The following is a 1153433-nucleotide window of genomic DNA, read 5'->3' as shown; positions in this document are numbered from 1 at the left end:
GGAAATAGGGATAAATTGGAGAGACAATGGTTGATTTTCATTATGAGACTATGGTATTTGATTTTTAAAATATGCATATGTATTATTTTGAAAAATAGTGCACAATATATATTATAAGGCAAACTTTCTTTCTTTCTTTATCTATAGGAAGGAAAGAGTACTAGAAAATTAGAAACTAATTCCACTTATATTGTGAAGAATGTATAAAATAAGTATACAAAAAAATGACTTAAAATGTTTGTAATGCATAATGACATGTAATAGACAACTGAATCTCTCATTGGCCCTTTAATCAATGCCTTTAGGTTTCTTGTCCAAGAGAGTAAATTGACTACACATATCTATCTTTTCTCTTTCTAATAACAATAATAATAAAAAATAATATTGGTAATAGCTAACACATATAATCTAAGTTATGTTCCTTAATTATAATAATTCTCACAATTACTCAATAAGGTATGTACAGTTCTTATCTTCATTTTACAGATGAGAAAATCAAGGCACAGAGAGGCAAACTCTCTTGCTCAAGTCCTAAAGAATGGTTAGTGGTATAGCCAATAATCTAGTTCTAAAGTCCATTGTCTTAATGACTGCACTATACTGCCTCTCAGATTAAAATTCTACTAAAATGATCATGAAGGAATAAAAGACAATATAAAAGAAAAAGTCAAGTTGCACCATTTCTTGAGCAAAATTCTCCAATGGTCTTCCTTTACATTTACAATAAAATACAAACTTCTTACCATGGTTTCAGGACCATCTGCTTCTATCTCAAATCTCATCTCCTGCTCTTCTCTTATTTCTTCATTGATCTGCAGTCATTTGGCTTTCATTTTAGTCCCTCGGATTTGACAGTTGCTTTCCTGCCTTACAGAGGTTCCCTTTGCCTGGAGTGTTGTTTCCCAGACTTTACCCAAGTTGGCTTCTTCTTATCACTCTCTTTGCTCAAATCAGAATGATCTTCTCTGACATAAGATCCTATGATCTTAGGGTCAAATTACACTCCTTCTCTGACCAGCTTATATAAAACTTCTCACCAGACTCCTATATCACATTACTCTATTTTCTTTATACAATTTAATACTTTCTGAGATTACTTTGTTTATTTACTGCCTTTTTAATTACTACATGTCTGTCCTTTCTCTATTGTGTCCTCAATACCTGTCTCTTCCACTTTTTCTTTTCTCTATCATGTCTTTAGTTCTTAGAATAGTACCTGGTGCAGAATCCTCTAAGTGCTCAAAAACTGCTTGTTGAGGAAAGGTCGAATGGAATTGGTTGCAGACTTCCACAAATTTCTGGAAGGTAAAAAAAACAGATAAAAGAATGTGTGGTCATTTGTAAAAGTCCTAGGATAGACACAGTGCAGTAACCCATAATAAAAAAAATAGAAGATAGAAATCTGGGAAAGTGGTTGCTAACATTGGTGTACGAAGGGCCATGACAGTAAGAGTAATTTAAACTAGGTGTAGGCAGTAAGAGGATACATTTATTTTTACATAAAGAATTTTAAAACTAATATAAAACTGAGTAGAAAAGAGGAGGCCACAGCTTAGAAAACACTTGGTGGAGAACTATAGTGATACAGTTGGGCAATATTTCCAAGAAAACCTTAGAATGGGAGTAACAAATGAGCTGAAGATGAAAGATTGTATATGGAAATATTGACCTCCTCCTCTAACATTTCCCATTTCTCAGCATAAGAATGACATGAAGCTGAGCATTTATCCCCAGACAAATACTATCTGGAAAGAACCTAAAGAGCTAGTGTAAGAGTTGGTGTCTCAGAAAGAAAAATCTCCTTATTCTGGAAACTAGTCCCACCAAATACTACCCAATTCACTGCTTGTTATCAAAGCAAAGTCTGTCAAACCATAATCTATACTCACATATACAATGCTCCTAGTCAAACTTTCTATTTTCTCATTCATAAATATGGATGAATAAGCACTGACCACAAAACAACTGACAAAAAACCTCTAACTAAAAGAAAAAGAACAATTAATAAAAAAATATTTATGTGGATATAGAATGTATGAAAATGAAGATAACTCTAAAACAAAAATCACAGTCATGAAATTCAAAAACACCAAAATAAAAAGAACCTAAGAATTTTTAGTGAAAAATCCAACTTACCCTCCAATGGAAAAGAATCAGATTGACATAGAATTAATCCATACCAGATGTTATAAGATGACAGCACAATACATACAAAGTTCTGAAAGATAATTATTTTGAGCCCATAATTTTAAATCAAGCAAATATAACAACTAAGATGATAAAGTAATGACATTTTCATATATAAAAAGACTGAGAAAATTGACCTCTTGGCATGATTTCTTAGACGTTACTTGAGAACTGTTACAGCAAAATGAAAAATCAAAGATAAAGGATGTTGTAGGAGTCAAGAAGAAGTAGACCTCAAACAGAATAGTAAGAAACAAAAGTCCTAGAACAGTCACAGTGCAGTAACCCATAATGGAAAATAGAAGATAGAAGAGGACTCTAGGAAATTGGTCACTAAAATTGGTATACTAAGGGGCAGGGCAGTAAGATTCATGTTATCTAGGTGTATACAATAAGAGAATATATCTTTTTAAATAAAGGATTTAAAGACTATAATAAAATAGTAAAAATTACTCAGTTTTATTTATGTATTTGCTTTTGTTTTGGGGTGGGATTTTTTTGGTATTTTCTGAAGTGAGAAGCAGGGAGGCAGAGAGACAGACTCTCACATGTGCCTGACTGGGATCCACCCAGCAAGCCCACTAGGGGACAATGCTGTGCCCATCTTGGGCATTGGTTGTTGCAACTAGAGCCATTCTCATGCCTGAGGCAGAGGACATGGAGCCATCCTCAGCACCCAGGCCAACTTTGCTCCAATGGAGCCTTGGCTGCAGGAGGGGAAGAGAGAGATAGAGAGAAAAAAGAGGTGGAAGGGTAGAGAAGCAGATGGGTGCTTCTCCTGTGTGTCCTGGCCCAGAATTGAACCCAGGACATCCACACATTGAGCTGATGCTCTACCACTGAGCCAGCCAGCCAGCCAGGGCCATTAGTTATTTTTAGTACCACTATATACTAGTAATTTTTAAAAAAAATGTCAGTGATTAGCCTGATCAGGTGGTGGCTCAGTGGATAGAGCTTCGGACTGGGATGCAGTGGACTCAAGTTCGAAACCTGAAGTTGCGAGCTTGAGTGCGGGCTCATCTGGTTTGAGCACAGGCTCACCAGCTTGAGTGAGGGGTTGCTGGCTTGTGCGTGGGATCATAGACATGAACTCATGGTCGCTGGCTGGAGCCCAAAAAGTCACTGGCTTGAGCAAGCGGTCAATCACTCCATTGTAACTCGCCATTCAAGTCACATATGAGAAAGCAATTAATTAACAACTAAGGAGCTGCAATGAAGAACTGATGCTTCTCATCTCTCTCCCTTCCTGTCTGTCTGTTCTTATCTGTCCTTCTCTCTGTATCTTTCTCTCTGTCAAAAAAAAAAAATTACAGTGATAAAGTATTCTTCCCTCCCAAAATATTTTGTTGGTTTATATTTTAAATAGTCATTGCAGTTACTGTTCAGCCATTGTGACTGTTCTCATTACTCTGACTTTGATATGACAATATTGCTCAGCAAAAACAGTAAGGGCATTGATATTATGACTGAATTTTTAAAACAACTTGAGAATATGATCAAGGCAGTTTGTGGATCATAAAAATAAGAGAATGTATTTTAATTTTATCTTCAGAATAGCATTCTCTGTTGTATGGTAGAAGAACATAACACTGGCCCTGTAGTAAAGCAATTATAATTCCAGCACAAAATGTGGCTATACACTAAACACTATAGTTATAATCATATAAATACTGCTTATTGATATTCAACTTTTAGAATTAATCAACCTGACAAATTACAGGACACTTAAATATGGTTGACTGCCTGCTCTGTTGTGATGCAGCGGATAAGTCGTCGACCTGGAATGCTGAGGTCACCAGTTGAACACCCTGGGCTTGCCTGGTCAAGGCATATATGGTAGTTGATGCTTCCTGTTCCTTCTCCTCTTCTCTTTCTCTTTCTCCTCTCTCTCTAAAAGTAAATAAATACAATCTTTAAAAATAATTTTAAAATATGGTTGCCTAACAGAATGCAAATGTTATCAACCTTAACAATGTAAAAATAAAGATATAGCTGACAGTGGTTAAAAGGTAAGAGATGATGACAATCAGTGAAAAAAGAGTAGGGGTTTTAAGGTATTCATCTTACAAAGTGGAAACTCAAAATACATGGTACCAGAGATGGAGTGGAGTTTAACTTCAGTTAACATTTCTGAGGGAATCAGTGGTAGACCTGATGATAAGGATGTATATAACATTAGGGGAAAGAAAGTTGGGCAGAAATTTATATAAACTTACCACATTCTCATCTAGAATAGCAGGATGAACTTAGCCAATGCCTAAAGTCAATTAAGAAATGGCAGCATAAATATATAACTTAAGAGAAATGGAGATAAGACCAGAAAAATTTAAATGGTTGAAAAGTTTAAAAGTGATTTCTCTGGGGAGCACGATTAAAGTAAACAGGGGATAATTACCTTTTCCTTATATACACCCTTTGTGCTATTTTACTGTTTAACCATATTAACATACTAAATTTTTCTAATGTTTTAAAAAGAAGTAACTTGGAAAGATTTGACAATAAACTCTCTACATAGAGACAGCACACTCAAATGCTCTATATTTCTTTTTCTTTTCTTTTGACAGAGAGAGAGAGAGAGAGAGAGAGTCAGAGAAAGGGACAGATAGGGACATACAGACAAGAAGGGAGAGAAAAGAGAAGCATCAATTCTTTATTGCAGCTCCTTAGTTGTTCATTGATTGCTTTCTCATATGTACCTTGACGTGGAAGCTACAGCAGAGTGAGTGACCCCTTGCTCAAGACCTTGGGTTCAAGCCAGCGACCTTTGGGTTCAAGCCAGTGACCTTGGGGTCATGTCTATAATCCCACACTCAAGTCAGCAACCCTGCGCTCAAGTTGGTGAGTCTGTGCTCAAGCCGGATGAGCCCACGCTCAAGCCTGTGACCTTAGGGATTGTACCTGGGTCCTCCACATCCCATTCCGATGCTCTATCCACTGCGCCACTGCCAGTCAGACTGCTCTATATTTCTTAAGAATTTTTCAAAATTGTCTTGTTAAGGGAGATAGTATAACTCTGCAAACTAAAGTGACAAAACCTGCACCTGCACCAGACTATTAATTCTGTTTGTTTCAGTCACTCAACAATGATTGATGCTGAAGAGCAGTCAGTTCTCCATAGCTTTACAAATATATTCTATGGCTTCATTCCATGTCATTGATACAAGGAATTACAACAAACAAGGATAGCAATGGCAGTAACATGCTATGTCACCATCAATGTTTAGAATAATGCCATGTTTTTCTTATGCTTTGGGAAAATAAATGTATCTTAGCATATGAATCGTAGGGAGCATGCTGCTTAACTTTGAACTCTTTAAGTTAATTCTTATCAGAAACTTTATGTAAATGATTCTTTACATTACAAGAGTATTTTCTATTCTTATTAAAGAATAGGTTTATGCAACATACTTATGCCCAGATTAAAAAAAAAACACAATGCTCTCCTCACAACTATAAAAATATTGGTATTAAATACTACTAAGCCAGACAATGTACAAACTGTTAAGGAAAAAACAGTGTGTGTATTAAAAAGCTTTGGTACATATATACTATGGAATACTACTCAGCCATAAGAAATGATGACATCGGATCATTTACAATAACATGGATGGATCTTGATAACATTATACTGAGTGAAATGAGTAAATCATAAAAAACTTAGAACTATATGAACCCATACATAGATGGGACATAAAAATGAGACTCAGAGACATGGACAAGAATGTGATGGTAACAGAGGGTGGGGGGAGGGGTGGGGAGGGGGCAAGGAAGGAGAGGGAGGGGGTAGGGGGAGGGGAGGGGCACTAAGAAAACTAGATAGAAGGTGACAGAAGACAATTTGACTTTGGGTGAGGGGTATGCAGCATAATCAAATGTCAAAATAATCTGGAGATGTTTTCTTAGAACATATGTACCCTGATTTATCAATCTCACTGCATTAAAATTAATAAAAATAAGATTAAAAAATGAACAGTGTGTATAGCTATCAAACTATTCTGAAACAAACTTTATTCTCATCACTCTATTATATAACCACAGTCATTAAAAGAAATGAAAGCAATTACAATGCATTTAACCATTTTATGAATAAGAGTTTTACTCCTAGAATATCTGAAATCTGAACTGGTTTATAAACAGTGCTTTTACTTTATCCCTTATGTCTGAAACTTTAATTCAGGCTAATTCATGGTCCTACCATTACAGGATGATATCAGAAGAATTGCTGCTGGCTATTATCTCTTTATGTATTTCTCTTTTGTTTCTTTTTTTCCATCTTCTTTTGTTTTCAGCTGTCCTCTTGTTTTCTTTCTCTTCTCTTCTTTTCTTCTACCAAAACCTTAGGCCTCGCACTGGCACCCAGTGGCACCCCAAGGCATTGCTGATAGCAGTCAACTATTTTCAGTGGTTGCTGACCACTATCCTTATTTCTTTGCTAAGAAACGAGCTTTGGCTATTTCAGTTGGACAATTAAAATATTTCCTTAATTTTCAGATTTAATATCTTCTCTACTATAACACTTGTTTCTAGATTTCACTGCTTTATTGTCTCTTTTATTAGCACATTTTCCAGTACATAATTACAAACCTACCTTCATTCAAAATTTATTTAAGAGGGTTAAAAACCACAGTTCACTTAACCTTTCCCCTGGAGTCAAAGTCACCAATGTCTTTGGCTGCATTTCAAAATACTTATCTTCTCACTAACTTAATTTTTAAGCATGAGATGTGAAAAATAATGCAGTGCTTAAGAAAATAAACTCAAAAGTCTAGCCATGCCTTGGCAAACAAACTTCAAATGAAATGCTTATTAAGAAAGCCCAGTTCTTCAAACATGAGCTGCCAATGAGGCGAGAAAATGGGTCTGAGCTGAAGGAGGCTGCTAATGGAAGTCAATGCTAGTTTCCAGTTTCTGTTTGTAGAGGCAAGTCAGAGAGATACCTTAAAAACTTCCACTCTGGTGTGTACTTAGTACGCTTCTGAAAGGATACTGGACATTTTCAGCCAGTTTTCCAAAAAGATAACTTGTAGACAGATTCCCAAGTACACCAGTGTTTTATATGCAAAGTTACCCAAGCCCCTTTCATTTTCTATCTGGCCCCAAAATTGTCCATATTTTTGTCATTCTAAGTACACACTGGCATTTATTTTATTTTTTAAAACTCAATCATTCAGATAATTTTAAAATAAGATTGGTCCTACTATTACTGTATTAGTACTTATTTCTCTTATACTGAATGCTATCCTCAGAGAAATGTTTCCCAGGCAGATAAATATAAAGAGGTAACACAATACCCTTTCAGAAAAGACACCTCTGTCAGCAAAGAATGTTGTGCAGTGCAGTTGGTTCTTAATTAACCAGGGTTGTGAGGAATAGGCAAAGTATGGATTAAGTGTAATTCTACAAAGTAAGTCCTACAGTTCATTTTTATCCATTAATTTCAACCTCTTTCCTAATCACAGGTTTTATCAGAGCTCTTGATAATTAAGTAAATGTGGAGATTTGTATTTTACTTCCTTATGTATCCTTGTCTAATGAGCACGGAAATAAAAAGCGGGAGACAAAGGGAAGAGGTATTATCTAGTACTATAATAATCAGTCACTGGATCAGAATGACTATTCTATGTTTTCTCATTATATAGCTTTGGTTTCTCCTTGATGTGGTTGTTTTTTGTTGTTGTTTTTTAAGATTGAACTACAAAGCAAGAATCAATAGAACAAAGCATACATCAGGGTTTTTTTGTTAATCCAGAGTTGTATCAGATGTGTGAAATACAGTCCCTAGATGTATAGTTCTGAAGTCTAGAAATACAAAGTAGGCTATTTCAATCCTAGTACTGCTTTTGGCTACCAGAAAAATCGTTTTTTACTCTCAGGCTCTGATTTCTCATTTGTGAAACAAGGATTTCTCCAGACTACTGTAGGATTAGTGTGAAGAAAAACAAAAACAACAACAAAAAACTTATGCTGACTAAAGACAGACAAAGAGAGAAAAGAAAATAATGCATAATTATGTGATTGCCATGAGTTGTGTTTTACAGCAGGCGACCTTAGGAGAGTGGCTAGCTTAGGATTCATAGAGTCTATGAATCTCATTTGTATTTATATAAATGTGAGCAAAGTTCACTCTGTAGTCTTTTGTGGGGGTTGTGAATGATTGAATGATCCCCGGCTTGCATGTAAGTCCTTCCATTCTGGCACAAACAAAAAGTTAAAGCAATTGTATATGTGAACTGTGTGCTAATAAATAAGATAGCTCAAAATAAGAGTATTTTTCCTATTTCTTCTCTCTCTCTCACACACACTCTCACACACAAACATCCTTACTTAGATTGAAATTTCCCTTTCTCATGACTTTATTCACTTCTTATGTGTAAAATAATGAGGTTGGACTAGATGGTTTCTAGGATACCATCTAGCTCTATGAGTCTGTGATGCTGTTTTGAAAAACTTGCAAATTTACCTTTTATCTTTTTTATTTTGAGAATTACCTTCAACAGAAAATCAAAAAGTCAAAAGTCAGTTAAAGCCATACTGCCTATAGACAAAAAATAAGAAACATAATTTTTTCTCCTTTCTTTGAGTACTTTATTATACTTTGAAAACCAAAATAAGTACTTAAATTAATGTAGGTAAAAACTATAATTTCTATACTCCAGTTTAATTTTTATAGTTGGTAATCTAACACAGGCTACCAAGGTGAGTCTATGTATTTAATAAAACTGAAAAGAATAAAATACTATTTTATAGTGATGGCTCAGTCTGGTCTTGATTACAAATAAATAACATACTTTCAGTAATATATTTATGTTATCTATGTTTAAGAAGAGGTTACATGTTTGAAAAGACTTGATTACTATAACCTTTTTTTTGACAGAGACAGAGAGAGATTAGTTTGAGAGAGGGACAGATAGGGACAGAAGTAAGGAAAGAAAAGAGATGAGAAGCATCAATTCTTTGTTGCAGCACCTTAGTTGTTCATCAATTGCTTTCACATATGTGTCTGACCATGGGGCTACAGCAGACCGAGTGACCCTTTGCTCAAGGCAGCGAATGACCTCGGAGTCATATCTGTGATCCCATGCTCAAATCAGTGACCTTGTGCTCAAGCTGATGAGCTTGTGCTCAAGCCAGATGAGCCCATGCTTAAGCCGGTGACTTCGGAGTTTCAAACCTGAGTCCTCTGAGTCCCAGTCCGTTGTTCTATCCTCTGCATGACCACCTTGTCAGGCTGGATTGTTATAATCTAATATTCCATATAACATTGCCAATCAGTAATGCTTTTCTTAAGCCAGTTTAGTAGGGACAAAGAAACCATGTGAACAGGTTAAGTGCAAAAAATGTCTTTATGTAGCATAAAGGGAATAATGAAAGAATAAGTGATCTGTTTGAACTAAAGGCAGAAGAGGTACCAGAATAGAGAGTGTGAATGAGGACCCAAGGAGAAGATGGAAAAGTAAGGTTCAAAGGCCATATCATAAAGACCTTATACATTCCAATAAAAACTTTAACTTGATGCTATAGGCCAATGTGTTCCAAAGTGTGCTATACATATGAGCAATATTTTATGGATAAATGTTGTTATTCATAATAGTTTGGTATTTATTTTAATGTGTATTAAAAAATAGACCTTCAAACCCTAGGTTCACTCAAGGCAAAACTAAATAATTGTTAAAAGAATACATTTAAAAAATATTACCTAAATAGTAGTACAGATAATATAGCAGTATGACAAAAGTTATGAGGATAATGTACAAATGACTGATAATTGAGAAATGGTTCTATATGGGAGTTATTGAAGGCTTTTAGGCAATGGGGTAAAATTATTAGATTTATTATCTACAAAGATCAATCTGCCATCAGTATGCAGGACAAATAAAAGGGAGGATATTTAGGAGACTTTTGCAGCAAAGACTGCAAAACTAAGACTATAGCAGTGAGACTAGGAAGTACAGGCAAATATAAATGATGTTAGCCTGACCAAGCAGTTGCACAGTGGATAAAGCATCGGACTGGGACACGGAGGACCAAAGTTCAAAACCCCAAGGTCACTAGCTTGAGTGCGGCTAATCTGGTTTAAGCAGGGCTCACCACCTTCATCCCAAGGTCACTGGCTTGAGAAAAGGGTCACTCAGTCTGCTGTAGCCCCCCAGTCAAGGCACATATGAGAAATCAATCAATAGCCTGACCAGGCAGTGGTGCAGTCGAATAGAGCATTGAACTGGTATGCAGAAGACCCAGGTTCAAAACATCGAGGTCACGGTCTTGAGCACGGGCTCATCTGGTTTGCGCAAGGCTCACCAGCTTGAGCCCAACATCACTGGCTTGAGCAAGGGGTCACTCAATCTGCTGAAATCCCCCCGATCAAGGCACATATGAAAAAGCAATCAATGAACAACTAAGATGTCGCTTTTCATCTCTCTCCCTTCCTGTTTGTCCGTCCCTATCTGTCCCTCTGTTTGTCTCTCTCTGTGTCTATCACACACACAAAAACGAATAATGTTAAATAGACAATATCTATAATGTTTAGTGAATGGGCGCATTAATCTATGGTTCAAACAGGAAAATAGAAACCTCTTTAAGTATTTAATACATAGGGACTAAATACAATAATTGATTACATTAATTATGAAAAAATTGAGATGACACACAAGGAATGTTGAAGCTACCTCGGAGACTTACAACAGCAGAAAGCCTGTAACTCCCAAGACTGAAAATACAACAGAAAGAGATGTTACCAGACACCAAGAGCAGAAATTATCCCATGGAAGCTAGAATTATAATAAGTCTATCTATCTAGCGTTCTCTGAAGACACAAAGGAGACACAGCTGATGCCAAGAGACACTGGATTACCCTTTCCTCTCATCCTCCAATTTTCTATTGGTTGAATCCAATCAAAGCTTCCTGATACAAAGGCTTAGAAAATGTTGCCTGCAAGAATCAACCCCTGTGCAAAAAAAGAGTAAAGCAAAGAAGGGTGAAGAATGGACCTAAGGACAAACAAGCCTATGATTGTCACATTATGAGTTGAAGGTGAGGGGAAAAAAGAAACATCTAGGACAAAACTTATGTTTATGGTTTGAGTAATGATTGGTTAGTGTTGTCTCTCCTTTAAATAAGAAATGCTGTAGTAGAAACAGGTATAGGGGTAAGATTAGTTTATTTATTAACTTTTGAGTTACATTTGAGGTATATGTATAACATCTAACTGGAGATTAGTAGGAAGTTGAAACAGAGTAGAGTAGGGGTCGGAAACCTATGGCTCGCGAGCCAGATATGGCTCTTTTGACGGCTGCATCTGACTCGAGGCAAATCTTTAATAAAAAATAGTAACATTAAAAATATAAAACATTCTCATGTATTACAATTCATTCATTTACTACCACTCATGTTTATGGTTGCGGGTGGCTGGAGCCAATAACAGCTGTCCTCCGGGACAACACCAAATTTTTATTGGATAATGTGTAACGTACATGGGTTGTTGTATGGCTCTCACGAAATTACATTTTAAAATATGTGGCGTTCCTGGCTCTCTCAGCCAAAAAGATTTCTGACCCCTAGAGTAGAGGAAACTGGCCAGTGATAAAGATCTAATCATTTAATAAGTTGCAATTAAAAACATAAAAATAAATTGCTTAATTTTAGATTAAGAAGACAGGAGAATGAAGATGATGTTTTAAAGAAAATTAACATTCTGAGAACAGGCTGAGGAAGAGAAGCCATCGATGGAGCCTGAAAAGGAACACTCAAGGAGGAAAAACTAACAGTAGTGCCAAAGTAGGACATAGTAAGACAGAGCTTTATGAAGGGAGACTTCAACAGAGCCAAATTCACCTAGAAGAATCAAGTAATATGAGATTTCAAAATAAGTTCATTGGTTCTAGCTATTACAAGATCATCAATGTCTTTTTACAAGAGCATTGTTAATGGAGATTTAAGGGAAAATAGCAATTTATAATGGTCTGATGGAGATAGTGGTATGCATCACTTTTCTTTTCTTTTAATTTTATTTAGAAAATTAAATTTAATGGGGTGACAATACATAGGTGCCAGGTAAAACATCTCTATAGCATTTGAACTGTTGATTGTGTTGTGTGCCCATCACCCAAAGTCAAATCATTTTCCATCACCATATATGTGTCCCTCTTGATTTTGCTCCCCCCATCCCATCCAGCCCAACCCCCTTACCCTGGTAACCATTTCAGTTTTATCTATGTTCATGAGTCTTATTTTTATATTCCACCTACGTGTGAAATCATATAGTTGTTAGCATTTTCTGATTTACTTGTTTCACTTAGTATAATGTTCTCAAGGTCCACCCATGTTTTCATAAAAGGTAATATGTCATCATTTTTCAAGAAGGTTGTGAAAGAAGAAAAAATGAAAGAGACAATATTAGCTTGAGGGGGATGCAGAATCCTAAGAAGATTACTAAATTTTAAGCATGAGAGCTACTTGGAATTGTTTATATGTTGATGGAAAAGGCTAAAATAAAAAAAGGCTAAGATATACAAAGGAGAGAATGAATATCTAATATATTGAAGTTCTTGAAGAAATGTTTAAAGATAGGCATCAGAGCCAGGTGCAGAAGGGAAACTTCTTCTGAGGCTATATATAAGGAAGGAAATGAGGGTAAGTACAGATAAAAATAATTTTCAGATGTGGTTAACTGAGAGAGTATACCCATAAAGCTTCCATTTTTTTGTGTGAAACTAAAGTAAAATAAGCATCTAAATAGAGTGCAGTGATGGTGGAGTAAGAAAGTTTGCAATTGTTACCCTAGGGTTTGAACAAGTGCAATGAAGAGAGACATAAAGCTAAAATTGGAGAACACAGATTTGCTGCAACACCAATTAACTGTGCGATTTCCTCAGCAGACTCAGAATTATTGATTATAGAAGTTGGTAAACTAATAATTGGAATAACTCAAGACTGGAATTCAGCAAGGTACTTATGTCAGAAAACAAGAAAAACAGTATACAGTGTGTCCGTAAAGTCATGGTGCACTTTTGACCGGTCACAGGAAAGCAACAAAAGACAATAGAAATGTGAAATCTGCACCAAATAAAAGGAAAACTCTCCCAGTTTCATATCTATTCAGTGCAGTTTGATGTGGGCTCATGCACAGATATTTTTAGGGCTCCTTAGGTAGCTATCCCGTATAGCCTCTATAGACTTGTCACTGACTGATGGCCTTCCAGAACAGGGTTTCTCCACCAAACTGCCGGTTTCCTTCAACTGCTTATCCCACCAAGTAATGTTATTCCTATGTGGTGGTGCTTCTTTATAAATGTTCCGATATTCATGTTGCACTTTGGTTACGAATTCGAATTTAGCAAGCCACAGAACACACTGAACTTTCCTCTGTACCATCCACATCTCGACTGGCATGGCCGTGGGCTGCTCCACTGTATACACGGTGTTACATCATCATCTGCGCATGCGCACATGCTGCTGCATCATCCTACAGAAACTGGGAGGGTTTTCCTTTTATTTGGTGCAGATTTCACATTTCTATCATCCTTTGTTGCTTTCCTGTGACCAGTGAAAAGTGCACCATGACTTTACGGACACACTGTATTAACAAAGTAGTTTCAGAAGCACTATGAGGTCCAAACTCAAGACTGAAAGGGCTGGTGTGGGAAAAGAGTCCCTACCCTGACTGGGTAGCTCAGTTTGTTAGAGTGTTGTCCCAGTGTGACAAGGTGGTGGTTTCAATACCCAATCAGGACACATATAAGAATCAACCAATGAATGCAGAAATAAGTGGAACAACAAATCTATGTCTCTCTCTTTCTCTCTCTCTCTTTCCTTTTCAGTCCCTCTCTAAAATCAATAAGTAAAAAATAAAAAAGAGCCCAGGAAACCCAGTACTGGACAAATTTTTTTTCTAAAATTTATAAATGTGACATTGATGTATTATTGGCCTTTTCTTGGTTTATTCCACTTTAGTCTTATGGCTTATAAAAAGGAAGAAAAAAATAAATTAGAAGGTTATCTGTATTGTGTCCTAACAACATAGAATACATTATTATAATTAACTTTCACACTATCCTATAGAATAAATATATCTATTATACAGAAGACACAATTTAAGGTCAGAGAAGTTCAGAAAACTTATTGAAGTTAACCCCAGCTTGTTATTAACACAGAAAGGGTTCAAATTTCGATTTGCCCAGTTGAAATTCAGTGCTCTTTTCATTATTCTTTTCTGTCTCTCTAACAAAAAGAAAGAGAAGAAAATTTATAAGTAAATTTACTGTATGATAAAATGAGCATAAAGTACTCTTCTTGGAAGACAACACTTCCCAAAATGAAGTCTCCAAATGAGACTACTAGTGATCTCCAAAGGTTATCCTGACTAGGTCCATAGACTGACCTCTAGTATGAGTTAACATTTGCTGTATGGCAAGGCCTATAATTTGGTTTCTGGCATGAATAAATAATTAATTCACTTGTGACATTTAAAACAGACATCATCTCATTGGTGTCTCATTTAAAGTAGTGCCAGGCTTTCCATTCATTTTAAGGAGTTTTGGTTTTGTTTTTTACCTGTGGCTAAAGAAAGTTGGAGGTGCAGGTGATTCACAGAGATTTTTCTACTGGAAGATGTCCACAGCCTGAAAAAGATGGAGAGTACTGCATCAATGTCCTGGAAGCTGTGGCCTGTCCTCAGGACTGAGTGAAAGAAATTATTGTGTATTTAAGTGAGGTAATGTTTGACAATGAGAATTTTGACCATAGTCAGTAAAGGCCTAGAGTCATGAGCAGATTAAATCAGCATAATAATAAAAAATCGAGAATGAGAATCCAGCATACTCTCCCTAGAAATCCTCCTGGTTCCCAGCCTTGAGCTGGGGTGAAAATAAGGCAGCTGACTCCACTAGGCTTCAGTAATTGGTACTGAAAACAAAAAAAAATTATCACTTTCATTTCAGACTTAGAGACAACCCCCTGGGGGGGAAAAACTTAATAATTATAATATGATGAGTTTAGTCACTTGACACTCTGGAATGGGTCAATGATTGTTCTCTTCCATTGAGTACTGAAATAAAAGGAAGTAAATATTTATTGAGTACCTAACACAAGCCAGGCACTTTTTTAAATCTCATCATAAAACCTTTTAGGGCACCCGATATTTTTCTTTCTCTGCCTGGCTTATTTCACTCAACATAATAGTTTCCAGGTCCCTCCATATTGTTGCAAAAGGTAATATTTCCTTCTTTTTCATAGCCCCATAGTATTCCATTGTAGACAGAGAAGTGATCAAAGGGACCAGAGGAAAAGAGGACAGAGGGAAAGAGGATGATAAGATGGGATAAACCTGAAGGGAAGGGGGGAGGGAGTTGTAGGGAGGGGGGCAAGGGAGATGTGGAGGGGAATAGGGGGGATGCATTCGGGGTGACCCTGGAATCTACGTAAACACAATTAATTAAATTAAAAAAAACCTTTTAGGACAAGTGTTAGTTATTATCCCTGTGTTACAGTTGAAAAAATGTGACACAGAAATTCAACTTAAGTTTCTCAAATTCATGCAATCAATAAAGAACAGAACTGGAACTAGGACTTACATGTATATGACTTCAAAACTGTATACTACAAGGCATTAAGTAAGAAGGAGGTAAACATTTCTGACAGTGATCTATGCAAAGAAACTAGCCTGTCCATCTTGGAAGCTATTTATAAACGGAAATGTTACCCATCCCTCTGGAATATTTTGCAAGACTTTCAATTATATTTTATGCCACAGACCTTTTTAGTATATAGAAAAGGCCTGTAACACCATTTATTTATTTATTTATTTATTTATTTATTTATTTATTTTATTTTTCTGACAGAAACAGAGAAAGACAGAGAGAGGGACAGATAGGGACAAACAGACAGGAAGGGAGAAAGATGATAAGCATTAATTCTTCGTTGCAGCACATTCGTTGTTCATTGGTTTTTTTCCCTTATCTGCCTTGACTGGGGCTACAGCAAACCAAGTGGCCCCTTGCTCAAGCCAGCGACCTTGGGATCAAGCTGGTGAACCTTGCTCAAACCCAATAAGACTGTGCTCAAGCTAGTGACTTTGGGGTTTCAAACTTGGGTCTTTCGTGTCCCAATCCAAAACTCTATTCATTGTGCCATCGCCTGGTCAGGCTGTAAAGCCCTTTTACAATGCATAAAATATGACATGTAGTATTACAATGTAAACCTATTGAACAGAATGCAGTTACTAAAAATTTTAAAACATCCATCTCAAATACATGTGCATATTATAAAGGTTTTAAATATAAGATCCTACCAGTGGGTCTATCTAAAGTACATTAATAATCAAAGAAAATGGTAAATTTCACATAGAGGTGAATAAAAATAAAGATGCATTTTTTCTTAATGAAAGTAAAAAACAAACAAAAACACCCTGAATGTTAACCATAGATTATTAATGTATTCCATGAAGGTTCTATGTAGTGGTGTGTTAGAAATGGAATAAAGTAGCTTGCAAGAGATGATTGCTACATTTATAGACAGTTTTCAAGTTAGTAGCTAAACAGTTAATGTTAGTAAGTAAAATATAAATTTTAAATTCTATAAGTTATATTAAAAACAAAGTAAATAAAACTTAAAACTCATCACTTCACAGCTTCACTACATCATATTATTGTATATGTCCCAAAGTTTATTTATTTTTATTTATTTATTTTTTCATTTTTCTGAAGCTGGAAATGGGGAGAGACATTCAGACAGACTCCCGCATGCGCCCAACCAAGATCCACCCGGCACGCCCACCAGGGTGCGATGCTCTGCCCATCCTGGGTGTCGCCATGTTGCAACCAGAGCCACTCTAGCGCCTGAGGCAGAGGCCACAGAGCCATCCCCAGCGCCCAGGCCATCTTTGCTCCAATGGAGCCTTGGCTGCAGGAGGGGAAGAGAGAGACAGAGAGGAAAGCACGACGGAGGTGTGGAGAAGCAAATGGGCGCTTCTCCTGTGTGCCCTGGCCGGGAATCGAACCCGGGTCCTCCACACGCTAGGCCGACGCTCTACCGCTGAGCCAACCAGCCAGGGCAGTTTATTTATTTTTATGTATTTATCTATATGATGAAAATGTTATAAAATGTCATGCTACCATGTCGTCTCATCCTAACCCTATGTTCAGTGATATCAGGTTGGTAACTTAAAATCAACCACCAAAACCAGAAAATGCTAAAACTAGGGCTTTTTATCCTGCAGAGCTATCAAATTTTTAACAGCACACTACTGTGTCTATGAGTTCCAAGTTTAGGAACATCTGTTAAGACAAGTAACACATCTGATCATTTCTAGGAAACTTTTTCAAATCAATGACTCTAGGGTAGAGGTAACAAAGATATTTTAGATGCAACACCAAAAGTCTAATCCACTAAAAAGAAGAGAAAATATTGAAGTTTATCCAAATAGAAAATGTCTGTTGTTCAAAGATGCTTTTAGGAGAATAAAAAGAAAAGCCATAGAAACAGAGAATATACTTGTAAGTCATATATCAAATAATGGACTTATATCTGAAATATATAAAGAACTCTCAAATCTCAATAATAAGAAAACAATCAAATAGCAAAATGAACAAAGGATTTAAACAGACACTTCACCAATGAAGCTATATGGATGGCAAATAAGCTCATGAAAAGGCCCAATTTATTAGGGAGACAAAAATCAAAACCTCAATGAAATAGCACATACTAAACTGGCAAAAATTTAAAATATTGACTGTAACAAGTGTTGATAAACATATGGAGCAATTGTAATTCTCTACATTGATGGTGGGGATGTAAAATGGTATAACCACTTTGGAAAAGATTTTGGCAGCTTCTTACAAAGATAAACTTACACTTACCATGTGACCCATTCAGTCCAGTCTTAGGCAGCTACAGAAGAGAAATAAGAGTATATGTCTATACAAAGAGTTCTACATAAACGTTTATAGCAACATTATTTGTCCAAGCACAAAACTGGAAAAAAAATTCCATCAACAAAAGAATGAATAAACAAATTGTGGTATAATCTTACAATTGAATAGCTACAAACAAGTGGAAACAAATACTGTGTTCATAGATAGGAAAAAATTAACATCATTAAAATATCTAAATTGTCCCAAAGCAATATTTAGATTCAATTCAATTCCTAACAAGATGCCAATGATATATTTTACAGAACTAGAATAAAATTTCCAAAAACTTATATGGAAACACAAAAGACTGAATAACCACAGCAATCCTGAAAAAGAAGAACAAAGTTGGAGGAATCATGCTACCTGATATCAAAGTATAACACAAAGCCATAGTAATCAAAACAGGGTGGTACTGGAAAAAAAATATATATATATATATATTGTTATAAGTGGAACAAAATAGAGACCCCAGAAATAAACCCATGCCTTTATGGTCAGTTAATATTTGAAAAAGGAGGCAAGAAAATACAATGAGGATTCCAAGACGGTGATGGAGTAGGCGGACATTTCAATTGCCACCTTCCAGGATCAAATTTGATTATAACTTAATTTAAGAACAATCATTTTGAGAAACCAGCTTTGGACTAAATAAAGAGAAGTCTATAACCAACGATCACAGGAGAAGCCACACCAAGATTGGTAGGAAGAGCAGAGACATGGAAAGGGCTGCCTCGCTTCCAGGAGTAAATGGCAGCAGAGAGTGCAGATGGACTCTCACTGTGGGGAAGTTTGCCATGAGAGGTGAGGTTCCTAAGCCCTAGACCAGGCATGCATCCTAGAGCCCTGGAGCCTAAAAACAGTGCTCACACAGAATTTGGTGATGAAAAGAGCCGTGGTTTCTGTCTGCGAGAAAGAGACAGAGCTCTGTGAGATGCAAGCTCCTTCTTAAAAGGCCAGCACAGAAAATATCATTCACAGCTGCTTACCTGGGGTTCTAATTCTACCTGAGAGAATTAGAGTTGCAGGAAGAGAGTGTAAAGTTGGATGCCCAGGGAGAGATACTGTGGGGGACAGCCACCAGAACCCCTACACTGAGTTATTTTCCAATACTGCAGTCACTATCTTTCTTGGGTGGAGCAATTCCCTCCTTGCAACATCAGCCTGGGAGAAAGCAACTGCTCTGCCTTTGAGATTCTCTCATGCCACACCCTATGGACACTGGGCCCTTTGGAGAAATGAGCTAAGGAGGGGGGCACATCAGTGACTTAGCTTTCTGGTGTTGAGGTCGGAGCTTTTACCCTACACTCTCCTGAGTCTATGATTAATGCTTCCGCCTGATGATAGACTCAGTAGAAACTGTTGAGACTGCAGGCAGACCACATCTCTGAGTGTCAGATGGCATACCTACTGGACTCCTGAGACCACATCTAACAGAAGTCTGTGAAAAAAAGTCTAGACAGACTGACAACTGGGGCTCAGCCACAACCACAACCCTTCCTAATCCTTGAATTTCCACAGGCTCTAGAATTTACCAAAGTTTTTTTTAATGGTAGAGCCAAACAAGCAGCCAGCAGTCAGAGCGGAAAGGAGGCAAGGCACAGGCCTTTTGTAGATCTTCCCCCAGGCCCAGTGTGGGTAAAAACCAGCTTAGAAGAGTGGCTTGGTATTTCCATGTGCACCTGGGCCCAGCGGAAGCAGCCACAAACTCTGAATTGCTTGTAGCTCCAAGAAGGTTGGTGAGGGCTAGTCACAGACAGTGTCTCCCACTGGTCTGTACCGGGTGTCTGCCAGGGAGGCCCAGAGCTGGCACATCGAGTGGCCAGCTATGGAGAGCATCAGTTCACGAGCAATCAACTCTTGCTAGAGTGGTATCCTAAGGAAGGGCTCCTCACACCTGGCCCAGCTGAGGTGAGTTCTGCTCTCTGTGATCACCACCAGCACAGTGGCTCATGTGCATTGGATAGGGTGTAACTTCAAAGTCAGCCAGCCTGGGTGGTGGATATCCTGCCCTACTAGGTTAGATTCCAATGGGAGAAGGGAGAAAGGCTTGGAGCACAGAAATTTAAAGTGTGGGTTTCTGTGAGCCTATTGTTGGGTCTGGTCAAGGATCTTAGCCCCTTTCTTGGGGGGCACAGTCAGCCCCTGGAGAGGCCTTTCACTCTTCCACCCTGGGATGAGGGTCTCAGCAGCTGGAAGAACTACTGTACAGGGGAATGTTGGTCCTACTCAACCTGAACCTGCTGCTCACTTTGTTGAGGAGAAATAAAATTTGAGTATCCAGCAGTGGCTGAGGGATTAGGCTCTGGAGTAGGGGCTACAATCCCTGTAATGACCTACTGCCCAAGAAACCCCTGAAGTAGGTGGTCTCACTAACATTGTATTCCAAATCTCAGCTGCCCTAACCCAACAAGCTTGCAACCTGTAGAGGGGTTGGTGGGGTGAAGCCAGTCTGGGCCCAAATTACAGTCTTTCTACAGAAAACTCTGGGAAGAGCTGCAAGAGGAGGCAGAGCATCTGAAAAGTGGAGGCAAATATTACGGAGCTTGGGGTTTTTATGGAACTGCTCTCACCTCTAAGCAGGAGGAAGCTGATCCTTATACACAGGTCAGATTCTCCCACACTACCTAGGCACAGAAAACACAGACACAAACAGCAAAAACAGAAGTAGTGGCAAACAAGTAGCCCACAAAAAGTTACAAACAACAGCTGATGCCAACCTAAGAAGATCTAGAACCAACACAACTGGTAACTGGTGGTTGACTGCACCAACTCTAGACTCAGCTAGCTACACAAGAAGCATGCCCAAAGAAGAAATCTATACATAAGCAAAATGGGTAGACAAAGAAATGTGACCTAAATGAATCAACAAGAGAAATCCCCAGAAAAAGAAGTGAATGAAATGGAAGTAACCAAACTTCCAGATGCAGAGTTTAAAATAATGATTTCTAAGATGCTCAAAGATCTTAGTGCAACAATGGATGGGTATAATAAGCACCTAAATAAAGAGATAGCAAGCATCAAAAAAGACATTGAAATCATAAAAAAGAACCAGTCAGAAATGGCAAATACAATATCAGAAATGAATATTGCACTAGAAGGAATCAAGAGCAGGCTGGATAAAGCAGAGGATCGAATCAGCTATTTAGAAGACAAGATAAACATCAGCACAGAAGTAGAACAGCAAAATGAAAAGAGGCTCAAAAAGACCAAAGAAACTCTAAGAGACCTCTGTGACAACATCAAGAGAAACAGTATCCACATCATAGGGGTTCCTGAAGGAGAAGAGAATGAACAAGGGATACAGAACCTGTTTGAAGAAATCATAGCTAAAAATTTCTCTAAATTGATGAAGGAAAAAGTCACACAACTTCAAGAAGCACAGAAAGTCCCATTAAAGAGGAAATCAAAGAGGCCTACTACAAGACACATCATAATTAAAATGCCCAAGTTAAGAGACAAAGAAAGAATACTAAAAGGTGGAAGAAAAAAGCAGTTAATTACCTACAGAGGAGCACCCATAAGGATGAAATTCGACTTTTTAACAGAAACACCTGAGGCCAGAGGGGATTGGCAAGAAATATTCAAAGTGATGCAAAACAAGGACCTACAATGAAGACTACTTTATCCAGCAAGGCTATCATTTAAAATTGAAGGGGTAATAAAGTTTCCCAGACAAAAAAAGACTCAAGGAATTCCTTATAACCAAACCAGTGCTGCTAAAAATATGAAGGGGCGAGCTGTAAAAAAAGCAAAGAAAAAAAAATGAAATCTTGAAAAAGAAGAATGTAGATTTAAAGAATAAAATAGCAATAAGTAAGTACATGTCAGTAATAACCTTAAATGTAAATGGAATAAATGCTCTAATTAAAAGACATAGAGTAGCTACAGGAATAAGAAAACAGAATCTGTACATATGCTGTCTACAAGGGACCCACCTCAAAACAAAACATACACATAGACTAAAAGAGAAAGGATAAAAAAAAAGCACTTCGTCTAAATGGAAATGAAAAAGAAAGCTGGGGTAGCAATACTTATATCTTAAAAATAATGACCTTTAAAACAGAAGCTATAGTAAGAAATAAAGAAGATCATCGCATAATGATGAAGGGAGCAATCCAAAAGGAGGATATAACCATTGTAAATATTTATGCAATTAATATATGAGCACGTAAATATATAAAGTAGATTTGGATGAACATAAAGGGTGAGATTGACAAAAATACTATAATAGTAGGAAATTTTAATACACCACTGACACCAATGGATAGATCCTTCAGACATAAAATTTAAAAAGAAATAGCAACCTTAAATGACACAATAGATCAACTGGATTTAATTGATATCTTCAGAACCTGTCACCACAAAGCAGCAAAATATACATTCTTTTCAAGAGCTCATGGTGCATTCTCTAGGACAGATCAGTGTTAGAACACAAAACAAGACTCAATAAATTTAAGAAGATTGAAATAATGTCAAGTATCTTCTCTGATCACAGTGGCATGAAACTAGAAATCAACTACAATAGAAAAACTGAAAAACACACTTGGAGGCTAAATAACATGATATTAAATAATAATTGAGTTAACAATTAGATCAAGAAGGAACTCAAAACTTCCTTGAAACAAATGAAATGAACATACAACAACATAAAATCTATGGGACACAGCAAAAGCAGACCTGAGAGGGAAGTTCATATGATTAAAGGCATACCTTAAGAAGCAAGAAAAAGCTCCAATATACAACCTAACCCTGCTCCTAAAAGAACTAGAAAAAGAACAACAGATAAAACCCAGCAGAAGTAGAAAGAAGGAAATAATAAAGATTAGAGTGGAAATAAATAAAATAGAGGTTAAAAAAACAATGAAAAAGATTAAAAAAAAAAACCCAAGAGCTGTTTCTTTGAAAAGGTTGATGAATCTTTAATCAGACTAATTGAGAAAAAAGAGAGAACCCAAATAAATAAAATTAGAAATGAAAGTTGAGAAATAAAAACTGACACCACAGAAAAACAAAGGATTGTAAGAAAATAAAATGAAGATCTATAAATATATAGTAATAAATTGGGTAACCTCAATGAAATGGATAAATTCCTAGAAAACTACAATCTTCCATAACTCAGTTTGGAAGAATTAGAAAACCTTAACAGACTTATTACAACAAATGAAATTTAAACCGTTATAAAAATTTTTCCAGAAGTTCTGAAATGCATGGTTTCACAGGCAAATTTTACCAAACATCCAAAAAAGAACTAACACCTATCCTTCTCAAGCTATTCTAAAAAATTCAAGAGGAGGAAAGACTTCCAAGCTTCTTTTATGAGAAAAGCATTATTCTTATTCTAAAACCAGTCAAAGACACTACAAAGAAGGAAAACCATAGTCTAATATCCCTGATGAACAAAGTTGTTAAGATTCTCAACAAAATATTAGCAAACCGGATCCAGCAATACATTAAAAAAATCATACATCATGATCAAGTGGACTTTATATTGGGAAGGCAAGGCTGGTACAATATTTGCAAACCAATTAATGTGATTCATCACATAAACAAAAGAAATAATAAGAGTCTCATGATTTTATCAATAGATGCATAAAAAGCATTTGATAAAATCAAGCACCCATTTATGATCAAAACTCTCAGCAAAGTGTAAATATAGGGAACATATCTTAACATAATAAAGGTCATCTATGACAAACTGATAGCCAACATCATACTCAATGGGCAAAAATTAAAAGCAATCCCCTTAAGATCAGGAACAAGGTAGGGGTGTTTCCTTTCGCCACTCTTATTCAACATAGTTATGGAAGTCCTAGCCACAGCAGTCAGATAAGAAGAAGAAACAAAAGACATCCAAATAGGAAAAGAAGAAGTAAAACTATCATTATTAGCTGATGTCATGATACTGGATACTGTAAATAGAAAACCCTAAAGTCTCAGTATAAAAACTACTAGACCTGATAAATCAATTCTTCAAGGTGGCAGGATACAAAATTAATATTCAGAAGTCTTGGCATTTTTATACAATAATAATAAACTGTCTGAAAGAGAAAATAAGGAAACAATCCACTTTACTCCTGCTACAAAAAAAATAAAGTACCTAACAGTAAATTTGACCAAAGAGGTAAAAGACTTGTACTCAGAAAATTATAAGACATTGAAAAAAGAAATCACGGAAGATACAAACAAATGGAAGCATATACCCTGTTCATGGACAGGAAGAATAAACATCATTAAAATGTCTATACTATCCAAAGCAATCTATAAATTCACTGCAATTCCTGTTACAATACCAATGACCTACTTTAAAGATATAGAACAAATATTCCAAAACTTTATATGGAACAAAAAAAAAAAAAACCCAGAAAAATAGCCTCAGCAATCTTGAAAATGAAGAATAAAGGGGAGATAGCACACTTCCAGATATCAAGCTATACTACAAGGCCATTGTAATCTAAACAGTTTGGTACTGGCATAAGAATAGGCATACAGATCAATGGAACAGTACAGGGAACCCAGGCATAAATCCATGTCTTTATGGTCAGTTAATATTTGACAGAGTAGGGAATAATATACAAAGGAGTAAAGACAGTCTCTTTAATAAATGGTATTGGGAAAATTGGACAGATACTTGCCAAAAGAAAATGATACTAGGCAACCATTTACACCATTCACATCAATAAATTCAAAATGGATAATATACTTAAATATAAGTCATGAAACCATAAACATCTTGGGAAAAATAATGAAATCTCCAATATTTCTCATAGTAATATTTTTGCTGATATATCTCCACAGGCAATTGAAATAAAAAAATAAACAAATAAGACTGTATCAAACTAAAAAGCTTTTGCACAGCAGAAGGGGTTAATAACCAGAATTTATAAAGAACTTCCAAAATTCAACACCAGGAAGGTAAACAATCCAATTATAAAATGGACAAAAGTACTGAATAGACACTTCTCCAAAGAAGACATACAGAGGGCCAATAGACATAGGAAAAAATGTTCAATGTCATAAATCTTCAGAGAAATGCTAGTTGAAACCACAATGCAATACCACCTCAGAACTTTCTGAATGGCTCTCATTAACAAATCAACACACATCAAGTGCTGGTGAGGGTGTGGAGAAAAAGGAACCCTCCTGTACTGCTGCTGAGTATGCAGACTTGTGCAGCCACTGTGGAAAACAGTACTATCTTTCCTCAGAAAATTAAAAATGGGACTGTTTTTGGACCCAGCTATTCCACTTTTAGTAATATATCCTAAGAAACCACAAACACTGACTCAAAAGAAGATATGCACTCCCATGTTTATTGCAGCATTATTTACAATAGCCAAGATCTGTAAACAGTCCGAATGTCCATCATTGGGCAAATGGATTAAAAGATTATAGTACATATACATAATGGAATACTACATGGCTGTGAAAAAGGAAATCTTACTGTTTGAGATGGCATGGATGGACCTAGAGACTATTATGCTAAGTGAAATAAGCAAGGCAGAGGAAGACAAATATCATATGATCTCAGTTACATGTGGAATCTAATGAACAAAGTGAACTGAAGAATAGAATAGAGGAAGAGGAAGGGTCACAGGGAGAAGTAGGACAGCTGTCAGAGTGAAGGGGGATGAAGGGATGGGGTCATAGAAGATGAAGAAATTAGTGAATTTATATATGCATATAACATAGATACAGATAACAAGACAGCAAGTGCCAGGTTGATAGAAATGAGGGAGCCAGGGAGGGGGCAAAGAAGATGCAACAGGGAGAACGTTGTTTGTGGGTGAGGTTGTTATATTGAGTGGGACACTTGAATCCATGTAATAATGAATTAAAAATCTAAGAAAGAAATCTTTCAATGGTAAAAAAAAATGTAAAAGAAAATACAATGAGGTAAGGATAGTCTCTTCAATAAATGGTGTTAAGAAAACAAGACAGATATATGCAACAAAAAAAAAAAAAAAGTGAAACTAGATCACCTTCTTACACCAAAAAGAGAATAAACTCAAAATGAAGTAAAGACTTAATATTAGACTTGAAACCATAAAACTGCTAAAATAAAACATAAGAATAAAATCTCAAACATTTCTAGTAGCAATATGTTTTCTGATATATCACCTTTGGCATGGAAAACAAAAATAAATAAACAAATAGAACTACACCAAGCTAAAAAGTTTTTGAAAAGCAAAGAAAACCATTAACAAAATGAAAAGATAACCCAATGACTGGGAGGATATATTCACCAATGATATATCTGATAAGGGGTTATTATCCAAAATTTATAAACAACTCTTAAATCTCAATACCAAAAATAAAATCAACAACAAGCCCCCACAAACTATCCAATTTTAAAAAATGAGCAAATAAGGGAAATAAATGGTGATGGATGAAGACTTGATTTGGGGGGGTTATACATGCAATACAGTGTATAGAGTATGTGTGTAGAATTATACACTTGAAACCTATATAATTTTAATAACCAATGTCATACAGTAAACTGAAGTAAAACTAAAATATATAAAATAAAAGATGCTACCAGGAAAAAAAAATAAACAAAGGACCTGAACAGACACTTCTTCCAAGAGGAAATACAAATGGCCAATAGTCATATGAAAAGATGCTCCCCATCACTAATCATCAGAGAAATGCAAATTAAAACCACCATGGGATGTCACCTCACACCTGTCAAAATGGCTATAATCAGGAAATCAATAAAAACAAGTGTTGGTGAGAATGTGGAGAAAAGAGAACTTTTGTGCAGTATTGATGGAAACGCATATTGGTGCAGCCACTATGGAAAGTAGTATAGAATTATCTCAAAAAATTAAAAATGAAACCACTTTATGACCCAGCAATTCCACTCTGGGAATATATCTGAAGAAGCTTGAAACACTAATTTGAAAGAATATATGCCTATGTTCATTGAAGCATTATTTACAATAGCCAAGATCTGGAAGCAGCCCAAGTGTCCATCAGTAAATGAGTTGATAAAAAAGCTGTGGTAACGTCACAGAATGGAATATTACTGAGCTGTAAAAGAGAAGGAAATCTTACCCTTTGTGATAGTATGGGTAGAACTGGAGAGTATTATATTCAGTGAAATAAGCCAGTCAGATAAAAATAAGTATGTACCATACAATTTCATTTATATGTGGAATATAATGAACAAATTAAAAACACACTCTGAGAGACAGAGAACAGACTGACAGTTGTCAGAGGGGAGAGAGGTTGGGGTTGGTTAAAAAGGGGTGACCGGATTAAGCAAAAAGTCTCATAGACACAGACAGCAGTATCGTGATTATGAGAGGGAAAGGATGGTGAGGAAGAGGTGGAGGAGGGTACAAGGGGGATAAATGGAGATGGAAGGAGACTTGACTTGGTGTAGTGAACACACAATACAGTGTACAATGGTGTATTACAGAATTGTACACCTGAAACCTATATAATTTTATTAACTAATGTCACCCCAATAAATTCAATTTAAAATAAAAGTGTAAGCTATTAATACATATAAAAAATAATTGTATCTTTTAAAATATAGCAACTTAAAGAGACCAATCATAAAAGAGTATATACTGTATAATTTTATTTATTTTAAAAATTATAGAAAGTACAAACTAATTTCTTGTAGCATAAAGCAGATTGGTGATTTTTAGGAGATGAAGAAAAATGGGGAAAGGCATAAAGGAAAGATTACAAAAGGACAAGAAGAAACTTAGGAGTGGTGAACATATTAATTATCTTGATTGTGATGATCATTTCATGAGTGTGTACATATGTAAAAACTTATCAAAGTGTACACTTGAAATATATACAATATATTGTGTATCAATTATATGCCAAAATAAAGTTACTTTATAAGAATAAGATTTATTCTGTTAAGAAAACATTTAAACAGTTCAGCAAATGTATTTAAATGACAAATATGACTATGAAACAAGATTATTTTCCTTAATGGTTTTGAGGCCCTTTCATTATTTCAAGCCTCTGGGAGGTAATTATTTGAGGAGATTACTATTTCAGGTTTGCTAAGTAAGTGGTATCCTCATAAAAATCTACAATGTTCCCTGCAATGTGAATCACATATTTTCTGCATACTCCCCTCTTATTATGTGAATATATGTGGAAGGAGCAGGCAGAGAGAGTTTTTCTTTCTTCATTGAGAAGGTGAAATAGAGATATTAAGCAACATGTCTTAGGTAGAAAGGGGAGTAGAATCCAGATTTTCATCTTCTCAGTCAAATGATTAGGGAGAGGTTTCTGTTGGAAGAAAGAGTTTTCTGTGTGGTTACACAGAGTGATCAGATATTCACGGCCAGTTACTGAAAGGTAAGTCTGTCTGTTGGAAGAATCTGTGTCCTGTTCAATTTTAACACACCCTTGGGAGAGATTTCAGGATAATCAAATAAACTGGGTGCTCTGAAATGTTTAAAGCATGTTTTAAGTTAGGTAGCATTTTCCATTCTTAATCAAAAGGTATCTTATCAATATGCTGTAGTTTGATACTGATAATTCTTCCATTTAGTACATAGAAGACACATTCATCCACATATCCAAGAAATATTTCTGAGCCAACATTGCATTAGCTTGTATATTTTTTCCCAAACCAATGGTTGGTTTTGTATTACACCTCCGCACCTCACCCCTTTTCCCTTTAGATGTTGCTGGAGAGGTTCTGTCACAGCCTTGATAAAGGAGGGAAATAAGTTAGAAAAGGGAGAGTTAAAGGGTGAGTTACCAGGGGCCACTTCTATCAAAACAGGCGAGAGAGAGAGAGAGAGAGAGAGAGAGAGAGAGAGAGAGAGAGAGAAACAGAAACACAAGAGTGGGAAAAATCTAAGCTTCTGTAACCTTCTCTCAGAGTCGGGGCCTCCTTACATGGGGAATCCTGCCAAAAAATTTAAGGTAGGCCTGAGAAAGAAAGCAACAGGGATTGAGGATGTTCTTACATTTGTGTTTAAAGACCATTTACAGAGTACAGGCAGCCTATTCTACACCCCTATTCTTCAGTGGGAGACACACACACTAACCCACCCATGCATACACAGTGGTAAACAGAGACTTTGGCAGCTACAAAGACATGTGCATGCTCTTGGGTGGAAACAAAGGAACAACAGGTCACGTCCAGAAAAAACATATATTTTTTAAGCCCTCAAAAGATTAGGCAGAGGAGAGTTATGGGACAAAAGGTACGAAAAGCCATAGGTGATGGGAGAGATAGGGGTGGAGGTAAAAGACTAGATTAGCAGTTCAGTGTGAAAGAAAGAGGGTAAATGAGTAAATCTGATTACATAGAAACTCCACCTACGGGTGTGTTGGAAACAAATTAGACACAAATTTTCTCAAATACTAGTATTTCAAAGCTGGAATTTTCTGTTAAGCCTTTGAATTCCCCACTCTAAAATATATTCTAATTACTTTTTTCACATTCTCTAGTAGATTAACTTCCTAACACAATTGTGCAAGTGCAAAAATGATCATATTAGTATACATGTAGATTAATTTTCTTTAAATAATACAGACTTGTAGGAAATATATTTCTAAGGAAATGAACATGTGCCTCAGGTGATAGAAAGGCAAAAAAGACAAATGCAAGAATAACTACAGCTATTTAAGCAGGAAAAAAAAGTCCCCTACAAACTGAGAGCATCTTATAACCATTTAAAATCAGAAATTAGACAAAAGGAATTAAAATAAAAACACCTCTTTTTCTTTTATTTCTGAATTGCTTTCAGTTTGGGCACGCAATGAAGACACATATAGACTGCTAAATCAATGCTCAATGTAATCTCACGGTGTGAGTCACTCAAGACAGGGCTAGACTGAAGCAGTGGAAAATCTGAAATACACAATATTTCTAAAGACATGCATTTTTATTACTTTCAAGTGCAAATAGCTACTCCATCTATGTTAAGACAATTTTGTCAGGTAAAAAAAACTTACCTCCCACAGAGTTCAGAATGGATTGTTTAGTACAATTACAATTACCTTGGACCAAGATATGAGTGTTCAAATGAAGCAGATTCTACCTGGACATTCCATCTTTCAGAGAAATAACGATAGCTAATGTTTACTTCATGAATACCTTTCACGTACCAGGTAAGCACTGTTCTAAAGAGTTTTACAGAGAGAGGGAGAGGGGGGAGGGGAGGGGCACAAAGAAAACCCAGAGGACAATTTGACTTTGGGTGACGGGTATGCAACACAATTGAATGACAAGATAACCTGAAGATGTTTTCTTTGAACATATGTACCCTGATTTATTAATGTCACCCCATTAGAATGAATAAAAATTTATAATAAATAAACAAATAAAAGAGTTTTAGATGGATTGTTACATTCGTTATCCACAATTTATTTAAAGTAGGTTTGATGATTTTCCCACTTTACTGATAAGAAAACTGAGATTTAGGGGGATTTAATAATACTTGCTCAAAATCGTACTGTTTGGTGAAGAGTAAGAGCCCAGATTTGACCCCAAATTAGTTGACCCCAGAACCTGAGTTATTGACTGGAGTACTGTTGCCTCAAATAAACAACCTTTTGCCTCAGTTAAAAAAAAAGCTGATATCAGGAATTTATTTTCAAAATGAAAGAAACCTTCAGAGTGTGTTCTGGTATCAGCACACTGTGAAATTTCTCTTCTACACTGTCCAGTCTCTGTAGCTGCAAATGTAATTCCAAACAAAGATCCCCGACTTCTAGTCATCAGCCTCAAAGACTGCAGGGTCCTCTGGCATCAAAGAAAGAGGCAGTTATCTTTAGTAGATTATATTGCTAAAGCAAGAACGTAAAGTAACATTTTTCAGAGAAAATTGTAACACTGGTTGAAATTAAAGGTTTTCTGATTAACTTTTAGTTATCCATGTAAGTCAATAAATTACAACTTCCTATCCCTGAACAGTGCAAATAATCAAGACTGCTGCAAGGAACCCCACAAATATTTACATGTATATTGTATATGAACACAATTTTAAAATTGTACCTCCAATTCTATGTGTTCAACAAGCTTTATTTCTTTAGCTAGTACATAGACAAGCTTTAGATCAGGCTTGCCTCATTACCACACTGAAGATCATTAATTAGTGGAGTCAAGATTATGAAGATTTATGTATTTATCTCTGATAAAAATACTAGTGACAATCTAATGTGATCATTTAACATTCTTATTGTGTAGTGAGAAATAACACCATGTGGACCAGGAATGATTATGACTATGGACCTGAAAAGGAGAGGAATAATATCGAAGGAAAACAAAAAAAAATCATCTTTTGATCGGTTGCAAAGTTAAAAAGCTGCTGGGCAAGTTGCCATGGATACCATGTCCTGAATATAATATAGGTCTTTTCCTCACAGTTAAACATGAAAGGCCTGACTTTTCAGCTGCACACCTTTTTTTATGCACTTACAATAGCAACTACTTAAAATGGAAATTCTTCATTTTGATGAATGATATGCAATGGGAAATTTTCTGTGCAAAAATTTTAACCTGTTGAAAAAATAGTCGAATAGGGTTAATTCAAAAAAATTTTTTATCTCATTTCTATATCACCCAAGACTTCTAAATCATACTGCACAGCAACCTTTATACATCTATCATAAATAATTAGAAATCAGAAACTAGTCATAACAACAATAGACCTATATGGGCCTTTTCTTATCACTAATACTTGCTACCCAATGGCACACATGTTTATGTCCTATTTATTTGAATTTCATGGAGTCTGGACAGAATAAGTAATACAGCTAATTGGGGATCTCCTTTGTAGATCAAAAACACTAAACTAGAAACATATACCAAACTAAGTTACTGTATCAAGAGGTCACTGCCCTCTTCACATTCATTAGATTTAACAAAACAACTAAGCTATTTCTGTCAAATTACAGAAGAAAAATTGAACACATAAGAAGGCTCATAGAAAAAAGCAAAGGAGCAGAAGAAGCCCTATGTGTAACACATAGACTATAGTGAAAACCAGACCCACAGTTAGAGTCAAACAGGCCCAAATCCTAACTTTTCTTTTAATCAAGGCAACATTGGTTAATAACATCATATAAGTTTCAGGTGTATTATAATTCGATATCTGTATGCATTATAGTGTCTTCACTACCAAAAGTCTAGTTTTTATCCTTCACCATAAATTAAACTTCTTTTTTTAGGTCTTTTATTTATTTATTTATTTATTTATTTATTTATTTAAAAATTAATTTTAATGGGTAGACATTGATAAATCAGGGTACATATGTTCAGAGAAAACATCTCTACGTTATTTTGACATTTGATTATGCTGCATTCCCATCACCCAAAGTCCAATTGTCTTCCGTCACCTTCTGACTGGTTTTCTTTGTGCCCCTCCCCTCCCCCAACCCCCTCCCTCTCCTCCCCCCCACACCATAACCCCCACACTCTTGTCCATGTCTCTGAGTCTCATTTTTATGTCCCACATCTGTATGGAATCATACAGTTCTTAGTTTTTTCTGATTTACTTATTTCACTTTATATAATGTTATCAAGGTTCATCCATGTTATTGTAAATGATCTGATGTTATCATTTCTTATGGCTGAGTAGTATTCCATAGTATATATTTACCAAAGCTTTTTAATCCACTCGTCCACTGACGGACACTTGGGCTGTTTCCAGATCTTCGCTATTTTGAACAATGCCGCCATAAACATGGGGGTGCATTTCTTCTTTAAAACAGTGCTATGGTGTTCTTGGGGTATGTTCCTAAAAGTGGGATAACTGGAAAAGCAGTTCTATTTTTAATTTCTTGAGAAATCTCCATACTGTTTTCCACAGTGGCTGCACCAGTCTGCATTCCCACTAGCAGTGCAGGAGGGTTCCCTTTTCTCCACATCCTCGCCAGCACTTATTCTGTGCTGTTTTGTTGATGAGTGCCATTCTGACTGGTGTGAGGTGATATCTCATTGTGGTTTTAATTTGCATTTCTCTAATGATTAGTGATGTTGAGCACTTTTTCATATGCCTATTGGCCATCTGTATGTCCTCTTTGGAGAAGTGTCTATTCATTTCTTTCACCCATTATTTCATTGGATTATTTGTCTTTCTGGTATTGAGTTTTACAAGTTCTTTATAAATTTTGGTTATTAACCCCTTATCAGACATATTGTCAAATATACTCTCCCATTGTGTAGTTTGTCTTTTTATTCTGTTCTTATTGTCTTTAGCTGTGCAGAAGCTTTTTAGTTTGATATAGTCCCATTTGTTTATCCTGTCTTTTATTTCACTTGCCCGTGGAGATAAATCAGCAAAAATTTATATATTGCTGCGAGAGATGTCAGAGAGCTTACTGCCTATGTTTTCTTCTAAGATACTTAAGGTTTCACGGCTTACATTTAAGTCTTTTATCAATTTTGAGTTTATTTTTGTGAATGGTGTAAGTTGGTGGTCTAGTTTCATTTTTATGCAGGTAGCTGTCCAATTTTCCCAACACCATTTATTAAAGAGGCTGTCTTTACTCTATTGTATGCTCTTACCTCCTTTGTCAAATATCAGTTGTCCATAGGGCTGTGGGTTTATTCCTGGGTTCTCTGTTCTGTTCCATTGATCTATATGCCTGTTCTTATGCCAGTACCAGGCTGTTTTGAGTACAATGGCCTTGTAGTATAACTTGATATCAGGAAGTGTGATACCTCCCACTTTATTCTCCTTTTCAAGATTGCTGAAGCTATTTGTATTCTCTTTTGGTTCCATATAAAGTTTTGGAATATGTGATCTATATCTTTGAAGTAAGTCATTGGTATTTTAATCGGTATTGCATTGAATTTATAAATTGCTTTGGGTAATATAGACATTTTAATGATGTTTATTCTTCCTAACCATGAGCACGGTATATGTTTCCACTTGTTTGTATCTTCCCTGATTTCTTTTATCAATATTTTATAATTTTCCCAGTACAAGTCTTTAATCTTCCTGGTACAATTTATTCCTAGGTAATTTATTTTTTTGGTTGAAATAGAAAAGGGTATTGCTTCCTTAATTTCTCTTTCTGACAGTTCATTATTAGTGTATAAAAATGCCTCTGATTTCTGAGTATTAATTTTATATCCTGCCACCTCACTGAATTCATTTATCAGGTTTAGTAGTTTTTTGACTGTGACTTTAGGGCTTTCTATATACAATATCATATCATCTGCAAATAATGATAGTTTTACTTCTTCTTTTCCAATTTGGATGCATTTTATTTCTTTTTCTTGTCTGATTGCTGTGGCTAGGACTTCCAGAACTATGTTGAATAAGAGTGGTGAAAGGGGGCACCCCTGCCTTGTTTCTGATCTTAAGGGTATTGCTTTCAATTTTTGTCCATTGAGTATGATGTTGGCTGTGGGTTTGTCATAGGTGGCCTTTATCATGTTGAGGTATATTCCCTGTATTCCCACTTTGCTGAGAGTTTTGATCATGAATGGGTGCTGGATTTTATCAAATGCTTTTTCTGCATCTATTGAAATTATCATGTGGTTTTTCTCCTTCCTTTTATTATGTGATGAATCACATTGATTGATTTGTGAATGTTGTACCAGCCTTGCCTCCCAAGAATAAATCTCACTTGATACTAGTGTATGATTATTTTCATGTATTGCTGGATCTGGTTTGCTAATATTTTGTTGAGGATTTTAGCATCTAAATTCATCATGGATAATGGCCTATAATTTTCTTTCTTTGTGCTGTCTTTGCCTGGTTTTGGAATCAGAATTATACTCGCCTCATAAAAGAGTTTGGAAGTCTTCCTTCCTCTTGAATGTTTTAGAATAGCTTGAGAAGGATAGGAGTTAGTTCTTCTTTGAATATTTGGTAGAATTCACTTGTGAAGCCATCAGGCCCAGGACTTTTCTTTTTGGGGAGTTTTTTGATAACTGTTTCAATCTCATTTCTTGTAATTGGTCTGTTTAAGTTTTCTGATTCTTCCAGATTAATTTTTGGAAGATGATATGGGCATTGCTGGTGCCTTCCCACTGGGGCTGTTGCTGTGGTTTCTGCCTCTCCTTCACGGAAGTGGCTGTGATCACGTGCTTGGGTAAACAAGCCTAGGTGGATTTGGCCTTCGCCTTGCTCCCACGGGTGGCATTATGCTCGGCCTTGAGGGCATGGGTGAGCACCTTTGCTCAGCTGAGGGTCCTCCTGATTCCAGGCTTTTGCCCCGCCTTTGCAGGAGGAGCCCACTCGTGGGACAGCTACAAGCCTTGGCTCCACAGGCCAGGTGAGACTGCTTGCCCATGCTCATTAATGAGAGTCCGCCTGTTCTGGGCCTTTGGCTCCACCCCTGTGGGAGGAGCTAGCTACCAAGTCAGGCCACAAGCCTAGGTTCTGCAGGTGGGGCAAGGCTGTGCTTCTGCACCCTTGCTCAAGTGTGAGTCTCCGCCTCTTCCAGGCCTCCTGTCCTTCCTCCGCAGGCTGTATTGCAGGCGGCCTGCAGCTGGGCTTGACCTCTTTTGCATGTCCCTTCCTCCCCAGCCAGGCAAGACTGAGCTTACACCTGGGCCTCAGTGGTGGCCAGCTGGCTTCCGCCCTTGCTGACAGAACCACGCTTCCTCATCCTGCCACCGCCCACCCTCCAGCGAGCCCTCAGCCATGTGGGTAGGGGCGCTGCAGCTCAGACCCTAACACTCACTACTGTAGCCCCAAAAGCTCCCTCCTTCTAAGAAACTCTGCTCTGAGTGCCACGGGAGAGCTTGTTTGGCAGCTGTCCTGCTTCCTTTTGCTGGTATTGCTGTTTCCAGGGGAAATATTCACTTCAGATTTGGGTAGTGACTCATCCCAGGGGTTAGGGTGGCTGTCCCTCAAAGTGTTTTTCCCTGTGCCTCTTAGATTACACTTTCTTCCTGCTACTCCGGTCCTCTCCTCTCTCCCCATCCCTTGGATCCCCAGGTGAGTGGTTGTGAGAGAGGTTTTCTGCACGGTCCCTTTAAGAAGAATCCTGGGTCTGAGAAATCAGTCTCTTTCTCACAAACAGTGTCCTGTCATGTTTCCAGCTAAATACTGTCCATATGCCTCTTCTAGGCTCTGGAGCTGCAGGCTGGGGCTTTGTTCCTGGGACTCAGGACCCTCCCCTCTCTGCTAAACTCACTTCCCACCACGCGAGTCTCTCCCGGCTGCCATTCACTCTGGAGAGCTGGGAAGCCCTCTCCGTGTTTCCGTTTTTCCTACCAGTCTCGGTGTGCCTTCTTCAATGTTCCTTGGTTGAAGAGGCCCCTTAGTTTAGTCCAAAGTTGGTTTTTCCAGATGATGGTTCTTAAAATTAGTTTGTAATCCACTTTGGTTCTGGGAGGTGGAAGTTGGTACGTCCGCCTACTCCATCGCCATCTTGTCTCTCCTAAATTTAACTTCTTAACCCATGTAATCTCAATCCCCTTCTCCTTGAACACCCACAATTTTTAAATTCTTTTATTATTATTATTCAGTGAGAGAAAGGGAGGCAAAGATAAAGACTCCTTCATGTGCCTCGACCAGGATCCACCTGGCAAACCCACTAGAAGGCGATGCTCTGCTTATCTGGAGAATTGCTCCATTTCTCAGCAATCAACTTTCTTAGCCTGTGGCAGAGGCCATGGAGCCATCTTCAGCACCCAGGGCCAACTCGCTCCAATTGAGCCATGGCTGCAGGAGGGGAAGAGAGAGTGAAGCAAGAAGGTGAGGAGTGGAGAAGCAGATGGTTACTTCTTCTATGTGCCCTGACCAAGAATCAAACCCAAGACATCCACATGCCAGGACAATGCTTTACTACTGAGCCAACAGGCCAGGGCTGATACCCACCATTTTGTTGTATGCATCTATGAGTTTTTGTTTTGTTTGTTCATTTATTTCTTTTTTGTTTTATATTCCACATATGTGTGAAAGCATATATTTTTGTCCTTTTCTGTTTGACTTATTTCTCTTAGCTTAATACCATCAAGATCCATTCATTTTGTTGTAAGTGGCAATATTTCATCTTTTTTTGGCTTAGTAGTATTCTCTAGGTCTTTCTCTTTACTAGCACGATGACCTTAGGTAAATTACTTAATTTCACTAAGATTTACCTTAATAATTTATAACATATAGATGTAATACTTCCTACTCAGTACAGTTGCTATGAGGACAAAATGAGTCATATATGTAAAACATTTACAACAGTGTTAATCCTTCACCAAGTGGTGTTTATTATTATTCTACTAAACCTCCAAGTCCCTGATTTCACTCTGTTTATGACAAAAAATACAAGCTTATAGTAGCACTAAATTCCACTTTTCATATTCTAGAAAAGCACTGGCATAATCTTATTACCTACCTGATTCTGTATGTACTTTCTAAGTTACCTTCCCCTCACCTCAATTTATCCATTAACTTAAAATTCTCTAAATTTTCTACCTTCCCACCATACAATCACTGATTCTTCCAGCAATAACCTTTATATAACTCATGTTCTTCACTGTTTTCCTCTGCACCCTGAGAAATAGAACATTCCCTGCATGTCTTCTCATCTACTAAGTTATATGACAGTGATTTTTCACAGCTTTTGAGAATTTATGTAGTTCCCAAAATCTTGACTCACAAAATTCTTTATTTTTATTTTGCAAGACCTCTAAAAACAATTTATCCTCTCTATCTTTTGGAGATATTCCTGTTTTTGTTTATCCATTCTCCTGTGCTTCTTTATGAATTAAATATATATGAAATTATACAAGTATAAGTTAATAATATAATATATATCACTTTATATAAGTTAATTTGAAAGGCTAGATAATATATATATAATATATAAATATAATATATATATAATATAATATATATAATATAATATATATATAATATATATAATATATATAATATAAAATATATATATAAAATATATATAATATATATTATATATAATATATATTATGACTCAAATCAGTCCAGAAGAAATAAAAAATGTTAATAGGCCAATACCTACAAAATAAATTTAAACAGTAGTCAAACATATATCTCTTGAAAAACACATGAGGCTCAGGATTTTCAGGTGGTATTATGAGCAACATTCAAGGAAGAGGTAATTTCCAATTAATACAAATCATTCTAGAGTATTGAAAAAACAAACAAACAGTGCCTTGGCTGTTCGGCTTAGTGGTAGAGCATCAGCCAGGCATGTGGAAGTCACAGGTTTGATTTCCAGTGAGAGCACACAGGAAAAACTACCATATACTTCTCCATCCATACCCCTTTGCATTCTCTTTCTCTCTCTCTCTCTCTTCCCCTTCTACAGCTATGGCTAAAGCAGTTTGAGCGAGTTGGCTCTGGGCATTGAGGATGGCTCCATGACCTCTGCCTCAGGCTCTAAAATGGCTCTGTTGCAAGCATGGAGCAATGCCCCAGATGAGCAGAACATTACCTCCTGGTGGGCTTGCCTGGTGGATGGATCCCAGTCGGGGTGTATGCAAGAGTCTGTCTCTACCTCCCTGCCTCTCACATAAAAAAATAAAAGAAAAAGAAAAATATGAACACTATTCAACTTGGTTTTTTCTCATTTTATATACCTGGAAAAAATAGCACAAAGGAAGAGAGATACAGGTTAATATTATTTATGAATTTAGATTGGAAAATACCTAATAAAATAGTGATACCTAGAATTTAAAATAATAGCATATCCAAAAAATTGTGACTATATAAGGAGATAGATGTGTTAACTAACCTTATTGTGACAATCATTTCACAATATATATTATACATATATAATGCTATACGTTAAATATGTCTTAATAAAGGATGCAGAGAACCCAAGTTTGAAACCCCAAGGTCACTGGCTTGAGCACGGGGTCACTGGCTTGAATGCAGGAGCAGAGACATGATCCCATGGTAGCTGGTTTGAGCCCAAAGGTGGCTGGCTTGAGCAAGGGGTCACTGGCTTGGGTGGAGCCCCCCCCCCAATCTGTCAGGGTGCGTATGAGAAAGCAATCAATGAACAAATAAGATGACACAACAAAGAATTGATGCTTCTCATCTCTCTCCCTTTCTGTCTGTCTCTCCCTATCTGTCCCTCTTTCTGTCTCTGTTTCCATCTCTCTTGTGAAAAATAAATAAATAAAATAAAATAAAAAGTGTAAGTATACATATTGAGTGTGAGAAAAGGGTTTCTACCTATGACTCAAAACAACTGTGTTGTTTTGCCATATTCCAGAAATAAAATAAACAACAAGGATGAGAAATATACTAAAACAGAATCAAGCAGAAATAACTTAACTGTTTATTAAATTGATATCATCATCACACAAAGGAAAAAATAAAGTGCTAGTCCATGAAACTTTTGGACATAAAACTGTGACTATGTATTTTCATTCTAAAGACAAAACTGCAACACTATTTTGAATTTTACTTCGTATATTTATTCTGTCCAGGAATTGGGAAAACTTTGTGTGTGTTTGTGTATTAAATATATACATATAAATATATGTAAATATATTAATGTAGCCATAATTCTGGTAGCAAATCTTGTCAATCTGAGAGAGGGAAATATAAATATGTAAATATGTAAGAATGGAATAAGTAAGGACAAACCCCGTGTTGTTGGGCTAAAACTAGAGGTATTAGTTGAACTCAGATTATATATACAAATTAGGGCAAAAATGGGTAAATAGTTGTGAGTACACAAAACAGAGTTTATTCTTGCATTATTTATTAAGAATTTTATTATTTTCCATATGAACAACTGTAAATTACTTTTCCCCAATCTTGTCTATACACACACACACACACACACACACACACACATACATATACATACATATTAAATATTTTGGGAAAGATCTTAGCCAGCCTAACAGTGTATTATGAGAGAAATTAGAATGTTTAATGATTAGAAAGGAAAAAAGAAGTTATTATTTTCTCATGATATGATTCTGTACACAGAAAATTCAAAGAACACACTATTAAAATTAACAAATCAAGTCATGTTGTAGAAATCAAGGTTAATATACAAAAATGTACTCTATTTCTGTATATTATCAACAAAATTCGGGGAAACATTTTTAAAACTATGACTACAGAGCATGAAAAAATAGACATATGATAGACATGGTTGATGATTCTTAAAAGTATTTTTATTTCTATGTAATTTCTATACATTAAAAAAAAAACACTAGTGGTAAATACCTGAAAATGATAAGCTATTAATTTTAAGTGTTGAGGATATGACGAATTTTTCATTTCTCACTATACATTTTTGTTATTTTTTCCCAAAAATACAAATGCATTACATATTTCAAAGAAAAAATTGCATTATTTGGGGAAAAGTTACCTTCTCCTATAAGAAAAAAATATATATAAGTAAACAAATCTTACTCTTAAACTTTAAGAACATTCTGGAACTATTTAATTAAGACATCAAGTAATCTATAGAGGCAGAGTGACATAATGGACTACACTGGCAAGTTGAAGAATTCTAGATACCTAGATACTGGATTCAACATCTCTCTTGGTTTTAGTTTCCTTTCTTTAAAATATGAGGATCCAACAAGAAGATATTTAAGGTCTTTTCTAGTTATATAAAAATCTACTATTTTACCCATGCAGTAGTATTTACCAATAAAAAGCAGAATATTACTAGATGTGAGTTAGTTGGCAGTTATCTCTATGCAAATGAAGCTGTGGGGGGAAGAAAATAAAGGAGATTGACCTGGTCATTCAAGAAAGGGTGTTAATCACGGTTTTTAATTTCTAGACAGATAAACTGGTTGTAATGATCTTAAAAGGGGGAATTTGTTAGATATCAAGAGCTAAGAGAAATGACTAGCTGGAAGATCCAGGTTGGAAAATTATCTGGAAACAAGGAGGCAGGACCCAAGGACAAGCCACAAAATAGAAACTTCAGGGAGTACTACAATAAAGCTTTTTTCACTTGCTCAAAGATAAGTCTTAAGAGAGAGTTTCTGTTGTATTGAATCTAAGTCATAATCACTTTTCTTTAGTAGGAAGAGGGAAAATATTCATTCAATAACTATTTCATTCAATAACTTTTTCATCCAATAACTATTTAGTGCCAACTATATACTTGGTGACAGAGCTGGAATAACACAGACACTTATTACTCTGAGATTTGGAGTTTATCAAGAGATAATTTCTTTGCTTTTGGTGTTTGCATTTTTTACAGTGAGTGTATATTTATGTATTACTTTTGTAATAACCACACAAATTTAATTAAAGAAAATAATTATTGGTAAAACAATGAAGTCAAGTTGTTGCAAAAGAATAAACATTTGGGGGGAATTCTATGTACCCGGTGTTATGTCTTTAAGGACAGCCTCAGATTATAAACTTCATTAAAAGACACCTAACTTTGGGATGCTAAAGAAGACTGTGAACTCCATGCTGAAGTAAATTAAGGTGAAAGAAGGTCCTGCAACATACACTCAAAGTGTTTCAATGCCAGATTTTAAAGATTAACAAATTAAGCCTGACAGAGTGGGGAGAATGGAATGTATGTTAAGAAGAGAGAACACAGATAGAAAAGCATGGCACTGGGCCCTGGCCGGTTGGCTCAGCAGTAGAGCGTCGGCCTAGCGTGCGGAGGACCCGGGTTCGATTCCCGGCCAGGGCACACAGGAGAAGCGCCCATTTGCTTCTCCACCCCTCTGCCGCGCTTTCCTCTCTGTCTCTCTCTTCCCCTCCCGCAGCCAAGGCTCCATTGGAGCAAAGATGGCCCGGGCGCTGGGGATGGCTCCTCGGCCTCTGCCCCAGGCGCTAGAGTGGCTCTGGTCGCAATATGGCGACGCCCAGGATGGGCAGAGCATCGCCCCCTGGTGGGCAGAGCGCCACCCCATGGTGGGCGTGCCGGGTGGATCCGGGTAGGGCGCATGCGGGAGTCTGTCTGACTGTCTCTCCCTGTTTCCAGCTTCAGAAAAATGAAAAAAATAAATAAATAAATAAATAAAAGCATGGCACCATGAATAAGTAACCTGGTGCGGGAATACAAATGAGAGAAATCAGTAAAATTAATAAATAATAATTAATAATAATAATAATAATAATGGGTGAACAAAGAGTCTTAGTTGCCAACAACAATACCAAACTCACTCCAGCTATTTAAAGCAATAAAGACATTTATTAACAAACATTAGGTTGCTCATGGAAGGGCTGAAAGAAAACAGGCTGAAGGCTAAACTTTCAGGAATAATACCCAAACCACACCAAAAGACTGACCTGATGAGGAAGAAATTGCTGTTTTTACCACAGCCAAATACTATGTTACAGAAGCTCAATTTTACTGCAAATGTTACTGCCTCGTAACTATGCCACAGCTGTGATGCTACTTCTCCTGAAAGTCGGATGCCTTTGCCACCACATGTGCCAGCAAATTTGAGAGCTCCTCAAAGAGTCAATTTCTTCATGTTACTTACTTGCGAATGTAACATCTCACATGCTTGTTTGGCTAGATTAAATGCCTGCTTCTTAGTTGCAAAGGAGACTAGAAATTTGAGGTTTGACATCTATTGTAAAAAAAAGTGAGCTTAATTCCATTGAGATTTTTCTACACTTTGAAAACCTATTCAGAAAATGCTTTATAAGCAACCAGAACTATCAGTGATGAGTACTGCAAATAGGTTGGGGTCAGACTTTGAAAAGCCTTGAATGTCTTTGCTAAAAGTTGGACTTTTTGTGAAACTAAGAGACATTGATAAGAGTGTGGTGGTTACGGGGGGGGGGGAGGGGGGAATGGGAGAGGGAAAGGGGGAGGGGGAGGGGCACAAAGAAAACAAGATAGAAGGTGACAGAGGACAATCTGACTTTGGGTGATGGGTATGCAACATAATTGAACGACAAGATAACCTGGACTTGTTACCTTTGAATATATGTATCCTGATTTATTGATGTCACCCCATTAAAAAAATAAAATTATTAAAAAAAAAAGTTGGACTTTTTATCTAGGTAAGCAATGGGGAGCAGGCAAAGGTTTTACATAGGGGTAATCCTTAATGTGTCAGCTGCTCTTAAAGCATTTGTAAATTTTAGTAAAACTGAAGGTACTGAGAATAGTAGGCAATTTGTAATGATAAAGATAAAAGAAAATTCAGGACCTAGACAGTAGGAGTGCATAGGAAGGGACATGATACAAGAAACTTCAGAGATACAATATGAAGGAATGAAGAAATAAAAATTCATGAGTTTTGGTTTTCATCTTAGACAACTTTACAAGATTAGATACCCTGTATTTTGTTTTGTTTTATTAGATTGGTTACAAATGTTTCTTTCCACAAATAAGATTCTTCCTCATAAGCCATTTTTTACTTGATAAATATTTATGCTTTATACTTAAAAGAATATTTCAGTTGAGAATTTCAGATAGCATTGCAAACTTCATTTGCCCTTTTGGTATTTGGGTCACAGTCTGTAGGGGGGCAATCATTCAGTCATCCATCCATACATTTATTCTTTTTTTATTAATTTATTGTGTTTACATAGATTTTAATGTCACCTGTGTTCCCCAGTACATCCCCCCGTCTCCCTCCCCATACCATCCTCCCCCCTTCCCTCCAGGATTTGCTTTCTGCTCTATTTTTATTTTTTTATATAAATTTTTATTAATTTTAATGGGGTGACATCAATAAATCAGGGTACATATATTCAAAGAAAACATCTCCAGGTTATCTTGTCATTCAATTATGTTGCATACCCATCACCCAAAGTCAGATTGTCCTCTGTCACCTTCTATCTGGTTTTCTTTGTGCCCCTCCCCCTCCATCTACCGCTCTCCCTACCTCTCCCCCCCCCATAACCACCACACTCTTGTCCATGTCTCTTAGTCTAGTTTTTATGTCCCACCTATGTATGGAATCATGCAGTTCTTGTTTTTTTCTGATTTACTTATTTCACTCCATATAATGTTATCAAGATCCCACCATTTTGTTGTAAATGATCCGATGTCAACATTTCTTATGGCTGAGAAGTATTCCATAGTGTATGTTTGCCACATCTTCTTTACCCAGTCATCTATTGAAGGCTTTTTGGTTGTTTCCATGTCTTGGCCACTCTGAACAATGCTGCAATGAACATAGGGTTACATGTGTCTTTACGTATCAATGTCTCTGAAAATTAATTCAAAATGGATCAAAGATCTAAGTATAAGACCTGAAACAATAAAGCACATAGAAGAAAACATAGGTACTAAACTCATGGACCTTAGTTTTAAAGAGCATTTTATGAATTTGACTCCAATGGCAAGAGAAGTGAAGGCAAAGATAAATGAATGGGACTACATCAGAATAAAAAGTTTTTGCTCAGCAAGAGAAACTGACAACAAAATAAACAGACAGCCAAGTAAATGGGAAATGATATTTTCAAACAACAACTCAGATAAGGGCTTAATATCCAAAATATACAAAGAACTCATAAAACTCAACAGCAAACAAACAAACAATCCAATAAAAAAATGGGAAGAGGACATGAACAGACACTTCTCCCAGGAAGAAATACAAATGGCCAACAGATATATGAAAAGATGCTCATCTGCTTTTCTGCTCTAGTCTCATCCTATCACCATATCATCCCCTTTCCTTCTGTCCACTTTCCTTCTGGATCCATTGATCCCACCTCTGTCTCTATTCCGCTTTTCAGTTCATATCGTTTGTCAGATTCCTCATATAAGTAAGTCATATGATATTTTTCTTTCTCAACCTGGCTTATTTCACTTAACATAATAGTTTCCAGTTCCATCCATGTTGTCGCAAAAAAATAATATTTCCTTCTTTTTCATGACCCCATAATATTCCATTGTGTATATGTACCACTGCTCTTTAATTCAATCATCCACTGAAGGATACTTGGACTGTTTCTAGATCTTCGCTATTGTGAACAATGTTGCCAAAAACATGGAGGTGCATTTCTTCTTTTCAAATTGTGCTAAGGTATTCTTGGGGTATATTCTTAAAAGTGGGATGGCTGGGTCAAAAGGCAGTTCTATTTTTAATTTTTTGAGGAATCTCCATACTGTTTTCCACAGTGGCTGCACCAGTCTGCATTCCCACCAGCAGTGCAGGAGGGTTCCCTTTTCTCCACATCCTCGCCAGCACCTATCATGTGTTGTTTTGTTGGTGAGCGTCATTCTGACTGGTGTGAGGTGGTATCTCATTGTGGTTTTAATTTGCATTTCTCTAATGATTAGTGTTGTTGAGCATTTTTTCATATGCCTATTGGCCATCGGTATGTCCTTTTTGGAGAAGTGTCTATTTATCTCTTTTGCTCATTTTTTGATTGGACTGTTTTTCTTCCTGATGTTGAGTTTTACAAGTTCTTTATTAATTTTGGTTATTAACCCCTTATCAGATGTATTGTTGAATATGTTCTCCCATTGTGTGGTTTGCTTTTCTATTTTGTTCATATTGTCTTTAGCTGTGCAGAAGCTTTTTAGTTTGATATAGTCCCATTTGTTTATCCTGTCCTATATTTCCCTTGCTCATGGAAATAAATCAGGAAATATATTGCTGCAAGTGATGTTGGAGAGCTTACTGCCCATGTTTTCTTCTAAGATGCTTATAGTTTCATGACTTACATTTAAGTCTTTTATCTATTTTGAGTTTATTTTTGTGGATGGTGTAAGTTCGTGGTCTAGTTTCATATTTTGCTAGTAGCTGACCAATTTTCCCAACACCATTTATTAAAGAAGCTGTCTGTATTCCATTGTATGCTCTTACTTCCTTTGTCAAATATCAATTGTCCATATAGGTGCGGGTTTATTTCTGGGTTCTCTGTTCTGTTCCATTGATCTATATGCCTGTTCTTATGCCAGTACCAAGCTGTTTTGAGTATAATGGCCTTGTAGTATAACTTGATGTCTGCAAGTGTGATATAACCACTTTATTATTCTTTTTCAAGATTGCTGAGGTTATTCATGTTCTTTTTTGGTTCCATATGAATTTGTGGAATATGCGTTCTATATCTTTGAAGTATGTCCTTGGTATTTTAATAGGAATTGCATTGAATTTATAAATTGCTTTGGGTAATATGAACATTTTAATGATGTTTATTCTTCCTAGCCATGAACATGGTGTTATCCATCCATTTATTCTTTCTTTCAACATTTTTAGCACATTAAATAAACCAAGATGGTTTTCAAATCTCTGAAAGTATATTATTATAACTGTTATCCTTAATTATAAGAGTATACTTATTTTATAACTATAAAACAGTGCAAATGACAAAGGTATAGTGAAAAAAATTATTTAAAAATGGATAGATAAATAAGTAAGATGTGATCAAATAAAATGTTTGGAATTTTAGAGGACTGAGAAATTATTTTCATTTTCAACTTTGAAGAGTTGAAGAAAGGCTTCATGAGATGGCCGATAGGCATATGAAAACTTTCTCAACATCACTAATTATCAAAGCAGTATAAATCAAAACCACAATAAGATATCCTTTGATATCTGACAGAATGGTTATCATTAATAAATCAAAAAATAAGAAATGATGGCAAGAATGTGGAAAAAAGGGATCCTTAGTGTACTATTGGTGGGAATGCAGATTGGAGCTATCTCAAAAAATTAGAAGTGGATCTGTCTTAAGGCCTAACAATTCCACTTCTGAGAATATATTCAAAGAAACTTGTAATACTAATTCCAAAAATAAATATGGACCTTTATGTTCACTGCAGCATAATTTACAATAGCCAAGATTTTGAACAGCACAAGCATTCATCAGTAGATGAGTGAGTAAAACAACCTATGCAACATTTACATAATGGAATAGTACTTGGCCGTAAAAAGGAAAGAAATGTTACCTTTTGTGACAGCATGGATGAACCTGGAGAGCATTATACTTAATGAAATAAGCCAATTAGAAAAAAGACAAGTACCATATGATTTCACTCATATGTGGAACTTAATGAATATAAGAAACAGCAAACGAAATACTGTAGAAACATACTCACAGACAGAGGATAAACTGACAGCTTTTAGAGAGCAGGTAGGTTAAGGAGCTGTATGAAAAAGGTAAAGAAGGGATTAAGAAGTATAAATTGGTAGTTATAGAACAGTCACACTGATCTAAGTTACAGCATAGGGAATATAGTTAATAATATCCTAATAACTATGTATAGGCCAGGTAAATACTTGAAATAATGGAGGGACCACTCTTTAAAGTACATGATTTTTTAACTAGAATGCTGTATATCTGAAACTAGTATAGAATAATACAGAACAAAAACTGTAATTGAAAATAATAAAAAATAAATTTGAAGACAGAGACAATGTACACACACAAACACATGCATTCTTAATGACTGAGGGCAATTAAAAGATGTTAGTATAAAGCAAAAACAGACTCTGGAGTCAGATGATTAGGGTTCACATTCTTAATTTGTTATTATCCACCTGTGTGAATCCAAGATTCCGCATTCTTCACCAATTAGTTATACATTAAATGTTATTACAGGCCTGACTTGTGGTAGTGCAGTGGATAAAGCATTGACATGGAATGCTGAGGTCGCCAGTTTGAACCCTGGGCTTGCCAGGTCAAGGCACATACTGAAAATAACTACTATGAACTGATGCTTCCTACTTCTCCCACCTCTCTCTGTCTCTCCTCTCTCTAAAATTTATAAATAAAATCTAAAAAAAAAGATGTGATTTAAAAATGGTACTACAATAGAATGTTTAAGCTTTAGGAAGACAGGAATTTTGCCAGGATTGTTTACTGTGATAACTTATGCACATAGAGCTGTGCTTGCCTCATAGTAGTTAGTCAATAGATATATGTTGAGTTAATAACTATTTATAAGCAAGCAGATAATTTTATTCTAATCTCACATCTAATGCCATCTATGGTTATATTGCTCTAATGGGTAGGATCTCTGAATCCAACAGAGAAAATACACAACAATGAAATTATAGGGTTACAGATTAATACAAAAGAAGGAGGAACAGCTGTTTCTGTTCTGCTATTTTTGAGCAGCAGAACCTATTTCTGTTGGGTGAAAATAATTACTGCCCCAAAAGAACAGCATAAATAGTATCAGACCTAAGCAGGGCCAGCTACATAATTTTCAGGAATCAGAGCAAAATGAAAATGTGGGGTTGATTGTTTCAAAAATTTATTAGTTATTAAACTATCAAGTTTTCCATTCTTTTATGACCTGCCCATCTCCCTGTTTCTCTCTGTCTCCATTTTAGTAGTGTTTCATATTTAACATTTAATATTATTCTAAATAATAAAGAAAATATTAGTATAAATATCATCATTCATATTTTTAACCTATATATGCCTATGAATTTTTTTCCTTCCTAGAACAGTGAAAACATGGGGCAAAACTAGCTCAACTGTTTTTATTTCATTTATTGTCACACTCATTCTACCAACACTCTCTACCTTCATTTTCTCAATGAGTATGGAAGCACTAGAAGAAAAAGGAACAATGGTATGTTCTATTTTTCCTTTTCTCATATGCATTGTTTTCAGCTTACATAGATAAAAATTTGGGAGAAGAAAAAGATATTACAAAAGTTCCATGATAGTCCATGTTTTGTAGAACACTATTGGCTTTTGTTTTTGTGTTTGTGTTTTTATCTCTGTTAGAAGCAATTTATTGTTGAAATGAAAAGTGAGCATGACCTGTGGTGGCGCAGTGGATGGGGCTTCGACCTGGAATGCTGAGGTCGCTAGTTTAAGGCCCTGGACTCGGCTGATCAAGCCACATATAGGAGTTGATGTTTCCTGCTTCAATTTGTACTTCTTAATCTCTTCTTTACCTTTTTCATACAGCCCCTTAACCTACCTGCTCTTTGAAAGCTGTGAGTTTATCCTCTATGAGTATGTTTCTACAGTATTTTGTTTGCTAGTTTCTTATTTCATTAAGTTCTACATATGAGTGAAATCATATGGTACTTGTCTTTTTTCTAATTGGCTTATTTCACTAAGTATAATGCTTTCCAGGTTCATCCATGCTGACACAAAAGGTAACATTTCTTTCCTTTTTATGGCCAAGTAATATTCCATTATGTAAATGCTGCATAGGTTGTTTTACTCACTCATCTACTAATCAATGCTTGTGCTCCTCCCCCCTTCTATCTCTCTCTCCTCTCTAAAATAAATACATAAATAAAATTAAAAAAATAAAAGTGAGGCTTCTCTGGCTGGTAGTATCTCCCTTTTTCACTATGAGGCACATTGCACTCCCACATAGAGTGAGTCCACTATAATTTGTGCTTTGGGACATCATGAATGCATATACAAATATGGTGGCAAAGAATAAAGACAGACATACACATTCATATATTTCCTTTGCTCAGATACATTCCTCATTATCCCACTGGACTACACACACAAAACACAAATTCAATGGTAAAACTCTTAAAAATAAAAAAGACAGCAATAACAGAGCAATAAATTAAGAGGGCAATGCTTCTGTACAAAGCCCTATGTGACACCACAGGCCACATGCCCATGAACCTTAACCTTGACTTTATCTTCTTCATTTCATATCCTACATTGTACTCCCAAAAATTAAAAAAAAAAAAAACACAAAAAACAGAATAATTGTGTTTGTTTACAAAGGACATGGGTGGTGACATCAGAGTAAGGAAGTAGCAAACTTTATTCTGTTCTGGTCATCTAGATACATTGAAAACTATAAAAAAAACCTCAAAAGCACTTTGGTAAGAAAAAGATAAGGGATTAACATTATTTTCTTCACAGATACTAGTTGGAGCATCTATGAAGGTCCTTATTCTCATATATACAAGCATTATTATTTGATATTACACACAGGTCCTCCAAACTCAGACAAACACAGTTAGTCACAAAATCCAATAACTCTTACATGCACACAAAGAACACATACAGGAATGACAAAGACCAACAATAGGATGTCTATTATCAAAAAGAGAAAAGCTATGAAGAACGCAAAAGAAAGGACAGAATGAAAGAAGGAACAGAGAAAGAGAAGGAGGGAAATATGGAAGGAGAAAGGAAGAAGATAAGAAGGTGAAGGAAGAATGAAGGCTGGATGTTGAATAAGGATAAATAGAGTGGGCTGGGCGAATTAGACCACAGTCAAAGAAACCACTTGCTGGCATCCATTATTGACAGAAAACAAATTTGAGAGATTCAAAACTATGAATGATATGATTACAGATAAAGACTTTTTTTCTAGAGAGTAAGGTCAAGAGATGGCAGAATAAGCCCTGGACCCATCTCACCCACCCTCCTGAACACACACTGACTCAACAACATGTCATGGACAAATCATCTTTGTGGGAATCAGAAACTAATTGAAAACTAATTGAAAGGCTTCTCTATCTTGAGTGAATATAAAACTGCACTTACCAAAGCTAGTATGGAGATTCAGGACACCCTCTCACCAAATCCCTGCTCCAGTTGTGGCACCATACAGTCAGGAAGAGTTCTTCTAGTTTCTAGCACCTCAATATTTTAAGGGAAATTCTCGGAGGATAGGCTTCTGTCTTGCCAATTTCGGAACTGTGTTGAGACCAGCACACTTTATCCTCTTATGGAAAAGAGAAGTGGTAGTCTGGGCTAGTAAACACGATAGCTCCTCATTCCCAACCTCAGTACAGAGCAAGGAGATAAAAATTACAATTTCTTGATTTTTTTTTCTGGAGACATGAGTTGGTAGAGGCCTCCAAAATCCCTGGCAGTGCTCTGTGGTGAGTTATCTTCTTTACAAGCTTAGTACATGAACATATGGATCTTCCTCCAGGATAGATCACATATTAGGTCACAAAACAAGTATTCACAAATTTAAGAAGATTGATATCATATCAAGTATCCTTTCTGACCAAAATGGCATGAAACCAGAAATCAATAATAGAAGGAAAATTAGAAGAATCAGAAATATTTGGAAATTAAACCAAACACTCTATTTTTTTTAAGAGAGACAGAGACAAACAGACAAGGAACGACAGACAGGAAGGGAGAGATGAGAAGCATTAATTCTTTGTTGTGACATCTTTATTGTTCATTGATTGCTTTCTCATATGTGCTTTGAACAGGGGCCTCTAGCTGAGTCAGCTACTCTGCACTCAAGCTGGTGAACCCGCACTCAAGCCAGCGACCTTGGGAATTCTAAACTTCATCCTCCGTATCCCAGGCTGATTCTCTATCCACTGTACACTACCTGGTCAGGCAAACCACTCTTGAGAAAACATTTGGTCAAAGAAGAAAAAAAAGGAAATTAAATATTACCTTTAGACAAGTAAACAGACAATATACCAAACTTAATGGGATGCAAGAGAAGCATTTGATAAAAATCCAGCTATAATTTATGATAAAAAACTTTCAGCAAAGTGAGAATAGAAGAAAGATACCTCAACATAATAAAAGCCATATATGACAGACCCATAGCTAATATCATACTCAATGGGCAAAAAGTACAAGCATTTCCTTTAAGATCAGGAATAAGACAAGGATTTCCACTATTACCATTCTTATTTAATAAACTACTGAAAAGCTTAGCCACAGCAATGAGGCAAAAATAAGATATAAAGAGCATCCAAATTGAAAAAAAAGTAAAACTGTCATTATTTCCAGATGATATGATACTGTATATATAAAGAATCCTAAAGAGTCCACCAAAAACCTACTAGAACTGATAAATGAATTCAGTAAAGTAACAGGGTACAAAATAAATTTCCAGAAATTACTTGCATTTTTATACACCAATAATGACCTGCCAGAAATGGACACTAAAGAAACAATTTCATTCACAGTTGCTTCAAAGAGAATAAAATACCTAGGAATAAATTCAACCAATTATGTAAAAGACCTGTACTCAGAAAATTATAAGAACTGAAGAAAGAAATTGAAGGTCATATAAATAAGTGGGAGCATGTACCATGTTCATGGATAGGAAGAATTAACATAATTAAAATGGCAATATTACCCAAAGTAATTAATAGATTCAATGCTATTCCTATCAAGATACCAATGGTGTATTTCACAGAACTACAACAAATACTTAAAAATTTTATATAAAACTAGAAAAGACCCCAAATAGCCACAGCAACCTTGAAAAATAAAAAGAATTTTGGGGAAATCACACTATTGGATATCAAACTATACTACTAGACCATAGTAATCGAAACAGCATAAAAACACACTTATATGGTAGATCAATGGCACAGGATAGAGAGCCTAGAAATCAACTAACAGTTATATGGTCAATTAATATTTCATAAAGAAGGCAAAATATATAATGGGGTAAAACAATCTATTCAATAAATGGTGCTGGAAAATTGGACAGATATGTGCATAAAAATTAAACTAGGCCACCTTCTTACACACTATACACAAGAATAAATTCAAAATGAATTAAATATTGAAATGTTAGGCTTGAAACCATAAAAGTCATAGAAGAAAACATAAGCAGTAAAATCTGACTTTTTTGTAGCAATATTTTTTGATATATCTCCTCAACCAAGGGAAACAAACAAAGAAAAAGAAACAAGTTGAACTACATCAAACTGAAAAATTTTCGCACAGCAAAGAAAACCATCAAAAAAATGAAAAGAGCCTGACCTGTGGTGGTGCAGTGGATAAAGCGTCGACCTGAAAATGCTGAGGTCGCCGGTTCGAAACCCTGGGCTTGCCTGGTCAAGGCACATATAGGAGTTGATGCTTCCAGCTCCTCCCCACCTTCTCTCTCTCTGTCTCTCCTCTCTCTCTCTCTGTCTCTCCTTCTCCTCTCTAAAAAAATGAATAAATAAAAATAAATAAAAAAATAAAATAAAATATGACTTACCAAGTATTTAAAAAAAAAAAGAAAGTGTATAAAAAAAAATGAAAAGACAACCCACTGAATAGAATATATTTGCCACTATATTTGATAAGGAATTAATATTCAAAATTTATAAAGAACTTATAAAACTCAATACTAGGAAAACAAACAGACCAATTAGAAAATGGGCAAAGAACCTGAACAGACACTTTTCTAAAGAAGACATACAGATAGCCAACATATGAAAAAAAGCTCAGTGTAACTAATAATAACAGAAATGCAGATTAAAACCACAATGATAAATCACCTCACAATTGTCAGAAAGACTACTATCAATAATGCAACAAACAAGTGTTGATGAGGGTGTTGTAAAAGGGAATCCTTGTGCACTATTGGTGGGAATGCATATTGGTACAGGCCCCGTGGAAAGCAGTATAATGTACCTCAAAAAAATTAAAAATGCTCTAGATTGTTGGCTCAGCGGTAGAGTGTCGACCTGGTGTGTGGATGTCCCAGGTTTGATTCCCAGTCAGGGCACACAGGAGAAGTGACCATCTGCTTCTTCACCCCTCCCTTACCCCCTTCTGTCTCTCACATACACACTCTCTCTCTTCCCCTTCCTCAGCCATGGCTTGATTGATACAAGCATGTCAACCTCAGGCACTGAGGATGGCTCCATGGAGCCCCTACCTCGGGTGCTAAAAAAAAGAGCTAAGTTGTGAGCTTGGTCCCAGATGGGAGTTTGTCTCTGTATCTCCCCTACTCTCAGTTAAAAATAAATTAAAAATGGAACTTTCTTTTGATCCAGTGATTACACTTCTGGGAATATATCCTAACTCCCGAAACACTAATTTGAAACAATATATGCACCACTATTTCTATTGCAGCATTATTTACAATAGCCAAGTTCTGAAAATAGCCCAAGTGCTTATCAATAGATGAGTGGTCAAAACAATCTGTGTTGTATTTACATAATGGAATACTACAGAGGCATTAAAAAGAAGGAAATTTAACCTTTTGAGACAGCATGGAGAGCATTATGCTAAGTGAAATAAACCACTCAGAGAAAGACAACTACCATATGATTTCACTCATATGTGAAGTCTAATGAACAAAACGAACTAACAAGCAAAATAAAGGCAGACTAATACATAGGGAGTCAGCTGACAGTGGTCGGTCAGGCAGGAATGCTGAGTGATTGGGTAGGAGGGGTTAAGCAAAAAAAATAATCAAAAAAGAAGAAAAAACTTGTGATATGAACAACAATGTGGTGACTGCTGGGGTGTGGGGAGGTGGAGGATGTTGTGGGGGGAAATGCTGATGGACCAAGACTTGAGTTGGAAGGGGTGAACACACAATATGGTATACAGAGATGTATTATAGAATTGAGCACCTAAAACTTGCATAATTATGTTAACGAGTGTCATCCCAATAAGTTAAACTAAAAAATTAAAATGGTAGCTATCATATGATTCACTAATTCCACTTCTAGGTATTAATCTAAAATAATGGAAATCACAATCTTGACTAGATATTAGCACACCTAAATTTACTTCAGCACTATTCGTAATAGTCAAAGTAAAGAAACAATCTAAGTGTTTATGGACAAATAAGTAAATAAAGAAAATATAGTACATAAATAAAATGGAGTAACTTTCCCTCTTAAAAATAAAAGGAAATTTTTCAATATATGACAACATGGATGAAGCTGAAGGACATTATGGACATTATGTTAAGTAAAATAAGCCAGACACAAGAGGATTAATAGTTCAGGTATCCACTTATGAGAGGTATTTAAAATAGTCAAAATTATAGAATCAAAGAGTGAAATGATGGTTTCCAAGGGTAGCAGGAAGATTAAAATGGGAAGTGACTACTCAATGGGCATAAAGTCCAAGTCAATCAGAACGAAAAACCTCTAGAGAAGTGCATTGTATTTACAGTCAATAATAGTATTGTACACTTTAAGTTTTGTTTAAAGGGTAGATCTCATGTTATACATTCTTTCCAAAATAAAATACAATTTTTGTAAATATAGAAAAACCATTTTATTGCATAGATAAGTAGCTAGTTGAGATATTATGAAAGAGTTAAAACTAATAACAGAATCAAATAAGGTTTATATTCTGTTTCACTATCTTATGGAGTAGAAGTTATTTAGATCTGTCTCTCATAGGATTTGCTGAATGATTAAAAAATGAGTTTCTTACTTCATTTGCTATAACTAGGTAAAGCTCATTTGATTTAAATTTATTAAAATTCCTGAGATGTCTACTACTGTTAGATGTAACTTGGCCTCTTCAAATACAAGGACACAGTCAACAAGACTTTGAGTTTCTCCTCTTATGAGGAGTATGAGGTCTCCAAGGAAACAACACAGAGCAATTGTACCAGCTATTATTTGGGTTCTTGAATTGATATTCAAAATTAATTATTTTAAAATTGAAACCTTATTAAACTTTATTGTACATTTTCCTCGAAGGACATCTGTACGAGCAGCATTTTGTTAACAAATCATTATCTGATAGTAGATCAAAAGCACTGTGCGTTTATTTGGTTTAATTTTAGTGCTCATCCTCTACCCACCTATCTTTTCCTTTACTTATTTTCCTCAAGCGTAGCTGTGGTCTTTTGTCCATGTATGGCAAGACATGTTTACTAAATTTTAAATAAGTGATACTTCATAATGCTGTAGAACTTTTTATGAAAGCAATCAATGTGGTTTCCAGGAAAAATTACTGATGTTACAGTTCTCAAAAGAAATTGTAGCCCTGCTTGACCAGGTGGTGGCAGAGTGGATAGAGTGTCGGACTGGGAAGCAAAGGATCAAAACCTCAAGGTCGCCAGCTTGAGCATTGGCTCATCTAGTTTGAGCACAGCTCACCAGCTTGAACTCAAGGTCACTGGCTTGAGCAAAGGGTCACTTGGTCTTCTGTAGCCCCCTGGTCAAGGCACATATGAGAAAGCAATCAATGAACAACTAAGGTGTCGCAACGAAGAATGCCTATCTCTCTCTCTCATTCTTTCTCTCTGTCACTCTCTCTCTCTCTCTCTCTCTCACACACACACACACACACACACACACACACACACACACACACACACACAGAAATTGTAGCCCTGACTATGTAGCTCAGTCTGTTGGAGTGTTGTCTTAATATGCCAGAGTACTATGCCAATGGATTGGATTCCTGGTCAGGGCACATAGCAAACAATAAGAAATGCCAATATTCCTAAATGGAAAATTATGAGAATAGTTGGAAAGGTCTCTAGGTTAAATGCCTAATTCTAATGGGGAAAGGGAATACTATGGGATAAGATGATATTTCTTAAAACACTTCAATGAATAACTTTCTCTAGATAAGCTTCTTTCACTAACTGCCTTAACTGAATTGATTAATTCATTCATTAAACCTCATGGATTCTTACAAGGTAGAGGAAGTATTAACTTATTTTTAGAGGAGTAGAAACAGAGATTAAATTATTTTCTTGTTAGCACATGAAAAAAGTATACCAGAACCAACAAGGATTCTCAGATCCCTAATAAAATATGTCAGTGATTCTTTTTAACGTTTTATTATAGTATAACACACATGTAGAGAAGTAAAGAGAACCTAACTTTTGCATTTAATGAATTTTCACAAATTGGATGTCCATGTGTAACCAGTGTCTAGATCAAAAAACAGAACAAAAGAAACATCCCCCACCCTCTAGTCTCCTTCCAGTCACTCTCATAAAGGGTAGCTACTATCCTGACTCATAGCATCATGTATTATTTTTGCCTATTTTTTGTAATTCACATAATGGACGTATTCTTTTGTGTACTCTTATGGCATATTATAATGCATTTATTCATAATGTTGATGATAATTTGAATCTAGTGTTTACCTGCTGTAAAGAATGCTGCAATGAGCATTCTTGTATCTGTCTTATTTTGATCACATAACAGCATTTATGTTGGTTTTATACCTAAGAGTGCACTTGTTAATTTATGCATATACATATATCAAGTTTTAAAAGATATTATGAAAGTTTTCCAGAATAATTGTCACAACTTATGTAACTGCCAGAGTGGATGAGTTCAAATTGTTCAAAATATTTACTGTTTTTCTCATTTTAACAATTCTGGGTTTTGTGCTTGTATATAATTGTGGTTTTAATTTGCATTTCCCTGATGACTAATGAGAAGAAGCATTTTTATATATTTATTGCCTGTTCAGATGTCATCTCTGTAAAAGTGCCTATTTAAATCTGTTATCATTTTTCCTACTGGGCATAATTTTTTTTTCTGGAAAGGCCCTAGTGTCTTATAGGGGTTCAGCAGGATACATTGATTTACTTCATAATAAAGAACAATTATTTAAACTTTGACAGAACTGTCTGTTAGAGTGAGAAAAAAATGTATATCATCACAAGGAAGTGAACCCAATATCCCGATGATGTCTGTGTCCTTCATCTAATGCAAGGCTAGTAAAACTCACATATGGACTGGAAAGCAGAAGTTACAATGGAGATATTTTGCAGAGCTAAGGAAGTTCCTTTACCCCTTACCTAGGTATTTCTGCAGCATCATCATCTGGTTGAAAATACAAACAGAACTTTATTTTTTACTTTATGGTTTTGAACTCTATTAAAGTTAAATTTGGGTTTGTGGGCACATGGTATAAGAAATATTCTTTACAATCCTGATGCTTTCTTGAGAATAAATTTGGATAAGGGAAAGTGAATATAACATATTCAGAGAATGTAACATTTATTAGAGACCTTTAAGATATCAGAACTTAAACTGAAGAAAGAGATTTGAGTTGATCTTTTGGTCTAAATGAAACTCATTTTGGATCTATATTCTTTCTGAGCAAACTGTGGCCCAAGTTCAAATCTACACTCTTTTGCAACTTTCAGTTCTTTCCCCTATTCTCATTACCCTCAAATACATATTGTAATTCAATGCAGACTAACAAAATACTGTATCCTAAAAGAAGTCTTTAAGGAAATCTGCTTTAATGAAAATGTACAAGAGTGATTGTTAATTCAGATATCAATTATTTTATATAAAAAACTTTAAAATTTGTTGCAGGTCCTTGGATATAGTTTTTTACTATTTTGAAAGAATGAAGAGAATAATATCTAACTAAAGTAACTTTGAGGCTGGGCCATCTGGATTATCTCAATTTCTGTATTTGTATAATCTGTATTTATGAGGTTTTAAGTGTCTAGATCATATGTGTACCTCATGTCTGACTAGCTCATAATGTATTTTATACAATATTATATTGCAGAGGGCACTTAATAAAAATGATTTACAGTAAGGTGAACATGCTTATTAATAGATTTTGCAATTATTGGTTTATAACATAATGTATTCATATATTAAATAACGAGCTAAATACCTATGTCATGAACTCTTCTCATTATTCTTGCATGTGGAAGCTGACAATCTACTGTGAAAGACATTCACATAAGTAAATCACTGGATTATAGATTGAGAAATGCTGTAGATTTAGCAAAGCATTAGAATATAACAAAAGAAAAATCCACTGTTTGGGGTCAGGAACAAAGTCTCTATCCCTTGTTCTTTTTCTTCTTCTTCAGGAACCCCTATGATCCAGATGTTATTTCTCTTCATGTTGTCACAGAGCTCTCTAAGAGTTTCCTCTGACTTTTTGAGTCTTTTTTCTCTTTTCTTCTCTGCTTTCATGCCTTCATTCCAGTTGTCCTCTAACTCACTGATTCGATCCTCTGCTCTATCTATCCTGTTTTTAATTCCTTCCATTGTGGTCTTTATTTCTGATATTGTGTTTGTCGTCTCCAACTGATTCTTTTTTATACTTGCTATTTCTTTATTTAGGTTTTCAAACTGCCCCTCCATTGTTGTTCTAAGATCCCTAAGCATCCTTACAATCATTATTTTGAACTCCTCATCTGGAAGTTTGATTATTTCCATATCACTCAGTTCATCTCTCGAAGGTGTCTCTTGTGGTTTCATTTGGATTGCACTCCTTTGTCTTCTCATCCTCTTTTTTTTTGTTTTATTTGTAGAGTTGGTTGAGTCTAGGCTTGTTGTTGTCTGCCTCCAGTTTTCAGTTGTGTTATTTCTATGTCTTCTTGGGTTGGTATCAGCTGTTATCTGTAATCCACTTTCGGATTTGGGCAGCTTTGAAGTCTTGATTTGTTTGTTTTCTTAACAGGTGATAGTCTTGTTTGCTGATCTCAGCAGGGGGCTTCCTTGTAACTGTATCCAGGAATGCGGTGGGTGTAACCTGAGACTCTGAAGGCCTCTTTAGCCAGCTAGACTCACTGGGGGCAGGGTGTTTTCTCAGCTTCAGTAGGGGGAGGTGTATCTCAGATCTCCATGGAGACCTTAGTTACTGCCCCTCCTCCCCACTTCTTGTTTTCAGCTGTGTCTTGTTGCGCTGATTGGAGCTGGAGAGATGTCCAGAGGTCTCTGATCCGGAAGCACTTCAGCTCTGTTTTGTGAAAGGTTCAGTCCCTCCCCCAGCTATGGCTGCCTCCAGCACGAATGAGTCAGCCCTTTTAGCTCCTCTCCTGCATTCCTTATCCCCTCACAGTCTGTCCCTCTCCCTGTCCTCTCCACCTGGGAGACAAGCTGGTCCTTTCAACGCACCTCACTCCCTGGTCACCAGGCAAGTGGCTGTGAGCAGTAGTTTCTGCTCCCCTCCCTCCGAGATCCTCTCTGGGCTCTCAGCCCCACCCCACCCCCTCCGTTCCGGCAAGCAGAGGAGGTTCAGGGGCTCCCTACCAGTACTTCTGTGATTTCCTCTTTGCTCCTTGGTTTTTGAGAGCCGTTCTTGCAGTTCAGAGTTGGTTATTCATGCTGATTTTTCCTAAATTGATTTGTATTCCAGTTTGATGGTGAGAGCAGGGCATCTGTGCATCTGCCTACTCCGCTGCCATCTTTTTTCTCCTAGGCTAATTTTCTAAAGCCTGTTCACATGCGTTCCTTTGTGTCTGCACAAAAGTCACTCCCACCATTTCTTGATGTTTGTATCCAAGAGACATTTACTCAGGGCTTTTAACTAAAGTTCCAGATCCAAGAGGGTTCAAAGTTAGATGGGTGATTCCCTACAGTAAGGTGACCAAATCTTTTACAATGAAAAGGAGGACAAAAATAAATGTAAGAAAACAACATCATAAATAAAAGAAATATTTTATTCATTGCAACAATCATACACTATAATATGATAAATACATAATAAAACATTTTAAATATTTTATATTGTAATTATGCTTCCATGCCTATTAATTTTTACTAATTGTAAGAAAAAAGTACTCCTTTAGTAAAACTAAATATCAAAAAACCCCACTAATTTGGAGTGATATTCGAGTGTATTTATCATTTTCTAATTAAAAAATGTCTGCTTTATGCACCTATTTAATCAAAATGCGTTATTAATAGATACAGTTTGAGGTTGGATTTCCACTTTAAACTCAAATTTTGGGAAAATACTTGTAAATAAAATTATACATATTTGAAAATTATTAAATAGATAATGAATTAATAAAACGTGAATTGTACTTACCTGTCTATGATTCAACTAGAAAGCCCAGTGGTCATACGAAATGACCGCTGTTCTAGATATTATAAATTGTAATTAAAATGATTTGTGCAAAGGTGTCTGCTAATTCAAAATGAATTACCCAGGGCAGGCAGCGAGGACACCCCTTTGCTTAGTGCCCCACGGGGTTTCCCCCTTCTACTTGCTTAATTGCTTAAAGTAGAGTGCAATGAAGGAAACCACTGGTGGTACATTTCTTAAGAGCCACCGCTAGCTCAATAAATAAAGGTGATTTAAATAATAAAATGTTAATTCACATGTCAAAGATCTCTTTGTACACAACATTTCTTGTGTAGATCTTTCCATCATTTTTAAGCTCACCTTGCAGAAGACCATCAATTATTTTTAATTTTACGTCCGTTCTTTCAAGAACTCTTGAACAGGCAACATAAAGTTGACCATGTCCAAATGCAGGTTCAGGTAAAAAAATGCCAACACGCTTAAGCGTTTGGCCCTGAGACTTATTGGCGGTCATAGCAAAGGCAAGTTTTACAGGAAATTGTCTACGTCTCAATTGAAATGGCAACCCTGTTTGAGATGTAGCCAAATCAATTCTTTTTGCGTTTCGGTCGGCATTACTCTGTCGTTTTTTTGCATTTCTCTCCTGCCTTTGTTCAAGGGACTCATTTTGTTGAGACAGGCTTTTTTGTCTTACATCTGAGGCAAGCCTTGTTTCTCTATGCTCATCAGTCTCATTTTGCTGAGAAAGACACATTTGCTCTGCGACTGAAGCAAGCCTTGTCTTTCTCTGCTCAGTGGTTTCTTTTTGTCGAGAAGGCCGTTTTTGTGCAGCTTTGGCTCCTTTTCTCTCCTCTTCAGTGCTGTATTTTCTAGGAGGCATTCTTAAGAGAAATTACGTTAAGACATAGTTTTTATGTAAAACAGATTATTGCCAATGCAAACAAATGTTCACCTTCCCCCTGACACGCTCAATTTGAGTTCAGCCTTAAATTGTTTCAAAAGCAGATGATTGCCAATGCAAACAAATGTTCACCTTCCCCCTGACCCACTCAATTTGCATTCAGCCGTGGCAACTTCACCCCACTGGCTTGTACAGTTATGCAAGCAACCAATAAGCTATTGGCGACAAACAGACACTTAAGCTGCATATAATAAAGATATTCCCTGAGAAAGAAATAACCATGAGTCTACAATGTCGTATGTGCCCTGTCATGTTTCAGTAAGAAGTACACAAAACCATTTACACACTTGATATATTGTGCGCTCTCACATGGTCTCCCGTGCGAAGTGCATGCTTCTCATAATCGTGTCTCACAGCACTGTACTGATTCGTGAAGAATCGTCATGTCAAATGCAAATACATCACATCACACGCAATGGATCAACTCTGCACTGATCAAATACGAACATTTACAGATTAGCCTCCTAATATCAGAAAAGAGAATATATAGGAAGACACTTTTCAAGGGAGGATGGAACTTACAAAATAAGGAATGTCCTCCCTAAAGGAGGACTATTGGTCAGCTTACTGCAGTCAAGGTCACTGAAAACCTCAGTTCCACATCAAAAGATAGTTTTTATTTATCACTTCTACTTCCCTATTGCTGTTGATACCATGAAACACTAAATAATCCTAAACACAATCCTCAGTCTGAGCCTCAGAAATATTAGTGTTCATCTGGTTTGCATTTCATATCTTTGGTTTCTTCTGTAGTTCCTGTTTCTATACTTCCACATCAAAGCATTTCATACCACCTTAAGACTCCCACTTGGACTTTTATTTTATTACTATACAAATGAAGCTCTGTCTGTTCTTGGAGGAACTGTTGGAGATCCCCCAAATCAAGCAGACTTGTGGACATTTTCACTATGTGAAGAGGACATTTTCACTATGTGAAGAGAATATCTTTTAGATATTCTAAAAGATGTAGACAAGAGAGATGGAGGTACCTCTCTCTTGACTGAATTAATAAATCAGCCAACTAAAAGTTTTAAGAGAGATTAGCAGCTACATGGTGACTGCCCATAGCATTGGCTTCTGTTGAAATTATGAAGCCATCAAGTTGCATAATTTTGAACTTGCTGGGTTCAATGAACCAGGGTCAATTCCATCTGTCTCTTGGATTCAATTGTCTTTTTTGGATGATACACAAATTCACTTGTTTGCATTGAGCTTAATTCTTGGGTTCATTTTTTTTTAACTAAGGCAACCATATTTTCTGCACTAAAAATTAGGAGACACATGCATGGCCTGACAAAGAATCTTTTTTTCCTGATCTGTGAATTATTCATAGGAAGACTTACAAAGATACAACAACTTAATTACATTTAATTGTACCTTTAATGATTTTACTTTACTGAAAAGATATCTAAGCAGATGTCTATCAGTGTCACCATCAGCATGAATATACATTTATCCTTTGTAGCTTCCTGCAGTCTAAATTTTCTTTTCTTAAATGGGAAATTTAATCATTTTTGTTACATCCCAAGGGAGGTAACTTAGGATAATGTTCAACTCATCTAGCCCCTTGCTGCACACATTTAATTAATTTTTAAATTATAATTTTTTGAGGAAAAAAATACTTTTTCTCACTATTTATTGTCCTTAATCTGCAGTCACCATCATCACATCGTTAATGGTTCATAATCACAGTTGATGGTTCATCAACTGATATGAGTGCACTGGAAACAACTGGGGAAGCTGATTTAAATGACAGAATCCTGAGCTCCACCTCCACAGAGGTTGATTTGATGGAACTGAGTGAGGTAAGGACAAAAGATTTGCAGGTTTGTTGTTTTTACAAGCTTCCAGTTATTTCTGCTACAGATGGTCCAAATATAAGACTTTGGTATTGTCTTTCTGTGAGAACTATCTACACTATAATGTATGATTAAATTCAACTGTTTTGGCAGAGCTTATTTTATTTTTACCATAAAAGGATATTGAGGGGAAACTAATGTCTGTGTTTCAACTTGAAGATAAAACATATTCCTTGTAGATTTAATCATGATACTGTATGAACTGAGACACTTACAGGCCTCATTATAATACCACTGTGATCCATTTGTGAGCAAAGTACCCGATGAAGAAAAACTAGCCCCTTGAAGGCTAAAATGGCGTATCAAGAATCACAGCATAATAAAGATAATAGAACACACGCACACACACACACACACACACACACACACACATACAATTTACCAAATGGACACTTTTTAAGCTTGATTGCAACTTCTTTTCTTTTTTGTTTCAATCTTATATGAGACTTTTTTATATGATTAACAAACTGCCTATGTTCAACTATTAGTAAACTTAGGTACTTGTGAATGTCTATCTTAGTATGCACAATTACAGAGAAGCCACAATCTGACTTAAATATATTTTTATTAAGTTTATTGAAGTGCCTTTAGTTAATAAAATTATATAGATTTCAGGAGTACAGTTCTATAATCCATCATTTATATATTGTATTATGTGCTCACCACTACAAGTCAGTTTCTTTCAGTCACTATTTATCCTCCCTTTCTCTCTCTTACATTCTGGCATCCCTCTTTTTCTCTGGTAATCACCATACTGTTGGCAGTCTATAAGTCTTTCCCTTTGGTTTGTTTTGTTTTGCTTAATCCCTTCACCTTTTTCACTCAGCCCCACAATCCTTTCCCCTCTGACAGCTGTCAATCTGTTCTCTGATAGTTATTGATCTTTATCTATTTGTTAGTTTATTTTGTTCATTAGATTCCACACATAAATGAAATCATGATTTTTGTCTTTCTCTAAATGGATTTCATTTATCATAATATTCTGCAGGTTCATTCATGCTGTCACAAAAGGTAAGATTTCATTCTTTTTATAGTTGAGTAGTTTTCCATTGTGTAAGTGTACCACAGCTTTTTTTATTCATTCATCTACTGATGGATACTTGGGCTTTTTTTCAAATCTTGGCTCTTGTATTTAAGGCTGCAATGAACATAAGGGTTGCATATATGCTTTTGAATTTGTTTTTCTGGCTTCTTCAGATATATTCTCAGAGTGGAATCACTGGCTTACAAGGCAGTTCTATTTTTAATTTTTTGAGGTAACTTTATACTGTTTTCCACAGTAGTTGAACCAATCTGCGTTACTATCAAGATTTTACAAGGGTTTACTTTTCTCCACATCCTTGCCAATACTTGTTTTTTGTTGATTTGTTGATGATAGCCATTCTGACAGGTGTAAGGTGATATCTCATTATGGTTTTAATTTGCAACTCTCTGAGGATTAGTGACATTGAGCATTTTTTCATATGTATATTGGTCAAGTGAATATGTTCTCCCATTCAGTGGGTTGTCTTTTCATTTGTCAGTAGTTTCCTTTGCTGTGCAAAATCATTTAGTTTGATATAATCCCATTTGTGTATTTTTTTCTTTTGTTATTCTTGCCCAAAGAGATATATAAGAAAAAAATAATGTTATGTGAAATGTCAGAGATTATACTGCCTATGTTTTTGTCTAAGATATTTACGGTTTCAAGATTAACATTTAAGTCTTTAATTCATTTTGAGTTTATTCTTGTGTATCATGTAGGAAGATGGTCTAATTTCGATTTGTTTATCTTTTCTGCACATATCTGTCCAATTTTCTTAACACCATTTATCGAATAGACTATCTTTTCCCCTTTATATGTTCTTGACATCTTTGTCAAATATTAATTGACCACGAACATGTGTGTTTATTTCTGGGCTCTCTATTGTTCCATTGATATATATTCTGTTTTTATGCCAGTGCTATGCTGTTTTGACTACTATGGCCTTGTATTGCCGTTTGATATCAGGTAACTTGATTTCTCCAACTTCGTTTGTCTTTCTTAATTTACTGTGATTATCTGGAGGTTAATAAAAATTTTGTTTTCTCTACACTGGTTGATAACTGATATATATATATATATATATATATATATATATATATATATATATATATATATGCACACAGGCTACCTATTTATTGAGAGTTAGGAGGCTCTACTCTTTTGAGCTGAGCTGAGGACCTAACTACTGAAACAGTAACCATTTTGAATATTGACAGCCTCCATGGCTGAAGGAGAGAGGGTTTTCAGATTTTCCCAATTGTCATGGAAGTAACAACTCATTGAACAGAACTAAACACATAGTCCTAAACAACTGCAAAAGAGCCACTGAATTTAATCCAACTGTGTGCCCAAGAGAGCACTAAATAACAGAGCATAACACTATAAAATTGATTACTTACAGAGAATATACATTTTTGTTTTATTAATTATTTTTAAATTTCATTTAACAGTTACATTTAAAGAGATGACATTGATTAATAAGAGTACATAGGTTTCATGTAAAGATAATATACAGTCCCAAATTATACTCCAAAGTATAATTAATTTTCATTCCCAGTACCAGAGTGTGAGCATATTTATCTTCCCATATTCTTTTCCACACTTATTACCTTGTTTTACCTGACTTCAAATTACATTATAAAGCCACAATAATCAAAACAGCATGATATTGGCAAAAAAAGAGACATACAGACTAATGGAACAGAATCAAGAGCCTACAAATAAAACTACATATGTATGGACAGATAATCTTCAACAAAGGAGCCCAAAACACACAATGGAGAAAAAAAAAGCCTCTGTAATAAATGGTGCTGAGAAAATTGGAAAGCCACATGCAAAAGAGTAAAACTTGACTACACTGTGCCCCAGTGGAAAAAATTAATTCAAAATGGATCAAAGACCTACATATAAGATCTGAAACAATAAATTACATTGAAGAAAACATAGTTATGAAACTTTGCTGCAGAGAACAATATATACATTTGACCTCAAAGGCAAGGGAAATAAAGGCAAAAATAAATGAATGGGATTATATCAAACTAAAAAGCTTCTACATAACAAAATAAACTGACAACAAAACAAATAGTAGCCAAAAATGGGAGATGATATTTGCAAATAACAACTTTGATAAGAAGTTAATAATCAAAATATATAGAGAACTCAAAAAATTCAGCAACAAACAAAAAAACAATCTAATAAAAAAATGGGGAGAGAACATGAATAGACACTTCTCCCAAAAAGAAATACAGATGGGCAATAGATATATGAAAAGAAGCTCATCTTCACTAGTTATTAGAAAAATGCCAATCAAAACTATGATGAGATATCACTTCACACCTGTTAAATTAACTATTATCAATAAGACAGGTAATAACAAGTGTTGGGAAGGCTTTGGAGAAAAAGGAACCCTCATTCATTCTTGGTGGGAATGTAAAGTAGTACAACCACAATGGAAGAAAATATGGTGGTTCTTAAAAAATATAAGAATAGAACTACCATATGACCCAGCAATCCCTCTACTGGGTATATAACCAAAAGAATCGAAAACATGGGTACATAAAGACACATGCACCCTCACGTTCATTGTAGAATTATTCACAGTGGCCAAGACATGGAAACAACCAAAGTGTCCTTCAATAGACGATTGGATAAAAAAGGATGTGGTACATATATACGATGGAATACTACTCAGCCGTAAGAAAAGATGACATAGTATCATTTACGACAATATGAATGGACCTTGAGAAAATCATACTGAGTGAATTAAGTAAATTAGAAAAAAACCAAGAATTATATGATTTCACACATAAGTGGGATATAAAACTGAGACTCATGGCATAGATAAAAGTTAAGTGGTTACCACGGGGCAGGGTATGCAGAGAAGTGAGTTGGGGGAACGGAGTAAAGGGGAACAAATATACGGTGATTAATAATTATTTGACTTGACAGACTAACAGAAAATTTAAGGGAGAACAGAATTTCATCCTTTTTCTTTGGACCTAAAGTGCCTTGAAAAGCTATTGCTAGGTGACATATTCTTAGTAAGCCATTTCAGTGGGGTGGGAACATGCAAAACAAGAAGTGGTGAATCAGTGAAAGCAAAAAAACAGAACTTAAAAATATTTAGAAGACAAAGTTATAAATGAGATTTCAAGATGGCAACTGAGTAGGCAGACATTTCATCTGCAACTTCTCAGGACCAAATTGGATTACAACTTAATTTAAGAACAATAATATTGAAAAAAAAAAACTTTGGATGAAACAAAGAGCAGTCTATAATCAAGGATCACAGAAGAAGTCACATCAAGACTGGTAGGAAGTGCAGAGACATGGAAAGAGATGCTTTGCTCCCAGGAGTGAGCAACAGCTGAGGGTCCAGAGGAACTGTCACTGTGGAGATGGTCACCCTTAGAGGTGTGGGTGCTCAGCACCAGGCCTGGAGCCCCAACCTAGAGCCCCAGATTCTAGGAGAAGTATCCACACAACATTTGGAGGTGAAAAGAGCTGAGGTTTCTGTCCGTGAGAAAGAGATGGAGCTCTCAGAGGCACAGGCTTCACCTTAAAGGGCCAGCACAAAAAACACCTTGGTCACAACCACTTACCAGAGGCTCTGGTGGGTTAGAGCTGAGAGGACTAGAGTTGCTTGAGGAGAGTGTAAAGTTGGAGGATCAGGAAGAGACACTGTGGGGGAAAGCAACAAGAACTCCTGTGCTAAGTCATTCTCTAATACTGCAGTTGCTCTCTTTCTTGGGTGGAGCAGTCCCCTCTGAGATGCATCAGCCAGAGGAAAAGTAACTGCTCTGCCCTTGGGAGTTTTTCCCACCCCAGTCATGGTGATGAGTCATTCTGAGAGCAGGAAGCAGGGGGCGCTGGAGTGACTCTGTTTTATGGCATCGAGGCCAAAGCTTTCCCTCATATGCTCCCAACTCTAAGACTGGTGCTTCCAACTCACAGAAGACCCAGTGGAAACTGTCCCTACTGCAGACAGACCACATGGGTCTCAGAAGCCATATCCACTGAAATTCTGGGGCCACACCTTACTGAGATCTGTGAAAAAGAGTCTGAACAGACTGATGCCTGGGGCCATGGGGCAAAGTCACACACACCATCCTTTCTAATCCCTGAATTGCTATAAGCTCTAGACTCTACTAGAAGTTTTTTCAGTAGCTGAGCCCATCAAGCAGCCAGTAAAAAGAAGCTGCAGGAGGCGGGACTCAGCAAACCTTGCCGTTTTGTTTTGTTTTGTTTTACAGTGACAGAGAGAGTGTCAGAGAGAAGGATAGTGACCTTAGGTCCAAGCTGGTGAACCTTGCTCAAACCAGATGAACCCATGCTGGAGCCCGCGCTCAAGCTGATGACCTGGGGGTCTCGAACCTGGGTCCTCCACATTCCAGTCTGATGCTCTATCCACTATGCCACCGCCCAGTCAGGCAAACCTTGCCCTTTTAAGCAGATCTTCCCCCAGGCCCAGAGTGGGTAAAAGCCAGCCTAGGTGTGAAGCTGGCATTTTCATGTGCACATGGGCCTAACAGAGGCAGCCACAAACTCTGGATTGCTTGTAGGTCCAAGAAGGTTGCCAAGGGCCAGTCACAGGCAATGTTTCCTACTGGTCTCTGCTGGGTTCCTGCCAGGGAGATCCAAGGCTGTCACATTCAGTGGTCAGCTATGGAAAGCATCAGTTCAGGACCTAACAACCCTTGTTAGAGTAGTATCCTAAAGAAAGGCTCCTCATACCTGGCCAAGCTGAGGTGAATTCTGCTCACTGTGATCAGCATGGCACAGTGGCTCATGTGCACTGGATATGGTGAATATTCACAGTCAGCCAGCCTGGGTGCTGGATACCCAGCCCTACTAAGCTAGATTCCACAGGGGGAAGGGAATCTAGGGGATCCCACGGGGGGAAGGGGAGAGGCTTGGAGCATGGACATTTAACACGTGAGTCCCTGTAGCCATACTGTTGGATCTGATTGAGAGGCATAGCCACTTTTGGCAGGGACACAGTCAGCCCCAGAAGAGGACTCTCTCCATCTTCCTCCCTGAGACCAGGGTCTCCCCAGCTGTAAGAACATCTGCAGAGTGGGCTGTTGACCTCACTCAATCTGAAACTTCTGCTCACCTTGTTAGGAAGAAATAAAATTTGAAGGTCAAGCAGTGGCTGAGGGATTAGGCTCTGGAGTAAGGGCCACATTCCCTGTACTGGGCTCCTGACCAAGACACCCCTAAAGTAGGGGGTCACACTAAAGTTGTATTCCCAACTTCAGCAGCCCTAACCATCCAAGCATACAATCTGTAGAGGGGTTGGTTGGGTGAGGCCAGTCTGAGCTCACACCACAGTATTTCTACAGAAGACTCTGTAGAAAGATTAGGAAGCAGGAAGGAAAGGAGAAGCAGCTGAAAAGTGGAGACAAATGACATAGAGTTTGAGACTTTTACGGAGCTGCTCTCATCTCTAAGCAGGAGGAACCTAATTCTTATACAAAAGTTAGACCCTTCTACACTACACAGGCATAGAAAATGCAGACACAAACAGCAAAAAGTACAGTATCTGCAAACAAGGTAACCCACAGAAGGTTACAAACAACAGCTGACACCAACCCCAGAAGACCTAGAGCCAACACAACTGGCAGTGAGTGGCAAATAGCACCAACTCTAGACTCAGCTAGATACAGAAGCAGTATGCCCAAAGGCAGAGTCGAGTAGGCACTAGACACAGCAGAGCAAAAATATACCCAGCCTGACCAGGTGGTGGCACAGTGGATAGAGCGTCGGACTGGGATGCAGAGGACCCAAGTTCGAGACCCTGAGGTCGCCAGCTTGAGCATGGGCTCATATGGTTTGAGCAAAAGCCCACCAGCTTGAACCCAAGGTCACTTGCTCCAGCAAGGGGTTACTCGGTCTGCTGAAGGCCCACGGGCAAGGCACATATGAGAAAGCAATCAATGAACAACTAAAGTGTTGCAACGCACAACAAAAAACTAATGATTGATGCTTCTCATCTCTCTCCGTTCCTGTCTATCTGTCCCTGTCTATCCTTCTCTCTGACTCTCTCTCTCTCTGTCTCTGTAAAAAATAAATAATAAAATATTATAATATACCTTTGGGTATACTGCTTCTGTATCTAGCTGAGTCTAGAGTTGGTGCTGTTTGCCACTCACTGCCAGTTGTGTTGGCTCTAGGTCTTCTGGGGTTGGTGTCAGCTGTTGTTTGTAACCTTCTGTGGGTTACCTTGTTCGCAGATACTGTACTTTTTGCATAATCATATATATCCAACAGGACAGACATTGCACAGTGTGGAATACACATGTTCAAGGTTGACCTTTAAAACCAGCCAATCTGAAGGGATAACCGTACTCACAAAAAGACCAACTGCATTCAATATTAAAATACAACAAGAGGGAAACTGGTACCCTCAAGAAGCATTAACGGAAACACAACAACAAAAACAACAGATGGCCTCAAGAACAGTACCACTAAGCCCATCTTTCTCATACAGACTCACAAACACTTCATAGTCAGACAGCATAACATAATACACAGACAAGATGGGCAGACAGAGAAATGTGACCCAAATAAATCAACAAGAGAAATCCCCAGAAAGAGAACTAAATGAAATGAAAGTAACCAAACTCCCAGATGCAGAGTTTAAAATAATGATTTTTAGTATGCTCAAGGATCTTAGAGCAACAGTGAATGGACATAATGAGCACCTAAATAAAGAGATAGCAAAAAGGACTTTGAAATCATAAAAAATAACCAGTCAGAAATGACAAATATAATAAGAGAAATGAAGACTGCACTAGAAGGAATTAACAGAAGGATGGATAAAGCAGAGGATTGAATCAATGATGTAGAGGACAAGATAAATGAAAGCAGAGAAGCAGAGCAGCAAAATAAAAAAGATCCAAAAAGACTGAGGAAACTCTTAGAGACATGAAGAGAAACAACATCCACATCATAAGGATTCATCTAGGAGAAGAGTATGAACAAGGGATAGAGAACCTGTTTGAAGAAATCATAGCTGAAAATTTTCCTAAATTGATGAAGGAAAAATTCAAACAATTTTAAGAAGCATATACAGTCCCATTAAAGTGGAATCCAAAGAGGCCTACACCACCACACATCTTAATTAAAATGCCTAAGTGAAGAAACAAAGAAAGAATATTAAAAGCTGCAAGTGAAAAGCAGTCAATTACCTACAGAGAAGCCCCATAAGGATGACATCAGACTTCTAAACAGAAACACTGAAAGCCAAAAGAAATAGGCAAAAAATATTCAGTGATGCAAAACAAGAACTTACAATCAACACTTTTTTATCCAGCAAGGCTATTATTTAAAATTGAAAGAAAAATAAAAAGCTTCCCAAACAAAAAACAAAACAAAAGAAAAACAAACAAACAAACAGAAAAAGCTCAAGGCATTTCTTACAACCAAATTGGTACTGCAAAAAATGTGAAGGGACCAGGTGTAAAAAGAGGAAAGGAAAAAAAAGAAATCAAGAAAAAGAGGAGTGTAGATTTAAAAAAGAAAATGGCAATAAATAAGTACATGTGAATAATAAACTTAAATGTAAATGGATGCTCCAATCTAAAGCCGTAGGGTAGCTGCATAGATAAGAAAATAGGACCCATACATATGCTGTCACAAGAGACTCACCTCAGAACAGAATATATACATAGACTAAAAGTGAAGTAATGGAAAAAAGTATTTCATGCATATAGATATGAATAAAAAGCTGGGGTAGCAATATGTATATCTGACAAAATAGACTTTAAAACAAAGGCTATAGTAAGGGATAAAGTAGGTCACTACATATTGATAAAAGGAGCAATCCAACAAGAGGATGTAACTATTGTAAATATTTATGTACCTAATATAGGAGCACCTAAATATATAAAGCAGATTTTGATGGATATAAAGGGCAAAATCAGCAGCAATACTATAATAGCAGGAGATTTTAAAACCCACTAACATCAATGGATAGATCCTTCAGACAGAAAATTAATAAAGAAACAGCAGCCTTAAAAGACACACTAAATTAACTGGATTTAATTGATAGCTTAAGAATCTTGCACCCCAAAGCAGCAGAATATACATTCTACTCAAGTGCTCATGGTACTTTCTTTAGGATAGACCACATGTTACGACACATAACAAGTCTCAATAAATTTAAGAAAATGAAATCATATCAAGCATCTTCTCTGATCACAATGCCATGAAACTAGAAAACAACTACAATAGAAAAACTAAAAATATTCAAACACTGGGAGGCTAAATAGCATGTTTTTAAATAACGAATGTATTAACAACTATATCAAAGAATAAATAAAAGATTTTCTTGAAGCAAATGAAAATGATCATACAACAACTCAAAATTTATGAGTCAGAGCAAAAGCAGTCCTGAGAGAGAAGTTTATAGCATGATAGGCATACTTTAAGAGGCAAAAAAAAGCTCAAATAAACAACTTAACCCTGCATCTAATAGTACTAGAAAAACAAAAAACAAATAAAGCCCAGAGTATGTAGAAGGAAGTAAATAATAAAGAACAGAGCAGAAATAAATGACATAGAGGCTAAAAAAAAAATACAGAAGATAATTGAAACCAAGAGATGGTTCTTTGAAAAGGTAAAAAAGATTAGTAATCCTTTAACCAGACTCATCAAGAAAAAAAAAAGAGGGGACTCAAATAAATAAAATTATAATGATAGTGGAGAAGTAACAACTGACACCACAGAAATACAAACAATTGTAAGAAAATAATATGAAGATGTATATACCAAAAATTTGGGCAACCTACATGAAATGGATAAGTTCCTAGAAACATACAATCTTCCAAAACTCAACCTGGAAGAATCAGAAAACCTAAACAAAACAATTACAACAAATGAAATTGAAACAGTTATATATAAAAAAAAAACCTTCTAGCAAACAAAAGTCCTAGAACAGATGGCTTCACAGGCGAATTTTACCAACTATTCAAAGAAGAACTGAAACCTATTCTTCTCAAGCTATTCTAAAAAATTTAAGAGGAGAGAAGACTTCCAAGCTCCTTTTATGAGGCAAGTATTATCCTCATTCTAAAACCAGGTAAAGACACTACAAAGAAAGAGAACTATAGGCCAATATCCCTGATGAACTTAGATGCTAAGATTCTCAACAAAATATTAGCAAACAGGATCCAGCAATACATTTAAAAAATTATACACAATAATCAAGTGGGGCTTATTTTGGGGAGGCAAGACTGGTACAATATTCGCAAATCAATTAATGTGATTCATCATATAAACCAAAGGAAGAATAAAAATAACATAATAATATCAATAGATGCAGAAAAAAGCATTTGATAAAATCCAGCACCCATTTATGATCAAAACTCTCAGCCCAGTGGAAATAAAAAAATGATCCCTCAACATAATAAAGGCTATCTATGACGAACTGACAGCCAATATCATACTCAATGGGAAAAAATTTAAAACAATCCCCTTAAAATTAGAACAAGGCAGGGTGCCCCCTTTTACCACTCTTATTCAACATAGTTCTGGAAGTTCTAGACACAGAAATCAGACAAGAAGAAGAAATAAAAGGCATCCATACTAGAAAAGAAGAGTTAAAACTATCATTATTTGCTGATGACATGCTAGTGTACATGGAAAACACTAAAGTCTCAGTCAAAAACCTACTAGACCTGATAAATAAATTTGGCAAGGTGGCGGAATATAAAATTAATATTCAGAAATCAAAGGCATTTTTATGCACCAACAATGAACTGTCTGAAAAAGAAATTAAAGAAGCAATCCTTTTCACTACTGCAAGAAAAAAAATAAAGTACCTAGGTGTAAAATTAACCAAGGAAGTAACAAACTTGTACACAAATTACTATAAAACATTGAAAAAAGAAATCTAGAAAAATACAAACAAGTGGAAGCATATAACGTGTTCATGTACAGGAAAAATAATCATTAAAATGTCTATATTACCTAAATCAATCTATAAATTCAATGCCACTCCTATCAAAATATTAGTGGCATACTTCAAAGATATAGAACAAATATTCCAAAAATGTATATGGAACCAAAAAATAAACACAAATAGCCTCAGCAGTCTTGAAAATGAAGAATATATATCAAGTTATATTACCAGGCCATTGTACTCAAAACAGCTTGGTACTGGGATAAGAACAGGCATATAGATCAATGGAACAGAACAGGGAACCCAGAAATAAACCCATACCTTTATGAACAATTGATACTTGACAAAGGAGGTAAGAGCATACAACATAAGAAATATAGTCTCTTTAATAAATGGTGCTGGGAAAATTGGACAGATACATGCAAAAAAAAAATGAAACTAGACCACCAACTTACACCATTTACAAAAATAAACTCAAAATGGATAAAAGACTTAAATATAAGTTGTGAAACCATAAAATCTTGGAAGAAAACATATGCAGTAAACTCTATATCTCTGGTAGCAATATTTTTGCCGATATGTCTATACAGGCAAGTGAAATAAAGGACAAAATAAACAAATGGGACTATATCAAACTAAAAAGCTTTTGCACAACAAAAGACACCATGAACAAAATAAAAAGACAACCAACAAAATGGGAGAATATATTTGCCAATATGTCTGATAATGGGTTAATAACCAAAATTTATAGAGTACTTCTAAAACTCAGCACCAGGAAGGTGAACTATTCTATTATAAAATGGGTAAAAGATTTGAATAAGCAGTTTTCCAAAGAGGACATACAGATAGCCAATAAGCATATGAAAAAATGTTCAATGTTACTAATCATCTGAGAAATGCTAATTGAAACCACAATTAGATACCACCTCACACCTGTCAAAATGGTGCTGGTTAACAAACCAACACACACTAAGCCCTGGTGAGGGAGTGGAGAAAATGGAGCCCTCCTGCACTGCTGGTGGGAATGCAGACTTGTGCAACCACTGTGGAAAATATTGTGGTGTTTCTTCAAAAAATTAAAAAAATTGAATTGCTTTTTGAAAGAGCTATTCCACTTTTAGGAATATATACTAAGAATACTAAATCACTGATTCAAAAGAAGGTATGCACCCCCCATGTTTATTGTAGCATTGTTACAATAGCTAAGATCTGGAAACAACCCTAGTGTCTGTCTGTCGATGAGTGGAATTAAAAAACAGTGGTACATATATACAATGGAATACTATGCAGCAATGAAAAAGAAGGAAATTTTACATTTTGTGACTTAATGGATGGGTCTAGAGATTATTATGCTAAGTGAAATAAGCCAGGCAAAGTAAGACAAATATCAGATGATTTCACTTATATTTGGAATTTAATGAAGAAAGTGAACTAAGGAATGGAATAGAGGCAGAGGAGAAGTTACAAGGAGAAGAGGGACAGCTGTCAGAGTGAAGGAGGATGAGGGGATGGGATCAGAGAAGGTAAAGGGACTAGTGAAATTATATACACATAACACATAGGTACAGATAACAGGACAGCAAATCTCAGAGGGAAACGGAGAGGGACTTAGTGGAAGGGGAGGAAAGGGGATATAACGAGGGCACTAAAGTGTGGGGTGAAGGAGTTATATTGAGTGGAACACTTAAATGTATGTTAACACAATAAATTAAAATTAATAAAATTTTAGAAAATGATAAAAATCAAAAGATTAAAGAATGATTTGACTTTGTGTGATGGCTATATAATATAATCAACAGTTATAGAAAATCAAAGAATGAGAAGAATATTATAGAAATGTTTACCTGAATCTTATGTACTATTATGATCAATGTCACCCTGTTAAATTTAAGTTTTTTAATAAAATTTAAATATATGCCCAGAAGTGGAATTACTTGGTCATATGGTAGTTCGATTTTTAATTTTTGAGAACCTTCTATACTGTTTTCTACATTTGCTGTACCAATTTACATTTCCAAAAGTGCACAAGGGTTCCCTTTTGTCCGCATGCTACTCATATGCTCATATGCTGCCAATGTGCTGTCTACATGCTATGCTATTGCATAATTCCTTCAAAGACTTCCTATGTTGCCACAAATGGTAGAATTTCTTTGTTGTTGTTTGATTTATGGCTTAATAATATTGCTGAAAAAAATAATATTGCTGTATGTGCATATTGATAGAGAGATGATGATGATGATGATGATGGTGATGATAGATGATATAGATAGATGATGATGATGATAGATAGATAGATAGATAGATAGATATAGGTGATCACAATTTCTTTATTTATCCATCCATCAATGAACATTTAGGTTGTTTCCTTGCCATTTGCCCATTTTTAATGTAGGTTATTTGTTTGTTTGTTTGGTTTTTATATTGAGTTGCATGAGTTTCTTGTATTTTTTATAATTAAATCCTTCCCAAATACACAGTTTGCCAATTCTTTAAGTTGCTTTTTATTTTGTTGATGTTTTGCTTTGTTGAGCAACAAGATTTTTTAATTTAATATTGTTCCACATTTTATTTTTTGCTTTTTTTGTCTTTGATTTATTATCAAATCTTTAAAAAATAATTCCCAAGACTGATGTTGTGAAACTTATCCCTCTGTTTACTTCTAAGAGTTTGTGTTTTCAGGTGTGTCATTCAAGTTGTTGATCCATTTTGAGTTGATACTTATATATGGTGTAAGTCAGGGGTTCACTTTTGTTCTTTGTATGACTTTTAGTTAGGTAAAGTTTACACACCATAAGTTACACAAATAATAGGGGTATCATTTAATGGAGTTTAACAAATGTATTCAACCATGCAACAGAAGCCCTACTGAGATAGACACATCACTTCTTAAAGTTCTTGCTTCATGCTCTTTTTAGTGCATTCCTTTTGCAGTTAAAATCATATTGTGATCATCATTTGTTGCCAATTAATGTACATCTTGTTTATCTTTTGACAATGTAGATTAAAAATACATCAATGCTAAAAATTCATATGCTATTTTTCTCCCAAGTGGTGAGATCATATAAACAATACCATTCTGCTCCTTGCTTTTAATTTTAACACCTTACAATATACATTGGTAATGTTTTCATACACTCTGAGCTACTAAAGTATTTTAACAGATATTTAATATTCAATAATATGAATTCAATGTAATTTGTATAATCATCCCCTTATTGATAAACATTTTGAGCTGTTCAGTAAAACACTAAGGCAAACAAGGTTACAATGAAAACTATGTAGATATTTATCTCCACACTTGATTTATTATATTATTAGTATGATGTTTCAGAAATGGCATAATAAGACTTTTAAGCAGAATTTACTCCCACACACATTCTGCACACACAGAAAACAGTGTGTGATTTCTACTACTTAAATGTGTATTTTCCAGGTTTCCAGGGCTGGCAAGATAAAGCTTTACTGCATTATGATAATGGGGCAAAGTAAGTAATCAAAAAATAAAAAAAATATCCTGGGGCTTCTGGGCTGGGAATTCAAACATCACAAAGCACAGGGACAAAAGAAGCTGAGATCATCTTAATAATAGTAATAATTACAATTATAGTGATAATAATAATCATCTGAAAATAATATGTCATTATCAGCACCATAAAGGAGAAAATGGGATGGAAGTTATGTGATTATACAGGGAATTCATGAAGTCTAGAAACCAAGAGTAGTGGTTCTCAGACATGAATTCATATCAGAATCACCTGCAGGGTTGTTAAAATACAGATTACTAGGCCCCACTCCAAGAGTTTCTGATTCATCAGGTCTTTGGTGGGACCTGAGAATTTGAGTTTCTAACAAGTTTTCGGGTGATGCTGATGTTTCTGGAGAAAAGATTATACTAAAAAGTACTTACCTAGAGAAAATAGACTAGAAAGATAATTCTCACATTTCAGCCTATATTGGCCAAAGTATCATTCTAATATTTTTCCTTAGTCTATGTGGAAAATTCATGTAGACAAAGATACAGTGATAACTATTTCTTTCCATTTTTGTTTGTTTTTTTTTCTATGTGTTTATAAAACCATGCTAATTTCTCTTTAATCTCTGCTCCCTTAATGTTCCATATTTTTTAATTTCCATTATAAGACTGATATTAGAAATTTAAAGTGTACTGAAAAACATCTTCATAAATTGAATTTATCATGTGAAATGTAAGTACAGATCTTTGCCACATATGCCTTCATAAAGCCTATTTAGACAAAATGCACAGATTTAATATGTGCACTAAAAATTTGAATTAACTACCTTTCTCTAGGTGCTATGTGTATTAATGTTGTTAATTTACAAGGCTGCATGCCAAAATCACAAACATGCTGAATCGAAAAAAGAGAATTACAAGTATGAATGTTTGTGTATGCATACACACAGTATTCCTCTGGGTTATTTAACTTTTGAGACATCAAATTTACAAGCCTTTCAGGAACACACCACCCGCATATGTCACAAAATTTCTTGTAATCTATCTATTTATCTACCTATCACTTTATCTATCTGTCTATACACATGTATATATTTATATATATATGTATATATATGTGTGTGTATGTGTATATATTTATAAATCTCTAAGGATAGAAGCCTAATTTTGCTCTTTATCTTATTTTTACATGACTGATGCTTAAAAAACCCCTAAACTTCATTTATAAATAAAATAGCCAAAATAATATCAGATTGTGTAGTTCAAAAGCACATGTTTCTAAAAAAAAACCATTTACTAAACACCCATCATCTATTCAATAGGTACTAAGAGACAAAAAATTTTGCCCTTGAGTATTTCACAGACTAGTGGGAAAAACAAATGTAAATAAATAATTAAAGGGTAATATGTAAAGGGTTATTATAGAAGCATAAAGAAAATATGGAATCACAAAGAAATAAACTGCTGCATTTCCCCTCCCTCAGGAATCAGAAAAGTTCTTATAAAAATTGGGATATTTAAATCGAGTCTTGAAAGAGTTGCCTAATGCAAATAAGAAAGGTCATTTCAGGCAAAGAGACTATGCACTAGGACAATTTTGGAGATAAAAAAGAGCTACTATGTTCAGAGAAGAATGAGAGATTTGGTGTGGCTGGGTTCTAGGTGACAAGTATGAAAACAGTGAGAGACGAAGGAGGAAATGTAGTCAGGAGCTAGATTGTGAAGAATTTTGGAACTTAAGCTAAAGGATTGCAACATTTTAGTGAGTGGTGAAACTTTAAAGAGAACAGATGGTGTTTGCCTGTTAGAACTAAAACATTTCATTCCACTTGCATGCTCTTCATTTATATATTTATTAATTTAACAAACATATATTGAGAACTTACTATGTGAAAAGCACTATACCAAATCACTTTGAGAACTACAAAAATGAATTAGAAACAGTCAACTAACAAACTCCCTAATCTTATATATTAGTAAATTGATCTTGTCACTCTCTCTTACACATATGCACAGAAAATAAAGAAAGAAAAATTCTCAAGCAGGAACAAAAGTAAATGCTATAAACTGAATTTTGCCCTCAAAAGTTCATGTTTTGAAGCCTCAAACTTCAATGTGATTGTATATGGAGATAGAGCTTATAGGAGGTTAAACAATTCATAAGAGTTACATATTAATCCCATAGGACTGGTGACCTTATAAGAAGAGAAAAGGAAAGAATAGAAACCTCTCTCCCTCTCTTTCTCTCTCTCTCTTTCTGAACCTGAACTGAGGAAAGGCTGTGTGAAGATACAGTGAAGAGGTGGCATCTGCAAATCAGGAAGAGAGCTCTCATCAGAATCTGACAATGCTGGCATCCTGATCTTAGACTTCCAGACCTTAGGCCTTTGAGAAAATACATCTCTGTTGTTTAAGCCACCAATGGTATTTTGTTAAAGAAGCCTTAGCAAACTAAGCTGGAGATAGAATGTATTGCTGAATTAACTTTGCAGAAGTCATAACAAAACCTTGGAGTAAATCAAGATTTCTGAGCTCACCTTGTCCAAGTGCTGACTGAGTGCAAGAATCAATTCTATAATATTCTTTGGCATAAAGCCAACCCAGTGATAAAGGACTCACTACCCAATGAGGAAGCTCATACCATAATGGATAACTTTGATAGTTTAAAAAGTCTTAAACCAACATGCAATCTGTCGGCCTCTAATCTCCATTGCTCTTGCATTTTGTTCTCCAAAGTACAGATTGGTAACTCTAAAATTGCTAGCTGTATGAAGCAACAAGCATTCATTAAAAAGCTGAAAATCCTGTTAACTTTACACTTATAAATTGCTATAAAGATGAAGATTTATGCGAGTTCTAGGAACCATCTTTGGAAAACATATACTGACTATGTATTCCTGTCAGAAAACTTAACTTAATTCATGTCTCCTCCAATTGTAACCTATCGATTGTAAGCTGGGTTGAGGTTACTCCAGCTCTTTACAATCTCTCAGTGTTGCCACAGCATGTTGTAGCATGCGTGCATTCTATTGTAACACAAAGTATTTTCTTTGTACATAAAAGACTGGAAATTTACTGGATTATAAAGTATTATCTAATAAAATTACTCTTGGTTATTGATCAGAAAATCTGGACTCTTACTGTATTCACTTAAAAATCACTACTTAGTATGTGGAACTGCCTAACATGTTTTATGGCTCAAATTCATTATCTGTAATTCATAAATATTATTTCTCATTCTATTATGTGTATGTGATAAGAATTAAATGAAAATTTCTTTAAAAAGAGTTTACACAGACTTATTCTAAAACTTCTTTAGATACTTGTTTTCCTGAGGATATGTAGTAAATACACTTTTCTCAATTCCTTCCACTATGCCTAACTTTATATATGGAATGCATATGTGTGTGTGTGTGTGTGTGTGTGTACATATATAACACACACATATGGGCCCAAAATGAAAAAAAAAAAGTCTTTCTTTCTTTCTATAGCCAAAGAAAGGACCAGGAAGGAGCTTAGCAATACAGAAAACTTTTAGACAATAAACACTCTATGCCAGCAAAAAAAAACAAAAAACAAAAAAAAACCCCACAGGAAAAAGATGTGGTCACATACACATCAGCAAAGGTCAAGTAGAAATCCAAGTAATCTATGCTAACCAGGTTGTAATGAGGTGTCCAAAACACCCTGATAAGGAGTTGCCTATGAAAGCCAAGTAAAGAGCTGAGATTCCATCCATCATTCCTGGATGGTAATGAGGTTCCTCCTTTCTCTGCTTCACCACCCCAAACTTGTGGACCCACCTCTTCACCCTGTGATTGAAGACCATGTGGGAAGCCTAGACTTTTACCCCCATCTGGCAGAACCAAGGCACCACTCTTCCTCCTCACTAGGGTGATATTTAAAAAAGGCTTAAAGAAGGGTCAGTTACTTCACCATCACACAGTGGTATATGAAGGCCATCATCTGGTGTTGTCAGTGGATGCCAATTGGGGAACAGTAGTAAGGAATACCTAATCCTCCCATTCAGGGAGGTATCACTGTAGGTCTAGTGAGGAGCTGGAATTCCTATTCTCTTTCAACAGTAATGAAAATCCCCATCTTGAGTATCAACAGAGGCCAAGTAGAGAAACTGAACTTGTACTTTTACCTGGCAGTAATGTGGTGGCACTACCACTTCCTCTGATGAAGTAGTCTTAGGGGAGGACAGCTGAACTAGAAAGTTTATATAGGAATTAGAGTCTCATAATACTACAAATCCAGGTTTCAATAAAAAAAAATCATTTGTAACAAGAATCAGAAAAATGTCTAATTGAATGAGAAAAGATAATGAATAGATGACAACACCAAAATAGCAGAGCTATCAGAGTTATCTGATGAGGATGTCAAAGTAGCCATCATATAAATGTTTCAACAAACAATTATGAAAACATTTAAAACAAATGGCAAATAGAAATCCTCTGGGAAAAAAAAGATCTCAGCAAAATAATAGAAGATAAAGAACCAAATGGAATTCAACGAAGTTGTAAGATCAATATATAAATATCATTTGCATATCTATATCCTAGTGATGAACAATCTGAACAAGATATTAAAAAAACATTATATTTAAAGCACATCACAAAGAATAAAATACATAGGAATAAATTTAAAGAAAGAAATACAAGATTTATACAACTGGAGATTACAAAACATTGCTAAAATATATTAGAGAAGACCTAAATAAATAGAAAGGCAACCTGAGTTCATGAATTGGAAGATTTAATATTGTGAAATGTCTTGAAGGATAATATTAAAATTGCAATATTCCTCACAGCATTTCACAGATTAAATGAAATACCTGTCAATATACTAACAGCCCTTTTTCACAGAAATGGAAAAGCTTATCCTAAAATTCATATAAAGTTTCCAGGTACCCAAACAGTCAAAGTTACTGCAAAGAACAAAGTTCTCTGAAAAAGACACAAAGTTACTGAAAAAGAACAAAGTTACTGCAGAGCTACACTGATCAGAACAGTGTGTTGCTGGCATACGGCTAGATATGTAAGTCAATAAAATAGAATATATAGTCCAGAAATAAACCCTCAAATTTATGGTCAATTGATTTTCAACAAGAACACCAAGACTGTTCAATAAGGAAAGAATATTATTTTCAAATAAATGATGCTGGGACAACTGGAAGAACACATGCAAGAGAATGAAGTTGCATACACTTTACACTATATAAAAAATTAATTCAACATTAATCAAGGATCTAAACATACTAGCTAAAATCATAAAAATCCTTAGTATGAACAATAGGGTTAAATATTCCTGATCTTAGATTTGGCAATCATTTCTTAAGTAGGACATCAAGAAGAGCACAAGTAACAAAAGAAAAATAGATAAATTAAACTTCAAAATTAAAAACACTGTGTATCAAATGACACTATCACCTGACCTGTGGTGGCACAGTGGATAAAGCATTGGTCTGGAACACTGAGGTCACTTGTTGGAAACCCTGGGCTTGCCTGGTCAAGGCACATATGGGAGTTGATGCTTGCTACTCCTTCTTCTCTCTCCTTCTCTCTCTCCTTTCTAAAATGAAAACATAAAATCTTTTAAAAATAAAAGAAAAAGACACTATCAAGAAAGTATAAAAGACAACCAATAGAGTGAGAGAAAATATTTATAAATGATTTATCTGATGAGGGTCTAGTCTCCAGAATATATAAATAAAGACTAAAATTCAACAGCAGAAACACAAACACCCTAAATAAAAATGGGGAAAAGTAATTAAAGAGATATTTCTCTAAAGATCTACAAATAGCCAATAAACACAAAAAAGATGCTCAACATCATTCATCATTAGGGATATGCAAATCAAAATCATAATGAGGTATCACTTTACCCCAAGGATGGCTAATATAATAATATTAATGATAAAACAACAAAAGATTATAAATGTCTGTAACAATGCAGAGATATTAGAACTCTCATACATTTCCTGGGAAGAAAATGAATCTGTTGGCCGGACCTATGTTGACTCAGTGGATAAAGTGTAGACCTGGAACAACAGAGGTCACCACTTTGAAACCCCAGGCTTAAGACATGGAAACAACCAAAGTGCAAAGTGTCCCTCAAAAGAGGATTGGATAAAGAAGATGTGGTACATATATACAATGGAATACTGCTCAACCATAAGAAATGATAATATAGTGACATTTATGACAACATGGATGAACCTTGAGAACATTATACTGAGTGAAAGATGTAAATCAGAAAAAGCTAAGCACTGTATAACTTCACACATAAGTGGGGTATAAAACTAAGATTCATGTACATTGATAAAAATGAAGTGGTTATCAGGGGTAAAAGGATATGGGGGAGAGGAATGAAGGAGGAAGTGGAGGAAGGGTGTAAAGAAGGACAAATATAAGATGACAGAAAATTATTTGATTTTGGGTGATGGGTATACAACATAATCAACAGTTCAAATGCTATGGAAATTTTACCTGAAACCTATGTACTCTTATTGATCAATGTCATCCTAGTAAAGTTAATTTTCTAAATAAAGTTTAAAAATTACATAAAATAAAAAGAAACCCCGGGCTTGCTTGGTCAAAGAACATATGGGAGTTGATGCTTCCTGCTCTTTCTCTTCTCTCTCTCCTCTCTTTCTAAAACTGAATAAATAAAGTCTAAAAGAAAAGTTTAAAAGAAAATGAATCTTTTGTGGAAAAGTGGCGATTTCTTAGGAAATTAAATATAGAATTAGTGTATGATCCAGCAACTCCACTCTTGGATATGTACCCAAAATAACTGAAAACAAATGTTTAAAAAAAATTTATACACGAATACTCACAGTGACATTATTCACAGTAGTCAAAAGATAGAAAGAATACATGTGTTTATAAAGTGATGAATGGATAAACAAAATGTGGCATACCTGTACATTGGACTACTCTTGAACTATTAAAAGAAATGAAGTACTGATATGTGCTACAACATGGATGAAGCTCAAAACATTACTCTAGGTGTGAGAAGACACACAAATGATTAAAAATTGTGTTATTCCAATTATTTGATATATCCGGAATAAGTAAATAAATAGAGACAAAAAGTGTATTAGTGGTTGTGAGGGACATGGTGGAGAGAGAGGATTGGGGTGTGACTACTTAATGAGTACAAGATTTCTACTTGAAATAGTAAATGTTGTAGAATTAGATAATGATGATAGCTGCGCAACTTGTGAACATATTAAATTTCACTAATGGTAGATTTTCTGTTATGTGTATTTTATCACAATTCTTTAATTTTTTAATTGTGATAAAATAACAAAATTGAAGTTTTAGAACTAAAAAAACCCACAATCAACAAAATTTAAAACACAATGGATAGGTTCCTAAACAGAATGGATAGAACAAATAAAAAGTAATGAAATTGAAGTTAGCAGAATAGATTACACAATTAGAGTACTGGAGAGAGAATAAATTTTAAAATTGAACAGAACCTTAAGCATTGGTGGGACAATAACAAAATATTTATTATTCAATAAACCATGTGACATATATTGCAAAGAATGACAGAAAAGTTTAAGATTCAGACTCTACTTTTAAGCAGTTTACTATCTAGACGTACACAAGAAATGATGCAATTTATACAACACATTTTATCAATTCTAATATATATTTTTTTGTTAATACTTTTGAAGTCAGAATGACATCTTGAAGACAATGGCATGCAGTAAAACAGAAGACAATATATGATATATGTCAAAGGAGTGTGAATAGGCAAATGGTCCTCATAATAGTTCAGAAGACAAATCATTGTAATATGAAGTAGAACACTTGAAAAGAATATGTAGTCTTCTGTTGTTGGGCACAATGTTCTATAAATGTTGATTAGAACCTTTTGTTGATGATCTTGTTGAGGTCTTATATATAAGTGTTGAATTTTCCTTGTTGGGCTGCTTCCAAACCTTGGTTATTATAAATAGTGCTACAAAGAACATAGGGATGCATATATACTTTCAAATAAGTGTTTTGGGTTCCTTTGTATATATTCCCAGAAGTGGAATTATTAGGAATTATTATTAGGTCATTCCATTTTTAATTTCTTGAGGCAACTCCATAATATTTTCCATGGTGGCTGCTGCAATCTGCATATCCACCAACAATGTACAAGATTCTCTTTCTTTTACATCTTTCTCAACTCTTGTTTGTTGATTTGTTGAAGATAAGCCTTCTGATAGGTATGAGATGATATTTCATTTTAGTTTTAATTTGCATTTCTCTGATGATCAGTGATGTTGAACATCTTTTTTTATGTCTATTGTTCATCTGTATGTTATCTTGTATATTCAGAACTGTATATTCAGTTCATATGCCTGTATGGCAAGGGGTCACCATACTGGCCATACACATGAAAGTTCTTATTGAATTCTGGAAGATGGTAAAGAAATGGCAGAGTTGGAGGATGGTGGGCCATTCTGTTTATTGGTGTCAAACCAAGACAGGCAAGCCACAAGAAAACCAAGGGAAAAGCTTTTCCCATAGAGGGCAGGGGATCAGGAAAGCCTCTGCAATGCTGATAGCAGAAACCGAGAGAGAGAGAGAGAGAGAGAGAGAGAGAGAGAGAGAGCGCCCATGGTCTGCTTCATTTTATAGTGTAGAAAATTAAAGCCTTTAAGTCAATATACAAATAAGGACGTCTCTGATACAAAGCCACTTATCTGAGGTATAAATGGGATTCCTCATAAGAGTGCACCACCCCCTATCATGCAATAGTCAAGGGTGTGGGGAAAATCTTACTTTTGAGAAGACCTTAGTATTAGAAGGGAGGGAAAGGCTTAGTCTTAAAATTAAGCCTTAGACTATAATGACTTTGCCAGCTTACAGTCTGTATCCCACACCCAAAGTGAGCAAACATATACATCATATTTACAAACTTATTTGACCAACAATGCCCATCTTTGAATTGGATTGGTTGTTTTTCGGGTGTTGAATTGTATAAGATCTACTTATATGTTTCTTTTTCTTTTTTTAAATTTTTATTAATTTTAATTTATTGCGTTAGCATGGATTCAAGTATCCCACTCAATATCCCACTCAAGTATCCCATCCTCACCACTCCACCCCCATGTCCCCCATTACACCACCTTTGCCCACTCCCCCTAACTACCTCCCCTCAACTCCCTCCCCCCTTCCCTCTGGGATTTGTTGTCCTGTTATCTGTATATATATGTTACATATTTATAATTTCACTAATCCCTTCACCTTCTCTGATTCCATTTCCTCATCCCCGTTCCCTCTGATTGCTGTCCCTCTGCTCCCTGTGACTCTGCCTCTGCCTCTACTCCATTCCTCAGTTCACTTTGTTCTTTAGGTTCCACATATAAGTGAAAGCATATGATATTTGTCTTTCTCTTCTTGGCTTATTTCACTTAGCATAATAATCTCCAGGTCCATTCATGTTATCTCAAAAGGTAAAAATTTTCTTCTTTTTCAGGGCCACATAGTATTCCATTATGTATATGTACCACAGCTTTTTAATCCACTGTCCACTGACGGACACTTGGGCTGTTTCCAGATCTCAGCTATTGTAAACAATGCTGCAATAAACATGAGAATGCATATCTTCTCTTGAATCAGTGATTTGGTATTCTTAGGATATATTCCTAAAAGTGGGATTGCTGGGTCAAAAGGCAGTTCCATTTTTAATTTTTTGAGGAAACACCATACGGTTTTCCACAGTGGCTACACAAGTCTGCATTCCCACCAGCAGTGCAGGGAGGGTTCCCTTTTCTTCCCACCCTCTCTAGCATTTATTGTGGATTGATTTGTTAATGAGCGCCATTCTGACAGGTGTGAGGTGGTATCTCATTTTGGTTTTAATTTGCATCTTTCTGATGATTAGTGACGTCGAACATTTTTTTCATATGCCTACTGGCCACCTGTATGACCTCTTTGGAGAAGTGTCTCTTCAGTTCTTTTGCCAATTTTTAATTAGATTTTTTACCTTCCTGGTGTTGAGTTTTAGAAGTTCCTTATAAATTTTGGTTATTAACCCCTTATCAGATATATTGGCAAATATGTTCTCCTATTGTGTGGGTTGTCTTTTTATTTTGTTAATGGTGTCTTTTGCTGTGCAAAAGCTTTTTAGTTTGATATAGTCTTACTTGGTTATCTTGTCCTTTATTTCACTTGCCTGTGGAGATGTATTGGCAAAAATATTGCTACAAGAGATATCAGAGAGTTTACTGCCTATGTTTCCTTCCAAGATGTTAATGGTTTCACAACTTACATTTAAATCTTTTATCTATTTTGAGTTTATTTTTGTAAATGGTGTAAATTGGTGGCCTAGTTTCATTTTTTTGCATGTACTTGTCCAATCTTTCCAGCACCATTTATTTAAGAGACTGTCTTTACTCTGATAAGGGGTTAATACACAAACTATACATAGATGTTATTCAAAATCTTATTCCAGATATATATATATATATATATATATATATATATATATATATATATATATATATATATATATATATATATATATTGTATATGATCCCCTTATCAGATGTATCATTGACAAAAATGTGTTCTCATTCACTGGATGATGCTTTTATGTTGTTGTTTTACTTTGCGATAAAAAACTTTTTAATTTGATGTAGTTCTAATTGTTTATTTATTTTTGTTTCCCTTATTTAAGAATAGATATCAGAAAAATATTGCTACAAATAATCTCTCAGATTTTTACTACCTTTGTTTCCTTTTAAGACAATTTGTGGGTTTAAGTCTTACATTTCATTATTGGATCAATTTTATTTATTCTTGTGTAGGGTATAAGAAATTGGCTTAGCTTCATTTCTGCCCTTATTTGTCCAATTTCCCAGTATTATTTATTAAATAGACAAATTTTGTCCCATTGTAAGTTCTTGCATTTTTGATCAAATATTAACTGATGATAAAGTTGTGGGTTTATTTCATGGCTCTCTATTCTGTTGCATTAATCTATACTTCTGTTTTTATGCCACTACCATGTTGTTTGATTATTATAGCTATGTAATATACTTTATTATCAGGTTGCATAAATCTTTTAACTTTTTTCTTCTTTTTCAAGATTATTGTGGTTATTCAGAGATTTTTGTTGTTCTATATAATTTTTTAATTGTTCTAGTTTTGTGAAATTTATTATTTGGCACCTTGATAGGAATTGCATTGAATCTAAAGATTTTTTAGACAGTATGAACATTTTAATAACATTAATTATTCCTATCTATAAACATGGTATATACTTCCTCTTGTTTGTAGGACTTTCCATTTTTTCTTCAGTTCTAGTAATTTTCTGAGTGCAGGTCTTTTACATCCTCAGTTAAATTTATTCCAGGGAATAATTTTTGATGCAATTATTGCTTACTTCTGATAGTTTATTATTGATGTATATAAATATAACTAATTTCTAGATATTTATTTTGTATCCCGCTTCCTTACTGAATTCATTTATGAGTTCTAGCAATTGCTTTATGGAACTTTTAGGATTCTCTACATAGAACATTATGCCATCTGCAAATAATAAGTTTTATTTCTTTCTTTCCCATTTGAATGTCTTTTATTTCTTCTTTTTTACTGACTGTTGTGGGTAAAACTTCCAGCATAATATTGAATAATTATAGTGAGAACTGATATCCTTTTCTTGTTCCTGCTCTTAAGGGAAAAGCCTTTATTTTTTGCCAATTAAGTATGATGTTAGTTGTGGTTTTGTCCTATGTCCTTTGTTACATTCAGGTGTGTTTCTTCTATTCCCACTTTGCTGAGAGTTTCTATTACAAATGTGTGCTAGATTTTATCCAGTAGTTTTTTTGTTTGTTTGTTTGTTTGTTTTTTTGCATCTGTTAAAGTGATTTTGTGATTTTTATCCTTTTTTTGTTTGTTTTTGCAGTGTATCATGCTTATTGATTTTTGGGTATTAGTTGCATCCCCAGAATAAATCCCAATTCATGATGCTGCATGATCTTTTTAGTAGATTGTTGATCTTATTTGCTAATGTTTTGTGAAGATTTAAGCCCTGACAGGTTGGCTCAATGGTAGAGTGTTGGCCTATCATGTGGATGTCCCAGGTTTGATGCCTGGTCAGGGCACACAGGAGAAGCAACCACCTGCTTCTCCACCTCTCCCCTTTTTATCTCTCTCTCTCCCCACCTCCTTCAGCCATGGATCAGTTGGAGCAAGTTGGCCCCAGGAGCTGAGAATGACTCCATGGCTTCACCTCAGGTGCTGAAATAGCTCGATTGCTGAGCAACAGAGCAGCGACCTCAGATGGGCATAGCATCGCCCTGTAGGGGGCTTGCCAGTGGAGCCCAGTTGGGGTGCATATGAGAGTCTGTCTCTGCCTGCCTGCCCTCCGCCTCTCACTTGATAAAAAAAGAAAAAAAAATATTTTAGCATCTATGTTTATCAGGAACATTGGTCTGTAATTTTTTCTTTCTTTTTATTGGCTTTATCTGGTTTGGGAATTAGGATAATTGCTGCCTTGTAAAATGAACTTAAGAATCTTCCTTCCTCTGGAATTTTTTGGAATAGTTTGAGAAGGGTAAGTGTTAGTTCTTCATCAAAGGTTTGGTAAAATTCACCTGTGAACCTATCCAACTCAGAACTTTTTTTTATTTGAAGTTTTTTTGTTGCTGTTGTTTGTTTTTTTATTACTACCTCAGTTTCATTAGTTGTAAAAGATATTCAGATATTTTGATTCTTCCTGATTCAGATTTGTAAGAGTGTACTTTTATAAATGTCTATCCATTACTGTACAATTTGTTGGCATGAAATCATTCATTATATTTTCTTACAATCCTTTGTATTTCTCTAGTGTCAGTTGTTAATTCTCTTCTTTCTTTTATGATTTTATTTATTTGGGTCCTTTCCCTTTTTTCATTGGTTCTGGATTGAGGTTTATCAATGTAGTTTATCTTTTCAAAGAACCAGCTCTTGGTTTTATTGATCTACTGCATTTTTTTTAGAATATATTTTCTCTATTTCTGCTCTGATCTTTATTATCTCCTTTCTCCTACTCTCTTTAGGCTTTGAATATTCTTTTGCTATTGTTCTTTTAAGTGTATGGTCAAATAGTTGTTGTTTTTCATTTTTTATTTTTCTTGTTTCTTGAGGTAGGCCTGTATTGTTTTGAATTTCCTTCTTAAGACTGCTTTCAGGCCCTGGCTGGTTGGCTCAGTGGTGGAGCGCCGGCCTGGCATGTAGAGGTCCCGGGTTTGATTCCCGGCCAGGGCACACAGGAGAAGCGCCCATCTGCTTCTCCACCCCTCCCCCTCTCCTTCCTCTCTGTCTCTTTCTTCCCCTCCCGCAGCCGAGGCTCCATTGGAGCAAAGATGGCCCGGGCACTGGGGATGGCTCTTTGGCCTCTGCCCCAGGCGCTAGAGTGGCTCTGGTCGCAGCAGAGCGACGCCCCGCAGGGGCAGAGCGTCACCCCCTGGTGGGCAGAGCCTCGCCCCTGGTGGGCGTGCCTGGTGGATCCCAGTCGGGCGCATGCGGGAGTCTGTCTGACTGTCTCTCCCGGTTTCTAGCTTCAGAAAAATACAAAAAAAAAAAAAAGACTACTTTCACAGTTTTCTATTGGTTTTGTGTTGCTGTGCTCTTAGTTTCATTTGTTTCAAAGTATTTTTAAATTTCTTCCTTGATCTTATTGTTAACCCACTCATTGTTTAGTAACATGACTTTTACCCTCCATGTCTTGGTGTAATTTTGTTTTGTTTTATTTTAATTGGAATTGATTTCTAGTTTCAAACCATTATGGTCATAGAAGATGCTTGATATGATTTGAGTCCTGTAAATATTATTGAGAATTGTTTTATGACCTAACATGTAGTCTATTTTATAAACTGTTCTACATGAACTTGAATGTATATTTTGCTGGTCTGAGAGGAAAATGCTCTGAATATATCAATTAAAACCCATCTGATTTTGTCTGTTATTTAAGGCTACTGTATCCTTGTTGAATTTCTGTCTGAAAAATTTATGGATTGATGTCAATAGAGTGTTAAAATTTCTTACCATAACTGTATTACTGTCAATCTTTCCTTTTATGTCCATCAAGATTTGCTTTATATACAGGAGTCCACAGGTTACAACAGGTTTGACATATGATGTTTCGAGTTTAAAATGCTTACTCTCATAAAAACTTTAAAAAATTAATACATGAGTGTTTCCATTTATGCCATCTGTGTCATACTTATGGACTACATGAGTGAACTATCAATAGTTTGGTTGCATGTGGCAGAAGAATACACAGTATAACAGTGAGGGAGTTGGCATCATCAAGTACGCTTATCTGTGCCTTTTTGGACTGTTAAAAGTACAAGTATTCTGTTTGTGTTACTTTATTTGGTGACTTTTTGGCCCTTATCATGGCTCGTAAGTGAGAGCTACTGGCATCACATGGAGAGGAGCTGTCTGCTGAGGGCCTCATTCAGCTAGAGAAGCAGCTGATTAAAGAGGAAGAGATAGAAACTGCAGAACCCAAGAGATTTACCACCAAGGGTTTGGTAGAAAGTTTTTCTATGGTAGAGGACGGGTTGGCAAAATTTTAGGCTGAGGACTCTAAAAATGACAGATTCAGTAAGGTCTACTGAGTTGTTATGGATGCCCTGCAATGGTATAGGCAGGTTCTGGAATAGAAGAAGTCATCTACCTTCCAGACTAGCCTGGAACAATTCTGTAAGATGGTAGACCTGCAATGGATCCTGTACACTCTACATCAGCTGCTTCTCAAGATGAAACACCTGTAGTACAGGTAGAATCATCTGCAACATCTCCTGCATGTTCCTTAGGCAATCCCGACTCGCCTGACCCAGTATCTCCAGCACCTTCTGCAGGTTCTCCTGCCTTTTCAGCTTCCTCTTCCCAATAGCTCACTCTCTCCCACCTTGAAATGCCCCTTCCAGTGTGCAAGCCAGCCACAGGAATAAATGCAAGGAATTTTTTTACACTCATTTGTTGTCATTTTTTTCTGTTACTACAGTACAGTGTACAGTACAGTATATTTATGTCCTATTCCTTTTTCTGTGGCTTAGTTGTATTTTTATGTTCTAGATAATGATTTTACAACTGTATTAGGAAAGGTAAGTGACTTGGGTTTGGGTATGTTTCCTCTTACATCAAAATTCGGGTTACATCAGTGTCGTAAGGAAGGAACTGTGTCATAACCCAAAGGACCCTTATAGTCAGATGCTCCTATGTTGGGTGCATAAATGGTTACAAGAGTTATATATTCATGTTAGATTGTTTCCTTTATCAATCCATAGTGTGTTTTTTTGTCTCTTTTTATAGTTTTTGTTTTAAAGTCTTTTTGTTGATTTAAATATTGCTACCCCAGCTTTATTTTTCATTTTTACTTGCATGAAATATCTTTTTCTAACCCTTTACTTTTGGTTTCTGTGTATTTTTCCTTTTGAGATGAGAGACACATATATATGGGTCTTCGTTTCTTATCCACTCATTTACCCTATGTATTTTTATTTTTATTTTTTGTATTTTTCTGAAGTGAGAAGCGGGGAAGCAGACAGACAGACTCCCACATGCACCCGACCAGGATCCACCCGGCATGCCCACCAGGGGGCGATACTCTGCTCATGTGGGGCTTTGCCCCATTGCAACCAGAGCCATTCCAGCACCTGAGGTGGCTATGGAGCCATTCTCAGTGCCTGGGCCAACTTTTGCTCTAATGGAGCCTTGGCTGCGGGAGAGGAAGAGAGAGAGAGAGAGGAAGGAGAAGAGGAAAGGCGGAGAAGCAGATGGGCGTTTCTCATGTGTGCCCTGGCCTCCCGGGAATCAAACCCAGGACTACCACACGGCAGGCCAACACTCTACCACTGAGCCAACCAGCCAGAGCCTACCCTATGTATTTTGATTGGAGCATTTAAACCACTTACATTTAAAGTTCTTGATAGGTATGCATTTATTGTCATTTTATTCTTTATAACTATGTTCCGTTTTTTCTACTTCTTCTCAAAGAAGACCTTTAACATATCTTGTAACACTTATTTGGTGGTAAAAAACTCCTTTAACTTTTTCATGTTTGTTTATTTCTCCTTCCATTTTTTTTTTAGGAGAAAGGAGGGGAGATAGTGAGGCAGACTCTCGCATGCACCCTGATCAGTATTTACCTGGCAACCCTATATGGACCAATGCTTGAATAACCTGGATATACTCAGTGTCTTGGCTGATGTTTCAACCAATCAATCCACTGGTTGCTAGAAGGGGAGACAGGGGAAAGGGAGGAAGCAAATGGTCGCTTCTCCTGTGTGCCCTGACCAGGAATCAAACCCAGAATTTTCATACACTGGGCTGATGCTCTATTCACTGAACCATCAGCCAGGGACAAAAGAATGGATTTAAAAATAGGAAAAATGTATAAAAATGTATATATTCTAGAAATTATTACTCACCTTATTATATATATGATAATTTGTTCATAGATAGTAATTTGTTCACAATATTCTCATTGATTTGAGGTCACTGGACACACAAAAAGGTCTTGATAAGAATGTGTTGGTGGATATTACATTCATTATTTCTAAAATAAAGGCAGATAGGATCAGATGTATTTGTTTTTATATAAACCAACATATTAGGAATGAAGATCCTCTTTTATTGTACGCCAGTTTTTCAACATGACAACCAAATTAGCAAAGAAATCACATTCTGTATGATTTTGTAAATGAGTATGTTTGATTATACTACCTAGGAAGGAAAGGTTAATAGCTTATAGATGCAGGGATGCATGAATTGAGAGTGATTTAGATAATATAGATAATAATTAGACTTCTATTCCTGGGAGGCCCAGGTAAAGAATGGATGCAAAGAAAAACTTGAGACCATGTGGGAGAGCAAAAGTGATTTGGTGCATACCAAAAAAGTCTGTCAAGGACCAATGAATTAGTGCAAAAGTCAGTAGATTTCTCTCACACTGCTTTTTATATGTGTGTTTTTGAATTCTCTGTCTCTGGCTTCTCCAATTATCCTTCTTCCTTCCATTTATTCCCTCTGGCTGTGTCTCAAAATGTAATTCTCACCCCCTATCCATTCCCCTTTGGAATCATCCCTTTAGGAGAGTTTATCTATTTTGATTTTTTTTGCAACTCCTTGTATTCAAATAAATGTTTTATGTCTAACATCCAACATTGACTACTTTTTGTATCTTATTTTCTTTTCTGTATTTTAGTTCCAGTTTCCCAAAAGGAAGTTATTCCCTTGGGTTTCCTACTGTCCCCTGATATTTAATATGCCAAGATATTAATTATTCTCACTTTCCTGAGCCTTTCCAAATACAAATTCATCTTAAGCTCACCATTACCACCAGTGACATCAATAGTTTTCTAGTGTATCATCCTTGAAATTGTAGAATGTTTTCTTATCACACCTTTATACCATATCCAAATAAGTTGCCAAGTCTTCCTGATCCTTTTTCTGAAAAATTCCTTGGGTTTTATTTTAATTTTTCTTTCTAAAATCACATCAAATAATATCTTTTTAAATGGTTATTTAACTCCACTTTCTCTTTGCTCTAGTGCATCCACCATAGATGCTAAGTTCAAATCATGTTGCTCAGCACTTTCGAGCCCTTCTGTCTATTGTATCAAGTTAAACTCTTTAACTTAAGAGTAAGTATCTCACCTTGTCTGTCTCTCTGTCCATACCTCTCCCAAACTCTGCTCTCATTTATCCATGAAGAATAATCAACGTATATATTGGAAGATATCTTTAAGTTGAAAGTGCAAGTCAGACATTTAGGAGAGGAACCTAGAATTGCATGTAAAAGTCATCCAAATATCTATATTAGCTGAAGAGGTGGCAGTAGATAAGATACTGGGAAAATATAGTATGATGAGGAAAGAGACACAAGTGCAAAATCTGGTGGCACGGAATTTTTTTTTAAGGAAATGGAGAAAGACCCAGCAAAAATGATTTTAAAAATAATTTTTAAAGAAGGTAGAGATAAATCACTGAATTAGTGTTTACTATAAACTAATACTTTACATCCATTGTCTCAAATTCTCGCAAACTCCTGTCAAACTACATATTATGAACCCAGAGTATTTGTTGAGTTAATGAATGAATAAATTAATGCATAAGTGTTTATAATGAAAAGACCGAAACTCAGAGTTTGGGGCAATTGTGAAAGCTGAAAAGCTGTGAGCAGTAACAAAGCCTAAAATAGTAACCTCTGTAAGGGCTAAGGAAGTAGTGAGCAGGATCACTGAGACTAAAGCAACTAGTCACTGTAGTGTCAGAGTATTTACAGGGACATTAAAAAAACTGTGTGAGCATTATTTGAGGAATATTATACCCAAAAAATTATGGATTCACCAAGGAGACTACTCTCTACCTATTGTCACCCTTATAAGACCTTTGTGCAGGCTTCCCCCACCTTTCTCAAAACTCAGTAGGTATTAGGCACATTTCTAAATGTGGTTATGAATTAATTATGAGTGAATGTTCTTAGAAAAATTGCCAATGCAGAATTAAGAGGAAAGGCAGAATTAAGGTAAGAATAACTGGCTGAACCTTGAGGAGATTTTATTTTGAAATTACAGAGCAGGAGAAAAATAAGGAGGAGGAAGAAGGCCAAGGAAAGGGAGAAAGGAAACTGAAAGAGAAAATAATGGTAAGGGAGAACTCAAGGGATCTGCATTAGAGGAGACATAAGGCATGAGAAGGCTCTCACAATCTTGTTTTGCAAATTATTAATGGACAGAGAACATATTATTTCTTTTTCTCACACATACATACTAATTATGCACAGCTATACACACTCATAGAATTAAATCACAATTTTCACAAACTTTGCCCTTCACAGAATTGTTTATACAAGTTGTCTCACATATGTTCATATCCATAAAAATACATAGATCTCAGAAACACAATATGTTAAATACATACTTACTGACCTAAACATATCTAGGTATGTACCATGAGTTTATATATGTAGATACACAGACAGACTCCCTTATACATGCTACTATATACACAATCCCCTTAAATTCTTCTCCTTCCTTGTGTACATGCTCACAAATAGCAATATGCTTGTGCACAGATACACAAATACATACATATGTGTGGCTTAACTCCAACATAACTCAACTACACTCCCCTCTGTTTACCATTGCATTGGAAAGAGCTCACAATCTTTATGGATAATAACTATTAAGTAGATAGCAGTCGGAAGTAAGGGATTTGTTGAACATTATTATTATCAGTACTTTTGGTAACCAGATCAACGATACACTGTTGTGACATAGAAATCAGGGTTATAAAGAAACTTTGTAGTTTGTCCAGTGGGTTTGCAGTGGTCAGAGCGTCGACATGGAATGTTGAGGTCCCTGGTTCGAAACCGCAGGCTTGCCCGGTCAGGGAACATTTGAGAAGCAACTACAAGTTGATGCTTCCCATTCCTCTGCCCTGCCTTTCTCTCTCTCTCTCCTCTCTCTAAAATCAATAAATAAAATCTTTTTAAAAAGAGCCCTGGAAATAAGATTTTACCTGAATCTCTGAAAAGTGGTTTACTAACACATTTAGAGTATAAATAAGGAAGATATAATCCTATTTAAGAATGAGAGCCCCTACAGCTGCATAATAATAAGTATACATGATTATTATCCCTGTAAAAACACTTACATGACTTCCTTTGATTCTATTTCAATTAGCAATATTACTGGATGTATTTAAAATGATACAATTACAGTTTTTTCAAAATGTTCTATTACTTAGATTTTTAATTAATTCAGACTGACCTTAATTTATCCTTCTCTCCCACTCTCAAATTTCATTTCACAATTAGAATAAATTAAGGCAGTTTCAGCGGGTGTCAAGACTTAAGATTTGTATCCTTTTCTGCCTTGTACTAAAAGAAAGTAAGGAAGAAAGCAGAATGTCAACCCTGAGGCCCCAGCAGGGCAAAATCTGGGAGGTCTGAGCAGATGGAACAAAAGGAAGAAAAACAGGAGATGGATTAAAAAGAAAAGGAGCAGAGTGGGAGAGGGGTACAGAGAAGAGGAGTACAGAGAACACGACAAAAGAAGTGAGAGCAGCAAGAAGAAATACGTTTAAAGAGAAAAGTGCTAGTGACCTGAAGTGGAGGGAATCAGGGAACCAAAGAGGGACAAGTGGAGCTGAGGGAACAAGAAACCCAATATGAGAGGTAGTGAGAAAGGGCTGCAGGAGGTGAGGCCTGGGAAGGAAGTCATGAAGATCATTCAAAGTCAGTCTGTATGCTAAATACTGTGCGCCTCTAAGAGTTCTTTACACACATGCACGTTTCACTCAGATTTGTTTGGTTAGATTAAATATGTACAGACCAAAGATAAATTGTGCCTCCCTCATCTTTTTATCCAACTTGAACTGTGCACATTAATACAATACGCAAACCTTTTCTTAAGAGGGTCTGCAATTACTGTTACGTTGAGCAGACTTGAAACCTTCCTGGCATGAGTGCCTAAGACCTATATACTCCACTTTCTTTTCCCAAGATTATTGTGATTACTTGGGCACCACCTCACTGATTGATTTGTTTTTCTCATTTCTCTCTCACAACCCCCCTGCAACCTCCCCTCCAAATTCTTCCAAACCACCCAATCCTCTGAAGCAGCCAGATGACACCCTGCCCCCACCTTGACCTCACAGCAGGAGTGACTGCTGTATAGGCCACTTGTGTATGTCAAGCCTCAGCTGTGGAGCTGCTGCAAATGTGGCATATCCTTGGGGTCACTGTATAGTCAGCCGAGAAAGGCAACAGACTTGAATCATTGTCACTGCTCCTGGGTTGAAGTTGGACAGCTACTCACCTCATTAATATTTGCAATTTTTCTTAAGGCTCCCAGTGTGTAATTTTGGCATTTCCAGTCCACAGTCCCCTGTGCTGAAGACCTTCAGACAAACTGTCTGGAGCTGGGGTGGACAGCATTTTATGTACGTACTTACTCTATATCTTACTTAAAAGTGCTCTTACTGAAAATGAAATACTGAGCAGGATATAATTTAAAGCTCTCAATATTTATCCACCTCTGGGTAAAATTCCTTCTCACTCTTGACACTATGACTCCTGACTCCTTTCCCCAGGAGGTGGGAGTAAGAGACATCTTTTTGTCTTCTCTTTGATCAGTAATATTAATCTTATGTTCCTAAAGCCTGACCATTTAGGGATTATCTCTACCATTTACTCCCAAAATGTCAGGTAGTCCTCAAACAATACCCTACTAACAACAATTGGTCATGAAGGAAGTAAAGATAGGCTTACTAGATGAATACCTCCCTATCTGGATGCTAACTCAGACTCACACTATATTCCTTTTTTGGGCTCCATGCAATCTTCCAGACAGACATAAGGGAAAATAAGGACAGCCCTGGCCTTTTAGCTCAGTGGTAGCATGTTGGCCCAGAATGTAAATGTCCTGGGTTTGATTCCCAGTCAGGGCACACAGGAGAAAGGGCCATCTGCTTCTACACCCTTCACCCTCTCATTTCTCTCTCTCTCTCTCTCTCTCTCTCTCTCTCTCTCTCTCTCTCTCTCTCTCTCTCTCTCTTCCCCTCCTACAACCATGGCTCAATTGGAGAAAGTTGGCCCTGGGCGCTGAGTATGGTTCCATGACCTCTGCCTCAGGTTGCTAAAAAGGGCTCTATTGCCCACTACAGATGGGCAGATTCTAGTCAAAGTACATGCAGAGTCAGTTTCTCTGCCTCCACTTCTCTCATTGAGTAAAAAAATTTAACAATAAGGAAATGAGTAGTATTCTAAGTAAGACAACACAATAACTCAAAGACTTGGTTCTCAGGATGGAGCAGGCTTCCACATGTTAAGCACTTCAGACTGTGTGGGTACCTGGTACACTATCTGTAACTTCTTCTTGAAGAGATCCTTTGTTTAGCTCTCTAGTTTCTTTGAGTCCTGCTAAAGATATTCTGGGTAAGACTCTTTCAGAACCTGGATGTTCCTACCCTAGACCCCAAGTGCCTAGACAAAGGAGCCAAATAATTCAGTATTGCATCTTCAGTTACAGGTTAAGTATAACTGGTCACAAAACTTAAGGGATATTTCAAAATGAATATGAAACTATAAAATATCCTCTAAGCCTGACCAGGCAGTGGTGCAGAGGATAGAGCATCAGACTGGGATGCGGAGGACCCAGGTTCAGGACCCCGAGGTCACCAGCTTGAGTACACGCTCATCTGGTTTGAGCAAAGCTCACCAGCTTGGACCCAAGGTCGCTGGCTCAAGCAAGGGGTTACTCAGTCTGCTGAAGGCTCACGGTCACGGCACATATGAGAAAGCAATCAATGAACAATTAAGGTGTTGCAACAAAAAACTGATGATTGATGCTTTTCATCTCTCTCTGTTCCTGTCTGTCTGTCCCTATCTATCCCTCTCTCTGACTCTCTCTCTGTCTCTGTAAAAAAAAATCCCCTAAGTTTTGTAAGCAGTGTAAAAGGGGTAGGGAAGAAAGATTTATTAGAATGAATAAGGAGGTGAAAACTGTGAAGTCCTAGATTAGAAGTAGTATCTCTTCTGACAGACACAAATGTGCACATATTTTTAAGGCGAGACAAAAGCCATAAACATGACTTTTTTAAAAAAGTTATCTATTTCAGGGAGTGTTTCCCTGGAGATTTCCTTGGTACTGTGAGTTTTTACCAGGTGCAGAATGTTGTGCACTCCATATCCTGTCAGCGTTGGCACCTGAGCAGCAGATGAACGTGGTGGAATTTCCTGGAAATAAGAGATGCCTCTAGCTCATCAATCCCCTGGGGGGAAAAAAAACAGATTCAGAGTGTTATAACTGACAAAAAAGATACTTGAATCAAGAATGTTGATTCACTACTGTTTGGAAAAACTCCTAACAAATCCATTCCTTAGTGTCCTAACATCTAAACAGAGCCATAACGAAGATGAGGCAAGAGTAATGTTTACAGTACAAAATGTAAAGGGGTACTCTTACAATCATGCGCTTGCCAACCACACACTTGCATGACCCTGAGAATAAGTGCCTCCTTAAATTTTGCACCCTTAGTGTTCTCTTGCCTGACCCTATTCTACGATCTGTATTTTAGTTTTAAAAGGAAACTCCATTAGGCCACATCTGGAGTGGGAAAACCAGAAGGAAGACCATTGCCTTGTCTATATCTAATTGCACTATGCAGCTTGCACAAGTAAAGGCACTTTAACAAAAAACTGGGGTCATGCAACTGAAAATTAAAAGAAACATGTATTTGTCAAGATGCTATTTACCCTCTGCTTTATTTTTTATTTTATTTTTTTTGACAGAGACAGGAGAGAGTCAGAAAGAGGGACAGATAGGGACAGATAGAGACAGAGAGACAGGAAGGGAGAGAGATGAGAAGCATCAGTTCTTTGTTAGAGCTCCTTAGTTGTTCATTTATTGCTTTTCCATATGTGCCTTGACCGAGTGGCTACAGCAGAACAAGTGACCACTTGCTCAAGCCAGCAGCCTTGGACTTCAAGCCAGCCACCTTTTGGATCAAGCCAGCAACCATGGGGTCATGTCTATGATCCCATGCTCAAGCCAGCAACCCCACGCTCAAGCCTGCGCTCAAGCCGGACGAGCCCGCACTCAAGCAGGTGACCTTGGGATTTTGAACCTGGGTCCTTCACATCCCAGTTTGACACTCTATCTGCTGCACCACTGCCTAGTGAGGCTGCCATCTACTTTATTACTGATCACAATGGGAAACATTTAAACTGATGAATCAACTCGTATCTTTGGTCTGTTCTATGAGAAAAATCTTCCCTTTATGAGTAATAATTTGACCCTCCTTGAGTTTTCTATCCATAGTTCATAGTTATAGCATACAGAAAAACCGAGTTCATCTTCCATAGGTCATTCTTATGAATAATTGAAGTAAAACATTTATGTATCCTTACATGTACACGTACACAGAATTACAGTTCATGACACACCTAGTAAGTCCCAGCACTGTACACTGGGCCAAATTTTCCACATGTATCATGCATCATCTTATTTAATCTTCACAATATTCTTATATGGCAGGTTCTACTATTATCATCATTTCACTGGTGAAAAAAACTAAAACTCTATAAGGCTAAGGACCATGCTTTTTTATGTCACCATTATAGACACAATACCTGACACAGTGCCTGACACATGACAGGAAATAAAATAAACATCCATTGATTTGAATAAGTGAGACTCAATGCCCAAGTCACACAGCCAACAAATAATGGAGCTGGGGTTCTGATTTCAAGTTCGAAGCTTGTTTTCCTTTTGTTATTCCTGCATTCTTAGTTCCCTCATCTGACCTTCACAAGGCATTCGTTTGAGTTCCTTCAAACAGTGGACCTCTTCAAGCACAGGTCTGTATCTACTTTAAGAATGACTGGTGAAGCCCTGGCTGGATAGCTTTGTTGGTTAGAGCATAGTCCCGAAGCACAGAGGTTGCCGGTTCTATTCCCAGTCAAGCACATACAGGAACAGATGTTCTTGTCTGTCGCCTGCTCTCTCTTTTCCCTTCTAAAATCAATAAAACAAACTTTAAAATAAAAAAATGACTAGTGGCACTGATCAGAGATTTCCAGCATGCTCTCCCTTATAATACACATTTAATTAATTTTCAAACAGGTGTGCATAGTATTGATATAATTGTGCTCTAAGTCCTGTCATAATAGGTCTTCTTATTACCCATCCACTACAATTTCCATCCAGAAGGCCCATGCTGTCAGGTCTCAGTGATAATGATGAGTTCACGTTTAATGTCTTGAGTTCTAACAAATTTTGCTTTATTACACATACTGTCTTCTGGGTGTTAGCATAAAAACATTTTTGGACACAAGTATTGTGACTACTAGCACTCTCTCCAACTGCTTTCTCGTATTAATCACAAGGTAATTCCTAAACTTTCAATTTTCCTCTTTTTGGCATATGTACTATTTTCCATTGTAACTGAATTTAGAAGTTTATCTGGGCATTCTTCTCTGTTATTTGGCACATTCTGCATAAACTGACAGACACCTTCCAGATCTTGCTTACTCTTCTTCCAAAGACCCAATCTTCAAAAAGAAAACATAGTGCCCCTCCCCAAAATATATATCTTGTGCTCCTAGGTTTCCAGATCATTTAATTTACTGCCCAAAACTTCATAATATACTGCTCACAAAAATCAGAAGATATTTTATCACTTCATATTCATTTTGAAATATCCCCTTATTTTTGTGAGCAGTATATTTAAAGATATCTCTTTGATTTTCTGATGGTATCATAAGAATCAGTAAGAATCTGTAATAATCAACAGTTTTGATAAGTCTTCACTGGCTCTATGGCAAATGCTGGATAATGGCTCCTGGGAGATGGTACACTTTCAAGTTGGCCATATTTGAACTACTTCCTCAATATCTTCAACAGGGAATCCTAGTGACCAAGACTTAGCTCCACTGAAGTTCTGTAGTGCATTCCCTTAGTTCCAATAGTGCTCAGATATCCTTTATGTCAGGGGTCCCCAAACTACGGACTGTGGGCCACATGCAGCCCTCTGAGGCCATTTATACACCCCCCACCGCACTTCCAGAAGGGGCACTTTTTTTATTGGTGCTCCTGGAGTACTGTATAAGGCAGCGCCGCAAAGCACGGCATCGCTCACGTACAGCACTACTTCCAGTGACGCGGGACGCAGGCATCACAGCTCTGGAAGTGCGTCATATCACTTGTTACGGCTAGCAGTGACAAATATGGAACTGGACATTGACCATCTCATTAGCCAAAAGCAGGCCCATAGTTCCCATTGAAATACTGGTCAGTTTGTTGATTTAAATTTACTTGTTCTTTATTTTAAATACTGTATTTTGTTCCCATTTTGTTTTTTTACTTTAAAGTAAGATATGTGCAGTGTGCATAGGGATTTGTTCATAGTTTTTTTTTATAGTCCAGCCCTCCAATAGTCTGAGCGACAGTGAACTGGCCCCCTGTGTAAAACTTTGGGGACCCCTGCTTTATGTAATTTATACTTTTCAAGATGGTCTGTTTCACTGTGTTGTGATTAGAGTCACATATCTACTATTATCTATTTTATGCATTTATTTCTATATCTATTTATTTACAGTAGTACAGTAATTACATTCTTATTTTTCCTTTTCTGTGAATATTCCTCCCACTGTCCCTCATGACATTCTGTTTGGTAACTGTAGCCATGATATTTTTGTCCCATGGATCTCAGGATATTGTTGCTGCTTTAAAAAATCAAGCCTGATCCCCAGGGTAAAAGGCCTTACATCTATTGGACACATTACATACCTCACTGGTCAGGTAGTTTATTTTTCTTTCTATTCCTCATCTGCAATGCTTTCAACCAAAATTCTATATAAGCAGGGCATTGTTTTAGGGACACTAGATAAAAAAAAATCCTAGTTAATAAAGTAGAGAAATGCAATCTTGCCTTAGCTTGAATTCTTTCTAGGTTATTAAAGTATAAAATTTCTTTGTTTCCTTTTAATAACATTTTCTCAGTTTTTGTGGAATATGATATTCCTTGATAATATGGAATCTAGATAGATGTTTTGTACAATTGCTTGCTTTGAAAACATGGCAGCTAGATGGCTTTTGGTAACCACACAGCCAGTGCTTAACTCTAGCAAGAAGTACACTTGCTGCAAGTTAGCAGAGAAGCCCCTAAAATTTTTACCTTCTTATTTTGAGTTGAGACTGTATTTGGATCCTCACTTTTTGTAGGCATCATTAGTAACCAACTGGTTCAACAACCATAATACACCACATTATGTGTTGACCTGGTAATATGAACTTCTGCTCCGTACTTTGTAAAATATATATATATAAACATAAATTACATATATAAATACACACACAACATGTAATGCAAAAGTTTATAAACATATAATACATTGTTTAGGATATTAATTTATGATCATTGGGGACTTTGAAAGTTGAAAACAGTATAACTTACCTATAATTCTGAATATTGTACTGAAAATTCATATACTGAAAATTCATATACTGAATTGAAGGCTAGTCTAGATAATATCTAAGGGTCTTTTTAATCTAGGTATCAAGTTCAAAAACTAACCATCAGAGGGTATACCTCATGCTATATGACTTATAGCTGAAGTCTTAGGCCCTAGGAGCCATCTGCATATATTGTGAATGTCTGGCGTGTGTGGCATTCCTGGTGCACACTGAATCCTGAGAGAGCTTGAAGAAAAATTCAGAACTGTGATTGAACACCCTGCCCTAGGTAAGTAATATCTTTAAATTCCACACTATAGGATGACGTCAGAGTAATGGCGGGGTAGGAAGCGATACCGGAAAATCTCCCCCAAAACTCAACAAGATCTTCAACCAGAAACAGAAAAACCTATACTTGGAGCTTCCAGATGCTTCGCAATACACCCAAAGGTATGATTGAGTGAAAAATTGGCTAAATATATAACCAAACCCCGAAGGAAATAGGGAGTAAGAAATGCTCCGCCTTCCTCACTAACCTAAACAGGGCGGCTTTCTCTGGTAACTGTGAATATAGAAACTGAGGCGGGCAAAGGGGGTGAATACATCCAGGCCGTGAAACAAACGGCCGAACCAGGCTGTGGCACGGAGATCCAAGCCGAGGAAAATCTGATCCTGTGGCAACCCGGGCAATACAAGCTAACACTCGCGCCAAACCCAAACAAAGAAAGACAAGCGGCGCGGCCATTTTACCCGGTCTCCTGGCTGGTGCGCAGTTAGTGGGCGAGAGATTTCTTCCTAGGCCCCGGGAGTCAGTGCCCGTGTTGCCTCACGGAGAGGCAGGGTCAGAGGCCTTTCTGTGGGCTGAGGGCAGAGTCTCTGGGCAGCCCCAGCGCCCTGGGAAAGCCACGCACGAGAGGGAGTGAGAACTAATTCCAACGGTGGAGATTTTCCGTGCCAGAGGGTGTTTCATATCCTGGTTTGCGAGCGCAGATAAGGAGTGAGCGATTCCTCCGAGTGCCCCGGCAGTGCGCGCTCGTGTTATCGCATAGAGGAGCAGAGTCAGGGGCCTTTGTGTGGGCCGAAAGCGGAATCTCGGGCCGCCCCAGCGCCTTGCAAAAGCCGCGCACGGGGACGGAGCGAGACTCAATTCCAACGCTGCAACTTTTCCCTGCGGTTGGGGGTTTCACTCAGAGCGTGAGACTGCTGGCCGGATATCCTGGTCTGCGCGCGCAGCCAGTGAGTGAGAGTTTCCTCCAAGCGCCCCGGAAGTGGGCACCCGCTTGTGTTACCGGACAGAGTGGCAGAGCCAGAGGTCTTTGAATGGCCGGAAAGCCCGCCTGATTATGCTAGCAGCTCTGACTGACTGAGCCTTACCCAGAGCCCTGTGCTGAGTGGAAATAGAGTGGGGAGTTGCCAGCTCTTTGAGCCTCTTACTATCCAGGCAGAGGCAGCAGCAACCCCATAGCTGGATTATCAGGCTACTAATTGAGGAAGGAAAGACTAGGAGAAAGGCTCTAGGAACACGGACTCTCTCACTGTCGGAGCCTATAAATGCTAATAGCCTAGACTGCCAACGAGACTAAAGCACAATACATGACATTGCCATAGAGACTTATCAACTGCAAACCTCCACCTGAGCGTGGCAAAGGGGCAAAACCCGGGGTACAGAGTCACCGACCAGGAAGAGGGAGAGAAAAGAAAAAGCAAGAAGATAACCTCTCAAAATCAAGAATAATCTGCAGACTTTATAACCTATCCCATTTTATTATATTTGTTCGTTTGTTTCTCTTATCTTCATTCTTGATACTTTTTCTTTCCTCCTCCAATTTGGCCGATTAACTCTCTACCGGTCTTACTCTCTCCTCTCCTTGAACTACACTACCCATAAGTGTTACATCTCCCATTATCTTTTCTCTTCTCTTCCTTTCTCTCTATGAGGGTTGCACTCCAAAACCCTTAACTCTCTCTCTCTCTCCCCTTTCTTTTTTCTTCTTTTAGTGGTTCCCTCTTTTTTTTCTCTCTCTCTCTCTTTCTTTTCTCCCTCTATATTAGTTTCTTCCTTTCTCCTTTACATCTCCTCTCACTCAAACCTCAATAACAAACAAATTATCTTATCTGGGACTCAAACTTATGTTTGTGGCATTCTGGGGGGTTTTTACTTCACCTTTTTAACTCACTAGCAGTGCTCCCATCCCTGGCTCTCCATATTATCTAGTTCTTGTTCCACTAAATACAATAGTAATTTTTTAATTTTTCCCCCCATTTTTCCGTTTTCCTCTTAATCCTCTCATCATAACTCTTAGACAACCAACACCTAAAAGCAAATCATTTTATTCTTGACCCAAATTTTTTCCTTATTTGCTTTTTGTGGGTCCATACGCTCTTTTTTTTTTTTTTTTTCTTTCTTCTTTTTTCTTTTTTTTTTTTTTTTTTTTTTTTTTTTGTTTTGTTTGCCCCTTTATTACTTTACCCCAATTCAGGCCCTCCATCACAGGCATTGTTTGTTATAATTCACAGTCCACCACAAGATTTTAACAAGAAAGAGGGGAGAGGAGAGGAGAGGAAAAAAGGAGGGGGGAAATAATTTCCTTTTTTTTTTTTTTTTTTAATTTTTATTTTATTTTATTTTTCTTTATTTCATTCTTAATTTTTTTTTAAAAAAAACAACTTTTTTCGATTTTTTTTATTATTTTTTTTTAAACTTTTCATTCTTTATTAAATCTCATTAATACTATCAACAAAACCACCCTCAGATGCCATTAAGGAAGAGAAAATCGAATATCATGGATACAAAAGAAAGAGAGAGAACACAGCTAGATGAGGAAAAATCTATGGAGAAAAAATTTAATATATTGGAAACCTTGGAGCTAAATGACAGAGAATTCAAGATAGAAATCCTAAAAATCCTCCGAGATATACAAGAAAACACAGAAAGGCAATTTAGGGAGCTCAGAAAACAACTCAATGAACACAAAGAATATATGTCCAAGGAAATTGAAACTATAAAAACAAATCAAACAGAGATGAAAAACTCAATTCACGAGCTGAAAAACGAAGTAACAAGCTTAGCTAATAGAACAGGTCAGATAGAAGAGAGGATTAGTGAAATAGAAGACAAGCAACTTGAGGCACAACAGAGAGAAGAAGAAAGAGACTCAAAAATTAAAAAAAATGAGATAGCCCTACAAGAATTATCTGACTCCATCAAAAAGAATAACATAAGAATAATAGGTATATCAGAGGGAGAAGAGAGAGAAAATGGAATGGAGAACATACTCAAACAAATAATAGATGAGAACTTCCCAAGCCTGTGGAAAGAACTAAAGCCTCAAGTTCAAGAAGCAAACAGAACTCCAAGTTTTCTTAACCCCAACAAACCTACTCCAAGGCATATCATAATGAAATTGACACAAACCAACAGCAAAGAAAAAATTCTCAAGGCAGCCAGGGAAAAGAAGAATACAACATATAAAGGAAGGCCCATTAGATTATCATCAGATTTCTCAGCAGAAACTCTACAAGCTAGAAGAGAATGGACCCCAATATTTAAAGTCCTGAAAGAGAGGAACTTTCAGCCACGAATACTATACCCATCAAAGCTATCCTTCAAATATGAAGGAGAAATAAAAACATTCACAGATACAGAAAAGATGAGGGAATTTATCATCAGAAAACCCCCACTCCAGGAATTACTAAAGGGGGTTCTCCAATCAGATACAAAGAACAAAAAAAAACAGAGCCACAAGTAAAAGCTCCAAGAAGAACACAATAAAACCAAATTTAAACTGTGACAACAACAAAAAGAAAGAGGGGGAGAAGATGGAGATTAACAGTAGCAAAGGACGATGGAGTGCAAAAGTACTCACAAAATAGTTCGCTACAATGAACAGGGTAGGGACCCTTTTCATTATTCAAAGGTAACCACCATTGAAAAAACCACCACAGAAGCACATGAGATAAAAAAGATAGCAACAGTGGAAAGATGTATGGAATACAACCAAATAAAAACAAAAGATAGAAAAACAAAAGAGAAGGATCAAACAAGACACAAAACTAACAGAAAGCAAGATATAAAATGGCAATAGGGAACCCACAAGTATCAATAATTACACTAAATGTAAACGGATTAAACTCACCAATAAAAAGGCACAGAGTAGCAGAATGGATTAAAAAAGAAAATCCAACTGTATGCTGCCTACAGGAAACTCATCTAAGTAACAAGGATAAAAACAAATTCAAAGTGAAAGGCTGGAAAACAATACTCCAAGCAAATAACATCCAAAAAAAAGCAGGTGTAGCAATACTCATATCGGATAATGCTGACTACAAGGCAGGAAAAGTACTCAGAGACAAAAATGGCCATTTCATAATGGCTAAGGGGACACTGAATCAAGAAGACATAACAATTCTTAATATATATGCACCAAACCAAGGAGCACCAAAATATATAAGACAGCTACTTATTGATCTTAAAACAAAAACTGACAAAAACACAATCATACTTGGAGACCTCAATACACCGCTGACGGCTCTAGATCGGTCATCCAAACAGAGAATCAACAAAGACATAGTGGCCTTAAACAAAACACTAGAGCACCTGGATATGATAGACATCTACAGGACATTTCATCCCAAAGTGACTGAGTATACATTTTTCTCCAGTGTACATGGATCATTCTCAAGAATTGACCATATGTTGGGCCACAAAAACAACATCAGCAAATTCAGAAAAATTGAAGTTGTACCAAGCATATTTTCTGATCATAAAGCCTTGAAACTAGAATTCAACTGCAAAAAAGAGGAAAAAAATCCCACAAAAATGTGGAAACTAAACAACATACTTTTAAAAAATGAATGGGTCAAAGAAGAAATAAGTGCAGAGATCAAAAGATATATACAGACTAATGAAAATGACAATACGACATATCAGAATCTATGGGATGCAGCAAAAGCAGTGATAAGAGGGAAGTTCATATCACTTCAGGCATATATGAACAAACAAGAGAGAGCCCAAGTGAACCACTTAACTTCACACCTTAAGGAACTAGAAAAAGAAGAACAAAGACAACCCAAAACCAGCCGAAGAAAGGAGATAATAAAAATCAGAGCAGAAATAAATGAATTAGAGAACAGAAAAACTATAGAAAAAATTAATAGAACAAGGAGCTGGTTCTTTGAAAAGATCAACAAAATTGACAAACCCTTGGCAAGACTTACCAAGGAAAAAAGAGAAAGAACTCATATAAACAAAATCCAAAATGAAAGAGGAGAAATCACCACGGACACCGTAGATATACAAAGAATTATTGTAGAATACTATGAAAAACTTTATGCCACTAAATTCAACAACCTAGAAGAAATGGATATATTCCTAGAAAAATACAACCTTCCTAGACTGAGTCAAGAAGAAGCAGAAAGCCTAAACAGACCTATCAGTAGAGAAGAAATAGAAAAAACCATTAAAAACCTCCCCAAAAATAAAAGTCCAGGCCCAGACGGCTATACCAGCGAATTTTATCAAACATTCAAAGAAGACTTGGTTCCTATTCTACTCAAAGTCTTCCAAAAAATTGAAGAAGAAGCAATACTTCCAAACACATTTTACGAAGCCAACATAACCCTCATACCAAAACCAGGCAAGGATGGCACAAAAAAAGAAAACTACAGACCAATATCTCTAATGAATACAGATGCTAAAATACTAAACAAAATACTAGCAAATCGAATACAACAACATATTAAAAAAATAATACATCATGATCAAGTGGGATTCATCCCAGAATCTCAAGGATGGTTCAACATACGTAAAACGGTTAATGTAATACACCATATCAACAAAACAAAGAACAAAAACCACATGATCTTATCAATAGACGCAGAAAAGGCTTTTGATAAAATACAGCACAATTTTATGTTTAAGACTCTCAACAAAATGGGTATAGAAGGAAAATATCTCAACATGATAAAGGCCATATATGATAAACCATCAGCTAACATCATATTAAATGGCACTAAACTGAAGGCTTTCCCCCTTAAATCAGGAACAAGACAGGGTTGTCCACTCTCTCCACTCTTATTTAATGTGGTACTAGAGGTTCTAGCCAGAGCAATCAGACAAGACAAAGAAATAAAAGGCATCCATATCGGAAAAGAAGAAGTAAAGGTATCACTTTTTGCAGATGATATGATACTATACATCGAAAACCCCAAAGAATCCACAAAAAGACTACTAGAAACAATAAGCCAATACAGTAAGGTCGCAGGATACCAAATTAACATACAGAAGTCAATAGCCTTTCTATATGCCAACAATGAAACAACTGAGAAGGAACTCAAAAGAACAATCCCCTTCACGATTGCAACAAAAAAAATAAAATACTTAGGAATAAACATAACAAAGAATGTAAAGGACTTATATAATGAAAACTATAAACCATTGTTAAGGGAAATCGAAAAAGATATAATGAGATGGAAGAATATACCTTGTTCTTGGCTAGGAAGAATAAATATAATCAAGATGGCTATATTACCCAAAGCAATATACAAATTTAATGCAATTCCCATCAAACTTCCAATGACATTTTTTAAAGAAATAGAGCAAAAAATCATCAGATTTATATGGAACTATAAAAAACCCCGAATAGCCAAAGCAATCCTAAAGAAAAAGAATGAAGCTGGGGGCATTTCAATACCTGACTTCAAACTCTATTATAGGGCCACGACAATCAAAACAGCATGGTATTGGCAGAAAAATAGACACTCAGACCAATGGAACAGAATAGAAAGTCCAGAAATAAAACCACATATATATAGTCAAATAATTTTTGATAAAGGGGCCAACAACACACAATGGAGAAAAGAAAGCCTCTTCAATAAATGGTGCTGGGAAAACTGGAAAGCCACATGCAAAAGAATGAAACTGGACTACAGTCTCTCCCCCTGTACAAAAATTAACTCAAAATGGATCAAAGATCTAAACATAAGACCTGAAACAATTAAGTACATAGAAGAAGACATAGGTACTCAACTCAGGGACCTGGGTTTTAAAGAGCATTTTATGAATTTGACTCCAATGGCAAGAGAAGTGAAGGCAAAAATTAATGAATGGGACTACATCAGACTAAGAAGTTTTTGCTCAGCAAGAGAAACTGATAACAAAATAAACAGAAAGCCAACTAAATGGGAAATGATTTTTTCAAACGACAGCTCAGATAAGGGCCTAATATCCAAAATATACAAAGAACTCATAAAACTCAACAACAAACAAACAAACAATCCAATAAAAAAATGGGAAGAGGATATGAATAGACACTTCTCCCAGGAAGAAATACAAATGGCCAACAGATATATGAAAAGATGCTCATCTTCTTTAGCTATTAGAGAAATGCAAATCAAAACGGCAATGAGATACCACCTCACACCTGTTCGATTAGCTGTTATTAGCAAGTCAGGTAACAGCAAATGTTGGAGAGGCTGTGGAGAAAAAGGAACCCTCATACACTGTTGGTGGGAATGTAAAGTAGTACAACCATTATGGAAGAAAGTATGGTGGTTCCTCAAAAAACTGAAAATAGAACTACCTTATGACCCAGCAATCCCTCTACTGGGTATATATCCCAAAAACTCAGAAACATTGATACGTAAAGACACATGCAGCCCCATGTTTATTGCAGCATTGTTCACAGTGGCCAGGACATGGAAACAACCAAAAAGCCCATCAATAGATGACTGGATAAAGAAGATGTGGCACATATACACTATGGAATACTACTCAGCCATAAGAAATGATGACATCGGAACATTTACAGCAAAATGGTGGGATCTTGATAACATGATACGAAGCGAAATAAGTAAATCAGAAAAAAACAGGAACTGTATTATTCCATACGTAGGTGGGACATAATAGTGAAACTAAGAGACATTTATAAGAGTGTGGTGGTTACGGGGGGGGAGGGGGGAATGGGAGAGGGATAGGGGGTGGGGAGGGGCACAAAGAAAACAAGATAGAAGGTGACAGAGGACAATCTGACTTTGGGTGGTGGGTATGCAACATAATTGAACGACAAGATAACCTGGACTTGTTATCTTTGAATATATGTATCCTGATTTATTGATGTCACCCCATTAAAAAAATAAAATTATATAAAAAGAAAAAAAAAAAAATTCCACACTATACTTAGCACAGTTATGCCCATGCTAGGAACAGAAAGAATGCTTGTTGTATTTGAATGTTCAGAACCAAAATTGTAACCAAATATCAGCTTTCTGCCACCCTTGAAATTCATGGCAACATAGTGATGAAACTTTGGCCAGGTTATATCCACTGATCTGGACAATTTGCATGTATGTATCCCTCCATCATGACACTCTTTAGTGTGGTATGAACCTAGTGTCATCCACAAAAAAAAAAAAAATCAGTAATGAAATCACAACATGTGTTTCCACCCAATCTCTTTTCATTTTCTTAAGCCTGCTAAGAATAAAATATCATTCCAATGTACATTGAAGATAAATTCAATGAAGAAATAAAGTTACAAGGAAATATATTGGAAATGAGAAGTAGCCCAGTTACTTTACATCAAAAATAAATGAAGATTTTGTCAGATCGGGTAGAAGTCTCAAATCATTTCAGTGTTTAAAAAGGCAATCACTTCTTCTCCTTTACTAACTACCCCTTTGGACAAGGAGACCTGGACAATTTTGAGTTCAGAGTGCCCTAGGGAAAACTTTGCCTCAATTTCATTATTGATTTTTTTTATTTTTATTTAGCTGCTATGATGTTGACTTTTCTTCCTAGGTAAGATCCAAGTTACATCACTTATAAGTAAACATAGTCATAACTGCAGTTCTTTCAGATGGTATATGATTTGGTGGGTAGGTAAGTAGAAAAAGAATGGAACAGATAAATGGACAGGAAAATAGGAGAATAGGTAGCTCTGGAAAGAATGGCTCAGTAGGTAGATGATGGAGATTGGTATTGGCATCTTAGAAAATTTACCCTTTCCTTGCCTAAATTCTGAAGCTATTGTGAAATAAGATAAAAACAATAAGCCTTTATTACTGATAAGAGACAATCTGGAAGATGTAGATTATAATATTGGTCATAAGGTTTCCTGATATTGCACTTCAACAGTAAGAGATATCCACCATGACACAGGCAATGCTTTTTAGGCTCAAACCTCTCCTCAAAGGTGTGCAGAGCATCATTTTCGTATAAGAGCAATAGAGGAACAAAAGAGGACTTAGCTCATTTCCATGAAGTTGCAAGGAGGCTATTCGAATCCAATTTTTGCTTCCAAACTCATTAACCATGTCACGCCATCTCTCACGAGAAAGAACAGTAAAAGGTGGAGAAAGGCCACGTGCATTATAGTGTTAGTCATACCTCCTTGTGTTAGGAAATAACAGGAGTAGAGAAGACTTTCACTCTCTTTTCACTTCAAAATGGGCTTTTAGGAAGAAAATAAATGTTAAGAAAAGTACCTAACCTCACCTGTGGTGGCGCAGTGGATAAAGTGTTGACCTGGAAACACTGAGGTCGCCGGTTCAAAACCCTGGGCTTGCCTGGTCAAGGCACATATGGGAGTTGATGCTTCCTGCTCCTCCCCCCTTCTCTCTCTCTGTCTCTGTCTCTCTCTCTCCTCTCTAAAATAAATAAATAAAAAATAAAAAAAGAAAAGTACCTATAAAATATTAACAATTTTTATTTGCCATGTGAAAAACACTTTTAACAAGATCCAAAGTGTGCTGTTACTTTAACTTACAGTTATCTGAGTTCAATTAGCTAAGTAATTTAGAGTTATATAATATGGCTATCAAAAAAGAACGTCCTGCTCACATTTAAATGATCTTTATAATATAGAAACCACTTTACCCTGGGTAGTTTAGTATATTACCTGCAATGACTTCTTTTGCCCATCTTGATAAGAGATACAAGGCCCAGACTGGAAATAACACATCAATATGCATAGAAAATGACTTTGAGTGATGATGGATTCCAAATATCTAAGAAACTTGAATTATAGCTGAAATTTTCTGAAACAGATCTTTTATTGACAAACACATGAGTAGGGCATGTTGTCCCTTAGATTTTATAACAACAGAATCTACCCTAGAGTTGGATAGAAAATTAATCATTTTTAGTATTCTAGGATGGCCACACTGAAAGCAAAACTTAATAACCTTGTCTATCAATAATTATTGATAGATGGAGAAACTCAGTATTGGCTTAGAGATATAGAAGAGGAAGTTAGAGAAGATTGCAAACAACACAACAAAGATTTAATAATATTGCCTGAATTATGAATCAATCTCCATCAGCATTTTCAGGATGAGTTCTAGCTCAAAGACATTACTTTTAACATGGTTATTTTTCAATTCTAAATTAAAACATATTTCTTTAAGAAAAACACATAAGCGTCATTTGCATTTTTCCTCTGCACCTTTAAAAACTGCATTCAGTGTAAACATAATTTTGCTAGAGACAAAACTGTTATTGATATCAGGCAGAGACTAGTTAATAACAGAACACACATATTAGGTGCCATGCTCTGAATTTGATCCTCTCCACAATGACTAAATCTCTTCCCTCTTAAATCAGATCAAACTTCCAAATGAAACTAATGGAAAAGATAATTAGGAGATTTACTTTGATTACTACAGAAGTTACAATGAAGACAAATCATTGATGAGAGAAGTAATTAACAACATCACTAAATTAAAATGGAGTTACATACTTTTTTACCTCTCCAAGAGCATAGAAATAAATAATATATCAAAAATACTCATTTTGTTTGCTTTTGAATTACTGACTTTATTTTCTGCTCTTTTCTTACTTCTTATTCTTGTTCAATTAATCTGGCTTTTTAAAATTATATTTTTAAATTACAGTATGCATTTAATATTATTTTGTATTAGTTTCATGTGGAGGCGATTGGGGGCTTGGTGATACAGGTAACAAATTAAGAATTACGAGTTGGCAGTTACAAAATAGTCATGAGGATGTACAATACAGCACAGGGAATATAGTCAATAATATTGTAATTCATATGTATGATGCCTGGTGGGTACTGGAAATATTGGTGAGAATACTTTGTAAAATATATTATTATCTAAAAAGTATTCATTTTTGGTGGTAGTCATTAACAGCTGATTTTAACATTTTAAAAGAATAATTACCCTCTAGAGATTTTAGAATAGTCAAATCATAACTGAATGTAAAGAGCATTTACATAAAAACAAATGTTACTGTCTTTCCACACAGTTAGATGTGCAGTGTTCTGGGTGTTGTTATTTGTTAGGGTTCATAAATATATTCCTTTTGCTGATGATGGAAATTTAACTATTTCTTTGATTTTTAAGAACTCTTTTTGTCTTTTGACTTTCCCTTAGTCTATAAAGGCAACCAATATATATTGAACACTGACTGTTCCAGTGTATATAGGTTACTGCTGTTACAAAGATGAATAAGAGCCATTCTCCACCCTCAAGTAGTAAAAATACTCCTCAGAAGAGTATCATTAAATCCCTAACATGTAAGTGAGAATTAGTTTTATTGATCCTTTCCTGCAAGAGACACTGAGGAATAAAAAGGTAGTTGGAAGGTATTTGTGCTTTGGATTTGAAATGACAGGGAAAGAAAGAATTTCTAAAGCGTTCAGCATGCATTTCTACTAGCATTAATATATGCCTTTCTTCAGTCGTTAATCCCTTTTAATTTTATCAGAAATGAATTTTAAACACATGAAATAAAACAGTAATTATGTAAAAACCTCTAGTTGCTCCAATAATATAAAATTCTATTTCTTTCAACTACTGAATGGAAGCAGGTTCTATGACCACACTTCAATTAACAGTTAAAATGGAATTGCAGTACAATGAAGAAAGACTCTGCTTTAAAGGCAAAAAGTCCTAGGTTTTGTTTGTTAGTTTTTGTATTTTTCTGAAGAGAGCAGCAGAGGGAGAGAGACTCCCGCATGCACCGGACCAGGATCCACCCAGAATGCCCACCAGGGGACGATGCTCTGCCCATCTGGAGCGTTTCTCTTTTGCAACCGGAGCCATTCAAGCACCTGAGGCAGAGGCCATGGAGCCATCCTCAGCGCCCGGGCCAACTTCATTCCAATGGAGCTTTGGCTGCGGGAGGAGAAGAGAGAGACAGAGAGAAAGGAGAGGGAGAGGGGTGGAGAAGCAGATGAGTACTTCTCCTGTGTGTCCTGGCTGGGAATCAAACCCGGGACATTCACACACCAGGCCAATGCTCTACCTGTGAGCCAACCAGCCAGGACCAAAAAGTCCTAGGTTTTAATCCTAATTCTGTTATTTACTACTGGTGTGATCTGAACCTGTTAATGTTCTTCAACATCTGTCCTCACCTACAAAATGGGGATAATAATAACTAATGTTAAACAAAGTACCTGGCTTATAGTAGGTATTTCATAAATATTGTGTCCTTTTTCTTACACCAATAATATTAAACTGCTGTTCTCAAATAGCAATCTGGGGACTCCTGTGGGTCTTCAACACCTTTAGAAAGGGTCAAGAGAAAAGTATTTTCATAATCATACCAAAATGTTATTTGGATTTTTCACTCTTATCCTCTTATAAGTTTACACTGATATGAGGTATCACAACAGATTTGATGAGAAGCAGATATAAGAATCCAGTTTTCTTCTAGTAAAGAGAATTGCAAAAAATGTAAAATTGTGTCTCACTTTGAATTTTTTCTATTTAGAAATTAAATTTAATGGGCTGACATTGATCAATAAGATTACATAGGTTTCAGTTAAACATTTCTATAACATTTGAACTGTTACCTGCACTGTACCAATTACCCAAAGTCAAATCATTTTTTGTCACCTTATATTTGTCCCTCTTTACTCTCCTGCCCCCCACCCATCAACCCTGGTAACCACTTAACTTTCATCTATCTTCATGAGTCTAAGTTTTATATCCCACCTACGTGTGAAGTTGTATAGTTCTTCATTTTTTCAGATTTACTTATTTCACTTACTATAATATTCTCAAGATTCATCCATATTGTCATAAATGGCAATAGTCATCATTTTTATGGCTGACTAGTATTCCAGTGTATATATGTACCACTTCTTTATCCAATCCTCTATTGAAGGACACTTTGGTTGTTTCCATGTCTTGGCCATTGTGAATAATGTTGAAATGAACATGGAGGAGCATGTGCCTTTGCTTACCAATGTTGTTAAATGTTTCTGATAGATACCTAGTAGGGGGATTGCTGGGTCATATAGTAGCTCTATATTTAATTTTTTGAGGAACTGCTATATTGTCTGCAGTAATGGCTGTACCAGGTTACATTTCCACCATCAATGAATGCGAGTTTTTCTCCACAGTGTCTCCAACACTTGTTATTATCTGTCTTGTTGATAACAACCAAACTAATAAGTGTGAAGTAGTATCTTATTGTAGTTTTGATTTGCATTTCTCTAATAGCTAGAAGATGAGTGTCTTTTCATGTATTTATTGTTTGTATGTTTTCATGAGAGAAATATCTCTTTAGGTCTTCTCCCCATTTTTTAATTGGATTGTTTGCTTGTTTGTTGTTGAGCTTTGTGGGTTTTTTATATATTTTGAATATTAATCCCTTGCCACAGCTGTTTTTTGTGAATATCAACTCCCATTTGGTTGGCTGGAGGTTTTTTTGCTTTGTTTTCAATTTCTTTTACTATGCAGAAGCTTTTTAGTTTAATATAGTCCCATTCATTTATTTTTGCCTTTACTTTCCTTGCCTTTGGAAACAAATTCATAGAATGTTCTTTAAGATCAAGATTCATAAGTTTAGTACCTATGTTTTCTGCTATGTAATTTAGTGTTTCAAATCTTATATTTAGGTCTTTGATCAATTTTGAATTAATTTTTATGCAAGGGGACAAACTGTAGTCAAGTTTCATTCTTTTGCATGTGACCTTCCAATTTTCCCAGCACCATTTAGTGAAGAGGCTTTCTTTTTCTCCATTGCGTGTTTTTGGTTCTTTGTCAAAGATTATTTGTTCTTATGTATGTGGTTTCATTTGTGGGCTTTAAATTCTGTTCCGTTGGTCTGTATGCTTGTTTTTCTGCCAATACTGTGCTGTATGGATTATTGTGCCTCTGTAGTATAAATTGAAGTCAGGTAGTGTGACACCTCCAGCTTCATTCTTTTTTCACAGGAATGCTTTGGTTATTTAGGTCTTTTATGGTTTCATGTTGGGGACCCAAAGCCAACAGGGTCTTTGCAGTTTAGATTTTTGGGGCATAGAGGTGTGCAGAATTGGCAGTAAGCTGACAGTCTGCCCAACCCTCCACCTCACTTGTTCTGTGAAGTTGCTAAGGGCTATTTTTTTTCCACACCTTCATGTTAGCTATGGCGCTGGCTTGTTTATACATGTCCTGTCCCCCATGCCCCTCAGAAAGACTGGAGGCAATACTCTGTTTTGTGAAGTTAAGATGTTATGCATGGTGGGGGGTTTTTGCACTTGGGAGAATTCTTGGGTTGCCTTGGAAATGTGATCAATGATCTCTTTGATTTGCTAATGGATTACTTTGCCTATAAATAAAGCAGGTAAGGGGGGTGGAGGCGCTCTTTTTGCAAGCTAACTCTTGCTTTAGAAAGAGACCACCCGAGCCCATCCTTTTTCTTTTTAAGCCTATTTTTCTTAATTCTGCACTGCTCCCACTCAGGACCTGGAATTATTAGCCTCGCTGGTTCACGGCAGTTCCATAAAAATGACATTGGGATTTTAATAGGGATTGCATTAAATTTTTATATTGCTTTGGGTAATATGGCCATTTTAACTATGTTGATTCTCCTGATTAATAAACATGAAATATTTTTTCATTTTATTGTGTCTTTTCAAATTTTTTGTTGCTGTTGTTTTGTTAGTAATGCTTTGTCGTTTTCAGTATATGGCTCCTTCACATTTTTTGGTTAAGCTTATCCCTAGGTACTTTTTTGTTGTTGCAATTGTAAAGGAATTATTTTAAAGATTTTTTTTTAATTTTATTGTTGGCATATAAGAAATCAGTAGACTTTTAAATATTGATTTTTTGTGTGTACTGAGACTTTACTGTATTTGTATATTATTTCTAATAATATTGTGGTAGAATCTTTGGGGTTTTCTATTATATATACTGGATCGTGTCATCTGGAAAAAGTGATATGTTTACTTCTTTTTTTCCAATATAGATACATTTTATTTCTTTTTCTTACATGACTGCTCAGGCTAAAACTTCCAGTACTTTGTTGCAAATAACAGTGGAGAGAGTGGGAATTCTTATCTTGTTTCTAATTTTAGAGGCAAAGCCTTCAATTTCCACCATTAAGTATGATATTGGCTGATGGTTTGTCATATATGGCTTTTATTATGCTGAGGTACTTTCTTTCTATACCTATACCATTGAGTGTTTTAAACATAATTGGATGTTGTATCTTATCAAATACCTTTTCTGCACTTATTGATAGGATCATATCATTTTTTTTGTTTTGATCATGTGGTGTATTACTTTGATCAATTTGTACATGTTGAACCATCCTTGTCCTCCTACAATGAATCATTGTTGATCGTATGTATTATTTTTTAATGTATTGTTGTGTTTGATTTGCTAATATTTTGTTTAGGGTTTTTGCATCTATATTCATTAGAATTATTGGTCTTTAGTTTATTTGTTTGTTCGGTTTTTTGTGTTGTCTTTGCCAGGATTTGGTATCAGTGTTATGCTGGCCTCATAAAATGTGTTAGTGAATATGGCTCCTCTATTTTTTGAAGACTTTGAAAAGGATAGGTACCAAATCTTCTTTGGATATTTGGAAGAACTCACTAGAGTACCCATATGGTTCTGAACTTTTATTTTTAGGGAGGTTTTTGATAGTTGTTTCTATTTCCTCCATGCTTATAGGTCTACTTAGATTTTCTATTTCTTTGTAATTCAATCTAGGAAGATTATATAGTTCTAGCAACTTATTCATTTCTTCTAGATTGTTGAACTTGGTAGCATATAATTTTTCATAGTATTCTAGTATAATCTTTAATATATCTATAAGGTTTATGGTAATTTCTTCTCTTTCATTTCTGATTTTGTTTATATGAGTCCTTTCCTTTTTTTTCCTTTGTGAGTGTAGCCAGGTTATTGTTCTTTTCAAAGAAACAGCTCTTTGTTGTGTCAATTTTTCTATAGTTTTCTTTTTGTTCTCTATTTCATTTAGTTTTGCTCTAATTTTTATTATTTCCTTCTGCTGACTTTTTCTTTTTCTAGTTCTTTAAGACCTCATGTTAAGTTGTTTATTTAGATCTCTCTTGTTTCTTGATATAAGCCTGTAATGATTTAAATGTCCCTCTTATTACTGCTTTCACTACATTACAGAAGTTTTGATATGTCATGTTGTCATTCTTTAATTTTTTTTTTTGTATTTTTCCACAGTGAGAAGCAGGGAGAGGCAGAGAGACAGACTCCTGAATGTGCCCGACTGGGATACACTCAGCATGCCCACCAGGGGGCGATGATCAGCCCATCTGGGGCATTGCTCCACTGCAACTGGAGCCATTCTAGCACCTGAGGTGGAGGCCATGGAGCCTACCTCAGTGCCTGGGCCAACTTTGCTCCAATGGAGCCTTGGCTGTGGGAAAGCAAGAGAGAGATACAGAAAAAGGAGACAGGGAAGGGTGGAGAAGCAAATGGGTGCTTCTGCTTGGTGCCCTGACCAGGAATTGAACCAGAGACTTCCAAACGCCAGGCCGATGCTCTACCGCTGAACCAACCAGCCAGGACCTCATTCTCTTTTGTTTGTATATATCTTTTGATTTCTGCTTTTATTTCTTCTTTGACTCAGTTTTTTTTTTTAGAAGTATGTTATTTAATTTCCACCTTTTTTCGGTTTCTTTACTTCATTTTTTCAGTTGAATTCTAATTTTAGGCCTTATGGTCACATAGGTAGAGCGCAGAGCACATTCCTAGCAGCTGTGTCTGATGCAATGCTGTGAGAATATTCCAGCACCTGAAACCCTCCTAGACACACCCAGGAGGGAGCTTGCCCACTGTAAGAAAGTGGCTCAGTGCCAACCAGGCAATTCCCTGACCTTTTCAGCTATTGCCTGTGAAGGACATACTGTAACACCCTATAGGCTGAACCTGTGTATATAAGCTAGCTTACTCCCTTAGTAAATCAGATCTGCATCACTAAACCTGGTCTCTGGAGTTGGGTCTTTGCATCTCCATCATCCTCACGCCCAGTGGGCCTTGTCCACGACTGGCACCTGAGCAGGGATCCCACCGGCATCCAAGGGACGGGTGAGTGACCCTCTGCAATAGGAAACCTTCTCCCCCACTCCCAAGCCCCTCAAGCTCGAGCCCTCCATGCCCTATTGCAGAGTAGGCAAGTTAAAGTTAATGAAAAGGATCTTTATACCTACTAGGAAATCCTCTCAGCTTTCAACCCTTGGCTTTGGGATGTGCCTCTTTAGGACCCTGATACTTGGGCCCGAGCTCTCCAGGGTGTCCGTTCAGCAGAAGTACATGAAGGGCAAACCTTCCACCTCGGTCTCACTCCTGCCCTACTAGCCATCTCCCACTGAGGACCCTCCACCATCCCAAAAATATTACAGGCTACCCCTCTCCCTGAGGAGCCCCTACCTCCCTATTTGCCCCCTCCACTGAGGAGGAAAGTGGCTTAGCCTCTGAGTTTAACACACTTGCAGCTGAGTGTGCAAAAATGAAACCAATCGAATTGCTAGCTGCGCCGTGAGCTCCGCCAGCCGAAGAAGAGGAAGTTGCCACTCCTGAACCCGTTTACTGTAGGTAAGTTGGAAGGACCCAGCTACAGCAAATCGCAGAGGGAAAGGGGAAAGGAGTTAGAGGGAGGGAGCAAAAGAGGGGTAATGGGGAACACGCAGGTGGAGGATGAGGGAGTTATATTGAGTCAAATCTTGAATCCAGGTTAATGCAATAAATTAAAATTAATGATTTTTAAATTCCCTTTGTAGTCAATTATTCCCCTTCTCCCAGCACTGGCAATCACTGGTTTGAGTTATGTTCACATAGTTTTGCCTTTTCCAGAATGTCATATAAATTGAATCATGCAGTATGTAACCTTTTGTGTGTGGTTTCTTTCACATAGCAATACAAATATGATGTTTATCCATGTTGTTGATCTTATTAGTGGTGATTTGTATTCCATTGTATGAATGGATGAATCAGAGTCTGTTTCTCATTTCACTTGTTATAGGCATTTGGATTATTTTCAATTTTGGCAATTATTAATAGAGTTGCTATAAACAGACACATACATAAGTTTTTTTATGGACAGAAGTTTCTTTTTTCTTAGGTAAACACTTACTAGGAAATACCTAAACTATTTTTCTAAAATGGCTGTTACAGTGACTTATTTATCAAGCATGTCAAAGATAATGATTTTAAGATTTCAGTAATCAGTGAGCATATCTCTTACTGCAGAGCTGTTGGTAAACAACAAACAGACGGGAAAATACCAATGCATTTTGCTTCTCATTTTAAAATTAATTCTAAAAAATGGAGTTAAAAGTCCCATATATTGTTCTGGCTTTCAGCTTTTGTTGATTACTGACGGGTTGTTTACATTTGATTATTCATTTTGTCTGCCATTTACCAATAAAAAAACATTCCCTTTCACCTCCAAAAGGTGAACACAAAATTAGTTTTATTTCAAATCATGAACCAAATAAATAAATAAATAAAACATTAACCTAACAATGTGGCTTTATTTATGGTTTTCAGTAAAAAAATTAATTAGATTGTAAGAAACAATGTTTAGATAGTGGAATTGTAATTTTCTTTGCTCTTCCAACCACACAGAGCCATAGGAGATTATTTTTAAGGTAGAAGACCTGAGCTATGAAAAAAGCTAACAGTTTTGGAATTCAGATTTCTTTTTATCACTAACTAGAACTTGTGCCTTTTTACATACTATTAGAGGAGAGATACTCAAAAACTGATAAGCTGCCTTAAATTGCAGGTACCTCTTTCACATGCTTATAGACATTTGGTTTCTGTATTAAAATATTTGCTTTTGGAAAGTACTACAGGATATAGAGCAGCAAGTCATTTGACTCTTTTGGTTAATGATTGTTATTAATGTGACTTTGGAATCACATAATGATGATTTATATCTATAAGAGAAATTATCTTTGAATAACTATAATAATGTGATCACCACTTGGTTTTAAGACAACTATCAGTATTTAAGTGAATACATTTAGGTATACTGAATGATATCAGAGCTCTGATAATATGCATGTAAAGGAAATTCCTGCTTTAAAACATTTAATTATAAATATATTATTGTTAGTTGCTTTGGCAGATGCAAGCATATCTTTCCAAATTTGGCATTAGTTATTCCTAAGATAACTGCTAAGCATTGAACCAAGATTCAAATGGGTCTCTTGGCTCATTTTGTATGGCATATCAGTTTAGGTGTCAGAGAAAATAAGGCAGGGAAGTTTTGATGACCACTAAGGCTAAAGGCAAAACCACAGAATATGGCAAGTTGGTTTAGACCCTTCTTATTTTTTTTTGTAATCCCAGTTTCACTTCCTCTTACCAGGCCATTGTATTACCCACCCTGGACTTTGTATATTCAAAGCAACCTAGGATGCCTTCTTCAAAAGTGATTTGCTAAAAATAATCTTCCTTTTCACTCTTCTCTCTCCTCAAGGTATTTTTATTTCAGCTAACTAGCCAAAAGGAAATAATTCTGGTAACTTGAATAAAATAATTCATATTAATTAGGGTACAAGTGTCTCATAGAGTCAAACTTCCTATTAGCAATTTTCCATTGTCTCTCCAGATCCATTTCTACCATTCTCCATCCTGCTCTGTGGCCTGGAAAACTGGGCCTTGTAGGCTGCCATCAACAGGTTATTTTATCTTCTGTCTTCCTGTTCAGTTTGGCCAGTGGGAGATAGTGGCAGATGACCAAAGGACAGGTAATAAAAGCAGAAAAAGTGTTTCCCAAGTTTCTTCTCTGCTGCATCACTATGGATTGTTTAAGTCAGCAGAACTACATCCATATGTTGTTCAAGAAAGCCATCTTATATAGTTTTTATTTAATGAATTCTGGCAACTGCAGTCTTCTCACCCCTTTGGGTCCATAGACTCCTCACTGTTTACTGTCCTAGGAACTTGTACCATCCTTTGTTGGATATCTCTAAACTGGCCCACACTTTGTTAATAGTGTCTTTAACACATTTTCCTCAATTACACCATTTAAGTATGGCATCTTTTACCTATGAGGACCTGACTGGCTCCCCAGGTTATTTATCTTGCATTGCTACAGTGGCGAGGCCCCTCTGCCTGTGTGTGCTGCCTCAGTATTTCTCAGAGAAGGAATATAATGTCAGGCCCAATCTCAGGAAGGAAAACACTTCACTTGGCTCTTACTGTCATAGCTACAAGACTGCCAATCAATCAGTCCTCATTGACTTGGCTTCTCAGCTTGTCTGGTCTTGTCATTGGGAATTCTGTTTAATAGGAGAATAAAACGAACCTATTTGCTAGGGTGGGTGGGTCAGGAAATCTTGGGCCTGGATCATTTTCTGCTGTTGGATGGTTTTATGCACTGCCAATATGTTATTTTTCTAGTCCTCAGGTCTGAAACCAGTTCATCTTCTTCTTACCACTATTTAGAATTATCTTTTTGTATTATTCCTTGTATTTAAATTTGTACTTAGAGTGGAGGAGCAGGGAAAAATAAGAGTGTGCCATCTTATTCATACTATAAATCTTTATTGAAATTTTACATATGAGGGAACTGTATCAAAGAAAGATTAAGGTATTTTTCAAAGGTTATACATCTAATAAATGGCAGAGTTAGAACTCAGTTTCAGGCAGCTTCCCCTTAATGTCCATTTTCTCACCTTCAAGATTTGGGAACATGCATCAAATATCCAATACACAAAAGCTAAATATATCTATATATTTCTCTTTTTTAACTCTTTGAAATTCATCAATGTCTTTGTTTGTTTATTTATTTTTTAGATTGTATTTATTCTTTTTTTTTTACAGAGACAGAGACAGGGATAGACAGGGACAGACAGACAGGAATGGAGAGATAAGAAGCATCAATCATCAGCCCTTCATTGCGCATTGCGACACTTTAGTTGTTCATTGACTGCCCTCCCATATGCGCCTGACCGCAGGCCTTCAGCAGACTGAATAACCCCCTGCTGGAGCCAGCAACCTTGATTCCAAGCTGGTGAGCTTTTGCTCAAACCATATGAGCCCGCACAAGCTGGTGACCTTGGGGTCTCGAACCTGGGTCCTCCACATCCCAGTCCGACATTCCATCCACTGCGCCACCGCCTGGTCAGGCTGTATTTATTCATTTTTATTGGAGAAAGAGAGATAGAGAGGAGAGAGAGAGAGAGGAAATAGGTAGAGAGAACAGAGGGAGGAACAGGAAGCATCAACTCCCCTATGTGCCTTGACTAGGCAAGCTCAGGGTTTCGAACCGGCAACCTCAGCATTCCAGGTCAATGCTTTATCCACTGTGCCACTACAGGTCAGGCTCTATATATCTCTTTTATTATACATGGACGGAGTGAGCCCTGTATATAATTGCTTATTCTAGAGTATGATATCTGCGGTGGTTTTATTTAATTCCAAGGGTATGGTTCATATAAGAGAAAATTTAAAAGCAAGGAGTTGAAAATTACTGACCTTTATTTAACTGAACTATTTCTTCCCCTTCCAACATGCTCTTTGCTTGAAACAAAGTAAAAATTGGACCATTTGATAACTAAGGTCACAGTAACTGGAAAACTAATTCTGAATGAACACTATGACCTATCTTTGCCATCTGAGAATCTGGGAAGATAATTTTTTATTAGGTCTTCTCATTTCTGAACCAGAGAGAATTTTGTTTGAGAGCTACTGGGTGTTGAGACAGACTACTTCTTATATCAGGACATATTTATTGGTATTCACTAAAATCCATCAGGAAAAATGGTCAGATACACTACACAACAGTATGGCTATTTATTCCCATTTCTTTTTACAATTTATTAAATAAGTTGCATACCAAGGAAGTGAGTTGTTTTATCTCAGCCCTATTCACAAAATGAAATTCACTTTATATAAGTGTAAATTGCCAATGATGTTATATATCATGTGATCAAGTTCATATCCACTGACTTTTATCCATGTGCATATCGTGTACTTCCTCCTTCTTAACTGGTTTTAAGGTTATTAGCTCTTTCATTTCCTGCTTATTGTGCTGGTGTTTACTGGAAAAGGGATCAAGGAGAAAAACAAGTCCTTGGACCCAATGAGTTTTTCAAACCTCAAAGGATCAGGATATTTTAAAATACAGGCACACAACTTTACAAATAAATAGATTCCATGACTTTCAGATTATGGGCAGTTATACCATAATTTCAACCTGATGATAATATTCTTGTTTTGGAAAATACAAAAAAAAAAGTGTCCTTATGATCCTTTCACCTTCCGGCTGCTACCACATAAAGTGGCCTTCTCTAATCAAATATGAAATCTACATTGACTTATCATTTCTTCTCTTTTTTCCTCTTTGATGGTACAGAAATGTGGGGCCACAAAATTTCAATTTAGCTCTGTGATGATTATGTATAACATTTGTCAAATACATACATACACCTATCCATTATTTTTATCTTCTGTCTCTCACCACCTTAGTCTACAAAAATCTTTCATTTGGCAACAAACCAAAACTTTTTAAATGGAAATGTAAACCAACACATGCAAATAACTACCCTCAAAGGTGTTTGGTCTTACAAACATTGGTTTTGTAACTTTGGTCTTACAAACCATTTTAGATACAAATAGAATACCCATCTGCATTTATAATAATGAGAAACTTTGAAACAACCTAAATTGTCCACCATAGAGGAAAGTTTAAATAAATTATGTTTATATAGTTGAATACTATACAACCTTTGAAAAGAAAATAGTATTTAAAGAAAACAAGAAAAACAGCTAACTTCAGAGATGGGGCAGGGTAAATTCAAAAGGATTCTGGTGTACATTCCTATGCCAAAAAGTAAGGAAATGCTTTTTTTTAAAATGATGGGAACATGTCAAAACTACATAAGGAGCCAACTTGAAGGGTTAACATTGGCCAAATCTGGAGCAAGATGTAGACTGGAGGGAAAGAGAGTGATTAATTATAAAATATTTAAAAGTAAGAATTCATTGCCTGGCCAGGCACTGGCACAGTGGATAGAGCATCAGACTGGGATGCAAAAGAACCAGGTTTGAAACCCCGAGGTCTCTAGCTTGAGCATGGGCTCACCAGCTTCAGCGCTGGGTCACTGGCTTGAAGCTCAAGGTCACTGGCTTGAGCAAAGGGTTACTGAGTCTTCTGTAGCCACCCCATCAAAGCACATATGAGAAAGCAATCAGAGAACAACTAAGATGCCGCAATGAAGAATTGATGTTTCTCATCTCTCTCCCTTCCTGTCTGTCTGTCCCTATTGGTCCCTCCATCTGACTTTCTCTCTCTGTCTCTGTCCAAGAAAAAAGGAATTCATTAATCCATACTGATAACCAGTAGATAAATAAATTTAAGAGCAGAGAATTCTTTTGCTTACCTAGAACAGTGAGTACCAAAGTTAGAAAATTATAATTTTGCAATCATTATGGAAAAGATTGGTCCAAGCAGGAATCATCAATGGATGCAAATTCTAGAAAAAAAATTTGATGAGAACATTTTTGTGTTCTGAAAGTGTCTCCATATAGATTGCTTATTATTTCTAACAGAAAAATACTAATGACACAGTGGAGAAATCACATAACACCTTGACTGGATGACCACAAGTAATATCACTAAGGAAGAACAGATGGGTATTTTGTACCTACAGATAGGTTACTCTGAGGACAAATTACCACTTAAGTACTATTCTAGCCAGGAATGGGTAAACTAAAATTAATTATGAGAATATACTAGAAAAAAACTGAGAAACATTATATTAAAGAAAGAGAGAAGGAGACTTCTTCAAAATTATTGTCATGATGGACTAAAAGACAAAAAGAGCATGATATCTAATTGCAATACCAAACCCTGGACTGAAACCTCTGCTGGAAAAAAAATTCTATAAAGGACATTTTGGGTCAATTAATAGAAATGTAATATGGATGAAAGTTCCAAAAAAATGTTTATTTATTTGTTTGTTTGTTTGTTTGTTTCAGTTGGATTTATTGTATTACTTTGGTTTGCCAAAGCATACAGGTTTCAAGTGTACAACTCAAGAAAACCTCATCTGCACATGGCATCTTGTGCTGATCACCCCAAGCAAAGTCTTTTACTGTCCCCAGTTCTCCCCACCTCTGCCCACCTCTTTCCAGTCTTCATTCCCCTTTCCTTCAGGTTATCATCACACTGTTGTCTGTGTCTATGTGTTCATATATATATATATATATATATATATATATATATATATATATATATATATATATATATATATATAGTCTATATATTAGTGAGATCATGGGGTATTTGTTTTTCTCTGACTGCCTTATTTCACTTACCATAACAGTCTCCAGGTCCATCCATTTTGTGGCAAAAGGTAAGATTTCTCACTTTTTTACGACTATGGAGTATTCCATTGCACAAATGTACCACAGCTTTATTGTATTTACTGAAGTTTGCAATTCTACTGTTATGTAAGAGAATATACTTATTCTTAAGAAACACACACTGGATTGTTTCATTAGTAAAATGCTGTGATGCAACTTATTCTAAAGTAATGCAGGTAAAAAAAAACAAGTAAAAAATAGAAAAAGTTTGCACAAATGATAGAGTAAGAAGATTCATTGTTAATGATAAGTGAATCTTTACTTAGTTAAAGAAAAAGAAAAAGTACTAGGCTTGACCTGTGGTGACACAGTCTGGATAAAGTGTCAACCTGAAATGCTAAAGTTGCCAGTTCAAAACCCCAGGCTTGCCCAATCAAGGTACATACGATTAGCTGCAAATTGATACTCCCACTCCTCACCCTCATCTCTCTCTGTCCTCTCTCTCAAATCAATTAATAAAGTTTTTTTAAAATACCTAAAAAGTAAAAGTAATTAGTTAAAACTATGTATTGCCTTAGAAAACTGTTTTAAGGAAAGAAAAGCAGTTTGCACTATATAAATAGTATTTTATTTTATCAGGAAAGAAACATATGTATATTAAGTTTTGTATACATGGAAAAATATGCGGAAGTATTAACACAAAACAATTAACAAAGTTTTTCTTTGAAAGGTGGTAATACTAGAGACTTTCATTTTTATCTCAACATATTTCTGCATTGCTTGTATTTTTATAATGACCATAATATACTTTCATGAATATTAAAAATATTTTCCATGTAAAGAAATTCAAATGGGTAGAAAATTGAATTCCAATAGAAAGTGCAACTCATTTAAAATGAAGTTTGACTAGAAATGGAGCCAAAATCAATTAAAAAATACACACACCATATCGAAAAGTATAACAGATATTCAAGTAATTAATTTTAAAATAGTAAGTTTTAAGTTGCAGCTGGATTTTTTAGCAAAATAAATCAAAACAAAGTCTAAAGTGAGTCACTTTTTTACTCAGAGCAAAACTAAATATTTTGTGAGTGTGTTAAGGACCTCTGTGTTGAAAACCACAAAATTCACTGAGAAATAGAAAACTCATAAAATAAGACTTAAATGAATGGAGAGACATACCATGTTTCTCAAAGGGAAGACTTGATAGTGTAAAAGATGTGGACACTTTCTCCTTGAAAACCATTCTTCTCTTGGCTTTTGTGCTACAAAATTCTCTTGTTTTTATTTTACATAACTGTCTGCTTCTTTTCAGTTTTCTGCCAGTCACCTTTGAAAGATTTAGTTCTTAACTGTCTTCTTTTCTGTATTTACATTCTCCTTAAGTGAGCTCACCCTCTTCTGTGATATCAATTACTATCTGTATGTTTCTGTCTTCAGCCCTGGCTTCTTCATTTAAATGCAAAAAATCAAATAATGAATAATTATCAGAGTGTAATACAATTCTGCTGAAGAATTAGAGTAGTAGATGCATAGAAGGGAATAAATAATTCTGACAAAAGCCAAGTATATATAAATATATGAACATAATGGAGTATAGAGATGTCATATTATAAAGTTGCACACCTGAAATTTATATCATGTTATTAACCAATGATACCCCAATAAATTTAATTAAAATGCATAAAAACCTGCTAAAACTTTAAAAAATAAACAAAGGCATTTAATATGTGACAAAGACAACATCTTCCAGAGATCACTGCCTGTAGCAAAAGGTAGACTATTCAATAAATACAGTAGAAATAACTAGCTAAATCTCCCTTTCTTCTATGTACTAGAGCAGGGGTCCCCAAACTACAGCCCGCGGGCCGCATGCGGCCCCCTGAAGCCATTTATCCAGCCCCCGCCGCACACCCTGAAGGGGCACCTCTTTCATTGGTGGTCAGTGAGAGGAGCATAGTTCCCATTGAAATACTGGTCAGTTTGTTGATTTAAATTTACTTGTTCTCTATTTTAAATATTGTATTCGTTCCCATTTTGTTTTTTTACTTTAAAATAAGATATATGTAGTGTGCATAGGAATTTGTTCATAGTTTTTTTATAGTCCGGCCCTCCAACGGTCTGAGGGACAGTGAACTGGCCCCCTGTGTAAAAAGTTTGGGGACCCCTGTACTAGAGCCTCCCTGGAGTGTTACCCTGCATGTCTTGCCAGAGTTAATCCCTGTACTTTCAAAGATTTTATGTTTCTCTCCCCTCAAATGGTAGCATATCATGTTGTCTGCACCTTGTTTTCTTTTTACTTAAAAATATCTTGTTATCTTCCTATATAACTACATATTGAGCCACTGTGTTCTTTTTAATAACTGCATAATATTCCATTACACAAATGTACCATAATTTAACTAGCTCTCTGTGACATTGTTTCCAACATGTTCAATGTAAAACAAGGCTGCAATAATTATTTCACTCAAATATGACTATATTTGAAGGATAAGTACTTAAGAGTGGAATTTTAAATCATTTTGTCCCTTCTTATTTTTAACAGAATTACAAAATGCCATCAATGGGTATATCAAAGTGTTTTCCAGTTATATTAAGATATTACTGGCACAACATATTGTATAAGCTTAAGGTTACAACATAATGATTTGAGATATATATGTAGTGAAACATATTTTTTGAAATTGTATATATACACACATATCATATAAATGATTACCACAATAAGTTTAGTTAACACCCATCAACTCAAATAGTTACACTTTTTTCTTTCTTTTTTTAGATTTTATTTATTCATTTTTAGAGAGGGGGGAGAGAGAGAGAAAGATGAGAATCATCAACTAGTTGTGGCACTTAGTTATTCATTGATTGCTTCTCATACATGCCTTGACTGGAGGTGTTCAAACTGAGCCAGTGACCCCTTGCTCAAGTCAGCAACCCTTGTGCTCAAGCTAGTGACCTTGGCATCATGTTGGTGATCCCTCACTTAAGCTAGTGAGCCTGCACTCAGGCTGGCAAACCTGTGCTCAAGCCAAATAAGCCCACGCTCAGGGGATCTCAGGATTTCAAACCTGGGTCCTCAGCATCCCAGGTCAATGCTCTATCTACTACACCACCATCTTCTATCAAGCTATGTTTTGTTGTTATTTTTACTTAGTTTGTTTTGTTTTTTAAATGTTTCCATTGATTTGAGAGAGAAGAAAGAGGAAGAGAGTGAAGGGAGAGATAGAGAAGTATTAACACATTTTACTACATAGTTGTTTGATTTAGTTGTGCACTCATTGGTTGCTTCTCATACGTGCCCTGATGGAGGATCAAACCCATGACCTCCTCACACCAGGACCATGCTCTATCCACAGAGCCACTCAGCCAGGGTAAACATTTCTGTGTGTTGCTTTAATATAAAAATCCAGAGGGAAAGGGGTTTTGAGCAGGTAGAAAGTAAACAGGAGATCAATGGTGATGGAAGAAGACTAGGCTTTGGACGGTCAACACACAATAATTATACAAATGATGTGTTCTAAAATTGTACACCTGAAATCTATGTTATTTTATTAAACAATGTAACCCCAAGAAATTAAATAAAATAGGTATCTACAAAATCTTAAAATTATTTAACAGATAAATATGCATGACCTTCTTAGTTTCAAAATAGATGTAGAATTTATAATACTTGAAAATAGTACTTCTATCACTGCAAATTAAAATTAGGTATAGCTAAAAGTAAATAATGTATAACTAATTCAGGCAGTCAAAAATATTTACTGAACACCTAATATAGCAGTGGACAAAACAGACTTGATCTCTGTTTTCATAAAAAAATGAAACTTCACTTGAGACTGGGAAAATGGGAAAGAATAATAATAGGTGAAAAATGGGGTGATAAACTACTCCAGGAAAAGCAACTAACTTCTGCAAATTTCCAGTTGCAGGAAAAGGCATAAAACGCTTCAAGACATAACTAATAGTGAGCGAGGAAAAACAAAGCTAGAGTGAAGGGAGGAGATGAAGATGAAGAGGCTGCAGCCAGATCATGCAGGACCTTGTAGGCATAATAACACTATTAAACTCAATAAGGAGTCATTGCAGAGGATGATATAATCAATTGTGCCCTTTAAAAAGATCACTTTCCAAAATTTTTTTACTATAATTATCACCATTAAGTTTTGTGGCAGTACTTGAAAGTTTCCAAGGCCTATCCACACACATTATCTTTCCACATCTTGTTAGGTAAATACCTTCCCTACCCCCACATTTTACTTAGAAAGAAACCTAAGTTCACAAAATAAGTGAACTCATTAATATCATGTAGTTAAGGGGCACAATCAGAAGACTAGTTGAGATGTTCTGACTCCAAATCTTATACTCTCTATTACCCTACTTTTTATACCAATCATATTGCTGGTATTCAACTATCCACATCATCTTTCCATTAGCATTTTAAACTTAATTTTGAATCTTGGGTTGCAGGGCTGGGCAAAAAAGGTGATGACATTAAACCAACCAGCAAACAAAAAAACTAATAGACACAGAAAACAGTATGATAATCAATTACCAGAGGAAAATGGGGGTAAGGGTGGTAGTAGAGTATAAGGAGGATAAGTGGTGATGGAAGGAGACTTGGTTTGGTATGGTGAACACTGATACAATATACAGATGATATATTATAGAATTGTAAACCTGAGGCCTATATAATTTTATTATGCAATGTCACCACAATAAATTCAATACAATATAAAAATACATAGAAATAAAAAAAATAAAATAAAACATTAACCTTGAAAAGACAAGACAACATAATTTTTTGGGAGCCACTTAATTTTTTTAATAAGAAAATAAAAATCCCATGGATTTGGAGAAAAATTGGAATGTTCTACTTAGGGGAAGTCAGGGTAATAGCAAATTATTTGTACAAGATGACCTGCACTCAATATAGCTAATGCTATTTTCCAGAAGTATGATTATGGGACATGAAAAAGATAATAAAACCAGATGGAAAAAGGTTAAGCTAGATGCACACCAAATAGGGTACAATACTTAATGCAAGTAAACACTGCAAAATGGAAAGCATTTGCCAGTAAGCTCAGATGAAACCAATTATTAGAGAATGTTTTCCATAGAAATGGTTTTAATAGTAGCTATAGCTAAACAAAAAGATATGCTTCAAAAACATACACAAAACTATGGAGCATGACTTGGGTACATACAGATAAGTACTGCTTATCATCAGCAAGGCTATATCTATCTCTAAGTGTACAATGAATGCACTGAAGCCGAGACAATCCATTTATTTTAGTTATCTTTACGATTGATGTGGAAACCCAAATGATTGAGTGAACCAGAGCAATCGGCAGCAATCCTGACGATGCCCAAAATGAATAAAGTGACTGTATCTAACTCAAGAAGTTAATAAGTCAAGTGAACATGTATTTGAATCCACTGGCTCTATGCCCAAAATTGTTCTAAATGTTGTGGGGACTATATTGGAAGACATAGTCTGTGCCCTAAATAAACTTACAATTTTGTTGAGGGGGTCACACGTTGTAGATATATAAACTATCAAAACAGTATAAACCCAAGTATAGAATACATGATATGGTATATGCTGTATGGCTGCAGAGATTGGTATGAGCTAGAATCAGCAAAATTAAGCTAACCATTAAAAAAATACTTGAATTATTGAAAATAAAGAGATAAAAACTACCACACATTTGCTGAGTGTTTCCAAAAAAGAAAATCTATATATTCCTTCTGGCAATAGCACTGAATTCTTGTTTGGGAAATTATTCCATCCACAACTCTCAGCCAAGTACTTCAGTCAAAGTTAACTCTAGCTCCAGGTGTGAATCATAATTCTATTCTCCTGGCACTAGAGACTGCCTTAGGAATAGGCATGTAACCGAAGCTTATGTGAATTACTGCATCTTATCTTTCTGGGCCCAATAATTAATTTAAAGTAGATACTGAAAGGACCCTATCTGAGTAAACTTCTGTGCATTTTCTGGGAATGCTAGGACACAAATTTTCTCCTCTATTGAAAGGTATATTTTGAAGGTCCAAAGTTTCTAGCCATTTAAAACCAAATAATGTCGTGAGGGAAGAATCCTGGAGTTGCCAAAGATCTACTATGTGAACCTTGATAGTTGGTATGGACACCATTGAAAGCATAGTGGAAAAGATTCAGAGTAATCTTAGATCCTTGGTAAACTCACTAAACTGTTATATTAATCCTTGCCTGAAGCCAGCCAGAATTTTCTCTGGATATTTTTTTCCACTTATATGAGCTAGTAAATTACCTTTATTTGAATGCAACAAGGTGTTGGTTTGTTTTTTTAATCATTCACCTGACTACAACAAAGGGCTGATGTTGGAGAATAGTGGACAATTGTATTAGAAAATGAAGAATGCTTATATTCTAGAGGAACTTTAGTAACAGGGATAGGATTATGACTTAACTTGATATGCAATTAAGAATCAAATGCTATAGAAATGTTCACCTGAAACCTAGGTACTCTTATTTATCAATAGCACTCTGTTAAAGTTAATTTTTTAAATAAAATAAAAAAGGAATCATGACTTGTTCCCAAAAAAGAAAATGAGGTAAGTAAAATGGTGACCTGTTCATAAGATATCAGATCAAAGTGAAAAGAATGTATTACAGGGCAAAGAACAAGAAGAAAGCAGGGAATTCCTTTAGGAAGAATTATGGGCCTGACTATGTTGATGATGATGAAAATATAGAGAAAATGATAGAGGAGAGGCAATAAAGTATGTTGGTTTGTATCATGAGTTTTGAAGGTAGACTTCATTTATTCAACTATTCACATAATTTCATTAGCTTTTGACACTTTAAACTTAGGAAGATTTAAAAAAAAATAACTTAGGAAGATTTACACATCTTTTGGTAAATTACTTAATCTTTTCTGACCCTCAATTTTTTATATGCAAAATGGAGATAAAAAATAACACATTTTGAGGTTATAGTTATGATTTTATGTTGAAATATGTGTAATATACTTAGGAAATTATGTAGCACATAGTAATATTTTAAAACGTTAGCTATTATTGAAAAACTTTTTCAAGGCAGACTCTATAGTACTTGGTGACTGACTGGAGCAAATGGAAAAATCAAAGAGGACAATATATTAGGACATTTCTGTCCTAGCTCCAGGTCTGCCATACTAGTTGTACTAAAGTTGAGCAATTTTCTTAGAGTCTTAGAGAATATGACTAGTCATCTGTAAAGATATGCATTTAGATTATATGATCTCTAGGGTTGTATCCAAGTCTAAGATTTTATGAGTCTATAAAATCTATATTGTAAAAATATATAGTATTATATGTATATTATATTTTATAATATACTAATATACTTAATATTTATTTTATATACAGTAAATCTATTATATCAACATATATCTATAGTTATAAAGTAAAAATTATATAACACATTGAATGCACTAATTAATTTAATCATTTAAACAACTCTGTAAGGGATACTATTTTACAGATAATGAAACTAAAGTTCAGAGGGTTTAAATAACTTCTTAAAGGATGTATAGTTGAAGCTAGGACTCAAAGTCAGTGCTTTAGCCTCTAAATACCACTGTATTTATTGTGGCAAGCTACCCTCAATTTAAAATTTCAGGATTAGCATAGGACCTATAACACCTCTAAAAACTGTGGCATATCAACACTGAGTTTAAAGAACTCTTGGCCTTCACAAAACAGTCTTATTTTCTGTTGGTAAATAAAGGAGAAGTAGCAGATACAAACAGCATCAAGGAGCTTATAGAATATTGTAGAATATTCCCATTTCCTTGAGGGCAGTTTAATGCGGTGTTCAGGATAAAAAGAGTCTTAAAGAAGGTGGGCATAAATAAGAAAAAGCCCTTAGATAATATTGTGACCTATATATTGAGAGTATGTCTCCAAGATAGGTCAGTAAGGAATGGTGTTTGTAGCCTGACCAGGCAGTGGCACAGTGAATAGAGCATCAGCCTGGGACCCAGAGGACCCAGGTACAATCCCCTGAGGTCAACAGCTTGAGCATAGGCTCACTAATTTGAGCACAGAATCATAAACATGACTCCGTGGTCACTGGCTTGAGTAAGGAGTCACTGACTCAGCTGGAGCCCCCCTGGTCAAGGTACATATGAGAAGGCAATCAATAAACAACTAAGGTGCTGCAATGAAAAACTGATGCTTCACATCTCTCTCCCTTCCTGTTTGTCTGTCCCTATCTGTCTCTCTCTCTCTTTCAAAAAGAAATGGTGTTTGTAAATTAGAATGCATAGATAGCCATGCTTACGATAATAATGAAGGTTATGTAACATTACAAAGCCATGTTAACCACATAAGTAACACAAAGGTAAAATATGCCAGACCAATCTCAATTAATGGTGTCAAGGATAGCTAATGGTCATTGCATGTTTAAATATGAAGACTTTAGAAAATGCAATCTTGGAGGTCAACTTTAAACCTTAGACAAGAAACTCAAAGCCAAAATAACTATGACTTTTGAAAAGCACCAGTTCCATGCAGTAGAGTAAAAGAAACAAAATAAAGGTGTAAAAAATGGGTCAAGGTTATAACAATAACAAAAAAAAAAATTGAAGGCAACCTAGTATGTCAACTTATTTTTTTATTGAATTTATTGCTGGAACATTGATTCACAAAACCATACATGTTTCAAGTGTATAACTCAATAAAACACCATCTGCATCCCACATTGTGCACCCTCCACTCTAAGCCGTCTCTCTTGTCCCCGTTCTCTCCACTTTGCCTAGCTGCACCTACCCCTATACCTTTTCCCTTTGGTTATCACCACATTGTTGCCTGTGTCTATGTGATACATATATACATACAAGCATTTTTGCTTAATCCTTCACCTTATTTACCAGGCCCCCCAAATGCCCTTCCCCCTGACAGCTGTCAGTCTGCTCCATGTGTCTAAGCCTCTGTTTCTATTTTCTTCATCAGTTTATGTTGTACATTAGATTAAACTTATAAGTGAGATAATATAGTATGTGCCTTTCCCTAACTGGCTTATTTTACTTAGCATAATAAATCCAGGTCCTTCCATGCTGTCACAAAAGATAAGATTTTCTTCTTTTTTATGGCTTAGTATTCTATTGTGCAAATGTACCACAGTTTTTTTATCCAGTCATCTACTGATGGGCACTTGGGTTGTTGCTAGATCTTGGTTATTGTAAATAATACTGCAATGAACATAGAGATGATTATATTCTTTCAAATTAGTGTTTATTGGGATAAATTTACAGAAATAGGATCACTGGATCAAAAAAGTAGTTCTATTTTATTTTATTTTTTTAGAAAACTCTTGTTTTCCATAATGGCTACACTTATCTGCCTTCCCACCAACAGTGAATGAGGGTTACACTTTCTCCACATTCTCACCAGCACTTGTTCTTTGTTGATTTAATGCTGATCGCCATTATGACACATGTGAGGTGATATCTCATTGTAGTTTTAATTGGCACTTCTCTGATGATTAGAGACATTGAAAATTTTCTCATATATCTATTTGGTCATTTGTATGTCCTCTTTGAAAAAGTGTCTATTTAAGATGCCAACTTTTCAAATGCTCAATTGATATGCATAGGAAGTGATTAAAATTAAGAACAAAATATACATACACATATTTTATACTTTTTCTAGAAACTTAAAAAAGAAAAATAGCTGAATTGAAATTTAAGCTAGCATGTAAAGTTATATAACTAGCCTTTCAGCAGTTTGGTAGAAGAAGATAAAAAAATTATTTACAATACTATGTTACACATAGACTACAGGAAGGCCCAGCCTAGGATGAGAGTTAAGTATGTTGGTTTGTATAAAAGAATCAACATACAAAGTATCGACACAAAATATTTAGACAAGAAAAGTCAATACAAACTGTGTGTATACAATGATATTTTTTTAAATGTCAAATGTGTTTACAAATTTAGTATTCTTTCTATTTTACAGAAGACTTAATCAAAATAACACAATTTTCCCCCCAATAGAATTTAGTCAGTGTTATAATTTCGGAGGATTTTAGTTATCCACAAATAAATTCATGAAACTTCTTATTGTGATGAAATATAGAATTGAGTTTTGCATAAAACAAATGACCACTTTCTATAATGAGAAATATATGACTCTAAGTAAAAGAATAAAAATTTAAGAAGACGATTCCTGGCTGGTTTATTGAATAGAGTCTTGTCCTGGCATGCAGACGTCCCAGGTTCAATCCCCAGTCAGGGCAAATATGAAAACCGACCATCTGATTGCTTTTCTTCCCCTCCTTCTTTCCCTTCTCTCTGTCTTCCTTTCTCACAGCCAGTAGTTAGATTGGTTTGAGCATTGGCCCCAAGCTCTGGGAGTAGCTCAGTTGATTTGAGCATAGGCCACAAATAGTGTTGCCAGATGGATCCCCCTGGTCAGGGCACATGGGACAGTCTGTCTCTCTATTTCTCCCTTCTCACTAAAAAACAATAGAAGACTTTTAGAAGACATAAATATCCAAAGGAACTACTGCTTAATAGTAATTAAGCTTTGCATACTAGTTGAAGCAAGAAAACAAGAATTAACAATGACTTGTTTACTGAATTTTAGGAGAGGGAGTGATAACAAAATGTACGTATTGCTATATTTTAAAACATAAAAGCTCACAAGAATACTTTTATAAAATCATTTTAAATGACCAAAACATCAATAAAAAAAAACTTTGTTGTAAAAAATCAAAGAAGAAAAAAAAAATGGAAGGAAATCACATGTTCATAGATTGGAAGAGCTAATATTGTTAAACTATCTGTCCTACTCAAAGCAATCTATAAATTCAATGGAATTTCTATAAAAATTCCAATCGCATTTTTCACAATAATAATTTTTAAAAACCCTAAAATTTGCATGGAATCAGAAAATGACCTGAGTAACCAAAGTCAACATGAGAAAGAACAAAACTGGAAGCAACACACAAAGTATATTACAAAACCACAGTGATCAAAATAATGGGGTACTGACATAAAAAACAGACACTTGGACCAACAAAACAAGAGAAGCCAAAATTAAACCCTTGTATATACAGTCAACTAATATTTGATAAGGGAGCCAAGAACACCCAAAGGGAAAAAGAGAGTTTCCTCAACAAATGGTGCTGGGGAAACTGAATAACTATATAATAAATAAATAAATAAATAAATAAATAAATAAATAAATAAATAAATAAATAAATAAAATTAGAACCCTTTCTGACACCAGTCACAAAGATTAGCTACAAATGGATCAAAGACTTAAACATAAGACCTGACACTATAAAACTTTTGTTTATAGGGGGAAAGCTCTTTAACACTGGAATTGGTAATGATTTTTCTGGATATGACACCAAAAGCACAAACAACAAAATAACAATGTCACCAAGAAGAGCTCCATCAATCTTAAAAATTTCTGCATGTCAAAAACAACAACAACAAAATGAAAATGCAACCAATGGAATGGTATTTACAGGTAAGGAGTTATCCAAAATTTACAGGTAAGAAGTTAACCAAAATTTATACAGAACTCATATAAAACAATAACAAAAACAAAACAAAACACAAAAACACTACCACATTTAAAAAGGGGCAGAGGAATTAAATAAACATGTTTTCCCAAAATACATCCAAATGGCTACCATTTAAATGAAAGATATTTAACCTGACTGATCATCAAGAAAATGCAAATTAAAATTATGATGATATATCACCATATACTTCCAATAATGTCTTCTTCATTTAGAAGATAAGTGATAACAAGTGTTAGCAAGGATGTGGAGAAAAAGGAACTCTTGTGAAATATTGGTGGGATTACAAATTGGTGGAGCATCTATGGAGAACAGTATGGAGGTTTGTCAAAGAATTAAAAATGAAAATCCCATACATGCCCAGATATTCTACTCCTTGGTATATATTTAAAGTAAATGAAAACAGGTTATCAAAGAGATATGTGTACCCTCGTGTTTATTGCAGTATTATTCACAATAGGCAAGCTATGTTAATAACTGTCCATCATTGGATTGATAAAGAAGATGTAATATACAAATATACCATAGAATATTATTCAACCATGATAAAAAAGAAATCCTGCTATTTGTAACAATATGGATGAAACTTGAGTACATTATGCTGAGAGATTAAGTCAGAGAGAGAATTGGCAATGATTTTTCTGGATATGACACCATATCCAGAGAGAGAAAAATACTGTATTATCCCACTTATATGTGGAATGTATTGAATATAAAAAATTAACTAAGAAAAGAAGAGAATGATCCCTGGCCGGTTGGCTCAGTGGTAGAGCATCGGCCTGGCGTGTGGAAGTCCTGGGTTTGATTCCCGGCCAGGGCACACAGGAGAGGCACCCATCTGCTTCTCCACACCTCCCCCTCTCCTTCCTCTCTGTCTCTCTCTTCCCCTCCCGCAGCCGAGGCTCCATTGGAGCAAAAGATGGCCCGGGCGCTGGGGATGGCTCCTTGGCCTCTGCCCCAGGCGCTAGAGTGGCTCTGGTTGCGACAGAGCGACACCCCAGATGGGCAGAGCATCGCCCCCTGGTGGGCATGCCGGGTGGATCCCGGTCGGGTGCATGCGGGAGTCTGTCTGACTGCCTCCCCGTTTCCAGCTTCAGAAAAATACAAAAAAAGAAAAAGAAAAAAAAAAGAAAAGAAGAGAATGAAATGGTGGGAACTAGAGGCTGGGAGTAGAGAACTGTGAGAAATGTTGTTTAGAAGTATATACTTGTAAAAAATAGTTAAACAAGTCCTAGACATCTAATACACAGTTCAGTGATTATGGACAACAAAACTGTATTTTAAACATTAAACTTCCTAAGATACTAAATCTTAATTGTCCCAATCACTAGAAGATATTATAGTTATGTGACATGATAGAGGTGTTAGTTAATGCTACAATGGCAGTCATATTGCAATATTAATGCATCAAATCAATATGTTATGTACCTTAAATTTATGCAATGTTATATATCAATTATACCTCAATAAAGCAAAAGACTAAAAAAGTGTGCAGTGGATAAAAATAATTTAACAATCAAAAACACAAAGATCTCTATGGCTATATGATAAAATAAAAGTGGCCTGGACATGTGATAGGGAGAAGGGTAAATATATTTTTCTAAAATGAAAGAAAAAAGCCTACCTATGTGTAGAGACCATGGTATCTCGGCTGGATTGTGAAGTAAAAAAAAATTATAATATTTCAAGGATCACCCTAAAAGACATTCTTAAATTAATGTCAAATATTTTAAAGACATCATAAACAGGAAATGAGCTAGAAAATCAGTGGGGCCACTTTATGATCACACAAAAGTTACACTCAGACATGAAAAAGGAGTAGTAGCAGAGCCACAGAGTGAGGTGTTATTTTTGTTTGTTTGTTTTTTCTTTTTTTACTGAGAAAGTCACAAAAGAGAATCATAAATCTAAATGACATTTAATGTAACAAAATTAGAATCTTAGCTCATAAACAGTTAAGAAGGCAGAATATATGCGTAATAGTAAAATATATACCTTCAGGTGCTATTTACTCAACTTTTTGAAGAAACTCAAGGGTGAAATAGTAGAATGGCAGCGTTAAGTCATAGTATATTGCCAAAACAGAGCTGGAAGATTGACCTGAAAGATGACCTACATTTACCAAACCAAACAAGAAAAAAAACCTTCAAAAATACCTTCTTTGGGGGATTTACTTCTATCACTAGCCACCTGACAGAATAAATATCATAGGTAGAGCCCTGAAGTAAACATGATATTTTGAGGAAAGAGAAAAAAAGTTGGCATGTATGTTTCAGACTTTATGAAAGTGAAACATGTCCTCCTTCTCTTCCCAGATTCCTTTACCCCTGCCCTAAACCTGGTGATGTCTCTCAGAATGTATTCATCTAATAGATCTGATACCCTCTGATAAACTTCAAAAGACAAAGTATTCTGAAGAATTAAAATAATCCCTATCAAGATGAAAAACTTTGTCAGCTTTTTAACTTTTGCAATATATTTTTCTGAAGAAAAAATTTCCCTGAAGAGGAAAGTATTCGTACACAGACAGAAGGGTTTTGAATTAGGCAGGAATCATGGCCCCCAAAGAAGACTGATATACCAAAGCAAAGAAGGTCAACACAGATTCGGAAATTCCTCAGGGATTTAGAAATCTGCATCTTTCTGTTACTTTACTCAGCTGCTAGTATTACTTCATCAGATAAATGGAAGAGCAAAATATTAGTAACATTATTGTTATAATTGTAAGAAGTAAATTCAACACTACTTTCAAAAAGGAAAGGAAGAAGAAAGGAAGGAAGGAAGGAAGGAAGGAAGGAAGGAAGGAAGGAAGGAAGGAAGGAGGGAGGGAGGGAGGGAGGGAGGGAGGGAGGGAGGGAGGGAGGGAGGGAGGGAGGGAAGGAAGGAGGGAAGGAAGGAAAGAAAGAAGGAAGGAAGGAAGGAAGGAAGGAAGGAAGGAAGGAAGGAAGGAAGGAAGGAGGGAGGGAGGGAGGGACAGAGGGAAGGAAGGAAGGAAGGAGGGAGGGAGGGAGGGAGGGAGGGAGGGAGAGAGAGAGAGAGAAAGAAAGAAAGAAAGAAAGAAAGAAAGAAAGAAAGAAAGAAAGAAAGAGAAAGAAAGAGAAAGAAAGAAAGAAGAAAGAAAGAAAGAAAGAAAGAAAGAAAGAAAGAAAGAAAGAAAGAAAGAAAGAAAGAAAGAAAGAAAGAAAGAAAGAAAGAAAGAAAGAAGGAAAGAAGGAAAGAAAGGGAAAGAAATGCTGTTGCCATGGATATCTATATTTTTATTTTTTTCCTTTAATGCACAGTTAAAAAATAGAACTATTATCCTTAAAGAGTACTTCTCATAATTCTGCTTTCCATTTTGGCTACCAAAATGCAGCATTATTAGATAGCATCTCTCTTATGAATTTTTAAAATTATTTCTAATATATTTAACCAGCTTACAACTCTTTACATGCTAATACCACTTTTGTAAAGTCCATCTTTGGAATCATTTTAAGTATACTATACAAATTGAATCATACAGTATGTAACCTTTGGGAATTGACCATCCAGCATATTTTCCTAAATATTTTTCCAGATTGTTGCATGTATCGATAATTTGTTTATTTTTATTGCTAAGTATTATTCTATGGTATAGATGCAGCACAGTTCACTTAATCATCCACCTTTTGAAGATCATCTGAGTCATTTCTAGTTTGGTGATATTAGAAAGAAAGCTTTTATCAACATCTGTATGCTGACACTTGGTTTGATGAGACACTTAGCCTCCAAAACTGTGAGAGAAAAATCTTCCATTGTTTTAAGCCACCCAGTTTGAGGTATTTTATGGCAGCCTTAGGAAACTAATTTTTGTGTATGCTCTTTATCAATATGAGAAAGTTATTTTTCTGTTTCTACTTACAGAAATGTTTTAAATCATGAGTGTTCAATTTGTCAAATTATATTTCTGCAGCTGATGATATGATAATTTGATTTTTCTTTTTTAGTCTGTTAATTATGTTCAAAGATTTATAGATGTTGGGCTGTCTTGCATATATGGGATAAATCTCACTTGATCATAAGGTTTAATTATTTTATAAATTGTTCAATTCTATTTCCTAATTTGTTAAATAATTTTATGTCTACAATCATGAAAAATATTAGTCTCTATATTTCTATGTACTCTGTCTAGTTTTGATGTCAAGGTAATACCTCTTAAAACAAGTTGAATAGTGTCCCCTCTTCTGTTTTCTAAAATAACAGTGTATACAATTGTTGTTAATTCTTTAATTTGGGTCTGGGAATTTCTTTTTCAGGTGCTCTTCAATTACAAAGTCAATTCTTTAATTTTTATATAACTACATAGGTTAACTTTCATCTTGGTTCAGTTTTAGTATTTCAAATAATTGGACCATTTCCTCTAAGTTGTATTTATGAGTATAAGGTTGCTCAAAATATTCCCTTTGGATGCTTTCTGGCCATGTGACCACTTTCAATCTTGATACTGATGATTGATTTCTTCTTTCTCTTTTTGTTGTTCTTTGTAGAAGTTTGTCAAACTGTATTGACTTTACAGAAGAACCAATTTTATACTCACTGATATTCTTGTTTTCCTATTCACAATTTTATTGACCTCTGCTCTTTTTTTTATTTCTTTCCTTCTGTTTACTTTGGGTTTATTTTCCTCTTTTTTTTTTTTTTTTTTTTTTTTTTTTTTTTTTTTTTAGTATACTGTAACTTGTTTTACTAACTCGAGAATTTTCCTCTCCGTTTTGTAACGTTTAGTTCTGCAAACTTTCTTCTCAGCATTGCTTTATCTGTATGCCATTTATTTTGATGTCTTATGGTTTTATTGCATTCACTTAGAAATTTCCTTTCAGTCTTATTTTTTCATCCATGGACTGTATATAAATGTGTTGTTTAATTATTAATATTTGAAGATTTTCTTATTAGTGTTCTGTTACTAATTCCAGTTATGTTTAAAACAGCATACTTTATATGATTTCAAATCTTTTCTATTTGTTTTATAATCCTGAATATGGTTTGTTATGGACCATTTGTAGCCCCTCAAACTTCATTTGTTGAAGCCCTAATACCTGATGTGTTTTATTGGTTGATGGGAGTTCTAAGGAAGAATGAATGTCCTTATAAAAATTGATAACAGAAAGCTCACTCTCCCTCTCTCCTTCCATTCATGCATGGAGAAAAGACCATGTGAAGATAGGGAGAAAATGTCTGTTCTATTTGAAAGGCAGAGGATGCTGCTGCTACAGAACCAGAATACAATTGTTGTAATATCAATATTCATTCTATAATTTATGCATACATTCATTTAATAAGTATGCACTAAATCCTGTGATAGGTAAGAGGAGACACTGGCACACAGAAACATTTAATAAGCATTTATTGAAGTAATGAATTATGAATACTGACAAAGCCCCGGTTCTCAAGAAATGCACAGTTTAGGATGGGGTTACTGAAGAAGATAAATATAGAAAGATAATTGCATTAAAATTGGAAATGCATTTAAGTAATGCTATGGAAAACTCTAAGAGAATATGGCAGAAATCACAGCTTTAAAAAATATTTTTTTCTTTCTTAGACACACAACTAGACCACAACCTAGTGTCTAATGTAGTTATGTGTGGCTAAGTAAATATGTTACTTCAAATGAAATGCGAACAGAAGTGACATATCACATTTCCAAATCTAGATTCTAAAACTTCCCATGCATTTTTTTCTGTGCTCTTTCTCCCTTCTGGCAGCTTAGGATGTTGACATTCAGGGCAAAAACAATCCATTTATTGATGATTTGAGTATTTTCTCAACCTAGGTCTTGAACGACAACATAGATAATTATTTCACATACATGAAAATTCTCTCACAACTGTTAAACAAGATAATGTGATAAAATTTATGGGTCTATTTGTTACTGCAGCCTGGTAAACCAAAAGTACAAATAAGGAATAATTTAACTTTGTCTAGAGAATTAATAAGGATTCACAAAGGAAGTAATGTTTGAGCTGGGACTTAAAAAATGAATGATTGTCCTTGTGTCAATGAAGGAAATGGATATTCTAGGCAGAAGAAATAGCATGTCCAAATGCATACAGGCACAAAGTGATATGAGAATGGCACCATGTGGATAGCTGGAGCATGGAGAACTGAAAAAATCACAGAGAGAATATTATAAGAAAGGGGGCTGGATCCTGACCAGTTGGTGGTGCAGTGGATAGAGCATCAGATTGGGATGTGGATGACCCAGGCTTGAAACCCCGAGTTCACTGGCTTGAGCATATGCTCATCTGGCTTGAGCACAGGCTCACTAGCTTGAGCACAGGGTTGCTGGCTTGAGCGTGAGATCATAGAGATGACCCCAAAGTCCCTGGCTTCAGCCCAAGGTCGCTGAATTAAAGCCCAAGGACACTGGCTTGAGCCCAATGTTGTTGGCTTGAGCAAGGGGTCACCTGGTCTCCTGAAGCCCCCGGTCAAGTCACATATGAGAAAGCAATCAATGAACAACTAAGATGCTGCAACAAAGAATCGATGTTTCTCATCTCTCTCCCTTCTTGTCTGTTTGTCCCTATCTGTCCCTCTCTCAGTATCTCTCTCTGTCTCTGTCACACACAAAAAAAAGAAAGAGAGGGAGCTGGAAAGCAGATTAGGTGCAACTGTGTAGGGTATTTTATGTATGGAAGGAGTTTAACTTTATCCTTTTAGTACTTGAGAAGACAGCAAAGGTTTTTTAGACTGAGAAGTAAAACAATCAAGGTAGTAGTTGAGAAATGTAATTGGAGTCATCAATGGTGATAGATTAGACTTCGGTGGCACCAAAAATAAAACTTTTGTCACTACTCTGTTTTTCAGTTCCAATGCCATAATTGAGATTAAAGTTTTATTTTAGAATTATACCCACTACTGAAAAATATGCATATTCAAGAAACTCTCAAATTTAATATTTAGCCTAGAATTAGTGGAATTAGAAACTTCAGCTCAAAGTCCACAGGTAGAGATGATTATATTAATCTGAATATGCCTTTTTTTAAAAAAAAAATTCTTAGTCTTTTCTAAATTCAATAATTATTGAGTATTATGGTTTTAACTCTTAGGAGTATTAAAAACCTAAGCATTGTAGATACAAAGAAGCTGACAGAAAGGGATAAAAGTATATTTTACCTTTTACATTGCTTAAATTGAGATATTAAATAACAATAGGGTCTGTTTAAGATTTGGAAATCCAAACACTGATATATGGATCTTTCATTACATTAAAGTATTTTTCTTTGAAAATTACTTATTTAAATGCTTATAATATAGCATTTAAAAGAATAGAGTAAGATTTATTTGCTAGCCAACAAATGTGAAAAAATATTGTTACCTAACTATATATAACAACCATTTGTTTGTAACATAAATAGCAAAAATTTTAGATTACAACTGTACATAAATATTTTCTACAGTATAAGGACATAATGGACATTTTTATTAAGATACAGGAAACTCAGTATAAATGCAAAAGCAGGGAAATTTCATAAATTTAAAAATGGCGAAGATTAACTGAAGGTAACTTTTTCCACTTCAAATTATGTCCTTGATTGAAAAGCTCAGGTCAAATTAATTCTTTGATGCAGAAATTAAGGGCTTTTAAAATTATTATATGACTAAAGAATACTGTACCATCAAAGTAAGTATATAAAATACAAGGCATTCCATATTTTCACATTACCATTGCCCCCAAAATGATAGTTCTCCCATAAACACAAAGGCAGGGAAATTTCTAAAGGAGTGACAGATAGCTATTACTCAACATATTACACCTCATTTTGAAAGACTGAGCCCTATAATCAGTAAAAATTTTCAAAATGTTTTAATATGGCTTTTATTCAAATTTATCACAGCTCTAAAGGAAAACAACACTAAAGGTTTTGATAACATTATCTTCAAGTACAGTAGTAAAAGAAGATGCCTTGAAAAAAATGAAGCAATGAATGATATCAAGAGATTTCAAAGTTATTTATCTCTTATCATGTATTCTTCAGATAGAAAGGAAAGAAAGCTGATAGTAAAAATTATCTTATTTATCTGGTTTTCATTATCGATATGTCATCTTTAGTCCTTCTGGAACAACTATATTATTAATTATGACTAACCAAAAATAAAAAAAAAAATATGTTTTCAGATTAAAGCATAGTAGAATATATTTTTTATTTTACATAAAATATAGGAAAAAATGAAGTTATTTTCTTTTCTATCTTCTAAAAATTTTTAGACTACATGACCAGAATTATCCTCTATTTGAAAACAACAAGAAATAATGAGTCAAATACTTATTGATTTTTTTTTTAGAGAGAGAGGATAGAGAGAAAGAGAGAGAGAGAGAGAAGGGGGAGGAGCAGGAAGCATCAACTCCCATATGTGCCTTGACCAGGCAAGCCCAGGGTTTTGAACCGGCAACCTCAGTGTTTTAGGTCAACGCTTTATCCCACTGCGCCACCACAGGTCAGGCATATGAGAAAATACTTAAAAATAATTTTAATGCCTTTTAGGGTCTGATAAAAAGTGTGAAAAAGTTGCCTTGACATTAAAAATATGACCTTCCAGCCTGACCAGGTGGTGGCACAGTGGATAGAGCGTCGGCCTGGGATGCAGAGGACCCAGGTTCGAGACCCTGAGGTCGCCAGCTTGAGTGCAGGCTCATCTGGTTTGAGCAAAGCGCACAAGCTTCGACCCAAGGTTGCTGGCTTGAGCAAGGGTTTACTCAGTCTGCTAAAGGCCCACGGTCAAGGGACAGATGAGAAAGCAATCAATGAACAACTAAGGTGTCACCACAAAAAACTGATGATTGATGCTTCTCATCTCTCTCCCTCTCTCCATTCTTGTCTGTCTGTCCCTATCTATCCCTCTCTCTGACTCTCTCTCTGTCTCTTCTGTCTCTGTAAAAAAAAAATATATATATATATATATATATATATATATATATATATATATATATATGGCTTCCCAGAAAGTTAAGTAGAACAGTGAAAATTTCACCTTGATAACATTAGTTAAGCTAGTTGTAATTAAGCATTATTTTTGTAGATTTAAAGGATAGAAGGAACTCTTAGGGTGATGGGTACATGATACAGTATGTAGATGATATTTTGTTGAGTTGTACATCTGAAACCTCTATGTTTTGTAATCAATGTCACTCCAATAAATTCAATTAAAAATGATTCAGAAAGCCTGAGCAGGCAGTGATGCAGTGAATAGAGTGGCAGCCTTAATCGCAGAGGACTTAAGTTCAAAACCCTGACGTCACCAGCTTGAGCGCAGGCTCACCAGCTTGAGTGTGAGGTTGCTGGCTTGAGCATGGGGTAATAGACATGACCTCATGGTCACTAGCTTGTGCCTAAGGTCACGGGCTTGAGCAAGTGGTCACTGGCTTGACTGGAGCCCCTGGTCAAGGCACATATGAGAAAGCAGTCAATGAACAACTAAGGTGCCACAAATGAAGAATCAGTGCTTCTCATTTCTCTCCCTTTGTGTCTGTCTGTCCCTGTCTATCCCCACCCTCTCTCTCTCCATTTCTCTTGTTAAAAAAAAAAAGTGAAAGAGACATAATCTCCAGGTTCATCCATGCTGTCACAAAAGGTAAGATTTCCTCCTTTTTATGGCCACATAGTATTCCATCGTGTAAATGTACCACAAATTGCTTGCTTGTTTGTTTGTTTGTTTGTTATGTGACAGAGATAGAGAGACAGAGAGGGACAGATGGTTCTTTTGTTGCGCAAAAGCTTTTCGGTTTGATGTAATCACATTTGTTTATTTTGTCCTTTGTATTTCTTGTTTGAGGAGATACATCAACAAAAATATTGCTATAAAAGATGTCTGAGATTGTAATTCCTATGTTTTCTTTTAGGATTTTTATGGTTTCACAACTTGTATTTAATTATATTATCCATTTTATGTTTATTATTTTGTATGATGTAAGTTGGTGGTCTAGTTTCTTTTTTCTTTTTTCTTTTTGTATTATATGTACCTTTCCAATTTTCCCAACACCATTTATTGAAAAGACTGTTTTTATTCCATTGTATACTCTTGCCTTCTTTGTCAAATATTAATTGACCATAGAAGCATGGGTTTGTTTCTGGTTAACTTTTCTGTTTCATTGATCTATATACCTGTTTTTATGCCATTACCAGGCAATTTTGATTACAGTGTCTTGTAACATAGTTTGATATCAGATAGTGTGGTACCTCTCACCTTATTCTTCTATCTCAAGATTGCTGAGGCTATTTGGGTTGTTTTTTTGTTGTTGTTGTTTTTTTTTTGGTTCCAAATAAATTTTTGCAATATTTTTTCTAGAACTGTGAAAAAATCAATTAATATCTACGACACAGTGGGCTAAATTTTAAAAAATTATGTGATCATTTGAATAAATACATAAAATGCATTTAACAAAATTCAACACTATTCATGATTTAAAAAAAATAACTCTTAGCAGCATAAGAAGAGACAAAAACTCCTTTAATTTGGCAAAAAATATCCCAAAACAACCAGCAGTTGACATCCTCCTTAATGGTAAGAATCTAGATACTTAAAATCAGGAACAAGGCAAGGAAGGCCATTTCTCCACTCCTATTAAGCATCATACTAGAAGTACTAGATAATGCAATATGACATAAAGAGGAAATAACAGGCATACAAGTTGGGACAGAAGAAATAAAACTGTCTTTGCTCATAAATGACATCATTATCTACATAGAAAAACCCAAATGACCAAAAATCTCCTGGAACTAAGAAGTGACTATATCAAGGCTACAAAATCCAAGTTTAATATACAAAAGTCAGTTGTTTTCTTTTATACCAGCAATGAAAATTTGAAAATTTAAATTAAAAACACAATTTATTGCTGTAGAATATAGTATTTATAGTTAACAATATGGTATATGCACTTTGAAATATGTTAAAAGAATATATCCCATGTTAAATGTTCTAACCAGCCTGACCAGGCAGTGGCGCAGTGGATAGAGCATCGGACTGGGATGCCAAGGACCCAGGTTCGAGACCTCGAGGTCACCAGCTTGAGCACACGCTCATCTGGTTTGAGCAAAAAGCCCACCTGCTTGGACCCAAGGTCGCTGGCTCGAGCAAGGGGTTACTCAGTCTGCTGAAGGCCCATTGTCAAGGCACATATGAGAAAGCAATCAATGAACAACTAAGGTGTCGCAACGAAAAACTAATGATTAATGCTTCTCATCTCTCTTCATTCCTGTCTGTCTGTCCCTATCTATCCCTCTCTCTGACTCTCTGTCTCTGTAAAAACTAACTAAATATATATATATAAATTAAACTTCAATAAAGCTAAAATAAGTTTCTTAAATACAATATCATTTATATTAGTACCAAGGAAATGAAATACTAAGGTATAAAACTAACAAAATGTATACAAGACCTATATGTGGAAAACTACAAAACTGATAAAAATCAGAGTACCTAAATAAAACAAAAGATATTCCATGTACACAGATAGGAAGAAACCATATTATGAAGATATTTATTCTCTCCAACTTTACAGATTTGATGTAATCTCAACGAAAATTCCAGTAGTTATTTTGGGCATAATAAAAGAAAAAATAGATTCTAAAATTTATTTGAAGAGGCAAATGTCACAGAATAGCCAATACAGCACAAAGCCAGAGGTCTGATAATACTTTACTCCCAAGACTCACTTTAAACCTATAGTACTTCATCAAGACACTGTAATGTTGATGAAAGAAAAATGTAAAACTTAATAGAACAGAATAATAGATTGGCTAGACATAAAGTTACACAAATACTACCAACTGATCTGTGATAAAGAAACAAAGGCAATTCAATGAGAAAAGAAAATCTTTTCAACAAATGATTCTGAAACAACTGGACATTTACACACACAAGAAGTAATCCAGAGGCCTACCTTATACTTTTCACAAAAAAATTAACTCAAAATGGATCATAGATGTAAAAGTAAAATACAAAACTATAAATTCCTAAAAGATGCCCTGGCCAGATAGCCCAGCTGCTTAGAGCTTTGTCACAAAATGCAAAGGTTGCCAGTTCGATCTCCAATCAAGTCACATACTAGAACAGATCTATGTTCTTCTGCCCTTCTCTCTCCCTTTCTCTCTTTCCAAAATCAATAAATAAAAAAGTTTAAAACTCCTAGAACATAACAGGAGAAAACATATGTTGTTGCCAAATTCAAGTTTGGCAATAACTTCTTAGATACAATACCAAAAACATAATCCATAAAGGAAAAAAATATTGTTAGTTTATTAAAATTTTTCTGCTCTACAATAGTCACTGTTATTAGGTAAGCTACACATTGGGAGAAAATCTTTGCAAAACATCTGTCAGAAAAATATTGGAGCTATATATATATAGCTCTACCAATATAATTAGCTTATATATATAGCTTATATATAATTCAATTCAATTCTTATATATATAGCTCTATATATAATTCAACAGCATAAAAACCAACAACACAATTTTAAAATGAGTAGAAGATCTGAACAAACACTTGACTAAAGAATATATATAGATACCAATAAGCTATAAAATGATGCTCAACATATTACATCATCAGGGAACTGACAATTAAACAACAATGATATAACACTACACACTTATTAGAATAGCCCAAATACAAGAAATTACAGATCTAGCAATTCTGGATGAGTATTAGTCATAAAATTTTAAAGCTGGGAAGATCCTATGAAAACAGCCAGTCATTTTAGAGGTGATTTTAATCAATGAACCTTCTAATATTGAAGACAATATTGATAGTAAATTTTATAGAATACTCTGGTATACTTATTTACAAATCTTTCTAAAACTATTTAAACTTCATTAATTTATGTTTCATTTTCAAATACTGACAAACTCTAAGCTGAAATGAATTTGAAGCATAATTTATTCCATTTTCATATTTTTAAATTTTTATTAATTTTTAATTTATTGTGTTTACATGGAGTCAAGTTTCCCACTAAATATAACTCCCTCACCCCCACCCATGTCCCTTTTTATACCCTCTTTGCCCCCCTCCCCCTAACTCCCTCCCTCATTCCCTCTAGGAATTGCTGTCCTGTTATCTATATCTCTGTGTTATGTATATATAGTTTCACTAATCCCTTTACCTTCTCTGATCCCATCATCTCTTCCCCCTTCCCTCTGACTGCTGTCCCTCTGCTCCCTGTGACTCTGCCTCTGCTTCTATTCCATTTCTCAGTTCACTTTGTTCATTATATTCCACATATATGTGAGTTCATATGATATTTTTCTTTCTTTTCCTGGCTTATTTCACTTAGCATAATAATCTCCAGGTCCATCCATGCTGTCACAAAAGATAAGATTTCCTTCTTCCTCATGGCCGCAAAGCATTCCATTATGTATATGTACCTCTGCTTTTTAATCCACTGTCCACTGACAGACACTTGGATTGTTTCCAGATCTTGGCTATTGTAAACAATGCTGCAATAAACATAGGGGTGCATATCTTCTTTTGAATCAGTGCTTTGGTATTCTTAGGATATATTCCTAAAAGTGGCAGAGCTGGGTCAAAAAAAAGGCAATTCCATTTTTAATTTTTTGAGAAACCCCATGCAGTTCTCCACAGTGACTGCACAAATTTGCATTCCCACCAGCAGTGCAGGAGGGTTCCCTTTTCTCCACATCCTCACCAGCACTTATTGTGTGTTGTTTTGTTAATGAGTGCCATTCTGACACGTGTGAAGTGATATCTCATTGTGGTTTTAATTTGTATTTCTCTGAGGATTATTGACCTTGCACATTTTTTCATATGCCTATTGGCCATCTGGATGTCCTCTTTGGAGAAGTGTCTATTCAGTACTTTTGCCTATTTTTTGATTGGATTGTTTACCTTCCTGGTTTTGAGTTTTAGAAGTTCTTTGGTTATTAACCCCTTATCAGATGTATTGGCAAATATATTTTCCCATTGTTTGGTTTGTCTTTTTATTTTGTACATGGTGTCTTTTGCTGTGCAAAAGCCTTTTAGTTTGATATTGTCCCATTTGTTCATCCCATTCTTTATTTGACATACCCGTGGAGACAAATCAGTAAAAATATTGTTACGAGAGATATCGGAGGTTACTGCTGATGTTTTTTTCCTAATTTACACCATTTTTATATTGTTAATTTTCTTTTAACAAAAGTAAGTATTTTTAAGAAATAAGAAAGGGAAAATTATGTTTTTCAGGAGAATATTAGAGGAATCTACATGAATACTTCTTAAATGCTTGCAAAGTATGCCAGTTTGCATGTCATATTCATCGTAGTGTCTTGTGCTTGATTCCTTAGCACAGTCCATGTCCTTAGATGCTAATTGGAATAAAAAAACAGTCTCTGAGGATATTTGAGCAGTCTTGGCAGGTAGAGGTGGAATTCATCACAGCCCTACAGCCCCATTTTATAGGGGGATCTGGTCATTTTTGCCATGTCTCTGAGACACGTAACCCAGTAGGACTAACATATTTTTTAAAAATCTGTGACATGAGCCTGACCAGGTGGTGGTGCAGTGGATTGAGCATCAGACTGGGATGTGGAGGACCCAGGTTCAAGACCCTGAGGTTGCCAGCTTGAGCATGGGCTCATCTGGTTTGAGCAAGGCTCAGCAGCTTGAGCCCAAGGTCACTGGCTTGAGCAAGGGGTCACTCGGTCTTCTGTAGCCCCCCAGTCAAGACACATATGAGAAATCAATCAAGGGACAACTAATGAACCAAAACGAAGAATTGGTGCTTCTCATCTCTCTCCCTTCCTGTCTGTCTATCCTTATCTGTCCCTCTCTCTGACTCTCTCTGTCTCTGCCACAAAAAAAAAAAAAAAATCTGTGATGTGATAAGATGACCTTTATTTATTTATTTTTATTTTTATTTTTTTGAAACATTTAATTATGGTTGGGAAACAAGTGGTGAATTATTTTTTATGTTTACATTTTAATAAGTAAAATAGAAAATTTAAAAGCTAATTCTTATTCATGGTATTAAACTTGAAGTGTGATATATTCTTTCCTGGCCAATCAGTGGTGCAGTGCATAGAGCATCAACCTGGGATGCAGAGGAGCCAGGTTCGAAACCCTGAGGTCACTGGCTTGAGCTTGATCTCATCCTGCTTGAGTGTAGGGTTGCTGGTTTGAATATGGGATCATAGAGATGACCCCATGGTCACTGGCTTGAGCCCAAGGTTGCTGGCTTAAGCAAGGGGTCACTTGCTCTACTGTAGTCCCCTGGTCAAGGCACATATGAGAAAGCAATCAGTGAACTACTAAGAGGCTGCAACAAGGAATTGATATTTCTCATCTCTCTTGTTTCCTGTCTATCTGTGTCCCTATCTGCCCTTCGCTCTGTTTCTCTCTCTCTCTTTCTCACTGTTGCTAAAAAAGTTATATATTCCTTTTAAAAAAGCACAAACAAGAGGGAAAGAGGATGACAGGATGGGATAAACCTGAAGGGAAGGGGGGGGAGGGTGCTGTGGGGAGGAGGGCAAGGGAGATATTGAGGGGAATACAGGGAGGGGGGATGCATTTGGGGCTACATTAGAATCTATATAAACACAATAAATTGAAATCAATTTTAAAAATTGGCCCCTAAGTATGTTCAGGGCTGTACTGATATGCATGACTTAGATTTTTGTGCAGTCACCAACTTTAAATAAAGACTCCTCAGTTTGCCTACTTAAAAAAAAAACTTTAATAAAAATAATAACTATAAATAGTTAGTATAAGAATGGTAAAAATAACCCAAGATAAGATAGAAAGAAGGAAATGATAATGAATAAAAACATAAATTAATCAACTAGACAAAAGCAAACAATACAGATAATGAATAAAGACCAAAGATGATTCCTTGAAATGACTGGTAAAACTAATGAAATTTTGATCAAAGAAAAATAATATAGAAGACAGAAATCAAGAATATAAAGAATTAAATAGGATACCTAATTATAGACACTGAAGATAACAAAACAAATATAAAATATATAACAAACAAAATATACCAATAAATTTTATGAACTTGTGTAATCCAAACTAATTATATTAGTTATATATATATATATATATATATATATATTCACTCACTCTTAAGTGAGTGAATAATTATTTTAAAACTGTGTCAATAATGAAAATTACAGTTCAAAAGATTTACCAGTGAGCAATATCTCACATTCAAAAAACAAGAAATTCCAATATCACATAAAATATCGTAAGTCAATCTCATTCATAAACTGAAATACAAAAGTCATTTAAAATTAGCAAATAAAATCTAGAAGTTTATAAAATAGCACAGCATGACAAAATGAATTTATTAGTAGAAAATAAAATTTAGACATTTTAATATCATATAATATTCACTACATTGAACATTTTTTAAAACAATGATCATCTCAATAGATATAAAAGATATGATAAAATTCAACACACATTCTAAAAAAAAAATTCTTAGAAAGCTAAATGTAGAAGGAGTTTTCTTAAACCAATAAAGTGTATCTGCAAATCAAATTTGAAAAGAGTATATTAATTCATAATAAAGAAAGATTCTCCTTTTAAGATCATGAATAAGATAAAAGTTGGCCATTACTAACACTTGTATTTACCACTGTAATGAAAAACTTAACCATAAACATAAACAAAAATAAATACAATAAAATACATTAAGATTGAAATGGAAAAGACAAAAGTGTCATTCACAGATTATATAGTCTACCAAGAATATGCAAAATGAAATATAGATAAATCATTAGAATAAAAAAGATAGTTGAAGTTGAGAAGACAAGATGGCGCTGGAGTAGGGGGACGTACCAACATCCACCTCCCAGAACCAAAGTGTATTATAAACTAATTTTAAGAACTATCATCTGGAAAAACCAACTTTGGACTAAACTAAGACGACCCTTCAACCAAGGAACACTAAAGAAGCCACACCGAGACTGGTAGGAAAAGTGGAAAGGCAGAGAGGGCTGCCCAGCGCCATGGAGTGAACAGCAGCCGGGAGAGACTCGCGTGGCGGGAAGTGAGTTTAGCAGAGAGGGGAGGGTTCTGAATCCCAAGAACAAAGCCCCAGCCTGCAGCCTCAGAGCCTAGAAGAGGCATATGGACAGTATTTAGCTGGAAACAAGTCAGGATACTGTTTGTGAGAAAGAGACTGATTTCTCAGACCCAGGATTCTTCTTAAAGGGACCGTGCAGAACACCTCTCCACAACCACTAACCCGGGTCTTGGGGGGATGGAGAGAGAGGAAAGTACCAGAGTGGCGAAAAGAGAGTGTAATCTAGGAAGCACAGGGAGAAACATTTTGGTAGACAGCCACCCTAACCCCTGGGACAAGTCACTGCCTAAATCTGAAGTGAATATTTCCCCTGAAAAACAGCAATACCAGCAAAGGGAAGCAGGACACCAGCCAAATAAGCTCTCCCGAGGCACTCAGAGCAGAGTTGCTTAGAAGGAGGGAGCTTTCAGGACTACAGTAGTGAATGTTAGGGTCTGAGCTACAGTGCCCCCACTCACACGGCTGAGGGCTCACGGAGGGTGGGCAGCAGAGGAACGCAGAGGCACGGTTCTGTTGGCAAGGGTGGAAGCTGGCTGGCCACCACTGGGCCCGGGTGTGAGCTCAGTCTTGCCTGGCTGGGGAAGAGGGGGCATGCAAAAGCAGTCAAGCCCAGCTGCGGGCAGCCTGCAATCCAGCCTGTGGGAGAAGGGCGGAAACCCCAGAAGGGGTGGAGACCAGCCCTTGAGCAAGGGTGCAGGAGCACAGCCTTGCCCCACTTGCAGAACTGAGGCTTGTGGCCTGACCTGGGAGCTGACTTGTCCCACAAGGGTGGAGCCAAAAACCCAGAAGAGGGGGAGTCCCACTACTGAGCATGGGCATGCAGTCCCACCCAGCCTGTGGAGCAAAGGCTTCCAGACAGTCCACGAGCTATCTCCTCCTGCAAGGATGGGGCAAAAGCCCAGATACAGGGGGAGACCACAGCTGAGCAAAGGTGCTCGCCACTGCCCTCAGGGCCAAGCATAATGCCACCCACGGGGGTGGCGCAAAGGCCAAAGCCACCAAGGCTTGTACACCCGAACACATGATCACAGCCACTCCCATGAAGGAGAGGTGGAAACCACAGCAACGGCCCCAGTGGGCAGGCACCAGCAACACCCATACCCAAACGCCCTAGGCAGCAACAGCAGAGGGGGTGGCGGGCCTGCAGACAGACCATACCTAGGGAACTGAGGCCACACCCAGTGGACTCCAGTGGCCAAGACCTTCTTTTATACAGAGAAGATGAGAAGGCAGAGAAATGCAACACAAATGAATTAAGAGAAATCCTCAGAAAAGGACGTGAATGAAACAGATATAACCAAATCACCAGATGCGGAATTTAAAATAACGATTGCTAGGATGATCAAAGATATTAGAACAACAATAGATGGTCATTATGAACACCTAAATAAGAAATAGCAAATATAAAAAAGGACATTGAAATAGTAAAAAAGAATCAGTCAGAAATGACAAATACAATATCAGAAATGAAGAACACAATGGAAGGAATTAAAAGCAAGATAGAGGAAGCTGAGAATCGAATCAGAAAGTTAGAGGACAAGAAAAATAAAGGCACAGAATCAGAGCAGAAAAAAGAAAAAAGAGACTCAAAAAGTCTGAGGAAAATATAAGAGAGCTCCGTGACAACATGAAGTGAAATAACATCCACATCACAGGGGTTCTTGAAGAAGACGAGAAAGAACAAGGGATAGAGACTTTGTTCAAGTATATCATAGCTGAAAACTTTCCTGTATTAAGGCAGGAAAACATCTCACATGTTCAAGAAGCACAGAGAACTCCATTAAAGAGAAACACAAAGAAATCAACACCAAGACACATCATAATTAAAATACCAAAGCTAAGTGATAAAGAGAAAATATTAAAAGTTGCCAGAGAAAAAAAGACTATCACCTACAAAGGAGCCCCCATAAGGATGACTTCCAACTTCTCAACAGAAACACTTGAGGCCAGAAGGGAATGGCAAGAAATATTCTAAGTAATGCAGAACAAGAGCCTAAAACCAAGACTACTTTATCCAGCAAGGCTATCGTTTAAAATCGAAGGAGAAATAAAAAGCTTCCCAGACAAAAAAAAAAAAACTCAAGGAATTCACTACAACAAAACCAAGGCTGCAAGAAATGCTAAGGGGCCTTTTGTAAACAGATCAAAGGAGATAAAGAATATAGCAAAAGAGGAATACAGTTTTAAAGAATAAAATGTCAATAAACTATTACATATCAATAATAACCTTAAATGTAAATGGATTAAATGATCTGATCAAAGGACAGGGTAGCCGCGTGGATAAGAACACAGGACCCATACATATGCTGTATACAAGAGACACACCTTAAACAAAAGATGCACATAGACTGAAGATAAAAGGATGGAAAAAATATTTCATGCAAGTGGAAATGAAAAAAAGCTGGGGTAGCAATACTTATATCAGACAAAGACTATAGTTAGAGATAAATAAGGTCACTACATAATGATAAAGGGAGCAATGCAACAGGAAGATATAACCGTTATAAATATCTACGCACCTAATATAGGAGCAACTAAATATATAAAGCAGACGTTGATGGATTTAAAGGGCGAGAGCAACAGCAAGACTATAATAGTAGGGGATTTTAATACCCCACTAACATCACTAGATGGATCCTCAAGAATGAAAATTAACAAAGAAAGAGCAGACTTAAAGGACATACTAGATCAACTTGATTTAATAGATATCTTCAGAACCTTTCACCCTAAAAGAGAAGAATATACATTCTCTTCAAGTGCTCATGGTACATTCCTAGAACAGACCACATGTTAGAGCACAAAAGCTGTCTCAACAAATTTAAGAAGATTAAAATCATATCAAGCACTTTCTCTGATCACAATGGTATGAAACTAGAAATCAACCACAACAGAAAAATTGAAAAATACACAAACAATTGGAAACTAAATAGCATATTATTTAATAACAAATGGGTAAACAAAGAGATCAAAGAAGAAATTTAAAAATTCCTAGAAACAAACGATAATGAGGATACATCAACTCAAAATTTATGGGACACAGCAAAAGCAGTCCTGAGAGGGAAGTTCATAGCATTACAGGCATACCTCAAGAAGCTAGAAAAAGCTCAAATAAACAATTTGACCCTACATCTAAAAGAACTAGGAAAAGAACAGCAAGTAAAGCCCAGAGCTAGTAGAAGGAAGGAAATAATAAAGACCAGAGCAGAAATAAATGACATAGAGGCTAAAGAAACAATAGAGAGGATCAATGAAACCAGGAGCTGGTTCTTTGAAAAGGTAAACAAGATTGATGAACCTTTAACCAGACTCATCAAAGAAAAGAGAGAGGACTCAAATAAATAAAATTAGAAATGAGAGTGGAGAAATAACAACTGACACAACAGAAATACAAAATATTGTAAGAAAATACTATGAAGAACAGTACGCCAAAAAACTAGACAACCTAGATGAAATGGACAAATTCCTTGAAACATATAATCTTCTAAAAATTAATCTGGAAAAATCAGAAAACCTAAACAGACCAATTACAACAAATAAGATTGAAACAGTTATCAAAAAACTCCCAAAAATAAAAGTCTTGGGCCTGATGGCTTCACAAGTGAATTCTACCAAATATTCAAAGAAGAACTAACTCCTATCCTTCTCAATCTATTTCAAAAAATTCAAGAGGAAGGAAGACTTCCAAGCTCCTTTTATGAGGCGAGTATAATTCTGATTCCAAAACCAGGCAAAGACAACACAAAGAAAACTATAGGCCAATATTCCTGATGAATTTATATGCTAAAATCCTCAACAGAATATCAGCAAACCGGATCGAGCAATATATGAAAAAAATCATACACCATGATCAAGTGGGATTTATTCTCGGGAGGGAAGGCTGGTACAATATTTGCAAATCGATCAATGTGATTCATCACATAAACAAAAGGAAAGAGAAAAACCACATGATAATTTCAATAGATGCAGAAAAAGCATTTGATAAAATCCAGCACCCATTCATGATCAAAACTCTCAGCAAAGTGGGAATACAGCGAACATACCTCAACATGATAAATGCCATCTATGACAAACGCACAGCCAACATCATACTCAATGGGCAAAAATTAAAAGCACTCCCCTTTAGAACAGGAACAAGGCAGAGGTGCCCCCTTTAATCACTCTTATTTAACATAGTTCTGAAAGTCCTAGCCACAGCAATCAGACAAGAAAAAGAAATAAAAGGCATCCAAATTGGAAAAGAAGTAAAACTATCATTATTTGCAGATGATATGATATTGTATTATATATAGAAAACCCTAAAGTCTCAGTCAAAAAACTACTAGACCTGATAATTGAATTCAGCAATGTGGCAGGATATAAAATTAATATTCAGAAATTAGAGGCATTTTTATACATTAACAGTGAACTGTCAGAAAGAGAAATTAAGGAATCAATCCCCTTTACCATTGCAATAAAAAAAAATAAAGTACCTAGAAATAAATTTAACCAGGGAGATTAAAGACTTGTACTCATTAAATTATAAAACATTGATAAAAGAAATCAGGGAAGAAAAAAACAAGTGGAAGCATATACCGTGCTCATGGTTAGGAAGAATAAACATCATTAAAATGTCTATATTACCCAAAGCAATTTATAAATTCAATGCAATACCGATTAAAATACCAATGACTTACTTCAAAAATATAGAACACATATTCGAAAAATTTATATGGAACCAAAAGAGAACACAAATAGCCACAGCAATTTTGAAAAGGAAGAATAAAGTTGGAGGTATCACACTTCCGGATATCAAGTTATATTATAAGGCCATTGTACTCAAAACAGACTGGGACATAAGAACAGGCATATAGATCAGTGGAAGATAACTAAGAACCCAGAAATAAACCCACACTTTTATGGACAACTGATATTTGACAAAGGAGGTAAGAGCATACATTGGAGTAAAGACAGCCTCTTTAACAAATGGTGTTGGGAAAATTGGACAGCTACCTGCAAAAAAATGAAACTAGACCACGAACTTACACCATTCACAAAAATTAACTCAAAATAGATAAAAGACTTAAATGTAAGCCATAAAACCATAAGCATCTTAGAAGAAAACATAGGCAGTAAGCTCTCTGACATCTCTTGCAGCAATATATTTGCCGATTTGTCTCCACAGGAAGTGAATTAAAAGAAAGGGTAAACAAATGGGACTTTATCAAACTAAAAAGCTTCTGCACAGCTAAAGACAATAAGAACAGAATAAAAAGACAAACTACACAGTGGGAGAATATATTTGACAATGCATCTGATAAGGGGTTAATAACCAAAATGTATAAAGAACTTGTAAAACTTAATACCAGGAAGACAATCCAATCCAAAAATGGGCAAAAGAAATGAATAGACACTTCTGCAAAGAGGATATACAGATGGCCAATAGGCATATGAAAAAATGTTCAACATCACTAATCATTAGAGCAATGCAAATTAAAACCACAATGAGATATCACCTCACACTAGTCAGAATGGCGCTCATCAACAAAGCAACACAGAATAAGTGCTGGAGAGGATGTGGAGAAAAGGGAACCCTCCTGCACTGCTGGTGGGAATGCAGGCTGGTGCAGCCACTGTGGAAAATAGTATGGAGATTCCTCAAGAAATTAAAAATCGAACTGCCTTTTGACCCAGCTATCCCACTGTTAGGAACATACCCCAAGAACACCATAGCACTGTTTGAAAAGAAGAAATGCACCCCCATGTTTATGGCAGCATTGTTCACAATAGCGAAGATCTGGAAACAGCCCAAGTGTCCGTCAGTGGACGAGTGGATTAAAAAGCTTTGGTACATATATACTATGGAATACTACTCAGCCATAAGAAATGATGACATCGGAACCTTTACAACAATATGGATGGACCTTGATAACATTATACTGAGCGAAATAAGTAAATCAGAAAAAACTAAGAACTATATGGTTCCATACACAGGTGGGACATGAAAATGAGACTCAGATACATGGACAAGAGTGTGGGGGTTACAGGGTGGAGAAAGGGGAGGGAGGGGTTTCGGGGAGGGGAGGAGCACAAAAAAAACAGTTAGAAGGTGACAGAAGACAATTGGACTTTGGGTGATGGGAATGCAGCATAATCAAATGTCAAAATAACCTAGAGATGTTTTCTCCGAACCTATGTACCCTGATTTATCAATGTCACCCCATTAAAATTAATCAAAAAAAAAAAAAAAGAATTTGTCTCACGGCTAATTCAGGCAATTAGAAGAATAGTATAAGGATGCTAATTCTGCTTTTCAGGCCACATCCTGCAATAGGGGCCCCAAGAAAATTGGTGATTTGGCTCCTCTGATTTTGCCAATTGGATTTAAAAAAATAGGTCAGGAACGCCCTGAAATGGAACTAACAATACACGGGCATAAATTTAAAGGACTTTTAAATACTGGAGCTGATGTATCTGTTATTGCTTAGCTACATTGGCCTCCTTCCTGGCCCACTCAAGCAGCAGCCACAGAATTACAAGGTATAGGGCAGAGTAAATCCCCTCAACAAAGTTCTAGTTTTTTACATTGGGAAGATTAAGAAGGTCATTCTGGATTTTTTTAAGCCTTATGTGCTCCCTGGATGGCCAGTTAATTTGTGGGGTAGAGATGTTTTTAAAAATACAGGAGCATTGCTTGTCAGTCCTAATGGTTTAGTCAGTACTCAGATGCTTGTTCGGGGATTTTTGCACACTAAGGTACTAGGGAAAGAACAGCGAGGAATTCTCATCCCCATAGAAGTGGCACCCAATACCAGAAGTTGTGGATTAGGATATCCAAATTTAGCATAGGGGCCTTGGTAGCTCCTGCTACCCCAATAATGCATTGTGCAGACCCAATTACTTGGAAATCAGATAATCCTGTATGGGTATACCAATGGCCCCTTTCTCAGGAGAAACTTAGGGCAGCTGCTCAATTGGTACAAGAGAAGCTACAGCTTGGGCACGTTGAACCAATCTAATAGCCCATGGAATTCACTTCCATATTTTGATCTTGTTGCCTCCTGGATTATCAAGGGGCATAGGCAGCCCTTACAGCTTACAGGTTTTGAGCCTCAAAATTGTTGTTGTTCCCTTTTTCAAAGGATCAACAACAATGGCTCTGGGAAACTTCCACTAAATGGCAAATCGCTCTTGCAAATCAATGGAAAACTTTATACTGTAACAGTCAACTTAAAATCAGCTCAAAGACTAGAATTATATGCCATTATCATGGCTTTTCAGCATTTGCCATATTCCTACTTTAATCTATATACAGACAACAAATATTTACTTATGGTTGTTTCCACTATAAAGACTGCTGTCTTAGGGACACTGCTGATGAACTATTTCAGCAGTTCTTCCTTCTCCAAAGACTTGTATATCCACATAGAGTTCCATATTTTATAGGACATACTCTAGCTCACTCCATGCTCCCTGGAGCTTTAGCACAAGGGAATGCCCTTGTTGATCAAGCTACCCAAAAGAAAATTATTTGGAGCAACCATGACAGATCGAGCAATTCAGTCTCATACTATTCATCACCAGAACGCTGCAGCCCTGTGTAAACAGTTTCAACTTTCTCGAGAAGCAGCATGGCAGACTGGGAAACCCTGTCCAAGGGGTCCTATACTACAATCTGTCCCTTCATTTGGAGTTAACCCTCAAGGACTCCTACCAGGACAACTTTGGCAAATGGATGTTACTCATATACCTTCATTTGGCAAACAGTCCTATGTCCACATTACATTGAATACCTATTCTGGATTTATAATAATCTCTGTCAGAACAGGAGAGGCTGCTAAGCATGTTATAGCTCATTGTCTGAATGCATTTTTCTATTATTGGATTTCCTAAACTGGTTAAACTGACAATGCTCCTGTATATGTAGCAAAAGTATTTACTGTACTTTGTCAAACCTTTCTTACAATGGGTATTTCTTACAATCTTTAAAGTCAAAGTATTATCAAAGTGTACCCAGCAAATATTTTAAGGTCAATTTAAAAAAAATTAAAAGGGGGGAGCCATATCCTGGAGCTCCTACGGGTCTACCATATCATGATTTTTACTTAAAAAAATTAATTTTTTTTTGAATGCTGATGAACAGGAGACGCCAAATCTTTTTTTCTCCTGTAAACTTCTACCTTCTTTTATTTGATCCAGCTAATAACACTGTTTTGTCTTTTTCCAAATAGCTCCAGTTATATGGAAAAGGTTTATATAGGCCGATGGGGATCCTCCAAACCCCTCAGCGAGATCTTCTGAGCATGGCTTTTAAGGTACCAAGAGGCAGAAAAAGCCCAATAGAGATCAGGTGAACTACCAGCTTTTAGGATATGCTCTTAAAGGCTCCAATGCCCCAAAGGCATCTCATAGGATTCCATCTGGGTCCTGCTTCAATAATAAATAGGAATGTCATTGAGCTAAAGCCTGCCAGGCTTACATGCCTTTGCTGTGAGGAAAAAGGGACACTGGAAGGTAGGCTTCCCCCCCTCGCTCCTCTAAGGGAGGGTTCAGTATCTTCTAGCCACCTATGACCTAACCTTGCCCAGAATGCTGGGGTTTGCCACTAAAGGCTGAAGGTGCCCAGGGCTGTTGGCCCCATCTATGACACTGTGGAGGAGCCTAGGGTATTTCTTCCAAGAAGCAGGTAAACTGATCTCATTTGCACAAGGGCCATTTAACTATGTCTTGCCTGAATAGTCAGGTTTTTTATTCTTCCCTTGAAGATCTCTTTTGTGGGTGTTGATAGTCCTATTTTCTGCTGCTTTGTTTAATATATAGTGTTTCCTTTATTCCTCCTACCTCAATGCCCCACTCATATTTCAGGCTGGGACCTATTCCTAATTTAGAGCTCTCTTCCCCCCGTTTGCCAACTTCTATTATGAATTTACCTTTGCCACCCAGCTTAGTGTATCCCAAGGTTCTCTTTACCACACCACAGTCGCAGAGCTCCAGGGAAAAGCACCCTGGTCTCATCTCTCTAGGCAGAGGAGAACAGAAGCTCCATCTCCACACATGCTGCAGATGGCTTTTCCAGTCTACCTGAATCATTACCAGCTAGAAGCAGTGGTTATTGGGACTTGGACGTGAGCTGCAAAGTATAGTATTGTGACAATAATTCCAGTGCCATGTGGACTTTTCCTGGATGTGGACTTTTCCTGGACTCCTGCTCCTTTTGACAGCTCTTAACGGACTGAACTGTGTTTGGGTTGCATTTGCAGGGATTTGGAATGGTGTTGGTGCCTACTTGGACTTGGTGAACATGTTAAGGGCACTACTCTTTTATGGATTCTTGCTGTATTGGCCAAGAGTTTGCTTAAAGGCTTTAATCACTTTAAAAAAAATAGAAGACTGGATAAAGAAGATGTGGCACATATACACTATGGTATACTACTCAGCTATAAGAAATGATGACATCGGATCATTTACTACAAAACGGTGGGATCTTGATAACATTATATGAAGTGAAATAAGTAAATCAGAAAAAAACAAGAACTGCATGATTCCATACATTGGTGGGACATTAAAACGAGACTAAGAGACATGGACAAGAGTGTGGTGGTTATGGGGGGGAGGGAAGGAGGGAGAGGGGGGAAGGGTGAGGGGCACAAAGAAATCTAGATAGAAGGTGACAGAGGACAATCTGTCTTTGAGTGATGGGTATGCAATATAATTGAATGACAAGATAACCTGGACATGTTTTCTTTGAATATATGTACCCTGATTTATTGATGTCACCCCATTAAAATTAATAAAAATTTATTTATAAAAAATAATAAAAAGTAAATTTTGTTTGCCACATAAAAAAAGGAAAAGATAGTTGAAGTTTAGCAAGTTGGCTAAGTGTAAAATCAACCTATATAAATAAATTCTATAAAGTGGAAACAACAATTAGAAAATGTTTTTTAAATGCTATTTCTAATTAATACAACCAAAATATCAAGTAACTGGAACTCAATTTAATAAAAGATGTACAAGAACTTTCTGATGAGGCCCTGGCCGGTTTGCTCAGTGGTAGAGCATCAGCCCAGCATGTGGATTTCCTGGGTTCAATTCCATTCCGGGCACACAGGAGAAGCAACCATCTGCTTCTCTACCCCTCCCTCTCCTTCTCCTCTTCTCTTCCTTTCTCTCTCTCTCTTTCTCTCCTGCAGCCATGGCTTGATTGATTCAAGCGCACCTGGGGCGCTGAGGGTGGTTCTTTTGAGCCTCCTCCTCAAGCACTAAAAATAACTCAGTTGCGAGCATGACCCCAGATCACCAGTGCATTGGCCCCAGAAGAGGGTTCCCAGGTGGATCCTGGTGGGGACACATGCAGGAGTCTGTCTCTCTATCTCCCCTCCTTTCACTTGGAAAATAAGGAAAAATAAAGAGCTATCTGATGAAAACTGTAAAACATTGCTGAGAATAGACAAATGAATTGAGTATTATATCATGTCCATGATTTGGAATTTTCAACATTGTTAAGATAACAATTTTTAAAAATTGAACTATAGACTCATTTTAATCCACATCAAACTCCCAGGAAATTGATAAGCTAATTTTAAATATATACATAAATGCAAGTAATCTAACTGAGCCAATCTTGAAGAACAAAGTTGGAGACTGTATACTACTAGTTTTCAAGTCTCACAATAAAGCTACGGTAATTGAAACAATGTGTTACTGGCAGAAAGACAAATAGATGAATGAAATGGAGTAGAATCCAGAAATAGACTACCTTGATAACTATCTTACACCATAGAGAAAATTAATTCAAATTGGATAATATTTCTAAATATAAATTGAAGTAAAAAGTTATAAAACACATAAAGGAATGTCTTCATGACATTTGGATAGATAAAGATACCTTAAAACACAAAATTCAGCAGTAATTTAAAAGTTACACATTACTTTATTGACATTAAAAACTCCTGTCTTGTTTATCAAACTTCATCATTAAAATAATAAAAAATAAAAAACTTTTGTGCAATAAGGGACATCATGAAGAAAGCAAAAAGACAATTCACAAGATTAGATAAATTAGTCACATACATATATCTGACAATAGACTTATACACAGAATGTATAAACAATCCTTACCACTCAATTATAAAAATAAAAGCAAACTAAATATGGGCAAAGGACTTGAATATACATCTCTTCAAGGAAGATATACAAATGGTCAATCACATGAAAAGATGCTAACATCATTAGCCATCTGAGATAAACACATCTAAACCTAAATGAGATGCCACTTCTCACCCACTAGGATGGCTATAGTAAAAAACAAAGACAATAACAAGTGTTAGTGAAAATACAGAGCCATCGGAATCCATATATATTGTTAGTGGGGCTGTAAAATGCTGCAGTCACTTTAAAAAATGGTGTGGCAGTTCCTCAAACAGTTCAATATAGAGTTAAAATATGACTCAACAATTTCACTCCTAACTATATTCCAAAGTGAAATTAAAACCTTCCCAAGCAAAATCATGTACATGAATGTTGATAAAAACATCAATCATAATAGCTGAAGACTCCAAAGGCCCATCAAGAGATGAATAGATAACAAAATGTGGTATATTCATACAAGAGAATATTATTCAGTCATAATAAGAAATCAAATACTGATATATGCTACAACATAGACAGAATTTGAAAACATTATTTTAAATGAAAGAAGCCAGTCACAAAAGATCACATATTGTATGAACACATTTATATGAAATATCTACAATACGTGAATCTACTGAAACAGGAAGCAGATTAGTGTTTGTTGGAGTTTAGGGGTGTTGAGAGATAGTGGAGAATGACCGCTAATATATAAGGGATTTATGTGTGGGGTGATAAAATATGCTAAAATTCATTATGTTGATGGTTACACAACTCTAAAAGATACTGAACTGCTCATTTTAATTGAGTAAATTGTGCGGTCTGTGAATTATGTTTCAATAAGGCTGCTTAAAAATACATTATTATTAAAATGAAGAAGCAAGCTAGAGAATTGCAAAAGATATTTGCAATGAATATAGCTGACAAATGACTCATATCAAGTATATATAAATTAAATCTACAAATTAGTAAGTGAAAGAAAAGCATCAAGACATGACAGCAAACTTGAAAAGACATATTACAAAGAAGATATATTAATTATCACTTAGCATATGAAAAGGTGTTCATTATTAGTACTCAGTGATATCAAAATCATGCCACAATCAGACACCAACAGCCAGATTTGCTGTAATTAAAATATAAACAACACTAACAGTTTCCAAATATGTGGAACAATTTGAATTTGTATACACTCTAGAAATGTAAGCTCTATAGCCACTTTGGAAAACTATTTGGGGATATTTACTAAAGGTAATCATATGCCTACTTTATGACATGTGACCTAGCAATGTTACTCTGGGCATATATTCTAATGTAATGAATGGCTATATACACAAAAAGCCACATACAGTATTACTCATAATAGCTTTTTTATAACAGTAAAAAAACTGAAGGGAAGCTAAGTACACATTTTCAAAATATTGTATCATACTCATATCATGCAATACTACTCAATAATAATAATAATAATAATAATAATACACACTAATAGTATCACATCCACACGAATGACTTTCAAATACATAACTTTAAGCAAAATAAGTCAGACTCCAAAAGATCACATACTGTATGACTGCATTAAGATGAACTTTTAATAGTCAAAATGAACCACTAATGACAGAAATCAGAATAGTAGTTTCCTCTAAGAGGGTTACAGACAGGAAAACTTACACATGAATCTTATAGAGTACTGAGAAGTCTTTATTTTTATCAGAGTGATGGCTATCTGGGTGTATACATAAATTTTAAAAAACACAGTGATGTACAATAGAAATTAGTGTGCTTTATGTACTTTACTGTATGTATGTTATCCCTCAATATAAAATGATAACATTATCAATAACAAAACATTTTAATGGAAAGAAACTAGACAGAAAAAAGTAGGTACTTATGATTTTATGTATATAAAGTTCAAAAACAGGCAGAAATAAACAATGTATTTGTTAAACACACATATTTAAGTATTAAAAACTTGATAGAGAACAAGAAATTATTAATACAAAATTTAAATGTTTATCTGTTGGGGAATGGGAAGGAAATATGACAGTCATGAGTGAGGCATTTGGGGATAAGTAGTATTCTATATCTTTGACTCTGTGGTACATACATGGATGTTGATTTTTACTTTTTCCATAACTTGCTTATTGTAAATAACATGGCAATCAGCCTCACCAAGTGGTGGCACAGTAGATAGGACCTGGGAAACTTAGGATCCAGGTTCAAAACCCCAAGGTAGCCAGTTTGAATGTGGGCTCATCCCACTTAAGCATGGAATCATAGACATGACTCCTCTGTTGCTGGCTTCAGCCCAAGGTGGCTGGCTTGAGCAAGGGGTCACTAGCTCACCTATAGCCCTTCCCCCCGGTCAAGGCACATAAAGAAAACAATCAATAAACAATTAAAGTGCCACAACTACAAGTTGATGCTTCTCATCTCTCTCCCTTCCTGTCTGTATATCTCTTTCTCTCCAAAAATAAAACAAACAAAAAACACTGTAGTCATCATAAGAATGAATATATACTTTTAAATTTGTGTTTTTGGTTGTTTTGAATACGATATTTCCCCATGTATCTTTTTTTGAAAAATTTGGGATCTAAAAATTGGGACCGTTTTATACAATGGTTGTGGCATTTCAAATGCCATAGATGGAACTGAGGGATGAGACAATATATGAAGACAGTGATTTGTCATCAGACACAAATGAGGACATGCTAATGGGTGGGAGTTTTGACAGTGATGAGGAGTTGTATGAATTATATGATGAATAAAACTTGGGTTTAATACCTTTATGTAATACATTTTTTTTTCAAAATTTGTGCACCAAAATTAAGGTGCATCTTATACATGAGAGTGTCTTATACATGGGGAAATACGGTGTATACCCAGAACTGGAATCACTGGGTCATAAGGCAGTTCCATTTTCAATTTCTTGAGGAATCTCCATACTGTTTTCCTTAGTGACTGCACCAATCTACACTCCCACCAACAGTGCATGAATGCAAAAGGACCTGAATAGACACTTCTCCAAAAAGGACAAATTAATAGATATATAAAAAGATGTTCAATGTCACTAATCATCAGAGAAATGTAAATTAAAACAAAAATTAAATATCACTTTACACAATGAAGAGTAAATGTTGGCAAGAATGTAGAGAAAAACGAATCACATGATATTTACTTTTTTATCTACTGTACAAACATTTTTCCATACATTCTTTTGCATGTATGATAATTTTCAATATTAAGAAAAAATGCGAAATAAAATAAAACTGTCTTACAAAGGAACAAATACATTAAAGTATATCACAAAAAGTTGATTCTCGGCCTGACCTGTGGTGGCGCAGTGGATGGAGCATCGACCTGGAAATGCTGAGGTCGCCGGTTCGAAACCCTGGGCTTGCCTGGTCAGGGCACATATGGGAGTTGATGCTTCCAGCTCCTTCCCCCTGTCTCTCTCTGTCTCTCTCTCTCTCCTCTCTAAAATGAATAAATAAAAATAAAAAAAAAATTTTAAAAAATAAAAAAAAAAAAGTTGATTCTCTTGAGAATTTTACTAATATTTTAAGACTGGATAATTTTCTAAATTATCCATTCCTTACCATCAAAAAGGAGAGAGTGCTTTACATTGTATGGAATAAAAATATTACATACAGTTGTGGTAAAGAACTAGTGTTGTAAAATGTATGTGCATATTAAGAAAATTTTCCAAAAGAAAATACTCAAAATGTTAAAGTTATGGAACATTTATCAAAGTACAGCAAAATAGTTCCATAATTTAATAATGAGAGTAATCAAATAAATTATCTGTAGCAGTGGCAAAAGAGTATGAACTAATAATACACCAGAATAGTGACCTAGCTCAATACATTTTCCACAAATTTTTTTCTTTGCAGGATTGATTGAAGTGTTGTTTATAATAGCAAAAACTGTAAGTATCTTATGTCCACCAGTTCAATATTAGCTAAACAAGTTACAGTGCATCCATACAACAAAATACTCTGCAAACTTTTAATATTAGTATGTAAGTATTCTATAGCTGTGCTGTCCGCTACAGTAGCCACAATCTATATATGGTTGTCTAAATTTAAATAAATTAAAATTAAATATAATTTAAAATTCAGTTACTCAGTATAACTGACTCCTGTGATTAGTGCCTATGTTTGGGACAGTGTGAAACAGCACATTTTCATCATTCTGAAAAGTTCTACTGGACAGTGGTGTACAGATGTCTTCAGCAGGTTGTTAAGCAAGAACTATAAATTATGCAGTTAGAAGATGAATAAGTTCTGGAGAGCTAATGAGAAACATTGTGATTATACAATACTGTATTGTATAATTCAAAGTAGCTAAGAGACAAGATATTAAATGTGCTTACTACAGAAAAAGAAATAATAAAATTATGTGACAGACATGATAGAGGTGTTAGATAACACTATCAGGGAAATCATATTGCAAATATATATATAAATGTATCAAATCAACATGTTGTATACTTTAAACTTACACAATGTTATATGTCAGTTATATTGCAATTATTTAAAAGTATAATAACAGATTATTTTTAATCTATATTTGCATTTGTGCATACTTATGGAAGGATATGCCAAAATGTTAGCAGGACTAGCTTGTGGGATTGTGGGTGACTTTATATTTTTTTTAATTGTGGGTGACTTTTGCTCACTTTCTTTTACTTTTCTCTACTTTCTGAAAAATTTTACAAGCATGTATTCTATAACTAGGAAGACATCAACAAATTATTCCAATTTTTTGGAAAAAAAACAGATACTTAGTGTTCTTTGATATATTTCTTGAAATGTTTCTCAAGGGAATAATCAGAAATTCAGACAAAGTTTAATCATAAAGTTATTATTTATTACAATATTACTCAAAAAAGGAAAATTGGGTTGGGATAACCCTTTAAATCCAATAATAATAAGGTAGTTAAACAAATTTCAAATTTGTCTTTGTAATAAAGATAAAATAATTTGATACTTTAATTTTATAAATTGGCAAATAAAAATTATATACATTTAAGTTACACAATGTAACAATTTAATATATATTAAATATAAACATATATTTTATATATTATATATTTACATATTACATATATAGTGAAATAATTACCACAATCACCTTAACACATCTATCACCTTACAGAGTTATATTTTGTGTGTCTGGTGAGAACACTTAGGATCTACTCCAGGCATGGCCAACAGTTTTTTGCCCCCAGGCCAGATTAGAAAGAAAACTTTTTTCACAGGCCAGACAAAATATTAAAATTAAAAATGTTAAATACAAAAATGATTTGTTTAAGTAAACAAAATTTTATTATCTAATTTGTTTATGAATAAATGAAAGTGAGTGACAAAAAATTTAATATACAATTTTAATAAAAATATATTTTAATAAAAATATAATTATATGCCATATAAATATCCAAACTGTATTACAATCAATTGAAACAATATTTAATTAATTGAATGAGCTTGAAGGGATTATATCACAAATAAAACAGTTATTTCATTTTATAAACAGCCTGGACACATTTTCAGTTAACAACTGTAGCTATTGTCTATGCTACAGTGCTACTTGATTCAGCACACTTGACCACAAAAATAATGAATTGTTTGACCTTGGGTGCGCACTGGCAAACTCCACCTAAGAGAATGTGGGTTTCACATCGCCGCTAAACGTCAAACAGTTCATATTGAGTACAGACGAGTACAAAAGTTGCAAATCTTTATAATGGAATTTTTTTAAAAAATAAATAAGTATCGCAAATCCATTCCACCAATTATTGGAAGTTAACCCTAGATTAGTCACATGCGGAATTCTTTACCGCATATCACTATCTTCTTAAATATCTCGATTTCCAATAATCAAAGACGCTTCCGTTTCTAAGTAGCTGAGATTTTAAAGTAGCGGAGAATATTAAAAATTTAATCACTGGCTGCATAAACTTATTACGCGGGCCAGATGCGGCCCGTGGGCCATATGTTGGCCATGCTTGATCTACTCTCTTGGCAAATATTAAGTATACAATACATTATTAACTATAATCATCATTAGATTCCTAGAATTTACTCATTTTATAACTGGGAGTTTGTAAATTTTCAACAATATCTCTCCATTTCATCCACCTCCAAGCCAGGACCAACCACCGTTCTACTCTCTGATTCTATAAGTTTGATGTTCTTCAATTTTGCATATGAATGAGATCATACAGTTCTTTCTTTCTGGCTTATTTCACTTATTGTCCTCCAGGTTCATAGGTGTTGCGGCAAATGGTAGAATTTCTTTCTGTTAATGTCTGAATCATATTCCATTGTGTGTGGAATATGATTATATATCCATTTTATATATATATATATATATATATATATATATATATATATATATATATATAATGTACCACACATATACATATACCACATCTTTGTGGTTGCTTTATATTTAATAAAGCACTGAAAGTAATGAGGTTTTTTCTTTTGTATGGGTTGCAGTGTCATTTAAGTTATCTTCAGTTTTTTCTCTCAAATCATCAGTGCTATCATTTTGTTTTGTTAATATTTTTTGTTCTTCTCTTCCAAGTGAGAGGAAGGAAGATAGACAGACTCCTCCTACATGTTCCCCAATGGGGATCTACCTGGCAATGCCCCTCTGGGGCTGATGCTCTGCCCATCTGAGGCCATGCTCGCAACCAAGCTATTTTCAATGCCTGAAGCCAGGTTGCATGGAGCCATCCTTAGAGCCCTGGCCTATGTGCTCAAACCAATCTAACCATGGCTGTGGGAGATGAAGAGAAATACAGGGAGAGAGAGGAAAGGAGAGGAGTGGAGTAGATGGTCACTTCTCCTGTGTGCCCTAACAAGGAATTGAACCCAGTACATCCACATGTCGGGCTGATGTTCTATCACAGAGCCAAACAGCCAGGGCCAGTGCTATCATTTTTTTTTTTAATTTAGAAAATTAACTTTAACATAGTGACATTGATCAATATGAATACATAGGTTTCAGGTCAACATTTCTATAGCATTTGAATTGTTGATTATGTTGTATACCCATCCCCCAAAGCAGAGGTGATTTAATGGTGGGCACAACGAGTGCATGTTCTGGGCCCCTCTTCTTTTTTTTTGTTTGTTTGTTTGTTTTTTGGGGGGTTTTTTATTTTTATTTTTTGTACTTTTCTGAAGTTGGAAACAGGGAGGCAGTCAGACAGACTCCCGCATGCGCCCGGCCGGGATCCACCTGGCATGCCCACCAGGGGGCAATGCTCTGCCCATCTGGGGCTTCACTCTGCTGCAACCAGAGCCATTCCAGTGCCTGAGGCAGAGGCCACAGAGCCATCCTCAGCATCCGGGCCAACCCTGTTCCAATGGAGCCCTGGCTGCGGGGGGGGAAGAGAGAGACAGAGAGGAAGGAGAGGGGGAGGGGTGGAGAAGCAGATGGGCACTTCTCCTGTGTGCCCTGGCCGGTAATCGAACCCAGGACTTCTGCACGCCAGGCCAACGCTCTACCACTGAGCCAGCTGGGCAGTGGGCCCCACTTCTAAAGGGCAGCGCAAAACCCCAACTTTACACTTTTTCTAATGACACCAAGTTTGGTGTCATATGTGCAATTTTAACATTAATAGTACATAATATTTTGATCCATTTAAAAATATGGTTAATAGTATTTTTATTTTCCCTGTCTTTCTCTTTTTTTTAAGGGGTCCAATATTTCTTCTGCACCCTGGGCCTCAACCGACCTTAATCTGCCTCTGCCCAAAAGTCAAATCATTTTTCCATCATGGTATATTTGTCACTCTTTACTCACTTCTCCCCAACCCCTTCCACACATTCCATTCTCCCTGGTAACCACTGCACTTTTATCTATGTCTATGAGTCTCAGTTTTATATGTGTGAAATAATACAGTTCTGTGGACAGGTCCTGTCAGGGGGTGAGGATGATGGAGATGCAAAGACCCAACTCCAGGGATCAGGTTCAGTGACACAGACCCACTTTATTCAGGAAGTAAGCTAGCTTATATAGATGGGTTCAGCCTATAGGGTGTTACAGTGTGTTCCTCAAAGCCAATGGCTGAAAAGATCAGGGAGCTGCATGGTTGGTGCTAAGTCACTTCCTTATAGCAGGCGAGCTTCCTTCCTGGGTGTGCCCAGTAGGCTTCTGGGAGCTGGAGAATTCTCACAGCATTGCATCAGCCGCAGCTGCTAGGAATGTGCTCTGTGCTCCACCCACATCTCCTCCTTCTCTTTTAATTAAGGCCAATTGGACTTGATGAATGACAGCTTGCTGTTGTAGCTTCTGAATGCTACACATTATGCAACGGAACCCTAGTAGAATTAAAACAACTATAATTAAACAATGAGGCAAGCTTCTGTAATGTTTGAGTAGTTAGGAAATAGAATGGGGTCTTAAATAGGGGATTCCTTCTAGCGGTTGGGATGTCATTTCCGTCCCATTATGTTACAGATACCTTCTAGGTAACACAGTTCCGTTAAACACAGTTCCATTTTGATTGTAAAAAATGGATGTAGGTCCATGCACACCCCCTTCCCACAAAGGTCCCAGAGTCTAAACATGAAACAAATGGCTTGCCACGGGCTGCATACTGCATAGAGTTGCGAGGCACATTACACAAATTACAACAACATGACAAATCATACAATTTCAACAATTACAAAGGTACATTTCACCAGTCTCTGAGCACTTTTCCAAAAGCACAAAATGTCCTTGGCCTTCTTTCTAGCCATGGGAAAAGTTTCCCAGGTCAGGGGAAGGGCCTCCAGCAAAGCCACCCCCCAACCCCATCAGAGTATTTCACATTGTCCAAAATCCGTAAGTCCATCCAGCAAAAGAGCCAGTGCTCACCGGGGTCATGGTCTAGGAAATCAGTCCATGCACATGAGGCCTCAGCCACCCCCTTCATCCCTGCTGTCTTGGCAGGTCTTACACTGTCTCAAAGAGGAGCATGTGGCAATGACAGTCAGCACTTCCATTTCTGCTCTGGAGAGCATGATGGCATTCACCCCTATATCCCAAAATGTCAGTGAACCCACCAGCAGCTTAGCAGTCACTCCCTGCCATTTCAGTGGCCACTCGGCAATGCAAGCCTGGCTTTAATTCATCCTCCCGCCACAGCTGCTGCTGTTTACCTTCTGGAGTCTGCAAATCACAACTCCAGCCCAATTCTCCTCATCCTCCAAAGATAAACTGAAAACACCAGCTCGCGCTGCCGGGCTGCCGCTGCCTGTGTCTGGGAGTCAGCGGTTACTATAGCACACATAAGCAAGAACAGAGCACCAGGGCCTGGGGGCCCATCAGGGGCAATTCTCTGGGCCCGCCCTGCCAAAGCCTCCACATCCCCCCAGGTGATGGGGTGTGCACGCTAGCCGAGAGGTCTTCTTCGGGAGCACTGTGGACCTCTTCTCCTCAGGCGTAGTTGGTGTGGAGAAGGCCAGGGCTGTGGCTTTGGATGGGTGAAGACTGTACCATTTAGTGGGTGCCCAAGAAACCCTGTCAAGCAGGTTGGGGGGTTCCTGGGATCCAAATTCGCTGAAAACACAAGCATTACCTCTTCCTTGTGTTAGAAGAGGGTGTGATCCCCGCTACTGTGCTGTGGCTGGGTCCTTCCAGCGTCATTTCAGAGAGATGGGCGGGGGAGAGAGAAAGCGAAAGATACAAGACAGACAGACGGAAAGAAAAAGGACACATTAGGACATATAGGCTGGCCCATGGGTCTGCAACAGGAACACATGTTGGAGAAAATGGCGTCTGAGAGGCTGGGGTGGGGCACTGAGCCCTGGCAGGGAATGCGGAAGTAGCAACTTTTGCTTTTTCTGGCAGCAGAGCTGATGGTGCAGTTAGCAATTCTGTTGGTTTCGTTTCTGCACGCTCAGCCACGATTTTGCCAAACTCGGAGGCTAAACTACTTTCCTCCTCAGTGGAGAGGGGTGAATAGGAAGGTAGGGGTTCCTCTGAAAGAGGAGTAGCCTGTGGGACCTTAGGGACCGGCGGAGGGTCCCCAGCAGGAGCACCGGCCAAGCAGGCCTGTATTGCCAATAAGGCAGGAGTGAGCCCAAGAGGGAAAACCCGTCCCTCATGTACCTCGGCCGAACGAACATGTCGGGGAGAGCTCGGGCCCAAGTATCCAGGTCCCAGAGGGGCACGCCCTCACTCCAGGGATTGAGACCAGAGACAATCTCCCAGTAAGTACAGAGATCCTTTTCACAAACTTCAACTCACCTACTCTGCAATAGGGCGTGCAGGGCTCGAGCCTGTGGGTCTCGAGAGTGGGGGAGAAGGTTTCCCATTGCAGAGGGTCACTCACCCGTCCCTTGGATGCTGGTTAGGTCCCTGCCCAATGTTGGGCACCAGTTGTGGACAAGTCCTGCTAGGGGTGAGGACGACGGAGACACAAAGACCCGACTCCGGGGACCAGGTTCAGTGACGCAGATCCACTTTATTCAGTAAGTAGGCTAGCTTATATACATGGGTTCAGCCTATAGGGTGTTACTGTGTGTTCCTCAAAGCCAATGGCTGAAAAGATCAGGGAGCTGCGTGGTTGGCACTAAGTCACTTCCTCATAGCGGGCGAGCTTTCTTCCTGGGTATGCCCAGGAGGCTTCTGGGAGGTGGAGTATTCTCACAGCATTGCATCAGCCGCAGCTGCTAGAAATGTGTTCTGCAGTCCATCCACACAGTTCTTAACTTTTTCTGATTTACTTATTTCACTCAGTATAATGTTATCAAAGTCCATCCATGTTGTCATAAATGGCAATATGTCATCATTTCTTATGGCTGAGTAGTATTCCTTGTGTTTATGTATCACATATTCTTTATCCAATCCTCTATTGAGGGATGCTTTGTTTATTTTCATGTGTGGCCACTGTGAATAATGCTGCAATGAACAAGGTGGTGCATGTGTCTTTAAGTGTAATGTTTTCAAGTTTTGGGGTGTAAATATCCAGTAGAAGGATTGCTGGGTCATTGCAATGGGAGAAGCTTTCCCATTGCAGAGGGTCATTCCCCTGTCCCTTGGATGCTGGTTAGGTCCCTGCCTGATGTTGGGCACCAATTGTGGACAAGTCCTGCTAGGGGTGAGGACGACGGAGACACAAAGACCCGACTCCGGGGAGTCAATAATGGTTGCACTAAATTGCATTTTTACCAGCAGTGAATGAGGGTTACTTTTTCTCCATACACAGGCATCCCCAAAATATGGCCCGTGGGCTGCATGTGGCCCCCTGAGGCCATTTATCTGGCCCTCCTCTGCACTTCTGGGACACCTCTTTCATTGGTGGTCAGTTAGAGGAGCACTGTATGTGCCAGCCCTCCAACAGTCTGAGGGATAGTGAACTGGCCCCCTGTGTAAAAAGTTTGGGGACCCCTGCTCCATAGCCTCTTCAACACCTGTTATTACCTGTCTTGTTGATAATAGCCAATCTAACAGCTGTGAGATGGAATCTCATTGTAGTTTTGATTTGCATTACTCAAATAGCTAGTGAAGATGTGCATCTTCTCATATATCTGTTGGCCATTTTTATGTCTTCTTGGGAGAAGTGTCTGTTCAGTGTTCAGGTCCTGTCCCCATTTTTTTTAAATTTTAATTTATTTTAATTTATTTATTTTTTTTACAGAGACAGAGAGAGAGTCAGAGTGAGGGATAGACAGGGACAGACAAACAGGAACAGAGAGATGAGAAGCATCAATCATTAGTTTTTCGTTGTGCATTGCGACACCTTAGTTGGTCATTGATTGCTTTCTCATATGTGCCTTGACCATGGGCCTTCAGCAGACCGAGTAACCCCTTGCTTGAGCCAGCGACCTTGGGTCCAAGCTGGTGAATTTTTGCTCAAGCCAGATGAGCCCACACTCAAGCTGGTGACCTCGGGGTCTCGAACCTGGGTCTTCCGCATCCCAGTCCGGCGCTCTATCCACTGCGCAACCGCCTGGTCAGGCCTCTCCCCATTTTTTAATTGGATTGTTTGTTTGTTTGTTGCTGATCTTTGTGAGTTCTTTATATATTTTGAATATTAACCTCTTATTGGAGCTGTTGTTTGCAAATATCATCTCCCACTTAATAGGCTGTCTATTTGTTTTTTTTATTGGTTTCTTTTGCTGTGCAGATGCTTTTCAGTTTGATATAGTCCTGTTCATTCATTTTTGCTTTTACTTCCCTCTCTTTTGGAGTCAAATTCATAAATTGTTCTCTATGGCCAAGGTCTATGAGTTTAGAACCTATTTTCTTCTATGTAATTTGTTGTTTCAGATCTTATGTTTAGGTTTTTGATCCATTTTGAGTTAATTTTTGTGCAGGGGGACAAACTGTAATCAAGTTTCTTTCTTTTGCATGTGGCTTTCTAATTTTCCAGCATCATTTATTGCAGAGGCTTTCTTTCTTTTCTTTTCTTTTCTTTTCTTTTCTTTTCTTTTCTTTTTTTTTTTGTGGCAGAGACAGAGAGACTGAGAGAGGGACAGATAGAGGCAGACAGACAAGAAGGGAGATAGATGAGGAGCATTAGTGCTTTGTTGCAGCACCATAGTTGCTCATTGATTGCTTTCTCATATGTGCCTTGACCAGGGGGCTACAGCAGACTGAGTGACCCCTTGCTCAAGCCACCAGCCTTGGGTTCAAGCCAGTGAGCTCTGCTCAAACCAGATAAGCCTGTGCTCAAGCTGGCGACCTCAGGGTTTTGAACCTGGGTCCTCCGCATCCCAGTCTGACGCTCTATATACTGCATTACCACCTAGTCAGGCACAGAGGCTCTTTTCTCCATTTTGTGTTTTTGGCTCCTTTGTCGAAAATTATTTGCCCATATATATGTGGTTATTTGTGGGCTGTCGATTCTGTTCCATTTTCTGTATGTCTGTTTTTCTGCCAGTATCATGTTGTTTTGATTATCGTGCCTCTGTAGTATAATTTGAAGTCAGATTGTGTTTTATCTCTGGCTTCATCCTTTTTCCTCAAGATTGCTTTGGCAATTCAGGGTTTTTCATAATTCCATACAAGCCTGGTGATTTTTTTGTTCTATTTCTTTAAAAAATGACATAGGGATTTTTGATAGGGATTGCATTTAATTTGTAAATTGTTTTGTACATTATGGCCATTTTAACTATGTTGATTCTTCCAATCCATGAAAATGGAATATTTTTCCATTTCATTATGTCTTTCAATTTCTTTCAATAATGCTTTGTAGTTTTCAGTATATAGGTCCTTCACATCTTTTGTTAAGTTTATTCCTAGGTTTTGTTGTTGTTGTAATTGTAAAAGAATTGTTGCTCTTGTTGTTGTTTTTAGTTCATTTTCCAAAGTTTCATCGTTATCATATGGGAAAGCAATAGACTTTTGTATATTGACTTTGTATTCTGCAACCTTACTGTATTGGCTTATTTTTTCTCATAGTTTTTTGGTGAAATCTTTGGGGTATACAAAATCATGGCATCTGCAAAAGGTGATACCATTACTTCTATTTTCCAGATATGGATGCTTTATTTCTTTCTCTTGATGATTTCTCTAGCTAAAACTTCAAGAACTGTGTTGAGTAAGAGTGAGGAGAGTGAGCAACCTCTTATCGTTCCTTGATTTTAGACAAAAAGCCTTCATTTTTTCACCATTCAGTATGATATTAGCTGACAGGTTGTCATATATGGCCTTTATTATGTTGAGGTACTTTTTTTCTGTTCTGATTACATTGAGTGTTTTAAACACAAAGGGATGTTGTATCTTATCAATTGCCTTTTCTACATCTGTTAATAGGTTCATATGATTTTTGTTCTTTGTTTAGTTGAAGTGGTATACTATGTTGATCAATTTACATATGTTGAATCATCCTTGTGCTCCTGGCATAAATCCCACTTGATCGTGATATATTTTTTAATGTGTTGTTGTTTTCGATTTGCTACTATTTTGTGTAGATACATTTTTAAAGGATTTTTTTTTATTTTATTTTTTTACAGAGACAGAAAGAGAGTCAGAGAGAAGGATAGATAGGGACAGACAGACAGGAATGGAGCGAGATGAGAAGCATCAATCATCAGTTTTTTGTTGCGACACCTTAGATGTTCATTGATTGCTTTCTCATATGTGCCTTGACCGCGGGCCTTCAGCAAACCCTGTAACCCCTTGCTCGAGCCAGCAACCTTGGGTCCAAAGTGGTGAGCTTTGCTCAAACCAGATGAGCCCACGCCCAAGCTGGCGACCTTGGGATCTTGAACCTGGGTCCTCCACATCCCAGTCCGACACTCTATCTGCTGCGCCACCGCCTAGTCAGGTTAGATACATTTTTAAATTGGCAAAATCCAGCAGCTTACAGCAAGAGTTACCCAGGCACAGAGGCTTTCTTTTGTTAACAAATTACATTAAAACTAATTTTCTTTTGGTTTGAAATTAGGTTTATTTGGGGAAATCATCAAAGCCATAGCATGAATGATTTTTCTCCCTAGGTGACAAATTGAATATTTTAAATTTTCACTTGAGCTTAGAACAGCAATAACAAAAACGATCAGCATTTAATTTTATACCATTAAATAGACTATGCCTTTGGCTTTGCCAATAGAACACCTTTCTGTGAATTTTTTCTTTTAAATATTTTTTCTTTTAAATAAGCACGATTAACTGCTTTGGAAACAAGCACATTAAATTTCTTGTTAGAAAGGAAATATAGTTATATATATATGTTATTTCTGTGTTTAGTAAGAAAAACTCCATTTATATATATTTTTTTATTTTTCCCTTGTGAAGTATTACAAGACTGATTATAACTTTTTTACTTTTTATTGAATTTGTTTTGGTGAAATTAGTTAATAAAATTATATAGGTTTTGGATGTACAATTCTATAATACATCATCTGTATATTATATTGTGTGTTCACTACCCCAAGTCATATTTTTCCATCACCATTTATCCTCCCCATAACCTCTTCTACCATTTTGTTTATCCATTTATTCATAGATACTTAGTTTGTTTCTGTATCTTGGCTATTGTGAATAATGCTGTAACAACATGGGATTGCAATTATCTTTTCAAAATAATGACTGCATTACCTTTTGATATATACTCAGAAGTAGGGTTGCTGGATCATATGGTAGTTATATTTTTTAAATTTTGAGGAACTGTCACACTGTTTTTTATAGTGGCTATACCAATATATTCCCACCAACAGTGATCAAGAGTTCCCTTTTTGCCTCATCTGTGGTGGTACAGTAGATAAAATGTCAACCTGGAATACTGAGGTCTCTAGTTTGAAATTTAGGCTTGCCTGGTCAAGGCACATAAGACAACTACTTACAAGTTTATGCTTCCCACTCCTCCCTTCCACCTTTTTGTATGTCTCTCCTCTCCTTAAAAATCAATAAATAAAATCTTAAAAAAAAAAAAGAGTTCCCTTTTCTTCACATCTTGGCAAACATTTATTAATTCTTGTCTTTTTGATAGCAGTCATCCTAAGAAGTATGAGATGACATTTCATTATGGTTTTAATTTTCTGTTCCCTGATGATTACTGGTGTTGAACATCTTTTCATATAACTGTTCATCATTTTTATGTCTTCTTTCGAAGAATGTGTATTCAGCTACTCTGCCCATGTTTAAAATAAGATTAGTTATTTTATTTGCCATTGAGTTGTATGAGTTCCTTATAGTTTTTGGGTATTAATCACTTATCAATATATGTTTTGCATATATTCTCTCCTATTTTCTAGGCTGACTTTCTGTTTTGTTGATTGTTTCATGTGCTGTACAGAAGCTGTCTTAGTTCATTCTGGTTGCTATAATAAAATACCTCAGACTGGATTTATAAACAACAGAAATTTATTTCTCACAGTTCCCAAAGATGAAAGTCTGAAGATGACAACATGATGAAGTTGTGGTCAAGGCCTTCTTCTGGGTTGGAGACTACAAACCTTGTTCTGTCCTCACATAATGGAAAGGTACCCACTTGCTCCCTAAATTATCCTTAGGAGGCAGGAATTCTCCTAAGTGGAGGAAGAGCTGGTTCACTGGACTGTTGATTGGTTTGTTTGTTTTGTTTTGTTTTTTACTGAATGAGACAGGGACAAAGAAAAGGATAGATAGGGACAGACAGGCAAGAAGAGAGAGAGATGAGAAACATCAACTTTTTGTTATGGCATCTTAATTATTTATTAATTGCTTTCTCATATGTGCCTTCATCTGTGATGGGGAAGGACTCCAGCAGAGCCAGTGACACCTTGCTCAAGCCAGCAACTTTGGGCTCAAGCCAGCGACCATGGGGTCATGTCTATGATCACACTCTCAAGCCAGCGACCCTGCACTCAAGCCAGGTGAGCCTGTGCTCAAGCTGGATAAGCCTGCACTCAAGCCAGCAACCTTGAGGCTTCAAATCTGGGTCCTTAACATCCCAGGTTGATGTTCTATCCACTGCACCACTTCCTTGTCAAGTTCACTGGGCTGCTTTAAGATATGCATTCAGACTCAGGTTGGTGGGCCTGCTTCTGGAGACATTGACAATTGTGTCTCCTGGTGGGCAGGACTATTCTTGGATCATAGCTGAGAGGCAATGGAGCTAGTTTACAGTACTGCTTTAAGGTACAAATTTGGACTGAGCTCTGTGTACCTACCTCTAGAAACACAAATGGATGTGTTTCCCAGTTGATTTCTAGATGAGTAGGACTGCTCCCTGATCATAGCTCAGAGAGGTCAGCATTGAGTTACTAACTGCTTCAGGGTCTACAACCAGGACCAAAGATGGTGATCCTGTTACCTAAATAAGCAGATGACTCTTGCCAGATCCTTTGGAAGACAGTGCCACTTAGTGGCAGGACTGAGTTTAAATTGGGCTGTGTCTGAGTCCACAAGGGGACAAGGATGTTGCTGCCTAGTCGATATCCAGGACAACCATGGGAGAGTCTGCTACTTGGGCATGGGACAGCCTTATCAAAATGGTCTCCACAAGGGTGTCACAGTACACTACCTGGATTTCAAAGCTCCCACAAAAGATCTTTGGTCTGTGAAAGGATGCCAATTTATTGTTGCTGAGGGTGTATAAGCAAAGGGAACCTCCTATTCTGTCATCTTGCTGACTTCACTCTCTTATAATTTAAATAGCATAAGAAAATACACAGTTGACAGAAAGTTAAATGAAAAATGAGAAATAATTATAGGTACAGTATGTTATCAAGAAAAATATGAAAAAAGACTAAATTAATTTTTAATTTCTTATTTATATATTTTTTCCAGTGGGAATGAATGCATTGCTGTTATAATACAGTTAAATTATAAGCACAAGAAAAAGAGCATTTTCTTAGGAAGTTTTCTAGCATGTCAAATAAAGTCTTAATGATAAAAGACTTTCAAGCAAAGATAGGAAATTGAATACATATTTAATTATTTTTCTCCTGAATCCAGACTAAAGCAACAGTAAGGGGAATTATGTGTAGGCATAAATACAGAGACCAAATAAATGACAGAAGAAGAGATAAAAGCAAAATATTTTAGGTCACCAGATGGACAAGCGGTCGACTGTGAGAAAAGCCCTCTCTCTCCCGGCTCAGTCTTCAGAAACTCAAAGACAAGTTTGAGCTTCCCAGGCAAGAGCTTTAAAGATTCTTCTTAGAAATCTAACCAGTCTCTAACAATTTTAGGGGGTAAAGAAGTGAGTTTCTCCTCAAAATTACCTAGAACTTCTAACAATCTTATTAGAAATCATTGCAATATATATATATATATATATATATATATATATATATATATATATATATATATATATATATATATATTAGCTATAACAATTACAGTATATTAGAAAAGCAAACTAAAAAGAATAGCTAAGCAAATTATCATAAACAACAGTTGAATAACCACCATTCAGATGAAGGAAACTTGCCATCAGCCCCAGAACAACAGCCAAAACCTTTTCCAATCTCTACTTACTCTTTCCTTACCTAAAAGTAACTGTTATGCTGATTTTTATAGTAAACATTTTCTTTCTTGTTTTACTACATTGGAATGAATCCCGAAACATTATTGTTAAGTTTTGTCTGATGTTTACAGACTTTATATAAATGAAATCATATAGTATCTACTGTGTATGGCTTCTTATACTCAAAATTATATTTGTGAGATTTATCTGTGTCATTGCATATTGCTGTAGTTCATTCATTTTTACCACTGTACATCAGTGGCTCTCAAACTTAAGAATGTGTTAGAATCATCCAGAAGCCTTGTTAAAACACTGATTTATGGGTTCATACCCCCAGAGTTTCTGATTCCGTATGTCTAGGATGGGACTTAAGAATTTGCATTTCTTTTTTTTTTTTCTTTCATTTTTTCGAAGCTGAAAATGGGGAGGCAGTCAGACAGACTCCTGCATGCGTCTGACCGGGATCCACCTGCCATGCCCACCAGGGGGCGATGCTCTGCCCATCTGGGGTGTTGCTCTGTTGCAACCAGAGCCATTCTAGCACCTGAGGCAGGGGCCGCAGAGCCATCCTCAGCGCCCAGGCCATCTTTGCTCCAATGGAGCCTTGGCTGCGGGAGGGGAAGAGAGAGACAGAGAAGAAGAAGAGGGGGAGGGGTGGAGAAGCAGATGGGCGTTTCTCCTGTGTGCCCTGGCCGGGAATCGAACCCGGGACTCCCGCACGTCGGGCCAATGCTCTACAGCTGAGCCAACTGGCCAGGGCCAAGAATTTGCATTTCTAACCAGTTACCAGATGATACTAATGCTGCTGTTCCAGAAGCCACACTTTGAGAATCACTAATATATAATATTCCAGTGTATGAATCTTCCATTAATTATTTATCAAATCTACTGTTAATGAACATTTGAATTGTTTCCAATTTGGAACTATATAGATAATGCTGCCATGAATAGTCTTTCACATGCTCTTTTATACAGAAATGTACACGTTATCTACTAGGAATACACACTTGTTTGATTATATAGGCTAAGGATATTGTAAAATTAGTGAAATATTTGTGGTTTTACAAAATATTTGTACTGTAATACCCTCCCCCTAGCATTAGCAGAGAATTTTGGGTAAACCATATCCTTGCTAACACTCGGCATTAGCCATTTTGTTGATGAATTGTATTATCACATTGTAGTTTTCACTTTTTCCTCAAAACAACAGAGGTTGGGTAATTTCTCATGTATATTGGCTACTTGGATGTCCTGTCATTGGAAGCGTGTGATCATGCCCATATTCCTACAGATGTGTCGGCACTCTGAATATGAGGTCTTTCTCCTATAGTTTGCAAATATGTTCCATAACTTCATTTTTCTTTTTCCAAATGTTTTGCTGTATAGATATTTTAAATTTTGTCATTTTTTTGTCCATTCAGTGCTTTTTTAAAGCAGCTTTAAGTAATATGTTCTTAAGATTATGAAAATATTATCTTCTGGAAGCTTTATTGTCTTTCTAGAAGATTTCTTTGCCTTTCATATGTAGATCAACAAACACTCTTGTGAAACTAATGTTTTACATATGGTATAAACTGATGGGTATGCAACAGAACTAAATGACAAGATAACCTGGAAATGTTTTCTTTGAATGTATGTGCCCTGATTTATTGATGTCACCTCATTAAAATAAAAATTTATTTAAAAAAATTTTCATTTTTTAAATTGCTATCCAATTGTTTTTGCACTGTTTATTGAAACAAAAGTCCTTATCTCCACAGATATTACTTCTGTTCTATTTTTTCTCTATTCTAATTTTGAAATTGAAGAAAAATTTATAGACCATCAGCATGCATCCTCTGTAGTTTTATCTTCATGTTTGTTTAGCATTTGCTAATGTTTTATTATGCCTATTTTCTTCTAACCTATCTTTCAGTTCACCAAATTACTCTTCAGTGAGGTTTAACCTGATGTTAAAACACATCCACCAAATTTCTAATTTCAGTTACAATAGTTTTTCAATTATAAAATATTCATCTTGTCATTTTTCAAATCTCTACATCTTTTTTTTAAAGTTTTTAGTCTTCTGATAAAATTCTCAATCTTGTCTTATAGTCCCTTGAGTTATGTTTAAATTGGTGTGTGGTTTTTCATATTTCTGCCTCCTCTGTGGATATGTTGCTGTTGCCTAAATTTCTCTGCTGATTCTTGTTCATATTGTTTTGTTTCCTGGTATAATTTATTATATAATAAACACTTATTAAAATTTAATTATAGGAATAATTTGGAATTTAAGATTATGCTACATTCCTCCAGAGAAAATTAGCATTAGCTTTTACCAAGAACCTGTGAAAAATAACAATATGAAATCAGTATACTTGGGGAGACAGTAGGGAAGGGGAGAAAAGAGAGAGAAATATATAGTGATGGAAAATGATTTGACTTTGGGTGGTGAGCCCCCAATGCAATCAAGTTTAACTGCTATAGAGATATTTACCAACATCTTATGTACTCTTGTTGATCAATGCCATGCCATTAAATTTAACTTCAAAATGAAACAATTATTTAAAAAAAGAAATGACTATACTATAATTTCAAGAATTGATATAATTTGAAGCTAGGCTGCAATCCATGCTAAAGTTAATCTAGTTAATAGTTACTCTTCTATGGTGGAGCCTTCAGAGCCCCAACCCTAAACATATCAGATTACCCATGCCTCATACCTATTAGCAGGTTTTGGAATCTTTGGCCGTCTGTCTAGATGTCTAAATTTTGTATCTTTGACATCAAGGCCTTGTAGAATATTAACGGTCAAGAGGAAGAGCAGCCCTAAAAGGGCAGCTCATATTTCTGGATTTCCATCTTCTCATTTGATCTAAATTTTGTTTTTCTTTACTGCCTTGTTGATCCTCTGATTCACTGAAGATTTTAAGAAACATTATGTAACTTTTTGTGATTGTTCTCAGTAGCAGAATCAATCTGTCTTACCAAATCTACAATTACCAGAAGCAGAAGTCCACAATAAAAAAAAAAAGTATTCTTTGGCCCTGGCCAGTTGGCTAAGTGGTAGAGCATCGGCCTGGCATGGGGAAGTCCTAGGTTCGATTCCCGGCCAGGGCACACAGGAGAGGCGCCCATCTGCTTCTCCACCCCTCCCCCTCTCCTTCCTCTCTGTCTCTCTCTTCCCCTCCCGCAGCTGAGGCTCAATTGGAGCAAAGGATGGCCCGGGCACTGGGGATGGCTCCATGGCCTCTGCCCCAGGCGTTAGAGTGGCTCTGGTCGCAACAGAGCGGTGCCCTGGATAGGTGGAGCATTGCCACCTGATGGGCGTGCCGGGTGGATCACCCTCGGGCGCATGCAGGAGTCTGTCTGACTGCCTCCCTGTTTCCAGCTTCAGAAAAATACAAAAAATTAAAAAATTAAAAAATTAAAATATTAAAAAAGTGTTGTTTTTTTTTTCAACTTTGAAAATTCTATAAATTATAGGAATTTTTTTTTCATTTTTTTCTGAAGCTGGAAACAGGGAGAGACAGTCAGACAGACTCCCGCATGTGCCCGACCGGGATCCACCCGGCACGCCCACCAGGGGCGACGCTCTGCCCACCAGGGGGCGATGCTCTGCCCATCCTGGGCGTCGCCATGTTGCGACCAGAGCCACTCTAGCGCCTGAGGCAGAGGCCACAGAGCCATGACCAGCGCCCGGGCCATCTTTGCTCCAATGGAGCCTTGGCTGCGGGAGGGGAAGAGAGAGACAGAGAGGAAAGCGCGGCGGAGGGGTGGAGAAGCAAATGGGCGCTTCTCCTGTGTGCCCTGGCCAGGAATCGAACCCGGGTCCTCCGCACGCTAGGCCGACGCTCTACCGCTGAGCCAACCGGCCAGGGCAAATTATAGGAATTTTAATAAAATTAAATTGTAAATCACAAGCATCCCTTTGGCAATCTCTGGACTGTATTTTGTCCTTTGTTAAGACAACTCAGTAGCTAAAAAGGCACAAAGCCAAAGATATACTGATATTCTGAATTTTAAAAAGCATTTCTGTAATACTTCAGGCTCAGTCAGCAGCACACGATATGACTTCGAAGATATCCTAGGTGACTGTTTTATCTTTAACAAAAGTCCACCATGTTTCTGGTCTGAATAACCTGCTCTTGCCACCTGCCACCTAGACATTTCCACATTTACAAGATGTAAGGAGGCAAGGAATTTTCTTTATCACATGCAGAGAAAATAATTATTACCATAATCATATTCCCAGTATTATGACAAAAGATATTGAAACTACAAAAAAAAATAATGAAATGCTATTGTTAAAGGATCATTTTGAGAATGAAAAAAGAGCTTTTGGAAAATAAGGAAAATATGAAATAAATAATAGAAAACTTAATAAAAACAGAGTAAAAATATAGCTAATAGAATATGAAAGAAAAAAACACAAGGATATCTTGTATCCAAATGAATTGAAAGCATATTTTAAAAGCAGGTGAAGAATACATGGGTGAATTAATGACTATAACCAAAATAATTTTTAAAAAATATTATTAATTCCAAAGAATCTGCAAAGTTGTAGAAGAATTGAAAATATCATAGTATAGGAACTGTCTCACCTGTTAATTGCATTTATATAGGCAAAGCACTATAAACACAGTATACTTATAATAGGAAAATGAAAGGATGGGAAGAATCTATGTGTATGGTGTGGGCATGAATGTGTATTTCAAAAAGAGCAAAATCCTCATATGCCATAGTGAGGTGCTAAAAGATGTCTAAAACTAAAAAATCAAAGCATGATAATATAAATATTTAGTTTAGGAATAATGAGAGAAGTATCAAAATATAATGATATAAAAGTTAAATATGGCTGCCTCTGGAGAGAAGAAAATGAGTAAAGAGGACTGCTGTTTTATAACAAGTGATTGAGATATTTAATTTTTTTTTACAGAGACAGAGAGAGGGTCAGAGAGAGGGATAGATAGGGACAGACAGACAAGAACGGACAGAGATGAGAAACATCAATTATCAGTTTTTCATTGCGACACCTTAGTTGTTCATTGATTGCTTTCTCATATGTGCCTTGACCATGGGCCTTCAGCAGACCGAGTAATCCCTTGCTCAAGCCAGCTCATCTGGCTGGTGAGCTTTTGCTCAAACCAGATGAGCCCGCGCTAAAGCTGGCGACCTTGGGGTCTCGAACCTGGATCCTCTGCATCCCAGTCTGACACTCTATCCGCTGCGTAACCACCTGGTCAGGTAAGAGAAATATTTATTTTTTAAACCATGTACTCAAATACAGTGAAAGCAATAACATATATATATATATATATATATATATATATATATATATATATATATATATATATGACTCTGCCAGGACTCTACAATTTATGTATAGTTCAAGATTAAACAGAATCTTTGTAATTTGTCATCTCATCTTTTTTATGACTTATCAATCATAGCCTACTATAGAAGGCCTAATAGCTTTTTGGAATTTTTCATTAATGTCTTCTATGAGTCCCACTTAACTTTAAATGGCAAGATAGATCTTAGAAAGTAAATGAAAAGGATGGATGAAAACAGACATAGTGATCTTCAGAGAGGAAATGAACAAGGAGAGCAAAAACAGAATTTCTAAGACTTTCTGATTTTTTTTTAAGTCTTAATGTTGCATTCCATGATCAGCTGAGAAATAACAACAGCAGGAGGCACAAATGTTTTATTTGGGTAGCTATCAAAGACTGAATGTTTTCAAACAAAGATTCCTGGATAACATCATAATCTGAAAAAAAAGAGTATCATAAAGCTTTATACTTCTTCATATGTGTATTGGTTTTGTGCAGCAACCCCATAGTTATAGACAATTATGAAGATAGGTACAAACCATTAGTTAATTCATTAATCATAAAGTAGCTTAATATTGTATTTGAAACTCAATCAGACAAAACTTCCTCAATGCTTTTAGGTGTTCCATGCATCTAACTTTATCTAACATTACCTCTAAGTTTGCACAAGATTAAAAAAATTAATAAAAGGATGTGGCTAATACTTAGTAGGTAAAAGTTTTAATAAATATTTGATAAAGATGAAAAACAGACCTCAGAAAGTCGTGTAGAATTGCCTGAAAATTTAAAGTGATAGTTTTTTAATTACAAATTTTAAATTGAGATGATAAGAATAATAACAGAAGAATGTATAACAATGATAAAGTCATGCTGAAACAGGTAAGGATTAGACATTATGTTGTTATATAGACTTATTTGTGTAAAATAATGTTAAGAAAATCAAACTCTTCAAGTATTCTGTTTCAGTAATTAGTTACACAAAATCATGAGCCTATACTAAATGATGGGAAAAGAAATGAAGTTCTTTAGAGTTTAATGTTCAATGGTATCTATATTCTTTAAAAATATTAAGTTAATATCTCCACTAAACCTGTTCATGCAAACACCTAGGAATTTTCTTTGATTCATTTCTGTCCCTCATACCCTAAATCCAATCCCTATGAAACTTCTGTAGATTTTACTTCCCAAATCCTAACTTTTTCCACTTACGTCTACCTCTGTAACAGTCACTGTCGTCTAAACTACCTTTATCTAGAAGAATGAGATTGTCTCCTAGCTGGTCTCTCAGTTTACAATTTTGCCCACTATTAATCCAAGAGGCAATTGTATATATACTTTTTAAATTTATTGACATGGTTTCGCCAAACCATTCAGGTTTCAAGGGTACAGTGTGCTTTTCAAATCATAAATCGATTCATGTCACTCTCCAACTGAAACCTCTTCAGTGGAGACTCTTTACCCTGCCTGACAAACCTTTAGCTGTTGTGGACCCTGGCTCCAAGACCCCACTATGCTTCAGTACTCTGCTTTATTTCTGTTTCTCTAACACTCCAAGCTCACACCTGTTGTTATGCCCTGTACTTCTTCTTTCTCTCTCTGGAATTCTTCCTTTGATCTTTGCATGGCTAGCTCCTTTTTAGCATTTGCATCTGAGAACAAACATCTTCTACTTAGAGAGAAACCTTCTCTGATCACCCAACACAGTTATATTCTCTATTATATCACCAAATTCCATTCTTAAAACAGCCCTTTTCACTAACTGACATTGTCATATGCATTTATTTATTTATTTATTTGGCTACCCCCTACTAGAATGTAAAATCCATGAAAGTAAAAACATATAAAGCATTATATAGAACATATTTGATTTGTGATATTTTTACATAAATGAAGAAGGAAAGGATAAAAACAAATCCATATTTAATAATTTAAGTTAATGTTCAATTGTTAAGATTTTTTTGCGCTGAGGTCACAGTAAAGCTTTCTCTCTGTAAATGATTCAAAAGAAGGAACAAGCGAATATAGAAACTGGAATGTATATGTCTGTCCTCTTTCTCCCTGTCTCAGAAACATTAGAAATCACTTTTCCCCAACCTCTTTTCAAAATACTGAACAAAAATAAATAGGATTAAATAATCAGACAGAGGTAAATTTCAGAAATAAGACTAAATATCCACCTCTTCTAAGTTTCAGTATGGTTTTCTTTCCACACATTACTTATTACAATATTCTGATCATTATCAAATACTGGTTCTGTTATGGTATAACAAATCTTAAAGTAGGGTTTACTAGTGAGTGAGGAAACCTAATGAATTAAAGAACGACATGTGACTTATTAGTATTTGTTCTATCATGTGAGTACTTAAGACTATAAAACTAAGATAAACCACACATATACAATCCTCATGAAATAGTAACATTTAGCCAAAGCTGAATGATGACACCAAGAAGTTAGTCATGCTTTGCAGTACAGTTGCCATAAGTAATTTGAAAATGTCACAAATGATGATTAATTTTAACATATCAGACTTCCAATTGACAGAAAAACTTTTTATAGTATATCAGTTTCAACTTCAAATAATAAAAATTTAAAGAAATATTTCTCCTCTGTTAGGTCATGTTTTAATTTTAAGCATAAGCTTATTGTTCTAGTAAGTTGAGTGAGCTTTTCTTTTTGTTGTTTTAACTTAGGGTCAGACTACCAAAAAGTCAGGTTAACCTGGATGTCTGAAAGCTCCCAAAATTGATTTGTAGAATTAATTATAGTTTAAAAGATTTTCAGATCACACAATGGGTTCACATTTATATTTCATTCTTTTTAATTATACAAACACCCTAAAACATGCAATTAAGGGTTATAACTGCCTCTAGATCATATACATTGCAAAATAGGAGACTGTGATCCTTGTATCCTTTGGGTATAAAATGGATGAAACAAAGAAGTCACAAGCTATCAGAATATGACAAGCATTCATTTACAAATCAAGCTGAAGTATTAAGTAACTAACACAGAAGTAGGCCATGCAAGGTGCATAAAGACAAGATATTATTTTTCTATTCAAATTTTACAGTCTCGATGAGAAAAAATTTACATTACAAGCCACAATTATATTTTGCACACATATACTAAGACGGTAAAATCATAGAAAACAAATAAACTTTAAGAGAAAAATAAATCTTCTCTGATACATATCAGCTTGAAAGCTAAGATACTGTGAATAAGGTTTCTCAATTTACACATCTTACTTTTTGGAGTGCTCTCTCAACTTTGATTCTATAACACCTCAAAGATTCCAAAAGGCTGCTGAACCATGTGACAAAAGTCTTCAGGTGGACCTTGAAGCTATCTTTAAAGAAATCTTTTTTTAGTAGGCAAAACATTTTGTTCGGTTTGGATTTTGTTTTTTAATTCTGAAAGCACCAATTTCATTTTCCTAGGGACACCTCTTTTCAGATGTAAATGTAACTATTTCTTAAACACTCTATTCAAATGTTAACGTATTCCTTTCTGAATGTTAATTAACAAAAGGAAGGAATGGTTGACACTTGGTTCCAGATTCTGAATCAGTGTGAAATATTGATGTTTTCTTCTTTGGACCAGATTTTCCTTTAAGGTATCTTTTATTTGATTGTAAAATGTATCATATATACAGAAGACTATATAAAAAGCAATGTGCTGTTCAAATAAAAACTACAAACTGAAAACCCATATAACCATCACTCCGATTAAGAAATAAGATCTCAGGTATTTTTAACACATTGAGAAAGAAGGAAGAGAGCACTTAACTATGAGACAGTGTCTAAATTTCTTTGTTGTTCCTCAATCCAAAACTCTAAGTTTTCTTTCTTTATTTCTTTATTGATTCCTTAGTCCCAACTTTAGAAAAAGGTCCTGAGTAAATAAGTATAAACGTCTTACTTCTTAACTCCTGAACCCAAATTATTTTTTTTACATAATAGTTCATAATGCACCCAATGAGGTATTTAAAGAGAAAAAAGAACATATACTTAATGAAGACTAAACATTTAAAACTTATTACTGCTGATGTTTTCATAACTAAAATTTATTGTTGCTGTTTTTAATAAACTTCATGTGAAAAAGTTTGACAAGTGGGAATGTTTAACAAGCCTAAACAAAATCTTGTCTCTACCATGACTCTCAAGTACAATGGCCCTAAATAATGAAGAAAGGCATTAAATAGCATGGTTTTTTGTTTGTTTTTTTTTAAAAAAATAATACATTGTCTTCCAGCTCATCACCTTAGGTAGTATTTTGCATTTGGTAAAATTCTTCATTCAAAAAGGAGTTAGTGAATTCAATGCAGTATTAGGCACCATGAAAGGGTGAGAAAAAGGAGAAAAAACATAATCCCTGCCTTCAGGGAGGCTGACAGAACAATGAGGAGGATAAAGCACCTAGTAATGAGGCAACTGAAAAGTACTTACAATCCATAAACAATTGTCTATCTGATAGTAAAGTATAAACAGAACACAGAAAGTTATAAAACTAAAAATGGTTAAATTGTGAAAGCAGTTTGTAAGGTAGCTGTTTTGAACTTAGAACACACCTTACTGACAGAAACATTGTAAATAAATGTTAACTGAATTAATAAATTTGCTAAAAACTCATTTAATTCATAATATATGAAAAATGTATATTTGCTAAAGTATAGAAAGCAAAAGTGTTATAATAGTAACAATTAGACAAAATTGGACGTTAAAATGATTATTAAATAGGTTTATAAATATGTCTGGACATATTTAGAATGTTGATGCTTGAGAAAAATCATGTTTAATTAAAGCAAGTAGCTGAAGATTTCTGTGAAGATTCTGAAAAGGACCCCTATGAAGAGTACTTTTGATCCATGAGGTGTCTTTAATTTAACTTTGGAAGATATATTTTTCATTTTCATTCACTTGTTCAACAAGTATTTATTGAGGATCTTTACTATGTGTCAGGCTTGGTTTTAGACACTAAGCATACTTGTTGAGAGAGAGTCATGAAGAACACACCAGAACCCATGAAGCTTACATTCTAGTGGGAGGAAACAAAATGTCGTCAATAAGTAATGTGTTCTTTCTTGATAAAGGTTTATCGTCAACATTATGTTTATGGCTAGAATTAATTTTATGTTTATCACCTGACATTATCACGGTTGAAATGTCTCTGTTTCTAAATGGAACTAAAAGAGGGAGGGGAAAACTAGGGTACAGACATTTCCAAAGGTTTTTGACAACCACCACAAGATGAGGAAGGGATATGTATGGGAAAAGATTAGCTCAGCTATGATGAATGAGTGAATAAAATGAGAATGAGTCTTTTGAGGACAAAGTAGGTATCAGGCAGAAACCACCAAGTCTCGCAGTCATGGAGAGCTTGAGTACCATTAAATTTAATGTGGAGGAAGAAGTAGTCTGCAATGGCCATTTCCATTTAAATCTGTCTTGGACATTTTTTTTCCTCCTCTTTCCCTACTTTCCTCCTTCCATTCTAATCTGCTTGCTTTACTTTCCTTTTCTATTCTCTCCTCCCCTCCCATCCCCTCTCCTCTTTTCCCCTCCTCCTTTCCTTTCCATTCTTTTTCTTTCTTTCTCTTTTCTTCCCTTCCTTCCTTTCTTCCTTTAAGCAAACATGCATTGGTGATTTTCAGGCACTGTACTATATGCATTAGTGATACAAAAATGAATATAACACAGTCCCAGTCCTGGTCCTCTGTATGGCCAGTATCCACAGCTGCCATCAAAGCCGCCTGGCCAACACAGGTTCAGGTTTGATTCGGATACACGGTAAAGAGGCAACAGAGCCAAAAACTGATGATCCATTGTCTTTTTTTTTTTTTTTAATTAATTTTTTAATTTATTTATTTTAGAGAGATGGCAGGAGAGAGAGAGAGAGAGAGAAGAGGGAGGAGCAGGAACCATCAACTCCCATATGTGCCTTGACCAGGCAAGCCCAGGGTTTCGAACCCGCGACCTCAGCATTCCAGGTTAACACTTTATCCACTGCGCCACCACAGGCCAGGCCGATCCATTGTCTTTTATTCTAGACACGCACCCAGCAAGGGAGTAAAAAACACACACTGGGCTCCAAAACCCACTCATTCAGCACTCACAAAGCTACTGATTCATTCAAGTTCTCCTAGAATCAAAGGCTTCTACCTCACCAGTTTTATTCACCTCTGTTCCCCATCTCCTTCTCCTCCAGGAACTGGCTTCTACTTCCCCCATTCCGCCATTTAGGCAGCCTCGTCCATGTGGCTTCCCTGCCCTGCCTCCATGGGCTCTTCCTCTCTACAAGGACGTAATCATTCCCTTCAGGAACAATGTGATCTCTCCTCAAATGGCCTCTTAACTCCTCCTTTTAAAGCCTTTTAGTGTGGGCCCTGGCCGGTTGGCTCATTGGTAGAGCGTCGGCCTGGCGTGGGGGAGTCCTGGGTTCTATTCCCAGCCAGGGCACACAGGAGAAACACCCATCTGCTTCTCCACCCCTCCCCCTCTCCTTCCTCTCTGTCTCTATCTTCCCCTCCCACAGCCAAGGCTCCATTGGAGCAAGGTTTGCCCGAGCGCTGAGAATGGCTCTGTGGCCTCTGCCTCAGGCGCTAGAATGGCTCTGGTTGCAACAGAGCAATGCCCCAGATGGGCAGAGCATCACCCCCTGGTGGGCATGCTGGGTGGATCCTGGTTGGGCGCATGCAGGAGTCTGTCTGACTACCTCCCCGTTTCCAACTTCAGAAAAATACAAAAAAAAAAAAAAAAAGCCTGACCTGTGGTGGCGCAGTGGATAAAGCGTCGATCTGGAAATGCTGAGGTCGCTGGTTTGAAATCCTGGGCTTGCCTAGTCAAGGCACATATGGGAGTTGATGCTTCCAGCTCCTCCCCCTCTTCTCTCTCTCTGTCTCTCCTCTCTCTCTCTCTCTCTGTCTCTCCTTCTCCTCTCTAAAATGAATAAATAAAAAATAAAAAAAATTGGCCGTGGCCGGTTGGCTCAGTGGTAGAGCATTGGCCTGGCGTACAGGAGTCCTGGGTTCGATTCCCAGCCAGGGCACATAGGAGAGGTGCCCATCTGCTTCTCCACCCCTCCCCCTCTCCTTCCTCTCTGTCTCTCTCTTCCCCTCCCGCAGCCGAGGCTCCATTGGAGCAAAAGATGGCCCGGGCACTGGGGATGGCTCCTTGGCCTCTGCCCCAGGTGCTAGAGTGGCTCTGGTCGCGACAGAGCGACGCCCCGGATGGGCAGAGCATCGCCCCCTGGTGGGCGTGCCGGGTGGATCCCGGTCAGGTGCATGCGGGAGTCTGTCTGACTGCCTCCCCGTTTCCAGCTTCAAAAAAAATACAAAAAAATAAAAAATTTAAAAAAATTAAAAAAACACAAAAAAAACTCTTTTAGTGTGAAAGCCCTCCTCCAACACACGTTAGCATAACCACGCCCCTTCCAAGCAAGAAGGGCAATTAATATTATCACCTAGGAGATGGCCATCCACATGGGCATCACCATCTTTAACAATAAGTGTGAGAAAAAAGAACTTTATCTGCCCAACAGTCCTCAAAGTATTTATATTCTGCAACAGTACTCCCAACTCATGAATTATTCTCCAGGAGTAGCCCTTTCAAGTACTTAACCTGTGCAATACAGGCTTACCAGTCAGAATGTATGTCAGTCAAGGTTCTAGAGTAGGGTCCTGGAAATTCACATCTGGGCCTGTAGTTAACCTTGTAGTGGCTTGACAATGGACAGGTGCGAGATCCTGCAGGAAGGGCTAAAGTAGCCAGGACAATTTAGATGACATTGGGAGAGTAGGAGAGAGAAATTTCAGGGCACCAACTTTTTACCAAGTGTTAGAAAAGTATTAGTCATTCTAAAAATAGTTCTCATTTAATAATGATATGAACTTATCAATGAGTTACAACTAAGTCCTTAGCTCTATGTACATGCAATGTTTAGGAAAATCAGGCAGTGGTTGTGGTGAGACTATGTGAGTGAGGGAAGCCTAGTCTTGAGGAAGATGATTGGCAGTAATCAATGATTGGGAAGGAGAGGACATTCAGTCATGAAAAATGGCCTAAGTAACAGTGGAAATAGTCATGTGCAGGATGCCCTGAAGAGAGTAAGCTAAATGGAAGTATGAGCATTGAGACTGTATTAGAAAAAGGAGTGAATTTGGAAAATGGTTAGTGTGTAGGAAAGGAGTAAGAAAGTGTTGCTTGTGGTGTCAATGGGGAAGAGGAAAACTTAGATGCCATGGGTAAGATTTTGGTTGTGACAGACCAGAAAATCGAGAAGGGGTACACTTTCTATAACCTTGAAGAGAGAGCGGCATAATGCAAGTGAAATACAAAGGGAAATAATCTATTGACTATATAGATCAGGGGTCCCCAAACTTTTTACACAGGGGGCCAGTTCACTGTCCCTCAGACCATTGGAGGGCCGGACTATAAAAAAAACTATGAACAAATCCCTATGCACACTGCACATATCTTATTTTAAAGTAAAAAACAAAACAAAACGGGAACAAATACAATATTTAAAATAAAGAACAAGTAAATTTAAATCAACAAACTGACCAGTATTTCAATGATAACTATGCTCCTCTCACTGACCACCAATGAAAGAGGTGTCCCTTCTGGAAGTGCGGCAGGGCTGGATAAATGGCCTCAGGGGGCCGTAGTTTGGGGACCCCTGATATAGATAGAAGGGTAAGGCCAATTTAAGAGGTTACTTCAGCAATTCCGGTAGAGTTGGTTAGGGTATGAACCTGGGTAGTGATTGTGGAAATGAAAGAAAGAGTTAAAACTCACAGATATTGAAGGGTCAGGTGAGGAGTGAAGAATATTAGCATAATAATGATAAGTATAATACATATTACATCTTAAATGTGATAGCTGGTTTTGTAACCATCCAGAGGAGACTTCAAGTCTCTAATACTAATTTCTTCAAAATACCAAATTAAGCTTTGTAATGATCTTATTTAATTTACAAAATAAAGATTCTCATTTATGAAGACAAAGCAGTATGAACTGATTATCTTTTAGACACTAAGAACAAGACTGCTGTATATCAACAAGAAAGAGAATAAAGCTAATTTTTTATTGTTCATTTATATTAACAGACAATGTAAATAATGTGAAATCATGTGAAAAATGTTACATTTCATTGTTCTGATGTCTAGTTTACTTATTAAAAGCCATTTCAAAATGAAAGTTTTATCTTTTGAAGGTGGGAAGAAATGCTTGATTTTTAACTAAGCTAATTTTCAGTTGACTCCTGAGATAACAGGGAAGTTTTAGGAGCCTAATTAAAACATACATTTGCTCTAATTAATTTAGCTGCAGAGAGCATGGAAACAAAAGCAGCAAACAGACCTGTTTTGAATGCAGCAGTCAAGCATTTGACTGTATTTTTCTCCAGCAGAGGTTTTGAGTAGCACAGAAAGAAAGAAGCTGAGATGCAAAGCTATCACCTGCAAGCGGTGGCTGGAGCCACAAATTACAGGGCTGCCCTTATTCCTGCATAGTGTAGAAAACCCTTCTCATCATCTGTGATTTTATTAACGTCCAAGTGCAAAGTAAGCAATCATCATCACTACCATCATTATTGAATATCAAGGATAGCACATTTTCTTCAATATAATTGGGTGTTAGCTCACAAAAACTATAGGTATTACTGAAAGGACAATTTACATATTGGCAAGAATAATAGTGCTTTTCTATCTTTACTTTTTCCTTTTAGGCTTTATTATTTTGAATAATATCCATATATAATGCAACAGTTTAATTTTCAAGCTAAATAAATCCATACTTCTATTATCTATTTTGATTTTAATAAAAGAGAGTTTAGAATAATAATGATCATGTATGTTAGGAAAAAAGATGATTTTTGTTAATACTGATTATTCAATTTCTTAAAACAGTATTCACAGGAAACATTTAAAAGCAAGCACCTGTAAGGCATATTTTTTTCATTAGATAGAAATGGTTTAAAGTACTGTGGCTGTGTTTATCTATTTACCTTAATTTTAAGGTGTGAAATACCAGCTGAAATTCTTTTCTCCTCCCCCTCAGCTAAAATGGTAAACAAATAAGAAACATTGCAAGTTTTATTATGTTTAATCTGTTGTTTTGAAAATGTGTGCTTGAGATCCTTGGTTCAGAGTCCAAACTTTACAAATATTATACCTAGATAGGAAAAAGAACTTTAGCTTTCTGAGGTAATTTGTCCTAAATATTAAAAAAAAAAGTTAAGAGACAGAACTCTATAACCAAAGATAAACAGAGCATTAAAGCAACCACCTGGTGAATTCAGGCCAGATACAAAATCTCTATCTTTTGCCTAAACCATCTAGATGTCTGTACCAATTTAATTTGCCAAGGAAACCTGACCAAAACTAAGCAACTATTCTATATCATTAAGTTGTCCAGGAAGATGAAAGTTGAAATATATGTCAGATAAGCTGTAGCATCTGGTGCCATTCAGTAATGATGGTCTCTTCTAGAGAGCTTCAGTGTTGGAAAGATTTTACAACTAAGGTTTGGTTAACCTATGTAAAGAAAATAATGTTATTCTACCCACCCATTTCACCTATTTACAATACAAATATCTGCCCAATTATTTTCTATCATAGAAGACATACAAAGTAAAATCCCTCTATGTAACATCTCCTTATATCGCTAATTCTATTTTATTACAGCAAAATAATACACTTTGGGTATGAATGATATGGTTCATCTTTTGCTGTAATTGTTTAAAAATTATTTTCACACATCTTTCTTTTTTAGCACATTGATTAATCCACGAGGTTTCACCCTAAAGTAGAGGTCTTGCAAAGTATTCCTGAAGAGTGCTATATAAAATGAACAAGTTTAGATGCACTCTTATAGTTTGTTGAGATGAGAACAAAGTTCTCCCTTTACAAAAGCATATGAGCTTAGATATATGCTAGTTTAAAAGAAGGTTCCAAGTGATCATAATGAAATATGTGTTTGTCAATTGCTCCTCATAAACTGCACTGCAAACCTCATTCTGCCAAATTTGCACACCTTTCAAAATAAAAGAGAACTGAGTTTAACTGTGATGTTTTCATCAATAGACTGGGAAAAAACTTGCAACAAATATAACGAAGTTGTAACATCTTTATTATGTAAACAAGTCACATATATTAAGAAAAGCACTAAGAATTTAATACATATGGTAAAAAACATAGGACACAATGTAATCTATTTTCAGCAAATATACATAAAACCTTTTTTTAACTCACTAGTAAACAAAAATGCAACTTAAAAAAAAAAGGTGAATACTATTTGGTCCATCTTATCAATGCTTTTTCTTTTTTCCTCCTCCTTCCTTCCTCCTCCTTCCTCCTTCCTTCCCCCTTCCTCCCCCCTTCCTTCCCCCTTCCTCCCCCCTTCCTTCCCCCTTCCTCCCCCCTTCCTCCCCCCTTCCTTCCCCCTTCTTCCCCCCTTCCTTTTCCCCCTTCCTTCCCCTCCTTCCCCTCCTCCTCCTCCTCCTCCTCCTCCTTCTTCTTCTTCTTCATCTATTTTTTTTTAAGTAAGACTGCCTAATTCTGGTAATTAGTGTGGAGACAGTTGATACAATATATTTGTATGCAATACAAATTGATACAATATATATTTTTAAATGCATCAAATGTTCATACCTTTCAACTCAGTAATTCCACTGCTCAGTTTCCACCCCAAAACAATATCAAGCATTAAAAAAAAAGCTATAGGTACAAGATGTTCACCACAACATTATTTATTATTGAAAATAATGAAAACAACCTAAAGACCTCAAAGCAGAGGGATAATTAAGTGCAATAATACACAGATGTCTGAAATATTTTACTGCATTTTAAATGATGTTTAAGCTCATCCGTAATAATATGGGGACATGTTATTACATAATGTTAAGGGAAATGAAGAAGATACATTATATACATTGTAAACCTACCACTCTATGTGAAAAAATCTATAAAGACATGAAATTTTTTCAATCTGCTATTTCCAGAATTTTCCAAATTTTATTTCCATGCAGTTTAACGTTTCTGAGTACATTTTCAAATGTCATGTTTTTACTTCACAGCCCTTGCAAATGCAGTGTCTTGTTTTCAAAAACATATCTAAAGCAAAACCCTGCGTTTGGAAATACTTGTGAAATATCATACCTGTTATAAAAATCTCAAATTATTTTGTTCATTATAATTTTGGTTGTAAGTGTAGGGAATCTTCTTTATATATGACAACGCAGCTGAAACATGTAGGTAGTAGCCCAGTCAGGGCTGTCTCAGCATCTACACTTATTCTGCCTCTAGCCCCTTGCAGAAATCATGGCTGCTCCTAGAACCTGTAAATGCTGCCCTTATAAACCTGTGGCAGCAGAGGGAATGTTATGATAGTTTCTAGTATTTTGGGGATGACCAAAACAAATTTGTTTTTTCCCCCTCCAAATGGGAACATCAAAAGGGAGCCATTCATCGAAATATGTTTATTCAGTTTCCAACAGAGAACAATTCTTAATTGCTTCGTCTTAATTACCTTAGTACATTGCCTAGTTTACTGTTACACTTTATAAATAACATCCTTTGCAGCATAAGCCCTAAGGCAAAAGTGAACCAACATTTTATTCCTTTAGAAAGAAATACCACATATTTCCCTCTTTCCCCCAGCCCAGCTCGGTCTTACAATTGTGGTCATTCCTTTGACATTTTAATGTAGTATCGACCCATTTCCTAAAATCCTAGTTAAAGCCAAACAGAGGGGGAGAAGAGAGAGAAAAGAGAAGAAAGAGAAAGAGAGAGGGGGAGAGAAAGGGGAGAGGAGTGACTGAGAAACCCTTCCGGAGGTCGCACTTACACTCGAGCAGTTTCTTCCAGAAATGAGGGATGCAGTAATTCTTATTTTTTGTGGCATCAAGCTGTAGAGTGAAATTCAGTAAATATTTTTTTCTTGACGCGAGGGACGCGAATATGTATTCGGTATGATCCTTTGTTCTAGGTAGGAGCTAGTCTTTTTCTAAAGTTTTTCAGTTTGGCTCAAGGAAAGGGAAAATTAATATTATTTTTAAATTCTCTTAAAGGCGCCTTTCAACACATCTCCCACGGGAAAATACCACGACAGCTCAATACTGGTGTTTTTCAGTAAGACTCGAGTATTTTTTCTTTTCTTTTTTTCTTTTTGTCAACATGGCTGTATAGTTGCAGGCTCCCAAGTTTGTGCTTTCAGCTACCATAAATCAAATAGCCAGTAACATCATCTTTAGCCAGCCTGAGTTTCCTGGGCTAGAGATACGCTCTGATTAAAGATTATGTTCATTTCGAAGGCACCGCTGGTACTCCTGCGCCTTACAGCCGCGGGCTTTTGTCAGAGCTGGAGCAGGCTCAGGAGTGCTCGCAGCGCGTTGGAGGTCTGACAGCCCTGGTCGTTAACACGTTTCCGGGGGGATGCCCACACTTTCTCCCAAGACGCCAAACTCACCGTGTGCGGCGAGAGCGAGGGGACCAGACTGAGACAAGAATAGAGAATTTACGTGCGGGACAGGGAGAAATAGAGGGCGCTTGGCTCGTCTCTGCATCACCGTGGCTCAGGGATTTGCATGTGTTTATCACGACCATTAACAGCAATTTGGAAAGGGTTGTTTACTGCCTGAAGGCGCGACAACCAGAAGCGGAGCCCACTCAGCGCCCCAAGCCACGCCCCTTGGCCCCTCAATTCCCCGCCCTGCCCCCCCAACTAATTAATTTTGGGCTGCCTTTCTGCCAGACACTCCCATTGGCTCCCATCCCGTCCAATGAGAACTTTGCAACAGTTTCACCTGGCTCCCATTTCCCAAATAAACAAACCGCTCGGCGGCTGTGCCAGCTTTCCTCTCGGGCGCTGCCTGACAGTGTTGCGCTTCGCTTCCTCCCTTCACAGTTAGCACCCTCCAGCCAATAAAGCCTGGGCTGTGGCGCCCCCGCCCGGGCCGATCCCGGGGCACTTTCTCCTCTGCTCTTCCTAGCGTTCTCCTGCCCTTCTGTGCCTTCGTGAACTCTTCGTTAGGACCACTGCGGCCAGAGGGCCCCCCCTCCCCCCTCGTCGGAACCCCCGGCTATCCACTGGCCAGCAAAGTCACCTAGAGGGTGTAGGGGTTGGAGGTGGCCCCGTCTCCCTAGCCTGCCTCCCCCTCCCTTGCACACCTCTGCGTTCTGCAGCTCGGCGCCCCTCCACTGCACTGAGAGCTGAAGCCAGAGCGGCCGCCGCGTGAGGCTGCGGTCACGTGTTGTTTTGCCTGCCGCCAAGCTGTCGGAGTGAAGTGGGCGGGGGCGAGCAGATGTGGGTAGTCGGCCTCTTCCCCGAACCCTCCCCTCTTGCAGCCCCCCTTCCTCCTCGTTCACCTTAAAACCGTCGTGCATCACCATGGCGAGTTGCTCCTTCGCCCGCGACCGAGCGGCAAGGAGTCTGAGCGCTGCACCAGCGGCTACAGCGGCTGCTCTACCTGCGGTGGCGACCACGCCACTTCTTTCTTCCGAACCCTCAACCGCACTCATTGGGACCGGGTCTTCTTGTCCGGGAGTCATGTGGCTCTCTACCGCCACGGGCTCCCGGTCACACTCCGACTCCGATGAGGAGGACCTTCCCGTCGGCAACGAAGTCTGCAAACGCGGCTACCTGCGGAAGCAGAAGCATGGGCACCGACGCTACTTCGTGCTCAAACTCGAGACGGCCGACGCCCCAGCTCGGCTAGAATACTATGAAAACGCCAGGAAGTTCCGGCACAGTGTCCGCGCCGCGGCTGCTGCAGCAGAGGCGGCCACTTCGGGAGCCGTGGTCCCCGCGCTCATCCCACCGCGGCGCGTGATCACCCTGTGCCAGTGTTTCTCCGTGAGCCAGCGAGCCGACGCAAGGTACCGCCACCTCATTGCTCTTTTCACCCAGGACGAGTACTTTGCTATGGTGGCCGAGGACGAGTCGGAGCAAGAGAGCTGGTACTTGCTGCTCAGCCGCCTCATCGTGGAGAGCAAACGCCGCCGCTACAGCGCGCTGAGCGCGCAGCTGGGTGGAGAGCTGGCGGCGCTGGGGGCCCCGGAGCCACCCTTCTACAAAGATGTGTGGCAGGTAATAGTCAAACCCAGGGGACTGGGACATAGAAAAGAGCTGAGCGGCGTGTTCCGTCTCTGTCTCACCGACGAGGAAGTTGTGTTTGTGAGGCTGAATACCGAAGTGGCCAGCGTGGTCGTTCAGCTTCTGAGCATCCGTCGCTGCGGGCACTCGGAGCAGTATTTCTTCTTGGAAGTCGGCAGGTCCACCGTCATCGGTCCGGGGGAGCTCTGGATGCAGGTCGATGACTGTGTGGTGGCCCAAAACATGCATGAGCTCTTTTTGGAGAAGATGAGAGCTTTGTGCGCAGACGAATACAGAGCCCGCTGCCGCGGCTACAGCATCAGCATCGGGGACCACCTGTTAACCCTGCTGTCCACTAGGAGGCACCTGGACATGTTGCCGCTAGAGCCCAGCGGCTGGCTGAGAAGGTCCCGCTTTGAGCAGTTTTGCCGCCTCAGGGCCATCGGTGACGGAGAGGACGAAATGCTTTTCACCAGGCGCTACAGAACACCCCGCGACCTTCTGCCCCGCTCCAGGCGAGGAAGACTGCACCTGCCCAGAGCGCGCAAGTCCAAGAGAGCGATTTCAGTGCCAGCCAGCATTTTTCGCCGCCTAACACCGAGCCTAATGCGTGCCTCTCAACCTGCAGAAGCCCCCAGCGACAGAGTCTGCCTGTTTTCTGAAGCATTGGATTCCGGTTCTGGCAACTCTGGGAAAGAAGGTAATCTTCAAGGCCAAGAGGGTCAGGAAGGAAACGAAGGCGACTACATGCCCATGAACAGTTGGGGTTCAGGAGGTGGCCGGAGCTCAGGAGATGGCCAGGGCTCAAGTGGCCAAGGCTCCAGTAGCCAGAGCTCAGGAGGAAACCAGTGCTCAGGCAGAGGGCAGGGCTCCGGAGGTGGCCAGGGCGCAAGTGGTGGCCAGGGTTCAGGTGGCCAGGGCTCAGGAGGCCAGAATGCAGGAGGAAACCAGTGTTCAGGAGATGGCCAGGACCCCCCAGGTGGACAAGGTTCAGGAGGTGGCCAGGGAGCCAGTGGTGGGCACGGCTCGGGAAGTGGCCAGGGGCCAGGAGATGGCCATGGCTCAGGCAGCGGCAGGAGCTCTGGAGGGGGCCAAGGCTCAGGAAGTAAGAAAGCCTCCAACGGCAATGGTGAACGGGGGAAATCTCTGAAGAAAAAATCTTACTTTGGCAAATTAGTTCAAAGCAAGCAACAGCAAATGCCTCCACGGCCACCAGCTCCACCTCCACTCCCACCGGCTGGAGCAACTGGTGGAAAAGGGAAGTCTGGGGGAAAGTTCCGACTTTATTTTTGTGCTGACAAAGCAGGCACAAAAGAATGCAAAGAAATCAAAGAAGTCAAAGATCCAGAGATCCTGGAAGGTGCAGCCGGGGGTCCCTCCAGATCCAGAGCTTTTGATGAAGATGAGGACGATCCGTACGTGCCAATGAGGCCAGGAGTGGCTGCCCCCCGGGAAAGCTCCAGTGATTACATGCCAATGGCTCCTCACAATGTTTCTGCTTTTAGAAAGTTCCATCCTCGATCTCCTTTTGAAAATTCAAAAGGTTACATGATGATGTTTCCCAGAGAGAGCACACCACCTGCCCCAAGTCCTCCAAAGGCACCTGACTCTGATAAAGAGGATGGCTCTAAGGACAATGACAGTGACAGTGATTACATGTTTATGGCTCCTGGAGCTGGTGCAATTCCAAAAAACCCTGAAAATCCTGAGGGAGGCTCCTTTTCCAAAAGTTGGAGCTCCTACTTCTCTCTGCCGAATCCTTTCCGCAGTTCCTCTTTGGGACAGGATGAGGACAGTGAGTATGTACCAATGTTATCTGGAGAAGCCCTGGAGAAGGGCCTAGACAAAGAAGAATCGCCTATCAGGGGCCCCAACTCTGCAGCTTCAAGTCCTTCCATTGAGGGCTCTGAAGCTGCCCTCCCGTCATGCTCAAAGCCTGGAGATGGGGGGTCATCTGCAAAGCCTTCAGATGACTGGCCCCCCAAGGACAAGTCAGTTAAGAGACCTAACCGTCTTTCTTTTATTTCAAAAGGAAATAAAATCAAGCCAACACCACAAAACCCCACACTTGAGCAGAGAGAGAGAGAGGCTGACAGCGCCAGCGACTTAGTCGCCGGCGCACCAGCCCCCGTTATTCAAGAACCGCCAAATTCGTGGGGCGTAATTGCTAATCCCAGGCTGTCCGCCTTTTCTCATTATATGAATCTTGAATTCAGAGTGCCATTTCGAAGTGCAGCGAACATCCTCTCAAATATTTTAAGAGCTATTCCGGGTGCCAACCGCTTGTCTCTGGACGGTGCTCGGTGGCCACTTCTGCCTATTCTTGCCAATGCTACAGGTGACAGTGCTAATGAAGAAGGCTGTGAGTACATTGAAGTGATGCTCAACCCAGCAGTGACTCCAGCCGTGCCTTTTGCTGACCGTGCCATTCGTTATGATGCTGAAACAGGTCGAATGTATGTGGTCGACCCATTTTCTGAGTGCTGTATGGACATTTCTCTCTCTCCTAGCCGCTGCTCCGAGCCATCACCTGTAGCGAGGCTGCTGCAGGAAGACGAGCAAGAGAGAAGAAGGCGCCCACAAAGCCGTGCGCAAAGTTTCTTAGCATCCGCCAGAGCGGCTGTGTCAGCTTTCCCAACTGACAACCTGGACAGAGACCTCTACGCCTCCTTACCCTCGGCCTCTGTAGTCGTTGCGCCAGCCGTGGGCCGGGCTATAGCCGCAGCCTCCGCCCTGGCCGCGGCCCCGGGCATGGGCGCAGCCGCCTGGGGCTTCCAGGCAGCCGCTGGACTGAACTCCGCCTCGGTCCGCTGCTTCCAACCTGTTGCTAATGCTGCGGGTGCCGAAGCTGGAGGCGGTGCCGTTGGCCCAAACCCTAGAGCCCCAAACCCATCTGCAGATCTTGAGAACCTGGCCGGTGGGGCTGCCGCTGCCGCTCCACCCCCCCCACCTCGTCGCCGGGTGCCGAGACCCCCCGAGCGAGAAGATTCTGACAACGACGACGACACTTACGTGAGAATGGACTTTGCCAGACTTAACAACAAGAAGTTCGACTCTCCCCCAAGAGGTTGGTAATTTTAGAATTAATTTCCCTAAAGTTAGTGGTTATTGCTTAATGAATCGATGCGCTACTGTGTTTAAGGTGTTAGGGGAAAGTGAGTTAATATTTCATTAGCTGGCGACTAACATGGAAAATAGAATTTTAATTATGAATGCAATACCTTTGCAAAAAAACTTAAATTTCAATTCAGTCATCGTGTCTTTATTTGGCAAGGACCGATTATCCTTTAAGGAGAGCGTGAGGATGCTTTCAAATATCTTTCCCTAACACTTAATGATTGATGCAAACAGGACACCTTGAATTGAATTCCGGGAACTCCTTTTCAAATCAACAAGTGAAAGGTGTTTTTCTACAAATGTTCATACTTAATTGCAGGAATGTTAGTAACAACACGGAATATCAAGCAGTGATAATCAACTGTTAGCATTTAGGATAGGATGACTTCTCTGAAAGCTACTTTTTAAAAAAGCATTTATCTTTTATGTTATTTTGCTATAATTTACCAAAAACGGTTAAATCTCAGTTGTTATCATGAATGTCTGCAAGGAACAAAGCATAAATAATCCAACACAACAGGTGATTAAAAGAAGAGACGATTTGGCTCTGGAATGTGTTTTTATGTTGATTTATTTTGTTTTTACACACAGGACAAATTGCCAGAAATTGTGAGTGTTCCTTTTCTCTGTCACTGCTAGTGTCAGGCAAGTCACCTTTACTGTGCCTCATTTTCTTCATGTAACTCTCCCCAAAGAGGGTATGGTGACAGCTTGATAATGGGTATGAATATTGTTCCAAAGGTTTAAAAAGCAATTCAAATATCTAATTGATGTGTTTTCTGGGAAATCCAGGAAAGCAAGATAATAAAGCTGGAAGAAGACCTGACCTTAGGGGCATCCTACCCTGCAGTGGTGGAAGATTTTTAAATGGTTACTTTTCCAAAGGAAGAAATTGTAAGGGTAGGAGCTGTCAGAGTTGAAAATAAACCTTTGAGTAAATCTGCTGTGTACATTGTGCCATGTTGTTATCTGTGTGCCTTGCCTCTTGAGTACCATGTGCTTCTTTCCCAGTGAAGGGAAGTGATGGACCCCAGCATTTTTCATTCCAGTAGTCAGTTTAGTGAAGATTTTTGCTTTGCTTGCTTTCTGGAATGCTTTTGTGATTGGATCTCTGCCCACTGTGCTTGATCAGGCAGAACAAGGCGGGGACTGATCACAACAGCCACCTAACAAGCTTCCTATTTAGTGCAGGTGTAGCCCTCCCCCTTCCCCTTTATCCTCCTGCTTTAGAAAACTTGCCATACAGAAACTCACATTTGCAGCACGGACACATTAAAGAGTGATCATTCAAAAGACAAAAGGATGCTTTGGCTTGCCAAAGGATTCCATTTAAAGCTCCTTAAAAGTGTGAGCTTCCCAACACACACACATGCACATGCACATACTTGATTATCACTACTACTCAAACCGTGCAGTTAAAATATATAATTCTGTTTTCAAAGATTTAACTAATAACCAGCGTTTCAGGAATATATAAGTTTTATTTTATAAAGTACACCTGTAATTGGGCTCAAGGTATTGTTTGAGCCTAACTGTTGAAAACACCCACTATGATATTGATGTAGGTGTTCCATAGCTGCTATGTCCCTGTGATGTCTTGGAAAAAACAAGTTTTCATGGAGGTTGATCTATACTTTCCAATAAGTTTTGTCTCAGCAAAGATTTAAATTAGTTCAATAAATAAGCCGTGACTTCCCAGGAATTATCCACATTCAATTATTATTATTTAATCACAACTTACTAATTTAGAAATAACTTTAATTGACTTTGCAGCAACTTTAAAGATTTTAATCTTTTCTAAATGTATTGTTCATTGAGGAAATTCCTAATTTTTTGGACTGACTACAGCAAGGAGGATCTATTCCACAGTCTCTAAAACCAGAGACTGTATCTGGAAGTGCTTTGGAATTTAAAGCACTTTACAAATATATTTTTATTTTGTTGTTGCAGTAACACTGAAGTGAAATTTAAACAGTTTAAATTAATGATTTAATTTCTTGCAAAAATGTTTGGTCCTGAGGATAATTCAGGGACATAATTCATTGAACTATATAAAAGAAAGCATATATCAAAAGAACTCACTACAGGAATTGACTTGCTAACCATTTTAATGTAAATTGACATGGTAGAATGTTGTCTGTGAAGTGCTAAGAACAGGTTAGTGAAATCTGATGTGTTTTGACTATAAAACTACAAAATAAATTTCACTAATTTTGCTCTCTCTTCACTTTCCTATCAAACATTAAAAATATATTTTATGTTTGAAAACAAAAAATATGCTTTGACAAAGGATTAAAGGCATAGTCTTTATTAGCAGTTGTATATCTCAGAGGGTGATTTTAATTTATGGCCAGGACAAGGAACAGTGCCTGGCACGTTGCAATCATTGTACATGAATTATTACACAACTATTATTATTGTTGTTGCTGTCATTACCTTTAGAAACACAAAGCTAAATTAACATTATCTGTTCTCAAAACCCACTTTTCAGTTAGTCTTTACTACTCTCATTTAAAGTGGTTTATATGGTTGTTCAGAGTTGGGACCTGTTTAGAACTTAAGTTAAATGAAGTGAGACTAAAAGGCAATGAGATAACTTTGTTCATTTAACACAAAATTAATATATAATCTCAGTATTAATTCTTTTTTAATAACATGAGACTAAACAAACTAATACAAATAATTATAATAAAATGTAATCTTATTTTCATTAATTAATCTTTATATGCACAGTCACATTGCATATAAAATAAGTACTTTAAAGTCATTTGTTCAAGACAATTAGAAAGAAGTACCCAGAACTATAACCTGGACTTGACCATTTTGTAAGTGAAATACTTTTAAAAAGTGTGAGATGTTCACATTTTATACACATAGGTTACAAGCATTAGTATTTAGGAGGAGAATGTAGTTTCTTATAGGATTTTAGTCTAACTCTTGACTCACATATATGCATTTTTGCCTTTTTTGTTGCTGGGTCTGGTATAGAATTTGAAATGACTTAAGGTGAAAAATTCACAGATTTTTTTTTTTTTTTTTTTTTTACTCCAGGGATTGGTGGATAAGGGCAGGTGTAGGAGGGGTGAGTGAATTGGTCAGCCAAATTGGCAGTGTTATGATAGCACTTTGTAATCAAAAGCAAGGAAAAATTAGTAATGATTACCTTTTGAAATTTTGGACAGTGTTGTTTACATGAAAGAGTCTATGCCTCTTTTCAGTGTACTACGGCCAGATCCTCCTGTCATAAATTATATGTGCTGAGAGCAAATTGTTTTTGATATATTGGACTTATTATAAATTACTACAGTAAAGTCTCCGTATAGCAGAGATTTCTCAGTCAGCATTGATGGGTCACTTAGGCAACATTCACCTTCACACCAAAAAAATTGGACAGTTGTTTGTTGTAGGGAAACTTGACCTATAACAATTAAAGAATAATTCATTCAATTAAAGTTGTTGGCAATTATTATTTATTCTTGTTTACTTTAAGAGTGATACTTGTAGGGTAGAAATGTGTTCTACTAGCAAAATGTCTTTGGACTAAGATTTCAGTTGAGCACAGCAGAATAACAAACATAAATAAAAACTTATACAGAAGATCTTGCTTTTTTTTCCCTTTCTTTAATTGTCAAACATGAACTAAAATACTCGAGTCATTAATTAGGAGCTGTTGTGGGAACAAACTTGGGTTTCTTGCAGTGATCCCACAAGTATATATGTTGGAATAGATGAGGGTAACCAGTATAGGGAGAAATACAGACCATTGTGTGTGATTTAAAAGAGACTGTTGTTAAATGGTCAACTTGTTGATTGAGGGAATTCTTTACAGTTGCATACCGTCTTATAATTAGCAAAGTGCATTCACATTCCTTATTTTACTGGGGGACAGCAGGTACTGGAACTGAAGCTGCTGTCAACAATTTTCAATGGTCAAAGAGGTAAGTGGCAGAGCTGAAAATTAAACCCATACATCTGATTTCAAGCCCATTGGTCCACACAGCAAATCACAATGCTCTTCAATTTGATGTTCAATTTATTCTTTTCTTCTTGATGAAAGATGATTATATAGTCAAGCACTAGAAAATCTTACAAGTTTTCTTGAATTTGGTTGTTGTAATTTTGTTTGTTTGTTTAACTAAATCAGAACATTATAACTGTGAACTATCTGCCAGAGCTTGGGTAGTTTTCATTACATTGAATGGTTGCCCATGGCTCTCAAAATAAAATAATTTGATCTGTAGCGAAATTCAGTGTTTAAAATCTAGTCTGAATAGTGGTTTGTTAATCTTTACCTCTGAAACACAGATAGTGTGTATTGATTTGCATCCCATGGAAACACTTAAAGGATGAAAAATACAATGAAGATACATTCAGTAAATTTCCATTCATGATCATTTTCTGACTTGAAATTGGGTGTCTTTGGTTTTCCTAATACATACTTTATTGACATTGCCAGTTATAACAAAAGTCTTTTAACTTCATTTTTCTATATGTATAAAATCTTATATGCTAATCTAAACCATCACAGTGAGTAAAACAGGATAGAGTGAGACAGGTGGAAGAAAAAGTTCTGTAGAAAGAATTAATCCTTATTTGTTTAAAGTATAAATTTGCTTTGCAGCCAGACAAGTAGATTTTAGAAGCCTTGAAAATTAAATCCTCTCCTTGGGACATAAAACTTCTTGTTTATAATTAATTTCATTTTGTTTAACAATTTTTTAATGCTTTAAGACTATGTAAAAATAGCTCAGACTTTTTATTGGCAGTTTTGGAAAGTAGCTTTTGTCAAATGCTTAATTAAAGCCTACGGTATATGTTGGCTAAGAGGTGCTGCCAGGCTCTTAGATAGTGAGGCTCATTTATTGGAAAACATTGCTTGGTCCTGAGTGAGAAATGAGAGATTAAAAAAGCTACCTTTTACAATGATGAAATGACATATTACAATGCGCTCAGGCTTTACCACAGTATCAGATTGTTAATTTTAAAGCCACTGATAACATTGAGAAGATAATGTGCTTCTCGTATGAATTTAAAATATATTCTCTAATAATTCTGCATTGGTTACTGGCTATGCAGTTACAGGTATCTTTACATCTTCTTTTGACAATGAAGGCAGAACACTTGAGAAATAGGAATTTTTAAAGATTTTAAAAAATATATAGACATGTATCCTGTTTTAGATTTGTTTTCTTTTAAAGGGTACCTTACAATTTCTGGCTGAAGACTTAATTCCTTCTAGAATTAATGGAAAATATGTACTTAGATATTTATTTGGTGAAATGAGAAAGTTATTGCTTTTTTCCCCCTAGCTTCCTCATACCTCTTTCTTATTAGTGAGATTGGCATTGGCTATATTTTACTGTACTCTCACATGTACTTGTGTCCCTAATTACAGGAAAACAGGTCCTTCCTTGGTCTCTCTCTGGCTGAAAGCATGATGTCCACGCCGGGAGTCTTATGGGGTCCACAGAACTCTCATTCCCCCTGATATTGCTTGCACTTAGTTCACAGCCTGCTTATGCTCAGCTTGCAGGAACAACCTTCTTTGCAGGGCTCCTTGTGCAGGTCCGAGGCTGTGATTCCTGCTCTGCTCTTCTTTGCTGTCATCCAGGCAGGTGGGCCAGTGTATAAAGTTAGTTTCATGGTTGGATTGACCACAATATGTTTAATGCTAGCCTGACCTTTCAGTTTTACTGAATATTTTTAACTCCTGCTTTTTCAATAAGTTGTGCCTCCAGACTTGAAGGCATAACAACACTGTTTTCACCCTTAAAGCCCAGTTCCCGACCCCATGAAGAAGTCTTTATTGTGGTTGAAGCTCTTTATATAGTTTCTTTTCAATTGCCACCGTGTCCCCAATTATTTCAGCAGCTTAAGTTTCAGGGACACTATTCTTATTGCTATGGCTAGAAGAGATATTTTTCTGGAGTCCGAAATTGAAACCTCAAACACATCTTCCCAGAAAAATAATGTTATAAATGTTGGTTAGGCGTAGTCGAAGTACATAGTCCCTCTTCTTAGTTCAGGAACTGCATAGATTTAATAGGCATGTGTAGATGAACCGGTGAACTCATCCACCATTTATTTATAACATTGTTTCTGTGGGATAATTTATTCTGAGTTTTAACTAAACAATGAGGTTTAGAATATGTCTCTTTTGTATATTGGAGACTGCCCATATTAGAATTCTAGTAACTTGCATTCTTTAAGTCTGCAGTAACTAGGCAGCAGTGTGAAGTAGCCCAAGTGTGTGTGTTGGGAAGTAGTGGAAAAGCTGACCTGGGATGAAAATTCTGTAGCTGATCCTCAACTAGTTTGTATTCATATAATCAAGACTGGAATGAACATGCATACATGGTCCAGGGCTTGCTATTGGAGGGCAGGTGTGAAACAATTGAGCTGACCTTTGAGGAGATGGAAGTTTACAAGTGTCATCCATTTCTCTTACAGATTCTTTTGACTAATCTGTCACGAAACTGTCGCTACATTGAGAGAAGCATATTTGATGTTCTGATCTATGAAAGGAGACAATAGTCTGGTATGACTGGCATTGGAAAAAACTAGCAGCAATTATTGCCAGTATTCATTCTTGAAAGACAGCACTTAAATTTTTATCAAGCCTTAGAGAATCATCCTCCTATAAAAGGCACAGAAAAGTATGATGATCTGTTCTTATTGGAAGGAAAAAAGAAACTATATATAAGCCAGAGGCTTATATGCTGAGCTAAATAATATAATTATATTATTATATATTCATCTTTGGGGTATATACTTTCATTTTTCTCTTCATTTCCTTTTGCTTATAGGCCTGCTGACACTTTATTTGGTTGTCCCTGCTTGTGTAATCACCAGTTGTTTCCAACAATAATGTGTGGACTAATAAACAGTGAGGAATTTTTAAAAGAACTTGAAATAAAATATTTTTTGAGTTCTAGGTGGTTGGATTTGAAAAGTAACTAAAGCAATCATATTGGAAAGAAGATGAATCATTATAGTTTTGGCTTTCTATGGGCAGAGGAACTGCTGCTGTTTTGGACTTCAAATTAATAGAAGAATATTTATGATTTATATAAAGAGGTCTGGAATGCCTTGGAGAAACTGCCTTCTTGGCTCACATTACAAATTTCCAGGGATATTGAAGTTATGTGTGCTTTATTACTACATTGAAGATTAACATTCAGGTTTTTGTCATTATACCAATTGAAACAGAAAAGTTTACTTAACTTGTTTTTGAGAAGAAAATGATACCTGCCAGGTGCTGAGAGGCAAAAATAAGAAAATGTTTTAACCATTCAAAATTTACTGAGATTTTCTCTCCTATAGAGGGAAATTACTTGAAAAATATACCTCCAATTAAAAGAGATGCAATTCACTTGTCATTAAAAAGATATTGGATGAATCAGAAAGTAAAAATACCAATAAGGTCATTATTTGTAATCTGTCAATATCAAGTGGAAATAAAATATCAAAACAGACCAGATTATTAAAAGTATCTCCATTTACCTATCAGTGGTGAAATGATATCAAATTGAACAGAAGGCAAAACTAAGATGTGATTGTCAGCCCTTTCATTATTCATTTTGCATAGTGTGCCTGAATTACTTACCTTTGTCACCTAGCAAGCTTCTGGGTTACTTCCTTACTCTGTTCCTTGGCATGTGCTCAAGGAATGTTCCTTGGAATGGTCTCAGTAAAGCAGATTATAAAGGTAAATCTGTGGCTCAGGTTCTCATAATACATTTCAAAGCAAATTAAATTATTTTTGGATTATCTTGTTTTGGATAACATTATGCCTTTCTACTAGCATGGTTAATCAAGAATTGACAAATATGTTTTGTAAAGTAAACGTGAAATCACACCATTATTTGTTAGATTTTAGTATGTTATCAAGCATTCACTCAGTGCTGGTATAGCTATTATTGGAAAACAATTGAAATATGCATCAAATTTTCAGTAGAGCCTTCGTCATTACAAAAAAAAAAATTCAAGGAAGGAAGGAAAACAACTTTGAAAACAACAAATGCCCCTAATTGCAAGATTAGTATAATGCTGATGGGTAGTAATATGGGGCTTATTCTGCATGTTTTTGGAAAAAACATATATGAAATGTAGTGTATCATATAAGTTAGTGAGAAATTCCCTTTAAAGCACATGCAGTGTGCTATGTATGTGAAAATATTTCTGTATTAAAGCAAAGTAGCAAACTAAATTAGGTAAGATACATTTCTAATCTTAATTTTTTGTTAAAAACATATAGCTGATAGTAGCTGCAAAATTCTGTGATGCTAGTCTTGTCCAGTTTTGAAGCAGATATTTGAGTTGCTAATGCACTCTCAAGGTTAACCTGTGGCTATCACAGGTAAACTTGGTTGATACATAGACTCTACTATTTCCTAAACCCTCTGATGACAAGAAAGCTTAAAATCTTTACTAATCTAGGATGTTTCTTTTTTAAACGTTGTAATATGGAGCAATGTCCCTATACAATGAATTCTGACTAATAACCACAAGTAAGTGGGAGGAAGGGAAATGGAAACTTGATGTTTTATCCATTTGAAAGTCTGTTACATGTTTAAAATCTCTGATGGAAAAAGAATAGTTGAAATGGATACTGGTGGTTTAATATAAGATCTTATACTCAAAGCCTACTCCACGGGAGGCTTTCCATGGATCCTGTTAGGTTGGATGTATTGAAGTAAAATACTTGGTACTTTAATGCGATCTAATCTTAAAGTAACAGTAGCATCCCACAATCACTTTGCTGACCATTTATCTCATGTCTTCTCCAGTTCAGTGCCTTCTTCAATGTACCTGATCCTCTTCCTCTTCCCTCTTCCTATTAGACACCCTGTCAATAAGAAGTTCATGCAAGTAATAATGGAACACCTTTTTATTAGACAGATGGACAAGGCTTTGCTTAAATTCTTTGCCATGTGCCACATAATTTGGTGAAGGCATAATCAAGCATGTAGGAGAAGAAATAATTATCTTTGTCCAATGCCTGGCTCACTTGCAGACTCAACTGAAAGGAAATAGAACAGTGCAAGCATGTATGTACAAAGCTGCAGTCCACCAGAAATGTCAGAGTGGAAGTCTGGGGGTAAAGGTAGTAACTGCCTTCATGTGTTTGCTGGGCTTTTGCTGGTATTTATCACAGGCAGAGTAAGGCAAGTCCATACCAAGGCAGTTTGGTCAATAAGGCTCTCAAAAACTATTCTTCAATTTTGATTTTGTTTCCTCTTGCTTTGGAACAAGGTAGGTGAATATGTTCCACACTTTAATTCTGCAACTAACTTTTGTTTTTCTCATCTTTTTTTTCCCTAGAGTGATTCCATTGCTACAAAAACACATTTTAGAAAAAAAGTGATGGTTATGGCGTTTCGTCTTTGTCTACTCCAGATCTGCCTAAAAGAAAGAAAATTCAGAGGCTTCTGAATAGAAAGCAACCTGAATTTCTAAAAGTCTGCAAGTTGTTGCTGGCAGTTGAATGATCATAACAGATCATTTATACCACTGCCTTATGGATCCAGTGTTTTTTGAAGTGATATTTAGAATGTACTGTTTTTGTTTTCTGGTTTCCTTCACCAGTCTGTCTCTTTGAAAGAAAGTGAATATTGTAAAAGTGAGCATCTCATAACTCTTTCATTTCTTCACTAAAATATTTACATATGTGTGAATGTGGCCAATATTGATTTTACTGATGTATAGTACTTAGATTTAATTTTGAAGTTGAACATTCTTTAAATAAGAACATATAAAGAAGTCATGTTCATGAGAAGGTAGGAATAATGAGTGGTTGTTTTTTTTTCTGTGTAGTACATGTGGAAAATATTTCTTGATCAAAGAATTAAATGTTAACTGAACTGTTCTCTTAATTGGACATTTCCAATATTTTAAAGACAGTATCAAGGGGCAGATTATCTCAGCTTTTGCCCATTAAGAAAAATGCAACATTCTGTCCACACTAACTGTCAACAAAACTGATACCTTGTTTTAGCATTTCCAACATTGTAAAGGCAGAACTGAGGAGCAGATTATCTATTTGTTCACATACTTGATGATGTTCTGCTGCAAATTAATTGAGCATTTCCAAAAACATTTTTTTTTCTATTTTTAAACCTACACTTGCCCCCTGAAAGAAGCAGAGTTGTTCAAAAGTCTTCTCACAAAGCCCCTCTCTGCTTCTCTGGGCCTACCTACTTTCCCCTTCCATTCTCTCCCCTTCTAGCTCTCTCCTCAGCACATGCTCTCCCTCTTATGCCCGAGGCTCCTTTAAGTAGATCGGTTTCCCATATTCAAGAAATTAGTGTATACGTATCAAAAATATTCTGACTAAAACTTAAGCCAAAAGGAACCTCTTACAGGGCTTTGTTTCTCTTAGCCTCTGTAAGATGTATCAAATTGAAAAACAAAATCAGAGCAAGCTTCCCCTTACTGTTTTTGCTTGTCTCTGATGGAAACTGAATTAAGATTTTAGGAACCTGGACCTTTGCGAGCAGGATACTAACAGGTGGTGATCACAGAGGATAAGTACAAAGGTCTTGAAGCTTGCTTAAAACTTTGTTAGCTGGTGGCACACAAGTCATGACTTGTGCCCTCACTGGCAAACGTCATCATCCCACAGGTGGGTATGAGTGTCTGTAGAAGTGTACAAGTGCTAGTGTGTGTGTGCACATATCTGTGTGTATGCACACCCTTGTGTACCTGTGTACATGTGATTGTAGGTGTACCTGTTGTGTAATTCTGTTAAAACAATTGCTTTGCATTTCATGCGCAACTCTGAAGTAGTGTGTGATATTTCCCTAAAGTTTTTCACCACTCGATTTTGATGTGTTTGAATGTGTACTTCTCTTTAAGCAGGCTTATAGTACAGTGTTGCTAAACTACCCTGAAGAACCCAGTAGACGTCTATTATCTTTCCTTGCTATCAAACAAAGGGATGGTGGGGAGGGGGGAGGGGCTCGTTGTATTTCCCTTGTGAGGAAGCTGAGGAGAGGAAGTGGTTTCAGTACCAATCACTATTCTAGTTACTGGTCACTGCTAAGGCATCAATTTCCTCAGTTGCTTCAGACTCTTCTCTTTTTCCAGCCTAATCAAATAATGCAGTGTAGCTTTTGTTCATTATGATAATAGTGAAGTCTTGTAGGCAGCCGTTTTTCAAGCCTTCTATCACTATTTTATTTTCAAGTTAAGTTATAATCGTTCAGAATTGTGGAAAGAAAAATTTGGGGGAAATGCTATATCGCTTTATTTGCATATTAGGTTCAGGGGCTGCCAGCAGACAAGGTGCTGCAAAAGTGTAACACTTGCTGAATAAAGGAATGGGAAACCTCATACACAACAGTACATACAAATAGAAACAGGTACAAATAGTCACAGGTACAGCATGACGAATATGCAATGTTTTGGACACTACTTCTTAGTTTACAGGCACAACTAATTTATTCAGTATTGTGCTGGAAGAATCTTTTCAGAATACGAGTACCAACATACCACTGACCTTCCAGGTACAAGTTTATGCTGCTGTTAAGAAAAATCAATGATGGAACGATTTTCTTTCTGTGACCTCTAGATTTACTTTGGTATAGACACTAGGTCAGTAAAACCTAAAACTTTACAGTTCCAGTTGTTAATTTCATTTGCTAGTTCTGCTTCACAGATCTGCTCTGAGTTGCTTTGGCTTTGTCTTCTGTGTAAATACTGTGAAACTCTTTTCTTTGTGAACATCTGGTTTGCAGTTTTGGGAGACAACTTTGCAACTCTGTATAGTGTTTATATATATATATTAGACTTGCCTTTCCATAGAGCTACTCGCAATAAATGTGTTCTTGAAAGTTACCTGTGTGTAGACTCATTATTTTTTTCTTAATAGTGTTGTTTTTACTTCTTTATAAATATATTTTCTGCTCTGTGTTGGAATTGACTGCATTTTTAAAGAATAAACACTTTGGATAATTTACGTTTTAGGGTAGTCACTATGCCTAGAAACAAGGCTTTTAAATAGAATTAATACATCAACTCTTTTTAAAAAAATATTTTATTTATTGATTCTACAGAGAGAGGAGACGGGTGGGAGAGCAGGAAATACTGACTTATAGTTGCTTCACTTTAGTTGTTCATTGATTGCTTGTTGTATGTGCCTTGACTGAGCAAGCCCAGAGTTTCAAACTAGTGACCTGAACACTGTAAGTTGATGCTTTATTCACTGCATGACCATAGGTCAGGCAACACATCAACTCTTGATTCTCCAAGTGTGGAGGTGATACTAGTAGAACTTACCTGAAATATTGTCAGTCATGATAACATGTGAATCCTTTATTGAATTGACTACTCTATGAAGTTGAGGTAATAATTTACAATTTTATTTTGTCTACACCCCTTGCCACTTGCTGTTTATATAACAAACTTTTCATTAATTTATTTTTAACCACTGGGAAGGCAATTATGAGTATGTGGAAAATATGCCAATAAACAGGGGAAAATGCACTGATAGAATAGAGAAGGGTGGATGCATTGGATATCAAAAATACATTAATAAATTGTATTTTCAGTCTTACCAGAAACTAAGAATTCAAAAGAACACTAAAATAAATTGTTTCCATGATTCTTTTACCATCATTCCTACGTAGAAAGGCAGCAAAAGTAAATAAAATTTTGTGTCCAATGATTGTCCTATGATCAATGGGTGGAAGGGATATGTGAAGTCAGAAGAGCCACATGATAAGGAGGCAGTTCTTATATCACATGCATAATCCACAAACTGGATTGTGTATTTGCAGACGAGTTTATTGTGCAGTTTGAACTTATTTGATGTGCCCAAGAAGTTGTGTATAAAATATAACAAGGACGTGTGACTAGACTATCTTTATCATAAACTGTTCACAGCAACAAAGATCATCTTAGAACCTATCTGTATATCTGTATGTGTATATATGCATACCTATATGTATATATGCATATTATGTGCACACACACACATAACTGACATGTGAACAACATGAATTAGGGGCACCAACCCATGTTGAAGTTGAAAATGCACGTATATTCCCACAAAACTTAACTACTACTGACCAAAAGTTTTACCAATAAACCATAGATTAACACACCTTTTCTTTCTTTTATGTATTATATACTGTATTTTTACAATAAAGCAAATTAAAATGTTAATAAAATAAGAGAAAATATGTTTACAGTATTTATTGAAAAAATATGTATTTTTGGATACATAGACTGTCCAAGTCAAATTCGGTTTATTTAATGCTCAAATGATATATAACTCATCCTACTTCAAGGGAGGCAATCTATATTTGTCAGGGCTTAGTCCAAATATATTTTATTCATTTCAATCAGTCTCTCAAAGACAGGCACATTTGTGCTTATCAATCTATATGCTCTTTTATATACATTTACTGATTCTTATCTTAATGGGATTTGAGTTCCTGGAACAATATGGGAAGTAAGTGTGGCTCTTTCAATAATTGGCAGAACTCACTAGCTGTCAAGATCTACATAGCAGAGTGCATGAACAGAATTTCACCTTCTCCACTCCCCTAGTCTTTTATATAGAACCACATGTTCTTTTTGGGATAGTGTTCTTTTAAAGCATAAAAACTATACAGAAGACTTCTCAGATAAAACATGCCTAAATACACACTAGTTAAGCACCTCCAGTGACTGCTTAGATATTACTAGGTATAAATTGACTCCAAAAAGCATCTTGGAAATGTATTAAAATGAATTAAAAATATTTTGATGAAAGAGGGTGAAAGGATTAGTCAAAAAAAGCATATATACATAACACATAGACACCGACAACAGTGTGAAGATAACTAGAGGGAAAGGGGGGTGGGGGCTACATGGAAGTGGGCAAAGGGCAGGGGGAAATGGTAATGGAAAGAGACCTTGCTTGGGGCAGAGGGTGCATGATGCAGTATACAGATGGTGTAATGTTGAGTTAAAAAAATATTTTGGAAACAAAACTGCCCAAGGCAGAACATGGAAAATATGAGTATGAAAATTTGTGTAAGACAAATCAGGGCTCCTAATTTATAAAATATGCCAAAGTAAATTATGCAAAATTAACACACAGAATGAGGTTGAACTGTATTCTGCTTTAAAGGAAAAAGGCAAACCTAATTCATTTTTCCTCCAAGGAGCGTGTTCATGGATGTTGATTTTCAGGCAGCAACCTGAAGTCCCAGTTTGCTGCTTAAGTGTGCTTCATAGATAAGAAATGCATCTAAGCTGTATGAAATAAGGCAACTTACCCAGTCTCTTGAGCATGATAAATGCTAAAGTAATTAGGAGCCACTGTTGCATGCTACAGTGGAATTTGTCAGTAACATCAGTGCTGTGCTACATAAATGGGGGAAACTCATTTAGAATAAAGTCCCGATAATATAGGAAGAGACCACTTGTTTAACTCAATATTAAATATTTGGGTCTATAAAACTGAACTAGAAGGAATCCCCTTCTTGATTTTTCAACCTCAGAATATCTATTATAAGGCCTTATATTTCACTGGCAATAATCTGAATTAGCAATTCAATAAAAAGAGCAAGGAAATGTTGAGACGGAAAGTAGATTATATGTCTGCAGAAAAAATGTGAAGCTTATGCTATATTCTGTATTTCCAAACTTGCAAACTCCAAGAAAAGTTTTCAACATTTTTGCAGTTTCTGTAACCTTTTCAGGCACCACGTGTTTGACCTTGCTTATTTATTATATTTTTCCTGTTTCAATTAAGATTATGCTCATTCCAGAAAAACAGGCTGCATTGGTGGTGTTCCTTAGACAGTGCTTAGCATTATAGCTAAATATATCACATTAATTAGACAGTAGCTATAACTCATGGTAGATACAGAGAATGTAAAAAACTTTTTTTGCAAGACTACCATGTCTTTTTATAGGGAGGAGACAAAGACACTTGGGTCAACATTTTAGTTGTCAAGGGTTCTAGATTGGTTTCTTAATACCTTAAAAACTATAGTTGACTCTTGGTTTGTGTAGAGTTGATATTCTGGAATTGGGTTCAAAAGTATAGGATAGGGGCTCTTTTTTTTTTTTTTTTTCTGTATTTTTCTGAAGCCGGAAACAGGGAGAGACAGTCAGACAGACTCCCGCATGCATGTGCCCGACCGGGATCCACCCGGCACACCCACCAGGGGGCGACGCTCTGCCCACCAGGGGGCGATGCTCTGCCCCTCTGGGGCGTCGCTCTGTTGCGACCAGCGCCACTCTAGCGCCTGGGGCAGAGGCCAAGGAGCCATCCCCAGCGCCTGGGCCATCTTTGCTCCCGTGGAGCCTCGGCTGCGGGAGGGGAAGAGAGAGACAGAGAGGAAAGAAAGGGGGAGGGGTGGAGAAGCAGATGGGCGCTTTTCCTGTGTGCCCTGGCCGGGAATTGAACCCAGGACTTCTGCACACCAGGCCGACGCTCTACCACTGAACCAACTGGCCAGGGCCTTTAGAGGCTCTTAGACACAGTGTAGATCATGCCCTGTCACCCTTCCAACTACACTGCTCACAAAAATTAGGGGATATTTTATCACTTCATATTCATTTTGAAATATTTCCTAATTTTTGTGAGCAGTATACTTCTGTATTCATCCACTTCTCTTCCTTGAAGAGGTTATTTTAATAATTTTTTCTAGCTATTAATATCTTGATAAGATGTTTGGTAAAAGAATAAGTGGAAATAATTAAAAATATTATTTCTTAGTCTCGATTTTTATGACCAATAATACTCCATTAAAAAGGAATTTACCATATAATATTTGAAAGTAAGATCTTCCCTTCTCTCTCTCTCTCTCTGTTTTGATACTCTCTACCACTACCTATAAATGTCTTCATTATACCAATGGTGCTCACAATATTTTCTTTTCTGAATTCAGAGTCTAAAAGCATTTTTCTATTTTCCCCAATTATGATAAAGTAAAATTGTGTCTTGCTGGAATTAACCAAAAACATATTTTATCTGAAACACCAATTGCTAAATCACAACTGAGGCAACACCCTAGGCTATCTAAATACAAATATTCATATTATTATGGACATACCAGATGATCTTACATTGCAAGTCATGGATGTGTTGCATAGTAGACAATATCCTCTAGAATGATTTTGATCTACTGTTATAATGAATATATACACTATGCAAGCATCAAGTGACTATAAATGATAAGATTTCCATTTCTGCCCAAGATAGATGAAATTTACCCTCCAACCTGAACAACCAAAAAGAAAAGCCATCAATATATAAAACAAGATTCTCAAGCCACTATACATTACATAATAAAGGATAGTGATCCCTAAGAGATGACAAAGAAACCTGGTAATCCCTACAATTTCCCTGTTTTACTGCAGAGAGTAATTTCAGGCCATGGTGCAGATTCAGGGAATCCAAATAAACTTCTGGAATTAAAAGACAGACTTCTAAGTCCAAGGAGAACAAAGTGTCAAGAATTCATGGGACAGAATACCATAGATCTGTAGAGAGTCCTCCTTGAATGTTCAGCAGAATACTGGCCATCCAAGTATGTGAGGATATTATCAAAGGAATAGACAGATCCACCTGAAATGATTAGGTGTAACAGTCCTTGACAATCACAGACCCCAAAATGGGGCATGTTTCTTCCAGCTTCAATATTCATGGGAAGTTGGATTAAGCATTCATAAGGATCCTGTCTCAGTATTAGGAAGAATGAGTCCTAGGCTGAGCAGTGTTCCAGACATACCTAAAAAACCTTATAAGCAAGATCTGAAAGGAACAAACAATTTCCAAATAACTTAATTGTATTCTAACTTTTTCAGACATATAATAGCTGAAGGAACTTACCACCAGCAGACTGCTTTTAAAGAAAGAGTTTCATATTCATGGAAAATGACACCAGATGGAAATATGGAATGAAAGACACTGAAACTGGACACTCAATAGATTTATGTTATTTTTTCATATTATTTAAATGTTTTTAAAAGATACTTGATGACATCAGTGGAAATATAAGGGTCTCTGAAAAGTCCCTGCTCAACAAAAGTCAGAGGATTTTGACAAAAATTGTTAGGAACAACTTTTTTCAGAACTCTGGAAATTGACATTAAGTTTGAAGCAATCCAGTAAGTGTTTACTCAAAAAAATTATTGAATTGCAGTAAGAATAGTGACCTTCATGTTATTCTACTTTGCCTAATTTCATCTATTTCCAGCTTTGTGTCAGCCTAGAAAACTAACAGCCCTCAACCATTGTGAAAGCCAACTAACAGGAAGTCAATGGAGGGGGAAGAACAGGCTAGGAGCTCCTTCAGAGCCGCATTCCCAGCAGCTACCATTATTAACCTGTTTGATGGTTGCCAAGATGAACCCACTCAAAAAGCTTGTCTTTATTTGACCAAGTACAAGTTTTTCCAGTGCAAACAAACCTTTCCCTGGAAGCATTTGTCAAAACCAGTAAGTATTAGTTGCTTAATATTACAACTGCTTAAGGCTGTGGATAAAAGCAGGGGTAAACCAAGGGTTACTACAAATCTTTAAAAAAATCTGGGGGATGAGATGTTCAAAGCAGGCTTTGAAAAGCTCTGAAATATTTTTGTGAACCTAGTAGAAAAAGAATAGGTGTAGTGATATGAGTATGCCCAAGACTGTGCACATGTTCATGAGACACTTGAAAGGACCCAAAGCTGTCACCACTGCTTAACCTTTCGGCTTATATGCAAGCACAATGTAAAAGCTAATAGAGAAATGTTAACTTTCTGAATGAGTGTTAAAAATTTGCCCCAATGAGTGCATAGAGCCACTTCTCAATGGCAGAGAGATTTATTGCTTGCAGAAATTCAAGGAAATCTCCCTAAAGTAATTATCTAAACACTAATCTAACTGAGCATAGACTTTAGTGGTAACACTTGACAAAGAATACACATTTTTACAGAATTAGTACAGAAACATCATTAAATCAACAAATAAGGAACAACAAATAGCTATAACAACACACACTTCTGTGAGGCATCTGATATCCAAAGTCAGCACATTATTTTAAAAGTCTAATTAAAAAATGAGGCATGCAAATAAGCAAGACTGTATAACCCATATACAGAAAAATAAGTAGTCAACAGAAACTGTCCCTGAGAAAGTCTTGACTTTAGACTCACTAGAAAAAGAATTTAAATCCTCAATTTTGGTGTTCAAAGAACTAAAGGTAACCAAAACTAAAAAAATAAAGAAAAATATGAGATTTATGCCTCACTAGTAAATTTCCTTACAGAGACAGAAATTAGATATAAAAAAGAACCACACAGAAATTCTGGAGTTCAAAATTACAAAAACAGAAATGACAAATTCAATAGAAGAGCTCAATAATACACTTGAACTGGCAGAAGAAAGAATCAGCAAAGTGGAAGATTGGTCAAATGAGTTTAAACTGAGAAATAGAAAAAAGAATGAAGAAAAATGAACAGAGCCTCTGAAAACTATGGGACACCATCAAGTGAATCAACATGCATAATAACAAAAGTCTCTGAAGCTAAACAAAGAGACAGAAAAAGAGGAAAAATATTTGAATAATGAATGGCCCAAAGCCACCAAAACTTTAAAAAATACATTAATCTGTACATCAGAAAACACAATGAACTCCAAGTAGAAATAATTCAAAGGGAAGCTCACAAGATATACTAGAATCAAACTGTCAAAAGTCAAAGATTACGAGAATATTAAAAGCCAAACGATAGAAATAACTCATCATGAATAAGGGATCCTCCATAATATTGCCTTCCAATTACCCACAAAAAGCCAAAGAGACTAGAAGGATTGGGATAGTATATTCAATTATTTTAAAACTATTACACAAGTATCGTATTTTGAAAAAACTATCTTTCAAAATGAATGAGAAATTAAGACATCATCAGATCAAGAATCACTGAGATAATTCATAATAAACAGACTATCATATTAGAAATACTAAAGGAGCCTGACCAGGCGGTGTTGCAGTAGATAAAACGTTGGCCTGGGATACTGAGGACCCATGTTCAAAGTCACGAGGTTGCCTGCTTGAGTGCTGGCTCATCCAGCTTGAGCGCAGGCTCACCAGCTTGAATGTGGGGTCACCACCTTGAGCGTGTGATCATAGATATGACCCCATGGTTGGGGACTTGAGCCCAAGGACACTGTTTTGAGCTAGGGGTCACTAGCTTGGCTAGAGCCCCACCGTGAAGGCACATATGAGGAAGCAATCAATGAACAACTAAGGTGCCACAACAAAGAATTGATGCTTCTCATCTATCTCCCTTCTTATCTCTCTCTGTTCCTCTTTCTCTCTCCCTTAAAAAAACAAACAAACAATATTCTATATAGATGAATTGTTGCTGTTTTTTAAAAAAAGTTTCTAATATCACCCAATAATGAATCCATATTCAGTCTTCTCTATTGAATCCTATGTATTCAAATTTCCATACATTCTCCAAGTTTTTTACTTTATATTTATTCAGATTAAGATTCGAATAAGGTCAAGACCTGCATATGAATTTGCCTTTTATTTGTTAGTCACTTGTTTCACTCTATTCTTATGACACGAATCTGTTGGAAACTCTGGTACTTTACCTATCAGATAACATATTCAGCGTTTGACTGATTGCTTTCTAGTCTCAGTGTTTAACTTCATCCTTCTGTTTCTGGTAAAGTACTGGTCAGATCTAAAAGGTAGATTCGATTTAATTTCACTTTTATTTTGACACAACACTTTGAAGGTTTTGTGTATTTTTATTACATCATGTTATGAAGCATATAATGCCTGTATGTCTCACTTTTTGTTTTTCATAAAGCTAAATTGATTCAATTTAAATGCTTACTCCTTATTCTGAAATTATGTTCTTTCTACTTTTGTATGCTAAAATGTCTTTTATATAATGATGGTAATTTCGTTTTTTCTGTTTTGTTTCATGTCCTTAGCTGACAAAATTAAAAACCAGAAACACCTGAGCACCTTTTCTAAAAAATCTTTTTGCAACCCTGGCTGGTTTGGTCAGTAGATAAGAGTGTTAGCCAGGCATATGGATGTCTTGGGTTCAATTCCTGGTCAGGGCACATGGGAGAAGTGACCATCTGCTTCTCTCCCCTTCCTCTTACCCCTTCTCTCCCTTTTCCTTACCTGCTCCATTAGTCCAAGTGTTGCCCTGGATGCTGAGGATAGCTCGTTGGTCCAAGCATCAGCCTAAAAATAAATTTTTCTTTTTTGTTAATTTACTGGTGCTTAAAACTCAGTTTCAGAACCACAGCCTAGGTAAAGATCTACTTTCTAGTTTGCATGTTTCACAGTATTGAATTAGTACTTGACAATTTCTCCAAACAAGTTGTGTAGCAGGGTAAAAGTACGTTATATTAAGCCAATGTAAAAGTGACTTTAATTTCAAGCACCAAAGAAATATATTTTCAATTAACATCATGGTTATATATTATTCATTAAAGCGAATTATATCAATATCTACAGGGTACCAATTTAAAAGTGTAACACCACTTCTCTGATGTCATTACTGTTCTAGAAGTAGCCTGTTGTCACATATGTAAACACTATTGGAGCAGTGCAGAAAAAAAGGCAGCTTAGGTCCAAGCAGGCCACTTCCATGGGTCAGGGTTTAGTGGCACCATAGGTGGCTGCCAGTTTCCACGTACATTTTGGCCTGTTTACCTTTATAAATCATACCACATTCATTCAGTATTTGCATACATTTAAACTCAGAAGAAATACATATTAGAGGAAAGCATATTTTATAGGTTTCATGTATCAAGAAAACTCCATATTTTATGAATTATTTTTATGTTATTGACTATCTTTGAAAAAAAGATTAATTCTGTCTGACCAGGTGGTGGTACAGTGGATAGAGCATTGACTTTGGACACTTAGGACCCAGGTTCAAAACTGCGAGGTCACTAGCTTGAGTGCGGGCTCACCCGGCCTGAGCACAGGCTCACCAGCTTGAGCACAGGGTCGCTGGCTTGAGTAAGGGTTCACTGGTTCAGCTGTAGTCCCCCCGCCCCATCAAGGCCCATATGATAAAGCAATCAGTGAACAACTAATGTGTCACAACTATGAACTGATGCTTCTCATCTCTCTTTCTTCCTGTTTATCACTCTCTCTCTCTAAAAAAAAGAAAGAAAAAAGAAAAAAAAACACTAAAAAGAGTCAATCAGGATGAAAGAAAAAGACACTAGACATTAACTTGAATCCACATGAATAAAGAACACTAGTACAGGTACTGTATAAGTAAATATAAAATACAGTATTAATGTATTATTTGTTTGTAACTTTTTTCTCCTAATTTAAAGAACAGTTGCATAAAACAATAATTATAATTATGTTGTGATAACTATATAATATATAAAGATTTCACTTGTATGACAATACATTACAAAGGAAGAGACAGATAACGGAACTATACAGGAGTAAACTTTTTGTATAATTTTGAAATCGAATTTCTCTTTATCTGAAGTAGATGGTTATAATTTAAGATTTTAATTATAATCCACTGGCAAACAATAAGAACATAAGTGAATAAAATAGAGCAAAAAATGAAAAAGAAAGAACATGTTATTTAACACAAAATATTGAAATGATGGAGGAATAGAGGAATAAGAAAGACATAGAATATATAAAAAACAAATAATAACATGGCAGTCACAAAGCCTGCATTATCAGCAATTGCATTAAATGCAAATGAGTTTAACAAGACAAACAAAAAAAAGAGATTGGCCGAATGGACATAAAATTATGGTCCATCTAATATATATACTGCCTACAATAAACACAATTTAGATTCAAATTCATGAGTAGACTGAAAGTAAAGGGGTGGCCCAGGCCAGTTGTCTCAGTGGTAGAACATTGGCCCAGCATGTGGATGTGCCAGCTTCGATTCCCAGTCAGGGCACACAGAAGTGATCATCTGCTTCTCCACGCATCCTCCCCCCTCTTCCTTTCCTGCAGCCATGGCTCAATTGGTTAAAGCATATTGGTTCGGGGTTGAGATTGGATTTGTGGTCCCTCCACCTCAGGTGCTAAAAATAGCTTGGTTGCAATCACGGCCCCAGATGGGTAGAACATTGGCTCCAGATGGGGGTTGCTGGGTGGATCCCAGTCAGGGCACATGTGGGAATCTGTCTCTTTATCTCCCCTCCTCTCACATGGAAAAAGAAGGAAAAAAGGAAAAAGAAAATAAAGGAATGGAAAAAATATACACCATGCAAACATTTAGTAACAAAGAGACGGAGTGGCTATAGCAATATCAAACAAAATAAACTTTTTTTTTTGTATTTCTCTGAAGCTGGAAACGGGGAGAGACAGGCAGACTCCCGCATGCGCCGGACCGGGATCCACCCGGCACGCCCACCAGGGTGCGACGCTCTGCCCACCAGGGGGCGATGCTCTGTCCCTCCAGGGGAGCCACTCTAGCGCCTGGGGCAGAGGCCAAGGAGCCATCCCTAGTGCCTGGGCCATCTTTGCTCCAATGGAGCCTCGGCTGCAGGAGGGGAAGAGAGAGACAGAGAGGAAGGAGAGGGGGAGGGGTGGAGAAGCAGATGGGCGCCCCTCCTGTGTGCCCTGGCCGGGAATCGAATCCGGGACCTCCGCACGCCAGGCTGACGCTCTACCACTGAGCCAACCGGCCAGGGCCTCAAACAAAATAAACTTTTAAGAAATAATTTGTTATTATGATACAGAGAAATATTTTATCAGGATAAAAGGGTGGATTTATAAAAAGATCTAACAATTATATATATTTGTGTATGCATATATAAAATCTATTTATATATAACATCAGTGTCCCCAAATACATGAAGCAAAATATGATAAAATTGATGTGATGGATAGACAATTCAATAATGGTAGTTGGAGACTGGAAGACTGGAATACCCTATTTTTTTCCCGAAGTTGGAAGCGGGGAGGCACAAAGACAGACTCCTGCATGTGCCTGAGTGGGAGATGCTCTGCCCATCTGAGGCATTGCTCCATTGCAGCCAGAGCCATTCTAGTGCCTGAGGCGGAGGCCATGAAGCCATTCCCAGTGCCCAGGACAGCTTTGCTCCAATGGAGCCCTGGCTGCAGGAGGGGAAGAGAGAGATAGAGAGGAAGGAGAGGGGGAAGGGTGGAGAAGCAGATGGGTGCTTCTCCTGTGTGCTCTGACCAGGAATCGAACCTGGGACTTCCACATGCCGGGCCGATGCTCTACCTCTGAGTCAACCGGCCAGGGCCAGAATACCCTATTTTTAATAAGGGATAGAACAACTGAAGATTACCAAGAAAATTGAAGACCTGAAGAACACTATAAATCAACTAGACCCAATAGACTTCTACAGAATGCTCTCCTCGACACAGAATAGACATTGTTCTAAAGAGCACATGGAACATTATCCAGGATAGATCATATGTTGGTCAATTAAAAGTTTAATAAATTTTAAACGACTGAAATCATGTAAAGTCTGTTCTCTGACCACATCAGAAAAAAATTATTGGAAGGAAAGTTAGGAAATTAACAATTAACAGTCACAAATAACAATGTGAAATTAAGACAGACATCCCTAAATAACCAATAGGTAAGTGAATAAGGTAAATTAGAAAATAGTTCAAAATGAATGAAAACAAAATCACAACATATTGACTCTTATCAAGCTCTGAGGAAAACACAGTTGCAGCTGCAGATGAGTTCGATACCAACAGCTCCTGCTACTGACTCACCGAGAAAGAAGTCGGTTTGCTCTTGCCGAGGAAGAAGTCGGTCAGGAAGCCATGCCATAGCCATGGCTTCTAAAGATACCAGAAACACACTCGTGGAACCATAGTGGCGATTCACTGAATTAGAATTACTCTAACCAGCCGCAATGTAAAGTTTTGTAGGTGTGTGCTAACTTGATCAGAAGAGTAAAGGAAAATAATCTAGAAGTAAAAAGACTACTTGGAATACCTACCAAGACTCTGAGTATCATTACAAAATATTCCCTGTGGAGAGAGTTTTAAGATTTGAGATCGGTTTCAGATGAAAATCCACAAGCAATTCACTGACTTGCACAGTCTTTATGGGATTGTTAAGCAGATTACTTCCATTAGTATTGATCCACTAGTCGAGGTTGAAGTCACCATTGCAATCTGAACTATGGTGGCACAGTAGTTAAAGCATTGACCTGGAATGCTGAGATCGCTTGTTCAACCCCCCGGGTTTACCCAGCGAAGGCACATGGAGAAGCAACTACTACCATGAGTTGATGCTTCGGGCTCCTCTTCTCCCACCTTACTCTCTTTCCTCTCTCTAAAAATCAATAAATATAATCTTTAAAAAAAAAAAACCTCACTATTCCAGATGCTTAAATTAACCTTTTTAATAAATTGAATATCAGTTGTTATTTTTTAAAAAATATACTTACAGAGTATAGCTAAAGCAGTGTTTAGAGAGGAATTTATAGTTGTAAATGTGCATATTTTTAAAAAAATAAAAGTCTCAGAATTGATAACTAATCTACTCATTTAAAAAAATTTACACAAAGCCCTGGCTGGATAGCTCACGTGCTTCGAGCATCTGCCCAAAGCACAGAGGTTGCTGGTTTAATCTCCGGTCAGGGCACATAAAGGAACAGATCAATGTTTCTGTCTGTCTGTCTGTCTCTCTCCCTTCCTCTTTGGCTAAAAATCAATAAATAAAATTAAAAAAAAATAACATTTTAAAAATAGTAAACTAAAAATTTTTTAAAAAACATACACAAAGAACAAATGAAATTCAAAACAATCAGGAGGGAAATAATAAAGATTAGAGTGGAAATCAATGAAACAGAAAGTAGAAAAAACAATATAGAAAATCAACAAAACCAAAAGCTGGTTCTTTAAAAATAAATAACAAAATCGATAAACCAAGATAATAGAGAAGATGCAAAATTTAAAGATCAGGTAAGAGGGGGTGTTACTACTGACATTTCATAAATAAAATGAACTATATAAGAATACTATGAATAATTTTATGCAGGCAAATTAGACATACTACATAGAATAGAGAGATTTCTGTGACACAAACTACCAAAACAGACAAGAATAGAAAAAATAGATATTACAAATAAAGAGAATAATTTTTTTACTACTATAAATAAAAGCCTAGGACCAAATAACTTAACTGGTGAATTCCACCAAATGTTTAAAAAAACAACACTAATAATTCACAAAATTTTTCACAAAAAAAAGGCAGAGAAATCAAAACTTCCCAACTCATTCATTGAGGCAAAAACCTCATAAATACCAACATCTTGGCAGCAAAGCTAGAGAGATACCACAAGAAAACTACAGACCATGATTCATTATTAATATAGACACAAAATCTTAAAAACCATAAAAAACCTAGAAAATCTGATTAAGCAACATACAAAAAGCACAGGACAATATATAGTTTCACTGGTATATTCCACTAAACATTTTAAGAAAAATTAACACCATTCTAGTTCAAACTCTTCCAAAAAACTAAAGAGAAAAAGCTACTTCACAAATGATTTTATGATGCCTGTAATAAGCTGATAGTAAAGCTGAACAAAGACAGTACAAGAAAATTCAAGATCTATATCTCACAAATATTGATACATAAAATTCTCAGCAAAATACTTTAAAAAAAGTAAATGCAAAAACACATTAAAAGGATTATGCACCATGATTAAGTGGGATTTATATTAAAATGTAAAGTTCCTTCAACATATTTAAATCCATCAGTATTATACACCTAATTGATAGAATGAAGAAAAAACCCACACAATTATCTCAATTGATATATCAAAAGCTTTTTACAATATCAAAACCCCTTCATAATAAAAATACTCAACAACTAAGAATAGAAGTTCCTCAAACTGATAAATAACATCTATGAAAAATGACAGCTGCCTGACCCGGTGGTGGTGCAGTGGATAGAGTGTCGGACTGGGATGCAGATGACTCAGGTTTGAAACTTCGAGGTCGCTGGTTTGAGCGTGGGCTCATGAGGCTTGAGCGCAGGCTCACTGGCTTGAGAGTGTGATCATAGACATGACCCCATGCTCACTGGCTTGAGTCCAAAGGTCCCTGGCTTGAGCCCAAAGTCTCTGGCTTGAGCAATGGGCACTAGCTCTACTGTGGCCCCCTCCCCCCAAGTCAAGGCACTTATGAGAAAGCAACTGATGAACAACTAAGGTGCCACAACGAAGAATTGATGTTTCTCATATGTCCCCTTCCTGTCTGTCTGTCCCTATCTGTCCCTCTGTCTCTCTCTCTCCGTCTGTCACACACAAAAAAAGAGAAAAGAAAAACCACAGTTAACATTATAGTTAATGGTGAAAGACTGAAAGTTTTCACACTTGGATTAAAAACAGAAAAAAATGTGTACTCTCATTATTTCTATGTAATATTGTACTGGAGTTTCTATCCTGATCAATTAGCCAAAAATAAATAAATAAATAAATAAAAATAAAATGAATAAAGATCGGAAGGGAAAGCAGTAAAATTATTTCTTTTTACTTCATATATAGAAAATCTTAAGAAACCTACTAAAAACTATTAGAGCTAATCAATGCATTCAGCATAGTAGTAGGGTAAAAAAATTAATACATAAACAATATTTGTATTTCTATACATTAGTGAACAACTCAAAAGAAAATTAAGGCAACAATTCCATTTATAGTAGCATATAAAAGAAAATATTTAGAAATAAACAGAAGTAGTATAAGATATGTACAGTAAAAAATACAAAACAATTAAAAAAAACAAACTTAAAGACCTGTTTAAAGACATCCTATGTACATGAGTTGGAAAATTTACTATTAAAACACAATATTCCCCAAAGTGATGTACAGATTCACTCCAATCTATCAAAATGCCAGCTGGCCTTTTCCCCCTTGAATTGACAAATTAATCCTAAAATTCATATAGAATCACAGGGGAGCCTGAATAGACAAAAACATTCTGAAAAAAACAAAGTTGGAAGATCACAACTGACAATTTCAAAACTCACTAAAAACTTACAGTAATCAAGACTTAGCGGTACTGGCATAAGGACAGACATATAAATCAATGGAATGAAATTGAGAATCCAAAAATAAACCCATACACTTATGGTCAATTGATTTTTCAAAGGATGCCAGCACAATTCAATGGGGGAAAGAATGGTCTTTACAACTAATAGTGCTAGAACAACTGGATAACAATGCAAAGAAATAAAGATGGACCCTTACCTCACACCATGTATAAAAATTAACTCAAAATAAATCAAATATTTAAATATAAGAGCTGAAACTATAAAACTCTCAGGAGAAAAAAAACAGTGGCAAATCTTCATGACCTTGAATTAGCCAGTGTTTCTGTTTGTTTGTTTACATATGACACAAACAACAAAATTAACAAATAAAAACTAGATAAAAAATGGGATATAAACCTGACCAAGCAGTGGTGCAGTGGATGGAGTATCGACCTGGGACACTGAGGACCCAGGATGGAAACTCCAAGTTGCTGGCTTGAGTGCTGGCTCACCAGGTTGAGCACTGGGTTGCCAGCTTGAGCGTGGAATCAGACATGACCCCTTGGTCACTGGCTCACCTGGACCTTCCAGGTCAAAGCACATATATGAGGAAGCCATCAATGAAAAACTAAAGTGCTGCAACCATGAGTTGATGCTTTTCATCTCTCCCTTCCTGTCTGTCCTTGTCTGTCTATTTATCTAGCTAAAAATTTTTTTTTTAAAAAGTGTGATATAAAACTGAGACTCATGGACATATATAAGAGTGAAGTGGTTACCAGGTTTCCTGGGGAAGGTAGTTGGGGGGGGGCAAGAGGGACAAATACACAATGACAGAAAATGATTTGACTTTGGGTGATGGGCACACAACGTAATCAACAGTTCAAATGTTAGAGAAATAGTTACCTGAAACCTATGTACTCTTATTGATCAATGTCACCCAATTAAATTCAATTTTCTAAATAGAAATTTAAAAAAAGAAATAAACCAGATTTAAAAAGGTCATATATTGTACAATTCCATTTATACAAAAACATCTAGAAAAGGCAAATTCATAGAGACAGAAAGCAGATTATTAGCTGACAGGGACTTCAGCAAGTAGGGAGTGACTACGTCATGGATATTAGGTTTAATTTCAGGATGAAAAAATGTTTTGGTACTAGATAGAGGTGGTGGTTGCACACATTGTGAATGTACTAAATGCCACTTGAATTTTTGCTTTAAACTAATTTAATGTTATGTGAATTTCACTGCAATTAAAAAGATAAAGGACTGAAATACTAACAATGCTATAATGTGAATAAGTCTTGAAAATATGTTAAGTGAAAGAAACCAGTCACAAAAAGTCAAACTTGTATGATTTCATTTATATAAAATGTTCTCGTGTGCTAACCTTTAGAGGGAGAAATGGGGAGGGTAGAATGTCTTTGCTAATGGGTATCGAGTTTTCTTTCTAGGATGATGGAAATGCTCTGATATTTGATAATGATGATGCTTGTGCAACTTTGTAAATATACTAAAAACATTGAATTGTATAGGTTGAGAGTGAATTTTATAATATATGAGATAATATAAAATAAAAGAGAATGCACTATTTAAACAAAAATAAGGATGTAGGATGATGTTCATAACATTAAAGCTATAGTGTATGAAAATATAGCACAAACATTAGGATGGGAGAACTGAATGTATACTATTTTAACATTTTTAAAACATATATGAAGTGGTATTATATAACTTGAGTGTAGACCTTGATATGTTAAATATGTATACCTAAACCTTAAAGCAATCATTAATCAGTGTTATAGTTGATATGCTGCGAAGATAAAATGGAATCAGAAAAATACTCAGTCCAAAACAAGTCATTAAAAAGTGAACAAATTACAAATGACACAAATAAAAAATAGCACGATGATAGATGTAAAGCAAACCACATCAGTAACCACATTAAATTCAGTATACTGGCCCTGGCCAGTTGGCTCAGTGGTAGAGCCTGGCATGCAGGAGTCCCGGGTTCTATTCCCAGCCAGGGCACACAGGAGAAGCGCCCATCTGCTTCTCCAACCCTCCCCCTCTCCTTCCTCTCTGTCTCTATCTTCCCTTCCCACAGCCAAGGCTCCATTGGAGCAGGGTTGGCCCGGGCGCTGGGGATGCCTCTATGGCCTCTGCCTCAGGTGCTAGAATGGCTCTGGTTGCAACAGAACAACGCCCCAGATGGGCAGAGCATTGCCCCCTGGTGAGCGTGCTGTGTGGACCCCGGTCGGGTGCATGTGGGAGTCTGTCTGACTGCCTCCCCGTTTCCAACTACAGAAAAATACAAAAAAAAAGAAATTCAGTATACTAAAAAGCAAAGATTGTTAGCTTAAGAAAGTGAGATACGATTATATACTGATTACAAGAAATATACTTCAAATATAAAGACAGAAATAGGTTAAAAGTAAAATAATGGAAAAAATATACCATACAAACACTAAAGTAAAGAAAACTGGATGGCTCTATTGCTATCCATGTCGATATCAGAGCAAGGAATATTAACATTTTCTTTACCATTTTTGTATTATATTAATGGTAATGAGATCATTTTATCAAGAGTCATGAATGTTCATGTCATAAATTTAATGCACCTAATAACAGATGTTCAAAATAGATTAAGCAAAACTAATAGCTCTGCAAGAAGGAAAGCCTTAGCACATTGTCCTGTTCCCATGGCTGCTAATGCTTGCTCAGAGAGGACGGAGGAAAATACTGGTTTCTCAGAGCAAGAGAATTACATATTTGTAAAAAAATGGCTTTAGGCTGTTACCTCTTTCAGCTCCATGGGGGAGGGGAGTTTTCTGTGCTGCTGCTGGCCTTAAAGGTGTGCAAGAGCAACCACATATGAAAGTACACAGTCAATTTAGGAATATATTTAAACCCAGTCATCTCAAAGTCTGCTTTCTAACTAACTATACAGATTACTATAAGCTACACAGAGCCTTATTTTAGCTTAAATGTTTACCAACTAGTCTAACTTTTCCTGCCTCTCTGAACTGATAAATAACCACATACTTCTTGGCCCAGTTGGCTTGATGTTTGCTCATCTGATTCCCAGCCCAAATTTATGTTGAAGGGAGCCAAATAAGGAAAGTTAATGTATGTGAAATATGACTAATGGAAGTTATAGTTAGAAAACTCAAGTTGCTTCTCTGTGTGTTTATGTATATTAATGTAAATGAAATATAACTCCTAGAAGGGTGTACTTGTTGATGTCAGACATGTAGTCTATCCATAAATGAACAGATTTCTGTACACAGGCTGAAGACATACACAACAAACCATCCTTACAACATATGATATCTTTAATTAAAATGATATTGGTGATTTAACATTTAGTGAGAAGATGACTGCTAGGGAAATGAAGTATTTTATGACTATCTATAATAAAATGTTTAGAATAAAAAACAGTAAGAAACATCAATTGACTTTGTAATTGAAGACAGCAGGCTAACCAAATATTGTTTTCCCACTTCTTGTACAGAGACCACAAAAAATAATTCTTAAGAAACACAGAGGCCCTGGCCGGTTGGCTCAGTGGTAGAGCATTGGCCTGATGTGTGGATGCCCTGGGTTTGATTCCCAGTCAGGGCACACAAGAGAAGTGACCATCTGCTTCTCCATCCTCCCCCTCTTCTCTCTCTCTCTCTCTTTTCTCCTCCCATAGCCATGGCTCAATTAGTACAAGTGAATGAGCTCTGGGCGTTGAGGATGGCTCTGTGGAGCCTCTACCTCAGGAACTAAAATTAGCTCATTGCAAGCATGGCCCCAGATGGGTAGAGCATCGGCCCCAGATGGGAGTTGCCAGGCAAATTCTGTTCAGAAAGCATGTGAGATTTTGTCTCTCTATCTCCCATCCTCTCACTTGGAAAAGAAAGAAAAAAAAAGCACAGGGAAAATAATTACCGTTTTTGTATATTTTTGTTTCTCAAAATTATTTGGGATAATTTTTCTTAGTCAGGGATAAGCAAAAATAAGATGTAAGAAATATTAAAATGGGGAAAATCCTGTATTGTGTCGGAGAATATAGCAAAAGAAAAATTCCTCCATTAGGTATTGTAATTTAGTGTGTGACAAAAATGTTTAAAATTATAATTAAAGTGACTTAAAATGACCTATGTATTTAAAAAGTCAAGTAAGAACTTGAGGGATAAAACTCAAAATAAATTTGCTCTCAGTAGTAACTTGATGCAATATAAATTCTCTCATTTTGATAGTCATTGATATAAAATCCGGCTCTCTGTACTCTAGTATTGCCTACATTTTCTATAAAGAGTGACTTATGTCAGGTCACATCTAAATGACTCAATATTTTGAACTAAAATGTTGTTTATACAATATACACATTCTTTACTTACAAAGCAAAATAAGCTTAACACTTTTATATTAAAAAAACCTGGGATACAGTAGGATTAGTAGCACCATGAAAAATAATTCTTTCTCCAAACTGCAGTCTTTTATTTTACTCAGTGTGATTCTTCTAATGGAATTTTTAACGTGCCTGTTTTACTCACTGGGCAAAATATATAATCTTCATCTTATAATCCTTAGAGAAAGTCATTCTGGGCCCAAAAAGTAAATTCATTTCCTCATTTCTTTTGTAGAAAAATAATAGCAACCTTGTTCTGGCATATTGCTGAGGTACATTTGAATCTTCATGGTTACTATTCAGCATGTTCTCTTGGTCATATATAGTAGCACCATTGGTGGCAGCACTGGTAAAGTTCGGGAGAGTGAGAAATTGCATCTGAAAATTTATATATCTCACATTTAAAAGCACACAAAGAATTCTTCAAAATGTTATGTCCTCTTCATGCACACTTGACATCGGCTAATACGTGTCCTCAAGTCTCCTGTCTTCAGCGTTTCTGATTGAGGTTTGCTGGGAAATAAGAAACAAGTTAATCAGATTAGTCTCTTTGGTATTGCCATTCTATTATTAGTTCAAATTCACATGCAAACATTAGTTTTGTGTTTAAGAAGCTCTCCTGATGACTGCACGGTTAACTTTTGAGCAATAGGATCAAGTGCAGTGACCAGTACGGCCTAAGACCATTACTGGTAGATAGTTTTGTGACTCTTCTCCACACTACTAATATCTTTGTCTATTTGTCTCTCTTTTTTTGGATATCATTTTTTAATTAATTGTATTGGGGTGACACTGGTTAACAATATTACACAGGTTTCAGGTGCACAATTATACAACATATATGAGTACACCGTTGTCTCTCCCTCTTACACATTTTTTTTCTAGTAGTCCTAGAATTAGGGAGATCTGGACAACTAATGATAGAATAATTGATAATAAATGCCTAAAGATAACACATAAGAAAATATTAAGTGATAACAATTCAAAAGAAGCAATAAATTATATTTAAACCAAAAATGTTCTATAAATCAAAGTATCCTGAAGTACCTGTGTTATATGTGATCTCCCTAGTTTCAACTCCTGGATGAGAGCCCTGAAAACATCCTGGGAAAAGTGTTCACTTGACTGGGAGAGGAAAGTCAGATTATAGCTTCAGTTTTTGAGATGGCCTCAATCTAGTTGAACATTTCCTTACTTGTTACTGAGCAGGTCACATGACCTTTCCTTGCTTTGTCTGTTTTGCTATTGAAGAACTGCTACCAAGCCATCTCAAACCACAGGTACTTACTATTAGCTAAGTTTGTTTTTCTCATCTGTGCCAGGTACATGAAGAGGACGAGAAAGAATAAAGGACACAGTCCACTAAATTTTTGACATTTGTTGGGTATAAACCATCCATGAGTTGTCTCTCTTTTCGCTAGCATCTTTGAATGAAGCTAAGGACATAAATAAAACTAAAGCCATAGCACCTTACCTAAACATGTCTGACACATCTACAGTGGCCAGCCAAAAGCTGTAGGAATTGGCATAGTAGTTGCAGGTGCCCCGCCCATGGCATTCAATGAAGGGAGCTGAACGAAACTCTTCCAAGCAGGAACCAGGGGAAGCTAGGGCTTGACCTGAGCCCTCCGCCCCAGCACTTGTATGCTAGAAAAGACAAGGAAAAATGTACCACAACACCCATGTGCATAGCTTAGTGAATACTCAAAATTATGTGCTGAATTTGGCCCCAAAATTCAAATATAGTGAAGGAACTAGAACCACAGGTAAGAGAACAGTACCCACACCAAGAACACAACAAAAGCAGCATGCAGCTCATAAAAATATGTTCTAGAATATGTGTGATGAGGAACACAGAACTTGAATAGAAGCTATTTGAGATCAAGCTTCTTACTCTACAAATGATAGGGATTCTGCATATTGGGAAGAAATGTTGATATGATAGTCAGCTAGGATGACAAAGAGAAGAAAGAGTGCTTCATACCATCATGAAGGAATAACCAATCCAGAGAGAATCCCATCCCTGAGGACAGCGGGGAATCTGGATGGTCTGACTGTGAACTGCAATCACCACAGCCGGAGCTTCACACACGGCACATCTAGTGAGAGGAAGGGCGAGGAAACACAATCTAGAGCACGATGTGGGAATAGCAGTCCCTCTTCTTTGGAAGTTATCCTGGTATAGAAGCCCACTAAAGTGTCTTCAATGCTCAGAAAAAGAAGATAAAATGCACTTCGAGAACTACTTTTCCATGTCTTGTCTCTTGGTTTACATAACAAACATAAATAAAAACTGAACCTTTTTCAAGAAACTAAAGAATCATGGCTATAGCATTCTCATTTTCCATTCTGTCCTAAATTCATACGTGCTATAGGCAATGCCATAACTGCTATAAGAGTGCAGCTTAGTGTATTGCACATACTGCTTGCTGTCAGAGTGCCCAGCTAGAAGTAGACAATTAATAATGCTGAAACTGTGGAAAGAACAATGTCTGCTAAACTGTAAAAAGACACAGATAATTTTTCAACTCCCACCCATTATCTTTGGTCCAAAGGTATTCATTAACCATAATGGTATTTATAAACCTATCTGGATAAGAAGTACATATCCAGAACACTGGGTAGGTACCCAGGAACTTGGAGATGTGGCTTAAATCTACAAAAGCAAGTAAAACAGCAACAGAGTAAACATAGCTGAGTCTACCAAATCTTTTTTTTACAGAAACAGAGAGAGGGACAGATAGGGACAAACAGACAGGAAGGGAGAGAGATGAGACGCATCAATTCTTCATTGCAGCATGTTAGTTGCTCATTGATTGATTTACCGTATGTGTCTTGACCAGGGGGCTACAGCAGAACGATTGATCCCTTGCTCAAACTAGTGAACTTGGGCTTCAAGCCAGCAACCTTTGGGCTCAAGTCTACGATTCCATGCTCAAGCCAGCAGCCTCGCACTCAAGCTGGTGAGCCTGCTCTCAAGCCATATGAACCCATACTCAAGCTAGCGACCTTGGGGTCTCAGACCTGGGTCTTATGTATCCCAGTCCAATGCCCTATCCACTACACCAATACCTGGTCAGGCTACCAAATCTTTAATAAAGAACATGAGCTGACCTTTTGAAATACTGAACTGACTTGGGAAAGTTTATCTACAAAACAAGGAATACTTTAGGGGAACTTTTACTCCCAAGAGTTGGGATGGACAAAAATAACAAAAAAGTCAATTCCGAAAGGATTTAGACAAATGTATTTAAAAAGGGTACCCTGGCCTGACCAGGTGGTCTCACAGTGGTTAGAGCATTGACCTGGAATGCTGAGGACCCAGCTTCAAAACCCTAAGGTCACTAGCTTGAGCGTGGGTTCATCCGGCTTGATTGCGGGGTTACTGGCTTGAGCATGGGATTACAGACATGACCCCATGGTCGCTGGTTTGAGTCCAAAGGTTGTTGGCTTGCGCCCATGGCCTCTGGCTTGAAGCCCAAGGTCACTGGTTTAAGCCCAAGGCCATTGACTTGAGCAAAGTGTCACTGGCTCGGCTGGACCCCCCAGGTCAGGGCACATATGAGAAAGCAATCAATGAACCACTAAGGTGCTGCAACAAATAATTGATGCTTCCCATCTCTCTCCTTTCTCGTCTGTCTGTCCATGTCTGTCTCTGTCTCTAAAACAAAAAACAAAATGAGCACCCTGAATTTGCTACTAAAATAGGCTGGACTAGTTTTAGCCTTTATATTCAAGGTAAAACACACACACACACACACATGCACACACACACACAAAACGACTTTCCAATGATTCACCCTCTATTATGGCATTCTCAGATAAATTGGGTTATGATCAGAATGAAAATGCAGTCTCTACTATGCCTAAGAGATCAAATTAAACTAGGGTTCTAGCCTGACAAAACTCTAGGAAATCTCTGTGAATAGTACCACTCTCTTCTTCGTTACCCATGCCCCAAACTTCTGTTATCAGTTCATCTTTCTCATAGCTAATCAACTGCAAAATCTTATCTTATTCTATTAAAATGATACATGTCCCCCATTGAGAGTTCCAATCCAGTTCTACCAGGATTATTACAATACCTTCAATCTAACTGATCTCTCTACCTCAGGACTATCCCCTCTGTAATCTATGTTACACACCAATGTTTTTGTATTCTTCCCTGAAATGAAGGTCAAAAACTTTTTAGGGCTCCCCATTATATAGCAAAGAAATCCCAAACTAAAATCTGAAACTGTGTACAAGCTTACAACCCAATCTTCCTTCTCACAATGTAACCTTTACAAAGTACATTCTAAATCAGGGGTCCCCAAACTTTTTACACAGGGGGCCAGTTCACTGTCCCTCAGACCGTTGGAGGGCCAGACTATAAAAAAAACTATGAACAAATCCCTATGCACACTGCACATATCTTATTTTAAAGTAAAAAACAAAACAGGAACAAATACAATATTTAAAATAAAGAACAAGTAAATTTAAATCAACAAACTGACCAGTATTTCAATGGGAACTATGGGCCTGCTTTTGGCTAATGAGATGGTCAATGTCCGGTTCCATATTTGTCACTGCTAGCCGTAACAAGTGATATGACGTGCTTCCGGAGCCGTGACGCGTGCATCCCGCGTCACTGGAAGTAGTACTGTACGTGAGCGATGCTGCCAATGACCACCAATGAAAGAGGTGCCCCTTCCGGAAGTGCGGCGGGGGCCGGATAAGTGGCCTCAGGGGGCCGCATGTGGCCCGCGGGCCGTAGTTTGGGGACCCCTGTTCTAAATACATCAATCTACTACCTATTCCCATGTTCTCTACCTTGTATGTTCTTCTCCCTTATAACTGCCTGTGTCTCAATTGTTCCCTATCCTTCAAGGACTAACCAGTTCAAAATATATTTCTTCTGTATAGTCATCCCGGATTTCTCCAATTAGATTTAAATATAAACTGCTCACAAAAATTAGGGGATATTTTATAGCTTCATACTCATTTTGAAATATCCCCTAATTTTTTATAGCAGCATATGACTAGACTGTAAGCTCTTCATATATTACACTATGTCTATCTTGGGGCCTGGATAAAAAAGATCACCAATAAATATAAATTAAAGTAAATACTAAATCGAATATTATAAAGACACCTCTATTCTACCTAACCTGAGAGAAGTATGGTCCGATTATTAGTTTTGGACTCATTTCTGAGGTGCTAATCTAACTGGGGACTGCAACAAGTCAAAGCTTTATCAATGTCTCACCGACTAATGAATGGCTGAATGCTCTGGCCCTTCAGGGGCTCCATGTTCATTGGCATGGGCTCTGGGGTGGAGAGCCAGTAAGAATAGTCATTTCTTGAAGCAAAGTTACAAACATTGTTAATGTTGCAGAACATGAAAGGCATGGTACTGAAGCGACGGAGGCAGCTGCCGGCTGTCCCTAGAAAGAATCAGGGAGAAAAAGACGAGGGACTGCATCAGGATGATACTTTCATTTCTCCTAAAACAGTAACAAACAACATTTCAAAGACAAACGTGGCCACATTTCTTAGATAATAAATATACAGTGGTGGCCAAAAGTAGATTTACAGTTGTGATTACATAAAACAGTTTATTCTTGTATTCTTATTTATTAGATATTGTATTAGTTTCCATATGAACAAATGTAAAGCTACTTTTGCCAACCCCTGTACTTTATTTATTCAATTTTAAGATGCCTATTCACTTAGATTTGAACATTTTTGAGATCAGAATATATTTTGCAATTTATGTAGACATTTATTGTGGAAGCTCATTATATATGTTTCCCGACACAGTTTTTAAAATGGTGTTGTCTTGTGAAGAATACTGGGTGATTTCTTGTGGATGTGTGAGGAGCAGAAGCCAAATCCTTATAATATCATATCACATCTATATTTCCTCTCCAAGCTTTCCTCTCTTCTTACAAGTCATCCCCAGTATCTATCTTGTGTGGGTTTGTAATTTCTTTAAGCCTAGGGACAATTGGAGTGCTGACCAATATGTACAGCAACCACGGACAGGTTTGCAAGTGAATAATAAAAAAAAAAAAGTAAAGAAGAGATAAGGGAAGAATGTCAGTGAAAAGTAAAAGAAATCGAATATCCGGCCTGGTAGGAGCAATAGAGATTATCTCTATCAGTGATCAAGCCTTTCTATTCTCATTTACTCACAAAAGAAGCATGAAAAATGATGTACCCTTCACACATTTTTAAGTTGATACATAAAATTTTCATCAGAAGTTTAAGTTGATACTGCACCAGTTATTAAAGTTAGTAGTTATTGGCTCTGGGCTCCAAACTCACCCTTGTACACTCTGCTTTGTAATACTGGAGGCTACGGACATTTCAACATTGTCAGTTATCATTTCTAGGGTTTTGTGAATATTTATATATATTTTAAAAAACCTTTATATCACTGTTTTAACTGTATCCAGTGTAATAATTTAAACTTAACAATAAACATTTTTAAAAGTACATAAGCTGGGTTTTAGCAATTGGAAATTATTTTACGCTACTTTTGCATTTAAAAATTGTATTTCCATTCCACTTCTCACACAGTTTTATTCTAATGCATTTCTTACTTTTGAAAGTCTTTTAATGATCATCCTGTCATATTTCTCTGAAACAAAAATTTACAGTAACTTTTAATAACTTACTGCGACCATGAAGCTTTACATGTCAAATATTTTACTTTGAGTTGTCATCATTACAGTTATTAATTCACAAGTGGTAAAAAAATACAGATATAATTACTAAACATAAAATGTAAACTTTTATTGTAAATATACTTATTAATGAGATGAATTCGAAGGGAATTATAGAGCCTCTGTTAATAGATATTTTAAGAAAACTATTATTTTTAATTGCCCTTTTGAATTTGTCTCCGAAAGCCTTTCACACTTCAAGGCAATGTGCTGCAGCATAATTATTTTCATAAAAAGTGGAAGATGGCTGATAGTGAAAAGGGATACTATTTCTCCAAAGCATATACCCAGGCAGTTCAACATTAGGAGAAAAAAACATGAAAGTGTAGGATTTGAATTGATTCCTTTAAAATTATGTCTGTATATCTCTTGGTAATTACTCATTTATTCAAAGGGGTATGCTTATTTCAGACTGGAAATGGCTGAATGTGGCAGTGAATAACAAATTGGCATGATTAAAAAAATGAATGGATTCAGAATTCGTAACTGTTGTAGTCAACTCTTATCTCCATCAGATTCTGAATGTGTGGCTTTGAGTAAATCACTTAATCTCTTAGCCAATTTATTTGTGTATAAAATGAAAAAAAAAAAACACCTGACCTATATATTTCTTGATCTTAGTTGTAAAGATGAAATTGTCTGATAAATATAAAAGTCCTTTTGAAATATAAAATAATTTAAATATACAAGTAACATCACTACCTAATTAAGAACAGAGCTGGAAATATCCTTTCAAGAATCCAACACCAAGTATTTATTTGACTAAGTAATTGTTTCTTTAACATCAAAGCTATAACTACCTTTATGCTTTGTTGAGCCACCAAGATATCTATAATTTATACTTCTGTTAGTTTTAGCAGATATTCTGCAATAAGGATCACCCTTGGGATACTGGACCCTATGTGGGCCTCTGAATGCATACTATGACAGCCCTTGTTTGACTTAGTGAATGTATTTTGACAAGTTATAGTGACATACTGGATAGCAGGTTCCTAAATTCTTTTTGTGTTTCTCTTATATTTTTAATTCCATGGTGCTCAAACACTTCTAATAGTTCGTACTGACTTTATAGGTCAAATATTTTAAGTATGCAAGATCGATTATGGGTATAAGGTAGACTCTAATGGTGAAGAATAGATTAAAAGGAAAATACTTTTATGAAAAAAGAATATAGAGGTTGTCTAAAATAGAAGAGTACTTTCACAACAAAGGTTTGTTGATAGTAAAATTAGAAAAAAACAACAATATATAATGGAAGCAAAAATAGCGGAGGAAAGATGAAAAGTAGAAGAGGGAGAAGAAAGTTGTTGAGAATATTACTAATTTACTTGGCTTGAAAAAATAACCTGTGACTACTGTCTTCCACATAAGTGGATGTGCTTACTCTAGTGGCCCAGACCTGCCCAATAGGTATGGCCATAAGCACTGGGAACAGAGTAAGCCGAGCAGACCCCTGGAGGTCTGTGTTGCTACAGAACCATTTTTCACAGACTGGCACAGCTAAAGAGACCTCAGTAGGCTTCTTAGTGCAGAGATCTCAGAAACTAGGAACACAAAATATCACCTTAAATGTTTTTATGGAGGCAAAGGTGATAGTGATCCTTAAAATAGGCAGTCCCAGGTCAACCTATGTGACCCCAAAATCTAATGTCAAAATTCTGTACAATGAAATCTTGAGGACTGGAAAAGGGAGAGTTATCCAGTCCAGCTGCATCCGTCAACCAACCTCACACTAGGCTAATCAGTGCTTTGAGTTTAAAGTTAAATATCATTTATTTTAAACTCATAGTAAATATATTCAGCTGCCCTTGACATGGTCTTCAATTTGGAAATCCCGCAAGAATAGAGAGATGTACTTTGGTCAAAGCTACTCTAGAACACAATATGATTTTCAAATAAAAAAAAATCAGACATAGTAAGAAATAAGATATCAAATATCTCACCCAAGTCTTGACCGTGAGCTCTTTTATTTCCTTGTACATACAGGAGAGAAAAACCTTCATAAACCTGGACAGTTCCCTGTGGGCATTGTGGTGCATCTGTTGTCTGGCTGTGCCGTGTGATGAGGAATCCATGGACCATAGAGGAATCTCCAGGGGGACCTGGGGGACCTTGCAGTCCATCTGGCCCAGGGGGACCATCCAAACCACGGGTACCTATTTCCATGGAATCATCAGTATACAAGATTAAATGAGCTATAAACCACTATTATGTCTGTTGACAAAAGATTATGACCTCATTTGATTAGTTAATTTAGTCAATATTTATAGGGTTTCTATAAGACCATTGTCAAATATCATTTGTTTGGAAATAAATAAAATATGGTCCCTACCTTCAAATATATATATATATTCTGTCTAGATTTGGTTGAACACATGAAGCACTAAATAAATATGGGGTACTTGGAACCTTAGATGGGTAGAAGTGATGTTTATTTGGGATGTCTGCATGTTATCTAGTCTCTTGCTGTATCAAAGAAGTCCAAACTCTATTATAAAATTTCATCATGCTGTTTTGTTCATCAATAAGTAAGAAAGGGTGTGGTTGTCATCAGTCTGCCAGCTTCAGTGCTGAAAAACATTTCCCTTAGAATCTGTCTAGGGAATTAGTCTCAGGCATACCTTTTGTTTAGAGTATAGGTAGGACACTCTAGAGAAGCCTTTTAAAAATGTCTATTTTCAATCTACGACTGGTTCCCTTTTTCCATATATCCTCTTGATTTGAGTTACTTTTTAAAATTTCTTTATATACAAGCTTTGGACCACTGTGTGTACAAATTTTCATTTTGGGGAAATGTCACAGCAATACCCATGTGATAAAGATGACATTCTATGGTCTCTTCCCTAGAAAGACAGTTAATGAAATGGCAGGGTATTGGTTCTAGGAAGGCCATAAGTATCAGCATTCTGCCTTATTGCTATGACATCTTTTTGCCAGTACAAACTCTTCATGTTTACATTATTTAGAGTTAATTTATATTTTCTAGAGTTTTTAACACACGTGAAAAATGTTGAATTTATAACATTTTCTTTTTTAGATATCTTTAGTGTATTTTTATTGTAAATTGAATCAAATTATTTTTGGAAGTAAGTTGAGTACAGATTAGAAATCTAATAGATACCAATATGCCTAACCTGTAGTGGTGCAGTAGATAAAGTATCGACCTGGAATGCTGAGGTCACTGGTTTGAAACCCTAGGCTTGCCCAATCAAGACACATATGGGAGTTGATGCTTCCTGCTTTTCCCCCCTTCACTCTCTCTCTCTTTCTCTCTCTCTCTCCTCACTAAAATAAATAAATAAATAAATAAATAAAATTTAAAAAAGACCAATACAATATTATGAGGAGCACCTATTAATAAGTTGCCTCAAAAATCAATTTATCATCTTAGTATAAAAAAATACTATAACTCTCAAAGTTTTATGTAGAGCACTTAAACTTTGCAGATATATTTACTGAAATTTATAATGGAAATTGTATTCTTTTGTGATATTTTCATTTTTTATTTCATTTTTAATTTTTTTTTATTTTTTCAAGTGAGAGGAGGGGAGATAGAAAGACAGACTCCCGCATGTACCTCGATCGGGATCCACCTGGTAATCCCCAGCTTTGGGCCAACGCTTAGCCCAACCAAGCTATCTTCAGCACCTGGGGCAGATACTCAAACCAATCAAGTCATTGGCTGTCAGAGGAGAAGAGAGAGAAAAAGGAGACAGGATGGGCAAGAGAAGCAGATGGTCACTTCTCATGTGTGCCCTGATTGGGGATCGAATCCGGGATGTCTGCACACTGGGCCAATGGCCAGGGCCATGATAGCTTCAAATGTGGAAGGATTCACAATAGTTTCAGGATGGTCATGGGACACATACTAAAAATTATCAGAACAGGAAAATACAGCTTGTACCTGTAAAATCCCCATTTTGAGAAAGTTCTGGGTTTTCCAGTGCTCCAAACACATAAATAAAAACAGTATTTCTATACTTCTCTTATACTTACAAATCTCCTTGTATCTGTTCTCCAACAACAGATTTACCAGAAAGCCTTACTATCTCAAGAGGAGGCTCTCACAGCCCCAGTTGGAGGCCATATGTCCAGACATAATCAATACTTAAATGTCAGCAGCAGCAATGTTTTAGTTGTCGCACCTGGCTGGCCGGGCAGACCTGGGTCTCCTTTGCGCCCTACTGCACCATCAAAGCCAGGGAGTCCATTGCGTCCAGGATCTCCTGGAGTGCCAATTGGACCTACAGGAAAGAAGAAATAAGGTTTCCAAATGTAAGCACCATAATTCAACACCCAGACATATCTAGGAGTCTTCAGGTCTTTGATTGTCACTGAATTTAAAATCTAGTTTTGTGTTTAATACAAAAGGAATAGCTCAAACTCAGGAAAAAGGATGCAGACAAGGAATTAGTATTCATTTTTTTATAAAAATTTTTTTATTTTAATGGGGTGACATAAATAAATCAGGGTACATATATTTACATATATTCAAAGAAAACATGTCCAGGTTATCTTGTCATTCAATTATGTTGCATACCCATCACCCAAAGTCAGATTGTCCTCTGTCACCTTCTATCTAGTTTTCTTTGTGCCCCTCCCCCACCCCTTCCCCCTCTCCCTCCTTCCTTCCCCCCACCCCCCCGTAACCACCACACTCTTGTCCATGTCTCTTAGTCTCGTTTTTATGTCCCACCAATGTATGGAATCATGCAGTTCTTGTTTTTTTTCTGATTTACTTATTTCACTCCGTATAATGTTATCAAGATCCCACCATTTTGTTGTAAGTGAACCGATGTCATCATTTCTTATGGCTGAATAATATACCATGGTGTATATGTGCCACATCTTCTTTATCTAGTCTTCTATTTTTTTTACAGTGATTAAAGCCTTTAAGCAAACTCTTGGCCAATACAGCAAGAATCCATAATAGAGTAGTATTCATTTTAAACAATCTATTTGTCTCTGTGGAGATTCCTATATGATGACAGTTGTGTTCTCATTGTCTTCAAAACAAGATAGGAGTATGAGTCCCAACTTTTGTTATCTATCCCACCATAAGTAAGGTTGCTACTGCCTGGTACCTTTTATTTATGGAAAGACTGCCACTCAGTCACTTAATGAGAGACAGTGAGATTCGTTTCTAGATATATTTTTAATAATCAAAGTTGGCTTCAAGCATAGACTCAAATGGCCAACTAAACAAGGTTTAGTTCTAAAATCATGAGGCTTCACTGTGGGGAAATAATGGTGCACCAAATCAGCTTCCTATCCTTCTAGTAGCTGAGATAAAGAAAGCAGCAGATTCTTAAATGAAAATTAATTTAATTATAGCCTTTTAAACAACACTAACTTAATCATTCAAATTAGAATACCCAGAGGAGCTAGAAGAAATTGGACTGGGACTAAAAGAAGTTAAGACATTAGAAACTGAAAAAGAAAGAAGTTAGGAAAGGGAAGGGAAGGGAAGGGAAGGGAAGGGAAGGGAAGGGAAGGGAAGGGAAGGGAAGGGAAAGGAAAAGGAAAAGGAAAAGGAAAAGGAAAAGGAAAAGGAAAAGGCAAGGCAAGGCAAGGCAAGGCAAGGCAAGGAAAGGAAAGGAAAGGAAAGGAAAAGAGTGGAGTGGAGTGGAGTGGAAAGGAGGAAGGAAGGAAGGAAGGAAGGAAGGAAGGAAGGAAGGAAGGAAGGAAGGAAGGAAGGAAGGAAGGAAGGAAAGAAGGAAATGGAACTTGTGGTAGTCTGGTGTCCTACCAGTTGCTAAGGCTCCTACTGTCAGAAACAAACTCTGACAAGTGAAAGGAGAATTAGAAAAATGTTCTTAAATAGATAAGGCTTAAAAACACGATCTGCAAAGGTACCTGGTAATCCTTGAGGTCCTGGGAGTCCTGGTAAACCTTTAAATCCAGGCTGGCCTGGGACCCCTGGTGGACCAGCATCTCCTTTGATTATAATGGTCTGTCCTGAAGGACCAGGTAATCCAGGGGGACCTAAATGTCAAAACACATACATTTAAAGGTAGGGAAGAGAAAAGTTAGAAGGAATGAATGTCAAAGTGACCTAAAGTCAGAATAAGAACTGGTATGAGAGAAACAAGTTATGTGTATGGGAATGTTGTCATGTTGAACAGAAATATGTTTGGGAAAATTATTATTATCTACCCAGAAGATTGATGAAACAACATTTTCTTAAGGCCAATGAAAAAATTAGTCATATTGTCCTTATTTTCAAGCTTGGAAGCATGACTTGATTAGTATATTATCTAATTCGTGTCAAATCTGTGAACACTGGTGTCAGGGGAAGACAAGTCTACTTCCTGACAGGTCCATTATAATTCTAACATCATTTGCAGTTCGTGTTTGTTGTGCTTGTCAAGGGACCTATTGAACAAATAAGGGAATTTAGCAGATGCCTTATTTCACAGTTTATAGGAAACCTTTATAAGTCAGCTAAAAAACAAACAATAAAAAAACTATTTTTATATCAAAACATATCTATGTGACTTCCTCTTGTGATGTGTTCAATTGAATGTGGAAAAGTCAGTATACTAGGCAATAAAAAAAAATCTAAGTGCAACATTCTTGTTAGTCCTTCATCTATTTTAAACATAAAAGGTCTGGTCCCGATATGACATTAATAAAATAGCTTGAGAGATTAGTAAGTAGAGAGAGAGTCTTGTCTATTTTGCTTCAGTTGTTAGGGGTTAAGACTGAAAGTTTGGTTGAAAGAAGAAATGCAAACTTTCAAACTCTTTGATTTATTTAAGTATCAGGTGTAAGTAGTTACAAAAATAATTCTTACCTGGGGGACCAATAAGTCCTGGAACCCCCTCAGGGCCAGTTGAACCAGGAACTCCACTGGGACCTTTCATGCCTGCAAAGAAGGTGTATATAATTGTTCAGCAGAGCACCAGGACCACAGCCTTTGCCCAGTCAAGTCAGAAAATGGGTAGCTTGTCCTAAATGTGTTTAATAGAAAGGGGAACCACAAAACATCCTTTCAAATACCTGGAAATCCTGGAACACCAGGGAGACCAGGATCTCCTTTCATTCCATTGAGACCTGGCCGGCCAGGATTACCCTGAATAAATAAAATCATTAATTTTAGAGAAAAAAATGGAGGGGGAGAGTAAGATTATAAGTGGTACTGCATATTGATATATAACACTGGTTCTAGAGTTAAACTTCCAGGATTCAAATCCCAGTTTTGCCTCTTATTAGCTGGTGTGAGCTGGAGTTGATTATGTAACCTCTTTGATCCATGGTTTTCTCACTCACAGAGAAAATAATAATATCTACTTTATGAGATTGTTGCAAGTATTAAATGAGATGGTTCATATTAAGTATTTAGAAAAATGATTAGCACTGTATGCTTAATAAATGATAGACATTCTTTTACTACAATTAGCAAAAACACTACTTTTTTTAAAATGTAGCTCTGAGGTGATAAGTACTTGGATTAGAATTCCATGTGCAGAAATGATAACATCTGAAAGACTTAGGAAAAATTATATATTAGGACCTATTAATTAACTGGGTTTGAAGGTCAAGAAAACTATGTGAAGAAGAAAAGTTGAAAATATCTTTAGAATGAGCCTAAAAGGATAAGTGTAAGACAATAAAACTATTATTAGTAGAAAAGAAAAGGGGACTTGGAACACCACATCATGCTAAAAATGCTAGAAAATGGTTAAAAAACAAAAAGGAGAAACATGTATGTCAGAAAGAGATAGGATCCAGTTTGAAGGGATTCCCAAATCTAAGACAATTTGAACATCAAAATAAGTAGTGATAGTTCAAGAACTAGAAATCATTAAAAACAATTTATGAGCCCATACTGATAATAAATAGACAATAAATGGAAGAAATCAGAGTCTATCTTACAGTAGGGCCAACTGTTATATAAGTACGTAGTGCTAAAGGTTGGAAAATCATTTGCCCCTGTAATATTACTGACTGGTAAAGGAAAAAATTTAAAGGGAGATTTTGATGAGAAGCAGTACACTGGAAGACCTTTTTATTTTTTTTAAAATGAGGGGAGAGGAGATAGACAGACAGACTCCCGCATGCGCTATGATTGAGATCCACCCAACAACCCTCATCTGGGGCTGATGCTCGAATCAACCGAGTTATCCGCAGTGCCCAGGGTTGACTCATGAACCAATCAAGCCACTGGCTGCAGAAATGGAAGGGCAGAAGGGAGAGAAGCAGATGGACGCTTCTTCTGTGTGCCCTGATCAGGGATTGAACCGGTACATCTCCATGTCAGGCTGATACTCTATCCAGGACCAAACTGGCCAGTGCCTTACATGATTTTAATGCATGCCTTTCTGTAGTTTTGTTTCTTGGTTACAAGGAAGAAAATTATAAGCATATAATGGAGAAACCAGATAACTTGAGTCTCCATATCTGAGGATGACACAAAATCGCTCATGTAGTATTCCAGCTGGGATGCAAAACCTAAAGAAAAAATAAACCAAAAAAAAATAAATCTATTTTTTTTTAAATGGGAAGGGGTTGCATTTTTCCAAAAATATCAAGATCGGGAAAGAAAGAAAGAAGTTTAGAAATTGTTTCATGTTAAAAGATAATAAAGAGTTATGACAGCTAAATGCAATGCATGATTTGGTCTGGGATCTTTTATCAGGGGAAACGCTAGAAAGAGCATTGACACAATTGGAATAGGTAGTGTATTATATTGATATTTAATTTCCAGGAGTTGAAAATTATAATGTGGTTATATAAAAAATCCTTTAATCTTACAAATTTTATGCACTGAAGTATTTAGTGGTAAAAGGCCATGATAGATACAACTAGTTCTCAAATGTTTTAGATATATATTTGCACAACACATAAGTATAGAAAACAAATGAGAAAATACGTTAACAATTGGTTCATCTGGGTAAATGATACGTGGAAGGTTTTTCACCATGTTTTCAATTTTTCTATACATTTAACATTATTTCCAAATAAAAAAAAATAGAAAAGTACAAATACATATAAGAACTTGCAAAAAAAGAAAATGAATAGAACTTGATAATACTATATTGATAAAATATTGATATCAAGCAATCTTGAATCAGGTATAACAGCATGTGAACTAGAACTCCATGGGAAATGAATGAGGTAGGGAGCACGTATGAATAAAGACAGAGCTACAATTTTAAGTGTCGGTGTCCAGAAAAATAGCAATGCCGTGAGAAATACAGGTTAGTTGTTAAAAAATTGTTAAGGGTCGCTTCTTCAGATTGTTTCCCCCTGTTACATAAAACAGCCCCATAAGGAAAAAACTTAGCCCAGACTGTGTTGGCTGCCAAATATAACAACAACCTTCCTGAAAGAATGGAAGAAGCTTTGAGGATCTATAAAAAATAATGAACTTTCTGGGTCCCTCGGAACAAGTGGAAAGTGCATGAAAATAGATGTAGAAATATACTATTCCTCTCTTTTTACAGGTGAGGAAAGAAATACAAAATATCAATCTGCCTTTCCCATAAACACAGCAGAAGTATGCAGTGGAGCTAAAATTTGACCCTAATACTTACTATCAAATTTCAAAGTCTAAAATATCTCCATTCACCATAATTACTTCCCCTTGAGTGTACTCTTCTAGATGCAATACTCTTATATATATATATATATGTCTCCTTTTATAAATTTGCTTTCACTGACATGAAGTTTCTTATATCTAAATACTACATGTGCCCTGGCCAGATAGCTCAGTTGGTTAGAGCATCGTCCTGAAGTGCAGAGGTTGCTGGTTTGATCCCCACTCAGGGCACATACAGGAACAGATGTTCCTGTCTCTTTCCTGCTCTCTTCCTTCCTCTATCTAAGATCAATAAAATAAGCATTAAAAAATACCAAAGACTCCAGGTAAAGTAACTTTTGAAGAGTTCTTTACCTAAAAGGTAGCAAAGTCTCTTCAGTTGGAAGAAGATAAGCAAGTTGCCTTTTTCTTTTTTGTCATTCACTACTAAACCATGCATAGAGGCTTGACCAGTAAATGCAAATTAAAATAAGACAGCTTGGAATTCTCATTTTGCTTGCAAACACCTACATCCCTTTCTCATCAAATATCTACTATCATTTCTTACCTGTAGTCCTGGTGGTCCTTGATCTCCTTTCAAACCAGGTGAGCCAGGTTGCCCAGGTTGCCCTGGGTTCCCTCTCTCTCCTTTAATACCTCCATTTCCAGGGAGACCCCGGGGACCTTCTGGACCTGGTAGACCTTGATAATGCACAACAAATGATCACATGTCAGGATAGCATACAAATAGCATAAAAGTTAGCTTTTAAAATATCAGTCAACTAAATACTATTAGTTCGTAGAATCAAATTCAGGCTACATTAAAATACTTTAAATATGGGCCTATGCTAACTCCTTAAGCTGTTTTTTCTTTGTTTTTTTTTTTGTTTGTTTGTTTTGGTTATTAACACTGGTTTGCAGATAGCTTCAATTTGCACTTTATTATATTATATATTAAATACAGTACACTCATATGTAAAGAAAGAACTCAGAACATTATAATCAATATTGCTTCTATAACATTGGTTTAATTTGAGTCAAAGGAAATGGACACCATAGGGCACTATTCTCATATTGAAACATACATCAGGGCCTCCCAGTGCTTACCGCAGGCTGTGTTCTTACACTGACTGTACAGAAAGAGGAGGCAGAGTAAACCCACCCGTCTACACCTCAGCCCAGACCCTTTGCCTGGTCTGTATTGTGAATGGGGGGACATGGGGGGAAAAAAAACTAAAAAAAAAAAAAAAGAAACATACATCAGAATCCCCAGGAAAGCTTGTTAAAACAGATTCTTGGACCTACCCTAAGCATTTTGGATTCAGGAAGGCTGGGGAAAGGCCCAAGAATTTGTATTCTAGCAAATGCCCTGTAGTTAAAGCTGTTGGTTCTTCTGGACCACACTTTCAGAATCACTGCTACAGAGCAAGGCAACTCTGGAATCAAGTTATTTGTCTCAATGTGATTAAAATCAAATTATTTTACCTGTAAGTAGTTACTTTTATTCAGCTTGTATTACCATGCAATTAAGATAGTTATTTAAGTAAACTGTTCAAGTTCACTACAGTGACTGCTTAATACATGGGGATATTTTAAAGTATAAGAAGTTAATTGATTTAATATACTACTTTTATATTTAGTTTAACAATATTTTCATATTCTTTACATTTTAAAAGTTTCTGAAAAAAGAATTCTGCATATATCCTGCAGATAGATAAAATAATTAAAAATGGAATTTTGTTAAGCTCTTTTCTTTATGTTTTAATTTTCCTTTCTAAATAAAGATATGGCTATTAAGCAACCAAGGAAATTATATCAATGGTCACATCTTTTGTCACTAGTTGAGAACTGTTACTTGCTTGCCGAGTGCTAAACAGTGACTGAGGCTGAGACTAAGTAGTCTTGCCTTAATAAAATAATCATGAAGCCCTAAATAACAGCCAATAGTTATCACTTATACAACTTCTCTCTCCTCTAGTAATATTCATTTTTCATTGGCTTCAACAACAAAAAGGAGATACATAAGAAATATCACAGGCATGTGAACTTAGAATAAGGAGTTCATGCTTCCATATGCATAAAGGGTTATCTTTTTTATTGAAGCAAAGTTGCTATTTAATATTATATAAACTTTAGGTGTACAACATTGTAACTTGACATCTGTATGCACTACTAAGTGATCAACAACAAAAGTCTAGTTGGCATCTTCACAAAGAGTCATTTTTTTAATCGCAAATAAAATTTGGACTTTAGTTCCCTTTCCAATACTCTTAAAACACAGAATTATTGGCTAGGTGCTAACAAGGCAGCATGGCATCCAGATTAAGAATGCCAGACATTGGAGCTAGACTCTGGGTTGCATTCCCCTCTCCATTAATCATTAGTAAGTCTATTAATTTCCTTGGCCTCAATTTTTTTTCTTTAAAATGGAAATTCCATATATATATATATATATATATATATATATATATATATATATATATATACATATATATATATATATATATATAAAACATCTTCATGGATGAGCCTTGAGAATATTATGCTTAGTGAAATAAGTCTATCAGAAAAAGCTAAGAACAATATGATTTCACTAATATTTGGGATAAACTGAAACTCATAGACAGACAAAAGTACAGTGTTTTACAGAAAAAAGGGGGTGGGAGGGTAATAAAGTGTAAAGGGGCCAAATATAAGACAATGGGAGATGATTTAACTTTGGGTGGTGGACACACAGTGCAGTATATAGCTCATGTATCATAGAAATGTATACTTGAAACCTATACAATCTTATTAACTGATGTCACCCTAATAAATTCAATTTAAAAAAAATGGAAATTTTTACTTTTACAGTAGGGACAACCTATTTTATCAGGTTGTTTGAAGGATTAAATAAGAGAATATGTATCAAATGATTAACACAGTGCCTGGCACAGAGAATTATTGTAAGAGGCTTTTAAAAATTGTTATTATTACTATAAATATATCTTTAAAATATGAGCCCACTTTTAATCTTTCAGCTATTTCTAGATGATTTCACAATATAATACTATCTGACACATAAGAAAGAAACAGGTCTACAACAATACAATTGTTTTATCTTTAAATAATTTAAGTCATATAGTCATTCTAGCCCAGTAAACAGACAGACACACTCAGGAGTTCCCTTCAAAATCTAAGCAAAATTTTTATTTTCACCCATAATGTATAATTTGGACTGGATATCAGGTAGAAAATCAGTTTATTAGGAGAAAACAAACTGTTTGTGAATCAGCCTAACAAGCACATGATAAAATTAAGATAGGAAAATATGAATCTTTTATGATCCTCTTCCCTAACCTGAAAAGTAACCAGAACTTTGTTATTTGTAAAAAAACAAAACAAAACAAAACAAAAAACAAAAAAAACCCCAAAAACACAACTATACATGTTATGGGCATTGCTCTATTTTGCAATTACAACTAAGTACTAGAAAATTTATATGCTCTTTATTCAGACCTGCCATTTTAGAGTCCATCAAATTTAATTTAACGATTTGCTAATGACATAGGGGATAGATACATTTTATTTTTAACAGTCATCAATAGTTCAATAGTTACCTTCTTCTCTTACTGTAAATAGTCATGAAAATACAGATCAGAGTAATCTCAGGCAAAAAAATTTAAGAAAATAAAGCAATGTACTGAGATTACAAATGAGGCATATGCCTCCCTAAATATCTTAATGCAGTTTTATAGATAAAAATAAGTGTATATCGACTTAAAATGAACATGTATTTTATACATGGATTGCCTATTTTTTATATATATGTGTGTGTATGTGTATATATATATATAATTGAAACAACAAAGTCCCAATATCATTTCATCTTGATTATAAACAAGGCACATTACCTTCACCAAAGTGTTAAATACCAGAACAGGTAGTATTTTAGGATAACAGCACTCTTCAAGGATTTCTGAGTTACAGCAAGGGTGAATTTTTCTTATTATATATAAAAAGCATTAAAAAAATTGACTAGTGAAGAGTCTAACCTTGAAAACCTGGGAAGATCAGAGTTCACCAAAGCCCAAAGATCGATGTTAGCAGTATCAGACATCACACAGTACAAAATAAGATTATGAGTTAGAAATGGTTCACATTATAGCACAACTTAAACAACAATCTTCTTTGTCAGCATTTATTATTCTTACAGTGTATTCAGTATGCAAACAGAACCATACTGGAGTATAAAAATCCAAACATTTTAAAATAGAGCTTATTCAAAGAAATAAGCTACTAGTATTTATTAATTCCCCAAATGGAAAATTCTACTAAAGACATCATGTTAATACTGCTACTGTGGCTTTCCAAAAGTTAGTCTCAAAATATTAAAATTGGCAAAATAATACCCTTTCACTGATAGCTTTTTATTCCTTTCAAAAAGGGATAATTTTGGATAAATGTTTATCTTGGCCTCTGCTATTTTTTAACAAAAATACAAGGTGCAAATTTCTTGATATGTTCAGACAGTCCCAAGGAGATATAATTAATTTAAAGGCTTAATTAATCTAAAACACAAAGATCATAGGTGACTAAATATATTATAACATTAGTATACAATGACCATTACCAGCTCTATTTCTGTTTGTCTTTTTTGAAAATCATTCAATGAGCCACATTCTGATCTTTTCTCAAATTCATCAAGAGGCTTTCTTCTGTGCATTGTTACATGTAATAAGTTACTCAAAGAGAAAAACCAAAATATATATGTTCACCACTGCACTTGAAAATAGAGTCAAATTATCGAAAGATGTGAAGATCATCAGTGAAGGGGTACTTTTAAATATTTTGGCATGCAATATCCCACCCCAAGCCACATAAAATATCACATTTACTTTATTATTATTTAATGCACATATTAAATAAAGCTATTAACTATTAAAAGAAGGTCTCTAAGTAAAAAGATAAAAGAAATACAAATAGGACAATTTGGGGTTAATGTTAATTGACTATAAACATAACTTCCTTTTCTTAAAAGTCTTGCTATGATTTTAAACACCAATGTTAGCAGAGAGAACAAAGTGTGCTACAGCACGGAATCCTAGGATTAGAAGACCTAGGATTTATTCTTGGCTCTACTCCCTAAATCTATGAAATTTTCAGAACCTCAATCTCTCTAAGCTTGCTTTCTCAGCCACAAAATGGGAATAGTAATGTCTGCCCTAAACTCTCTTGCAGAGTTGATTTAAAGTTCATATTCAATTTTTAAAATATTGACCTGATATCTGTCATGTGCAAGGTGATGCAGGGAACACAAAGACTAGCCAGACCCAAACTCTGTCCTCTAAGAGCTCAAAATAAAAGTACATTATATGATATAAATGATGGCATGTTATATAGATATAAAACATTACCATTACTGTTTAGAAATAAAACTTTTAAAGCATTTTATGATTTGAAGTTCAGAAGGCTAAAGATTGACTTCTGTTTGGTTAAAAGGTTTCTATACCACATACAGCAAACTGACTCAAGACGACATTTTGGGCAAGTCTAGGCAAATAATTAATTAAATAAACAATAGCTACCTACGATAATTCAGAGTTTGAGTAATGACATTTTGTATATGTGTTCCATATAGAAGAACCATTAATAACATGTTTTAGAAAAACATATCATTGAAATATATTTCGTTCTGAGTAAGTATTAAGGCACTCTTCAGATTATATCACAGCAAAACTTTTAAGACTCTAATATCTAAAAAGTAACATTTTAATGAGTTATATGCCAAATCAATTTTCTACATGAGGCTCTTAATCCATTAATTCTCAATGGTCAAACAAAGTTTAACTGAAAAACAAAATCCAACAACAAAAACTTGTAACAAGTTGTAATATGTAAAGATAAGTTGATGAATTGATTGGTAAATGTTAAACCCAGACTCTATTTAAGGTCACATTATTTTTCAGCTATTGCAAAGAGAATACTGCTGATACCAGGTTACAACTATGTAATTTAGAGTACATCTGGTAAATCAGTTGTCAAATCAGTTTAAAGTAATGAGGTTATTTTTCCTCTTTCTTCTTTGAAAATATTCTACTGCTTCACAAGAAAGCAATCTTGTTCTAGTTGATAGAAAAGTCTGGAAGTGATTAAGGCAGCTGACTTTTATGCAGGTTAGACAATGGAGGACTCAAAATTACTTCAAATTATACATAATGAAATACTACTCTGCCATAAGAAATTATGACATACTGCCATTTATGACATGAATGGGCCTTGATAACATTATACTCAGTCAACTAAGTAAATCAGACAAAGCTAAGAAATACGTGTTTTCACACATAGGTGGGATTTAAAAATAAGACTAATGGACATAGATAAATAAAGTGGTCACACCAGGGTGAGGGAGTGGTGGGGGAGTAGGTGGGGGGAGGGGAGTAAAGAGGGACAAATATATAGATATGGAAAATGATTTGACTTTGGGTGATGGGCATACAATACAATCGACAGTTCAAATGTTATAGAAATATATATTTTTTGTATTTCCCCATGTATAACACACCTTTTTTCAAAAAATTTGGGGTCTAAAAACCAGGTGCGTATATACAGTGGTTGTAGCTTTTTGTAATTGCATTTCCTGCTTTTTCGTGCTTGTTTTTGAGCTCATTGTTGAAGACAGTGATTTGTCATCAGACTCAGATGAGGCCAAGCTAATGAATGGGAGCTTTGACAGTGATGAGGAGTTGTATGAACTTCATGACGAATAAAACTTAAGTTCAATAACTTCATGTAATATATAATTTTTTCAAATTTCAGGCCCTGAAATTAAGGTGCATCTTATACATGGGGAAATATGGTACTTAAAACCTATGTGCTCTTATTGATCAATGTCACCCCATTAAGTTTAATTTTACAAATAAAATAATATATATATTATTATATATATTATATATAAAATTTTATACACACACACACACACACACCCTAGTCAAAGTGGAAGCAGGGTCTAGTCTGCTATGTTAAAGAGTCTTTTCATCACTTTCATTTATAACTAAAATAAGAAGCCAGATCAGAAGCATTATGCCATACAATTGCCTTTGTGGAAGGATGATACATGTTACTAGTAGAATAGACAATTAACTGAGCACTGAGGAGCTCTAAGTCAGATTCCCAGTTATAACACTAAGCAAGCTATTTAACATCTTTGGTCCTTTTTAAATTTTTTCCATACGTAACAACAGCTCCTTCCTTGGCTAAACATCTATGAGCCCTCTTCTCTAGGCCTCATTCTTGGGCCCTGTCCTTGGTCTGCTGAGTCCAGTATCAGCAAGAATCCTGCTCAGTCAGTTTAGGAAAAGTTCCCCAACCCTTGATATCTGATCAAGTTCCTCATCCCCCATCCTTAATTTCTTAGTCTTGTTCTGTCTTTAGCAAGAATTCTGTTAGGCTTCTTTAGCAAGAACCTGCTTACCCTTGCTGTCTCCTCTCAGTAGTTTTTCATTCACTGATAAACTCAGTCTGCTAGTTGACTATAAATCCTCACTTGTCCTTGTAGTATTCGGCATTGAGCTCAGTCTCTCTGCCCTGTTGCAAGAGTCTTGAATAAATTATGTGTTCTCATATTTAACAATTGTCTGGGGAATAATTTCTCTTTGACAGATGTAAAAAGTTAGGTCCCTTCAAGCTAGAATACTCTATTGCTCTATAAAATAATGCTATTTTTTGGGGGGGAATATGAAACTAGGAAACTAATTTAGATAGAGATAGATGGGTTCTTTAAAAAATATTTTAAAAATTATGAATTTTAGCCCTGGTCAGATAGCTCAGTTGGTTAGAGAGCATCACCCTGATATACAGAGGTTGCTAGATCAATCTCAGTCAGGGCACATACAAAAACAAATGGATGTTTTTGTCTGTCTCTTTATTCCTCTCTTTCTAAATTCAATAAATAATTTTATAAATTATAAATTTAAAATTCATAAAATAATTTTCTGTCATCCTTAATAGCTAGAACTTAGGAGGATACTTGTCTGCCTTTTAGTTCCTCCTTAGCATTTTGAAAAAAAAGAAAAGGCGAACATCTTTAACTATGAATTAGTTATTGTCCATTGGATAGTTCTTGGTAATTGTTTCTTTTTGTGTACTGCGTATATGTGTATTTTGAAAATAAGATTAAGAAGCTTCTAATTTATGCATATCACATTGATTAATTTTTTTACTCTGTGCCTATTAGTTCATTTTCCTAACATTAGAATTTAAAATCTTGTGAAAACCAAAATATGAAGATGGAACGGTTTGAGAAATTTAAGAATTACATATTTTCAAGACCTTTGATATATTATTAGTGCAGGGGTCCCCAAACTTTTTACACAGGGGGCCAGTTCATTGTCCCTCAGACCGTTGGAGGTCCGGACTATAAAAAAAAAACAAAAAGCTATGAACAAATCCCTCTGCACACTGCACATATCTTATTTTAAAGTAAAAAAACAAAACAGGAACAAATACAATATTTAAAATAAAGAACAAGTAAATTTAAATCAACAAACTGACCAGTATTTCAATGGGAACTATGCTCCTCTCACTGACCACCAATGAAAGAGGTATCCCTTCTGGAAGTGCAGCAGGGGCCAGATAAATGGCCTCAGGGGGCCGCATGCAGCCCGCGGGCCATAGTTTGGGAACCCCTGTAATAGTGTTTAAAAAAATCCCTTTTTGAAGGACAGTTCAATTTCATTTACATGAACAGATATAAGGCAAGAATTAGAAATACACACTAAAGGTAAGGCTAACATATTATAAAATACACTTTTGGGTACTAGAAATTTTCATCTCAAATGACAGATGCTGAACTAGTTATATAATTAAGTAATTCTGGGTTCTGCCAATAGATATAAACAGTGGACACTTCACATTCTTGACAACTTTCACAGATAGATCAACATGTGAGAACTGAATTGGCATATATACTCTTAAAATATATTCATATACTTGAAAATATTAGGTACAGATGTATACACAAACATCTATATTTCTGTGTATATAAATATGCATACACATACATATAAGTGTATATATAAATACAAAAAGATTTCAAACTTCATGCAGTTACTAATTTAGAGGTAAGGAGCTAACCTGGAGGACCTGAATAGGGGATCAAAGTTCACCAAGGCCCAATATCATCATTAATAGAAAGGAAAAACATCAAAATTGTTAGAAATATCAAGAAACTACAACATTACACTTCTTTCAAGTTAAACTTTAATTCAATAAAAGAACACTGTGAAAGATCATTTTCATGCATCTGTATATAAACCAAATTATCACCACTAGAATAAAAGTAGCACATGTGACATATTTTGAAAGGCTATACATCATTTTTTAAATAATCAATACTATGAGATCAGAAAAAAAAATCACTTCTGAGAGCAACTGATTTTAAAACTCAGTTTTAGTTTGTAGTTTACGAAAAGTCATACTCAGGTGTGTGTTCTTCGTCCAGTTACTCCTGTTATTTTTTCTTTAGAAACAGTACTTTTTAAAAAAACATTTTTGTAACTAATGTCTTTGTGTTGACATATTTCAAAGCAGTGTTCAACAGTAAGCTCTTTTACTACTAAAAACAATAATCACAGTGCTTATTAAAATATAAAACAGGATAATAGTTTGGTTCATTTGAATTTGCATGCATAATCAACTAAGGTGTTTGTGTTAATACTTTACATTACATGCAAGAGTTAACATGGCTGAGGAGAGTTTCACTGGTTCCCTCTAATAATAAGCTAAGGTAGAACTTTAATGCCTTCTATAAACATCCAAGTTGGATCAGATAAAATCTGGTTTTAAAAATGATCCTCACACAGTTAACATTTTTTTGTGAGGTGATGGATGTGTTAAGTAACTACTCTGATAATCATTTTGAGTTTTGTGTATATATCAAATAATTAAATTGTACACTTTAAACTTACACAATGCTGTATGTCAATTATATTGCAATAAAGCTCATATAAAAATAGGAAAAAGGAATAAAATGATCCTTTGGATAAAGTATGTGATCCTATTAAATTTATGTTTTCAGAGCAAATTGTATTAAAATGAACTCCAATTACTTTAGACTTTTTGGCAACTTAAATAAAAATTTTCATTTTTAAATACAGGAAAAAGAAGTCAAATCTTTCAAAGGAAAAAAAAATTTGTTTCTTAGATTTCTCCTATTTTTAATATCAGTGAAAGCCAAGTTCTTAACAGAAATAGATAAACAGAATATCAAGTCTCAAGTATCTGTTAATAATCTATCACCAGTGATTAAGCTCAGCAACATTAATTCAGGATGAAAATGAGCATTTCCAAACTTAGTAAGATGAAATGACACAGCACAGACACAAAATGAAAAGTGAGCACTGGATGCAAATTGAAACTACTAGAGCAGTTAACACAAGGCGAATGAAGTGCAGACATGAAGCTGGTACGAGGAGATCACTGTTAAATTTAATCATGCTGCAATGCCAAAGGTATATTTGATTGCCTAGTTTTGAGAGAAGATAAAGTCTTTTAATTGTGCTTGGTGACATAAGCTAATCAGATGAAAGAACCATAGCAACATTTTGGTGTGGACCACAAGGATCTATTGTGTGATCACTGCAGTGATTTTTGTGATGACATGCTGAGCTCACATTAAAAATGCAGATGGCATTTTGCTGTCAGGTTATCAGTATAGTTTTACGTTTAATCAAAAGGCTAATAAATCCACTATTTCCTTTTTCCTCTAAATTGGTTTGTTTTAGTTCAACTTTAAGAAAATGAAAAGAATTACTGAAGAGAATTATTAGATGTCACAGAAATGGATGAAACAAAGTATAAACCAAGTTGTTTCCTTATAAGAAGTATTTGATTATAGATTCTGAAGTCCTAAATACTGAATAACCTGCCAGCAAAATGAAATAAATGGGCTAATGAATAGACCATTCCTCTAGTACTCTCATACATACCCGGTCTCCCAGGAGGACCTTGGGGTCCAGGGTTGCCTTTAGGGCCTTCTAGAGCTGGACCTGGAGAACCTGGAGGGCCTGGGGGACCCTGCACACCAGGGAAACCGTGAAAACCTGGTTCACCTTTTGGACCCGGAAGACCAGGGTCTCCTGGAATTCCAGATAATCCTCCATCACCCTTTTGACCTATAAAAGCAAAGTAACATTAGAGAACACATTCAATGGTACTGCTAGGTTTGCCTATAAGGCAAAGCTATTCACCCTTATTAGAACAAGTAGTGGAAATTTTTAGGGTTATTTCTTTCACCAAATCCCCAACACATCCCAAAAATCCATTCTTTCTATTAAATATATACATACATATCTGTTATCAGAAGTGTTTACTAAAGTATGCATAGAAATATGGAAACAATAATAGCTTCCATCCTGAAAGATAAGCTTTGTATTAGGACATAGAGCAATTATCACATGACCAGTAGCTGTGAGGCAAAAAAGAGAAAAATAAGAAAAGTATAAAGAATCTGCTAGAATAAGTTAGAAATGGCTGGAATAAATTCCTAAAACAAATGTTCTGAGACTAATTTTGAGACTAATGGAAGATATTCATCTTCAGTGGAATCTATGTGCCCTCCAAGGCCATTCTATCAAAGATTTAAAATCAGTCTAGACATACTGTTCTCAACATTTTTTCTACACCACCAAATTGCCTGAGACTGACATTTCGGTAGCACAATAAGTAATAAGTTTTTATGTTGAGATCAGGGGAAGGATATCAAAATTTCTAGGAGATATATATGTGGTTTGAAAAAAGCCTACACGGACTAAGAAATGGTCATTTGAGAATGTAAATATACATATCTGTACACACATTCAATTACTCAATAATTGGTGCTTACAGTGAGAGTAAGAACATGTGAGTGAAGGTTAATGTGTGCACACACATCCATATAAAATGCAAAATATATATTAACGTGGAGTTTTCAAGAGACTTTTTTTTTTTTTTTTTGCTATTTTCTGAAGCTGGAAACAGGGAGAGACAGTCAGACAGACTCCCGCATGCGCCAGACCGGGATCCACCAGGCACGCCCACCAGGGGCGACGCTCTGCCCACCAGGGGGTGATGCTCTGCCCATCCTGGGCGTCGCCATGTTGCGACCAGAGCCACTCTAGCGCCTGGGGCAGAGGCCAAGGAGCCATCCCCAGCGCCCGGGCCATCTTTGCTCCAGTGGAGCCTTGGCTGTGGGAGGGGAAGAGAGAGACAGAGAGGAAGGCGCGGCGGAGGGGTGGAGAAGCAAATGGGCGCTTCTCCTGTGTGCCCTGGCCGGGAATCGAACCCGGGTCCTCCGCACGCTAGGCCGACGCTCTACTGCTGAGCCAACCGGCCAGGGCCTCAAGAGACTTTCTTATTATTTGAATGTCATTCTACAGTTTCTTCTATTACCTTGGTTTTGTTTCCATGGGATTAAAGAGTGTTTTCTTTCCTGGCTAAAAGAGTTTCAAAGATTTAGTGAAATCTACCTCTTCCTACAAGCTAGCTTCCTTTCTTTATAATTTCCTCAGCATTTATTTATGCAGTTAACGAATAGTAGAGATCTACAGTAAATTTCCTTAATGATGCATTTTCTATAGCACAACTCTTCAAACTAAATTGCTAATTAAAAATTGCTTTCAGATGTAAGTTTGGCTTTGAATTTTCTGGGGTTGTATGTGCATTTTATAGCAATAACTGTACAGATCAAAAAATAAGTGTGCTGAAGAATATACTCTATTTATGGACTTATTTAGCACGTTTTGTTAAAGTTTACCAGGAAGTCCTGGGAGTCCAGGTGGTCCTGGGATTCCAAAGCCTGGTTGACCTGTCAGAGGATAAACCAAAAACACTCAAATATAATAACTGAAACAAGACAAATTATCTCTCAATTATTTAGGTTTTTATTAAGTGCTACAATGTTTATTATATGAAACATGTAGAAGATTTTTTTTCCCAACATGGAACTATAATTCTAACATGAAAAATCTATATACACATATATTCTACTTGTAAAGAATGTTAAATATGTCTTTATATACTTATATCATATGAATACATACATAAATGGAACATACATAGATTACACCATAAAAGGAGGTCATCCAGAGAACTGGATAAAGTTAGGTAGTTCCTTGACATGAAAAATTGGGCAAGAAGGGGTATGGAGTTTTTCATAAGAGGGAAGCAATCTGAATGATAAATGTGAGGTCAAATTCTCAGGATAGATGGAATGTAATCAGAATGGAAAAGTATGCGGTAGCTTAGAGGGTAAGAAAGAAGATAGAATTTCACTGCAGGTATAAAAGGGATAAAATGTAAAGTAAAGAAGGAGAAAATTAGAAAATTAAAAACAATGAAAAATTACAGTACCTGGTTCACCCTTCTGTCCAGCTGGTCCAGGAATACCATCTTGACCGGGTCTGCCTTTTTCACCTGGAGGCCCTGGTGGTCCAGGAAGACCTCCCCTACCTAAATAGCAGAGTTTGGAGGTTACCTATCTTCCCAATTTCCTTTTCCTTCCATATTCTCCATTTTTTCCATACTAAATTCCAATGGTTGTATTCAAAAGACAAAAGGTGCCTCTGAGACACTCCTTTAAATTATAAAATATTATGAAAAAAAGCTTAAAAGATATAAAAGGTAATGTGGATAAGCAACAGCTTTATCATTGTCATTATCCAAAATGTTTCAGTTTCTCATTTTAATCTGGTTTTAGACTATTCAAGAAAGGAAGGTATGGGGGTAGAGTGCGTTATAAGCCTCATATGGGGCCAAGATAACTGATTAGCTTTATAATTCATTAACAAATAATACTGCTACTCTTTGCCATTCTAAAAAAATAAGACTTTCTATATATTATAGGATACTTGAAATGACTCTCCCTGGAAAAAATAAGCCCGAAAAATATGGGTCTACACAATAATTTTATGTAACTTTTACTGAGTTGTTCATTTTGTGCCTAACAACTAGTGCTAAGTGAACAATCACCGTGTCCTTGTCTTGAAAATATTCACAGCTCCCTGAAATGATTTTCCCAAAATGAACATAAGACTTAGTTTAACAGATTAGCAAACCTTATTCTCCATGCTTACCTACAGGACCAGGTTCTCCTGGAAGTCCAGGATTCCCAGGGGGACCATCAATACCTTTTGGTCCAGGAAGACCAGGGTTACCTAGAAAAAAAAGTTAAGTTTAATCTAAAAAGAAAAACTGCATTGCTTTGGGAGTTACAATCAAATGCACAATTTATAGTGTTAGCATAAAAAGAAAGAAGAATGGAAAGAAAACCCAAAGAGATGCTAGTGTTTGCTGGTTATTTTAAGATTTTAAAGTTTAAAATTTATTTATCAAGAGGCTGTAATTATTATATATTCACAATGAAATAATCACCACCATATTATACTAGTAGAACTGACAGAGTTCCATTATTTAGAGATATCAAAAAATTTAATCCATTCATCTATTGTTGAACATTTGGTCACATTTTAGTTATTATGGATATCCTATTTTTGGAAACTTAGTCTACTTCCAGTTTTTGGCCATTATAAATAATGGTGCCATGGATATTTTTGCATTGATATTTTTCTGGGCACACATCATTATTTATCTTAGGTGAATATCTAGATAAGAGTGGAATAGTTGAGTCAGACAGTAGATGTGTGTTGCCATATATATATTTATATATATGCGCCAAATCATTTTACATTCACACAGCATGTGGGAGTTCCAGTTGCTCCAGATCCTTGTACAACATATGGTGATATCAGTTGTTTAAGTAATAATCATTCTGCTAGGAAGGTAGTGCTAATTCACTGTGGTCACTTCTCATGTATGCCCTGACCAAGGATCGAACCTGGGGTGTTCACATGCCTGGCTGACGTGCTATCCACTCAGTCAACCGGACAGGGCCCTCCTTGTGGTTTTAATTTGCATTTCTGTGATGGTTAACGATACTGATCAAGTTTTCATGCATTTATTGGCCATCCATATATCTTCTTTGTAAACCATCTGTTCAAAATTGTCTTCATTTAAAAATACTGAACTGTATATATTTCTATTACTGAGTTTTAGAAGTTCTTTATATATCCCAGAAATCAGTCATTTGTCAGATACATGTTTTGTAAGTATTTTCTCCTACTCTGTGGCTTCCCTATTTATTTTCTTAATGGTATCCTTTAATAAGGAGTACAGAGGACTCAACTTCTTTAGAAGAAAGAACAAAAATGTGGTGTACTGGATACCTGTATGGAAAAAACTATCCTTGATCCTTACTTCATACCATAAAAATATTTTTATTTGAGACAGACCATAAACCTAAATTTAAAATCTTAAACTTTAAAATTTGGAAAGAAAATTGAAGGATATTTTTATAAACTTGAGTAAATATTTATTGAATAAGACACAAAAGCACTAACTATGCAAACATATTGATGAATTGGACTTTATTAAAATTAACAATATTTGTTTATTACACAACAGCATTAGGAGAGTAAAAAAGCAAATTTGAGACAGAAAGCATGTATCTGTAATATATGTATTTGACACAGGACTCATGCTCAAAATATACATTTACAAAAGCCACTCTGAATCAATAAAATGAAAAGAAAACAACCTAGTAAAATATGAGCCAAAACACTTCAAAAAGGTGCTGTATAAATGGGCAATAAGTATTTTAAAAAATGTTTAAAATTTTAATTCATTAGACAACTTTGAATTAAAACATCAGTGAGATACCTCTATCTAACCAGAATATCTAAAATTAAAAATGCTGACAATACCAAGTCAGGTAAGGATATGGTCAACTGGACATTTCCCAACACAAAATAGTAACCACAATATTATCATGGCAAACCACCAGAAGCCATCTGTGGCCATTTCATACATTGCAAGTGGGGCTGTAATTTATAAAACCATTTTGGGAAACTGACACTATCTACTAAATTCAAATGTACATAGACCTTATATTTCAGTAATTCTACTACTAAGTTTTTGTCTAAGAGAAATGAGTACATATGTCCACCAAAAGCCATGTCAAAGGATGTTAATATAATCATCCTACTTCATGGTTTGTGGGGAAGGAATTTCCTTTGCCCTTCTATGTTCTTTCAGTTGATTTAATAATCTGTCCCAACATGAGACAGAATAAAAATAGAAAATAACCAGCCCTGGCCGGTTGGCTCAGTGGTAGAGCATCAGCCTGGCATGCAGGAGTCCCGGGTTCGATTCCCAGCCAGGGCACACAGGAGAAGCGCCCATCCGCTTCTCCACCCCTCCTCCTCTCCTTCCTCTCTGTCTCTCTCTCTTCCCCTCCCGCAGCCAAGGCTCCACTGGAGCAAAGTTTGCCCGGGCGCTGAGGATGGCTCTGTGGCCTCTGCCTCAGGCGCTAGGATGGCTCTGATTGCGGCAGAGTGACGCCCCAAGATGGGCAGAGCATCGCCCTCTGGTGGGCGTGCTGAGTGTATTCCGGTCGGGCGCATGTGGGAGTCTATCTAACTGCCTCCCCGTTTCCAGCTTCAGAAAAATGAAAAAAAAAAAAAAAAAAAGAAAATAACCAAATTTAGTTATATACATGCATATGGGAAACCCACACACATGAGAGGTTCAGAGACAGAAAGGTAAAATGATGTTATACGACCTCCTGAGCTAAGGAATGAGATAAGGCACCTGAGGTTTTAGAAAGGAGGAGGGCAATTTGCAGGATGACAATAAGAGCAGGTGCTCAATAATTAGATGTTTGTCCTGCCCTATATATAGATCATAAGAAGTTTATTTCTGGTAATGATTCTTATTATGGGTAAGGTCCCCAATTTAAATATTTTGAGAAGTAAAAGTTTCTCTTGACCATGCAGGGTCTCAACTGCCTTTAGCTCAAAATAATCTACAGCCCAAAGCAGCACATTTTGGGGAGAACTGTTCTGAACCCATTCAACTCCCAAACTGAAAACAACCCAAAAATCCACCAACAGGAGAATGGGTAACTGATTATGGTATATTCTTCAATGGAATATTGAAGAACATTGATAAAAAAAAACAAACTACTGAAACATGTAATAAGATACATGAATCTTACAAACATAATGATGAGTGAAAGAAGCCAGGCATAAGGATATAAACTGATACTGTATGATTGCAGTTATGTGAATTTCCAAAATAGGCAAAATTAGCTGATGGTGATAGAAGTCACAGTAGTGGTTACCTGGGGGTGTAGGTTCACTGGGAAGAAGAATGTGTAAACTTTATGGTGTGAAGAAATTATTTCATATCTCGGTATGTATGGTGGGTGCATGGATATATACATAAGTAAAATTCAGCTATAGTCTTGTATACTTGATTATATTTATGTTATATTTCAATAAAAAGGACAAGGAAGAGAGAAGTAAAGGCCCACGCCATCCGTGCCACTCTCAATCCAAATTAAACAAAGGAAAAAAATAAATACAAGCATAAACAGAGAAAGGATTAGAACAATCTAGTTCAGGCTACTTTATTATCTGTACTACTAGGTCCCTTTACTCCTACAAAACAGGCCTTATTATTTGTATGAACATATGATTGTTCTACCAACAGCTGCCCACTGTGTGCCTGAGCACGCGTTCTAAGAGAATCAGCAGCAGGCTAGCAGTAGGCAAAGTAAATTATCACCTACAAAAAGGGTAAGGCCTCTTAATTGATTTGTGGCTAGCAGTTAAAGATTGAAAAATGCTCCATCAAATAGTCTCTCTGTCCACAGAATATTGTCCTGCTGAGTCGGTAATACTCATTATCATTTTATACAGAAAGAAATTGGGGCAAAGAAAAGTTAAAGAGCTAGTTCAAGATTATGTTGCTAGTCAATATCCAATTGGGGAATAGAATAAAAGTCTGCCAAATAAGAATTTGCTCTGTGAGATGTTAGAGCAGATAAGAAAGGAGAGAAGGAAGCATTTAAGAAAAAGAATATTACCAGGGAATCCAGGAAGGCCTGGTTGTCCTTTTGCTCCAGGGGTCCCTGGTAATCCAGGCAAACCAGTATCTCCCACAGAACCTTTGATACCAGGATTCCCTGGGTATCCAGGCAGACCAGGTTCACCCTAAAAATTATGAATGAAAAGATAAAACTGAAGTCTCTCCAAAACTTAGAATATATTACATAATATTATTTAAAAGAGCTTTTACTGTGGGCCAGGCTCTCTGTTGAGTGCTTTATATAAATTGTTTCATTTAACCATATCAATAGCCCTTTGAGTTAGGCTTTATCATCTCCATTTATACAGAAGAAAACTGAACCTTGGAGAATTCAAGTGCCTAAGGTCGCTACTAAGTAGCAGAACTGGAATTTGTACCAAAATGTGTCAGACTACAGAGCTCTTCCAATTCCCCTGATACACAGATGCATTATTCTCATTAATCCTTAATAACACTATAAGAAAGATACTGTTATTATCCTCAAATTTACAGTAATTGAGCTGGTAAGTGGTGGAATTAGATTTGGATCCAAACAGACCAATTTCATAACCTGTTATCACCATCCATAGTATGCTACAAAAAATTAATTGCTTAGAAGAAGCAGGCCAAACAATAGCTACAGTAGGTTCTACTGCAAAAGGTTAATTTCATCTTGACATAAAGAAGTCTATTTATTTAGCGGATATCTCAAATCCCCTCCTCCGTGAAACCTAACAGGACAAAGAGCTTACTCTAAGAATTTAGTGTCAGTTCTTATCCTGTCATGTGTATAATGGTTTTACGTATGCGTGTCTTCACTCAACTACATTTAAGATTTCTTTGGGGTCAGAGACAATTAATATATAATCATTTTTGTTCAATGAACATTTTCATTAAGTTTTCTTCTAATAGAGCCTTATAAAACTTCATACCCACTCTAACAAGTTAAAACAGGCTTTTCCCAATAGCAATGAGAATGCATGTTATAACTTTATATCTATCATAGTGTTCACTGCTCTGCTCATTGAGAATCATGACCTATCCAACAAAGTGTTAATGTTCAACATCATCTACTGAATACTTCCCTCTTCATTTAGCACTTATGCTTGTCTAGGTAAAGAATATCTATTAGTTATTCAATTGTTTCTGCATTACAGTCAAAGTTTTTTAAACTAATGCCTTTTACATCTCATTTAAAAACAATTAAGAGTATTGGGTTATAAATATATAATGTTTTTGTCTAAACCTTTATAAATCTAATATCAGCACATTTTTACATACATAAAAAGTATACAATTATATTCTGGATTGAATTGGTTCCAGCTTAGTTATTTACACAGAAAAGCTTTGACTAAAATATCATGGTTCTTCTTATTTAGGAAAACAGTGACATTTACATATACCTTACCCAAAAAAGTTCAGATATTCTGCTAATGATAAACCTGAAAGGCAGTATATAAACTACGATAAAGTCTGTTAAGTGCTACAAGTAACCCCAATCTATAATTTAAACCAGTACTTGTTCTTTAATATATTTCTTCTGACTAACTTATGCCCTTAATCCTTCAAACCAAGTAAACTGGAAAAGAAAAATAAATATCTTACCAAGGTTTCTGTAAAGGACTAAAATGTGCTAGTTCAAGTTTATCTAAAGTTTTTATTATTCATATGTACTTTCAAAGAAAACAATCAGCTTCTAAAATGATGAGCAAGAAGAGATAAACAAGAGGACAGTATTCAGAAATTAACAAAGTGGCCGGGAATCCAGTAAACCGCTCTTAGAGAGGGAAATTATGGACTATTTATACTTCTAGAAAGAGCTAAACATGATTTGAATACACTTAAACTACAAATATGTGCATTTCTTCTGCCAGGCTTTGATATTTTTTTAAAACTGAGATATAATTGGCATATAAAATTGAGATATGATCAGCATATAATGTTACATGCTGTTTCAGAGCTACAACATAATGATTCCTTATTTGTATATATTTGCAAAGTAATCACCACAATAAATCTAGTTAACATCTATCAACTTACACAGTTACAAAATTGTTCTTGTGATGAAACTGTTTAAGATTAGATTCACTCTTATTAACTTTCAATACACAAAACAGTACTATTAACTATAGTCACCATGCTCTATTAATTATTTTATATCTAGAAGTTTGTAATTTTGAAATTTTATTTTGCGATTATAGTTTACATTCAATATTACTTTGTTTTAGTTTCCGATAAACAGTAGAGTGATTAGAGCAACATATACTTTACAAATTGATTTCCCCCAACATTTCAAGTACCCACCTGGCACCATGTGTAGTTATTATAATATTATTGACTATATTCCTTATGCTGTAGTTTATATCATCATAACTATTTTCTTAACTATCAATTTTGTACTTCTTAAACCTTTCAGTTTTTTACTGGGTCCCCCAAACCCTTCCCCTCTGGTAACCATAAGTCTGTTGTCTGTATCGGAGCCTGTTTGTTCTTTTTAATTCCCTTTGCCCCGCTTGCCCATCCCCAATGCACTCCCCCCTTTTGGCACCTGCTAATATTTTTCTGTATCCATGAGCTAATTTTTTCTTATTGCTTTTACTTTGTTTATTTGTTTATTCTTTTTTGGCATAATGCATAAGTGAGATCATATGGTGTTTGTCTTTCTCTGACATATTTCACTTAAAATAATCACCTGAATGTCCATCTATGTTGTCTCAAAGGGCAAGATTTCCTTCTTTTTTATGACTGTGTTGTGTGATACACACACACACATACACACACAGAGTTATATCATTTCCTTGATCCATTCATCCATCAATGGGCATTTAGTTTGTTTTCATATCTTGGCTATTGTAAATAATGCTATGAACATGGGATGCATTGATCATTTAAAGTTAGTATTTTTAATATATATATGGAAGTTCTATTAATTTTTTGAGGGCCTTCCATTCTGTTTTCCATGCAGTCAGTAAATACTTCGTTCTGTTCAAAGCATCCACCAAGATATCTTTCTATGTAAAATGGTCCTTGATATTTGGTCTTAAGCAAAATGTACATGGAAACATTTTGTCCATGACAAAAGGTCCTTGAAATGTGCAAACTTGGAAAACATCCTTGGGTTTAAATAGCCCAAGTTTATTTCTACTTTGGGTTTACAGAATCAATACATAAAAATACTATCATATTTTATTGGTTCAATAATTATGCTGTGGTTGTATTTCTAATAATAACCCTTCTTGCCTTAATAGCCTAGCTGATAAAGGGACACGAGTCAGGTAGACGGGTCTGGTTTCAAATCTTGCTGAAGACCAAGGTTTATATTAACCATGGTCCAAAAGTCTACATGGATGTTTTTGAACATGAACAAATTTCAGTGATAACTTTATTTTCTTGCATAACTGCTCTGGTTAAGACTTCTGGCACTATGCTTAATAGGAGTGACTAGATTGTGCACCCTTGCTTTGTACCTGATATTAGAGTAAAAGCTTTCACTCACCATTGGGTATATCAGTTCTGTGGTTTTCACACACAGTCTTTATTATGTACAGGTAGTTTCCTACTGTTGCTAGTTTGGTGAATTTTTTATTATTATTATTATCATAAAAAGGGTACTGAATTATTTTGAAATGAGTTTTCTGCTTCAACTGTAAGGACCATGTGGGTTTTTCCTTTCCTTGGCTTAGTGATATACTGCATTAATGATTTTTGTATGTTGACTCATCTTTGCATTCCAGCAATATATCTCACTTGATCATAGTATACAATTTTTTAATATGCTGTTGAATTTGATTTACTAGTATTTCACTAAAAAATACATCAATATACATAAAGGATATTGATCTGTAGTTTTCTTATAATATTTTTGAACAGTTTTGGAATCAGGAAAATGCAAGCATTATAGGATAGGTTTGGAAGCATTCCCACCTCTTAAATATTTGTAAAAGCTTGGCTTAACATGTGGGCAATTCTGGGGAATATTTCATATTCCCTAAATAACGTATATTCTTCTGTTGTAGGATGGAATGTCCTATATAAGTCTGTTAGATGCAACTAAAATTGTTCATTTTAAGAATTGGTTTATTTGCTTTCTTATTGAATATGGGTACTTTATATATTCTGAATACAAATCTCTGATATATGATTTGCAAATATTTTCTTTCTGTGGGTTGTCCTATTACATCCTTGATGTTATCATTTGCAACACTTTAAAAATATATATAATATATTCCAGCCTGACCAGGAGGTGGCACAGTGGATAGAGCACTGAACTGGGATGTGGAGGACCCAGGTTCAAAATCCTGAGGTCATCAGCTTGAGCGCAGGCTCATCTGGTTTGAGCAAGGCTCACCAGCTTGACCCCAAGGTCGCTGGCTTGAGCAAGGTCACTCAGTTTGCTGAAGCCCCCTGTTCAAGACACATATGAGAAAGCAATCAATGAACAATTAAGGTGCTGCGACTAAGAATTCATGCTTCTCATCTCTGTCCCTTTCTGTCTGTCTGTCCCTATCTTTCCCTCTCTCTGTCTCTTTCTGTCTCTGTCACAAAAAAACACAATATATTCCGATTTATATTTTCTTTGGGGTTATTGTGTATGCGTATCATATCTAACAAACCAGTAAGCTAACCCAAGATCATGAAGATTCAGTCATGTTTTCTTTTTTCGTATTTTTTTAAGTTGGAATCAGTCATGTTTTCTTATAAGATTTTAATAGTTTTAGCTCTCACATTTAGGTCAATTACCTACTAGGGGTTAATTTTGGTATATGATCTGAATAAGGTGGTGCAAATTCACTCATTTACATATAGATATTCTCTTATTACTGCATTATTAGTTAAAAATATTTTTTCTTTCCTCTTCTAATTGCCTTAACACCTTTGTTGAGAATCAGCTGACCAAAACTGTAAAGGTTTATTTCTGGATTCTAATTCTGTGGTTTTCAAAAGCCAGTCTGAAGACTTTTGTTGATCTGCCATAAATGATAAATTATAGTGTCTATAATCATCTTCACAAAACATCAGGGTGGTTAACTCTGTCTCAGAAGAGCATAAAATTTCTGGCAGACTAGCAGTTGAAAACTGCTGTTATCTATTGCATTTATCCCTATGCATATTCTATGCCAGTGTTACAGTCTGGATTGCTGTAGTTTTATAGTAAGTTTTGAAACCTAGAAGGGTGAGTCCTCTAAATTCATTATTTAATTTTCAAGATTGTTTTGATTATTCTGTGTCCTATATATTTTCGTATGAAAGTTAGGATCTGCTTGTCAATGTCAGCAAAAAAAAAAAAAAATCTCAGATTATAATAGAGATTGCTTAGAGTCTGTAGTATGATTATATTTAGAGGGAAATTAATGGAGATTAGAAACATTTATGCCATATTAAAAGAATGTCATAGGCTTCAGGTCAAGATGGAAGCATAGATAAACACAATACTCACCTCTTTCCCAAACACACTAAAATTACAATTACATTACAGAACAATCATCCTTCAGAACTGCCTGAAATCTAGCTGAATAGAAGTCTTACAACTAGGGAATAAAAGAAGCCACACTGAGACTGGTAACAGGGGCAGGAATGCAGAATGGGCTGTTTCCGCACCAATATGTGGCAGATAAAAATCAGAAGAGATATCTCAGCTGCGGAGGTCCCCCATGAAAAGTAAGGGTTCTGGAGCCCCATACCAGGCCTGGCATCCCAGGGTTTCTGTGCCAGGAAGAGAAGTCACTTAACTGTAAAAACCAGTGGGTATATCTGACCAGGCAGTGGCGCAGTGGATAGAGTGTCGGACTGGGATGTGGAAGGACCCAGGTTCGAGACCCCGAGGTTGCCAGCTTGAGCACGGGCTCATCTGGCTTGAGCAAAAAGCTTGCCAGCTTAGACCCAAGGTCACTGGCTCGAGCAAGGGGTTACTCAGTCTGCTGAAAGCCCATGGTCAAGGCACATATGAGAAAGCAATCAATGAACAACTAAGGTGTCACAATGAAAAACTGATGATTGATGCTTCTCATCTCTCCGTTCCTGTCTGTCTGTCCCTATCTATCCCTCTCTCTGACTCTGTAAAAAATAATAAATTAATAAATAAATAAATAAATAAATAAATAAATAAATAAAATCTAAAAAAAAACAACAACAGCAGGGGTTGAGACTGAGAGAGAAAGAAGGCTGCTGGAATCTCAGGCAATTCTTCTTTAAGGGCCTATTCATAGACTCACTCATACTCCTTCTAAGCTTCAAGAGTCAGGCAGCAGATTGAAAGGGACCAGGGACATACAGAGAGAAACTGAATAGTCTAGCATCAGAACAAGGACTGGGGGATAGCTTCCTCCCCCAAAAAGAGCTGGTAGAGGCCACTGTTCCTTTGACAAGCTCTCCCTTCAGAAAGCCAGGAGACAGGTACCGTATCTGAATCTCCACCAACCTGTCCTGCCTTAGTGATTCCTTGAGACCCTGCCACACTCAGTTTTCAGGTCCACCCAAGCTGTTTCCAGTGGCTTTTCCATATGAATGGCCTGTCTTCGTTCATGCTTCAGATTTTCCTAAAGTCTCTCAAAAAAGCAGCATCTGGCCTCAGTGAGCCCTGTAAATCTTGCTAAGTGGCTCCAGGCCCAGCACTAGGAGTAGCTGACCTTGGTTCACAGCTTGGCCTTGCCTGGACACCTCCAAGCCCAACACAAGTAGCGGCTATCTGCACACTGCTTTATAGCTAATGCCAGGTTGTCTTGAGCAGAACACAAGTAGCTGCTGACCTTGGCCTGCACCTCCCAGGAGGCCCCAGAGCCAGCACATCTATTAGAAAGCTTCAGACCATGTAGAAGCATCACCACCCAATCAAATTCAAAAATGACCCACTCAAGGGGCAGACTCAGTGGGCACCAGAGCTGTGCTGAAGTAAGTCCTGTTCTATGGAGTAGCCTCTGCACAGCTGGTCCTCTATGGTGGTCGGAAGTAGTTCAGTGGTGCATGGTCACAGCCATTCCTTGCAGCAGATCAACCCGAGGAAAATTCCCTCCTACTGATGTGCTAAGAGCAATCAGGAGGGTGTACACAGCCCACACCAGTAGTACACTTAAGAGTGTCCAGTTTGGATGATCAGGGAAGGTGTGCCTTTGGACCATACATAACACCTATTACATTAGGCAACTCTAACAAGGCTGGGAGATGTAGCAGCCCTACTTAATACATAGAAGCAAACACAGGGAGGCTGACAAATGAGAAGACAAAGAAACATGTCCCAAATGAAAGAACAGAACAAAACCACACACACACACACACACACACACACACACACACACACACACACACACACACATATCCTTAATCAAAATGGAGCCAAGCAATCTATTAGATACAAAGTTAAAAACACTGGTTATCTTTATAATGCTCAGTGAACTTACTGAGAACCTCAACAGCATAAAAAAATGACCAGTTAGAAATAAAGGACACACTAACTAAAATGAAGAATAATTTTCAAGGAATCAACAGTAGAGTAGATGAAGTTGAGAATAAAAATAGTGATGTAAAATACAAGGAAGCAAAAACACCCAATAAGAAAAGCAAAAAGAAAAAAAATACAAAGAAATCAGGTTAGTGTAAGGAGCCTCTGGAACAATCTCAGTCATGCCAACATTTCCTTCATGAGGGGTGCTGGAAGAAAAAGAAATACAGCAAGAAATTGAAAAGCTATTTGAAACAATGACAGAAAACTTCTTTATCTTAGTGAAGAAAATAGACACACAAGTCCACAAAGTACATTGAGTCCCAAACAAGATGAACCCAAAGAGGTCCATAGCAGGAAACATCATTAATTAAAATGGCAAAGGTTAAAGACAAAGAGAGAATCTTAAAAGCAGCAAGAGAAAAGCAGTTAGTTATATTACATACAAGGGAGCTCCCATAATACTGCTGGTTGATTTCATAAAGGAAACTTTGCATGCTAGAGGGTATTATCATAAAATTTTTAAAGTGATGAAAAGCAAGGATCTACAACTAAGATTACTTTACCTGCAAAGCTATCATTTAGAATAAAAAAACAGATAAAGAACTTCCCAGACAAGAAAAGCTAAAGGAGTTCATCACCATCAAAACACCAATAAAATGTTTAAAGTGTCTTCTTTAAGAATAAGAAAAAAGATAAAAATATGAAAAAAATGACAATGAATACATATATATATATATCAACAATTGAATAAAAAACACAAAATAAACAAACAAGCAAAACATAACCAGACTGTTAGATACAGAGAACATTTTGATGGCTGCTCAATGGGAGGGGATTTGGGGGAATAGGTGAAAAAAACGAAGAAATTAAGAAGCACAAATCAGTTGTTACAGAATAGTCATAAGGATATAAAGTTCAGCATAAAGAATACAGTCATAATATTCTAATAAATATATATGGTGTCAAATGAATGTGAGAGTTATTGGGATGATCTCTTATTTAGTTATGTAATGTATAATCACTAGGATGTACACTTGAAACTAATATAATAATGTATGTGAACTGTAACTAAAAATAAAAAATAATTTAAAAATTAAATTAAAAAATATAGATTCATATAGTTCCACAGAGTCATTAAATTTGAGAGTTTTAGAAATCTTAGATACAATCCAGTCCAGCCCTCTCATTTCAGAGATAAATGCTATATAAGAGTGCTTTATAATTTACAAAGTGTTTTTTTAATCTAATTGAAGCTTCACAATAGCTCTGCACATAGGTACAATAATTATTTTATTTTACTGACAAAGTAATGGAAATACAAAATAGATAACTGACTTACAAGGTCAAGTAGACAAGACTTAGGACTCAAATTTCTGCCTACTGATTTATTGTCTAAGGGGTTTTTTTCTGTACTATATTAATTATACTTTTTGACTAACAAGAATATGCTCTCATAAATTGTGACATTTATAAAATAAAATCTTCATCTGACTTTTACCATTATATTTATTTAACAACTCAATAATTAGATTTTTTTTTCTTGTGCTTGCCATCCGCCAATCACAACATTATGTTTTCTGAAAATTTTATTCTATTCCTCTTTTATAATATAGGCACTTCTTGTTTTGCACACTAGGATAGCTCTAAAAAAATGAAAATATAAAAAGATATTAACAGTGGGAAAATATGATTCATCCATGACCTTTAAAAGGTTTTCCCAATATATTAAATTGCTGTTGACTTCAGTTATAACTGCACAGAGAAGTCATATATATATATATATATATATATATATATACACACACACACACACACACACACACACACACACACACACACACATCTTGGTGATAAGTTTGACTTTATTAACTTCCTTGATTGCACACCTAAGTCCCTCAAATAGTGGCAGGGTCAATATTCCTGTGGTTGGCTATTTCATCTATAGCTGCATTTATATTCGATTTAAATTTCACTTCCAGTGAAACCATTTTTTTTTTTTTGCGGCACTTTTATCTTTATACATCAATTTCCCCTTTGATTACTCATTGTTGTTAAATGTCACGTAGGTTTACCAATGCAAGACAAAGAGGCAATGCAAGTACATGCTTTTTTGTTAGTGCATGAAGAGAGTAACAGATTTATAGTGACTATCCTTTGAAAAATTTGAAAGAAGCAAAACAACTGTTCACTGATCATGATGCACAGCTGTTATTTACATAGTGACTTAAAGATTGAAGAGCTAATATACCATGGTAACTAAAAGTTGAAACATGTTTTTGTGGACTGATGTTATTTAACTAAAGTGTGGTAATGATTTTGTGCATATCATAATGTGCAAAGCAAGGACTGCCTGTGCCTAATATAACTGAGCTATTACATCTTATTTTTTCAATGTGTCACCATTCTAAGATAAAATAATACCATCTGAAAGAAACATCAGTCTATTTCAAATAGGTGATTTCTTTGTTTTATCAGTTTTCCAAGTATTAAAATTTAGTGTAGAATTTGCTTATTGAAATATACTTGTCTGCTGCATAGAAAATCTAAAATGTAGCCTCTTGGTTCAATTGTTGAATACACTGAGGGCTTCTGACAATTAAAGCTTTTTCTGCTGCCATCCATTATAATTTTAGAAGAGAGTTATTATGGTAATTTGGTCTCCATTATGTAAATGTTAAAATTCATTCAGTTCAGAAAAATAATGTATGAACAAATTTAGAAATGTTTTTAAATGTCACTTCAAATGAATGAGTCAAGAACAAATTTTCACCTCACACAACATACAGAAAAGGTCAGCTGTATCAAAGATGTAAATATAAAAAACATAATGATGCAAGTACTGGAAAAATATGTCTATTTTTATAATTTTAGGATACAGACGTCTTCATAACAATCAGAAAACTATGTTCCTAACTTTCTCACCAAATCTGCTTCTCCCAAAATCTTTCTTATAGTACTACGCAGCAACTCCATTCTTCCAGTTGCTCAAGATAAAATTTTAAGATTCCTCCTTGGTATCTTTTTCTCAAATTCTATAAGTAAATCATTTTGACTTGATTTAAAAAAATATTCAGATTCTGACTACTTTTTATTTCCATTACTACCACCCTGACCCATGCCATCAACATTTCTATTCTATATTAGTTAAATAGTGCCATGCTGGTCTTACTTTTTTCATCCATCTTCCTCTATAATCTATTTCTTAAACAGGAGCTGTGATTTTTTTAAAAATTTTTTTATTTTTTTACTTTTTTAGATTTTTATTCATTTTTATTAGAGAGAGGGGGGAGAGAGAGAGAGAGGGAGAGATAGAGAGAGAACAGGGGGAGGAGCAGGAAGCATCAACTCCCATATGTGCCTTGACCAGGCAAGCCCAAGGTTTTGAACTGGCAACCTCAGCATTCCAGGTCGACGCTTTATCCACTGCGTCACCACAGGTCAGGCCAATTTTTTTTTAATCAAAGTACAGTTATGTTACTCTTTCTAGTCGCTCCACATGTCATTTAGTGGCAGAAGCCCTTGCTATAATCTACAAGGTCCTTGTATCTTTGCCCCTTTACCAAACTGATCTCCTGCCATCACTCACTCTGTGTAATCCACACTAGCCTCCCCTAGGCTCTTCAAAAGTGTCAAGTGTACTCCCACCCAGAGTCTTTGAATGACTCCCTCACTAAGTAGAACAGATGTTATCAGGGACGCTTTCCCTTCCTACCTTGTATCAAAATGTAACAATTCTCAGCAATTCCTATTCCCATGTCTCACATTACTTTCGTTATACCTTCAAACATACTATAAACTTATTTTGTTTATTGATTAGATGTAAGCTCCATGCTGGCAGTGAGTTTATTTCATCATGCTTTATCTCCAGCACCTAAAACAATACCTGCCACATTGTACATACTCAGGAGACATAAATTTTTTTTCAATAGATGAATGAGTAAAAAATTCACCTAAACAAAAATTTTAAAGTTCTACATAATGAAATGCACAGTAAGCGATGTTATAAGACAAGCAATTTGCTGGGAGAAAATATTTACAACACATGTAATAGATAATAAATACATCTTTGTTACTTATAAAGTATTTCTACAAATAAGTAAGACATATATAGCCAAATCCCCTCCCGAAAAGTGAGGCAAAGAACGAACAATTTGCCAAGAAGATATAAACATAAGAAATCTTATGAATAGTAAGAGTTATTACCATTTTACATGGAATTAAGCAGCTATCAAATATTTATTTCTTAAATGCATGATTCTAAAACAAGTCTTATATCTGAATGCTTGAGAGACACTACCAAAGTTTTCTCACTGACTAAGGGACATAGAGGGCTAAAAAAGAAGGTGTTTCCCAAGAACTATCTCACACATGCAGTTAAGAATACTACTGTACTTTTTGTTGTTGTTGTTGTTATTGTGACAGAGACAGAGAGAGGAACAGATAGAGACAGACAGACAGGAACGAGAGAGATGAGAAGCATCAATTCTTCATTGTGGCACCTTAGTTGTTCAATGATTGCTTTCTCATAGGTGCCTTGACTAGGGAGCTCCAGCAGATTGAGTGACCCCTTGCTCAAGCCAGTGATCTTGGGCTCAAGCTGGTGAGCTTTGCTAAACCAGATGAGCCTGTGCTCAAGCTGGCGACCTCAGGTCTGCCGTGTGCCACTGCCTGGTCAGGCTGGAATACTACTGTAATTTTATTAATTGCCTAAATTACTTTGTTTTTAAGTCTCTTCAGCTTCGTTAATAATGATAATTAGACAAAGACCAACAACTTTATCACTAAAAAAGGAAAAGAAAACCAAAACCAGGCAGAAATATGCTTTTGATTTACTAAATTATGCAAATAAAGTAAGATTAAGATAGAGGGAATAATAAGTAATCAGAAGTTTTCCCTTTTCATGGACTAGCCAAAAACCCTAAAATATACTTTTACAATATAGGAGAAAAAGAGAAGGAATATATTTCTTGCCCAAAGTAGACCATGTGAGTTCACAGTTTATTAAATGAAGCATTAGGAATGAGCACAATATTAAAGAAAAATCACATCTGTTCAGGCATATGTGCAGAGTAGGATTACCTTTGGGCCAGGAAGACCTGGAAGACCAATGCCTGAAACACCAGGATCGCCTTTTTCTCCTTTCTGCCCAGGTAATCCTGGGAAGCCAGGCTGTCCATGGACTCCAGGAGAACCAGGGGAACCTTTCACACCCTGAGGGCCTGTTGAAAACATGTAACATGCAATATTTCATAAAATACCTTTCGCTTGCAGAATATCTATAATGCAAGTGACCAAACAAAAAGATTTTTCAGAAGTTCTCTGAAAATAAAAACAAACAAACAAAAAACTCTGCAAATTCTAAATTATAGAATAATAAGCTTTCCAACATTGATTATATAAAAGCCTATTTTACAGGAAGTTTAAGTGAAAGGGGTATAGGTGGGAAAAGCATACAAATTTGTGAATTTTTACTTTTAAAAAGGTGTTTAGGCCTGACCTGTGGTGGTGCAGTAGATAAAGCCTTGACCTAGAAATGCTGAGGTTGCCAGTTCGAAACCCTGGGCTTGCCTGGTCAAGGCACATATGGGAGTTGATGCTTCCAGCTCCTCCCCCCTTCTCTCTGTCTCTCCCTCTCCTCTCTAAAATGAATAAATAAATAAATAAACTACGTTTTATAAAAAAAAGGTGTTTAAAGCTCTGTCTCTTAATTTCCAGTTCAAATTGATTTCTCTTTTTTGGTTAGAGAGAGACAAACAGACAGGAAGGGAGAGAGATGAGAAGCATCAATTCATAGTTGTGGCACCTTAGTTGTTCATCGATTGCTTTCTGCTATGTGCCTTGACCACAGGGCTCCAGCCAATCCAGTGGACCCCTGCTCAAGCCAGTGACCTTGGGCTTCAAGTCAGTGACTTTTGGGCTTCAAGTCAGCAACCTTTGGGGTCAAACCAGCTACCATGGGCTTCAAGCCAGCGATCTTTGGGCTTAAGCCAGTGAACATGGGGTCATGTCTATGATCCAACGCTCAAGCCAGGAACTCTGTGCTCAAGCTGCTGAGCCTGCACACAAGCCAAGAACCTCAGAGTTTTAAACCTGCGTCTTCTGCATCCCAGGCCTACGGTCTATTCATTACACCACCGCCTGGCCAGGTAGTTCGAATATTTGTGTAATGAGACAGCTTTATCTAGTAATTTGCTTATATATTGTCTCAGTTTGACACCAGTCATTTTTCTGATAACAAAGATAGTGAACTGTCTTCCATTAGTAGATCTAAATATTTGGGAGATGTCAAAACTCACCTGGAAAACCCATATCACCTATGTTTCCTTTAAGTCCAGGGGGTCCCGTAAGTCCCATCTTCCCAGGGAGACCAGGGTTACCTTTGGGACCTAGAAAAGTCAAATTGGTAAAATTAAGACAAGTTGGCAATAGTGAGGTTTCCTGGAATGTGTCGTAATTAAAATGTAATCATGGAATTGGGTGGATCAAATCTTAATACATGATTAAGTTCCACAAATGTAACTCAGCATAAAACAGGCAAGAGGTACCTAAGAAATCTACTTAGGAATGTATTATGATATAATCATGGTAACAGGGGTCCCCTAAAACACACTCATTTCTTAAATGCAACATTCTTACCAGGACAACTTGTTTTTTGTCCTAAAACTATTCCAAACACCCTGTCTTATTTGTTGCATGTATATAACTACCTATACTGTCTTAATCACAGATGAATCCAATAAAATGGGTCTGTCTTTTACAATATTCAGAAGTGGATTTCCCTAAAGATTCTGATTATGTGAGAACAAGAAGAAGAAAGTGGTAACCTGTCATGATAAACCCCTAGTACATTGGGCCAGGAATAGATAAGTGTTGATGGGGAGGTTCTAGCCCATCACCGCTAACAGTCATGGTTGCTATGTGTATCTATTCTTCCTGGAGCTTAGGTGCTTGGGGTCTTTGCTAGTTTTCAAGGACCCTGATGTTGCCTTAAAATATTTTTCTTTGATTTTTTTCTTTTACACTTCCAACATGGGGAAGAGAAAACAAAAGATGTGAAGGAGAGAAAGGGAGATAGTTTCTCCTTTCAAGTGCATCAAGGCAGTGGAGTGCAGAGTCTGAAGCAGAATAACTGACCTAAAAGGTTCTTATGGAGATGGGGACCAGCTCCTCTTCATTCACTAGGAGCCCAACTACAAGAAAATGGCTTAAGAATCAGCCAAGAAGAAGTGTTATTAGAAATAAGAAAAAAAAATCCAGCCCTGACTGGTTGACTCAGTGGTAGAGCGTCGGCTGTGCATGTGGAAGTCCTGGGTTCAATTCCTAGTCAGGGCACACAGGAGAAGTGCCCATCTGCTTCTCCACCCCTCCTCCTCTTGCATCTCTTTTTCCTCCTTTCCTTTCCCTTCCTTCCTTCCTTCCTTCCTTCCTTCCTTCCTTCCTTCCTTCCTTCCTTCCTTCCTTCCTTCCTTCCTTCCTTCCTTCCTTCCTTCCTCTCTCTCCCTCTCTCTCCCTCTCTCTCTCTCTCTCTCTTCTCCCTCCTGCAGCCAAGGATTGGTTACAGTAAGTTGGTCCCTGGCGCAGAGGATGGCTCCATGGCCTCCGCCTCAGGCGCTCAAAAATGTCTTCTGTTTCAATGGAGCAACATCCCAGATGGGCAGAGCATCGCCTGGTAGGGGGTTTGCCAGGTGGATTCCTGTCCAAGTGCATGCGAGAGTCTGTCTCTGCCTCCCCTCCTCTCATGAAATAAAAAAAAAAGAAAAAAGAAAATCCATAGAAGAGGGTGATTAATGCTGTAACAGACTACATACACCAAGGTAGGTTGCGAAATTTTCATGTCTTGAAATTTTAAAAATTAGGATCAGCACCTATTTTAAATAATCTGTTTAACATGGTTTAATAACTGACCTGTCTGAAGGCAAAAAAAAACAAACAAACAAAAAAACCCAAAAAAACAAAAACAAATTAAAGGTGAATTCTTCAGGCTCCTACTAGATAATTATCTTATTTACATATGTTGCAATTTATGTAAATAAATCCTATAACCTTAGATAAGCTTCTGATTCTGTGTAAATTCTGCTACCACTAAAAGAAAAACAATAAGCAAAGCAAAATATCTTACAAGTCATATGTCTTGATACTTGAGCCCAATGGCAACATTTTTTGCTCAAGGAGAACTCCCTATCTCAGTAGCTACTCAAGCATATTGCCATGACCAGATCTAAAACATCATTAACACATGACAAACACATAATTGAGTTTTCAGGGTTCAGTATTAGCTATCCAGTTGCTAAAGTTGGTATATCATACCTACCTGGTAGTCCCGGTAATCCAGGTTGTCCACTCAGCCCAGGTTGCCCTGGGTTTCCAGGCAAACCCTGGTAACCTTTTGGCCCTGCAACTCCAGGAATACCTTCCAAGTAGGAGTATAAAAGAGACAAGTTAGGCTGATATCATTAATCCATTAAATTAATTTGGCAAGGTAAACTACCCATATTCTGAACTGTGAGTAAAACACAGGAATCAGTGATATTCAGACATATATAGTATGAACCAATAGCACTAAACTCATACTGAATTCCTCCATTTTTTATTTAGCTACCATTAAGAATTCAGACCACTTAACAATTAAGTCACTCTCCTCTTTGGGCTTCATTTTTTACACTTTAAAATGAAGAATTTGAGGCAGATTCTCTCTGGGCTTTCTTTTATATTCTATAACTATTTTTAATAATGCTATGTAAGAGGTAAGAATAGAGTCTCTTCTATTTGACAGAAGACATAAAATGAAAGAGAAGTCTTAGGAGGAATAATTCAAGAAATTATATGATTTTAGCAATAATAAAAAATTAGGTGACCCTGCATCTTTTGTGACTATATACAAAACTACAGTAATACTTTAGATACATTTTTGAAGGGAAAAAATCACCAAGAGCTGCTCATAAGGAAATTTATAACATCTGAGAACACATATACCCAAATATACACTCACATGTTCACATGAACTGACAATATTAATGGTTACAACACAAAAATACCCACAAACTTCACTACAAGCTGTAAATAAACAAAGCTTGTTTTAAAGTTCCATTTTTTTAAGTTCCATGTTGTATGAAAGTCTCTTATATAGAGATTGGATTGTGTTTTATTGATTTGTGCTTATGTATATTTTCTGATGCTTTGCTATGAATGTGATATTGTTATAAAAAGAGGAAAGAACATTTTATGTAACAAATAAATGTATACTTCATACTTTATTTGGTTCTAATAAAATAACTATAAAAACACAGTTATCCCTAGATCTACTTTCAGAGACTTCCCCCAGGGATGAACTTGGTTGGCATAGTCCAAACACTTGTTTATTTTGTCAAGGTATAATAGAATAACAATGAACTATATTTAAAAGCCAAGTATGATACAGACAAAGTACTGCACAGTAACAATGTAGCCTTCACCTCCATCTGGTTTCAGGGGAGAAAAATTAAAGGAATCGGAAGTTTCTCAAATCACTTTCCAAGTGATTTCTGGCTATTTATCATTTTTCCCCTCAACTATACCCTATACTTCTTTCTAGAAGGTCTGAAGGTGACTGCCTAAACCTATTTTAAAATATCCCATTTTGTGACAGATAAACTAAAAAGAAAATACTCAAAGGATTAATGGAAAAAAAAAGTCACATAGATACAGACAAGTGTGGTGATAGAGGGAAAGGGGAGGTAAGTAGCGGTGGGCAAAGGGGAGAAATGGGTACTGAAAGAGACTTTGCTTGGGGCAGAGAGCACACAATGAGAGCTGCAGATGGTGTTTTATTGTGTTGTACACTTGAAATCTGCATGGATTTTTGAATCAGTATTAATTACCCTAATAAATTTAATAAAATAAGAAATGCTCAAACAGAAGTAGAACAGTGAAATAGAAAAAATCGGGTGAAAATTAATTTTCACTATAAAAATTTGATGCATCTTAGTACCGTTTGTTGGTGATTCCAGGACTACAAGTTACTTTTCATGATATTAAAAATTAAGCTTCAGGTATACCTGGAAATGTGTTAATGAATACATCACTCACCTGGTAAACCAGGGTCCCCCTTCTCGCCTTTTGAGCCCAGCTGATCTGGATCTATCGGCCCAGGCGGACCAGGAAGACCAGGTTCGCCCTTACTGCCTTTTTCTCCTGTGGGGCCAGGAGGCCCTGGCTGACCCTGCAAACCATCATCACCTAAAACCGACGTGTGTGGGGGAAACACACCAGATCAGATGTATCCATCCAGAATTAAAGCATATAAATATTATTCATATGTCCCACAGTTCAGTAGGCCACCAGTTACCCAAAACACTTATGTACCTTGGCTATTATGTACAAATAACTTGAGCTCACACAAATTTTTACCCTCAAATAATGATTCCTGTTTCTTCTGTGATTATTTGACATTACAGAGATGGTAAATAAAAATTTAATTCCTACCTTTCATTATTTACCATGTTTCATAATGTCCAAACTATGCCACTGAAATGAAAATGGGACCTATTCAAAAGCCATTATCACATATAAACAAAATATAGGTAACTGCTGGTCATTTTTATTTATTTTTTTATTGATTGATTGATTTTAGAGAGAGAAGAAGGGAGACAGAAACATCAGTCTGTTTCTGTATGTGTCCTGACCAGGGATCAAACCAGCAACCCCTGCCTATTGGAACGATGCTATAACCAACAAAGCTATCTGGCCAAGGTACTATTGCTTTTTTAAAAGTAGTAAAATAAAAAATATTCTGTATTCAAAAAAGACAATGATTAATTTTCTCTCTTATATGCATCTTCTAGCAAACTCAGAATATTACCTTTGAGACCAGGAACACCACTCCTGCCAGGAATTCCCAAAGGTCCTGGTGGGCCGGGAGGTCCCATCATACCCATTTCACCTTTGGTACCTTTGAAGAATATCAATAAGTAACTTTTACCTTTCCTTGACCTTGGAAAGATAAAAGATAGGTTGTAAGATGTCAATTGGAAAACTTTTGAGATTTGGAATGAAAGCACTTTTATTCCTTTTCAACTGTTGTAACCTTAGTGACCAGTACTGTCAATACCCATGAATAAAAAGACTCAGTGTGGTAGCGAATCTCCCAAGATAGTCCTCCAATGAACCACACGTCCCAGTATACATGCCATTGTGCAACCTTCTCCCCTTGAATTTGGGCTGACTGTCTGAATTGCCTTTAACTAAGTGTCACTGTATGACTTTCAAGGTTATAGCATAAGAAGCCTTGCAGCTTCAGCTTCCACCTGGGGGGGTCTTGAAACATTCAATTTTGCTTTTGGGAATTCTCTTTGTTGAAAATCAGCTGCCCTAAAAGGAGGGTAACTACCCTGACACTGCTGTAATATGATGAGCCTAAGCAACACTTGGGTGTGAAAGAATTGCCATCTTGGAAGTAGATCTCTCACCCCCAGACACTCCAGCTGGTGCCACGGGGATCAGGGTTAAATGACTTTATTAAGTCATCTCATAATTCGTGACTCACAACATCTGTAGCAAAAGAAAATGGTTGATTTAAACCATTAACTTTTGGGGTCATTTCTTATAGACCAATATATAACTGGAATTTTCACAGAGAAAGTATCATGCAAATAGCAAAGTCAGTTTCCTGCTATCAAAGACATTTAACACTCTTCCTTAAGGAATAGTGTCAATCCATGAAAGTAGAAGAGAATAATATATGATACCACAGTCATATCTGTCTTAATTTCCTGTATCCAAAGCCAGAGAAAACTTTAAATAAATTACCTGGAAATCCAGGGGCACCTGCTTTTCCTGGAAGCCCTGGTGTTCCCGGGGGTCCCACAGGACCAAGTGCTCCAGGGACTCCTGGACTTCCTCTCTCACCAGGGGGTCCAGGAACATCAAGCCCAGGAGGCCCTGGATCCCCCTTCTCTCCTGGTATTCCATGCAAGCCTAATTAATACAACAATGTTAAAAAAGTATTAAAACTATTTTAAGAGAGTTATCTGGATATAGTATTCCTAGCAAGCAAGTGATAGAATCTGGTGAACAACAAACCTGACAGTGAATTAGAGATATTTTTGACATTATGTATATAAAATGACCTAACAATCAAACTTTAGGTTTTTCAAGTATATTTCTCTAAGAAAGTACCTCTCAAATTATTACTGGTGAAAGTTCAATCTTTTCTTAACTCCTAGTCCATCATATACTAAAATTTTTCATAAAATACAATAAAATTACTAAAAAAATAAAATAAGAATTCAAGGACAAACAAAATACAAGTTTACCTTTTGGTTATTATATTCAACAAATAGAATTAAACTGTCAAATTGTTATAAAAGCTTCTAAATGCTTACTTTTAATTTCTTCTAATTCCAATGTAGACCGGTAAAAAACAGTTTGCAACTGAACACTGGTCTTTGCATTTACATCACTCTATGGCAGTATAAAGCATTGGAATGTATTACTATAATCCATTAAAGTGATGACTGAGTAAATCAGTTACACAGACCCTTTATTTTTTCTGTTTAGCTGTTGTTTTAATAGTTATTATTAGCTTTTGTTATTTTGCTTCTCAGTATTGCAGCCAGGATTTTAAAAAATATATATAACACTGCAAAGATAGTTAATCTTTGTAAGTTTCTGAAAGACTGAAATAGTCCAAACAACAGGTGGTTAAAAATAATATGTATAAGTAAAATATTATACTATAAACACAGTATAAGTTCCCACTCCAATATCTATCAGCTTAGCGAGTTCTACAACATTGTTGGTCCTTGTCTGTTAAACTGGGATATGTCATCACTGACTGGGAGTTGAGGGAGGAGCAGGTGGCCATATCAATTCTATTGTTGAAGGTTCATAAACAATTATTTTGATAAGAGAACAAGATGTTGGAATTTTCAGATCTATATGCTGTCATGTACCAGCATGCCCTTAAACTGATAAAATTCATTTTGAAGATTAGAAAATTCCTTTTAATGGCACAGCAGTGATGATTCCAATATTGCTATTTTATTGTATAATACTATAAAAAGAATAAAGACATTATTATATTAGTATATTTGTGAAATATGATGAGACATCTAATAATGAGCACTATTTTCGCTCTATATGGATATCACTGTTTTTTGCTACATTATAGGCTGAGTAGTTTTTTTTTTTGATAACTACGTTTTCATGATCACTTATTTGTCCTTTGAAATGTGTTCCAAGAGAACAATTCAACAAAATAATGATAAGAAAACAAAGATGTAAGTCTGCAGAAATCTTGTTTGCTTTTTATGTTTAAATTTTGATTTTTAAAATAAGGCTTTTGAGAAACAACTACAATACCTGGTAGACCTGAAGTTCAAGAGGCAGGGTGTTACAGTTCAGCAGCGAGATGAACAACCAGAGAAGGAGCAAGTTGCAAAAGATTATTGAGTTAGGAAACAAAACTAAGCAGGTAAAGATTAGAGCAAATATATTTCCAAATATAAGTTATTAGATATTGATTTGCTACTATCATATATTAGTAATGGATAAAGAAATATATTTTAGATATTAGCTCAGATATTCATATAATATATTCTAAAACTATTTTTTTTTTACCAATAGGGTCACAATAAAATATTTACATTCACAAAAAGAAATACTCCTTGATGATGATCACCTTTACACTTTTGCTTATCTCTGATCTTTTATTGCTTTGAATCATTATTTTGGAATTTGAGCTTCTAAGGTTAGAATTTAAAAATTAATTTGGTTTTATACTGTAACAGGTTAGGTACAGAGAACTCAATAATTATTAGTGGATGACTCTGATTAAACAACCTACATGTACAAGACAATATTTATTTCTTTATTATTATTACTAGCAATAAAAAATAGCATACTATACTTTCAACAGCATTGAACTCTTCTATGAATATTGCCAAGAATAGTGATTCTGGTAATAACCAAGATGAAGAAAAGTCAGTTAAATTCATAAGCTTGACTGAATCTCCTTATACACCAAGAATTATGTGAATGTATCTATAAAGTTTAAGTACATTAGAGTTGTATAGTTGCTCTAAATTTATTGGCGACCAAATAGAACTAGTTAATGGAATAAAAGGAAAATTTCAAAAGCATGTATTATCTGTGAGAAGTTTAGAAGCACACACACACACACACACACACAGCCTAGGGGTTTTATAGCCAATAAAATTTAAAAACTATAATGTAATCTCCCTCATTTACAAAAACAACATTAATAAATCTTTTTTTTCTTTGATTCACATTAGTTGTGATGAACTTGAGCCATTCAACCATGTACTATTTCCTGAGACGAGGCACTGTAACAAATTTGTAGACATGGAATTGAGTATATTTAAGCGACCTCTAGAAAGATTCATTAAAGCAGTAATCTAGCTAATGGCCAAGTCAAATAACAAGAATCAAAAATTTCTATTTCTGCACTAGATGAAAAAGCACTTTGCTTTTTATCCCTTGGCATTTTTTTCCTATTATTTGCCTGCTGTCAGAGGAACCAATATTCAACAGATCCTTAATTCATAAACACATATTAAACTGTATAGTCTGCCTTGAAAAAGAGAATAGTAAAACTGAATTAAATAATAGCAGAAAACAAGTCAAAAGAAAAGACTAAAAAGCATAATGTGAACATTTTACACTGGAGAGGTGACAATATAAAATACTTTCCATTAAGTTTATTACAAAATAAAACAAAATAAGCATATTAAATAAACTTATTTTTTTAAATTGATGTTTCTTTTTTCTTTTTTAATTTTATTTATTCATTTTTAGAGAAGAGAGAGAGAAGGGGGGAGGAGCTGGAAGCATCAACTCCCATATGTGCCTTGACCAGGCAAGCCCAGGGTTTCGAACCGGCGACTTCAGCATTTCCAGGTTGACGCTTTATCCACTGTGCCACCATAGGTCAGGCCTAAATAAACTTATTTTTAAAAGTAGTACTTAGGCCCTGGATGGTTGGCTCAGCAGTAGAGTTTCAGCCTGGCATCTGGAAGTCTTGGGTTCGATTCCCGGTCAGGGCACACAGGAGAAGTGCCCATCTCCTTCTCCACCCTTCCCCCTCTCCTTCCTCTCTATCGCTCTTTCCTTCCTGCAGCCAACACTCCATTGGAGCAAAGTTGGCCCAGGTGCTGAGGATGGCTACATGGCCTCTGCCTCAGGTGCTAAAATGGCTCTGGCTGCAAAGGAGCATCGCCCCCTGGTGGGCATGCCAGGTGAAACCCGATCAGGCACATGTGGGGAGTCTGTCTGACTGCCTCCCTGCTTCTCACTTCTCAAAAATACAACCCCCCCCCCCAAAAAAAAAACAAAAAAAAAAAAACAAACAACAAAAAACCCAAAACTGGTAGTTAGAATTCCCATGCAGTATAAGCCAGCATATCAAGATATTAGTAACAGCCTTGTTGATCACCCTGCTATTGGGATGCATGAATAGATGAAAATAAATTATGATCTTTTTGAAATGAGTTAAAATAATATTAGGCTTTGTTGACTTCATAAAATTTATTTTAAAAATTAACAATATATGGTTAGTATCAAATGTAAGATGTGGCAAAAAACATTTTGACTTGAGACAATTTCTATATTAATAAGATTACATTGGATATATTTTAGTGCCAGTTGCTGTTAACTTCATTTGTTTGTTGAACAATACTAGTTAAGATCTTGAATTTCATGGCAAAATATATATATCAGGGGTAGACAAACGTAAGTTGATAATAAATAATATAATAAAGAATAAATAAATAAATAATACAGAAAAAACTGTTTTGCATATTCACAACTGTAAACCTAGTTTTATCCAGCCCTGTATTCACAGAATAATGACAAGAGATTAAACGCAGTACCATTAATTTCTTCCTGCCCGTCCTTTCTAGACTTTATTAATCAATGTAGCTGTACGGCCATCGGTTAAAAAGAGAACGAGAGAACTTTAGAAAAATTAAACATTGTAGAGTATTAGCCAAATTTGTAAAAGCATAAAAAAATTATTTTTATTTTGTTCAGACTGGTGTTAATATTGGTGTCTTTATTCTTGTGTAGGTGTGATTTAAGAATTCAAAATGTTTTCAAAACCTTGTGTAATTTGGGGAAATAAAAGAAATGTCAAAAACCATATTTCATTCATCTGTGGAATATAAAATTAAAAGCAACAAATAAACAAGACCAACAAATAAACAAAAAAAACACAAAATACCCTCAGAGACAGAGACAACAGTATGGTACTTACCCGATGGAAGAGGAGCAGGAGAGGGAGAGGAGGGTAAAGGGGATCAAATATATGGTGACGGAAGATTTGACTTAGGGTGGCAAATAGGTACATATATAATACAAATACAAATGATGTATTATAGAATTGTACACTTGAAACCTATTTAATTTCATTAACCAGTGCTACCCCAATAAATTTAACAAAAAATTTTTAAAAAGAAGTGACAACACACACAAAAAATGATAAACCCATTTTATCAATCTTTGTGAAACTTCATGGAGAGACTATAATGGACTAATCTAAAAATTAATTGGTTTTTCTCAAGAGCTCTCTGTTATGCTAGAGTATTTTTTTCATGATTGTTGAAGCAGCTACTTTTTAGCATCCTGCATCAAAGTAACATTATGAATTTTCTCATTTTTAAATCAGCAGTGTCATGTTAGGGGCCATAAAAAAGGCATAATTTGCCACAAAATATATTTTTTAAATAGAGCATAAGCAAAAGTAACCTTTATTTTCTAGGTTACTTATATTGTTAATTGTTGTTTCTAGATTTTAGCATTTTAACTAACAAACAAAAGAGCTATTGGCATTTAAAGTCAGAAAATATATTTCCTTTGTTCAAAGTCAACATATGTATATTTGAACTGTGTATTTAAGTCATCTGATTTATTCAAGTAAATGAATGATTAAATGTTCCATACTTTTTTAATTTAATGAATTATTACAGCGCTTTGCAATATAACATTGGATCCAAAGTGACCTGATTGCCTACATGAAAGTAAAATGAATTCACATCACCAGCTGGCTCAAAATCCACAATCTCGAGTTAGCAAACTCTCATACAAATGTAGAGGAACCATATGTTTCTCTAGTAGGTTACAAGCTGACAAAAGTTTTTTTTTTAATTGAATTTATTGGGTTTACATAAGCATACAGGTTTCAGGTGCCCAATTCTACAACAAATCTCTATACACCGTATTGTGTGTTCACTCACCCAAGTCAAGTCTTCATTTATCACCACTTGCCCCCACCCTATACCATCCACCATCTCTAGACTAGCCTGTCCCTCAACCCCAGCAATCACCACACTGTTGTCTGTGTCCATGAGGTTTTTTTTTCTTTTTTTGCTCAATCCCTCCAAGCTCTTTGGATATCCATATAAAAAGAGTTTAGAATGTTTATGAGTTGTAAAGTGATTGCCCACTTAGGGGTACAAGAGGAGGAAATTAAAATAATTTTATTTAAAAAAAAAGAAATGAGAATGACAAAAAATATTTTAAACAGAATGTGAACTCTAGTTCTCATGAACTGTTAAACAGGTTCCACAGACAAAGGTCTATGCTGTACATCTAGCTACTCAGGTCTGAAATAACCAACACTAGACATTCTTAGTTCTGTGATTCCAAGACTATAACTCACTCAACAACTATATGCCAGGATGGGATACTAAAGTTATTAAATGACATTATTAATGTCATCATTAAAACATTAATAGATCACTTTTAAATACGGGGGGGATATCAGGGATTAATTACACAAGTAGACATTATCACTTAAAAAAATTTTTATGTGTACACAGGTTACACTTTTATTTTTATTTTTTTACAGAGACAGAGAGAGAGTCAGAGAGAGGGATAGACAGGGACAGACAGACAGGAATGGAGAGATGAGAAGCATCAATCATCAGTTTTTCATTGTGAAACCTTAGTTGTTCATTGATTGCTTTCTCATATGTTTCTTGACCGCGGGCCTTCAGCAGACCGAGTAACCCCTTGCTCAAGCCAGCGACCTTGGGTCCAAGCTGGTGAGCTTTGCTCAAACCAGATGAGTCCACACTCAAGCTGGCGACCTCGGGGTCTCGAACCTGGGTCCTCGACATCCCAGTCCGACACTCTATCCACTATGCCACTGCCTGCTCAGGCAGGTTACACTTTATTGATGAGTTGAACAACATCTGAATAATGAGTGCTACTACAAAATATACATTTACCCCAATCTTACCAGGTTGACCTATTGGTCCAGGAATCCCTGGTGGCCCTGGTGGTCCCTGAACACCTATTCCTGGTAGCCCAGGAGGTCCAACTGGCCCAGGTTGTCCACTTGGTCCAACATCACCTTTAAAAAATGAATACAATTTTATTTTGCATGTAGATGTCCGACTGATTTAACATCTTTCATTGAAAACACTTATTTTTCTATTGAAATTGGCTTTGCAACTTTGTCAAAAATCAAATTGTGAAGCTCTATTGTTGGATTTTATTTGCTAATATTTTCTTGAGGATTTTTACATCTATGTTTATGACAGACATTGGTTTATAGCTCTTTTTCCTTATAATGTCTTCACCTGGCTTTGATATTAATAATAACACTGGACTCATACAATGGGAAGCAATCTATCCACTTCTATTTTAAGAAAGAAATATTGTGTAACTGGTGTTACTGCTTCTTTAAATGTTTGTTAGACTTTATTAGCAATACCACCTGGAACGGTAGTTTTCCTTGATGGGAGAATTTATCTAAAAATAAATTTCTTAAATAAATATCTGAATTCTCTATCTCTTTTTCAGTGAGCTTCACTAATTTGTAACTTTCAAGAAATTCATCCACTTCATTTAAGTTGTCAAATGTATGGGTATACAGTTCTCTATTATACTCACTTATTACTCCTTTAATGTCTCTAGTATCTGTAATGATGCTCCCTCTTTCATATTTTTTCATTTTAAACAAGAAGTTTATTTAAACAACACGACACTTGACGTGAAGGGAAAACTATCTAGGACTCATTTCTTTTAGAGTAATTTATTCCTACTTAAAGACAGATTGTCCTACATGTAACAGCTATGTACAAAAAAGTTATAAAATTGTGCTTGGTTTTACAATGATAAATGAAAAACATTAAAATTCTCCAAACAAGGTATGCAAAGATTCTTATGTTGTTCTTTTCTTTTGTTAACAGTGAAAGCAAAATAACTTATTGAAATATAAAAATAAGAGCTGAATGAGCATGCCACTAATGAAGAAAGAGCGTGTTTTCGCAGAACCAGTATTTTTCCCCGTTCCATCTCCATTTGATGTCAATCAAAACATACCATTGGCCATTTAGTTTTTTAAAAAATGCAAATGCTTGTGCACATACATCAGTTACTTTATGTACAATAAAGGAATGGGGATGGGGCGAATGAAATAATAGAGAAAACTATATGGTAGCAGTCAGGATGTGGTGGAACCAAACTGCAGTTTTCTAATTGAGAATGTCTTGGTCTGGAGAAACAGTTCTGAAGTAATGCAGCAGGTTCCCTTTTTAGTAGACACCTCCTGTCTGCTACTGGAACCCATCAATTGTATCTTCATCCTCCATTTCCAACTGTGCAGGTGTGTCTGTTTCATTGATTTGCTGTCCATCAAATCAGAATCTGATCTGCCTCACTGACAAACTCTGTTGTTCACAATAGGCTTTCATTAGTTTACTGAGTGATGTATGCTTCTTTTATTATTATTGTTATTTTACAGAGACAGAGAGAGAGTCAGAGAGAGGGATAGACAGGGACAGACAGACAGGAATGGAGAGATGAGAAGCATCAATCATCAGTTTTTCATTGTGAAACCTTAGTTGTTCATTGATTGCTTTCTCATATGTTCCTTGACCGCGGGCCTTCAGCAGACCGAGTAACCCCTTCCTCAAGCTAGCGACCTTGGGTCCAAGCTGGTGAACTTTTTGCTCAAGCCAGATGAGCCTGCACTCAAGCTGGCAACCTCGGGTCTCGAACCTGAGTCCTCCGCATCCCAGTCCGATGCTCTATCCACTGCGCCACCACCTGGTCAGGCGATGTATGCCTCTTAATCTTAAACTGCACCACAGAACCATCCTGCCCCTCCACCTTCAAATTAATATGATTGTCATTCTCAGTCTTGACTCCTTCCTTGGGCTTTTCATCTGCCATTTCGAGTGCCAGAGTCTCTTCAGCTGCTGCTTCACAAAAGAGGTACCAGGTTCACACGGAACAAGTCCCTCTGTCATTTTTAATATTAGTAATGTATCTTCTTTTTTTTCTTGGCTGTCTTGGTTAGAAGTGTATCTATTTTATTGATCTTTTCAAAGAACCTCATTTAGTCTTATACAATTTTTCTAGTATTTTTCCGTTTTTAATATAATTAGTTTCTGCTCTTATTGTTATTTTGCTCTATGTTCTGTCTGTCTTCTTTTAATTTGCTTTACTCATCTAATTTCTTAAAAGAAAAAGTTAGATAATTTATTTAATATTGTTCTTTTTTCAAATAAAAGCTTTACAAATATGTTTTCCTGATCACTTCTTTATCTGCATTCTACAAATTTTGACATGTTTTGTTTTTATTTTAATCCAACTCAAAATAGTCTCTAGCTATCCCTTTTGATCAATGAATAATTTGGAAGCATTTTAGATATTTTCTAAATATTCAGTTATTTTCTAATGATCCAAGTAGTAACTGGCACAGAATAAGAATATAATAAATGTTTGAGGATAAAGGAAATACATTGCAGAACATCTCATATTCTTTATTCTTCTAGAATCTTAGGACCTATACTGGGCTTTAATATTTGAGAATAATTCCTATTGGGATATGGGGATCCTATACTCCTTGATTTTTCTATATTTCTTTTCAAAGATCAGCCAAATGCCTATTAAAACGTTGTTTAAAATAGGCTTCAATTATTTCTTCCCAACCCTTGTCTCAAGGAGATTTTTTATAAACAAAATACAGTGAATGAGAAATTTCCATAGACACTACTTACCACAAACCTTATCATTTGGAATGTCTCTATCTGCAATTTTTATGGTCAGAGGTCTGTGCTGGAGAAAGTAATTGGTGAATTACATTACCTTAACTTTGAGTGTTACCATTTACTGCTGGCCATAATTTTTTGCTCAAAGAAGGAGCTCTTCTCTAACGATAATTTGTACTAGATTGGTTTTAAAATTTTGCTGGCAGAATCTACTATCGTTAAATTGGATGTTCCTGCTTTAATGGGAGTCAATTCAACATGTTTCAGGAGCATGAAGCTGTTCAGATCATTCTCTGGAAACCAAAACATTGGCCAGGAGAGTACAATTCCTTGCAAATCCAAAAGAAAAAACAGCTAGGCTAATTCTATTCCTATGTAATTAGGGGGGTCAGAATCAAGAGGGTAGAAGAAACTAATAGAGAAATGAGCAAAGAATGTGAGCAGTTTACAAGAAAAATATCTGTGTCCTTTAAACCTATGCAAAGGTGGTCAATTTTACTCACAATAATGGAAATAAAAATTTAAGTTACCCTGAGATTAAAAGCAAAGGACCTAGTATACCTAAAGAAATTTTTAAAAAAGAAGATTATATACCTGATATTTAGTCTTACTGTAAAGCCATTGTAATTGTAATATAAAATGTTGGTACTGACTGAAGGATAGTAAAACAGATAAGTTAAAATGGCAGCACAGAAATAGACCTACACATAGTTATTTGATTTCTGACACAAATACCAAAGTAATCCATTGGGGAGGAGGACTTTTAAGCAAATGATGCTCAATGAAAGTTATTTGAGGTGGATGATAGTCTTAAACATATATGCTAAAACTATAAAACATACAAAATAAAATATAGACTATCCTTGCAACTTTGGGACAAAAAGAGGCATCAAATAAAATGGTACACCATTTTGAAAAAAATGTCAGTAGTTTCTTATTCAACTAACATACACTTATCTTATGACCCAACAATTCTACTCTCAGGAATTTGCCCAAGCAAAATGAAAGCACATACAGCTATTGCTCAACTTACGACCACGATTGGTTCTGGCAGACCAGTCGTAAAATGATTTGTTCATAAGCTGAGTAGGCTATATGTACAGTACTGTGAAATGATGTTATAAAAATCTTTAAGTCATATTTTATCATAATTTTCTTTCATTACTGTTATATATCATAATTTTCTTTGTTCATTTTATGCCATTTGTATCATCTCTACACCATTTTGTTTCTTATTTTTACATTCATCAGGTTTAAGTAAAAACACTGCATTACCAGTACAACTGGTTTAATATTTGCAAAGACAATTTCCTCTTGGTAGACATCTTGGGAGGGGTTTGATGAAAAATATCCAAGACACAAAACACAAATTGCTGTACTGAGTCTGGGATAACAGTTGAAATTGTGCACGCGGAGATGGTAGTGCTGCCGGAAGCTGATCCACACTGTCGTATGCCCAGCTGGGCAATGCTTGCGCTGCCAGATGCAGAGCAGTCGTGGCTAGCTATTGTGGTCACGAAGTCAAATGGTCGTAAGTTGCATAGGTTGTAAGTCGATCAATATATTTGTATTCATAAAAAGACTTGGAAAATAATGTTTATATTATTTTTTAGAGTGAGAGATAGACAGACACAGACAGGAAGGAAGAGAGCTGAAAAGCAGCAACTCATAGTTGTGTTACTTTAGTTGTTCATTGATTGTTTCTCATATGTGCCTTGAACCGGGGAGGCTCCGGCAGAGCCAGTGACCCCATGCTCAAGCCGATGAGCCCACACTCAAGCCAGCAACCTCTGGGTTTTGAACCTGGATCCTCAGTGTCCTAGGATGACACTCTATCCTCTGCACCACCACCTGGTCAGGCTAAAATAATATGCTTAACAACTTTATTCGTAATAGTCAAAAACTTGACACAGTCTTGTGTCCATCAACAGAGAATGGATATAGGAAATTTGTTATAATTATAAATAAAATATTTAATAATAAAAATACAGAACTACTGATAAATACAATAACATGAACAGATCTCAAAAACAATATTGAGCAAAATAAACACAGAAAATACATATTGACTCCATATGGATTTCTAGAACAGGTAGAATTAATATTTGATTTTAGAAAAGTCATTATAATACAACTGGCACTGTGGATGTTGGGGCAGGGACTGAAGAAAGGACAAAAGGGAAACTTCTGGGGCTTTATATTGATGGGGGCTTTGTTATGCAAGTGTCTGTCAAAATCCAGCAAATGTACTCTTTAAGATTTGTGTAACTCATTTAATGTGAATTTTGTATTAAACGAGAAAGAACAACAGTAGAATTACACTTATGATATACATGCTGAAATACTTAGGAAGAAGTATGTTTCTATTTCAATTTATATTGAAATGCATCAAAAACTAAGTAATTAACGGAAAAAATAATGGATATATATGTGACAAATCATGTACAGTAAAATGTTCACAGCATAAAATTAATGATAGGTACACAGTAATTACTGTAAAATTACTTTTACATTGCCATGTATTGAAATAAAAAAAATGTTGGCAAAGAGATAAAATGTTAATTGTAGAATCTAGGTGGTGGATAAACAAACGGGCATTGTACAATTCTTTCTTCAGTGTTTAAAAGTTTTCACAATGAAATGTTTGATAGACTATACTGGGAAACCAACTCATTTCCATCAGGTTGGCCAAAATCCAAGAGTTTGTCACATGCTTTTTCAAAGCTGTGGGGAACAAGCACGTTCATACACAGCTGCTGGGAGTGTTAAGCAGTGCAAATGGAGAGGAATATAACAATATCTAGAGATGCATTTACCCTTCAATTCAAAAAGTTCTTTTTATTTACTCTATTCTACTATCACACCAATATTTATATGAAATAATATGTATGCTAGTTTATTCATTGTGGCATTAATTCTAAAAGAAAAAAATGTCAAGAAACGCAATCTAACAACTAGTAACTGATAAGATAAACTATAGTATACATAAGCAATTGAACGTTAGATATTTTCAAAAACTCAAGATCTCTATGTACTGATATGGAATGATATTTAGTATATAATTTAAATGAAACAAGTAAAATGCAAAAATAGGTTAGAAAGTAGTACAATACCTTTTGAGAAAGGTAGGAAATAAAATATGAATAGTAATTGCTTCATATTTGTCTGAAGTAACACTAGAAATAAATAAGTAAAAATGGCTACATATGGAATGAGGAAATATAGAGTGGATGGAGATAGGGTAAAAGGAAGATTTCTCAGTGTTACTTATACACATATATGAATGTGTCATCTATGATGAAACAAAACATAAAAGGTATCAATGGCCTGATCAGGCAGTGGTGCAGTGGTTAGAGCATAGAACTGGATGCTGAGGATCCAGGTTCAAAACCCCAAGGTGGCCGGCTTGATTGCAGGCTCAAAGAGTTGAGTGTGGGATCATAGACATGACCTCATGATCACTGGTTTGAGCCCAAGGTCGCTGGCTTGAGCAAGGGGTCACTGAATCAGCTGGAGTTCTCAGGTCAAGGCATGTATTTGAAAGGAATTGATGAACTAAAGTGCCACAAGGATTTGACTGTAAATGATGGGTTTACAATATAATTAACATTTCAAATGTTATAGAAATGTACACCTGAATCCTATGTACTCTTATTGATCACTGTCACACTGTTAATTTTCTAAATAAAATTTAAAAATTAAAATAAATAAACAAAAATAAAGTGGCTTAACAAAGAACTGATGTTCTCATCTCTCTCTCTTTCTATCTCTTTGCTCCTGTCGATCCCATTCTCTCTTGCTTAAAAAAAAAAAAAAAAAGATATCAATGAAGGATGAAAAAAAGCAGTCGACAGTGTGGCAGCATAGAATTTCCAGTTAATTAGACTTACCACACATAAACTTTCCCCATAATTTCAATATCTATACAAGTTAAAGGCAAATTGAAAAGTAGCAACAGCCTCCATACCTTTTGGGCCAGGTAGCCCGTCCAATCCTGTGTGTCCTGGAAGACCTGGAAGTCCTGGGAAACCACGGTCCCCTTTTGGACCAAGTGTTCCTTTGAAACCTGGGAGTCCTGGAGGCCCAGGTGGCCCAGGCAGCCCAAATCCTGGTTCTCCCTAGGGCACACACATGGTAAAAATACAATAAAAACTCCTATAAGTTTCTTGGTATCAATTTTTTACTATAAGGAATTTAAAGCAGAAAATATCCCCATGGGTGAGGGAGTAGAGTAATTAAATAAAAAGTAATTAATTGGCATGTTGGAGACAACATCTAGAAAATGGGAAACAAGGCTTAGTAAAATAATTAAATGATCTGGACTGGTTTCAGGATAAGAAAGACATAACCGAGAGAGCATGAGATTAAATCCAAGTGAGGAATTGTGATTACAGACTGAGTATAGATGATTATTTTTATATTATTAAGTATGATAATGATATTGTAGTTTTTGTATAAAGTAGTTACTTACTTAGAGATAAATACTGAAACATTTTAGGTGAAATAACACAATTTTGATATTTGGGTTAAACCACTTGAGCAAAGAAAGAAGGAACAGATGAAACAAATATGATAAAATCTTGATAATTTAGAATGTGAGTGATGGATATGTGAAAGTTAATTGTGTTATTCTTTTGACTTTTGTGTTAAATTGAAAAGGTTAATAATAAAATAAAAACAATCAATAAAGAAGTGGTTTGTCATTAGGGATGTGGTCATGGTCCATTGTTCTTCCCATGGAATAAAAGTTGTAATGATGAACACATAAGAAGTATAAATTAAATTATGCAGAGAAAATGGAGGGTCAGTCAGGATAATTACATACCACAGGAGTTTGCTGAAGGTTGACTGAAAAAAAGTTTTTAATTGGCTAAGATATAATGAAAGGAATTGAAAGCAACTTGAACACATTTATCATCATCATCATCATCAAGTCAATAGCAGTGATTTGTAGCATGTGTTTGGGAGAAAATTGGGACAGAGGGATAGAATGGGAAGTTCTTAATATAATATTTAAGAGCATTTCAATCATCACAAACAGGTGTAGACAGACATTAAATGGGATGGTGATACCATAGAGAAACATAGGATGAGCTGAGGATTGTATTGTTTCATTTAAAATCTTTCATGTCATTTAATAATGAGTCACTCTAAAATGCATTCAAAAACTTCGTTGTTTCAAATAAGACCTCATGGATTATTGGAGGCTGTTTTGGGTTAAATATTTTTTGTAATGAACATAATAAAGTGAGAAACAAAATAGACACAGAGGCCGGGTCACAAGGAACAACAGATGGACAGCTGTCAGATGGAAGGGGGAAGAAGGGATGGAATCAAAGGTGAAAGGATTAGCCAAAAGCATATATACATAGCACAGAGATACAGACCACAGGGTAGCAATAGGCAGAGGGAAAGGCGGGTGAAGATAGGGGGAATGGGGCAAGGGCAGGGAAATAGGGATGGAAAGAGACTGCATGGGGCATGGGGAGGGCATGATACAGTAAGTAGAGGGTGTTATATTGAGTAGGGCACTTGAAATCATGTCAACACAATAAATTTAAAATAAAAATTAAAAAATAATCAGTGAAGTTTATTTATATAATGAAGACTAGGGATGATATGTAAATCAAAATAGAAAGCTAAAGTTAAGAAAGGTGTGGGAAATGGGAAAGGGGTCAAATAAATTAAAATATCCCATACCTTTGGTCCTGGAAAGCCCGGTGGTCCAGGAGGGCCTTCTGGACCCATTCTTCCAGGTGTTCCAGGTGCTCCTGGCAGTCCTGGAATTCCACGAAAACCTGTAAAATGATAAATCATGTTTAATTTTCAAATAGAAGATACTTTAAGAAAGATAACCAAACTCCAAAACCAAAATTTTTACCCTATCCAATCATGCTTAGTGACTACAGTTAAATGTTAAAACCACAACATTTTAGATGACTACTTAGGTCAAGCCTTACAAATACTCGATATTCCATCTCAATCACCTTATGGTCTTGTCATCTTCATATAGGGCTTATGTTTGTGGATATGCTCTTCTAAAATGGAATGAGGGCTATTATGATGTAAAATTGAACAAAAGAAATGAATCTCAGACAAAAAAATTATTTTCTTCAGCTTATATCTGGGTATAATACAATAAAAGGCCTAAATATAATTCTGGAAATGAGCTAAAACTATTGCAAATATTACACACATATATTCAAAAAATATCAAATTTGCTCTGTGTAATCTATTTTCAATGAGTAAGGACATGTTTGCCACTGGTATTTGCAGACCAATGCATAATCTCACCATTGAGGAGAATAAATTTTGTGAAAAATAAAGGAGAGCTAAAGCAACAGCTCTTTAAAACTTTCAAGAAATTAGGAGAATATGATTTAGAATAAAAAATTTTTGGGTTTCATGGGTACAATAAATATGTTTTCTGTTTAATGCAATCCATTCATTGAATATGTATTGAATACTTATATGTTCCAGGAAGTGTTTTAAGCCCTGAAAATACAACAGTGAACACAAACATAGTAATTCTCTGATTTTTAAAGCTTATATATATTTTTTGCATATATATTATTTAGATATTTTCTTTTATTTTACCACTGATTAAAGACTTTTCCTTTTAATATAGTCTATAGTATTACTATTGAAATAATTAAAGGATAATGTATCTTTTTAAATGTTTTATTTATTGTGTTGAAGTGGTTTCAAGTGTCCTACTGAATATAACACCCTCTATGTACCACATCATGTCCCCCATGCCCCATGCAAAGTGTCTCTCCACACCCATTTCTGATTTTCTTGTCTGGACTATTGTAGATAAAGAATGTATGGTGTCACTTTTCATTTATATTCTTTAAAGAACATAGAAAAAAGGTACAATTAATATATTTTATTTGTTGAGTAAACTATATCAAAGAATAATGTCATACTAACCAGCTAACCTACTCTGCCCGCTATACAGCCCTACATACCTTTGGGACCAGGTGGTCCAGGAAGCCCGATTCCAGGGGTACCTGGGTCTCCTTTGCTACCAGGTATTCCTGGCAAGCCTGGCTGGCCTGGGAGTCCAGGGTCACCTAAGGAGCGAAACAACAGTTTTTGGTTTTTTTTTTAAAAGGAAACTTACAAATAAAAGAGGATAATAAATGTTGAAGATGTAGTCAAATAAACATACCTGGAAGACCTATTTCACCATCTCGGCCTGGGACTCCGGGCAGGCCAGGTTTCCCTGGCTGGGTTATGGTCTGCCCTGGATCACCTTTAGGACCTAATGACAAAGTGGAATCCATACTGAATAAGTGTTTTCTTGACCAAAATTTTATTTTAATTAAAAGCAGAAAATAAAGTATAAGCTTTTGAAAGTGAAATCCAACAAAAATCAACAACTAAAAGAATCCTGTTTTATATATCCAAGGAAGATACCAAACAAAAGGATGGAGTCAGAAACAGAAAAATAGATGACAGCTTTAAAAGCTTCCATGATTGAAGATGATATTTATAAAAAAAAAGTATTTTTGAATGTAGATAAAAGAAAAAACCTTAAAATACCAAACTGTAGTGGGGAGTGGAGGCAGGGGGTGGAGGGCAAAGGTAGGAGGAGAAGGATGGAAAAAGGCTTTGCCTGGGGAGGAGCGGGCACTATCGAGCGGGTAGTTGGTGCTGTACTGAGTTGTACACTTGAAGCCTGAATGGTTTGGTGAACAATGTCATCTCAATAAATTAAAAATAAATTTAAAAAATTAAACTGTAGCATAACCAGGTGGTGGCACAGTGGATAGAGCATCAGAATGGAATATGGAGGACCCAGGTTTGAAACCCCGAGATCGCCAGCTTTAGCCCAAGGTCCCTAGCTTGTGCAAGAGGTCAGTTGCTTTGCTGTAGCCCTCCGGTCAAGGCACATATGAGAAAGCAATCAATGAACAACTAAGGTGCCTCAGTGAAGAATTGATGCTTCTCATCTCTCTCTCTTCCTGTCTGTCTGTCCCTATCTGTCCCTATTTCTGTTCTCTGTCTCTCTCTGTCTCTGTCACATGCAAAAAATCAAAGTGTAGTAAACATGGAAAATTTGGTAAACTTTTTGGTAAAGTAATGGTACCTTAAGGTTTTACGTGTGCAAAATCGAAATATACCCACTTCTCGTGAATTGAAATAAGGACTTAAAATATGTTCGGGACAAAGAATTTCTTAATCATGAAATAAAAACCAAAAACTATGACAGAAAAGGCTGATAAATTTGACTACATTCAAATTTGTTTCTGTCCATTAAAGATGCCATACAAAGAGAAAAAATGGCAAGCCATACTGAGTGAAAAATTTGTAAAACTAATAGCTAGCAAAGAACTAATGCACAGAATATACAGGGTAGAACAAAAGTAAGAGTACGTGAACCAGTTTAATACCATACTATTATTTATTAATTACTGTATTATTTTCCATATGAATAACTGTACACCTACTTTTGCTTCACCCTGTATATTTGTGTGTATGTGTGTGTGTATATTATATATATATAATGCTCTAAGTCAATAAGAAAAAAATATAATAGAAAAATGGTTAAACATTTAAATAGGCATTTCAAAAAAGGAAATTTAAATGGTCAGTAAACATATGAAAAGGTGCTAAACTTTAATGTAATTAGAGAAATGTAAAATAAAGCTGACATGAGATATATCACATCAACTGATTAACAAAAATATTAATGTCTAAAAATACAAAATATTTCTGAGGTTGCAGAGCGGTAAGAAATCTCCAATACTTCGAATGGAAGCATACAGAAATTGGTACAAGTGCTGTGAATCAAGTTTGGCATTATCTAGTAAAACTTAAAATGTATTTATTCTATGCTTGAAAATGCTAATCTTAAATATGTATCTTAGTCCAGGGACTGGAAATTTTTTTCTATAAAGGAACAGACAGTAAATACTTTATGTTCTGTGGGTCACATGGTCTCTGTCACAACACAACCGCTCAGCACTGTGGCTGCAGTTCAAAACCAAACACAGTCAACAGTGAGTGGCTGTGTGCAATTTAAACTTTATTCATGACAAAACGTGCTTGACCAGATTTAGTCAATGGGCTTTAGTTTGCTGATATTTGCTCAGGAGAAGTGTGTGCATATGCACACCAGGGTATATATACAAGAACGTACATAGAAGCATTATTTATAATAAGTCTGAACTATAAAATACCTAATTGTGCATTAACAATAGAACAGATAAATTAACTGTCACACACACAAACACATACACACACACACACACACAAAGGGATACGAAACAGCAATGAAAACGAGGACAGTATAGCTATACACAGAGCAAACATGTAGAACACTTATCATATGATTGAATTAATATGAAGTTCAAAAAGAATCTAGAATACTTTGTTTAGGAATGCATAACTAGGGGATAACTCTAGAGGGTAAAAAGAAGGAAATGAATCAAAATTCAGCACAGTGGTTGCTCTCAGACAAATAGAAGGGGATTATGATTGGGAAAAAAAAGAGGAAGATGGGGCTATCTAAGATGATGGCAATGTTCTGATTCTTAATGTGTGTGGTAGTTACATGTGTGTCTTCAATATAATTATTTGTTAAACTTTGCACTATGTATCATGTACTTCAAAACAACAACAGCAAAAACAATCAAATTGAAGATATTCAGAAAAAAATTAAACAGGATTCCCTCTGTAAAAAATGCACATATCGTGTTTCCTTGCTAAGGAACTCGGAAAAGCCTAAATATAAATATTCAAGGAAACACATCTCTTATGAAGGGTAGCTAAGAATGGCCAAAGATAATATACTGCTCACAAAAATTAGGAGATATTTCAAAATGAATATGAAGCAATAAAATATCCCCTAATTTTTGTGAGTGCTATACATTTCTGCTTTTAAGAACCAAATTAAAAACAAAACAATTGTAGGCCCTGGCCAGTTGGCTCAACAGTAGAGCATGGGCCCGGTGTGTGGAAGTCACAGGTTCCATTCCCGGCCAGGCCACACAGGAGAAGTGCCCATCTGCTTCTTCCCCCTTCCCCCTCTCCTTTCTCTCTGTCTTTCTCTTTTCTTCCCACAGCCAAGGCTCCATTGGAGCAAAGTTGGTCTGGGTTCTGAGGATGGCTCCATGGCCTCTGCCTCAGGCGCTAGAAAGGCTCTGGTTGCAACAGAGCAATGCCCCAGATGGGCAGAGCATCGCCCCCTGGTGGGCATGCCGGGTAGATCCTGGTCGGGCGCATGCGGGAGTCTGTCTGCCTGCCCCCCCAACCCCCGCTTCTCACTTCAGAAAAATACAAAACCAAAACAAAACAACTGTAGTAAACTCACCCGGTATTCCTGGCAGGCCTGGATTTCCCGCCACACCTTGTACGCCTTTTTCACCTACTGGGCCTGGAAGGCCAATGCCAGGAGGGCCCACAGGTCCTTTATTCCCTGGGAGACCTGGCAAGCCTGGGTCCCCCGGAGGACCTCTTTCACCCTTGAAAGTAATTCCACCCTGGAAAAGGAAAAATTTTAATACAGAAACAGATATAACAACTCTTTGTAGGTTGGTATTATTGAATACAGCTAGATAAATGATACAGTCATAGATTATTCTTAAAAGTTGTATAAGTTTGTATTATAGAATAGTATATGTGATCACTCTACTTATTCATTCCTTCAACAAATATTTTTCAATTCTTACTATGTGCCATGTACTAGTGATACAGATAAAAAATAAAAATAGACAAAAAAACTCACCCTAATGAAATTTATATTTAATCTGGTCAAGAAGTTTACAGAAAAGTTAATATTTTATATAACTGTCACTTTCCACCTAAAATTTCTGGTCTGTGTATTGTACACAAAATATAACACTGTTCATTTATCTTCAACCTTTAGGCTCCATGGCACATTTAACATGGCCATTTACTCTCACTGATCTCCAAGCTTACTATATATAAAAACCAAATTAAATTTCAGCAGTTATATCTAAATAAACCCAGACAACAATATGTAGGGTAAAAGAAGGGGAACCTCACATTGATCCATAAACATCTTAACCTTCTTCCCAGCTATTCCTAGGCAATATTACTAGTACAGAAATGGGTTTAAAGAAGGAATTTATAAAACAACTGAGACTAAAGAGTGGCAAAGAAACCCTACACAGTTAGTAATAATGTACCATTTTTATATATTAATTATTTCCTTTTAAGCATTGATTAGATGTTCACATCAGCAACAGGCACATCCCAGGTAGCATCCTTATGTAACAATTTGACATCAGAAAACCAAGAATGCCAGTCCAACTCACGGGTTCTCCTTTGGGGCCAGGTAGTCCTGGCAATCCATCCTGTCCTGGGGTGCCAGGTAAACCAGGGAGACCTGGAGATCCAGGGAAACCCATCTCTCCTTTGTTTCCCTTCAATCCTGGAAAAGTGAGGATGTCACCAGGTTCACCTTTAGGTCCAGGAAAGCCTGGAGCACCTGGAGTTCCTGGTATGCCCTCAAAGGGGGAAAAAAAAGAAGCGGTGGGGGGGGGAGAAAAATCACTTTTCACTTTTTTTTCTAAAACTTTCTGCTGTCCAGTTTACCCCACCAACCCACTCAGTAACATTTAGTGTAAAAAACTATAGATCAAGAGAGTTATGTGAGTCACAGAGAGTCAAGGAATCAAATAAATCACAATGTAATGAAAACTTATATTTCTTTAATATATCCACAAATGAAAATCAACTTGTTTGGCTAGATAATATACTCAAAACTTACTGTTATTCCTTTGGGTCCAGTGGCACCAGTGTGTCCTTTTTCACCCTTCTGTCCAGGAAAACCAAGAGATCCTAAGACACACACACACATACACAATAATATAATCTTTGAAGTTAAAACCCCAACAAATCATATAAAAATAAGTCAGAAAGTCAAGTTTTAAAATAAGAACATCATTCAATCCAATGTAACAGGTCATATTTTTGTTTTCTGATTTTATGTTCTCAGAGTGAAGAAACTGTCCTTCCTTTTTGGTAAATCTAGCATTTCATGTTACATACAGTATTTTACTCTCAGGTATTTCCAAATGCAAATCCTTTCAAGAGCTCACAGCTACCAAGTACTATATGCACAGTGGCTCCCTTATCTTATTACCAAGAGAATAAGGAGATAAAGACAAAGTCTGCATATCTTTCTTTGTTCCAACTTAAACAATTTTCCTAGATCCTTACTGGCTGTTTCTCTGGTTTGTCACTCCCTAAAATATTGTTTACAAGAAATGTTTTATACTCAATCACTAGAAGAAATATCACTAAAGAGTCATTTCCTAAATGAGTTCCTGAACCAACTTCATCAGCATCACTTCGGTACTGGTTAGAAATGCTAATTCTTGGGCTCTCACCCCAAATCTACTGATTCTGAAAATGTCGGTGTGGGACCTAGCAATCTGGGTTTTAACAAGTCTTCCAGGTTTGAGAACCTCTAGTCTGGAGGTATAAGGATAGATTATTGGCTACCAGTGACAGCTAGAAAACTTGCTAAAAATCTATTTCCAAATGTCAAATTAATTGTTTTCTCTGGCAGACACACTAGAGAGAAACATAAGAGATCTGATGTCTATTCTAAGTCTTGACACAGACATAAAGTGTAATTTCAAGGTAATATAATATTGATATATTCCAAGAGACAGTTGAGTAAAAGACTTATCAGTCTGACCGATACCAACTATTGTTTTTATTGGAAACAGGGAAGAAGAAATTAATACAGAAAGAGGAATATTGGCAGTTTGTTACCAGCTCTAGTAGCAGTCCCATTCCTTAAGGAAAATATGTGATACATCCCCAAAGACTAGAAACCCCGCTGTTGGAAAACATACTAAAGGACAAGACATTATAAACTTTACACCTAATTTTCTGGAAGAAAATGGTCTGATGCCATATGTATAAGTTATTTACCTTACCATATAGAAAATAAAGAGAGATATTTTTTTCTGGACTAATATTGTCAAAATGTTTAACAGAAACTGCTGGTAGCTTCAAGTATTAGGAACAAGAGCATAAGTTATTTCATAGCAGATAGAGGCATTTCATATTTACTTATAAATATGAGTGACTAGCTATAAAATGAGAAACTGGCATTCTTCTAAAGCTTCATGCTAACTAAAAGTTAGTCAAGAAATATTTTTTCAGCCAAAAAAATATTTTTAAAGGTTGCCATGAAGCCAGATATTTTACCTGGAGGACCGGGAAGACCTGGCAAACCAGGTTGACCTGGAGGCCCTGAAATACCAGTTCCAATACAGTTGAAGCAGGTGTCACCTTTGTCACCTAGAAGAAACCATAACAAAAATAATTACTTATCCACCTTCTTTAAATTGGCTTCAAGGAGGTCAGCACTAAGGGTCAATATTGCTACCTAAAAGTGTAGTGAGAGAAACCTATATCTAGAATTAATTTATTTGATAAATATTTACTGAGTGCCTACTGTGTGCCAAGCAGTGGTCTAGGTGTTTGTGATACATCAGCAAACAAATCAGAGAAAAATCCATGTATTCATGGTGCTCACAATCCACCAGTGGAAAGGGATAATAAACAATGAAGGTAACAAATTATCTAAAATATACATATACAATATACATATATATGTATATGTATATTTTAGATGTATATTTATAATATATATATATATATATATATATATATATATATATAAGTTATGTTTATAGACAAAATATAAGGCTGGATAAATGGAACTGGACATACTAAGGATGCGTGGCAGGTTGCAATTTTATATAAGGTAGTCAGGATAGACCTTATTGAAAAGATGATGCATAATAAAAAAAAAAACTTAATGTGTGGCACAGGCACAAACAGTATTGAATATTCCAGGCAAAAACAATAAACATGTTTAGCATGTACAAGAACATCAATGAGACAAGATTTCTGGAGTAGAGTGAGAAAGGGAACCAGGTAAGACTAATGAACAGTTTCTAACAAATGGCATAACATAATTTTTTTAAGCGAGAGAGAGACAGTCAGAGACAGACAGACAGGAAGGGAGAGAGATGAGAAGCATCAACTCATAGTTGTGGTACCATATGTTGTTCATTGACTGTTTTCTCATACGACCAGTGGGCTCCAGCCAATCCAGTGACCCCTTGTTCAAGCCAGTAACCTTGGGCTCAAGCCAACGATCTTGGGCTCAAGCTGGTGACCATGGCATCATGTCTGTGATCCCACGCTCAAGCCCGTGAACCTGTGCACAAGTTGGTGAGCCCATGCTCAAGCCTACAACTTTAGGATTCAAATCTTGGACCTCAGCGTCCCAGGCCAATGCTCTACCCACTGCGCCATTGCCTTTTCAGGCACAAAGGGCATACCAAAAAACCCCACATAGGCCACCATAAAGACTCTGTCTTTTACAATGAGTGAAATGAGAATATTATAAAATTTAAACAGAAAAGCAGCATGACATACCTTAACTTTAAAAGAATGACTCTAGCTGCTATGTGAAGAATAGAATATAAGTGCAAGGATGGAAACAAGGTAACCATTTAAGTGGCTACTGCTGCAGTAATCTAGGAGATATGGCAGGTCTTCCCAGAGTGACAGCAATGAAGATAATGAGAATTGGTTGGATTCTGAACATATTTTAAAATAAAACCAATGAGATTTTGTCACTGATCACATATAGACTACAGAAGAAGACAAGAATCAAGAATGACCTGAAGGTTTTTTAGATCAAGAAACCAGAAGGCTAGAGTGGCCTGCTTTTAAGGAAGAAAGAAAAGATGTTACTGGAAAAATTATTTGGGAGGAGGTGGTACAGATAAGAGTTCAACTTAATCAGGACGTAAAGTTCAAAACGTTAAGTAGACAGTTAGACATGCTAATCCAGAAGAAGAAACCTGTATCTTGACAAGAGACATAAAATTATAAGGCACTGGCAAGTAGATAGTGTTTAAAATCTTGAGACTTAATGAATGAGTTTAAAACAGAAAAGCAGAACAAGGACTGAACTCAGTACTATCCTAAATTAAAAGTTGGTTAGATAATTCTAAAATGAATATAAAAATGCAAAGTAAACCAAGATTTACTATACAGCTATAAACCCATACAGTTTGGCATTGGTATAAGGAGGAAAACATAAAACAATGGGACAAAATACAGAAGTCAGAAACAGACACACACATATATAGTTATAAGTTTTGCAACAAAAGTGCTAATGTTAGTAAGTGCAAAAATGATGGTCTTTTATATAATGGTATTGACATTTGGATGCACATATGGGCAAAATGAACTTTGATCCCTGCTTGAAAATATACACAAAACTTAACCGAAGATAGACCAAAGATCAAAACAAAAAGGCAAACTGGTTAAGAGTTCTAGAAAAAAATAAAAGACACAGAAAAAATTGTCAGGTCCTTGGGGTAAACAAATATTCTAAAAGAGGATAAACAGCACTAACAATAAAAAAGAATGTTAAGCCTGACCAGTGATGCTGAAGTGGATAGAGTGTGAACCTGCAACATTAAGGACCCAGTTTCAAAACCCAGAGGTCACTGGCTCGACCATGGGATCACTTGAGCTCAAAGGTCACTAGAATAAGGTCAAGGTCGCTGGCTTGAGCAAGGGGTCACTGGCTCTTGACAGGAGCCCTCCCAGTCAAGCACATATGAAAAGTAATCAATGAACAACTAAAGAGATGTAACTATGAATTGATGTTTCTCATCTCTCTCCCTTCCCGTCTGTCTGTCCCTTCTCTCTGTCTTTTTATCTCTGTCACAAAAAAGTCACAGAACCCGAGAATACTGTTCTAATATATACATACATATATATGTGTACATCCAACAACCCAATTAAAAATAAGAAAAAGCACTTTGCAAAGAGAATACAGTATACAAACTCTAAGAAAACAGATTTAGCACCAATGACTCTTCAGGGAAATAGAAACTAAAGCCGCTTTGGAAAATTGTTTGTTTGATGTTATCTATATAAACAAAACTTACACTTATCTATAACCCAGAAATTTTATTTCCAGGTATATACACAGCAGAAATAAATGCATATATTCTATTAAAACAGTGTGTATAAGAATGTTCACAGCAGCTGCATTCATAAGATCCCCAAACCAAATGTATGTTAATATTAGAATGGATATTTAGAAATATTTATACAAAAAAATACTCAAGAGCAGTGTAAAAAAACCTGCTATAAACAAAAACATAAATGCATCTCACAAATATTATATTGAGAAAAAGAGATACAAAAAAGCTCATACTGTATGATTCCATTTATACAAAGTTCAAGATTAGGCAAACTAATTATGATAGAAGGTAAAATCATGGTTATATTTTAGAGTGTTGACTAAGCATCACAAGACAGTCTTCTAAAGTCCTGGAAAAGTTATATATTTTGACTTAGATGGTAGTTACATTGGAGATTATATATAAATATAGATAGATAGAAAGACAGACAAATGGACAGATAGGAAACAAATTATATATTTCATACAGACACACATACACACACACATACAGCAGGTCCTTAAATAATGTCAGTCTACTGAACATCATTTCATTATAATGTTGATGACATGTCAAAGCAAATCAATCTTGTTTATATCAATTAGCTTATGGTAAAACTCATTTCATTATACATTGTTTCACTTAAACTCACAGAACCTTTCCACAATGTTAAGTGAAGCCTTATTGTATAAATATATATATGCCAGAGAGGTATGAAGAAAAATAGGTCATGTAATGTACTGAAAACCAAGTAAAAAAGTGTTTAAAGAATAAAAAAAATTTAGAAAAGACTGAGAATTCACATTTGGATTAGCACGTGATAGGGTGTTGGTGACTTCCACAAAGCAGTATTTATGGTGTGCTGATGGAAGGCAGTAAAATCCTGACTGCAATACACGTAAGAGAAAATTAGAGGCAAGTATCTAGAGATGGTGAGAAATTACTTGAGGAGTTTTGTTGTAAACAGAAGCAGAAGAATAGAGTAGTATCTGGCAGGGGAAGTGGTATTATGATAATGTATTGTTTTAGACTGGTGAGAAAAAAATAACTGTATACCGCTAGGAATGATCCAGCAGAAATGAAAAAAATGATGATGGAGGAGAGGCAAGGATTTCTAGAACAAAATCCTTGGGAAAATAAAAGGAAATGGAATCTATTTTACAGATAGAAGAATTGGCTTTGGATAGGAGTATTTTTTTTTATTTTTACTGAATTAATTGGGGTGACATTGCCTAATAAAATTATACAGGTTTCAGGTGCACAATTCTACAACAAATCATTGTGTGTTCACCACTCTAAGTCAAGTCTCCGTACATTACCATGTATCCCCACTTCACCCCTTCTATCTCCCCCGTCCCTCTTTCCCTCTGGCAATCACCATGTTGTTGTCTGTGTCTATTCTTTTTCTTGATCTCTTCACCTTTTTCACCCAGCCATGCACCCCCACCCCCGCTCCCTGACAGCTGTCAGTCTGTTTTCTATATTTGGCTGTTTCTATTTTGTTTGTTAGTTTATTTTGTTCACTAGAGTCCACATATGAGTAAACTCATATGGTACTTGTCTTTCTCTGATTGGCTTATTTCACTTAGCATAATGCTCTCCAGGGCCATCCATGTTGTCACAGAAGGTAAATTAACAATAATAGGTAGGAAAGCAGAATATATGGCACAAATACAAATAAGTGGGTAAATATAGTGGCAATCTATGAAAGTTCCCTTGTTAGTGAGCAGTGAAGGAAGAAGCAAAGTCAGAATCTTAAAATAAGAATGGAAGAAGAGAGGTTAAAAGCATGAAGAAAGAAGCTACAGACTCAGAAGAGGTGGTAATTTGGACTCACCAGGGCTATGTTTTGGTTCCAATGCACAACAAAGTGAGTGGAGGGTAAAGGAGTCAAGAGTTTATGCATGAAGTTGATTAGAATGGTTGATCATGGAATTTAAGTCAGGTTAAGGAAGAAGATAAAACACCATGTCATTGAGGGTTAGTCAAAACTGGTAAGTATCACTGAGGTTGAAGTAATGTTGGAGTCAGGTTATTAGAGTTAGTAAGCTAAAAAGATATGAGACGGTGGTCAGAAAACGAGGTTTGTAAAATCAAGGTTCTGAAAATATGCACTATTGGAAATCAAATGGTCATAGGCACGCTCGCAGAAATCAGAGGCTGCAGTAAGCTGGAGGATAGAGGGGATTTTGGTGATGATTTGAAAGAATGCAGGAAATAATACGGGGACCAAACCTTTCACTCCTTGCTCTCCTGGGAGTCCTCTGTCACCTGGAGATCCGGGAGGGCCTGGGGGGCCTGCCTCACAGACATCACCTGAGATGAGTTAAAGAAAGGATAGCACATTAATTGTTGTGAAAGGGGCATATATACGGAGACGGAAAATGATTTGCCTTTGGGTGATGGGCATACAACACAATCAACGGTTCAAACGCTATGGAGAGGTTTACCTGAAATCTATGTACTCTTATTGACCAATGTCAACCCATTCCACTCAGTTTTTTTTTTTTTTTTTGTATTTTTCCGAAGTTGGAAATGGGGAGGCAGTCAGACAGACTCCCGCATGCGCCTGACTGGGATCCACCCGGCACGCTCACCAGGGAGCGATGCTCTGCTCATCTGGGGCATCGCTCTGTTGCAACCAGAGCCATTCTAGCGCCTGAGGCAGAGGCCACAGAACCATCCTCAGCGCCCGGGCCACCTTTGCTCCAATGGAGCCTTGGCTGCGGGAGGGAAAGAGAGAGACAGAGAGGAAGGAGAGGGAGAGGGGTGGAGAAGCAGATGGGCCCTCTCCTGTGTGCCCTGGCTGGGAATCGAACCCGGGACTCCTGCACGCCAGGCCGACGCTCTACCACTGAGACAACCGGGCAGGGCCTCCACTCAGTTTTATAAATAAAATTTAAAAAATAGAAATGTTCAGAAAACTAAACAAAAGGAAGCCTGATGGGCTAGAAAAAAAGACCTTTTTTTTTTTTTCAGTTACTTCCCTGTAGTTACACACCTACCTATAAGCAAAAGAAAGATATAATATTGGTCAGAATTTGAAGAGCAGTGTTAAAAATCAAAGAATCACCAAAAATCAAAAGTAGAAGCTGCTGTAGAATTTCTTAGATATCAGACACAGAAAGAATGATGCCAAATTCCAGCTAGCTTTGCTTATAAATGAAAACAATAATAGAAATTAGGAGAAAGAAATAACTTACTGGGAGGAAAGTGAGGACCCGGAGGGCCAGGAGGCCCTGGGGGGCCAGGAGCTCCAGGCTGTCCATCAGGTCCAGGAGATCCGGGAATGGAAATTCCGGGTGGACCTTCATCACCTTTCTGTCCCCTTTCTCCAGGAAAGCCGGGGGGACCAGGAGGACCCATAACTGCAGTCCCTAAGGTGAAAAATATATATCCATAGCAATGCTCAAAATGAACTTATTTTGGGGATATTATTTTGGTTCTCCAGGAGGCATTAAGTAATGATAAGATATTCCTTTAATGTGTAATGCCTGCTACGTACTTACTGTTTTCTATGAGAATTGATATTTGGAAAAAGGATGAAAAGATTCAAATAGCATCAGTCTGAGTGTAAGAAAGAATAATTTAATGTAGCTTTATTACCTTTGGAAGTGTACTAATAACTCTACATACTCCTCATTCACACTGTGATCTTTTCATTGTAGAAATACTAGAAAGCCTTTTGCAAGAGAAAAAGAAAAAATTTCGAAGTTCCCGTGTATCTACTTCTGGACATTTTCCTCTTCCACTCTCTATTCCTGAATCACTGACACACTTTTTCATTACTACACTTTGACAATGTTTTAAAAACTGGTAAGGAAGATATACACATCTCTGTTCTTTTTAAAAACCATCTTCACTACACTTACAAATTTTCTAAATGAATCTTACAGTCAGCTTGTTAGTCTCATTGTAAAAAAAAATCACTGAAATTTTATGAGAATAATTTGAATTTAAAGATTAAATTCTGGTAAAATCATCTGTTTATAATGCTGAGTTCTCACATCAAGTAATAATTAAGTATATCTCTCCAGCTACTTATTCATTTTATATTATTTAATAATATTTTACAAAATTCTGCAAAGAGATCTTACACATCTTTAGTTGGGTTTATTCATGAGTTAATTTATTACTATTGTGAATTTTACTGCTATTACTATTGTTGACCTTTCTTTTCTGTTATATGTTTAATTTTTATATAGCTGGTATAGAAGCAAATTATTTATTTGTATGGGTATGCAACTCATATCTGGCTACCTTGCAAACCTTCTGAGTTCTGTTAATTTGCCATTTGATTATTTTAGGCTTCCTGGGTAGATAATGATATGGTTTGTGGATAACCAACATTTATCATTTCTGTTCCATCTTTACACTTCCTTTTTCTTCCCGACTCAGTGCACTGGCTGTAATCACCAGTATAAGGACGAACAGGTTCTGGGTATCTTTGTCTTATTTTTTATTTGAATGAAAATGCTCCTGATATTTCACTGTAAAGTATAACATTTCCTGTACAGTTCTGAAGTACATACGGTAGTTTCATCAAATTAAAGTAGTTATTTCCCTTTTAAGAATGTTTTTCCTTTTAAAAATGATTGGATATTGAATTGTAATGACTGTTTTCTCTTTGTCTATTGGACTATTCTCTTAATCTATCAGTGTTGTCAATTATGTTAATGTTGAACCATCTTAGGTTATAATATTATTTAATATACATCTGAACTGATCTGATAATATTTGACTTAGAACTGTTGCTTTCATGTTCTTAAATAAGATTAATTCGTAGTTATTTAAAGTGTCATTTCGTTGGTGCTTTGGTATCAATGTTATTTTACTGAATTCTCTTTATTAAAAATACTCTGAAACAGTTTGTAAAATATGAAAATTATCTGCTCAACAAATGGTACAATTCATCAACAAAACTGTATAAAACCCTTTTAAAACCAATGCTTTTTAAAAGGGATCTTTAACATTGCAAAATCTTCCATGATAATTTATCTCTATTTAGATTTCCTACTTTCTTAGGACAATTTTGATAATTTATGTTTTTTGCTTTATGAGGAATGTATATTTCATTGAGAATTTCAAATACATTTATATAGTTTTATAGTTCTCTTGTAATTAAAATTTTTTATTGTATTTATGGCAATAATAATTTTTCTTTACTGATTTTATTTGTGCCTTCCTTCCTTATGTATTAGTCATATTTTATTTTTACTTTTATCAAAAATTTCCTTCTATTTTGTTTATGTTTGTTTTATTTCTTGTTATTTTCAATTTAGCTTGTTTAGTTTTAGAATCCCTAATTTTGTGATAAATTAAGAATATCACTTTGCTTCTATTTAATGAGTTTTAATAGGAGGTATTTTAGCATTCAGTAGTTTGTTGTTTCCATTTCTGTTTCCTCTTAACCTCTAGAATTATTTACAAATGTGCATTTTACTATACAAATATAACAAAATTTGAGGATTTTTCTTGTTAATTTTTAACTTTATTTCACTGGAATTATAGAACATGACCTGCACATTACTGCATTTTTTTCTGATCTCAAAGAGTCCATTTTTATAAATGTTTTATGCATGCTTGAAAAGAATGTAAATTCTCTGCTACAGTTTTTTCTCTCCCCGTATCTACAGCTTAATTTGTTCAAATCATCTGAACATATGTACCTTGATTTATCAATGTCACTGCATTAAAATTAAAAAAAAACAACAAAAAAATAATTTTGTATCCTTATTTTTCACCTACTTGATATGTGAGGGATTTTACAATTTATCTCTTATAGTTTATCAATTTTTACATTATATGTTCAAAGCTATATTGTTAGATACATAAAGTTCCATGTTTGTGTTATAATTTGTCTATCCACATGAAATGTGTTTGTCTCTTTAATGCATTTGTACATTGATTCTATTTCATGCTATACTACTGATTGCTAAACCATCCAACTTTCTTTCTGATAGCACTTAGTATCTTTCTATTGCTTTATTTTCATATTTTCTATGTCCTTTTTCTTCAGGTACATCTATTGTATACAGTATAAATGCACTGCTCACAAAAATTAGGGGATCAGGGCACGTGCAGATACTCCAGGACTTTCAGCCTTTTGTATAGTTATAGTGCATTTTCACCAATGAAACAAAAGTTGGTTTTGCATCTCATTTGCATAATCAAAAAACTTTCTTTGACTTGTTGTTTGCTTGTCTGATATTCTTATTTCATAAAAAAATAAAATGCTTCCTTTGTTATCGCTTCATATTCATTTTGAAATATCCCCTAATTTTTGTGAGCAGTATATTCTTAGTCCAATTTTATTTTATTTTTTCTTTTAATCAGTGTTTGGTCTTTTCCCATGTATTGTAATTACTGATTTATTTTTAACTTTTTCTTTCCATCTTATATGTTATTTTCTACCAGCTTTAGGTTTATTCTGTGTCTGTTTTGCCCCAATACTAATTTGTATTACATAAGTAAAATTTTGGGGGTATTTTTTCCACTTAACTAATGTGTATATCATGCATTTTATTTCTATTCTTCTTTAAAGGTTACTACTAAAATTTTAACCTACGCAATTAAATGTTTTATTTTTCTTCTAAAAACCTACATTTATGCGATTGAGGAGCTGGGTGAAAAAGGTGAAGGAATTAAGCAAAGAAAAAAAACACACTTCATATACACAGACAACAGCATGGTGATTACCAGAGGGAATGGGGGTGAAGGGAGGTTGAAGAGAGTCAAGATGGATAAATGGTGATGGAAGGAGACTTGACTTGGGGTGGTGAACACACAATACAACATATCGATGATGTATTATACAACTGTACATCTGAAACTTATCTTTAATTAACCAATATCACCCAGTAAATCCAATAAAAATTTTGAAAATAACTGCTCTTATGATCAGTGCTTAGATTTAATATACTTAAAAATAATATCTTTCCTAACCATTGTTTCTTACATCTTACCCACCCAACCCCAAATTTTATCCTGAATTCATGTCCTTTTTTCTGTAATAAAATATCCAGTAACTACTTCAGAGAAGTTCTGGACATGGTGACCTTTCTAAGTATCCAATCTTCACACTACTATCATAATTTGATGTAATATAGAAGCCCAAATTTATAGTTATTTTTCTTATCCCTTTGAAAATGTGCTACAGTATGTTCCTCTGACTCATCACTTTGTAGGTGATCTGACTTTTCTCTCAGTTTTTAAGAGTTTCTTTTTATCCTTAAATTCTAAAATGTCCCTATAGTGTGTCTAGTTATATATTTTTGTATTATTATTATTTTACTCTTACTTATTAATTCCTAAGCCTATTCACAGGGACTTGTATATTTTTTGATATGTAAAAGTTCTCAGTTATTAATTTTCCAAATATTGCCTCATGTCCCATTTTATCCTTTCTGACCTCCTCCATGGTGCATTTTATAACTTTTAGGTTTATTCTTTATGTTTCTTAATTTTTCTTTCATACTGTCTAACTCTTTAACTTTTTGCAGCATCCTAAGAGAATTCCTTATCTCAAATTTTCCAGACACAGTATGTGTTTAGCCCACTATCTTGAAATAAGGTAATTAGTTAAACCAAAATGCGACCTACATGTATTCTCTTTCTTTTGGGGAGGATCACTGAATCTCTCTCATCATGTTAATTTTTCATTAACCTAATATTTTCGGAGGGAAAGAAATTATAACTTTTTAAACATATATGTGTGTCAGATGCTTTCAAATTTTACATAATTGTCACTATCACTTCATTTCACAGAAAACCCAAATAAACATGCTGAACCAATTCAATTTGTGGTCAAATGAAAAATGCTCTATTATTCTGTGCTTCTTCAAAAGGGGAATGATACAAAACTCAGTTTGAACTCCAAGATTTTATTGCACAGCAAAATCACCATGGAGATTTCTAGGTAGATGTTTCTGGACTTCTAAGTGAATGAGGCTGTTTTCTATTTTTCTACAGGAAATATGACAAAACTAGGCATTAGCAGAACAGCATGCCCTTCTACAATAATAGACTGAAAAGTGTAATGACTAATTTTTGAATCACAGAAATGTTAGCTATAATTATTAAGAAAAAAGTAGAAATGAGATTTTTAAAGTAAAAGGGCACTGTTCAACTGATTTGGCTTTTTTTTAAGTAAAAGTAAGGAATGTGTTGAGAAAGGTTATAATAAGAGTGGAGAAGTTTATTGAATTAAAAAATACTCATGTCTTCTACTGCCATGTCCGCCCTGGAACTAGCATGATGATGTTGTATATGTGGTTAGTGATGAAACTATAAACACAAACACATCAGTACAGTGCTTTTACCTGGAGTTCCAGGAAGGCCAGGTGGACCCTGTATTCCAGGAAATCCTCGCTCTCCTTTTTCTCCAGGCAAGCCAGGTAACCCCATGTTTCCTTTCTCTCCTACAGTGACACCAGTCCCGGGCCTAGGGATTATCTTTATTATGAAAGAAAAAAAAAATAAAAGTATTCAAAGAGGAAGAAGCTTGTTTCCTAAAGATAACCTAGCAGGTACATATAATTACAATGTCATCATTTTCATAAAGTGCTCAGATGCAATTACATTGACTATTACATAGACTAGGAATCACATTCTCTGTCACTTCTTCAACTGATTAGAAATTGTCCCGAACCAGTAATACATAATATTACCATTCTGTTGACCTTCTAGATTATAGAGTTGGAATTATTTTAAATGTCTCTTTTTTTATAATTCATATTCAATTCATTCTAATTACCTAAGCCTGATCATTCTCTTTTTCTTCTCAGACAATTTGCTCTCTTGATCTTAAAATTCTTAATAACTTGTATTTACTTATTCATTTTTGAAATTTTGTATTTGAATTTATTAGGGTGATACTAGTTACAAGTGGGGCAAATGCTAGGAGGTGGATGAAGTATGGGGGGACAGCGGGGGGTAGACGAGGACCTGACTTGGGGGGGTGCTGAACACACAATATGGTGTATAATTATGTTCACTAGGCTGATCATTCTTTGATACAAATGTCTCTCGAATCTGCCCTCTTCTTTCCTGTTGCCACAGCTACCATCCTTACCTCACATTTAGACTGGCAGAAGTACCTTTGAACTTTTCCTCTTCAATCAAAATCTACGGCTAGGATGTACTTCTTCAAAAACCAATTATTCTGTGTTTGAGGATTTAAAATTGTTCACTACTTCCTACCACATCTGATGTTAGTTTTAACTCGGGATTCTGTCAAGTCACTTTTCATTTTCAGTACCATTTTCACCTTTCTCATTTCCTGCTATTTCTAATGATGGATTTCTAGTAGAGTGAGTTCTATTATAATCAGTTCATGCATCTTGCATATTCTGTCTTTTCTTTTGAATATGCCACTTTAAATATCAAAAATGCTTTCCTCCAACCTTTCCCTTTATCAACCCACATTTCTTTCTTCCTCTTAAAAAAGAAGAAAAAGAAAACTCATCTCTTCCCGGAAGGTTTTAAAAATTAAAATCAACTATCTGATTATTCATTTTCCCTCTGTTTCCTTAGAACCTCAGTGCCTAAAGGATTTCATATTAAATGGCTTAAATACAAAGAAATTAAATATACAGTTATGAAACTGAATAACTTTTAAATTTAAGAAAGTGTCAATGCAAGGTACAAATAACACCTATTGGCTAAGTGTGATATTTCACTGGACATAACAAATATTCAAAAAAGAGAAGAATACTGGAAACTGTGGGACCCAGAACTAGGGAAAAAATTCAAAGGACAAAGTGAGATGCTGGATGGAACTGCACTCTCCAAATATCCATTTCTTCTGATAGTCATTAAAATTTTATCATCTCATTTGATAAAAGTATTTCTTAAATAATTAAAAACTGAATTTAGATTAAAATGCATAAAACTATATAATATTTTAAAATATATCTTCGTTAGATTTAGTAATGTACTAATATCAACATTTGAGACTCACTATGGGCAAAAAAATTAATATCTGAACATATAAGTTTTGTGGCACTTGCACCTGGCAGTTTTAAGGCAGTTTAAAGTCAAGAGTCTTAACAAATTTCAGCCAAAGGAAAACCAATCTGTCGAATTGCAGCAATAATATTTTATTCTTAATAAGATCGGAAATATATTTGATTGAAATTTCACAGTGAATGCAAACATGACAGGAACTCTTTAAACCCTCTAATTATTCTATCATAGAGCAGTTTTCTACATTTGTTATTAAAAGCCCCTAAAAGCACAGAATCAGGGAAAAAAAGAGGTGTGACTTAAAAAATTTCAAATTGAGAAAACCTATTAAGACCAAAGACCAAATCTTTCTTTCCCATGAGCTCTGTAGGAGAAAGGATCAATTCCTAATTCTCCAACTTCCTTTCATTGAAACTTTGTAAGCAACACTTGCACCACCTGCTGGTTACTTGAGAAATGATTTGGCACTATGATGCAAAACAACACAATTGTCATAATTTTGGAACTTCACTAGGGATACATAATACACAGACAGACTTTGAGGTCAATATCACTGCAAGTTTTAGATGTAAATATTTTTAAGAAAGTAGAAGTTGATAATGACTTGGAATTTTGTGGTCTACCAGAAAAATGTACAGGGTATATAATTAATGCACAAAAATGAAAATGTATAAGTAAACTTGATAAATGAAAACTAAAACAAAAACAAACTTACAAGTCCAGGAGGGCCAGGTGGGCCAATGTCACCTTTTTGGCCCTGTTCAATACAAATTTAAAATAGATTAGTAATGAAAACATCCACTTCTTCAAAAGCATAATAGACAGTTAAGTTTCATAAAGACCCACTAACCCATAATAAAACATATAAAAATATAACATAAGGTAAACAGAACAGTAGTAAGTTAAGCCTAAGAAGACCTGTGATATTGTTTCACATTTACTAGCTACACAATCTTGACCAAATCAATTGATTTATCTGCCTTATCTACAGGGCAAGATTTTAAGATATTTCTGTCTCTAATACCCTTTGATTTTAAGACTCTTATTTTATAAGAAAATATGAATCTTTTATAAGAAGATGATGAATTAAAAATTGGTACCACTTGAATCAGTTAAAATCTTTACATTTTTCTACATTTAGCCATGTTCCTTTTCATAAGACTTGCCAAGGGAATAAATTCAGTGTAATTTCCATTATAGACAGCTGTGTTAAAGCTGCTGGACTTAAGTATCATAAGTAACAGCTAATGAATCATAACTGCTGGGCCCTGGACAGTTGGTTCAGTTGATTTTACATTAGCCCAGCATGTGGCTGTCCCAGGTTTGATCCCCAGTCATGGCACATATGAGAAGCAACCATCTGCTTCTTTTCTCCCTCTCTCTCTCTTCTCTCACAGGTAGTGGCTTGATCTGTTAAGAGTGTTGGCCTGGAGCACTGAAGATAGCTCAGTTGGTCTATGCATTGGCCTCAGGCACTGAAGATAGCTTGGTTGATTTGAGTGAGCATCAGTCCCAGACGAGGGTTGCCAGGTGGATCCCAGTCAGGGTACATGTGGAGTCTGGCTCTCTATTTCCCATCCTCTCACTTAAAAGATTAACAATAATTGCTTTTGTGAGTTTGCTCTTAGAAGTGAATGAAAGACAAATTCAGACAAAACTGTTACTCTTAACCAGTAGCTACAATAGCATGAAGAACATAGTATTCCACAGTTATTCTACTGGTCAACACACAAAGATAAATGTCTCTCTTACGCCTGTTTTCTCCTTCTGGACTTGTTCATGGAAAGTTTTCATCTATCTATAAGCTCCTTTTAGTTTAAAAAGTTATTCTGTCATATATAACTTTACTTAATACTTGAAAAACAATCTTATTCTCTGAGTATTTATACCAGGGGTCGGGAAACTTTTTGGCTGAGAGAGCCATGAACGCCACATATTATAAAATGTTATTCCGTGATAGCCATACAACGACCCGTGTATGTTACACATTATCCAATAAAAATTTGGTGTTGTCCCAGAGGACAGCTGTGATTGGCTCCAGCCACCCGCAACCATGAACATGAGCAGTAGGAAATGAATGGATTGTAATACATGAGAATGTTTTATATTTTTAACGTTATTATTTTTTTATTAAAGATTTGTCTGCGAGCCAGGTGCAGCCATCAAAAGAGCCACATCTGGTTTGCAAGCCATAGGTTCCTGACCACTGATTTATACTTTCCTTTATTCTAGTTGTGCCTCTTTATGCCGAGATAGAACTAGACCTAGTATAGACCATCATTACAATATGCACAATTGGAATACATTCAAGTTTGTAACACCTTGCCTCCAAAACAAAACTTTTCAATTTTGTTCAGAACAAAACAACTAGAGGGCATAGAGATTGGAAAACTGGACATTTTGTGATCTGCTATATATAGCAGAATTTTGGGCTCCATACATTCTTTAAAGTCACTTTTAAAATAGGCAACTAAATAAATTACTTCAGTCAGTCTGCATAGCCAAATGAAAGAAAAAACAGCAAAGAATTAGCAACAGACTTCAAAACCATAATGGCCTAGAGGATGGAAATGTTTAGTGAAGACATTTTAAATTCACAGCTATAAGCCTTTAGTAGGAGGGAGCTTCACAAAATGGTGCTGAATCTTCTTTCTGGAGAATAAAAAATTTTAACAATAAATGTCCAAAATGAAGGCATCAACTTTTCATAATGGAAATGCTAAATTTAAACAATTTTTCATGTAATTTCACCACAGGGACTATGATTTAGTACAATAGATAAAAATTCAGAAGAAGTGGTATTTAAAAGAGGGGACAATATCAAAAGATGGATAAAGAAGATATCTTTTAAATATAAAAGCTAGTTATTTATAAGTTTTTCTTTTAGAAAATAATTATGTTAACTAGAATAAAACCAGCCACTTCAAAGTATTATAGTTCTTACTTTTTCTCCAACTCTTCCTGGTTCACCAGGGTAACCAGGATCACCAGGGAAACCCTTTAAAACATAGAAGAGGGAATGACATCAGCAAAAATGGTAGAATAAGGGCCTCCCCAAATCCTTTCCTCCAAAATATGGCCAGAGTCAACATTTTTAGAACTCTAGCAATTAACCAAAGGCTTGCAGCAATCCAGGAAGCATTTAATTTAAAAACAAGTGGAATTTTAACTTGTTCTATTTCCATCACCCATCCTGAGCTCCACAGTAGCCTGGAAAACAAACAGCACTTAATCAAGTTAAAAACGGTAGCCTGGCAGCAACAGGAAGGAAAAAATAATGGGGTGGAGCTTCTTCAAAGCTCCTTTCCCAGAGATGTGTCATTATTACAGTTGTTTGGTGGTTCCCCAAAAGATACCACTAGCAAGACTCCTTTTGTTTAAACTAACCTGAGTTCTCCCAATACAGAGAACACCCTTTTCCCTAGGAATATCTGTAGAAAACAGTCAAATTGTTTGATAACATGGCTACCTAATCATGCAACAAAGACCAAATGTTCCAAAAGCAACCGGGAACTGGAGCCCTGAGTTTACCTCCTCTTATACCACTTTATATGTTTTAGCCATTTGTGAATCTGGAGTTTATAAACTGAGGACCACCCGTTTAGAAAAATCACCTGTAAATAAATTTATGTAATTTTATTACCTCCAACTTCCAGTCTTGTTAAGAATAATCCCTTTCCTTTGAAATTCTCTCCAAATGTCATTAAATTCCCTGTCCTTGAACATTTCTTTTAATGTCTACTGTGGATATTCTAAGGCTGCTTGAAATAATCTTGGGCGCACATTTTTTAAACTTTCCTCTTTTTTTTAGTAATTAGAATTGTCTGTCAAAACTTTTACAGAAAATACTTACATTCACACAAAAATCTGTATGTGAATGCTTTTAGCAATTTTATTCATAATAGCCAAACCAGGAACAACCAAAATATGCTCCAATGTGTAAATAGATAAACAAACTTTGGCACACTCATACAAACAAATACTACTTAACAATAATAATGATTGAACTACTGATATACAGTAAAATGTATTATGCTATGCAAATGAACACTGATTCAAAAGGCTATATATACGTAAGTGAAATTATCTGGTATTTGTATTTTTCTGACTTATTTCACTCTGCATAATACCCTCTAGGCCCATATGTGGAATCTAAAGAGCAAAATCAACGAACAAACAAAACAGAAACAGACTCAGAGATACAGAAAGCAGACCAATGGTTGCCAGAAGACAGGGGGTTAGGGAGCCGGGTGAATAAAGTGGAAGGATTGAGAAGTAGATTGGTAGCCACAAAATAGTCATGGAGATGTAAAGTACAGCAGCATAGGAAGTATAGTCAATTATATTGTAATAACTGTACGATACAGGTGGGAAAATAAAGTACCGGGTAACCAGTTTGTAAAGTATATGACTGTGTAACCACAATGCGGAATGCTTAAAAACAATACAAAATAATACTGAATGTAAAGTGCAATTGAAAAATAAAATTAAGAAAAGGCTATACACAATGTAACTTATATGACACTTTGGAATAAGCAGTATTATAGGGAAAAAAGAAAAGATCAATTTTTGTTGGAGGTTTTGGGTGGAGAGGCAAGGATGACTACAAGTAAAAGTGTGAGATAACTTTTAAGAATGATAAATTGTTTTTGATTAAAGAGTTGGTTACACAACTGTGTGCTATTGTCAAAACACACAGAACTGTATGTTCATAATGGTTCCTTGTACTGTACATATTATATCTCAATAAATCTGAATTAAACATATATATACATACAATGGAATACTACTCAGCCATATGAAAAGATAAAATTAAAATACTGTCATCTACAACAACATGGATGGATCTTGAGAATATCATGCTAAGTGAAATAAGTCAGAAAAAGTCAAGATCCATATGATCTCACTCATAAGTGGGATATAAAACTGAAAGTAATAAATGAACAAACAAGACAAAGAAACAAAGACTCTACACACAGACAACAGCCCGGTGGTTACCAGAGAGAAGGGTGGATAGGGACAGTAAAGGGTAAAGGGGATGAACTATTGTACATGGCGGTGGAAGGAGACTTGACTTGGGATGGTGAACACAAATACAGTGTACAGATGATGGCTTAGGGAACTGTACACCTGAAACCTATATAATTTTATTAGCCAATGTTACAGCAATAAATTTAAGTAAAAAATACATAATCAGATTTTGGTTTCTGACTTAAAAAGAAGAATTTCAAATTCATATTCAAAAAAGAAATAAAAAGTAATTTTCATTCACTTAAAATATTTCTAAATATAAATATCTTTGTCATTCTGCTTCCTGACCTTGCCATTTTTTTTTTTTTTTTTTTTGTAGGGGGAATGGACTTTACTCACTGGATTTCCTGGTTGGCCAGTCTCTCCATCTTTGCCTGGTTTACCCTATAAGATTCAAAGAAGTGCAAAAATATCAATTTTTTATTTAAAAGGTATGAAGTTAAAGAGTACAACAACATTTCTTCCTGACTTTGAGTACACTAAGTGGACTTTTTAGACTTCAATATTATAATAAAATATTTTATTTATGCAAATGTGACATGTTAAAACAATGAAAACTGGTTTTAAGCCTGACCAGGTGGTGGCGCAGTGGATAGTGTCGGACTGGGACAAAGAGGACCCAGGTTCAAAACCCTGAGGTCGCCAGCATAAGTGCAGGTTCATCTGGTTTGAACAAGGCTCACCAGCTTGAGCCTAAGGTCACTGGCTTGAGCAATGGTTCACTTGGTCTGCTCTAGTCCCCCACTCAAGGCACATATGAGAAAGCAATCAATGAACAACTAGGGTGCTGCAACAAAGAATTGATGCTCCTCATCTCTCTCCCTTCCTGTCTGTCAGTCTCTATCTGTCCCTCTCTCTGTTTCTCTCCCTGTCTCTGTCACACAAAAAAGAAAGTTGGATTTAAGAGGAAGGAATAAAATTACACATACCCACATATTTAAAATTATTTGCAAAGTGTATTAGTGATTATAACACTTACTCTTTTGCCAGGCTCTCCTTGCTCACCCTTCTCACCTTTCATACCACCTGGAGGACCCTGTACACACAAAAATAGTTTTACATTGGTTCGTGGAATACTATATATAAAGAATAACTTGCATTACATGATGTTATAGAATTTTAGGTTACTTACTGGAGGACCACGCATCCCTGGAGGTCCAGGAGGCCCTGGGTCACCAGGAAGTCCCTATGCAGTAGTAGGGGAAAATAAAAGTACTATTAATACTGTTATTTACTACAGCAAGCTAGAAATGCTTTTATAAACTGAACTATAGACTCATGCAGTATAACCAAAAATAATAAGATGTTTCTAATTCAAAGTCGAAATTTGTTAGGCAGAGAGGCCTGGCGTGATCTTCGCTCAATTTATTTAATTTCTAGTGTATGTTCAAGCCAAATTTTAAGGTAAATAACAGACAACACTTAAAGTGAAAATAGTAATGATATTTTGTTTTTTAAAATATTTTATGCAAAGCAAAAGTATCTAAAAGTAGGAGATTTGGGAGCTATATATGACACGCATTTGGGCAGAGAAATGAATGATTCAATCCATATTGACCGTAGAGTTTCAGGACACTTTGTCCTTTATTCTTAACTTCCTCATTAGCATTTAAGTGAAACAGAAATGCATGCACTCTGTTCAAAGGTGGACCAGTATACTATACAAGATATGTTTGATCCCCTTATGAACTCCAGTTGAAGATAATTGCTTGTAAACACAACAAAGGTTTACAGAGTGACACCATCTTTCTCCTTGCATATCAATGAAATGTAAAGAACACAGTCATCTAAGACAAGATGATCTACCTTACCATGACCTAATCTGTACATGAATGCATTACTCATGAGAGACAAAGATGGAAATAATTCAAATGTCCATTGAATAGATAAACAAAATGTGGAATATGTACACGAAAGAAGATTGTTCAGCCATAAAAAGAAATGAAGTAGTGAGACATGCTATGACATGGATGAACTTGAAAACATTATACTAAATAAAGGAAGCCAGGCACAGAAGATCACATATATCAATAGTATGATTCCAGCTATATTAAATGTCCAGAATAGGCAAATGTACAGAAACATAAAATAAATTAGCAGTTGCCTATGGCTGAAGTGTCTGGGGAGAAATAGAGAGTGACAACTAAAAGGTACAGGATTCTGGTGAGGGGCAGGTGACAAGAATGTTCTAAAATTGAATTGTGATGATGGTTTCACTACCATGTAAATATACTAAAAAGGTAATTTTAAGTAAGTGAATTATAATATGGACATTATATAACAATAAAACTCTTTAAAATGTAATTATCTAAAATCTTTGTTATTTTGAAAATACCTTCACATAACTATATTCCAGCTTAAAATTCATTTTAATGGAATGCCACTTTTACAGCAAGATGTTCACTGATTTCCCTCTACATACTCACCTGGTCTCCTTTCTGAAACTCTACATCAATTGGCCTTTTCTGTTCACTGATCTGCCCTGGTGGCCCAGGAGGGCCCTGAAGACCTTGCTCACCCTATCCGCAAGATAAAATAAGAAAGTAATATTTCATAATTTACACTGACAATACAACATGTAAGCAAAATCAATGGCAGAAGGTAAAATGACAAGTTCAAAAGACTATGGAAAGAGGACACTTGGGGATAAATAATCCATTTCTTTCGTTACTAACCTTTTCACCCTTGGGTCCTTGGAAATTTAAGCCCATATTCCCCTGAAGAGAGAGGTTTCGATTTATAATCTCATTGACAATATCAAAAAGAATTCACCCAAATAAAAACTGTAAAGAAAAAAATACCTTTGATCCTGGAAGTCCTGGTGGACCAGGAGGGCCCTAAAAATAGAAGACACAGAGGAAAAAACAATTATATTAATAAGCTTATTAAAAATTACTTGGTTTCATAAAAAGTGAGGACTGAAAAAGCCCTTCAAAATAATATTTCCTGTTTTCTTTTTCTTATTGCTTTCTAGTCAGAGACGCATGTTTAAAATGATTTAAACTAGATGAATGTGGAGATTTCTCAGAAAAGGATACGCATGGGCAGGGTGACATGTAAGCATGAGTAGAAGCAGAGGGGGCACCAGTGCCAAAAATAAGCATAAAACTTAATGTTAACAACCATCAAATATCTCCTATCAGAATTACAGGTTAATTTAAGTAACATAAGGCAATTAACATTCTAATTCTAAAAAACATGTGTTTAGGGGATTTATCCCTATTTGATTGAATACTGAGTACAATTTTTGATGTGGTTGTTCGCATGATAATGTATTTGTTTTACAGTGGTACCTTGAGATACGAGTTTAATTCATTCTGTAACCAGGCTCGTAAGTCAGTCAACTCGGATATCAAAACAAATTTCTCCCATATAAAATAACTGAAATAGATTTAATCCATTTCAGCCCTGTAAAACTGCTTCGTGGTGACTGAGAATACAAATCTAACCCTTTGAGAGTTTTGGAAAGATCACTACAATATCATATGTTTACGCATTATATCCCCAAACTATCCTAAATTATAAAAAAGACATGTTTTTAATTAAGAAACACACATGTATACTTTACCAATGCATAACAAAATATATGAAATAAAAGAAAAAGGTGTTATTTAGTACTGTATTCTTACCTGGGAGACAGACGAGTGCAGCTAACGGAGGTGAATAGTGGAGGAGGAGGGAGGGAGGAAGGGATGCAGGCACTATAGACACGTAAACTAAAACTGCACTTTCTTAACACTAAATGTAAACTAAAACTGCATTTTCTTTACTTTAAACAAAATTAAAACTGCACTTTCTTTACTTAAAATGAAACCACAAAAACTTAATTGTAAAAAAATGCACTTTCTTAACTTTAAACTTAACCTAAGCTTAACATTGCGTATTTTTCATTTAATCATCATCTGTTTTTGCCTTTTTGGCTGCACTTTTGGCACGTTCACTTGCAGGACTTTTGAATAAAAATCCATGCAAAGAGGTTTGCTTTTGCCTGCCTTTTAAAATGTTACAGAAATATGAGAAACAAGTGTCATTAAAAAGTGCTGAAGCGGCCTGACCTGTGGTGGCACAGTGGATAAAACATCCACCTGGAAATGCTGAGGTCGCCGGTTCGAAACCCTGGGCTTTCCTGGTCAAGGCACATATGGGAGTTGATGCTTCCAGCTCCTCCTCCCTGTCTCTCTCTCCTCTCTCTCTCACCCTCTCTCTCACACTCACTCTCTCTCTCCCTCTCTGTCTCTCTCTCTCCCTCTCCCTCTCTCTCCTATCTAAAATGAATAAATAAAATAAAAATATAAAAAAAAGTGCTGAAGTGGCCCTGGCCGGTTGGCTCAGTGGTAGAGCATTGGCCTGGCGTGCAGGAGTCCCAGGTTCAATTCCCGGCCAGGGCACAAAGGAGAAGCGCCCATCTGCTTCTCCACCCCTCCCCTTCTCCTTCCTCTCTGTCTCTCTCTTTACCTCCCACAGCCAAGGCTCCATTGGAACAAAGTTGGCCCGGGTGCTGGGGATGGTTCTATGGCCTCTGTCTCAGGAGCTGGTATGGCTCTGGTTACAACAGAGCAATGCCGCAGATGGGCAGAGCATCACCCCCTGGTGGGCATGCTGGGTGGATCCTGGTCGGGCACATGCGGGAGTCGGTCTGACTGCCTCCTCATTTCCAACTTCAGAAAAATACAACAACAACAAAAAAGTGCTGAAGCATGACCATTTGAAACTTTGGGTGTTTCTTTTCAATGAAACTGGAAAGCTCCCACATTGCCAGCATGTATTTAATTTCACTTGTAGAAATCACTCCCTCTGACTCTACCTCCTCCTCACTACTAATCTCTTGCAGAAGCTCTGTATGTTGTATCATCTGTAGTTCCTTCAACTCCTCAGTTGAGAGTTCCTCCTCATGTTCCTTGGCAAGCTCGTTTACGTCATCCTCATCTACCTCCAGACCCATCGACTTTCCGAGGGACACAATCTCCTCCAACGCTTCTACCTTGGTTTTGGTCTCTGGTTCGAATCCTTAGAAGTCCTTGTCTGCAACAACATCAGGCCATAATTTTTTCCATGCCGAGTTCAAGGTTCTTCTTGTAACCTCTTGCCATGTCAAGTCAATAATGTGTAAACATATCATGATGTTGTAATAATCTTTCCAAAGCTCTCGAAGGATTTGTATTCTCAGTCACCACAAAGCAGTGGTAGAACAAGTGCTTTGTGTAAAGCTTTCTAAGTTGGAAATGACCTGCTGATCCATAGGTTGCAAGACTGAAGTCGTGTTGGGTGGGAGGTTAGAGAACTTTCATGAATTTGAACTTATCAAGAATGTCATCTTCAAGATCAGGTGGGTGAGCTGGAGCATTATCAAGGATTAATAATGCTTTCACCAGGAGTTTATTTTCTTGAAGATATTTCTTCACTGCAGGACCAAAGATGAGATTTACCTATTCAATAAAAAACTGCTGCGTAACCCATGCCCTAGCATTGGTGCGCCAAATAACCTGAAGTTTTCTTTTAGAATATTGTGAGTCTTAAAGGCTCGAGGATTTTCAGAATGATACACTAGCAGTGGCTTTACTTTACAGTCACCATTAGCATTTGCACACAATGCAAGGGTCAGACGGTCCTTTATGGGTTTATGGCCTGGCAGCTTCTTCTCCTCTGCAGTGATGAAAGTCCTCTGGGGCATTTTTTCCCCCCAAACAATCCTGTTTCATCACAGTTGAACACTTGTTGGGGGATGTAGCCTTCCTTTGCGATAAGCACAGCAAAACGTGTGATGTACTCCTCAGCTGCCTTAACGTCAGCACTCGCAGCTTCACCATGCTTCACCACCGAGTGCATGCCAGATCTCTTCTTGAAATTTTCAAACCAGAGTGACTTGCCTTAAACGTATCTTCTGCTGCCTCTTTTGAGGTTGATGGTTCTTTCTTCTTCAAGTTGCCATAAATAATATGTTCCTTTTTGCATATTACAGTCTCCATCACTGTATCTCCTGCCAGCTCTTTCTCTTTCACCCTCACCAGCAGAAGCTTCTCCATTTCTTCATGGATATTTGTCCTTAATTGGGACAGAATTGTAATTCCTTTCACTGGATTTGCGCTTTTGATGGCATCCTTTTGTCTAAGGATGGTACAAATTGTAGATGTATTGTGGTCGTACAGCCTTGCCAGTTCAACCACTCATACAGCACGCTCATGTTTTTTCTATTATTTCTTGCTTTACTTCTATCGACATTCTTTTCTTCTTTTCACCCCTGTCCTTTACACTCACTTTCTTTGGCCCCATGATAGCACACAGAAAAAGTTAGTAAAAAATGCAAAAATGATGCAAGAACAAGTAAAGCACACGAGATTTGACTTGATTCTACAGGTAACACGTGAGAAAGAACGAGATGCTGGTGTTGTGCTGCCAATACTGGACCCATACGCCAGTGCACCAACTAGCGGCAGCTTCCCGAATCACACCTCGTATCTTGGAATTTTGCTCGGATCTCGAACAAAAATACAGACCAAGTCGCAGCTCGTATCTTAAAAAATTCGTATGTTGGTCTGCTCATATCTCAAGGTACCACTGTATTTTGGTTTTAATTTTTTGTTCTCCTGACTGTATGCTTAGTTCTTGAGCACCTATATTTGGGACCACAAAAACTTTTTTTTTTGGATGTAATATAACTTAACATTGTGCTGCTTGCTGTCTGTTTTACCAAAAGTATTTTTTGCTTTATACCACAGTTCTTAATTTGTTTAGAGTTTTATGAATCATGGTATATTTAGGTAGATAGACAGTTATGAAGCAGAAAAAAAGGAGGGAAGAAAGAAAGGGGGTATCTCTCGTCTATTGAAAGAGGGAGTCAGCAGTCTTAAGGCCTCCCAAAACAAAATTACCAAATTTTGTTAACAGATTTTTAAAACAACCTTGGAACCCTGTATGTTAGTTCCAGTATCAGGGAAGGTGAGCCTTAAAATTTATAAGCTAAAAAGTATATCATTTCTAAGAGCCCAACAAGTAGCAGCACTCAGGCTAGCTGAGTTGTCTGCCCGCTTGTGCCCTTCACCAAGTGTATAGCTTTGCTTAATAAACTGCTTGCTTTACTTGAACGATGCACCTTTTTTCTTACCTAAATTCTTTCTCACGAGTGTGACAAGAATTGAGCAGGGTAGGCTCCCTTGGATTTGGGCCTACCCAAATTATACTGCTGACAGTATAGTTTTTATTGACAAAAGCAAAGACATTTTTCAACTATGTGTATACAAAAGCAATATAATTTGTGACTAAATATTTTATATTAAAATTTACATTAGCAACTGTCTTGAGAATTCAAGGAAGTAGAGTGAAATTTAAATCTTCAATAGTTTTGTTAAACCTAGAACTATGAAATTACTATTCCAAAGATAATCTAAAACTATATCTTGAAAAATGATGGTACCTTAAATCAAAATTGAGGACAGATGACTCATGAATAACATATTTCATTTTGAATAATAAAAAAACTGAAGAGTAAGAGAAAAATAAAAATAAATATATAAAAAGCATGTGTTTGCATTTTTAGTCTAGTTTTACTTTTATGCAATCTGACTTGCTGTATTTGAGAATGTTTCAAGGTTTTAAGAATTGAACTACCATATGACCCAGCGATCCCTCTAGTGGGTATCTATCCAAAAAACTTGAAAACATTGGTACATAGAGATACATTCACCCCCAGGTTCATCACAGCATTATTCACAGTGGCCAAGACATGGAAACAACCAAAATGTCCTTTGACAGAGGATTGGATAAAGAAGATGTGGTACATATATACAATGGAATACTACTCAGCCATAAGAAATGATGACATAATGACATTTACAACAACATGGATGGACCTTGAGAACATTATACTGAGTGAAATAAATAAACCTGAGTATTTCAGGGTTAAGAATACTTAGAATTTTTTAAAGTAAAAAAATGTGAGCAAACACAGAGGTAGTAAGTTAAAGGTCTGGTTGCACATTCAGTCTTTAGAAGTTTTCCTTTCCTTCCCAGAGTTCACAAATCGTTATCCCACGGCAGAGTGATTCATTAATTTAACCAATCCTACTATTTTGTCATGGGCTCCCAAGAAATGGGAGCTGATATATTTTTTGTGGAGGCCTATTTCTGTTCTTCTTAAACAGAAAACTTCAGTTTGAAAAAAAATATATCAAGTAACTACAGAACTGCCTTAGAAGACCTTATCAGATGGCCAGAATCAACTTCAACATTGACACATCAAGAAGTAAACAACAAAATATTTTAAATGTTTCATTTAGTTACCCTTATTTTTTTCATTTATAAAATAGAGCTATTACTTAGCATATATTGTCCATGATAACATTGTAAAATATTTCATAAATAAGAATACTATAGATTGTGAATATTGATAATGCATTATACTTAAAGTTACATATATCAAATATTAATATTTGAGAAGAAAATCAAAATAAAAAAAGAAGAAATAGAGTTACACAAGTAAGCTTACCATCAAACCTGGCAGTCCTGGAGGACCAATTGGCCCTGGTAAACCAATGGGACCAGCTGGGCCCTGTTATAAAGAAAGTAAAGGATCAAAGCATTAGAGAGAGAATTTAAGGCACATTGGAACAATACTGAAAAAAGATTTCTTGGTATTAATTGGCCAATCTAAAAATAGAAAAAATTACATCGTAGCACTTTAATTTAGAATGCATTGATTGTTGCCAATTACTTCCACTAAAATCCTACAAATCAAACCTCACAACTATTGACTCTTTCCACTAATAGGACATTTGAAAAATTTTAAATAAATTATGCTTAAAATTGCACCGTTCATAGAAAAGAGAACCAAAAGCACACAGTAGGAGATGCCGGAGCTTGCGTGCTCAACGGATATTAACATATCACAACGCACTGAAATCATGAATACGGTTGAGGATTGACAAGGTTTCCAGGACATTCTTGCTTTAACCATTTTTGCTTATGCTGAAATATCTTTAAAATGTCCACTTCTTAGACTCTGTTTTGTTTTCTGTTCATCCATAATATAGAGAAAGTGTCCTTCATGATATAACTTGCAAAAATTCTGTGATGTCTAAAGCATGTTAAAATAAACCAGTCAATGCTTTAAAAAAAAAGAAAGTAAAGGATCAGAAAAAAAACACACCCCTCACTGTGTTGTACAAAGAACTAAACGGTTGAAATTTAAACTTAAGCAGTAGCCAGCATTCTGTTCTACAATTCTATAATTCTCTCATATAATAGTCAGACAATTAAAATGTATAAAAATAATAGAGTTGAATAACTGTAAAATATCCAAATAGACAAAATGGATGCAGTTTGTAGAAACCTTGTTTACGGTGGTAGAAAACAGATGTGGGACAACCACATTGTAAGGAAGTTTTAGAAAATAAAGTAATAAAGATGGTCATTAACTGGAGCTTTTATGCTAGAACTGGGGAAGGAAAGGCTATTAGTTTCAAGGTGGCTTCTATAATTTTAAAATAAAAAAATAAGATTAAAGACGATTAGGGAAGTGAAAATAACTAGGACAAAAAGAAAAGAAAAGAAAAGAAAAGAAAAGAATGCAACTGTTGTGGAACACAATTTAGCATCTTAAAAACCTGAAAATTTGACTGCCTTGAAGTCTAGCAAGTTTATGTCCAGGTACAAATCCTGGATTGTTTTCTAATTTTAAAAAAATCCTGAAACAACTCCAATATTCAACAATAGGAGATTGGAGAAATAAATTGTATATGTTCACATAATGAGATGTTTTATGGAGGTGAAACTGAACAAACCAGAGCCGCATACAATCATATGGATGAATCTTAACATATTAAATTAAAAAATGTAGAAAACTACATAAATATAATAATATTTTAAAAGCAAAACTAAGTATTCTGTTGTTTAGAGATATATGATTATGTAGTATATCTTTTTTAAGAGGCAATCTAAAAGTCAGGATTATAGTTATGTCTTGAGAAAAGGGAGAAACGACACACTGATTGAAAATTATTTGTAATATTGTAGTTCTTACATGCTGTGCTGGGTTCACAGATGTTTGGTCATTTGGTAGTTATGCTTCACAACATACAAATATTTTGCATGCATTTTGCTGTATTTTCAAACAATACAAAAAAATTTATAAAATATAAAGGGTAAGACTAAGAGTACTTAAGAGTATATGGATGGGTGATAAGTATGATATGAAAAGGTAGTTAAAAAAGTCACTGACACTGTATCTTAGTGATCAAATATTAGAAAATATTGATATTTATTTTTGGCAAAAAGATCAATCCTCATGAAATATAAACCTCAAGAAATTGACTTCCTAATCTATAAATACTCCAAAATTATTGCTGTTTCTATGAATGTTTGTTATCTGTAGGCAAGCATAACGTTTTTTAAGATTAAAGTTGATACATAAATTGTATTTCATCAGCCTAAAATATGTTCATATATTGTGCATAAATGATAGTGTTATAAATATGTCTTCTAATATCTTAAATGGAAGACCTATGATTTTTATTTTTATTCAGACCATGTACAATTATCAGGACTATTCCTGCAATGTTACTACTTCCCACAGCACAAGAATAAGAATATAGAAGCCTATTTCTGCTGCCAAACACCAAAACAAGGATTTCCATGGAAACTGTGTAGAACAGTAAAAGAACAAAACTGCTTCTGAAAATTCTCCCTGGTCCAGATTGCTTTTATTTTCAAGTAGAATGTACATGCAATGTCTATCAAACTTCAGATGATAATTTCTATAACTACTGGCTGAAAAAGAAAAGAATAGTGGTGTTGCGATTTGATTCAATTGATAATGCAAAGAGAAGAATTGCTGGATGCTTGCCTGTGCTCCAGGAGGACCTGGATATCCGGGGTCACCCTTTGATCCTGGTAGTGATGACACAATAATGCTACCTGGTTCTCCCTGAAAGAAACCATCAACCAAAGTTTTAAGTAACCATTATGATACCTGAAAATGGGTAAAAACACAAAAAATGACCTGAGAATTCAGTTTGTCACATAAATGTCCTGGGAGTTTAGATAAACTCAATAATTAACATGAATAAAATTACAGGGAAGTGAGAGTGAGGAAATGACCAGAGTACACTGAAGTACTGTCAATTTATTAAGAGCCTATGGTACTTTCAGTTACTCATTCATTAAAATTTTCATTAAATACTAATATTTGCCAAGAATCGTGTTAGGCTCTGAGTACTCAGCAGTGAAAAATATAAACAAGACTTCTGTTCTCACAGGGCTAACAATATACTGGGGAAATGCAGACCATAAAAGGAAAACAAATAAGCTGATAAATGCTCTGTTAAGGGCAATAAAGAAAAAATAACATGGTACATGATAAAGAAATAGTGGAGGAATAAAAAGAAATAATAATTATATGATATGACAGAGCTGTATAATTATAATGCAAATGAATATACGTATATAAATGTATCAAATTAAAATGCTGTACATCAAAGTTATATGTGAAATATACACATTTTAAACAAAAATAAATAGTGAAGGAAATTAATTTAGTTTGGGTGGTGATAGAAGGGCAGTCTGTGGTGCCCTGGCTGGTGGCTCAGTGGACAGTACATTGGCATGGCGTGCAAATGTCCCAGGCTCAATCCTGATCAGGGCACACAAGAGAAACAACCATCTGCTTCTCTCCCCTTCCCTCTCGCCCTTCACTCTCTCTTCTGCTCTTGGAGCCACTGTCTTGAGTGCTTTCAGCGTCGACCCTGGGCCCTGAAGATAGCTTGGTTGATTGGAGTGTTGTCAACTTCAGGAGCTAAAAATAGCTCGGTTGCAGAATCAGCCCCAGACCCCCGGACAGTGTTGCCAGGTGGGTCCTTGCTGAGGTGCACACAGGAGTCTGTCTCACTATCTCCCCTCTTCTAACTTAAAAAGAAAAGAAAGAAAGAAAAAAAGGGCAATCTGTAAAGGTAACATTCGTGCTGAGATCTGAAGGATAAAGAAGGAGTCAGCCAGGTAAAAATGGGGTAAATGTTAGGTACTGTAAATAGTATATACAAAAGACCCTAAAAGGGAAGAGTATGGAATATTCATATAACTTCAGGAAGAGTAGTGTGGTCAGTGAGCCAAGGGAAAGGGGTTTAAAGATAGAGCTGAAAACATAGGCAGCGACCAAGACCATGTCGGGACACAGGCCATGACAAAGAATGCTAGATGGGCTTTGTTAGCTACAGTGTGAAGTCCTTGAAAGTTTATAAGCAGGAAGATTAAATTATTGATTTACATTTTTAAAAGATCATTGTTGGCTGTTTTGTAGAGATTAAATCAGGTTGGAAAGAAACAAGAGAGAGAGAGAGACTGGTTAGGGAGATATTACAATAGATGAAGCATTATGGTTAGTGAGGCAGCAGTTGAGATGGAGAAATGTGGGTGAATTTAAGACAGATTTTACAGGCAAAATGCACAGTATTTCATGATATAGTAGATGAGGAGGTATGCGCAGGAGTAAGAAATGTAAAAACTAACACTCAGATTTGGGGCTCATGTAATAGCATACATAATATATAGTGATGCAAATTGTAGAGATGGAGAAGTCATAGTTAATAACAGGTTTATTTTAGAGTCTGAGTTAACTTTGAACCTGTTAATTTGAATGCCTGGGAAATACTTAAGTAGAGATGTCAGGGAGGCACTTAGGTCAGAAGAAAAGTCTGTTTTAGAGATATGAATGTATAGGTATTCAATAAGTAAATATAGTAAACAATACTGTGGGCATGAGTGATACTGCTAGGCATAGAGGGGAAGAGGCAGCCTGTGCCCTAATACCTGCTGGAAATAATATACATATGTAGTATAAGCTGCATCCAAAACTACAGAGTAACCAGAGATGCAGAAGAAGAATCAGGAAAAGATAAGTGTCACAGAATGCAGGGGAAAAGTGTTTCTAGAGGGAGCAGGTGGTCAACTGTATCAAAATATAATGAGGACTGAAGGTATCAGAAAAGAAATTTGAGTCTGTATTACACGTTTATCAAGTGAATCACTACGTAGGAGGTACTGAAAGCCACAGAAACAAAAGGGATTACTTGTGGAAAGCTTGTTAGTGTCAAATTGCACAGCCTCTAGACGCATCCGACTTGAGAGAGAAGTCAGAGGCATTATCTAATTGAAGTTGTAGGCTTTCCAAATATTTTCTTCAGAATGTGCACCTTACCAGAATAAGATGTTTACCTTCAAACCTGGAATCCCAGGGGGTCCCTATTATTAAAAAGAAAAAAATGTATTTATATATATAGAGAGTAGAGCAAGCAAAAGAATGCAATCTTTTCCAAAAGGAGTGAAAATTGAATAGATCATGGTAGGGTCATTCTGCGTACAATGTACACGTCTTAAGGCCTTAGAAATGACATTTATATATTAAGTAACATCAAATCCTTGTTTTTACCCAATACAGACCTATACTACAAACTTCTTTTAAAAAAACAAAAACTTTTCTAGTTTACCACTTTAAAATTTTCTATTTTGTTTCACATGAATACATCGAGCTCACTTTCTACATTTCTATTTCTGTCAATTCCTGTGTTCATTATAATCCCAAATTGTATGACTTACTGGAGGACCCTGTAAACCAGGAAAACCGGGACTGCCTGGAATTCCACGTTCTCCCTAGAAGGAGTTAAAAAGAAATATCATGGAGGAACAAGAAACAAAGCATAACTATACCAAGAAACAATTTATTGAAGGCTTCTGTAAAAGCCATTTTGAAACATGCCAGATTGCCAAAAATTCATTAGCCTTCACTTTCCAATTACTTCAGTATCAAATATCTGTATCATGTCAAACTTTTAAGATGCGTTTATCCCTATTCATCAATCTGTAGCAGAAATAGAGGAAAAAACATTTTACATCAGCCAATTTCTTCTGACAAATCCATTTTGAGACAACCACCCACAGATTCCTGGCCATAATCACCTTTAATAATTACTGATTTCCCTCAATTTCCTGCCCATGTATTATATAGTTTCTTATTTTAACTGCCTTATTAAAATTTTCTTTTACTGTGAACTACTTTAAATTATTTTTGTTAAGAGAAAAAGATGGTAAGAAAGAATGTCATTAGTATGGCCAAGAGGACAATAATAGCAATAGTTATAGCAATTTCAGGTAATTATATTTCCAAGGAACACATTTTTTCTCACTCATTACTGTAAAGTATTAATATGAACACTTGGTTTAGAAAACAAAAGCTAAAATTGCTCTGGAAGAACCCTAATGCAACCTCCTTTCAAATATCTGCATGTCACCGTAACCTTAGAAGCATCCTTATCAGAGGCTTAAAAGAGGAAATGATTACATCTCTAAGTCTAGTTATTGTGCAATTCCCCCTCTCTCCATTACTTTTACACACAAAAAGGTAGGCCCAGAGAGAAAGACAGTGGCCTGGACATCCAGCTTAGAAGACAGAAAACAAATGAACCCATATTTGCCTTCCATGTCTGAGGTCCATCCTATTAGTTACATAGTAAGAAATATAATAAATAATTTTCTCTAAAAGTATACATAATAAATCCAATTAAATAATTTTTTGCTCATACAATTGGGGGCCTCAAACATAAATTAATTATGAAGTCTGCTAAGGTGTTGCTTTTCTAAAATGAAGAAAAATATCCCTTTATTCATCTAGCATACTATACTCATTGTAACTAATATTTTGTCTTCAAATTTAAAACTTTGCCCAATGGTCTGTTTATTGCTGAAGGCATGACTAAATACAAGACAAGCGGGTCATGAAAAAATGTTTGTCATATGTAATGTTTTCTTCTTTTTGAACTAAAATTCATAGTTTTTATTGACAGAGAAAAGTTTCGTGTTTCATACTAATAATTTATAGTAAAAACTGTTGTATTATATATAGATTTTTAGATTTTTTTCTTAAGAAAGTATTAAGCAAGGCAAAAAAATAAAAAATGAAATATTTGAGAACTTAAATTGTACCTAGACTTTTAAAAAGCAAAACTAATGAATGATATTCACAAGTATTTCTTTTAACAATTGATATACTATTTTAAACTTTCTTACCCTAATTGCTTATTGCTTTCTAACTCATCCAACTTTACATTAAATTCGAAGAAAAATTTGGTAAATAATCTTCAACCTAAAGCAGTATCTCAGCTACTCATACATGAAACATTACTAATGTTTCAAAATATTGAAAATGCTAACTCAAGACATACTCCTATGTTTATCCTAAATATGATGATACTAAATCTCTTCTTCATTCTTTATATTAATTAATTTAGACCTTTAATCTATTTTCAAACATAATGCCTAAACTTAAGTTGAGATCTCACCTTGGTTCCATTGCATCCAGGGATACCTTGAGGTCCTGGGGCACCATCATGGCCTGGCATTCCCTTTGAAAAGGGTAACACACACACACATATGAAATCTATAATATTTCTTAAATTACTTTTTAAAAATATTCTATTGGATTTATTAAGGTTACATTGGTTAATAAAATTATATAAATTTCAAGTATACAATTCTATAATACATCATCTGTATATTGTATTGTATGTTTACCAACCAAAATCCAGGCTCCTTCCATCACCATTTATCCCCCCTTTACCTTTGTCTACCTGTGCACATTGTACTTTTCCTCTGTCCCCCTGGTAATAACAATACTGTTGTCTTTGAGAGAGATTTTTTTCCCTTAATTCATTCAGTTATTTCACCCAGCCTGCCAAACCCCCTCCCTTGTGACAGTTGTCAGCCTGTTCTCTGTATCTCTGAGTCTATTTTTATTTTGATTGTTTATTTTGTTCATTAGATTTCACACACAAGTGAAATCATATGATATTTATCTTCCTCTGACTTAGTCGGTGAGGATGTGGAGAAAAGAGAACCCTCATGCACTGTTGGTGGGAATGCAGATTGATTCAACCTCTGTAGAAAATAGTATGGAGTTTAGAAAGTTTAAAAATGGAACTGACTTATGATCCAGTGAATCCACTTCTGGGACTACATCAGAAGAAACACAAAAGACTGATTTGAAAGAATATAAGCACCCTTATTATGTTCACTGCAGTGCTATTTACAATAGCCCAGATTTGGAAGCAGCCCAAGTATTCATCAGTTAAAAAAAGCTGTGGAATCTACACAATGGAATACTACTCAGACACACACACACACAAAAAAAACAACAACTTAGTCCCTGACTGGTTGGCTCAGTGGTAGAGCATCGGCCTAGTATGTGGATGTCCTGGGTACAACTCCCAGTCAGAGCACACAGGAGAAGTGACCATCTGCTTCTCCTCCCCATTTTTACCTTCTGTCTCTTTCTCTCTCTCTCTCCCCCTCCTGAAGCCATGGCTTGATTGATTCGAGCACATTGGCCCAAATGCTGAGGATGGCTCCATGGAGTCTCCACATTAGGCACTAAATATAGCTTGGTTGATTTGAGCATCAGCCCAAGATGGGGGGGGCGGGTGTTTGCCAGTGGATCCCGGTGGGGGTGCATGCAGGAGTCTCTCTCTCTATCTCCCCTCCTCTTACTTGAACAAGATGCAAAAAATTTAAAAAAGAAAATCTTATATTATTTTTATGGTATTTAAAAATAAGACAAATCATACTTACTGGAAGACCTGGTGTCCCCGGAAATCCAGGAAGTCCAGGAGGACCCTATAAAAAGAAATAAATTCCTTGAATCAAATAATAACCTACCTAAGCAATGAAGAAAATTACATCTAGAAATGCAATTACATGTAGAAATGTGTTTCAGTGATTATTACCACTCACTGTTCTTTTAATCATAGAAAAAACTACTATACATGTTAAAAGTCTCTATAGAAAGCTATAGAAGAAATTCCTATTTGAGGGAGCATTATCTTCATTGTACTTACTCAGAGCAGGCAAATTAGTGAATGAAATATCTTTTCTAAAAGATAAAGTGGTTCTCCCATATTTATGATGAATATTGGATTCAGCAGGGGGTGTATAAGTATAGTATTCCTGCTCTAGAGAACATCAATGTGATCACTCCAAAAATTCTTTAATTCCTTATATTAGCAAAAATACATACTTGATAATATTCTCTGTAAGTGAGGGTATGGGAAAAAGTTTCTCTCATACACTGCTAATGGGATTCAAATGTCATGGAGAGAAATTTGGAAGTATCTAGGCAAAAATACACATGCATTTATCCTATGAAGCAACTCATTTCTAAGTATCCAGCAGCCATACTAGAAATTATGAAACAAACTATGAAAATCAAGGTTATTCATTGCAGCATTATAATAGCTAAAGTTTAGAAATGACCATATAACCATAGGTATAGCTAAACATTTTTAACCATAGTGATATATATGCCTAAATAAATTATGGTAAATCTACATATTGTAAAATCATGCAGTTGTTAAAAAGAATAAGGAAGATTTATATATATTGAAATAGATAGTGGTTTCCAGGATATAATGTTAATAAAATAAACAAAGTGTAAGAATACTGCTTACAAAAATCAGGGAATATTTTTAAATTAATATGAAGTAATAAAAAAAAGCATTTGATTTTTTTATTAAGCAAGAACATCAGAAAAGCAAATGACATGTTAAAGAAAGTTGTTTGATTATGCACATGAGATGCTAAACCAATTTTTATTTCATTGGTGAAAATGCACTAAACAAAAGGCTGAAAGTACTGGAGTATCTGCACGTTCCCTGATTCCTTAATTTTTTGAGCAGACATATGTATATAATATGTTACCATTTTATAAGAAAGGTAATGATAAACAATGAAAGATAAAAAAAATAATAAAAATGATTATTTCTAAGGGGAAGGAGGAAACAGAATGGAGGGTGGCAAAGGATGGATGAGAAACATCTCTGACTATACTTTTAATCTTATAGGATAATGTAAATGTTTTATAGAATTAAAAATAAAAATTAAAAAGAGGACATCATTAAAAATTAAAAACAAACTGGAACCAATGAACTTGATATATCAATAGATAAAAGAATTACTTCAAGTGCCTTTAAACCATGATATTTTAACTATAATTTCATTGTTAAATTAGTTGATTCAAAAGGGAAAAGAGAACAACAAAGAAATAATTAGTGGCATTTAAGGAATCTATTATTACTATTAAAATTATTATTTTGTCAATTTGTAAATTGTTATTTTGAAACTCAGGTATATTAGAGGATAAAGTAAATAATAAATTATATTAATGTCATCTAGAATAAAAATTTTCACCTTAGGGCGAGAGAAGCGGCAAGGAGAGAGAATATATATACAAAAAACTTTTTATCTTAAATTTTAGTTGGAAGTAATAATATGAACACAGGATATTTTTCTTTTACAAATACATATTTCCTAACTCTGTACACTGAAAAGACATCAAAACAATGACAAATTCAGTAGCAATGAAAGCCCCTACCATTCAGACTGTGGTATCTAAATCACATTTTCCACTAAAAAGAACCTGGAAGCAGAGACATGGACAAGTACAGATGCAGAGAGGAAACACTCAGAATAAGCCTGAGGGTCTCATATCAGAAAGCAAGGAAATTATCAAAGTTCACTTGGACACAGGACAGCGCCAACTTGGAGGGACATCCTCAGATCAAACATGGGATAATTTGGATTTCAAAAAGAAGAATAAGCACAATTGACCGAAACTAGTAAATTCCATGTGTTTATAAGGATAACAAATTTAAAAATATTTTTCTTTGATCATCACTAGAAGTTGTTGGTACACCAACTCATTACTGTTAGAATTCCAGCTGATAAATTAGAATTCTAACTAATAAAAGAAAGATTAACAGAATTTTTAAGGTCATAATTTTGCAACTCCGAACAGAAAATAAAGTGGATTTAGGAATAATCATCAATGGATGCTAAACCATTAAGTGAAAGTTGATGAGGAAATTTTTGTTGTCAGAGTCAGACTCATAATCCTGAGAGAGCTAATCAAACCTAGTGTCAAAAAGGAGGACAGAAAGATATTTGGGCCATAGGATAGAATTCATTAGTAAGTACACGGCACTACCTATAAAGTGTTATTTTCTTTTTCAGGAACCACAAAGTTTATTGAAGTGATCAATACGTATATCCTTATGAGAAATATTTTGAACCATCCACTTGATGGTTACAAACACATCAGGATTTTTTTTTATTGGTATATTTTTTATTTTCATTGTCTTTTCTTTAATTTTTGCAGTATAATTTACATACAGTAAAATGCACAAATCTTAAGTGTACTGCTCTTTCTGTATCCCCAGAAAGTTCTATAGTGCCTCTTTCAAAACAACCTTCAATTTGCAGGAAATATGGGGCAACAGAGGAACAATTTAAATGACATCATGAGTAAACAATCAGCCAATTTCGGAATGTAGAGCATAGTACAATACAAATGACCCAGTTTCACCAATGGCATAATAAAAGAAGCTTAAGAAACATAGCAACCAATTGCAATATGTGTAACTTGCTTCCATCCTGGTTTGAACAAATCAATGGTAAAAAGACAACTTTGAGACAATTGAGAAAATCTGAATATAGACTGAGTTTTAAAATATACTGAAAAATCATTGCTAAGCTTTTGAATGGTCAGAAGGGTATAATGTTCTGTGGTTATCAGTTAGAGATACATACTGAAGTATTCATTGGTGGAATGAATGATATGAGAGATATATTTTACTTTAAAATAACCTAAAAATAGTAGTAGGGTATAGATAAAACATAGTCAAAATATTGATAACTTTCTAAGCTGACTGGTAGGTATATGGAGGTTTACTGTACTATAGTCTTTGCACATTTGTGTATGCTTAATATTTACATAATAGAAAGTCTTTTTTTTTTTTTTTTTTTTTTTTTTTTTTCATTTTTCTGAAGCTGGAAACAGGGAGAGACAGTCAGACAGACTCCCGCATGCGCCCGACCGGGATCCACCCGGCACGCCCACCATGGGGCGACGCTCTGCCCACCAGGGGGCGATGCTCTGCCCATCCTGGACGTCGCCATGTTGCGACCAGAGCCACTCTAGCGCCTGAGGCAGAGGCCACAGAGCCATCCCCAGAGCCCGTGCCATCTTTGCTCCAGTGGAGCCTTGGCTGCAGGAGGGGGAGAGAGAGACAGAGAGGAAAGCGCGGCGGAGGGGTGGAGAAGCAAATGGGCGCTTCTCCTGTGTGCCCTGGCCGGGAATCGAACCCGGGTCCTCCACACGCTAGGCCGACGCTCTACCGCTGAGCCAACCGGCCAGGGCTAGAAAGTCTTACAAGCCCTGGCCGGTTGGGTCAGTGGTAGAGCGTCAGCCCAATGTAGTAAAGTCCCGGGTTCAATTCTGGGTCAGGGTACACAGGAGAAGTGACCATCTGCCTCTCAACCCCTCCCCTTCTCTCTCTCTTTCTTCATCTCTCTCTGTCTCCCTCTCCCACAGCCATGATTCAAACGAGATGACTCTGGGTGCTGAGGATGGTTAGGTGTACTCTGCCTCAGGTGCTAAAAATAGCTCAGTTGGATAGCAATGGAGAAACACCCGGTAGGGGACTTGTCGGGTGGATCCTGGTCGAGGCACATGTGGGATTCTGTCTCTCTGCCTCCCCTGCTCTCACTTAAAAAAAAAGTCTTACAAAATCAGCATGTCAACAGTTGCTTCTAAGCTGGGACTCGAGGACATAGGACTTATCTGGCCACCTATTCATAAGCACTTCTGAAGTTCTAGCTGAGGGACATGAACTATTCAGGCACTCCCAGATATTTGGAAATGGGAATTAATAGAAGAGACAGTTCTTATTAGTCTCAGCAATTCTCAGGACATAGTTAACAGTAGCCAGAGCTATTATGAGATGTGTTATGATTATTATGAAGAGCTTTAATATGATATTTATATCCATTTTTTTACAGAAAAAAATGAATATGTCAAGTAAAATAAACTAAGGGTTTTGAGTTTCTTCCTTGCTTTTCCAGTTTATACCCACACTAGTCATAGTTAGCACATAAGGCAAACTACTTGTTAAAAAGTAGACAGTAAACAGAATATTTTAATGTTTATGTGAAATTTGTACATCCACTAAATTTTCAAATTACAAAGGATCAGAATATTTAATAACCTTTGTCACACACAAAAACATATTGTATCATCAATCTTGTATTTTATATTCAAATCGAGGGCCCTCATCAGTCTATGAACATAGAATTTCAAAGTGAAAAGGGATGTTTGGAGATAGCATTGTTTGAGTCACCAGTTTAACAAATAAAGACACCGAGGCTCTAAAAAGTTATTTATGATTTTCCAAAACCCAATACTACTTTTAAACTTGTTTCCTTCCAAGTCCAGAACACATTGAAAGATACTTATTTTACTAAAAATCTTGTCAAAAAGAGTACACTCAATGTGCACTTCAAAGTTGAGAGACATAGTGATCTCCAGAATTTAAAACTTGAAACATCATACATCTTAGAATTGAGGAGATGTTGTAGTCTTCCAAAAGTAATTACTCTTTAACACAGTGGTTTAAACCATTGCTTCCCAGTCTTAGTCTCTTCAAGGTGCACAGAGAAAATTATAATATGTGTACATGGTGCACTGGGAGGGTATACAGCCTGAGGGACCAGCCCTCTGAACCCAAAGGACTGAGATGGTGACAATAGGGAAGTTCTGATTTAAACACTTGCATGATATATATTTTTAATCAATTTTCAATATGTTAAAATTTGTCACTTTGTGAATTTTTAACCATAAGATATTTTAAAATCTTCCTACATTAGTTTATATAGATAAATGGATATGTAAAAATAATTATCAAAATACTAATTGTAGAAATATATAAAGTCTTATATTAAACTTTTTAAAGACTGAATTTTGTTGTATTTCAATGAGTCCTCTCCTGTCATCTCATAACACTTCATTTGCTTTTTTCTGTTTTGACCAATAATGCATTTGATATACAAGCAAGTATCACTTACTCTGATCCCTTTTGGTCCTGGCGGCCCTGGAATTCCATCGTCACCCTGAAAAATACAGAATATTTAGTTCTCTTTCCTTCAGAATAGCCCTAAAATAACACATTTTAGATTATAAAATGAGAGAATTAAATTTTTGTGAACTTTGGTGAAGATTAGTAAGAAATTTATAACTACAAGGAAGGAGAATTTAGTACTGAAACTCACAGCACTGAGGTAAGCTATTACCGTAGTTTTCGCTCCATAAGACGCACCTGACCATAAGACACACCTAGGGTTTTAAGGAGGAAAATAAGAAAAAAAATATTCTGAATGAAATGGTGTGTTAAAATATTTTATAAAATTCCGTATTTTTCACTCCATAAGACGCACAAGCATTTTCCCCTCCACTTTGGGGGGGGGGAGGAAGTGCATCTTATGGAGTGAAAAATACGGTATATGATAAAAAAAAATGAGAAAGGCCTTATTTACTGATGAGGAAACTGTAACATGTAGAAAAAAAACTTTATACTTGTAAAGCGAATTATAAAAAACAAAAATGAAATAGTGGTGTTGGCCCTGGCCAGTTGGCTCAGTGGTAGAGCGTTGGCCTGGCGTGCAGAAGTCCCGGATTCGATTCCCGGCCAGGGCACACAGGAGAAGCGCCCATCTGCTTCTCCACCCCTCCCCCTCTCCTTCCTCTCTGTCTCTCTCTCTTCCGCTCCCGCAGCCGAGGCTCCATTGGAGCAAAGATGGCCAGGGCGCTGGGGATGGCTCCTTGGCCTCTGCCCCAGGCACTAGAGTGGCTCTGGTCGCAACAGAGCGACGCCCCGGAGGGGCAGAGCATCGCCCCTGGTGAGCAGAGCATCGCCCCTGATGGGCGTGCCGGGTGGATCCCAGTCAGGCGCATGTGGGAGTCTGTCTGACTGTCTCTCCCCATTTCCAGCTTCAGAAAAATAAAATAAATAAATAAATAAATAAATAAAAGAAATAGTGGTGTAGATATTCCTCAAATCATTTCTGCCTAAACAAAATAAGTGCTAAAAATCTAGGTAATTTTTATATTATGTTAATCTGTCTGCCATGCTGGTAATAAGCAGCAGCATCTCTGAACCCAAAAATGTGCTGTTCTCCAGTTTTCTATTTTAAACCTCTGCTTTGTTTTATAAGCACTTTCAATTGGCAGATCTTAAGAAGAAGAAAGAAAGAACCATAGACTTTCCCTTCGAGCTTCTGCTATAGACTCCGTGCAGAAGACGCTGCCCACATGTGTTAATTTAATTTACCCATTTCTAGTTAGAAGTGCATTGTTTAAAACATAAAATCTTGTCTAAGTTTTTATTAATTAATTTCTTTAAAAATTAAATAAAGAAAGGCTTATTCTGCTCCAAAGGCAGGAATTTCAGTGGAATAGTTAGTAGGTCACTGCTTAATAAAATTTTACTTTACAAAAATGGTTTCCACACTACTCATCTCATAGCCCTAGAGGTTCCACTGGAGGCTCCCCCATGATTATGCCATAGCTCTCATTCAATCAGCACAACTCTGTTTTTTATCTGTTTTATGTTGGGCTCACGCAAAAAGTTTCATTTTGAGAGAAGGTCATCTGGTATATTAGTTTCCTATTTTGCTGCTACATATTTTTACAATAATGCAGCTTAAAACAATACAACTTTACATTTCAGGAAGTCAGAAGTATGACAGTTGTTTCACTGGCAAAGCTGTGTTACTTTTGGAAGGTTTTATGGGAAGAATCTTATTTCCTGTCTTCTCCCAGTTTCTAGAGCCCTCAGCATTCCTCATCTCTAGGCTCTCTTAAATCTTCAAAGCCAGTAATATCTGAATGAGTCTAACTTGAGTCACTCTGACACTTACCCTTTTGTCTCTCTCTTTAAAATGTAAAGGACCCTTGTGATTATGCTGGGGACACCCAGACAATCCAGAATAATCTCCCTTCTTTAAGAACAGCTGATGAGCAACTTTAATTCCATCTACAATCTTAATTTCACTTGTCTATGTAACCTAACTATTCACAGGTTCTGGGAATTACTTTGTAGACATCTTTAGGGGGTGGGTACAATCTGCCTACCAAATCTTTTTTATGAAAAAGTTTAATATTCTACTCTTCCACAATAGATGCATCTCTAAGGAGAGTAAAGAAAATTTAATTCTATTTTAAAACAACTAGAAGACCATTTGCACAATGAACCTTTTTGTGTCTTTCCATAAAGACAGAAATAAGACAAGGATATCTTCATGTTCCACTGGTTGTGTTAACCAACATGGTTATATAAGAAAGAAATCACAGGTATAAAAATTGGAAAGGATGAAGCAAAACCATAGCTATTTGCAAATAATATGATTTTATGCTTGGGGAAAAAAGCAAGAAAATTAAATGAAAATATATAATAGTCAATGAGATAATTCTGTAAGATAACTATTTTTAAAGTTAATATGAATACATCAATAGCTTTCTTATATACAAACAACTACTATTTGAAAAATGTAATGGAAGAAAATAAGTAATTTGCAATAGCAAAAACAAGATAAAATAGTTAGGAATGAACTTAACAAGAAATGTACATGATTCATAGAAAGAACATTTTAAAACACTTCTGAAGTCCATAATGAAGACTTGAACAAATCGAAAGGCAACATGTTCTTAGACAACTAGATTGAATATAAAAATGTCAACCAGTTTAGTTACAAACTTGATACAACAAAAATAAAAATAACATAAGATATTTTTAACTAGATAAGGTGATTCTAAACTTTGTTTAGAAAAACATACAAGCAAGAGCACTGAGAATAATTCTGAAGAAGAAAAAAAGACCAATGAGGAAACACCAGCCCTGTCAGCTTGGCAATGGCTGGGGCTCATGGTTACACTCAATTCCCCAGGTATATATGGAATGATTTTTTTCTTTCTGAAGAGAGAAGCAGGGAGGCAGAGACAGACTCCCGCGTGAGCCCAACTGGGATCAACCTGGCAAGCCTACTAGAGGGCTATGCTCTGCCCTTCTGGGGTGTTGCTCATTGCAACCAGAGCCATTCTAGCGCCTGAGGCAGAGGCCATGGAGCCATCCTCAGTGCTCTGGCCAACTTTTGTTCCAATGGAGCCTTGGCTTCGGGAGGGGAAGAGAGAAATAGAGAGAGGGGAAGGGGGAAGGGTGGAGAAGCAGATGGTTGCTTCTCCTGTGTGCCCTGGCTGGGAATTGAACCTGAGACTTCCACAAGCCGAGTTGATGCTCTACCACTGAGCCAACCGGACAGGGCCATTTGGAGTGATTTTAGTCATGATCATGATCTACTGTGGCCTCAGACTAATTACCCAGTTTTTGACATAGCCCCTCAACGTCCAACCCATTCAGGTCCATGATGGTGTAACCTGTTTTTCACTTAGGTCTTGAAATATCAAGGGATGGATTTGAGAAGTTTGACTCCTGGCTCAAAACATATGTGTGATTTTTGGGCCCAACCATAGGCAATTACAAAGGCCTTAAGGTAGGCCTCACAGGGGAAGCTGTCCATCCCATACAGACTCAGTGCACAGCTAACGCGTAACAGTTGTAGCAGTCACTGAGGACGTTGGAGTCAAGGACTGCGGTCCCCTGCCTAGTCATGCTCTTATGCATATCCATAATGAAAGGCTTCTGGAGGCCGCATGAAAAACCACGGGAAGTGGGGAGGGAGGATCCTTGAGGACACTTTTTCTGTACTCTGACTTAGTAGTTTTCCACTCTTAGTTCTTTCCTCTTTCACTTCCCTTATCCTAATTCTAGGTCCATAAAAAAACAGAAGGAGTTTTTTGCTCCAAGCTCTCTCAGCAGGGAAACAATTTCCCATGTCTGTGCTGATCCAGCTAATCCTCACTGATGCGGAAGACAGGCACTTCCTCTGCTTTAACTTTTTGCTTACACTGTCACAGTAAGTGACTAAATGCTTGACTGTTACTTTCATTTTAGCTTTCTTAATCAGCTACTGACACCTGGCAGTTCAGCTCTCTTCCGTTCAGCTACGATCCTGACAGAACTTAAATTTTATTAAGAATCCCAATAACCACATCAAATTAATAGCATCCTTCAAAAGCATTTGAATATGACAGTAATATAAAGCATTGACTCTCAGCCACTCTGCTATTTTATTTAAATATTAGTTTCTGGCAATAATTTAGTAAATTTTTAATTGATTTGACACTTCTTTCCACATTTGAGATGGCTTAACTCCTCTGGCCTTGCTGATTGGTGACTGAGCACATACCTTTTGACCTCGAGGCCCTGGAGGCCCTTCTGGACCTGGAAATCCAGGCAAACCTGGATGACCTTCCAAACCTGGAAATCCTCTCTCCCCCTACGATTGAACAAGAAGGAAAGGTAAGGTCATTTATGAATTTTCAAGCACAAGAACAGTTGAGATTCAAAAGAATCAAACAACTATTAAAACAAAACTAATTTAACAATACAAAATTCCCAGTATCCACTAACATGGGGAAGCCTTTAAGATGTGAGTAAAAAAATGCAAATCACTCTGAATTTATGTCACATATGGTAATAAAATCTCATGCTTTTTTGTAAAAGTAAAAAACATATCAGTGATGAAGTGAGGTTTAAACATATTGACATCAAGAGCTTAACAGGGATGATAGTAATAAATCCGGGAAACTAGGTCTGTGGAGGTTAAAGGAAGCAAGTATGGTGCAGGGATAAAAAGGGGTTAAAAAAACACGTCACAGAAGCTTTCAGATTTGTTGTAGACTAGAGTAGCTGCAGGATTATCCATAATGGAAATTCATTAGCTAATTGGAGACAAAATATCCACACAAAAAGACTCTATCTCGAACATGAAAAGCTTTATCTTTTTTTTTCTGATTGTAAAATCAATACAAAAAAAGAAGTATATGCTTATAGTAAAAAAAAAGAAAAGAAAGAAAGAAAAAAAGAAAACCAACAGTAATTATTTTACTGAGAATTACTATTTGAATTGTGACCAAAGTCTCAGTTCAGACAATAGCATTTATCAACAAAGGATGGCTGGCAGCCTACTCACCAGTGAGGGTCCAATCCTTAGTACCTTATCTGCATCTAATACAGTAAGGTTGACTAATGTGTACATCTGTACAGCCAGATAGATGGACGTAGCAGACCGTCCATGTGTGTTAATATACTATTAGATTAACACATTAGGGTTACTTAGTCTGCATACAGGTGACCATAGTAAGAGTGTGAACCCCAAAAGAGAGCAAATTCACCACTTCTAAACTTAAGAACCCCAAGGGTTCATAGTTTCAAGGCACATGCTCCCAACTGGAAGGCTACAAGCAGTTCCTCTGATTTCTTAAAGCGGAAAGGCTGAGTCTCTGCGCAGAGATTCTGGGCTTCATCTGTGAACCCTATCACTAGGTCCTACCCAGAGTGACAAGCCTAGGCAGCATCTAAGAAAGAGAAAGCATCCATATCTAAAAGACAATTAACTAATGGCCATTGGGGGCACATTCTGCTAAAGGTAAAGATACAGTAGACTTTCATTCATATCCCCAGTGTGTATGTGTGAGTGTGTGTGCGTGCGCATATGTGAGTGGTAAGTACTAAGTTCAGTCGACGTAGCTTAGATAATTTAGTACTGAATAAATTCCTTGTTATGTTGAATCACAGTATAATAAATGTAAATGCTTTGAAAAAGGTTAATCTGGTCAGTTTCCACTTACTATTTCAAAGCCAAAAAAGCAAATGTTAGCCAATTAGAGGTAAGTCTAACATTTCTGTAGCTTTGACAACAATTATTACTGATGTATCACTACATTTTCTATAAACACATCTTTTTATATTTTAATCAGTCATAAAATTATAATAACTTAGAATTCATCAAACTACCTCAACTTAATTATTTTGAAGGAAATAGAGGAAGAGAGGAGAAACAACAGATTTAAAAAATTTAGTTCTGGATTGCCTCAAATCATAGCATAGCCCATTCTTGGTAGAACTGGTAGTAGAAATCTGATCACACATATAGTCAGAAAGGAAACTATAAGGAAAAAATTATCTAGTTCTAGTAGTTTTCTATATGTAGAGAAACATAGCTACATTTCGGGATCTCCACTAGTATTTAGAACCTATCTCTGCCAAAACGTGAGAATAATGCTTGAGGAGAGCTATATTTTCTCAGAAGCAAAACTGCCTCCTAGGTTATAGATAAAAGAATAAAATAGAAATGGAAAGTAGAGGGTGCTAAAATTTTTAATTGTGTTGGTATTAATAAAACCATACACCTATAAATTATATATCCTGAAATCTCCTCACACTTCAGTCAAATAATATGGTCCTATGTACTAACTGAGTAATATTATACCAAGGAAGATAGACAGGCAGCTACTGGAGAGTAGCAAAAATAATTTTTCTTTTTTAATTTAAAAAATAAAATTTAACAGGATGATATTAATTAATAAAAGTACATAGGTTTCAGATAAACATCTCTGTAACATTTTAGCTGTTGATTGTGTTGTGTACCCATCACCCAAAGTCAAATTTAGAAACGTAGAAAGTTTCCTGCAGTAGAAACTGTAGAAGACTTCCAGGGTTTGGGGGTGGGATGTCTTTTACCTAATTCCTAACACAGATAGTAAGCAGATATTTGTTGTGTGCCTACCCTTTGCTATCAGCTGCCAAACAATAGTTTAATCCTTAAAACTAATCTAGATTTTACTGTAATTTTCTAGTGAAAACAAAGAAGATAATGTTGTGTGTCTTATATCTGAAGTTCAAACTTAAAAAAAAATTGGTTTTGCTGCCTGCCTATATTTGGATAAAAATCATTTTTACTCACCTATTATTATTATTATTATTATTATTTCATGTGTGGAATAATCTTCTCTCTCTGCCTATCCCTTAACTGTTGGTACTACTTGGATTCTTTCTTCGGTCCTTTCTCTCTCTTTCCCTGGGAAATCTCAAATATCACCACTTTTTTCCCTCAGCGCTCATCTTGCAGGGCCAACTGTCTCTTGCATCTTCACTTGAATATCACACATATACCTACAACTCAACACCAATAATAATAGCAGCAAAAATGTATTGAGTTTCTAATTGCCAGAGTTTATTCTAAGTAGTTCCAATGTTTTATATTATTTAATGCTTCCAATGACAATATGAGGTAAATGCTACTATTTCCATTTTATAGATGACAAGTTAAGGCAAAGAGAAGTCTGTATAATTTTCCGGAGAGCAAACATAAACAATCAAATTCACTAACTTCTTACCATCTCCCCTATTCCAAGAAATAGCACCAACCCAGCTATCTCAGCCAGAAATTTGTAATAATCTTGACTCCAATATCTTTATTACCACTTCAACTAATCAATCATGCTCTTTTCATCAATGTAGTGTTAGCATCCAACAGAACAAATACTCAGTAAATGTTCATTCAATGAATGAACTTCCTTAATAGAATATATAAAATGTATAGCACATGTTTTTGTCAAAAATTCAGAAAAAATCAGAGTAGGGTTAGGGAGGTACGTAAACAGGTGCAGAAATTATACAAAGAATGATATTTTGTGATAAAGCTAGTTTATATACCAGGAGCTAGTATTAAAAAGAAGGATAAGAGACTAATTTACTTAGAAGTAAAACCTAATCAAAGACACTCATAATAATGTTATGATTTCACAGAAAGAGCACTTTATAATAAGAATGTATATGATCATGAAAATGAAAAAATATTTTAAGAATAGTTTCTCAAAGACTATGCAAAATTAACAGAAAAATATTGGATTTCTGAGCATAAGAAAATTAAAATTAGGACAAACTGGTATAAGGACAACTGAGATTAAAATTACTTTGGATTATAATAAAATATGAATTATATAATACAATATTGTAAAATGTAAACATTATATAAACCTATGGGCAAGAAAATACTTTAATGAACAAATGAAAACAATTGAATTTGATAGCACAATTACAGTCTTTTTGTGTAACTTTTATTTTGTTTTTGTAATTATATACCACAAATACATATGCGATATAATATAATTAGAACAAGAATGTGGCTCTTTGGTAACTGTCAAAATGAAGATAATCTAAGTCCAGAAGATCTCAAACTTTAACTTCCATCAGAACCACTTGGACAGTTTCTTAAAAAAGAGATTATCTGGCTTTACCTCCAGAGTCAGATTGAGTAGGTCTGCTATGAAGCCCAAGAATCTGCATTTTTAAAGTGAGAGGAGGGGAGGTAGTGAGACAGACTCCTGCATGCACCCCAACTGGGATCCACTCAGCATACCCCATCTGGGGCCAATGCTCTAATCAACCGAGCTATTCTTAGAGACCAGGGCCAATGCTTGACCAAATTAAGCCACTGGCTGAGAGAGGGGAAGAGAGAAAGAAGGGTGGGGGGGGGAGAGAAGCAGATGGTCACTTCTCCTGTGTGCCTTAACCAGGGATCGAACCCGGGATGTCCGCACTCTGAGCCATTGCTCAATCCACTGAGCAAACTAGCCAGGGACAGAATCTCCATTTCAACAAGCTCACAGTAAATACTGATTCCACTGTTAGAGGGGCAAACTTTGTTTTGAGGATGTTTGACTGTGACATAAACTTAAGCTGTCAACTGGTTAATTTCTTGTTCTCATTAGGTGTCTGTCTTGTTTTGCTAGTTTTTAGCAGTGTGCACATGGACACAGCCTTTCAGCAGAATTTACTATTTGATTATTTTTGCATTAAACTGACTTTTAAAAAGCAGTTTTATTGAGGTAAAATTAATATACAATAAATTGCACATATTTAAAGTATACAAATTGAAATGTTTTGTAAAATATGTAATAATTAAAATAATTAACATAACCATCAATCACAAAAAAATTCTTTATCTTTTCAAAAGAAGCTGGAACAACCGGACCTCCCATGCAAAAATAAATCTAGACACAGACGTTACAACTTCATAAAATTAACTCAAATGGACCAGAGACCTAAATGTAAAACAAAACTATAGAACATCTAGTAGATAACATAGGAGAAAACCTAAGTAACCTTGGATATAATGAAGATTTTTTAAATAGAAAAACAAATGCACAATACATGGAAGAAATCATTGATAAGATATATTTTATTAAATTAAAAAACTGTTCTTCAAAAGACAATGTCAAGAGAATGGGAATACACACCACAGACTGAGAGAATATATATGCATAAGACATATTTGATGGACTATTATCCAAAATATACAAAAGACTCTTAAAACTCAACAGTAAAGAAACAAAAATGTGATTTAAAAAGGGGCCAAAGAGTAGCAGAGACTTTGCCAAAGAAGATTATAAGTATATGAAAGGTTGCTCTACATACATCATGTTGATGGGAAGGTAAAATGGTACAGCAACTCTGGAAGACAGCTGGGGGTGTCTTACAAAACTAAACATATTCTTACCATATGATCCAGCAAGAACCCTTCTTGGTATTTACCCAAGAGTGTAAAACTTATGTTCATACAAGGACCTACAAAGAGATGTTTATGTAGTAGCTTTATTCATAATTGCCAAAACTTGGAAGCAACCAAGATATCCTTCAGTAGGTGAATGGATAAATAAACTGTAGAACATCCAGACAATGGCACATTATTCAGCACTAAAAATAAAAGAGCTACTAAGCCATGAAAAGACATAGAGGAACTTGAAATGCCTATTATTAAGTGAAGATGACAATCTGGAAAGGCTACAAACTTAGATTCTAACTTTATAACATTCTGGAAAAAACCCAAAATTATGGAGATAATAAAAAAAATTGATTGCCAGAGATGGGTGTGGGGGGAGGTACGTAAACAGGGGCAGTGCAAACGATACTTAGGGCAGGGAAAATACTTTGTATGATAATATGTTATCATACAGACTAATGGCAGATAGCATATACAGCATACACATTTGTCCAAACCCACAGAATGTACAACACCAAGAGTTTATTCTAAGTTAAACTGTGGACTTTGGGTAATAATGATGTATCAATGTCAGTTCATCTACTGCCACATGTACCACTCCGGTGGGGGATGTGAGTATCTGATAGGCTATGTATGAGTATGCATGGGTAGGAGCAGGGGGACTATAGGAAATATCTTAATTTTCTTTTTAAGTTTTTTTGTGAAACTAAAACTGCTCTAAAATACAACATCTTTAATTAAAATATTAAAATAGTATTATAAATATTTTTAAAAATATTTCCCCCTTTAAAATATCTTCCACATGCCTCTATCCATATCGCCCCTTCCAGGCAAGGACTGATTTGTTTTCTGTCACTATAGATTAGTTTGAATTTTCTAGGAAGTGTATATAAATGGAGTTATACAAAATGCACCCTTTTTGGCTAACTTCTCAATCAACATATTTATTTTGAGATTCAGACTTGTTGTGGTGTGTGTCAACAGTTCATTTTTTAAATTCCATTATATAAATATACTAAAGTTTTTTGATTCATCCACCTAGTAATGGATGAATGGACACTTGCCATATTCTTGTTCTCCTAATTATATTAAATGGGCATATATTAATGAGCAGCTGAGTTTTTTCCTGTTTCTGGCTATTACAAATAAAACTATCATGAACTCATGTACAAATTTTGTGTAGACATATCATTTCATTTCTCATGGGTAAAGGCCTATAAGTGGACAGGGTCATAAGAAAAGTTTACCTTTTTAAGAAACTGCCAACTATTTTCCAAAGTGTTTGCAACATTTTAGATTTACGCCATCAATCTGTGATGGCTCTAGTTGCTCCACATCCTTGCCTATACTTGTAATGGTTCTGTTTTAATATTTAGGCAATCTAATGGGTTCATAGTTGTACCTCATTATGATTTTATTATGCATTTCCTTAATTAATAATGTTGAGTAACTTTTCTTATGTTTACTTATTTATCAGAAATGAATCACTCTTGGTCTTTTATTTACCATTACAGAAAGCACCCTTATTATAAAACTACTCCCTTCAAACTACATTATTTAAATATATTGCTCACAAAAATTAGGGGTATTTCCAAATGAATATGAAGTGATAAAACTGACCAGCGATTGATCAGAGGTTGGCAGGTGTTCTGCCTAACACTATTCAATTATTACAGTAGTCCCCACTTATTCATGGGGGATATACAATCTAAGACCATTAGGCAATGTCTGAAACCATGTATAATACTGAAACTTATATGTAATATTTTTTCATACATACATACTTATGATAAAGGTTAATTCATAGATTAGACATAGTATGATATTAATAATAACTAATAATATGATAGAACAATTGTAACAATATATTGGAATAAAGTTATAAGAATAAGGTCTCTCTCTCAGTCGAAGTATATTAGTATACTGTACTCACCCTTCTTCTTGTGATAATATGTTATGACACAATTCCTACATAAAGCGAGGTGAATGATGTAGGCCTTGAAACTTACTGTTAGGCAACTACTGACCTTCTGGTGATATGGCTACTGAGTGACTAATGGATAGATAGCATATACAGCATGGACACACTGGACAAAGGGATGATTTATGTCTTGGACAGGATGGAAAATAATGGTGAATAATTTTATCACTCTTCCCAAAATGGCACACAATGTAAAACTTATGAATTGCTTATTTCTGGAATTTTCCATTTAATATTTTTAAGTCTCGGTGGGCTGTGGGTAAATAAAGCAATAGAAAGTAAAATCATGTGTAAGGGGGGCTACTGTAATGGGTGTTAGAGAAAGTAGGTTGCATGGATCAAACAGAGCTTGGAAATATATCATTTTACAAAACAAACAGATTTCTTTACTCCAGGACTTAAAAACACTTTATATGCTAGTGAACCTTTTATATCCCTAAGTAGAATATACTCTTGAAATATTGTCCCAAACTTTTTTGTATATAACAGTAGCATTCACTTGCTTATTCAAAAATATTTATTAAGTTCCAAAGAGTGGAGACTAGAATATAATCCCCTTTCTCTCCTTACAACTCTCAAAGGGCCACAATGCATTGTACCTTTTGATTTCAATGGAACTGACTCATAGTGGCTAGGTTTATGTTATTTAATCCTCATGAATACTTGTTTTGTATACATCATATATATATACAACAGGGGTGTTATTGTGGAAAAAGTGAGATAAAAATAGAGATTCACCACTCATTAACTTACATGGACTAGATAAATATGTACACAACTGCCTACCATGGTATCCAGCATAGATTAGTAGCCTCATAAATGTTTGGTTCCTTCTTAAAGTGTTTGTTCCCTTCTTTTGTTTATTAAGTGTTTTAAACAAGACTGATCAGAGGTTGGTAAACTATAGCTCTCAGATCAACTGCAGTCAGGAGCTTGTTTTATACAGTCCAAGGGCTAAAACTGTTTCTTTTTTTTTTACAGTCTTAAAGGGATATTTTAAAAAGAAGAGAGAAATATGTGGCAGAGACTTATTGGGTCACAAAACCTAAAAACCCTTATTATATGAGCTTTTACAGAAAATATTTTCTCATCTCTGAGATAGAGTCTAATACTTACAACTATCTAAAATAAGCTGTGCAGAAAAATTTATTTAATTTAATTAGGTGCTGAAATACAATCTTTTGTTTTATTTTTTTATTGACTTTAGGGAGAGAGAGAGACATCAACTTGTAGTAAATATGCACTCATTGATTGATTCATGTATGTGCCCTAACTGGGGACTGAATCTATAACCTGAATCTATATGGGGAATTTATTTATTAAAAATATATTAAAAACATTATTTTCTTATGTGTGCAAAAATCCATCTCAGTTCTTACCTTTTCTCCTTTTACAGCACTACAGTCACACTTTGATCCTGGATAACACCCATAGCAAGCCTATAAGGGAAGAAAAATAGGGAGGAAAATCATTAAATATAAACCCGAAAACCAAACACTGACTTACAGCTAAACTGAATTCAACAATACAAACATGTAAAACAAATACCAGAAAAATATCTGAAAGAACATATACCAAATTGCAAACAATGATTACCTATAGGAAATTTATTCATTTTTAGAGAGGGGGGAGAGAGATAAAGAGAGAAAGAGAGACAGAGAGAGAAAGAAAGAGAGAGAGAAAGAGAGAGAAGGGGAGAGGAGCAGGAAGCATCAACACCCATACATGCCTTGACCGGGCAAGCCCAGTGCATAGAACCGGAGACCTCAGCATTCCAGGTGGATGCTTTATCCACCGTACCACCACAAGTCAGACATAGCTTCACTTTTTTTTTTTTTTTTTTGTCCTGCATGAGCCCGACCGGGATCCACCCGGCACGCCCACTAGGGGCGATGCTCTGCCCACCAGGGGGCGATGCTCTGCCCCTCCGGGGCGTCGCTCTGTCCGTTGCGACCAGAGCCACTCTAGCGCCTGGGGCAGAGGCCAAGGAGCCATCCCCAGCGCCCGGGCCCTCTTTGCTCCAATGGAGCCTCGGCTGCAGGAGGGGAAGAGAGAGACAGAGAGGAAGGAGAGGGGGAGGGGTGGAGAAGCAGATGGGCGCTTCTCCTGTGTGCCCTGGCCGGGAATCGAACCCAGGACTTCTGCACGCCAGGCCGATGCTCTACCATTGAGCCAACCGGCCAGGGCCACTTCACTTCTAATTGTATACATTTCTGTTGGAACTTTTTACAATGAACAAATAATAAATTTTAATAAAATTTGTTATTACTTTAGTTCATATATAATATTGCATTAGTTATATTACATAGTTTCAGGTGTAATATATAATGACTTGACATTTTTTTACCTTACAATGTAATCACACATCACTAATTCTAGTAATCACTTGTCACCATGCAAACTTATCATGACCTATTTCACCTTTTTGCCCATCCTCTCACCCACTCCCTTCTGGTAACCATTCTTTTGGTCTGTTTCTGTGCTTCTGTTTTTGTTTTATTTTGTTTCTTAAGATTCTACACAAACGAAACCATATAGTATTTGTCTTTCTGTACCTGACTTACTTCACTTAGCCTAATGCCTTCAAGATCCACCCATGTTATCACAAACAGAAAGGTTTCATTCTTTTTAGTGTTGTGTAACAGTTCACTGTTTGTATGCATGTATATGTATAAATATATATACATAGTAATATACAGTATACACACACATATATATAAAATCACACTTCTTTTATCCATTTATCTAGAGACAGCCACATATCTTGGCTATTGTAAATAATGCTGTGATGAACATAAGGGTGCATTTTTTTTTCAAATTAGTGTTTCAATTTTCTTCAAATAAACACCCAGAAGTGGAATTTCTAAATGATATGGTGTATCTATTTTTAGTTTTTTGAGGGATCTCCACACTGTTTTCCATAGTGGCTGTATCAGTTTGTAGTACAACCAACAGTGCACAGGGTTCTTTTTTCTTCATATCCTTGCTACTACATGGTATTTGATAAAATACATTTTTATAATTCTGCAAAAATAAACCAAAATATATTTTTAAATGAAAAAGAAATTCATAAAATTTCATATGATTTGCTACTGTCAATGCTCTTAAGAACTCCTTTTTGTCCTATCATCTCTTGTAAGAAATTACCTATCAATCTATATGAGCAATAACCTTGGCAACTAGCTCCAAATGCCTGCCACTTAAAGTTGCTTCTCCGCAACTCATGAGCAATCGTGGATCATAAAATACACAATACTATTTTTTCCACCGTTTTTCTTTGCCCCCCACTCTAGTACCTCAGTCTTTAACAGCTTCAAGCTTTACTGCAAATGCTGTTCCCACAGCCTAAGTGTTCATAACACCCACTTCTAACAATTTCATTCACTCACGCTAAAATTGAAGTCCTGAAGCCAGAAAATATCCCCTTTAAAATAAGAACCTATAGAACAAGAGGACAGTAGATGACTTCTGCCATTCAGAATTATACTCTAGCCTGACCTGTGCTGATGCAGTGGAGAAAGTGTCCATCTGGGATGCTGAGGTCGCAGGTTCAAAACCCTGGCCTTGCCCGGTCAAGGCACATATGAGAAATAACCACTACAAGTTGATGTTTTCTACTCCTCTGCCCATCCCACCTTTCTCTCTCTCTCTCTCTTTTCTCTAAAAATCAATAAATAAAATCTTTTTGAAAAAGAATTATACTCTGTCACGAAGAATAACTGCTTAGAAAAACAAATATGTAGAAAAACAAATATGTTTAACTTATGTAGATTGCTCAGTATTGATGTACAATAAGGTGGTCTGTTTCTCATCAAAAAAGAGAAACTTTTACATAATGTATATACTAAATAATTTTTACCAATGCTCAGCCTTAGGAGTCTATGACTTAAAAAGTACCATAGCCTCATTCCCAACATTCCATGTTTTCATTTACTCCAGGCATTACCAGAGTATCTTTCCCAATGATTATCAAAGTGCTGACCTCATCTCTCCAGTCAGAACTCCTAACACAATGAACTGCAAAGAGAAGCCATCCCCATATTAGAATTCTTTATCCTGATTATAAGAACAAACAATAAAAAAAGAACAAACAATAATGACCTGATAGTGGGGGGAATCTCTCACTCACATGGCAAGAGGTTGTTCCAGTAAAAGATGTGTTTGCGATATTTCTGATGGAAAGTCTGATATGCAGCCATTATTTAGTATACACAGATGGTAAGGATTTATACTCTTATTTTATATTAACCACATTACAGATTAAATAGATTTATTCACTTACTCATCAAACCTGAATTGAGCATTATTAGAGGCCAAAAAACTTGATAGGCATTAAAGATGAATGAGCTTCTTCCAACATATTTAACTAATTCAACAAATACTTATTGATCTACCTGTTATACACCTACCACTGTGTTATGTTTAAGTGCAGATAAAGATACAAAGACAGTATATCAATGATCTCTAATGAGAAGGATAATTTCATACACAAAAATCACATTATATTGTATCAGGAACAAAAGTTAATTTTAAATGTATAATATTGTTTTGTATACATGAATTCTACAGTTTAGAGTACAAACTTACAAATTTTATAAGATACTGATTCACAATAACTGTCAATGATCATAGCCACATATAAATTAGATGGTACATGTTATCAACACTTTACCACATCCACAGATATAGAAGTAAAGGATAGTGATCATGTAAAATGGCTGTAAATATAAGAATAATTAACATTTGATTTTGGAAATGTATACCTGCACTTTGTATACAAATATGTATGTGTAGTTTTTGGTGCTATATGTAAAAAATGATGTAATGTTCCATTTTCATCTTTCATTAAGTGATTTCCCTTTTTTAAATATAAATTAAGCTACTGAGAATAACATAAAGCAATAACCTAATAGAATTTCATTCATATGGAAAAGACATTATATGATTTTCTTTATAATTGTATTTTTGACTTCTCAGTATCCAAAAATATCCCCTCCAAATCTTAACCTAATTTATAAACAAATTAAAATAAATACTTTTACATATCATTTTTGAATAACACAGAATATTATTCTTAAAAATTAGTAAGTTCATCTTTTTGCACTTCTTTATTACTTACTATGTTCTTATACTTTAGAGATGTCATTACTTAAAACATTTGATAATTACAAAAAATTGTTTGAGTTCAACTTAAAAATTTAACATATTCTATTTACCCCATGGAGGTTATTATTATTATTATTTTTTACAGAAACAGAGAGAGAGTCAGAGAGAGAGATAGATAGGGACAGAAAGACAGGAATGAGCAGAGATATGAAGCATTAATTATCAGTTTTTCGTTGTGACACTTTAGTTGTTCATTGATTGCTTTCTCATATGTGCCTTGACCATGGGGCTACAGCAGATCGAGTAATCCCTTGCTCAAGCCAGCGACCTTGGGTCCAAGCTGGTGAGCTTTTGCTCAAACCACATGAGCCAATGCTCAAGCTGGTGACCTCAGGGTCCTGAGCCTGGGTCCTCTGCATCCCAGTCCGACACTCTATCCACCGCGCCACCGCCTGATCAGGCCCATCTAGGTTATAAACATTCTAGTACACACAGTTTGGAGAACTAGGTGAAAAATGGTGGAAGTATTAAGTACTAATTAGTAGTTACAGAACAATCATAGAGCTGTAAGTTAGAACATAGGGAATAATAGTCAATAGTATTCTAATAACTATAGATGGTGCCAAGTAAGTACTAGAAATATCAGGGGTAACACTTTGTAAAGTATATGACTGTGTAACTACTATGGTATACAGCTGAAACTAATACAAGATAATACTAAATGCAAACTGCAACTGAAAAAGAAAATTTTAAAAAGTCATGACCTGTTTAAAAAAATACAATTGTGATACACATGCCAACCACTAGACACCACTTTTCATGCAATTATAATAGTGATGAGCACAAGAAAAGAACCTCAATTTGGCATCTGGTTAATAGAATATCTTGCTGTTTACCAATATCTATTAATATAGATTAACTGCCTAATAAGCAGAAGGCACAATATTAGGGCTATGAATTGTACAAAAAATTGTGTAGACAAGAAGCCTGCCTTCAAGGAATTTCCAATCAGTTCAAGAAAAGAAAATACCTAGGCTCCCTCAAAATGAAAATAAAATAGAATGAAATAAAGAAATAGAAAACAGTAGTAATATAAAGAGCTCTAAAACACAAGATATACATCCTGAGTTGACTTCAGAAATTGAATCATTTGGAAACTATGGACAAGTAACTCTCATACACTAGGGCTCAGTTTTTTCTTTGGTAGGATGACAGAGATAAACAGTAGAATCTTTTTAAGTAGCCTGTAGCTTTTACAGTCTGTGATTCAATAGGAATTACCAAGTAAAAATGAGTGGTATATTCAATAATTGTTATCAAAGTTAAGAAGGTTCTCTTGAGCCTGGGAGTATTCATGAGAGCTTTGTAGAGAAGGAAAATATAATTCTAAAGGACAGGCAGAAAGACATCTAGAGGGAAAATAGCCATGTTTAGTACTAAGATTAAAAAACAAAAATTTTGTGAGCAAAATGTCAAATAAAATAGACATTAACTACTCCAATCCAAAGGATTTCTTAAGTCAATATGAAAAAAAAGTACAATATTTGGGAAAAAAAAAAACGTTTTGAAAAACTAAAAAAATAATTCTACAAAGTCACTGAAGACAGCTAAAGCAAGAAAAGGATGGAATTCTACTCATGTTTAAAAGTTTTAATTAGGTAGAAAATAATAAAATAAAACTAAGAAAGATTTTTTTTATCATGTAGTGAAACATATCACAAGGTGACACTAATTAAAACAGTATGGTATTGCTCAAAGAATAGGTAGTTCAATGAACCAAAATAGAAAGATCAGAAACAGACAGACAGACAAACATACACAAACTTAGTATATGGTAACATTTGGTACATCAGATAGATGTGAAAATATGGATTTTTCAACATATGGTACTAAGACAAGTATAGAAAACATTAAATTTAGATCTTAGGCTCCTACAATAAAAATACCAGATATAAGACTTTAAAGTACAAATAAAAACGAAATTCTGTATACATTAGGATTACTTAAAGAACCTCAAAAGAAATTCACATACTAGAACATCATCTTAGAAATTGTTTCAGTAAGCTCAAGTTTGCCTACCAGAATCTAAAATTTTAATAAACATCTCTTGGTGATTCTGATTCAACTGTCCCAAGACATATACTACTAAATTATGGTATAGAGAAATAAGCAATTCCCCAATAATGTAGTTGTTAGTCTGATATGCCTGTTAAATAAATAAATAAAATTTAAAACCTTAACTAAAGATGTTTGAAAATATTTTTTTAAAATCTTAAAAGCATCAAAACACTGGAGGGAAATGTCTAATAAACTAATAAAATTACTTTTGCCTTGATGCCATTTACCAAATGCGGTGAATTTGAGATTCTGATTTCATAATTTCTTCAACCTAAGGGTGTACCATACATAAAAGTAGCCACAATCATATCCACAGAGAATTTTAAGAAAAGAATATCTTGGCTCTCATCAGAAACACAGGCAGAAAAATCTTAGGGAAATTATAACCAGATTCAGGCCCCATACAGATTTGCAATTCAAATTAGCATTTAACTAGGTAGCCTACCAATATCAAACTGCAAATTTAGAGCAGACTCAAACTGCTTTGACTTCCCAGAGACTGGGCGGAAATAGATAAAAGTCTTATGCAGAAGACCATACCTTCATAGTAAAAGTAAAAGAATTAAAAACAATTTTTTTGAAAGGCAAATAAACCTTCCAACTCGAAATTCACTAAGTATGCAAGGAAGCAAAATACAATAATCAGAAAACAGGAGAAACATCTGACAGCAGAAACTACTAAGCAAAGATTTAAGATACAAAAATTATTAGACATGTACTATATAATAACTATTTTTAAGACTAGTAAAGCTATTGGGGTGGTGGGAAATGAAGGGGGCCAAATATATGGTGGTGAAAAGTTGTTTGCCTTTGGGTGATGGGCACACAATGCAATGTACAGATCATGTATCATAAAGATGTATACCTGAAACCTGTATCATTCCATTATATTTAATTAAAAAATGGAAGGGAAAAATGTGAAAATAATAAAGTGCAAGAAAATCTTTTTCAAATGTAACATAATTTAATTGAAATAAAATATAAATTCTAAAAGTAAACATTTTAAATTTTAAAAACTCAATGGATGGCCATTCACAGTAGACTACATAGAGCTGAAGAGAAATTTATAAAAATTAAAGCACTTCATGGCCCTGGCCGGTTGGCTCAGTGGTAGAGCGTTGGCCTGGCGTGCAGGGGTCCCAGGTTCAATTCCCACCAGGGCACACAGGAGAAGCGCCCATCTGCTTCTCCACCCCTCTCCCTCTCCTTCCTCTCTGTCTCTCTCTTCCCTCCCGCAGCCAAGGCTCCATTGGAGCAAAGTTGGCCTGGGCGCTGAGGATGGCTCCATGGCCTCTGCCTCAGGCGCTAGAATGGCCCTGGTTGCAACAGAGCAATGCCCCAGATGGGCAGAGCATCGCCCCCTGGTGGGCGTGCCAGGTGGATCCCGGTCGGGTGCATGCGGGAGTCTGTCTGACTGCCTCCCCGTTTCCAATTTCAGAAAAATACAAAAAAAACAACAAAACAAAACAAAAAAAAAAAACACTTCCCAAAAGAAAACATATATAATATCCACAATGTAGCACACAGATAAACATTTGGAAAATGTGAAATAATAGTTAAGAGACGTGGAAGAAAGAGTGAAGAAATTTAGCATACAAGTAATTAGAATGAGAAAAAACAGGTGAGAGAGACTGGAGCAGAGGCAATAGTTAGAGATAATGGCATAGAGTCTGCATGAAATAAAGGTATCTGTGATTCAAGGTGTCTATTAGGTCCAACAGAAGAAAAAGAAAATCCCAAACCAGATGCAAAGTAGTGTAATCTCACAACATAAAACCCAAGACAAGATGTTAAAAACACTAAGAAAACAAAATAGATTGCCTTGAACTGAGTAAAAATTAATTTATAGAATATTTCTCAAAAGTACAATGGAAGACAAAAGACTATGGAATGACATCTTTAACATATTGATATATTTTATCAAGTGAAATTAACTTTCAAGAACAAAGTGAAAATACAGATTTTTTTTTTTTTAGACAAAAACTGAAAACACATGTCACACAACCCGGGTCCCAGAAAAGAAAATGCAAAAATTTTAATACATTGTCCTTTATATGAAAGGAATGAAATGAAATGTAAGGTGTAAAATTCCAAAAGGAATAAAGAAGAAAATAAGTTTCAACTTTGTGGGTGATTTTAAAGAAATACTAACTATAAAAAACAAATAAAAATAATTGTATTCCCAGACAGGGCACACATGAGAAGTGACCATCTGCATTTTTTCCCTTCTCTCTTCCCCTCTCAAAGCCAGTGGCTTGATTGGTATGAGTGTCAGCTTCAGGCACTGAGGACAGCTTGGCTGATTTGGGCATCGGTCCCAGATGTGGGTTGCTGGGTAGATCCCGGTTGGGGAGCATGCAAGAATCTGTCTCTCTATTTCCTTTCTTTTACTACTAATACTACTGATAACAACAACAACAACAACAACAATAATAATAATTGCAGGGCTCAAAAACATGGAATTAGAAGAAAAACTCAGTGATAATAAAATATAAGTCAGAAGAGGATGAGCAAAGTCAAAGTATTGTCCTTGTAATTGTTCAGAACTTTGATAAGATAAGCATTATACCTAAGAATTCTAATTTCAAAAGGAAACCTTAAAAGGAGATAAGTGAGATACTAATTCCAAAATAACAGAGGAGGATAATACTCAATAAATCCAAAGAAGACAAGAGAGACAGTTAGAGACAGAAAATGCTATCTTAGAAAAGGCAAGACAAGTAAAAGAGATATATCAGTAATTATATTAACTGTAATTATGTATAAAATGGCACAACATAAGGAAATAATCAGATAAATTTGGAATATGGTACTTTATAAAACACAGTTAGAATGGACTCTTCAAAAGTCAACACGATACTATGGGAGAGATGAGTTTGTTGAAGACAGCTTGAGGACTTCTGTGGGCTGTCTTCTTGGCAAAACAACAATTTGTGAAATTTTGAAAAAAAAATTAGTTCTCTAGGTACTGTCATAAGACCGACAGCAAATTACAAAACAGAGGATTCCAAGATGATGATGGAGTATGCAGACGTTCCAAATGCCACCTTCTCAGGACCAAACTGGACTGCAACTTAATTTAAGAACAGTCATCTTGCCTGACCAGGTGGTGGCGCAATGGATAGAGCGTAGGACTGGGATGTAGAGGACCCAGGTTTGAGACTCCGAGGTCACTAGCTTGAGCGCAAGATCATCTGGTTTGAGCAAGGCTCACCAGCTTGAGCCCAAGGTCGCTGGCTTGAGCAAGAAGTCACTTGGTTTGCTGTACTCCCCCCCCTCCGTCATGGCACATATGAGAAATCAGTCAATGAACAACTAAGGAACCACAACGAAGAATTCATGTTTCTCATCTCTCCTTTTCTGTCTGTCCCTGTCTGTCCCTCTCTCTGACTCTCTCTGTCTCTCCCACAAGAAAAAAGAAAAGAAAAATAGCAATCATCTTGAAAAAACCACCAACCAACGTTGGACTAAAGGAAGAGGAGTTTATAACCATGGATCATAGAAGAAGCCACACTGAGACGGGTAGGAAGGGTGGAAACGCAGAAAGGGCTGCCCTACTCCCAGGAGCGAGTGGTGGCTGAGGGTCCAGAAAGACTCTCACTGTGCGGAGGGTCGCCCTGAGGGGTATGCGTGCTCATCCCCAGCCCGGAGCCCCAGTCTAAAGCCCCAGCCTAGAGCCCCAGAACCTAGAAGAGGTGCCCACACAGCATTTGGTGGTGAAAAGCACCGGGTTTCTGTCTACAAGAAGGAGATGAAACTGTCAGAGACACAGGTTCCTTTAAAAGGGCCTGTGCAGAAAATCTGGTTCACAGCCACTTACCTGGGGCACCAGAGGAGGGAGAGCTGAGAGGACTTGAGTTGCAGGAGGAGAGTATAAAGTTGGAGGCCCAGGGAGAAACACTGTGGGAGACGGCCACCCGAACCCCTGTTCTGAGTCATTCTCCAATATTGCAGCTGCCATCTTTTTTGGGTGGAGCAATCCCCTCTGAGCAGCCTGGGGAAAAGCAACTGCTCTGCCCTCTGGAGTCTCTCCCTACCCCAGTCAGGACAAAGGGTACTCTAAGAGGTCAGGAAGCAGGGGACGCGTAAGTGACTCAGCTTTCTGGTGTTGAGACTGGAGCTACCTGCCCCCACGCTCCTGAGTCTAAGACTAGTGCTTTCACCCATAGGAGACTCAGCAGAAACTGTCTGGAGAGCCAGCAGATCACACATCTGGGTCTCAGAGGCCACAACCACCAGACTCCTGGGACCACACCATACTAAAGTCTGTGAAAAAAGTCTGGACAGATTGACACCTGGGGCCGAGTGGCAGAGCCACACCAACCACCCTTCCTGATCCTAGAATTGCTGAAGGTTCTAGACTCTAGCAGAGGTTTTTTAGGTGGCCAAGCCCAACAAGCAGCCAGTAGACAGAGGTTACAAAATGAAAGACTCAGGGAACCTTGGCTTTTTAAGTGGACTTTTGCCCAGGCCCAGAGTGGGTAAAAGCCAGCATAGGTGTACAGCCGGAATTTTCATGTGCACCTGGACGCAGCAGATGCAGCCACAAACTCTGGATGGCTTGTAACACCAAGAAGGTTGTTGAGGGCCAGTCACGGGCAGTGTCTCCCACTGTTCTGCACCAGGTTCCTAACAGGGAGACCCAGGGCTGTCACAACCAGGGGCCAACTACAAAGAGCATATGTTCAGGACCTAACAACCCTTGCTAGAGTGAAATCCTAAGGAAAGGCTTCTCACACCAAACCCAGCTGAGGCAAGTTCTACTCTCTGAGATCAACATCAGCACAGCACTCACATGCACTGGATACAGTAGAGCTTCACAGTCAGCCAGCCTGGGTGCTGGATATCCTACCCTGCTGGGCTAGACACCAAAGGGGGAAGGGAGAGAGGCTTGGAGCACGGACATTCAAAGTGTGAGTCCCTGCAAGCCTATTGTTGGATCTGGTTCAGGGGCTTATCCACTTTCTGTGGGGGCACAGTCAGCCCCAGGAGAGAACTCTCTCAGTCTTCCTCCCTGCTATCAGGGTCTCATAAACTGTAAGAACTTCTGCAGAAAGACTGTTGGCCTCATTTGATCTGAACCTGCTGCTTACCTTGTTGGGGAGAAATAAAATTTGTGTATCCAGGAGTGGTTGAGGAATTAGGTTATGGAGTAGGGGTCACATTCCCTGCACTGAGGCCCTGACCAAGAGACCCCTGAAGTAGGGGGTCCCACTAATGTTGTATTCCCAAAATCAGTTGTCCTAACACATCAAGCTTGCAACCAGTAGAGGGGTTGGTTGAGTGAAGCTAGTCTGAGCACACACTACATTCTTTCTAAAGAAAACTCTAGGAAGACAAGGCAGCTGCAAGAGGAGGTGGAGTAGTTGAAAACTGGAAGCAAATATTAAGGAGATTGGTGCTTTTATGGAGTTGCTATCAGGTCTAAACAGGAGGAAGCTGATCTTTATACACAAGTTGGCCCCTCTCATACTACCCAGGAACAAAAAACACAGACACAAAAAACAAAAAGAGGAGTAGATGCAGACAAGTAGCCCACATTGGGTTACAAACAACAGATGACACCAACCCAAGAAGATCTAGAACCAACACAACTGGTAGCTGGTGACAGACAACACCAACCCTAGACTCAGCTAGCTACACAAGCAGCACACCCAAAGGAGGAGTCTATACACAGATAAAATGGGTAGACAAAGAAATGCGACCCAAATGAATCAACAAGAGAAAAACCAGAAAAAGAACTAAATGAAATGGAAGTAACCAAACTAAGAGATGCAGGGTTTAAAATAATGATTTTTAGGATGCTCAAGGATCTTAGAGCAGCAATGGATGGACATAATGAGCACCTAAATAGAGAGATAGCAGCATCAAAAAAGACAATGAAATCATAAAAAAGAACCAGTCAGAAATGACAGATAAAATATCAAAAATGAACACTGCACTAGAAGAAATCAACAGCAGGCTGGATGAGGCAGAGGATTGAATCAGCAATTTAGTAGACAAGATAAACAGAAGCACAGAAGCAGAGCAGCAAAATGAAAAGAGGCTCAAAAAGACTGAGGAAACTCTAAGAGACCTCGGTGACAACATGAAGAGAAACAACATCTGCATCACTGGGGTTCCTGAAAGAGAAGAGAATGAACAAGGTAAAGAGAACCTGTTTGAAGAAATCATAGCTGAAAATTTCCCTAAATTGAAGAAGGAGAAAGTCACACAAGTTCAAGAAGCAGAGATAGTCCCATTAAAGAGGAACTCAAGGAGGCCTACACTAACACATATCATAATTAAATTACCACAGTTAAGTGACAAAGAAATACTAAAAGCTGCAAGAGAAATGCATTTATTTACCTACAGAGTAGCCCCCATAAGGATGACATTCAACTTCTCAAAGGAAACACATGAGGTCAGAGGAGATTGACAAGAAATAGTCAAAGTCAGGAAAAACAAGAACCTATAAGCAAGACTACTTTATCCAGCAAGGCCATCCTTTAAAAATGAAGGAGAAATAAAAAGTTTTCCAGACAGAAAAAGACTCAAGGAATTTATTACAACAAAACCAGTACTGCAAGAAATGTTAAGGGGCCTGCTGTAAAAAGATCAATGGGGGAAAATAATTGAGAAAAAGAGGATTATAGATTTAAACAATAAAAAGGCAATAAATAAGTACATGTCAATAATAACCTTAAGTATAAATGGATTAAATGCTCCAATTGAAAGAAATAAAGTAGCTGCATGGATAAGAAAACAGGACCCATACACATGCTGTCTACAAGAGATCCACCTCAGAACAAAGATACACAAAGACAGAAAGTGAACAGATGGAAAAAAGTATTTCACGCAAATGGAAATGAAAAAGCTGAGGTGGCAATACTTATATCGGACAAAATGGCTATAGGAAGGAACAAAGAAGATCACTGCATAATGATAAAGGGAGCAATCCAAAAGGAGTATATAACCATTGTAAATATTTATATGCCTAATATAGGAGCACTTAAATATTTAAAGCAGATTTTGATGGACATAAAGGGCAAGATCAACAGCAATACTATATTAATAGTGGCTATTAGTACCCCACTAACATCAATGGATAGATCATACAGACAGAAAATTAACAAAGAAACAATGTCCTTAAATGACACACTAGATCAACTGAATTTAATAGCTATCTTCAGAACTTTTCACCCCAAAGCAACAGAATATGCATTCTTTTCAAGTGCTCATGGTACATTCTCTATGATAGACCACATGTTAGGATACAAAACAAATATTAATAAATTTAAGAAGATTGAAATCATATCAAGCATCTTCTCTAATCACAATGTGATGAAACTAGAAATCAACTACAATAAAAAAACTGAAAAAACATTCCAATACTTGGATGCTAAATAGCATGTTATTAAATAATAATTGGTTAACAAAAAGATTAAGGAAGAAATAAAAAATTTCCTTGAAACAAATGAAAACAAACATACAGCAACTCAAAATTTATGGGACACAGCAAAAGCAGTCCTGAGAGGAAAGTTCACAGCATTACAGGTATACCTTAAGAAGCAAGAAAAAGCTGAAATAAATAAAGATCAGAGTAGAAATAAATGACATAGAGGTTTAAAAAACAAACAAACACAAAAGAGCAATGGAACCAAGACCTGGTTCTTTGAAAAGATAAACAAGGTTGACAAATCTTTAACCAGACTAATCAAGAAAAAGAGAGACAGAACTAAAATAAGTAAAATTAGAAATGAAAGTGGAGAAGTAACAAATGACACCTCAGCAATACAAAAGACTATAAGAAAATAGTATGAAGATCCATATGCAAAAAAATTGGACAACCTAGGTGACATGAATAAAGTCCTAAAAACATCCAATCTGCCAAAACTCAATCTGGAAGAATCAGAAAACCTAAATAGACTGATTACAATAAAATTAAAACAGTTATCAAAAATCTCTCAGGAAACAAAAGTACTGGACTGGATGGCTACACAGGTGAATTTTACCAAACATTCAAAGAAGAACTAACACTTGTCCTTCTCAAGCTATTTCAAGAAATTCAAGAAGAGGGAAAACTTCCAAGCTACTTTCATGAGGCAAGCATTAACCTCATTCCAAAACCATGTAAAGACATCACAAAGAAAGAAAACTATAGGCTAATATCCCTGATGAACTTAGATGCTAAAATTCTCAACATAATATTAGCAAACTGGATCCAGCAATACTTTAAAAAAAATCATACACCATGATCAAGTGGGATTCATTTTGGGGAGGCAAGGCTAGTACAATATTCACAAATCAATCAATGTGATTCATCACATAAACAAAAGGATGGATAAATATCACATGATTATATCAATAGATGCAGAAAAAGCATTTCATAAAATCCAGCACCTATTTATGATAAAAACTTTCAACAAAGTGGGAATAAAAAGAACATACCTCAACAAAAGGGCCATATATGACACACCAACAGCCAACATCATACTCAACAGGCAAAAATTAAAAGCAATCACCCTAATATCAGGAACAAGGCAGGGATTTCCCCTTTCAACACTCTTATTCAACATAGTTCTGGAAGTCCTAGCCACAGCAATCAGGCAAGAAGAAATAAAAGGCATTCAAAGTGGAAAAGAAGTAAAACTATCATTATTTGCTGATGATACTGTACATAGAAAACCATAAAGCAGTGGTTCTCAAAATGTGTGCCAGGATGCACTGCTGTGCCCTAGAAGATTTCCAGGTGCACCCTATGGTATTCCAGAAAAATATGTGCCTGTTGGGGACCAAAAAACCAACAGGGTGTTTGCAGTTTAGATTTTGGGGGTCAGAGGTGTGGGGGAATGGCTGTAAGCTGACAGTCTGCCCAACCCCCACCTCACTTGCCTGATTAGGTTGTAAAAGGCTGTTAAGCTATGGTGCTGGATTGTTTACACTACCCCTCATGTTCCCCAGAAAGACTGGAGGCAAGTCTCTTCTATCTTTTGTTTGGTGTAAAGTTAAGATTTGCTAATGGCCTCACTTTGCCCTATAAATAAAGCAAGATGCGGTTTTGGGCACACTTTGTTCTTGTCAGCAGCAATTACAGGCCCTCCCAATCCCATATTTTCTTAATTACATGTATTTTCTTAATTCTGCACCGTTCCCACTTGGAACCTGGAATTACTAGCTGTGTGTTCGTGATATGTGCCCAGATATAAAAATAAATATAGTTACTTTATTATACCATTTTATTATGAAAATACCGCTCCTTTTGTTAACACATCATTATTATATTTATTATTAACATATCATATTATTTTAGATAAATACACCCTAATAAAATGGATAGATTTCTCAAAAAGAAGCGTGATATTGAAGAATCCAATTCTGGAAGTGAGCAAAAGTAAAGTGTAAATAAAATAGGACTTGAAGAATGACGGGCAGTATTTAATTTATAGCATTTTCCGTCACTTAACACTGAACAATACAATTGGATTAGAAACCCATTCATGGAAGCTTCAAGTGATTTTGGTTTAACATTAACAGAAGAAAAGAACTGGCAGCTATATCCACTGATCGTGGATTGATGATTAAACATAAGAAATTGTCTCTTGAAGCCTTTTGAATTTCTATAAAAGAAGAATATGCAGCAATATCTAAAAAAGCTTTGAACATTTTACTACAATTTTCAACATCCTATTTATGTGAATTAGGATTTTCTACCCTCAACACAATTAAGAGTAAAAAGAGAGGAATTCTTCAATGTATTGACGAGGAAATGAGAGTTTACCTTTCAAATATATGCCCAAACATTGAAGAAATTGCTAGCACACATCAGGCTCATGTTTCTTATAAACATAAGAATGAAAAAAACTTAACGCATTCACACCAGGACCTGCCAAATTCACTAAATCTTACTAAGAATGTATCTATAGATAGATATAGATATATATAAATATATACAGATAAATTTTTTGTCGTTTTATTTTTTAACCTCACTTTTTTACAAATTCTAAAAAGCATAACTCAAAATATGTAACAGAAAAATGTTTTTAATGTCAGAATAAATTTAATTTTGTCAAATTTATTTTAATTAATTACCATAAAAGCATGATTGGACTTTATATTTTTTCTTTAATATTTGACTTAATTATTAAAACATATGTCTCAGAAAATTGTATATAGTGTGCCTACAATTATTTGTAGGATTTTAAATGTGCCTCAACTTCAAAAAGTTTGAGAACCACTGCCCTAAAGTCTCAGTCAAAAAACTACTAGAGCTGACAAATGAATTTGTCAAGGTGGCAGGACATAAAATCAATATTCAGAAATCAATGTCATTTTATATATCAACAATAAGCAGTCCAAAAGAGAAATTAAGGAAACAATCCCCTTTACTATTGCAACAAAAATAATAAAGTACTTAGGAGTTAATTTAACCAAAAGGTAAAAGACTGTGCTCATAAAATTATAAAACATTGAAAAAAGAAATCAAGAAAGATACAAACAAGTGAAACCACATACCATGTACAAGGATAGGAAGAATAAGTGTCATTTAAATGTATATATATTACCCAAACCAATCTATAAATTCAATGCAATTCTTATCAAAATAGCAATAGCATACTTCAAAGATATAGAACAAGTATTTCAAAAATTTATATTGAACTAAAAAAGAAGATGAATAGCCTCAGCAATCTTGAAAAAGTAGAATAAAGTGGGAGGTATCACACTTCCTGATACCAAGTTATACTACCAGGCCATTGTAATTAAAACAGCTTGGTACTGGCATAAGTACAGACATACAGATAAATGGAACAGAACAGAGAACCCAGAAATAAACCCATGCCTTTCTGGTCAATTGATATATGACAAAGGAGGTAAGAGCATACAATGGAGTAAAGACACTCTCTTTAATAGTGCTGGGGAAATTGGACAGGTATATGCAAAAAAAAATAAAACTAGATCACCAACTGACACCATTCAAAAAATAAACTCAAAATGGATAAAAGACTTAAATGTAAGTTGTGAAACCATAAACATCTTGGAAGAAAATATAGGCAGTAAACTCTCCGATATCTCTCATAGCAATGTTTTTGCTGATATATCTCCACAGGCAAGTGAAATAAAGGACAAAATAAACAAATGGGACTATATCACACTAAAAACCTTTTGCACAGCAAAAGACACTATTAACAAAATAAAAAGATAACTCACATAATGGGAGAACATATTTTTCAATACTTCTGATAAGGAGTTAATAACCAAAATTTATAAAGAACTTCTAAAACTCAACACCAGAAAGGTAAACAAGCCAATTAAAAAATGGGCAAAAGAACTGAATAGACACTTCTCCAAAGACATACACATGGCCAATAGTCATATGAAAAAATGTTCAATGTCAGTAATTTTCAGATAAATGCAAATTAAAACCACAATGAGGCCCTGGCCTGTTGACTCAGCAGTAGAGTATCAGCCCTGCATGTGGATGTCCTGGGTTCAATTCCCGGTCAGAGCACACAGGAGAAGTGCCCATTTGTGACTCTCTCTCCTTTTTACTCTCTCTCTTCCCCACCTGCAGTCAAAGCTCCATGGGAGCAAAGATGGCCCCGGAGCTGAGGATGGCTCCATCGCCTCCACCTCAGGCACTAGAATGGCTCTGGTTGCAGAGGTGCAATGCCCCAAATGGGCCGAGCATTGCCCCCTGGTGGGCATGTCAGGTGGATCCCAGTTGGGTACATGCAGGAGTCTGTCTGCCACCCCCCCATCACTTCAGAAAAAAAACCCAAAACAACAAAAAAAACCCCACAATGAGATATCACCTCACACCTGTCAGAATTGCTCTCTTTAACAAATGAACACACTATAAGTCCTGGCGAGGGTGTGGAGAAAAGGGAACCCTCCTGCACTGCTGGTGGAAATGCAGGCTTGTGCAGCCACTGTGGAAAACAGTATGGTGTTTCCTCAAAAAATTAAAAATGAAACTGTCTTTTGACCCAGCTATACAACTATTAGGATAATATCCTAAGAATACCAAATTACTGATTCAAAGGAAGATATGCACCCTCATGTTTATTGCAGCATTGTTTACAATAGCCAAGATCTGAAAACATCTCAAGTGTCCATCAGTGGAAAAGTGAATTAAAAATTGTGGTACATATACACAATGGAATATTATTCAGCCACGAAGAAGAAGGAAATCTTACCTTTTGCGAGGGCATGGATGGACCTGGAGACTTTTATGCTAAATAAATTAAGCCAGGCAGAGAAAGATAAATATCATATGATTTCACTTATATGTGGAATCTAATAAAAAAAAGTGAACTGAGGAATGAAATAGAGGCAGAGGTGGGGTCAGAGGGAGCAGAGGAACAACTGTCAGAGGGAAGGGGGATGAGGGGATGGGATCAGAGACGGTGAAGGGATTAGTGAAATTATGTATACATAACAGAGATACAGATAACAGCACAGCAAATCCCAGAGGGAAAGGGGGAGGGAGTTAGGGGGAGGGATGAAAACAGGGGTGTAAATAAGGGCATGGGGTGGGGGGTGAGGGTGTTATATTCAGTGAGACACTTGAAGCCATGTTAACACAATAAATTAAAATTAATAAAAAGTGAAGAAATACTTATTCAAACACAATTACTAAATCTCAGCATTAACAGCAAGAATATATTGCATTTTAAGAATGAGGGACTGTCTCCCCATGCCATGTTAAGCTGGAAAAAACCTCTATATTTGATATTAAAAGTATTAATATACAATATGTAGTATGATTAATATAAAATCAGTTCAACTAACGCAAGTAGTATAAACAGAAAGGAACTGTAGATCCAAGATGGAAACATAGTAGGTGGAAGCTACATTCACCTCCTCACAGGACCAAACTAGAATTATAACTAAATTATAGAAAAATCCACCAGAATAACCAACTGAAGTTTAGTTTAACAGTCATGAATTTACAAAAGATGCCATATTGTGACTGATAGGAAGTTTGGAGATTCAAGAAGGACTGGCCCTACCAACACTAATATCTCAGCTGCACAGGTTCTCACTGGAGAGTGTGGGGTTTTGACCCCATACCTGGCTACTCATCCCAGAGCACAAGAGTCAGGAACAGATGCTCACATAACTTCTGGCCTTGAAAAGCAGCACAGTTTCTGTTTCCAAGGGAAAGAAATAACTCCAAAGAGATGCAGTCAGACTCTTAAAAGGTTCAATGCACAAAATTTTGTTTGCAACCACTCTTCCTCAGCTCAAGTGGTGGGGAGGGTGAAGTGCAATAGAAGCATGTGAGGACAGTCTGGGATTTGTAGCTATGAGGGGAAAGTTGGAGGGAAAGTTGCTAGAATCCCTGTGCTGAATAACTTTCCCACAAAACAGATACCACATTTCTTGTATGGACCACTCCTTAGCATGTGGCATTAGCCTTGGTAAAAGCAACAGCACCAAACTCTGGAACCCTCTAGCCCTATCTTGTAAAGTTTAGGCACTGCCGAGAAGTACCACCAGAGGTTTTGTTTTGTTTTCTTTTTTGTATTTTTCTGAAGTTGGAAACAGGAGGCAGTCAGACAGACTCCCGCATGCGCCCGACCAGGATCCACCAGGCATGCCCACCAGGGAGAGATGCTCTGCCCATCTGGGGCGTTGCTCTGTTGCAACCAGAGCCATTCTATTGCCTGAGGCAGAGACCATAGAGCCACCCCCAGCGCTCGGGCCAACTTTGCTCCAATGGAGCCTTGGCTGTGGGAGGGGAAGAGAGAGACAGAGAGGAAGAGAGGGGGAGGGATGGAGAAGCAGATGGGCACTTCTCCTGTATGCCCTGGCCGGGAATCGAACCCAGGACTCCTGCACACCAGGCCGACACTCTACCACTGAGCAAACCAGCCAAGGCCAGAGGTTTTTTAACTGTCTGAGTCTAACAGGCAGCCAGCAGGCAGAAGCAAGTAGAGGTAGATCTCAAGGTGCCTTGTGACTATAGCTGACCAGCCTCCAAATGCGGTGCTGGCAAAAGCTGGTCTTTGTGCACAGCTTGGTCCTTCCCGTGTTTCCCCAGGGTCAGAAAAGTCAGCTACAAACTGTGGAACACTTGTAGCTCCAAAGAGATGGCCAAGGATCAGTGACAGCAGCATCATACATTGGCCTGCACTATACTCACCCTGAAGAAGCCCAGAACCAACACACCCAGTGGGCCAGCTTCAGACAATATCAGAGCAGGATCCAATTACTTTTAGAATCATCATATCCAGTGGGAGTTTGCAAAAGCACCAAACCTGGCAGAGGTGTATTCTGCTTTGCCTGGTGAGCACCTACGCACTGCAGTTCAGATTGAGCTTCACAGTCAGTCAGTCCAATGGTGAATACCATGCACAAAGGAGCCAAAGAATTCAACCCTTAAATACAACAGGACAGCTAACATAATGCACACAGGGGACATTTCTGTAGCCCCCAGTTCAGGTGATCAAGAAGACTGCACACTGAATCCTAAAGGACTCCTATCACATAAGGTCAACTCATGAAGATGGAAAGTCATAGGATATCTATCTTATATAGAAAGAAACAAAAAGAGGCAGCTAAAACAAGGTGACAAGAAACAGGCTCCAAATGGATGAACAAGAGAAATCTACAGAGAAAGAGCTAAATGAAATGGAGGCAAGCAATTTATCAGATACAGAGTTCAAAAAAAGGCTATAAGGATTCTCAAGGAACTTAGTGAAAATTAAAACAGCTTGGAAAAAAACACTAAAAACATACAGAAGAACCAGTTAGAAAAGAACAACACAATATTTGACATCAAGAATACACTAGCAGAAATAAACAGTAAGTTGGATAAAGCAGAATATAAAATCAGCGAGCTGAATCACAACGTAGAAAAAAAGACAGAATCAGAGTAAACAAAAAGAAGAAAGAGGATAGTTTAAGGGAAATTTGAGACAGCATGAACCAAAATAACATAAATATGACAAGGATGCCAAAGGACAAGAGAGAGAGCAAGAGATTGAGAATCTATTTGAGGAAATAATGACTGAAAACTTCCGTAACTCCTGGTGAAGGACACACACGTGTGCACATGCACACGCGCGCATGCGCACACACATGTCCAGGTAGCTCGTAGATTCTCAAAAAGATTAAGACAAAGAAATCCACACCAAGACACATCATAATTGAAATGACAAAGGTTAAAGATAAAAAGAATTTTTAAAGCAACAAGAGAAGACAGTTACCTACCTATATGGAAGCTCACCTAAAACTTTCAGTTAATTTATCAAATAAACCTTTAAGGCCAGAGGGATGGCATGAAGTATTCAAAGTGAAGAAAAGGAAGGACCTGCCTGACCAGGCTGTGGCACAGTGGATAGAGAGTCGGCCTAGGATGCAGAGGACCCAGGTTCGAAACTCTGAGGTTGCCGGCTTGAGCGCAGGCTCATCCGGCTTGAGCACGGGGTCACTGGCTGGAGTGTGAGATCATAGACATGACCCCATGGTCGCTGGCTTGAGCCCAAAAGTCACTGGCTTGAACCAAGGTCACTGGCTTGAGCCAAAGGTCTTTGGTGTCAGCAAGGGGCACACGCTATGCTGTAGCCCCCCGGTCAAGGCACATATGAGAAAGCAATCAATAAACAATGAAGGTGCTGCAGTGAAGAATTGATGCTTCTCATCTCTCTCCCTTCCTGCCAGTCTGTCTCTGTCTGTCCCCCTCTCTCTCTCTCACTCAGAAGAAGAAAAAAAAAAAGGAAAGGAAGGACCTGCAACCAGACTATATTACACAGTGAAGTTATCACTTAAATTTGTATGAGAAATAAAGAGCTTCCTAGACAAGAAAAAGATAAAATGGTTTGTTACAAACAAAGCAGTATTACAAGTAATGTTAAAAGGCCAGCTTTAAGAAAAAGAAGGAGGAGAGAGGGAGGAAGAGAAGGAGGAGAAGAAGAAAAAGAGGAACATAGTTAAAATGATAAAATTGCAATAAATATGTATCTATCAAAAATCATTTTAAATACTAAAGTCTTAAATGCTCCAATTAAAAGGAAAGATAAGATAGTTGAATGGATAAGACAAGAAGACCATATATATACTGTCTACAACACACACTTTACACAGAAGGAAACATACGCACATACTAAATGTAAAAGGATGGTTAAAGATATTTCAAATAAATGGAAAGATAAAAAAAAAAAGCTGGGGAATCAACACTTCTGACAAAAAAAGCTTTAAAACAAAGGCTAAAATGCCCTGGCTGGTTGGCTCAGTTGTGGAGCACTGGCCCAGTGTGTGAAAGTCCCAGGTTCGATTCTGGGTCAGGGCACACAGGAGAAATGACCAACTACTTCTCCAATCTGCCTTCTCTCTCTCTCTCTCTCTCTCTCCCTCCTGCAGCCATAGATTGAATGGTTCAAGCAACTTTGGCCCCAAGCACTGAGGATGGCTCTATGACCTTGCCTCAGACACTAAAATAGCTCAGTTGCCAAGCAACAGAGCTGAGGTCCAGCCAGGCGGAACATCACCTGGTAGGGGGCTTGCCAGGTGGATCCCAGTCAGGGCTCATGCAGGAGTCTGTCTCTCTGCCTCACCTCCTCTCACTTAATAAAACAAACAAAGAAACAAACAAAACAAAACAAAGCCTACACTAAAAGACAAAGAGGATACTGCATAATAAAAAAAAAAGAAATTCAACAAGTGAATATAAATCTTGCAAACATTTATACAACAAATATAGAACCACCTAAATACAATATGCAAAGCAAATCTTGGTGAACATAAAGGGAGAAACTGACAGTAATACAACCATAGTAGGGAATTTTAACATCCCATTGACATCAATTGGTAGACCTTTCCTACAGAAAATCAACAAGGAAATGACTGCCTTAAATGACACACTAAATGAGCTAGATTTAACTGATATTTTTTACCTGAAAACAGTAGACTACATATTCTTTTCAAGTGCACATGGGACATTTTCTAAGATAGACCACATGTTAGGACACAAAACAATTCTTAATAAATTTTAGAAGATTGAAAACATATGAAACATCTTCTCTAACCATAATTATAAAACTAGAAGTAAATCACAAGATGCACGCGTGCGCACACACACACACACACACACACACACACAAAGCATTGGAGGCTAAATAACATGTTACTAAACAATAAATGGGTCAATAAAAGAGATCAAAGAAAAAAATCAAAGGGAACCTTGAAACAAATAAATATGAGAACACAACAACTCCTAATCTGTTGGACACAGTGAGAGCAGTCCTAAGAGGAAAATTCATAGCATTACAGGACTACCTCAAGAAACAAGAAAAATCTAAAATAAACAGTCTAACTTTATACTTAAAAGAACTTCAAAAAGAACAATACCAAAAGAAAGCCAAAAGATAATAGAAGTAAGGAAATAATACAGAGCAGAATAAAAATAGGTGAAATAAGAGTCTAAAAATAATACAAAAGATCAATAAAACCAAGATCCAGCTGTTGGAAAAGATAAACAAGATTGACAAACCTTTAACCAGACTCATCAAGAAAAAAAGAGAGAAGACCCAAATAAATAAAATCATAAATGAAAGAGGGGAATTAATATCTGAAACCAAAGAAAGACAAAAGATTTTAAGAAAATACTGCAAACAACTAAATGCCAAGAAATTGAACAATCTGGACTAATTGGATAAATTCCAAGAAACACACAATCTTCCCAAAACTGAATCAAGAAGAATCAGAGAATCTGAATAGAGTACAGCCGTGAAATTAGGGCACTAATCAAAAAACTTTCAACAAACATTCTTGACCAAATGGCCTCACTGATAAATTTTACCAAACTTTCAAAGAACAGCTAACATGTATCCTTCTCAAATTATTCCAGAAAATTCAAGAGGAGGGAAGAATCTCAAGCTCATTTTAAGAAACCAGCATTGCCATAATTCTAAAACCAAAAAAAGATACTACAAAGTAAGAAAATCACAGGTCAAGATCCCTGATGAACATCTATGCAAAAGTATTCAACAAAATATTGACAAACAAGATCCAGTAATACATGAAAAAGATCACACACATGGTCAAGTGGGAATGAGTCCAGGGATGCAAGGTAGGTTGATGCAATATCCACAAATCAATTAACATGATACCCCACATAAACAAAATGAAGAATAAAAATCACAGGATTATAACAATAGATGCAGAAAAAAACAATGGATAAAATACAGCTCCCTTTTATGATAAGAACTACCAGCAAAATGGGAATACAGGGAACATACCTCAATGTAATAGGTGCCATATGTGAAATATCCACACCCAACATCATACTCAGTGGACGTAAATTACAAGTGTTTCCTTTAAGATCTCAATCAAGACAGGGATCTCCACTTTCACCATTCTAATTCAACATAGTACTGGAAGTCCTGGCACAACAATGATAAAAGAAAAAAAAAGGCATCCAATTTGGAAAGGAAGAAATAAAACTGTCATTGTTTGCAGAGTACTGGTAAACATAAATGTGTCATTGTAAAAGACAGTATAATTGTCTGTTTCTGTATCTTCTTTTCAGTGACTTAAAAAGTGATTATATAAAATATACGGGTATATTCACATTGTTGGGCCTGTAACATTCAATATATTTCACAATAACATAACAAAGGAGTTAGAGTGAGAACAAAGGTGTATTGAACTAATAAAATAATAACTTGAATTAATTAAGGAACAAATAAAAGAACTAGAACTGTTAAATAAGAATGTCAATATGACAAACTATAAATATATACTTGCTCTTCTTGTTTTTCTTAGCTTCTTTAAAAGCAATTTATATAACATTATAATCATAAAGACATATTTTTGAGTTTCTAACATTTAAAGTTCTAATATGTACAACAATAATAGCACAAGAAGGAGGAAAAGGGAATAGAGTTTCATAGGAGTAATAATTCCTTTTTTTTTTTTTTTTTTTTTTTACAGAGACAGAGAGAGAGTCAGAGAGAGGGATAGATAGGGACAGACAGACAGGAATGGAGAGAGATGAGAAACATCAATCATCAGTTTTTTGTTGTGACACCTTAGTTGTTCATTGATTGCTTTCTCATATGTGCCTTGACCGTGGGCCTTCAGCAGACCCAGTAACCCCTTGCTCAAGCCAGCGACCTTGGGTCCAAGCTGGTGAGCTTTGCTCAAACCAGATGAGCCCGCACTCAGGATGGCGACCTCGGGATCTTGAAACTGGGTCTTCTGCATCCCAATCAGACGCTCTATCCACTGCGCTACCGCCTGGTCAGGCGATAATTCCATATTTCAATGAAATTAATTCGCTATAAACTTTTAAGTATATTCTGATAGGTCATGATGTACCTGGTAAGCCTTAGAGCAACCACTGATAAAATAACTCAAAAAACACAGGTAAAGAAATCATTGAAGAAATTATAATATTTAACTAGAAAATGTTTGCATAATAAAAAAGACTGTAAATGAGGAAAAGAACAATCATGGATGAGAAATATAGAAACAAAATCTAAAATTGCAGACAAAAACTCAAGTATGCGTAATATTGAATGTGAATACATTAAACCAGCCAATAAAAAGTCAAAGATTATCCCTCCATGCCTGTCATCCAGCCCTGCCTGCGGATGTCAACCTGCTCTCCATGTATGTGTCTGTCTCTATTTGCTTCTTAGTTCATTTTGTTCCATGGATTTTACATATGAGTAAAATCATACGGTACCTGTCTTTCTTAGACTGGCTTATTTCACTTGGCAAGCAGTTGGAGGACAGTATAGGAGAGATAAATGGTGATGGACAAAGACTTGATGTGGAGGGATGATCACACAAAACGGTGTACAGAAATGTGTTGCAAAATTGGGCACCTGAAATCTGTATAATTATGTTAGTGTCACCCCAATAAATTTAATTTTAAAAAGTCAGTATTGGACAATAAAAAAAAGCAAGATTAAATGTTGTCTGCAAGAGAATACACAATAAAGTTCAAGTGAAAGGATGAAACATAATAGGTTAGATTAAAACATACAATAAGGTTAAAAGTAAAAGGGGAAAATAAGACAATCATGTGAACAGCAAGAGCAATGGACTGAAATGTTTCTCACCCTCTGCAAAATTCGTATGTTGAGATCCGAATCCTAATGTTATGATATTTAGAAGCAGGGGTTTTTGGAGGTAACTGGATTATGAAGGAAAGTGCCTCATAAGTAGGATTAGTGCCCATCTAAGAAGAGACCAGAGAGCTACCTCACCATCTTTCTGTCATTAAGTCTACAAGTAGATGTCAGCAATCTTCAACCTAGAAAAAAGACTCTCACCAGAACCTAGTCATACTGGCAGTCTAATATATAAATTTAATCCTCCAGAACTGTGAGAAATAAACTTCTGTTGTTTATAAGCCATCCAGTCTGGGTACTTCATGACAACAGCACAAACTGACTAAGACAACAACCATAAGAAAGCTAAAGTGGATATACTGATAACAGACAAAATATATTATAAAACAAAAAAATATTACCAGAGATAAAGACATTTTATAATGACAAAACATTCAATTCACCAGGAAGACATGAGTATACATGTAGATGTACCCCCCAAATATAACCCCAAAACTCAAGATATAAAAACTGATGAAGTGAGAAATAGACAAAACAACAACCACAGATAGCAACTTCAATACTAACTGTCAATAAAGGGTAGAAGAGAAAGGAAGATCAACAAGGACATTGAGGACATGAACAATATAAATTAACTCGGCTCAAAGAACATTTACTCAACATTCTATATAATGACAGCATAATATACATTCTCGTCAAGAATGCATATGACATTCTCCACAATAGATCATATGCTAGTCCATATAATAAACCTTAATAAATTTACAAATATAAAGATCATACAAAATGTATGTTCCTATGACAATGGAATGAAGTTAGAAATCAACAACAGGAAGAAATTTGAGCTGTTCACATGTAGAAAATAAACAATTTACTCCTAAATGTGGGTAAAAGGAGAGGTCACAAGGTATACTAGAAATTCTGAAAAAAAAAAAAGAAAATAAAACCACAAGATACCAAAACATATGGAATACATTTAAAGCAATGCTTAGAAGGAATTATATAGTAGTAAATGCCTGTATTAAAAAAAAAAAGTCAGGTCAGTAAACTAACCTTCACTTTTAAACATTAGAAAACAGCAAACTAACATAGTAAGCAAAAGACAGGATATAATAAAGGTTGGAGTGGAAATTAATGAAGTAGAGAATAAAACAATACAGAATCAAATAAACCTAAAAGGTGATGTTTGCAAAAAGGTCAACAAAATGGACAAACCACCAAAAAACAGACTAAAATTATAGAGATGTGACTGAAAGACTTTTTGATTTAAAGACTCAAATTATTAAAATCAGAAATAAAAAGGAGATACTACTACCAACATAAGTAAGCAATGAACTTCTTCAGCCTGATCAAAAACAAAAACAAAAATACAAAACCCTTAACTAACATCACAATTAATGGGTAAAGACTGACTCCTCCTACCTGACCTGTGGTGGTGCAGTGGATAAAAGCATCAACCTGGAATACTGAGGTTGCCGGTTCAAAACCCTGGGCTTGCCCAGTCAGGGCACATATGGGAGTTGAAGCATTGAAACTTCCTGCTCCTCCCCCCCTTCTCTCTCTCTCTCTCTCTCTCTCTTTCTTTCTCTCTCTCTCTCTCTCCCCCCTCTAAAATGAATAAATAAATAAAAATAATTAAAAAAAAGAGACTGACTCCTTTCCCTACAAGATCAGAAACAAGACAGGAATTGTCTACTCTATCATTTTTTCTAATATCATTGTTAAGGTTCTAAACAGAGCATTTAAAAAAAAATGAGCCATCTATATTAAAAAGGAGAAAGTGCCATGGTCTAGGAGCTCAGTTGATTAGAGCCTCATCTTGATATCCATAGATTGCCAGTTCAATCCTAGGTTAGGACACATACAGAAATAGATCAATATTTCTCTCTCTCTCTCCCTTCATCTCTCTCGATGATCATTTTTTTAAAAAAAGAAGAAGTAAAGCTATCTCTATTCACATAAGACAGTGGTCCTCAAAGTATGCACCAGGGCACACTTGTGCACCCTAGAAGATTTATAGGTGCGCCCTATGGTATTCCAGAGAAATATCTGCCTGTTGGGGACCAAAAAACCAACAAAGTGTTTGCAGTTTAGATTTTTGGGGGTCAGAGATGTGGGGAATTGGCTGTAAGCTGACAGTCTGCCCAACTCCCCACCTCACTTGCCTGATTAGGTTGCAAAAGTCTATTGTTAAGTTGTGGTGCTGGATTGTTTACACTAACCCCCATGTTCCCCAGAAAGACTGGAGGCAAGTTTCTTCTATCCTTCGTTTGGTATAATGTTAAGATGATATGTATGGTGGGAATTTGGATTGGTAATTAAACATAAGAAACTGTCTCTTGAAGCCTTTTGAATTTCTATAAAAGAAGATTATGTGGCAATATCTAAAAAAGCTTTGAACATTTTACTAAATTTTCAACATCCTATTTATGTGAATTAGGATTGTCTACCCTCCACCTAATTAAGAGTAAAAAGAGAGGAATTCTTCAATGTATTGATGAGGAAATGAGAATTTGCCTTTCAAATATATGCCCAAACATTGAAGAAATTGCTAGGACACATCAGGCTCATGTACCTTACTAAGAATGTAACTCTATACATAAAAAGATAACTTTTTTTGTAATTTTTTTCATTTTTTAACCCCTCTTTTTTATGAATTCTAAAAAGCATAACTCAAAAAATGAAGCATAAAAATGTTTTTTAATGTCAGAATAAAATTAATTTTGTCATATTTATTTCATTTAATTACCATAAAAGCAACTTGGACTTTACATATTTTCTTTAATATTTGACTAATTATTATAACATATTTCTCAGAAATTTGTATATAGTGCACCTACAATTCTTTGTAGGATTTTAAATGTGCCCTGACTTCAAAAAGTTTGAGAGCCACTGACCTAAGACATAGTTTAATGTACAGAAAATCTTATTAGAACTAATAAGTTCACAAGGTTACAAGGCACAAAATTAATATACAAAATAAAGTGTATTTCTATATACTAGCATGAAGTTAAGTAAAATTCCATTTACAAGAGCATGAAGAAAAATAAAATACTTGGAATAAACTTAAGAAATACAAAACTGGCCCTGGCCGGTTGGCTCAGTGGTAGAGAGTTGGCCTGGCGTGCAGAAGTCCCGGGTTCGATTCCCGGCCAGGGCACACAGGAGAAGCGCCCATCTGCTTCTCCATCCCTCCCCCTCTCCTTCCTCTCTGTCTCTCTCTTCCCCTCCCGCAGCCGAGGCTCCACTGGAGCAAAGATGGCCCGGGCGCTGGGGATGGCTCCTCGGCCTCTGCCCCAGGCGCTAGAGTGGCTCTGGTCACAACAGAGCGACGCCCTGGAGGGGCAGAGTATCGCCCCCTGGTGGGAAGAGCGTTGCCCCCTGGTGGGCATGCCGGGTGGATCCCGGTCGGGCGCATGCGGGAGTCTGTCTGACTGTCTCTCTCCGTTTCCGGCTTCAGAAAAATACAGAAAAAAAAAAAAAAAAAGAAATACAAAACTTACATTGAAGTTATAAAATATTGTTGCAAGAATTTAGATAAGACCTGAATAAATGAAAAATATTTCACATTCTTAATTAGAAGACTCATTATTGCTAATATAAAAATACTCCCGAATTTTTCTGAAGATTCAAGGCAACCCTTATAAATCTAACTGCCTATTTTGCAGAAATGGACAAGATGACCTTAAATTTCACATTAGCCCGACCAGCTAGTGGTACAGTGGATAGAGCGTTGATCTGGGATGGTGAGGACCCAGATTCAAGACCCCAAGGTCATCAGTTTTAGTGCGGGCTCAACTGGCTTGAGTGTTGGTTTACCAGCTTGAGCGTGAGGTCACTGGCTTGAGTGTGGGGTCATAGACATGAACCCATGGTCACTGACTTGAGCCCAAAGATCACTGGCTTGAAGACCAAAGTCGTTGGTATGAGCAAGGGGTCACTGGCTCTGCTAGAACCCACTCCCATCAAGGCTCACGTGAGAAAGCAATCAATGAATAACTAAGGTGCTTGCAACTATGAGTTGATGGTTCTCATCTCTCTCCCTTCCTGTCTGTCTGTCCCTGCCTGTTCCTTTCTCTCTCTCTATTTCACTTAAAAAAAAAATTACATTGAATTTATCTGGAATTGCAAGGTACCTTAAAATTCAAAATACAGACCTAATTACAGTACATAAACAACCTTAAAATATTTTTAGGACATTTGAATACAACTTGAATGTTAAATTATACTTTAAAATCACTGTTAATTTTGAAGTGAGATAATGATATGTTTACATAGTGTAGTGTTCTTTTTGGTGAGGCATGATGCATGCTGAGATATTTAAGAATCTAACGTGTTGTGATGTCTGCAAATTACTTTTAAATCATACAGCAAAAAATATACTACATTATATACATACATACAAAATCATTAAGTACAGACACAGACACTGGAGACCAACAGACATAAAAATATAAAGCAAATGTGGTAAAATGTTAACAAGTGTCGAATCTAGAGGGCAGTTACACTGGTATTCATTTTATCTTCCAATTTTTTCATGGAAAGTTTCAAATAAAAAATGAAAAACTTGTATTATACCAATAATAAACAAAGGAAACTGGTATAGCTATGTTAATTCCAGACAAAATAGACTTTAAGGTAAAATGACAAAAGATTTGGCTAAAAAAATACACTTAAAAAACTAAATATTTACACACTAAAAATATCCTGAAACATATAGTAAAAAGATCTAGAAAGAGAAATCGAAAAATCCATAATCATAGTTTCAATATTTAAAGATTTATCATTATAAACAGAAAACATAAAATAATCTATAAGGATATAGAAAGATTTGAACTCAATTGCAAACTTGTTCTAATATACATGTGCAAAACAGTGTACTTATCAAATAAAAAACACATATTTCTTTTTTTTTTTAATTTTTAAAGTGAGAGCAGGGGAGAGAGTGAGTCAGATTCCCGCATGCACTCTGAACGGGATCTACCCGCAACCCAGGTCTGCAACTGATGCTTGAATCAACCCAGCTATCCTCAGTGCCTAGGGCCAATGCTCAAAGCAATCAAGCCACTGGCTGTGGAAAGGGAAGAGGGAGAGAAGGGGGAGAAGGAGATGGACAGAAACAAATGGTCACTTTTATTGTGTGCCCTGACCAGGAATCAAACCGAGGACATCCATACACTGGGCCAACACTCTTATCCATTGAGCCTACTGGCAAGGGCCAAAAACACACATTTCAATTGGACACGCCCTAGATAGTTATAAAAGCTGACCATACACTGGGATTTAATGTTAATTTAAGACAATATCTATGGATAGATTGCATATATACATTATTTCTGACCACAATACAATTATGCTAGGAAAAGTAATTTAAATCTAACCAAATTCTTCCAGAAAACATAAGGGGGAGAATAAGGCTAACCTAACCTTGATACCAAAACCTAAATAAGACTAAGGGTGAAAGGAAAATCACAGGTTAATTTTGCCAATGAACATAGATGCAAAACTCCTAAACAAAATATGATAATGTTGGATTTAACTTAGGCCCCAGCCATTGTTGAAAGGAAAAAAAGGTTTGGAAAAAGAAAAACAAAAATAGCATTCACAGATGATATGATTACACAGACAGAAAATTCAAGCAAATATACAAAGATTTTAGAATTAATAAAGTTTTTCAAAGTTGCTGTGTAGAAGTTCTATTTATTAAAATAAATTCTATAATATGTACCATTAACAAAATCAGAAAATAGCCTGACTAGGCAGTGGTACAGTGGATAGAGCATCAGACTGGGATGCGGAGGACCCAGCTTCGAGACCCCAAGGTTGCCAGCTTGAGCGTGGGCTCATCTGGTTCGAGCAAAGCTCACCAGCTTGGACCCAAGGTCACTGGCTTGAGCAAGGGATTACTCAGTCTGCTGTAGCACCATGAGATGCACATATGAGAAAGCAATCAATGAACAACTAAAGTGCCACAATGAAAAATTGATGCTTCTCATCTCTCTCCATTCCTGTCTGTCTGTCCTTATCTATCCCTCTCTCTGACTCTCTCTATCTCTGTAAAAAAAAACAACAAAAAACCCAAATAACAAAATCAGAAAATAAAAAAGAGACCACTTTTGCCTGACCAAGTGGTAATGCAGTGGACAGAGCATTGAACTGGGATGCAGAGGTGCCAGGTTCGAAACTCTGAGGTCGCTAGCTTGAGCACAGGCTCATCCAGCTTGAGGAAAGGCTCACCAGCTTGAGCACAGGGTCGCTGGCTTGAGCATGTGAACATAGACATGACCCCATGGTCACTGGCTTGAGCCCAAAGCTCGCTGGCTTGAAGCCTAAGGTCACTGGCTTGAGCCCTAGGTTGTTGGCTTGAGAAAGGGGTCATTCATTCTGCTGGAGCTCCCCGGTCAAGGCACATAGGAGAAAGCAATCAATGAACAACTAAGGTGCTGCACAAGGAGAATTGATACTTCTTATCTCTCTCCCTTCCTGCCTGTCTGTTCTTATGTGTTTCTCTATCTGTCTCCCTCTCTGTCTCTGTCACACAGACAGAAAAAAGAGACCACTTTCAATGGTGTATTCTCCCTAGTGTATTCCCCCAGCAAAAAAGTGGGGGAACTAGATATGATGAAGCTTTAAAAAAAAAAAAAAAAAAAAAAAAAGGAAACCTAGCCAGTTGGCTAAGCTGTAGAGTGTCGGCCTGGTGTGTGGAAGTCTCAGTTTCGATTTCCAGTCAGGACATACAGGAGAAGTGCCCATCTGCTTCCCAACCCTTTCCCCTCTCCTTTCTGTCTGTCTCCCTCTTCCCCTCCAATAAGAAAGGCTCCATGGCCTCTGCCTCAGGTGCTAAGAAGAGCTCGATTGCTGAGCAACAGGGCAATTCCTCAGCTAGGCAGAGCATTGCCCCTTAGTGGGTTTGCTGGGTGGATCCTGGTTGGGGTACATGTGAGAGTCTGACTTTCTGCCTTCCCTCTTCTCACTGAATAAAATTATACATATATATATATATATATAATATATATATATATTATATATATATAATACACACACACAATATAATTTTATGCTATATTATCATGCAATGGCTACTCCCAAGATTCTCATAATCTTTTAGGTGCTATTGATTTAAATTTAAGATTTCAAAACAGTAATCACCTTTGACCTGACTATTATTAACCCCAAACCTCCATTCGAGGAGTAGTAGAGATGAATTCACCATTGTTTAACAGTCCAAAGCTAAATATTTTCTGTATCTTTTGTTACATTCCTTTACCTGATATCCTCTTGCAATCCATAAACAGATTTTGCTATTGTTTCTTAATAAATGCTATCAATAAAAGAGTGTTAGCAGAGTTGAAAGAAGTTTTAGAAATGACCTAATCTATACTCCTCATTCTTAACATGAAGAAATGGAGGGCCAAACAATGATAGAGCCAGAGCTAGAATCAGTATCTTGACTTTTCCAATACTTCACACTGATTGCCATTTGCTTTCAAATTCTGAGCAAAAGTCAAAATATTTTGCCAGATTTTCTATGAAGAGGAAACATTGTATTTTTGCTAGCATAAAAATTATTTCTCAAAAAATAAAATTGCAGATGAACACATAAATCAATTTGAAAGCCTTTTTGTGTGTGTATGTGATAGAGACAGAGAGAGGGACAGATAGGGATAAACAGGAAAGATGAGAAGCATCAAGTCTTCGTTGCAGCACCTTAGTTGTTCATTAATTTTTTTCCTCATCTGTGCCTTGACAGGGGCGCTGGAGGGGGGGCTCCATCAGAGCAAGTTACGCTCTGCTCAAGCCAGCAACCTTGGGCTCAAGCCAGCGACCTTTGGGTTCAAGCCAGAGACCATGGGGTCATATCTATGTTCCCACGCTCAAGCTGGCAACCACTCACTCAAGCTGGTGAGCTCACGCTCAAGCCTGATGAGCCTGCGCTCAAGACAGCAACCTCAAGGTTTCATACCTGGATGCTCCAGTCTGACGCTCTATCCACTGCTCCACCTCCTGATCAGGCTGAGAGCCTTTTAACCAAAGTAGCACCTGCTACCTTCTATAACCCAGAACTAAAAATATGAGGAGGCTCATTAAAATATGACTGCAACATGTAGTTCTCCAGTACTAACAAATACTAACACAGTTCATAATTTTCATTGATTAAAACTATTACAATTTTAATGCAACTAAAGAACAAAGATACACTCATTAATTTTAAAGACCCTTATTTTTGTTTCCCAATCGAGGTGGAAGAAGGCTGGGAAGAGAAGGTGAGAAGCTTAAGAAATATCTCCACGTAGAAGTATGCCAGACTTTAAGGACACTTTCAAACTAATGTTGATCAAAATGAGCCTAAAGATTTAAAGACATCAATATTCAGACAATGGAGCTACTCTGGCATCTAGTCTGGACAAATTACCACATATTTCATTACCAGAAGCAAATTTACCTTCAAAATCACAGATAAGTAACTCAGAATAACCCTAGTCATTTTACATTTAGGATGGGGAAACTATGCCTATTCGAGGTAATTTTTTTCCTATATCATTTGAAACAGTTGAAATGGGGAACTGTTTTTAAGTAATTAGGTCACTAGACACTTTTAGTGACATTTGTGTACATGATATTATTACACTATAATATTACCCTAATTCAGAACAGCATTTGTTAAGAGCAAAAGCTATGATTAACAGATAGGAAGAAAACTAAGTGTAAGCTACTTTAATCAAAGCAACTTTCCCTTAATTTTAGGCCAGTAACCATAAATTAAATTTGACAAGTTTTTATTGATCCTGCCTTTTTACAAATAAATATAGGATATATGAAGATTATTAAATATTTTTTCTCCCCAGATGATTTTATAACCCTAAAGCAGAGTTAGAGAAATAAGAAAATAAGTATTACACAGAATGAGATAAATAAATTAGATGAATGTAAACTAAGTATTATGAACATTCAGAAATAAAACATTGCTTAGAAAACTAGTAACTAGGGGGTGAAGGGTAGTAAAGGGTAATGGGAGCCAAATATATGGTGACAAAAGATGAGTTGACCTTGGGTGATGGGCACACAATGCAATATACTGATCATGTATCATAGAAATGTACACTTGAGAGAGTAATGGCGGGGTAGGAAGCGATACCGATAAATCTCCCCCAAAACTCAACAAGATCTTCAACCAGAAACAGAAAAACCTATACTTGGAGCCTCCAGATGCTTCGCAATACACCCGAAGGTATGGTCGAGTGAAAAATTGGCTAAATATATAACCAAACCCTGAAGGAAATAGGGAGTAAGAAATGCTCTGCCTTCCTCACTAACCTAAACAGGGCGGCTTTCTCTGGTAACTGTGAATATAGAAACTGAGGCGGGCAAAGGGGGTGAATAGATCCAGGACGAGGCACAAACGGCTGAACCAGGCTGTGGCACGGAGATCCAAGCTGAGGAAAAACTGATCCTGTGGCAACCCGGGCAATACAAGCTAACACTCACGCGAAACCCAAACAAAGAAAGACAAGCAGGGCAGCCATTTTACCCAATCTCCTGGTCGGTGCACAGTTAGTGGGCGAGAGATTTCTTCCTAAGCCCTGGGAGTGGGTGCCCGTGTTACCTCACAGAGAGGCAGGGTCAGAGGCCTTTCTGTGGGCCGAAAGCAGAATCTCTGGGCAGCCCCAGCGCCCTGGGAAAGCCGCGCATGGGAGGGAGCCAGAACTAATTCCAATGGTGGAAATTTTCCGTGCTGGTGGGGGTTTCACTCAGAGGGAAACACGGCCGGCCTCATATCCTGGTCTGCGTGCGCAGATAGGGAGTGAGAGATTCCTCTGAGTGACTTGGCAGTGAGCGCCCGTGTTATCGCACAAAGGGGCAGAGTCAGGGGCCTTTGTGTGGGCCAAAGCGGAATTTCGGGCTGCTCCAGTGCCTTGCAAAAGCCGCACATGGGGACGGAGCGAGAGCCAATTCCAACGCTGCAACTTTTCCATGCGGTTGGGGGTTTCACTCAGAGCGTGAGATTGCTGGCCGGATATCCTGGTCTGCGTGCGCAGACAGTGAGTGAGAGTTTCCTCCAAGCGCCCCGGAAGTGGGCGCCTGCCTGTGTTACCGGACAGAGTGGCAGAGCCAGAGGTCTTTGAGTGGGCGGAAACCCCGCCTGATTATGCTAGCAGCTCTGACTGACTGAGCCTTACCCAGAGCCCTGTGCTGAGTGGAAACAGAGTGGGGAGTTGCCAGCTCTTTGAGCCTCTTACTATCCAGGCAGAGGCAGCAGCAACCCCATAGCTGGATTATCAGGCTACTAATTGAGGAAGGAAAGACTAAGAGAAAGGCTCCAGGAACACGGACTCTCTCACTGTCGGAGCCTATAAATGCTAATGAGCCTCGACTGCCAACGAGACTAAAGCACAATACATGACATCGCCATAGAGACTTATGAACTGCAAACCTCTACCTGAGCATGCCAAAGGGGCAGAACCCGGGGTACAGAGTCACTGACCAGGAAGAGGGAGAGAAAAGAAAAAGCAAGAAGATAACCTCTCAAAATCAAGAATAATCTGCAGACTTTATAACCTATCCCATTTTATTATATTTGTTCGTTTGTTTCTCTTATCTTCATTCTTGATACTTTTTTTCCTCTTCCAAATTGGCCGATTAACTCTCTGCCGGTCTTACTCTCTCCACTCCTTGAACTACATTACCCATAAGTGTTACATATCCCATTATCTTTTCTCTCCTCTTCCTTTCTCTCTATGAGGGTTGCACTCCAAAACCCTTAACTCTCTCTCTCTCTCTCTCTCTCTCTCTCTCTCTCTCTCTCCTCTCTTTTTTCTTCTTTTAGTGGTTCCCTCTTTTTTTCTCTCTCTCTCTTTCTTTTCTCCCTCTATATTAGTTTCTTCCTTTCTCCTTTACATCTCCTCTCATTCAAACATCAATAACAAACAAATTATCTTATCTGGGACTCAAACTTATGTTTGTGGCATTTTGGGGGTTTTTTACTTCACCTTTTTAACTCACTAGCAGTGCTCCCATCCCTGGCTCTCCATTTTATCTAGTTCTTGTTCCACTAAATACAATAGTAATTTTTTAATTTGTCCCCCCATTTTTCTGTTTTCCTCTTATTCCTCTCATCATAACTCTTAGACAACCAACACCTAAAAGCAAATCATTTTATTCTTGACCCAAATTTTTTCCTTATTTGCTTTTTGTGGGTCCATATCCCCTTTTTTATGTTTTTTTTCTTTTTTTTGCCCCTTTATTACTTTTCCACAATTCAGTCCCTCCATCACAGGCATTGTTTGTTATAATTCACAGTTCACCACAAGATTTTCTCAAGAAAGAGGGGAGAGGAGAGGAGAGGAAAAAAGGAGGGGGGGAATAATTTCCTTTTTTTAAACTTTTTATTTTATTTTATTTTTCTTTATTTCATTATTAATATATTTTTTAAAAAAAACAACTCTTTTTGATTTTTTATTTATTTATTTATTTTTTAACTTTTTATTCTTTATTAAATCTCATTAATACTATCAACAAAACCACCCTCTGATGCCATTAAGGAAGAGAAAATCAAATATCATGGATACAAAAGAAAGAGAGGTAACACAGCTAGATGAGGAAAAATCTATGGAGAAAAAATTTAATATATTGGAAACCTTGGAGCTAAATGACAGAGAATTCAAGATAGAAATCCTAAAAATCCTCCGAGATATACAAGAAAATACAGAAAGGCAATTTAGGGAGCTCAGAAAACAACTCAATGAACACAAAGAATTTATGTCCAAGGAAATTGAAACTATAAAAACAAATCAAACAGAGATGAAAAACTCAATTCATGAGCTGAAAAACGAAGTAACAAGCTTAGCTAATAGAACAGGTCAGATAGAAGAGAGGATTAGTGAAATAGAAGACAAGCAACTTGAGGCACAACAGAGAGGAGAAGAAAGAGACTCAAAAATTAAAAAAAATGAGATAGCCCCACAAGAATTATCTGACTCCATCAAAAAGAATAACATAAGAATAATAGGTATATCAGAGGGAGAAGAGAGAGAAAATGGAATGGAGAACATACTCAAACAAATAATAGATGAGAACTTCCCAAGCCTGTGGAAAGAACTAAAGCCTCAAGTTCAAGAAGCAAACAAAACTCCGAGTTTTCTTAACCACAACAAACCTACTCCAAGGCATATCATAATGAAATTGACACAAACCAACAGCAAAGAAAAAATTCTCAAGGCAGCCAGGGAAAAGAAGAATACAACATATAAAGGAAGGCCCATTAGATTATCATCAGATTTCTCAGCAGAAACTCTACAAGCTAGAAGAGAGTGGACCCCAATATTTAAAGCCCTGAAGGAGAGGAACTTTCAGCCACGAATACTATACCCATCAAAGCTATCCTTCAAATATGAAGGAGAAATAAAAACATTCACAGATACAGAAAAGATGAGGGAATTTATCATCAGAAAACCCCCACTCCAGGAAATACTGAAGGGGGTTCTCCAATCAGATACAAAGAACAAAAAAAAAAAACAGAGCCACAAGTAAAAGCTCCAAGAAGAACACAATAAAACCAAATTTAAACTGTGACAACAACAAAAAGAAAGGGGGGGAGAAGATGGATATTAACAGTAGCAAAGGACGATGGAGTGCAAAAGTACTCACAAAATAGTTCGCTACAATGAACAAGGTAGGGACCCTTTTCATTACTCAAAGGTAACCACCATTGAAAAAACCACCACAGAAGCACATGAGATAAAAGAGATAGCAACAGAGGAAAGATTATGGAATACAACCAAATAAAAACAAAAGATAGAAAAACGAAAGAGAAGGATCAAACAAGACACAAAAACTAACAGAAAGCAAGATATAAAATGGCAATAGGGAACTCACAAGTGTCAATAATTACACTAAATGTAAACGGATTAAACTCACCAATAAAAAGGCACAGAGTAGCAGAATGGATTAAAAAAGAAAATCCAACTGTATGCTGCCTACAGGAAACTCATCTAAGTAACAAGGATAAAAACAAATTCAAAGTGAAAGGCTGGAAAACAATACTCCAAGCAAATAACATCCAAAAAAAAGCAGGGATACCAATACTCATATCGGATAATGCTGACTACAAGACAGGAAAAGTACTCAGAGACAAAAATGGCCATTTCATAATGGCTAAGGGGACACTGAATCAAGAAGACATAACAATTCTTAATATATATGCACCAAACCAAGGAGCACCAAAATATATAAGACAGCTACTTATTGATCTTAAAACAAAAACTGACAAAAATACAATCATACTTGGAGACCTCAATACACCGCTGACGGCTCTAGATCGGTCATCCAAACAGAGAATCAACAAAGACATAGTGGCCTTAAACAAAACACTAGAGCACCTGGATATGATAGACATCTACAGGACATTTCATCCCAAAGTGACTGAGTATACATTTTTCTCCAGTGTACATGGATCATTCTCAAGAATTGACCATATGTTGGGCCACAAAAACAACATCAGCAAATTCAGAAAAATTGAAGTTGTGCCAAGCATATTTTCTGATCATAAAGCCTTGAAACTAGAATTCAACTGCAAAAAAGAGGGAAAAAATCCCATAAAAATGTGGAAACTAAACAACATACTTTTAAAAAATGAATGGGTCAAAGAAGAAATAAGTGCAGAGATCAAAAGATATATACAGACTAATGAAAATGACAATACAATATATCAGAATCTATGGGATGCAGCAAAAGCAGTGATAAGAGGGAAGTTCATATCACTTCAGGCATATATGAACAAACAAGAGAGAGCCCAAGTGAACCACTTAACTTCACACCTTAAGGAACTAGAAAAAGAAGAACAAAGAAAACCCAAAACCAGCCGAAGAAAGGAGATAATAAAAATCAGAGCAGAAATAAATGAATTAGAGAACAGAAAAACTATAGAAAAAAATAATAGAACAAGGAGCTGGTTCTTTGAAAAGATCAACAAAATTGACAAACCCTTGGCAAGACTTACCAAGGAAAAAAGAGAAAGAACTCATATAAACAAAATCCAAAATGAAAGAGGAGAAATCACCACGGACACCGTAGATATACAAAGAATTATTGTAGAATACTATGAAAAACTTTATGCCACTAAATTCAACAACCTAGAAGAAATGGATAAATTCCTAGAACAATACAACCTTCCTAGACTGAGTCAAGAAGAAGCAGAAAGCCTAAACAGACCTATCAGTAGAGAAGAAATAGAAAAAAACATTAAAAACCTCCCCAAAAATAAAAGTCCAGGCCCTGACGGCTATACCAGCGAATTTTATCAAACATTCAAAGAAGACTTGGTTCCTATTCTACTCAAAGTCTTCCAAAAAATTGAAGAAGAAGCAATACTTCCAAACACATTTTATGAGGCCAACATAACCCTCATACCAAAACCAGGCAAGGATGGCACAAAAAAGGAAAACTACAGACCAATATCTCTAATGAATACAGACGCTAAAATACTAAACAAAATACTAGCAAATCGAATACAACAACATATTAAAAAAATAATACATCATGATCAAGTGGGATTCATCCCAGAATCTCAAGGATGGTTCAACATACGTAAAACGGTTAACGTAATACACCATATCAACAAAACAAAGAACAAAAACGACATGATCTTATCAATAGACGCAGAAAAGGCTTTTGATAAAATACAACACAATTTTATGTTTAAGACTCTCAACAAAATGGGTATAGAAGGAAAATATCTCAACATGATAAAGGCCATATATGATAAACCATCAGCTAACATCATATTAAATGGCACTAAACTGAAGGCTTTCCCCCTTAAATCAGGAAAAAGACAGGGTTGTCCACTCTCTCCACTCTTATTTAATGTGGTACTAGAGGTTCTAGCCAGAGCAATCAGACAAGACAAAGAAATAAAAGGCATCCATATCGGAAAAGAAGAAGTAAAGGTATCACTTTTTGCAGATGATATGATCCTATACATCGAAAACCCCAAAGAATCCACAAAAAGACTACTAGAAACAATAAGCCAATACAGTAAGGTCGCAGGATACAAAATTAACATACAGAAGTCAATAGCCTTTCTATATGCCAACAATGAAACAATTGAGAACAAACTCAAAAGAATAATCCCCTTCATGATTGCAACAAAAAAAATAAAATACTTAGGAATAAACGTAACAAAGAATGTAAAGGACTTATATAATGAAAAGTATAAACCATTGTTAAGGGAAATTGAAAAAGATATAATGAGATGGAAGAATATACCTTGTTCTTGGCTAGGAAGAATAAATATAATCAAGATGGCTATATTACCCAAAGCAATATACAAATTTAATGCAATTCCCATCAAACTTCCAATGACGTTTTTTAAAGAAATAGAGCAAAATATCATCAGATTTATATGGAACTATAAAAAACCCCGAATAGCCAAAGCAATCCTAAAGAAAAAGAATGAAGCTGGGGGCATTACAATACCTGACTTCAAACTCTATTATAGGGCCACGACAATCAAAACAGCATGGTATTGGCAGAAAAATAGACACTCAGACCAATGGAAGAGAATATAAATCCAGAAATAAAACCACATATATATAGTCAAATAATTTTTGATAAAGGGGCCAAGAACACACAATGGAGAAAAGAAAGCCTCTTCAATAAATGGTGCTGGGAAAACTGGAAAGCCACATGCAAAAGAATGAAACTGGACTACAGTCTTTCCCCCTGTACAAAAATTAACTCAAAATGGATCAAAGATCTAAACATAAGACCTGAAACAATTAAGTACATAGAAGAAGACATAGGTACTCAACTCATGGACCTGCGTTTTAAAGAGCATTTTATGAATTTGACTCCACAGGCAAGAGAAGTGAAGGCAAAAATTAATGAATGGGACTACATCAGACTAAGAAGTTTTTGCTCAGCAAGAGAAACTGATAACAAAATAAACAGAAAGCCAACTAAATAGGAAATGATATTTTCAAACAACCGCTCAGATAAGGGCCTAATATCCAAAATATACAAAGAACTCATAAAACTCAACAACAAACAAACAAACAATCCAATAAAAAAATGGGAAGAGGATATGAACAGACACTTCTCCCAGGAAGGAATACAAATGGCCAACAGATATATGAAAAGATGCTCATCTTCTTTAGCTATTAGAGAAATGCAAATCAAAACGGCAATGAGATACCACCTCACACCTGTTCGATTAGCTATTATTAGCAAGACAGTTAATAGCAAATGTTGGAGAGGCTGTGGAGAAAAAGGAACCCTCATACACTGTTGGTGGGAATGTAAAGTAGTACAACTATTATGGAAGAAAGTAGGGTGGTTCCTCAAAAAACTGAAAATAGAACTACCTTATGACCCAGCAATCCCTCTACTGGGTATATACCCCCAAAACTCAGAAACATTGATACGTAAAGACACATGCAGCCCCATGTTTGTTGCAGCATTGTTCACAGTGGCCAGGACATGGAAACAACCAAAAAGTCCGTCAATAGATGACTGGATAAAGAAGATGTGGCACATATACACTATGGAATACTACTCAGCCATAAGAAATGATGACATCGGAACATTTACAGCAAAATGGTGGGATCTTGATAACATGATACGAAGCGAAATAGTAAATCAGAAAAAACCAGGAACTGCATTATTCCATACGTAGGTGGGACATAAAAGTGAAACTAAGAGACATTGATAAGAGTGTGGTGGTTACGGGGGGGTGGGGGGAATGGGAGAGGGAAAGGGGTGGGGGAGGGGCACAAAGAAAACAAGATAGAAGGTGACAGAGGACAATCTGACTTTGGGTGATGGGTATGCAACATAATTGTACGACAAGATAACCTGGACTTGTTATCTTTGAATATATGTATCCTGATTTATTGATGTCACCCCATTAAAAAAATGAAATTAAAAAAAAAAAAAGAAATGTACACTTGAAATCCATATAATTTTATACTGCTCAAAAAATCAGAGGATATTTCAAAGTGAATATAAAGTTCTTAAAAAAGGAGCATTTGATTTTTTTTATTAAACGAAAACATCAGAAAAGCAAATGACAAGTCAAAGAAAGCTGTTTGATTATGCAAATGAGATGCAAAACCAACTTGTATTTCATTGCTGAAAAAGCACTATGCAAAAAAGCTGAAAGTACTGGAGTATCTGCATGTTCTCCGATCCCCTAATTTTTGTGAGCAGTATATTAACAGTCACCCTGATAAATTTAATTTAGAAAATAAAGAAAACTGGTAACACACACATTGTACTCTAATAATTTTTCCCTAACAAGAAATCCCAAAGCTTTAAAATAGAACAAACAATTTTTTAAAGAAAATAAGTATATATAAGTATACTCATAATCTAAATTTCAAAATAAACATAAGGATCACAGAATAGCAAAATTAGAAGCTTTACACTTCAGTACACAGCTCTATATGATCTATGATACTCTCCTAAAATGTTTCTAGCCATTAAGCCTTACCTAAATAAAACCTACAATGATGATGAATTCTGCTTAAATCTCTTACAAAGAAAATTTAACAATGGAAACTCAGGCAAGTGATAGATTAAAATCATATTAAAATGAGATCAATCCAATGAATCACTTAAAATTGCTTGTCAAAAGCTATAGTATAGGCAGTGGTGCAGTGGATAGAGCATCGGACTGTGACACAGGACATAGAGGAGCCAGGTTTGAAACCTCAAGGTCGCCGGTCTGAGTGTGTACTCATCTGGCTTGAGAACAGGGTCACCAACTTGAGTGTAGGATCATAGACATGACCCCACAGTCACTGGCCTGAGCCCAAAAGTTCACTGGCTGGAAGCCCAGGGTCCCTGGCTTAAGCAAGAGGTCACTTGCTCTGCTGTAGCCCCCCAGTCAAGGCACATATGAGAAAGCAATCAATGAACAACTAAGGTGCCACAAGGAAGAATTGATGTTTCTCATCTCTCTCCCTTCCTGTCTGTCTGTCCCTATCTCTGTCTCTTTCTCTATTGGTAAAAAAAACAAAACAAAAAAAACCCCACTATAATATAAGAGTAGAAGAAGCATTAATTTTACCTACTCAAACTGAAAGAAGTTATTTTACTTCAGGGTTAGGAGAGATGAACCTTGTTTATAAATATGCTTCCGTTGTAATAATTATTATTCATTTTTAATATAGAACCTTGGCAAGAAAATCTGGTGATATATACATATTCAATAATAAAATGAAACATACATTCTTGAATGATACTATCATATTTAACACACCACTAATGGATTATATCATGGGACAGATGTATTAAAGATTTGGGGGTGAAAGAGTTGCAAAACAAAAATTATAACCAATGTTTATATAACATTTTTATAATTTATAAATAAATACTATGTCATATGTTGCATTTGGTCTTCCCCATAATAATGCTGTGATGTATGCAGGTTATCTGTCAATATTTTTAGATTGCAGAAACTGAGGTTTGGGTAGTTTTAATGACTTGATTTAGGATGACATGGTAAGCTAATGCTTAAACTCATTTTTGTCTTTTACTTCCAAATGCCACGTTCCTTCAGCAACTGACTCTGGAAGAAAGTATCTAAAACTTTCAACTAAAAATTAGCAGTCCAGAATGATGATATGATAAACATGAGTAACACAATAAAATAATTGGATTTATTATTATAATTTATTTCTGGATATTACATACAATTCCAACATCATTTAAAATGATTCTGTTCACATAAATGAGTTAACCAAAGCTATGGCTTCACTGAAAAGAAAATTGAGAAGATAAACCTTAACTTTGTGGAAATGAGATCTTTAAGGGCTGGCTATTGACGGCACTGCAGCCTTCGGTTCCACAAGGCCTGTACAGACATATCCCGAGTTTCAACATCTTTTTTAGGATTGCAGTAAAGTAGTTCCATAAATGAAAAGAGATTAGCCCAAGTTGAACTTATCTGTAGTTATTTATTTTAACTTGGCCTTGGAAAAGTACTAACATTGCAGATAAAATAAACAAACAAACAGACCACAGTACTGTAATAATAGGAATAAAAACTTCAGAATTGTGCTGAGCATAAATATGTCTGGAATGTCTCCTATGAAGCAGTCAAAACCTGTGTTCAAAGTGCATTTAAGACTTAGTGAGTCCAACTCCAGGGCTCTATGCCAGTGTAAAAATGCATCAACATGCTCTAGGCCTTCCTGTTGCCTGCTTGCAGGAAGGTAAAAAGAAGGAATTGGTTTTTTGCCCTTATACTGAGTAGACCAACATATCCTGTGCATTTCTAACATAATTATTTGCTAATCATCTCAGCGGCTGGTATTTATGGTAGGAGGAGGTAACGTGATCTTGATTTCACAGGCAGCAAAGTAGGAAACCCTCCTAACACTTTGAGTTAGGCAAGTGTTCTGCATGAAAGACTCTATGGTATTTTCCACCATGAACAGAAATCACGAAAGCCCTTGTTTAGTAAAATAAAAAACAAGAGTGTTTCACTTCTGGCCGTTTCACTTATGATCAGGAAAAAAACAAAACAAACAACAACAACAAAAATGCCTTCTTAATAATGTGCTTTATCATAGGGCACAAAGTCACCTATCAACAGTGGAGAATTGTATACCACTCACCACCATAGTCTCTTCCAAATCACAAAAAGTCCAGCTCCATACAACAAACTGCTATTTGTCAAGCTAATATTTAGAAAACTTACAGGTTCTTCTAATATTAAAGCTGACAGTACTTTTTCAATATCTGTCACTCAAATAAAACAATTATTTTCAAAGCAGCTTCAATTTACATACTGCTCAAAACTTACTTTCATTTATGTTCTTGTCATGACAAGAATCTGTCCTTTCCTTAATACTGTCTTAGAGAAACCATTGGAAGAATAGGTGATAAAAAGATGATCTGACAAACAGACCTAGGAAATGAAGATGGAAAATCCTTTACAGGTAGAGTCATAATATACCTTACATATACAGAACATTTAATTCAAGAAAAATAGCAGCAACCTGGCAATTTGCTATTTAATCAAGTTTGTTAACATGGCATTGTATTTCATTTCTATTGCCAGTTAATTTCTAATGAATGAATACCAGAGTGATGGGTAATAAGCTTTATGAACCACACATCAACCAGCAAAACAATTTTAGAAATCAAAGTCTACCTGGTTAGTCATCTGCAAACATAATTCAATGCAACATTGAATTTGAAACAAAAGAATGAAATAAGTACTCCTACCAGAAAACCAGAAGAGGAAGTTCAAATAATACATCTGGTAAAACAAGAGGTACACTATGTGAGTAGACAAAAATCACAAAATAATGTACATTATCTTGACTTGTGGCTAGAATTCTGAAAATGGAATGTCTTGTTATTCTTGAGAAAATACTGACTATATTCCTAGTTACTAACCCTCTGCAATACTTAAGCATATCAAGAGATGGGTTATATGCAATCCAAGTCCATAAACATGCATGGCATGCTTTACTATCTTAAAAAGCAATGAGAACTGCTTAAGATGGAGAAAGATGACACAAAGATGAATATAGTACATAGAATCTACCTTCAGAGATCTGGCATTTTTATTGGAAAAATACACAGGCAAATCAATTATTATAATAAAAGTAAGAAATAAAAATGCTATTTCTATAATGGAAGTGTAAACAAATTGCTATAAAAGATAAAAGGTTAGAGTAACGGTGGCCTGAGAGATACCCTTGAAATTTCAACAAACCTGACAGCTATAATGCAGCAAAGAAACCCCAGCTGGGCTCGCAGGCTTGCCTGAAAATATCTCCACATTGAAGCAACTAAAGGCAGGAAGGGAGGTGAAGGGGGGTGGAAGATAAGACAAACTTGTGGTGGGGATCAAGAGACAGAGAAACCCAAAGTGACTAGGTCTTCTTCTGGGAGAAACAGAGAGATTGGGGGAGAGTTGCAGAGACACTAAAACAAAGGGGTGGCAGAATGAGGGGTCATCGTTAGCGATTCTGGGGTCTGTCAGCATCCAGCACTTGAGACAAGAACAACAGAAAGCAAAGTGCGACCCCCCCCCCCGCCCAGCCTCACAGACACCTCCTCTCTCTCCTTGCAGGGCAGGAAGAGTTGCAGAGATATATCCCACAGGTAGTTCCACAGAGCCACTCTTTCCTTTGAAAAATGAAGGTGGTACTCTCTGTATGGTCCCCTGGTCTGTTGAGACAAGTGGAGGACTGACCAAAGGCCCAAGATCATCATTGCTAGAGTGATAAAGCCCTCACAACATGCCCCATTCATGATCATGACTGTAGCCTCCCCTCAATCACTGCAAAAGCAACATCTCAGCACAGGACCTTCACAGACCTAAAACTTATAATCCAGTGCACCCACTGGGAAGAAAAGAGAAAAAGGTCTTGGAAATGCAACTTTCTTTTGATTTTTATTTCCTTTTCCTGTTTTTTATTTATGGGTATTTTGTGTGTTTTTGATATTTTTTTTTTGTTTTAGTTCCTTGTTTTTGTAGTTTGTCATTTCTATTATTTTTTTCTACCTTCATTTTATGCTACTTTTTTGTAGTTGTCTTTTGTTTGATTTCTTAAAAATACCACTCTCAAATGCCGTCAAGGCAAAAGAAAATGAATACCATGGCTACAGAGGAAAGAAATGTAGCTCAGAAAGAAAATGAAAAATCTCCAGAAAGCAATTTCAATCACATGGAAACCTTGGAGTTAAATGATAGAGAATTCAAAACTGAAGTTTTAAAAATACTCAACAAGATACAAGAAAACACTAATAGGCTTGAAGGAGCTCAGAAAACAAAATGAGTAATTCACCAAGGTAATTTAAACTTTGAAAACAGAGATGAAAAACTCAATAAAGAATTAAAAAATGAGCTAGCAAGTTTAGCTAATAGAACAGGCCAGATAGAGAAAAGAATCTGTGTCACTGAAGACAGGTAACTAGAAATGCTACAGAAAAAAGAAGAAGAGAGAGTCAAGAATTAAAAAGAAAATGAGAGAGCTCTACAAAATTGTCTGATTCCATCAGAAAGAGCAATATAAGAATACTGGGTATATTAGAAGAGTAAGAGAAGGAGAAGGGAATGGAGATCCTATTCAGATAAATAATTGAGGAGAACTTCCCAAGCTGATGGAAAGAGTTACAGCCTCGAATCCAAGAAGCAAACAGAATACCTGGTTGGTCCCAACCCAACAAGCCTATCTCCAAGGCACATTGTAATAAAACTGTCAAAAATCAATGACAAAAACAAAAATTTTAAGGCATCTAGGGAAAAAAAGAACATAAGATATAAAGGAAAGCCCATTAGTTTATCATCAGACTTCTTAGCAGAAACTCTACAAGCCAGATGACAGTGGACCCAATCATTCAAAGTACTGAAAGAGAGGAATTACCAGCCAAGAATACTATATGCATCAAAGTTATCCTTCAAATATGAAGGAAAAATAAAAACTTTTCCAGACCTATAGAACCCGAGGGAATTTATCACCAAAAAAAAAACCCCACTGCAGGAAATACTCAAGGGGTAGATACAAAGAACTAAACAAAACAAAAATACAAGTAAATGCTCCACCAAGGTTACACTATAAATACAGACAATCTGTGACAACAATAACATGAAAAGGAACAGGATAAAGATCTGCAGTAGCAAAGGAAGATGGAGTACAGAGGCATTCATAAGACAAAGGACTCTTGTATATATAAAAATATTTTTCTTTTTAAAAATTTTTTATTAATTTTGTTTTATTGTGTTAACATGGATTCAAGTGTCCTACTAAATGTGAAAATATTTTTCTTAACAATCTAATGGTAACCACCCACAAAAAAAATACAGAAACACATAGCTTAGAAAAAGAGGAAACAGGGGAAATAAGTATGGAATACCACCAAACAAAAACAACTGACAGAAACACAAAACAGAAGAAACAATGGAGACACAGAGCTACCAGAAAACAAAACATACAATGGCTATAAGAAATCCTCAAGCATCAATAATTACCCTAAATGCAAATGGAGTGAACTCAGCAATAAAGAGGCCCAGAGTAGCAGATTGGATAAAAAAAAAAAACAACCCAACCATATGCTGCCATCAGGAGACATATTTAAGCTGCAAGGACAAAACCAAACTGAAAGCAAAAGGTTGGAAAATGATTCTCCAAGCAAATAATACACAAAGAAAAGCAGGTGTAGCCATAGTCATATCTGACAATGCTGACTTCCAGAAAAGAAAGATATCACAGACAAAGATAGACATTTTATAATGATAAAAGGGACACTATATCAAGGAGACAAAACACTTCTTAATATATATACACTGAATCAGGGAGCACCAAAATGTATAAGACATCGTCTAACAGAACAAAAAAAAAAAAAAAAAAAAAAGAAACAGGCCCTGGCCGGTTGGCTCAGCGGTAGAGCGTCGGCCTAGCGTGCGGAGGACCCGGGTTCGATTCCCGGCCAGGGCACACGGGAGAAGTGCCCATTTGCTTCTCCACCCCTCTGCCGCGCCTTCCTCTCTGTCTCTCTCTTCCCCTCCCGCAGCCAAGGCTCCATTGGAGCAAAGATGGCCCGGGCGCTGGGGATGGCTCCTTGGCCTCTGCCCCAGGTGCTAGAGTGGCTCTGGTCGCAACATGGCAATGCCCAGGATGGGCAGAGCATCGCCCCCTGGTGGGCAGAGCATCACCCCTGGTGGGCGTGCCGGGTGGATCCTGGTCGGGCGCATGCAGGAGTCTGTCTGACTGTCTCTCCCTGTTTCCAGCTTCAGAAAATAGCAAAAAGAAAAAAAAAAAAAAGAAACAGACAAAAAAAACATAGTTGGAGAACTCAACACACCATTGACCACTTTAGATAGATCATCCAAACAGAAAATCAATAAAGAAATATGGGCCTTAAACAACACACTAGATCAAATGGATGTAATAAACATTTATAGAACATTTTATTCCAGAACATCAGATTTTCCTTTTTTTTTTTTTTACAGTGTGCATGGGACATTCTCAAGGATAGACCATATGTTAGACCACAAAACTAACATCAACAAATTCAGAATGACTGAAATGATACCAGGCATATTCTCTGACCATAAGGCTTTGAAATTGGAATTCAACCGCAAAAAGGAAGTAAAGAAACCCACAAACATGTGGAAATTAAACAACATATTTCTAAAAATGACTGGGTCAAACAAGAAATAAAAGCAGAGATCAAAAGATATATACTGACAAATAAGAATGACAACATGACATAAAACTTCTAGGATGCAGCAAAAACAGTAATAAAAGGGAAGTTTATATCATTACAGGATTATATTAAGGAACAAAAGAGATCCCAGGTAAACAACTTAACATTACTTCTGAAAGAACTAGAAAAAGAAGAACAAAGAAATCCAAAGCCAGCAGAAGAAAGAAATAGTAAAAATCAGACCAGAACTAAATGAAACAAAGAACAAAAAACTATAGAAAAAAATGAATAAAACAAAGAACTGGTTCTCTGAAAAGCTCAATACAATTGACAAATCTTAGCTAGACTCACTAAGGAAGAAAAAGAGAAATAACTCATATAAAAAATTCAAAATAAAAGAGGAGAAATTACCACAGACATCATAGATATACAAAGGATCATACAAAATACTATGAAAATTATATGCCATCAAATTCAACAACCTAGAGAAAAATGGATAAATTCCTAGAACTATAAAATCTTCATAGACTGAGTCATGAAGAAGTGGAAAACCTAAATAGACTGATAAGCAAGGAGGAAATAAAAACCAACTATCAAAAACCTCTCCAAAAATAAAAATCCAAGGCCTGATGGATACAGTAGTGAATTCTACCAAACATTCAAAGATTTGGTACATTTCCTTCTCAAAGTCTCCCAAAAACTAGAAGAAACAATACTTTCTAACACGTTTTATGAAGCCAACATAATCTTTATACCAAAACCTGGCAAGGATAAATACACACACACAAAAAAACACTATATAGTAGTATCTCTAATGAATACAGATGCAAAAATCTGCAACAAAAAACTAGCAAATCGAATACAACAATAAGTTAAAAAATAATATATCATAATTAAGTGGGACTTATTCCAGGAAAACAAGGATGGTTCAACATACATAAATCAATCAATGTAATATACCACATCAACAAAATAAAGAACAAAAATCAATGATTTACTCAATAGATGCAGAAAAGGTATTTGATAAGATACAACATCCCTTTATGTTTAAAACACTCAATAAAATTAGTACAAAAAGAAAGTACCTCAGCATAATAAAGGTCATGTATGACAAATTATAGGAAACATCATAATAAATAGTGAAAAACAGAATGGTTTTCCTCTAAAATCAGGAACAACACAAGGATTCCCACTCTCTCCACTCTTAGTCAACAGAGTACTGGAAATCTTAGCCAAAGCAATTAGGCAAGAGAAGGAAATAAAAAGCATCCTTATTGGGAAAGAAAAAGTAAAGATATCACTATATACAGGACATGATCCTGTATATAGAAAACCCAAAGTGTTTACTGAAAAACTATTAGAAACAATAATCAAATACAGTAAAGTTGTAAGATACAAAAGCAATACACAAAAGTCTACTGTTTTCCTATATACCAACAATGAAACTTCAGAAAAATAACAGAAAAAAGAACAATCCCTTTTACAATTGCAACAAAAGAAATAAAATACCTAGGAGTAAACTAAATAAAGTATGTGAAGGATCTGTATGCAGAAAACTACAAAGCACTACCAAAGGAAAGTGAGAAGATACACTGAAATAGAAAATATTCTAAGTTCATGGGTCAGAAAAATCAACATAGGTAAAATGGCCATATTATCCAAAGCAATATACAAATTTAATGCAATCCCTATTAAAATCCCAATGTCATTTTTTAAAGAATTAGAACAAAAAAATCACCAGATTTATGGAACAATAGAAGACCTTGTATAGCCAAAGCAATCTTGAGAAGAAAGAATAGAACTGGAGGTGTCACACAAACTGACTTCCAATAACACTACATAGAGTCACAATGATAAAAAGAGCATGGTATTGGCAGAAAAGCAGACATACAGTCCAATGGAACAGAATTGAAAGCCCAGAAATAAAATCATATATATATATATATATATATATATATATATATATATATATATATATATATATAATCTTTGACAAAGGAGCCAGTAACACACAATGGAGGAAAGAAAGCCTCTTCAATAAATGGTGCTAGGAAATTGGAAAGCCACATGCAAAACAAATATAAGATCTGAAACAATAAATTACATAGAAGAAAACATGGGTACTAAAATTATGGACCTTGGCCATAGAATACATTATATAAATTTGACCTCAAAGGCAAGTGAAGTAAAGGCAAAAATAAATGAATAGGATTATGTTAAACTAAAAAGCTTCTGCACAGAAAAACAAAGTGACAACAAAACAAAAAGGCAGCCAACCAAATGGTAGATGATATTCACAAACAACAGCTCTAATAAGAAATTAATATGCAAAATATATAAAGAACTCACAAAGCCTAGCAACGTAGAAGCAAACAATCCAATTAAAAAATAGGGAGAAGACCTGAAGAGGTACTTCTCCCATGAAGACATACAAACAATAAATAAATATTGCATATGAAGAGATGCTCATCTTCACTAGCTATTAGAGAAATACAAATCAAAACTACAATGAGATACCACTTCACACCTATTAGACTGGCTGTTTTCAACAAGACATGTAATAACAAGTGTTGGAAAGCCTGTGGAGGAAAAGGAACGCTCATTCACTTCTGATGGATATAGATATGTAAACTGGTACAACCATTATGGAAGAAAGTATGACAGTTTCTCAAAAAATTAAGAGTAGAATTACCATATGATCTAGCAATCCCTCTATTGGGTATCTACCTAAAAAACTTCAAAACTTTGGTACACAAAGACACATGCACCCCCAGGTTCATTGCAGCATTATCTACAGTGGCCAAGACATGGAAACAACCAAAGTGTCCTTTGATAGAGGATAAAGAAGATGTGGTACATATACAATGGAATAATACTCATACTACATAAGAAATGATGACATAGTGCCATTCACAACAAGGATGGACCTTGAGAACATTATACTAAGTGAAATAAATCAGAAAAAGCTAAGGACTATATATATATATATATATAGTTTCACACGTAGGTGGGATATAAAACTGAAACTCATGAACATAGATAAAAGTGAAGGAGGGGAAGGGGAGTAAAGACAGACAGATGTATCCTGACAGAAAATGATTTGATTTTGTGTCATGGGCACACAACAGAGTCAACAGTTCAAATGCTATACAAACGCTTACCTGAAACATATATACTGTTATTGATCAATGTCACCCCATTAAATATAATTCCTAAATTTAAAGAAAGATTAATCTAATTAGGAATAAATTATGATAAAGTAAATATCTCCACACTGGAATATAACCTTCATGAAGAAAGAGATTGAGTTTATTTAGTTAACCAATGAATCCCGGTATCTGAAACTGTGGTACTACTCAATCGCCTTCTTCCTCCTGTACTAGCCATTCTAAATTTCTCATAATCAGCTATTCCGCCTATGGGTCTTTGAATCACAACCCAAAGTTGTATCTCAAATATTCATCCCAGAGGCGATTGATCCTTTGGTAATGTTACACCTGTCATGTCAGAGATGCTTCAGGTGCCCATTTACAGTATAAATGAGGCAAGGGAGCACCAGAAGATCTCTTGGGTCCACATGAATTCTTCCTTAACTCTTCTGGGCAAAAGGAATCCCACTTTCTCCTTATTAGCATCAATTATTCCTTCCAGAGTAGAAGCTCCAACACTAAGTATAGGAATGGGAGACTATGGCTCACCAAATTAACCTCTCATTTCTAAGTTACCCCTCAGGAACACAGGAATATAGGTACCATACACTGACAAACAGCTTCCCAGATCAGTATGGAGAAGTGTATTTGTGCAGCACATATAAATATGGGGGTCCTGGAAATGTGCCATTCAAATCTGCTGTGGAGGCCACGGATGATTTACAGCCCAAGCTACCACCCTTCTAGATCCACCATCATGCTCAGAACAAAGCCATGATGCAGAGGTTTGCTCACATACGCAGGTCCCTGAAAATGACTGTGTATAGGACAAGGGAATCCATAGACATGTGGCCTTGGCTCAAGGGCTCTACACTGGCCTTACGAAAACTTTGTTAGAACTGCATTACAGTCTGACATGCTTTTATTCAGTCCTTCCTTCCTGCTGTCCTTTCGCAGGTGTCAGACCTGCAGTGCAGTCTTAAAGCATCCCTTGCCTGTTTCCAGACAGTGTAGGTTACCTCTTTGAAATAGTCAAGTTGGTGAAGTTAAACTGCCTATTGAAAGCTCTAACATTCTTGGAGAGAAATTATAATAATAATTCTAAACATTATAAAAGACTTCCAGATAAAATCTATATCACAATCATAAAAAATATGAATCACCATTTCAAAGAGACTTCTGTGATATAGAGAAAACAGATGAGCCTAAGTACATGTAAACTAGTATTTTTCACTAAAGTGTCAGTCCAGTTTCTTGAACAAACACTTTATGAGAAAACTAGTTCCTTTAAATTGTTTATGTTTACTTCAATATCAATTATGTTATTCATAATATATATTCAAGATCACTATTATTAATGAGTGTAAAGTGTATATTTCCATTGGTATTCAATTTAAGCAGCCAAACTATTAATATTGTACCTAAAACCAACATGATGTTATCATCTGCAATGTTATCACTGAATATAACATTTGCAGTGGCCTGGCAAAATGCCCATGAATAGAAAATAGTAAAAAAAAAAAGCAAATATTCCTATTTTCTCCCACTTACATAATAAGAACAAATAACAGTTCTGAATTTCTAACTTCTTAGGAGAAAGTCAGTTTCTGATTGAGGTGATCATGCTGATATCAACTTCTTGAGCATCTTTTAGTTATTAGAACATGAAAAGAAATTAGGAGAGAGAAATAAAGAAATATTTGTAAGAAATATTTGTATGTGGAAAATTGTACTTTATTATGTATGGGTGGAGCACAGAGCGCATTCCTAGCAGCTGTGGCTGATGCAATGCTGTGAGAATACTCCAGCTCCCAGAAGCCTCCTGGGCATACCCAGGAAAGAAGCTCGCCCACTATAAGGAAGTGACTTAGCACCAACCATGCAGCTCCCTGATCTTTTCAGCCATTGGCTTTGAGGAACACGCTGTAACACCCTATAGGCTGAACCCATCGATATAAGCTAGCTTACTTCCTGAATAAAGTGGATCTGCATCATTAAACCGGGTCCCCGGAGTCGGGTCTTTGCATCTCCATCATCCTCACCCCCGGCAGGACTTGTCCACCCACACTTTATTAAATTTAACTAAATAGATGTCAGCAACCTCAAATACATATAATGTTCTTAAAGAAATTTACTTACACACAGGTTCCCATTGTCAAAATCAACTTGAGATGCAATAATCAAAGACAATTGCTTTAATGGCAACAAGGCTCAAAGAACTATAAACATATAGTTTCCACTTTGGCATATAGCAATATATATATATATATATATATATATATATATATATATATATATATATATATATATATACACACACACACACACACACACACACACACACACACATACATAACCTCTAAAAGTTTAAACTGCAATATGCAACATAATAGCCTAATATACTAGATTTTTAACTTTAGTGACTGAGTGGGAGAAAGAGAGGTATGGAGGTATGAGTGGAGAGAATTCTGGTGATCTTATACACATATTGTTTAGCAAGAGAGTCTCCACTTTTAACTGCTTTGTTTGTTTATGCATATAAAATAAATATTTGAAACTGACTCTCCCAGCCTATCTAAAGGAGACCAGACATGCAATGAGCTATCATTTCCAACATTTCTCTTATCTCTTACCTCGTCTTTCTGTCTTTTTAACTTCTTTATTGTTTTTTTCCTAACTATATCAGTATGAATGGCATCAGAGGTCATGGATGTCTGAGTCTTACTAAGGGTTTCAGGAAAAGTTACCTAATGCAAGGTTCAAATATTTCTAAGGATTATGCCCCAAATCATACCCATATTAGAACAATTCCCAGTAAGTGGTAATAACTTTATGAAAATTGCAATGGTTCATTTAGCTAAGTTGAAAATACTAAAATTCAACCATTATTCAAATTAGGAAGAAGAAAGCACTTATTTATAAATTAGATAAAACTTTGCTTTTTAATCCTGGCCAGTTGGCTTAAGTGGATCGAGGGTCAGCCCAACATGCAGGCGTCCTGGGTTCATTCCCAGTTAGGCCACACAGGAGAAGCAACCATCTGCTGTCTTCCCTTCCCTCTCCCCCTTCTCTCCCTTTCCCCATCTCATAGCCAGGGGCTCGACTGGTTCGTGCATCCATCTCAGACAGGGGTTGCCAGGTGGGTTCCAGTTGGGGCACATGCAAGAGACTATCTCCCCTCCTCTCACTTAAATGAAAATCTTGCTTTTCTTTATTAGATCTTTTGCTTAATCTTGAGGGAGAGTTGAGCACAGCTTGACTTCAAGGCTTACTATAAAGATACAGTAATTAAGATTGTGATATCCAAGGACAGCTGTTGGTAATATTTTAATATGTTTCCAAGTCCTTTTTTCGTGCAGATTATATATAACTGATATCACACCATCTATTTATTTTTAAATTAAAATAGCTATATAATATTTTTCTGTTACTACAAGCTCTTCACAATTATTACATTTAATCACTACATAAAACTGAATTCTGTTTTTGCTATACTGCGCTTTAAATTCCTAATTGTAAAGCAATAAATATATATTAAAATTGTGTATTATCATAAGGATTAGCAAATAAATCAATTAAGCAGAATAGTGTATTGAATTTTTTAATAAATGTGTCAAAACAACCAACTGGGGAAAGCATATATGTACTCAAAATGCAGTTCTGGGATAACTGGATGTCTCTACGGAAAAAAATAAGCCTCAATTCCTAACTCATACAAAAATATTTGAAATAGATCATAGATAAAAACATCAAAGCTAAAAACTACACAGTTGTTAGAGAAGTATATCAGAGAGAATATCATTATGATTTGAGGTCAAGAAAATATTTTTTAGACAGGACAAAGAAAGAAACAACCACAAAAGAAAAAAAAACTGATAAATAAGATTTCATAAAATTCTAAATGTCTACTCATCAAAAGCCATGATTGTTAATATGATTAAGCAAGCTAGAGAATGGAAGAATATATTTACAATACATACATCTGACAATTAACATATCAGGACAAGAAAGGGATTCCTACAACTCAACAATAAAAATAAAAACAATAGAGTAGCAATAGCTAGAGAGAAAGGGGAGGTGGAAGTAGGAGGAGGGGGTCAAAGGGGGTGAAATGGGGTGGAAAGAGACTTTGCATGAAGCATGGGAGACGTGGTGTTTAGAGAGTGTTATATTGAGTGGTACACCTGAAATCATGTCAACAAAGTAAATTACAATACAAAATTTGAATTAAAAAAACCCTATTGGAAATATAGGCACAGGATTTGAACATACCTTTCAGAAAGAAGATATACAAATGACAAAAAAGGACCTGATCAGCATCACTGATGTGATCAGCATCACTAGTTATGAACAAAATGCAATTGAAAAGCACAATGAGAGAGAGCAGTATATACTCGGAAAAATAAAAATAAAAAGACCAACAACATAAAATAGTGGAAAGGCTATGCAAAAACTGGAATTCTCTTCCATAGCTGACCATGTAAAATTGCAAAACTATTTTAGTTAAACTGTGGCAGGGTCTTTTGTTTGTTTTTTGATAAGCCTAAGCATACAACATCCCTATCACCCAATAATTTCACTTCTTCAATTCCAAGAGACATGAAAACATAAGTTCACAAAAAGGTTTGTAGTATTCATTGTAGCTTTATTCATAATATCCAGGCAATGGAAAGAGGATAGGTGTGTATCACTATGATAACAAATGAACAATCTATGATAAATTAAAACAATGGAATATGACTCGGCCATTAAAGGAATTCAATGTTAATTAAACTCAGAAATGGCAAACTGAGTGGAAGTCTGACACAAACAGCACCTATGATATGATACCACTTATACAAATTACTAAAAATAAGCAAAATGATCCTTTGGTGGAAAAAAAAAGATCAAAGAATGTGTCTAGTACAGTGTGTAGGAAAATCCACTGTGAATGTGATAAGAGGGAACTTTCTGGAGGTGGTGTTAATGATCTATATAATGTTAGGGGAATGGGTTACACAGGTGTACATGCATTTGTCAAAATTTAGCGAATGCACATTTGAAATTCATGCATATCATATAATTTTATATAAAAAGGAAAATCTGTAAACAAATATTAAATATATACAAATAATATATGTTGAAGTATAAAGGGAGAAATTTACTTGCTTTCCTTTAACTGCATATTTGGCCATCACTTCTGTACAGTCAAATATTTTTTAGTATATATTCAAAGTTTTGTAACCATCATCACAATTGATTTCAGAACATTTTCATCATCCTAAAAATAAAACTTGTATCCATTTCTCATGCCTATGTTTCCAATACCCTCTCAGGACTGAGGAACCTCTAATCTACTTTTTGTCTTTATAGATTTGCCTATTCTGTACACTTCATATGAAAAATCCATTTCTGAACAAATTTTTATATGGTGAAAGTAAGGGTCCAACTTGATTCTTTTGCATGCAGACCCAATACCATCTGTTGCAAAGCCTGTTCTTTTTTCCATCTAATTATCTTGACACTACATCAAAAATCAATTGGCTATACAAATGAGGATTTATTTCTGGACTCCAAATTTCATTCTATTGATCTATATGTTCTTCCTTATGTCAGTATTATACAGTCTTGATTATTATTAACTTAATAATAAGTTTGAAATTGAAAAGTGTGAGTCCTCAAACTTTGTTCTTCTTTTTCAAAGTTGCTTTGGATATTCTGGGTCTCTTACATTTCCATATGAATTTTAGGTCAGCTTCTCAATTTATTCAAAGAAGTCAGCAGCAGCAACTTTTACGGTTATTGTATTGAGTCCTTAGATCAATTTGGGGAGTATTGTCATCTTAACAATATTAATTCTTCTGATGCATGATGACATGTCTTTCCACAATTTTCTTCTCAATAAATAAAATAATAATATGCAATAATAGATAATGGAATTGATAAATTGACACATAGATAAAACAAATATAGCAAAACTAACCGTTAAATCTAGACAGTGACTACATGAGTGGTTATTATAAAACTTTTTCAACTTTGCTACAATTCCACCACCAGAACTATAATGTTTACTTGGCTCTCTGCATATTGCCTATTACCAGCTACCCTGGCTCTTATACTCAACTCACCTGTAAACAATAAATACCATACTCAAAACCATGGTGACTACATAGATATCTGGACTAACCACCTACTGCTAAAATCTGCCCCATATCCTGGTTTTAATCTATCTTCTCTAGGCCCTGCCCATAGTCATCAATTATCTAGTTGGAAAAAAAAAGGTAATGCTTCAATTTCCCCATTGCAGGAACCACAGTTCCTTCTTCCTTGGTTTTCTACCTGTCAAATAATCAAAGAAAAAGAAACACAATAACCCAAGGTGTTGATGATTGCCTAATGGGGGAAAAAAGAAGATAGGTAGGTTTATTTCCATAAATTGTCAAATATATCAAATGCCTAAATTACAAAAGCACTAAGATATGCAATGTTCCTAACAAATTGTAGTGATATGTAACAGAAAGTTCATGTATACAACTACGTCAGGACTGAAGGTAATTCTTTCATAACTACCTCAACCTCTCTTCCATTACAACCATAGCAGATAGATTTCTGGTTAGGATTATTCCGACTAAAACTAAATAAGTAAATTCTGTTTATTACTTCACAACTTGAGTGCATCTAATAGTGAACAGAGGAAATAAAGCCACAAGGAGATATAGCTGCCCAGCAGGTAGTTGCTTAGGCACATTCACAAACTAAATGACCTGCTCTGTACTGTTTTTGTTGTTGTTGTTGTTGTTGTTGTTGTTGTTTTTGCCTAAATTGGCACTATCCAACTTGGTACCTTCACAAAACATCAAAGAGCTAAAACAATGCACCTTCACTTCAGTACTGAAAAAAGGAGTAATAAAGCAAAACAATTTTAAAATAAGTGGCATCTGTCCTGGATGAAAGAAATGATCCATATGTGTATTTACGGGGTGGGGGTGATGATGGATGAAAAAAAGAGGAAAGTTATGGATTAGGAAATAATGAGAACAAATCAGCCTTACACATTAAGCAGTGGTTCTCAAATTTTCCTGGGCTATGATTCATCTGAGAAACTTGTTAAAAATGCTGATCATTGGCTCAAACCCTCAGTTATTTCATTATGTTTGAAGTGGGGTTCAAGATTATATTTAATAAGTATCCCAAGTGACTTACTCTGTGGTGGGTACTCTTCCTACTCAGGATGAAATACCAAGCTAGAGAAATCAAGCAAGTAAGATGTTACTCCTTTCCTACATTCTTCCTCCATTTTCTTATGGCCACCTTATTTATTTTTAGCATCATTTAATTCTAATCTGATTGGACACTAACATATTAAGTACAGATACTTATAGGAACATCCTAAAATCATCCACACTTGGAAATTAAAAGAAACTCCCTCAACCTGTGCCCAATACCCTTAAGGTTTTTTTCCAATTATTTTATTTCGTTTTTCTCCCCACCTCCCAACAACCTATCATCCTTCCTTGGTCCTGTGGTCCCATTCCTCCTGTTATACACATACCTCACAGTTGACCTGAAATAGCCTAAGTAAACTGAATTCTGATATATCTATCTATCCACAATTTTATTGGAAGAGAGAGTTAATACTAGATCTTAGTCTATATACATGCAACTTTTAAAAAGTCTTCTAGTCCTGGCTAGATAGTTTAGTTGGTTGCAGTGTTTTTCAACCAGTGTGCCGTGAGACATGGTCAGGTGTGAGTATAAATACATTTAGAAACTATATTATTAACTATATGTATAATATGTACTGTGTTAGAGTGTCATTTTGGTAGGTGGTGTGCCCCAGGATTTTGTAAATGTAAAAAATGTGCCGCGGCTCAAAAAAGGTTGAAAATCACTGGGTTAGAGTATCATCCCTATAACCCAAGGTTGTGGGTTCGATCTCCGGTCAGGGCACATACAAGAATGTATAAATAAACGAAACAACAAATCAATGTCTGTCTGTCTGTCTGTCTCTCTCTCGCCCTTCTCTCCAAAATCAAAAACAAAAATTTAAGTCCTCTATTTTTTCTCTCACTGTTACTTTTAAAACTTAAAAGCTGTCATATACCTTTGTGGAAGGTCAAATAAGAAGTTTAACAGTTTAGGTAACACCTCTCAAACTGTCATCCACATAATGATTTTCCCAGCATCTGATGAAGTAGCCTTGCATTTTCCCCATGGATATGAGATTTTTCCCATTTCTTGAGACTTTGAGCAATAAAGGTTCTTAATTGTCCTGGAAAACTGGAGCAATCACAATAGATTACATGTTCTAAATGTTTCACTTTATCCTATCATTGGCTTCATTAACCAGATACAGTTGATAAATTCTTCTAAGTAGTTCTTCTCAGTTCCCTTCTCCCTCTCAAACGACTTTTAAAATTCAAGCCAAATTCCTCCAGTGTCTCCTGACATTGGGTAGCCTTCCGTGCTCTAAATCAAAAGGAACAAAAAAATGCATTTTTCTGTGAAGATTTTCATTTCTTTAAGCCTTTGAAGACGAAAAAAAAATAATAAAACTTGGACTTCTTTCCAAAGAGCATAAGTGTCCCCTTAATCATTTGGCAATTTTCATAGCAACTTGAAATGCTACACCTACTCAGACATCATTTTATAGTTTGGTGTTGGCAGAAAAAAAATCTTAAATGTGAACGTTGTTAGAATTTTAATTAACATATATACTGCTCACAAAAATTAGGGGATATTTCAAAATGCACTTTCAAGATCAGGGAATGTGCAGATACTCCAGTACTTTTAGCCTTTTGTATAGTGCATTTTCACCAATTAAATAAAAGTTGGTTTTGCATGTCATTTGTCTAATCAAACAACTTTCTTTGAATTGTTTGCTTTTCTGATATTCTTGTTTGATAAAAAAAATGAAATGCTTCTTTTTTATCACTTTATATTCATTTTGAAATATCCTCTAATTTTTGTAAGCAGTGTAGTATTAGAGTAATTTTTTCAATTTGACTGTGATAGTTTAAGAAATCCTTTATTTTTTTCATTCCCAAGAACAAAAACAGTTCAGGTTCTTCATTTTCTTTCTAACTATGAAGTAACATTTTCAGTCTGATAAAGATATAAAAACACCAAAAACTATAAAAAGAAAGCAAAAATATTTCCAAACACCCAAAATTGGACTGTGTTAATGTGTTAATGTATCTAATACTAGAGTCTGCCAATCTGTCTCTCTCAAAGTGTGTGTGTGTATATACATTTTTACATGCATATATTTATTATATATGTACCTAATGTATATAATATGCTTTATTTTATAGTTTTATATACCAAAATATTATAACTAGTAGGTAAATATCATATATAATATTACATAAAAGTATTGATACACACAGACTTACATCTCAGAAAAAGAGCATCATAATTAAATTGGTTGATAAAAAATCAATGAAGATATTATATTTAGCAACCAAAATATCCAAATGTGGAAGACTAGTTAGTTAATACATTACTGTATATTTATCCAAATTAATATTATGCAAGTGTGAAAAATCTTGCTTTTGAAAAACATTTCCATAATAATGTTAATTAAATAAACACAATATAAAACTGTTATTATATAGAGTACAGAGAAAATATTCACCCAGATGGATTCATTTTTGAATCTATTAAAACATTTAAGGAAAAATGTTTTAATACCAATGCTATAAACATTTTTAGAAAATACAGGAAGAAAAAAAAACCACTCACTTAGAAGGCCTCTATTACCTTGATGCAAAAACTAGAAAAATAATTCTAAGGAAATATAATTACAGTATCTCCTCCCTTATCTGCAGTTTTGTTTTCTGTGGTTTCAGTTTCTTGAGGTCATCTGCAGTCAGAAAATATTAAATGGGAAATTCCAGAAATGAACAACTAACAATTTTAAAGATTTTATTTATGGATTTTACAGAGAAGTGGGGGATGAGAAGTATTGACTATAGATAGTTGCTTCACTTTAGTTATTCATTTATTGTTTGTCTTGTGTGCCTTGACCAGACAAGCTCAGAGCTTCAAACCAGCGACCTCAGCATTCCAAGTCGATGGTTTCTCCACAGTGCTACCACAGGTCCAGTTGAACAACTCATACTTTTAAAATTACACGCCATTCTGAGTAGCATATGAAATCTCATGCCATCCCACCTTGTCCAGACCAGAACAGAAATCATTTCTTTGTCCAGCATGTCCATGCTTTATACAGCTACCTGCTCATTAGTCACTTAGTGGCTGTCTTGATACTATCAGACTCACTGTCAGTATAGCAGTGCTTGTGTTCAAGTAATCAAGTAACCCTAATTTTACTTAATAATGGCCCTGAAATGCAAGAGTAATAATGATGCTGACAATTTGGATATGCCCAAGAGAAGCCTTAATGTGCTTCTTTTAAGTGAAAAGGTACAAATTCTCTACTTAAGTCATTTTATCATCTCTCTTATTCACAAGAAGGTGACATTACATTAAGATATTGAAAGAGAAAGACACAAGAGTGTGGTGGTTATGGGGGGAGGGGGGAGAGGGAGAGGGAAAGGGGGAGTGGGAGGGGCACAAAGAAAACTAGATAGAAGGTGATAGAGGACAATCTGACTTTGGATGATGGGTATGCAACATAATTGAACGACAAGATAACCTGGACATGTTATCTTTGAATATATGTATCCTGATTTATTGATGTCACCCCATTAAAAAAATAAAATTATTAAAAAAAAAGAAAGAGAAAGAGAGTGAACCAGATTCACATAACTTTTATTACAGCATATTGCTAAAACTGTTCTATTTTACTGTTATTGTTGTTAATCTCTTACTGTGCCTAATTTATACATTAAAGTACAGCATTGGTATGTTATATAAGAAAAATATAGTATTTATGGGATTTCATACTATCTGTGGTTTCAGGCATCCCATGGAGACCCTGGAATATATCCTTCATGAATAAGGGGGACTACAGCATACAGAAAAATCGCTCAAGAACACAGATGCAAAAGTAGTTAATAAAATACTACCAAATTAAATATAGTATCTGTGTGTGTGTACAATATTATATCTTGGTCAAATAGTGTTTAATTTCCCAAAATGCGAGATTTGTTTATCAATCAAAGATCAATAAATACAACCCTATTCATTAGCAGATTTAAGGAGTAAAATTACATTTCCATTAAACAAAATTCAAAATCATTCATAATAAAAAATTGTCTCCAAAAATAGAAGGGAACTCCTCAACATAATAGTTTGCGTGTAAAAACCCATGCAGCTAACATTATATTTAATAATGAAATGTTGAAGAGTTTTCTCCCTATGTTTGGGGATAAACATAAGGATCCTCTCATTACTTCTATTCAACATCGTGCCATTGTGCCTAGCAACTGCAATAAAAATGAAATAAAAGGTAAAATGATTGGAAAAGGAAAATAAAATGGTTTTCATTTGAAGATGGTATGATTGTTAATGTAGAAAATTCCAAGTTATCTTTAAAACTATGAAGTCTAAATAAGTGAATTTTGTAATATCACAGTATAAAAATTATATTAAGTAATATTAATCAGCTAATTATAAAATTAAAAAATAAATAATACCATTTACAATAATATCTAAAATCTTAAATTAGGCCCTGGTCTGTTGGCTTAGGTGTAGAGCATCGGCCTGGCATGTGGAAATCCCAGGTTTGATTCCTGGTCAAAGCACACAGAAGTGACCATCTGCTTCTCCAACCCTCCCTCTTCTCTCTCTGTCTTTCACCCTCTCTCTTCCCCTCCTGAAGCCATAGCTCAAATGGTATGAGCTTATTTTCCCCGGGCAATGAGGATGGCTCCATGGCCCCTGCCTCAGGTGCTGAAATAACTTGGTTGCCGAGCAGTGGAGTATCAGCCCCAGATGGGCAGAGAATCACCCCCTGAAGGGGCTTGAAGTGTGGATTCTGATTGGGGCACATGCAGAAGCCTGTCTATCTGCCTCCCCACCTCTCACTTAATAAAAAAATAAAGAAAGAAAGAAAATCATAAATTAATGAGAGTGCAAGACATATATAATGAAAATAATAAATATTGATTAGAAAAAATTAAAAAAATCTTAAATAAATGGAGATATATGCTACTTTATGTATTTGAGTCTAAATATAGTTTTGTTTTTTTGCACACGAGATAGAGTGAGAGAGACAAAGGCAGAAACAGACAAGGGAAAGGGATAAAAAGTAAGCATCAACTCATAACTGCAGCACTTTATTTGTTCACTGGCTGCTTCTCATACATGCCTGAAGGGGGGGTAACCAGTGACCCGTTGCTCAAGCTAGTGACCTCAGGCTTCAAACCAGTGACCTTTAGGATCAAGCCAGCAATCATGGGGTCATATCTATGATACCCATGCTCAAACCAGTGAACCTGTGCTCAAGCCGGCAACCTCAGGGTTTTGAACTTGGGTCCTTGGCACTCCAAGTCAACACTCTGTCCACTATACCACCACCTGGTCAGGCTTGAGTCTAAAGATTGTTACCAATTTTCCCAAAATTTGTTGTAGAAATGGACAAACTGATTTTAATAGTTATATGGAAATTCAAAGGATATAAACTATACAAAATAATAATCAAAAGTGAAAAAAGGTATTAAGACTTAGTTCTACACGATTTGAAGACTCACTCACTATAATGCTACCACAACAAGACAGTGTGATATTAGTTAATGAATAGATCAGTGAAATAAAGAATCCAAAATTAGACACACACAACAAATAAAGTCAAATGTTTTCCAAAAATGTTGAAAGTTCACTACGAAAAAGAAATGCCTCCAATAAATTTTGATGAAACAAAAAGATACTCATATTTTTATAAAGAAATGCCAGGCCCTATCTCACATCATTTTAAAATTATTTCAAGATCAATAATTTCCCTAAATATAAAAAATAATATTCTTAAGCTCCTAGAAAAAAAAATTGGAAATATCTTTGTGACCTTAGTATAGGAAACAATTTGTTAGATAAGATATAGAAAGTACAAATATAAATTAGATTTAATCAAAATGAAAAATTCCGCTCATCAAACAACACCACTGACTAATCACTATGCTGTGAACCTAAAACTAATACAAAATATATTAACTGTAGACTGTAATTGAAAATATATTTTAATAATTAAAAAAGGAAAATGAATAGGCAAGCAAGAGACTGGAATAAAACTTTTGCAAAACATATATCTATATATCTATATATATATATCTATATATATATATATAGATATATAGATATAATACAGACTGGTTTCCACAATATATAAAAAACAGCTAAAACTCAACATTAAATGGAGTTTTTAGCTTAAAGATGTGGAGATCTAGAAAGACATTATTCCTATTGGCTAATTTAACAATCAGCAACATACCTGACCTGGTTTGAGGCAAAGGTTCACTGAGGCCCCTTCTGATTTCTCCCAAGTATTTCACCAAGATTTAATCACCCTCCAGGGGGGAAACTGACCCTTTTACAATAGGTAGATCACCTCTTGCTCTGTTCAGTTACCAAAGAACTGTTCATAAAAGAATCCATTTATTGGCTGCAACAGATAGCTGAAAATGAAAACAAAGTCTGTATGTAAGGAAAAATTACAATTATCTTTAGATACTGCTCCTTACTTAAGACATGATGTAAGCTCTGAAGGAATTTAACTGTCTCCAAAAAGAATTAAACTAAGTCAGGAATTTCCTAAACCCACAACTAAGTGACAGCTTTGTAGATTTCCAGGCTTGGCTGATTATTGCAGACTATGAGTTCCTAATTTACCTCTATAAGCTTCTCCACTCAATAAAATTACTAAAATTTTAATCCCTGAACCACTCCTTAGGAAGATAAAACACAAGAAGGCTCTTATAAGACTTGCCTGACCAGGCCGTGGTGCAGTGGATAGAGCGTTCACCTTGGACACTGAGTACCCAGGTTCAAAACACCGAGATGGCTGGCTTGATTGTGGGATCATAGATATGACCCCAAAGTGGCTGGCTTGAGCCCAAGGTCCCTGGCTTGAAGCCCAAGGTCACTGGCTGGAGCAAGGAGTCACTGGCTCAGCTGGAGCCCCTCAGTCAAGGCACATATTAGAAAGCAGTCAATGAATAACTAAAAGTACCACAAATATGAGTTGATGCTTCTCATCCTTCCTGTCTGTCCCTGTCTGAAATCGCTGCAAGAACCACCCATTTCAGGGTTGTCTAACTATTTAAAACCTTTGACTTTATTTGTGCATGAAGAAAATAATCAAGCCCTTGGAATGCTCACAGAAGAACATGGTATTAAACATATGGCTGTTGCCTATTATAGCATTCAATTTGATTCATTTGCTTGTGTTTATCCCAGCTGTTTAAGGCTATAAGTGCAGCTACAAAGTTAGTGAAAACTTCAGAAGATTTAACCCTGGCAAATGGTATTTATTTGTAAACTGCACATGCTGTCCAAAGTCATCTTAACTCTGAATTGACTCAACATTTATCTTCAAGTAGACTAACTTCCTATGAGATCTTTCTTAGTCACTGCAACATCCTTAACCTTGCTACATTATTACATCTCTTGACAAAAGCTAGCACCATGACTGAGGTTATAAATGTCCCATTTTGTGACACTGCATCCTGATTTACTAGACACTCTTTCCACTAATTCTGATCTAATCTTCCTTGTTGATGTGTCATACTGCAGAAACGGAAAAGGGAAGTTTCCAGCTAGTTTTGCTATTAATACCCAATATGACTTAATCAAAATAGGAAACCTTCCACAAATTTAATCAGCCCAACAAAGCTCCCCTCCCTTACACCAGAATGTTACTTATCAGAAGGACAAGTATAAATATTTATACTGATAGCAGGTATGTCTTTAGGATTGTCCATGTTTCTGGGATATTATGGAAACAAAGGGGTTTCTTAAGTCCTCTGGGACCCCAACCAAAAATGGGCAACAAGCAAATGATTTTCTTTAAAAAAATTTTTTTTCAGACTTTATTTATTCATTTGAGAAAGAGAGAGAAAGAGAGAGAGAGAGAGAGAGAGAGAGAGAGAGAGAGAGAGAGAGAGAGAAGCAGAAAGAATCAACTCCCATATGTGCTTTGACCAGGCAAGCACAGGGTTTCAAACCGGAGACCTCAGTGTACCAGGTCAATTCGCTTTATCCACTGCGCCACCACAGGTCTGGCAGTAAATTATTTTCTTACTGCAATTCTCTTACCTTCTGTAATTGTTGTCATCAAGATCAAAGCTCACATTTAAAGGACTGATTTTGATTCTGAGGGAAATGCTCTAGCTGATTTTCATGTAAGGCAGCAACAGAATCTGTATAAACTGAAGCAGATGTGAATTAATTATATCCTGCTTCTGCAAAATAATAATAATAATCTCTCATTGCCAGATTTTCGCCTTCTTAAATGCCAACATGTCAACTTCTGAGTCAGAGAAATTAAGATGGATAAACAATGGCTGTAAATTAAAGAAAGAGGTGGGACAACGGGAAACCCAACACAGCTATTTGGTTCTCCCAAGCTCCTGGCAAAGCCCATTTTTCAGTATTTGTATTTCTTCAGCCACTATAGTTCATTCAAGATGACTCAAATTATGAATTGATATTAGTATGGAGACATTTATAAAACTGTCCAAAAAAGGTCTACCAGCAATCTCGAACCAGTCAGGTCCATAATCCTGAAAAAAACTATTTTTGTCTCCAGAGGTCACAGATCTCATCCCTCTGGACCTTTTGAACTCCTGCAGCTGGACTCCATTCGACTGCTCTTAATGTGGGTTATCCATATGTTCCACGCAGGTTGAAGCCTTCCTCTGCTCAAGTCTCATGACCTCCCAGAGGGAAAGAAACTCTTAGAAAATGTGTTTCCCACTAAGGGTGTACCTTCCACAATCTCCAGTATTCAAGGAACCCACTTCACTTGACAACTTATACAAGCTTTAACCCTTGCAAACTTTTGGAATCATCACTGTCCTTAACATCTTTAATCATCAGGCAAAGATGAGAGAATTAATGGGATACTCAAACCAGAAATTCCTAAACTTGCTGAAACTACTGTTCACAATATGTCCTTTGGGAAACATAAACACATGCCACACAAGACTGTAGCCAGTAAACCAATGTTTATTGGTGTACAATTTTCTGTTGATCCATTTTTTTTCATGCTAGTATGCCAGTTACAATAAGTCATTAATGTTTTATGCTCAAGTTTAACATTAATAAGGTAAAGAAGCTTAACCATATCCCAATTTAAGGGATTTGTTGGTCAAAACCTAGAGCCTGGTGACTGAGTATTTTGGAAGCATCACCAGAGGAAGACACCCGTAAGCCCCATTGGAAAATACCTTGTCATGTATTCCTGACTATTGACAATGCTACAAATATAGAAGGCACTGAGCCTTGAATACAGTTTGAAGTTAAAGAAGCCTTGACCTGACATATGCTGAAGACCTAGAAATCAGATTGACAAGAAGAGTAGTTGACTTTAATGGATACTACTTCCAACTAATGCTGAATCAAGACCTCATACTTCAACTACAACATAAAAACACTTTCTTCTTTTCTTTCTTTTCACTGGCATTGGCCTGGAAAGATAAAGCCATCATCTGTACTTTCCAGGCCATTGCTAAGTGGGGTAAACCTTCAGACTCAGGATTTGTCATAAAAAATTCCCATCTGAACATTGACAGTGCCACCTTAGTGGAAGTAGTTTACGCCTGAAAGAATTTATCTTTGTCAGTGGTAGTTATCATTCTCCTTGGGCCTATGAATGCCTAAAGGTTTAGTGTATAACCAGAAAATGATTTAGGTAACTATTCACAAAAGAAAGGAGATACCTTGTTGTTCAATTCTCCTGATTTTGCATTTTCTAGTTAGAAAGGAACAGATGGTTTTTCATGATTTAGAATTTGCTTCCTTTGGTACGTAAATACTGCCCTGTGCAGAAGTAAATACAAATGAGCCTATAATCAGGAACGTTTCTTAAGTTTTTGAAAATATTACATAATTTTCTGTTAATGCAATAGCATTCAGTAAAAATTCTTAGACTCTATAGCCTAAGTTGTTCTTTTTCTTTTTTCTTTTTTTTTAAGTGGAGGTTGGGGGTCAGACAGAGACAGATGAGAAATGTCAACTCATAATTGTGGTACCTTAGTTGTTCATTGATTACTTTCTAATATGTGCTTTTACCGAGGGGTTCCAGCTGAGCCAGTGACCCCTTGCTCCAGACAGCGACCACGGGTGATGTATATGATCCACGCTCAAGCTAGTGATCCCACGCTAAACCCGGATGAGCTCATGCTCAAGCTGGCACCTCGGTGTTTTGAACTTGGATCCTCAGCTTCCCAAGACAACACTCTATCCACTGTGCCACCACCTAGTCAGGTTAACCTAAGTTGTTCTTGACAAAAGTGTAGTCCTTGATTATCTTTTAGCTAAGCAAAGAGGTGTATGTACTGTGGCCAAGACCACCTGCCTTACCTGGATTAACACTTCCAAGGATGCTGAAACTCAGTTACATAAGATCATTGAGCAAGCCACTTGGTTTAAAAGGGTGACTCTTTCAATGGGATCTTTCTTTGATTGGTTTGGTGTTAGGAACTATGGTTCTGAAATGCACTCCAAACATTGGGAATGATCCTGTTTATAGTTATAAATAATCTCCTTAGTGCACTGTATTTTCAAAAGCTTTTCATATGTGTTAGTAGCCATTAACCACCAAGCAAATGATCTCACTAAGATTGGAATGCCAGAAGGGGACTGAAGAAAATGACCAACTTAAAGATTGTGAGACCAACGCTGTGATCTGAAAGAATCACAGGGATCAAGCAAAAGCATCTTGACCTGTGAATACGATAAAGAGAGCTAATGAAAGCTGCGAGAACTACAGAGTGGGAGTTGACAGTGGTGCTAATGCCTTAGATTTTGATCATATCTCTCAGTCAGGCTGATAGTTTGATCAAAAGAGAGGAATTATGAAAAAGAAAACCAGGCCCTGGCCGGTTAGCTCAGTGGTAGAGCATCGGCCTGGCGTGCAGAAGTCCCGGGTACGATTCCCAGCCAGGGCACACAGGTGAAGCGCCCATCTGCTTCTCCACCCCTCCCCCTCTCCTTCCTCTTTGTCTCTCTCTTCCCCTCCTGCAGCCGAGGCTCCATTGGAGCAAAGATGGCCCGGGCGCTGGGGATGGCTCCTTGGCCTCTGCCCCAAGCGCTAGAGTGGCTCTGGTCGCAACAGAGTGTTGTGACACTCCGGAGGGGCAGAGCATCGCCCCTGGTGGGCAGAGCATCGCCCCTGGTGGGCATGCCGGGTGGATCCTGGTCGGACGCATGCGGGAGTCTGTCTGACTGTCTCTCCCCGTTTCCAGCTTCGGAAAAAATACAAAAAAAAAAAAAAAAAAAAAAAAAAAGAAAACCATAGGCCTAAAATGGAGCCACTTGTGCTAAACCCATGAAACCACACTTAAGCTTAATACTTAACCTAATTGCAGCTTCAACCTTCTTCAGGAATCTAATCGTAGTCAGTCTGGAATTTTCTGTTAACTAACAATGAGGTAATATGTTATGTGGGTCCTTTCCATTCACCCCAACAAAGAAAATTGAGACAATTGGCCTAATCAGACCCTTTCCTTCCCTTAGGAAAGGTAATCTTGCAACAGTGATGAATTAAGGCATTAATCCACTATATCAATAGTGTTAAGAAGAAAATATAATATAGTCATCTCTGCATATGCAGGAAAAAAATTGACAAAAATTTAGTAGTGGCCCTGGCCCGTTGGCTCAGCGGTAGAGCGTCAGCCTGGCGTGCGGGGGACCAGGGTTCGATTCCCTGCCAGGGCACATAGGAGAAGCGCCCATTTGCTTCTCCACCCCCCTTCCTCTCTGTCTCTCTCTTCCCCTCCCGCAGCCAAGGCTCCATTGGAGCAAAGATGGCCCGGGCGCTGGGGATGGCTCCTTGGCCTCTGCCCCAGGCGCTAGAGTGGCTCTTGTCGGGGCAGAGCAACGCCCCAGAGGGGCAGAGCATCGCCCCTGGTGGGCAGAGCGTCGCCCCTGGTGGGCGTGCCGGGTGGATCCCGGTCGAGTGCATGCGGGAGTCTGTCTGACTGTCTCTCCCCGTTTCCAGCTTCAGAAAAATACACACACAAAAAAAATTAGTAGTCATTTTTGATTAAAACTCTCAGCAAACTAAGAATAAAAGTTTATTTCTTGACCTGATAAAGGGCATCCCTTAAATCCAGAGCTAACACAGATTTTCTCATCAGTAGCAGTCTTGACATTTTAGTTTAGATGATTCCTTGTTGCACAGACCAGGGAGTGGGGGTCCTGTGCATTATAGGACGTTTAGCAGCATCTCTAACCGCTACTTATTAGATGCCAGTAACAGCCCCCAACTAATAACCAAGAGTGCCCCCAGAGCTGCTGCGGCGCACAGGCAGTAGGCTCACGTGCGCCACTGGCTTTCTGCTGCAGTGATCTCCGTGGAGGCCTGACAGGACGCAGCGCCCAACTCCCCAGCAGTTAGGGGCATTGAAAAAGAGTGAACCCTCCGCAGCAGTGCCATGTTGAAATGTTATTCTGAGGCAAGTATTTAGCATTAGCTGGTAGTGGGGAAAAGCCACAATACTCTCTCAAAAAATGATGACCTGGGCTGACTTGAAAAAGAAGACAGTTACTGAAGTAGAATTTTCTACACAAGTCAAGGTGGTTAAATTTTGGCGACAAAGAATTGTGGTTGTTTGGGACTCTATGATTAAGGTGCTTATTTATTTATTTATTTATTTATTTATTTTTATTTTTGTATTTTGCTGAAGTGAAATCCAGTGAGGCAGACAGACTCCTGCATGCACCTGACTGGAATCCACTTGGCAAGCCCACTAGGGGGCGATGCTCTGCCCATTTGGGGCATTGCTCCATTGCCATTCTAGCGCCTGAGGTGGAGGCCGTGGAGCCACCCTCCGCTCCTGGGCCAACTTTGCTCCAGTGGAGCCTTGGTTACAGGAGGAGAAGAGATAGAGAGAAAGGAGAAGGGGAAGGGTGGAGAAGCAGATGGGTGCTTCTGTGTACCCTGACCAGGAATTGAATCCGGGACCTCCACACATCGGGGCAGTGCTCTACCATGAAGCCAACTGGGTAGGGCCATGGTTAAGGTGTTTACATTCACACACAATCTCCACCAACTGCACAACTTTAATCCTCAAGGCCTCTGTGCCCTGTGCCCAAATAGCAACACCTCCCTCCTAGCCTTCCCGGGCACACACAGGCCACCTGCAGCTCGTGAAACTGACCAGCACTGAGAAGCACCCGTGGACATCCTTGCTCACAAAGGTTTTCTGACCTGCATTGCTCTCAACCTGCAGGGAACAGGAATTGCACCATGTCTGAAAAAGCGACTTTTATAAGAATATTTGATATTCATCAGGGCATTTATGTAATCCAGGAGCTATGAAGAGGATCTCAAGCAGCTGATATTTATTGTATTAACATCAATAAGAAAGCATACTATCTACATGTCCAAGTGACCATGGCACAGTGCACATTTTTGCTGTTGAAAATCCAAGAAGAGCCCAACATGGCAGTGCGCGCCTGTAGCCTCAGCTACTAGGGAATCTGAGGCGGGAGGACGGCTTGAGCCCAGGAATTCTGGGTTGTAGTGCACTATGCCGATCGGGTGTCTGCACTAAGTTCAGCATCAATATGGTGACCTCTCGGGAGCAGAGGACTACCAGGTTGCCTAAGGAGGGGTGAACAGGCCCAGGTCGGAAAATCCAAAACGAGCTCTGGTTGGTTGGCTCAGTCATAGAGAATCCACCGGCATGTGGTGGAAGGCTCAGGTTTCATTCCTATCAGGGCACACAGGAGAAGTGATCTTTTGCTTCATTCTAACCCCCCCCCCCTGCCTTCTCTCTCTCTTCCCCTCCTGCAGCCAAGACTAGATTGATTAGAGCACATTGGCCCCAGGCGCTGAGATGGCTCTGTGGAGCCTCAGGCTTAGGAACTAAAAATAGCTTGATTGCAGCATCAGCCCTAGATGGGGGTTGCCCCTTGGGTCAGGGCTCATGTGGAAGTCTATCTCCCCTCCTCCCACTTAAATTTAAAATAAAATCTTAAAAGAAATAAACAGTCTAGTTTGGCATCAGCCAGTTTTCTTTCAAAAATTTTCAGCTCCAAGTGGAGTTTTTCCAAGTTTCATGTTCCCTCGAGCTCTCCATACATTTGTACCTTTGGAACAAAACCAAATGCTGTCATTGCATTTTGTGCAGAGAGAAGCTACTACAAATTCTTGTTCAACCTCAAAGGGGAGTGCATCCCGGATGTCTATGCTGTTTCTGGAAGTTACCAATAGAATAATACCAGCAGCTTGCTTTTGAAATGGGGAAATGAAGTTTCTCCCATTGAAATATGAAAAAAAGAGACATAGCTGTGTTAGAGAACACAGGTGGGCATTGCCCTTGTTTGTCCTGAATCATGGTCTTTGTGCCTGTTGCAACCCTGTGGCTTGATTGTGTATAAGCACATGCTGGCGTCCTGCCTTTCTGTTGGAACTGTTGGAACTGATGCAAAGGTAAGTCCTGCCCAGTTAGTAGGGCATTTTGTGCATGGCCTGGGATCTCCTGGTGGAACCCCCAGTGAAAAATGAGTTTTACTATTGGGTACAGGAAATGGAGTAATGCATAGACTTTAAAAATTAGTCATAGAAGAAAGCATCACCTAATTGATATGAAGTAAAACATTTGACATCCAACAAAGTGGAGTGGGATGCTTAGCCTGCCATTTCCATTTCCCTGTCTCATCAACTTTTTCTCTCACCAACATTTATAAGAACTGAATTTTGAGAGTGAAAAGCACATAACAATTTTTTAAACATTAGGTAACTAAAATAAGTTATGGGTTCAATGTTGTCAGTACTACTTGAAATCTATATTTAATTTTCTTAATTTCCCTTTAAAGAAACCTAATTTAAGCCCTGGCTGGTTGGCTCAGTGGTAGAACATCGGCCTGGCATGCAGGAGTCCCAGGTTCGATTCCCGGCCAGGGCACACAGGAGAAGTGCCCATCTGCTTCTCCACCCCACCCCTCTCCTTCCTCTCTGTCTCTCTCTTCCCCTCCCACAGCCAAGGCTCCATTGGAGCAAAAGTTGGCCCAGGTGCTGAGGATGGCTCTATGGCCTCTGCCTCAGGTGCTAGAATGGCTCCGGTTGCAAGAGAGCAACGCCCCAGATGGGCAGAGCATCGCCCCCTGGTGGATCCCAGTCTGTCTGACTGCCTCGCCATTTCCAACTTCAGAAAGAAAAAAAAAAAGAAACCTAATTTATGGTTTTGATTTCAGGTTGCAAACATTAAAAATCTGCAGCAGCAAGTTCTCGGTTTTGCCAGTTATTTTGCTGCCATGTAATCAACTAACTTTGTATGTGGTTTAAATGTAAAATATGCATGTTCCTTGTATACATATTTAATCATGAAATTTAATTTTGCACTTATTTTTAATATTTATTTTAAATAAAATGATTAATTTTGTTGTAAAAAAAATAGAAGACCTCCAGATATTGTCAGCCGTTTCGTGCATGCAAAGATTCCTCACCCATTGAGAACCACTATAAGTAATATCACATTTAATGGTAACAGACTAAATGATTTCCTCCTAGGAACAGAAACATGGCAGGAATCACTTGATCTCACTATTTTTCTGTGACTGCTTCTATTGAATACTGTGTCGGAGCTCCTACCCAGGACAGCAAGGCAAGAAATACAACAAATAGGCATATAAAATGGAAAAAGAAACACAAAATTGTCTCTTTTAAAAGACACCATAATTGGGACAATATAGAAAATTCTGAAGAACCTATAAAAAGCTACTATTAGAAATAACAAAACTGGTATACTAAAATGTATAGGACATAGCTAAGAAAAATTAAAATACAATAGACATGTATAATAAGATTCAATTATTGTCACTTGATCGATAAATTAAGTGCAATCCCAATCAAAATCCTAGCAAAATTTTCAGAAATTTAAAGTTGTTTCCAAAATTTTTATGGAAACACAATAAAGTTAAAATGGTTAAAACAAACTTGCACTACCTGATTTCAAACCTTATTATAAAGCTACAGTGGATCAAGACAGTTTCATAGTGGCATAAGGATAGAGAAATAGATCAACAAAACAGAATAGAGGGTCCAGAAATTGATTTATACTTATAAGGTCAATTGACTTGCAACCAAAGTGAAATGATAACTCAATAGGGAAAGGAGACCCTGGCTGGTTGGCTCAGTGGATAGAGCGTCATCCCAGCGTTCAGGACATCCCGGGTTTAATCCCTAGTCAGGGTATACATGAGAAGCTACCAGCTGCTTCTCTTCCCTTCACTCTTCCACTTCTCTCTATTCACCTTTCACAGCCAGTGGCTCAATTGGTTTGGGAATCAGCCCTGGGCAATGAGGATAGCACAGTTGATTTCAGCGTCGACCCAAGACAAGAAGGAGTTGCCAGGTGGATCTCGTTTGGGACGCATGAGGGAGTCTGTCTATCTCCCCTCCGCTCACTTAAAAAATAAAATAGGGAAAGGATTTTTTTCCCAAAAAAAAAAAACACTGAAAGAACTATTCACATTTTTTTTTAAGTTGGGCATCAGTAAAAATGGTGGAGTACTAAGTTCTAAGCATGTGTTGCTTCACAGAAACATCAAAAAGTTAAGCAGGAACTGTCAGAACTAAATTTGCCTAAACTCTGGAAAACAATCAAGGTTTACAAACATAACACAAATACTGAATCAAGAAAAGCACAACTTAAAAATGATAGAAATCATCTGTACAATTTTGCTAGTCCTCACCCAACTGCCTCCCCAGCTCAGTGGGAGTCTTTAAGAAGGCAGCCACATTCACAGTGCAGGACTCTTTTCCCTGTTTCCAGAAGAAGTGGAACAGATTTTGATCACAAAGAGTTGTCTGTTTCAATATGTCTGGGGGTTACCAGAAAAACTGATGCAAGGCACTTATCTTTGTTTCACCTAACTTGGAAAAGACCCAGGACAGAAGAGCTGTGGCCATTGTGGGAAAACACTGCAAGGTTAATGAAAAACCAGAAAAATCCTGGGGCAAAAGATTATAGGTGAGACATATGGATAGAGTGCCAAAGCCTTGGAGGATAAAAAGTGGGAAAGAATTTCTTTGGATAAATAATACATTGGAAAGTGTGCACATATACAAAGGAATTTAAAATTTTAAGCATTTGCCCATGCTTACAAAAGACTTGAGAAAATCTTAAGTTTCACCCTAGCTGATCTCCAGCCACAGAATAAGCAGGAAGTGAAAGCTAAAGCAGAGTTACAAACAGCCTAGCTAGCCTGACCAGGCAGTGACTCAGTGGATAGAGTGTCAGCTTAGGATGCTGAGGACCCAGGTTCAAAACCCCAAGATTGCCAGCTTGAGCACAGGGTTGCCAGCTTGAGTGTGGAATCATAGAAATGACTCCATGGTCACTGGGTTGAGACCAAAGGTCATTGGCTTGATCAAGAGGTCACTGGCTCGGTTGGAGTCCCCGGATCAAGGCACATATGAGGAAGCAATCTATGAACAATTAAGGTACTGCAACTATGAGTTGTCGCTTCTCATCTCTCTCCCTTCCTGTCTATTTTTCCCTGTCTAGCCCCCTCTATCTCCCTCTCATGTGCATGTGCACAAAAAAACAAAAAACAAAATGGCCTAGCTACCTGTTAAAGAAGCACCACTACACAGAGACAATGCACAAAGTAAGAGAGAAAATTTTCTTCTTCTTCTTTCTTTGTGCTCATTTTTACTTTTGTTTTTATTGGAAGAAATCATCACTGATTAAGTCTAGACATACGTCTAATTAGACAAGGACTTTAAAACAACTGTCTTGGTTAACCAGTGTCACCCAATAAATTCAATAAAAAGGTAAAAAATGCAAAAAACTATGTTGAGTATGATCAAAGAACTAAAGAAAACCATTGACCACAAACTAAAGGAAACCAGAAAAACAATATGTGGACAAAAGAAGAACATCAACAAAGACAAAGAAATTATAAAAATGAGCAAATAAAAATCTAGAGCTAAAAAGCACATATAAAGAGGAATTCAACATCATATATCAGCAGGTAGAGAAAAGAAGCAGTGAAATTTAAGAAAGGGCATTGAAATTATTAAGTCTGTGCAGCAGAAAGAAAAAGGATAAAAATTAGTATATCTTAAGGAACCTGTGGGACCACCACCATGCAAACCAACATACACATTTCAGAATTATCAGAAGATGAAATAAAGAATCAGAAAGGATATTTGAAGAAAGAGTAGCATGAAAGATCACAAATTGGATTATACATGAATTTACACATTCAAGAAATTCAGTGAATACCAGTCAGGATAACATCAAAATGAGTCACTACAAATTTTATTCAAACTGTCAACAAAGACAAAAAGAGAATCTTCAAAACTGCAAGAAAGAGGCAAATCATCACAAACAAGGGATTTTAAACAAAGTAATAGCTGATGTCTCATCAGAAACCATGGAAACCAGAAGGCAGTGGGATTACATAGTTAAGGTATTGAAACTAAAACAAAACAAAAAACCCCTGAAGACAAAGAATTCTGTACCTGGCAAAAACTGTCCTTCAAAAACGAAGTAAAATTAAGACACACTTAGATGAGCATAATCTGAAGATATTCATTACCAGTAGACCTGCTGTACAAGAAATGTTAAAAGTACAGTGTGTCCATAAAGTAATGGTGCACCTTTGACCGATCACAGGAAAGCAACAAAAGGCGATAGAAATGTGAAATCTGCACCAAATAATAGGAAAACTCTCTCAGTTTCATACCTATTCAGTGCAGTTTGATATGGGCTCCATTTGTTGCCCTACACACATCCAAACGATAGTGAAGTTCTTGCCACACACGGGTAAGGACGTCTGGTGTAACAGAGTGAATAACATCTGTGATTCTCTGTTTTAAGTAGTTAATGTCATTGATACGTTCAATGTACATATGTTGCTTCACATAACCCCAAAAATAATAGTCTAAGGGTGTCAGATCCGGGCATCATGGTGGCCATGGCTTGACAGAACCCCTGCCTATCCACCGCCGGGGGAATGTTCTACCCAGAAATTCACAAACAATAGTGGTGTAGCGTGGAGGAGCATTGTTCTGTTGAAAGATGACACCTTCTGCAAATTGTGGCACTGCATACAATTCCAACATGTCAAGATAGGACTTTGCCGTCACAGACTGCTCCGTGAAAAAAAATGGGCCTATCACCTTATCATGCATCAGGCCACACCAAATGTTCACTGTAGGGGTGTTACGTTCGTACTCAATGTAGGCATGAGGATATTCAGCAGCCCATATTCGGACGTTATGGCGATGAACATGTCCACAGATATGGAAGGTCGCCTTATTGCTAAACACAATCTTTTGCAAAAATCTTGCATCATTGTCGATCTCATGAAGCATATCTGTAGCAAACGCGCATCGTGTAGGTCTATCCGCCAGTTTGATAGCGTGCAACAGCCGCAATTTGTACCCCATAAAACAGAGACATTTCTTTAACACCTTATGAACTTTAGTCTTGCTTAGGTGTAATTGTCGAGCACATGCATGCACAGATTTTTTAGGGCTCCTTAGGTCGCTACCCCGTATAGCCTCAACAGACTCGTCACTGACTGATGGCCTACCAGAACGAGGTTTCTCCACCAAACTGCCAGTTTCCTTCAACTGCTTATCCCACCAGGTAATGTTATTACTATGTGGTGGCGCTTCGTTATAAACGCGCGGATGTTCACGTTGCACTTTGGTCACGGATTCGAATTTAGTGAGCCACAGAACACACTGAACTTTCCTCTGTACCATCCACATCTCGACTGGCATGGCCGTGGGCTGCTCTGCTGTTTACACATGCGCACATGCTGCCACCTCATCCTACAGAAACTGGGAGGCTTTTCCTTTTATTTGGTGCAGGTTTCACATTTCTATCATCTTTTGTTGCTTTCCTGTGACCATCAAAAGTGCACCATGACTTTACGGACACACTGTACTTCTTCAGAATGGAATGAAAGGACACTGGACAGTAACTCGGAGCCTTTTGAAGAAACCAACAGCTCTGGTAAAGATAGCTATATTGGTACATATAAAATCCAGTATATTGTATTTTTATTTTGTAATACTTTATTTCCTGTACAATTTTTAAAAAAATACTAAAAACATAATATAAATATATGTTAAAGAGCATGCTTTATAAAGATGTAACTCATGCAAACAATATGGTATTAATTTAAATCAGACTGTGGCCCTGGCTGGTGGCTCAGTGGATAGAGTGTCAGTCCAGTGTATGGATGTCCTGGGTTTGATTCTTAGTCATGGCACATAGGAGAAGCGACCATCTGCTCCTATCTGCTTCTTTCCTCCACCCTCTCCCCTTTCTCTTCCTGTTCCCCTCCAGCAGCCAGCAGCTCGATTGCTTGGAGCATGGCCCTGGACACTGAGGATGACCCCTTTGGAGAGCATCAGCCTCAGGTTCTTAAAATAGCTTGGTACTTGAGCATCAACCCAAAATAGGGTTGCCGGGTGAATTCTGGTAAGGGTACATGTGGGACTCTGCCTCAATATCTCCCCTTCTCTCACCTAAAAAGATAAATAAATAAAAATAAATCAAATTGTTATAGACCCTACCGCTTAGCTCAGTTAGTTAAAAACATCATACTGAAAAGACAAGGTTGTGGGTTCAATCTCCAGTCAGAGCATACACAGGGAGCAACCAAATGAATGCACAGCTGAGTAGAACAACAAATGAATGTTTCCCTTTCTCCTCCCCCCTCTCTTTTTCTGTCAGTATCTATCAATAAACAAATAAAAAAGTTAATCTCTTGGCTGGGTAGCTCTGTTGGTTGGAGTACCATCCCAGAGCAAGGAGGTTTCTTGTTCGATTGCCCAGTAAGAGCACATACAGGAGCAGATTGATGTTCCTGTCTCTCTCTCCCTGCCTATCTAAAATAAAAAATAAATCAGATTGCTATAAATTTTCTTAAATTTTAGGAACAGTGATTCCCATGGTAACCACTAAAGAAATATGGAAAAGAAATACATAAAAGAAAATGAAGAGGGATCAAAATGGTAAAATGCCAAAAAAAAATCAATTATACACAAAAAGAGATTATTGGAGAAAATAAGGGGCAAAAACTGTATAATACATACAGAAAATAAAGAGCTAAGTGGCAGAAGTCCTTTTTAAGTAATTATTTTTTATTATTTATTTATTTTGACAATTAAATGTAGCAGACTGACATTGGTCAACCAGAGTACACAGATTTAGAGAAAACAACTCCACATCATTTGGACAGTTGATTATGCTGTATACTCATCACCCAAAGTCAAATCATCCTCTGTCACCCTATTTCATTTCTCTTTAAGCCCCTCCTTCTTTCCTCTCCCCCTGGTAACCACTACACCTTTATCTATGTCCAGCAGACATCCCCAAACTATGGTCCACAGGCCGCATATGGCCCCCTGAGGCTATGTATCCAGCCCCTGCCGCACTTCCAGAAGGGGCACCTCTTTCTTTAGTGGTCAGTGAGAGGAGCGCTGTATGTGGCGGCCCTCCAATGGTCTGAGGGACAGTGAACTGGCCCCCTGTGTAAAAAGTTTGGGGACCATGAGTCTCAATTTTGTGTCCTACCTATGTATGGAATCATCAAGTTCTTAGCTTTTTCTGATTTACTTATTTCACTCAGTATAATGTTATCAAGGACCATTGATGTTGTCGTAAATGACACTATGTCATCATTTCTCATGGCTGAGTAGTATTCCATTGTATATATGGTCTATCAGGGGTCTCAAACTCAACTCAGCATGTGGGACGCAGAGCAAGATCACAGCCGTTCGGCGGGCCGCTCTAGGTCTACAAAAGGCAACTGTTACGCAACACTTTTCAGTGTCACAAAACGACCAGAAACTGTAGTTCGTGGATTAGTCTGCGGGACGCAAAAAATTGTTCGGCGGGCTACATGCAGCCCGCGGGCCACGACTTTGAGACCTCTGGTCTAGATCTTCTTTATCCAATCCTCTATTGAAGGGCATTTCAGCTGTTTTCATATCTTGGCCACTGTGAACAATGCTGCAATGAACATGGGGGTGCATGTGTCTTTATGTACCCATGTTTTCAAATTTTGGGGGGTATATACCCAGTAGAGGGATTGCTAGATCATATGGTAGTTCTATTCTTAATATTTTGAGGAACCACCATTCTTTTCCCATAATGGTTGTACTAATTTGCATTCCCACCAACAGTGAATGAGGGCTCCTTTTTCTCCACAGCCTCTCCAGCACTTGTTATTTTTTAAAGACTTTATTTATTCATTATAGAGAGGGGAAAGAGAGAGAGAGAGAGAGAGAGAGAGAGAGAGAGAGAAGGGGGGAGGAGCAGGTAGCATCAACTCCCATATATGCCTTGACCAGGCAAGCCCAGGGTTCTGAACTGGCAACCTCAGTGTTTCCAGGTCGATGCCCCATCCATTGTGCCACCACAGATCAGGCCAGCACTTGTTATTACCTGTATTATTGAGTTGCTAATCTAATAGGTGTGAGGTAGTATCTCATTGTCGTTTTGATTTGCATTTATCTATTATTTTAAATGAAAACAGATTAAACCCTCCAGTAAAAAGGCAGAGATTAGTAGAAAGGATAAGAAATCATGGATACAATAATTTGTTCTCTACAAGAGACTCACATTAATCCAAAGATACAAATAGATTGAAGGGTAAACAGAAGAGAAAGACAGCCCAGGCAAATAATGACCAAAAGAGATCTGGGGTGGTGGTTATAATAATACCTTACAAACTAGGCTTTAAGGCAAAACAATCATAAGGGGCAAAGAAGGGTATTATATATTTTAAAAGGATGAATTCATTAATTGTAGGACAATGGCTGGGAATTAGACTGTTGTCCTGAGACAAGTGTTTGTTGCAGACTTTGGAATGCCAAGTCCTGTGGGGGCAGACGCTGCCCCTTCAAGCACTGATAAGATTGTTTAAAGGAAACAGCTGATCCCTATGGCCTTTTCCCTACATACCTGAAAGATATTAGTTAATCACCCTTCTCTGCACCTGAACCCAGGCTCTACTAATTTACTTGATGAGCAAAGAAACAAATAAAGACTATGAGGCTGCAGGGATCTGGGCTCTCAGTCCTAGAGGCTGGGAGTCCGCTGTATCCATCTTTTCTGTATATTGTGTCTTGTGTGTTTTTTCTTAAGTCCTACAGTGCCTTCCTTTCATGCACACCTATTGCTGTGCTGGTCTTGGCAATTAATAATTTGCAATAATTATAAATATAAACACGCACAACAAGCAACATATCTTCAAATATAGGAAGAAAATATTGACCACACTGAAGAGATAACTAAAGAGTTGTGCAATAATAGTTGGAGACTTCAACAGTCAACTTTCTATACAGATCAGATATCTAGAACAAAGATTAATAAAGAAATACAGGTCTTGAACAACACCATAATCCTAAATTGTAAAGACATAAATAGAACACTCTGTTCACGAGGGTAATACACATACTTCTCAACTACACATAGAACATTCTTTAAGAAACAACATATGTTAGGCCAGAAAAAAAGTCTCAATAAATATAAAAAGACTGAAATCATACACATATCATCCCCAATCACAATGGAATGAAGCTAAAAATCAATAAAAGGAGAAAAACTAACTAACTAAATAAATGGAAATTAAATAATATACTGTTAAACAACCAATAAGTCAAAGAATAAACTGCAAAGAAAATTAGAAAACATAGATGAAAACAGAACATATCAAAACTTATGAGATGCAATAAAGTCAGTGGTAAAAGGGAAATTTATAGCAGTAACTGCCTACCTTAAAAAGAGGGAAAAGATTTTTAAATCTATAACCTAACTTTGCACTATAGAAAAACTGGAAAAAGAGCAAAGCTAGCAAAAGGAAGTAAATTATAAAGATTAAAGTAGAGATAAATGATATAAAGAATAGACAAATAACAGACAAAATCAATGCAAACAAAAAGTGTTTCTTTGAAAAGATCAAGAAAATCAACTTTTATCTACAGTAAAAAAATAAAAATGTAAGTAACTAAAATAAATAATGAAAGTTGGAACATTACTACAAACCATACAAAAATAAAGATTATAAGAAAATACTGTAAGTAATTTTACACCAAAAACAGACAACATATATAAAATTTAAATATTCTTGAAACACACAAATTACCAAAAACTAACACAAGAAGAAATAGAGAATCTGAACATACTTACAAGTAGAGATATTAAATTAAATCAGAAATCAAAGCCTCACCAAAAAGTAAAGTCAACAATCAGTTTCACTGGTTCTTCCAAATCTTTAAAGAAAAATTACCACCAATAAAAGATGAGGTAACTCATTTTATGAAATTTTTTTGGAGTTTACTAGAAGAGATCTGTTTTTTGACCCAGTGATCCCATTGCGAGAATATATCGGAAGAAACCAGAAACTCTAATTTGAAAGAATATATGTACCCCTATGTTCATTGCAGCATTATATACAATATCCGAGATCTAGAAACATACCAAATGTCCATCACTAGATGAATGGATAAAAAGCCATGGTACATTTACATAATGGAATACTGTAATTTTTTACTCAGTTGTAAAATAAAAGGAAATCTTACCATTTGCAACAGTATGAATAGACCGGAAGATTATGCTAACTGAAATAAACCTGTTAGAGAAAGACAAATACCATATGATCTCATATATATGTGGAATACAATGAACAAAATAGAAACAGAAGCATGATTCATAAAACAGATTTACAGCTATCAGAGAGAAGGAGGTTGGCTGACTGAAAAAAGGTGAAAGGGTCCAGCAAAGAAATACGCAATATATAAACACACATATATAACACATAGACACAGACAACAGTGTGGTGATAGCCAGAGGGAAAGGGGGTTGAGAGGTAGGTGTAGGTGGGCAAAGCGGTGGGGAGAATGGAAACGTTGCTTGAGGCAATGAGTGCAGAATGTAGTGTGCTGATGCTGTTTTATTGAATAGTATACTTGAAACCTGTTTGGTTTGCAAACCAATCTCACCCCAATAAATTCTACTTTAAAAAAGAAAAGTTATAAGACACTGAAGAAAGAAATTGAAGTAGATACAAATAACTGGGAGCATATACCATGCTAATGGATAGGAAGAATTAATATTGTTAAAATATCCATTCTACCCAAAGCAACCTATAGATTCAGTGCAATTCCTATCAAAACAACAATGACATTTTTCACAGACCTGGAACAAATAATCCAAATTGATAATGAAGCATTAAAGACCCCAAATCTCCAGAGCAATCTTGTGAAAGAATAACAAAATTGTGGGAATCAAGCTACCTGATACCAAATTATACTACAAGACGATAGTAATCAAAGTAGCATGGTGCTGATATAAAAACAAAACAGGTAGATCAATGGATCAGAATACAGAGTCCAGAAATAATCTCATGCATATATTGGTCAATTAATATTTGACAAGGGAAATAAAAACATACAATGAGATTAAGACAATGTAGTAAAAAAATAGTGTTGGGAAAATATAAAATATATGTGCAAAAAAATGAAACTAGAGCATATTCTTACACCATATACAATAATGAACTCAAATGAATTAAACACTTAAATGTAAGACAATACCATAAAAATCCTAGAAAAAAACATAAGTAGTAAAATTTCAGACCATCTTCATAGTAATATTTTTTATGACATATCCCCTCGGGCAAGTGAAACAGAAGAAAAAATAAACAAATAAAAGTACATCAAACTAAAAAGGTTTGACAACAACGGAAACTATCAAGAGCCTGATGAGCTGGTGGTGCAGTGGATAGAACATCGGACTGGGAAGCAGAGGGCCCAGCTTTGAAACCGCAAGGTCACCAGCTTGAGCAGGGGCTCATCCAGCTTGAATTCAGGCTCACCAGCTTGAGCTTGGGGTTTCTAGCTTGAGCATGGGATCATAGACATGACCCCAAGGTCACTGGCTAGAGCACAAAGGTCACTGGCTTGAAGCCCAAGGTTGCTGGCTTGAGCCCAAAGGTCACTGGCTTGAAGCCTAAAGTCGCTGGCTTGAGCGTAAGGTCACTGGTTTGAGCAAGGGATCACTTGCTCTGCTGTAGCCCCCCAGTAAAGGCACATATGAGAGAGCCATCAATGAACAACTAAGGGGACTAAGGAGCCACAACAAAGAATTGAAGTTTCTAGATAACCTGGAGATGTTTTCTTTGAACATATGTACCCTGATTTATTAATGTCACCCCATTAAAATTAATAAAAAAAGAAAAAATAAAAATAAATAAAAAAGAATTGATGTTTCTCATCTCTCTTCCTGTCAGTCTCTTTCTGCCCCTCTCTGTCACAAAAAAAAAAAGGTAACTATCAACAAAATGAAAAGCCAATCCACTGAATGAAAGAATATATTCGCCAATGATACATCCAGTAAAGGGTTAATATCCCAAATTTATAAAGATCTCATACATCTCAACAACAAAAAATAAATAAATACAATTCAGCTAAAAAATTGAAAAAAGACCTAAATAGACACTGCTCCAAAGAGGATATACAAATGACCAATATACATATAAAAATATGCTCAACATCACCAATCATAAGAAAAATGCAAATTAAATCCACAATGTGGTATCACCTGTCAGAATGGTCATCATACAGAATCAATAAGCAATAAGTGTTGGCGTGGGTGTGGAGAAAAGATAACCTTCGTGAACTGTTGGTGTGAATTCTCATTGGTGCAGCCACTGTGGAAAACAGTATGTATGTTCCTCAAAAAAAAAAAAAAATTGAAAATAAAACTGTTTTATGACCTAGCAATTCCACTTCTGGGTATATATCCAAAGGAACAAAAAATACTTATTCAAAAAATATAGCCTGACCAGGCGATGGTGCAGTGATAGAGCATCAGACTGGGACGCAGAGGACCCAGGTTCGAAACCCAGAGGTCGCCAGCTTGAGCGTGAGCTCATCTGATTTGAGCAAGGCTCACCAGCTTGAGCCCAAGGTCCCTGGCTTGAGCACGGGGTCACTGGGTCTGCTGTAGCCCCCCCCCCCAGTCAAGGCACATAAAAAAAAGCAATCAATAAACAACTAAGGTGCTGCAATGAAGAACTGATACTTTCACCTCTCTCCCTTCCTGTCTGTCCCTCCCTCCCTCTCTCTCTCTCTCTCTCTCTCTCTCTTGCAAAAACGAAAAAACAAAAAAACATAAGCAATAAGAAATGATGAGACACCTGGAAAAATTATACTAAGTGAAATAAGTAAATCAGAAAAAAAATAAGAACTATAATATATGATTTCACTCATAGGTGGATATAAAACTGAGACTCATGGATACAGATAAAAGTGAAGTGGTTACTAGGAGGAGGGCATTGTGTGGGAAGGGGGTGAGGGGAGGAGAGTAAAGAGGGACAAATAAATATACGGTGACAGAAAATGATTTGACTTTGGGTGGTGGGCACACAATATAATCAACAGTTTAAATGCTCTAGAAATATTTACTTGAAACCTACATACTCTTATTGATCAATGTCACTCCAATAAATTTAATTTTCTAAATAAAACTTTAAAAATGATATAAGCAATCAAATTTATAAAGCAATAGGCAAGATCAGAGAAGATATTACATAAAAAAAAGATATTTGAATGGCCAGTAACTACATGAGCACATGATCAGCATCAGGAAAGTGCAAATAAAACATGATACCACTTCCTATTTACTAGGATAACTATAATTGAAAAGATCCTATACAATATTAATAGGAATGTAAAACAGTACTATCACTTCAACAAATATTTTGGCCATTTTTTATAAAGTTAAATATACTATACACTCTATTATTTTGCACTTACCCAAGAGAAATGAAATTTATGTGTACAAAATGACTTGTACACAAATTTTCAGAGCAAAGATAGCAGATCAATAGCTTCCAGGGTAGGACAAGGCATGAGACACAAGTGAAATTTTGGGGATGATAAAAGTATTTCATAGCTTGTTGTGGGTGTATACATTTGTCAAACTCATTACATTGTATACTTAAAAGGACTCAGTTTACTGTATGGAAACTATACTTCAATAAAGTTGATTAAAAGAAAAACAGAAGAGAAAGGAGCCTGAATTGGGACTTGAGCCTCTTCAGTAAGATTTCCACAGGCAACTCCCATGAGGAACGCTTCACTGAGGTCCCTGTTTGCGCCAAGGAATGCGGAGGCAAAACATTGTTGGAATAGCTAAGTTATTCACTTGTTCCCTTAAATTTACTAAATGGCATGCTGTATTTCCTGAAATATTCAAAGTATTTATTTAACTGTCATTTGAGTGTGAAGGAACCCCAAAATTAATTTAGAAATAACTGTCATATATGTAACATGTACACATACAGACATAGATAACTATATGACATAGATAACTATACTGCAGTTATCCAAATATTTAATTTCAACACAACAAATAATTTAATATTTAAAAACCTGAAGACGGTTTGAGAAAAGCAAAGTGGGCAGAGCAGTTTTCACAGTTTTTCCCTATGTCTGGAGATAAACCTGCTTTCTTGTTTACAGATTAGTTTTCATCTTCTCTACGATGCCCACTGTCCATTTTCCTATCTCTTTTTGGAGCATTTTACCTCTAGTCAGATAATATTATTTAAGGAATTATATCTTTTTTCTAAGCTACTGAATGTTGGTATATGTATATTTAAGTGACATGATATTTAGCCAATGCCTCTAGAAATAAACAACAAAAAAAGTGCTTTAACTCATCTTCCACTTTATGGTAAAGACCAGAGATGAAGAAAGCCAATCAAAATTGAAGACAAATTACTATATCTTTAATATATCTAAGGAAAGGTAACTAGATTTTACTAAACTATACTGGATGAGAATATAAATCCTATGGAAAATCATATTTGCCATTTATTAAACAGTTACTATGTGTTAGGCATTAAGATAGTGAATAATAGTAGCCTAATTAGTAGGTGGAAGTCATAACTTAAACCAAACCTGGTGTCAGTGCCCATGCTCTAACCCAGTGGTCGGCAAACTCATTAGTCAACAGAGCCAAATATCAACAGTACAGCTATTGAAATTTCTTTTGAGAGTCAAATTTTTTAAACTTAAGTATATAGGTAGGTACATTCCTTATCAAGGTAGTGCTGCACGTGGTATTTTGTGGAAGAGCCACACTCAAGGGGCCAAAAAGCCGCATGTGGCTCGCGAGCTGCAGTTTGCCGACAACTGCTCTAAACTAAACCATTCCACCATATGGCCATTGTAACTTTAGAACTAGCTATTTATACTGACATAAAAATGGAAGAATCTGTCCTATTTACCGCAAAACACTAAAATTCTAAAACAATCCATCATTTTAATTCCTAAACCTTTGGTGTCCAGGATAAATTCTCTGAGCATTCTCTCTATACCCCAAGTTCTAAAGTGTAACTTAACTTTCAATTCCTGCTATTTACACTAATTTACTGTGATAAACTATTACAACAATGAGAAGCTAAATGTATCTCCCACACTACACTCTGATTACCTGACAAAGAAATGACTAAAAATGTGGAGAATCCTAAGAGGATGGGTATATCATGCCTAATGGGATGCTACTGACATTTTTTCTCAGCTGCTTTCACCTTTACCATTTTCTAGACAGATTCAGAAAAATCTTCATCCTCTCAGCAATAAAACCCCTAAAATTCTATCTCCTTTACAAAACAATCTCTCTTCCAGCTTGATTATGGAGGAAAACTCTCAAACACTCTCTGAGATTGATATAATTTTCTTCCTCGGGAAAACTATAAACTGAGGTGCAGATTAGGGCAGACACAGATAATGTGATTCAATATTTTCAATTAATATTGGAAAAACAGCATAAGGTATTTAAAATAATTTTATTAAGGCTTTAAATGAAAATAAATTATAAATTTATGTGTGTATTAGAGTTAGTACAAATTGTAATATTTTATAACTCTTGATTATTACTAATTCAATCAAAAACACTCAATTAAATCATAAATGTTTAAAATTCTTTTTTAAACTGAAAGGAATTTGTATTTTATAGCTTTTCTGTCCATTCATCTAAAGATGTTTGGATACATTCACAAGGTCTTAAATAAAATCTCAGGTCTCATATATTCACTACACATTTTGCTCCAAATATATTAATATGTTAAACAGTTGGATCCAGCATTCAAAATCACTCTTTTTAGTGTTGATAATGTGAAAAGTAGAAATATGGTTATACTTTATGTCAAACAGTGCTTATAAATTAAGGATGACTCCTCTCCATTGTATTCAGTGATAAAATTATTACTGGCATTATGTTATTAATCAATACTGGCAATCTCGGGAATTTTTAACTTAAAAAACGTACTGACGTTCTACTTTAAGAAAGACGGGTAAAGGAATGCTGTGAAACTGACCTGAAATTTTTATTAAAATAATAAAATCATCTTTTAGTTTTCATCAGTTCACCTACCTTCCTTTTCCTTTAATAAGAAGGATGGCATAAAAATAGTTAATTGTAAAATATGTTTTAAAATTGTTTAAATCTGAAAAACATTGAAATATAAAGCCATAAACTAAGTGCAGTATTTTTAAAACATTTTCTTTCTTTTTTATTGAGAGACAGACAGACAGACAGGGACAGACAGACAGGAAGGGAGAGAGATGAGAAGCATCAACTCATAGTTGCGGCACCTTAGTTGTTCATTAATGGCTTTCTCATACATGCCTTGACCAGGGAGGCTTCAGCCGAGCCAGTAACCCTTTGCTCAAACCAGCGACCTTGGGCATAAAGACAGCAATCTTTAGGCTCTAGACAATGAACCTGGGGTCATGTTCATAATCCCACACCAAGACAGTGACCCCATGCTTCAGCTGGTGAGCCCGTGTCTTAGCCAGATTAGTTCACACACAAGCCAGCAAGTGACCTTGGGTTTTGAACCTGGGTCTTCAGCATCCCAGGTTGATGCTCTATCCACTACACCATTCCCTGGTCAGGCTAAAACATTTTCATTGCAAAAGTAGTAAACATTTACTAAAATTACTGAGAAAATACAGCTAAAGAAATAAAGGACCTATAATTTCACTCATCGCTTAAGCCTTTTTTCTCCATTTAATTTTGAATAAGCATTTATCATAAAGAACTTCTATGTTAATACAAAAAGTCATGTTTGGGCTGATGTTGTGTTTTTAAGGATAATGGTAAGGAAAGGAGATGAAATTTAAGACCTAGAATATTATACTTAAAGTGAACAAGTTACTGCTCCCTTGGTACACATTTCTATCCATTCTGATTTATGGTAACCTATGTCTATACTCTTGTCTTCTATAATAATTTATGATTATATTAGTTTTTAAACCTAATAAAAATATTTACAGAATTTTAAGTACCATGAAGAATACAGATCAAAGAGCAGACCCAAGCTAAGAAAAATATTATAATCTGACATATCTTAATCACTCTTACCTCTGAATGTTTTCTTTTTTTTTTTTTTTCAAATTAATTCAGAACCTGGTTTTAAGCCAAAGCCTGGGTAGTATAATGTTTACAAATGCCTCATGAAAACCAGAAAGACGGGATTTTAAACTCATCGCTGTTTTTTTTAGCATATTGTCAATTTCAAATTACTATATGATTTAAACACCTGAAGAAAAAGATATTTCCCTTCTCCTATCTGGGTATCAGAGTGTAAAGAAAAAAACCTGAAAATAGAGGGGGTAAAAATCTGCTAGAATACAGATCTATTTAAAAGCTTATGTTTTTAATACAAGGGTTGTCAATCTGCAAATTCAAACTTATCAATCAAAATAGTCAGAAAAACAAATTCAAGTCCATGAAGATGAACCTCTTTTTTTTCATCCTCTAAGAAAGGTGACCTTTCTCAGTTTAATCTCATTTATTTTACAGCAGTCTGTGGTTTTTCCCATTACACAGTATACACAAATGAAGGCATGAAAGCTGTGATAAGGTCTAATAAGCTTGTGCTGTAACAAAAAAAAAAAAGTCTTTACTGCAACTATAGAAAAAAATGGAAGGTCTAAATAGGCTGTAAAAGATAAGCAGACAAATAGTATTGACAGAAGAGCTAAGAATAAATATATTCACTATTAACAAAATTATTATAAACTTAATCTATTAACTCAAGTAAAAATTATTTTAAAAACTCAGAAACACAGTTGGCCATAAGAACTAAATGGAAAAATAAAAAAGCAAAGGTAATGGGTGATGGGGGTATATACAATATACAACCTAAGGTGATGTATTTTGCCAGACTCTAAACTTTCAACATATCCACAATCTGAAGAAACTGTATAGCTTACTTTTTGTTCAATTTATTAGGGTAACACTGGTTTGCAAAACCATACAGCCTGACCTATGGTGGTGCAGTGAATAAAGCATCGACCTTGGACTCTGAGGTCGCTGGTTCAAAACTCCAAGCTTGCCTGGTCAAGGCACATATGGGACTTAATGCTTCCTGCTCCTCTCTTCCCCCCTTCTCTCTCTCTCTCTCTCTCTCTCTCTCTCTCTCTCTCCTCTCTAAAAATGAATAAATAAAATACAAATTAAAAAAAAAAACCATACAGGTCTCAGGTGTACAATTCAACAAACATCACCTGCCTACTACATCGTGCACCTGTACACCCAAGCAAAGTCTCTTTCCATCCCCATTTTCCCTTTCTGCCCACCTCCATTTTAAAAATCACAATATAAAAGGAAATGAGTCCTTCGTTTGGAAACAAAACAATGAAAACTGACATGACCTGAAAGCTAGAACAAATTGGTTCATTTATAACTAATGACAAAAACTCCCAGAAGGAATACAGTGGGGTCCCTCTTCTATCACGGGGTTTAGGTTCCAGAACCCCCTGGCAATAGGTGAAAATCCGTGAAGTAGCGACCATATATTTATTTTATTATTTATATGTATTCTAAGTCTTTATAAACCCTCCCCACTCTTATAAACCTTTCCCACACTGTCATCAACCTTTCCCAGACTCTTATAAACACTTCCTAAACTCTTAAAACTATGTAATTTTAACAACTTATAAAATTCTATATGGGTACTCACCAGTGAATATACTATATATATTTTATTTAGATTTAATATTTTAATGTTTTAATTAATATTTTATATTGTTTTCAATTTTTAGGCAAAAATAATTAAAATAACAAATATATAAAAATACCTATATACTACAAAATCCTGTGATATAGCAAAAAATCTGTGATATGGTGAGACTGCAAAAAGTAAACCGCAATACAACGAGGGATGACTGGTACTAAAGTTTAAATACAATAGTTCCCCCCCTCATTCAAGAGTTCCAAGATCCAAAGTGGATGACTGAACTTTCAAATAGCACCAAATCTTATATATATTCTGCTTTTTCATACACACACACACACACACACACACACACACACACAAACATATGATAAACTTTAGTTTATAAATCAGCACAAGAAAAGATTAACAATAATGGTCCTGGCCAGTGGTTCAGGGGATGGAGCATCAGGCCGTTGTATGGATGTCCCAGGTTCAATCCCTGGTCAGGGCACACAGGAAAGCAACCATCTGCTACTCTCTGCCCCCCTCTCCCCCTACTTTCCCTCTTCCCCTCCAACAGCCAGTAGCTCAATTGGTTCAAGCATCAGCCCCAGGCACTGAGATAGCTCAGTTGGTCCAAGCCTGCCAGCCTCAGGTGCTAAAAATAGCTTGGTATTCGAGCACTGGCCCCATGAGGGGTTGCCGGGTAGAACTCAGTAGGGGCACATGCATGAGTCTGCCTCACTATCTCTCTTCCTCTTAGCTAAAAAAATAAAAAGATTAACAAAATGACTAATAATAAAACAATTATAACAATATATTGTAATTAAAGCTATATGAATAGGGTCTCTCTCTTCCTCTCTTAAACTATTTTCTTCTACTGTACTCAACCTTCATATATTGATATGAGATAACAGAATGCCTATGTGTTGAGATGAAGTGAAGTGAATGGTATGGGCATTGTCACATGATGTTAGGCTACTGTTAACCTTCTGATGATACATCAGAAGGAGGTTTATATGCATCTTGGATCACTGAGCCATGACAATATTGATGGCTGGGGTGTCAGGAGCAGACAATGTCAATTGTTGGAGAAATTTAATATTTTCAGATGGCAGGTAACTGAAACCATGGAAAGCAAAACTGCAGAAAAGGTGGGGAAACTACTGTAAACGTTTCACACTTTACAGGGCTTTCTGAAACTAAATTAACTACAAATGCATAAGGCCATTTTCTATAGGATCATTGTTTAAGTTTTTGGTCTTCTATAAAATTAAGTCAAAATGAAGGAAAGTTAGAAAAATAACCTTCCTCCTGTCAAAATAAAATAAACTGTATTTTTTCTAAAATATTTTAAGCATTGACCAAATTTGAGACCTATGTATAGTTTAATGATTTGCTTCCTACATCATTACCAAAGAAAAATAAGACAGGTAAATGAAGTAAAATAAGGTAACAGAAAATAAAAACTATGGTAATGATCTTAATTTTCTTCCTTCAAAATTCACAGACAAGATCAGAAATATCTGCATCCTATAATAAAAGGAAAATTCTGTGTATGAGAAAAATTGACAATAAGCACTTCATTTCCCATTAATCAAATGAATGCATAGCTGATGGGAAGTATTAGAAGAAGCAGAAAACATGATCACTGCGCCTGAGTTAACTTCTATACTATAGGCTTAGATAAATGGATGAATCAGTATGTAGATAGAAAAAAATAGATAGATATAAATCAGCAACTATATTGCTGCAAGAGATGTCGGAGAGCTTACTGCCTATGCTTTCTTCTAAGATGCTTATGATTTCATGACTTACATTTAAATATTTTACCCATTTTGAGTTTATTTTTGTGACTGGTGTAAGTTGGTGGTCTAGTTTCATTTTTTTGCAGGTAGCTGTCCAATTTTCCCAACACTATTTGTTAAAGAGACTGTCTTTACTCCATTGTATGCTCTTATTTCCTTTGTCAAATACCAATTGTCCATAAAGGTGTGGGTTTATTTCTGGGTTCTCTGTTCTGCTCCATTGATCTATGTGCCTGTTCTTATGCCAGTACCAAGCTGGGTTTTTTTTTTTTTATATTTCTTAAGACTTTATTTATTCATTTTAGAGAGATGAAAGAGAGGAACAGAGAGAGAGAGAGAGAGAGAGAGAGAGAAGGGGGAAGAACAGGAAGCATCAACTCCCATATGTGCCTTGACCGGGCAAGCCCAGGGTTTCAATCTGGCAACCTCAGCATTCCAGGTCGACGCTTTATCCACTGCGCCACCACAGGTCAAGCAGTACCAAACTGTTTTGAGTACAATGGCCTTGTAGTATAACTTGATAACAAGAAGTGTGATACCTCCCACTTTATTCTTTTTCAAGATTACTGAGGCTATTCGTGTCATTTTTTGTTTCCATATAAATTTTTGGAATATGTGTTCTATATCTTTGAAGTAAACAGCAAGTGAAATAAAAGACAGGATAAACAAATGGGACTATATCAAACTAAAAAGTTTTTGTACAGCTAAAGACAATGTGAACAGAATAAAAACACAAACCACACAATGGGATAACATATTCGACAATACGTCTGATAAGGGGTTAATAACCAAAATTTGTAAAGAACTTGTAAAACTCAACACCAGGAAGACAAACAATCCAATCAAAAAATGGGCAAAAGAACTGAATAGACACTTCTCCAAAGAGGACACACAGATGGACAATAGACAGATCAAAAAAATGTTCAACATCACTAATCATTAGAGAAATGCAAATTAAAACCACAATGAGATGCCACCTCACACCAGTCAGAATGACGATTAACAAAACAACACATGATAAGTGCTGATGAGGATGTGGAGAAAGGGGAATTCTCCTGCACTGCTGGTGGGAATGCAGAATGGTGCAGCCACTGTGGAAAACAGTATGGAGATTCCTCAAAAAATTAAAAATGGAACTGCCTTTTGACCCAGTCATCCCACTTTTAGGAATATATCCCAAGAACACCATATCACTGACTCAAAAAAATAAATGCGTCCTCATGTTTATGGGAGCATTGTTCACAATAGCAAAGATCTGGAAACAGCCCAAGTGTTCGTCAGTGGACGAATGGATTAAAAAGCTGTGGTACATACATACAATGGAATACTATGGGGCCATAGAAAAAAAAGAAAGTATTACCTTTTGCAACAACATGGATGGACCTGGAAACTATTATTTTAAGTGAAATAAGCCAGGCAGAGAAAAAATATCATATGACCTCACTCATTTGAGGAATCCAATGGACAATATGAACTGAGGAACTGAATTAAACCTGAAGGGAAGGGGAGAGGGAGCTGTTGGGAGGGGGGTAAGGGGAACACGGGGGGAGGGAGGACGCAATCGGGGCAACACTAGAATCTATGTAAACACAATAAATTAAATTAAAAAACGATAGACAGATAGTGTAGTACTGCTGGCCGAGACCTGCAGGTTCACATTGAATTTGGGTAGACAGGAGAGAAACTGCAGAGCCAGAAAGCTTTTGGGCCATTTCTGTTTACTAGATTCTCGAAACTGTGGATGAGCAAACAAGCAGGGGAAAACCACTACTCACATCAACAGGCAAATGAACAGCAAAGCAGTCCCTCACAGCAGAGGGCAAGCAATCTTCCCCAAGGGCAAGCACCCAAAGCCTTACATAGACTATACACACATGGCTCTGCCATGTGCTCACTCACTAATCATACAAAGTACAAGCGAGCAAGCCTATCACAGCTCTTTTCCAGATAGATACATAGATATATAGATGGATAGATAGATAGATAGATAGATAGATAGATAGATAGATAGATAGATAGATCGATCGATCACAATATCTAGTTTTAAAATTCTGCTCAAAGGAAATAATCTAAAATGCAAACATTTTTGTTAAAATAATGTTCACAGTAGTATTATCAGGGAGTAGGGTATGCTGAAACAATTGCTACGGGACTTGCCGTCTTGACATAAATAACCAGAAAACTACAAAAACTGCGAAACAAATGTTTTCAGACATTGGGAAAAGTTAACAAAAATTGTGGTATCAAATGTACATCAAACATTCTCCTAAAAATCCTAACAGTAGAGTAAGGAGGGAAAGGACATGCAGAATAGAAAAAAGAAAGAAATCTTTCTTAATTCAGAGAATGCAAATAAGTAGGTAAGTTTAAGTAAACCATAAAAGGCTATCAGAAATATTAAATTCATTTAATAAGATAGCAATATACAAATCAATAAAAAGTTAATTGTGTTTTTACATATTAAAACCACATAGTTAAAAGTAGAAAATAAAATATACCAGCAATAATACTATTTGAACATATGTATATTTAGGGATAAATTTAGCAAAGTATTTATAAGACCTACACACTGAAAGTATAAAACATTGCTGAGAAAAATTAAAGGAGACCTTAAGAAACAGAAGGATATACTGTTCATTTATCAGAATACTGACTGAGTACTCTCAAGATATAAATTTTCCCCAAAATGATCTGCAGTTTAAACATAATTTCATTAAAAATTCCCCGGGTTTTATTTGTATAAATTGACAACCTGATTGAAAATTTATAGAGAAATAAAAAGGAGTAGAAGGAGAAGAAGAATGAGAGGAGGAGGAATAAGAATAAAAAGAGAAGGAGTAGAAGGGAGGAGAAAGAAAGACCCACAATTTTTTAAAAAAAACCAACAAATTTGGAGAATTAGCACTGCTTAATTTCAAGACTTATTATAAAAGTACACTAATGAAGACATTTTGGTATTAGCATAAGGATAAACATATAGATTAAAGAGTTTAGACTCTAAAAATAGACCCAGCATAGCCTGACCAGGTGGTGGGGCATGGGGCAGTGGATAGAGCGTCGGACTGGGATGTAGAAGGACCCAGGTTCAAGACCCCGAGGTCACCAGCTTGAGTGCGGGCTCATCTGGCTTGAGCAAAGAGCTCACCAGCTTGGACCCAAGGTCCCTGGCTCCAGCAGGGGGTTACTCGGTCTGCTGAAGGCCCGCGGTCAAGGCACATGTGAGAAAGCAATCAATGAACAACTAAGAAGTAGCAACGCGCAATGAGAAACTGATGATTGATGCTTCTCATCTCTCTCCGTTCCTGTCTGTCTGTCCCTGTCTATCTCTACCTCTGTTAAAAAAAAATAGACCCAGCATATATACCTAATTGACTTTTAACAAGGAATTATGTTTTCAGTGAATGGTGCTGAACTAGTTAAATAGATGGGGGAAAAACTGAACCAGTACCTTTACCAAACACCACATACAAAATAACTAAGTGGATCAAAAGCTAAAACAGTAAAAAAAAACTTTTAGAAGCAAACCTAGACAGAAATCTTAGTGCTTTTGGGATAAAGATTTCTTATAAAGGGATAAAAAGTCATAACCAAGAGAGAGAGATAAGAAAAGCAGCCTGACCAGGTGGTGGTGAAGTAGATAGAGCATCAGCCTGGGTCGCTGAGGACCCAAGTTCAAAACCCTGAGGTTGCTGACTTGAGTGTGGGCTCATCTGGCTTGAGTATGGGGTCACTGGCTTGAGTGTGGGATCACAGACATGACTCCATGGTCACTGGCTTGAGCCCAAAGGTCACTGGCTTGAAGTCCAAGGTCGCTGGCTTGAGCAAGGGGTCACTGGCTCGGGTGGAGCCCCCTGGTCAAGGCACATATGAGAAAGCAATCAATGAACAACTAAGGTGCCATAACAAAGAATTGATGCTTCTCATCTCTCTCCCTTCCTGTCTGTCTGTTTCTCTCCCTCCCTCCCTCTCTCTCTCTCTCTCTCTCTAAAAAAAAAAGTGATAAACTGGAGTATATCAAAATTAAATTTTTAATGTCTGAAAATACTAATTAAGAAAGTGAAAAGGCAAACCACCAAATGGGAGATCATAGTCACAAAACATGTATGGGTCAAAGATGCTATATCCAGAATATATAGAGCTTTTCCCACTTAATCAGAAGAAAACCATTAAAAAAGAAAAAGCCTACTAATGTACAGAACATGAATAAATTTCAAATGTATTACCTTAAAATAAAAAAGGTTAAGACTCAAAAGATTACTGCATAGGGAACATATTCAATGATATTGTAATAACTATTTATGATGCCAGGTGGGTACTAGAAATATTGGTAAGGAAGGACACTTCATAAAGTAGATGATTATTTAACCAGTATGCTGTACAAATGAAACTAATAGAAAATAATATTAAATGTAAACTGTAATTGAAAAAATAATAAAATTTAAAAAATTTTAAAAGTACATACTGGATGATCTGATCTATATGACATTATTTTAAAAAGGTAAAATTATAGGAACAGAAAATAGATATATGATTGTGAGGGACTGTGGATAAGTGGAGAAACCAATTACAAAGGGCAGGATGAGAAATATTTTGAGGTGATGGAACTACTGAATCTTGATTATGGCAGTGGTTACAAGACTGTACCCTTTCATCAAAGCTCACAGAACAGTACACCACAGATAGTAATGTCTGGATATATATTAGAAGATAACTAAAAGAAAACTACAAGGAGATAGCAATAATTAGACAGCAAGATGGCTAAAATGAATTAAGAGTAACAATAGCAAATGCAAGCAAGGATGAAGATCATCTAGAATTTACATACATTGGTGGAATGTACAACAGGTACAGCCAATTTGGAAAACAATTTAACAGTTTCCTGTAAAGTTAAAAATGGACTTTGATACAATCAAGCAATTCAACTTACTGATATTTATGCAAGAATAATGAGAGCATATGATCACACAAAGACTTGTTCAGGTTCATAGCAGAGGAAGTGAGGGAAAATTTTGAAAGCACTTTTCTGTACTCTGATTCAGTACTCAGTACTTTTCCACTCAACGCCTTTCTCCCTTTCATCTCCTAGGCCCCTAGGTCCATAAAACAGAGGGAGCTTTTTATTTGTGGCACTTTCAGTGACACATCCTGACTCCCAAGTCTGCACTGAGTCACTGACCTGGAGCTAGTGCATGAAAAAAATGTAAATGTCAGGGAGGAGAGTTGACAATTACCCTGGTTTAGCCTCTTGCTTATACAATCACAGTAAGCAACTATAAGCTTGACTGTTACTTTTATTTAGGCTTGTTTTAATTGGTTATTCGAAAAACTAACAGCTCAGCTGAGCTCCTGACAAATGATTGTTAAAATAGGTGCAAATTATTTCTTGACAAAATGTTAACATGTTTTTTTAATCTCAGTGAGTAGAAATGCACAAGGACCTCTTCAGCGGATAACTATGGAAGACATAAAGTTAGCCTATAGTTCTAATATTAAATATATTCCTACAAAAAAAAATGTCTTCCCTTTCCACCTCTATAAAACGTTTACCAAAGGTTTTAGCCAGTGTAATAAAGCGTACAGATTGAAAAGAAAAAAGTGTAAGAAGTATAACCCCTTATTTCTAGATTATATGATTATGTACATGGAAGATACTAAATAACTGCTAGATCTAATGAATAATTCAGCAATGCTATGTTATATTTGATTATAGACTACACTTACACTGTTGTATGCGTCTCTCAAAACTCACAGAACTTTAAAATGGGCAAATTTTACAATACGTATACAAGTACCCTAACAAACAGTACTATCTCAGGATAAAAATGTGAATGTGAAAAATTATATGTCTGTATCTTAGCAACAAGCAACTGAAAATAAAATTTTTAAAATGATACCATTTACAAAGAAGCATATGCACAGGAAGAAACTGAACAAATGTTGTGTATGCTATAGTGAAGGTAATTAGAGAATATCTGAGTTAATGAGATGTACTGTGTTCGTGTATCAGAATAAAACAAGAATGTTAAGATTTCAGTTTCTAATTGGATCCATACAACTATTGCTCTCCTCATAAAAACCTCAAAAAATTTCAGTAGAAATTTACAAGATAAATCTAAAATTTGTATAGAATAGTCAAGACAATTTTGAAGAACAAATGTAAAGGACTTACTCTACAAGATTTTATTCAAGAGTCAATATAATTCCAAAAGTAACTAAGGCAGTGTGATTTTGGCATAAGGACTAATAAACCAGTGGAACAGAGTAGTGAGTTCCAACTAGACCTGTGTACGTACATTCAATTTATTTTCAACAAAGTCATCAAAGCAAATCAATAAAAAGGAGATTTTTTCAATATTTAGTACTGCAACAACTAGTTACGTAGAAAAAAATGAGTGAAAAAGTAAACTCTGAAACTATAAAGAGACTAAAAGAAAATATACAATAATATCTTTGCAATCTTGGAATTTTAAGATTTCTTAGAGAAAAAACAAAAGATACTGAAATGGTAGGGGCACAGGGTGCTTGGGGTAAAGGAAATGTTCTCCATCTTGATCTGATTGGTGGTCATCAAAGTGCACACAATTTTTAAATAGCTGAGCTGTTTACCACTATGCTGTATACCTAAAACTAATACAAAATAATATTGAATGTAAATTGTAATTAAAAATATATTTTTTGTTTAATTCTGTCACTTTTTTCGCACAGACAACAGTATGGAGATTATAAGAGGGAAAGGGGGAGATGGAAGAGGGTAAAGGACAGATAAATGGTGACGAAAGGAGACCTGACTTGGGGTGGTGAACACATCATCACATACAGATGATGTGTTATACAATTAATTGTACACCTGAAACCTTTATACTTTTATTAACCAATATCACCCCAATAAATTCAATTAAAAAGAGAAGTGCACTCAAGGGTCAAAATTTAATAAAATTAATGGTACCCAGAGGATGTTCTTAGGTAAAAATGGCTTTTTGTCCCTTGAGAGTATGAAGAATACAACTGGAGATATTGTGGGTTTGGCTCCAGACAACCACAATCAAGTGAGGTGTAATCTTTTTCTGGTGGAATGTCTTGCCTTCAGATTGTAAAAAAATGCAACATCTGTGAAGCACAATAAAGCTAAGTTTAATAAAGCAAGGTATACCTGTATATGACAACTGAGTACACTGTACTAGGAGTTGTACCCACCACCAGTGCAAAAGTCAACACAGTGAGAAAAGCAAAACAGCCTTCATGTTATTGTTAAAATAGCCATGCTATTATAGAATTGCAGAAATCCCAGAGGGTCCACACACAACAGTATGGGGACCAATAACCTAAAGGATCCCTAATGTCCCTCAAGCTCCAAAATATCTACAATTATGTGAAATAAAAACATCTTTTATTTGTACAACTCTACAAAACATTGCTTTCCTTATTAAGTAAAACACTTTACATTTAATAGGTCAATGTCTTACAAATCTTTTAATTGAACTGATCCTAAGGACAAAGTCATGAGGTCATGAAGAAGAAACTATTTCTTCCTTTCTAAAGGAAACTTGATTTTATTCAGATTTTCCCACCCACCATCTTTTCCAAGCAGCAATTGCTTTGTTAGGAGGGTGGGGGGAGGCTAGGTAAATCACTGGTCTAACTTTACCTTTATGGTTCTATTCCACTTGCCAATGCATTGCTTGGTGTAAGCATATACATATAAAGCAATTTTAACCAAGAAGTTATAAAGGCTATTTTCAGTGTGGAGGTGTAGGACTCCTGAGAAGTTTTCAGGGACACAAAGAGTTCATACTCTTCTTCTACTAGACACTGTGGTGTCTGCATGTGATCCTGGAACTGTAACATCCATCTTGCAAGTATGAAAGGCACTAATTTCTGACCTGCAGTGGCGCAGTGGATAAAGCGTCGACCTGGAACACTGAGGTTGCCGGTTCAAAACCCTGGTCTTGACTGGTCAGGCACATATTCCTCCCCTGCCTTTATCTCTCTCTCTCCTCTATCTAAAATTGATAAATCTTTAAATAAGTTAAAAAATATTATATAAAAGAAAGAAAGGCACTAATTTGAGAGACTAAGCTGATAGGCAAAGTAAGACAAAGCAAAAAGTAGAAAGAAACTGGGTCTTCATTTGGTGGAATTAAACAACCTTAGAGATGCTCTACTTCCAAACTTCTTGCTATGCAAGCAAAACTTTTCTTTATTGCTAAGACAGTTGAATTAGTATTTTCTACCATTTGCAAAAGAAAACAACTTATCTGATATAAAATGACGCTATTATGCCTATCTCCCACACACAGAAATGTTTTATGGCCTTGGCTGATTGGCTCAGTTGTAGATCATTGGCCTGGCATGTGGACATCCCAGGTTCGATTTCCTGGCCAGGGCACACAGAAGAAGCTGCCATCTGCTTCTCTCTTCTCCTTCTCCTTCTCCTTCTCCTTCTCCTTCTCCTTCTTCCTCCTCCTCCTCCTCCTCCTCCTCCTCAAGTCATGGCTGGATTGGCTCGAGGGAGTTGGTCCCAGGTGCTGAGGATGGCTCCTGGCCACCACTTCAGGCACTAAAAATAGCTTGGTTGCAAGCATGGCCCCAGATGGGCAGAGCATGACTCCATAGGAGGCTTGCTGATGGGGACCCAGATGGGGCCCATGAGGGAGTTTTTCTCTCTGCCACACCTGTTCTCACTTAATTAGTAAAAAAAAAAAATTTAAAGAAATGTTTTATTACATTGATTAAATCATGAGGTTATGGTTTGCTCTTTGAGCAAAGTCTTGGAACTCAAATACAGAAAACACTAAAATATTTTCTACTAATATTTTCTCTTGACACCATGCTTCTCTCAAAACCTGAAGTTTCACTATATTTGTCAATATTCCATTAATGTCATATATATTATAAAAAATTTTAGAAGCAAATCAGACAGTTCTCATAACATGTAGAAACAGTGTTATTTTAGTTATTTAAGATGATATATTGAATTCAATAAATGCCAAAATATTTCTTAGTCTTATTTCAGTGTTTATTGTCATGAAACTAATTTCTTTAACCTGACTAGCAATTGCTCATAAATAAATGGTAATTAAATCTCTCTACAAGTGAATAAGTAAATCTAATGTTTACAATCAGATTCAGTAAGATAAAAAATAAATTAAAAATTGAATCTAGCAAAAACTTTCTTTTATAATATTTGCCTTGGGTTATCTTAGGTTAGCAGAGAAAAGGGGATTTAAAGTTTTCATCTCAATGCAACAGGTACCATCACAGATTAGACCTTTCATTAAAGGCCAAAGGAAGCTGTTAAAGTAACATAGAGCAGTTGGACCTGGACACATTATGAAGGTAAATAAATTCAAGCATTGATGCATAAAATGAGAGTCTGGTTTGTTAAAATGAAATGATCCTATGTACTAGAGGTTATACTAAAGATGCCAGTGCAAAATCCTCAAGATTTACTGCTATTAAAGACAAATCTTTATAATGTAGACATAGTTAGGTAGCTGGGTGGTTAATTTATAATGTTAAAAAGAAAATATTTTCAAAAATTAGTTCTGTCCCATAGTTGCTATTGTCAGAAAGAAATGGCATTATGGAATGAGTACACTTTAAAAAGAAAAATCATTAGAGGATAAGACCAAATCAGTCAACCAACTGGCAATCATATGAGCATCAATTCCATATTCACTGTAGTAGATAAAAAAAAAATTACAAAGTCTGTCTCGTAGGTACTCTCATAGACTACAGATAGGGGTATAATTGTTAAAAAACCATTCTGGAAAGTTCTTTGGCAAGAACAGATCTCTATCATTCAGAAGCTTGAAATTCAGCTATTGAAGTATCACCTGGCAAAGGCATACTATATAACAATTTGTAATTTTGCAGAGGAATATATTTGAATTGCACATAGGTGGTCAAGTCCTTAAGTAGCGAGAAAATAGGAGCAGAAGGTAAAGTGGGAGTGGTAAAAAATAAATTAAAAATCCTCAGTCCAGCCTGACGAGGCAGTGGCGTAGGGTATAGAGCATTGAAATTGGACACAGAGGTCCCAGGTTCAAAACCTGAGGTCGCTGGCTTGAGCGTGGGATCATAGATGTGACCCCATGGTCACTGACTTGAGCCCAAAGGTCACTGGCTTGAGCCCAAGGTCACTGGTTTGAGCAAGGGGTCACTTGCTCTGTAGTAGCCCCCAACCCATCAAGGCATATATGAGAAAGCAATCAATGAACAACTAAGGTGCCACAATGAAGAATTGATGCTTCTCATCTCTCTCCCTTCCTGTCTGTCTGTCCTTATCTGTCCCTTTCTGTCTCTGTCACAAAAAGAATCTTCAGTCCATGAGTTCCTACACATTTTTTTCTTAAAAAAGGAGATGAGAGCTATAACAGTATCACTCCAAAGTGGGAAAAATAGATCAGCAATTAATGAGGGGAGGAGATGAAAGAAAGGGACAGCATTAGGCCCCTGGTCGGCAAACTGTGGCTCTTCCACAAAATACCACATGTGGGCACTACTTTGATAAGGAATGTACCTACCTTTATAGTTTAAGTTTAAAAAATTTGGCTCTCAAAAGAAATTTAAATCGTTGTACTATTGATATTTGGCTCTGCTGACTAATGAGTTTGCCGACCACTGCGTGACTAGGCCTAGGTAAACCTTACAGAAAGATATGTGGTAAGGGATGGAGAAGGGGTTGAGGAAGGTGAACAAAAGGAACGCCCATTTCAGATGCATTCCAAAACTCTCCTGGAGACAAGGAATGTCAGTGGGTTTGGAATACATTATACCATTGCTATAGCTAGAAAAGGGCAAGTGGGGGAGGTATTAATGGAGGGCAGGAACCATCTTCTGTCCAAGGGAGAAATGTAGAGGGACACGTGATTCACAAATTTAAATTTTAGGGACTTCAGGATGAATAGCTCGGGCAATTATAGCAAAGTTATTAAAGAGTGGTCTGCTGGTGAACTTATATTTAGAATGAACTCAAGTGACAAGTCACAGGAATGGGGTAATGAAAAGGGCAATGGGAATTATTCAACTTCCGACATGACTTTCTTTTTCTGTATTATCTGTCATGTATAAAATAGAGACTGAGGAATATTCCATTAGCAGGTTCTACAACAATCAACTGTGGGACCTTGGGCAAGTTGTTTAACTACCCTGTGGACCTCAAATTCTTTGTGCATAAAAAAGGGAATAGTATTTTCTACCTAGCATGATTTTTCCAACATAGCAAGTGCTAAAAAAAATCATAATTTTTCTGCTGATACAGCTTTTCTAAATATCAGTCTACTGCACATACCAAAAACATTAAAAATACAGATGGCCTTTAACCCATTAATTCTCCATGAAGGAAGCAGTACTAGTAAAATAATACAAAATATAAAATAAAAAATGTTCATGGCAGTATTTCTTACAATGGCTTAAATAACTTGAAATTTAAAAATATATTAATCTACAAAAGTGAACAGGTAAATTATTTCTGGTATGTGTAAATATAAATTATATGCAATAATTTAAAATATTTTAAAACTAGTCTGACCAAGTGGTGAAGCAGTGGATAGAGCACTGACCTGGGATGCTGAGGATCCAAGTTCGTAACCCCACGTGCTTGAGCGAGGGCTCACTAGCTTGAGCACAAGGTCGCAGCTTGAGCATGGGATCATAGAGATGACCCCATGGTCACTGGTTTGAGCCCAAACGTTGCTGGCTTGAGCCCAAGGTTGCTGGCTTGCACCCAAGGTCACTGGCTTGAGCAAGGACTCACTGGCTCAGCTGGAGTCCCAGGTCAAGGCACATATGAGAAAGCAATCAATGAACAATTAAGGTGCCACAAGTATAAGTTGATGCTTCTCATCTCTCTCCCTTCCTGTCTGTCCTTGACCATCACTTTCTCTCTCTCTCTCTCTCTAAAAAAAAAACAAAAAAAAACTAATAATTCTGATATGAAAAATGATTCATGAGTGATAAAACATTAATATATAAATCTTGTATGAACACTAATCCTTTTATTTTAACCAAATTTTTTTTTAGTTTTCTTAGTAGGAAGATAAATTTTGCTAATTTTTACATTTGAATGATATAAACACTAATTAAAAAACAAAGAATGTCAGAGTAGATAAAATCAAGACCCAGTTGTGTTCTTCTTTGCTTATTTTAATAAGCTGATTCTGAAATTTATACAGAAAAGAACTAGAATAAAAAAAATTCTTTAAATTTTTAAAAAGTTATAAAACTCATAGTACCCAACTTTACCATTTACCATAAAGCTCCAATAATCAAGATAGGGTGGTATAAGTAAAAATATAGAGCACGGATCAATACAACATATGGAAGTCCAGGAATAGATGCACACAAATACAATCAATGCATTTTTTATAATGTTGCAAAGACAGTTCAATGTAGAAAGGATTCTTTTTAAAAAATGGCACTGGAACAATTGGATGTCTATATGCAAAATAATAATAGTAATAACCTAGGCACATATGTCTTACTTTATACAAAAGTTAACTCAAATGAACTGTGGACTTAAATGTAAAGTCTGAAACTATAAAACTTCTAGAAAAAAACTAGAAGAAAAATAGCCTTATCTGGGTTTGACAAAATATGACACTCAAAGCATGTCTGTCCATAAAAGAAAAAAAAATGAATTGGAATTTATCAAAATTAAAAACTTTTGGTCTGCAAATATACTCTAAAGAGAGTGAAAAATAAGCCATAGACTTGGAAATATATGTTCAAATCACATTATCTGATAATGTCCTTATATAAAGAATACATAAAGGACTCTTAAAATTAAGTAATAAGAAAAATAACCTGATTTTTTTAAATGGGCAAAAGATTAGAATAAACATCTCACTAAAGAACATATAAGGATTACTCTCTTCTGTTGAAAGGGGAAAATAGTAACTTTACTGTGGAGAAACCTTGCAGAACCACCCTTACCAAGTGATCAAGGTTAACATCACCAGTAATATTACCGATATACTTTTTAAAGAAAAGATTAGATACATAAGAAGGAATATTATTGAAATAGTAATAGCAATATTTCTGTCCTGTAGGCAGAATTTCAGATTACTTTCTTCTTTATAAGTTTCTATATCTTCAAAGTTTCCAACACTGAAAATGTATTACTTTAGTTATGAGACAAAATCAACATGTAAATTGGTTGGATGAACAAATAAATAGCTCTTGCCTTCAAAGAATCTATAATTAACAGGGAGAACAGATAAATTCTCATGAAACAAAATGCTTTTAGGACCGAATGCATTTATACACTAGCTAGGAAGAGGTTAAATATTACAAGTGTTCAAAGAAGGGTTAAATCAGCAACTGATATAAGAGTAAAAACAAAACAAAAATTTCACAAAGGGACTGTTTATCTACTCTTGCAAGCCATGTAAACTGTATGGAAGCAGGGGCCCAATAGAATAAAGTTTTATTCATTGTGTCCAGCACAAAATGATTTGTGGACAGCACATATACATGAACAACATATATCCTTTTTTTTTTTTTTTTTTTTTTTTTTTAAGCGAGAGAGACAGAGACAAGGAGAGAGGGGCAGACAGGGACACATAGGAAGGAAGAGATGAGAAGCATCAACTTGTTGCTGTACACTTTAGTGGTTCACTGACTGATTTCTCATATGTGCCTTGATGGGGAGGGCATTCCAGCTGAGCCAGTAACCCCTTGCTCAAGCCAGCGACCTTGGGCTCAAACCAGCAACCACGGGGTCACGTGTATGATCCCACGCTCAAGCCAGGGACTCCATGCTCAAACTGGATGAGCCTGTGTTCAAGCCAGTGACCTCGGGTTTCGAACCTGGTCCTCAGCATCCCAGGTCAGTGCTCTAAGTGCTCTATCCACTCTGCCACCCCTGGTCAGGCGCATATATATATATATATATATATATATATATATATATATATAGAGAGAGAGAGAGAGAGAGAGAGAAAGAGAGAGAGAGAGTGTGTGTGTGTGTGTGTGTGTGTGTAATTCTTAAGTACTTATGAGTTGCTGAATAAATATCCACTGAACAAATGTAAACATACTGAAATTTAGCAAAGATTTAGATCCATAGGATTCTAATCAAGATGGAGATCCAAAACTTGTATGTAGTGCTGAAAGGATTATCAGAAAAGTCATCTAGGCTAGAATATAGGGAGTATATTATAAGATGGTTACATGAATGGAGAGATTACAATAGTCTTGAAAATCAGGCAGAGAATTTGAGTTAATACAATAACAAATGGCAAGTTAATAAATTGTAATGACAATAATAAAGTCTAAAATTTACTGATCATTTACTGTCTCAAGTACTATTCTATTGTGATCAAACTTTACATAACTATTCACATTTTTATCTTCAAAATAATCAATCAAGAACATGCAACTGGCCCCCTTTTGCCATTGAAGAAATCAAGGTTCAGAGGTTACTACTTGGTTGAAGATCACATATCTACCAGTCAAACTGTAGGTCTAACTCCAGTAGCCAAGCTCTTAAAATCTCTGTATGAGACCTCTACAAAGCCCACTAAACATGTGTGAAGAGAGATACCAGGCAGCAATGAGATCCCATGATATCAAAGATGTATGCTTATTCTGCGGTCCTGGACTGGAATAAAGGTATCAGTTCAAAGCCATGTTTTTAACACACACACACTTTTCCAAACAAAAAGAAAAAATTAAAAAATAGATATAGAAGTGGGTATCTGTCTAAGTGTATATACAGATACTGCCTAGTTTTGTCTGCTGAATAGACTTAGAAGCAATGACACCCAGCAGCAATGAGCATGCTAAGCACTCAGATCCTGATCTCTAAATGCTGTTACTCAATAAAAATAATCAGCTCCTTGGACAAATAGTGGATCTCAGGGTTGGGGCAGGAAAAGTAGAAAATGATCCTGGAACTTCTTTTGATGCCAGAATTTAAGGGAATGCTAAAAATATGATGGAGAAACATTGAAAGGACATAGGAGCCAACTGAAAGGGGCTCCTATCGGTCAAATCTGAGGCAAGTTCAGCAAAAAAAAAAAAAAAAAAAAAAGTAAAAACAGTGTAAGTCATTATAACATATAGAATAAAAAATATCCATAAATTCATACTCCTATAAATGACAACTGAATAAATAAACAGCAGAGAATGTAAAGATCTTTGTTACATTTAAAATGCGATTAAAATGGAGAAATATTGAAAATTAAAAGTCACCATTTGACAAACATCACAGTAATAATTATTCAGTCCAGAATCTTCAATAGATGCTAAAATTAGTAGGCAAAAGTTTGATGAGGCAGGATTTTTATGTTGCTCACAATATCACCCCCTCCCCAGTCTCACAAGATCTGCTCCTTTTGTAATTACAAAGGGAAAAATAGTGACTTTACAATGGATAAACCTAGCAGACACAACCTTAACCAAATTATAACAGTTAACTCAAGGTAAAGAGACCCATGTGTTGCATATACAGACATCAAAAGCCAAATAAAGCCTGACCTGTGGTGGCGCAGTGGATAAAGCGTCCACCTGGAAATGCTGAGGTCGCCAGTTCGAAACCCTGGGCTTGCCTGGTCAAGGCACATATGGGAGTTGATGCTTCCAGCTCCTCCCCACCTTCTCTCTCTGTCTCTCTCTCCTCTCTCTCTCCCTCTCTGTCTCTCTCTCTCCCTTTCTCTCTCCTCTCTAAAATGAATAAAATTTAAAAAAAAATTTAAAAAAAGCCAAATAAAAACACAGGAGAAATTATGTCTACATTCTTACATAGCCACAGAACAGATACATATGTAAATGTATTATATATAGATAATTGAGTGAATAAAATTAGATACACTGGGTAGCTAAATTTGTAAAAACAACAAAAATGAATTGGGCATCTTAAGCAAACGTACTGTTTCATCACAATAGACATATATTTGAAAAGTTCAGTATATTTAAATTCAAATGTCAAAATAATCTGGAGATGTTTTTTCTGAACATATCTACCCTGATTTATCAATGTCACCACATTAAAATTAATAAAAAAATAAATGATCTGCACTTAAAAGATAAAAATAAATAAATTTATTACAGAAACTAAATAAAAGAATGATAAGGCAAATCTTTCTTCAAACTAACCATCTACCACAAACTAAAGTTGTTTCATAAGTCTAACTTTTTATACACATATGTGGTTGTATAGAATCATACAACTTTCAATAAGCAATTGTTTCTAAGTTGTTTTTAAATCAGCTCTCTTATAATACATGTGCATATAGAGATCAAACTCTGGTCTTTTTATTTCCATTATAACATGCTGCTGTTTCTCTTATCAATAGGAAGAGATGTAATCCTCATTTTGTCGTTTTTGTTTCTCCTCCTGTGTCTCCCCTCCCTCTAGACCCCCTCCAAAAAAGTAGCGAGATCCAAATACTCTGAACGGCAAATAAACCTCTATAGAGCACATACAAAGGAGCCAGCATAAAACAGTTCTAAGGGTAAAGAAATTGGAGTTAAACTTCTTGGCTTCAAATTTCCAGCTCCACAATTTATTACTTTTGTGATTTCCAGCAAGTTACTTAATCTCTATGGATCTGTAGCTTCTTGATCTATAAAGAGGAGATATCATTGGATTATATCAAATAGATCTTTTGTGAAAATTAAAGATGATCATGTGTATCACCATACTAGCACAGTGCCTAGCACATAGTAAACACTAAAAAGTGTAAGTTATGATAGCAATACTGACACATTCTTTCTATGGAGCAGTATACTTCATAGAGGAAAAAGTGCTCAATGTCCACGAACCACACTACAACCTTTAATAAGTTGTGGCCTCTGATCACAGGGGAGATAGTATGTTGAAATTAGAGAAAATTATCTATCTACTGAACACACACAAAAGTTAGTAATATTTGTACAGTAGGAGTAGTGTAATTTTACACACCGTATCCAAAAAGTAGGAGTGCATATCTTACTCAGTGAGTCAGTAGAGATATAATTACCTTTAAACAAAAATACATTATTTGCATCACTAGAAATGACTTTTTTCCACCTAAAGTTACCCTTTTCTCTTACTGCTAACCTTTCAGTGAAAGGGTTACTTTACTCCACCTAATACACACTCTATCTAAGGAAAAAAATAACTTTCACATATTTGTGACATCCCAATTTGGCATGATTTCAGAGATAAAGAAATCACTTAACTGTGAAAAATTAAAGCAATTTAAGTAGCACTGCTCTTCCTGATATAAAAGCCCCAATACTAGACTACTTCAGTCAACAACCAGTCTCACTACCATCCAGTTTACTCTGGAAAAGGTCACTAATATCCCCAGCACTAGTATGGAGTGCAGATACCATTCATATCTTTGAGATGATTAAAACATTCATCTATGATATTGATGCATGAAGCAGAAAAAACAAACCGCTGGTTTTATTAAAGGCACAATATACTAATGATAGAAAAATGTAATATAAAATGTTCTTTAAAAATTATAAAGGAGGAAAAAGAAAACAATTCCATGGTTTTTTCTGTAACTTTTCATGAAATCATTACTCTTTAAACATTCCAAGAAAATAAACTTGCTCCCAAGTTGTGTCAACCATAAAAAGAAATCATATCTTTAATACAATTTGACTTAATATAAATTGATATGGAGTATTCCTGTACAGACCTGTCTTATTGGTATTTGATTCATATTCATTAATAGCAATGTCAAAAGAAAAAAAATAAATATTTAATAAAATATCTACAAAATTTTTGCCCCGGGCCAATGCCATAAGCAGTAAGCACCTAGAAGATGTTTTTAGAAGTAACAATTTTCAACAACACAATTGTAGTTTCATCCAAGAGTCTGTAGCATTATTAGATAACTAAACCTCACATTAGTAAGATGCTCTAAATCAAAAAAGCAATTTAAGTTTTCTATCTATTTTGATGAGAAAAAATCATGGCAAGTGTAATTAAAATTTTTTGATATGCATGGCTTTTTAACAGATATACTATCATAATTACAGTGTGCTTAGATTAACGTGAAAGTTACCTTTCATACCTTGAGTATACTTTCTTAAAGACAGAAGGAGAACAATGCAATCTGTGGCATGTTGAGTGTATAGAGAAACTAGACAACTACCTTAAAATTTTGGACCCAGATAAACTATAACATACAGAGAACTGATAGTCACTCAATCATGTGAAGACCTAAGCCATGATCTCATACTGAAGTGTTTTTAAAACCACCTATTATGATCACCCAAATATAACTTTTAGATAATTTGACTCATACTTTTTTTTATCTTCAACTTTTATTCCTAAACCTTCTGCTTATTCACCCCCCTGACAATCAGTCTTACTAGTTTCTTGAATGTTTTTTAGAGATATTTTACTTTCTCAACTCTTTAAAGGTTAAGTGAAACTAAGGATGATGAGCTTTAGGCTGGGGAACATTTTCTCTGACAAAGCCATTCATTCCTTTACATCAGCCTCTCATCCCCAGAATAATGGGCGGGACTACTCAAATACCCTTCTAGGAGATATATTGAGGTTTTAGTTCCACATTCCTAAAACAGAGTGGAACTTTTTGCTCTCTCATTTCAGACGTGCATCCTCCTCCACTCCTTTAAATCAGAACACTCATTGCCTTTGAAATAAAGATAACTATTTTCCTTTCAATAAGTGATTGGCAACTTCTCAGTTTGTTCAGGTGCTGTAGTAAGTTTAGGGGGAAAAAAAGGAAACAACAAACAAAATTCCAGCCCCTTAGCCTGAGGTCATCATCTTTACTCAGTTCTTCTTGCTATGTTACCGGAGCAACTGCAACAAGGATGGCAATAGGGGAACACAGTCCCTACGAAGGCTTTACTGCCCAAAGGTCCAAGGGTAGGTTCAAGTTGCTTAAGGAAAGGGGAAACGTGAAGAAATTCATGGGCGCCCTGAACACTTTAATAAAAGCTCGAAATCAGAAAAGCCAAAATATCAAACTATACAGACAAAGTTTAAAGAGTGTGTGTGTTGGATACAACTAGTGAAAAGGTTAGCCTGCAGGCAGGCAGGCAGGCAGGCAGGGAACGACCCGAGGGCGGACGGTGGGAAGTAAAAGTTTAAATACCCACCAGGGCCTAGAGATCTATTAGCCTGAGTCCCTCTCCCCAGGCTCTGCTCTAGTTCCCAGAGCAACTAGACACAGAAAACTAAGCAGCCCTATTTTTAAACACTTCAACTTCTTTCTCCCTTGTACTGCAGAAGGCTTGAGTTTGCAGGGTTAAATTTAAATAATGTTACTTCCTAAACAAGTGAAGGCAAATGTGAAATTCCTGGCTCAGGGCTGAAGAAAAAGGAAGAAAACTGTACAAAAATGATTTCAGCGTGAGAAAGAGGTGATGCGGTGTGTGTGTGGGGGGGGGGGGCGACGACTTACCGCAGCCTCTGCAGGCTGCCCGCAAAGACGCAGGGCCAGAAAGAACAAGCCGGCAGCCAGGCTGATTCCACGCAGTTTCATTCTTCTCCGGATCCCGTAGCTCCTTCAGCACCCACACGAAATCCCTGGCTGGCTCTGACCGATTGACATAATCTTCAGGGTTTATTGGGCGAGAGCTAGAGGCTGAGAGGAACAGCGAAGGTGCCCCAATTGTGCAGGTCGTCTTGGGTGAGGAAAAGGAAGCTTTTTTAGAGTAGATAAAAACAAACAACAACAAAAAAAGAGCAGCTATTCTTCCCACCCCCCTCCCCTCCCCAAAGCCTGTCTCTCGGGAACACTTTTCCCTTCTGTCCAGACTTGCAAACTTTTCCCTCACGCAAATCCCACAGATCTACTTTGCTCCCTCTCTTCCCCCACACCGCCCCCCTTTCCTCTAGCACTGGGGAATTTCAGGATCACTCCGCCACAGTTTGGGACTGCACCAGCAACCTGCGAGGGAGTGACGCTCAGTTATTTGGGGGAGGGAAACTCACAGACCAGATGACTGAGCACTGTTTAGCGCAACTGGGAAGCTTTTCTACTCTTTCACTTACATCTTCTGTTGATCCAACTTTTCCCTTTTGAGTCCCACTCGTATTGGTGTAAGTACCCAAGCCAATTACAAATAGACCTGAACTGGGACTATTTTTTAGCGGATGGATCTCAGGGAGAACGGGACTTTTTATTGTTAATGATTATAAACAAATATTGGTCGCTGCTCCTTGGGCCGCTGATGTTCTTTCTTTTACACCTGCTCGTGGGAAACAATTTCTACATACAACAGAATAGGTGAAAATATTAAAAATATATTAGTATAATTGTATAAATAAGTATATGCGTATAGTCAAAGAATTAAGAAAATGAACATACGTATATTTCTGTGAAGACTTTATTGCAGATTATATACATATGAGATTTGGGAGCATTTAGTATATATTAGTAATTATTATATGAGTGAAGGTTATTGCAACACAGTCATATTTTTATTTACTACATTGAATATCCTAATTAATATTTACCTCATACTGAACTAACATGAAAGTTATTGACTCATTGCACTTGTATTTCGGAAGAATTTAGGACAATTAAGTCGCTATTGTGCAATTTTCCTTAAAAGTAATACAAAAACCTAACTAGAATATTATATGGGGTTGATGGCAGTTGTGTTTCCCCAAAAGACGAATATTACTTTTATAATTTTGATATATAATAAGACTCTTTGGAAGGTCTTATACGGATTTACAGAATAAGTCTTCAGAACATTTCTGTTATCTCAGACCCTAGAATTTACCACTATAGGCTCTTTCAAGGCTTTCGAGCTATTTCATGGGGCCCATTCATCCGTAGGGTCTACTCAGTTTATGATAGATTTACAACTCCAGAAATAAGAAGCAGCAGCACCACCACCACCTCCATCAACCCCAAGAGCTTAGTATGACAATCCATTGGAATGACTGGTGTATGCATTTGGGCAAGCATGTCAGGGCACCTTGAAGCCCACTTGTCTGCATAAGAATCATGTGCCTTAATCTATATACTGTGTTATGTGTAAGAGTTAAAAGTGATTCATGGAAGTATGTGATGCAGAACTGCTTGCATCTTCGTGTATAGGTCTCTATGGGTTGCGTATGAAAATGTGGAGATGCGTGGGAATGTTCTGTGTTGAGAGGCCTGAAAGTGAGAAAGACAGCTGGTTGCCCAAGGTAGGGGGGATGATTGACAGTGGACAGCCCCGCCCCCTTCCCCTCCATTCCTTCCTTTCCTAGTGCATGGAACTATCTTTTGAGTGCGGCAAGTTGTAGCTGGTGCCGCTGAGCGTGTTTCCCTTTGGGGCACTTCTTATCTAGGAGTTGAGTTTAATTTCTTGCTAAGTGAGCGCTTTCGCTCCCCTACCCTGTCCTCCTGAATAAGGAAGCAGCCTCCAAGCATCAAACGGAGCTCCGATGAGCCCGGGCCGCAGAGCCGCTTAGCAGTCTCCTGGGACTCCTGCTCCGGAGGAGCCGAAAGCATGCATCCTGGGTGAGCTCTTGCTGCCCCGACCTCCCCTCCTCTCTCCTACTTTGGGCTCTCTTGCGAAACCGGGACTATACATACTTGTACTTCTGTCATTGCAGAGAAAGTGGGGTCAGGCAGCCAAAAGAGGTCGGGGGTCTATACACAGAACCAGAACCCTGGAGCCTAGAGAACCCATGTTACTTACCCTCCCTCCCGTTTCAGGTTGTGGCTGCTCCTGGCTACGTTCTGCCTGACCGAGAAACCTGCAGGAGCGGTGAGTCTCTTCTCCCGACCCCTCTGCCTCCCCCTTCTTTGGCCCCTACCTCATCTGCCTCTTGTCTTTGCTTCAGGGGAGTGGGGTGTAGAGGGTAGCCCCGCAAAATCGGAGGTCACATCACTCTCTTTTATAGTGGGGGTTAATGGGGTTCTTAGAGAGGAATAGCACTGTGTCAAGCTAATGCCTTTGGGAATCATGCATATTTCTGTCCCAAAACTTTGTAACGGGTTGGGAAAATCAAAGTAGAAGACACAAGAGACACACTTTTCTGAGTCTTCACCAGACAAGTTGAGATGACTGGCATCTGACGCGTTTCTCTGCATTAATCTCCAAGGCAGAAATGTAATTTTCCCGGATCTACAAGAACATAAATCTGGCACACAAGTTTGAGAGGGGTAGGAGAGCACAAGGAGTCGGACTTGAAAGTGCCGCTAATGCTGTGGGAGTTAAAATTAAATATTTGCTCGTGAGTCCTTTGACTGTACAAGGTGACAACATCTGGATTCTTTAACTACCTGAACTGAACTGATACCACCAGATAATGTTTAATTTCTGCCAAATGTTTCCTTTTACTGGTTTTCTGTGTCATCCGAAAATTAAAGTGATTAGAATAGAAAAAAATAAAGTTAACATTCCATAGGCTGTTTATATATATTACATAAAATCAGAGAGTGATTGCAGGAAAAGGAATTTCTGTAGACATTTGGTCAAGAAAAGTTTAATATATCCTAGAATGTAGTCAGACCTCTAATGGAATTATTAAGATAATTTATCAAAGGTGAAGTGATTCGAATAATCAGAGATGCTGCAGTTTTCCGGTCTCACTAGCTACCTATGCTAAAGGAAATAAAGTCAACTGCTGAGTTCCAATATTAAGTTGTTCAGATATAGACTACTGTTTCACTGCTCTATTTAAAAAGAAAAAACAGCCTCTTAATAATAAGCAATCATGCACTATATATATGACAAATGAATATATATTCCAATTATTTATGGGTTTTGACTATTTTAACTGATTAGCTCTACTTTAAATATTTGAAATCCTATTTATAGAACCACACTTAATTCAACCCATTAAAATTACCTAAATACCCCTGTGGGGAAAAAAATGGATTACTTTGTCTTGGCATAGGTCTTTAAGAATATATCGGAATGAAATGAAATTATTTCTCTTATGAAAAGAGTGAAACCAGAAATCTTGAATTTTAACGTTTTGTGACCTCTTAACTCAGAACATCAGCTCTTATGTAAGTAAATTCTAGACTTTGTAAGTAGAAATATTGATCTAACATTCTACACACTTCTCCATCTGATTCCTTCAGTATACAAGTTTAGTTGTTACCTTGAGGTTCAATACTACAATTGTTAAAAATGTTAGATTTTGATTAGTCATCAGTTTGTCCAGGGATCTTGTCACTTGTAAAAATGTCCATCTTTGGCATAATACCCTGCAGCGAAACCTTTATTTTCAGACTCTGGCTGATCATATTCAGTGTACTTTTGGGAAAAGCGTTAACAAACCATTCTGAATAGCTGGAGACTTCCCAAGCACTGCATCCCATCTCTTGATACCTTTAAAAGTCAACAGAGGTTGATACCTTCAATTCTTGGAAGTATTAAAGTGTGTCTCCAAAATAAAGCACTGCTTTAGTGAGCTTTTTTATTCCTGTTTACAATGTCATACACTATGTCAATGTGATCGACCCTGGTTAAGACTAAAATAAATCTTGAGATTCACTGAAAATACTTTCTTGCCTTAAGTCCAGACCTGCTTGATTCACTTTTTGTTTACTTCTGCATAATATCTTTGAAGTTGTAAAGCTATTTTATAATTTTTGAAAAACTGGCAAGAGAAAAAAGAGGGTCACAGTGTTAAGTTTTGAGAAGGTGACTTTCCTGAGGGAAAGTTTTTGTTTTTCTTTGTACTCTTTGTATTGGATTCTCATGTATGTTAGCTGGTTCTTATCTTCCACTCTCAATTCCGGTTTATCCTCTGGGTTTGTAATGTTTTTCACCTTTCAGATGGTTTAATACATTTGAGTTCTCTGTACTTCCTTTCACTAGTATTAATGAAAAATAACTATTATAAATAGATTGACAAGAACTATGTTGTTTTTCACTATGATAAAATATCTTCAATGTGAGAGTTAAGTTGTCAGTAATGGTATATTGGTGAGCATTTAAAGTACAGTCATTTAACTGTTTTTCAGTTCTTTCTTTTTCTAAGTTTATAAGGCAATGTTCTTTTATTAAAGGGATGGAAAGCTAAATGTTAAACCCAGGATTAATAAATGAAATTCCATTAAATTTACTTTTATTTTAAAGGAGTGATGATCTTCATTCAGATGAAATATTTGCACAATTTATCTGAATGTCATAGTTTAGGATTTCAGAATATTCATAAATATTTTTGGTTGTTGAATGCCAAAGCCCGAACACACAAAAATTGATCTAAACATAGTCTAACTATCTAGAAGTTTACTTTCTCACACAATGGTAGTTATTGAATTATTTTAAAGGTAAGATACATTTTTTAAATAAATTTATTGGGATGATGACACTGGTTAACATAAATATACAGGTTTCAGGTGCCCAATGATACAACACATCTCTGTATACCTTGTTGTGTGTTCAGCTCCCCCAAGTCAAGTTTTCCTGTATCACTATTGACCCCGTTCCCATAACCTCCTCCACCTGCTCCCCCACTGTGGCAATCACTATAATGTTGTCCATATCCATGAGTGTTTTATTTTTTATTTTTGTCCTTTTTTGCTTAATCTCTGCCCCGCCCACCACAGTTGTCAGTCTGCCTTCTATATATGGGACTCTCTATTTTACTTACTAGTTCATTTTATTTATCAAATTTACATATAAATGAAATCATATTGTACTTTTCTCATTCGGACTGGCTGATTACACTTAGTGCAATGCTCTCCAGGTCCATCCATGCTGTCTCAAAAGGTAAGATTCCCTTCTTTCTATGGCTTCATAGTATTCCATTGTGTAAATGTACCAGAGCATTTTTATATAGTCACCTACTGATGGACACTTAGACTGTCTCCAGATTTTGGCTAGAGTAAACAATGCTTCAGTGAACATAGAAGAGCATATATTCTTATGAATCAGTGTTTTAGATTTCTCAGGGTATATTCTCAGAAGTGAGACCACTGGGTCAAAAGGCAGGTCTATTTTTAATTTTTTATGGTAACTCCGTACTGCTTTTCAAAGTGGCTGTATCAATCTGCATTCCCCACCTACAGTGCACTAGAGGTCCCTTTTCTTCACACCCTCACCAACACTTATTTGTTGATTTATTGATGATAGACATTCTGTCAGGTCTGAAGAGAGATCTCATTGTGGTTTTAATTGTCATTTCTCTGATGATTAGTGACATTGGGAAGCTATTCATATATCTATTGGTCTTTAGAAAAGTGGTTATTCATTTTCTTTGCTCATTTTTAAATTGGATTGTTTGTTTATTTGGTGTTGAGTATTTTTTTTAGAGAGAGAGTGACAGACAAGGACAGAAAAACAGGAAGGAAGAGAGATGAGAAGCATCAATCCATACTATAGTTACAGCACCTTAGTTGCTCATATATTGCTTTCTCATATGTGCCTTGACTGGAGGGATAGGGCTTCAGCCAAGCCAGTGACCCCTTGCTCAAACCAGCAACCTTTCGCTTCAAGCTAGTGACCTTTGGGCTCAAGCTGGCGACCATGGATCATGTTTGTGATACCACGTTCAAGTCTGTGATCCAGAGCTCAAGCAGGTTATCCTGCGATCAAGCTGGCAACCTCAAGATTTGAACCTGGGTCCTCAGCATTCCAGGCCAATGCTCTATCCACTGCACCACTGCCTGGTCAGGCTGGTGTTGAGTTTAATAAGGTCTTTATATTTTTGAATATTAATCCCTTATCAAATATATCGGCAAATATGTTCTCCTATTTAGTGGGTTGTCTTTATTTTGTTGATGGTTTCCTTTGCTATACAAAACATTTTAGTTTGCGCCCTGGCTGGTTGGCTCAGTGGTAGGGCATCGGCCTGGCGTGCAGAAGTCCCGGGTTCGATTCCCGACCAGGGCACATAGGGAAAGCGCCCATCTGCTTCTCCACCCCTCCCCCTCTCCTTCCTCTCTGTCTCTCTCTTCCTCTCCCGCAGCCAAGGCTCCATTGGAGCAAGGATGGCCCGGGCGCTGGGGATGGCTCCTTGGCCTTTGCCCCAGGCGCTAGAGTGGCTTTGGTTACAACAGAGCAACACCCTGGAGGGGCAGAGCATCGCCCCCTGGTGGGCAGAGCGTCGTCCCCTGGTGGGCGTGCCGGGTGGATCCTGGTCGGGCGCATGCGGGAGTCTGTCTGACTGTCTCTCCCCATTTCCAGCTTCGGAAAAATACAAAAAGATAAATAAATAAAAAACAAAACATTTTAGTTTGATGTAGTACCATTTGTTTATCTTTTTTTCCTTTCTTTTGCCAAAGGTGATATATCAGAAAAAAATATTGCTATGAAATAAATATCCGAGATTTTACTGGCTATGTTTGCTTCTAAGATTTTTGAAGGTTTTGAGTCTAATATTTAAGTTTAATCTATTTTGAGTTTATTCTTGCATATGATCAAAGATAGTAGTCTAATTTTATTTTTTGCATGTATCTGTCCAGTTTTCCCAATACCATTTAATGAATAAACTGTCTTTACCCCATTGTATGTTCTTCCCACTTTTGTCAAATAGTAATTGACCATATATGTGCAGGTTGATTTCTGGGCTCTTTATTTTGTTCCATTGATCTATATGTTTGTTTTTATGGCACTGCCATGTTGTTTGGATTACTCTAGCCTTGTAGTATAGTTTGATACCAGGAAGCATGATTCCTCTAACTTTGTTCTTCTCTTTCAAGATTGTACTTGGCTATTTGGGGTCTTTTGTGGTTCCACATAAATTTTTGGAATATTTGTTCTAGTCTGTGAAATATACCATTGGTATCTTCATAGGAATTGTGTTGAATCATGTCACCTGCAAATAATGACAGTTTTCCTTCTTCTTTTCCATTTTTGATGTCTTTTGTTTCTTCTTGTCTGATTACTGTGGCTAGGACTTCCAGTTCTATATTAAATAAAGTGTTGATAGTGCACATCCCTCTTTTGTTTCTAATCTTAAGAGAAATGCTTGTAGTTTTTTCCCATTTAGTATGATGATAGTTATGGGTTTGTGGTATGTGACCTTAACTATGTTGAGGTATGTTCCCTCTATTCCCATTTTGCTGAGAGTTTTTATCATAAATGGGTGGTGAGTTTTATGGAATGTTTTTCTTGCAACTATTGATATGATCATGTGATTTTTAATCTTTCATTTAATTTATGTAATGTCTAAAGTTTCTTGATTTGTGGATGTTGTACCCACATTGCTTCCCTGGATAAAACCCATTTGATCATGGTGTTGGACCTTTGTAATGTTTTGCTCAATCTGGTTTGCTAGTATTTTGTTGAAGATTTTAAAATCTATGTTCGTCAAGAATATCAACCTAAAAATTATTTTCCTTGTTGTTTCTTTCTTTTTTATTTCAAGAAAAAGACAGAGATAGAAACAAACAGGAAGGGAGAGAGATGAGAAGCGTCAATTCATTATGGCACTTTTAGTTGTTCATTGATTGCTTCTCATACAAGACAACTGGTGAGCTACAGCCAAGCCAGTAACCCCTTGTTCAAGCTAGTGACCTTGCGCTCAACCCAGTGACCTTTGGGCTCAAAACAGTGACTATGAGGTCATATCTATGATCCCATGCTCAAGCCAGTATCCTTGCACTCAAGCTGGTGAGCCCATGCTCAAGCGAGCAACCTCAGATTTTCGAACTTGGGTTCTCAGCATCCCAGGTTGACACTCTATCCCCTGCACCACCACTTTATCAGGCTTCTTGTAGTTTTAATTTTTTTTATCTGGTTTTGGAACTAGGATAATGCTGGCATTGGAAATGAAGGGGGAGTCTACCTTCTTGAATATTTTTTGGAAATGCTTGATAAGAGAGGTCTTAATTTTTCTTTGAATGTTTGGTAAAATTCACAGATGAAACCATCTGGACCAGGACTTCTGTTTGTTGGGAAGTTTTTGTTGTTGTTGTTTATTTGTTTGTTTGTTTTACTCTTCAGTTTCACTGGCTATACTCTGTCTATTCAGATTCTCTGATTCTTTATGATTCAGTTTTGGAAAACTGCATGTTTCTAGAAATTTATTTATTTTTTTTAGATTGTCTAGTATTTTTGCATATTGTTCGCAATATTTTATTACAATACTTTATATTTCTTTGATGTTGGTTATTACTTCTCTTTTCTGATTTATTTATTTTGAACACTCTCTCTTTTTAAATGACGTGGTTAAAAGTTTTTCAATCTTGTTTATCTTTTCAAAGAAAAAGCTCTTTTGGGTTCATCAGTTTTTTGTATTTTTTTAAGTTTCTGTTTTATTCCTGCTCTGATATTTATTATTTCCTTTTTTCTACTAATTTCAAGATTTTTTTATTTTTCAAGTTTCTGTAAATGTAAAGTTAAATTGTTCATTTAAGGTTTTTCTTTCTTTCTTTCTTTTTTGTATTTTTCTGAAATTAGAAGCTGGCAGGCAATCAGACAGACTCCTGCATGTGCCTGATCAGGATCCACCCGCCATGTCCACCAGGGGCAATTCTCTGCCTACCTGGGGCCTTACACCTTTGGGGCTGGAGCCATTCCAGCACCTGAGGCGGAGGCCATGGAGCCATCCTCAGCTTCTGGGCCAACTTTGCTCCAATGGAGCCTTGGCTGTGGGAGTGGAAGAGAGAGACAGAGAGGAAGGAGAGGGGGAAAGGTGGAGAAGCAGATGGGCGCTTCTTCTGTGTGCCCTGATGGGGAATTGAACTCAGGACTTCCACACACTAGGCTGATGCTGTACTACTGAGCCAACTCTCCAGGGCCTAAGGTTTTTCTTATTTCCTGATAGAGACTTGTAGTGCTATGAATTTCCCACTTATCTGTGCCCTATATATATCTTGGGTTCTTGTGTTATTATTTTCATTTGTTTTAAGGTACTGTTCCTGATCTTGTTAGAAACACATTCATTTGTTAGGAACATGTATTTAGCCTCCGTGTGTGTGTGTGTGTGTGTGTGTGTGTGTGTGTGTGTGTGTGTGTGTGTGTGTGTTTCTTGTGATTCTGTTCTAATTTTATACCACTATGGTCAGAGAAGATGATTGATATGATTTCAGTCTTCTTAAATTTATTGAGACTTGTTTGGTGTCCTAACAAGAGGTTTATACTAGAAAATATTCCATGTGCACTTGAAAAAAAATTGTATATTCTGTTGCTTTGGTGTGAAATGCTATAAAGATATCAATTAAATCCTTGTTATTTTCTTTCTGGAAGATCTATTCATTGATATAACTGGGGTGTTAAAATCCCTATTATAACTGTATGCTGTCTATGTCTCCCTTAATGAACAACAAGATTTTCTTCATATATTTAGGTGCTCTTATGTTGGATGTGTAAATGATTACATGGTTTACATCTTCTTGTTAGATTGTTCCCTTTATCACTATGTAGTGTCCTTCTTTGATTCTTACTATAGTTTTGTATTACATTCCATTTTTTCATATATAAATATTGCTACCCCAGATTTTTTTTCATTTCCATTTGCATGAAATGCTTTTTCATCCCTTGACGTTTAGTCTGTATGCATCTTTCATTCTAAGGTGGGTCTCTTATAGACAGCACATAAATGAATCTTGCTTTCTTATCCATTCAGCTACCCTATATTCTTTGATTTGGGCATTTAATAAGGCATTTACATTTAATGTAGTTATTGATAGGTACATATTTATTGACATTTTATTTTTGAAGCTATGTTTCTCAGTTTCTTCTTCTTCTCCTCCTCCTTGTCGTGGTTGTCCTCCTCCTCTCCTCCTCTTTCTTCTTTCTTAATCTTATTCTTTTCTTGCAAACCCATTAACGTTTCTTGAAATACTGGTTTCGTTGTAACAATCTCGTTTAGCTTTCTCTTGTCTGGGAAGCACTTTATTTCTCCTTCAATTTTAAATGATTTCTTTGCTGGTTAAAGTAGTCTTGGTTGTAAGTCTCTGCTTTTCTTCACTTTAAATACTTCTTTTTTTTCTTTCTTTCTTTATTTTTATTAATTTTAGTGAGGTGACATTGATAAATCAGGGTACATATGTTCAGAGAAAACATCTCCAGATTATTTTGACATTTGATTACGTTGCATATCCCTCACCCAAAATCAAATTGTCTTCTGTCACCTTCTATCTGGTTTTCTTTGTGCCCCTCCCCTCCCCCACACCCTCCCTCTCCTTCCTTCCTGCCCCTCCCCCTGTTACCATCACATTCTTTTCTATGTCTCTGAGTCTCATTTTTATGTCCCATCCATCCATGTATGGAATCATATAGTTCTTAGTTTTTTCTGATTTACTTATTTCACTTAGTATAAATATTTCATGGAAATCCCTTCTGTCCTGAAATGTTTCTGTTGAGAAATCAGCTGACCACCTTATAGGAGTTCCCTTATAGGTAGCTAACTGCTCGTCTTTTGCTGCTTTAAGATTCTCTCTTTGTCTTTAACCTTTGCCATTTTAATTATGATGTATCTTTGTGTGGGCCTCTTTTATTCCATCTTGTTTGAGACTCTCTGCACTTCCTGTACTTGTGTGTTTTTTCCTTCACCAGTATTGGGAAAATTTTGGTCATTATTTCTTCAAATTAGTTCTTGATACCTTGCTCTCTTTCTTTTTTCTTTTTTTTTTTTTTTGGCACCCTTTTGATAAAGATGTTGTTATGCTTCATGTTGTCCCAAAGGTCCCTTAAACTATCTTCATTCTTTTTAATCTTTTATTTTTGCTGCTCTGATTGTGTGGCTTTTTTCTACCTTGTATTCCATGTCACTGACTCCACCTTTCGCTTCTTCCAACCTAATGTTTATTTCTACCAGTGTATTATTGATGTCAGATATTGTCTTATTCATTTCTGACTGGTTACTTGTTATGTTTTCTATGTCTTACTTTTGTGTTTGCTATTTCTTTGTTGTTGAAGTTCTCACTTTGTTATTTTAGCATTCATATAACCATTACTTTGAATTCTATATCTGATAAATTGCTTATATTCATTTCAATTAGCTCTTTTCCTGGAGATTTCTTTTGTTCTGTCATTTGGGGCTTGTTTCTTTTTCTCCCTATTTTGCTGGCTATTTGTACTTGTATTTATGTATTAGATAGCTCTGGTATGATTCTCCATCTTTGTGGGGTGGACTTATGTAGTAAGTGTTCTTTGGATACAATAAAACAGCCTCCTTGTGTGAATTATGTGGGCCCTCTTATTGAACCTTAATTGCTTTTGGCTTATTGTACATGTGGTTGTCCCTCAGGTTGGCTCATTTTTAGGCTCTATTTAAACAAAGGCATGTGAGCTGGTGTGCAGTTGCTGGCCACAGGAAGCAGAATATACCTCAGCTGACTTTGGTGCCTGATGAGATCTCCTTCTGGATATGGTGCTTGTGAAGCTAACTGGATCCTGTTCTAATGTGAAGCTGGCCACTGAGTGTGTTGGTTCTGGGCCTCTTGGGAGGGAACATGGTGCCAGCCAGTGTAAGAAGTTGCTTGTGACTGGTCCTCAGCAACTTTTTTGGAGCAGCTTCAAAGTGGCTTCTTCTTTGTATCCTTGGTTTTAAGACTCTTCTTCATTTAGTCTTGAGTTGGTTATTCAAGGTGATTGTTTTTAAATTTAGTTGTAAGTTCACTTTGGTCCTGGGAGGAGGCAAGTGTATCATCTACGTACTCTGTGACCATCTTGTGTCTTCCAAAGATAGGATACTTAATGATAAATTATTATCTGCATGTACTTGCATTGTGTTAGAAAAAATACTAGAAAGATTCATATCTCACAATAGGCAAAGATGTCAAGGAGTTAAAATGTGTCCCAAAATAGCTCGCATCCTTATGGTTTCTTTCCAACTTGACCCATGTGTGCTTCAGGAAAGGTTTTAATACAGCCAATCATATTTAAAACTAAAAGCCTTCTGGGAGATTTTTTTAGATGGAGAATGAGCAAAAGGGAAATAAATATATATCAATATTCCTTCTGCAAAGAGCATAGGTGAAATGCCTTCAGGCACATTCAAATCAAGTTCAGATTGAAATACAAATTTTCCTTAAAGTTGTGCCCAGATTTGTTTTTTCCACAGTGATTTTCAGTGATCATCGCTATCATCAAACACTCGAAAGTATGAATTGAGTGTTAAGGTTTTCCAAAGATGGAGAAAATCCTATCCCACTCAAAGAATTAAGAAGAATATTTGCCTCACTAGAGGTGTATCATTATGCATTTTTTCTTTGAAAAACAATTTAAGGAGATGTAATTTGCATACCATAAATTCACTCATTTTATTTATACAATTCAATGATTTTTAGTTTGCTTACCAAATTGTGCACCTATAATAATATTCAGTTTTAGAATATTGTTATCACCCCAGTAAGATTCTTCATATTTATTTACAGTTAATCCCCATTTCCACTGACAACTTCAGGTAAACATTAGTCTACTTTTCTATCTCTATAGATTTGTCTTTTCTGGACATTTTATATAAATATAATCATATAATATGTAATCTTTTGTTTTAGGTATCTTTCATTTAGCATAATGCTTTTGAAGTACATTCATCTTGTAGCACATATCAATATTTTACCCTTATTTTTTAGTAGGTATTCGTATGGATGTACCCCATTTTGTCTGCATTCACCAGTTAATGGACATTTAGGTTCTTTCCTTTTTTGGCTACTATGAATAATGCTGCTATAAACATTAATATACAAATCTTGGTATGAACATATATTTTATTTCTGTAGAGTAGATATTTAGGAATGGGATTGTTAGGTCTTTTCAAAAATTTATATTTAACATTTTATGAAACTTCAGAAGTTTCTAAAGTGGCTATTCTAGTCCACAGTCTCACCCTCAGTCTTTATATAATATTGTTTTCTCCACAACCTTTATTTTCAGGTTTTGATCATAGCCATTCTGGTGTATGTGAAGTAATATTTCAATGACATTTTTATTTGCATTTTCCTAATGACTAGTGGTTTTATGCATCCTTCAAGTTCTTATTATCTACTTGTGCATTTTCTCTGTTGTAATGTCCATTCAGATCTTTTGCTCATTTTAAAATTGGGCTGTCTTCTTATTATTGAGCAGTAAGAGTCCTTGTATATTATGTACAAGTCTTTCACCATATATGTGATTTTGCAAATATTCTCTCCCGGTCTGTGGTTTATCTTTTTATTTTTTTTATTTTTTATTTTTTTCATTTTTCTGAAGCTGGAAACGGGGAGAGACAGTCAGACAGACTCCCGCATGCGCCCGACCGGGATCCACCCGGCACGCCCACCATGGGGCGACGCTCTGCCCACCAGGGGGCGATGCTCTGCCCATCCTGGGCGTCGCCATATTGCGACCAGAGCCACTCTAGCGCCTGGGGCAGAGGCCACAGAGCCATCCCCAGCGCCCGGGCCATCTTTGCTCCAATGGAGCCTTGGCTGCGGGAGGGGAAGAGAGAGACAGAGAGGAAAGTGCGGCGGAGGGGTGGAGAAGCAAATGGGCGCTTCTCCTGTGTGCCCTGGCCAGGAATCGAACCCGGTCTTTTTATTTTCTTAATATGAATTCTAAAGATAATCTTCTGCTTTGTGTGCTAACAAATATCCTATGTCAGCTAGCTATAAATAATCAATATATAATACATATATGTATATGTAAGTACAGAGAATATATATCTTGGAAAGAATGCAGACATTAATATGGATGTATAACTACATTATCAAGTGAATTATCAAATGGTTCTGTAAATGGATAATACATGGATGATAAATACATGGATTATTGGTAGGTTAAATACAAAAATTTTAAAACAATAGAGGAGGGGTAATAGATATTATTTTTAATTGTTAGTAAAGAAGCATATATATTACTATATCACAAATTTGTTTTGTTGTATAGTTTGATGGTTAGATTTTAATATAATTAGTTCTTATTGCAACTTCATAATGTTATTGAATATATTTTAAAATATTATTCTAAAAAGAAATTTATAGGCTTTACTAGGTTGTTCAAGTAATACATGGCATTAATAAAGAATCTTTACTTCACGCAACTGGTTTTTACAACAAAATGTCATGTAGGTTTTGGACAGGCTTGAGAGGGCATTTGTGTTCACTATAAATGTCAATAATCTTTTAGGTTTTAAGCATATTACTATATGAAGTCTTCAGTAAATATGCTTTCTTAGTTAATAAACTCATAGTCAAGCCAGATCAAAGGAGAAAAGTATGCTATCCTACTATTATTTTATTAGTATAAAAATGAAAAACTAAATTGACCTTAAATATTAAATATAATATACATATTGGTTTTTGCTTGCATGTATTACATGAATAATGCAATAATTTCAGTACTCATACTTGTAGTATATACTAGCCCCATACTGTGTAGAGAATAGAACAATAAATTATAGAAAGAATGTAAGAAAAAACATAAAACCTGCTGTATTCAATTATTAAGTCTTTTTATGCTTAACTAAATATTTCATTGACGCAGATCATAGGACTCTTAATTGTTTTAAAGTCTAACTAAATGTAAATAAAAAACCCATGGGAGCCCAAAGGAAGCAATGATGGGAAAATTAGTTAAAAGCAATTACCCACTCTCTTACCACTTTTAATCTGTATCTCTCAGAATATGTTTCTTTTCTTTTTTAAAAAAAAAAAATATTTCTAGAAATAACACTGAAGTCTCCTGCATTATAAAAAATCATGGATTTTTTTTTCCTCTTTGACTCTAACTACTTCAATCATATTATCACCAAATTCCTGGTCATTGTCTACTCTTCTTGAAAAACCATTTAACCTTAAGGCGCTTACAATTTAGACTATTTCTTCTCCACCAAAAGTACTGTCTTTTAAATTACTGATGACAAGCCTAAAGGATTCTTTCTAGTTCTCAATCTATGTAGGCTTTGGCATTTTACAACCATTCTGAAATTGCCTTTTTCCCTCTGACTTTCAAGACACAATGCCTTAGTGTTTCTCCTTACACTTCCCTGGTATTTATTTTATTTTATTTTATTTTATTTTATTTTATTTTATTTTATTTTATTCATTCAACATTTATTGATTGAGCAGCCACTGTATTCTAAACAGTATGCCAAGCTCTGTTGACACAATGGTGAACAAGTCAGGAATGATCTTTTCCTGACATGAAGCTTACAATTCTCATCACTACCAGCATTTTATCCTTTGCCTCCTTCTTGCCTTAATAATGTTAACCATGCCTCTTATATATTGATGACTGCAAAATTTATATCTTGAAGCTAGACAACTCTTTTGAGTTCCAAACCTCTATTTCCAATGGCCTACTAAGCCCTTATTCCTGTATATCAATAATATGATATATACAAAATACTTAAGACTTGGCCAGGTAGCTCAGTTGGCTAGATCATTGTTCCAACGTCCCAACCAGTCCCTGATCAGAGCACATACAAGAATGCATAAATAAAGTAGAACAACAAATTGATGTTTCTCTCTCTATATATATATATATTATATATATTATATATATATATAATATATATATATAATATATATATCCTTTATTTCCTTTCTCTAAAATCAATAAATAAAAAATTTTAAAAACCTAAAGTATTTAAAACTGGAGCTTAGTATAAGCATTCAAGCAATACCAATTATTTTCATTTTGCATTGCCCCAGACACGAGTAATGAGTATATCCAAAAATAAACCTGTTTTTTGTTCTTTCCAGGACGCTCCAACTTGATGCTGTCATTCTTTCACCTTTATTAAATGCCATCACTATCTGCCCATTTTCAAAGAAAAAACTATAGAATCAGCCACCAACTCTCATTATCTCCATCTTTATCACTAAATTCTTTTAGTTTCACCAGGAATGGGTAAAACCCACATTTTCCATTCATTTTATGTTGGAGTCAAACATTATCAGAGAACAGTACAGTAATAACCTCTTAACTAGTTTTTCTACCTCTTGTCTTAACTCTGATTACTACACTGCCACCAGAGTTATTTTACTTACAACAAATCCAATTATATTGTCTCTTGATTTAAAACTTTTCACTCCTTGGCTTACACATTTAAAGATTTTTTTTTTTTGTGGGTGGCTTTTTTTTTTAAATAATTTTATTTTTTTAATGGGGCGACATCAATAAATCAGGATACATATATTCAAAGATAACAAGTCCAGGTTATCTTGTCGTTCAATTATGTTGCATACCCATCACCCAAAGTCAGATTGTCCTCTGTCACCTTCTATCTAGTTTTCTTTGTGCCCCTCCCCCTCCCCCTTTCCCTCTCCTTTTCCCCCCTCCCCCCCGTAACCACCACACTCTTATCAATGTCTCTTAGTTTCACTTTTATGTCCCACCTATGTATGGAATAATGCAGTTCCTGGTTTTTTCTAATTTACTTATTTCACTTCGTATAATGTTATCAAGATCCCACCATTTTGTTGTAAATGATCCCATGTCATCATTTCTTATGGCTGAGTAGTATTCCATAGTGTATATGTGCCACATCTTCTTTATCCAGTCATCTATTGATGGGCTTTTTACGGGAATCAACTACAAGTTGATGCTTCCTGCTCCTCTCCCCACCTCTATCCTCTCTCTAAAATGAATAAATAAAAAATCTTTATTGACGGGAAACAACCAAAAAACTCGGCAATAAAGATTTTTTATTTATTCATTTTAGAGAGAGGAAAGAGGTGGGGAGAGGAGCAGGAAACATCAACTTGTAGTTGATTCCCATATATGCCTTGACCGGGCAAACCTGAGGTTTCAAACCCATGATATCAGCCTTCCAGGTCGATGCTTTATCCACTGCACCACCACAGGTCAGGCAGCTTGTACACTTAAAGGTCTTTATTATCAGGCCCCAGCTACTTTTCCAGGCTTAAATATATGTTGTTTTTTCTTCCCCCTGTCCTTCTCACACTGATAGTATACATTACACTTTATTGAGACTGAACTTCTCTCTATTCCTACACAACTTAATGTTCTTTCAAATATTTCCTTTTGCATATACTGCCCTGTATCTAGAATATTCTTCTCAATCTTTCAAACCTTCTCCTCTACAGAGTGGTCTCTTAGTCTTTACCCAGATAAAATGTCATTTCCTCTATGAAACAGACCTCTCAAGAAATAATTAATTCTTCCAGCTCTTGTACTTATAAGATATTTTAGAGCCCCTTTGGTAGTACCTACTATATAGGTGTGAAATTCCTATACTTGTATGTCTATGTTGCTCTCTTCAACCCGGTACTCACAATGTTTAAGATAATGCCAAGCATATATTAGGTTGATCAATAATGAATGTAAAAACAATTAAACAGCTCTACTCCTAATGGTCTGCAACAACTGCTTTTTCTCTCTGTATCTCAGGAATCATTAATGTAAACTTTATTTATTTTTTTGTGACAGAGACAAAGAGAAAGTCAGAGAGAGGGACAAATAGGGACTGACAGACAGGAAGAGAGAGAGAGATAAGAAGCATCAATTCTTTGTTGCATCATCTTTGTTGTTCATTGATTGCTTTCTCATATGTGCCTTGAATGGGGGAAGTGGGACTTCACCAAAGTGAGTGACCCCTTGCTGAAACCAGCGACCTTGGGCTCAAGCTGGTGAGTCTTGCTCAAACCAGATGAGCCCACGCTCAAGCGGGTGACATCGTGGTTTTGAACATGGGTTCTCTGCATCCCAATCTGATGCTCTCTCCACTGTGCCATTGCTGGTCAGGCAATAATGTTAACTTTAATATCGATTTCTTGGATGGGAAAATAAAAACTTTTTTAAAGAACATTTCCCAACTTTGACAACTGATGTATGACAAGATAAGAAAAAGGGGCATGTCAAAGAAGACTCTCTCAACTGAAAAGATGGCAGTGGAGTAGGCAGACACACAGACGCCCAGCTCTCACTACCAAACTGGAATACAAATCAATTTAGGAAAAATCAGCATGAAAAACCAACTCTGAACTACAAGAACAGCTCTCAAAAACCAAGGAGCAAAGAAGAAGCCACAACAAACCTGGTAAGGAGTGCCTGAATCTCCCCTGCTTACAGGAATGGAGGGGGGGGGGGTGAGGCTGAGAGCCCAGAGGGGATCTCACACAAGGGAAAAGGGCAGAAACTACTGCTCACAGCCACTTGCCTGGCAACCAGAGAGCGAGGTGTGTTGAAAAGACCAGCTTATCTCCCAAGTGGAAAGGATAGGGAGAGGGACAGACTGTGAGGGGCTAGAAATGCAGGAGATGAACTAAAAAAGCTGATTATCCATGCTGGAGGTGGCCATAGCTGGGGGAGGGACTGAACCTTTCACAAAACAGAGCTGAATTGCTTCCGGATCAGAGATCTCTGGACATCTATTCAACTCCAATCAGCACAAACAGACACAGCTGAAAACAAGAAGTGGGGAGGAGGGGCAGTAACTCAGGTCTCCATGGAGATCTGAGATATATCTCCCCCTACTGAAGCTGAGAAAACACCCTGCCCCCAGAGAGATTAATTGGCTAAAAAGGCCTTCAGAGTCTCAGGTTATACCCACTGAATTCCTGGATACAGTTTCAAGGAAGCCCCTTGCTGAGATCAGTAAAAAGACGATCACCTGTTAAGAAAACAAACAAATCAAGACTTCAAAGCTGCCCAAATCCGAAAATGGATTACAGATAACAGCTGATACCAACCCAAGAAGACCTAGAAATAACTGAAAACTGGAGGCAGACAACACCAAGTCTAGACTCAACCAACTCTACAAATAAAAAACCCAAAAACAGACAATGAGAAAACAAAGAAGTGAAATCCAAATGAAACCACAGGAGACACCTTCAAAAGATGAACTGAGTGATATGGAAATAATCAAACTTCCAGATGCGGAGTTCAAAATAATGATTGTAAGGATGCTTAGGGATCTTAGAACAACAATGGATGGTCATTATGAACACCTAAATAAAGAAATAGCAAGTATAAAAAAGAATCAGTTGGAGATGACAAATACAATATCAGATTATAAAGACCACAATGGAAGGAATTAAAAACAGGATAGATAGAGCTGAGGATCGAATCAGCGAGTTGAAGGACAACTGGAATGAAGGCATGAAAGCAGAGAACAAAAGAGAAAAGAGACTCAAAAAGTCAGAGGAAACCCTTACAGAGCTCTGTGACAACATGAAGAGAAATAACATTTGCATCATAGGGGTTCCTGAAGAAGAAAAGGAACAAGGGATAGAGGCTTTGTTCAATCATATCATAGCTGAAAACTTCCCTAAATTAATGCAAGAGAAACTCTCATAAGTCCAGGAAGCACAGAGGACTCCATTAAAGAGAAACCCAAAGAAACCTACACCAAGACACATCATAATTAAAATACCAAAGCTAAGCGATAAAGAGAAAATATTAAAAGCTGTAAGAGAAAAAAAAGGCTATCACCTAAAAAGGAGCCCCCATACGGATGACATCCGACTTCTCAACAGAAACACTTGAGGCCAGAAGGGAATGGCAAGAAATATTCAAAGTGATGCAGAACAAGAACCTACAACCAAGACTACTTTATCCAGCAAGGCTATCGTTTAAAATCAAAGGAGAAATAAAAAGCTTCCTAGACAAAAAACAACTCAAGGAATTCATTACAACCAAACCAATGCTGCAGGAAATGTTAAGGGGCCTGTTGTAAACAGATCAAAGTGGGAAAAGAATATAGCAAAAAAGGAATACACCTTTAAAGAAGAAAATGGCAATAAACAACTTCATATCAATAATAACCTTAAACGTAAATGGATTAAATGATCCAATCAAAAGACATAGGGTAGCTGTGTGGATAAGATAACAGGACCCATACATATGTTGTCTACAAGAGACACACCTTAGAACAAAAGATACACATAGATTGAAGGTAAAAGGATGGAAAAAAACATTTCATGCAAATGGAAATGAAAAAAAAGCTGGGGTAGCAATACTTATATCAGACAAATTAGACTTTAAAACAAAGGATATAGTAAGAGATAAAGAAGGCCACTACATAATGATAAAGGGAGTAATCCAACAGGAAGATATAACTATTATAAATATCTATGCACCTAATATAGGAGCACCTAAATATATAAAGCAGACTTTGATGGATTTAAAGGGCGAGATCAACAGCAATACTATAATAGTAGGGGATTTCAATACCCCACTAACATCACTAGATAGATCCTCAAGAAAGAAAATTAACAAAGAAACAGCAGACTTATTGGAAACACTAGATCAACTCGATTTAATAGATATCTTCAGAACCTTTCACCCTAAAGCAGCAGAATATACATTCTTTTCAAGTGCTCATGGTACATTCTCTAGGATAGACCATATGTTACGGCACAAAAGTGCTCTCAACAAATTTAAGAAGACTGAAATCATATCAAGCACTTTCTCCGATCACAATGGCATGAAACTAGAAATGAACCACAACGGAAAAGCTCAAAAATTCCCAAACACATGGAAACTAAATAGTAGGTTGTTAAATAATGAATGGATTAAGAAGGAGATCAAAGAAGAAATAAAAAAATTCCTAGAAACGAATGACAATGAGCATACAACAACTCAAAATTTATGGGACACAGCAAAAGCAGTACTGAGAGGGAAGTTCAAAGCACTACAGGCACACTTTCAGAAGCTAGAAAAAGCTCAAATAAACAACTTAACCCTGCATCTAAAAGAATTAGAAAAAGAACAGCAAGTAAAGCCCAAATGTAGTAGAAGGAAGGAAATAATAAAGGTCAGAGGGGAAATAAATGACATAGAGGCTAAAGAAACAATACAGAGGATCAATGAAACTAGGAGCTGGTTCTTTGAAAAGGTAAACAAGATTGATGAACCTTTAACTAGACTCACTAAGAAAAAGAGAGAGAGGACTCAAATAAATAAAATTAGAAATGAGAGTGGAGAAATAACAACTGACACAACAGAAATACAAAATATTGTAAGAAAATACTATGAAGAACTGTATGCCAAAAACCTAGACAACCTAGATGAAATGGATAAATTCCTTGAAACATACAATCTTCCAAAAATCAATCTGGAAGAATCAGAAAACCTAAACAGACTGATTACAAAAAATGAGATCGAAACAGTTATCAAAAAACCCCCAACAAAGAAAAGTCCGTGGCTCGATGGCTTCACAACGGAATTCTACCAAATATTCAAAGAAGAACTAACTCCTATCCTTCTAAAACTATTTCAAAAAATTCAAGAGGAAGGAAGACTTCCAAGCTCCTTTTATGCGGTGAGCATAATTCTGATTCCAAAACCAGGCCAAGACAACACAAAAAAAGAAAATTATACGCCAATATCTCTGATGAATATAGATGCAAAAATCCTCAACAAAATATTAGCAAACCATATCCAACAGTATATGGAAAAAATCATATACAATGATCAAGTGGGATTTATTCTGGGGAGGCAAGGATGGTACAATATTCGTAAATCAATCAATGTGATTCATCACATAAACAAAAAGAAGGAGAAAAACCATATGATAATTTCAATAGATGCAGAAAAAGCATTTGATAAAATCCAGCACCCATTCATGATCAAAACTCTCAGCAAAGTGGGAATATAGGGAACATACCTCAACATGATAAAAGCCATCTATGAGAAACCCACAGCCAACATCATACTCAATGGGCAAAAATGAAAAGCAATACCCTTAAGATCAGGAAGAAGGCAGCGGTGCCCAATTTTACCACTCTTATTTAACATAGTCCTGAAGTCCTAGCCACAGCAATCAGACAAGAAGAAGAAATAAAATGCATTCAAGTTGGAAAAGAAGAAGTAAAACTATCATTATTTGCAGATGATATGATATTGTATATAGAAAACCCTAAAGTCTCAGTCAAAAAGCTACTGGACCTGATAAATGAATTCAGCAAAGTGGCAGGATATAAAATCAATACTCAGAAATCAGAGGCATTTTTATACACCAACAATGAACAGTCAGAAAGAGAAATTAAGGAAACAATCCCCTTCACAATTACAACCAAAAAAATAAAGTACCTAGGAGTAAACTTAACCAAGGAGACTAAAGACTTGTACTCGGAAAATTAAAAAGCATTGATAAAAGAAATCAAGGAAGATATAAACAAGTGGAAGCATATACCGTGCTCGTGGTTAGGAAGAATAAACATCATTAAAATGTCTATTTTACCCAAAGCTATCTATAAATTCAATGCAATACCAATTAAAATACCAATGACATACTTCAAAGATATAGACAACATATTCCAAAAATTTATATGGAACCAAAAGAGAACACGAATAGCCTCAGCAATCTAAAAAAAGAAGAATAAAGGGGGGGTATCACACTTCCTGATATCAAGCTCTACTACAAGGCCATTGTACTCAAAACAGCCTGGTACTGGCATAAGAACAGGCATATAGATCAATGGAACAGAACAGAGAACCCAGAAATAAACCCACAGTTCTATGGACAACTGATATTTGACAAAGGAGGTAAGGAAATACAATAGAATAAAGACAGCCTCTTTAACAAATGGTGTTGGGAAAATTGGACAGCTACCTGCAAAAAAAATGAAACTAGATCACCAGCTTACACCACTCACAAAAATAAACTCAAAATGGATTAAAGACTTAAATGTAGGCCGTGAAACCATAAGCATCTTAGAAGAAAACATAGGCAGTAAGCTATCCAACATCTCTTGGAGCAATATATTTGCTGATTTATCTCCACAGGAAGTGCAATAAAAGACAGGATAAACAAATGGGACTATATCAAACTAAAAAGCTTTTGCACAGCTAAAGACAACAAGAACAGAATAAAAAGACAAACTACACAATGGGAGAACATATTTGACAATACGTCTGATAAGGGGTTAATAACCAAAATTTATAAAGAACTTGTAAATCTCAACACCAGGAAGACAAACAATCCAATCCAAAAATGGGCAAAAGAGATGAATAGACACTTCTACAAAGAGGACATACAGATGGCCAATAGGCATATGAAAAAATGCTCAACATCACTAATCATTATTGAAATGCAAATTAAAACCACAATGAGATATCACCTCACACCAGTCAGAATGGTGCTCATCAACAAAACAACACAGAATAGGTGCTGGCGAGGATGTGGAGAAAAGGGAACCCTCCTGCACTGCTGGTGGGAATGCAGTCTGGTGCAGCCCTGTGGAAAACAGTATGGAGATTCCTCAAAAAACTGAAAATCAAACTGCCTTTTGACCCAGCTATCCCACTTTTAGGAATATACCCCCAGGACACCATAGAATGGCTCCAAAAGGAGAAATTCACCCCCATGTTTGTGGCAGCATTGTTCACAATAGCAAATATCTGGAAACAGCCCAAGTGTCTGTCAGAGGACGAGTGGATTAAAAAGCTTTGGTACATATATACTATGGAATACTACTCAGCCATAAGAAATGATGACATCAGATCATTTACAATAATATGGATGGACCTTGATAACATTATACGGAGTGAAATAAGTAAATCAGAAAAAAACTAAGAAGTATATGAATCCATACATAGAAGGGACATAAAAATGAGACTCAGAGACATGAACAAGAATGGGATGGCAACAGGGGTGGGGGGTGGGGGGAGGGGGGATGGGGCGAAGAAGGAGAGAGGGGTTGGGGGAGGGGAGGGGCACAAGAAAACCAGATAGAAGGTGACAGAAGACAATTTAACTTTGGGGGAGGGGTACACAGCACAATCAAATGTCAAAATAATCTAGAGATGTTTTCTTTCAACATATGTACCCTGATTTATCAATGTCACTGCATTAAATTTAATAAATAAATTTAAAAAAAAGAAGACTCTCTCTTTTGTAGATGGTGTGTCTATAAAAATACCCACATTTCTTAATTATCCCCCTCATCTTTTTCCCCTATTCTACTATAATAATCACATATGATTTCTAGTGTTTTAAGTTTACAAAGCACTTTCTCAATATTATTTTATTACTTGCACCCAACTACCCTGTAGAATAGATAAGGGAAACATTCTCAGTCCAGAAAGATTAACTGATTTATTCAAGATCACAAATTCAGCAAACAGTATAATTTAGGTTAAAACCTACTATGTTGTGCTGTTTCTCTAAAACTGGATTTTTGTCATTGCTTATCCAGATTCCCACAACAGAACTGACTGTTCTGGATTCTGTCATCCCCTGCCTCCCATCCTTTTCCTGATATTCATTCTCTCTGCAAGCAAAATGCCTATCCTAAAACACAAATAGGATCGTGCCACTCCAATATTTGTAAAAGCTCTCTATACCTGTCATCATCTGGCCCTACTTTCCCACTTGACCCCATCTCCTGTTATTGTCCTTATACTGATGTTGAGATCACAGTTATATTTTGTTGGTGGATCAGCATACCACGTTTTTCCTTCTTTTTAAACACTGTTTTTGTCTCATTCTTTTCCTTCCTCCTGTCTGTGCAGATGGACCTATTATACTTTCCTGAAGGCCCACTTTAGTGAATATTTTCCAAAGTCTCCCCCTCTTTTTATCCTTCTATTTCCCTCTTTTTACTTCTTCCTTTCCTTCAATAAGTATTTATTTAATGCCTACTTTGTGCCAAACATTGTGGTCATCCTTGTTGTTTGAAGGACCATGTAAGTACTAAGCCAGTGTGGCTGGAACAAGTGGAAGGTAGGGTGGAGAAATGTAGGCCAAGCACTGTGTGAAATGAGACCAGAGGAAGCAGAAAGGGTCAGACCTGCTCTGCACTCTTATTTGCTCCATGACTTCTCAGACTTTTTCCCTAATGCTTGTGTTAAGGTGTATTTCCCTGGGTTATGGTAGGCATTGTGGTTATTCCTGACCACTGACTCTGTGTCTAGCATTGACAAGCTTTTTTCTATATGAAAGGATCACTCCTGTGACACACATCTGCCCCATCCAGATTTATAAAATGTAGACAAGACATGAGATATATTTATTTTCTCAAGCTCTTTTTGAGTTCCATGTTTAAGTCTAGAGCTTTATATCCTGATTTTCCCCCTTTATGAATTGTAGTGTGCTTAAAAAATAATAAGCTTCAAATCTGGAGCCAAATATTCCCACATTCAAATAAGACTCCAGCGCTACTAACCTTAGGAGAAATCACTAAATATATTGCTAGCTCTAAAATTATTACTATTGTTAATTCTTCTCCCACCACTCACTGTGATTGCCTCTGTACTAAACGTGAGTTGTAAGACCATTTAGTCACTGCCATCATGGCCATGCACATGCAGGTTCCCATTGGATTTAGGCAGATGATAAAGAAACAGTGGAGCCAAAAAGTGGTGAGCAGTTTCTTTATTCAAGACTTACACTGGCCAACAAGGAAGCACACAGGGTTCCCAAAGCCACTGACACATTCTCCGGTTCTACAACAGGGAAAATCTTCTCCGGTTTCTTTCCGAATCAAAGGCCTTACCAGTTTCAACGGAGCACACAAAAGTCCCTCACCTCTGGATCTCCATCTGCATATCTTCTCCCTTCTCTTTGCACAAACTCTGTTCTCACTCTGCAAACATGGCTTCCTTCTTCCTCTTCTCCTTCTCTCTTATTCAAAAACTTTCTGGCAGGAAAACCTCTCCTCCAGCAAACATTAACAAGATAATGGCCCTTCCCAAGCAGGAAGGTAATTTTCAATTTCACAGATCACATACCTGGGGCTGCCCAGCACCATTTTTAACAATGAAAGTGAGCAAACTCAAAAAACACAAATTTACAAGCTCATTTGCCCAACACTATTGTTGTTAATTCTTCTCTCACTGCTCACTGTGATTGCCTCTGTACTAAACACGAGTTGTAAGACCACTTGGGGGACACTTTTGAGAAAACTGTTAATTATTTCCTGGATTTTTATTTCAAGCTTCTTTAGGGAGAAAAAAGATAATTGTTATACATGTTCCAGTTTCCCCAAAACCACTTCTAATGTTGCCTTACCATTGTGACCTCCTGTGGAGACCAGATTCTCAACTAAAGATTAGGTCTGAAGATTCCTCCCAGGCATCTTTGAAGTCCCAGTTTTTCTTTGTCTGACAACAATAGGGATAGTTTGCCATTATCTTTCAACCTGGTCACCTTGTACTTAGCGGGAGTTGGTGCTCCTCAGAGGAAATTTCTCTGGCCATAGAAAATCTACAACAGGCCTGACCTGTGGTGGCGCAGTGGATAAAGCGTCGACCTGGAAATGCTGAGGTCTCCAGTTCAAAACCCTGGGCTTGCCTGGTCAGGGCATATATGGGAGTTGATGCTTCCAGCTCCTCCCCCTTCTCTCTCTCTCTCTGTCTCTCTCTCTGTCTCTCTCTCTCTCTCTCTCTCTCCTCTCTAAAAATGAATAAGTAAATTTTAAAAATTTAAATAATACAAAAAAAATCTACAACAGGCCTGACCTGTGGTGGCGCAATGGATAAAGCATCAACCTGGAATGCTGAAGTTGCCAGTTCAAAACCCTGCACATACCTAGTCAAGGAACATATTGGAGTTGGTGTTTCCTGCTCCTCCCCCTTCTCTCTCTCTCTCTTTCTCTTTCTCCTCTCTAAAATGAATAAATAAATAATGATAAAAAATAAATTTTTTTTAAAAATCTACATTTACTTAAGAGAGACCAAGCTTTCCCAGAAATATGTGAGATCTCTGGCCAAGAGGCTGAATTAATACTTTGGCAGACAGATTTTCTCTAGGGGAGGGAGTGAAAGTTAAGTGGTATTTTTCCTTGCTCTGTAAAGCTTTGCGTGACCACTTGTCTTTACCCAGAGGAAAAAACATTGGCAGAGAACATCTAAAATGCCTAGAATCTTTAACTTGTGTTTGTGAATGGAGCAGATCCCTTAAAGATGAGGAACAACTCTAGATTTATAAGCTCAATGTGATTTTCCTTTGAAATATGATTAAGTTGCGTACTTACCAGCACCTAGCATGCAACTACATATTCATGCTCACAGATAGTAATGTCAATATTGATAATTATGATGAAGAAAAATAATTATTAGAGCATTTTTCAAAATTTATAGCAGTAGAACCCATTCCCCCAAAATAAGATTGTATATGTCCCCCAATACAAAAAACTAGACTAAAACAATTGTTTTGCTAATAACTCCAAGTTTTTAACAATTATTTATGTGTAAAGTCAGTAAGAAGGAAAAAACTAAAGAAGACCTGAAAAATCTGAAATTAAAATTGATAGCAGACACACTATACAGATCATTTCTGCTTTATTTTGATTATACAGTGTAGAGAAAATTCTTATGTACCCAAATTAATAATTGATACCATGGGGTAAGGACTTTTTTTGTTTAACACTTTGTCTTCTGATCCCAGGATACTATTCAGTTAAACAGATGTAGCAAGAAAATGTATAGTTCTAGGTGAACACACACTTTCTGATTCTTTCTCTCTCATGTGTACACACACCCACACAAATATAGTGTTAACTTGTTAACTTGGTGTTGGTCAAATAAGTTTGTAAAAGATGATTACTACGTTTTCTTGCTTATAGTTTGCATTGGGGACTGGGCTGTGACAAGTATATGTCATCTGTGAAATTGCAAATTACCTTCCTGCTTGGGAAGGGCCATTGTTTTGCTAATCTTTGCTGAAGGAGAGGTTATCAAGCCAGAAAGTTTGAAAAAAGAAGAGAAGAAGGAGGAGGAGAAAGAAACCATGTTTTGCAGGGAGAGAAGAGAGAATGCAGAGTGCTAAAGAAGACGACATGTTGGCAGAGAAGGGAGAAGGTGTGCAGATGGGGAATCAGAGGTGAGGGGCTTTTGCAAGCTCCACTGAGACTGGTGGGGCCTTTGATTCTAGGAGAAACTTGGAGAAAATTCTCCTGGTTGTGAAACCGGATAATGTGTCAGTGGCTTTGGGAGCCCTGAGTGAAAGGAAAGTTTTTCCCTGTGTGTTTGCTCGTTGGCAGGTGTGAGACTTTAATAAAGGAATGGCCCACCATTTTTTGGTTCTGCTGTTTCTTTACCATCTGCCCGAATCCAATGTGAACCTGCATGTGAATGGCCAGGATGGCCATGACTACTGTTTGTACACTTGGTAACACACATTAACACAATATGTGGTAGTTTCCAATTTGTTAATGTTTGATATGTAACCTATTTGAATGGTACATGCTGTGTTTATTACTTTAAAAATAGGTAAAAAAATATATTTTCAATGAAATTAAAATCAGATGTTACAGAACTTTTGAAATACATTCACAATTTAAAAACACTGAATTATATGATAACCAGGTGTTGGGCAAATAAATGTTTTTTTTTTAAGTTCTTTTGCTTGTATTGGGGAAGTGCCTTGTATGTATAGCAGGGGTCCCCAAACTACGGCCCACGGGCCACATGCGGCCCCCTGAGGCCATTTGTCCGGCCCCTGCTGCACCTCCGATAGGTGGTCAGTGAGAGGAGCACAGGATCCATCCTCATCCTGTGCTCCGGGAGTACTGTATGTGGCGGCGCCACAAAGCGCAGCATGGCTCACGTACAGTACTACTTCCGGTAATGTGGGATGCACGCATCACGGCTCCAGAAGGGCGTCATATCACCGGTTACGGCTAACAGTGACAAATATGGAACCGGACATTGACCATCTCATTAGCCAAAAGCAGGCCCATAGTTCCCGTTGAAGTACTGGTCAGTTTGTTGATTTAAATTTACTTGTTCTTTATTTTAAATATTGTATTTGTTCCCATTTTTTTTTACTTTAAAATAAGATATGTGCAGTATGCGTAGGGATTTGTTCATAGTTTTTTTTATAGTCCAGCCCTCCAACGGTCTGAGGGACAGTGAACTGGCCCCCTGTGTAAAAAGTTTGGGGACCCCTGATGTATAGTTTATGGAAGGCTGCAAGTACTTGCCCTCAGGGAGGCAGATTGCAAACTATGGATTACCTTCCTGCTTGAGAGGGGCCATTGTTTGCTGGAGAAGGGTTTTTTTCCAGCCTTTTTTGCTGGAGAGTGGAGAGAGAAACAGAGACAGAGCGCTAAGGGGCTTTGGAGCCTAGAGGTTACAGCCGGGCCTGTTTGGCTGAGCCCTGCTGAGGCTGGTGGGGGCTGGTGAGTCCGGGAAAGTCTGGAGAATGAGTCGGGGCTTGAGGAGCCTTGAGTGAGAGAGAAGTGGTCTTATCTGCCTTTTTTCCTTGTCTTACATTACAAGACTTTAATAAACGGAATGGCCCACCATATTCTGGCTCCATAGTTCCTTTACTGTCTGCCCGAATCCAATGTGAACCTGCATGGCACGGCAGTGGCCACTGGCCATACACCAGTCATTACACTTTCTGGGACAGAATGAAGTCCTATACAAGTTAGGCAAGGCTCTATAGAAGTAGGATTTGTGCTGGGCAATAAAACTGGCAGAAAATGAATGATAAATGTGGATACATTCTATTCAATATTTTGCAGGACATTCTTGATTTCGAGTTTTCTTCTCTAAGTCTATATAAATACATTTGTACTTGTCAAGACAGATAATTCATCTCTGATTTAAAAATGTAGGTCCTCGTCGATTGGTTCAATGGATAGAGCATTGACCCAACATGTGGACTTCCCAGATTCAATCCCAGGTTGGGACAAAAATGAAAAGTGACCATCTACTTCTCTTCCCCTCTCTCTCTCCCTTCTCTCTCTCTCTTCTCCTTTGGCAGTCAGTGGCATGCTTGGTCTGAGCTTAGGCCCTGAATACTGACAATAGCTCAGTTGATTCAGATCGAGGTCACCCACTGGATCCCAGTTGTGACACATGTGGGAGTCTGTCTACCTCTCCTCCTCTCACTTAAAAAAAGGTAGTTATGCAAATTGGTGGTTGCCAGAGGGGTAGTGAGTTAGGAGACTGAGTGAAAAAGTGAAAAAAATGAGAAGCAGAGATTGGCAGTTACAAAATAGCAATAGAGATGTAAAGAACAAGATAGAAAATATAGTCAATAATATTGTAATAACTATGCATAGTGCCAGCTGGGTACTGGATATATCAGAGGAATACTTTGTAAAGTATATGATTATCTAACCATTAAGCTATACATCTGAAACTAATATAAAATACTATTGTATGTAAATGAAAATATAAATAAGTTAACTGATATACAAACAATTAAAAACTAAGAAAATAATATTGTCAGATTAAAAATAATTTTCTTTTAAATGGATGAATTGAAAAATATACTTCAGGCTTGACCAGGAGGTGGTGAAGTGGATAGAGCATCTGCCTGGAAGGCAGAGGACCCAGGTTCAAAAACTCAAGGTCACTGCCTTGAGTATGGGATCATAGACATGACCCCCAGGCTGCTGTCTTGAGCAAGGGGTCACTGGCTTGACTGAAGCCCCCTGGTCAAGGCCACATATGAGAAAGTAATCCATGAACAACTAAGGTGCCACAACAAAGAATTGATGATTCTCATCTCTCTTCCTTCCTGTCTGTCCCTCTCTCTGCCCTCTGTCTCTGTCTCTCTCTGAGTAAAATATATATATACTTCCAAGAAGAAGAAAAATATATGAGGAAATTTAAGATATAAAACCAAAGTAAGAAAAAATGATGAACATGTCAAATAAATAAATAAAAATGTAGTTCTAGTAAATATTGGAGGGACAAACTGATCAAAACATGAGCAAAAACACATGGAGGTATCAGAGTATGGCATCTTGAAGAAATTAGAAAAAAACGCACTGCCTAGCCAGGCAGTGCCACAGTGGATAGAGCGTCGGACAGGGATGTGGAGGATTCAAGTTCGAAACCTGAGGTTGCTGACTTGAGTGCGGGCTCACTAGCTTGAGCACAGGCTCACCTGCTTGAGCCTGGGGTCACTGGCTTGAGCGTGGGATCATGGTCACTGGCTTGAGCCCAAAGGTCACTAGCTTGGGCAAGGGGTCACTTGCTCTGCTGAAGCCCTCTGGTCAAGGCACATATGAGGAAGCAATCAATGAACAACTAAGGTGCTGCAATGAAGAATTGGTGCTTCTCATCTCTCTCCATACCTGTCTGTCTGTCCCTATTTGTCCCTCTCTCTGACTTTCTGTCAAAAAGAGAAAGAAAGAAGAAAGAAAGAAAGAAAGAAAGAAAGAAAGAAAGAAAGAAAGAAAGAAAGAAAGAAAGAAAGAAAGAAAGACGGAGGGAGGGAAGGAGGGAGGGTGGGAGAGAGAGAGAGAGAGAGAAAGAGAGAAAGAAAGAAAGAAAGAAAGAAAGAAAGAAAGAAAGAAAGAAAGAAAGAAAGAAAGAAAGAAAGAAAGAAAGAAAAGGAAGAAGAAAGCACACTTTCCTCTAGGCAGCAAGCACCTGGATTTCAGCCCTCCCTTACCCCTTTAGTCAGGTTTCCTTTTGCAGTGAACCCCATGAACAATCATGCAATACAGCCCTAGCAGGAATGAATATGGTTGAATGTAAGACTATGAGAACAGCCACCTGGCTAAAGTACAGTAGTAGAAGGAAATGACTACAGACTGTAGGAGCAGGGTTAGGCTAGAGAGTCCCTAAAAACGAAGCAGAGAGAAGACTTTAACTACAAAGCAATGTACTGATCACTCTTGCTAGAAATACTGAAATGATCAATGGGGTTTTTGCCCTCTCTCTTTTTTTCTTCTTTTCTTAGTGAGAGGAGGGGAGATAAACTGTCACATGAGCCCTGACCAGGGTCCATCTGGCAACCCCTGTTTGGGCCTGATGCTCTGCCCATCTGGGCCATATTGCAAGCAAGCTATTTTTAACACCTGAGGTGGAGGCTCAATGGAGCCATCCTCAGCACCCAGGGCCAGTGCTCTCAAACCAATTAAGCCATGGCTGCAGGAAGAGAAAGAGAGGTTGGAGAAGTAGATGATTGCTTCTCCTTTGTACCTTGAGCGGGAATTGAACCCAGGACTTCCACACATCAGGCCAATGCTCTACCACTGAGCCAACTAGCCAGAGCTCTTTTTCCCACTCTTGTGCCAGACAATTACCTGGACCTAAAACTTCTTGTATCATATATATACAGCATAAATACGTATACCAAATACAAATACACATATAATTTTATTTATTTTTAATATTTTTATTATAAAGACTAACACTTCAACCAGTCTTTGCTTTTATTTTCTTACCTCTGTAATCTATATTCCTAAATCACTACTTTTATCCTTCTGTTGATCAAAGAGTTGTAGCATCACCCAGATTCCTATTCAATTAAAAAATTATATTTCTCCTGCCGCAGACCAGCACGGCTCCTAATAACGGTGTGGAATTAAGGAAACACACTTATCAAAACAAAAACGATGGGACCAGGAGGACTCTTCAAAATGCCTGGCAGTATCTGAGAGCCCCATAGCCCAGGTTCCCTTTATTATATAGCCATATGCAAATCAAGGACACTGATACAAAGTTGCACATCCAAGGCTAAGACAGGAACTCTCCCAAGGCAAAAACAGGATACATTAGTGCAATCTACCAACATCTGAAAACAAACAGAGTCAGAGGAGGGGGATGTAAATTGCTTCCAGCAACCTAAGGAAGAAAGTGAAGTGGGTGCAAATACTCAGCATCATAGCCAAATATGGAGATGGAGGGGGGAGAACTTAGCCTTTTGCTAAGCCTCGAATCTACAATGGCTTTTTGCCATTTACGGTCCACAACATATCGCCCTTTTCTTTTTTCTTTTTAATTTGTGTGCTGAGATTTGCACTCATCTGATTTCCTAGTTTCCGAGATTCTAATTTGGAGGCAGACTGAAAAAATACAGAACAAACACAAAATTAGTATAGTCAATGCTAACAGATACTCAAACAAACATTCTAATACATTACAGTGATTAAAGCCTTTAAGCAAACTCTTGGCCAATACAACAAGAATCCATAAAAGAGTAGTGTCCTTAACATGTTCACCAAGTCCAAGTTGGCACCAACACCATTCCAAATTTCCGCAAATGCAACCCAACCCCAGTTCAGTCCATCAAAAGCTGTCACAGGAGCAGGAGTCCAGGAAACACATCCAGGAGAACTCTACATGGCATTGGAATTGCTGTTACATTTCCACACTCTGCAGCTAGCGTCAAAGTCCTAATGACCGCTGCTCCCAGCTCGCAATGACCCAGGTAGACTGGAAAAGCCATCCGCAGCACACATGAAGACAGAGCTTCCGTTTTCTTTAAACTGGAAAGATGAACCCAGGGGGCCGTATACTGGAGTTTTACAGCCATGGGGTGGTGAGGAGAACCTTGGGATACACTAAGCTGGGTGGCAGAGGTAAATTTGTAAGTTGGCAAAAAGGAGCTCTAAATTAGGAGTAGGTCCCAGCCTAAAATATGAATGGGGCATTGAGGCAGGAGGAATAAAGGAAAACTATATATTAAACAAAGCAGCAGAAAATAGGACTATCAATACCCACAACAGAGATCTTTGAGGGAAGAATAAAAAACCTGAATATTCAGGCAAGACATAGTTAAGTGGCCCTCGTATAAATGAGATCAGTTTACCTGCTACTTGGAAGAAATACCCTAGGCTCGTCCACAGTGTTGTAGATGAGGCTGACAGCCCTGGGCACCTTCAGCCTTCAGTGGCAAATCCCAGCATTCTGGGCAAGGTTAGGTCACAGGTGGCTGGAGCAGGGCTGGAAGAGACTGAACCCTCCCTCAGAGGAACGAGGGGGAAGCCTACCTTCCAGTGTCCCTTCTTCCTCAGAGCAAAGGCATGTAAGTCTGGCAGGCTTTGGTTCAATGACCTTCCTTTCCACTATTGAAGCAGGGCCCAGATGGAGTCCTATGAGGCCCTATTGGGGCATTGGGGCCTTTTGAGGGTGTATGCCAAGAGCTAGTATTTCACCTGATCTCTTTTGGGCTTTTTCTGCCTCTTGGTACCTTAAAAGTCATGCTCAGAAGATCTCACTGAGGGGTTTGAGGATCCCCATCCGCCTATATAAACCTTTTCCTTATATCTGAAGCTATTTGGAAAAATACAAAACAGGATTATTAGCTGGATCAAATAAAAGAGGATAGAAGTTTGCAGGAGAAAAAGATTTGGCATCTCCTGTTCATCAGCATTCAAAAGAAATTTTTTTAAAGATAAGGTAGATTTGCAGGAATTCCAGGATATGGCTCCCCCTTTTATATTTTTAAAATTGACCTTAAATATTTGCTGGGTACACTTTAATAATACCTTGACTTTAAAGATTGTAAGAAGTACCCGTAATTCGAAAGGTTTGACAAAATACAGTAAATGCTTTTGCTACATATGCAAGAACATTGTCAGTTTTAATCACATCAAGAAGTCCAATAATAGAAAATGCATACAGACAGTGAGCTATAACATGCTTAGCAGCCTATCCTGTCCTAGCAGAGGCTACCATAAATCCAGAATAGGTATCCACTGTAACGTGGACATAGGACTGTTTGCCAAATGAAGGTATATGAGTAACATCCATTTGCCAAAGTTGTCCTGGTAGGAGTCCTTGAGGGTTAACTTCAAACGAAGGGACCGATTGTAGTATAGGACACCTTGGGCAGGATTTACCAATCTGCCATGCTGCTTCCCGAGAAAGTTGAAACTGTTTACACAGGGCTGCAGCATTCTGGTGATGAATAGTATAAGACTGAATTGCTCGATCTGTGATGGTTGCTCCAAATAATTTTCTTTTGGGTAGCTTGATCAACAAGGGCATTCCCTTGTGCTAAAGCTCCAGGGAGCATGGTGTGAGCGCGAATATGTCCTATAAAACATGGAGCTCTATGTTGAAGTACAAGTCTCTGAAGAATGAGAAACTGCTGAAATAGTTCATCAGCATTTGTCCCTAAGACAGCAGTCTCTATAGTGGAAACAACCATAAGTAAATATTTGCTGTCTGTATATAGACTAAAGGAGGAATATGGCAAATGCTGAAAAGCCATGATAATGACATGTAGTTCTAGTCTTTGAGCTGATTTCAAGGCGAATTATTTTAGTATAAATTTTTCATCAATTTTAAGCCTGTTATTCCTGAGCTAGACCCATCAGTAAAGACTGTAGGTGCTTCAGGAATGGGCTCATTAACAATTATTTTAGGAAATACAAATGTAGTAATTAATGAAAATTGAACTATTTTATCAGCAGGGTAGTGAGACTCAATTTGGCCTGTAAAATTTGCAAAAGCAATTTGCCATTTAGTGGAAGTTTCCCAGAGCCATTGTTGTTGATCCTTTGAAAAAAGAAACAATAATTTGAGACTCAAAACTTATAAACTGTAAGAGTCGCCCACACTCCTTGATAATCAAGGAGGCGACAAGACCAAAATATGGAGATAAAACTTTCTTAGGAGTAACAGCTAAATGAATCCATTCAATAGGACATGAAGCTTGCCACAATAGTCCCATTGGAGTGTAACTTGAGGGACAAATTAGTAAGGCAATTGATTCTTCAGTATTTATGTGTTTTAGTTGTGTTGTTGCAAGGGTTTTTCTACAAGCTTTAAAGCTTATTGTCCTGCAGCTGTAAGTAGCCAAGGAGAAGCTGGTTCAGCCCAGCCTCAAAGAATATCAAAAAGTGGTTTCAGTTCCCCAGTAGTTAATTTCAAGGAGGGTCTAAGCCAATTAATGTCTCCTAACAGTTTCTGGAAATCGTTTAAAGTTCGCAAATGATCTGTCCTGATTTCTATTTTCTGTGGGCGAATGTCCCTCAATAATTTGTCCTCAATAAGAAAAAGGTAAAGATTGCTGTACCTTTTCAGGAGCTATATAAAATCCTAATTCTTTCAGAGAATATTCTAATTGTTGCAAAATGGGCAACACAGTGTCTTTATCTGAATGAGTAATAAGAATATTATCCATATAATGAATTATGTTCATTTTAGGGTGCTGCCTTCATACTGGAGAGATAGCTTGAGAAATGTATTCTTGGCACAAGGTAGGACTGTTAGCCATACCTTGAGGCAAAACTCTCCACTGGTATTGCTCCATTGGAGCCTGGAAATTAAGTGAAGGAACACTGAATGCAAAATGCTTGCAATCCTGAGGGCTTAAAGGAATAGTAAAAAAGCAATCCTTCAAGTCAACAAATACAAGGTGAAAATTCCATGGAATGGCAATAGGAGAAGGGAGTCCCAGCTGGAGAGGACCCATAATTACCATAGTCTTATTTATTGCTCTCAAATCTTGTAATAGCCTCTAGTTCCTTGATTTCTTTTTAATGACAAATATAGGTGTATTCCACGGACTATTAGATGGTTCAATGTGCCCAAGCTGTAGCTGCTCTTGTACCAATTGAGAAGCTGCCCTAAATTTCTCCTGAGAAAGGGGCCATTGGTCTACCCATACAGGATTATCTGATTTCCAAGTAATTGGGTCTGCACAATGCATTATTGGGGTAGCAGGAGCTACCAAGGCCCCTATTTTGATATCCTAATCCAGTGATTTTCAACCTTTTTTTTTTCATGGCACAAACACACACTAATTACTAAGGTCAGTGCCCCTGACTAAATACAACCATTTTAATCTCATGGCATAAATAAATTAGTTACTAAAGAAGAAGAGGTCAGGGCCCCTTTTACTTTAGTAATTAGTTTATGAGTGCGTGAGAAACAAAGGTTGAAAATCACTGTCCTAATGCACGCCTTCTAGTATTGGGTGCCACTTCTATGGGGGTGAGAATTCCCCGCTGTTCTTTTCCTAAGCCCTTAGTGTGAAAAAATTCCTGATCAAGCATTTGAGTGCTAACTAAACTATTAGGACTGAGAAGCAATGCTCCCATATTTTTCAAAACATCTCTACCCCACAAATTAACTGGCCATCCAGGGAGCACATAAGGCTGAAAAAATCCAGAATGACCTTCTTAATCTTCCCAATGTAAAAAACTAGAACTTTGTTGAGGGGATTTACTCTGCCCTATACCTTGTAATTCTGTGGCTGCTGCATGAGTGGGCCAGGAAGGAGGCCAATGTAGCTTAGCAATAACAGATACATCAGCTCCAGTATCTAAAAGTCCTCTAAATTTACACCCTTGTATATTGTTAGTTCCATTTCAGGGCATTCCTGACCTATTTTTTTAATCCAATTGGCAAAATCAGAGGAGCCAAATCACCAATTTCCTTGGGGCCCCTTTTGCAGGATGTGGCCTGAGAAGCAGAATTAGCATCCTTATACTATTCTTCTAACTGCCTGAATTAGCTGTGAGACAAATTCCTGAAATGACTTATTAGGGCCTGCTTAATTTTGCTCAATTCCTTTGTTTTGCCTAACTGAGTATAACGTTACACATAAACAAGACAATTTACACACAAAAAACACAAGTATAACATATAATTTTGATCAATCCTAATACTTAAGTTGCTATTTGGCTCCTAACTCTGAACACACCTCACAATGCACTAACCAAATCAGTAAGTCTTAAGGATTTTCATTCTATTCTATTTAAATTTAAATGAGCACTCCTTACAAGTTTTAAAAACATTTTATTTTTTCGAAATATTAGAGCCAGCATTTCCAATTTTTGCATGGAAAAAATCTTAATTCAGGCCTTAAAAACAGACACATTTTAGACAACATTAAACAAAGACTAAACAGACACAAGAATTAGATGAACCAGACAAACCAGAGAGAAACCCGGGATTTCAGAGCACATCCAGATTAGAAAGATGCCTACCTGATCTTAGTCAGGGCATTTTCAGAAAGAGGGACTGAAGGATGTGACTAAACAAAATCTCCCTGAGAAAATTTGCCCTCGGCAGCTGCTGGGATATTTTCTATAGTCAGATCCAACACAGATCCCCTGCCTCAACCTCCAGGCAAAGAACAAGAAAGAAACAAAATGATAGTTCAGAAGACTGCAGTCAAAACATTAAAGAAAATCAGACCATGACAGGAAAAGCTGCAATCTTCCTAATACCTGAGTCTCCTTTCCATTCTCAAGAAAGTTCAACTTCCACAGCAAATTATTACCCCTGGAGTGACAAGCACAAGCAATCGCCTTCCAGCCATTTGGTGGAAGAGCCTTTACCCTAATAGTATCTGATAAACCACGTAAAAGGGGGCAGTAGGCCCATACTGAACAGAAGCAAGTTTTAGCTCTTTCAGAGTTCTAAAAGGTACAGGTTTATGTTCTCGCACTGGTCTCCCTATATCATCCTGTATTTCTACAACAGGAAAATGGATAAAGCCATCATTTATTGTTTCCCCTACATTTCGAGCCTGGTCTATAGATTTTTGGAGAGGGGATTTCCCATATTTTGAGCTATAGACTTCGCAATCAGCCCGATAAGGGAACGGAGGAGCAGAGGGTTAAATGTAGGAAGGAGCTGAGGGCAGCGGAGGCCCTGCGGCTAAGGCAGCCATAGCCATGGATTTTTCATCCCCCCTGTCATCCTCAGACTCCCAAGTTATCCTCGTTTTCACATCCCTCTCTTTCCAGCTCACCCTGATACTCTTCAGACGATTTGTCTTCATACGGAAACATTTCTACATAAAGGTCCCTTATTTTTTACCCTATCTGTTCCATAATCTTTTATTCTTGATTATACTTTCCCAAAAAACTTTCTTTACTCATTGTGCACACTTCACTTTGGGGAGTTCCGTTACCTTCCTTCAGTTTTAGTTTCCTCGTACTCAAGTCGTCTGTTCGGGCGCCACTTGCCGCAGACCAGCGTGGCTCCTAATAATGGTGCGGGATTAAGGAAACACACTTATCAAAACAAAATCGATGGGACCAGGAGGACTCTTCAAAATGCCTGGCAGTATCTGAGTGTCCCATAGCCCCAGTTTGCTTTATTATATAGCCATATGCAAATCAAGGACCCTGATACAAAGTTGCACATCCAAGACTAAGACAGAAACTCTCCCAAGGCAAAAACAGGATACATTAGTGCAATCTACCAACATCTGAAAACAAACAGAGTCAGAGGAAGGGTATGTAAATTGCTTCCAGCAACCTAAGGAAGCAACTGAAGTGGATGCAAATACTCAGCATCATAGTAAAATATGGAGATGGAGGGGGGAAAACTTAGCCTTTTGCTAAGCCTCGAATCTACAATGTTTTTTTGTTTTTTTTTTTTTTTTTTTTTTTTTTGCCATTTATGGTCCACAACACTCTTCTCTATCCCCCAAATCTCTCCCTTATGGACTAGAAGAATTACTGAAGGCATAATAGTCAAGTTGGAAGAGATCTGTAGCTTTCTCTGGTTTGATGTCCAGTACTGATTTTGAGCCTTCGTTCTGAAGCCTTTAATCTTGAAGCCATAAGAGGAGATTGAGGCTCGAACTCTCTGTAATATCTGTGATAGACAATTTATATTCTCTTGGTCACAATTTAAGCTAGTGGTGAAGAGAGAGTTCTGACATAAACAGTGGACTTTAATGTCAAATTAACAGCAGTCCAAATGTTTTCTCCATTTTGAAGCATCTCTCTATGCATTTCTTTTTTTTTCTTTTTGTGACAGAGACAGAGAGGCTCAGAGAGAGGGACAGATAGGGACAGAAAGACAAGAAGGGAGAAAGATGAGAAGTGTCAATTCTTTGTTGCGGAACCTTAGTTGTTCATTGATTACTTTCTCATATGTGACTTGAGAGGGAGGGTGGGGGCTACAGTAGACTAAGTGATCCCATGCTAAAGCTAGCAACCTTGGGCTCAAGCTGGTGAGCCTTGCAAAACCATATGAGCCCTCATTCAAGCTGGTAACCTTGGGTTTTTGAACCTGAGTCCTCCACATCCCAGTGCGATGCTCTGTCCACTGTGCCACTGCCTGGTCAGGCTCTCTGTGCATTTCTATGTGTACATTTCTCTGTAAAATTAGTTATCCTCTCGTATACATCTGAGAGTGTATATTTATTTAAGGTTTTTATTTGTTAGTTTGTTAGTTTTCTCTTTAGTGTTAACTTTCTTTTACTGTCTTCTTTCATTTTTTAAGTCTTTATTTAGTCACTTTAGAAGGGGGAAGAGAGAGAAAGAGAGAGAGAGAGAGAGAAAAGGGTGGGTGGAGGAGCAGGAAGCACCAACTCCCATATGTGCCTTGATTGGGCAAGCCCAAGGTTTCGAGTCAGTGACCTCAGCATTTCTGGTCGACACTTTATCCACTGTGCCACCACAGGTCAGCTGTCTTCTTTCATTTTTATACAATCTCATAATTATAGCAATGTTTCAAAGCATAGTACAAAAATTATTTTTTTCAGCATGCTAGTGTGATGTCATGTGACTTCCAAATATTTTAATGCATATTTTATGCAAACAAAGATATTGTGTTATAGAATAATGCTTTTTACTTTAAAAGTGTATGAAATATTTTAGGCAACAGAAATGTTATAATATATATAAACATTATATAAAATAATAAAATGAGCATATATAATAATTTAATAAACATAATATGAATGTATGACCATATCCCATCTTTTTTTTTTTTGATAGAGACAGAGAGAGAGTCAGAAAGAGAGACAGATAAGAACAAACAGGAAGGGGGAGAGATGAGAAGCATAATTCTTCATTGCAGCTCATTTGTTCATTGATTGTGTTCTCATATGTGCCTTGACCTGGGGGCTACAGCAGAGTGAGCGACCCCTTGCTCAAGCCAATGACTTGGGCTAAAGCCAGAAATCTTGGGCTTCAAGCCAGCTACCTTTGAGCTCAAGCCAGCAACCATGGGGTCATGTCTATGATCCCATGCTCAAGCCAGTGACCCTTTGCTCAAGTTGATGACCTCAGGATTTTGATCCTGGATCCTCTGCATTCTAGTCCTATGCTCTATCCACTGCACCACTGCCTGGTGAGGCTGACCATACCCCATCTTTTTTTTTATTATTTTTATTTTTGTATTTTTCTGAAGCTGGAAATGGGGAGGCAGTCAGACAGACTCCCGCATGCGCCCGACCGGGATCCACCTGGCACGCCCACCAGGGGGCGATGCTCTGCCCATCTGGGACGTCGCTCTGCTGTGACCAGAGCCACACTAGCACATGGGGCAGAGGCCACAGAGCCATCCCCAGCGCCCAGGCCATCTTTTTGCTCCAATGGAGCCTTGGCTGTGGGAGGGGAAGAGAGAGACAGAGAGGAAGGAGAGGGGGAGGGGTGGAGAAGCAGATGGGTGCCTCTCCTGTGTGCCCTGGCCAGGAATTGAACCCAGGATTTCCACACGCCAGGCTGACGCTCTACCACTGAGCCAACTGGCCAGGGCTGACCATACCCCATCTTAAGAAAAAAATATTATCCCTGCAGTTAAAAATACCTGTATACCACTCCCACAGCCCCACACCCACCATCTTAAATTTAGTGTATGTCATTTATTCTTAAGCCAAGGTCCCTAAATTTTAGATATGTTTATTTTTTTAATTTTTGTAATTCATGCTTTAGAGAAGGAAGATAGAGTCAGAGAAAGAGAGTATGGGAAGAGGAGTAGGAAGCATCAACTCCCATATGTGCCTTGACCAGGCAAGCCAAAGATTTGAAACTGACGACCTCAGCATTCCAGGTCAATGCTTTATCCACTATGCCACCACAGGTCAGGCTAGATGAGTTTATGAATGCCATGAAATTATATACAAAATAAGATAATTAGATATGTATGTGCATTTTTTTGTGAGAGGTCCATCACTTTGATGACATTTATATGGATTAAGATAATCTGCATGTGAAGTACCAGATTTCATGAAAAAATGCCTTACAGTTGATGCATATCCTTTCCTTCCACTCATTTATTGTTTAGCTCTTTGTCTGGCTTTCTCCGCAACCAGTTACTGAAATTGATTTCTTAAAAGTTACTTCCTAATAACCAAATTCAATTGCTTCTCAGTCTTATGCTCATTGAATTACCATTAGCATTTTACTTTTGACTCACTTCTCATTCTAGACTTTCTCCCTGACTTTTGCTTCCTCTTGACATTCTTTAGTCTGCTCATTTGGAAAAATATAGTACCTGCCTCATATAGTTAAGATGAATATAGTTATAAGTTTTATATTAACTACCTGGTTTTTGTATGTGTTTAATAAATTATGATATTGACTGTTAGTTCACATACAACTGTGTTGTATCTCTTCATACCCAAGCAATAGTTCTTATGCTACTGTGTTGTATCTCTTCATACCCGAGCAATAGTTCTTATACCACTGTGTTGTATCTCTTCATACCCAAGCAGTAGTTCTTATTCCACTGTGTTGTGTCTCTTCATACCCGAGCAATAGTTCTTATACCACTGTGTTGTGTCTCTTCTTATCTGACCCCCCTATTTAGTGTGTTGCTAATGAAGATCATGTCAGGAAGACAGTCCGCAATTACTGCCTTAGTTTACTGCAGTGCTGCTCATTAGCTAAGTAGTAGCACTATACCAATAAGTAGTTTAGGTTTGGGCAGGATCAATGATCCTTAGATTCTTTAGAAGAAAATAATTTAGATGAAAATTAGTTAGCCTTAAATTGCATAGGGATATATATTTTCAAAATTTTATCCTCCAAAGTTTGTAACACTACTGTCACCCTGGTCACTTTTAAGAGCTCAGATGGTAAAAACAAAAAGTAGTCTTTTCTTCCTTATTTCTTCAGTTTTTGGCCCACTCTGCTATTAAACATATTGACATACACAGCTAACATGGGGATGTGGGAAAGAGCTTAGCCTTTGGCTTAACCTTTAATCCTCAAGGATCTTTGTCAGCTTGCAGCCTGTCTTCCACAGATGTCCAAAAAGACACAGTAAAAAACACTTAGGGAGACCAGAAGATGGCATCGGAGTAGGCAGATGCACAGACTCCCAGCTCACACCACCGAACTGGATTATAAACTAATTTATGAACAATCAGCATGAAAAACCAAATCTGGACTACAAGAACAGCTCTCAAAAACCAAGGAGCAAAGAAGAAGCCACAACAAACCTGGTAGGAAGCACCTGAATCTCCCCTGCTTACAGGAACGGGGTGGGGGTGAGGCTGGGCTCTCACTTCAATGAAAAGAGCAGTAAATATTGCTCACAGGGAACTTGTATGGCGACCAGGGAATGAGGTGTGTTGAAAGGGCACTCTTGTTCTCCAAAAAGAAAGGGGAGAGAGAGAGATGGATGGTAAGGGGTAGAGGAATGCAGGGGACAACCTGAAAAACTGACTCATTCAGTGCTGGAGGTGGCCATATCTGGGGGAGGGGTTGATCCTTCCACAAAGCAAAATACAAAAGTACTTCCAGGTCACAGAGATACAGACATCTCTCCAGCTCCAATCAGTGCAACAAGACACAGCTGAAAACAAGAAGTGGGGAGAAGGGGCAGTAACTCAGGTCTCCATGGAGACCTGAGATACACCTCCCCCTATTGAAGCTGAGAAAGCAACCCACCCTCAGAGAGATTAATTGGCAGCAGAGGACTTCAGAGCCTCAGATCACACCCACTGCATTCTTGGATACAGTTTCAAATAAGCCCCCTGCTGAGATCAGCAAACCAGACAATCACCTGTTAAGAAAACAAACAAATCAAGACTTCAAAGCGGCCCAAATCTGAAAGTGGATTACAAATATTAGCTGATGCCAACCCAAGAAAACCTAGAAATAACACAATTGAAAACTGGAGGCAGACATCACCAAGCCTAGACTCAACCAGCTCTACAAACAAAACACCCAAATACAAAGATACAATGAGAAGACAGAGAAGTGCAATCCAAATGAAACCACAACAGAAACATCCAGGAAATGAACTGAGTGATATGGAAATAACCAAACTTCCAGATGCGGAGTTCAAAATAAGGATGCTTAGGGATCTTAGAACGGCAATGGATGGTCATTACGAACACCTAAATAAAGAAATAGCAAGTATAAAAAAGGATATTGAAATATTAAAAAAGAATCAGTCGGAGATGACAAATACAATATCAGAAATGAAGACCACAATAGAAGGAATTAAACAGGATGGATAGAGCTGAGGATCGAATCAGTGAGTTGGAGGACAACTGGAATGAAGGCATGAAAGCAGAGAAGAAAAAAGAAAAGGGACTGAAAAAGTCTGAGGAAACTCTTAGCTCTGTGACAACATAAAGAGAAATAACATCCGCATTATAGGGGTTCCTGAAGAAGAAGAGAAAGAACAAAGGATAAAGACTTTGTTCAATCATATCATAGCTGAAAACTTCCCTAAATTAATGCAGGAGAAACTCTCACAAGTTCAAGAAGCACAGCGAAGTCCATTAAAGAGAAACCCAAAGAAATCAACACCAAGACACATCATAATTAAAATACCAAAGCTAAGTGATAAAGAGAAAATATTAAAAGCTACGAGAGAAAAAAAGGCTATCACCTACAAAGGAGCCCCCATAAGGATGACATCAGACTTCTCAACAGAAACACTTGAGGCCAGAATGGAATGGCAAGAAATATTCAAAGTAATGCAAAACATGAACCTACAACCAAGACTACTTTATCCAGCAAGGCTATCATTTAAAATTGAAGGAGAAATAAAAAGTTTCCCAGACAAAAAAAAAAGAAAAACCCTCAAGGAATTCATTACAACCAAACCAATGCTTCAGGAAATGTTAAGGAGCATGGTGTAAACAGATCAAAGTGGGAAAAGAATATAGTAAAAAAGGAATACAGCTTTAAAAAATAAAATGGCAATACACAACTACATATCAATAATAACCTTAAATGTAAGTGGATTAAATGATCTAATCAAAAGACATAGGGTAGTTGCATGGATAAGAAAACAGGAACCGTACATATGCTGTCTACAAGAGACACACCTTAAAACAAAAGATGCACATAGACTGAAGGTAAAAGGACGGAAAGAAAACATATCATGCAAATGGAAATGAAAAAAAAATCTGGGGTAGCAATACTTATATGAGAAAAAATGGACTTTAAAACAAAGAATATAGTAAGAGATAAAGAAGGTCACTACATAATGATAAAGGGAACAATCCAACAGGAAGATATAACTATTATAAATATCTACGCACCTAATATAGGAGCACCTAAATATATAAAGTAGACTTTGATGGATATAAACAGTGAGATCAACAGCAATACTATAATAGGAGGGGATTTTAATACCTCACTAACATTGTTAGATAGATCCCCAAGAAAGGAAATTAACAAAGAAACAGCAGACTTAAAGGACATACTAGATCAACTCAATTTAATATATATCATCAGAACCTTTCACCCTAAAGCAGCAGAATATATATTCTTTTCAAGTCCTTGTGCTATATTCTCTAGGATAGACCAAATGTTAGGGCACAAAAGTGGTCTCAATAAATTTAAGAAGATTGAAATCATATTAAGTATTTTCTCTAATCACAATGGCATAAAATTAGAAATCAACCACAACAGAAAAGCTCAAAAATTCGCAAACACATGGAAACTAAATAGCAAGTTGTTAAATAATGAATGGATTTAGAATGAGATCAAAGAAGAAATAAAAAATTCCTAGAAACGAATGATAATGAGCATACAACAACTCAAAATTTATGGGACACAGCAAAAGCAGTACTGAGAGGGAAGTTCATAGCACTACAGGCACACATTAAGAAGCCAGAAAAAGCTCAAATAGAGACCTTAACCCTGCATCTAAAAGAACTAGAAAAAGAACAGCAAGTAAAGCCCAAATGTAGTAGAAGGAAGGAAATAATAAAGATCAGAGCAGAAATAAATGTCATAGAGAATAAAGAAACAATACAGAGGATCAATGAAACTAGGTACTGGTTCTTTGAAAAGGTAAACAGGATAGATAAATCTTTATCTAGACTCACCAAGAATAAAAGAGAGAGGACTCAAATAAATAAAATTAGAAATGAGAGTGGAGAAATAACAACTGACATGATAGAAATACAAAATATTGTAAAGAAAATACTATGAAGAACTGTATTCCAAAAAACGAGAGAACCCAGATGAAATGGACAAATTCCTTGAAACATATAATCTTCCAAAAATCAATCTAGAAGAATCAGAAAACCTAAACAGACCGATTACACCAAATGAGATCAAAATGGTTATCAAAAAACTCCCAACAAAGAGAAGTACTGGGCCAGGTGGCTTCACAAGTGAATTCTACCAAATATTCAAAGAAGAACTAACTCCTATCCTTCTCAAGCTATTTCAAAAAATTCAAGAGGAAGGAAGACTTCCAAGCTCCTTTTATGAGGTGAGCATAATTCTGATTCCAAAACCAGGCAAAGACAACACAAAGAAAGAAAATTATAGGCCAATATCCTTGATGAATTTAGATGCTAAAATCCTCAAGAAAATATTAGCAAACCGGATTCAACAATATATGGAAAGAATCATACACCATGATCAAGTGGGATTTATTCTGGAGAGGCAAGGCTGGTTCAATATTCACAAATCAATCAATGTTATTCATCTACATAAACAAAAGGAAGGAGAAAAACCACATGATAATTTCAATAGATGCAGAAAAAGCATTTGATAAAATCCAGCACCCATTCATGATCAAAACTCTCAGCAAAGTGGGAATACAGGGAACATACCTCAACATGATAAAAGCCATCTATGACAAACCCACAGCCAACATCATACTCAATGGGCAAAAATGAAAAGAAATCCCCTTAAGATCAGGAAAAAGGCAGCGGTGCCCCCTTTCACCACTCTTATTCAACATAGTCTTGGAAGTCCTAGCCACAGCAATCAGACAAGAAGGAGAAATAAAAGACATTCAAGTTGGAGAAGAAGACATAAAGCTATCATTATTTGCAGAAGATATGATATTGTATATAGAAAACCCTAAAGTCTCAGTCAAAAAACTATTGGTCCTGATAAATGAATTCAGCAAAGTGGCAACGTATAAAATCAATACTCAGAAATCAGAGGCATTTTTATACACCAACAATGAACAGTCAGAAAGAGAAATTAAGGAAACAGTTTCCTTCACTATTACAACCAAAAAATAAAGTACCTAGGAGTACATTTAACCAAGGAGACTAAAAACTTATACTCAGAAAATTATAAAACATTGATAAAAGAAATCAAGGAAGATACAAACAAGTGGAAGCGTATACCGTGCTCATGGTTAGGAAGATTAAACATCAATAAAATGTCTATATTAACCAAAACAATTTATAAATTCAATGCAATACCAATTAAAATACCAATGACATACTTTAAAGATATAGATCTCATATTCCAAAAATTCATATGGAACCAAAAGAGAACACGAATAACCTCAACAATAGTAAAAAAAAGAAGTATAAAGAGGGAGGTATCACACTTCCTGATATCAAGCTATACTATAAGGCCATTGTACTCAAAACAGCCTGGTACTGGCATAAGAACAGGTACATAGATCAATGGAACAGAACAGAGAACCCAGCAATAAACCCACAGCTCTATGGATAACTGATATTTGACAAAGGAGGTAAGGGCATACAGTGGAGTTAAGACAGTCTCTTTAGTAAATGTTGTTGGGAAAATTGGACAGCAACCTGCAAAAAAATGAAACTAGACCACCAACTTACACTATTCACAAAAATAAACTCAAAATAGATAAAAGACTTAAATGTAAGGCGTGAAACCATAAGCATCTTAGAAGAAAACATAGGCAGTAGCTCTCTGACATCTCTCACAGCGATATATTTGCTGATTTATCTCCACAGGAAGGGAAATAAAAGACAGAATAAACAAATGGGACTATATCAAACTAAAAAGCTTTTGCACATCCAAAGACAATAAGAACACAATAAAAAGACAAACTACACAATGGGAGAACATATTTGACATTACGTCTGATAAGGGTTTAATAACCAAAATTAATAAAGAACTTGTAAATCTCAACATCAGAAAGACAAACAATCCAATCAGAAAATGGGCATATGAAATGAATAGACACTTCTCCAAAGAGGACATACACATGGCCAATAGGCATATGAAAAAATGCTCAACATCACTAATCATTAGAGAAATGCAAATTAAAACCACAATGAGATATCACCTCACACCAGTCAGATTGGCGCTCATGAACAAAACAACACAGAATAAGTGCTGGCGAGGATGTGGAGAAAAGGGGACCCTCCTACACTTCTGGTGGGAATGCAGCCTGGTGCAGCCCTGTTGAAAACAGTATGGAGATTTCTCAAAAAATTGAAAATCAAACTGCCTTTTGACCCAGCTATGCCACTTTTAGGAATATACCCCAAGAACACCATAGAATGGTTCCAGAAGGAGAAATGCATCCCCATGTTTATAGCAGCATTGTTCACAATAGTGAAGATCTGGAAACAGCCCAAGTCCCCGTCAGAGGACGAGTGGATTAAAAATCTTTGGTACAGCCTGACCTGTGGTGGTGCACTGAATAAAGTGTCAACCTGGAAACGCTGAGGTTGCTGGTTCAAAACCCTGGGCTTGCCTGGTCAAGGCACATATGCGAGTTGATGCTTCCTGCTCCTCCCTCTCCCCTCTCTATAATGAATAAATAAAATCTTAAATAAAAAAATCTTTGGTACATATATACTATGGAATACTACTCAGCCATAAGAAATGATGACATCGGATCATTTACAATAACATGGATGGACCTTGATAACTTTATACTGAGTGAAATAAGTAAATCAGAAAAAACTAAGAACTATATTAACCCATACATAGATGGGACATAGAAATGAGACTCAGAAACATGGACAAGAATGTGATAGTAACAGGGGGTGGGGTGGAGGGGTGGGGAGGGAGCGAGGAAGGAGAGGGAGGGGGTAGGCGGAGGGGAGGGGCACAAAGAAAGCCAGATAGAAAGTGACAGAAGACAATTTGACTTTGGGTGAGGGGTATGCAGCATAATCAAATGTCAAAATAATCTGGAGATATTTTCTTGGAACATATGTACCCTGATTTATCAATGTCACTGCATTAAAATTAATAAAAATAAGATAAAAAAATAGATTGACAAATAAAGGTACCAGTTCTATTACGAAGTTTTTGCTTTCAAACTGGACAAGGGCCAGTAACTCTGGATAGGGCATTGAAGAGCCATATGATTTTCAGTCATTGTTTACTTGTAAAAGAATAACAGGATAGATTTATATCATTACCAGTCCCCTGAGTTTGCCCTGTCTTAAACTGTCCTCTTTATTCTCACATCCACTATTAACTGCTAACAACAGTGACATACTTTTGTTTATTTATTTTTTTTTTATTTTAGAGAGAGGGAGTAGCAAGAAGCATCAACTCGTATTATTTGTTTCTCATATGTGCCTTGGTGGGGCAAGCCCAGGGTTTTAAACCAGCAACCCATTCACTGCACCACCACAGGTTAGGCTATTTATTTATTTTTTAGGTGAAAAATGGGGAGATAGTGAGGCAGACTCTCAGACGTGCCCCAAAACCCCATCTGGGGCTAATGCTGGAGCACCGAGGTATTTTTAGCACCTGAGGCTGATGTACTCCAATAGACCTATCTTCAGTGCCCTGGTCACACTCCAACCAATGAAGCCACTGGCTGTGGGAGGGGAAGAGGGAGAGTGGGAGGAGAGGGAGGAGGGGAGAAGCAGATGGTCGCTTCTCCGGTGTGTCTTGACTGGGAATCGAACACAGAACTTCCTTACACTAGGCCAAAACTCTATTCACTGAGCCACCAGCTAGGGAGATATACTTTTATTTATTTGCATAATGGAACCTTGCAATATTTGAGGGCAAAGCCTCTGAGAAGGCCCTTCTGAGGGCTCATCTGTCAAAGGCAAAGCAGCCAAGTTATCTTTGCTCTCTGTTAGGTAGTATGCTTGACTTCAGAACTGTCATCCCTTCAGTCAGGACAGGGTAGGTTATGTTGCTGTAGCAAAGGACTCTCAACATCTCAGTGTCTCAAAATAACAAAAGTTTATTTCTCATTTATACTGTATTACTCTCGTTACTCTCGTGTCACCTGGAACACATTTTGAGGTCCTTATATTAGGACCCGTGTGGAGTAGCCATAATCTGGAATATTGCTGATTGTTATGGTAGAGGGAAAGAGTGCTAAAGGTCTCACACTGCACTACCAATTAAATCTTATTTCTACATGTAACACATCACTTTTCTTACATCCTATTGGTCAGACTTGATCAAGGACAAGTTGGAGGCCAGGAAGTACAATCCTCCCCTGTTCTCTAAAGGCATAGAGCTGGAAATATTCAGTCACACTGTTACTTAATGAGCCATGTAGAAAGATATCCCTGACCTCTCTAGCCTGTCAATGTAGGAAACATCCAAACCTGTAAGAATTTTTATGAGTTTATTTGAGCCAAACTGCCCACAATTGGCAGGAAGGAAAGTCTTAAAGGATTGAGAAAATGCTCTGGAAAATGGAGGCCTTACCATTTATTTTATACATCAGAATCAAAGGGGAAGATATAAGGGATTTACATGAAATTGATAAGTGATAGATTAGGGAGGCAGTAGAAGGCAAAGTGAGGAAATCTCTGGGATGAGATAAAAAGTAAAAGTCTATATTCTGAAACTTCTTTTACATGAGCAGGCATAATATATTTAACTGTTAATTAACATGATAATATTAAGAATGGGGGAGTTGGTTGGTTTCTGTTCTGATGGGATGCTTGCCTTGAATGGGGCAGGAAAAGAATATTACTTTATATTTCAAAAGCATGTTATCAGGTAACAGATGCAAAAGATAACAGACAGACTCCAGTAAGGAAATCACTGACCTTTAATAGAGAAAAATACCTCCCTAAGATATGACTGCCCACTATGAACTGCTTTTACTTAGGAAGTTTTAAGTTTAGATCATCCTGTGTGGTTGCTTTAGGTCTCTGAGCTTGTTTTGTAAGGCTGCCATGGCCATGCAGGCCTCCCTTAAGCCTGCAAAGTGCCGAGATCAGCATGTGGCCCCTTTATCAACCACAAGCCCCCTTCTCTTTCTCTGGGACATCTTGCGAAGTCATTTCCTTTTAATATCACTCATTCTCATTCCCTTGCTTTTATAGATATCAAGCTATTTCTTATCAGTTTGATAATTATTGTACATACTGTAGGCTGGGTTGTTTAATGCAAGGTGTTTTTTCTCCTTGATTTGAATTCCTCTTGTCTCTGGTGTTTCTGCAGTTGTTTGCTGCAATGATATACAGAGGTATTAGCTTAGAATGGTTTTGTTTCAATAAAATGTTCTCTTTCACACTGTTGGGCAGATAAAATATATTATGTTTACTTTGTTAAAGATGGCGCTGCCCACATGGAAGCCCATCGCCCAGGTGATATTAATGTGTGTTGGGGGCGGGCTGTAGGCAGGCAGGGTCCCTACTTGTAGCCTGGGGCTTGGTTTTAGGACTAAGCCTTTCCCACCCTTTTTGATGAGGGGTGGACTTTGTATCAGCGACTTCCCTATTTTGTATATTGGATTAAAGGTTTTGATTTCTGCACTATGGGCAGACCAGGAGCTTGCTCTCTCTTGGTTCCTGAGATTAGTATTAGAGGAGATAGCAGAGTAAGGCCACGTGGAGGAGAGGAGCGGCAGCCAAGATGGCGGAGTGCTGAAAGAGAAGCCAGTTAAGGCAGAGTTTGTGTAGAGAGAAGGAGATGGGTGTTGGGCAGATAAAATGTATCATGCTCACTTTGTTAAAGATTACGCTGCCCACGAGGAGGCCATCGCCCAGGTGATATTAATGTGTGTCTCTGTGGGCAGATAGAATCCTTGTAGCCTAGGGCTTGGTTTTGGGATTAAGCCTTTCCCACCCATTTTGATGTGGGGCGGTACAATCCAATCATGCCTCAGAAGTGACTTTGTATTAGAGATTTCCTTATTTTGTATATTGGATTAGAGGTTGTGAAGCTACAATATAAAATGGGGGTAGACTACACGAGGGCTGGCGCTCTTGGTTCCTGGCATTAGCATTAGAGAGCAGAGAAAGGCCACGTGGAGGAGGCCAGGAGAAGCAGCCAAGATGGCGGAGTGCTGAGTGAGATGCCAGTTTGTGTAGAGTTTGTATTTGGGATAAGGAAGGAGATGGGGAACAGAGGTGAATAAGTCTGGTGAGCTAGAAACCTTTGATTCTAGGAAACTCGGATAAGTCAGTGGCTTTGTGAGCACTGAATGTGATTGGGTTTTGGAGCCCAGTGTGTATTTTTACTTGCCCACCGGGTGCAAGCTAGAATTAAAGACTATGGACCACCAGTTTGTGGCTCCGTTGTTTCTTTACCAACTGTCCGAATCCAATGCGAACCTGCATGGGCCGGGCTGCTCTGATGGTGGCTCTGGCCATGGATACTGGCTTTACAATGGGGAACAAAGGAGAATGAGGCTAGTGAGCTAGAAACCTTTGATTCTAGGAAACTCAAATAAGTCAGTAGCTTTGTGAGCACTGAATGAGTGGGTATTGGAGCCCAGTGTGTGTTTTTACTTGCCCACCAGGTGCCACCTAGGATTGAAGCTAATGGCCCACCAATTCTTGGCTCCATTGCTTCATTACCGATTGATTCTGTCTGAATCCAATGTGAACCTGCATGGGCCGGGCGGCTGTGATGGTGGCCGTGGCTACTGAGTTTACAAACACTCTTCCTCACTTCCTGCTATTTACTGTTATAGTAACAGAATAATTATAATTCTGTGATCCTCTGATCATAAGCACCCGATTTAATGACTTGCCCAAGAATATGTCATTAGTTGGTATAAGGCCAGTGGCAGAGGCCGTCATCTTACACATGCAGGTTCCCATTGGATTTGGGCAGATGGTAAAGAAACAGTGGAGCCAGAAAACGGTGGGCCATTCCTTAATTAAAGTCTCACACTGGCGGATGAGCAAACAGGTAGGAAAGACCACTTCCCTTTCTCTCAGGGCTCCCCAGCCCTGACTTTGTCTCTGGTTCCACATCCCAGACTCCTTCTCTGGACTCACACTCTGGACTCTCTCCACGTCTCCCAAAGCCCCTCAGCACTCTCCCAGCTCTCTCTCTCTCTCTCTCTCTCTCTCTCTCTCTCTCTCTCTCTCTAGCAAAATGGGCTGGGGTAAAAACCCCTTCTCCAGCAAAGAATAGCAAAGAATGGCCCCTCCCAAGCAGGAAGGCAATCCACAATTTGTAATCTGTCACCCTGAGGGCAAGCACCTGCAGCCCTCCATAGACTAGACACAAATGGCAATGCCCCAATACAAGCTAACAAACCTTAAAAAGCATTTGTTTACCCAATAGTTGGTATTAGAGGAACCTAAATTAGATCTCAGGTTTTCAGACTCACAGTCTGGTTTCTTTTTATTATACTAGGTCCTATTATAAAGAAAGGTGTATGACTGACAGCTGTGTAATTTGCTCCCAGAGACAACTGGTAACAACAAAATCTGGTCTTTAATCTTAAACAGAAGGAATTTTCTATTTGAATGTCTCCTTTTGTGTATGCCGATGAATTCCATGCCATAAAATCATATTTCTGGGATTCCAATGTTGATAAGTTTGCATTCTTTCTGTAAACAAACAACTGGCCCTGAAAAAATCATTGATATGATCCAGACTCTTTGTAAGACTCAAAGGACTTTCACCACCCCTGCTGCATCCCAATCTAGAATATAAAATAAGGCATTGTATGTGTTGTATTATTACAGGTTTATTTCTTACTAGTACTTAGAATGTGAAACAATGGGTTTCCTTTTACAAATAGCATGAATGGCCTGGTGAGAGGATTAATGAATATGCTGTGTCAACTTGCATCAATTTAAAGTTTTTCTGTGAACTACTGTTAGCTCTTCTTATGTATAGTTTACTATAAATCTCTTCAGTGATTCTTCTTGTTTCAACCAAATTTACTATTGATAATGGCTTAGGAAAAGCCCCAAGTCAAGGTGACTTCCTAAAACCAGTGGCTGTGGCCATGCAGGGTTGCATTGGATTTGGGCAGATAGTAAAGGAATTGTGGAGCTGGACAATGGTGGGCTATTCTGTTTATTAGAGTCTTGCAAAGGTGGACAAACAAGCAGGCAGGGAAAACCCATTCTCTCTCTCAGAGCTGATGAACAAACAGTGGTGGGGGACCCCTACTCTGGCAAACAATAACAAACAATGGCCCCTCCCAATGGTGGCAGGCAATCCGAAATCCACAATCTGCTGCCCTGAGGGCAAGCACCTGCAGCCTTACATAGACTTTGCATATATGGTGCTGCCCCGTGTTCATGCTCCAATCAAAGTACAAGCAAGCAAGCCTAACAAACTTGTTTGCTCAACAGACTATCATTAAAAATCACAGATAATGAAGAAGACATCTCTAATATAAAGAAAATTCTTAACACACAGGCACAGAGTTCTTGTCAAAATATAAATCAAATTCTGACATGGGTGGTCCAGAGTGTCTTCAGATACCGCAAACCATTTGCTCATGCTTAGTAGAGCAATAAACCATTGAGTTTTTTATATATAAATTCAATAATATAATAGTCTCCCTTATCTGCAATTTCATTTTCCACAGTTTCAGATACCCATGATCAATTGCAGTCTGAAAATACTAAATTTGTCTAACCATCAATATCAGCTGAACCAGATACTCAACCACTGACAATGACATGGCTTCATAATTCAGGCTTGCGCAAAGCAGATAATCTTTTTTTAATCTATCATCAGAAAGTCAGTAGTGGCCCACTGTTATGTCACAATGACGATTTTATTTACCTCACTTCATCTCACCACATAGGGATTTTATAATCTCATATCATTACAGGAAAGGTGAGTATAGTACCATAAGATATTTTCAGAGAGAAGGAGACTACTTTTACATAAGATTTTTAGAGTATATTGTTATATTTATTCTATTTTATTGCTGTTAACTTCTTTTTTTTTCTTCTTATCCAAGGAAGGGAGATAGACAGAGTCTATCAATCCCTCATGTATCTCAACCGGGATCCAGCTGGCAACCACCTGTCTGGGTCCAATGCTCTGCCCATCTAGAGTCATGCTTGCTTGCAACCAAGCTATTTTCAGTGCCTCAGGTGGAGGCTCCACAGAGCCATATTCACCATCTGGACCAATGTGCTTGAACTAGTCAACTCATAGCTGAGGGAGAAGAGAGAGAAAAGGGGGAGGGGGAGGGGTGGAGAAGCAAATGGTCAGCCCGGCGTGTGGATGTCCAGGATTCGATTCTTCATCAGGGAACACAGGAGAAGTGATCATCTGTTTCTCCTCCCCTCCCTTAGCCTTTCTCTCTCTCTCTCTCTCTCTCTCTCTCCTGCAGCCATGGATTGATTAGTTTGAGTGAATTGGCCCCGGGTGCTGGGGATAGCACCGTGGAGCCTCCACTTCAGGTCCTAAAAATAACTCAGTTGTGAGCATGACTCCAGATGGGCAGAGTGTCTGCCCCAGATGGGGGTTGCCAGGTGGATCCTGGTAAGGACACATGTGGGAGTTTGACTATCTCCCCTCCTCTCACTTGGAAAAAAAGAAAAAAAAAGAATATCTTTTATAATATTTTTTCACAGAGTTGTTTTTTTTATAGTCATTTTGCTACCAGGTCAATATTTTCATCATGAAAAATGTTATACATGAACAAAGGAGAAAGAGCAGTACAATAAGACTCTATGTTCTTATCACCCAGCATCAACAATTATCCACTCATGGCCAATTCAATGTAAGTCCTTTATAAGGATTATTATAGTAATTTGCATTTCATGACTGTGAACTTTTTTATGGCAACTATAAGTATAAGTATTAGGTTTTTATGTAAAGAAAGAGATTTTATTTACACCACTAAAAAATAGAAACCAAAATATTCATTTCACTAGACTACTCAACCACAGATATTATCAACCAGTTTCTTAATAAATTCTTAGCGGCAAAGGGCCAGCTTCTTTTTATTAGGATCTATCTATTATATTAAATCAAGTTTCTCATATTGTTGTCCATCAACCTTTGGGTGTCAGCAAATGTATTCTTGGGGATCTACAAGTTCTGAAGTTTAAAAAACATTCTTGTAATATCAAACTGATAATAATCCTTTAAAGTGTTTACTTCTGTACTCATTTTGAATTATTTTACCAGTACTTGTCTTTTAAAATAGACATGATCAGAAGATATTTTTATAAAATAAGATTTCACTTTCTTATGTAAATATTTCTCAAATAGATCCATGAATCCCTTCTAGCACTCTCAGGAACCAAAAAATATGGAGTTTTATTCAATAAGTTGCCATTGGAACATATACATAGACCCTACAGTTGACACTGATTTGCTCTCAGTGTAACAAAATGTGGGCATACTGGTGGTGAAAAAAAGCTTTTCCAAGAATATTAGAATAATACTATTTAAATAAAATAATATTATCTCATTTGATTCCATTAATAAGTATTAAAATGGACAAAAATAAAGAGTGTAATCTTATTTGTCATGAAGAATTAAATATGTTTTTTATGTTACATGGAACAATAATCTGATAGGGGGAGGATACTCCTCTGCTGACACACAGGTTACTTTAGTGGCAGTTGGAAAATTCTAAGCAGACCTCTCGATGGAAACTTTCTAGTGCTTTTATCTCTCACTCTAAAACTCCTAAAAATAATAGCATAAGCTATTGTATGCAAATTTGCCTGCTACTACAAATAAAATAACAATAGCAAAAAGAAGATAATACCATGTGCCAATTATTGTACAAAGAATCTTATTTACATTTTTATTTCTTACTCACAACAAGCCAAGGACAATAAAATGGGAAGATTTTTCTTCCTTGTTTGCATAAGGTGCTGTTGACATCAGGTAGTATATTTTGGTAGAAGTCCCTAGAGCTCATCTGCTTGTATTTCATAGAAGCAGTTTCCCCTTTCTTATTTTGCAGTTGGTTAATCCTGCTGTAATATTCATTCTGTATCACAGTCCAATTACTCCATCAGCACCTAAGGTGTGTACACAGTTAACAAAATATCTTTTATGTGTGCTGCCTTATTTGATATTGGCAGGAACACTGAAATTGGAAAGGAAAATATCAGTATATATGCATTTTTTTTTCTAGTGAGAAAGAGAGAAAGAGAAGGACAGAGACAAGGACAGACAGACAGGAAGGAAGAGAGATGAAAACATCAACTGATAGTTGCGGCACCTTAGTTGTTCATTAATGACTTCCTCATATGTGCCTTGAGGGGGGGGTTGCATCAAGCCAGTGACGTGTTGTTCAAGCAAGCGACCATGGGCTTCAAGCCAGCAACCTTTGGGCTCAAACCAGAGACCATGGGATTATGTTTATGATCCCATGCTCATGCCGGGACCTCGGGCTTCAAACCTGTATCCTCTGCATCCCAGACTGACACTCTATCTACTGTGCCACCACCTGGTCAGGTGAGGCTCAGATACATCTTATTTGCTCAAGGTACAAGTCTGCTTCACATTTCCTTTTGTTGCTATTATATCAATCTTGAGTCTTCTTGAAATGTTGAAATATATATATCTGTATATATATATGTAAATATATATATATGGAGAGAGAAATATATATATAAAATATATTGCTAGAGGGAAACAACAAGTAATCCTCATTTACTATATCCTTCACCAAGCATTTCAGACATAAAACAGACACTTAATAAATGCCTGTTGACTTGGCTTGTTAGGTTTTATATTTAAATGGAGAAAGAGTTTGGGGAATAAAATAGGTTTTAGGTAAAGCTTGCCATTAGTTAATATGTGACTACTCACTAAGAATAATAAGCATAATCTCTAAATCTTCCTAGGAATTCTCTACTGTAGAAGAGTCTCAAATATTTTTCTTACCATTTATCACACACTGTCTAAAATTAGGCTATTATAGAGCTATTCCTTTGGCCACTGATACTATTTCTAGACATTATTCTAAATTACATATATCTTTAGAATGCAAGAGTTGTTTACATATTAGTACAAAATAATTGTTTAATCTTTGCTATATTGGCCAGGGTAGTTTTTAAAAAGTTAAAAATCATTTTGGAACCTGAATCACTACTGTGGAGAATTGTGAAGGAGAGTATTAACAAAATGTTTATTATCTACCATAACAACAATAATTAATACTTGTTGAGCATAAATTGTGTGCCAGGTTCTGTGCTTTAATCACTATAATTATTCCATTTTACAAATGAGGTACCAAGCCTCACAACAGTTAAGTAACTGAGGGTCACAAAGCTAGAAAGTGGCAGAATTAGGATTTAAACCAAAGTCTGACTAATCCAAATCTCACACTCTTAACCATTACCCTGTATTACCTAATCAGTGGGAGTTAGGATAGGCAGTGAAGAAGAATGGAAGAGGATGTATAAATGGTTGCTAAGGAGATAACCCAAGTTAAACATTTACTTAAGTCACAAAAGAGACTTCAAATCTGTGGGCTCAATTTAGATGGCAGGTATTTTGGCTGGGTTTCTACTCAAGTAATCATTTCCCTTGCATTCAGTATTCCTAGCTACTTTGTATTTCCTCATACATTTTTGGTTACCATTTTTGGTCTTCATTGTTTTTTCTCAAGTGGAGCCTAAACAATATAATCAGATCTCCTCTGTGTAAGACTTATCTTCAATGTGCACCTCAAATGTGTTACTTACAAATTCTCATCCTGCATGGCTACTAGCAGTGATTGATAATCCACAATGAGATTTTTGCAACTAGTAAATTTAAAGGTTGCTAATTCTTTAAGAGTGAACTTTAGACAACCCATTCCCACAGGCTGGTAAAATGACTAATAGTGATGGCAACATTACTTTTATACTTTTGTTTTGGGCTTTCATATATTATCTGAGTTGAGCTATTCACAAGTTATATAAGATAAGAAAGGATTATTATATCCATTTTATAGATTTATTTATAGATGAGGTTTACTGATTTTGAATAGTCACCTGGTCGATAGGTAACAAAGCCAATTACAGAGCCACAACCTGAATCCCAGAAAAATCTTGTCAGTATCCTGTTACATAGGGTGTTAAAGAATGACAAAAATCCAAGCATTTCTGTAATGCTAGGACTGAATAAACCTGAATAATAATTTTGTCCAAAGGTGGTCGGTGAACCAACAACTCAGAATCACTTCAAGCATTTGTTTAAAAGGCAAATTTTTGAGCCTTATTCTCTCACCTCCTGAATCAATCTCTTTAAATTAGATTTGAGGCATCAGGAGCCTACATTTTAATAAGTTTACCTAGATTATTCTTGGGAACATTTATGATTTAGGACCATGATTTATACCAGAGCTTCTCAAACTTGATTGCATGTTAGGACCACATAGTACTTATAAAAATAGCCATGCCAACTATGCTAGCAGCTCTTAACCTCGGCTGAACTTTAGCATCACCTGGAGGGCTTTAAAAAGCCTGATGCCCAGATGCCCTCCTCTGTATCTAAGATGGAATTCAGTCATCTATGGTTTTTATTTTATTTTTTTAGATTAAAAAATTATTGATTTTAGCCAGAAAGGAAGGGAGAGAGAAAGAGAGAGAGAGAGAGAGAGAGAGAGAGAGAGAGAGAGAGAGAGAGAGAAGAAAGAGAAACATCAATCTGTTTCTGTATGTGCCGTGACTGGCAACCTCTGTGCTTCAGATCTATTCTCTGACCAAAGGAGCTATCCAGCCAGGGCATCTGTGGTTTTTAAAGCTCCCCACGTGATACCAATCTGTAGACTAGGGTGACAACCAGTCTTCTGAATATTCTGGTTCAATTTGTTTGGGATGGGTCTCAAGCAATAATAAACAATCAATTCATTCCCACAGACTGGAATGACAAATAATAAGGATGATGACATTACCTTTACACTTGTGTTTAGTGCTTTCCTATGTTATCTGAGTTAGGCTACTCACCAGTTATGTGAGATAGGTGATATTTATTATATCCATTGTATAGATTTATTTGTAGATGAGGTTTAGTTATTTTAAGTGTTCACCGGGCTGATAGGTAGGAAAGCCATTTATAGAGCCACACCTGAATCCTTTCTTCTTCATAAATCCTGTAGGTGGGAAAAAAGTTATGTCCCCCTGATTCAAAATTGATGGGGGATACAGATATGTGCAGACAGAGAGTGGTGAGTTTGTGGAGGATGATGTTTGTAGACCTTTCAAAAGTATTGTTTGTGGCCTGACCTGTGGTGGTGCAGTGGATAAGGCTTTGACCTGGAAAGTTGAACTCACCGGTTCAAAACCTAGTCAAGGCACATATGAGAGTTGATGCTTTCTGTTCCTACCCCCATCTCCTTTCTAAAATGAATAAATAAAGTATTAAAAAACCTATTGTATGTCTACATGAGAGTAAGTGGTTGAAGAGAAGAAATTGTACTCATCTGCCAAGCTCTGTTCAAATTACATTACCTCCGCCTAGCATGTTATGACTGTTCTGGCCTCTGTTAATCTCCTTTCCTCTGAAATCCTCTAATAATTGTAGTCTAGACTAGAGGTTACAAACTGGTGACCCGTGGTCCAAGTCTGGCTCAAAGACATGTTTTCTTTTTACCAGTGTTGCTGTTTGCTAGAGGTAGGATTTTATTGGCTTTGTTAGAGCGGAGAGCAGAACTTTGAGCCCACTGGGTTGTCACACACCAACCCCTACAAAAATAAATAAATAAATAAATAAATAAATAAATAAATACCCTCAAGAGGCTCTGGTGTGATGAAATACAACTGTGCTGGGAGACCCAAGTCTCAACAGTTCATAGTTAAGGACATATGTGGTTCATTCAGCAAGACGACCCTGTTGTTTCTCAGCATATATTTAAATTTGTGTCAGCAGTAGAGTCTTCCCAATTGGAGAGAAAATAGAAAATGGTACCAAGCCTTCTGAGAGATTGAATCACTGCCCAATTATATATATTTTTCTGACTCAGAGTGTTTTCCACTGAAATTGATTAATGTTTTTTAGCTAACAGGCAGATTGAAAATAATCTTTTCCTTCTCAACTTATGAATCACTATTGAACATAACTCTGAGAGGTTTGATTAGAGCATCACATTAAAAATCGTCATCCATTGCATTTTCCATGTCTCTATGAATTTGCCATTGTTTTGTGTAGAAGCCGTAGACTTAACCCTCAACATACACTCCTAGTAAGAAATGAGATTGAGAGATATTGAAACCTTTAATTAGTGTCTCTTGAGGATGTAATAGTTCTGAACAACTTTGTATATTATTCATACTGTCCCAGAAAACCAGTAATAGTAGACTTTTAATCACCACACTGCTTTCAGTCTTTGTGTATTTCCAGAGTGTCATCGACCTAAGCTGGGGAACCAGTTCTGTATAGACTGTCTAGAAGCCAGGTAAGGCAAGTAACTTTTTCCTTTTTAGGTGAGAGGAGGGGAGATAGTGAGGCAGACTCCCGCATGTGCTCCAACCGGGATCCACCCGGCAACGCCATCTCGGGTCAGAGCTCGAGTAGCAAACCACTTTCAGTGCCTGAGGCTAATGTGCTCCAACAGAGCTATCCTCAGTGTTTGGGGCCATGCTAGAACCAATTGAGCCACTGGGAGGAGAGAAAGGGGAGAGAGAAGGGGGAGAACCAGATGATTGCTTTTTCTGTTTGCCCTGAACAAGAATCTAACTGGGGATGTCCATATGCCTGGCCAACGTTCTATCCACTGAGCCACTGGCCAGGACTCAATACATTTTATTTCTAGCAAAGCAGTGGAGACTGCCTGAATTTTGCTAGAAATATGGCAGATCAGGTTATATCTTCCCTTTGGAATCATGCATAGCATGTTGAATCAACTCAGATGGACTGGACTGACCCTAGTGTTATGATGAACTTTGTAAGTCAATCCATGAACGCAACTCCAGCAAAGATATAACTTCCTCCTTTTAAAATGTGTTAAGATTAACCTATCATCTTACACCTGAATTTTAACATTACTACTTTCTTTCATTTGGAGATCCAAATTTTTACAAACTAATTTTGTGTGAGATTGTGATGCTAAATTTAACATGAAGATCCCAAAATAAAGCCTTTTACAGCATTTTGTATTACTTTACCCAATGCAGTAATCCTCTAGTGTGCCATTAAGACTACTGAAAATTCAGGATATGTAAACTGCTCTTCCAAATAACACATTAACCTGTTATCAGACTTCAGCTTTCCCCCAAAAAGAGAAAAATGGTCAAATGAGCCTTGGCTAGGTGGCTCAGTTGGTTGAGGCATCATCTCGAAGCACAGAGGTTGTTGGTTTGATCCCTAGTCAGGGTGCTTGCAGGAACTGATTGGTGTTCCTGTCTCTCTTTCTCACTCCTTTCTTCTCTCACTAAAAAGTCAACAAGTAAGACATTGTTTTTAAAAAGGGTCAAATGATATAAACTGTCCAGCAATGACTAACAAGAACTTTCAAAAGGAAGTCACTTCCTTAGTTTTGACTATTTGTATGCATTCACCAAATCAATTTCATGTGACTCTAACTATACTGACTTTTTTTATTGTGCCTGAATGCTTTTTTTTTTTTTTTAACTTAGAACATGAAATTCAGTGTTTTGTTTCTGGATCAGAAAAATACTACCCTGGCCGGTTGGCCCAGCGGTAGAGCGTCGGCCTAGCGTGCGGAGGACCCGGGTTCGATTCCCGGCCAGGGCACACAGGAGAAGCGCCCATTTGCTTCTCCACCCCTCCGCCGCGCTTTCCTCTCTGTCTCTCTCTTCCCCTCCCGCAGCCAAGGCTCCATTGGAGCAAAGATGGCCCGGGCGCTGGGGATGGCTCTGTGGCCTCTACCTCAGGCGCTAGAGTGGCTCTGGTGGCAACATGGCGACGCTCAGGATGGGTAGATTATCGCCCCCTGGTGGGCAGAGCTTCGCCCCATGGTGGGCGTGCCGGGTGGATCCCGGTCGGGCGCATGCGAGAGTCTGTCTGGCTGTCTCTCCCCGTTTCCAGCTTCAGAAAAAAAATGGAAAAAAAAAAAAAAGAAAAATACCTTTGTTATGCAGTGGTTGTTCAGCTAACAAGTGTGTACCCACTTGGTCTTACACATACTGGCTGACAGAAATCTGGAAACATTTCAATGTAAATTGGGCTTTCATTCAGTGAAGTTGGTGCCTGAGGTGGTTGGGTGCCAGAAGATCACAGGAAAGATAAAGGCATTTAGTGCTTTGTTAAATTAGTGGGGGCAGAGGTGAGGTGGAGTGATCTTTCCAGATTTCTACAAACTGAAAATGACTCCTCAAACAACACATGATGATGAGACACCCTTCCGCCTCACTTCTGCTTCCTCAGTCTCTCTGAATTTTTCACAGCCCTGGATTTAGTAGAGTGCTCTTTCATACAATAGGCTTAAAACATGTTAAACAGTGAGAAATTATCCCTGTTTTCAAATTTCCAGTGCAAGTGACATAGAAATTCTGTCCAGTGCACTGCACTGCATCTCAGATTTCTGAGAGAACATAAATATTTGTCCTATGTTGTGCCAGATCCTCTAATTAATATGGAGTAAGTTATGATAAACCAGTATTTACATACAGTGCTTCTTTTGGGAAAGCGAGATAAGCCCACAGATCTACTTACACCATCTCTCATTTCTTTTACTGGCCAAACATTTTAGATGAGTCCCAATAAACATTTCCTGCTTTTCTATTAAAACAAACACTGATGTTATTCCTGCAAATATTTTATTCTTCCTCCCCATAAGACTTATCTCTTGATCTTCTTTATTAAGATATAGACATGCTTTTGTGAAAATGTCTATTATATCTAGCATGTGAAATGGACCCCCTTAAAAAAACAGACACCCCTATGGCTTCCTTTGCATGAGTCCCATTAACCTCTCTTCTTTTCTATGATCCCACCCCTTTCCTGATCATTGAGTTCCTCCTCTTTTCAAATATAATAGAGAAAAGAAGTGGATTTAAGGGCGGGCACACTGGGTACACACCCTGGGCTTGACTTCTGAAGGACCTCACAAAACCCCAACTTTACACTTTTTCCTAATGACACCAACTTTGGTTTCATATGTGCAATTTTAACATTAATAGTACATAATATTTTTATTTATTTTAAAATATGGTTAGCATGTATTTTTATTTTCCTTGTCTCTCTTTTTTTAAGGCATCCAATATTTTCTGATCCGTAGTCAGACGCGTTATCCATTGTGCCACTGGCCCCGTACTAGTCCAATATTTTCTTATGCGCCCAGGGCCTCAACCAACCTTAATCCACCTCTGGTAGTGGGTAAAAACACATGAAACTAAAAAGAAGCACTTGAAATGCTTGAAGGTTTCAAAATAAAACTTAATGTTCTAATTGTTAACTTTGGTGTGCACGAACACCCTGAATTTACAGTTCTCAGAAACTTATAGTTCTAAGACAGTTTAAGCACTTCTTACTCTCTCACTGTTTTTCCTGCTATTGGTTTGGAATGCCCTGGATACATTAAATTCATGGATGACCTTAGTACTCTTATACTCTTATCTTACATTTTGTTTTGAAGGGATAAGGGTAATAAAAATTCCTTGGGAACCAATTGGAGAACTTCTGAACCTGCCACTGTGGCCTTAGACAATTCAACTCTTCCTGAATTTCTTCTTCTTTTGCAAAATGGTGATAACAGTACCTGCTCTGCACACCTCAAAAGCCTGTAACCAAGTTCCCATGTAATAGTGAATGTTTGGGCCTGATGTGTGGTGGCACAGTGGATAAAGCATCGACCTGGAATGCTGAGGTCACCGGTTCAAAACCCTCAGCTTGCCTGGTCAAGGTGCATATAGGAGTTGATGCTTCTTGCTCCTCCCCACCTTTTCTCTCCCCCCATATCTCTCTCTCTCTTTCTCTTTCTCTCTCTCTCTCTCTCTTCCTCTTCCCTCTCTAGAATGAATAAATAAAATCTTTAAAAAATAGTGAATGTGTACATAGGCCCCCAGAACTTTCAAGTTCTATTATTTTAGGCACCTCCCTTTCCTATCAGAGAAGAGACAACATTGCTTACCACTTTCTATCAACTGCTAGCTAGAAATTAAAAGGTTATTGTAATCATCAATCTTTTCTGTAGTTGTGTTATATTTTTAAGGCACTGTCCACTTGCCAAGTAAAACAGTACTTTCTCGAAAAGACTTTATTATCCTGGTATTAATTATGATTTACTGGTAAGATTTTTAAGAGAAGATATCTACCCGTGTCTGCTTTGTCCCACCTCTGGGCTTATCTTTCTTATGTGCAGTTTATTTATTTTTCATCTACCTCTGCTGTGCTCAAATCCTTCATCTTTGCACATGCTGATTATTTTACCCTTTGACAGTTTCTGCTGCCTTTTTAATATGAGTTGATGTCTAGACAGATAAAAGTTATTAAAAGTTTGGGAAAGAATTGTTGTCCCAGGTGGCCTGGTGTAAGGTTTGCTTAGGACTAAACATTTTCTGTGTAAGCTTTAAAAAAGCACAACTCATTTGTCATTTACTTGAAATGGAAATTGAGTTCTTGATGCAAAGGACACTTGAGAAAATGGAAATTTGAGGTGGTAAAGTGACATGAATGGCTGGAGTCTTGTTGAGGAGGGTGCAAAGCAAGACTTTGTTTTCCTTAAAATAGTGATCATCATAGCCCTGGCCTTTTCGCTTGTGGTAGAGTTGAGCCTGGTGTGTGTATGCCCTGGGTTCAATTCCTGGCCAGGGCACACAGGAGAAGAGCCCATCAGTTTTTCCACCCTTCCCCGTCTTTTAGTGGGCTTGCCTGGTAGATCCTGGTTGGGCACATGCAGGACTCTGTCTCTCTGCCTCCTCGCTTCTCACTTCAGAAAAGTACAAAAAAGGTTTTTTAAATACTGATAATCAGTTGTTGAAGAGATTTTTATTGATTAATTATATGAATTATGTATTTAAGGCTAACATATTAGGAGATGGGTTTAATTATTGTTTAATTGTAATACCTAGTCCCTTTCTAAAAGAAATTGACTTAGATAACTTTTAATTTAGCTTCCAGCTTTGATATATTTCAACTTTATCCAGAAACTACTATTACTTACCAGCAAATGATGTGTACTTATTTAATAGAGAAAATTATATATCAATATCTTTTGGGAAACCCTAGGAAAGGCTAGCCATCCAGACATCTGGCATATTACTTCTAATATGTCTGCTTCCCCATCTGAACTGAAAACATCTTTGCGTGTCTGAACTGTTTTAGTATATCCTTTCTTAGGTACACCAAAGTGCTTTTGTTCAGAGTAGGTAATCAATATGTGAAATGGGTTAATCAGGAAATTTAGACTATAAGAATCATGCAGGCAGGGGAAGGAATGATATAAAGTACATTGACTTGGTGACTATACAATAATATTTTCCTCTGGCTCCTCCACATTTTGGCTTGCTAGACAATGCTTGGAAAGAATGTCACTGGTCCCAGGACTTTGGACCCCTGCCCTTGAGATGGAAATTTTCAGGAAATACACTGATCACTTCTAAAACACCCTCTGACCCTCAATAGCCAATGAAGAAATTCCCAATTTTCAATTTGTGACCTTGCCCAAGGATCTTTCTCCTGGATGATAGAAGGAGGAACCTGGAGAAGACTTCAAGGGACAAGCTTAAAATAAGCTGCTTAAGATATACGGAAGGGCATTTTAAAGCCCACCTCAGGAGAAACATATTTTACACAGTATTTAAAAAGTAAAATTCACATAGATGTCATAACTGCACATAGTTGCAGTTTATTTTTTGTTTTACTGACTGATCTAGAAGCTTAAAAGAATATTAATAGAAAAAAAAATTGTGTGGACTTGGATAAGCTACTTAATTTCCCTGAGCCTTGGTTTCCCTATTTGTACAATAGTACTTATCTCCGAGTGTTAGAAGGGTTAAATAAGACATTGTGTATAAAATCTTTGCAAAATATTGCATGCTTTTCAGAATGCCTGGCATTAATGAGCACTCAGTAAATACTAACTGGCACTGTCATGGTCACCAGAAGCAACAGATGCATCACTTTAAATTCCTTAAATCATACAGCAATAGAATCAGTCAACAGATTCCTTAGCTCTTTGCATTTTCACCATTTGGTGAGAAACAAGTTTTCAAGTGCACTTCATAGCATTGTAAAGTGCTTCTTCTTTTTCTTTTACAGTTTGCCTACTTATTTTGAAAGAAGCAAGGAGAGAGAGAGAGAGAAAGAGAGAGAGAGAGAGACTGATTTGTTCCTGTATGTGCCCTGACTAGAGATCAAACCTGGATACCTCTGTGCTTCCACACAACATTCCAACCAACCGAGCTATCTAGCCATGGTGTACAATGTTTAATTATATATGTCCATCTCTGTCAGATACTAGCTCTAGGTTCTACAGAACATAATTTAGAAACCAATGGTATACAGGTCTGACTAGGTTTCTGCAAAGTCTTCACCTAACAGATTATGAGCTCTTTGACAGCTGGCACTGTGTTTTATTTATTTGTGTTTTCCTTATAGTACCTGGGACAGCAGATGTTCATAAATGAAATCTTGGATTATATTCAAGTTTATTTCTCTGGGTTTAAAAAAAAGAAAAAGAAAAACTCATCATTCCTAATCATCTTCCCATGTAAATTAAATTTTCTTCTATTATTTTTACATATATATATATATATATATATATATATATGCAATAATATATATATTATTGTCTCCTGAATCAAGAGTCTCAACTTTTTTGTAGGTAAAGAGTTCCTCAGTCTATGAGCCGGAACCTCCAGATTTTGAAGGCCATCATACCCTCTAAAGAAAGAAAGCAAATTACTACTGCTCAGTCACTAAGAGGTCACTGGTCCACTTTCTCAAACCACAGTTCGGGGCCCTGATGTGAGTTTGTATTAAACATTAATCACTCATGGGAGAAGCAAGAAACATTTTATTTTAGACTTTACAGTTTCACATTATGAAAATTGTTTTTAGCAGCCACCTAAATGTCACCAACGTCATAATAAAGTAATTTGATTATGTGTAATTTGCTTCCAGAATTTAGGTGTCTGATACTAACATCATAGATATCAAAAAAACCCTGATAGTTGTATATTAATACAACTTGTTCTTACAATCCAGAAGGATAATTTGTACTGCCATTGCTAAAACAGTTAGAGACCTCCTGCCTTCCTGCTTTCCTTTCTTCCTTTTTCATTCTTGCCTTCAATCTCTCTAAAAACATGTTTAACCATCACTATTGCCACCACAACCACTAGTCTTTGCCCTCATAGAGTCATTAGTCTTATCATAGGACACAGACACACAGACAGATTTCCATAACATTTATTGCATAGCATTCTAATTGAAATGCGCAAAGAATATTATGAAAGTACAGAGGAGGGAAGAACCAATGCAACCTTCATAGGATATTCTAAAAGATACAAAGGACTTTTCTTAACAAACAGTGAAGTTGGAAACAAAGACTATTTAAGGCAGAGGTTGCTGCACTGAGCATAAAATCAAGTCAAGAATCAGTGAGGTGTTTGGAAAGCTCCAGTAACTTCAGTGTTAGAAAAAAACTGCCTGATGTATGGTGGAGCAGTGGACAAAGTGTCAACCTGGAACACTGAGGTCGCCTGTTCAAAACCCAGGGCTTGCCCAGTCAAGGCACTATGAGAGTTGATACTTCCTGCTCCTCCCACCCTTTTATCTTTCTATTTCTCTCTCCCTTCTCTAAAATGAATAAATAAAGTCTTAAAAAGCATGCCTGGCCCTGGCCAGTTGGCTCAGCGGTAGAGCGTCGGCCTAGCGTGCGGAGGACCCGGGTTTGATTCCTGGCCAGGGCACACAGGAGAAGCGCCCATTTGCTTCTCCACCCCTCCGCCGCGCTTTCCTCTCTGTCTCTCTCTTCCCCTCCCGCAGCCAAGGCTCCATTGGAGCAAAGATGGCCCGGGCGCTGGGGATGGCTCTGTGGCCTCTGCCTCAGGCGCTACAGTGGCTCTGGTCGCAATATGGCGACACCCAGGATGGGCAGAGCATCGCCCCCTGGTGGGCAGAGCGTCGCCCCTGGTGGGCGTGCCGGGTGGATCCCGGTCGGGCGCATGCGGGAGTCTGTCTGACTGTCTCTCCCTGTTTCCAGCTTAAGAAAAAAAAAAATGGAAAAAAAAAAAAAAAAAAAAAAGCATGCCTGACCTGTGGTGGCACAGTGGATAAAGCATCAACTTGGAACACTGAAGCCACTGGTTCGAAACCCTGCCCGGTCAAGACACATATGGGAGTTGATGCTTCCAGCTCCTCCTCTATTCTCTCTCTCACTCTCTCTCTCTCTCTCTCTCTCTCTCTCTCTCTCTCTCCACCCCACGTCTCTACAATAAATAAATATTTTTTTAAAAAGAAAAGAAACATGTGTCAACTAGAAATCAATTAAAAGAAAAAAAGCCAGAATAGGCAGGCAACAGGTAAAGAAGGACCTTGAATAACATAAAAAATCCTGAAATTTATTGTCTTAATGTTAGTGACATAGTATTACAAGATTCTAGTATAAAGGTAAATACTGGAAGGCCAGTAAAGTGGTTGGGTGACAATTTTCCTTAGTACACGCACGAATAAGAGGTGACAAGGATAAGGATTGTAGAGGTGGAGTGGAAAAAACAGATTCAAGAAATATTTAGGAGATAAAATTAGCAAGATTTTATCAATTAGTACACATGAGGCTATAAAAGGTCAAATATTAAGGAAAATGCTCATCCTAGGCATCTAACCTTGTGATGGCAATAACCGATATAGACAACATAGGAAAAAGGGAAGATATAGGAGGAATTAGACTTGAAATCAGTTTTGAATGACTTAAGTTTGAGATGCCTGAACACCCTCAGTTCATGCAAAGGGAAATAACCATAAGGCAGTTGGAAATTCTACTTCTCAGTAAAATACTGGGCTAAATATAGATTATAGGAGTGATGGATATATTGATGCTAGTTGAAACTATGAGAATGTATGACCTTAAAGAGAATATGTAAAATAAAAAAAAAATAGAGATCTGCAGATAGAATCCTAGTACAACAACATTTAACAAATGTATCCTGAGTGTCTATACTAAATATACAAGAACCTTGACTTTGAGGATTTTACAACCTAGTAAACATTATATTAAGTGAAATAAGTAAATCATAAAAAGCTAAAAACTATATGATTTCACATATAGGTGGGATATAAAACTGAGACTCATGGACATAGATAAAAATGAAGTGGTTACAGAGGGAGGGGGAGAAGAGGAGGGGAGTAAAGGACAAATATACTATGGTCAAAAAGAATTTGACTTTGTGTGATGGGCACATAATGCAATGAACAGTTCAAATGCTATAGGAATGTTTATCTGAAACCTATGTAATCTTATTGACCAATGTCACCCCATTAAATTTAATTCCTAAATAAATTTTTTTAGTATTACTAAATTATCACACACTGCTAAATATGAACTAATAGATGGGAATGTGGAATGTATACTTGTTACGAGGTGCTTGTCAGAAAACATGTTAGATACTTGAAATGAAGCCAAATAAGGAATACTCTTAAATACTATGCTCTTGAGTTTAGATATGATCAGATGAACAATTAGAGGCAAGTAGTCTCTAGTGGGCTTCTGCCATTCAGCCTTTTCACTAATCATATATGATGCATGAGGTGAGTTGACAGTTACCATTACAGATGAAAACTTCTGCTGGGATGTTGATGAATGTTTCTTCTGAAAACCTGGGAAAGGGATGATTTTATATGGCAGTGATGGCTTCTGTCTCCCTTCTGTCCACTTTAATAATTAAAAAACAATATTTAGATCACATTTATGACTTACCAGCAGGGGAAATAAATCTCTGGAAATCAAACATATAAGAATAATCAGTGTTACAGTTTTATGATAAGAATGGATTTAAAAATTTGCATACTGACCAGAAGGGAAGGGAGTGGGGGTAGTAAAGGGCAAAAGCGGTCAAGTACATGTTGATAGAAGATGATTTAACTTTGGGTAGTAGGCACATAATGCACTGTATAGATCTTGTATCATAGAAATGTATACTTGAAACATATAATCTTATTAACCACTTTCACCCCAATAAATTTAATTATTATTTTTTTTACAGAGACAGAGAGAGAGTCAGAGGGATAGACAGGGACAGACAGACAGGAATGGAGACAGATGAGAAGCATCAATCATTAGTTTTTCGTTGCGTGTTGCGACTTCTTAGTTGTTCATTGATTGCTTTCTCATATGTGTCTTGACCACGGGCCTTCAGCAGACTGAGTAACCCCTTGCAGGAGCCAGCGACTCTGGTTTCAAGCTGGTGAGCTTTTGCTCAAGCCAGATGAGCCCACGTTCAAGCTGGAGACCTCGGGGTCTCGAACATGGATCCTTCCACATCCCAGTCCAACGCTCTATCCACTGCGCCATCGTCTGGTCAGGCTTAATTATTTTTAAATGAAGTTTGCATATTTCAGAAATGAAAAATGAACTAGTATTGCCATCATTATTTTTTATTAAAATAAGGTATAATTGAGTCATTGAAATATAATTGTGCTCATTTATTGTATTATCATAAAAGTTTTCTGGAAAACCTCTCTTCTCGTCAGTTTGGCTATGAAATAAAATTCCAGCAAGAGTGGATGGAAAACTTGAATGGGGCCATGGGAAGTAAGGTAGGGGGAAGAGCCACTCCCCACAGCTGGAAAAGAGAGAAGACTTTTATTTGCTTAGATTTGATAAGCTTAAAACAAACAATTCTTATATGACTATCTGCCAAGTTAAATATCCAGATTAGGTAGACTACATTTATTGCTTATTTGTCAATTCTTTAAGTTTTATAATTCACACTATATTAATGGAAGACAAGTTATGCATTTTAGAAAATTATTAGTGGTTCAGAATGTAGCAGTTTGTAGTAGTCTATTTGAGCCCCAAAATAAAGACATTAATATAGCAGTTGGGCATAAAATTTTACATTGCCTAGACACTTCTACTTCCAGCCATAAAATGTAATAGACATATCAGGAATGCTCACTAACTGAAAAACAGTAAGATCCTTGAAAAAATAGTTTTTCTGTATTTCTGGGATCATAGAAAGTAGAGGAGAGATCCAAGAACTACCTCAGTTCCTCAAATTAAAAGGGTAGCCATGAACTGAAACAAGAGGTAGGAGTAAGAGTGGTAAAAAACTAGATATATGGGAATTGCTCTGAGGAGAAACACCAATAATATGGTAGTTCTGCTTTCAGTTCGTTAAGACTTAAAATAGCAGCAATATTGGGAGCACAGGGAAGGGATTCCCTCATTATACTAAGATACATGAAGGTACTATAGAGGGGCCCCAGGTTAGTAATGTCCTTTTTCACTAAGAAAAGCAAACAAGTATACTTTTTGAAAAAATTTACAGTTTAGGCCTACGATTCCCTAACAGATTATGGACAAGAAAATATGAGTTGATAATAATAAAAATTCACCAAGAACCTAAAAATGTATGACACCATAAGCAAGAGTGTACAAAAACAATAATGAGCAGATTTATATCTCTGAGTACTTCAGATATTCACAATGATTTATGTATGAAATATATTTTTAAAAATTAAGGATATTTCACAAAGTTGAGCAAGTAACAAAGGAGTATTAGGAGTTTCCTGGAATTTTGTGTGTGTGTGTGTGTGTGTGTGTGTGTGTGTGTGACAAAGACAGAGAGAGAAAGAGAGAGGGATAGATAGGGATACACAAGAAGGGAGAGAGATGAGAAGAATCGGTTCTTTGTTGTGGCACCTTAGTTGTTCATTGATTGCTTTCTCATATGTGCCTTGACCAGGGTGCTACAGCAGACTGAGTGACCCCTTGCTCAAACCTGTGACCTTTGGCTCAAGCAAGCAACGTTAGGGTTTCGAACCTGGGTTCCCTGTGTCCCAGTCCAATGCCCTATCCACTGTGCCACCACCTGGTCAGGCACCTGGAAATTTTTTTTAAATACTTAAATAGAACTTAATTATCAGAAATGAGAAGTGTATCTATATAAATGAAATATTAGTTGAAAGATCAAAAGAATAGCTCAGACCACAGGTGAAGAGAGAATTGGCAAGTTAAAAGAAAAACCTAGAAGAATCATCTACAATGGATATAGAAATAAAAGAGCTAAAATTAAAAAAAAAGAGAAAGAGATGAAGTACAGAAACTGAGGACAACTTATATCTATCCAAAAGGAGAGAATTGGAGGATTCACAATGGTGGCAGAGTAGGTAGATATTACACTCACCTCCCGCCAGGACCAAACTGGAGTTACAACTAAATTTAAGAACAATCATTCTGAAAAACCAACTCAAGACTAAATGAAAAGGAGTCTTATAACTAAGGATTCACAGAAGAAGACACATCAGTACTGGTAGGAATTAAAGAGAGCCGAAAAGAACTGGCCCCACTCCCATGAGCAGTGGCTGAGGTTCTGGAGAGATATCTCATCTGGATGGGGGGATTCCACCTGAGAAGGGAAAGGCCTAAACCCCAATCCTGTCTTCCCAGCCCAGAGCACCAAAACCAGGTAGAGACACCTACAAAGCATTTGGCTGTAAAAAGCAGTGAGGTTTCTATCTGCCAGAAAGATACAGGAGTCTGACACCCTCTTAAAGGGTCAATGCAAAAATCTCATTCACAGCCACTTACCCAGGGCTCTGGCGGAGAAAGGGTTGAGAAGACTAGAGTCGCATGAGGAGAGTCTATAGTTTGTGTTTTGGGGAGAAAAACGGGAATATCTATCAAAGTACCTGTGCTAAGCCATTCTCCCATTAGGCAGTTTTCATCATTATTGAGTGGAGCAATCAATCCCCTCTGTGAAGCAAGGGCCTGGGGAAAGAAATTTGCCACACCCTGTGGAAATTAGTCTCTGCTGCGGAGTCAGCTGCCTTGGCCAGGGATTAGACGTCAGGACAGGCTCAGGGGAAGACAGTGCCTCAGTTGTCTGGCTTTGAGGTTAGTCATTCCCCCCCAACTTTCTGTGAATCTGACTGGTGTTTCCCCTCAAGGGAGATTCAATAGGACCACATTCCTGGCTGCCAGCACACCCACACTTTGGGCTCCAAGGCCCAACCCACTCAACTCCTAGTAGTTCTGCCCTTCTGAGATTGGGGCAAAATCTGGGACAGACTGGGACACCTGTGACTCTGGGCTGGGAGACACACCCACAACCTTCTGTGAAGTCTCACTGGCACCTCCCCTTCAGGGAAGAACCAAGAGCTGCATTAATCCAACTCTATCAGAGGCTCTTTCAGGGACAGAGCATAACAAGCAGTCAGCCAGAGGCAGCAAAGGCAGATCTCTGGGTGCCTTAGTACTTTTTCTGAACTGCCCCTGGGCCACGTTCAGGTAAAAGCTGACCTTAGTGTGAAGCTAGGTTCTTCCAATATGCACCTAAGTCCAACAGAGGCTGTTGCAAACTGTGATTGCTTGTAGGTACAAACAGGTGGCTGAGGGCCAGTTACCGGCAACATTTCACTTTGGCTTGCACTAGGTTTCCTCCCAAGAGGCTCAGAATGAACACAGCTAGTGAACAGCTTTAGACAACATCACAGAAGGATACAATTAGCTTCACAAACATCATATCCACAGGGAGTTCTTGTCAGGCACCAAACACAGCTGAGGCAAATTTTATTTACTTGGGTCAGCACCTGCACAGCAGCTTGCAGAGTTTGGGTTGAGGTAGAGGTCCACAGTCAGCTACCCTGAGAGCCGATCCCATACAGAATGGGCCAAGAGCAATCACAACTCAATTGCAACAGGAGAGCCCACAAACTAACACAAGGGACATTTCTGGAGTACTCAGCTCAGGTGATCTAGGAGATTGCAACACTGGACCCAATAGAACACATACTATATAAAGCCACCACATGAACACTGGGAAATAGCAGATCTGTCTAATACATAGAAACAAACACAGAGAAGTAGCCAAAATGGGGAGAAAAAGTAACAGGCCTCAAATGACAGAACAGGAAAAATCTCCAGAAAAAGAGCGAACTAAAATGGAGATAAGCAATTTATCAGATACACAATTCGAAGTAATGGTTATACAGATGTTTAAAGGGCAAAGTGAGAACTTCAACAAAGATAAAGCAAGCATAAAAAAGGACATAAAACCATAAAAATAAACCAGTAGAAATGAAGGATACGATATCTGACATCAAGAGTATACTGGAAGACATAAATCGTAGGTTGGATGAAGCAGAGGATTGAATCAGCGATTTGGATGACAAAATAGAAGAAAACTCCACCCAATCAGAGCAGCAAGAAGAAAAATTATGAAGATAGTTTAAGGGACCTTTGGGATAACTTGAAACACAACAACATCAGCATCATAGGGATACCAGAAGGAGAAGAGAGAGAACAAAGGATCAAGAACATATTTGAAGACCTAATGACCCAAAATTTCTCTAACCTGGTTAAGGATAAAGATACTCAAGTCCATGTAGTGCAGAGAGTCCCCAACAAGATGAACCCAAAGAGGCCCACGCCAAGAAACATCATAATTAAAATGCCAAAGGCTAAAGACAAAGAGACAGTTTTAAAAGCAGCAAGAAAAAAGAAGTTAGTTACTTACAAAGGAGCTCCCATTAGACTGTCAGCTTATTTTTCAATGGAAATATTTCAAGCCAGAAGGGATTGGCATAAAATATTCAAAGTGATGAAAAACAAGGACCTACAACCAAGACTACTTTACCCAGAAAGGCTATATTTTAAAATTGAAGGAGAAATAAAGTGCTTCCCCCACAAAATAAGTTAAAGGAACTCATAATCACCAAACCAGCATTACAAGAAGTGTCAAAAGGTCTTCTTCAAGAAAAAGAAGGGAAAATTAACAAAAACAAACAACCAAGCCTGACCTGTAGTTGCACAGTGGTTAAAGCATTGACCTGGAATGCTGAGGTCACCAGTTCAAAACCCTGGGCTTGCCTGGTGAAGGCACATATGGGAATTGATGTGTCTCGCCCCCCCTTCTCTCTCTCTCTCTTTCTCCTCTCTAAAAAACAAAAAATGAATAAATTAAAAAACAACCAAAAAAAAAAAAACCCCAAAAACAAAAACAAGGGACATAGTTAATAGAAAAAATGGCAATACATACTTATTTATTAATAATCACTTTAAATGTAAATGGCTTAATGCTCCAGTCAAAAGAGATAGGGTAAGAAAGCAAGACCCATATATATGCTATCTACAGGAGACCCACCACAGCACGAGAGATAACCACTGAATAAAAGTCAAGGGATGGAAAAATATATTTCATGCAAATAGAAATGAAAAAAAAAAGCTGGGGTAGAAATACATATATCTGACAAAATAGACTTTGAAACAAAAGCTATAGTAAGAGATGAAGGACAGTATATAATGATAAAGGCAGCAATCCAACAACAGGAGATAACCTTGGTAAACATTAATACACCCAACATAGGAAGGAGCACTGAAATATGTAAAATAAATCTTGATGGACATAAATGGAGGATCAACAGCAACAGGGTTATAGTAAGGGATTTTAACACTATTGATATCAATGGATAGATCTTACAAAAAATCAATAAGGAAATGCTGGCCTTAAAAGACACATTAGATCAGCTGGATTTAATTGTTACATACTTCAGAACATTTCACCCAAAGTAGCAAAATATACAGTTTTTTTCAACAGCACGTGGAACATTTTCTAATATAAACCACATGTTAGGACACAAAACAAGTCTCAATAAATTTAAGATTGAAATCATATCACGCATCTTTTCTGACCATTATGGTATGAAACTGGAAATCAATCACAAGTTAAAAACCAAAAAAACACACAAAAACATGGAGGTTAAACAACATGTTACTAAACAGTGAATGGGTTAACAAGATAAAAAAACAAATCTAAAGATACCTTGAAACAAATGAAAATGAGAATACAATCCAAAATCTGTGGGACACAGTGAAAGCAGTCCTGAGAGAGAAGTTCATAGCATTATAGGCCTACGTCAAGAAACAAGAAAAATCTCAAATGAACAATTTAACTTTACACTTAAAGGAATTTGAAAAAGAGCAACACCCAAAGTGAGTAGAAAGAAGGAAATAATACAGATGAGAAATAAATGAAATAGAGACTTAAGAAATTACAAAAGGTGGATGAAATCAAGAACTGTTTCTTTGAAAAAATGAACAAGATTGACAAACCTTTAAGCAGACTGATCAAGTAAAGAGTGAAAACCCAATTAAAATCAGAAATGAAATTGAGAAGTAATGACATCAAAGACATACAAATAATTGTAAAGAAATATTACAAATGACTATATGCCAACAAATTGGACAATCTGCATGAAATGGATAAATTACTAGAAAGATACAATCTTGCAAGACTGAATCAGGAAGAATCAGAGTCTGAAGAGACAGATTACAGCCACTGAAAATGAAGCCGTAACTAAAAAACTCCCAAACAAGCAAAAGTCTTGGATTGGATGGTTTCTCAGCTGAATTTTTCTAAACATTCAAAGAAGAAATAACACCTGTTCCAAAAAATTGTCCTTCTAAAACTATTCCAAAAAACTCAACAAGAGAGAAGACTGCCAAGCTCATTTTACGATGCCAACATTATCCTAATTCCCAAACCAGATAAAAGCAAAGAAAGATAATTATAGGTCAAAATCATTGATGAGCATAGATGCAAAAATTGTCAACAAAATATTAGCAGACTGGATCCAGCAATACATTAAAAGGTCATACACAATGATCAAGTGGGGTTTATTCTGAAGATGCAAGGTTGGTACAACACCCTCAAATCAATATATGTGATACACCACATAAACAAAATGAAGGATAAAAATCACCTGATTATATCAATAAATGCAGAAAAAGCATTTGATAAAATTCAGCACCCATTTATGTTTAAAAGAAATACTCTCAATACAGTGGGAATTGAGGGCACATACTTCAATGCAATAAAGGCCATATATGACAACTTCACAGCCAACATCATACTCAATGGGTAAAAACTACAAGTGTTTCCCTTAAAATTGGAAACAAGACAGGGATGTCAGCTTTTACCACACTAATTCAACATAGTACTAGACATCTTAGCCACAACAATCACTCAAGAAGAAGAAATAAAAAGCATCCAAATTTGAAAGGAAGAGTAAAACTGCCATTATTTGCAATGACATGATACTGTATATAGAAGACCTTAAGGATTCCACCAAAAACTACTAGATCTAGTAAAGGGATTTTGTGAAGTAGCAGGATACACAATTAATGTTCAGAGATCAGTGGAATTTTTATACACGAATAATGAGTTATCAGAAAGGGAAACCTCACAAAATACCATTTACAATTGCTTCAAAAAGAATAAAATACCTAGGAATAAATTTAACCAAGAATGTTAGAGACCTTTACCCAGAAAATTATAAGACACTGAAGAAAGGAATTGAATAAGATACAAACAAGTGGAAGCATATAATGCATTCATTGATAAGAAGAATTAACATTATTAAAATGTCTATATTCCCAAAGCTACCTATAAATTAAAACACAATTCCTATCAAAATACCAATGGTGCATTACACAGAATTAGAACAAATATTCCAAAAATATATATGGAATGAAAAAACAAAAATAAGTAATCAAACAAACAAAAATAGCCACAGCAACCTTGAAAAAGAACAAAGTTGGAAAAATCATGCTGCCTAATATCAAACATAGTAACAAAAACAGCATGGTACTATTATAAAGAAACAGGCATACAGATCAGTGGAACAGAATAGGGAACCCAGAAATAAACCCACACCTACATGGTCAATTAATATATATATGACAAAATAGGCAAGAACATACAATGAGGTAAAGACAGTCTATTCAATAAATGCTGTTGGGAAATTTGGACAGATATGTGCACCAAAATGAAACTAGACCATCATACACAAGAATAAACTCTAAATGGATTAAAGAGTTAAATATTAGACATGAACGTATAAAAATCCTAAAAGCAAACATAAACAGTAAAATCTCGGACATTTCTCGTAGCAATATTTTCTTCTGCTATATCACCTCTAACAAGGGAAATGAGAGAAAAGATAAACAAATAGGACTACATCAAACTAAAACATTTTTGCACAACAAAGTAACTATAACAAAATAAAATAAAAAGGCAAACCACTAAATTGGAGAATATATTTGGCAATACATCCGATAAGGGATTAATATCCAAAATTTACAAAGAATTTATAAAACTTAACACACACACACAAAAAACAAGACTACGATCTAATTTACAAATGGGCAACAGACCTGAATACATACTTCTCCAAAGAGGACATTAGATGGCCAGTAGACATATGAAAAGATGCTCAAAGTCACTAATCGTCAGAGAGATGCAAATTAAAACCACAGTGAGATTTCACTTCACACCTGTTAGAATGGCTTCCATCAATAAGTCAGTCAATAAGCAACAAGTGCTGCAGAGGGTGTGGATATGGAAATGCAGATTGGTATCACTACTGTGGAAAGCAGTTTGGAGTTAGCTCAAAAAGTTAAAAGTGGAACTGTCTCTTGACTCAACAGTTTCACTCCTGGAAATATATGTTGAGAAACCCAAAACGCTAATTCAAAGGCATTTTATGCACCTCGTGTTCATTGCAGCATTATTTATAATAGCGAAGACCTGGAGACAGCCTAAATGCTCACCAGTAGATGAGTGGATATAAAAGCTGTGGTATAGTTATAGAATGGAATACTACTTGGCCTTAAAAAACAAACAAACAAACAAAAACAAGGAAATCTTACCTTTTGCAAGAGCACGAATAGACCTGGAGATTATTATGCTAAGTGAAATAAGGAAGTCAGAGAAAGAAATAACATATCATCTCACTTTTATGCATCTCTTAATTATTGATATGTACAGCAGATAAATTAATAAAACTATAGAATTTATGAATAACCTAATTAACAAGTTTAATATAATGAATATATATAGAAGGCTGTAACCATCAATTAGAGAATGCACATTCTTCGCAAGTATACATATCATTTATTTATTTTTTTACAGGGACAGAGAGAGAGAGATTCAGAGAGAGTGATATATAGGGACAGACAGACAGGAACAGAGAGAGATGAAAAGCATCAATCATCAGTTTCTCGTTGCGACACCTTAGTTGCTCATTGATTGCTTTCTCATATGTGCCTTGACCGTGGGCCTTCAGCAGATCGAGTGACCCCTTGCTCAGGGACCTTAGGTCCGAGCTGGTGAGCTTTTTTTGCTCAACCCAGATGAGCTCGTGCTCAAGCTGGCAACCTCAGGGTCTCGAACCTGGGTCTTCCACATCCCAGTCCGACGCTCTATCCACTGCACCACCGCCTGGTCAGGCTCAAGTACACATATATATACATAAAATATCACTAGGTATTGTGCCCTAAAAAAATTACAACAGGATTCAATGAAATCTAGATCTATAGAACATATTCTCTAAAGATACTGTAACTAAGTTAGAAGTTAATGGGCCTTGGCCAGTTGGCTCAGTGGTAGAGTGTTGGCCTGGCATGTGGAAGTCCCAGGTACAATTCCCAGTCATGGCACTCAAGAAAAGTGACCATCTGCTTCTCCACCCCTCCCCCTTCTCTCTCTCTTTCTCTCCCCCCTCTCCCTTTCTCTCTTCCTCTCCTCAGCCATGGCTCAAATGGTTTCAGCAACTTTGCCCCAGGCACTGACGATGGTTCCATGACCTCACCTCAGGCATTAAATAGCTCAGTTGCTGAGCACTGGACTAAGGGCCCCAGATGGGCAAAGCATTCCCCTGGTAGGGGGCCTGCCGGGTGGGGGCTTGCTAGGTGGGGGCTTGCCACATGGATCCAGTCGGGGTGAGGCAGGAGCCTGTCTGTCTGCTTCCTCGCCTCTCACTTAATAAAAAAAAGTCAATGACAAAAAGACAATTTGCTAAATCCTCAGACATTTATTTATTTATTTCTTCTCCATGAATTTATTTCTTTTTTGTCCTTTTTTTGCTCAATCCCTCTACCCCCCTCACCCAACCCCCCAACAGCTGTCAGCCTACTCTGTATCTATGAGTCTGTCTCTATTTTGCTTGTTACAATAAATCCCCAGATGTTCAGATATTAAAATCCCACATTTTAAAAAGAAATCATAGTGTAAATTAAAAATTAATATTCAATGACCATGGAATTCCAAGAAATCAAATCTGTGGAATGTAGTAAAAGGTCTACATTGAAATAATATATATAATATTCAGTGGTAATTATAAGAAGTAAAAGACTGAAGAATAACCAATTAAGTATTTAACTTAAAAAGTTAGAAAAATAAAAAAATAGGATAAATCTAGAAGATTAAAGATAATAAAAGTAAATGAACTTTATTAACTAGATGAACATGCAGTGGAGAACATCATTAAAATTAGAAGTTGTTTCTTTGAAAAGAATAATAAAACTGAAAAGCATTCGGCAAGAAAAAAAAGTCATTATAAGCAGTATGAGTAATTAAAAACAGAATATAAAACTACAGATACACTAGGCCCTGGCCGATTGGCTCAGCAGTAGATGGTCGGTCAGGTGTGTGGAAGTCCTGGGTTCGTTTCCCGGTCAGAGCACACAGGAGAAGTGCCCTTCTGCTTCTACCTCTTCCCCCCTCTACTTTCTCTCTATCTCTCTTTTCCCCTTCGGCAGCTAAGGCTCCACTGGAGCAAAGTTGGCCCGGGTGCTGAGGGTGGCTCCATGTCCTCTGCCTCAGGTGCTAGAATGGCTCAGACGGCAATGGAGCCACACTCCAGATGGGCAGAGCATCGTCCCATGGTGGGCACACCAGGTGGATCCCATTCAGGCATATGTGGCAGTCTGTCTGTCTGCCTCCCGCTTCTAACTTCGGAAAAAAACAAACAAAAACTATAGCTACATTAGATAATAAAAATAAATGAGGATGTTACGAACAACTTATATACCAGTAAATTTTGATCCAAATAATGTCGACAATTTTTTAAAAGAATGATTATTAAAGAAATGAATGCTGTAGTTTAAATTTTACCAAACCTTTTTTTTTTTTGCGGGGGGAGTCATTCCGTTTAATAAAGTCTCACAATGGCAGACAAGCACACAGGCAAGGAAAACCGCCTCTCAGGCAAACAAACAGCAAAACGGCCCCTCACATTGGCGGGCAGGCAATCCACCATCCGCAATCCCCCATCTCTCTTCTCTCACCAAAACTTTTAAAAACAGATTATCCCAATCTTTTTACAAGTCTTTCCAGAAAGTAGAATAAGTGCGAATTTATTCTACACCCAGCTCCCTACACCCAGCTCAGGATATAAAAAAGGAATATTTATCATGGAATGGTTATCTCAGGAATAAAACAGTAATTTTAACATTTGGACATATAAACATCATTTACCATATTGATAGATTCAAGAAGAAGAAAATAAAAACATATGCCCCTCTCAGTAGAGAGACTTTCACACAATAATACATGGAGAACTCTCTGACATTTAATTTGATCTCCATAGAGATTAAAACATTTTTCAACAATAAGCAAGAAATTTCATATCTCAGATTTCAGTTTGGTTGCTCCTTATTAAAAAAGAAGAGTGAAATTTATTTAATTAAAAATTAAAACACAATTTCCTGATTACAACATAATATATCTTCATTGTAAAAAGTCAGAAAATATAAAAAAGCACAAAGGAAAATAGTAAGATTATCCAGAATTATACAATCCTTAACATTTTAGTACATATCTTGCCAATAATTTTTATGTATGTATATGCATTTGTAATTTCCGTGTGATCATACTGTGCATGCTACTCTGTTGTAACCTATTTCTATTTATGAATATCATAAGTAGTTTTCACATGATATCCCTAACAGCTTTATATATCATCATTTAATGGCTATATTGAGTCATATTAAATGGCTCTATCATAATTTATTCAGTTACTCCCCTATTGTTAGATTATTGATGTTGTTTTAAATGTAAGGTTTTATAAATAATGCTGTGATTAACATTCATATCGCTGAGGCTTTATACTTTTCTATGATTCCCTTATGATACATAACCACAAGTGAAATTGTTAGTCAGAGGACATGCACATTTTTGAAGACTCAAGAAATTACTGATTTCAGACACAGAAAAGTGCAAATTATTAGCCTAAGATATAGCAAAGGTACCATCTCAATTAGTTTTTGGAGATAGTTGACTGATAATTTTGAAAAGTCAAATCTGTGTTGCATAGAAGGAACCAGAATATATGCCAGCCAGGTAAAGTTTTTTATTTTTATTTATTTATTTTTTAGTTAACTTTTAAAAGTAAGAAATAAGACCTGCAAAAATTCTAGAAGAGTATGTAGAGAAATATTCCCATAACTGTGAAATAGGGAATGACTACTGTTTTTACCCTTTGAGTAATACAAACATTCATGAATGTCCTCGTGCCTCCTGACCATCCAGAGTACGATTGTACATATACATCTTTAAACTTTGAGCTGGAGCAGTAAAGGCAAATGTATGTTCTTCTTGTTTGCATAAATTGGTTATCAAACAAACATGATTTTAAGTTAATAAAACTAACTGGAACTAATTTCATTTTTTGATAAAAAAAAAAAACCTCACTCCTGGGGGTCAGCAAGCTTAAAAAATCTCACCACTCAAAGGGTTAAAGATATGAAAGCATGACCTGACCAGGTGGTGGCAGAGTGGGTAGTGTCGGACTGGGATACGGAGGACCCAGGTTCAAAACCCCGAGGTTGCCGGTTTGAATGGGGGCTTATCCAGCTTGAGCACGGGGTCGCTGGCTTGAGCATGAGATCATAGACATGACACCATGGTCACTGGCTTAAGCCCAAGGTCACAGGCTTGTCCCCAGGTCGCTGGCTTGAGCAAAGAGTCACTCACTTTGCTGTAGCCCCCAAGTCAAGGCACATATGAGAAAGCAATCAATGAACAACTAAGGAACTGCAAGGAAGAATTGATGCTTCTCATTTCTCTCCCTTCCTGTTTGTCCCTATCTGTCCTTCTCTCTGACTCTATGTCTCTGTCACAAAAAAAAAAAAAAATATGAAAGTATGAAAAAAATATTGATACATTAGACCACTTTCTAAACTTTTTGTGTCAACAATATACCATGAAAAAAATTAATAGACAAATGTCACATTTAGGAGCACATTTACAACATATGGAAAAGCAAAGCTTACTTCATTTATATATAAACAACTAAAGACTATGGTGTGAGTGTGTGTGTGTGTGTGTGTGTGTGTAAATGTAAACAAACACACATAATTACTTGGCTCTCATTTAAGAAAAGAGTCAAAGCTTTCTCTTGTCCTTCTGAGAGGTATAAAATAGACTTTTTTGAGACCACATGGAAATTATAAAAGATATTTTATTTTGCGGTTCAGGTGACATGAGGCTTAGTAGTTTTATCCTCCTATATGTGGAGCCCAGATGAAAGGCATAGTCCTTGCATCATCGCTCTGAAATGCAGCTGTAGTCTTGAATTAAGCCCCAAAATAAATGGGCTATGAAAATTTGGGCGTGACTATTAAAATGCTGATACTACCAGTATGTGATATTTATGGACATGGACAGTCTTTATACATTGTAATAAAGAAGACTTACACTTTAAAACACTCTGTAGAGAGAAGAAAGTAAAGAAGGAGAGGAGAGAAGAGGAGAGGAGAGGGGAGGAAAGGAGAGGAGAGGGTAGAGAAGGGAAGGGGAGGGGAGGGGAGGCGAAAGGAGGAAAGGGAAGGAGAGGGGGAGAGGAGTGGAGGGGAGGGGAGGGGAGGGGAGAGAAGGGGAGGGGAGGCGAGGGGAGAAAAAGGAAGAAGAAGGGAGGAGAAAGGGGGTAGGGGATGAAAATAGCCAAGTTAAATTATGAACCTAAGGATTTGTTTCCCAAAGATAGTAATAGTGAAATATTCGTCCAGCCAGTAAATGCTGCAGAGAAACCATTTCTTAGAGTTGTCTTAGATACATTTCCCTAGCAAATACTAATTCTTACTAACCTTCACTTCATAATAAAGGAGGCTTAGCGTTGGTCTTTAGAAAAAAAAAAATGTTTTATTGGCAGCCATGCAGTCTGGATAGAATATCTTATAGAAATTATAAAGCATGCCTTGACTAGTATTCATAATGACAAAGATAAAATAGCTTTCAGGCACTGAAAAGAAAACAAAGTAAACTCCCTGAATTTAACAATCTTCACTATCTTCCTCAATGTGAAATAAACTATCTCAGACTTAAAAGTCAGAGTGACCTTCGTGTTAGACAATAGGAAAATAAAGTAGCTTGGGAAGTTTGGAAGCTTCTCCATTATCTAGATCCGTGTACTTGGATGGACTTTTCCGTGGTCCTTTTTCATTATCAAGCTTTCAAAATGGTTAATGCTAAACGATACTAGGGTGAGTTATTGGGCTAATCAGTGGTTATTAAGATCCGCTGCTTTCCATGGGCTCCTATCTTCTATACAACCTTAGCGTTTTGTGTGCTGAAAAGAACATTGCCTGAAGGAGAAACACTTGGACAAACAGTATGCTGGGAAATAATCCAACTAAAAACTTTGAGGTGTGTTCTCGACCCAAATAGAAACATATCCTATTGTCTTTTACCATGGCTGTGCTTGACTTGTGATATCTAAAGAGTTTCAATTTTGAGTAAATGCAGTCTAATTTATACCAATTTAGAATGTAAATTTTAATTTGGTAATTTAAAAATTAGGCAGTTTTAGTACTTATAAAAGGCACAAAACAGGGACTCTTAAGGCCTATTTAAAACCATTACCAGGGAAGATTTTAACATATTACTCTAATAAACCTAGTAGGCTTTTAGTAAATGTTTATTAAATTGAACTAAATGATGTCATAAAACAGCACTCTCTGTTACTGCCTTCCTAAAATTTTTCTCAGTGGTTTCTTCTTAATAAGAACTTGAAGTTCAAAATTATCTTCCCATTCCAGATCCAGCAGCAGCCATCAGCCTTATTTCATACTATGTACTAACATGCCTACTTCACTATGGCCAAATAGATACAAAGCCTCCCAAGCCCTTGGCTCCCCACACTGCAAGAACAGTGCCCTCCTTTCAACTTACCCAGACTCCTCACATATTTCATTGCCAGCATGGATTCTATATCCTCTACTTACTCTGCTCTGACTCTCTAGCACCAAAGTATTTATTTCCACATTTTTCTATTGGTTTTTCTCACTGGCTTTTTTCAAGTATACTTTCTGGTTTCTTCAAATTTCATGTTTGTCGGTGTTTTTTCCTCAATCAGATTATCAACTCTTAGAAGTAAGATTATCAACTCTTCTCTCATATTTTTATGTTTTCCCTGCCTCTTTTTTTCCGAGTTCTTAACCTAGGGAAAGGATCCCTTAAGACTCTGTGGCTAGAACTGTATTTCAGTGTAACATTTATTTGCAATCCTATATATATAGTATTTTAATTTTTCATTGAAGTAAAAATGCATCCAAAAAAGTTCCCAAATAGTAAGTGTATGGCTTACTGAATTTTCACAGTGCAAACATAACTGTATAATTAGCACTGAGAACAAGAAACAAGAGTATTACCTCCACTCTAGAAGGGCCCTTCTGCCTCTTTCCTGTGATAACCCCCATGGGTAATGTTTGTCCTGACATCTGACCATAGATTAGTGTTGCCTGTTTTTGAACTTTAAATAATAAATATCACTGTTATGCAGTTAAGTTCATGCATTTGAAAAGATCATTCAGAGAAGGTATCCAAAGCCTTCAGCACACTGTCAAAATGGTCCATGGCGCACATGCGCATATATATATATATATACACACAAAGGTGCAGAACCCCTGGACAACCTCTTATGCCTTTCCAACTGTAAGTTTTTTAATAGTCTTATCCTTTACATAAAATGATGGAAAACTTGCAGAACTAATTGCAAAAGTAAAGTATGACTCAGAATCTGATAATGCCTGAAATAGATGGGCAGTGTCAAAGGTTTGCAAAGATTGATTCATCGTTAGTCTGTTCTTGCTGCGAGGGCAGGGTGGGGAAAGTACTTTTTGACTGAGCAAAATGAGCTTTATTTAACTATTTTATCATATATTGCTCATGGCTTTGTGTTTTCCTCTTTCAGAATAACTTCAATAACTGTTTTGTGGATTAAACTGTTACATTACCAAGCACTGGGTCTGGTCTTGAAAAGAAGCTCAGTGAATATCTGATTATTCATTTTGTGCTTGAGTTGGCCATCCTAAAATAAAACGTTAGTTAATTAATTCTTTCAAAAAGGTAATGTCTTCCCTAGTTGACTGTGTTTAAATAAACTCTAATAGAATTTATTTGTTTGATGTCATTTGTAGGGAGATATTTTTTCAGTTAAGGGTAAACAAAACTACATAGCCCCCCAAGTGTAGGCAGAGATTGATCTACCTAATCACATTCTTTTTGCAGAGCATTTTCATTGTCCTGTGTATCTCCTATTCATTTAATTTCATTTTGAGTGCTTACTATGCACCCACACTGCATTCAAAGGCTGTGGCAGATGAAAAAAAAAATAGAATATGCTGATCTCAATCATCCAATGATTGATTGATTTATTCTTTTTGGTGTGTGACAGAGACAGAGAGAGCGACAGAGAAAGAGACAGAGAAAGAGACAGAGGGACAAACAGGAAGGGGGAGAGATGAGAAGCATCAATTCTTCACTTTGGCTTCTTAGTTGTTCATTGACTTCTTTCTCATATGTGCATTAACCATGGGGCTACAGCAGAGCGAGTGACCCCTTGCTCAAGCCAGCAACCTTGGGCTCAAGCCAGCAACCTTTAGGCTCAAGCTGGTGAGCCTTGCTCAAACCAGATGAGCCCGTGCTCAAGCCGGCGACCTCAGGGTTTTGAAGCTGGGTTCTCCGCATCCCAGTCCAATGCTCTATCCATGGCACAACCACCTGGTCAGGTCATCCAATAGTTTAATAACTAATTTGATAAGCAACATATAATAACAGAAGCCTACTAAAGAAAAGTGCAAGGCTTACTATATTTAAGCAATGATAATAAATGGCCAAGACAATAAAAATTACTGAATGTTAAGTATTCAATAAGTAACGTCCCTTTAGAGTCATTGGAGAAGGAAAAACATCACTGTTGTAGCTGGTTCAGCATTTCTATCAGGAAAGGCTTAGGCTATCTCATAAGAAGGGAGGGCTAAAGGACATGTCCTGAAGCTGTATTTATATTAGCAAACACATTATTCTTATCTAGATTATATTTTCATCTATTGATTGATTTGAGTGAGCGAGAGAGAGAAACATCACTTTGTTTCACTCATTTATGCATTCATTGGTTGATTCTTGTATGTGTCCTGACTGGGGATAGAAACCACAACCTTTGCATATAAGGACGATGTTCTAACCAACGGAACTACCCGGCCAGGGACTATATGTTTATTTGTTGTGGATCTTGAAGAATGGATGGGATCTGGCTTAGTGAAGGAAAGAGGGTCTACTTGGTTGGAGATTCAGAATCTACTGTGTGTATATATACCTTTGTGGAGGATATGATGATAGGATGTGTAAGACAAGGTCCCTATTCTCCAGAAAGTTGCAACCTATATGGCGAGACATGATATACATACATGGAAAGCCATTACAAATAGAAATAATTTTAAAATAAGTGTCAAGTTCAAGCAATAAGTGATCAAAAGAGAGAGAGCTCAGAATTTACCTTAGTGGTCAGGAAAGGCTTCCTGGATCAGGTGGAACTTGAGCTAGGTCTTGAAAGAGACATGGTAATTGGATAGGCAGAACTCTCTTCCTGTGTGTCACATTCTGAATGACATCCTTTGTCTACGGCCATACCACCCTGAACGCGCCCGATCTCGTCTGATCTCGGAAGCTAAGCAGGGTCGGGCCTGGTTAGTACTTGGATGGGAGACATCCTTTTATGAATTTTAAGTGAATGGTGCCTTAAATTGTTCTTAAAGTGTAAACTGTATTCCCAACCAACATGTTGAAGGATTGTTCTGCATGGAGAGATAGTGCTGGATTATATCTTTCTGTCTGGAAAGATTTAACAGAGGTTCTATAGGTATCTCTCACTGCCTGGAGTTTAGGCGCTGGGCTACAGACTGTAGATAAGAGAAATGCCTTTGTACTGAAGTGCACTTAATGAGTGAGAGTACTGCTGTCCCAACACATCTGATGAATTCACTCAATTTGGGAAAGCTCAAGCCAATGCACAGAAGTTAAGATGAGTAAGAAAAAGTTCCGTTCACCTTCTTCATTCCATGGTTGTGAATTCATTCTTGGGAGGCCGTGAGGAGGAAGGGTGGAAAAAATAGAAGGAGGGGTAGAGGTGGGGGACAGATTTTCTGACCTGAATTCCATAACAGAGGAATGTGTGAACAGCTAGAGAGGCACAGGTACAGGCTAGTGCTCTCACATACCTGGAGAAAGTAGTTTTTCTCCAATTCCCAGTACTGTATAAAGAATTGGCAGTTTGCTCCAAAGAATTACTATTGTATTATTCTGCTGTTCTCCCCTGAGTTTGGGGAATGAGAGGAGTACCATGAAAAGGTAGGGGAGGGAAATAACATTTTGAAATATTTATTAGTAGGTCCAGAAAGACAACGTGAATGATTTAACTTTGGTTAAAGCTTTCCTGATCAGCCATGTTTCAATGAGGAATATGAGAAACATGAATTGTGTTTGTTCTGATTCATCATAAAACTGCGAGATGGTTAACTAGGGGAGAAAATAGTGTCAGCCCCTCTTATTATGAAATCCTTTGGAAAAGCTAGTTAAATGTATCTTGGATTGCTTTGGTGAAGAACTTTTGGGACAGAAATTAAATTCAGAAAATGCAGAATATCTCCTGGCACAAGCATAGTACATCTGTTCCAGTTGCCATGCAAACTGTAAAAGTAAATATAAAATATATTGCAGGGCACATAAAAAGGTGAAGAAAATATGGGAAATGCTTAATCAAAGTGACTGCACCATTTTACATTCCCACCAGCACTGTATGAAGGTTCCAATTTCTCATATCACTGTCAGCAGTTGTTCTTCTATAACTTTTTGATTATAAGTATCCTACCAGGTATGTGGTAGTATCACATCATGATTTTTGATTTACATTTTCCCTAATAGCTATGATGTTGAGCGTATTCGCATGTGCTTATTGGCCTTTTCAGTGGAGAAATATCTATTCAGATCATATGTTCATTTTAATTGGGTTGTCTTTATTATTGATTTGTAAACGTTCTTAACATATTCTAGATACAAGCTCCTTATCAAATATACGGTATTATTTTCCCTCATTCTCTAGATTCTATTTTTAATTTCTTGACAATGTCTTCTGAGGCAGAAATGTTTTTAATTTTGATAAAGTCTACATTTTTTTTTCTATTTTGCTCATTCATTCATTCATTCATTTACAATGAATACATATATATATGTGTATTCATTGTAAATTCATATATGTGTGTGTATATATATATATATATATATATATATATATATATATATATATTCATTGTAAATATGAAGATTTTCCCTGTTTTCTTCTAAGAGTTTTGTAGTTTTAACTCTTACATTTAGGACTTTGATCCAATTTGAACTGATTTTTGTGTATGGATATTCAGTTGTCCCAGCACCACTTGCTGAAAAGACTTTCTTCTCCCCAAATTATTTTAGCACCCTTGTCAAAACCTATTTATCAAGATATATAGGTTTATTTCTAGATTCTCAATTCTATTCCATTTATTTTTATTTATCCTTATACCAGTACTATACTTCTTGATTACTGTTGCTTTGTAGTACATTTTGTATTCAGAAAGCATAAATACTCTAACTTTGATCTTATTTTTCAAAATAGTTTGCCTATTTTGGGATACTTGCAATTCCATTTGGATTTTATAATCAGCTTCTCAGTTTCTACGAAGAACCCATCTAGGATTCTGATAGAATTGCATTGAGTCTATATCAATTTGGGGAATATATATTTCCACTAAAAATATTGTCTTTCCATCAGTGACCATGGATTTTTAAAAATTTATCTAGATTTTTCTATAATTTAAAAAATATTTTATAAGTTTCAGAGTATAAATTTTAGACTTTTTTTTTTTTTTACAGAGACAGAGAGAGAGTCAGAGAGAGGGATAGACAGGGACAGACAGACAGAAACGGAGAGATGAGAAGCATCAATCATTAGTTTTTCGTTGTGTGTTGCAACACCTTAGTTGTTCATTGATTGCTTTCTCCTATATGCCTTGACCACAGGCCTTCAGCAGATTGAGTAACCCCTTGCTTGAGCCAGCGACCTTGGGCTCAAGCCGGTGAGCTTTTGCTCAAACCAGATGAGCCCACGCTCAAGCTGGCGACCTCGGGGTCTCGAACCTGGGTCCTTTCTCATCCCAATCCGACGCTTTATCCACTGCGCCACCACCTGGTCAGGCTAAACATTTATTTAACTAATTCCAGAGTATTAAATTATTTTTATGCTATTGTAAATGAAATTGCTTTCTTAGTTACATTGTCAAATTGTTTCTTGCATTGTGTAGAAATACAACTGATTTTTGTAAATTGATCTTGTATCCTGGAACTTTATTGAACTCTTTACTATTTTTTTTTTTAGATTTTATTTATTCGTTTTTAGAGAGAGGGGACAGAAAGAGAGAGAGACAGAGAGAAGGGACGAGGAGCAGAAAGCATCAACTCCCATATGTGCTTTGTCCAGGCAAGCCTGGGGTTTTGAACGAGTGACCTCAGCATTCCAGGTCAACTCTTTATCCACTGTGCCACTGCAGGTCAGGCCTCTTTACTATATTTAATAGTTTATCTTCTACTTGTTTTAACCTGAGCTGTGGTGGCACAGTGGATAAAGCATCAACCTGGAATGCTGAGGTCACTGGTTCAAAACCCCGGGCTTGCCTGGTCAAGGCACATACAGGAAGCAACTACTATGAGTTGATGCTTCCTGCTTCTCCCCCCTCTTTCCCTCTCTGTCTCTCCTCTCTCTAAAAATCAATAAGTAAAAATTTAAAAATAAAGTAAAATCAATCTTTTACTAGTTTTAATAGATTATATAAGATTTATTATATACAAGATTATGCCATCTGCAAATAGAGGCAGTTTTTAGTTTTGATTCCTTTTTTACAATTTGGATGACTTTTATTTCTTTTTCTTTCTTAATTTTTCTGGCTGGAATTTTTAGTACAGTGTGATATAAAAGTTGTGAAAACAAACATCTTTGTCTTATTCTTGATCTCAAGGGTAAAATTTTAAGTCTTTCACCATTAAGTATAATGTTAGCTGTGGATTTTTTGTGGATGTCTTTTATCAGGGTTAGAAAATTCCCTTTTATTCCTAGTTTGCTGATATTTTTTACTCATAAAAGGGTGTTAAATTTTATCAAATGCTTTTGCTATGTGAGATAATCATGTGATGATGTTTATGTGATATAGTGTATTACAGTAATTTATTATGTTAGTTTGCTGTTTTTATAATTTCTTGTAATAAATGTAAATTTAGATTATGGATTTGAGGTATTTTTTCATCCTGATTATAGGCATTTACAGCTATAAATTTCTCTTTAAGCACTGTTTAACCTTCAGCCTATGAGTTCTAGTGTTTTATTTTTGTCTTCATTTTCATTTATCTTAGTATTTTTCTGATTTTCCTTTTGATTTCTTTAGAAAATTGGCTATTTAAGAGTGTATGGTTTAATTTAATTTCCCCAAATATTTTCCAGCTATTGATTTCTAATTTTATTCTATTGTGGTTGTAAGGCATACTTTGATTACTTCTATCTATTTAAATTTATTGAAGTTTGTTTTATGGCCTAGTATATAGTCTATCCTGGAAAATGTTCCATGAGCACTTGAGAGAAATGTGTATTCTCCTGTTGTTCGGTAGAATATTCTATAGATGTCTGTTAGGTCTATTTCTCTTATAGTGTGGTTTAAGTCCTTTATTTCCTTTTTGATTTTCTGCTTACTTATATCCATTGTTGAATTCAGGAATTGAAGTCTCCAACCATTATTATTGAATCATTTATTCCTTCCTTAGTTTCTGTAAGGTTTTGCTTCATATATTTTGGTGCTGTGTTGTTAGAATCATATACATTTATAATTATTCTATCTTAGTGATGGAGTGACCTTTTTATCATTATAAAATATCTCCCTTTGTCTTTAGTAACACTTTTTTTAAAGTCAATTTTGTCTGATTTTTAAAGTATTCTGGCCCTGGCCGGTTGGCTCAGTGGTAGAGCGTCAGCCTGGCGTACAGAAGTCCCGGGTTCGATTCCCGGCCAGGGCACACAGGAGAAGCGCCCATCTGCTTCTCCACCCCTCCCCCACTCCTTCCTCTCTGTCTCTCTCTTCCCCTCCCGCAGCCAAGGCTCCATTGGAGCTGAGATGGCCCGGGCGCTGGGGATGGCTCCTTGGCCTCTGCTCCAGGCGCTAGAGTGGCTCTGGTCGCAACAGAGCAATGCCCCCTGGTGGGTGTGCCGGGTGGATCCCGGTCGGGCGCATGCAGGAGTCTGTCTGACGTCTCTCCCTGTTTCCAGCTTCAGAAAAATACAAAAAAATAAATAAATAAAGTATGAGTATGTTAAAATTGTGACTATATAGTTGATTCTGGTCTTGCTTTTTATTTATTTTGACAATCTTAGCCTTTAAATCTCAATGTTTAGTCCACTTTTCAATTTAATTTCATTTTATTTGAGAGAAACAGTGAGAGAAGCATCAATTCATAATTGCTTCACTTTAGTTTTTCTTTGATTGCTTCTTATATGTGCCTTGACCTGAGGCTAAAACCAAGCCAGTGACCCCTTGTTCAAGTTAGCAAGGGATCATGTCAGTGATCTGTGCTCAAGCCAGCGACCCTGCACTCAAGCTGCAAGCCTGCACTCAAGATGACAAGCCAAATATTTTCCTGTATTCAAGCTAGGGGCCTCAGGGTTTCAAACCAGGGATGCTAACGTACCCAGTCTACACTCTATCCATTGCACCATCACCAAACTAGTCCACTTATTTTAAACATAATAATTGCTATGATTGGGCTTAAGGTCTACTTGTTTTTGTTTTGTTTTGTTTTGTTTTATTTTTTTAGCCCTCTGTTCTTTGTTCCTTTGTCCTTTTTCTGCCCTTTATAAATGAATCAATTATATTTTTAAATATTGTTTTGGTTTGCATTCTATTTTATCTCATCATGATTTTGGCTTTTTAGTTAGGTCTCTTAGTTATTGTTTTTATTTTGTTTTTTAGCAGGAGGTTATTTGTAGTGCCTACTCTAAGATTTATAATTTTTTTATTTATTCATTTTTTTAGAGAGGAGAGGGAGAGACAGAGAGAGAGAAAGAGGAGAGACAGAGAGAGAGAGAAGGGGGGGAGGAGCTGGAAGCATCAACTCCCGTATGTGCCTTGACCAGGCAAGCCCAGGGTTTCGAACTGGTGACCTCAGCATTTCCAGGTCGACGCTCTATCCCACTGCGCCACCACAGGTCAGGCTAAGATTTATAATTAATCACAGTATACGGGTCTATAGGTATGGAGGTATAGAATAATCTGGCATATTTGGAAAGTGACATTATATTTTGTTTTTTGTACCTGGATCTCAGCTATTAATGTAAGAGTTGACATAACCATTAATTAGAGTAGAGTGATAATAATATTTCTTATCAAATGCTTATTATGTGTCAATCACTGTGGTTACTGTTCTGTACACATTAAGTTAAACTATTTAATTCTCAATACCAGTTTATGGACTAGATATTAGAAAGCCGATCTGGCAACTTTCCACATGTCACAAATAGAAAGCAGATACAGGATTTAAATCCTGGCAGACATAGTGGAAATGGAAGGGATTTTATATATTATTATTGGGTACGTTTGAAGATTTCTGAGACAAGATGTAGGCAGGCTTGTATTTTGGCAAAATCATTCTGGCTGCTACATTGGAAATGGATTAGAGAATACCAAAACCAAGACTAAACAAATAGTGAAGACACTGCTATTACAACTTAGTTGAGAAATGATAAAGGCCGAAAATTAGACAGTAATAGTAGAGCTAGAAGCCAAAATTCAAATTCAAGAGAAAGAGAGAATTGCATATGTTGGAACCAATCTGACCTGATATTGGATTAATCAAAAAGAGAGAGGAAAATTGAAGAAAAAATCCTAACTTTGTGCCTATTGTGTGTTAAGATGAGGAAGAATAATTGGATGAGGATATCAATTACTGTTAATAACAATATCATCAATTGATCAATATCATTAATATGAATATGATGACATGTATATGTTAGACTGTATACTAATGCTATTGTCATTAATAATGGTGTAGTTGTAATTGTTGCTGTTAATGACACTCTTGTTACTAATAAATTTTTAAATGAATATGATAATGGTTAACATTTACTAAGGGCTAATTCTTTTCTAGGAATTGTAATTGTTTTTCTTTTTAAAAAATTATTTTATTAATTTTAGTCAGAGAGGAAGAGAGAGAGAGAGATAGAAACATTAATCTGTTCCTGTATGTGCCCTGACCAGGGATCGAACCGGAAACCTCTTTGCTTCAGGACCATGTGCTAACCAACTGAACTATCCAGCTAGGGATATAATTTTTTTATTTACACACATGACCTTCTTTAGTCCCCATAACGGTTTATGAGTTAAATACCATTATTCTAATTTTGTGATTATGAAAGTTAGAGTACAAAAAGGTTAAGTAACTAACTGCCCAAAGTCAAACAAGCTGGTAAATACAGCAGTCATATCTAGTTTAAAGTTGTAATTATTTTTTATTTGGCTTGTACGTTTTTTTAATTAATTTGTTTTCAACATGTAAACAGAAAGATAATTCACATTTTAAAAAGATATATATTTTTCAACTTCTTTTAAAAAATACCCTAAAATCTAGCTACACATGAACTTAATGAGCTATCCACAGTAATTAGGGCATAGGCTCTCAGAGACTTCAATGCCTACTGAGGCCATATAAACCATTTATGTTACTTGACTGTATTTGTGGGATATGAGTCATAATTCTCAAGGTGTAAGACATACTTAGAGTTCTCAGAAATTTTAGAGGAAGACAAGGATAAATAAAAATAATAAATAATAGAACTTATAATTTAATAATATACTTATGATTGAAGGCACAACATTACCTAGGCTGTGGTGGCACATTGGATAAAGTATCGACCAGGAACACTGAGGTCGCCAGTTCAAAACCCAGGGCTTGCCTGGTCAAGGCATATATGGGAGTTGATGCTTCCTGCTCCTTCCTCCCTTCTTCCTCTTCTGTCTTTCTGTCTTCTCTCTTTCTGTCCTCTCTAAAATGAATAAATAAAATCTTTAAAAAAAGTTTTTTAGAAAAAGAAGGCACAACATTTTAAAGGGATAGCTGTGAGCTGGGCATTTTTATAGAAGACGGTCTATCTTGAAGAGTCAGTGAAAATAGAGTTATAAGTAAGTTTGATTTACTTTATGAAAAATAATACTCTAATTATAATAGTACTCACTATGTCTCAGGCATTGTAATACATGCTTTGCATGTATATAACTCTTTGAGTTCTTTCAAATGCCCCTATGAAATAGAAGATTATTCTTTTTTACAGATGAGGAAACTGATGCTCTTACCAATTTGATAATTTGTTCAAGGACACACAGCTACTTAGTGGCTCCAGAACCCTGAGCTCTTGATTTCTGGTTTAGTACCCATTATGATGTATTTTCAAAAAGAGCTAAAAATTTGGACAGTTTTCCCATTCTCTAAGGACAGTTTGAAAACTGAGGAGGGAACAACCTGTCAGAGAATTTTCAAGTAGAATTTGCCCCAGGTGTTCCCGAGTTGCTTCTAAATTTCTCCTTGTAAGCTGTTGAATAAAAGATGAGACAAATCAGTAGTGGTGAAAGAGGTTCCAAAAAATCAGTCAATACTACAGATTCTTCTGGATTGAAATTGATGTTATTGCCTTGTGGAAACTTTCTAGGTCCAATCTGTATCCAACGCTCTGTCCATTATAAAGCTCAATAATAGCCTGTGGGCCAGTAGAGACTCATATTCACTGTGGTCAGTGTGTGATCTAAGTCTTCACCCCTGAAGAAATGCAGTTTTCCAAAAGCGACTTGGGTAAACATTTTTTTTCTTCAATGGCAATAACCGTTTACAAACTACCTTACTGAGATAACTTTCTTAAGCTGTAGAGAGCATTTCATATAGAAAAGAATATCAACATTTTTAATTCACAGAATTAAAACCTAATCTATGTTAATGAAATCTACTGATCACAAAAATTAGGGGATATTTCAAAATGAATATGAAGCTATAAAACATTTCCTAATTTTTGTGAGCAATATATATTAAGATCTCTATTAGCTTGTCTTCTTGAAACAGTGGATAGATAGCATTACCAGGTTAACCGAGTGGAAAACAGAAACTCTCCTGCTGAAAAAGTCTTGATAATAAATAAATCCCAGAGATTCTATGCTGAATCCTTACTGTGCTGGGTTAGTGAGTGGATTTTTGGTATCATTACCAAATATTAGTAGCAAGGAATTTGTAATCAGACCACCAGGTTAAATCTTCTGAAGAACTCTAAAGAGCTCTGGTCTTTGCAATAATGAAGTGAGAAGACACAAAGGGAGTCAGAGGGCACAACAAACAGAGAACTCTGAGCCCTGACTGGTTGGCTCAGTAGATAGAGCGTCAGCCCAGTATATGGACATCCTGGGTTTGATTCCTGATCAGAGCACACAAAAGAAGCAACTGTCTGCTTCTCTTCCCCACCCTCTCCCTCTTCCCCGCCTCATCCCCTCTTACAGCCAGTGGCTTAGTTGGTCTGAGCATCAGACCGAGACGGGTTGCCAGGTGAATCCTGAGTGGTACACATGAGGGATTCTGTCTCACTGTCTCCCCTCCTCTCACTTAAGAAAAACAATTCAGCCTTGAAAGACTCTAAAATGGTATTTTAGATGTTGTATGGAGACAAATCTGGTATTTTTCACCTGTATATGCTATATAATAATACTAGTATGTCTTTATCAGCTGTGAGATGTACTGCAAGTAACATAATAATAACATAATAAAATTTTTGGATTTTAAAATTTAAATAAAGCAGACTCAAGGTCATCCCTTACATTAGTCAAAATCTCAGTGGAAAGCAGATAACACACTGAAAAGACTACAGAGAATTTAATGAAATGACAATTCACAAAGGTTTGGGCATTCTTTTTGGGCATGTACCAGAGTAGAAAATGGTGGAGAATATTCAGAATATTCAACATGTCTTTTAACAATATGTTAGGCCAGTTGCATTAACAAACCAACCCAAAATTTCAGGGGCTTAACATAATAAAGATTCAATGTGAGTTCACGGAGAAAACAGGTGCCTCTGTTTTATGCAGTCATTCAGAGAACTAAGCTCCTTCCATCAAGTTTTTGCCATGGTTTAAAGCAAAAGTCAGCAAATTTTTTCTGTAAAAGGACCAATAGAAAATATTTTGGGGCAATACATTCTCTGTCACAGCTACCTATCGCTGCTCTTGTAGTATGAAAGTAGCCATACATAGTACTAAAAAAAAAAAGTATAGCTGGGTTTCAAGAAACCTTTATTTATGACAATAAGCACCTGACCTGTGGTGGCACAGGGATAAAGCTTCAACCTGGAATGCTGAAGTTGCTGGTTCGAAACCCTGAGCTTGCCTGGTCACGGCACATATGAGAAGCAGCTACTACAAGTTGATGCTTCCCGCTTCACTCCCTTGCATCTAAAAATCAATAAATAAAGTTTAAAAGAAAATAAGTGGCAGCTGGATTTGACCTGAGACCATAGTTTGCCAACCCAGGCCTACAGCATTTTAGTCTTCCTTAGAGTCCTCTGCATCTGAAGGTAAATAAGAGGAAATAAAGTATGTTCAGGATTATGTGAATTGTTTTTGTGGATCACACCCAGAAGTGGCATATAAGAATTCTATCCACACTCCAATGGCTAGAACTCAGTCATGTGCTTGCACCTAAATTCAAGTGAGGCTGGGGAATATAATCTGACTATATCCTTGGGGGGAAAAAAAGAAACAAACTTGGTAGACATCTAGCCAATCTCTATTACTTATCACTTTCAACTTGCTCTAAACCATTATTTCCTAAAGGGTGTTACATATATGCAACAGATATTGGACTTTCTTAGAAAAAAAAAGTAGGTCTGAGGCTATATAAGATTAGGAAATATGTTCAGTAGATTCTCCATCTGCATTGAGATTTCATAATGCATATTACCATATTCAAGGCTCTGAAATGTCCTCCAGTGTATAATTTCTTTTAAACTTCAGTAAATGTTGCTTTATAATAAACCCACTGTTGATCATTTGCATTCTAATTGGGTGACAAAGGGAGTAAGGTTAAAAGTAACACTGAGGGTATTACTGTATTTTTCACTCCATAAGACCCACCTGACCATAAGACGCACCTAGGGTTTTAAGGAGGAAAATAAGAAAAACAATAATCTGAATCAAATGGTGTGTTAAAATATTTAATAAAATATAACACAATAATATTTCAAGAATGTAAACTCAACAGCAGTATTAACAACCATTGTCAGTTATTAACAAATGAGAAGAGACTTTAATGTTCAAAAACACTTCTAGTTGTCTGGGCATCCACACCAGCTAGAAAAAAAATATGAATATTTGCTCCATAAGACACACAGGCATTTTCCCATCCACTTTTTTGGGGAAAAATATTGTGTCTTATGGAGCAAAAAATACAGTACTTGCAAACTCAGATATGTTCATCATAATTCCTTGTGCACGAAAGCTTTTTTTAAAAAAAATAATTGTAAAGCTATACATGTGCATAGTTAAAAACTAAAAAAAAACAAAAACCCATTCCTTCTAATCTTTCCTTACCACCTATACCAATCACTTGCTAACTTCTATTTCCATATATTTTGTTTGTATGCCTATTTCTGTGCTCTGCCTCACACCTCTGGCATGCAGTCCTCATGCCACCTTCACCATCAGCTCACTGGAACATAAATTATATGATTCTAAAGATTTCTGTCTGTTTCTTCCATCACTGTGGTATCTCCAATGCTTACAACACTGCTTTACACATATCAGGTGCCCGATAGATATTGTATAAATGAAATCTTGAACTGCCTGCTAGACTAGATTCCTTCTTTTTTTTTTTTTAAATTTATTTATTTATTTATTCATTATTAAAGAGGAGAAACAGAGGGAGAGAGAGACAGAGAGAGAGAGAAGGGGGGAGGAGCTGGAAGCATCAACTCCCACATGTGCCTCGACCAGGCAAGCCCAGGGTTTTGAACCGGCGATCTCAGCATTTCCAGATAGACGCCCTATCCACTGCGCCACCACAGGTCAGGCTAGATTCCTTCTTAAACCCACTATATCCCCTCTCTCTCTCTCTGTCTCTGTCTCTCTCTCTGTCTCTCTCTCTCTCCTCCCTCCCTTTCCACCCTTTCTTTTCTTTATTTCTCTCTCATTCTCCCCCTCATCCAATAATCAATTCTATTTCCAGGTACCCTCAAGTTAGGACAGGTCACTAAAAACATCAAAGACTTCTATACTGTTTACAGCAATGATTCATAAACTGGTGTGATTATGAAAATCACTTGGGACACTTTTAGAACGATATAGACTTCCAGGTTTCTAAAATTAGAATTTCTAAGGAGGAGATCAGAAAATCTGGAACTTTGAAAAACTCAAGTGTTTTACCTTCAAATACACAAACACTTCATTAAAGGTTATGTGCCAACAGGGAACAAAATAGGCTAAGTCCCTTATTTCATGGAGTTTGCATTCATGTGGAGAAATCACAAAGTGAAATAATTAACAAATAAATATGTAATATTTCAGGTAGCATTATGTCCTGTGAAGAAAAATAAAATAGAGTAATGGAATGTCAGGAATGCATGCAATATTTTATGAGGGTGGTCAATAAAGGGTGCTGGTTTTCTCCTGATTTATACCACCTTCCAACTACAACCAATTCATTTTCCACTCTTCTTTGCTTTGTTCTGTGCCTGTGGTAACTAGTCTCCAAGACAACACCCAGGAATGATCAACTCCTGCTATTCAAACCTTTCTGTGGTCACCTCCCACACTGACTTAGATCCTGTCTATGTTCCCAACAGAATATGGGAGAAGTAACACTGTATGATGTCCAAGTCTAGGTTATAAAAGACATTTCAGCTTCCATTTTGGCCTCTTAGATCACTTATGTATAGGAAGTCCAATGCCTCATCATGAGGACACTCAAATATTCACATGGAGAAGAAATTAGGTCTCCTACAGAAACTGGTCAGTAATTTGAGTGAGGCACTTTTAAAGAGGCTCCTCCATCCATAAGCAAGCCTTCAAATGACTGAAGCCCAAGATGACATCTTGATTGTAGTCTAAGGTGAGACCCAGGGTGTGAATTACCAAGATAAACTGCTCCCAAAGACCTGACTGACAGTGATTGTAAAAAATATTAATAATAATAAATGTGTACTATTTGAAAAGAAACTCAAGGGACTCTGGTGCTTAGTTAGGTTTAAAAACAGCTCGACCTTTTTTCTTTTTTTAAATTTTATTTATTGACTTATTTTATTTATGTGTGTGTGACAAAGACAGAAAGAGGGACAGAAAGACAAGAAGAGAGAGAGATTAGAAGCATCAATTCTTCATTGCCACACCTTAGTTATTCATTCATTGCTTTTTCATATCTGCCTTGACTAGGAAGCTACAGCAGACTGAGTGACCACTTGCTCAAGACAGCGACCTTGGGTTTAAGCTGTGCTCAAACCAGATGAGCCCACACTCAAACCAGCAACATTGGTATTTTGAACCTGGGTCTCCGAGTCCCAGTCTGATGCTCTATCTACTGTGTAACCTCCTGGTCAAGCTATTTATTGATTTTGAGAAGGAGAGAAAGAAGAGGGGTGAGAGAGAGAGAGGTTGATTTGTTTTTCTGCTTATTTATGCATTTGTTGGTTGATTCTTATATGGTCCTCACCAGGGATCAAACCCACAACCTTAGCATACCGGGACAACACTTTAACCAGCTGTTACCCGGTCTGGCTCAACCTTTTTTCTTTATAAACCATGAAATCAGGTGAAAGTTCACATGCATAACATATAGAAATTTTTAACAGTGGCTTGTTCTAAGGAAATGTGCCTGTGAAAGGGTTAGGGCATATATATATATATCCCCCAGAGCATGGCTTTAACCCTACAAATACTAGAATACTAAGCTAAGGGTGCTATGGAACTCAGGCAACCTGAACAATTCAGGAAAGCATAGAAGGATTACATTTCCATTATTAACAGGTGTACGAGTTGGTGATTATGTCTCTTCTGGACTCTCATAGTACCCTGGGCATAACTGTAGCTTTGAACAAATCCTGTGATATTTTAAGCTGCCATGTCTGAAACCTGAGTAAGCTGAGTTATCTCTAAGGCCTAACTAGAGTTCCTGTCACATCATAGATGCTCATTAAAGCTCACTGATGTTAAATGAATAGAAGAGCCATCAAATTATGAGAATTGGGCTATAAAATAAAGACTAGACCAGCAGATTTCACATTTCTATCGGCTTTTGTTGCTTTCATGTGACCGGTCAAAAGTGCACCATGTTTTTACGGACACACTGTAGAGTAGAGAGTCAAGGTAGAGCTCTTTAAATGCCCCCCAATGTTAAACAATTATTTTGATTGATCCTGTAGGTTGGAGCATGGTTGAGGTTGCAAGTGGGAAGCATATGGCCCCAAATGTGAGAATGCAAAGGCTGTATACCAGGCAGGAGCCTGACCGGTATATTCAGATATGTCAAGAAAAGATCATGTTGGCTTGACCTGTGGTAGCGCAGTGGAGAAAGCACTGACTTGGAACACTGAGGTCACCAGTTCAAAACCCTGGGCTAGCCTGCTCAAGGCACGTATGGAGTTGATCCTTCCTGCTCCTTTTTCCATACTCTCTCTCATTCTTTCCTCTCTAAAATGAATAAATAAACAAACAAACAAACAAATAAATAAGTAAAATCTTAAACAAACAAACAAAAAAATGTTGGAATAGGACACCTATTCCAGAATACAAAGAATGTTGTCAAAAGCAAGATGTTGGTACCCAAGAATCTCTGATAGCATGTTAGGTTTCTAAAGTCTCACTGATTGCAATTATAAAATATCTCTTCTGCAAGCAACACAGGAAAAAAAATGATATTTTAAGATAATACTATTTTCTTTCATTTCCCAGTAAAATTTGTTCAGATTCATGAGATCAGGGATTTGTAGCCCTTGAAATGTTAAGGAGGTCAACGTCAGAGAAATGGCACCATGAGGAGGGCTCCCAATACATCTCCCTGAAATTTCAACAGGTTTGACAACTAGAGACAGAAAAAGGATCCCAGGAGCATCTGAAATACACATACACTGAACAAAGGTCAGTGAGCTAAGAGAAACCAATGGAGAGACGTGATACTTTTTAGGGCCTCTTGCTCTGCACGCAGTAGCTGGAGCAACTTCTTGCCAGCCAATACAGGGTGAAAAACACATTCCTATGGAACAGACCTCAAGTACACTGCAGAAGTTGGGCAGGCTAGGCTGTAGGCCTTTTAACAAGGGAGAAGCCTGCAGAGAGCAATCCCATGGAATGCTAAGGCAAATTTAACTAGACATACCCGGGAACCTTAGAAAGGAGAAAGAACAGAAGTCAACTTGCCCCCCTACCTACTTAAGCTGGTGGCTCTGGTAAGCAGAGCTTTCATACTCAGGGCTGTGCTCTAAAATGACCTGAAGGAGGGACTTGGCAGCTTTTAAGACCTCCTGTTCTGCATGCAATGACTAGGGCATCTTCCTGCCAGCCAATACAGGTTACAAAGTGCAAAGAGCCTGGAGAGAGTGGTCCCACAGAGTGCTGAGGCATACTAGACATGCCTGGAGGCTCACAGAAAGACACTTTGAGAGGAATTTGCTCCCAACCCTGTCTGATTACACTGGCAGCTCTGGCTGGCAAAGCCTTACTCAGAGCCCTGCGTTGAGTGGAGATAAAGTGGGGATTTGCCAGCTCTTAGGGCCTCTTAATCTCCAGGCAGTGGCAGGGGCAACTTTACAGCTGGTTCAACAGGTTGCTGGTTCAGGAAGGAGAGACTTGGAGAGAGGCTCTGGGAAAACGGACTGTCCTATTGTTGGAGCCTGCAAATGCTAACAAGCCCCGACTACCAACGAGACTGAGACCTAGTATATATCATCGCCATAGCGACATATCAACTGCAAATCTCTACCTAAGTGTGCCACAGGGGCAGAGCCTGGGGTACAGTGCCACAGACCAAACAGAAAGAGAAGAAGAAAAAAGGAAGATAACCTGTCAAAATCAAGAATAATCCAGTCTTTATAACTTTTTCCACTTTTTTTTCCTTCATTTTTTCATCTTTATTTTTTTTCTTCCCCTTTGGTCCTTTTATTCCCTTTCCATCTTATTTTTTTCCCTTCATCTTGAACTTCATTACCCATAGGTGTCACATTTCTTTTTTTTTCTCTTTTCTTTCTCTCTATGAGGGTTACATTCCAAAAACCTTAACTCTCTCCTTTTTTTCTTTCTTTTTCTGTTTTCTCCTTCTCTCTTGGTTTCTTCTTTTCTCATTCACTTTTCCTCTCATTCTATCCTCACTCACAAACAAATTATTTTATTTTATATTCAAATTTTTCTTTATGGTATTTTGTGTGCTTTTTACTTCGCTTTTTAACTCATTAGCATTCTCCCCAACCCCAGCTCTCCATTCTATGTAGTTTTTGTACCACTTAATACAATAGTATTTTTTCCTTTTTTTTTTTCTTTTTGTCTCTTTCACTATATCTCTTATTTGACCATCATTTACAAGCAAATTATTTTATTCTTGATCCAAATTTTTTCCTTGTAGTATTTTGTGAGTCCTTACCTTGTTTTTTGCCCCTTGTCACTTCTCCCCAACTCAGGCCCTCCATTCTAGGAAGTTTTTGTTACATTTAGAAAAATATAATTCTCAGTTTTTCATGGTATTTTCCCCCAAAAAAGAAATAATAATTTAAATTTTTTTTATTTTTTATTCTTTATCAATTCTTATTATTGTTATTAACAAAACCACCCTCAGATGCCATTAAGGAAAAGGAAATCGAATATCATGGATACAAAAGACAGAGATGTAGCACAGATAGATAAAGAAAACTCTATAGAAAAAATTTTAATAGACTGGAAACTTTGGAGTTAAATGAAAGAGAATTTAAAATAGAAATCCTAAAAATACTCAGAGATATACAAGAAAACACAGAAAGGCAATTTAGGGAGCTCAAAAAACAAGTCAACGAACAGAAAGAATATATTATTAAGGAAAGTGAAACTATGATATCAAATGAAACAGAGATGAAAAACTGAAAAATGAGGTAACAAGCTTTGCTAATGGAACAGGTCAGATAGAAAAGAGAATTAGTGACATAAAAGACAGACAACTAGAGGCACCATAGAGAAAAGAGGAGAGAGACTCACGAATTAAAAAAAAAAAGAGGAATTGTCTGACTCTATCAAAAAGAGCAGCATAAGAATAATAGGTATATCAGAAGGAGAAGAGAGAGAAAATGGAATGGAGAACATATTCAAACAAATAATAGACAAGAACATCCCAAGCCTATGGAAAAAACTAAAGCCTTGAATTCAAAAAGCAAACAGAACACTGAGTTATCTTAACCCAAACAAACCTACACCAAGGCACATCATAATGAAATTGGCACAAACCAACGACAAACAAAAAATTATCAAGGCAGCCAGGGAAAAGAAGAATACAAAGTATAAAGGAAGGCCTATTAGATTATCATCAGATTTCTCAGAAGAAACTTTACAAGCCAGAAGAGAGTGGACCCCAATATTTAAAGTTCTGAAAGAGAGGAACTTCCAGCCAAGAATACTATACCCATCAAAGCTATCCTTCAAATGTGAAGGAGAAATAAAAACATTCACAGATACAGAAAATATGAGGGAATTTATCACCAGAAAACCCCCACTTCAGTAAATACTAAAGGGGGTTTTCCAACCAGATACAAAGAACAAAATCACAAGTAAAATCTCCAACAAGAACACAATAAAATCAAATTTAAACTGTAACAACAAAAACAAAAAAGGGGAGAGGACGAAGTTAACAGGAGCAAAGGAGGATGGAGTGCATAAGCACTCATGAGATAGTGTACTGCAATGAACGTGGTAGGCACCCTTTTCATTACTTAATGGTAACCACCCCTGAAAAAACAACCACAGAAGGACATGACTTGAAAAAAGAAGTAACAGAAGAACAAAGTATGGATTACAACCAAACAAAAACAAATGATAGAAAAACAAAAGAGAAGAATCAAATAAGATACAAAACTAATAGAAAGCAATATATAAAATGGCAATAGGAAACCCTCAAGTGTCAATAATTACACTAAATGTAAATGGATTGAACTCACCAATAAAAAGACACAGAGTAGCAGAATCGATTAAAAAAGAAAATCCAACTGTATGCTGCCTACAAGAAACACATCTAAGCAACAAGGATAAAAACAAATTCAAAGTGAAAGGCTGGAAAACAATACTCCAAGCAAATAACATCCCCAGAAAAGCAGGTGTAGCAATACTCATATCTAACAATGCTGACTACAAGACAGCAAAGGTAAACAGAGACAAAAGTGGTCATTTCATAATGATTAAGGTGACATGAATCAAGAAGATATAACACTACTTAATATATATGCATCAAACCAAGGAGCACCAAAATATATAAGACAGCTACTGACTGACCTAAAAACAAAACTGACAAAAATACAATCATACTTGGAGACCTCAATACACCGCTGACGGCTCTAGATTGTTCATCCAAACAGAAAATCAATAAAGAAATATTGGCCTTAAATGAAACACTAGAGCACCTGGATATGATAGACATCTACAGGATATTTCATCCCAAAGTGCCACAGTATACATTTTTCTCTAGTGCACATAGAACATTCTCAAGAATTGACCATATGTTGGGCCACAAAAATAACATCAGCATATTCAGAAAAATTGAAACTATATCAAACATATTTTCTGATCTTAAAGCCTTAAAACTAGAATTCAACTGCAAAAAAAGAAGTAAAAAAAACCCACAAAAATATGGAAACTAAACAACATAGTTTTAAAAAATGAGTGGGTCAAAGAGGAAATAAGTGCAGAGATCAAAAGACACATACAGACAAATGAAAATAACAATACAACATATCAGAATCTCTGGGATGCAGCAAAGTAGTACTAAGAGGGAAGTTCATATCACTACAGGTCTATATGAACAAACAAGATAGAGCCCAAGTAAATCACTTAACTTCACATCTTAAGGAACTAGAAAAAGAAGAACAAAGACAACCCAAAACCAGCAGAAGAAAGGAAATAATAAAAATCAGAGCAGAAATCAATGAAATAGAGAACAGAAAAGGTATAGAAAAAAATAATAAAACAAGGAGCTGGTTCTTTAAAAAGATCAACAAAATTAACAAACCCTTGGCAAGAATCACCAAGGAAAAAAGGGAAAGGACTCATGTAAACAAAATCCAAAATGAAAGAGGAGAAATCACCACAGATATCATAGATATACAAAGAATTATTGTAGAATACTATGAAAAACTATATGCCACCAAATTCAACAATATAGAAGAAATGGATAAATTCCTAGAACAATGCAATCTTCTTAGACTGAGTCATGAAGAAGTAAAAAGCCTAAACAGACCCATAAACAGGGAGGAAATAGAAAACTTTTAAAAACCTCCCCAAAAATAAAAGTCCAGGGCCAAAGGGCTATACTATTGAATTCTATCAAACATTCAAAGAAGACTTGGTTCCTATTCTACTCAAAGTCTTCCAAAAAATTGAAGAAGAAGCAATACTTCCAAACACATTTTATTAGGCTAACATAACTTTCATACCGAAACCTGTCAAGGACGGCCTAAAAAAAGAAAACTACAGACCAATATCTCTAATGAATACAGATGCTAAAATACTAAATAAAATACTAGCAAATCGAATACAACAACATATTAAAAAATAATACCTCATGATCAAGTGGGGTTCATCCCAGAATCACAAGGATGTTTCAACATATGAAAAACGGTTAACGTAATACACCATATCAACAAAACAAAGAATAAAAACCACATAATCTTATCAATAGATGCAGAAAAGGCATTCGATAAAATATAACACAATTTTATGTTTAAAATACTCAACAAAATGGGTATAGAAGAAAAATATCTCAACATAATAAAGGCCATTTATTATAAACCATCAGCTAACATCATATTAAATGGCATAAAATATAGGACTTTTCCCCTTAAATCAGGAACATGACAGGGTTGGCCACTCTCTCCATTCTTACTTAATATGGTGCTGGAAGTTCTAGCCAGAGCAATCAGACAAGAGAAAGAAGTAAAAGGCATCCATATTGGAAAAAAAGAAGTAAAGGTATTACTTTTTGCAGATGATATGATCCTATATATCGAGAACCCCAAAGACTCCACAAAAAGATTACTAGAAACAATAAACCAATACAGTAAGGTCGCAGGATACAAAATTAATATACAAAAGTCCATTGCTTTTCTATATGCCAACAATGAAACATCAGAAAATGAACTCAAAAAAAAAAAATCCCCTTCATGGTTGCAGCAAAAAAAATAAAATACCTAGGAATAAACATAACAAAGAATGTGAAGGACCTATATAATGAAAACTACAAAGCATTGTTAAGGGAAATAGAAAAAGATACAATGAAATGGAAAAATATTCCTTGTTCTTGGATAGGAAGAATAAATATAATCAAAATTACTATATTACCCAAAGCAATATACAAATTCAATGCAATTCCCATCAAAATTCCAATGTCATTTTTTTAAAGAAATGGAACAAAAAATCATCAGATTTATACGGAACTATAAAAAACCCCGAATAGCCAAAGCAATCCTAAGGAAAAAGAACAAAGCTGGGGGCATTACAATACCTGACTTCAAATTATATTATAGAGCCATGACCATCAAAATAGCATGATATTGGCAGAAAAATAGACACACAGACCAGTGGAACTGAATAAAAAGCCCAGAAATAAAAGCACATATATATATGGTTAAATAATTTCCGATAAAGGGGCCAACAACACACAATGGAGAAAAGAAAGCCTCTTCAAAAAATGGTGCTGGGAAAACGGGAAAGCCACATGCAAAAGAATGAAACTGGACTACAGTTTATCCCCTTGTACTAAAATTAATTCAAAATGGATCAAAGACTTAAATATAAGACCTGAAACAATAAAGTACATAGAAGAAAAGATAAGTACTAAACTCATGGACCTTGTTTATAAAGAGCACTTTATGAACTTGACTCCAAAGGCAAGGGAAGTGAAGGCAAAGAAAAATGAATGGAACCACATCAGACCAAGAAGTTTTTGAACGGCAAGAGAAACTGACAACAAAACAAATATATAGCCAACTAAATGGGAGATGATATTTTCAAACAACAGCTCAGATAAGGGCCTAATATCTAAAATATACAAAGAACTCATAAAACTCAACAACAAACAAACAATCCAATAAAAAAATGGGAAGAGGACATGAACAGACACTTCTCCCAGGAAGAAATACAAATAGCAAACAGACATATGAAAAGATGCTCATCTTCATGAGCTATTAGAGAAATGCAAATCAAAATTACAATGAGATATCACCTCACACCTGTTAGATTAGCTATTTTCAACAAGACAGGTAATAACAAGTGTTGGAGAGGCTGTGGAGAAAAAGGAACCCTTATCCACTGTTGGTGGGAATGTAAAGTAATAAAACCATTATGGAAGAAAGTATGGTGGTACCTCAAAAAACTAAAAATAGAACTACCATATGACCCAGCAATCCCTCTACTGGGTATGTACCCCCAAAACTCAAAAACATTGGTATTTAAAGACACATGCAACCCCATGTTTATTGCAGCATTGTTCACAGTGGCCAAGACATGGAAACAACCAAAAAACCCTTCAATAGATGACTGGATAAAGAAGGTGTGGTACAAATATACTATGGAATACTACTCAGCCATAAAAAATGATGACATCAGATCATTTACAACAACATGTATGGACCTTGATAATGTTATACTGAGTGAAATAAGTAAATCAGAAAAAACTAAAAACTATGATTCCATACATAGGTGGGACATAAAAATGAGACTAAGAGACACGGATAAGAGTGTGGTGGTTTTGGTGGGGGGAGGAAGGAAAGGGAGGGAGTGGGGGGAGGGGAGGGGCACAAAGAAAGCCAGATAGAGGGTGATGGAAGGCAATTTGACTTTGGGTGATGGGTATGCAACATAATTAAATGTCAAAATAACCTGGAGATGTTTTCTCTGAACATATGTACCCTGACTTATTAATGTCACCCCATTAAAATTAACTTAAAAAAAAGAAATGTTAAGGAGAAGCCTACCAAGCATCACAGATTAGTAGTGTTCACTAAAGAGGTAGATTGTTACACATACCCACACAGACACACTTCTTTCAGTAAATACCAAATTTGAAATGAAAGAAAAACAACACCTAATTCCTGAGACAAGCACCATCAAAATGATCAAAAATCTATAGACCAAATCATTCATTTCTTAATCCCCTGAGATCCTCTCCCCCTTCAACCTAGCTGAGTGAATAAGGTACTTCCCTGGAGATGGCAATTAGATTAGAAATCTCGGAGCTTTCCCTTTGATTACTTAAAATGACACTAAGTCCTTGAGCCCACGTGGAAGGGAATGGTTTCTAGGAGACAGACAATTCAGAAAAGACAACTTCACTGAAATTTCTTTCCAGTTTACTTACTTAACACTTTGATAATACTTCTGTAAATTTTATTAAAAGAGGCTGCAAGCCTTTTTAAAATGAATCAGAGAGCTCTCTGCTGATTTCAAATAGCTGAATGAAATTCTGCCTAGTGCTGATAATTAGTCCTTCTGTGTCATGGATGGTCAATAGATAGTCACCCCTTATTCTCACTCTCATAGTACGTGTGAAGTTCTAATCAGTATAATAAATGAAATTTTATTAACATTTCAAAAAAAAACCCAAATTGGTACTCCTTTTTGAATTATACTGGTAGAATCTACCTCTCTCTCTCTCTCTCTGTGAGATTGTTTTTCCAGGGACTTAGTTATTAAAAAGGCAGGAAATTATTTGCCAAATGGATAAATGGAGGAGGTAGTTGTTTACTGTAGAATTCATTGACTACTGGTAACTTTCTCTCTATTTTGAAAATAGGATTTGATTTATACACCATTTTAAATTATTTTCAAAAACTAAAATGTCAGGGATATCTGCATTTTAGGGACAATTCTATTAGTGATTTATGAATGGTAAACAAATATGTAGAATATCCATTCCAGTTATATATATGTCGGACAACTTTAGGCCCACATAAGTCACTTGGCCTAACTCAGTTTACCCATTGTTCAAATGGAATAATAACAGTTTCCTACCTCAAAGAGTTGTTTTGAGAATGAAGCAGATAGAGGGCTGCTTTGAAGACGAACTGCCATGTTTTCATGATCCCTTTGCTTCTAATCTGACTTAAGACATTACAGCATATAAGCATAATATTATAAATATGCCACATTTGATTTTCATCTAATTACACTCTCTTGACAACAAAATCTGCTTAAAATATTTTCTTACTTTCCTGTATTGGGTCTGTGTGAGGCTTAGTGTTATTTAGCATCCACAAGCTCTTATCTAAGACTTTTTCAAGGGCTAATTAACTATGTATATTTTTTCAAATTCTAATGAGAACTGATAAGGAGTCTTTTTACCTGATTTTATTTTCTCTTGGGAAGAATATATTATTTTAGCAAACATTTCTTTGTTTGTTTTTCAAGGAGACAATATTTATTAGTTTAACCAATGTTGACAAAGCACCTTTAAGGCCTATGAGGCATGCAAAAGAATATAAAAGAAACATTTTTCAAGGGAGCTGATGGATCAGAGGAGGTGAAGCGAGTTGTAGAAAACTGTACTCTACAAACATCATGCACATGTATGAAGGGGCTCTCCAGTAAATGAAAATGAAGTGGGCTGACGGTGACAGCCTTGACTGATGTAGAGGGCCTTCTCTGGGTGAGTAATAATGAACGAGATGAAGTGGGTTGGATGGATTTTCAGGGGATGGGAGACTATAATAGGTTTAAGCAGTGAAGGAAAGCTTAATCACAGAAGGAGGGGCATAGGGAGAGGCAGACTCGGAAAAAGAGTGCTGGACTGAGATTCAGGAGACCTGGATTTAGTCCTGATAGAAACTTCACCATCCTTTCACTTTTTGACCTTTGGCTTGTCACTTTCTCTCTTGGAATATTAAATTATCCTCCCTACTATTCAGAGGTTGGGACTACATAAGGGATTTCCAACCAAGGAAGCTTCCTCAGAGAAGTGAGTTTTAAATTTTATATCCAGTACGGTTTTCAAGTTCTCAATAGGTCTTTTTTGTGTGTGTGCGACAGATACAGAGAGAGAGACAGAGAGAGAGAGAGACAGAGAGAGGGACAGACAGGAAGGCAGAGAGATGAGAAGCATCAATTCTTCATTGTGGCACCTTAGTTGTTTATTGATTGCTTTCTGATATGTGCCTTGACTGGGGGCTACAGCAGACTGAGTGACCCCTTGCTCAAGCCAGCGACCTTGGGTTCAAGCTGATGAGCTGTGCTCAAACTTGATGTGCCGTGACCAGCTCAGCAATAGGTGTGCATGAAAGGAAGGTGCTGCAGGACTTCAGAAAAAAAACACCCAAGACACAACATAGAGGAAAGATGGGTACAGGGGACTCCCAGCCTCTAGGACTGAGAGCCCAGATCTCTGCAGCCTCATAGTATTTATTTGTTTCTTTGTTCATCAAGCAAATTAGCAGAGCCTGGGTCAAATTAGTCTAGAATGGATTCAGGTGCAGAGAAGGATGATTAACTAATAGCTTTCAGGTATGCAGAAAAAAGCTATAGGGATCAGCTGTTTCCTATAAACAATCTTATCAGTCTTGCCTGGGCAGTGTTCTGCCACCACAGGACTTGGCGTTCCAAAGTCAACACCAAACACTTGTCTCAGGACTGTAGTCTCCAGCCATTTTCCTACACAGATGAACCTGCACTCAAGCCAATGACCTTAGGGTTTCGAACTTGGATCCCAGTTCGTCATTCTACCCACTGTGCCACCACCTGGTCAGACTCAAAAGGTCTTATAGCTAAAGAGATAGAGAAGATTACAAGGGAGAAGAATGAACCTTATGATTCCCCCTCCATTAAAGCCTGAGAACAGAATAAGGAAAACCCAGTGGTGGAGAAAAAATTACATGAGGAAAAATTCTGTATCAAATAGATTAGATTTCTTGGGAGGTGGTATCATTGTAGTATAAAAAACAGAAGCTTTGGTGTTGAACAAACCTGACCAAGGTACAAATCCCAGTGTATCCAATTACATGTGATTTTAGGCAAGTTCCATAACCTTTCTGAGCCAGAATTTTCTATTACATTGGAATGATAATTCTATGTACTTAAAAGGCTTGCTTTGAGAGCTAAATGAGTGCATCAGAGCAAGGCACCATTGCATTCACCTGGTTTGCCATAAACACTCAATAAATGGTAGCCATTTATAGCTCCCAATTACTAGAACTGTAGTCTGTCTCGACTGTTTTGCTAGACAAGTTAGATTACACAAAGGGGCCTTTTTAGCTCCTACTTAGAGACTGAGCTTTTATCATCCATGTCAGCTTATACAACAACCCCTCCCTCACACTATTAGACTTCCTCAGCCTCCATTGCAGATCTTAGCTCCACTCACAGAAAATAGGTTTTGAGTCATCTCGGTTATTTTCCAGTTGTTAGTATCTGGATCTGCCTGCTACTAATCAGTCTAGGTGTAGAGAATTGGACTGTATTCTTGCTCTCCAAATTTCTGTTGGTGTATCTGATTTAATTCCTGTCAGTGTGAAAAATTTTCACAGAATATAGAGGAAGTTCTTTCCCGTAGCCAGGCAGCCCTGACCAGCCTTCCCATCATTCACAGGGGCTTACTGGAGGGCCTCTGGTTGGGTAAAGACTTCAGCTCTGTTACTCAAGTATGTTAGGCAAAGATCTGTTGGGCGATTAGTTTTGATTAGATAAGGAGGTCCACACAAAAGAGGGCTTGTGCAGCTTGTGCATGTATCTTAGTGACTGAGATTAAGGGAGGGAAGTAGTGCTGTGAGAAGCTGCCTCATTCAAAAGACAAGCCAGTTTTTGATGTTGAGAGCCCTATCCTTCCCCAATGAGAGAAATGGCTTAGCTTTCTTGATTTTACAAAGCACCTAAAAAGTACTTTAACCAACTCTTTAGTTCGGATCATGGTTTTTTTGAGGGCAAGGTTGAAAATCTGGGCAGGGGAAGCAAAGTGCAGATTTTGTTTTCTACTTGTTTCTGAGGATCTCAGTGGCAGTTCAACTAACTTTTTCTCCCCACTTTTGTTCTTTCTCTTTTTTCCATCTTTTACACTTGGTCATACACTCTTCTTCCCCACCTCCCATGCTGGTCCTTTTTCAAAATATTGCCTCTGTCGTAGTCTACATTTAGCTAACCCATATCTCCCCATAGTACTCACCCATTTCATTTGTTGGCACATGAAACCCCTATCACCGGATACATACTCAAGCTGTTCTTCTCTGTGCACTTAGTCACTTGTGTAATTGGAATAAGAGGAATTATATAGGTCATTCAAAAGATCATAGGTTTAACTTTGGGTGCTCTATCAGAACAAGAGTGTTTCTGGTCTTAAAACAGCCACCTAAATAAATTTGGAAGACATGCCGTGAGGGAGACCCACACACATGAAAATCTGAGAAGTGGCTCATTCTGCCTTCTTCCTTGTCTATTCATTACTCTATAATGAGGCTGGGCAATGTCAACCCTCCGACTGATTCTAAGCACAAGCTTAAGCTAAGTGAAGCTGCTATCTTCCTTCCTGGTCCCATTCTCCTTCTCTTTCTCTTTCCTTTCATCATGTATGGAACATACTTGATACTAGGCTTACCATGTAGTAGATGCTCAACAAATGCTACTAAATCAACCCTTGATATTCCTTATCTTTCTTTCCTTCTTTCCTCCCTCCCTCTCTCCCTCTCTCCCTCCCTCCCTCCCTCCCTCCCTCCCTCCGTCCCTCCCTTCCTTCCTTCCTCCCTCCCTCCCTCCCTCCCTTCCTTCCTTTCTTTCTATATTTTACAGAGAAGGAGAGTCAGAGAGAGGGACAGATAGAGACAGACAGACAGAAAGGGAGAGAATGAGAAGCATAAATTCTTCACTGTGGCACCTTAGTTGTTCACTCATTGCTTTCTCATATGTGTCTTAACAGGGGGACTACAGCAGAGCAAGTGACCTCTTGCTCTAGCCAGCGACCTTGGGCTCAAGCCTGTGAACTTGGGATTCAAGCCAGCAACCTTTGGCTTAAGCCAGCAACCATGTGGTCATGTCTATGATCCCACACTCAAGCCAGTGACCTCGGGGTTTCAAAGCTGGCTCCTCTGTGCCCCAGTCTGACACTCTATCCACTGTGCACCACCTGCTCAGGCTTCCCTGCTTTATTTTTAATAATGCTATTCAGCATCTGCCGTGCTACAGATTTTTAAAATTTTATTCAGAAAATTAATTTTAACAGGGTGACATTGATCAATAAGAGTATATAGGTTTCAAGTAAACATTCCTATAGCACTTGAACTGTTGACTATATTGTATACCCATCATCCAAAGTCAAATTGGTTTTTGTAACCATATATTGGTCCCTCTTATAGTTAGTTTCTTTATTGTGTGTCTTTCCACTCCCACCTCACACACACACAAACACACAAATAATGTGGGCTCCACAGAGGCAGAAGTTTTGGATGCTCACTGCTATACCTCTAGCACTTAAAATAGTACCTAACCTTACTAGTTTCTCAATGAGTATTTATTAAATATATTATTTAGCTTTTGTCTGTCTGCTCTTTTCTGGTGCACTTGACTAAGTGGGCACTCTGCTAAAGATCCCAGTGAACTTATTCTCCCAGGTGAGGAACTGTACCAGCCACGTCACTCTTGGCAACAGTTGGACTCATATTAAGGTGAGGAATTACTCATCTCAAGAACAAGGAGATGACAACAACAACAACACTCAAAGCTATTAAGTCAGCTAAAAGTGCATTGCCCTCATGTACAGGTTTTTCTTGTCTCAATATCAAGATGGATAGATAAAATGAGACAACATTTCCCTAGAGAAGATAGAACTTTTCTCACAAGATGCATGGTTTTGGAGCTGGCTGAAAAAATGGCCCAGAAATCTAAGGAGGCGATCAGCTAAGCAAGGTTAGAAGAGAGGGCAGAGAAAGCTTAACTCTTGCTTCATTTCTGAGTGATTTCAGCTGCTCCTGTGGAAGAAGGGAGTGTTATTTTCTTGTATAAAATTTCCAACCATGCATCTGGCCTTATTGTCCATCTTGTTTTGCTTTGACCCAGAGATGCTGCTTTGAATGGAAAACATCTCTTTGAATGAACTATTTCTTGAAAATTTCTAATTTTGCGGGGCCAATTAGTTGTTAAAATTTCACAGGGAATTAGAGTATCTCAAAATTGCAAGTTTGGCCTGACCAGGTGGTGGTGCAGTGGATAGAGCATTGGCCTATGCTGAGGACCCAGGTTCGAAAGCTTGAGGTCACCAGTTAGAGTGTGGGCTCATCCAGCTTGAGCTCAGGGTTGCTAGCTTGAAAAAGGGGACACTGGCTTGGCTAGAGCCCCCAGTCAAGGCACATATGAGAAAGCAATCAGTGAGCAAATAAGTTGAGTGGACAGTTAGTACAATGATTTTCAAACTGTACTTCATAAATTTAAGTTATGGGTGCTGGCGGGTTGACTCAGTGGTAGAGCGCTGGCCTAGCGTGTAGATATCCCGAGTTCATTTCCTGGTCAGGGGACACAGAAGCGCCCATGTGCTTCTCCACTCCTTCCCCTCTCGATTCTCACTTCTTGCTTCTCTCTCTCTCTCTCTCTCTCTCTCTCTCTCTCTCCTACTTTCCCCTCCTGCAGCCATGTCTTGATTGCAGCCAGTTGGCCCTGGGGTGATGAGGATGACCCCATGGCCTCTGCCTCAGGCACTAAGAAGAGCTTGGTTGCTGAGCAGTGGAGTGATTCCTCAGATAGGCAGAGCATCACCTCCTAGTGGGCTTCCTGGGTGGATCCTGATTGGGACACATGTGGGAGTCAGTCTCTGCCTCCCCTCCTCTCACTGAATAAAAAATAATAATAATAAAGAAAATTTAAGTTAGAGACAATCATTTTCTTTGACAATGAAAACATTAGTGTACAGATTATGTGTTGTGGCGTTGTACACTTGAAAGCTGTAAAATTTTGTCAACCTGTATCATCCCAATAAATTCAATAAAAAGGAAAAAAAGCCCTGACCGGTTGGCTCAGTGGTAGAGCATCGGCCTGGTGTGCAGGAGTCCCAGGTTCGATTCCCGGCCAGGGCACACAAGAGAAGCGCCCATCTGCTTCTCCACCCCTCCCTCTCTCCTTCCTCTCTGTCTCTCTCTTCCCCTCCCACAGCCGAGGCTCCATTGGAGCAAAAGTTGGCCCGGGCACTGAGGATGGCTCCATGGCTTCTGCCTCAGGCCCTAGAATGGCTCTGGTTGCAACAGAGCAACACCCCAGATGGGCAAAACATTGCCCCCTGGTGGGCATGCTGGGTGGATCCCGATCGGGTGCATGCAGGAGTCTGACTGCCTCCCCATTTCCAACTTCAGAAAAATACAAAAAAATAAATAAATAAAAATTAAAAGGAAAAAAAAATAAAGATTTCCTATTGCCAACTGTTGGCAAGAGTTTGGGAAATTGTCCCCTCATACCTTGCTTGTGGAAGTGGAAATTGATATAGCCTTTTTGTTGGCAATTTGACAATATATGTCAAAAATTTAAATTAACATAATCTGACCCATCGATTTCACTTCTTGGAGACTATCCCACAATTACATCATATTTCATCAATTCTAAGATACTCATTTATTTTATCAATGTACATTTCATGAACACTTTAATTTCTCTTGTTATGCAACTTTGATTCAATTAAATATGGTACATGCCCACATTCACAAGAAGTTACTCTATGAATTTCTATTGCAGTGTCACTTGTAACAGTAAGATCAAGAAAAATAAATGTCCATACATAGGAAACTGGCTAACTAACTTACATTCAATTATATTTATCCCAAATAATAGTCTGTGCAGCTACTTAAAAGAATTAGGTTGATCTATATGTGATGATTTGAGAAAATATCTGAAATATATAATTAAGTGAAAAAATGTTACAAAATATTGTGTTTAGAAAAATCACTTTGTGTAAAATATAGATATGTCTATGTACACTATTTTTTTTCTGCTAAGCTACACAAGAAACTGTTAACAAATATCTCTTCTGGGGCAAAAATTGACTAGTGAGAGACTTTTTATTTTGTACCTTTTTGTACAGTTTGAATTTTCCTACCATGTTCATGTCTTTATTTCCTTAAAGACCAAAAGAGATTTGTGGGATATGAATTATGGGTTTTATTTCTTTTTTATACTTTTATACTTTTCTGTATTAAAACACATAATAAATGTTAATTTAAAATAGAGTCAATAAGACAGCCTCTGTCTCAGTGTAGTTCATAATGTGTTAAACCAGAGAATCAAAGCTTTTCCAATAATAGAGAGATGAACAAAGTACTGGGAAGAAGTATGAGGAGGAAACTGATTCAATGTCTCCAGAAGCATCAGAAAAGTGTCATGAAGGGGTGACAACTGAGCTGAGGCTTAGTAGAGCAGAGGGCATGTGGCCGGAAGCATTCCAGGAAGAACAGACACTACATACAAAGGTATAACGGTTTGGAAGGTATTACTTTGTTCTGGGAGTGTTGTGAAGTTCCATCTCGTTAGAGACATATTCATATGGGTCTGTGGGTGAGCAGGTGAGGGAGATTGGTGAGTAATAAGAACAAATGTGTGCATATTATGCTAGACACTGGGCTAGGTGTTTTCAATATTTTACCTTTAATCTCTAGGAGAGTGTTCAGGAATCTGTGGCCTTGAGAACAGTAATATTGGGAAAGACAACCAGGTTTTTAATGTGGATAAAGTCAGGATCCAACACAAATAATTTAGTTTATCTGATCCTTCCTTCAAGGGTTGTGATGAGGATTTAAGAAAACGGTCTATAAGTAAAATCTTAAAAAAAAAAGCCTCAACTTTGGTGGCATAGTGGATAAAACATTGTCCTGGAATGCCTGAGTTTGCTGGTTCAAAACCCTGGGCTTTCTTTGTCAAGGCACAAAAGAGAAGCAATTAAGTTGATATTTCCTGCTTTTCTCCCCTTCTCTCTCTCTGTCTCCTCTCTCTAAAGTTAATAAATAAAATCTTAGAAAAAAAACCTGTACGTAATGTGCCTGACATATAATCAGAACCCAATAAAGTTAGTTACTATTAATATTCTCACCCTCATCATTCCTTCCCTCCCAAACCTATTTTAGTGGTGCATCTACAGTAGAAACTCAGTGACTTCCTGCTACTAAATGGTTTGTAAGAGAGTTGGGTAAGGCGGATAATAGGACATGTTATAACAGAGCTTTCTTAGTCTCCCATCCATCCCTAATACCACAAAAGTCAGAAATTTTGCCTAATCAAAGCTAGCCCACCACCCGTTCTGTATGTGTGAGGAGGCAGAATTCCAGGAACCTGAACAAAATACAGGGACTTGTGTGATGTCTCTGTGGAGCTGGTCCTCCCAAGGTTTCTACACTGTATGAATGATAGAATAAAAGGTAAAAATGAAAAACTACTGATTAGTTTCTAAAACAAGGCAGTGTAGTACCAACATCAGGACGGAAGCAGGCAGACCCTAACTAAAATATGGCTGCTATGTGTTGTCAAGAGAATTGAAGTTAGAAATTGGAAAGCCTCACTTTGTCATTTATTAGCAATGTGACCTTGAACAGGCCATTCCCTCTAATAGTCCTTTTCTGGGTTTTTTAGTTTAGTTTAGTTTTTTTAATTAATTTTTATTTATTGATTGATTTTAGAGAAGAGAGACAGAGATATATAGAGAGAGAAAAAGAGAGAGGGAGAGAAAGAGATAGAGAGAAAGGGGAGGAGCAGGAAGCATCAACTCCCATATGTGCCTTGATCGGGCAAGCCCAGGGTTTTGAACCAGTGACTTCAGTGTTCCAGGTCGATGCTTTATCCACTGCGCCACCGCAGGTCAGGCTTATTTTGTTTTTGACAGAGACAGAGAGAGAGTCAGAAAGAGGGACAGATAGGGACAGATAGACAGGAAGAGAAAGAGATGAGAAGCATCAATTTTTCATTGTGGCACCTTAGTTGTTTATTGATTGCTTTCTCACATGTGCCTTGACCGCTGCAGCTGAGCTAGTGACTCCTTGCTCAAGCCAGCGACCCCACACTCAAGCTGGTGAGCCTGTGCTCAAGCTGGCAACCTCATGGTTTCAAACCCGGGTCCTCCACATCCCAGTTCGATGCTCTGTCCACTGTGCCACTGCCTGGTCAGGCTCTTTTCTGTTCTCATCTATAAAATATGGGAGTTGAATTAGGGTTGGATTAGAGCAGGAGTAGTCAACCTTTTTATATCTACCACCCACTTTTGTATCTCTGTTAGTAGTAAAATTTTCTAACTGCCCACCAGTTCCACAGTAATGGTGATTTATAAAGTAAGGAAGTAACTTTACTTTATAAAATTTATAAAGTAGAGTTACAGCTAGTTAAATCATATAATAATAATTACTTACCAAGTACTTTATGTCGGATTTTTGTTAAGTTTGGCAGAATAAATCTTTATAAAACAACTTACTATAGTTAAATCTATCTTTTTATTTATACTTTGGTTGCTCCACTATCGCCCACCATGAAAACTGGAACGCCCACTAGTGGGTGGTAGGTACCCGATTGACTACCACTGGATTAGAGTTAAACAAAGTCACAAAAGTGCAGCTAAATTTAGTCTGCCATCTGTTTTTGTACATAAAGTTTTATTGGAATACAGCTATGCTTATTGGTGGTGTAAGTATTGTCTATGATCAGTTTTGCATGACAATATCAGAGTTGAGTAGTTGTGATAGAGACCATATGGCATACAAAGCTGAAAACATCTATTATTTGGTTCTTTTCAGAGAAAATTTGCTGACCAATGATTGATGCATAAGGTCTTATCCACCTCTGACATTCTGCAATATCTGTAATGTTAAAGGCTTGATGCATGAGGCCATTTGAAATCATTAGGTTCAGTTTGGGAACCTTTCATAAAATTTAGAAGTGTTCCAGAAGTCCCATCTATATATTTAATATTAATGCACCAAAGCATTTGAAACATTTCTGTTTGTGACCTACTATACTGCTTCTGGAGTGCAAAGGGAAGCTAAAACAGGCATGATCTTAACACTCATGGAGCTTATCCTATTAAAAGAAACAGTTTTTATCAGAACTTTACCACATCTTTCATTTTGAAAAGCAAGCCAACTAATTATTTCATAGTAGGCTGATGACTGACCAGGTTTACATATAGGTTTGTGAGTACCTTATTCATACATTTATTTGTCCATTCAATCATTCATCATATATTTAGAGAGTTCTCACTAGGTACCAGGTACTGGGCTGGGATAGATGCTAAAATATACTAATAAAAAAAATGAACAAATTTCCTGACCTCATGGATCTACATTCTATTGGGGAATATATATTAATAAAAAAATCACAAATAAACTTATAATCATTGACCGTAATAGGTCCTCTGAAGAAAAGAAAAAATGCTCAGATGCCAACTTTAAGAAAGTAACATAATCTTGACCAGAGAGACCAGAGAATAATTTCTGAGGAAGCATTTAGTCTAAAATATAAAGGAGAAATAAAGCCAATAAACTAAATAGTATGGCTGAGATCTGTTCTTGGTTGATGAAAATGGAGTTTGAGGGCATCTAAACCGATATTTTTCAAACTGCAGATTGAGTGAAACCAATTTCTATTTTTAAAAATCAATTGAATGGATCCTAACCAGCATTTTCCCCTAGTACCGTGATGGCGAACCTTTTTATAAAAACCGCCCACTTTTGCAGTGCTGGTCAACCTGTTCCCTCCTGCCCACTAGTGGGCGTTCCAGCTTTCATGGTGGGTTCATGGTGGGTGGTAGCGGAGCAACCAAATGGCGCTGCGACTGACCCACCATGAAAGCTGGAACGCCCACTAGTGGGCGGGAGGGACCAGGTTGACAGCACTGCAAAAGTGGGCGGTTTTATAAAAAGGTTCGCCATCACTGCCCTAATACAATAGAATGAAATGAATAAGATGGAAATTGACTAGAATGAAAATTTCTAATTGCATTACTGGAAATAATTATTTTGTAAAGTTACTTGAAATGTTTTTGTTACTGTGACTCTCAGCCCGGAAAGTGAGAATCACTGATCCAAATGATCTGTCTTGGCTCTATATAATTACAATTTATCAGATAACAAACAGCTGTGGGCCTCCAGTTTGTTGTTGTTGTTGTTGTTTTCTACAAAGACAGAGGGAGGGATTTTTCAGGCCTTTCTCAGTTTCCTTTCATGTTCTTTTCAGAGAAAGAATGAAAATGAGTGGGAAAGTACTAGCCACCATTTCCTGAGCTCCTACCCTGGTGCCAGACAGTGCACAATGTGCCTTGTAAAAATTAACCCATTTAATTCTCACAGCAATTCTACATATTAAACCATATAATTCTCACAGCAATTCTGCAAGATAAATTTAACTAATTATCCCCTTTTTAAAAATGATAATTGAGACTCAGAGTGGACTAACCCAAGGTCACATATCCAGTAAACTTTCTTTGCCTAAATAGTAACAACATAAACACAAACAAACTCAATTTGGTATTGTCTAGTCATTCAACAGATGTGTTAAAAATGAATGAAATTTGAAATCCTTGTTGAGAACCTACCAGGTTTCTATAACCTGTTTGAAGATAAACGTTTTATAGACCTTTTATCTGAGTCCATCTCTCTTTTCTCTTTTCTAGAAAAAGTGTTTCCTAATTCCTAAGCTGCTTAGATAGAATTTAGGCCCATTTAATTCCAAGATGGCAGAATTCATTCTTTGCAACTGAAAAGAAAGCATCAGAAAATATGTCACTGATATCACCCTCTCAGTCCCTAGCCCTGCGAATCCCCCAAACAGAATCTCCAAAGAATGGAAATTTGGTGAACCATAGCCTCCTACAGGATCACAATAAGCAGCAACAGAGTGATCAGTTCTCCAGACTGAGCAATATAAACAAAAGATATATTGCAAATGCAAGTACAATAGTAAGGCCTCTGGCTGGAGATGCTATCATTAAGAAATTCAAACTTGGGCCTGACCTGTGATAGTGCAGTGCATGAATCGTCAACCTGTAACACTGAGGTTGCTTGTTCAAAATCCTGGGCTTCCCCGTTCAAGGTACATATGTGGGTAGATGCTTCCTGCTCCTCCCCCCCTTTTTTCTCTCTTTCCTCTCGCTAAAAATGAATAAAAAAGGAAAAACTCAAACTGGTTTCATTTAATTTTATCAAACAAAATAGATGAGCAAATGCCTCCTCATATTCTTACTCAAATAATTTAATTCTTCTTTAACTTACAATGAGAATGGAGAGGGCAGGGATAAATCCTTCAATGACTAAATAGAAGAAAATTAATAACCTTTTGAGTCAGAGAATTATCATTCTAAAAGTAGATTTTCCTTAGTCAGATAATGAGCTGTAGTTAAAAAGATTGGAATAATGTGAAGATAATTTCACAAGTGCCCTTTATAGGGGCCCTCTGGTTTAAAGTGGCAATCTGCAACATGATGTGATGAACAATTACTTTGTGCTGGCAATTATAACAACTTGGTTTGGGCACTGTTTCTAATCCAAACTGGATAACCAACTTTGGGTAACCTTCAAAAGTAACTTCACTTCTGTAAGCCTCTGTTTCCTCATCCTGTAAAATGAAAATGAAAACAAAACACTTGACCTGACTCTCAGTATTGTTGTGAAGATCACACAACAATTATGCATAAGAAAATATCTTTTATAAACTGAACATTTTCATAACAATATAAAATTTAAAGATGACGCATCAGGTTCTTGTTCAAGAATTTGCAATGGAAAGTCCAAGTGCCTCAGAAGTGTTTTTGATGCAGCTAGTAATTTGGCCCTTCCAGACCTAGTGAATCATCTTCCGCCTTTTAACAAATTACTCACTGCACATTACAGTTTGATAAGTGCTCTCCTACAGAGCTGCAGCCTTCACTCACTTCTCCTTTCTCTGAACTTCGAGAGCACTTGCAGTTGCCAGTCTTGTCACTGAATTGCTTCCCAATTAAACTATTCTTTTAAAATTTGAGACTTTAAGTACTTGGGGACAGCCATATATTTGATAATTTTGTATTTAACTCTTTTTTCAAACCTTTTTTCAATTCCACAGACTTTTATTGTGGATCTGCTGTGGGTACAATCCACTCAATTTTGTGGTTACAAAAATGAGTAATATATAATTCATACCCTGAAGAAATTCAAATTCTTCTTTCCTTCCTTCCTTTCTTCCTCCCTCCCTCCCTCCTTCCCTTCCTTTGTTCCTTCCTTCCTGCTTTGCTTCTTTTCATTCCTCAAAATTTTCTAAGCATTACTCTGTTCCACATACTGCACTCATAGGAATATGAGGATAGCTAAGAAAGATCCTCTATCTTTGATTCTAGTGGAAATATATATAATTATAAGCAAGTAACCTCTATAAACATTAGTTAATCATATAAATGTGTTGCCTCATGGGTTCAGTTGAGTGATTGACTAATTTGGTAAGTGAGGAAATAGGAAAGATTACAGGAAAAAATTGGGTTAAATTTAGAAGTTGGGTTTAAACTCCCAGGTAGATAGGGGTCTCCCACATAGAGGGAACTATATGAGTGTGCTTGCATACATGCACACACACATGCACATACAATGCATGGTATGTTTCAGGAAAAGTAAGTAGTTGGTGTGGCTACATAATGTGGGATATATATATGCTTACTATGGTGAGAGGTAGAGGAATCTGGATGACTGAAGATAAGGCTCAAAATTAGGCTGAAAGTCACAATACAAAAGGTTCTATATAATATACATAACAATAAGGAACTTTAGTTTTCTCTTTCATAAGAAAATAAGGAATTATTAATGGTATTATTATGTTCAGATATTACTATCTCATAGGAAGTGTTCAATAAAGCTTCCTTTAATGGATTCTAGAAAAAGAGAAATGTGTCTCTTCAAGGTATAGACAAAGTATCTTTTTTTATTTTTTTAAATTTTGTTTAGACAATTAATTTTAATGAGGTGACATTGATCAATTAGAATACATAGATTCAGAGAAAACATCTCCAGCTCATTTTGACATTTGATTATGTTGTATACCCATCACCTAAAGTCAAAATTTTCTCTGTCACCTTCTATTTGGTTTTCTTTGTGACCCTCCCCTCCCCACACACCCTCCTTCTCCTCCCTTCCCTCCTGCTGGTAACCACCACACTCTTGTCCATGTCCATGAGTCTCAATTTTGTGTCCCACCTATATGTATGGAATCATACAGTTTTTAGTTTTTTCTGATTTACTTATTTCACTCAGTATAATGTTACCAAGGTTCATCCATGTTGTTGTAAACGATCCTATGTCATCATTCCTTATGGCTGAGTAGTATTCCATAGTATATATGTACCACATTTTCTTTATCCAATCATCTATTGAAGGTTTTTTTGTTTGTTTCCATGTCTTGGCCACTGTAAACAATGCTGCGATGAACATGGGGCTTCATGTGTCTTTAAGTACCAATGTTTTTTAGTTTGGGGGGTATATACCCAGTAGAGGGATTGCTAGGTCATATGGTAGTTCTATTCTTAATTTTTTGAGGAACCACCATATCTTCTTCATAATGGTTGTACTACTGTAAATTCTCAGCAACAGTGAATGAGGGTTCCTTTTTCCCCACAGCCTCTCCAACATTTGTTATTACCTGTCTTGTTGATAATATCTAGTTTAACAGGTGTGAGGTGGTATCTCATTGTAGTTCTGGATTGCATTTCTCTAATAGCTAGTAAAAATGAGCATCTTTTCATATATCTATTGGCCATTTGTATTTCTTCCTGTAAAAGCTCCAACAAGATCACAATAAAAACAAGATTAATCTGTGACTACAAAAACAAAAAAGGGGAAAGGACAAAGATTAACAGTAACAAAGGAGGATGGAATGCAGAAGCACTCATGAGATAATGTACTACAATGAATATGATATATATCCTTTTTATTACCTAATGGTAACCACCCCTGAAAAACCACTACTGAAACACATGACTTAAAAAAAAGAAGAAACAGAGGAAAAAATTATGGAATACAACCAAACAAAAACAAATGACAGAAAAGCAAAAGAGAAGAACCAAACAAGATACAGAGCTATCAGAAAGCAATATATAAAATGGCAATAGGAAACCTCAAGTGTCAATAATTACATTAAATGTAAATAGATTGAACTCACCAATAAAAAGACACAGAGTAGCAGAGTGAATCAAAAAAGAAAATCTGACAGAATGCTGCTTTCAAGAAACACATCTAAGTTACAAGGATAAAAACAAATTCAAAGTGAAAGGTTGGAAAATGATTCTCCAAGCAAATAACATCCAAAGAAAGGCATGTGTAGCCATACTCCTATCTAACAATGCTGACTACAAGACAGAAACGGTAATCAGAGACAAAGATGGTCATTTCATAATGACAAAGGGGACATTGAATCAAGAAGACATAACACTTCTTAATATATATGCATCAAACCAAGGAGCACCAAAGTATATAAGACATGAACTAACTGATGTAAAAATAAAAACCGACAAAAATACAATCATACTTGGAGACCTTGATACAACACTGATGGCTCTAAATCGTTCATCCAAACAGAAAATCAATAAAGAAATATGGGCCTTAAACAAAACACTAGAACAAATGGATATGATAGACAGCTACAGGACATTTCATCCCAAAACTCCAGAGTATACATTTTTCTCCAGTGTACATAGTACATTCTCAAGAATTGACCAAATGTAGGGCAATAAAACTAACATCAACAAATTCAGAAAGATTAAAATTATACCAAGCATATTCTCTGACCATAAGCTGTGAAACTAGAATTCAACTGCAAAAAACAAGTAAACAAACCCACAAAAAATGTGGAAATTAGACAACATACTTCCAAAAAATGAGTGGGTCAAAGAAGAAATAAAAGCAGAAATCAAAAGGTACATACAGACAAACGAAAATGACAATATGACATATCGGAATCTCCAGGATGCAGCAAAAGTGGTACTAAGAGGAAAGTTCATATCATTACAGGCTTATATGAACAAACAAGAAAGAGCCCAGGTAAATAACCTAACATCACATCTTAATTAACTAGAAAAAGAAGAAAAAAGGCAACCCAAAACCAGCAGAAGAAATAATAAAAATCAGATCAGAAATAAATGAAATAGAGAACAGTAAAACTATATAAAAAATCAATAAAACAAGGAGCTGGTTCTTTGAAAAGATCAACAAAATTGACAAACCCTTGGCAAGACTCACCAAGGAAAAAAGAGAAAGGACTCATATAAACAAAACCCAAAATGAAAGAGGAGAAATCACCACTGATATAGTTATACAAAGAATTATTGTAAGATACTATTAAAAACTATATGCCACCAAATTTAACAATCTAGAAGAAATGGATAAATTCCTAGAACAATACAACTTTCCCAGACTGAGTCATGAAGAAGTAAATAGCCTAAACAGACTCATAATTAGGGAGGAAATAGAAACAACTATCAAAAACCTCCCATAAAATAAAAGTCCAGGGCCAGATGGCTATACTAGTGAATTCTATCAAACATTCAAAGAAAACTTGGTTCCTATTCTACTCAAAGTATCTTTTAATTTGCTCCCAATTCTGAGTCTTGATAAGGATCTTCAGGGAGCTGCAGTGGTGAGGGAGGGAAAGGTACCTGACTGCCTAGACCTCCCTCTCAGGATGGCAAAATTAAAATACAACTTTAAAGACTCAGAACAAATTGATCTGAATAAAATGTGGGTTATTGTGTTATCCAAACAGAGACAGAATGTTTGATATGAGTGAATAACCCTTGAAGGCCCCCTTCACAGGGAGAAGGTGTGTGGGTATCTGGAAAGTGGTGCGTGTGTGTGTGTGTGTGTGTGTGTGTGTGTGTGTGCGCGCACACGCATGCGCGCATAGTATTGAGATAAGCTTGCACCTGTGAAGGTAAAGACTTTGTTTGGGGTCTGAACAGCCAGCTTCCAAGCCTTGTTCTTCTACAAGTTATATCAATGTTTAGGAGCTAAAAATAAGTATCTGCTAATTTTCTGTTTTTATTTTTTCACCTGCTTCCTTACTTGATGCTCCAAGGAATCATTTGAAAACCATTAGACCAGATGACCTTTAAGGTTTAATTTATCCCTGTGATTATATCTTGACATACCTTCAGATTTTACCCATTGGCCCAACTTCTGAACTCTTGCAGTCTGCTTCCTTTTTTTTTTTTTCTTAAATTCATTGTAAGAGGGGAGCTCCATGCTGTCTAGTAGATTGTATTTCTCAGGTTTCCAAACCAAATGGGTCCTTGAGCCAAATAACTTGTGACTATTCCACACAAGCAAGCAAAACAGTTACTCAAGATTATTATATTAGAGTTATATAATACGTTTCTCTCTCTCTCTCTCTCTCTCTCTCTCTCTCTCTCTCTCTCTCTCTCTCACACACACACACACACACACACACACACATAATTTGATTAAATTGAAGCCAAATGACTTGTCCAAAATCATACAACTGCTTAATGTTAGAGTGAGGAATGAAATTGGAAAAATATACCCTTTTATTTATTATTAATGGAATGGCTTGAATTTCCAAAGAAATTGTAAACCCTTCTCTTCTTATATACTCTAAATATTTATTAAGCATTTTCATTTAATATGGTTTGAAGATAAAAAAAACAATATCTGATATTATTTCTGACTTCATTTATCTCAAGCCAGTGAGGTATCACTGCCTTCTGAAGCTGCTGTGATAGTAATGCATGAAACAATATGACTATGGGCACACCTGTTGTTCCCAAGCTCTCTCTTATGGAAAAATACTGGGATGTTATTTATGTATGCTCTTCAGTTTTATAACTTGGAAGTTCCATCAAGCTTTCTTTAAAATCCCTTTGCTAGCCTGACCAGGCAGTGGCGCAGTAGATGGAGGATCAGACTGAGATGCAGAGGACCCAGGTCGAAACCCCCAGGTCGCCAGCTTGAGCGCGGGGTCACTGACTTGAGCTTGGGATCATAGACATAACCCCATGGTCGCTGGCTTGAGCTCAAGGTTGCTTGCTTGAGCAAGGGGTTACTTGGTTTGCTGTAGCCCCTCGGTCAAAGCACATATGAGAAAGCAGTAAATGAACAATTAAGCTGCCACAATGAAGAATTGATGCTTCTCATCTCCTTCCCTATATGTCCCTCTTTCTGTCTCTCTCTCTCTCTCTGTCTCTGTCACAAGAAAAAAAATCCCTTGGATAAAAATGAATGCTGTCCCAGGAATGACTTATTCCACTGGGCTTGTGGTAGAGGGCTTCCTGTCTTAGATGGCTATGTAGATCTTTTAATCTATTTACTGCAAGCATTTATTATTTTGGGGCTCTGGGAGTCTTCAGGATGAATGTCCTCTATAAATATCTGTTATTTTTATGATAACTAGTATGGCTTCCAGAGTGATACAAATTTGTCTCCTGGCTTTTTTTTCTCATAGCTTTTTTCTCTATCATTTTTATTCTCTCTCCAGATAATTTTTGTGTTAGTGAAACAATGTATTTGTGCAGTTAATTAAGCCGAGTGCAGTGTGATTGGCATTAGCAGCTTTTCAGGTTGTGACTGCTGAGGGATAAAGGCATTGAAGCTGGGGATTCATAACATAAAGATATTATTTTAATCAGCCAGAGGAAAAAAGACCCATGAAGACAGAATTAAAAGTGATAGCAGAAAAATAATTAAGTATTGCATGGAAAGGTCATGGAAAATGATTTCCACAAGATTAAAAATGGTAAGTCAATGTTTGCAATATCCTGTAGACTATCATGATAGATCTGGTTTTCAGGTTCCTATAGGATAAAAGACTGTTTGCTAGGAACACAAGACCTCCCTGAGCTGGCACCAGACTAGTTTTCCAGAGTCATTCATTTCTTCTTTCTCCAATGAATTCTTTTCATCTGCCATTGCTTATAAAGTCCCCCTCCTTCTTAAATCATAATCCACTGGTCCTTCAAGAGGTCGGGTACTGGCCTGACCTGTGGTGGCACAGTGGATAAAGCATCAACTTGGAATGCTGAGGTCGCTGGTTCAAAACCCTGGGCTTGCTCTGTCAAGGCACAAATGGGAGTTGATGCTTCCTGCTCCTCTCCCCTTTCTCTTTCTCTCATCTTCCTCTCTCTTCTCTAAAAATGAATAAACTAAAAAATAAAATTAAAAACAAACAAACAAAAAAGAGTTCAGTGCTATGGCCGGGTAGCTCAGTTGGTTAGAGGTTTCTTCCAATATGCCAAGGTTGCAGGTTGGATCCCTGGTCAGGGCACATACAAAGGTCAACCAGTGGATGCATAAATAAGAGGAACAAGAAATTGATGTATCTCTACTTTCCTCTCCCTCTAAAATCACTAAATTAAAAAAAATGTTTGGGTAACAGCATCTTCATAAACTGCCCTCACTATGCTTGCCCCAAAGCATCTATCTGTGTTACCTCTTCTGAAATCTTATATGCCTGTCTATATGCTCATTTGGCATGCCATACATTAGGATGTTATATTGTACAGCAGTCCTCCATTAAACACAGGAAACAAGTTCCAAGCTTCCCAGTGGATGCCTGAAACTGCAGATAGTACTGAACGGTGTATATATACTATGTTCTTTTCCCTATATATACATACTTTTCCCCTTATTCAACTTCTCATGAATGTGGCAGCAACTTCCTTATGAGCAGATGCTGTATCTTCAGTGTTATATTTTTCAGTCCAAACCTATTCCTGAATCTGTGTAACAATCCCTTACTTGCAGTAAATGGCTTGGTTTCACTCATTTCAGAGGATCCCTTGCTGAAATCTTTATGTAGGTTCAGTGCTTTCTGGTATAAGACACTGCCATCAGTTGGAATATGCTTTCTGTTCATGTCTTCCACCCACAGATTTAATGTCCTTTTCATTTTAATTAAGCACTTATCACACACTGTGATTGTAACTTTCGCAGTTTGAGGTGCGACTGCAAAACTGGCACAAATGTGTTTTTTCTCCTTCTTTGCAATTTCACGGATAGAAGATTCATTCTTATCATAGATCTTAGCAACCTCAGCCTATGATTTTTAAAAATTTTCTTATTGAGCCAGGACCATCCACCCTTTGACTTAAAGGAAGCGTTTTAAGGTTTCTCTTTGATATCCTAATTGCCAGTAAAACTACTCTTGCTTTGTGATATTTATTAAGTAAAATAAGGGTTTCTTAAACACAACCCCTGTGATACTGAAGCAGTTGATCTGATAACCAAGCTAAGTGATGAATGTGTGGGCAGTGTATACAGTGGAGATATGTACTGGACAAAGGGGTGATTCACGTTCTGGGGGGAAGTCGTGGGTCAGCGTGAGATTTCTTCATGCTACTCAGAATGGTGCACAATTGAAAACTCATGAATTGTTTATTTCTAGAATTTTCCATTTAGTATTTCCAGTCTGGTTGATCCAGGTATCCGAAACTGTATGGAGGAAAACCAGAGATAAGGGGTGACTATAGTAATATATTTTAATTGAACTTATTGTAATGACATTGGTTAATAAAATTATATGTCTCAGATGTACAATTCTATAACACATCACCTGTATATTCTATTCTGTGTTTACCACCCCAAGTCAAGTCTCCTTCCATGTAATCTTCTCATGTGAACTATTCTTTCTTTTCCTATGATTTTATTTATTTTAGAGAGAGGAGAGAGAGAGAGAGAGAGAGAGAGAGAGAGGTAATGAAAGAGAGGGAAGCATCAACTCCTAGTAGTTGCTTCGCTTATGTGCCTTGACTGAGCAAGCCTGGGGTTTTGAACCAATGACCTCAGCATTCCAGGTCTATGCTTTTTACCCACTGTGCCACCACTGGTCAGGTTCATGTGAGTTATTCTTATCTCCTGAATATTTAGCAGTTTGTAAGCACATGAGAGATGGAGCCCAGTGTGCCATGTGCATTGTACTTGTGTTCTCAACAGCGACAAGTGCTTAGTAAACACTAGATTATTTGGGTTGATCATTTGATGTAGAGGATATTCATAGCTGAACAGAAAGGAAAAGTGAGACTCACAGTTAGATATTGGCATGAATAAAAGGACATGAGACCTGACCAGGCGGTGGTGCAGTGGATAGAAAGTTGGACTGAGATGCAGAGGACCCAGGTTTGAAACCCTGAGGTCACAGACTTGGGCACAGGCTCATCCAGCTTGAATGCAGGGTCACTGGCTTGAGCATGGGATCATTGACATGACCCCACGGTTTCTGGCTTGAGCCTAAAGGTCGCTGGCTTGAAGCCCAAGGTTGCTGGCTTGAACCCAAGGTCAGTGGCTTGAGCAAGTGGTCATTCACTCAGCTGTGGCACCCCCGGTCAAGACACATATGGGAAAACAGTCAATGAACAACAAAGGTGCCACAACGAAGAATTGATGCTTCTCATCTCTCTCCCTTTGTGCCTGTCTGTCCCTCTGTCTGACTCTCTTTGTCAAAAAAATTTTTAAAAAGACATGGGGACCATAGCAACTGAAATAAAAGAAAACTATCTATATCTTGAATTTGGGATTATTGGATGGTAGCCACCACACAGACCAAAACATCTGGTTGTCTCCAGATATCGTTTACACAGCTGTTGGTGTGCTTAGAAATGTTTCCCTCTTGAAGTTAATGACTTTTGTCCTTCTGGGTCATCTTCTAGCAGCTGCTCTGAATATAGCTGTTCTGGAATGTGTCTGTGGACTCGACACAAGTAAGATATGTATTTAGGGTATTTTTTCTTAACTACAGATATGTCCTACAGGGGCTATTTCCCTGGAACCAGTAATTCCCCCAAAACGGATCGTAATAGCCTCTGTCCTTTAATTATCCTAAACATGTGAGCATTTAAAATAAATAATATACATTTTCTCATTCATACTTACTCCTCAGTATCCTGTATTGCATATTTATACATTGCCCAATTTTAAGCCAAAAACTTATTTTGAGTTTGAAACACAGTATGGGCACCTAGTAGGTACTTAATAAATTTTTCTAGGTTTGGCTGATTTAATTTAATATATGCTAAATAGAGTCTAAAACCAAAACCATCTGTGTTTAATTTTAACAAGAAATGATTAGGGATAGATATGATCATTAATCTCTTAGTACAGGGTAGAGTATTACATGGATAAAACTTGCAATTGCAGCTTGCTTGAGTAAGATAAGAAGGTAATATTACCAGAGTGGTTAAAAGTAAGGACTTTGGTGTCATACAAATCTGAATTAGAGTTCCAGGTCGGGTCATTTACTACCTCTATAGGCTTAGGTAATTTACTTCTTTCTCTGTCTTTCAATTTTCTCATTTTGATAATGAGGGCAATGATATTGCCTATTTTGTGGTGTTAGTTTGAGAACCAAATTAGATTATGTAAGAGCCTGGTGCATTTTTTAAGAGGTGGGGAAGGAGTCAGCAGATACAGGAAAGGGAGGGAGGGAATCACCAGTTAACAAGAACTTGGAGATAGTATCTTTCGAATGCTGTGGATAGATCAACTTCCAAAATGGTTTAGAATTCTGCTCTTTCTTGAAACATGTTCAAATTACAAGGCTGGGGAAACATAGGTTTACAGTTGTTTGTATGGAAAATAATATAATAATTAATATATAATACAACAGTAAATTCTAGGTTTCATGAACTCACAACTGTAAACTTACTTTGCCTCAATCTGAAATGCTTTTCAGTGCATGCCCTCTTACCATGCCTGGTCTAGGAATGCCACTCTTTGGAAAGGATCTGAACTCCCAATAAAGCTACTTTATTCTACCCATACCTTATGTTATTTGATGTTGTCAGCTTATACACTGAATTCAAAAGGCAGGATTGCTGAAGAAATTCTGCTTCATTTTGTCTGCAGCCTTCTAAGTGAAAAAGAATATTGATTGTACCCTGGCCAGATAGCTCAGTTGGTTAAAGCATCATCCCAAAGTTCAGAGGTTGCTGGTTTGATCCCCAACCAGAGCACATACAGGAACAGATCTATGTTCTTCTCTCTCTCTCTCTCTCTCTCTCTCTCTCACTCTCTCTCTCACTTTCTCTCTCTCTCTCCCTTCCTCTCTCACTAAAATCAATAAATAAAATTAAAAAAAGAATATTGATTGAGTTCTTTGATAACCAATGGAATTAAATGAGATGATTTCTTAAGAGTAATTATCCTTTGAATTTAGATGCTACAGGGAAAACAAAGTGAAGCCATACTAGTTTTTAAAGGAATTTTTACTGTTTTTTTTTATTTATTTTACCTGTCGATGTTCATGTTTCCATTTAGCAAGTGGTTACTCTGTATGTACCACACGCTGTGGCTGGCCCTGGATATATAGAAATGAATAATATATTCTCTTCACAATTGAACAACTCGTAGTCTTTTAAGGGAGACAGATAAAAAAACTGATAGTTCTAATGTAGAATTATAAATGCTGTTTTGGAGAGCTGTGGGAGTATAAGACACTGTAAATTGTGTGGGAAGTGTCAAACAAGACTTTTGTGGGAACCTTAGTGCAAGTGATATATAGTAATAACTGAATCTGTTTTCCATCATTTGTATATTTTGATATTTTAACAATTATTTATTACAGTTTTTTAGATATAGCCTACAACTGATTTTAATAAGTCAATGTGTTATAAATATTAAAAGTCTATAAAATATCTTCCTAATTAGGGAACTTCTCAGTCCCTAGCTAACCCTATTCTGACCCATCATATACTTAACTTCCAGAGTTACTCCTCTAAAAGTTCCTAAAGAAGAGTTGTCAACTTGAAGTTATCCAGGAGAAGGGGCAGAGGAAGAATAAGGAAAGAAGAAGGGGTGGTACTGCAGAGAAAAATCACAGTGCATGCAGAAAGGGAGGAGATGAAAGGGAGGAATTTTTAGTGTAAAGGGTGATTGGTTGAGATGACAAGAGAAACATACATAGAGGATTTTGCATGCTATGGTAAAGAAGTTGGACTTCATCCTGTAAGGTAATGATTAACCCCAGAAGCAATTTCATGAAGAGTGACCGTCTGTGTGTTGTCATTGTCCCACCTCGGTGGTCATCAGGTATGGGAACTGAAGCAAGAGGTGCAAGTGCAGTTTTACAGGGATGGTGTGAAAACATTTTCCCATGTTTTTTGTTTTTTTTTTTTTTACTGAGAAGCCACCTAGTTCTGGGCTAGGGAGTGTGAAATAACAGATAGAGGAAGCCCCGCCTATCAATTGCAGCTTTTTGGATCTTATATACTATAGTCCCATTCCCAGTGTGTATAATGATAAAATCCTATGCCTCAAATGTCTTTCAGCTCTAACATTTCTTTTGCTTTTGCCCCAGTCCTTTCTGTTTTCAAACTCTGCCCGTGATCAGGAGCATTCACTAAGTGAACTAACTATACTTGCCTGTTTGCACCTATGTATTTATGTTGCGAAGATAATACTGAAAAGCATGGAAGAGCTGAGAAGGAATAAAGGGCATTCTAGAATGAGGTGGGGTGCAAAAATATATTTAGAGGTCCGACTTTTCCTTTTTTTCACCTTAAAAGGAATTGAAAAGACTTTTTTACACTTTGTTGTTATAGCATAAGGGAAGTGAGTTCATGTTTGTAGGTATTTTTAGTTGTTTCTTTTTTCAGATGAAAGGTGGTACTTCTGCTCTTATTATAGATAAGTATTATAGATATTATGGATAAGTATTTCAGATATTATGGATAAATATTACAGATATTATAGATAAGTGTTACAGATATTATAGATAAGTATTACAGATGAAACATTCCAGGGAAATGAAAAATGATGATTCCACCCTCGCACCAACTGTCGTCTGTTTTTATGACATGTTGCCAGCTTCTTCATTTAGTCAGACTGTTTTACTTGGAGAGCTCTTTAGGTAGGTGATGGAAACCAGAATTTATGGTGGTTGTTTATGAAGACGGCTAATATCCTTACACTCTGGTATTTCTTGATACATTTCTTTTTCTGACACAATTGAATATTTTAGAAAAGTTTAAGTCTGAGGGCTCAGAGACAACTCCATAGATCAAAATTCTGTTTTAAATCTGATTCAATATGAAGCGAGTTTTTCACTGCTCATAATTACCTACTTCCCAGCAGCTCCACTCTCTGAGTTAGCCTCACATCTTCCTACACTGCTTCGTTCAACTTTTTGTGTGTGTCATGACAATTCCAACTCTGGAGGATAGATGCTTGTATTGCTTGAACACCTCCCTACAGTATGGTTAAGATAGGAACTTTCCAGCAAGACTGCCTAGGTTTTGGCCTTAGCTGCTTGGCTCAGTAGTAGAGTGTTGGCCCGGTGTGTGGATATCCCAGGTTCAATTCCTGGCCAGAGCACACAAGAGAAGTGCCCATCTGCTTCTCCACCCCTCTCCCTCTCCTTTCTGTCTCTCTCTTCCCCTCTTGCAGCCAAGGTTCCATTGGAGCAAGGTTGGCCCGGGCTCTGAAGATGGCTCCATGGCTTCTGCCTCAGGCACTAGAATGGCTCTGGTTGCAATGGAGCAATGCTCCAGATGGGCAGAACATCGCCCCATAGTGGGCATGCCAAGTGGATCCCGGTTGGGCACATGCAGAGTCTGGCTCTCTGCCTCCCTGCTTCTCACTTCAGAAAAATACACACACACATACACACACACACACACACACACACACACACACACACACACACACACACACACAGAAAAGATTGCTTAGGTTTCAAACCTAAACCGGCCAGTTACTAGCTATTGACTTTAGTCTTGGCAACCTTTGTCTCATTTTCCTACTCTGAAACCTTGGATCATTAATATTATTTACCTCAAGACGTTGTGATGAGAATTAAAATTATTTTGATCTGTAAAGCATTTGAACAGTGCCAGTCATGTAGTTAATATTATTTGCCTCTGAAACTCCTTATTTGCTGTTCACTCTATCCATTACTTTCTTCCCTGAGAGATTTTCCTGGCTGAATCTGTATCATCACAATGTTCATTCAAATGACCACCCAACCTTTCCCTGCCATGCTCTATCACATCACCTGTGATTACCCTCATTGCTTGTGTCCACTCTCTACAATTATTTGATTTATTTATTCTCTTAGTATTTTCATCAGAACATAAGCTTTTTGAGGCCAGGGACCTTCTATGCCCTGTTCACCACTGTATCTATATAGCTGTGCATGGCACAAGGCAGTGATCAATTAAAAAGTGTTGAATGAATAAACAGATACAGTGATTTTATTTTCTGAATCAAAGAACCAGCACACCTCTTCTATCAAAGAACAGTTAGTTATCTGCTTTGAGGCTTAAGAAACAATTAGGAGGTATATTTTGGATCATAAAATATTGAAAATATTTTGTGAATGTGAAAACTGAATTGGCATATTTTTGATGGTTTAAGTAGGGATAGGACAGAGAATGTCATTAGCACTGGCTTGGAAAATCCGACCATATGATCTCAGCAATGCTAGGCTCTCCTACAGTGGTCATTGCAAAATGGGTACCTGATAATGTTGGTCACTCTCTTCTCTATTTCTAAGGGTATCCCCTGGATAGATGTTGACATTTCAAAAGGTATGATGATGCCATTTGTAATATAGTATCCCTAGAGTAATTTGCAAATAGTATGTGTCCAATAATTGTCCCCTAAATGAATACACTTTTTCTTTTCTTTTAGCATCACCACTTTATACATCAATGAGCTGTGGAAAGAAAAGAGACCATTTGCATAGGAATTTCAAGAGTTAGGGCTTATATTCGTGGGTTTCAGAAGCGGATATGGTAACAGCGAACCTTTTCATAAGAGATTTTCTAAACTAGGCCCTAGAGACTTCTCAAAAAGACCGTTGTTTGGTGATTTCAAGGTGGGCTCCCTCTCATATCTTCAAGTTGCCATAGAAATGGCATGTTTTTCTTCCTAAATGATATTTGCTTGTAATCTCAAAAGTCTGTTCAGCAAATTAGCACAGTTGATTTGAGAATGGGGTGGGCATGGCTACCCTATGAAGACCTAGTTTGTTAAACGAAGTGGGAAGAGAGAATTTAAAGATCATCCTAAGAGAAAGGCTATTGTTGCAAAGTCTTCTTGTCCTTTCTGGTGAATGAGGGTGTGTTAATATGAGAAAAGAAGGAAGAGTTCCAGGTCACAAGGTTCAGAATTCCAGGCTGCAATATGACTGTTAAAGTAATTGCCCAAAAAGTAATATTTGTGAAAAAATACTCATTTTTAGAAGTAATTAGTCAGTAGTCAGTGTCATAGAAAAAAACACATATAGAACTGCACTGAGCAGCCTGACAAGGTGGTGGCACAGTGGATAGAGCATCGGTCTGGGATACTGAGGACTCAGGTTCGAAACACCAAGGTCACTGGCTTGAGTGCGAGCACACTAGATTGAGCACAGAATCACTGGCTTGAGCATAGGATTATAGACATGACCCCATGATTGCTGGCTTGAGCCCAAGGTCACTGGCTTAACCTCAAGGTCGCTGGCTTGAGAAGGGGTCACTGGCTCAGCTGGAGCCCCCAGGTCAAGGCACATATGAGAAAGCATCCAATGAACAACTAAGGTTCCACAACTACAAGTTGATGGTTCTCATCTTTCTCCCTTCCTGTCTGTCCCCACAGCCTCTCAAAAATAAAAGAAAGAAAGAAAGAAAGAAAGAAAGAAAGAAAGAAAGAAAGAAAGAAAGAAAGAAAGAAAGAAAAAGAAAGAACTGTACTGAAGCAGCACATAATTGTTTTATGGTGTTTGTTGGCTTTAGTTTATATGAATATATGCTTCTTTTTATTTTTTTTTTTAATTTAGTGAGAGGAGGGAAGGCAGAGACAGATTCCTGCATGTGCCCCACAGGGGTCCACCTGGCAAGCCCACTAGGGGGCCCTTGCTCCATTGCAACTGAAGCCGTTTATTTAGCACTTGAGGCAGAGGAGCCATCCTCAGTGCCCAGGGCCAACTTGTTCCATCTAGCCATGGCTGCAGGAGGAGAGAAGAAGAGAAAAATAGATAGAAAGAGAGAGAGAGAAGAGAGAGGAGGAGGGATGAAGAAGCAGATGGGCACTTTTCCTGTGTGCCCGGGTGAGAATCGAACCTGAGACATCCACATACCAAGCTGATGCTCTACCACTGAGCCAACTGGCCAGGAATAAATATATACTTTTTGAGGGAAAAGACCATATCATAACATTCCTTTTGCATCTTGCTTAGCACCTTAACCTATCTCATCTGCAAGGGTTTTCTAATTTTCTGGTTCCCTTGTATTAATCTTTCTAAAATGCTTACTTGTCTGATAGCATTATTTTATATTAAAACAGTTAATGGTGTTTTCCGGCCAGTTGAATAAAGTCAAACCCTTAAGTCTGACACTAAAATCCTTTCAAGATTTATCTTTCTAGCTTACTTTCCCACCACTTCCATAATGAACTCTAATCTGACACATCCCCGAGTACTTAATCTTGTATTTCCTAGATAGTGCTTTTGCCTTTTTGTTTCAATCTTTTCCACCACCCCTTCCCCTGCCAAATGTTTCCTTATGTTGTTCCTTCTCTCTGGAATTCCTCTCCCTCACCCTATAATCTCTAGCTAATGAAATTCTTCCCTTCTGTTAAAGCTCATTTAAATGCCACCTCCGTGGGAAGTGGTCTTGGTGTGAATTCCTTTAGCCTTTTCTCCTGATCTTTTTATCCTCCTGAGACTTAACAAAAAACTTCCATGTAGACATACAAATATTTGTAGAACCAAAAGTGAAATTTAGGTTGATTCACATATATTCCGAGCCCATGGAGACAGAAAGGACAGATGTCCAACAAGGCTGGCCAAGAGGAAGTCCTTACACTGAAGCTTGTTTTCTCATTGTCTTCCATTATAAAAGAAAGACACACTTAGGGATTTTTTAGGAAGTGATAAGCAAAGAAAAAGAGGCTTACTGGAAAATAATTTCTAAGGAAACCTGTTTTGTCATTGCAGTAAGGAGTAGAAGACAGGCCTTAGGGGAAAGGGGCCTAAAAACACTGATGATGGTGGCCTTGTCAGGCCTTACCACTGCTACCCTGTGTAGCTTAGCCATCACATCAGCAAATTCAGTGCCTTTGATATCCCCTCTTCAAATCAGTGGCTTGTTACCCTAAATCAAGGAAACTATATAATGAAATTCCACAGGTAGGGAATTGATAAGAGGAAAGAGAACCAATACACATTCCCTTAATTAAGACATTCTCACAGATAACCCCAAGTTTTAGTAAATCTTATAAGGTGATAGATAAGAATTGCCTACTACGTTGTCTAGAAGCAATAGCACATCACATGATGTTGATGACAGAGCAGTGAGCATTAGGGACCTTGGCATGGTGGCCCAAAGCACCTACCATAAGTGCAATTCATACGCTTGCTCTTAAAAACCCAGACCTATTTTGTTATCTTTTACACAATATAATTGTGTTTGAGTACTTAAAATAATATTTAAATTAAAGTTAAGGCTCCAAAAATGTTAACCAAATAAATGCCATGACTTTCAAGGACTACCTGCCATGCCACCGAATATTCCAAAATATTCTCAGCCCTATCTGGATGCAGTGAAAATTAAATGAAATAACACATAGAAAGCATGCAGCCCAGTGTCAGACAAGTAGTAAGTGTGCCATACATGGGACTTTTTTGTGATTTATTCTTCTCAGGGTACAGGTTTTCTTTTATTTATTTTTTTATCCATTAAAAGATTAATATCTTTCTCAAAGGTTTGTCAGGAGGATTCTGTGAAGCATATATGTATACAAAGCACATTGACTACTTGCTTCCTGGCAAAATAAAGGCCCACTTTTGAGCCCTTTGTTATTCACACCTTCTAAAGTAAAATGTTAAATTGTATTCTCATTAAACACGTTTGTAGAGTTTGCTTCTATGGGTCAGGTGTGTCCTCCCTTTCTATCTGGAAATAGAGAAAGGAAACTGGAGGGAACAACCAGGAAAGAAGCTTGTGTGTGCGAGCCCACGTGCATGTGCGTGCGCGCGTGCACACACACACACACACACACACACACACACACACACACTTCATGACAGCCTCACAAATACTCCTTCTAATACCTGCATTCATCTAATTCCAAAGCAAGGACTGCAGGCCAAACTGTTCTGACCAAGATTTGTATGTACTAAAGACTTTGACACATTTATCAGGGAAGAAGAGTTTGTAATGTGATGGTAATTACCCAGGCAATTTCTAAAGGATATTTTATCTGCCATTAGGCACTCTAACAGAAATGATATTTGATTACAAGCCTCATGCAGTGAATCTATATATATATATATGGCTGATTTTACTATCTTGCCTGTGTGACTGTGTGTGTGAGTGTGTATGCATTTAATTTATGTTGTTTTGCTGCATGAAGAAATACAGCTTAAAAGCTTTTTCCCAGTTACATAATATCACTATTTGCCCCCATTGGAAAGAACTTTATTTTGTTGTTCTTGCTTTTCTCCCCTTCTTTCTGCCCCACTACAAACAAAGCTTCTTTTGGCATCTTGAAACATCCGACTTTAAGATTAAGGTGCAGCTTGTTTGAGTATAGCCATCTGGTGTCTGTCACAGAAGCAGTGCAGCCACGTGCTTCAGTAGATAACAACCACAGGTTTTATTTGCTCAAGGTATGGCTGTGAGAGTATTCCCAGCCACAGTCAACACACACACACACACACACACACACACACACACAGATACACACTAAGTCATGTATATTTTTATAATACCATTTATTTTTTATGTTTAAAACTTAAATGTTGACCCTTTCACAAAATTTTCCGAGGTTTTTGGATGACATTGTTTAAAATAATTATGCGTTTCAGGTGTGCAGTTCTATAATACGTCACCTGTATATAGCATCGTGTGCCCACCATACCAAGTCAAATCTCCTTCCATCACCATTATCCTTTTTTTTATATTAAATTTAATGCAGTGACATTGATAAATCAGGGTACATATGTTGAGAGAAAATATCTCTAGATTATTTTGACATTTGATTGTGCTGTATACCCCTCCCCCAAAGTTAAATTGTCTTCTGTCACCTTCTATCTGGTTTTCTTTGTGCCCCTCCCCTCCCCTAACCCCTCTCTCCTTCTTCACCTCCTCCCCCCTCCCCCAACCTCCCACCCCTGTTGCCATCACATTCTTGTTCATGTCTCTGAGTCTCAGTTTCATGTCCCTTCTACATCACCATTATCCTTGTATACCCTCTTCTACCTCCCCTCACCCCCTTTTGCTTTTGTAATCCCCATACTGTTGTTTGTGTCTATGAGGTATTTTCTTCACTTAATCCCTTCACCTTTTATACCTGGCCCACCCAGCCCTCCTCCCTCTGAGAGCTGTCAGTCTGTTCTCTGTATCTGAGTTTGTTTCTATGTGGTTATTTTTTCATTAGATTCCACATATAAGTGAAGTCATATGGTACTTGAAAACTTAAATTATACTCCTTGCAAAATAATTTATTTTTAATCAAAAAATGCAGATATAGGGTCCTGGCCAGTTGACTCAGTGGTAGAGTGTTGGTCCGGCATGTGGAAGTCCCGGGTTCGATTCCCAGCCAGAGCACACAGGAGAAGCTCCCATCTGCTTCTCCACCCCTTCCCCTCTCCTTCCTCTCTGTCTCTCTCTTCCCCTCCTGCAGATGAGGCTCCACTGTAGCAAAACTTGGCCCTGTCTCTGAGAACGGCTCCATGGCCTCCACCTCAAGTGTTAGAATGGCTCCGGCTACAACGGAGCAACACCTCAGATAGGCAGAGCATTGTCCCCTGGTGGGCCTGCTGGGTGGATCCCAGTCAGACATATGCAGGAGTCTGTCTGTCTGCTTCCCTGCTTCTCACTTCAGAAAAATACCAAAAAAATGCAGATATAAAGAAGAAAATTATCTGACCCTCCAAAAAACACACACTGTTAACGTTTATAACAATCACTGTTATAGCTTTCCAGAACACAAATTCATTTAATTTTACCTTAGCAATGAAAAGTAACTTGTCAATACAACACAATTATTTTGAGAATGACAGTAATGTGTCTTGCAATGAAACAGAGTCAGGATTCTAGCAGATGTACCTGAGAGGTGATTGGGCTCAGATGCACCTGAGAGCTCCCCGAAGCTCCCCTTGGCTGCAGAAGAATTCGTGGTGGATAAAACATAAAATTGAGCACCAGAACAGACTCCACTTCTAAGGGACTGACTCTCCTTGCTGAGGCTCTGTCGTTAGTGTAAGCAACACTTTCCCTGCTGGATGAAACCTTGAGTCCTGGGTCTTGACAAGGCCTAGATTCCGGCAGTCTTCTGCTTCCACTCCCCTCACTGCCTCCAAATCAGAAACGAAGTCAATACTAAGTACCAAGGTCCTTTGAATATCATTTATTTTTTGGAAACCACTCTTTATCTTTTTCTCTCTCTCTTTTATTTAAAATTTTATTTTGAAAATGAAATTTAACAAGGTAACATTGATGAATACGAGTACATATTCAAAAATATCAATTATAGGTGTTCTGGGAGAGGGTGGGACATGTGGCAAAAGTTGTAGTCATGAAGCCAAGTGTTTTGCAAGATTTAGTTACTTATAGAAAGATGATGAATGATTTAAAGCTTTCTTGAAACTGTATCATTTCAGATATTCACTTATATTGTCTCCACCCATAAACATGTTAGGGCAGTATATTTATGTATAAAGATCTCTTTGGAAACCTGAAATGAATTTATTTTTTTTTCATTGTTTCTACCTATCCCTACAACTCTGGTTCTCAAACACATATAGAGCTTGGGAGAAGGAGGTTGTTCTCATGTTTCTGACTTATTTCAGGTTGGAAGCCTAAAAATTTTAATTTCCCACAAATTCTTTGCTGACATTGATGCTGCTGGTTTGGGAACCAGATTTTGAGAAACAGTGATCTACAAGAATGTATAGTCATGGTCCTATCCTAAAATATATAGGGAGAAGATAAAACTCCGATTTCCATAATATTATTCTTAATTTAGGTTAATTTCTATAGGAAATTATTGGATTTAGCCATTATCACTTCACACCCATTTCAGATTTTATTTTTTAGATCTATAAGAGTACTTTTCATTCCAGAATGTTCCTTTTTATCTACCCCCGTACCTTCTAGTCCAGGGGTCGGGAACCTATAGCTCGCGAGCCAGATGTGGCTCTTTTGATGGCTGCATCTGGCTCACAAACAACTCTTTAATAAAAAAATAATAACGTTAAAAATATAAAACATTCTCATGTATTACAATCCATTCATTTTCTGCTGCTCATGTTCATGGTTGCAGGTGGCTGGAGCCAATCACAGCTGTCCTCTGGGACAACACCAAATTTTTATTGGATAATGCATAACATACACAGGTTGTTGTATGGCTCTCATGGAATTACACTTTAAAATATGTGGTGTTCATGGCTCTCTCAGCCAAAAAGGTTCCCGACCCCTGTTCTAGTCAATAGAATTGCTCTGATACTTGCCTTCCGATATTTTCAGGTGGTATCTAAGCTGGTCTCTTTTGGAGAGGATTTCTGACTTTGCAACAATTACTCTGCTCAAAAATATTAGGGGATCATGGAACTTGCAGATACTCCAGTACTTTCAGCCTTTTGTATAGTACATTTTCACCCATGAAATAAAAGTTGGTTTTGTATCTCATTTGCATAATTGAACAACTTTCTTTGACTTGACGTTTGCTTTTCTGATGTTCTTGTTTAATTAAAAAGAATCAAATGCTTCTTTTTTTATTGCTTCATATTCATTTTGAAATATCCACTAATTTTTGTAAGCAGTATATTAACTGTAGGTCCTTGACCAAGTGACCTAACATCCATGAACCTCAGTGGCCATTTCTGTAAAAAGAACAAAAAACAAACACAAAGCTCCTGGATAACTCAGGGAGTATGAGCATTAAACAAGATAAAGAATGTGTTAAAGGCCTAGCACACTAGACAATAAATGTTAGGCCCCCTTCCATTTTTATTATCAATATTTATGTTGTAAGTGCTGCTCTACCAATTTCAGTGCCAGTTAATCTGTACTAGGTTATAAACATCTAATGGAGTCTAAGCAACATCTCATAGATGTCTTAGTAAATCGGGTTTTTCCTATAGTTGTAAAGCAATTTTTTGTTAGAAACTAGTAAGAACAGGTTTAATACTAATAGTTAGCATTTACAGTGCCTACTACTGTGATTGCTGAGAATGATCTCATCTAATCCTAATGACAGCCCTAAAATGAAAGTATTATTATTATTATTATTATTATTATTATTATTATTGTTACTATCTTACAGATGAGGAAATGGAGGCTTGGAGAGTTAGGTAATTTGCCTGAGGTCACACAGATGCTAGTGAATGCAGAGCCAAGATTTAAAACAAGGATTGTCTTCTCTCCCAAGTCTGAACCTCTAACTTTCTAGCTCTGAATCATAAGGTTTCCCTGCCTGGAAGGGACCTTAGACATCATCACCTAGACCTCCCATTTTAGAGATGAAAGAACTGAGGCCTAGGAAGCACAGTGAGATACCCTGGCTTGCTAATGTCAGAACCAAGAGATTAAATCCAACATCTGCAATTTTTACAGAACTATAGTTTTATTTTAATACATACCCTAGTTCAAGCATTGGACAAACAATGGCTCCTCTGAATTAGGAGGAAAAATTAGATAGTCCCATGATTAACAACTAGCTCTCTGTGGAAGGAGGAGAAAGCCCTAATTTGTAGCATTTGCCAGTTTCCACCATATAAATACTCCCATTAAGGCTGATTTTAAGCAATCAATGTGGTGCCACTGAATGCAGAATTGGGATGAGATGTGCACAATCTGAAGTCTTGAGCTACTGTGAGCTGTCTCCAATACTGCCTCCATCTTTGTAAAGAATGAGAAACTGATATCAGTACTGGTTCTGAAGCCGGTTCTGATGGGGTTCGCATATGGTGTCATATAGAAAACATATTATAAAACCTGCACTTAGAGAAGCTTAGGTTTTTGCAGTAAGATTTATTCAAGTTGAAGTAGAAGGTTGTTCACAGGTTCCCAATGTCTCATTCCCATTTGTCTCACTAAGAAAATGTCCAGTCTTATCTTCAGTAAGCCTAGCATAACAATCAAAGTCCAGAGATTCTGTGCCATGGTTTAGTATGTATCTAAGCTCAATCCAGCCCAGGCATTACTCAAAGCCTGTACTTGGGAAACAGTCCAGTTGTCAGCCCATATAGCTCATTATGGGGCTTGTGCTTCCCAAGCAGAAAGGCAAAAATGATAAAATAAAAGGCCAGGTCTTTGTTAAGCTCATGTTTATATTTTTGAGCTGGGAAGGACTAGCTTTCCTTTCAGGTAACCAATCATTTTCTGGACCTCTCAGTGTTTCACACCCCATGTCCAACTTTGACTTCCATTGTGCATGTCCTAAAATGGAAGAATTTTCCTCTTGCTTCCCCCAGCGCCAGACTGCCAGTGCCTTGGGGAAACTCCTCCCAGACCTGAGTCCAGAGGGCTGAGGCTACATTGAACTCTGAAGACACAATGGATTCCTGAAACATGCAATTTGGACCTATGAATGCTTTTAGCCTTCTAACAGATGAAGCTAAATGGGATGTGAAAGTTTCTTACTGAAGCGAACCCTCTAGTTTTATTAAACTTTAATATTTTGACTCCTTTTTTTACTCCTTTTTTTTTCTCTTAATAACTAGATAACAGTGTACACTAACAAAACCAAACACTGTGTATTGTTCCAAGGTAAGATGCCAATAGTCAAAAGGAAAAAAAAATGAGCCTTTCTTATATGCCAGGATTCTGAAATTTAGTAGAATTGATATTCTGGCCAACTTTTATTTTAGAGTTTAGGACTGGCTCTATTACTGAACTGAGCCCCTGCCAAGGGCCTCTTGTGACATATTTATAGAATCATTTTTCGCCAAAGGGTACATGAATATATTGTATCATGCTCTATCTTTAGAAATGCAAATTCTTTTTCTCAAATAATATCTTTAAAACTGAAGCTAAATTGAAGCACTCATTAGAAGTTGTTTTCATTTTTAAAAATTCTGTAAAAACCCCTCTAAAACTTATTAAAGTGTTTATATTAGGAAATTTAAAAAATATAAGCGAATAGAAGAAAATTGGTAAGAAATCATCTGTTATTCGAAGACACAAAGTTAAACTTGGCTAATATTTTAGTGTACATAATCGTAATATCTTCTTTTCTTCTATGCAGATAGATTTTTAACATAAATGGCTCTATTGTAAAGAAAACTTATTTACAAAATGAAAAGATATCACAGATTCTTATCCTTCCCTTATAGGTACTGCCACTTTGTTGGTATTAGTGGAAGTATGTTAACTCTATTTATGCTGATGTTCTACACATATTTGAAGATAATACTACACATAGGGATTTTTATCTGTTAGTAGCTGGGGCTAAAAAAGGTCAGGGTGACCAACTCAGCCCTTTCCAGTCCACAGACCACTATCCACACAAAGACTGTGTTTTTGATGCAGTTGCAGATGTACGATATGCTGGTTGATTGGGACTCTGCCCCGGAAACCCCGAGGTCATCCTGGAGCTCAGAAAATAACCCCCTCTGGTACTCATCTTATTGCTATAGCCAGTGCGGCCTGCCTGCTGCTTGTTTCCTGCTGCCTGCAGTTCAGCCCCATTGTTTGAAGTGGGGTTTCAGAGCAGCTCTAATGGGTTTTCTTCTGCACTCCCTGTTTGGGGTTGCCTCACTGCAGCTCGCCATACAACAGTCTGCTCTGGTACCCTGGGGCCATCCATCCTTCACAAATGTCCAGCCCAGTGGGGCACTGTTAGAAATGGAATTTGTTCATTCCCTCTACTCAGTCTTAACTTTAGTGAAACAATACCCTAGAAAAATTTAACAGTCATAATGAATACGTTAGATCACTGACTTTGGGAAATCCATGACTCTTTCTGAAAGAGATGCTTATTATTAAGTTTGAGAAAAGTAGCCAGTTGGAGTTGCCAAGAGGTGAGGGAAAGTAGCTGACCTTTCTAGAATCTTTGCTTTTGGCTCTGAGTCTCAACTATAGATTTCCTTGAAAGATCCCCTTCTGCCATTTCACCTGAGTTTGATTCCCTACTTGAAGGCCAAAGTTGAAAGTTGGATTTAACAGAATATTTTGAGAAATGTACCTCTTAATTAGGAGTTGCTTAAAGTTGTAGTAAATTGCACATACAGATGATATTTGGTTGATATATGCTGACATTTTTATATAGCATATCATTATTGGTGAGGATGGACTGTCAGGCCCTCTCCAGAGAGAGGTTACCTTTTTTAGTTGGGAAAACAATAGGACAAAAGGGAACCCAGGCTTCTGGGCAGTTTATGACAAAGTTTTTGTCGTTTCTCTTTTAATTGAATGTATTGGGATGACATTGGTTAACAAAATTATTCAGGTTTCAAGTACACAATTCTACAACACATCTTTTGTACACTGTATTGTGTGTTCACCACCCCCAAGTCAAGTATCAGTTCATCACTGTGTGTTCCCCTTATACCCTCTTTCAGCTCCCTGCCCTCAGAAATCACCACACTGTTGTCCATATCCAAAAGTTTTCTCTCTCTCTCTCTTTTGTCATTTTTTTGTGCAATCCCTGCACCTCCTTTACCCCCCTACACTGATAGCTGTCTGACTGCTCTCTATAAGTCTGTCTCTGTTTTGCTTGTAAGTTCATTTGTTCATTAGTTTCAGAGGAGTTGAAAAGTGCTAGCTGTATGACCTTAGGCAAGTCACTTCAGCTGTCTGTGCCTCAGTTTTCCCCTCAGTAGAAAAACAATAACCATAATATATCCCTTCTAAGGATGTCATGAGGGGTAAGTGAAGAAGAGCACATGAAGTGCTTCACACACATTACCTGACACAAAGTAAATGCCCATTAAATGTTGGGTATCGCCTGACCAGGTGGTGGCACAGTGGATAGAGCGTAGGACTGGGATATGGAGGACCCAGGTTCAACACTCCGAAGTCACCAGCCTGAGTGCAGGCTCATCTGGTTTGAGCAAAAAAAAGCTCACCAGCTTGGAACCAAGGTCGCTGGCTCGAGCAAGGGGTTACTCGGTCTGCTGTAGCCCCACGATCAAGGCACATATGATGAGAAAGCAATCAATGAACAACTAAAGTGACACAACAAAAAACTGATGATTGATGCTTCTCATCTCTCTCCGTTCCTGTCTGTCTGTCCCTATCTATCCCTCTCTCTGACTCTCTCTCTCTGTCTCTGTAAAAAAATAAAAGAAAATAAAATTTAAAAATATGTTGGGTAGATACATGCACCAAGGGGAAGGCAGTGTCCTTATATGGTCCCACTTGTAAAGTAGTGATCACAAGTTAGGGAGCCAGCAGACTCTCCAGGTAAATGTCAGTGCCAAGGGGGCGTGTCCTTGGTTTCCCCAATTGTATTGCTTTAATCCTTGTGAATCACATCTAGACTTGTGGCTCTCAACCTTGGCTGCACATTGGCATTACCTGGGGAGCTTTAGAAAATACGATGCCTGAGCCCCACCTTCAGAGATTCTGATTTAATTCCTCTGAGGTCGGGCCTGGGCAATGGGATTTTTCATAGCTGCCTAAGAGATTCTTATGTGCACTGAGAGTTGAGAACATTTGATTTCAGATAGATGCTGCACATCTGTGATAATGATGATGAAAATTAACATCACACTATGGAAGACAGCAGCGTACCACTACAGACTTGACCCTGGATTCCTCCCAAATGTCTTGACCCAGGGCAATAATTGCCAATCCACACAATTTGTATTGGCCCCACCTGTATTTACCAGATGTCACTCCTCTCCATTTAATATGTTCAATTTGCATAAAGGAGAATAGAAAGTACACACCTAGCCTTGCAATCAAGTTGATAAATGTACGCCAGTAGTGTAAGAGTTAATCTCGTTAATGCTGATCTCCTATGCTTGAGCTGTTGCTCAGATTTTATTAATTTAGGCTTCAACATGTATCTACCTTGTCCACAATTCCAGATGGTGCCATAACTCACGCCCTTCTGTCAGCTCCAGAAGATGACTACATGTGTTTTATTTAGATAAACAGTAATTATACTGGCTTTCAACTGTTTTGGTAATTTTGACCCATTTGTGGATAATAAGTGGTAAAGTCCACCCTTCACTATTACATATTTTAAAAACTATGTAAAAACAGATTTGTTTGGTTAATAAAGTCTTATGGGATGGGGGTGCTGGGGGAAGGAGCATAGTCCTTGAGGTTTTAGTTCAGTATGGATTAAAAACAAGTAGGACAACTTTTGCTTGCTTGGAGGGCGCAATGCCAGACAACAGAAACCTACCTTGAGAGAGAAGCAGTGAGGAACAGGCCTCCGCCCTATCGGTCTATGATGTGTTCTAGCTTAGTGAAGACACTTAATCCAGGGTGAGGCCTATTGCTAATATTAATATTAGTAAGTGAGGCACAATCATCTTCCACTTACCCCCATAGTTAGTATTTATCCGGGTAACAGGCTCAGTTTGCCATTAATGTCTATGTAAAATGGAAATATAAACCACATCCACCCAATATATGCATTTATGCCTGGATTCTTTCCTTTAAAGTCTCAATGCTCTTTTTTTAAAAAAAAGATTTTATTTGTTGATTTTAGAGAGAAGAGAGAGAAAGTGGGATGAGGAGCGGGATACATCAACCCCTAGTAGTTAGTTGCTTCTAGTGTTATGTGCCTTGACCAGGTGAGTCTGGGGTTTCAAACCAGTAACCTCAGCATTCCAGGTTGACACTTTACCCACTGTGCCACCACAGGTCAGCCAAAAAGTCTCAGTGCTCTTGCTAGAGGAAAATGGATATGGTTTTCACAAATAGACATTATCTATGAAGCAGCTCTCTTAACCCCAGAAAGCTCATTTGCAAATAAAGTTGTCAATTCAAAATCAAAGGATCTTGAGTCAAAAATCACAGTTGATCATACAATACTGTTTTTAATTTTATGTATTTATTTATTTGAGAGAGAGATATCAATTTGTTGTTCCACTTATTTATACATTCGATGGTTGATTCTTGTATGTGCCCCGACCGGGGATCAAACCCACAACCTTGGCTTATCAGGACAACCAACTGAGTTTCCTGGCCAGGGCAAAGTACTGTTTTAATTTAAAGCATTCTTTTCTCATAAAGATTAACTGGAAATGACTTATTGATAATATGGTTTGAAATGTGTTACTTAAACTGCAGAGGAAATGTTTAAAGTATCTTTTTAAAATATTTAAAAATAATGTCTTCTAGAAGAAACTTAGTGCTGAGCCTCAGAAAAACCCAAGTTTTATCTTAAGCACAAATCTTTTCTATTCCAAAGTCTTCTTCAAAACTCTGAAATTCTGCCAAGTAGAATAAAGAAAGCAGAGGGGAGGATATTTGGTTTTGTTTTGTTTTTAGAGCTGTTCTTTCTTGTTTATTCTTGGTGGCCAGAACAGAGGTCCTGGGCTGCTCTGTTCTTTGGCTGGGATCACTACTTTACCAAAGGAAGGGTTTTGAAATCTTTGGTCTGCTCTCTTGAAGCAAAAATGAACAGCAACTATTGCCTCTACATAAATTCCAAGTGGAAAATAATGGTCTGGGTATTATTTCAAGGATCTGACTTTAGACATGAAGTCCTGTCCTATAACGTCTAATGCCTTCAAGAAACATTAGTTTTTGGAAGAGTTCATTTCATTTTTGGAGTTTGATAAAATGGATACAGTACTTACTAGCTACAGTTAATAAAGTGGATTTTTACAGAGTGAACATTCATGAAAATGCAAACAACAAAAATCAAACTATTATATTTTATCTCTACCATTTGATAACAGAGAGTTAAAGTTATCTAGTCAATTTCACTCTTGTTTCTCTTTAATAATGCTTGATTGGGCCACCTTTGGTTGTTGGCTAGATATGTTTAAATGGCAGGCAACTTAACGCTGCCCCGTTCTCCCTCCCTCACCCACATACCCCTCTGCCTTTTTTGGCTTTTTGCCTTTGCAGCCAAATATAACTGGTAAATTTCGTTCATTTTCATCCTAATTTGGAATGGAAGAATACAGCCAAAGTTTACTTCTAATCTATTTGGTTGGTGCCTCAGTCATTTCTGGCATTCAGTCACTCTGCATAATTGGTGTTCTGCTTTCTACTGCAATTAAGAATTAATTCACCAGTGTAATAAAATCTCAAATATAAGGTCCATTCCAATCCCCAAATCCTGTTGCTCTCTGATCCCAAATCTATATGCCACTATGGCTAGGAATATTTACTCTTCTTATGTAATATTTGTTTGTTTTCTTGAAAGGAAGAGGCTGCTTGAAAAGCAGTAACTTTCATTCTGTAATTAGACATCCCATCCAAAACAAAATGAATCTTGAGAAACTCAACCATTTTGTACTGCCCTAGATTTTTATCTACATGTCCCTGATCTTGCCATGCTATTGTGCTCCAGGTTTATACTACATGAAAGCAGGAGCCAAATTTCAGTGGTTTACACATAACAGATGTTTGGAAAATTGAATTAAGTTTACCTTGTTTATGAATATACTGTCAACTTCTAGCTTTGCACAGATATAGTAGGCATTTAATAAATCTTGGTGAATTGAATTAATAGTGTTTGTGTGAATTGTGATAGGGTTAGCTTGGTTAAAATATAACATGTAAATAACTGTATGTGTTTATGATGTATCAATTGGAACAAATATGTTTTACTATCAAACCAGATTACTGTTAAAATATTTGTATTCTTAAATTTAAAACTTTAATGCAATTTAAATCAAAATATCTAATAACTTAAAATTTTTAATCCATAAATTTCAGTATTAGGTCTTAAAGATAAGGAGTCTTTTTAAATAACTACAATATCACAACTGAAAAGTTCACAGCCATATATTTTAAAAGTTAGATGTTCTTAACCATAACCCAAAATTCCCAACTTTTACCTACTGAGTACTTCTTGCCACTTTCTTAGTTCACTTTTATTTTGCTTCTTCTATTCAACTCTTTTGTTTCCTCAAAGAAGGGAGCCTTGGGTGGTTTTGGTGGAGTATGACCAATCCTTCTGAATCACCCATTGTGGAGTTATGGGCCGGATATTTGTTTTAATTAGACTTCTCAGGGATAGGGAATGTGAGCTTTTTGTGTATGTGGTTATTGGGCCAGGCACATGGGTTGTCTTTTTTTAAAACTCTTAATATTCCTGCCAAGGCGATTTTATCAACAAATACCTGATAGTTGAGTTTTCTAAGATACTGTTAGACACTGGAATGAGTCTATATAGGAGCCCTGGACATAGCAGAAAAAAAGAATAAGAATAAGGAAGCCAGTGACCATGTATTGATCACTTGCTATAAGCCAAGTACTATATTGGAAGCTTTCTATATACATTTTATTTAACTCTCAAATAACCCTAGAAAATAATTATTCTAATCCACAGTTTACAGATAAAGAAACTGATATTCAGACATATTAAATATATTGCTTATTTTTCAGACCTTTAGTTAAAAAACAAAACAAAACTCTGAAGATTCTTAGGCATGGGATATGTGCAGAGTTAGTTTAGAATAAGAAAGGAACTAAATATCCTAAGCCTGTCCTGTATGATCTATCACATATTCTCACAAAATCCTACAACATATGTGTCATTTATTCTCAACTTAAAGATTAGGCTCAGCAAAGTTAAGTCACTTATTTAAGGCACCAGGTAATAAAGTAGCTTAAGGGGAACTTAGATCCAGGTCAACCTTAGAACTCATGCTTTTCCCCTGCACTGTGCTGTTTTCCAGTAACTGCTAAATCTAAACACAGAATTGTCTTTGTTCCTTACTTATTCTGTATTCTAATATGTATATTAAAGTTATTTCTATTCTCAACTTAATATAAGCTCTATGAGGGCAGAGACCTTTGTCTGCTTTCTACACTAAAATATCCCCAAGGCCTAAAACAATGCCTTACATGCAGTAGGAGCTAAACAAATAATTGCTGAATATATATATATATATATATATATATATATATATATATATATATATATATATATATAATTATGCACTTCTTGTGGGTAAGTATATCAGCCATCAAAGACAGAAATTAGCCAATGTCATGTTCTTAATAAGTGGCCAATAATAATGCTTTAAAGTGGGGCTTTATATAATACTATTTGCCAAAGTGCTATCTTGTATGCTAACTCTACTGTTACTATAAATTGAAAACCCAAGACCGAGGTTTATGGCAAGTGGTGGGGTGAAGAAAGGTGGTCCCCAGAAAAGGCCATGACACTATGAATGAGGGAAATTCAAAAAGGAACAACTGTCGCCCTGGCCGGTTGGCTCAGCGGTAGAGCGTCGGCCTAGCGTACGGAGGACCCGGGTTCGATTCCTGGCCAGGGCACACAGGAGAAGCGCCCATTTGCTTCTCCACCCCTCCGCCGCAACTTCCTCTCTGTCTCTCTCTTCCCCTCCCGCAGCCAAGGCTCCATTGGAGCAAAGATGGCCCAGGCGCTGGGGATGGCTCCTTGGCCTCTGCCCCAGGCGCTAGAGTGGCTCTGGTCGCAACATGGTGACGCCCAGGATGGGCAGAGCATCGCCCCCTGGTGGGCAGAGTGTCGCCCCATGGTGGGCGTGCCGGGGGGGATCCCAGTCGGGCGCATGCGGGAGTTTGTCTGACTGTCTCTCCCTGTTTCCAGCTTCAGAAAAATGAAGAAAAAAAAAAAAAAAAGGAACAACTGTCAAGGAAAGAGAAGGAGCTTTCTTCCTTCCTTAGAAATTAGTGAAGTTTGACAACCTATAGGTCTTCGCTGGAGACAAAACCAGGAGGAGTGTGCAAGGCTAGTGAATCTGCAAATTACTGTGCAACCTATAAAAGCAGAGTCTGCTCTCAGCCCGTGTTCCAGTAATCTCACCCCATCCAGACCACTCTCATTCCTGGGCAGCTGGGTCTGTAGCTGTGGAACGAAAATCAATAATACCTGTCTGCCTCCAAGATTTGGTAGGTGCCGCAGGATGAGCTGGGGAAAGGACAAACTTAAACCCAATTTGAGGATCTTTAGAGGTAGCCAAAGTCAGCTCCTTCTGGTCAGTTCCCACCAGGTAAGCTCAGGACCTGTGAGCAGAGAAGTTACCACCACCACACAGCCTGGCAGGCCAGCACAAGGGAAAACTTGGCAGTTGGTGGATGGTGAGGGGATGGTGAGTGATGTCACTGTAAAGAATAATCCTACATGGGAATTTTCATGGTCCCGATGCAATTCCCTTGCTTAACGTTTGTGTGCACTGTGTAATGGTTTGTTAATTATGTTTCTAAATGAAGCTTTGTGGGATAAACAGTGTTTGTATTTCAGACATCCCCAGGAATGCTGAGAAAAGATGTTAGGCTTAGACCAATCTGACCACATTCCATGAAAGTAATATCAAGTTGCACAGATGCAAGACCCAGATGTTACATATTCATCGTATCATTTGATCTTTATGCTAATTCTGTGAAATAGAAGTTTTTATTATCCCCATTTTCTAGCTGGATAAACAGGGTATCAGTGAGATTGATTGGCTTGCCCCATAATATACTGCAATCAGTTAGCAATTATTATCTGATTATAATTATTTTTTTTCTTTCGACATTATCAGTAAATATTGAACAATCTGTTTGTAGAAATATTACACTTGTTTTGGTATATTGGATATAAAGGAAAACAGAATTAAAAGGCAGAGTATTATTGCAAAGCAAATGCAAAGATCTAGACAAGAAACTAAAAGCCTGCACTAACACCGGATAAACTGTTCTAAGTCCAGTGGTAACTTCTGTCCCTCTTATCACTAGAACCCTCATCAGCATTCAACAAAGTTATCTATCCTTTTCCTTCCTCTCTGGAAGTTCCTTCTTATTCTACTTTAGTGACTTAGCTCCTTCTGACATCTAAATGGTGTAGGGCCCTAGGGCTTGCCCCTAGTCTTTCTTCTTTTTACTATGTATTTTAGTAATCTTAACCATTCTCATGGGTTTAGTGATCTCATATATGCTGATTACTTCAAAAGTTATAGCTCTAGTCCAGAACTTTGCTCTGAGTTCCAGACCCACTTTTGTATTCATTCATTCAACACATATTTATCAAGTGCCTGCTATGTACCAGGCACTGTTCTAGGCACTTTGGTTTCATCATTAAACAAAACAGACAACAGCTTTTATTTCACTTACATTGGGAGAAGAAACACACAGTACATATAATTACTAAATTATATAGTATGCCAGAAGGTTGTTTTAGAGTAAAAAGAAAAGTTAGAACATGGTAAGGAAGATTGAATGTGCTGGGAAGGAAGTACCAATGTTAAACAGAGAGGTCAGGATAAGCTTCTTTGAGAAGGTGAGATTTGAGCCAAAACTTGAAGAAAATGAGAAAATTAACCTGTCAATATCTAAAGGAAAAGTGTCCTTAGAGCACCCAGTGCAAAGGCCCCACAGTGAGAGTTTGGCAAGAATACCAATGTGGCTAGAATGAAGTGAATGGGGTGTAAAGTTGTAGAGAAGGTTAGAGTTTAAAAAGGGAGTGAGGAAATCATGTAAGGTAGGGGTCCCCAAACTACGGCCCACAGGCTGCATGCGGCCCTCTGAGGCCATTTATCCGGCCCCCGCCGCACTTTCGGAAGGGGCATCTCTTTCATTGGTGGTCAGTGAGAGGAGCATAGTTCCTATTGAAATACTGGTCAGTTTGTTGATTTAAATTTACTTGTTCTTTATTTTAAATATTGTATTTGTTCTTGTTTTGTTTGTTTGTTTTTTTACTTTAAAATAAGATATGTGCAGTGTGCATAGGGATTTTTGTTCATAGTTTGTTTTTTTTATAGTCCGGCCCTCCAACGGTCTGAGGGACAGTGAACTGGCCCCCTGTGTAAAAAGTTTGGGGAGCCCTGATAAGGTCTTATAGGCCACTGTAAGGCTTTTGGCCATTACTCTGAGTAAAATGGGGAGGCTTTGGAGAATTTTAAGCCAAGGGCAGACTATATTGACTTATGTTTAAAAAAATATTACTGGCCAGACCTGTGGTGGTGCAGTGAATAAAATGTCAACCTGGGACACTGAGGTCACTGGTTTGAAACCCGGGCTTGCCAGGTCAAGGCACATATGGGAGTTGATGTTTCCTGCTTCTCCCCCTTCTCTCTGTCTCTTTTTCTTTCTCTCCCTCCCTTCCTCACCTCTCTAAAATGAATAATTTAAAAAAAAAAGGATTACTAGCCACTGGTGGAAAGGGTGATGTAGAAAGAACAGATGAGGAAAACCAGTTAGGAGACTATATATTTAATTATCTACTTATTAGCTCATCTTGGATGTCTCATAGGTATTTCCAACTCAACAAAAGATATTTCCCTTTCCCCTCCCTACACAAACTCAACCTGGCCTTCTTCCATTATTCTTTATCTTAGTGAATGATTTTACTATCCATATGTATCAAGGAGAAACCTGCCTGCCCTCCTTGATTTCTTCCTCTCCCTCATCCGCCATATCATATTCTTCACCAAATCCTGTTGATTTTTATCTCATATTACATATATCTAATTTGTTCTTATATCTTTAGCTGTACTCATTATTTTAGGCTACTATCATCTCTAGCTTGAATTTCTACAGCAACCTCTCTGTGGTTTCCCCTAGCCACTGTCCTCTTCTAGTATATTCTCTACAGAACAGTTAGAATAAACTTTTTCAGGTGCAGACTTCCTTAAGTCAATGCCACTGCTTAAAATTTCTTTGCTTCCCACAATTCTCAAGATGTCCCACAAGATTCTGTATGGACTGTCTCTACTTCTATCTCTAAGCTCTGCTCAGCTTACCTTTTCCTTACTCATTACATTCCACCTGCACTTTCATGTCCTCAAATACACTAAACTGTTTCTCAACTCAGAACCTACACATTGTTTATTCCCTTTTTCTGGAATGCTCTTTCTTCCATTTGTTTCTATGGCTACTAATCTAACTCAAGCCTAGCTTAAATGACACCACTCAGGGAGGCTGACCATTTCTGAATACTCATCTAATTTAGCTTTCTTGGTAATTCTTCTTTGAGCACTCTTTTTTTTTTTATAGTGCTTATTACAATTTTGAAATTTATAGATTGAGAAACACCTAATGCACATCTGCATAAACACAAAACTACCACATAGTACTTTTCTATAAGCCGGTGACTTGAAATAACTCTGTGAGTCATGTAAATTCCATGAGGACAAGTCATGTCCATCTTTTTTCCCATTTTATTTTCAGTACAAAATATAGCACTTAACATACATCAGGCATTCTTAAATATTTGTTTGAATAAATGAACAAAGGCCTTTTTCTTCTCCTTAAACCAGCTCCATACAATTCTCTAATTCTACCATTTAGAAGGCATGTGGAGTCAAAGTTTCATTTAATAAGTGTTCATTGGGTACTTACCATATTTCCCCATGCATAAGATGTACCTTTTCAAAAAATTTGGGGTCTAAAAACTGTGTGTGTTTTATACAGTGGTTGTGCTATTTCAAATGCCATAAATGGAACTGAGGACGAGGCAATATATGAAGACAGTGACTCGTCATCAGACACAGATGAGGACAAGCTAATGGATGGCAGTTTTGACAGTGATGAGGAATTGTATGAATTTATGATGAATAAAACTTGAGTTCAATAATTTACATAATACATTATTTTTCAAATTTCGGTACCCAAAATTAATGTGCGTCTTATGCATGGGGAAATACAGTACTTAGTCAAGTACTATGTTCTGTCCTACTGCAGGTCCAGAGTTTAGCAAAATATGCCTTCCCCCTAAGCCTATGTCTAAATATGGAGGCAAAATGCACTGCTGCAGCAAGATATCTGCATAAAAGTATCCACAGAATGTGCCACTGCTGTTCTCACTCACTAAATGCCATATATTTTGGAACAAAAGACGTGATAGCTTAATAATGATCACATGGGAAAGTGACATGGTCTTTTGAGTGGCACTTTAGTCAGTTCCAACATTTCTAAATCTATCCCTAACATTTGGCCTCCTGAGAACTTATTGTTGTCAGTCCAGGGAAGTACATAATTTTCTTAGGATACACCCAGACTAGCCAAGTTAACAACAGATGGACACCTAAACTAGAACATTAATTTATTGATCTAGCATAAGAAAGCATAACTACTGGGAAGAACCAGATGGTCACATGGCCAACTCTTTCACAGGTAGGAAAATCCATGAGGGAAACCAAAAGGCAACAAGAAGGTTGCTTGGTGTGTATGGCACTGCAGGAAGGTGAGTTGGTTGTAAAATCCTAATTTTTGCTGACAACCAAATATAGGCTAATCCACCCATGTTCGGGATAAAGATATACTGACCTCAGTGAATGGAAAATAGATTTATTAAGCCAAAGGATCTTCTTAGCTTGAGGAGTGATGAATTGTTAAGTATTTCCTTTGAAAATTCTGATTTCCCATATTTCCAACTGCCTTTATTCCTCCCAATGGACCATCTTTTTTTAGATATGATAATAAAATTGACTGGGTTACTGCCTGAACTGGCTCTCAGCCTGGAGGCTCTGCTGTGTCTTTTAAGGTGACTTTGCATCTCACTGGTCTTATCTAATGTGCTCTAATTTTGTTCATCAACTTCTTAGGGTTTGGTGGTGCATTGCTGGGTCCTCTGTGGATTCTTTATATAATCTAGTACAACTCTCAAAAAGAATAACAAAATTCATTTCTGACCCCAAATTCTCTGCCATATTTTCAGATGGAGAAAGATTATTCAGTGGTAAGAGTGATTGATTTTGTCTGGGGCAGGTAGAAAAGGCTTTGCAGAAGTTACATTAAAGCTGAATCTCAAATAGTTTAAGGATGGGGTGAAGAATATTGTAATTTCTAAGTAGAAAGAACAACCTGTATAAATGCTATTGCATACCTGTAAGACACTGTTGTGTATTAGGGTGAATAAAAAACACAACCCACTGAAAGTTTAAGTAGGTCTAATGATAAAGAACTTTGATACCCTGTCCCATGGCTCTCAATCAGCCTCAAAAACCCTGTGACTTAGCAACTATTGACATTTCTGTCAGAAAGCCTTGCCCCTTGAACTGTTAAAATCTGTTCTAAGTATGTGAAAACAAATATGGGAGTACTTCCCCAGTAAGCTTCTGAATATATTTCTACTCTCATGACCTTTATAAAGTATGGTTATTTGTGCAAATATACAAATTTAACCTGCCCCCCTGTCCTTCCCTACTAGTAGACTGCAAGTTCCTGGAAGAGAAGGGGCTTTAATTTTTAATGAACTATTTCAAATACTTAACATTCTGATGATTTTTTTATATTTTTATTTTTATTATTTTAATTGAATGTATTGTGGTGACACCAGTTAACAAAATCATATAGCTTTTATGTGCACAATTATACAACACATCTCTGTACATTGTATTGTGTGTTCAAACCCCCCAAGTCCAGGCTTGTCCATCACTATTCATCCCCCATACCCTTTCCCAACTCTCCCCCAGCAATCATCACACTGTTGTCCATGCCTATGAGTTTTTTTGTCATTTTTTGTTCAATCCCTCCACCTCCTCAACCAGGTCCCCCGACAGCTGTCAGCCTAGTTGTCTTTATATTTTCACTACATTCCTCAAAAATAAAACTATTTGGCCAAAACACGGAAACAACCAAAAAGCCCTTCAATAGATGATTGGATAAAGAAAATGTGGTACATATACACTATGGAATTCTACTCAGCCATAAGAAATGATGACATAGGATCATTTACGACAACATGGATGAAACTTGATAACATTATACTGAGTGAAATAAGTAAATCAGAAAAAACTAAGAACTGTATGATTCCATACATAGATGGGACACAAAATTGAGACTCATGGAAATGGACAAGAGTGTGGTGGTTACCAGGGGGAGGGGAGGGAGTAGATGGAGGGGGTGGGGGGAGGGGAGGGGCACAAAGAAAACAAAATAGAAGGTGACAGAAGACAATATGACTATGGGTGATGGGTATACAACATAATCAAATTTCAAAATGAGCTGGATATATTTTCTCTGAATCTATGTACTCTAATTGATCAATGTCACCCCATTAAAATTAATTGTCTAAATAAAATAAAAAATAAATAAAACTATTGTTTTTCTGTTCATAAATTTAAGGTAAATGTATGAGACACAACATTCTACAGCTTTCTGTTTTCATTCAACATTATGACTTAACATTCATCTATGTTATAGTTCTGTTTCTTTCATTTTAACTGTTACGTAGTATTACATTGTATACATATAATCATAACGTGTTTATCTTTTTGCCTCTTGTTGAATATTTGTTATTTTTCTATTTGGGAGCAACTATTTTGGAAAACATTTGGCAATATCTAGTAAAGTTGAAAATACACATGTTCTACTACTCAAGCAAGCCATTCTTAGATGTATACACTAGATCTACACTGTTCGATATAGCAGTCATTAACCTGATATGGCTATTTAAATTTTAATAAGTTAAAATTAAGTAAAATTCAAATATCAGTTCCTCAGTTGAACTAGCCACTTTTCAAGTGCTTACTTAATAGCCACATATAACTAATGGCTACTGAATCGAAGAGCATAGATATAGCATTTCCACCATTACACTTCTGTTGAATTATCTAATGCTTCTTTAGTGAATAACTTTATTTGCATATTCCCAGTATATCATGAATGTAAAAAGCACTTAATATTTATGGAATGAATTAATATCAAATTATTGCATTATAAGTGAATATGGTAACTGTTAAATGAGGTCTAAGAATGATAGCGGATCAAGTTTCGAGGAAGCAAGATTTGAGCCAAGTTTCAGGGTTCTGTGCAGGAGTTTGGAGAAGAATTTAGTAAGATGTTTAACCAGGGCAGTCAGCTGCAACATAGCAGGGAAAGGAGTTGGAATCACTATTCTGGAAGAAATCAGATAGCTCAGAAACAGAAAAGCTGTAGCAAGAATCAGATCCAAGGCAAAACTGTGAGTGGGGAAAGTGAGTCATGAGGTCAGAAGCCAAAAAGATTAAAAAGAGGCCAAGACGTGGAGTGCAAGACAGGTCAAAGAGAGCAGTTCAGGACAGAGGCTGTGAAAAATATGAAGGTCTCTGAAGCCTGTGTTCCTTGCTTTGAGATGAAAATCTGTTCATTTCCTAAGGAGATTGCCATCACCCACAATCGGCCTGTATACATTTAGTGAAAGCTGTGGTTAGGAGAACGTTATCTGTAAGAATGTAAGATTAGGATTTGGCTTCCACTGCAATTAGCTGTGAACATTTGGAAGGGTGATGGAGGATGAGGCCTGGTCTAGGCTGCTAAGAACTGCCTTTCTGAGAGAATGGTTATTCTGGAAAGAGTAAGAGACCATGGAGGGAGTAAGTGTGGGATAAGAAGAACAGATCAAAAAGGAAAGGTGGATGAAAAGGGCAAGGGTTTGGTTTTCAGTTAATTCTTTCTATAGATTAAAACAACATAGCAGGATTGTGGTATGGGATTCACAAGTCATGGGTCTGACTTAGATGGAAAATACAGTTCTAGCACCAGGCTTCTGTCAGGCTCCCTGAGCTGCTCCATTGTCCACTACTGGTCTTCCTGAAAGTTTCTGTAGCTTGTTCCCTGAAGTCCACTGTTTTCCACATCTCAGGTAGTGATTTAAAAATTCTGTTTCCCAACATTTTTGGAAGAGAGGAGACAGGTGTGCAGCCACAAAGGAAGTTGAGTATGAGTGGAAAATCAGAGACATTTGTTTTAAAGTCCATAGCTCATGCAGGATAGTCTATATCACGCTTGTGAAGCTTAGTTTGACAATAAATATCCTACCTCAGCCCTGGTTGGTTGGCTCAGTGGTAGATGTCCACTGTGTTTGGATGTCCTCGGTTTGATTCCTGGTCAGGGCACACAAGAGAAGCGACCATCTGCTTCTCCACCCTCTCCCTTCTCTATCTCTCTCACTCTTGCTCTCTCTCTCTCTCTTCCCCTTCCACAGCCATGGCCCCATTGGTAAGAGCATATCAGTCCCGGGTGCTGAAGATGGTTCCATAGAACCTCCTCTTCAGGTGCTAAAAATAACATGGTTGAAAGCATGGTCCCAGATAGGCAGAGCATTGGCCCCAGACAGGGGTTGCCAGGTATATCCCGGTCTGGGCACATGCGGGAATCTGTCTCTCTATCTGCCCTCCTTTCACTTGAAAAGAAGAAAAAAACATACTACCTCTCCGGCCCACCCCTTGTCCTTTTACATACTATAGATCAGGGGTTGAGAACCTTTTTGGCTGAGAGCCGTGAACGCCATTAATTTTAAAATGTAATTCCGTGAGAGCCATACAATATGTTTAACACTAAATACAAGTAAATGTGTGCATTTTATGTAAGACTAACACTTTTAAAGTATGATAAGTCTCTCTGAATTATTTTTAGTAACGTTGTTATGCTATTGCTAACCAATGATGAATAAAGTACTTCTTACCATTAATGCTACTTCTGGTGCTGCATGGTTTTGCTAATGGCTTTGTAGTCTGGTTGATATGTGGTTAGGTTGAGCTTCATGCAGGCATTGAGACTTCCATCTGTTAAACGTGATCGTAGGTTGGTCTTAACATTCTTTAGATGTGAGTAAGACTGCTCACATGCATATGTAGAGCCAAACATTGTCAGTACAGCAATACTCACATGCTGCAGTGTGTGATATGTGACGGGAAGCACGTTCCAAGTTTTAACAATCAGCTGGTCCGCGGGTTGAAGTTTTCTCATTTCTCCCCACTTGTGTTTGCTCACCAACTCTGCTTGCTGTCGTGCAAGTCTTTCCAAATCTTCATTCAGTGACTTGAACTTATTCACCCACATGTCTGAGGCCTTTAGGTCAGCAGCTTGTAGCTCAAAATCTCTGACGGAGACACCGGGGATGTAACTCAGGTTGGCGCTGTCCACTGCACACTCGTGTGGGTGGGTGATGAACTTAAAAAGACAAGTGCACTCACAAAATTCTCAAAAGCACGCTTTGAACGCCTGCAGGAAATTAGATGTGAGGCCCACTAGCTCCTGGAGATCAAGATGTTGAGCAGGGCCACTTGCTGTGCATGCATCTTTAAACTCTCCCAGTTTTTTAAAGTGTAGTAAATAGCCTGTTTCAATGTCAGCGATGAAGAGTTCCAGCTTGTTTTCAAATGCAAACACCACTTGTTGAAGGGATAAGACTGTATTTCCAACGCCTTGCATTTTCGCATTGAGCTGGTTCAGATGTTCAGTCATGTCCATGAGATAGTAGAACTTCAGGAGCCGCTCAATGTAAGCTAACTCAGGATGCTCGACGTTTTTCATTTAAGAAAACTCCGGATTTCGCTCAGACAAGCCGTGAAACGGCTGAGCACCTTCCCCCTTGACAAAAAACGCACATTGCTGTGCCGAAGCAGATCAAGATAATTACTTCCAACTTCATCCAGTAGTGTTTTAAACTGGAGATCATTTAAAGCTCAGGCAATAATAAAGTTGGCCACCCGAATGACCAGCGACATCACCTCACCAAGCTGCTTGCCACACATCTGAGCACAAAGCGCCTCCTGATGTAGGATGCAGTGAAAACTTAGGATGGGTCTCTTTTCATGTTCACGAAGAAGCGCTACGAATCCTGTTTTCCCCACCATGTATGGAGCACCATCAGTACACACCAAAATAAGTTTATCCATCGGTAGGTTTTTTTCTTTAGTGAACTCAGTGAAAGACTTGAATAAATCCTCCCCTCTTGTTGTCTCTTTCATAGGCAAAACAGCAAGACTTTCCTCAGGTAGTGTGTCACTGATAGCATACCTTGCAATCACACTGAACTGAGATAAATGGCTTATGTCTGTTGACTCATCCAAAGCGAGAGAAAAGAATGGTGCTGCATTTATGTCCTTCACCTGTGTTGCCTCAATTTGATTTGCCATCATGATGGTATGATCGTGAACAGTTCTTCACGGTAGAGGCATGTCTTTTATTCATTTGATTATCTTGTTTTTATCTGAAAAGTTGTCAAAAAGTTCATTGGCAATATCAAGTATGAATGTTTTGGCATACTCCCCATCTGTGAATGGCCTTCCATTTCTCACAATTTGCTAAAGCACCAGCAAAGCTAGCTGAATTCTAGTCATCTTGTTGGGTCCGAACACGGAGTTGCTGCTGACTAGCTTGCACTCTGCACAGTAGCTCTTGACATGCTTTCTTACTGCTGTCCCCCACTGGATATTTCGATCCAAATGTAGCATGGCATGTGTCGAAGTGCTGCTTTATATTTGACCGTTTCATCGATTCAATTTTATCATTGCATATTAGACACACTACAGAACCTGCTATCTCCACAAAGGCAAATTCCTCTGTCCATTCCTGCTGAAAAGTACGATACTCCTCATCTTTTTTTTTTTTAGCCATCTTCTTCGTCTAAACTCTAAAGAGTTTCTGCAATTAACTAGATGACAATTTGATTAAAAGGAGGGAAGATTACTTCCTGACCTCACAACAACCCATGTACATTACGCATTATCCAATAAAAATTTGGTGTTGTCCTGGAGGACAGCTGTAATTGGCTCCAGCCACCCACAACCATGAACATAAGCGGTAGGAAATGAATGGATTGTAATACATGAGAATGTTTTATATTTTTAAAATTATTTTTTTTATTAAAGATTTTTCTGTGAGCCATATACAGCCATCAAAAGAGCCACATCTGGCTCACGAGCCATAGGTTCCCTACCCCTGCTATAGATAGCCCAGACTTAGTTAAGATTGCAGTTACTTTTTTTTTTTTTTACAGAGACAGAGAGAGAGAGAGAGGAATAGATAGGGACAGACAGACAGGAATGGAGAGAGATGAGAAGCATCAATCATCAGTTTTTTGTTGCGACACCTTAGTTGTTCATTGATTGCTTTCTCATATGTGCCTTGACCATGGGCCTTCAGCAGACCGAGTAACCCCTTGCTCGAGCCAGAGATCTTGGGTCCAAGCTGGTGAGCTTTGCTCAAACAGATGAGCCCGCGCTCAAGCTGGCTACCTCGGGGTCTCGAACCTGGGTCCTCCGCATCCCAGTCTGATGCTGTATCCACTGTGCCACCACCTGGTCAGGCTGTGGTTACTTTTTAAAAACTCAATAATCAGATTAGTACCTACTCCTGAAACAAATAATGGTATAACTAGTTCTAGGACAAGACCAAAGTTTTGCTTATTTGCTTGCTTACAGTAGGGCAAACCAATTTCTAACCATGGATTTTGAAAATCACAGCCTAGGCAGAAGGACTAGAGAGAGTTCACTCAAAGGGACAAATAAATTTATGTCACCTTAGCAAAGTAAATCTTTTGGGTGAAGTTTATGCATGATGAGAGGAGCAGGACTGTCTACCAACAGTGGGTTTACCATTCTAAATCTTTCCCGATGGCTTTCTATACCCTTTAGCAATGTTGACTCAGGTTTGGATTCCTAAGCAAGAGCAGTTTGAACCTGACCTGTGGTGGCACAGTGGAAAAAGCATCAACCTGGAATGCTGAGGTTGCTGGTTTGAAACCCAGGGCTTGCCCGGTCAAGGGCACATACGAAAAGAAACTATGAGTTGATGCTTCTTGCTCTTTGCCCTTCCCCCTTCTCTCTCTCTCCTCTCTCTAAAAAAATCATTAATAAAATCTTAAAATAAAAACAGTCTGAAAGATCTGTGTGCGTGTGCACTGCTAATTCTTTACAAAGATCATAACTTTTCAATTCCCCAGGCCATTTCCTACTCTGACTCCTCTACTTCTTCCTATGTTATATAACTTCACTCTTCAGACTCAAATCCCTGTGTCCAGGTGTGAGCCAGTCTACTGAAACATGGGCAGCTGTCCTGGCATGCATGGGCTATCATCAAATATTTGAAGAGAATTGATGAACAATCATGTATCCAAGAGACCCATAGAGCTAAGGGAATTAAAAGGGTTATTCTTGTGGTTAAACACTGGGAATGCCATTTTATTCCCGTCCACTGATTTATCTATTATCAGTTGGTAAGCCACAAGCAGATACCTTGTTCATCTGCCAGGATGCAAACTATCCCTTCTTTCAAGTCCCACTTTTGTTCTCAGGCTTAGGAATGCTGGATTTATTCCAAAAGGAATCAAGCTGGCATGGTTTATTGAACGTATTAGGTTATAATTACAGTATCTCAGAATCAGCCTACATTTTCCTGAACTTGATTATTGAACCTTTCCAAGGTATATCTTTGGGTCCTGATGCCACCAACTATGACCTAGTGGTTGAGCATACCATATTATAGATGTCTAGGCTGAATGCTTCCCTGAGCACTATGTCAATGAATAAACTTTCCTTAGGAAGTTTGGGAAAGCAATTGATAATCATAAACACTAACATATGTCAAATACCTGTTATGTGTCAGGCCACATACTTGCATTGTCTTATTTAATATTCACAACAAAGAAGACAAGGACAAGTACTATTTATTATAAGTCACTCATGTTTACAGATGAGGAAACTGAGGCCTGGAGAAGTAAGGTAACTTGCCCAAAATTGCACAGATAGTGAATTGTGAATTGGAATGTATTCTTTTGTCTGTTCTGATTCAGGGCATATGCTTTTAACTACTACATTGAATTGCCTGTTTTTGGAAACTGTCTGCTCCTTGCCTTACTACCAAGAGCTCATCTGATTTTAATTTGTTATAAAGTGAAATACAGTAGAATAAACAGATGTTTCCTTTCCAAAGAAGTGATGGGTTATATAGTCCTATTTCACATGTCAGCAATGGATTTGAGGCAGGCTGTAAAAATTTGCAGATCATTCATCATAATAATGTATTAGAAATCCATTATGTAGCAACACATGCTGGGTGATTCAAAGATATATATGGGATGGGTATTATCATCAATGAGTGACTGTCTTACCCGAGAAATAATGTTAATTTCCAGAAACCCTTCCCAGAGTATCTACATATATATTTATATAAAATAATATACCAATTTATGTGACAGCTTTAAGTACTATAGGAGACAGTGAGGTGTTAATAAAAAGGACATAGACCTGAGAACCTAAAGGTGTTTTAGAAACAGTTGTATAATGCTAAATTTTAATGTTAATTTTAAAATAATGTGGGCCTTCTTAGGTCATTCTGGGTTTCTTGATTAGAAGCAGAATAGAAGAAATAATCAAGAAAGTTTTCATGGATGAGGTGGACTTTAAAAAATATCTAAAATTTATATTAGTACGAAGGAGAGAAGAGACTCAAAGTCCGAGGAGGAATAGGGAAGGGACAGTAGGAGTTATAGCAGAGAGGGGAAGATGAGCCTAGCTATGGACCCGCAGAGAGAAGACACTCATACATGCTTTAAAGAGCAAACCCCCAAAGTTAGGTACAGGAGAAATTAGTGGCCATTAACTAATTGATTGATTCATATAACATAAAAGTTACCATTTTAATTAAGCATTTTAAAGTGTATACTTTAGTGGCATCTAAGTACATTCACAGTGTTGTGCAACTATCACAATTATCTAGTTCAGGAACTTTTTCACAACACCAAATGGGAACCTCATACCCATTAAACATTCATTCCCCATCCTCTCCCCACTCCCCAGTCCTGGCAACTAGTGACCTCTTTCTGTATCCACAAATTTGCCTATTATGAATATTTCATATAAATGGAATCATACAATCTGTGGCCTTGTGTGTCTGGCTCCTATTTAACCATTATTTAGTATATATCAAAATTTCATTTCCTTTTATGTCTGGATAATATTGCATTGCATTGTTATATACCATATTTTGTTTTTTCATTCATCTGTTGATAGACATTTGGGTTATTTTCGCCTTTTGGCTATTGTGACTAGAGCTTCTATGAACATTGGTGTGTAAGATTTTGTTCAAACACTTGTGTTCCATTCTTCTTGGTATAAAACTAACATTGGAATTGCTAAGTCATATGGTAATTATATGTTAAATTTATGAAAATTTAGTATAGTGGTTAGAAACAAGGCCTTTGAAGTTTTAGTTGAATCCTGGCTGTGCTAGTTACAATTTGTATGACCTTGTGCGTATGATATAACCCCTGAGCCTAAGTTTACTTATTTGCTGAATAGGGTTGTTTGGGGGATTACATGACATAAAGCCCATAAACCACAGATGACAGTGCCTGGCACATGGTCAGCACTAGATAAATGGCAACTACTAGAATAACCTGTATAATCTCATGCTAAATGTAATGTATAGTCAACATTATAGACAGTAGAAGCACAGCCCTCTCGTTGACTTTGCCACTAACCTTTGCCTGTCCTCCTATAGAACTCAGGAAGTCATCTGAATTTCCATAAAAAAAATGAACTATTCTTATTCCTTGACCAGATTTTTAAATTATTTAGATTGTGTGTATATATATGTATATGCACACAAACACACAAATACATATACACACTAATTATTCTAGTGAAAAAAAATCCTTAAAATGTTAAACCCTGTGTATTTTTCTTTTTTAGCAAGAAAGAGAGACAGACACACAGGAAGGAAGAGAAATGAGAAGCATCAATTCTTCATTGCAGCACCATAATCGTTCATTCATTGCTTTCTCATGTGTGCCTTGACCGGGGGGCTCCAGCTGAGCCAGTGACCCCTTGCTCAATCCAGCAACCTTCGGCTTCAAGTCAGACCTTTAAAACTCAAGCCAGCAACCATGGGGTCATGTCTTTGATCCCGTGCTCAAAACAGCAACCCCATGCTCAAGCAGGATTAGCCCATGCTCAAGCCAGAGACCTCAAAGTTTTGAACCTGGGTCCTCAGTCCCAGGCCAATGCTCTATCCACTGTGCCACCGCTGGGTCAGGCATGCTATGTGTATTTTTTATAAAACAGACATTATTTCAAGAAGCAGCAATTCAATGTAATAGTTAAAATGTGTGTTCTTAATCAAAAAAGATAAGGGATTATATTCCAATTCTGTGTTTATTAGCTGTGTAATCATGGGCAAGTTGTCTCATTCCTCTGATCCTCAGGTTTCTCATCTGTAAACATGGGGATATTAATAATACTGCCTGCCTTTGTTGTTTGTTGTGAATATTAAATGAGGTAATGCAGGCACAGTGCCAAACACGTGACAAGCAATCAACCCTCTGTTACTAAAGAAATACTCATGACTTTGACCTTCTTTGCTTTGCCACATTCCATAAGCCATCCAAGTGGCCCATGAGCAATACTGTGTCAAGGGACTTTAGTCAGACCTGAAAGACTACCAAATGATCATCAATAGTCTTTCAAATGAAATTAAATTTCATCATAACAAGAGTACCTTGAGACTATAATCTCAAATGGATCTTTTGAGTTTCCTGCTTATAATTAGTATCTTTATTGGAAGTTATAGTTTTCAAAGGGTGATTTATTTTTCACCTGCTCAAAACAGAGTTTTATAGTATTTGAGCTTAAATGGGTAGTGACAGTGAAAATAATTAACATCTATTATATACTGGGCACTCAATTTGTCTTATTTTATCTTCATAAAAACCCTGTTGTTAGGCAAACGTTCATATTTCCATCTTGCAGTTAGAGAAACAGGCGTTCAGAAGTAATTTGCCCATACTAGTAAGTTTCTGAACCAAGATTTGAACCCAGATCTTTCCAAAGGCTTCAATTTACTACACCGCAGTTACTTAAAAGAATTTCTGGGGCCTGACCAGGTAGTTGCGCAGTGGATAGAGTGTCAGACTGGGACATGGGGGACCCAGGTTCAAAACCCCAAGGTCACTGGTTTGAGAGCAGGCTCCTCCGGCTTGAGTGTGGGCTCACCAGTTTGAGCGCCGGGTTGCTGGCTTGAGCATGGGATCGTAGACATGACCCTATGGTTGCTGACTTGAACAAGGAGTTATTCGCACTCCTGTAGCCCTCACCCCACCCCTAATCCCAGTCAAGACACATATGAAAAAGCAATCAATGAACAACTAAGATGCCACCATGAAGAATTGATGCTTCTCATCTCCCTTCCTGTCTGTCTATCCCTATCTGTCCCTCTCTCTGACTCTCTCCCTGTCTCTGTCAAAAAAAAAAAAAAGTTCTGGGATCATGTTTTGCTGTTGGTGAAGCAAAAAACAAGAAAAGTAAAGTGAACAGCCCATTTAATGATAAAGCAGGGACTAGAATCCAGTTCCAAGAAGGCCAGCTCATGTTACTGTATTGCCTCTGTATGGAGGAAAAATGTGTTGATTCATCACTTGAATAATTATTAAAAGACTGGAGAGAATCTGAAAATAAATTTCATCTGTACCTTCATTACATCCATCTCATATTTCACCGACTTTGTTGAAAAAATGTTTTGTCTAGTTAGAAATGTTTATAAATAAATATATAATACGTCAACTTGGCTAGGTTATAGTGCCCAGATATTTGGTCAAGCACCAGTCTAGTTGTTGATGTGAATATATATTTTTAGAAATGATTAATTTTTAAATCAGTAGAGTTTGAGTAAAGCAGATTACTCTCCATAATGTGGGTGGGCTTAACCCAATCAGTTGAAAGCCTTAAGAGAAAAAGACTGAAGTTCCCTGAGATAGAAGAAATCTCTAGAGTTTAGATTTGCCAGCACTCACATTGTGTGAGCCAATTATTTTAAGTAAATAGGTTGATAAATAGACAAATTTATCTCTCTCTCTCTCTATCTCTCACATAAACACACACAGACACACAGACACACACACACACACACACACAACCTCTCTTAGTTATTTTTCCTGGAGAACTCTAATTCAACCACCTACTAATATACTAGGCACAGTGCTAGGTTCTAGGAAGATAGAGATCTCTTTATAATGAAATTTGTACAATGCGGCAAAATATGACAAAGTGCATGAACAAAGGTAGGACAAAGTGGGAAAACAAAGCCACCTGGAAAGCATACAGGTGTAATGTAAAGTATAGCATATGGAATAGAGTCAATAATATTGTAATCCAATAACTATGTATGGTGCCAGGTGGGTACTGGAAATATCAAGGGGAACACTTTGTAAAGTATATGACTGTCTAACCACTGTGCTGTATGCCTGCAACTGGTGCAGAATAATAATCAATATAAACAGTAATTTAAAAATAAAAAAAGAAAGCACCCAGGTGTATTTTCTAACACCCTTTACACTGGCTAATAATACTGATACTCAAAGTTTATCTTTCCGTGTACAATTTATTTAATTTATGTTAAGGGAGAGGGACAGACAGGGACAGACAGACAGGAAGGGAGTGAGTTGAAACATCAGTCTTCGTTGCGGCACTTAGTTGTTCATTGATTGCTTTCTCATATGTGCCTTGACCAGGGGGCGACAGCAGAGCAAGTGACCCCTTCCTAAAACCAGTGACCTTGGGCTCAAGCCAGCGATCTTGGGATCATGTCTATGATCTCATGCTCAAGTTGGCGACCCCACGTTCAAGCTGGTGAGCCAGATGAGCTTATGCTCAAGCCGGCAACCTTGGGGTTTCGAACTTAGGTCCTCAGCATCCCAGGTCAACACTCTATCCACTGCACCACCACCTGGTCAGGCAGCACAGTTTACTTAATTCTGAAGGAGAAACCTTACCACTAGGCAAATATAGATTTCCCTACTCTCTTTAGATTACCTTGATCGTTTAAATCTATTGATTGAATTTATTATTCTAATAAACATTTATTGAATCTTGGCCCTGTGCATGGAAAATAATGACAAAGTAGTAATGGTCTGAAGAACCTTAAGGTTGGCAGACCCTCTCCTTAATCTTGGCCTAATCTCTGGAATTAGGCTAGGGATGGAGAAGTTGCTTGATGTAGCCATGGAGTGCAAACCATACACATGGAAGCCCCTGGTCAGCTTACTTGTCTCTCTTACAATTTGCTTTGGGCCCAGTTAGACGATATACCTGTCAGCTAAGGTAGTAACCTGTGTCTGCCCCCCACCTCCTGGTTTCCAGAATTTCTTCCTCAGTGTTCAGGCTCTGTTAATGCCTAGTTGTGTGTACCACCCATCAAAAACGCTGACCCTGAGTATTGTAGGGAGGCTTAAAATGTGAATTCCACATATTCCCAAAGATGCAACTTCTTCTCTGACTCCCTGCACTGGTGTAATTTACAGTCTTGAGAGAAAGAAGACTAATTAATTCCCATAAAATACTTGGAGAGCCATGCAAGGCAGCATATGACTTTTTTATTTTTTAATTTTAATTTTTTTTATTTTAAATTTACTTATTTTCCTGTTACAGGTGACATGCGATATTACATTAGTGTCAACTGTACAACATAGTGATTAGACATTTTTACACCTTATGAAGTGATCACCATGATAAATTTAGTACTCATCTGACACCATTGTAATATTATTGTAATATATTACAATATTATTGGCTATATAACCTATGTTGTAACTTATAGATATTTCCATAACTGGCAACTTGTACATCTTAATCCCTTTCACCTTATGTACAGGGGAATATTACTCAGTCATAAAAAAGAATGAAATTTTTCCATTTGTGACAACGTAGGTGGATTTAGAGGGTGTTATGCTAAGTGAAATAAGTCTGATAGAGAAAGACAAATACCATATGATTTTACTTATATGTGAAACTTATAAAACAAAATCATAGCTACAAAGAACAAACTGGTGATCACCAGAAGGGAGCAGTATTGGGGATCAGTGGGTGAAAGAGCATATGACCTAAAATAAAACTATTGTATGAAGGATTAAGGAATATATACATATATATTTAACTGTTGTATCTGGAGTAGTACCAGGCCTATAAAACTTACCTACATGTATCTCCCTAACTAAAGTGTGAGCAGACTCTGTCCCATTCTGCTTTGTTTGTGTTTCTTTTGTTGTTGTTTCTTTTTAGATTTTATTTATTGATTTTTAGATAGAGGAGACAGAGAGAGAAAAATGGGGGAGAAACAGGAAGTATCAACTCATAGTAGTTGCTTCCTGTATGTGCCTTGATCGGGGCAGCCTAGGGTTTTGAACCCATGACCTCAGTGTTCCAGGTCGACGCTTTATCCACTACACCACCACAGGTCAGGCCCATTCTGCTTTGTATTCATACAATTTGGGCCCTACATTCTCTTTTCAGGTTTTAATAAGAGTGTTCCTCAGGCCTTTATCCTAGAACTTCTCTTTGTGCACAATATCATCAGTGCATAAGTTTATCCTTAGGCCCAAAAATCTCTTCCAAGCTCCAATTCCATATATATCTAATTGTTTCTCCCCAATATCAAGTATTTTGAAAAGAAAATTCCAAAGATCATTAACTTCATCCATATTTCATTATGTATCCCTTAAAAATAAGTTATGAAAATGTACAAAATTCCATTGTCACACCAAAAGCAAAATGAATAATTATCCAGTGAGAGTCCATATTTCCTCATTTTTAAATAAAATATATTTTCTTTGCATTTGAGTACCTGAATAAAGTTCCAACATTGCAATTGAATGGTAAATCTCTTTAACCACTCTACTCAGTGGTTTCCACTTAATTTCTGTTTTTTTCTCCCTGCAATCTTTTGTTAAAGAAACTATCTTTGGTGCTGCAAGAGTTTCCCACAATTTTGTTGTTGTTTGCTAGCAGTTCCTGTACACTCATTATAGTATTATTATAAACTATTGGTAGTTAGATCTAGAGATTTAATCATATTCCATTTAACTCTGTCCAAGATTATTTCATCATGTGATGTTTTATTCTTTCATCAGGAGGCACAGAATATCTGCAATGGCTGCTTGTTTCTCTTTCTATGACGTTAGCATCGTTAACAATATTCATTGCCTCAATCTATTACTTCATAGGGATTTGCAGACGTTAATTCTATATATCTGTCTTTTCGTTTGGGAGAAACATATTTTTCATTACATTTTATGGTTACTCACTTATTAGTTCTAACAACGTTTTTTTATATATTATAGTATTTTTAAATTATCATCTCTGAATAAAGACAGATCTATGTCTTCCTTTCAAATCCTTTTTCCCCTAATACTTTATCATAGGCCTTATCAGAACCTCCAGCACAATGTTGAATAGAAATGGAAATGTGAACATCTTTGTCTTGGTCTGAGTCTTAGTGTAGAAAGCATTCAAAATTTCACCATTAGCTATAATGTTAACTTTAGGCTATTTCATAGAGATACTCTTTAGCAGGTTGAAGTTTTTCTTCAATTTCTACTTTGCTTTGAGTTTTTGTCAGGAATGAGTGTTGAATTTTGTCAAATTATTTTTCTGCATCTATTGAAGCAATCATTTTTTCCTTTTTGTCTGCTAATATGGAGAATTATGTTGATAATTTTTCAAGGTTAAGACAACTTACTATTCTTGGGGTAAACTACACTTGATCATAACGTACCATAGTTTTTATATATTATTGGAATCAATTTTCTAAAATTTCAGTAAGGATTTTTGTGTCTATATCTTCCTTAATCATATTACTCTATAATTACAATGCTTGACACACAGAATGATTTAAGAGTCAATCCCTCATCATCAGTTTTGTGAAAGAATTCATGTAGGGTTGGTATTATTTATTCCTTAAGTGTTTCGTAGAAATCACCAGGAAGACTATTTGTTTTAGGAGTTTTATTTGTCAGAAAAATTTAATTACAAATCCGTTTTTAAATCAATATAGGACCATTTAGATGATGTATTTATTCTTCAGTGAGTTTTGGTAGATTGTACATTACAAAAGAATTACCAAAGACATAGGTGAGACCTTGCTACAAATGCACTTTCTGAAATCAGTTTTGCATGTCATTTTGGCTAGAAACTAAAAGAAAAGTAGATGAGTTTTAACACCATGAAGCATGGAATGAGAGACAGAATTACTGGACCACTCTTTTGCTTATGAGCTTTGGCTAAGGCCAAAAAGTTTGAACTGGAGCTTGAACTTTGTTTATGAGATATAATATTTTAGGTTTGTTTTTTTTTTGTTGGCATGATACTTTTAAAAGTTTGTTCCCACCAAGTAGACTACTTTACTAGTTTCTATTTTCTGCATACAAAAAGGCATTAGAGCTATTTTTCCTAATTTTAGAAATACAGGCATACATGATGAGTTCGTTTGTCTCGGTCACCCTGCAAGGTTAAAATGAACTTTTGAAAGGATTTACAGCTTAAAATTTCAGCCACAAAATTATATAAAAGTATCATGCTGTTCTTGCCAAATAAAAAGAGATCTTAGTCTGCTCTTCACTGGGTTTTGTACTTTGAGTGGGTGAGAGGGGAGTTCTTGTCATTTTTCGTCTAGTCATGAGGGATGAATTTGCTCTGAGTCATTCTGTTTTCCTGGTTTTTATGCTCCAACATGTGTCATTTTTCTCCATCTCTGAGCAAGGCAAAACATCTTTAGCATCATCTACATCAGTAGTCGTTGAAGACTATATCATGAGCTTAATATCTAGTTAAACATTATCTTGATGGAAACAACCTGTATTTTTCTCCCATTCTCTCTTTCTCGTATTGCTACTATTGGTGAACTCCATATGGACTCCACTGTCAATCTCAACTGAGCATTTATTAGAGTCCCTCCCCTTAGTAAAAAAGTCATAAAGGACAGTACCCTTGATTATTTGGATTCAATAACACATGAGACAATCTGTTAGGACATACCCACTAAGCTGTAGCCCCTATCCTGGAATCTTAATTCTTCCTATTCCTGTAGGTTCAACTCATTGAGACTGTATTGAGTCTTCCATCCTAATTTAGGCTTCCAACTAGAAACCCTAAAGGATTTTGTTTTCAATTTGGGATGATTTTCCTGAAGGCATCACACTGTAAATGAGCTCTAAAGCCCATGACAATGTATATACCTAAAGTCTAATAACCTAAAGTCTAGTAGCAAGAGCAGACACACAGAAAGTAAAATGGCATGCAGCCCTACTATGCATTGCACAGCTGAGGAAACTGAAGCTTAGCCTAATTGTTTATAATTATCTTGTATATTTTAAGTACAAAACTGTCATCACAATTTCTCTGAAGTAGTCAAGAGGAAGGATGTTAGAGTGGACAAGGAATACCCTAATGAAACATAAATAGTGGAATCATTGGAAAAGGGAAGGTGACATTTAAAAAGGATGTGTGTTTGTGTCTTATATGAAAAACAACAACAAGAACAAAGGATATGACTAGGGTTTCCTGAGAAACATATGGGCCGTGAAAGACAAACCAGCAAAATGGAATAGCTGCAGAATAGACCTCCGTAAGTAAAATATTGCAGGTAGCATGGGGGTCTTCAATAGCAGGCAGAGCCTGGTTTAGAAGGGATATTAAATATCATGCTTGGATTTTGAACTTTGCAGGTAAGAGTCATCAAAAGTTTTTTATAGAACACAAGACATAATTACATCTAAATTTTAGAAAGGTATCTATACCTTTTCCAGTAATACTCCTCACTTCTTTTGATTATAGTTACCTCCTTCGTTAAGCTTTAAGTTCCTTGAGTGCAATAAATGTTTTCTAAATATTTGTCTGTTTTCCATAGTGCCCAACACAATACCTTTATACTAAGCAGCTGTATGTTAAAGATTGTCTTCATGTCAGTAAAGTGAACTTCAAGTCAGTAAAGTGAGAAAGCCTTGGTTCTAGTCTTGTCTCTCTATGGTCACATCACCGCTATTTAAATACTATATCTTTGATCCATTCACTTCTCTCCATTCAGTGACCATAATCCTTGCTCAAGCTACCATCTTCTCTCACTGCAACAATCTCCTAAATTGGTCTCCCACCTCACTACCACCCTCTCCTGTCCATTATCCATAGTGCCACTAGAAAAAAAATATTTTCTAAAATATCAATCTAATCATATGATTCCCAGCTTAAAATTATTCAATGATTTTCTATTGCCCTGAGGATTAAAAAACAAACAAGAAAACTCCCTAACAGAGCCGACAAGACTCTGCATGAACAGGTTGTTGCCTGCCTATACAGTATCATCTGATCTCACTTTCTATTTTACTTTTGTTTTCAGTAATTCTGGCTTTCTTTTAGTTTCTTATATATTTCATGCTCTGTCTCAGCACAGGCACATACATATATTGTTTCTTCTGCCTGGAAGGTTGTCTACCTCATACTCATCCAATAACCTAGTTAATACTTTCTCATTATTCAGACCTCAGTATAACCATACTTTTTACGTAAACCATCTATAATCACACCAAGGAGGCCAAGTGTCCCTGTTTTATGTTTTCATATTCTTCCAGTGCTCACCTTTGTATCATATATAACAAAATTATAATTAAAAGATTATTTAGGGCTGATCTGTGGAGGTGCAGTAGATAAAGCATCAACCTGGAATGCTTAGGTTGCTAGTTCAAAACCCTGGCTTCCGTGGTCAATGCACATATGGGAGTTGATGCTTCCTGCTCCTCCCCCCTTCTCTTTCTCTCTCCTCTTTAAAATAAATAAATAAAATCTTTAAAAAATAATTTTAAAAATACTATTATTTAATTTTTTAATGCCTGTCTCTTTTATAAGAATATAATACTGGAGAGCTAGTCTATTTTATTTAAAAATATGGTCTCTGAGTGAAATCTTGTGTCTGGGATAGAGTAGGCACTCAATAAAAATTCATTGAATGAAAGAATAATACTTATATCTTTTTTAATTTTTACTTTTTATTTTGAAATGAAATTTAATAGGGTGACATTGATAAATAACAGTACATAGGTTCTAGGTAAATTATTTCTATAACATTTGAACTGTTGATTGCATTGTTTGCCCATCACCCAAAGTCAAATCATTTTTCATCACCGTATATTTGTCCCTCTTTACTCCTCTCACCCCATCCACTCCCCCAAGTAACCACTTTACTTTTATCTATGTCCATGAGTGTCAGTTTTATATCCCACTTACATGTGAAGTCAAATAGTTCTTAGCTTTTTCTGATTTACTCATTTCACTTAGTAAAATGTTCTCAATGTCCATCCATGTTGTCTTGAATGGCAATATGTCATCATTTTTTATGGCTGAGTAGTATTCCATTGTATATATGTACCACTTCTTCTTTATCCAATCATCTATTGAGGGACACTTTGGTTGTTTCCATGTCTTGGCCACTGTGAATAATGCTGAGATGAACATGGGTTTGCATGTGTCTTTATGTATCAATGGTTTTTAGTTTGGTGGGTAGATACCCAGTAGAGGTACTGCTGGATCATATGGTAGTTCTATTCTTAATTTTTTGAGGAACCACCATACTTTTTTCCATAATGGTTGTACTAATTTGCATTCCTACCAACAATGAATGAGGGTTCCTTGTTCTCCACAGCCTCTCTAACTAACACTTGTTATTACCTGTCTTGTTGATAATACCTAATCTAACAGATATGAGATGGTATCTCATTGAATTTTTGATTTGCATTTCTCTAATAGCCAGCAAAGATGCACATCTTGTCACATATCTATTGGCCATTTCTATGTCTTGTTGAAAGAAATGTCTGTTCCGGTCCTCTCCCCATGTTTTAATTGAATTCCTTGCTTGTTTGTTGCTGAGCTTTGTGAGTTCTCTCTATATATATTTTGGATATTAACCCCTTATCAGAGCTGTTGTTTGAGACTATCATCTCCCATTTGGTTGGCTGTTTTTTTTTGTTTTGTTGTCAGTTCCTTTTGCTGTGCAGAAGCTTTTAAGTTTGATGTGGCCCCATTCATTTACTTTTGCCTTTATTTCCCTTGCCTTTGGGGTAAAATTTATAAAACGTTCTCTGCAGGAAAAGTCCATAACTTTAGTATCTATATTTTCTTCTATGTAATTTATTGTTTCAGATCTTATATTTAGGTCTTTAATTTATTTTAAATTAATTTTTATGCAGGAGAACAAACTCTAGTCAAGTTTCATTCTTTTGCATGTGGCTTTCCAATTTTCCCAGCACCATTTATTAAAGAGACTTTCTTTACTCCACTATGTTTTTGGCTTCTTTGTTGAAGATGATTTGTCCATATATATGTGGGTTTATTTCTGGGTTCTCGATTCTGTTCTGTTGGTCTGTATGTCTGTTTTTCTGCCAATACCATGTTGTTTTGATTATCATGGCTCTGCAGTATAATTTGAATTCAGGCAGTGTGATTCCTCTGGTCCATTTTTTTCCCTCAGGATTGCTTTCGCTATTCAGAGTCTTTTATAGTTCCATAAAAATTTAGTGATTATTTTTCTGTTTCTTTTAAAAATGACATTGAGGATTGCATTAAATTTCTACAGAATGACCAGCTAGTTGCACAGTGGATAGAGCATTGGCCTGGACTTGCAGCAGACCCAGGTTCAAAACCCTGAGGTCACCAGCTTGAGCATGGGCTCATCCGACTTGAGTGTGGGCTCACCAGCTTGAGTGTGAAGTCCCTTGCTTGAGTGTGAGATCATAGAGAAAACCCCAAGGTCAAGGTACTTATGAGAAAGCAATCAATGAAAAACTAAGATGCCAAAATGAAGAATTTATGCTTCTCATCTCTCTCCCTTATTGTCTGTCTGTCTCTGTCTGTCCCTCTTTCTCTAACAAAAAAAAATATTGGTATAATATTTTGGGTATATGGATATTTTAACTATGCTTATACTTATGATCTATAAACATGGAATATTTTTCCATTTCATTATGTCTTTTTCAATTTCTTTTGATAATGCTTTGTAGTTTTAAATATACAATATAGTCCTTCACATATTTTGTTAAGTTTATTTTCAGGTATTTTATTTTCCTTTCTTGTAATTGTAAAAGATATTTTTAAAATTTATTTTATTTTTTTAAGTGAGAGGAAGGGAGATAGACAGACTCCAGCATGCACCCCGACCAGGATGCCCCCGACAACCCCTATCTGGGGCTGATGCTCAAATCAACTGAGCTTCTGGCTACAAAAGGGGAAGGGAGAGAAGACAGAGAAAGATGGCAAGAGAGACAGATGGTGATTTTTCATGTATGCCCTAACCAGAGATCAAACCCAGGATGTCTGCACACTGGACTGACACTTTATCCACTGAGCAACCAGCCAGGGTCTCACATCATTTTCTAAAGTTTCTTTGTTGGTGTATAGGAAAGCAGTAGACTTTTGTATATTGATTTTGTATTCTGCAACATTACTGCATTGATTTATTGTTTCTAATAGTTTTTCAGTGGAGTTTTTGTTGTTTTCTATATCCAGGATCATGTCATCTGAAAAAAGTGATACCTTTACTTCTTTCCTGATATGGATGCCTTTTATTTCCTTCTCTACCTGATTGCTCAGGCTAAGACTTCCAGAACTATGTTGAATAAGAGTGGAGAGAATGGGCATCCTTGACCTTTTTCTGATTTTAGAAAAAAAGCTTTCAGTTTTTCTTTTTTTTTTCTTTTTTTTTTTTTTTTCATTTTTCTGAAGCTGGAAACAGGGAGAGACAGTCAGACAGACTCCCGCATGCGCCCGACCGGGATCCACCCGGCACGCCCACCAGGGGGCGACGCTCTGCCCACCAGGGGGCGATGCTCTGCCCATCCTGGGCGTCGCCATGTTGCGACCAGAGCCACTCTAGCGCCTGGGGCAGAGGCCACAGAGCCATCCCCAGCGCCCGGGCCATCTTTGCTCCAATGGAGCCTTGGCTGCAGGAGGGGAAGAGAGAGACAGAGAGGAAAGCGCGGCAGAGGGGTGGAGAAGCAAATGGGCGCTTCTCCTATGTGCCCTGGCCGGGAATCGAACCCGGGTCCTCCGCACGCTAGGCCGACGGCTTTCAGTTTTTCAATATTTAATATGATATTGGCTGATGATTTGTCATATATGACCCTTATTATGTTGAGGTACTTTCATTCTCTGCACATTTTATTGGGTGTTTTAAACATAAGTGAATGTTGTATCATATTGAATGCTTTTTCTGAATCTATTGAGAGAATCATATGATTTTTGCCCTTTGTTTGGTTAATGTGGTGTATTACGTTCATCAATTTGCAAATGTTGAAACATCCTTATGCTCCTGGAATGAGTCCCAGTTAATGATGATGCATTATTTTTTAATGTGTTGTATTCGATTTGCTAGTATTTTGTTCAGTATTTTTGTATTAGCATTCATTAAAGATATTGGTTTGTAATTTTTTTGTTTGTTTTTTGTATTGTACTTGACAGGTTTTGGTATTAGGATTATATTCACCTCATAAAATGTGTTAGGGAGTATTGCTTTTTCTTCTATTTTTTGGAAGACTTTGAGAAGGATAGGCACCAAATCTTCCTCTAATATTTGATAAAATTCACTACTGTAGCCCTCTGGTCCTGAATTTTTATTTTGGGAGGTGTTTTTGATAGATGTTTCTATTTCCTTCCTGCTTATGGGTTTTAGGTTTTCCACTTCTTTGTGACTCAGTCTAGAAAGGTTGTATAGTTCTAGGAACTTATCCAGATCTTCTAGATTTTTAAATTTGGTGGCATACAACCTTTCATAGTATTCTACTATGATCCTTTGAATATTTATGATGTCTGTGGAAATTCTGCCTCCTTCATTTTGGATTTTGTTTCTATTTTTTCCTTAGTGAGTCTAGCTAGCGGTTTGTCAATTTTATTGATCTTTTCAAAGGACCAGCTCCTCATTGTATTAATATTTTCTATAGTATTTTTTTGTTCTCTATTTCATTTAGTCCTCTACTTTTTTCTATTTCCTTTCTTCTGTTGAATTTGTGCTGACTTTGTTCTTTTTCTATTCCTTTCAGGTGTGATGTTAGGTTGTTTCCTTGGGATCTCTCTTGTTTCTATTTATTTATTTGTTTATTTTTATTCTTTGAGAGAAAGGGAGGCAGAGACAGACTCTAGCATGCACCTTGACCAGGATCAACCTGGAAAGCCCACTAGGGGGCTATGCTCTGCACATCTAGGGCATTTCTTCATTGCTCAGCAACCAAACTTTTCTTAGCACCTCGGCAGAGGCCATAGAGCCATCATCAGTGCCCAGGGCCAACTCGCTCCAAATGAGCCATGGCTGCAGAAGAGGAAGAGGAAGAGAGAGAGAGAGAGAGAAGCAATAGGGAGGTGGAAAGGTAGATGGATGCTTCTCCTGCATGTCTTAACAGGAATCAAACCTGGAACATCCACACTTCAGGCCAAAGCTCTACCACTGAGCCAACTGGCCCAGGCCTTGTTTCTTGATATAAGCCTGCAATGATATACACTTCCCTCTTAGTACTGCTTTTGCTGCATCCCATAAGTTTTGATATGTCATGCTGTCATTTCATTTGTCTGTATATGTCTTTCAATTTCTGTTTTTATTTCTTCTTTTCCCCAGTCATTTTTTTAGAAGTATGTTGTTTAATTTCTACATTTTTATGGGTTTCTTCACTTCCTTTCTGCAGTTGAATTCTAATTTCAAAGCGTATGGTCAGAGAATATGTTTGGTATAATTTCAAGCTTTTTGAATTTGTTAAGGTTAGTTTTGTGGCTTAATATATGGTCTATCCTTGAGAATGTTTCTTGCACAGTGGGAAAAATGTATAATCTGATGTTTTGGGATCAAATGTCTGTAAACATCTATTATGTCCATTTGGTCTAGTGTGTCATTTAAGACTGATATTTCTTTATTGATTTTCTGTTTGGATGATCTATCTAAACTGTCAAGGATGTGTTGAATTCACAAACTATGATTGCATTTTTGTCTGTTTCCATTTTTAAATTTGTTAGTAGATACTGTATATATTTTGGTGATCCCTAATATGGTGTGAATATTTTAAGAAGTGTTATGTCTTCTTGATGAAATATCTTTTTTATCATTATGAAATGTCCATTTGTGTCTTCTTCCTTTGTTGTCTTGAAGTCAGTATTGTCAGATATAAGTATGGTTACACCTGTTTTACTTTGGATATTATTTGCTTGAGGAATTGTCCCTGCAGCTTAGATGTGTCTCTTGAAGGCAGCATATGGTTGGGTTTTGCTTTTTGATCCAATCTGCTACTCTGGGTCTCTTTATTGATTAACTTAGTTCATTTTCTTTGAGGATAATTATTAATGCTTCAGGTTTTTTTTATACTCACATTATGTTTTGTTTTCTCGTAGCTCTGTGTCTCTTTTGGTTCTTCTGTTTTGTGTTTTTTTTATGGCATTCCATACTTCTTTCCTCTGTTTCTTCCTTTTTTTAAGTTGAAGGGAATGGAGTGTTTCAGTTTTTATTTTTTCATGGGTAGTTACCATTAGGTTATTGATAAAAAAATTTTATGTATACAATTATCCTTTGACTTGTGGGTTCTCCTGCACTCTATCCTCCTTTGCTACTTTAGATCTTTATCCTCTCCTCATTAATGTTATTGTTGTCACAGGTTATCCTTGTTTATATTGTAACCTTGTTGGAGCTTTTACTTGTAGTTTTGTGTTATTTTGTTCCTTGTATTCAGTAGAATAACCCCCTTGAGTATTTCTTCAGTGGGGGTTTTCTAGTGTATGTCTGAAAAAGTTTTTATTTCTCCTTTATATGTGAGGTACAACTTTGATGATATAGTATTCTTGGCTGGTAATTCTTGCCTTTCAGTACTTTGAAAGTATGGGTCTAATCTCTTCTGGCTTGTAATGTTTCTACTGAGAAGTCTGATGATAACCTGATTGGCCTTCCTTTATATGTTAAGTTCTTCTTTTCCCTAGCTGCTTTGAGGATTTTGTCTTTGTCATTAATTTCTGACAATTTTATTAAAATATGCCTGAGAGATGGTCTATTTGGGTTAAAGTAACTTGGCATTCTTTTGCTTCTTGGATTTGAGGATCTAACTCTTTCCATAAACCTGAGTAGTTATCATCAATTAATTGTTTTAATATACTCTGCATTCCCTTCAACCTCTCTTCTTCTTCTCAAATACCCATTATTTTTATTTATTTATTTATTGAGTTTTATTTATTGATTTGAGAGAGAGGAAGAGAGAAGTGGGTAGAAGCAGAAAACATAAACTTGTAGTTGCTTCTCATATGTGCATTGACCAGGCAAACCCAGGGTTTCTAGCTGGCAATCTCAGTATTACAAGTCAACACTCCATACCCTGTACTATCATAGGTCATGCTCCATTATTCCTATATTGCTCTTTCTGATTGAATCAGACAATTTTTGTAGAGCTCTCTCATTTTTTTAAATTTGTGAGTCTCTCTCTTCTTCTTTTTGTAGTATGTCTTGTTGCCTGCCCTTAATGTCATTGATTCTCTATGTGGCCTGTTCTATTAGCTAAACTTCCAAGCTCATTTTTATTTCCTTTTTTTTTAATTTTTAAACGTTTCAATATCTTTGATGAGGTGTTCATTTTGTTTTCTGAGCTCATTAAATTGTCTATCAGTCTTTTCTCACATCTTGTTGAGTATTTTCAGAGCTTCAATTTTGAATTCTCTGATGTGAAACTCTAAGGTTTCCATGTGATTGAGATTACTTTCTGGAGATTTTTCATTTTCCTTCTGAACTACATCTCTATCTTGTGTAGCCATGGTATTTGATGTCTTCTTTCTTGATGGCATATGAGAGTGTTATTGTTAAGGAATCAATCAAAAAACAACTACAAAAAATAAATTTAAAAATTAAATTAAATTAAAATAAAAAATTAAACAAAAAGCACAGAAACCAAAAAGTAATAAAAAAACAAATAAAACAACTACAACAACAACAAAAACTAAAGAAGAAGAAAAAATTTCTGAGAAGTTTTTATCTTTTCGCAGTAGGTGGTGTATTACTATTTTTAGCTCTGTAAAACTCCATGATGAACTTTGCTGAGAAGCTGCTGTTATAAAGATGGAGATGGGGCTGCAGTCACAGTGGTGGGTGGGACTTGTGAGGGTGTTACAGCTTTATAGCTTTGGCAATGATGATCTCAGGCCTCCGGGTACTCCTTCCTGTGTTTCAACAGAACAAGGGACCAGACACAGAACACCTCTGTTTTTCAGCTTTGGGGTATGTTGCTGCCACTCTCTGTACCTACATGGGGAGGGAGGTGGTGTTTGGGAGGCTTGGGATTCGCATTTTGTAGTTTTATGTCTTTGTGCTAGTGCAGGCTGCAGGCAGACTGTGGGAACACTGGCAGTGACCCCATTCTCTTCCACTTTGGTTCAGTATCACACCAAATTCCCCCCAGTCTCTGCACTGTTCCTGGAAGAATAAGACTCTATCACTCTGGGATCCTCCCTTCTCTGGAGCTCCAGCAAACAAAAACCCAGACAGTCTGGGCCTCTTCCCTCTCTCTAGACCATTTGTGCTTCTTAGTTTCCATCTGCTGTATTTTACCCATCCCACTTTTAGTCCATTTGATGCACAGATCATTCAGGTGCACCTTTGAGCCCAGCTGAGGTTCCTTCACTGAATTATAGCTGTTCAATTTGTTGAATTATCAAGAGGAGAGATCAAGGGTATCTCTTATGCCACCATTATTCTGATGTCATCATGTTTATATCTTTCTCAAAGAGAGAGAGAGAGAGAAAGAGAGGGAAAAAGGTGGAGGAAGAGTGGGAAGCATCAACTCATAATAGTTGCTTCTCATATATGCCTTGACCAGCCAGGCCCATGGCTTTGAACTGGTGACTTCAGAATTCCAGGTTGATGCTTTACTGCACCACTACAGGTCAAGCAGTCATGCTTATATCTTAATGAATTAATCTTTGTAAACTTTCATAGCATTCTGTTTTTTTCTATCACATTTATTGTAATTACTATTTTTTAAATATTTCTTTATTTATCTATATCCCATATAAAAATGTAAGCTCCGTGATGATTTATAGTTATTTTAATTGAATTACATTTAGAACAATAAAATATATTGATTATACTTACACAGTTTGATGAGTTTTGAAAAATTTGTATCCTCATAAACATCACGCTAAACAAGATATTAAGATGTCTATCATTCCATAAAGTCCTCTTATACCCCAGTCAATCTCCCTTATACCCCTCAGTTAACCACTATTCTGATTTCTATCTTCATGTATTCACTTTCTTTATTCTAGATCATATATTAATGGATTCATACTAAATATGCTCTTATGTCTGGCTTGTTTCACTCAATATAATATCTGTAAGATTAATTTATTCAGTTTCATGTATCAATAGTTTGTTATTATTCCTGAATAGTGTTCCATTGTACAGCTATATCACAACTTGGTTATCCTTTCACCTACTGATGGAAATTTAATCTTGTTTCACATTGGGTTTATTATAAATAAAGTTGCTACAAATATTCATATACAAGTCATATTCAATGTTTTATCATTATATCCCTATCACCTAACACAGTGCCTGGTACACAGCAAGAATTCAATAAAATATTTGTTGAGAAAATGAATGAATCTAATTCTTACAATGTTAGTTATAACTCCGCCTTCCCCTCCTGATTTGGAAATCAAATTAGAATGCAAATGAGTAAGAGTGACTGAGTTACAGAGAGAAACTTTAATAACTTTAACCTTTTAGTTTTCAAAAAAATTGCAGGATTTGTACTATAAATATTATTACTAACAATTGCTTTTGATGCACCTCACTACTAAACTTGTCATGTGTGTGTCATGGTGCTTCTTGGAAAATTTCCAGATAAAATATAAGATGCTAAGTTAAATTTAAATTTTAGATACACAACTGAAATAGATTTTTAGTGTTAAGTATATCCCAAATATTGTATGGAACATACTTATGTTAATTTGGGACACACTTGTGCACAATAGTTCTTTGTTGTTTCTCTGAAATTAAAATTTAACTTGGCATCCTAAAGTTTTATTTGTTAACTCTATTCATCTTGAGTATGAACTGGGTCTTGTGGTCATCAAGCATCTTCTAGGCTTAAACTGTAGATTCCTCACTTGCTCCCAGTCACCAGCCCTTGAAATTTCTCTTCTTTCATAGCTGTTCATTAGGTATTAACTGACAAAGGAAAGGGAGGCATCTATTTTAAGAACATTATGGGCAATATCAATTAGTTTGTCTCTTTGTGTGTTAAGAATTTGCTTGGTGAAATTACTTTAAGATCTAACTAGACAGTGCATTTCTTTTGGCCTTAGTTCATTCTGGCCAGATAAGGCTTTACCAAGTAAAATCTAGCATGCCTGCTTCTCCTCCCAACCCCTGACCCTGTCAATTGTATTTGTGTAGGTTTGTGAATACAGTCAGATAGACATCGGAGGGAAATGCATTCCTGAACTATTCGGCAATGTCTGGTGTCAGTTTCATCCTTAAAATAAAGTATGGGGAACAAGTTCCACCCAGCTAGGAGCCAGTTCCCACAGATCCCTCACTTCATTCTCTTCCCAGAGCCTTTGATTCATAAACTCATCGGGAGCTGTTCTTAAAAGGTAAATGCACATTAAATATGTGTGTTTAAATTCCAGTTAATAGGTTTTTATTTTAGAACTGCTCAAAGTGAAACCAGACTCTCTGTATTATTAACACAAAGTTTAGAAAACTAAGGTGATGTTAAAGGGGCCTGGCTTAAAGGAAAGGCACCAAGATTTTGACTAAAACCTGGGTTTTAAATTTATGCCACTTCTTAGCTGTTTGATCTTGGGCAGGCAAACTATTTAACCACGCTAAGCTTCAGCTTTCTCATTTGTGAAATGATGGTGGTAATGGTGCCTACCTCCTAGTATAGTTGAGTCAGTTCTGAGAAGTAACAAAAGTAAAGTAGTTAGCCATGCACATAGCAGATGTTCAGTAATTAGTAACTATTATTGTGAATGTAGCCTCAGGAGTGGCTCCAGCCAAAGAGACCTCTCTGGGTTTCTGGATCCTGAAGGCACTGTCAAGAAATGAAGGTTATTAAATGGCACCTCAGTATTTTGTATTATTTTCCCCTTTTAGAAGTTCAGCTGTGCACTAAAAAGACAAGAATTAAGTGTTTGTTTTGTCACTTAACTAACAAATGACACCAATTTTATAAGACTCAAGTTTCATTTTAAATCTAGAAAGAGCACATAAAATTGTTTGTTTCAAAAACAATTATGAGAATTATATATGAACGTTGTTCAGAAAGTACACAAACAGTATAAGTAATATGGTAAAGTCAGTAAAGCAATGTTGATATTTTTAAATGCAAAAGATAAAAAGGTACCTTTCTTGGCACACTTCTTTTCCTGACTTATTAATTTCAGGCTAATTCCTGGAACTAGTGGCAGTGGGTCTAATGGGATATTAAAAAAAGAACAAAACAAACAAACAAACCAAAAACAAGAAGCAGAGAGTGAGAATACCTGATTTCTTATCCCAACACTGATATTTAACTTCCGATGTTGAGAAAATCACTAACAGCTGAACCTCAATTTTTTCATCTTTAAAATAAGAATTGGCCATTGGGTAAACACCTGTTAGGTGCCCTCAGGCGAAGTACTAGTTGCTGTAACTATAAGTAGTGCCATATAACATATACTGAGCATAATACATGTGACAATAAATTTGCTAGCAGCATTATCTCTAACCCCACAAAACCTTAGGAAGTTAAAATAAACTTATCCTTGTTTTATAGTTGAGGAAATTGAGGCTTAGAGAATTTAAATTGATTTTCCTTATGGTGAACAAACCAAAATTTTCTTAAAGGAATTTTCTATCCAGGAGGATAGGTGAAAGTATAATGAAATCACGGTAATATTGTGTATATCTCTACACATACCCATATATTTAAAATACCTATTTCTTATTTGTTGTAGAAAAGCCAATGAGATTTTATGTGAAAGGTGTTTCAAGAAAACCTGATATTATTAAAACAGAATAGTTTTATTATGTTTTATGAAACTAGTAATGAGTTTCCTTTTAACAGCTATTTATTCGAGCTAATTCAAGAATACTTATATTCCAAAGACTGTCTTGTTTTGCAATAGGTAGAGTGTTAACGGGCCCTAGTCTTTTTACTGTACCACCTCTTACTTCTTCTGAGACCTGGTTACAATTCTGAAACCCATATATTTATTTCTTCAGCCTCACCAGAATCAATCATGCATTGATCCTATGACCTTTTCTTGTAATTTTTAATTTTTTTTCAATTACACTTTACATTCCATATTATTTAGTATTAGTTTCAGGTATACAATATTGTGATTAGACAATCATATAGTTTATAAAGTGTTACCACTGATATTTCCAGTACCCAACTGGCACCATGCATAGAAATTACAATATTGTTAACTATATTTGCTATGCCATACTTTATATCCCCATGATTGTTTTGTAAGAACCAATATTGAAAAAGAAGAACAAAGTTGAAGAACTCACACTACCTAATATCAAACTATATTACAAGGGCATAGTAATCAAAACAGCATGGTACTTGTATAAAAACACATATATAGATCAATGGAACAGAATAAAGAGCCCAGAAATAAACCCACGCTTTCATGATAGATTCATATTTGACAAAAGAGGCAAAACATACAATGGAATAAAGACAGTCTGTTCACTAAATGGTGTAGGGAAAATTGGACAGATACATGCAAAAACATTAAACTAGACAACCTGCTTACACCATACACAAGAATAAACTCAAAATGGATTAAAGCCTTAAATGTAACACTAGATACCATAAAAATCCCAGAAGGAAATCTAGGCAGTAAAACCTCAGACATTTCTCTTAGTAATATTGTTTTCTGATGTATCTCCTGAACAAGGGAACAAAAATAAAAATAAACGAATGTGACTATATCACACTAAAAAGGTTTGCAGAACAAAATGAAAAGACAAGCCCACAAGTCAAGTCTCCCTCCATCACCATCTTTCCCCCCTCTACCTCCCTACAAATCCCCACACTCCCCTTTCCCTCATGCAATCTCCATACTGTTGTTATGTGTTGTAGGTTCTTTTCTTTGTTTAAGCTCTTCACCTTTTCCACCCAAACCCCAATCCCCATTCACTATGACAGTTGTCACTCTGCACCTGAAACCTGTATAAGTTTATTAACCAGTGTTACCACAATGAAATCAAATAATTTTTTTAAACTGTGGTACATTTATACAATGAATACTACTTGCCTCCTCCCCATAAAAAAGAAAAGACAGCCCACTGAATGGAAAAACACATTCACCAATGATACATTTGTTAAGGGGTTAATATCCAAAATTTGTAAAGAACTTATAAAATTTAACACCAAAAAAAAGTCTAATTAAAAAATAGGCAAAAAATCTACTGCTTTTTTTTCTGCCTCATACCCACTGCCTCTGCTTAGTTCCCTCATCAAGAAGCCTAAATTTCATTGTCCATCATTACAATTACTTTTTTCCACATATGTTTAAATCCCTTCTTCCTCTTTTCCTTTACCATTCTCACCTAAGAGAACTCAGGCTAGGTTAAATGCACCCCTTCTGCTGATTGCATCTGTATCCACATGGCTGAACAAAGCTAAAGGGAACCTCACAGAAATTGCAATAATGCTGCAGAGTAAGTGAAAGTTACATTCACCTGCTCCTGGCCCCAAACCAGATTTATTTCTAAATTATAGAGCAATCAACTTGAATAAGCAACTGAACAATAGCTGAACTGAATTAGTGTAACCAAGGATTTACAGAAGAAGCTACATAGAGAAGGGAGAACACAAAAAGGACTGCCCCAACACCCACATGCAGCATCTGAGAAACCAAAGGGATATCCCAGCTACAAAACTCCCTCCCCACAGGAACATGGGGTTTCAACCACGTGAAGGGATTCCCAACCCAGAGCAACAAAGATGGGTGGAGGAACTTGCATAACATCTGATAGTGAAAATTAGTAAGGATTCAGTCAGACTGAGAGAGAAACGAATTTGCTGAAGATTGCACCACCTTTTCTGGGACAAGTGCTCTTATTGTTACAGCATCAGCCTGGAGAGTGTACTGCTTGGACCCTCAACTGCTGATAAGACCCCTCTGCCATGCGCAGGTCCTATACAGAAGTTTGCTGACTGCACCCAGCAGAGAGCTTTAAGATGCTCTTTTTCTGAGGAGGCTCTTAGCAGAGACTCAGACAGTGACTGAATTGTGTGGCCTTGGAAAGGGGACTGGCCTTCCCCACCTTCAGTGCACAAGCAGTACCACAACCCCCACCTGTTGAATTACTTGGCCAGCCTCATCTTGCTGAGTTCAGTCATACAGAGGGATCAAAGAGCCACACAAAGCTGTAACTTTTTGAATGTGTCTCCCTGGGAGGATTTTGTCTAGGAATCAGATTGGTAGGTGTTGAGTTGTGTGGTTACTTCATGGGAGGGGTGATCTTATCTCTCTTGTGAACTCAGTCCACACTAACCTATGAAGGAGAAGAAGTACTCACTTTCATTCTACTGTCTCAAGGGTACCACCCTTAACAGGAGACTGTTTGGATATGTGCTTCCAAGTCCTGGATATATAACTTGCTGAGCTCAGTTCAGCAGGAGGAAAGGAAAACATCTGGAAGCTGGAACATTTGGATTGTTTGTCCCTCAGAGCCTAATGTCTGGGATTGAGACAAAGTGTTTGGCCCCCTACTGAGGGCTTGGCCAGCATCACATGTAATTGGAGACTCTTTTGATCTGTCCTTTCAAGCCTGGTGCCTCCACCCAGCTGAGCTTGTTCTTGAAGAGGGGACGGATGGCTGCACTCAAACTGGTTACAATGTGCCCCCCCTGGAAAATCTATAGTTTGAGATTATAGCAGAGACTTAATGGTTTGCCTCTGAAGCAGGGGCTAATTTCTCCTCATTGAGTGCCTGACCGTGTGACCTCCAAGTAGGGAACCCACTAGCACTGTTTTCCCAACCCAGTTATCCCCCACTCAAAAGCTTGCAACCTGTGGTAAGGTATGTAGGTTGCAGCCAGTCTGAGCTTACTCTACAATCTTTCTTCACAAGTCTTTGGAGGACTATCAAGCAACTGCAGGGTGAGGCAGAGTACCTGACAAGTGGAAGTGGACATCAGGGAGCCTTGGATCTTTTACAAATCTTCCCCAGATCAAAGCTGGAAGAAGCTCATTATACACAGATTGGCCTCTCACATGCATACCTTGTAGTCACAGCCATAAACAGTGAATATGATGACACCAGACAGGTAGCCCAAGGCCAGTTACACACAATGGCTGACATTGATCTGTACCTGAACCACACTCAAGTGGACCCAGAACCAACAAAACCAGAGGTGAGATTCAGTTCACAACAGACCTCTACCCAACTAGCCAAACAAGTGACACATCCAAAGGGGATATTCCAGCACCACATCCAGGTGGAAACAGCTGCTCCCCAGGGGAAAACCCTGCACTGTGACTCATAAATGGTAATTGCAGTTTATCCCTATAGTCAGCCAGACTGAAGGGTTAACTCCACCCACAATAGCATTCAGGACTCAACTATAACAGGAGGGTGCACATAATCCACAAGAAACATTCCTGGAGCTTTTAAAGAGCTGCTGTCATCTCTAAGCAGGAGGAATCCAGATATTATAAACAGGGTGGCTCTGCTCACACTACCCAGGCACAGATAATGAAGATACAAATAACAAACAGAGCAGTAGCTCCAGATAGGTAGCCCATGATAGATTATAAACAATGGCTGACACCAATGCAAGAAGACCCAGAACCAACACAAACAATAGTGGATGGCAGAACACACCAATTCTAGACTCAGATAACTACACAAGCAGCAAGCATGACCAAAGGAGAAGTTAAGAAAGCACCAGACACTATAGCAAGTAAATGCACCCAATGGGACAAATAGTGCACAGTGTCTAATATATATGATCAAGGTTGACCCTTATAGCCAACAAGCCTGAAGAGATAACCACATCCATGAAAGGACCAACTGCATTCAATAGTCACATACAGCAGGAAGGTAAATACCACCCTCAAGAAGCATTCCTAGAGCAAGAAGTTCAAGTGGACTGGGGGCCAGTACCACTGAGCCTATCTTCCATATTAAGACACCACAACAAATTTCAAAGTCAGAGCAGAGCTACCCAATACACAAACAAAAAAGGCAGAAACAGAAATATGAACAAAATGAATTAACAAGAGAAATCCCCCCCAAAAAAACTAATTGAGAAGATGGCCACAGAGTAGGCAGACTCACCAACTCCTACTTCCCAGAACCAAGGTGGATTACAACTTAAATTTGAGAATACTCATCGTGAAAGACAAATTTTGGACTGAACTAGGAGGATTCAACAACCAAGGACCACCAAAGAACCCATATGGAGTCTAGTAGGAGGGGCCAAGACGTGGAGGCTATTCCACTCCCGGTATGGAGGGGCAGGGAATAGGGAGCAGCACCCGGGAGGAATTTTCACGAAGGGGAGGACTGTCCAGCGAGTTGCAGGCCCTTATCCCCAAAACCAGAATTCCAGCCTAGAGCCCTGGACCTGGGAAGTGGCTAACTGACTGAGAAATTTGGCTGAGAAAAAAGCCTGGACACAGTTTGAAAGAAAAAGTCAAGACTCTCAGACCCAGGCTCTGTATTAAAGGAACTGCATGGAGAACCTCACTCACAGCCACTTTCCCGGGGCTCCAGGAAGACACTCTCTAACCCCTGGGTGGAGTCACTCCCCAAATTTAAAATGAACCAGCATCACCAGCAAAGAAAAGAAAGTGCCCCATCCACCGGAGGCTCCCCTACCCTAGCTAGAACAAAGGCACTTAGTGCCAGGCACCATGTTAGGGACACAAATACGAAGAGCAGAGTTCTAAGCTACACCACCCACGGCACTGCTGGGTGCTTGCCCGGGGCAGATCGGCTAGAGGCAGCAAGGCACAGCTGCGGAGGTTCGAGCAAGCATGCGCAGGACAATCGGTGGAGCCCGGGACTGCTGTTGCTGCTGGGGAAGCCTGGGCTCACACACACCCCTGCTCTCTGAGTGGCCCACCATAGGCAAATGGGGAGGCCCGAGATTCAACAGAGGGGTAATGCGGGGCACACCCGAGCCCACCAGCAAAGGCAAAAGTCGCCTGGCAGCTGTGGGGAGCCGGGCAGGTGCGCAAGCTGGACCTGGGCTGGGCGTGCCCTTGGCAGTGATCAGAGTGGAGGCAGAGCCCCAGTGGCAACTGAGTGAGGAAGCACAGACATGCACACGAGTCCACCGGCAACAGCAGAAGTGGCCTGGTAGCCACGGGGAGCCAGGCAGTTGTACAAACTGCCCCAGGGTTCAGAACACCCAAGGCAGTGATCCGAGGGGAGTCAGAGCCCCAAGTGGGGAAGCACAGGCACACACGAGTCCACCAGAGATGGTGGAAGTCACACCGGCTACTGCAGGAACCCCAGCGGCCACAAAGATGCTCAAGATGGGGACAAGTCCTCAGCTGTAACATAAGCACGGGCGACCTCGGCAGAAATTCGAGGAGGCCCGCGACCTCCCGCTCCCTGCCCCCAGGCTGCCACTGAGATCTGAACCAACCTAGGCAGTCCCAGAAGCGGTCCAAACGGGTGTGCACAAGCCCAATCAGGGCAGCAGCGGTCCTGGAGGTGAGCTGGAGCCAGCAGAGCCTGAGCCCAAAAGCCCCGGGCAGTGGCAGTGGCCTGGTAGAGAGACCATAAAGCGAGAGCTAAAATGTCTAGATAGAAAAACACCTGAAGCGAAGAAGTAAGCCACATCTAATACCGTACTTAATCACTGAATTACAGTACTGAGCCCAACAAGTAGCCAGCAATAAAAGACAACAGAAAGCAGATTTTAGGGGAGCTTGAACTTTTAAAGTAACTTCTCCCAGGCCAAGAGTAGTTAAAAGCAAGCCAAGGAGTGCAGCTGATATTTACAATGGCACCTGGACCCAGCAGAGGCAGCTACAAGATCTGGATAATCTGTAGCTCCCAAAAAGTGGATAAGAACCAGTCACAGGCAGTGACTCCCACTGACCTGTCCCAGGCCCCAACCAGGGAAGTCCCGGGCAACACAGTTAAAATGGGAAGATAGAGAAGTGCAATTCAAACGACTTAACAAGAGAAACCCTCAGAAAAAGAGCTGAGTGAGATGGATATAAGCAAACTACCAGAGGCAGAGTTTAGAATAATGGTTATTAGAATGCTGAAAGATCTTAGAACAACAATGGATGGTCAAAGTGAGCACATAAATAAAGAAATAACAAGTATTAGAAAGGACATTGAAATAATAAAGAAGAACCAGTCAGCAATGACAAATATAATATCAGAAATGAAGGCTACACTAGAAGCAATTAATAGCAGGCTGGATGAAGCAGACTATCAAATCAGCAATTTAGAAGGCAAGAAAAATGAAAACATGGAAGTGGGGCAACATAAAGAAAAGAGAATGAAAAAATCTAAGGAAACTCTAAGAGAACTTTGTGACGATCTAAAGAGAAACAACATCCACATCATAGGGGTTCCTGAAGAAGAGAAAGAACAAGGGTTAGAAACTTTGTTCAATCAAATCATAACCGAAAACTTCCCTAAGTTGACACAACACAAAGTCACAAGAGTCCAAGAAGCACAGAGAACTCCATTAAAGAGAAGCAAAGAAATCCACACCAAGACACATCATAATTAAAATAGCAAAGCTAAGAGATAAAGAGAAAATATTAAAAGGTGCTAGAAAAAAAAAAAGCTATAACTTACAAAAGAGCCCCCATAAAGATGATATCCAACTTCTCAACAGAAACACTTGAGGCTAGAAGGGAATTGCAAGAAATATTCAAAGTAATTCAGAACAAGAACCTAACAACCAAGACTACTTTATCCAGCAAGGCTATAGTTCAAAATTGAAGGAGAAATTAAAAACTTCCCAGACAAAAAATAAATAAAATAAAAAAATCAAGGAATTTATTACAACCAAACCAAGGCTGCAAGAAATGTTAAGGGGCCTGTTGTAAACAGAACAAAGGGGGAAGAGGATACAGCAAAAGAGGAATATAGCTTTAGAGAACAGAATGCCAATAAACAACTACATATTAATAATAACCTTAACTGTAAATGGATTAAATGATCTACTCAAAAGACATAGAGTAGCTGCATGGATAAGAAAACAGGATCCACACATATTCTGCCTACAAGAGACCCACCTCGAAACAAAAGATACACATAAACAAATGGTAAAAGGATGGAAAAAAATATTTCATGCAAATGGAAATTAAAAAGAAACTGGAGCCCTGGCCGGTTGGCTCAGTGACAGAGCATTGGCATGGCGTGCAGGAGTCCCAGGTTCGATTCCCGGCCAGGGCACACAGGAGAAGCCCCTATCTGCTTCTCTACCCTCCCCCTCTCCTTCCTCTCTGTCTCTCTCTTCCCCTCATGCAGCTGAGGCTCCATTGGAGCAAAGTTGGCCTGGGCACTGAGGATGACCCCATGGCCTCTGCCTCAGGCACTAGAATGGCTCTGGTCACAACAAAGCAATGCCCTGGATGGGCAGAGCATCACCCCCTAGTGGGCATGCCGGGTGGATCCAAGTTGGGAGCATGCGGGAGTCTGTCTGACTGCGTCCCCATTTCCAACTTCAGAAAAATACAAAAAAACAAACAAACAAAAAGAAGCTGGGGTAGCAATACTTATATCAGACAAAATGGACTTTAATACAAAGGCTATAGTAAGAGATAAAGAAGGTCACTACATAACGATAAAGAGAGCAATCCAACAGGAAGATATAACCTTCATAAATATCTATGCACCAAATATGGTAGAACCTAAGTATATAAAGCAGACTTTGATGGATATAAAAGGTGAGATCAACAGCAATACTATAATAGTTGGAGATTTCAATATCCCACTAACATCAGTAGATAGATCCTCAAGAAATAAAATTAACAAAGAAACAGCAGACTTAAAGGACATACTAGATGAACTCGATTAAATAAATATCTTTAGAACCTATCACCGTAAAACAGCAGAATATACATTCTTTTCAAGTGCTCATGGTACATTCTCTAGGACAGACCACATGTTAGGACACAAAAGTGGTCTCAAGAAATTTAAGAAGATTGAAATCATATCAAGCATTTTCTCTGATCACAATGGCATGAAACTAGAAATCAATGAGAACAGAAAAACTAAAAAATACTAAAACACTTGGAAACTAAATAGCATGTTATTAAATAACGAATGGGTTAACAATGAGATCAAAGAAGAAATAAAAAAATTCCTAGAAATGAATGATAATGAACATACAACAACTCAAAATCTATGGGACACAGCAAAAGCTGTCCTGAGAGGGAAGTTCATAGCACTACAGGCATTTCTTAAGAAGTTTGAAAAAGCTCAAATAAACAATCTAACCCTTCATCTAAAATTACTAGAAAAAGAACAGCAAGAAAAGCTCAGAGGTAGTAGAAGGAAGGAAATAATAAAGATCAGAGTGGAAATAAATGATGTAGAGGCTAAAGAAACCATACAGAGGAGCAATGAAACCAAGAGCTGGTTCTTTGAAAGGGTAAACAAGATCGATGAACCTTTACTGAGACTCACCAAGAAAAAAAGAGAGAGGACTCAAATAAATAAAATCAGAAATGAGAGTGGAGAAATAACAACTGACACAACAGAAATACAAAATATTGTAAGAAAATACTATGAAGAATTGTATGCCAAAAAATTAAACAACCTAGGTGAAATGGACAAATTCCTTGAAACATAAAATCTTCCAAAAATCAATCTGGAAGAATCAGAAAACCTAAACAGACCGATTACAACAAATCAGACTGAAACAGTTATCAAAAAGCTCTGAAAAAACAAAAGCCCTGGGCCTGATGGCTTCACTGGTGAATTATACTAAATATCCAAAGAAGAACTAACCCCTATCCTTCTCAAGCTATTTCAAAAAATTCAAGAGGAAGGAAGACTTCCAAGTTCCTTTTATGAGGCGAGCATAATACTTCAAAGATATAGTACACATATTCCAAAAATTTATATGGAACCAAAAAAGATCACAAATAGCCTCAGCAATCTTGAAAAAGAAGAATAAAGTGGGAGGTATCACACTCCCTGATATCAAGTTATACTACAAGGCCGATGTACTCAAAACAGCTTGGTACTGGCATAAGAACAGGCATATTGATCAATGGAACAGAACAGAGAACTAAGAAATAAACCCACACCTTTATGGACAACTGATATTTGACAAAGGAAGTAAGAGCATACAATGGAGTAAAGACAGTATCTTTAACAAATGGTGTTGAGAAAACTGGACAGCTACCTGCAAAAAAATGAAACTTGACCACCAACTTAAAACAGTCACAATAATAACCTCAAAATGGATAAAAGATTTAAATGTAAATTGTGAAACCATAAACATCTTAGAAGTAAACATAGGCAGTAAGCTCACCGACATCTATTGCAGCAATATATTTGCTGATAATCTCCACAGGCAAGTGAAATAAAAGACAGGATAAACAAATGGGACTATATCAAACTAAAAAGCTTTTGCACAGCTAAAGATAATATAAACAAAATAAAAAGACAAACCACCCAATGGGAGAACATATTCGACCATATATCTGATAAGAGGTTAATAACCAAAATTTATAAAGAACTTGTAAAACTCAACACCTGGAAGACAAATAATCCAATCAAAAAATGGGCACAAGAAATAGACACTTCTCCAAAGAGGACATACAGATAGCCAATAGACAGATGACAAAATGTTCAACATCACTAATCATTAGAGAAATGCAAATTAAAACTACAATGTGATACCACCTCACACCAGTCAGAATGGTGCTCATTAACAAAACAAAATAGAATAAGTGCTGGCAAGGATGTGGAGAAAGGGGAACCCTCCTGCACTGCTGGTGGGAATGCAGACTGGTGCAGCCACTGTGGAAAACAGTATGGAGATTCCTCAAAACATTAGAAATGGAACTGCCCTTTGACCCAGCCATCCCACTTATAGGAATATACCCAAGGACACTATATCACTGATTGAAAAAAGAATGCACCCCCATGTTAATGGCAGCATTGTTCACAATAGCAAAGATCTGGAAACAGCCCATGTGTTCCATCAGTGGACGAGTGGATTAAAAAGCAGTGGTACATATATACAATGGAATACTATGGGGCCATGTAAAAGAAGGAAATATTGCCCTGGCTGGTTGGCTCAGCAGTAGAGCGTCAGCCTGGCGAGTGGGGGACCCGGGTTCGATTCCCGGCCAGGGCACATAGGAGAAGCGCCCATTTGCTTCTCCACCCCCACCCCCTCCTTCCTCTCTGTCTCTCTCTTCCCCTCCCGCAGCCAAGGCTCCATTGGAGCAAGGATGGCCCGGGCGCTGGGGATGGCTCCTTGGCCTCTGCCCCAGACGCTAGAGTGGCTCTGGTCACAGCAGAGTGATGCCCCGGAGGGGCAGAGCATTGCCTCCTGGTGGGCAGAGCGTCGCCCCTGGTGGGCATGCTGGGTGGATCCCAGTCGGGCGCATGCAGGAGTCTGTCTGTCTCTCCCCGTTTCCAGCTTCAGAAAAATACAAAAAAAAAAAAAAAAAAGAAGGAAATATTACATTTTGCAACAATATGGATGGACCTGTAAACTATTATGTTGAGTGAAATAAGCCAGGCCAGGCAGACAAAGAAAAATATCATATGACCTCACTCATTTGAGTAATCCAAGGAACAATGTGAACTGAGTAATGGAATTAAACCTGAAAAAAGGGGGAGGGAGCTGTTGGGAGGGAGGTAAGGCAGATGTTGAGGGGAATATGGGGGAGGGGGATGCTTTTTGGGAGACACTAGAATCTATGTAAACAATAAATGAATAAATAAATTATAAAAAATAACTGGAGATTCGGGTTCTCTATTAAAAAAAAAAGAACTAAGTGAAATAAAAGTAACCAAACTACTAGAAGCAGAGTTTAAAATAATGATTATAGGATGCTCAGGGATCATAGAGCAACAATGGATGGTCACAATTAGAACTTAATGGACATTGAAATAAAATAAAAAAGATCCAGTCAGAAATGACAAAAACAATATCAAAAATGAAGACTGCACTAGAAGGAATCAACAGCATGCTGAATGAAACAGAGGATCAAATCAGTGATTTAGAGGAAAAGATAAATGAAAATACAGAAGCAGATCAGGAAAAAGAAAAGAGGCTCAAAAAAAAAAAAAAAACCTGAGGAAACTCTAAGAGACCTCTGCAACAACATGAAGAAAAACAACATCCGTATCATAAGCGTTTCTAAAGCAGAAGAGAATGGAAAAAGAATAGAGAACCTGTTTGAAGAAATCATGGCTGCAAATTTCCCTAAATTGATGAAAGAAAAAGTCACACAAGTTCAAGAAGCTTAGAGAGTCCTGTTAAAGAGGAACCCAAGGAGCTCTACTCCAAGACACATCATAATTAAAATGCCAAAGTTAAGAGACAAAGAAAGAATACAAAAAGCTGCAAGAGAAAAGTAGTAAATTACCTACAGAGGATCCCCATAAGGATGGGATCTGACTTCTCATCAGAACCATTTTATGCCAGAAGAGATTGGCATGAAATATTCAACGTGATGCAAAACAAGAACCTACAAGGTTCTTGTTTATACAGCAAGGCTATCATTTAAAATTGAAGGAGAAATAAAAAACTTCCCAGACCAAAAAAAAAAAAAAAAAGACTCAAGGAATTCATTACAACCAAACCAGTACTACAGGAAATGTTAAAGGGCCTGCTCCCAAAAAAGAAAAAAAAATAGAAATCAAGAGAAAGAAGATAGGTTTAAAGAATGAAATGGCAATAAATAACTACAAATCAATAGCAACCTTAAATATAAACAAAAGGCACCAATCAAAAGACATAAAGTAGCTACATGGATAGGAAAACAGACCTGTATATATGTTGTCTACAAGAAACCCACCTCAAAACAAAACATACACATAGACAAAAAGTGAAGGGATAGAAAAAAGTATTTCATGCAAATGGTGACAAAGAAAAAAGCTGGGGTAGCAATACTTGTATCTGACAAAATAGCCTTTCAAACAAAAGCTATAGTAAGGAACAAAGAAGATCATTGCATAATGATAAAAGGAGCAATCCAAAAGGAGGATATAACCATCATAAATATTTATGCACCTGATATAGGAGCACTTAAATATGTAAAGCAGATTTTGACAGACATAAAGGGTGAGATCAAAAGCAATACTATAATAGTAGGGGATTTTAATATCCCATTAACATCAATGGATAGATACTGCAGCCAGAAAATTAACAAAGAGACAACGGCCTTAAATGACACTACATCATCTGGATTTAATTGACATCTTCAAAACATTTCATCCCAAAGCAGCAGAATACACATTCTTCTTACATACCCATGCTGCAATTTCTAGAATAGATCTCACGTTAGGACACAAAACAAATCTCAGCAAATTTAAGAAGATTGAAAATATATTAAGCATCTTCTCTTATCACAATGTCATGAAACTAGAAATCAACTACAACAGAAAAACTAAAAAACATTCAAACATTTGGAGGCTAAATGGCATGTTATTAAATAATGAATGGGTTAACAGTGATATCAAGCAAAAAAATAAAAAATTTTCTTAAAACAAATGAAAATGAACATGCACCAACCCAAAAATCTATGGGACATAGCAAAAGCAGTCCTGAAAAGGAAGCTTATAGCATTATAGGCATACCTTAAGAAGCAAAAAAAAAAAAAAAAAAAAAAAAAAAAAAAAGCTCAAATAAGCAACTAAACCTTGCACCTAAAAGAACTAGAAAAAGGACAACAAATAAAGCCCAGAGGAAGTAGAAGAAAGAAAATAATAAAATTCGGAGCAGAAATAAATTACATAGAGCCTGATTCAGAGTGATGCAGTGGATAGAATGTCAGACTGAAATACAGAGAACCCAGGCTCAAAATCCCAAGGTCACCAGCTTGAGTGTGGGCTCATATGGCTTGACAGTAGGTTTACCAGCTTGAGTGTGGGGTCACTGGCTTTAGCATAGTATCATAGACATGATCCCATGACTTGAGCTCAAAGGTCACTTACTTGAAGCCCAAGGTCACTGGCTTGAACCCAGGGTCATTGGCTTGAGCAAGGGGTCACTCTGCTGTAGACCTCTGGTCAAAGCACATATGAGAAAGCAATCAGTGAACAGCTAAGGTGCCACAATGAAGAATTAGTGCTTCTCATCTCTCTCTCTCTTCCTGACTGTCTGTCTCTATGGGTCCCTCTCTCTGTCTCTCTCCCTATCTCTGTCACAATAAAAAAACAAAAGAAAGAAATGACACAGAGGCTAAAAAAAATACAAAAGATCAATGAAATTAAGAGCTGGTTCTTTGAAAAGATAAACAAGTTTGATGAATGTTTAACCAGACCCATCAAAAAAAAAAGAGAGGACCCAAATAAATAAATTTAGAAATGAAAGTGGAGAAATAACAAGTAATACTAAATAAATACCAAGGATTGTAAGAAAATACTATGAAGATCTATATGCCAAAAATTGGACAGCCTAGGCAAAATGGATAAATTCCTTGAAACATACAATCTTCCGAAGATCAATATAGAAGAATCAGAAAACTTAAACACACTGATTACAACAGGGAAACTTACAAAGTTATCAAATAACTCCCAGCAAACAAAATTCCTGAACGAGATAGTTTCACAGGTGAATTTTAGCAAACATTTAAGGAAGAAGTAACAGCTATCCTTCTCAAGCTACTCCAAAAATTTCAAGAGGAAGACTTCTAAACTCATTTTATGAGACGAATATTATCCTCACTCCAAAACCAGGTAAGGACACTACAAAGAAAGAAAACTATAGGCAATATCCTTAATGAACATAAATGTGAAAATTTTAGCAATATATTAGCAAACTGGACCTAACAATACATTCAAAGATCATTCACCATGATCAAGTGGGATTTATTCCAAGGATGCAAGGTTGATACACTATGCACAAATCAATTAACGTTTTACCCCACATAAACAAAATGAAGACTAAAAATCACACGATCACATGAATATATGCAGAGAAGGCATTTGATAAAATCTGGCACCCATTTACTATGTGATAAAAGCTCTGAGTAAAGTGAGAATAGAGGGATGATACCTTAACATAATAAAGGCCATATATGACAAACTCACTGCCAACGTCATACTCAATGGGCAAAAACTAAAAGCATTTCCATTAAGATCAGGAACAAGATAGGGATGTCTTCTTCCATATCCACAGTCTTATTCAACATAATTCTGGAAGTCCTAGTCGCAGCAATCAGACAAGAAGAAGAAATAAAGGGCATGCAAATTGCAAAAGAAGTGAAACTGTCATTATTTGCAGATAGCATGATATTACACATAGAAAATCCTAAAGACTCCACCAAAAAACTATTCAATCTAATAAATAAATTTAGCAAAGTAGTAGGATACAAATTAATATTTGGAAATCAGCAGCATTCTTATACCTAACAATAAACTATCAGAAAGATAAATTGAGAAAACAATTCCACTTACTACTGCAACAACAACAACAACAAAAGTAAAGTTCCTAGGAATAAATTTAACTAAGGTGGTAAAAAGCCTGTACTTGGAAAATCATAAGATATTGGAAAATAAAATTGAAGAAGATACTAATAAGTGGAAGCATATATTGTGTTCATGGATTGCAAGAATTAACATTATTTAAATATCCATACTCCCCAAAGCAATCTATATCATCAACATAATTCTTATTAAAATCCCAGTGGTATATTTCACAGGTCTAGAAAAAATATTATAAAAATTTATATGGAACAAAAAAAATTGAGTAGCCTCAGCTATCTTGGTAAAGAAGAACAAAGTCAGAGATATCACCCAACCTGATATCAAACTCTACTATAAGACTATTGTAATCAAAACAGCCTGGTACTGGCATAAGAACAGACATATAGATCAGTGGAACAAAACAAAGAGCCCATAAACAAACCCACACCTCTGTGGTCAGTTAATATTTGAAGAAGGTGGAAAGGTCATACAATGGAGTAAAGACAGTTTCTTCAATAAATGGTATTGGGAAAATTGGACAGGTACATGCAAAAAAAAAATGAAACTAGACCACCAACTAACACCATACAAAAGAGTAAACTCAGAATGGATAATAGACTTAAATGTAAGACTCGAAACCATGAAAATTCTAGAGGAAAGCATAGACAGTAAAATCTCAGACATTTCTTGTAGTAATATTTTTGCAGATATATCTCCTTGGACAAGGGAAACAAAGGAAAAAATATAACAAACGAGACTACATCAAACTGAAAAGCATTTTCATAGAAAAGAAATCATCAACAAACTGAAAAGACAGCCTACTTAATGGGAGCACATATTTGCCAATTAAATAGGGGTTAATTTCTATAATACATAAACAACATATACAGCTCAACACCAGGAAGACAAACAATTCAATTTTAAAAAATGGGCAAATGACCTGAATAGGAACTTCTCCAAGAAGACATACTGGTGGCCAATAGACATATGAAAAAAAATGTTATCATCATTACTCATCAGAGAATTGCAAATTAAAACCACAATGAGGTATCACCTTACACCTGTCAGAATGACTATCATCAATAAATCAATAAACAACATATGTTGGTGAGGGTGTAGAGCAGCGGTTCTCAACCTGTGGGTCACGACCCCGGTGGGGGTCGAACGACCAAAACACAGGGGTTGCCTAAAGCCATCGGAAATACATATTTTATTTAAAAATGTATTGTATAATAAATATGTATTTTCCCATGGCTTTAGGCGACCCCTGTGTTTTGGTCGTTTGACCCCCGCCGGGGTCATGACCCACAGGTTGAGAACCGCTGGTGTAGAGAAAAGGGGACCCTCGTGCACTGCTGTTGGGAATACAGATTGGTGCAACCACTGTAGAAAACAGTGTGGAGTTTCCTCAAAAAACTGAAAATGGAACTGTCTTTTGACCTATAATCCCACTTTAAAATATATTTTAAGAAACCCGAAACAATAAAAAAGATGGCAGCGGAGTAGGCGGACGCACAGATGCCCAGCTCTCAATACCAAACTGGAATACAAATCAATTCAGGAAAAATCAGCAAGAAAAACCAACACTGAACTGCAAGAACAGCTCTCAAAAACCAAGGAGCAAAGAGGAAGCCACAATAATCCTGGTAAGGAGTGCCTGAATCTCCTCTGCTTACAGGAACGGAAGGGGGGGGTGAGGCTGAGACCCCAGAGAGGATTTCACAGAGGAAAAAGAGCAGAAACTACTGCTCACAGCCACTTACCTGGCGACCAGGGAGCAAGGTGGGTTGAAAAGACCAGCTTATCTCCCAAGTGGAAAGGACTGTGAGGGGCTAAGGTATGCAAGAAACGAAATAAAAAAGCTGACTCATTCGTGCTGGAGGCGGCCATAGCTGGGGGAGGGACTGAACCTTTCACAAAACAGAGCTGAACTGCTTCCGGATCAGAGATCTCCGGACATCTATCCAGCTCCAATCAGCGCAACAAGACACAGCTGAAAACAAGAAGTGGGGAGGAGGGGCAGTAACTCAGGTCTCCATGGAGATCTGAGATACACCTCCCCCTACTGAAGCTGAGAAAAAACCCTGCCCCCAGTGAGATTAGTTGGTGGAAGAGACCTTCAGCATCTCAGGTTACACCCACAGCATTCCTGGTTACAGTTTCAAGGAAGCCCCCTGCTGAGATCAGTTAACAAGACTATCACCTGTTAAGAAAACAAACAAATCAAGACTTCAAAGCTGCCCAAATCCGAAAGTGGATTACAAATAATAGCTGATACCAACCCAAGAAGACCTAGAAATAACACAACTGAAAACTGGAGGCAGACAACACCAAGCCTAGACTCAACCAACTCTACAAATAAAACACCATTATGAGAAAACAAAGGAGTGCAACCCAAATGAAACCACAAGAGACACCTTTGAGAGATGAGCTGAGTGATATGGAAATAATCAAACTTCCAGATGCGGAGTTCAAAATAATGATTGTAAGGATGCTTAGGGATCTTAGAACAACAATGGAGGGGCAGTTTGAAAACCTAAATAAAGAAATAGCAAGTATAAAAAAGGATACTGAAATATTAAAAAAGAATCAGTCAGAGATGACAAGTACAATATCAGAAATGAAGACCACAATGGAAGGAATTAAAAATAGGATGGATACAGCTGAGGATCGAATCAGTGAGTTGGAGGACAACTGGAATGAAGGAATGAAAGCAGAGAAGAAAAGAGAAAAGAGACTCAAAAAGTCAGAGGAAACACTTAGAGAGCTCTGTGACAACATGAAGAGAAATAACATCCGCATCATAGGGGTTCCTGAAGAAGAAGAAAAAGAACAAGGGATAGAGACTTTGTTCAATCATATCATAACTGAAAACTTCCCTAAATTAATGCAAGAGAAACTCTCACAAGTCCAAGAAGCACAGAGAACTCCATTAAAGAGAAACCCAAAGAAACCTACACCAAGACATATCATAATTAAAATACCAAAGCTAAGCGATAAAGAGAAAATATTAAAAGCTGCAAGAGAAAAAAAGATTATCACCTACAAAGGAGCCCCCATAAGGATGACATCCGACTTCTCAACAGAAACACTTGAGGCCAGAAGGGAATGGCAAGAAATATTCAAAGTAATGCAGAACAAGAACCTACAACCAAGACTACTTTATCCAGCAAGGCTATCGTTTAAAATTGAAGGAGAAATAAAAAGCTTCCCAGACAAAAAACAATTCAAGGAATTCATTACAACCAAACCAACGCTGCAAGAAATGTTAAGGGGCCTGTTGTAAACAGATCAAAGTTGGAAAAGAATATAGCAAAAAAAGGAATACACCTTTAAAGAAGAAAATGGCAATAAACAACTACATATCAATAATAACCTTAAATGTAAATGGATTAAATGATCCAATCAAAAGACATAGGGTAGCTGCGTGGATAAGAAAACAGGACCCATACATATGTTTTCTACAAGAGACACACCTTAGAACAAAAGACACACATAGATTGAAGGTAAAAGGATGGAAAAAAATATTTCATGCAAACGGAAATGAAAGAAAAGTTGGGGTAGCAATACTTATATCAGACAAATTGGACTTTAAAACAAAGGATATAGTAAGAGATAAAGAAAGCCACTACATAATGATAAAGGGAGTAATCCAACAGGAAGATATAACTATTATAAATATCTATGCACCTAATATAGGAGCACCCAAATATATAAAACAGACTTTGATGGATTTAAAGGGCGAGATCAACAGCAATACTATAATAGTAGGGGATTTCAATACCCCACTAACATCACTAGATAGATCCTCAAGAAAGAAAATTAACAAAGAAACAGCAGACTTATTGGAAACACTAGATCAACTCGATTTAATAGATATCTTCAGAACCTTTCACCCTAAAGCAGCAGAATATACATTCTTTTCAAGTGCTCATGGTACATTCTCTAGGATAGACCACATGTTAGGGCACAAAAGTGCTCTCAACAAATTTAAGAAGACTGAAATCATATCAAGCACTTTCTCCGATCACAACGGCATGAAACTAGAAATGAATCACAGCAGAAAAGCTCAAAAATTCTCAAACACATGGAAACTAAATAGCAGGGTGTTAAATAATGAATGGATTAAGAATGAGATCAAAGAAGAAATAAAAAAATTCCTAGAAATGAATGACAATGAGCATACAACAACTCAAAATTTATGGGACACAGCGAAAGCAGTGCTGAGAGGGAAGTTCATAGCACTACAGGCACACTTTCAGAAGCTAGAAAAAGCTCAAATAAACAACTTAACCCTGCATCTAAAAGAATTAGAAAAAGAACAGCAAGTAAAGCCCAAATGTAGTAGAAGGAAGGAAATAATAAAGGTCAGAGGGGAAATAAATGACATAGAGGCTAAAGAAACAATACAGAGGATCAATGAAACTAGGAGCTGGTTCTTTGAAAAGGTAAACAAGATTGATGAACCTTTAACTAGACTCACTAAGAAAAAGAGAGAGAGGACTCAAATAAATAAAATTAGAAATGAGAGTGGAGAAATAACAACTGACACAACAGAAATACAAAATATTGTAAGAAAATACTATGAAGAACTGTATGCCAAAACTAGACAACCTAGATGAAATGGACAAATTCCTTGAAACATACAATCTTCCAAAAATCAATCTGGAAGAATCAGAAAACCTAAACAGACCGATTACAACAAAGGAGATCGAAACAGTTATCAAAAAACTCCCAACAAAGAAAAGTCCAGGGCCCGATGGCTTCACAACGGAATTCTACCAAATATTCAAAGAAGAACTAACTCCTATCCTTCTCAAACTATTTCAAAAAATTCAAGAGGAAGGAAGACTTCCAAGCTCCTTTTATGAGGCGAGCATAATTCTGATTCCAAAACCAGGCAAAGACAACACAAAGAAAGAAAATTATAGGCCAATATCTCTGATGAATATAGATGCTAAAATCCTCAACAAAATATTAGCAAACCGGATCCAACAATATATGGAAAAAATCATACACCATGATCAAGTGGGATTTATTCTGGGGAGGCAAGGCTGGTACAATATTCATAAATCAATCAATGTGATTCATCACATAAACAAAAAGAAGGAGAAAAACCACATGATAATTTCAATAGATGCAGAAAAAGCATTTGATAAAATCCAGCAGCCATTCATGATCAAAACTCTCAGCAAAGTGGGAATACAGGGAACATACCTCAACATGATAAAAGCCATCTATGAGAAACCCACGGCCAACATCATACTCAATGGGAAAAAATTAAAAGCAATACCCTTAAGATCAGGAACAAGGCAGGGGTGCCCCCTTTCACCACTCTTATTTAACATAGTCCTGGAAGTCCTAGCCACAGCAATCAGACAAGAAGAAGAAATAAAAGGCATTCAAGTTGGAAAAGAAGAAGTAAAACTATCATTATTTGCAGATGATATGATATTGTATATAGAAAACCCTAAAGTCTCAGTCAAATAACTACTGGACCTGATAAATAAATTCAGCAAAGTGGCAGGATATAAAATCAATACTCAGAAATCAGAAGCATTTTTATACACCAACAATGAACAGTCAGAAAGAGAAATTAAGGAAACAATCCCCTTCACAATTACAACCAAAAAAATAAAGTACCTAGGAGTAAACTTAACCAAGGAGACTAAAGACTTGTACTCAGAAAATTACAAAGCATTGATAAAAGAAATCAAGGAAGATACAAACAAGTGGAAGCATATACCGTGCTCATGGTTAGGAAGAATAAACATCATTAAAATGTCTATATTACCCAAAGCAATCTATAAATTCAATGCAATACCAATTAAAATACCAATGACATACTTCAAAGATATAGAACACATATTCCAAAAATTTATATGGAACCAAAAGAGGACACGAATAGCCTCAGCAATCTTAAAAAAGAAGAATAAAGTGGGAGGTATCACACTTCCTGATATCAAGTTATACTACAAGGCCGTTGTACTCAAAACAGCCTGGTACTGGCATAGGAACAGGCATATAGATCAATGGAACAGAACAGAGAACCCAGAAATAAACCCACAGTTCTATGGACAACTGATATTTGACAAAGGAGGTAAGGAAATACAATGGAATAAAGACAGCCTCTTTAACAAATGGTGTTGGGAAAATTGGACAGCTACCTGCAAAAAAATGAAACTAGATCACCAGCTTACACCACTCACAAAAATAAACTCAAAATGGATAAAAGACTTAAATGTAGGCCGTGAAACCATAAGCATCTTAGAAGAAAACATAGGCAGTAAGCTCTCGGACATCTCTCAGAGCAATATATTTGCTGATTTATCTCCACAGGGAAGTGAAATAAAAGACAGGATAAACAAATGGGACTATATCAAACTAAAAAGCTTTTGCACAGCTAAAGACAACAAGAACAGAATAAAAAGACAAACTACACAATGGGCGAACATATTTGACAATACGTCTGATAAGGGGTTAATAACCAAAATTTATAAAGAACTTGTAAAACTCAACACCAGGAAGACAAACAACCCAATCCAAAAATGGGCAAAAGAGATGAATAAACACTTCTCCAAAGAGGACATACAGATGGCCAATAGGCATATGAAAAAATGCTCAACATCACTAATCATTAGAGAAATGCAAATTAAAACCACAATGAGATATCACCTCACACCAGTCAGAATGGCGCTTATCAACAAAACAACACAGAATAAGTGCTGGCGAGGATGTGGAGAAAAGGGAACCCTCCTGCACTGCTGGTGGGAATGCAGACTGGTGCAGCCACTGTGGAAAACAGTATGGAGATTCCTCAAAAATCTGAAAATCGAACTGCCTTTTGACCCAGCTATCCCACTTTTAGGAATATACCCCAAGGACACCATAGAACAGCTCGAAAAGGAGAAATGCACCCGCATGTTTGTGGCAGCATTGTTCACAATAGCGAAGATCTGGAAACAGCCCAAGTGTCCGTCAGAGGACGAGTGGATTAAAAAGCAGTGGTACATATATACTATGGAATACTACTCAGCCATAAGAAATGATGACATCGGATCATTTACAATAACATGGATGGACCTTGACAACATTATACGGAGTGAAATAAGTAAATCAGAAAAAAAAAAAAAACTAAGAGAATATATTCACTTGTATGTTCATTTCAGTGTTATTTACAATAGCTGAGATCTGGAAATAGCCCAAGTGCCCATCAGTAGATGAGTGTATTAAAAAAGGTGTGATCCACTTACATAATGGATTACTATGCAGTCATAAAAAAAAAAAAGGAAATCTTACTTTTTAAGGCAGCCTGAATGAACCTAGAAGGCATTATGCTAAGTGAAATAGGCCACTATGGACAGTACCCTGTATTCACTAATTTGTGACATGAACAAGAAATAAACCTTAAGATGTATTCAATAATTGAGATTTGAGTGTTTGTTCCTACAACATATTTGAATGTATACTAAGTGAAGCACCACATGTACATCTCCAAGCTAGCAATCTCCCATGAACTCCAGACTAGCATAGCCAGTTATCTGCTCAGTTTCTCCATTTAGATAGACTTTCTTTTTAGAAAATTAAATTTAACAGGGTGATATTGATCAATAAGAGTAAATAGGTTTCAGGTAAACATTTCTGTAGCATTTCAACTGCTGATTATGTTGTATACCCATCACCAAAGTCAACTCGTTTTGCATCACCTTATATACATTTGTCCCTCTTTACACCCTTCCCCCATCCCCTTCTCCTGGTAACCACTTCACTTTTATTTATTTAGATAGACATATTAAAACCAGAATCCCTGATGTCCCTAAATCCAGCTCCTCCAACAATTTTCTCTATCTGAATAAATGACAGTGTCATCTTTATAGATGCTCAGTACAGAAACTTTGAAGTCATCCTTGACTTCTTCCCTTTAGTCAACCCATATCCAATCTATCAGCAAATTCTAGCAGCTCTACCTTTCAAACATATTCAGAATCCTCCCACTTCTGCGGGTCTCTACAACTGCCTCTCCAGTTCAAGTCACCATCCTTCTTTTGCTGAATTCCCATGACGGCCACCTACATGGTTTTCCTGCTTCCGCCCTTGCCCCATGGCAGTTCACATGGCATCTAGAGTGATTCATCTTAAAACGTAAATCAGTGGATGTCATTCCTGTGTTCAAAAGAGTTCAATGTTTTTCCCGAGTCAGATTTCTTACAGTGGTCTATAAAATCTTACATGATCTGGCCCCGGCTACATCTCTGACCTCATCATCAATCTTAATCCCCTTACTCAGTCTATCCCAGTGCTCCAGCCTCTTTGCTGCTCAGCCAAAACATCAAGCATGTTTTCTCATTTTACTGCCTTTGCTCTTACTCTTTCCTTTGCCTTTGCCTGGGATTCTTTCCCCAGATTACTGCAGAGCTTGCCCCCTCACAAAGGTTCTCAGACTTTATCATGCATCAGAATCACCCAAAGGGCTTATTAAAACACAGATTTGTAGGCCCCATTCTAAAGTTCATGATTGAGTAGGAGGAGCAATGATTTGCATTTCTAACACATTTCCAGGGCTAATGATGCTGGCCCAAGGACCATTGCTTTGAGAAACACTGTTCTCTGCTCAGAAGCCACCTTATGAGCAAAACTTTCTCTAACTACCCTATATAAAATAATATCCCTCTTACACTGCTATATTTTCTGCCCTAACACATGATTTAATAAATATGGATGCAATTTTTTGTTGTTGTTTACTGTGTCTTTCCCTCTGGATTGTAAATACCATGAGAGCAAGGATTTGTTTTCACTTGTGGTTCTATGATACAACCTCTATCCCGTATGTCTAGCACAGTGCCTAGCAGCTGGTGGGTTCTTAATATTTGCTGAGTGAATAGTCAAAATAAAATGTTGTATAGCAAGCTTTTTGTCACCCAAGATTCTAGAGAATTGCTCACAAAAATAGCTTACCTTTGCCAACCATTCAGTCACTTCAGCTAAGCTGCTCTTATAGCCCATCTCTGTTTCTGGGTTTCCATTTGTGTTATTGTCATCCCTGCTAGTGCTAATGCCAGGAAGTACTGGCAATACCTGGAAAAGCATACCAATTTGTAGAAGGGATAATATGATGTAACTATTTCAGGAAACTAAAGGGAGGAGGGGAATCTCAAGTGAAACTGGTCTAATGTTTGTAATCAGTTGTTCTGAGAGCAATTATTTCATTGCCTGTTACTGAGTACTGTACATGCTTGTGCCAGGGCTACAGAGAAAATAAAACAAAGTTCTGTTCCAATTCTGATGGCAGAACCAAATTGATTGAGTCAAATATTGCAAAGCATTATTAACAAAGAGGAGGGAGTAAGAACTTCTGCCTAAGATTGCTGAGAGGGAAATATTGGGGTGGTGGTGTCTTCACAGAGAATATGGTATTTGAGCTGGATGTTGAAGAATGAATAGAAGTTAGGTTTGTGGTAAATGGCAAAAGGGGGTAGGAAAGGCATTTAATATAAAAGAACCAACATCAGCAAAAGGAAAGATATGTTTAATATTGGTGACTTTATTTAACAATCAGTTATACACAGACACTAACGAATCCAAATATTATCCTAACCAAGCACAGTGGACATCAGCCACAGACAAACTGGCATGACCATCTCATTTCATACCAACTTCATCATCAACTCCAGAGAGACTAGAGTTTTAACAGAGATGCTGAGAATTGTAGCATACCTAATATTAATGTAATAATAAAAGCTGACAATGAGTGCTTACTATGAACCAGCCAGAATGCTTTGCATGTGTCACTTAATAAAATCCTCCAATCAACCCTTATACAGTAAATACTGTTGCCATACCCATTTTACAAATTGAAAATTGGGTATCAAAGATATTAATTTTTTTTTTGCCTAAGATCACCCTAGAGCTGGGATTTAAGCCTGTACAGACTAACTCCAGAGCTTATATGCTTTACTAAGGTACATTGTCTCTGGTAATGCTTAGAATATAGGTTGTCTCAAACATCTTGGGGATATACAAAGAGGTAAAATAGGTTGACTTTGCCCTTATAGACATTATTGTTTGGTTGAGAAAACAAGACTCTCAACAATGCAACCTAGAGAACATTGCAAGGACTATTCTGCAGGAACATATGACACTTTCTCAATGAGTGGGACATATAGTGTCTTTTAACTGAGTTGGAGTGATCATAGAAGAAATGAAACTTGAGCTTTCCCTGGAGAGGTATGGAATAGTAGACAGAATATGGTATTAGGGTTAGAAGTGTTAAGGTACACTAGCTAGCAGTATGATCTGATTCAAAGTCATTTCCCTCAGTGTTCTTATCTGTAGAATGGGTGATTTATATTAGACTAGTAGTTCTCAGCATATGTATCCTACCTCCATGGGGTATTTTGGAAATTGTGAGGGAATTTTTGCCTGTCGAAATGGTTGAGTGAGGCTCTTACGTAGAGGCCAGGAGTGAAGTGTTCTGTACACTACAAAGTATTGTGTCGCATCCTGCTCTACACTTAGAACACCTCTGACCATTCATAGAGGTGAAAACTTTATAATCATCTGAGCTTAGAACATAACCACATTTTACATATTCAAATGCATTTTTCATGGTTTTAATATTACTGATTAAAACTATCGTGTAAATAAAGGAATGATTGAACTACTTTTCAATACTTTGGCTATGAGTTATTCAGCATTTCAGAACATTGCCACCATCAAAGCAACTCCAGTTATAGTATCTGAGTCACCAATGCAATTTTCCAGTGTCATTTTGCCTCAGCAGGCTGTCACAATTATCATCATTTCCTGTCAAGCTGCTAGCCTCTGACAATTTTATTATATCTTCAAATATAGCTATGACTAAGCATTTACATATTAAAATATGTCTGCTCCATTATAAATGACTTTTGGAGTTTTCTTTTTTCTTTGCAATACAATTATGACATAATGTGTGTATTTTAAATTATTGCTTACATGTTTGTTATAACATTCTTACAAATTTCTTTGCAAGATAGCCAGAAATAATAATAAATGCTTATAATAAAAATGGTGTGCTGGTCTGATAGAATTAAGAACCACTGCATTAGATAATCTCTCAGGGCCTTGCCAGTTCTAACGTTTTGTGGGTATAAGAAGCAGATGGATTTTGAGAGGCTTAAGAGGGAGAGCATTCCAGCATGGGAATGACACCAGTGGCGTGGCCTGGGTGAAGCAGGGTTTGGAGTGACCCCCATCAAACCAGGTTAGGGCAGAGACTTCCTCAGGGCCTAGTCTTGTCATGTTCCCTGGAAGGCACCTCTTTTATGCTTCCCCCGCTCCCGACTGTAATTGAAGACTCCTCGGGGAACTGCCAGAGCTGGCATTACAGGAAATTGCTTGTGGCCAGTGAGGTTTCTCTGGTTACTTTCCTCAGTGACAGAGGACAGTGATGGCTTCCTGTCTGTTAGCTGCATGTTTTTGCCTTCTTGTTCTGCCAAGTTCCCAAGAAACCATAGCTTCAGCTCCTTATATTTTTATTCAGCTCCTGTTATTGGGATTTTTCCCCCTGCCTTATTAAGCTCCCTTACCTCAGGCCTCCTCACTCCATACTAACACCTGGAAACTTTTGGTTCATGATAGATAGCCTTAACAGGACACCCGAAAGTCATTGTTTGGAAGTAGGCCATCACTCCAAACAGATACCACTTCAACTTTGGCAAAACTTATTGAGTCTTATCCATTTGAAGGAGAAGATTTTTATTATTTAGTAACATATTGGTTTTCTCATTGAAGACCATTTGGAAAGTACAGAAATATTTGAAAAAGCAGATACAAAGTTTCCATTATCTAAAGAAATATAGTACTCAACATTAGACAAAATGACCACACAGTGAAGGTTAAATTCAATGTTACTCTGTCTCTCTGTTCTCTCTTCTTCTTATTATTTATTTTTTGTGTGTGATAGTTACAGAGAAAGAGACAGAGAGAGAGAGAGAGACAGACAGGGGCAGACAGGAAGGGAGAGAGATGAGAAGCATCAGTTCTTCGTTGCAGCACCGTAGTTGTTCATTGATTGCTTTCTCATATGTGCCTTGACCAGGGGGGCTGCAGCAGACTGAGTGACCCCTCACTCAAACCAGTGACCTTGGGCTTCAAGCCAGTGTCCTTTGAGCTCAAGTCAGCTACCATGAGGTCATGTCTATGATCCCTTGCTCAAGCCAGTGATATTGTGCTCAAGCTGGTGAGCTCGCACTCAAGCTGGTGACCTCAGGGTTTTGAACCTGGGTCCTCCACATCCCAGTCCGATGCTCTATTCACTGCTCCATCACCTGGTCAGGCTGTTTTCTCTTTTATACCAACTCCAAAGTTCTTCCTCTCACAGTACTTCTTGATTGTACCCATATGAAAACTTGCCTGTCATATGTACCATAAAATGAAGGGCAAACTGCAAAGTGTACAATAGCACTTACCATGTCAAAGGCATATAAGAGAGATAAAACATATCTGGAAGGTGTTTGGAATCTAAAATAGCAATATTTTGTCATAGCTCTGCTATCACTGCCTTATTACAGAGGTGTTGTAGTGATAAAGTGTGTGGGAATGTCTGGGAGATAAGAGACCATTTGAGAAATTCTCAGTGCTCCCTGGGAATTAAGAAAAAGCTCACAGTACGAAAAGGCAAGAATGATTGTGAGGCGACTTATAAATATGTTTTTCTCTTTGGCAAAAAAAAAAAATACCAACATTAAACAAACAAAAAGTTAGATGATACTAAATCTATCCCAGAGATAAAGTTCTAATTACAGATAATAGTTAGAATTTATGTTTTGCTTTTTTCCCAAGGTGGCTAGGTTCACAATGGCAATTTCCTCATTTTTGAGTTTTCACATTAAGGATCTGGTAGACAAAGGATTTAGAGAAGACTAAGGCATCAGTTTTAAGGTCAAAACTTTGGAGTTAGTCAGACCTGGGTTCAAATTCTAGCTCCATTCAGGTGGTTATCAAAGATTTCTTATGTGCCATCTACTGTTTAACACATTGGGGATGCAATATTGAACAACACAGATAAGGTTACTGCTAACACAGAGCTTACATTATAGTGAGGGAAACAATGTTTAATGTGGGAAACATACGTTGGTGGGATTCAAACAATTTAACAGCCAGTTCTCTGCTCTAATGACAGTTTTAAGTATAAAAAAATATACCTAAAGGGAGTTTATTATTTCATGCATTTAACATACACTCAAATAAGAACAATAAAAGAGGTACACTAAACTAGATTATGTTGTAAGAAAGAGTTTTTAAAAATTAATGAAACATTTTAAATAATACCTGACAAAAAACAATAAAACTGTTATTTAAGATATTTCCAATGACATCTTATCACTTCTTAGTTGTTTGGCATTTTTTCTCTTTAAGTGTAAGTTTTTTTACTGAACTAACAAATGAGAGGGAATTAAAATGTAGTATTTCATTAAAGGTATAATGAGTTTTATGAAATGAATAAATAAATATTACAAGCATAGTTCCATTAATTTTCTTTTTCACCTATGGACAGAATGAACATTACTACAGGCACTTAGAATACACTGTTATGCAGATGAACATTAAAAAAGAGTAAGGAATGTAAACTTGTGATTTCCACACTGAGCAGCTGCCCAGGTGCCCACCTTAGAGAGAACACTGATGACAAGTGCCATTTTAACAACTGGTTTGACTGACTTTTGAGCAGGGCCCAGTTATTGTGTGTGTGAAATTATACATAGATAGAAGATGGCAATGGAGTAGGCGGACATACCAGCTTCCACCTCCCCGAACCAAAGTGGATTACAAACTAATTTTAAGAACCATCATCTGGAAAAACCAACTTTGGACTAAACTAAGAGGACTCTTCAACCAAGGAACACTGAAGAAGGCACAATGAGACTGGTAGGAAAAGCAGAAACGCAGAGAGGGCTTTCCACCTCCCCGGAGCAAACAGCAGCCGGGAGAGACTCGCGTGGTGGGAAGTGAGTTTAGCAGAGAGGGGAGGGTCCTGAGTCCCAAGAACAAAGCCCCAGCCAGCAGCTCCAGAGCCTAGAAGAGGTGTATGGACAATATTTAGCTGGAAACGAGTCAAGATACTGTTTGTGAGAAAGAGATTGATTTCGCAGACAGAGGATTCTTTTTAAAGGGACCGCGCAGAAAATCTCTCTCACAACCACTCACCTGGGGCTCCGGGGGTCAGGGAGAGAGGAGAGGACCAAAGTATCAGGAAGAGAGTGTAGTCTAGGAGGTATAGGGAGAAACATTTTGAGAGAGAGCCACCCTAACTCCTGGGATGAGTCACTCCCCAAATCTGAAGTGAATATTTCCCTTGGAAACAGCAATACCAGCAAAGGGAAGCAAGACAGCCTCCAAACAAGCTCTCCCATGGCACTCAGAGCAGAGTCACTTAGAAGGAGGGAGCTTCTGGGACTAGAGTAGTGAGTGTTAGGGTCTGAGCTGCAGCGCCCCACCCACACGGCTGAGGGCTCGCCCAAGGGCGGGCAATGGTGGGACGCAGAAGTGCGGTTCTGTCGGCAAGGGTAGAAGCCAGCTGGCCACCACTGGGTCTCAGGTGTGAGCTTAGTCTTGCCCGGCTCGGGAGGAAGGGATGTGCAAAAGTGGTCAAGCCCAGCTGCAGGCTGTCTACAATCCAGCCTGTGGAGGAAGGGCAGGAGCCCTGGAAGGGGCAGAGACCTGCCCTTGAGCAAGGGTGCAGGAGCACAACTTTGCCCAGCCTATGGAACCTAGGCTTGTAGCCTGACTTGGGAGCCAGCTCCTCCCATGGGAGTGGAGCCAAAAGCCCATAACAGGTGGAGTTTCAATACTGAGCCTGGGCATGCAGTCCCACCCGGCCTGTGCAGCCAAGGCTTGCATACATCCCACGAGTGGGCACCTCCTGCAAGGAGGCGAAAGCCTGGAATCAGGCGGACACCCACAGCTGAGCAAAGGTGCTCACCCATGACCTCAGGGCTGAGCATAACACCACCCGTGGGGGTGGGGCAAAGGCCAAGTCCACCGAGGCTTGTATATCCGAGCATGTGATCACAGCCACTCCTGTGAAGGAGAAGCAGAAATCACAGCAACAGCCCCAGTGGGCAGGCACCAACAAAGCCCATACCTGAATGCCCTAGGCAGCAACAGCAGAGGAGGTGGTGGGCCTGCAGAGAGACCACACCGAGGGAACACAGAGGACACACCCAGTCAACTCCAGTGGCCAAAATCTTCTTTTACACAGACAATATAGAAAGCAGAGAAATGCAACACAAAAGAATCAAGAGAAATCCCCAGAAAAGGACATGAATGAGTCAGATATAACCAAATTACCAGATGCAGAGTTTAAAATAACAATTGTTAGGATGCTCAAAGATATTAGAACAACAATACGTAGTCATTACGAACACTAAAGAGATAGCAGATATAAAAAGGACATTGAAATGATAAAAAAGAATCAGTCAGAAATGGCAAATACAATATCAGACATGAAGAACACAATGGAAAGAATTAAAAGCAGGATGGATGAAGTTGAGAATCAAAACAACAAGTTAGAGGACAAGATAAACAAAAGCACAGAAGCAAAGCAGAAGAAAGAAAAGAGACTCAAAAAGTCTGAGGAAACTCTAAGAGAGCTCTGTGACAACATGAAGAGAAATAACATCCGCATCATAGGGGTTCCTGAAGAAGAAGAGAAAGAACAAGGGATAGAGACTTTGTTTAAACATATCAAAGCTGAAAACGTCCCTCAATTAAGGCAGGAAAACATCTCACAAATTTAAGAAGCACAGAGAACTCCATTAAAGAGAAACCCAAAGAAATCAACACCAAGACACATCATAATTAAAATACCAAAGCTAAGTGATAAAGAGAAAATATTAAAAGCTGCTAGAGAAAAAAAGACTATCACCTACAAAGGAGCCCCCATAAGGATGACTTCCGACTTCTCCACAGAAACACTAGAGGCCAGAAGAGAATGGCAAAAAATTTTCAAAGTAATGCAGACCAAGAGCCTACAACCAAGACTACTTTATCCAGCAAGGCTATCATTTAAAATTGAAGGAGAAATAAAAACTTCCCAGACAAAAAACAAAACAAAACAAAAAAACAAAAAAAAACCCCACAACCTCCAGGAATTCACTACAACCAAACCAAGGCTCCAAGAAATACTAAGGAGCCTGTTGTAAACAGATCAAAGGAGAAAAAGAATATAGCAAAAGAGGAATACAGTTTTAAAGAATAAAATGACAATAAACAATTACATATCAATAATAACCATAAATGGATTAGATGATTCGATCAAAAGACATAACATAGCTGCATGGATAAGAAAGTAGGACCCATAAATATGCTGTCTACAAGAGAGACACCTTAAAACAAAAGATGCACATAGACTGAAGATAAAAGGATGGAAAAAAATATTTCACACAAATGGAAATGAAAAAAAAGCTGGGGTAGCAATACTTATATCAGATAAAATGGACTTTAAAACAAAGACTATAGTTAGAGAAAAAGAAGGTCACTACATAATGATAAAGGGAGGATTCCAACAGGAAGATATAACTGTTATAAATATCTACGCACCTAATATAAGAGCACCCAAATATATAAAACAGACTTTGATGGATTTAAAGGGCGAGATCAACAGCAAATCTATAATAGTAGGGGATTTCAATACCCCACTAACATCACTAGATAGATCCTCAAGAAAGAAAATTAACAAAGAAACAGCAGACTTGAAGGACATAGTAGATCAACTCGATTTAATAGATATCTTTAGAACCTTTCACCCTAAAGCAGCAGAATATACATTCTTTTCAAGTGCTCATGGTACATTCTCTAGGATAGACCACATCTTAGGGCACAAAAGCAGCCTCAACAAATTTAAAAAGATTGAAATCATATCGAGCACTATCTCTGATCACAATGGCATGAAACTAGAAATCAACCACAACAGAAAAACTGAAAAATACTCAAACACTTGGAAACTAAATAGCATGTTATTAAATAATGAATGGGTTAACAATGAGATCAAAAAAAGAAATTAAAAAATTCCTAGAAACAAATGATAATGTGTATATATCAACTCAAAATTTACGGGACACAACCAAAGCAGTCCTGAGAGGGAAGTTTATAGCATTACAGGCATACCTCAAGAAGCTAAAAAAAGCTGAAATAAACAACTTGACCCTGCATCTAAAAGAACTAAAAAAAGAACAGCAAGTAAAGCCCAGAGCTAGTAGAAGGAAGGAAATAATAAAGATCAGAGCAGAAATAAATGACATAGAAGCTAAAGAAACAATACAGAGGATCAATGAAAGCAGGAGTTGGTTCTTTGAAAAGGTAAACAAGATCAATGAACCTTTAACCAGACTCACCAAGAAAAAAAGAAAGAAGACTCAAATAAATAAAATTAGAAATGAGAGTGGAGAAATAACAACTGACACAACAGAAATACAAAATATTGTAAGAAAATACTATGAAGAACTGTACGCCAAAAAACGAGAGAACCTAGATGAAATGGACAATTTCCTTGAAACATATAATCTTCCAAAAATTAATCTGGAAGAATCAGAAAACCTAAACAGACCAATTACACCAAATGAGATTGAAATAGTTATCAAAAAACTCCCAACAAAGAAAAGTCAGGGGCCTGTTGGTTTCAAAAGTGAATTCTACCAAATATTCAAAGAAGAACTAACTCCTATCCTTCTCAAGCTATTTCAAAAAATTCAAGAGGAAGGAAGACTTCCAAGCTCCTTTTATGAGGCGAGAATAATTCTGATTCCAAAACCAGGCAAAGACAACACAAAGAAAGAAAATTATAGGCCAATATCCCTGATGAATTTAGATGCTAAAATCCTCAACAAAATATTAGCAAACCGAATCCAGCAATATATGAAAAAATCATACACCATGAACAAGTGGGATTTATTCTTGGGAGGCAAGGCTGGTACAATAATCCCAAATCAATCAATGTGATTCATCACATAAACAAAAGGAAGGAGAAAAACCACATGATAATTTCAATAGATGCAGAAAAAGCATTTGATAAAATCCAGCAGCCATTCATGATCAAAACTTTCAGCACAGTGGGAATACAGGGAACATACCTCAACATGATAAAGGCCATCTATGACAAACCCACAGCCAACATCATACTCAATGGGCAAAAATTAAAAGCAATACCCTTAAGATCAGGAACAAGGCAGGGGTGCCCCCTTTCACCACTCTTATTCAACATAGTCTGGCTGTCCTAGCTACAGCAATCAGACAAGAAAAAGAAATAAAAGGCATCCAAATTGGAAAAGAAGAAATAAAACTATCATTATTTACAGATGATATGATATTGTATATAGAAAACCCTGAAGTCTCAGTCAAAAAACTACTAGACCTGATAAATGAATTTAGCAAGGTGGCTGGATATAAAATTAATACTCAGAAATCAGAGGCATTTTTATACACTAACAATAAACTGTCAGAAAGAGAAATTAAGGAAGCAATCCATTTTACCATTGAAAGCAAAAAATAAATTACCTAGGAATAAATTGTACCAGGGAGATTAAAGACTTGTACTCAGAAAATTATAAAACATTGATAAAAGAAATGAGGGAAGATACAAACAAGTGGAAGCATATACCGTGTTCATGGTTAGGAAGAATAAACATCATTAAAATGTCTATATTACCCAAAGCAATTTCTAAATTCAATGCAATACTGATTAAAATACCAATGACTTACTTCAAAGATAAAGAACACATATTCCAAAACTTTATATGAAACCAGAAGAGAACACGAATAGCCTCAGCAATCTTGAAAAGGAAAAATAAAGTGGGAGGTATCACACTTCCAGATATCAAGTTATGCTACAAGGCCATTGTACTCAAAACAGCCTGGTACTGGCATAAGAACAGGCATTAGATAAATGGAACAGAACAGAAAACCCAGAAATAAACCTACAGCTCTATGGACAACTGATATTTTTTAAAGGAGGTCAGAGCATACAATGGAGTAAAGACAGCCTCTTTAATAAATGGTGTTGGGAAAATTGGACAGCTACCTGCAAAGAAATGAAACTAGACCACCAACTTACACCATTCACAAAAATAAACTCAAAATGGATAAAAGACTTAAATGTAAGCTATGAAACCATAAGCATCTTAGAAGAAATCATAGGCAGTAAGCTCTCCGACATCTCTCGCAGCAATATATTTGCTGAATTTATCTCCATGGGCAAGTGAAATAAAAGACAGAATAAACAAATGGGACTATATCAAACTAAAACGCTTCTGCGCAGCTAAAGACAATAAGAACAGAATAAAAAGACAAACTACACAATGGGAGAATATATTTGACAATATGTCTGATAAGGGATTAATAACCAAAATTTATAAAGAACTTATAAAACTCAATACCAGAAAGACAAACAATCCAATCAAAAAATGGGCGAAAGAAATGAATAGACACTTCTCCAAAGAGGACATACACATGGCCAATAGGCATATGAAAAAATGCTCAACATCACTAATATTAGAGAAATGCAAATTAAAACCACAATGAGATATCACCTCACACCAGTCAGAATGGCGCTCATCAACAAAACAACACAGAATAAGTGCTGGCAACGATGTGGAGAAAAGGGAACCCTCCTGCACTGCTGGTGGGAATGCAGACTGGTGCAGCCACTGTGGAAAACAGTATGGAGATTTCTCAAGAAATTTAAAATCGAACTGCCTTTTGACTCAGCTATACCACTTTTGGGAATATACCCCAAGAACACCAAAGCACTGTTTGAAAAGAAGAAATGCACCCTCATGTTTATGGCATGGCAGCATTGTTCACAGTGAAGATCTGGAAACAGCCCAATTGTCCGTCAGTTAATGAGTGGATTAAAAAACTTTGGTACAGCCCTTGCCGGTTGGCTCAGTGGTAGAGCGTTGGCCTGGCGTGCAGGAGTCCCGGGTTCGATTCCCGGCCAGGGCACACTTGAGAAGCGCCCATCTGCTTCTCCATCCCCCCCTCTCTCCTTCCTCTTTGTCTCTCTCTTTCCTTCCTGCAGCCAAGGATCCATTGGAGCAAAGTTGGCCCGGGCGTTGAGGACGGCTCTATGGCCTCTGCCTCAGGCACTAGAATGGCTCTGGTTACAACAGAGCAATTCCCCAGATGGGCAGAGCATCGCCGCCCTGTTGGGCATGCCGGGTGGATCCTGGTCGAGCGCATGCAGGAGTCTGTCTGACTGCCTCCCTATTTCCAACTTAAGAAAAATACAAAAAAGGAAAAAACAAGCTTTGGTACATATATACTATGGAATACTACTCAACCATAAGAAATGATGACATTGGATCATTTACAATGTCCATTTACAACAACATGGATGGACCTTGATAACATTATACTGAGTGAAATAAGTAAATCAGAAAAAAAAAACTAAGAACTGTATGATTCCATACAGAGGTGGGACATAAAAATGAGACTCAGAGACATCGACAAGAGTGTGGGTGTTACGGAGTGGGGAGTTGGAGAGGGAGGAGATTGGAGGAGGGTAGGGGCACAAAGAAAACCAGTTAGAAGGTGATGGAAGATAATTGGACTTTGGGTGATGGGAATGCAGCATAATCAAATGTCAAAATAACGTAGAGATGTTTTCTCTGAACATATGTACCCTGATTTATCAATGTCACCCCATTTAAATTAATTTTAAAAATTATACATAGAAAAAAGAAAAAGAAAAAACAACAACTGGTTCACCGACCTCAACAAAAAGTTAGGTATCGGTTCTGCTGAACCAGTGCTAAATTACTGAATCCCACCACTGGAAAGATAACATAGTAATGTGATTGGAAGTAACTGGGGGCTACCTTAGGTTGAGTGGTCAGGATTGAACTGATACCTGTATGGTGAAAAGAGGCCAGCAATAATAAAAAAAGAAAAACAAACAAACAAACAAACACAAAATATCTGAAGGAATCACACTCTAAGCCAGGGGTCCCCAAACTTTTTACACAGGAGGCCAGTTCACTGTCCCTCAGACCACTGGAGGGCCGGACTATAAAAAAACTATGAACAAATCCCTATGCACACTGCACATATTTTATTTTAAAGTAAAAAAACAAAACGGGAACAAATACAGCATTTAAAATAAAGAACAAGTAAATTTAAATCAACAAACTGACCAGTATTTCAATGGGAACTATGCTCCTCTCACTGACCACCAATGAAAGAGGTGTCCCTTCCGGAAGTGCAGTGGGGGCCGGATAAATGGCCTCAGGGGGCCCCTGCTCTAAGCAGAAGTAGCAGCTAGTACTAAGGCCCTGAGGCAGAAACAGGCTTAAGTTTTTAAAGAGTAGAATGTATATACCAGTGTGACTGGAGCAGAGCAAGCCAGGGGGAGAGTGAAGAGATAAAGTTGGAGGGGGTCAGCACATGTGAGATCATGTGGGGGTTTTGTAGATATTCTGTTAGTAATAATAGTCATCATCATCATAAAGCACAAAAGAAAAAAAAGAAATTGGAGCATTTCAGAGATATTGTACAATACCATGTGAAGAGTTTGGATCTGACAAACAGGGCATAGGGTGTCACTGTAAGGTTTAAGAGTTTGTTGAAAGTGGAGCCTGAGAACAATTCTTAGAGCAGAATACAGGATGCTCATTTTCATCTGTCATTACATTTTTAGCACTTGTATTTTTCTCACGTTCTCTCCTACAGCTATTGCATTCTCAGTAAGTGCAAATACATAAGTCCAGTTGGGCACAGAGGTTTGTCAATGGTCTCTTTTGAGCCCTATGTAAATAAATTCTTTTATATTTTGTGTCTAGAATTTATACCAATGAGGGGATATCTGAGCCATAAACTGGCTACTCAACTGGCTGTTTAGTGAGGTATAAACCTGACCTAAAAGGGTACAAGCTTGAGATGACTTTTACTTAATGTGACTCATGACACCATCAAATGAGATGATTAAAGACACTCTAAATTTACTTGGTTAGAAATGTGACTAAGGTTTAACTTCCCCAAGGCAACATTGCTTCTTGATTCACATGGTTTACTAACTTCCTTTATTTTTACTTGTATTTATTTATTTATTTATTTATTTATTTATTTATTTATTTATTTATTTTTAATAGGGAGAGAAGAAATCCTATGGAAAGCCATGCAGAGGCCAAGACTGCAGTGGGGGCTGTAAGTGCTTTCCCGAGAAAGGAGTGAGAGTAAGTTGCTTCTTTTGTTGTTGAAAGACAGTCACAGGAGCTGTTCTCTGAAGTGTGTATGTTTTCTTGAGAATGAAGTTGCTTAGAATTTCCTTCTAGGACCTCGTGGAACAAGCAAAATGATGAGGACCAGCTGGAAGGAGCTTTGCTAACTAATAATAGGCAAAACTAAATTGGTCAGTCTCTGAGGGACCAGGAAGAGGTTTCCTTAATTGACTTAATGCCAAGGTTTCCTCAAGTTTCATCTGGAGTATCTACAAAAGCCAGTTTGGTTGTATGATATGTTAGCAGATGTGTGTAAATTGCTATAGCTCATTTTTATCCACGTAGTTCTTCTCTATCACTCCGGGGACCAAATTGTCCAATTGTTATTTCCATAGTAAAGATATAAATTATCCAATATCAAGAATACAGGGAAGCCATAAAGTCTAAAAATATAGGTGAATATATATAAAAAGTAATTTATAGATATTACATTAAAACATATTATATAATATTGTCAATGTAGTGTCCCCTATTAGTAATGCTCAGTTCAAATTGTTATGCAAATTACAACGAACACAATACACTGATGCAGCATTTTCACCAACCCTTGTCTATGCATATGTGATGCATTACCCCAGATGATCTGCATCTCTGATTTTCACTGGATAAACTTGCATCAAGAGTATTCAGGGGGGTTAATCTGTAAAAATATTAATGGTTCCAGAATTTATGGTCACACTGTAGAATTCAGATCTTCTGACTTCTAGCTTTTTATTTGCACTTTTATAACACTCAAATAAGTGTAAGAGCTTATACAGTTAAAGGAAGATAGCAAAAACAAGTCAACAAAACCCTCAAAAACATAGCCAAACAGGGAACATGGTGACAGCACCAACCTTCTCTTTCATCATCTTTCATTTTCAGTAAAGTAAAAATGTCAAACTGTGCCAGAATTTGGAGAAAAGAATAAAAGGCCATGTCCTCATCAAAAATAATCGAGTCCATTTTACATTACAGGCAGTCCTTGGATTAGAAATAAAATAGGTTCTGTAGGTTTGTTCTTTCTTTTTTTTTTTAATTCAGTGAGAAGAGGGGAGGCAGAGAGAAAGACTTCTGCATGCATCCTGACCAGGATCCACCTGGCAAGCCTTCTAGGGGACAATGCTCTGCCCATCTAGGGCATTGCTTTCTTGAGCAACTGAACTCTTCTTAGTGCCTGAGGTGGAGCCATCCTCAGTGCCTGGAGTCAACTCACTCCAATCAAGAGAGAGAGAGGAGAGAGAGAAGCAAGAGGGGGAATGTTGGAGAAGCAGATGGGTGCTTCTCCTGTGTGCCCTGACCAGGAATCAAACCTGGGACATCCACACATTGGGGCAACACTCTACTACTGAGCCAACTGGCCAGGGCCTCTGTAGGTTTATTCTTAAGTTGAATTTGTAGTATAAGTTGGAACGGGTACATTTCCCTATTAAATGTAACTTAGACATTTGTCTTAACATAGTATTTAATTTTACCTTTCCGTTCATATAAATACTGAAACATTTTCAAATACACCTTTATACAAACTTGGATGATGCAGAAGATGATGGACTTGTTGGAGAGGATAGGACTGGTGTTAGAGTCTGGGTTTGCTTCTGCTGCCTGAGTCAGTTTCTTGAAGTAGGCATAAAGGAAGGGTTGTGTAGCTTTTCTTTTTCTCATAATGAATGGCCCTGTAGCACCTCAAGCCTTCGGTAACTGTACATACGGTAAATGTTCGTGAACCTCCGTATATCAGGATCTTGCTTCTCTAACTTTGTCATCCCTGCCTCAATGAGACAAAAACATTAGCTAACTGTTTTGTAGAAAACTTTTTTTTCAATTCTGGAATTTCTAGGTCCCTGTTTTTTCCCCTGGATGCTATCATCTGCAGCTCTAGTTTCATAAGGTCTTTATTGGCAAGGTCTTTGCCATGGGAGTCAAGTAACTATAATACCATGTTCACTGATGTCCAACTGCAGTGGATTACCAGTAGTCTTTCTGATGCTCCATTCTAAATACAAGTTTTACGGAAGTCACATGTTTGTAAGTCAGGGACTTACAGTAATGATATAGACTTAGACAATCATAAAATATTAGAAAAGGAAGGCACCTTAGTGAGCTTCTCATCTTATCCACTGATTTCAGAGACTCTGAAAAGGAAAATGACTTCCTGGGATCACACAGAAAATTGATGAAAAATTTGGACTATGACTTGGGTCCTCCCCTTTTTACTTTCACTGTAGCCACCAAGACCTATGCCCTTGCTTCTGGTCTACAACCAGGAAACACTTTAGAAAAAAAATAGTTCTACAATAAATGTATGAAAACATTTTTTTCTTTTTTTATTAACTTTATCAGGGTAGCATTGATAAGTAAGATTATATAGGTTTCAAGTGTACTTTTCTATGATACATGATCTGTGCAGGGGTTAGCAAAAGTAGGTTTACAGTTGTGAGTATGTGAAACAGAATTTATTCTTGTATTATTTATTAATTATTGTATTATATATTTGTATTAAAACTGTAAACCTACTTTTGTCAATTCCTGTACATTGCATTGCATATCCATCACCCAAAGTCAAATCATCTTCCACAGCAAGCAGTGGAGACAATGCGAAAGCCTCCCCTGATGCTCAGCTCCACTATTATCTTTCTGTGCATCATCAGTGATACATACAAATATGTATAAAAATAATTTCATTTTTCTGTTTTTTCTCAAAATGCAATTACATGTATACAGTCTATGCCTTATTTTATTATTGCTGTTGTTGTTCACTTATATATGTCCTTGAGATCTCTACCCCACAGTTGAGTCCACCATTCTCTTTTTGATGAGGTTGTTTTAAAGTTTTGCTATTTTAGAAAATGATAGTTCTACAGTAGAAATCCTTGATCAGGCTACCTTTTATGCATCTTCAGCACAGATTCTAAGGATCAGAAAATCCGATTCAATAGATTTTTTCATTTTTTGTTTTAAGCGTACACGTGAGGAACAGGGAGAGACAGGCAGGAAGGGAGAGAAATGAGAAGCATCAACTCATAGTTGTGGCACCTTAGTTGTTCGCTGATTGCTTTCTCATATGTGCCTTGACCTGGCGACTCCAGCAGAGCCAGTGACTTCTTGCTCAAGCCAGTGACCTTGGGCTTCAAGGCAACGACTTTTGGGCTCAAGCCAGAGACCATAGGATAATGTTTATTACCCTCACCCTCAACTCGGCAATCCCAAGCTCAAGCTGGATGAACCTGCACTCAGCTGTATCAGCGACCTCGGGGTTTGGAACCTGGATCTTCAGTGTCTCAGGCTGATGCTCTATTTATTGCACCACCGCCTGGTCAGGTGTTTGTTTTTTGTTTTTATTTTCAAACCTAATATTCATTTACCTTACAAAGTATAGATTCTAGTTATACTCAACTCAGCATTGTACAGGAGTGCCTATGTTTCTAAACCCTTGCCAGCACTTGATATTTTTGCTAGTATGGGTGACAATTATCCCAATTCCCAGACTGCCTATGAGTTTAAGCATCTTTTCACATATTCATTGCATGTTTATGTTTCTTCGTGAATTTCCTGGACATATCTTCTACTTACTTTACTAAGGGGTGATTCTTATTGACTCACTTTACATCTGCAAAGATATGGCAAATCAAAAGGGCCTAAGTGGAAGCACATGAGATTTGAAGTTTAACACGAAAAGGCATTTCCTGACTGGTTGCGGGGGCAGGAAGCAGTCCAGGAGAGCCCACAGCCAGGGAAGTGAGAAACAGATCTGGACTATTTGATGGGTTCAGGAGCCTTTGAAAAGTAGAACATTTTAATATATCTCTGAATAGAGGGTAGGCCTACACCAGGTAAACATACTTACGATGACTAAATTGTTTAACCCCTGGCTGAGATTGTGATCTCTGAAGATGGAAGTCAATGGATCTTCAGTGAAAAGAGCCCTCGTTTGGGTTCCAAATATCTGGAGCCCAAGCCTGGCTTCTCCTTTGAAAACATGAATGATTGAAGGGGTGTGGCGGTGGAGGAAAATAAAATATCACCACAGATGTTTTTTCTTAATAATTTAAAAGACTCAGAATCCACATAGTTAAATATGTTTCCAAGAGTTTATTTGTGAAGTCTAAAGTTTCTAGGAACATTTGTCAAGATGATCGAACCAGATCAAACTGAATTTCATGAGTCAAGAGCAGGGATGTCCTGTTTCCCAAGTACATCAGGGGGCCGGTGTTTATGGGGCAGGCCCTGTGAAAACAGATGCTTGAAGCCGCCCACAACACCATGTTCCTTTTTGTCATCCTCCCTACCCTCCTACATTCCCAGGGCCAAGCGGGACTGTTTAAACTGGCCTCAGAACTGTTGACCCTGCAGGGCAGCCCCTCAGAACCCCTTTTGTGCAGATGTCAGAAAGATTTGAGACTGTTTTCCTTAGCTGAAAAGAGGGCCCCATTTGGATTTCAAAGTGTTCCTCTCTAACTCTGCAAGTGGAGAGGAAATGAACGTTGGGTCATCCCTGAGATATGCTGCAGCCCTTGGCAGGTTTGCCTCCTGCCTTGGGGAGACATCAAGCGCATAGCTTGCTGGACAGTGTGTACTTTTCCTTTGCCAAAGACCTCTTGAACTGATTAAGACATTTGCACAATACCTAGCACTCCTGCACACCTGCAATCCAACCTTTTTTGGCTTAAGCTATCTCAAATTGATTTTTTTTTAATTTATATCTTTATTTTTAAAATTACAGATGACATCCAATATTATATTAGTTTTAAGTGTACACGCCAATGATTAGACATTATATAACTTACTAAGTTATTATCCTGATAAATCTAGTAATCAACTGACACCATACATAGTTATTAGCATATTATTACCTATATTCCCTATGCTGTAATTTACAGCCCCAGAATTACTCTGTAACAACCAATTTGGACTTCCTAATCTCTCCAAATTTGCCCCCAGCCCCCAAACCCTCCCATCTGGCAGCTGTGAAAATGTTCTCTGTATCTACGAATCTATTTCTGTTCAACTTTTTTTTTTAGATTTTTAAAAATTGATTTAAATTTATTGTGTTTACATATATTCAAGTGTCCCACTGAATACATTCCTTAAGGGTATGCTTTACCTGGTAAAAAGCCTTGCCTAGTGGGAATGCACTTTCTAAAGTACTTTCTTCTCCCCGGGCCTATATTATTATCCCTATGCTACAAATAAACTGGTAAGTGATTTGCCCAAGATTACTAGTCTACTAATGGCTCAACCTCATTTAGCCTACAATAGAAAAATGCAAAAAAACATTTTAAATGACATGCCTAGTAATGTTAAAGGAAGTGGATTTCCCTTTTATATTTCAATTTGTATTTAATGTTTGACTTCAATTTTCTTTCTTGGGAGTCTGTGTTATTATCTAGAAGAACCACTCATTTGAGCTGTTCTCTTCCCTGGTGGTTGTTTTCTTTTCCTTCTTTCCTTCCTTCCTTCCTTCCTTCCTTCCTTCCTTCCTTCCTTCCTTCCTTCCTTCCTTCCTTCCTTCCTTCTTTCCTTCCTCCCTCCCTCCCTCCCTCCCTCCCTCCCTCCCTCCCTCCCTCCCTCTCTCTCTCTCTCTTTCTCTCTCTCTCTCTCTCTTTCTTTCTTTCTTTCTTTCTTTCTTTCTTTCTTTCTTTCTTTTGTTTGTTCTTTCTTTCTTTTTTCTATTTTTCTGAAGTGAGAAGTGGGGAAGCAGAGACATAGACTCTCACATGCCTCTCATCAAAATCCACCCGGCGAGCCCACTAGGGGGTGATGCTCTGACCATCTGGGGCCCTTGCTCTGCTGCAACCAAAGCCACTTTTGTGCCTGAGGCAGGGGCCATGAAGCCATCCTCAACGCCTGGGCCAACTTGCTCTAGTGGAGGCTTGGTTGCAGGAGGGGAAGAGAGAGAGAGAGAGAGAGAGAGAGAAGCAAGAGGGGGAGGAGTGGAGAAGCAGATGGCCACTTCTCCTCTGTGCCCTGACCAGGAATCAAATCTAGGACATCCATATGCCAGGCTGACACTCTACCACTGAGTCAATTGGCTAGGGCCTCCCTTCTCTTTCCTGCCATTGGATTGACCAAAACATTTGAAGATGATATTTCCATCTGTTCCCTTTTTCCCTACTGGATTTGAAAGCATTATATTCCATTGATGTGTGCTTGTTTGAGTTGGGCACAGCAGGACTGCTGCTTTGTTCTGAGCCTTCTATTCCTTAATGCTATTCTGGGGTTTCCCTCGTTTTAACAGTGTTTTGGTGTTTATATACAGCATGGTGAACTCTCAATTATCCCTGCCATGTAAAAGAGTATTTTTATATATAACATCAACCCAAGAGGAATGTTTGCATTTTCCCTTAGATAAGGACCATTTGCCCTTGTTTTATAGCTTAAGACAGTTATGAGTTAGCTAACGAGTTTATAGGCAAACCTGAATTTAATGTGAAACAGCCTAGGTTTCTTAATTCTTTATCTCTTGCCTGCATTCTGCAGCTTCTCTGTCATAAATTGTGTTTCCCATGAATTCCAGAGTCCAGATGCATTACCCACTAGTCCTGCAATTTACTCTTCTCCTAAAAACAGTTGGCATTCCATGTTAGCTGACCACTGCCATGGCTACCAAAAGGCCTTTCCATTTTCTTCTGAATTCGACAATTTCTCTGCACATCTGTCCCTCCTCCCTGTGTATCACAACCCCCTGCCCTGTCCAACCACTACACACACATTGATGTGTCCTTACTCTCCACTGCTTCAAAGTGAAAGATCTTATTGCACTTGACGTCCCCGGGTGGCCAGATCTTGCTCCTGCTGCCTGCACAAAGCTTCTTCCATTCCTTGACTGCTCACTTTTCAGCTTCCTAGGAACTGGCGTCATTGCTGAAACTGGTTAGCACTAGCTTGCTTTTTGACAAATCCAATAAACATTTTTCATTCTTATCTTCTTTGACTTCTCTGTTGCATGAGATACCTCCTTCTTTCCTGAGTCTCTCTGTTCCTAAAATCAATGTCAAAAGAGAAAAGTTTGTGATTATCCTCAATTCCTTCATGAAACAGTTTATAGTGCCGGATTTCTTAATCATGAGTTTCATAATATTACTCTCTTTTAGTTGCTTTTCTACTTTGATGGGACTCCCCAGGGTTCTATCCTCATCCCACTTCTTACTGTAGGTCTCTCCCAATGCAGTTTCATACATTGCATGAGTGGTAACTCATACGATGATAAATATGAAATCTCTAGCTCTAACTCAGACCTTCCTCCTTAGCTTCAGGTCAGCAATGTCAATTTTTTGCTGGACATCTCTGCTAGGATCTTCATTAGCACCATAAACATATCCCATAGAGAATCCAACCATCAACCCCCACCAAATGTGTTCCTTCTCAGGTCTTACTTATCTCTTCCTCCATATCAGAAAATGATACCACAATCCATTTCAATGCTCAATTTAGAAACCCAAAAGTCATTGTTGTCTACTCTGCCCTTTCCTTGCAACTATCTCCACTCCGTCATCAAATCCTGTCCATTTATCTTCATAAATAGAGCTCAAATCCATCCACTTTATTCCGTACCTATTTCACCAACCCAGGCCTATATAATTTCTTGCATGAATTACCATAATGGCCTCCAGACTGGTCCTCTAACCTCCAGTCTCACTCTTTCCCACCCACATGCCAATCTGCTGTCTTTTTTTTTTTATTAAATTTAATGCAGTGACATTGATAAATCAGGGTACATATGTTGAGAGAAAATATCTCTAGATTATTTTGACATTTGATTGTGCTGTATACCCCTCCCACAAAGTTAAATTGTCTTCTGTCACCTTCTATCTGGTTTTCTTTGTGCCCCTCCCCTCCCCTAACCCCTCTCTCCTTCTTCACCCCATCCCCCCTCCCCCAACCCCCACCCCTGTTGCCATCACATTCTTGTTCATGTCTCTGAGTCTCATTTTTATGTCCCTTCTATGTATGGATTCATCTTAGTTTTTTTTTCTGATTTACTTATTTCACTCCGTATAATGTTGTCAAGGTCCATCCATGTTATTGTAAATGATCCGATGTCATCATTTCTTATGGCTGAGTAGTATTCCATAGTATATATGTACCAAAGCTTTTTAATCCACTCCTCCTCTGACGGACACCCAATCTGCTGTCTTAAACTTGCCAAATCACAAATATAATCATGAAACCCTTGCTAAAAATCCTTCAATGGTTACCCATAAATCTCATAATAAAATCTTACCTCTAGCATGCTTGCAAATTTCTCCATAGCCTGGTCCTTTGCTACCTCTCCAATGTTATCTGTCTTCACTAAAAACCTCCTCCTTCAGAAAACAAAACAAAACAACACCATACACAGGAAGTGAACCATTTACAATTTACGAAACTTGCTAGGTTTTTAAATATGTTCTGGGTGTTACACCTGCTACCCCCTTTACATGTACTCTTGTACTCTTCATCACTAGCTCTACCCTTTCTCTGCTGACTTCTTTCTATTTACCTGTCCTTTTAAATCACCTCCTCATGAAGGTTTCAGTTATTTGCAAGGCTCAGGTTATCTACTCTTTTCATTATTTCTCTTGTGCTGAATTACAGTAGTCTATTGACTTGTCTGTGCTCCACTATCTTAAAACCTCTTAAGGGGCAGAAACTAGGTCTCCATGGACTCTGCAGTGGCAGTTGGCACTGCAAACTGTTTCATGAAGTTGTGAGCAACCTACCCACCCATTTGGATGGGTGTGGTTCCAGTCCTACTCTCCAGACTCTGGATGAACTGTTAGGATACTGTGAAGCAGTGAAAGTCTGTCTAAAGAGGATTTCTTTCTGCTAAAAGAAAGCAAAGAACCAAGATAGTTATTTCATATGTATATTCCGTTAGATCTTGCTAGCTATAAGGGTCCTAGCTCTTTTCCATTCTGGTTCTTACATCTTACCTTGAGAATCTGCCCTACCTATCTCCTCTCAGTTTTTGAACCTGACCTCCTCTTTTGTTTGATTGCTTCTTACTATGTTCCTACCCATGCAAGGGAGTTGGTGAAATGGTTTTGTTTTATGCTCAGTAATATTTTTTCTTTGTTCATGATGAGAACATTCATGAATAATTGTGAATCAAAGATAATCACAGACTTTCTCTTTTGACATTGATTTCACCCTCCCCTCTAATAAACCTTTTGCTTAAAGCATCTTAACCTTATGCAAGGTAATAGTCCTGAGTTTCCCTTGTTCTTTGTGCAGAGAAGTAGCCATTGAATGGCAGTGGGGAGGTGAGAAGGGAGGTAAAAAAAAAAAAGCAAGGATCCCTGTGTATTTAAATATAGCTATTTAAGTCGAGGATAATTGATGATAATGTTAATCTTAGTGTCTCTGCACTGAATCAAAATGTAGTGGTAGCTCAGCAGATGTTCCTGGTTATCTTAATCCTTTCTTTGATCACTGTGGGGACAGTTTGGGATTTGGGGGATATGTTATCTGTGCTACTGAGGGAGGCTTCACTAGAAAGAACCCAAGCAGCTGGAGGAGGAGATTAATACACAGGTGTAGAGTCAAGAGCACTTCTTTAAATATCCAGACACCTAAGTGCCATGTCTGAGCTTTGACAACTTGATGACATTGAGCTATTGCTTTTTATTCTCAGGGTGACAGTTTACCCATAAGTAAAATGAAGAGTTTGGGCTGGGTGGTTTTGAAAAACAAACCAGTTCTGACTCTTTAAGTCAGACTCCGTGTTACTGTATCATGACATCTGCATACCCACTGATTGTCTTATCATTCCTTCTAGTGTTGCAGTCAGATGTGGAGGGTAATGTTTGACAGTGTTCTACCCTGTAAAGTGGTGTCTTGGCAGTTACCTTAGACATACATCACTTGCTATGGCTTTTTTATTGCTGAAGCTTGAAGGTCCTCATAGCTGAAGTCCTAACAGGTTTTGTGATCCTGCAGAAGTGTGGAGTGTTCTCTGTCATTGGTCATGTCTAGTGTGATTTAAAAAGAATCACAAGGATATCTCCTCATCACCCACATTCCCAAAATATCTTCCCTGCCTTGCCTGTTCCCTTCCTTCTACTGTTCTTGTTTTAGAGACCTACACTTTAGGTTTAGCATTGTCATATTATTTCACTGACTGAAAAAGTTAGAAATGCCACTCTGATGAGAAGAGGCAGGCTCACTCTGCATACCTAGGGAGGAATTGTGTGCACAAATCTTTAGCAAAAGTTCAGTATTCCTTGTAATCTCCCTGCTGATCTGTCTATCGGGGCATTGGATATCAGGATATGGTTGAGCAAACGTCTTGCATGCCAATGTGTGCCATATCCTCACTTCCTAGTCTACCCTCACCTTCCCTTGCCAGCTATTTGCCCCTTTCTTCTCTTTGTTGTGTTTTTCCTCCCTGGTTTCTAACTTCCTCCATCCTCCTGGGCTTCCCTTTATATTTTTTATTTAGAAATTCAACTTAATGGGGTGACATTGGTCCATAGGAACACACAGGTTTCACTTCCCTCCCACTTGCTGCAGTGCTTCTAGCTCTCCATCCCACATTTCCATTTTCTCCATCAGGACCTCCTCACCCGGTTTCTCCCATCTGCTTTCAGTTGACTGGGCTGGTATCTGTGTCACCAGCCCTTCTTTTTTGTCATCTTTCAGAGGGCATGATACCATAGCAGCAGGATATCAGAAAGAGTTGCTATGATGTACTTTATAGAAACATCCCACTCATTCAGAGATAATGATTTCAGAGCCTGGATCAGTGGTCTCCAAAATTGGGGGTGAGGGTCAGCATGGTTGTGCAATCAAGTCAATCCATTGGGGTGTAAAAGAAAATATTATAACTTTTATTCTCATTTAAATTGAGAAAATCTAGAAATAAATTAAGAATTGGGTTACATGGTTGAATTCATGCAAAATGCTTAAAAGGGCATGTAGTACACTAAGTGCTATGTAAAAACAAGTCATTATTATTACTAATTACTAATTATGATTATTAAATCTTTCAAATATGTAATACACATATTGTCACTGACACCCTCACCAGGTCGGTCTGTCCTTAGCTTTTTAGTTGCATATGCTTTGCAAGGCATTCTGAAGGAAAAGTGGGAACCCATAAGATGGAAGTGGTGATCCTGAAGCCTCCATTTTCTTCTATATGTATATCATAAATGTTGCTATTCTTCTATCCCAGTTAAGTGGACTCATAGATACTGTCATCTACATGCATTAACCCTCACAAAATAAACAAGTGACATCAGAAGATCCTGAAAATAAACCATGTACTGAAGATAATACTGATAATCTAAGCACATGAAAATAGCAGAGCTCACACTTCTCCTACTCATAGAGTTTTCCATCAGCCTCATTATGAGGCAAAAATCACAACAATCCAATTGTGCCTGACAAGAAGATGGCAAAAATGCAATGCAAGAATAATAAAAAAGACTATATCAAATGTGTATTTACATCCATTCTGAACAATGAAAGATCTTGCCCTGAGTGTATATTATGCCTTGAAATATTAACTAATAATAATATAATAAAGCCATCATGATTAAAGACATTTGACATGTTATTTATTTCATCTTTATCTCATCCTTTTACATTTTTATTTATTGTGTTACATAATATATTTATGTACATATATGTAGAATAAGACATGTATAAAATTTATACACACACATATATATTAATATATGTATATATGTCATTCTCAAATTCTTTTTAATTGAAAAGTGTGTTCAATCAGAAATATTTAGAGACAACTGGCTTAGACCATATTTTAATAGATAAAGACCCTCAAGCAAAGGTAAAAGAACTTTAAGCAAGAGAAAAATAACTATCCCTAAATCTCTTCCTCTTCCTCTATAGAACAGCCATACCACCTACTTTGGAGCCTCGCCTTGGCAACTTTATCTAAAATAAAGAAATGGAGATCTCAGAAGTTGGGAGAAGTGAGACAGCAAAAAAAAAGTTTTAAAATCATTATATGTCAAGTTTGGGAGGTTGGATTGAAACCCCAAGTGCCACATATAGTTTATAAAAAGCTTTCACAGCGTGCTTGTGAATGCTTTTTCCTTTGCTTCAAATATGAAGACACTTAGAAGAATCAATTTCAGAGACATTAAGAGACCTTCCCAAAGTCCCTTGTAGGTGGCATGAGATTTAAACCAAATGTTCCATCCCCCTACTCACTGTTTTATTTACCATGTCAAATGACCTCTTAATCCCATGGTCATAATTAACTAAACTCATTGTGGTTGGACTGTTGTGAATGGAGAAATACTTGTAGTGGAGAAAATCTGCTAAGAAGGTATAGACCAGATATCAACACATCAATCATCCTTCCCCTGAGAAGTACCTCCTGGATGCATATGTAACATCTGTTTATATATTTTTTGCGTGTGTGACAGAGACAGAGAGAGGGATAGACAGGAACAGACAGGAAGGAAGGGAGATGAGAAGCATCAATTCTTCATTGTGACACCTTAGTTGTTCATTGATTGCTTTCTCATATGTGCCTTGACAGGGAGGCTACAGCAGAGCAAATGACCCTTTGCTCAAGCCAGCAACCTTGGGCTCAAACTGGTGAGCCATGCTCAAACCAAATGAGCCCACACTCAAGCTGGTGACCTCTGAGTTTCGAACCTGGTTCCTCCACGTCCCAGTCCGGCACTCTATCTACTGCACCACTGCCTGGTCAGGCTGTTTATATTCTTGTCTTGGTTTTTTAAAAAATGTTTTCTTAATATCCATGTCTTTTAAAAGTTAAAAAAAATGAAATACATGCATTTTGAAAAACCAGTTTTCATCAGAGATTATAAGTTTTGTGAGGAGTCACATCAATTTTTACAGCTCTAATTCAGCTCTGTCCCTATATGTAAGCCACTCACTGAATGGAATTTCTCTGCAGGGGAGTTAGAAATGCATGTAGATGAACTTACCACTTATATGTCAGGAAAGAAACTTGGTGTCTTTTCTGAGAAAACTTATGTTAATGGAAGTCTTCCAAGAATGTTTAACAAAATTAATTGCCTGACATTTCTCTAAAGCTATAGTACAAGTTGATGGGGAAAGAAATGTACAATGCTTTGCAAAAATGTGTTTCCCTATCAAAGCTTTTATTTTGACCAATGTGACACATGATTAATTATTTAATGACCACCTTTATTATAGATGTACAGGTCATAGACTACGCTCTGAATTTTGTTTTTCTTACTGTGTTGTGTGAGGTTCAATCCCACTTGACAAATATTTTAAAAAGCATTCTGAGGGATACATATTGAGCACGCTCTGTGAAGAATGCAAACATGTTACAAGCACTGGATCTTACCTAGGGAGACCACGCGCAAACATGTATGCACAAGCATGCATATACACACATACACACACACAGAGCAGTGCTTAACTAACTACCCAACACTGCATCTGGATTGAAAGTCTGAATGGCAGATCACAAGTCCTCAAAAGGAGATATAGGTATGGACCAGAGTGATTAAGCAACTCTCTTTTTAAAGTAATATGATAAAAATGTTTCTTAGGAAGATTAACTTGGTGGGGATTGTACAGGGTGGATTGGAGTAAAAGACTTGATAAGCAAATAGAACACTCCCTATTTTTAGAGGTTGTTCTATCCAAAATTCCCTAGCACAACAGAATGGAAAGTTTGCATTTTTCTGCTACTCAGTTTTTATCTTTCTTTAAATGATTCTTTCTGACTTTGAGCACACACATAGATACACATCCACACTTAACCTAATACAATAATTTGATGATGAGGGTTTGCCTTCATTTTAGATGAATGTATCACTTTTCTATTTTTTTTTAATTAGCTGCAAGATGATACTAGTTTTTCTCCCTCACATTCTTGTAACTCTTTGGAAACCACTATCTTCATTGGTTCTACTGATCCCAACCAAGGAAAATTCATTTAAAAACCAACTGTAATCAGCAACAGTGGTGTGACCCTGTCTTGATTACAGAGACTGTGAGATGTTTCTTTCCATGGGATGCTGAAAGCTCTTGCAGTTTCTACAGTGCCTAGTGAGAAAGCCAAATCAGTGGGTTCTGATAGAACGTGTTTCTTACTTGAAACATTTTGTTATAGAAATTATGAGTGAAAGGTGGGGATTGGAGAGTCATGAAAAAAGGAAGTCATTGTTTCACATAAGACAGATTTTAAACTTGGTCAGCGAAGAAATCTACAGAGTACCTTAGAATTGTGTCCTTATCCTGAATCACCAGCTGTGACCATAGCAGACTCTTATTGTGCAATTGGTTAAGCACTTTGCTTTGCTGTGAAAGCTTTTACACGTTTTATCATCAGCTTTACAAGCTTAGCTTTACTCTTTAATTTTTGAAAAAGAAAGGAAAATGTTAATTTTGTTGGACCCCAGGGAGATTAATACATGTCTTTGGTTATTGTCCATATCAAAGAAACCATGGTGTCTGTCCCTGTACATGTCTTTGCTAGTTCAAGTAATTGTAGTGACTTGCATTCTACTGATTTAGTTGGTTTCCTGCTTGGAGCTGACACAAGTCAGTGATTGCTGCCCCTTCACATGTTGCTGGGGGATTGCCAGTAAAGCTATGAGTAAAGGAGGAAGCTATAGAGAAACATGCTGTGGGGCCCAGAATGGAATGAGGGGTAACCAGGTTCAGGAGCCAGGTTTCCCCAGAGGGAGACGAAAAGAAAGCAAACAAGAGGAAGAGACAGGTCTGAACACGATCCCCAGACAGGGCCCCTCTGCTGTAAGACAGAGCCCTAAACTTCAGAAAGATCTTGGAGGGAAGGGAGCCAGGGGTTAAACATAGCCTTTGCAAGTCAGTTGAAAAATTATTAACTGAGCACACATAGAGAGAAAAGCTGCACATGTCCATATAGGGCAACATTTATTCTTTTTTCAGAAAGAGAGAAAGAAAGAAAGAGGGGACAAATAGGGACAGACATACAGGAAGGAGGAGATATGAGAAGCATGAACTTGTTGTTGCAACACCTTCATTGTTCATTGGATGCTTTCTCATATGTGTTTTGACCAAGGGGCTCCAGCTGAGCCAGTGACCTCTTACTCAAGCCAGCGACCTTGGGCTCAAGCCAGTGATCTTTGGGTTCAAATCAGTGACCATGGGATCATGTCAATGATCCCATGTTCAAGCTGGTGAGCCTGTGCTCACACCAGGGACCCCAGGGTTTCAAACCTGGGTCCTTAGCATCCAGGTCGACTTTCCATTCACTGCACCACCGCCTGGTCAGTCCATTTATTATTCTTAAAACCCATTGAGACACTCCATGAACTCAAATATATATCTAAACCTGTATATCCACAAAGATACTAATACTGATCTCCACAAACATCAAAGATACCCACCCTTACACATATAGAAACATAAAGTCAGAGAGGCTCACCAGCACAAAAACACCCAGAGTTCCATGATGCTTAACATAGGCTGGGTTTTGAAGCATGATTTTGAAGATTTTGGTGACCTGACAAAATTCATTACTGGAAGTGGGGACACATGGCACCAGTGATTGGCCTCAGAGTAAAACAAATTAACTTTTCTCTGAGTTTTACCTTCCAAATCCAGTCCAAACTTAGCTTGAACAATAAAAGAGAAATGAAGCCTTTTTCCTCCCTGCCTCCTAAGATGAGGAGCCTGGCTTGAAGTCCTCCAAGGTTCCTTGGGAGAATGAGACGGTGGGAGAACCCCACAGCCTCAGAACCCCCTGCCTCGCTCCGTTCCTCATGACGTATTTACAGCCTAATGACAAACCACCCATGAGCTCCCAGTTTGGCCCCCTCAGGGCCTCTGGTCAGTCCATTAGCCCCAGTTTCCCAGATTCCTGAGGGCATCTGGGTCCTGAGGGGCAGGCACAGGCTCTTCACATCATCCACAGAAGTCCCTGTTTGGAAGTCCCAGGCACAGTGCCCACACCCACCGTAGCTGTCCCAAGGCAGTTTGCCAGTAGAGTCTCAGAGAAGCCCTTGCAGGGTCAGTTTAAGAGGCTGCCACTGAGAAAAAAGGACCCTGCCTAGCCAGGCAGGAGATGCTGTCTCTAGCAGTGACAGAATTTCTTCTGCAGCTCAAGGGAGAGGCAAGCACCTTGCATGGAGTAGGTTACGGAAGTCATGAACCACTGACCCATTACCCACCACATTAATGGCCCAAACCAGAGGGGCCACTGGCCCTTAATGATGGGAGAAAGCAGGTGGAAAGGAGCAGAAACAACACAAAAACAAATACAGCCTGACCAGGCAGTGGCGCAGTGGATAGAGCATTGGACTGGGATGTCGAGGACCCAGGTTTGAGACCCCGAGGTTGCCAGCTTGAGCGCAGGCTCATCTGGTTTGAGCAAAAGCTCACCAGCTTGGGCCCAAGGTCGCTGACTCCAGCAAGGGGTTACTCGGTCTGCTAAAGGTCTGCGGTCAAGGCACATATGAGAAGGAAATCAATAAACAACTAAGGTGTTGCAATGTGCAACAAAAAACTAATGATTGATGCTTCTCATCTCTCTGTTCCTGTCTGTCCCTGTCTATCCATCTCTCTGACTCTCTCTCTATCTCTGTTAAAAAACAAACAAAGAAACAAAAAAACAACAGCCTGAGAACTTGGGACGAGCCTCTGAAATGAAAGTCCTCAAATGCTTCTTGCTCCCCCACCAAAAAAGTGTTTACTTAGGGGGAAAAGCAAGGTATTAGATGGCAAAGCCAACAGGCACCTCAAGGATTATCTAGTCCAACCATTCATTTTACATATGTGGGTCCAGACTGAAGAAGAGACTTAAAATCTAAGGAATGTTTTCTTCTTTTTCTTGATTATGAAGACCAGGTGTGTGTGTGTGTGTGTGTGTGTGTGTGTGTGTGTGTGTGTGTGTGTGTAAGAGAGAGAGAGAGAGAGAGAGAGAGAGAGACGCAAAGAGAGAATTAGTCAGAAATTGATTGAGTGAGTGAGTGATTGAAAGACTATATGCAAGCCTGAACCATGGAACTTGTGAGCAGAAAAGCCATTAACTTCAGTGACCAGATTTCTTCTCACTGCCCAGGAATCCAAAGGTACTTAGAACAAGGTAGGGAAAATTTTCCATCTTGGTAGTACAAATATGTGCAGTGGCTCAGAACATGGGTTCTGGAACAAGATAAACCAATTATTTAAGACTTGGTTCTATCTTTTACTTGATTTGTGATCTTTACCTAGTGGTTCTCAATCAGGGACAGTCTTGTTCCCCAGGGAATATTTAACCAGGTAAGGAAACAGTTTTAGGCTGCCATAATTAGTGGTGGTAGGGGTCGGGGATGCTACTGACATCTAATCGGTAGAGGATACAGCTTCTAAGCATTTTACTATGCATAAGACATCTCCCCACAACAAAGCATTATCTAGCCCAACATGCCAGTAGTGTCAAGGTTGAGAAACCCTACATTATGCAAAAATCTGAACCATTCTGGGCTTCATTAATTCATCTGTGACCTGGAGTAATAGTACCTATCTCATAGTGTTGGTATGATAATTCAATAGGTCAATAAATATAAAACAATTAGCATAGTTTCTGGCAAAGAGTAAGTGCTCTATTAATTATTAGCTATAAGTATTATCAATCCCTCTATTAATTCCATCTTCTCCTGCAGTTACTATCACAGTTCTCTTCTCTCATTATAGTATAACTTCTTGAAATAGTTGTTTATACTCAGAATCTCCACTTTTCTTATTCTCTCTTAAACCAACTGTAATTGGGTTTCACTGCATCGTTAATTCCAGTGATCATCTCTGAGCCTTCATCTTAGTTGACCTGCCACCAGTATCTGAAATGGTTTTTCACTCCTTTATTGAAAAACTTTCTTTGCTTGACTTCCAGAATCCCACTCCTTTGCTTGTTTTCCTACCTCAAAGGAGAAAGCTTCTCAATGTCCTTTTTTTTAAGAGAGGAACTTGGTCTGATTTGTTTTGTTTTGTTGAAGGAATGAATGAATGATATCTATTGTGAGGAGTAAATGAGATCATGTATGTAAAGTTCCTAGCACTCATTAAGAACTTAATAAATGGTCATCATTACCACTGCTAGTACAACTACTATCATTGATGTTATTGATATTATTATTCTCCCCTACTAGGCTGTGAGCCCCTTGAACATCGGATTAATATTCAGTTCTCCTGGTCTTTTTTTATTATTCATGAGTGGAGGGGAGGCAGAATGACAGACTCCTACATGCACCCTGACTGGGATCTACTAGGCACGTCCCCTAGAGGGCATTGTTCTGCTCATCTGGGGTCTTGCTTTGTTGCTCAGAAACTGAGCTCTTAGCTCCTGAGGCGAGGCCATGGAGCCAGCCTCAGCATCCGGTGCCAACTCACTCCAATTGAGCCCTGGCTGCAAGAGGAGAAGAGAAAGAGAAAGAGAGAGAAGCAAAAGAGGGAGAGGTGGAGACGTAGATGGGTACTTCTCCTGTGTGGCCTGACCGGGAATTGAACCCTGGACATCTACATGCTGACACTCTACCAGTGAGCCAGCCAGCCAGGGCAGGTCTTCTCTCATATAGAACTTTATTGAATAGAAGAGTATACATCCAAGTCTGGATATATATCCAAAAAACAATTTGCTACAAAAAAAGAGGGCATGAGACTGGAGCAGGACCTTAGAGGTGAAGTAGGTTTGAAAGAGCTTGATTTGGGGTAGAGGTTGGTGGCTAGAGACTCTTGGGAATAGGTATCAAGAAGAGAATCACATTCAAGCCATTTTTCTCCCCTGTTCATACATGATGAGACCATGAAAGGTGGAAAATAGCAATTCTCACCCATTAATCATTCCAATCCTTCTTTCCCAAGTATAGGGAGAAAGTAAACTATGGCCAAATGTTAGCATGAACTGAGCTTATCTGTTGGATTTGGAAGAGTAAGCAACATAAATTAACTTTACTCACAGTACTGGTTGAACTTCATTTTTTAGTCATCTTGAAATTTGAGCAACTTTGTGCACAAATAAACTTCTACCACCATCTTTACAAATTTGCAAGTGGTGCTTATATTATCCTGAGAATTAAGTCCTTAGGGGTAGCCATTGCAAAAAGAACAAAATTTAATTTAAAAACTTATGAACATTCAGAGCATATATTATGTGTCACTGATCATTCCAATAGCATAATTTGGTAGCATTTTGAGTGAAAATGGGTTATTTGAACCAGGTTGTTGTTTTTTTCTCATTAAAAATACGATGTCTAGTTTTTGTAATATGCAATGCCATTAACTACTGCCAACAGTGGCATTAAATGATGGCTGGCATTTCCTTCCTGTTCTTCACCATCTACTCTAAACAAAATGTCAACAGCCTGGACCTTGACTAAGAAATGTTATTAAATAAAACCCATATGTTTCCAGTCCCTGACCATCCAAAACCTACACTCCTGCTCACTTGCATTACAGCCCAAATTCAGTAAGCAGTGTGCATTACAGATGGGTCAGCCTATCTGTAAGTTGTCAGATAGGACTTGCCCAAGTGCAGAGAAAATTTTTAACTAGCTAACATAAATAACCAAAGATCTTTTTAAATTTTCAAAACCCAAATCATTGACTTCAAAAGAAATTATGTTCATACAACTTTATTTTCAAATCAATATTATTTTTTGAGTTTGAACTTGCCATCAACTCAAAGTTCTTTTAAAACTTAACTTTTTTTCTAAATTTTGTAAACATTTTTTAACAACACTCTTGTTTCTTAAGCCTTTCAGTAGGTGCTTAATAAACAGAGAAGTGGCATAAAGGCTACCATGATTTTCCAACTGGCTGTGTTGTTGGTGGCTTTTTGCAGTTTATTATTATTAGTCAACGATTCACCAACATCCATCTGGATCCGCATATAGCCAAGGCTCCTGAAAGAAGTGTTGATAGAGCCCGAGGGGGAAGTTGTTATTCATTCTGGAAAGGTGACCCAGCTGCCTGGGTCCCCTGAGCCTCCTGTAGATGCCAAATGAACTTCTAGCTTAGTAATCCCATCTGTGATCCAAATGTATCCTGAAATCACCCACTCATCACCTCTTGACTAACGTGCTCACAGAGACATATTTTTCCTACTAAGCTATAAAGATTGCTTTCAGAGCTATCAGAGATAATGTTTATCATCTTTTCCATCGTCATCATCATCATCATCATCATCATAAAAGCTATAAAGATAACATATACCAATAAGATAATAATTTACCATTTATGAAGTATTTACTCTGTGCCAAGCAGTGTACTATATATTTTATATACACTGTCTCATTTAATATTTTAATGAGATTATAGATATTATACCACAAATTTTGTCCTTTCAAAGTGTACAATTCAGTGGCTTTTAGCATATTCACTAGGTTGTCTAACCATCACAACTATTTCCATTACATTTCATCACCCTGTCTCACTTAATTTTCACAGTAACCCCGGAGAGTAGGTATTTATTTTCAATCTCATTTTACAAATGAGGAAATAAAGAGGTAGAGAGGTTAAGTGATTTGCCAAGATCCCATAGCATGAAAGTGGTAGAGTTGAGAATCAAACATCTCTCTGGCCCCAAAACCCATGCATCTCTTCTTGCATCCCTAATGGTCTTTTATTTGTACCATGATTCATTATTATTTTCATTAACAGGGACACCAAATGGAAAAGTATAACTTCCTTGCTTCTCTCTTCTACTCCCTGCCTTCCTAACTTTTGGTTCCTCAAGGAATTGATGGCTTTAGTGTCCCTAGCAACTGCCGTTCTCTTACCTATGCCTCCTTCCTACACACACTAATTTATAGCCAACAGTTCTCCAGTCAAAAGCTGCTTTCAGCTGGTGGCATTGATCTGTATTGAAGGTCTAAAAGAACTATAAAGCTTTAATATGTTATATCATTTTAGGCTTATTTTGTTTATAGTAAACCATTATTTAGCATAGTGATATGAACAGAACTTTGGCAGAAAGCTTGAATATTTTTCTAGTGCTTGTGTGAGAGAAAGAGAGACAGAGACAGACAGGAAAGGAGAGCTATGAAAAGCATCAACCATAGTTTCATCACTTTCGTGGTTCATTGATTTTTTTCTCATGTGTTCCTTGACTGGAGGGCTCAAGCCAAGTCAGTGACCCCTTGCTCATGCCAGCAACATTTGGGCTCAAGCCAGCAACCATAGGGTCATGTCTATGATCACACTCTCAAGCCGGTGACTTTAGAGTTTGGAACCTGGGTCCTCAGCATCCCAAGCTGATGCTCTATCCACTGTGTAACCACTTGGTCAAGTGCAAGGTTGGATTTTAAGTTTTGGTTTGGTTTCTCAATGTTAAATGTGTTACTCTGAGCAGTTAACCCTTATGAGTCTCAGTTTCCTCATGTATAAAATGGAAATAACAATAGTACACACATCACAAGACTGCTATGAAGGCTAAATTGCATATATATGCTAAATGTACAATCCAACACCTTGAAAGAAAGTACATGCTCAATAAATGGTGATAGTTATTTTGGTGGCATTAGTGAATGGCTAGAAAGGAGAATTCTAGAGTCTAGAATCTCCCTAGGCTGCCTTCCCACAAGGCAAGCTTTGATTAAAAGTGTTTATTATACAAGGAAGTGAATGATAGTGTGTTAGGTAGTACACCAATCAAGGTAAATAGTTCCTGCAAATTCTTGCCAGTTTAATAGACTAAAAACACAAAAATCACTTTTGGCTTTAAATTCTAACTTCTTTCTTCATAGAAGTCAGAATTTCCCTCTTTAATAAACTACAGTGAGTCCCTGTTTTCATCAAAAAAGCAAATCTTCACTTGACCTGTAGGATATTGAGCATAGTCAGTAGTTGTCTAATGTCAGATTGGGTTTGGCCTGCCTGAGAAGATCAAGTATTCGTGGCAGATTTATGTGGTTGGTTAGAAGCAAAGGCCCAAATATATTTGAGAGTATAATGAGCTATTTGAAAGTTAGCTGCTTGGGATGAGAATCGGAATATAGATTTCAAGCCAGGTTATCAGTCTAGGGTTTAAATCAATTCCAATGTACAATGCAAACGTTTGTAGACTGACCAGTCAGCGAGGATCCAAATAGCAAGATGTCACTACACAATCTACGAGCAAATACCAGAGGACCGAACTTGATCAATACTAGGAGTCTGAGGTGGGGCTGATACTCTCAGGGAGGGGCTACAAGAGATTCTAGGGTGGAATGAAGCAAGTTACTGCAGTGATTTTCAAAATTTTAGTTCTCTTGTTTCACACAAGTTGCCTTTGTCCTATCAGTAGATATGTCCAGGAATTTGTGTCTTGATTACCTCACATATTCTAATTTTCAGTGGTCACAAATAGAATAGTCACTCTTATCTCTCTACCTTTAAATTTCTTATCTGCTCCCCTTGATCTATAAAGAAAATGCAACATGCAGGATGAGATACCTCTTTCTCCTTTAAAGTCCTCTGTAACTTTTTGGTAAATTAAAAGACAACAATTCTTCTAAGAGGTGGCACCGTTTTGCAAGGATAAATTTTGGGTGTTACAGAAATAGCCTAAGCAGGAAATAGCTGAGGAGTGTGACAGGGTTGGGTGGGTAGTCCCTGTTGGAAACCACCATGGTCTTTTTGGAGGATAGAGAGGAGATGCTGTGAGTTACCTCGGAATGCATTCCCCCCTCTAGTGGTCACTGGGAGGAGGAAAGAATGATGGTATAATTGGTGCCTGCTCTTGACTATAAATTCAATCCTGAAAGTAGCATACAACGAAGATTGCTTTTTTAAGAATAAGGTTATAATTATGTTTCAGACCAAGGATACTGTATCAAATAAATTAAAAATATGAAGAAAAATTTGTTACATTAGCAAAAATACAATTACAGTAGGGCTACAATAATTCTAAATAATAGAATCAAGCCATGTACCTTTTTTTTTAAATAAATTTGTATTAATGGTAATGGGATGACATTAATAAATCAGGGTACATATATTCAAAGAAGACATGTCTAGGTTATTTTGTCATTGAATTATGTTGCATACCCCTTGCCCAAAGTCAGATTGTCCTCCGTCACCCTCTATCTAGTTCTCTGTGCCCCTCCCCCTCCCCCTAACTCTCTCCCTCCCTCCCTCCCATGTCCTCCCTCCCCCCACCCCTGGTAACCACCACACTCTTGTCCATGTCTCTTAGTCTCGTTTTTATGTTCCACCAATGTATGGAATCATGTAGTTCTTGTTTTTTTCTGATTTACTTATTTCACTCCGTATAATGTTATCAAGATCCCACCATTTTGCTGTAAATGTTCCGATGTCATCATTTCTTATGGCTGAGTAGTATTCCATAGTGTATATGTGCCACATCTTCTTTATCCAGTCTTCTACCTTTTAATGGGCATAGGTACAATCTACATGATTATAAAAGGGGCCCTGCAGTATTATCTTTTTTATCTAAAAACAAAATGCCTTCTAAAATAAACAATACAACACACATTAACTAAACATTTTTTACCTTCTTAGATTTTAACTTTAAAGTGTTTTCCAAAATAATCTAAGTTCTCTACACAGAGCCATGTATAAACTGAAGGACCACAATCACTCAGTATTTTTCAAACCATTTCTATAATACTGGCAATTTTCTTTCCCAGTTAATCCTCTCTGCATTTTGGCAGTACTGTATGTGTCAATAACCTTAAAAATGTTCAGAGCCTTTGACTCAGTAATTTTTCTCTTATAAATTTAATTGAAAGAAATAAGTAAAGCAGAACAAAAATAATTATGAATTAAAATATTCATCGGCTCCTTATTTATAACATTAAAAAATGGGAAAAGCCTAAAATTTATACAATAAGAGAATAGTAAAGTAAAAATATATGGTATTTGCAGAGGAATATCATATAGTTATTAGCATGATTTTTTTGAAAAAATGTTTAATGACTTAAAAATGCTAAAATGCTTGTGATAAAATGTTAAATGAGAATTATGGGAAACAAATATTTATACAGTGTGGTCATAGGTTTGTAATGATAATAATTATAATACATATCCAACTTTTAAAAAAGACTAGAAGAACATACACTAAAAAGTTACCAGCCTGACCAGGTGGTGGAGCAGTGGATAGAGCATCGGACTGGGATGCAGAAGACCCAGGGTCAAGACCCCAAGGTCGCTGGCTCGAGCAAGGGGTTACTTGGTCTGCTGAAGGCCCACGGTCAAGGCACATATGAGAAAGCAATCAATGAACAACTAAGGTGTTGCAATGAAAAGCTGATGATTGATGCTTCTCATTTCTCTCTGTTCCTGTCTGTTGGTCCTTGTCTGTCCCTCTCTCTGACTCTCTCTCTGTCTCTGTAAAAAAAAAAAAAAAAAAGTTACCAGTGGTTATCACCAAGAGGTAAAATTATGAGAGAAATTTTGGACAGGTAAAAGAAGAGGAGTCCTCAAAAATGAGAAAGTATACTTAAATAAGTTGATAATGAGAGTTGAAGGAATGAAGTGACACTTTAGTAGCAAGGCCAGGTAGGTATTCTTTTTTTTTTTAAGTGAGAGGAGTGGAGGTAGAGAGACAGATTCCCGCATGCACCCCGACTGAGATCCACTTAACAAGTCCCTTATGGGGCCATGCTCTGCCCATCTGGGGCTGCTGCTCAGCTGCAACCAGTGCCATTATTTAGCACCTGAGGCCATGAAGCCATCTTCAGCGCCCAAGGGCAACTCACTTGAGCCAACTGAGATATGGCTGTGGGAAGGGAAGAGAGAGAGAGAGAAAGAGAGAGAGAGAGAGAGAGAGAGAGAAGAAAGAGGAAGAGAAGTGGAGAAGCATATGGTCACTTCTCCTGTGTGCCCTGATTGGGAATCAAACCTGGGACTTCCAAATTCCAGGCCAACACTCTACCACTTAGCCAACTGACCAGAGCCCAGGTAAGTATTCTTAAGAAGAGTCTTAAGTCTATTCTGTGTATTGAGAGGGCAGACTCAAGTTAGGAGATAAATCATCCTGGTTTACCCAGGACTGAGGAATTTCCCAAGATATGATTAAAACTGGGAAATTCCTGTGCAAACTGAGATGAGTTGGTCACCCCAGATTTAAGAAAATTGAGACCAGAAAATAGCTAGTGTCATGACCAAAATGATGCAGGAACAGAGCACTAAACTGGGAGTTCAAAGGGCATAATTCACTGCCTGCTCTGCTCTTTATTAGTAAGATCTTTTAAGGCTCAGTTAAGGCTATAAACACTGGTTTTGCTTATTTACAAGGTCATTATGCAGACTAAATTCAATTATCCACAAATACAAGGGACTGCAGTAAAAATAAACATTTACTAGGTGTATACTACATTGCTTTGGGCACAGTTTTAAGATCAAGAGAGGTTTAACAAGACCAATCTTACAGAATTGTAGCAAAGTTTAAGTGAGATTATGTGTCTAAATAAATTAGTAAACACTCATTAAACATTAGGACTAATCATTATATGTGATTGATTACTTTTCTCAATTTGAGAGTTCAGATATGGGAATCCCACACCTCCTAATAGTAACTCTATAAGATAAGTACTTCTATTAATGCCCCCATTTTACAGATGAGAAAATTGTAGCTCAGAAAGGTTAATCACCTTGGCTAAGTTTGTACAGTCACTGAGTGACAGGGTTGTTTTCTCTTGTCCAGCACTCTTTTGCACTTCATTAAATTGCCAACCAGTTAAAAGTGTTTCTGATGAGGGTATAGCCAACTTGATTTTTTCTCTTCATTGTAGACTACCTTTTTCCTACCTACATTGTCAGTATAATCAAAGCTGGCTTTTAGACTAAATAGAGGCTACCAGGGAGTATTCTATGGGATCTTTGGTTAGCAATTCTTAGATAACTTCAGGAGCCTTTAGAAAGGCTATCAAATAATTATAAGATTTGGAGGACACCTTTCACAAGTTAAGAATTAAATTCAGGAGTGTTCTGGTAAATATTTCACCACTGACTTTGGGAGAGGAGAGAGAGGGACCCTGCTTTGTAACATGGGCAGATAGATATCCACGTTGTAAATACTTCCACCAGGGTTGATTTCAAACTGCCAATACAATGTGCTGGTATAAACCAGTGCTAGCCAGTACAAGTCAGTGCATACCAGTTCCAACACACCACTAGAAGTGGAGTACTAACTTTGACTCAGTTACTCCCCTGAGTTTAGATATACTGCTAACAAAAATTAGAGGATATTTCAAAATGAATATGAAGCGATAAAAAAAGAAGCATTTGATTTTTTTTTATTAAACAAGAACATCAGAAAAGCAGACAACAAGTCAGAAAAAGCTGTTCAATAATGCGAATGAGATGCAAAACAAACTTTTATTTCATTGGTGAAAATGCACTACTGTATACAAAAGGATGAAAGTACTGGAGTATCTGCATGTTCCTTGATCCCCTAATTTTTGTGAGCAGTATGAATTCAGTAAGAATTAAAGTATGGGCATTGCAGCATTGTTCACAGTGGCCAGGACATGGAAACAACCAAAAAGCCCATCAATAGATGACTGGATAAAGAAGATGTGGCACATATACACTATGGAATACTACTCAGCCATAAGAAATGATGACATCGGAACATTTACAGCAAAATGGTGGGATCTTGATAACATGATACGAAGCGAAATAAGTAAATCAGAAAAAACCAGGAACTGTATTATTCCATACGTAGGTGGGACATAATAGTGAAACTAAGAGACATTTATAAGAGTGTGGTGGTTACGGGGGGGGAGGGGGGAATGGGAGAGGGATAGGGGGTGGGGAGGGGCACAAAGAAAACAAGATAGAAGGTGACAGAGGACAATCTGACTTTGGGTGGTGGGTATGCAACATAATTGAACGACAAGATAACCTGGACTTGTTATCTTTGAATATATGTATCCTGATTTATTGATGTCACCCCATTAAAAAATAAAATTATATAAAAAAAAAAAAAAAAAAAAAAAGTATGGGCATTATTCAAGGATCTTGGTTCCAATACATGAAAAAGGGAGGGAGATGGGAGTACAAGGTAATGGGTTAGGATAGTTTACACTGTTAGACAACTTAGAAAAGACCCAGAGGAACAGAAGAGCTTCTGGTTACTGCCTGCAAGTCCTGGTCTGGCCTCCAGTGAAGCCTCTCAGTAAAGCTAAAGCTAACACCTATAATAGGAATTAGATTTTTTTTTACTTGTCACAAGCTTTTCATTTTCCCCACTACCTTTCATTTTGAATGTTTTTAAATCTTCAGTAAAGTTAGAATAGAACAATGAGCATACATATGTACTCTCCACCTACATATTTAATTATTAATATTTGTTCATAGTTGTTTAATTTATTGTGTTGACATGGTTTCAAGTGTCCTATTCAGCATAACACCTTCTGCCCCCCACATCGTGCCCCATGCCCCATGCAAAGTCTCTTTCTATTCCCATTTCATCCCCTTTGCCCCCTCCTGCTATTTCTATCCCCCTTTATTTTATGAACTGTTCAAATGTTAGTTGCAGATACTTTGACTCTTCACCACTAAATACTTGAGTAAAAATCTTCAAAATTCAAGGGCACTTTCTTATATAAGTATGGTATCATCAATACACTCAGTAAGTATAACTCTGATAGAGTGTATAGGTATAACTTCTGCATTCAAACTTCCCCAGTTGTTTCAGTGATGACCTTTATATCTTTGGTGTTCGTTTTTTTTTTTAATACAGAATCTAATAAAATATTATGCATTGCATTTAGTTTTCAGTCTCTTTGATCTCCTTTATTCTAGAACCCCTGACCCTATTCTTTTTTCCTCTCTCTATTTTTTATGACATTAACATTTTTGAACACTTCAGGCCAGTTCTTTTAGCAGGGGTCCCCAAACTTTTTACACAGGGGGCCAGTTCACTGTCCCTCAGACCGTTGGAGGGCCGCCACATACAGTGTTCCTCTCACTGACCACCAATGAAAGAGGTGCATGCCCCTTTCGGAAGTGCGGCGGGGGTCAGATAAATGGCCTCAGGGGGCCGCATGCGGCCCACGGGCCATAGTTTGGGGAACGCCTGTTTTACAGAATGTGTCTCATTTGGATTTGCCTGATTATTTCTCATCAATTCACTAAAGTTGAATCTTTTTGTTTTCTACAATGCTATGTCCTTCTCAGTGCCTCACAACAGTAGGAATACAATGTTGTTTTCCCCGTCACTAGTAGTGATGTTAAGCTTAATCATTTGGTTAGGGTGGTGTCCAACTTATTTCTTCACTTCGTTGATACTGGTAAAGCTTTGAGTTTGTGTGAATATCTTATTTCGTGAGAAGCTTCTTTATGTTGAAAGTATAAATTACTTTATTACTGAAAGTATAATTATATGTTTCATTGCAGAACCATGGGTTGGAAAGAATTTTTCTGTAAATAAAAGAAAAAAATAGAAGATGACATTATTTAAAAAAAAAAAAACTGGCAGTAAGCCTTTTAGCCAGATTCATGAGTAATTCACATGACAAGAGATCTTATCTAAATTGTGAACTGCTGTTGGAGACTTTTGTCCCAGCCTATATGTATGAGTATCCCTAGAACAAAGCCTAGTGCCTAGACTACATAGATATTCAAGGAAAGTTTACTGAATAAGTTTACCTCCAATTGTACTATATCAATGAAGGAGAAAATAATCCCACTAAGCAAAAAGTGACACAAGTTGGAATTGATTTGGCTGCTTAAGCACCACTCTTCTCGAGAGAAATGACAGAGCTTTCAGTTTTCATCCAGGTATTTGACCTTACTCAGGCACTATTAAAGCCTCTGGTTATTCTAAAAATCTTAGTTTCTCTATATTACACTCAGAAACTGCTCTGAATAAATCAAGAATCAGCCCTGTATTTTTTAGGATTAGACTTGGCTGCAAATAACAGAAAACCCAAAATAACAGTGGGCTAGACAATACAACCATTTATTTCTCTCTGGTATAAAAGTCCATAGTTCTGGTCAAGATGGAGTAACAGGGACTGGATTTATCCTCCTACCTGAAACCTGTGAAAAAAACAGACAAAATGAAAAGAATAGTCTTTAGACATTGGACACCAGGTAACTAATAACAGTGATCTCTGAGAGACAGGACACAAACAAGTTGAGCCCTATGATTGTCCCGGCTTACTGCCTGGAGAGAATTTCCAAGCAGTGGTACAGGGAATGGAAACTTAAGCAGGGCCAGGTGGATGAAAAGAAGGATCCAGAAGGTGGGAAAAATAGGCAGATAGAATTTGCAGGACAAAATACTGTGTGGGGGGGCAGAATTGAAAAAGAAAGGACCCATCTTCAATCTTCTGCTGCATACTGATCAACACATGTATATAAGTCCAGGAAAAGGACCACCCAAAAGGAGCAGGAGGAACAATCTTCAGAGATCACACAAGACTAGTAATAGTGCTTGTTGTTCCCACCAGCCAGAATTGAAACTCTCAATTCATAAAGCGTCAGAGTATTCAAAAGTGTCTTGGCTCAGTACTGGTGCCAAATTAGTCCCAGACTCAAGGCTGTTTTAGATCTGCTTGATGAAGGTTCAAAACAGGCCTTGAAAGGCTCAAACTGTTCTTGAGTAACTTAACTGAGCTCCAGAAGGAAATCCAAGACTATTTATAGAAATATAAAATACCCGTCATCCAACAAGATAAAATTCACATCCGACATCCAGTTGAAAACTACCAGGCATTCAAAAGAAGAAAGAAAATACAACCCATAATAAAGAGAAAAATCAATCAATGATAACCAACCCAGAAATACTACAGATAGGATTAGAAGACAAAGACTTTTATACAGTTATGATAACTGTTTTGCATATGTCTTAGAAGCTAAAGGAAAGATTGAACATGTTAAATAAAGACATGGAAGACATTAAAAAGACTCAAATATACTGCTCACATAAATTAGGGAATATTTCAAAGTGAATATGAAGCAATAAAAAAAGGAAGCATTTGATTTTTTTTATTAAACAAGAACATCAGAAAAGCAAACAACAAGTCAAAGAAAGTTGTTCAATTATGCAAATGAGATGCAAAACCAACTTTTATTTCATTGGTGAAAATGCACTACTGTATACAAAAGGCTGAAACCGGCCCTGGCCGGTTGGCTCAGAGGTAGAGCGTTGGCCTGGCGTGCGGGGGACCCAGGTTCAATTCCCTGCCAGGGCACATAGGAGAAGTGCCCATTTGCTTCTCCACCCCCCCTCCTTCCTCTCTGTCTCTCTCTGCCCCTCCCGCAGCCAAGGCTCCATTGGAGCAAAGATGGCCCGGGCGCTGGGGATGGCTCCTTGGCCTCTGCCCCAGGCGCTAGAGTGGCTCTGGTCGTGGCAGAGCGACGCCCCAAAGGGGCAGAGCATCGCCCCCTGGTGGGCAGAGCATCGCCCCTGGTGGGCTTGCTGGGTGGATCCTGGTCGGGCGCATGCGGGAGTCTGTCTGACTGTCTCTTCCCGTTTCCAGCTTCAGAAAAAAAAAAAAAAAAAAGGCTGAAACTACTGGAGTATCTGCATGTTTCTTGATCCCCTAATTTTTGTGAGCAGGTGTAGAACTTCTAGAACTGAAAAACTCAACGTCCAAAAAAAATATAAAAGTCCAGGTAGGCAATTCAGGGCTTCTGTGGAAGCTCCACAATAAGCTTTTGTGGAGTTGCCCTATCATTCTCAACATATCATGTCCAAGCTATTGTCCAAAATGGCTGCTCCAACTCCAAGCATCATATCTTTATTCCAGCCAGCAGGATTGGAAACTAGTTGAAAAGAGTATGTCCTCCATTTAAAGACACGTAGAAATCACATGACATCACTTCTCTGTACATTCCATTGGTCAGAATGTAGTCTCAGGGTCATACCTGCGATTGAGAACAAAAATACTAATTTTTTATTCTGATCTCTCAGTGCCCAGTTAAAATGTCAGAGTTCTCGTTGAAGAATGGAAGAAGCAAAATAGGGGGACAACTGGCCATCATTATTTTTTAAGTTCAAACCTATATCAATGCAGGAGAGGTTCTGATCCAGTTTGAATAACATTATGACTTCTGGCTTAAAAATAATGAGCCTGTCCAGCAGTCAGCTCAGCCCCAGCTGGCTTGCCACGTCCTGCCAGGGAAAAGATGACTTCTTGCTGCACTACATAGAATACGACTGCCAGCTCCGCCCCCAAAGGCTACACCAAGTTCATCTCCAAAAGGGACCCAGAGGATGTCCAGGAGGTGGTGGTCTGGAAGCGGTATAGCGACTGAAGCTGCACAGGGACCTAGCCTACACACAGCAAAACCCTACTGATGCCTGAAGGATTTCTCTGCTTTCCCTCAGGTCTGGCTGTTTGGCAAATCGAAGTTTCTCTGATTGAGGAGCGGTAAAAGCAGGGTGAGGACTTGTTTCACTTCACTCTTCATAGCCCCACAGTCAACAACAGCCCCCAGCTCAAGGTGTTATTCCGGTGTGGGGTGGTGACATGGCCCTCTGAGGTGTTCAGAGACCTGCACGTTTTGCCATCCCCTCTCATCCCAACAATACTCCCTGATGAGTTCTGGTTGCTCCAGGCACTCCCCACAGAGAAGAGTGGCCTTGAGGAATTGGAGGTGCAACCAGAACCCCTGCCATCCAGCCTTTCCTGGAAGGCCGTGGGTCTCCTTTTTAACTGTGGAAGCACCAAGGAGGTGTCTAATCCCCCTGCCCAAGGGAGGCCCCACGCTAGGACAAGCTTGACTCTTTGACCTTTTCTCCAAGGAAGGGGCTGCAGGCCCCAGTCTTATCCACATAGGTGAACTGACAACAACGTAGGCAGAGTTTGAGAAGCTGGACCAAGAACTCTAGGAGCCAGGAGGACCCAGCCCTGCCTATCTGAGCCAAGCCACAGAGCTCATCACCCAGGTCCTGCAGAATGAGAAGGCGAGTGAGTGCCTGCCCAGCAACTCTGCAGGGTTACCAGGACAGTGTGCATATCCTGCCTCAGGGAGTTCCCAGTGATCCATTGCCTGTCCACTGGGAAGCTGTAAAGAAGAAGGCAGCTGAGAACTTAAAGCAGGCAGAGGAAGACCTGCACCTGTACCTGTGCCAAGTTCCACCCCGAGAAGGAGTGGACACTTCCCCAGGACTTGAGCTCTAGCACTACCAGGTACTCACTTCTCTCCCTGGGGCCTGATCCTGTCTCCTGGTCTTATAACTCCAGAGACCATTTCTGTATGTGACGGGACCAAGAATGAGAAAAACAATGATTTCTCAGCTCCCTGACCACAATCGCCAGCATGGAATCAGAGACTGACACTTCTGATCCTGCCTCTCTCTATCTTGATGTGTGAGCAGTAGCTCTGGGCTCTAAACTCTCTGTTTCCCCATCTAGAATCATGGGCCACAGTTTGTGAGTTAGACCAGTTTTTACATTTTTTAATAGTTAAAAAAAATCAAAAGCATGTTCCGTGACAGGTGAAAATAATATTCCATTTAAGTATCTAAAACACAATTTTATTAGAACACACAAAAAATACTGAGACTGCACCTCAGTGTTTTTATTGTCAGAAATTAAAAATCTGATTAATTTATTCTGGAGTTGTTTGACTTCTAGCTCTCATACCTCCATTACTTTTGAGTTTATCTCAAACAAACTGCCAGAGTTACTCCATTTCCCCAATCAGTGACACCAAGCTAGAATTGGAGTTTAACATTTTGTTTAACTTATGCTTGTGTTTATCCTGGCCAAAAAAGACCAAGGTCATTCTGTGTGTTTATGCCCCAGTCCTGAAACAGCTCACTTTCATTTCTAATAAAGTCACTAACACCTGCAGCTAAAACCAACTTTAACAGGGACATCCATACTGTATGCCCTGGAACCCCAATGTTTTCTCCATGGTGGAGAACAAATTGGCACATGAGAGATACAGTCTTTTCTATGGACCATGTAACTCCTACCTGGAGTTTCTTTTGGTTGGCTATATAACTATTCCTAAGTCTCCAATAACTTGGTTATTATACTTGTTAATCATTTTGAATAGTCTTTCAGTGTTTCTGGAGGTATTGTTCTCATAATGTCAGAGTGGATTTCACAGTTTTTAAGAGGTTGTGGGTGGACACACAACTGATCTGGTTTTGTCAGACAAGAAAGTATTGCTGAAAAATGGCAATATTTTTCAAGCTGCAAACCAAGTGTATGGCTGGTTCACTGAATATTCCTATAGAGCATCCTCACTAGCTGCTGTCTTGAGCACCTCAAACTAAAAGATCTACAGGAATTCAGGCTGAAGCACTTTCCAGTTGCTAATGGCTTTGATTGCTTTAACAACCTTCTGCTCAGACACTGCAATATCACATGTTCACTTTCTCCCCATATAAGCTCTTTCCTTCTGTAATGACACTGTTATCTATTTTCAGTATCATTGTCATCATTATTTTTTACACCAAATAATAGTGATTTTGGAAGTATAGCATTTGTAAAGAAAATTAATACTCTAGAGAATTGCTTTGGTAGAAGAGGTTGGGATGGAATTTACAGTGTTAATTGGGACTCCAGCTTGTGAACGCAGGGGAAGCCTCTTTCCCTTTAAGCTCTGCTACTATGAACCTATCCACGGAAGGCACAGTGGAGTAAATTGAGGGAACACACCCACTAACCTACAGTGCCCTTCCTAACTTAACTTCTCATTGAACACCCAGTAGACCCAGAATATATACATCTGAGCCACTTGGTAAAAAGCAGATGGTTTTGACTTGACAAAATGCTATTTCTCAGGTACAATTTTGTTTTCAGTAAAACCTTGCTGTTTGGATAAAATAGAAGTAGGTGTGGCACATTGATTTAAAGGGAAAATAACTCATAAGATTGAGTGGGTGTTCCCACCCAATAAGAAATGGATAATAAAAGGTTAAGTTGTTTTCCAGGTGAAGGTAAAAAGTAGACCTTTGTTAGGCATGGAGGTGCGTTTGAAATGTCATGCTTTATGAACTCTGAAAACTAGAAATTTGTTCCATTTATTTTAACTAACCCTTCATTGACCATGACTATCAAAAGTTTGGAGTGAACACAAGAACCGTCAGTGACCTTTAACACTGTAAATTGCAAACTTTTACTACCTTAGTGCCTGTCTTTCTGATGCCTCTTTTTATTTATTTAGAAAACCTAACATTCTTTAAACTGGATGGCTCCAGATATGTAAAGTATTTGGATCCAAACCGTGAATTATACCAAATGAGGCAAATTAAAGTGGGGTTTTTTTTTTGTGGTCTTTAAGAAAAATCTTGTTGAGAGCTTCACCAAATAATATACAAAAGGACGATTCATCTTTAAGTCTTTGTATCTTTCTATTCAGTTGACTAAACCTAAAGCACAAGAGCTATTTGTCCTCTCTCTACTAGTCAAGCAGGGCAATGGAGTAGTGTTAGCAAATCAATAAATATACCACTAAACCTATTGAATGTGTTGTAATTCTTTTTGCTTCTGCATTTTGAGTTTCTTCATCTAGCTCTCATTTCTCAAGTGCAGCTCTTCAGATGCTGTCTTGTATAACCCAAAATACTTTTCAAAGAACAAATTACAATCTTCTCCATGCAGCACCCTCGATTATAAGGGCTCTATGTTCTTCCCAAGCCCTCTTTTTTCTTGGAACTTGGTGTCTAATACATTCTTGTCACTTTGTATGTCATGGTAGATTTTAAAAGTTTTTTAAAAAGTTCTGTAGCTGACCCTGGCTGGATGACTCAGTGGATAGAGCATCGGCCTGGTGTGTGAACGTTTCAGGTTTGATCACTGGTCAGGGCACACATAAGAAACAACCTTTTGCTTCTCTCCCCCTCTCTCTCCCCTTCTTTCTATCTTCCCCTTTTACGACCAGTGGCTCAACTGGTTTGAGCATTGGCCCTGGGTGCTGAGGATAGCTTGGTTGGTCCAAGGGCATCAGCCTCAGGTGCTGAAAGTGTCTCTGTTTGTTCTGACATGAGCCCCAGATGGGAGTTGCCTGGTGGATCCCAGTCAGGGCACATGTAGGAGTCTGTCTCTCTATTTCCCCTCCTCTCATTAAAAAAAAGGTACTGTAGCTATAAAGCATTGTGTCCTGCCATTCCCTGTAATCAAAATATCAGGTGATTCCACAACGGGCAGCTGTAGTTATTGGTGAGGCTAGAATGATAGTCTTTGAGACTCGCTTTCTTCTCACATTTTTAGAGGGCCTAAAGCCAAATGAAGATGTTTGTATTAAGTTACAGATACCCCAAAGCCAACATTCCCTCTGAACCAACAGGTACATAGCAAGTATTTACTGAATACCTACTAACAGAGCATCTCTGAGCTAAGTACTGAAGTATAAGCTTTTGGCAACTGTCTCCATCTGATAGCCATACCTGTAGTCTTTAAGTATGCTTTCCCTGTCCCTGGAGATGTAGAGGAATCTCAGAAGTTTGGGGTTTTAATAACATTTTCTACCGGCTTAGAAATATAAGATGGACAAGGCATGCTCGGAATATTGGATGATGCTCTATTTTCAGTTTAGGAAAAGGAAAAATGTACTGCAAATTCTAAGAGTGAACTATCCACTTTATGAACCATCAAATGTTACAGCTAGAAAGGATCTTTAGTTATCACCTAGTACAACTGTATTTTCAGATAGTGTACCTACAGGCCCTGAGATTCAGCAGGGGCTTCAAAGGTTGCCTCTGCCCTTCTTGCCTTCACCCCTTTTAATCAGTGGCACTGATTTGACTTTATACAAGATTTTGTTTCTGTAACAAAGATTCTATAGCTTTCAAAAAATTGCAAGCCATAAATCTAGTTCCACCCTCTCATGTTACAAATGAGGAAGCAGAGCCCCAGAAGAGGAAGGGAATTTGGTTGAGGGTCTATAGATTATTAGAAGCTGCAATATTCAGTTTTCTGATTCTAGTGATCCACTTATCTATACCACCAGTCAGCCTAGCAGCAGACACTTCTAAATTACCAGAGTGGCCTGCTGACTTTAGAATAGCCACTTGACTTCGGAGCAGGAAGAATTTGCTTTCGGTATCCTGAGGCAAGTGCTTTAGGTCCTGAGTCATTCCTGGAGACCAGAAAAAATGAGAGAACAGTAAGGAATCTATCTATTCAGCCTTACATTCTCTTGTTCCTAAATGGGTCCTCATATTTTTTTTCTTTTTTTGTGACAGAGACAAAGAGAGAGACAGAGAGAAGAACAGATAGGGACAGACAGACAGGAAGGGAGAGAGATGAGAAACATCAATTCTTCTTGCGGCTCCTTAGTCTCCTTAGTTGTTCATTGATTGCTTTCTCATATGTGCCTTGACCAGGAGGGCTACAGCAGAGCAAGTGACCTCTTGCTCATGCCAGCAACCTTGGGCTTCAAGCCAGTGACCTTGGGGTCATGTCTATGACCCCATGCTCAAACCGCGACTCCACGCTCAAGCCTGATGAGCCGCTGCTCAAGCCTTATGAACCTGTGCTCAAGCTGGTGACCTCGGGATTTTGAATCTGGGTCCTCTGCATCCCAGTCCAATGTTCCATCCACTGTGCCACTGCCTATAGGTCCTCATCTTTAACAAGAGGATAAGAATACCTAGCTAGTAGAATTCTGAGGATTAACCGAGATAATATGTGTAAAGTATCTGGAACATAGTAGGTGCAAAATAAATTCTTAATTATTTTTTAGTTTTTTAATTTTTTTATTCAGTGAGAGTAGGGGAAGCAGAGAGAGACTCCCACATGCACCCTAACTGGAATCCACCTAGCAAGCCTACTAGGGGGCAATGCTCTACCCATCTGGGGCTCTTGCTCAGTTGCAACCAGAGCCATTTTTTAGCACCAGAGGCAGAGGCCATGGAGCCATCATCAGCGTTTGGGGCCAACTTGCTCCAATCGAGCCATGGCTGCAGGACAGGAGGAGAAGAAAAAGAGAGAGAGAAGCAAGAGGGAGAGGGGTGGAGAAGCAGATAGGTGTTTCTCCTGTAAACCATGAGTAGGAATTGAACCTGGACATCCACAGGCCAGGCCAACACTGTATTACTGAGCAAACTGGACAGGGGATGATAAATCTTAATAATATAGCTATTTTGCCCTGACCAGGTGGTTCAGAAGATAGAGAGAGTGTCATCCTGCTGCACCGAGGTCATGGGTCCATAGGGATGGTTCAGGACACATATGAGAAGCAAAGTGACCAATGAGTGCATAACTAAATGGAACCATTAAGTAGAACAACTAATCGATTCTTCTCTCTCTTTCCCTCTCCCTCTCCTTCTAATTCTCAAATCAATGAATTTTTTTAAATTACAAAATAATAAGCCCTGGCCCATTGGCTCAGTGGTAGAGCTTTGGCCCAGTGTGTGGATGTCCCGGGTTCAATTCCCTGTCAGGGAACACAGGAGAAGCGACCATCTGTTTCTCAGCCCCATTCCCCACCTCTCTCTCTCTTTTTTTTTTCTCTCTCTCTCTCTTTTTCTCTTTCTTCTCCTCCCCCAGCCATGGCTCAATTGGTTTGAATGCATCAGCCTTGGGCACTGAGGATGGCTCTGTAGCCTCCACCTCAGGTGCTAAAAATAGTTCAGTTACAAGCATGGTGCCAGGTGGACAAAGCATCAGCCCCAGGCAGGGTTGCTTGGTGGATCCAAGTCAGGGCACATGAGGAAGTCTGTCTCTCTATCTCCCTTCTTTTCACTTGGAAAAAGGAAAAAATAATAATATAGCTATTTCTTTGAAACATGAAGTGATATATTTTATTGATGTGGCTCCCAATTATTATATAGGCAAAAAAGAAAAAAAGAAAATGAGGCCTTACCAGGTGGTGGTACAGTGGACAGAGTGTCAGCCTGGGATGAGATCCAGGTTTGAAACCCGAGGCTTGAGGGCAGGCTCACCAGCTTGAGCATGGGATCACTAACTTGAGCGTGGGAGCATAAACATGACCCCATGGTCATTGACTTGAACCCAAAGGTTGCTGGCTAGAAGCCTAAGGTTGCTGGCTTGAGCCCAAGGTCACTAGTTTGAGCAAAGGGTCACTGATTCAGCTGTAACCCCTTGTTCAAAGCACATGTACGAAAGCAATCAATGAACAGCTAAGGTACCACAACAAAAAATTGATGCTTCTCATCTCTCTCCCTTCCTGTCTGTCTGTTCCTATCTCTACCTCTTTCTGTCTCTCTCTCTGTCTCTCACTAAAAAAAAAAAAGAGATTTGTGAATCAGAGTCCAGGTCAAGGGTAAGTTTACCAAACCAAGTTACTTGGTTTACCAGAAAAATGCTAGTTTCATATATCATTTGGTGGAGTCAAAGCACAGTCTTCACTTCTCGGGCATCCTGGCAGGGTTTGGCAATCTTAGTATGCATAAACAGAAAGTGTGGTACTCCGTTCCTCTTAAGCACAGGGCTAAATAATAGTATTCTTTGTTTTGCCTCTCATAATCTGACTGGCATATATGGAGGATATTGATTGTCAAAAGAGATAGTTGTTTTTCTTGGATAAGTTTAATTCTCAAAAAAAGAAAAACTCAGATGAAATTTCCTCACTTGGAATTAACATATTCATACATTACCACAAAAAAATCTAAATGGGAAGAGCCCTCTATTTTGTAGAAACAGCCTGGAATGCATCACTGACCGGGTTGCCTGGTTTCATGGAGCATTTGCTTATATTTAGTGTCTGTGATTTGGGCTGGGAATTTTCCAAGGGAAAAGTTACATTTTGGGCATTGAACTTCAAAGCTCCACTAATTTTCATCCTCATTGCAATCTCAATCCTAAGCAACTGATTTCCTTCTAAAGGCATATGTGGTGTCTTTTGGATTTCCTATATAGATACTTTAATTGCAGTGTTCACACTCTGCTAATTTCCTTTGGATTAACTCTCTTAGTTTCCCAATCACTTTATCTCATCTGAGCAGTGGTCCTGACTTATTAAAGCTTATACAATTGATCCTAAATTTCCTAGCTAGAAAGTAGCAATAGCCAGAAGTAGAACCTAAGCAGTATGACCTTGGACTTTGAGAGCTTAACCTCTATGCTTTATCGTTTAGGAATTTCAAAAGCAAGAGTGACAACCTCATGGTAGATTACAAATAAGTCTGCAGAGAGATAAGCAGTGGAATAATATGTGTGTGCCATACAGGTAGAAAAGCACAGGGCAAAATGTGGGCCAGGGTACATAATTTACCTTGAGTATGGGATCATTTGAAGGGGTATTAGAAGGTGACTCCTTGAGCAAAGTTGGGATTATATTATGGAGAACCTGTTTTGAACAGATGAATTTATGCTTAGTTCAGCAAACAACTGGAGGTTCTTGCTTGCCTTCTTCTTCCCCTTTTCTTTCCTTCTTTCCTTCCTCCCTCCCTTCCTTCCTTTCTTCCTTCTGTTTTTCTTTCTCACTTTCTTCCTTTGCCTCTAAAATAATATGTACTTTGTAGAATAAAAATGAATATTAAAAAAAGAATACCATCTGAAAGCTCCTCAAAAAAGCTGACTTATGTTAACATTTTCTATATTTTCGTACACATATGTACATATACATAATACCATATTATGGAAAGAAGAATTCTAAGATTCTTGCTCCCTGGCTATATGTTCTATATAATCTCTCTTTTAATTTGTGCAGACCCATGACTGATATTTTGTCACTCCCTTGATTAAGTTACGTTATATGGCAAAGGTGATGAGATTGTTACATTATATAAGAATTTTTAAAAAAATTTTTCAACAGGTTTTGAAGAAGAATCTTTGTATTGTGAAAGGACCATATAGCTAGGATATGAAAGCAGCCTCTCTGAAAGCTGAGAGTGGCCCTTAGCTGTTAGTGAGCAAGATCTCGGAGACTTCCATCCTTAAACCACAAGGAATTGAATTTTGCCAATAAGTAGTGAGCTTTCATCACAGCCTTGTTTGATACTGTGATTTCAACCTAATGAATATATTAACTGTATTTTCTTATTTTCTGTAGTTTTGATGCTTTGGCATCTGGGTCTTGCTGTCTGGGGAGAGACTGTCTTCCTCAGGGTTAGCCAGTTCTTAGAGATAGCAAGTAACTTGGCTAAGAGGGCACTTTTCACATACAAACTAATCCAGAGCCCATATCTAAACCGCCTTATCTATCTGTCCCTTACATTCTGGAGGCTATATTTCTCTGCCTCATCATCCCAGGCCCCGGTACCAGACAATACTGACAGCTCCTATAACCCAGAACCCTCTGAAATTGATCAAACTAGCCAATCTTAAACCTGCTCACTCTGCTTTGCCTTACCTTTTCCATGGAAACTACAATAAAAGTTCTTGCTCATTGCTTCTGCCTCCTAACCATTCCTGATATTTCCCCAAGTTGCATGCTGTGCCCCCACTCCTGGGAACTGTGGTGACAAATTACACTGTATCTGTTTTAGTGAGTGTCCTTTCCTATCAGTTGGCCTCGCCATACTTGATTGATAACCAAACCTACATCTTAAAACAGTGAGGGACCCTTAGCAGCAGTTAAATCATGCTTGGACTCCTGAAAACTGTGACAGCAAATTTTGTTGTTTTAAGCTGTTAAGTATAAAGAAATTGTTTATGTAATAATACAGAGATAATACACATATAAAATTTATATGTAGCCTGACCAGGCGGTGGTGCAGTGGATAGAGCGTCGGACTGGGATGAGGAAGGGCCCAGGTTCAAGACCCCAAGGTCACCAGCTTGAGCGCGGGCTCATCTGGTTTGAGCAAAAAGTTCACCAGTTTGGACCCAAGGACGCTAGCTCAAGCAAGGGGTTACTCGGTCTGCTGAAGGCCCATGGTCAAGGCACATATGAGAAAGCAATCAATGAACAACTAAGGTGTTGCAATGTGCAAGGAAAAACTGATTATTGATGCTTCTCATTTCTCTCCATTCCTGTCTGTCTGTCCCTGTCTATCCCTCTTTCTGACTCTCTCTCTATCTCTGTAAAAAAATAAAAAAATTAAAAATTAAAATTTATATGTAAATATACCATATTCTTCTCTAACCTATATTTTTCATTTAATATAGCATATTTAGATATAAATAAATACAGCTTTAAGTATAGATACAGATATGATATAGATAGATCTAGATACAGATGCAATGCAGATAGAGATAGAGGTGGAGATATACCATTGACAGATCTTGATTAAGGAAATGAAACATTGAGCCTGCCCCTACAGTGGCACAGTAGATAGAATGTCAGCTTGGGATGCTGAGGACCAAGGTTAGAAACTCCGAGGTCGCCAACTTGAGCACGGGCTCACCAACTTGAGTGCAAAATCACAGGCTTGAGCAAGGGGTCACCAGCTTGGCTGGAACCTCCCCCACCCGGGTCAAGGCACATACAGTGTGTCCGTAAAGTCATGGTGCACTTTTGACTGGTCACAGGAAAGAAACAAAAGACGATAGAAATAAATGTGAAGTCTGCACCAAATAAAAGGAAAACCCTCCCAGTTTCTGTAGGATGATGTGGCAGCATGTGCGCATGCACAGATAATGATGTAACACTGTGTTACAGTGGAGCAGCCCACGGCCATGTCAGTCAAGATGTAGACGGTATAGAGAAAAGTTCAGTGTGTTCTGTGGCTTGCTAAATTCAAATCCGTGATCAAAGTGCAACATGAATATCAGCACATTTATAATGAAGTGCCACCACATAGGAATAACATTATTCGGTGGGATAAGCAGTTGAAGGAAACCGGCAGTTTGGTGGAGAAACCCCGTTCTGGTAGGCCATCAGTCAGTGATGAGTCTGTAGAGGCTATATGGGATAGCTACCTAAGGAGCCCTAAAAAATCTGTGCGTGAGCCTACATCAAACTGCACTGAATAGGTATGAAACTGGAAGGGTTTTCCTTTTATTTGGTGCAGATTCCACATTTCTATCATCTTTTGTTGCTTTCCTGTGACCAGTCAAAAGTGCACCATGACTTTACAGACACACTGTATAAGAATGCAATCAATAAACAACTAAAGTACTGTAACTATGAGTTGATGCTTCTCATCTCTCTTTATACTTGTCTTTCTTGTTCACAAAAAAAAAATAGATATCTTAGAGCTGAAATTTTAAACAGTAGTAAATATGGTACGAGATTTTAGTGATTATCTGGACTGGTGGTTATGAACCATAGAATCACCAGGAACAATTTTTAAAATACTGATACTTGAGAATCACCAACCCTAGATATTTTGATTTAATAAAGTGTGACACAACCTAGGTATCTAGTGTTTTAAAAGCTTCCCAGAATGATTCTAATAAGCAGTCAAGGTTTAGAACCTCTGGCAGGTCAAGGTAGAGAATGCCATCTTGAATTAAAGGGGTCATATTGTAAAAGCAAAGTAGGGATGTGTGAAAAAGGCATTGCTGAAGAAACCACTAATAAAACTGCCAGTAAGAGTAAGAGTCTTCCTGCTTATCTTGTTTTTGTTGTTGTTTGGTTGGTTGGTTTTTAATTAGGTTTCTAGTTATGTCATTAGTATTATTACAGCATTTTTATGAGGAGATAGAAATTTGAGACTGGCTCTGCATACATGGGTTGATAGGAGTATTGAGGAGGTCTGGCTCTGCATACAAGGAGTGATAAGAGTGTTAAGGAGGTCTCAAGGACCATTCCAAGCAAGAAAATTGAACCATTTCAAAGGTGGAAATTAGTGTTCTAGGCATCAGTCTAAAGTTAGGGGTTTTGATGCCATAAGAAACCAGGAATCTGCTCTGGCTGGTTGGCTCAGCGGTAGAGCATCAGCCTGGTGTGTGGAAGTCCTGGGTTCGATTCCCAATCAGGGCACACAGGAGAAGCACCCATCTGCTTCTCTTCCCCTCTTCCTTCTCTCTCTTCTCTCTCTCTCTCTCTCTCTCTCTCTCTCACTCTCTTTCTTCCATCCTTGTAGCCATGGATCATTCCAGGAAGTTGGCCCTGGGTGCTGAGGATGGCTCCATGGCTTCACCTTAGACACAAAAATAGCTCGGTTGCAGAGCATTGCCCCATAGGGTAGATCCTGGTTGGGGTGCATGCCGGAGTCTATCTCTCTGCCTTCCTGCCTCTTACTTAATAAAAAAAAGAAGAAGAAAAAGAAGAAGAAAATAAACCAGGAATCATTTTCATTCCTTGAAATGAAGGAAAATGAACTGATTTTTTTAAATGGTAGGCAAGGAATATGACCTTAGTACAACATGAAGAAAAGGTAGAGAAAAATCTAGAAAACAAGAAGCTAACAGGCTGTTACACTTAAGAAACATTGAGAGCACAGAGCCCATCATAGAGCAGTGTACAGGAAGGTCAGAGGAGCAGAACGAATCAAGAGATCCATCTGAAGAAAAAGCAAATTTGAAGAACTTACTAGATGTGGGAGTAAAAGATAGAAAGGGTTGCAAGCTTTGGGTTTGGTAGGATGGTAGTAAGGAGTCTGATCAAAAGGAATTTATTAAGGCATTGTGATTAGAGGAAGGTTCTTGGTGGGGTTCTTGGGTGTTCCTGAAGGCAACTGAATAATTAGGGAATGCATCCACTGTAGACTCTCCCTTTCCCAAGGCAAATGGATGAGGGATGGATTTCACAAGGTAAACGTCAGAGAAGTAAAGTATTGTTAATTTAAATTATTTTGTTCCTTCTCATTCTTTGTGAAGGAGAGAATTCCCTTTGGAAAGTTGCATATTGTGAGAATTAGCAAATCCAGCTGCCAATAAAGAGAACAGGTTTTTTTTTCTCCCTTTATATACCCCCAAGGTAGGAACTTTCTGGGGCTGCATCTGGTTATGATTCATATTTCTGGCTGTGTTTCAAGCCTTGGCATATGACACGTAAGCTAGTTACTTGTAGCTAAAGCAGAAGATGGTCATTCTTCTCTCCCTTAAATGGCAGAGTCGGCCCTGAATCCTTAGGAGAGTAAATAATTTACTTTTTATTCTACTGAGCCTAGTTAATAATACTTCTCAAAATACTACTGCCTGTGCTCTTATATTTACTTATACTTTTCTTGCCAAGGTCTTTGCCAATATCCCTTCTGGTATTTATTTTATTGGTAGAAATACTGGTCTGACCCAACTCTGAAGTAAATTCTGAAGGATAGGAGCATCTTTGGTCAGCCTGATGAGATTTTTAAGTACATCTGTCCCCCTCCTTTGGGGAAGTTTTGTACCAGAAACAACCGTGTGAGATTCTGCTTTCCATCAAAGGTTTATTAGTTAATGAACCCTGTGGCTGGTGTGGTTTTCCTGTATTTAGCTTTTGGAACTCTCAGAGACAGTTGCTTGGAATAGAGAGCTGATGGAATTATTGCCCAGCAGGCCTGCTGGCCACAGCCCACAAGACTCCACCCACACTGGTAAATTTTATGGCTGATTCAGTGAACAGAACAAGTATTTGAAGAGGCAGTGTAAAGAGCTTGTTGGCATCCTGTTCTGTCTGAAGAAGTATGCAAGGTTTCTCATTTCTAATTTTAATTTTAGCATCTCTTTTTACTCTGCACTTTGTCTTTTTGCAAGTGCTCGAACAAGAACTCAGGAGAAACCATGCCCTCAGGATGAGTTAGTTCACTGAAGTGGAACCTTGGGACTTAGCTTCCCTAGTTTTCTTGTGGCAAATGGGACCCTTTCGATGAAAACCTGAAGTAACAGAGCTTGACCAAATTACACTCTATCCTAGAATTCTAGCCCTTCAAGCTACTTAGCCACTCTTAAAATAGTGAATAGCATTTGCATAAATCTAAGAAATTTTGAAAAATTACTCTCATATATTGTCTTATTTGAGACTCCTATAGCCTCTCCAAGTTATCATATCAATTAGCTGCCACTATGTAACAGAGCACCCTAAAACTCAGTGGCTTAAAATAACATTTATTTCTTGTCAGTCTGCAGGTTCATTGGACCCTGGTCAGTTGTCTGTGGCAAGCTGGAGGTTGCCTGGTCTAGGCTGGGAGTAGCTGTGCTTCACATGTTCTTTATCTGGCTAGCCTGAGCATGTTATTTTCATGGATAAGGCAGAGATGCAAGAGTAAACAGAAACAATGTGTCTTAAGGCCTGGGTTCATAATTGTCTCAGGATGTCACTTCCACATCCTCCAATTAGCCAAAACAAGTTACATGATCAAACCCACCTTCAATGAAAGAGATACACTCCATTATTTTAGGAAGAAATGCGTCAGTTGGCAAAGATTGTGGAAGAGGCAAAGAATTGGATCAATAATGTAATTTTCAACAGGTAGGTAGAACAGATATGACAGTTCTAATTTTATGGATGAGAAACCTGAGACCCAGAGAGCTGAAATGATATGCGCCAGATCAACAGAAAATGTGGGCAGTGCTGGAATGCAAACCCAATTCTCATGATCTCTGATGCTCTCTGCTTCTTGCCACACTGAATTCCATGATTCTGTAACATATGCCATATTATGTTAGTTAAAGGTCCATGGCTCTTTTCTCTTCAAGAATGAATCTGCATAGCCTTGTTCTTTTTTGTTGTTGTCGTTCTCCCTTATGCTGTTGGGATTTGACTCATTTATAGTAGTCACAGTCATCACTGACTACTCTTCCCCCTGGACCTGGTTGAGCTGGAAGATGGATGAAGTTCCACTTACTGAAACACACAGACACAAATTCTCCGATCGCTGAAACAGATAAAAAATCTCTCTATTTTTAATAAAAAATAAATCTTTTTTAAAATGCAAATGGGCCCTGGCCGATTGGTTCAGTGGTAGTGCATTGTCCTGGCATATGGAAGTCCTGGTTTTGATTCCCAGTCAGGGCACATAGGAGAAGCGACCATCTGCTTCTCCACCCCTCCCCCTCTCCTGTCTCTCTCACTATCTCTCTTTTCCTCTCTTGCAGCTATGGCTCGGTTAGAGCATGTTGGCCCCTGGCGCTGAGGTTGGCTCCACGGCTTCTGCCTCAGGTGCTAAAATAACTCGGAACAACACCCCCAGATGGACAGAATATTGCTCGGTAGGGGGCTTGCTGGGTGGAGCCTTGGTCGGGGCACATGCAGGAGTCTGTCTATCTGCCTCCTTGCTTCTCAATTAAGAAAAAAAATCCAAATGTCACATGGTCATCAGACCAGAGTGACTTCAAATCCCAAGATAGTAGGAAAGTTTTGAAGAATGGGAGTATTATCATCACCTTAAATCTGTCAACATGCTTATTGCTGACTCTGAGCTTCACTTAATTATTAATAGGTCCAGGCTAGTTTCCTTTGAGCCCTTACCTGTCTGCATTTTCAGAGAGTTCTTTTAGTGGCCCTCAAATCATGACAAATCATGAATCTGCCCCATCCTGCCCAGTCTGGTCTGGGTAGTATTTTAGCTCAAGCTGCTCAAACCTAGCCTGAAGAAACTTCAGCTAGTTTCTCTGATATAGCCTGCAAGATTTTTTCAGGTATTAGTCTCCATGGCAACCATAGGCCTCTGGGGTTTTTTTGTTTTGTTTTGTTTTGTTTTTGTGAAAGAGACAGAGAGAGGGACAGATAGGGACAGACAGATAGGAAGAGAGAGAGATGAGAAGCATCACTTCTTTGTTGTAGCTCCTTAGTTGTTCATTGATTGCTTTCTCATATGTGCCCTGATGAGAGGGGAAGGGCTACAGCAGACCGAGTGACCCCTTACTCAAGCCAATGACTATGAGCTGGTGAGCTGTGCTCAAACCAGATGAGCCTGTGCTCAATCCGGCAGCCTCAGGGTTTCAAACCTGGGTCCTCTGTGTCCCAGTCCGATGCTCTATCCACTGCGCCACCACCTGATCAGGTTAGGCCTTTGTTTTTTGATACATTTACACTTGTAAATCTGGCATCCTAAAGGTAGAAGGTACTATTTGACCTTAAATTCTCCTCTGTGTTTCTGGTCAACATGCACTGACAGTGTGTTTGCCTCACATGAACCTTACATACAGAGGTCTAAGCAGCTTTCCCCTTTTTCCTTAGCACAGCTTTTTTGCCTGGTCACCCCCCCACACACACACACACACTGACTCTGTGCAGCATAACTTCCAGCAGCTGGTTGACGTGGCTGTCTGGCTCTAACATTCACAGAAGCGTCGCCTAATAGCTTTTGATTTCTCAGGGCTAATGTGGCCATATAAGGAGACTGAGTTCTGATCTCTTCATAGTTCCATGGAAGATGGGAAGACAGATTACTTTCAGTGATTTCTGGAGGTAGAAGTTAACTGAGTGGCTCTCTATAGTGGTACAATTGAAGATAGAATGATGATTGTCCTTGAGCCTTCAGAGTTGATAGCTAAATCCAGAAGGAAAGTAAATAAGGAAAAATTTGAAAAAACAGCAAACAACAAAAAAAACGGTGCTGCTGGGGAAAAAGAAATAGCTGCTGGTGATAAAGAACCTCAGTAAATTCAGTGTCTACTTTGGCTTTCGATTATCTTTCTGAACCATCACCAGATAGAGTGCTATAGAACTACCATGTCTGAGGGGTAAGGAAGCAAAGAAGTTTGCTTAGAGGCTTTGCCATAGATGTTTTTCTTCCTGTATTTGAATGATTTACTATTGGACAATGAAAAAGAAGAAAGGAGGCAGTTGGCAGTGTGGCACCACAAGCTATAATTCCTGACTTGCTTGTCTAATAGTTGACAACACAGTGTAATAGCAATTAATATGGGTTCTAGAGCTGGACTTCCTGGCTTCCATGTTTTTTGATATGTGACATTTGGCAAGTTTTTAACTCTGACTTTTTGTTATATTGTCTATATATGGGCATAATCCTACCTCATATGGTTGTTGTGAGGATCAAATAATTGTTTAGTGCAGTGTTTGGCACAATGCTGGGCACATAATGAGCACAAAGTAAATGTCAACTATTGGTTTTGTTTTTATTTTTTTATTATTATTTAGCAAGAGAAAGAGAGAGAGAGACAGGAACAGACAGACAGGAGGGGAGAGACAAAAGATGCACCAACTCATAGTTGTGGCCCCTTAATTTTTCATTGATTGCTTTCTCATATGTGGCTTGACCAGGGAGTTCCAGCTGAGCCAGTGACCCCTTGCTCAAGCCAGCAACCTTGAGCTCAAGTCAGCAACTATGGGGTCATGTCGATGATCCCGCGTTCAAGATGGATGAGCCCACGCTCACGCCGACAACCTCCGGGTATTGAACCTGGGTCCTCAGTGACCCAGGTTGGTACTCTAACTACTATACTACTGTATAGTCAGGAGATATATAAACTACTGTTAACTTTAGCTGATATACAATTGGGGGGAACTTTCAGGAAGGAATTGAATATGAGTATTGACACTTCATGGTTATCTATTGATTGTCCTTTTTTAATAAACTATTTTAGATATAGTAAAAGCTCCTTTCACTTACCTTCACTTAACTTATTTTGTGGATTATGTGGATACTTTTCCTTACTACTGAAATATATACTAATGATGCTTAGGGTACAAGGAAAATTCGTGTGCAATAAGCGATGCTCTGGTTGACCTTTACACTTCTGTTCTTATGTGTTGAGTTCACAGTCACAAAAAATTAGTTGTTTGTTGCTAAACACATTTATGCCAGCTTTACTTGCTAGAACAATTTAGTAATTTCATGTAAATTTATTAAATATGAGTATAAAATGGAAGCTACTGTTTCCATGAAAACTAAGTTTCATGCTTTGGGGAAAAAAACTTGATAAACCAAACTGCCTAATAGTAGAGGGAAAAAAAGTTCTGGAAAGTTAAATAGGATGCAATAGGAATGTAACTTATGGGAAAAAGAGACTTAAATTCTGGTCAGAGGATCCACACTAAACAAAGGAACTTTGGCCTGATATCGCATCACCAGATTGGTAAATAAATGCACATTTGCATCTTTTAGGTTGAAATAAAATGCTTTAGGACCATATATATTATTTTACATGATTATGTTTTTAATTTTTATTAAATTTATTAGAGTGACATTGATTAACAAAATTATACAGGTTTCAGGTATACAATTGTATAATACATCATTTGTATATTGCATTTTGTATTCACCACCGAAGTCATTCTTTATGTTAACCAATTAACTACGTGTTATACAAGAGAGTTTTTACTGTGTGGTCAAATGTACTTCATTAAGTACTTTATATGTCGTGGGCTTGCAAGAAGGGAGCACTGTCTAGTAGAGTATATTTACCAGTTTTATGGATGGAAGCTTCTAATAGGCAGAAGAATGTCTCCTCCATCTCAAAGTTGTCCACATCCCAATCCCCAGAATATGTGAACGTGCAATGTTACACTTCAAGGAGGAATTAAGGTTGTGGATGGAAGTAATGTTGCTAATCAATTCACTTTGAAAAGGGAAGATTATCCCAAATTATCTGGGTTGGCCCAATGTAATCACAAAGGCCCTTATAAGTGGAAGAGAAAGGCTGAGGAGAAAGCCCTCGAATGATCTGAGGGGAGTAAGACTTGGACGATGTTGCTGGCTTTGAAGATGGAGGAAGATGGTATGAACCAAGGAATGGGGGCATACTGGAAGCTAGAAAGGTAAATGGATAGATTATCCCTCAGACCCTTCAGAAAGGAATGCTATTCTGCTGCACTTTGATTTTATAGAGGAAAAGTCATTCCAGACTTGTGACCTACAGAAGATTAAGGTAATGCATTTGTGTTATTAAGCTACTAGGTGTGTGTTAATTCGTTACAGCAGTAATAGGAAATTAATGCAGAGGTTGAGGCAACTTGATGACAAACAACAAATCTTACCCTCTAATCATCACTGCCCTGCAATTGTGCTCATAGGCAATATAGGCCCATTATACTTTTAGGTACCCTAGACACAAAATTTACACTTTACATCTGGGACTAATCTCAGAAGCACTGTATTTACTAAATTCCTACCACTTCATAGGCAGTATACTAAATGCTAAGGTCACACTGATGAATAGCACAGATACAGGATCTATCTCTCAGGCTGTTTTCCTTTTCTCTTCCAAAACCTGTACTTTGTGAGAAGGAGTTTCTCAACATCTTCCTGTTTCTAGACTGAGAAACACCTATCTTTTTGCCCATTTGTAAAACAGAATATTTAAGCCATTACAAACTTCATTCTTCCTCTAACTCTTTTTCTCAGATTGCCTTTGATTTGTGACTATTGTATTCCCTCTTTCACCCATTCACCCATCTCACAAAGTGATTTTCCAGAATTCTATCATGGTTTTCCAACATCACAATACTAGCAACAAAAGATATTTCCACCAACTAAAGAGAACATAGGTCTCTCATGCTCCTATATGGTCATGTTTATTTAATCTTTCCACGCCACTCAGGGGTTTTCTTCCATCCAAAATGAACCACATCATCAACTCAAAATCTCTTTCATTCATCAGGGCCAACTCATACCTTCCTTCAACAATGTCTCCTCCAGCCATAGCAGCTCAGCTTTGCCACTATAGTATATATAGTTCTGAGTCATGCCTTTGTACTCTTATTATTTATGCCATTTTGCCCCGTATTATATGTGGCATGTGGGTTTTATTACTTCCCTGATTTAAAACCCTTTTAAAAACCCTTCAGTGGTTTCCCAGTCAGAATAACGTCCAAACTTTCCATCATTATCTGTTCACCCTGTCTTCCTCTCCATATTCTAGTGTCATTCTTCCTCCCCTCCAATCTGTTTTAGTCCATTTGGTCTGCTATAACAAAATACCCTATATTTGGTGGATTATAAGCAACAGAAAATTATCACTCAAGTTCTGGAAAGTGGGAAGTCCAAGATCAAGGCACCATCAGATTTGGTGTCTGGCCATCTTCTTGCTGTGGCCTTACATGGTGGAAGGGATGAGGCTGCTCTCTGGCTTCTCTTTTATAAGGATGCTAATACCGTTCATGAAGGCTCTACCCTTATGAGCTAATTACGTCCCAGAAGTCCCACCTTCAAATATCATCACATTGGAGGAATAGGTTTCAACATATTAATTTGGAAGGCACAAAAACCTTCAGTCTATAGTATTATGCTAAGCAGCCCTTCTGATATCCTTTAATATACCATGTTCTCTTCAACTTCTGGGCCTTCAACGCACTTCATCTTCCTGAAGTGCTTAGCAACTGTTTCTTTTCTCACTCTTATCCCCAACCTCTTCACCTGGTTTACTCATACTCTGGTTGACAACTCAAATATCAATTTCTATAAAAATCAACTTTTTAAGGCCTCCCTTGATATTATCTTCCCTTAGACACACAATCCCTTAACACCATGCATTTATTTGTAGCCCAATACATTTTCGTACCGCTTACTGACTTGTAATTACTTGAATTTTTTGCCTTCCTCCAGACTTAAACTCTATTATGTTTATTGAAAAATACAGTGAGTAAATGAGCTAATGAATAAACGATCTTTAAGTCTCAACTTTTTAAGTTGTTTACTGTCTGTCTCCTCCAACTGAAATGTAAACTTAGTGAAAAGAGAAACCTTATATATTTTATTGACTGCCACTGTGTCAGCAGTGCATAACTTATAGTGTATATATATATTTTTAAAAAGCACTAGTTAAAAAGCAATATTTGTGGAATATAGTAAAAACATATCTTTGTTATTCTTTTTTTAATTTATATTTTTTCATTTTGAAATTAAATTTAATGGGGTGACATTGATCAATAAGGGTACATAGATTTCAGGTAAACCTCTCTATACCATTTGAACTGCTGATTGTGTTGTGAGCCCATCACTCAAAGTCAAAAAAGTCTCTGTCACCATATATTTGTCCCTCTTTTCTCCTTACTTCCCACCCCCTCCCAGGTGGCCCATTTCACTTTTATCTATGTCCTTGAGTCTCAGTTTTATGTCCCACCTATTTGTGAAATCAAACAGTTCTTAGCTTTTTCTGATTTACTTATTTCACTCACTATAATGTTATCAAGGTCCATCCATGTTGTAATAAATGATCCTATGTCATCATTTCTTATGACTGAGTAGTATTCTTTGTATGTATGTACCGCATCTTCTTTATACAATCCTCTATCAAAAGACAGTTTGGTTGTTTCCATGTCTTAGCCACCATGAACAATGCTGCGATGAACATGGGGGTGCATGTGTCTGTATGTACCAATGTTTTTGAGTTTTGGGGGTAAGCATCCAGTAGAGGAATTGCTGAGTTATATGGTAGTTTTATTCTTAAATTTTTAAAGAAACAGCATACTTTCTTCTATAATGGTTGTATTAGTTTGCATTTCTACTAGCAGTGAATGAGGGTTCCTTTTTCTCCACAGCCTCTCCAACACTTGTTATTACCTGTCTTGTTGATAATAGCCAATCTAACAGATGCGAGGTGATATCTCACTGCAATTTTGATTTGCATTTCTTGAATAGCTAGCGAAGATGAGCATCTTTTTATATATTCGTTGGCCATGTGTATGTCTTTCTTGGGAAAAGTGTCTGTTCAGGTCCTCTCCCTATTTTTTAATTGAATTGTTTGCTTATTTCTTGCTGAGCTTTGTGAGTTCTTTGTATATTTTGGATATCAACCTCCTATCAGAGCTGTTGTTTGCAAATAAAATCTCCCATTTAGTTGGCTGCATGTTTGTTTTGTTGTCAGTTTATTTTGCTGTGCAGAAGCTTTTTAGTTGGATACAGTCTTATTCACTTATTTTTGCCTTTACTTCCCTTGCTTGCTTTTGGAGTCAAATTCGTAAATTGTTCTCTATGGTCAAGGTCCATGAGTTTAGTACCTATGTTTTCTACAATGTAATTTATTGTTTCAGATCTTATATTTAGGTCTTTGATCCATTTTGAATTAATTTTTGTGCATGGGGACAAACTGTAGTCATTTCATTCTTTTGTATGTGCTTTCCAATTTTTCCAGCACCATTTATTGAAGAAGACTTCATTTCTCCATTGTGTGTTTTGGCTATTTTTTTTTTTGAGTACTATTTGTTCATGTCTATGTGGTTTTATTTCTGGATTCTCGATTCTGTTCCATTGGTCTGTATGTCTGTTTTATGCCCATACCATGCTGTTTTGATTATCATGGCTCTGTGGAATAATTTGAAGTCAGGTAGAGTGATGCCTCCAGCTCCATTCCTTTTTTCTCAGGATTGTTTTGGCTATTTGGGGTTTTTTATCGTTTCATGCAAACCTGGTGATTTTTTGTTCTATTTCTTTAAAAGATGACATTGGGATTTTGATGGGGATCGCATTAACTTTTTATAATGGTTTGGGTAATATGGCTATTTTAACTTTGTTGATTCTTCCCATCTTTAAACGTGGAATATTTTTCCATGTCACTGTCTTTTTCAATTTCTTTCAATAATGCTTTGTTTTCAGTATATAGGTCCTTCACATCATTTGCTATGTTTATTCCTAGGTATTTCTTTTTGTTGTTGTTGTTGCGATTGTAAAAGGAATTGTTATGTTTTTTCAATTTATTTTCTGATGTTTCATTATTGGCTTATAGTGAAGCAGTAGACTTTTGTATATTGATTTTGTATCTTGCCACTTTACTGTATTAGCTTATTATTTTTAATAGTTTTTTTTTTTTTTTTGGTGGAGTCCTTAGGGTTTTCTATACACAGGATCATGTCATTTGCAAAAAGTGATACATTTACTTCTTATTTCCCAATGTGGATGACTCTGATTTCTATCTCTTGCCTGATTGCCCTGGCTAAGACTTCCAGTACTTTGTTGAATAAGAATGGAGAGAGTGGAAATCTGGGTTTTGTTCTTGATTTTAGAGAAAAAACTTTCAGTTTTTCACCATTTGGTATGATATTGACTGATGTTTTGTTATACATGGTCTTTGTTATGTTGAGGTACTTTCCATTTATACACATTTAATTGAATTTTTCTTTTTGAATGCTTTTTCTGTATCTATTGAGAAGATTATATGACTTTTGTTCTTTGTTTTGTTGATGTGGTGTATTATGTTGATTGATATGCATATCTTGAACCATTCTTGTCCTAGATTGAATCCCACTAGATCATGATGTGCTATTTTTTTTACTGTATCATTGTATGTGATTTTCTAGTACTTTGTTTATGATTCTTGCATCTGTAGTCATTAGAGATATTAGTCTATAGTTTTCTTTAGTTTTGTATTGTCCTTGCCAGGTTTTATTATCAAGGTTATGTTGGCCTCTTAAAATGTGTTAGGAAGTATCAATTTTTCTTCAATTTTTTGGAAGACTGAAAAAGATAAGTACCACATCTTCTTTCAGTATTTCATGGAATTCACTAGTGTAGCCATCTGGTCCTGGACTTTTATTTGGGGGGATGTTTTTGATAGTTGTTTCCATTTTCTTTGTGTTTATAGGTCTATTTTGGTTTTCCACTTCTTTGTGACTCAGTCTAGGAAGATTGTAGAGTTTTAAGAATTTATCCATTTCTTCTAGATTGTTGAATTTGGTGGGATGTAATCTTTTATAGTATTCTAGTATGTTCCTTCGTATATCTATGATATCTGTGGTAAATTCTCCTCTTCATTTCAGATTTTGTATATATGAGTCCTTTCTCTTTTTTCCTTAGTGAGTCTAGCCAGAGGTTTGTCGATCTTATTGATCTTTTCAAAGAACCTGTTCCTTGTTGTATTATTATTTTTTGTATGATAGAGACGGAGAGAAAGACAGATAGGGACAGACAGACAGGAAGGGAAAGAGATGAGAAGAATCAATACTTCATTGTGGTACCTTAGTTATTCATTGATTGCTTTCTCATATGTGCCTTGACCAGGAGGCTACAGCAGACCGAGTGACCCTTTGCTCAAGCCAGCGACCTTGGGCTCAAGCTGGTGAGTCTTGCTCAAACCAGATGAGCCCACACTCAAGCTGGCAACCTTGGGATTTTGAACCTGGGCCCTCCACATCCCAGTCTGATGCTCCATCCACTATGCCACCATCTGGTCAGGCTTGTTGTATTAATTTTTTCAATACTTTTTGTTTTCTATTTCATTTAGTTCTTCCCTAATTTTTACTATTTTCTTTCTTCTGCTGAATTTGGGTTGCTTTTATTTTTTTTCCTAGTTCTTTCAAATGTGATGCTTGGTTGTTTCCTTGGTCTCTCTCTTTTTCTTGATATAAGCCTTTAGTCAATTGGGTTCATGGATCTTTCAGAAGCACCTGCTAGCTCAGCTGGGGTTTCTTCACTGCATTATAGCTGTTTGATTTGTTGAAATTTTAAGGGGAAAGATCAAGTATATCTCTTATTCCGCTATTTCTCTGATGTCATCTCTATTTCAATGCCACATATAGATAAAGAGGTAAATAATGAATGCAGAGAAAGTTCCCTATATTTCAGTATTTTCCCTCAACCTGGAACCCTGAAATTTACTTTATTTATTTTTCTATCATTTAATGATGTTAGTTGATACCATTTCAAAAGTTTATAACGTTATTTGCCTGAAACCCTTGTGCACAATCTTCCCCATATAAATTAATTTCAATGTTATGAGTCAAACAAGCTGCATATAATTGGTCTTATTATGTAGATCAGTAGTTCTTAAACTTAAATATGAAACAGAATTACCGAAAGTGTTTACTATAAAATTGTTTATTCCAAAATCCAAGCCCAATTCTGAATCTTTAGATCTACAATGTCACCTAGGAATCTGCATTTTAGCAAGTTCTTTCATGTCATTCTGATGTTGATTGCTCAGGAAACATCCCTTAAGAAAAGCTAATATGGATATTGAATTGGGTGTCTAAGCAGTGTAGTGACCTAATCAAATAATAACACTTGCTACTCTTCATTGAGTGCCAGTGTGTGCCAATCACTGATCTGTTCTAAGAGGCTTTCTAGAAAGCTATCCTTATCTAATTTAATCTTTCCACTAAGTTACAAGAAAGATATGGTTATAATCCCAATTTTGTAGGTGAGAGAATTGAGGCTAAGAGATGTTAAGTAATTTTCTCAGAGTCACACAGCAAATAAGTGGTAGAACCACTCAACATATTTTGACTCCACAACCCCTCTTTTTTCCCATTAATTCCAGGCTACTTGCCTCCCACAGAGCTTTCTTCATTTATAGACTCCGGATCCTTGGCATGCTTAGTGTGCACTTACCTCTCCAGTCCTAATGAGAATTATGATCTATTGCTTTTAAAGGTGCTTTATTGCAGGTTACCAAGGGGAAAAGCTCTGTCTTCCTGCTGTTCTTTGTTCTACATTTGTTGAAACAACAGGCCCCAGGGAAAGAAGCCTTTCCATAGAAGAAAAAAAAGTGTTATTTCTTCTCTCCTCACATACACATTAATTATCAGCTACAGAAGAAACTGCTGAAACTTCTGGCCCACTTGGCCAATCTTCTCCAAAGCAGGAAGCAGCACAGCAAGAGAAGAGTTTCACTCTGAGGCTCAAGTGCTCTCCCGCATACCATAGCTTGGAAGAAAGTTTCAGTGTGCTGGCTCTGAGTCCTGTGATAAGACAACCATCCACAAGTAGAATGTTTATGGAGAGTAGATTGGGGTGTACAAACAAGAATTCTCATCTTGACTGAAAATATAGAATGAACTCCCTTTATACTTGGCCTTTTCTGTACCCTTAACATTAGAGGGTCATACAGAGGCTACCCATTAACCCAATATGAATAGATAAATTACTCTGTATAAAGCTTTCTACTTTCAGCAGAAGATGGGATGGAAAGTGCTTCACTAGGTGGTACAGGTGGCTAGATGATGGATCTCACTATTGCACCCACCTCTGGTTTCCACTTCTCCTGCTTCAAAACAGTGTCCCGAGAAACAATCTGGACACTTAAGTACTATACCCAGAAACAAAAAACAGGAAAAGCTCTCCAGAGGTTATTAGATTTCTGCCAAGCAGGATCTAAGATGAATATAGCAAACAGTAGTTGCCTGCCCATGCCATGCATGGAAGTGACTGCGTAGAACAGTAGAGTAAGAAGACTTATGAGGCCACATATGCACACTGCAGGAAAGAATGCCAGAATACATTACTGATATCTGCCATGGGCATGAAATTACATGTCCATAGGCTATTTTATTTTATTTCTTGCCACTCTTTCTTCAAGCTTCTGGTTCCTTCATGTGATTGCATACAAATTACTGGGAGATTAAAAATATATATATTGGTACCAGGCTTCCTCCCCAGATCAAGTAAATTAGATTCTCTGGAGGTGACATTCAAGCATCTGAGCATCCAGGGTTGAAAGCTACTGCTCTGTACCGTCACAGAAATACAGATGACTTAACCCAGTAATTCTCAAATTAATTTCATCCAATAGGGGCTTGCCAGGCTAGCCACATAAGAATGATCTGGAAAGCTTGTAAAATTGTAGATTCCTAAAAATTTTAATTAGGAAGTATAAGGATAGGTCTCAAGAACTTTTTTGAACCTCACAGAACTACTGCCTTAAGCTATTCTTGATGTCTCAGATTAATGAGAACTTGAAGCAGTACCTTGAATTCTAGAACAGTACTTTTCAACCCTGACTGCACATCAGAATTTCTTGGGAAACGTTTTAAAGCACTAATGCCTAGGGCCAACTCCAGATCTATTAAATCAGACTCTCCAGGGTGGAACATGGATGATTCTAATGTACAGCTAAAACAGAATCACTGCTCTATGAAGCGTGATGCAGAAATCTCATTTGAGAACCTCATTCGGTGAATTTCATTTCTCTTTTCTTGTAGATTTTCTATGGATTTAGTCCCTGACTTGTCTAGGGTTTTGGCTTGATGTTAGGTGGTGGAACTGCTTCTGTTTCCTAAATCTTATTTACCTACTAGAGTCTAACATTAATGGTGGTTGTATTGTTCTTATAAATCTTCCTGGACTTAGTAAACATTGGCTATAGTCACTCACTCATATTTTCAATCAAGTAGCTACTGAAGTATCAGAGTGTTTATAAAATGTAGATTCCAATATCTTCTACCTCTATAACTAAAAGTTTTTGATGGTAGTTTATTTAACTTGTTAGATAATAAGTTGATGCTTTCAAAAGACAGTCTTTGTAAAGACAAAGTTGTCTTTAAAGCTAGAGGTCAGATAAGGCCCCTCACTGTGAATTAGTAGGAGCAAATATAGTAGCTTAACTACCTATCTGTGATTGACTCTTATTGGGGAGGAGAAAGGTTTCCTTGACCCTTTTAGGGTTACTATCTAGGTCTGAATATTAAACTAACAGACTAACAGAGGTAAAGCATACAAATGTACTTAATATTAGTTTTACATGACAAGGAAGGTGTCTTAAGAAAACGAATAACCAAAGAAACGATAAGACTTGTGTATTTTGATGCAATGTTTGATAAAAAGTGGGCAGTCATGGAGAAACAGGAGAAGTTAAGAAATATGAGGTCAGTGTAGTAGACAGGGGGAAATTTAGCAAGACTCTTTTGTTCAGATTCCTCTCAGTCTTCCTTGGTCTTCAGAGACAAGGATCTTCCTTTCTTCACATACAGGGATGGCACCTCTCACAAGAGGGTTTTATGACTTGTTTCAGGAAAGAAGAGTGGGAAAATGTCAGAATGACCTTCCTGCTTTTGTTGTCTTCTAAATCTCCTTCAGCATAAAATATTGACTATGCCAAGGTATCATATTTTGGGGTAGCATGTTTTGAATCTGATCCCTTTTCTGGCCCTTTTTGGGGCAAATGGAAGCGATATGATTTTTTTTTCCTTTTGAAGTTTTGCCTTTCTGTTTCTTTGTCTCACATTAGTTGAATAAGACAGCCAGTCAACTACAGAGTTAGCCTTGGAGAATGGCCACATCAGAAATAATGAGATTTCAGAGTCCAATAGAACTCTCCTTCATTCTCAAAATGTGTTTTCTTAATCTACACCTACTTACTCATTTACCCTCAAATTTCTATCATTAGTGAATAATATATTTGATTTTAAAATTCCCTCTTGAGATTCTTACTTTTTAAATATAAACAGAACTTACATATTAAGTCCCTGTTACCTCCAATACTCTTAGGAAGGAACAGCCATGACTGCCTTGATGGAGAAATGACACCAACTGAGAAAGTGAAATGGGACCTCACAAAAAGAACCTGAGGCTTAGAGGACTAACCCCTATTGTTAACACAAGTTGGCTTTTCCTTGCACTTCCCATTTCAGGACTTCCTTGAAGAGGTACCCTGTTTTGAAAGCAATATGAGTCCTTTGAGAAGTAGTGAACTGGGGCCTAGCCATTTTTGTAACTCCAGCATCTGGTTTGGGGTAGTCAAGGGAATGGTAGCCAATGAAAATATACCATCCTAAAACTTCCACAGGAGGTTTTTAATCCAGCCTTGGACCCATCCAAATGCATCCCAACAGCCAAACGTCTGGAAGACAGCTTAATCATTTTTGTAAATAAGATTAGTTCCTTTCCCCTGACCCATGGAAAACAAGACCCAACAAACCCTTTGCTGATGCAATGTCTCCATCCATGTGCTCTGAGAATAGAACACTGTGACTTCGCCAGGAGCTGGTTACCCAGTGAATAATCTTTTCCTATACATTTACACTCAATGCAGAGTATCCTAGGATGCGTTTATACTCAAGAAAGGTTAGTATTAACATCGTGTCAGGGGATTTATCTATTTTAATTGTAAATGCCAAGAGCAAACCCTCTTCTTTGGGGCCCAGATGTATGACTTTGGTTAAATATTTATACATCATTTGGATTGTTTACTCTTAATTCTGGAGCTAGGTATTTACTTGCATAACTGCATACTCCTCCCCACCTCCAACCCAATTCAGTGTTGAAGGAAGATGATGGGAACATCTAGCTGCTGGATTAGAACTGCAGATATTGGTGGAAGTTTACTCTGAGCTAGTAGAGTAACTAGAATAATATCCTGGATATATTACCAGAACCATGGGATGAGCAGGGGCTTCAGAATCAGGAAATCTGGATTCTAGCCCCGATTCTGCTATAAATTAGCTGTGTGACCTTCTCTGAGCCTTTATTTCCTCATCTATAAAATAAAGAATATAAGTTTTAATTTTTAAAACTTCTTCCAGATCTCAAATCTTCATGGAAACATTTGCTAAGCCATTTTGAAACTCTTACCCACTCCAGTTGTAATACAGGTCCTCTCTCTCTGGAGCAGTGTCATCCAATAGAACTTTCCATAGTGATGAAAATTCTATATATCTGTGATGTCCATAAAGTGACCTTTAGCCATATGTAACTATGAGCCCCTGAAATGTAGCTAGTGTGGCTGAGAAACTGCATTTTAAATTTTATTTTATTAATTTGAATGTAATAGCCACATGTGATTAGCAGTTACTATATAGAGTAGTACAATGTTAGAAGATTAGCAATAGAACTGGCTAACTCCTTACAGAGGGCCATTATTTGTGCTAATGATGTTTTATAATTTGGAAGGTTTTTTTTAAGGTGAGAGGAGGGGGGATAGTGAGTCAGACTCCCACATGTGCCCCTATTGGGGTCTTCTTGGCAACCCCTTCTGGGACCAATGCTCGGGTACCAAGCTATTTTTAGCTCCTGAGGATGATGTGCTCCAATGGAGCTATCCTCAGTGCCTGGGGTAACTGTTGAACCAATTGAATCACTGGCAGTAGGAGGAGAAGAGAGAGAGGGAGAACAGTGAAGGGAGGGGGAGAAGCAGATGGTCACTTCTCTGTGACCTGACCAAGAATCAATCCCAGACATCCATACACCAGGCCAATGCTCTATCCACTGAGCAGCAAATGGTCAGGGCTGGGAGAAGATTAAAGAAATACTTAGTAAACACTGCTCAGTAGCAGTCTTTCTCTGATGTGGAAGGTGGGATATAATTAAATATTCTTAGATGTGAAAGTTTTCAAAATGCACAATTCCTGAGTTCTTATTGGTTCCACTAAAAAGTAGAAGGAATAGCAAGCCATAGAACTAACTTCCTCTATTTTTCTGTCTGATTTATTTGATGTGCTTTTAGCTGTACTAAGGTAAGCTGTGAAAGCAGTATCCCTGTATGGCAGGGGTCCCCAAACTTTTTACACAGGGGGCCAGATCACTATCCCTCAGACCATTGGAGGGCCGGACTATAAAAAAAAACTATGAACAAATCCCTATGCACATTGCACATATCTTATTTTAAAGTAAAAAAACAAAACGGGAACAAATATAACATTTAAAATAAAGAACAAGTAAATTTAAATCAACAAACTGACCAGTATTTCAATGGGAACTATGCTCCTCTCACTGACCACCAATGAAAGAGGTGCCCCTTCCGGAAGTGCGGTGGGGGCCGGATAAATGGCCTCAGGGGGCCGCATGTGGCCCGCGGGCCGTAGTTTGGGGACCCCTGCTGTATGGCATTCTAAGACATACACAACAGATGGCACAGAATCACCTTCCATTGTTCAATATTACGTGAACATTTCTCATATAAAAAAGAGCTTGTTTACTTAATTTGAAAAATGTTTCTTTGTGATTTAATAGTTTATTGATCTATATCCCATAGCATTCACTGCAGAGGATTATTAATCTGTCTGAATTAAAAACAGTGACAGGTCTTCATCATATAACTCATTGAGTTGAAGATTAGCTATGGCTTTTCCTGGATTTGCCTTTCTTGCTCCCAAAGTTACAATATTTGTCTGTATATAGTAAATAATATGAATTATTATTATTTAGTTTTATTACACCTGACCATATAGCATGATAAGAAGTTTTGGGAGTACTTGAAAAAATGCTTAACTCCAGTTCCATGGATTAAAATGGAGAATTGTAATTAATATTACCCAGTTGCCCAAGTAGTGTTATCTATGTTTGGGATGGTAAACCAATGGCATGAAACCAGTCATTCACCACCTGTTCTGTTTTTTTTTATTGATTTTAATTTATTGTGTTTACATAGACTCTAGTGTGCCCCTGAATGCACCCCCCTGCCCCCTATTCCCCTCAACACACTCCTTGCCCCTTCCCTAAAATGCCTCCCCCCTTCTCTCCAGGATTATCAAAGCCTATCATCCCTTTTCCCTTTGTCCTCTTTCCCTCTGGTCCCTTTGATCCCTCTTCTGTCTCAATTCCATTCCTCAGTTCACATTGTTCATTGAATTCCTCAAAAGAGTGAGGTCATATGATATTTTTCTTTCTCTGCCTGGCTTATTTCACTTAACATAATAGTTTCCAGGTCCATCCATGTTGTCGCAAAAGGTAAGACTTCCTTCTTTTTCATGGCCCTATAGTATTCCATTGTATATATATGTACCACTGCTTTTTAATCCACTCGTCCCCTGATGGACATTTGGGCTGTTTTTAGATCTTGGCTATTGTAAACAATGCTGCCATAAACTTGGGGGTGCATTTCTTCTTTTGAATCAGTGATGTGGCATTCTTGGGATATATTCCTAAAAGTGGGATAGCTGGGTCAAAAGGCAGTTCCATTTTTAATTTTTTGAGGAATCTCCATACTGTTTTTCACAATGGCTGCACCAGTCTGCATTCCCACCAGCAGTGCAGGAGGGTTCCCTTTTCTTTGCACCCTCTCCAGCACTTATTATGTGTTGTTTTGTTAATAAGAGTCATTCTGACACATGTGAAGTGGTATCTCATTGTGGTCTTAATTTGCATTTCTCTAATGATTAGTGATGTTGAACATTTTTTCATATGCCTATTGGCCATCTGTATGTCCTCCTTGGAAAAGTGTCTATTCATTTCTTTTGCTCATTTTTAATTGGGTTGTTTACCTTCCTGCTGTTGAATTTTAGAAGTTCTTTATAAATTTTGGTTATTAACTCCTTATCAGATGTACTGGCAAATATGTTCTCCCATTGTGTGGGTTGAGTTGTTTGTTTGTTTGTTTTTATGGTGTCTTTTGCTGTGCAAAAGCTTTTTAGTTTGATATAGTGCCATTTGTCTATTTTGTCCTTTATTTCACTTGCCCGTAGAGATATATTGGCAAATATATTGCTCTGAGGGATATTGAAGGGTTTATTGCCTATGTTTTCTTCCAAGATGCTTATGGTTTCCCGACTTACATTTAAGACTTTTATCCATTTTGATTTTACTTTTGTGAATGGTGTAAGTTTGTGGTCTAGTTTTATTTTTTTGCAGGTAGCTGTCCAATTTTCCCAATACCATTTGTTAAAGAGACTGTCTTTTCTCCATTGTATGCTATTAACTCCTTTGTCAAATATGAATTGTCCATAAAGGTGTGGGTTTATTTCTGGGTTCTCTGTTCTGTTCCATTGATCTATATGCCTGTTCTTATGCCAGTACCATGCTGTTTTGAGTACAATGACCTGGTAGTATAACTTGATATCAGGAAGTGTGACACCACCCACTTTATTCTTCTTTTTCAAGATTGCTGAGGCTATTTATGTTCTTTTTTGGTTGCATATGAATTTTTGGAATATGTGTTCTATATCTTTGAACTATGTCATTGATATTTTAATTGGTATTGCATTGAATTTATATATAAAATGCTTTGGGTAATATAGACATTTTAATGATGTTTATTCTTCCTATCCATAAACATTGTATATGCTTCCACTTGTTTGTATCTTTCTTGATTTCTTTTATCAATGTTTTATAATTTTCTGAGTACAAGTCTTTAAACTCCTTGGTTAAATTTACTGATAGGTACTTTATTATTTTTTTTGTTACAATAGTGAAGGGGATTGTTTTCTTAAGTTCTCTTTCAGAGAGTGCATTGTTGTATAAAAATGCCTCTGATTTCTGAATATTAATTTTATATCCTGCCACCTTGCCAAATTCATTTATCAGGTCCAATAGTTTTTTGACTGAGGCTTTACAATTTTCTATGTACAGTATCATATCATCAGCAAATAATAATAGTTTTACTTCTCCAATTTGGATACCTTTTATGTCTTCTTCTTGTCTGATTGCTGTGGCTAGGACTTCCAGAACTATATTGAATAAGTGTGGTGAAAGGGGGCACCCATGCCTTGTTCCTGATCTTAAGGGAATTGTTTTTAATTTTTGCCCATTGAGTATGATGTTGGCTGTGGGTTTGCCATAGATGGCCTTTATCATATTGAAGTATGTTCCGTGCATTCCCACTTTGCTGAGAGTTTTGATCATAAATGGATGCTGGATTTTATCAAATGCTTTTTCTGCATCTATTGATATTATCATGTGGTTTTCCTCCTTCCTTTTATGTCATGAATTACATTGATTGATTTGCAAATATTGTACCAGCCTTGCCTCTCGAGAATAAATCCCAGTTGATCATGATGTATGATCGTTTTCATGTATTGCTGGATCCGGTTGGCTAATATTTTGTTGAGGATTTTAGCATCTAAATTCATCAGGGATATCGGCCTATAGTTTTCTTTCTTTGTGTTGCCTTTGCCTGGTTTTGGAATCAAAATTATGCATACCTTATGAAAGTCTTCCCTCCTATTGAATTTTTTGAAATAGCTTGAGAAGGATAGAAGTTAGTTCTTCTTTGAATGTTTGGTAGAATTCACCTGTGAAGCCATCTGGCCCAGTGCTTTTGTTTTTGGGAGTTATTGATAACTGTTTCAATCTCATTGGTTGTAATTGGTCTGTTTAGGTTTTCTAATTCTTCCAGATTAATTTTTGAAAGATAATATGTTTTAAGGAATTTTTTCATTTCACCTAGGTTTTCTAATTTTTTGGCATACAGTTCTTCATAGTATTTTCTTCCAATCCTTTGTATTTCTGCTGTGTCAGTTGTTACTTCTCATTTCTAATTTTATTTATTTGAGTCCTCTCTCTTTTTTTCTTGATATGTCTGGTTAAAGGTTCATCAATCTTCTTTACTTTTTCAAAGAAACAGTGCTTAGTTTCATTGATTCTCTGTATTGTTTTTATAGCGTCTGTGTCATTTATTTCCACTCTGATCTTTATTATTTCCTTCCTTCTACTTCCTCTGGGCTTTACTTGCTGTTCTTATTCTAGTTCTTTTAGATGCAGGGTTAAGTTGTTTATTTGAGCTTTTTCTAGCTTCTTAAGGTATGCCTGTAATGCTATGAACTTCCCTCTCAATACTGCTTTTGCTGTGTCCCATAAATTTTGAGTTGTGGTATGCTCATTATCATTCATTTCTAGGAACTTTTTTTATTTCTTTTTTGATCTCATTGTTAACCCATTCATTATTTTATAACATGTTATTTAGTTTCCAAGCGTTTGAGTGTTTTTTTAGTTTTTCTATTGTAGTTGATTTCTAGTTTCATGCCATTGTGATCAGAGAAGGTGCTTGATATGATTTCAATCTTCTTAAATTTGTTAAGACCACTTTTGTGCCCTAACATGTGGTCTATCCTAGAGAATGTACCATGAGCACTTGAAAAGAAAGTATATTCTGCTGCTTTAGGGTGAAAGGTTCTGAAGATATCTATTAAATTGAGTTGATCTAGTGTGTCCCTTAAATCTGCTGTTTCTTTGTTAATTTTCTTTCTTGAGGATCTATCCAGTGATGTTAGTGGGGTATTGAAATCTCCTACTATTATAGTATTGCTGTTGATCTTGCCATTTATGTCCATCAAAGTCTGCTTTATATATTTAAGTGCTCCTTTGTTAGGTCCATAGATATTTATAATGGTTATATCTTCCTGTTGGATTTCTCCTTTAATCATTAGGTGGTGACCTTCTTTATCCCTTACTATAGCCTTTGTTTTAAAGTCTATTTTGTCAGATATAAGTATTGCTACCCCAGCTTTTTTTTAATTTCCATTTGCATGAAATATTTTTTTCAACCTTTTACTTTCAGTCTATGTGTATCTTTTGTTTTGAGGTGTGTCTCTTGTAGACAGCATATGTATGGGTCTTGTTTTATTATCCACACAGCTACCCTATGTCTTTTCATTGGGGCATTTAATCCATTTACATTTAAGGTTATTATTGATATGTAGTTGTTTATTGCCATTTTATTCTTTAAATCTACATTCCTCTTTCACTAGATTTCCCCCCCACTTTGTTTTGTTTACAACAGGCCCCTTAACATTTCTTTCAGCATTTGTTTGGTTGTGATAAATTCATTGAGTGCTTTATTTTCCCTCTGGTAAGCTTTTTATTTCTCCTTCAATTTTAAATGATAGCCTTGATGGATAAAGCAGTTTTGGTGGTAGGATCTTGTACTGCTTTGCTTTGAATATTTCTTGCCATTTCTTTCTGGCCTCAAGTGTTTCTGTTAAGAAGTCAGGTGTCATCCTTATGCGGCCTCCTTTGTAGGTCATTGACTGCTTTTCTCTTGCAGTTTTTAGTATTCTTTTTTTTTGTATTTTTCTGAAGCTGGAAACGGGGAGAGACAGACAGACTCCCGCATGCGCCCGACCGGGATCCACCCTGCACGCCCACCAGGGGGCGATGCTCTGCCCCTCCGGGGCGTCGCTCTGCTGTGACCAGAGCCACTCTAGCGCCTGGGGCAGAGGCCAAGGAGCCATCTCCAGCGCCCGGGCCATCTTTGCTCCAATGGAGCCTTGGCTGCGGGAGGGGAAGAGAGAGACAGAGAGGAAGGAGGGGGGAGGAGTGGAGAAGCAAATGGGCGCTTCTCCTATGTGCCCTGGCCGGGAATCGAACCCGGGTCCACCGCACGCCAGGCCGACGCTCTACCACTGAACCAACCAGCCAGGGCCTAGTATTCTTTATTTCTTAGCTTTGGTATTGTAATTGTGATGTGTCTCAATGTAGGTCTCTTTGGGTGCCTCTTTAGTGGGATTCTCTGTGCTTTCTGAACTTGTGTGACTTTTTTCTGCATCAGTTTAGGGAATTTTTCAGCTATGATTTCTTCAATCAGGTTCTCTATCTTTTGTTCTTTCTCTTCTCCTTCAGATCCCCTATGATGTGGATACTATTTCTCTTCATGTTGTCACAGAGCTCTCTTAGAGTTTCCTCAGACTTTTTGAGCCTCTTTTCTTTTTGCTGCTCTGCTTCCATGTTTCTGTTTATCTTGTTTTCTAAAGTCGCTGATTCTGTCTTCTGCTTCATCCAGCCTGCTTTTAATTCCTTTTAGTGTATTCTTCATTTCTGATATTGTTATTTGTCACTTCTGACTGGTTATTTTTTATGATTTTAATGTCCTTTATGATGCTTATAATCTCTTTATTTAGGTGTTCATTATGTCCATCCATTGTCTTTTAAAAATCATTGAGCATCCTAACAATCATTATTTTAAACTCTGCATCTGGTAATTTGGTTATTTCCATCTCAATCAGTTCTTTTTCTGGGGATTTCTCTTGTTTATTCATTTGGATTACATTTCTTTGTCTGTGTATACACTCTTCCTTTGGGTGTGTTTTTTGGTGTACCTAGCTGAGTCTAGGTTTGGTTTTGTCTGCCTCCAATTTTCAGTTGTGTTGTTTCTAGGTATTCTTGGGTTTGCATCAGCTGTTGTTTGTAATCTGCTGTGGACTACTTATCTGTTATCACTATTCTTCCTTGTTTTTTTTTTTTTTTCATTTCTGAAGCTGGAAACGGGGAGAGACAGTCAGACAGACTCCCGCATGCGCCCGACCGGGATCCACCCGGCACGCCCACCAGGGGCGATGCTCTGCCCACCAGGGGGCGATGCTCTGCCCATCCTGGGCGTCGCCATATTGCGACCAGAGCCACTCTAGCGCCTGAGGCAGAGGCCAAGGAGCCATCCCCAGCGCCCGGGCCATCTTTGCTCCAATGGAGCCTTGGCTGCGGGAGGGGAAGAGAGAGACAGAGAGGAAAGCGCGGCGGAGGGGTGGAGAAGCAAATGGGCGCTTCTCCTGTGTGCCCTGGCCGGGAATCGAACCCGGGTCCTCCGCACGCTAGGCCGACGCTCTACCGCTGAGCCAACCGGCCAGGGCCTGTTATCACTATTCTTTTTGCTATTTGTATTGGCGTTTTCTATGTCTTTGCTGCATCATGTGTGAGGACCCCTTTTTTCAGCTACCGCTCTAACAAGGGTTAGATCCTGACCTGATGCTCTTTGCATCTAGCCATTGGATGTGCCTGCCTGGACCTCCCTGGCCGGAGTCTCACACAGATCCGGTGGGGATCACTGCCTATGACTGGCTGTTATCAACCTTTATGGAGCTACAGGTGATCCAGATCTTGTGGCTACCTCTGCTGGGCTCAGGTGCTGTTGTAAATATCAGCTGCATTCCTAGGCTAGCTTTTATCTACACTTAGCCTCGGAGAAGTTCCTTTAAAAGTTCAATTTCCCCTGACATCCTTTTTCTGCTGCCTCTTATTGCTGGCTACTTGTTGGACTCAGTACTATAATTCAGTGGCTAGGTACGGTATTGTATATGGCTTGCCCCTTAGCCTCAGATGTCATTCTATCCATATTTTTTATTTATTTTATTTTGTTTTGTTTTCTTCTTCTTTTTCAGCACTCAGAAGGGTTTGGTCACATGGGTCCAGTGGGTGTGGCCTCTGTGATGTGTGGTCTGTCTGCCCACCCCCCACCACTGCTGTTGCTGCATGGGGCATTTGGGCTGGAGCGCAGCTGGAGCCAGCCTCCTCTGCAGCCACTGTGGCTTCCATCGCCCCTAGCAGGCCTGTACATGCCTGCTCGCACTGCCTCCAAGGTTGCAAAGGCTCCAGCTTCCGCCAAGGGCAGGCTCATGCCACGGGTGGGATTGTGTGTGAGCTCAGACCTCCACAGCTGCTGCCATGGCCTCTGCCTTTGTGGGTGGGTCGGAGGGCAGCCACTCAGACTGCCTCCACTGTCATCCGGGCCCCCTCCACCTCCAAGGACAGGCCCATGCTGCAGGCAGGATTGCACACGAGCTTGGACCTCTGCAGCAGCTGCCACACCCCACCTCCATGGACAGGCCCACACACACCCATTTGAACTGCCTCCGCAGTCACCCAGGCTCACACCGCAGGTGGGCTTGTATGCTCGCTCTGACCTCCACAGCGGCTGCTGCAGTCTCCACTTCCATGGGTGGGCACGCATGTGCCCTCTCGGACTGCCTCCACAGTTGCTTGGGCTCATGCTGCAGGCGGGCTTGCGCACTTGCTCTGACCTCCGCAGTGGCTTCTGTGGCCTCTGCCTCTGTGGGCAAGCCCGTGCTCCCTCTCTCAAACTGCCCTGGCTCCTGCAGCTGTGCCCTACTGCCACTGGCCTGCTCACCATCCCCCTCCGGTAAGCACTTAGCAGTAGGGGGGCAGTGTATCTCAGACCTCAGTACTCACTACTTGTGTCCCCAATGTGCTGCCTGGCTCTAACCACCTCTTTGTTCTAACTGGAGCAGGAGAGCCTCCAGTGAATGGGACAATTTCTTCCCTTTGCTGGTGTTGCTGCTCCGAGGAAAAATGTTCACTTTAGATTTGGGGAGTGATTCAGCCCAGGGGTTAGGGTGTCCATCCCTCAAAGTATCTCCCCCTGTGCATCTGAGACCACACTCTCTTATGGTGACTCCAGTCCTCCCAGTGCTCCCTGATACTGGAGCCTCAGGCAAGTGGCTGTGAGCGAGGCTCTCTGTGCAGTTCCTTTAATATGGAGCTTGTGTCTGAGAGTTCTTTCTCCTCTCAAACAGTATCTAGGCCCCTTTCTAAGCCAAATACAGTATGTTTTCCCCTTCCAGGCTCCAGGGCTCTAGACTGGGACTCTGGTTCTGGGCTGAGGACCCATAACGCACCAGGAAACCCTCCCTACCATAAGAGTCCCTCTGGGCTGCTGCTTGTTCCTGGGAGTGGGGCAGCCCCTTCTGCATCTTTACCTTTCCTACCAGTCTCAGTGTTACTTCTTTGGTGGTCCTTGGCTATAGACTCCTCTTAGTTTAGTTAAAAGTTGGTTTTTCAAGATGACTGTTCTCAAAATTAAGTTGTAATCCACTTTGGTTCTGGGATGTGGGAGTTGGAAAGTCCATCTACTTTGAGGCCATCTTGTTTTTCCTCCCACCAGTTCTTTTGTCATTAGCATTTTTTCCTTCTGAGCTTGGACTTAGCCTCAGATTTCTCAACACAGTGTTCTAGGCAGCCAGTATTGAATAATTAAGGCAACTAACTGAAAATGTTTAAGATGAAGCTTATTTCCCTCTGTAATTTTGCCATTTGTACATGATCCATTTGTAAGAAATAAAAACACAGTAAATACATGTAACTCTAGAGCTGAAAGGAACCCTAAAGAGCACTTAATCCAACTTACTTTTTTGTATTGATGAAAAGGACTGCAGCTGAGAGAAGGGAGGGAAGTTATACAAGGTTACAACGTCAGTTGGGGGCAAAAATGGGACTTGATTCAAGCCTCTTGACTCAGCAGGACACTGCCCTCCAGCCCACCAGGTGGTAATTGTACCTTGGATGCTTGCTGCTGGATTATCATCACTCTTGAATTTACTGGAAATGCTGTCTACTTGCCTGGATTGGCCTGGCTATTGCACAGGGTTAATCTATTGGTTTCTGGTATGGTCAAATACAAACAGATAATTTGGTATATTTTTCATTGAGTTGGGCTTGCAGGTTGTTTTACATATCTGTGTCCAGTGGCATGTGATTGGAAGGAAGAAATAGCAGTCCATTAATTAAAATGATCAATATTACCTTAGCAGGACCTGCTGGAATGTGTAGTATTGTTTAACAAATATGATCTTTATTCTTATCACTAGCAAATTGCCTTTGTTAATTTATTGCTCTCCACCTAATAATTTGCTTCTTTGATTTATGGTCTATGCCTTCGGTGGGGATTGTTCATATGCCCAGATTGTGTTTATTAAGTCTAACAACATTGATATTATTGCCAGGCAGTATCTAATACTTGAGCCTTCACAATTGCAGTGGAGAACAGAGAAGCCTACTATTCTAATGAGAGGCAACAGCAAAAAACTGGGAATTTTGTTTACCAGTTCTTTAGTTGTCTTTATGATCTAAATGATTCTTTAGGTTGACAATTAAATGATTTGCAGATTGAGAATCATGATTATTATTTTTTAAATGGTATAATTAATATAAATGAACAACCAGAAGAAAGACACTGGTCAATGGCACTATCATTTGACATCAAGGTACATCTGTTTCTGAACATTCAGTGTCTTTATTTAGAAAATGTGTTTATACCAAAGTTTCCCCCCTACTGTTGAACATTGTCAATAAGCAGAAAGGTGTGTTGGACTTGTTTAGCTTGCTTATTAAAAATAATAATAATAAAGAAAAAACACTCCTGGTCAGTGTTTCAGTGGATAAAGCATCAGCCTGGTGTATTGATGTCCTGGGTTCGATTCTAGTCAGGGCACACAGGAGACACAATCATCTACTTCTCTCTCCCTCTCTCTCCCCATTCTTTCCCTCTTCCTCTCCCATAGCCACTGGCTTTATTATTTCAAGCGTGGCCCCAGGTACAGAGGATAGCTCTGTTACAGCACATCATCCTTGGGTGCTAAAAATAGCTTGGTAGTCGAGCATCAGCCCCAGGTGGGGTTGCTGAGTGGATCCTGGTAGCAACACGTGTGGGAGTCTGCCTCACTATATCTTTTCCTCTCACTGAAGGAAAAACAAAACAAAACAAAACCAAAACAAACAAAAAACCCCACATTTTGTTGTATCTCAGAAATACCTTTTTTATTGGTTCCTTATTAATATTTTAGGTAAACTAAATTTCAATGGTGTCTGAAGATTCTGAGCTCTTCTGAAGGCATGAGTAAGAGAGGCTTGATCCTCCAGTTTCCATAGGAAGACTCACCCTTCTGCTAGTGAATTATACATTTACAAAATTAACTTGGTTACTGCCATACTGTGGGGTCTTAGAAGTAAGCCAGACACCCAGGAGTCTTTGACAGAAAAGAGGGTGTGAATGTCCTCCCACCAGTGCCAAAGTGGAAAAATAAAGTTGAAAGGTTCTTTTCCTATATAATCTTGGCTCGTTTTTTCAGTGAGACTCAACAGTTTATACCTAATGAGCCCTATTCCAGCTGTTTCACTGAGCATCTCCTCTAAGATGTTGGCCCTAAGATGTTACTTCTTTCAGGGATATTTAGCCCCTTCTAAGGAGTATATGTAGTATAAGTGTACACTTTTAAAAAATAGTATCTGACTTCAAACATTGGCCCCTTCAACTTTTGACAAATAATTCTTCTTTCTCAGTCTTGCTGTCACAACGGTACTAATTTTCCCATGAAATCAGAACCTTCCTAATCATTCAAGAGTAAAGTCTTCTCATCCTGCATTAGGATCCACCATTTCATTTATATCATTGATTCTTTTTTGTGGAATCCACATAAGAAAACAAAACCAGTATAAAGATGAGCTTCACAAATGCCTGAAATTTGTCTCTATATTATGAAGGAATCTGAAATGAAAGAGCTCCCCTGTTGTAAAGGTCCAGGGTTACCACTATCAGAAACTCCATGTCTACTCCTATATACCTTTTTTCATGCATGTTATTCTTAACCTCAGATCATCCAACCCTGAGATACTTTCAGAATCCACATCTTCACTGAGACTGAAAATCATGAGTGGGGAGATTTTTTATTTTAGTTGGAACCTTTATAAAGCAGACCCCAAGATAGCATTATATATGATAGAGATTTATTGAATTAGATGCCTGTAAGGAAAAAGGGAAAGGAGCCAGTGAAAGTAGGAGCTGTCAGATCACAGTGCAGATTTAACTCCTGATGAGAAAAGAAGAAAGGAAAGAGGATTGAACAAGTAGATTACAACACAGTTCTAAGAAAATTTTGGTCAAGCCAAGTGGAAAGTTCTCAAGCTAAAGTTACCTGTCAGAAAATTCCCTTGTCTCACAAGAATAGGCCACACTCAGTCACTGATTAGGAACAGTCCATTGGAAAGGTGGCCTCGGCTCACATGCTGTGATGGGTTCAGAGGGTCAGTAGCTATGCTATCTCTCAATATGCTCTCCCAAGCAATAGATCTGAGTGGCACATTTTTATGGTTGCCACAGGACGCTCATAATCTCTGGGCTTGGTTTATTGGAAAATTTTGATCGCCAGCTACTACTTTTACTTAAACACTGTATATAAATATTATTTCACTCGTGTCAATGTTGTGGCTCACAGCAGTTTGAATCAATCATCTATTTCTTCAAAACCTGCTTAGTTCCTCTCTACCATCACTAAATGCTATTAATCAAATATTTATCATAGGGTGAGGAGAATTCAAAGCATCAGCTTCTTCTTCCATAGGTCCATCCATGTTTCTTCCAGTCCTTGGAGTAATCCTCATTGTTCTTTGTGACTCCAAGCTGCTCTGCTCTCTTCCTTTTCTTTTCTGCTTCCATAATCTTTCATCAATCTGTCTCCCTTCCTTCTTCAGTATTGCATAAATCTTCACTGTCTCTCAGTTTGCCTCCAAATCACCTTCTCATCATGATACACTTGCTGCCATTGCCTCAGTATAATGCATTGCAGTTTAGTACACACTCCAATTTGTGTGTCAGAATCATGTATAGGATTTATTTAAACACATATTACTTAACTCCTCTCCAATGAGTTTTTGATTCAGTAGGTCTGATAATTTTAGTTTATAACAAGCTCCTAAGTGATGTTGATGTTGCTGGCTCAGAAATCACACTTTGAGAAGCACCAGTGTAGCAGTTAAAGAGTATAGCTTCTGGATCTAGTCTGTTCAAGTTCAAATTCTGGCTCTGACTCTTAAATTGTATGACATTAGGCAAGTTCTTAAGATTCTCTACAGATCAGTTTCATCTATTACAAAATAGAGGAAATAATAGTGGCTACCTCATAAAGTTGTTGTGAAGATTACCTGATTTAATAGATACAGTTCTTAGAACATTGGCACATGCCTGACACATAATTAATGCAGTAAGGCATTAGTTGTTATTGTTTAATTGACCCAGAATGCTAGAGTAAGTAAGACAAATTTAGCCCATTCTTCAATAAATCCAAGTCAAAATTCATAAAACATCGTTATTGTTATATGTAGTACTTATTATTTTACTAAATGCTTTTCTTTAAGTTGGTTCATGGTTTTACCAGGCTAAATTTATTTTTAAATTAAACTAGATATGGAAAGTAGTATTTTCCAAATGTAAGATAGAATATATACAAAACTATGAAAAAAATATTTATCTATGCTCTACCTCAAACCACCAGTGGTTCATCCCTCCACGAGAGAGGACTAACTTCATTCATAACTCTTCTTTTTAAAATAAGGAAACTGAGATACAAAGAAAAAGAGATATTTACTTATGATCACAGCCAGTTGATGGTAAATCTGAGATCAAGTTTCCTACCTCACTGGCTAGGATACATTCCCTACTACCTTTTAAAAGAAATATCCTACTACTCCCTCCTCCTGCCTTATGAGAACTTTATAGGAACTTTATATCTAATACTGAAAACACTTAATTTTCTATGAAGGCTTTGTCATTTACCCTAATTTTATAGGTTTTGTGACAGCATCTGTCATATCATGGGGTTTTGGCCATGATTGATTGTTGTCCTAACAGCTTAGAGTTGGAAGAGAGGCTGAATTTTCTGGCTGCTAAATAATTGGGAGAAAGTGTGAAAAATGAATGTGGGCAAGAAAAAGAGTCAAGGTTTGTTAACAGGGTGAGGTTGGCAGACCAGTGTGACAAGAGAGAACTGAAAAACATATTCCAGTATATACAGAACTTGGATCTTAACAAAGTTAAGGGAAACAAGGGAGAAAAGCAAGGAAAAGAAAAGAGCCTCTTATTGCTGTATTGTCTTTGGTAGGCCACGAGCAGGCAAAGAAGTGCATTATGCTACCAAGTCTTTATATTGAATCATCAGTTCTTATTCAAGTTCCATTGACTCCCAAGGGCATTTTGGCCTTCACTTTGAGAAATGTTGCACTAAATTTTATTTTACTTATTTTATTTTGTGACAGAGACAGAGACAGGGACAGATAAGGACAGAGAGACAGGAAGGGAGAGAGATAAGAAGCATCAATTCCTCCTTGCAGTACCTTAGTTGTTCGTTGATTGCTTTCTCATATGTGCCTTGACCATGGGGCTACAGCAGACTGAGTGACCTCTTGCTCAAGCCAGCAACCTTGGGCTCAAGCTGGTGAGTCCTGCTCAAACCAGATGATCTCGCACTTAAGCTGGTGACCTTGGGGTCTCGAACCTGGGTCCTCCGCATCCCAGTCCCACACTCTATCCACTGTGCCGCCGCCTGGTCAGGCTGCTCTAAATTTTAGAGTTACTAAAGTATGGAGCACTAACACAGACTCTTCTAGGTAAGGTAGACACCCTCCTTGGTTCAATTCAAATATCAAGCCATCAGAGCAGAACTGTGCAGATGGCTCTCTTAAGGAAGTAGCCCCCTATTCTGGGGTGCCCTTCCTTTTCTTTTCCCTGTGAGACTCAGAGTGGCTTGAGTAATCAGCAAAACCAACACTAGGGGTTCTTTGTAAGTGTGTTCTCAAGTGGAATAGAGCCTTCTTAAAGCCTCTACTTTTGGAAAGCTCCCCTGGCAGACCTAGGGAAGAGTGTACACAAAACTTGGTTAAGGTTTGCTTTTTCATTGAGACACCATTTTCAATTGTTGCCTTTTAATCTCTGGAGTTAAAAAGTTCAGGATTTGCCCAGATAAGGTAAACAAAATGCTTTGCTTTACTACAAAATGTTTTACTTTACCAGTTGTTTCTCCAAGCTTAGATTCCCCTCTCCACACTACCTTCTGTTTTTCTGTGCCAGTACCTGTGAGCTTCACATTTACCCACCACTGTGACCCCTCTTCCATTCTGTACAGTCCCCGAAGATAAGCAAAACTAATAGACGTAGGTATATTCAGAGTGCCCACTAGTGTTACCACATCTATCGATACAAGACATAGAGAAGTTTGTGACTTGTATAAATGGACATTCCAGCCTCAATCAGTGTGCATTTATCAGGTGAAATTGGTTGGTTTTACCTTATTTTCCCCCTAGACAGGAAGTAATTATTCCCCTTCCATGTTAGCATGTGAACATGTCACATTCTTTGGGACTTGAAATGTTAAATAAAACTTTAAGTGCCACCCCCCCATGACAACTACAACTGTTCAGGAGTGCTTTTGTTAAGACCTTCTTACCTCAACCATAGGGAAGAACATTATCAAGTGAAAATCATTTCCCTTAAATGTGCCCATAGAATTACAGATATTCCACCAAAATGCTCAGTAAAAGCTTGATAGGCCAGAACCTCTGCTATCTGGTATATTTGTGGAGTTTCTCTTTTAAGAGGAATCATATATGACATGAAAATGATTTGAGAAGTCAGGAATATAGCCCAGGGCAGAAGGAAAGTCTCCAGGTAGCATCCTGGGACCCTTACTAATAGAGTCCATTTTCTATACCTCTAACAACCACAGTCTCAGAAGACGGAAAATGAGCTACTGGAAAATTACTCTGGGGCCCACCTAGTTTTCAAAGAACAAAGAAAGACTTTCTGTCATCTCCATGTGACTCTATCTTGTGAGGCAGGAAATTTGCCTCTGACAAAAAAAACAAAAAAACAAACAAAAAAACAAACAAACAAACAAAAAAACATTTGTATCACTATAGCATTATTTTCAAAATGTATTACATTTTGAAATTTTCTGCCCTGTAGATGCTTTATATCTATATTTTAAAATGTGGCCCAGGCCAGTTGGCTCAGTGGTAGAGCATCGGCCTGGCGTGAGGAAGTTCCGGGTTCGATTCCCAGTCAGGGCACACAGGAGAAGCGCTCATCTGCTTCTCCACCCTTCCCCCTCTCCTTCCTTGCTATCTCTCTATTCTCCTCCCACAGCCAAGGCTCCATTGGAGCAAAGTTGGCCCGGGCGCTGAGAACAGCTCTATGGTCTCTGCCTCAGGTGCTAGAATGGCTCCAGACACAAGGGAGCAAAGCCCCAGATAGGCAGAGCATCACCTTTTAGTGGGCATGCCAGGTGGATCCAGGTTGGGTGTATGCGGGAGTCTGTCACTTTGCTTCCCTGCTTCTAACTTTGGAAAAATACAAAAAAAAAAAAAGTATTTTTTTTTTAATTTACCCCTTAGGCCTCAATGAACCATATAATCCTGTAAACTTGTGCAGTCCATGCTCCAAGAGTCCCCACTACATAAAAGATGTATTTTAATCTCTAATAAATACATTAATAAGTTAATGAGTTCTCTGAAAGACTGGACCCACAGGAACTCACAAGTCTTAGAACAAAATTACCAAAGGCTAAAAAGGGCTTGTGAATCTATACCTTCTCCAGCTTGTGAAAGAAGTAATGGTTCTACTGTGGAAAACAGTATGGAGTTTCCTCAAGAAATTAAAAATGGAACTGCCTTTTGACCCAGCTATCCATTTTTAAGAATATATCCTAAGAATACTAAATCTCTGATTCAAAAAAAGATATGCACCCCCATGTTTATGGCAGCATTGTTTACAATAGCCAGGATCTGGAAACAGCCCAAGTGTCTATCAGTGGATGAGTGGATTAAAAAGCTGTAGTACATATATACTATGGAATACTATGCAGCCATGAAAAAGAAGGAAATCTTACATTTTGCGATGGCATGGATGGACCTGGAGATTATTATGCTAAGTGAAATAAGCCAGACAGAGAAAGACAAATATCATATGATCTCACTTACATGTGGAATCTAATGAACAAAGTGAACTGAGAAACGAAATAGAGGGAAAGGTGGGGTCAGAGGGAGCAGAGGGACAGCTGTCAGAGGGAAGGGGGATGAGGGGATGGGATCAGAGAAGGTGAAGGGATTTGCAAAATTATATATACATAACCCATAGATACAGATAACAGGACAGCAAATCCCAGAGGGAAGCGGGGAGGGAGTTAGGGTGAGGGTTGGCTAATGGGGGGAGGCAATGGAGGACAAAGGGGTGGGGGGTGAGGGAGTTATATTGAGTGGGACACTTGAATTCATGTTAACACAATAATTAAAATTAATAATTTTTTTAAAAGAAGTCACAGTTCTAATTCTGCTCTAACCTGGCCTAGACTCCACAGGGTTGGATGCATCCTCTATTCTTATTTGGTTCCTGACCTTTTCATGCAAATCCTTCAGTTGTCTAGTCCCTATGATAAGGTTAAGATTCTCATTTCAACATATATTTCTTGACTGCCTGGCTAGGATCTTGAGATACAAAGATGAGCAAGACATGGTCTATGCTCCCAAGCACCTGACTACCCAATGACAGGCGGAGACCAATATATTAACAATCACAATTCAGAGAGGTAAATTCTGTTATAGAGGTATAAACATGATGAAATATGAGCACTTTTGTTAGTTAACAGAGTGAAAATAATTTTAAAGATGATTATTTCTTTTACTGATGAGCACTTTGTACAGGGTAAGATCAGATTTATCTGAACTAGAAAAAAAATGAGAAAAATAATTAGTTCATTACTGTACATTGTAAGGAAATACAGTGACCAACATAAAAATTCTTGCAATTTTTTTTTGCCAAGAGAATTCATTTAGAGGCCGTTATTAACTATATAACATAATATTACTTTTGTGTACCTAGATCCCCTACTATAACATAAACTACATGACGGCAGGGACTTTTTATATATTTTGTTCACTGTGTATCTCCAGAACCTGGAACCAAGCCGGTAAATGTGTAATAAATATTTGTCGAACAGATGACCAAAGTAAATACAGATACTTAAAAATTACAAGTGCTATGAAAGAAAATTAATGTCTATGATTAGAGATTATAACAAAGGGATCTAATGAAGGTCAGGGCATCAGGATAGGTCTCTGTGAGGAAAACATATCTGAGCAGAGACATGAAGAGTTAACCAAAACGAGAGTGCTATCCTTCAGACAACAGCTTACATTTGGCATACAAAAGCCCCTTGAAATCTGAAGATGTCTGGTTTTTAAGTGACTCACATCTGCAGGCTACTCAATTGACATGCTAAGGAATGGGTCTGAAGTGGCCATTTTATTTCCTGTTAAAAAAATTGTCTCAGTCTCCCATCTCTACCTTAACCTTCCTTTGTAAAGCCCAGGAAGCAGAGTTCAGACTTGTTTCCCTCATCCCTCACTTCCTGTGTGGGATTCTAGATATACTTAGCTTTGTGCATTCGGTCTCTTGAAACTGCTCAATGACTCCTTTGTAGCTGGCAGCACAGCTCAGGATGCCCTTCTTCCTTGGATTGCCTGGCAAGAGAAGTGTTTGCCATCTGGAGTCAGAAAAACAGCCTGCCAGCCACTGAACAGTTCAGCGTGGGCCCCTGACAATGAGAGTCGGGCAACAGCCAGTTCCTTGTCTGCAATTTGCTGATTATCACACCCTGGGGTGTGGGATTGTACAGCCAGGACTGCTTTGCTCTGCCTCTCATCAAAGGAAAATGAACACAGATCCTGACAGGTCAAATCTTCCCCCAGACCTCAGAGGTTGTTGTACAAAGCACCAGGCTTAATCTCTGGCCAAGTGTATAATTCATTTATCTGCACGATCATGAGTTCAAGGCAGGAAGTGCGGGGCATTGTGACAGGTCCTACAGGCCCAGGGAGTCACATAAGCCTGGATTTTATTGTGGAGGGAGGGATTTTGGAGACAAAGGCCACTGTCCTCCAGAGATTGAGTAGACTGGAAGGGGAGCCTATGCACACAAAGGAATGGCGCTTTCAGAAGAGGTTGACAGCCTTGTCATCAATGCCCGTGAACTTCTCCAGATCATGTAACTGATGACAAGTGGGCTAGAATTGATTATTTCATAGACTTTAGCCTATAGAGGAATTGAGGTAAGTAAAGAGTTCACCTCAGGATGTTTGCCCAGTCACATCCACCACTTTATAGGGAAGGGAAGTTTTAAACACCGACCGAGACAGTTTTTTGTTTTTTTTATCCCTTCTCAGAGACTTGTTGAGGGTCTTAATTTCTGCCTCCAGCTGTCAGGGTTCCTTTACCACCACCCAAAAGACTAAGTAAAAGGCACTATTCTATAGAGAACAGATACTTTAAAGCTAATTGGAAATTGTTTGGAAATTTACTATGTATTTCCTGGCTTAGCCAGCTGGCATTCTCTCTGATCCTCTGCACTTCAGGCTGAACAGAGATGGGAATTGCATGCCATTCTGTATTCCTGGAATTTCATTTGCACAGTTCCACAGCCTGAGCAAGGCTGACCCATTGCAATAAATATAGCCTCAAATTTAGACTTATTTGGATCTTGAAGTATTTCAAGCTCCTGTCTTTTATGTCATTGCAACCAACATATAACTGTGCTATGGAAGGCATTTTAATCACTGATTATATATTACAAATACATTGTAGGCTCCAAAAGGGGAGGAAGCAGAGTGTCCTGGAAAGAAAATAGCAAAGAACAAGGCTAGTACTTATTCTGACCTCAAAGAGACACTTGACCTCTCTGTGTGGTAAAAATTCTGATGTCTCGATTTTTGCTTTTCTCGCTATTTATTTTTTGGGTCATGATGTGAAGGACATGAGGAAACCCCAAGGCCAGATCTTCCCAGCCAGTCCTGTTAGTGCCTACACCAACAATCATTCATCACTCCACTGAAGGTCCCTGAGTTCAACCATTAATATTCTGGGATAAAGTCAGGCATTAAATACATCATCAGTCATTAACATTTTACCCTTCAAATACATTTATCAAATTAGTCTCAACAGAATAGTGGGACCCCTGGGGAAATGGACTGCAAGTGTAAAGATCTCTGAGGTAACTGAACAGGATTTATTTACTTATTTGTTTGTTTGTTTGCTTATTTACTTATTTATTTTTGCTTAGGCCTTTTACCATTTGACACCTGATTTTAAGATCATCAGCAAGTACTAAGATTCCCTGCTTCATGTAAATTCATTAATATGCCAACCTATAATAGCCTTACCATTGGTAAAACCATCAGAGGACTCCACATCCCAGTGCATTGCAAACAGTTTGTTGATTTGTCTTCATTCAGCCAGTCTCTATTGAGCACTACTAGTTCTGCCACTGCACTAGGTCCTGTTGAGGATATGGAAAATATTCCCATAGTCTTTCTTTAATGAGCTTACTTGCTAGTTGTTAGAGATAAGTCAATGAAATCTGCAACATAGTCATTTCAAATTGTTTGCATATGTGACATAATGAGTACTCCAGATAGTTTTGTAATGTAGGAGATGCATTAGTCTGGGGGGCTTCTTGTTGGAGGTGTGATTTTACGTGGAGCTGTGAAATAGGGCTAAAAATAATGATGAGAAAAAGGAAGAGGGCTGTACGTGTGAATAGAAGAGCATGAACCAAGGTCCAGAGGTGGGACTGAACCCATAATGTATGTGGAGAGGTCATGTGAAAGAGGTAAGGGTAGAAAAATTAACTTCACCAGAAAGTGAAAAGCAGAAAAATTTTAATTCAGTCTTTCACAGCAATATTTCTAAAACTTTTTTGTTCATATGCTCCTATCAGAAAAAATACATTAGCATGCTCCTAATATATGTATGTTTATTTGTAAATTGTATACATAATTATACTAATGCACGAATACATTATAAGGCATACAAAATTTATAAAGAGTTATGTAATCAAATTTTGCAAGTTCTAATACTGTCTGCTTGTGTTCCTCCTGGGTAGCCTGTGCCCTCTGGGTTAGTGCATCAGTTATACATTTTGGGGCCAGAGAGCCATTTAAGAATCTAATGAAAGGGTCCTGGCTGGTTAGCTCAGTCGTAGAGCATTGGCCCAGTGTGTGGAAGTCCCAAGTTCGATTCCTAGTCAGGGCACACAGGAAAAGCAATCATCTGTTTTTCCCCACTCCCCATTTCTCTCTCTTCCTCTCTTGCAGTCATGGCTCAAATGATTTGAGCAAATTTGGCCCCAGGTGCTGAGGATGGCTCTGTTCTGAGCAATGGAGCAGCAGCCCAGACAGGCAGAGGATCACCTGGTAGGGGTTTTGCCAGGTGGATTGGATCCTGGTTGGGACGCATGTGGAAGTCTGACTCTGCCTCCCTGCCTCTCACTTAATAACAATAATAATAATAATAATAATAATAATAATAGATCTGATGAAAGCTGAATATCCTTTCCTCTTACCAGAAAACCATGTGCAGATGCTTAAATTTTTTCATACAGTTAATTTCAGAGAAGGAGGGACAGGTGATAAACCCTCTGAAGCCCATTCTTGGCCTCTGGTTAAAGGACCTCTTCTCTAGGTGGAGAAAGGCACTGGAGGCTTTTGAGTAGCTTTGTGCCTGTAGACTTTAATCTTTCAGGAAGTTGAATCTGGTCATTGCACATAGAATAATTTGGCCGCTTGCAGGATATTTTTTTTTTTTGGAGGGGGTAGATGGTAGAAGCAGGCAGACAAGTTACTAGCCTATTTCAAAACCTCAGGCCTAAAATGCAAAGGTAATGACAGTGGAAGGAGAATAAATGGAAATGACATTTCAAAGGAAGCACAGTTACATAGCAACTCTGAAGCCTCAAGTTTGGGGTTGTAGAGGAAGAGCAATGGTCATTGAAAATTAAAAACTGGTTCAGATGATAGCCCAGCATCCCAACAGAGATGGTCTGAGTGCAGAGAGAAATGTAGGGATGAAGTTTGAGGGAAACTATTGCACAGGAGACCCCGAATGGGGAGTTGAAACAATGGGAGTAGAGAATCTATAAGAGAGACAAAATAACAACAGTAAACATTTATATACTAAGCACTGTTTTAATTATTTTACATAAATTGGCTCAATTAATCCTATGACAACCTCTGTGAAGCAAGTGCTAGTATCATTTAATGTTATAAAAGGGAAACTGAACTCAAGCAGCTTGGCTCAAGGTCACACAGCTAGAAAGTATCAGAGTAAGTATTCAAACCAGATGTGGGATTCAAATAATTTAACAACTGGTTCTCTGCCCTAATGATGGTTTTAAGTATAAAAAAGTGACATACCAAAAGGTAGTTTATTATGTCATGCATTTAATACTTAAATGAGAACAATCAAGGAGATACACAAACCTAGATTATGTTACAATAGCTTTAAAATATTAATGAAAAAAATATTAAATAATACCTGACCAAAAGCAATAAAACTGTTATTTAAGATATTTTCATATTGCTTCTTGATTGGCATCCTCACTTGCATTTTTTTTTTTACCTATGGATAGAATGAACATTACTACAGGCACTTAGAATACGCTGTTGCACAGATGAACGTTAAACAAGAGTAACTTAGCTCTGACTGGTTGGCTCAGTGGTAGAGCGTCAGCCCAGCATGTGGAACTCCTGGGTTCAATTCCCAGCCAGGGCACACAGAGAAGCACTCATCTTCTTCTCCACCCTTCCCCCTCTCCTTCCTTTCTCTTTCTCTCACTTACCCTCTCACTGCCAAGGCTCCATTGGAGCAAAGTTGGCCTGGGCGCTGGGGATGGCTCCTTGGCCTCTGCCTCAGGTGCTAGTATGGCTCTGGTGGCAACAGAACAATTACCCGAGATGGGTGGAGCATCGCCCCCTGGTGGGCATGCTGAGTGGATCCTGGTCGGGTGCATGCAAGAATCTGTCTCTTTGCCTCCCCAATTTTCATTTCAGAAAAATACAAAAGAAAAAGAAAAAGAATAAGGAATATAAATTTGTGATTGCCACACAAAGTGGGCAGCTGCCCACTTTAGAGAGAACCCTGATTATAAGTGCCATTTTAACAGCTAGTTTGGCAAACTCAACAAAAACTTAGGTATTGGTTCTGCCCAACTGGTGTGAACCAGCTGAATCCCACCACTGATTCAAACACAAGCAATCTCCAGAACCTCTGCCCATGAGCACTAGGCCATGCTGCCTCTAAAGAGGGAGGGGTGGTGAGTGAGTCATGGAAAACTCCGCAAGGGAGAAGAGAAGAGGAGGAGTAGAGGTAAAGATTGGCGTATAGGGAGCACCCACCATGTATCATGTATTGTGCCAGTGCTATAATAATAATAATAATAATAATAATAATAATAATAATAAGCAGCAGCATAATTAAAATCACCAAGAGCTTTCAACGTGCAAGGCACTGCATCAAGCACTTTATGGGGCATAGTGAGTATATGTCATTTTTAAATCACTCAGCATCCAAATGCCTTTTCTTCATATTTGGAAAGAATTCCTCATTGTATGAGTCTTGTTGTGAGATGGGGCTCCATTTCTCACTGAGGAAGCCAAAGGAAGCCATATACTCCCTTTACCTGTTCCTGCATAGCTAGAGTGTGGGTATAAGACTTATTCTGAGCCAAGAGGACACTTACCATGTAACTTTCAATCTGGAACAACTGAAACTAGGATGACGAAACGGAATTCAACCACAGTAGTAGTCAGTGGCTGTGGCTATGGTATCTTGACCAGAGTGTTCCTGTTATCTGGGCTCCAAAGTCTCCTCTAGTCTTTTATCTATCATGGAAGATTTTATATCATAAATTGGCAAACTCCAAATCTGACCGACTACCTTCTTTTCCAAATAGTTTTATTTGCACATTAGACACACCTATATGTTTATTTATTGTCTGTCTGCTTTTGTGTTACAAAAACAGATTTGAGTAGTTACCACACAATATGGTCCACACAGCCTAAAATATTTACTACCTGGCCCTTTATAGGAAAAGTTTGTCCAATCCTGCTTTATACCCTTCTAGTAAATCCTTTTTTTCTCTTAATATATGCAGAGCTAATTTTTATTGCTTGTAGACAAGAACTTTAACAAATACAAATAGATAATCTCATCCAATCCTCACAAGAACCCAGACAAGTATATGCTCTTAACTTCAAATTGAAGATAAGAAAATGCAGCTACAGAAAGGTTATCTGCCCAACATTACACAGATAGTAGGTATTAGTGATACAGCTGAAATCCCAACCCAGATCTGACTCCATTATGCATGAAAGAAATGAACAAAATGGAGATTGAACCATTAGTGGTCCTATTCTTTTGAACAACAAAGGGAGAAAAAAATATTTCCCCCACTTTAGAAACATTAACTTGATCAGTACCATGAAAACAGAGGAAAAAGGAATAAAGGTAACAGCAGCTTGGGTTTTACATGTTTATCTCCCTGTTGGATGCTTTTATGCAGTCTATTAAAATGTTTGCCTGAGCCTCTGTTGAAGGGTTACATTGACCTCTTAATTCTTGGGTTCTCTGCCAGCCTTTTGCTTGCTGAGAAATCCGGAACACATTTGCATTACAGCTCAAAATTATACTAGACTGTGAAGTTTCAATTCCTTGTTCAGGTCACTGGGACATATGTTGGATCCAGGCAACAGTAGCCAAAGTGCCACATTGTTTCTTCTGCTAAATTGTGCGCCTTAGAGGACAAGGTGTAAGGATTGCTCACTAATTCCACTTACATATGCAAATGTATAACTGTGCCTTCTTTTGAGGTGCCTCATATGCAGAGGACCACAAAAGTTTATTTCATACACAAGATTTCTTCTTGTTCTGAATAGGGCAGATAAGCCCTTTCACACTGAGCTCAGCAGTCTGGAATTTCTGTTTTGCTAAATGTAGATGACGGTGGCCAAGATTTTGAAGGTTGAGTAGGAGAACATTCTTGTATAGTTTTTCAGTCTTACCCACTAAGCCTACGCCTGGAGTTCCTTCAGTGGCACTACTGTGAATACTTACAATGACATGGTCTTACCTTAGTTCAACACACCATTTAATAGAGCTAACTAATGGCAAGTAAGCACCTCACTGCGATGAGCCTTCTGTTGAATCAGTCTGAAGACAGGGAGGATCAAAACTCGGACAGCTGAAGGAGGTTTCTTGGACAAAGACATTTCGAGTGTAATTGGACGGACTGACCTGTTTGTGTGTGTGCATGCATACAGCACCCTTCTGTTAAAAGTCTACTTCTTTAAGCTAGTTGGGAAAGTTTGTGAGATAGTTGCTTTATTGTCTGGTCACATGTACAGAGTGTTTTCCTCTTGATTTTAACCCTTCTAGCACACTTCTTTAGCTAAAAGGAGAAAAAAACCCTACTTCTGCCAAATTGTTGGTTGGGAGAGAATTAGTGAGTGCCTTACATTTTTCAGCATGTACTGGTGCCCCAGGAAGGTTTTCTTTTTACTCTCTGCTACCATGGTCAAGGAACACCAGATGGTGTCTGAAAACAGACATCTCTTTGCTGTGAGTCAAACACAGCTGTGTAGCCATCCAAGCTGACTCCTTATTTGAATGAGTGCCTGGAACTAACTAGCAAAAGAGTGAACCCAGGGATGTCATTAGGAACTTCCATTAATATTTCTTGATTACCCGTTTGTGGGAAATGATTGGTGGTTAGGATATTTGAACCAGCCTACAGTTTACTCATCCTAACCATTTCAGCACAAGTAAACATTCTCACAGTCTAATCATCATCTTGTGATCATATTCACCTAGTACTGAATCCTTTCCTGAAGCACTTTCCCATTCAAGATTCTCATTTAGCCCTCACAAGAATCCAGTGGAAGTCCAAATGATTAGGGGAAGTCCTATAGATCAGTTGATCAACAGTCATGCCACTCAGCAGATAAAATGCTTAGGTGTGTTCCCAGGTGCCCTGAGATTTAGGGAATTGGCCATTACCAGTTCAGCCCAAAGAGGAGCAGAGCCTAAGCAAACTTAGCTCACAGATGCTTGTATTTTATGATTGGTGGCCACCAACGCACAGTAGATAACCCACAAAAGACTTTGATTGATCTCCCTCAATCTTTTGATTTTACTGTAAAAGTTTTTCAAGTCTATCCTTTTCTGATCAAACGCAATGGTGATTCTGAGCACTCTAACTTCGAGAATGTTGCTTAAAAGCGAACACTAAATAACACATTACAGCAGTGCAGCTTTGATTGGTGTAATCAAAGAACAGTGTTTGATAGCTCTCTTTTCATTCAGCTGTGAAGGAAGCAAAGAAAAAATGTTGATGAACATATCTGAAGAGCTCATTCTTCACAGAACTTCCCATATGCCCACTCAGATAAGAGGATCATATGTTTTAGTTAAGCTCACAAACAGAAAATATAGATCATAAAATTGTCCACAGCCTTCCTCCTGAAGAGAACTAAAAGAGAAAATATGACAGTTGTCATTTTATTAAATGTCACAAAAACTACCAACTTTTGAGTAGGGCACTCAAGTCTTTGATGAATAGGACTAAATTGTTTGAATAGAAGAGAGGGTTATGATATGTGTTGATGCTTCTCCAAGTATATGAAGTAGCTTTTGTGGTCATATGGGTGCAAAGGTGATGCAACTTTTATGTTGCATTCATTTCAACTACAATTTAGAGCAGGGGTTCTCAGCCTGGGCTGCACATTAAAATTACCTGGGAGGCTTTTGAAACTTTCACTACCCAGGCCACACCCTGTTTCAGCTTGTGCTATCATAACAAAATAGCCTGGACTGGGTTGTTTAACCAACAGAAATTTATTTTCTTACAATCCTAAAGTCTGAAAATCCAAGATCAAAATCTCAGCATGGGTGGGTTCTGGTGAGAGCACTTTTCTTGACTTGTAAATGGCCAGCTTCTCACTGTGTCCTTACATGATGGAGAGAAAACTTTAAGACCTCCTCCTCTTCTTTTTTTAATTTTTTAAATTATTTTTTTTTAATTTTTTAAGTGAGAGGAGGGGAGATAATGAGGCAGACTCCTTCATGCACCCTAACCACCTTGCAACCTCATCTGGGGTTGATGCTGCAGTACTGAGCTATTTTTAGTGCCTGAGGCTGAGGTGCTGGTACCAACTGAGCTATCTTCAGTGCCTGGGGTCATGCTCGAAAAGAATTGAGCCACTGCCTGTGGGAGGGGAAGAGGGAGAGAAGGGGGAGAGGAAGAGAAGCAGATGCTTGCTTCTTCTGTGTGCCCTGACTGGGATTCAAACCCAGAATGTCCATATGCTAGGCCAATACTCTATCCACTGAGCCACCAGCAAGGGCCTCCTCTTCTTATAAGTGCACCATTTCTTTCCAATCAGGGCTTCATCCTTATGACCCCCTGTAATCTTAATCACATCCTCAAAGACATTTTCTCCAATATAGTCACATGGTGGAGGTGAGGGCTTCAACGTATTAATTTTAGTGAAACACAACTCAGTCCATTGGATATCATAAACCAAGTAGTTAAATCATAGTATCTGAGAATGGGACCTAGACAGCAGTAGTATTTAAAGCTCCTCAGGTAATTCCAATATACAGCTGAGTTGAGAACGACTAATTAGAGTTCTGCTACTGAAACAGCAGCCCATAGATCAGCAATATCAACATCATCTTGGAGCTCATGAGAAATGCAGTCTTGTGTCTCACCCCTGACCTATTGAATCAGAGCCTGCATTGTAATCGGATGCCCAGGTGATTCATAAGCATGTTACAATTTGAGGAGCAATGATTGAGAGCATCTAATATGTTCAAATCTTCCAGTAAAGTCAAATAGTATTTGTAATAATAACTATGTGAGTTCTTTACATAGTACAGGATTATGTCCAAAACCAGGTGCTTGACTGCAGTCTTCTGATAATTGGTGTAATCAAAGAACAGAGTACATCAGATAGTGTGCTGGGGTCTGATCACTTATTCAGGCACCATGCACATTCCTGGGTAACTGCAGGTTCTCTTCTGAAAACTGGTAGTCTCATTTTTCCTTCCTTGTGATTGATTTGTTTTTAGATTGGTTTCACAGAATTATCCTCTCTCAAAACCATTTGCAGCTTCTTGGTCAGGCTATGGATTTTACTCAAATGAGTTGCTTAGATTTTTATTGCCAAAGTTTTTGTTTATTAACAGGGTTTACTACTAACCCAATCTATTATAGATATTTCCTGTAAGTACTGCTCATACTGCTCATGCTCAGCTGTTTCCATGGTTTCCATGTATCTCAACCTTTTTCTGTGGTCTTGTAATAAGGTTATTTTTAATTGCATGGTGGGAAATGTTTCTCTTTGGCTCCAGCTATACTGAACTACAGGTTTTCTTTGTTGCAAAAACGCATTTTACTAGTTTGAGTTGGGAGAAGATAAACAGTTTTTGGAGATGGATGGTGATGATGGTTGCATAACAATGTCAGTGTGCTTAATGCCAGAGAACTATACACATTTCTTTTTTTATATTAATTTTAATTTATTGTGTTAACATGGATTCAAGTGTCCCACTGAATATAACACCCTCAACCCCCTCCCCCCTTTTCCTTATTTACACCCCTTTTGCCCCCCTCTTCCTAACTCCCTCCCCCCTTCCCTCTGGGATTTGTTGTCCTGTTATCTGTATCTCTGTGTTATGCATATATAATTTCAATAATTCCTTTACCTTCTCTGATCCCATCCCCTCATCCCCTGCCCTCTGACAGCTGTCCCTCTGGTCCCTGTGAACCTGCCTCTGACTCTATTCCATTCCTCAGTTCACTTTGTTCATTAGATTCCACATATAAGTGAGGTCATATTATATTTGTCTTTCTCAACCTGGCTTACTTCATTTAACATAATAGTCTCCATTTCCATCCATGCCATTGCAAAAGGTAAGATTTCCTTCTTTTTCATGGCCATGTACACTTTTCTTTATTAATTTACTTTTTAATTACAATTAACATTAAATATTATTTTCTTTTAGTTTCAGGTGTACAGCATAGTGGTAAACAATCATCATAACTGTACACTTAAAAATTGGTTAAAACAGAAAATTTTGTTATGCATTTTTACCACAATTTAAAAAATGTAATGCATTTTACTCAGTGTGATGATGTGTCCTGGTTTGGAACAGAAAAAGAGCATTAGGATAAAAGTTGATGAAATCTGAATAAAGTATGTTTTGTTAATAGTATCATACTGTTGGGAAAACAGCTATGCTAGGCTTGCTCACTTGTACTTTGCATGATTAGTGCATGAGCACATGGCAGTGCCACGTGTTCATAGCCTATGTAAGGCTATGGGTGCTTGCCCTCAGGGCAGATTGCGGATTGCTTGCCCACCATTGTGAGGGACTGGTTTTGTTGTTGTTTGCCTGCTGCCATGAGAAGCAGTTCTCCCCTGCCTGTTCGCTCCTCCACCACTGTGAGACTCAAACGGAAATAGCCCAATGCTTTCTGGCCCTGCAGCTTCTCTATCATCTGCTCGAATCCAGTGTGAACTTGCCTGGCCTTCGCCACCAGCATCAAACATAGCAAATTTAATTTCTTAGTTTTGATAAATGTACAAGAATTATGTAAGATGTTAACACATTAAGGAAAACCAGGTGATGAGGGTGTAGAGTATATAGTAAATCTAATATTATTCCAAAATAAAAGGTTTACTAAAAAGAAAAAAATTATTTTCTTTTGACTCATCCTTTTAGAAAGGAGACTGGGAGGACAGAACAATCTGACAGAGAGCAGCATGGGCTACTTAGAATTGATGGCAGCTAAGATGCAACAGAGCAGCCTCACCATGATATACTTTGAAAATGACATGGCCAGAGGGTGCTTTTTTTTTCAGGATTCTAAGCTGTTATATAGTTACTGTGATACACACTTTCCAACTGGATGACTATGAGTGGTAATTTTACATTTTTCTTTGCCTCATTTCTCTAATATATAAAGTATGAATGATAATAGTACTTCAGTCTTAAGACTTTTCTGAGCATTAAGTGAGACCATGGTTATGAGGTGCTTAGCATAGACCCGACAGACAATAAACTCTAGATGTTATTATTATGTGCATGCATTATAACAAGTGTTTTTTATACATTTGGGTTACTTGTAAAACTCTGTAATAAGTCTCAATTTTTTATTTTTACAACTTTTAAATTATATATTATATATACAATGTAACCAAATCATAAGTGTAAAGCACAGATAATTTTTACAAAGTTAACACACCCATGTAATCAACAACCAGATCAAAATACAGAATATTATCATCACTCCAGAAGTCTTTCATATGTCTCCTCTCAAGTATTACCACAACAATGAACTCTATTTGTTTTTGTTTCTATTCCATTTCAGAGATCCTTACTCCTCCATCCTTCATAATTTAATACAATTTGGGGGTTATATCAAACATTAACATGATTCAAAAGTCAAAAAAGTACCTGTAAAGCCAGAAGCCATGGCCACCATCACAGCAGCTTGGCCCATGCAGGTTCGCATTAGATTGGGACAGACAGTAACGAAAAAACAGAGCCATGAACTGGTGGGCCATTAACTTTAATCCTAGCTTGCACCCGGCGGGCAAGTAAAAACACACACTGGACTTCAAAATCCACTCATTCAGTGCTCACAAAGCTACTGACTTATCCGACTTTCCTAGAATCAAAGGTTTCTAGCTCACTAGCCTTATTCACCTCTGTTCCTCATCTCTTTCTCTCTGCACAAACTCTGAACAAATTGGCTTCTCTTTCAACACTCTACCATCTTGGCTGGTTCTCCTGGCCTCCTCCATGTGGCCTTTCTCTGCTCTCCTCTCTAATGCTAATCTCAGGAACTGAGAGAGAGCAAGCTCCTGGTATCTGAGGCAAAATGGAATTCCTCACGAAAGTGCACCACCCCACATCAAAAAGGGTGGGAAAGGCTTAGTCCCCAAACCAAGCCCCAGGCTACAAGGATCCTGCCTGCCCACAGCCGGCCCCCAACACACATTAATAGAATCACACCCATCCCAAGCAAGAAGGGCAACCAATACCACCATCACCTGGGCAACGGGCTTCCACATGGGCAGTGCTTCTTTAACAAAATGAGCATAATATATATATATATTTTTTTTTAAATAAATTTTTATTAATGGTAATGGGATGACATTAATAAATCAGGGTACATATATTCAAAGAAAACATGTCTAGGTTATTTTGTCATTAAATTATGTTGCATACCCCTCACCCAAAGTCAGATTGTCCTTCGCCACCCTCTATCTAGTTCTCTGTGCCCCTCCCCCTCCCCCTAACTCTCCCCCTGTCCTCCCTCCCCCCACCCCTGGTAACCACCACACTCTTGTCCATGTCTCTTAGTCTCATTTTTATGTTCCACCAATGTATGGAATCATGTAGTTCTTGTTTTTTTCTGATTTACTTATTTCACTCCTTATAATGTTATCAAGATCCCACCATTTTGCTGTAAATGATCTGATGTCATCGTTTCTTATGGCTGAGTAGTATTCCATAGTGTATATGTGCCACATCTTCTTTATCCAGTCTTCTATTGAAGGGCTTTTTGGTTGTTTCCATGTCTTGGCCACTGTGAACAGTGCTGCAATGAACATGGGGCTACATGTGTCTTCACGTATCAATGTTTCTGAGGTTTTGGGGTATATACCCAGTAGAGGGATTGCTGGGTCATAAGGTAGTTCTATTTTCAGTTTTTTGAGGAACCACCATACTTTCTTCCATAATGGTTGTACTACTTTACAGTCCCACCAACAGTGAATGAGGGTTCCTTTTTCTCCACAGCCTCTCCAACATTTGCTATTACCCGTCTTGTTGATCATAGCTAATCTAACAGGGGTGAGGTGGTATCTCATTGTAGTTTTGATTTGCATTTCCCTAATAACTAATGAAGCTGAGCATTTTTTCATATATCTGTTGGCCATTTGTATCTCTTCCTGGGAGAAGTGTCTATTCATGTCTTCTTCCCATTTTTTTATTGGATTGTTTGTTTGTTTGTTGTTGAGTTTTATGAGTTCTTTGTAAATTTTGGAAATTAGGCCCTTATCTGAGCTGTTGTTTGAAAATATCATTTCCCATTTAGTTGGCTGTCTGTTTATTTTTATATCAGTTTCTCTTGCTGAGCAAAAACTTTTTATTCTGATGTAGTCCCATTCATTTATCTTTGCCTTCACTTCTCTTGCCATTGGAGTCAAGTTCATAAAATGTTCTTTAAAACCCAGGTCCATGAGTTTAGTACCTATGTCTTCTTCTATGTACTTTATTGTTTCAGGTCTTATATTTAGGTCTTTGATCCATTTTGAATTAATTTTAGTACACGGGGACAGGCTGTAGTCGAGTTTCATTCTTTTGCATGTGGCTTTCCAGTTTTCCCAACACCATTTGTTGAAGAGGCTTTCTTTTCTCCATTGTGTGTTGTTGGCCCCTTTATCAAAGATTATTTGACCATATATATGTGGTTTTATTTCTGGGCTTTCTATTCTGTTCCACTGGTCTGAGTGTCTATTTTTCTGCCAATACCATGCTGTTTTGATTATTGTGGCCCTATAATATAGTTTAAAGTCAGGTATTGTAATGCCCCCAGCTTCATTCTTTTTCTTTAGGATTGTTTTGGCTATTCGGGGTTTTTTATAGTTCCATATAAATCTGATGATTTTTTGTTCCATTTCTTTAAAAAATCTCATAGGAATTTTGATGGGAATTGCATTAAATTTGTATATTGCTTTGGGTAATATGGCCATTTTGATTATATTTATTCTTCCTATCCAAGAACAAGGAATATTTTTCCATCTCATTGTATCTTTTTCGATTTCCCTTAACAATGCTTTGTAATTTTCATTATATAGGTCCTTTACATTCTTTGTTATGTTTATTCCTAGGTATTTTATTTTTTTTGTTGCAATCGTGAAGGGGATTATTTTTTTGAGTTCGTTTTCTAATATTTCATTGTTGGCATAGAGAAAGGCTATGGACTTCTGTATGTTAATTTTGTATCCTGCGACCTTACTGTATTGGTTTATTGTTTCTAATAATCTTTTTGTGGAGTCCTTCGGGTTTTCGATGTATAGGATCATATCATCAGCAAAAAGTGATACCTTTACTTCTTCTTTTCCAATATGGATGCCTTTTATTTCTTTGTCTTGTCTGATTGCTCTGGCCAGAACTTCTAGCACCACGTTAAATAAGAGTGGAGAGAGTGGACAACCCTGTCTTGTTCCTGATTTAAGGGGGAAAGCCTTCAGTTTAGTGCCATTTAATATGATGTTAGCTGATGGTTTATCATATATGGCCTTTATCATGTTGAGATATTTTCCTTCTATACCCATTTTGTTGAGAGTCTTAAACATAAAATTGTGTTGTATTTTATCAAAAGCCTTTTCTGCATCTATTGATAAGATCATGTGGTTTTTGTTCTTTGTTTTGTTGATATGGTATATTACGTTAACCGTTTTGCGTATGTTGAACCATCCTTGAGATTCTGGGATGAATCCCACTTGATCATGATGTATTATTTTTTTAATATGTTGTTGTATTCGGTTTGCCAGTATTTTGTTTAGAATTTTAGCATCTGTATTCATTAGAGATATTGGTCTGTAGTTTTCTTTCTTTGTGCCATCCTTGCCAGGTTTTGGTATGAGGGTTATGTTGGCCTCATAAAATGTGTTCGGAAGTATTGCTTCTTCTTCAATTTTTTGGAAGACTTTGAGTAGAATAGGAACCAAGTCTTCTTTGAATGTTTGATAGAATTCACTAATATAACCGTCTGGGCCTGGACTTTTATTTTTGGGGAGGTTTTTAATAGTTTTTTCTATTTCCTCCCTGCTGATTGGTCTGTTTAGGCTTTCTGCTTCTTCATGACTCAGTCTAGGAAGGTTATATTTTTCTAGGAATTTATCCATTTCTTCTAGATTGTTGTATTTGGTGGCATATAATTTTTCATAGTATTCTACAATAATTCTTTGTATATCTATGATGTCTGTGGTGATCTCTCCTCTTTCATTTTGGATTTTATTTATTTGAGTCCTGAGCCTTTTTTCCTTGGTGAGTCTTGCCAAGGGTTTGTCAATTTTGTTGACCTTTTCAAAGAACCAGCTCCTTGTTTTATTGATTTTTTTCTATAGTTTTTCTGTTCTCTATTTCATTTATTTCTGCTCTGATTTTTATTATCTCCTTTCTTCGGCTGGTTTTGGGTTGTCTTTGTTCTTCTTTTTCTAGTTCCTTAAGGTGTGAAGTTAAGTGGTTTACTTCGGCTCTCTCTTGTTTGTTCATATAGGCCTGAAGTGATATGAACTTTCCTCTTATTACTGCTTTTGCTGCATCCCAGAGATTCTGATATGTCGTATTTTCATTTTCATTTGTCTGTATGTATCTTTTGATCTCTGCGCTTATTTCTTCTTTGACCCATTCATTTTTTAGAAGTATGTTGTTTAGTTTCCACATTTTTGTGGGTTTTTTCCCCTCTTTTTTGCAGTTGAATTCTAGTTTCAAGGCTTTATGATCAGAAAATATGCTTGGTACAATTTCAATTTTTCTAAATTTGCTGATATTGTCTTTGTGGCCCAACATATGGTCAATTCTTGAGAATGTTCCATGTACACTAGAGAAAAATGTATACTCTGTCGCTTTGGGATGAAGTGTCCTGTAGATGTCTATCATATCCAGGTGTTCTAGTATTTCGTTCAAGTCCACTATATCTTTATTGATTCTCTGTTTGGATGACCGATCTAGAGCCGTCAGCGGAGTATTGAGGTCTCCAAGTATGATTGTATTTTTGTTAGTTTTTGTTTTAAGGTCAATAAGTAGCTGTCTTATATATTTTGGTGCTCCTTGGTTTGGTGCATATATATTAAGGATTGTTATGTCTTCTTGATTCAGTGTCCCCTTAATCATTATGAAGTGACCATTTTTGTCTCTGAGTACTTTTTCTGTCTTGTAGTCAGCATTATCAGATATGAGTATTGCTACACCTGCTTTTTTTTGGGTGTTGTTTGCTTGGAGTATTGTTTTCCAGCCTTTCACTTTGAATTTGTTTTTATCCTTGTTGCTTAGATGTGTTTATTGTAGGCAGCATATAGTTGGATTTTCTTTTTTAATCCATTCTGCTACTCTGTGTCTTTTTATTGGTAAGTTTAATCCATTTACATTTAGTGTAATTATTGACACTTGTGGGTTCCCTACTGCCATTTTATAAATTGCTTTCTGTTAGTTTTGTATCTAGTTTGATTCTTCTCTTTTGTTTTTCTATCATTTGTTTCTGTTTGTTTGTGTTCCATACTTCTTTCCTCTGTTGCTACCTTTTTTAAGTCATGTGTTTTTGTGGTGGTTTTTTCTAGGGTGGTTACCATTAAGTAATGAAAAGGGTACCTACCATATTCATTGTAGTACCCTATCTTATAAGTATTTCTGCACTTCATCGTCCTTTGCTACTGTTAATCTCCATTCTCTCTCCCCCTTTTTTTTTTCCCTTTGTTGTCACAGTTTAAGTTTGGTTTTATTGTGTTCTTGGTGGAGCTGTTACTTGTGGTGTTGTTTTCTTTTGTTCTTTGAATCTGGTTGGAAAACCCCCTTTAGTATTTCCTGGAGTGGGGGCTTTCTCGTGATAAATTCTCTCATCTTTTCTGTATTTGTGAATGTTTTTATATCTCCTTCATACTTGAAGGATAGCTTTGATGGGTATAGTATTCTTGGCTGAAAGTTCCTCTCTTTCAGGGCTTTAAATATTGGGGTCCACTCTCTTCTAGCTTGTAGAGTTTCTGCTGAGAAATCTGATGATAATCTAATAGGCCTTCCTTTATATGTTGTACTCTTCTTTTCCCTGGCTGCCTTGAGAATTTTTTCTTTGTCATTGGTTTGTGTCATCTTTATTATGATGTGCCTTGGAGTGGGTTTGTTGGGGTTAAGAAAACTCGGTGTTCTGTTTGCTTCTTGAATTTGAGGCTTTAGTTCTTTCCACAGGCTTGGGAAGTTCTCGTCTATTATTTGTTTGAGTATATTCTCCATTCCATTTTCTTTCTCTTCTCCCTCTGATATACCTATTATTCTTATGTTATTCTTTCTGATGGAGTCAGATAATTCCTGTAGGGCTTTCTCGTTTTTTATTATTTTTGAGTCTCTTTCTTCTTCTCTCTGTTGTGCCTCAAGTTGTTTGTCTTCTATTTCACTAATCCTATCTTCAATCTGGGTTGTTCTGCTAGCTAAGCTTGTTACCTCGTTTTTCAGTTCGTGAATTGAGTTTTTCATTTCTGTTTGATTTGTTTTTATAGTTTCAATTTCCTTGGTAATATAGTCTTTGTGTTCATTGAGTTGTTTTCTGATCTCCCTATATTGCCTTTCCGTGTTTTCTTGTATATCTCTGAGTATTTTTAAGATTTCTATTTTAAATTCTCTGTCATTTAGCTCCAAGGCTTCCAATATGTTAAGTCTTTTCTCCATAGATTTTTCCACATCTATTTGTGTTACCTCGCTTTCTTTTGTATCCATAATATTCGATTTCCTCTTTCTTATTGGCATCTGAGGGTGGTCTTGTTGATAGCACTAATTAGAATTAATAAAGAGTAAAAAGTAAAAAACAAAAACAAAAAAACAAAAAAAAAACACAAAAAAACAACAACAACAACAACAACAAAAAAAAAACAAAGGGTAAAACACCCCACAAAAAAAAGCAGTAATAATTTATTATTTCCTCCTTTTTTTTTTCTTTGTTCTCCTTCCCTCCTCTCCCCTCCTCAGGGAAATATCATGCCTATAATGGAGGGCCTGGTTTGCGGTGAAGAGTTCAAGGGGGCAAAAAATAAAAAAATAAATAAAAAAAAAAAATTTTTTAAAAATTAAAAAAAAAAAAAAAAAAAAAGGAAGAAAATCTTAGACAAGCATAAGTTGATCTGCCTGCGGGTGACGGTCAACCAAGAGATATAATGAGAGGGACAAGAGGGAACCAGAAAAAAGGACAAAAAAAGGAATAATCAAGAAGAAAAAATAAAAATAATAAGTAAAAATACGTTGTATTAAGTGGAGCAAAGACCAAATACAATGGAGACCTTGGGTTGGGAGGACCCAAAATGCCACAAAAACAAACCAACCAGAAAAAAACAAAAACAAAACCGAAAAAGAAAAACAAAGCCAAAAAAAACCTTGAGTCCCAAATTAACTAATTTGTTCGTGATTGAGGATTAAATGGGAGGAAAGTAAAATGAGAAAAGAAAAAACGAATAGAAAGGAAAAAATAAGAAAAAGAGAAAAACGAAGGAAGAAATAAAAAAGGAAGAGAAAAAGACAAAATAAGGCAAAAAAAAAACAAAAGAGGAGAGAGTGAGAATTAAGTGTCCTGGAGTATAACCCCAAAGGAGGGTGAGGATGAAGAAGAGAAATAAAATGTAACACTTATGGGTAGTGTAGTTCAAGAAAAGGGAAGCATAAGATGGGCAGAGAATAGAAGGACTGAGGTGGAGGAAATAAAGGCAATAAGATAGAAGGAACAAACAACAACAACAAAAAAAAACAAACAAACAAACAAACAAAAAAAAAACCAAACAAACAAAAAAAACCAACAAACAGTGGAACAAGCTGCAAAGTCTGTGGATTTTTCCTGATTTTGAGATGTCAACCTCTTCCTCCTTCTCCTCTCTCCCTCTTCCCGGTCGGCGACTCTGCACCCCAGGCCCTGCCCCTGCGCCACACCCAGGCAGGGACTTGCAGTTGATGGGGTTCTATGGCAATGTCACACAATTGGCTTTAGTCTTGTTGGTAGTCAAGGCCTGCCGGCGTCTGCAGGGTCTAACGACGAGAGAGTTCGCCTTCGTGGATTCTCTCTCCCAGTCCCCCCCTCCCGAACCAGCAGCCTGGCGATCCAGCCACAAGGCTGCCACTGCTTCTGCCTTTGGAGTAAGAGACTCAAAGAGCTGGGAAATCCCCACTCTATCCCCACTCAGTGCAAGGCTCTGGGAAGGGCTCTGACAGTCAGGGCCTCCAGTGTAATCAGGCGGGGGTGGGAGTCAATTGTTGTCAAGGTGATTGTTCAGCGCCTAGCATTCCGTTGGACCTCTCAACCCAGGCTTTCCACTCTTTGTAGCCTGTTTTGGCCGGTAAGAAGAGGCACTAGTCTCTGCTTGCGACTAGTGTGGTATAGATCTTATTATCTGCCAAGTCCTTCTTGTTAGCGTTTATCCCTGAATATGGAGGCTCTATCAATCAGAAGTTGCCCCCGCCCCTTTAGCGAGAGGCACCAAAAAATATCACGCCTCTTGTCTTGGGTCGGTGAACTGAGAGAGATCTTATCAATTAGAACCGAGGATGCGCAGATTTCACGGGTTAAGTTAATTTTAGTAATTGGGTCGCAGCTGTGCTCCTGAAGGTATTTCAGGCTGCCTGCGCGCGCCCCTCCCCCAATGCTTGATTGTTAGCTTGAATGGCTGGGTGAGGTGCCCCGCCCGCGGAGAGAATCTCCCAAGTAGGGAATACCGCCCTGGGGCCTCTCCCGCTCCCCGTGCGCGGGCCGCTGGGAATGTTAGCGGTGCTCGGTCTGCAATGCTCGGTCTGCAACCAGACCGGGAGCGCGCCAGCGGCTGCTTGCCGCTCGCCCTGCAACCGACCCGGGCGCTGCTCGCGGCGGCTGGCGGCGGCGGCGGCGGCGGTGGCGGCGGCGGCCGGCGGCGGCTTCCGAGTGCGGGATGACTTACCACAGGCGCACTTTCTCGTGGCTTGAATGAACGTCCCTGCGGTAGCTTCCTCCACACCCTCGTCTCTCAGATTCGAGTGATAACAGTCCTTTTGCTTTCAGTTTGCTCCGAAGATAAATTTTCCTGTTTCTAGTTGATAAATTTGTTGTGATTTTGGGGAGATCTGTCGGACGCGCTGCTCACGGCGCCATTTCCGTGACGTCACTCAAGCATAATATATTTTATCTGCCCAACAGTACCTTAGTAAATGTCTTTCCTCCAATATATAATTTGAAGTAACATGGTCATTTATGTTTAAATAAGAATCACATGGCACTTTTGTCAGAAAATTACATGGATGGTAATTTCTGAATCATTCAGAGTTTCCTTGATTCAGTTCAACTGATATTAGGTGAGCACATACTAATGCAATGAGCACAGTAGTGGAAAGAAAGGTGAACCAAAGACAAGTCTTTAGAGATTTCAAATCAAATTTAGGGAAACATTTCCTGAGACATAGAATTCTACTTCAGTGCACACTCTGAATATAATAATAGAAGTATAAAATTCTGTATGTAAAATTACCATTCCCAATAAAAATAACAACAAAGAAAACCAGTGGGTTGATGTCAGAGTAATGGCAGTGTGAGAGATACACTTGATCTCTCCCCTTGAAATTTCAACAAATTGAATAGCTGTAATGCAGAAAAAAAAACAGTGGGGCTTGCAGGAGTGCCTGAAAGATCCGTACTCAATTGACTGAAGGAGGGAAAGGTTGAGAAGGAGTGCAAAAGAGTTGATGCCCTCATGCTCTAGAGAGAAGAGAAACCAAAAGTGACTGGGACTACTTCTGCCAGTAGGAACAGTGAGATTGAGGGGCAGAGGGAAGATACTAAACCAAAGCAGTGGCAGAATGAGGGGTCATGGCCGGTGTTCCCATAGTTAGCCAGCAACCCATACTCAGTCCAGAGACAGAGATAAACAAAGTGTGGCACCCATCCACTCATATCTCACCTGTGTCCACATGCATGTGCAGAAAGTGTCAGAGATATACATCACAACTAGTTCTCCAGAGCCATTCTCTACCCTGAAGAACAGAGGTGCTCTGTGTCTGGTCCCCTGGTCTGTTGAGACGTGGGAAGGAATGCTCAGAGGCCTGAGGTTATCATTGTTATAGCCATAAAACTCTCACAACACGACCCATCCATCATCGCAATTGCAGCCACACCTCCACCATTGCAACAGCAACATTGCAGCGGAGGTCAACACAGGAATTTCACAGAGCTAAAACTTTTAATACAGCAACACCTATGAGAAGGAAAAAGAAAAGGCTCTCAAAACTGAAATTTCTCCTTGTTTTTGAATTTTATTTTCTGTATTTTTTTATTTTAAATTTTCTGTGGTTGTTTTGTTTGTTTTTGATTTTTTGTTTTTCTCTATTTTGGTGGCTTTTCTCCTTTATTTTTATTATTTTAAATTGTTTCTATTTTATTTTTAATTTTTAGTTTTTTTGTCATTGTTAAATTTCTTAACAATATTACTCTACAATGACATCAAGGAAGAAAAAAAATAAATACCATGGCTACGAAAGAAAGACATGTAGTTCAGAAAGAAAATGAAAAATCTCCAGAAGCCAATCTCAATCATATGGAAACCTTGGAGTTTAATGACAGAGAATTCAAATTTTAAGTTCTGAAAATACTTAATGAGATGTCAGAAAACACTGATAGGGAATTTAATAAGCTTAAAAAAGAGCAAATTAACGAACAAGATGCGTACTTCACAAATGGGATCAAAACTTTAAAAAAAACAGAGATGGAGAAGTCAATACATGAATTGAAAAATAAAGTAGCAAGGTTAGCTAATAAAATAGGCCAGATAGAGGAGAGAATCATTAACATCAAAGACAAACAACTAAAGATGCTACAGAGAGAAGAAGAAAAATTCACAAATTAAAAAAAAAATGATACAGCTCTACAAGAATTGTCTGACTCCATCAGAAACGGCAATATAAAAATAGTGGGGCCTGACCTGTGATGACACAATACAGTGTTGACCTGGAACACTGAGGTCAATGGTTTAAAGCCCCGGGCTTGCATAGTCATGGCACATACGAGAAGCAACTACCATGTTGATGTTTTCTGCTCCTATCTTCCTTTCTTTCTCTCACTCTCCTTTCTCTAAAATCAATAAATAAATTCTTTAAAAAATATAGTGGGTATATCTGAAGAAGTGAGGAAGAAGGGAATGCAAAGCCTATCAAGCAAATAGTTGATGATAACTTCCCATGTCTTTGGAAAGAGTTATACCCTCAAATCCAAGAAGGAAACCGAACACCTAGATACCTCAAAGCAGAGATACCTTCCTGTCTGTCTCTCTCTTTGTGTGTGTGTGTGTGTGTGTGTGTGTGTGTGTGTGTGTGTGTGTGTGTGTGACAGACAGAGAGAGAGACAGATAGGGACAGATAGACAGGAAGGGAGACAGATGAGAAACATCAGTTCTTTGTTGTGGCACCTTAGTTGTTCATTGATTGCTTCCTCATATGTATGTTGATTGAGACAAGTAGACAGAGTGACCCCTTACTTGAGCCAGAGACCTTGAGCTCAAGCTGGTGAGCCTTGCTCAAACCAGATGAGCCCACGCTCAAGCCGGTAACCTTAGGGATTTGAACCTGGGTCTTCTGCATCCCATTCTGACGTCCTGTCCACTGTACCACCGCCTGATCAGGCTGTCTCTCTTTTTAAGAAAAAAAAAAAAAAACAGAGAAAGAAAAGTAAATCAATGACAAAGAAAGAATCTTCATGGCAGCGAGGGAGAAGAAGAACTTAACATATAAGGAAGGTTCATTAGGTTATTATCACACTACTCAGCAGAAACTTTATAGACCAGAAGAGAATGGACTCAAACATTAAAAGTACTGAAAGAGGAATTACCAGCCAAGAATACAATATCCATCATGTTATCTTTCAAATATGAAGGGGAAATAAAAACTTTTTCAGACATACAGCAGCTGAGGGAATTTATCAGCAGAAAACCCCACTGCAGGAAATACTCGAGGTGGTTATTCTACTGGATAGAAAGAACAAAACAAAACAAAACTACAAGTAAAAGTTCCAAAAAGATTACAGTGATAACAAGGATAATCTGTGACAACAATAACATAAAAGGGGAGAGGATAAATATCTGCAGTAGCAAAGGAGGATGGAGTGCAGAAGCACTCATAAGATAATTCTTGTACATATGAGCACTTTTCTCTTAATAAATGAATGGTAACCACCCACACAATGGTTACCAATACTGACACACATAGCTTAAAAAAAGAAGAAACAGCCTAACTAGGCAGTAGCATAGTGGATAAAGTGTCAGACAGGGACGCAGAAGACCCAGGTTCAAAACCCCAAGGTTGCTGGCTTGAGTGCAGGCTCAACTGGCTTGAGCATGGGCTCACCAGCTTGAGCACAGAGTTTCTAGTTTGAGAGTGGGATCATAGACAAGACCCCATTGTCACTGCCTTGAAGCCCAAGGTCACTGGCTTGAGCCCAAGGTCGCTGGCTTGAGCAAGGGGTCACTCACTCTGCTGGAGCCCTCTGGTCAAGGTACATATGAAAAAGCAATAAATGAACAGCTAAGGTGCCACAAAGAAGAATTAATGCTTCTCATCTCTTTCCCTTACTTTCTGTCTGTCCCTATTTGTCCCTCTCTGTCTCTGTCAAAAATAAATAAAAAAGAAGAAACAAGGTAGAGAAGTGTGGAATACCACCAAACAGGAACAACTGGCAGAAACACAAGAGAAGATCCAAACAAGACACAGAGCTACAAGAAAACAAAACATAAAATGGCTATAGGAAATCCTGAAGCATCAATAATTACCCTAAATGTAAATGGACTGAACTCACCACTAAAGAGGCACAGAGTAGCTGACTGGATCAAAAAGCTAAACCCAACTATATGCTGCCTTCAAGAGACATCTAAGCTGCATGTACAAAGGTAGACCCAAAATGAAAAGTTGAAAAACAATTCTCCAAGCAAATAATAGCCAAAGAAAAGCAGGTGTAGTCATACTAATATCTGACTTCAAAACAACAAAGTTAACCATGGAAGAAGATGGATATTTCATAATGATAAAGGAGACATTGTATCAAGAAGACATACACTTCATATATATGTGCTGAAATAGGGAGCACTAAAATATATGAGACATCTACTAACTGATCTAAATATAGAAATAGACAAAACACAATTATATTTAGAGATTTCAACACACCATTCATGTTTTTTTATAGATCATCCAAACAGAAAATCAATAAAGTAAAATCGGTGTTAAGCTGCACACTTGACCGAATGGACATAATAGACATTTACAGGAAATTTTATTCCAGAACATCAGATTATGGTATACATTCTTTTCCAGTATGCATAAAACATTCTCAAAGATGGACCATAAAATGGTCCACAGAACTAACATCAACAAATCAAGAAATTTGAAATTATACCAAGAATATTTTCTTACCATAAGCCTTTGAAATTGGAACTTTATCTCCAAAAAGGAAGTAAAGAAACCACAAAAAATGTGGAGATTAAACAACATACTACTAAAAAATGACTAGGTCAAAGAAGAAATAAAAGCAAAGGTCAAAAGATATATACAGACAAATAAGAATGACAATATGACTTATTAAACTTTCTGGGATGCAGAGAAAGCAGTAATAAGTGGGAAGTTTATATCATTACAGGCTTATATCAAGAAACAACAGAGATTCCAGTTAAACAACCAAGCATCACGTCTTTGTGTGTGTGTGTGTGTGTGTGTGTGTGTGTGAGAGAGAGAGAGAGAGAGAGAGACAGAAACAGAGAGAGGGACAAAGAGAGGGACAGATACGGACAGATAGAAAAGAGAAAGATGAAAAGCATCAATTCTTTGTTGTGGCTCCTTAATCTCCTTAGTTGTTTATTGGTTGCTTTTTCATATGTGTCTTGACCGGGGATGGGGAGGGCTACAGCAGAGGGAGCAGCCCCTTGCTCAAGCCAGTAACCTTGGGCTCAAGCCAGCAACATTGGGCTTTAAGCCAGCAACATTTGGGCTCAAACCAGCAACCATGGGGTCATGTGTATTATCCCACGCTTAAGCCAGTGACCCCGCACTCAAGCTGGTGAGCCCATGCTCAAGCCGGATGAGCCCGCGCTCAAGCAGGTGACCTTGGGTTTCAAACCTGGGTCCTCATCATATTGGTCTGATGCTCTATCCACTGTGCCACTGCCTGGTCAGGCACAAGCATCACATCTTAAAGAACTATAAAAAGAAGAATAAAGGCAACCCAAAGTCAGCAGAAGAAAGAAAATAGTAAAAATTAGAACAGAACTAAATGAAATACAGTGATCCCTCATTTATCATGTGAGTTAGTTTCCAGAACACACCGGGATAGGTGAAAATCCACAAAGAAACGACCTTATATATATTTTATTATTTATACATATTTTAAGGCTTTATAAACCCTCTCCACATTCTTATAAACTTTTCCCAACTCTGTTATTAACCTTTCCCACACTCTTTTTATATTGTTTTCCATTTTTTAGGCTAGAAAATGCTTATTTTACCACAAGAATAACTAAAGTAATAAATATATGAAAATACCTATATACCACAAAATCCCACGATATAGCAAAAAATTCTCAATACAAAATTAGATATATATAATTTAAAAATCCATGATACATTGAGACTGCAAAAAGTGAACTGTGATATGGTGAGGGACAACTGTAGAAATCAAAAAGCTATTGAAAAAATTAATACAACAAAGGGCTGGTTCTTTGAAAACACCAGTAAAATTGGCAAACCTCTGGCTAGACTAAGGAAAAAAGAGAAATCATTTACATAAAAAGAGTTCAAAATGAAAGAGAAAAAATTACCACAGACATCATAGATATACAAAGGATCATAGTAGAATGCTATGAAAGAGTATATGCCACCAAATTTAACCTAGAAGAATTAGATAAGTTCCTAGAACTGTACTATATTTCTAGACTGAGTCATGAAGAAATGTAAAACCTAAATAGACCCATAATAAGGGAAGAAATAGAAAGAACTATCAAAATCTACCAAAAAGTAAAAGTCTAGTACCAGATGGCTACCCTATATAATTCTACCAAACAGTCAAGATTTGGTACCTAGCCTTCTCAAAGTCTTCCAAAAAATAGAAGAAAAAGCAATACCCCCAACACATTTTATGAGGCCAAAATAACCCTGATAACTAAAACCTGGCAAAGACAACACAAAAAAAGAAAACTACAAACTAATATCTCTAATAAATACAGATGCAAAAATTCTAAACAAAATACCAGCAAATTGAATTCAACAATAAATTAAAAAATAATACATCAAAAAATAATACATCACAATCAATTAGGATTTATTCCAAGAGCACAATGATAGTACAACATATATAAATCAACAAAACAAAGGACAAAAGTCATATGATTCTCTCAATAGATGCAAAAAATAATTTGATAAGATACAACATTCATTTATGCTTAAAACACTCTACAAAATGGGTATAGATGAAAGGCACCTCAACATAATAAAGGCCATATCTGACAAACCATCAGCCAATATCATGCTAAATGGTGAAAAATGAAAGATTTCCCTCTAAAATCAGGAACAAGACAAGACTGTCCACCTTTTGCACTCTTATTCAGCATAGTACTGGAAGTCTTAGCCAGAACAATCAGGCAAGAGAAAGAAATAAAAGACATCCATATTAGGAAGGAAGAAGTAAAGTTATCATTTGTTGCAGATGACATGATCTTGTATATAGAAAACCCCACAGACTCCACTGAGAAAGTATTAGAAACAATAAACCAGTATAGTAAAGTTGCAGGATACAAAATCAATATACAAATGTCTATAGCTTTCCTATACGCCAACAATGGAACTTCAGAACATGAACTCATAAAACAATTTATTTTACTACAATTGTAAGAAGAGCAACAACAATAAAAAATAAAATACTTGGGAATAAACGTAACGAAGTGTGTGAAGACCTATATACTGAAAACTACAAAGCATTATTGAAAGAAATTGAAAAAGACACAAGGATATGGAAAAATATTCCATGTTCATGAATCAGAAGAATCAATGTAGTTAAAATTGTCATATTACTCAAAGTAATATACAAATCTGATGCAATCCCCATTAAAATTTCTATGTCATTTTTTAAAGAAATAGAACAAAAATCACCAGGTTTGTATGGAACCATAAAAGACCCTGAATAGCCAAAGCAATCCTGAAGGAAAAAAAAAAAAAAAAGAATAGAACCAGAGGTGTCACAGTACCTGACTTCAAAATATACTATACCACCACACACCTGTTAGATTAGCTATTATCAACAAGAGAGGTAATAACAAGTGTTGAAGAGGCTGTGGAGGAAAAAGAACTCCATTCACTACAAGTGGGAATATAAACTGGTACAGCCACTGTGAAACAGTATGGTGGTTCCTCAAAAAATTAAGGGTAGTGTTATCATATGATCCAGCAATCCTTTTACTGAATATCTACTTAAAACACTTGAAAACATCTGTGTGAAGACATATACACTCCCATGTTCATTTCAGCACTATTCACAGTGGTCAAGACATGGGAAAAAAAACCAAAGAGTTCTTTGATAGAGGATTGGAAAAAGAAGATATGGTACATATATACAATAGGATACTACCACTCAGCCATAAGAAATGATGACATATTGCCATTGATGACAGCATGGATGGACCTTGAGAAAATTATACTAAGTGAAATAATTAGAAAAAGCTAAGAACTATCTGATGTCACACATAGGTGGAATATAAAAATGAGAGTCATAGACACAGATAAAAGTGAACTGGTTACCACGGGATGGGTTGGGGGGAGGGAAGTAAAGAGGGATAAATATACAGTGACAGAAAATCATTTGATTTTGGATGATGAGTACACAACACAATCAACAGTTCAAACTTTATAGAGATGTTAACCTGAAACCTATGTACTTTTATTGATCACTGTCACCCCATTAAATTTAATTTTCTAATAAAATTTAAAAAACTATAACATATATTTTTTCATAATTCACCTAACAAAAAGTATATTGCACATTTTACAGATAAAATGTTTAAATTCTACTAATAGACATAAAAGTTCTGCATAAATGTTGGGATGCCTCATGTTGGCAGATGGGATCTCTTATCATTTTAAAGCTGTAAGTTTTTTCCAAGTCTATCAATTCAGTGTTATTCCAATAAAAATATCAACAGGGTATTTTAAGGAATTTAAAAACTTATTCTAAAATGTATAAGAACAAAAGTCTATGAATATCTAAATCAATTTTGAAAAAGAACAGATGGTAGATTTACTCTTCTACAGTGTGAAGCGTGCTGCACACATCTTCATCATCATCATCATCATCATCATCATCATCATCGTCATCATCATCATCTATAGGATTAGCAGAGTAAAAGGCAAATAAACCAAAAAATTTAGAGCTCAGAAAGAGACAATAATAAGATCAATGCAATTTAATAGCAAAGGAAGGATAGATTGTTTGGTATTGAAAAGAGTGGATCACCATGTGACAGAGCTATGCAATTAATCTGTCACACTGCAAGTCACAAATGAATTATAGCTGTGTGAAGCTCTAGATCCCCTTGACTTTCAGGATGATCAGGAGAGACTGAAAGTGTCCATGGCTCCCAAGCTGGTGGCCTCTACCTCTGTCCATAAGCAGCCCCATCAGTTTACCACCTGCCAAGAACATGCTATCATATACTCTCTTTGTCATGACATGGAAAAGATTGAGAAGTTCTGCTATACTGAGAAACATAAAGTTGAAGAGCTACTACATATCACATGCAAAGATGACCTCCAGGTAGATTAAAAGCCTAAATGTGAAAGGTAAAACTACCAATGTAGTAGTTTTTAAAATAATTTAAAGTGGTATAAGACTTGTAAATAAGACCCCAAAGTAAAAAACATAAAATAAACAAGTCATGAAGTTTACTACATCCAACCTAAGATTTTCAATTCAATGAAGGACACCAGAGACAAAGTTAACAGACAGATGGTAGACTAGAAGACATTTGCAATATCTAAAACTGACAAGGCACTAATATCTAGCATGCCCAATGAACTTTGATAAATTAGCAAGAAAGGGGCAGAAAATACAATAGAGAAAATGAGCAATGTATATTCACAGAATGGGAAACTCACAGAAGGGGAAATTGGCTTGACTTACAAGCACATGAAGAGATGACCAACCTTACTAGTGTTCAGGGAAATAGAAACTAAAATAACAGTAAGATGCCCAATTATACTCATTAAATTGACACAAATTAAAAAGTCAAATAATACCAGTGTTTGTGAGCATGTGGGGAAAAGGAACTCCCATGTATTGCTGCTGGGAGTATAAACTGGGATGGCTTTTTGGAAAACAATATGATGGCACTTATTGACAGTAACTATCTATATGTATATATTCCTACAATCCAATAATCTCATTCTTGAGTATATATCTTGGAGAACTTCCCCATGGTTGTAAAATGAGATGGAATGAGGATATTTATCACAGAATCATTTGTGTAAGGAATTGGAGGGGTGGACTACATTGTCCACCAGTGAGAGAATATACATTTAAAATGTGGTAAATGCATATTATGCATACTAACAAAGATTGGAAACAATAACGTAGTTGTGCAAATATCAATGTAGATCTTGAAAATGTTCTTTTGTAAAAATATAAGAAATCGAATGAGATCAGTAACTCAATAACATTTATATCAATTTAAATACACACATAGACACCAATAACCAGATATGGATATGTGTGTGTGTGTCCTGAATTTATATACTTATATCAAATAGATTAGAGAAGGTTCCTGTGAGGAGAGAAGAATGAAAGTGAAAATTTGGATGAAGGAAAATAATAAAATAAAAGGAGGGGCCTTATATAGACTAAAGATATTTTGCCATGAACTGGGGGGGGGGGTAATTCTACAGTTGGATTCCAAGCAAAATAATAATAATAATAACAATTTTTATAAGAAGGGATACATTAATTCCAACCAGAGAAATCTGAGAAGTCTTTTTGGATGAGGTCAGACTTGAGCTGAACTTTGAAGGATGGATGGGTAGAGCGTTCTGGATGAGAAGGTTAATTTTGGCAAGGAAATCACTTGGTTGGAAGCCAGCTGGTGAGACAATGAATTTAAGTATCAATAAGGAGATCATTATGCATGGAATCTAGAGCAGTTAGGGGTGTTTAGTGGAAAATAAGTCTGCAAAGACAGGTGGGAGCTCAATGGTAAAGAATATTCAGTGACTGCTTAAAGAGTATGGGTTTTATTTCAAATGTAGTAGGTAGTGATTTACAGTTTAGAGTAGAAGAGCAATAGGGTCAGATGTAGGAAGATTACTGTCCCAATTGTTAAATAGGTTGCAGCAAAGTTTTACTGGACACAGAGTTAACTTCCAGAGGCCGTTGTCACTATGCAGGTGATAGCTAATGAGGGACTGAGTTGAACTAAGCTCTAGTTATTGGTTCCTAAGGGGACCAGTAAGAGTGGTGTGGACATGGACTAGGGAAATTGACAAGACCTGAGAAATAAATTAGAGTGGTGTCTCATCTTTATTAAGGAGGTGTTAGAAGTTGTAACAGATGGATGAAATTGCCAATACAGGAGCAGCAAGACACTTTGGGAAGAACGGAAGAGGCCAGTGAAGAAGACTGTGAGAGGATGTATGACTAAAGAGCCCATAGTATAATGCAATGAAAGCCAAAGAGAGGCTTTCAGAATGGGAAAACGTGTTCAGCAATGACAAATGCCATTTAAAAAAAAAGGTCTGTGGCATTAGAACTTAGTAGAGATTACTGGTTATATTCCAGAGAGTACTTTCAAGAGAGAGGAGTATGTACAACCAGATGGCTAGGGGTTGGAGGGAGTGGTAGGAGAGAAAATGAAGGCAGGGTTGTTGGCTAGTCTATCAAAAGGTTTATTCCAGGACGGTGATGGAGAGATATGGTGGTCACTTGTGGGGAATGGTATTCAGATGGTCAGAAGAAAAATGTTCATTTAATTTTTAACATCTGGTAGAACAAAGCATGTTTTAAAAGCCAAAGGAAAACAACCAGGAGAGGGAGGAGAGTTACCAGAGTAGGGTCCCAAGGGTTAGGAAGGTTCCTTTGAACCCTAGAGCAGCCAACCTGGAAATGCAAATTGAAAGCTTGCCTTGCTATGCTTTGATTTACACCTTTTCCCCTAATCATGCTCACTGGCTTTGCCTTTGGGAGATCTTTCCTTCCCAGATCTGCTTATTAGAGCTTCCCTCCCCACATGATACCCTTTCACTTTTTCTTCTGGGTTACTGTGACTGGTTGAAACTGAACTAACAAAGAAACCTCTCTGTCAGCAAGTCAAGAGAAGTAATTAGCTGCTAGGTTCTCAGGCCAAAAAGCCTGATGCACTCAAAGCCTTGAAGGAGAAAGTACTTGAAGGTTTGTTTACCACTTTAGAGGACAATTGTTGCTACTCTTGGTTATGGCAGGCTTCATTTGGGGACTTTATCTCTACAGAATTCTCTGTTAAGTTTTTTTGAAAAATTGCTAGCACCAGATGTTGAAGCTTTTAAAATCCTCATAAAACCAGAGAATAAAAAAAAGTGGTGATGGATGAAAAGATAAGGAGTGCATGAGGTTTCCTACCCAGTTAACCTTTCAAACCAGGTCTCGAACTGGCCAGTTTCCTTATCATCTCTTTCTCCCCCAGGTCCTAAAATTTGGCTAATTTAGCTTCCTTTCCCTGCTGCCATTCCCTCCCTCCCCAACTTCCAACTGGAATTCCTCTTAGAATAGTTTCTTGATTTATCCCTAGCTCTGCTTTCTCTGGGATCCAGATATTTGTTTTAAGGGGTTTTTTGTTATTGTTTGTTTGTTTGTTTTTAGTGAAAGGAGGGGAGATAGTGAGGCAGACTTCTGCTTGCACCCCCACCAAGATCCACCCAGCAACTTTGTATGGGGCCAATGCTCAGGTACCAAGCTATTTTTATTGCCTGAGATTGACATGCTCGGACAAAGTGAGCCATCCTCAGGGCCCAGGGCCACGATCAAACCAATCAAACCACTGCCTTCAGGATGGGAAGAGAGAGAGAAGGGGGAGAAGGAGCAATAGAAGAAGCCAATAGTAGCTTCTTCTGTGTGCACTGACTGGGGATTGAACCTGGGATATCCATATGCTGGGTGGAAGCTCTATCCACTAAGCCACTGACCAGGGCTGTTTTAAGTTTTTAAAGTGCTTTACCTGCTACTATCTCTACGGGAACAATTGGGAAGAGTGAGCTATAACAGAAATTTAAATGACACTATGGAAGTGGGGAAGGAAGAGAGCACCAAGTGCTCTGACAAAACAGGAATCTTCAGTGAGCTGTGAACATATGAGTTACATACTTCCCTCCCTACACATGCCATTGACTCTGCTCTGGGATTTGGCACCATTATCCCTGCATCAGCCTAAACCATCTCTCTTTGAGTTGGATACTAAACCCAGCTACAAGGTCTTTAGTCTGGAGGAGATGAGGCCTGACATTGCTGTCAGCTGGATTTTTTTCCATGTGTAGATGCCCAGGTTGCTTTCTCTGGCTCCAGATTTGTCTTAAAATAATTGAATCATACCTGACCCATGGTGGGTGCAGTGGATAGAGTGTCCACCTAAGACACTGAGGTCTCAGGTTTGAAATCCTAAGGTTTGAGTGCAGGCTCACCAGCTTGAGCATGGGGTCACTGGATTGAGCATGGAATCATACATATGACCCCATGGTCACTGGCTTGAGGCCAAAAGTCACTGGCTTGAGCAAGGGGTCACTGACTCAGCTTGAGCCCCCCAGCCAAGGCACATATGGGAAAGCAATCAATGAACAACAAAAGTAACACAACTATGAGTTGATGCTTCTCATCTGTCTCTCTTCCTATCTCTCTCTCTTTCTTTCTCTCCCTCTAAAAATACTGAATCAAATACTAAATGCTGTATATAATTCATATCTATAACCAGTTTAGACTTCTCACTTTAAGTAAGGTCAAATTTTCTAATAAATCATTTGTTTATCAGGAATAGCTAACTCCTCTGCAGCCCACTCTCAGTCTGGACCTCGAGATTAGCTATATCAATAATATTCTCATGTTCTCCTATTGGCATTGTCCCTTTACCTCAACCCCCATACTTTCCTGATATATGTGCCAGTGCCCAACTCTGGAGAAACCCACCTGCTTGGCCCACTCTTTCTCCTGGACTGCCAAGTATTGTTTAAGAAAGCTTCCCCCACAAAGACATGTTCTCTAGTGCTGGCAGAGCTCTCAGGGATGCTTGGCAGCCCTTCACACTTTTCTAACAATGCACTTCCTGCCACGTTCTCCACAGCATCTCCTCATGACCCTTTCCAGTCGTCGTCAACCCAAACTTCACTCTCTATCTGTGACCTCACTTCCTACATTTATTGGGAAAATTAAGGTCAATTTAAAATTGACTTTCTCCATTTCCCTCATACTTACCGAAACTTGCCGTGGCTCTTTTTTTTTTTTTACTCATCCTCCTCCATTCTCCAGTTTGGAGGAATGAAAAGCCCTTCTCTCTGTCTCTAAGACAAACCTACCAACATTGCTTGGGTTCAGAATCATATCCCTCCTGCCTTCCTCTGCCTGCCTTATGTGTCCATAACTCATCTTTCTGCTTCAGACTGAGAGGTTAAGGCACATGTTCTATTCATCTCTGTGTCCCCAACATGTACCACCAGAGTGGCACATAGTAGGCAGTCAATAAATGTTTACTGAATTGATGATTTATGAAGGGATAAAGTAAATTGACTTATGTGTTCTTTGTGCATTTACTTAATTTATTAATAAAAGTGCCACTTGGCAGCAAGAGAGATAATGGGAAAAATCAAAAGCATTCAATAAGCTCCATACATGAGGATTTTGTTGGAGTTTTATTACATTTTTGTGGAAATATTGGACTTAGAATTGGCTTGTCACTTTATAAAAGGAGTAGTAGAAAGAGCACTAGACTAGGAATAAAGGAGTCTGGCTCTGCTGCTCATAATCTGAGTGGCCATGGATGAGTTAATTAACTTATGGGCCTCAATTACTTTCTCCAGCACATTGAGGATAGGGTTATGATGAACATTGAATGGAGTCATGGGATATGCAAAAACTTTAAAATCTGAAGCACTTCTCCAATGCAAGCGTGTAGCTGTTGTTGATGCCACTGACAGCACCGGAGCTTCCATTTTCATCTACACAGCAGTTGCTCCCATCACCACGACCCATTTTTCCTGTTGCACCCAGAGATAAATTACATCTCAGTCATTGCCCTCCAGACCCCTTGCTCATCTTGTTTTGGGCCTTGATTTATCCATGCAGATAACTTTACTTATTCAGAAAGATCACTGCATATATTTGACAGGGGAAGCTGTAAATGATCACATCTCCTTGAATTCAAATTCATGGCTGGCTGGGAGGTATATGGTGGGCTCTGCCAGAGTACCAGCAAGCCCTACCATTTTAGCAGTATCCTGTGCCTGTGGGCACATGTATTTGGGTTGGAATGTGTTTCTCTTTATCTGCATGGGTGTGGACATGAATACTCCTCAGGTTCTAAATGAATACAGGGGTGTGGATTTGCACGAGAAAAGCACTGATGCTATATGTAAGTTGTTCCTTTCCCCTCCCTGCCCTCTCCTGCCCTTTCTGAGCTCTCTGAGTTCTCTGGCAAGGAGGTCCTGACAAGAAAATTCTTTTATTTTATCTTTATTTTTTCCTTCTGCTTAAGGAACAATAATTGGTTACTTCTTGTTACCTCCCACTCTCAAAACTTGGTGGCTACTCACCAGAGACTCAGGGAAGCCAACACTGATCCAGAAGCAATTGGTTCATACCAGCTCTATATAGGACCAAAAGTTGTGCAGTATATCAATGATGGGTAATTTATCATGTCACAGAAAAAACACCACATGTGTTCCTGGTCTAATAGAATAGATACAGCAGCAAAAATTGTTGTGAAGTGACTTTCTGGCAAGTCCTTCTTCACTTTGATTTTTATTGTAAAACCACTGCTATGTGTTGCTAGAAAAATAAAAGATTGGCTCTAAGTTGTAATTAAGCCATGCATTTCAAATAAACTACATATTTTTTAAACTATAAGGATAGGACAATAGTGTGGGTCCAATCCTTTTAAAACTATAGTGAGAATTCTGTGCCAGCTGATGTGCCCCTGCCCTCCACAACTTTAAATTCTGCTCCTCTTTATATTCAATTTTTTTCCTACTAAAATCTTCTCATTTAAAGGGTTACTGCCTTATAAGCCCAGAAAATGAGGTTTCTGAGGGGTATTTTGAAAATTGGGAGTTTGATTAGTATATAGTTTTTCCTCCAAAACAAAGCTTTATCAATAGAATGACACTTTTTCACATACATTGGCTCAACTGATGCTCGAAGCAATCCAGAAAATATGGAGGCAATGACCCTCCCCCCTTTTGCTGATGAGAAAACTAAGGCCCAGAGATTTACTGAGTTGTTTGAGAGCATAGAGTTAGAAAGTGAAAGCAAGAAGGAATGGGACCTAAATCTGAAGACTCCTACTTAACCAGGAGAATTTTAAGAGGCAAAGGCGACATCAATCCAAATTTACTAAAAGAGACCTGTGGCATCAAATCACACACATTGCCTTTTTAAATTCTAAGAAGGAAAACAAAATTATGGCAAATTAAGTATTTTAAGCTTTTTCAACTCATAATTAGTTTTAGGTTAAATTCCTTTCAAGCCTGACCTGTGGTGGTGCAGTGGATGGAGCGTTAACCTGGAATGCTGAGGTCGTCGGTTCAGAACCCTGGGCTTGCCTGGTCAGGGCACATGTGGGAGTTGATGCTTCCTGCTCCTCCTCCCCTTCTCTCTCTCTCTCTCTCTCTCTCTCTCTCTCTCTCTCTCTTCTCTAAAAAATGAATAAATAAATAAAAATTCCTTTCAAGTAAAGCTGTATTTATTTTCTCATTCTGAAAATCTAGTACAAACTTTGTAGTACATCGTCATTCTTTGTATAGACTGCATGCCCATTTGGGGTGTGGGGGCTATTGAACCACTTGTAATGATTACAGATGTGTTTGGTTGTTCTGTTTTATTTTTATGGCCAAATATGGGTCATATTTACAGTTTCATTTGATTTTTGTTTCTTTCACTTCCCAATTACAATATTATCACAAAAGGAACGTTTGAACTGGTTTCTGATGAACATATTATAGAGAAAAAGAAGACATGAGAACTCTTCATCAACTGCTTTGCCTCTGTCTAGCAGACATCTCTGCTTCATCCTATTTTAACACCTATTAGGATTCCTCAGGGGCATGGGAAAGTATGACATGTTTATACACAAAATTCTCTAATTTCTGCTTAGCACTATGATCATCAAATTACTGTACTCTTCTTATATTCCCTTTTCTGCTCCTAACTCAATATGCTGCCATTAGAGATTCATCACACATCATAATTTGTCTACAAGAGCCTAGTAAACTGTCCATTGCCCACACACCAATTAAAGAAGCCACTTTGATTGTGGAACAACAAGAAATCTCTTATCTTTTTAAGTTCTAGAGAGTACCATTCCTTGAAGTGCCTTTTATGACTTAATTTATCAAATCCATTAAGTGAATGTCTACTAATAGTACCTGTTCCAATGAAAAGATTGGGCAAATTAAGGTAAATTGTTCTGTTATAATGAAAATAACAATATTGCTGCTCAGAATAGTTCTTACTACCCCTTGCCAACTGGATTTGTGTTTCTATATTATGAGCATTATTCAGCACAGAGAGACAATATAGCTGGGTGGAAGAAGCAGAGGCTTTGGTATCACCAAAATTAGCTTCATCAATTGTGTGACCTCAAGCGAGTTCCTTGCCCTCTCTGTATTTCAGTTTCCTCATTTATAAAGTGACACTAATACATACCTGTTGGGGCTGTTAGAAAATTATTATTATCTTTTAAGTGAGAGGAGGGTTGACAGACTCCTGTATGCGCCCCAACTGGTATCCACCCTGCAAGCCCCCTCTGGGGTGATGCTCTGCCCATCTAGGGCCATCACTAGTTGCTTGCAACTAAGAGCTATTTTCAGCACCTGAGTCAGAGGCTCCATGAAGCCATCCTCAGTGCCCAGACCAACTCATTCAAACCAATCAAGCCATGACTATGGGAGGGGGAGAGAGAGAGAGAGAGAGAGAGAGAGAGAGAGAAAGGGGAGGGGGAAGGGTAGAGATGTAGGTGGTTACTTCTCCTGTGTGCACTGACCAGGAATTGAACCTGGAACATCTACATGCCAGGCTGATGCTCTACTACTGAGCCAAGCAGCCAGGGCGGGGCTGTTAGAAGATTAAAGGAGATTAAAATAGTGCCTGGTTAAAAAAGACTAGAAGTCATTATTATGTATTAGAAGAGAAATGTGAATAAACAGGTAGAAGGGAGGAATGGAGAGTATTGTCTAGCAAGAGTTAACTTTATCTCTCTGGGAGGTGTCTTTCCAAAAATTTCAACACGCTGACAGTAGCCAGTGGAGTGTGTGTGTGTGTGTGTGTGTGTGTGTGTGTGTGTGTGTGTCTTTGCAAATAAAACATGTAGATGCACGTCTTCGTGCCTGGGATGGCTGCTTTAAACACTGATTATAGCTTAAGAACCAGAAAATAAATGTGTTTTCATTTGAGTGTTTAAGGCAAGTTTTGAATACTGCTTCTTAGCTCTGGCAGACACTAAGAATTTACGGGGTTCACTTTGCTAAACACTAATCTTTTTTATACAGATTGGTAGATGGGAAAAATAAAATTGTAGATGATGCTAACATTATCAAGCTAAACCAGTCTTTCTGGGTCATGGAATGGGTCTGTTTATCTGTATGATATGAGTCTTTATCTGACATACTATAGACATATTCTTCATTTACTGGTGTTCTTTCTCCCTTATTTACTTTTGAAGACAATTATAGCCCATTAGTGCTTACTAGAAGAGTGAACTGTAGGATTCTATGAACGGCTGTCTTCATTTGTTCCAACAGATGGATCACAGAGTTGATTGGGAGGCCCAAACACCAGCTCTACCACTGACCAACTGTATTACATTATCAAGCCCCACTGACTAACCACTTTGCGACTTGGTGCCCACAGGTATATTGTGATGCTCTATAAGGAGGGCAAAAGGAAAAATGTTTTGAAGTTTTTTTTTTTTTTTTTAGAGAGATAGAGACAGACAGGGAGGAGAGAGATGAGAAGCATCAACTTGTAGTTGCTTTGTTTTAGTTGTTCACTGATTGCTTCTCATACATGCCTTGACCGGAGACCTCAAGTGGAGACAGTGACCCCTTTATCAAGCCATTGACCTTTCGGCTCAAGTCAGTGAACTTGGTATCATGTTGATGATCCTGTGCTCAAGCCAGTGACCCCAGGATCAAGCCAGCAAACCTACGCTCAAGCCAGCAAACCCATGCTCAAGCCAAGGAGCCCACACTCCAGGTAGCGACCTTGAGGTTTTTGAACCAGGGACCTCAGCATCTTGGGCTGACACTCTATCCACTGAGCCACCACTGATAAGACTGAAGTTTCTCAAGTATTCTGCCCTTTTGGGGATAGTTTCATTAGTTTTTTCTTACTGTATATTTCACGGCTAAGTGAGAGACCATAGTTACTTAGGCCAGTCTGTTAAGTTCTTGCATCCTCTCTACACCGTCCCCATAGCTAAGGTGGCAATTCCAGTTGGAAAGTAAGAACCAATTGTAGAATTTAAGCTACCTCATTCCTAGGCTGGAGGTCAGGAATCTCTGCTCCCCCTTTTCTTCAAAGACCACAAGGGGTTTGTCAGGATAGCAACAAAGCCTTTTAATCTCATTTTGCACTTAGCTAAAGAGACTTGGAAGTGTCCTTCTCAAAGATGTCCAAGTGTACACTTAATTTTGTATTTTCATTCAGTCCATAGTTATGCTTTGCCCCCACAGTTAAGTTTTGTCTATCTACCCCACACTAGACCTGCAGCTCCAGAGAGATACCATGGTGAACAAAGTCAACTGAGCTCCCTGTCCTTTCATACCTTCTAGTCTAGGGAGAAACATCTCCCTAGATGATCCCCAGATATCTTAGTCTCTATTTATTCAAAGGTGAACCCCTCATCTTCTGCCTCTCAAGACTCTTCTGCCCCTGGACTTCCTCATGTCACTCAAGAGATCCACTTATTTTCCCAATCAAGAAACCTAAGATTCACTCGTCACACCTCCCTTTATTTAACTTATCAATTTCAATATAGCACCAAGTTTTGTCATTTTTAGTCTCTGAGATAACTCTAAAATCTGTCTTCTCCCTGTCTCCACTGCCATGAACCTAGTCCTGTTCACCATTATTTCTCTCACAGAGATCACAGCCTCCTTACTGGGTTCCCTGTCTCCGGTCCTGCTGCCCCATCCACTTCCTTCGTCTTGTGATATATCTAGAATTTATACTGTATGAACTTGGATAAGTCTCTTTCCATTTTTGGGCTTCAGCTTCTTCATCCTGAACTGGATGATATTCTGTCCTGTACATCTTTTTTTCTGTGGTTCTGTGATCAGAATGTTCTTGATTGCACTCCTGTACAGCTATCTAGACTTCTAAAGAAGATATTGCTCTACCTGGGCCACTGGCTTCTTGGTATATATATTCATGCGTTCATTTCTCCTCATTCAGCAAACATTTACTGAACACCCACTGGGTACTAAGCATGTATATAACATGGGTGATTCAGTGAGAGTAAGACATAGGCCTTGTCCTCAAGAAGCTTAATCTATTGGTGGGGATGGATACAAACAAGCAACCTAGGACATACTGTGGGTGCAAGTAATTATGGAGGGCTCCCAGAGGAGCTGGTATTTTTATTGGAGTCTGAATGATAAATACAAACAATCCAGAAGAGCAGAGGCATGCACAAAGGCCCTGGGTCGGGGTGTTAAGAGAGAATAAAGCAAGACTGCAGAATGGCAGACCAATTGGGAGTCTGTGAAAACATTCTAGGAGAAAGCTGAGAAAGAAAGACTATGAACTAAGACCAAGAGCATAGAGATAAATCAACAGGTGTGAGTTATATTTTGGAGGTGGGTTTGATAGTTCTTGCTGGTAGATGTGGAAGATGAGGTAAAGATACAATCATGGAGGACACTTGGGTTTCTGACTTGATAAAATTTATGGGTTTCTGGCTTAGTCAACTTTATGGATGGACTGCCATTTACTGAGATAGCTCCATTAACTCAGGAGCAAGGAGCTGGTTTGGGGAATGGGAGTGGGGAGCAGATAATGAGTTCGGCTTTGGTACTTTTAAGTTTGAGTTGGAATATCCAGGTGGAGAGGTCTGGTATGCTGAGAAGAGAAATCTAGGCTGGAGGTTCAGATTTGGGAGTCATTAGCAAGTAGATGAGGTGTTTTTAGGAGAATAAGCAGACACTGAAGAGCCAAATGCCCAATAGCACCAAAACATCAGTGCTAAGTAAGAAGGAAATGCTCTCACAGATACCTTTCATTCCTAGGCACACATCTCTGACCAAAACTGGATTTCTCAATAATGTCTCTGCATCGGGCCCTGGCCAGTGGCTCAATGGATAGAGCGTCGGCCTGGCCTATAAACATTCTAGGATCAATTCCCAGTCAGCCCACACAGAAGAAGGGACCATCTGCTTCTCCTCCCTCCCCCTTTTCTCCTTCTTCCTCTCCTGCAGCCAGTGGCTCAGTTGGTTCGAGCATAGCCTCGGGAGCTGAGGATAGCTCCATTGGAGCACATCAGCATCAGATGCTAAAAATAGCTCGGTACTAGAACTTTGGCCTCAGAAGGGGTGGGCAGGTAGATTCCAGTCAGAGCACATGCAGGAGTCTGTCTCAATATCTCCCTTCCTCTCACCTAAAAGAATAATAAATAGTAAAAATAATAATGTCTGTGAATCTTACACTTAAGAGAAGCATTAAATACCCAATAATAATTTCTACATTTTATCATAAATGATACTTAAAGAAGAAAAGGAACTGATACTTTCATGCTATCTGTCAGCTATTCTAAGTTTATTAAACTCACTGAAATGCTCACAATAACCCTAAAACCAAAGCAATTATTGCTCAAAGCCTTAGAGACTTGGAATAGTGAAGTCACTTGCTTAAGATCACATTAGTATTAAACGCAGTAAGGAGATTTGACTCCAGGTATGTCTGACTTTAGAGCCTGCACCACAAGCCTGACCAGGAGGTGGCACAGTAGATAGAGCATCAGACCGGGACATGGAGAACTCAGGTTCAAAATTCCGAGGACACCAGCTTGAGCTCAGGCTCACCAGCTTGAGCACAGGGTCGCTAGCTTGAGTGTGGGATCATAGACATGACCCCATGATCACTGGCTCAAGTCCAAAAGTTGCTGGCTTAAAGCCCTAGGTCACTGGTGTGAGTCCAAGGTCACTGGCTTGAGCAAGGGGTCACTTGGTCTGCTGTAGCCTCCCGGTCAAGGCACATATGACAAAGCAATCAATGAACAACTAAGGTGCCGTAACAAAGAATTGATGCTTCTCATCTCTTTCCCTTCCTGTCTGTCTGTCCCTATCTGCCCCCCCCTCTCTCTCACTGTTCCTGTTACAAAAAAAAAAAAAGAGCCTGCATTATGATAAAACCTAACAGCACTACACCATCTCCTATAATAATATAGTTGGATCCTTAGGAAAGCCTGTACACAACTCTTTTCCTTTTTATGCTTCATAAATATCATTTTGCACCCCCTAGCTTAATGTTTCGCTCTCCATTAAAGTGCAAGTCCCCCTGAAGAGAAGTAAAGCTCTTAAGTTGTTGTCAGTCATTTATGCCTCAGCGGGGATTGTTTTTAAATTCTTCCTTAAGAACAAATTTTAATTTTAAAAGAAAGGGCACTGGGAAATTGAGGAAGGGATAAAAACGCAGGAAGAGGCCTCATAATGAAAAGTCAGCCCCCTATCAGTTTCACAGTCCTACCTAGTTTGAGGCATATGCTTTTCAGATTCTGGATGCTGTTTGTGCATATGTGTACTGCATTATATACAGACTAATCTTTGGGTCTGTTAACCCAGTTATCTAGGACTGGGGCTGAGGCCAGCAGATCCACCCCGTGGGTGTGTGTGGTCTGATCTAATACCTTAAAGTGTACACTGATCCCAACCCTCTGTAGTCAGCAGCAGGCAGCCAGCCTGGGCGGCAGTTGTAAACGTGCAGTTCCTGGCCTTTTTTGCACAAGTCCCAGCTTATTCTCTTGCGAATTAGACCCTGATGTGCATATGTAAAATTTTGAGCAGATGGAGGCAGGAGAGAGTGTTGGAAAGACTTGGAGGAGTAACTTCTGCCCTCTCTGGGTCTATTTGCCAAAATAAATGACATGTCTCAGAGTAGGGCATTGGTCCAAGCCCATTGAAATTCTGCTAGCAGCCCAAACAGTGATGGTGTTTCAGATTGTTTCTGTGAAATGATCAGAGTTCGGAAGAGAGAAATGATGTGTGAGCATCTGGCTGCTGCAGCCTACTGATGGGGACAGTCCCAGGGGTGGGATCAGGGTGGGGGGGCAGCCACAAAGACCCCTGAGGACATCTGCCACTGGCAAACAGGGAAAGTGTCCCACACTGTTCCTCAGTAGCTACGTGACCTAAACAAGTCCTTTCTCTTCTCTTGGCTTCTTTTTTTCCCTTATGTATAAAATAGAAGCTGGATAGAATGGTCTCTAAGGGCTCTTCCAGCTCGAACATTCTGTGACTTCTGTGACACTGGTTTCATTTCTTTTTCTCTGTAGTGAGGCCCACCTCCCACCTGATTTTCTGTAACCACTATGTTCTCATACTGCCCTCTGCTGGCCATGATGAAAAGTGACATCAATACCTTCCTTGGAGGACAACTCCAAAAAAGCAGTTCATCACCACTTTAGTGTTAAGCTTCAGCAGTACACTGAGACAGAAACCCTGTGCATTGGAAACGAGGGAAAAAGATCTGTATAACCACAGAGTATGTACATCTGGAGAGGGCTGACAAAGCAACCCATAAAAGAAATGCCTCTCTCTCTCTCTCTCTCTTTTTTTTTTTACTTTGTGATCTTCATTTGTTAGCAGTGCTCTGTACCGCTGAGTGAAAGGACCTTGGTGGGTAGGAAGGCTCCTTGTCTTTTATCTTATGACTGCAAGCTCCAGAAGGGCCTGAAACCACACTGAGCATGCCGTTCTGAGCAGAGTCCCAGAGGCCTCAAGACATCCTACAGGTTCTGCTTCTGTCCCTTAGGTCAATCTGAGCCCTTAGGTCAAGCTGAGCCTGAGAAGTTTGTAGCTAGGACCAGCCCAAAAGTATACATTTCTTTGAGGGAGGCCATTTCAAAAGCCTGTTGGAAAAATAATTAGAATTCAAAGAATCTGCAAGTTATTTAAGTTCTCTGAATGGAATAGCGAGGTCGGCTGTGCCATTGTGGCAAACTGAGCATGCCCATCCAGCCAGGAGAAAGGGAGTGGGCCATGCAACCCTTCTCTTTCTGGATGGAATCAGTCCAGCCCTAGAATTGCCTGACTCCTAAGTCTCCTTGCTTAGTTTTGCTGAGCATGCATTCACAAAGGCAAGAGACCAGAACTGGAGTGTGCCAGCCCATGTGCCGATGCCGGGCATTGCTCATGCTCTAGTACTGTGAGCAAGATGGCAATTGGGCCACAGCACATTCTGCTCTCTCAGTAGCTGTTCAATGGTTTATCATGCTCTCCACCTCCCTTTCTTGATGCAGGAAAGCTTTGAGTAGGGCTCTGATTTGGGTCAAGAATTCAGTGCCCTGACTGCATCATCTCTGCTAGAAATAACATGGCTTCGACAAGCCTGTCCTGTCCCCCCATCCTCCCACCAAACAGTTCCCTACTCCCCCAACAGCTGGTTCTTATCTGTTTCCCTTGTTTCAGCCTCAGGCAAGCTGCCTTGGCCTCATGCTGACACACACATGTTCTCCTGAATGCTGTTGATGAGTTTCAGCCCTGAAACACACTGCCTTCCTCTCATCTTTCCCTGTTCCCAAACTTCTAAGGGTTCCCTACTTCCTGCCACATCAACTTTTCAACTTTCTTGCCTTGCTTTCCAGGCCCACTTCAGTCGGGGCCCAGTTAGCTTTTTCAGTGTGGCCCATGACTCCTTCCACCAACCGTGGACAGAATGGAAACCCTCCATAAACTCCTTGGCCAACACTTCCTTTGACTTCTTATGCCATTTATGCTCTATTCCGGACCCATACTGTTTTCTGTGGTTTTGTGTACATTAAGTTTTAGAGCTAGGCCAATATTTTAGTCTTCTTCATTAATTTTCAGCAACACCCCTGCACTATTTTTATTTTTAAGTATTATTATTTTTCTGTGGGTGTGTGTGCATAAATATCCACAAGAGTAATAATAATAGAATCATTGTAAATAAAATTCCAACAGCAGAAGATAAAACCATAAAAAGTCAAGGCTCAACTCCCACCCCATTATTCTTAGAAATAAAACCACTAATTGAGTGTAGCCTAGCATCCCTTATAGGCTGTGTGCGTGTTGAGTGTAGGGGAAGTAGAGTGGTAGTACTCTCCCAGAGATTTGCATTTCCTCGGGAAGAGTATCTTTTACTTTTTTACATGATTGTAGGTCTTCATGGGCCTGATTAACACTTGAAATTGTACTCCAAGTGCCCTATACACCTGGTGGCCACTTGCATCTCCAGTATATGACTCTAGCCACCACATAAAACATCTGTCCAATTTTCGGACTTTTAAAATGTAGAACTTAAGTGAATTTTAAAGGGCATACTTAGTGGGTTTTAGTCAGAATTTTTCACAAATCTGTAGGAAATTGCAGATAGCAAAAGAGCAGAGAAGTGGAAATGGCAAACGTTTATGAAAATAGGCTTTCTACCTAATATGTTGGTATGTACTCTGAAATGTACTGAACATAACTAATGGTTTTCAGTTTTCTGCCAACAAAATACAATCCCTGCTGGTATTTGTTCTAAATAATAGCCTACCTGTGTGGCAACCCACTGGGGATAATTCTTTGTCTTGGTCAGCTTTAAAATGTCAGTCTGAATGCTCAGACTTAGTTGCTACAGACAAGTTTAAAACCAGGTAATTCAAAATCTTCAAGCTACTCCCTCTTGGTGTCATAATTAATACTTAGTGGATGTTCTCAGGCTCCGTGGTTTTTACATCTTCAACATTGTGCAATTTGCAGAAGTAAAGGGAAGGTGAGCAAATAAATAATTTGTATGTGTGCATTTTCCCTGTGAGCATCTGTTTCCCATTGCAGTGATTGGGTCCTAAGATCTGCCAACAAAGGTGAGCTCTGACATATTGGTCAGTCAATGAGTTTCTGGTTTCTACCCTCTGGAGACCGTATTCTTTAGGCACAGCCATTTCTGGACTTCATGGCAAGCATGTGGTTGGCCATTTGGATGTGAGTTATAATATGTTGTGATTCTCTCCAGCGTTCTGTTCTTTCACTATTTTGACAATCTGATGGATGACCTGGCATTAACTAAGAAGAGGACAATATTATCCAGCCTGAATAACTAATCTCCTAAGAAGTACAAAGTTGAAGGATCTTAGTGCACATGAATCTTATTAAGTGTGCTTATAAAATATGTTCTATCTAAATAAGTTTAGCAGACCCTAAAATAGCCTTTTCTGATCTGTGTCTTGAACTTTGGCATACTTCACAGATCTCTAAGCCAAAATTATTTAGCGAAGTGATGACAGTGTTCTCTGTGGATGGGAAAATGAGAAGTATTGATGTTAAGTCCTCTGCTAACTAATTGTACTCCTTACGTCCATTTTAGGGGCAACCGGGGCCAATTGGAATTCAAGGTCCAACAGGCCCTCAAGGATTTGCTGGCCCTAGTGGTTTACCAGGGTTGAAAGGAGAGAAGGGCTCCCCAGGCCCTCTGGGACCATACGGACCAAAAGGAGATAAAGTAAGTACACCAAAACTTGATTTCCCTTTGAATCATGGTTTATAAGTTTGAAGGGAAGAGGTTCTAAATCTCAGTTCTATTGGAGAAATAACACTAATCCTGAATACCATGTTGTCAGGCTACATATTTTAATGAGACAGGATCATTAAATGGATCAGCCCATTTCTAGAGATACTGTTGTGGCAAGAAAATCACAAAGTGCATGTATTAGCTACTTGCTAGACAAATAGGCTCACTGTGTTGGGAAGTCATGTGGGTTTGAACTGGGCATGCGTCAGAAGTCCAATTATCTGGGCAGAAGAAGCCAGGAATTCAAGGCAAGGTAACTGGGAAGCAAGGATTCAGAACTCTTGAAAACAATCTGGGCCACAAATATAGAGAAAAAGATCAAAGAAAAGAGATTGGTCTTGTCATGGTGGCTGACTGAGTTTAGCAGCTCAGTTTAAGTACTTTGCCATATTAGCCACCTCCTATTCACCCCACTGGTGAGGGAAGGACTCCCACCCTAGAGCTCTGGAGATGGCCAAAGATATGAGGTCTGACACTGAGCAGAAGAGATGGATAGAAGTTTATTAGTCATATATACTCCCAGTACAGAGGAGGAGGACACCAAACACTAAGCAGGGCCATATAGCAGTTGTACTTGGGATCAGAATAAACCAGAAAGGGGTATGGGAGGCAGATTTTGTAGTGTTAAGGAGATGAAGTACCCTTTGGTTTGTCTTCTTTTTTTTAGTATTTATTTATTTATTTATTTATTTATTTATTTATTTATTTATTGCACCCTTTGGTTCTTGAGGGAGAATGTGATTGGCTTATTTAAATAATTCAGTAGGCCAGCAGGGGACTGAAACCCACTACTCAAGGATAAGCATAAACTACATCTGGTCTGTTTGATTAAGAGATTCATTTGCCTAGAATACCTTATCTGCAGTCACAGAGTAGAGAGGGAGACTTATGGTTAAGCCATTTGAGGCTCTTTTGGTTTGCCCAGATGTGAAGACAGCATATAATATTGAGCCTTAATTTTAGGTCTTACAACACATTGTCTAAAACAAAAACTGGTTTCATAACACCCACATGTCTGAAAACTTAAGAAGAGGGAAGTGATCACTTAGAACTGGAGTGGGGAACAACGTGAGTCAATGTAGAAAAGGAGGTACAAGATGCTTCTTAACTTAGGTCATGAATCACAGGAACAAACTCAGTGAATCAGATGGAGGTCAATTAGATTATTTCTTACATACCTCTTGTTACACCTTTTTTAGGGTCTTATGGGAGTTCCTGGCTTTCTTAGCATTGACGGCATTCCGGTAAGTGTATCCACAGAGGTGTTTTAAAATCAACCTATAGGTTCTGACTCATAGCTCAAGCACTTTGGCCTTGGCCACCTCATGTCTTCTGTAAACATGTTTAGGATCAAGTGTTGAGATGTGTGCATTAGGGTTTGAAGATCAGTCACACACAGTTTCCCTGGGATTCAGTAACAGGCAATTCCAAATCAGATTGCTAGGGGTGCAGGCACATGTGCCAACATAGGAAATCATCAGTATTTTAGTTGAAATGAGTTCGGTCTTATAATGGTATAAAACTAGAAATCAATCCCATGGAAAAACTGAAAAACACACGAACACATAGAGGCTAAACAGCATAGTACTAAACAATGAATAGGTTAACAATAAGATCAAGGAACAAATCAAAATATACCTTGAAACAAATGAAAATAAGAGCACAGCAACCCAAAATCTATGGTATGCAGTGAAGGCAGTCTTAGAAGAGAAATTCATAGCATTACAGATGCTATCTCAATTAACAAGAAAACTCTCAAATGAACAATCTAACTTTACATTTAGAGAAACTTGAAAAATAATAACAAACAAAGCCTAAAATGAGTAAAAAGAAAGAAATAATAAAGATAAGAGCCCAAATAAACAAAAGAGACTAAAAAAGCAATACAAATGATCAATGTAACTAACAGCTGGTTCTTTGAAAAGATAAACAAGATTGACAAACTTTTAACCACACTCACCAAGGAAAAAAAAGAAGACCCAAAATAAATAAAATCAGAGGTGAAAGAGAAGACATATCAACAGACACTAAGAAAATACAAAAGATTTTAAGAAAATGTTATGAACAACTATATGCCAATAAATTGTACAATCTGGATGAAATTGATCAATTCCTAGAAACATACAATCTTCCAAAACTGAATCAGAAAAAAATCAAAGAATCTGAATAGACAGATCACAGCCAGTACATTGAAGCAGTAATAAAAACCTACTAACAAACAGAAGTCCTGGACTAGATGACTTCACCGGTGAATTTTACCAAACATATAAAAAAGAAATAACACCTGTCCTTCTGAAACTATTCAAAATATTTAAGAGAAGGGAAGACTACCAAGCTTATTTTACGAGGCCAGCACTATCTTAATTCCAAAAACAGATAAAGATACTACAAAGAAAGAGAAATAATAGGCCCACATCCCTGATGAACATAAATATGAACATTCTCAACAAAATATTAACAAACTGAAACCAGCAATATATAAAAAAGTCATACACCATGATCAAGTGAGATTTATTCCAGGGATGCAAGGTTAGTACATCTGCAAATCAATAAATGTGATAGACCACATAAGCAAAATGAAGGGTAAGAATAAAATATTCATGTCAATAGATGCAGAAAAGCATTTGATAAAGTCCAGCACCTGTTTGTGTATTTTTTAAAAAAGTAAAACTCCCAGCCAAGTGGGGATAGAAGGAATATCATACCTCAACATAAGGAGGGCCATATATGACAAACCCAGAGCCAACATTATACTCAAAGGACAAAAACTACAAGTGTTTTAAGATCAAGAATAAGACGAGGAGGTCTGCTATCATCACTTATATTCAATATAGTACTGGAAGTCTTAATCACAGCAATCAGACAAGAAGAAGAAATAAAAAGTATCCAGATTGGAAAGGAAGAACTGAAACTGTCATTATTTGCAGATGACATGATACCGTATATAGAGAACCCTAATGATTCTACCATAAAACTACTATAACCGATAAATGAATTCAATAAAATAGCAGGTTACAAAATAAATATACAGAAATCAGTTGCATTTTTATATGTCAATAATGGTCTGTCAGAAAGGGAAACCAAGACAACAATGCCATTCACAATTGCTTCAAAAATAATAAATACCCAGGAATAAATTTAACCAATGGTGTAAAATACCTGTACTCAGAAAATTATAAGACACTGAAGAAAAAAGTAGAAAAAGATACAGACAAGTGTAAGCATATACCATGTTCATGGATAGGAAGAATTAACATAATTAAAATGTCCATATTACCCAAAGGAATCTATAAATGCAGCATAACTCCTTTCTAGATACCAATAGAGCATTTTACAGAACTAGATCAAATACTCCAAAAATTCACATGGGACTACAAAAGACCCTGAATAGCCACAGCAATCTTGAAAAAGAAAAACATCCTTTGTTAAGTTTATTCCTAAGGGGAGGGGCTGGAAGGAAGGGTATAAAGAGGGGCAAATATAAGGTAAAAGAAGATGAATTGGCTTTGGGTGATAGGTATACAACATAATCAACAGTTCAAATGCTATAAAAATGTTTACCTGAAACCTATATACTCTTATTGATCAATGTCACCATCATAAAGCTAATTTCCTAAATAAAGTTTAAAAATTAAGATAAAAAGAAAAGAAAAGTTAGAAGAATCACACTACCTGTTATCAAACTATACTATAAAGCCATAGTAACCAAAACAGCTTGGTACTGGTATAAACACAGACATATACATTAATGAAACAGAATGGAGAGCCCAGAAATAATCCCACATCTATATGGTCAATTAATAATTGATAAAGGAGAAAAACATATACAATGGGGTAAAGATAGTCTATTCAATAAATGGTGTTGGGAAAATTGGACAGATATTTGCAAAAAAAATAAAACTAGACCACCTTTTATATCATACACAATAATAAAATCAAAATTGATTAAAGATTTGAATATTAGACACAAAACTCTAAAAATTCTAGAAGAAAACATAGGCAATAAAATTTTGGACATTTCTCATAGCAATATTTTTTTCAGATATATCTCCTCAAGCAAGGGAAACAAGAGAAAAAATAAACAAATGGGACTACATCAAACTAAAAAGTTTTGCACAGCAAAGAAAACCATCAACAAAATGAAAAGACAAACCACTGAATGCGAGAACTTACTCATTGATATATTTGATAAGGGATTAATACCCAAAATTTATGAGGAACTAATAAAATTCAACACCAAAAAATTTAAAAGTGGGCAAAGGAACTGAATAGACACTTTTTTAAAGAAGACATACAGATGGCCAAAAGACATATGAAAAGATGCTCAACTTCAGTAATTACCAGAAAAGTGAAAATTAAAACCACAATGAGATGTCACCTCACACCTGCCAGAATGGCTATCATCAATAAATCAACAAATGACAAATGTTGGCGAGGGTGTGGAAAAAGGAAACCCTTGCACATTGTTGGTGAGGATGCAGATTGGTACAGTCACTGTGGAAAGCACTACGAAGTTATCTGAAAAAATTAAAAATGAAACTAACTATCTTTTGATATAGCAATTCCACTCCTGGGAATATATCTTAAGAATCCCAAAACACTAATTTGAAAGAATGTATCGCCAAGACCTGGAAATAGTACAAGTGCCCATCAGTAGATGAGTGTATAAAAAAGTTGTGGTACATTTACACAATGAAATAGTACATAGTCATAAAAAGGAAGGAAATCTTACCTTTTGCGACAGCATGTATAGACCTGGAGAACATTATGCTAAGTGAAATAAACCACTCAGAGAGAGACAAGCAGCATATAATTTCACTCATATATGGAATCTAGTAACAAAATTACTTAACAAGCAAAATACAGACAGACTCATACATGGAGAGCAGGCTGACAGCTGTCGGTGGGAGGGGGAAGGAACAAAGTAGGTAAAAGAATAGAGCAAAAATAGACAAAATACAATGGGCATGGACAAGTGTGGGGTGATTGTCGGGCAGGGGAAGAGGAGCAGGGATCGGAGTTGGAAAAATGGTCATGGATGAGGACTTGACTTGGGGGGGTGGTAAATACACAATACAGTGTAGAGCAGCGGTTCTCAACCTGTGGGTCGTGACCCCGGAAATACAAGTATTTCCGATGGCTTTAGGCAACCCCTGTGTTTTGGTCGTTTGACCCCCGCCGGGGTCGCGACCCACAGGTTGAGAACTGCTGGTGTAGAGAGATGTGTTGTAGAATGGGGCACCTGTGACCTGGATAATTATTTAACCAGCGTCACCCTGATAAACTCAATTAAAAAAATAAAATGAGTTAGGTCTTGTGGGTTGAGGGGAGCTTAGGTTGGAGATGAGGGACCAGCTGTGAAGTGTGGAGTCAGTCCCACATTAGACTACAAACATACTCATAAGAAATTCAAGAAGGTACATGAAATTAGGTAAAAAAATATCTTGATACATTTTGTTCTAGTAATTTGTTCTCTTCAGCCTCATCTCATTTCAGAGTGAATTTCCCTTTAGTTTTTACAAAACATCTACTCCAAAGATAAATCAGAGGCAGCCTCCTCCATTCATCCTGAACACCTGGCTTTGCTGGAGATGAGTGAGGAGTTTGGAGCTTGCAGGCCTGTGCTCCTATTCCATCCAACCAGATCTCTTAGTTTCTCCATTTTCATTTATATCCCTACTTCTCCCACCACTGGAGATTTCCTGGTAATATTTTGCCAGCCTTTAAAATGCAGTACTAGGAACTTGCTGTGCTCACATTTTAGTTGTGTACTTTGGCACTTCTCTCTCTCTCTCTCTCTTTCTTTCTCCTTCCTTCCTTCCTTCCTTCCTTTCTTCCTTCCTTCCTTCCTTCCTTCCTTCCTTCCTTCCTTCCTTCCTTCCTTTCCTTCTTTCTTCTTCTTTTTTCTTTCTTTCTTTCTTTCTTTCTTTCTTTCTTTCTTTCTTTCTTTCTTTCTTTCTTTCTTTCTTTCTTTCTCTTTCTTTCTTTCTCTTTCTTTCTTTCTTTCTTTCTTTCTTTTCTTCTTTCTTTCTTTTCTTCTTTCTTTCTTTCTTGCTTTCTTTCCTTTCCTTTTTTCCCTTCCTTCCTTCCTTCCTCCCTCCCTCCCTCCCTCCCTCCCTCCCTCCCTCCCTTCCTCTCTCTCTCTCTCTTTCTTCTTTCTTTCTTTCTTTCTTTCTTTCTTTCTTTCTTTCTTTCTTTTGTTCTTTCTTTCTTTCTTTCCTCTTTTTCAATTGAGACGAGTGGACATAGAGATACACCCCAACTGAGATCCACCTGGCAACCCCCATCTGGGGCCAGTGCTTGAATCAACTGAGCTATCCTCAGCACCTAGGATCAAATGCTCAGACTGAGACACTGACTGTGAGAGGGGAAGATAAAGAGAAAGGGCAAACAGAGGGGAAGAGAAGCAGATGGTCATTTCTCATGTGTGCCCTGACCAGAGATCAAACCTGGGATATCCGCACACCTGGCCTATGTTCTATCCACTGAGCCAGCAGTCAGGGCTCATATAGATATAGAATTTCTTGAGCACCTGTTATATGTGCCAGCACTCTACTCTGGGGGTACAGAAAAAGTATATGGCTCTGCCCCAAAAGATATAATCACCAGATCTATTTTCTCTCCAAATATGGTATACATTTGTGGATTTGGAGACTAGAAAGCTCACATACCTTGTATTTGTTACATGTATCAACAAATTGGCCATTATATTTCTGCATTTTATTCCAGTACAGACTCTGAAAAATGCCCTGAAGTTGACCAGTGTGGAAATAAGTGGATAGGGTTGGCCACCCTGGTGTTGTCTAATAGCTGTGTTCCCATGGCTACCTTATGCACAGTCTCCACTCAGAATGTGTATTATCTAGGAGCCCATGGGTAATGGAAACAAGCAAACTGGAAGTTGCCTCTTCTATTCATCCTGTAGAACTGGCTTCACCAGAGATGAATGGGAGTATTTAGAGCTTTCAACAGTATCATCCCCTTCCTCCTGTAATCTCTTCTTAATGCGACCTGGAAGGAAGTGAATTGTGTGATTCAGAGGTTGATTCTGATTCTGAGCTGGAACATGCCCCAGAGCCCAGCTGGACACCTCTGCCTCCAACTCATAACTTAGCACTTGAGCTTACAGGCATAAATCACTTCTTGTTGTGATTTCACTGCTTGGGAGAATGAGTTGCATGTGTCCAGATTCCTCCAAATAAGCATGCTGCTCCCATTAGAAGTCCCCACTCCCTTGGACCTTCACTTGGCCCTTCTTTTGACCAAAGGTCTTATATGTTTAATTTTGACTTTCATTGCTTTAATAAGAGGCTCTAAGCCTCATTTACTCAATGAAATTATTCTTCCTTGTTTCTCATCTCTATTTCATCTGTTCATGATGTATTTATTGAACATCTTTTGTTTACTGTTTACCTCTCTCTTCTATCTCTAATTTTCTTGAAGTCTTTGATGTCTGTTCCACACCCTCTAGCTCATTATTACATATAACCCATTGTCTTTATTGTCTTCTGTGATGGTCTTATCTAATTCCTTGAAAGCACAATGTCTTTTTCTCCTCTCTGAGGCCTTAGAAACTCTGCGGCTGAATTCAGCATATACTAGCAACACTAACATATATCTGGGGGACTGACTCCAACCTCCAGCACCTATAAAAGCAACAGTTCTCAGATTGGCAGGACTCCTTCAGACAGAAGAATACAACAGACAACCTTGGTCCAGTCAGACTAATTATTTTGTTCTTCTTTCAGTGGCACTTATTAAGCAATTTGGCTGAAACCAACAGCTTCACCAACACATCTTATTAAACTGGATCACTACACAGATATTGTTTTCATCACAATATTGGCTGATCACTAAAACATGTGTCACTGGTTGGGCTCCCAAAACTCCATTTTTACTGTCATGTAGACAATTTCAACATGAATGAACCAGTAGTCATTTCATGATCATCCAATTGTGTACACTAAGGGATAAATCAACCAGTCGAGAGAGTGAACAAACAAGCATTCATCAAAATATTCAAAATTAAACAGCATAACCAGGGATAGTAGGGTTGTGGCTTTTAATGATATCACAGCTGTGATTTGGAGCTGTTGGCACAAACAAGAAATGTGTGTTTATCAAATATTTTCAGTTCAGATAAATTGAGAGAAGTTTTCAAATTGCCCTTTTTAATTTATGTTTAGCTTTTCCTGTGGAGTCAGTTTCAAATGTTTCCCTGCCTAGAGACACGTAAATGAACACACCAGATTTATACCTTCAAAGTGAACCCATAACACTCACTAAAACTTTTCTTTTGAAATATGGGTTTTGAGGAACATTGTTTTTCTAGAATATAGCAGATCCCCATATTCTATGTGCTTTTATGGAACCATAGTGGTATTCTCCCTCAAAAAATTATGTTCTCTTGAAGATATATACAGACACATATGTAAAATAATTAGCAATAACCAGAAAGGGCAGTGTGTCAGAACTCCTGTGAATACTGAGAGCTGAGAGGAGACAGAGCTCAGCCCAGTGGCTTATCCTTGCTGACTTGCTCGAGAGAAGACTTACCATTTATTGAGCTTCTGTGTAGTAAACCTAGTTTCATGTAAATTTAAGCATAAATTTTAAATTTCATTTTAATATTGACAATACTTCTTTGAGGCAGTATTATTCATCTCCATTTTATAGATGAAGAAACTGAGGCTCAGTCTGGAAAGTGGCAAAACTGGGGTTGAAACACAAGTCTGACTGGCTAAAAACATGCTTTATCAACCATCCCGTGGTGTCAACTGGACAGGAAAGACTGACAGGTCTGTCAGAAGTCAGAGGTTAATCCTAGAGAATTTAGCTAAGGTAGCAGAGTGAACCAGTGTGCCAGGAATCCTGCAGATAGGAGGTACCAGAATTTCAGGCAAGAAAACTACAGAAGAATTGGAGCCCGAGGAAAAAATATGGATACCAATAGATAAGAATTCAAGCAAAGGTTTTGGTGTCAAGCAGAACCAAGACTCCAAGAGTAAGAAAGATCTCTAATACTGAGCCAGCCTGTTATTTTGCCTTAGCTCTTTCCTGTTTCTCAACTGAGCGATAACCTCTAGCAAACTCAGCTGGAACATTTTAAAGTGGTGATCAGAATCCCACGGAGAAATAGATACTATACTTGGCAGGGTTAGCAGAAGAGTTGAGTGAAGTGTCTGTTTAAAGGGTACGGGCAGGATTAAGGGAAACAATAATGTATGGTGAAGCAACTAACACAAAGCTGTTACCACTCCTGTGCCCAAAGGGAAGGAAGGAATGGCAGTGATGGAACCCTGTAAGACCTGGAGCCATGAAATAATGGTTGCCCAACAAGAGCTAAGACTGTAAAGAAATGTGGTCATTGGCAGAGATATAGACAAGGAGAGAGGGCATGAGGGAAATAAATAGCCTGTGCTTTTTCTCCTGCTTTTTGATCTGCCTGTATCTAGCAGTAGTCAAATATAACTAGAAGACAAAGGGCAGGGGAGCTTAGACTATGCTATCCATAAAAGGCAGCCTCCCAAGGCCTAGATCTGAGGAAGGTAGAGTGTATATCTTCAGGGAAAACAAGAATAGACATCTCATTTGGTAATAACATGTTGATGACTCTAATAAACTGTCTAAGTTTTCCCAATGCAAAGAAAAATCATCACCTGTGTCTTGGAAGGCATAGTTGCAGCACCTTTACTTTATTGACCTGTCTTCTGGGCTTAGCATTCTATGAGTCTAGCAGTGAAGACTCATACTTTTGTATTATCAGTGGATCTATCTCCTGTAGCTTAATAACAATGAAAATGAAATAATTCTATAGAGCATTTTCTCAATAAGTATTTGACAAAACTTTATTTCTCTAATTTGAAACATTGACTTTTGAACACATGACATATTTCCCTCAAACCTTAAATCTACATACATACTTAGATTAAAAGGCTATATGTGAGAAGGTGGGAGTCTACCTTTTATTAACTCATCTAGATTTCTGGTCTTTCACGCCATCACTTTGTGGCATACCCAATGTCCAGCCTGCTTTGGACAGATTAAAAAAGAGATGTTCTCTCTCTAAAAAAAAAGGTAGATTCTATGCACCAAGAAATCCCAACTCTAGAAAATTATTCAGTTCATACTAACTGTATGTAAATGATTTCTAATACCCCAGCAGAACAACTGCCTCAGTAGTGAGTATGGATAATAGGAGAAAATACAGTTCCTCAAATGAAGCAATAGCATGACATGTGATAATGACAAAATAAGACGGAACGTGTAGTTTTTTCAGGACCTGCTTATTTATGACCAAGCTGCTTTCAGGAAAGTTGGTGCTATGGAAACTGTTTCTTCTCTGTTGACCAAAATTTAGTGTCATTTTTTATACAAAACTTTTAACACAGAAAAATGTGCCAGGCTTCCCACCTTTCAGTCTGTTCTGAGGAGTCCTAAGGCCTGTCATGATTCCGTGTTGGTAGCAGTTTAGCTGCCAGACAACTAAGCCCCATCTTACTGCATTTCTGTACTCAGGGAAGGTGAAATTGCAACACCCTCTGTATCCCATCTCTTTGTGCTTGATCCCTTTGGTTTCTTTGATCCTATTAAAGCATTGATCCTTTGGGGAGGAATAACACTGAACTGTCATCAGTGACATACACCTGATTATGAAGGAAAGTTACTAGAGCAATGATGATGGGGCAAAGGGAAGGAACAAAGACCCAGAGTTTGGCAGCATGCTTGGCTTCTTTCACTGTGGAACTTATCAGAGAGCAGTTGAGACTCATGTACCTGATTTGATCTTTTCTTTTTCTTTTCTCTTTGAACAGGGCCATCCTGGACAGCCAGGGCTCAGAGGCCCACCTGGCCTGGATGGCTGTAATGGAACTCAAGGAGCTGTTGGATTTCCAGGCTCTGCTGGCTATCCTGGGCTCCTCGGACCACCTGTATGCTACCAGATCTTTGTACATTATTTCAAATGGCTTTGCTTCCTTCCAAGTGTGCCCTTTTTATGCTCTCTGGAGATCTCATTAAGTGTCTATGGGGCAACTGCTGTGGCTTCTTGTCTAATTCAAGAATCTATGCTGGTAGCACCATAGCATGAAAAGTCTGAAGAAGAATACTGGTTGCAGAAGGGTATATGCATGCTACATTACTTAGGATTATTTTTAAATTATATTTTTATAGTCGGCAAGATTGTTAAAAGACTAGTAAATTTCAGAGCAAACTATATACTTGGGATATTTGATATGTTCTCACATCAGGTAATATTGGGAAAGGCAGTATTTGGAAGACTTACATAGTACCATGGAAGCACTAACAATATGTTCCAAAGGGCTTGGCAAGCTTGGTATGTACCAGTGATTCTTAACCAGGGGTGATTTTGTGTCCTCAGGGGACATTTGTCAGTTATTATTGACAGTTATTTTTTGACATCATCACAAACTGGAGGTGTGCTACTTGGCACTACACAACCCCCACTTCAACGTCAAGGAATAATCTGTCCCAAAGTGTCAACAGTGAGAAATAGTTGAGAAATCCTACTTTACACTGACATAGTTTGCCTCTTTCCTCCTCCCTGTGCATATCATAACCCTTGTATCTGGTATTGATAAAGCATTTGTTGCATCCTGGTGTCACCATTTTCTTTCTTTTTTCTTTCTTTTCTTTTTTTACTTATTTATTTATTTTTTGATAGAGAGAGAGGCAGAGAGAGAGAGAGAGAGAGAGAGAGAGAGAGAAGAACATTAAGCTGCTACTGTATGTGTCCTGACCAGGGAATCGAACCTGCAAACTTTGCACTCCAGAACAGTGCTCCAACCAACCGAGCTATCCATCTAGGGCTTAATTTTTATTAATCATTTTAGAAAGACAAAGAGAGGAAAAGAAGAGAAGAAAGGGCAAAGGGAAGCATTCATTTGCTGTTCCGCTAGGTTGTATATTCTTTGGTTGCTTCTTGTGTGTGCCCTGACCAGGGATCAAACTCACAACCTTGTAATTTTAGGATGATACTCTTAACCAACTGAGCTTACTGGCCAGGGCTCACTACTTTTATTTAATTCCATTTATACAGATAGGGATCAAATGTTTGGATCTAAGGGACTTCTAATACATACTATGCCCTTGTAAGGCTGTTTTTATAAGCATCTGGAAAGAGAAAAATAACACATTTCAAGGCCTAATAAGGGTACTGATGGGATATTTTAAGCTATAAATCACACTATTAAACAGATCCAAGACTGCATTAATTGACTGACATTTTACTGAAAGATCAGCAGAATCATCTTCAGTGACCAAGTTGTGGGTGTGGGTATATATATCATATATATCAGAAAGTGAGACACACATACAAAACACAAGCCGTTGATTTTCATAAAGAGGCTTGACATCTAAGAACCAAACCAATGTGCAGCAGGGAGGGGGGAGAAAAATGTTATTACCAACATAGTATGAGCTGTTTGTGTCACAAAGTCCTTCAAACGTTGCCATGGCAACAGGAGAAGAGAGAAAATCACCTATGTGTTAGGAAAGTGAATATCCAGGAAATGAAGGAAATGCTACCCGCAGTGAGGGGAAAAACATCTTGAGGTAATGAACATCTGAGAGTTTTACCAGGGTAAAACCTAATCCTGTCTTTAAATCTCCCCTTAAGCCTAAATAGAAACTTGGACGTGTATTTTACCAAGTGGAACCTTACTAACCCTGCTGAATCCTGAAGTGGATATTATTTGACACTTCTTTGATAAAAGTAGTGGCCACAAGAGTAAGGGGAAACAGTAAGAGTTAGGAAAGAAACTGGCTTGTGCTTCTGGGATCACATTGTTCTTTTACTCTACCTATAATAGTTGAGCTAAAAAAAATTAATCAATCAATGCTTCAGTTCCCAAAGTTTAGCCTTACCCCCAGTACTAATCCTGAATTCCCCTTAGGTATAGGGACATTGACTTTCCCCAAGCAAACAACATGTAGCAGACATTAGCTGGCATCTGCCACCGAGGCAGTAGAATTCTGGTTGATAAATAGGTTGGGCATACTTTGAACTGTTTTCTGTGACACACTTGCCTCTTAGGTAGTAGCACAGGATGGAGATAGTTTTGTAGGTATCTTTTAGACTGGGGTCAACAAACTGGCTCACGTAACCTTTGTTATTACATTTTTAAAAGATCGTAAAGAAGAGATAAAGAATATGGGTCAGAGCCCAGATACGGCCTGCAAAACCTAAATTATTTACTGTCTTGCTCTCTTACAGAAAAAGTTCACTGCTCTAAATAGATTCAAAGTCTCCTCGTTTCTAACTTCTTTAGAGATTTCTGACTTGGGGGAGTGGGTGTACAACTTCGAGACACAGCACCTGTTCAGGGGATGTTTTTTGGCCATTAACATAGCCAATTCTGCCATACAATAAGCTACATAATTTCAGCCTGTTACTGTTTCATCTTCTATCTGATCATATCATACTATTAACAAAACTCAATGTATATACATTTCTTCACAAGTTATTTTTTTCTTATATAATTCAGGGGTCTCCTGGTCAGAAAGGATCTAAAGGTGAACCTGTCCTTACCCAAGGTAGTTTCAAGGGAATGAAGGTAAGAGCCTCTAAGGCAGACATCTGAGTAGGCTATAAGCTGTGCTACCCCAGACTAAGCCCCGCCTCCAATAAAAACATTTCCAGAACTATTATCTGCATCTGTATTTAAGGAGCAAACCAAGCTGGATTGAAAAAAGATCCCAAGCTTTTTTGTGGGGGAACATTGACAGAAATGTTTGTAACTATGCTGTCAAAGATATTTGCTTTGTAAGATCTAGACCAGAAATAGGAGACATAGCTGCAAACAAATAGTTTGCATGGGTATCATTTTCATTGACAAGCTGAGACATTTTCTGGAGGCAGATACCTTTTGTCTGTCTAGAATCTTTGATGTCTTCATACTTTGGTTTGAAGCCTTGTGTGTCTCTGCCCATCTGAGCATAGCCACCAGCCCAGGGTCCTGACCCCATCCTTTTCTGTCCCTGCATACCAGCTCATCACCCTTAGTTGGGCCCCTGCTGTCTGTAAAAATTGCCCATCAACTCTGAAGCTGCTTGGAAACATTTCTTCATAAAGTTGCCAAAAACCTTCTGTATTTTTGTGACTGTACTCTTGGTTTATGCTGCCTGATATCCTGTGGGCCCTCAGTAAACTCTGTTACCAAATGATTGACCCTATTTCCCTTGCAGAGTGGGAAGGGAGCCCATCATTTCCCTGCTAGCAAGTCAGAATCTATGTGCCCAACATGAGGGGAAGATGCACTCAAGCTCACTCAGCTGAGGATGACACCTTTCTATCTTCCATCCATGCACAGAGCCCAGAATATTGGAAGTCACTTTGGAAGGGAGTGATGGGAGTGGGTGGATGAGATCTGAAGAAGGTTCAAGGTTTGAGCTTTTGGCTGTAGATGCCGTAGCAGAAGAGAGAATGATAGGCTTTGAAAAGATATCACGATTGTCAAGTTCATTTTGCTCATTTTACAGATAGAAACACTGAGATATATTAAGCTATATGACTTATTCACATTCCCACAGCCAGTTTACCGAAGAACTGAAGACCAGGCATTGCTCTTTCCACATTGCAGAGAGCTGATCTGATTTTGACCATAATCCAAGTGCAATAAGATTAACAGGTGTCAGAATATGCCCATTGTCACAGCAGTAAGTGGTTTGGCCAAAAGTCAGAGACTCTGAACCAAGTGGAACACAAAAATTTCCACAAAATGGTTATATTACAGATTCATACAGTGACTCAAGATGCTGCAAAGTAATTAAAATGTAATCAGAGACTGGATGCTCTGTTGATTCTCCCTTGAAATGTCTGATTTGCATTATATACTCATGGGTGTAGATTCTCTGGGGTGAGGGCACACCGGAAGGTAGCTCGCTTTTCTCCAAAAAAGAGGAGGAAAATCACCAACCCACAGAAGCAGTTTCTAATTGATAAGTTCCTAGCAAAGATGAAAATTAATTAAAGAAAAATATAAAATCCTGTTCAACCAAGGCTATAATATTTGCCTTTTAGACTCTAGATTTTCCCTAGAAAAAAATAAATGGTTATATATATACAACTCATACATTATTTAAAACACAAGGCCTTACCAGAAGAAGCCTGTGCTTCAGTGATGAGTTTTTATACCTATGCGTTTTAGGTCAGTTATCTATTAAATACCACAGGCTTGATTTATTAATCTCTTCAGTGTCCTGCCTTTGTCTGTTTCTCAGGGGAATCCTGGGCTGCCTGGACTAGACGGAATCACTGTAAGTTGATACTTCTGTGTTGAGCTGTCAAGGTTTAGTTAACAGTTGCTGACTGTCGCTTTTCAGTCTTCCCTATGGTGTGTGAAGGTCTTTGTGGATCTTCTCAAGGATAATCCAGAGAGCTGGGTTAGAATGGGTCACACTATTTTTTTTCTCCTCTTTTCCAAGTGAGAGGAGTGGAGATAGAGAGATAGACTCCCACATGTTTCCCGACCAGGATCCACCTGGCAACCCCCATCTGGGACCGATGCTCTGCCCCTCTAGGGTGATGCTTGCAACCGAGCTGTATTTAGCACCTGAGGTGGAGGTTCCACAGAGCCATCTTCCGTGCCTGGGGCTGACTTTCTTGAATCAATCAATCCATGGCTTCAGGAGAAGAGAGAGAGGGAGAGAGAGAAGGGGGTGGGGAGGGGTGGAGAAGCAAATGGTCACTTATTCTGTATTCCCTGATGGGTAATCAAAGCCGGGACATCCACACACCAGGCCAACACTCTACCACTGAGCCAATCAGCCAGGGCCAAATGGGTCACACTATTGACATTTTCCAGATGTGAAAATACTGAGAGGATGGATTTTCCACCTCCAAGTTACAGCAAACAGATTTGTAGACCTTTAGACCAGGAAATTACATTCTCCATGATAAAGAATTTTGCATTCTTTTGGCAAGATTTCCTGTGTTTTCTGTGTGTCTAGAGTGCTGTAGGTAAAACAAAAGTAGAACACTCTTCTTTTAGAAGTATTCCATTAAAAACTCCTTTTAGGGGCTCTAAATAATAGTGAGTTCATGAAAAGCCATGTGCTATATGAATAGAGCTTTCTGTTTTCCTTGAGTTTCCATGTTGTCATCATTTTCCTTTGAAGTATCTTAAGAAAAGTTCTTCCTTCCTTTTTTCTTGCCTGTTATCGGGGTTCCTTCCTTTCTGCTTTAGTCCAGAACAGATGCTTAGCATCTAATCTCAGCAAAATTCTGCAAGTGATCCCTGAAACATTATCCCTAAGACAATGCAGACATGGTCTCTGCCTGCCCCTCACCCAGGATGTGAAACACTAGTAGGAATATGGCATAAGAATTCCACAAAATCTTCAAAGAAAAGATGCTGTCCACATAAGGATGAATCATGAAAGACTTATATCTAAGATGGGGAAGGTAGCCTCTGAGAAGTGTGGATGATGTTTAGGCTCGCTGGCAATGGGAGGAAGCTTTCTGAATAGAGAGTAGTATGAGAAAAAGTAGGCAATAAACAGGATATATGGGAACACACATGCAAACGAAGGTGAATGAATAAGGACCAAGGGCATCCAGTCCCCTGTTGCTAAACAGTATTGGCTTAGGACTAGGTGATGTGTTAACTAAATTGTAAAATAAAAATATTTGCTGCATAGCTCTTCTTAGAGATTACTTCCTTACCTGCAAAGGTACAATGTTCATGTACTTACACAGGCATGATAAATAAACCATATAGATTTGGAGAAGGAAGTTTGGTGGCTGAATAAGAGATTTGTGTTCATTTAAGAGATCACAGGTTATTAGTTATTGTCAAAGAAATGTTCTACTATCATATATTCCTGGGGAACCTTTGAACCCTACTCTCTCTTCCTCCTATCTAAGTCTTGACTTCACTTGGCCTCTCCATCCCACACCTCAGCACATATCACTTATTACTGCTCCAGATTTTAATTGGGCTGTATATTTCCCCATATCATCTTTCTCTTCAGAGTACATTAACTTGTTTTTAAGTTCATCATTGTAATTATTCAGTTCAGAATATCTTCTAGTATTCCTTCTGATTTTTTCTTTCAGATATGTTTTGGTTAATTTCCAAATATTTGGTGACTTTCCAGATATTTTACTTTTATTGATTTTAGTTTGATTTCATTGCAGTTAGAGTGCCCACTCTGTATAACTTTGACCTTTTTAAATTTGGTAAGGTTTGTTTTATGGCCCAGCGTATGAAATTATCTTGCTGAGTGTGCCATATGCACTTGAAGAGAATATGTATTCAGTTGGTTTGGCTATTGCAATCTAAAGAAACATTAAGTCAAGGTATCGATAATGTTTTCTTGATCACCTATGTTCTTACTGATTTATTTTTTCTATTTGTTCTATCAATTACTGAGGGAGGGATGTTAAAATCTTCAACTATGATTGTAGATTTGTCTATTTCTCCTTGCAGTTCTGTCAGTTTTTGCTTCATATATTTTGAAGCTCTGCTTATAATTGAGTACAAGTCTAAGATTATTATATCTGCTTGATGAATTGACCTATTTACCATTATGAAATACCCCCTCTTTATCTCTGGTAATATTCTTTATCTTTAAGTCATCTTTATCTGATGCAAATATAATTGTTTTGCTTTCTTTTTTAAGTTTTTGTTTCTTACCTCACTTTAATATGAAATTATTCAAACATAGAGCAAAGTTGGGTAAATTTTACAGTGAATACCCTGACCATTAAGATATTATTATACTTGTTTTATCCATTTTTATCCATCTATCCATCTCTATCCATCCATATATCCATCCTGTATTTACATGTTTTAAAATAAATTGCAGAAAATAATAGTTTTACTCTAAATACTACAGCATGACTATCATTAGCTAGACTTCAAAATTCATTTACAGTTTTTCTTTCTATGTAAGATTTACATACAATAAAATACACAAATCCTAAGTGAACATATGGTGAGTTTTGACAAATGAATACTCTTGTGTAACCCAAACCCCTCTGAAAGTATTGAACATTCCCACCACCTTCAAAAGCTTCTTCCTGCCTCTTTTTAATCAATTCTTACTCCCACCTCACACCAAAGGCAACCACTATTTTGACTTTTCCATCCTAAATTATTTTTTCTTATTCTAGATCATTATATAAAAGAAATAATAAAACACATAGCCTGTAAAAGGTCTGACTTCTTTTACTTAGCACAATGGTTTTGAGATTCATCCACATTGGTTCATGTATCAGTAGTCTGTTACATTTGACTGTTGAGTATTTCTCCCACTGTATGTATGTATATGTATCACAGTTCATTTATCAATTCTTTTTCTTTGCCAGGGAAAGAGAAAGAGAGAGAGAGACAGAAAGAGAGAGAGAGAGACAGACAGGAAGGGAAAGAGATGAGAAGCGTCAACTCATAATTATGGCAATTTAGTTGTTCATTGATTGCTTTTTCATATGTGCTTTGACCAGGGGGCTCCAGCCAAGCCAGTCTGACACCTTGCTTAAGCCAGAGACATTGGGTTTCAAGCCAGCAACTTTTAGTTTCAAGCCAGAGGCCATGGGGTCATGTTTATGATCCAATGCTCAAGCCAGCAACCCCATGCTCAAGCTGGTGAGCCCACGCTCAAGCTGGATTAGCCCACGCTCAAGCTGGTGACTTCGAGGTTTTGAACTTGGGTCCTCAGCATCCCAGGCTGATGCTCTATCCTCTGTACCACCACCTAGTCAGGTTCACATTTCAATTATCAATTCTTATATCCATGGACAACTGAGATATTTCCAATTTTTTAGCATTATGAATAAAATTATATGAATATTGTTGTGCAATATTTGTAAATGTATATTTTCATTTTTCTTGATAAACTCTTGTTTTTTGACCTTGGTAAAAATTTGGCTCTCTAGGGCCCACGAGGAACACCTGGCTTTCAAGGAGCTGTAGGACCTAGAGGATCACCAGGATTTCAAGTAAGTAATCTATATCTATCATGTGATTCTGGAATTCACATGAATGCTTTCCCCACTAGGACATGGATTTAATGTACATCTGTGTAAATGTAAGTTCTCTTAGTGGAAAAAGGCAGCTTCCATTCTTGGAGGATTAAAATGAAACATGGCATTGAAAGGAGCTATGTGTTAGCTTTATTTATTAGAGTCAATGTGATTATCCACTCTGTGCTTCCAAAGTCTCCTAGTCTGGTTCAACCTAAAGTATAACCTAGAGATGGCAGATACCTGGCATATCTGTTGCTACAACCCACTCCTCTCACCCATGACAGACATTGCTAATTAATCATACTACCACCACCATCACCTACTCTGAGCACAGAAGAAACTTCAAAATACTTTTCAACACTGCATCTTAGATAGTTTTATCTACCTATCACTATTTTTTATAACAGTCCTGTTTGTCATCACTGGTAACCACTTCAGTTTTGTCTATGTCCATGAATCTCAGTTTTATATTCCACCTATGTGTGACATCATATAGTTCTTAGATTTTTCTTATTTATTTATTTATTATGCTGAGCATAATATTCTCAAGGTCCATCCATGTTGTCCCAAATGACACTATGTCATCATTTCTTATGGCTGAGTAGTATTCCATTGTATGTATGTACCACATCTTCTTTATCCAGTCATCTATCGAGGGACATTTTGGTTGTTTCCATGTCTTGGGCACCATGAATAATGCTGTTATGAACATAAGGGTGCATGTGTCTTTTCATACAAATGTTTTCAAGTTTCTTGGGTGGATACCCAGTGGAGGGATTGCTGGGTCATATGATAACTCTATTCTTAATTTTTTAAGGAACCACCATACTGTCTTTTATAGTGTATGTACCAGTTTACATTCCTACCAACAGTGAATGAGGGTTCCTTTTCATTACAACCTCTCCAACATTTGTCATTACTTGTCTTTGCTAATGATCTTTTCAATTTTAATACAGGGTCCTCCAGGCCCCCCTGGTCTTCCCGGTCTTGATGTAAGTATACTTTGTCTTGACACATTTGGCCTCCTACCACTAAGTATTCTTTTTGTTCCCCTAGAGGTATTCATTTTGATTAAATACACCTTCTGATAAAATGAAAACAACTGCATTCCAATAGATGTTCCTGGAGCTTGTTTAGTAACTGATTTTGTTTTTCCTCCCTGCACCTCGTGCCCCAGGGAAACATGGGCTTAGGTTTCCAAGGAGAGAAAGGAGACAAGGTAAATAGTTTTTTGCAAATACTTTCTGTATTCCTTACTCTCCAAGAAATGTTTTGGGCTAAACCCATGTGACTGCGTGTGTAAGGGGACTTGAATCTTAGCTTTCGGAAATGAGCATTTTCCACCGCACACGGATCTTCCTATGGGGACCCTTGAGGGATGGATGTGTGTGCACATCCCATACATAGGCTATTGTGGTCTTTCTCCTTTAAAATACTGTAGCCTTCCTTGTACACACTTGTAAAGTGTGTATGTCTTATAAAATATACTCTCTTGAAATATGTTTCCTCTTCCTTTCACCTAGGTAACTTCTCTTTCCTTTTCCCCGCTTCTCCTCTTCTCTCCATCTCTCCTCTTCCTCTTCTTTCTTTTCTCCTTTTCCCCTCCTCCTCTTCTTCTTGCTCCCCCTTCTCTTCTCTCCCTTTATAACTGCCCTTTCTCGCCTCCAGAGGCTTCTTCATTCCCCTATTTGCCTCTGTACAAACTGTATAGTAACTTGGGAGCCTCAAGGGAGACTGGGAGCTTGTCCTTCCACCACTTCATGGCTGCCTCTTGTAGACTGCACTGCCTTCAAGTAGCAAATCCAGCCTCCAATATTCTAACGTGGGCTTCACTGCTTCTGCTTGTGTTCTTAGCAAGGATTAAATCAATTAGAGTTTGAGCACGGTTGCCAGGAGGTGGCCATTCACCTTACTCAAACTCTTTTTTGCTCTTTTCTAAACACCTTTCATGTATGACCATGGCAACCAAGAACCTGCAGTTTCTTTTCATTCATCTTGTTTCCTCCCTCTGAAGAGCTGGTACAAAATGTATTTGAACAGGCTTATAATTCTTCTTACCCCTTGGCACTAATAATTTTGTTTCTTCATTGATGCAAGTGTGAGAGTGAAGAGGCCAAAGTAATGGAAAGTTTATGTGTGAGTTCTACCCAGAGGACAAATCTACTCTCTGGAGAAATGGTCTGTGTGGCTTCTGCTTTGCTTAATGTTCCTTTTGATCTTACAGGGAGATGTTGGTCTCCCTGGCCTGGCAGGACCACCGCCATCTACTGGAGAACTGGAATTTATGGGATTTCCCAAAGGAAAGAAAGGATCTAAGGTAGAGAACATTTAAGAAGAGGAAAAGTTAACAAACTTTTTTTCTATTAATATCAAAGTTCAATTAAAATAACCAGACTACACTGGAAGAATCGAGGGTTTTAGACAATGGATTTTTGTTTGAAAGTAAGGGTAAAACCTTTTTTTGTTTGTTTTGTTCCTCATGAAAGAAGTCTTTCTAAACAGTGTTGTTTGGTATGTGGCTATGAGAGTGCCTGGGTTTCTGAGTAAGTGATTATTTTCTGTGTTTCACTTTTCCAGATCCAATTATCAAGATGCTAAAGAACTTAAAACAAATATTAAATAGTTGGATTTTTTCCCTCCTAACTCCTAACTTTCTCAATACTTATGACCTTCCCAAAGCACTGTGACAGAGCACATAGGATAATAATGGTTGCTTTTTTTCCCCTTTTTCCCTTGTATTTTTCTGAAGTTGGAAACAGGGAGGCAGTCAGATAGACTCCCGCATGCGCCCGACCGGGATCCACCCGGCATGCCCACCAGGGGGCAATGCTCTGCCCATCTGGGGCGTTGCTCTGTTGCAACCAGAGCCATTCTAGCGCCTGAGACAGAGGCCATGGAGCCATCCTCAGCGCTCGGGCCAACTTTGCTCCAATGGAGCCTTGGCTGTGGGAGGGGAAGAGAGAGATGGAGAGGAAGGAGAGGGGGAGGAGTGGAGAAGCGGATGGGCGCTTCTCCTGTGTGCCCTGGCTGGGAATTGAACCCGGGACTCCTGCATGCCAGGCCAACGCTCTACCACTGAGCCAACCGGCCAGGGCCAAAAATGGTTGCTTTTAAAATTACCTTTTGTAAAAAGTTATTTGCCATTAAAACTTGACTCTTCAAAAAGGATATACTGTCACCAAGTGGCAGTTGATGCCATCTTCCCTGATCTGAACTACTGAGGTTGAAGCTGTAGACCTGTTTAACTGAGATATTTTATACTCTGTATTTTGATGTGAGTGAGCATGCATATGGATATATTTGAATGACTATATACAGAGGTGGATTAAGATCGGTTGAGGCCCTGGGTGCAGAAGAAAATATCGGGCCTCTTGTCATTAGAAAAAAGTGTAAAGTTTGGGTTTTACAAGACCCTTCAGAAATCGGGGCCCAGGGTGCACGCCTGGTGTGCCCATTGTTAAATCTGCCTCTGGCTGTATACTATAAGCTGTGCAGGTATCTTTCAGTAACCTGCATTCTCGTCTTTCCTGGGGTTTCCTTAAGTTTTATGATTTTGTGCCTCTGGTCAAGGCATCCCGGCGAGGGAAGGTGTTTAGTACCATTTCTTTAACTTTGTCTGTACAAGCAATAGCTCCAGGTCTCCTCCAAGTTTACAGAATGTATCCAGTGATTGGAAACAGTCTGTGAGCATATAAAATATTGCCTGCATCCCTGATCATTCCCAAATTTTAGAAAGCCCTTCCAGGGCACATATAGATAAATTAGCATATCAGGGAGAGACAGATTAAAGTATCATGTGTCCTCCTTATCCAAACTGTAATTGCTACCATTTCCCCAAAGCCACTGATGTTTGCAACCTATTATTTGATACAAGAAATCATACTGAACAGTTTATTCCACTAGGAATAAAAGAGATGATCAACTTTTTTGCCTCCCAACCAGACTGGGTATTTGAGATTTTGCTTTAAACAGTTTTATTTCCCTGCTATAGGTCTTGGTTCTTCCCACACCACTAAGGGCACCCTAAACTATGACACCTTAGTACATACAGTTACTTGTTGGGGAGCCTGGGAAATCTGCACTATGCTTTGGTGCCCCAATTCTGATACCCCATTGATTTCCTACTGCCTAGCCCAAGTTTAGCTCAAGGAAGCCATTTCCTATTGGTTCACTGCTTCTTGCTGCTACTCACTAAGCTTTGCTTGTTTTCTTTTCCAGGGGGAACCAGGGCTTCAGGGTTCCCCAGGAACAAGTGGTCTTCCAGGTCTCCCGGTAAGTCTCATTATTTGGTCAACTTATATACAGTACTTGATTGGACAAAAGCTATGGCAATAGAAGGCTAACAAGAAGATTTCTTCCTACGGTTATTGTAGAGAGTTCTACCATCTTCATTATTAGAAGGCATTTGAAATGTGCTTGTTTCTTGAACCCATGGAAACATTCACATGATTCTTCATGAGGTTATGGTTATTAGTTCAAGCTCTAGAATTAAAACAGACCTAAGTTTGACTTCTAGTTTCACCAGTTTCTAGCTATCTGACCTTGGACAAGTTTCCTTCTTCTTCTTCTTCTTCTTTTTTTTTTTTTTCATTCAGTAAGAGGAGGAGAAGCAGAGACAGACTCTTGCATGCACCCTCACCGGGATCCACCCAGCAAGGCCACTAGAGAGTGATGCTCTGCTCATCTAAGGCCGTAGCTCTGTTGCAACTGGAGCCATTTTTAGTGCCTGAGGTGGAGACCATGAAGCCATCCTCAGTGCCCGGGGCCAACTTGCTCCAATTGAACCATAGCTGCAGGAGGGGAGAAGAAGAGAGACAGAGACAGAGAGAGAGATGCGAGAGAGGGAGAGGTGAAGAAACATATGGGCATTTCTCCTGTATGCCCTGACCAGGAATCAAACCCAGGACATCCACATACTGGGCCAACACTCTACCGCTAAGCCAACTGGCCAGGACCTAAGTTTCTAAACTTAATCAAAAAGATTCAGCACATTCCCAGCATTTATCAATTGTTCAGTAACTGGCAGTTAATCTTAGTAGTCCTATCTTCACTTTCTTATCTGCCTTTGGATCTTGGATTTATTTACTCAACACACGTTTTAGGGCCCCTCTATGGTAGGCATTCTGCTGGAATCTGTGGCTTCAAGAGTAATAACAATCCAATAAGTTAAAGTCCTTGCCCTTGAGGAGAGTACATCGTAATGGTGGAGTGAGGGAAGTGACAGATAAGAAACAAGTAAACAAATGAATCAAGACCAAGTTCATATAGTGGTGAGAGTTACATAGAAGATAAAACAGTAAAGTGATGGAATGTGGTTGGGGAATGGGGTGGGCTACTTTGGACAATGGTCAAGAAAGGCCTTTCTGAAGAAGTACATATTAGGAGGAAACAAGTCACAAGAAGATCAGAAAAATTGTTTCTGGCTAAGGGAATCAGAAGGTGAAGACCCTAAGTTTGGGAAAAATCTCAGAGCTTTTGAGGAACAAGAAGAAGTTGAATAGATGGGAGCAGAGTGAACAAAGCCAAGAACCAAGCAGAGAGAGGCACGATCATGGAAACTTTTATAGGTCAAATGTGGTTTTCATGTTAAATGTAGCAAAAAGCTATTAAAAGGCTCTGACTTGTAAGATCACTCTGATGTGGGGGACGATGGGGGGTGAACATAAACAGGAGCCTCAGGCAGCAGGCAGGTTACTGCAACAATCCAGGAAAGAGATGGTAGCGACCTGGTGGAGGGTGATAACAATGGAAATAGAGAGAAGTGCATGGATTCAAAATGTAAGAAGTTCAAACTTTTTATAGCAGAACATTTTAAATGTACCGAGAATGGAATAATGATACAAGTGTCAATAATTACCAACTCATGGCCAATCTGAAGCAAATAACAGATATATCATTTCATCATAAATACCTCAGCATTTCAAAGTGATAAGGGCTTTTTAAAAAATCATAAGATTATCATCAGTAATTAATTATTAGTAATTACTTAATATCAGTTAATAAGTCAGAATTCAGATTTATGATTGTCACATATATAAGTATATATATATATATATATTATATATGCGTAATTATAATTGCCTTAATAAAATTAGAATACAAATGAAGCCCAAACATTACATCTGGTTGATATGTCTCTTAAATTATAAGATATGTTTTGAAGGTGAAACTGAGAAGATTTTCATGGATTGGATGTAGAAATAGTAAGGAAAATAGATGAATCAGAGACAAATGAGCCTGTCCCTCCCTGTTCGCTGGCAAAGTGGGGATGGATGACTCTATTGCTTCTCTACAGTTCTTTGAAACACTGCATCTCTCTGGGTAGCCAGAGAACAAAGCCAGTAGAGCCAGTGGCATAGGTTGCTTCCATGATGATTGATCCCTATCACTTTATAGAAACACAAAGGCACAGAGAATTATTTGTTCAATATCCTTAATTTTAATTAGCTCAGCAGCTAATGAATCAGAAAGGAAGAGAAAACTGATGTTGGAGACAGGATACCTGGGCTTACAGACCCAGCTCTACTTCTGGGACTTTTTCAGGTCTCTGAACCTCTCTGTGTATCTGTAGTATAACAATGGACATACCGTGTTTCCCCCAAAATAAGACAGTGTCTTATATTATATTAATTTTTGCTCCTAAGGACGCCCTAGGTCTTATTTTCAGGGGATGTCTTATTTTTCCATGAACAAGAATTTATATTTTAAAAACTAAGTATGAGAAAAAATATAAAATATTTCAACAATTTTTACTTCAGGGTTGAAATAATATTAACCATATATTTGGTTGGTTAAATAAAATGTTACTAAATTTAATCTCATCTATTTATTTTACTTTTTGAAATGGCTACTAGAAAATATAAAATAACATAGTAGCTCACATTATATTTTTATTGGACAGCACAGATATAAAGTATTTTGCTCCTGACTAGGTGGTAGCACAGTGGATAGAATGTCATCCTGTGACTCTGAGGACCCAGGTTCAAAACCCCGAGGTTGCTGGTTTGAGCACAGCTCACCAACATGAGAGCAGGGTCACTGGCTTGTGCGTGGGATCATAGGCATGAACCCATGGTCACTGGCTTGAATCCGAAATCACTGCCTTGAACCTGAGGTCACTAGGTTGAGCAAGAGATCACTGGCTCAGCCAGTCAAGGCACATATGAGAAAGCAGTCAATGAACTACTAAGGTACCTCAATTATGAGTTTATGCTTCTCATCTCTCCCTTTCTGTTTGTCTGTCCCTGTCTATCCCTCTCTCTCTTGCTAAAAAAAATGACATAAACTAAAAATATTCTGCTCACAAAAAATAGGGGATATTTTATTGCTTCATATTCATTTTGAAATATCCCCTAATTTTTGTCAGCAGTATAAATAAATAAAGTATTTTTCAAGTGGGTTAGGGAAGAAGGTTTGCACCTTCCTTTGTGAAACTTTCACATAGATTCTACTCATCTTGTTTGATGCCTGTGAGGTAAACAAGGTGGGCTGGGCTTATCTTCCTGTACTGATGAGGAAACCATGGCTTGAACGGATGAAAAGGATTGTCCAGAGTCACACAGCAAGTTGTTAGCAGAACTGAGACAGAAATTCAACTTCTGTTAAATCTAGCCAACCCAGGACTTCCCCCCAATCATACTGCCCCCTACAGTCCTGTTTATTCTTGTCATTATGGTGGTAGATTTTATGATCTTCGGTGTTATTGAGTTCAGTGGCTCACACTCCCTCCCTCCTTCCCATTTTCTCCCCAGGCCTACCTCAGAGGATTCTCCCTGCTGCAATTTTACCCTGTTCTCTTTTGTTCTGTAAAAGAAAAAGAGACTGGCTGATAACAATGCAAGGTGATAGATTGCAATACCGTTTGAAGCTCAGCATTTCCAGTGTTTCACAATGTGGGCTAAAAAATAGAAACCCCAGCTGATTGTAAATATATCCAAGCTAGAAAACACCTTCCTTTATATAGCACAGCCTATTTTCAGAGGGTGGGAATCACTTTGGCATAGATTTGCTATGCAATCCTTGCCAAATTATATAACTCCACTCCTCACACCTCTACCTGCTTAATGGGAACATTCATAGGTACCTTATGTGCCCTATGACAGAAAAATTGTGAGAAGAGAGGTGACAACATGTTTGAGACACTCTTGGCTTTTCAAAGGAAACACACTTTTCAAATCCAAAGCCCTTACATAAGCTTTCAATTATCCATACAAGGCAGTGCTGAGGATGAAAATCTCTAGGGAATCCAAAATGTTCCCTTTAACCATTTGTTTCCTTTTCATACGAGCTTAAATCTTTTCAGCAACTGCTGAGAAGGGGTCAAGCTGACAGATTTATGCCTCACGTCCTTCCTTTTGCCCCCTCTGCAGTAAGCAAATATCCCTGATTATCTGGCTCAGTTCCAGTTTCATACATCTCACCCGACTGTCCCCAGGAGGTGCTCACACTTGTAGGCCACAAGTACTCCCATGGAGATGGTCAGAATCACATACCAGTGTGCTGTCTGTCTCAGGGACCAGAAAGCACAGGGTAAGGGAAAATGGAATAGATGAGAGGAGAGAGAAGAAACTGGAAAATCCTGAGGTACTTATTGAGTGAAACTGGCAGCTACTAGGCAGATGGGGTTCTCCTTCAATTGAGCACAGGCTTTCCAGGCACTTCAGGTAGGTCATTCGCAGATGGAGCCCCAGCTTGCCAGACTTAAGCTTGGCCCTGGGCCCTTGGCCCTGGTGCTCCAAGGGGCAAGAGGTGTGGCACGGCCAGTTGAGGAGACTCACTTTCCTAATCTCTCATGTTTCAAACCTCAAGCCACTCTTGGCATGCCAAGCAGAACAGATTTCTGCAGTTTAGCTTCCAAAACATTACCATGAACCCCACCCCGCCCCTCCCCCCAAGGCATCCCTCACCTTTTGATGCTTTAGGCTGCCCCAGTTAGAGGAGCCGCCCTGGCTATGGAGGGGGCTCTAGCCATCTCAGTCGCCTCCCTGGGGCCACGAGGAGCCATTTGGGTTGGGGAGAAGCTGGAGCACAGTGTGACTGCAGTGGCCAGCCTCTCAGGGGAGCATGTCTCTGAGAATCATGGCCAAAGTGTCCCTCCCGGGGCAGTGGGCCTGACACCGCTGGTTCTAGCCTATTTCTTTTTGTTTTCTTTTCACTGTAATCATTTTTAAATTTTGTATCTATTTTAAAATTATAGTTTACATGCAATATTACATTAGTTACAGGTGTACAACACTGATTAAGCATGTATATACCTTGCAAAGTGAATACCAACATAAGTCTAGGAACCATCTGTCACCATGCACAGTTATTACAATACTATAGATCGTATTACCTGTGCTGTATTTTACATCACTGTGACTAATTTTATAACTCAACCTGCCTTGGTTTTGCACCACCATCCCCACCCTGACCCAGTGACTATGCCACAACCCCAATTATAACTGGCCAAATGACTGAAATTGAGTTATTTGCACAATCATTAATATCCTTGAACCAAAAATACCAGGATACGAAAAGCCTGGAGAGCAAGCCTAAGCCTATAAACAGCCAAGAGAGTGTTTTAGTGAGGCTTTCCTGGCCAATGGTGTGAAGGGGTGAGGGAGTGGTGTGTATAGGACAGTTCATGAAGAGAACTAGCTGTGACAGGGCCAGGTCCTAGAACATCTTGCTAGAACAGCGTGCTCAGCCGGGCCCTGCATGGTGCCTCCCTGTGCTGGAGACAAGCTGAGCCTACAGCCCAACATCTTGCGAAGTCATCTATTTTGTATTGGCTTTAAGTCACACTCACATACTACTTTCTTTCATATTTTAAAATCTTTTATGTATTTATTTTTGTTCATATCGTAGTGCAAGTTCTCAGACTTTCTCTCTCAGAAAGCAAGAGTCCATAGGCTCTTTCTGTTTTCTGAAGAAGGACAAGGTCCCCTTGTCTTTACAACTGTGGCAAGTTGTGGGAGAACACAAACAGTTCTTCGACATTCCTTCACCCTTTGCAACAGTTTTGTTCTCTCGGTCATCATTACATTTAATTCAGCAAGTATGTATGGGATGTTGTATGTGTTCAGCCTGCAGTAATATGCCTAAGAGGAGAAAGAAGTGCATGTGACATCAACCTTCTACTTACAAATATTCATATGCAATCCATCTTAGACTTTAAGAGTTTGAGGCAACGTGAGCTGCCATAGCTTCCACGGACAGGACAGAGAAGTCTGCATAAGCTGCTTGACTTCAGAAACCAATAGACACATTCCACCAGGTGGCAGCACGCATTGTTTTCTAATTAAAGATCCAAAAGGGAAATTTCAAATAAGTTTGCATTCAGTTTGATCCACAGGCCTTTCAAATACAATTCCTATTCCACATGAGGTCTGAGCTATTTGACACGCAACTATAGATGTAGAGAAAGGCAAATAGAAACCAAAGCATGCTGTGAATCTGACCCTTCACAGATATACACTCTCCTCCAATAAAGAGACAACACAACAATCCATGTTAAAAAACAACAACAAAAAGAAAAACTTAGGCCTAGAAAGCTAAGAGCTATTCAGCCAGCTTTCAGTAGCCATGGAGATGCTCTTAGTGTATAAGAGGAATACAACTACAAACAGGATTGGAGCAATGCCTTTACAACCAGTTGAACCAGGTCACATCAAGAGGGAAACAGGTAATGGGGCAAAACGTTTAACATCTTTTTCACAAGCCTACATGTAAGAAAGCTTCACTTCTTCCTTTACTTTCACTATAGGCTTAAATCTTTCTTTCTTTCTTTCTTTCTTTCTTTCTTTCTTTCTTTCTTTCTTTCTTTCTGTCTGTCTTTCTTTCTTTCTTTAATTTTTTAGAGAGAGAGAGAGAGAGACAGGGACAGACAGACAGGAAGGGAGATAGATGAGAAGCATCAACTCCTAGTTCCGGCACCTTAGTTGTTCATTGATTGCTTTCTCATATGAGTTGACCAGGGGGGCTCCAACCTAGCCAGTGACCCCTTGCTCAAACCACCAACCCCGTGTTCAAGCTGGTGACCTCAGATTTTCAAACCTGGGTCCTCAACATCCCAGACCGATGCTGTATTCACTGCACCACTGCCTGGTCAAGCTAAGCTTAAATGTTGTTTGTCAAAATCTATGCTCCAGGAAGTTCAATTTTAAGCAATAACAAAATGGCTTCAATTCAGTTTGCTGTGAGAGTCTTCATCCAGTTCGATAATGAACTCTTCTGTATCTTGGGTCACAGAATATGTTTGCCTTGGACTCAGAGGGGGGCAAATTCTTTCTCACTCACTCTGTTTTTTGGATTTCTGCTTTACCATAGAGAATTCTCCAGTTATGTCCATGGATGTAAAGCTTCACTTCTTGTAAGCAGGGCAAAAAGGGTTGGAAACCATGTCACAGTCCCCTTTGAACTGCTCCTAGTGCCTACAGCATTGTAGACCACACCAAGATAGAAAAACATTTCACTGAGAAAGAAATTGAAGTCATCATATCTCCAAAAGGCAAAAGCTCTTCTTTCTAGTATTGACCACCAAGGATTAACACAATTCTCCAATTGTGGGTCAAAAAGCCAAGATCTTAGATGGTGGAAGGCAGCCAGTTCCCATGGAAAGGGCCCTGGAATGGAAACTGTCTCATTGATTATGTAACCCATACAACATGTTTAGCTCTTCTGAGTGTTAGTTTCCCTATCAGCAAAACCAACAAAGTCAGATATTTCATCATTTCTATGCTGTTAGTCCCTGTTATTATTAATGTATGCAATATTGTTTGGGGAAGAAGACACTACTTCTAGAACCAAAAGAGAACATTGACTTAATGGTCCAAATTGTTTTCAAGCCCTATGTGCTTCTCAGGCAGTTACAAGAGACTCAGTATGGTGAGCCTCCCCAGTAGGACAACAGAGCTGATTTGAAATGACCTAAATGCTTTGGATGGAGCCATGAACCTACGAGAAAATGAATGCTGGCACTTATGGTTTCTTCTTTCCTTTAGGGATTTGGAACTGCTGGAGAAAAAGGAGAAAAGGGAATCCCTGGTTTGCCAGGACCTCGGGTAGGAACCTGGAATGTTGCTTTCCTGAGTCTTTTAAGTCACCTGGTCCATTTTATTTCCTGTTTATATGTTTATGTTATGTAACTTTGTGGCCACGTAAGCCTCTCTTCTTCCTCTTTCTCAGCCTTTTGGCAGCCTCTTAAGACTATCTTATTTCCACTTTACCCCATTTCCTTGACTTAGTGGCTTCCTTGAATGAGGAATGATGTACCCCTATACTAGGTGACTATTCAGCCTATTTACTCTACTTGCCATCATGTATAATTAGCCTCTGAAATAATCACGTGAGTTTCTTCTTGCTTTCATCCCATTCTATCCTGAGGGAATGTGGGCAAGCGTGAGAGTTGGGGGGGGGGTTGTAGGAATAGAGGAGGAAAGAGGGCCAAGTGCAATTTTTATAGGGCAGAAACAAGCCTGGAAAGTTCTAGAACATGGTGATGTTTCAAGTGAGTAGTTTCCAATAATAATATCACTTTAGGTGGAAAAATAACTGCTACTCTCTCTGATCCTTAGTGTCAGGCACTTGGGTCTTAGGCTTTAAGCAATGGGCTAATCTTAGCTTTAAAGTAGTAACATTTTAGAGAATTGTGTTTTTAGCTCTGTCATGAAGCTTATTAAAGAGTCTTTTGAGTATTCAGTAATATTCATCCATTACCCTGCCATTTCTTTCTCTTCTGTTTCCCAATTCCCTTGTCTTGAAAAGGCATAATCACCAACAAAGAATGCATTTGGGGTTAGAGACAAGCCGCCCTCCCACAATCTATTTAAAAATCTCCTGACTTGGAACTAAAGCAGACTAAGTAAAATACCACCCAGCCCTTGTACCAAATTCCACCTAGTACTTAAAATGTTTCCATTTATTTAGCTCTTTATAAATGGTCTGTCAGACTATTCAGCCTGATGGATTAGTGTTTAGAAATAAGTCATTAAGCCAGGTCTAGGAACATTCTCTTACCTGATTTTAGGAGCCCGCTAAATCCTGAACTCAATTGCATAGCTTGTTATGTAAGTCTAGTGACTTTTTCTAGTGTAGTCTCTTGATCTATTTAAGGTGCTTCTTTTCTCTTTAGGGTCCCATGGGTTTAAGAGTTCAAGGACTTCCAGGAAGTAAGGTATTTTGGTCAATATTATCAAACCCTCGGTGTATAAAATCTGAATTGAAAGGTCCCATTGCTTTTCTTAGCATGGTCATCAATCCACAAGAGACATAACTTATAATCCAAATTGTCCACTTCCCTTTGATTGGCATAATCTCAACCACTCTCTTTTGTTTGCACCCAAGAAGATAAGTATCCAGTGTCAAGTCTGGTGCCATGCCATGCCATGATGCAGCCCTACTTCTTTAACATGTTATCAGTGCATAGCAAAGCCTCCCCTGCATATATTTATCTCTAGCCTTGTGGCCCTTGCATCTCCAAATGTGCAAGTTGGCTACCTAGTGTGTCATATTCCTTTCTGTAACACATCCAGAGTTGGGTAGGATCCATACATATCTTTTAATGCCAGCCATGTCCCTGTGCCATTTGCCCTGGCTTAATCCAAAGATCAGCCTCTCTTATACTCTTAGTCATTCAAGTTAATTGTAACTATATTCCGTCGCAGGGCCAGAAGGGATCCTCAGGTTTTCCTGGGCTGAATGGATTGCCTGGATTTAAGGTAATGTTGAGAAATAAAAATCCAGGATTGGGAAGTGGAGGGGTGAAGTATTACTAAAACTGCTGTTTGGCCCATTTAGGCTACTATACCAAAATATCACAGATTGGGTAGCTTAGAAAGAGCAGAAATGTATTGCTCACAGCTCAAGAGACTGGAAGTCTGGGATCAGGGTGTCAGTATGGTTGCGTTCTGATGAAGGCCCTCTTCCAGCTTGCAAACTGCCTTCTTTTCCCTCCGACCTCATACGATAGAAGGGATGAGCTAGCTTCTAGGGCCTTTTATATGAGGGCACTAATGCCAATCATGGGGGCTCTGTCTTCATGACCCAGTCACCTCCTAAAGACCCTAACTCTAAATACATTACCTGGGGCATTAAGTTTTCAATATTAATTTGGGAGAGGGATACAAACATTCAGACTGTAGCAAATGCCTACATATGAAATGAAGTATTTTTAAAGTATTTTGAAACTTTAGATGTCCCCCTTTTCACATGAAATGCATGCATACTACTTTAATATACAAAGTTGATGAGTATTCCTTAAATACTAAATGATACGTGGCAGACTAATGGGAGGGCACTGTGGGAGCAAATCCATTCCTCCAAGGAAAAAAAATTATTATTGACATTGCTTAACCCTTTGAGTAGTGAGTTTTTTTCATGCTCTCTGACCTCCAGGAGTGAGTGTTTTTATCAAAAAATGAAATTAGTTCCAGTTACAGTTTTATTAACTTAAAATCATATTTGTTTGATAAGCAATTTATGAAAACAAGAAGAACATACATTTGCCTTTTTTTAATGTTGCCTTACACATTTTTAAAATGAAAATTTTTGTTACAATCATACTCTGGATGGTCAGGAGACACGAGGATGTATAAGAACGTCCATACTACTCAAAGGGTTAAAATTGCCAACTTTTCAGTTTTGTTATTGTTCTTAAATTCTCTGTAGACAACACATTCCTTTATTGCTTGCAACTGGGCAGACCAGTCCAAGTGCCCTACTCTGAATACGCCAGTGTATCTGATTCTGATACCTGAGTCCCTCTTTTGGGACAATTAGGACTTCTTTGACTTCTGCTGTCTGGCATCCTTCACAAACAGGAGCAGTGACGATAACAATGTCCCAGGCCTGTTGAGAGTGGGAAAAATATTGATACACTGCTCCCTCCTTGCCACATCTAGGGTGCAGCCATGTTGTCTATTCCTGAGATGTATTTCTCAGGCCCAGAAGCAGATTATCCTGGAATTGGGTTGCAAAACAAAATTGGGATCCCTTGTTCTTAACAGGGTTTCAATTGAGTATCAGGCCTCATGCCCGCTTTGTGTCACATTCATCTTAAATCAAAAAGTCTTTGAAATTAACCTATGAGCTAGTTGGCCCTGGAAATCAGGGTTTGAAGAAAGAGGAACCATTTATTTTTCTGGGGAATGGATTGAAGAACACATAGATGTTGAGTGATGAGGTTATGAAAATATTTATGTTTAATATATTTAATCTTTGCAGGGTGAAAAGGGTGGCGTTGGCCTGCCAGGCCCAGATGTTTACACCGATATAGCTGGTGCTCTAATCCCAGGTGCAATTTTTCATTGATTTGAGTGGAGAAGAAAAGACAGGGAGTTAAATTCTATATTCCTCAGAATTGTTAAAAGAATACTTTGTCAGCTCCTGGCTTGCTGCTAAATCCAACACTCCCAAAGGCCCCTCTTGGTTCCTGAACTTGGGGAGTGAAGCTAATTCCAATATCTTAGGGAAATAAGCCAAACACTGCACTCTATTTCTGTGTTGGGTCTGCCAAGACTAGGGTGTGAGTTGGCCTGGACATGGATTTGCTAAAAATGGCTCTAGTAACGCTTAGGGAAGGATTGATATCCTTTCCTGCTAGGCTTACTTCAACCTGATACCATGGGACACTCAGTCTCATCTACATGTATGCTTGAGCTTGACACTTTCATGGGAAATGAAAATGATCTTTGGTGAAGGGAGCAGCTGGTTGACAGCTTTCGACAATATAATGCTTTGAAAGTTTTTCTTTACCTCTGCTTGTTCTAGTTACTGCGGTGCCCAACCCTTCCTTTTGCCTTCTCCGAAGATGCAGCTGCCCACTGTTTCCAGTCACTTCTTGCTTGGGCAAAGAGTTCTACTGTTGTGCCTTGTTCATCTGGATCTCCTAACTTATCTCTTTCCTTTCATCCTCTCAGACCCATGCCCTCTCTGGTAAACCCATTAAAGCTGAGGTATTAATGGTCTACAGTGGCTACCTGTGTTCTTCTCCCAAGAAACCTATGTGTATAACATAAATAGTAGACTTCAATACCTTAACCTAAGTAGTAGACATTTGAAGCACTACAGCAGGTTACTACTAGTAGTAAAAGAACTAGTACTTACCAGTTCTTACCATGGAAAGAAAACCTTGGCCAAACCAGTTTTGAACATCAGTGGAGCCTTAGTTCAGGTAGGGCTGCTATCACATGGGGCCATTAGCATCTGGGAGCTCTATGAAGAGTGAGAACGTCAATTCTACCTGAAGATCTCTCCTTTCATCTCTTCTTAAGCATTTTGTGGCATTTATGAAGCTCCTCTGCATTTACTTACTGCCTTTTCTTTGTTTGATTTCATTGCAATGTCAGGTTATCCTGGAGACCCCGGTATGCCAGGCCTCCCAGGACTTAAAGGCGATGAAGGCTTCCAAGGCCTACCTGGCTCTTCTGGAACCCTTGGCTTACCACCTTTACGAGGTGAAACAAATTAACCCACATCCTCCACAGATCAGTACTCTCTCCACTCTGGTGCCCAGTATCCCATTCCGTACATCTGCTTCAGTACATACCTAGCCTAAGTCAAAAGAAAGGTTGACTGTAGTCACTAAGTTTCTCACTAACAGCCCAAGGCTAATGTATATGGAGAAGTTACCTGGGTGAGGAGCTTCCCTTTGGCCTCAATAATGTCTCATAACTAAATAGGCAGTTCAGACTGTCATTGAAAATGTAGCAGCAGAACAATCTGGGCTAGACTTCTTCTGAGGATGTGTCATCGCAGTTGGTGCTTAACTACAGGGTCTAACAAAAGCCCAGAGGAATGTTGGTACCAAGATCCTCACTCTGTGCATAACTCAGACACTGAATGGCCCCAGCATACTATGGATTAAAATAATTATGAGGGGCATACCCATAGGTCATTCTATAGCAGTGAAAATAGAAAGGTCATGTCAGAGTCTGGGAAGCTGTGAGTGATATCCCAAATGTGAAACCTCAGACATTACTTTTAAAGGCACCAGTTTCTAAATTCCTTGGAGATGGGCCTCTGTAAGGATACCTGTTTTTTTTAAATCAGCCATTTGGAAGAGGTACAGCTGATCTCAGTACCAAAATGGAAAAAAAAAAAAAAAAAAGAAAAGAAAATAGGAGGCTTGAAACCCAGGTCTCCCTCTCAGGTTTGCCATTAAGAAGCTCTGCACCCTGAGCGTTTTTTCTAATGTCATTGGGCCTTACTTTCACTCGAGGTTAGGCTAAGTGATTCCTAGGGGCCCTTCTAACTTTGCTGCAAGAGAAGAGCAAATGTTGTCCTACATTCTTCCTTTGGAGTTTAGTTTCCAACGTATGCCACTGGGTAGAATACCCCTGAAGAGCAAATAGAGTAATATGATTAGCATTTTTCTGTGGGCTTAACTTTCCAGGTGTGCCAGGTGCTCGAGGGCCCCAAGGAGTTTCAGGCCTGAAAGGAAACAAAGGAAATCCAGGCCCCACCACAATTGGGACAGCTGGCCTTCCTGGCAAAAATGGTTTACCAGGCTTGCCAGGCCTACCAGGCCCACCAGGTCAACCCGGTAAGTTGTTCATTTCTCTCTTTGGTATTGAGAGACAGGTGTGATCCAGACTGCAAAACGGTCATGACTTTTGAGAGAAAGAGCATTTCACAGATGTATCAGCTAAGCCAGGACTCAGGATTACTGGAGAGTGGCCGTGATGAAAGCCCCATCCTCTCGGAATCAGAACTCTGCTACTTCTACAAGTTAACCACAGCAGTTGCAATATTCATCAAGGAACAAGCCAGCTAGGGATTTTTTTTTTTTTTCAGAGAGAGAGAGAGAGTGTAAGGGAGAGAGTTGAGAAACAGCAACTCTTCATTGCAACACTTGAGTTGTTCATTGATTTCTTTCTCATATGTGCCTTGACCAGGGGACTTCAGTTGAGCCAGTGACCCTTTGCTCAAGCCAGAGATCCGGCACTCAAACTGATGAGTCTGAGCTCAAACCAGCTGAGCCCTCGCTCAAATTGGCAATCTAGGGGTTTTGAACCTGAGACTTCAGCATCCCAGGTTGATGCTCTATCCTCAGTACCACCATCAGTCAGGCCAGTTAGGGCAGTCTTGATAACCAAACACTACCTAATGCCTTCCAACTTTTGTACTCATATAATTCTACCCTTCACCATTCTCAGCCCCTAGGCCTCTGGTCTCACAGCTCCCAAAGAAGTAGCATTGGCTCTTTCAAGCTCTCTCTGGTCCTCAGAGGTGGGCTGAAGACCTGAGATGTGGGAAGCTAAGCTTGAATCTTGAGGTGGCTGCTAAAAGCCTCTACATGGCTCTTTTTCTGTAGATTTTCTACCTGACTATGGGAGTCTAGATTCTAAAGGAAAGGCTGGAAATATGCCCAGCATGTTTCTTTGAAACTCTTTTGTTCTAAGAGGACTCTCTGAGATAGACCTTGGGACTGCTGAGTTACTGAAACTGCCTTAGTCATTCCTGTGTCCCCAGTGGCTGGTCCAGTACCTAAAACATGGTAGACAGTCTGTAAGTGGTAGTAAAGTGAATCAAGCCAACAGAGGATGGATATGCTACAGACTTCAGGTCTCTGTCTTGAATTATTATTATTTCTTTTAATTTCTGCTCTGGTTGTTGAGCCTTGAGCAGGCCTTGGTGACTGAGCTGCTGTGTTAAGGCAAATGAGCCTAGATTCATGTAAGGTGACAATATTTTGTTTCTTTTTTCTGAAGGTCCAACATTTGAGCCTGGAACCCTAAAGAACGCAGAACCAGGGTTTCCTGGTCTCCGAGGAGAACGAGGTCCAAAAGGAAACCGAGGCCTCAAAGGAGTAAAAGGTTTTTTTGTCCCTTTGGGTGTATTTGTTCCCCATACTCCCTGAGAAGGGTTTCTGGGGAATGAACAAATCAATGGCCTTAAGTACCTGAACAGAAGCAATCTTGTCTCTTGATTGAGGATTGGAGTGTAGGATTGTTGGAAGGGCTACAATGGGGTTCTAAGACTGTGGTTGTCAATCGAGATCACACAGGACAAAGTGGCTCACAGGCCACTCTTCCTTCTCCCTCCAGCTGCAGAAGCTTCGCTAGTTAACACCCAGTAGCCCGGAATGTTAACTAGCACATGATGCAACCCCTCCCAGTTTGCAAGGCCAAGGCTAGAAGTCATGTATTACCTTCAGCCTGAATGAAAGGGCTCTGAACAGGTCAAGACCTGGCACTCTGAAAAAGCCAACGGGTTCTATAAAAACAACTTCAGCCCCCAATGATGTTGAAGGACTGATTGATAACCCCAGCCTTCAGCTCACTCCTCTCTCCAACTTCTTGATGCCTTCCGGTCATTCCTCTGTTTCATTCTGGGGCGAAGATGCTAAAGCTCAATTGAATCAATTTATTATAGCTGCAGTCCAGGCCGGGGGGGGGGGAGGAAGAGGTGAAACTGCAAGCTGAAGAGTGGTTTGGGGATGTGCCTAATAGCTTTAGGTATCTAAAGTCTCTCTTCTTTTCTTAAATAATTCAGTGTTCCTCAGCCTCAAACAGAGAGGTGCTAACTTACTTCTCTGTCCTTCTTATTGCCCTATTATAAGATGTTACTACCTAAGTATAGGAGCTAGTTCAGAAGTTTTTGAAACATTCATTTCTATTATCCATACCCAAGGAAGACTATTTGGGGAAAAGGACATTAAATTGCAAGTTTTCTCTTAGAATATTAACTTTGGTCCTTCCCTGACTCACTACACAGCTGGTGTACTTCTTGATACCATAATTCCTCCTAAAAGAGTACAACTCTAATGCTTCCCCTTCTATATTTCTATGGGTCCAGAAGGTTTTCCCTAACAGTGATAGTGATTCTCAAGCCTTATTGTACATGAGAATCACTTAGGGGAAATTACTAAAATATTGATTCTTTGGTCTGGCTATGGTGGTAGTGATTACTTTATACCTATTCAAAGATGCTTTGCTGAAGTATCTATTATTAATTTATTTGACATTTGTCTTTGTGTAAAGGCAGGGGGAACGTCATTTTTGTGAGGAGAACCTTTGAGTGGCTTGGATTCCACACTGTTAGCTAGTTACTGTAGGTCAATGGTTCTCATCTCAGACTAATTAAAGCCAAATCACTATCCCAGATGTACTTTGATGAAGAGGAAACCTACTTCATTTTCATTTAAGTCTGTTCACAGGCCTTTGGATCGCCTACATGGAGTTAAGGCACAAATTACCACTGTCAGGTCTTCCTTCTTTTTGAAAAAATGGCTTAGTTTGTTTAATTTTGTCTTTTATATTTTTCCCCAGGGGACTCAGGATTCTGTGCTTGTGATGGTGGTGTCTCCAACACTGGACCACCTGGGGAGCCAGGCCTGCCTGGGCCACCAGGTCACATAGGCCTTCCAGGCCTTAAAGGGGTCAGAGGAGATCCAGGCTCGAGAGGCACTGAGGGCCCATCAGGGTCTCCAGTAAGTCTGATCAAACTTTGGCCCCGAGGGCATAATGGGAGCTCTCAACTCCTCACCAATCATTTTCTTAAAACACATGAAACGATGAGGATACAAACCTTCAGGCTTTTGGTCTGTAGTATAAAAATAAAAAAGGTCAGATAGATGATCTCAAGTTCTTTTCTGCTTTAACATACCTATATTCCCTCCTTTCTTCCCTCCCTTAATCCTTCCCTTCCTTCCACAAAATTATTTACATTTGCCTAGCATTGTGCCGGGCCCTGAAGATAAAATTAGAATTAAGACGAGGTTAAAATCCTCAAATATTTCAAAATTTAGAAAGGATAAGAAAATAAGTGGTAATTATAACACAAGGTGACAACATAATCAAGCATCCAGAACAGTGGAAAAATGGTCATGCTTCAGGTCGGACTTATGCTAGGTGCCAGGATTCTGCAAAGTCTGTATCTCCTAATCATTCCCTTTTGTATCTTTGTCAGGGTTTATTTGGGCCACAAGGTCCTACAGGTCTCAAAGGAGAGAAAGGGGAATCAACCTTCTCTACAAGATCAGGGATGCCAGGGGAGCAGGGTGATCCTGGCCCCCAGGGGTTCCCTGGTGAGACAGGAGTACCAGGCAAGGACGGAATACCAGGTTTACGAGGTTGGCCAGGCTTTCCGGTAAGTTGATTGTTTCTCAATGATCAGCTCTCTAAATCATCACACCCAACTCGGCGAAGCAAGGTTCTGGTGGACACTAGAGCATGAGACAGGGCAGAACAGGGAGTCTAGAACATCTCTTCCTGTCTCTACTACTGACACTTTTTATTCCGTTTTTCTGTTCTGTAAAATGGAAATATTTTTTTTTCTCAGAATGGGTCACTTTGATAAATGCTGATAAAAATTGACCATATCACTTAAAACAGGGGTCCCCAAACTACGGCCCACGGGCCACATGCGGCCCCCTGAGGCCATTTATCCGGCCCCCACCGCACTTCCGGAAGGGGCACCTCTTTCATTGGTGGACAGTGAGAGGAGCATAGTTCCCATTGAAATACTGGTCAGTTGGTTGATTTAAATTTACTTGTTCTTTATTTTAAATATTGTATTTGTTCCCGTTTTGTTTTTTTTACTTTAAAATAAGATCTGTGCAGTGTGCATAGGGATTTGTTCATAGTTTTTTTTTATAGTCTGGCCCTCCAATGGTCTGAGGGACAGTGAACTGGCCCCCTGTGTAAAAAGTTTGGGGACCTCTGACTTAAAATGTTTGAGCTTCTCAGTACCTTTCCCTTGTAAGTAGTCCAGCTGTTTTTTGTTTTGTTTTGTTTTGTGATCTCAAGGGTTGTTATCCTGTTTTCTGCTCCCTCCTCACGCTGATCTAGAACCTTTAGCATTGTCAAACCACCTAGGATTGATAAGGTTCATTCCCACTACCTAAATTTGGAGGACTTAACTGATAAACTAAACTGATAGAGAATTTTAACAACAACAACAACAACAAAAATTAGTCACTCTGGTTACCTCTTTCCTAAGGTTAGAGGACTTTCCAGATAAGTCTGTAAACTGGACTTTCATTCTAGGGTGATGCTGGTCGGGGATTCCCAGGCGAAAAGGGGATACCAGGACTTGCTGGTGAAAAAGGCCGTACTGGCTTACCTGGCCTTCCAGGAATTGGGCTTCTAGGACCCCCTGGACCTCGTGGACGTCCCGGAGACCAAGGAATAGATGGACTACCAGGGAAGCCAGGTCTCCCTGGGCCTCCAGGTGAGTCAGGGAATCACATGGTTTTGGACTTAGAAAACTGACCCCTTATAGAATGTAGAGAAACTCAGATGTATGAAATGTGTCATCAGAAGAGACTTGGCTGGTTATAATTACTACTTTCAGTCCTTTACAGGGTTTTCATGTGGGAAAAGTATTGTAATTGTGTTGTGGTACACTTACACAGAAAATATAGATTTCAGCTTTACTTAGTGAAAAATTTCCTAACAGAGCAGTTTAAAAATGTAACAGTTGCCTTGGGAAGGTATGAGCTCATAATCCCTAAAAAATTCAGCCAGAAGCTGAATGACCATTTATTAGGAATATCACTGAAGTAATGAGTGGGAAACTGGACAAGGTGTCCTCTACATCGTATGGTAATATCATCAACAGGGAAGAACCTTCCTTATTCACGAGATCTCAGATTGAGAAGAGAACATGAGAACACAGTTATATCTAGTCTAATCTCTATTTTATACCTTATTAGAATTTCAGTAACTATATTGAATGAGTCAACTTATAGCTGTGAAGGTGCTATGCTAATATCTTGTCTTCTTCCACATAGCCAGAATAACTCTTCATCCCAACTTCTATGTTTCCACAACTTTTGTGTTTCCATTACTGGTGTCACACTCCTTATAGTAATCTGAAGTTTGAAAACGTGAAATGTATCTTTTATTCTTCATTTGGAATATTTTTATATTCGTCCTTTCCTATCATTGCTATTGAGATCTCATTATTTCATGCCTCACTTATAAAATACCTATATGCTTGTTGGAAGAAATGGATGACTGAAAGGACAAGTGGGTGGCTGGCAGGCTGGCTGGCTGGATGAACAAGAGGGTGGATGGTTAGGTGAGTCAATGACAAAAACTTCCTAAGTGGTTTCTCATCTCCAACATCCAGATTTTTCCTACTCAGTTCTGCTATGATTACTGCTGCAAATTTAATATCTGTAAAATACTGATATCGTGCTACTCCTCTAGTCCAAAACCAGAAATGATCTCTACAGAATAGATAATGTCCAAATTCCTTTCTAACCTTACTTTATCTCTCACTCTTTGTGATTAAAAAAATAAATTTTAGATAACAGTGTCCTTCACTGTCCCCAAACACATGTTTATTCCTAATTCCAAGATTTTGCCCAGGTTGCCTTTTTCTGAAATGCCCTTCCTCTTTTCTTTATATATTCAGATTCTATCCATTTATCAAGGTTTAATATAAGCCTTACTTCTTCCACTAAGCCTCCCCTTCACCTCCACAGATGTTATTGCCACTTAAATTATATATTTTCATCCATTAGTGCTTTCACTTTTCCCAACTGCATTATAAGCCTTTGGATACTAGAGAAGTTGAGTAATAATTTTTATCATTTCTTTACTTCACTAGTATGGTGGATTCTTTTATGGGAGACTAATATATACTCGTGAAAGAAAGGACCTTCCCAATGACCAAGGGGCTATTTCTTAGATATGTCTTTCCTTTTTCCACCTTGTCACCTTGAAGTAATACAAAAAAAGAAGAAAAATACCAGGTCTTGGGACATTTTATTTTTTTAAAATCCAATTTGTGGATTGATATAAGAAGAATACTGGTACAGGTCAGAAATTGACAATTAAAGATTATTAAAAACTGAATCATTGTTTCAGTTCACAAATTCCTAAAAAACTGGAAGAAATTTTATCAAACAAAACCATTGTGCCTTTTGGAAGGCCTAGTGTCATCTGTAGCTTTACTTTCAGCTCTGTTCCCAGAGACATTATTCATGGTCATTCCGCAGCCCCTCCTACAATTGGATCTTGATTCTAAGTCATCACATTTTACAGGCAACTAGGTTTTAAACTGAGTTATAATAAAATGGTACCTATAAACTTACACACACACATTTGTATATTCTCAACATCCCAACAGCTTGGAAACAGGCCAAATAAACAGAAGGAGGGCCATGGGACCATTTCTATCCCATACTTCACTGGTCACTGGGCACAGGAAGTTCTTAATCATACAGTGATATAGCCTGTGTGGGATACCTCATGCAGAAAATGTTCTTGTTGCAGTACAAAGACTTTCCCCCAAAATTGCTTCAATTAAGAGCATTAGTTTTCTTTCCACACAGCTTTAAAATACATAACCTGTGGAGCTCAGACATTTGCATTGGCTCTTGTCATGAAAAATGAAGATGCTATTCCTAAATATACTCACTTCAACCAGTGATGGCCCTGGCTAGGATATCTGTCTTGCCAGGAAAGGGAATATAGTCAACAGAAGCCTTTCAGCCTTGTAATGTGAATTATTACAAACTTTCGGCAAGCAGGCAAGGGGTTGTTTCCAAAGAGGCTCTGATCCAGATGCTCACAGTAATCCATCACCCTGGGTATTACTGAAGTGGCTACTATGTACTTGATCTTATGAGGGCACCAGCTTTCTCCACCCAGTCCAGACGGGAATCTGATTGGTGGGCATACCCAGGCTGCAGACCTGATGTCCCTTGAGCCTCAAGGAACTTATGTCCTAGTTGTTTTTTTGTTTTTTGTTTATTTTTTGTTTTTCTTTTTTAGTGCATGCATGTATGCACACACAAGAGAGAAAGAGAGAGGAGGGAGAGAGAGAGAGAGAGAGAGAGAGAGAGAGAGAGAGAGAGAGAGAAGAACAGACAGACAGAAAGGGAGAGAGATGAGAAGCATCAATTCTTCATTGTAGCACCTTAGTTGTTCATTGACTGCTTTCTCATATGTGCCTTGACTGGGGAGCTCCAGAAGAGCAAGTGTTCCCTTGTGCAAGCCAGTGACCTTTGGGCTCAAGCCAGTGACCATGAGGTCCTGTCTATGATCCCATGCTTAAGCTGGCAACCTCACACTCAAGCCAGCAACTTTGGGGTTTTGAACCTGAGTCCTCTGCATTCCAGGCCAATGCTCTGTCCACTGTGCCACCACCTGTTCAGGTGAACTTATATCCTTGTTTAATTTTCTTCTTTACTTGATTGATCTAGGCGACTGCTGCTGCAGAGAAAAGGTTGGTAGAGGAGACTTAGACACAGAGAGAGGTGAGAGCTGGATAGGTCAGGAGGTTTCAAACACTAATGTTAGCAAAAACTTCCTTTGTTTTTGTTCACCTTTATCTCACACACTTACAATGGCCTGAGCACCACACTGAGCAGCCCCTGGTTGGAGAGGCACGATCCTAAGGTCGAGGCGCAAAGGCTGACACCACACTGCTTCAGAGGCTCCATAGCACATCCCTTTGGGGAGGGACTATGGGGGTGAGCAGGCATGCGGTCTCTGAGAGGGGCTGACTTCCTTCCCTGTGCATGTTGATGGCTTGGTCATTCTCTACACTTATTTCACTTTCTGAACCTAACTGAGGCTATAACTGGCCTTGAGAGGCACCTGAAAGGATCCATGCCTATCTGATGTTTATTCATTGAGCCCAGAGTAAACTAAGATGTTAGAATCTTGATAACTAGAGGTGCTTTTTATTCTAATGAATTTTTCCATACATGGGGAAAATCCTGAACAATTAGGTAATCTGTTACACTTATAAAACAGAACAGGGGTAAAGCCAGTTTTTACTTTGTTGGGGAGAAGGCCCTGAATTCAGCTATGTAAAGACAGTGGCATAAAGTAAAAGAGCTAGAAACCAGTACGACTTGAAGTCCTTATCTGCTCACCATGTTGTCCCTCTGCTTTGATACACAAGTGTGGTGTGGTGTACAGAACTGGTCTGAAGCAAAAGGGAAGTATGTCCACAATTTCCTCTGGTTTCTATTCATCTTCTCTTTTATCATTGTTTTTCCTATCTAGCACCCTATCTAGATACCTGTCTTCTGCCCTGTTCTGTAAAGGTTTTGTTTTTATCTGGCTGTCACAAGTGAAAAGAATCTATGAATCTGATATGACAAATTTAGGATGGATGGTGTTATGTTGGGAGCCACCCCAGTGATACTTGTATTTTATCGTTTGTTTTTTTAAGACATGAAACAACAAAACTATAGTGTTTAATACATTGCAGCCAATAGACTATTGAAATTGTTGGGGCAGGAGTCTTCTGCAGGGTCCCTCTAATGATACTACCTAGGGAGGCAGTTTGTTAGCTTAGTCTAAAGGACTCAGGCTGGAACCAAGAACAGGATTGGAGTCTCATCCTGAGGTGCTTGCCCATGAAGCATATTTCTATAATAGGGAAATAACCCTCAGAAATAACTCCATCATCTCAGTGTCTGGCAGGATGAAGATAGCTGTGGCCACCTCTGGAGGAAGATCAAGCTTATGGCCATCTCTCCACCTATGGGAATATGTCCATAGGAGCCTGAGGTCTAGAAGGTAGAAAGTTGCTGCCCAGCCTAGACAGTAGTGTCACTAACCTGACTGAGGTAGAAACCAGGAGCTCGTCTAAATACTTTTCCTTAAGTAAAACAAATAAACAAATGAAAACTTTATTATTCATTGAGCACATTCCAGGATTCCAGGCACTGTGCTATAAGTCCTGTTAGCATTATTTCATATGATCCTCAGAAACACCATATTAGATAAGTAGGTCCTGTTTACATGAGGCTCAGAGAGTGTATGTTACCCATACAACTAGTTACTTGCACAACTAGGATACAAACTTAGGTCTGTCTGGCTTTGGAACCCAACCTCCTAAGACAAAATTTTACTGTTTAATTTCCCATTTTAATTAGGAATAGAATAGGTAGGCTAAAAATGGCATTAAGCCTTCACAGTGGAAAATAGAAGTGGGATTGGAGGAGGAATGCAGCCAGTGAGTAAGCAGTCGGAATCATAGATTGGATGCATATATTTTAAAAGGTGCAATTTTGAGATTGATTTTAAATTCAGTACAGGCAAAAGCTGTAGCAGTTTATTAGAACTGTTGGCTTTGTGGCTTCAAGCAGACCTTAGGGGATTCTTTTAATGAATAGGCAAGACTAATTTAAATTAGCATAACAATTGTTCATAAATGGCACTTTTATGAGGGAGCCAACACATAAATTGTTCACCAATATTTTATTAAACTTCCCCTCTGTAATCTTATAGACTCTTTTTATTTGCATTATGAATAAGCAGTGAAAAATTTGCTAGGAGAAAGGCTATGCATGACAATTTTGATGTCTTAAATATTAATATTGACTGCCCATTTTCCCCGAGTAGCAGAATTGGCAATTTTATATTTTTTTTAATATTTTTAACTTATTGATTGATTTGAGAGAGAGAGAGAGAGAGAAACATCAATTTGTTGTTCCACTTATTTATGTATTCATTGGTTGACTCTTGTATGTGCCCTGCCTGAAGATTGAACCCACAACCTTGGTGTATTGGATGACACTCTAACCAACTGACCTACCCAGCCAGGACTAGAGTTCAGAGTTTTAAATGAAGAGCTGAAGGAAAGGTCGCTGTCTGTCATGCACAAGACAATGGCCTTCAGTGTTTACCTGGTACAAATCTATGGGCACATCTGACCAACTATAGTCACAAGGTTTCAGTATATCCTAAATGAGGTGTGTCAAAAGAACTGGATCGTTTGGAAAGAGCCTCATTCCATTAAGGGGCAGACATGTGAACTTGAGAGTCTTGGTTTCAAACCCTTGTCATGTGGTCTTAATGGACCTTTATGACTAAACTCAAGCTCCCATCCTAGGGAGAGACTCCATCTGAGGGCAGGGTGAGTAGGCCATTGCCATTTGCTGCTGTTCCCACACAGCCACCATTGGGAAATCATTATAAGTAACATCTGCTGCAGAGATGGCCGTCTGGCATTGGACGCTGATGGTATGGGAAGTGACATCCTGGCACTTGAACACTAGGGGCATTCTTTTCTGCTAGCAATTACACTAGGGAAGGCGTGGCCAACAGAGTTTGCCCCTGGGCCAGATGAGAAAGAAAACCTTTTCACAGGCCAGACGAAATATTAAAATAAAAAAATGTTAAAAAAATGTTAAATACAAAACCAATCCATTTAAGTAAACAAAATTTTATTATGTAATTTGTTTATGAATAAATGTAAGTGAGTGAAAAAATTTTAATATACAATATTATTTTAATAAAAATATAATTATATACCGTATAAATATCCAAACTGTATCACAATCAATCGAAACAATATTTAATTAATAGAATGAGCTTGAAGGGGTTATATCGCAAATAAAACAATTATTTCATTTTACAAACAGCCTGGACACGTTTTCAGTTATCAACTGCAGCTATTGTCTATGCTACAGTGCCACTTCATTCAGCACACTTGACCACAAAAATAATGAATTGTTTGACCTTGGGTGCACACTGGCAAACTCCGCCTAAGAGAATGTGGGTTTCACATCGCCACTAAATGTCAAACAGTTCATATCGAGTATAGACGAGTACAAAAGTTGTAAATCTTTATAATGGATTTTTTTTAAAAAAATAAAGAAGTATTGCGAATCCATTCGACCAATTATTGGAAGTTAACCCTAGATTAGTCACATGCGGAATTCTTTTCCACATATCACTCTCTTCTTAAACATCTCGATTTCCAATAATCAAAGATGCTTCTGCTTCTGAGTAGCTGAGATTTTAAAGTAGTGGAGAATATGAAAAATTTAATCGCGGGCTGCATAAACTCATTTCGTGGGCCGGATCCAGCCCGCGGGCTGTATGTTGGCCATGCCTGCACTAGGGGTAACTTTCAAGAGCTTCTGATGCCAGGATTTCTCTGCATGGTCTCCAGCTGCTGGGTGGGAAGGTTGATTGTCTCATTGGATAGAATGGGAGTAAAGTACATGCTAGGGGGAAATCATTTCTGTCAGTGGGATTACCAGATGCTTACTGTTACCACTTACAGGTATCACTTTGCCTTGTATTATTCCCGGGTCATATGGTCCATCAGGATTACCAGGAGCTCCAGGATTCCCAGGTACGGACTGAGGCCTGAGAAAGCCACTGAGCACAGTTGTGAGCATCATGAGTCACTGGAAGCAGAGTTTAGCTCATTAGCATTTGGGGGTGCACCTTTCTCTTCTGAGAGGGCAGCCTTGAGGATTGAGAGTGCTGTGTGGGGAGGTGAGAATAAGGGATGCCCTCTAGGATTCTTTTATTTTTTTGAAATTTTATTTATTGATTTTTAGATAAGAGGGGTGAGGGGGGTGTGGAGAAGTGAAAAATGGGAAACATCAACTCGTAGTAGTTGCTTCCTTCATGTGCCTTGACCGGGTAAGCCTAGAGTTTCAAACCGGCAACCTCAACATTCCAGGTTGATGCTTTATCCACTGCACCACCACAGGTCAGGCGAAACTAGGATTCTTGACTGAACATCACAAACCCTAGCAAGCCACACTGACTCACCTTTCCCCTCACCACTCACATTTGGGTTTTCAGGCCCTAAAGGGGCTCGTGGCCTCCCTGGAATTCCAGGCCAGCCTGGCTTACATGGAAATAAAGGAGAACCCGGAAGCCCAGGATCAGTTCACCTCCCTGAATTGCCAGGTAAGGAAAAAATCTTCTCATCTGCTTCTCCTTTTGTATGAGTGTATGTCTGGATTATAGTAACCATCCATCAGTTGTAGGAAGTTAGGTTTGCTCTCTGGTGTGAGTGGGATGGTTTTGATCTCATACTCAGGCAAGACACAGCTTAGAGCTAGAAAATGAGAGCATACCAGGGCAATAAGGGCCATTCAAGATCATTTAGGACAACCTCTTTGCTTTCAAATGAGAATACTGAGAAGCGAAAGGAAAGTGAGTTGCCTGTGATTAAAAAAGCACTAGTGACAGAGCTAGGACTCTCTGTCAGGCTGCCAGACCTCTCCCAGCTTCCGGGATCAACTCCTTAAAGGTCAGAGGAACAGGAACAGATGAGTCAGAGGGAAGTTGTCCACTTCTATCCTCTTGTTCCCACCCTGTCATTTCAACCTAAGCATCATTGTTGCACATGGCACCAGTTATCAAACTGTGTTCCCTGGGCCAGCAGCATGAGCTTCACCTGGAAACTAGCTAGTAATGCAGATTCGTGGCCCCTTGGCAGAGCTACTGAGCAGAAGCTCTGGGGTAGACCCAGCAACCTGGGTCTTACCAAGCACCCCTGGCCCCGGTGATTCAGTTTAAGAACTATCCCAGCTCTATTAGCACAGGGCTCATCCTGGGCTATGTGCCCGAGGTTTATCAGTACCTCAGTTTCCTCCATGACCCAAAAAATGGGAAGTGTGACAGCAGGGCTTTGATTACTCCAGTAGGTACTGGGCCTTTGAAAGGAGGTCCTGAGTTTAACCAGTCTCTTCAGTCACTATAGGAGGTGTGGAGTTGTTGGGCTTTGCCACAAACCTGGCCTTATGAGCTACAACTCCTCTGTCACATGGTACAGTCCCCGCCTATGGGCAAGTCCTTCCAGGACCAGAAGCTCCTGACCTTCAAGAGAAGTGTGACACACATTATTATTATTTTTAAAGATGTTTCTTTTTATTATTGAGGTATCATTGACATAAAACATTATATTAGTTTCAGGTGTACAACATAATTATTCAATATTAGTATACATTGCAACATGATTGCCATATCAAGTCTAAATACCATCTGTCACCTTACATAGTTATAGAATTTTTTTTCTTATGATGAGAACCTTTAATACCTACTATCAGCAACTTTCAAATATGCAATACAGTATTATTAACTATAGTCACCAAACTATACATCACAGCCTCATGACTTGTTTATTTTATCAGTGGAAGTTTGAAGTCCCCTTCACTCATTTTCCCATCCCCTACCCCTTACCTCCGGCAAGCACCAATCTGATCTCTGTATCTATAAGCTTGGATTTTTAATTTTTTTATTAGATTCATGACACACATTATTAATATATTTATTTTCATAGTAGAAGAAATATCTGTCTCAGCGACCTCCAGCTGGATCTATGGTTTCTAAATCTCTGTGGCCTTTTGTTTTTGCCTCTTTACATTTAGGATTTCCTGGACCTCGTGGGGACAAAGGCTTGCCTGGGTTTCCTGGAATTTCTGGAAAAGACGGCTTGCCTGGCAAAGTTGGCACTCCAGGGTCACCAGGTTCCAAAGGAGACCCTGGTGATGCTTATGGTGCTGAAAGAGGTGCTCCAGGGGACCAAGGCCTTCAGGGATTGACGGGGGACAGAGGATTTCTGGGAGACTCTGGCCTTCCAGGACCCAAGGGTGACTCTTCTTGCCCCACTAATTAAGCAATCTGCTGAAAGCCTTTCCATAACCGGTATACTTGCATGAACACTTGCATGGATCTGGGATGATGGGTTAATGAGGGGGTTAAAATGAAAAATCACTTTGTTTCGTTACTGTCTTTTGGGAACTTTTTTTTTTTAATTGCCTGAGTCTATTTGCCTGTATTCACAATTCCAGAAGTAACCATAACCAATAGGTCTCTTGCGAAGCCACCAATTAACTGCCAGGGATAGTAGCCAGAGAAGACAGTGAGGCGTGGGATGCATGAAGAACAAGCTTTTCCTCTGGCGGTTGGTTTGGTGACAACTCCTTGCCATCACTGATCCAGGCTATGATCATCTGTCCCTTCCTTTCATTAGGTTTGCCTGGAAAGTCAGGTTTGCTAGGTCCCAAAGGTGAGCGGGGAAGCCCTGGAACACCAGGTCACATGGGACAGCCAGGCACTCCAGGGACTGTTGGTTTACCTGGCATCAAGGGCAAACCGGGGCCGCCAGGAGCACCAGGCTTTCCAGGCACTTCAGGTAGGTCATTCGCAGATGGAGCCGCAGCTTGCCAGACTTAAGCTTGGCCCTGGGCCCTGGGCCCTGGTGCGCCAAGGGGCAAGAAGTGTGGCACGGCCAGTTGAGGAGACTCCTAATCTCTCATGTTTCAAACCTCAAGCCACTCTTGGCACGTCAAGCAGAACAGATTTCTGCTGTTTAGCTTCCAAAACATTACCATGAACCCCACCCCGCCCCTCCCCCCAAGGCCTCCCTCTCCTTTTGATGCTTTAGGCTGCCCCAGTTAGAGGAGCCGCCCTGGCTGTGGAGGGGGCTCTAGCCATCTCAGTCGCCTCCCTGGGGCCACGAGGAGCCATTTGGGCTGGGGAGAAGCTGGAGCACAGTGTGACTGCAGTGGCCAGCCTCTCAGGGGAGCATGTCTCTGAGAATCATGGCCAAAGTGTCCCTCCCGGGGCAGGGGGCCTGACACCGCTGGTTCTAGCCTATTTCTTTTTGTTTTCTTTTCACTGTAATCATTTTTAAATTTTGTATCTATTTTAAAATTATAGTTTACATGCAATATTACATTAGTTACATGTGTACAACACTAAGCATGTGTATAACTTGCAAAGTGATTACCAACATAAGTCTAGGAACCATCTGTCACCATGCACAGTTATTACAATACTATAGATGGTATTACCTGTGCTGTATTTTACATCACTGTGGCTAATTTTATAACTCAACCTGCCTTGGTTTTGCACCACCATCCCCACCCTGACCCAGTGACTATGTTATCCCTCCTTACTCCTGGCCAAGGGACTGAGGTCAAGTTATTTACAGAGCCAGTAATATTCTTTGAATCCCCTTTGTTCTTCTGTGTTTCTGGAATCGTCACATAAGTTGTCCAGGTGAGAAAATGTCACACAAGCTCACAGACTAACACCTCCATGGGCTTTGCCTCAGGGAATTATCTTACTATATACTTACTATAAGTGGCAAAACCAAGGGTCCCAGAACTCATACAGTGGGGTTGGCACCCATTGAATTTTCTTCTCTTGTTGTAAAATCCCCTTCACGGCCTCTCATTAGAATCCTGGGGCTTTCAGCTACTTGATGCTTTTCAATACATAGAAATCCAAGTCAACCATTCATTTAGGTCCTCAAGGGCCCAAATACCTCTGTGGTCACTGATTTAATCCTTTGCTTTTTTAATTTCCTTGCTTTGTACCTGAACATTCTACTTTGGCAGCAGCTCAGAAGGTTAATCCCATTGACCAACTTTAAGCATGGTGAAAGAAGTCTCTGAATACCTAGGAGACCAAATGGGCCTTGGAGATTTCTACAGTACTTGGCACTAGGGGGTCTTTCAACCTGAATGCCAAGGAACTGGCTGACTTAACTGCTTGCATAAGGGATTAAAAGGGCAGCCCTGTATCCATGGCTCCCTGGGAAGCTGAAACAATGGCTCGGCTTTAACTTCCACTTCATGGATTGGCTCAGGAAACAGCCATAGTGCTGTGATTCAGATTTGAAGTTCCAGGAAATTAGAGTCCAGTTGCCACCCTGACTTTCCAGAGCTCCATTCAGAGGCTAAAATTTGAACCGCGTGGATAAAGAAGGAAGAAGTTATAATCAGATGCAGTGTGTGCCCAGCCAGCTGCTGTGCTAGGCTGGAGGTAATAGTCGTTGGTGTGGCACGCTGGGTGGTAGGTGCTACACCAAGAACTCCGCCTAATAGCAGCCTGCACAGGTCATTGTTAAAGGGCCATTTACGAGAAAATAACCAGAAGCCACGAAAATGGGCAGTGGCCCAGATCGGGACAGTCTCACTTCACAGTTGTCCTGTGTTCTCTCCTATGTGATTCAGGACATCCTGGAAAGAGAGGTCCAAAAGGTGAGACAGGTTCCTCTGCATCAACTGGAAAGAGAGGGCCGCCTGGGCTGAAAGGCCTTCCTGGAGCTTCAGGGTTGATTGGCTTCCTGGGGAACTCGGGCTTGCCCGGGAACGCTGGGCTGCCAGGCCTGCCCGGTCCACAGGGTAAGTGAAGGAGTCAGGAAGGCAACGGTGGGTGCCACAAAGGAGCGTCCGTGCTGTCCAGCTTGCCCCTTCCCCTCTGCCTAAGAAAAAAGGATGAGCAGGGACAAGATACCTGCACAGGCTAGTGCTAAAGGAGGACCTCCACACGGGGAGTTGCCCTCACCCCTGCTGTGTGGAACACTGTGCTGAATAGCACGGTCAGTAAAGCCCAAGACAGCAGTAACCACACTGTTTACTCACTTGCATCACCCCTACGACAGAGCCTGACAGTTCTCATTTTCTGTGATTGTCCTGCCAGACACCGGAAGCTGGGTGGGAGGCATTTCCATTTTACACAAGATGAAGTGGCTTGTCTAAGGTCACACAACTTGTTAGTAACAGTGTCAGACTAGAGCTCATCTCCTTGCCTCCCAGCTCTGTTATTATTTTTTTGTACCACACATGAGCTCTATTTTGACAAATCATAAGACAAATGTCCACCTCTTCTTTCCTTTTTTTTTTTAAGTGAGAGGAGAGGAGATAGTAAGACAGACTCCCACATGCTCCTCGACCAGGATCTGCCCAGCAGCCCCCATCTGGGGCCAATGCTCAAGTACTGAGCTATGTTTAGCACCTAGAACCAGCACTTGACTGAGCCAACGGCTGTGAAAGGGAAGAGGGAGGGAAGGAGGGGGAGAAGCAGACGGTTGCTTCTCCTGTGTGCCCTGACCAGGGATCGAACCCGGGATGTCCACATGCTGGGCCAACACTCGAACCCAGGACGTCCACATGCTGGGCCGACACTCTACCGCTGAGCCTCAGCCCAGACCTCTTCCTTCCTTTCTGTTGCATATTGTCATGTCCCTGTTCAGGGAAATAGTGTGTGTAACTAATAAGAGCTTGGGCTTTGGAGTTAGAGAAATCTAGGTTTTCATCTGTCTCTGCAAGTTCCTAGCTGTGTGACTTTGGAAAAGTTAGTTAACCTCTCTGGGCTTCCATTTCCTTGTATGTAAAACAGGGATAATAATTGAAGGTCTTGTTCCTTGACAGGTGAAAAGGGGTCTATTGGACTGATAGGTTTTCCAGGGATGCCAGGTCTCCCTGGTATTCCTGGTGCAAGCGGATTAAAGGGAATTCCTGGGTTGGCTGGAAAAGTGGGACCATCTGGTCGGGCTGGGAGTCCTGGTGAAAAAGGTGAGCTGGCTGATTGAATTCTGGAATTGCTATGCATGCTTCTTAGGCACATTTTGTTTGTTGACTTTGTCATTTGTGTGGCTTATACCAATCTGTGTTAGATAATAAGATTCAGAGCTCCTGAATGAAGTTATTTTAAACCAAAAGACCTAACATCTGTTACCACTGCATGTTAGAGACCTTGTCATACATTGCCAGATGCTCAACAGAGGATAGTTTCGAGTATGGTCTAAAGTTGCCTGTGGAGTTTGGGCTTAGTGAAGGACAGAGCATGCACATAAATGCAAAGTTGGGAAAACAGAAGCGCAGAAGAATCTGGAAGGGCCCAGAAAGGGAGTCCAGAATGGTGCTGGGAGAGCTTCTCCCAAAGGTCAGCTCATGCCTGACCCCACGTCTAAGCTCCCTCTCACAAGGATTTCATTATCTCCATCCCTGCAGGAGACAGAGGCAACCCAGGGCCAGTTGGGATTCCCAGTCTACGACCTCCAATGCTGAACATCCAGTTCAAAGGAGACAAAGGCGCTCAGGGCTCAGCTGGATTGGATGGATTTCCAGGACCCAGAGGTGCTGGGGCAGGGAATTCGCAGGAGAAATGCCCAAAAAAGGTTTTAGAACCAAACTCTACTTCCTTCCTGAGAAAAGGCCGTGCACGACAAGGCCCCCTGGGGTGTCAGTGTGGGTGGTGACGGGGCATCCAGAGACGTTGCCTTCCCTGAACCTGAGGGGCGTCTGGACTTTGAGACTCGAATTTTCACTGTCACTGTTGAATGAAATTTTTGAACAACAGGCAGTTGTTCCCCTGGAGGAGCCTGGCAGATGGTGGGGCATGGGCACTGGGCAGCATTGCCAGTGCTGGAGCCAGGCTGGCCCCGGCTGTTGCCCTGTAAGACTGAAGGCCACCGCACCCCATTCCCAAGCTAACTATCTCCAAGCTATATTTGCTTGCCTGCAACCCAGGACACCTGCACCTTGGGGAGCAGATTTTTTCTTGCCCAGAGTCTTTTCCAAGCCGTTTGCTTCTTTCCCAGGTGACAAAGGAAAGGCTGGCCTCCCTGGGCCACCAGGCTTGCCTGGAGCTCCTGGATTACCCAGTACCATCAAGGGACTTACTGGGACACTGGGCTCCCCTGGCTCCACAGGACTACGGGGCTTACCTGGCCTGAAAGGCTCCCCTGGAATCTCAGGCTTCCCAGGACTGCCAGGAGAAATTGTATGTGTGCACAGATATTTGTCTCCCCACTAGGAAAGGTCTTCTATATTAAAGAGATATGTCTCTGTTGCCTGCCCACCATATTGATCCCAGCCCCTTCCCCAGCTCACCCAAGACAAAGCCCTTTCCTTCAGTCTGACAGATCTTTCCATCTTTTTCTGAACACCCTTTTTCTGGGCCTTTGTTCACTCTACCCCCTCCCTGCTCCGTGGCAGACTTCCTGCTCTGCAGTTGCCTGGTACCTGCTCCTCCTTCAGGCCCCACCCTGGGTGCCCGCTCCTCCAGAAGTCCCTGAGCTTCCACTGCGCTTCTCACTACTTATATCCATCCTAATTGTTCTGTGTGGGTCTGATTTCCTCAGTGAGATGTTAGGACTTGACAAGAACTGCCTTACATAATTTTTTGTCTGCAAACACTTTTAGCATCCCACATTGACCTTGGCACGTACTAAGAATTTGGTGCTGATGTTTTGATTTCAGAGAAGTCCTCATTGCCTCCACAAGAGTCAACAACTGGCAAAGAATCAAATCGAGTTGTTCCAGGCTCTTAAAAGGCAGGGTGATAGAGTAGGCTTGGCAACGAGAGAGACTTGAGTGTGAATCTTAGCTCCATCACTCATTAGCTCTGTGATTTTTGTGCATATTGCTTACCTTGCCTATGCTTTATTTTTCCTATCTGTAAGAAATGGGAATAATATTCAAACTGGCATCATACTGAAGTGAAGATTAATTGAAATGATACATGTAGAGCACGTAGCATGGCATCTGGTGCATGGCAGGCTCTGAATAAATAGCAATAATAGGAGTAGCATTAAAAGGACTAAATGAACTGGATTACAGAACACTTCTGCAGGCAAGGTCTCTGCCCTTTAAAAATGTTGATCCATCTGTCAGAAATAGCATGTGCGTGCGCACACACACACACACACACACACACACACACACATCCTTGAAGCAGTTGTGAAAGAAATGCTTCTCAACTGGATGGCCCTGACTACTCACAGAGTGGGAAAGATTGAGTCAAAATGAGAAAGCATTTTGGAAAGTGTGCGATCATGAGAGAAGGGCTAGAATCAGTAAACATGGCACTGGGCGGAAAAAGTCAGACAAATGCAGGAAGTGTCCTGAGTAGTAGCCTAGTGAGCACAGTGACACAGTCCAGAACTCAGACTCCACCCAAGGCACTAGGTAGTATATGTCTTTACCTGGTACCTCACAAAATGGATCAAAATACTACTACATACAAGGGAAGAACTGAATTGGTGGTAGCTGACATGCCTACTTCCCATATTCAGAGACTGTTGGACATTAGCCCATGAAGCAGTTTTTCCTATGTAAATGTAACACTGGCCCAAATTCAGACCCTAGCACCTGCACACATACAGTCTGCTACCTGGTAGCAGAAAGACCTGTGTCCCCTGTTGAACCTGTGGCAGAAGGCTGGCCTCGTATGGTGAAGCAACACTCTTTCTGGTGCATGACGGCTCCAGAGCTCTGGCATGGGCAGTGGTAGCCAAGGTGCCTGGGTAGTCAGGTACCTGGCCTGACTGTCATATTTTGTATTTTCTATAAGACTTGATAGAACACCTTGATTTCCCAAGATTCTAATTTTAATAGGCATTAAGAAGTTATTAATGACAAAACCAGGATTAATTGCAGATCAAATCCCTCCCCTAAAAAAACTCCAAGGATGCATGTCTACTCATTACTTATAACCCTCCCCTCTGCAGCATGTCAGTTCCCCTCTCCTCCCAGCCCCCACCGCGGTCCACTCCTGCCATGGAGTAAATGATAGACATCTCTCAGCAGTGACTCAAGGAGGCAAGAGGGTGTGAGAGTGGGAGGCTCTGAGCTTGGGGCAGAAATAATGGTTCCCCTATTGCTTTGAAGGGTTCACAGGGTCTCAGTGGAGCCCCTGGGCATCCAGGACCATCTGGCCTCTCAGGTTCAAAAGGTAAGAAGCATTTTCTTTTATAATTGTTTTTTCCAAAGCAAGCTGAATTTCTAGCAGGACCAGGGCTCTCCTGGTGGTGGGTGGGTGGGTGGGGGGACTCTGTGTTTAGGGGAAAGTGAGTTGATTTACGTTTCCCCTTTAGCCAGGCCCCCTTTGCAATCTTTGTTCTTCAAAGACATGAGACAAACAGTGGTTTGACCCTCCTGCCTTCCATACTCAACAGCAGAGGGAAACACTGGCTCTACACGGTCTCTTCCCCTGCAGAACCCAGCCCACCGAGCAGGACAAATGCCCATCTTTGCCATCACCATTGTTCCATTCTGGTGATGTTTTAGGGCCTTTTGCCTGATCTTCTCTGCCCATACTGGGCCTACTACTGCGTCTTTCAATGGAAATATGTTGCATGCAGCAGCATTTTATGCCAGTAGCCTGGTAGCATTGCAGCTCTTTGGTGGTGATTGGTCACTTTTACTCAGTAAGTAATTTTGTCAAGGAGCTCCTCTGGCTAGACTGAATCTGGAAAGATTTTGGCCTTCTAAAGATCTCCTTGCAACGAAATGAGCTCTCCTGAGCATTTGAACAATGTCTTGATATCCCCAGGAGATCAAGGCCAGACACTTGGACTTCCCGGTAGCCCAGGACCTAAAGGACAACCTGGGGAACCCGGCTTCAGAGGTAAGGTTGCTGTACTTTTGTCTCATGTATCTCACAGACTCCTAAAAACTGATGATTGAAAGGAACTTTGAAAATTACCCCCAAGTTCTGCAACTTCTGTCCCATGCAGAAAAATTCCTGCCTCCTATGTGTTCAGGCAGCAAATAATTTCCGCCAAGAAAATCAGTCTTACTCTTTTTTCAAGACTCAGCATTGTATGTGATCAGTGTAAGACCTGTGGAATAACAGTATCTACCCCTTTAGTTTATAGTTATCTAAACTGCTTCTCCAACATTTCCACCCCTTGCTCCTACTTCCGGGTGTACTCAGAACCTTCCAATTGAGCAGACCCTTTCAAATGTGAAGACAGCTGCCACAATACTTTTCAGAGTTTCTTCATTAGGTCTACCAACCATGACAGTTCAAGTGGCTTCCTGCTCTTCCTTCCTGAAGGAGGAACACACTGCCCACCATGTGACCTTATCACTCCGCCTTTTTCTTGACTTTTAGGTATACAAGGGAAAGCTGGACTAAGTGGTGATGTGGGTTTCCCCGGAATTAAAGGTGACGATGGGAAAGTTGGCATTCCAGGAGATGTTGGCCTTCCTGGCTCCCCAGGTACTGTGCCACATGACAACTTTATTCAGAAGAATTTAGGATTACCTTCTAGGCAGGTCCCGTTCTGAACTTCCGCCTTGGTTTCACTTTTAGGACTCTCAGGGACTACAGGCATGAGAGGAAATCCAGGGCTTCCAGGTTCTCCAGGCCACCCAGGGTCACCTGGGCCCCTGGGCCCCCCTGGCCTAGTAGGAACTAAAGGTATGAGTATTTTGGAGGAGACAGTGGGGAATGGAGTCGTTATTGCAAAAAAAATGGAACAGCAACTACTTTATATTAGGAGAGTCGCTGCACTTAAGCCATATCCAGGAGAGTCACTGACTGGGCCACATAAGGGATAATGGGAAAGGAACAGGAAGAGGAAGAAAGGAAAGCCTGAATAGGAAGAGGAGAATACAGAATGCACACAGAGAAGAGTTATCCAGGAAGGTCAATGCGCCTGACCTGTGGTGGCACAGTGGATAAAGCGTTGACCTGGAATGCTGAGGTCACCGGTTTAAAACCCTCGGCTTGCTTGGTCAAGGCACATATGGGAAGCAACTTCTATGAGGTGATGCTTCTCGCTTCTCCTCTCTCTCTCTCTCTCTCTCTCTCTCTCTCTCTCTCTCTCTCTCTCTGTCCCCTATCTAAAAATAAATAAATTAAAAAAATTAAAAGGGAAGGTCAATGCTCTGGCATATAAAAGTCTTTCCCTGACTTAGAGATTGGGCAGTGAGTTTCTAGAAGCTGGCAACTTACGGTACTGCCATTGCCACTCTGAGTTCTTAAAGAAACCCATCACCCTGTTTTTAAAGCTATTTCGGTTTCTAATGAGAGCCAGGAAAACCTAAGGTGGAATGTGTAGGTTAAGCGTGGTCCATTCTCCCTCAGGGTATTAAATAATGCCTCAAGACAGACCATACCCTGAAAAATGAGGACTTTGCAATGCCATTTGGGAAAGGACCTTTTGCCAATGCTTCATGAGTTAGCCTTGCTATAGCCATTTCTGCTCTTCTCTCCCCTCAGGTTATCCTGGAGTCCTAGGTTTGCATGGATTAAATGGTCTTCCAGGAACCAAGGGGACCCATGGGACTCCAGGTAAGGAAGACACTCCAGGGCAAGGAGGGGAGTACCAGCTCTAACAGAAGCCTGGCAGCAGCTGGCCACGAGTTCTTGGCTGCGGTGTATTGCAGATCCTTGGGCTCATAGATCTCTCTGCCAGCCCCCAATTTGAACTTTGCCTTGATATGGGGAGGAAAGATGATAGGGTTTGTCCTTCTACTCAAATGAGCTCTCCTTCCTTGTATTTCAGGTGGGCCCCAGAAAGTGTGCTAGACATGAGGGTCTCTCCGCCCACTGAGTCTGTCCCGACCCCTTCTCTCTGCATCTTCTCCTAGGCCCGAGTATAACCGGCGTGCCCGGGCCAGCTGGCTTACCTGGTTCCAAAGGTGAAAAAGGTTCTCCAGGAATTGGCACTGGAGTCCCAGGGAAGCCAGGCTTAAGAGGACAAAAGGGTGACCAAGGTAAGTGACCCCATGCCGGGCCTTATAGAAGCCAAGTAAGGGCTGGCTGGGGAGCCAGGGCTGGGTTTGTCAGCACCATGCAGCTCACGGGGTTGAGCTGTGTGTGTCTTCACATCTCGGAGAATCTCAGTTGAACAGCCAGCTGAGGAAAAGGGGGTATGTACGCCTATGGCTTTCCTGAGAAGGGGTTCAAGGAGCAGTTCAGAGTCCCCTCTAGCCTCCAGATTCCCTCCCACTCTCCCTTATTAAACTCACGGCTTCCCTTGCTCACTTGGCCAGAGCCTGAGTTTAATGGTCCCGAGGGACCGGGCTCATCCACTCAGCGGTTTGACAGAAATTCCTGTGTCCCGTGTGGATGCACTCGCGGAGCCCTGGGAAGACAGTGTAGCTGCGGGAAGGAGCCCGAGACCAAGAAGATAAATGTCTCCCTGTGACAGACACGTGGCGGGGACTCAGTTAGGATTTGTTGGGTTTACTATAAAGCAGGTTTTGCCCTAATCTCCGCCCCTGATTCACACATTGTCTGAAATCTCTTTCTGAACCCTCCTTTCCTCACCTCACAAACAGTGATAATGACTTCTGATTCTTTTACTCTACTTAGGAAGATTCTGAAGACCCATAAATATCCCACTCAGTATAAAACAGGAAATATATTTAGTGTAACATCATGGCTAAGGGTATTGGCTCTGAAATCAGACCACGGGATTCAAATTCCAGCTCTACCTCTTACTAGCTATATGACCTTGAAGAAGGAAGTTAATTGTCCCTCGGTCCCAAATAGACCCTTAGTTTTCCTTTTCTATAAAATGAACATAATAAGACAATCTGCCTCAGAGGTTTGGTGTGAAGAATCAATGAGGAGCAAGGTAATACATATGAAAGCACTTAGCACTGCATCAGGCACATACTAGATGTTCAAGAAAAGTTAGCCATTATATCATTACATGATAACTGGGGAAACATATTTGCAAAATGTTCTGTTCCTCATAGTTCTGGGGCCTGCGATCCCATATGTTATGTATGTGCATGGTTGTGTAATGTGCATGTTTGCATAACGTGTGTATGTTTTCCAGGATCTATAATCATACATTAACTTATTTCTTTCTGCATTTTACATTGGTGCATCTGCTGTCTCTGTTTATTCTCTCCTTTGGTCTGAACCAACCTGATCTTTTTTGAAAGCTAGCAGTTTCCCTAGAATAACGGCTCTGACAGGATCTGAGCCTATAGGGAGATGGGGTGACTCCTTTGACAGGAGATAGAAAAGAGGAGACCTCGATGGCCGCGTAGAGGCCTTGCCTTTTCTGTTTTCAGATCTGGACTGTGAATGCCTGCTCATTAAATTATTCTTTTTCTTTAGCTATCTGAGGTAATAAAATCACTACTGCAAATGCAGTAAACAGCACATGTCGAGATGGACACATTTCAGGAATGTAATGTTGAAGGGAGGTGGGAAGAAGCAAGTACCAGAGAAATATACTTGGTGTCATTCCATTGCTAAACCTTTATAAATAAGCAAAAACAACCGGTATATAATTTAGGATAGAAATATGTATGGTCAAATTGTGATGAAAAGGGAACAATGAAGACAAAATCCAGGAGTGGGTAGTTTTGAAGGAGGAAAGGCGGTGGGATCTGTGAGGGGTGTGCAAAGATAATGCTATCTTCTTTTTCTTAATCAGGGGGTCGGAACAGATGTTCATTGTATTAGTTTTTATATATGATTTCTAAATATCCTCCTGTTTTTCTCAGTATAATTAAAACAATTTGTTTTAAAAACAGATATCATACCCCCCCACCCCCATAGGAACCCGTCTCTGATTTGATCATAGAAATCTGTGTAAAATAAGGATTTACCACTAAGGAAACTTCCTAGAGCCGTGATGGCGAACCTTTTTATAAAAACCACCCACTTTTGGCCCTGACCGGTTGGCTCAGTGGTCGAGCATTGACCTGGCATGCAGGAGTCCCAGGTTTGATTCCCGGCCAGGGCACACAGGAGAAGCGCCCATCTGCTTCTCCACCCCTCCCCCTCTCCTTCCTCTCTATCTCTCTCTTCCCCTCCCGCAGCCGAGGCTCCATTGGAGCAAAGATCGACCAGGCGCTGGGGATGGCTCCTTGGCCTACTGCCCCAGGCGCTAGAGTCGCTCTAGTCGCGACAGAGTGACGCCCAGGAGGGGCAGAGCATCGCCCCCTGGTGGGCAGAGCGTCGCCCTCTGGTGGGCGTGCCGGGTGGATCCCGGTCCGGCGCATGCGGGGGTCTGTCTGACTGTCTCTCCCCGTTTCCAGCTTCAGAAAAATACAGGAAAAAAAAAAAAAAAAAAAACACCCACTTATGCAGTGCTGGTTAACCTGGACCCTCCCGCCCACTAGTGGGCGTTCCAGCTTTCATGGTGGGCGGTAGCGGAGCAACCAAACAGTGCCACAATCAGCCCACCATTGAAAGCTGGACCGCCCACTAGTGGGCGAGAGGGACCAGGTTGACCAGCACTACTAAAATGGGCGGTTTTTATAAAAAGGTTCGCCATCACGGTCCTAGAGCAATTCCTGACTCTATAATAAACACCTTTATCTAAATAACTTCAAATTACATCATTCATTTTTATAGTTGTACTAAATATTTAAGGCTGAATTTGTATATTTAGGGATTTTTAAGGCTCTGACACTGGAATGAGTTGGAAAAATATGCCATCTTGCATCTTCATATGCTCATTTAAAGTGTCTTATTCTTTAAAAATTAAAAAAAAGTGTCTTATTTTTAATCAAAGAAATAAATGAGCTTTTTTTCCCACTTGAGGCCAGTAGTACCTTTATTTCAGGTTTAATGGTAAATTCTTGGACATACTTAAAAATGAAGAAATGGGTAAAAAGACGAGGTAGCTCCGAACCCTGAGGTGGGAATTTCCGTAATCTCTGAGCTGCCCACCCTTACTTGCTAATATATTGTGTTTCATTTTGTGGTTTTGCATAATTTCAGCATATATATATATATATATATATATATATGGGAAAAAATAATATCTTTTCAGATTTCTACTTTGTGAAAGTAAAAAATAACTTCAAAAGTTTATCAAGAAACAGTTGACAATATTAGTAGTACCATGTAGCTTTGCAACTAGCTTTTCTTTGTATTTTTGTTTCTTTTTTGAACCTGCAGTAATTGGAGACTTTTCTTAAAATGTATTTTTCTTTTTGTCTATTGGCCTCAGCATTCAGTTAACTAATGAGCTATTAAAAACACCTGAATTAACCAGTCTACCATATTTCTTTACAAGTTTTCATGGGTTTACTTTTACCGTTCCTCACCTAAATATGAGAAGTTCAGCATTAATATAGTCAGCTTGTCAAAAAATAAAATGCTACTAATACTTTTGTATTTTCTTGTCACAAACAAAAAATAAAAATCTCAATCACCAGAACAGTTTTTCAACCAGTTTGAATCTATTTCTTTCTCTTCATCTGAATCTCTTCTAGAATATACCAAAATAATAAGTACATTCCTTCCTTGCTAAAAGCATAATATGAACTTCTACATTTATATGTATGACTTTGATGCATTTTTCCATCAAGAGTATCATCTGTGTATTCAGTGTCTGAATACTAAATACATTTTCTGTCATCAGTTGAAATTTTTTGTTTTCAATGTATTGTAATAGAAATCATTCCACAAACAGAAAATGTGTAAGGCAGTATTAAAATTTGTATTTTCTCTAATACATGACTATTCTCTTTGGCCAAAAAGGGGGAAGGGATTCACTACAGAGAAATTTGTTTTCTAGGCTTAATTAAGCAGACATTCAGCTAATATCATAAATTACGTATAAAAGTGTTTTTCAGTTTGAGAAGTCAGCTCTAGAAGATATGGGGAGGAACAGTGCCCTGGGTGCCTGCATTCTGACCCAGCAGGTGTCTGTTGTGACTGGTTGGGGACAGTGCCCCACCTCCATATGTAACCTTTGATGCACAACATCAGGCATAACTCGCTAACTTAATGACATGTGAGACAGGGATGCTAGATTTTACAACACTTTGGGAAATTTTGATTCCTGATACTGCAGCAATGCCTTTTTTTCCCACCGGATTTGGGAGAAATCTAAAATATTTTCATTGCCAGTGAGGTTAGGAAGCTAGAACTTTCAAAAGCTCTATCCTAATTAAATGTAGCACCTGCTGGGAAGGTGGAGTCGCTGAACCCTTTCAGCTGCTTACTTCATCTGCTGGTGGCCAAAGTAGAATAAAGGGAGAAGAGCCCTCTGCTGGCGTCTTCTGGTATAGCAACCACCTAACTGCTTCCATTTCTGTGTAAATGTCCATTTTCTTTAAGAGAGCCTGGCCCTCTCCTGGGCATACAAAATCCATATAGCTCCTTTAATTCTTTGCAGGTTTTCCAGGTCTCCAGGGCCCTGCTGGTCCCCCTGGTGCCCCAGGCCTCTCCTTGCCCTCAGTCATAGTAGGACAGTCTGGAGACCCTGGGCGACCAGGCCTAGATGGAGAACGAGGTAAAGACGGGAAACACAAAGGAGGGCTGGCCATCACCTTTTGTCTGGAGTTTGGGAGGTCCCACATATAGTTCAGCCACATCTCTATGGCTGGACATGCATGGGCCTGCTTGGCCTTACATCCCTCCCCAAGCAGGGACATGGAGGACTGGAACAGACTAAAAAGGTTTGGGAAGGTCTGGGCACTGGGACCCTACAGATGGCGAGAGAACATTCTCTTCCCTGGGGATGGGCTCTGGCTTCCTGCCAGTCCCAAGGCTTTCAGCAGTAGCCACTTTCCGCACCCTTGCCCCTTTTCCCATCTTGTCCCTAGGCCGCCCAGGCCCCCCAGGGCCCCCAGGACCCCCTGGGCCATCCTCGGATCAAGGTGACCCCGGAGACCCTGGCTTCCCCGGAATTCCGGGCCCTAAAGGGCCCAAGGGAGACCAAGGAACTCCAGGTTTCTCTGGCTTCCCTGGAGAGTTGGGATTGAAAGGTATGCTTGCTTGGCTGGCTGTGGGACCCTTTCCCACTCTACAGCCAGACATGGCCACTTCCTGTCGCCCTGTGAGGACAGGGTCCAGCTGAGAAAACTCTTTACACCCTCCTCCCTGCCTAGCCTCTGCTCCCCACCAGTAGCACCACCAGGCCAAATCTTGACTTGCTTTCCTTTGAACTTTGCCAGGCATGAGAGGTGAGCCTGGCTTCATGGGGACTCCAGGCAAGGTGGGACCACCTGGAGACCCAGGATTTCCCGGGATGAAGGGGAAGGCAGGATCAAGAGGTGAGTTGAGAGCACATGCCAGGCTGACTGTAAGCTCAAGGGAGGGGTCCGGGAATAACGTTCCTTCAGGAGTCACTGCACAGCACCCCAAGAAAACCTGGACACCTGTGAAACATCTGGATCAAGCTCCTGCAGGGGGCAGCTTGGGGATACTTCTTCCTCCATCAGCTCCCGGGACTGAAAGCCACTGCTGATTTGCCACTGCAGGTCCTGCCACTTGTCTCACCACTCTGCATTAGTGGCCATTGGGATTGCACTCAGATCACTGCTCATCCATATGCTCACTACAAACCCATATGCTTTAAAAAGTTTGTGAAGGGGCACCTTTCCCAGCCTCTGCCACCACCTCTGTCACTCACACCCATTCATTCAATCAGCATGCCCTGAGGGTTGTATCTCCAAGTGTGCCTTGCATCTACCCACCTCTTATCACCTCCACCTCCACCTCCATAGCTAGGTGCAAGCCATCAACGTTCCCAACATGAATCACTGCAGAGACCTACTTACTGGTCTCCCTGTTTCTGTTGTGTACCTCACCTGACAATCATTTCTCCAGACAGTGGTGAGAGAGATCTTGTAAAAACTTAAATTGTCTGCTGGCTTCCCATTACATATAAGTTAACTATGGACACAAAGCCCTATGTGATACCTCCCTCTTTATCCTCATCACCATCCTTTTCCCTTTGCAGCTCACTGTGCTCTCGCCACACTAGCCTCTCTATCTAAAAACACCTGGCCACAGGATCTTTGCACATGCTACTTCCACCTCCTGGAATACTTTTGCCCCTCCCTGCCAGCTCTTTCTAATGCTTCAATCATCTCAGGTTAAGTGTTACTGCTTATAAGATGCCACTGTCTCTAAAGCAGGTTCTTCACCTCATAGTCCCCCTTTTCTCCCTCTCATTGTCACTGCCTTGTTCATTTCCTTTGTAGCAGTTCTCATCATTTGCTGTAAGATTAATGGTATAGGTCAGGTTATACATTTTCCATCTTTATCACCAGACCATAATCTCCATAAACATCTGTCTTATTCACTACTCCATCCTCTGATCTACATAGTAGACACTCAAGAAATACTTGTTCAGCGAATTAGAAAGCAAATTGGCTTGTTTGGCTTTAATAATAAGCCAGCTGCCTGGGTTTGGGGTCCTAGGTTATGATACAGACTGAACCTCTGGGATTAGAGCATCCGCTTGGCCTCCTTGGCACTGTGTTCTGACCAGTATGTGATCAAACCGACCTTCCCTAGCCCTGAGCCAAGTCTCAAACCACCGGTGTTTACAACAAACATTCCCTGACTTGCCTACCACTTAACAGGGCCCTGTGCTGAGCCCTGAGAAGACAGGATAAATACTTTAGCTCCTACCCTCAAGGAGCTACTAACACAATGGTCGGTAGGTAGGTAAAGAGGACATTGTGTAAAGCATTGAGAACCATCCTGGTGGTGTTCAGTGGGGACTGTGGGGACAAAGTAGGAGGGCAGAAAGCTGGTGACTATGAGGCAGAAAGGAAGGCTTCTAGTGAGGAGGAAATAAGTGTGAAATGACACACCCTGGCTGCCCCCGTGGCCTCTGCCTGACATTTCCACTTATTACCCCCCCCCCGTGCTCCTAGGCTCTTCTGGCCCCCGAGGTGCTCCTGGGCGAACACCAACTGCGGAAGCCATCCAGGCCCCTCCTGGACCCATGGGCCGACCAGGCATGGACGGCCTCCCTGGTCTCATGGGGGACCCTGGAGTTCAAGGCCCTGGAGGCCGACAAGGTGAGGATGGCACCAGAGAAAGGGGGTTTCTCAGGGAGCGGAGACAGCTGGGCCGGGAGGCTGAGCACACTGCTGGGAAGCCCAGCTCCAGGGGGTGCCTTCCTGAAGAGTTTCCTCTGCTCCTCGTGGAGCTGCCAAGCCTCTTGCCAGGAAGAAGGGCTAGCGGAACCACCCATTGTGCTTGGTTTTAGAGGATGCGTGGGCAGAGCCCAGCAGCTGCTCTGGACCCCTGACCCTCACTAACATGCTGCTGAGAGGGAGGGACTGTGGTAGGGGATGAAAAGCAACAGAGAAAGCCCAGGATCGGGAGACAGGAAACCCGGCTTCTAATCCCACTTTCCCCCAACTGCAGTAAATTAGCAGCCTCTCTGGGCCTCCATGTCCTCCTTTCTGATGTGGATGCCAGCACTGGCCCTGCATTCTTCCCAGCATTGCTGGGAAGATGAGAGGAAGGGAGGAGGAAATAAATGTGAAGTGACTCAGAAGGGCTAAGTTTAGAGTGCAGTCCCAGGGCCAAGATGCCCCAACACGAACTAAGGACTAGCCCAGGAAGCTCAGCCCCGAGCTCAGTGTGTGCTCCACCATGCCGGCCAGTGTGCCCTCTCCTGGCGAGTCCTGGGCATGACATATGAGCCCTCCTTTTGGGGGAGGGCTTCTCCCTTCCACATTGAGTGTCCCCCTGTGGGCCTTCTCTCTTTGTAGGCTCCAAAGGTTTACCTGGCATCCCTGGCAAAGATGGCCCAAGCGGGCTCCCTGGCCCGCCTGGGGCTCTTGGCGATCCTGGTCTCCCCGGACTGCAAGGCCCTCCAGGATTTGAAGGTCTGGTGATCTCAGCACCAGAGGCAGAGGGTTTCTGTATGGGTTTGAGGCTTGGTGGTGAGTTAAAAATCTCAAGTGTGAGAATGAGGAAACCTGGTGGTAAAGCTTGACACTACCCAGAGCTTGAAAAACTGAACTTACTTCATTCCCTCTGAGCCTGTGGGGAATTAGAGCCCTACATTCCTGAAGACAAGGCTTTTCCCCAAATCCTGTTCTGGCTGGTCTTCCAGTCCCTGAGAGCTCGGACTCGACTGCCCAGCATGGCACCCTGTCCTGCGCCCCCCCTCTGTACCCAGTGTAGTAGTTCTGATGTGGATGGAAGGGGGTGCCTTCCTTCCACATGAAGGGATAAGAAAATTTGACATCGCGTATGGTTGTTCTGCTACTTACCTCCCGTCTGACATTGGAGACAGTAAGTCAGTCGTCCTGAGAACAGTCCCGAGGCTCGATGGGAAAATGACATGATCATTTGCCACGGGTTGGAAAAGAGGGAACGATTTTGCCCCGCTAATCCCAACTCTGCTTCTGCTGCTTCTGATTCAGCAGGTGAAGGTACTTAGCTACCTCCTGTGAGAGCCTGCGAGGCTGGCCGGAGAAGTGTCCTCCTCCACCCACCCCACCCCCTTAGAGGATCCAGAGCCAGGTGGCTGTGGGAGGGAAGCCGGATAGTGTGCTTTTTAAAATGGGGCTGTTGTGAGAAGATACAGTAGTCCCGTTTTCTGTGGGGGATACAGTGTGAGACCCCCTAATGGATGACTCTTTCCCTCCCAGGACCTCCAGGAAAACAGGGCCCGTTCGGGAGGGCCGGATTGCCTGGACAGAGTTTGAGAGTGGGCTACACTTTGGTGAAGCACAGCCAGTCGAAACAGGTGCCCCTGTGCCCTGCCGAGACGACCCAGCTGTGGGTGGGTTACAGCCTGCTGTTCGTGGAGGGGCAGGAGAAAGCCCACAACCAGGACTTGGGTAGGTACTGACTCTGACAGCCAGCCCTGGCCAACTTTCCCCACAAGAACAAAGCCCTTGAAGGCTCACTATTGGGCAGTGTACCTGGGGACAGTTATTCAACCTCTCTAAGCTTCTGCTTCCTCTTAAGTGGAAAAAGGCTAATCCTAGTACATATCACATGAGGAGGTAGAAGGATTATATGAATCACTCAATGTAAAATGCTTAGAACAACGTTTGCCGCATATTAAGCATCCAAAAATGTCAGCAATTACTAGTAGTAATAATAGGATGACCCGTGGGGCAAGGATGACTACCCAAGAATTAATTGTATTGTCTGCAGGTATGCTCACTCTGAAAAGCAGGCTCCGTCTATTAAATGCTGCTTTTCCAAAGTAGATTAATTAGGGAGCCATTATGAAGTTTTTAAAGAAAAGATTCTTTTCATTATCAAACTTCCCTGGTGCATTGAAAATAGGATTTCATCAACAGACTTCCGTGTGTGTCCAGTGTTCTAGGACAGTAAGGGGTCCCTGTTCCGGTGCAGGCGGTTGGATGAAAACCCAAAGCACCATCCAGCCAAGTCCCGGCAGCCCTGGGCATAGTGCCAGCCCGTCTTCTCTCCTTCCAGGGTTCGCTGGCTCCTGCCTGCCCCGCTTCAGCACCATGCCCTTCATCTACTGCAACGTCAATGAAGTGTGCCACTATGCCAGGCGCAATGATAAGTCCTACTGGCTCTCCACCACCGCCCCCATCCCCATGCTGCCCATTGGCCAGACCAAGATCCCCCAGTACATCAGCCGCTGCTCTGTGTGTGAAGCACCCTCACAAGCCATTGCTGTGCACAGCCAGGATATCACCATCCCGCAGTGCCCCTTGGGCTGGCGCAGCCTCTGGATCGGGTATTCCTTCCTTATGGTAAGGCCCCTGTCCTCAGTGTAGAGGCAGAGGGCAGGGTTCTCTGGGAGGATCTCTCAGACTGGTTTCCAGGCTCGAGGGACACGGGGTAGAAATCACAGAGTTTGAAAGGAAGCGAAATGGTTGGCCTGGGCTTAGCTAAAGCCCAGAGAGGCCAGTTCTGCATGAATGACAGGTATGAGGAGAAAGAAACAGTTTGCACCCAGTGGTTCAGGGGTAAGAATACCCATGAAGCACCAGCAAAGACCCGAACATCTTTCTGCCAGTTTCAGTTATGCCACAAGCAAGGGAAGGAGGAACCACCGATCTGGATAGACAGCCTGTCCTGCACTCTTACTAGTCCGGCTGGGCATGGCGCCCCTTTCTCTCCTGCCCATACATAGTCTAGTCACTGCCCCCTCCCCCCAGAAGGCTCATGTGAGGGCAGTGGACCCATATCCTCGCTGGGATTTCTGCTGCTTTGCCATTTCCATGGGAAGGCAATAAACCGCCATGCTATGTGTCTTGATAAGAAAGAGCTTAGAATATGTGTAAGCCCAAGGCAGCATCAAGTCCTTCACATGACATTCCAAGAATAACTGGGGACGTTAAATGAGTGAAAGTTCAGGTTTAGGGCCAGAATAATTCCCAGGGCAAACCAGTGTGGCATCCACTGAAGTACCTGCTTTGCCACAGCTTCTTCACTGAAGCACCAGGGCTGACATGGTGAGAGATCGTCTTTGAAGAATTATCAAACCATAGCCTTCCTTACATCAGTGTCCTAGCTAGGGTGAGGTACTTCCGTTACGGCTGTATTTCTGTGGATTGGGCAGTTTATTCCAAAGTAATGCAGAATCACTCAACTATCAGTCTGTCCTGCCCACTGAGCTTCCACAAGGAATGGCACAAAACTGATGTATAAAATCACATGTCCTTTACTCATGGGAGTGCTCTTCAACCCTTATTCAGAATCTCTTTACTCTTGTTATATACATATCATTCTAACATACTGGAATATCTATAGTTTTCTGAAAATGTGTAAGGGTGGGAATTTGGACCGCCTTGTACTGCATCTTGAAGCAATGAGACATGCCTACTAAAATGTAGAACAGGCCCTGGCCGGTTGGCTCAGCGGTAGAGCGTCAGCCTGGCGTGCGGGGGACCCGGGTTTGATTCCCGGCCAGGGCACATGGGAGAAGCACCTATTTGCTTCTCCACCCCCACCCCCTCCTTCCTCTCTGTCTCTCTCTTCCCCTCCCGCAGCCGGGGCTCCATTGGAGCAAAGATGGCCCGGGCACTGGGGATGGCTCCTTGGCCTCTGCCCCAGGCGCTAGAGTGGCTCTTGTCGGGGCAGAGCGACGCCCCAGAGGGGCAGAGCATCGCCCCCTGGTGGGCAGAGCATCGCCCCCTGGTGGGCGTGCCGGGTGGATCCCGGTCGGGTGCATGCGGGAGTCTGTCTGACTGTCTCTCCCCGTTTCCAGCTTCAAAAAAGAAAAAAAAAAACGGAAAAAAACAAACAAACGTAGAACAGAGGGAGAAAACCATTCAAGGGCCACCCAAGAACTTTGCAAGCTGCGTCTCTTGGTAGAGGGTCACTGCATAATCCTCCAAAGCAAAAGCCGACATTCCCAGTGACAAGCCTGGGTTATCTGCAAAGAGTAAAATGTAGTGTTTGCTGTTTAGTGATGCAGGGTGATGTGTCATTCATACTAGATGGTTTGTTTTCTGAGGGTCAAAATATGAAAAAAATTTGCTTCTTCATTTATTATGAAAGGTCATTTTTATAGAGACACACTTTCCCAAAGTTCTACAAAGTAAGGCATTAACTACTGTGTGTTCAAACTGGGCATTTGTCCCATTGGCCATTTGCTGACCTGGGTGTATGTGAGGTCTCTTCCCCACCTCCAGATTATAACCCAGCTGAGGTGAGGGGGCGGGGGCACGAGTGGGGAGAGGAAACTTCTGTCTGTGGGTGCGCTGACCAGAGACTATCGGCTCACGAGTAGCACTGACGACCTGAGTGATGTGACAGCTTCCCAAAGTGTGGGCCAGGATGCTAGGCCAAATCTGAGGCCCACATGTACACAACAAAAATCAAACACTATATGTCACTCTAAAGGTTGTGGTCCAGATTGAAAACATAAGTTCTAATGGAGGTAAAGTCAGAGTAAGAGCTATTAATAGATACGTTGGCAGCGGGCCGAAGGTGTAATCACTCTGTGGCATATCGGGCACTCCTTGGCATACACCACCAGGGGCTTCAAGTTGACAAAGGGCTCTGAGAAGAAGCGCATTCTGAAACCTATTGAATTTTCCTTAATTCAGCCTTTCTCACACTTCTTTATCCATGAAATTGGGGGGGCACCTAGCATACCTTGGCGCTCAGCGGGGCAGCAGCAGTTTGGGAAACACAGAGGTTTGGCGGGGCACCAGGGATGTTGGAGGGGGTGCTCCTCACCCTGAGGCTGCTATAAGGGAAGGTGAGAGGCCCAGGCCTTTGGTCTGCTGGCTAGACACGGGCTACGCCAAGGGGCCGGAGCTTAGGAAGGCAGCTCGCGTCCCTGCTGGAGCAGCAGGGTCCCCGTGGGACCCCGCTGGCCCCGCTCACCCCCACCCTGTCTGTTTCAGCACACCGCTGCCGGCGCCGAGGGCGGCGGCCAGTCCCTGGTCTCACCGGGCTCCTGCCTAGAGGACTTCCGTGCCACACCTTTCATTGAGTGTAGTGGTGCCCGGGGCACCTGCCACTACTTTGCCAACAAGTACAGTTTCTGGCTGACGACGGTGGAGGAAAGGCAACAGTTTGGGGAGGAACCTGTGCCAGAAACAATGAAAGCTGGGCAGCTCCACGCCCGAGTCAGCCGCTGTCAGGTGTGTATGAAAAGCCTGTAGGGTGGTGGCCCCGTGCAGCTCCGCTGTTGCTCTCCCTTCCTCCACACAACGGTCACCTCACAGACCTGAACCATCTGAAGAAGGCAGGCCTAAGCCCATTTGCTTATCTGTCAAGTTGTATATTGGAGTCTCATTTGGGCTGGACTAATGGACACTGGTCACCCCAACCCTCAGGCCCAAAGGGTGAGCCCACCCTGCTGAGATCTGCTGTCCCATTTCAGTCAACCTGGTGCTACCGTTTGATTCAGATGTTTGCGTGACTATTCATGGCTACCTCAGAAAGACCTGCTGGGCTGCCACTTTCTCAGACTATTAGCTTTCCTCCCCGTCCAGACCACAAAGGGTTTCTGTAGTAGCTGATATGTCCAAAGGTCACCATACTTTATTGGGCTTAAACCAGAACCCAGTGTTTACACATGAAAAAACAACAACAACAACAAAAAACATCTGGTTAAGCATTCATGGATGACTCAAGTCTGCCACGAGCAGTCCCTCACTCTTCAGGGAAACCCACCATGTCTAGGCAGGCAGTAGCTCAGGGTGAGCTTTGACTCCTTTGAGAGTGAGCACAACTGGGCTCCGTATTGCTTAGGGATATTTCAAGACCAGCAACCATAAAGGGCTCATTGACTCCAATGGTCCTAGACAAATCACATCCTCCTTGCTGGCTCCCTCCCCGGGCAGAGACCTCTGACGTGTCCTGGTCCGGAGTATAGTGGAGGATGCTCCGAATGTGGCCACGCCCATAAAAGGAAGTGAGAACTACCGCCTTTTCTCCCAGGCCAGGGGTAGAAGGGTGCGTGGGTAAGAAAGTGGGAATTTTACTTTCGACTCCAGGAACAAAAGGGTTAAATACCCTGTCCCAATTTCTCAGAAGTCCTTGTTTAATTTAAATGTCATCCAAATGTGTGTAATGTGGCAAACTGAGGCTGCAGTTTGTTGGTTCCTTTACATTTTGAGGCTGTCAGAGACTTTCCATTAAAATGTCCATCCAACTGCTATTTTACAGGTAGGCTGTTAAAGTATTTTAATATATTTTTAAAATATCATAAAAATATAACATACTCCTCTCTTTAGCAGCTAGCAGACCTAAAGCAAGCCTGAGTTGACTATAAAGTGTATTGTATTCTGTTGGGGGTATTTGTTTTAACCATTTTCATTAATTATCAATTTCCCAGAACACTTAGCTACATTGACAAGAGGCAATTGCTTCCAGATGATTCTGTTTCCTTAAATATTATGTAAACTGTGCCAACACAAACAAATATAATCAGTATAACCTGAATTAGTGTTACCTGCACCTCCTCTCTGAGAAATAAGCATGGTTGTCAGCTCTGTACATTGCAAATAAAAGGAATTAAATATGAACATTTTCACTTCTTATGTTCTTTTCTAAAGTCCGCCTCACTGTAATTTCTGAGCCCCCCACAGAGTTGTGGGGGTTCCTGTTATGCAAGGTGAGCTTTCGAAACTGTTGATGTTAAATCCAATTAACATCAAAGGATAGAAGGTGTTCTCTAACAGGTAACAAATCCACAACCTGTTTCAAATAAGCCCACGTCTAACCGCTTTTAGCCCCATCATATGCTAGAGTTCAAGAAAGGAATTTCCATGCTTCTGGGACCTCAGGATCATTTTCAGATATATCAACAGTAGAGAAATGTTAAAGTCATTAAAATCAAATCTAAAATATATATGCATATGTGTGTATGTGTAAAATATGTCCACTGGAAAGATAAAAATTAATAACATTGGGAGCCTCAGGGAATTGAAAAGACATTTTGAATCTTTTGAATTTTGAATCAGTGGAAAAAAAGAGAAAAGTTTGGAATCCAAAGAAACAAGTGTTATAACATCCCTAAATATACAAAAACAAAACAAAACAAAAAACCCCAACAACTTTGGTTTCGTGCTAGCTTTCATACCCGTGGCTGGCCTTCCTTAGGACTCGGTCGAGGATAGAAGAGAGATGCATACAGATCATAAGAAACAGGGAAGACAGCTGGGATATGAGGCACATCCTCACAGGAGAGTGGGTGGCAGAGACAATATGCTGAATACATGCTTTAAAATTGAGCAGGTTGCTGGTCCTTGAACAGTTTGGCATTATAATTGATACACAGATTAAATGTCACCACATAAATAATTCTTTCTAATATGGCTGTCAATCAAAATGGAGCCTAACTCAAACAACATTTTTAACTCCCCCCCCCCCCAAATCAACATATTATGTCAGTGATTGGCAAACTACAGCCTGTGGGCTAAATCTGCCATCTGCCTGTTTTTGTATAGACAGTTTCATTGGCTGACAGCCAGGCTCAGATTGCCTATGGCTGCTTTTCAACTTCCAACAGTAGAGTTAAGTAGCTGTGACAGAGGCGACAAGGCCTACAAAGCCTGAAACAGTTACAATCTGGCCCTTTACTGGAAAACTTTGCTGAGCTGACCTAAGCGATCATGATTTGATTTTCAGACACAGTGATATCTGACAAAAGTATTAGTGAAGAACAGAGCAGTGACCCATTAACTGGTTGGGTTCCCCCAAAGAGTCAGGAGATCAACAAGTCCACATTGGACTTAATTTATTTGACAAGCTTTTTGATATCAATTATTAATTAAAATGCATATTCAAATAATGTAACAAGAATTCTTTTCTCCCTGATGTAATCACTTTATTATTAGAGCAAAAGAACAGACTGCTTCTTAGTATTTAGCCCGAAAAAGGTCACCCCTGGAAGGGTGAGGAAGCATAGGTAACCATCTCTCATCTGCTGGTGCGTGAAGCAGGGTGTGAGTTGCTGTCTATCTTCCGGATGCCCGCCTCCTCCTTTCAACAGTGGCAGACACGCCGCGGCCATGTAAGACAAGCTGGGAAGCAAGGCATGGCTCCTAATCTTTCTGCTCCTAGATTCCATGATTGTTCTAGTTCTTTCTGGGGAAGGGTAGTAATTTTTTTCTTTTCTGAGAAATGATGATTGGCTCAGTCATGGTTGATTGCTATCAAGTTTGTATGCTGTTGGCATAACAGGCACTTGCTGACTAGAAAAGTTGTGTGTAATGAGTTCATGTTCTTCTGGTGCCAGATGAAAGACAGACCTCCAGGCTGTGTTCCTACTATTCTATACACTCAGAATTTCAAAATCTTCCTCCAGGTCAAAGTCCTCTAGTTGTTCAGTAGAGTCAATGAATTCTGTCAGGACACAGAAATGAGAAGGAAGAAAAGCGTGATGATGCTTAGACTGAAGTGGTCAGTATATTACTCAGTAGGGAAGACTATACATTTTTAAATTGTTTTGCTAAAGAAAAGCTCTTTTGGGCCCTGGCCAGTTTGCTCCATGGTAGATAGAACATCGGCGTGGCGTGTGAATGTCCCGGGTTCAATTCCTGGTCAGGGCACACAGAAGCGACCATCTGCTTCTCCTCCCCTTTCTTTCTTTTCTTTCTTTTCTTTTCTTTTCTTTTCTTTCTTTCTTTCTTTCTTTCTTTCTTTCTTTCTCTCTCTCTCTCTCTCTCTCTCTCTCTCTCTCTCCTTCCTTCCTTCCTTCCTTCCTTCCTTCCTTCCTTCCTTCCTTCCTCCCTCCCTCCCTCCCCCCCTCCCTCCCTCCCTCCCTTCCTTCCTTCCTCTCTCTCTTTTTTCCTCCCACAGCCATGGCTCGATTGATTCAAGAAAGTCAGCCTCAGGTACTGAGGATGGGTCCATGGAGCCTCTGTCTCAGGTGCTAAAAATAGCTCAGTTGTGAGCATTGCCCCAGGGGAGCAGAGCATTGGCCCCAGATGGGGGTTGCTGGGTGGATCCTGGTAGGGGCGCATGCAAAAGTCTGTCTGTCTGTCTCCCTCCACACAGTCTAAAAAAAAAAGAAAGGAAAACTTTTTTGGAGGAGACTTATAGATAGGACACTGCCAAGTATTAGAGATTCTTTATAAAGAATCAAAATAGGCCCTGGCCGGTTGGCTCAGTGGTAGAGCGTCGGCCTGGCGTGCAGAGGTCCCAGGTTCGATTCCCGGCCAGGGCACACAGGAGAAGCGCCCATCTGCTTCTCCACCCTTCCCCCTCTCCTTCCTCTCTGTCTCTCTCTTCCCCTCCCGCAGCCAAGGCTCCATTGGAGAAAAGATGGCCCGGGCGCTGGGGATGGCTCCTTGGCCTCTGCCCCAGGTGCTAGAGTGGCTCTGGTCGTGGCAGAGCGACGCCCCGGAGGGGCAGAGCATCGCCCCCTGGTGGGCACAGCGTCGCCCCTGGTGGGCGTGCCGGGTGGATCCCGGTCAGGCGCATGCGGGAGTCTGTCTGACTGTCTCTCCCCGTTTCCAGCTTCGGAAAAATACAAAAAAAAAAAAAAAAAAAAAAAAGAATCAAAATAACTAGACTGGTCACATAGTCCAGTTTACAGTGATGAGGATGAGGCTCTGCACAAACTTAGAGGCACCTTTTGACTCACCTATGGCCTCTGATTTGTTATTCTGAATCAGACCATGAAAAAAAAATGTCTAATCATTTCGATTTTACATGGAACTTTTTCACTGAGCTCATTTCTGGCTACTACCGTTCTTTGAAGTTGGTATCAGTTTGTCGGAGGATTTAAACAATCAGAAGCATCGTTTCTGATTAGTCCAGGCAACTGCTGCTATCTCATAAACCAATCACGATGTGTGGGTCTGCTGATCCGTGCGGTCCCTGAACAACCACTTACCTGCCCCGGTGGTTGTCACCTCTGGTTTGGCTGGCGGTACAAAGGGAGGCCAGTGCGATGGATGTTTCTGAACTAATTCAAACATCCTTAAGTTCTCCTTTAGAATTTCCTGAGGAGACACAGCAACAGTTATAAACACTGCAGAATCACTGTATTTCTGTCCAGTTGGCAATCTATGACCCCGGGCCATCTGAGAGGGGCCTGTTGTTGAAAAGTGAAAGCAAAGGCCTGAGAAATACACCCATCCAGAAAACCAGCCCTCTTCGATTATAGAACTTGTGGCCAGGAGGGAAGGCCACTGCAGGGAGTATCGGATAGGAGGCCAGTACTCACTGCCCACATTCCATAATGAGGTTCAAGTCATAGGCCAGTCGCACGGGCTCAACTCAATTTAGGGGTGAGATGTTCCTGAATTGTTGGCTCCAAAGAAACGTTGGTTAAGCAAGTAAAATCTGCCCCGAAAGAAATACTGCTACATATTTGCATGGTTTCTGTTTAGTCCAACACATACAATATATGTCCTAATTTAAGTGGCATAGTCTTATCAGAAAATTTTTCTTCTAATTTTAAATGTGATGTAAATATAGTTTTGTGGCATTCCAAAATGTGAGTATTGCTTTTAGAAAGTAATTCTCCATTGTGTCTCAGCTAATTATGAACTGGGGTTTCAGACGCAGCTAGAGACATTAGTGTTAATTATTTGTTCAGCTGTGAAGAAAAATCTTCCTCCCCTTAGACCTACAAGGGGCTCTTTGCTTTGTACATTGTGTCTCCTGCCACCCCATCCAGGTCTCTTTAAACTACTTTCGATGATGTCCCCTCATTCTTTCAGTGAGCATTTATCAATATCTTCTACATATATGGCATGTGTTAGAATCTGAGGATAAGGGAGGCAGACACAAAGACTGGTGGTCAGCAAAACAATAAATACCCTTTTACAGAAAATACCAAAAATAAAAGGAAGGGGGAGAAGGAAGAAACAGGATAAGAAGAACCTTGCTTTAGTATTTACATATATTTCTGCAAAATGTTTCCTTTTAAGTAGCAGTGGGCCTATATTTTATATAAATAAGACAGTTCGTAGAAAGTCAATCCCTCTAAAATGTAATGGAATACATTAAGCTGAATGGAACATGAAATAAATAGCAAAGCAGTTTAGTTTCTTCAACCATCTCAGTGTTACAAAAAAACTAGAAAAAATTTAGGCTGAGCTCTATGAAATTGGCATTTTTAGGCTAAAATAGTAGAATACTAGTTGAATAATTCATGACTTGTCGGTTTAATGGGATAAAACATTAAGTAGCTAAAAATATCACTCACTTGACTTACCTTATTTCTAGCAAAGGATTTTCTTTGGTTCCCCCAGAGTTATGCACAATTCCCCACTTCTTACTTTCTTTCTCTTGCAATCAAGTCATATCAGGCTAGGTTTATGTTACTATGAAAAACAGTCTTGAAAAGGAATCACGTTGGATAACTTTTGTTTTTTAAGACCAAGAAAAAAAAAAATCTTTACCTTCTGAACAAGGCTACACCAGCTATCAAAGTCTTTCTCTTCTTTGCAGAAAAATCCCTTGGGGAGGGGGGGAAGCAAAAGAACACAACTTAGAACTGGTCAGGGCACCAAGGAAGGCCCCCTGTACTGCACGTTGGAGCCACAGGCCCGGAGCTGCAAGGTGGGATGTGGGCCACTCTCCTCGGATGTGATTTTCCAACAATTAGGAGGAAGACTGGCTGTGCTTATCTCTCTCCTAGATCACTACCTCAGTGGGACACAAGTGTTTGCTCATTCATTCTTCTTTCCCCTTCATTCTCCCTCTCCCATCTCACTTTCTGTCTCTTCCTCTCCTGTCTCTCCATCTCCTTGTTCCTCTGGTTCTTTCCCTTATTCTGTCCCTTTCCTTGTCCCCTGTCCTCCCTCCCATGCCTCTGCCTTCATACTTCGAGATACAGTAACATGAAGCTCAGTCTCCAAAGTGTGGGACTAAGTCTATTACATTCAGTGTACGAAGATACACATCTATAAAGAATAATTCATTAAACCAGTAAACAAAAACCAAATAGTATCTGTAGCTAGAAGCAATATTTAATAATGTGGCTTTGACCTTAAGAAATTACCTATTACAATAAAGAGAACCATCAACCGCCTTCTCCCTTCTCAGAGCTATTGTTCAGTAGTGAAAGGAGATTCCAAGACAAGAGGAGGCCTCTTTGAACACTGTTGCCCTGACAATCGGATTATATTTGAAGAAAGGATGAAGACAGGCCTCAGAAGCACTGGCTATGTCAATGTGCGTAGACAACAGTCATACTTCCAGGAGGGGGTAATGCTGCAACATCCTGGAATTTGTGCCCAGAGAAATAGACACTGTCTACCCAGGGGGTCTTGCCCCCTTCTCCTTCCCTCTCTATGTCCAATATCATTCCCTACTAGAAAGCGAGAAGGAAAAAAGGGAAAGATGGTACCACTAATATTAACTAATATTTATAGAATGTTTACAATGTGCCAGGCCCTTATGCACTCTACTACAACCTTATAAGGAAGAAACTTCTATATTGTTCATTTCAGGGATGAGAAGACCGAGGCTCAGAAAGGTAAAGGGACACCCCCTAAGTTCATAGCTAGTAAGTGGCAGGGCTTGAATCTCAACTTGAGCAGCTTCGCTTTAGGGTCCATTCATTCCCCATTACACTACACTACCTCTCATGGGGCTGGTAAGTGAACATAGTCCTGCTGCTCTACGTAGTGACCTGAACCAATCTGTAATAGGGTGCAGTGTATCTCTGGCCCGCCCAACCTTCAGATACCCACCAATGCCACGGAAGGATCCAAGTTCAGAATGTTCATTCGCTGTGGTGACTGCAAACAATGGAAAGTCTGGTCATCAACTGTCCCATTCTCTTCAGTGTCAACGAAGGTCTGGGTGGTGTGAGGGTCCAGGAAAATGAGCTCATCACCTGTTGGAATGAGTCACGCTTAAATTTTAAGGAACCACTGGCTCTGGCCCCACTGTTGTCCTTGGGAGGAGAGCTGCTTTCCCTAACCCCTCCCTCACAGTGACAATGAAAATGAGATGACAGAAAGCCTGAAGTAAGGTAAGCATGCCTAAGGAAGGCACCCACACCCAAATCGAATCATTCAACGAGAAGACTTGCCCTAGCATTCACATCTCCTCAAAGTCCAAGTCCGAAAATGGAAAGCGACAGGTTTAGGAAAAGGCGGGTGGGAATGAGAGATCACACATGACACGGCAGGCTCTGTGAGCAGCAGTAGTGAAGGGGCGGTAGGTGGAATCAGCAGGCCGTGAGTTCAGGCGCCAGTAGGGCCTTCTGCCTCTTTCAACATTGAAAAGCATCTTGTTCCAGACCATTGTTTCTCAGAGCCCTGGTCAGAGAGCACAGCTGGAAAGAACGGCCTTGGCCTCCAAAAGAAATGGGAATGCTGGCTCTGCTATGGATGGGATACCAGTGAGCTGGCTTCTGATACTGATCTGCTGGCAAGTTAGTCATTGTGAGCAAGTTAGTAATCTCCATTGAAAAGCACTGCCTTGGTCGCATCAACATCAGTACAGATATACCTTGCTGGAAAAACTCACTTTGAAATGATTGACGTTTACAAATAAGAGACAACACACGCTTCTTTAATTGAAAAAGCCTAGCCCAATAATGACCTGGGAGGGGTTTAGGATAATAAAATCTCTATTTTATCTGCTATTTAAAGGGATGAGAGTCTCTCCGATGCTCATCCACATCGCGCTAAGTAGGTAAAAGTACCGAACAGGGCAACCTTACCTCGCTGTCTAGGCCTGAGGATCACCTGGGCTTCTGTGCTTTAGACTGAGTTAGGCAACCAAAGAACTGCCTGTGGCAGGAGGATGGGGTTGGAAGGGATGCCCTGAAGACCTTCAGTGGAATGGCCGTCAGGAGTGTGTTGGTCACATCTAAGTGTTTCTGTTGGAAAATAATGTGATTCCGATGTCTGACGAAAACTTCACTTGTCTCTGTCACAGACCTAGGACAAGCTTCTTAAATCACTCTGTCTTAATTTTCCTGTTTTTAAACTGGGGTGGGCCTGACCTGTGGTGGCGCAGTGGATAAAGTATCGACCTAGAACACTGAGGTCAGTGGTTCGAAACCCAGGGTTTTTCTGGTCAAGGCACATATGGGAGTTGATGCTTCCTGCTCCTCCCCCTTCTCTCTCTCTCTCTCTCTCCCCCCCCTCCCCTCTCTAAAATGAATAAAATCTTTAAAAAATAAACTAGGGTCATTGGGCCTGTTCCAGTTACCTTACAGGGTGTTATAAGAATGAGAAGAAATGACCTCTGTGAGAAACCTAAAACACAATACAAATACAAGGAAATCATAGAAATATCTTGTTTAGACCCAAAAGTATTTCCCTACAAATAAATGCCACATAATATATGGAAATCACTACTGTCAGATGACTCATTTTATGAAAGTCAAGGTACTTGTTCTCCCAGAATACCAGAACACAGGTGGGTGAGATCAGTAATAGATATATATGTATATATACTGCTCACAAAGATTAGGGGATATTTCAAAATGAATATAAAGCATTAAAAAAGGAAGCATTTGATTTTTTTTTATTAAACAAGAACATCAGAAAAGTCAAAGAAAGTTGTTCGATTATGCAAATGAGATACAAAAACAACTTGTATTTCATGGTGAAAGTGCACTATATAAAAGGCTAAAAGTACTGGAGTATATCTGTACATTCTCTGATCCCCTAAGTTTTGTAAGCAGTGTGTGTATACATATGCCTAAAAAAAATAACGCCTCAAGTTACAAAGAAGAGCAAAAACCAGGATGTTTAGAGGGGAGCCTATCTGAGACTGTGGAAAAGTAAGAGGAGAAGGAAATTGTGCACAAGAAAATACAAATCCATAGCAGGGTTTCAACCATGTGTTCTGCCAGTGTGTTTGAGGATAAGGTGCTGGGAATAATAGCTGAGTCCTCTCTGCCTCTAGCCGTTTTGTTTGTGTGTGTGCGCGTGCGTGCGTGTGTGTGTGTGTGTGTGTGTGTGTGTGTGTGTACTGGAGCTTTGTGGGCTGCCCTGTTTCTGAGAGTGCTTATAGCAGATATAGCAGAAGATCTGAAACATCCTAGACATGATGTGCGAACTAAACCAAGGTCTCTTAACAAAGCCTGAAGAGGAGAGGCAGGCTGGTCAAATGACTGCAGACATAGAGCTCACACTACAGATCTCCACACAGTAGCCTCAACTGAAGTGCGACAAACAATAAGCTCCTCTCTATGCAGAAAAACCTGCCAGTCAGAGTCTCACCCTGGGCAGTTTCTCACAGCAGCAGCTTTTCTCAGCTTCCCACCAGGCAAGAGGCACTAGGTAAGCACTTTCTAGCTAGGTAACCTTAGGGAAACACCCCTCTAAATCTCAGTTTTACCAGGTGTGGAATGGAAATAAGGATCTCTACGTCACAGACGTGTTGTACTAACTATATCCATCTATTTACCTATATCTATGCATGTATATATAACTACATCTATACACCTATATATAATTAACTCTACCTATACAGATACATAGAACTATCTATATACCTATATTTATACATCTATATATAACTATCTAGCTACAGATAGGAAGAGAGAGAGAGAGAGAGAGAGAGAGAGAGAGAACCCTGTGGAGTGCCTGGCACACGACAGCTGTTCAGAAAATGGCAGTTTTCATTCATTTCCTCCCTTCAGACATTCTACCAATATCAACCCCCCAGCCCACTACACTAAGGGGGTGAGTCAGAAAAGGGGAGTCAAGGGGGACTTTGGAGCCTCAAGTGAAGGTTAAACAAAGAGCTTTTGAAAGTTAGCAGGCACTATGTAAACCTCTGTCTCAGGAACAGAGGACCGCCCATACCTTTTTCATGAGCAGTCAAACTCCACAAAGTTACCCCAATCCAGTGGCCTCAGGAAACAGAAGGGCTTTGCAAACTTGGTGAATTCTGCCTGGTTAACTAGGGAAATGGAGGCCAGGGAGCCCAGAAGTCACATACACTATTCACTGAGATCCCTCCAAAACTATTTCCCAATCTGTTTCAACTTTGTCCTCAAACCACAAATAGTAGGAAATAGATTTATGCAACATTTCTTTGAAAGAAACCCAAAAGCTTAGAAACAGAGGACATTGAAAAGTATGTAACTAATCTTTTGTACTTAGAAAACGAAAAACCTCCAAATTTTCCATCAAGCTGTAGTTCTTAGGCTTGACCAATAGATGGCAGCATTAGAGAGAGCTGAGGCAACTTGTAGCAACACTAGCCTTAAAGAGAGGAAGAAAGACAAAAGGAAAGAGGTGTTGAGGTCAGGAAGAGTGGAGCCACCTTTTATTGAGTGTGTACTACATGCCAAGCTTTCTGCTGAGTGATCTACTGTGACATGACAACGTGGCGAGTGAGGGGTTAGCCCTATTTTCCATAAGAGGAACCTGAGACTGAAAGGGTTGATACTCTCCCCATGGTCATACAGCTAGCAAGTGGGACACTGGCAGATGACATCAGGGATGTCTGTTTTCACTCCACCTCACCTTCCTGAATCTCCAAGGAGGGGATGATGGAGGGCGACCAAGCCCCCCTCACCCCGTCCTCCACACATCCCTCAAGCCTTCCCCACACCTGCTCCAGCTCTCCCTTGCCAATCTAAGGCTGTGCCTCGCAATCTTCGAGGTCTAGTTTCAGACCACTCCACTCCTGCGAGGGGTGTCCTGCACCAAATTCCTCTAGCCATATCAGCCCCTCCCTGGTACTCTTCAGCACTAACCAGGTGTCTAGGTCCCTGGTACTCAAATTGTGGTGTGTGTACCAGTAGCATCGGCACCACCTAGTTAGAAATGCAGAATTTCAGGACCTACCCCAGACCTACTGAACCTGCATTTCCAAAAGCTCTCAAAGTGATTCCTGTGCATATTAAAGTTTGAGAAGCACTGGACTAGCTCGCCTTGTGTGCCAAGGGACTTAAGTGTCTCTGGTCACAGCTAGGGAATAAGGTGCTTGTGTTTCCAGAGGTGTCAACCTAGGCAGGGAATGCTGGGCTGCTTGTCAGGATCCATATTAGGAGGTTAGTGGTTTTAAGGTTTAGCCCCCATTATCGGAAGAGAGATACCTGTCTTTGGCTCCTCTAATTCCCACCCAGTGATGGCTCTACAGTGAGCCAGCAGGCCCAACTGAGTGGACCTGGGAAGCCAGAGGACGGTCTCTAGCCTAAATGCCTGAGCCCCAGGAAGACAGAGATCAACAAGGCCAGGGAGGTGCCAACCTGCCAACCTGGGCCCCACAGCGAGAAGGAGTCAGGTGTGCTGAAGCAAGGCTGTGACCTTGGGGTGGTCCTGTGGGAAAGCAGCATTTAACCATCTTATCAAGAAGCAAGGAAGTGGAAGTATTCAGAAGGAACTGCTCTAAGTCAGGCACACAGAAGTGTTCCTTTCCACAGATCAGACCAGAGACAGAAGGAGCTACCAGAGACCACAGTGTCTCTTTGCTGGACAAGGGCCTCTAACTGGAATTGCCTGGCCTCCCATGCAAACCTTCTGCCCACCCTTCCCTAGCCCACATTGACTTACTTGTGATTCCTCTTTTCTTACCTAAGAATCCTATGAAATAATAGGCGTTATTTGGTTTTCCTCCTAATGCCCCTAAAGACTGTGGCATCTTAAAACACTCCTAGAGGGAAAGAGAATGCAAGATTCTCAATTTACTTGTGGACTGCTGCTCACGGATCTCCGTGCTCACATGGCGATGTGATGGGAGGCAACAACAGGCTTGGAAAACGGAGCGACTTACTTTGAACGCATCAACATAGACAGGATTGATTTGGTTTATGCCCAGGCGGAGGGGCACAATGAGCAGCAGGGGCTTCCATGCTGGGCAGCAGGCAGAGGAGGCCTTACTGCAGCTCAAAGCATTCAGAGCATCAGGGGGGCTCTCACCAGCTCTGTCAGCACTCAAGGGGAGGATGCAGCACATCTTCTCTACAAACGAAAGACAAGAGAGCTGGTGAATTAGGGGTATCCAGCCCTAGGAAGGATGCCAAGGGAAAAACATAGGAAGATCTCACATGATATTCCTTGCCTGGAAGGCCACCAGAACCCACCCTGTCCCACCTCCCACAGAAGTCCAGGCCACTCTTGCAGCCCTTACTTCTCTTCCTTCTTCTTCTTCTTCTTTTTTTTTTTTTTGTATTTTTTCTGAAGTGAGAAGCAGGGAGGCAGAGAGACAGACTCCTGCATGCACCCAACCAGGATCCACCCGGCATGCCCACTAGGGGGCAATGCTCCTCCCACCTGGGGCACCACTCCGTTATAACCAGAGCCATTCTAGCACCTGAGGTAGAGGCCATGGAGCCATCCTCAGCACCTGGGCCAACTTTGCTCCAATGGAGCCTTGGCTGCGGGAGGGGAAGAGAGAGACAGAGAGGAAGGGGGGGGGAGAAGCAGATGGGCACTTCTCCTGTGTTCCCTGCCTGAGAATAAACCCGGGACATCCACATGCCAGGCTGACACTACCGCTGAGCCAACTGGCCCGGGCCTAGTTCTCTTCCTTCTTACAACTGAGTGTTCCCTTATCTCCTGCCAGATAGTATAGGCTCACCGAGAGAATCTCATTTCTCAACTAATTTGCAAGGGCCTTTGAAACACGGACTACATCTTTTGGGTTCTCTAACCTCATGGCAGGGAGCACAGGATTGAACTAAGGGGCAGCCTCCACAAATGACCTGTTGGTGGTCTGACTTACTATCCACACTTTGAGTGCCCTATGGGGAGAGAGTCTGTACTGCACTGAGGGGCTGCAAAGGTCCTCTCTTGTTATCGCCCTTTCAGAAAGCTGAAAGGAAAGACAAAAAAGGATACAGGGGATGATTCACCAGAGTCCTGTGCTCTCCTAAGCTCCCCTGCCCTGGTGGGGCAGTCTAGAGACTCAGGGTGCATGTGCTTGTGCTTTTATGTTTCTCTCTTTGTCTGTTTCTCTCTCTCTCTCTCTCTCTTTCACCAATTATTTCTGAATGGTGAGGAAGGATCTCATCACCCACCACCCGGAAAGGTAAACAGACTGTGGACTCACTGATATCTTCAATGACCACTGTGTTATCCATTGAAACATAAACAGCCAAGGAATTCCATTCATCGAATAAAGCAAGTTTTCTGCAAAGCAACACACAATGAAGTCACAATTGGGGAAGATGGAACTGTCAGCAGGAAGCAGGACAATCCAGGTCCAGTGTTCTTGAAGTCACTGAACACTGAGCCTCAGAGAGGCTGGGGTTCAGGTTAGCTCTGGCTCCTTTGATCAAGCACTGGGACATTCTGTATTCAGGGACCTTGAGAATGCGACAGAATCAGAGTTTCTGAACCTTGAAAAGGAAGCCTTGCTTTGCAAAATGGAAATGTCTATCTCGTAAGATGATGTTACTTCTCTTAGGCGAAACAGAGAAAACCAATGCATCTGCTCCCAAGAGATTTTGTTTGCTTTTCTTTAATAAAAGATACTCTGATTTGCTGCTTTTTTTCAATAAATGGAAACTGTAATTAAATATATGTATTTGGGATCATAGATAATACAGAGGATAAGCCATAACCTCCAGGAAAATCCAGAGAAGGGGGTGATCTCTCCTAGCCCTCTCCACAGGCGGGGGGAGTGCTATCAAGGACCCGGGGCTGCAGATGGCCTCACGTGAATGGCTAAAGAGAGAACTTGCTGAGTTGCGTGACCCAGGAGATTAGAAAGAAAACCCCTTTGACAGCTTATCTGAGGTCTGAGCAAAGTACCATGATTATTTCTCCTTTATCTTCTCTTCTTTCCAGTTTGAAAGAAAACACATTTAACCTGGCTATTCTGGGATTCCTGGGTAAAGTCCAGTCTCGCTGGACAAAAGGAAAAAAAACATTCTATCCCAAACCATAGTAGCTCCCAGAAAGAGGTGAATTACTATTATACTTTTAGTTTACTCATTTTAACATATTATCTTTCTCCAAAATAGTAATGATAATATATACTGCTGCTAATGATAATAATAGTTGTGAATCAGAACCCACTTAAATTCTTTTTAAAAAATATGCTTCTGTTTTTTTGTTGTTGAGAACCTCAAAATTTAGAAGAAAGAAGCAAATTCTGAAGGATATCATTTAAAAACCATTTCAAGCTGAGTTTTGGGCTCAGCATAGCCATTCTAACCTTCTACGTTTTCTATCCTGGTTCCTTTACTGGCTCTTGAAATATTGTGAAATTCTCACTCAGCGGAGTCAACAATGCCCCCAAAGGCACTCAAGACTAAGGTAAGAAGGTGGTCGCACACAAACTACACTGTTAGCAAAGAGTAAAGCCAAGATACGGGCTTTACTTGGGTCCCCAAGAAATTCAGACCACTCCCCTCACAAGCACATTTATGATATAAAGCGTTCAAGATCATTAAAGACTGACTAATAATTGAATCGCTACCCCTCCTTGTACTTTGCATGGAGTAGGTCCCAGCGTCATGCTCCAGAGAGGCCAGGATTGAAGCATGCTCCACCGACGGAGGCCCGATGGTTTCAGTCTTCTGATGCCTGAATCCAGCCCCAGATTCTGGCTGCCATTTTCATCCATTCATTGAATATTTATGGAACACTTACATGCGCTAGGCAGATTTGTGTGCTAGTGTTCCCACAGTGAACAAGATAAGTACAAGCTCTGCCCTCACATAATTTTCACGTGGTGGTATGTTGTCAGGAAGGAGAGTGACAACAGGAGAAGGTCCTGATGCCATTCATGTTGCTCACTTCCAAAACATTGGTCCTGACCTCTCCACCTCGCCTCTTGCTGTGGGAAGTGATTTGGGGGATTTAACAGAACAAGCGCAGAAGCACCACACCTGGGTGTCAGAAGTCTGCTAAGAGATGCCAGACTGATTACAGGACTCCTTTAGTCTTGGAGTTACCTTCTCCAATAATTTGTAAGCTCCTTGAGGCAAGGACTGTGTCTAGTTCTTTTCTGTACCCCAAACACTTAGCACAGTAAAGGCACCCAGTAAATACTGACTGTGTAAATAAATGAATGAAAGGGTATTTTTAAAAAAAAACTATACAGGCTGGGTGTCCAGGTGTGGCCTAGGCTGGCTCAGCCTCCCCCACTTCATATGAACAATTTGGTCTCAAAGTGACCCTCATGCTGAAGGCTCCCCAGCACAGGATCACCAGTCCGCAGTGTGAGGGGATGCTGAGTGAGACCTCAGGTGCCTCCACATACACTGATGGCAGGGACCAGAACACTAATACAGCAAGACAGATGTGCCCAGTTACACATTTCAAAGAACTGTCTGAGTAAAATGGTACATATGTTTGGTGGCTTAGTGGGCATGGCTTAGTAGGGTGGCAGAACAGCTAGGTTGATAGGACATTGAGCTGATGGAGAGGGAAGCAGAAGGGAAACTACAATAAAGCAAATGCCAGACTCTTTTACTTACTTTAACACCTGTGCAACTGTATTTGGTCCAAACCATTCGCCAATTGATTTCCCTTCTCCTACACCCATTTGTGCTGTTTTTATGTGGAAAAAAAAAAAAAAAGAAACATGTTAGTAAAAGGTCTTCCAGCCTGTCACAAAATCCTAATTTTCTGAATTATATTAATTATTAATTAATTAATATTAATTAATTAATATTAAACTGACAAAAACCTCAGTGCAGCCACATACAAGGGAGAGGGCAAAAGGATCAGTATAGGCATTGTCTCTAAATCACTGATGTGACCTTACCCATTTGATGGATAGAGTAGCAACAGTCTTTTCTATCCAAGAAGCACTGTAGGATCCGCTGGTATTCTTTGGGTTGTTCTTTTTGCTTCTCCCAGTTCCAGTCTTTTAAGAAAGAAAAGTAAGTCATTTTTTAAAAACTATTGATTTTAGGGAGAGAGGAAGGGAGGGAGAGAGAAAGAGAGAGAGAGAGAGAGAGAGAGAGAGAGAGAGAGAGGAGCATCGATCTGTTTCTATTTGTGCCCTGACTGGGAATTGAACCGGCAATCTCTGTGCTTCCGGACGATGTTCTAACCAACTGAGCTATCCAGCCAGAGCCTAGTTAATTTATTTTTATAATTGCTTATTATTTCTCCTCTGAACTCTTCTTATAACGACGAGGTTAGAAGGACAACAAAGAAGCTATATCTGAAAGGCAGGGATGATCAACTTAAAACATTCCTAAGTATCTTTAATTTTGATGACAAAGACTGATTACTTTCAAAGACTCAATAGGTGTAAAGTAAAAGCAAAACAATAAGTGGACTAAGGAACTGACTTAGCCCCAGGGCTACAGCTAGATAAATATTATGTGAAAACAGTCTCATAAAGGCTGTTCTGGTCAGCTCCGCAATGACCAGGAGGTCGCGGCAAACCCAGCAATATAGCCGTGTATCACCCAGACACCGGTACCGCATCTCCACGCAGACAGCAACAGCTTTGTCCTTATATTTTGGTGTGTTGCCAAAAAAGTCTCATGGGAGGAAGTCCTATTCTGACACACAACAGTTCACAATGGAACATACGCAATTCACAGCTAAGGAAGCTTTAAAAAAATACCACGCTGCCATTTTTATACAACCTTTAAAAAGTCCACACTAAGCTCTGGAAAAACAAATTCCTTTGCTATCAGCGTTCAAGGTTTTCTTATAAACCAAACCGAAATAATCACATCTGTAGGAATCCCACCCAGGCCTGAGGCACAACCGCCCAAGCCCTAGGAAGGCAACTTATTGCTGCTGTGGACAGTGCAACAGCGCGCCATGATCCCTGCTCTGGACGGGCTCCCGGCTCCCTTTCCCGCAGCTCCCGGAACTCGGTCTAATGGGGCAGAATCCTGAGGCTTAGTCTGCTTCCAACACATACATTTCTCTCCTGAGGTTTTAGAGTTTAAATTCACAACTGAAATATACTCGAAGCCAAAGGCCATTATCTCCAGAGTCTTCCGTTCCCTTTGCTTCTAGTATTTCGGAAACCAAAGGTTTAAACTTTATATTCAGCACAGACTTCAGAGGGTGAATTGTATCCAACTGTTTTTCATCAGCTACCAAATTGTCCAAGTCTGGGGGAGACCCTGATTAGCTGGCTGCTAAGTCCCACAAAATCGTTCCTGATGACGGTGATAAGTGAACATGCCATTTCAATAACAAAATAAGAAACACTTCAAAATACTTCTTTACAGAATTGCATCTTCTAATTCATCTTTGCTGCAAAATATATTCCCCAATTCTTCCTGCTACTTGCTTACATTAAAGAATTGAGACTGCTGACTGGGGTTCTTTTTTCTACTTTGTTTTTCACAAAATTCATTTGAAAAAGAATCACCTTGGAGTATTTTATAAGTGGGGAGGGAACAGTTAAATAATAAGAACGAATCTATTCCAAGAATCTATGTGTACCGTAGAGAAATCTCTGGACAAGGAATCAGAAGACCTGCATTGTATTCCCAGATCTATGCTTTCTTGCTGTTTGATGCTGGCAAGTCGCCTTACTTCCTAAGTCTCAGTTTCTTCATCTGTTAAACAGAAAGCAGGCCCATGAGATCTTAAACCCTGAAGAGAAGAGATGAGGCCCTCAAACCGCTCCCGGCCCTCCTCCCAGTCTTCTGGGATAATGGCAGCAGGGTGTGTGAGGCTGTGCACTGGGGAAAGGAACAACGTTTCCCTCCCTCTGAACCTCGGCCTGATCTCATCCAACGTGTCCTCATCCTCAAGTTGAACCGGACTTTCACCCAACTGCCCAGACTGACACCCAGTTACGGTCAGCCTGCAGTTGCCCATAGGGAAGCACACACACATGTTAAGAAAGCAAGATTCAGGAGTTCCAACAATGATGACTAAAGTTTTCTTCATGAAGTGGCCTCTTGAGGAAGCTAATTTAAGGATCCCTTAATCATCACGTGGACATCTTCAGGGAACCAAAACCAAAATAGCATCAGCTTCTTCATTAGGCACTTCCTTTATGTCATTTACATCCTTCACTAAGCAGATATCTTAAAGAAGTCCAAGAAACAGAGTTAGCACCACACCCTTCCTCCCACTCCCTTTGTTATCTGACCCATCTCCGTCACACAACAGCGAAGATGGAAACGGAATGACACTCCTGCCTCGACATTCCATTCTGGCCCAGGAAATTAACTCTGGCTTGGCGAATCACAGGGAAATGTCGCCTGTTTCCTTCTCATGGGAGGCTCTGTCAACTTGTCAACCACACCAGCACCCCTGCCCGTGAGTGCTCCTCGAGTTCACCACCAGTGTGAAACCACCAGCAGTGAGTGCTACTGAAGGGGCCTCTGAGGGCATTTCGAGAACAAGCTTAACTCACCCCTTCCCAAGTGTCTGCAGATAAGGGCTTGCGCCAGCATCATCTGTCCACAGCGCAGCATACATCCCCAGCCAGCATCCGAGGAAGGGCCCGTTCCCCCTGTTGGCAAAATGGATGGCAATGAATATGAGTTCCTGAAGTTGTCCTTTCCCTCAAACAATCAGCATATCTGAAAATCATACAAGACAGACAGACACACATACTCTGAAAAGAGAGGAAAGAGTTATAGCCAGATATCATACAGGGTTTGTTACAGGGTGGAACTTGCAAAGTTAATGCTGAGTTAACCAAACTGGGTTCTATGGCCAAAAACAAAACAAACAAATGAACGAAACCTGTCCCTTATGTTTTCTGCTCAGAGACTTCTAGGTATGCATGCAATTTTGGTAGGTGACCACCATGCATGACTACCAGGAGTTGGTCCATGCCATAGTGTCATCTGCCTGACCAAACCTGTCTCTGCACAGCTCACCTCTCAGGGAAATCAGTCTTACTTTACTTAAGAAATACATGTTCTAAATGTACATTATAAAGATCTGAATCGTAAGAGGACAATGAAACAGAGAGGAAAGAGTCTTAAATTAGGCATCAGAAGACCAGTCTCTACCTACCTAATGTAAATCTCATCTAAAGACTGGGGGCAATAGCAAGACCCTGCCAATTACCAGTGGATTTTTTAAGAATTACGTGAGAGTACCTGTGAAAGTGTTCTACAATCCACTCAGGATGATAGAAGTATTTGGTGTTATGAGTAAGGATATAATTAAGGTTACAATTAATAAATTAAAAATGTGCTACATTTTTAGAAGGCATAAAACCAGTTAATAAATGAAATAAAACAAAGAGTTCCATTTTAAGAACACAGATGTAACGAAAACCCCACATTTGTGGCCAGGGCGAGCTCAGTATCTCTTTTCATGGTACCAATGAAATGAGATAACTTGGATGGCAGAGGAGACATTCTGTTTTCCTTGCTTTCCTTTCCTAATATGGAAGTGAAAAAGTATGCTATAAGCATGATCTCACAAGAGTAACTTTAAAGGGGGCCATCAACCGTATAAAACAAGCGGGCCAAGGCGGCTGCCCCTTTCCGTTTGTTGTGGGGACTGAAAGAGAGTTGCTACAGCAACAAGAGGAGGGCTGAGCCAACTTGGGAGCTGGAAGGGGAGCCCTTTGGCTCTTGCTCATGTTGGGATGATCGGCCAACTTAGTATGGAAAGATGCAGTGAAGCCCACTACAGAAGAAAGCATCTATTGCCAAAACATTGTCAGAGTTGAACCGCAAATGTTTTCAAGTCTTGCAAAGACCCCTTCACCCAGAGAACATTAACAGTTTAGAATCACCAGGTACTACAAATTGTTCTTTTGTTTGGTTTATTTCTAAAGTACTTCTTGCGGAGCACAAAAAAAAAAAAAAAGTCTGTGTGGATCTCCTTTTTGGCACTTATCAGAAAGGGTGATCTGACACGGATGACTAGGTCCAGTCCTGCACCAAAATTGGTCAGACAGGTTTCCTGTTAGGAGAATAGCTTCTACCATTTGGGGTTGGTAATCTTTTCCTACAGGGCCATGATACTAGGAATAAGTCACCCCACTTGCAAACATTTTACAAATTTTCTCTAGAGGGAGCCTGTTCCACTAAGCTTGTTGGACTGTCCTTTTTTTCTAGACAGCAGCTGCTACTCTAACAGCCTAGAAGTAGGTGCGAGGAAATTGATCACACTTCATCTCGCAGGGGCAAGGTGTTCCCACCTCACAGGGGAAAACAATCCAAAGAATTATTTTCTTTCCTTCAGGTACAATTGTCTTTCACAGTCAAGTAGCTGCACAAAGCAGAAGATAATTTAATAAATATTGCCCAAATTAAAAGTTTGACTTTTTCCTTGCTCTCAGAAGTAAAATAAATAATACCACCCAGAGCCTGAACACTTGAAGGTGGACTCAAAAGTATATTAGCATTACACATGAACATCATGGAGCCATGCAGGGGGCACCGTGGTGATGAAACTTCTGATAAAGTGTAAGACTGAAATACTCCCCTAAATAAAATTCTTAACCATAGAGAGCTGTTAATTTGGAAGGTTTCTGTGACATCACTGATAACTGCAGGCAAGCTATCTACAAGAAAGAAAACACAGAATAACAAATGATATACCTACCAATTGGTGAAAATTTCCTTCTGTATGTAAACCATAGACGAGCACTTATATCAGACAACAGCTTAGATTTTTCTGTAATTAAATGTGAAATTCAAATTAAATCACCATATCCCATCTAAAGATATTTGTCTTTGATTTCTGAGCCAGCAGCAAACTCACTTTCATACAACCAGTTCATTCCATTGTTACGGGGCTAGGGAAATTCATAGGGAACCCCATCTCATTTTAACCAAGTAATTTCAGCATTTCCCCCTATTTGACTAGAGCCACTGGTGGGTACAATGACGCTGGGTGGCTCCTGTCTCATTTTCACTGAGCTCCATGGCCCTGGCGGGTACTAGCACTGGGGTCATGGTCAGAAGATAAGGACTAAGAAAAGCAAGGATGCAAAATAATCCACTAACAAGGAGATCAGCTCCTGCCTAAATGATGACAGTTGACTGACTCTGTCAATAGTACTCACTGTCTGATATCTAAAACCCGGTGTGCGTGTTGGGGAGGGGTATACGCACAGGTGTACATGTTTAACTAAACAGGAAACGTCCCTGTTTAGCAAATTAATTATGTAAGAAATGTATCAATACCCCTTGGTGCAAGTGGCATTTGTAATATAAACAGATGTATAATCCGTTATGCATTTTGTTATTTTTTTTTCTGAAGTTAGAATTGGGCAGGAGGGGGATGCAGTGAGACAGACTCCCACATGTGCCTGACTGGGATCCACCCGGCATGCCCACCAGGGGGCGATGCTCAGCCCATCTGAGGCATTGCTCCACTGCAATCAGAGTTATTCTAGTGCCTGAGGCAGAGGCCATGGAGCCATCCTCAGTGCCCCGGGTCAACTTTGCTCCAACGTAGCCTTGGATGTGTGAGGGGAAGAGAGAGACAGAGAGAAAGGAGAGGGGGAAGGGTGGAGAAGCAGATGGGTGCTTCTCCTGTGTGCCCTGGCCAGGAATCAAACCTGGGACTTCCATACGCTGGGCCAATCCTCTACCACTGAGCCAAGTGGCTAGGGCCTTTGTGGGTTTTTTTTAAAGCATGCCTTCTTGTATTTTATGACAAGTTTACTTCAATGGCCACAAATATGACTTCCACGTTCCCATCAGTACTTAGATAGTCTTCTGTCTCCCCTCTTTCAACAACATATCCATGTCTGTAGTCTGTATAAAATTTATAGACATTGCATTTTAAAAGAAAAGAAAGTAAATCCAGTTTTAGCCCATAGTTTCGTGTGTGTGTGTGTGTGTGTGTGTGTGTGTGACAGAGACAGAGAGAGCAACAGACAGAAACAGACTGACAGGAAGGGAGAGAGAGAGACAGAACATTATCTGTTCCTGTATGTGCCCTGACCAGGGATTGAACTGACAACCTCTGTGCTTTGGGATGATGCTCTAACCAACTGAGCTTTCCAGCCAGGGCATGTTTCTGACAGCCACTGGCTGTTTAGAAGTCGCTTGGCGGGGCAGTGTCTTTAATCTAGACAGAAAAGGACAAACATATGAGGAATAAAAGTATGTAGCCTAGTCATCAAAGAGTAGATACTAGTTGGTGATACCAGGAGTAGGTCCATGTTTATTGGAACCTGACACTTATAGAATTCAGGGGTTCCCCTTTAAAGAAAAGAATATAAATATATGACTTTTTTTTTTCAAATTGCACAAACACTTAGGACCATGTGAACACTCCACATGGGCCTCTTAGGATCTTGGAAGGGGCCTGTGCAAGTGAGGGGCCTGAGACTTAAACTCCCTTGGCTGCAAGGTAAATCTGCCTAGGAGTAGAATGAACCGTTATCAAGGTTATGTTCTGCCGACACAAGAAGAAAAAAAGGATAGGGCCTTAACCACAAGCACCCACCTCATTTGGGTTCTCACAGACAAATGCTCCCAAACCTTACCTGTTTTAAGGAGATGCTGTTTCCCCAAGATCCATACCAGCTCATCTGTATCTGGAAATTCTTCTAGGTAGTCAGTGAAAATAGTAATCTGGTTTTCATACTTGGATAAAACTGAAAGGAAAGGAAAGAAACTTAGGCAAAATTTAACAGCAGGGGCCTGCCTGTGTGGTTTACTGATTATTGCCTTTGTCCTAAAGGGGAAAGGTTATGGGATCCAATCTTATTTTTACTTTATTTTTTAATTAAGTGACAGAAGGGGAGGCAGAGAGACACACTCCTGCATGTATCCCAACTGGGATCCACCTGGCAAGCCCTCAAGGGGACGAAGTTCTGCCCATCTGGGGCTGTTACTCGGCAACTGAGCAATTTTTAGCACCTGAAGCAGAGGCCAGGGAGCCATCCTCAGCACCTGGTGCCAACTCTCTCAAACCAATCAAGCCATGGCTGTGGGAAAGGGAAAGATAGAAGGGGAGGAGGAGGGGTGGAGAAGTGGATGGTCACTTCTCCTGTGTTCCTTGACTGGGAATCAAACCCGGGACATCCATATGCCATGTCGATACTCTACCACTGAACCAACCAGCTGGGACCTCATGAGCTCCAATCTAATGGAAGCAAATCCTTTTCTTTGAGGAACAAAGATACAAGATCCTTCAGTAGAGGGATTTCCTCTTGATCACCTCTTTTGACCTTCCGTTTATTATGGTCCTATTTGTTACTATGTCTTAATAATTATTTGGCCACATTAACTCAAAACCTTTTCTTTCATGGGGCTTCTTTGTAAATAGCCATTTATCTAGCTTCTTCTAGGATGAGTATACTAAGGTAATACAATAATACCTGAATACCTAACTCCTGCCCATGTCACAGGGAATATTGTGAGGTTTCTAGTGTCCACTGGCTTGCAAGGGGCTATGGAAAGTCTGAAAGATTATACAACTGTGAAAATGTAATATTTTAGCTGGAAGACCAAATGCTTTGATGGTACATTTATTTGCCATTTCATTCACATACTACTTCTGCAAAGAAGGATGGCACGGCTGATGATAAATACAGGGTGGGGCAAAAGTAGGCTTACAGTTGTGAGCATACAAAACGGAGCTTCTTCATGTATTATTATTTATTAATATTATATTATTTTCCACACAAACAACTGTAAACCTACTTTTGTCCTACCCTGTATAACTTGTTCTTGGGATACACAAATGACTATGGTTATCTCTTAAAATAAAGTAACCAAATAAAATGTAATTAAACCTCATAAAGTCACAGGCCACACTCTCAGAACTTATGACCATGTAATGTAGGAGGAGTTCAAATTCACTTTTGTATCACTGTGGGGAAAGGGTCTGCTAAAAGATTCAAGACTGACTTATAAATGGGTTTATCTAAAAAATTCTCTTTAAGTAATTTTCTGAGGAAAATAATATTGTAGGCACTAAGTAAGTTACCAAGCCAGCCCATAGAAACCTATTTTACCTTATAAAAAGAAAAGTAAAATTGATAATGTATTTCATAGTTTATGGTGTCATTTCTTTTTGTTTGTTTGTTTGTTACAGAGAGAGAGAGAGAGAGAGAGAGAGAGACAGGGACAGATAAGGACAGACAGACAGCGAGAGAGATGAGAAGCATCAATTCTTTGTTGAGGCACCTTATTTGTTCATTGATTGCTTTCTCATATGTGCCTTGACAGGGGGCGAGGGGGCTACAGCAGAGCGAGTGACCCCTTGTTCAAGCCAGCGAACTTTGGGCTCAAGCTAGCAACCATGGGGTATGTCTATGATCCCATGCTCAAGCCAGCGAATCCACGTGCAAGCTGGTGATCCTGCACTCAAGCTGGATGAGCCAGTGCTCAAGCCAACAACCTCGGGTTTCGAACCTGGGTCCTCCATCCCAGTCCAATGCTCCATCCTCTGCGCCATCATCTGGTTAGGCTATGGTGTTATTTATATGCGAGCTAAATGTCAAGTTCAATACCAACACATGCCGTCTCTTCTCAGCTCTTGGGGCCTCCCCATCCCATATAAAGAAGAGCTCAGCCAGAGTAGAGGCCTTCCTGTGTAGCTACAAGTAGCTACAGGAACTCTCCCAAAGCAGCCCCTAAAAGCCCCATGTGAATGATTTCCTGTAAAAATGGCTTTGTGAGATATGTTTAATCCACTTGAAAAGACAATTGTTTTCTTTTGGCTTTGTTTCCTAAGGCGGCAGAATGCTGTTTTCATAGAAATAAATGTTCCTAAATATAAATGAGTCATATCTGGTCATGAAAACAGGTTCACCTGCTCAAAACACTTAGTTGGAGGTTGAAGTTATACTCTGCATAATTTGCACAAGTTGAAGTTGTAATCTGAAGTTATAACTTTAGAAACACAGCTACCCAGGGATGCCGCCTTTCTTGAAACATACTACAGAAGTCAAACTTTTCAGGATTTAAGTATAAGTAGCCTTTCTCCTCAAGATGTTTTAAGCATTAAGGTTATAGTCTCAGCAGTATTTCAAACCTTCTGTTAGAAATGAGACAGCCATTTTGTTCCCCAGTGAAAAGTCATCACTGCTGAGCCTGCCCGGGAGCCAGTGCAATCTTAGCCTTCCTGTCACTGGCCTCGGCCTCTGGACCTTGTCCAGGAAATACCAGGCTAAAAATGATCACCCGGGTCAGGCCATCCCCAGGAGGTGGTGGACTGAGGTAGCATAAAATCACACTATGTACCTTCCCACAACGCTCTCTACCCCTCACAGGTGGGGGAAATCAGATTAAACTGAACAACCAGTGTAGCCCAGTCGAGAAAGAACATCAGGAAATCAGTAGCTTGAGAGGAGTGTGGCATAGAGGCCACCTCTCTGGCATTCCCCTGGTTGGGGTGAGGAACGGTGGTGTTGGACAAATGTACACCATTTATACATATATGCCTTGGCCCTTTTTTTAGTACTGGCCAAACATATTTTTTTTTCCCTCTATTGCCAACCTTGTCTCAATGAGTCGCTTCCCAGCTATCTTGTCAAATCTGTACTGCCCATTACAGCCTGTGAGACCTAAGCAGCATTCTCTGGGATGGCTCTGACAAAAATGGTGGCCAAAGAATTTTCCTCTTGCTCCTCAGCCCCTTTCAGGCTGACTCGCAGAACGCTGTGAGTCAGACTAGAGCCAGCCCAAGTGGAAGGTACATGGTAAAACACATAGAAACCAGAACAGATCAGACGAACAGAAGTACAGAGCAGTAACACAGGGAGAGTTTACACAAGGAGGTCTGAAGAGGAAAGAGAAATGGATCTTCCACAAGGAGATCACAGATAGATGAAGCAACAAGCTGGGACCTGGTTGAGGCTCAGAAGTAAAATTGCATTTCCACCAGAATCAGTTCTGACTACAGTAGGCCCCTTTATCTGGGGTTTCGCTTTCTGCTGTGTCAGTGACCCATGGTCAACTGTGCTTAGAAAATATTAAATGAAAAATTTCAGAAATAAACAATTCATGAGTTTTAAATTGCACGCCGTTCTTAGTAGCATGATGAAATCTTGCTCTGTCCTGCTCCGTCTGCCTGGGACGTGAATCATCCCTTTGTCCAGCGTCTCCACACTTATATACACTCCCTGCCCATTAGTCACTTAATAGCCATCTTCGTTATCAGATAGACTGTCCTGGTAGTGCAGCGCTTGTGGTGAAGTAACTCTTAATTTACTTAATAATGGCTCATTCACCTCTCTTCATCCCATCACATAGGGATTGTACATCTCATATCAACACAGGAAGGAGGGTGAGTATAGTACAATAAGACATTTGAGAGAGACCACATTCACATAACTTTTATTAATATATACTGCTATAATTGTCTTATTTTACTGCTAGTTATTGTCATTGGTATCTTACTGAATCCAATTTATAAATCAACCTTTATCATAGGTGTGTATTCATAGGAAAAGACATGTACATATAGGGTCAATACTATCCATGGTTTCAGGTATCCACAGCGGGAGGTATCTTAGATGTATTTCCTGAGCATAAGAGGGGGCTACTGTAATAGCAATCATTTTTTAATTTCAATAAACTATTTCATCTTGCTTTAAAATGAAGAAATATGACATCAGCCCTATATGAGTTTCCTGCCCTTTCAGCCTATTTAAAGAGATAGGGACTATACGGGCAGAGCTGCAAATACTATATCTTGGTGGACCAAAAATTAGCTTTTTAAAGGTCTGATGGACAACAGGCTACACCCTTTTCCATTTTACTTTAGTAGTAATAATTGCATTGAAGTCTCTGCTGGGTTAGTTTAGTGGTTGGCTAATAACTGAACAAAGATTTCCTTAAACTAGAACCAAAAGGTCACCTCCCAATCTTAGCCAAGGAGGCTCAAGAGCCCTGTGCACATGCTGAGGCATTACTTCCACACCCAGTGAGGCAGTCGATAACTCTACCTTACCATGCCCTTTCTGCTTGTGTGGAGCTCAAGATCAGACAGAGAGCTTGAGGCCTTCTTAGGTCTTTCTGAGCATGCGCACAGCCCCGGGAATGCACACAGCCCTGAGAAGCATGTGCTTTTCTAGATCCCTAGGAAAGTGCAGATTTCTCAAGGCCCCAGTGGACACAATTCCCAGCTTTTCTTTTGAAGCTTTTTAGTTATCTATTTCCTCAGGCAGCTATGAAGCTAAAGGATTGCCTCTAATTAATCGTTTTTGTGTTGTTTTTTTTTTTAAAAAAGGCCCCTGGGAAAGGGTTTCTGTTGCTCCAAGTCAGGGCTAATATAGCCTTGCAAGTGGCATCTTCTGGGAGCAACACTAGATAGCAATTCTCTGGAAATCAGGCATGAGAGAAGCTCCAAAGCCATTCTGTGTTCTCCTCCGGCTGTCGGGCTATTGACTTTTCTTGTGATTGCAAGATGTGGATTCTCGAGGCTGCTACAGGGCTGGAGAGCAAGGGGTGGGCATAGGGCAAGTGGGAACATCACAAAGTTCCCTATTCTTACTAAAATGCACGTGTTTTTACTAAATAAATACCCTCCAGATTGTTGTAAGCCTTTAGTTAATTTCCAGAGTTCTGAAAAAGTTTATTTGAACACTTTTGCCAGTTCCTTCATTGCTACTATGGATAAAATTTTCTGAGGTCCTCACTCTGCCATTTTTACTGATGTGTTACTTTAATAATATGCAATCCAGTGATTAACTATATTTCTAAGGGTTACTTTTGTAAAATTGCAATAAAGTGAAAAAAATCGCTTTAAAAAACAAATTTTTGGCCCTGGCCAGTGGCTCAGTGGATAGAGTGTCGGCCCGATATATGGACGTCCCAGGTTCAATTCCTGGTCAGGGCTCAAAGGAGAAGTGACTATCTGCTTCTCCCCACCTCCCTCTCCCCCTTTTCTCCCTCTTCTCCTCCCACAGCCAGTAGCTGGCCCCGGGCACTGAGGATAGCTTGGTTGATTTGAGCATTGGCCCCAGACAGGGTTGCTGTGGATCCCGGTCAGGGCATCTGCCTCTCTATCTCCCCTCCTCTCATGAAAAAGAAAAGGAAAAAGGAAGGAATGAGGGAGGAAGGAAAGAAGGGGAGGAAGGAGGGAGGGAGGAAGAGAGAGAGGGAGAGAGAAAGAAAAGAAAATTATCTGATAGGGCTTAACAAAGACACTTGTACATCAAAGCCTCTGAGATTCTGTCGGGCTTGTGCCCACAAACAATACACACTCTCTCAAGTGAAATCAAAAGGTCACAGGATCTCAGGGTCAGAAGGGGCCAGAGATACCATTGTGTATCGTCCTTGTATGTCACCTGATCCTAAAACCATGCCAGGATATTGCTGGTTCCAAAATACCCTTCTCAGCAATATATACATATTTAACATACTGTCAGGTCACAGTTTGAAAAACATAAGAAAATGTCCATGGAAGGCAGGTATGATAAGGACTGAATATTCATTGGTATATTCACTCCATAAACGTTTACAAAGTACCTGCTATATGCTAAGCACAGAGGATCAAACATCACTACTGAGAGGGGCTTCCATCCTCCAAAACCTTTGAATCTAGAGGAGAGGATAGGTCCGGAAACAACAATAAATTTAAGTAGAATAGGATTTATAGGGTTGCTCAGTTGTGAAACTAACGATCTTTGCTGATCTATCTTGAAGCACAAGGACATTCCCTGAAAGCCTTGACCACAGGACAATAACACCCTGTTCCTACCGAAATCAGATAAGTATGACTAAAACAAACACTGACCCTGCTTAATCATAATACTAAATTCCCCTCCCCAGGCAGACCTTACCCACTATTTTCTATTTATGTGATTTAAGATAAAGCATGAGCCCTTACTGTACCTGCACTAGAATGGCCGTCTCCTCATAATGACCTGTCCCTTTTTGATGAATATGCATAACTAACCCCAATAAAAGTGACCCCTCTTGCATACTTGGAGACCCTGCTTTGAGAATTATCCCGAGTGTTCTCCTTAGTTGCTTCAAATAATACTTTCCTTGCTCATAATTTTTTTAATTGTATTTATTGATTTTAGTGAGAGAGGAAGGGAGAGAGACACACACACAGGAACATCGATCCTTTCCTGTATGTGTCCTGACCCAGGATCGAACCAGCAACCTCTGTGTTTCGAAATGATGCTCTAACCCAGTGGACTCCAACCCCCGGGCCGCAGACTGTTACCAGTCTGCAGAGAAAGAATAAATAACTTACATTATTTCCGTTTTATTTATATTTAAGTCTGAACGATGTTTTATTTTTTTAAAATGACCAGATTTCCTCTGTTACATCCGTCTAAGACTCACTCTTGATGCTTGTCTTGGTCACGTGATATGTTGCTGCTAAAATTAAACCCATAAACTAGCAAACTGAGTGAAAAACAAAATTCCATCAAAAGTTTTTTTGCGAAGTGGAAAAGGCCAGTGAGGAGACAGAAGAAGAACCTACGACCTCGAAGAAAAAGAAGGCTTGAATTAACAGACAATACCAGGAGTCCTACTTGAAGTATGGATTTATTGCAACTGGTGATTCTCGCGCACCAAGGCTGCTCTGCATAAGATGTGGTGACCGGCTAAGTAATGAGGCAATGAAGCCTTCAAAACTGCTTCGCCACTTGGAGACCAAGCACCCTACTTTAAAAGACAAGCCTTCTGAGTATTTCGAAAGAAAAAAGCATGAATAAGAAGGACAGAAACAATTACTGGTGGCCACTACATCAATAAATGCGAGTGCACTGAGAGCATCATACTTGGTGGCTAATCGTATTGCTAAGGTTAAGAGGCCATTCACCATTGGTGAAGAATTGATCCTTCCAGCCACTAAAGACATTTGTCGTGAACTTCTAGGAGAGGCTGTGGTTAAAAAGATAGCACAGATGCCTCTTTTGGCTACCACCATCACATGGCGCATTGAGGAAATAGCAGAGGACACTGAATCACAATTGTTGGAAAGGATTAATAAATCACCATGGTACTCTCTCCAGGTTGATGAATCTACAGATATTAACAACAAGGCAATGCTACTTGTTTACGTGCATTATCTTTATCAAGAGGATGTGCATGAGGATATGTTATGTGCACTATCATTGCCAACCAAAACCACAGCTGCAGGACTATTTAAATCGCTGGATGACTATATATCAGGAAACCTGAAATGGTCTTTTTGTGTCGGCATATGCACAGATGGAGCTGCTGCCATGACCAGAAGGATGTCTGGTTTAACTACTCGGATTAAGGAGGTTGCACCTGAATGCGAGTCTACGCATTGTGTCATTCACAGGGAAATGCTGGCTAGCCAAAATATACCACCAGAACTTAACAGCGTATTGAATGATGTCGTTAAAGTTATTAACCACATCAAAGCACATGCCCTTCACTCACGCCTGTTCGAGCAGCTTAGTGAGGAAGTGAATGCAGAGCACAGATACCTTCCTTATACACAGAAATAAGATGGTTATCCCTAGGGAGGTCCCTGGCCAGAGTGTTTGAATTACGAGAGATGCTGCAGAGATTTCTCTCAGAAAAAAAGTCACCGCTAGCTGCACATTTCAGTAACGATGAATGGGTTGCAAAACTCGCTTACTTGTGCGACATATTTAACCTAACTCAACCTGTCACTTCAGGGGAAAATGACAACTGTCTTCAAGTTGGCAGATAAAGTAGCTGCATTTAAAGCCAAACTGGATTTGTGGAGACGATGCGTGAACAGGGGTATATTTGACATGTTTCAAACATTCGCGGGAATTTTGGAAGAGCCCAAGCCTTCAATGTTCCAGCTGGTGCACGATCACCTGTATTTGCTTTTAAAAGAGTTTGAATGCTACTTCCCAACCACAAAAGACCCCCCGAATTGCCAAGGAATGGATCCACGATCCATTTGTCAACAAACCAGGTGAATCCAGCGTGTCTATGCAAGAAGAGGATCAACTACTGAAGATCGCAAATGACCACGGCCTTAAAAATATGTTCGAGACTACAACTCTGCCGGTGTTCTGGATTAAAGTCATGGCAGAATACCCTGAGATCTCCACAAAAGCACTAAAAACCCTGTTGCCATTCCTGCATCCTATTTGTGTGAAGCGGGATTTTCTGCAGTGACAGCAACCAAAACAAAATTACGGAGCAGACTGGACATAAGCAACACACTTCGGTGTCATTGTCTCCCATTACCCCTAGATGGGACCGTCTCGTTGCAGAGAAACAAGCTCAGGGCTCCCACTGATTTAGCGTTATGGTTGTTGAGAGATAGGCTACTATCTCTCATTCTATATAAACATTATAATGAATAACCCTTAACTTACAATATTCATAACAATGGTGAGTTGTATTTTTCATGCACTTTATATTTGTTTTTGTGTTGTATTTTATTTTTAAGGCATATTTAAATGTTACCATAGCGACTGGAAAGTGTTTGGAGGCAGAGTGGATGTTACTCATGTTGTTGATGTGATGTTAAGAGGACGCTTCTAATAAAGTTGCATACGAGTACACAGTGGATTCATGTTTATTTTTATTGTCGTAGGTTCATGATTGGTAGCGAGCCTGAACCTATCATATTACATATTGATGTCAGACATGAAATGTTGTCAGAATAACAAATTTAAATACAGCCTGAATAATGAGGACATGCTCGTTCCTCCTTTAACTTAGCCCAATAAATATCGTAAGTTCGACAATTATATTTAAAAATACCACAGTTTTTACGCCAGTTGCATGATTTTATTTTGTGCATTTATTCGTCCCACCCTAAAGGCCAGTCCGTGAAAATATTTTCTGACATTAAACCGGTCTATGGCCCAAAAAAGGTTGGGGACCACTGCTGTAACCAACTGAGCTGTCCGGTCAGGGCACTCATATTTTTTCTTGGTCGAGATTCATTGGGTTGCTATCACCAAGAAATGAGCCTCTTACATTCGGTAACATAAGTGCTACTTATAAAAAAGTGATATAGAAGGCAAAAAATGATTCAATGCAACTGGGGGCTAATGGGCCTTCCACAACCTAGAAAATGTGGATCAGAGCTGAGAGTTAATGGAAATAATATATAAGTGGGAAGGGGGAAAAAGGTAAATTTCTGGTTGAGGGAACACCTTTGGATTTGGCAAGCAACTGAGTGTGGAGTGGGGCCAAGGAGAATGAGAGAGTAAAAAATGATGCAGTTTTCAAGAGTGGGTGATGAGACAGTAGCAGAAAACATAATGGAGGATAGGGAGATAATAAGCGTGGTCTAGCCAGAACACATTAGACTCCTGGACTTGGTCGACAAAGGGAGGGCAGGTTAAAAAGAAAGTGAAGAGGAAGTCAACCAGCACAGGGATTGTGAAGAGGGGCATGGCAGATGGTACGTTGATTAACAGAGCCTGGGAAGGCAGGAGAAATCCAGAACAAACTTCATCCTCGACTGTGGCTACACCCCCTTCCTCCTGGGTCCAGCTGGTGTTCTGGCCTTCCCAGCAGCTGTTTGCTGCTCACAAGCCTTGCCCTGTCTCCATTTCTCTTCCTCCCAGTGACCTGCATCTTTGAAAACCAAGACTTTAGAAAATAGAGAACCAGACAACAATTTTTACCATGTCAATGAGGGGGTTCATGTTCAAAACTGCATGTTTACTTGAACTTATTCGCAAATAACACCCTAAAGATACTGGGTTGTCATGTAATGCAAAACAAATGAATGATTCCTTTATAGGCCAGTATATACTGAAATCCTAAGAGAACACTGCCATTTTCAGACTAGCGCCAGATAACCTTAACCAAAGAGTTAGCTTTCAGCTAGACTTATGAGAGTCTATTCATGGTACTGTGGAGCACAGGAGGCTGTATGCACCTGACAAACTGGGGGGCAAGTCAGTAAAGAAATATCCAGTCCTTTAGCAAAGGACAACTGTTAAGTGATAAGGCCCTTTCGTTTTCAGCTTGAAAAATCAATTGGGCCACAGATACCTCGATATCACAAAATACATTTCAACTGTAATGCAAAATTGGACTCTTTCTGGGTTTCCTTTAGTGATACTATTGGCCTGACCTGTGGTGGAGCAGTGGATAAAGCATTAACCTGGAACACTGAAGTTGCTGGTTAAAAACCTGGGCTTGTCCAGTCAATGCACATACAGGAAGGAACTACTATGAGTTGATGCTTCCTACTTCTCTCCCCTCTTTTTCTATCTCCCTCCCTCTCTCTCCTCTCTCTCTCTCTCTCTCTCCTTTCTCTAAAAATCAATAGAGTGGTCGTTGTCTATCATGGGGGTTAGGTTCCAGAACCCCCAGCGATAGGAGAAAATCCGCAAAGTAGAGACCTTATATTTATTTTATTATTTATATATATTTTAAGGTTTTATTTTGATATAATATTCTTTTAATATGTTTTAATTAATATTTTTTACATTTTTATATTGTTTTCAACTTTTTAGGCTGGAAAAGGCCTCTTTTACCACAAAAATAATTAAAATAATAAATATATAAAAATACTATCTACTGCAAAATCCCGCGATATAGCAAAAAATCTGCAATACAAAATTAGATATATATAATTTAAAATTCCGCAATACAGTGAGACCACTAAAAGTGAATTGCATTATGGCAAGCAATGATTGTAAATAAAATCGAAAATAAATAAATGAATAAATAAATAAGGTGAAACTTTTGAATAGCTTATTGCCTTTTGAAGTATACTTTTCACTGTTATTTTTCACTTAAGGAAAAGTTATTGCCTCGTGTCTGCTGATCAAAATGCATTTGGACATATTCATGAGGAAAAGGGACTCTATGCACAGACTGGTCAGGAATGCACCTAATAGGCCAGTGGACCTCTAAAAGCAGTGCCTCTTTTTGGTTTCACTATGGCAACTCTGCTCTTTTTGGAGGGATGCATTTTTCAGAACAATAAAAAGATTCCACTTTTGTAAAGGTTATCTTTGTTGATAAGGCATACAAAGAGGGTAGCATACTGACTAGATTAAGAAAATATACTTGCTAGGGTTTACAATTCAAGATTCAAGGCAACTATTCTACAAACTGAGGTGAAAATCACCTTGATTCTTCATCAACAGGTTTTTGTTGTTCTTAAGAATCAGCCCACGTGTGGAAAGCATGGGTTCATTTCCAAGGAGGTAGTTTCGCATTAGTGCCTTTGCCAAGTCACATAGGGGGTCGAAAGTATTGTAGCTTTGATTTTGGACATTATCTTTTTTTTTTTTTTTACAGAGACAGAGAGAGACAGATAGTGACAGACAGACAGGAAAGGAGAGAGATGAGAACCATCTATTCTTCGTTGTGGCATCTTAGTTGTTCATTAATTGCTTTCTCATATGTGCCTTGACTGGGGGGCTACAGCAGACTGAGGGACCCCTTGCTCAAGCCAGCAACCTTGGGCTCAAGCCAATGACCTTGGGCTTCAAGCCAGTGTGACCTTTGGGCTCAAGCCAGCAACCATGGGGTCATGTCTTTGATCCTACACTCCAGCCAGTGACCCCGCACTCAAGCTCTTGAGCCTGCACTCATGCCGGCAACCTCGAGTTTTAAACCTGGGTCCGACAAGTCCCAGTCCGATGCTCTATCCACTGCGCCACCACCTGGTCAGGTTTGGATATTATCTAAACTCTAAACACCAGTACTCAAATACAGAGCTCATGGATCATGTACAAAGCAAAACACCATGATAGTATTTAGTCAAAATAAAGAGTGTGTCAAACAATTTTTCTCCAATGTCAAAAAAACCTTTTTTTTTTTTTTTGGTATGGTTATAGAAGGAAGAATCACTTCACCCCTCCTAGAAATATTTCTAGCCTAGAAAGCCTAATAATTATTTTCTATTTAGAAATTAAATTTAATGGGGTGACATTGATCAATAAGAGTACATAGGCTTCAGGTGAACATCTCTATAGCATTTGAAATGTTGACAGTGTTGTGTGCCCGTCACCCAAAGTCAAATCATTTTTCATCACCATATATTTGCCCCTCTTTACTACCCTCCCCCCCCAGTGGGATATAAAACTGAGACTCATGGACATAGATAAAAGTGGAGTGATTATCAGGGGAACCCTAATATTTAGTCCCACTCTACTGCTAACTAGCTGTGTAACCTTGCAGAACCTACTGCACTTCTTTGGGCCTCAGATTCTCAATCTATAAAATGTGCAGTGTGTTTTCAAACAGCACATCATAAATCATCAATGGTCCATAAACTCTATAGTGGTTGCAAATAGAATATTTCAAAAACTGCAAGTGAATAGAACAGAAAATATTAGAATATATTACACATAATGAGTATAAGGTCTACCGGAAAGTTCTGTCTGTTTCTGGAATAAAACAAAATACAAATTTTTCTTACTGTCAATAAACTTTATTAAATAATATAATTGCCATTATTATTAATGATTTCTTGCCAGCGTGACGGCAATTTGTATATCCCATTTTTGAAAAATATTTTATCTTTTGATACGAAAAATTGAACCAGTGCTTGTTTGATATCTTCTTCATTTTTGAATTTTTTGCCCTTCAAAAAATTTTGTAAGGACAAAAATAAGTGATAGTTGGAGGGTGCTAAGTCCGGGGAATATGGTGGATGCGACAGACATGCTTCTGTAGCATTTCTTCCTTGTTGAAATTTGTAAAACTTACAGTGGCATAAATGAATTTTATCAGTAGCCATGGGTACATTATCGCTTCACACATAAGACTAACGTGAATCAACTTTGTTTTAGTTAATTTGCTACGTCAGTATGTATACATTAAGTGATAAAAATAGAGAGGCACACATGCACCAAATAAACATGTGCTTACATGTTGAAACTTGTGATAGAAACGGACAGAACTTTCCGGTAGACCTTATATTATTTCTTAAAACACATTTATGTATATACAGTCTGGGTTGCAATATAAATTGTAATTCTCATTGTATTGTTGGATCAAAAAAATTGGAAAGCCACTGATCTAGATCTACATTGACCAATATAGTAGCCACTAGCCATGAGCAGCTCTTTACATTTAATTAATTAATATTAAATGCAACTAAAATTCAGTTACTCACTTGCACTAGCCACATTTAAAGCATTCAATAGCCATATGTGGCTAATGGCTAACATATTGAATGTCATATCTACAGAATAGTTACATAATCACAGAAACTCCTATTGTACAGTGCTATCTTAACAGTCTTTGTGTGGTACTATAGGAGATGGAAATAGAGTACGTTGTTAGGACGGGTACTGCAAGCTCTAGGAAGCAAAGATGGGTTTCGTTGTCTCTCTCTCTCTCTCTCTTTTTTTTTTTTTTTTTTTTTGTATTTTTCTGAGGCTGGAAACTGGGAGAGACAGTCAGACAGACTCCCGCATGCGCGCGACCAGGATCCACCCTGCACGCCCACCAGGGGGCGACGCTCTGCCCACCAGGGGGCGATGCTCTGCCCCTCTGGGGTGTCGCTCTGTTGCGACCAGAGCCACTCTAGCGCCTGAGGCAGAGGCCAAGGAGCCATCCCCAGCGCCCGGGCCATCTTTGCTCCACTGGAGCCCCGCTGCGGGAGGGGAAGAGAGAGACACAGAGGAAGGAGAGAGGGAGGGGTGGAGAAGCAGATGGGCGCTTCTCCTGTGTGCCCTGGCTGGGAATCGAACCCGGGACTTCTGCATGCCAGGCCGACGCTTTACCACTGAGCCAACCAGCCAGGGCCTCCTTGTCTCTCTTAAGAGAGTATGTATGTGAATTTCTAAATAAATGAGCCAACTATTATTTATTAATACATTATTGACTGCTCAGGAATTAACTCGTGTTTGCACTGGCATTAGTTATTTCAATTTTTGAAACTCAGGGTAATTAGGATTATTGTATTGGTGACTCTTCGCCCTGAAGGTCAAAGTTCGAAAAACAGCACACCATTCTATATATATTCTCAAGTGGACTCCTTTTCTTCCCACTCTTCCAGGCATGAGACCGCAAAATAGAAGGTATGAAAAACAAAAACAATCACAGTGTCACGCCGTCTAAACTTGGACTATCTTCTAACCGCTCACAGTTTGAACATAGGTATCAAGGATATTTTAAAATCTTTCTTTGTCATGTTCAATCCAACTAGAAATGTGTAAAGTGTGTTTCAAAAGGAAAGTGCAGTGAAACCAGATATATTTGCAAAACATGTCGTGTACCATTACATGTAGGTGATTGCTATACAGTATACCGCACCAAAAAAAATTTACTAAAATATATAATATGTATAAAATATAATATGTAGCAGGTATGTACAAAACTTCATTTAAATCATTATATATAAATAAAGTATACTGAAGTTTATTTAGATCGTTTCACTTTCATACTCAATTACAAAAAAATAAATAGCCAGTGACATGAGATAACTTCTGCGTAAAATTGCCAGTCAGCAATGTGTTAAGTTTCATATTTGGTCCTGTGGGGAATACAGAGGAAACATCCTCATAAACATTCATGAAATGTTGAACAAACGTACAAAAGCATAATAAAATCATAGCCCAGGTAAATACATGAACTTTGAGTAAGTGAAAGAGCTTAAAATAAAAGGGAACATATAAGCAAATGTTGATAATAACTAAATGCTGTCAAAATTCAGCAAAGGTGGAAATCATTGAGCATGGGAGTCATCAGGGAAGATTTCAAGGAGGATGTAGGATTTCAACTGGTCCTTAAATTATTGTTTGGATTTGGATGAGCAGAGATAAGAGGGAGAATATTCCAGATGAGGATAACACCTTAAGTATGTGTGTGTGTCAGAGAAGAGGAGTAGATTCTGAAAAATATTGAGAAATGAGATTACAGAAATAGTTTGGGACGAGATTAGAGAGGGTAGAAAGCCAGCCAGTCGAGTCCAAGGCTTAGTTAGGCCATTGACAGTGGTCACAGTGCTTTCACATGATCCTCAAGACGGCTCTTTGAGAGAGGCAGGGCAAGAATCATAACTTCCATTTGAAAGTTTAGGGAACAGAGTCTCAGAATGGTTATAGGACTTGCCCAGGGTCATACAGCTAGATTTGAGGCACTAGAGATAGGGGAACAATGAGAAAGTTGTAAAAATCTAGCCATGAAGTGTTGAAGACCTGCCTAAGGCAGCAAGAAACCAGATGCTCTGGTTATATAACATCATATAAAACAAACTGACAATGTAGCACTCACTGTTTAAAGGGGAGAGTAAGAGTCGACAGTCTGAGGTTAGAACGGTATAGTTATTTTTAACTGGAAATGATCTAAAATGCACCAAAGGAATAAATGTTAACAATATAATTCATATACTGTGTCTGGATTTTTCCAGACAGCTGAAGGCAATGTTTTGGACAGGGTTCCTAAGCAAACACTTTACATGTCTATGCATTTTTATGAGCCATTTCTGTCTTGCTAGTGTTTCTTTCCTCTGTCAATTTTAATTTTAATTTCTCAGAACTAATTGGTCATATGATTTCTTACCTCATCTATATTTCCAGTGAGGAAGGACTAGTGCAAAAAGGTCAAGGAGCCATAGACCTTGAAGTTTTTCCACATTACTTAGTTAAAGTAACTATCAGTTTAACAATTAATTAGTTAATAATGATTTACTAAGAAAATATGAAAATACGCCATTATCACACTCTTAAAGGATCTCTCCACCCATGTCAAAAACTTCCATAGTTTCCAAGATTGCTCCAACTGATAAGAATCAAATACAAACTCATCAGCCTGGCATTTAAGGCCCTCTCCAATATGGCCACTTCCTACGTTTCTGGTTGTTCCCCACTATTCATTACTCCGTCATGAGATCTATTCTTTTCAGCCAAAATAAACCACAGGACACACCAGTGGCTCTTTACTCATTCATGTCCGGCTTGCTCTTATCCTACCTCAACTGCCACCTTCTTTCTCTATGAATACTTCTTCCTCAATTTAGTACTTGCTCCTTCTTCTAAGCCTCTATAGTTCTTTATTTATATCTCTTTTATAGCACTAGGCACTTTGTACTTCAGATTATTGTTACTTGCAGGCATGTCATCTCTCTGCTTTTGGAATAAACTACCATCTTAGTCCATGTCCTGTTCATCTCCATACTCCTCACAGCTCTGATCACAGTGCCCTGTCATATGTCATCCCTTAATATTTATGGAATGAATGGGCAAACTGACAAAAATCTAAAAGCTGGTTTATATATCCATCCAAATACCAACCTAATGATCCTTTACTGAGTGCCCACTGTATGAATAGCACTATGATAGGACAACAACAGATCTTAAGCAATTTGAAGCCTAGGGAGTTCATTTTGATATGGTATGGTCAGCATCGGTATGCACAAGGGGCTAAGGGAGCACAGAAGACAGGCGCCTGAGCCAGCTTGGGGTACAGACGCGGCTTTGGGAAGAAAGGTGATGGTAGGACTTAGTCTTAAAGGATGAGAGTTAAGTAAATTGGACAGGGGAAGGACATTCCTGGCAGAGAAAAAGCGTGTACCAAAACACCGAGTGCTGAGAGACTATGGAATAGTGATGCCGCGTGGAGACTGTCAAGGTGAGGAAGGGCTAGAAGGTGCTGGCCTAGGAAGCTTTAGTAACCCAAGCTTCATGTAGCCCCAACGGGTTTCAAATACATCCGAGAATACTAGGTATTTTTTCTTTTTTGTATTTTTCTTGAAGCTGGAAACGGGGAGAGACAGTCAGACAGACTCCCGCATGCACCCGACCGGGATCCACCCGGCACGCCCACCAGGGGCCACGCTCTGCCCACCAGGGGGCGATGCTCTGCCCCTCTGGGGCGTCACTCTGTTGCGACCAGAGCCACTCTAGCACTTGGGGCAGAGGCCAAGGAGCCATCCCCAGCGCCCGGGCCATCTTTGCTCCAATGGAGCCTTGGCAGCGGGAGGGGAAGAAAGAGACAGAGAGGAAGGAGGGGGTTGGAGAAGCAAATGGGCGCTTCTCCTATGTGCCCTGGCCGGGAATCGAACCCGGGTCCCCCGCACACCAGGCCAATGCTCTACCGCTGAGCCAACCGGCCAGGGCCAATACTAGGTATTTATTCCACCATTTGCAGAACAGAAGTGATGCTACAAGGAATCATCTGTAATGCAAATCCTAGCCTTCTCTCTTTTTTTTTACTTTCATTATCAGTTTGCTTGTTTGTTTGTTTGTTTATTTCATGAGAGGTGGGAGGCAGGGAGACAGTCTCCCACATGCCCCCCAACTGGGATCCACCCCACAAGCCCCCTACCTGGCGATACTCTGCCCCATCTGGGGCCGCTGATCGGTTGCAGAGCAACTGAGTTATATATTTTACCGCCTGAGGTGGATGTCATGGAGCCACCCTCAGCACTGCGGGCCAACTAGCTGTACCAATCGAGCCATGGCTGCAAGAGAAGAAATAGAGAAAGAGGGGGAAAGAGAGAGAAAAGGGAGAGGAGGAGGGGTGGAGAAGCAGATGGTCGCTTCTCCTAGGTGACCTGACTGGGAATCGAACCTGGGACTGCAACACATCGGGGTGATGCTCTACCACTGAGCCAACCGGCCAAGGCTTCCTTATCAAATTAAATTCTGTTAAAAAATCAACAACCTGAAGTAACCACCTTTATCAAGGAAGGGTTAAAGGTGGGTCTCTGTCTTGTGGCATGCATATTAGTAAATCTAACAGGAAAAATTCTGCATCCTTTACAGGAACAGTATCCTTCACTGGATCACGTTCCCAGTTTTCTCCTCTGTTTATATCCACCTCACCCGTCTCCCAGACCGCAGGAATTTTCCCCATACCATTTCAATATCACACTTCATTAGTAAATGTTGCCAGCAGACATATGATGTTTAAAAATTCTTTACCTTTGATGTAATGTAAAATTATACTGCCAGAGTTAAGTTTTGGGTAACATAAAATAGCATGTGTATCTTCACTTTCAAAACAAAAGATGTATTCCAATTTAATCCTAAGACAAATTTCTGCAAAGTGAACTTCATTTTCCAATGTTATTTTATGATCATTTGAGAAAAATTGTCCAAGAAAAGACAATTTGACCCCATCCCAAAAAAGGTACAGCTTGCAATAAAATGGCTCCTCAGCCCTGACATGCACTCTATGTCCCAGACACCGGGAAAATAAATATCTATCTAGCCACAAGCATGAAAGACTCAACCCAACAACCATAGCAAAATTGTTCTCTAATATCTGGCAGCCAAAGAATCCTGATCTGCTAAACAAAGCCGAGACCCATTTTCATCTCCAAGTACGGCCCTTCATAAAGTGGGTTTTCTTATAAGAAACCCAGCCATGAGTTCTTTCATTAATACTAAGTTAAATTATCTTAAGTTAAATTAATTCTCAGTTAAAAATGTCTTTTTATTCTACCTACTCTAGCAATTACATTCCTAGGTTTATATCCAATAAAAATAAGTGTTCACACCCATCAAAAGATATGGCCAAAAATGTTTAGAGCAGCTTTATTCAATACTATCCAAAACCTATAAATAATCCAACTTTCTATCAACGGGGTGCTACAGACTGAATGTTTATACACCCTGGCCATATCACGGTTTACTTTTCACGTCCTCCCTGAATCGCGGAGTTTTAAATTGTATATATCTAATTTTGTATCGCAGATTTTTCACTATATCAAGGAATTTTGTGGTGCATAGGTATTTTTAGATATTTATTATTTTAATTATTTTTGCAGTAAAATAATCAAAATAAGTGTGGGAAAGGTTTATAAGAGTGTGGAGAGGGTTTATAAAGCCTTAGAATATATATAAATAATAGAATAAATATAAGGTGGCTACTTCACTGATTTTCGCCTATCTCAGGGGTTTCTGGAACCTAACCCCCATGATAGATGGGGACCATTGTGTTTTCTTAAAATTCTTATGTTGAAGCCCTAATCTCCAATATAGTGGAATTTGGGGGTGGGGCCTTTGGAAGGTCATTAGGTCATGAAGGTGGAGCCCTTATGAATGGGATTAGTGCACTAATAAGAAGAGACACCAGATGGATGATCTTTCTCCAGCATGTGAGGACACAGTAATAAGATGGCTGTCTGAAAACCAGAAAGAGAAACCTCACCAGACACCAAATTTCCTAGTGCCATGACCCTGGGCTTCTCAGACTACAGAAATGTGAGAAATAAATGTTTATTTAAGCCATGTAGTCTATGAAATTTTGTCACAGCAGCTTAAACTAAGACCGGGCAATGGATAAATTGTGGGGAATCATACATGGAACTGGTACACAACAACAACAAAAAACTAATACTATATACAAACCATGGATGAATTTCATAGAGATGTCAAACAAAAGAAGTCATATACAAGGTATGATTCTATTTCTAGAAAGTTTGAAATCATGTCAAACTAATCTATGATGATAATGGTCAGAATAGTTGTTACCCTTGGAAGGGTGTGTGACTCAGAGGAGGCAAGGGGGAACCTTCTGGGGAACCAGAAACATTTCTATATCTTTATTTGGGTGAAGGTTACACATATACAAAATTTCATTGAGCTATACAGTTAAGGTTTGTGCAGTTTACTGTCTATAAGGAATACCTCAATTCAAGAAAAAAGAAAAAGGTAGGTCTCCATATTGGATTTATTACTGGTACAGGTTGGCAGTACAGACCAAAATTATGCTAACAGGCCCTGGCCGGTTGGCTCAGTGGTACAGCGTCGGCCTGGCATGCCGAAGTCCTGGGTTCGATTCCCGGCCAGGGCACACAGGAGAGGCGCCCATCTGCTTCTCCACCCCTCCCCCTCTCCTTCCTCTCTGTCTCTCTCTTCCCCTCCCGCAGCCGAGGCTCCATTGGAGCAAAGATGGCCCGGGCGCTGGGGATGGCTCCTTGGCCTCTGCCCCAGGCGCTAGAGTGGCTCTGGTCGCGACAGAGCGACGCCCCGGAGGGGCAGAGCATCGCCCCCTGGTGGGCAGAGCGTCGCCCCCTGGTGGGCGTGCCAGGTGGATCCCGGTCGGGTGCATGCGGGAGTCTGTCTGACTGTCTCTCCCCATTTCCAGCTTCAGAGAAATACAAAAAACAAACAAACAAAATTATGCTAACAACAAAGTAATCTTTTGTTATCAGGAGTGGAGATATCAGGAGTAGGGAATTTATTTCATCTTCCCATATATACACACTTCAAATGTGTGGGGATTCAAATATTATTTAGCTATTGTAAGGCCAGGAGCCGCCATCGTGGCCATTCACATGCAGGTTCCCATTGGATTCGGGCAGACGATAAAGAAATGGCGGAGTCAGAGGATGGGGGGCCATCCTATTTATTGGTGTCTCACCTAGACAGGAAAACCACAAAAGAAGACAAGGGAAAAGCAGAAAACCAGCTTTTCCCATGAAGGGCAAGGGATCAGGGAAGCCCCTGCAATCGTGATAGCAGGAACTGTGTGTCCAAGCTCCTGGTCCGTCCCACTTTATAGTGTAGAAAACCAAAATCCCTTAGTCCAATATACAAACAAGGAAGTCCCCGACACAAAGTCGCTTATCCAAGGCATAACTGGATTCCTCATGAGAGTGCACCACCCAGATCATACAATCAGTCAAGGGTGTGGGGAAAAACTTAATCCTAAAACCAAACCCCAGGCTACAAAGGCCTGGCCTGCTTACAGCCTGTCCCCCACACCCAATATAAGTCACAAGCGAGCAAACATATATATCATATTTACAAACTTATTTGACCAACAGCTATAATGCTAATTAGTTGGATTTTTCAACTTATAGCATTCCAAAGTGCTATCATTTTTTACAGGCTCACTTTGATTATACAGTCACAAATTTATTAATATTTCTTTTCTCCTATAGCATTAGCTGGTCTTCATCAGAGAAATATATTGAATTTGTTCCCCAAATCTCAATGGAAGAAGCACAGTAGACTGAAGACCAACGCTGGCTTAAGAACCACAAAAGCTGACTTCTATTTATGCTCTGTCGTTTAGTAACCAAGTCAACTTGGGCCAGTCTTTAAGCTAAGATTCCCTTTTCTTATCCATAAAATGGAGATAATACCTTCCCCACAGGGCTATAGTGAGGATCACATCAGAGAATGGATGTGAAAGTGCTTTGTAAACTTTAAAGAAGTGTTACTATCCCCAAAGCTAAGTGTTTAATTAGAATTTGTGCCTGGGTGTGGCCAACAGAAAATGTACTTAAATTTCAAAACTTGTACTTTAGTTGTACAACTTACATTTCACCAGAGAGTCAGGATCAGGAATTATATTCAAGTTCTAACATCACTGAAAAGTTGAAATAATTCCACTATGATAAATATTAAAAACAGCTGCATACAGAAAAATAGAATTAATAAACTCCTTGCTTGTTTTTCCCAATGACTTTTAGACGTATCTCTAGCTATGTAATATCCATTATATTCAGTTCACACTTCTAGAACTTTGAACTGCTTTTGTAACAACATCTTCCCCTCTGCATTATGACTTTTACAGTAACTGCCCCTGAAGGCTGCTCCCATTTCTACTCACTGCTATCCATCATGAGAACTATAACAAAATTTAAAAATACTCCTCACCCTGAACTCGACAGAGAGCCCTGAATGGAAGGTGTCTTTTCTTGTGTCAACTTTTCAATTTCGTTTCTCTGATGAGAAGTGATATAGGCGAGAATTGCCTCAAAATGCTTCCTGTTACAAACTATTCTCTCCAGAATACCCAGCAGAAAAGCCCTATTGGAGAGCCACAAAATGTTAGAAGAGCTTGACAGAAAGAAAAATTAGAATCATTTGATTTCAAGAGCCCCAGTGGTTCCTTTTCCTGGGGATTTTGTTTGTAGTCCCATTGGGAATCTCTCAAAACTAGAGTAGCCTGCAGATAAACAAACAAAACAGACTGGAGAAGATAAATCTATAACCTCTCAAGATCCTTGAGAAACATTACCTTCAGGCATCAAATCCCAGCTAAAAAGTCTCTGTTGAGCCTACTGAGATAAGGAATGGTAACTGATGTTACAAAAGTAGATTGACAGCAGCAAGAAGGGCCAACTGACAAGAAAATCCTAACAAACTAAAGTGGATTCACACACACATACACAAAGACTAGATGGTCTGAAACCTATTAGTACAGGGGCAAATATTAAATCATTTCTATAGGCCTTAGAACACCACAGTATGCCTGACCTGTGGTGGTGCAGTGGATAAAGTGTCAACCTGGAAACGCTGAGGTTGCCGGTTCAAAACCCTGGGCTTGCCTGGGCAAGGCACTTATGGGAGTTGATGCTTTCTGCTCCTCCCCCCTTCTCTCTCTCTCTCTGCCCTCTCTATAATGAATAAATAAAAATAAAATCTTAAAAAAAAGTATATTTAAAAAAAAAAAAAAGAACACCACAGTATTATACCATAATATAACAACAGATGGTCATAATCATGATCCTTATTCAAAAAGGTAAAATTATGTCTATAAATGCTGCATAAGATGCCAGAGGACTAGAATGTTTGTTTGATTTCTTGGGGGTGAGATAATTCCATTCAGGATAGATAAAATGCTAAAAGCCTTTGGTGCTTAAATAGAGGAAATAATGCGCCATTTGGAAAACTTGATTATTAAAAATGTATTATTCCAAGAAAGAGATAACTAAGGTTTTACTCTACTTGGTAAGACAAGATAAATGTTGATTTATACAGTAGACAAAAGTGTTATAGGAGGTCAGAGAAAGGAGATGAGGCCCTGGTCAGTTGGCTCATCAGTAGAGCCTGGTGTGTGGATGTCCCAGGTTCGATTCCCTGTCAGGGCACACAAGAAAAGTGACCATCTGCTTCTCCAACCCTCCCTCTCCCCCTTTCTCTCTCTCTCTCCCTCTCTCTTCCCCTCCTGCAGCCATGGCTCGACTGGTTCAAGCGCATGGGCCCTGGGCTCTGAGTATGGCTCCATGGAGCCTCCACCTCAAGTGCTAAAAATAGCTTGGATGCCAGCGGTCCCAGGTGGGCAGAGCGTCGGCCCCAAACAGGGTTTGCCAGGTCTTTCCCAGTTGAGGTGCTTGCAGGGGTCTCTGTATCTTACCTACTCTCAGTTAAAAAAAAAAAAAAAGGAGATGAGTACGGTATAGCAGAGGCAGAGAACGCATCATCATGGAGGAGGCAGAGCTCATGGTTGGTTTATTTTGAAGCCTTTCTCCATCCAAAGCCTGGTTATGCCTTTCTTGATTGCCACCCTTAAACAGTCCTGCCAGGGCCTCAGGTTCAGAATTACCAAGGAGACTAGTCTTAAGGTAATTTAATTATAGTGAATATAGAGAAGGATGGAGGCAGACCCTGGCCCCATAAAAGAGCCACAAAGGAGCAAGCTAAAGCTTCAATGCCTGAATAAGCAGTCTTTCATATGGGTAGCAATTGTGCCAAGCAGCAAAGAATTTGTGGGAACAATGAATGGTACCCCATCCATACATAGCTCTGCATTCTTAAAGTACCAAAAAAAAAAAAAAAAAAGGTTTAACAAAGAATTTTTACTGATAGTCAACTTTTAATTTAGTATACAGAAGTATACCAATGGAAAATCACAAAGCTTAAAGAAATTAAAAAGGACACAAATAAATGGGAAGACATCTATGCTCATGGACTGAAAGACTTAATATTGTTAAGATGTCCGTAATACTCAAAGTGATCTGCAGAGTCAATGCCCTACCCCAATGGCATTTTCTTGAAGAAACAGATAAATTCAGACTAAAATTCATAAGGAATCTCAAGGGACACCAGATAGTCAAAACAATTTTGAAAGAGAACAAAGTTGCAGGACTTACACTTTTTGATTTCAAGATATATTTCAAAGTTGGAGTTATCAAACCAATGTGGTACTGACATAAAAACAGACAAACAGAATAAAGAGCTCAAAAATAGACTCTTGCAGGCTCTGTCTGGCTGGTTCAGTGGTAGAGTGTCGGCCCAGTGTGTGGATGTACTGGGTTCGATTCCCATGTTACACAGGAGAAGCCACCATCTGCTTCTCCACCTCTCCCCCTCTCTCTTCTCTTTTTTTTTCTCTCTCTCTCTTCTCCTCTTCTCTCCTGCTGTCATGGCTCAATTGGAGTGAGTTGGCCCTAGCCCAGGCATGGCCAATATATGGCCCACGTAATGAGTTTATGCGGCCCGTGATTAAATTTTTAATATTCTCTGCTACTTTAAAATCTCAGCTACTCAGAAGCAGAAGTGTCTTTGATTACTGGAAATCAAGGTATTTAAGAAGATAGTGATACGCGGAAAAGAATTCCACATGTGATTAATCTAGAGTTAAGTTCCAATAATTGGTCAAATGGATTCACGATACTTCTTTATTTTTTTTTAAAAAATTCCATTATAAAGATTTACAACTTTTGTACTCGTCTCTACTCAATATGAACTGTTTGACGTTTAGCGGCGATGTGAAACCCACATTCTCTTAGGCGGAGTTTGCCAGTGCACACCCAAGGTCAAACAATTCGTTATTTTTGTGGTCAAGTTTGCTGAATCAAGTGGCATTGTAGCATAGACAATAGCTGCAGTTGATAATTGAAAACCTATTCAGGCTGTTTGTAAACGAAATAATTGTTTTATTTGTGATATAACCTCTTCAAGCTCATTCTATTAATTAAATATTGTTTTGACTGATTGCGATATAGTTTGGATATTTTTATAAGGTATGTAATTATATTTTTATTAAAATATTTTTATTTTAATAATATTGTATATTAAAGTTTTTTCACTTACTTACATTTATTCATAAACAAATTACATAATAAATTTTTTTTTACTTAAACAAATTGTTTTTGTATTTAACATTTTTTAATTTTAATATTTCGTCTGGCCTGTGAAAAAAGTTTTCTTTCTAATCTGACCCAGGGGCAAAAACAAACTGTTGGCCACGCCTGCCCTAGCCACTAAAGATGGCTTCATGGCCTCCGCCTCAAGTGCTAAAAAAATGGCTCCCGTTGTAAAGGAGCAAGGGCCCCAGATGGGCAGAGCATCTCCCCCTAGTGGGTTTGCTAGGTAGATCCCAGTCGGGGCACATGCGAGAGTCTATCTCTACCTCCCCCCTTTCACTAAATAAAAGAACAAACAAAACAAAAAAAATCCTGCATATGTGGTCAAGTTTTCTTTGGGAATGGTGCCAAGACTACGTAATGTGAAAATGACAGTCTCTTCAACAAATGGAGCTAGAAAACTGGATATCCACATGCAAAAGAATGAAGTTGGACCCTTATCATATACCATATACAAAAATTAACTGAGAGTGGATTAAAGACCTAAACATAAGATCTAAAACTATAAAATGTCTAGATGAAAACATGGGGGAAAAATTTCATGACACTATATGTAGCAATAATTTATTGGCTATGACACCAAAAGGACAAGTAACAACTGAAAAAATAGGCAAATGGAATAGCATCAAACTTTAAACTTTTGTGCATTAAAGAACACAATCAAGAGAGTAAAAAGACAAACTATAGAATAGAATAAAATATTTGTAAGTAATATGTGTGTGATAAGGGTTTAATATCTAGAATATATAATGAACTCCTAGAACTCAAAAACAAACAAACAAAAAATAACCTGATTTTTAAAAGTTGACAAAAGACTTAAATAGACAGGTTTCCAAAGATGATATACAAATGGCCAACAAACATGTAATAAGATACTTGACAACACTACTTATCAGGTAAATGTAAATCAAAACTTCAACCTACACCCATTCGGATGGCTGTAGAATGCAAGTGTTATTAAGGCAGTGGAGTAACTAGAAACCTAATACACTGTTCCTAGGAATGTAAAATGGTGCAAATATTAGGAAAAACCATATAGAGGTGCCTCAAAAAATTAAAATTATCATATGACCCAGCAAATGCACTTCTGGGTATATATCCAAAAGAATTAAAATCGGGGTCTTAAAGAGATACTTAAACACCCATGTTGATAGCAGTATAATAATTAGTAGCCAAGAGGTAGAAATAATTCATCCATTTAAATGCCCATCAATGAATGAATGAATACAATGTGATATATAAGTACAATAGAATATTATTTAGTCTTAAAAAGAGGGAAATCGGCCTTGGCTGGTTAGTTCAGTTGGTTAAGAGTGTCATCCTGAAACAACAAGGTTGCAGGTTCGATCCCCAGTCAGGGGACACATTGGAAGCAACCAAAAAGTACACAATTGAGAGGAACAACAAGTGCTACCCTTTCCCTTCCCCTCTCTCTCCCTTCCCCTCTTTGTCTCTCTAAAAATCAATAAAAATTAAGCTCTGGCCAGATAGCTGGTTGGAGTGTCATCCTGGAGCACAGAGGTTGCCAGTTCAATTCCCTAGTCAGAAAACATACAGGAGCAACTCAATGTTCCTGTCTCTCTCTCCCTCCCTCTCTTTCTAAAAAAAAAAAAAAAAAAAAAAAAAAAAAAAAGGAAATCCTGTTACATGACACAACATGGATTAAACGTGAGGACATTATGCTAATAAAAATAAGCCAGTCACTGAATGGTAAATACTATGTGATTTTACTTATATGAGATATTTAATCAAATTCATAGAAACAGAAAGTAGAATGGTAGTTACCAGGGACTAGGAAATAGGTAAATTGTTGTTTAGTGGGTATGGAGTCTTAGATTTACAGGACGAAAAAGTTCTGGAACTCTATTTCAAGACAACATGAAATACTTATCACCACTGAACTGTACACTTAAAATCAGTAAAGATGGTAAATTTTGTTAATTTTTTAACCATAATAAAAAAAAAGCTTAAAAAGATAAGTATGCCTATGGGGGTTGGTGTCAGAATGACTTTGTCTTTTCTTAACTAGGCTCTTACTTGGAGAAAGGCAATAACATGTCATCCATGTTTTCTTAAGCAACCACTTACACAACTTCTGATTCTAAGAAAAGATAGAATAGACACACTTTATTCTTCCCAATAAGCACAGTTAAAAACACTGGATATTATTATATCCACTATCTTTTAAATATTATATGTATTGTATATATATATATATATAACTGAAAGAGAGAAGACAATCTGACTTGGAAATTATACAACACATCTCTAAATAATCCATTGGTCAAAGAGGAAGTCTCAAAGGAAGTAAAAAAAACAAAACATTTCACTGAAGTAAAGCAAAAATACAATATATCAAAATATGTTGCATGCAAGCAAGATGACAGAATATCAAGTCTTACCCCTTGTTTCCCACCACAGAAATACCAATTTCACAACAATATATGGACGGAAACAACTGTATAAGATTTCCAGAATCCAGTTAGGAAGTCACAGAACCCAAGGTGACCAAAAAGCTGAAAACAGCCACATTGGAACAAGTAAGAGCAATTTAACTTTACTTATGTCAGCCCTCCCCCAAGCTGGTACAGCTTAGTGCCCAGAGAGAATGCCCCAGGCCACAACTCCAGGGAAACAGTGAAGAGGGGAGCATACCTCCAACATTCTGTCTTTTCAGAGGGCTGCCCAAGGAAATGCTATCTGTCTCACCTCACTCAGAGCACTGATGGAACTGACATAGTTTGGATGCCTGGGGACCACTAAAAACAAAGAACAGAGGGCAGTTTACTGGGCATCACATGGCTCACTGAAATCAAAAGGTACACAACTTGAGATTTCTCTCTCAAGGGTGAAGAAGGGGAGTGGAACGTGCATTCAGTGTTCTGATTTTTTTTTTTTTGGAGGGCTGCCTGAGGGACTGGTATCTGTCTCACATGAATTGGGTGCTGACAAGAAGCTGGCATACATAGGATGCCTAGTGGCCCCTGAGACAGCAACACAATAATAGTAGAGGATTACAACACTTCACTTTCAATAATGGATAGACCATTCAGACAGAAGATCAATAAGGAAAGAAGACACTTGAGCAATACTGTAGGTCAAATTAGCCTAACATATATAAAACATTCTACTCAATAGCAGCAGAATACACATTCTTCTCAAGTGCAAACAGAAAAGTCTCCAGGAGAGATCACATGTTATGTCACAAAACAATTCTTAACAAATTTCAAAAGAGTGAGATCATACCAATGATATTTTCCAACCACAATGGAATGAAACTAGAAATTAATGGCAGAAGAAAAGCTTGAAAATGCACAAATATGTGGAAATTAAAAAAACACACTTGAACAACGAATCAGTCACAGAAGAAATCAAAATTGAAATCAGAAAATATCTTGAGATAGAGGAAAATGAACGCACAACATACTAAAAATTATGGAATGCAGCAACAGCAGCACTAACAGGAAAGTCTACAATGTTAAATGCCTACATTAAAGAAGAAGAAAGTTCTCAAATAAACACTACAACATTATACTTCAAGGAACTAAAAACAGAACACACTCCAAAATTAGTAGAAGGAAGGAAATAATTAAGATTAGAGCAGAAATAAAGGAAATAGAGAATAGAAAAACAATAAAAAATTAACAACACTAACAGTTGTCTTTTTAAATAAAAAAAGTGATCTATATTCGGTAAGAAGAGAATACTTACATAAATAAAAGCAGAAACAAAAGAAGAGATATTATAACTTATGCCACAGAAATTAAATGACTCATAACAGACTATATAAAAAATTATACGTCAACAAATTAGATAACCTAAAAGAAATAAATTGCTAAAAATATGCAATTTACCAAGACTGAATCATGAAGAAATAGAAAAACTGAAGAGAAACATAACTACTAAGGAGATATAATCAATAATCAAAAACATACCAACAAAGAAAAGCCCAGAGCCAAATAAATTCCTTAGTGAATTCTATCAAACATTTATAGACAAATTCTTTTAAAGAAATAACTTTAAATTCATTCTTTAAGTTAATTATTTTTTTCCTTTATATTGAATTTATTGGGGTGACATTGGTGAACAAAAGTATACAGGTTTCAGGTGCACAATTCTACAACACATCATCTGTACATTGTATTGTGTGTTTACCACCCGAAGACAAATCTCTGTCCATCACCATTTTATCCCCCCTGTACCCTCTTCCACCCTCCTCTACACCCCCCCTCCCCTGACAATCACACACTGTTGTTCGTGTCCATAACTTTTTCTCTGTTTTTATTTTTTTACTCAATCCCTCCACCCCCAGCCCTCCCCCAACAGCTGTCAGCCTGCTCTCTATGAGTCTGTCTCTGTTTTGCTTGTTAGTTCATTTTGTTCATTAGATTCCACATATGAGTGAAATCATATGGTACTTGTCTTTCTCTGACTGGCTTATTTCACTTAGCATAATGCTCTCCAGGTGCAGCCACTGTGGAAAGCCGTATGGAGTTACTTCAAAAAATTAAAAATAGAACTGTGTTGACCCAGCAATTCCACTTCTGGGAATTTATCTGAAGAAACCCAAAACATAAATTTGAAAGAACATATACACCCTTATGTTTACTGAAGCATGGTTTACAGTAGCCAAGATTTGGAAGCAGTCCAAGTATCTATCAGTAGATGAGTGAACAAAAAGCTGTGGTACATTTACACAATGGGATATGACTCAGCCATAAAAAAGTAGGAAATCTTACCCTTATAGTTAATTCTTAATTTAAAGAATTAATTTTATTATTTTTGAAAAGTTTTAAAAGCCAATTCTTCTCAAACCCTTTCAAAAAACTGAAAAGAAGGGAATACTTCCAAAATCATTTTTTGAGGTCAATACTACACTGACACAAAGTCAGAAAAAGACAACGCAAGAAAAGAAAACTACAGGACAATAAACCCTATGAATATATAAGCAAAAATCTTCAGTGAAATACTAGCAAACCAAATTCGACAGAACATTAAAAAGATTACATACATACCATGACCAAGTGAGATTTATCCATGGGATACAATGATAACTCAACATATGTAAATCAATTAATGTGCTACATCACATTTACAGAATGAAGGTGGGGGGAATCACATGATCACCTCAACAGATGCAGAAAAAGCATTTGACAATGTTCAATGTCTTTTCCACATCCAAATTGGCAAGGAAAAAGTAAAACTGCCATTATTTGCAGATGACATGATACTGTATATAAAGATCCTGAAGATTCCACCAAAAAACTACTAGAACTTAGAAATTCAGTAATGTAGCAGGATACAAAATAAATATTGTATTGCCGGTGGCTGAGGCCAGGCAGGTCCACACTGGATTCGGGAAGATGGTAGAGAAACTGAGGAGTCAAAAGTATTGGGCCATTCCCATTTAATAGAGTCTTATAATGGAAGACAAGCAAACAGGCAAGAGAAAACTGCTTCTCATGGCAGTAGGGGGAATGAACAGCAGAACTGGCTACTCATAGTGGTGGACAAGTGATCCGCAATCTGCCCTCAGGGCAAGCACCCATAGCCTTACATAGACTATATACACGTGGCATTGCCATGTGCTCACTCACTAAACAGGCAAAGTACAAGTGAGTGAGATAACCCAGCTGTTTTCCTAACAAATATCCAGAAATCAGTTGTATTTTTAAAAAAGAACTGGAGGGCACCTGCAGATCTCAAACCATCCTCACAAGTGAAAACAGTTATCAAGCAAACTTGACTCAAAAGAATCACTGAGCTAAAGCCAGCCCTAAATTGTACTTTTATACACCAATAGTGAAGTATCAGAAAAGGAAACTAAGAAAACAATTCCATTCATAATTGCATCAAAAAGAATAAAATACCTAGGAATAATTTTTTTTTGTATTTTTCTGAAGTTGGAAACAGGGAGGCAGTCAGACAGACTACCACATGTGCCCAACTGGGATCCACCCGGCATGCCCACCAGGGGGCAATACTCCGCCCATCTGGGCCATTGCTCTGTTGCATCCAGAGCCATTCTAGCACCTGAGGCAGAGGCCACAGAGCCATCCTCAGCGCCCGGGCAAACTTTGCTCCAATGGAGCCTTGGCTGCGGGAGGGGAAGAGAGAGACAGAGAGGAAGGAGAGGGGGAGGGGTGGAGAAGCAGATGGGTGCTTCTCCTGTGTTCCCTGGCCGGGAATCGAACCCAGGACTCTTGCACGCCAGGCCGACGCTCTACCACTGCGCCAACCAGCCAGGGCCCCTAGGAATAAATTTAACAAAAGATGTAAAATACCTGTACTAGAAAAAATTATAAAACACTGAAGAAAGAAATTGAAGAAGATATAAATAAGTGGAAGAATATACCATGCTCATGGATAAGAAGAATTAACATCATTAAAATGTCCATACTAGCAAAAACAATCTATAGATTCAACACAACTCCTATCAATATACCAATGGTGTATTTTTCAGAACTAGAACAAATGTTCCAAAACTGTACATGGAAGTATAAAAGCCAAAAGCCACTGCAATCCTGAGAAAGAAGAAAAATGTTGGAGAAATCATGTTACCTGATATCAAATTACACTACAAAGTTATAGTAAACAAAACAGCATGATACAAGCATAAAAACAAGTATACAAAGCAATGGAACAGAATAAGGAGACCAGACATAAACCCAAGCCGTTAGAGTCAATTAATATTTGACAAAGGAGGCAAAAACATACAATGGGGTAAAGAAAGTCTATTCAACAAATGGTACTGGGAAAATTGGACAGATATGTGCAAAAAAATGAAACTAGATCACCTTCTTAGACCACACACAAGATTATACACTTGAAATGGATTAAAGACTGAAATGTTAGACTCAAAACCATAAAAATACTAGGAGAAAACAGATAGTAAAACCTTGGACATTTCTTGTAGCCATATATATATAATATATATAAATTTTTTTCCTGAAAGATCTCCCAAGGCAAGAGAAACAAAAGAAAAAAAAAATAAACTAATGGTACTACATCAAACTAAAAAGGTTTTGCACAGCAAAGAAAACCATCAACAAAATGAAAAGACAACCCACTGAATGAGTCAGTACTTTTAAAATTCTCCAAAATGAAATCTTCAGGCACAGATGAGATCACAGTAGAGAATTTTCCAACAATATAAAGGAGAATCAATAACAATATTATACAATCTCTTCCCAGGAAATATAACTGAATACTTCCCAATAAGGCCAATATTTCATTGATACCAAAATTAGGCAAAGACAGTACCAAAAAATTAATTATAGACCAATATCATTCACAAAGAGATGCAAAAATCCTTAACAATCGTTTTGCAAAATTACAATTTTGCAATCAACAGTTCAAATGCTATATAGATGCTTACCTGAAACCTATGTATTCTTATTGACTAAGGTCACCCCATTAAGTTTAATTTCTAAAAAAAACCCAAAAAATTATAATTTAGCAATCAATGAACAAATTTATATACTATGATCAAATGGACTCATTCCAGGGATGCAAGGCTGGTTCAATATTTGAAAATTAAACAGGGTAACCAACATATTAATAGACTAAATAAGAAAAAAATCACATGATCACATTAATTAAGAAAGAAAAAGCTATTTGACAAAATTTCACCAGTCATTCATGACAGAATAGTGGGAATTGAGGGAGAACTGACTCAACTTTAAAAAGAATATTTACCAAAGAAGTATAGCTAACTTTATACTTAATACCAAAAGACAGCTTCTCCCTTAAAATCTGGAATAGGCAAGTTTTCAGCTTTCACCACTACTATTCAGTACAGTACTAGAAGTCCTAGCCAGGACAATAAGGGAAGAAAATGAAATAAAAGGTATTATAGAGTAGAAATGAAGAAATATCACTGTCGCTATTTGTAGATGACAAAGTGGTCTATAAAGAAAATCCTAAGAAATCGACCAATGCCTGACCAGGTTGTGGCACAGTGGATGGAGTGTCAGGCTGGGATGCAGAGGACCCAGGTTTGAAACCCCAAGGTCACTGGCGTGAGTGCGGGCTCATCAGGCTTGAGTGTGGGAGCACCAGCTTAACCGTGCGGTTGTTGGCTTGAGCATGGGATCATAGACATGACCCCATGGTCACTGGCTTGAGCCCAAAGGTTGCTGGCCTGAAGCCCAAGATCACTGGCTTGAGCAAGGAGGTCACTTGCTCTGCTGTACCCCCCTGGGGTCAAGGCACATATGAGAAAGCAATCAATGTACAACTAAGGTGTCTCAATGAAGAATTGATGCTTCTCATCTCTCTCCCTTCCTGTCTGTCATCCCTATCTCTCTCTCTCCCTCTCTCTCTCTCTCTCTCTCACACACACACACACACAGAGAGAGAGAGAGAGAGAGAGAGAGAGAGAGAGAGAGAGAGAGAGAAATTGACTAAAAAGAAAGAACTTAATCAGTAAATCCAGGAACATTTCAGAGAGCATTACACAAAAATCAATTGTATTACTATATACTACTATATACTAGCAAACCAAAATTTAAAATAAAATACCATTCAGAGTCACTCAGAAAAATGAAACAGTTATTATAACTCTAACAAAACATCTACAGAACTTGTATCTGGAAAGTACATAATGCTGAAAACAAATACTAATAAAAAAAGTAAAAGATCTAAATAAATGCAGAGAGATACCCTGTTTATGGATTGGAAGACTCAACATAGTAGAGATATCAGTTCTCCCCAAATAGATATACAGTTCTAATACAATTCCTAGCAACATCCCAGATAATTTTTTTAGAAATAGGCAAGCTTATCATATAATGTATAGCGAAAGGCAAAGAAACAAACAATATTGAAAAAAATAAACTAGGAGGAATCATTCTACTTGATTTGCATATTTATTATAGAGGTTATAGTAATTAAGACTGTGGTATGGCACAGGGACAAATAAATAGATGAATAGAGAACACAGACATAGGCCTATACAAGTTCATCATACTCATTCTTTACTATAGTACAAAAGCAATTCAATGGAACTGAAACAAATGTATATCCATAGTTGACAAATTAACCTCAACCTAAACCTCATGCTATATACAAATATTACCTCAAAATAGATCATGGACCTTAATGTATAATGTAACTATAAAACTTTGAGATGAAAACATTGATAAAATCTTGGACACCAAGGGTTTGGTGAAGATTTAAGAAAAATACAATCCACAGAAAAAATAATCAATGAATTGTACATCATCAAAATTGAATATTACTGCTTAACTGCTGGTGGCACAGTAAACATAGCATTAACCTGGAACATTGAGGTCCCTGATCTGAAACCCTGAGGTTGCCTTGAGCACAGGCTCATTGGCTTGAGTGCAAGGGTCACTGGTTTCAGTGTGGTATCATTGACATGATCCCATGGTTGCTGGCTTAAGCCCAAAAGTTGCTGGCTTGAAGGCCAAGGTCGCTGGCATGAGCCCAAAAGTCGCTCGCTTGAGCAAGGGGTCACTGGCTCTGCTTGAGCCCTCCAGTCAAGGCATGTATGAAAAACAATCAATAAACAACTAAAGTGAAGCAACTATGATTCGATGCTTCTCATTCTCTCACCTCTCTATCTCTCTCTTCCCCCTTCCTGTCTCTCTCTCTCTCTAAACAAATATTCCTGCTCTGTGAAAAATCCTATCAATGAGTTGAAAAGACAAGTCATAGACAGAAAGAGAATATTTGCAAACTACCTACATATATGACAAAAAAACAACAACAAACAAACAACAACAACAACTTGTATCTGGAATATATAAAGAACTCTCAAAACTCAACAGAAAACAACAACAAAGCAACTAGAAAATGGGCAAAGGACATAAAGAGATATCACTGAAGAGGGTATATGGATGGCAAATAAACACATGAAAAGATGTTGACCATCATTAGCCATTAGAGGAATGAAAATAAAATCACAATAAGCTATTATGCACCTAGCAGTATGGCTAAAATGAATAAAAAATGACAATGATGATAAGGATGCAGAGAAACTGAATCTCTCATACATTGATGGTGGAAATGTAAAATGGTATAGCCATTCTGGAAAAATAGTCTGTCAGTTTCTATAAAATTTAAACAGACATTAACCATATGACCTAGCAATCACTCTTTGGGCATTTATCTCAGAGAAATTGAAAGTTTACAGCTACACAAAATACCTATACTCAAATGTTCATAAGAGTTTTATTTGTAATAGCCCCAAACTGGAAGTAACCCAAATGCCTCTTAATAGGTGAATGATTAAACAACTCATTGTATATCCGTACCATGGAATACTTCTCAGTAATACTAAAACAACAACAACAGACTATTGATACATATATAAGCTTGGATAAATCTCAGGGTCATTATGCTAAGTGAAAAAAATACAAGTCAGTCAAATTGTCAAAAATGGCAAAATTACCTCAAAACAGAGAACAAATTAATATTTGTCAGGGCTTATAAATGGGGTTAAGTGGTAGGTGTGACTATAAAAAGGTAGCTTTCTAGTAATGAAATATTTCCGTATCCTGATTGCAGTAATGGTTACACAAATCTATACATTTGATAAATAACACAGAAATGCAAATGCATCATTCCAGTGTCAATTTCCTGGTTTTCATATCATAATAATGTGAAATATAATGATTGGGGTAAGCCAGATGAAGAGTATCTGAAGCCTTTCAGCACTATTTTTGCAACTTCTTTGTTAATATTTTATTATTCATAATAAAAAGTTAAAAATGAAACCATTTCTAAAACAAATAGCTCAGAAACAACAGTATGAAAGCTAAAACACAGGAAGTAAATAAAATGTTTTATTTTAATAGCATATAAAAATATGCCAGTTTTATGAAATGATAGCTTTCAAGTAGGAACGTTTTATGTAGGCCAGTGATATACAACACCAAGGACATTAATTTGTAGCAACAAAACAGGTGCTTAAAAATATTGACACCACAGTCTGGGTAGCTCCATTGGATAGAGCGTTGTCCTGATATGTCAAGGTTGCATGTTTGATCCCCAGTCAGGGCACATAAAAGAATCAAGCAATAAATGCATAAATAAGTAGAACAACAAATAGATCTCTCCCTCTCTAAATAAGTAAGTAAAAATAAAAAAAATACATATTAGAGGCACATATTAAAACATCTCATCTTAAACAAGGCAATTGGCAATTGTGGAGTGCTTGCAAAAGGCAACATGAACAAATTATACCTGCACACAAGGAATAATGAATTGCACAGGGTCTTTGGACCAGCTGTTCAAATGTTTGTAATTGGTGGGAATGTAGATGTCTCATTTTGGATAACCCAGAACCGTTCCTGTGACTGTCATTTCGTTAATCGATTTGCATACACCCTGTTGTAGGGTGTCCTCAAGTTAGTTTCACTATAGAATATATTCATTTCTCAGTTGTGCTATACAAAAAATTATTTCCACTGGGTAAAATATCTAGTGATAATTAGAAAGGAACAAATGGATAAAAATTGCCTCCCTCTGCACTATCCAAAATGATAACCACTAGCCACATAAAGCTATTTAAATTTAAAATAATTAAAATTAAATAGTTAAAATTTTAGTTTCTAGACACATTTTTGTGTGTGACAGAGACAGAGAGAGACAGAGAGAGGGACAGATAGGGACAGACAGAAAGGAAGGGAGAGAGATGAGAAGCATCAATTCTTCGTTGCAGCACCTTAGTTGTTCATTGATTGCTTTTTCATATGTGCCTTGACCGGGGGCTCCAGCAGACCTAGTGACCCCTTGCTCAAGCCAGTGACCTTGGGCTCAAGCTGGTGAGCCTTGCTCAAACCAGATGAGCCTGCACTCAAGCTGGCAACCTCGGGGTTTTGAACCTGGGTCCTCCGTGTCCCAGTCTGATGCTCTATCCACTGTGCCACCGCCTGGTCAGGCCTAGACACATTTCAAGTGCACAGTGTGACTAGTGGCTACCATACTAGGACAACATAGATACAAAACTTTTCCATCATCACACAAAGTCCTATTGGACAGCATTGTTTTAGAACATGAAAAACATGTCATTTCATCACAATCACAGGCAGAGTTAACAGCCCAAAGAGCTCTGACTAGAATCAGTACTGCATTGTCTGAGGTTTGCATGTATACAGAATTCCAACTTTGGCAATATTGAGCACTATGTTTTAGTAGTTAAATGCCAGGGCTTTGGGGTATAGTATATATATTCTCACATTTTCAGTTTAGCTCCAACTTTTACTAAATTGTGTGAGCTTAGGCATGCTCCTTCACTACTCTGTACCAGTAACCTCAATCTTAAAATGGTGAGGACAGGAGGATAATAGTACCTATCTCACAGGGTTGTTGTGAAGGATCAAATGAGATAAGCCTAATATCTGACACATGTGATCTATACATGTTAGCAATTCTTAGAATTACTCGGCAAGCGGCAAAAATGATCTTAGCTTGTTCTATGACCTAGAATCTAGATGACCAGTAGAAAAGGCAATAGGAAACACTTGGTTTGCATAAGCTTCAAAGGAGTAAGTCCTTAACAGGGCCCCTCATTGACTCTTGATAGATACAGTAATCCTCCAAAGCCTGGGGCTAGAGACCAAAGAGAAGTGGCCTTCTCCCTTACAGATCTATTTGTCTTGAAACTTTCAAAAAATTAAATGGGTACTTGACCCTTGAACTTAAGGATCTCAGATTTGAAACTTAACCAATGTGTAATATATAAACAAACAAACAAACAAAAGCAAAACACATTATAAAAGATTACCCAAACAAGTTGCTCAGTAGGTGAGGCACTTTTGAGTTGTTTTTCCAGCTGTTTCTAACAAATCCAATTCCTTAATATAAATATAATATTATCGTGAAATGTTACTATACCCGATCCTTTGTGAATACCACACAACATTCCTGCTGTACTTCTGTAATCAACTGGATAAATATTGATTGAACTCCTACCACATACAGGACACTTGTTCTACATGAAGACTACATATGGCAGGTTAAATCAAGTCCATTTTGTGTGTGTGTGTGTGTGTGTGTGTGTGTGTGTGTGTGTGTGTGTTCTTTGGTATGGTACAGTAAAATAGGAATGACTTTGATATTTTTAAACTGTTGGAACTTCCTTCAACAACTATTATCAAATGCTGAATGGCTCTGGAAATTAGCTTTTGCTGCAAAATTGACATTGTTTCTTAATTATGTCAACCTAAAATTACAAGGCAAAACAGCATTTACATGTGAAACTTACCCTGTAGTTGACATTTCGACAGCTAACATTGTTTCACAAGTGATGACAACATGCTTCATACTTTATACACTTCCCATGTTGTCACAAGTCAAAGCAACAAAATCACAATGAGATATCACTTCACAGCCACCAGAATAGCTATAGCAATAATAATAATAATAAAAAGATAGACATTGACAAGTGTTGGTAGAGATGTGGAGAAATTCAAACCCTCACACACTGCTGGTGGGAGGGGGAAATGGTACCATCACTCTGTTAAGGAATCCGGCAGTTCCTCAGAAAGTTAAACACAAAGTTAATGTATAACCCAGCAATTCCACTCCTAGATATGTTCCAAGAGAAATGAAAACATGTCTGCACAGAAACTTGTACATGAATGTTTACAGCAGCATTATTCATAATAAATAAAAGGTAGAAACTACCAAATGCCCATCAACTGATGAATGGATAAAGAAAATGTGTATAGCTATACAATGCAATAGTATTCATCCACAAAAAGAAATAATATACTGATACACACTAAAATTTGGATAAACTTGAAAAACAATGCACTAAGTGAAAGAAGCCAGACACAAAAGACCACATTTTGTATCATTCCATATGTAGCTAAGCCGAGGAAATGAAAATGCATAGAGAAAGAGAAGAGATGAGTGATTGCCTAGGGTGGGATTGGAAATAGGGACTGACTGAAAACGGGCAGGAGGTTTCCTTCTGGGGTGAGGAAAAGTTTTACCTAAGATTGTGGTGATGGTAACACAACTCTAAAATGTACTAATAATTGTTAAATTTCACACTTGTAAAAAGTGTCCAATACCTAAAGCAAGGTCCATAACAGAAAAAAAATATAAATTGGACCCCATCAAAATTCAACTCATTTGTACTTCAAAAGACACTATTAAAAAAATGAAAAGACATCAACAGACTGGGAGAAAATATACACATTTCATACATCTGACAGAGACTTATATCCAGAATATAGGAATAATTCTTACAATTCAATAATAAAAAGACAACAACTCAATTTAAAAGTGGAAAATAAAGTATATGAACAGATTCTGCACTGAATGGCTAATAAAGCACACAAAACAATGCTCATTATAATTAGCCATTAAGGAAATACAAATTATAACCACAATGAGGTATCATTTCACACACATTTATAATGGTGATAATAAAGATAGATGATAAGAAATATTGGTGAGGCCTGACCAGGTGGTGGCGCAGTGGATAGAGCATGGGACTGGGATGCCAAGGACCCAGGTTTGAGACCCCAAGGTCGCCAGCTTGAGCGCGGGCTCATCTGATTTGAGCTAAAGCTCACCAGCTTGGACCCAAGGTCGCTGGCTCGAGCAAGGGGTTACTCAGTCTGCTGAAGGCCCACAGTCAAGGTACATGTGAGAAAGCAATCAATGAGCAACTAAGGTGTTGCAATGCACAACAAAAACTAATGATTGATGCTTCTCATCTTTCTGTTCCTGTCTGTCTGTCCCTGTCTACCCCTTTCTCTGACTCTCTCTCTCTCTCTCTCTCTCTCTCTCTCTCTGTCTTTGTAAAAAAAAATAAAAACAATAAAATAATAAAAAAAAAGAAATATTGGTGAGGATGTGAAGAACATCGCTGGTGGAAATGCAAAATAGTGGTTCCAATTTGGAAAACAGTTTTGTAAGTTTCTTAAAAAGTTAAACACAAATTTGCCACATGATCCAGTAATTCCAGCCTTAGGCATATATCAAAGAAAAATGAAAACATATGTCTACACAAAGACTTGCACACGAATGTTCTTAACAGCATTACTCGCAATAGCCAAAAATTGGAAACAACTTGCATGTCTATCAACCACTGAGTAGACAGACAAAATGTGTTATACCCATAAAATGAAATACTACTTGGCAATAAAAAGCAATGAAATAGTGATAAATGCTTTGATATTGATGAACTTCAAAATATTATGCTAAGTGAAGGGAGCCAGGCAAAAAAGACCACATATATTGTATGATTTTATTTAGATGAAATGTCCAGAATAGGCAAATTTATAGAGCCAGAAAGTCGATTCATGGTTACCTTGGCCTAGGAGTGGAAATGAGGACTAACTATAAATGAGCATAAGGGATCTTACTCAGGGAGTGAAAATGTTCTAAATCTGATTATGTTGATGGCTGAACCATTTAGTAAAGTTACCAAAAATCATTTAATTATACACTTGAAATGCATGAATTTTATCATATGTAAAATATATCTCAAAAAGCTGTTAAAAATAGGAAAAAAACAGTAGGGAAAACTGGGTGAGGGGTATACAGGAACTCTGCACTACCTTTGCAACTTTTTTACAAATGTAAAATTATTCTGCAATAAAAATGTATTTCAAAATTAACAATAAATGCTTCTGGATCAACATCAGTATTTGGTAGTCCTTATCTATGTGAAAAGGCATTTACAAAATGAAATGGGTAAAATATTATTACAGATCAGCATTAACAGATCAACATTTAGAACAATTTTGATAACAGGCAACACTGACTGTAAGCCCCAATTAAACAAAATGTTAGCCCTTCCCCACCCAGAAGAGTTTCATTATTTACACCAGTAGTCCTGTATTACAGAAAAGGTACTCTGTTACTATTATATTCTGAAATACATCAATAAACATTTGTTGAATTTGCTTTTTCTCTTATTTAAGTACCTACAAATTATCCAGAATTTTCTCTTTTGGCTCGCAAAGCCTAAAATATTTACTATCTGGCTGTTTGCACAAAGTTTGCCAACCCCTGTTCTATGCCATAACAAGATAAATAGAACATAATCAGTCTCTTTCTTGAGTGTAGTCTTATCATTACCTAGTTTTGGCATACTGCCCTTCGGGATAAAGATAAGCCTGGCATCTCTTCTGCTATGGCACTATTTGGGATTTCCATAAACAGAAACACTATTAGTTTAATAGTTCTAGCAAAGTCTCGATGTCATCATTATTACCGCGATAATAAAGGGCCAACACCATACCACATTATCAAGATGACCCTCATCAAATTGTGAAGTCACCAGGCCATGAACTCACCGAGGGCTCTTATGGCATCACACCCTGCCTTTGGCATCGCCCTGGCACATCATCTTACTGTGATGCCATATGCTATCACCGCTGTGAGAGAATTCTGTCCTGATGCCTCTCGCCGAGGTATCGGAATAATTAATCTCTACTTTTTTCCACTCCTGTGCCAGCGGCAGGGAGGGAGAGGGTGGCCACAGCCACCAGTAAGAGCTCAGGAGATAGTACTCAGCTCCTACCGTTGTCCCTTCCGCCTGCCGCTGCAGGTCAGGGCCCCCGTGGGGCAGGACCTTTAGTCTCCTATAACTCTCTTGCCATGATTCCGCACCCGTTTCGCGTGGCCGACTCAATGGCCCACAGCGACCACCCGCCCCAGTTCAACACGAAGCGGGTCCCAGTACCTGACTCCATTCTCCAGCTGTCATCCTGGGCCAATTCCACCGGCCACTTGACTACGGTGGCCGCGAGGGACCCTGGGACTTGTAGTTCGGCGCTGCCAGAGGCAGAGTGGAAGAGAGCAGCAAAGACGCCTCCCAGCCCGGAATTAAGCTCAAACTACAACTCCCAGAGGCACCCTGCGATGGGGAAAGGAACAAAGGAACGAAAAAGGTGGATGATTGGTGGAGCTCTATCGCTTCATATGATTGGCAGTCGCGGCCAACTACGTTTGATCCTTGGTTCTGCTGCGCGGAGATCCTGGGAAAGCGCAATGGAGGGGTTTGTGTCTAACCTAATGGTCTGCAATCTGGCCTACAGCGGAAAGCTAGAGGAGTTGAAGGAGGAGATCCTGGCGGATAAGTCCCTGGCCACTAGAACCGACCAGGTAAAGCCGCGCTGGGGCCTTTCCACAGGCGGCAGCTGTGACGTAGGCCAATGTGGTTGCCTGGCGCGAACCAAGAGGAGGCCGGTTCCCTGAGGGCCACGTCCCCGCCCCTGTCGCCCCATCCTCACCCCAGGTCACATCAGCACTCAGAATTGGGTGGCCAGAGCCAGTCCCACAAACCTCAGTTTGTGTGTGTGTGTGTGTGTGTGTGTGTGTGTGTGTGTGTGTGTGTTAAGGTGACCAATTGTCCTCCTTTAGGGAGGACGGTCCTTTTGTAAGTTCTGGCCTCCTACGTGTCCTTTTTGATATTGGAAGACTAATCTGTAAATGTCCGTATTCGATCCATGCAGCATCGATCCGTTGCGTGTGATGTGACGTGTTTGTATTTAAATGAGTATTTTTTCTTACAATTATTATTAAAAATTAATAGGCATGTAAGCATAATTACAATATAAAGTGTTACAAATGCTTTTATTATGCATTTATCATATTATAGTGTATTTTTGTTGCAATGAATAAAATGTCTCTTTTTTTTATGATATTGTTTCTTCAGTTTTTGTCCTTTTCATTGTAAAAAAGTTGGTCACCTTGCCCTGGCCGGTTGGCTCAGCGGTAGAGCGTCGGCCTAGCGTGCGGAGGACCTGGGTTCGATTCCCGGCCAGGGCACACAGGAAAAGCGCCCATTTGCTTCTCCACCCCTCCGCCGCGCCTTCCTCTCTGTCTCTCTCTTCCCCTCCTGCAGCCAAGGCTCCATTGGAGCAAAGATGGCCCGGGCGCTGGGGATGGCTCCTTGGCCTCTGCTCAGGCGCTAGAGTGGCTCTGGTCGGAACATGGCGACGCCCAGGATGGGCAGAGCATCGCCCCCTGGTGGGCAGAGCGCCCCCCCCCATGGTGGGCGTGCCAGGTGGATCCCGGTCGGGCGCATGCGGGAGTCTGACTGTCTCTCCCTGTTTCCAGCTTCAGAAAAATGCAAAAAAAAAAAAAAAAAGTTGGTCACCTTAGCGTGTATGTGTGTGTTTTGTTTGTTTTTTTGTCCAGTACTTACCTCTCTGTATTTTGGGTATTTCTAGAACGTTTACTGCGTTTCTCAGAAATACATGATTTCTGAGATGTCCCTGAGGAAGAAAGTTTTTTGTTTTTTTTTTTAAATGTGTGTCTTTACTCTTACAAGTGATTTATTGAATGAAACACGAATAACTGAACCTGTCTTCTGTGCCAGACGGTTTGCTAGGAGTTGGGAAGACTGTTGCGTGGAAGAAGCGGATGTGCATAAAGTAATCCCGAATCATGTGTCCAATTACAAATTGTGGTTATAAACTCGGGAAAGGTTTATGTGGTGCTTTCAGAACATGTAACAGGAAGACCTGCTTTAATCTCCTTTAGAAAAGTCGAATGTTATTATTGAAAAGGCCTTGTTGGCAAAGGAGGTTCAACCTTGCAGGATGAGTGGGATTTCCTTGCAGGCTGAATGGGCATTATAGGTAGAGGCAGAACAGAAGAGAATGGACTTTGGAAAGTGTTTGTTTCTGCACTCCTGCTCAAAGCACCCTCATGGTTTCACCCTGAGTGTCTAAAAAAAATTCATAGTGCCCTTACTAAGTTAAAAAGTATTTATAGATTGCCTTCTATTTGACAAGCCGTGCTTAGCACAAAGTGAGACAGTGTCACATACTTAAAGACCTCCATTTTGTATCTTTGGAAAGACAATTAGAAGTCAGGAGACTTTTTTTCCTGGAACTTAACTTTATTGCTTAACTTGCAGATGGATTTACCTTCAGCTAATTTATCTTAATTATGTTCTGGCAATATTAATGTTTTACCTTAATTTAGTAGTATTAAATTAAGATCCAATCGTACTTCCAACCATTCTTCATCAACTCAATCACATGAAAAGGGGGAAGCTATTGAAGATCAAGAGACTTAAGTAACATAACCAAATGCAACTTGTGGACCTTGTCTGGATCCTATCTGAGACAGGCCAGATGTGAAAAGACATTTGGGAGACAATTAGGGAAATCTTAATACACACTGGGTGTTAGGTATTATAAAAGGGTAAATGTTAATCGCTTCTCAACCTTCTGGCTAAGATCAAGTGATCTGTTCTTATCAGTTTAATAGAGGGTTAATGTTAATTGTTTCATTTATTTTTAGAGTTAGTGTACATTTTAATAGGTATAATAATAGTCTTAGAGCTATGTATGAAAGTATCTTTGTTTTTTAGACACAGATATTTAGGGATGAAAAGTCATGATATTTAGGATTTATTTTTAAAAATCTCAGCTAGGAAAAATTTGACAAAGCAAATATGGCAAAATAGTAAATCTATTTGATAGGCATATGAGTTATTACTATATTCTCTTTATTTTTTATATGATTGAAACTACATAGGACTAAGAAATTAATAGTCAATGCAAAAAGGGATTCCCTTGGAGAAATATGACTAACTCCTAGCCATTTTTTTTTCTAAGTAAGAGGAAGGGATGGAGAGACAGATTCCAACATGTGTCCGACCAGGATCCACCCATCAACCCCATTTGGGTCCAATGCTTGCAGCCAGGCTATTTTTAGCATCTGAGGCAGAGGCGCTACAGAACTATTCTCAATGCCCAGGGCCAGCTGGCTCAATCAATCGAGCCATGGCTGCGAGAGGGGGGGAGAGAGAGAGAGAGAGGGGAGGGGAGGGGAGAAGAGAAGAGAAGAGAAGAGAAGAGAAGAGAAGAGAAGAGAAGAGAAGAGAAGAGAAGAGAAGAGAAAAGAAGAGAAGAGGAGAAGAGAAGAGAAGGGGGAGGGAGGAGAAACAGATGATCATTTCTCCTGTGTGCCCTGACTGGGAATTGAACCTGGGACTTAGATAACCCAGGTCAGTGCTTTACCACTGACCCAACCAGCCAGGGCCTCCCAGCTTATTTTAAAAAAAACTAATGTTGCTCTCTTAATTCTGTGTGTGGTGTGTTTTTTTAAATGGATAGACAAATAATCTCAACTAGTTTTATTAACATTTCTTCCCATAAGATAACATTGTTCTTTCTAGAAAACCTAAAATTTCAGAGTAAGAAGGGATTTAGGTCCCAACTTTATTTACTAGCTGTGTGACCTTGGACAAATTGCCTACCCTGAGGAGTCTTAGCTGCCTTATCTGTAAAATGGGGATAATGTCCACTGTACAGGGTCATGAGGATTAAATGAGACATATGTAAAACTAGCACAGTGCCTGACATAAAACTATATAAATGATGCTATAATAGTAAACAGCCGAGGCTCTATTTCTGCCCAAGCATTCAAATCAGTTTCTTACTATACTGCCTTCATGGCTGTGTTGTGCTCAGAGTTACTTATATCCATCAGTGTATTCTCCCCATGTTACTAAAACCTTGGTCACTCTTACAGATGGTGGGGCAAAAGTAGGCTTACAGTTGTTTGTACTAAAATAATACAATAATTAATAAATAATAATACAAGAATAAACTGTGTGTCGTACACTCACAACTGCAAACCTATTTTGCTCTACCCTGTATTAGTAATCGTACGGTTTAAGGTTACCTGAGGATTCAGGGCTCTCCACTTCTAGTTTCCAAACTACAGGGTTTGGTGTGTGTTTTTTTTTTCCTGTTTTCTTTGCTTAGCTCTTCTATTTCTGTAAAAGAATGTTTATCTTATTGCTTCTCTCTTTCCCTGTAGGACAGCAGAACTGCATTGCATTGGGCATGCTCAGCAGGACATACAGAAGTTGTTGAATTCTTGCTGCAACTTGGAGTGCCAGTGAATGATAAAGATGATGTGAGTACTCGGCAGAGTTGATAAATTTCCAGTTATCTGTGGACTCCAGACTGGTGTCTACTGAAGCCTGAGTATTAAGCTTATAAACAAAATTGTAACTTTTTAAAAATTAGATTTTAGAGGCAAAGAGGAAGGGAGAGGGAGAGAGAGAGAAACATTGATTTGTTCTTCTTATTTATGCATTCATTGATTGATTCCTGTATGTCCTGACCAGGAATCAAACCTGCAACCATGGTATAGTGGTATGATGTTCTAACCAGCTGACCTACCTGGCAAGAGCCAAAATTGCAACCTTTATTACTAAGGATTTACAGTACGGCCCTGGTTACCAAGCGCAGGACTAGTGGTTGCATTATTTTAAAATATTAGTTTTGGACCTGTGGTGGCGCAGTGGATAAAGCATTGACCTGGAATGCTGAGGTTGCCGGTTCGAAACCCTGGGCTTACCTGGTCAAGGCACATGTGGAAAGCAACTGTGAACTGATGCTTCCTGCTCCTCCCCCCTGCCTTTCTTTCTTTCTCTCTAAAATCAATTAGAAAAACAATAGTTTTTCCATTAATATGCTATAATTTAAGGCAAACATGCAGTTCAAGGCTTATTACAATGATATATAACATATTGTATACCTTTTTTATTAAGTTGGGAATTTTTATAAATATTGCCTGAATTATGTATTTGTTACATAGAGATTTTGTTGTAATGGTTTTGGTTATATTAGGATAAGACTTGTGAAAAATAAGGATGAAGACTTCTTTGTAGGGCAAAGATTCCTTTTCAAGGATGCTCACTGAAGTAACTCTTACATTAACAGAGAAATAAAAGCAATTTAGTGGAGGAACAGTTGGATGCATGTGATAAAGTAATTTGCAGTCAGTAAAGTTATGATCCTAAAGAATGACATAGGAAAATTCTCACAACAAAAATGATAAGTGGACATTGTGAAAAGTGCAGCTCACAGAATTTTACAAGCTATGATCCCAATTTGAAAATGCGTTAGAATTAGACTTCAGTATCATCACCTCTGTGTTGCGGGATTATGGGTGGTTTTTCTCTTCTTCTGTGTACATGTGCTTTCCATATTTTCTATAGTGCTTATTGAGGGGGGAGAAAGAATGTTGTTTTTTTAAACCATTCACACAGCTCTTTGTACACGGCCAGAATGTTAGCGTTAACCCCTGTGCCACCCCGCCGGGCCCGGGGTTGTGCTGCTCGCCTCTTTTACAGGCCGGCTGGTCTCCTCTTCATATTGCTGCTTCTGCTGGCCGGGATGAGATTGTAAAGGCCCTTCTGGGACGAGGCGCTCAAGTGAATGCTGTGAATCAAAATGGCTGTACTCCCCTGCATTATGCAGCTTCCAAAAACAGGCACGAGGTAGTGTTTTATTCCTTGGTGACTTCTTCTGAGTTCTAAACCTGTATGCAAAAACAGACAAGTCCCTGCATCGATTTCTTCTCTGACTTTCCAGATCGCTGTCATGTTACTGGAAGGCGGGGCTAATCCAGATGCGAAGGACCATTATGAGGCTACAGCAATGCACCGGGCGGCAGCCAAGGGTAACTTGAAGATGATTCATATCCTTCTGTACTACAAAGCATCCACAAACATCCAAGACACTGAGGGTAACACTCCTCTGTAAGTGACAAGTAGCAGTCATTTGTATTCTACCTGACATTAGCCCTCTTACACTAATTCTTACATATCGTTTTCTTTTTTTATTCTGCTTATAAATGCAATACATGTTTATGGCAAAAACATTTGAAAGTACACAAAAGTATAAAGATAAAAATTAAAAATGCCTATTCTCTTGCCATGCAGAATCAACCAGTGATAACATTTTTATGTCTGTCCTCCTAGTCTTTTATATGCATCTGCATATTTTACTTTTTTGTGTAAAATAGGATCATAATGTGTGTCTGGTTTTATATCTTGTTCTTTTGACCTCATAGTGTGTCGTGAGCAATTTCAAGTGTTAAGTATTTTAAGAATATTTTTGAAAGGCTGGCCCTGGCCGGTTGGCTCAGCGGTAGAGCATCGGCCTGGCATGTGGGGGACCCGGGTTCAATTCCTGGCCAGGGCACATAGGAGAAGCGCCCATTTGCTTCTCCACCCCCCCCTTCCTCTCTGTCTCTCTCTTCCCCTCCCGCAGCCAAGGCTCCATTGGAGCAGAGATGGCCCGGGTGCTGGGGATGGCTCCTTGGCCTCTGCCCCAGGATCTAGAGTGGCTCTGGTCTCGGCAGAGGATGCCCTGGAGGGGCAGAGCATCACCCCCTGGTGGGCAGAGCTTCACCCCTGGTGGGCGTGCCGGGTGGATCTTAGTCCGGCGCATGCGGGAGTCTGTCTGACTGTCTCTCCCCGTTTCCAGCTTCAGAAAAATACAACCCCCCCCCAAAAAAAGAAAGGCTATATACAGTGTCACTTTATGGATGTTCCATAATTTAATCATTCCTATATTACTATATAAAGTTTTTAGAGTTGTCCACTACTATATGTAAATAATGCTACATTGGCCAACTTTGTACAAAAAATGTTGGGCCATATTGCTGATTATTACCTTAGTATAGACGCCTAGAAGTAGAATTCCTGGGTCAACAAATACACACAGTTTAAGACTTGCTATATATTGCCACAGTGCTTCCAGAGGAGGACCGTTGGACCCTCCCAATAGCAGTTTGAGAGTGCCTACTACCCCCTCCCCAACACTGAACATATTCTTTTGATGTATCACTGAATTAAAACAGTTTTAATGCCTATGATGAATTACATTTCTTTTATAAATTGTAACCTTTTGTGTCCCTTTGTATTTCCTTTGGGGGAATTAATTAGTTAATTAATTTTTGTATTTTTCTGAAGTGAAAAGCAGGGAGGCAGAGAGACAGACTCCTCCATATGCTTGACTGGGATCCACTCGGCATGCCCACTAGGGGGCGATGCTGTGCCCATCTAGGGCCCTTGCTCCTCTGTAACCGTAGCCATTTTAGCACTTAAGGTGGAGGCCATAGTGCCATCCTCAGTGCCCGGGCCAAATGATTCCAGTGAAGCCTTGCCTATGGGAGAGGAAGAGAGAGATAGAGAGAAAGGAGAGGGGTGGTGGAGAAGCAAATGGTCGCTTCCTCTGTGTGCCCTGACTGGGAATCAAACCCGGGACATCTACATGCCAGGCTGATGATCTACCATTGAGCCAACCGGCCAGGGCCTTAATTTCTTTTTACTGATTTTCTTTGTATTCTTGACTTGGCATAATAAAAATATTGACCTTCTACCTATTGAAAATATTTTTCCAGTTTGTCTTTTCATGTTCATGTTTTTTTCTTTAAATAACAGAATTCAAACCTATGTAGTCAAACCTGTTAATCTCCCCTCAGGACTAGAGAGTCTTTCCTCACCCTAAATTTTGTTAGATATTCACCAGTATTTTACTGTAGCATGAGTTTTAATTGAGAGTTATTGTCATCATTTTTTTAATTCAAATCTATTTGGAACATATTTATGCATATGGCTTGAAGCCGTCGTCTACTTTGATATTTTTTCTGCAGTATTTGACCATTTTTCTTCTTCATTGAATGATGACCTTTTTTTTGAAACAGAAATTCCGAGTCTTCTTTTTAGTACAAAGTGTTATTCATTCTTTTCTAATTTGACTTTAAATCACTTTTTTTTTTTTTTTTTACAGAGACAGAGAGAGTCAGAGAGAGGGATAGATAGGGACAGACCAACAGGAACGGAGAGAGATGAGAAGCATCAATTATTAGTTTTTCATTGTGACACCTAAGTTGTTCATTGACTGCTTTCTCTATGTGTCTTGACCGTGGGGCTACAGCAGACCAAGTAACCCTTTGCTCGAGCCAGTGACCTTGGGTCCAAGCTGGTGAGCTTTGCTCAAACCAGATGAGCCCGCACTCAAGCTGACAACCTCGGGGTCTCGAACCTGGGTCCTCCACATCCCAGTCCAACGCTCTATCCACTGTGCCACTGCCTGGTCAGGCTAAATCAACTTTTAAAAAAATGTTTTCTTAACTCTTATTTGTAAAATTTTCTCTGTAGCTCTGAGTGACTCCATGTAGAAAGACTTGCATATTGCCCTTTTCTCCATAACAAGAAAGGTAGGGTAACCTGGAGAAATCTAGAAGTCAAGCATATATGGTATGTTAAGAGCCTAGGATTTACAAACTCAATTACTAATTATGTTAAAAAAATGAGTTGGAGTATTTACTTGACCTTCCTGAGTCTTAATTTCCTCATCTATAATATGAGGATACTAATTCCTTCATCATATTGTTGTGAGGTTAAAATAAAATAACATGTAAAATGTCTAATACCCTGCCTGGCAAACTATAAGTGCAGAATAAGGTTCTCTTCCTCAGTTACTACTCTGTCATGTCATCATAGGCACAGACTTTAACCTGTCACAATTTCAGCTGTAAAATGGTGATAGTAATACCTTGCTAGCCTGACCAGGTGGTGGCACAGTGGTAGAGCATTTCCTGGGACGCTGAGGACCCAGGTTAAAAACCTCATGGTTGCCAGCATGGGTGCAGGTTCACCAGCTTGAGTGCAGTGTTGATGGCTTAAGCGTGGGGTCACTGGCTCAGCTGGAGGCCCCTGGTTAAGGCACATACGAGAAGCAATGAACAACTAAAAGTGCCACAACTATGAGCTGATGCTTCTTATCTCTCTCCCTTTCTGCCTGTCCTTTCTCTCTCTCGCTAAAAAAAAAAAAAAAAAAAAAAAAAAAAAAAAAAAAAAAAAAAAAAAAAAAAAAATACCTTGCTAACTTACAAAATCAAATGAGATAAACTCTTTTAAACTGCTTTTCCGAACTATAAACCATGTAAATTCCTACTAGCGGATTATCTCAGTAGGGACTTTTCTAAATTCAAACCCTGATTGATTGCATGTGTGTTTGGTGTAAATTACTTCTAATCTCAGTAAAATAAATTGTTTCTTAGGCTGACATTTAGATCCCTTCTTTTATTGTAGTAGGACCAGAATTATGATTTATGATCTGGTATTATAAGGCTATTTCACTGAATTTTAACTTAGAAACACTTCCCATTGCAAGTTGATTTTCCTTTCCTGATTCAATGACTTTCCTTTTAGCATACCAATCAGGAAATCCTAACCATTATGTAGAACTCGTGGTGATTTATTGGTATTTGTGGTCCTCAATTTCAGACACTTAGCCTGTGATGAGGAGAGAGTGGAAGAAGCAAAACTGCTGGTGTCCAAGGGAGCAAGTATTTACATTGAGAATAAAGAAGAAAAGACACCCCTTCAAGTGGCCAGAGGTGGTCTGGGTTTAGTCCTCAAGGGAATGGTGGAAGGTTAAGCAACTTGGGTTTACTCTGTATATTTTGTGGTTGTCCCCAGTGTCCTGGAAACAAATGTACTTGTGCACAAGACATCACCTATGAATGATGAAGTTTTTTTCACCTTAAAGTCTTATAAACATTTTGAATATTGTTCCTGCTGAGATATTTATTCTAAGCTTAAATTTTGCTCCCAGGCATTGAAAACTGTTGAGATTGTTCTACTATTGTTGTATATTCTAGGTAGAATTTTTGTTAACTTTGAGTAAGTGATTGTGTGGCTATTGTGAGACTTGATGTACCCTGTCCCCCTCTGAGGCAGAACAATCCCAGTTAGCCTCAGGCTAGTTGTTCTGCCACATGGTTTTAAGTGGATTCTAGAATGTTCCTTGTGTACAGTTGAAACACATCCCAACTCGTTTTTCAAGCTCACTCAGAGGTCTATACCAAAAATTCTGTTCTTTTCAACAGTATGTTTAATTTATTTTTGTTATAGGAGGAATACTTATATACTTCAGACAGAGGACCAAATTTTCAGTTGGAGGGCCTGCTAGTCCAAGTTTGTCATTCATAAGCACTAAAATAATGAAAAATGATAGACTGTACCCATATAGCTTTTTAATGAGCTGTTTTCCTCCATGACATGTTGTTTTTAAAAAGGAAGTTGTAAAGTATCTATATTGTCATCCTGTATTGAAACAAATGTAAAGCTTTTTAACATGCTATGTTACAAAAATGTACTTTGATTTGTGTTTCAGAAATTAAAAAAATAAAATGTGAAAGAATCTCCCAGTTTTTCTTTCAAATCAATTCAATGCCCACTAAAGCCTTAAGTCCTTCATAAAGACATTTCTCAGTTTTTGGTAGCTCTAAAATCAATAAAATCAGTAAAGCTTGAACTGAAGCTAAAACCTTTAAAAATAGTAATCTTCTGAATTGCTCAGTAAATGTAAAGCCGAAAGAAATTAACAAGTGTAGGCCCTGGCCAGTTGGCTGTGTGGTAGAGCATCAGCCCCGCCTGTGGAAGTTCCGGGTTTGGTTCCTGGTCAGGGCACGCAGGAGAAGCGCCCATCTGCTTCTTCCCACTTCCCCCCTTCTTTCTCTCTGTCTCTCTCTTCCCCTTCAGCAGCCAAAGCTCCATTGGAGGAAAGTTGGCCTGGGCACTGAGGACGGCTCCACAGCCTCCGCCTCAGGTGCTAGAATGGCTCTGGCCGCAACAGAGCGATGCCCCAGATGGGCAGAGCATTGCTCCCTGGTGGGTATGCCATGCCAGGTGGATCCCAGTCAGCCACATGTGGGAGTCTTGTCTGACTGCCTCCCCGCCTGCTTCCAACTTCAGGAAAATACAAAATAAGTAAATAAATAAATAAATAAATAAATAAATAAAAGGAAATTAACAAGTGTAAACTTTATCTCAATTTAGGGAAATACTCTTAAATGATTGATTACTAGTCATAAAATTTAATGACCAAGTGACTCTTCAAATTATTTTTTAAGTTGAATTTTATGCTGCAAACATTGCTTAAAGTAAGCAAGTCCACAAACTTACATTAATTTTTGGTCAGAAATTTAATGAGCAGTAGCTAAAATGAGTTTTGTAAACACGAACTATGTTGATTTGTAAACCCTTCCTACATAAATATTTTGAGTGCTCATCTTTACAAATATTAATCAGGGAAGCCGCTTTTTAATGGAACTAAACTTTATGGAATACCATGGATGAAATTGTTAATACGGGAAATAATTTCTTTTCAATATTTTTTAGCATGTTTAAAGTTATACCTAATACAGCCTGTTAAGTTTGAAGGGATTTACTCTTCATAAATATTGAATTCATTGTCTGAAGTAAAAGAAAACTCATCCTAGTTCTTTAATAAGCAATATAGATGGAACTAAGCCTCAGGTAATTTGTAGGCCATTGACATTTTAAATGAAGTGGCTTGTTAACCATATTTAAATCACTGATTTGTATAAACTAAGGATATTGATTGGCCTTGAATATTGATAAAATTGCCTTCATTATCATCTCTAAATTTTTTGTTTTAAAGCTTCAAAGAGGAGATAGAGTCTTTATTGATTGGTTTTAACCTTTTGTGAGACCTGTTTTCCAGCACATAGACATTGTAAAACAACCATTCATTACTACACCTTGGGTTTGTTTCATTGAAATCAGTAGTTTGGTACAGTTGAAAGAGCATTACAGTGAGAATCAGAATTTGGAGTTTAGTCTTGACTTTGTATAATCTCAGGCAGATTATTTTGCCTCTCTTCACTCAGAGGTTTTCCCCTAGGGTTGGCTGGGTATATATAGCAATGACCCAGCTTTTTTTCTTCTTTTTTTCCAGTTGAGGGGAGGGGAGATACAGAAAGGCTCCTGCATGCTTCCCAACCAGTCCAACCAGCAACCCCCATCTGGGGCCATGATTGCAACTGAGCTATTTTTAGTATCTGAGGTGTAAGCCCCACAGAACCATCCTCAAACCTGGGGCCAATGTGCTCGAAACAATTGAGCCATGGCTGCAGGAGGAAAAGAGAGGGGAGCGGAAGGGGTGCAGAAGCAGATGATTGCTTTTCCTGTGTGCCCTGACTGGGAATCGAACCCAGTATATCCACACATCAGGCCGACACTTTACAACTGAGCCAACTGGCTAGGGCTGATCCAACTGTTCAAAACTACATTTACCCCTTCCTATCTTCCCAACCAAGAATGTAATTCTGCATCATCTACCACCTCCACCCATCATTGTCAGGAGTGAGCCATTGTCTGTGTTATCAACCTCTGGTGCCCTGGGATTGGAAAAGATTGAGTACTATTGATCTCAAAGCTCTCTTCCAGCTCTTCTAGCTCTTACTGAAAGTTCATCGAACTTGTGTTACACACAGGCCAGTGAAAGAGCTGTAGATTTAAACTCAGCATACACTATTGGGGGAAAAGTTACTTGGTATTCTAAAGGACAGAGGAGGTATTAGTGTACATATTTTCTTAGCTATTGGTCAAGAGTGACTATGGTTTAGTCCCTTTTCATTATAGATCACTAAATTTGCAGTACCAATTTCAGCCTTCCTCCCCTATACTCAACACACACCACTGTTGATAACATGCAAGAACTTGTCATAGCAAAGTTATATACTCCCTGAGGACAAGAGCTGGCTCTGACTTTGCTCACCATTGTATCATCAACCATAGTACCTGGCTCATAGTAGTCAGTCAATAAATGTCCCATGGATGACTGGTTAAACAAATTAGATTGGGAAAGAATAAAGACCTACAGTCAAAAAGCTGTTTTGTTGACTTTAGCATATCCTACTTGCTGAATGCAGAAACAAAAAGAGGACAGAAGTTTCTGGAAATACTTTTGGGAGGTGAGAAGTAAATGATTAAGAAGCCCAAGGCTGGTTTATAATTTGGTTGGGAAAACCCACTTAAATTTTAACTACCTATGGCAAAATAAATCAGGTAATACCTTCTCTGAATAGGAATTATGCTGAAATAATTTAGTTGAAGTTTAATCAGAATATTTAAGTAATGACCTATGACCTATTCCATTACTTATTTTCTAAGCCACTGGTAAGCAGAAATATTTTGTTTGCTTATTTAAAAGCTCTTTAACATAAGTTCATTTTCCTGCCCAAGTAAGTTTTAGTGAAAATATTATCCCATATGTAATAGGGTCTCAGGATTCATTGCAAATGTAAATATATGGTGTATTAGGTATATAATAAAAGAAGATTTAGGAAAGTGGCTTTATGGTGAAGTTGATGGTAACCCATGTAGTTTGATTTGGGAGGGGCTGAGAAGTCTCTTTTTTCCACAAATAACTCCCCTCTGGACTGTTCCAGTCCTCGATGTCCCACCATTTAGATTCTTTGGATTAAGGAATTATCTGTGTTCCAGAGTCTCTTACTCCTAAGAGACCTGTGTACTTATCAGCCTGAATGACATCACTGGGTGATAAAAGATCATGTTCACGGGACAAGGACAGATAACCTTTTGAAAGGGTGGCAAGGGTCCTGAGCAATGAATCCTGCCTGAGGGATGCAGAGCAGAGTGCATCACTGAGCTAATGGAAACATGAGAATCCTGGATGTTTGGAAAATAAGACGCCAGAAAGCCAGGAAGGGCACTGAAAGGAGAGATCCAAAAATACCATTTCAGATTAACCTTACCTACTTTCCAACCTTGCCCAGGTAGGGTTTCTGCTTGGGCAACATGTACTCTCTATTTTAAATGTAGACCTCTCTCTCCAGTCTTGTCAAATTCATTATGTTATTTTCAGCTCAGTTTCCAGGCTATTGTTTTGTAATGATTCCGTCATACAGTATAGTAGCCATTCTCCCTAGGAGTAGGTCATCCACAAATATATTGTGTGCTTCCATCTTTTTATCAAAGTCACTGGTTCCTAATCTTGGATTCAGGCTGTCTGTAATTTATCTAAAACTGTACATGACACTTTGTGTGTATAAGAATTTCTCTATGGAGAGGGGTCTGGAGATGTTCACCAATTCTCATGGTGATCCATGCCTCAAAAAAGATTAAAAACCACTGATCCAACTCCTCAGTATTTTGAACAGAATAGTGATAATAAAGATGGAGTTCTATAAGACCATCAAGAGTGCCTTCCATCCTGTTTAGCATTGATCCATCAGAAATTTGGGGGTGTAGTTGGGTCTTTTTTTTTGTATTTTTCTGAAGTTGGAAATGGGGAGGCAGTCAGACAGACTCCCGCATGTGCCTGACCGGGATCCACCCAGCATGCCCACCAAGGGGTGATGCTCTGCCCATCTGGGGCGTCACTCTGTTGCAACCGGAGCCATTCTAGTGCCTGAGGCAGAGGCTATACAGCCATCCTCAGCACCCGGGCCAACTTTGCTCCAATGGAGCCCTGGCTGCGGGAGGGGAAGAGAGAGACAGAGAGGAAGGAGAGGGGGAGGGGTGAAGCAGATGGGCACCTCTCCAGTGTGCCCTGGCCGGGAATCGAACCTGGGACTCCTGCACACCAGGCCGACACTCTACCACTGAGCCAACCGGCCAGGGCTAGTTGTTGATTATTATATAGATCAATCTCTTGTGACTTGCCTTTGTCATAAAAGTGGAAAGGAAAAATGAATTCCAGCTACTTTGGCATTCTGATAGTTCAGATCTTTACACTGCTGGTATTTAGTTTTTAATCTGTAAATTTTAGGTCATCATTAAAACCATCATTTTGCTTCCTATGCCCATAAGATACCATATATCATAATAGATTTAGCCTGAATATAATTATAGATACTCCAGGAAGTTATGTGATTACCTAAGTTAACACACACATCAAAGAAAATATATAAGTTAAAGCTTGCTATCTCTTCTCTCCATGGCTCCGAACAAGTGTAATCTGAATTTCAATATCAATCTACCCCAAAACCTACAAAGACTTGACCTCAGTTAGTGTATAGGTAGGATCTATACAGAAAGGGCTCTACAGTTTAAGAAAGTCCTCTATGCAGAAGTCTAGATGTGATAAGTTAGAGAGATTCATTACTTCATTTAAAAAGGATTCTCCTTAGAAGGAAGTCAGACACAAAAATTTCATACTGTATGATCTCATTTATATGAAGGTCAAGAAAAGTGAAAGCTAATCTGTAAATGATGGAAAACAAATCAGTTGTTCTCTAGGTCCACGTGTTGGTGTGACTGCACAAAGGGGCATAGGAAATGTTTGGGGTGATGGAAATACTGTAGATTGTTGTGGTTTCATGGGTGTATACATACATCAAAACTCATCAAACTGTACACTTGAAATAAATGCCTTTTATTTTATATAAAGCAAATGTCAATAAAGTTGCCTATAAAAGATTTACCTTAGGATCATTAAACTAAGATTTTATTGAATATTATTTATTGTACCTTAAAATAAGATTTAAAACCTGATTCATCACACAATTGAAAAAGTCTACCCATAAATTTCTTCAAAGTGGGATGTGGGTGAAATATGATCAATGGAAGAGTTTTTTAACAGGTGAAGAAGAGGTGATATCTATACATTTTAGTTACTATTTAACATACAAGAATGATATCTCTTTATTAATGTGGAATAGCCCAAGAGTAAAACAGACTGAGTAATTAGTTCACATTATCTAAAATTGATTGTAAGTGTTCATTTAGAACAGTTTCCTAGTCTGGCTCTTTCAAAGTAGGTATCATGAGACACAGTGATAACAAAATAGCTCATTCAAAGCTAAACAGTACATCACTTATAATACAATATTTTGTATTCATTGAAGGAAAATTGTATTTGGAATTGTTTGCTTGTACATTACCTTGCATTTAAAAATCAGGTTATTTTAAAATAATGCTATCCTCAGATATGGAATAGCAGGGTGGTTCCTTTGGAAATCTAATATGGTAAATATAAATTCTAAGACATTTTAAATGCTATGTGCCAATCAATATGGACCCTTGACATAGACTCCTCTGGAATTTTTAAATATTTTCTCCCAATCTGTGACAAGGTGGTGGTGGATTATTTTCTTAGTGGTCAATGTGAAAATGGGAGCCCTGAACTAATCCTAGAAATAATATTGAATCCAATTAAAGCCACCTTGTCATGTATGCATGTGGGATGTAACAAAGAGTAGCTAAAAATAAAGAAATAAGATTTTCTGAACTACTACATAGTTGTTGTTACAAAAACACTTTAAACTTAATTAGAAATCACTTGGTTTGTCATTAGTAATGCTTATGAGTTAGTAAATTTGTAAGTACTCTTTACTTATAATGCAGGAACCCTTGTATTTATTTAGTAGTAGTTATCTAGATCTGCTTATTTTGGATTGATGGTAGAAGCACCTTGTTAGAAGAGGGTTGGTGAGAATGGAGGGAGGTAGTGGGTGATTTTTCAGGTCAACTGAAATCTAACTGCCAGTATTGGGTTCCTCAGTGATAAACACTGTACTTAGGCAACAAGTCTATGACTTATTCCTTCGTTTTTGCTCATCACACAAGGGCTCAAATATAATCGTGGGCTCGGGCTCAGGCTCAGGATCAGGCTCAGGCTCAGTCTCGGGCTCAAGCTCAGACACCGTGTCAGCCTCATATTCTGGGTCAGGCTCCTGGACAGACTCCAGGTCAGGCTCAAACCTGGACATAGGCCCATGATCTGCCCCCAGGATGGTGTCGAGGGCAGTCTCATGAAAGGAAGGTTGTGCCGCTTCTAGTTGGATAACATCTTCAGGTGGCATTGTCTCGAACTCTGTACCTCTCTTTGTCATTGGTCTGCAAAAGAAGAAGGCCCAGGGAAGACCAAGTTAGGGTTTGACATTTTATGTGGAGCCACAGGCTCTGTAGCTTCAGTGACCTTAGGTTTCAGTACGATCAGAACCTCTGTGATTTCTGATACTCTGTCTGACTGTTAGACCACGTATCTCCATCCTGGGTGCAGAAAGGTTATATCTTAACAATATCGTGAGAGTTCAAGAGAGAAAAACCGGTGTTCCAAAGGTGGAAAAATATATTCAAGTAAAAAGTGTCTAAGTATCTAGTAAGGTCTTTGAGGGCCAATCCATGGTGCAGGTACATCTCTACCCTCCACTTCATCTAGCACAATACTTGGCACCTGGTTGGGGCCCAATACATAGTTGTGGAAGCACAGAAATAGAGGATGAACAAATGAATGAGTGTGATCTACATTAATGAAGAAATAGTAGAGTGATCAAGAGCATGGGCTATCACATTCTGACTTCCGTGGGCCTTAGACATTTTTGCCTTCATGGGCCCTTTGTTCCAAAAAATATTTAAAATTATATTTTAGGACTATAGGTAGAAGGACAAGTAAACTAATATGATACATTAAATCATTTTCTTAGACTTAAAAGGGTTATTGTTGTTAAATAAGTTGATATAAAGTGCTTAGAACAGCCTGGCACAGAGTGCTCAGTAAATGGTACCCAACGTGGTTCTTTGATAAAAGCATTGAGATTAAGCTGAAAGATAACCCTGATATCTTACGCTAAATGGAGTACTTAGGAAAAGCTCACTGAGGTATGCCTGAGAAATATCTCTATTCAAGTGAGGACAACAAAAGAAGGTCTTACTCAAGTTCTATGACAGTTTTAGAATTTCTCTTCTTTCCTTTCGCCTTTACTCTGTTCCTTGTGAAGCACACAGCAGAGGTGATAATGACAACACCCACTAGGGTACCAACAAAGGCCCCAACAATGATTCCAACTTCTGGATCTGGAAGATACAAGAAGCTGGTTAGTAAGGTGGGACACATTATCTCTGCTTTATACATGTGCTTGTATGACCAGTGGGTAATATTTTGGGCATTCACAGAATGGGAAAGAGACTTCTATAGTTTGAGAGCATGGAAATCTCTAAAACTTTACCATGGGGGAAGAAAGATGGCTGGGTCAACTGTGTAGCTTACCCGTTCATAATTACACACATAAAAAAATGTGCCAACTTGGGGGAGGTGGCGTCACTGTCAAAATGGAGTTTAGAGAAGTGAGTCTTCAGTGAGCATTTGCTTGGTCAGGAAGAGAGACAGACACCATGCAGCTGCACTCTGGTGACTAGAGAAATGATCTCTGTTACAAGCAGGGACATTTCACCAGGTTTTCCCAAAGAATAGGTCTCTAAAATCATTCTCTCTCACAGATTCCATGCTCACCACAGAGCCTCACACATTCTGGCCACAGGAAGCAGATACACCCATTCCATAAATGGGTTTATTAGACCAGTGTACGGAGAAATGTAATGTGTGAGATGATTCAGTTGAGCATCAGACCTTAAAGCACTAAGGCATTGTCCCCAGGGGGCCACGTCTGGGTTCCAGGTGGGCTCATCCCCATCTACCTCCCTTCAACTAAAAATGGACATCTTATATTTTGAGACTAAAGGCTAGTTGAATTGCCTGATTATTCTTTCAATGTTTTATGATTAAAGAAATACATGTGCCTAGTTTAGAAAGTCAAACAGTTCTACTAGATCTAACAAAACAAAACAAAACAAAGAACCTTACCAGCCTCCCATCTCTGAGTCCCATTTACTAGAGAAAACCACTTTAAACTCTTTTTTTTTAATCTTCTGAAATTAGTCCACATGTTTTTACTATACTTGTTCTAATATGTCTGGCCTTTTACAATTTTGGTCATTTTCCATTGACTTCCTACTCTGGAATTTGAAGATTTAATTCTCCTATACTATTACCCCCACCCCCCACTACATTCTCCTTATATAGTTATATCACAAGTTGTAGTTAAATCCAAGTTTGCAGTATTATGACTATGTAAATACTGTCCACAGCTGCAGAAAATAGTGTTATTATGAGCCTCTCCTGTACAACGTTTAAATATTTTTCTGAGGTTAATAACTGCCTCATTTGGAGATTAAAAATTTATATTATTGCTAATAACCAAAATTTCTAGTAAAACTATTGAACTTTCAATAGATTCAAACACATCAGATAATATATAGGTTTCTTATATTGTTTTTATTTTCCTCAGAGGCATTCTTTCTGGAGTCCTCCATTCTCCTCCCCCAGCATGGACTGGATGCCCTCCTGATCTGTTGTCACCCCTCAACCTCCTTTCACTTTTGTCCCTATTTTATAGATAAAGAAAAAGACTTTGCAAGTTCCTTCAAGATCCAGCTCAAATAGCACTTCATTGTTAAAGCTGGCCCTGATTCTATAAGCATAATTAATTATTTGTACTTTGATGTCCTATAGACCCTGTGCAGACCTCTATTATAACATTTAACATGTTTTAGCATTTGTTCATGCCTCTAGCTAAACTGTGAGCTCCTTGACTGTAAGACATACTTTATTAATATCTGTTCTAGGTCCCTGGCATATAGTAGATATTCAGTGGATATTTGAAGAAGGCAGGGAGAAGGCAGGAAGACAAGAAGGCAGGAAAGAAGGCAGGAAGGCAGGAAGGAAGGAAGGAAGGAAGGGAAGGAGGGAGGGAGAGGGAGGGAGGGAGGGGAGGAGGGAAGGAGGGAGGGAGGGGAGAAAGAAGGGAGGGAGGGAGGGAGGCAAGGAAGGAAGGAGGGAGGGAGGGAGAAAAGAAGGAAAGATAGAAGGAAAGAAAGAAGGGAGGAAGGAAAGAAGGAAGGGAGAGAGGGAGGAAGGGAGGGAGAGAGGGAGGGAGAGAGGAAGGAAGGAAGGAAGGAAGGAAGGAAGGAAGGAAGGAAGGAAGGAAGGAAGGAAGGAAGGAAGGAAGGGTGAGAGGAAGGAAGGAAGGAAGGAAGGAAGGAAGGAAGGAAGGAAGGAAGGAAGGAAGGAAGGAAGGAAGGAAGGAAGGAAGGGAGGGAGGAAAAGAGGGAGGGAAGGAGGGAGGGAAGGAGGGAGGGAGGAAAGAAGGAAAGGAGGAAAAGAGGGAGGGAAGAAGGGAGGGAAGGAGGGAGGAAGGAAGCCAAATGCTAACGTCATTGCTAAGAGCATTCAAAAGGAATTGAGGCTCAAGTACAAATTCTAGGAATCTCTGTATGTTCAGTATGACTGTATCTGTGAAAAGGTAAATGGAATTGGGAAAGACCTAGAGAAAAACATAAACAAATCAAGGGACTGGGGGTAAAACTGGACCACGAAAAAGACCAAAAAGCTAAAGTTTTTTCACTCTCATTAAAAATAGCTGATAGTGATATAAGAATGAAGGTGTAGCCTTGTGTTGGAAAATGTTTAGATCAGGACAAATAAAAGGAAGAAAGCTCAGCTTCATAGGAGAGTAATGATCCAGTGGAACTGGCTACCTGTAAATTGTATATATTAAAACCACGATTCAAAGTAAGTTAGAAAAAATGATTAAATAACATGATCCTAAGTGTTAAATGATCTTTGAGAGGTGTGGCAAAATATCCCTTATGATAGTGTGCCCCTAACTGGCCCAATATACCAATTCTAGGCCCTCAAGTCTATGCTTACTAACTAACCACCTCTGAACTGGAAGGTTGATGTTTAGAGGCATCCTGGCATAACCAGTTACTAACTGGATGACCTCGGGCAACTCACTTACCTCCCAGAACTTAATTTCCTTTCAGTAAAATGAGGCTAACAATATACTGTGCCTCATAGACAGGGTAGTTAGAGGATTGAGTTAGGTAATGCTCACAGTACCTGGCTGAGTGTCTGGTGCATAATTTGTGCCCCACGAATATTAGCTACTGTGACAGTAGGTGCAAGTGTTTTTTCTTCCTCTTCTTCTTCTTCTTTTCCAAGTGAGGGGAGCGAAGATACAGAGAGACAGACTCCCACATGTGCCCCAACTGGGATCCACCCAGTGACCCCCATCTGGGGCTGATTCTCTGTCCATCTGGGGCCATGCTCACAACTAAGCTTTCTTTAACACCTGAGGTGGGGGCCCACAAAGCCATCCTTACCCTGGGGCCAATGTGCTTGAATCAATTGAGCCATGGCTGTGGGAGGGGGGGGGGAGAGAGAGAGAGAGAGAGAGAGAGAGAGAGAGAGAGAGAGAGAGAAAAGCAGATGGTTGCTTCCCCTGTGAACCCTGACCAGGAATCAAACTCAGCACATCCACCCGCCGGGCCGACTCTCTACCACTGAGCAAACTAGCCAGAGCCCTCAAGTGTTTTTATTACAAATTAGTTAAGAACTGGAAAGTTTGTGAGCTCCATGTTTGACATAGATTGCTATAGTTTCACCTGGATTTACCAACAGCACAACAAAAACAGTTTAGCCTGGTACTATCAATGAGGTTGTTGTTATTTATATAACAATAATTACTATTATAATTCATATTTTCTAGATAGAGATTTTGTGAGGGTTAAACAAATTTATTTTTATGAATACTTCAGGGCAGTGTGCGGCACATTAAGTTTTGTGTAAACATTAGATATTAGGATCGTAATTCAGCCTATTAAACTATAAATCACCAAAATCTTCAGAGAAGCATTAAGGACTAACCAGGGCCAATTAATTTATTTGGTTGGCAGGCCCAGGATACTTAACTTAAGGAGAAACTGTTAAAGGTATATGATCAACTCACGTGAAACAGTTAGATCGATTTCACAGGAGCTATTGCCAAGGATGTTGATTGCAGTACACTGGTAATAACCTTGTTCAAAACTGGACAGATTTCTGAAAACCAAAGTCCCAGTAGCTGGATCTGTCAAAACCAGAAAATAGACTTTTAAAATCTCTTATATGGGTAGAGATCATGTCAATGTATGAGCAGATTATTCAATGCCGATCTCCTTCGTCACATTGGCATCCCTTTCTTGATGTTTCCAATGTCTGACTAGACCCCTTCAGATTTTTCCAAAGGTAGCCCAGCTGAGACCATCCCATTTTCTCTATACCCACCACCTCTGAGCCAAAACCAGGTTTGACTTGTAGAAGTTGGTCATGAGACCAGACCACAATCATCTTTTTAGGAGATAGACATTCTTCATACATCCCCCTCCCAGAAAAATAGAAAACTTAACTCTAATGATGAACAGCTAAAGACACACACAATCTGTCAGCCACCACACACATATCATACCTTGCCAGGGGGTGCTAAGGGCTATACTTACTGAAACTTTCTTTCACTGGGATGATGTCTCTTCCTTCAAGTTTATACCAGTAGTACAGAGGGGAAGGTGTTCCAAGCGTGGAGAGGCAAGAAAGAGATATAGGTTGGCCAGTTTCTGGTGTTCCTTGAATGCTGCAAAAGGGCTTAGATGGTTTGACTGTAAAGCAATAACAAACAGTAAAAACCCTCTTAAATAAATGGTAGTCTGTAACAATTGCAGTCACTTCCTCACTTTCATTTTGTGGAATGTCTCCATATTTTTTTTTAAAATCTTTAAAACTTATTTTGACAGTTTTCTATTTGCACCACCAGGTGGAAGTAGAGAACTACAGATACAAGGGCCTTTCAGTCACCAGACTATTAAGATTCTAGTAGCATCTCTTCCATCTGCCTCCTCTCTGGATTCATAACCATGAATTTCCACATTGTGTCTTAAAACATGCCTTTATTAAAATAACCAATTGTAAGCAAACACTAAACAACTAGAAACATAGTTTATACTCCTGAAACACAGTTTTAAAGGAAAATATAACACTTAAATACTTTTAGATCACCAGTTAACTTTTCTTTTTCAAAAAAATTTGTTGTATTAATGCCATGTTTTTCTTTTTCTTTTTTTTCTTTAAGAATCGTTTTTGACATTTATTCCTCTGGGGTGGCACAAAATGGTTGGAAGGTTTGAACTTGCCTGTATCACTCATTGGTAGAGGAAGGCCATTTGTTGGGGGGGGGGTGCTAAAGAACGTTGAAATCTTTATGCATTTTTCACTCCACAAGTGAATACTCTAGGGCCTTCTGTGTGCCTGGCACTTGACTAGGCAATAGGAACTCAAAAGTAATTCTGAGGCCCTGGCCGGTTGGCTCAGTGGTAGAGCGTCGGCCTGGCGTGCAGAAGTCCCGGGTTCGATTCCCGGCCAGGGCACACAGGAGAAGCGCCCATCTGCTTCTCCACCCCTCCCCCCCCCCTCCTTCCTCTCTGTCTCTCTCTTCCCCTCCCACAGCGAGGCTCCATTGGAGCAAAGATGGCCCGGGCACTGGGGATTGCTCCTTGGCCTCTGCCCCAGGCGCTAGAGTGGCTCTGGTCGCAACAGAGCAACGCCCCAGAGGGGCAGAGCATCGCCCCCTGGTGGGCGTGCCGGGTGGATCCTGGTCGGGCGCATGCAGGAGTCTGTCTGATTGTCTATCCCCGTTTCCAGCTTCGGAAAAATACAAAAAAAAAAAAGTAATTCTGACAACAGTTCTGAAGTGTGGTAGGGGCAGTGGTAAAGAAGAGGCCATAGCCCTGGCCAGTTGGCTCAGTGGTAGAGCGTTGGCCTGGCGTGCGGGGGACCCGGGTTCAATTCCCGGCCAGGGCACATAGGGAGAAGCAACCATTTGCTTCTCCACCCCCCCTCCTTCCTCTCTGTCTCTCTCTTCCCCTCCCGCAGCCAAGGCTCCATTGGAGCAAAGATGGCCCAGGCGCTGGAGATGGCTCCTTGGCCTCTGCCCCAGGCGCTGGAGTGGCTCTGGTCGCAGCAGAGCAACACCCTGGAGGGGCAGAGCATCGCCCCCTGGTGGGCGTGCCGGGTGGATCCCGGTCGGGCGCATGCGGGAGTCTGACTGTCTCTCCCCATTTCCAGCTTCAGAAAAATACAAAAAAAGAAAAGAAAAAAAAGAAGAGGCCATAGCTTGGAGGGCTTTGTATTTCATCTATTTTATACTGAGAACAAGACCACAGAAGGAATTTAAGTAGGGGAGGGGTGATGGACATTTTAACATTTTACCTGTATTGCTCTACCTTTGGGGTGCTTGAAACAAGGGACAGGAAGAGACACATTAAAGAGGTACTAACAAGTCAACAGGACTTGGTAACTGAGTGGATATGGGGCATGAGGAAGACGGTGGGGTCAGTATGAGCTTTCTGATATAAGCAGCTGGGTACATGAGCTTGCCATCATCCCCTGAGAGAAAGAACACAGGAGGAGGAACAGGTTTTCTGGGAAAGAGGGAGGAGGAGGAAGGGGCAAGGATGAGATCAGTTTGGTTTATACTGAATTTTAGCTTCTCATAAAACACCTGAGTGGAGATGTCCTACTGGAAACTGAGAATCTGAGCCTTCTCACTGATCTGACTGCTCACAGCTTTTTCTAACCCTAGTCTGACAGAAAGACAAGGATCCAAATGTTGGTACTTTCCAACTTACTTCCTTATCTTTTTTTTAACAGTTGATCATTGCTTTATATTTACTTATTTATTGACTTTAGAGACAGAGGAAAAGGAGAGAGACAGAAACATTGATCTATTTCTGTATGTGCCCTAACCAGGAATCAAACCTGCAACCTTGGCATATCTAGACAATGCTTTAACCAACTGAGCTACCAGGCCAGGGCTTACCTTCCTTATCTTAATTTGGATTTAAAACCCTCCAAAGACATAGGTTCTTTAACTTGGGCTAGTCAGATATTAAGTGCTCCAGACATCCCAACTCTCTGCTCTTACTTGAAACTTAGCAATTAAAAACAGAGCTCTGGATCACACACAGAATACTGGCTCTACAACTTTACCCTAGATGTGTTTAGGCAAGTAACCAAACATAGCCAAACCTCAGCTGACTCATCTGTAAAATGTGAACAAGAGCTTATGTGAGCCCTGGCTAATCCAAATATATTGTATTTACACTAAAAAAAAAAAAAATCATGTCTATAGAGCCTTGCATGTGGAACTGCTGTTGGCCACGGCAGGACTAATTTCTACTGCCCCATTTTATAGCTTGCTACTAAAGTTAATCTTCCCATCTTAGATTCTAACCCACTCTACACATGAGCAGGAAAACAGATGGATATAGCTGTAACACTTTAAAACACTTCACCATCCCTATCTTTTAAACAGGTATCTTTTAATTAAAATAAGTAGTTTTCTATGTACCTCGTTATTTTCTCTTCCTTTGCACTGATTGTCTCAAATGGAGACAACTCATTGGATTTGCCATAACCTACACAACACCATTTAACCAGAAGTCCATTGCAACTGTCACTAGATTTAGATGCTGCATTTTTTAAACATGGTGGTTTTATAGCCTTTACAGCAGAATAGAGCAATTTGAACAGAAAATTAAATGAGGTGTTTTATCACAGAATCAGACACCAGGACTTGAACTAAATGATGGAAAAAACCCTGAATGACTTGTATTTATTTCTTGAGCCCAGAATCAAAGCCAGAGGCATTTTACTTATTTATCTGCTGAACACATTTTTCCCCCTTTATTATTTTTTATTAAGAAAACATTAGTGAATCATTTTTGAACCATATCCCAAACCTATATACTTTCTAAAACCACTGCATCAGGATTGAATTCACAATTCACCTAGTTAAAGTCCCCAGTAGAACTTAGATGTTTACTGCCAAAGCCATTGATCTACCAGTTAACTTTATCATTTTCAAAATAATTGGGGTGAGAGGAAGAGGCTAGCCTCGGAAAATAAATGTGTTTCAGTGTGTTCTCAAACCTTCTCTAAATTCATCATTTTCTTTTTACATACCAAATTGCTGAAGGAAGATGATGTTCATTCCAAATGCATACAAAATAATTATTCAAACTTCTGCTGGGTATTTTTTAGTGATTCATTTTCCAAGGCTGTCATATCTAATGGAAATCTCCCAAATAAATGATCATCTAAACCACCTCAGCTTTTTCACAAGCTGTTTCCTTCACTTAAATTGTGTCCTGGCACCTCAGCCCCTTTTCTACCTCACACAGTCTTTTTTTTTTTTTTTTAGTGAGAGAGAGAGAGAGACAGACAGACAGGGACAGAGACAGAGAGAGGGACAGATAGGGACAAACAGACAGGAAGGGAGAGAGATGAGAAGCATCAGTTCTTCGTTGGGGCACCTTCAATGTTCATTGATTGTTTTCTCATATGTGCCTTGACTCGGGGCGGGGTACATCAGAACGAGTGACCAGCGAGCGACCTTGGGCTCAAGCAAGCGACCATGGGGTCACGTCTATGATCCCACACTCAAGCCAGTAACCTTGGGGGTCCTCTACATCGCAGGCCAATGCTTTATCCACTGAACCACTGCCTGGTCAGGCTTCCTCACACAGTCCTGTACATTCTTCAACATTCAGTGCAAAAGTTACTTTCTCCAGCAAGCCTTTTTCAGTTCCCCTATACAGCTTTTAGCCCATTCCCCTGTGTCTCCAAACTCTCCTTTCCTACCTTCACTGTTTTTATGTTATATATCTACCTCCATCACTAGATTCTGAAATTTTGGAGGGTTTGAACCCTATATTTTACATATTTCCATCTCCATTGCCTAGCATAGTAACTGGACATGTGTTCAGAGTTTGTCAAATGAATTGATACCTGAATAAGTAAATGCATGTGATCAATTAATGTCCATCACTAGGTAATAAAATGTCTCTGAAAGATGCATTGCTAGGATGAGTGATCTTTAAGGAAATATCAGCACTTCTTCCCACTACTGGCCTCCCTTGCCCACCTGCCCTCACCATGCCCCACCCCTCAGTCAAGGTAAGCAGAACAGGCACTCATATACAATGGAATTTGAGAACTATAAACAGCCTCTGCAATTTTTAGAGAAAATTAGCAGTCTCAAAATTTCCAAAAGCATTAACTTTTAGAATGTTTTTGTTCTTAGCCCAATTAATAGAAATAGAATTTTTGAAAGTTCTCAAACAAACAAGGAAATCCGAAGACCTTTCTGCCTCTTAACATGCCTAGATCCTAGATGCTTAAGGAAAAGTCATGACACAGTCATTGCAGAAACAACCTAATCAAAGACTCATGGGAAAGAACAACATGAAGAACAAATGACCCTCAGATACTTACAGGAGTTGATTTAGAATTCTCTGAGACCGTGGCTGGTTGGCTCAGGGATAGAACTTTGGCCAGGCATATGGAAGTCCTCAGTTCAATTCCTAGTCAGGGCACATAGGAGAAGCGATCATCTGCTTCTCCAGCCCTTCCCCACCTCCTCCCCTCCCACAGCCATGGCTCAAATGGTTCAAGCAAAGTTGGCCCTAGGCCCTGAGGATGGCTCCATGGCCTCCCCTCAAGGACTAAAATATCTCAGTTGCCAAGCAACAGAGCAGCAGCCCAGACAGGCATACCATTGCCTGGTAAGGGGCTTGCTGGGTAGATCCAGGTCAGAGTGCATGCAGGAGTCTGTCTGTGCCTCCCTGCCTCTCACTTAATTAAAAAAAAAGGAAAAAAAAAAGAATTCTCTGAACTTTAAATTTAAGACTGTTAAACTTTCTGTATAACTATAATAGTCTCAGGACTATTTCCAAGCTCAGAGATTAAAAAAAAAAAGTTTGGCTTCTTTAAGTTGTTTCTTGTCAGAAAAACAACCTAGAGTCAGGGAGCAATAGAAAACCGTTGGAGAACTAACCCTTCAGATTCTTTGAACATTGATAGTATGTCATTTGATCCTCATAGTAAACTTGTAAAGATAAGCAGGAGTTACAACTCCATCTCAAAATGGCCAGAGCAGGGTGAACTGACTGAGGCCACCCAGAAACCAAGTAAGAGCTATAACCTAGGTCTTCTAGCTCACAGCCTGATGTGCTAGAATCTATAACAGACCATTTAGTTCCCATGTAAATGACTAGTCTTCCATACTGGAACATCAGCTCTTCCTGGTAAGGGCTTGTGTATACTTCTCTTGTCTTCCCCTGTACCCCAATGCTTAGCACCAGGGCTCAGAAAAATAAAAATGTGATTGAACTATGCTGCTCTTAAAAATAAAATCTTGATTACCTTTCTCTCTTTCCCAGGTGGGTTGATACAGTAGCAAACTTTACAGTAAATACATGGTGAATTTTTGGCATTAACTGAGTGGCAAGCTCAGACAACTGTGGACATTTCTACGAGGTGTTCACCTTGTTACCAATTGCTGTTTCCCAAGCTACTCAATTATTAAGTCACTGGTTTTATCTAGTTCCTCCTTTCCTGTGATGGATAACAGCTTGAGAAGAAATAACTAGATCAGCTCCATTTGGGGTTACTTCGAAGTTGAAGACCCTTAATTCAACTGGTTACTTGGTGAGAGTTTACAGCCCTTTCATGCCTACTTTCAATACTTCTGAAGGCCTGCACATAAGACCTGCTAGGCTGAACGACGGGAGCAAAACTGACATTGTCCTCTCAAACAGAGGTTGAAAGGAGCACTAGAAATCTCCAAAATTGTTACTTTCTCAAGATCAATAACCATGCCTCCAATACTGTAACCTTATGGCTCCTTGCACAAAGTAGATACTCAATAAATACTGCATAAATGAGCCACTCTAAATTCATTTGAAGAATGGGTATAATATGCCCAATGTAAAAAAATGCACATTTGTGTATAAATAAATTCATTATCAACTCTGGCTTACATGTGGTCTTTTTTCCAAATAGTGTTAACTTTCAAAATTTTATTAAAATATAGTTAGTATACAATAGTATAATAGTTTCAGGTGTACAAAGTAGTGACTTGATATATATCATGATGTGATCACCACATTAAGTGTAGTAACCATCTATCTGTCACCAGGCCAAGTTATTACAGTATTATTTATTATGTTCCCTGTGCTGTACACTATATATCTATGGCTTACTCATTTTATAACTGGAATTTTGTTCCCCGTTCACCTTTTTCACCCACTCACCCTCTCTTCTCTAACAACCAAGGGTTTGTTCTCTGTACCTATGAGTCTGTCCTTGTTTTGGTCCATCAATAGATAAATGGGTAAAAAAAGATGTGGTGTATATATACATAATGGAACGTTACTCAACAATAAAAAAAAAAAGAGTGTGATCTTTCCATTTGTATCAACATAGATAGACCTAAAGAGTATTATTCTAAAGGAAATAAGTTAGATGGAGAGATACAAATATCATACGATTTCACTTATATGTAGAATCTAGAAAAACAATCCAAATAATGTTAACATTTTAAAAAAAGGAACCCTCCTACTCTTACTCAAAAGAATGACTTAATGGTGGAAAGTGTGGCTAGCTTAAAAGAGGTCGTAAGTTGGCAGTTGTCTCAACCAGGTAGGATGGGCTGTAATTGGTGGTCCTCTGGGAAAGAATTACTAATGATCATTTAGTGGAACTGTGCATTGTCCTAGCTGTTCTCATTTAATCCTTCAGAGACAGGGATCCCTGGAGGTTGGATCATCTACTGCTGTCTGTCATTTTGGCAGTCCTTTTAGTTTGGCAATTGTTTCAACATGTTTTATAAGTAATTCCTCACTGTTGCTCTGTGGGTTGGGTTGGAGAATGTGTCTCTAGTTCCCTGATAATCAAGGGAGCTGGGAGGATATTTATTCCTGGGACTTAATTAGCAGCATAATCCATGCCTTGGCTCGTTCAATGTCCTAAATTGCTCCAAGAAAAATCATAAAAAATTGTCCATACCTAACACACTGACTATGAGAATGCCTTGATTGTTGCCTTCAAAATCTGGAGGGTTGTTAACATCGCAGGTGTAGGTGCCACTATCCGCTGGTTGCATATTTGAAATAGTAATGGATGCGTTATCTGGCTCGTTGGACACTCTAATTCGATCTTTAAATTGTCCGATGGATGCAGCCTGTCCACCTTCAGAATAGTAAATCTAGGGCAGAAAAATGAGAGAAATGAGAACTGGAGCGTGTCCAGGGCTAAGATTAACTACCTGGGAGCTCATTCTATCCAAGGTTACCTTCTTTGATAAGCAGCAACACTTCCCCACCCCCCACCACCAGCAGGCAACAGGTCCTTTTGGCAAAGGTTTTTCAATTCAGTGGGGCACTTTAGCTTTCTCACAGCTTTGTACAACCATTATCTTACTTGTGTTCAAAGTAGTTTTGTGATGTCATCAGGACAGGGAGGTATGCCTGTCTTACAGAGACAGTTAGATAGCTGGTGCTGACAGAATTCAACCCTTACGTTCAGGTTAGGAGACCAAGATGCTCACCTGGATCAATCTACTTGGAGGAAACTCATTATATAGGACACAACTGCCTGATGGGAAATCAAAAACCATCACTCTCTCCCCAATACCCTTTACATTTTATACACTTTTTAAAATTTGACTTTACTCAGTGAGACTATCTGAAATATTTGGTTTCTCTGAAAGAATATTCCTGTTCACTTCACACACTCATACGCCTTTCAGAAAGTTAACTTGGATCCATCCTGTTAGAACGACATTTTAGAGCAGACAGGTCCCTGATAAATCATCTGGTCCCATCTCCTCATAATGGTGGTATAAGGATGGAACAAAATACCCTGGAAAAGGGCTTAGACAGCGCTTAGTCAATGGAGCTACTACCTTTCTCCTCATGTGGCAGGAAGCAAAGTGGGAATTATTTCAATAATGACATTCAAACCCAGAGAAATTAAATAACTCATCCAAAGCCACAAAGATTTTTATTATTATAATTTAGTAAACGTAAGAGAGATCTGGATTCTAGCCCCATCTCTATTTAAGAACATGGGTATTTAGAACATAATGGCAACTATGGGAGCAGCTCTGCCTCCGACTGTGACACGTCAGGGGAGGTGGCCTCTGGTCTTGCCTCCATGGCAACCTGCTTTGTGATAAGAAACAAAATTATTAATCTTTCCAACCTTTAGTTTCCACATTTGAATGAGGAACCAGAGCAATATACTCCAAAGAATGATATGTATTCCCTGAGCACAAGCACGTAGGGTAATATTAAGTGGTATATAAATGAAAACTTACTAGAAAGAAACATATCTAGCACATCCAATCTGTGATTTTTGTGAATATTATTGCTTAGGGTGAGATTTAAAGAGATATTTTTAGAATTCTAAGAAACCAAATCTTAAAACAACATTAACTACATTAAATAATACTGCTTGTGTACACAAATATGACAAAAATCATAGAGATGGGACATGAATGCCTGAAGCTTTGAAATCACAGACCCCTGAGTTTTCTTCATAATATACACAATCTATGTACATACTTTATTAGTTTCATACAAATGCGTGTAATTGAAATGATTGCTGCTTATTATTCAACAAAGTGGTACTGCCCTACTCCAGCAGAACTAATTAATATTTTCATAAGATCTACTTGAAGAGCCTTATGTTTCATCATTTAGTTCATTCTCCTCACATTATAGAAGAAACTGAAGCACAGAGAACAATTGGGACAGCTGTAGAACTCAGTTCTTTTCGTCCTTGTTCAAAGTGCTCCTTACCTTAATAGGCTAATGAGAGCAGGAAGGTAACCAGTTACCTGAAAAATACTGCCTAGATAAATCCAAAAGCATTGCCCTTCATGCAGAAAGCATGCATATATATATATATATATATATATATATATATATATATATATATATATATATATATATATGGCAGAAAGGCAAATTCTGAGGGAAAATTTAAAGGAAAAAACATATTTAAAGAGGTAACAACTTGCCTCTCTCTTCCAGTTCTCCAACATCAACTACAATAGCTTTCTTTCTTGCCTGAAATAAGTCACTTATAATTCAATTCATCTATTCACATCTACTGAAGTCACAGACTTTTGCCCCAGAGGGGTCTTGTTTGACTGACAAACCAGAAAGCCAGTGTTTAGGTATTCAAGTGGGCCGGGAAGAAGTTCAACTCATCAAAGGTCTATTCCCTTCATTTAAGTTGACACCCAAGATATCCAGGTTTCCATGTCACCTGCTAGCATTGGGCTTATTTACTTTATAATCAACGATTTGAGATCCTGTGGACTCTAACCTGGAACATAGCCTGCAGTTCAAGGCAGCCCTTTACAATGTCAACATCTAGCCAATCCCCCTGCTCCCAGGAAGACTGGGTGTAGGGCAGCCTGTTTTATACTAGGGTTTGAAGACATCACAACGAAATATTACATCAGTTTTGCCTATGACACACAGTCAGTTCCAGAGAATCTAGGTGATAGGACCTTGTTTCTGCAGAGATTAGGAACCAAAAGAGTGAGTTTTAGGTCTAGAATAGGACATGCAAAGAAGGACTTGATTTCATTCTTTTGTGGAAAATGAAATCAAGTTGCAGTCCTTGTAAAATTCTCACACTTGGACATGAATCAAGGAGAAATGATCAAGTAAGTCATGGGGCCCTGAATTATGAAAAAGACCTTCATCAAACCTTCTAACCTACCTCCTTACACTGTCTCTTGAATTTTGCCCTCCCACAAATAATACCAAAAGGTGTCAGAGATAGGATAGGGTAAGGAGAGAGAGCAATGAAAATTTAAAAGGGAAAGGCCTTGGCCTCAGGGTATTATGTGAGAAAGATAGTCCCCAGGGCTAGCCAGTTGCCAGATACATAGTTACAGGGGTTTTCTGATAGGGGAAGTCCATGCTGTCACGATGCCCTTATAAAGAAAAATAAAATAAAATGTTTTCCAGAAACTGCTTACCTAATCATGCAGAAAGGACTGCAATTTGACTCCATTTTCCACAAAAGAATAACTCTTAAAAAATCAAAGCTGAACAATGATCAAGGCCTGGCCATGATCCTGTGAGGCTTGTACACTTTTCAAAGAAAATATATGGTCATTTTAGAGATCAAAGCAATTGAGGTCCAGGAAAAGTCATGGATGTTCAACAAGCTGCATCCTTGGTGGGGAGGGGTGATGGGGAAAGAGTTTGCTTTAAGAAAATCCATCCAAGTTTTCCCTTAAGTGGTGCCTGTTAATTTTATGCCCACTTGCCCTTTGTGGTTGTGTTTATGGCAGACTTCCCTACTTTCCCCCCAGGGTCCTCTCTGCCTGTCTATTGGTGATGTTAGAAGCTGAATGTGGAATCATAATAGCAAATTTGTTATAAGACCCCTGAGAGAGCACTTAGTCATGGTTTTTAAGGTTGAGGAGCTTTAAGGAGCCAGATAGATATGAGAAATATGGAAAATGGCTGGGAGGGGCTGGTGGACAGTGGTAAGATCACAGAGAATAGTAGGGACTATCGTGAGCTGCAGTTCCAATACAAACAAGGCTTTCAAAGTGTGGAAACAAACAAAATATTGGGCTGGCCAACCAACATGCATCCACTGGCCAAATCAGGCCCAGAATCCTCCAGATTACAGCCTTGGATTCATCCTCTTCTTTTATAGAAAAAAAAAAGACAGTGAGACCCCTTGAGGAAGTGATTTTCCCCAGATCTCTAAATTTATAGTCAGACCTGTTCTGATTCCCACTGAATATATTGAAATGGCACTTATAGTCCTGAGTTAGGCGAGAAAGATGATTCCCAGGCAACCTTCCCCTTTTGGGGCCATTCCATCACTTACACCAGCCTGACCCTTCTTCTGCCAATTGCTGCTATTCGTCAATGCTTCTTCCCATGCTAAACAGGTTCATCACATGACACCTTCAATATCTGTCAGCTGCAAAAACAGCCTTTTCCCTCCTACTGTTCTTAGTTTATATTCACATGAGGCCATGCAGCTAGGAGCTAGATTTACCCAAAAAGTGTTTTTTCTCAGCTTTGTAACACTGCTCTTTAAGTAGGGGCTGGAGTGTCAACAAGAGGGTTGAAAGAATTCAGTCTGCTTTCTATTTGAATTTGAGTTGCAGCTAATACACGCATTGAGCTTCCAGAGCTAATTTTGTGGGTTCTTTTTGGAAATGTGGAGAGCATAGAAACCCACAGCAAACCACCCACTTTTTCCCTTCCAGTTTTCACTTTCCTACACTTTTCATAAAGGGGTAAGCCATAGAAGGGGGGTAAGGGTAAGGTAGTGATGGTCTCAAATCCAGAATTTTCTCTGGATTGTACTAAGGGGGCTGGGATCACACATAGAAGAGATGTAACACCAAAAGGAAGACTTTTATGCCCACAGACGACTCCATTTTAAGCCTGCCATTTGTCTGAAATACCTACCACTTAAATAGCTTTTCTGGGGTGAAGGCATGGAAAGGTCTCTGCTTAAATTGTTTTCTTTGGAAAATACAAAATAAACTACCACCAGTCCCTAACATCATAACATTTGATTAATTTAGCAAACTTAGCAAGAATGGACACCTGAAGGAAGGGGACATAAAAGAGATAAACCTTGATTGGAGAGGGTGGTGAGAAGGGAAGAACTTTGTAAATTTCTCAATGACTGTTACACTGGCACTTTGGAAAGACGTTTCTTTCTTATGCGGGTCTATCCTGTGTAAATAATGCAAGACATTTTGCATCTCTTGCCACCACCTACTAAATGTCAGTATTGGCTCCAATTTTTAACAAAACAACACCCCCCTCATATTCAAATGCCCCCAACAAGGTGGAACACGTCTACTCTGCCAACATTTGAAAAGTATTTAATACAATGCTATCTATAAAGGATAGGACAAGTTGGGAAAATTGCAGCAACCAGAGAGTAAGAACACACTAGGTTTTAGAAAGAAGTTGTCTATACTATATGTGTATTGGGCAGATAGAGATAAGAAAGGTTTGCTTCCACTATGAATATTCTAAAGGACTAAGTATTGTCTTAGAGATCCGTGCTAAGTAGAATCAATGCTTGTTCCATTCATAGGCAGCTGAGGTCTCTGAAGTTTTACCAGAGTGGAAGAAAAAGCAGTATTTGTGATCAGAGTGATACCAGGCTACCCAAAACTTCCATGCTAGCCTGACTGACTGTCCCACAGCCTAGAATCTTTAGCTATGGGTTTCTGCTGAGAAAGTGATCATTTGAAGCTTCCATATCTTCCAAGAGGAGGGCTTCTCTAAGAAAAGAAACATGCTAATAAATATCCTGGGCTCCCTGGTCAGAAGACTTGTGGGATATTTCTGTAGACCGCATTCCCCAAAGGAACCCCTTAGAGAAGATAGTAAGAGATAGCATCTTCTCCTGGGCATTAGAATCAACTGCTCTTTTATAACACAGTGATTTGTGGGGAGGAGGAGAATATAATCTTATGACAAGATTTTGGCCACTGCCTTGCTAAATAAGGGAGCAATAGGGCCCAAGCTTGCTAGAGAAGGCTGAAAAAAATTCCGGACAGGGACATGAGAAGGCAAACTCAAGGCTGTTTCAGTTTTTCCTGGGGTTTGTACTGATCTGAATTGTTACCAAACCCATGCCCTCCCTTCCTACTCCTAAAAGCTGGAGCCTAGAGACTCCAAATAATGAAGGGTTCCAGGACACCAATATGTATTCTTACCTGAGAGGTCCAGCTACATCTTCCCCGAGCGTCTCTTGCATGCGCCACTTTTAGACACTGACTGACTGCCTTTTCCTCCATACCCTCAGTATTGAGGCACGGGCTGTGCTGTGTTTGAGCAGAAATGGGTGGATCTGAGAGCTGAATGTTGAATGGTATACTGCCACATCAACCCAGGAGTTGGACTGAATCACTCAGTGCTCATTCTGGCAACAACTTACTCCCATAAATCATAGAACTGTCTAATAGCACAGAATTCTTCTTTTATCATTTCCTAAAAGTCCCACCAGTAATTCCTAAATGAGCATACAACATATTCTACAGAATTCTGAAAGCATGGAAGTACTCAATGAAGAAATTTGAAACAGAAGCTAAATTTTATTTTGAAAAATACCATCTCAACCGAAGATATCTGCAACCTCTTTGTTGAGCAGGTTCTGTATTCAAGGATAAAGAGCAGGTAGAGAAGAGGCTTGATCCCTCCCTTTAGCCACAAGAACCTAGAAGGCAGTGGAACCGCAAGCCATTTCTGGGCCAGGATGCCCCAAGAGCTCCATCTCAGCTGTCCGGCTAAATTAAGTATATCTTGTTGGGTTAAGTTTCCTAATGACCATGACCCAGGGATACGGATGGAATAGGGATTTTGCAAAATCACCATTTTGTGAGTAGTATTGCTGATAATAATAACTCACATTATTAAGTGACTACTATGTAGAAGGCTTTCTAGTGCTTCACAAGCATCATTTCAGTAAATCTTCACAGTAAGCCCTGGCCCATTGGCTCAGTGGTAGAGCATCAGCCCAGCATGTAGAAGTCCCAGGTTTGATTCCCAGACAGGGCACACAGGAGAAGCACCCAACTGCTTCTCCACCCATCCCTCTCTTCTTCTTCTCTCTCTCTTCCCCTCCTGCAGCCAAGGCTCCATGGGAGCAAAGATGGCCTGGGCACTGAGGATGGCTCCATGGCCTCCATCTCAGATGCTAGAATGGTGCCAGCTGGAAAAAGCAAGGGCCCCAGATGGGCAGAGCATCGCCCCCTAGTTGGCTTCCTGGGTGGATCCCAGTCGGGTACATGTAGGAGTCTGTCTCTCTGCCTCCTTGCTTCTTACTTCAGAAAAAATACAAATTAAAAAAATCTTCACAGTAAACCTGTGAGGTAGTTATGTTGCCTCATTTTTCTAATGGGAAAACTGAACCTCTAAAAAGTCAAGTGACTTGTATAAGGTCATATAGCCAGCAAGTAAGTAGAAGGACAAGGAGAACTAATAACCATCAAGAGGTTTCCACTGGGGCTCCAAAACTATTCATCTAGAAAAGCAGAAAGAAGCTTGTGCTTGCAGGGTATAGAGGAAAATACGGATGCAGTCAAGTTCTCTAGATGTAGAGACCTAAGAATGGTTATAATGGGGATCTTGCTGGGGCAAGGTGTAGGAAGAGAAAACTCGCCTTTTTGGAGGTGATTTTCACTGTCTCCAAGCCAAGAGCTGGTTGTACTCTATCCTGTCTTGCATGTGGCTAAGGCACAAAAGTAGCACAGGTCTCATGATCTTCAAGAAACACCTAGAATATTTTATGATCAAGGAGTATGATGAAGTGCTTCATTGAAGAAGAACTCCTTTGATTTGGACATCCCAAAAGAGTATATGCCTTAAATTACTTGCCCTGCCTATACCAGACATTTTGAAGAATGATGCAAATAGCAAGTAAATAAGCTATTTAATAAATACTTATTTGTTAATAGATTTTCTTCCTAAAGTTTCTCTAAGAGGTAGACCAAGCTCAAGCCACACTCAGTTTAATAACCTATACCTTCTTCCTCTGCATGTCCAAGTCTAGAAAAAAGTCATTGTTGGTCACATGATCCTTTGGCCCTGCATTTCCAAGCTCCTCACCAGCTACATAATTCAAAGAAGAGGTGTCCTTGTAAATTCCAGTTTCAAAAGAGGCATAGTAAAGAATTTGAATTCAGACTGGCCTGACCTGGTTTCCAGACAGTTGAGGACACCTTGATTTGAGGGCCAAGCATAAAAAAATTTTCAAAATATATTGGCAATTTCTCTCTAAATTCAGCTGTTACTGGCAAAATGAGAAAAACTTTAAGTTTATAGATAAAGAATGTACTAAGACAACTAGTTAGAAATATAAATTTTACAAAGGAAAAGAACATGTGACTATTGTCATCCACGATCTAAGATAGCAACCTGCTCTCTTAGTTGACTGCAGCATGTGAGGTCTTGCGTCAGGACATTTTGAGTGATGAAAACTGGTGGACTTACTGTTGCTGCTGCTGCAGATATTGATGACAGTGTTTACAAGGGTGAGAACTTACAGGACTTTATATTTTTCAAGTATTTTCACATACATTATGGCAGTTGATTCCCCACATGACATGTAAAAAAAATATTGCTGTTCAATCATATTTTAAGAGAGGAGCAGAGTGATTCAGATATTTATCTAAGATAACCAGTACTGAGCAAAATTGTTGAACTTTACCAGAGGGTGTAATTGATGAAATCTCCTCTTGAACAGTGTTTCCTGCTAAACAAGTGTTCAGGGCTTCTTATAAAGAGATGATTCACTCAGTGGTAGAGCGTCGGCCTAGCGTGCGGAGGACCCGGGTTCGATTCCCGGCCAGGGCACACAGGAGAAGCGCCCATTTGCTTCTCCACCCCTCCGCCGCGCCTTCCTCTCTGTCTCTCTCTTCCCCTCCCGCAGCCAAGGCTCCATTGGAGCAAAGATGGCCCGGGCGCTGGGGATGGCTCTGTGGCCTCTGCCTCAGGCGCTAGAGTGGCTCTGGTCGCAACATGGCGACGCCCAGGATGGGCAGAACATCGCCCCCTGGTGGGCAGAGCGTCGCCCCCCTGGTGGGCGTGCCGGGTGGATCCCGGTTGGGCGCATGCGGGAGTCTGTCTGACTGTCTCTCCCTGTTTCCAGCTTCAGAAAAATGCAAAAAAAAAAAAAAAAAAAGAAAAAAGCTACTTATAAAGAGATGATTCAGCACCTCCAAAAGACTAGTGATGGTTGAAGCAACACTGGCCAAGGTGTACTTTCTCCAAGATAATATCCTTCTTTTCTTTACCTCTGCCCATGGGCCTCCTCCATCCCATTCAGCTGGCTCTCCCTCTATCTTTCTACTAATCAAAACACTTCCTTTCCTTCAATGCCCAACTCAACTACATCCAACTACTACAAACCACATTGATTTGTCTCTTTGAATTCCTTGTTTTTGACCATACATCATTTTGAAAACCTGATGAAAACTATAGACCTTTAAGGGATATGTATCGGCATATGTGTATGCACGCTCATACATACACACAGATATACACATGCTTTGAGTATACAATTTTAATCTTTGGGGTAATTTAAAGATGTAATTACCCTTAGGGTCAGATGGAGGAAAACCAATGAATAGAAAGCTTGTAGATAGGATCACTCTCCTCCTTTGATTTTCACACACCCTCTTCTGGCAACCTCTTCCCCCAGATCCTATGCTACCCTTCCTATTCCCTACTCCCTAGGTTCCTGCTGCCTTTGATTACCCAGAGTTCATCACTACCTTGGCCCTTCTCCACCCATATGAGACTCTCATTACACCAAGACTCAGTCTGGCACAATGAGCTACTTACTTGACAGGCAGATCCAAGATACTAAGTTTGACAGAGATCTGCAGATCAGTTAGTACATGAATTTGAACTAGGGTTTTCTGGAAATAATTGTAAGGAAGATTTGGGGGGGGGATGAGGAGAGAGAATGGCTTTTTAGAACTGATCATTTCATTTGTGAGAAGGATATTCTTGTCTACTCTGCAATACATGATATACTTAATGTTGACTTACACAGAATTGAGATAACAGGCTATAACTGAATATGAAGAAGGGATAAATGCCAAGTCACTTCCATGATGGTATTCCCGAACAGCTATGTTCAAATTCTTTGTTTCTGAGGTTCTGCCACTATTGTCACTGGTTTACCAATCCTTCACACACTGATGTTAACAGTTTATGTCAGAACTGCCAATGGGGAATAGTTTAGGAACAAAGGTCTTACAGTAATTGGTCGTGCCTCCTTCTTATGGGTGAATGACCACTGGATGGAAAGCTTGTCCCGGGAAGTCACAGTGCTGGTGTAGATGCAGACAAGAGTGGCATTAGATCCAATAGTCACATTCAACACAGTGTTTGGGATGGTCACTTGCACCACATTAACTTGACCTGAAAAGACAATCATCAAAAAGATAATGGCACACACATTCTGATAAAACTTCTTTTTATTACAAAGCACTTTCAATGACATCTTATTTGAGGAATCTAAGATGAAGAGGAAAAGGTAGAATGAACCATATAGGAAAGCTAAGTGAGCAACTGGCCTGGGAGGGGAGTTTTTAATAAATTACTGTGTAAAGATACTCAAATTCTATGTAATGGTGAGGTGATGTCACTGAACTGCAAATTTCTTCTATGTAAGGATGACCTTGAACAGAGGTTCTTAAAGTATTATCTGGGACCCACAAAGGTTCTTGGGTTTGGAGAACAACCAATCCAGTTTTCCCAGAACTGAAGGGATCCCTTGGATATGGGACTTTCTGTTTTAAAATCAGTTAAGTCTCAGGCAAACTATACTGGTTTGCTGTGACCTAAAGTGTTTAAAACAGAAAAATCCCAGAAAAAAACAGGATGAGTTTGTTTCCCTATCTCTAAGACCACTTTGTTAGACTAAAAGTTCAAAATTATATTCATAATAATACTAAGATACTATTTTTATTTTTCAGTCTCATCCTTTAATGAGTATACAATAAAATGTTCTCAAGGATACATGACAGGTAATGATGTCATTGCTCTGGTAACTAATAGAATGTGTGCTTGTGTATTTTTGTGTTTAACTTTTTTTTTTTACTTACTAATACAGTAAATATAGATAGAAATAACCAACATAGCAAAATTTGGCGGGTTCTCCAATACTTTTTAATTGAAAATTGTATAGAATTAAACACATATATATACACTCAAGTACAAGTAAAAATGGAGAAATATGAATATCAGTGGATAGTATCAATTTGAATGTCCTGGTTATGATATTATACTATAGTTTTACAAAATGTTACCGAGGGTAGGGTTGTGTAAAGTGTACATGGGATCTCTATCTTCTTAACAATTTTAATGACTGCAGGACCTATAATGATATCCCATATTTCATTACTGATATTGATGATTTGTATCTTATCTGTTTTTATTTTTGTCAGTCTTGCTAGAGGTCTGTCAATTTTATTGATATTTTTCCAAAAAATATAATTCTGTTTAATTTTTTTCTATAGTTTTCTTATTTTAATTCCATTGACGTCAGCTCTTAATTATTTTTCTTTCTGCCACTTGCTTTGGGATTGTTTTGTCCTTCTTTTTCTAGATCCTTGATATAAAATCTTTAATTAATGAGTTGAGAATGTTTTTATTTCAAATGTATTCATTTAATATTATACATATTTCTATGTTATATTTTCATTTTTATTCAGCTTATATCTATTTTTAATATTTCCTTTGAGAATTCATCTTTGATCCATAGATTTAGAAATGTGTTGTATAATTTTTGTTTAAAGACTTATTTATTAACTTTCTGTTCTTGATTTCTAATTTGATTGCTTTTTTCTCAGAGAACAAACCCTATATGATTCATTTAAAAAAAAAGTTTAATGTCTGTTTTATGGCCAAGCACATGGTCTATCTTGGTATATGTTTTGTGGGTGCTTGTGGGGAGAGGAAGGGTGAAGCATTCTATAGAAAGAGATATATTTAAAAACCTTATGAATATTCAAAAGATCTACCAAGTTATGAGCCATAAAACAAACCTTAACAAATTTAAAAGAAGTCATACAATATCTGCTGTCAAACCATGATGGAATTAAAGTAGAAATCAATTACAAAGAAATTACCAGAAAGTCACAAAATACATGGTGATTAAACAACATACATCTAAACAGCAAATGGGTCAAGAAGAAATCTCAAGATAAATTTAAAATATTTTGAACTAAATGAAAATGAAAACATAACTTTTCAAAATGTATGTTATGCAGCAAAAGCAGTTCTCAGAGAAAAATTTATACAATTGAATACATATATCAGAAAAGAGGAAACGTCTAACATTAATCATGTAAGCTTGTACCTTAGGAAACTAAATAAAAGAGCAGATTAAATCCAACAGAAGAATAGATATAATGAAACTAGAGCATAAATCAATGAAACTGAAAAACAAGAAATCAATAAAGAAAACCAATAAAACCAAAATGGTTATTTCCAAAGTTCATTAATATTGATAAGACTATAGCTAGCCTGATCAGGCAGTGGCGCAGTGGATGAGCATCAGACTGGGACATGGAGGACCCAGGTTCTAAATCCCAGGGTCACTGGCTTTAGTGCAGGCTCATCTGGCTTGAGTGTGGGTTCACCAGCTTGAGTGAGAGGTCACTGGCTTAAGCGTAGGATCATAGATGTGACCCCATGGTTGCTAGCTTGAGCCCAGAGTTCACCAGCCTAAAGCCTAAGGTTGCCAGGTTGAGCCCGAGGTCACTTGTTTGAGCAAGGGGTCACTTGCTCTGCCATAGCCCTCGGTCAAGGCACATATGAGAAAGCAGTCAATGAACAACTAAGGTGCCAATGAAGAATTGATGCTTCTCATCTCTCTCCCTTCCTGTCTGTCCCTCTCTCTGTCTCTGCCATAAAAAAGACTATAGCTAAATTAACTAAAAAGAAATATAGAGGATACAAATTACTAATATCAGAAATGAGGGAAATGGGAGGAGGTGGTGGAGGGTGTGGGTGGTTGGGGGAATAGTGATGGACAAAATCTTGTCCTGGGATGATGAACACACAGTACAGTGCACAAATTGTGTGTTGTAGAATTGTACACACAAAACCTGTAAAATTTTGTTAACCAGTGTCACCAAAAAAAAAAAAAAATCAATGAAAAGGAGAAAAAGAAATGAAAAAATGGGCCCTAGTCAGTTTTCTCAGTGGATAGAGCATCAGCCTGGCATGCAGAAGTTCCAGGTTTGATTCCTGCTCAGGGAACACGAGCAGCAACCATCTGCTTCTCTTCCCCTTCCTGTTCCCCATCTTTCCCTCTTTCTCTTTTGCAGCCAGTGGTGTCAGCCCCAGGTGCTGAGGATAGCTTGGTTGATTAGAGCATCGGTCCAAGACAGGGGTTGCCGGGTGGATCCTGGTTGGGGTGAATGTGGGGAGTCTGTCTCTTTATCCCCCCTTCTCTGACTTAAAAAAAAGAATAAATAAAAAGGGCCAACCCTATAGATTCTATAAATATTAAAAAGATAATAAAAAATACAAGAACAACTCTATGCCTACAAATTTAATAACGTAGATGAAATGGAACAATTCCCTGAAAGACACAATATTCCAAAACTCACACAAGAAGTAAACAATTTGTTTTTTTTTTTGTTTTTTGTTTTTTTCTTTTTTTTTTTTTGCATTTTTCTGAAGCTGGAAACAGGGAGAGACAGTCAGACAGACTCCCGCATGCGCCCGACCGGGATCCACCCGGCACGCCCACCAGGGGCGATGCTCTGTCCACCAGGGGGCGATGCTCTGCCCATCCTGGGCGTCGCCATGTTGCGACCCTCCTGGGCGTCGCCATGTTGCGACCAGAGCCACTCTAGTGCCTGGGGCAGAGGCCACAGAGCCATCCCCAGCTCCCGGGCCATCTTTGCTCCAATGGAGCCTTGGCTGCGGGAGGGGAAGAGAGAGACAGAGAGGAAGGCGCGGCAGAGGGGTGGAGAAGCAAATGGGCGCTTCTCCTATGTGCCCTGGCCGGGAATCGAACCCGGGTCCTCCGCACGCTAGGCCGACGCTCTACCGCTGAGCCAACCGGCCAGGGCCGAAGTAAACAATTTGAACAGGCCTGCATTTATTATTTATCTATTAAAGAAGTTGAATGAATAATCAATAACCTTCCAAATCAGAAAGCAGCAGGCCTAGATAGGTTCATTGGTGAATTCTACCAAATATTTAAGGAAGAAATTATAACAATTTTCTACAACCTCTCAGAAGATAGAATGGAAGGAATACTTCCTAAGTCAACCTAGGATGGCCACATCACCCTAATACTAAAACCAGACAAGGACAATACAAGAAAAAAATTAAATATATTTCATGAACATAGATGCAAAACTCTTCAGTAAAATATTAGCAAATCAAATTCAACAGTATATAAAAATAATTCTACACTATGACCAAGTGGGATTTATCCCAGTTATGCAAGCCTGGTTCAACATTTGAAAACCAACTAATGTAATCCATTACAACAACAGGCTAAAGAAAAAAAAAATCACATAATCATATTAATAGATACAGAAAAAATTTTGACAAAATCTAACAAGCATTTGTGATTTAAAAAAAAAAAAACTCGCAATAAACTAGGAATAGAAATAGAGGGAAACTTCCTCAACTTAATGAAGGATATCTATAAGAAAATAAAAACACCTACAGCTAACCTAAAGTACTTAATGATGAAAAACTAGAAGCTTTTCTACTAAGATCAGGAAGACAGCAAGGACGTTCCTCCTATCACTTCTTTTCCATTTCGGTGGAAGTCTTAGTTAATACAGTAAGATATTTTGAAAAGGAAATAAAAGATATACAGATTATGAAATAACTAACACATACCATAATTGTCTATGTAGAAACCCCAAAAGAATCAACAATGGCAGCAAAAATCCTGGAACTAATAAATGATTATAGGAAGATCTCAGGATACAAGGTTGATATACAAAAGTTTATTGCTTTCCTATATACCAACAATGAACAAGTAGAGTTTGAAATTAAAAACACATTATTATTTACATTAGCACCCCATAAAATGAAATAAAGTATAAATCTAACAAAATCTGTACAAGGGTCCCAAGGTTTTTTGCTTGTTTGTTTATTTTAATCAATTGTCTTTCAGAGTTCTCCCTTGGTTGTCTCTTGCATTATTTGCAGGGAGGGTTTGTATTTGTTCTTAGCAGGGGAAGCAAGAAGAATTGGGTCTATGCCATTATATCCAGACCAGAAATCTCACTCAAGTTTTAAGAGTGGTAAAGGGTCTGGAGACCACAAAGTTTGAGAACTACTGGCCTTACGAAAGGTTGAGCTGTCCATATGATTCAGACAAACATCCAAGAGCTCCCTACCCCAAAACTCAGGCTAACACTGTCCTTGAAATTCTCAACACTACATAAGCATTTTTCAAAGGGCTGTTTTAAGGAACAATCCTTTGGGTAACATTATAGAGGCATTAGTTCTTCTAAACAATTGGTTATTATTCAATGCAAAGTCAGAAAGTACAGAAGTTCTTCAGGATGGAACATAAGACTGTCAGGTAGTTATTAGATGAAAAGGTCAAGTTTAAGAGATGCTTTTTATGCTTCAGGGGGGCTGGAGTAAGAGCCTCAGCTGCCAGCAGGGTTACAGACAAGGTGTAGGGGTGGGATAAGGATGTAGATCTTACAAGAAGAGCAGACGAAATAGTCCAGAAAGACAAATTCCTAGAGCCCTTCCCTATTTTGCACACCCAAAGAGTTCTGTAATTTTGTTTTTTTAATGACGACAATCAGGCAAAAGGAACTCAAGGAAGTGACAAACATTTTGAAAATTTAAAGAAAATGCAAACCACTGTACTGATTATCCCTGGTTTCCTGGATTCAATAGCTGTGTTCTCTTTCACAGCCAAGCCACCTGGTCCAGCTGCTTTGCTGCCAGATTGGCTGTTTACATGACAACCAATGCTTTGAATTGAGAGAAGTACTTTTAGGGTACACACTAGTGCAAAACCTTCTAACTCCATGCAGTTTCCGTCTTCCCAATGTTTTTCTATCCATGTTTTCATGGTCCCCAGAACGTCTCCCCAAAAAGCAAAAGTGGTCTGCAGAAAGCAGCTACTTTTTCTGATGGAAAGTCCATTGGAGAAAGTTAAGAGGCTCTATCCCGACCTCAAAAAGCCCATCTCATTTCTCCTGGCAGTTTGCCACATTCATCTCTGCCTATGCCTAAATGATGACTTTCAAATATCTTCAAAAGGTCCAAAATAAAAAGGATAGAATGGGAATCTGATGGTCATTAACGTTCCCAGAAACTTTCCCTTAAAAATAGAGATTTTGAAGATATTATTTGGCCATTATTTTTGTCCTCTAGTTTGGGTCCCAACATCTGTTACAGAATTGGCTAGTGGTGGAAACTTCTAACTAGGTAAGGCAAAGCAAACAAACAAGCAAACAAGCAAAAAACAACCTTTAAAGGCTCAAAAAAAGTGTTTGAGGACAGAGTAAGCACAGTTCTTACACAAGGCAAACCATGGAAGAGGCCAAGGTGCCTATCAACAAACACTTGTTGAGCACCTCTTTGTGACGGTGTTGACACTGGGGAAACAATCACAAACAAGACAGACACAATCTCTGCCTGCCATGTCAATGCAGTAGGAAACTATTTATAGCGCAGATCAGAATGGAAGCACATTAAAATCAAGGATTTGGGAACTATAAATCTGATTTACTCATTTTCAACTTTTTACAATAGAAGACATACAATTACATAAATAACTTGAGATCTATAAAAGCTCAACAATATCACCTTGGAATAAAGATGGTAACCTCCAAATCTACTGCAAGACAATATATTTTTAAGAATATACACTTTCTCCTGTAAATAGGTAACAATTGGCAAGACAATATGTCCTGTCATTTTGTTGCCCAGGTTCCCAATATTCAGGACCACAATCAATTCTTAAATTATGAAGAAAAAATGATTTTAATAAAATGCCCATCCCTAATATAGTGACAATATAGTTCAGGGTTAAGAGCTATATATTTCCAGATGAACTTTTAAAAAATGTTATATCATTCCACTAGTGCACATTACTTAAACTTCTGAGATTACCCTCTAGCCCAGCACTGTGCAATAGAACTTTCTATGATGATTTTACCTCTGTACTGTCCAATTCAGTATTCACAGGTAGTTATGGAGCACTTGGGAGGTGGCTAGTGTGACTGGGAACTGAATTTCTAATTTTATTTAATTTGAATTTATTAAATTTAGATAGCCACATGTGGATAGTGAACAGTGCAAATTTAGTCTTAAACTGGAGTTAATTTTGTGAGTGTCAGAGGAAAAAAATCTCTCTTTACCTTAGATTAATTTTCTCTAAATTAAGAAATTGTTTGAAAATTGAAAGAAAAATGGCAGAAAAATCTCTACATTAACAAGTCTGAAATAGCAAAATAAAGTTTAGTACCTGATTTAAACAAACTTAGGATTGCAATTTCACTCATGACCTGACTGAATTACAAATAACAAACAAAAAACACCCCTCCAAAAACCATATATGTGGTTGAGATATATGTGACTGCTTAAAATAAATAAGTCCTATTATTAAAGGAAAATAATCCAAGGCATATATACTTAAATTAATCAATACTTTAAAAATATTTTAAATGCCTTGCGTTTTAGTAGTGATTGTTCATTCAATTATTCAACCTACATTGTGGCAGGCACTTTGCTTATGGAGCAGTATTCTTCTCCTACTATATGACAGCAAAATTATCCCCCAGATAGCCATTATTAACTTGACATATTTGAAGTGATTTAATTTCCAGCAACTTCATGTATAATTCCATCATTTTTGAGTTAGAGGATATCATAATCAAATGATCATTCACTTTTTAAATTTAGCTGTAAAACCAAAGTTCAAATATATTATGGCTTTAAAATACATGGCATATTCCTCCAGAAAATGGAAAAAAAATCAACACACATTTCCAAGAGATTACTAATATATATTAAAAATACCTAACATAATATGTGTGAATATTTTTTGCTGAAGACATTTTTGATTAAAATTATTTTCCTGAAATAGAAGTTAGCCTAAGATTTCCTAAGGAGTCATCAGAAAGATTTTTGATTAAAATAAAATCTGGCCTGCATAGTTACACAGAAAAATTATTTTAAATATGTATGTGAAAATCTTTGTGGATATTTAGAGCTTGGGAAAGTAAACCATTCTTTTGCTTTTTGAGTTTTATTGACATGATTGCCATATAACATTGTGTAAGTTGAACATGTACGAAGTGTTGTTGATTTGATAGACATATACATTGCAAAATGATTACCACCGTAGCGTTAATGAAAACTTCCATGACATCACATAATTATTATTTCTTTTTTGTGGTGCGAACGCTTAAGATCTATTCTCTTAGCAACTTTTAGGTATATAATACAGTATTGTTAATTATAGTCACTGTCCTGTACATTACATCCCCAGAACTTACTTGTATTTATAACTGGAAGTTTGTGCCCTTTGACCAACATTTCCCCATTTTCCCTACCCAACCACTTTCATAACCATCACTCTACTCTCTGTTTCTATGAATTCAAGTTTTCTAGATTTCACATATAAGTTCAATCATACAGTCTTGTCTTTATCTGACTTATTTCACTTAGCATAATGCTCTCTTTCAAGGTCCATCCATGTTGCAAATGGCAGGATTTTGGAAGGTAATTTATTCTTCTAATAATTTTTTCCTTTGGGCTCACTATGTGCCTGGCACCATGCTTAACCCCCAAAACGTGACATTTTTCCTGACTAGGAAACAAATTCAGCTAGCCCATCAAATTATACATCAAAGAAACATTACCAGTTGCCTACAGCCATATCTGGATCAATTGATGGACGCTACTAATGTCAGCTATAGACTACTGAAATATTTCTCTGAGTTCTATACATATGTAAGCACGGCAAACAACAATACACTATGCCACATTTCCATCCTATTTGCTAGACTGACACTACCACATTTTGCTTTGGGCCAAGCTAGATTGTGTATGTATAGATACATAGTATAAACTATATGCCAACAAAACCAGTTATACAGTAATTTAAGAACAAAGGCTCTGAAATATTTATTGGTCATTCTGATTGGGCCTTGTTCTAAAATTCACAATTGAGTAAGATCCTGACATTCTGTAAGTAATTTTTTAAACAATAAAAAATTGCACAGAAGGTAGAAATCCAATTTTGTAATGTAAAATGTACATTTGCAAAAGAAAAAAGAAAGAGATTTACTCAAATCTGTAGTAAGATTGCTGGTGATTTTTATTTTCTTATTTATATATTTGTATATTTTCCAATCTTTCTGCAATAACCACACATTACATTTATAGTCAGTAAAAATTATAATTATATACATACACACACACACACACACACACACAAACGTACTAGTTACAGTATCCACTCTTGCAACTGTTTCATAGCTGGTGTCTAGTAGAGGCCAGATGAAGGCCTCAGTAAGGAAATAAGTGTTGACTATAGGTGTGATTTTAGAGGCCTGGTGCAGGAGGCCCACAGGTGACCCAATTAGTTAATGACTGGAAGCTCTTTAAAGAAAACAAAGACTTTCACTGTGTAAAGTTAAGGTTTAAAATGAATATTCCTGAGGGAAAGGGAAAATAGTAACATCTGTTCCCACCAGGATGGAAATTGAGAAAGGTAGCTTTTTCCAGCTCTAAGTCCTGGTTAGATCACTGGATAAATGCAGTATTGCCTTCTGGTGACCCCATAGAATGAGTTTAAGCATTTTGTAATGAACACTCAGAGAACTAATACTAAAAACCATATAGTTTTGAAAAGTAACACTTTTATTCTGGTTATAAAATAGTATAATATTTTTGTAGAAACTCTGGAAAATATAGGGAAGCTAGATAAATACTCAGCAGTTTGATATATAACCTTCTAGTAATTTATTGTAAGCTTGTGTGTGCATCCTGCTTTTTCACTTAATATTTTATCTTGAACATTTTCTTATATCATTAAATATACTTAGTAAACCTCATTCTAATGACTACTATTACCGATGGCTTAAAGATATCACTTTGGGGACAAAGAATATTATTGTATCTACTATGGTCCTAATTTATTATAAGAACAGATTCAAAATGTATCTGGTATTTGAATAAACTAGCCACTGGATTTTTCTGAATTAGTGATCTCCTATGGGTCAAACCAGCATCAGGATTTAGACTCTAAAAATGATTTTGTCTTTGCTCAAATCCCTAAAAACACCCATATTGTACACAACAAATCACTCACATATCTTCCAAAATACAGCATTAGGCTTGGAAAAGTCAAGTCTCTAAGAAGTGTTAGAGAATAAAGCATGGCAGGCCCTCCACGCCAGGCTCTTCCTGCTGTCGAGAGTCAAGTCCATCAGAGGGAGCTTAAAGGAAATAATACTCAAAACAGAAAGAGAAATCTTTAGCACACACTTGAGCTTCAGAGTAAGTTCATCTACTCAACTTCCAAATTGGAAGGAAGGAAAAAAGGAAGGGAGGGAGGGAAGGGAAGAAGGGAAAGAAAGGAAAGAAAGAAAAGAAAAGAAAAAGAAAAGAAAAGAAAAGAAAAGAAGGAAGAAAGGAAGGAAGGAAGGAAAGAAGGAAGGAAGGAAGGAAGGAAAGAAAGGGAAAGGAAAAGAAAGGAAAGGAAAGAAGGAAGGAAGGGGGGAGGGAGAGAGAGAGAGAGAGAGAGAGAGAGAGAGAGAGAGAGAGAGAGAGAGAAGGAAAGGAAATAAACCTACTGTGATTTTTCTTTAAAACATATATATATATATATTGCAATTCAGAAGCTACATAAAACAATTCTATTCACAAGTTGCTCCCCTCCCCTCCAAATCAGCATGGCATATATTTGCTAAGCAACATTTCTGAAAATTATTTTACTCAGCATACTAATCATAATTCCTTTCCCATATAGGAGGAGAACATTCTCTATGTAAAAATTTATACTCAGTTTAAAACGAAACTCCATTCCCAATTGCCTTTGGTAGTTTGGAGATCTTTTCCTTACCTATAAGGCAATTTAGGATCAGAAATGCCTTCCAAAATGCGAACACCATTATGCTGAAGTTCGCTTAGTGCAGCCGGGGGACCGGTAGCTTGCCCAGGCTAGGCTGTCTCAAACTGGCCTCTTCAATCGCACCGAGGTTTGGCAGGCTTATCTGCGGGCACCACGGAGCAAACAAGCGTTTTCAGGCTTACTTATTGGGTACAGACCTTCCGCAGAGCAGATTTCTGTTTCTTTGAAACACTTTTCATGGGGCGTTTCCTTGATATATTTGCTACTGTGTTAATAATAAACCCACGTATTTAAATTCTTAAAGCTCTTTGTACACAGATTCTCTAAATTTTATTGTTTAAAATCAATCTTATTAAAAGTTATACTTGAGGTAGAGATAGTTGGAAGAGAGTCTATGCAAATAAAAGTTGACAAGGCTAATTAATTTCAAATATTTCCATAAAAGTCTTAAAGCATTGATTCACTGACCTTTTACAAATTAAGTTAGTAAATTTGTGCTGTAAGATTTTCTCAGGAGATGAGGTTCACAGGAAGGGCACAGGGGTTATGAAGCCAAAATAAGTGTATTAATTTCTATGTGAATAGACTCTGGACATGTCACAGTTTTTTGAAGCCCTGGTAATTCTCACTACCTCCACCAAAACTGGCAGCAAAATTAATTCCATGCTTATGTCTTCCAGGTTAGAAACCTTACAGCCTTTATTCACTCACCTAATGTTGCAAACTCAGGTGAGTGAATAAATACTTTAAGCCTTCCATTGGATGAGGTGGAATTTTTGCAGAATTAGGTAACTGAATAGGCACTACAGGTCTTCCTTGGAAAGGGGGTTCACTAAGAGAGAATGGGAGGCTGCATAAGTGTGAAGCCTTCAGGTGAACATGAACTTCTAACAGAGATCCTCTTGGGCTTAAGTTATCTCAGATACATAAGGGCCTCTCCTGGTTCTTCCCATGCAATCTCGAAATCCTACTATTTCCATCGCTACAATGGCTCTCAAATTTGTTCTTTCTCCAATCTGCTGTTTCCATCCTGGTCCAGGTTCAGATCCTGAATTGCTGGCCTACTGTAGCAGCTTCCTTCTTCATCCTGTTTACCAACCACACGTCAATGTTCTAACCTTGATCAACCATCTTCAATAACACCATTATGGGCTATTTCATCACGTCCAAAGTCTTTCATCTGGATTCCCAGGTTTCCCAAGTCTGGTCCTCACCTCTTCTGAACTTTAGACACTTGAAATTAAATTATGCACCTGAAAAATGCTGTCAAGATTTAATGCCTCAAAGTATTCAGTCACATAAAATATAGACAAGTTTCAGAGATATGCTTTATGAACTGTAACTTTGGGGAGATGTTTGAGCCCATCTCACACTAAAGCCAAGCTTATTTCCTACTACTTCTCAGAAAACCATTTTGCTTCGATCATACCTGATTTCTTCTCAGAGTATTCCCCATCCATGCTCATATCTGAAGCTAAACTTTGGCTCTAGGTGACTTCCATCACTACTTAGAATGTTCTCCTTCTTCTTATTATATAAACATACTCTTTAGTGCAGATCAGTCATGCTGTGCTATGTGAAAATTTCAGTGAACCCACGCAACACCCCTCTCAGGGCCCCCCTTTGGATAAATTCACATTGTGCACAGAGCCAATATTCTATATTTGGCACTCGACTGCTCTCCAGTAGTTTCCTATTTATTAACTGGGTATCCCCTAAATCCAGTGACTATGAGCCCCTCCAGGTCAAGGGCCAGGCCTTATACAGGCAGTTCCCAACTTAAGAAGAAGTATGCTCCAAAATGCATTGGCAAGCCTAATAATTGGACCCAAGGACACACATTTCTGCCTAAGCAATGCTAGAAAACAGATATCTTATTCCCGATCTATGCAGTATATAGTGTAGCACTGACTTGAACTCTGGGAACTGGGCCATATAGGGCAGAGGAGGAGAAGGAGTAGCAGATAGTACAGAAAGAATATTCCTTTCTCTTCCCAAGATGTGGGTTGAATGCAAGGTAACATTTGTTTCTCAAATAAATACTGCATGTCCTTGTCACTTGCCTTCTTTTATGCTCCCCCTCAGGGCCCACTGAACCCTGTGTACCTAAGTTTCCATCAGGGAAGGTCTTACTCCCCAGAATGTCTTGTGTTTCAAAATTAATAGTTTGTTTCCAACTTTATTTCTTCCAGAAACACACTCCCTCCTCTGTATAAGCAGACAGAAGCCCCATGTTAAAAAGGGAAGGAACCAATTACTGTGAACATTCCCCAACCTGGTTGCGCTATTGAAAATAGAATGCTTGATTTCCCTCAGATAAATTTGTGACCAGGAATATTAGACAATGCATTAAGAACAAGTGGCCTGTGGGAGGTTTTGCAGAAAACAACTTGTAGGGTGGCCACATGGAGGTCCACAGCATCTCTTTGAGTCTACCAAGTCTCCAAAGGACTCATGGTTTTCATAATGACTCCCCTGGAAGCAATACTGGCTTTTCCAGTGGTGGGGAGCCAGGATGGAGAAATAAATTTCTAAGTCTAGTATTTGTCAGCCAGTGGCTTCTTATATTTCCTTTCATGACTCATAGTTTACTGTAGTAAGGTGACCATATAATTGGTCATGAAAACTAGGACACTTTTGAGAGTGAAAGGGGCACTATTAGCAATTACATAGGAGAGTATAAACCATAACAGTCCCAGGTAAACCTGGACATTTGGCCTCCTGCCCACAGAGGAGTGCTAAGTACAAAGCAAACACTGCAAGCGAGCATGTTCATTAATTCAGTATGGTTGAAGCTGGTTAGCCCTTAGATGGATGGGGAGGAGGGTCCAATTTAAGGTTATGGCCAAAATCCATCTGCACCAGAATGTTTCATACAAACACAAGACATTCTAGAATATTTAAGTAAAATTCCAACACGTGTAATGTTGGACCTAACTTGGACAGGTAGAATTCTGTTAAAATAAACTCTCAGAGCTAATCTAGATTTTCTACTTCAGACTGAATTTTGATGTTATTGACTATTGCTCAAAAGAAGTGGGTTATTAAATGGCACATGAACCATTAAATATCTCCCACTTTTATAAAGATTTATAATTTTTAAACTGCTTTTCTATTTTATCTTCACAACTGACAATAAAATAAGTAGGACAGGTACTATCTACATTCTCTACGTGGGAAAACGGAGGCTCAGAAATGCTGTGTCCCTCCCAAGGCCACATAGTATGTTAGATGCTGTCCCTCCCATCACACCACCTCTCAGTGGCACAGTGTAGCAAAACTGTTACTGCCTCCACATTTCTTCTCTGGGAACTTTTAGAAATTTGCAGTATCCAATTCTCCTCTCATTTATTGACTTAAAAATTACAAAAGTAATACATTTTTATTGTGAAGAGATTTGAAAGAACAAAGAAGTAGCCACAAGGATATAAAGTACAGCATAGGAAATATAGTCAATCATATTAGAATAACTATGTATGGTGCTAGACAGACACTAGAAATATCAGGGAGAACACTTTGTAAAGTATATGATTGTTTAACCACTATGATGTGCACCTGAAACTAATGTAAAGTAATATTGAATGTAAACTGTAATTGAAAAATAAAATTTAAAAAAGAACACTGTATTATACAGAGAATAAAGAGAAAATTTGCATTCTTTTACCCATCTCGTTCATAAGCAATGGGAGTTGTGCATTTTTCTCAGACTGCTATGAATTTAACACACACACATTAATTTTTTAAATAAAGGTAATCATAGTACACATATTATTTTATAATTTGCTTTTTTCCATGTTGAAAAAGTATTTTCATTAGCTCTTTATGTTACCATGTACAACTACACCTATAGACCTACTTTATTCATTTAAGGCTGCCTGGTATTTCATAGTATAAAGTACCATAACTTATTTAAACCATTCTCCTATTGGTAAATTCTTAGGTCATTTCTAGCTTTTCACTATTATAAACAATGTTGAAGTGAACATCCTTTTGCCTATTTCTCTGCCCACTTTGTATGATCATTTCTTTAGATTAGATACCTAGAAATGAAATTGCTGGATCAAAGGGTATGAACATTTTAATTTTTGGTAGATTATGAAAAACTGTCCACCAGGAATTCTTTACAAATCTATACTTCCATTAAGAGTGTACAAGCATGCCAGTTTTTCTACAGCCTTGTCAACAATAAAAACGATCAGACTTTTATTTTTATTAGTATCATGGGTGAAAATTGTTTTTTTTATTTGTATTTCTCTAATGAGGTTGAACCTTTTTTCATAGGTTTACTGGCCTAATTGGTATTCCTTTCCCTGTGAATTGCCTGTTTATGTCCTTAGACCATTTTTCCATTGAGTTATATTTTAAAATTGTTGAAGTACTCTTTATAGTTTAAGCCTTAATCTGTTTGCTCTAAACATTATAAATATTTTCTTCCAGTTCATCACTTTAAAAAATTATATGTTTTACCATAAAGAACTTTGCATTTTGTTGTAATTAAATCTAGCATTAAAAAATGTTCTTGTACCTTCTGAGTTTAATATCTTCCTTAAGAAATCTTTTCCTGCTACCCAAGATTGCAGTGGATTAGGTGCATACTACACTCACTTTCTCCCATGACTAACCTGGAATTACAACTCAATGATAGAACAATCATCCTGAATAAGTAAATGAAGACTAGTTGAAGAGATGTCTTATAACCAAGGATTAACAGAAGAAGCTATATCAAGACTAGTATGAAGGATGAAGAAATGAGAGGGGCTGGACCCCACTCCCTTGAGCCACAGCTGAGGTTCCAGAGGGATATTTCAGCTGTGGGGGTCAGCTGAAATTCCCCTTGGGACCTGTGGGGCCTAAACCCCAAGTTGTGGTCCCAGCCCAGAGCACCAGAGCTAGGAAGAGGCACTCATATAGCATTCGGCTGTGAAAAGCAATGAGGTTTCTGTCTGCCAGAAAGAAATAAGAATCTGCAGAGAGGCTGGCATTCTCTTAAAGTGCCAATGTACAAAATGCCTTTCATAGCCACTTATCCTGGACTCTGGCAGAGGTAGGGCTGAGCAGACTAGAGTCGCATGAGAAGAATCAGGGATTTGTGGTTCTGAGGAGAGACACGGGGTGAGGAGGAGAGCCACTAGGATTCCTGTGCTGACACATTCTCCAATACTGCAGTTGCCACCTTTCTTAGATGGAGCACTCCTCTCTGTGGGGCATCAAACTGGAGGAAAGCAATTACCTCACCCTTGGAACTACCTCTCACTCTACCCTCCAGAAATTAGGCCCTGTTTAGGGGTCAGCAACCCTGACCCAGGAGGTGACAGTGACTCAGTTGTCTGCCTTTGAGGCATGGGTCATTTCCTCACTTTCTCGTGAATCTGACTGTTGCTTCTCCCTCATAGGAGATACAACAGAACCACGCTCTTGGCTGACAGCACAGCCACCCTCAAGACTCCAGAAATCCTACCCTCCCAACTTTTAGTGGATCCCCCCTGATGAGGTTAGGGTAAAATTCTGGACAGACTGAGATCAGTGGCTCTGAGGTGGGAGCCATACCTACCACCTTCCCTGAATCCTGACCAGCACCTCTCACTCAGGCGAGATCAACTAGCCCCATCTGCCCAACTTCACCAGAACATCTTCCAGTGACTTAACTTAATAGGCAGCCAGAAGGTGGAGGCAGCCAGAGGAAGCCAAGTTATGTTGTGACTTGGAACTTTTGCTGATCTGACCCTGGGCCTGGTACTTGTAGAAGCCAGCTTTGGTGTGCAACTTGGTCTTTAGAGCATGCACTCAGGACCAAAGGAGGCAGTCACAAACTGTGGATCATTTGTAGCTCCAAACAGGTTGTCATAAACCAATCACAGGCAGTATCTTACATTGGTCTGCACCAGAGTTCCTCCCAAAAGGCTAAGGACCAACATACCCAGTGGCCAGCTTCAGAAAACAGCAAAGCATGATCTAATTAGCTTCAAAAGCAGTATATTCAAAGGGAGATCTCAACAGGCACCAAATCCCACTGAGGTGAATTCTGGTTCATGAGGTCAGTACCTGCGCAGAGGCTTTCGCGCTGGGGTTTGGGTTGATCCTCACAGTCAGCCAGCCTGAGAGTTGATCCCATGCACAAATGGTCCAATAGCAATCAAGCATCAATTATAACAGGGCCACCCACATAACCCACACAAGGACATTCCTGGAGCATCCAGCTCCGGTGATCAAGAAGACTGCACCACTGGACCTCACAAGACATCTACTACATAAGGCTACCCCCATGAGCGCTTGGAGTTATAACAGATCTATCTAATACATAGAGACAAACACAAAGAGTCATCCAAAATGGAAAGCCAAAGAAAAGGGCCCCAAATAAAATAACAGGAGACATCTCCAGAAAAAGAACTAAATGAAATGGAGGCAAGCAATTGGTCAGATATGAAGTTCAAAGTAATGGTTCTAAAGATAATCAAGGAACTTCGTGAGAATTATAACAGCATGAAAAAGGACATAGAAACCATAACAAAGGACCAGTCAGAAATGAAGAATACAAAACCTGAAATAAAGAATACAGTGGAGCCTGACCAGGCAGTGGCACAGTGGTTAGAGCATCAAACTGGGACACAGAGGACCCAGGTTTGGAACCCCAAAGTCACTGGCTTGAGTGTAGGTTCTTCTGGTTTGAGCGCAGGCTCACCAGCTTGAGCATGAGGTCACTGGCTTGAGTGAGGAATTATAGACATGACCCTACGATTGCTGCTTTGAGCCTAAGGTTGATGGCTTGAGCAAGTGCTCACTTGCTCTAGCCCCCTGGTCAAGGCACATATGAGAAAGCAATCAATGAACAACTTAGGTGCCACAACAAAGAATTGATGCTTATCATCTCTCTCCCTTCCTGTCTGACTGACTGTATCTGTCCCTCTGGCTCTATCACACACACAAAAAGAAAATACAGTGGAAAGTATACACAGTAGGTTGGACAAAGCAGAAGATTGTATCAGTGATTTGAAAGAGAAGGTAAAAAATAAACACCCAACCACATCAGCAAAAAGAAAAAAACAGAATTATAACGAACAAGATTAATTTGAGAGACATTTGGGACAACATGGAGTATAACAACATTCACATTATAGGGGTACCAGAAAGAGAAGAGAGAGAGCAAGGGATTCAGAATCTATTTGAATAAATAATGACTGAAAACTTCCTTAACCTGGTGAAGGAAAAAAAACACATAAGTCTAGGAAGTGCAAAGAGTTCCAAACCAAGACACATCATAATGAAAATAGCAAAGGTTAGGGACAAAGAGCAAATCATAAAAACAGCAAGAGAAAGACAGTCAGTTACTCATAAGGGAGCTCTCATAAGACTGTCAGCTGATTTCTCAACATAAACATTTTAGGTCAGAAGGGATTGACATGAAATATTCAAAGTGATAAAAATCAAGAACCTACAACCAAGACAGTATTTCTCAGAAATCTATCATTTAAAGTTGAAAGAGAAATAAAGAGCTTCCCAGACATAAAAAACCTAAAGATGTTTGTTACCTCCACACCAGTATTAAAAGAAATGTTAAAAGTCTGTGCTTAAAGAAGGAAGAGGAGGGGGGAGGAAAGGAGGAGAAGAATGAGGAGACAGAGGAATATAAAAGAATAAAAGGGTAATAAATACATACCTATCAATAAACACCTTCAAGGTAAATGGCTTAAATGCTCTAATCAAAAGACATAGGGTAGCTGAATAGATGAGAAAACAAGACCCATATATATGCTGTCTAGGAAAGACCCACCTCAGAACAAAAGATACACACAGACTGAAAGTAAAGGGATAAAAAAAGATGTTCTGTACAACTGGATAGGGGGAAAAATGGCTTGGGTACCATTACTTATATCTGACAAAATAGACTTTAAAACAAAAGCTATATAGTAAGAGACAAAGAAGAACACTACATAATGATAAAGGGAGCAATTCAACAAGAAAACATAACCCTAGTAATAATTTATGCACCCAACATAAAAGCACCTAAATATGTAAAGCAACTCTGGATAAACATAAAGGGAAAGACTGACAAGTAATATAGACATAGTAGGGGATTGTTAACACCACATTGAAATCAATGGATAGATCTTTCACATGATAATCAACAAGAATTAGGCAACCTTAAATTATACTTTAATCAGATGGGTTTAATTCATATCTTTGGAGCATTTCACCCCAAAGCAGCATAATATACATTCTTTTCAAATGCACATGGAACATTCTCCAGGATAGACCACATGTTAAGACACAAATCTCAATAAATTTAGGAAGACTGAAATCATATCAAGAATCTTCTCTGCTCATAATGGTATGACACTAGAAATCAATCAGTAAGGAAAAATGAAAAACACACGAAGACATGGAGGCTAAATAACATGTTAATAAACAATAAATGGATTAACAAGGAGATCAAGGAAAAAATAAAAAAAAACAACCTTGAAACAAATGAAAACAAAAATACAACAACTCAAAACAAGAGCAGTCTTAAGAGGGAAATTCATAGCATTGCAGGCCTACCTCAAAAAAACAAGAAAAGTAACAAATGAGCAATTCAACTTTATGCTTATAAGGACTTGAAAAACAATAATGAAAAAAGCCCAAAGTGAGAAGGAAAGAAATAATAAAAATCAGAGCAGAAATAAGCAAAATAGAGTCTAAAAGAATAACACACAAAAAAAATCAATAAAACTAAAAGCTGGTTTTTGAAAGGATAAACAATATTGATATTCCTTTAACCAGACTCATCAAGAAATAGAGAGTTCAAATAACTAAAATCAGAAATGAAAGAGGAGATGTAACAACTGACACAAATGAAATTCAAAAAGTTGAATAAAAATAATACAAACAACTATATGCCAACAAATTGAACAATCTGGATGAAAAGGATAAATTGCTAGAAGCATACAGTCTTCCAAAACTGAATCAGGAAGAATAAAAGAATCTGAATAGACAAATTACAACTAGTGAAATTGAAGTAGTAATAAAAAATCTTCCAGCCTTGCCTGTAGTGGCACAGAGGATAAAATGTCAAACGGGAATGTTGAGGTTGCCAGTTCGAAACCCTGGGCCAGGCTGGTCAAGGCACATACAACAAGCAATCAATGAACAACTAAAGTGAAGCAACAATAAGTTTATACTTCTGCTCCCACCCTGTAAAATCAATTAAAACACAAACAAAAAACTTTCATTAACCAGAAGTCCTGGAACAGATGGCTTCCTAGGTGAATTTTATCTAACATTCAAAGAAGAACCAACAACTATCTTTCTCAAACTATTCCAAAAAATTAAAAAGGAGGGAAAACTCATTTTGTAAGGCCAGCATTATCCTAATTTCAAAAACAGATAAAGACCTAACAAAGAAAAAATTATAGGTCAATATCCCTGATGAACATAGATGCTAAAAATTTCAACAAAATATTAGCAAACTGAACCTAGTAATACATTTAAAATATCATACTCCATTTTCAAATGGGACTTATCCCAGGGATACAAGCTTGGTACAGTATCCACAAATCAATAAATGTGATGCACAGGCTGGTTAGGTCAGTTAGTTAAACCATCATCCCAAAATGCCAAGGTAGCAGGTTCTATCCCCAGTCAGGACACATACAGGAAACAACCAGTGAATGCACAACTACGTAGAATAATGAATGAATACTTCTTTATCTATCTATCTATCTATCTATCTATCTATCTATCTATCTATCTATCTATCATCTATCTATCTACCTTTGTCTCTCCCACCCTCTCTCTGTCTCTCTAAAAATCAATCAATAAAAATAAATAAATGTGATACATCACATAAACAAAATGCAGGATAAAAGTCACATGATGATGTCAATAGATGCAGAAAAAACACTTGATAAAATTCAGCACCCATTTATGATAAAAACTATCAGCAAAGTGGGACTTGAGAAAACATACCTCAATGTAATAAAGGCTGTACAGGACAAACCCACAGCATATGCCTTAAGACATAAAACAAGACAGAGATGTCCACTTTTATCACTGTTATTCAGCATAGTACTGGAAGTCCTAGCCACAACAATCAGACAAGAACAAGAAATAAAATATAAAACATCTAAATTGGAAATGAAAAAGTAAAATTGTCATTATTTGCAGATGACATGCTACTCTATATAGAGAACCCTAAAAATTCCACCAAAAATCTATTAGAACTGATACTTGAATTCAATAAAGTAGCCAGATACAAAACAAATATCCAGAAATCAGTTGCATTTTTATACACCAATAATGAACTATCAGAAATGGAAACTAAGAAAATAGTTTTATTCACAATTGCTTCAAAAAGAATAAAATACCTAGGAATAAATTTAATCAAAGATGTAAAATTTTCTGTGCTCAGAAAATTATAAGACACTGAAGAAAGAAATTAAAGACAAATAAGTGGAAGCATATACCTTAGTCATAGATAGGAAGAACTAACATAATTAAAATATTCATGCTACTCAAAGCAATCTATAGATTCAATGTATTTCCTACCAAGATATCAATAGCATATTTCACAGAACAAAAATATTCCAAAAATTTATATGGAACCAGAAAAAACTCTGAATAGCAACAGTGATATTGAGAAAAAGGAACAAAGTTGGAGAAATCACACTACCTGATATTACATTATACTACAAGGCCACAGTAATCAAAACAGCACGTTACTGGCATAAATACAGACATATAGATCAATGGAACAAAATATCGAGTGAAGAAATAAACCCATACCTTTAGGATCACTTAATATTTGACAAATGAGGCAAAAACATACAATGGAGTATAGATAATCTATCAATAAATGGTGTTGGCAATACTGGACAGATATGGGAAAAAAATGAAATTAAACCACCTCCTTACACCATACACAAGAACAAACTCAAAATTGATTAAAAACTTAAAATCTTAGACTCAAAACCATAGGCAGACTGAAAAAACATAAGAAGTAAATATCAGACATTTCTCACAGCAATATTTTTTTCTGATATATCTCATCAAGCAAAGGAAAAAAAGAAAAAAAATAAACAAATGAGAACACATAAAACTGAAAAGTTTTTTACACAGCAAGGGAAGCCATCAACAAAATGAAAAGATAACCCACTGAATGGGAGAACATATTCACCAATGATACATCTGATAAAGGGTTAATATCCAGAATTTATAAAGAACTTATAAAACTAAACACACACACAAAAAAAAAACAATCCAATTAATAAATGGGTAAAGGACCTGAGTAGATACTTCTTCAAAGAGGACATACAGATGACCAATAGATATTGAAAAGATGCTCAATGTCACTAATCCTCACAGAAATGCAAATTAAAGCCACAATGAGATACATCTTACACCTGCTAGAATGGCTATCATCAATAAATAAACAAACAAGTGCTGGTGAGGACTGGAGAAAAGGAAACCTTAGTGCACTGTTGGTAGAAATGCAGATTGGTGCAGCCACTGTGAAAAACAGTATGGAGTTACCTTGAAGAACTAAAAATGGAACTGTCTCATGACTCAGAGATTCCACTTCTCCACTTCTGGGAATTTATCCAAAGAAACCCGAAACTCTAATTTGAAAGAATATATGCAACCCTATGTTCACTGCAGCATTATTTATAATAGCCATGATTTAGAAGCAGCTCAAGTGTCCATCAGTATATGAGTGGATTAAAAATCTTTGGTATATTTACACAATAGAATATTACTTGGCTCTAAAAAAGAAGGAAATCTTACCCTTTGCCAGAGCATGGGTGGACCTGGAGAGCATTATGCTAAGTGAAATAAGCCAATCAGAGAAAAACATGTAACCTATGATTTCATTCTTATGTGGAATCTAATGAACATAATGAATTAACAAGCAAAATAGAGACTGACTCATACATAGAGCAGGCTGAGAGTTGTTGGAGGACTAGAGGGTGCATAGATTGAGCAAAAGAGATAAAAAAAAAAAAAAAGAAAAAAACCCTCATGGACCACTAGGACAACAGTGTGGTGAATGCCAGGGGAAAGGGGTGAGGGGAAGAGGAGGAGGGTATAGTGGGGATAAATGGTGATGGATGGAGACGTGACTTGGGATGGTGAACGCACAATACAGTGTACAGATGACATGTTGCGGAATTGTGCACCTGAAATCTGTATAATTTTTTAACCAGTGTCACCACTATAAATTCAATCAAAAGGAAAACCTAAAGTGTTCATTAAAAAAGAAAGCCTTTTCCAATTCAAGACTACAGAAATACTATTATATATTATTATCATAAACTATATAATCTTATATTTTTTCTAATGCTCTATAATTTCGTCCTATTATTTTTTATTTTTATTTTTTTTCATTTTTCCGAAGCTGGAAACAGGGAGGCAGTCAGACAGACTCCTGCATGCGCCCGACTGGGATCCACCCGGCATGCCCACCAGGGGCGATGCTTTGCCCCTCTGGGTGTCACTCTGTTGCATCCAGAGCCACTCTAGCACCTGAGGCAGAGGCCACAGAGCCATCCCCAGCGCCCGGGCCATCTTTGCTCCAATGGAGCCTCACTGTGGGAGGGGAAGAGAGAGACTGAGAGGAAGGAGAGGGGGAGGGGTGGAGAAGCAAATGGGCACCTCTCCTGTGTGCCCTGGCTGGGAATCGAACCCGGGACTCCTGCACGCCAGGCCGACGCTCTACCGCTGAGCCAACCGGCCAGGGCCTCGTCCTGACTTTTAGTTATGGTGACTTTGTCATTTCGGTTGCTCAGATTAAATGTCTTTGTGTCATCCTTGACTCTTCTTCTCTCATGTACCACATTTAATTAACACATCAGAGAATTATTTTGGATCAGTTTTCAAAATACATGCAGACACCAACCACTTTCCTCACCTTCACTGTTACCACCTTAGCCTGAGCAACCAGTATCAATTGCTTTGCTCACTTCAATAGCCTCCTAATTGGTCTCTCTGTTTCTGCTACCTTCCCTTACAGGCTGCTATCACTGCAGTCAGAATGTTCCTTTTATATGTAACTAAGATCATGTCTGACTTTTGCTCAAGATCCTCCAATAGTTCCCAATTCCTCTCAGAGTAAAAGCCAAAGTCTTTAAAAGGGTTTAGAAGACCCTAAAATGATCTGCCTCACCACTCTCCCACCTCTTCAGTCTTCCCTCCTACAATTATTTCCCTCCTCACTCTGCTCCAGACATACTGCTCTTCTTTTTGGTCCTCGAACTAATGGGACGTGCTCCTACTTTTTAGGGAATTTACACTGGCTGTTTCCTCTGTCTGTGATACTTATCCCCAGATATCAATAAGACCAACTCCCTCATCTTCTTCAAGTCTTTGCTCAAATGTCTATCAGGGGTCCCCAAACTTTTTACACAGGGACCAGTTCACTGTCCCTCAGACCATTGGAGGGCCGGACTATAAAAAACAAAACTATGAACAAATCCCTATGCACACTGCACATATCTTATTTTAAAGTAAAAAAAACCAAAACGGGAACAAATACAATATTTAAAATAAAGAACAAGTAAATTTAAATTAACAAACTGACCAGTATTTCAATGGGAACTATGGGCCTGCTTTTGGCTAATGAGATGGTCAATGTTCTCCTCTCACTGACCACCAATGAAAGAGGTGCCCCTTCCGGAAGTGCAGCGGGGGCTGGATAAATGGCCTCAGGGGGCCGCATGTGGCCTCTGGGACGTAGTTTGGGGAGCCCTGGTAAGTATTTAACAACAACTCCCTTGTTCACACAATTTAAAATGGCAGCTTTCCTTACTCTAGCCCACCCAATCCCCCTCACACCATTTCTATTTTCTGTAACACTGACTACCTTCTAACATGCAGTTTACTCATTGTTTAGTTTTCCACCCAGCTAGAATTTAGGCTTCAAGGGGTCAGAAATTTCTGTTTTAGTCTCTCTTTATTCCAAGGGCCTAGAACTGTGCCTTACACATAGCAGGTACTCAATAAATATTTGTTAAATGAATAAACTTGTGGATCTGGATTTTATCTTTTTGGAATTTTTTTTTGATTCTGTGAGATAAGGTGAAATTTTTTTAATGTCCTAAATAGGAGGTAATTAGTACCCTTTGAGAGAATCTGTCATTCATGGCTCATTGTAATGAATAAGATAGGTGATTAAGTTCAGTAATGACATTTTGTGGTCAAGAAATGGGACATAATTATAAATAATAAGCATGCTTTCTTTGTGTGGTGTGGGAGCTGGCTCAAAAGGCAGTCTTGGGTATCGAGAAGACAGTTTAAGGCCATCCTTATGACATCAGGATCAGAGAGAAACAAAAATACAGACAAAGGGAAACAGATTTGGAAGTAAAACTTTCATATAAATTTTCTGATTGTTGAAGTAGTCATCATGGGAAAATCAGAATTTATTGGAATTCCTTATACATATTTGTATGATCTTTAAAATTTTGAATTACATATAGAAGGTGCAATTCAGTCGATACTAAGAGGCTAAAGATTTTAATTCATTCCTGTTGGAATGGTTCCAAAGAAGTTATTTCAAAAGATACCTGTGAAATCACACAATCACTGAAGGTTCATCACTTCTCCCAGCTGCCTGCCAGGCATAACCACTTATATACCCCACTGGTGCTTCAAACTTAATGTTACACATGTCATCCCCTGTATCTAAACCTGTGCTCCCAACCTTTGTTGCTTGTGCCCCCCTTATAATTCTTCACTAGGGTATTCTTTGACTCTTCCTTTTATTCAGCCTGCCATTCCACTAGAATCAAATCCTACTGAAAACTTCCCTTCAGTCCCTCTTCTCCTTTCAATGCCCTGCCTTACTCTAGTTCAGTCTCTGTTAACTCCCTTTTAGCTGGTTACAGTAGTATCCTAGTCTACCTCCTGGCCTTTAATCTTCCTCTCTCTCAGTCTATTTATAACCCTGGCATAGAACTTTTCCTAAAATTCAATCTAATTGTGTCATTCTCATATTCAAAACTCTTCAATGACTCTCCATCACTTTTGGCCTAGACATAAGCTTTTTTATCTGGCATGTAATAAGCACCAAATTACTTTTATGTTTGTTTTTTTCTATTTGTAACACCAAAGAATGGCAGAGTTGGCTAAAGTCTTACAAGTGGTAGTGAAACAAAATTGAATATTCCCTCTTCCCTGAACATATGCCTCACCTTTCCATGCCTGTGCTTTTATAAAGCTACCCCCTCTTTTTAGATTGCCCACCTCACCAAGTCTAATTGTCTAAAATCTACTTGTCATGGGAGCCTTGTCACAAAAGCTAAATCTTTTGGCCCTGGCCGGTTGGATCAGCAGTAGAGCATCAGCCCAGTGTATAGAAGTCCCGGGTTCGATTCTCAGTCAGGGCACACAGAAAAAGTGCTCATCTGCTTCTCCACCCTTCCCCCTCTCCTTCTTCTCAGTCTCTCTCTTCCCCTCCCACAGCCAAGGCTCCATTGGAGCAAAGTTGGCCCCAGTGCTGAGAACGGCTCCATGGCCTCTGCCTCAGGCACCAGAATGGCTCTGGCTGCAATGGAGCAATGCCCCAGATGGGCAGAACATCGCCCGTGGTGGGCATGCTGGATGTATCTGGTAGGGCGCATGCGGGAGTTTGTCTGACTGCCTCCCCACTTCTAACTTTGGAAAAAATACAAAAAAAGGCTAAATCTTTCATATATTGTCTCCTGATTCTCACATGATGTAATCTCACCTTTACAGCATTATGTACAAAAAATACCCTTTTCACAGCACTTAAAGGATAACATAGCTATTTATGTAGTAGTCCTCTTCATACCTCTAAGAATGCAAGCTCTTAAGGAGGATAAGGATTATGTTTAGATGATTTTACAAACACACACACACACACACACACACAGAGAGAGAGAGAGAGAGAGAGAGAGAGAGAGAGAGAGATTTAATCCTCTTCCTCACTTTACGTGGTAGGTAGTATTAGTATCCCCACTTTACAGGTGAAGAAATAGAAGCACAAGGAAAGTAAGCAATTTGTACAAATATCATATTTAGCAACAGTAGACTCAGGACTCATATTCTCATCCCTCTCAACGGACTTCAAATATTCCTGTTATATAAGTCACATCCTATTTCGTATGTACAACTAGGTAGTTTTTTGTTCTCTTCAACGGGCAGTACCTATTGAATCTTGTTCCCTCACTCCATGCTGGATTGCAAACATCTAGTGGGCAGTCATTTTTATCTTCCTTGACCATTTTCTTGTTGTGAAATGGTTGCTAGTCATCCTTTTCACAGTAAGGTTGTTGTTGAGCAAACCCTCAGTCCTTGGTCACTACCTTATATGGCTAAAAACGAGTCTCAGAGAGACTTTTTGGGGCAAAATCACATAAACACCAGAAACAGGACCTCAGTCCAAGTTAACTGGCACCAGGACACATATACTTAATTATGGTATACTGTGACTTTAAGGACCTGACCTAGTAAAGCTGTTGAATTCACTTTTTCAAGTTCATGGTATAGCAAAGTGACTATTTGAAAAAGTATCACTCATTTGGATATGCATTAACTGGAATATTTGTTGAAAAACAAACCAAGAGTAACATTATTACAACCAACAACAAACTTTTTATACATGGTTAACACTCAGTTGCCTTGGAAACAATAAAAAGAATTCTATAATTCTACAAACCAAGAGGCTGGGAGATCCAGACTAGGGATTCTAGAATGGGAAACTCTCAAGTGAATTCTGTGATGGCATTGTGCAGTAAAAGACTCTCCTGTTCCCCCTCCCCACCCTTATGTCTAAGAACTGGAATTTCTCTTGATTATCACTTTGGTATGGATATGCAGTCCTTAAATGTTCTAGACGTCCTAATAGGAGTTCTCCTGAAGCTTCCAGATAACTTCTGGAAGTAGCTTCCAGTAAGGCTTTGAAGCAAAGACACCTCAGGTGTATATACTAGTAGGGCTATGGGGGTTCTTGTCCTTTTGAATTTGGGAAATCTTTGTTTCCTATCCCGGAAGGGAGAATCATGCAGAAAGACTCTTTTTACAAGTCGTGTTTTAACAATAAGTATGAGTCAGCGTGTGTCAAGTAGCCTGGAATTGCTTACCTAACGATAGTAGGGAGACTAGAAAGCATTAGTACCAGGAACTCTATGCTAACCGATAGTGTGACTCAACCTGCTGTGTACATTAAAGTGTTTGAGGAAGCCTACTCCTAGGCAATTTGTGTTGACGCACTGTACAAACACATGTCATAGATTCTGCTTTGAAAAACATACACACAAGAAAAGAAAAACATATGTGCAGGCTCAAGCATGTATACATGTGCATGTGTGCACACACACACATTCTTTTCAGTCCAAACAGGCACTTGACTCTCCAATTTCTTCTAGTTGGGAAAGGTCAAGTTTAACTTGAACCAAGAAAAATCACATTCTAATTGTATAATTGCAGGCTAATATATACATATATTATAATAATATATTATTGTATTTTAACAATATAGATATTAATAATATAATATAATACTATATTATATTATACATATTATATTAGCCAGTCCTATTCGACATTTCTAAAAATTCCATACCTGGGTGAAGTTAACCTTAAAAATTAGAGATTCCTTTGGATCCAAGAAATTGAAGAATTTCACAGCTGCCAAGACGATTAATGGTGCCTAGAACATAGTAGTAAGAGTTGTCAAATGCTGAAGATTTACTAAATGACAGTCAGGCCCTAGGTTAAGTATTTTATATGCATTACATCTCACAATAATCTTATAAAAGAGATATTTGTTCTAGTCCTCATTTTACATATTAGGAAAATGAAGTTCAAAGAAGTAAATCAGTTTTATTGGTCACACAGTTTGTAAATGGTAGAGCCAGGGCTTGGGCCCAAGTGTGACTCTAATCCCATACCCGTGCAGATTATGTGATGTGACTTCTCAGCACAAGCAAAGGACAGTAGAATACATAGTAAACAGCCCCAGCTTTCTGGGCTCACACTCTTGCTGTAAAGACAAGACAAAGACACACAAATCAGGAATTAATATTAAGAATTATGTGATTATGAGAAGCAGTGTTATATAACACAGAAAACAAATAAATACACATACAGAAAGGGAAATGTGCACCATTGCAAGGCATGCTGTGAGCCCCCTAATCCTCAGTGCAGAACGAGTTTCATGGGCTCCACCTGGCAGAACAGAGGGCTTCTGGGAGGATTTGGAAAGGATTTTTGAAGATAAAGTTCTAGAATGGACAATGAGTAGCATTTCAGGGGTCAAGAATGACAATGAGGCAAAGCAGCCAGGTTGCTTTGTAGAAGGGCTGAAAAGAAATCAGTGTTGGAGATATCTATAAAAGATCATTGTTAAAATGGGGGCCAGGTTTGAAGGAGTGAACAAAGAAGATAGCCAGTTTTTTTCAATTGCCAGAAATTTCATGTGGGTCCATGAAAGAGTGAACTACCGTGATGTTGTAAGAAGATTACAGTCCCAATGATCTTAGTTGAATTTGCTTATGCTCAGAGTAATTTCTGCCTTAGCGATCCATGAAATAATTTTCCTATTTTCACCAGTCCCCAACTGTAAAAGGTTGAACACCACTGAGATAGATGACAAAAGCAGGAGAAAATGGCAAAGGTGGTAAATTCTGTTGTATTTTGACTTAAAGCCGAAGAAGCAAGTGAAAGACCTGTTTTGTGTTTGCTTGTCTGCTTAGTTTTTGTCCTGTCCATTGTTTTCTATGCGTCTTCTTTTTGTTTGCTTGTTTGCTAGCTTTTTTTCCTTTATTTTTCCAAGTGAGAGGAGGGGAGAGAGAAAGACAGACAGACTCCCACATGTGCCCTGGCTGGAATCCACTCGGCAAGCCCCATCTGAGGCCGATGCTTTGCCCCTCTGAGACCATGCTTGCAGCTGAGCTATTTTTAGCACCTGAAGCAGAGGCTCCAAGAAGACATCCTCAGTGCCTGGGGCCAATGTGCTCAAACCAGTGGAGTGATGGTACAGGAGGGAAAGAGAGAAAGAGAGAAAGAAAGGGGAAGGGGAGGGATAGAGAAGCAGATAGTCACTTCTCCTGTGTGCCCTGACTGGGAATTGAACCAGGGATATCCACATGCCCAGCCAATGTTCTACCACTGAGCCAAGTGGCCCATTGTTTGCTATGTTTAATGAGGCAGCACAGCATACTGACAAAGAGCATTGACTATGGTCAGGCAGCTTGGCTTTGAACCTGGCTCTGCTACTTACCAGCTGAAGGATTGTGGGTAAGTTACTTCATTTCTTTGTGCCTCATTTTCCTTGTATATTTAATGAGTTAAGAGAAGACCTATCTCATGAGACTGTTATTGTTATAAGAATTATGTAAGTTAATATTTGCAAAGCACTTATAGTAGTACCTTCATATAGTAAGCACAAGAGATATGCTTGTTTTATAAATACAAATGTAATTCATCATCAACATTGAAACATGGGAGGCCCTGGCTGGTTGGCTGTGTGGTGGAGTATCAACCCAGCATGTGGATGTCCTGGGTTCGATTCCCAGTCAGGGCACACAGAAGAAGTGACTGATTCTCCACCCCTTCCCCTTCTTTCACTCTCTTTCTTCCCCTCCTGCAGACATGGCTCAACTTGTTTGAGCATGTTGGCCCTGGGTGCTGAAGATGGTTCTGTGGAGCCTCTGCCTCAGGCACTAAAAACAGCTTGGCTGCGAGCATGACCCCAGCTGGGTAGAGCAGCAGCCCCAGACAGGGGTTGTTAGGTGGATCTCAGTCGGGTTGCATGCGGGAGTCTGTCTTTTCTGTCTCCCCTCCTCTCGCTTGGAAAAGAAAGAAAGAAGCATGGTAAAAATTTCTAAGATCATTGTGTAAAGATATTCCTTTTAAAAATGACTGGTGGATGGAGCCATGCAAGCAGATGCAGCATTGCAGGAATTGAGGAGAGCTGAGGAAGGGTGGTTGTCTTTAGATGACTACATACCCTCTAGTTCTCAGAGTCTCCACTATCCCCTGCTGCTTAATTCTGGTCAACTTAACATGATCTTGTGACTCCTAGTTTAAAGTGAAAGAAACATCCTGGTTCATAATATGCCCCTATATTTACAAAGTGAGCTCATAAAGAGGTAATTTGGGCTTGGAAATCAGATCTTGCTGAGGTTACAGGATGTGCTAAGCCTTAGATTCTAAGGGGAGTAACAGTCTTCTTCCCCCAGCTGGGGTCCCTCTTTGGTTCCAGGTGTTGGGTCACTGGGCTGTACTAGCACCCACTATCTCCAAAATATCTTCTACTGCATCATATCCTCTTGCCCAGTTCAGTACTTCTGAGGCCTTAGAGCTTCTATAGCGCTTTGCAGCAGTAACTATGGGGGAAGCACAGAGCTGAGATCAGCAAAGCAGGAATGTGCAGGTTTTCTCTGAGTTTTCAGGCCTCATTTAGAAGATTAAACTGTGCCTTAAGGTCTGAAAAATCCATAGCTCAGAAAGAATTTGAGCAGTAGTTAGTCCCAAACCAATCTGTAAAATCGACCAAGTTTCTCTTCAGAGGCACCACCAATTACAGCATTCCCAAGCACTGAGCTTCCTCGAGGCCCCAACTCTTCGTGCTCTAGAGTTGCTTGGGGCCACTCAGTAGTGAACCTGCCTGATCCTCCCCCAGCAGTTTTCTAAGTTTCAGAACCTGTTCATTTCTTTCTCAGAGGAGATATTCTTTTTGTTCTCCAAGAAGACTATGGAGTCCTGCTTGGATGGTGTGGGCATGCAGGCCTGCTGGCTCCTAGATGTCATCTTGGTAACAGCCTTCTATCTTTGCTTGTAAAGAATGACTAATGGTGGGTATATCAGGTGCACAGTAGAGGAGAAGCTATGGGAGTGGAGACATTGGGAAAAGAGACTTTGGGGCTTCAGTTAAAACCTGCCCTGGCCACTGCTTTTGAATAAACAACATGACTATGCTTATACCTGGGTGCAGCTATGCAAAGAGGGCCACAGAAGGCCCACTCTAGCATTAGAAAGCAGGTGGCCCATCACAGAGAAAGAGTCAATACAGGCATGACGTGGCCCTGGCTGGGTTGCTGAGTGGATAAAGCATCATCCTGATGTACAGAAGTCATGGGTTCTATCCCTGGTCAAGGCACGTAGGAGAAGCAATCAATGAGTACATAACTAAATAAAACAACTAAGTGGAACAATGAGTTGATACTTCTCTCTCTCTCTCTCTCTCTCTCAAATAAATGGAAAAATTAAAATAAAAAGGATAGGCAAAAATTAAAATAAAAAAACAGGCATGACATGACAAGTGTTAAAATATCAAGTCTAAATCCTTCATTTTACAGAGCACCAAACTTGCCCTTAGTTTCACAACTCATTTTAGAGGTAGAGTGGGGGAGTACAACATAGGTCTCCTGGCTCTTTAGGGACAAGAAAAATTGTAGAGGTGGAAAATTCAAGACCTGTTCTGAATAGCAGCGTATCTGATGAATAACAGCTCTTTCCAACTGGGTGGAGGTGTGCAGCCTGGTCCTAGCCCCAACCAGCAGGAAATAACTTTGGCCAATCTCCACCAGTTCATGACCCTCCCAAGGCAAACAGTGCCTGGTCTCCAGTGGGACCTGCACCTGAAAGCCCTGTGCTAAAAACTCTGGGTAGAGAAAGAGCACTAAAAGAAACATACATATATATATGGGGAAAACTGTTTTGAACTATGTATATCTCCCTGGCACTGCCACTACACATCCTAGTAAGGCTGAAATTCTTTACACCATTATTCAGCTAGGCTTTGTGTTCAATGAGTGAGTAAGGGGGTTGATAATAACATGGTCTAGGCCTTCTTTGCCTTTACAATATCATCTCTTATCACTTTCCCTCTGCTCATTCTTCTGTAGCCATTCTAACCTCCTTGCCATTCTTCAAACAAGCCCATGATGCTCCCACCCAAGGGCCTTTGCAATTACTGTTCCTTCTGTTGCTATGTTCTTCTTCAGGTGTTTATATGGTTTGCTCCCTCATTCTCACATATTTTTTCTCAAATGTCACCTTCCCAAAGATCCCATCCCAACTACCCAATCTGAAAATACACTTGTCTTTCTCTAAACACTTACCCTATATCTTACTTTTATTTTCTCTTCATAGCATTTATCACCATCTTACATTATAATACATATCTTGTTTGTTGTCTTCCCACACTAATATATGAGATATGTGAAGAAGAGGTCTTTGTCTGGCATGTATAATCTTGTGTGTCCATCACTTAGAAGAGCTCCTCATACATAATCTGTGCTGAACAAATATTTGCTGGATAAGTGAATGAGTGGATAGAGAAAGAGATTTCTATTGATATGTTCTTCTTGGTGCACGCTTCCATATAGCAAGTGACATTGTAAACATATACTCATTATAACAGATGCAAAAATCCTAAAAAGTACTAAGAAATCAAATATAATGATACATTAAAAATAATAAATTGAGATTAAGTGAAATTCATTCCAGAAGCACAAGGATGGTTCAACATGTGTAAATCAATTCATGTAATATACCACCTCAACAAAACAAAGGACAAAAATCATATGATCCTATTAACAGATGGAGAAAAGGCATTCATTCAATAATATACAACATCAATTTATATTTAAAACATTCAATAAAATGAGCATAGAAGAAAAGTACTTCAACATAACACAGCCATATATGACAAACCATCAGCTGATATCATACTTAATGGTGAAAAACCGAAATCTTTTCATCTAAAATCAGGAACAAGAAAAATATGCCCACTCTCTCCACTCTTGTTCAACATAGTACTGGAAGTCCTAGCAGAGCAATCAACTAAGAGAAAGAAATAAAAGGCATCCATATTGGGAAAGAAGAAGTAAATGTACCACTTTATCCAGATGGCATGATCCTGTATATTGAAAACCCCAAAGATTCCATAAAAAAACTATTAGAAACAATAAATAAATATAGTAAAATCATGGAATACAAAATTCATATATAAAAGTCTACAACCTTCCTATATGTCAACAATGAAACTTCAGAAAATGAACTGAAAAAAAAAAACTATTCCTTTTAAAATTGCAACAAAAAATAAAATAAAACACCTAGAAAAAAACAAAGGATGTGAAGGACCTACATACTGAAAACTACAAAGTAGTATTAAAAGAAATTGAAAAAGACACAATGGAATGGAAAAATATTCCATGTTCATGAATTGGAAGAATTAGCATAGTTAAAATGGCCATTATTATCCAAAGCAATATGCAAAGTTAATGCAATCCCCATCAAAATCCCAAGAACATTTTTTAAAGAAATAGGACAAAAAATTACCAGGTTTATATGGAACCATAAGAAACCTCGAATAGTCAAAGCAATCCCAGGGAAAAAAAATGGAACCAGACATATCAAACTACCTGACTTCAAATTACACTGTAGAGCCACTATAATAAAAATAGCATGGTATTGGCAGAAACACAGACATACAGACTAATTGAACAGAATCAAGAGCCCAGAAATAAAGCCACATATCTATGGACAAATAATCTTCAACAAAGGAGCCAAAAACACAAAATGTAGAAAAGAAAGTCTCTTCAATAAATGGTGCTACAAAAATTGGAAACCCACATGCAAGACAATGAAACTTGACTACAGTTTGTCCCCCTGCACAAAAATTAATTCAGAATGGACCAAAGACCTAAATATAAGATCTGAAACAATAAATTACATAGAAGAAAACACATGTACTAAACTTATGAACCTTGGCCGTAGAGAACAGTTTATTAATTTGACCCCAAAAACAAGAGAAGTAAAGGCAACAATAAATGAGTAGGACTATATCAAACTAAAAAACTTCTGCACAGCAAAAGAAACTCACAACATAACAAATATGCAGCCAACTAAATGGGAGATGATATTTGCAAACAGCAGTGCCCATAAGGGGTTAATATCCAAAATATATAAAGAAGTCACAAAGCTCAGCAACAAACAAGGAAACAATCCAATTAAAAAATGGGGAGAGGACCTGAACAGACACTTCTCCCAAGAAGACATAGAAAAGGCCAAAGATATACGAAAAATTGCTCATCTTCACTAGCTATTCAAGAAATGCAAATCAAAACTACAATAAAAATTTTAAAAAACTACAATGAGATACCACTTCACAACTGTTAGATTGGCTATTATCAGCAAGACAGGTAATAACAATTGTTGGAGAGGCTATGGAGAAAAAGGAACTCTCTTTCACTTCTGGTGGGAATGTAAACTGTTACAGTCATTATGGCAGAAAGTATGGTGGTACCTTAAAAAACTAAGAATAGAACTACCATATGATCCAGCAATCCCTCTACTGGGTATCTACCCAAAAGACTTGAAAACATTGGTATGTAAACACCTCCATGTTCACTGCAGCATTATTCACAGTGGCCAAGACAGGGAAACAACCAAGTGTCACCTGATGGAGGATTGTGTAAAGAAGATGTGGTACATATATACAATGGAATACTACTCAGCCATAAGAAATGATGACATAGTGCCATTTATGACATCATGGATGGACCCTGAGAACATGATACTGAATGAAATAAGTAAATCAGAGAAAGCTAAGAACTGTATGATTTCACACATAGTGGGATATAAAACTGAGACTCATGGACATAGGTAAAAGTGAAGTGGTTACCAGGGGAAGGGGTTGTGGGGAGAAAAGTAAAGAGGAACAAATATGGTGATGCAAAATGATTTGACTTTGGGTGATGGGCACACAATACAGTCAACAGTTCAAATGCTATAGAAATGTTTACCTGAAACCTATATATTCTTATTTATCAATGTCACCCCATTAAAGTTGATTTCTTTTTCTTTTTTCTTTCTTTTTTTTTTTTTTTTTTTTTTTTTTTTTTGTATTTTTCTGAAGCTGGAAACGGGGAGAGACAGACAGACTCCCACATGCGCCCAACCGGGATCCACCCGGCATGCCCACCAGGGGGCGATGCTCTGCCCCTCCAGGGCATCGCTCTGTTGTGACCAGAGCCACTCCAGCACCGAGGCAGAGGCCAAGGAGCCATCCCCAGCGCCTGGGCCATCTTTGCTCCAATGGAGCCTCGCTGCGGGAGGGGAAGAGAGAGACTGAGAGGAAGGAGAGGGGGAGGGGTGGAGAAGCAGATGAGCACTTCTCCTGTGTGCCCTGGCCGGGAACCTGGGACTTCTGCACACCAGGCCGACGCTCTACCACTGAGCCAACCGGCCAGGGCAAAGTTGATTTCTAAATAAAACACCCCATTTATTCATTCTGCTTATTCATTTACCAAACAAATATTTTTTGCATGCTCTATGTCCCAGGCATAGTATATTCCAACTAGTGGAAAATAAAGACTAGTAGACAGTGAATGACAGTACAGTAGAGTAAATGCTACCCAGAGTTTTTGCAAGCACAAAAAAAAGGAGTTAGTGAAGGCCTCTCAAAGGAGGTGGCTCTTGAATAGGAGATACTAGTCAGCAGAAAATTGAAGGATGTGGAGAAGGGTACTTCAGCAACATGTTCATGAACAAAGATGTTCATCTGGCCAACAACTTTATAGTGCTGGGCCAAAGAGTGGCAGGAAAGGAGAGACTCAGGGAGAAACACAGCTGGAGATAAGCAGAGGTGCTAGAGGGAGGGCCTCGACTACTGTACTAAATATAGAGTTAAGACAAGAAGTCAGAGGGGACAAACTCGTCAAACATGGAAAGAGCCAGCAGACAGATGTGTATAATTTGACCTATAAACTTCTTTGAAATTAGTGGCTAGCATTTTAAAAATTAAAATAGTTCACATAAAATCCAGAATTTTAGCTTTTCTTAAAATATCACAATGTCACACAAGTAGCCCACATGGCTATGACTGCCAACATGTGAGCTGGAGTTATCCTCCTTAAATAGGGCTTTTGCTCTCTAATCTGTTAGTCTCCACCCAGCCTGTTTCATTGATTTTGTTATAGCTGATCCCCACCCCCTAGTATGGCCAGGTAGTGACAAGGCTTGTGGTTTGTGTCTGCCCTCAAAACCCACCCCCCTCTTACCTAGGGTCTGACAATGCCTGGAACAAATAAGGTTCTTCATAATGCTCTATTTGAAAAATGAACAAACTCAGCAGCATTGTCTCCTACTAGAATGGCTTTCTTTCTCTCTCTCTCCAGGCATACCTTGCCCCATCCATCAAGGCTCAACCCAGATACAGCTTCCTCTATGAAGCCTTCCCTGATTTCACGCCACCTACCCAACAGATGTGAACTCTCTTGCGGCTATGGGAAGGATATGAAGGCAACAAAATTAAAGGGCAGAGCAGGTGGGCTGTAGGTAGAAGGAAAACTCTGAGTTTTGAATTTGAAAATTTGTGTACTTTAATGCATAAATGGTGGAAGCAATGAGACAACTGTAAAATAATTAAATAGCACCAGTTTTTCCTTGCTTGGAATATTGTCTCTTTTTTTATTTCCACTTCTTGTTTTTTATCTTTTCTAGCTCCTTCCCCTGAACCTTGAATGGCATTGATCAGTTAACAGACAAGCCACAGACTTACAGAGATAGCTTTCAGAAGAACTGTTCTGAGATGAGCCAAAATTAGATTGCACCAATAATCCAAAGAGAGTTGCTATAAACTGGAACAATTTCTACTGCAAGTTGTGCAGCACTGACAGATAAAGAAAACTGCGACCAAGGCAAGATCACAGTCCTAAACCCTTCTCTTTGTTCTATGAAAGACCTAGAACTGCTTTGGCTCAGGGAGTTACATAATGTCGAGGCGCTCCCAGATGCACATCACTTAAATAAAGCCTGTAATCTCTATTTGAGTCACTTTAAGTGTTTCTCTTTGACAGTCTGGCACTAGGACTAGGACTGGGTCTGGAGAAGCCTTCGCACTTACTGAGGTTTCAGATAAGGAAGAACAAGCCCAGGAACCACTTCCTCCCTTCTTGGAGGCCCTTATTGGGTCAGATGTGCTCCAGCTCTTTGTTGAAGCATACAAGTTGCAGGCCATGTTTCTTTGAAAGGGTTAATCTTTTGTCTGATTGAAGTCACTGTCTCTATTTTCTTTTTGTCTTGTGGGGTTCTTTGGCCTTTCAGGTTCTCTGGGAGCAAAGAATGGGATGATGATTCCAAGGCAGAATGAGGCTTGTCTCCCTTCCTCTATGTTGGATTTATTTTACTATGGGTTACGTAGAGTTATGTTGAGGAAGGCAATTTTGAACTGCAGTGGTTCATTTAAGACTCTTGGGATACCTCAAGATTCAGCCTTAAAAAAAAAAAGGAAATAAGATGGCTACCTAACAATGGATAGCTTTCTTTAATTGGTAAGGAAAAGCTGAGGAAAAACAAAAACAACTAAAAAATATTTCAATTTCTTGAGTCCTTTCTTAAAAGAATGTCAGCTTTTTCCTTTACTAAAGACCTTCTTTCTAACTCTGTGTCTGTCCCTTAATACTCGATTCCCTCATGGCCTTCCTCTTCTCCTGTTCTCTGTACTCTGCACTGCCTGGTTCCTCCTCCTCTTTTGCTTTATTAGCCACCTTTCACCTTTAGATCCCTACCTTCAGATACCTCCAGACATACAAAAGCCATAGAAATAGAAGAAGGTCTTCAAGGTAATCCCTGAAGGTTTTTCCTTTCTCACGGACTGAGGAATAATCCAAATCTGTCTCTAAATTTAGGGTCCAATCAGAAACCACTTTTAAGGAGTATTCAGGGTTGGCCATTAATGTATACACCTCAACAGCAATCTGCATACTCTTTGTTAACGGCCTTAAGCCTAAAACATCAGATGCTATTCAGAAGCATCGAATAGGTTGGCAGATCACACCGGTTCATGAGTTACAACACTTGTGGAGTACAGACTTTTTAGTCTAGCATTTTGTGGAGAGCATAATAAACAGAGAGAAAACCACACACCACAACTTTATTACTATAACTTAAACAGCTTGAAGGAAATAAATGGCCTTCCACAAATACAACACAGATAGATATGGATACTGGCAGATATTGCAGAGAACATGACACTGAGTCTACAATTGCCCTACATTGGCCAGGAAACAAGAACTCAACTAGGGTTGCCAAATTTAGCAAATAAAAATATAGAAAATTTTGAATTGAGACAAACAACAAGGCTAAGGCATATTATATCTCATAAAATATGTGGGACACACACTAAAATATTATTCATTGCTTATCTAACACTGGCAGTTAATTGAACTTCCCATGTTTTTATTTGGCAACCCTATACAGGTTGCTCAATCAGAAACCAAATAATTCCTCTCTTCCTAATTTTGCATCCTACAGTATCCCCAATTACGTTTAGATCAGCAAGGATAAATAACTCTATTTATTCATAAATGGCCATCTAATTCCATGTTTAGTAGATACTAGAGTCACACTCTCTATCCTAGTTCCTTCTAGTACTTACTACCTCCTTCATGATACTAAAAAAATCTCAGTGGTGGAACTTATCAATTGAGCATAGCATCTCCCTTTCTTCTAATACTTTGTCTCTTTGGAGCATTTAACTTCTCAACATACCTTTCTCTTCAGTCCTCGCACCCTTCCTAACCTATCTAGATGGGGCCCTTTGGCTTGATCTCATAGACTCTGATAACCCAGTATGCCATCTTATGGTGGCTTCCATTAAGTACTTGAGTAGTACCCCTTAGAAATACTCGTGAGTCCTCCATTCACTCCCCCCTTAAAATTGACTGAGTTTTCTGATTTAATTTCTTCAGTATCCAATGTTTTCTGAGTCCCCTCATTTACAAACATGGGAAAAATGAAGGACGTAGAACTTTTACAAGTCAATACTGACCCCATAATACCTCTGTCTAAATTGGCCAGTACCTCTGAAAATATGAAGTATTAGAGGGAGCATGACTCATTGTGGCACATTTCATAGTAAAAGGTTAAATCATTCCTTGTACTAGTGCCTGCAACACTTCCATTCTTTCAGTAAAAACAGCCTAATGAACTTAGGTACCATTTTATAGAAGATATAAAGGCTATAAAATTATACAGTATGCCCACATTTCTCTGTGGTCCCCAACCTAAATGTTATCCTGGTTTCTCTACCGCCACTTTCAACTCACTTCATAGGAATAGATGTGTTTTCAATCTTCTTTAGTATTCCCTTACAGCCTGATTTCCAATACCTTTTTTACTTCAACATGGGAAAAGCAACAATATCCCTGGACTGTGATACCATAAATCCTCACCTACATTCCTTCATATTTATCTTAGGTTTTCAGACATAATCTCCAAGACTTACAATTCCTTTACTCCTCTACCTTGACCTAATATGTAGGTGTGTTGCTCTTATAGTCACCTGATTTAACCTTTTCTCAAGAAGGCTCTATTTTTCTCTTGAAAAATTTATCTGTAAAAGACAGGCAGTTTGTAAGGATAAATTAAACTTCTGTTAGACTTAGATTTGCAATCTATAATATATCCTAATATGGCAAAACCCCTTAAGTAGATAGAAATACAGCCATTCAAAATTGTCTTTTAGCCTGATCTGTGGTGGCGCAGTGGATAAAGCATCGACCTGGAAATGCTGAGGTTGCCGGTTCGAAACCCTGGGCTTGCCTGGTCAAGGCACATATGGGAGTTCATGCTTCCTGCTCCTCCCCTCTTCTCTCTCTGTCTCTCCCCCCCCTCTCCCCATGTCTCTCTCTCCTTTCTAAAAAATGAATAAATAATAAAAAAATAAAAATAAAATAAGAACCAATTTACAAAATTGTCTTTTACCTATTACCAAAAGATAATTTAGTGGATTTAGAGAGTGGATGCCCAACTTTTCTACTACCACCTTTTATGACATGACTAAAAATGACATCCCTGAATCTTTGCTTTCAGAAATCACTAGAGTTAGCACTTGAGCAACTCAAGGTTATTATCCACAGCCATACAATTCTGGGGCACTTCCAAATTATACTAAGTCTTTTTTTCCTGTTTATATATAAAAGGGAATGGTCAAGTTCTTGGAGTTTTATCTCAGAAGATAATGGAAGTTAGAGACTCATTAGGTACTACAATCATTCTCTCTATGTAGCTAAACACAGCCCTCTTGTCGAAGGGCAGTATGTGCAACTCCATGTAATTGAGGGGTCACCTTTTCATCTAATGGTACCTCATATGGTTAAAACTTTAACAAAAGCACTCAACATTTCTTTCTTTCTTTCCTTCCTTCCTTCCTTCCTTCCTTCCTTCCTTCCTTCCTTCCTTCCTTCCTCCCTCCCTCCCTCCCTCCCTCCCTCTTTCCCTTCCTTCCTTTTCATTTTTCTTTCTTTCTCTCTCTTTCTTTCTCTTTCATTTTTGCTTACAAATATTTCTGCTTTTTACATTTTTATTGAATTTTTGAGGTGATATTGGTTAATAAAATTATATAGGTTTCAGATGTACTAGTCTATAGTACATCACCTGTACACTGTATTGTGTGTTCAGCACCCCAAGTCAGGTCTCCTTCCATCACCATTCTTTTTTTTTCACCTCCCCCACCCGCCTTTCCTTCTACTGTTGTCTATGTCGATAGTAGATAAATGGATAAAAAAAATCCATGGTACATTTACACAATACAATACTAGTTGGCCATAAAAAGGAAGTCCTACTTTTTGCAACAGCATAGATCGACCTAGAAAGTATTTTTTCTAAATGAAATAAGCCAGTCAAAGAAAGACAAGTACAATGTGACTGCACCCAACATTTCTTTGCATTCAAACTCACTTCCTATGAAATGCTGCTTCTGTCCTCAGCTCACATTACCATCTATAGGAGTCATACTCTTTTTAAAAACTGAGATATAATTCAACATAACATTTATTTTTATACTGTACAATTCAGTGGTTTTTAGTACATTTATAGAGTTGTGCAATCATTATCTAATTCCCAAAGATTTTCAACATCCCAAAAAGCAAAGTCACATCCATTAGCAGTCACTTCCCAGTCTCTCTTAGAGAGAAACCATCAATTTAACTTTCATTTCTATAGCTTTTCATGTTATGGACTTTTCATGCCAATAGAACTATACAATATGTGGTTTGTGGCTGGTTTCTTTCACGTAATATGTTTTAAAGTCATGTGTGTTGTAGCATGCGTCAGTACATTATTACTTTTCTTGCTAAATAATATTCCATTGTATGCTTATACCACCTTTTGTTTAGAAGTTATTCAAAAAGTAAACATAGAGTTATCATAGGCCTCAGAAATTTCACTACTAATTATATACTTAAAAGAATTAAGAACCTATGCTGAAATAAAAACATATGCAAAAATGTTCACAGAGTATTATTCATAATAACTAGTTGTTATTCAGAAATTGGATACTAGTCAGTTGTCTCTAAACTGATGAATGGATAAACAAATGTGGTATATCCATAAGATGAAATATTAACCAGCCATGAAAAGGAATGAAATGCTGATAATATGCTACAACATAGATGACCCTTGAAAGCAATATGCTAAGTGAAAAAAGCCAGACACAAAAAGCCACATACTGTATAATTTCATTGATATGAAACGTTCCAAATAGGCAAGGCCATAGAGATGGAAAGCAGATTAGTGATTGCTGGGGGGAAATGGAGAGCTCTGCTTCATGGATATGGGGTTTATCTTTGGGGTAATGAAAATGTTCTGGAATTTGATAGTGGTGTTATTTGCACAGCGTTGTGAATATATCACCAGTGAATTGTCCACTTTAAAATGGTTAAAATAGTAAAATGTATCACAGAAAAATTAGTTTAATTTTAAAAAGAGGAAAATGGGACATTTACAAGAGCTTTATTTCTGGAAGGGATGTGTAGATGTAACAAAACATGTTTTCTCCTGACTAGGCAGTGGCGCAGTGAATAGAGCGTCGGACTGGGATGCAGAGGACCCAGGTTCGAGACCCCGAGGTCGCCAGCTTGAGCGCGGGCTCATCTGGTTTGAGCAAAAGCTCACCAGCCTGGACCCAAGGTCACTGGCTCGAGCAAGGGGTTACTTGATCTACTGAGGGCCTGCGGTCAAGGCACATATGAGAAAGCAATCAATGAACAACTAAGGTCTCGCAACGAAAAACTGATGATTGATGCTTCTCATCTCTCTCCGTTCCTGTCTGTCTGTCCCTGTCTATCCCTCTCTCTGACTCTCTCTCTGTCCCTTAAAAAACAACAACACAAAACATGTTTTCTTTTAAAAGGTTGAAAGGAAAGTTAAGAGCAGCTTTTCAATTATATATACAGACTTCTAAAAAGGGACAGAAAATCTTTTTCTTGACCAAATGTGGCATGTTATTTTACCCATTCTCTCTTTCCTTATCAAGGTCAGGTAGAATAAAGACTAACCATTGCCTGCTGGCTCCTCCATTTGTCTTTCTTCAGGATTCCACCAGTGCACCTGGTCTGACAAGGACTTTGTCCATTATTGCCAGGGCCAGGTGGCATCTCATCCACTGGGAAATAGTGATCAGACCAAATCCCCCAACCTGTGTAGCTCCATGTTTTGAAGTTGTGGTGGCCCAGTTCAGGCCTTTAAAGCTCTTCAAGGCCCTGTTACCATCTTGTCTGTCATCATTGTTCTTGCCCCACCAAGCCCACCACCCAAAAAAGCCACATCCTTGGCAGCCTGGCCAGGGTGGGCCAGGAGTCAATCAGCTGCATGTGCATTTGGGACCCTGGGAGGCTACAGCTGCCATCAGGTCACAAGGTGAGAGTGAGTGGGGTTGCCACTGCCTCAGTGACAGGATGGTTTCCAAGGCAAGATTTCAGGATCACTGAAGCACTAAAGCCACTGGCATCATGGATGAAATCCCTCAGGGACAGGGCATTCAACATCAGAAGAGTGCAAGTCTCAGGAAAGAATCTTAGAGAGCACTGACATTTAAAGGGGAAACTAAGAAGAGAATTCAGAGAACTTGGAATAATAATAATTCTACTTATGATAATACTATACTATCATTTACTGCCACTTGCCATGTGCTGATGACCGTGCTAAATGCTTCACCCGCATCATCTAAGTTAATCCTAAACAAAACTTTATGAAGTAAGCATTATCATCCCCACTTTCTTGAGAAGGAAAATGAGGCACAAAGATGTGAAGGTAGCCTGCCCCAGTTTAGGCTGCTAGTTAGTGGCAGAGCCAGGATTCAAATCCAATTTGCCTGCCTTTTCAGTTCATCTCCTTGCTGACAGCAATAGTAGGAAAGAATGTTATCAAGGGACCCAAGAGAAGAAGGAGTATAAGGAAGAACAGAACTATTCATAATATAGTATCAAATCCGGTCCAAAAACTTGGGCAAGTCAGATAAGTACAGACAATGTCCAGTAGATTAGCAACAAGGATATCATGGGTGCCTTCTGTGAAGATGGTTTCAGTAGGCGTTGGGAACTCAGGTCAGAATAGAAACAATTGAGGAGGGCCTAGAAAGGAAAGAAGTGCAAACAGTGAATGTAAACTATTCAAAAGTTTCGATTTAAAGGAAAGAACAGTGATAAAGTAGTTGTAACAAGAAGAGAATAATCTAGTATCTGAGGAGGCATTTTTTTCTTGTAACAAAAGTTACATGCTTAGTGCAGAAGATTTTGAAGACATTGGTGAATCAAAATATACCCCCCAAAATCAGAGTTAATCAAGGGTAACATTTTGGCATTTGTCTTTCTGGCCCATCACTGTCTTAGACACATATGCACACATTTTTACCAAAATTGTATCAAACCAATTACGTTGTTTTCTAATTTGCTTTTCAGTTTAAATATATTGGGAACTCTTTGCTACAATAATAAATGTGCTGTGTAAGCAACATTTCAATTGAAACATAATTTCTTTCACTGTTAGCATTCACCTGTTCTCTTTTCTCCTCTCCTCTGTTCTCCTCCCACCCACTCAGCAAGCTATTATGTGGTGTAAGTGCAATTAATTCAGTCAAAATAGACTTAATATTAAATAAAATATGAAGAAAATAAAGACAATATCAAAGAAATACTTGTTTGAAGGGGAATTTGTCCTTTTTAAGCTGAATTATACTTGAGCATTTTTAAACCTTGCAGTGTGGATATTTGTGTGTGCACACACACACACAAGAGAGAGAAAGAGAGAGAGAGAGAGAGAGAGAGAGAGAGAGAAAAGCTAGTAGGGAGGGAATGGCTGATGATACAACTGCGGAACTGGAAGGGAGCCTTGTCAAACAAATCCATTTTCTATAAAGGAGTGAGGATACAGAGCATAGATGGTATGATTAACCTCAGGCAGGTGCCTATATATCTTTGAGGGGTATATCAGGTTGGATGGCAAGAAGATGAAGTTATTTCTGGCTTCTGTATTTATGATAAAGTGGGATTCAAAGATACTTCTGAGAGGCAGGGGGAAGGGGGCTTATGAAAATTGGTGAAGAGCTGAAATGGCTTCTTGGGTAAGTGACAGACAATGCTGACAAAGGATACACAAAGGACCCATGGCAGTGTAGAAAGCCATGCTGACACTGAAGCCAATACCCTGGCATAGGAGGAAGACATTTTGGGTTCAGCTAGGTGTGGGGTTCTGCTATTATGTAAGGCAGTTTGAAAATATTGGTAAGATAGTTGTCTGGGGTAGAAATGAAGAAGAAAGGGCTGCTAGATTGCATGGGAAATAATGGAAGGGACAAAGGACTAGATGGTTAAATGAGTTAGAAGAATAACTGTAGTGACAATAGAGACAAAGACTAGACAGAAGGTTTTGGTCAGAAAAGTGGAACTCTAGCCACCAGGAATGCCAAGCTACAGGCCTCAAGGATTGAGACCAAAGCCACCTCTTCTGGTACCAATGCCAGTCTAGGCCATTCCAGTACAGAAACTATAACTTCTGGAGTTGCCACTATATTAGTCCACATAGACAGAGATTATATATAGAGGTGAGACTGAGGAAACTGTTGGCCATTAGGTTTAGCTTCCATTATCCTCTAAGATCTGCTGAGACTAAACTCATCAGGCTCTCATTCTGGTCGTCATTACTCCTCCTCCTCCCAGCAGCTATTCCATCCCCATCCCCATAATGCCATGTATTTCTCTACCCTCATTCAGCACTCTGCTCTTCTTCTGCCCCCAGAAGTTTTTCCTCTGTACTTGGGTAACTGCCTTACCATATTTAGCAAACACTCTTATGTCCTCAGACTCTTCATCCTCTAATCTTAACTAAAACCTGGTGGCCACCACTGCAGACCTCTGGGGTAGAGTTTATCTTTTCTGTCCTCAAAGCAAAAGTAAGGATGGGAATGATGTCCTGCTTGCTTCCCATTTCTGCTTTCAGATCATGACTTTCTTATGCTCCTGTAACAAACAAAAACCTATAAAAAACAAATTCGATTCTTTGAGGCCATTTAATTATATGCCTCTTCTCTGTGACATTCATTAAGTTACTTTCAGGTCAGTCCTCTTTATTTACTAATGACTTTTGCCCATAGTCCACAGTCGTTCTTTCTACCTCAAGCCCTGGTTCAATCCTAAGTGATTTCAACATCCCCACAGATAACCCATCTGATATCTCCATTCCTTGATCTCCTCATCTCAAAAGATCTTTCAACTTAGTGTCTCTCTGTCTCTGTCTCTGTCTCTGTCTCTGTCTCTCTCTCTCTCTCTCTCTCTCTCTCTCACACACACACACACTCACATACAAAGTATAGCCACACTCAAATCTTGTTATTACCTGATGTTGCTTCATTCTGAAAGTCATGATCTCAAGCATATTAATCTCCAACCACAATCTCCTATTCCCAGTTTTCTCAATTAGCACCATGATCATTTCACAGCTCCCAAAATTGGTGGATCCCTATACTTCCTCCCAATCTATAAGGACTCTTATTTTTTTTATTCCCTTAATTATTTACCCATATGCCATGGTTTATCATTTCAGTAATATTTTTGACAGTAGTAAACTTCCTGGCCTTTTGTCTTGTTTTGTTAACCTTACCCTGCTAAACCCAACTCTGTTTTCTCTGTACCTGCATATGAGCACTGCTAGATAAATTCACACAACAGAGTATACTGGTTTACAGGAACTTCAAGATCGTCAATCCTAAATGGGCTAAAACACTGCCAGACAATGCTACGACACTTCTTTGGTTAATTCATTCTCCACAACAACTATTTCAAACCTCTGTCTCCTTAAACCCCAGATCTCCCTCCTATAACTCCATCCTCCTTTACATCTTCCCTGCCCTAAGTAGTTCTTGCCAGATCACAGAGAAAATTATCTGTTTCCATCTTCAGTTTATTTTCCTCTGTTGCATTAGAAAAAGCTGTGACACTTCTCTCTAATGGCGATCCTTCTGTGTATACTTTTGATCTCATTGCCTGCTATCTTTCAGGAGCCTAACACTATTGATGATCCCTTATCTTTTCTGTTTGTTCAAATATTTCCTCTCCATTAGATTCTTCCCAACAGCTTTAAACATGTTGAAGTATTTTCATTAAAATCAAAACAAAATAAAACAAACAAAAAAACTTGCTTAATCGCACACTTGATTCAAGCTACTATCCCATTCACAGCCAAACTTTTTGAGAGAATTGTCTCTTCTTACTGTCATTGCTTCTTTGTCTACTGTTAATATCTCAGTCCACTCCCTGTTTTCCAGCCATGTTATATAGCAAAACAGCTCTTATTTATGTCACAATTATATATATATATACATATATATATAAAATAATATATATATATTATTATTATTTTTTTTTAGTGAGAGCCAGGGAGGAAGAGACAGATTCTTGCATGCACTCCAACCAGGATCCACCCAGCAACCCAGCAAGCCCACTAGGGGGCAATGCTCTGCCCACCTGGGGCCCTTGCTCCATTGCAACTGGAGTCATTCTAGTGCCTGAGGTGGAGGCCATGGAGCCATACCCAGTGCCCGGGCCAACTTGCTCCAATTGAGCCTTGGCTGCAGGAAGGGAGGAGACGAGAGAGAGAGACAGAGAGAGAGAGAGAGAGAGAGAGAGAGAGAGAGAAGTAAGAGGAGGAGGGGTGGAGAAGCAGATGGGCAGTTCTCCTGTGTGCCCTGACTGGGACTAGAACCTGGGACAACCATATGCCCGGCCAACGCTCTACTGCTGAGGCAACAGGTCACGGCCACAATAACCTTTATATTGTCAAAATGAGTGAGCATTTGCCATTCATCTTGCTAGAGATTTCTTGGCAGAATTTGACCACTTAATCACTTCCTCCTTTGTGAAATATTCACTTCCCCTGTCTTCATTTTTAAATTAAATTTACTCTCCTGAGATAAATGTAGGTCCACATGCAGTTGTTAGAAATAATATAGAGAGATTTTAGGTATGCGTCATCCAGTTTTTCCCAACAGTAACATCCTGCAAAACTATAGTAAAATATCCTAACCAGAATATTTACATTGATATAGTCAAAATATAGAACAGTTTTATCACCACAAGGATCTGTTGGGCCCTTTTATAGCCACACCCACTTTTCCTCCAGATCCTTGATCTCTGCCATCCCCGTAAGTAACAATTAATCTGTCCTCTGTTTCTAAATTTTGTCATTTCAAGAATGCTATACAAATGGAATAGTAAAGTATAGAGCCTTTGGAGATTGGCTTTTATCACTCAGCAAAATTCTCTGAAGATTCATTCAGATCATTGTGTGTATCAGTACTTTATTTTGTTTTATTGCTGAGTAGCATTCCAGGGTATGGATACACTATAACTTGTTTAACCTATTCTTTAATCACCTCTTAAAGAACGTTTGGGTTATTCCAGTTTAGAACTATTAAAAATAAAACTCCAATAAACATTGATATATAGGGTTTTGTGTGATAAATGTCCTGGAACACAACTACTGGACCATATAGTAGTTGTATGTTTAGTTTTATAAGAAACTACCAAACTGTTTTTCAGAGTGACTGTACCATTTTATATTCCCAGCAGCAATATACGAGAGATTGTTTCTCTGCATCATTATCAGCATTTGGTATTATTACCGTTGCTCCTTTCTCTGCCATTCTGATGGGTGTGTAATGGTATTTTATTGTGGTTCTATTTGTATTTCTCTAATGGCTAATGATGTTCAACATCATTCATGTGCAAATTTGACATCTCTATATTCTCTTCAACAAAATGTCTGTTAATGTTTTTTGCCTATTTTCTATTTGGAGTCTTTCCTCTTTTTTTTTTTCTAGTGTTGAGTTTTGAGAGTTCTTGATGTGTTTTAGATATGAATCCTTTCGAGGATATGCAGTTTGTAAACATATTCTCCTTATTTGTAGCTTGTCTTTGATCCTCTTAAAAGAGTCTTTCACATAGCAAAAGCTTTTAATTAAGTTTTGAGTTTTACCTAGCTCTAGATCAAAAATATTTTCTCCTATGTTTTTCTAAAGTTTTATAGCTTTATTTTTTCCACTTAAGTTTGTGATTCATTTAATTTTTTTTTATAAGTTGTAAGGTTTAGAATGAGGTTCATATTGTGGGGGGACATCTATGAATGTTCAATTGTTCCAACACCATTTGTTGAAAAGGTGATTATTCCTCTATTCAACTGTTTTATTAAAAAAATTTTGGCCATATTTGTGTGGATCTATTTCTAGGTTCTCCATTCTGTTTCAATGATTTATGTGTCTGTCCTTTCAATGCCATACTGTCTTGATTACTATAGCTGTGAAGTAAACCATAATAAATGATGTCTGTTTTTTTTAATCATTGTATCCTCAGCTCCTTGAATAGTGCTTAGAAAACTAGATACACAACACATTTTTAAATATTTTTGAGGTAGAACAGTGTCTTGACCTATACTATCTAACAGAACTTTCTTCAATGATGGGCATTTTCTGTTATCTAATATCATTGCCACTAGCCTCTTGTGGTTATTCAGCACTTGAAATGTCACTAGTCCAACAGAGCTGCTGATTTTAATTCTTTAAAATTTAATTTTAGTTCACTTTTTATTCAAATAGCAATGTATAGATAATGGCTACTTCATTGGGCTGCATAGGTTAAGCAGGCAGCCATGAAAGAAGGTGACTATAATGGAGGCACGTTAAGGTCATTAGGTTTCAAGAAGAACTGTTTGGACAAAGTTTTGGATAAGTAAACAAGGTGAACAGTGAAGCCTACCAGGACAATGACATGAATGTTGCCAAGGAAGGCTTTATGGCAGAAGCTAAAAGGTCTGGATAATTTTGGAGGCATGATCAGTGTCTAAGCCACAAAGATGATGTGTGCTAAGTGATTAATTTGGCTGCTATATACCTTAACAATGTCTTTTCAGCAGAGCAGAGAAACAATGGTCTGGCAGTTGCCTCAAAAAAGCAAGAGGGTGTGAGTCTTTCTTGCAGTCCCTATAAATGAGTGTCCTTTGAGAAATGCCAGAGTTGGTTAGGGAAAGAAGGAGCAAGTAGCATTTGCTGACAAGGAGTAGCAATGTAGGAGAGCGTGGTTATCACACAGGAAAGAATCTGGGGACACAGTGGAAACATTTGTGAGGAAGGGAGTCATGGGAAAAAGGACTAAGGGGAAGAGGCATAAATAGTGTGAGAATGTGAGAGATAACTGTAGCAAGGCAGCTCTCCCAAGCTGCTGAGGTGGTGGCATAACTAGTCTTTTGGACAAAAGGTACTCTTATGCTGATTATGAACTCTACAATAGATTATTTAGCTTCTGAATCTTTGTTGTAGAAAATGAATTTCTGTAACCATGAGATATATATTAAATTTTGATTAAAGTGAACATTTTGTGTAATAAATGTTTTTCTTTTATTGTGGCAAAATACACAAAACATAAAATGTGCCATTTAAACCATTTTAAACTACAGTTCGGTGGCACTTAGTACAGTCATAATGAATAACTGTTTTGTTTTTTTTAAAGGGAAGAGGGAGCACATTTGCAGTTGAGGCCAATGATGTGACTACAGTGGCCTTCACTGTTCTCAAGGTTCCAAATGCAATGAAAGTATACTGTCAAGCTGTTGAAGATCAGATGCTGCCTGAGGTACATGTGGTCTCAAAGTAGCTGGTGGCTCTGATTTATAGGTTCTGAGGTGGGTGCAAATACCTTTAGTTCCCTCATAAAGGAGCCTACCAACACACTATTCTGAGCCACAGAAGTTAATGAAGCCCCTACAAGCCTTGTTTCCTTACCCGTGAAATGTATATAGTAAGAGTCCCAGGATTCCCATGAGGATTAAATGTGTAGAGAATGTCTTATCATGGTGCCTGATACACAGTATGCTCTCAATAACTGGTAACAAGTGTTATTATGCAATAGTAATTATTTAACTCTGCCTTCTGTTAGCACTACCAGAATAATGGACACATCTCCTCTGTTCAATTGTAATGTCATTAAGGACAAGGACTGTGCATGCTTTTATACCCCATAGGCCTAGTACATAGTAGAAAGTTCATACACTTTTGTTGAATGAAATAATTCCATTTTTATGTCTACCTCTTTCTTCCTCCAAACCTTGCCACAGTCTGTCTACATGAAGAGCTATGGTTGTGCAGGGCACAGGTTTTTGGTCAGACAGGTTTGAAGTTTGGTTCTGCCACTTGCTACCTGCATGACCTTTGAATTACCTGACAAATCGGCATCTCATATATAACATGAAGAAAATAAATATTGCCTGACCTGTGGTGCCACCGTGGAGAAAGTGTCGACCTGGAACACTGAAGTCGCTGGATGGAAAGCCCAGGCTTGCTTGGTCAAGGCACATACAGGAAGCAACTAGGAATTGATGCTTCCCACTCCTTGCACCCCCCTTTTTCCTTCTCTCTTGTCTCTAAAATGAAAAAGTAAAATCTTAAAAATATCTACTTCATAGAATTAAATAAATTACAGTAAAGCACAATGCCAGTCACAACTAAATGCTTGAACGGTAATAATTACCACTACTACTTCTACTCCTACCATTGTTATGATGATGTTTCTTTCAGGAAAGGAGGCACAACTACCCCATCCCCAAAAATTAAGGAGTGACTTGGTGAGAAGGAGTGTGATGCATTCACACTAGGGAACAGAACTTTTTCAAGGAAGATTTGCTAAAGTTGAGAAAGCAAGAAAGAGACAAGTGAGCAAGAGAAACTGAATTAGCCATAAATAAAACTGGGAAGTGGGTGACATTTGTTTGTGGTGTCCCTCTTCCATGTTCAGGCCATTACCTCTCTCTCCAACTTAGGCTCTTACTATGTGTCAAGACCAGGCCTGCCATGTTATCTTCCAATGCTCCAGAACTTTCCCCTATCCTTTTCTCATTTGCTCTGTATATTCTAGACTCTTGGAAACCAGTCAGGAATTAGTTTACTAATCTGAGGCCAGATGTTAATGGTCTGCTAATAATTTTGTTTCTTTACCATATAGTGTTATTGAGCACCTTAACTCATGAGACTGACTGATTTGTGGTGAAAACTGAAGGTCTGGGCAGAGATGGGGGAGAGAAGAGCCAGGTCTTTGGACAGAGAAAATCTTCCTGTGTTACGTAGGCATCTATCTACTCAACGCTTGCATAGAGCGAGGCTTGAAGAGAAGAAATGGATATCTAAGTGGACTGGGAAAGTCCTTCCCAGTAAACTCCTCTGATGTCCTCAAAATGCTAAAAACCACAATAAACACCTCAAAGTTGCAGACTGTGGCATTCACAATGATTATCATTCCCATTGAAAGTATCTTTTCTTTCTCTTTTGAGGCTTCCCCAACCCCCTGCCTGCTCCAGATCCGGAGTCTGCTGTCACTTGTAGTCGCCACCTGCTGGTTGAGGAGACTGTAGTTTTTCATCACTTGAGGCCTCCAGTCCCATTGCAGGCCTGCCTCTCTACTATTGTCTATCACCAATTGATATTTTTTGAGTACCTCCTCCTATGAAGTCCTACCTTCCCTCCTGGCTACTCTTGAGACTGTATAACATGTTGGGCTTTATGCACAAATGTACCACTAGTTATCTCATAGAAGGAGATGTATTGGGGCTATTTTCTAAGAAAGAAGAGAGTTGTCAATTCATTTACCCACCTGGTTCCTTAAAAAAAACTGGGCTCTGACTGGTTTGCTCAGTGGTTGTGTGTTGATCCAGCGTGTGGATGTTCCAGGTTCAATTTCCGGTCAGAGCAAACAGGAGAAGTGATTATCTGCTTCTCCACCTCTACCTCTGCCTCTTCTCCCTCTCTCTTTCTCCCCGTCCCACAGCATGGCTTGATTGGTTTGAGTACACTGGCCAGGACACTGATGATGGCTCCATGGAACCTAAGGCTCAGGCACTAAAAATATCTTAGTTACGAGCATGGCCCCAGATCAGCAGATTATCAGCCCCAGACAGGCACTGCTGGGTGGATCCTAGTGGCAGTGCATGCAGGAGTCTATCTCTCCTCCTCTTACCTGGAAAAAGAAAAACTGTACAAACACTAGGGTGACCAACCATGCTGGCTTGCCCAAAACTGCGGAGTTTCCTGGGATGTTGAGGAAGCAAGAGAGTCCTGGATAAACCAAGATGGTTGGTTACTCTCAAACATTTGTTGACTGCCCAATGTTTACATAGCATAACTTTAGACACTGGTGGGTTGCCTTTCAGACCAGTTTTGAATGTCAGAACAAGTGATGCTTTAAGGAACAACTATACTGGTAAATGTTTAACAACCAGCTTTCTGGGGAAGGAGGGGGATCACTGATTTGTAGCATTTGCCAATTTCTGTGGTATAAACACTCCCACCACGGTCAACTTCAAGCTACCAATGTGATATCACTGAATGTGGAATAGAGAAAAGATGCATGGTAGAATACAATTATTTAACATTTCCACCAACAGATACAGTAAATGAGAATACTCTCAAGCACACAGACAATAGTGAAACATAGTAGAATAATTGGGAAGTAATGAGTTTAGAGTATTACCTTTATTTTAATAAAATGCATTTATTTGCATGTTTATATAACTTTTTCTTCTTTTCCAAGTGAGAGGAAGTGTTATCGAGAAACAGACTCCTGCATGCACCCTGACCAGGATCCACCTGGAAACTCCTATCTGGGGTCGATGCTCTGCCCATCTGGGGATCATGCTCACAACCAAGCTAATTTTAGTGCCTGAGGTGGAGGCTCCACAGAGCCATCCTCAGCACCAGGCCAATTCGCTTGAACCAATCAAGCCATGGCTGCAGGAGGGGAAGAGAGAGAGACAGAGAGACAGAGAGAAAAGGGGGAGGGGTGGAGAAGCAGATGGTCACTTCTCCTGTGTGCCCTGACCAGGAATCAAACCCAGGACATCCACATGCTGGACCAATGCTCCACCACTGAGCCAACTGGCCAGGGCCTAATTTAATTTTTAATAATGGCTTTAACAACTGACTTGCAAAATTCTTAAAAATTTAACCATCAGCTTTTACAAGTATAAGCCAGTTTCAGTAGATCATTGAAAGAAACCTGAGTCACCAGTTTCCATCATGCACATGTCTCTTTCCCATTGGTGTACCACAAAAGACTGAAAACCCATCATTTGAAATCTGTGCCTTTAATCTAAACTCTGTCTTTGTTATACTAAGAGCAAGACCAGAAATAAGGACATTTGGTCTAATCCCAGTCTAATCATAAACTGGCTGTGTGACCTTGACCTCCAGATCCCAGATTCCTCAGAATCTGGGGTCACGGGGATTAAACAACTGGTGTTCTTAATGACTCTTTCAGATGTGTGTATGTGTTTATAGCCTTGTTGAGGTATAATTCATACACAATAAGCTAGACATATTTAAAGAATACAATTTTATGAGTTTTGACTGAAACCATCAACACAAACAAGATAATGAGCATGTACATCTCCTGCAAATATTTTCTTGTATGCTTTTATAAATGTATCCCTCTTTCTACCCAACTGTCACTAACTAATCTGTCAGAAATTATTTATAATTCTAGAAATCATAAAATTTTCTACTTGGAGAGTATTTTGATAAGTGAAATAAGCCACTCAGAGAAAGACAAATACCATATGATTTCTCTCATACGTGAAATCTAATGAACAAAATGAACAAGCAAAACAGAGACAGACTCATAGAGAGCTGGTTGACAGCTGTCGGGGTGAGGGGGTCAAGAGGGTGAGTGGGGGCGTTAGAGGACTTGAACAAAAAGAAAAAAAAACTAGTTTTTTTCTTTCCTTTCCTCTTCTCTTTTTCAATTTAATTCTATTTTTTAGTTATTTAATATATCTTTACAGATGTTGGTTATTTAATTGAAGGACAGGAGGGAGGAAGGAAAGAGGGGGAGGAAAGAAAAAAAAAGAAAAAACAGCCTTACTGAATGAAGACTAGTGATATGGTTCTGCTTAAAACTATCTTCTTGTTATTTTTATTTGTCCCAACTCTGCCTGTTATCCAATGTCTGGAAACTATTATTTCATATATATTGCCTATTTTTTGAGTTGTTAATGTGGGAAGGTAAATCCACTCACTGTTACTTTATATTGCTGGAAATAGAAATCTTATGTTTTGTTATTCATACTGATATGTAATTTATATTATGGACATTAGCTTTGTCTTTATATGTATGTCACAGATGTTCTTCCAGTTTATCACGAGTCTTTTTAATTATATTATATTTATGGTGTACTTTTTCATAAAGATATTTTAAATATTCATGTAAAATCTTCCTTTCTTATTCTTTGGGTTTTTATGTCATGCTTATAAATTCCTGCCCTATATTTTCCTCTAAATTATCATGTTTTCTTTATTTTTCCCCTTCTTTCCCAAGTGAGAGGAGGTGTGATAGAGAGACTCCCGCATGCACCCTGACTGAAATCCACCCAGCAATCCCCATCTGGGACCGATGCTCTGCCCATCTGAGGCCATGCTTGCAATCGAGGTATTTTTAGTGCCTGAGGTGGAAGCTCGACGAAGCCAACCTCAGTGCCCGGGGTCAATGTGCTCAAACCAATCAAGCCATGGCTGCTGGAGGGGGAGAGAGAGAGAGAGAGAGAGAGAGAGAGAGAGAGAGAGAGAGAGAGAGAGAGGGAGAGAAGGGGAAGAGGGAGGAGAGGAGAAGCAGATGGTAGTTTCTCTTGTGTGCCCTGACTGGAAATTGAGCCCAGGACATCCACACACTGGCCAATGCTTTATCACTGAGCCAAGTGACCAGAGCCTTGTGTTTTCAAAGAAGAAAAATAACTCTTTAGTATGAATGAGTTTTATTTTTTTAAAATTTTATTCATTCATTTTAGAGAGAAGAGAGAAAGACAGAGAGAGTGAGAGAAAGAAGGCAGGGGTAGGGGAGGTGCAGGTAGCATCAACTCCCATATGTGCCTTGACCAGGCAAGCCCAGAGTTTCAAACCAGTGACCCAGCATTCCAGATCTATGCTTTATCCACTGTGCCACCATAGGTCAGGCTGAATGAGTTTTATTTTTAACATTGTTTATTAATTATAGAAATAACACAAGTAGAACACAGTGCTATAAATGCAAATGAAAATTCCCTTTCTCTTCTCCCATTTCTCTTGCTTGCAAAAATTCCTCTTGCCAGAGGTAATTTCTATTAGCAACTTTTTGTATATATCCTTTTATACATATTCTAGACACATAAATATGCTTGCATATTTATCCTTTTGCACACAAATGGGATTCACACACATAGTTCAGCACTTTTTCATTTAACATTATATTTTGAGTTCTTAATGTGACTGAGTTTTATCAGCTATTTAGCAGAATGACAGAGGGACCAGGGCAGTCAGAGAACATGGTGTGGGAAGTGTACAGAAAAAGGCATATTCATCTCTGTAAGACCAACACTTAGCACAAAACCTGACACACATGCAATAATAAGTGTTAAATAACTAAAGGGAAATAACAACTTGAGAATACTGGAAACAAACTATTTCAACCATTCTTCTCATGCTAGACCTGGTCTGCTGCCTAAGTATTCCCATTTCCCAGGGCAGAAGGGAACGGCACACCGTGATGGAGACATGGAACAGCTGGACCACTCACTTGCACTAACTTCCCACTGGCTGTCCCTTCCCCCACTAGAGTCACCACCTCCAGCACATACATTTAGTTCAAATGCACAAGTCACATTACACAGTAAAAAAACCTGGGAGCTCAAAAACTACAAGCTGAGTTATAAACACTCATACAAACAGCTACCATTAATTGGTAGGCACCATGTTGGGAGCAACAGCCCTGCAATCTATCTCCATTTTATAGATGAGAAAACTGAGGCTCCAAGAATCTGAATGATTTATTCAGGGTCACACACCTAGTCAAGTAGCTTCTCGGGACAACTCTGCACCTTAATCAGGTAAGCCTAGTTTTCTGGCAATCCCACGCCACATTCTCTCTTGTTTCATGGATTTTATGCTATTTTCCTTGCGTGACATTCTTTTTCTCCATTTCTTTTATCTGGTGGTTGATAGAAGCTAGGCAGAGATAGAAACATGGAGTTGTATAGGAACTGTGTTAGGCTAGGCAATATGCTGTCAGAGATGAGGAGTGAGTCAGTTATAGGACTCTAAGAACAAGAACAAACACATGGGAGAGGTATTAAAAATTCAGAAGGGGATTTACGCCTGGGAACTGGAGAGCTGCCTAGGATTTGGATACCGTGGCAGCTCAAGAAACTCTATTTCAAATATATTTCTCTCCCTAGGTGCTTTTGGTGAGCTGTTCACAAACACAGCCCTGTTGCCTGTAGTCTTACAGCCACTGACCAGTATCTCGCTAACTTTCTCAATTCTACTCATTCTCACCTCCATGATGTGCTTCTGTATCAATCTAACTCATTCCTTTTTGTGAATTACTGTTATACTTAAAATCAGCATAAGATATAACATGTGTTTGTATACCCTCTTGCCCTTTAATCATTTAAAGTGTCTTTTTTTGCCCTGGCTGGTTGGCTCAGTGGTAGAGCATCAGCCTGGCCCAGCGTGTGGATATCCTGAGTTCAATTCCAGGTCAGGGCACATAGGAGAAGTGACAATCTGCTTCTCCACCCTTCCCTTTTCTTTCTTTCTCTCTCTTTCCCCCCTGCAGCCATGGCTCAATTGATTTGAGCACATGGGTCCTGGGTGCAGAGGCTGGTTCTGTGGAGCCTGTGCCTCAGGTGCTAAAAATAGCTGTTATGAGCATGGCCCCAGATGGGCAGAGCATAAGCTCCAGATGGGCATTGCCAAGTGGATCTCAGACGGGGGTTGGCAAGTGGATCTGGGTGCGGGAGCATGCAGGATTCTGTCTCTCTATCACCCCTCCTCTCACTTGGAAAAGAAGAAAAAAATAATAAAGTGTCTTTCTCTCTAAGTCAACTCATTCATATTTCTTTTTTTCCTATTGTTTCCATGCATGATCTGGGTGTTAGGAAACCTGGCTGTCTGGATTCCAGTCCCAACTCTTCTACTAATGAGCTGTATGACCTGATGATAGTCACAACCTCTCTGAGCCCATCTTTCAGCTCTCCAGGGTCTTTATGAAAACAAGTAAACATTGTAACAATATATGAATGCAAGGTATTACTTTTGAAGATTTTGAATTAAGGTGCTTCTGCTTTTTACTGCCCACTTAGTGGATGGTTCTATGTAAGAAATAAACACTGATGCTTATTTCACACTAACATCCTCAGAAAAGATTAACGTGTTTCAAACAAGAATACTGCACAACAGCTAAAAATGGTTATCAGATGGAGGACATCTATATGCATCTGATTTGGAGGCTCTCCTTTAAAACTACCAGGTGATTCCAGGTTTGCTCACTTTTAAAGCTTCCACCTTTCTGAACATTTCTTCATATTAATGATGTGTGTCAATGCTATGAAAAATGAAAGTGATCTTGTGTCAAGCAAGCCTACAGATGCCTTTTGCAGCTTTCTTACACTCAAGGCTAAGATTTCCAATCACACTTGTTCCCTGGCATCAGTTACTTCATTACTTGGTTATCAACCTCCTCCTGCAGCCTCAGCTCCTTCCTTCAATCTCAAAAGAGAAAATGCTTAACTTCCTTTTGAATTCTCACTCTTGTCCTTCCCTGACTCTGTCGAAGGCACTGTTCCATTCTCCCATTAGTTCCTGCTCCTGTATCTCTAACCTCTCCCTCTCTATAAGCTCTCTTCCTCAGCCTATAAATTTACCAATCTTAAAACAAGGCAAGAAAGAAAAAGAGTAACTCCCTTCTTCCTAGAGTCCACTAACTCCCTACCCAGCTATATGGCCCTATATCTCTTCTCCTTTTCACAATCTTCTTGAAAAAGTAGTCTCCACTTCATCTCCCATCTTTTCAAGTCACTGAAATCTGGTTTCCAGGCCCATTATATCACTAAAACAGCCCTTGATATGGTCACCCTTGCCTCCTCATTGCTAAATCCAATGGACATTTTTTAGTACTCATCCATTTGGACTTCTCTGCTGCCTTTGATACTGTTGGGCACTTATTCCTTGAAACTTACTCTTCCGTAGCTCCCAGAACACCTTTCTCTGCTGGCTTTCTCCCTATGTTTTCCTTTCCAAACCCACCTCTTAAAAGATGGTATTGCCAAGGGCTAACTCTCCAGAGATGTCCCTCAGAGGTTCTCTTCTCACTCTTCCTACAGGATCTCATCTAGATTTCAGTTATCTCCAGGGAAGACTCCCATATACAACCATCTACCTGAAAATTACTCCCAGTGTCCTACAGGTACTTCAAACTCCACATGTGTCCATAATTAAAACTCAGTGACTACAAAAGAAGATACAAGCTATCTCAGGTGTGTGATGAGGTAGAGTTTTTAGTTTTCTTACTTTTTTTTTTTTTTTTTGCAGCGAGAGAGACAGAGAGAGGGACAGACAGGGAGGGAGATGAGAAGAACCAATTCTTTACTGTAGCGCCTTAGTTGTTCATTGATTGCTTACTCATATATGCCTTGATTGGGGGGCTCCAGTCGAATCAGTGATGCCTTGCTCAAGCCAGTGACCTTGGGCTCAAGACAGCGACCATGGGATCATGCCTATGATCCCACACTCAAGACAGTGACCCTGCGCTCAAGCTGGTGAGCTCACACTCAAGCTGGATGAGCCCGCACTTAAGCTGGCAACTTCAGGGTTTTGAATGTGGGTCCTCTGCATTCTAGGCCAATGCTCTATCTACTGCACCACTGCCTGGTCAGGCTACAGATTATAGTTTTTAATGAACAGAAGCTAATCTTTATCTAGCAAAGTGAAATGAGTAGCCCTGCTAGTTTTACAATTGTAGGGTAAGTAGACATTTAATGTCACGGAAATGTAACAAGAATTTGAGAATTTTTTCAGTGACTTAGCAACAGCTTCCTTATACCTGATCTTTAGAACTCTGTGTTGGGGAAGTGGTGAGGCAATATGCTTATAAAACCCAGAAATCTACTAGGAGTTAAGAGACCAGTTGCTTTCAGGCCCTGGCCTGTTGGCTCAGCGGTAGAGCGTCGGCCTGGCGTGCGGGGGACCCGGGTTCGATTCCCGGCCAGGGCACATAGGAGAAGCACCCATTTGCTTCTCCACCCCCCTTTCCTTCCTCTCTCTCTCTTCCCCTCCCGCAGCCAAGGCTCCATTGGAGCAAAGATGGCCCGGGTGCTGGGGATGGCTCCTTGGCCTCTGCCCCAGGTGCTAGAGTGGCTCTGGTCACGGCAGAGCGATGCCCCAGAGGGGCAGAGCATCGCCCCTGGTGGGCGTGCCAGGTGGATCCCGGTCGGGCGCATGTGGGAGTCTGTCTGACTGTCTCTCCCCGTTTCCAGCTTCAGAAAAATACAACAAAAAAAAAAAAAAAAAAAAAAGAGAGACCAGTTGCTTTCAACCCATTTCTAAATTTAGAATTAAGAACATGTATTAGGGTGAAGTAGAAGCTTTATCCTAGGTGTTGAGGAAAGGCACCAAGGCCCTTAAAATAAAATTATCTCTAAAAAAGAAGAAGGCTTCCATAACCAGGCAGTGGCACAGTGGATAGAGCATTGGACTGGGATGCAGAGAACCCAGGTTCGAAACCCCAAGGTTGCCAGCTTGAGTGCAGGCTCATCGGGCTTGAGCATGGGCTTGAGTGCGGGGTTGCTGGCTTGAGCGCAGAATCATAGACATGACCTCATGATTGCTGGCTTAAGACCAAAGGTCACTAGCTTGAAGTTCAAAGTTGCTGGCTTGAGCAAGGGGTCACTCACTCTGCTGCAGCCCCCCAGTCAAGGCACATATGAGAAATCAATCAATGAACAACTAAGGTGGTACAAAGAAGACTTGATGCTTCTCATCTCTCTTCCTTCTTATCTGTCCCTCTCTGTCTCTGTCATAAATAAATAAATAAATAAATAAATAAATAAATAAATAAATAAATAAGAAAACTTAAGTGGGATCATTGGATCACCTCAGGGGCCTACATCTTTATAGGCAATGGCATATTTCATGCATATATACCTGTGGCTGATTCAAGAAGCTCCTCTATATTCAGCCTCCCTGACACATATGTACTTTAGAGAAAGATGGCTGCATGTCTGGGTGTGGATTAATAATCTGTAACCTCAGAGCACAAGTATAATGTACTTCACTGCTCTCAGGGATTCAGACCAGACAGGACATCACCATTAGTCACCAGGGTTGTGGAACTGTTTAGGATCAGTTCTCAAAATCAGCCACATGGAAGCTCTGGCTGGTTTGCTCAGTGGATATAGTGTTGGTCCAGCATATGGATGTCCCAGGTTCAATTCCCAGTCAGGGCACACAGAGAAGTGACCATCTGTTTCTCTTCCCCTCTGTCTCCCCCTTTTCTCCCTCTTTGCCTCCCACAGCCATTGGTTTGGCTTGTTCAAATGTTGGCCCTCGGCACTGAGGATAACTTAGGTGGTCGTAGCATCAGCTTCAGGCACTAAAAATAGCTGTTGATCTGAGCATTGGCTCCAGTTAGGGATTGCCAGGTAGATCCTGGTCAGAACACATGCAAAAGTCTGTCTCTTTATCTCCTCTCCTCTCACTTAAAAAAAAATCAGCCCCATGCAACAGTGAGAAACAGCAACACCAGTGGACTTATTCTTCAACCAGCTTTGGAATCAAAACTGTCTCCATCCTTGGGCCAATTATGAAAAGGTAAGGAACAGCCCCAAAATATACTACTACTAGACTGTGAGAGAGAATGATGGCCAAATTTGCACCCAGAATTCTGATTTAGGTCTTACTAATCACATATAGCACACAAGGCCTTGCCTGTCCTCTCAGTCTCATGTCTTGACACATTTATCTGTATACTTTATGCTCCAACTATAGCAAACTTTCTGGAGATTTCCCACCTCTATCCCCACCAAGTACTATGAACCAAGCTTCTTATTGTCTGCTACCCTTGCTCATGTTATCCCGAGCTTGCAGTACCCATCTACATCCTATCCCCCTGTACCTGGTTATAGTCCTGGGACTCAACTCAGCTGTCCTTTCCTCTGAGAAGTTTTCCCTGACCTTGTTAGGATCAGGGAGCTGTCTGAAGCCATGACTCCACCTTGTGATTACCTTATTGCACTCATCAGTTTATGTGCCTGTCTCCACCACTATACTAACTAGCTCCTGAAGAGCATAGATCATGCCTCATATCTTCTTCATTCTTATCTCCCAGAACCTGGCATATTTGCCTAGCATATAGCAAACATCCAGCAATATTATTGTCTCCTTGCCTTGCTCCTGAATATGCTAAATTAGTAATGGTCTCCTATATGCATTTACTCTATGCAAAACACTGAGCAGGAAGTTTACAGGGGAAAGTATAATGAGGAATAGGATTCAGACTCCACACTCAAGAAGCCCTTAGAAAATCACCTTCTTCCTCCAGCCTTTCCAATTTCCAGAGAAGACCACTCTTTTTGGAGGCTCTCAGATTTACCCCTTCTCTAACCTACCACCACATTAAACGACCTATCGTTTCATCTCACCTTAACGGAGTAAGTATATTTTTCTTGAATTGATTTTAGTGTTGTTTGTCTTAGATACATCCTAACATTCAAAATTTATTAGAGGTCAGTAAGTGGTATCTGTTTTTTATGTGTGTCCATCCTTTAGTTTGTATTCTGAGCTATTACTAAGCACTGTTATCAACTTGTCGATTAACAAGTTTTAAGGGTTTGAAGGTTGGTCTGAAAACACAATGGAATCACACTGGTTAAAAGACAAAGAAATGTGAGAGAAACAGGAAATGGTACAATTTAAAATAAAAAAATTCAACACATGCCATCACAAAAAAATTCATCCTTGCTGTCACTGAGGAACTTTGCTGAAGCATACACACTGCCCAGTGCTAACACATTAAATTACTCTCTATATAAAGAAACATTAGGATTGACTGTTGAGGTCATTTCAACCTGTTGACAATATAGACTCCAGCCACCTCTTTATAAGAAGAATGACCTGGAGGTACCTAAAACCGTGAGTCTCATCATGTTGTGAATAATTTCCTCTTCCTGTGCAGCTATCATTACACTCTTGAGCTTCTGAAACGAAAAGACTTCACTTTGCTAGCAGAGGACCAACTTCTCTTTCAGCCAGACTTATAATTAGGCTTTTAAGCTGTTTTCACTTATACTCCAATCCATCAAATTGGCTTTGGTATGTGGAATTTTTGCACTTGGCCTTTATTTTCCATTATATGTTCCAGTTCTGAATGCCATAAATTAATGGCCATTTGGCCATTGGTTAACTGCCAACATATTACAGATGTATCCAAATTAAGAATTACTTTGTGGCCCTGACCAAGTAGCTCAGTTGGTTAGAGCATCATCCTAAACCAAGGCTGTGGGTTCAATCCCCGGTTAGGTCACATAAAAGAATCAATAAATACTTAAATAAGTTGTACAAGAAATCGACATCTCTCTCTCTCTCTCTCTCTCTCTCTCTCCCCCTTCCTATCTCTCTAAAATCAACAAATAAACATTAAAAAGAAAGAATTACTTTATATGTCATGCCATCTTGCAGAGCTGGCAGATGGACATTGGTCAGAAAAGGTCAAGACTTCCACTCTTTTTAATTGCATCATTATAGCTTCATCCCCTTGAGTCTTGAATACTCTCAAAATGTAAACATTAAGCCTTTTAGGAAGCATTAGAAGAGGAAAGGGAAAGGGTCTAACATTTATGGAGTACCTCCTATGTACCCTGGGTTGTACTACATTCATTCATAATTAATATCTCATTTCACTTAATCCCCATGCTAACACCAGGGAGTCAGGTACTAGTATTAGCTCCATTTTACAGACAAGGATATTAAAGTTCAAGGAGGCCAAGTAAGCATGGTCATGCTATTAGTAGATGTTAGATCTAATATTTAAGCCAGAGCTATCAGATCTAAATCCAGCTCTCTTTTCCCTACACCATGTTGCTTCTCTTAGCAGTGAGATCTGGTGCTGCCTTTCATCACCTCTCTCCCTCTCCATATGCAAGGAGGAAGCCTAATGGTAATTTTACTTTGATATTTTACCTAGGCATGGCGTGCCCACACTTTTTTTTTCCTCTTTCTTCACTGCAATGGGCTGATTAAACCCAACATGACCCCTCTCTCCTACTTCCCCTTCCAAAGTAACTTAATAGAGTGTCTAATTTACATATTGGATGAATCAGTACATCACACAGCATTTGTACTCCAAAATCTTTGCGGTCATTTCCACTTTGGTCTAGAAATGTTAGGTTCTCATTTCTGTTGAGGACAAAGGCAAGGTCTCCACTGCATGCATCTGGGAAATAACATTTTGCTAACCTGTAGAGATTAAGGATTCGAGAAGGAAACCAGTCTTATTCCAAGATCTACAATGATCCTACACTTCCAATATAACCTGGCAACAAGAGTTCAATGGAGAGAGTCCCTGTGTACTTACATGGTCTGTACTTTGCAACCCTTCACACAGAACCTGCATGCCCTTATCCCTAAAGGCACTGTCACTGATGTCAAGGTCGCTCAGGTGTTTATTGGTATAAAGTGTATTGCACAAATCCTGACAACACCCTTCCAGTCAGGTGACAGGTCCCAGGTCCACAATCTGCCTAGAGGTGAGGTAGTAGAGGCTGGCATCATTGCATTTGCACCAAGTAACTTTAGGAATTATGTTCTGCCCACTAAAAAAAGCACATTAGAAAATCAGTGTTACGAAAAAAAAACAAAAACCCAGCAACAACAAAAAACCCTGGGCCAGAACCAAGAGGACATTGTGGAGAAGGGAAGATTTATCCCCACTATATTATTTAGGTCTTTGTTTATTGCTTCCTTGGAGATTCAGTCAGCAGGCCAAAAAATACTCATTTAATTTGGGGCATTGCCGAAACATCAGGAAACTCAGCTTCAGGCCATAATCCATGATACTTACACCAGAGCCTTTAACTGACAGGCTGTTTTAATCTTTCATGCAGAAATTTCAGTCCCAAATCTTCAATTTATTTAATTCTTAGATATAGCCTTCTTGGGCTCCGGGTAGAACTCAGGACTTGGGCAAAGATCTCACAACAAGCTGCAGAAAGGGAACACTCAGAAAACTTGGAAGGATAGGACCGTTAACCATGGCAGCAGGGAGTCCTGCTGAACCTCAAATTTTAAAATCCCATGGTAAGAACAGGGATAAGCAGAAACTTACACAAGTCTCTTGACTTTACCCTTCCCATGCCACAGAACTTCACAGAGATGCTGTACTATTGTATTCCCCAGGGCACTGGCAATCACAAACAGCTCTTTGAAGCCCAACTCACTTGCAAGAAAGAAGAGAGCGCTACACAGCTGACATTTGTAACGTAACATGTGCTCAGAGAAAAAGAAGAAAAATTACCCACTGCTGTAATTTAGCTTCCTGGAAATGTTCTTTCAGCCTCCTCATTTAGCTAAATTCTAGTCATCTTTCCAGCTCCTGGCCCACCTCCTTCACAGAGCCTCATCCTGAGGTCCCCAGCCCATAGTGACCCCCTCAATAACCCTGGCTTATCCGGCATTTCTAAATGATTCCTGGGTACTTGATTACACATTGAAAAAATATTGCTCTCCAATTGTTTCACATCTGGGTGTACTTAAGGGCAGCCTTGTCACACTGATAGTCCTTCTAATAACTCAACCCACATATAGCCCAGTGCTGGGTGCATAGTAGTATTTTTATATAGTTAATATTTAACTAGTGTCATTCCTGTAAACACAGGATGGTAGTATACTGGAAACACATGAGATTTGGAGATAGATTTTGGAGTCAGATCCTGCCTATACCCATTTTTAACACTGTGATCTTTAACAGTTCACTTTTCTACCTGATCCTTGGTTTCCTCATCTCTACAATGGGGATAAGAAAAACCATCTTACATGGTTATTATAAGGAGTGAAATAGATGAAGTGACTTCTGGAAACCACCAAGCACAGACCCTGGCACACAGCAGGCATTCAACAAGTTTAAGAGTCATAAGATGATGCTGGACAGTTTTAAAAAAAAACTTACTCTAGTTTATCCACTTCATAGTTGGAATGCCTAAGACCCTCACAAAGATACTTCACCCTTGTGTCCCCCAGGGGATTTTCACTTAAGTCTAGCTCAGTGAGGTTTGGATTGCAAATGAGAACAGAGGCAAGATATTTGCAAAAAGGTTCTAAGCTTTCAGGGAGAAACCTAGCACACAATCTGAAAAGAAAGATGAATAGAGACCGAATTTGCCATCTTTTCATCTTACTCACTGGCTAGCAACAACACCTCTTAAGCAGAGAAAATAAAGTCCCACAAGTACAAGCCCCCATCCTTGAGTATATTACAGTCCCCTTTCCTCCATGGAAAGCACTTATATATTACTCCCACAACACTGTGTCACCTACTAGAAACTCAATAATTATAGACTACCCCTAAAAGGAAAAGAGATGGGAGAAAATATCAAGACCTAATATAATTTTCATTCCCTGCATGAGGTTTGCACTCTATCTCATATATTCTTTCAAATCCTAAGGGAAAAATGTTAAAGTCACCCTTAATAAATTTTACAGTCTAAAGATCTTTCTTCTCCTCTATCTAAAAGTCCATTATTCATTAATTTGCCATCCCTTAGAGAAAACCAGCTCATTACCATCATCAATATTCCTTCTCTGGCATAAAGTGGTTTTTAATGACCTTCCTATCTTCTCAACCTTTGATTCTCCACATGAAGTAGTCTAATCTGTTGAACCATTTCCCATCAGCTTTTCTTCCATCACTTTCAAGAACTTCTATGATATATGCTACATCCTTTGAATCTTCAGTTTTCTCTTGAGTTACCACACTCCAAACCCTGTCTTAAAAAGATTTGATAAAGACATATACCTATAGCTCCTCAATTTAGAAATTTTAAATAGAGGCATTTTGAAAAGAAAAAAAAAAGAATTTTGAAGTTGATTTTAGAAAGCTTTAGTACTAAAGAGCTTTTGCTTTAGAAACCCTACATATACCCTGTCCGGTTGGCTCAGTGGTACAATGTTGGCCCAGCGGTACAACATTGGCTCATCATGTGGATGTCCTGGGTTAGATACCTGGGCAGCACACTCAGCAGATATGACCATCTGTTCATCTGCTTCTCCACTCCTCCCCACTCTCCCTTCTCTCTCTCTCTCTTCTCCTCCTCCTACAGCCATGGCTCAATTGGTTTGAGTGCATATGGCCAGGGCACTGAGGATGGCTCCATGTAGCCTCTACCTCAGGTGCTAAAATATGGCTCAACTGCAAGCATGGCCCCAGATGGGCAGCGCACCAGTCCCAGACAGGGGTTGCCAGGTGAATCCCCGTCAGGGCGCATGTGGGAGTCTGTCTCTTTATCTCCTCTCCTCTCTCTTGGGAAAGGAGAAAAAAATAATAATAAAAAAGAAAACCCCACATATATATTGTAATGGTTAACTTTATGTGTCAAATTGGCTAGATCACAGTACCCAGATATATGGTCAAACATCATTCTATATGTTTCTGTGAAAGTACTTTTAAGATAATATTAACATTTAAATTAGTAGTCTGTAAAGTAAATTACCTTCTAAAATGTCAGTGGATCTCAGGGAGGTTCCAAAATGGCCACAGAGTAGGCAGTCACTCCAACTCCCACTTCCCAGAACCAAGGTGGATTATAACTTAAATCTGAGAACATTCATCATGAAAGACAAACTTTGGATTAAACTAAGAGAATTCTACAGCCAAGGACCACCAAAAACCCACACTGAGACAGGTAGGAAAGACAGAGATGTGGAAAAGGCTGCCCTGCTCACAGGAGGGACTTTCATAATGGGGAAGGCTGTCCAGTGAGTTGTAGGTCCTTATCCCCAAAACTGGAATCCCAGCCTAGAGCCCTGGAGCCTGGAAAGGGCTTATGTACTGTATTTAACTGAGAAAAAAGCCTAGACATGGATTGAGAGAAGGAGGCAGGACTCTCAGACCCAGGCTCCATATTAAAGGAACTCCATGGAGAACCTTGCTCACAGCCACTTTCCAGGAGCTCCCGGAGGACATCCTAACCCCTGGGCTGAGTCACTCCCCAAATTTAAAGTGAACATTTTTCTTGGGAACAGCATCACCAGCAAAGGAAAGAAAGTACCCTATCCACCCAAGGCTCCCCTACCCTAGCTAAAACAAAGGCACTTACCACCAGGCACCATGTTAGGGACACAAATAGGGCATGCAGAGATCTAAGCTACACCACCCACGGCACTGCTGTGCTTGCCCCGAGCAGGCAGACAGGTGTGCTTGCCCGGGGCAGGCAGACAGGAGGCAGCAGGGTGCAGCTGCAGAAGTTTGAATGAGCACACGCAAGCCAGCCCACAGAGCCGGGAACTGCTGCTGCTGCTGTGGAAGTCCGGGCTCACACACAGCCCTGCTTGCTGAGTGGCCTGCCACTGGCAAAACGGAGGCCCAAGTGTCAGCAGAGCGGGAATGTGCGGGCAAGCACAAGCCTGCCAATGAAAGCGGAAGTTGCGCTGGCTGCTGTGTGGATCCAGGCCCATGCACAAACCTGCCCAGGGTGGGGTGCGCCCTCTGCAGTGATCCAAGCAGGGGCAGAGGCCTGAGTGTCAACAGAGAGGGGAAGCGCAGGAGCCCGTGAGCCCGCCAGCAAGGGTGGAAGTGGCGTCGGCTGTTGCCGGGATCTGGGCACACATGCAAACCTGCTCGGGTGCGGCATGCCCTCAGCAGCAGCAAAAGAAGGGACGACCTCGGTGGTGATCTGATGGGTGCGCACGCCCCCCCCCCCCAGGAAGCTGCTGAGGTCTGAGCCAACTGAGGCAGCCAGGGAAGTGGTCTGAGCAGGTGTGTGCGGCCCCACCTCCAGGGGTAAAAGCCAGGGCAGATGCCTAAGCCCAAGAGCAAAAGTGTCCATGGCACACACAAGCTCTCAGAGGCAGCAAAGGCTGGGGCAGCCACAGAAGTAGTCCAAATGGGCACACAGGCCCGTTTGAGCCTGACCAGGGCAGTGGTGGTTGTAGAGTGGGCTGGCACCAGCAGCACCTGAGCCCTGACCCCAAAAGCCCTGGGCAGCAATAGCAGTGGTGGCATGGTAGACAGAGCACACAACGGAAGCACAGGGGCCACACCCACTGTATCCCTGTGACTACACCCTACTGAGTGCTGAAAAAGAACAAAAAAAAACACAAAATAAATAAAAATAAATAAGTAAATAAAATGTCTGGATAGAATAAGACCTGAGGCTAAGGAGTAGGCCACATCTAATACCTTACCTAATCACTGAATTACAGTACTGAGCCCAACAAGTAGCCAGCAATAAGAAGCAACAGAAAGCAGATTTTAGGAGAACTTGAACTTTTAAAGGAACTTCTCCCAGGCCAAGAGTAGATAAAAGCAAGCCTATGAGTGCAACTGATATTTACACTGGCACCTGGCCCAGCAAAAGCAGCCATAAGATCTGGATAAGCTGTAGCTCCCAAAAGGTGGATAAGAACCAGTCATAGGCAGTGACCCACACTGATCTGTGCCAGGCCCTAGCCAGAGAGGTCCAGGGCAACACAAAGAAAATGGGAAGACAAAGAAGAGCAATCCAAATGAATCAACAAGAGAAACCCCCAGAAAATGAACTGAGTGAGATGGAAATAAGCAAACTACCAGATGAAGAGTTTAAAATAATGATTATTAGAATGCTGAAAGATCTTAGAACAGAGGTCCCCAAACTACGGCCCGCGGGCCGCATGCAGTCCCCTGAGGCCATTTATCTGGCCCCCGCTGCACTTCCGAAAGGGGCACCTCTTTCATTGGTGGTCAGTGAGAGCAGCATAGTTCCCATTGAAATACTGGTCAGTTTGTTTATTTAAATTTACTTGTTCTTTATTTTAAATATTGTATTTGTTCCCATTTTGTTTTTCTACTTTAAAATAAGATATGTGCAGTGTGCATAGGGATTTGTTCATAGTTTTTTTATAGTCCGGCCCTCCAACGGTCTGAGGGACAGTGAACTGGCCCCCTGTGTAAAAAGTTTGGGGACCCCTGTCTTAGAACAACAATGGATGGACATAGTGAGCACATACATAAAGATATAACAAGCATCAAAAAGGACATTGAAATAATAAAGAACAACTAGTCAGAAATGACAAATACTATATCAGAAATGAAGGGTACACTAGAAGCAATTAAAAGCAGGCTGGATGAAGCAGAGGATTTAATCAGCAGTTTAGGAGAAAAGATAAACAAAAACACAGAAACAGAGCAGCAAAAAGAAAAAGACTGAAAAAATCTGAGGAAACTCCAAGAGAGCTCTGTTACAACCTAAAGAGAAACAACATCCACATCATAGGAGTTTCTGAAGAAGAAGAGAAATAACAAGGGATACAGACCTTGTTTAATCAAATCATAGCTGAAAACTTCCCTAAATTGATGCAGGAAAAAGTCACACAAGTTCAAGAAGCACAGAGAATTCTTCCATTAAAGAGAAACCCAAAGAAATCCACACCAAGACACATCATAATTAAAATACCAAAGCTAAGAGAAAATATTAAAAGCTTCTAGAGAAAAAAAGGCTATCACCTACAAAGGAGCCCCCATAAGGATGACATCCAAAGTCTCAACAGAAACACTTGAGGCCAGACGGGAATGGCAAGAAATATTCAAAGTAATGCAGAGCAAGAGCCTACAACCAAGACTTCTTTATTCAGCAAGGCTATCGTTTAAAATTGAAGGAAAAATAAAAAGCTTCCCAGACAAAAAGAAACTCAAGGAATTCATTACAACCAAATGAATTCTACAAGAAATGTTAAGGGGCTTGTTGTAAACAGAACAAAGGGGGGAAAGAATATAGTAAAACAGGAATATAGATTTAAAGAATGAAATGGCAATAAACAACTACATATCAATAATAACCTTAAATGTAAATGGATTAAATGATCTAATCAAAAGACATAGGGTAGCTGCGTGGATAAGAAAAGAAGATCCACACATATGCTGTCTAAAAGAGACACCTCAAAACAAAAGATACACATTGACTAAAGGTAAAAGAATGGAAAAACATATTTCATGCAAATGGAAATGAAAAAGAAGCTGGGATAGCAATACTTATATCTGACAAAATGGACTTTAAAACAAAGAGATAAAGAAGGTCACTACATAATGATAAAAGGAGCAATCCAACAGGAAGATATAACCATTATAAATATCTATGCACCTAATATAGGAGCACCTAAATATATAAAGCAGACTTTGACAGATAAAAAGGGCAAGATCAATAGCAATACTATAATAGTAGGGGATTTCATTACCCCACTAACATCACTAGATAGACCCTCAAGAAAGAAAATTAATGAAAAAACAGCAGACTTAAAGGACATACTAGATCAACTCGATTTAATAGATATCTTCAGAACCTTTTACCCTAAAGCAACAGAATATACATTCTTTTCAAATGTTCATGGTACATTCTCTAGGATAAACCACGTTAGGGCACAAAAGTGGTCTGAACAAATTTAAGAAGATTGAAATCATATCAAGCATTTTCTCTGATCACAATGGCATGAAACTAGAAATCAACCGCAACAGAAAAACTGAAAAATACACAAACACATGGAAACCAAATAGTATGTTATTAAATAACGAATGGGTTAACAATGAGATCAAAGAAGAAATAAAAAAATTCCTAGAAACCAATGATAATGAGCATACAACTAAAAATTTATGGGACAGAGCTAAAGCAATCCTGAGAGGGAAGTTCATAGCATTACAGGCATACCTTAAGAAGTTAGAAAAAGCTCAAATAAACAACTTGACCCTGCATCTAAAAGAAATAGAAAAAGAACAGCAAGTAAAGCCCAGAGGTAGTAGAAGGAAGGAAATAATAAACATCAGAGCAGAAGTAAATGACATAGAGGCTAAAGAAACAATACAGAGGATCAATGAAACCAAGAGCTAGTTCTCTGAAAGGGTAAACAAGATCAATGAATTTTTAACAAGACTAACCAAAAATAAAAAAGAGAGAGGACTCAAATAAATAAAATTAAAATGAGAGTGGAGAAATAACAACTGACACAACAGAAATAAAAAATATTGTAAGAAAATACTTTGAAGAATTGTATGCCAAAAAACTAAACAACTCAGGTGAAATAGACAAATTCCTTGAAACATATAATCTTTCAAAAATCAATCTGGAAGAATCAGAAAACCTAAACAGACCAATTACAAGAAATTAGATCAACACAGTTATCAAAAAACCCTCAAGAAATAAACGCCCTGCGCCAGATGGCTTCACTGGTGAATTCTACCAAATATTCAAAGAAGAACTAACCCCTATCCTTCTCAAGCTATTTCAAAAAACTCTAGAGGAAGAAGACTTCCAAGTCCCATTTATGAGGCGAGCATAATTCTGATTCCAAACCACGCAAAGACAACACAAAGAAAGAAAATTATATGCCAGTATCCCTGATGAATTTAGATGCTCAAATCCTCAACAAAATATTAGCAAACTGGACCAAGCAATACATGAAAAAAAAAATCATATGTCATGATCAAGTGGGATTTACTCTGGGGAGGCAAGGATGATACAATATTCGTAAATCAATCAATGTGATTCATCGCATAAACAAAAAAAAAGGAGAAAAACCACATGATAATTTCAATAGATGCAGAAAAAGCATTTGATAAAATCCAGCACCCATTTATGATCAAAACGCTCAACATAGTGGGAATACAAGGAACATTCCTCAACATGATAAAGGCCATCAATGACAAACCCACAGCCAACATCATAATTAATAGGCAAAAATTAAAAGCAATTCCATAAGATCTGGAACAAGGCAGGGGTGCCCCCTTTCACCACTCTTATTCAATACAGTACTGGAAGTCCTAGCTACAGCAATCAAACAAGAAGAAGAAATAAAAGGCATCCAAATTGGAAAAGAAGAAGTAAAACTATCATTATTTGCAGATGATATGATACTGTATACAGAAAACCCTAAAGTCTCAGTCAAAAAACTACTGGACCTGATCAATGAATTCAGCAATGTGGCAGGGTATAAAATTAAAACACAGAAATCAGAGATATTTTTATACACCAACAATGAACTGTCAGAAATAAGAATTAAGAAAACAATCCCCTTCACAATTGCAACAACAACAAAAAATAAAGTACCTAGGAGTACATTTAACCAAGGAGGTTAAAGATTTGTACTCGAAAAATTATAAAACACTGATAAAAGAAATCAAGAAAGATACAAACAACTGGTAGCATATACTGTGCTCATGGTTAGGAAGAATAACCATCATTAAAATATCTATATTACCCAAAGCAATTTATAAATTCAATGCAATACCAATTAAAATATCAATGACATACTTCAAAGATACAGAACACATATTCCAAAAACTTATATGGAACCAAAAAAGAACACGAATAGCCTCAGCAATCTTGAAAAAGAAGAATAAAGTGGGAGGTATCACACTTCCTGATATCAAGTTATACTCCATGGCCATTGTACTCAAAACAGCTTGGTACTGTCCTAAGAACAGGCATATAGATCAATGGAACAGAACAGAGAACCCTGAAATAAACCCACACCTTTATGGACAATTGATATGTGAAAAAGGAGGTAAGGGCATACAATGGATTAAAGACAGTCTCTTTAACAAATGGTGTTGGGAAAATTGGACAGCTACCTGCAAAAAAATGAAACTAGACCACCAACTTACACCATTCACAAAAGTAAACTCAAAATGGATAAAAGACTTAAATGTAAGTCGTGAAACTATAAGCATCTTAGAAGAAAACATAGGCAGTAAGCTCACCGAAATCTCTTCCAGCAATATATTAGCTGATTTATCTCCACGGGGAAGTGAAATAAAATACAGGATAAGAAAATATGACTATATCAAACTAAAAAGCTTTTGTACAGCTAAAGACAAGATGAACAGAATAAAAAGAGAAACCACACAATGGGAGAACATATTCGACAATACGTCTGATAAGGGGTTAATAACCAAAATTTATAAAGAACTTGTAAATCTCAACACCAGGAAGACAATCCAATAAAAAAATGGGCAAAAAAAAAAAAAAATGAATAGATACTTCTCCAAAGAGGACATACAGATGGCCAATAGACAAATGAAAAAATGTTTAACATCACTAATCATTAGAGAAATGCAAATTAAAACCACAATGAGATATCACCTCACACTGGTCAGAATGGCACTCATGAACAAAACAACACAGAATAAGTGCTGGCGAGGATGTGGAGAAAAGGGAACCCTCCTGCATTGCTGGTGGGAATGCAGACTGGTGCATCCACTGTGGAAAACAGTATGAAGATTCCTCAAAAAATTAGAAATGGAACTGCCTTTTGACTCAGGCATCCCACTTTTACGAATATATCCCAAGAACACCATATCACTGATTCAAAAAAAGAAATGGGCCCTGGCCGGTTGGGTCAGTGGTAGAGCGTCGGCCTGGCGTGCAGGAGTCCCAGGTTTGATTCCTGGCCAGGGCACATAGGAGAGGCACTCATCTGCTTCTCTACCCCTCCCCCTCTCCTTCCTCTGTCTCTCTCTTCCCCTCCCACAGCCAAGGCTCCATTGGAGCAAAGTTGGCCCAGGCACTGAGGATGGCTCTATGGCCTCTGCCTCAGGTGCTAGAATGGCTCTGGTTGCAACAGAGCAACGCCCCTGATGGGCAGAGCATCAGAGCATCACCCCCTGGTGGGCATGCCGGGTGGATCCTGGTCAGGCACATGTGGGAGTCTGTCTGACTGCCTCCCCGTTTCCAACTTCAGAAAAATAAAAAAATAAAAAAAAAGAAATGCACCCCATGTTTATGGCAGCATTGTTCACAATAGCAAAGATCTGGAAACAGCCCAAGTGTCTGTCAGTAGATGAGTGGATTAAAAAGCTGTGGTACATATATACAATGGAATACTATGGGGCCATGAAAAAGAAGGAAATGTTACCTTTTGCAACAACATGGATGAACCTGGAAACTATTATGTTAAGTGAAATAAGCCAGGCAGAGAAAGAAAAATATCATATGACCTCACTCATTTGAGGAATTCAAGGAACAATGTGAACTGAGGAACGGAATTAAACCTGAAGGGAAAGGGGGAGGGAGCTCTTGGAAAGGGGGCAAGGGAGATGTTGAGGGAACACGGGGAAGGGGGGATGCATTCAGGGAGACACTAGAATCTATGTAACACAATAAATTAAATAAATAAAAGGGTTAATTAAAAAAATAAATAAAATAAAATGTAGGTGGGTCTCATCCAATCACTTGAATACTCTAATACATAAAAAATGACTTACCTGGAAGAATGAATTCTACCAGCAGACTGTCTTTTGTCTTGAACTGCAACATCAGCTCTTTGTTGTGTCTCCAGACTGCTTGCCTATTGTGCAAATATTGAACGTTGACAGTCACCATAATCCACATGAGCCAATTCCTTCAAAATAAATCTCTCTACATATTTATATACATATTATTGATTTTATTTCTGTGGAGAATCCTGATTAATAGATACATAATAAACTTTTTATTAAGGTCATTACCATAAACTTTGAAGTCAAATACATTTGGGTTTTGAATTATACCTTTGCCATATTATTCAGGATTTTGACATTGAGCCTCTGTTTCCTCATCTGCTAAAACAGGGAATCTGAACCTCTCAGGGCTATTGTGCAGATGAACAGAAATCACACATACAATACTTAGCACAAAGTGAATGCTAAATAACTGGTTATAATTGTCATTGATGTTATTACAATGAAATTTTTCTTCCTAAAGTTCTTACACAGGAACAATTTTAGGTACTGCCACTTTCATCCTTCCTTTCTATGACTCCTTGAAATGTGTTTTGATCACACAACATCTATCTTGAGTTGCATATTTAAAATTTTTTCTTGCAGTATGGAAATTAATACATATATGTAGTTACAATTTACCTGAGTCTCTATAATTTGTAACTTGAATCTTTTAAGCCTTCACCGAGCAATTTCTTTCTTTTCTTTTCCTTTCTTTCCTTCATTTTTTTTTCTTAAGTGAGAGGAAGGAGATAGTGAGACAGACATCTGCATGTGCTCTGACCGGGATCCACCTTGCAACACCTGTCTGGGGCTGATGCTTGAATTAACCGAGCTATCTTCAGCACTGAGGCTGACACTCAGACCAACTGAGCTATCCTCAGTGCCTGGAGCCAGCGCTATGACCAACAAAGCTATTCACAGCACCTAGGGACAACGCTCAACAATTGAGCCTTTGGCTGCAAGTGGGGAAGAGAGGAATAAAGGGAGAGGGAGGGGAAGAAATGCAGATGGTCATTTCTCATGTGTTTCCTGACCAGGGATCAAATTCAAGACATCTGCACACCAGATCAATGCTCTATTCACTGAGCCAACCAACCAGGGACCTTGGAACAATTTCAGAGCTGAAGCACCCAGTTTTATTTAATTAATTCCAAGTCAATGAGTGGCTGATGGGTGCTGAGAACAGCTACTAACACGACATAGAAGCAGGAGAATAGAAGAATGACCTTGTTACCTCATTTATACTCTTCTGACACAAAGAGAAATGTAGAAAAATTATAAGAACACAGATAAGTTTTCCTGCTACCCATTACCTCAATGTATATAAGATACAGGTTGGCTGTTTTAATCCTTCACACAGAGGCTTCATTCCTGAATCTTCCAGGGTATTTTTTATAAAGCTAAAATCTGTTAGATATTCGTTGATGGGTTTCAAATACCAAAGAGAGGTGTCTGCTACAAGAAGCTGTGAGGTGGCAATAAATCAGTCTGAGTGGAGAAAAAGACATTCAGAGAAGAAGAAAAAATAGGATTCCCTTTAAAGGAAGCTATTTGCACCTTATTAATATAATGAATTATTTCAATTCATTCAATAATTAACTTATTGGGTGCTTACCACTTTTCTAGATGCTAAAAACACAGAAATAATTAAGCCCCAGATCCAGCTTTAAAGGACTGCACAGTTAATGGGGAAAAATCAGATCATCATGGGTTATTAAACAATGTGAAAAAATACTGCAAGTGGTAAGAACAGAATACCATGGAGACACAGAAATGTTCTGGAGGATCAAGAAATAGTTATAACAGGAAGAAATACTTGAGTGCTGCTGTGAAAAGAGATTAAAAATTGAACAGGAGCTAGGTGAATGAGAAGAATGGGAGTGGGGAGAGCAGGAGGGACTGACAATCCGCTCATAGAATAGTCTCTGCAAAAGCCAAAAGGTAAGAAAGGATGCTTCATTTGTGAAATGCCAATTATCTGCTACAGTCTATTTAAAAAGACTGGAAGGATAAACTGTATATCCAACTATGAGCATTGGTTAGCTTTCAGATGGGGGAAGGGTGGGGTTATAGGGAGACATTTACTTTCTAGGTAAATAAAATTTATTTACAATCAACTACTATATACTTAAAAACTATAAGATGTTATTCAAAAATATATATTTTTAAAACTTTGGAAAACATAATACATGGTTATTAATAAATAATTTTTAAAATAGAGAAAAATATAAAGTTTTTTTTTTAAATGTACTATATTTCTACCTCCCAGAAACAACCAATGTTAAGAATCTGGTGTATGTTCTTCCATTCTATTTCCAAGACACTTGTTCAAAGACACACACACACACACACACACACAGATTTGTTTTTATTTTTCACAAAAATGGAGTTAGAGAAAATGTTACATCAACTTACATGCACTTTATCATTCAGTCCTCATTGTAAGCCCATAGATAGAAAATGAAGCCTGGCCTGTGGTGGTGCAGTGGATAAAGCATCATCTGGAACGCTGGGGTCGCTGGTTCAAAACCCCAGGCTTGCCTGGTTAAGGCACATACGGGAAGCAACTACTACGAGTTGATGCTTCCCATTCCTCTCTCCTTCTCTCTCTCTCTCTCTCTCTCTTCTCTCTAAAACCAATAAATAAAATCATTAAAAAAAAGTGAAACTGAAATGCCGTTATAGCACAAGGTCATATATTAAGCAGCAAAGTAGGACTCAACCTGGAGTCTGTCTGGTTTATCCTGTAGGCATCAGAAAGCCATTGGAAGTTTAAAGAGACATGGTCAGACCCTTCTAACAAGGTAGAGAGGAGACAGATCTGGTATCAAATGGCTGAAGACATCCAGGAAATAAATGGTGGGTGGTGTAGACGCTGGACTAGAATGGTGGGGCTGGGCGGGAGATAGGCAACTTCAAAACAGTGTCACAGGTATTAAAGGCCAAGATTTAGAACCATTTAGTTACTGCAGTGTTCAGGCCTGTTGTTTGGCCCCACCCCCTTACCCCATTGGATAGCTGATGTCATAGAGAGTTAGGGGCTCTTACCACTCAAGAACATTTCTGGTCTAAAAGGCTCGAGACCCCTGGAGTAGGATAAACCATTGTGGCGATGAGAGGGGGTGACGTTTTTTAATACCTCATTAGAAGCACTTCACATTCTTGAAACTAAGTCTCTTCTGACCACTCCTGTTTCTTTCACCTTCAAGAACTTTCAACCGTGTAATGGGGTCCCTTTATTTCCTGGGTGGGGGGAGGACCTTCCTGCCACTCTCACTACCACCCCTGCTGAATCTGGAAGTTGGAACAGTCCGGGATAATAAAAGTCCCCGCTTGGCTTCTAGAATTCCTTTCCCCCGAGCCACTGGGGAGAGAAGTAGGTCTCTCTCCGGGTGTGGCCAGAAGGTGTGGTCAACATACACCTGCTCTGGCCCACATCGGGAGCGGTGAAGCCTGGCAGAAGGTATCCTGGGAATGGGGAGAGGTTGTGAGGGGGGTGAGAAGGGCAAGCCAGTGGGAAGAGCTGTGGGGAGGAGGCACTAAGGGAAGTGGGCCTAACAGGAAACCAGCCTAACAGGAAGTGGGGCCTAATGGGAAAAGGGCCTAATGGGAAGCAGGTGCTAATGGGAAGTGGGGCCTAATGGGAAATGGACCTAAAGGGAAGTGGGGCCTATTGGGAAGCGGGCCTAACGGGAAGCGGGTGCTAACGGGAAGCGGGTGCTTACGGGAAACGGGCCTAATGGGAAGTGGGGCCTATCGGGAAACGGGCCTAATGGGAAACGGGGCCTAACGGGAAGCAGGTGCTATGGGAAAAGGGGCCTAACAGGAAATGGGGCCTAATGGGATGTGGGGCCTAACAGGAAGCGAGGCTAATGGGAAACATTTCAAACGGGAAGTGGGGCTAAAAGAAAGAGACAACTGGTTGATTTCATTCCTGCAGAACAGCCAGGCCCCTAAGGCCCTCTTCCATCATGGCCATGAGACCTGAGGACCCCTCTACTGGGTTCCAGCATGGCAGTGTGCTGGCTTTCATCAATGAGAAAATGGCCAGACACGTAAAAGGCCCCGAGTTCTACCTGGAGAATATATCCCTGTCCTGGACGGAGGTGGAAGACAAACTAAAAGGCATCATAGAGGACACTGCAATGACCAGCGAGGCCAAAGAGGCTTGTACCTGGGCTAGCCTGGCCCTGGGTGTGTGCTTTGCCTGTAAGCAGGGCCAGTTACATGCTTTCAGGGTGCAGAGGTTACACGACTACATCAGACTGCATAAATCGGCCTCACAGGCCTTGGCCACCGGCATGAGGGAGCTCACCGAACGCTATGAGGCAGAGCGCAGGGAGGCAGATTCTCAGCTGCGGATGACCCAGGCCGAGCTGAGTATGGCTCAGAAAGAAAAGGAACTGCTGAAGTGGAAGCTTTTCCAGGCTGTAAGTTTACCCCACTTGGTGCCTCCCTGCCCAGTATTTCCTTTCTGCCCAACCCCCATCCCCAGAGCATGTCTTAACCTTGTCCAACTTCTCTACAGGAGATGAAGTCAGCCTGGGAATGTCAGAAGACTCCAGAGGAGCCAAGCCTGGCTACTTGCAGTGTGTTCGGGACTAAAGGAGCAGATGAGGAGAAATATAAGGCATGGCCTGCAGTTACTACTACCGCTGCTGGTGCTGCAGAAGGAAAAGGAAGACACAAGGATGATCAGGGGATGGTGAAGGTGGAGGGAGTGAAGAGCGTTGAGGGGGCAAAGGCTGTAGAAGAGCTTGGTGGAGACCTCCCACAGCTTTATGGACCTGTGGGGCAGAAAACACACATCTCTGAAAGGCAGAGGCAGGGAAATACCAGCTCAGTGGAAACAACCACACTTTACTTTTCTGACACTACTCAGCCTAGGTCCACAGTCCCAGCAGCAACCCTTCCGGTCCAGCTCCCTGCCTCGTATGCATACCCATTTTCATATCCCTTCTTCCCTTTCCCAGAAGCACTCACCCCGTTCCCATCAGAGGCAGGAGCTCCAACTCAGACATCTCTTTACTGGGGGCCTTCTGCTACTGGGGCCCAGGGAACATACCAAGAACCAGAAAGAAACAAGAAAGCCTTCCAGCCCAAAGAACAGTCAAGACTTTCAGTATTTAACAGGCCTGGGACTTGGAAGTGCCCCTGGTGTAATGGCATGAATATTTCATGGAGGGAAATTTGCCGCCACTGTGACAAGGGCATCTGGTTACAGAACGCTTAACTTAATAAACGTAACAATACAGCATCAATAGATCCTTAAGGGTAATTAATTTCCAGAGGGGGAGAGGTCGGGGGAGAAGCTAGGTGGAGTGGGGGGAAGGGGTTCGTGGGAGCATGGGGCTAGGGGGAGTTGGAGGGAGGTGGGGTGGAAAGTATGGAGAGACATATTTTGATGGTCTCAAATTTTGTGTTCTAGAGCATAAGTATTCGACAGCCCAGAAGTGTTGCTTGTTTGTATGTATCTCTCCCCAACCCTAGTATCAGGTGGAGCTGAGCACCCACTCTCTCCCACCCACCTAGGCTGTATGATTGCAGCAGGAGTAGACATTTGACTCACCCTGAGCCAAATAGACTCTCTTACTAGAAAATCAGAACAGATTCCACAGTCAGGAACGTGTGTTGCGATGTAGCGGTGGGTCAGTTGGAATTGGAGCCAAGGTCAGAGCCATGGACACAACAGCCACAGCTAAGGCCTGGTCCTGGGTATGGGCAAGGGAAGCCATGTGCTTTACAAAGGCCAAGTGGCTTTTAGAGCAGTGGTCCCCAACCTTTTTTGGGCCACGGACCGGTTTAATGTCAGAAAATATTTTCACGGACTGGCCTTTAGGGTGGGACAGATAATTTATCATGTGACCAAGACAAGCGTCAAGAGTCAGTCTTAGACGGATGTAACAGAGGGAATCTGGTCATTTTTTAAAAATAAAACATTGTTCAGACTTAAATATAAATAAAACGGAAATAATGTAAGTTATTTATTCTTTCTCTGTGGACCAGTACCAAATGGCCCACTGACCGGTACCGGTCCGCAGCCTGGGGGTTGGGGACCACTGCTTCAGAGGACACCAATATTACGTTCCAGGGAGCAGAGAGGCACAGATAAGGAAAGAAGAGTTGGTCCTGTAACCCTAGAAATAAGAGAGTGGCAGCCTAACCACCTTTCTACTTCCTGCAATTATTTTGTGTAAAAATCCACTCTACCCCTATCCCCTTTTCTTGAAGCTAATTTAAATGGGTCCCTGTTCTGGGGAGAGTGCTCCTGCTCTGGGAACCATACTATTTCCAAGTCCGAAATTGACACCAGAATAGCAGTTGCAAAACACAGGCCATCAAAGAAAATGCTGGAGCTGGCTGGGGAGGTACCTCAGGGAGTGATGGGTAGTCAGGTTTCCTGTACCCCACGAGTCTCCAGGAATGAAAGGGATAAGAAGCTCATTCAGTAAAAAGAGACCCAGGGTTAATTCCAGGGTTAACTCCAGGCTTACACTAGCAGAGATTTGCCACTCCTAAGGGAATTCCTCAGGGCTACCTACAGAGAACACTAGCACCAGTTACAGGTGATGACTGCTGTGGCTGTTCATCTCCATGACAAGAGAATCCTTCCCCAGTCCCCAGTGGGCAGAACAAGGAATTCAAGCCACTTCCAAGGAGGTGAGTAAGCAACTCTAGTGCACAGATCATTTGCAGGTCTACTAGACCAGTGTTTTTCAACCAGTGTGCCGCAGCACACTAGTGTGCCGTGAGACATGGTCAGGTGTGAGTATAAATACATTTAGAAACCATATTATTAACTATATGTATAATATGTACTGTGTTAGAGTGTCATTTTGTGTCATTTTGGTAGGTGGTGTGCCCCAGGATTTTGTAAGTGTAAAAAATGTGTCGCGGTTCAAAAAGTTGAAAATCACTGGACCATTGACCAGAGTATGGTGCCAACCTGAGGGATCCTGTTCCCCAACCCACCACCAGGATAAGTGTAGGAGGGGAATCTGGGTACAAAGCACTCAGTGAATTCAGAAGTGTGGAATAGAACATATCCCAACGGGAAGTCCATTTCCAAAGGGAGGGGGTGAATTGGGAAAAGGGGGGGGGAGGATAGTCTGCCGTCTCCTCCTCTCATGGCAATATAAGCTATATTGTTGAGCAGGGCTATTTGCATGGTTTAGCCCAAAGTTAGAAGGATGGTGAGAAATCACACAGACCTAGAGATTGCACCTGTAATGGCCCTGGGACCTCTCAGCAGCAGCTGAGTGTGACTTGGGCATGTATCGACAATCATCAGTATTGGGAGCAAGATTTTTAGCCTGCATTTGTCAGAAATGTCCTTGAGATTGTTTATATCCTTCTAGGGTAGGGCCTCTAAATCTCAGCACTGTTTTGACACGGGGTTGGATAATTCTATTTTGGAGAGATTGTCCGGTATACTGTAGGATATTTGGCAGAATCCCTGGCCTCTATCCAGATGCCAGGAGCACATCCCCGAGTTGTGACAACCAGAAATGTCTCCAGATAGTGCCACATGTCCGTGGGGTGGGAGGAATCGTCCTTCACTGGGAATCATGGAGGAAATAAGGTATTTAAGAGTAGTCAGAATAGGGTTAAGAGAATTTCCAGGGAGCAGGCTCAGTAGTGCCCAGGGTTGCAGGGGGTCCTTAAGACAGGAAGTAAAAAAGTGTTCCTTGGGTCTGGCATTCACTTTTGATCTTTGAGCAAATCTGGGTGGGAGAGGGGAAGAAGCCAAACTGACAGTACTGAGGAAAGAGGAAGCAGGAAGTAAGGAAGTATTCTCTTCTTCAAGGATTCCTGGCTGTGAATTCAGGGAAGGAGTGTGGTGACATACATAGCTGAGGGTTCTTTTGAAAATGGGAGAAACTGGAGCCGTAGGGAAGAAGACAGCTGAGGAAAGCTGTCTTCAGACAGCTGAGGAAAGCCTGAAAACAAGCATATGTAAAAGAATGAGGCATATCCTGCATACTGTGTTGGAGGCATATCCATTGTACTGTTTGAAAAAAAAATACAAAGGCCAATTTTGTTCTCTGTGAAATAAAACCCCCAAAGTTCTGTAAGTGTGTATATGTATGCTATGTATATTATGATTTATGTGTGCCTTAAGTTATAGATATATGTTTGAATAAGCAAAGAGAAATGTCTAGAAAGACATTTAGCAGATAAAGTATTACCTAGGGAGATTGGGATCAGGGATGGGAAGCAGGAGTGGAGGGGTGTGAGGGCATAGGTTGGGGTGGTTATGGGGCAGAAGGGTGAAGGGATTGTATATCTTCATGTACTTCTGTGCTGTGTAAAGTGAATAATTAAATTCCTACAAAAATACAAAAAATAAAGTGAGTTCACTGGCATGAGTGTGTTTAAAAAGGCCATCTCTTCCTTTGAGACAGGAAGGAAGGAGCAGACACTGATCTGTGTGGCGAGGTTGTGGGAAAATAAGGGAGTTCATGCTTACGTGCTAGTGATATGGACAGACAGGGCACCTGAAAGTGAGTGAAGACAGAAGGCTAGAGTGGAGGTGGAGGCTTCAGAGTGGTGGCACTTTGGGGAGTAACTACAGGGGAGGAATGCACGGAGAGAAAAGGATTATCAAGCTTCATGGACTGGGACAGGACCAAACTGAAAGAACCAAGGGGAGAGGACAGTGAGTCTGGAAGGAAAAGGAAGGGGAGTAAGTCTAGGATTGGCACCAGACACCAGTTTCTTAGGTGTTATAGCTTGCCACCCACTCGCTATAGTAAAAACATCTCATGCAAAAGGGAAAGAGACAGAGGGTCTGGCAAGGATCTGAGCCTACTCCTAGGCTCACAGAATATCTTTTCTTTCTTTTTTTTCCAAATGAGAGGAGGGAAGATAAACATTCTCCTACATGCACCCTGACTGGGATCGTCCTGGCAACCCCTGTCTGGGGCCTATGCTCTGCCCATCTGGGGCCATGCTAGCAACCGAGCCAATTTTAGTGTCTGAGGTGGAAGTTCCATGGAACCATCCTCAGCACCTGGGGCCAATGCACTCAAAACAATTGATCCATGGCTGCAGGAGAAGAAGAGGGAGAGAGGTAAGGGGGAGGGATAGAAAAGTAGATGGTCACTTCTCCTGTGTGCCCTGACTGGGAATCAAATCCGGGACATCCACACACCAGGCCGACACTACCACTGAGTCAATCAGCCAGGGCCACAGCATATCTTTTCATCTGCTATACTTCTGTGAAAAAACTGAGCACTAGTTATACTTTGTTTTGAGGTCCAATTAGCTTAGGAGTGCAACTTCTAAACACCTAGTCTTTACCTTTAAATACCTAACAGTTTGAAGAAAATTTCAACTTATATCAGGTCTTTGAACTTATAGTATGCATTCCACTGTACTTGGCAGAGCAAGTGTAGCTGAGACAGTGGCAAACTACACAGCTGGAAGGACCTAAAAGAGATGAGAAGGTGAAAATAATTGAAAACAAAACATTTTTAAAAGGCTTATTAACCTCTTCCAAAAATCCTAAGAATTATTGCCTCATTTTTCAGATACAGGAATTAAGGCACAAAACAATTTTAAATATTTTCCTAAAGTCACATAGGTAAGAACAGAACAGGTCTGTCTGATTTCAAAGCCCAAGCCATGTTACTGTGTGCCAGGCACTGAGGTAAGCACTTTACATCCACAAAATATTTTATCTGGTCCTTAACCCATTGAAAGCTATTATAGTCACCATTTTATAAATGCTCAGAAAGGTCAAACTGTCTTTACAATATAACTGATTTTGGTTTTCAGTACGAACAGAGGAATTAATGGCAATAATTAAGAACTAGGAGGGCTCAATAGTAAACTTTCTGTAACATGCTTGAGAAAGGAATATTTCTGGTTAAAATTTGAGAGGCAGGGAGGCAGAAAGACAGACTCTCACATGAGTCCTGAACTGGGATCCATGCAGCAAGCCCCCTACCAGGGGATGCTCTGCCCATCTGGGGCCACTGCTCCGTTGCTTGTCAACCGAGCTATTTCAGCACCTGAGGTGAGGCCATGGAGCCATCCTCAATGCCTGGGGCCAACCTGCTCAAACCAGTTGAGACATGGCTTTGGGAAGGGAAGCGGGGGGTGGGGGGAGCAAATGGTCGCTACTCCTGTGTGCCCTGACCGGGAATCAAACCTGGGACCTTCCAGTTAAATTTTGAAGAGAGTTTAAGTCCTCTGATAAAGGCAATAGGGTGGGAAGTGGAACTCCTTCTAAGCCTGATATTCTATAAACCCCAAGGGAACCAGACACTGTTTCCATCAGCTTTTAAAATCTCTAAATGGGTTTATCCATTACCTTAATGTATAATATACAATTGGATTAAAGTTGTCATAAATTCATCAAGACACTGTAGTCAAAGTCCTTCATAATTTTGAGTTCATGTATCCTCTCTTACCCCTTCCCCTGTAGTCAAAAATTCTCGCTGCACCTCCCTTCCCCTCTCTCTCCACTTCTCTCAAACACATACTATGCTACTCAAGTCCACAACTATGCTACTTACCCTTGAGGAAATGCAACTCTCCAAGAAAAGACTCAGGTTCTATTCTTCAAGTAGAGTCTTCTGCCCATTCATCTCCTTCTCAAGGGCCCCTACCTCTCATCTGCCCACACAGCTAAAGGAGAGGCACTGTCAATCAACCAGAGTATTGGCAACAGACTTATGACTGATGGCATTTTCTACATAACACAGGTATGTATCTTGGCTGCTTTAGTCAACAAATCAGTAGAACTGTTTTTTGTAGTATACAGTCTGTATTTTATAAATGGTTTACCTAAGCCTCTTTGAACTCTAGCTCTTGACCCTCTGAAGTTGCTAAATATGATGGAAAGAGCTCAGGCTTTAAAGGAACATGCACAGTACAACTCTACTCCTTACTAAAGTGGAGCCCTGAGGCCTCAGTGATGTAATGTATGCAGAGGAGAGTGACAACCAATTCAGTGTTAACTTTATAACCTTTTCCAGAATAGTCAACACCAAAATAGCAGTGTCCTCAGTGATAATCTTCATGATTTATGTGCTCATAATACATTATAACTATAGAACACAATCACTCTGTAAATGTATAACAGTGAAGACCAGACACATAACACACACATACACATAATGGTTAGCACATTGCTTGGCACATGTGCTCAAATTTTAGCTGTACCTTAGTGTCTACCTAGGTCAATACATGATATTCAACAAATCTGTCTCATGAAAAATCTGTTTATAATAAAAGAAGAGACTTACAGTCTTTTATGATAATACATATTTTGGAGATTATGGAAACCAGTTGTATCTTCTCCTATTCTTTTTTCTTATTTTTTGGGAAACACAAAACTGTTGAGACATTCTCAAGAGATTAATGGGTAAATATTCTATCCATGTAATGTCTTAATATGCACACACCTATACACATGTGACATAGTTTTAAATATTCAGAAAAATCCCAAAGTTTATGAGGAGAAGTAGCGGAAAGAGACTAAACAGGGTTATCTAAATTATATCCACTCTTATGTCATTCAGTTACTCACCTTTGTGGTCAAAAACTCCAGGTACAAGTGGGTTCTATAGCTTTTCTTTTCTTTTGACTGTTAATCCTAGCAAATCAGGAAGACTGTAATCCAAAACACAAATGATAACTGTAAGGTTTAGTGTAAACCTGAAGTAAAAAAAAAAAAAAAAAAAAAGGAACTCAAGGAAGACTACTTGCTTAAGGTACTACAGAGTTTATGAAGAGAAAAGCCCAATAACCAAGTAGACAGTTGAAGTGGGACTTCAGGGATCACATGAAAATAGAACAAAACCAACAGTCTTCAATTTCAGAAAAAAAAAGTGTAGACTGCAAACATTTTTTGAACTTAGAAATTAAATTTAATGGGATGACACTAGTCCATGGGAACACATAGGTTTCAGTTGCACATCTTTGTAGCACATGAACTATTCATTGCATTGTGTGCCCATCACCCAAAGTCAAACCACTTTCTGTCACTGTATATTTGATCCCCGTTAGTCCCCTCACCCTCACCCCCTCCCTCTAGTAACAACTTCACTTTGGTCTATGTCTGAGTCTTAGTTTCTTTTATCTCATATGAGTAAAATTATATAGTTCTTACTTTTTCTGATTTACTTATTTTGCTTAGCATAATATTTTCAAGGTCCATCCATGTTATCCTAAATGGCAATATACCATCATTTCTTATGGCTGAGTAGTATTCCAGTGTATATATGTACTACACCTTCTTTATCCAATCCTCTGTTGAGGGACACTTCCATTGTTTCTGTCTTGGCCACCATGAATAACGATGCAATGAACATGGGGGTGCATATGTCTTTACACAGAAATATTTTCAAATTTTTTAAGCAGATACTCAGTAGAAGGATTGCTGGGTCATATAGTATTTCTATTCTCAATTTTTTGAGGAACCACCATTCTGTTTTCACAGTGGCTGTACCAGTTTACATTTCTACCAGCAGTGAATGAGGTTTCCTTTTTCTCCACAACCTCTCCAACACTTGTTATTACCTGTCTTGTTGATAACAGTCAATCTAACAGGTGTGAGGTAGTATCTCGTACTTTTGATTTGCATTTCTCTGATAACTAGTGAAGATAAGCATTTTAATTTCATATATCCATTTGCTGTATATCTTCATGAGAGAAGTGTTTGTTCAGATCGTCTCTCCATTTTTTAATTGGATTGTTGCTTAGCTTTATGAGTTCTTTATATATTTTAGATATCAACCCCTTGTTGGAGCTGTTGTTTGCAAATATCACCTTCTATTTGGTTGGCTGTCTTTTTGGTTTTTTGTCCACTTCTTTTGCTGTGCAGAAGCATTTTAGTTCAATATAGCCCTATTCATTTATTTTTGTCTTTACTTCTCTTGCCTTTGGGATCAAATTCATAAAATGTTCTCTATGGTCAAGGTCCATAAGTTTAGTACCTATGTTTTCTTTTATGTAACTTATTGCTTCAGATATCATATGTAGGTCTTTGGTCTATTTTGAATTTTTGTGCAGGGAGATAAGTTAGTCAAATTTCATTCTTTTGCATGTGGCATTCCAGTTTTCCCCACACCACTTATTGAAGAGGCTTTATTTCCTCCATTGTGTGTTTTTGGTCCCTTTGTCAAAAATTGCCCATATATATGTGCTTTTATTTCTGGGCTCTCGATTCTGATCCATTGTTCTTCCTGATAATTAAAACAATACCATGTTGTTTTGATTATTATGACTCTGTAGTCAGGTAGTATAACAAGAGTGATACCTCCAGCTTCATTCTTTTTTTTTCTCAGAATTGCTTTGGCTATCTGGAGTCTTTTGTACTTCATAGAAATCTGATGATTTATTTTTTTGGGGGGGTTCTATTTCTTTTAAAAAGGACATTGGGATTTTAATGGGGATTGCATTAAATCTGTCTATTGTTTTGGATAATATGGCCATTTTAACCATGTTGATTCTCCCAATCCACATATATGGAATATCTTTTCATTTCATTGTATCTTTTTCAATCTCTTTTAATAATGCTTTGCAGTTTTCAGTATATAGATCCTTCATATCCTTTGTTTATTCTTAGGTATTCTGCTGTTGTCATTACAATTATAAAAGGTATTTTTTTTCTATTCATTTTCTGAGGCTTCATTATTGGCATATAGGAAAGCAGTAGATTTTTGTAAATTGATTTTGTACCCTGTGACTTTACTGTATCTATTTATTGTTACTAATAGTTCTTTGGTGGATTCTTTAGAGTTCCCTACATACAGAATCATGTCATCTGCAAAAAGTGATATTTTTACTTCTTTCCCAATATGGATACCTTTATTTCTTTCTCTTAGCTGATTGCATCGGATAGGACTTCCAGTATTATGTTGAATAAGAGTGTAGAGTTGGCATCCTTGTCTTGTTCCTGATTTTAGAGGAAAAGCTTTCATTTTTTCACCATTTAGTATGATATTGGCTAATGGCTTGTCATATATGGCTTTTATTATGTTGAGGTATTTTACTTCCATACCTATTTTATTGATTGTTTTAAACATAAATGGATATTGTATCTTATTGATTGCTTTTTCTGCATATATGTCATATGATTTTTGGCCTTTGTTTTGTTAATGTGGTATATTACCTTGATCGATTTACATATGTAGAACCATTTTTGTGCTCCTAAAATAAACCCCACTTGATTGTAATGTAGTATTTTTTAATGTATTCAATTTGCTAATATGTATTTTGTTTAGGACTTTCGAATTGTATTTATCAGAAGTGTTGGTCTGTAGTTTTCTTTTTTCCTGTTATTTTACAGAGACGGAAAGTCAGAGAGAGGGACAGATAGAAAGGGAGAGAGATGAGAAGCATCAATTCTTTGTTGGGGGATCTTAGTTGTTTACTGATTGCTTTCTCAAATGTGACTTAACTGGGGGTCTAAAGCAGAGTGAGTGACCCCTTGCTCAAGCCAGCAACATTGGGCTTCAAGCCAGACTGTTGGGCTCAAGCTAGCGACCCACATCTATGATCCCACGGTCAATCCAGCGATCCTGTGCTCAAGCCAGAAGAGCCCATGCTCAAGCTGGTAATCTCGGATTTTGAACCTGGGTTCTCTCCATCCCGGTCCGACACTCTATCCACTGTGCCACCACCTGGTCAGGCTTTTCCTGTTACCTTTGCCAGGCTTTGGTATAAGGATTATGTTGGCCTCATAAAATGTGTTAGAAAATGTCACTTCTTCAATTTTTGTAAGATTTTGAAAAGAATAGGTACCTAATCATTTTTTAAATGTTTGGTAGAGTTTACTAGTGAGGTTATATGAACTTGGACTTTTATATTTGGGGAGGTTTTTGATAGTTTCAATTTTTTCACTGTTTATTGGTCTGCTTAAGTTTCCTGCTTCTTCATGACTCAATCTAGAAAGATTACATAGTTCTAGGAACTTATCTATTTCTTCTAGGTTATTGAATTTGGTGGTACATAGTCTTTGATTATACTGTAGTATATTCTTTGTACATATATCTGTAATGTCTTTGGTAATTCCTCTTTCATTTCTGATTTTGTTTACATGAGTCATTTCTTATTAGTGAGTCTACTCAGTAGTCAATTTTATTAATCTTTTCAAAGAACCAGCTCTGTTGTATTAAAATTTTTTTGTGTATGACAGAGAGACAGAGAGAAGGACAGACAGGGACAGACAGGAAGGGAGACAGATGAGAGGCATCAAGTCTTCATTGTGGTTCCTTAGTTGTTCATTGATTGCTTTCTCATATGTGCCTTGATCTGGGGGCTACAGCAGACCAAGAGACCCCTTGCTCAAGCCAGTGACCTTGGACTTAAGCTGGTGGGCCTTGCTCAAACCAGATGAGCCTGCACTCAAGCTGGCAACCTCAGGGTTCCAAACCTGGGTTCTCCACATCCCAGTCTCATGCTCTATCCACTGTACAACCACCTAGTCAGGCTGTATTAACTTTTATATATATATGTTTTTCTTTTTGTTTTCTATTTCATTCAGTTCTGCTCTATTTTTTTTATTTAATTTTTTTCTGCTTTCAGTTGCTTTTGTTCTTGTTTTTCTAGTTCTTTAAGATATGTTAGGTTGTTTATTTTTTGTTTCTTCTTATAAACCTGTAATGATATAAAATTCCCTCTTATTACTGCTTTTGCTGCATCCCAGAAGTTTTAATATGTCATGTTGTCATTTTCATGTTTGTACATATAGTTTGATCTTGGTTTTATTTCTTCTTTGACCTAGTCATTTTTTAGAAGTATGTTGTTTAATTTCCACAGTTTTGTGGCTTTTTTACCTCTTTTTTGCAGTTGAATTCTAATTTCAGAGTATTGTGGACTCTGAAATTATAATATAATTGGTATAATTTCAATATTCTCTATAGTTAGAGAATATAATTGGTATAATTTCAATCTTCTTGAATTTGTTGGGGCTAGTTCTGTGAGCCAATATATGGTCTATCCTTGAGAATGTTCCATGCATATTGAAGATTTTATGGGATGAAATGTTCTGTAAATGTAATTTATGTTCATTAAGTCTAATGTGTCATTTAAGGTCAACATTTCTTTATTGATTCTCTGTTTGGATGATCTATCTAGAGCTGTCAATGAAGTATTAAGCTTCCCAACTATGATTGTGTTTTTGTCTGTTTCTCCTATTAGTTTTGTTAGTAGTTGCTTTCTATATTTTAGTGCTGTGTATTTTGTTGCGCATATATTAAGAAGTTTTATAAAATGTCCATCTTTGTCTCTTATTACCTTGTTGTCTTAAAATCAGTTATGTAAGAAATATGTATGGTTATATCTGCTTTTCTTTTAATGTTATTTGCTTGGAGAATCGTTTTAAACACTTTCACTCTAAGTCTACTTTCATCCTTACAGCATAGATGTGTTTTTTGAAAGCAGCATATGGTTGAGTTTTGTTTTTTTGATCCAATCTGCTACTCTTTGTCTCTTTATTGGTAAGTTAGTCAATTTATATTTAAGGTAATTATTGATGTATGAAGATTTTCTATGGCCATTTTATCTTTTGTATTCTAATACCTCTGTGCCTCTATTGGTTCTTTTCCTTTGATTCTGTCACTTGTTTTTGTTTGGTGATATTCCCTATATTTCCCTCTGTTTCTTCGTTTTTAAAGCTATGCATTTTATGTGTGTGTTTGTGTTTACCATTAGGTTATTGAAAAAAAGTTTCATATATTCAAGTGTTTTGTCTTATGAGTGTTTCTGCACTATATCCTTCTTTGCTAATTAAGACCTGTATCCCCTCCACTTAAATGTTTTTGTCACAAATTATCCCTGTTTATATTGTAAGTATTTTGGAGATCTTACAGTTGTGACATTTTGTTTTTTGTATCAGGTAAAATAACCTCCTTGAGTATTCCATGCAGTGAAGGTTTTCTGGTGATAAATTCCCTCAGATTCTGCCTATCTGGAAAAGTTTTTATTTCTCCTTCATATTTTTTTTTAATTTTAATTTATTGTGTTTACATAGATTCTAGTATCCCCCCGAATGCATCCCCCCTCCATCATGTTCCCCACAAGACCCTCCTGTCCCCCCTCCTTGCAATGCCCTCCCCCTTTCCCTCCAGGATTAGCTTTTCTGCTCTCTATAACACTGTTATGTGTACATAATTTCACCAATCTCTTTCCCTTTTCTGAGTTCCTCTTATTGTCCCTTTTCCCTCTGTCCACTTTCCCTCTAAACCCATTGATCCCGCCTTTGTCTCTAGTCTGTTCCTCAGTTCATATTGTTCATTGGATTCCTCAAATGAGTGATATCATAGGATATTTTTCCTTCTCTGCCTGGCTTATTTCACTTAACATAATAGTTTCTAGGTCTATCCCTGTTGTCACAGAAAGTAAGATTTCCTTCTTTTTCATGGCCCCATAGTATTGCATTGTGTATATGTACCATAGCTTTTTAATCCACTCGTCTACTGATGGGCACTTGTGATGTTTCCATATCTTCACTATTGCAAACAACGCTGCCATAAACATGGGGGTGCATTTCTTCTTTTGAATCATTGATGTGGTATTCTTAAGATATATTCATAAGAGTGGGATGGCTGGGTCAAAAGGCAGTTCCACTTTTAATTTTTTGAGGAATCTCCATACTCTTTTCCACAGGGGCTGCACCAGTCTGCATTCACACCAGCAATGCAGGAGGGTTCCCTTTTCTCCACATCTTCGCCAGCACTTATTCTGTGTTGTTTTGTTCATGAGCAACATTCTGACTGGTGTGAGGTGATATCTCTTTGTGGTTTTAATTTGCATTTCTCTAATGATTAGTGATGTTGAACATTTTTTCATATGCCTATTGGACATCTGTATGTCCTCTTTGGAGAAGTGGCTATTCATTTCTTTTGCCCATTTTTTGATTGGATTGTTTATCTTCCTGGTGTTGAGTTTTACAAGTCCTTTATAAATTTTGGTTATTAACCCTTTCTCAGACAAATTTTTGAATATATTCTCCCATTGTATAGTTTGTCTTTTTATTTTGTTCATATTGTCTTTAGCTGTGCAAAAGCTTTTTAGTTTGATGTAGTCCCATTTGTTTATCCTGTCCTTATTTCCCGTGCCTGTGGAAATAACTCAGCAAATATATTCCTGCGAGTGATGTTGGACAATTATTGCCTATGTTTTCTTCTAGGATGCTTATGGTTTCATGACTTACATTTAAGTATTTTATCCATTTTGAGTTATTTTTGCAAATGGTGTAAGTTGGTGGTCTAGTTTCATTTTTTTTGCAGGTAGCCATTCAATTTTCCCAATACCATTTGTTAAAGAGACTGTCTTTACTCCAGTGTATGCTAATACCTCCGTTGTCAAATATCAATTGTCCATAAAGGTGTGGATTTATTTCTGGGTTCTCTGTTCTGTTCCATTGATCTATATGCCTGTTCTTATGCCAATACAAAGCTGTTTTGAGTACAATGGCCTTGTAGTATAACTTGATATCAGGAAGTGTGATACCACCCACTTTATTCTTTTTTCATTCCATATGAATTTTTGGAATATTTGTTCTATATCTTTGAAGTATGTCATTGGTATTTTAATAGGAATTGCATTGAATTTATAAAATGCTTTGGGTAATATAGATATTTTAATGATGTTTATTCTTCCTAACCATGAACACGGTATATGCTTCCACTTGTTTGTATCTTCCTTGATTTCTTTTATCAATGTTTTCTAATTTTCCGAGCACAAGTGTTTAACTTCCTTGGTAAAATTTACTCCCAGGTACTTTATTTTTTTGTTGTTGCAATAGTGAAGGGGATTGTTTTCTTAATTTCTCTTTCAGACAGTTCATTGTTGGTGTATAAAAATGCCTCTGATTATTGAGTATTAATTTTATATACTGCCACCTGGCTGAATTCATTTATCAGGTCCAGTAGTTTTTTGATTGAGACTTTAGGGTTTTCTCTGTACAGTATCATATCATCAGCAAATGATAGTTTTACTTCTTCTTTTTCAATATGGATGCCTTTTATCTCTTCTTCTTGTCTGATTGCTGTGGCTAGGACTTCCAGAACTTTGTTTAATAAGAGTGGTGTAAGGTGGCACCCCTGCCTTGTTCTTGATATTAAAGGCATTGCTTTTAACTTTTGTTCATTGAGTATGATGTTGGCTGTGGGTCTGTCATACATGGCCTTTATTATGTTAAGATATGTTTCCTGTATTCCCACTTTGCTGAGAGTTTCGATCATAAATGGGTGCTGGATTTTATCAAATGCTTTTTCTGCATCTATTGAAATTATCATGTGGTTTTTCCCCTTCCTTTTGTTTATGTGATGAATCACATTGATCGATTTGCAAATATTATACCAGCCTTGACTCCCCAGAATAAATCCCACTTCATCATGATGTATGATTTTTTCTTATGTATTGCTGAATCTAGTTTGCTGATATTTTGTTGAAAATTTTACAACCTAAATTTATCAAGGGTATTGACCTAATAGTTTTTTTTCTTTGTGTTTTCTTTGCCTGGTTTTAGAATCAGAATTATGATTGCCTCATAAAAGAAGCTTGGAAGCCTTCCTTCCTCTTGAATTTTTTGAAATAGATTGAGAAGGATAGGAGTTAGTTCTTCTTTGAATGTTCGGTAGAATTTGCCTGTGAAGCCATTTGGCCCAGGGTTTTTGTTTGTTGGGAGTTTTTTGATAACTGTTTTGATCTCATTTGTTTAATCGGTCTATTCAGATTATCTGATTCTTCCAGATTAATTTTTGAAAAATTATAATTTCAAAGAATTTGTCCATTTCACTTAGGCTGTCTAATTTTTTTGGCATACACTTCTTCATAGTATTTTCTTTCAATCTTTTGTATTTCTGCTGTGTCAGTTGTTAATTCTCCACTCTCATTTCTAATTTTATTTGAGTCCTTTTTCTTGGTGAGTCTGGTTAAAGGTTCTTCTATCTTGTTTAGCTTTTCAAAGAAACAGCTCTTTGTTTTATTGATCCTCTGTATTGTTTTTTTAGACTCTATGTCATTAATTTCCATTCTGATCTTTTTTATTTCCTTCCTTCTACTTCTTCTGGGCTTTAGTTGCTGTTCTTTTTCTAGCTCTTTTAGTTGCAGGGCTAAGTTGTTCATTTGAGCCTTTTCAAGCTTCTTAAAGTATGCTTATAATGCTATGAACTTCCCTCTCATGACTGCTGTTGCTGTCTCCCATAAATTTTGAGTTGTTGTATGTTCATTTTCATTTGTTTCAAGAAAATTTTTTATTTCTTCCTTGATCTCATTGTTGACCCTTTCATTATTTAATAACATGCTATTTAGTCTCCAAGTGTTTGAATGTTTTTCAGCTTTGCTATTGTTGTTAATTTCTCGTTTCATTCCATTGTGGTCAAAGAAAATGCTTGATATGATTTCAATCTTCTTAAGTTTTTTGAGGCCCAGTTTATGCCCTAGCATGTGGTCTATTCTAGAGAATGTACCATGAGCAATTAAAAAGAATGTATATTCTGCTGCTTTAGGGTTAAATGTTTGGAAGATATCTATTAAATCCAGTTGATCTAGTGTGTCCCTTAATTCTGATGTTTCTTTATTTTCTTTCTTGAGGATCTATCCAGTGATGTTAGTGGGCTATTGAAATCCCCTACTACTATAGTATTGCTGTTTATCTCACATTTTATGTCCATCAAAGTCTGTTTTAATATTTAGGTGCTCATATATTAGGTGCATAGATGCTTATAATGGCTCTCTCTTCCTGTTGGATTGCTCCCTTTTTCATTATGTAGTAACTTTCTTCATCCCTTACTATATATAGTCTTTGTTTTAAAGTCTATTTTGTCAGATATAAGTACTGGTATGCCAGTGTTTCCATTTACATGAATTTTTTTTTCCATCCTTTTTCTTTCAGTCTATGTGTATCTTTCGTTTTGAGGTTAGTCTCCTGTCGACAGCATATGTACAGGTCCTGTTTTCTTATCCATTCAGCTACCCTATGTCTTTTGACTGGAGCATTTAATCCATTTACATTTAAGGTTATTATTGATATGGACTTGTTTACTGCCATTTTTTCTTTAAATCTACATTCCTCTTTTACTAGACTTTTTTCTTGCTTTGTTCTGTCTACAGCATGCCCCTTAACATTTCTTGCAGCATTGGTTTGGTTGTGATTAATTCCTTGAGTGTTTTGTTTTTTGTTGTTTTTTTTGTTTTTTGTCTAGGAAGCTTTTTATTTTTACTTCAATTTTAAATGATAGCCTTGCTGGATAAAGAAGTCTTGGTTGTGGGTTTCATGTTCTGCATTACTTTGAATATTTCTTGCCACTCCCTTCTGGCCTCAAGTGTTTCTGTTGAACAGTCGGATGTCATCCTCATGGGAGCTCCTTTGTTGGTGGTTGACTGTTTTTCTCTTGCAGTTTTTGGTATTCTTTCATTATTTCTTAGCTTTGGTATTTTGATTATGATGTCTTGGTGTAGGTCTCTGGGTTCTTTTTTAATGGGTTTCTCTCTGCTTCTTGAACCTGTATGACTCTTTCATGCATCAATTTAGGGAAATTTTCAGCTACAATTACTTAAATCAGGTTCTCTATCCCTTGTTCTTTCTCTTCTCCTTCAGGAACTCCTATTATGCAGATATTGTTTCTCTTCATGTTGTCACAGAGCTCTTTTGGAGTTTCCTCAGACTTTTTGATCCCCTTTTCTTTTCGCTGTTCTGCTTCCATACTTTTGCTTATCTTGTCCTCTAAGTCACTGATTTGATCCTCTGCTTCTTCCAGCCTGCTTTTCATTCCTTCTAGTGTAGTTTTCATTTCTGATATTGTGTTTGTCATTTCTGTCTGTTTCTTTTTTATGATTTCAGTGTCCTTTTTTTGCTTACAGGTTCTTTATTTAGGTGCTCATTTAGTCCATCCATTGTAGCTTTGAGACACTTAAGGATCCTAACAATCATTATTTTAAACTCTGCATCTGGCCTGACCTGTGGTGGCTCAGTAGATAAAGTGTCGATCTGGAAACACTGAAGTTGCCGGTTCAAAACCCTGGGCTTGCCTGGTCAAGGCACATATGGGAGTTGATGCTTCCTGCTCCTCCCTTCTTCTCTCTCTCTCTCTCTCTCTCTCCCCCCTCTATAATGAATAGATGAAATCTTAAAAAATAATAAACTCTGCATCTGGTAATTTGATTACTTCCATTTCATCCAGATCTTTTTCTGGAGATTTTTCTTGTTGATTCATGTTGCTTACATTCTTCTGTCTTCCCATTGTTTCTCTTTGTGGTTTGCAGGCTTTTCCAAGTTGTGGTCTCCTTAACTAGTAGAGGCACTTTTCTGTTTTCCAGATCTTAACTGGGTCATGTGTGAGGAGCACTTCCTTAAGATGTCACTCTAACAAGGTCTTGAACTGTTAGGTCTTGAACTGATGCTCTCTGTATCTGGCCTCTGGATGTGACCTCCCTGGGTCTTCTTGGCCAGAGCCTGGTGCAGATCAGTGGGGGTCGCTGCCTATGACTGGGCCTTATCTACTTTTTTGGAGCAACAGGTGATCCAGATCCTGTGGCTGCCTCTGCTGAGCCCAGGTGCCATTGTTAATATCAACTTAGGCTGGCTTTTATCTACATTTGTCCTGGAAGATGTTTAAATGTTCAGGTTCCCCTGAGATCCAATTTGTCCTGCCTCTTATTGGTGGCTACTTGTTGGGCTCAGTACTATAAATTGGTTTAGGTAAGGTATTGGATGAGGCTTACCCCTTAGCCTCAGGTGCCATTCTATGCAACCTTTATTATTTTATTTTATTTTATATTTTTCTTTCTTTTCAGCCCTCAGAAGGGTGTGGCCACAGGAGTCCAATGGGTGTGGCCTTTGTGTTCCTGAGGTGCAGTCTGATCGCAGGCCTGCCACCACCAATGCTGCCACCTCGGGTGTTGCTGGTGCCGGCCCGCTTCTGCGATTGCTGTGGCTTCTGCCACAGCTCCACGGGTGGGACTGCTTTCACATGTCTGGGCTGCAAGACTTGGCTGGCCCCTGGCCTCTGCCCTGCTCCCATGGGCAGGACTGTGTTCAAACATTTTGGCCGCAGCCACGGCTGGCTCCTGGCTTTCGCCCCCACAGATGTGACCATGCTCCCATGTCCCACTGCCGCACCTCCTCCGGCGAGCACTCAGCAGTGTGGGGGTGGCATTATACCTCAGACCTCAGCACTCAATACTGTATCCCTGACAAGCTCCCTGCTTCTAAGCAATTCTGCTCTGACTGTAGCCCGAGAGCTTCCATTTGGCTGGTGACCTGCTTCCCTTTGCTGGTATTGCTGGTTCCAGGAAAAATATTCACTTTAGATTTGGGGAGTGACTCAGCCCAGGGGTTAGGGTGGCTATCCCTCAAAGTGTTTCTCCCTGTGCCTCAGAGATTACACTCTCTTCCTGCTACTCTGGTCGTCTCAGGTCTCCCTAGCCCATGGAGCCCCTGGTAGTGGTTGTAAAAGAGGTTTTCTGTGTGGTCCCTTTAAGATGAATCCTGAGTCTGAGAAATCTGTCTCTTTCTTGCAAACAGTATCCTGATTTGTTTTGCAACTAAATACTGTCCATAAGCTTTCTAGGCTCCAGGGCTGCAGGCTGGTGCTTTGGTCCTGGGGCCCAGGACCCTCCCCTCTCCAGTAAAACCTCACCACCATGTGAGTCCCTCCAGGCCACCGTTTGCTCCCAGAAGCTGGGCAGCCCTCTCCACATGTCTGCTTTTCCTACCAGTTTTCAGTGTGGCTTCTTTGGAGATAGATTCCTCTTGGTTTAGCCCAAAGTTGGTTTTTCCAGATGATCTTAAAAATAAGTTGTAATCCACTTTGGTTGTGGGAGGTGGAAGTTGGAACATCCGCCTACCCCATCACCATCTTCAAGGGTTTTTTTCCTTCATATTTAAAGGATAATTTTGATGAATATATTATTCTTGGCTGGTAATTCCTCTCCTTCAGTACTTTGAATGTTTGGGTCCACTAGGTATTGTTTGATTCTTGGATTTGAGGATATAGATCTTGCCATATGTTTGGAAAGTTCTAATCAATTATTTGTTTGAATAGGCTCTGTGTTCCCTTCTCTCTTTCTTCTGGTATATTTATTATTCTTATAGTGCTCCTCCTGATGGACCCAAGTAATTCTTTTACAGCTCTGTTACTACTATTATTTTTATTCTTGAGTCTCTCCTTCTTTCTGCATCATCTCTTGATGCCTATCTTCTATATAATTTATTCTTTCCTCTATCTGGCCAGTCCTATTAGCTATACTTATTAGTTCAGTCTTCGTTTAATATTTTTTGTATTTTTCTGAAGTGAGAAGTGGGGGTAGGCTGACAGATTCCTACATGTGCTGACCGAGATCCACCTGGCATGCCCACCAGGGGGCTATGCTTGGCCAGTCTTGGGCATTGCTCTGCTGCAATCAGAGCCATTCTTATGCCTGAGGCGGAGGCCATAGAGCCATCCTCCGTGCCCAGGCCAACTTTTCTCTAATGGAGCCTTGGCTGCAGAAGGGGAAGAGAGAGAGAGAGAGAGAAAGGTGAGGGGAAAAGGTAGAGAAGCAAATGGGCACTTCTCCTGTGTTCCCTGGCCTGGAATCAAACCTCAGACTTCCACACATTGGGCTGATGCTCTACTGCTGACCTAACCAGCCAGAACCTTCATTTCATATTTTGAGATTTTCATCTCCTGAAGTTCTCTTTTGTTCTTTTTTAAGATTTCAACCTCTTTGGTAAAGTACTTGTTTTGTTTATTAATTTGTTTCTAACTGCATAAAATTGCTTATCAATGTTTTCTCAAATCTAGTTGAGTATTTTCAGGACTTCACTTTTGAATTCTCTGTCATTTATATACCAAGTTACCATGTGCTTACAGTTGCTTCCTGAAGACTTTTCATTTTCTTTCTGAACTGCATATCTTTCTTGATTATTCATGGTATTCAATGGACTCCTTTGTCTAGATATTTGTGACTGGCTCTTTCTTAGTATGCTTTCAAGAGGTTTTTCTATTATTTTCCAGTAGATGGCGCTGGATTACAAGTTTTAGCTCTGTGGAATCCCCAGGCTGACTCCCACCATGCTGCTGGCTGCTGTTGGTGTAGCCACAATGTAGGGTGTGATGTTGGCTAGGTGAACCTTGTCACTTTTTCTGTTTCCCTTCCCTGCATTGGCGTCCTCAGGCCTCTGTGTGTTCTTCCCTGTGCCACAACAAACCAGGGACCAGACAGAGAGTATCCCTATTTTTCAGGGGAAACAGTGGTTCTATGGAATTAGTTTTGGGGTAATGCATCCTCACCTCAACAGCATGGGCTAAGGGAGGTGAGATCTGGGAGGCTGGGGGATCGTGGCACTTCATGTTTACATTTCTCTTTTCAAAGTGTAAGCCACAGGCAGACCACAGAAGAACCAGCAGTATCCCAGAGTTGTGTCTCTAGCTTTATCCTAGTACTCAGCTATCACTCTAGTTTTCCACTCTTAGAAGTGCTCCACCCAAATCTCTCTGCTTCTCCCAGCAGAAGCAAACCCACACAAACTGGGTTCCTCCCCTCTACCGAGCCCTGCTGTGAGTGTTGAGGTGTAGGGTTGAGTCCTTATCTCTTGCCCCTCAGCTGCTCCCTGCCCACCTTTATTTGCTTCATTGCTACAGATCCTTCAGATGTGCCTGCATGCCCAGCTGAGATTCATTTGCTGAGTTATAGATGTTCAAATTGTTGAAATTTCAGCCTCAGCTGGTTGGGTCAGTATATAGAGCATTGGCCCAGCATACAGACATCTCGGGTTCAATGTCTAGTCATAGCACAAATGAGATGTGAACATCTGTTTCTCTTCCCCTCCCTGTCCGTCTTCTTGCTCTCTTCCTATCTCGCAGCCAGTGGCTTGAGTGGTTTGAGTGTCAGCCCAGGCACTCAGAATAACTCCATTGGTCTAAGCATCAACCCCAGACAGGGGTTGCTGGATGGATCCTGGTTAGGATGCGTGCAGGTGTCTGTATCGCTATCACCCCTCCTCTCAGTTAAAAAAAATAAATTTCAAGGGGAGAGATGAAGGGGATCTCTCACGCTGCTGTTCCTCTGATGTCACTCCCTATGCAACTTTGGAAGTGTACAAATATAGGTAATGTCACATTGGGCTCTTAATTGGGTTACTAAGGGAAATATAGGATTTAGGGAGTATATCTCTAATGTTTGGGGTCAAGAAAAGGGAGAATGATTGTGTCTTTACACATGTTATTGGTGTCATTTATAAATGTAGAATTCTAGGACCATAAACTGGAATATTGGTATAAGAGAAACAGTGTAGAAAGTTAGAAGACCTAGGTCTGAGTTCCATTTCTATAACTATCTACCTATAAACATCGATTAACAGTCTTCTACTTTCTGGGTCTGTTTTGTTATTTTCAAAATTGCTGAGGAAATGTTACCTCAGGTTTTTTTCGAGGTTGAATATTATAAAATAAGTGATTCTCAGTCCTAGCTGCACATTAGAATCACCTTCATACCACCCTCCAAAATGTTTTCCTTTTTTGAAATATTAAGTATCACTTTCTGACAATTTTATTATGTTTATTGCTTACTTTCCACCTAAATTGAACTAATGGTTCTAATCCTCAGCTTTTTACCTTAACTTTGAACCTGAAAATGGTGGAGCTTATTTTCCCACCTCTTGCCTTTGAGTTCAGCCTTAAGACTTGCTTCAGCTAAAATGCAAAGTAAGTATAAAAAGGGGCACATACAGGAACATATTGATGTTTACCTCTCTTTCCCTTCCTCTCTTTCTAAAATCAGTTACAAATTTTTTTAAAAAAATCTAAATTGAAAGGAAAAGAAAAATAATTAACATCAAATCAATCTTTATTTCACAACATGATATCAACTCACATATATTAGGATAGCTATTAACAAAAAGACAAGAAATAGCCTGACCAGTGGTGGCACAGTGGATAGAGTGTCAACCTGGGATTCTGAGGTCTCAGGTTCAAAACCCCAGGGTCACTGGCTTGAGTGTAGGCTCAGCAGCTGAAGCACCACATCACCACTTTGAGCATGGGATCATTGACATGTTCCCATGGTCACTGGCTTGAGCCCAAGGTTGATGGCTTGAGCAAGGGGTTACTGGCTTGGCAGGAGCCCCTCACAGTAAAGGTATATATGAGAAGCAGTCAACGAACTACTGAAGTGCTGTAACTGCAAGCTGATGCTTCTCATCTCTCCCCCTTCCTGTCTCTCTCTCTCTCAAAAAAAAAAAAACAGGCCTGACCAGGCAGTGGCACAGGGGATAAAAGCATCAGACTGGGATGCAGAGGACCGAGGTTTGAGACCCCGAGGTCACCAGCTTGAGCACGGTCTCATTTGGTTAGAGCAAAGCTCACCAGCTTGGACCCAAGGTTGCTGGCTTGAGCAAGGGGTTACTTGGTCTGCTGAAGGCCCACGGTCAAGACACATATGAGAAAGCAATCAATGAACAACTAAGGGGTTGCAACGAAAAACTGATGGTTGATGCTTCTCATCTCTCTCCGTTCTTTTCTGTCCCTATCTATCCCTCTCTCTGACTCTCTCTCTCTCTGTCTCTGTAAAAAAAAATACAGGAAATAACAAGTGTTGGTATGGATGTGGAATAAAGGGAATCCTTGTATAATGTTGGTGGGAATGTAAGTTGGTACATCCACCATGAAAAACAGTATGATGGTTTCCTAACAATATTAAATATGGAACTGCCCTATGACCAAGCAATTCCACTTCTGGGTATTTATTTCTTAAAAATTAAAACAGTAACTCAAAAAGATATATATACCCCAATGTTCACTGCAGCATTATTTAAAATAGCTAAGATATAGACAACTTAAATGTCAACCAAAAGATAAAAAAATAAAGAATATTTTGTATGTGTTTTTGTATATATACACACACACCAATATTTGGTTATAATATATATATAGTAGAATATTATTCACTCACAAAAAGGAATGAAATACTATATTACCATTGGAAACAGACAATTTGAATGGTGCTTAAGAGCATTATGCCATGAGGAATAAGCCAGACAGAGAAACACAAATACTGTATGATCTCATTTATATGTGCAATCTTAAAAGAAAAAAAATGAGCTCATAGATACAGAGAACATACTGTTAGATGTTAGGGGAAACTAAATGGGTGAAGCAAATCAAAAGTTACAAAATTCTAGTTATAAAATAAGTTATGGGGATATAATACACAGCATGTGACTATAGTTAATAATACTGTAATGCATATTTGAAAGTTGCGAAGAGTGTATATCTTAAAAGTTCTCATCTCAAGAAAAAAAATTTCTATAACAATATATGGTGATGGGTATTAACCAGACTTACTGTGGTGATCATTGGATAATATATACAAATATTGGATCACTATGTTGTATAACTAAAACTAATATAATGTATGTAAATTATACTTCAAGTTTTAGAAATCAATAATTATTAAAATAGAAAGCATTCAATAATAAAATAGAGTAGATCAATGAAAGAAAATGTATAGTTATTTGAAAAGACCAACAAAATAGACAAAATTTTAGTTCGTATGATTTCAAAACAAACAAAATACTAGGACGTCAGAGTAATGGCGGGGTAGGAAGCGATACCGATAAATCTCCCCCAAAACTCAACAAGATCTTCAACCAGAAACAGAAAAACCTATACTTGGAGCTTCCAGATGCTTCGCAATACACCTAAAGGTATGATTGAGTGAAAAATTGGCTAAATATATAACCAAACCCCGAAGGAAATAGGGAGTAAGAAATGCTCCGCCTTCCTCACTAACCTAAACAGGGCGGCTTTCTCTGGTAACTGTGAATATAGAAACTGAGGCGGGCAAAGGGGGTGAATACATCCAGGCCGCGACACAAACGGCCGAACCAGGCTGTGGCATGGAGATCCAAGCCAAGGAAAATCTGATCCTGTGGCAACCCGGGCAATACAACCTAACACTCACGCCAAACCCAAACAAAGACAAGCGGCGCGGACATTTTACCCGGTCTCCTGGTTGGTGCGCAGTTAGTGGGCGAGAGATTTCTTCCTAAGCCCCGGAAGTGGGTGCCCGTGTTGCCCCATGGAGAGGCAGGGTCAGAGGCCTTTCTGTGGGCCGAGGGCAGAGTCTCTGGGCAGCCCCAGAGCCCTGGGAAAGCCATGCACGGGAGGGAGTGAGAACTAATTCCAACGGTGGAGATTTTCCGTACTGGAGGGTGTTTCACTCAGAGGGAAACGCGGCCGGCCTCATATCCTGGTTTGCGCGCAGATAAGGAGTGAGCGATTCCTCCAAGTGCCTCGGCAGTGCGCGCCCGTGTTATCGCACAGAGGGGCAGAGTCAGGGGCCTTTGTGTGGGCCAAAGTGGAATCTCGGGCCGCCCCAGCGCCTTGCAAAAGCCGCGCACGGGGACGGAGCGAGACTCAATTCCAATGCTGCAACTTTTCCCTGCGGCTGGGGGTTTCACTCAGAGCGTGAGACTGCTGGCCGGATATCCTGGTCTGCGCGCGCAGACAGTGAGTGAGAGTTTCCTCCAAGCGCCCCGAAAGTGGGCGCCCGCTTGTGTTACCGGACAGAGTGGCAGACCCAGAGGTCTTTGAGTGGGCGGAAAGCCCGCCTCATTATGCTAGCAGCTCTGACTGACTGAGCCTTACCCAGAGCCCTGTGCTGAGTGGAAATAGAGTGGGGAGTTGCCAGCTCTTTGAGCCTCTTACTATCCAGGCAGAGGCAGCAGCAACCCCATAGCTGGATTATCAGGCTACTAATTGAGGAAGGAAAGACTAGGAGAAAGGCTCTAGGAACACGGACTCTCTCACTGTCGGAGCCTATAAATGCTAATAGCCTCGACTGCCAACGAGACTAAAGCACAATACATGACATTGCCATAGAGACTTATCAACTGCAAACCTCCACCTGAGCGTGGCAAAGGGGCAAAACCCGGGGTACAGAGTAACCGACCAGGAAGAGGGAGAGAAAAGAAAAAGCAAGAAGATAACCTCTCAAAATCAAGAATAATCTGCAGACTTTATAACCTATCCCATTTTATTATATTTGTTCGTTTGTTTCTCTTATCTTCATTCTTGATACTTTTTTTTTCCTCCTCCAATTTGGCCGATTAACTCTCTACCGGTCTTACTCTCTCCTCTCCTTGAACTACACTACCCATAAGTGTTACATCTCCCATTATCTTTTCTCTTCTCTTCCTTTCTCTCTATGAGGGTTGCACTCCAAAACCCTTAACTCTCTCTATCTCTCTCTCTCCTTTCTTTTTTCTTCTTTTAGTGGTTCCCTCTTTATTTTTCTCTCTCTCTCTTTCTTTTCTCCCTCTATATTAGTTTCTTCCTTTCTCCTTTACATCTGCTCTCATTCAAACCTCAATAACAAACAAATTATCTTATCTGGGACTCAAACTTATGTTTGTGGCATTTTGGGGGGTTTTTACTTCACCTTTTTAACTCACTAGCAGTGCTCCCATCCCTGGCTCTCCATATTATCTAGTTCTTGTTCCACTAAATACAATAGTAATTTTTTAATTTGTCCCCCCATTTTTCCGTTTTCCTCTTAATCCTCTCATCATAACTCTTAGACAACCAACACCTAAAAGCAAATCATTTTATTCTTGACCCAAATTTTTTCCTTATCTGCTTTTTGTGGGTCCATACGCACTTTTTTTTTTCTTTTTTCTTTCTTTTTTTTTTTTTTTTTTTTTTTTTTTTGCCCCTTTATTACTTTTCCCCAATTCAGGCCCTCCATCACAGGCATTGTTTGTTATAATTCACAGTCCACCACAAGATTTTATCAAGAAAGAGGGGAGAGGAGAGGAGAGGAAAAAAGGAGGGGGGGAATAATTTCCTTTTTTTTTTTTTTTTAATTTTTATTTTATTTTATTTTTCTTTATTTCATTATTAATTTTTTAAAAAAAAACTCTTTTCGATTTTTTTTTCTTATTTTTTTAAACTTTTTATTATTTATTAAATCTCATTAATACTATCAACAAAACCACCCTCAGATGCCATTAAGGAAGAGAAAATCGAATATCATGGATACAAAAGAAAGAGAGGTAACACAGATAGATGAGGAAAAATCTATGGAGAAAAAATTTAATATATTGGAAACCTTGGAGCTAAATGACAGAGAATTCAAGATAGAAATCCTAAAAATCCTCCAAGATATACAAGAAAACACAGAAAGGCAATTTAGGGAGCTCAGAAAACAACTCAATGAACACAAAGAATATATGTCCAAGGAAATTGAAACTATAAAAACAAATCAAACAAAGATGAAAAACTCAATTCACAAGCTGAAAAACGAAGTAACAAGCTTAGCTAATAGAACAGGTCAGATAGAAGAGAGGATTAGTGAAATAGAAGACAAGCAACTTGAGGCACAACAGAGAGAAGAAGAAAGAGACTCAAAAATTAAAAAAAATGAGATAGCCCTACAAGAATTATCTGACTCCATCAAAAAGAATAACATAAGAATAATAGGTATATCAGAGGGAGAAGAGAGAGAAAATGGAATGGAGAACATACTCAAACAAATAATAGATGAGAACTTCCCAAGCCTGTGGAAAGAACTAAAGCCTCAAGTTCAAGAAGCAAACAGAACTCCAAGTTTTCTTAACCCCAACAAACCTACTCCAAGGCATATCATAATGAAATTGACACAAACCAACAGCAAAGAAAAAATTCTCAAGGCAGCCAGGGAAAAGAAGAATACAACATATAAAGGAAGGCCCATTAGATTATCATCAGATTTCTCAGCAGAAACTCTACAAGCTAGAAGAGAGTGGACCCCAATATTTAAAGTCCTGAAAGAGAGGACCTTTCAGCCACGAATACTATACCCATCAAAGCTATCCTTCAAATATGAAGGAGAAATAAAAACATTCACAGATACAGAAAAGATAAGGGAATTTATCATCAGAAAACCCCCACTCCAGGAATTACTAAAGGGGGTTCTCCAATCAGATACAAAGAACAAAAAAAAAACAGAGCCACAAGTAAAAGCTCCAAGAAGAACACAATAAAACCAAATTTAAACTGTGACAACAACAAAAAGAAAGAGGGGGAGAAGATGGAGATTAACAGTAGCAAAGGACGATGGAGTGCAAAAGTACTCACAAAATAGTTCGCTACAATGAACCGGGTAGGGACCCTTTTCATTATTCAAAGTTAACCACCATTGAAAAAACCACCACAGAAGCACATGAGATAAAAAAGATAGCAACAGTGGAAAGATGTATGGAATACAACCAAATAAAAACAAAAGATAGAAAAACAAAAGAGAAGGATCAAACAAGACACAAAACTAACAGAAAGCAAGATATAAAATGGCAATAGGGAACTCACAAGTATCAATAATTACACTAAATGTAAACGGATTAAACTCACCAATAAAAAGGCACAGAGTAGCAGAATGGATTAAAAAAGAAAATCCAACTGTATGCTGCCTACAGGAAACTCATCTAAGTAACAAGGATAAAAACAAATTCAAAGTGAAAGGCTGGAAAACAATACTCCAAGCAAATAACATCCAAAAAAAAGCAGGTGTAGCAATACTCATATCGGATAATGCTGACTACAAGACAGGAAAAGTACTCAGAGACAAAAATGGCCATTTCATAATGGCTAAGGGGACACTGAATCAAGAAGACATAACAATTCTTAATATATATGCACCAAACCAAGGAGCACCAAAATATATAAGACAGCTACTTATTGATCTTAAAACAAAAACTGACAAAAATACAATCATACTTGGAGACCTCAATACACCGCTGATGGCTCTAGATCGGTCATCCAAACAGAGAATCAACAAAGACATAGTGGCCTTAAACAAAACACTAGAGCACCTGGATATGATAGACATCTACAGGACATTTCATCCCAAAGTGACTGAGTATACATTTTTCTCCAGTGTACATGGATCATTCTCAAGAATTGACCATACGTTGGGCCACAAAAACAACATCAGCAAATTCAGAAAAATTGAAGTTGTACCAAGCATATTTTCTGATCATAAAGCCTTGAAACTAGAATTCAACTGCAAAAAAGAGGAAAAAAATCCCACAAAAATGTGGAAACTAAACAACATACTTTTAAAAAATGAATGGGTCAAAGAAGAAATAAGTGCAGAGATCAAAAGATATATACAGACTAATGAAAATGACAATACGACATATCAGAATCTATGGGATGCAGCAAAAGCAGTGATAAGAGGGAAGTTCATATCACTTCAGGCATATATGAACAAACAAGAGAGAGCCCAAGTGAACCACTTAACTTCCCACCTTAAGGAACTAGAAAAAGAAGAACAAAGACAACCCAAAACCAGCCCAAGAAAGGAGATAATAAAAATCAGAGCAGAAATAAATGAATTAGAGAACAGAAAAACTATAGAAAAAATTAATAGAACAAGGAGCTGGTTCTTTGAAAAGATCAACAAAATTGACAAACCCTTGGCAAGACTTACCAAGGAAAAAAGAGAAAGAACTCATATAAACAAAATCCAAAATGAAAGAGGAGAAATCACCACGGACACCATAGATATACAAAGAATTATTGTAGAATACTATGAAAAACTTTATGCCACTAAATTCAACAACCTAGAAGAAATGGATAAATTCCTAGAAAAATACAACCTTCCTAGACTGAGTCAAGAAGAAGCAGAAAGCCTAAACAGACCTATCAGTAGAGAAGAAATAGAAAAAACCATTAAAAACCTCCCCAAAAATAAAAGTCCAGGCCCTGACGGCTATACCAGCGAATTTTATCAAACATTCAAAGAAGACTTGGTTCCTATTCTACTCAAAGTCTTCCAAAAAATTGAAGAAGAAGCAATACTTCCAAACACATTATACGAAGCCAACATAACCCTCATACCAAAACCAGGCAAGGATGGCACAAAAAAAGAAAACTACAGACCAATATCTCTAATGAATACAGATGCTAAAATACTAAACAAAATACTAGCAAATCGAATACAACAACATATTAAAAAAATAATACATCATGATCAAGTGGGATTCATCCCAGAATCTCAAGGATGGTTCAACATACGTAAAACGGTTAATGTAATACACCATATCAACAAAACAAAGAACAAAAACCACATGATCTTATCAACAGACGCAGAAAAGGCTTTCGATAAAATACAACACAATTTTATGTTTAAGACTCTCAACAAAATGGGTATAGAAGGAAAATATCTCAACATGATAAAGGCCATATATGATAAACCATCAGCTAACATCATATTAAATGGCACTAAACTGAAGGCTTTCCCCCTTAAATCAGGAACAAGACAGGGTTGTCCACTCTCTCCACTCTTATTTAATGTGGTACTAGAGGTTCTAGCCAGAGCAATCAGACAAGACAAAGAAATAAAAGGCATCCATATCGGAAAAGAAGAAGTAAAGGTATCACTTTTTGCAGATGATATGATACTATACATCGAAAACCCCAAAGAATCCACAAAAAGACTACTAGAAACAATAAGCCAATACAGTAAGGTCGCAGGATACAAAATTAACATACAGAAGTCAATAGCCTTTCTATATGCCAACAATGAAACAACTGAGAAGGAACTCAAAAGAATAATCCCCTTCACGATTGCAACAAAAAAAATAAAATACTTAGGAATAAACATAACAAAGAATGTAAAGGACTTATATAATGAAAACTATAAACCATTGTTAAGGGAAATCGAAAAAGATATGAGATGGAAGAATATACCTTGTTCTTGGCTAGGAAGAATAAATATAATCAAGATGGCTATATTACCCAAAGCAATATACAAATTTAATGCAATTCCCATCAAACTTCCAATGACATTTTTTAAAGAAATAGAGCAAAAAATCATCAGATTTATATGGAACTATAAAAAACCCCGAATAGCCAAAGCAATCCTAAAGAAAAAGAATGAAGCTGGGGGCATTTCAATACCTGACTTCAAACTCTATTATAGGGCCACGACAATCAAAACAGCATGGTATTGGCAGAAAAATAGACACTCAGACCAATGGAACAGAATAGAAAGTCCAGAAATAAAACCACATATATAGTCAAATAATTTTTGATAAAGGGGCCAACAACACACAATGGAGAAAAGAAAGCCTCTTCAATAAATGGTGCTGGGAAAACTGGAAAGCCACATGCAAAAGAATGAAACTGGACTACAGTCTCTCCCCCTGTACAAAAATTAACTCAAAATGGATCAAAGATCTAAACATAAGACCTGAAACAATTAAGTACATAGAAGAAGACATAGGTACTCAACTCAGGGACCTGGGTTTTAAAGAGCATTTTATGAATTTGACTCCAATGGCAAGAGAAGTGAAGGCAAAAATTAATGAATGGGACTACATCAGACTAAGAAGTTTTTGCTCAGCAAGAGAAACTGATAACAAAATAAACAGAAAGCCAACTAAATGGGAAATGATTTTTTCAAACAACAGCTCAGATAAGGGCCTAATATCCAAAATATACAAAGAACTCATAAAACTCAACAACAAACAAACAAACAATCCAATAAAAAAATGGGAAGAGGATATGAATAGACACTTCTCCCAGGAAGAAATACAAATGGCCAACAGATATATGAAAAGATGCTCATCTTCTTTAGCTATTAGAGAAATGCAAATCAAAACGGCAATGAGATACCACCTCACACCTGTTCGATTAGCTGTTATTAGCAAGTCAGGTAACAGCAAATGTTGGAGAGGCTGTGGAGAAAAAGGAACCCTCATACACTGTTGGTGAGAATGTAAAGTAGTACAACCATTATGGAGGAAAGTATGGTGGTTCCTCAAAAAACTGAAAATAGAACTACCTTATGACCCAGCAATCCCTCTACTGGGTGTATATCCCAAAAACTCAGAAACATTGATACGTAAAGACACATGCAGCCCCATGTTTATTGCAGCATTGTTCACAGTGGCCAGGACATGGAAACAACCAAAAAGCCCATCAATAGATGACTGGATAAAGAAGATGTGGCACATATACACTATGGAATACTACTCAGCCATAAGAAATGATGACATCGGAACATTTACAGCAAAATGGTGGGATCTTGATAACATGATACGAAGCGAAATAAGTAAATCAGAAAAAAACAGGAACTGTATTATTCCATACGTAGGTGGGACATAATAGTGAAACTAAGAGACATTTATAAGAGTGTGGTGGTTACGGGGGGGAGGTGGGAATGGGAGAGGGATAGGGGGTGGGGAGGGGCACAAAGAAAACAAGATAGAAGGTGACAGAGGACAATCTGACTTTGGGTGGTGGGTATGCAACATAATTGAACGACAAGATAACCTGGACTTGTTATCTTTGAATATATGTATCCTGATTTATTGATGTCACCCCATTAAAAAAATAAAATTATATAAAAAAAACACAAAAAACAAACAAAATACAAATTAACATAAAAATGAAAGAGAATCAAACTACAGAAAAAGAGATTTAAAATTACTCAAAAAAGTACTATGGATAATTTTCATAATAATACTTTTTAAAATCTAGGTGGAATGGATAATTTTCAGAAACTAAATAATTAAAATTCACCTAACAAATAGAAAACTTGATGTAAATAGACCAAGTTATCATAGAAAAATGTGTAATGATAATAATGTACCTCAAAAGTCACCAGCCCCAAAAAGTTTTGTGGGAGAGTTTAACCAAATTATCTAGAAACAGATGAATCAAATTTTAAATAAAATTTTCTATAGAAAATTTTTTAAAAAAGAAAATGATACCACACAACTATGACGCTAGTATGAAATTAATATCAAAACTATTAAGTAAGGGGAAAGAAATTATAGGCCTATCTAACTTACAAACCTAGATGTTAGAACATATAACCTTAATACCAATACCAAAATCAGACATGAACAAGAAACCTATAGGTCATCAATTCTCACAGGGGTGCTAATGGTAATTTTATTGAGACAATTCTTCATTTAGCATCTCTGATCTCCATCTACTAAATGTCAGCAGGACTCCCTTCTCACATATACACTCAATAGACTGTGACAACCAAAAGCACCACCAGACTTTACAAATGTCCCCTTGAAGGGTGGTTCAGCCCCAGGTTGAGGATCAACGCTACAGGCAATGTCACTTATGAACACAAATATGAAACTGCTAAATAAAATATTACTCCCTCAAATCCTACAGGACATTAAAAAAATACTAAATTATACCCTGATAGGATAATCCTAGGAATGCAAGAAAGATTTGACATTTACAGATCTTTCAATGTGGAACAGGGTATGAACTCCTTACTTGGAAGAGTGCCAATCACAGGGAAAGAGTTAAGCATTTATCCTGTATTTCCTAAAGGAACTATGTTTTAAGCATACCAAGTAGCCCTAGTAGTTGAAGGACATTTCTTCTTACAGAGGTATGCTAGCTAGTAATTGCTTAAAGAAGGATAAAAATCAGAAAATTATTATTTTGAAATTCTTAATGAAAAACTGATTCAGATAACAATTATTGATAGATGGTAAAGTCATTAGGTGAAAGGATGATGCATAATTTACTATAAAGGAATCAGATTATCAACACTCCAGTCACTTTTAATATCACTAAAAATGAGACAAGCAGACATGTAAAAGGAATCTTGCCAAGTAATAATAAATAACCTGAATCTAATCAAGTATTTTGATCCAATTCCCAGTCTATAGGAAATACAAGCACTTCAAAAACAGGTAAAACATAACCTCATGAAATTTATCAGCCAAATCTAGAACGTGAGAGTTCACAGGACAAATGTCAGGCTTCTTCAACAAGCCAATGGCATGAAAATAAAAGGGAAGCGGTGTTGTTCTGTTTTACCTTTTTAAAAACTTAAAAAACTTAAGAGCTATAACCACATACAGTGCATTGACCTTGGTTGGATCCTAGTTGGAACAAAACAGGATGGTAAAAACATTTTTTTAGACAATTGCACTATTAGTGTGATAATGATATTATGGTTATATGACATGTCCCTTTTGCTATAATTTTGTGTGATGTATACTGAAATACTTAGGTGTGAAATTATATGATGTTCTTGCTTAGTCCAAAAAATCCCAGCACAACAAAGGGGAGGAAGATAGCTGAAACAAGTAATGGCAAAATGTTGATGGCTATTGGTGCTGAATCTTTTTTTAATCTTATTTTTATTAATTTTAACGCAGTGACATTGATAAATCAGGGTACATATGTTTCGAGAAAACATCTCCAGATTATTTTGACATTTGATTATGCTGCGTACCCCTCACCCAAAGTCAAATTGTCTTCCGTCACCTTCTATCTGCTTTTCTTTGTGTCCCTCCCCTCCCCCAACTCCCTCTCTCTCCTTCCCTCCCCATCTCCCCCCCACCCCCGTTACCATCACATTCTTGTCCATGTCTCTGAGTTTCATTTTTATGTCCCATCTATGTATGGGTTCATATAGTTCTTAGTTTTTTCTGGTTTACTTATTTCACTCTATATAATGTTATTGAGGTCCATCCATGTTATTATAAATGATCCGGTGTCATCATTTCTTATGGCTGAGTAGTATTCCACAGTATATATGTACCAAAGCTTTTTTTTTCTTTTTATTTTTTTGAAGTTTTAATAATTTTATTTTTTAATGGGGCGACATCAATAAATCAGGATACATATATTCAAAGATAACATCTCCAGGTTATCTTGTCATTCAATTATGTTGCATACCCATCACCCAAAGTCAGATTGTCCTCTGTCACCTTCTATCTAGTTTTCTTTGTGCCCCTCCCCCTCCCCCTTTCCTTCTCCCTCTCCCCCCTCCCCCTGTAACCACCACACTCTTATCAATGTCTCTTAGTCTCACTTTTATGTCCCATCTACGTACGGAATAATGCAGTTCCTGGTTCTTTTCTGATTTACTTATTTCACTCCGTATAATGTTATCAACTGGTACCAAAGGTTTTTAATCCACTCGTCCACTGATGGACACTTGGGCTGTTTCCAGATCTTCGCTATTGTAAACAATGCTGCCATAAACATGGGGGTGCATTTCACCTTCTGGAACTGTTCTATGGTGTTCTTGGGGTATATTCCTAAAAGTAGGAAAGCTGGGTCAAAAGGCAGTTCGATTTTCAATTTTTTGAGGAATCTCCATACTGTTTTCCACAGAGGCTGCACCAGTCTGCATTCCCACCAGCAGTGCAGGAGGGTTCCCTTTTCTCCACATCCTTGCCACACTTATTCTGTGTTGTTTTGTGATGACCGCCATTCTGACTGGTGTGAGGTGATATCTCATTGTGGTTTTAATTTGCATTTCTCTAATGATTAGTGATGTTGAATATTTTTTCATATGCCTATTGGCAATCTGTATGTCCTCTTTGGAGAAGTGTCAATTCCTTTCTTTTGCCCATTTTTAAATTAGATTGTTCGTCTTCCTGGTGTTGAGATTTACAAGTTCTTTATAAATTTTGGTTATTAACCACTTAATAGACATATTGTCAAATATGTTCTCCCGTTGTGTAGTTTGTCTTCTTATGCTCTTCTGTTGTCTTTGGCTGTGCAAAAGCTTTTTAGTTTGATATAGTCCCATTTGTTTATCCTGTCTTTTATTTCACTTGCCCGTGGAGATAAATCCGCAAATATATCGCTGTGAGAGATGTCAGAGACCTTGCTGCCTATTTTTCTTCTAAGTTGCTTATGGTTTCATGGCTTGCATTTAAGTCTTTTATCAATTTTGAGTTTATTTTTGTGAATGATGTAAGTTGGTGGTCTAGTTTCATTTTTTTTTTTTTTTTTTGCAGGTAGCTGTCAAATTTTCCCAACATTATTTATTGAAGAGGCTGTCTTTACTCCATTGTATGCCCTTACCTCCTTTGTCAAATGTCAGTTGTCTATAGAGCTGTGGGTTGATTTATGGGTTCTCCGTTCTGTTCCATTGATCTATGTGCCTGTTCTTATGCCAGTACCAGGCTGTTCTGAGTACAATGGCCTTGGAGTTTAACTTGATATCAGGAAGTGTGATACCTCCCCCTTTATTCTTCTTTTTTAGACTGCCGAGGCTATTTGTGTTCTCTTTTGGTTCCGTATAAATTTTTGGAATATGTGTTCTATATCTTTAAAGTATGTCATTGGTATTTTAATTGGTATTGCATTGAATTTATAAATTGCTCTGGGTAATATAGACATTTTAATGATGTTTATTCTTCCTAAACATGAGCATGGTATATGCTTTCACTTGTTTGTATCTTCCTTGATTTCTTTTATCAATGTTTTATAATTTTCTGAGTACAAGTCTTTACTCTCCTTGGTTAAATGTACTCCTAGGTACTTTATTTTTTTTTGGTTGTAATAGTGAAGGGGATTGTTTCCTTAATTTCTCTTTCTCACTGTTCATTGTGTGTAAAAATGCCCCTAATTTCTGTATTAATTTTATGTCCTGCCACTTTGCTGAATTCATTTATCAGGTCCAGTAGTTTTTTGACTGAGACTTTTAGGGTTTTCTATATACAGTATCATATCATCTGCAAATAATAATAGCTTTACTTCTTCTTTTCCAACTGGAATGCCATTTATTCCTTCTTCTTGTCTGATTGCTGTGGCTAGGACTTCCAGGACTATGTTGAATAAGAGTGGTGAAATTGGGTACCCCTGCCTTGTTCCTGATCTTAAGAGGATTGCTTTTAATTTTTGCCCGTTGAGTATAATGTTGGCTGTGTGTCATAGATGGCTTTTATCATGTTGAGGTATGTTCACTGTATTCCCACTTTGTTGAGAGTTTTGATCATGAATGGGTGCTAGATATTATCAAATGCTTTTTCTGCATCTATTGAAATTATCATGAGGTTTTTCTCCTTCTTTTTGTTTATGTGATGAATCACATTGATTGACTTGTGAATATTGTACCAGCCTTGCCTCCCTAGAATAAATCCCACTTGATCATGGTGTATGATTTTTTCCATATATTGTTGGATCCGGTTTGCTAATATTTTGTTGAGAATTTGAGCATCCATATTCATCAGGGATATTGGCTTATGGTTTTCTTTCTTTGTGTTGTCTTTGCCTGGTTTTGGAATCAGAATTATGCTCGCCTCATAAAAGGAGCTTGGAAGTCTTCCTTCCTCTTGAATTTTTTGAAATAGCTTGAGAAGGATAGGAGTTAGTTCTTCTTTGAATATTTGGTAGAATTCACTTGTGAAGCCATCTGGCCCAGGACTTCTCTTTGTTGGGAGTTTTTTGATAACTGTTCGATGTCATTTGATGTAATTGGTTTCTTTAGGTTTTCTGATTCTTCCAGATTGATTTTTGGAAGATTGTATGTTTCAAGGAATTTGTCCATTTCATCAAGGTTGTCTAGTTTTTTGGCATACAGTTCTTCATAGTATTTTCTTACAATATTTTGTATTTCTGTTGTGTCAGTTATGTCTCCATTCTCATTTCTAATTTTATTTATTTGAGACCTCTCTTGTTTTTTCTTGGTGAGTCTAGATAAAGGTTCATCAATCTTGTTTACCTTTTCATAGAACCAGCTCCTAGTTTCATTGATCCTCTGTATTGTTTCTTTAGCCACTATGTCATTTATTTCTGCTCTGATCTTTATTATTTCCTTCCTTCTGCTAGCTCTGGGCTTTACTTGCTGTTCTTTTCCTAGTTCTTTTAGATGCAGGGTTAAGTTGTTTATTTGGGATTTTTCTAGTTTCTTAAAGTGTGCCCGTAGTGCTATGAACTTCCCTCTCACTACTGCTTTTTCTGTGTCTCATAAATATTGAGTTGTTGTATGCTCATTATCATTCATTTCTAGGAATTTATTTATTTCTTCTTTGATCTCATTCTTAATCCATTCATTATTTAACAACCTGTTATTTAGTTTCTATGTGTTTAAGAATTTTTGAGCTTTTCTGTTGTGGTTGATTTCTAGTTTCATGTCATTGTGATCTGAGAAAGTGCTTGATATGATTTCAATTTTCATAAAATTGTTAAGACCACTTTTGTGCCCTAATATGTGGTCTATCCTAGAGAACGTACAATGAGCACTTGAAAAGAATGTATATTCTGCTGCTTTAGGGTGAATGGTTCTGAAGATGTCTATTAAATCACATTGATCTAGTGTGTCCTTTAAGTCTGCTGTTTCTTTGTTAATTTTCTTTCTTGAGGATCAATCTAGTGATGTTAGTGGGGTATTAAAATCCCCTACTATTATAGTATTGCTGGTGATCTCGCCCTTTAAATCCATCAAAGACTGCTTTATATATTTAGGTGCTCCTATATTAGGTGAATAAATATTTATAATAGTTATATCTTCCTGTTGGATTGCTCCCTTTATCATTATGTAGTGCCTTTCTTTGTCTCTTACTATATTCTTTGTTTTAAAGTCCATTTCGTCTAATATAAGTATTGCTACCCCAGCTTCTTTTTCATTTCCATTTGCATGAAATGTTTCTTTCCAGTCTTTTACCTTCAGTATATGTTCAGCTTTTGTTTTAAGATGTGTCTTTTGTAGACAGCATATGTATGGGTCCTGTTTTATTTATTTATTTTTTTTTCATTTTTCTGAAGCTGGAAACAGGGAGGCAGTCAGACAGACTCCTGCATGCGCCCGACCAGGATCCACCTGGCATGCCCACCAGGGGGTGATGTTCTGCCCCTCTGGGGCATCGCTCTGTTCCAACCAGAGCCATTCTAGCGCCTGAGGCAGAGGCCACAGAGCCATGCCCAGGACCTGGGCCATCTTTGCTCCAATGGAGCCTTGGCTGCGGGAGGGGAAGAGAGAGACAACGAGGAAGGAGAGGGGGAGGGGTGGAGAAGCAGATGGGTGCTTCTCCTGTGTGCCCTGGTCAGGAATTGAACCCGGGACTCCTCCATGCCAGGCCAATGCTCTACCGCTGAGCCAAACGGCCAGGGCTGGGTCCTGTTTTCTTATCCTTGCAGCTACCCTATTTCTTTTGATTGGATCATTTAATCCATTCACATTTAGATTTTTTTTTTCTGAAGCTGGAAACAGGGAGAGACAGTCAGACAGACTCCCGCATGCGCCCGACCGGGATCCACCCGGCACGCCCACCAGGGGCGACGCTCTGCCCACCAGGGGGTGATACTCTGCCCCTCCGGGGCGTCGCTTTGCTGCGACCAGAGCCACTCTAGCGCCTGGGGCAGAGGCCAAGAAGCCATCCCCAGCGCCCGGGCCATCTTTGCTCCAATGGAGCCTCGGCTGCGGGAGGGGAAGAGAGAGACAGAGAGGAAGGAGGGGGTGGGGGTGGAGAAGCAAATGGGTGCTTCTCCTATGTGCCCTGGCCGGGAATCGAACCCAGGTCCCCCACACGCCAGGCCGACGCTCTACCGCTGAGCCAACAGGCCAGGGCAATCCATTCACATTTGAAGTTATTATTGATATGTAGTTGTTTATTGCCATTTTATTCTTTAAAGCTCTATTCCTCTTTTGCTATATTCTTTTCCCACTTTGATCTGTTTACACCATGCCCCTTAACAATTTCTGCAGCATTGGTTTGGTTGTAATGAATTCCTTGAGTTTTTTTTTGGTTTTTTGTTTTTGTTTTTGTTTTTGTTTTTTGTCTGGGAAACTTTTTATTTCTCCTTCAATTTTAAATGATATCCTTGCTGGATAAACTAGTCTTGGTTGTAGGTTCTTGTTCTGCATTACTTTGAATATTTCTTGCCATTCCCTTCTGGCCTCAAGTGTTTCTGTTGAGAAGTCAGATGTCATCCTTATGGGAGCTCCTTTGTAGGTGATAGCCTTTTTTCTCTCGCAGCTTTTAATATTTTCTCTTTATCACTTAGCTTTGGTATTTTAATTATGATGTGTCTTGGTGTAGGTTTCTTTGGGTTTCTTTTTAATGGAGTTCTCTGTGCTTCTTGAACTTGTGAGAATTTCTCCTGCATTAATTTAGGGAAGGTTACAGCTATGATATGATTGAACAATGTCTCTATCCCTTGTTCTTTCTCTTCATCTTCAGGAACCCCTATAATGCGGATGTTATTTCCTTTATGTTGTCACAGAGCTCTCTAAGAGTTTCCTCAGACTTTTTGAGTCTCTTTTCTTTTTCTTCTCTGCTTTTATGCCTTCATTCTAGTTGTTCTCCAACTTGCTGATTCGATCCTCAGCTCTTATCCATCCTGTTTTTAATTCCTTCCATTGTGGTCTTCATTTCTGATATTGTATTTGTCATCTCCGACTGATTCTTCTTTAATATTTCAATATCCTTTTTTATACTTGCTATTTCTTTATTTAGGTGTTCGTAATGACCATCCATTGTTGTTCTAAGATCCCTAAGCATCCTTAAAATCATTATTTTGAACTTCACATCCAGAAGTTTGGTTATTTCCATGGCACTCAGTTCATTTCTTGGATGTTTCTCTGTTTCTCTTGTGGTTTCATTTTGATTGCACGTCTCTGTCTTCTCATATCTATGTATTTGGGTGTTTTGTTTATACAGCTGTTTGAGTCTAGGCTTGGTGTTGTCTGCCTCCAGTTTTCAATTGTGTTATTTCTAGGTCTTCTTGGGTTGGCATCAGCTATTATTTGTTTTCCACTTTTGGATTTGGGCTGCTTTGAAGTCTTGATTTTTTTGTTTTCTTAACAGTTGATTGTCTTGTTTGCTGATCTCAGCAGGGGGCTAATTTGAAAGTGTATCCAGGAATGTGGTGTGTGTAACCTGAGCTCTGCCAGTTAATCTCTCTGGGGGCGGGTTGCTTTCTCAGCTTCAGTAGGGGGAGGTGTATCTCAAATCTCCTTGGAGACCTGAGTTACTGCCCCTCTTCCCCACTTGTTTTCAGCTGTATCTTTTTGTGCTGATTGGAGATGGTGAGATGTCTGGAGATCTGTGACCTGGAATTGCTTTGTATTCTCTTTTGTGGAAGGATCAGACCCTCCCCCAGCTATGGCCACCTCCAGCACTGAACGAGTCAGATTTTCAGGTCATCACGTGCATTCCTCTCCCCCTCACCATCTATATCTCTCTCTCCCCTTTCTTTTTGGAAGAGAAGCTGGCCCTTTCAACACCCCTTGTTCCCTGGTCTCCAGGCAAGTGGCTGTGAGCAGTATTTACTTCTATTTTCCTTAAAGTGAGATCCCGTCTGGGCTCTCAGCCTCACCCCCCCACCCTGTTCCTGTAAGCAGGAGAGATTCAGGCACTCACTACCAGGTTTGTTGTGGCTTCTTTTTTGCTCCTTGGTTTTTGAGAGCTGTTCTTGTAGTCCAGGTTTGGTTTATCACACTGAATGTTCATAAATTAGTTTATAATCCAGTTTGGTGGTGTGAGCTGGGAGTCTGTGCATCTGCCTACTCCACTGCCATCTTCAGGTCCTTGTATCGATGCTGAATCTTGTATTTATGAGGTTTATTGTACTCTACCGTGTCACTTTTTTTTTTTAGAAAGAGAGAGAGAGGGACAGAAAAGGCGTGACAGACAGGATGGGAGTGAGACACAGAGAAAGATGAGAAGCATCAATTCTTTGTTGCGGCACCTCAGTTGTTCATTGATTGCTTTCTCCAGCCAAGCCAGTGACACCTTGCTCAAGCCAGTGACCTTGGGCTCAAGCCAGCATCCATGGGGTCACATCAATGATTCAACTCTCAAGCCAGTGACCTCACACTCAATCTGGTGAAACCACGCACAGGCTTACAACCTTGGGGTTTTGAACCTGGGTCCTTAGTGTCCTAGGCCAATGCTCTATCCACTGTGCCACTGCCTCATCAGGCATTCTACTGTCATTTATGTTTGGAAGTTGTATAATAGAAAGTTTTAAAAAAAAAGTTATTAATACAATGCATTAAGAATTTAAAAGAGAAAAAAACTATATATCCAACTTATAGGTGAAAAAGTAATTGAAGACCTGGCTGGTTGGCTCAGCGATAGAGCGTCAGCCTGGCATGTGGAAGTCCTAGGTTTGATTCCCAGTCAGAGAACAGAGAAAAAGCGTCCATCTACTTCTCCATCCTTTCCCCTCTCCTTCTTCTCTCTCTCTTCCCCTCCCACAGCCAAAGCTCCATTGGAGCAAGGTTGGCCCAGGTGCTGAGGATAGCTCCATGACCTCCACCTCAGGCACTAGAATGGCTCCAGCTGCAGTAGAGCAATACTCCAGATGGGCAGAGCATTGCGCCCTGGTGGGCATGCAGGTTGGTTCCCCATTGGGCACATGTAGAAGTCTGTCTGACTGTCTACCTGCTTCTAACTTCGGAAAAGTACAAAATATAAAAAAGGAAAACATTTCACACCATTCTTGCTTGTAAAAATCCTCAAAAAGGGAAGAATTAAATAAACTAAACTGTATTTAACTTAATAAAGGAAACTGCCCAAAAACCACAAGAAGCATCATCCTTCATGAAATTTTTTTTTTTTTATTTTTCTGAAGCTGGAAACGGGGAGAGACAGTCAGACAAACTCCCGCATGCGCCCAACTGGGATCCACCCGGCACGCCCACCAGGGGCGACGCTCTGCCCACCAGGGGGCGATGCTCTGCCCCTCCAGGGTGTCGCTCTGCCGCGACCAGAGCCACTCTAGCGCCTGGGGCAGAGGCCAAGGAGCCATCCCCAGCGCCCGGGCCATCTTTTGCTCCAATGGAGCCTTGGCTGCAGGAGAGGAAGAGAGAGACAGAGAAGAAGGAGGAGGGGTGGAGAAGCAAATAGGCACCTCTCCTATGTGCCCTGGCCGGGAATCGAACCCGGGTCCCCTGCGCTCCAGGCTGACGCTCTACCACTGAGCCAACCGGCTAGGGCCTCCTTCATGAAATTTTAGAAACATTCCCATTAAAAGGTGGGATAAGATATGGATGTCTGGTGCTGGCCAGTAGTGTAGTGGATAAAGCATCATCCTGGATCACTGAGGTGACTGGTTCAATCCCAGTGTTGTCAGCTCAATCTCAAGGGCTCCAGTTGAACCCTGGGGCATTGTTTCAGTTCAAGCCAGGGTCAGGGCACATATGAGAAGAAATCAATGGGTGAACAACTAAATGGAACAATAATTTGATGTTTCTTTCTATCTCTTCCCCTTCCTTTCTCAAAAAATATGATATGGACATCTGATATAATTGATACTATTCAATTGTATACTGGAGGTCCTCGCCAATGCATTCAGATCAGTAAAATTTATGTGGTGTATGGCTGAAGATAAAGAGAAAAAACTATCAACATTTGCACATAATCTGTTTGCCTACATACAAAATCTAATAGAATCGATGAATAAACTATCACAAAGAAAAGAGAATTCAGTAAGGTTGTTGGATAGATTAACTTCATATAAAAAACAATAGTTTTCTTAAACACCTTTAATAATTATAAAATGAAAGGAAAATCCTATTTATAGTTAACAAAAACTATAAAGTATCTAGAAAAAACACAAACAAGGTATGTTCAAGGTATTTATGGAGAAGATGATAAAACATTACTAAAAATTTTAAAGAGTTAAATAAATATCATAACATGTTTATTCATATAAGAGAATTCTCACTAATATAAAGATATCATTTTCCCTGGTTAAGTCTATAAACTCAATGCATTGCCAAAAACATGTCAATAAGACTCTATGTGGGTATGGTAAGCTGATGCTAAAATCCACATAAAAAAGTAAATATGCAAGAATGACAAAAAGTGAAGCAAAAAAGACTCTTTCAATGCCAGACATGAAACATATTATACAACTATAGAAATTAAAAGTGTGGTATGCCAGGGGATGAATATGTTACAGTGTTCTTATTAATCCCAAGAGGGTGCAAGAATAGACCTGATACCATATATCCAAGCCAAATGTGGCTAATTAATGCAGATGTTTTCCCACCCCCTAAAAAATAAAAGTGTGGTGTGAATGCAGGTATAATTATATGGATCAGCAGAACCAATGAGAGAATCTGGAAACAAAATCAAGTATGTATACAAATCTAGTATTGACTAAAGATAGCATTTAAAAGTCAGTAAAAAAAGATAAGAGGAAGGCCTGTACAATGTACATTGAAGCATGTTTTATATTAGCAAGAACTTAAAAGTAACTGTCAATGGGAAAATGGTTACACAAATTATAGCTTATCTAATCTGTAGAATACTATGCAACAGTGAAAATAACAGGTTAGATGTATATGTACTAACATGGAAAGTTTTTGACATAATGGATTAAATATCAAGTAGCAGAACAATACGTATAAGCATGATAAAATGTATATTTTTAATACTTATATATATTTTCTATGTGTGTGTTTGAGAAAGAGAGAGAGAGGAAGGGAAAGAGAGAGGGAATAAAGAGAGAGAGACAGAGAGGGAGGAGAGAGAGAAACTTGGAAAATGAATAAGAAAAGGTGAAAAGGTCTGGGAGAAGTTAAGTCAAACAGTCAGTAGGGATGGGGAGAGGAAGGGAGGAAATTAGTGATGAGTGAAGAAAGATTTAGACTTCCCTGTAACCATCTAATCTTTCAAAAGAAAGATGTAGAGACCTGATGATGGCAGCAGAGTAAGCAGATGCACGGACTCCCAGCTCACACCACCAAACTGGATTACAAACTAATTTATGAACAATCAGCATGAAAAACCAACTCTGGACTACAAGAACAGCTCTCAAAAACCAAGGAGCAAAGAAGAAGCCACACCAAGTCTGGCAGGGAGCGCCTGAAGCTCCCCTGCTTACAGGAACAGGGTGGGGGTGAGGCTGAGAGCCCAGAAGGGTGCTCACTCCAAGGAAAATAGCAGAAAATACTGCTCACAGCCACTTGCCTGGCGACCAGGGAATGAGGTGTGTTGAAAGGGCCAGCTTCTCTTCCTAAAAGAAAGGGGACAGAGAGAGAGACAGATGGTGAGGGGCAGAGGAATGCAGGGGACAACCTGAGAAACTGACTCATCTAGTGCCAGAGGCAGCCATAGCTGTGGGAGAGGGTGATCCTTCCAAAAAACAAAACACTGAAGTGCTTCCGGGTCACAGATCTCCAGACATCTTTCCAGCTCCAATCAGTGCAACAAGACACAGCTGAAAACAAGAAGTGGGGAGGAGAGGCAGTAACTCAGGTCTCCATGGAGATCTGAGATACACCTGCCCTTACTGAAACTGAGAAAAAACGCTGCCCCCAGAGAGAGTAACTAGAAGAGGAGACCATCAGAGTCTCAGGTTACAGCCACCACATTCCTGGATACAGTTTCAATAAGCCCCCTGCTGAGATCAGTACACAAGACTATAAACTGTTAAGAAAACAAACAAATGAAGACTTCAAAGCAGCCAAAATCCGAAAGTGGATTACAAATAATAACTGATGCCAACCCAAGAATACCTAGAAATAACACAATTGAAAACTGGAGGCAGACAACACCAAGCCTAGATTCAACCAGCTCTACAAACAAAACACCCAAACACACAGACATAATGAGAAGACAGAGAAGTGCAATGCAAATGAAACCACAAGAGAAACATCCAGGAAATGAACTAAGTGCTATGGAAATAACCAAACTTCCGGATGCGGAGTTCAAAATAATGATTGTAAGGATGCTTAGGGATCTTAGAACAACAATGGATGGTCATTACAAACACCTAAATAAAGAAATAGCAAGTATAAAAAAGGATATTGAAATATTAAAGAAGAATCAGTCGGAGATGACAAATACAATATCAGAAATAAAGACCATAATAGAAGAAATTAAAAACAGGATGAATGAAGCTGAGGATCGAATCAACGAGTTGGAGAACAACTAGAATGAAGGCATAAAAGCAGAGAAGAAAAAGAAAAGAGACTCAGAAAGTCTGAGGAAACTCTTAGAGAGCTCTGTGAAAACATGAAGAGAAATAACATCCGCATCATATGTGTGCCTAAAGAAGAAGAGAAAGAAGAAGGGATAGATACTTTGTTCAATCATATCATAGCTGAAAACTTCCCTAAATTAATGCAGGAGAAACTCTCACAAGTTCAAGAAGCACAGAGAACTCCATTAAAAAGAAACCCAAAGAAACCTACACCAAGACACATCATAATTAAAATACCAAAGCTAAGTGATAAAGAGAAAATATTAAAAGCTACGAGAGAAAAAAAGGCTATCACCTACAAAGGAGCCCCCATAAGGATGACTTCCAACTTCTCATCAGAAACACTTGAGGCCAGAAGGGAATGGCAAGAAATATTCAAAGTAATGCAGAATAAGAACTACAACCAAGACTATTTTATCCAGCAAGGCTATCGTTTGAAATTGAAAGAGAAATAAAGAGCTTCCCAGACAAAAAAACCTCAAGGAATTAATTCATTACAACCAAACCAATGCTGCAGGAAATGTTAAGGGGCCTGTTGTAAAAAGATCAAACAGGGAAAAGAATACAGCTTTTAATACAGCAAAGGAGGAATACAGCTTTAAAGACTAAAATGTCAATAAACAATTATATATCAATAATAATCTTAAATGTAAATGGATTAAATAATCCGATCAAAAGACATAGGGTAGCTGCATGGATAAGAAAACAGGACCCGTACATATGTTGTCTACAAGAGATATACCTTAAAACAAAAGATGCACATATACTGAAGGTAAAAGGATGGAAAAAAACATTTCATGCAAATGGAAATTAAAAAAACCAGCTGGGGTAGCAATACTTATATCAGACAAAATGGACTTTAAAACAAAGGATATAGTAAGAGATAAAGAAGGTCACTACATAATGATAAAGGGAGTAATCCGACAGGAAGATATAACTATTATAAATACCTACGCACCTAATATAGGAGCACCTAATTATACAAAGCAGACTTTGATGGATATAAAAGGTGAGATCAACAGAAATACTATAATAGTAGAGGATTTCAATACCTTACTAACATCACCAGATACATCCTCAAGAAAGAAAATTGACAAAGAAACAGCAGACTTAAAGGACACACTAAATCAACTCAATTTAATAAATATCTTCATAACCTTTCACCCTAAAGCAGCAGAATATACATATATTTTCAAGTGCTCATGGTATATTCTCTAGGATAGACCACATGTTAGGGCACAAAAGTGGTCTCAACAAATATAAGATTGAAATCATATCAAGCACTTTCTCATATCACAATGGCATGAAACTAGAAATCAATCACAACAGAAAAACTCAAAAATTCTCAAACACATGGAAACTAAATAGCAGGTTGTTAAATAACAAAAGGATTAAGAATGAGATCAAAGAAGAAATTAAAAAATTCCTAGAAACGAATAATAATGAGCATACAACAACTCAAAATTTATGGGACACAGCAAAAGCAGTACTGAGAGGGAAGTTCATAGCACTACGGGCACACTTTAAGAAGCTCACAAAAACTCAAATAAACAACTTAACCATGCATCTAAAAGAACGAGAAAAAGAACAGCACGTAAAGTCCAAATGTAGTAGAAGGAAGGAAATAATAAAGATCAGAGCAGAAATAAATGACATAGCAGCTAAAGAAACAATACAGAGGATCAATGAAACTAGGAGCTGGTTCTATGAAAAGGTAAACAAGATCGATGAACCTTTACCTAGATTCACCAAGAAAAAAACAGAGAGGACTTAAATAAATAAAATTAGAAATGAGAGTGGAGAAATAACAACTGACACAACAGAAATACAAAATATTGTAAGAAAATACTATGAAGAACTGTATGCCAAAAAACTAGACAACCTTGATGAAATGGACAAATTTCTTGAAACAGACAATCTTCCAAAAATCTATCTGGAAGAATCAGAAAACTTAAACAGACCGACTATACCAAATAAGATCAAAACAGTTATCAAAAAACTCCCAACAAAAAAAAGTCCTGGGCCTGATGTCTTCACAAGTGAATTCTACCAAATATTCAAAGAAGAACTAACTCCTATCCTTCTCAAACTATTTCAAAAAATTCAAGAGGAAGGAAGACTTCCAAGCTCCTTTTATGAGGCGAGCATAATTCTGACTCCAAAATCAGGCAAAGAAAACACAAACAAAGAAAATTATAGGCCAATATCCCTGATGAATATAGATGCTCAAATTCTCAACAAAATATTAGCAAACCGGATCCAACAATATATGGAAAAATCATACACCATGATCAAGTGGGATTTATTCTAGGGAGGCAAGGCTGGTACAATATTCACAAGTCAATCAATATGATTTATCACATAAACAAATGGAAGGAGAAAAACCACATGATAATTTCAATAGATGCAGAAAAAGCATTTGATAATATCTAGCACCCATTCATGATCAAAACTCTCAACAAAGTGGGAATACAGTGAACATACCTCAACATGATAAAAGCCATCTATGACAAACCCACAGCCAACATTATACTCAATCGGCAAAAATTAAAAGCAATCCTCTTAAGATAAGGAACAAGGCAGGGGTACCCAATTTCACCACTCTTATTCAACATAGTCCTGGAAGTCCTAGCCACAGCAATCAGACAAGAAGAAGAGATAAAAGGCATTCAAGTTGGAAAAGAAAAAGTAAAAGTATCATTATTTGCAGATGATGTGATATTGTATATAGAAAACCCTAAAGTCTCAGTCAAAAAACTACTGGACCTGATAAATGAATTCAGCAAAGTGGCAGGATATAAAATTAATACTCAGAAATCAGAGGCATTTTTACACACCAACAATGAATAGCGAGAAAGAGAAATTCAGGAAACAATCTCCTTCACTATTACAACCAAAAAAATAAAGTACCTAGGAGTAAATTTAACCAAGGAGACTAAAGACTTGTACTAGGAAAATTATAAAACATTGATAAAAGAAATCAAGGAAGATACAAACAAGTGGAAGCATATACCGTGCTCATTGTTAGGAAGAATAAACATCATTAAAATGTCTATATTACCCAAAGCAATTTATAAATTCAATGCAATACCAATTAAAATACCAATGACATACTTTAAAGATATAGATCACATATTCGAAAAATTTATATGGAACCAAAAAAGAACACGAATAGCCTCAGCAATCTTAAAAAAGAAGAATAAAGGGGGAGGTATCACACTTTCTGATATCAAGTTATACTACAAGGCCATTGTACTCAAATAGTCTGGTACTGGCATAAGAACAGGCATATATTCAATAGATCAATGAAACAGAACAGAGAACCCGGAAATAAACCCACAGCTCTATGGAAAACTGATATTTGACAAAGGAGGTAAGGAAATACTATGTAGTAAGGATAGCCTCTTTAAGAAATGGTGTTGGGAAAATTGAACCGCTACCTGCAAAAAAATGTAACTAGACCACCAACTTACACCATTCACAAAAATAAACTCAAAATGGATAAAAGACTTAAATGTAAGCCATGAAACCATAAGCATCTTAGAAGAAAACATAGGCAGTAAGCTCTCTGACATCTCTCACAGCGATATATTTGCAGATTTATCTCCACGGGCAAGTGAAATAAAAGACAGGATAAACAAATGGGACTATATCAAACTAAAAAGCTTTTGCACAGTCAAAGACAATAGAACAGAATTAGAAGACAAACTACACAACGGGAGAACATATTTGACAATACGTCTGATAAGGGGTTAATAACCAAAATTTATAAAGAACTTGTAAATCTCAACACCAGGAAGACAAACAATCCAATTTAAAAATGGGTAAAAGAAAAGAATAGACACTTCTCCAAAGAGGACATACAGAAGGCCAATAGGCATATGAAAAAATGGTCAACTTTCTCTAATGATTTCACTAATCATTAGAGAAATGCAAATTAAAACCACAATGAGATATCACCTCACACCAGTCAGAATGGCGGTCATCACAAAACAACACAGAATAAGTGTGGCAAGGATGTGGAGAAAAGGGAACCCTCCTGCACTGCTGGTGGGAATGCAGACTGATGCAGCCTTTGTGGAAACCAGTATGCAGATTCCTCAAAAAATTGAAAATTGAACTTCCTTTTGACCCAGCTATCCCACTTTTAGAAATATACCCTAAGAACACTATAGAACTGTCCCAAAAGGAGAAATGCATCCCCATGTTTATGGCAATATTGTTCACAATAGGGAAGATCTGGAAACAGCCCAAGTGTCCGTCAGTTGACGAGTGGATTAAAAAGCAATGGTAAATATATACTATGGAATACTACTCAGCCATAAGAAATGATGACATCGGATCATGTACAATAACATGGGTGGACCTTGATAACATTATATGGAGTGATATAAGGAAATCAGAAAAAAATAAGAACTATATGAATCCATACATACATAGATGGGACATAAAAATGAAACTCAGAGACATGGAGAAGAATGTGATGGTAACGGGGTGGGGAGGAGGCGAGGAAGGAGAGAGAGGGGGTGGGGGGAGGAGAGGGGCACAAAGAAAACCAGATAGAAGGTGACGGAAGACATTTTGACTTTGGGTGAGGGGTATGAAACAATCAAATGTCAAAATAATCTTTAGATATTTTCTCTGAACATATGTACCCTGATTTATCAATGTCACTGCATTAAAATTAATAAAAATATGATAAAAAAGAAAGACGAATTCATGTGCCATATGTTCAACTAACTCAATAAGACATTTAAAAGCTGCATTACAAAATGAAACAGTACAATTATGTAAAAAGGACATATGTTTATAAGTACTTATTTATTCTTAAAATTGCATGGAAAAGGAACTATAAAGATAATAAAAATGTTGAATTTTTTGTTTTGCTTTTTTTTGGTGGGAGGGTAAATGTTTATTCTAACATACACACACAAAAATACAAACTGAGCTTTTCAAATTTATATACCTGTGTTATTTTTTTATAATCAGCATATAGCTATACATTACTTAAGAAATATTGTGGTGAAAAAATTTCAGGGGGATTCAAAGATGGCGATGGGGAAGGTGTACGTCCCATCTGCCACCTCCCAGGAACACATTGGATTACAACTAATTTAAGAACAATCATCTTGAAAAACCAACTTCGGATTAAATGGAGTCTATAACCAAGGATCACAGAATCCACAACGAGATTGGTAGGAAGGGCAAAGATGCAGAAAGGCTGCCTGCTCCCAGGAGCAAGCAGCAGCTGAGTGTCCAGAGGGACTCTCACTGTAGGGAGATTTGCCCTGAGAGGGGGGTATCCTCAGCCCCAGGCTAGTGCCCCAGCTTAGATCCCCAGAGCCTTCAAGAGGTGCCCACACAGCAGTTGGCGGTGAAAAGAGATGGGGTTGGTTTCTGTTTGTGAGAAAGAGACAAAGCTCTCTGAGATGTAGGCATCGTCTTAAATGGCGAGTGCAGAAAATTTCAGTCACAGTCACTTTCCTGTGGCTCCAGCAGAGGCACGGCTGAGAGGACTAGAGTTTCAAGAGGAGAGTGTGAAGTTGGTGACCCAGGGAGAGACACTGTGATGAATGGCCAACAGAACCCCTATGCTGACTCATTATCTAGTACTGTGGTCACCACCTTTTGTGGGTGGAGTGCCCTTCTGTGTGGCATCAGCCATGGGGAAAGCCAGTAGTGGGATTCAGCCAGTTCACACTGGTTTGGCAGAACCGATAACTAATTTTTTGTTGAGTTCAGCGATTTGGTTGTTATAATGGCACTTGTAAATGGGGTTCTCTCTAAAGTGGGCGCCTGGGCAGCTGCCCAATGTGGAATTCACAAATTTACATTCCTTACTCTTTTTAAACATCGATCTGTGAAATACTGTATTCTGAGCACCCATAGTAATGTTCATTCTGTCCAAAGATGAAAAAAATTGCAAGTGAGGACGCCAATCAAGAAGCAATATGGAAATATCTTAAATAACAATTTTATTATTTTTGTCAGGTATCATTTAATATTTTTTCATTAATAATTTAAAACTCTTAAAACAACTCAGTTTTGAGTACCTCTTTTATTGTTCTTATTTAAGTATTAAATGCATGAAATAATAATAAACTACCTTTTGGTATATCATTTTTATAAACTTAAAATTTTCACTAGGGCAGAGAATTGACTGTTAAATTATTTGAATCCTACCACTGGGGAAAGCAACTGCCTCTCCCTTAGGAATCTCTCCTGCTCCATCCAATGGAGACTAGACCATTCTGTGAAGTCAGGAAGCAGAAGGGCATGTCAGTGACTGTTTTCTGGCATTGAAGCTAGAGCTTGCCCCATCCCTGCACTCTCTTGAAACTATGACTGGCGCTTCTGCCCCACAGTTGACTCAGTAGAAACTCTCTGAACTGTGGGAAGACCACACCTCTGGGTTTCAGATACCAACCCACCTGACTTCTGGTGGACACAGCCTACTGAGGTCTGTGAAAAAAGTCAGAACAGACTGAAACCTGAGGTCAAGGAGTGTGAGCCACATCTACCACCTTTCCTAATCCCTGAACTTCCCCAGTCTCTAGACCAGGGGTCCCCAAACTTTTTACACAGGGGGCCAGTTCACTGTCCCACAGACCATTGGAGGGCAACTACATACAGTGCTCCTCTCATTGATCACCAATGAAAGAGGTGCCCCTTCCGGAAGTGCAGCAGGGGCCGAATAAATGGCCTCAGGGGGCCATAGTTTGGGGATGCCTGCTCTAGACTCTACCAGAGGTTCTTTATCCAGTGGCCTAACCCAACAAGCAGCCAGTAGACAGAGATTGCACGATATGGATCTCAGGGAACCTTGGCCTTTTTCTGACTTTTCCCCAGTGCCAGTGTGGGTAAACGCCAGTTTAAGTGTGAAGCTTGGTATTTTCATGTGCCCCTGGACAGCAACAACTTCTGGTTTGCTTGTAGCTCCAAGAAGATTGCTGAGGGCCAGTCACAGGCAGTGTCCTGCACTGGTCTGCACTGGGTTCCTTTGAGGGAGGCCTGGGGTCGACATATCCAGTAGCCAGCTGCAGAGAGCATCGGAGCAGAATCAAACAGCCCTTGCTGGTCACATGCCTGAAGAAAAGGCTTGTCAGACACCAGGCCCAGCTGAGGCGAGTTCCACTTTTTTTTTAAGCGAGAGGAGGGGACATAGAGAGACAGACTCCCACATGTGCCCTGACCGGGATCCACACAGCAATCCCTATCTTGAGGTGATGCTTAAATAAACTGAGCTATTTTTAGTGCCAGAAGCCAATACTCAAACCAATTGTTGACAAAGGAAGAGGGAAAGAAGGGGAAGAAGGAGGGAAAGAGAAGCAGATGGGCACTTATTTCATGTGCCCTGACCAGGATTCAAACCCAGGATGTCCATATGCTGGGTCAACACTCTATACACCGAGTCAGCTGCACAGGGATGAGTTCTGTTTTCTTTGGTCAGCACCTGCACAGTGGCTTGCATGCACATTGGACAGGGTGGAGCTTCACAGTTGGCTGGTCTGGGAGTTGGATACCCTGCCCTGGTGGGCTAGGTTGCACAGGGGGAAGGTACGAAGTCTTGAAGTATGGACATTTAAAGTATGGGTTTCTGTGAGCCTTTTGTTGTGTCTGGTCAAGGAGCTTAGCCACTTTCTCGGGGGCACTATCAGCCCTAGGAGAACAATCTCTCAGTTTTCCTCCCTGAGACCAGGTCTTATTAGCTCGAAGAACTTCTGCAGAGGGGACTGTCAACCCCACCTAATCTGAACCTGCTGCTCACCTCACTGGGAAGAAACAGAATTGGAGAGTCCAGTAGTGTCTGAGGGATTAGGTTCTGGACTAGGTGACACTTTCCCCATGCTGAGCTCCTAACCAAGAGACCCTGAAGTATAGGGTCCCACTAATGTTGCATCCCCAACCTCAGCTTCCCTAACTCACTAAGCTTGCAACCTGTAGAAGGGTTGGTAGGGTGAGGCCAGTCTAAGCCCACACTACAGTCTTTCTACAGAAGACTCTGTGGGAAGACCAGGGAGCTGCAAGAGGTGGAGTAGCTGAAAATTGAGGCAAATCTTACGGAGGGCCCTAACCACACTACCCAGACACAGAAAACGCAGACACAAACAGTGAACAGAGCAGAAGCTCCATACAGGTAAATCATGGAAGGTTACAAACAACTGCTGATGCCAACTCATACCTGAACCTCACCCAAGAGGATCCAGAACTAACACAACAAGTAGTGGGTGGCATACCACACCAACACTAGAATCAGCTAGCTACACAAGTGGCATGCCCAAGGAAGAAGCCCAGAAAGCACCAGAAACTGTGGAGAATACAGCCAACAGGACAGACACTGCCCAGAGTCTAATAAATGTGATCAAGGTTGACCCTTACAGCCAGCCAGCCTGAAGGGATGAACCTATCCATAAAAGGGCCAACTGCATTCAAGACTCACATACAACAGGAAAGTAAATGTAACCTTCAATAAACACTCCTAGAGCAAGGAACTCAGGTGGCCTGGAGATCAGTACCACTGAGCCCATCTTCCTCTTAAAGATGCCACAACATATTTGAAAGTCAAAGTAGAGCCACCTAATACACAAACAAAATGGGAAGACAACAAAGTATAACCCAAATGAATCAACAAGAGAAATCTCCAGGAAAAGAACTAAATGAAATGGAAGTAACCAAATTGCCAGACACAGGGTTTAAAATAATGGTTATTAGGATGCTCAAGGACTTTAGAGCAACAATGGATGATCACAATGAAATTTAAACAAAGAGGTAGTAAACATTAAAAAGGACATTGAAATCATGAACAAGAATCAGTTAAAAATGACAAATACAATATCAGAAATGAAGACTGCACTAGAAAGAATCAACAGCAGGCTGGATGAAATGGAGGACTGAATCAGTAATTTAGAGGACAAGATAAACATAAGCACAGAAGCAGAGCAGCAAAGAGGCTCAAAAAGACTGAGAAAATTCTAAGAGACCTCTGCAACAACATGAAGAGAAAAATATTGGCATCATAGAAGTTCCTGAAAGAGAAGAGCATGAACAAGGGATAGGGAATCTGTTTGAAGAAATCATAGCCAAAATTTTTCCTCAATTGATGAAGGAAAAAGTCACACAAGTTCAAGAAGCACAGAGAGTCCCATTAAAGATGAACCCAAGGAGACTGACACCAAGACACATCATAAATATAATGCCAAAGTTAAGAGACAAAGAAAAAATACTAAAAGCTGCAAAAGAAAAGCAATTAATAACCTACAAAGGAACCTTCATAAGGCTGACATCTGACTTCTCAACAGAAACACTTCAATCCAGAGGTGATTGGCAAGAAATACTCGAAGTGATGCAAAACAAGAACCTACAACCAAGACTATTCTATCTAGCAAAGCTATCATTTAAAATTGGAGGAGAAATAAAGAGTTTCCCACACATAAAAAGGCTCAGGGAGTTTATTATCAACAAACTACAAGAAATGTTAAAGGGCCTGCTATAAGAAGAGGAAATGAAAAAAATCAATCAAGAGAAAGAGGATTATAGATTTAAAGAATAAAAGGGCAATAAATAAGTATATATCAATAGTAGCCTTACATGTAAATGGATTATTTATGACAACATCGATGCACCTTGACAACATTATACAGAGTGAAATAAGTAAATCGGTAAAGGCTAAGAACTATATTTCACACATAGGTGGGATATAAAACTGAGACTCATGGACATAGATAAAAGTGAAGTGGTTACCGGGGGAAGAGGACATAGGGAGGAGGACGGGGGAGTGGGTGGGGGAAGGGTATAAAGAGGGGCAAATATAAGGTGACAGAAAATTATTTGAGTGACAGGTATACAACAAAATCAACAGTTCAAATGCTATGGGAATGTTTACCTGAAACCTATGTACTCTTATTTTTCAATGTCACCCTGTTAATTTTCTAAATAAAATTTTAAAATAAAAAAATGTAAATAGATTAAATGCTCCAATCAAAAGACATAGGGTAGCTGTATGGATAAGAAAACAAGGCCCATACATATGCTGTCTATAAGAGACCCACCTCAGAACAAAAGATACACATAGAATGAAAGTGAAGGGATGGAAAAAAAATATTTCATGCAAATAGAAGTGAAAAAAAAGTTGGGGTAGCAATACTTATATCTGACAAAATGGTCTTTAAATCAAAGGCTATAGTAAGGGATAAAGAAGGTTACTACATAATGTCAAAGGGAGCAACCCAACAAGAGGATATAACCATTGTAAATATTTATGCACCCAATATAGGAACACTTAAATATATAAAGCAGATTTTGATGGACATAAAGGGCAAGATCAATAGCAATACTATAACAGCAGGGGATTTCAATACCCCACTAACATCAATGGATTGATCTGCTAGACAGAAAATCAACAAAGGAACAGCGGCCTTAAATGACACACTAGATCAACTGGATTTAATTGATATCTTCAGAACATTTCACCCCAAAACAGCAGAATATACATTCTTTTCAAGTGCTCATGGTACATTTTTTAGGATAGACCCCATGTTAGGACACAAAACAAGTCTCAATAAATTTTGGATTGAAATCATATTAAGCATCTTCTCTGACCACAATGGCATGAAACTAGAAATCAACTACAATAGAAAAACTGAAAAAGATTCAAACAGTTGGAAGCTAAATAGCATGTTTTTAAATAATGCATAGGTTAACAATGAGGTCAAGAAAGAAATAAAAAATTTCCTTGAAACAAATGAAAATGAGCATACAACAACCCAAAATCTATGGAACACAATGAAAGCAGTCCTGAGAGGGAAGTTCATAGCATTATAGGTATACCTTAAGAAGCTAGAAAAGGTCAAGTAAACAATCTAACCCTACACTTAAAAGACCTTGAAAAAGAACTACAAATAAAGCCAAGAGGAAGTTGGAGGAAGGAAATAATAAAGATCAGAGCAGAAATAAATGACATAGAGGCTAAAAAATATATACGTATAAAAAAATCAATGAAACCAAAAGCTGGTTCTTTGAAAGGGTAAACAAGATTGACGAACCTTTAACCAGACTCATTAAGAAAAATAGAGAGGAGCCAAATAAATAAAATTAGAAATAAAAGAGGATAACAACTGACATGACAGAAATACAAAGAATTGTAAGAAAATACTATGAAGATCTATATGTCAAAATATTGGACAACCTAGGCAAAATGGATAAAAATCCTAAACATACAATCTCCCAAAACTGAATCTGGCAAAATCAGAAAACCTAAGTAGACCGATTGCAACAAATGAAATTGAAACGTTTATCAAAAAACTCCCAGCAAACAAAAGTCCTGGACTGGATGGCTTAAAAAACAAATTTTACCAGACACTCAAAGAAAAATTTACATCTCTCCTTCACAAATGACTCCAAAAAATTCAAGATGAGGAAAGACTCCCAAGCTCATTTTAAAGGCATGCATTATACTAATTCCAAAACCAGGTAAAGACACTATGAATAAAGAAAACTATAGGCCAATATCCTTGATGAAAACATATGCTAAAATTCTCAACAAAATATTAGCAAACTAGATCCAGAAATATATTAAAAAGATCATATACCACAATCAAGTGGGATTTATTCCAAGGAGACAAGGCTGGCACAATGTTCACAGATTAATAAATGTGATTCATCACATAAACAAAATGAAAGGTAAAAATCACATGATCATAACAATAGATGCAGAAGGCATTTGATAATATCCAGCACCATTTATGATAAAAAAAACTCTCATCAAAGTGAAAATAGAGGGAACATACCTCAATAAAATAAAGGCTATTTTTGACTAAACTATAGTCAACATCATACTCAATGGGAAAAAACTAAAAGCTTTTCCTTTAAGATCAGGAACATGAGAAGAGTGTCCACTCTCACCACTCTTATTCAACATAGTACTGGAAGTCCTAGCCACAGCCATCAGAAAAGATGAAGAAATAAAAGACATCCAAATTGGAAAAGAAGTAAAACTGTCATTATTTGCTAAAGACATGATACTGCACATAGAAAGCCCTAAAGTCTCCACAAAAAGAGTATTAGACATGACAAATGAATTCAGTACACTAGCAGGATATAAAATTAATGTTCAGAAATCAATGGCAATTTTATTCACCAATACTTAACTGTCAGAAATAGAAATTAAGGAAACAATCCCATTTACTATTGTAACAACAACAAAAATAATAAAATATCTAGGAGTAAATTTAACCAGGGAGGTTAAAGACTTGTAAACTCAGAAATTTATAAGACATTGAAAAAAGAAATGGAGGCCCTGGCAGGCTGGCTCAGTGGTAGAGCGTCGGCCTAGCGTGCAGGAGTCCCAGGTTTGATTCCCGGCCAGGGCACACAGGAGAAGCGCCCATTTGCTTCTCCACCCTTGCCCCTCTCCTTCCTCTCTGTCTCTCTCTTCCCCTCCCGCAGCCAAGGCTCCATTGGAGCAAAGTTGGCCCAGGTGCTGAGGATGGCTCTAGGGCCTCTGCCTCAGGCACTAGAATGGCTCTGGTTGCAACAGAGCAACGCCCCAGATGAGCAAAGTATTGCCCCCTGGTGGGCATGCTGGGTGGATCCCGGTCAGGCGCATGCGGGAGTCTGTCTGACTGTCTCCCTGTTTCCAACTTCAGAAAAATACAAAAAACAAATGGAGGAAGATAGAAACAAGTGGAAGCATATATATAGCACATTCATCAATAGAATTAAAATCATTAAAATGTCCATACTACCCAAAGCAATCTATGGATTCAATGCAATTCCCTTAAAATATGAATGGCATACTTCACAGTTCTAGAACTAATATTCCAAAATTTTATATGGAACCAAAAAAGAACCCAAATAACCTCAACAGTCTTGAAAGTGAAGATCAATGGAACAGAACAGAGAACACAGAAATAAACCCACACCTTTATGGTCAACTGATATTTGACAAAAGAGGCAAGAGTATACAATAGAGTAAAGACAGTCAAATAATGTTGGGAAAATTGGACAAGGACATGCAAAAAAAATGAAACTAGATTAACAACTTACACCATTCACAAAAACAATCTCAAAATGGATTAAAGACTTAAATGTAAGTCACAAAACCATAAAAATCCTAGAAGAAAACATATGGAGTAAACTCTCTAATAGCTCTTGTAGCAATTTTTTGCCAATAATCTCCATGGGCAAGTGAAGTAAAGGACAAAATAAACAAATGGGACTATATGAAACTAAAAAGCTTTTGCACAGCTAAGAACACCATTAAAAAAATAAAAAGACCATCTACTCAGTGGGAGAACATATTTGCTGATACATCTTATAAGCAGTTAATAACCAAAATTTATAAAGAACTTCTAAAACTCAACACGAGGAAGGTAAACAATCCAATTAAAAAATAGGCAATGGATATGAATAGACACTTCTTCTAAGAAGACATACAGATGGCCAATAGGCATATGGAAAAAAAATGTTCAATGTCACTAATCATCAGAGAAATGCAAATTAAAACCACAATGAGATACCACCTCACACCTGTCAGAATGACGCTCATTAACAAATCAACTAACATTAAGAGCTGGTGAGGATGTGGAGAAAAGGGAACCCTCCTGCACTGCTGGTAGGAATGCAGACTGGTGCAGCCACTGTGGAAAACTGTATGGCATTTGCTCAAAAAATTAAAAATGAAACTGTCTAGCCCTGGCTGGTTGGCTCAGTTGTAGAGCACTGGCCAGCATGTAGATGTCCTGGGTTTGATTCCTGTTCAGGGCACACAGAAGAAACGACCATCTTCTTCTCTACTCTCCCTCCCCTTTCTCTTTCTCTTGTTCTCTCTTACAGTCCTGCAGCCATGGCCTGATTGGTTTGAGCACATCGGCCCTGGGCACTGAGGATGGCTCCATGGAGCCTCCACCTCAGGTGCTAAAAATAGCTTACTTGTGAGCATGGCCCCAAATGGAAAGAGCATCGGCCCCAGATGGGGGTTTCTAGGTGGATCCTGGTTGGGATGCATGAGGGAGTCTGTCACTCTATCTCCCCTCCTCTCACTTAGAAAAGAAGAAAATGGAACTGCTTTATGACCCAGCTATCTTATTTTTGGAAATATATCTAAGAATCCCAAAACACTAATTCAAAAGAACATATGCACCCCCATGTTTACTGCAGCATTGTTTACAATAGCCAAGATCTGGAAACAGTCCAAGTGTCCGTCAGTGGACGAGTGTATTAAAAAGCTGTAGTACATATACACATTGGAATACTATGTGGCCATGAAAAAGAAGGAAATCTTACCTTTTGTGATGCCACAGATGAACCTGGAAATAATTATGCTAAGTGAAATAAGCCAGGCAGAGAAAGCCAAATATCATATGATCTCACTTATATGTGTAATCTTATAAACAAAGTGTACCGAGGGATGGAATAGAAGCATGGGGGGGGTCACAAGGAACTGAAGAACAACTCCTATAGGGAAGGGTGATGAGGGGACAGGATCAAAGAAGGTGAAGGGATTAGCCAAATATATCATATATACATAACACATAGATACAGACAACAGGAAGCAAGTCCCAGAGGGAAACTGGTGATGGAGGTAGGGGGAGGGGGACAAAGAGAATGAAACTGGAATGGAAAGAGACTTTGTATGGAGCATGAGGGGCATGATGTTGGGGGTTGAGGGTGTCATATTTAGTGGGACACTTGAAACCATGTCAACACAATAAATTAAACATTTAATAAATAAATAAATACTGTGGTGATCATGTTGCTATATATAGATATATCAAATGTTTTATGCCTCAACTTATAAAATACTATATTTTAATTATCTCTCAAAAAAACTGGGGGAAAGAAGAAATAAACATACAAATACAGAGAAATCTGATGTCATTCCTTAATCAAAAGCCTTTAATAATAATATTTCTGTTGCTCCTAGGATAAAGTCCAAAATAATTAAGGGGGCCTGCCATCCAGCCTCAGCTCACAATACCTTCCCTCTTGCTTAATATGTTCTAGTCATAGGAGATGCAACTTAAGTTTAAGTCCTTTATACATGTTGTATATGCTGCTTATCTCTTCTACCTAAAACACTTTCTTCACCCACTCCTCATCTACCTCCACCTATCCCAATTGTTTTTTCAGTTCTCATCACTTCTTAAGGGAAGTCTTCCCTGACATTGCAGACAGGACCAGGTCCTCCTGTTATAAGCACTTACAGAACCCTTATTTTCCCTTCATAACTCTTATTACAATTTGCAGTTTTCTATTTATAGGTGGGATTATTCATATTTGTTGTCACTCTCATTAGACTATAAGCTCCATGAGAGCAAGTCTCTTGTCTGTCTTGCTATATCCTGACATCTATTAAGAGCTCAGTAAATATCTATGAAAGAAATGACTGCTCCCTGTTAATCAGGGTGGACTTTGGCTTTGGCACTAGTTCCATGTTCCTAATTTCCAACCCCTGCCACCATATAAGTACCCTTGATGACTATAGATGGCTCACCCAACATTTTAGCCTCATTGTCCCTTGATCTATGCTACTTTTCCAACTCTGACCACATGTCACTTCACATGTCATTATTGTCCTAAAGGACCCCATAACCATACAGCTGTTTCACTTCAGAATTCCTGAACTCCAACCTCAATCTCTTGGCACAATCCCCTGTTCCTATTACTTCTTGGTTCCCAGAATACTCACTCTTTATTGTTATCAAGATCTCCCATCCTTTGATTTCTAACGGCTTTATTCCCTATCTAGTCTAGAAGCCATGGTACATCATCTCA

General features: G+C 38.2%; 8 protein-coding genes, 1 non-coding gene and 3 pseudogenes across 12 annotated transcripts; 8 read left to right on the top strand and 4 right to left on the bottom strand.

Annotated features, from left to right (window-relative positions):
* Positions 1–206364: 206364 nt before the first annotated feature.
* Positions 206365–210144, top strand: IRS4 (insulin receptor substrate 4). Its single transcript, XM_066357528.1, has one exon. It carries the CDS (start codon positions 206365–206367, stop codon positions 210142–210144), a length of 3780 nt encoding a protein of 1259 aa, XP_066213625.1.
* Positions 210145–240479: 30335 nt separating this feature from the next.
* COL4A5 (collagen type IV alpha 5 chain) lies at positions 240480–484732 on the bottom strand. Its single transcript, XM_066356015.1, has 51 exons — positions 484347–484732; positions 369831–369890; positions 361311–361400; positions 357075–357119; positions 351750–351794; positions 350465–350527; positions 348726–348779; positions 348345–348371; positions 345982–346062; positions 343627–343689; positions 337946–337981; positions 337820–337861; positions 337571–337663; positions 336277–336330; positions 336124–336180; positions 335484–335528; positions 333058–333111; positions 330829–330870; positions 328469–328601; positions 323351–323524; positions 322383–322463; positions 317356–317448; positions 315902–315972; positions 315447–315638; positions 314480–314648; positions 311333–311425; positions 311130–311234; positions 309859–309956; positions 308126–308276; positions 301398–301511; positions 294947–295114; positions 294000–294089; positions 293228–293377; positions 291474–291572; positions 289459–289548; positions 288242–288381; positions 275744–275870; positions 271893–271973; positions 271171–271269; positions 270575–270625; positions 268770–268955; positions 258371–258504; positions 255282–255354; positions 255076–255147; positions 254136–254264; positions 252425–252523; positions 250223–250435; positions 246818–246995; positions 243554–243668; positions 243044–243216; positions 240480–242082 (listed from the first exon to the last, which is right to left on the bottom strand). Exons 1-51 carry the CDS (start codon positions 484425–484427, stop codon positions 242001–242003), a joined length of 5055 nt encoding a protein of 1684 aa, XP_066212112.1. The 5' UTR covers positions 484428–484732; the 3' UTR covers positions 240480–242000.
* Positions 258893–259023, top strand: LOC136386654 (small nucleolar RNA SNORA51). The gene has a single exon (XR_010748011.1). It is a non-coding gene; the product is annotated as a small nucleolar RNA SNORA51 (small nucleolar RNA).
* On the bottom strand, positions 302719–303337 carry LOC136385289 (small ubiquitin-related modifier 2-like). The gene is made up of 3 exons (XM_066356016.1): positions 303225–303337; positions 302824–302872; positions 302719–302760 (listed from the first exon to the last, which is right to left on the bottom strand). Exons 1-3 carry the CDS (start codon positions 303335–303337, stop codon positions 302719–302721), a joined length of 204 nt encoding a protein of 67 aa, XP_066212113.1.
* Positions 440282–444377, top strand: LOC136385988 (WD repeat domain phosphoinositide-interacting protein 3-like; annotated as a pseudogene).
* Positions 484733–486189: 1457 nt separating the features above from the next.
* On the top strand, positions 486190–910091 carry COL4A6 (collagen type IV alpha 6 chain). The gene is made up of 46 exons (XM_066356857.1): positions 486190–486404; positions 486603–486654; positions 711109–711192; positions 835813–835947; positions 837216–837260; positions 846831–846947; positions 849522–849590; positions 851257–851292; positions 854915–854977; positions 855961–855996; positions 856182–856223; positions 857229–857321; positions 859223–859276; positions 866989–867048; positions 868119–868160; positions 868651–868704; positions 870209–870278; positions 871333–871440; positions 872379–872528; positions 873697–873801; positions 875257–875417; positions 875897–876076; positions 876976–877159; positions 880146–880199; positions 883973–884044; positions 884506–884613; positions 886080–886301; positions 886685–886846; positions 888675–888845; positions 889875–890018; positions 890457–890582; positions 891047–891228; positions 893118–893181; positions 893782–893856; positions 894346–894453; positions 894547–894654; positions 895459–895530; positions 895830–895955; positions 900338–900454; positions 900768–900929; positions 901119–901217; positions 902832–902978; positions 903681–903797; positions 904569–904760; positions 905371–905657; positions 908265–910091. The coding sequence occupies exons 1-46, from the start codon at positions 486394–486396 to the stop codon at positions 908523–908525; spliced, it is 5127 nt and encodes a 1708-aa protein (XP_066212954.1). The 5' UTR covers positions 486190–486393; the 3' UTR covers positions 908526–910091.
* On the top strand, positions 740234–743219 carry LOC136385987 (sorting nexin-15 pseudogene; annotated as a pseudogene).
* A 1081-nt stretch (positions 910092–911172) lies between the features above and the next one.
* On the bottom strand, positions 911173–973554 carry ATG4A (autophagy related 4A cysteine peptidase). 3 transcript variants are annotated; one of them, XM_066357117.1, is made up of 13 exons: positions 973423–973554; positions 931603–931713; positions 929706–929777; positions 927547–927645; positions 924967–925068; positions 924677–924749; positions 922300–922379; positions 921022–921209; positions 920823–920901; positions 916023–916168; positions 914727–914783; positions 913211–913319; positions 911173–911715 (listed from the first exon to the last, which is right to left on the bottom strand). In XM_066357117.1, the coding sequence occupies exons 1-13, from the start codon at positions 973430–973432 to the stop codon at positions 911645–911647; spliced, it is 1197 nt and encodes a 398-aa protein (XP_066213214.1). In that variant the 5' UTR covers positions 973433–973554; the 3' UTR covers positions 911173–911644. The 3 variants fall into 3 exon arrangements, with proteins under 3 accessions (XP_066213214.1, XP_066213216.1, XP_066213217.1); XM_066357119.1 differs by lacking the exon at positions 929706–929777; XM_066357120.1 differs by lacking the exons at positions 929706–929777; positions 973423–973554 and adding an exon at positions 959403–959479.
* Positions 973555–973673: 119 nt separating this feature from the next.
* Positions 973674–983713, top strand: PSMD10 (proteasome 26S subunit, non-ATPase 10). 2 transcript variants are annotated; one of them, XM_066356222.1, is made up of 5 exons: positions 973674–973844; positions 977523–977621; positions 978847–978993; positions 979088–979175; positions 982795–982929. In XM_066356222.1, exons 1-5 carry the CDS (start codon positions 973731–973733, stop codon positions 982800–982802), a joined length of 456 nt encoding a protein of 151 aa, XP_066212319.1. In that variant the 5' UTR covers positions 973674–973730; the 3' UTR covers positions 982803–982929. The 2 variants fall into 2 exon arrangements, with proteins under 2 accessions (XP_066212319.1, XP_066212318.1); XM_066356221.1 differs by having other exon boundaries at positions 973676–973844; positions 979088–979254; positions 982795–983713.
* Positions 975907–976011, top strand: LOC136386554 (U2 spliceosomal RNA; annotated as a pseudogene).
* A 5023-nt stretch (positions 983714–988736) lies between the features above and the next one.
* VSIG1 (V-set and immunoglobulin domain containing 1) lies at positions 988737–1023637 on the bottom strand. The gene is made up of 7 exons (XM_066356623.1): positions 1023446–1023637; positions 1012619–1012782; positions 1002845–1003043; positions 995443–995598; positions 994914–995033; positions 990999–991140; positions 988737–990180 (listed from the first exon to the last, which is right to left on the bottom strand). Exons 1-7 carry the CDS (start codon positions 1023492–1023494, stop codon positions 989874–989876), a joined length of 1137 nt encoding a protein of 378 aa, XP_066212720.1. The 5' UTR covers positions 1023495–1023637; the 3' UTR covers positions 988737–989873.
* A 68344-nt stretch (positions 1023638–1091981) lies between these two features.
* TEX13B (testis expressed 13B) lies at positions 1091982–1093243 on the top strand. The gene is made up of 2 exons (XM_066357856.1): positions 1091982–1092440; positions 1092539–1093243. Exons 1-2 carry the CDS (start codon positions 1091982–1091984, stop codon positions 1093241–1093243), a joined length of 1164 nt encoding a protein of 387 aa, XP_066213953.1.
* The last annotated feature ends 60190 nt before the right edge of the window (positions 1093244–1153433 follow it).

This window comes from Saccopteryx leptura, chromosome X (assembly GCF_036850995.1).
Source record: "Saccopteryx leptura isolate mSacLep1 chromosome X, mSacLep1_pri_phased_curated, whole genome shotgun sequence".
NCBI classification, from domain to species: domain Eukaryota; kingdom Metazoa; phylum Chordata; class Mammalia; order Chiroptera; family Emballonuridae; genus Saccopteryx; species Saccopteryx leptura.
The sequence above is the reverse complement of the archived record's forward strand: the minus strand, read 5'-3'. Positions and strand labels throughout refer to the sequence as shown.

Coding starts and splice junctions, on each gene's coding strand:
- IRS4 (XM_066357528.1), top strand. CDS start 206,365: ATGGCGAGTTGCTCCTTCGCCCGCGACCGAGCGGCAAGGAGTCTGAGC.
- LOC136385289 (XM_066356016.1), bottom strand. CDS start 303,337: ATGGCAGATGAAAAGCCCAAGGAAGGAGTCAAGACTGAGAATGACAAT. Junction 302,873..303,224: donor TTTAAGATTAAGAGGCATAC/ATCGCCTGACCA, acceptor AAAGAAGCATAC/ATCACTCAGTAAACTAATGA. Junction 302,761..302,823: donor GTGAACAACAGAGTTTGTCA/GTGAGGCAGATC, acceptor ACACCTGCACAG/TTGGAAATGGAGGATGAAGA.
- COL4A5 (XM_066356015.1), bottom strand. CDS start 484,427: ATGAAACTGCGTGGAATCAGCCTGGCTGCCGGCTTGTTCTTTCTGGCC. Junction 350,528..351,749: donor CGGGGACACCAGGTCTTCCA/GTAAGTATGATT, acceptor CCCTTTTCAAAG/GGAATGCCAGGCCATGATGG. Junction 275,871..288,241: donor CAGGTCTTCCTGGCCCAAAG/GTAATCCTACTC, acceptor CATAATTTTTAG/GGTGAACCTGGTCTGCCTGG.
- COL4A6 (XM_066356857.1), top strand. Junction 875,418..875,896: donor AGGGCCCATCAGGGTCTCCA/GTAAGTCTGATC, acceptor TATCTTTGTCAG/GGTTTATTTGGGCCACAAGG. Junction 894,454..894,546: donor TGGCCTTCCTGGCTCCCCAG/GTACTGTGCCAC, acceptor TTTCACTTTTAG/GACTCTCAGGGACTACAGGC.
- ATG4A (XM_066357117.1), bottom strand. Junction 920,902..921,021: donor TCTATGTTGATGCGTTCAAA/GTAAGTCGCTCC, acceptor CTTTCCCTCTAG/GAGTGTTTTAAGATGCCACA. Junction 914,784..916,022: donor TGGATCCTTCCGTGGCATTG/GTGGGTATCTGA, acceptor CCCCTCCCCAAG/GGATTTTTCTGCAAAGAAGA.
- PSMD10 (XM_066356221.1), top strand. CDS start 973,731: ATGGAGGGGTTTGTGTCTAACCTAATGGTCTGCAATCTGGCCTACAGC. Junction 973,845..977,522: donor TGGCCACTAGAACCGACCAG/GTAAAGCCGCGC, acceptor CTTTCCCTGTAG/GACAGCAGAACTGCATTGCA. Junction 978,994..979,087: donor CTTCCAAAAACAGGCACGAG/GTAGTGTTTTAT, acceptor CTGACTTTCCAG/ATCGCTGTCATGTTACTGGA.
- VSIG1 (XM_066356623.1), bottom strand. CDS start 1,023,494: ATGGTGTTCGCATTTTGGAAGGCATTTCTGATCCTAAATTGCCTTATA. Junction 1,012,783..1,023,445: donor GATCCTAAATTGCCTTATAG/GTAAGGAAAAGA, acceptor TTGTCTTTTCAG/GTCAAGTTAATGTGGTGCAA. Junction 995,599..1,002,844: donor TCTCATAGTCAGTGTGTTAG/GTATGGACAATT, acceptor ATTGCTTTACAG/TCAAACCATCTAAGCCCTTT.
- TEX13B (XM_066357856.1), top strand. CDS start 1,091,982: ATGGCCATGAGACCTGAGGACCCCTCTACTGGGTTCCAGCATGGCAGT. Junction 1,092,441..1,092,538: donor AGTGGAAGCTTTTCCAGGCT/GTAAGTTTACCC, acceptor ACTTCTCTACAG/GAGATGAAGTCAGCCTGGGA.